This window comes from Tenebrio molitor, chromosome 4 (assembly GCF_963966145.1).
Source record: "Tenebrio molitor chromosome 4, icTenMoli1.1, whole genome shotgun sequence".
NCBI classification, from domain to species: Eukaryota; Metazoa; Arthropoda; class Insecta; order Coleoptera; family Tenebrionidae; genus Tenebrio; species Tenebrio molitor.
Window position 1 is genome coordinate 3,986,276 of NC_091049.1, and position 1,145,794 is coordinate 5,132,069.

Here is a 1,145,794-nt window from a genome sequence, read left to right on the forward strand (position 1 = left end):
ACACTGAAATATTGATAAAAATTTTCTTAGAGATCTATTAAACCACGAGTGCTTTAATAGATAGCCATAAACGACTCGAAATACAATAATAGACTTATTAGAGACGCAAATTCTAAAAATTTTTTGATTAGCAATTCTTGGCCTTTTTTTATAATGTCGGCAAAAATTTGACCAACATAAAAAATAATTGATCACTTCTCTTTTTTTTTTAATTTTTCTCTGATAATAAAATATTGAAAAAGCAAGAAGGAAGAGAGTGCTCAGGAATCAGGCTCAGGAAAAAAATCTCTGCGGTCCGGAACAAACATTAAAAAAAATCGCGTCTGAACTAAGTTTGTCATTCTGTAACGTCTGAAGTGTTCACTCCGTACGATCGGCAACCGAGCATCGGCGCGTAACGTAACGTAACGCAACCTGACATGTGTGATGATCGACCAACAAATGACACACCGTGGTATCTTCACCGCGTCGCGGATGTGTCTTTTCATTGTTGGACATGTCGTAATTACAAGTAATTTCTGGTTTAATGTCGCCCAACGAATGGGAAAACTGTACCATGAAAACGTAATAATCACTGGTGTACATACGTTAAACATTGGCGATGACAAATGCGTATCTATGCGTGCGGAACGTCCGCGGCTATTATTATTTACCGATTTTTGTTTTGTACGTTTTTTGTGACATGTGTTTTGTCGGCGACGGCGACCACACAATGTGGCAACGGAGCAAATCGGACGACGGTTCAGGTTGCGGTCCGTCCGAAAGATCAACCGCTCATTATCACCCTCGGCTCGGATCGCGCCGGTCTCCCCTAATCCGTTTCGAGTGCCACCATTTTGAACTAGGTCTGTGAATCTGCATCCGCGATAGGCCACGTCCAAAGGGTTGAGTCGAGAGAAAAAAAAGGGCCGATTTGTGCGCCCTTTCGTACCTACGTACGTACGTATCTCGCGTCCGTCGCTTCTAGGCCGCGTCAAAGGGTTCCGTCCTTTGTCGTTGATCCGGTAATTAGAGGAAATCTCCGGACAATAGCGGTGTCGTTGAGGCCTTTCGGCGTTACCTTAGCGACACGCCCTTAATGTCACGTCGATCCGGGCTGCCTCCGGTCGACCCTTAAGCAGATTAAAATTAAACGAATCCACAACTTTCGTTGGACGGGGATCGTAATTAGCCGCAAACGGCGAGGGATGAAGTGCCGGTGCTGGAGATGGGGGTACGGGATAGGAAAGCGGGACCGTAGGGGAGCCAGACATGGGTCCGCTTAAAAAGAAATCGCGTTGAACTGCTGAACTGATGTATTTTTTTAAAGCTCTATTTATTTAATTTTAATTAGGTGGGTACTTAAAATTATTTTTTTAAATATAAATTAAAACCTAATTATTTTAATGCCCAATTACACTATCCAGGTAATATTTATAATGTAAACGCTTTAAATCTATAGCAAAGGAATTTTAAAATTACATTACATATTTACATAATTAAATATGTACTTACATATAAAAAGGTACTAAGTAAACAGTTATAGCCAAGCTATAGAGCTAAAGTAGTTTATAATTGAGTATGTACCTATTTCTGAAAACTGTAAATTTTGAGGAAAAAAACAATAATCTATAAAGTAGCTACTTAGGACCTAGTTATAATATTAGCTAAGTGTGAAACCAAAAAAAAAATCTACAAATTATTCATCAAATTAGTTTTTACTTATTGGTTTAGTAATTAGATTGATCAATTAATAGAAATAGAATTATTTCTTAATTATTTTAGTTAGGTAGTTAATAACGAAACACTTAGGTACTGCAGAGGAATGTAAATTAGTTTGCTAATTATTTGCCATACCAGATCTTTAATTATTATTAAATAAAGTAGATACATAACTAAAAATAAAAACTAAATAATTTTGATTATAGCAACTAGGTATACCTAATGGTTGCTGAGCTATTCGGAGAAACACCTAATACATATTAAATTAAATTAAGAACATTGCAGCTCAGGGACCTACTACTTTTCAAAATATCGAATTCGACAAAAAAATTACTAATTGCAAATGTATTTACCTAATTCATGAAAAAATTATATCAATTCTATTGTTCAAAAGCACCAATATAGATTGGACTAATTAAGAAGATGAAGTGAATTTTCACTTAATTATAGCCAATTTGCCAATTATGTAGAACTAATTAATTAGTCTGTTTTGTTGTTTATGTCTTAGTAAATTGTATAGGATTACATAATTAGTATTTTTTTTAATTTAAAGTAAAAAACATATTTTTCGTTTTAGATATTTTCAACACTTTAGCTCACTTGGACGGAAAGAATTATTTGTGACGTTTCTTGTGTAGCTAAATACATTGCATTACCTAACAAGTATCTATGTACTAAGTACTATTGCGTTTCCATACTTTTTCTACTAAAAAAATACAGTTTTGTGTTATATTTTAAAAGTTGCAGTCATTCCTGACAAAACAGACAGAAAGAAGGTGAGAACTGAGTAGGTACCGTTTAATCCTATGCGATGCTATGAAGTCAGTGTTAGTAGGTACTGTTAGTACTATTAGTACTATTAGTACTATCGGGCCTTCATTTAAATTATTTATCCTCAAAGTTGGCGTTAAAGAGTGGATTGAGAACGGTACCACTCGAGTAAAAACACAAACAACGCAAAAGTGAGGTTAGATTTAAACAGCTGATCTGTGATCTGTAATCCGTGGTGCGTTCACAATCGACTCTTCAACGCCTACTTTGAGGATAAATTTAAATGAACACCCGTTATTATGATTCTGTTACCTAAATGTTGTCAATATTTTTGGAGTACCTACCTATTTCGTAGAAAAAGTTTAATCAGCTCTAAATTTTAAATTAAGGCGAAAAAATGCCATCATAAAATAAAAATGTCTTTATTGCACTCGTTAAGTTAATTTTTGTTATTCAAATATCATACTTATATTCAACAAAAAAAGTGTAAAAATTAATCTAGATTCAAGTTAATTTATGAAACTAATTATACTTACAAATGTGCGGTAATTTAATGTATAATCGAGCAGCCGTAAATAATTATAGAGGGTTAGCTGACAAACTCTTGTTAATCGTTTTTGGTACAATTTCTAATGTTGCTCTAGGCAATTTAAATTGAAAAGGTTAAAATCTATTGGAAAAAATACAATTAAATTAAATGACTGCAAGCAGGAGGAAGTTGGCAGGTACAGTCCTAAATCGAGAAGTGTACACCACGTGGGCTGCAGCCTATATGGCCACAATGTAAATCACAGCTCCGCCCATACCCTCCACTCATGTGTATTCTTCATTTAACACCGATTCACCCGATGCGTGAGACTCGCCGACGTCAGCCCCAACAACCATGTTAACAAAGTGACAATTTACGAGTTTTCGACGACAAACAAACCAAAACCGTCGGACCCGGGCCCGAAATTTTTTAATATACGACCCTGACATCCACATAAAACCGCCACTAAAAAATCGAATCGTAAAGAGACCAAAGAGATCAACGGGGTTATTTGCGCCGCTCCCGATCTGGCAGATTTTCGCGTTATTATTGCCTCGGCTGTGCCTTTTGAATCTGCACGGCCGATAACGGCGCCCTAGTAGGGGAGGCCCGAACAAAGTGAATCCTTTTTGTTTCATTTGTTGGAACTTCGACTAGACTAGTCGGCTGGGAACGTAATCAAATAATGATTGATCGACGATAATGATCAGTTTATTATTCAATTATTCACGGTGATTAGTGTGCGAGAGTATGTGCAATTTATAATTCTAACGCAGGCTATATCGAGTCCTTTTATTATGCATTTATCAATATGTCGCGTGTAATTTGTCCTTAAAGAGGGGGAAGGTGCGGATGTGGAGGGAGTCGAGGAGGAGACCGCAAAGGAGGAAGCCAAAAAAGAAGGAAAATAGGAATCATTTTAGTGGAGAGAGAAATATGTGTTGGAAGGTAGTAGCAAAGTGAAAAAAAAAATACAAAAATGTAAATAAAAGATGTATGTAGGTACCCAAATTAGGTATATACCTTCTCCAAAGGACAGAACTGCAAATTATAAAAGTAAAAAGAAATTAATTTAAAAAAAATGTATAACTAGTTATAAGTTTGAAAGATACGATAAAAATGTTATACCTATATGTTATAAATGTTATAAAGTGTTATTTAAGATGCTTTAATGTTTTTTATAAATATTTATAAAAACATGTAACTGATTTCAAGGTTTTAGTTTAGGTATGAAATTTCTTAAAAAATTCCTCAACTTGAACTAACTTATTGAACATTCTTCCCAAATGTCAAAAAATATATCTCATCTTTTTATCTTTTAGAGTCCAGCCTGTATATACAAATATAAACCACAAACATTTTTTTGATCAGAAATATTTTCGAAAATAACAAGACAATGATTCAGGACTCGTCCCGGCCGAATTTAATATCTATTTGCCACTCCTGACATTCCTGGTACCCTTCCCACCTTCATAAATTAAAACTTTTATCGTCACCGAGGTGGCTTTGATGATTTTTTTCGTGTAAAAAATGCTAATCAAATTTTAATTACCCACGTCTCGTCGTCGTTGAAAACAGGCATTTTTTATTTTCGCCTTCTTTTTGCATTCTTGGCCGTCGAGCGATGTCAACACGAAAAAGTGCCGAACCGGCGAAGAACGAAATCGATGTCGTTTCCAGCAATCACGTTTCGATTAGTCACAGAGGAGGGAACAAAGGAGGCAAACACCCACGAGAGCGACAAAAATGTTCAAAAATAATTAGGTTCTGTGGCAACAGCAGAATCTTAATGAAGGACGGACGCGCTGTAATTATCGTACAGATGTATAAAAATTTCCAAGATTTCTATCTTCATTTTTGCTCGAGCACGCTCTCTTGATTCTGCCTTCCAGATTTATTAGGTAGGTGCTACAGGCTGTTGCGCAAAACAAGTGAAAATCGGAAAAATTTTAAACAAATTCGTACAAGTAGAAGTATCGGGTGTTCATAAATTTATCCTTAGAGTTGGCGTTGAAGAGTCGATTGTGAACGCACCACGGGTTACAGATCACGGATCAGCTGTTTAGCTCTAACCTCACTTTTTGCGTTGTGTGTTTTTACTCTGTAGACTGACCAGTGCATGGTGCGTTCACAATCAACGCAACTTTGAGGATAAATTTCAATGAACACCCGATATAACTATTGTTATTAAGTACATGGTCAATAATGTTATTACTTACTTATTTTTTTACTTATCGGTAGGTGCTATAGCTATGTACCAATTTTTTTATGATAATAAATTATTTATTATTATATTATTATTACTAGGTAATCAAAATTGACATATTTGGATCAAGTGGTTCAAAATGTCTTTTTTTTGTAACTGTCTGTCCCGATTCTGCTGGGAATAAATCCGAAACGTCGCCCCGTCCATCATCCGTCAGACCTGACAATTACATGCCCACCGTAGATCACGTTCCCATCCTGGTCGACGAGCCAATCGACCCATCGCTGGTCGTCATGGTAAAAAATCGATACCGCGAACACCACCAGCGCCATTTTGCAAAAAATCGCAATACAGGACGTCCCAATAAACAACAACGTCTCGAGAGCAACGAAAGAGGAAAAAAAACAATATGAGAGCAGCAAAACAACACCCACCGATCGTAATTGATAAAGTGAGCTGTGCGAGGCTTCCAGTACATAACTGACGCCGACAACGATCCAGAAGGCAGTGGAAGAGGGCGTGGCGACGATGCCCGGCCGTCGAGGAGAGGGGAGCGGCGATGCGAGAGGGCGGAGCCTGACACCGCTAATCTTTTCCGAAAATCACGCCGTCTCACTCGGACGCATCGATAAAAACGCGCTATTCTATGCCGACTCGATTTTACACATTAAATAGCTGTTAGCCGGGGACGGTTATCGGTGGAATCGCGACGGCCGTGGATCTGGTGCACGATCGAGGGGGCCCCGCGAAAAAATCGCAGGGGGTCCCGCAAGGATCGCCCGTCGAGCCGACGCTTTTCCGCACCCCCGGAGGATTTCGAGGGGGCCGCCACGGCGCACGCCCGGAGCGGCGCGTCGGTCGCGTTCCGGCGTCCTGCGTCAGTTGACGGCGGAATAACGGCCGATGCACGTCACCGGTGGCTGGACTATCGCCGAAAGAGATCACCCCAGATCGCTCTAGATATAGAGAGGACGAGGGAGAGGCGACGGCGACGACGCCGGGGTGGGGGTGAGTATCGTTGTTGTTGGTTTTTTGCGCGTAGGGGAGACCGGAGGAGCGGGTTTCGCGTGTCGCGGGTAATTGTTACGTTTAAGTTATCTGATCGGGTGGAGGGGCTTTTAATAAATATACAAAAGTGTAAAGTAGCCGTGAATGTCGGCGCTTATGACGGGGCCAACATGCGAATTCCAGACGAAACCGGACAAGAAATGGGATAAGAGGACTTAGTCTTTTTTTTTACGGCGGGGCAATTAGCGGGTCCGAGTGGAGATTCTCGATGATTATGGCGAGATGGGACGGTTTTTTAATTGGTTTGCTTAAAATTCTCGGAGGTGATTGCTCTTTTTTTAGGACTTGATGCGACATCAAAGATATAAAATCGTGTTACGAAAAGTATTTTTCAAAAACGAGGATTTCTTTCTTGTTCTTTTCATTTAAACGATTATTCAAAATTAACAGTTTTTATCCAAGCGATTCTACACAATAAATGGACACTTCAAGATAAATTCCAAATTTTTTTCAAAGACGTTTAATGACGTGTTGCTAAAATGTTTCCATTTTTATTTTGATATTGGGGAGGCTCATTTAAAATTATTTTTCAAATACAGAAAAAAAATGGGATGTAGGTACATATTTTTTGGGGGAGCAACCTGACCTGATATACACCTAAAAGAGATTCTTACTTTGGATCAGCTCTTAGGCACTATTGTTGAAAATTTAAAAAGTGACATCAAAGGAAAAAGCTTTGAAATTTTCCTTCACCAGTTTTGGAAAAAGTCTAACGTGTTTAATAAATTCTTATATTATGTCTACAGAAGCAATGAAAAAGTTAAGCAAATGCCTACCTGTTTTTGAAAATTAAATTTTCTACAAGATAAATTCTTAATTTTGAATTTTTATACCCGATTTAGAACTACATAAGAACTAAAAGAAGTACATATCTACTTAACTAAAAATGCATGAAATAAAGACAGAATAAGTAAACAATTAACAAAAAAAATTTAGCAAAAGAAAATGTCAGATAGGTACCTAAGTAAGTAATGGTAGAACATTTTTGAAAAAACTTAACGAGTTTAAAATAATTTATATTCACCTAAAGCAAAACAGAATAAATAGATAAGTAGGAATGCAGGTGTACAGCAACATAATAAATGAATAAATATTTTTTGATAATTTTAAGTAAATTGGAAAAATGAAAAACAGTCATAGTAATTCTGCCAAAAAGAAATTGATAAAAACAAGTTAAAAAAAAAACTGGAGTTACTGCGGTTCAATTAACTGTAAATAAGAACAAATATTAAAAATAAATAATGTAATCACAAGACAATATTTTTTAAAAGAGTTTTAACTCAATGATTTCTCTAAAAAATGAAAAATTAAATAAAAACCAAAATATTCCATCAAGAAAGAAGTGTGCCGAAATTTTACCTACGCCTATTTAATTATTAAAAAATAAATGTTACCTTTACCTCTACACAACTTTCAAAGGGTTGATGGAGACCTTTTGACCGTATTTGAATTGTAAGAATAGCACAATTTTAATATCGGGTGTTCATTTAAATTTACTTATTTTCAAAGTTGGCGTTGAAGAGTCGATTGTGAACGCACCACTCGTCCGTCTGTAGAGTAAAAACACAAACGCAAAAAGTGAGGTTAGATTTAGAGTGTTGATCCATGATCTGTAATCCGTGGTGCGTTCACAATCGACTCGACTCTTCAACGCCTACTTTGAGGATAAATTTAAATTAACACCCGATATAAAAGACTACATTGTTTTTTCAAATTTATGATCTCAAAAAGATTTTGTAAATTACAAATTTGAAGGGATATCTAGGATTAACCAGTATCTATCTAATAAAAGAGAAATAAAAAATGTCAAACCGTCAAGAAAATGTAGATAAATACAATAAAAGATTCTAGTTATGTTAAAAAATGAAATATACATATATTTTATGTTTCTTAAACATTGCAGATATGTCAGAAAATACCTACGTTTCAGTTTTTAAGCATTGAAAAAAATGCTTCCAACAGTTCTTTTACTAACATTTTGGTCAAGGGAAATAGACATGAAAAAAATATTGGAAAATTAGATAGGTAGGTCCCCATTATCTATCTACCTATTCTTTCGAAAAATTTTGATTAAAGTAATTTTTATAAACACCATTTTTGAAAGTGGGTGGGTTCGTAAGTTTTTTTGAGAAATTTTTTAATCGCTCAAAAAATTTGATTAATTGAAAAACAAATTTTTTGAATTTTATTTTTATCTTAGATATAATACCTACCTACCTTGGTACGTCAACACAATGTTTTTTTTAATTTTTTGTTTTTCGATGTAGATTTTTTGGGGTTTTTAAAATTCTAAAAAAAAAACAAAATGTCAAGTAGGTATTCTAAGTAAAAACATGAAACCTCCAAGTTCAAACAAATCGTGAGCTTTTCCAAAAATGTTAGGAAAAGCATTTTATTTGAAAATGTTTTTGTGTGAAACTGTTGCAATATAAAAATCACCCGGTATACGTACTCATGTTGGCCACCGAATATCAGCAGGTCAGACTCGTTTCGAGTGAAATCTGGCACCTTCAGAGCTGCAGTTAGTCCAAGTGTACACTCGATAATTGATGGAAACCGCCTCACTAAAGCCGCTCGTTCACCGAATCCGTCTACCGCAACGCAGAGAGAGCTTGCGAGATTGTCGCGTACGCGAATTCTTGATTATCGGAGTCTCGGGTCTTTGGGTGGACATTATGCAAATGTGGATTTCAGGTAGAGAAATCTGCACCGGTCGGAAAAGAAGGGAAAGAAGAAACCCCGTCGGAATCGGCGGCGGAGCGGCAACAACCACCGCCACCGCCACCGCCAGCCCCTCGCTGCAGATGTGAGTCGCCGTCGAGCTGTTTCGTGTGTGAGTGCGTGCGTGTGAGTGTACGCGTGTGTATGTGTGTGTGTGTGTGCGTCGAAAAGGAGCATCAAACAACATCAATGTCGCCTCGGCATAAAAAGGAAACGAACGAAGCCGGCGTGTCACAAAAACCCCTCGTAACGCCTCCATAGGCATAACCTCGAAACTCCTGCCCACCGTAAGTGTGAAAAGTGGGGGCGAGATGTCGCCGTCGGATTGGCCGAGCCGCCGGAGCTGACACCCCGGCGACCAATCGCGTAGCGCCGGTGTCATTAACACACACAGTGTCGAATCTGCGGCCCGGCCGCTATAGTCTTCGCCAACACTTAAGCCGGGAAGGAGGTGTCAGGGCTGACGCCGGTCGCAACCACCCTCAGACGCGATATCAGCAGTGAGTGCGTGTGCCAGTGCTGCGGTGTTATGGTGCGCGCTACCCCTAAGGGCCGGTGTCTGTGAAAGGCTAGGACCCCCGCGCCAACCCCGATGCGTTTCGACACGTCCCCGGAGCAGCCCCTCGATGCCAAGGTGAAGAGCACGATGGCCTACCACCCCTTCCTGCAGCTGCCGCGCCAGACCGACTTCAGCGTGAGCTCGCTGCTGACCGCCGCCTCCAACAGCTCGAACGCGGCGGCGGCATCGCCGCCGACGCCCGGATTCTTCCCGTCGGCGGCGCTCGCCGCCTTCGGCTCGCAGAACCCTCACGGCTGCTACCCCGGCACGCTCATACCGAAGATCAGCCATCCCCATCCGCACCACGCCCTCTCCGGACATCCGTACACGACGGCCGAGGACGTGGTGCTGGCCGCCGTCGCCGCGCACAACCACCACCCGGGGATGGTGCGACCGCTCAGGGCGATCCAGCCGGAGGAGGACGGCGTCGTAGACGATCCCAAAGTCACCCTCGAAGGGAAAGACCTCTGGGAGAAGTTCCACAAGTTGGGCACGGAGATGGTCATCACGAAGAGCGGGAGGTGAGTTAGTGTATCCGCTCTACCTAGTGTTTGCGCCAAAATTAACGGACCTTTGTTCGACACGCTCTACACGGTGGTTTCTGCTGGCCGACGCGAGTAAACAGGCTTGACGGTGGTCGGGGGAGCTGAGTGGATTGTTTTAGGCTAAATTTTACATAAACAGGCTCGCGACGGAATTTTCAAATTCTCTCAAATATTTCGCTACTCACAAATCAAAAAACGTGCGTTTAATTTTACTCAAATTTTATTCACAAGAAAACCGTCTTTATTCAGTTAAATAAATACCAATACTCGCCTCGTGTTTACTCATTCGACGTAGGTGTTTATAGGTTAAATTAACTCAACCGTGTCTGATCGCATTAGACACGGAAATTTTGTCAAATATTTCGGTTCGATTAATTTTTACCTAAAAACAAATATAACAATAATTTGACTCGAAAGTTTTCGTGAAAAGTAACGGTCACACTTGATTCTCTTAAAATAAAATATTTTGGCTGCTCACAAAAAATGTGTCTGATATTAATGGATGTGATTTCTAAGTACATATCTTAATGGGTATAGTTTCGTGCGAAGTGTTGAGAAAACAGTTTTTTTTATTCTACGAAAATTCAAAGCAGAACTGTTTGTTTACTTAAAAATGTAGCTCTTGACATTTGACCGAGTGATATTCGTGTCCGTGCACGAGTAAATTATCTGGAGCCGAGTAATGCTTCAGTTAAATTTGTAGTTAATTAGTTACACAACACCGGAAAGGCATATCATTTGGTTTGCCCGTTTTATAAGATCGCATTTACGTTATGATCGAGTCAAAATGCAATCGAGAATGATTTTGTCGGCACAGCTAAATCGTAACATTTGACAACAAATTAGTTAGTGCAAATTTTTTGACTATAGACTGTTGTTTAAATTGTAGACTTGTAAAATTAAAAAAAAGAACTGATTTCGTCTTGCAATTTAATCTTTTTTGACAAGTGTCAAAAAACATAATTTTTGACTAAAATTTAATAATCAATGTTTACGTATAATTTGTACAAAAAATATTTACAATAAACAAGATTTTTACAATAGAAGCGGCAAACTATCCGTCAACAGTTAGCGTCGCTTGCTGAAAGCTGGCAACCGTTGTTTCCACAGCAAACTTGCTCTTTGTGACAAACATTTAACAAAACGCAGAGATTTGACACCGCTTAATTAATTATCATGTAGCCGCTCACATTTGTGTCAAATTTTGACAGAAATATTTGAATCTTTTGTGCAATTTAAATGCGGACAAATCGTGTTTCCAACGTTCATTTCCACTGCAATGTCAATTACTGTTTTATTTTTAAATGAAGTTAAATGCTTTGACAATACTTTAGTAGCTATAATATAATTGTGCCAAAATTAAATTGTGAATAATTTGCGAATCTATAAATGTGGTAAAAAGTTTTGAGAAATGTAGGCGCAATTTTGGTTTTTTAACTGTGTACAAAAAAGGGGGTAATTGATTTTACTAGGTACTTTACTATATTTGTCAGAATATTTTTGTCAAGTTTTGATCCCAGTCTGAATTTTTTTGGGTAAATTAAATCCTCGGGTACGATTTATAGTTCGCTACTCGTTATAATAATAATTAGATACTATCTAATTTCTAAACTACACATGAATATTTTATGTAAGCACATAAAAATTGTGACACAATATTTTAACTTTATCTGCAAATATAACTACCTACTATATGCAATAACTTCGGGCTTGACAAACGTAAATACAATTTGACTTAGCACGACAAAGCGTTTTACTACCGACTTATTTACATTTATAAGTATTCTATCGTTGTCAAATTATTGTCAGTATCATTGACAAAACAATTAACCTACGCAAAAGTGATGGTTTGACAAGTATTTAAATTTAAAAAAAACAGTGTTGTGTTAAATAATACCCACTTATCTATATATGCAATTATTACTGATGCAAAATGTTGTAATAAAGTGTGAACCGATTTGTATGCATTTTTTTCAAAAAGTTCACTAATGGTGTAGGAGATAAGGTTAAAAAAATTTCAAGAATTTCGAGAACATTTAAAAAGTATGCAAATGACATTTTCAAGGCGATTTGGAGATTGAATTAAAGTATTTCCTGTCATATTTATAAAGAATCGTCGGTAACAAAAGCAATCCTGCAAACTGTCAGACACAAACATTCCACATTTCTAATTTTTATTCGTGCCCACTAAATTTAGCACCGATTGTTGCAACAACATTTTGAAAAATAAATAAATAAAACTTTGTTGCGCAAAAAATTCAAAAGTTTCAGATTGTAGATCAACGTCAGAAAAAAAAACAACATTTGTTTAACACGACCGAACACATATTCGGCGATAATAAATTGATAAGAAACTAATAAATTTTTACTAAAAAAATGCCTAATCTAAGAAATATTTTAATATACCTAACTAAAATCGTAAATGTTAATCTTACGCAACACAGGTTAAAAAAAGATGCCAAAATTGTCAAGACTAAAATATAGGTATGACTTTTTTTTGTGTATGCAGCAGTGAAAAATATTAATTTTAAAAATTATATTTTTAGTCAAAGTGTCAAAATAACTTGGGGAATTTTTTGACAATTTTTGAATTATTAGCGATGATCTTGTCACGTGATAATATCTAGATACCAAAACTAGAAGTTGTGTGACGCCGCTCGCTACTAATGAATGGTTCATTTATAAATAAGTATTCCACAGGTAGTTTAACGTACAACGACTATCCTTACAATTACTTGAATATTTGACAATCATTAAGTGAACAGACGAATTTGACACAAGTTCAAGATTTTGCCAGTAGCGAACTTGCAATGTCATTTTCACGGACTGTTTCCTATTCGAGCGTAACCATAATCGCGATAAGGAAAATCGCGTTTCCGCCGCGGAATTCCCACTGTCCACACCAAACTGCGGAAAACCGCAGCGGTATCGCCGGCGCACAGTCTTCGTCAGCGAGCGGCGCGGGGGTGGTCACCAAAAAACAACATTCGTAGAGCGACACTTTATTAATTGCTGTTAAATCCGGTTAAAGCGTCCCGATCCGGGACAGATACCTTCCTGTGTGTGCGGCAAATTAGATGCACGTTCTCGCGTAAAAAACCGAAACCAAGTTGGTGCGTGATGAATTTTTCAATGGGCCGAAACGTCGTCGCTGCACCGAATCGATCACGGAGAGCGTCGACGAGGGCGAGGCGACGGCTCTCGAGTGGATGACGGCGCGAAGGGGTCGAAAAACGTCAGGAAAGAGTCCTAATTATTGGCACCCCTCGGTACGAACATGTGTGCGAGCGGCTCTCGTAAAGGTGGACCATGAAATGGGAAAATTGGGACTTGGGTTTTCACCGAGGCGCAAGTCTCGAGAAGGTGAAATGGGAGAAGGACCATCAAGGGAGATTAGGGCAGTTTAGAGGGCGAGAGGTCGACAGCGGAGATATTCCGGATTGATGAATCGATCAGATTTAGGTAAAATATTTTTGATCAATTGTTCTGCATTAGTTGATTGAAAAAAATCGAGAAAATTTGGGTGGTTAAGTGATGTGAAGAGCCTGTAGGCATTAGTTGAAGGAAAAAATAATAAAAAAGAAAAGTGACTAAGTATACAGGTGCCCCAAAATTCACGGGACAGCTTAGCAGTACGTCATCAAAATATCAGGTAAAAATGTAAAAAAAAATCAGGCTTGTTTTTTATAGAAGATATGGACCTATTTGTTACACTAAATGTGGCAACATTTAAAATATTCCAGGTGTCCCAATAGTCTGCAAATATTTCATTTTTGTTGTATCCATGGAAATAAGAAAGAAAAATCAAAATCATGTTGCCATAATTATGTTATTTGAGGTAAAACTGACATAAAATCATTTCTTGGAAATGCTGGAAATAATGAAGTAAATTATTGGAAAACTGATCACAATCATTCAGAATTATTGGCCAGTAAAAAATAAATCGTCAAAATCTTTTTTAATATTTAAAAGAAATGAGATTAAAGTTGCACCCTTTGAACCCCCATATTTTCAAGCCTGAATGATATAGAATTTTTTTATAATTTTTCACATAATTTCTTAACATGAGTTGACATTGCCCCACTGAGTTGTTCCGTGAATTTTAGAGCACCCGGTATATTAAAAAAAAAATAGTATGTGATTTCTCAAAAGAAAACTAACTAACTCACTCATTAGATAGTTAAAGTGAGAACGCTATTTAAGAGAATGTCCTTTTCGTCGGCAAATTTAAAAAATGTAGAAATGTTTTGTAGAAAGCGACGCTTAGTAAATAAAATTTTGATAAGGTAGGTGCTTATTATGAGCTTTACAAGACGAATAATTAAATATAATTAAGTATTTTTTCCACTTCTGTTATATGTATGTTGCATAATTACAAAGTAGATAAGATGTATGTTCTAACTGCACTAGAGTGGTCATTTATTTGTTGTTTTTTAATTTCGGTGTTTTCTCTGTAATCAGTTAGAATAAATGAGGTAGACAAATAAAATGAACAAGACAAATAAAAAAAGGATAACAGGTAAAGTCACCATAAAAGGTAGTTCGTGTGTTAAAATGTGTTTTGTTAAAGTTTTCTGCAGCATTTTTGATCAGGTAGTGACAATAGCAAAACTAAAATTTGGGTTTTGCTTAAAATTATAGGTAAAAACTGTTGAGCAAGCTTCAGTTAATATCTAAACTTGATAGGAATGTAGCAAATGATTATTATTATTATTATTATTATTTAAATATGTTTTGCTGAGAACTGTTGAGCAACTTAGTTCACAAAAATATGATGAAATGATCTTTTTCAAAAATAATAAGTTTGTAATGGGCACTGAACAAAATTGTAAAATGCATTCACGTTTTTTTTTGGCATAATGGGAGGCATGGAAATTTTGCATTTAATTTGGTAGTAAAGCTGTCTGTTGAAGCAGGTTATGATTTCCTAATTTTGAGGTTATAAATAGCATCAATGTCTAGTGCATTATTGTCAGTTTTACTTATTTGCAATAGAAGAATATTCAGACATCGCGGGAAAATTAGCAACATGTTATGTCCATTTTGATAAGTTCGCATGTCAGGCACTTTATTGACGGACAGTGTGTCCAACGTTAAAAAAATAAATCATGGCCTCCCATTATGCCAAAACAACGTGAACGGTGTTTACTCATCAGTTAACATAAAATGCTGCTGTGTTCTTAACTTGTTGATAACATTTACTCACTGATATTTTGCCCCACTTAAAAAATATAAATGCTGTGGAAGTTGCGGCAGCACCACAAAATAACCATTACGTAATTATAGATATAGCGTGTGTTGATTCATCGCTGAGTATACAAATTCTCATATGAGCTGTGCGAAACTCTCATTCTCATCTACTCACTATTAGAAAAATAAATTAACTGTGGGTCAACTCAGAAAAGAAAAGTGAGAAAATGACGCTGAGCAAACGATTGAACATCAGCGAATTGTTTTTAAAAATGTACAACTAGCTTAGGTTTGTTGATCAGAAAATTTGATTGATTTTCGGGTCATTTAAATCAGGCGAATCAAAATCAGAAATAACGTGATAGAGTTAAACGATTTAAACTAACGACGTAAAAATCTGAGCACAACTGTACAATTCGAGTGTGCATTGTACAGTTTTCTCATATTTATTGATTCAAGCTCAACATCAACGTTAAAATTGTTAGCAAAGAATTTACAGTGCGTAAGAATGTTCCAAAGTAGTTGTTAATTTGACTCGGTTTACTCAATTTGTGTCCAGTTTATTGAAATGAGCGTTATAAAGTGAGAAAAATGAAACGCTGAATAAAATTGTGTTCATTTAATAGCAAAGTCTTTTCGGTGAAGAGAAAGAAAAATCTAGCTAAAAAATCAAATATAAAAGACAATGCTGAGCAAAGTGCTGAACAAACATTTTTGCAAAAACTTATACTGTGTCTTTTTTTCGAAAAGTTGCAACAATCTCGGTCGCTTGAACAAGAGGCAAATCAGTGGTCACTTAATAAATTAAGCGATTCAGTTCAGTGACGTCGAAATTAGACTATAAGTACTGAGCAACATATTATGCTCACTGAACACTGCTCGTGCTAGCTACTTAACATCAATTTTAACTTAGATAATTAACATACTGTTGCGGTATAGCCAGTGTCAAGGGTACAGTTTTGGTTTCTACTTGTAGTACACATGGTACACAAATGGGCATGTACAACAGACTCAACTGATTAAATTTGCGCTTATTATCACGCGCGGGCGAAAATCTGACAGTCGTTTTAATAAGCCCGAAATCAGAAGTGACTCGATTAGGGGATTTTATTACTAACTTAAAAAGTGAGCAGACTGTGCTCATTCGAGCCTGCATATTCTTCAGTTCTTCTCAGCTCATTTACACTTAACGACCCACCTACTATTAAGCCATAAAAATAAAATCTGAAAGAGGATGATGCACGCGGTACACAAGAAGTGTTCGGTAATTGATTCACATAAAAAATGAGCATCTGAGTCAGTTTACTTAAACGAGCGAAAATCTGACAGTCGCACGAAAATCAGAGTCGACTTGATAATTAAGCGATTTAATTCAGTGACGTAGAGACGAGACGTTGAAAAAACGTATACACACACACACACACACATACACATCTGTAAGGTGAGCAGTAAACGGCCACAGACGTTGCGTGCATCCTAGTGTGCTTTGGACCCGTCGTTACGTCTTGTTTAGGCGCCTGCTAGATGCGTACCCTAGAATTAAGGCAAGATCGCCTGGGGCCTCGTCCTGTCATGGCCTCCCATTATCCTACTGATTGTATTGTGATATTATACCTGCTATAACCAATCTCTAATAATATATGTTTTTGTAAATACCATGTTGGTGGCATATTCACAGTAAATGTTCGTCTTGATTTATTGCGCTCGGGCATTTTAAACGCCTACTTGATTGCAACGTTTTAGTTTCGGTGGTGTGCGCGTTGGTAATTTTTTTTTGGCGGGCGTCGAGCCCACCTTCGTCCGTCCGCACCGAGTGCTGGAGTCACCGGAAAAGGTCCGGCCGCCGGGGTCACGTTCACATCGGCGGAGAACGTGACGGAAAAATTTGCATAATTTCGCGCGTAATTATCGGCCGATTGTTGTACGACTGACAAAGGTGAGAAAGAGGAAGAGGCGCTCCGGGGCCGATATTGCTGCGACTGCAACAACCCTTCCGTTCGGCGGTTTTCGCCCGCCGCCCCCGCATAAAAGAGTAAACAATGCGCACGAAACTAATAAATTAGGGAACAGGTAAATGTTTCCTTTTTATGGGCCAGGTAAACATTTCGACGTTCGAGAAACACTTAAAAATATTATTAATGGTCTTTTAAATAAATCCGACGTGGGCTGGTGGATGGACGACCGGGAGAAAATTGGAGGGTCACCGGATTCGTTAGCTTTTATAATGCGGGGCACGGTCTTAATTGCCCGTCTCACGGAAATTTACACTTATTTCACATTTGTTTTACACAGTTTTCGGCTCGGAGATCGCTTTCTACGGGACTTTTGCCTCGTTCTATCAACATCTATGACGTTGAAATGGAAAAAAAGATTTTAATTGTCTGTCAAGCGGGAATTTATCTTTGAGATCTGAAAATGAAACGTAGGAAAAGAAGACAAACATCAACGTCAAATATTTGCTTCAATAATAATTATTATTATGCACCTACTATTTCATTTTATAAACAACTCGGGAACATACTCGTATGACTGAAAACCACCTCACTTTTTCCTTACTGATTATTTGAGGGTCCAAATATTTTCTGTGGGGTTTAAATCGGGTTTGGAAGAGGACCCGTCTCCGCCAACACGGTCTTATTTCGGCTATGTTGCAACCGACGACCAGATGACTGTCGTTATTATTCATATCTTCGTTTTTAATTCCATGTTCAATTGTTCTAGACTAATCTTGACTAAACGGACTAAATATCTTAAATCGGATACAATTTTAGAACTTTTGCTGCATTTGATTCCTTCACCTAAAAATACTCAGGTAGGTATAGAAAGAAGCAACTTACAGGGAGAGCTATCATTAGCCATAAATTTAATCCAGAAATAATTAGAACGTTTGTCAAGTCAATGTTTCCAGGCAACACTTATTTTTAAAATTTTAGAAAATGGCCTCTGTGGGATGTTGTAATGTTTCACGAAGAATGGAATAACAGATCTTTCACATTTGCAAGTAGTTCTTCTAGATTTTGGAAATAGTTCGAAAGTCCAAATATCTTGTGTGGGGTTTAGATCGGGACCGTACGCTAAAATCGTTCGCACCGCGCTAAAATATATAGTTCGCATCACGCTAAAATCGTTCGCAACAAACTAAAATCTCGGAAGTCTAGTTTAGTGGAGCGAGCGAGAAACAGTCAACTGTGTATCACTTGTCACTTCCAAATTTGACACATTCTTCTCATTTAGTCAAAGTTATGTTGAATCAGCATGACGAGAATTATTTTGCATGGTAAAATTATTACTATTTTTTTGCGTATTTGCGGAATGGCAACTAAATCCACATAATATACGAGTATGATTCTTATTTTTGTTTTCAAAAAAGTGTCTCACTTTCAATCTAATGATCTGGGGTCCACCGGGGTTGTAGGTCCTTATATACCTACCTACTCCCTTAGTAATTTTCTAGAATGTTGGCAATTTCTTTAAGCTACTTTTGTGTATACTGTTAAGCTCATTTTCTTTTGTGGTCTTTGAAATAACTTCTCTTTAATATATTCCGAGTGTAGTCGCCGGATTTTGCAGTTAACTTAAGAAAAGAGACACCGACTCTATTTTCAGATTTTTTGTTGTTCACCTTTTCAAATCTGTTTCATTTCTTACTTTGTGTGTCTACCAAATCAGTTCAATAAAGTTGACTCGACAACTGAGTTCACTTACTTTTTGGAACATTTAAGGCAGGCGTCCTTCATTCCTCATGGTATATACCTGACTGATTTTGATGTAACAAATTTTTAAAATTACATTAACTTACATATCTGTTTTTAAAACGTATTTTTAAAGTTTGTTTTAGGCTCTCAAATAGTTATTTTATTATTAAGTGCGTGAAGAGAGTGTTTTTTGTGCATGAAAAGGTCTTTTAAGCCGAGACGCAGGTCGAGGCAGTAAAAAAGCCTTTGAATGCACAAAAAACATCTTCAAAAACAACATTTTTTCTATAATTGCTTACAAAACTAAATTTTAAAATTCAAATTTTTGAATATCAACCAGTGACCGTGTTGCTAGGCAACTAATAAAAAAATGTAAAGTGAAAAACCGAAAAAGTTATGTGCGTGAAATCGCATTTCACACACTGTTATGTATTGTTTCTATAGTACTAACAATATAAAAAAAAATACACGTAAGAAAATGACCCACTTCACGCATGGATAACTATGCGTGAATATCAATTTTTTGAATCAATTATAGAAAAATGGAATTTAAAAAAATAATAATAAAATGCATCCACATAATGCGAGTATATAGTTCGATTGGATGAATGCATTATGGACTGGTGTGTCCTTCTTGTTACTTAAGAATTTTGTTGGGTTAATTTTTTATTTATTTCCTTAAGTTTTACATTCCAAAATTTAATTGACCCAAAATACTATTTAGTGATAAATTTTGAACTTTTACATTGTAACATTCTTTTTTGTTGACTGAAATGAAATTTCACATTTCAGCATTATTGATTCTTAAAATTGGATGAATTGAAAAGTATGATGAGTATTTCTAAAACAATTTTCAATTAGTAAAATATTTTTATAACCAGCTGTATGTATTAGAAATTCCGAGATTTATTGTTTTGATTGAACGAACTAAAATTAGTGCCAGTTTTTGCATTGGATCTCTTGAAAAGTAACAGTCTTAGCTTACTCGAATAAACCTATCTGAAACAATCGAATAATGTGAAATAATTGACAACCATTAAACAATTGTCTAAACTTAAAAATTACCTAATTTAAATTGAAGTCTAGGATAGGATATTTATTTCATCTTTTTTGTGGATTTTGTACTGTCTGTCTTTGTGTACAACTTTATTAGGTAATGATTGATATAATATACACATTTTTCAAACAAACTGAATAGCAGTTAAGCTCGTTATAATCGATCGGGTACCTATATCAAAAAAAAAAGTTTTCGAAGTCCAATCATGATTTCAGCAGTTGTGTTCATTTCAAAAAAAAGAAACGAAGAATTATCTTCATAATCAGTGTAACTGTACCTACAGCTGATACTCACAAGAAAAAAAAAGAAATCAATTGAAAATGAAGTATCGATGTTTGAAGAAAAAGAGAACATTAACCTAATTCTGGTACCGGCGACATTCTGGGAGCCGTTTTAAAAAATGCAGCTTCGAGAAAAGAGCATTGAAAGTTTTTCAAGTCTACTGCAGGGTTATTATAAATGATTGTAGTCCAAGTAGGTGTAAAAACTGAATGTAAAATTTATGGTTGCCGCTCTATATAAAAAATGTGAATAAGTGAGTAGGTACACACCTAGAGGAGTTAAATTGAGTGCAAAACAACTCCATATTTTTAGAATTGGTTGCAAAACAACTCAATATTTTTGGATTCAATCGTTAATTTCAAAAAAATTAATAAAATCCTCATCACCGCATTTTTCACCTAAAAAATTGTAGTGACAGCGACAAAAATTGACAGTTCACATGAAAGCGGCAAACATTTCATAGCATGGGCATGGTCTGCTTGGACTACAATCATTTATAATAACCTTGTATTTTAATATGGATCTTTTTTTAAACAGCATTAGATTCGTCAATTTTTGAAATTTTCAGATGGGTTACACCGATACACCTTCTTCTCTAAAAAAACTATTAGAAAAAAATAAGTGGCTCCTTTAGGTATCAAAAATTACTACGTATTTGACAACAATAAACCATTATACAAATTGACAATTTTGATTAAAACGCAGTGGTGAGTTTAATTATGAAGTTGTCTTTTTAACAATGTTACATTTATTCTAAATTGATAAATAATGGTTCAATACTTAAAATGTGGATTTTTTTTAAATCAATTAAAAATATCATTAAAATTGAGTAATATCTCTTGGTTGACTAATCTTATTATGTCTCAACATTTGCTATCCACAGGTCTCCGCTTTCCATCATGTGCGACAATTTCTGACATTAATTTATACATTTAAACAAATACATATCTACATGCATCGCAACATGTAGTCATTAACGTAATCGTTATACATACTCGTAGCTAGTAAGTAATTATTATTAGTAAATTTCCTTAGTTAGCGACTTATCTATTTAATTTACATTTATTTTGTTTGTGATATTGTTTGGTCGCGTACAATTGCATTACATTACATTATTACACAATTATTATTATATTATTAAAAATTTGTTAAGTTTCGTGGTCTAAGAACAAAGTTTTATTTATCTTCAAGCGCTCGAAATTCGCGCCTTTGTATATCTCTACCGGACTTGAAACACTTCAAATCTTAGGAGTTGAAATGTCAACAGGAGGCTCGACCCAGTCAATTATTTATCAATAATTAGATACATGAAATATGTAGGTATTTAAAAATTACCTAAATTTAAAAAAACCTCTAAAAAAGCGAAATAACGAAAGTATTACCTACTCAATATTTAACCGGTGCCACTGTGGTATAACATGAGTCGCCCGTGTGCACGAATGACAGATGTCAAAATCAAATATAGCAAGATGGCCGTTAAACGTTAAAAAGCAAACTTTAGAATTCAGTAGACTTTACTAATATTATTGAACCTTCAAGTAGGTACTAACAATATTTTTTTGTATCCGCTTGAAGATATAATAATATAAATATCATTCAGAGTAGAAGTGAGTCTTTTTGTGTTTCGCCCAATTGTCAACCTCGACTGCGTCTCGGTTTTCAATCTCTGGGCTTTGCACAAAAAGACTCACTTCTACTCTTAATGATATAATCTACTATTTCCACCATCATTTAAAAAATGAGACAGTTGTTTGGTAATCAATATACCTACCTAACGCATCTAAAGCAGAATTTTTTTCATTGTGTAAAATAAATTATTTATTACATAAACAGGGAAAGCTACAGATTTTATTCCGTGTGCTTTTTTTTCCACATAGGTTATAGAAAAAACAGTTTATTTTACAGCTTGCCGAAGTTTCGAATTAAATCTTGTTTAATTTACTAAAAATAAAGAACTAGTGGTAGAATACTCGGCAGTACTTCCTTCATTACCGTCTTCACCATTCTGTGCACGTATTTTATTGAAAACATTGTAAAAGAACTCTAATTGTGTACCTTCAACATGATTACAATTTATTAGCTTTATACGATTATTACAAAGTTACGCAATGACAATGTAAAATGAATCCTACCTGATTCAAATTTTAAATTTCGTTTTTTTTAAATAATTGTTGTGATGTTGGCAAAATTACATGTGTAACGTGTAGCATTTTTTACAGATGGAATGATAATACCCGCTGCACTCGTGTGTGTAAACTTCCCACATGTAAAAAAGTACAGCTTTATGCACAAATAAATTGCATAAACAACAATATTGTTTTACTGAACACAAATTGATCACTTGGTGACAATTTTTCGTGTAATATTGTTTTATTTTATGTTTATTAGTACATACACCCTTATTATTATTATTATTATTTGACAGAACTTCTTTCGCTTGTTGCTAGCTCCTCTCGCTCATTAAATTAATTTCGAACACATTACGGTATCGATCCCATTCGCAAACGAAGAAATAATTTTTTTTCTTGTCGCGGCGTCAACCACCACCACACTCTATCAGGCCGGCGATAAATCTGCGATCACCGCCGCCACCGTAAAAAAATTGTACAAACGTCGTTTATTTATGTCCGAAGCACGCGATAATTCTTGCACTTTCACATCAACAACAGATTCCTTTAAAAATAACCAGGCGTGATTTACGACAGTATCTAACGACCCGACCAATTATCCCAATTATCAAAAACCTGCCAACGTTATCGGTGGCGGCGTGTGATATTTACGACACCGCCCCCTCCAACCGATCGGCTGACCCCCGACCCGTACAAGATAAGGCGTTTACGACACAAATTTCACATGATAATTTCGAGCCGTCGTCAGGCAATAACCCTCGTGAAAAAATGCGTCGAGTCGAGAGGGGTGGGACGCCGCCCCCGGCCCTAATATTCCTCAATCAGAGGAATATCCGCCTCCAAATTGGCGCATTCCTCGCCGAATCAAGTGCACCGGAGTGTACCCCCGAGGGGGCGACGTTCGCTGTCTGGGAGTGTACGTAATTGCCCAGCATCATTTTCTCACCTCGATCCACCATGATTAAAGCTTCATGGTTAGTGTGACCACGAAATTGCCGGTTAAACACACACAAAAAACCAGAGGAATTCGATGGGATCGAATCGGGCTGGCGCGGGTGCGGGAACTCGATTTTTTTCGACGGGGAGTCGGGGGTGGCGTCTACAAAAAACCGGTTAATAATTACGAGGCGCGTTAATAAATTATTAACTCGATTCGGGACTAATTGGTGTATAATTATCGGCAGAAATAACCAAGAAAAGGGGTGCTCGATGTGTAATTATCGTCTATTTAGATATCTATTTCAACCCTTCGTTTCGCATCTTATGTACACTGACGTGGCCTTAGCCCCCGTATAATTATCGGTAAGAAGGCTCGACTTGTAACGTAATGGGTTAGAGGAGGTAATTTATTCCGGTGGCGGCGTAAAACGCGAACGACGGTGTCGCACGAGATGATTTTTAATTTCGTCGATTGACGAAAATAGGACGGGGGCGAGAGGTTTAGACGGATTGAAGTTGGGGACAGCGGCGGTGGAAGCAAGAAATTACAATCGATACCGCCGTTCGACGGTGTAATAATACGAGTATGTGTTTCAAAATGATTGTGGGATCATAGTAGGCTTTGATAGTTTTGTTTGTTTTAAATTTTGACGCATACTAGAAAAATGATACCAACTAGGTATGTATCAAGAACCGTCAAAATGACAAGTATAAGAGAGGTTAGGTTTATCAATTAAAACATATTATTATATAATTAAATATGTTTTTAAACAACTCCTTAGAATAGTAAAATATTTTGAGTGTGCAAAACCAGCGATCTGGTAACAGAGGAACGTTTCGTCGGTAACGCTTCCAACTTGGATTTTTCCAAAAGCGACTCCCTTCTCGCCCTGCACCTCCCCGTTGCCGGATGATGTCTTAATGTAAATTTCACGTGAAAAATTCGAGCAATGTGTGCGCCGAACCCAAATGGGTCTGCGGGGCCCAACGTGACGAATCGAATGCCCAAACAGCGCCCAATTAACAAGCAACAACCACGAATTAACCGACCGGTTATTAGTTGGCTCAAGATTTACGACTTCCCCTACCAAATATCTAGCAATAACAATAATGGTAATAACGCATCAGGTCAGACCACCTGTCAATAGACCACACATAGGTTGCTAGATTTTCGTACCCAATTCCACACATATACTCGGTGGTACATAAAAAGTGAGTAATGATAGGTTCTCGGCTGTTGTTTTTTCCCTCCTCCGTTTTAAACACACACACACACACACACACAAATGTTGTCCAAACAGCTCGTCTTTTTTTCGGATAATAACGGCCATCACTCCGGACAAACTCCATTGGTCCGCTGTACCTTATAGCCAAAGTCAATAAGGTATAATTTAGTATTTATCATATTTTCAGTGAGGTAGGTACACCCGATCAGACATCTATTGGGCATCGGAGAGGCGCTAGCTGTTCATAACTCGCGCGGCCGACTACACTCGTAGTTATTATGATATACTCGTTAGTTAACAACGTTGTTATATGAACGCCAGGTCGGACGTGTCGAGGTGGGCTCGTCCGTACCCCGACGCTCCGGGTCCGTCCGTCGGCTCGCCCCCCGGTGACGATACCCGTTGGTAATTTTTTATACTCGCACGCACCGTAATTTTCGTCCCTTTCTCTCGGAATCAAGTCATCTGCTTTTCGATTTGTGGACGGTTCTTGATGCTAATAAGGCGTTCGGATCGGTTAATGATCCGATATGGCAATTCGTTGATGGGGGCCCGCGCGGCAGGTGTCGATTTCACGTTCTCCGGTGCGATTGGTTTTTTGAGAAAAACTGCCAAAAAATTGTTTTAATTCGACGGAACGTTTCCGGTACAGATGGTTGATTTATGGGACGGCGGAGATGGATCGATGGGTGTGTTGATAAAGGTTCCGGAAGAAAAATGAAAAATGGACGGGGGGCGATGGGTTCTTTGAAAAATGATCTCGTAAATTGGTAACAGATCGGGAAAGTGAGTTTTGGGGATTTTAATCGATCGTGAAACGTTCGACTAATTGCGGTTTAGGTTTGGTGAAAAAAAAAAAGATGATGAGATGACAAGCTGTAAATGATTAAAAAATAAATCTTAAAAAGCGATACAGTTTAATTAATTACATTTATCTACGGCCATTAAATAATACGTTCATTATTTACGTAACTATAGATACATTATGCTAGTCATAAATTACACCCGTGACTTATTATAAGTCACTTGTGATTTATCATAAATCACAGATCTTAAAAATTTTGTAAGCTAAGTGTTTTATGAAAAAAGTCGTAGGTTATAGATAAAACATCGTATTTAACTCACGAATAATGTCTATAACCCACTCTGGTGATTAGAAAACTCGCCTGCGGCTCGTTTTTTAACTTTCACCCTCGTGGATTATGATAGGCATTATTAGGTCGTCAAATAATATACTATTTTACGTAAAATGGACTGATAAGGAATTTATTAAAAAATAAAGAAAAATAAGAACACAAATATGTATATCAAGCTAGTAAAGAGACAATAAGGAGAAGTTAAGAAGAAATTAAGAAAGTCAAAAAAGAAGATAATAACAATGATGATTTATTTATCTAGGAATAAAAATAAAATAAAATGAAGAATAACTACCAAGAAGTTATAAAAGCGCAGCAGATCAAGAATAGATTAAAATAAATAATGACAGATAAAGCAATGCAAGAGGTACATGGTTGCAGACAGAAACAGAAGCATAAAATGCAGCACAAATATGTATAAAAAAGTTTAAAGAACAATTGCAACAAAGCATGCAAGTAAGTGAAGAAACAAATGAGAAGCTACTGAGAAGATGTAAACAAATTGATGAAATAAAATAGTTAATAAAAAGAAATAAAAGCGTTAGAATGTGACAAAAAAATAAAAAAAGAAATGGAAAGCTAAAAATCTCTAAAGACAGAAAAACCAAAAGATAAATAAAGGTAAAATATAAAATGGAAGCAGTAATGATAAAAATAAAAATGTAAATAATAAATAATAACAGTTAATTTGTTGTTATTTTGTAACTTTAAAATGTTGTTAAATTCCAACAAATGTTATCAAATAGAGCATCCCTTTTTCTTGGTAGAGGCCTTGGATTTTCTCATGGGCTACGAGTTATATCTGCGCAAACGATAAAGTAGTCGACGTTTTCAGTTTTCATGTACAAATTTTTCAGTGGTTTATCGCTTCGCCTTCGCGTAGATATTTCCAAGGTCACAGCCCATGAGAGAATCCAACATCCTGTTCTCTGGCCTAGCAACATTTCCTAGATGTGCTGTGATTAACGTCTATTTTGCTTCTCTAAATATTGTTAAATGACAACAAATGAGATCGATCACTTCTTGGTCGTTTTGCGGTTGCACAGTTGTCGATTTTTTGTTGTTGCAGTTTAAAAAAATTTAAATAACTGAAAACTGCACCACAACATAAATGTTCATGTAACATTTGCATCGTATGCGGATTTACAGATTTTGTGCTTTGAATAACAAATGAATGTGACCGTTGCAACCTGAACTTTATAATACCTGTACTATCTCAGTTATCACACCCACTGGTGGTTTTTCAACTGTTATTTATCTTGCAGCGGCAAAACCGTTATGTAAACTCTGCAAACAACAATAATAATAATTCATATTACAACAAGGTGTTATAATAATGTTTTCGTTATTTTGATTAAAGATGTCGTCTTTTGATCAGGTCACATGAGCCAGTCGTTATGATTCTCATTGTCGTCACGCTCTCCTCCCGGTCATAAACCGCTCAGAATAGAATCTCAGCCTCGACAATCCTATCCGTGTCCTAACACAAACGTCATTCTAGCCGACAGCAATCTAGATCGTCGATTAAATCGCGGAGTAGCCAACCTGACGGCGAAAAAAATAACGAGCGTCGAACCCGCTCATTATCGCGAAATGGTTACAGAAGCAGCGTTCACCGTTCACTTAAAAATAAATAGAGAACAAGCGCGTTGAACTAATCGATAACCATGATATGGGTGCGGGTACGGCGGAAAAAAAAATTGTTTAATATTCAGTCCGCATGCACTCTAATTATCGCTGACACAGAACCACAGAAGAAAAAATCTCGCCTCAAACGGTCCAATTTATCGAAATTGCAACAATTATCGACCAGTTCTTGGCGTATCACCGTCGACATTGTCATTACGATTCGAAAATGGCGCGCCCTATGCAAATCTGGCCGTTTTTCGGATCGATATCACGTGTGCAGTCGAGTAGGCCGTGGAGGGTGTTCTCGTGTCGGTCGTCGTCGGATGCGTTGACGCGTTCGACCGTGTATATATCGGTACAGAGGAACAGAGAGATGATTACCTCGCCGCCTCCTCTTCAATTTATACTAAATTTCCCAAAGGTGCTAACCTGATGCGGAACAGCTCGAGTGTGCGAGGCTTTGGCGGCGGCGACGCCGCCACCGCAACGCTCAAAAATTCATATCGACACGCACCCATCTCCCGACTCGACGAAATTTCACGCGGAAAAAGTGAAAACGCGGGATTAATGAGGTTCTCGACTGGGGGAAATTTTCAGAGCAGAGTACGCTCGCAGTCCGAATTGATGTCGCGGAAAAATCGAGAAATTTGCAAAGGATTGCAGCGGAGCGCATTTTAATGAGATTGTGACATATTAAAGGAGACATGTACACTCGAGACTGTAATAAATGATGCATTTTAATGGGATCTATCAGTTTGTAGGAAAAAGTGTGCGAAAGTGACGTTTGATTATCTCTTCAGGAGTGGATGTTTGGGGAGATGTCTTAGTAAGGGTGCAGTCGTGGTAGGAATTAATGACGCGAGAATGGTTCGATTAGAGATAATTATAGGTTTTTGCAATGAGTGTAGTCAAAGAGAAAGTGAAAAATAATAAAAAATCAAATGAAACAGCCGAGTGAGTAAAAATCATGAGCAAAGTTATTGAAGGACAAATCACAACATTACAGAAAACGGAAACTAAGACAATTTTACGTGTAAAAATTTGTAAAAATACCAACATTAATAATGTTTTTTTGTAGTCAATCACTACGTTCAATTCAACGATTTCAATGTCAAAATTTCGAAACATTTGACAACTCGAGTGTGCAAAATTTGACTTCGTTCAATAATGACAACGTTAATGATGCTTTTGGTAAAATTTTGAAGAAACCCAGGTTCGGGTGAAGCGCTCAGCGTGGCAGAAACCGTCGCCACAAGGTCGAGAATCGCATCCCCCTCCCCGTTACAAATAGAGATATCAAAATAATGGCGACGAGCCATATTTTCCGTGCATCATCCCCCTAACAAAAATTCGACAGCTGTCCATGATCTATTCTGTAAACATCACCCCCCTCTCTCTCTCTCGCGTACGTTATTAAAGCGGTTCCTGGGGCGTACCGTCGGCCGTCAAAATTCATAAGCAGTATACAGCGTGTCCGAAAACGTAGACGAGATGAGAGCGGCCGATAATCCGTTCGTCGGTTCGGTAGACACCGATGGAATTTAGGCGCCGGATCGTTATAATTGACTTAATGCAAGATTCGGGCGGACCAACCGACCAACGTCCCGCTGCGCACCGACTGACGGGCGCCACTGGCACTTACGCACTAAACAAATACACGAATATAATGGCCTTACCTGGGCCATGGTCTTGCACCGCTACGGCGATGATTTATTACGAGCCGAAAGCAGACGGGGGCCCCGGCTAACAGGACACGGACGGATTTTACGAGCTGGCAGGGGCGGATTCGGCCCTCGTTTTACGTTGCTTCTCTAATCACGAGAGACTGTTGCGGTCGGGCAGAAGGTGAAAGAGAAAACAAAGAGTGCGGTTCACAATTTTCAAAAAATTTGGAAAAGTTGCAACACCGCTAAGAAGTTTTCCCACAATTTCCACTAACTTTGATACACTAGGAAGTGTAAAGACGTAGTGGAAACTCGCGTTTTTGGAAAATAAATAATTTTAAAAATTGTAGTTTCAAAATTTTGAACAATTTTGGAAAATTAGCTACATCGTTTGGGGGTTTTCCCACGATTTTCACTAACTTTGACACATTAGGAAGCGTAAAGACGTAGTGGAGACTTGCGATTTTTGAAAATAAATAACTGGATAAATGTCTGTTTCAAAATTTTCGAAAATTTTGGAAAATTTGCTACATCGTGTGAGTTTTCCCACAATTTTTACTAACTTAGACACATTAGGAAGCGTAAAGACGTAGTGGAGACTTGCATTTTCGAAAATAAATAATTGGATAAATGTCTGTTTCAAAATTTTGGAAAATTTTGGAAAATTTGCTTCATCGTTTGTGAGTTTTCCCACGATTTCCACTAACTTTGGCACACTAGAAAGCGTAGAGATGCGGTGGAAATAATTCTATAAATTTCTGTTTCAAAATTTTCAAAAATTTTGACATCTCAAACATTTTTATTTTTTTTAAATATTGTTTCACGTTTGTAATTGCAAAATTGGCCATGATGCCAAATCTGTAATATACTTTTCTAAAGTTCTTGAAAATTTTGAAAATTGTGTATTTTGAGTACCGGCAAATTAAAAATTGCAGATTTTTTGAAAGGTTTTTCGATAATTGTGAGTGCACACCCTGAATGGGGTGTTTTGTCTGTGGCAAGCACTTTATTTATACAGGGTGTGCCGTGTGGCGAGAGCCAGTAGATGAGCTAACGTGAGCCCCCTGTGTATTTGCAGACAAATGTTCCCTCAGATGAAGTTCAGAGTGTCCGGCTTGGACCTGAAAGCCAAATACATACTCCTATTGGACATAGTCGCAGCTGACGACTACAGATACAAATTCCACAACAGGTGATTTCCATAAAATCTCTAATACATACCTCAATGTTTCAGGCGTATGTTTCCTGCCTTCAAAGTACGCGTATCGGGCTTAGACAAAAAATCCAAATATATCCTACTAATGGACATCGTAGCTGCTGACGATTGTAGATATAAATTCCACAACAGGTTAGACAATAAAAAAATTCCTACTCTTACTTATTATTTACCTCCTCATACCATTGGTGTTTGATTTCCTCTTTTTTTTTTCTTTTGCAAAAATTTCGTATGCGACAGACCGATGATGCGCTGGGTCACTCAATTTTTCAGTTTCTCTTTTGATTTTCATCGTCTCACATTTTCGTTCTGTTCGATACGAAACTGTCATTCGGGTGTTTGTTTTTGAAAATCGTCGTGAACTCCGAGTCCCAGCAAAAGTCAGAAATTTCGAAAATAAAAAACAGATGCCCGAATTTTGTGTGTTTTTTTGAAAGGCACGAAGCATGCGTAATTCTTGTCAAAAACCAGTAGGTGCGACGAAATAACAAAAATCGCGTTTCTTCACCGAGTTTTCGGAACATTTCCGAAACATTTTTGTTATTTCCTGTACGTTAGCTTGCATGAGTTGTCGTGTGGGGCTCCGTTTTTACAACGTCCTCCGGTTTCAGTCGGTGGATGGTGGCGGGGAAGGCCGACCCCGAGATGCCCAAGAGGATGTACATCCACCCCGACAGCCCGTCGACGGGCGAGCAGTGGATGCAGAAGGTCGTCTCCTTCCACAAGCTCAAGCTCACCAACAACATCTCGGACAAGCACGGCTTTGTGAGTATCTTCTTCGTTTCTCTTCTTGTTTTTTTTTTGTTGTTGTTTTATTTTTTATCTATCCTCGGAATTAAACGTGAAATGTGGGTCGAAACGAGACAATTAGTGGAGAATTCGGACAATAAAGTCGGGTCCGGGTCTTTATGTGGCACTTAATTAGTACAGAGACCACCTATCTCGAACGGTATTAAATGCAAAGCTAATTCGGTTCGGTGCTACTGGAACCGTCGACCAAAAAGGCCACTCCGGCGATAGCCATCCCGATAAAGAGGCGGATTAATTGATTTCGGACGGAAACTCTCAAATCTACAATTAGGACGGATTTACGATGGCATTGACACCAAATTGAAGATGCTCGACGGCGTTTCGTCATGGTTTCGAAAATTTTATGGCCGAGGGACCGCGTTTATGGCCTGTTTCGGGGCCAATTTCGGCCGGGCACCTCGTCCGACTGCCACAAATTGATCACTTTGAAGCCAGAACGTATCGACGTCGACAGTCAAAGACTCCGGCGAAAATTTGACTGTTTTTCAACATTTTTGCCCAAGTACAGATGGTCAAATTTTCCGCTCCAGATTTGACACTAATCCGAAGATCTAATCCTATTTTTGCTCAACGAGTTGTTTCATAATATTCCTCAAGACCTGATTTTGACAATGAGACTAAAATATTTGACATTTTATGACTTGCTGAAGAGTCAAATTTTATCAGGGAACACTCGAATTACAAATTGATAGTCAAAGATTTCGTTGGAGATTTGACTTCAAAAGATTTAAATAAAAAATGTCGATTAGTAGTTTTGATATAGTCAAAAGTTTTACTTTTTTTTTGACAAGCAAACTAAAATATTTGACATTTTGTGACTTGCTGAAGAGTCAAATTTGACTAAGCAACTCTGCACATTGGAATTGGAAAGAATTACAAATATTGAGATTCAAAGATTTCGTTGGAGATTTGACTTTAAAAACTGTCAACTGAATGTAGGTTAAAGATTTGACTACAATATCGTGCGATTTTCGATCAGTTTCGTTTCTTCCGTTGTCAGCAGCACCGCTCTATCGATTAAACTTTAACCCTCTCCGATTCCTCCTTGGCACCCCATCTGTTAAACACCCCGTATATCGGTGGGTCGCCCCTCGCCGTATTGATAGCGCGGCGCGCCCCGAAATCGCATTACACAAATTTACAGAGAAGTATAAGCCGGCGGTGTATGCGGCACATCATCCCCCGCACTAAGTACACGTAAGCTTTTAACAACCCCTGCCCTTTAAAAGCGTCGTCTCCCTCGCGGCGGCGGCCCATCTTTAATCTCGGAATGCAGTGCAGTCTTCGGTGGCGGCTAGAGAAGCCGCCCCGCGATCGCTTCTCAATTAGATAATGAGAGCGCGTCCTCTCGCCGGATCGGTGTCAGAAGGGCGCTCGATATTTTTCGTGCGGGTCGAGGGTGGCAATATACAGGGTCTCCCCGAGTGAATTCGCGTCACGCCCCGGGGCGGGGTTATCCTGTCTCCTGAATAAGACATGCACCACACCATATATTATGCATTTAACACCGAACAAGGCACGGGAGGAGGGAAAAAAAAAGACACCGCACACGAGAGACGCAAGACGGAGGTCTCTGCATACTAAATTTCGCGGGAGATTCCCAGGGGGTGAGGCGGAGACGGGAAGTTGATGCGGAGGGGGTCGTGGATGGGGTCGGAGGGCAACGGTGTGTTAGAAGAAGGAAAATGGGATCGTTGTCAGTTTGAACTAAATATTATAGTGAGATTTGTAGTCAATCCAGCTAAAACTATGTATCTCGGAATGTATTAATAAAGTATGTATGTGTTTCAATTAAAAATAGATTAACTGATGGCGCTCAATTTAGTTTTAGCTTTATGGGAATAAGTAAATAATAGTATACTATGATACGAGTATCTCTTATAAGAAGCATTTTGTAGTACGCACAGGTTTTAGGCATGACGAGCTTGCGAGGAGTGCCATGAAAGAGCAAGTGCTACCAAATGCCCTAAAAACGAGATATCGTACCTACACTATTTTTCCATTTTACGCCTTTTTTAAATCTAAAATCTCAGTTTTAAAATTTGGGGAATTTTATGGTGATTGGTAATACAAATGTTACAGTGGAACATTTGAAAGTTCAATTTGAAGTTATTGTTATATCGTTTGTTTAGCGTGATTTGGCGTTTGGCATTTGATATTTGACATTGAAAGTTACCAAACTTGAAAATATAAATTGCACTGGTCTATTACAGCACTCAAATCAGCTATTAGCGCACTCTTTTGAGTACTGTAATAGTTTTGTTATAAACGCAAAATAGAAAAACAACTTTTTTAATCCAGTTTATAAAATTTTTGAAAATTCAATCTTAATAGAGATAATCATTACAGCAATAGCCTTAATTTGCTAAGCAAGTAAGAAAATGATAGTAATAATTTTATTTTTTGTATTTCTCGCAACAAATAACAGTTTTTTCTACGATCGTGCAAAAAGTGTGTGTTCAATGCATTGTTTTTAGTGGAAAAAGTGCCTTTTAATTGCACTAGTGCAATAAAGTCTGTCAACAGTCTGTCTACGATCGTGCAAAAAGTGAGTGTTTATTGTATTTTTCACACACGACGCACAGGACTGAACTGTTGTTTATCGTTGTTTTTTTCTCGTTTTTTTGTTCGATCGTAGAAAAAATGTGCACTCGACGTGTTGTCCCACTCGCCTGCGGCTCTTGGGACAATTTTCACGTCGCGTGCAATAATCATTCACTTTTTGCAATTGTTGCATAAATAACTATTATCTACTTTGCGTTACAAATGGGTACATTATTATATCTAAAACAGTTTAATAATGAATCATGTTATTAAACTGTTTTTGGTAACTTTTAGCTTTTGTTACATTGGCAACATCAGCCGTTTGACGTCAGGCGTCAAGGTAACGAGTGAAGCTATGAAGTAAACTTAGTAAATATAACCTTACATTTTTGTGAAAAATGTCTGTTACCAACCCACGCGAAAGTCCCTAGTCTAATGAAAACTTGAGCAACTGAAATTTCAGGAATTAGTAAAGCAAAGTAGAAATATTTTTTTATTTTTGTAAATTGTAGTTTAAGAAAAAAATTTGAATTGCTAAAGATGTTCAAAAATTTGACAGATTTTTAACTTCCAAAAAATAAAATTTAAATTTCCTTTTGCAAGTTACGTCGTGGTCAGTAACGACCGTAATGGTGAAAATGTAAATGTTTTCAAGAATTTGGCAAACCTGTTCCGGCCAGGCAGACGCATTTACCGAAACAACTCGTGACATGTTTGTTTTTTTTTCTCAGCTTCATTTATTTTTCTCAAAATCTAAATTCGCCCTCGTGCTCTTAAAATGTGTCCGAAAGGCGACACGCAGGGTGTCAACACCGTTGTCCTCCCCCACTAACTAAATATAATTTTTTTCCCGCCACCCATCTAAAAGGTACCCGAATGCCAGTAGCCGAATAAGAGATATCCCGAAGCAATTTAGATACCGAATACAGCGGTTTCCACTCTGTTCCAGTAATAGTGCCACCGTTTCCTATCTGGCGGCGGCGATAAGCCGACAGTAATAAAAGAAAATACGACGTGAAAAAAAATTTCGAGACAATGATAATGGACGTCGGTGGTCCTCCCGTCATTAGCGCGCACATTTCTATTTTTTCGAAGGTCGAAAATTTGTTTGTCGACCACAAAAGCAACCAGATCCTATCGCCCGTCCATTATCATTGCTATCTATACCGAGTGTTCCGATTTGACGGTAATTCCCGGAGACGCTGAGCGCGCCACAACAATTTCCTCGTTGTTGCATAATTAATGTTATTTATCGACGGATGACAAATAACTTTTGTATTATTATTTCGAGATCGATTGTGTTTGTATACACGCTGAATACCAAAACGACAAGTGTAATGATACGGACCCCGAAAAAAAAATCCTTATGAATTATTCCATCTACATTACATTTAAAAGTTGACAAACAATGCTTAATGATCGCTAATGAATGTAACGTTTATTGTAATACGTCATTAGGGTCCTTTCGTATCGACCACGGAGTGCCCGACTCCCAGGACGCGCCTTTTTCGGGATCGAGACCGCCATTTTGTGCGTACCCGCGTAATGACACCTTCGGATCGCGTTATTTCAGTGATTTGTGAGTTGCATGTCGATCGCCGGTCGAACGTTGTTATGCTCTTAATTATTCAGAGACGCGGAGGGATTTATTAGCGGTCGGGGGACGGTAAAACTGGCGATTTTGCTTTGTTCGGTGCGGGGGCTGAATCGTGGGGAAATTGATTCGGGGGTGGGTGCAGTTGCGAAACTGGATGACAGTAATATGGGGAAAATGGGGCATTCGAACCGCAGATTTTCCGCTTTTTTTATTCTCAGTTAAGTAATTTTTTAGTTCGTCCGTTGCTATGGAGTACCTCCGGGCTCCCGATAGTCCGGTGTTCTGTCAGGTGATTTTAAAAAATTTACGTTACTATCGAGTCATACTCGGCTGCTGGACGTGAAATTAAAAAAAGAATCACCCAGTACAAACCTTCCAGTTACAAAACAACGTCAAGGCGGTGGACCTGGTTCGTGATTATTATCGGTGTTGCAACGAAAAAAAAATCAAAAAAATATTTGACGGAGTGTGGTAGGTACGCGACAGGGTTTTTTTACAGTTTTGAAACTTTTTTCAAAAAAATTTAAGAATTTAAAAAATGTTAGAAATCGTTCCAGACGAAATATTCAAGGAAGGAGAAAGTGGTATTATTCTTTTACCGTCATGTCCAATTCATAGTCCACTTTTTTGAATTCTGAATTGAATAAAACTTTGCACCGTGCTTTTGGACAGATGTTACAAAATTGTCACTACTTTCAATATTTTATCTTTAAAAAGAACAATTACCTAGTACCTACAGGATGTGTATAAATTATTGTCTGGTCCAGCTTGCTATGAAAACTTGTCAAATCTTGTACCGCTTAATATTAAATGTCACATTTTTAGGTTAGATTGTTGGCTTTTAACCTGAGACAAGTTTCAACTATGTTTTGCTCCCACTAACGTTAATATATTTAATATCAACACCTTCAACAGGGGAATAGTCATCCTCCCGTCATACTGCCACACAGTGTACCTATATTCAGTAATTGGTATAAGACCAAATCCTAATGGATAAATGTTGAGAACACCTTGTCTCTGTATGCTGCTATACCGGGTGAGATAAGTTTTATCGTCAGCACGATTAACCCTATTAAAAAATTAGTAAAAATTAAGAAACTTTAGGGTTACATTCCCTTGATATAAGACTTCAAATGTGTGTAATCAATTTTCACTTATCACTTTATTCAGAGCCATAAAATTTAAAAAATCGAATTTGAGCAAAAAAAAATTTTTTTTCGTACGCGCTCATAATTCACAATTAATTCAAAGAACACATTTACGAAATTCGCATGAAAAGAAAATTATTCGTTTTTTAATTAGTCCAATTTTAACATTAAGAGCGAAAAATGACCAAAATTTACAACTGCAGTGTCATAAATAAATATCTCATTGTTGGGAAACATCTGTTGACCACTTTTCTAGTAATTACAATAATACAATAGGTACTGCGTTTTTGTCTGTTTTCACATTTTTTGTTTTATGCTAGTAATATACACGACCTAGACTGGGTTTTTCAGGAGAAATAGGTTTTGCAGATTTTTCAAAAAAAATCTTAAATTTATTTAACAATATGCATAATACAGATTGTACACCAGATTGTTGAGATAAACAGGCTACGGATATTTGCGCAGTCTCTTCCACTCTTTCTCTCAAATCTTCGATAATTTCATCAGATATTGGTGGCCATCCTGACAATTTACCCTTGCTAACTGTTCCAGTCGTTAAAAACCTGTTCACAAAAATGATCCAGAATGTTATCTGGATATTTCGCCCAGAATTCATTTTTACAATCAAATAATGAATATGTCCATTCACCCATTAATAAACCTTCCATTTCGAAAGTAAGAAACAACAATTAACGTGTTCTGTTTAATTGAATAAACCATCATCAAAAAAATAAAGGTACAATAAAACTTAAACATCAAAACCTAACCTCATAAATTCTGTCAGTCTGTTTAGCTCCCAAAGCGGACGTACGAGTATTTGCAATTTGTATTGAAAATTACAGATTTTTGGTGTTTATTAACTGATTTACTGATTACTGATTAGCTGTGATATAACGAATAAAAAGAACGAAAACTGGACTGAAAAGCACGAACAAAACGTCAATGTCAGAAGTGAGAGTTAATAACGAATTAATATTAGGCATCTGTTTCAAAAAAACGGCACAATAATATTTTTTTCCAAAGCTGGCTTGACCCGACAATCATTTATAGATACCCTGTATATTCTATTCTGTATTCATAATTTTTTGAAGTTATTTTCGGAACGTGCTAGTGGTGAACCTTTAAATCTTGACCGTTGTTTTTGACAAAAAGAAAAAAAATGTGGTGAGAAAATTATTAGCATCTGAGCTGTGTTGCAAGTTGGGCCCAGATCTAATTTTTTAGGCTCTTACTTTTTATTTTAAACATGAGTGGAATTCTTTTCTAGACAGCTTCAAAAGGATACGATTTTTAAATATTTTTCACTAATAAGAAACTACCTTTTAGTGGTTCCAATGAAAATGGCGGCAATTTTGAAAATTTTATTTTACTAAATACAGGTGTCCCAAAAATGGCGTACTAACGGTGCACTACGGTGTAGAAGAGATTACCGTAAACGCCAGAAAAATGTTAAAAAAATTCTATTGGACTTATTTGCTGATTTGTATGAAATTGTCATGACAGCTACGTCTAATCGTACATATTATCACGAAGTACAAGGTCACTCACTAAAGTCGGTTTTTGATATTGTTGCGAATAAGTCGTAAAACTGGGTTGTCATAAATCAATAATAATCACCGCTTAATACACGCATATGCGAATTTCTTTTGTCGGGAAGATACTGCGCTCGGCTTACGTTAACCAACTGGCCATCCTCGTTCTGAAAGCTGTGTGCGGGCGTAAAAGTGAGAAAACATGATGTTTGGAAGATGCTAGGTAAGGGATATTACTTTAGAGCAGGAAATCCAAAAAGTTCATCTTCGTAGAAATATTAATTCTTCTGCTAATAATTAATTATTCATGAAATGTTTTGGACGCACTGGAATCTGTCAGCGCTTCGGTCGTTTTATGGCTTAGCTGCATCGGCCTCACAAACAGAGTTATACCAATATCTAATTCTGCATAATAGAGAATTTAGAAGCTTTGGAAATCGAAAAAATTATTTTAAATCCTCTACGGTAACATTACAAGGTAATAATGTATGAATATATCTTTGTTTACATTGTATTATCGTTAATAATAATAATAAAAATAATAGATTTTTTTGTCGGAAACATTTTTTCCATATTTTTTTCATGTACCTACATTTAAACAGCCTCGATAAGGTAGTAAGTAGTTGGTACGCCATTTTTGGGACACCTGTATTTATCAAATAATGTTCATAATTTGCTCCGCAAGTTCAGAGGAAAGAGATAATAATTTTCGACTTTTAGCGTTCAGATATTTTCTAAAATTGTACACACTTATTTTAAATACATATTTGAAATGACAAAAAACGCTGTAACTGATGGGATGAAACATAAAATACTTCTAGTTTTGTCTTCGTTACCTTAGTTGCGATGTTGCAACAGCTTTTAAGTACTACAGTTTTTTGCTTGTATTTTATCATAGAATCATGTGATGTAAATAATATGGGCCATTTTTAATACATCCTGTATATCTAGTGAAACTTTGAAAGTAATAATAACTCCCCTAGAATTGAGTAATCTAGTTTTGTTTACTGTTCAATGACATGTTCAAATTTTAGCTTCCAAAAAAACAACAAGCATAATTCGCCCTTTCAATCTGAAAAATGACACACACAAGTTCAAAAACAAAAGGAGATAGAACTCTTTCATAGTTTTATTTAATTCATTAAAATTAACAAATTCCAAAAATTTACCTTTCTATCGATTTTTTGCAATTTACCAGTTCTAAATTTAAAAAATTCAGTATTGAAATGCCTACAACTTGCTACGCAATTCGAAGAAACATATCTGGTTTTGTTCATGTTTTTACTTTGATTTGAAGAGATTTTTTTAATTCGAAAATTTTTCTCTTCGGTTCATGTTCAGCAAATTTTGACATCTCACTAAAGCCTAAGAGATACCATTAAAACGATCATAACTCTCTAAAATGGAAATATAAATATGTACTTCACACGCTTTTTATCCTCCACGAGTTGTTTAGTCAAAAATATATTCTTCAGCCGGTTTTAATTATTTATGTCAAGGCGCTTCATCAGGGCCAAAAGACAACCGTTACGGCCTTTCAGTAAGAAGTTTGGTTGAAATACGAGTATGTATATCTGTCGCATCATTCTAGGTTGTAACAAATTAAAATTCTTAAAAGTCGAAGTAGTCGCGTTTCCTTGGTCTCTCGAACAACGATCGTAAACAAACACATTACCGCACTAGTTTTGTTATGTAACTTGATGCCAACTTAGTTCACAAACCGTGGAATTAGTCTTATTTGTTTTTAAAAATTCTTGTACTCTTATTATTTATTACTCTTGTTATTAAAAAAAATATTTTTATTTTTTTCTCAAATCGACTTAATTTTTCTGTAGCCGTCGCATTTTCGTCGCCTTTCCGTGTCGTCCCCCCGTTCCGGAGAAGATCGCCCCCGTCCCCACCCCCGCGTCGGATCAACCCCCATCTTATCTGTCCCGACGCATCGCGTGTCGTCGCGACGCTGCACCACCGAAAAGCGCACCCGTCTTAAGGTCCACGTTCGTGTAAAATACGGCACACATCCACCACTCGACCCCCTCGTCTCGTACCTACCGAAAGTCACCCTTACGTCCGCCATCCTTTCGGATGAACTCACCACGGATATTTTTTTTACGTCGGTAATTTCGGAGTGTTAATACAACTTCGAAATGGCCACTAATGCTTTCGAGGTGTTTGCCTTATGCGAGCGTGGCACGCGATCCGGCTATATATGTGAGCCGGGGGGCGGCTGGCGGCGGGGGTGGGGGCGCGACGACACGGACGGGAGACGGATAATGTTTTATTTACCTCGGATTTGCCGGATATCGACGCCAGACAAATATCTAATTTAGGGGTGGGGCACGGAAATAAATAAAAAAAAAATTGATTTTGGAAAAAATCCGCAGAGAACAAAACGTTCGAATCAAATCGAGGCGGCTGCGACTTTTGACACTCGTCACGTGATCCACGACAAGTTCCTCGTTTGTTGTAGGTTTTAATTTTGATCGAGACGAGTGGGCCGCGATTTTGGACGTTTGTCACGTGACGCGAGCACAGCCGCCCGCGATCCGTTTGAATTTGGATTTTTCGCTTCCCACGCGTCGGCTTTGTGCCGGAAAAAATGTAAAGAAGAGGAAAAAAACGGTTGCCGGTGGTGAAGGGTTGCGAGACGGGCAAAAAGGATGGAGGAGAACCAAGTCGGCGTAGTTAAGTCGAACATGGTCCGATAATTTGCTTGTTGTGTGCATCTTTTCTCGGCATCGTAAATTTCCGAAGCGTAAGGGCCAGAATCGGGCGCCGGCCGGCCCCTTTGACTTTCCAATTCGATGAGCCAAAAATTAAGAGGCCGACAAAAAAATCTGTTCCTGTACACGTTAGTTTGTCTCACGGCGAAGAGAAGAGTTTGCGCTCCGCTAAACAGACACCGATATGGAGAGTCCAGGGACGGACGGGGGTGGTTCGAAAATTTTACACAAGAGCCGGTTCTGGCGACGCTTGTTTCGTTTCTTCAAGCACAAATCGGAATCGTTATTGCTTTTATGATTGGAATTAATCTGGGGCGAACTTGATTGTCGCGACGGACAAGGGAATTTGATGCAGAGACGGATCTGGATTTTTGATAAAATTTAAACAATCAAAATGTTCTGGACATTCCTCCGATTTCTTGTTTGTTGCCAATATTTGATAACATCGAAATTCTGCTATGTGAGTGTCAGTTGCTTATTTTTTTGGGGAAATAAGGGTTGAGAAAAATGTAAATGATCTGTTCGAGTTCGTTTTGAAAAGTTTAATGAAAAATACAATGTTGCCATTATTTCACAATTTGAACGTACACTGACGTTTTAAATACCTATACAAAGTGTCTATAAAAGAATGTAAGTATGTCAAGAATCCAGTGGAATTCGAATACGTAAGGTGAAAAGTATTTAGAATACAGAAAAAGAAGAAAATCACAAGCAAAACAACTAAGATGTCAAACTCACAACTGACGATAAGATTTAATGATTTGACATTTGACTGTTGACATCTGATTCAATGGCTGGGCATAGTTTGACACAATAAAATTGTAGAGGCGCACAATTCCACAGGACTCTTGATATACGTTCTTTCATAGACACTTTGTAGATATAACGGACTAATTTAGTTTCTTGAGAAGCAATTAGAATTAATCTTTGCAGTCTCTTTCTTAAATTTCTAAACTATTCCGAATTTCTAATAAGTATTTTTTGTTCTATTCTTCAACGCCTTGCCCAAAACTGTAATTTTAGTGTTATCGATTTCCAGAACTTTTTAAGCATTTTCTATGCTGCTATAACGTCCGCTTAGCTATTGAAAGCATTTAGATCGATTAATTTTGTAATTAAGAAAAAAATGCTAGTTGCGATGCTGCAACTGGTCAAGTTTTTAATTGCAAAGCATTATTTCTTAGAAGATAAGTAGCGTTAATGAAGAATAACTAATAATTCCAGCAGCGCTGTTGGTTAATTAATAATGCAATAGGTTGTTGTAGAATGTAAAGAACGTGGTCACAGCATACCTACATTTAAGGAAAAACAAAACATATTTTTTACAGTTAATCGTGTCGAAGACATCAAAGATTGCAATTTGTTTAAGAAAACTGTACATCTAGAATTTCAACCCATGATTTAAGGAAGACATTGTGATAATTAAACCACTGAAGTCAATTAATCTAAATTGGTGAAAAATTAAGTGCAAAATGTAGAATCACTTGATTCATCAGAAGAATATTAAAAGTAAATTAATTCACTACTTACTTATATCGGGTGTTCATTTAAATTTATCCTCAAAGTTGGCGTTGAAGAGTCGATTGTGAACGCACCACGGATCGCAGATGACGGATGAGCTGTTTAAATTTAACCTCACTTTTTGCGTTGTTTGTCTTTTTACTCTGCAGACTGACGAGTGGTGCATTCACAATCGACTCTTCAACGCCAACTTTGAGGATAAATTTAAATGAACACCCGATCCTATTAGCACTATACTACTGGGTGACTTTTACTGATTGAAATATTTTTATTCGGTTGGCAACACATTTACGATTTTATGTTGGTACACTTGACTCTCAAATTCAAATATGACAGTTCAAAAGTCAAAACAAATTAAATTGTCATTATTTATTCCTAGAATCTTAATCTAAAAAGCGAATCTACAGTCAACTTTTTGACAAATGACTAGACGTACCGGTTATTCGGGAGTGCCAACCCACTAAATTTGTCTCAATCATTAAAAGTCACCCGGCATATATTACCTATATTATACAGGGTGTTTGAAAATTGCTAGTACAAAAAAAAACTCTGGCATCTAGAAGCCCTAAGAAATCCAAAAAAACCAATTTTTAATTTTTTTAAACAAAAGGGATAAAGTAACCCTATCCCAGCATATTTTACGCCTCAGGCGGGGCAGTATTTTTTAAACCTTGGTAACCAAGCGTGATAATGAAGGACTATACAACAATATGAAAAATTAATATTTTTTTGCAAGATTTTGGCAACTAACAATGGTACTAACAATTTTAACCCAATTTTTAGTAATTTTTATCTCGAAAACTAGAGGACTTTTATTAAAACAAATTTTTGCCGATGACTTTAACTCACCATCACCAATTACCAGTATTTTTTTGTACTAGCAATTTTCAAACACCCTGTATAACTATCGGGTGTTCATTTAAATTTCCGGTCAAAGTTGGCGTTGAAGAGGCGATTGTGAACGGATCAGCTGTTTAAATGTTACCTCAGTTTTTGGGTTGTTTGTGTTTTTACACGAGTGATGCGTTCACAATCGACTCTTCAGCGCCAACTTTTACCGGAAATTTCAATGAACACCCGATAGAATATAACAGGTTTTCCTTTTTTCTCTGTAGAGATGAAGTTTTAAGAAAATACATTTTAATTAAATATTTTTATTGTAAAAAATGGAAAAGCACTTTTAATTAACTTTGAAATTAGATTGAATTAGGTAAGTTCGGGAAATCTTGTGATTAATGTATGTCCCCACAGTTCTAAGTTATTTGTTATTTTCTACATATTTAAACCTTTTACCTGACTCTTTATTCTTACTCAACATCTTTTTTCTCGCATTTTCTCTTGTTAATTTTTTTTACCCCATTTTCTTCGACCCACAATCAACCTTTTTTTTATTGCACATTTTAGCACTCTTGCCGTACATTTTTCTTTTCCTTTTTCTTACGTGCGCTTCTCGCATTTTCTCGTTTCGTCTTTTGCTCGATTTTTTGAGAGAGATGAATCCCCCGTCGCGGTTCTCGCCGCCCACCCGCCCCCCACGATCGCTCCGCCGTCGCCGCGGCCGTCTCGATGACGATCACCGGGGGTCAGTCTGGCGGCATGAGAAAGCCGGCCTGTTCACATATTTACACTCGAACTCCCAGTCTGCAGCGTTGTGCAAATATTTAACTGGAACATCGGCGTTGTCCTCCTGAAAAACTGGCTGAGCTTCTGAAAAACGGCGCCCGACACGCACACAATCGTAATTTTTCCTCCATCGCCGACCCCCGTTCGCTTTCCATCCCTCCTCGGTGTCAGACACAAAACGGGAAACTTCTGAAAACTGTCACCGTCGCTGAAATATTCCGGCCGTTTAATGCGTTCGTGATAATAACTCAACACCCTTTTATGTTAATTCGGGGCCGCGGTCCCGGGGGCGGTTGCGGTGGCGGCGGCAGCAGCGTACCCCGGCTATTTGCATGCGGGGATAATTTAGTGATCGGTTTCGAACTGGTCGGACTTGTAAATGATAATGTATTCGTGCCGAATTTGTTCGACATTGATACCGATCAGATAACGGTTGTCTTTTTGTGTTGTTCGTTCGGTTCGGGGAGGGTTGGTCGAGTCGAGAGGAGCGGCGCGGGGGCGGCAGGTCGGATCGGTTTTTGTGGGAGACGTCTTCATAGCGAGACAGGATCGGTTAATTAATTAACGTCTCAGAAACTCAGACATTTGGGGAAATTTTCCAAAGTTGGCTCCGTTTCGATACTAATTCGGTTCTGTTGTTTCTAATTTGGCGATGTTGTACAAGACACTACACAGTTTTGGTACGTTTGCCAAAAGTTGAGCGCGTCTGAGGAATTGTCAAAAATTAAAAAAATTAAATTGGTCTGGAAGTAAGAAAAACACGTTGTACTAATTACTAGATACCTACGCTAATCTTAATTAATTTTACAGACACGAGTTTTACTAATTGCAATGTGTTTCTGCTTAGTATTTTTTACTGAACAATTTAAATTCTCCGGTCAGGACGAGTCTCAGTGAATCTCCTCATATTTTTTTTTTTAATAATAAAAAAAATTGTATTAATTATAATTACGTTGATAACTTTTACAATTGCAATTAAGAAGATAAATTCTGATAAGGTTATAGGTCAATATCATAATTACAAAGTCAAAAGTATTATTTTTCAAGCTAAGGATCGGTTTATTAAAAAAAAATCCAATTATCTCTATTCATTTGAAATTGAGACCTACTACTATTTTGTCATAAATTAAAATCAACAATAACATTAAATTATACCTATAAATTTGCCAAACGAAATTGTAATTGTTATCAATTTTTATTAAAATATCAAACAAATAAGGAAACTCAGTGAGGAAAAAAATGAAATGATGAATTTAAATTATTAATAAACTGAATTTTAATAGTGCTTAATTTATAATTATTACGTCTCGTAGGGGGAATATTAAAAATAATTAAATTAAAAATTAAGCTAGTAAATTTCTAAATTTTAAAAATACAATTCATTTGTTTACTTAAAATTATTTGTAACCTTTTGAACAAACTGCCTTCAGTGGATTTCTCTGAAAATGATTAATATTTAATTCTGATTATTAATTGATTAATGTTGTTACAAGTGCATGTAAGAAACACGGCCAATGTTTGAATTTAAAGTACCTATTTAGGTATAGGTGATTATTTTAACATTCATTTAAATCAAAAAATCAATTCATCAAGATTATTTCTTCCTAAATAAAATTAAAATATACAGGGTGTTTCTGAAATAGGTACATTAATTTTAACTGGTAATAGAACTCGTCAAAAGGAACAACTTTTCTATCTACCATTTTGCCGAAAAACGATGTTCAATTCCAAAAAAAAATTGGAGAGATTTTTCACTAAAATAGCCCCACGCCACTAAATACTGCAATGACTAATTGAGATCAGCGCTAATATGAAAAAAAAACATCCATTTTCATCCAGAAAACGTGTTTTAACGCCGAAATCGAAATTCAAATAAATCTACCCGTATAGCAAAAAATCCACTTCGTAAGAATCTGGTTGTTTCACGTTTTTAGGTAGCTTAGTTTTGGAGATATAAACGGTTATAGGAAAATTTTTTCTATTTTTTTAAGCCATTACGCAACGATTTCGCCAAAATGGCAGAGAGAAAAGTTGTTCCTTTTGATAAGTTCTATTACCAGTTAAAATTAATGCACCTATTTCAGAAACACCCTGTATACATATTTCACAGACAAAATTTTATTTTGTACTAGAATTGAGAATTAATTTCATAATTATGAATACTTCCTACTTAACAAAAGAGTACTTTTTAAAAGTTAAATTCTAATCAAGTAGGTAGGTACATACACATTTCTTTTGGTCGCTGCTCAAAAATAATAATTATAGAGGAGGCATAACTTCATTTTATTTTTTTAATACTTGTAGAGTAAGAAACATTTGAATAAGAGTCTTGGTTCTATTTTTAATTGTGTTATTAATTATTTCAATTAGTACTACTTAACAGTCTATCAGTAATTAAATCAAACACCAAACGTACAAACAAATTTAATAAATTCAAATCTTAAATCTATTTAAATTGAAATGCAAATAGGTACAAGTTTTTAATTGCAACTGTTAAAATTAATTTTACAATTAAGCTTTCACCGTGAGAGGAAGACTCCATGATAATTAAGAGTAGAATGCTTAATCACTTAATAACTCGCAAACAAAGAATTTTTTCTACAATTTAACTTATCCCCATACCTATGTATTTATATTTAACGAAAAAAATCGATACAAAAACGTTCGCAGTTTTTTCAGCAAGATGGCCGCGGCACAACCCTCGACTTTAAAATGGCGCCTTATCACCCTTTAATTTTTCTCGAAATAACCTTCTTAATAAATTACCCCGAAAGAGCTGACCGTACACCCCTTTCTTCCCCGTGCGATCCTATCGCCGCCACCGCACCACACACAAAGTCCCCCCGATCAAAGATGGCGTCTTTTCGCGAAATACCACAACAAGCCAACTATGACGTAATGTGATTCGCCTCTATTAAACAGCGCCGATACGATCTCTCGTTCATTGAGTAATTCTCGACTCTCGACGAGATGTCGGCCTTATCGTTTTCGGGGATCTGTGGGCGGCGGGCGGGAGGGGGTGGCCCGGTGTGGTCAGGTATTGTGGTAATGATAGTGGCTGGGATAAACAGAGGTTCATATACATAATTATATGTTTGTTTAGCAGACAGCCCTGGGCGTAGTTCGTACAGTGATGATTGATGGCGCCACTTACCACCCGTGCCAAGTCCGGCCTGCGCTCACAGCATTTTTTTTGCCTGGTTTTCATCGTCCCTCTCGCTTCGTCTTCGCCGTTCTCGCGGCCGAGCCAGGTGCGCCCCAAGGGTCAACCCTGGGACCCCTGTTTTTTCCGCGTGTGCTTTTTTTTTCTCGAGACAGAGACAAAGCGAGATTCGCACGTCGCTATCCTTTCTTTGCCTTTGAAGGTTATCATCCGGTGTCGGACTTTAGCCACCACGCTTTTTCGAAAAATCATCTCACAATAATAATTTTTTTCGTGCAGTCCGTGCCGCCGATAAGACACAACTAATTAACATCAATAACCAAGAATAGAACTGGGTGATTTTATTTTTTCGGCACGATATCAAACGTCGGCTGATAACGGAAACTATTAATTATTTCGTCCAATTATTGTTACACGACTGACATTAATACAGTAGTGAGAAACAAGAAACACAAACACTGATAACGTAACACGACACCTTATCAATATGTTTGTTAAATGTTAATTCCTTGATTAATTGTCGTATTTATGCGCCGATTGATAAGACCGTGTCAGAAGAATACCAAAACATTTCGTCACGAAAATATAAATACCGAGAGGGTAAAAAAAAGTCCAAAAGCAGCAGCGCCAGCAGCGGTTGTCGGGGGAAATTACGACAGGGATTTTCCGCGATAACCGACATGAAAACTGATAAAACCGTTTCTATTATTTACATAATCAAGGCGGCGTTGATGTCCCGCGATCACCGGTCTCGGTCGGCCGTGGGTGTGTCGAGAAAAAAAAACACAATCAAATTTATTCATAAGGTCCAAATTAAAAACCGGCGCCTGCTAGATCCCACCGGATAATAATAATAACGTTAATACGATTTATTTTCAAACGGGAAACGTGCAAGATGTCGCAGATTAAAATGAGCGAAAAGAATATTGTGGTGTCGGGGAGTGAGAGAGGTGAAATCAGAAAAAAATCTACGATACGAAATGACAACAATTAGAAATTATAATAAGTACAGATGCGAACTAGTGACGACCACAGCAGGAGGATCTTTGTTTCTTTTAAATTGTACCTTTCGGCCAAGAATGTAATAATTTACACATTTTCTCCATCCCTTCAACTCGCCAGGGGGTAAATTGCGTTTGTTTTAAAAATCTACCTTTCTACCAGCAGGTGGTCACAGAAATTCGCCACTAGTTTTAAAAATAGATTAAACATATTTTCTTTTGTTTGCTTTTGTCAAAAGAGCAGCAGCATTCACTTGTTTTCAGATTGAATCTATTAAATTCTAACCTTGATATTTTATTAAATTTAATTATCATCATCCTTATTACTATAGTTTTTGTCATTTGCCATCTTACCTTTGTCTTACACTCTTTCATTATATCTTCATTTTAATAGATTTTTACCCTTTTATCTTAGTTTTTGAATTATGTAGGTATTTCTCTTCTTCTTTTTCATCTTAAATTTTTTCTTTATAGACCTTCTCAGTTTTCTTTAAATCTAATTTTTCTTGCTCCTCTTTAACTTTTTTCTTAGATGATTTCTTATTTTTTTTAAATCTTTGTATCTTTTTTTTTCTGTTTTTTATCCTTCATTAATTTTTTTATTTACTACACTTGTACCTACTATTTCTTAAAGATCGCTATTTTTATTATTTGCAATTTGTATTTATCACTTCTCCATTTTAAGGTTTTCTTTTTTATCTCCTGTCTTTATTAGGTTTACGTTGCTTACTTTATTCTTTTTTTCTTTGTCCCTTATCAGATCTTTTTCATATTGTTTATAATGCGCTTGCTTTTTTTATTTCATTGTTTATTTCTTTATATGTTTTTTCATTATTTAGTCTGCTATTCTTATTATTGCTCTTACTTACTGTTACTATCATTTTAGCCTTTAACAGTTTCCATTCTTTTTTAATTAAATATTCATTTTTCATACTTTTTCCTTTGGTATTTTTTCAACTTTTGCTGGTTTAACTTTTCTTTTGCCACAAACCTTATTACCTATTTTACCACCGACCGGTTTCGTTCGTCTATTTTTATTTCCTATAATTTTCACTCGTTTGCATCCTTCATTGCACTTTTTTTCTATTCCAACTATACTTACGGTGTTTTTATCTCCCTTATTTCTATGATTTCTTATTAGGTACTTCTTACCTATTTCTTCTTATTCGTAATAAGTCATAACCTAACTCTGTGATTTTACATCTTCTTTTCTGTCGCATTTTTATTTTCTTTGTGTTCGAAACGTTTTTTTTTTTTAATTATCATTTGTTAAATAAAAACGTTTACATTTTTTATTACAAAATTTTAAAAAGCTTAAATAATGTAACGGATGTTTTTTTTGCGTCGAAATTGCCGTTGAAGAGTCTATTGTGAACGCACCACCAGACTACAATTCTGATCAGCTGTTTAAATCTAACCTCACTTTTTGCCTTGTTTGTGTTTTTAATCTGCAATTTGAAAAATCACTGTTTTTAAGACGAGTGGTTCGTTCACAATCGACTCTTCAACGCCAACTTCGACGCTAAATTAAAAAAAAAAAACATTCTTTATGATAATGACATAAATTTAAAAGTTTTCCATGATTAAAATTAAAATGTGGGTCACGTTGTGCGAGTAAACTTATCCAAAAACCTACCACCGAACAAAATTTCTTTGACATTCCTGTCAAATCAACCCTATAATTTACGATTTTTTTCACCCATATTAAATCGGTGGGGGGTTGACAAGGTTTTGTTTTAAAAACATTCTTCTTCGTCAGTAGGTGGTCCACAAGATTCACCTTAAGGTGGGCGCTCACGGGTCCGCATCGTACGCATCCCGCACATCATATTTTTTCCATCCTTCAAGACATAAAACCTCTCAATCATTTATGAACAATTGCAGTGATTTCGTCACTTGTGAATTATCTTGGCATTTTCTCGTATTTAGGTGCGTCCAATGGAAAATAAATCGTACATTATTAATTATCTAATTATCAAGCGAGCAATTCATGTCACCCGTTAGACAATATAAAAATAACGTGCGCTATCGTTTTATCTTGTCAACCATTCACTCATGAGTTATTTGTTTGTTTTTATCATATCCGCTCGATGCGTACGTTGTGGCCTGGTGAACGCCTTGCTTCAGCTTTTCATTTACCTACGTATTTTTTCCTAATTTAACCGTCATCGTAATTTAACGAGAAACTAAATTTGAAAGTTTTAACAAGATGATGGAACCGTCGTTGAAATAATTTTCTAAATTTGATCGAAGTCGAGTATCGACCTTAAACCGATGAGAATCTGTCAATGGACCGAATTTCTGCAATAAAAACAGTTCTTTATGTCGGTCGCTTGCGCAAACCCCGTGTAATATCACAGTTTTGACAAATGAGCAAACAGAAATGTGAAAGCTGATTTACTGGACCTAGATCCCATCAAATACCAGCTTCTCAACTCAAACAATCACAAAATAAACAAAACTGTCAGAAAAGCGGTACCGCACCACGACGTTTGTGTAAATGCGAAGCGGTACATGAGAGTACCGATGCGGTACCATCTCCACGGTCATCTCTCGTGATCACTTTCCTCCAATTAAGACACCTCACTTCGGAGCATGTTGCACGAACAACCGCCACCAGACGGGATCTCCACCGCCGACCCCCAGGATTTACGTATTCGGCGGCGGCCCACCGGGGGGCAGATAGCGTTTTGTTTTAGAACCGTCCGTCCGCCTGCCGGTAGGTGGTCACCCCGAAATTCGCCACCACTTTAGACCGAACAGGTGGACAAAGAAACGATCTGACAGCGACACAATGGGCGCCCTTTCTTCCCCGAACAATGGGATCCACCGTCGAGAGGTATAAACATGGGCTACCGCAAGATGTTTTTCGAAAATCACCGTCTAATGCCCGATAAGTACCGAGATGGCCCATTGTGATCCCTATAATGAGAGGAGGCCTACGGATAATGCGGCGGCACCTTTACAAGGATAATCTCGGTCGAGTTTAACGGGTTTAAAGGACCCACAATGGGACGCGGCTCGAGAAAGGAGATGGCAAAAAAAAAATCATCCCGATAATGCCGATCGATCTCGAAGGGGAGATGCATCACACGAAAGTGGTAAATGATTTTGGGACACGCTGTATGCAACAATGACGGGTTGTAAATGAATCGTTCGATTTGTACAATTGAACGGGCACACCCACCTGTTCGGTAGCAGTTACGGCGCGATTCATTTGTCTTTGTAACGTCAACCACCCCGTATAGTATAAAGTGGCGACGCTTCGTTAAAAACACATCCCGTTTTAGAGACATTTTCTTAAGCGTTAACAGATTCACTATTTCTTCCAAACAAATATACAAAGTGTTCCATAATGATTGTGGTATCGTAGTAGGTTTTGACAATTTGAGTGTTTTGAATTTTAACGCATACTAGAAAAGTGATTCCAACTATAAAGAACCGTCAAAATGACAGGTATAAGAGAGGTTAGGTTTATCAACCAACAATATTAACTAAGTCAGTTGTAATGGTTTCAAACCAATTATAAAATACAGTCGTGGACAGAAAAAAGTAGGACAATGTTTTTTCGCTAATGTACGTCTGTTTACTCTTTCTATGGTTACCATTAAAATATTTATTTATTTATTATAGTAAACCCGGTTTACTCAACTCACTTGTAGCTAAATTTCTAAATAAGACTTGTCCTACTTTTTTTTTGTCCACGACTGTACAATAAAATGTTTTGACTAGTTTTCGTTGGGTAAATCCAAGGTAAATGATATTTGACACTTGCCAGGGTTTGGAGGTTATGTTTGGTGTAGTGTAGTGCGGGACCTTATCGACGAAAGGTGGCAAACTATTTTTTCCGATCCAAGCACTCTACGATACCACTCTCATTTTGGAACACTTTGTATTTTTTAATATTTACAAAGAATCTCGACACGTTTTAATTTAAATTGAACATTTAGTGAAATCGCTGAAGGTTTTATTTTCGGATCTGATGAACTTCAGAACTTCACCCAAGAATTTTTTCTACCGCTGATGACATTCGTTTAATCCAGAAAACTCGTTTCTCTTTGTTTAAAGAGCGAAGTGGAGCTGGCAATGTCGATCACGTCAAGACCTGCTCAGAATGCGTCGTCTAAAGTTTTTGATTTTTTTGTTGCGCCGCCCTCTCCGAAAACGGCGGCGAAAGTTTGACAGCCGCCCCCGCCGCGGGGTGGGTTAACCGAATTCGCACGGTTCGCCTCCGAACCGGCTAAAGGTCAGCTCGCATTACATCACAAAGGTTAAGTGCAACGGCTGTTAACCTTGGCTTAACGTCACTTTGTTACTGTTATCTCGATGTAATGCGGTTGTTTTTCGCACCTGTCCGGTGCCGACAGAGGGCGCTTCGATCGCGACGTGACGACCTTCCAGGAAAAGGGGGCAAGGCACCCTCGAGTGTGATTGAAATCGTCCTGTTTATGTATTTTATATGAAGTAAAACGTTCGATCCCGCTCCTAAATTGATTCGTATGTAAACAAGTGACTGTTCAAACATGGCGGCAAGCCAAAAGTTCTTAAAACAAACATTTACACAAGTATTAACCATTGCAAAGCCTACTTAGAGATTTGTGTTGACACTGCGACAAAAAACTAAACGAAATGTTGTGTTCGGACGGGGGGCGGCTCCCCTCCGGACCCGCGCGATCAGGAAGTGCCGAAAGGTCGCCCCCGACGAGGGGGACAATTTATACGGAGTGAGCCACTTTGCAAACAATTCTTTTTTAAATTTCCACCAGAGATTTTTGATTTATTTCCTTTTAGCTTTTCGCTACCTAACATGACTTTGAAACGTCACGTGTTGATCGATCACTCTGTATACATGTAAAAAAAAATCTGTCGCGTTTTTAGATTAGATTAAATGTAGAAAACAATGACTCACGTTGTACATACGGATAAAAAAATTATTAATTTATTATTTTATTATTAAATACTAATTAGTAATTATGATTATTTATTTATTTATTTATTTAGTAAATTTACGATTCGTGTCGCGAATATTTTTCTCCGTGTCCCGATTTTTTTGCCGGCACGGTGAGCTTCCCCGGGCCCGAACGCCTCCTCCACGTACTTTAGGGGCAGTAAAATCGTGCGTCCGCCAGCGTCCACATAAAAATTTCAAAGGTCTGGCCCCAGGTACCTACAAGAGAGACCGTTTCTCAGCTAATGTGTTTCGGTGACGACAAGTAACGAGCTCCGACCGTAAATAATTTAAAAAGTCAACTTTTAGTGTTTTAAAGTCAAAAGCGGGGCCCACTAAAAGTGGACACCCTACGGCTCCGGCTGACATTCTTTCCGCACGGGGATCTCCGGCTTGTCCTTTATTTTTTTTTTATCGTCGTTGATCGAACCGACGATTATTTCTGTTTTTTCCGTGATGATTTCGGCGGCGAGGGGGGCAGGAAAGAAATTCGGGTGGCGGGCGGACCGCTCCGAGTGGTCGATTTGAAGCCCGATCGACGACGTCGGAGATGTGAAGGTGGTCGTGAGAGAGGAATTAAAAATTTGTACTGTTTGGTCGGGTTTTATCGGACGTTGTTCTTAAGACGAGTAGTTGGTATGTCAAACAACAACAGTGCTCCGAGACGTGGAGCTACTACTGGCAAGCCCGGTGAAAGAGGACAACAATAAAATGTGACGTCGAACAGTTTAAAAAAAAAGGAATTTTAGTACTATGAGTAATGCGAGATCTGTCTGAAATGGAAAATGGATGGTGAAGAGTGAAGAGAACACAGCAATGTAGGACACGAGAACGAAAGTGATATTGTAACGAAAGAACAAAAAATGACATATTCACGTGAAATGGGAATATAATACGGGTGTTTATTTAAATTCCTTCTCAAAGTTGGCGTTGAAGAGTCGATTGTGAACGCGCCACTCAGTCACTCTGCAGAATAAAAACACAAACAACTCAGAAAGTGAGGTTAGATTTACACAGCTGTTTCATGATCCATAGTCCGTGGTATGTTCACAATCGACTCTTCAACGCCTACTTTTGAGATGATTTTTAAATGAACACCCGGTGTAATTGAATAAGAATTATTCAATGGATAGTAAATAGAATAAAGAGAGATTACTGAAGTCTTGTTGAATAATAATAAATAACAGGAGAATAATTATGATAAATAAATAGGAAATAAGAAAGAATAAAGTAAAAAATAGATACAGAGTTAATATTTGGGGAATACTAGACTTAAACAGAAAATAATAAAAAAAAAAAAAACAACAGGAATGAAATATAACAAACATACCGACCTACCTGAAAAATAAGAAAACTCTAAAAGTGATAAATTACGTATGGAAATGCGTCTTTTCAGAAAAAAATAAAAACCCTAAATATTGTTGGATTTATTTGGTAAATATGAGATGAACGAATGATACATACGGTGTGATCAAGAATGACTGAGTCTGTTGGTAACAATGAAATTTGGCAAATTTGAAATTTACCATCAAAGGTTCATTTTTGCAATAGAAGCATTTTATAGCACGCACGGGTTTAGGGCACGATGAGCTTGCGAGGAGTTATCATACACATCTTTTTCTATTTTGCGACTTATACCCTTTTTAAATGAAAAATTGCAGTTTCAAAATTTTGGGAATTTTATTGTGGTTTGAAAGTTCGCTTTGCAGTTATTGTTATATTATTTGTTTAGCGTGATTTGGCGTTTGACATTGAATATTACCAACCTTGAAAATGTAAATTGTACTGGTCTATTACAGCATTTAAATTAGCTATTAGCGCACTCTTTTGACTGCTGTAATAGCTTTGTTATAAACGCAAAATAGAAAAAATATTTTTTTTATTGGGAACTGAAAAAAACAAAAATAATTATAAGAAAGAACAATAATGATAGTATTTGTTATAAAATGAACGAAAAAGAGTCGGTGATTGTTAAAACTTTGTAAACATAGAAAACAAGATGGACTTGGAAAAGAATTCCACATCAGAGTAGAGATTTTGTCTTGTATTTTCAGAATGTACATAGAGAAGAAAAAAAGATTTTTAATTGTTGAATCATATTAAACACATTGACAATAAATAATGTTGAGTGAAAAAATAAAAAAACTGAAGATGAAAAAATGCAAAGAAATGTCTTACAAGAAAAGAAAAATACAACTATGTAGATTGTTCAGTTTTTTGAGAAAACGCCCGAAGGAAAGTAACACGTTGGAAAATAGCGAAAAGCTTGAAAAGGGAAATAACTAAGTGAAAAGAGATAAAGATTTTAAAAATGACGAAGAGATAAAAAATCAAAACTAGCGGAAGCAAACAAAAAAGAAGTATAATTTAGAATATAAGAAAATGTAGAAACGAAATACCTAATGCAGCGTCTCATTGTACTACACATTTACATCTTTTCAATTATTTCTTGTCTGCTACATTTGAAAATTCATGTTTTCCTCTTCACCTCCCTTGTCCTATACTCCAAAATGTTTCATTTTCTCAACCTCGACATCCTTTCACTATTCGTAACAGTTTTATCATCTTTATTAATTGTTTTTACCAACCAACCCGGTCCCTCTCCTTTCGATGTCAATTTTAATTTAGAACATTGTCAACGTGAAAAACTTGCGAGTTCTGCCGCCAAAGTCTCTCTCGCCGCCACCCGCTTCTTTCGTCGCGCTCCTCGCCCCCTCTCGTCCCCCCTGTATACATATATAATTTTGCTTTCATTTTTATTTTGACTTGGAACTAAACTGTTTTTATTTTCAGTTGAAAGAAAAAGCGGTTGATTTCCTGGTACGTAGAGCTCTTAATATTATTCTCTAAATCCTAAACCTAAAATCTCTTCCGTACGTGTGGTCGATGCATCAACTCGTTTAGAGACGAACAACGAACAACAAACAATCAGAAACGAATTGAAGCACCGGTCCTGTTCCAGTTCTTCGGCGAGTTTCGCGGAGGGCCCCCCTGACACGCAGGAATGCCCTATTGATTAAAACAAGACTCCGTTCCGTTGATCAATAATAATAAACTCGTTCATTTACACCGTTATCGATAGTAAAAGAGAAAAAATGCCTTTGTCGGCGTGACCTCCCTGACTTATTTGCTTATTAAAAGACATCAAAGCGATTATTTTTACGGCTTTCTCCTTTTATGCGTCCTTATTTTATAATAATTTCCGCGGCTGGCGCTATTAAAACGCACTTTTTTCATCTTGTTCTTCACCTCCGTCCGTCTTCGTTCAGCCCTATCAGAGTATCGACCTCTGCGGACGATCCGCATGCAACACAAATCTACGATTAGGATCGTGTTGTTACGTGAAAGCTCCCGGTTAAGGAGCTTAAGTTGTAATTCAATTAGCAACTCTTTACGGTTTAGGGGGAGCTTTCGAAACGGGTCAAGAACGGAATCTATGTATGTATAAGCGAAGCTCGCGACCCCTAGACCTAGACGACCACCACCGAAAGAAATGCAAATGCCTCACATGTCGCGGAGACGGAAATTAATTGAAAAGCGGGAGCACTTCGGAAGTATCAAGTCAAGGAAAACCTAATTAAAAACGAGCTTTGTGAAAAAAATTATTTCTTTGTAGAATTTCCGAGCTTTCGGGAAAAGTGAGAGTGTAAACGGAGCTTTGCCGTTAACAAGATGAGTTTTTGTAAGTAATTAATTTTCACGGAATTAAGCGTTCTGTTGCGATGAGATTTGAAAGAAAATTTAGCCGCCCGAGGGAGAGGAGGTTCTTCCATTGGTTGCGTTGAAAGAGCAAAACAGAAAAACAAAAAAGATTAAAGAGAAAGGAAAGAAATTAATTTGGGCACATTTTTTCACGGCAGAGTAAAATTTTAATTTTGATTTAATTAACTGACTAAACTGACTAGAAGATTTTCAAATGAGAACTAAAGACGACGCCTACTGAATCTTGTGCTAAATCTGCAACGTTAGATAAATTTGTTCCGGTGATAAGTGATAAGATAACACAGACTTATTAATTCTGTTTGCAATAATTACTGAATACATCATATTAGCTTAATTTAAACGAGTCGTTCGATTAGTCTAATTTAATTTAATTCAAACTAATAAATGGAACTAAAGCAGAATTCCTAATTTCATTTAATTTAATAAGACTAAACTCAAACTGCACATTTATTGCTCTAGATGTGAAATTTTGTTTTATTTAATAATTTCTCAATTGACTTTGACTAAAACTAAAGGAAAATTCTAGATGAATTAAATTAAATCTTAACTTGTTATAATCATTTTATAATATTTTAGATGTAGATTGTCAATCAGATTGACTAGGATTGATATAAAATTAAAAGGATGTAAAACATTATTTGAAAATAAAAGTAGACTGAAACCTGTTTAATGAAACGACACAAAATTATAAGTAAATTTTCGTAATTATATTTCATTACATATTATAATCATATTTTTATTTTTATTCATATAAAAGTGTAATTAGAACTGCTTTCATTAAAAATTAATTAAATGGATACCTAAAGCTCGACAAATAAATTAAAATAAAACACTGGTGACAGCATTTTAAAATTTCTGAATTTCTGTTTATTAGATAAAGAGCTTTCAGTTGAGCGATATTGTAACTACTGAGTAATCGGAATAGTAATACTAAACGTCAACAATAAAATTGATAAAAACCCAAAAGAGTAAAATTTATTTAAAACGAGAGCTTTCTATTATTTGCTTAACACTAAAGAGCGTCGTTACCGTTATATAAAAGCTCGATCTTTTCCAGGCTAAATCACCGTAAAAAGCTCATCGTCTAGTTGGTACTCTGAAAAAACCGCGTCAAAACACGCTTAACGAAAACTAACAAGCGAAAGCTTCACGAAAGCTCAAACGACGATGAATTAAAGATTCGAGCTTTTCCTGAAATAGTACGATTAATTCTATATTTAACATAGAATGGGCGTAATTAGAGCTCTTCTATCTGGAGCTTTCGCTATTAAACTTATTTCCCTCGAGCTTTTTGGCTAATAGGACGACCTTGTGGTCGGCGATTCGGTAAATTATGTACGCTGGAGCGGTGGGAACCACAAAGTTCACCCTCGTGTGTACAGAGTGTCGACAAAATCCGACTTGAATATTTTTAGTATTTTTTCAAAATTTCTCCGGCAATCGCGTCAACTTTCCGCTCACGCTCCTGGCACAAGTTCAAGCTTAAACTTGCATAGTTTTGAGTGTTTTTCTAGCAATTTCTCGCACAATTAAATCTCATATCCCAGCCGGCTCCGTTTCCGGTTAAACCGGAAGCTTTTAACTCTCGTTCATTTCCGATTTCATAACAATTCCCCAGCTTTCGGCGGATCGTGCTTTCGCCGTGAACGCCATCAACTCGTCGTCGCCGCACACGATTCGAACGATTCGCGTTTCCGGTCGGACCGCAACCCTGCATTTCGAGTAAATTTTTTTGGTACACCCGGTGCATCGGAATCAATTACTGTCCCAGTGTCGGTATCGTAAAATCGCAGAGGGCGCTGACTCGTGAAGGAATGCCGCAGGCGGCGTTGGAAGGAAGCGAGGAAGAGCGGGATCGATGTCTCCACTTCCGGTGCGGTTAGTTAGCCCCCGACTGGGGGCGATCTCTCGAGCCGCCCCCGCCGCGTCAACCGGACCTCTAGCGTTCGCCGCACGAATGGAATTCCGCGAAGCGGCGCGCTCAGACGGATCATTAACAAAAGTCCAGGTCTGGCAACCTTTAAAAATAAAATTATCTCACCGAATGTACTTATTCTTAGGGCCGTTGTGGCGCCACCTGGCCACGCCCCCTCGAGCGCGCGCTCTCCCTCGCTCTCTAGCTCGTTCTCCGTCCGTTCGATCGTCACGTGTTTCGTCCGTCCTCGTCTCGCCTTCTGGATCGTGCGTGTGTGTTTTATGTTTTTGTGTATCTGGCACGGTTCATTAATGGTGAGGACGGGTTTCTCTCTCGGGTGCAGGTACCGGAGTTTTAATTATAATTTATCTTTATTTACTGCCATCTATCGTCTTTCAGCTTTGATGTTTGTTTATAATTTTTTAAATTAATTCAGTTAAGAGGCGACGGGATATTTATGGGGGTCGGTCGACGGGGCCGCCCGACGGGGAGGCGGCGGCGATACGAAAATCTCAAGACGAGAGAGACCGATCGACGGTCGACACTAGATTCGTACAACGTCTCATTTCTGAAGCTCGACTCGGCTTTGGCAAGAACTTCGTCGCGACGAGCCCCCCAACCCCTTCCCTCTCTATTGGAGCTTTCCAGATTCGATTTATCCACCCCGGAAGCTTTCTTCGACAAACAGGAATTTTTGATGGGGCGGGACGCGATGCTGCGAGCTTTCGGTTGTTGAAGTTGCGGTTGAGCTTTTCCGGGTTTGTTTTGCGTTAAATGAAAATCTATTTAAGACACACCTTGTTGAGCCAATTCTGTTTGTAAGCATTAAATTTCGAGCTTTTAAACGAGATCACTTGTCGGAGCGAGTGCTTTTTGCTTTAAACGCTCGAGCTTCTTCATAAAGAAGATTTATCTCGGAGAGCTTTTGTGGATGTTTTGTAAAGGGTACACGAATTATTGCGCCTGTCGAAGGTTTTATTTTTGAATGTTTGAAAATTTGCAATTCCGATGCTTGCTTGTCAAGTATTAGAAGAAAAAAGAGGCTTGGAAAATAAACAAACTCTGCACGTGAGTTGTTCAAGCATTATGTATTTCTAAAAATAACTTGCTTTGCTTCATTCATTTCTTTTGTCGAAAAATCAAATCAATTGTATTTCTCAAGCACTCATAAAAAATGTAACGTTTCTCATATTTCCTGCTCAAGTATTATTTGGAAATTCAGTTTCATTTTAATGGCACGTCATTAGCAGCTTCGTATTTCTCCATAGACTTTACTCATACCGTTGGCATTTATTACATGGAATTATTGTATTTCTCAAACGCTCTCAATTATTGTATTTCTCAAACATTTCTCATCTGTCGCATTCTCCAATTGTACTTCTCGTTCAATTCCCAATCGACTCGCTTTGGTGACACGCATTTCACCACACTCGCACCGTAATTCTCCCAATTTCCACTTCGTACTTCTCATTCTGGGCGTTCCGAATCGTCCAAAGTGATTTCGCGATCAAAAAGGATCATTCTCCTGGACGAAAATATGCGAGGATGGACGTCGTGCCACTTCACCCGACCAATAAACATCAACAAAACGAAAATAAAGCAATCCATCTTGTTCGGTCGAATTTCTTGCGGAAAAAAGGCACACGGATCGAGCTGGCGAACCGTCGCGGATTCCATCCGATGGACAACAATGCACCCGACGAGGAGGCAGAGAGAGGCGGCGGCGTCTCTCCTTCCTATTCGTAAATGAAAAAAAAATCAACTAAACAGGATGCGTGATCGCGAATCGAAATGCGAAAATTATGCATCTTTTGTGCCAAATGACCGGAGTGAGCGACGCGACGACTCGATAATTATTTGTAAAGAAAGAATTATTTTAATATTTTATACCTCACACCACGCGGCGTTTTAATATAAATATAAATAATATTGAAGAGTCGGCTTTGAAAACACCGCCTGCTTAATATCCTGTATTTTAATTTTACAGTCGTCTCAATATTTCATTCGTTTTTTTCCTCGACTTCGTCTGTCTCTCTCTGCGCGTCTCCACCACTACCTCTTCCTTTCTCTCTTTTTTCGCCGCTAATTGAATCGAATTATCGCCGATTTGACAGTCGCCGTAAAACGTAAAAAACATTTTTTTTCGTTGAGGGGGCGGCAGAGAGAGAGAGACAGAGAAGGGTCCTATCGGTCGAATATTATTTAACATTTCAACACCAGTTAAGTACAATTTTATCACTCGCTCGTTGAATATGTACGAGTTTTTGTGTTAAAAGGAGTAGTAGGCCGCGACATTTATTCAGGTATTTGATAGAGACAGACGAGAATCGACGGAATGGCCTGCTGGATTGTTATCTCAACGGTAGCGACGAGATACTTGAGTTGCTTTAATGTAAAACTGCTGTCTTTAGTGCGGAGACTCACCGATAGATAGCCACCCAAGCGACGGGCGTGTTTGAAAAATTGTCGGCTCGCTGAAAGGTGGCTGAAAGCCTTGATGATTAAGCTTTTCGATGGGCTTTTTTTTTTCTTGCAGGGGAAGCAAGCTCCTGCTCACGATAAATGTCCACAACGTAAATGATACGTACCCATATAAAATATTATGTTGGAATGGCACGGAATTTTTCGCCAACTTTCAAAGGGAATTTTGAGAATTACAAACCGCATCACACGGTTGAGCGAACAATTGGGAAATACAGCGTAAACGACGCGAACGCGCTGAAACTTCTACTTTTTTTTTCATTTGTGCATCTTCTGTCACAGTTGGTCACTTTTTGACACAGCAAAATTTGGGAATTACATCGGAAATACAAAATTCGTATTGTTTCCTTAATCAGGTGTTACTGTTGGTTCGATTTTGAAACGATCGAGCCAAATTTGGGCATTACCGATAAATTGGGAGTTACATGGGAATTACAAAATTCTTCAAAATCAGTCAATGCAAAAATTGGAATTGCGGCCGCGTCCATCGTTTCTCAAACGTGTCATCATCATCTTTCTTCCTACACCTGGTCGTATTAGTCACTTTTTGAAATGATCATGACCGGACACAGCAAAATTTGAGAATTACATCGGAAATACAAAATTCGTATTGTAGCAATGTCAGTTTCCTTGATCAGGTGTTACTGTTGGTTCGATTTTGAAACGATCGCGACCGGACGCAGCCAAATTTGGGGATTACCGATAAATTGGGAGTTACATGGGAATTACAAAATTCTTCAGAATCAGTCAATGCAAAAATTGGAATTGCGGCCGCGTCCGTCGTTTCTCAAACGTGTCATCATCATCTTTCTTCCCTCACCTAGTCCCATTACAAGCTCCACGGCCCACTCTTCGGAATAATTAGATCCAATTACCGAAAAGACGAGAAATTCGTCGGATTCCGTCGGTTCAGTTGTGCATGTCGCACCACCTCGCATAAATTACGTCTCAATTTGAAATTTTCACGACACCGATAAACCGCCATCGCCGAATCCAGGTCCGTATCGGATGTCGCGCTAATTAATCCCGTTTCGGCCGTCGACATCATCGGTAGTCTCGTTCTTCTCTCGGGATTTTTTCCCCGGTGAAGATTTCTGGCGATCGAGGAGAAGGGAAGGTCGTTGAGACGATAAATCGGACGAGAAATTCCAAGTTTTATTGGCGCCGCCGCATTTAAACACTAAACACAAACTAATTTCTACGAAATCGTAAAGATAAAAACGCCATATTTTCTATCTGTTGAGACGCAATGCGTACGTCGAATGGTGGCGTCTCCATCGGCTACTGGTTTTCTCCGAGGACCGGACTTTATTAGCGTATAAAAATTTAAATCGGCCTTTCGAATATGTAAATAGGGCCGACCGATCATCTCGATAGTGTTAATTAAACGGGACAAGGAGGCGGCCGACCGATTATCGACGGGGGCGGGGGGGACGCGGTGGCCGCCGCTGGGACGCACATACGCTCTCGTCCCGAGGGCGGATAATCTACGGCTCTAATTAAATTATCAAATAATTACCACCACTCCTAGTCCATTCATCAAAAACTCAAAGCGGTTTCTGCAATGATAGCTCGTCGCGGTAGGCCGTGCTCGGAATTATGTCAACACTCGACTGTTTCGAAATGCAAAAAATCGAGCCGTCACGTGCAAGGCGGTTTTTGGGAATTACAAGTTGCCACGTAGATTTGGGAAATACAAAAACACAGATCTTGTTGGTTGCAGAAAGTGGCAGGAGTAAAACAATATTGAATGTGGAAATGTACATATTATATCAAACCACCGTTTGAATGTTACTGTGAGAGTTACACGAATAATGATAAGACAAAGCGTAAACATTTGAAAGTTTATGTAGGTATCTCTATTACTCTGATAAATTGTGCGGTGTAATTCACTATTTTGGGAATTACATGAGGTAATTTCTAGTATCTCAGTTGTGCAGTATTAGGGTAAAATTCGTAACGCCCGTAACGCTTCTGATTTTAAACAAGTATGTATTTCTCAATAATTGATAAGTATGACGGAATTGAAACTATATAGCGTGCCACTACCGCTCTTACCGATTTCTCGAGCCGACCTCGTCCTCGTCTCAAGGAACTGAAGATTTCCTTGAAGCCTCATCTCTAATAAGCTCACTCCTGTCCGTTTGACAGCTGACAGCGGCCAACTGATATTCTCGTTAGAGCCGGTCGATCCTCGGGAGATTTTAATGAGCGTGTTCGTCGTAAAACAGAAACAGCCCCGCGCGTCGGGGGTTAATTAAAAAAAGTATAAATGGGAAAAAAAAAGAGAGAGAGAAATCTGTCTGAAAAATCGTTCTCGTTCCCGTTCGGTCGGTCGGTACAAGTCGGCCGTGGCAACGGTATCAAGAGCGGCTCTCTATCTAAACGTTGTATCTTGGAATATTTAAATGTTTAGTGCTCGGTGTGCGACCGAAGACCGAATCGAGCCAGGACCACACAAGTATCTCATAGATGGTTGGCACAAATCATCCATCGAAGGAAACAAAACCTGTTTCCACATCATATTATGCCGGCAACCATCGCGTCTCGTCAAATATGCATAAGTTCGGAACGGAGCGAACAAGGCGAGATCGTTTTGCTGGCGGTGGTGAATCGGTCCCAGATTACAAAAAACTCACCCTCATACACGAAAAAAAATTGTGGAAAAATTTTGAGGAAATTTAGAAAAATTAGAATCAAGTTCTTCCGAAATTCTTACTATCTGTAGTTCTCCATTACGTAATCGGCTGTAATAGTATATTATGACACGAGTCTCATAGAGGCATTTTGTGGTATGCACTGGTTTAGGCACGACGAGCTTGCGAGGAGTGCCATAAAGGTGTAAGTGCTACAAAATGTCTTATAAACGAAATATCATACACCATTTTTTCTGCTTTGCACTTTCTAGGCCATTTTTAAGTGAAAATTAACAATTTTCAATTATTATCAACAAATTAAACAATTTTGCATGTACCCCGCTAGAAATATGAGAATACGCGAATTTCTATTACAGCACCCGAAATGTGTTTTGTAATAGCTTTCATACAGACGCAAAGTAGAAAATAGTGTATTATTTGACGTGGTAATAATGCCTATCATAATCCACGAGGGTGAAAGTTAAAAAACGAGCCGCAGGTGAGTTTTTTAATCACCAGAGTGGATTATAGGCATTATTCGCGAGTCAAATACGACGTTTTATCTACGACCTACGACTTTTTTTCATAAAACAGTTAACTTACAAATTTTTTAAGATCAGTGACTTATGATAAATCACAAGTGACTTATAATAACTAATAAGTCACGGGTGTAATTTATGACTAGCATAATGTATCTATAGTTACGTAAATGTAGTAAACGTATTATTTAATGGTCGTAGATAGACATTATAATTTTTTTGTAACCTGTCAAGATCACTGTATTTTGACACCACCAAGAACAAATATTTTGACAAATTTTCGAAAGTCTTTTATTTTGTTTCAGACGATACTAAATTCAATGCACAAATACCAGCCGAGGTTTCACCTGGTCAGGGCCAACGACATCCTCAAACTGCCCTACTCGACGTTTCGGACGTACGTCTTCAAGGAGACGGAGTTCATCGCGGTGACGGCGTACCAGAACGAGAAGGTAAGATGCTTTGACATAATTTTTGTTTTGTTAATTTTGGTCGATTGACTAGTGCCATGGGGTCAAGGAGATGAGTGCACCTCCTCGACGGCGGCCATTTTCTTAGCGTAATGGCCGAGATGGGGACAGATACGGCGCTTAATTCATCTCGGTTTTATGAGTTATCGGGGAAGTCTGTCGGTTCGCTTTGTCCGATGTTATTTTTCTGGTAATTCGGGTTGGTAAACAAAATAATTAATTGTAAGTGATGGGGTTGTTTCGGTGATTGGCAGCGCTTTTGCCTTGGCGGCGGCGTCGCCTTTATCTGCCGTTCGGGTGCAGATAACGGTTGGGAAAGCGGAAAAGTTCGCCGTTGGCGGGGAATAATCGCCCCAAGGAGAGCTTTTAATTCTTTATCGACTCTCGTTTTAAACGAAATTAATTCAGAAGATACCGAATCTAAGGACTACTTACGATGTTTGAGTACTTTTTAGTACAGTGTGCTACGATCAAGTGACCTACACGTTGCGAACAAAGAAAGCCATTTCAAAAATCAAGTCAAGATCTAAAACTGGTAAACAAAAACATTCAAGAATTACAAGAGAAGTGGAAATTTTTAGAATCTCTCAAAGAGTTTTAAAATCATTGGATCAGCGCAAAATAAACAAAATGTATTCCTTAAGAATTTTTTTTTGCAACACCAGAAATAAGTTGCTCGAATCTTGGCAGGATCTTTGCAGAAAACTCACCAACAACTTGTTAAGTAGCCATTTCTAAAAAAGAAATCGATTCTTGGTAAGATTTTAGAACTTATCCTGTTCGAATTTTATAAGCATTTCTTTGAAGACATTCTCACAGTACTACAAAATGTTGTATTGTAAAGACAAGGTTCACAAGAAGAGAGCAAGGGAGGTGTGATCAAGTCACGTCAGGTCTGGTCAGGTCTGGTCTATTCATCCTGGCTCTACACGTTCTAGGGGAAAAAGGAGAATGTGAAATGTTGGGCAAAAAAGGGAAAGTAGGGTGGTTTCTGTGCAAGGGTAAGAGAAGAGCCCCATGGCCCCTGCACAAGGAAAAAAGTAAATCACCATGGCCCCTGCGCAAGCAAAAGAAATAACAATGGCCTCTGCGCAAGAACAAGAGAAGATCAGCATGGCGAATTTCTGCATGAAATGCAGAAGTAGATAGAACACGCTGAATTGCAATTTTCCTCAAAGAAAGAGCAGAAACAAAACCAAAACACACCTTTGTTCTAAATGAACCTTTCCAATGCAGAAATCATTTCTAGTACGTTTTGAGGGATACCAACTGGGTTCGATCGATGGTACCTCAGGACTAGGTACTTGATGATCTAAAATGTACTTCTGAGAAGCGACCATTTCTGCTTTCTGAATGTAGAACGGTTTCCAAACGCGTTCCCTCAGAGAACGCAACGTTGACAAGTCTCAGCAGATGATCTCTCGAAACTATCCAAGAAGATTCTTAATGAGCAAACAAGTGAGAATGCACAATCTCCGTGTAGATCTCGTCCAGTCGGGACATTTTCTAAATCGTTCTGGACCTTTAAAAGCCGCTCCCGTCGATTTATCATTTCTCCGTTTCCACGTCGAGGTCAGATCCTCATTAGGCGAGCGATCGCTCCGATTTTCGTTAAACTTCACACCTCTACCTGTGAAAACACGATCTCAGCCTACTTACAGAATGTCAACTTAATTAGAATCTCGACTATCTTCGTACTAATCTCTAGATTTTTTCCGCCTCCTCTCTCGATCACTCCGGACCGTTGGTTCGTTTAGTGAATTCCACGGATATTTACATAGGATTTTTTGGGAGGCTCGCCGTCCCGCCGACTAATCGACCGGATAATTCGGACAAAACCGAATTTTCGTCCCAATTAAGGAGGCGAGAGAGAGAGAGACGGCGAGACGATCTCTCCTCTTCGAAAAACCGTATCTCGATCCGCTAATTGTTCTCGGAATCAAACGAGATATGTCGCACATTATTCCCAAGAACAAAGCCGCGAAACCGCCAAGAAACTCAAAACAGATCGTGATATAAAGAGCATCGCGGAGCTCCGTGATAATTAGACGGAGACGCATCGACGGGAGCGACGGAGAGAGGTGAGCGTCTTCGGGGAACGCGTTTCGGGAGGGAGCGAGACGGGAGAGTCGAAACTCGAGCGAATCTTTAGGGATTTTTTTGTTCGATGCTGGTTTCCTGTCGCTTTATCGAAATGTGCGCTGATCGGCGCCTCTCATCTAGTAAGCGTGGACTTAATTAGATATTGTTGTTTTGTTTTCGACCGATTCTCTTTTTTTTTGTAATTTTTGTTGTCCTTGTTTACGACGGAAGATTTTTCTGTTACAGATAACGCAACTCAAGATCGACAATAACCCTTTTGCGAAAGGATTCAGGGACACGGGGGCGGGCAAAAGGGAAAAGAAGTAAGTGTCTATATAGTTTTCTTTTTTTTTGGGTTTTCAGAGCTCAGCTGCGACCATCTATATTTGTTCGGTGAACAAAAAGGATCGTCGATACGGAAAACATCATAACAAAGCTATTACAGCATTGAAAAGAGTGCGTTAACGGCTTATTTCGGACCAGTATAATTTACATTTTCAATGTTGGTAACTTTCAATGTCAAACATCAAATGCCAAATGCCAAATCACGCTAAACAAACGATATAACAATAACTTCAAATTGAAGTTTCAAATGTTCCACTGTAACATTTGTGTTACCAACCACCATAAAATTCCCCAAATTTTAAAACTGCGATTTTTCATTTAAAAAGGGCATAAAAGTGGGCAAAATGGAAAAAAGAATGTATGACATCTCGTCTATAAGGCATATATTCCTTCATGGCACTCCTCGCAAGCTCGTCGTGCGCTAAACCCGTGCGTGCTGCAAAATGCTTCTTATAAGATTCGTTTAATAATATGTATACTATTTCGTTTCCTATATGAGATGCGAAAAACTGATAAAAACTCGTCGTTTTAGCTTGTTCCGAAATAAAAAAAGATGAAATCTGTGATCTCTGTTTAATGGAAACAAAATAAAAATAAAAATCAGAAGACGTTCTTAAAAAATGTAAAATCAATTTGTATTTATATTTTAATTTGTAATTTTCCTCTGATATTTTCAGCTCAGAAAATAAAGTATTCTTCGTCGAATAAAGTTATATGGCCCCCATAAACCCTTTGATTCTACGACGGGGAACAATAGGGTTTATGGACGCTGCATAATCTTATTCGCCCAGGAATTGTATAAATGTAAAATACCAAAGTTGCTTTTTTTAGTGGTTCAAAAAACATCAAAGAAAATCGAATCTGTAAGGTATCAGGAGTATCGAAAACAAAATAACAATTCGATTATTTTAATTAATTTAAAATTTTCTAAATATTTTGATTCGGAAAATAATTTTAAAGAAACTATAGCCCAGAAAGGATTAATGAAACAAGATAATAATAAATAGGTAATTTGTTTACAAACTGTAAGTGATGTTTACTGACTTGTTTGCTTAGAAAACGGATCTGACACTGCTCAGACAAAATAAAATTGTTCAAGAGAACACGAAATATAAAACATCTCCTTCCCCTTTTACCAATTATCCTCGGAAACTCATTGCCATTAATTTCTGGTGCTTTTTAACTTAATTCTTAACCGGTAAAAACAAGCTTTCGTTCAGAAAAGAAAATACATAGTTATTTATGAACGGATTGCGAGAAGACATTTTTCGCACATGAGCGCATTATTTGAGGCACGAGCGACGAAGGAGCGAGTGCTTCATTTGCAAACATTAGCATTTTTAAATTATTACCCAATAGTTTCCAATTTAGTAAATAGATGGCGCTTGCCCAAGTGTCAATCGAATGAATAGCGATTTATTTTCATTCTTTCGAAATTTTCAACATTGGAGAAATGACGTTTTGTAAACCAGATTTTATTATTATCAAGTCAAATTATTTTCAGAATGCTCAAAAAGGCCAATGCTTTTTGGATGATTTTGAAGCACTAGTGCGCGAAATCTACGTTCGCGGTTAACTGTTGCGTTTGCGAAATGACATTTTGAAGTTAGTGAGTTCAAAAACCACTTTCAGTTTATCACGTTATGTTTTCTTGGTTTTTCCTCAGAAAATGTCACCTCTAGATTGTCTTGTAATTTCCAAGAACCACATAATTACTCGTGCTTCATCCCTCAGTTGCATTTAATTTGTTCAGACAACACAAGTCTGATTGCTCAGAAAACAAAATAAATTTGTTCTTCGTGAGATGGTTCGCTGAACATTCCGCTGCTGCTGTGATACAATCGTTTCGGTTTGGTCGCGTGTTAACTCAGGAAACTTCTTCTTCTTCTTCTTCTTCTTCTTCTTCTTCACATCAACATGTTTCAAATTCTTTCTAACCTTCCAGATCGGTGCAGGTTAATCTTGAAACACACCGAAAAGCGCGTTTAATTCCACCTACCCCATCTCCCTCTCCGTCACTCCTAAGCCAATTTGTCTGGAAACATTTCAGCAGGCAGAGCATCCCCGCATAATGTATGCATATCACTTACTGTAAATGCAAATGCCGAAAACACACCCCCCTAACGCACACACACACACGTACACATCACCCTTTCAGTTTTGACCTTATATAAAATGCCAACCTTAATTTGATACCGTTAGCGGCGTTGTCACCCCCTGATGATAGCGTTAAGGTCTTTATTTTGCGGGTTCCTTTAATTTACGGCGGCGACGACGGCGGCGGCGGCATCGACGACGCCCATCCGCAAGGATAACGTCACACGTTCCTTCGCCCTCTATTTAAATTTCGCAGGACGCTAACGGGATAAAAATGCAAAGCCCCAAATTGGATTCGGAAATTAAGCGCGGACGGCGGGGAACGTCTGAAAACGAGACGGGGGCCGGAAAGGACGCAGAGGAAAGGCCAAACCAGAAGAAAACAAACAATGAGGTGGACCAATAATAATAATAATAATAGTTATACAGTCGAAGCTCTTCAAATCGAACTTCCACCACTCGAAATTCTCTGCAACTCAAATTCAACTTCAAGATTTATAGTGGGTGTTCCAAAATTCGCGGAACAACTCAATCAGGCAATGTCAACTCATGTTACAAAATAACATGGCACCATGGCAACTTTGATTGTTCTTTATTATTTCCATGGATAGAAAAAAAATGAAGCATTTACAGATTATTGGAATAAATCGTTTAAATTGTTGCTACATTTAGTGTAACAAAAACGTCCATATCTTCTACGAAAAAGAAGATATATTTTTTAAATATTTTTTATCTGATATTTTATGACTACTTAACAACGTACTGCTAAGCTGTTCGACGAATTTTGGGGCACCTGTATATGTTGAAATTTTCGGCAGCACGAAATTTTATTCCTTATATCTGACCAAACTGGTTTCTGTAAGTCGAATTTTAGGGAATTCCCCTTCTTTTCTGAAAACATATAGGGTAGTTCAATTAAGAAACGTTAAAACGCCCCAAAGATTACAGATCACTGCTCAGTTGCACTTTTTGCGTTGTTTGTGTTTTCACTCTGCAGACTGATGAGTGGTGCGTTCACAATCAACTCTTCAACGCCATCTTTGGGGATACATTTAAATGACCACCCCATATTTTATTTATTATCCACGTATACAAAAAAAACTGCACTACAGGGTGTCTCAAAATTCGCGAATTCCGAATTTAGAGCGTGGTAGGGAAGGACCCAGTGGAGCTCGAAAAAAATTCGCTCTTCCTGAAGAAGATGTAAGCACTTTAATTTTGTTCAATACTTATCTTTGTAAGTGGAGTTCCGATTTCTTTTTAATTTCCATATTTGGACTACTGCAGTGATCCCCTACAACGTTCTGAATTCGGAATTCGCGAATTTTGAGACACCCTGTATATCCTTTTTATTTTAAAATTTTCCATAACTCGAATGTTTCTTGTTCGATTTTGCTCATTCGACTTAAGAAATCCGACTGTATTAAAATTGATGATGATGATGATGATGATGATGACAATGATAACAATGCTAGTAGTAATCAATGGTAGTATTTGCGGGTGAATCTTCTCGAACAGCCTGTGTGGACTGTCGTCCCGAAGCGACTTGATCAATTACAATCATGTCATCCGAGCAATAAGTACACAAGCATTGATCCCCGTTCCGATTACAGTGGTGCCAACACAAAGCAGGGATTGATTACTGTCTCATCTAAATTGCTGAACGTTCCGTTTCCTAGTGCGGTCAATAGGGAACGTACACGGGGCATTGTCGGGGTCGCTCCGCAGTCTGCCGAAGCAATTGATACGAATGTGGGGTGCAAACACGAGGGGGTCAAGAACAAAGGGTAACACAGTGGCGAATTATAAGCAAGCTTAATTGACCGACTGCCGCGATAATTACGGTCGGCTGACCTTTTTCTCTTTTTTGCGTCGTCGGCGTCGCCGTCGAGGTCTCGTTCGTTGTGGACGGCGTGTTTCATAGTGTTTGTCGTTATTGTTTCAGGCAGGCGATGCTGGCGCAGAGGCACACCGACGACAAGACGACGCATCCGCTGCCCGCGAGGATGTCGGCCGACAGCAGTACCGTTTCAAAGACTGACGATTCGGAGCTGGACGTCGTGGGCACGGCGGACAGCCCCAGGCCCTCGCTCCATGCCTCCACGCCGATCGCCTCCTCGCTCAACCATTCCGGTAAGTCAAAAAAAAAAAAAAAAATTGGACATTTTCGGACTCTTTGAAGAACACACTTTTGCGGCTTTCTTAAGGTACCACCCTACAATTTTGTCTTTAATTTGCAGGCGCAGAGGACGATTCGCTCCGGCGCCGCCTGCACGACGACTCCGGTTCCGAGTCCAGCTGTTCGGAGTCGCCCGGCAGCACCGCATTCCGCCCCCGGCCGTCGTCCCCGAAGGACACCGCCGCCGGTCCCTCCAACCCCTCGGGCGAGTACCCCTCGCCCAACATAAGCGTCGGCCCGCCGATCCACCCCCCTCCTCACTTACTCCCGTACCTGTACCCGCCCGGCATCTACCCGGGCGCCGGCGGTCCCCCCTTCGCCCCCCATCTCAGTCTGTTCTCGGGGGCGCACGGCCCCGGCATGAACCCCGGCCTCCTCTTCAACGCTCAACTCGCCCTGGCAGCTCAACATCCCGCTCTCTTCTCCCACTACCAGAACCTGGCCCATCCGAACCCCCATCACCTCTCCCCTACCTCGCCGCTGCACAACCACCTCAAAGGGGGCCACAGGTTCACCCCCTACACGCTGCCCAACAACTCGGGCGTGAGTTCGTCGCCGTTGGGCAGCGCCTTCGAGACGGTCACCCCCAGCTCGCACACGAGGAGTCTGAGCAACTCGCCCTCGGGCAAGGCCAGAGCCGGCTCGATGTCGCCGCCGCCGAGGCCGAGCACCGACTCGCCCAAACCGGAGGCGGCCACCTCCCCCAGCGACCTCAAGAGCATAGAGAAGATGGTGAACGGGCTGGACGTTAAGCAGAACGAGGACAATGACAAGTAGTGAAAGTGATCCTGACACGTGTAGGGTTTTTTTTATTTAATTCGATTCGTACTGTTTTATCCAATACGGCGGGGCCGGGACAGTTCCCAGGGACCGGATGGAAATCTCCACCAGCTAAACGGGGAATTTCCAAATCTCACAGAACTTCCCAAAAGTAATAAATCTAGTTTACGGAAATGTCCGCTTAGTTTACGGAAAATTCCACTTAGTTTTTGGACGAACCCGTTTAGTTCTTGGAAATTTCCAAATACTCTATCGGGTCGGTGGTCCTCCCGGTCCCCGCCTATACGGGGTGTTTTTGCAATAGTTCGACTTTGGATTTTGTGATTTTGCACATTGTATGGGAAGAAAAAAATTACCGTAAAGTGCTTTTCTTACATAGCTTACAACTGCTGAAAAAAAAGTACAAAATGTGTGTGAATTTCACTTCACTGTGGCGTGAAGCGACTGTTTTTCTTTTGTTTCAATCCGACCTTGTTTGGTGCTATGCTGAATGAATTTTTTTTTAATTATTATTTATCCCGCAAGGAATGACGTTTCGAACTGGCATTCAAGACGTGATTCCGCGTTTATACTTAGTGATCCTACTGTAGACTGTTGAAGCTTTTGTAAAATAATAATAATGATAATGATAATATAAAAAGTAAGAGACACGATAGAAGAGTTAATGTTCCTTTTATGATTATTGCAATTAATTTAAATGATTATGTAAATAGTGTTTGTACGTAAGCGCGTAAACATCTGTATATAATGGTTGTTTTTTTTTTGTGTTTTATGAAATGAAATTGTAAATTGTAAATTACTCCTGTAACAATTAGAGTTGTATATTAGAACTCAAAATTTATTTATATTTCTACCAAAGAATTCCGATGGTTTTTGTGCTTGAATCGCCATATTTCCGACCAAAAACCATGGGAAATAGCGAAAATAGCAATAACGAACCGTACCGCCCCTCACCCCCTCACACTTACTCTATCTTTCTCTCTCTCTCTCTCTCTCTCTCTAACTTTCGCTCTTCGAGACGAGGCATGTACATAATTATAGTTTAAATGTACATTTCTTTAGGCGTACGGGGTGGTCGGGATTAGGCCGCGACGTGCCCCGTACACCCTGTATAAAACCGTTTGGATTCTCTCCTTGTTTATATATCGTTGAAAAACAGTACCGGTGTTAAAAATAAATTTGTTTTTATTATTATTATTGAAAGGTTTTATTTTTTTATTATTGCTATCATTATTATTATGTTTAATGCTGGTACTAAAAAAATTTATAAAAAATCTGTATTAAAGTAGAAGATGTGAAATTTGTCTTGTGTATATGTGGAATACTTTTAAGAATTAAACGATATTCATACATAAACCGGGTTTGATTTAACCAAAAAATTCAAACAAAAAGAAATATACAGGGTGTCTCAAATTCGCCAATTCCGAATTCAGAGCGTTGTAGGGGATCACATAAGTAGTCCAAATATGGAAATAAAAGAAAATCGGGACTCCCCCCACAAAGATACAAGCGTTTTCTACAAATACTTTGGAGTAAAAAAATCTGAAATTTTTGTAATTTTTCTTAAAAATGGAACGGCAACGTAACTAGAATAGTAATTTTGTCACTGTGGATATGAAGACTGCTATGTATTGAACAAAATTAAGGTGCTTATATCTTCTTCAGGAAGAGCGAATTTTTTTTTCTAAGTATTTTTCGAACTCCACTCGGTCCTTCCCTACCACACTCTGAATTCAGAATTCGCGAATTTTGAGACACCCTGTATTTTCAAAATTGTAGGAAATTATTTGACATTTTTGTTCCGTCAAGCTTATTTGGTCGAACAATAAAGAAGGAAGAAATACACTTGTGGAACATCACTACAAAGTGTTCCAAAATGATTGTGGCGTCGTAGTAGGTTTTTAAAATTTGACGCACACTAGAAAAATGATACCAACTATCAAGAACCGTCAGAATGATAAGAGAGGTTAGGTTTATCAACCAAATCAGTTTGTAAAAACCCAAGATATCATTTCACTTTCTTGTGAATTTTTGAACATTGATATCAGGCAAGAATGACAAATGATATTTGACACTTGCCAGCGGCTTGGAGGTTATGTTTGGTGTAGTGTAGTGCGGAACCTTATTGTCGAAAGGTGGCAAACATTTTTTTTCTATCCAAGCATCCAACGATCTTTGATAATCAATATTGAAAAAAATGCCAGAAACCAATTTCCAGTTTTCAGTTTCTAATCAGAGTTCATGCCGGATAATAAATCGCGTCCGTCGCCAACACGTGTACTGGTAAAGGTCGGAATCGAACGGATACCGTAATTTTTTCCTCGGAGATACTTAACTAATTGCCGACGCGGACTCAGGTAATTATTCATTAATTGACTTTCTTACTTGACAATGTTCTTATCCGGCGGAGGAATCCTTTGATGGTGACCGCTTCTGTTATTACAGCCACTCTATGAAGATTGCAGTTTATTTGGGAAACACTTCAGACTACTTTGTGCCGGTTAACTTGGTAATTGATTTCGTTCTCTTGTTCATTTTATTATTATCAAACAACGGCCGACGGACGTTAATTAATTACATATTTGGCGAACGAGAGCGGCACAGAAGCGACCGAGACAAAAACACCTAGACAAAAAAATATACATTTATGCTAATCGGAGCGGGCCGAGTTGTTTTATTAATTATTTTATTATAATTCTTGGCCAGTGCGATGAATCATTTTGTAATCGGGCACCGACTCCTCTTTGCGGTTTGCCGCACCGCCGCACGGTGGGAAGGATTTATCTGCGCCCGCGGTACCGAACACACAAAAAAAAATTGATCCCAGAAAACCAGGATTATTCATTAATTGATTCCATCACGAGAAATGATTTTTGGAAAACAGAGAAACGCAAAAGCGAAAAAAACTTGGTACGAGCAGTACCTACTGCATAAATATGCACGTAAATGTTGTTTCTGGGTGAAATATTAATCCAGGCAGTACTTGGTAGTTCCTGGTAGTACTTGGTAGTTCCTGGTAGTACTGGTAGTTCCTTCTTGTGCAGTAGGAGCCTTCACCCACGGATCGATTAGTCCTATCCGAAATCAGTGCCCGTTACATAATAAAGAAAAAGCGTTGCGATCAATTATCGTTTCTGGTGTCTTTGTACCCGCCGCTCTCTCCATCCGTCCTCCTTCCACCCGCCGCCGTGGACCTAGTTAGCCGTTGTATTTGTCACCTGCCGGATTTTTACCGAAACTGGCCGATCTTGATAAGCGACAACATCCATCCAGTGGCAGAAGCAGGTAAACGAACCTTCAACAACACCGAGTCGGCGTCTCGCGGCCACGGAAAACCGTCCCGGTCCGCTTGGACGCCGGATCTGAGTCCCGTCGAGTCGGCTTGGACGCGAAAAATCACCTGCCCGCCAATTACCGTCGCCCATCGGGACACACATAAACAAGAGACGAGCTGGTAACGTCCGGAATGCGACAGATAAAGGAGAGAGGACGCATTCCAATAACCGGGAGCCGCGTTATCTGGGAATTGTATCGTTATCTGACCAGCGTGTTCGGTGGACAGCTACATCTATTAAAATAGATATCTGCACCTTACATGTCAAAGATTGGGACGGAAAGCGCCGATAACGGGGTCCTGGTTAATTGTCTCAACCCGATGGGAATCGGACGATAAGGTTTACAGTGTTGGGGGACACCTACGGGGCCAGGACGTGGACGTCGTGGTACCACGGTACCATCATCGAGACAACCCACCCATCCTTCCAAATATTATTGTCGTCGTTATTGTGACCCGTCCAAGAAGAACTTCGTAATTACGGGTACTGCTACCGAGCAGTACCTAAGTAGATAATAATTAGGTGAAGCAACCGCGCTTCTACTAGGACTGTTACTGTTATTATTATTTACTGTTTTGACATATCTGGTAGCCGAGGTTAGGTACTTTCGAGCCTCGTTTGTTTCCCAAGCAATTAGCGAAGGTAATCTGATATTGTGACTTTTCGAGATTCGTTCAAATCTGATCGAAGTACCGTTTTTCGTCGAGTTTAAGACAATTACGTCACTCCCTTTCGAATCCGTCCCATAATCGCCACTTCCATCTCCCGTTTCGTCTTGTTCCCATCCACTTTCACCCGACCGTCCGCACCCACGGGTCCAGGCGACCCGTTGCGATCTCCTTTTCGCATCTGGAGCGTTTCCCGTGGTCCGGAATGGTCGTTTCAGGCGATGGAAATCACACGTGTGTGGGTTTCTGGTCTGGGTCTGGTCCTCATACGTCTCGGACGAGTCGTCCGTTTAAGGAATTTTTGGGCGCCTTCGCCTCAATTTGAATGTAGATGAGCACACATCCGAGGAAAAAACCAGATCTCCGATAAGGTTTTATCACCGCGTTTTGGTGTGTTTTTTTTTTCTAAGTAATAGAAGAGAAGGAGCTACCGGTTTACGCGCGCACCTGGAAATGTACAGGAGGTGTCGAAAGTTGGTGGCAAGGAAATTTCAGAGAAATGTGACCCGCAAGGGCGACAGATTTATCTCCGATTGATTGTGTCTGGAGCACGACTGGAACAGTGATTCGATAATTTATCACCAGTGATTGACACTGATCGCTTAATTGAAAGCATGTCACGGCTCGCCTTATCTTGTCCTTTTTTCCTTTGTTATCAAATAATGAAAATAAATCTCTTGATTGTTTATATTTATTAATCGCTTTGCAGCTCTATCTTCGAGTGAGTTACGATCATCAAAATGACAAATTTTGATTGAAATATCTGTCCAGAAAAATACAAATAGAGGCAGTAATCGAAATACCTACTACTAGTACCAACAGCTAAAAAATATTTTGCTAAACAGTACCAACTACAGTAATATACAGTAACTAGTGTTTTTCTGTTGAATTGAATTTCAGTGGTCTTTGCTCGCTGAAATAGTGAGCAAAAATGGCAATTGAATCACTAGTGAGGAAAAAATATTTTCTCACTAGTGAGCAAACTGAATGTTTTGCGAGTCAAATATATATTGTACTAAAAGTTTTTTTAATCTGTTTTTAAAGTGCTTTCTGAACATTAGCACCTAACTAAATCTTGTTTTATTTTTGACTTATTCAAATTTTTAACCTGTTATTTAGATTTCAATTCATGCTAAAAGCATTGTGTGTTGTTGGTATCACTGATTAAACTAAAATCAGTAAACCAATCACAAACACGCAACGCCTAACAACATAACCTATGTATTTCCAGTTTACGTTTTTGACATTTTGATTTACATATTTACATTAAAAAATAGTGATTTGTGGCATAATAAGGGGTAGACAACCAATGATTTAATTGCACTCACTGAAATTAACTCAAAATTCAAAAAGTGACAAAAAAATGCTGCCCGAAATTTCAATTCTGCGACTCTTTTTTTATGATTATGGAAAAAATCAGATTCAACACGCATGAGCAAATGTGTATTTAATCACTTGTGTGGTTGGGGTCCTCGCCTTCGGCTCAGACGCCCAACTTTCGTACTCGTGATTAAATGCACTACTTTGCTCACTTGTATTGAAAATAGCTATTTTTTGCCTCGTTTGGCGACATTTCCAGCTCCCCCTGTACATGCGGCTCGCTCGGCTCGGCCGCGGAAAAAAGCCGGCATTATCATTTAATGAGGCGACTTTGAGGAATTCTCGAACGGTGAGTTTGGTGGCGATTTGTGAAACGGCCACGTGTTTGTAGTGTCTCTTGGCTGTTAGTTAATGCAGTCGGCCCCTTTGGTCCCGGCCAACATGTCCACACCTCAGCTGTTAAAGCCTCACACCTTTCCTGCTACCAGTTTCACTTCATTTCAGGAATAACTCAGACCTTGTTTGTTCTCGGCCGGTGTGCTTGTTTTTTTCTCCACCGTTCGCACAAGAACAAAAGCTCGGAAAATGCTAATTTTTCCACCCAAAAAAAAACCAACAAGAAAATTAGCGGAAATTCGTACAAAGGAGGTTAAGTGGGTCCATTGTGCGAGGGCACTCGATTAGCGAAAACATGGTTACGATTAATGGATTTTGCACCGTGCGCGAAAATATGGAAAATGAACGTCGCCCTTTCAAAAAAATCATTCAATAGAAAAAAAGTGTGTAAATGTGAAATTTTCAATTTGCTATCAAATGTATGGATAGAGGGCAGGTTGTAGGGCCGAAGGGCATGTCAATATTTCAGTTCCATTTAATAAAACCGACATTTAATTTAATTTACGTTAAATTACAACGCCAGCGCTATGTTAATTTTGTATTAGGCTCGTATGAAGTCGTTATTTCTGACTATTTTGAATAAATTTATGCCGAAATGTAATGGACTGAATTAATGAATTCGTATAATCATCATTTCATTATGTCTAGTTTTTTTCGTTAATTGATGTCATAATTTAGAAAGATCCTTTTATGTCATGCTCGAGAATAGTTTGTCTTCTTTTTGGGAAATTAATTGCCGAATTTGTCTACGACGTAACCTGATTACCTGATTACGTCTCCTAAATCATTCAGAATTTGCCAAAATTCTGGAAATTGCGTCGGCAAGATGTCCAACAACACTGTAAACCCCACATGTCACCCTCCAAGCAATTTATGGTCGCGTGTGGTACTATACTTTTGTTTTTATGGACATGTCTACCGTGGAAGTCGTCAAAATCCGCTATTTGAAAACAAGTTACTAAGAAAGAAAGCATGAAGTAAAGTTAAAACCTCAACTGCGTCTCGGTCTCCAATATCTGGGCTTAGCACAAAAAGACTCACTTCTACTCTTAATGATACTATTATGCATAATTGCTGAGCAAAATTGTTTTTTGACTGAGTAAGATGATGTCATCAACTTTTAACAAAATATGAATAAATCTTTTAATATGGAACAGAAAATACAAAAATTCTTGTTTCATATTTTCAACACAAAAAGTGTTTCTGAGCAGTCTCATCCAGAAAAAAAAATGGATATATGTATGTATTTTATAAGCCCTATATTTGATGACGAGTTTTTGTTTTCGTGAGCGCACAAAAATCTGAGCAAAATCTCGAATTGAGCGTGAATTGTTTCTTCGCTTCCAAAAATGCAAGTTTCTTTGATTTTCGGTGTTTTCCCAACTATTTTCGAACTTCCCTCCGCACCTGTACTAGTTAATGAATTGACACTTTCATAGTTAGCTGACAAGCGAAGAGACAAAAACAAAGGAGTCGCTAATGAAGAGACATAATTAATAAATGGCACTCACCCATTCCCGGGACAAAAACAGCAGATGTGTCCCCTGTCAAGAAAATTAATTTCAGTAATAAATATTCAAACTGGAACAATTTAAATACGTTCTAGATGTGTTAGATACCGATGGCAATTTTTTCAAACGATAGCTTAATCACCGATCTACGAAGGACCAGAGTGTTGGGTCATCGACGACCCGACCATCGCTCTGCCCAAAATCAATTAGACCGAATTAAGCAATTATTCTAATCGAGGAGAAGGTCTGACCCGTGGAAAAATTACAAAATTCGTGTCGTCGAGACCCGTTAAGGAAACTAATTAGTGGAACAGGTGGCTGGTACTTAATTTATTAATTTTTTAATTACCGTTCGGGTGTGGAGAAAATCGACGGAAAAAAGAACGTCCCGACAGTCCAGGGACGATCCCACCGTCGCCCGTACCTCTTCCTGTGACATTTTCATAAATTACCATAACGTTTTAATTAATGCGATCTAATCGTGCCGAGATTTATGTCGATTCCGCGGAATTATCATGATCGTTAGGTCAAATTAATAGCGATGCCATTTCGGTCCGAGGCTCGTGTTAGATAACGCCGCCAATGGCCAGAAGGTTGGAGCTGTTGGTAATATTGATTCGGACGTAAATCACGCCGAACAATGCAAGGACACTCTTGTACTTTGCTAATATCTAATAACAATAACCTACAATAAATTACGGCCGCTTTTTATGCCGAAGAAAACGCGAAACCTTTTCTAATTGCGTTCTATTGCTAGGGAATTACGTCTCTATTTCGACATGTTTGTGTGTGTGTTTTTTTTCTCTTAATTGGAAGAACACCAGGAGATCGGTGAGATGTCGCAAAACGGAAAGACGACCACCTGGATCGAATTTCGTAATCGTTGACGCAATCGTTATCTAGATATTTTCAATTCGGTATGAAATTAAAAGTAAATTACAATTTACGACTCAGGATACAGAAAGTGATCTAATACAGCAATTTCTTTATACTTCGTTGTTTTTAGCTGAAGGTGAGGAAAATCGTCCTCTGAGCAAGAAAAATCATTATTTTACTGAGCATTGAAAATATTTCAAACTCAGGAAACAAAAGGTCTTCTGAGCAGGAAAGTTCAACGCAGCATCTTTTTTAAACTTTATTGTTTTGGGCTGAAGTTGCGAAAAATAGTCCTCTGAGCAAGGAAAATCATTACTTTGCTGAGCATTGAAAATATTTCACACTCAGGAAACAGAAGGTCTTCTGAGCAGGAAAGTTCAACGCAGCATCTTTGTTAAACTCTATTGTTTTGAGCTGATGTTGCAAAAAAGCGTCCTCTGAGCAAGAAAAATCATTACTTTGCTGAGCATTAAAAACATTTAAAACCCAGGAAACAGAAGGTCTTCTGAGCAGGAAAATTGAACACAACATCTTTTTTAAACTTCATTGTTTTGAGCTGAAGGTGCGAAATATCGTCCTCTGAGCAACACAAATCATTACTTTGCTGAGGGTTGAAAACATTTCTCACTCAGGAAACAGAAGGTCTTCTGAGCAGGAAAGTACAACTCAGCATCTTTGTTAAACTCCATTGTTTTGAGCTGATGGTGCAAAAATGCGTCCTCTGAGCAAGAAAAATCATTAGTTTGCTGAGCATTAAAAACATTTAAAACTCAGGAAACAGAAGGTCTTCTGAGCAGGAAAATTGAACGCAACATCTTTTTTAAACTTCATTGTTTTGAGCTGAAGGTGCGAAATATCGTCCTCTGAGCAACACAAATCATTACTTTGCTGAGGAGTTTAAAAAAGATGCTGAGTTGAACTCAGCATCTTTTTTAAACTTCACTGTTTCGGGCTGAAGGTGCGAAAAATCGTCCTCTGAGCAAGAAAATCATTATTTTGCTGAGCATTGAAAATATTTCACACTCAGGAAACAGAAGGTCTTCTCAGCAAGAAAATTCAATACAACATCTTTTTTAAACTTCATTGTTTTGAGCTGAAGGTGCGAAAAATCGTGCTCTGAGGAAGAAAAATCATTACTTTGCTGAGCATTTAAAACTTAGGAAACAGAAGGTCTTCTCAGCAAGAAAATTCAACACATCTTTTTTAAATTTCATTGTTTTGAGCTGAAGGTGCGAAAAATCGTCCCCTGAGCAAGACAAATCATTACTTTGCTGAGCATTGAAAACATTTCTCACTCAGGAAACAGAAAGTCTTCTGAATAAGAAACTTCACTAGTTGGTCGCGTTTCAAATTTTAAACTCGGATTGATCTTTTAAACAAACCAAGTGATTAATTTGCTTCATTTTCAATAACCTTCATGCTCAGGAAACAGAAAATGGTTTTCTGAGCTACAAAATTCAGTAGTCTGGTGCGTTTTGAGCTCAGGAAAAGAAAAAAACTCATTGCTTTGTTGCGCTTTGATTGTGAGCTCTCAGAGAACAGAAAGTCGTCTTTCATTAGTTCGCTGCGTTCTGGAGCGTCAAATCGCCGCCGCACTTCTCCCACTTGTGGAGCAATTTTTTCCCGTGTGTCCGTCGCTTAATTGGGGCGGTCAACTCGTCGCTCGGTGGCGGTACCGGTTCCCATCCCGTCCGGGCCGTATCTCTTCTTTTTCCCTTCAATTATTCTGACACGACCGGACGAATTATCGTTCCAACACCAGACGTGTAAAGTTGGTTAGTTATTTTCTCGCCAACCGTTGGCAATGCCGATTGTCTCCGATTGACAGGCCACGAATAATGTTTACAAAAAAGGCGTAAAAATGCCGCTTTCAACTTGTCGCTCTCGCCGCACCGGAGGATCTCGCCACATCTCCATAAAACCCGCCGCTCCTCGTTCTCCTTGCACCTTCTTCGCGTTATCCGGTGTTATGGGGCATTTTTCATTTTTGCTTCTTGTTTTGTCGATTTTGTGTTTATGTGCTGCAGTTTTTTTTGTGATTATTGCTCCGATCGACTGCCGTCAGGCGCGTAACGAGCTCGATGGTAGATCGCTGGAATGTCGGGTCGTTAGTGCCATTTCTGTTGGTCATAGAGTGATCGTAAAAACATATCGCGGCTAATTGGGAAAAACTGGGGCAACGGACAGGCAGATATGGTCTCGGGAACTCAACAATGCTCAAAATAAACTTTGAAACTTGCACGACGCGTTACTAGCAACTCTAGCAACCACAAAATAAAGCATGTTTGTTGTAAAAATGGAAAAATCATATGTATCCACTTTTAAAATTAACAGAGTATGTATAGTAAAAGCTAAAAAATATTATTTCATTATTTGGTCGAGTACGTAATAGAGAGCCCGAAGAATAAATAAAAATAAAACATTGTGAAAAAATGTAAAAAAGAATTGTTGAGATAATAAAACGGTACAAATAAATAAAAATAGTGAAAATAAGTATTTTGTTTTTGTTGTTAGTATAAATCAATAGTTTTTTACATTACAAATGCGGTAGACTACATTTTACAGCGCGAGGTTTTTAGATTGAAACACGACCGCGCAGCGAGAGTGTTTTAACAAAAACCGAGCGATGTAAAATGCCTACGGCATTAGTAATGTATTAATCTTTTTGGCCGACAATTCGTTTTCTCAAATTTGAAATTTGTTGTAACCAATAATTTTGCAAAACCTGTCAAAGACTAACATTTGATTAATACAATACCAGAAAGTTATCTATTGTACCGTCAACTGATATGCTTATGATTTATACCACAAGATGGCCCCATCAGAATTCACAATTTTTCAGAAGAAAACATTTAAATTATGTCCATTTTCGAAAACTGAACGGATCAATGGTAGCAGTATCTTGTCTTAGTATAAATGGACTTTATTTATGATAAGGTAACAGTTTTTTTGGAAATCCCTGAAAGCTTAAAATTTTCGTGCTATTTTACACACTCCGTGCAGTAAAATGACAGATAGTTTGATTAGTGTGTAAAAATCAAGATACCGTAGCTGTTCAAAATGTGTAAACATGTCATTTAGACTTGAGGAGGCTAAAAAAGCTTTTCCGTCTCAGGATAGCGATTGTTTCAGGATTCCTTCGCCGATACAACACTGTGCGAAGCAGCACCATCCTGTTGTAGTATCTTATTAAAAACTATTTATTATCTATTTCTTCAAGCGATATTTTAAGATTTTTTCACTGAACCATCGTGAATTCATGTTGAAATTTTGTCGGTCAAGAAGCGTAGATTGTGACATCCGTGAGGATCCGGTGTTTCCGGTCGCAATGACGAACTCACACAGTGGCGTCGAAAAATCATCTCGTACTTAATTGGTGTCGTTAAATCAGCGGCGGTGATGGTAAGTTATGTCTTCCTAAAAGACCATCCACAAAGAATGGATGTGCGGCTTCGACCATCCCACATCCGGACTTTCGCCCATGGCCAATTCACAAAAATCTCTTAATTAATCGAATAAATCAATAAAAATATTGACGCTCGTGAACGCCGCAAAGAGCGGTGAGTCTTTGACTTATGTAATGGCTTCATATAATAAGATTGTGAGTCATTTTAAATAATAGTACAAGAATGTGCAAGACGATGATCGCGAAAACAAACATTATGATCATAAAGGAAGTCATTGCGGCTCAGAAACCATTTTCTGTCTTCTGAGCACCAAATTTACTCAGTGAAAGTATCAATCAGAAAGAAAGGAACACGGAAAACATGATCTGTTTGACATTCAACAGTTTCCAACACTGCTCCTCTATTTTCTGATTTAATCACTTGCCTCTGGTTCTTATTATCCGCTACTGAGAACTCAGGAAACAAAAATAATAAAGAAAAATAATTCTACTGCGGTTCAAAAAATGTTTTAAAGTACATTCAGAAAGCATGACTCCTTTTGTCAGAAAACAATAATATTTGTCTCAGAAGTCAGGAGCTTTTGGGAGATTTACAGATGCTGTTGTATCATCAAACCGATGACATGTTGCTCAGAGAGCTTCTGTTCTCTGAGAAGAAACTTTGCACCATGAAACAGTAGACAATCACAAGACAGCAGACAATCACAGTAGATACATGATATAGATCTGTATAATTTTTTTGGAAAAAACAGAAAACAAAAATAATTTGACTCAGTTGATAGAACTTCTAGTGAGCCAGACATTTTTTTGAAGAGCAGTTTTATTTTCTAGATTTTGCAAATCTATGGTAACTAACAAGAAGCAACTCGTTTCATCAGAAAATAACAGGACTCACCAAAATGTTGCTCAGAAAGTAATTTTCTGTTTTCTGAGTAGAAAATGATTCCAACCAAAGTAGCAACATGGAATGGACAGAGGAAATGTGACACATTTGACATTTAACAGTTATCGCTCGCCCCAACACTGTTCCGTATCAGATGACACTTTTTTTCAGTGAGAAAAGAAGAAGAACCTCTTGCGGCTTAACCTCTCGCCTCCTAGATAATTTTTGTTTTATCATTTCGGTTGAAATTCGATCCGGACGTGTTAAGTGACGTTTCGACGTTGGAAAGAGCCGAAATTAGACGACGATAAGGTCGCGATCGTAGATAAAACGTCAATTACATCCACAAGTCCCCATAGACAAATTGTTATTGAGCAAATCCCGGATTACGGAAAATCGTTGGGGTCGAACGGTCACTGATATCGACTCGGGGGCCGATACCGACCGCTGATAATAGAAACAGAACGAATCTGTACGGCCGCAACTATGACATGCGGATGTTTAATTGGGGATTTGCGCCGAGGGGTGGCCCAGGGGGTGATAAGACGGACCGAGGGGACAAAAATGAAACCGTTCTCGACCTGGTGGAGACGCAGCAGAGTCCTTCCGTCGTCATCCCCTATGATTTAGCACCCTTCGGTCACCGTCCAGGTACGCCCCGGAGCCCTCTCGTCGATCTCGTTAGCGATAAAATCGAAGATTGATGGGCGGCATAGATCCGGTGACAAGTGTAGAATGGTCCCCCGCGGCCGCCCCCCGCGGCTCCACCGTCCTCTCGCATAAATTCCGTCGATGATTCGTAATGAGCCGGCCCTGTATCGACACGAGTGCGGTACAAAATGCAGGTGTATGGCGGTAGCCTTCGGGGGCAGGCCGTTCCAGCTCGGCTCTCGGCCCTTGTTTATGTGACAGGAGGTCTTTGAGCGGCCGACCGCGATCTACGACCTCCTGGTGCCGTATACCAATCAACGGACGACGGACAAGACCGCCACCTCTTCTCCGTCAAGGGTAAACCACCTAGGCGGCCAGCTGGCGGACGCGGGGGCGGCGCGAAATCGCACCGCGAACGCTGTCGTGGAAACTGGCCGTAAACTATCTTCCGGTGTGGCCGGAGGAGGGAGATGCTATCGACCAGAGGCTCATTGATTACTTAAAAGATACTGTTATTAACAGGGACGGACTCGATAACATCTCAACAGGATGGTGCGCGCTCGCGCACTCGGACAGGCGAAAGCTCATTTTTTCAGTCTCTGACAAACTGGAAGAAGAGAAAGATATAATTGTTGAAAAGAACCAGAAAATTAATTTCAATAAAAAATGAAAGAAGAACAATTATTTAACTTAGTTGAATATTTTAACACAAATAGAAGGAAAAAAAAAGGAAGAAATTATTTTTTGTAATAAGTTATCTCCAAGAAATAATAATAATAATAAGTTAAGCAATGTCGGGAAAAATAAAAGATAACATAAAGAAATAGTACTTTCAAAGGAATTACGTATCATTACTTGGTAGAAATATACAGAGTGTCCCTGAAATGCGCGGCAAAATTTTAACCACGAGCTCCTAGGCTTCATGTAGAATTCGGAAAAAATATTTAAAAAATTCTGTCAAAAAATAAAATGACATTTAATTTTTGAGCTACAATTTTTAAATTTCGGCACATTTTAAAAATACACCCTAGTAGATATATCATATTTTATAAAATGTACGTCAATGCGAAGTAACCTCTAGGAAATATGGTTTAAAACAAGGAAACCGCATTGGTGTACATTTTATAAAATTTGATATACAGGGTGTGTTTTTAAAATGTGCCGAAATTTTACCTACGAGGTTGTGATACAACGTAGAAAACTAAAAGCAATTAAAAAAAATTGTAGCTCAAAAATTAAATGTCATTTTATTTTTTGACACAGAATTGCAGGGACAGCCTGTACAGGGTCATTATAAATGATTGTCCCATCGCAGTAGGCATTGGTGGCAAGCCTCATAACATGAGTGAGACTAGTATCGCCGATAGGTGGCGCTACCGGCGGCAGTGGAAATCTGTCTACTAGTTTGTCTAACGTTGCGAGGCTGGCGGCACATCAAAAATCTGTGTGGGTTTTCAACGCCAACTGCGATGGGACAATCATTTACAAAATGACAAATAAATCCGGCTTTGACGCCGTGTCCCTTTTTGTATAATACCTCCTGAATAAACCAGAAAGCATATTTTGAAACTTTCTCAAGCAGCCACCACGATTTATTCAAATTTCCTTTTTACATTTTGTTGTTCCACGACTTCCACGAATTACCCTGTGAGGTAATAAAAATTATAAACTCTGTGATAAGAAAAAAAAAATTAAATTAACTATTCTTGTTCGGTAAGTAACGACGAGGATGCATATTCATGGGCAATACAAGTGATAATAAAGTGACACAATCTTTGGAATTTATAATTTAACAGTACTTTTTCCAAGAAAGGTCCTTTATCACCTGTTTTATATTTTATCGCTTGACGCCAGGAACGGTGTCAGAATTAATGTCCGACTGATAAAGACAAACACAAAAACAAGATAGAGCCAATTTTTATTGGTTTCGTCATCTCCATTTGTCAAATAATTTGACGTTTGCCTTGTTGCACCCCAGATCATAACGTCCCCTTGTGTTTCGCCCTCCCCCGTTTTAAACGATTTAAGAACCGAAAGCGTATTTTAATGCAGTTTATATCGGAGGTAAATCCCAGACGTTGCGAGTGGTCATAGAGATCCGGGAAATAATCCAGATTTGATATCTGCTATGATATGTTGCGGTGGACGTCAAATCCCCGGAGTGCGGTCCGCGGAGCAGTGGCGTACGGCGAAAAAAAGAGGGGAAATAATCGGAATAAATAAAATAGCAGTCGACACTAGAGATTGTCGATCGGACGGGAGCACCGTAATTAGTTAAAGTCCGACAGTTCCAGAGAACTGGAATAGTGAGGTCGGAAGGATTCCGTGGCAGCCGAGGAGGAACGGACTGGACGACATCAGCGGCGGAATCAGAAAGAGCAGTTTACAATGCAATTAGCTCGAGCGGAATAAATCGTCGATAGGGCAAGTACAGGAGCCACGTCCACGAGAATTCAATCGGACGCAGATCGGGTCGCGGACAGAGAGTCGGTTGCGAATGAGGTGTTCTCTTAGACCCACGCAAAAACGGTACGTTTTTCCGTGAAATTTATGACCACCTCGTCGGAAGAAATTTTTTCCAGCGGCATAGTTTATGCGCCACGTCTCGTTCTAATCAATTCGGTATATCTTGATTTCGCGGAAAGCTCAGCTATGTGGCTACCGTTTGAATTCTTCGACTAATTCCCTTTCCTATTCGATAAAACGAAAACAATTACGTCTTGGAGCGTTGCGTCTAAAGCCGGTTTTACGATCATGTGACAGCGGTTCTGGCACTAATCCGCATAAATCTCCATCGGAAATGATGCTAATAAGCACCGAAAACCGACCGGGGGCGCTTCCACGTCGAGAAGTCAGGTGATGCTGCAGCTGCCATCTTCTAATTGGCGGTAATTTGCGAACGATTCGTTTTGACGTTTGTCGCCCGACAGTGTGTCGGATTTTCGGCGCGAGGGGGCGTCGCGGAAATATTACGACGCAGTTAGGACGCCGTGGGTGTCCGTATATGACCTCAAATGGTCCATGAGCGCCGCCGGCTTTAAAGTTCCTTTAAAATCGCACCATTTAACATTACCCCGAAAGTCGCCCCACGCGACACCCCCGAAGTCTGCCGCGCACATAACAATGTAAGGCTAAAAATGCCCTTTGTCTAGCGCCGTAATTTACTTACTTAAATTATGATGCGACGGGGCATTTTCGAGCTTCGTTGGGTTTTGTGGGCGCTCTTAAAACACCATCTGTCGACGTTTTTCAACGGAGGAATATATTCCGATCCGGGTATTTAACGGGGTGAAAATTTATTAAGCGACACTCGAGCACTTCAGATCGAGGAAACGCCACAGCAGAAACAGATGTAAGGGTTTAATGGGGCGTGTAATTTTTTTAGACTATTCCGAGAAATGGGTGGGGCGGTGGCACGGCATGTGAAATTAAAAATAAAAGACTGGAGAGCCAACAATGTCCCAATATTTTAAAACCAATGTAAGTCTTTTTTTTTTCTAATTCAGTTACGAAAAGCAACCATTGTGATACGGCATTTTAGTTGTCAAACGTACTTCATTTAATAACTAGTGAAAAAAAGTGACATTATAGCACTAGTGTTAAAAAGTGACATTAGTGATATTAGTAGTATTATCCAGAAAAATTATTGAAATAGCAGATTTAAACAGGATTTTAAGGATTTTAATCAGAATGTGTGCTTTTCGTAACTAAATTAGAAAAAATCTTGTATGAAACACGTAGCAAAATGGCTATTTTATTGCACACGACATGTTGGACCACTCGTTCACACTCGTGGTCCAATTGTCATCTCTAGTGCAAAAAGACGCTCATTTTGCAACTCGTTGCATAAATAGCTATAATAGTACTGTCAGATCAGTACCAACAGATGATAAATTTACGACTTGCAACTAGGCTTTCATCAAACGAGAATATAATCTCTGAAGAATCCAATTGTGGTACTGTATTGGAGGATAGTACCAATGGTACTGGTACTATAGTACAATATAGAAAGGAAGTATCAACACAAACAGTAAATTTGAGATGTGATATTTTTATTAGTACTTGAGTTACTTTCTTTTACATAGAGAAAAGCTAGATTGGACAAAAATCGGGTCAGTGAAGGGGTCGTGGTGTTATTATTTGAAAAACATTCGACAGTCTTAAAGCTTGAAATAGAATTTTTCTTGAAAAAATGGTTCTAAAATCACTGTTTCACTAGATTGGTGGTAGTAAATGAAAGAGTGGCGATTGGTGAGAAGAGTACCATTAGATATGGACGAAATGCTAAAGAAAGCACAAGCAGGGGGGAGTATGGTAGGTAGAGAGAAAGTTTGGAGCCTGGAGTTTGTGGATGATTCGGTGATAAAAAAGTGAAAGAGAAATGAAAGAAATGATGAAGAATCTGGGAAGGTATGTGAGGAAAAAAAAAGCTGGAATGTTGAGAAAACGAAAGAGTGCAAGAGGAATAGGCTGAGAGTGAAAGCGGGAAAGAGAGGGGCAAAGTTTCAAAACAAAATGGATGTAAGGGAAGAGTGTAGGATACTAACCTAATGCTGGAGAAAAAAGAAGAAAACATGGAGAAGAAGGAGAGAGAGAAGTACTACCAAAGGAACAGGTATGCCAGTGAAGAAGTGGAAAGATTAAGAGCAAAGGAAGATGGATGATAAAGACACACACAAGCAAGAAAGAAGGAAAAGAATAAAAAAATCCAGATACAAGAGGAAGTTTGAGAGGTGTATGACAGAGGAAATTCCGCAGTACCTTAGAAGAGAAAGAGAAAGAACGAGGAGAGAGAAAACAGGTATTAGATGGAAGGAGAGGAAAGAACGTGCAGAATGTGCTATGAGAAGAGAGAGAGAGAAAGGAACGGGAAGAAATACAGAATGAAGACAAAAGGGAGATAAGATGGAAGAGGACGGAAGGATAGAAAAAGAAAGAGGTGGGGGATAACAAGAAAAAAGAAAGAAGAGAGAAGGAAAAAGAATATACTGGTAGAATGTAAATGTGAAAAGGAAGATTGCTCCAAAACGATATTTTTATTGATAGTTCCATCAAGTTAGATCAGTAATCACTAATATCTAAATAGGAATATCAAGAAACTCACGAAGAACAGGCACAATATCAATAGGATAAGCTCGATTGGACGTAAATCGGGTGCATTTTAAGGTCGTGGTCTCCAAATATCGTCAAATACACACGGATTGCGAATTTTGAGTGATCGAAGAAAAACAAAGATATCGGAATAAAGACGACATCGAGAAGAATTCAATCAGACAAAAATCGGGCGAATGGCAAGACCGGAAACTTCAATTCGCAAGCCTTGCCGGTAAATTTTTGCAAATTTCATCAAACAGTTTAGTAAAAGTGTCCCACCTCGTCCTCCTTCGATCACCCACGCCCCCACAGTTCCACCTTTCGCCGTCATCTGTTTGCCACCACGTGATTTCACACGGTCCCGAAAAACGACATAAGGACAATCGGCGGCCAATTTCCATCGTTTTAACGTTCCGATAATCATCGGAGCAAATTAACTCCATCCTGTCCGGGCCGCCCACCGCCATTCGGGACCAAAATAACGAAAAAAAAAAGAGAGAAACAGAAAGGAAAGAGAAAAGAGGCCGCGCGCTTTCAGTACCACCGAATTGTTCACAATTAAACAAAGCGGGCGCGCATTTTAATGTGACATGATAAGTGGCGGTTGTAGTAATATGTCGGAGCGTGTGTGCGTGCGTAGGTATACACGTACACACGGATAATAAAATAAAATGCGGGTGACAACGAAATTATTCCAATGAAAGAGCGTCACTTTGCGCTCCGTCTAACAAGAATAAAAGGAGACCAGCGCTTCGGAAAAAATACACAAAAGGGCCGGCCACCGACGCGCAATTATACAATTTAACATGTGTGCCAGCCGAAACAGTGGAGCTAAATGCTGTGACACACATACCGATCGAAAATCATGATAACGGGAATGAGGTGCAGTCGAATTTGGATTCCGGAACGGCGGATGGTGGCCCACGAGGAGTCGACTGGAGCCAAATCTGGCGATGGGCTTGGACCACAAATTTCAGATTTTCTAAATACTGCAAAGAAAAAACACGAGGTTTTATAATAAAAGCTCATAGATGAAAGAATCAGTTTTGGACTTAATAAAGAATATAAAAAAACTACAGGAACAGGTTTTTATTGGCTATTGGAAAAAAATGCAACAAAAGTTTCCGGACTTTCAAGGCACTTAACCAATAACTTGCCCAGAAAGTCTACAAATGCGTAAACATGTTTTTGGAAACAGGTAGTGTTCTGCGCAAAAAAGGCAGTAGATGACCGACAAAAAGATCAGCTGAAAATATTGAAGAGAGTGAACAAAGAATTATTGCAGGATTAACCCAAGAAACTAACCTATCCTTTGATACAGTTTAGCTTATCCTTAAAAAAAAGATTAGCACTTTTTTCTCTATTGTGTGTCTATTGTGCATGAAACTACCCCTAGACAATAAGAGCCCCACAACCGACAATAACCTCTCTGGATAATATTGATTGATCGATGATCGTTGGATGTTGGATCGATTTATAAACAAGCGGCGTGCGCGTGCTCCGTGCTCACCGTTGACGTTAAATAAAAGTGCGGGAGTTTTAAATCTCATTGTTTCATTGTACTAGCTGAGGAAATTCTTTTACAACCGACAGATCACACAAAATACTTTATGAAAATCAAGATTTCAACATTCTCGAAAACACTAACCTAACTTTTAAGACTGACATCTGTTAATTGAAATCTCACGAATTGCCAACTGAAATTTTTGGTCAGCGCCTACTCTATTTTTTTTTCGATCTCACGTTATTTTCCAAGTTCATTACGTAACGTGCGACAGAGATGTTCAACAGAGCAAACTGGGCATCAAGCAACTTCACTTGTCTCATTGTGCGCTCCGCCGCTCTAATCAGCGACACCCTTTTCACCCGGTCTATCTTATTCGGAAAAATTTCAAACTCCGGTCATCCCCTATCACTTCCCATCCCGCCGATAGACGGGAGATGGTCTATTGATTTTATTGCATCATCAATGCCGGGGACCGTCGTGGGGTGTATAATTCCTGATCTAAATTCAGGAATCGTTTTTGTCGAGGCCAGTAATGACGGATAAATGCCATTTTATTATAGGCCGTCGGCTCTTTACCATAAATGACCACGACAAAACCCAACCGGCCGTAATAACCCATCGCACAAGAAGAGAACGATGAAAATTTGCAGCGCGTTAGACAACCCCATCGATCGGGGCTCAGGTGCCCCGAAACACCTAAATGACACCCCTCGTCGCCAAATCGGCGATTTACGACCCGACTTCCAGGAGGAAGCGTCGCCATATGCGCCGATAATTCGATTGAGACTTTTTATCGACGTGTTAAACGCGTCGGAAGGGGACGACACAACTTCCGACGTCTTCATCTCGGAGTTTTATTTGAACAGTCATGGACCACTTGACCGGACGACGTGGAAGATGCGGGTCCGGGAATCCGGCTCGTGCCATACGGGCCAAGTGAAATTAAAAAGTTTTTGGGGCAAATCGAGCTAATTGGGAAGTGCTGGTCCGGCTTCTGGTCCTTGATCTCGATTTGTTGCTTGTACAATACAGGTCCGGAAGGAGATGCTTGCGGTACGCTCGAAAAACAATATTTCGTTAGATTTTCTCTTCGGAAGACCGCCCCGTCAGCGGCGAGCGTTTGTGTAATAAACAAATTGAGCCGGGGGACCCCCCGACCGCCGCCCCCGGCGTCCCAGACCCGATCGGCATTCGGCAAGGCGAGCATTGTTATGTCACGAGCAGTTTATCATATGTTAAATTGCGTGTAACGCTGGAACTCCGTACATATATCTGTATGCATAAGGAGGAATAAGGACCACACTCGGCCACGGTCTAAGAGGATGCAATAAAATAATGTTCTGCTTCAGTGGTCTGTGGAAGTCTTCGCTTGTTTTAATAAAGCTAATACCCTGTCAGGACTATCGTTACGGCGTGGATTTTATGTGCGACCACTTCGGCAGCTGCTCGCCCCACTCTCCCCTACGGCGCGAAAAATACCGATCGTTTCGGGGCGAAGAAAAATTCGGCCGGGAGGAAGAGGAACAGGAGTGAATCATGAAGTTGGAGCTGAATTACTGCAAATGAGAGAGATGTTATCGGGCGAGTTATGCCGATACACCAATTATTATTGATAATTCGGAGCAGGAAAAAAATTAATGGCTTCCGATGTGGATTTTAGATGATGGTATTTATGTTAATCGCTTCATTTCGTTTTGTAAAATAGGAGATTAGCGCGGCGGTGAAATTCGAAACGAGGACTCGAAGACGGATTGCTTGAAGGGAATTAATTGTATCGAGTTTAGTCTGAAAGTTTCCAACCTGACCGTCTTACAACTAGCTCAAGTGTCTTTTCATCCTTGGCTTATCATTCGATCTTTCGTTAAGTTTATGTAAGAATTTTGCAACAATTTGTTCAGTCGTTGCCGAGAGCGCAAAAGAACGCTCGTTAAGAGTTTAAAGGGCGCTCGAATGCTGTACGTGGAAGCTTCTTCCTTTCACATTTTGTTGAGAATAATTGCACTAAACGATTTTAATGAGGAAGACATTCTCTTCAACACAAATTTTGTCCAGAAAATTCTAGCGAAACTGAAGAAAACATGACCATCATGGAGAAAAGGGATTGAATGAGCCAACAGGAAGATTCGCATGTTCCTCCAGATTCTGCAAACAGAACTTTTATGATTCTTTTCTAGATCCTGTGGAGATTATTTTCATTAAAAAAGATCACAAAGGATTATTACGACTTTTTAGAATTGAAACTGCATCTGTAAGAAGAATATTAAAAAATGAATAAATGTATAGTATTGGAATGTTTTCAAGAATTTTTCAAGAATTTGGAATATTAATTAGGTGCAAGGAATTATTCAAAATGCAGAAAGATTACACTGAAAAGTGACAAGTCTGGAAAATAAAATTTGGTCGAAAACTTTTAGAGTGTACTACGTAATAAGAGATGATATCTATATTTTTTTTACTAATAGTAGAGTACAGAAATAGTCTATTCTTGATGTCTATCTTTCAAACATCATTAACATTTTCCTTTCGTTCCCAAACTATTTATAGTTAACAAAAATCAGAAATTCTTTTTTCAATTTTTCAATTTGTTCTCATATACTCATGTATGTATTTTGTGTTCTTTCTAATTCTCTTACTTGACACCTCAGTTAGCTTTTTCTTTCTCTTTCTCTTGGAGCTGAGGCTAGCAAATCAGTTTTAGTCACATTATTGTTCTCCTTTTACATTTTTCCTGAATCATTTCTTTTTCTTCAAACCTCCTTTTAGTGTTTTTCATGCACTCTATCAGCTGTCTTGTCCCATTTTGCTTATATCCTGTTATTATTTTTAGACACCGTTATTATTCTCTTAATTCTCATTACTTTTACTCGATGTTTTAAATATTCCTTATCGTTAGAATGTTTTATACGTTTGTATAGGTACATAGTATTTTTTTACCACAAACAATCAAATATTCACATATTATATTCTAAGTGCAAAAATTTTTATGAGAAATTTTTTTGCTACTGAACGAAAACATCCATAAATGAGGTCAGAAGACCAATTATTATCAAATAAGAGCACGAGACGAAGTCGAGGGCTTTTATTTGATAATAATTGGTCTTCTGACCGAATAATTTATAGATGTTTTCGTTCATTAGCAAAAAAATTGCCGATATTAAAATTTTGCACGAGGGGTATACGGCTGATTATTTCCTGAATAGAATGAAAACAAACGCATTATTTCCACTCCTTTTTATTCAAAATAATAAAAAAAAAATCAGGTACCGATATTTTTTATCAGATTATTGCACAGTGTGCATTTTAGATAAATTTTATCGGGTTATTTTTTGTTTTCTCGTTTTGATTGGTCAATATTTGTCATATTTGTTCATTTTCTTTCATTAGGTATGTCTTTTTGATCCTTTCTTATTTTTTTTTAATTTTAAGCAAATCCATAGTGATTTCTTATTAACCTTTCTTTCTCTAGTTTTACATCTCATTAAGTTTTCCTATTTATTCTGTTTCCACACTTCTTATTCTATTTAACTTAAATATAATAAATCCTGTATCTGTATTTCTTTTTTTTTGCGTATCTGTTATTTTGACTCCAAATTTTTCCGAAAACGAGCTCTCAATGGTTAACATTTTAGCTTGTTTCTCGTAATCCTTTCCTTTTCACTGTCATGGTTTCAAATTTTCTTTTTAACAAAAGATTCAGTCATTCTTGATCACGCCGTAGTATATCATTCAGAGGTTCTTTTTGTGCTTCGCCCAGTTGCCGACCTCAGCTACGTCTCGGTCTTCAATCTCTGGGCTTAGCACAAAAAGACTCACTTCTACTCTTTATGATACAATATACAATTATCCTCCATGTCATCGTAAAATTGTGTTTTGCTCTTTTTTTTTTGTCGACCATAATCCAAATTATTCTCTAATTTCACGTTTAACTCTTTTTTTCCCTTTTATCTGAACAGATTATTGCTCCTTTCATTTTTGACCCATTCATACCTACCCCTTCATAACATTTTCTTCTCTTATCCCAACGTTTTTTCCCTTTTTTTCCAAATTGTTTGTTTTCTTCATCCACCAACAAAAAAATAGGACATCTCAAGAGCAAAAAATGACGTGGGTTCTGTGTTGTGTTCGCGTTAATCATCACCGTGATGGGGGACGGTGATAAAGTGAAATTTATTGTCTCGGAATTAATTATTTTATTCTAATTTATTGTTTTTAATTTGTTTATATTAATGAGACGGCCGTGATGTGTCGTCGTGTTTTTCGCCATGATTTACGACTAATAAAACGGTAAATTTTCGACGGAAAGAGACGAAAAAAAATCGAAAGAGAGAAACACCAGATAAAATATTATACGGGGGGGCTTGACGGATTGTGATTTATGCTTGCGTTAAAACCGGGAAGGTTGGACTTTGAAGAGTTAATTTGGGTGGAAAAACGTGCAATCGTTGTGAGATTATTATTTAACGAACGCACTAAATGTCCAATTATTTATGGCGAAACGCTTCGAAACTGTCGAACGATTATTATTATTGGAATCGGTACAAAGTGTTGTTTTGTGAAACGGACACATCATTAAGGACATTCTGTAAAATTGATTAAAAAAATTAAAATCGCAAAAATCTGACAAGTTTTCTGTAACTTTCAGCAAACCAATAACGTTATTCGAGTTGGCCATGACACAATAATAATAACAATAATGATAATAATAAATTTATTATCTAACGGATCACGGTCCACATGGGAAATATGTTACAGAATATAGAGAATACAGGAAACACTAAATAATATATAGGACTTAAGTCTTAAGACTTAAGTCGTTTCTGTTTGTAATGTTTTGTTGTTTTCGATTTGTATTTTTCGTTCGGTTGTCACTTCCATCCCTCGACCCTCGATTTCATTAGCGTCTGTTCATCTCGAATGACCTCTTACCCCAATTACACCCACCCCAGCCCCGTCACAGTCCCGCCGTTCGAATTTGGCTAAGTAATCGCCATATGCATCGTCCATTACGCGACATTACCCCCCGTCTCCTTTTCGGTTGTAAAACTTTTTACTGTCCGCGATCTCCATACCGATCCGGCCTGGAATAAGAATACGTTGGAGGAAAAAAATTAGCAAAAACGCACCCCGACCGGGACCCACCCGACATAAGCCGCTTGATCGATGAGGGTGAAACAAACGACAGTCGGCGAATGTCGCTGGCAAGTGACCAACGTCCAAATACCGTAATTCCCTACATGATAGATACCGGAGCGGGTGCAGCCGGTCTGCGCGTTCTCGGGGGCGGCTCGGCGGCGGCCGGGCCCCACTCCCGGTCCGGGCGGCTGCAAAACTCGCCCATTAGCTAGATGGACCGTGACTGTACGAATTGCAGAATTTCCAACATAAATTGAATTTTCACTAGACTGCATTCTGTTATGGACACTTATACTTTCCATCTTGATTTCTGACTTAATTAGGGCGTTTTCCCCGCCGGGAGGAAATTCATGGTAATTTTATACGGGGGCCGGTTCACACCTGCTCTCCATTCATATGGTAAATTGGTGCGATTACCGCTCGTAAAGTGCCATTCTAATGTGAGCTTCCTGTTCCGTTTTTCGGCGATTAGTCGATCGCTCGCTCGGCCAGATTTCGAGGTGGCGATGGGTACGTCACGTTGCCGGGTGAGGTCATCGGGGAAAATCGTACCTACAAATTGATGGGTTTATGGATTCATGAATGGCCGCATAAATATGGGTTTTACGAGGCGGTGAAGATGTCGAGACGTCGTAAAATTTTTGGAAAATTTAATAAGAGGTCTCGCTAATGACAACGACGGGGTCTGATGATGGAATCCCACAAGGCTGGGACCGGTCACGATTATTTTCGAAGCGTAGAGGATGTCAATAATGGACGGAAACGTGAATTGCATTGTTGCGCAATTAACAAAAATTACACAAATTAAATTCGTAATGAGGTTTTTCGTGTTGGTTTTCTTTCTACCCTAGTATCTTTGTAATCTATTTTGGCCGTGAATAAATAATCATAACAACGAAAATACAATCTATCGGGTTGGCAACTGTTGGTATTTTACAGCGCTCCAAATAATCAGGCGCTCGGCTTCGCCTCGTGCCTGAAACCTAGTTTTCGCGCTGTAAAATAGCCCTACCGTACTCCAATGTAAATAATTATTATCAAATCGATTACATATTTATTTTTTAATTTTTTTGTACCTCCATCCAAATTTTTTGTCCCCTTGTTACATTCTTTAATTGTAAAGAACCGCTTTTCGGAAGACGAATTTGGCGAACCCCACCACGTACATCGCCGACTTCCGCCCCACATTTAATATAATGTTGTAAAATCCGAGGGGGATCGTTGCATTCGCAGGAATCGATCCTGCTAAAAGCGCTCAATTAATTTTCCATGCAACGATCCGTACTCACCCCTCAACATCTCAATACCACGCTCGGCGAAAAGGGGAGGGAAAAAATCGTCATCCCCAACGTCCTGATCCCGCCAACTGACTAATTAACAATTCGCGACTTCTCCGTCCCGGACCCACCTCTACAGCCCTGGCCAAATCGATGGGTCTCAGCTCCGGCCGTCCGGGCTTTCAGTATGACGTCCACGTCTCAAAACAAACTGTATAATAGCAATTTTAACACGTCGACCGGTCTTACATTATCCCAGTCGAAGGCGGCTGCGGGCGAAAAAACTGAACTTTAAAGCCAACTCGGATCTTCGACAGGAATTTCGCTATTGTCTCTACGCCTCTATCACCGTCTCTTTCTCGCTCGTTGGTGGACCAAGCCAGTGCGACGGAGACGGCTGACGTGGCCAGTCGACGATTGTCACGACGACAATCGTCAGATGTCTGAACGTTCGTCAACTGTCTATCGTGATCATGAGTAACTGGATTCCTCGATTTCTGAAGCGTCGGAATTTCGGCTCGCAGGACTGCATTTTCAAGTGGATTATAGAGGTGGGAGAGTGGCGGTTTTTTCGGGTTGGTAATAGAGGGTGGGTTTTTTACAGGGTGGTGACACAAATTACCGGTGTGACAGCATGATTGTGTGGTAATGGGAGCGAACGAGCCGTAACGTAACGTATTAGTTCCGTCCATTCTTCTGTGTCGTGTTGACGAGCCCTTTCAACGTCTGCGATCATGCTGGTAGCCGATATACAGGGTGAAAAAAAAAAAAAAAACAAAACGGCTCAGAAAGAAAGGATAATGTGCAAACGATTTAATCAGAGATCAGTAGAAATGAAGGAAATGACACTGACAAAAAAAAAAAGGAAAAAGTTTCCAAAATGTTTGGTGCTTTTAGACGTCTCCAAATCTGACACGACTTATGTTTAATTAATTATTAATAATTTCTAGTTTTAATTAAATATGTCCTATCAGTTTCTCAGTTTTCTCCTTGGCTGTCTACACAGTGAGATAATTCCTGCGTTTCCGCCTTACTATACATGGTGCGTACGTAACAAGACAAGTCATTATATCCAGTCAAATCTCTCCGACGTATCAACAGTGGAATAAGTAACAAAAAATGTTAAGTAAAACATGCGAGATGGTGTGACTTGGCACGGAACATAATTCTTTTACTTAATTTCTCACCGACACAATTCGTGATGTTGATCATATCTGTTCTTAGTCCGACACTTTCTTACACAAGGAAATTTCAACTCGGTCCGGCGAGCACAATATCGACCAACTCGAAACGAAAATATGTAAAAATTTATCTACACACGAACCTACATGTGTCCGAAGGTGAGACACGTGATCGGTTGCTTTTAATTAATTTTTTCTTCCGTTCCCAGATGTCGTCCCCCCGAAATTTCAATTCTTTCGCGATTATTTTTCCCCGGATTAATTTGCTTGCTCTTTCACAAACACGTACGTCGATGCATGTGCGTCCAATTTCGGTCCGACGAAGCTGCAACTAATTATCGTGTAAATGGAAACGATACTGGTAAATGAAAACACAAACTTTCACGAAAGCTTTTACTGACGCAAGCTAACCAAACGCGGCTAAATTAATCATTAATGGTACAAAATGGCAATTAACACCTGTGGAAATGGAAAAAAGATTCACTGAATGGACAGTGCGGCACGGATAAACATTGTCAAGGGGATTGAATGACAGTGCTTACGGAGAAGAAGTAAAAGTGATGTAGCGAAGTAGTACGGATGATATATTTATCTACGAGTAGTTTGCCGCGAAACACCACTAATGAAATAATCAAATTTAGCATTCTGCGTCCTACGAAAAGTATATAAACAGAAACAAGATAGGACCCAGAGCCGCACCTTGAGGGACACCACTGAATACTGTTCCCCAATTTAACTTTGAAGAGGTGATCAGTCAAAAATGAAGTACTGGAATCAATCAATTTTCCAGAAACCTTATAATGTGACGCGGCAGTATCTCACCTCACAAAAAAAGCGTGTGTTATCACTGTTATCAGCAAGCAAAAATATATTTTAGACGTCAAGGTTTTAAAGAAAATAGGGAAAAGTAACACTTCAGAGTGGACTAGTAAAATACTAATAAGAAAATGAATACATAAATACAACTATTAAGGTGGTAAAGCTAGTGACAAAAATTCATAGTTAATTACAGTACGAGAGAGGAAGGCAAAGCTTTCGTTCACGCGAATTGCGTGTTTGTTCACGAAGCGCAGCTGAGTGGACGATGTAAAATCAGGATTTCTCTTGCCATTCAACGTGGAAACGCTGCAAGCATTCGGGGGACTTTTCCAGATTCCGCATTATTATTATCGGAAATTTTTGTATTGCAAAACAAAAATATTATGTACTTCATGCATTACCTAATACATAGATTACTTAATAATTAAAATATATTTACTCTAGTTAATGAATAAATTAATGAAATATGTAGTTAAATTAAAATATATTCCATTTTTTAAACTCAAGAAGATACATTTGTTTGCCTGATGAAATAGTACGATTTTCCGTAATTATTTTATCGACAGAAATCCCGGGAAGCTTTTCTGAAATGCCGGCCTGAAAATTTGCAAAATTTTAAGTTCTCTGAAATGTAAACCATTTATTTAAAATGTGTCACTAAAGTGATCATCTATTGGTTAATCGATAAAATACAGAAACAACTTTTTTACTATAGAGTTCAGTTGCGTTTGAAAACTTTAAATTAAAAAACTTTGTTAGAAGTAAGTTATATCGGCTGTTCATTTAAATTTCTCTTCAAGGTAAGCATTGATTGTGAACGCACCACGGATTATAAGATCACGGATCAGCTGTTTAAATCTAACCTCACGTTTTGTGTTGTTTGTGTTTTTACTTTGCAGACTGATGAGTGGTGCGTTCACAATCGACTCTTCAACGCCAACTTTGAGGAGAAATTTAAGTAAACACCCGATATATTAAATAAGTACATAGAAATCTCTTTATAAACTCTAACCCCATTACGTTATCCCTTGGTGCTTAAGTGGTCATTGATTTTTAGTTGTAAATTAAATACTACATAACTGAAAGAAATAAAAATATATAAATATTTTTTTTAAATGACAAATTTTGAAAATTTATCGAATTCTAAATCTTTTGAAACAGACCAATTATGGAAATGTGATATTAAAATCGACTATATTTTCCTCCCGTTCCTCTTCCCATAGTTATTCTAAAGTCGCTACTATTGCGGGCAAAAAAAGTGGGACATCAACGTCTTGACTTTTAATGTGAAATAACCCTTATCTGATTCTAACCCTACTTTGAATTGATTGACGTTGTCATTAAGTATTGTAGGTTGTAGGGAATGATTGTAAGTAAGCACGTAGTGAATATTTATTTAATGCAAAGTCCCAATCAAAATCTACCTTTATCAAAAGAAGAGGGCATTTGGAAAAGGAAAATCGGAGTATAAAATAAATTTTTAAACTGTCAGCTAGAATAGTGTCAAAAAAAATGACAATAAAGCTTGAACTACATCGAATTTTTCAAAACTGACAGAAATTTGATGTCCCACTTTTTATGCTCCCAATAGTACATTACATTATGATCCACAAAACAAGAGATAAGAGATGGCGACATACAACAAAATCTTTAAAGACGTGCGGCGTATCTTAATAAATTGCCACATGTCAATTTTGACATTTACGTAAATTTAATTTAATAAATGGTTTTTACTTGAGATCTAAAACATTATCTTTGAAATAGGAACAACGAAAATAATGCACAACATTGTTTGTTGGAATTTAGACAAAACTTCTCTTCATCACCATAGTTATTTTATTATAGTTGAAGCTACGCCGTACGTTGTTAAAAGTTTTGTTTTCCACAGCCGCCCCTTATCTCTTCTTTAGTTGATCATATTGTATAACCCCAGTGAGTTTAAAATACAACAAATTAATATCATTACGTAACACCTAAAAGGGTCAAAGTTAAATAGGAGCAACCAGTTTGGGGAAAATAAAAAGTTGTTAGTTTTCTGTTTCTTATTCTCATCAATTACTTTTTTTATTTTCGTTACACAAAGTTAACTAGTGTTGCTTCCTAAAATTAAACTAAATTTTGTTGTTGTTTTTGAAATATTGAAACGATTGCTTAAAAACCCTTTTTAGAATTTGTGTCTCTAATAGGTCAGGTCAGGTCAGGTATTTAAAAATTAAAACAAGGGCGCAAATTCGAAAAAATAACATAAAAACTCGTTTTATAAGGGCATTGGCGCACTCGTCCCATAGAAAACTCCCATTCGGCTCGTTTTCTATCCTTGGGGCTCGTGCACGAAATCAACCCTTATAAAACTCGTTCTTTAATATACTATTTTAAGTTGCACTGAAATTACCGCAGTGAATTCAAAAAACATTCATTTAGGAAACAGAATCAACTCTCATATGTCCGGTCATGACTAGAAGAGGGACCAGGACCAGTATTGTCCTGGTGCCAAAGTATCTTTAAATTTCAGCGGTATTGTATCGCGCTGAGTAGGCGTTGAATTTCCCGCTGTTTGACAAGAATGACATATGTTTAATCGGGACATAATTGAACATGCTTGTTTTCAGCAAATGGTGCCCTTAGATATTTGCTTCGAGAATAGGAATCGTTAAGTTATTCTATTTTTAATGTAAAACATAGCAAAGAAAGAAATAAAGAAATATGTTTTGGCTCTAAATTTTAGGTTAGCTGTCAACAGGCTCCAATGAATCTACGCTTTAAAAAAGCACAACAATTGACTGTTTCCAACGTCTTCCCAGTCCAGGATTTCATTTGAACGGCCGATACAAATTCAACAGAAGTATTTAGCACTATCGTAGCTTCTGATGGAGAGCGCACCATCGACGAAACGTTTCAATTTTTAGCCCCGCGACTCCGAACCTTTTTGACCAGATTCTCAAACCAAGCCCCACAAATCAAAAACCGTACCCTGGCAAATTTATTCAGTCAATTATCCGAGACATAGTTCCGTGTGTTGCGCTTTCAAAGATGATTAAAAACGTCACAGTCGCGATATAAGAGACCATCCCACGATAAGTTTAATTTTAGTATTTGTGATTTGATGGCATGAACGTCTGTCTCCTTAATGGAACGTCATCGGTTATCATGCAATATGTATATTAATGAATATTTTCTTCTATATCTTAAATATTTATTCGGTAAATAATCGGGCAGAGCGCCAGCGGTCCTCAACTATTATCCATCCCCTAAATTATTGAACGGCGCATTATCCTAATCACCCCACCGGTCTTATCTTTCACCGAAATTTTCCACGAAAAAAACACAATTCCAATCGGATACTTTTGAATTATAACCTCATTAGGAACGGTACGTGTTCGTACCTCGTCCGCTGTTATTTTGCATTACTTTTTATGGGACATTTGTACATCGCTGATCGCTCTTAATAAGGACGAAACGAGCGAATACCGTCTCTAAATGGTCACATTCGATTGCGCGACTTTCCATTATTCACCGCAGTTAACTAGATGAAATAATTTTATTTAATATTGTGTGTGCTTGTCTGACAAGAGTGCGATGATTGACCGGCTTATATGGATTGACGGGAGTCGACACAAAAACCAACAGCACTGAACACGCGTCCAAGGAAAAACTAATAACACATACTGTTAATAATAATAATAATCAAACACTAGGAAGCTGTTGTTAGTGAATGTTGCTCCTGGACATTTTGTGTAGAAAAGAATTTCTTTATAATATGTACAATACGTGCGCCAGAATTTTGTTAAAATATTAGTGGCCCTGAGACAGATTCCTGGGGCATGCCGCACTTGGTGTGTGTTGGTAATTAAAAGACAACTTTCCAATTTGGTATGATAAGTGACGACAGGCTTTAATTGAAAGCAAAATCTTTTAAATGTTTTAATAAAAATCAAGAAGGTCGTCTGACCTTAGCAGATCTTTAACAGTTTTCTATGATTCTTGTCTAGAAAGATAAATGAATAAATGCCTACTTGACTATTTATTCATTATAGAAAATAGTTTAAGAGACACTGATGAGATGGTCAAGAAACCGCACAATAAGAAATAAATAAACGAAACAGAAACCTTTCGTGGAATACGAAGAAAAGAAAAGAATTTTGATAAAAATTGTCTCTTTAAAAAGAAAGGAAAAACAAGTGAATATCTATCAAAAAGAGTATTAAACAAAGAAGATAGAGTAAAGAAATCTACTATCTTTTTATAAAATACATGGAAAACATTGATTAAATGTTTATAAGAAGGCACAGAATATGAAAGAGGTATTTGATAATATTAATAAAAGAGATAGTGAAAAGTTCTTATAGGGGAAAGCAGGAACAAAATATCGAAAATTTAAAAGTGAAAAAAGAAAGAAAAAGTGCTAACCGTAAATAAAAGATAACAATATTTATTTGTAAATTAAAAAAATAAAAATATCTTCAGAAAGCTCTCTAGATACAATTTGAAGCTATCACATGATCAGGTAGATGTTTAAGTAAAAAGTAGTGAGGAAAACGTTACTAAAAAAATTAAGTGTTGAAAATGCCAGAATAAAAAGAAAATAAGAGACTATATACAGCAAGAAAATCGAAAGAAACTTAGATAATTTTGAGTAATAATAATAATAAAAAAACATAAGAATGGAGAGGAAAGTTTAGAAAATAAATGAAATGAAAAAAGAAAAAAAAATGTTCTAATAAATAAACCTTACACATAGAAGAAAAGAGAATATAATAATTTTGATATGTTTAAGAAAGGTCAAAAATCTTCTTCAAAATTTCTGGATACACCAAAAACGAAAGATTTACCTAATCATATGATTAATTTCAAATTTAACATGGACAACATGGTCAAAATGTCCTGTTCGTGAATTCAATCCCGATTAGATATGTATAAAAAAAAAGAAAAAATGAAAATAATCCAAGAGTACAAAGTAAGGTCAGAAATTAAAGTATGAAGGAAAGAAAAAATAAAAAAAAGAAAGAAAGAAAGAAGGAAAAAGCCATTTGAGCATGATATAAAGAAAAGAAACAGAGGGCATAAGAAATTTACCAGAGAAAAATTTAAGTAAAAGTAGAAGAATGAAAGTAAATAGTTTTAGACAACAAGTGCCCACTTAGCCATTACTTTATATCTAGATGTTGATAATTGAAAGCAAAATATGGAAAAATTAAATCGGAAGAAATATTACATAAAATTATAAAGTGTAGAAAGAAGAAAATGGGAGAAAAAGTTGTTTTTAATTTACCTCACAAAAGTTATGAAGTTATCAAAAAAAGAGATAAAAGAAAAATATTTACAGAGGAAAAGAATCAAATGAAAATCAAATAAAGTAAATCAGTAAAAAGTAAACACGCAGGAAACTGGCTTTTTACCAAGAATATAGCAATATAACAAATAGAGAATAAATAAGAAAATTAAAAAAGAAAAGAGAGGAGAAAAAATAAAATGTGACTTCAAGATCATTAATGATTAGGTTATTAGATTAATAAATGTAATAAAAAGATGACAAATAACACATGCAGCATCTCAAAAAAAAAAAACAAGAAGATGTGCCATGAAAGATTTTAAAATAAAAACAGAGCAAAATCCAAATAAAAGAAATAAAACTGTTAAACTATAAATTTAATGAAACGTGAAGAAGTAAAAATATGACATATAACAAGACTATAGTAATAGTTATTTACCGTAAGAGTGAGGAAGGCAAGCTTTCGTTCACGCGGAGCTGAGTGGACAATGCAATTCAAGTGAACGAAAGCGGCCTTACTGTAGAGTGCTCTATTTGGTTTAGTTCGATACCTCCTTACAAAGTGACTCTGTAACTTTGTATTCAAAATTTTAACTAAACATAAATCAGTTTTTGAACGAATTTGTTGCTATGGAAACAAATAAAATACAAAATAAACAAAGTTCTGTAACGTCAGTAAAATGGTGGTGTGCACGTTGTGGAAATGTATAATGAAGAATTATAATGTCCTGGAAGAGACAAGTGCGGCGAGGTACCAAATGTTGCCTAAAATATCAAAATTACGTTATCAGAAAGAATTGGAAAAATTTACGAGTGAATGAAAACCAGTGAGTGAAAGACAGTGAGCGAAAAACGATGAGCGAAAGTGAAGTGAACGAAAGAGAAAGCTTCACCCACTGGACTCATTTTCTAAGGGGGTATCGAAAAAAAAACAAGTTAGATCTAGGGATGAAAAGAGACAAAGTAAAAATTAGATGATGGCATGAGGTAAATTAATCATCTCTTATAATAGAAAAGAAATGCCGGATGAAATCTCAAGAAATATAAATTAAATACTTTTGTGCAATATTTCCTAAACTTGCAATTAGAGGTAGGTAACATAATGAAAATCTTCACGTAGGTAAAATATTTTCAAAGAGAAACATCCCACAAACACTTTCCCCGTCCGCTTTCCCACCCCTCCGTTCGAATTTTTCAAATTCCCATTTGATTCAACCTTCGTTGAAATCACGAACCTTATAAATTTAAATTTTTCAATTGTCGTCGTCATTCGGCGAACGCACGCCCCGGCCCACCAAATTGAATTCCACCTGTTTGGTACCCCTGCTCCCCTATATATTACAACTGTCGTTTAAACGTATTCGAATCGGAACGGAGATAACATGGGGCAAGAGGTGACATCGCGGCATATAATGGCGTCCAATTGTCAAATGTTGATTTATAATTTCGCTTATAATGTCCCAACCCCCCGCGCACGTCACACGGGGGTAAAAGACGACTCTTACAACGTATCATTATGCATGTCTTCCGTGTCTCGAACGCACATCGTAAAAACGAAAGAAGGAATCGGAGCCCGGAAAAAACGGAAAACCGATCGATGACGCATCTCCCGATCACATTATTATTAATTATTCATTTGTTTGTCGGCAGAAAAAGCGGCAATGCAAAACAAAATACACGAAAGAAAATGGAATTTGGAAATGTATTCAAAATTGAAATCGACTAGTTAGAAAATACCTATTTCGCACTAGGGTGATTGCGACACAATGACACTCGTGAGAAATTGGCAACTTTCCACACTTGATAATAATTTATGACATTATAATATGTCTCATACAAATTTGCCATGAAAGAACAAACATAAGAACATGAAAGAACAAAACATAAAAAAGATGATAAAGTTTAATTTGGAAATACAGGGTGATTTTGAAATTTGTGCAGATATTTTAATCACGAGCTACTGGCTTCATGTAGAACTCGGAAAAAATATTTAAAAAATTCAGTCAAAAAATAAAATGACATTTATATATATTTATATATTTAGTTTTCTACGTTGTCCTACAACCTCGTAGGTAAAATTTCAGCACATTTTAAAAATACACCCTTGTATATGATGTTTTATAAAATGTACGCCAATGCGAAGTAACCTATAGGAAATATGCTTTAAAACAAGGAAACCGCATTGGTGTACGTTTTATAAAATATGATATACAGGGTGTATTTTTAAAATGTGCAGAAATTTTACCTACGAGGTTGTTTGATACCGTAGAAGAATAAAAGCAATTAAAAAAAATTGTAGCTCAAAAAATAAATGACATAGAATTTTTTAAACATTTTTTCCGAGTTTTACATGAAGCCAGTAGTTCGTGCTTAAAATATCTGCACAACTTTCATAATCACCCTGTATTGTAAACAATTGAAAAAAAAATTATGTTAGTTTAGTGTCCTTTTTTATTGTCATCTTCTTCTATTCATTTTGTCTTGTACTGTTTTTGGTATATTTTTTTTAATTCCCCATTCCTGAATGGATTTTTCTCTTTTTCTCTTTTGCTTCCTCCAGGTGGTTAATTTCGCTGTTGGCGCATACTGTCTCGAACCTGTTCCGTCATCGCACATTCCGCTGTCAACGGAAAAACAAATAACCGGCGATTAAATTAAACCCGATCGGTAGTTCCATAATTAAACCCGATCCGGAGCCTCTGGAACGATTAAGATTTACAAGGCCAGAATTAAGCCAGCCGACCAGAACAAAACACATAAAGTCGACCTTTAGCAAGTCATAACTCGTCGCTTATCTCGAACGAATTGATCATTTCGAAAAATCGTAAAATGCGAGAGTACAGCATGAGTGTCTGAGAAAAAAATCCCCTACGAGAAGTACTTCTTGCGGCATTCGCCGCTACCATCGCGGATTATAACGAATAGCCCCTGCATAGCCGGCTCGTACAATAATTAATCGTTCTAGTTTGGCCGTTTGGAAATAAAGTTATTTACGCCTCTAAATCAGGCAATATTCGCAATATTTATTATCAACAGTTGCATGTTCGGCTTTAATTGTGCATTGACAACGTTGCAACTACCGACTTCCCATCGTCGATGATTAATTCGATGAAAAAACGGATGCGCCACCACTTGCGTGTCTTCTAATTAGCTACCGTGCAGTGTCGACCGGAGGAAAAGGAAAAAGTGGACAACAGCGAAAATCATAATTGGTACAGACAACATTTTTCTGAAGCAAGAAGCAACGAAACAAAGACAGAATTGAAATAACTTTGGAAAAAATAATCGAAAACAGAAAACTGACAAGAGACAAATAATTGGTGTAGCGTGTAATCAAAATAACAAGTAATTTTAAAGGAAAAAACATTGAGACAGACAAAACTTGAGAGAAAAAAAGAAAAGGAAAGAGCGATGGAGAATCAGAGAATCATGGTTTTGGTTGAGAGTGTGTCTCATTTAGAGAAAAAGAAAAACCAAAATATGGACGAATGAATAGATAATTAGTACAAAAATAAAAAAGATTAAATGAAAAGCAATAGCAAAGCAAAGACAAGGTAGAAACAGATATGGGTACAGATAAACGTAACGATGTAGAGGAAGGGTCGAGTAGGAAATAAAAGTCACTCATATGATATCTGAAAGACAGTGAGCGAAAAACGATGAGCGAAAGTGAAGTGAACGAAAGAGAAACCTTCACCTCCTGGTAACTATCGATACAGACTCACTTTGTAGGGAGGTATAGAACAAAAGATTTTTGCAAGATTCCAAAAAAAGTGAAGGAAACAAAGTAAGAGTAGATATACAGGGTGTTAGTAAATGGTTGGGAATAAATTTCAGGGTGTATTCCTTACGAAAAATGTGGCTTAAAACCTAAATAAAGTTTTGCGTTAAAATGAGTAGTTTTCTTAAAAAAAAAAATAATGTAGTCTACTATTGGAGAATTTCTCTAATTAGTTCATTTGTCTGCCTAAAATCGCATTAGTTTTGAATTTATTTTTTTAAGTCAACGTTCCACGTTTAAATTTTTTCTTTAAATCATTATTATTTCGCAGTATTTCAAAAAAAAATACGGATATGCCAGAATACATTTTTTTTTATTTTTTAATTTTTTTGAGAAAAACTACTCATTTTAACGAAAAATTTTATTTAGGTTTTATGCCACATTTTTCATAAGGAATTTATTCCCAACCATTTACTAACACCCTGTATGTATAAAGCAATAGTTTGACTTAAAGTTGACACAGAATCAGAAACATAACAATCAACGAAATCAATTTCAAAAGAAATGGAAAATCAGAAGCACAAACCTATTTTTTTAATGCAAAGAACGATTATTTTGTTAGCTTGTTTATTAAAAACGTTAATTCAGGTAATGATTTACGAATAATGAATAAACAAGATTTTAATAATTTATTGCGCGTCTTAATTATAAACAAATAAAACTGATCAATAAGATTTATTTATGAGCAGAATAATCCCGGAAAATAGTATATTATTCAAGGAGTCCGTGTGTAAATTGTGCTCTTTATGGCATGATTGAGCCAGGTTAAAACGCGATTGAAACGAGCGTTTTAAAGACCCACGAGTGTCATAAAGAGCCCAATTTACACACAAATGAGTTGATACGACGTTTTTTTGTTCGACGAGCCCCTTAAAGGCTCCATATTTAACAAGTTGTGACATTTATCAAAATCCGTTCACACAGGAGAAAATTCTCAAATTCTGACAGTGTCGAACAAAAAATGTAGTTTTTCCAGGAGTGAGAGGTTGATTTGAAAAAACGGAAATTGTTGACGATCGCAGTGAAACATCACACTAATTAAGCGACTCATCATCACAAAAACCCATTTCGAGTGGGAGATCAGGCGGCCGTGACAGCAACTCTCTTCTCTCCCAGGACGCATCCAATAAACCGAATAGTTCCGCATAAAAATCACCCCCGCAGAAAAAAGCAAAACCAACCTCGATCGCCTCTCATCTCCCAACTTGGAAAACAATTCGTCGTCGTCGTCTCAGAGAAAATTTCCATCAAACCGAGCCGTCTTTGATTCGAACAGCAGCGACATCAAAGTGGCACGGCTCCCATACAAAACTGTACTTAAACACCGACTTCCCATCTTTAAAAAGGAGAAAATAAAACCCGTCCACCTCTCCAGCATCCGCATCAGTATTATATTTGAATAAGGCAGAGCTTCGGAAATCTGATCTTGTAATAATAAGGACGAAAGGAGAGAAAAAAAGAGCGAACGCGAGACCCGAATAATACGACTTTTCAAATTGATAATGGCGTGCTAAGTTGTACCAACCTTCTGGTTTTAATGGTGCCTATCCAGAGAAATGGAAGAGGGCAACCCTTATCGGGCAATATTAATCTATGAGCATTTAGTATTCGATTTACATAATCCGGCAGTAAACAATTTATTAACTGTAATTTTTCGGGAAAAAGTTTAATCGATAGGGGTCGGGGGCGGCGTTATCACCGTTATCATTATTATTATTTACGATCGGGCGTATTAATTGTCCGTGTTATTGCGTATCGGCGAACCTGATGACGTCGACTCGAGAGGACGAAATGCTAATTTTATTGTCCAATTACACGAATGTAAAATTTCCAAGGAGGAAACGTCATCACGATTTAGGCGTTTCGATATAATAATAAAACTGATGACAACAGTTTGTATGATAATACGAACGGTAACCTCTTCGTACAAAATAAATTAGCGAGTAAATAGTTAAATAAATAAGGCATTTAATGCAACCTATCAAGATGTTTGATTTGTTGAACGTTAACACGATATCGGCTCTTCTCTTTTATATTGTACATTATATGCGTGAGGAATTAATAACGACCGCGAAAAGGAGAACTCAGCTCTTGTCGGTTATTGCTGTTGCCATCGATTCCGATTTTAGATCGTTAATAAACGATTTCATCGACCGGGGGGATCGGGACGGGACCAGTTTCCGGTCGGGGTTCCGCGAGCCACTGCCACTTCCAAGGAAAATGGTTACGCTTTTAGTGATACGCAAAAATACAAACTTTTGAAAAATTTCTGCTCTGGCGAAGATTTTTTGCCAAATTTCAACCACAGCTCTGCACTGATGGCTAATTTATGAAATCCTGGGCTGGGAAGGCGTTGGAAACCGTCAATTGTTGTGTTTTTTAAAGCGTAGATTAATTGGGGCATGTTGACAGCTAACCTAAAATTTAGAGCCAAAAAAATCTTTCTTTTTTTCTTTCTTTGCAATTTTTTAGATTAAAAATAGAAGAACGTAACGATTCCTGTTCTCGAAGCATATATCTAAGGACACCCTTTTCTGAAAACAAACATGTACAATTATGTCCCGATTAAATATGAACAAATGTGATTCGTGTCAAACGGCGGGAAATTCAAACTTTACACTGTTATAAACGGTTTAATTTTTCCAACGCCTACTCAGCCCAGAATTTCATTTCAACGAGCGACAGGTTATATCATTAAGAGTAGGAGTGAGTCTTTTTGTGCTAAGCCCAGAAATTGAAGACCGAGACGAAGTCGAGGTCGACAACTGGGCGAAGCACAAAAAGACCTTCTACTCTGAATGATATATCCTCTTATATTTTCAACCGGATTAAAAAAAATCGCACAATAACTCATTTAGTTTCTTTTACTGCAGTTACAAATGTCAAACTTACAATTTTGAAATTTTAGGGGACCAGTAATTTCTAGTACTCTTGTTTGCAATATTATTAGTACTTGAAGGTTTAATAATATTAGTAAAGTCTGCTAAAGTCTAAAGTTTAGGTTTTAACGTTGAACGGCCATCTTGCTATTTTTGATTTTGACATCTGTCATTCGTGCGCATGGGCGACTCGTGTTACATCACAATGGCACCGGTTAAATGTTAGGTAATAGTTTCGCTATTTCGCTTTTTTGGAAACATGTTAGATCCAGGGAAAATTGAACTTATTACAAAGTTGTGTATGTTACGTCAGCGACAAACCATTTTGTTAAGTAAGACACTACTTACTGCATAATATGCCATAATTCATAATGTCATCTGTGCAATTCTCGCATGAAATCATTCTACACGTAGGTACTTTCAGCTTCGAGAGAAACGGTACCGTAACAATCATATTGTAGTGTCTGTTATTTATTGATAATCATATCAATAATTACATAAACAGGTATTCGTACATCTTTAGAACATAATTTTGTTACCAAATACTGTAATTTGTAAGACGGGAGTTTCTGCTGCTCATTAGAAGTGGAGATAGCACCTGCTGATATTAACAAAGTCTAGTAGATATTAATGAACTGTTATTACCTATTGAGAGATTTTATAGGGTGAATTGTTTCTACAAAAAATGTGTTGAAAAATAGGTAACTTTTGGCGAATAATTACAATTAGGTATATAATTAAATCTCAGAAAACCATGAATTAGGGCTTGCGTCGGTTAGAAATAATAATAAATTAAAAAAATATTTTCAATGTGACAAATAAAATAGAAGATAATTATTAACTAAATACCTGCAAACTCCAAGTGATATAAAGACATGACACACACGTTTAAAAACGCTAGGAAAAATTTAAGATGGATATGTTAAATGATTTTTTAGCCACTCTTAATGAAAACGGTAATTTTACGTACTCACAAGTGGACGAAAAGTGACTGTTTTTCGGACACTGGCCGTGGCTCCATCTGTTGATCTCTTTAGTAAGTTAGCAACGCAACCGACAAAACCGATAATTATCCTAGGGCCCTAAATTACGTACATACCTAGGTAATTGTATCGCAAATAGAAAATTTCTAGTTTTGTTGGCAAGCTCATAACAAATACTATAAAAAAAATTGTCAATATGTATTAATAAATGTACATATCTATTTGAAAAAGGTAGATACAAAATATATTTGTAATTTTTCCAATGATGTCTTTTGCTTTGTAGTTCGTGAGGTCACCTAAGAAATTTAATGCGCACCTCTGCCAAAAAGTGCCTTTTGTCTTCGTCTGTTTTCAAGCCTCGGCTGCGCCTCGGCCAGAAAACTCAGACTCGGACGAAAATGATGCACTTTTTGGCCTTGATACACAAATAACTATTTTTTATGTCCTTAGTTTTCAGCAATATAAATTGTTAAACATTTCATCTGCTGGTTCATTTTACTTTCATTAAACAACTCGTTCCGATAAAAAAAAATGTACCTACTACAGGTCATTTTTGAGTTCAGTTAAATTTAGCAAAATAAACGTCATTAATGCTTCAAAAAGCACACTCAAACAACAAAAATATCGTGTACTTAATGTGTTAATTAGAAATTGTCTCCAATTTTACTTTAAGAGGTATAATTTAGCCAAATCAAACATTTTTGTGTTATTTTATCACGAACCTTGTAAATATACATCAAATTTTACGTCGTTTCGAAGTAAATATTTAATGTATAGTGTTTAAGATAATTTAACCGAAGTAAATATTTTTGTAAATCTACCAAAGACCATGTAAGTAGGTATACATTTAACGCAGTAACTGTACTCGCAATTATGGGATAAATATTCAATTGAAAATGACGTAATTTACTTTGAGGAGGTAAAAATGATAGACAACCTAGAATTACCCACGCAGTAATGAGTCGAGTGTACACATCTGGCAGGTAATTTCTCACAAAGTTCCGACAAATCAAATAGTACAAGGATCATTTCGGACAATATTTTTATCGTAAAAAGTCTGAAAGATTATTCTTTTAATTTAAAATTTCTCCAAAAAAAATGTAGAATTGTTTATTTGAATGTTACATAATTAGTCAGTTGCTCAAAGTTGGGTCTGAATTGTTCGCTTAATTTTGTTCAGGAAATAGTTAGCAAAAGTTCTCGTGTCTCGCACATATCGTGTAGAATTAATCAACTTGTCGAAAGTTAATTGACAGTTTTCATTCGCAGAAAGTTACTAAAGTTCTATCAGTGCGCAAAATAAACAATTAAAAATATAACAACACACAAAAAAAAATCAACTTTACAGTTTAATTTAAAAAGTTCAGTAAGGATACTTAATTTCTATGAAAACTACTAATTTCTGTTGAAAATTAACAAAACAATCAAAGTAATTATTTCAGAACTGAAATCAACAATTGGTTCGTTTTATAAAACAACATTAACGGAAACATTAAATTTGTAAATTTTACCCAATTACATCACTGCATTATTGCATCAACAAAAAATATATCAGGTTTTCATTTAAATATCTCCTCAAAGTTGGCGTTGAAGAGTCGATTGTGAACGCACCACTCGTCAGTCTGCACTGTAATCCGTGGTGCGTTCACAATCGACTCTTCAACGCCTACTTTGAGGAGAAATTTAAACGAACACCCGATATAAGGGGTGGCGAAGTGAAGTTTTGCAAAAAACGAAGTCACCATTTTGTCCCTTTCCATTTTTAAAATTGGATTCTGCCATGAAAATTCTATGATTTCGATTAAAAACTATTTTTTTAAATGAAATTAAAATAAACAATTGTCACAATTGATAAATGACAATTTATTAAGTTACGCACAATATTTTGAGAAATTTTGTTTTTTATAGCCTCTATCTTTTTTTTTGTTGATCATTGTTATTATTATTTTTATTTTTATGTCCGTTGCTCATGTCGCTGTCTACTATTTTATATTACTCGCTGTAAAAGAAAATATCTAATATTTTCAAAGCGAAAATACCACAACTTAATCAACGTTCAATAAGCAGAATCGATACTGTCAATCAGCTCAGTACAAATTAAAATAGTTGAAAGATTAGTTCGGAAAATCCTCGGGAAAATCAAGTTGACATTGTTTAAGAGAGCAAGTGACAACCTAATTTTCTTAAAAAAAAACTGAATAACGGATGAGATAGTCTACTGAGTGAGAACTGGATAGAAGTGAATTCATTTATGTCTATTTAGATAATTTTGTGTAAAGATAATATCTTCACGATCATGATATTTGAACAGTGAACAATGTAAACCGATTTAAATCGAGAAAATTGCATTTTCATATTTCAATCTTAGTCGGCTACATCTACAAAAATAGACAGATCCTCACTTTCATCTCTGTTATTATTTTCTGCAGCTCATTCCATATCCGACCCAAATTCAGCTCGTACAACAATTTTTTCCTTGATTTATCCCTAGTCCTACAAACAATTTAATCATAAAACAAACATGAAACAATCATAAAAACGATCCTTTTACGTCATAAAACTGATGTTAAACTTTATGCGAGACAGCATAAAGCCTCCGAAGTAGTTACGCCAACGCGACTCGTCTTTAAACCAACACGTACGCCCCCTGCCGTCGAGTAACCGCACCCGAGTTGCGCTACTTCTGTCACCCAAACTACAGAAAGCCCGCGACTCCTTTTGATGCGGTTCAGTTCCGCGCTAAAACACTGGAAATTTGTGTGTTTTTCCTTTTGGTAAGATGATACCTTTTGAAATAATCGAAGCGGATCGGTTTCTATTGTTGATGGAAAGATTTAATGGGACGGAGATAATTTTATTTCGTCAAGTGGGACAATAACGAACGACGACAAATGACGACGGAGAGGAGCATTGTCAGGAGCAATTGTGCCGATATAATGGCGGGACAAAAAGGATGAGTGGGTCAGGTAGATTTTAATTTTTGGGATGGATTCGTAAAAATAAAAAAACTGAGTTTAAGCTTCTTACGTCGACAGAAGTGACGTCTGGAGTCAAACAAACTGTCAATCTTGACAGGACTACAATGGGAGCAATTGCGAGGATCTAATCCTTTGGATCTGGACTAAGAGGTTTAAGGACTATCTAACTGTTCCGTTATAAATAGAATAAAATATTTTTAAAGTTTGAAAGAGTGAAACGAGTTCTATCGGAGTGAAGAGAACTACAAAAAAGAGACATGTTGAAGAAGTAGGTTGGATAATAAAATTGAAAGAAAGTGTAATAAAACGTGACGTTTATGGTTGTTATGGTTCGATTTATTGCTGTCAAGGTCCGTATTAATTAGATTTCGTTCAAATTTCAAAATGTACAACAGTTATGAATCATTAAAAAAAAACGCCAACCTATTATTTGGCGATCATAAAATCGTAAACAACTTGATTTAGTGGATACATTTTCAAACCTGAAAGTTTATTTATTGACGTCCAAATTTTGAGCCAAATGTCCAGCTCATTACAACAGACATCTTTATTGCAAAAAAATATGATAGTTGTAAAACCAATTTGTCTTTTGAGTGAAGCTTTAATTCCTTTAATTGTAGAATTGAGACAATTTGGAATCTACAAAAATTTTTTTTTTTTGAAAAAGTAATTTGGAATATTTAAAAAATATACATACATAATTTCATTTTAATTTTGTCTCCGCTTTATAATAAAACATGAAGCACAAAATAAATGGGAAAATAGGTATTTATGTAACAAGTCCATAATGTAATGCTTTATTGGACGAGTCGAGTTTATGGACGAGCGAGCGCAGCGAGCGAGACCATAAATACAAGAGTCCAATAAAGCATCATTATGGACGAGTTGCATACAATATTTTATGTTCGACTGCATTATTTGTTCAAATTACAAAAAAATAACAGTGACATCTATGATAATTCTTTCAACTTTCATGTCAATTTATGTGTGTAAGTCGATTAACTAGAAATTTACCTTACCGTCTTGTTTATCAGACTAGTCCGATAAAGTGGTAGTTTATGGCCTCAAAATAACGTCATAACCCATCTATATTTGTCACAGTCGAACATAATAGTATATTATGTTATTACGAGCAAAAATTGATTTTGTAATTATGTACAAGTTTCTTGATTAAATCTTATTTATTCATTTCAGCTTTCAATATGTCAGATGCAGAAATTTGTTAAAATTTGAGTTAGGAATTTCAAATGATTTAGCTAGTGTACTTTATCTGCCACTCGTCAGCGGAGATAATAACTTCACCGACGCCCTCAGCGGAGATAATAAGTTCACGGACGCTCCTCAGCGGAGATAATAACTTCACGGACGCTGGTCAGCTCGTTAGATGCCATGACAATGAAGTGACACTTTAGCATTATCAATGTGCTGCATTGTCATATTTGCCGCTCGTCAGGGGAGATAATAACTTTATCTGCCGCTCGTCAGTTCGTCAAGTATTTACCATCATGGTAATGAAGTGACACTGTAGCATTATCAATTTAGCAGTACAATGTCATATTTTACTGACGTTTGAAGAAAATCTTGTTTTTTTTTATAAATAAAGTTTTGACAGAAATGGCTGATTTTTTTAACAATCGCACAAATTCACCAAGAAACAATGCAAAAGGTAATAAGATAATTTAAACAAAATTCATTAGATGGAAATTTAAGAGAGAAAATTTGGAATGCAGAAGTGTTCATTAGAACTTACTTTAACAGTGGAAGTTTACAAAATCTACGTAAAAACTTCTACGATTAATAAATTCTACACTAGAATACTTAATGAAAGCCACGTCCAGAAGTTTAGATATTTTTATTGAAAATCCGAAATTCGCATTTTGCTTTTGGCAATTTGCTAATTCCGGCCGCGTGATACTTCCGCCACAATTTTTTCGTTGACCGCCTTTGAATTTCTATTTTCGGGAATCTCCCCCCGGCCTGTGTAATTTTATCAGGGCTCGGATCAAAAAAATAAAAGGAAAACCTACAAACCGGCAATCGTCTGAAGCGTACGTACGAGTTTGAAGAAGGACAGTAGCCGGCGGCACGAAACGTTCAAATAGAGAAAACGCAACAAAAACCATTTGAAAAGCACAATAATGTAAAACCAAACAAATGTGAAAGGAACAGAGAGGTAATAATATCTAACCGGCTACCTCCTAATCTGATGTTTGAAAACGATACGGTACTACTGACAGACGAAAGGAAAAAATAATAGAGAATATCGAGCCAGAACAAACCATCTGCCTCATCTCTTTCTCCGTTTACAATGGAATCGCGGATCTTATTATGTAATTTTCTAAGTGGGGCCTGTATCTCTCTCGGCACAAATCATTTCATATTGTACACGATCGAATGTGGTACAAGTTTCAGTTTTGCAGTGACGGTGGTGGTCAGTGCCCCAAGAAAAAATTTAAATGGAAAAAAACGCAAGTGAGTACGAATAAGCCAATAAGCGCGTGACAATTTTTTACAAAGAGTCATCTCCCTAAAGAGACAAATTTAATAAAATCAGATCCCTCTGAAAAAAAACAATATTTTTACGTTTTGGAAAATTGTTTAAAAGAGAGATTACACGTCATGTTATCTAAAACAAAATTAGATGTTGAAAAGGGTGTATTTTTTAAATTTGGCGACGAAGTTGGCGTTCAAGAGTCCATTGTGAACGAACCACTCTTCTGAAAAACATTGATTTTTCAAACTGCAAATTAAAGACACAAACAACGCAAAAAGTGAGGTTAGATTTAAACAGCTGATCAGGGTTGTAATCCGGTGATGCATTCACAATCGACTCTTCAACGCCAACTGCGACGCCAAATTTAAATAAACACCTGTTAGTTCACAACAAGCATCTAAGTATCAATTCATCAATTAATTCATATGATTAATTATTAAAATTTCTTTCGTACTAATTAATTGATTTATTTGAATTGATACAAAATGTGTGTGGTGTTTGATGGATTTAACACTTTCGAGGCACATGAAGTACATATATCACACTTTTGTATTGATTTTGTATTGACAGATAATGATTGTAATGAATAATGATTGTAAAATTGTTGTGTACATACTTTTGTGCGTAGTTTATGCTAAGCTAATGCAGTAAAATAATCGAAAAAAATGTAGAACGTAGTTGTAGATAAAAAAAAAGAAATAATACCAAATTGCGAATTTGAACATGTTTAAAAAAGCGCCAGTTGCAATGAATAAACACTCAAACTATTCTTGTGGAATGTGCTGCTCTATAATTTTATTGTGTCGAACTCTCGAGGCGTTGAAGCTGTCAAATCATTTGTCAACAGGCAAATGTCAAATTATTCAATCTTCTTAAAGTGATGTAAAATATGGAGTGGGGTGGGTACTACTAAAAAACAAAAAATCTGTCATTAATGACTTGATATACGTTATTTTATAGACACTTTGTATCGCGCGTTCAAATAAAATCCTGGGGTGAGTAGGCGTTGGAAAAATTAAACCGTTTAGAACAGTGTAAAGTTTGAACATGTTTTTTTTCAGCAAAGGGTGCCCTTGGATATTTACTTTGAGAATAAGAATCGTTAAGTTATTTTATTTTTAATTCTAAAACATTGCAAAGAAAAAAAAAGAAAGATTTTTTAGCTCTAAATTTTAGGTTAGCTGTCAACATGCTCCAATTAATCTACGCTTTAAAAAAGCACAACAATTGACGGTTTCCCAGCTCAGGATTTTATTTGAACGCACGATACATATAATACAAGAATTAATTAGTCAAAAAAAGGTGATTAAAAATAAGTTGTGAGTTAAGTATGGTGTCATATATTGAACTGATCATTTTGGAAATAAAATCATGAAATTGTCTTTTTAACACACAGTGAATGAGTGCAAAAATAAATTGATTTTTTTCCAGGATCAAATAAAAATCAAATCAAATAAAATGAAACAAACGATTCAAATCAATCAAATGATAGTCGTAGTTATGACGTTGGTATTATTGATCACGTGATTCTATGACTTAAAAACGCGGTTCAAATTGATGCCGTTTAAAATTAAAAATAAACAATTCACAGTGTTGTAAAATTGAATTGATTTTTTAAAGAGTGTCATGTATAAATATAATTGATTGATCCAATGGTTCATAAAAAGGAAGAAATCATTTCTTTATTTGAATTGTTGATCAATTTCAGTAAAAAAATCACATGACGTCTATTTTGTTTAAAATAGAGTGAAGATTCACGTAGGGGATGAGGGCAAATCATAGATTAAATAATTGGTTAATTTATAAATTGAAATTAATTAATTAATTCTCATCCTGTTGCGCTCGTTACCCACTTCATATAAATTGAGATATTGAACACATTTTTTTTTTACTCAAAAGCGATTAAATAAAGAATTAAAATTCATCATTTTTAATCTGTTAATCGTTTGACAAAAAGCATATCAAATCAATATAAAAAGTAAATTGATTATTTTGGAGAGAATCAAGTCCAAATCTGGTGATACAAGTCGATCCATAAATAAATTATAAATTTTAGTTAAGAAATTATCAAAAGTAGGTATATCTGATTAATGACGAACTGATCCAAAAGTTTACGAACATAGGTAAATCATTTTAAATCAATTTACGCTGTCTCGCTTCCAAATCGATTTTGTTTTTCTATAGCCATATTATTGTCAATGCAAACAACTATTAAATAACGCACGTAAGTGATGAGTTGATGACCGAAAAATAAAATTAGACGTAAGTAATAATAATGATTCATTCTCAAAATGGCGTGTGTAATTGATCTGATGCGACTGTTTCGCTCCGCTATTGTTTCTATTTCTTCCGTTCCGTTGTTTTGTAAACAGAACAATAAGACATCACAGGTCGAGTCAGATAATAGATACTAATCAATTAGGTAATTTAATCAATCAACCAATCAAATCAATTATTTCTTCTTAATTTCAGTTTTTCAATGTACGGTCGATGGACAAATAAACCTGGGACAGTTAAAATTTAATCTATGTAAATCAGACTATTGGATTGACAACATATTTGTCAGTGTCTATACATATAAAATGTCATACCAAAGTTAACCTATTTGTGATAAAGCCGTAATTAAACGATGCAAATTTGTAAATTTTGTCTTATGTGATTGCCATTTTTATCCCAGTTTTATTTGTCCATCGACTGTACATCAGTGCAACAGAGACAATTGAACACCATCAGATTAAAACTTGTCTAAAATCCATTCATGGTATTTTGGCATATTAGGAGGCCATGCAAATTTTGTATTTAATTCGAAAGCAAAGCTGTCTGTTCAGTTAGGTTATATTTTTCTGAGTTTGAGGTTATAAATAGCATCAATGTCTAGTGCATTGTCAGTTTTACTAGTTTGCAATAGAAGAATACTCAGACATTGCGGGAAATTTAGCAACATGTTATGTTCATTTTGATCGGTCCGCATGTCAGGCATTTTAATCAAACAGTGTGTCCAACGTTAAAAAACTAAATCATGGCCTGCCATTAGACCAAAACAACGTGAACGGTGTTTACATTCAAATTTGAATGTATCATTGAAACAAATCTAGTAATAAAAACACAAAGAAACGGTGACAGAAGAATAGATTTTGAAAAATAACATTAATAATTAATAATAATAATGAGAGGGATGAAATATGGCGACTGCAATTTATCTATCGGTCCCGTTCCGGCCCTGCACGAAAGGCGTATCTATTTCCCCCCGTCCCTCCTTTTCCGAACACACACACACAGGAGAGATGTATAACATGGCAGGGGATAAACGTAAGTAAAAAGGGTGCCAAAGCACCGCATTCATGGCCAACTCCGATGGGAGTTGCCAGTTGTAATGCTAATTAAAATGTTCATTATTGTGCACGTCGGGGGTAAAGTGGTCCGCATTACACTCAACTGTGGTGTGTTCGTTTGATTATCTCTCCCTCTCTGTCCCCCTCCTTCCCTTTGATTATTTTTTTGTATGTGTGTGTACGTTTCTTTTATTTATACGGTTTTTTCCCCGATGCGTTGGTACACCGAAGACCGGGGGCGAGAAAGGGACGGATTTGTTTTCACAATGTGCAAATGCAACGCGTTTTCGACGTACGAAAGAAAACATGAATGGGGTGCTCGAGGCGAATGTGAAAACTTCAGCCCCGCTATCGGAAATCGGAATTAATTAATTGGGCGGAAGGTGGATGGGGTTGGTTGGTGGAGTTAAGTGGCTCGATTGGGTGTTTTGATTTTTTTCTTAAACGGCGAGGGACGTGGATAATGGCTGTCGCGGTCCTTATGACTTATGTTCTCAGAATGGTCTGAGTGGGGATGGAAAATTAAAAACTGAATAAATGAAGGGTGTGTGTGGATTAAATTCGAAGAGGTTGGGGACAGGTTTAGCGTTCTTTTTTAAATTAATATCGCGGACTGACGTAGAGCGGGATTTTATGTAAAGCAGGTTATGGTCGCTAAGACCAATCTTAACTGTTTTGAGTAATTTTTTGAAAAAATTCTAAATAAACTTTTAATAGAGAATTTTGGTGGATTAAAAGACTTCGCCAAATTAAAAAAAAAGTTGTTAAAGCATATGAATTCTTAGACTTGTTGCAACTTTTGGGGAAATTAGAGCTTTCATAATATCTGAGACAAGATTTTATAAAAAAATTAATTCATTTGGCAGAAGTTCTCTCATTGGTCGACTGTTTTCTCCTCTACATCTTAGATGAAGACACTTAACAAAAAAGCATGACGCAATTATGACTGATCTTACCAATAACTAAAATCCATTCAAAAATCAAAAAACCCCCAACGTCGCATTTTCCTCGATAATTACTATCGGCAACTCTGTCTAGTGTAAAATTTGGTGAGACTTGTAATTTTGAGGTTAAATGTTTATTAAGTGTCTTGTTTTTCTGGGCATGTTTAAGTAAAAATAATAAGAATCAATAAATAAATGAAACGTGCTGCTAACAAAACAATATGAATGAAATTCAAAGCAATTGAATTTTATTTTGAATCAAATAAATGTCATAATTTACACTCACCAACATAGTATGAAAAAATATCTACCTATGGTTTTTTTAATTTTACCAACCTAAAACAACAGGTGAATGGACTTTATCAGCTATTAAGAGATTGCCGTCGATTTACATAACACCCTGTATATTGAAGATTTAAGATCAAGATCATCAAGAATGTTATAAAGACTTTGGTGGTTTTATAAGATGATCAAGCAGGGCTGTTTGAGTTGGTAATACTGAATTTTATTTTAAATGGCACAACTGGAGCAGTTTCCAGTTGTTGACAGTTTGACACTGACAGCCGCATCATTGACAAACAATGAAACAAAAGCTAATTAATTTTTACTCTCCTAACCTACCATTTTGTCGCTGTTAATGTTACGTCAGATATCTGTCAAAAAAAAAAAAAAAAAATAACAAAACCATACTAAATCAGTGTTGCAAAGTGCCGAATAAAAAACAAGTTCTTAATTGTATTGTCATCTCAAACATTTCTCCTCATCATCTTGTAGTGGGAGCAAAACATAGTTGAAACTTGTCTCTGGTTAAATGTCAACAACCTACATAGGTATAAAGCGGCACATTCAAAATTTGACTAGTTTTCGTAGCAAGCTGGACCAGACACTCATTTATAAATACCCTCTATAACTATATATTTTTTAAAACAGTAAACACCAAAAGTTTGGATTAATGGGAATGTCTACAGTCGCGAGCAATAAATTTTGGTCGTCAATGTCATTCTTTGACGCAATGGAAAATGCTCCATTGTAAAACGGTCATAAACATTATAACCCATCATCAAGTTGAATGGCATTAATTGTCACTTTTTCCTCATTTTTTTGACACTTTGTTGACATGGGCATAATCAAGCAGGGATTTTTTTTTTAATTTGTGACAATCTAACCAAATTTTGAAATGACATTGACGACCAGAACTTATTCCTCGCGACAATACATTCCGGTTTAGTTGCTCGAAAACAACTGGCACAAATTAATTTTCATTTTCCCACCCCCTTTTTTCCCAATGCTGTCATCGCCATTTTTTTAAACAGCTCTTTTTACTTACTTTTTTTTACTTTCCTTCAAACATCCAGCTACAATTATCTATATCTAATTTTAAGTGGTAATAAAACTCGTTAAATATAACATCATTGTTAAGTAAGATTTTTTGCAAATTCGCAAAATTATTTTGTCATTTTATCCCTCTTTAATTTCATGTGCCGTTTACTATCTCGGTAATGATTTAGGTAGTGACAAGTAAAAGGTTGTTAGGTTCCTAATCAGTAATCACATTTCTTTGTTTTTTCTTAACTGCTACAAAAAAAAGCGATAAAATAATGCCACCGTTGAGTTGTTGTAGCATCTCCGAAACCAAGGATTTTATAAATCCCAAACATAAGATCGTGGTGTACAACGTCCTCGTCGTGTTGCAAATATGGACGAAGATATTTTGAGTAGTGTTGAGGATCAATCAGGTACGAGGCAAAAATGATATCCGTACCATGTGAAAAAAGTTCACTGTTTGCAACCTGGTGATTTACCACGTAGGCAGGAATTTTGTGAATGGATTTTAACACAGGACGATGCTCAAACAAACTTTTAAATAATGTGATGTACACGAATTAGGCAGGATTCGCTTGAGAAGATTTATTTTAATAGACGAAACAATTTAGAAGATTTAGGGCAGAGAATTCGCACTGAAATGGAATAAATAAGCCCAGACATTATTGAGCCCAGTGTACAAAGTGTCGGTGAGTGCCGAATGGTTGGCGGGGGATAATTTCAACATTTGCATTAAATTATATTGTTAACCTTAGATGCTTGTTTGTCTTTGTTTGAGGTCAATTAAAATTTTTACATTAAAAATTAAATCAAATTTCTGTCATTTTCTCGAAGGTAAAATAACAAGACTTAATTTTTTTATCGGATAAATTTTTCAATTTACAAAAACTTTTTGCTTTGACAATTTTACGAGTTGAATTTGGACATTTTTACTCTGGTTAGGCCCGAGAGCTTTAGCTCGAGGCTTGAGGGTTTAACCTTTGAATAAAAATGCCCAAATATCAACGAGTAAAATTGTGAAGTTTGGGAAATTTATCGAAGGTAAAATAACAAGACCTAGTTTTTTTATCGGATAAATATTTCAATTTTACGAAAACTCGTAAAATTGTCTAAAGCAAAAATGTTTGAGTGAAAATTGGGAAATTTATCATATACAGGGTGACTGACGAAAAACCTTTGACGCTGTATCTTACTTATTTTTTATGCGATTTGAATAAATGACACATCAAATGAAATAATTCGAAAAACACTTCATTATTATCGTATTCGATATTTTTTTCGACATCTATTTTTTGACAGACGATAGCCAACTTTTTTTTTTCAAATTACACTATATATTTTTTTATTCGTTCTTATAAAGAATCTTCTTCTGAATATTCGTACATTAAAAGAAAAAACAAAAAACGTATTTTAATTGAAAAAAATTGAAATTCAAAAATCAAGTAATCAAATTTGTAAACAATATAAAATCTATTCTGGTTGCTCAAAATTTCCTCAATGCTGTTGCAGACACTGTGTTATGAAAAACAGTTTGAGATTCTGACAGGAGTAGCATGCAATTTTAATCACTTTTGACAGATGACAGAGTAGTAGGACGTTTTTATCGCCATAAACATTTATGACTGCATGAAAGCAAGCACTCTGATTGGCTGCACGCGCACGTTTGATGTACGTGGGAATTAATTTAAAAAAATAATATTGTTATGTAAAGTACCAATGTTTTTCATTCATCGTTTTGGTAGTAGGAAGGTCTATCAGAAAGAGAAGAAAAAAGTGGGGGTTGTCATTTAAAAGAACTGGTGATGAGGTGGTTGCGCAAAAAACAATGACGTCATTTGAACAAATTGCACGTTACAGAATGGTATTTTCAAATCGAGGTGTCCGAGCGATTTTCTTAAAAACATCACATAACGCTATTATGAATTTTGTTCCAAACTTTATGTTCACACTGTAATTAATACATCGAATGATCTGGTTATTGCCGACAATATTAGTTCCGAGCATGAGTGACGAAAATCTGCACGAGTAGAACCCGAGTGCAGATTTTCCACAAACAGCTACGAATAAGGTCTGAAAGACAAATATTGAAACAACAATCGGAGCACGAATTGTATTAAGCTAGACAATCTAATCCAAATATAAAATAAATCGAAAAAATAATTCTTAAAACGTACTATTGCGAGCATGGAATTTCGGGCAGCAATTTACATGTCATTTAAAAAAACCCAATGTAGTCTAAGCTTTATTGTCGTAAATGTCATAATAATTAATTTTGAAGGAACTTCAAAATAAACTGTCACAATTATGCACAATTATTTTACATTTCAGTTATTGATTTCCAAAGTTTAATAAAAAAGACGGAAAATCACATCTAAGCACTTGCAGCTTTTCAGAAATGACGAATGCAATTTGCAAAATGATATGAGACAATAGTAGATATTAAAATGAGGTTATTAATACGTCTAGCACCTAAAGTCTAATTCACATTTTAATCAGTCAAATTTCATGTCTGCCCGAAATTCCGTGCTCCCAATAGTACCGAATAAATTTTTTAATTTATAAATTTACCATCACAACTGTAACTATTTGTCAAACAAACAACATGAGACAAAATGTCAAAGATCATACGAAATAACCTATAACAATTTTGTGTAATTCACAACAATTATTTCTATTACACCAAATAAAGTTTCATATACCTACATACTATGTACTTCCTTTTTTTTTAATTAAAAATATAAATACAAAGTATGTACAGGGTGTTTTCGAAGTTGAGGCGTTCCTTGTAACACGAGGTACTATACATTATTCTTAAGAATTTTAGCCTAAATCTTCTTAGTAAAATGTTTGTATTATCGGAGATAATTGATTGTATATTTTTATTGTTTTCTAAAATTTTGAGTCCGGTCCTGTCTATTTCTTCACCGTACTAGATTAATAACTGACGTGGCCCAGGATGGTGTATTTCTGGAAATCGCTCTGCGTACTCTCTGGACACCGCAGCTGCATTCTGATACGTGGTAACATTGCCGATACATTAGCAGCATATCTGTGAGCTCCTTATTTTCGTAATGATAAAGCCATTCCGACTAATTAGATGACAACTCTGACAGTATTTTTAATTAACGTCCATGCTCATTTGATTTTGATTTCTAACAAATCAGCGCAAAATTTGAGCAGGACCGGTTTCAAAAATTTCAAAAAAATTAACTTATTGTATCTTCATTGGCGTACATATTTTACTAAGGTGATTTTGGCTAAAACTCTTTAGAACAACGCATACTATCACATGTTAAAAGGAACACCTCAACTTCGAAAACACCCTGTATAAAAGAAAGTATATCGAGGGGCTTGTGAAATTCCAATTTTTGCCGCTCTATAGCATAATAAATAGAAAAACAGAGGTTATGTAAATCCATTAATTACAGTTTTTTCGTTTTTTACAATAAAAGGAGTTTCTGTTAAGGACAGTACACATTACATGCCATATTTTATTTCACTTCAATAACAGTAAATCCAATGTTATTGTTAGGTGTAGTTGTCAAATTTGACAAATAATGTTGCTATCGTTAGAAACGGACTACAATAAGGTGATAAATACTTTTGTTTTATATTATTGCCGTGATATTCTCTTATTTCCGCCAATTAAATTCGTTAAAAAAGGATCATGTGACACATTAATTATATTCTCAATACAGTGAGGCAAAATAAACTGTTGAGTTTTGAAAAAATAACAAAAACAGATCGATTTTAATTTGAATTTCATGTTTATTGACGTAACATTTTTTTATACAGTGTGCTCCTTATCAAAATAATGACATCATCATCACCTATTTTTTTAAATAGCAACCTATATTATTCGTCATCACTTTGATAGATCTTTTAAGGGTCAACATGACAGTACAAACATTTTAACCCCTCGCTGAAAATGTGTGTTTTGTTGAACCACTCTGTACATCATCGTGGCCATCCCGGCGCGAAACACTCTCTCGTCGTGCAATTAGTAAAATGGAAATTCTCACCCCCATCCCTTCGCCTGCTGCTATGCGTGCGTATTTGTCACCCCTCGGTCCGTCCCTGCGTTCTCGCCCCTCGTACGAGCACTCCACCGTGTGATATCGCCTCCCAGTCATATAATGAATTCACAAGGGGGAGCGTATCCCGACAGATCCGAAGGGTAGATTACATCACCCCCGACCCCAGAGGGTCGCTCCACGTTCATTGCATTAGTCGCCATGATAGTGACGCACGCCGAAAGGACGCTATTGGCCTGCCAGGGGCGGCCTCGGATTTTGTCAAGTGGTCGTGTTAGCTTGACGATTTTTTTTCGCGTCGCAGGACGAGAGGGTTGAGGATGAGGCGAGAGCGCGGGGTGATGGACACGACTCGGTCCGAGGTTTTTAATTTTGCGACGGCAAACGGACGATTTTTTTAAACATAGGGGATGGAGATGTTAAGATTTAATTTCGGGATCGCTCAGCCATGGATTTATTTAGGTCGGATGTGGGGGTTGATGAGGTTTATGCATCGAGTAGCAAGATGCGTACGCGTATACCCGGTGGGGAAAAATTCATCGATCTGGGGGGGGGCGAATTTTTACTTAAATGGTGGAAACGAAAACATGATTTTAAAATTCTTCACCTACTATGCACGAACCATAACAGGAGATCTGATAAAAATAATGTTGTGGAGGCGAAATACTTTTTAACATCATCGAGGTTGTCCTGCCTCGGCCGCAAGCGGCCTCGGCAACAATTTTTCTCTCGGTACGTTAAAGAATAATTTCGCGACCTTGATATACAAATAACTATAAACCTTACTAATTCAATGTACGACGTACTATATGCCAAAAAAAAAGATTTGAAAATGATGTATTGATGTATTTTCCACGAATACAACTTAAATTGAAATTCGTTTTGTTTTGGTGTTTATTTTGACATTTCATCAGGAATGCCAACCTTGAAAAAGTAAATTGCACTAGTTTGTTTCGCAACGCGAAATTCTATTACAGCACGCAAAACTGGTTTCGTAATAGCTTTCATACAAACGCAAAGTAGAAAAATTAATTTTTATAAGATCTACCTCTTCTGGTTTCTTCAATTGATTGATGTTGAACTCGACATATTTTACAGTTTGGACAACCGCCAAACTCTGCATTTTTCCGGTTGAAATCCGTGACGCAAGAAACATAATTTTACACCAACCCTCATCGCAGCAGGCTTCCAATCCCCAATTACAATGTAACAAAAAGCCTCACCGTTCCGCCCCACTAAACGCACACAAAATACAAGAAATTTTTTTTAATCTCTCCCCTCCCGACCTCCTTATCGGTAGAACAATGGCCAAAAGTCCGATAATAAAAATATGACGTAACGTGGACTGACGTATCCGGTCTTGTGTGAAACGGACCATTCACAACGGCCCATCGATGAAACTACCTAACACTGGAGCTGTCAGATTTCCAATTATTATTATTAATACTAATCTAGTCGACCGCGATGGAAACGTATGGGGAATCAAGACGGCTAGTTTGAATCGGTTGAATAAAAAGAAAAAACCTAAGGACAATGTACGGTGTAAAGTTTCACCGGAAACGACACAAAGATGGCGGTGTGCTTTGATGGCGGCCATTTTCAGGTTAATTCGGCTTTTATTAAAGTGCGGTCTGCTCTGTGACATTTATACCGCGGATTGCTTTTGTCGTTGCTGTGAATGGCGGCCAATTCAGCAGCTTCCTCTAATTAAGCGTATGTTTTGTCGGACTGATAGGGATCTGTGCGGTTGGTTAGACTGAGACGAGCTTTCAAAAATGACACTTGAACTGTCAACAATCGAAGGCAATAGATGTTTCACAAATCAGTAAATTTTTAGATAACTAAAGAAAGAAATGTAACAATATTTTTTCGAAAATGGTACAAAATTAATACCTATTAACTTTTCTAATTAGTAAAATTTAGTAATCAAATTAAGTGATTTGAATATAAAATTATTCAAATTAGGTATCTATATTAATATCATTTTTTAAATAAATTTAAAATGATGAACTTCTTCACTGAATTAACTATGAGTTCGAAAATCTTCTGGATTCAATTTAATTTTATTAAGTAATCAATTAGATACAGGGTGTAACAGAAAAAAGTGCATTTATTTTAACTGGTAATAGTACTCATCAATTACAACAATGTTTCTAAATAAAATTTCTTGGAATTTGCAAAAATTAATTGCCATTTGTCCCCCCTTTATTTTGACGTGCCGTTCACGATGATTTTATAAAGTTGAAAACTTTTTTAAACAGGAATCGTAAAAACTGAATGTTTTTATTCCCTTCGTATTGAACTTTTGATTCATTGTTTTCTTCCAATCAGTATGTTTTGCAATAATGTTTTTCCCGAAATTGCGCTTCCTAAATAAAAAGGTTTTACTTTCGTTTGTTTTTTTTTTTTACCTCCTTGCTTTGTTTCTTTATTAAATGTATTTAGAATAAAATCGTTCCATAGCCGGGTAAGCAAAACTTTATTACATTTTTAAAACCCTTCAGAATTTGTTTTCGAAAAAAAAAAATTTAAAAAAGTTGTAGTAGATGAGTGCTATTACCAGTTAAAATAAATGCACTTTATTCTGTTACACCCTGTATACGTCGTATCTATAAATGGATTGTCTGGTCAAGTCAGCTTGGTAAAAATTTCATGGTGCCGCTCTTTTGAAACCGATGCCTAATTTTTAATTTTAAATAGTTATTAACTGTCACTTCTGACATTGACGTTTTGTTTGCACTTTTCAGCCGAGTTTTCTTTTTCGTTATAAAGCAGCAAATCAATAACCAGTTCATAAACACGAAAAATATATATAGAAATTGCAAATACGAGTACGTCAACTTTTAGAGGTAAACAAACTGGCAGAATTTATGAGGTTAGGTTTTGATGTGTAAGTTTTATTTTAGCTTTATTTTCTTGATGATGGTTTCTTCTATTGAACAGAACACGTTCATTGTTGTTTCTTACTTTCGAAATGGAAGGTTTATTAATATAATGGAGATATTCATTATCCGATTGTAAAAACGAATTCTGGGCAAAATATCCAGTCAACATTCTGGATCATTCTTTGTTAACTCACATTGGGCGAATTGTGAACAGGTTTTTAAAACAACTGGACCAGTTAGAGCTTGTGGCAACTGTCATGATCGATGACCTTGACAAAAGCTGCGCGAAGGCGGAGCCCAATTTTGATAAGTGAAACGTAAAAACGTCGGTCGTTTAGTTCAAATTTTTAGGGTGGCGGCAAATTTGCATTTTACACTGTTCAAGGATTTGGATTAGAATGTCCGACATTATCTAAGGACTTGTCGGCTTCTCGCCAAATAAATATCAACATAAATTAGCTCACACATCTGTAAAGCGTGACAAAATGGTACCGACGTTTTTAGTTCGAATAGTACAGACGCTTCGGTACGCATTTTGGTTTCTGCGTCATCGATCATGAGAGTTGGCACGAATTCTACCAAGGGTAAATCATCACGACGGCCACCAATATCTGATAAAATTGTGGAGGTTTTAAAAGAAAAAGTGGAAGCGACTGCACAAATATCCGTACCCTGTTTATCTCAACAATCTGGTGTACGTATTTATCACGGAATCAGGGTATCAAAATCTAAGAAATTTCTTTTTGAGAGGATTTCCCTTGCCATTCAACGTGGAAACGCTGCAAGCATTCGGGGCACTTTTCCAGATTCCGCATTATTATCGGAAATTTTTGCATTGTTGTGTTGTTATGTAATTATATTTATTTATCTATCTCATTTGTGTTGTGTATGTTGTTAAATAAATTTAAGATTTTATTGAAAAACCTGCAAGACTTATTTCTCCTGAAAAACACTGTTATTTATGTTAGAAGAAAATATGTAGTCAATAGGTATCACATTCGACAGCCCAGTCTAGGTCGTGAATACCACTAGCATAAAACAAGGAATGTGAAAGTAGACAAAAAGGCAGTATTGTATAGTGGCATACAGAGACAAGATGTTCTCAACATTTAGGTATCGATTAGGATTTGGTCTCATACCAATTATTGAATATAGGTACACTATGTGGCAGTATGATGAGAGGATGACTATCCCCCTGTTGATGGTGTTGATATTACAGTATATTATGTCATTAAGAGTAGAAGTGTCTCTTTTTGTGCCAAGCCCAGAGATTGACAACTGGGCGAAGCACAAAAAGAGCTTCTACTCTGAATGATATATCCTACATACTATTTTATCTTCAAGCGGATCACAAAAAAAAAATCGAGCATGAACTCACTTATTTATTTTTCTTTTCCTGCAGTTACAATCTTCAAATTTTAAGGCACTAGTAATTTCTACTTTCCTTGTGATTGGTACTTGAAGTTTCGAAAATATTAGTAAAGTCTACAATACTTATATTCATTCTATCTACTTTCTGCAATTTCCACGTAAATCTTTCCCAAAGTGGTGAGTTATCGCAATTTGTAATTTTTAGTATCCTGAACTTTTACCACGATAGCAGAGCCCAAATCTTCGATATCTTTCATTATAAAATTGGTGATTTCATTGCATTGAAAGGGGTCACACTTAGTGACAAGTAACCTATAATAATAATTTATAATTCTTCCTCTAGAGAACTCAGAAATTTTACATATGTAGCCAGAAACTTTGTATCAGGAGCAATTATGTAGAAATCATACACTTTTCGCCCAGGACTGTGGTCGGATTAGATCTACTCGTACATTGAGTTTGCCGCGATCTGCATCAATTTTTGAGCCGTCGTTCGCCGTGCATTTCGTTTTCTAACAGTACACACTTATTTAGATGTTCGCTAAATACAACAAACGTTATCAAAACGTAAATAGCAAACGATTACAACTTACAACTGTTTACTTATTAACATTGAAGGGCAATCTTGCGCTATTATTGACATTTGTTTAACATCTGATCTGACATCCACGGACACGCCCACAAGTCTCACAGTCGAATCGATTAAATATTGGATAATAATTTCGTTATTTCGCTTTTTTAGAGGCTTTATCTTAATGGGGATAATTTATTAATAAAATATTTCGTGTAATTGATAGTTGTAATTGATAAATAAATCGTGACAAATACTTCAAATGACCGTACGTTTGACCCGGTCGAGCCGCCTGTGGAACGCTTCTACTCCTAGGACTTGAAGTACTTCTACTCCGCTCAGAAAAAATGAAACTTAAACGTCTCTACGGAGATACACAAAGGCGCGATTTTCGACCCGTTGAAGATAAAATATATTAACGTTAGCGGAAGCAAAACATAGTTGAAACTTGTCTCAGATTAAAAGCCAACAACCTAATCTAAAAATGTGACGTTCAATATTAAGCAGCACCCAAAATTTGACAAGTTTTCATAGCAAACTGGACCAGACAATCATTTATAGAGACCCTGTATAATTGTCAGATTCTCTTTGTGATTAAATTCTGTTACTTGAGAATCTACTGAATTAAACTTTATTGTTATGTTAATAAATGTGATGCAGTAATCTATGTATTTAAAATTTATTTTAAATAAATTCATTTTATTCATTTCTATTCTAATAGAGTAACGTAAGTTAATAGTGGTTACTACGGATTCTTGACTTGTAATTACTAAAATTACTGAATGGAAACTTATGTACCTACATGAACGATGTAAACTTGAAATTGAAAATCCTCTAATCTGAATATAATTAGTCTTAATTAATTAAATTTGATTCATCTAAGATCTTATGTCTTACTAAAATCCGATGATTTAAAACAGATATACTTACCAAATTATAATTTAACTGACTTTGCTGACGCTGAATCCCAGTCGATTAAATTCAGACAAAGTTTTTTTAAATTGTCCAATTCTGATTGAAGTACAAATGAGATTAAATTCAAATTAATAAATTAACTTCCTTTGAAATAATTAAGTTGCGTACTGCGTGTATTAATTTTGTTTCGTCGAGATCCAACTTGTTGAAACAAAATGCAAAGTTACACTTAATTTAATTAATTTATTTGTAACTGAATAAATTACTTAAGTAACAAATAGGAAGTATCTTAATTTCACCGAAATCATTAAAATTCAATGATTTATTAGTTCGAAATTCAATTTTTTATCTAATTGAAAACAAATCTAATTCATTTAATTTTAAGTTGGAATACAAAACTCATCTTAATGATTATATTTGGACTTTAGTGAAAATTTAAAATAATAATATGTATTATCCTTATTGTAATAAAATTATGAAATTGAACTCTGCACTTTTAAACAGTGTTTCCTCTATTAAAAAATCTAACTAATTGCTTTACTGCAACAAGTTTATAAAAGTGTACTTTCATTAAAATCACGCAAATTTTGAATTTTGAATCTAAATATCAAAATGAAATCTAATTTAATAACTTCGCGCAACAAATTTATAAATATAGGATTAAGTGTATTAATTATTCTTCAATTCCAACCGGAACAGATTTTTATTACGGACTTATTATCCTTATCATTAAACACTTCTTCAGATCCAATTACCGTCAAGTTATGTCAACTTTCCTAATTTATTACTTGTAAAAATTGGCTCCCTCTATTCTATTTAAGTTCCATTCAGTAAAAATTAGCACTAATTAATTTCTTGCATTAGCTTTAATTTCAAATACCTAAACATTATTTCATCAGGAGAAAAACCCGGACATTTACCGCTTCGATGTCCGGCTTTTTGTTGCAATGTATTGTGGGTTGCATTTTCTATTCCGTCGGGCTCATTATTCCTCGTAAATCACCCTGTATAAAGTTAGCTCCATCACAAAAATTTAATTGAAAAAAATTGATCATGCTCAATCATAGAATATTAATTGTAGATTGTGCCTACCGAGTTTCAGAATTTTTGGACAATTATTAAACGTGTAATCGCAAAAATGGTAAGTGTTGGACCACCCTGTATACAGAGTGATCAACAAGAAGACAAATCAAGAGTGCTACCTCATCTTTTGTTTTATCGAAACGTCTGTCGTTTTATTGGTTGCCTACCTCTCGAAACATCTATTATTATGAATTAATTCATTAATTATATTAATAACTAATGCTTTATCTTCAATGGTAAAACTCATTTTACCACTTATTCTGGGATAATTATTGCTTGCAATTACAGGAAATGTCCGTAAACTTTTTTGGTTAACATCAAGACCGTTGCTTTAAAACTGACGTTTCTTTGACATTTCACCGAAAAATCTGCTTACCAGTGGCGTCGCGTTTGGCAATAAAACTGATAAATAACCCATTCCTACGAATGTAATATGTTACTCTTGTTTATTTTATAAATTTTCTCCATTATCAGATAATAATAATAAAATGCATTGAACGCTTATTTGGATAGGATTGCGCTACGACATGACCGATAGTTTGCAACGCCTGCTCTGATTTGTTTTTTTCTTATCACTTTGTAGTTATTGTGTTTTTTACCGTTTTTCTTGCGTTTTTTTGTAACAAATAAATGCCATTTCTATTGGTGAAAAAACATTTTATTACGTTAATTAAATGAAGTCACAAATCTTATAAACTTACATAATTACTTCTCTAAAAACTTTCTAACTTAATTAAGATATTTTTTTTTTTGAAAATTACGCACCTCCTCTTAATTATTAATACCTATTGAACAAATTCTATTGTTTATAAGTTAACAAACAAGTCTAATTCACATGGCCAAATATTGGTATATTATGTCAGTTAAGTAGATTTCCTCTAAGGTAATAAATATTAAATTGGTACTGTTTCAAGGGGAAATCAATTGAATAGATCTAATTAAATGAAATTTGTCCAATAACTGCAGGTTATTGTACAATCCACTTCCACAAACTGAAACCGATACTGTAGAAGCACCACATGACTTAAATTCGCTTTTGTAATCCCCTTAGCAAACTTTAAACAATCAAGCTAAAATTAATTCTAATTCTGTACGCGTTTTTATAATTTTAGGTAATCACAATCGCTTAAGTTATGACAATTGCACACTTACGATAATTTCAGTCGCATCGAACGTCACATTTTCGGGATTTTAAGTGAAAATTGAATGTAATTAATTAAAGATGATTCCACGTTTCTTTTTGAAAAAACTCAGTGAATTTCCCTAATTCTCGGTGTAATTAAGGCGATTTTTCCGGGCCCATCTCCCGGCTCGGATCCATCCCCTTGATGTTCACCCTTCTGCCCCCGACTGTACATAATGGAGTCGGGTGAGTGTACAAGCCGGCGTATGTACACTGCGGGGTGGGAAGTCTGACACGGCCAGCTTCGATCCTTGCCGTGGGTGCCGCACGTAGCCATGGCAACCGGTCCGGAGTATTCGCACCCCCAAACTCCGGTCGGCACCGGAATCGTCGGCTTTTTTAATTCCGATATCCGCCGGCACCCGCCCACCCCTCTTTGCGATAACAAATGACACAAACCGGCGGACGTCAATTAAAACAGAAGAAAAATATCGACGGCTGCGACACGAAGAGACGAAGTTTGCGCTTTTCGCGGAGACTTCCAGCGTGCGGGGGTGAAACTCCGACACACATTTTCCCTGAAAGGTTCCCGAATTGAATTTGAACAAGCAAAGGGAGAGGAGATTGGCTTCGGAAAATGTGTTTCCTGCAGGGAACCGAACGGTAATGGATCGGTCGCGCGCTGCACTGCAAATTAGATTTCTTTTCAGCGATGAAATCGGGTTTTTCAGGACGGGGGACGGTTTTTCAGGCGCGCGATTGCCGCCCCCGACCGCTAATTAGTCGGCCTGGGTTTTGTTTGAATTTCCGATTAGGATGCCGACCGCGGGCGTTAACGTAAACACGGCTTCGGAACTCCGGATAGTTTCTCTAGTCCAGCTTGGGAATCGGGTGTGCGGATTAGGTCGCTTAGGGGTGCGAATCGCTCTTCGTCCAGTCCGGCCCTGTCCTGACGCTCCAGTGACGCCCTAGCTGTCCGCTCCAGCCGCCATATTGGACGCCATCGCTACCGTCCTTTGTTAGGGCTCCCGCCTTTGTGCCGCGATGTCATCATACGCGGCCCCTCACATACATGCACCCTCGCCCTTCTCGCCCTAGCCGCTTCACCCCGATATCGAAACAAAATCCGACGTTTAATTAACGGAAGGAACCGGCATGTTCCGACTAATTGGACAAGGAATTCCCGTTATTAAACGCCGACACGAGCCGGAAAAATCCGGCGCGAAGGACCATAATAGATGGATATTGAGCGAGATGTGCGATTTAAATACCGGAAAGGGTGGACTTGCGTTTTTTTTACTCCGGAAAATTGATTTATCGCTTTGTGCTTGTTGAGTCGAAAATTAAACAGTCGGAAAAGCCGACGATTGAAAAACCAGATTACTTAATGATTTCACCGTCTAATTCTATTATTGTTGCTGTTACTCTCAAGCTCAGCTAACTAGATCGAACAGAATGGAAACCATTTTTCGCTGATGGCGCACCACCCCTGAAAAAACCCAAATGAAATGTGAACGATTCGCCGGATGGATGTGTTCGTCGAGCAAAGGACAAAAGATGGAATTCGTCGAGAGAACTGCGAGGACTCAAGTGCTATCTGGACCATTGTTCGGAGACAAAAAGCTCCAGAAGTGGCGAGAGATTAGAGTGGATTTGATCTGCACCATTCCCACTGTAATGTGCTTCTCTCTGTTGATTGAAAACTCCGACCAAATTGGACCTCTTCACCAACGTCATCGACGATTCAATACGGTTCGCTTCTTTTTATTTTATTTATTTCCGATCTCCGGGATTACGGCAGAGGTGGAGAGCTGGACGGGTATTGCTTAACTTTTTCTTAATGTAGCGAAGAGGATCTTTGGCAACAAAACATTCAAGCAATCGTCAGAAATCATTTAATTACCTTATTTTGAAAAATATTGTATGCACTTTAATACCTATGTCTTTCTTACGCCCAATAGTCTATAAAAACAAATTGTAGTTACATCACTTGCTACATAAATAGTTATTTATGCAACAAGTGAGTAAAGTAATACTTTTTTTCACGAGAAGGAAAATTTGCCGCACGAGCGCAGATCCGCCGAGTAAAAAAAGATACTACACTAACGAGTTGCATACAAAAATTTTTTGGCGCCCATAAGTTTAGATAACAATTTTTTCGACACTCAAAATTTGAAAATTTTCTCCTGTGTGCTCGTTTTACTCGCGTTTTAAATTGACCCACTCATGCCAAAAAATCCCAATTTACATACGAACTCGTTAAAAAAACTACTAATTATGAATGAAAAATTTTATAATTGCGTTAAAAAATGACACGCTACGGCACTTTATTTAACGGACGTTAAAAAAATCTATTATGTATTATTTTTCGCTATAAAAAAATTCACACAGCCACTTTTGTTGATGGTGGCGTAAAAATAATATAAAAAACAAACTAAAGTAGTAAATTGAAGACTTTTTTTATTTCTTTCACAAAGAAATTGTTTCCTGAGACATCACGACTACAGCACTTGCGGTTGTTGTAAACACTTTACTGAACTAGTCCCGTAAAGTTTTACAGCACAAGTGCGATGAATGTATATAATATGTCATTACGATATTCAAATGAATGTTGTAAAGTTTGACGTTACGTATTAATAATAACAGCCGATAAATTTACAAAACAGGTCATTTTTGTTGATTCGACAATTTCAAAATTTCACAAAAGGCAGTTTTCGGCCAAAAATAACAAAGTTTTTTCACCACTGACAAATATTAAATTAAAATTCCGGTTGGTGCGTTCAACAATATTCAAATTTGAAATTTTTTCACTCGTACTCACGAAAAAATATTCATTTTTTGGTTGGAAATATGCAATATATTAGGTCAGCGTGACGTCACAGCTCGTTGCTTGAACGATTTATGTAAAAGCAGTGTTCAAGCTTGAATAATTTATGTAAACATTTGCAATAAATGTTCCTTTTTTTAAAGTACGAGCGCCACATTTCTTCATTAGCTTTTCAGATAATGAATTTAACTGAAAAATATATCATCTTAAAACTCAAGATTTTCCACATCGACTCGATGATCAATCATCATTGATGGCCCACCATTTTGTGCAGCCAGATCGTAATTCCGTAAATCTTCAATAATAAATTCCATATTGGAAATGCTGAAAGGTATAAAACAAACAGTTTTCACTGTTTAGATGTCAATTCGTACAAACACGTTTTCCGGGCACAAATAGCAAAATTATTTCACCACCGGTGAAGAAGAATTAATTTAGGTGATGGCATGTACCTATTTGATTTTAACGGTAAATTGTAATACCAACATGATTGCTAAACCCTTTGCTCCGGAAAACAACTAAAACAATTATTCTTTTTGATGTTCAATAAACTGTTCAATTCTTTCTAAACTCATTACCTAATTATAAAAACAATTATGTGTTCATAAGTCCACTGAATTATAAAAACAGTTTAATTATGGGTTCATAAGTCCACTAGTGTTTTATAGACCTCATAATACATCCAAAATTGGCATTATTATGACTTCATAATAAACAGGTGTTGGATAAAGTAAATGAGCTTCGTGGATTCTGAGCTCCTCTTGTTTCCAACAGCTACAAAGATTTTACACGAAAATTATTTTTTCGTGCTTGACTTGCTTTTCTAATTTAAAATTTCACCACCAACTACCTAAGCCCAACTAGATTTTTTTTAAATCAGTATTCATTTCTTAGTTGATAGTATGTGATAAATTGCACCATTACATCAGATCATAACTGTATCGAGCGTTCAAAAAAATTAGATAAATCAAATAAAAACTCAGCTAAACTTTTATTTATTTGAAAATAGTTAATAAAATTTTAGTGGGCGGTTAATTTTGCCGCTGAGTATAGATCGAAGTGTTAAACTATTTCGTAAAATGAAAAATGTAAGACGAAAAACTGGAAGTGGATGAGAATCAATACATTTTTGTATTCCAAAAACCGTTTAAAGAATTACGCATTGAGTAGAAAATTAACCGAAATGGTATATTACGCAACAAGTTTTATAAACGACACTTTAGACACGAGTTTTATGTTAGGCACGAGCGAAGCGTAGCGGAGCGAGTGTTTAATAAATGACTGTCTAGAAAAGTTTATAAAACGTGTTGCATACTAACGGGTGTTTTTTTTTTTTAATTTGGCGTCGAAATAGGCGTTGAACTGTCGATTGTGAACGCACTATATACGTTACGGATCACGGATCAGCTGTTTAAATCTTACGCTTTTACACGAGTGGTGCGCACTCAATTGACTCTCCAACGCCTACTTCAACGCCAAATTTAAAAAAACACCCTTTATACTTTTTCTACGACCACATAAACAAATGAAACAAGCAACTTTTTCATTAAACGTTAATTTAAACATACAAACTAAATGAATATACCAAATAGGAAACCATATTTGAAAAATAGAACGAATTATTTCACTGGAATGACGTTTTCTTTTACGCTGGATGCGAAACTGATAAACGTCAAAATTCCAACTTGATCTAGGGCTAAATATGTCCAAAAAATTCAAGCTGTGTTTAAAGAAACTTCGAGCGTGTTTAATATGCCGAAAATGCCCGAATGGACATCAAGTTGTGACTAATGAACAATCGTATTTAAAGTGACGTTTTATACACTATTTGTCAGTGCAAAATGTGACACTTTAGAGAAGAGAGTAAAAAAACTTTATTTAATTCGTCATTTGCTACAATAAATAGAGGTGTCTTTAGAAACGTGTCATGCAATATTACAAAGGATTTGCGCTATTATCCTTAGCGAATAACTACCGTGTGATCAAAGAAAAACGGGACAGAGGAGGCTGTGGAATTTTAGAAAGAATGTCAAGGACCAAATTTTAATTCACTTAATTCTTATGTACTCATAACCTTAATTATTCTTCAAATGTAAGTGAGTATAATGTTATTTTAGCGTTTGTTTCAAAAACTAGCACATGCAAATCAATCAATTTTTAGGTTACAAAAATTGATTCTATGTGTAAAAAACATGTACATATTTAATATGCAAATTACAAAAAACGACATAAAAAACTCGTTTTATAAAACTTTGTAAAAAACAAACATTATTGTATGATTGCAATGATGATTAATGTGAGGTTTTGGAAGGAAATGTAAAATTTTCCAGTAAATTATCAATTTTTATCAATCAAGGAGCAGAAGGTTTCATTATTATTCCTTCAGTTAATAAATTTAACGGAAAATAGACTTTTATTTTAAACCAAGATTTCCATCACCAGCTGAATGACTCACCGTGGAAGGTACCGTAAATTTTCAAAATTCAACACTGTAAATCCAAGCTGAACCCACGAAACATTTAATTTCAGCTTCTTTAGTATTTTAGCAACTTCATGTTCACACCAAAAGCACTTTTCTCGAGAAATTGCAAAATTATCTCGAAACCGGCAAAGATTACATTTCTGACACGGACCTACTTGATTTTAACGCTAAAACGCAACAAGAGACGCCGATTCTAATACCAACATAATTACCACACATGCTGCCACATTCGTAATAGGAAGACAACTGAAATAATTAAAAATTTAAAAAAAAACTCGTCACCCTGTCTGGCTACTATGTTTAGTTTGCGAATAATGTAAACAGGTTTCCTGTACCTCGACAATGAGCTCATCTTAGTTAGTTTATGAGAATCAAAAGAATTTCACACAATTCCTCTTTTCAACTTGTTTTATCTCATTTTTACTTTTAGCACAGAGAAAAGATTATAAATAAATGTTGACTTTCTAGCGGAAAATAATGAATTAGGGTGGTGTGACGTCACAGTTTCACGCTTGAACATTTCAGTTAAAAATGTTCAATAAATTTCAAATATTTTCAATCGGGAAGCACCACATTTCGCAATTATTTCTTCAATTAGTGAACTTAACGAAAGAATCCAATCAAAAGCCCAAAATTTTCATAATTGACTAAATGATGACTCACCGTTGTCGCTAACTGAACTAAAACTTGATAATTTTTCAACATCACCAGAAAATCTCTCTAACGATTCTAAACCGTTTCTTTTGACATCCTTAACAATTTCAAATTGGCACAAAACACATTTTTCCGACAAAAGTTAGAAAGTTATCTCAGCAACGGGAAAGATTAAATTCAAATGACATGTCTAATATGTACCTACTTGATCCGAGCAACAAACGTTAATAAATTGTAATACCAACATAATTAACTACACAAGTTGCCACATTCGTAACCGAAAAGCGACTGAAACAATAAAAAGGAAAAAAAAATACTCGTCGCTGTTATATTTTGCTAATAATGTAAACAGGTTTTCTAGGTTTAGAACTCATCTCAGTTCATCAGCAAAGAAAATTAATTTGTGAATTAGGTGCACCTACTTGATTTTAACGCTAAATCAACAACGCCGATCGCATTACCAACATAATTACCATATAATTGCTACCTTCATAACATGAAAAACACTAAGCAATTAAAAAGAAATCAATCACAAAAGAAAAAGAAAATTCTGAAGTTCATCCCTAATCCGGTTTTATACATTCACATTTTCTCTTACAATTTTAAGTCTTCTTTTGGTTTAATATCTCTTTTATAGATGTTAATCAACACAAATCAACTTTTTCAACACAATTTGAAGCAAATCGTATCGTACGATCAACAATTAAATAGATCAAAGAAGCCTTTCACATTTTAGACGTGCGTCCAAATCTAGACGTTCAAATGCTCTGGATGCATGGAAGTATTTTTGGTTGCATATACCTGTTTCAACTCGGCCAAGTAGGCAACAATGATGTATCTTTTATGTTGTGTTGTAAAAACCATTTTTGCGTTAAAATTTGATTAATAGTCACAGTTGTTTGACGTTTATTAGCTGAGTTAGCAAAGATACGAAAAATCTGACACTGTCAAAGTCATAGCCGCCCCTTATCGAAGTAATTGTTGATCGCACGGTATAGCTATATGTATTGCTATTGCTTTTTACCACATCAGGTGTCAGTCGTAATATCAACATTATTGTTGTTGAAACATAATCTTTCTCTGCAGAAAGAAAACAACCAAATCAAATAAGAAAATAAAAGAAATAAATTCGCATCTCACAATAAGTGTTTTATTTCAGCCGGAAGCTTTTACACGATTTTTTGTTGTTGTTGTTTATTATGATGTCACGAATCATTCTAATTCTTCTTCCAAGTATTATTATTAATATCAATAATGATAATAATTTTTAAGAAACCTCAAAAAAGCATAAGGAGTTGATGCTGAGAAAATATAGAAAGAGACAATTTCCCAGCAATGAAACAAGTTTTTACAGGTGTCCTCGAAATGCCAAAAAAAAATCGATAGTTGACGAAATTTTTTTCAAGTAAATCTTTTTATTTTTGAGATATAAAGCATTGAAAATTTGCTTGAAATCTCCAGTATCTTCTTTCTTTTCTCTCAATTACTTCAACTCAGTAGCGTACTGGAAATTTCGAGCAAATTTCCAATGCTTTATATCTAAAAAAAAAAGAAAAAAAGAAGCAAATTTTGTATTTAACTTCTATTCAACGTCACCAACTACCAATTTTTTTTGACATGCATTTCGAGGACATCCTGTATGTCTTGAGACTGAGATTGTTATTCAAGATTAAGTTGCCAATATCAAAACTTATAAAAGACACATTTTCAGAGATCCTACTGCGAATAGCGGAAGCTGCAGAATTTGCAAGCGAAACAATGCAACATATTATTTCCTGTTCGATTTTACCACAAGCGATTGCAATTTCTGGCATGATTGAATTGCTAAATTGATACTCTCGTTTAGAAATAAATTATCAACTAATCGAGAATTTCTAACAGTATTAGGGATATGGATCTCATTGCACTCCAGGTACCAAGACAATTCTTTGATTATCTCCTCGTGCGCCACCTTCGTTATCAATGGAATAAAAAAACATAATCAGATTATGTCATGTAGGAGGTGGTGAATACTTTCCACATCTTTTGTAACAAAATACCATAAATTACCTCTTATTTCATTTTCTCTTCTGACAAGCTTTAGTGAGGTTATGTTTAGCTTTGACATATTTTATGTACCACAAATTCAGGTCTTGTAAAATATATCTATGAATTCTGAAGCACCTTTACTTCCAACAATCCAAGTCTTGATACCGTTCCCTCCACTTTACCTCTTCCTTATTAAAATATTCCACTTTTCATTTTTTACCTCCACATATCGGTGATATTGAAATATTTTGTGATGGAAATTCTCAGATCCGCGCTATGTGAACTAGGTACGAGGGAACGAGCATCAAGACAATATTGAAAAAAATTCCAAGGTGAGAACGCGTCGTCCTGGAGCCCCGGTGCGGCGAAAGGACGAGCCCGCCGTCCCCGCGCCGAAGAAGCGAAGCGAGCAGGAAGAGCCGACCGAGGGGCCACCATTACCGTCGCGAAACGGGAGAAAATGGAGAATTGAAGAAAATTAAGTGCCCCGAGAGGATAGTGTATGCATGCGAGGATATTACGTAATCAGAGCGGCGGAGTCAACAACAGGACAGGACGAGAGCGGAAAACCGCGCCGCCATTCAGATGTTTTAATATCCTGGATGACAGTCGCAACGGAAACAAACAAAAACAAAACGAACCACCTACGGCACACGTAATGGAAATGACAAACAGGGAGATGTCGAACGTCAGGCACAATTTATGACAGAAAATTTCTATCAGAACATAACAAAATGGAGTCAGGGAATGGGTTGGAAAAAAAAACACAAACTAACCGTCACAGACAAAATCTCGACTTGAAGTACTTTCAGCTATACTCCGTTCGCTTAGGCAATGTAGTGATCACGTGCACGTCTCTCGTTGCAACTTATCTGAGAAATAGACTTCAGTGGCGTAACACGTTGGATCCAAGAAACTTGTTCAAGTCATAAAAACTCTCTTGCTGTAAAACTGGAAACGCTTTTAATTTCGGCACCCCTTTTTGATGTTATTTTCTCCCTGTAAAAACTCTTGTAATTTTCAAGCCCCGAAACCTTTCAGCCGAGCTAACATCTCATTGACATCCCCACATGCGATTGTTTGCATTTTGCTACAACCTTCCATTCGCATTCGTCCTCTCCCCCTTCAGATTCATGTACCTTGAGCGAAATCTCCGGGGGATGAAGGAAATTGAGCCGAATCAGCTTCCCTTCGTCAATCAGTGGGGTTGTTGTAGTAATGAAGTATCTCGGATTAACGCAAAATCCTCCTACACATAATAATTGATTGCACCTAAGCTCACCGAAAACGAAACTCAGCACTATCCACCCCTAGAGAGAGGGTGGGTCAGTTATTGACTCTTGGTAAAAAGTCGTACACTAGGGTGGAAACTTATCTGATGCAAAGAATCTTGAAGGGGTGTTGCTAATGAGTTGTGTCGGAACAAATTCAGAAGGGTTTTGGAAATTTCCAAATTGATTTGGGAAACTTAAGGATGTTGGAAATTTCCAAAATAAGTGTTTGAAAAAATGTAGATTTCATGGTGGAGCGGTCGGAAGTTGAGCGTTTCCTTTGGTCGGAACTCGTCGATATCCGCACCGGGTGGTCAATTACGCCGCCCCCGAGCCGCGGAAATCCAAGCCGCCGCACCCCACAACCCTTGAGGGATTTTTTAATAATTCGGCGAAGGATCCTTCCGACCGTGGCTCGTTAGAGGGTTGAATGGCGTTGCAGGCGCGTTATTAAGGGGCGAACGCGACACTGGGGTGCGAGGGGCGACGCCGCGAAGGGTGGCGACGTCACCTAGCAACGTCGCCGCCCCCGGACTCCCGGGTTGCCTGGCAACGGTCAGGTGTCGCAAGGTCCAATCAACACGCCGCATCTCAAGATCGATGTTTACCCAGCGTCCGAACAGGAACCGGGAACGGCGTCGGGACGCCGCCGCCGGCGCCGCTCCAGACGGAGACGGCGTCACCTGCGACCGAGACGGAGCGCTTTTCACAGAAAAAATCGCAAAATTCGCGACAAAAATAAAATTAAAATGGCCGGTCAAATATGGACGGAAGACATTTTAAAAAATATGTACAGAACGGCCGAATATTATTTTAAAGGGTGTCGTGCAGAGCGGTCTGGTATCGACCGCTGTCGTTAATCTGCCAAATTAGATTGCGGACAAACTGAAAATAAACGACAAGAAATAATCTCATTGGGTGATGATAAACGAAGCATTAAAAACACAAAGAAAATTGAAAATTATATTGGACCAAACAGAACTGAGGCTCTGCCAACAAAAAGAAAGCTTATGTTACTGTAATGGACCAGTGAAACTGTTACCAAAGATAAATTAACTCTTTTACACTCAAATGTCCGTAAAATCTGCGACTAAGAGGGCTGTGAAATATTTGAAAGTACAAACGCAGCGCCACCTAGCCCTCGAGACGTCAAACTCTCGCTTAAAATCAATAGACTGCTGCCAAACAACTTGTAAAACAGATTTCTTGTAGCGTCTCGTGTTTCATTACTCCCTATAGAGAATAAATGTCTCAAGAAAACCGTTTTATGTGTATTGTTTATTATAATCACAATGACGACATTTTTGACATTTTTTTTTGAAAAAATGTTGCCACATCTGGAGTTTTTGTTGTTTGTCTTGTCACGGTTGGTAGTAGTTATGTTGGCAGCGCAATTGTTGATAACACTCGCTAAATTTGGAGTGGATTTTGTGGTGTCGGTGTACGAAGGAGAGTCGCGAATTTGAAAGTTGGGGGTTGTGGTGACGTATAAAACGAATTTGATTATAATTTAGGGGTGAGTACGTTGAAATAAAGCAATTGGGAGAGCTTGCTAACTTCACTCGATTGAAACGTCAACCCTCGTGACTAACTTAACGTCGGTGTGGAGTCGCCATTTTGTGCGAAGTTGTCTGATTGTTATTTACTTTGGGAAAATTGGTCAAATTGTGTTTAAATCGTGACGAAACAATGAATTCTCTAGTTAATTATGGGAGCGACGACGATTACGACGACTCCTCCGAAGAAAAACAGACGGTAAATGAATTTTTTGCTACGTTATTGCGGTCAACACCCACCATACTAATTAAATATAGAAAACTCCATCAAAACGGGCAATTCCATTAATAAGCGATCAGATTGCGTCATTAGTAATGGAATTCGCACGCGGCACATGTGTTTATTTTGTATTAATGAAATTATTTGCCAAATTAGTACGATCATCATCGACCTTGCTTAACAGGACTGGCGTGGGACGACCTCCAGGGACAAACCGGCATCCTCGAGTAAAGAAACTGACGTCAACTACGAAGAAGTCCAGATGGATCTGAGCGAGGTAATATACTATTAGGGACTCTAAATCTGTTAGATTCAAAAAAAATAGTTCAAAGGAAGTGAGGGTGACTGCCAATTAGTTTAATTCAAAAGAATGAGCAAAAGGGGGCTGTAGAAACGAGCGTGCCAATCGCGGTTGCCATGACAACTGAAGCATGGCCATCTTGTTGCTTATTCAAGACAATTAGTTGACAGCTAACCTCACTTTTGGGTTGCCGCCCCCAAAAAAGTAAATCGTAATTATTGTGACACGTTTGTGTTCTCTTTTTGTTTGATTTTTTTTTTGATGTTTCTTTCTGTAAGTAACCAAATACAATCTGAGTAAACGTATGATATTAACTCACTCTGTTAATATATTGTAAAGACGTAAGTGGTATCGAGAGCATTTCAACGTCGAGACCGTACTGAAACCACAACAACTTCACGTGGGGTGAGTATCCAGGGGTGGGCTACCCCTGACTTTCACTTCAACGCAGGTAACTGTATGAATTTAGTAGATTTCATTCATTCAAAATTCGTGGGGACCCCTCTTCGGGGCCAGCCGAACGCCGCTCCAGTCCAGAACGCGACGGAGCCGTGTCCGTCGGACCGAAAAGCGTCCCCCCCTAATAATAAAAAAAATCTGGTGAAACGGTTATGGTGTCAGTGCCCTTAACCACCACTCTTTCCGTAACGAAAAAACAAAAGAAAAACTGTCACATGGTCGCTGGGTAAGACGACATTTTTCAACAGGAATCGAACGACTCCAAGTCTGAATCGAAGGAGGCGTCGCGAAGGTCGAGGGAGCGCGAGTCGAAGGACAGGAGGGATGATCACAAGAGCCGCCACGAGAGGGAGAGGCGCGGCAGCCGCGACAAGGACAGCAGATCGCGCAACGACCACAACCACAGGCGCGACAGAGAGAGGAAGTCGCGCCGATCGCCGAGCAGGGAGAGGCGAAGGAGTCGCTCGCCGAGGCGCTCCGACCGCGAGTCCAGACACTCGAGGTCTCGGTCGCGGTCGCGCGATCGCTCGCGGAAGTACTCGAAGCGGTACGACCGAGGCGGCAAGAGCCAGTCGGACAAGATCGGTGAGTACGCCCGGTACAATGACGTAACTGCTCCTGACGCCGCGTCTCCAGATTCGCAGAAGTCGGTCGACGAAGACAAACGGACCAACACGAGCGAGAGCGATCGGTTCTTCATGCCGGGAATCACCGGCCGGTTCCGGGACCAAATAGAGAGGAGAAAACAGCTGTGGCAGAAGAAAGACGCCGATCCCAAAGACAACAAGAACAACGGACAGAGCAAGAAAGTGTGGGAGACGACGACGTTCGCACAAGACACGGACGGTAGCTAGAACGACTCGGCGATGCGACGCCATGTTAGAATGTCGTTTGTTTGCAGGCAAAGTAGCCAATAAGTTCAAGAGATTGATGGGGATTAGGGGAAACACGGAGGGCGCCGGGCAAGGTACAGAGGTACTCAAAAAACAAGAAGAGATGTTTAGTTCGATGGAACAACAGTACGAGGTCGCGAGGACGGCGACGCACACGATGCGAGGAGTAGGCTTAGGGTTCGGCAGTTATCAGCGATAAGTTTTCGTTTTGTTTATTATTTACAACAAATGTGATTTTTTTCGTTTATATTTAAGTTCTTCGCATGTTTTGAGTAGTTAGGCAACAAAAAGAAACTTGTTAAATTCACTTTATAATAAAACACTCGATTTTCGTTTGAAATCACTCAAATATACAATAGAATGAGGGGTCACCTCTGCAGTCGCGATCAGAGCGCGCCAGGTGGCGCCGCTGGAGTTATGTCCGGTTTGCTCTCCAAAGAGAACGGCGGTATTCGACAGTCGAAAGTGTAACCATCTTCACGTTCCATCCTGAAGGTGCCCCTACAAAAGATGCGAGGTAGAGTTGGGATTCGTCGGATTATTTCACTATAGTGTGGTACCACATGTGGCCGCTAGGTGCTTGCAGACTCACGTGACTGCTGTACTGGAACGCGGGAAGCGTCCGGGTGAGGGCCGGTTCCTGTCCCACTACTCCTCTACCCCTGACGGTTTCTAGAGTACCTGACAGGGAAAAAATCCTCCAGTGGCGTTCGCGCAACTGCACGCTTAAAGAACCTAAATTTTCTAATCTTATGCAGTATCTCCACTGGAAGAAGAGTGTTTGAGAAAAAATTTAGGGGGAGTGGGGGCACCTACCCAGTAGACTGACGTGGAGTGGGATTCCCTAAATCCCATGTAGAATGGGATCACCGTGACTCGGATGTTTTCAGTGGTTTCTTTATGAACGTCGGATAGTTCTAGCCAAGGGTGGTTTTTGTTCTGCCAAGCCCTGAGCGTCTCTTGAGGGACGAAAGGGGGATCTAGGACAAAAATGTGACGTCACTGGGGTGTATTGTTGGTTGCATAACCACACTGGGTAATTTATATTTTAGAAAAATAAGATTTTAGTTGGCAAGATTTTCGCTCGTGGCGACCCCTGCCCACACTAAAAAATTTGGGAATCTCCCAAAGGTCACCTTTATCAGGATCATAGGCCAGGAACTTATCGAACAGCTCATGATGCAGAGGTGACTTTTCAGCACTGGTGTAAGGTATGATGTCCTCATGGGCGACGTAATCGAGTCCCGGGATGGCGTACAAGCTCCTCGACGAGTCTTGGTTGCCCAAGAAAGTCACAGCTTCAGTTTGGGCCCTCTGCAAGACCAAACACTGGAAATTTGTTCATTTGTCACGAATTTTGTTTACTCACAATGTAGGGACAGTCTCTTTGATCGATTAATACTTGGTAGAACGTATGAGTGCGCCCTCTGACTTCCTTCCCGACGCCCGGATTCGGCTCGACATCGCCGCTCCGGTGCTGGGGCAAGTCGCGATCATACACCCGCGCCAGCCACGGGAACAACACCACCCCGCGGTACCCAAACACCCTGTGCAGGATCAGCTGACCAGTGTCATACTTGCCTGTGATTTTCGGGGCGTCCAGGCGCCCCACTTCGGCTAATCTGCAAAGAAATTCGAAACATTTCACACATAACCTCACTTTTGTGACGTTTGTTTTGCAAGGCCCCTTCGCAGAGCGTTCGAGCGTGTTTTGGCGCTCTGGAGGCGTACCTGGCGTACGAGCGGTGGGGGACGGTCAAACAAACTGGAATTTTCACAAATTGCGAGTTCAAAACGGCTCTCAACACTTCCATTTTTCATAATTTTTGCGCACTTATTTTCAAAATTAAAAACATGGTTATCGGCTCATTGAGGGCGCTTCGTATTGCAAAATAGTGGCGACTGTGTTGGTTTACTGTTAATTTTAACAGATCTGCGCGAAATTTTTGAGAATTTGGCGTGCGGTATTCGCGAAAAATATTTTGGTTAAATTGACTAGAGACTCATTTTTATGCAATCATCTGTCAACAGTGTAGGGGGCGCCACTATAGAAATATTAAAAAATGATCACTTTTAAAATAGTTCGCTTACACAATGACATCGTCAGTATTTGATCTTTTTGCCAAAGTAGAAAAAAGACACAAACAACCTGCACAAACTGAGACATTTTATGTTATTTTCGATTTGTTATTTTTGCGTAAAGATCCGTACCCGCACAAATGTCACTTGACATTTGACCTGTCAATCGGTTGTCAAAATAATCGTATTTGCTGCATTTTTGGTGCAGTGTATAATAAAACTGGTGCAAAATGTTACAATAATCGCCCCAACCACACTACCATGCGTGAATAACAACAAATAAACAAGACTGATTCTAACCTGGAAGTCTCCACAACGTGAGTAGCCCCCTTGACCCTTTCACCCCGTTGACCGCCCGGTTGCAGTGCAAGATGCCGGAAAATCTCGAACTCCAACAGCTCGTCGACGAAGAGACCGAAGCGGAAACAAAGCTCCACACCCGCAAGAAATACTGCAGATACCCCTACTTGGGCCTGCTCCTGGCCACCCTCAGCTCGCTGTTTTTCTCCCTGTGTTCTGTGATCGTGAAGTGGATGACCGACGTGGACCCCATGGCCCTGGCGGCCTATCGGTACCTGGGCGTCCTCCTCCCCGCGATCCCCATCGTGATATACCGCCAAGAGCCCGTTTTTCCCAAAGGGAAGCGAATCATGCTGCTGCTGCGATCGTTCACCGGCACCGCTGCCCTCATGCTGAGTTTCTACGCGTTCCGACACATGCCGCTCGCCGACGCCTCGGTCATCGTCTTCTCCGTGCCTGTCTTCACCGGCATCTTCGCCCGGATGTTCCTGAAGGAGCCCTGCGGCTTGTTCAACGCCTTCTCCGTCGTGCTCACTCTCGTCGGAGTGGTGCTGATCACGCGGCCCCCGAGTTTGTTCGGCCCGACGGTCGACTCGCTGGGGGAGTCGGGGCAGAAGACGGAGATCTGGGGGGCGGTGGCCGCCTTCTCGGCCACCCTCTTCGGCGCCAACGCTTACGTCTTGTTGAGGGCTCTCAAGGGCATTCATTTTTCCGTCATCATGACCAACTTCGGTTCATTCGCTCTCTGTCAATGTCTCCTGGTTACTTATTTGATCGGGGCCCTGTGTTTGCCCCCTTGCGGCATCGACCGCTACTTGATAGTCGCCCTCGCTTTTTTCAGTTTTTTGGGGCAGATTCTCCTGACCCTGGCACTGCAGATGGAGCAAGCGGGGCCCGTGGCCATCGCCAGGAGTAGCGACATCGTCTTCGCTTTCGTCTGGCAAGTCCTCTTTTTCAATGAAATACCGAATAAATACTCGATAGGGGGCGCCATTTTGGTGATGAGTTCGGTAGTTCTGACGGGGTTGCGCAAGTGGATTCTGGCGTTGCCCCAAGAAGCTAGTCTCAGAAGGAATCTCTCTCTTCTAGTCAAATAGGTTTTATGAGGTGTAACACTCCATAAGGTTTAATTTTTATGTGATATTATCCTAATCATGTGATGTGAGAGGTATCGGCGCAGATAAATTAACCGTTTTTGTCATTTTACAAAGAGCACCAATGTCAAGTTACACAGGTGTCGTCAGTTTACAAACAGTTGAATGTAAATTTACACAAATTTTGTCAAGTTGTCAACTTTTTTTAAAAATATTTGATAAAACTGTAAATGCGTCAAACGTCGATTCAAATCGATGGAAACAAAATCACTGTGATTAGTTCTGAAAATTAACATTTGAATAAATTTGACAGGTATAATTGTAAATTTGCATCGTCTGGCATTGACACTTTTGTAAAATGACTGTACTCGTAGTCAAATTACAACTGATACTAGTGTCAAATTACACAGCGATTGTCAGTTTACCAACAGATGAAAAATGAGTTTTACAATAGCTATAAGTTGACACTTGTGTAATTTGTTAATTAGTTAAGAAAAGGAAAGTTACCAATTATCGTTTGATTGTATTGATCTCAGATTGTCAGTTTAGATGTAAATAAAAAAATATAGTTTTTACATTGATTTGACAACAAATATGTAAATGCAAGAATTGACATTATTTTGGATGTCAACATTTGGCCAAAAAACGATGACTTTAATTCATTCGTTTTCTTTTAAAAAATGACAAAAAAGTGTAAACGTATGACTTTGCCATCAACGTTTTTGTCATTGTCAAATTGTCAAAAAGTTTGACACGAGAACTGCGAATGCATATTTATTGTCGGCAATTGACTACAAACAGAAAAAGTCGTGGTTATTTTTGTATCGTTAAAGAGTGACAGTTAAAAGATTTCGAAAATATGTATTATTAGACATGTATACTTTTGTAATTTTTCTTTGTAATGTTGGTCAAACTTTTTTTTCTTATGTCGGTAAAGGATTGACACTTGAACGAATTCGAAAATTTAGTTTAGCTTGTGTTGACATTGACACTTAAATCTTGATGACATTCGTCAAACAGTAATAGTGTCAAATTACAAAGGCATTGTCAAGTTCGAAACAGTTTAGTGTAAATTTACACGAATGTTGTCAGCTTAAAGTACAGTTTTTTTTTTGTATGTATTACTCTTGTGTAAACTGACAATGAATTTAACAGGTGAAGTTTAAATGTAAATTTATCGTCAGGTTTGTTTTGGTTGGACGACAAAAAAAAAAGATCGTCGTTATTGTTCTGTTGTTGAAATTGACCGTGTAGTTAAATGTAGTTATTTAAAAAAAAATGTAAAGTGCGAATGACTTGATATCGATATTGATCGACATTGACACTTACGTAACATTACACTAAAACTGATAATTTATAAGAAATAATGGAAATGCATCGGTTGACATTGACAGCCTGTATAAATTAAATTGGATGATTCAACATGGTTGTGGATAAGTATGGCAACTATGTACGAATATTTATGTGGCAACTGTGTGGGTAGGACAGAGTCGACATTTCTTTGACAGTGGCGTAATTTTGAAAACTGTCAAATCAATGTGCAATGATATAAAAAAAAATAAAATGCACTCAATAAAAAAAAGTTTGACAAGTTAAATATAAAAGTAAATACAGTTGACATTTGACATGAACCTGCGAGAACAAATGAAAATATATAAAATGGCCCTGCCATTTTTATACATTGAAACAGTTTGACAAGAGAAAGGTATTACTCTTGTATTGTAATTCAACATAGTTAGGATTTGACACCTCCCAAAAATTTTAGGAAATTTTAAGTAAATTGAGCAATAAATTTAATGTCTCGATTTGATCCAGATTTGACGAGAAAAGAATGATCGTCACCTCTATCGTTCTGACACAGTCAAAGATTGACACAGTTAATGTATTTTAAAATTTGTAAAATCAGTTTGAAATGTAAATTTGTATGGATTGACATTGACAACTTTGATATCTTACACATCTGTTGTCAATTTAAATTTCACACGTACTGTTAATTTACACTGAAATTCTTATTTTTTTTTTTACTGATGCTTAAATGAATTTGACAAAAATGTTAATGCAAAGAAATGACATTGACCTAAATTGAAACAATTTGACAAGATACATGTATAAATACGGGCGATTTTGAAATTATATGTCAAAAAAGAAAATGACATTTATTTTTTGAGCTACAATTTTTTTTTTTTGCTTTTAGTTTTCTACGTTGTTCTACAACCTAGTAGGTAAAATTTCGGCACATTTTAAAAATACACCCTGTATATCATGTTTTATAATATGTACGCCAATGCGAAGTAACCTATAGGAAATATGCTTTAAAACAAGGAAACCGCATTGGTGTACGTTTTATAAAATATGATATACAGGCTGTATTTTTAAAATGTGCCGAAATTTTACTTACGAGGTTGTTTGACAACGTAGAAGACTAAAAGCAATTAAAAAAAATTGTAGCTCAAAAAAAATGTCATTTTATTTTTTGATATACAATTTTTTAAACATTTTTTCCGAGTTCTACATGAAGCCAGTAGCTCGTGATTAAAATATCTGCACAACTTTCAAAATCACCCTGTATAAATTGACACTGATTCTAATTAGAGAAGAAAATGGCGAGTGTAATTTTTTCTCAGGTTGTTGAGAATTTTGACACTTGTCAAGTCAAAATTGTTTAAATATCTTATTTGATGAAATGTAGAACAACTTTGATTTATTGTTGGACCGTCAAATGTATGTGTATGGAGTGACATTAACATTTTTATTGAAAATGAAATAGTTTGACAGGAGAAGGTAAATGTAACTTTTCTGTCAACAATTGATTATAATCTGACAGTGTCATGTACTCTTGTACTGCTGACAAAATTGTCAGTTATAAAACAATCAAAAATCTAATTAGCACTAATTAATCTTGACACTTAAGATTACCTTTTTTTTTGTCATTTATTAAAATATTGTCGAATTACATACTTGTCAGTTTACAAAGAGTTGAATGTAAATTTACACACGCACAATATTCGGAACGTGGCTTGACACTTTTATTTGACAACCGAAGTGTAAGCGTAAGTTTCCTGTCAACAAATCTGTTTTGTTATGTCGAAAATCGTACGACACTCATTAATGACCAATAGAAAAATTAGTTCACGAGCCATAACCATGGCAACAAAAAAATTTCTTGGAAATTTTTTGTAGGTAGACCAACCTAACTGTGATTAATAAGTGGAAATTGTTTCAGCCAATCAAAATCATTTATTTTGTTGTTGTCTTGGTTATGGCTCGTGAACTAATTTTTCTATTGGTCTTTAATGAGTGGCGTACGATTTAAAAATTTATAATTTAAGAAGCATAATGTCCGTGTCGTTGCGATTTTCTTACCGAATATGCCCTCGTGCATTGATTAATATCCGGAAATTTTATTCTCATGCATTTCCAAAACGTAATTAGCCCTCGTGTTCCACTGGGGCTAATTAATACGTTTTAGAAATGCATTCGAAAAAATTTCCGGAAATAATCAATGCACTAGGGATATTATAAGTGAGAATTGACAGTCTCAATGTCAATTCACACCGCGTGGCATTGATACTTTGTAAAATGACACTTGACATTGACACTTTATAAAATTGACACTTTGTAAAATGACACTTGACATGATCGGCGTCGACGCCTCGCACAGTCGGTATTTGACAGTATTATTTTTAATCGTGGTGATAGTGATCTCGTGGACCGTTCCATCGGCGAGCTGTGACGTCCCACCGACCCATCACGAACAAATTGCCTTCTACACACTCGCCGGGTGCGCGAGACGTCACAAACTCGCCAACGGAGCCCTCCGGAATCACCGGTATACACTTTTGACACGTTAAGCTTAGGTGGCAGCGCACAATGCTTCTTCAGGCCAAAACCACGAACCACTTCTTATCATTTCGGTGTCGCAGCGAGTCGCGTCTGGGTCCCCTCTCGTCGGGGCTCGATGCCCCGACAGGGGGCGACCCGCCGCCCTCCCATTTGACACTTGGCATAAATTGTGATAACGTTTTCTGTGTCGGATTTTTTGAAAATTCCTTTCGAACGCCTGAAACGTTGACAAATCGACAATTTGTACCGCAGCTAAAATAACAAGATGGACCAATTTGATATTGGACGTTTGTTTGTTTCTTCAGTTAATAAAACTGTACAAGTAGGAGGTGTTTTATTGGAATCCGGCGCTTCCGGTCGAAAGCCATCTCGGCCCCAAATTGACTCCATTGTCGGGGCCTGATGCGGACCGCTGGAAGGTCTTTGTCGGTGCTAGTCGAAATGGGCTTTTTTTGTCCGGTTTTATTTTGGTACTATTTCCATTTCATTCATCTTTGGGGTCATTAATTCGGTGTGGAATTTCAGGTAGCGGCGCAGCTGAAATTAATTGACTGGGGGGAGGGCCGGTGATGTTTTAATGAAACCGAAATGGGACCAATATGGGTGCTAAAAAATCGATTGGGGTCGATGGGTTTTTTACGAGGCGTGCAGGTGGAATCTTCGAGGGACGTCCCACGGAAAGGTGTGAAGTCTTCGTGGCAAAAACCACCACCCGTTCTACTCTCCGGGCCCCGTCCCGCGCGCAAGCCTGGTTGCAGACGTCTCCGGCTGCTTCGAGCTCCTTGACGCCGTAACTCGCGGGTGGTCCGCTCTCCCGACATGATTCTGCAGATACGCCACTGCCTGGACCACTTCCGAACTGGAAAAAACCACCTCGACGAACCCGGCGGTTCATCGTCTCGCTCTGCGCCGATTTTTTCCAATCGGTAAAAGTGAGCGTTTTGATGTTTCACTTTCAAACGATGCCATTTACTGGTTGGTTCAGAGAAATGATCCGATCACAGGAAAAAATGATGTCCGTTCATAATTCAAAATAGTGGACGGAAACGGCGCGGACAACGGTCTCGCCTTACGAAACGTGGATCTTTGAGTAATAGAAATCGCTTTTTGCCGAGCGGTAATCGATCCGACGGTCGGGACGTCGACCGTGTCAAAAAATTATGAACTTGCGACGGAGATTTAACACTTATTATCATCAACACTATTATTATTTGTCTTGGAAAACTGCCAAAACTCATTTGATTCGTTCGTATCCAAAATATATTTCAAACAATGAATATTAAAGGAGCCATGACAGAGCCTTGGGAAGCTCCGGAAGAGTGAAAGTCGAAATGAATCAAATTTAAGTTTCTGGAGTTCCACAGGGAACAGTGTTAGGTCCCATTCTGGCCTGTATTGAATTTCAATCTAAATTTCCTCAGGAGCCACATTTCCGTCGGCCATTAGCGCACCAACTGCCACAGCCTCTCCACCGCCAGATTTAACACCCCGTGACTGTTTCTGGCGATTAAAAATTCTAATTTCTCGTTCGCGTCAACTCCACTTAATTAAAACCGCAATTGCTCGCCACGAACAAATCAAAGTCTTGGTTCGGCCGGAAGTGACCGCAACCATTTTCCCCTAGACTTCTCCATCTGTTCGGTCGGTACACCTGTCCGCCGTTTGTGAATTTTTAGCCGCCTACATCGATTAGTTTTACGTGAGGGAGTCGTCTTACATGTCCCGCATGCGAACCCGAGATCGCCAACAAATTCGTTTCATGGAACGAGAGAAGTCAAAGGGGCCGTCAATCTTGTTTGAGATTCGGTGTTGTGAACAAGCAATTGCTCCGACACAGGTCGGAGGTAAAGTTTAATTGTGGACCACCCAAAAAAGCGCAAACATGTGCGTGGAAGGGTGGGTGCGCGCGACGATGGGTGAAGGGTGGCTACGCGTTCCTAAAAGATGTAAATGATATGTGCAGTTAGAGATGGTCGAGAGCCACGCGGAGTCATTATGTGTGGCTGGTCGGACAGGCGAGACTAAATTAATTACGAGTTAATTACCGTGCAAGACCCACCCGGGTCGTGGATTGATCACGAGGAGGAATTGAGAGGTTTGGGGTGGAATTCGGAGGGTGCAGACGCCAAAAGCTTTATTCATTAACTAACAATTTTCAAAAGCAGCAGACGACCGACAAAAAGATCAGCTGAAAATATTGAAAAGGGTGAACAAAGAATTATTGCAGAGATTAACCCAAGAAACTAACCTATCCTTTGATACAGTTCAGCTTATCCTTAAAAAAAAGATTTGCACTTTTTTCTCTATCGTGCGTCTGTTGTGCATGAAATGACCCCTTGACAATAAAAACCCCACAACCGACAACAACCTCTTTGGATAATATTGATTGATCGATGATCGTTGGATCTTGGATTGATTTATAAACAAGCGGCGTGCGCGTGCTCCGTGCTCACCGTTGACGTCAAATAAAGGTGCGGGAGTTTTAAATATCATTGTTTCATTGCACTAGTTGAGGAAATTCTTTTACAACCGACAGGTCACACAAAATTCTTTCTCAAAATCACTAACCTAACTTTTAAGACTGACATTTGTTAATTGAAATCTCACGAATTGCCAACTGAAATGTTTGCTCAGCGCCTACTCTAATTTTTTTTTCACGAGTCGTTCCGAGAGTCCATTTGGTGTATTTTCTGTCTCCAGCATCCATCCCCATCCTGCTTAACCAGATCAATTGAGAACCATCCGAATCATCGCCGAAATTGAGCAGTCGCGCAATTGACCCAGCCCTCCAACGCCACCATGATTCAAAGTAAATTTTCGTCTTACGTCATTGTTTTTAAGTACGTCGATGACACTTCAAAACGCGTAATTGGGAAGGCGGCCATCTTGCCCAAAAAAAGAAGACGAAATTAGAGCGAATTAACGAGCTCCAGTTAGAGAGGAGCGCTCGTCAAAAACGAGGGAAAAAGCTATATTAAATCGGATTGGTCACGGAAGGACCAGAGGGCGCTGTAAAAAAGCGACGCACCCAACGTACGAAGCGGAAATGGACGACGACGACGATGATAATAATGATGACAATGACAAAACGCGTGAATCGCGGGAAAAAACATTCCAACTAGATCGAAAATAATCCAAACAATCGACATACGCGGCCCAAGGACGTCACAGATGCAACGCCATCCGAAGACTAATTCCTTTACGCTTCAATTTAAAAGTGCTACTGGGTATACCAAAAAAATATCAAATTAAAATATAGCTATATCATGTTCGTCGCATAAAGGCCCCCCTGTCGCACTCGAGCGGAAATTCGGCGCGTCCCTGGGAGATAGGCGGCGGCGGGCGCGCCGCTCCCGCGCGACGGTGCGCCCGACTCCCGTCGAAAAAATAAATTGGATTTTTTCTAAGGCGGCTGACCGCACGCCTCAATTGTCCGTAAGGCGGAGGCCAGAAGGACCACGATGGCGTGCACGGCTCAGGCTACTTCATTTTTCATTGAGTCAACTCTAGAATGAAGAAGAATGAAGAATAATAATAATACGAGCGGCGGGGAAAAAAAACGAAGACAAAACGCGCGGGTCGTTTTACACAGAAGCCGCCTTTTCAGAGTTTTCGTCCGTCGGCCGATCGGGACTTCAGGATGTAATTTTGTTCTTGATAATTGGCCGGATTTTAATTTTCGTCGGGTTTGTGCTGCTTCTGGAAACGCGAACGAACCGTGGGAATCGGCCGGTTTTGGCGAGTGGCAAGGCATTCAGGCCGCGGCCGACGGCCGATGACGAATTGAAAAGTTGGACCGGTGCATGGCTGATTATGGCTTGGGATGGCTGAAAGAAACGACCACTGTGACTGTCTGGGAGCAGTCTGGTGACGACTTAACCACGAGAGCAACAATTTTTGGAAATAATTTGAAAATTTTTGGTTTACAACGACTAACACGAATCCAGGAAAACGCGAAGACGATGTCCAATGGAGTTACGATTTCAATTATCATACTGTGACACGTAAAGAACTAAAAATTGTGAAACATTTTCAAATATTTGGACATTTTGGAGAGTCTCAATCACAACTTTAGCAAACACGATATTGCAAATATGGAAACGTCAGACATTTCTGTTACTATCTGAGCCAGTAGTGACCCCCCGTAGCACTCATGTCCGAATTAGACAATAAAAAAAAAATTGTCAAAATTTTGCAAATTTTTGAGTAGGTAATTCGAAAAAAATTTAAATACTCGCAAAGACCACGGTTCAAATTTTTGTCATCATCGATGATGCGAGTTGATTTCAAACAGATTATTTCTACATTATGAAGAGTTTAAAATTGAGGACTACAATTTGAAAAAAATTAATAATTTTTGAAAAATGTGAACGATATTATTTGCTAATAGAGTGCAGGTTCTGTATTCTACCCCAAGCAGGTTATAAAAATCTTGAAGATTTTTTATAACTAATTACACAATTTTAGGATTGTAGAAAAAATCAAAATTTTCATAGATTTTTGAGGTAAGAACTGAAGAAAGTGTGTTAAATAAAATAATAATAATAAATTCTGTTAGCTAAGAGCTGGGAATGACCAGACAGACCAGATTAGAAAAGTAAATTTTTTGCAAACTATGATTCCGGTGACACAGCATTCAGGCCGGAACAATTTGTTATTAAACTTACATTATATTCGAATAATTATACTATTTTATAAACTCAGTATATCTTGGTACCGGATGACTTTATTAATGATTGAAATTACATACTTTTGTTCGGTTGGCAACAGATTTACGATTTTATGTTGGTACACTTGACTGTCAAATACAAATATGACAGTCAAAAGTCAAAATAAATCAAATTGTCATCATTTATTTCTAAAATCTTAACCTAGAAACAGACAATTCTTTGACAAACGACTAAGCCGTACCACTTATTCAGGAGTGCCAACCCACTAAATTTGTCTCAATCATTAAAAGTCACCCGGTATATGTGTAACAAAACTTTCGCAATTTTAATATTATTATTACATACATATTACTGTTATTATTATTATTATTAGGTACATATTAACTTCAGAACCAGATTCAGAAAGAAAGCTTGCTTTTATTCTCCTTTTAGCAATTCTTTACTGGAGCTTAATTAACAACGCACAACGCAACGTACAAATATAGACGCACCGTCACGAATTAGCGTAATACCAAATTGACACACAACAAGCTCACCAATGAACAATAAAATATTTGATGAAGCTTGATTTACAGCGCTTGCCGTATGATTATAAAATGCACAAATACTCGCGTATAATGTCAGCAAGGTATTTATTTACAACGTAACGTAACGTATAAATATTACAAAACTCCAGGCGTTAGCAATATTAATTACCGATTAAATTTGGATATGGATTCTTCTGTTTGGATATCGAACCATAAAACAACTTACTAAAGCTTGATTTAGAGTTTAATGACTATGAGCACACAACATAGCGTAAACGTTGCAGATTCAAGCTAAACTGGTCAATAGACAAATTTCATTTGTTATTTTGCTTAAGTAAGTTAATACACAACATAGAATTAGATATAAGTTAAGTGCAACTTAACGTATCGTAACATAGTTCATTTGAATCTGAGAAATCTGTTGTAATGCAACATGCCGTAACGTAACCATAACCAGTAATATAAGGGAAAAATTCCAAGTAAAGCTTGCTTTACAGTGAAGACTTAGCCCAGAATTGTAAATACATGATGTAACGTAGCGTAATATTAAAATGTTTCTCAACCTGGATGGAAAATGACACGAAAACTTTTAAAGCTTGATTTACGCAACGTACGTCAACGTAATAAAACATAACAGGTGTACAGATAAGCGATACTTATTCACAATGTAGTTTTAATATAGCGTAAAATGCAACCACTACAAATTTGTGTCATTTAAAATATTTTAGATAAAGCTCGACTTACAGGAAGTCAGTTTATAAAAGCACAAGCTACAAGATATTTGCTAAACTTCAATTTACAAATGTTTACACAACACAACGTAATTCGAGTGCGTAAACTATCTGCTAAAGCTCGATTCACAAATCTTAACACGATCGTCTCTGACGTAGCATAACATAAGCAGTGACAGGAGACTATTCGAAACGTAAGTCTAACGCAACACAGGAATCGTTCAGGGAAAAAATATGGAATTACAAGTAAATTCTAAGTAAAGCTTCATTTACAGTGAAGACTTAGCCCAAAGTTGTAAATAGGTACATAATGTAACGTTAGCGTAATATTTAAATGTTTCTCAACCTGGATGGAAAATGACAGGACATTTTTAAAGCTTGATTTACGTCAACGTAATAAAACATAACAGGTGTACAGACAGCGGCACTTATTCACAATGTAGTTGGTGTTTTGTTTTTAACATAGCGTAAGATGCAGCGTTAGAAATGTGTGTTATTTATTTAAATGTTTTAGATAAAGCTCGAATTACAGCAGGTCAGTTGATAAAAATACAAATGTTTACTTAAACATTCAGCCTTCTGAAACACAACGTAACACAACGTAATTCGAGTGCTTAACGGATCTGCTAAAGCTCAATTCACAATATCTGACGTACCACAACATAAGCATCAGGATAGGAGATTGTTTGAAACGTGAGTCTGACGCAAATGATTTGTTTTTTTGGTTGCAACGTAACGCAACACAGGAATTGTTCTGTTTTTCGCGTTGCCTCGCCCCGGGACACAACGTAATAATTTTTTTGGTGTTTTCGAATGTTTGTTGTCGTTCTTTGCGTCCACGCAATTACGTTGCGAAACGTCAACCGCAGCCGTCAGAAAATGGAAAAAATCGCGCATTTTCGCAACGCTAAGCAAACACAAACAGCCACCTTTGACGGTTTTCGCAACTCTTATGTCTCAATTTCCATTAACAAACCCATCGATGGGCATTGTCATAACGATTCTAAGGCGACTGCGATCGACTCTAATAACACCCATTGATCAGAACGTGTCGCAATAGCGGATCCTTGAACGCAACGGTCCCATTCTAATCGACCACTTGGAGACTTTTACCAAAAGCGTTACGTAACATCCGTCATCTGTCGAACAATGAAAATTGCATAGGTATCGCGATTTTCGCAAATCATCCGAGAGGGAGACAAAAAAAATCCGTAATAGAGGCGAGAGAAAAAAAAAACAACAAACCACGACACCTAAACAAAAATAAAAACGAAAAAACGGAAGGACTCCGACAATTAGTTCATTCACCGGAAATTGAAAACAAATGACAAACAAGCCATTGAGTAGACATCTCAGTCGACCGTGACGGGTAAATTACCAAAGCCTTTATGGATTTTCAGGACGTGGATTGATCACGACTTGCGCCAGAAAGGACGAGCAAGGATAACGCGCGCGCGAGGAACAGGACCCGAAATCGTTACGACTTCATTGTGAGAAACGACGACTCGACCATCGTGAGAAAATTTTCGTTGGCACAGTTTAGAAATTCCGCGGTAAAAAATTTCACGAATCGTACAATGCTCAGGACTGGTCGATTTCGGTCGGCCGTCTCTGTCGCACCCGCACGCTCGACGAGCCACGTCCTCTTCTAGCTGAATATTTCATTACGCAACTACAAATAGAGACCGTAAAATGGCGAATTATAAAACCGAGAGATGACAAGTACAAAATTATTGTAAAGTGAAACACAATGGTGTCGACGGTTTGGTTTTTTTTTTTCTTTTCTTTTCTATCCTCTCAGACTTCCAAATAGAGCGAAAGTTTTCGAACTGTTAAACTAATTTAAATATTCACGCTTGACAAAATTTGACCAAATTGTGAAATTCTCTACGATTTTTCTTAATATCCGTTTAATTCTAAGTCAACTGGAGAATTAGCGCTGGGAAGAGAGCGACGCTTGATGGGTTTGACGTGTGGTGACGTTTTAAATAGTGACGATCATTTTTACAAACTTGGACCACCATTCACTATTCTCCAGATGCTTTTGTTACTGGATTTTTTATTGTGTTCTGTACCGCGACACATCCGGTGACACGACATCCAGGCCGGAGTAATTCCTCATTAAATTACAAATTTTATTATTATTTTTCTCGTATCCCACCTCCACCCGGCGGCACGGCAATTTTGCCGGAGTACATACACTATTACGGATAATACTATCAAGTAATAGTGCAGTGCTTATCAACATAATTACCGGCGTCTCGCCTCCGCATTTTGACTTTGTTGTGTATTCTGTTCTGTGTCAATGTTAAGGAACTTCCTAACGATGTGACATGTGTATAATAATATACCTTTTTGAATTTCAACCACCAATGTGTTCTCTAAGTCCAAAATTTTAAAATTTTTAAAAAGAGATTGGGGTACTATTCCTTAAAAAAAAAATATTATTATTATTATCATTAATATCGTTATTTCAGAATCAGAATCAGACTCGGAAAACTTATTTCAATTTTTTTAGTCAACTGTTTAGTAATTCATAAATAAAATATTGAATTTTTCTTAATTTTTTAAAATTCATTTAACCAAATACTACTTATTCAAGGTTTTAATTCCGTTTTTATATTTTCCTGAAGCAATCGCCCATCAGAAGCAAATAAATTATTCTTAAATTAACAGTATCAAAAACTTATGATTCTTAATTTACCTACCTCTTCTAATTTTCTACTAATTTTTGACTAATTTTCTCAATTTAGAAATATGTACATATTTTCGATACTAATTTTGAACTTATTGAACCAATTTTTCTTTTCAGTACTAGTCATTTAATTAATTTTTTTCTTAATTCTTAATTATTTTATGCGAAGGTAATTATGCAATTGGATTTAGAAAATTTCATTAAAATAAGTTTAATGGTTTAAATTAATTAATTAGTTTTGTATTGCAATTATAAGTATAATGATCCGTAAGTACTGTTTTAATGAAGATTAATTCAGTAGGTACACTCATTAATCACATAATTACAATTAGTTGAAATTACTTTTCCCAATTAGATAATTTCTTTCTGTCGGTGATGAAATATTTTATTGTTTCCAATTTTTCAACGTCCAATTTCGTTTCATCAGGACATTACTAAAAATTACTTTTAAATTTATACAGGGTGTATCAAAACGACTTGTACTTGTACTTGTAATCGTATAAAGTAGAGTGAGAGGAACGTGAAAAAAATAATACAAATGTTCTCCTGATGCTTTTTTGTTTTTTCTTATTTTTTCAAATTTTGATTTTTTTTTGTTGTTATTGCAATTGAATGAATACTCTGTCTAATATAATTGGAACAAACAAATTTTTTTTTCAAAAACATTTTTTTGGTTAAAATGTTCTAACTTTAACACACTAGAACTTTTAATTGAAGCTGGGAATTTTTTTAATACTTATTAAAGCTGTCAACCACATAAAGCAAAAAGCTCTGCCAATCTTATTTTTTATTAGATCTTACTGGACGGATAGTAATGACTCTATTTTACGTTATTAGATAAAAATTAATACATTATTATTCCCGGGCAGTGAATTAGTTTTCAACCGTCACGCATCACGCGTCACACGCCTACTCTGAGAAATTTAAATGAACACCCGATACAAACAAAAATATCTTTTTGGATATTCGCTCCTAAGTTAGTCTACCTGAACCAAAAATAATTTACAGCTACATTTCGAGAAGAGGTCTAGAAGTATCAAGGACCTGGACAGGATTTAGGATTCGGCAGTTTCAAAGTAAAACCAAAAGCATCTTACAATTAGTTAATCCTAAGAAGGCAGAAAATTTTCTCTTGTTTACCATCGAGATTATAAATACAGCTGCAGTAAAAACCTTGTAATAAAGTAGCTAGGTGAGGTTCTCAGAAAAATGAGAAGCTACCTGCTGGCCCGCAAAGGTAAGCGGCACTTTACCAAATCTTCAATTTATTGCTTTCTATGAAGTGTTTTTCTTAAAACAAACAACAATATTTTATATGACAAGGGTTTGAAGTGCATCATTTCTTCCCGTGTTTATCGCACGAGCGCAGCGAGGACAACAATTACACGAGGGAGGAAAAGCCACTTCAATCCGTGATAAATAAGCTGTTTTTGGTTTAATTTTTTTTGTATTTGCCATTTTCATTTTAATTTTGTCTTGTACAAAATATAGTAAAACACTGTCCACGTCTTGTACTGGTCATTTAAATTTTTTTATTGGCCCAAATGTAATATTGTACCGGTTCAATTTTTTATGTACAAAAATTAATCAAATGCAGCATTTTTACCGAACAAAACAGATTACTGAAGCTTTTATTGGTGTAAGATTTTTTTTGGAAACACTTCTGACAAGCAATAATTTTTAAAAAATTTTATTTGAAATTTCTGACAAGGCACCAGAAAAATTTGAATAAAAAGTATAATAAAGGGACGCATATATAAATAAAGAGAAACATATTCAGAATATTTGAAAAAAAAAGCGAAATATAAGAAGACTGAAATAATACCTAATAATAATAATAAGAAGAAAAAGAATAAGTATAGTGACATTATTTTTATATTTTTGAAATGGTGCTTTCAAAGGAATTATCATTGTTTGATAAAAATATCCGTAATAATAAATAAATAATATGTAATAATAATGGTAATAATTTTTCTGTGGTGTTTGTTTTTTTTTTCTCTGCATTATTAACCAAGAAGCGATCCTCTGCAGCGTAAATATCCCGCTAAAAAATCCGTTTAATTTTAAATCCGGCGAGGAATCATCATTAGCCGCGAAAGAATTAATGTTAATGGCCTCAGCATGTGTGCCCCACCTTTACCAGTTCCGCTCCCGTGCCAAAATCCTCACTTAATTTTCCAGATCGTCGTCGACAATTAGTCCGCACGACATTTGTCCGTAATTAAGATAATTAAGGACCCCACAAGTCCCCTTTTATTTAAATTTAGACGGAAGCCGTGACCGACGGGCCCCCGGTCCGTTTTCCCGCCGATAATGATGGTGCAAGTATCGCTTTTCCGAGAAACAATATTCCATCAGGGCCTAATTGACGAAGGCAAAAAATCGCACCGCGAATTTGCGTAACCCGAAATTTAATTAGACTGTGATGGATTAATTACCATATACGGCGGGCCTCGTTACACTCTGACGTCTCTAATTGGTGGGACGGTTAAATTGTTTTTTGGGAGCGGCGAGGCGGTTAGCTAAACCCAAACTAGTTATTATTAAGTCGACGGAAATCGGGATCGATTCGATTTGAGATTGAGAGGGTGAGCTTTGAAAGCCGGCGTTTACGGAACAGTTGGAGTTAATCTGGTTTGCCAAGTCGTAAACCGCGGTTTAATTTGATGAGGGTTTAACTTGCAAATCTACCAAAAAAATTACAAAAAAAATGTTGGAATCTTACATTCTGTGTTAAATGTAGTGTCGGAGAATGTATTGATAAAAGTAATGTCAAGTTACTTGTTGTTATAAAAATGGCGCCTCCTGTCATCTTGGAAACAATTAAATGTAGGTAAATGGAATTTCTTGATTAGAACCTAAAAGCAATATATTTTACAGAGAAAATATTGTACAATTTTAAAAAGAAAGTTGAGAGCTGTACCGACGGAACTTGGAGAAAGACATTTCTGTTTCAAAACTTGGTCTAAAATATTCAAGATTTTGAAGGACACGGTAGTCATTCTAGATTTAGATTACTAAAATTAAAATGGGAACAAATTTTAAACACAGAACGTATCCACATTGTAAATTGACAATTTTACCGATTGTCACTGTTATTAACCAAGTTTCCTCATTTTGTTTCGAAAAGTTCGTACATTGTCAATTGTCAAAAATAAACAAAGATTTCAGTAAAATATTGAAGGAACTTTAAACCGAAATCAGTAAGACTTTTTACAATTTTCGAGTCACCAAAAATGCCGTTTTTAAATATGTACTTCTCTCTTTGATCTATCACCCTGTATGTTTTTTTTTTTTAATTTTTTATGTCTAAAATTCTAAATTTTTAGTATTGTTGAATTTCATATCTGATGTAATAGTTTTGTCTAATAACTTGGCCCACCAGGATAGAATTTCATTGAAAACTGTTACTTATTAGTGAAAAAGCTCTAACCGAGGCTCTGACATTTTCCACGGCGCACTTGATTTTTTTTTCAAATTTATTAATAAAACGTCGTAACGTATTAAAGTTTTTATTTGTTTTTTTGAATTTTTATTGCACAAAAGTCAACGTGTTAGACATCATTGAAATCCAGAATAAAAATAAATAAATATATTATGTTTCCATAAAAAAAAAAAACAAAGTGAGACTTATTTGACATACCTAACAATTAATGTTGAAAAAAATTAAAAATTAAGCCGTTTTGTAGTGTTTTTTTAATTAATTTTGTTTATTAAAATCGGACGAATAAATAACGGACCTACGACTTGTGGCGTTTTTTAGGAAACAGCCTGTATAAATAGATATATGTACTTAAAAAAAATATATATATTTTAAACTTGTTTTTAATTTTTTGATTGAAGTGCATGATTTTAATTTCTAAATCTCTGAATTTTCAATATTTTTAAAAATGTTTTAGTTCAAATTTAAAAGAACTGTGTTTTATTACAGTATTTTTGTTTCAAGATTCAACATTTTTCTAAAATTCCTCCATAACGTTTAATGATTTTTGAAAAATGTCTCATCTAATGAAAAATTTCTAAAATGTGCTATTTTTTCATCATTCTTAAAATTTCTTCATTGTTGTTTGAAAGACCACAAACAGTTTCGATTTTCTGACTATTGATCCATTAAAATAGTATATTATGTTATGAGGAGCAAAAATGAAGTTTTATGTGCTGCGGCTGGTAGATAAAACCATTTTTGCTCCGAATAACATATACATACTATTTTTTCTTCAAACCTTCATAACAAATTATTTAAGACATGTTAAGAAACCAGGTAGGAATTTCAAATGATTTAGCTAGTTTACTTTACAGCCGCTCATCAGCGGAGATAATAACTTCACGGACTCCCTCAGCTGAGATAATAACTTCACGGACGCTCCTCAGTGGAGATACTAACTTCACGGACGCTGGTCAGCTCGTTAGATGCCATGACAATGAAGTGACACTTTAGCATTATCAATGCAGCAGTGCAATGTCATATTTTACGGACGTTTAAAGAAAAAAAAAGTATACTATGTTTTGTTAACATAATATAGCATTTACCATTTTTTTCTATGGTAACATACATAGATCATAGATGGCTCCAAACTACAAATAATACGGACGATTATTCTTGTAACTTGTATCAAGATCGTAATTTTTTTTTAAGTGACTAAAAATTTGTAATGTTTTCCTCATTGTTGTTTAACAAACAGAACTAGTTTTGATCATTTGCAATCTTTGCATTGATCGTAAATTGTATAAAAATCATAAAATATTTTCCAAAAATTTTACTTACATACATATTTCAGAGTTCCAAAAATGTTTATTATCTAAACAAACCATAGGTTTCTTTCACAGAGTCAATTGAAATATTTCAAAAAAAAAAAATCTCTAATAGAAATGCTGATTTATATAAATGAAAAATGTTGAAACTGTTGAACTTTTACCTATATTTAAACAAAAAGTGCAGAAAATGAAAAATACATTGTTCAATGATTAAAAATACACTGTTTCTCTTTTGGTTTTCCTCCTTTGTCAATTGTATTTCAGTATTTCTCAAAACTATTTCATGTTTACGTTACTTTGACATTTAACAGAGATAAGAAATAGTTTTGAGAAATAGTGAAATACAATTGACAAAAGAGAAAAACCAAAAGAAAAACATTGTAAATAAAGATTTAACTTTATACTGAATTATTACCGAAGGAATTTTAAATTGAAATTACTAAAACTATCTAAACATATTTGGAAACCCTTGAGAAAAAAATGTTCAAAACACTTTGAATTGTTTCTTTGATCTACTTATATTAAGTTGTACTTAATTTTTTTTTTTGGGTTTTTGATGTATTTTTGAAAGTCTTCTAAGTTTTATGTCTTGTTGAATTTTCGATCTATTAGTTTTATCCACCTTGGCCTACCCGAATACAAGTTTTGTGAAAATTTTGCCCAAAATGGCATTCACGTTGTTATGTCATAATGGGAGGCCATGGAAATTTTGCATTTAATTTGATAGTAAAGCTGTCTGTTGAATTAGGTTATATTTTTCTAAGTTTGAGGTTATAAATAGCGTCAATGTCTAGTGCATTGTTGTCAGTTTTACTAGTTTGCAATAGAAGAATACTCAGACGTCGCGGAAAATTCAGCAACATGGTGGTCCGTCCACCATGTTGCTGAATCAAACAGTGTGGCCAACGTTGTTTTTGATGTTTTTTCATTGTTGTTTGAAAAAGCGCAAGCAGTGGTGATTTTCTGAATTTGAGCATTTTTAAAAATTAAATTTCCTTGCCTTGATTTTGTGTTTTTATCGCAGAACATTTCTTGAAAATTGTCACTTTATAACCAAAAATTTCTATAAACATTCTATTCTTTTTTTTCTATTCTTTCATATTTTTTAATTTTTTTTCTCATTATTAAAATAGCACAAATAGTTTTGATTATTTGTATTTTTTGCATTTTTTATAACCTGATTGTTCCTGTAATTTATAACTAAATTCTAAAGTGAATATTTTACTTATTTCAAAATTTCAAAAAATTTTATTACTCAAACAATTGGAGACAAAATGAATTACCTAGTAAAAAAATATATTTTTTTCTATACCTAGCAGATGTTAAAGTGTGCTTTTATCTATTTCAATCAAAAGGTTAAGTAGCATTTTAACCGCAAGGGTAGATAAAGTGCTACTTTAATAGCAAAGGTAGATAAAGTAATTTATTATTTTTTATTACTACACGATTTAAAAAAAAATGTTTTAATAATAAAATACAAATGCTATAGAAAAGAATAGAATATTATCCACGACGATAAAATGTAATTATCTTCTGGAGCGTAATTAGCGTCTCGACGCTAAAAAACGCTCTCGAAGATAAAATACAATTTTATAGTCTTATATAATAAATAATAATTTTTTAATAGCAGCTATAAAACCAAATATTTTCTCCAATTGTGATACAAATTTTGCTTTGATGTTGATTTACATTAGGTAATCAAAAATTGTTAAACTGTTCCACTTTTGCTCGTGTCTAAACAAAAAAAATGTTATCACTGCAGATAATGAAAAATTCGATAAATCACTTTTTAATCTAAATCAATTTTATTTTATCAAAGCAGTGCACAATATCTAATTGAAAATTGAAATTCGAGGATGACTCAACTCTGAAAAATTCATTCGTTTGTGGGAAAAGAAATCCGCTTCATCTAATCATCTAATCGTTGTATGAAGCGTAAATGTTGATTAGAAGAAAAATAAATGTTGACTCGAGTGTTTTAATTAATTTTTTGACATCATAATGCAATGTTTCACAACAGATTAATAAACATTTATTTATTATTCTTGGATAATCAATATTTAATTGGTTTCAGCGAAAATTACAGAAAAAATGATTGACATTTGTGGAGTGGTCTCTGGAAACGTAGAATGAAAGAAAATTGTCTTTGCCTGAAGGACAAAACAAATAAAAACAACTCAAGTTGTGTAAGTTTGAATCAGAGAGAGAAGAATCCCCAACAATCAATTTTTTCAAAGAAAAAAAAAATAAAATGCGCAAAAAGGGGAACCTCTAAGATTACCAAATTATCTAGTCGCTTCCTACTTGTGCTAAAAATTACTAATATGTAAATATAATTTATTGTACTAATGTCACAGCTTGATCAATCTGAATGCATCATCATATCCATTTTGAATTCAAAAAACGAGACTGTTCAATAATAGCTATTTATGCAACGAGTTGCAAAATGAGCGTCTTTTTTGCACTAGACATGACCAACATGTCGTGTGCAAAAAATAGCCATTTTGCTACGTGTTTCATACAAGATGTTTTCTAATTAAGTAACGAAAAGCACACATTCTGATTAAAATCCTGTTTAAATCTGCTATTTCAATAATTTGCGGGGGTAACACTACTAATATCACTAATATCACTTTTTAACACTAGTGATAATATAATGTCACTTTTTTTCATTGGTTATTAAATGAAGCACGTTTTACAATTAAAATGACATCACAATGGTTGCTTTTCGTAACTGAATCAGAAAAAGTCTATTTAAAGATGTTTCAAAAATGTTCCAATAAAATATTTCTTTATTTTTATGAAACGTGGTGCATTCTACGGCCTAGTCCAGAGCGCCAAATAATTTCGATTGAATTTTCGTTTCGTTCTGAAATTAACAAAGGTCCCCAACTAGACGCTTGCGGTACCACCGCACCAAACTTTTCCTGCGATCATTAAAATTTCTTCTCATTTTTCTTCGGTGTTGCGGTTTCAGGTTTCACTCTCAATGTTTCGCTTCTGATGGGCCACAGCAAATAATTTATTACGACCATTTCCAATTCGAGTGAACGAGAGCAGTTCAGAATTTGTCAGTTCATCATCCATTGTAGTGCACCTAATTGTTCCCCCCGTCCTCCCCGTGGGCCCATTAGCCGCCCATAAACCATCATCGCAACAATAATCTGGCGAATTGGACACCCCAACAAAAAAATTACTCGGAACACCCTCGTCACTCAGAAAAAACGGTCCCTGTGCGGATAATGGCCCTTTATTACTTTATATTGGCGCAATAAACCCGGCCCTGTCGTCAAGCCCTACCGTATCCCGGGCGTTATTTATTGCGGCCGTGACTCGTCGCCGGATTACTCCGGGCGTGGATGAATGGGTGCAGAACCGTAATGACCCCCGGGGCGTCGGAATGCGCTAACGGTCGGGTTCGAGCGAGGTCGGAGATTTTTCATCAAAAATTGAGTTCTCACCGGAGAGAAAAACGCGAAATTCCCACGACAATCGCTCCGGTAAAAAGCGACGACGCTAAAAATCCGAATAACTCGGATTATTCAAGGTTTCGATTTTTGTCCGGTCGGACAGTTAGCCGGAAAAAATCCCCGCTCGGAGTTTTCCGCTAACGGTCGTCGAGATTTTTCTGCGGCGCGGGTTTCGCTTTTTATGATTTTAGTGGTTTACGAGGGACGTCATAAACGGGACGATTTATTGGGGTCCTGGGGGTCGTAAAGACATCACGACAGGGACTGTCGCAAACAGTGGAAAAAATCGCGTTCTCGCTGCACAACCTTGACGGAATGGACTGTCTTAAACCGCAGATCTCAGGATTCTTTGACGTTTTAGCAAACAAACAGCGACTCGTGTTTTTTAGGGCTTTTGTATTGATTTGTTTGCTTTTGCGGTGAGAAATGTCTCTATTGTGGACGCTTGCGGTGATCACGAGAAGCGTAGGCAAAATCGTGACGGTCCGAAGCTCATGTAGGAATTTTACACAAAATGGAGACGATCATGAACCGGAGGGGGCATTTTACGCCACGGGGCGAGGCACTTCCGGAGTACCGCAAGCGCCTGATGCAATCCCTTTGTTGGTAAACGTTTTCTTCACCTGTCGCCACATGTTCCCGACAAAATGTTTCTTCTTGGAAAAAGCCACACTTCATTTTTAAGAAAAAAATATTATCATTATTTTCGTGGGATAAAAAAAAATCATTGTTCTTTTTTGAGATGTTGGTGGCAACATTTTTACTACTGTTTCTTCAAACGCTTCATTTGTAAAAGTTTCTGACTAAGACATAATCGGAATAAGTTTCTTATTTAAATAAATGTTTATATTTTAGTGTTAAAGAGATAGAAAAAATAAAAGAAAAATTATTACATATTATATCCCAAGTGCAGAATTTTTTATCGGTCAGAAGACCAATTATTTTCAAATAAAAGCCCCCGACTTCGTCTCGTGCTCTTATTTGCTAATAATTGGTCTTCTCACCTCATTTATGGATGTTTTCGTTTCGTTAGCAAAAAAATTGCCGATATTAAAATTTTGCACGAGGGGTATACGGCTGATTATTAGCTGAATAGAATGAAACCAAACGTATTACATATTTCCAATCCTTTTTATTCAAAATATATATATTTTTCTAATCAGGTACCGACATTTTTTATCAGATTATTGCACATGTGCACTTTAGAGAAATTTTATCGGGTTATTTTTTGTTTTCTCGTTTTGATTGGTCAATATTTGTCACGCAATTGGTTGCTAAACACATGAAGGAAATAATCAGAGATAAATCCTAGAGGTGCAGATAATTAAGAAAAAAATAATTATAATCAGAAAAAATGAGCATACGTTGGCTTGAAATTACGCCAAAAATAAATGCAACTTTTTATGGGTTAATTCAATTTAGGTTTAATTTAATTTTTGAGAAAAAATTGTTGGAGTAACATTTTGAAATCTTGGGAGATTTTGAATTTATGTTCAATTAAAAACAAGAGAAACAAAGAAAATATAGTGACAATAGTGCAATTTATATGGAATAGTGCATATTATTACGTAAGAACATGAGAGTTTATACTTATTTTAAAAAAAGGAAAAGTTTTTCAAAATCAAACTAAAACCACATTAAAAATTGTGCTAAAAGATAATTCCATCAAAATGGAATACTGAAATATCTCTATCTCTCTTCTACTTCCGCTTTGTAATAAATAGATGTTTAAAAAAGATAAAAGTAAGATAAGATAATAAGAATACTGTTTGTTTTTATGTCAAAGAAATGCAACACACAGTTAAAAAGAAAATAAGTTGAGAATCACTTTGTATACACTGTTCACGTTGTTTTGACATAATGGGAGGCCATGATTTATTTTTTTAACGTTGGACACACTGTTGCTGAATTTCCCGCGATGTCCCAGTATTCTTCTATTACAAACCAGTAAAACTGACAACAATGGACATTGACGCTATTAATAACCTCAAACTTAGAAAAACATAACCTAATTCAACAGACAGCTTTACTACCAAATTAAATTAAAAATTTCCATGGCCTCCCATTAGGTATGCCAAAACCACGTGAATGCATTTTAATTCCTTGAATTCGTTTAAATATTTTTATTAAATTCTCGAAAACAACAATTTTCAATTTTTTCCCAAAAACAATTAAAGCGTCACGCTTGGATAAACTTTGAGCCATGTGTTACGGGATCCCTTTCCAACGATTTTAATTGGTCAAAATAGGGTAACATGAGGATGTCACGGCGATAATGTTTCTCATGGCAAATACAAATTTGACAGTTGAAAATGTTTCGTGAAATTATTGCGCACTTATAGGCTGAAAAAAAGTGTAGTAATCCTTGGTGAGGCGTCGCTGGTAACTACAAGGAAGCAATCAGCAAGGCGTTCTTAAAAAATACAATTTGCAAAGCAAAGCCAGAGTGGTGGTTGTTGATTTAAATGTTCCTCATTTATTCCATCAGTATATTCTCTCGTGATATGATTAATAATCGATGATACGACTCGTAAAACCGGAGCAGCACATTCAAGGAGTCTGTGGAACGAGCTGCAGGCCAATCTGCATCTAGCAGACATGATTTTTATTTTTTCAATAAAAAGATTTAAATCAAAGAAATAAAATTCCATAATTAGTACTCGAGGCATTTCTTTAGGGGTATTTTTATTCTGGTTAGACCCGAGAGCTTTAGCTCGAGGGTTTAACCTCTGAATTCCCAAATTCAACCAATAAAATTGTCTAAAGCAAAAATGTTTGAGTGAAAATTAGGAGATTTATCAGATTTAAAAAATTAGTCGCGTTATTTTTGGCAAGATTAATTCCAAAATACAAACTTTAACGTTAATTATTTATTTATAATACTTAGTTATTAAAAACACAATTTGAGAATCTGACAGGAGTAACATGAAATTTTATCCGCTTTTGACAGAAGACAGACTAGGAGGATGATTTATCGGCGATAAACATTTTTGATTGGATGAAAGCAAGCGCTCTGAACACGCACGTTTGATGTATGTGGGAATTAATCGAAGGTAAAATAACAATACCTAATTTTTTTATCGGATAAATTTTTCAATTTTACGAAAACATTTTACTTTGACAATTTGGGCATTTTTATTCTGGTTAGGCCTGAGAGCTTTAGCTCGAGGGTTTAACCTTTAAATAAAAATGCCCAAATATCAACAAGTAAAATGGTCTAAAGCAAAAATGTTTAAGTGGAAATTGGGAAATTTCTCAGATATAAAAAATTAGGTCGTGTTATTTTTGACAAGGTTAATTCCACAATACAAACCTACAGTTATTAAAAACACAATTATTAAAAACAATTTGAGAATCTGACAGGAGTAGCATGCAATTTTAATCATTTTTGATAGATGACAGAGTAGTAGGACGTTTTTATCGCGATAAACATTTTTGATTGGATGAAAGCAAGTGCTCTGATTAGCTGAACACGCACGTTTGATGTACATACACACATATGTGGGAATTAATTGAAAATTAGAAGATTCAATCTATTTTACACTAGGTACAATAAATAGGACAAAAATAAATACAGAGTCATAAAACAACCAAATAGCATTTAATCCTGTAATTATTATTTTCAAGTGATTATTTCAATTTCACTAAATTGCACTCTGATTTTTTAAATTATTTAAACATACATACAATGTTGGATTAACAATGAAAAGTTATGCTCATTTCTTGCAAAATAAATATTCAAGGATCTGGAAATAAAACTTCTGTTAATTTAAATGTACATTTTAGTCAGTGTTGAAGGTTTAACCAGGTAACAAAATAGAGAGAAAACATCTGAGAGCTGACTCCTGTATTCCGATCTTGAAAAGGTGCAAATCAGGTAAAATATGTATAATAAAAATCATTACAAAAAATAGTAAACATTTTTATTGATTCTGTGCTAATAAATTTAGAACTTCAAAAAATGACTTGGAGAAAATATTATCTTTTTATTTGTATTTACGTCACGTTTTTGCGTCTGATAAATTAAAAATAAATAAAATCAAAATAGGAGATACGGCATCAAGGCCGGATTTATTTATCATTACGGATATTTCTGTCAAGTACTGATAATTCTCTTGAAAGCACTATTGTTTGTATTAGCTATCGTTTATTCCTTGCTATAGGTACGCCCACTTTCATTATTATTATTATTTGTTTTTAGCAGATAGATTGTTATATTTTCCTTTCTCTGAGACTAACATCAACTAGATAAGTACTACAATCAAGATTTTTTCTATCTCTCGAATTTTTAATTCTCTGGTATCTTCTTGAGAAGTCGGTAACAAAAGCCTCTGAACCTGACGCACCAAAACGCTTTTCTAAATCTCGTCAGGATAATAACGAAGTCATCTAACCACCTGACACCTGATCTGGACGAGCACTTCACCTCGATCCTAATCTCTCCATGGGAAAAATCAGGATCTGCACTTGACCCAATAAACTCCCATGACAAATCGACTCATATCTTTCCAGGTTTATGGACACGTGGGAGTTTGATCACCACACATTTCTCTGATTTATCGTATAAAATTAAATTCCACTTAGATTCCTGTGTAACGACGAAATTAAGCGGAACTTAACGTTTCAATCGGAGAGTGTGAAACGATCGTTTGATTCGATTTTTGCTATTTTGACTGCGATTCTGAGACACAATGTTTGATCAGTGTCGCCGACGCTTAATCGACTTTACCACATCTAATCCTCGTTTCGCAAAACAGAGATCAAGTGCTTGGCAGAAATTATTTTTTCTAGGTAGGATTTTGGGAGATTTGTGAAAAATTTCTACGAAATCTAGAAGGCTTAAGATTTTTTCTGGGTAGGATAAAAACTGAGAGGGGGGGGGGAGATGAAGACCTTACCAAAATTATTTCAGTAGAAAAAAAAATCGAATTATCACACTTGTTAGAAAAATTAAAAACTAATTAAAAACCTCACAAGGTATCTTCCTTGATGATGTCTCCAAATTGACGAAAACTCTCGATTTCTAAACCCACCCTTAGGCCTCCACTATACCCTTTACCTGCTTGCTTTCTTTTGTGCATCTACTTTCGAGGAACTACCCTTACCAAGTAACGGTACTTTCTATGCGCAATAATCATAAAATTTTAATAATGGAGAATTGTAAATAAGAAATTTTGAAAGAGACGAGAAGGGTATGTGGACATTTGCTGAACAGTTGTGCCTTGTGGAATTCTTTTCTTCGATTTGTGTCAGTTTTCGGTAAAAAATATTCGCCCAAAATATTACCCGGAGTTTACAAACACCCACGAGTGAGATTTGGTGAGAAAATTAAATTTTCGATAAATGTTTCCGATTAGATTTGTTAGATTATCGATTGAAATTGTAAATTTTCACAGTCCTAGAGGAGAAGGATTATGAAAAATTAATGAAAATGTCGCTTTTAAAACAATATAAACACAATAAATATCAATCAGACATGATCACTTCTTGTTTCTGGTCAGAATTAATAAAATATCGTAGAAAAAATTTAGGGAATATAAACGAACACGAGAGAGATTTGGTAGCGATATTTAAGTTTTTCAATATTTAAAAATAAATTGTACGATTTAAAAAATCTACACAGTGTTCTATTGAGATGTTGTTACTTATTAATTCGTAAATGTAACTTGTCTGCCTTTGTATTTTGCTAAAATAAAAAAAAATAATAATGTTAAGCAATGTTGTGCGCGGTCAGTGTTTGGATGGGTGTACCTAAACAGTAGACGCATAACAAAGTAAATGATATGCATAAAAAAATGTACTTTCAAAGGAATTGTCATTACTTGTCAAAAATGACAGTAGTGATAAATAAATCCGGCCTGGATGCAGTGCCCCATTTTTAATGATAACATCTGAACAGTTCTGAATTTGAAAATAGTTACAATTTAACATTCTTTTAAAATATTTTCCTGTAAATATTTACATACATATAAGTATACGAGAAGTCCCTATCACGTGGTAGAATTTTCTTATTGCAGCATTCCTCAAAGGGTTGCAAATCCTCTTCGGCAGATCCACCCCAAACATAAATAATTCTGTCATTTCCAAGCCCGACAAATTGTCAAGCCATGTAAGATTTGATCGATTATTTAACTCCTAGGACGGTGGTCCTAAAACCGGTCAGTACCATTTAGCACCGCCACTGTACCATCCATGACATTTCCCAGAACCCGTCTCATTCTGTTAACAAAGCCTCTAACAGCACATCGTAAATAGACCTATTGACGGACTGCCGGACTACTTGAATTTTTCCTGTCCACACCAGAAATTTCTCCGTGTCCTTTTGACATCACTGCCTGACAAATTGCCGCCATAAAGCCGTCGAGACACCCTCCGGGGTGCAACCCCGCTCGGGGCCACGTGATACGTGGTGTAATCGCCCGGATTACGCGACGCGTCGGTGCGATAGCATTGGGGGAGTCGGGCGACCAATCGCTCGCGTACGATTTGTTCGGGGCGGGGTCACAACTCGCACCATATGCTCTATGTCTCGGGTTAAAATACGTGTGATTTTTTTGCGGGGCGAGGGGCGGGCGAGAACCGCGGAAAGCCGCCTCGGGGTGGCGGAGGCTTCGGCCGGGGGAAAAAATTCACTCGTTTGGGACTAAATGGAGCATGAGGATTATTAACGGGGTCTGGAGGAGGCTGGCTTAATCGAATTAGGACAAAAAGTGCCACTTGGCGTTTTTTGGAGACACTGGGTATGGACGGAGTAAACGGTAATCGGAGGTGGAGCTCTAATGACGTCCTTAATTGTCATTCCTAACAAAATCAGTTTATTTAACTGACTTGAACAAAAATTGTTTAAATATGTGTCAGAAACAATTGAAATGTAGGTATTCTCTTGAAATCAGACCAATTTTTATTTTGTTAAAGAAATATATCAAATAGAACAGCGCAGCTTTTTGATTGGTACGTTTTGGCATTTACTTCAAACACATAACCTCAATTGGATCATGATTTTATTGTAAACAAATTTATTTAAAGTCTAAAGTAAAAACAATCATGTAACACTAAGAAAATCAAGAAAGAAATGTTTCAGCAAAGAAAAAATCACAGTACTGCTTGTTTGATGAATAAATGACGTTTGACATTTGTTTGACAGCTGATGAAGCTGCGCCATACGTTAAGGGAAACAAAAGCAATCTCCAGGAATATTAAAAATAAAGTGTTTCCTAAACATTTTTTTAACGAAAGAAAAACAATATTTGCTCTTAGAATTTGGTAACAGAACATAAGAAAAAACTAAGAATGCGTTCGTAGTCACCAAGGACTAAGATATAAAAGGCATTCATGGAAATTTTGCATTTTAATTTGCTAGTAAAGCTGTCTGTTGAATTAGGTTATGTTTTTCTAAGTTTGAGGTTATAAACAGCATCAATGTCTAGTCCACTGTTGTCAGTTTTACTAGTTTGAGAAGAATACTCAGACATCGCCGAAAATTCAGCAACATACATGTTATTATGTTCATTTTGGTCAGGCACTTGAGTGACGGAAATCAAACAGTGTGTCCAACGTTAAAAAAGTAAATCTAGGCCTCCCATTATGCGAAAACAACGTGAACGGTGATTAAATATAAATTCGTATTAAAAACTCCAATAAACAAATTGTTGCGACTTTATTGTCAATTTTTTAATTATTTCATTGGAGATTTTAGTTGCGGTGTTGACTTAATGTTTCACAAAGAATTTTAAAAATTAATACAGGTGTAAACGCGAGCTATAACTTTTGGTCGTCAATGTCATTTTTTGACACAATAGCAAGTTCGCGATTGTGAAACGGTCATAACCTGTAACATGATGTATGACATTAATTGTCGTTATGTTCTCCTTGTCAAGTTTTATTGTTGAAATGAAACGCAAGTCCAGACAGGTACAGTGAAACAAAACTAATTAATCAATGAAATGATTTTTGCTTTGTTAAAATATGATGTAGCGAATTGGGGGCATGATTTTGAGCAATTATCAAAAAAATATCAACATAAGAGAACAGTTTTTTTTCAGTCAGAGATGAAATAGCACACCTTGGTATTTACTTACATTTGATTTTAAAGTTCTTTTTCTTAGTTTTCTTTCTTTTCTTCTTCCTCAGTTGTTTATATTTGTTTGTGCATTATTTTTTTATGTTATTTATTTTTAGAAAGAGATGAGGTTAAGTTGAATGGCGTAGCTAGACCTCATCTCAATAAATCTCGGTTATAAAAATTTTATAAAATTTTTATATTACATATTATTATTTGTCTTTGATGTTTTGGTAACATTGGATATAATCGTCCAGGTAATATTTTTTTCATTTGTGATAATAGAACGAAGTCTTAAAATGACAACATTTATTGTTATTGTTAAAATTAGAGAAGGGACAGAAACAAACAAAATTAATTAAAAATCAAGTAAAAAGAAGTTTCTCACTGAAATTCTTATTAATTTTGATATGAGAACTTCTGAAGCCAAAAATTAATTTAAATTAAGCGCGACAAACCAACAACATTGCTGCTAGCGCTTTTTAATTATTTATTTTGATTTAGGTATAAATATCAATTCAGAAGCTTTTTTACAAAGTGTTTGCAGGAACTCTTGAAAATCCTAAATTTCTGTGATTAAAATATGTATGTAACCATTAAAATTTATGTTTATGTTGTTGCTAAAATATACCTATATATTTTTTAAACACCTAAATACATTGTCGGAATTTTTCCTTGAAGATGAATATGTAGATGATAAAACGTTTCTTTTTAAAATAAAAATATGAGAGATTTTGTTAGTAATACCTACCTATAAGGTGTCTATAAATGATTGTCGGGTCAAGCCAACTTTGCAAAAAAATATTATTGTGGCGCCTTCTCGAAACAGATGCCCAATTTTAACTGTCACTTCTGACTTTAAGGCGTTTTGTTCGAGCTTTTTAATCCAGTTTTCGCTCCTTATATGTATTTGTTTTATTACAGCTAATAAACAAAAATCTATATTTTTCAATACGTTCGATTTTAGAGCTAAACACACTGGCAAAATTTATGAGGTCAGCATTTAGCCAACAACCTAACCTGAAAATGTGACAGCCAGATTTTGGCGAATTTATTCTACACAGGTGTAAAGCGGCACATTCAAAATTTGATGAGTATTCATAGCAAGCTGGACCAGACAATCATTTATAGATACCTGTAGGTATATTTCTTTCAAACCAGTAGGTATCACCTACCACACAAAGAAAACGAAAATAATTCGATAATCACGATTATTAATTGATAACAAACACCAACTAGAGTTCACAATTTGAATTAAAAAAAAAATTGTACAGGGGGTCTCAAAATTCACAAAACAACTCAATAGAGCAATGTCAACTCAGGTTAGAAAATGAAGAGGGAAATAATAAAAACATTCTATATCTTTTAGATTTAAAGATATGGTGGCTCAAAAGGTGCAGCTTTGATCTCATTTATTTTAAATATTAAAAAAGATTTTGACTCTTTGTTTTTTACTGGCCAGTAAGAAGTGATTTTATTATGTCGGTTTTACCTCAAATAACGTATGGCTTTGATTTTTCTTTCTTATTTCCATGGATACAACAAAAATTTGCAGATCATTGGGATAAATTGAATGTATTTTTATTTTTCACTTTAGTATAATTGAATGATAACTCCTAGGATACGAAATACGTAAACATGTCCATAACAACCGGGACATAATAAGAATAAGCGGGCGTAATGAATTCATAACGCCCTCATCAATTCATAATTGCAACACAAAAGAAAATTTGACAATTATAAATAAACAATTTGTTTTTGTTTCATAGGCTACCAAATGTTGTATTTATGTAGGTAAAGCGTACACAAAGATGCCAATTCTTTGTCATTTTTTTAAAGAGTATGTAGTGAAAAATAAAATCTTGTATGCACCACGGCGTCACCGAATGATTACGCCCATCGAACGATATCCATCTCTCGGGCTGGATTCATCGTTCTCCGGGCGTAATCATCGTTGTAACGCCCTTGGTGCATAAATAGCTAAAATGTTGCCAGACTCATGGCCGTTTGCACCAACGTTTCTTATATTTTTAAACCAAGCTTAACAACAATTGTTGCTACGATTTTAATAATTGTAACCAAGGTTAACGTGAAACATTGGGTAAATCGCCTAGAAAGTGAGAGGACACATATCACTTTCCGATTTTTTGGTTTTCAAGTTTAATTCGGTATGAAATTTTGATTTTTCTGGTGTCCATCGTTGACACCAGTGCTCGACTTTCGTTAATTAAAAGCTTTTTGAAAATAACAGTTTCTATTTCAGTGTTTTCGACGTCTAATCAGTAGATAATTAGCTTCAACTTATTAAAAATGCTCTGGGCGTTAATTAATATCAGAATTGTTACTATTCTGTGAAAATAAGATCGAACAGTGAAGTGAGAATAAAATTTTTTGTTTGGGACATTTTGCATAATTTTACTGAATCGTTTTCAAGATACATAATAAACAAATTGTAAATAAGTTTTCAAAAAATTGGTACTTAGATAATACAAGAACATCTTGATTGATTGAACAAAAAAATACCTATTTTATTATTATAACATGATATTGGAACAAATACTAATTCGTATCCCACCTCCACCCGGCGGCACGGCAATTTTGCCGGAGTACATACACTATTACGGATATTACTATCAAGTAATAGTGCAGTGCTTATCAACATAATTACCGGCGTCTCGCCTCCGCATTTTGACTTTGTTGTGTATTATGTTCTGTGTCAATGTTAAGGAACTTCCTCACGATGTGACATGAGTATAATAATATATCTTTTTGAATTTCAACTACCAATTTGTTATCTAAATCCAGAATTTTTAAATTTTTAAAAAGAGATTGCGGTACTATTCCCGTTGCTGAAATTACAAGTGGTAAAATCGAAATTTTTTCTAATTATTATTAATTAAATATTATTCTTTAGACAACTAACAACAAAAAGAGATATAATTAATCAAGTACCTACATAACATTTTTGTTTTACAATACAAAAATTTCCGATAATAATGCGAAATCTGGAAAAGTGCCGCGAATGCTTGCAGCGTTTCCACGTTGAATGACAAGGGAAATCCTCTCGAAAAGGAATTTCTTTGATTTTGAATCGCCCGATTCCGCAATAAGTCGGTTTCCGATGACATTAATGAAATCGATGGCTTCTTTGCACCAAGGACCTAAGGTTTCAAAGGCTAAACCTTTAAATATGTAATTTGATGAAATAATTGAACTATAACTAAAGTTAGCTCCATCACAAAAATGTAATTGAAAAAAATTGATCATGCTCAACCATAGAATATTAATTGTAGATTGTGCCTACCGAGTTTCAGAATTTTTGGACAATTATTAAATGTGTAATCGCAAAAATGGTACCTAAGTGTTGGACCACGCTGTATTTGCTAAGTTTGCGTTTGCAAGCCAAACAAAAATAGTAATAACAATGCCATTTTTTAAATTTCCATACATAATAAGCTTATTATTACGGTTGTTATTAAAAAAAAAAATGTTTAGAATCTAATTTTGGCGCCAAATGCCGAGTTCCAATGCAAAAATAAGTAGATATTTTTAATTTTTAGTGTCTTGAACACGAAGAAACGTATCAAAAGCAAATGAAAACAATTTGTTATTCTTTATTCGACAACTGAAACAGATATTGGAACAGAAACTGATTTTGAAACTATGAAAAAAAAAAAGATAAGTACACTGAACTTTTTAAATATTAGAGCATTAAGTAAGCACACTTGCCGTTACCAGATTCCGTTTTATAAACAGTTTATTTTATCTTCGCTTGTTGTGTCTTGTTTTTTACGAATTATTGAAGACTAGATTGCGATAGTGATTCTGCGAAAAATGTTCCCTAAGATATCCTCAAAGCGGGTAAAGGGACATAATTGGATTTATCACAAAAACATAATTTAAAAAAAATGATATGATATGAATTACGAAAGATGTAATTTTGGCTTAATTGTTCAGTAAAACAAAATCTTTAACACCTTTAAAACCACCGGGGTCTGTTTCATCTGAATCAGTTTTAATTATGTTATTAGTTGTACGTTTGATTTTAAATAGTAAAAAAATTATAATTGAAATATAATCTTTTTTACATCTTATTACAAATGATGCTTTTATTCTACAGAGAGAAAATAGCATAACTTTCAATACCAAAACGAGGGAATAAATCGCAACTTTTTGTTGAGGCAGCAGAAAAAGTTAAAAAAGTAGAATGTCAAAACACCTTCAAAATCAAGCAAATTAGATGAATTTACTAGTGACCACAAAGAAGGCAATTATTTATTACACTAGATATCACAAAATCCAAATATTCTGTCAATCTTTGTAATTTTTTGGTAGATAGGTACACAGGTATATGTATTATAAAAAAGGGGCATGGCAACCAGGCCGTATTTGTTTATCATAAGACATATTTTTTTCATCAAGTAATTCTAATACATCTCTTTTCATTACATTATCTTAATACATTATCAATCATATTATAAATTATTTTTCCATACACCCACTTTTTGTATGACATTCAGGTCGAAGATGATTCATTCGCATTACGGATACTGCTATCAAACAATCAAGCAATAAAGTGACAAGTGAAAGAAATTTTTCCGGCGGCCACCCATCCAAATATTAACCACGTGCAGAGTTGCTTTACTAGATACTCTGATCCAATGAAAATTAATGCTTTCATGTGCTAGAGCCGCAGTATTATTATTATTATCTATTAAAATTTAATTGTTATCTGTATTTTTTAAAATGTAATACATACCTACATACAGTCGCGGACAAAAAAAAGTAGGACAAGTCTTATTAAGAAATTTAGCTAAAATTGAGTTGAATAAACCGGGTTTACTATAATAAATAAATAAATATTTTAATGGTAACCATAGAAACACTAGGTAAACAGACTTACATTAGCGAAAAAACATTGTCCTACTTTTTTCTGTCCGCGACTGTATGTATTTGTAAAACATATTTACATAATTGGTTTTAGACTCTTTCTCCAAAGCACTAGCCAATTTAATTTAATTTAATTTTTAACTAATTTGGATATGTTGGCTTCAACTGTAATATGTATTAATGATTTTATAATCACTCGAATTTGATTCAATTAGATTTTAATTTGACTAATAAGTATTTAATTATGTATCATTTTTCTTAAGTTTTAATTTGCAATAACTTTCCTCCAGTTGTCTGTTGTTTTACAACACCTAACTACACAATAAACATTTATGATTAAATCTCCTCGAGTTTACTAATTTTAGTTACTAATTAATTATGAAGGCTTAAATTTTACTTAATTATGATTAATTTTTCTTTCATATAGCCCTTTTTGCTTGAGAAATTTTAAATTATGAGTTAGCAGTCCATCCAATCAAATTTAAACAAATTTTTAGTAATTAGATCGTTCAGTAATTAAGTAATAATACTAATTAGTCCAACTCCTAAATAATTTATACTAATTTATACTAAGTTTTTAGCTAATTGACTGTCAAATTTCAATGAAATTCAGTGAAGGACGTAATATTCAATTTGATTCAAGTTTTATTTACCAAATGGTAAAAACTTTCTAATTAGATTTCTTTTCAGTTGAAGAGAAACGGCATAAAATCGGTAGATCTGTGCATCGCATCCTTCATCCTTTGATCAACCAGAAATTAAACAGAACTCGTTTCGATACAGAAAATGTGTCATATTTTAGGAAGCGAATTTTTTTTCGAAAAGAACAAACGCGTGTTCTTTGTGCAAACTGTCAAAACAGCTGTCGCCCTGATGGTAATTCAATTGTAAACCGAGCTGTCCCACATGAATGGGTCGACACTTGGGTCACATTACACTCGACACCCCCAACAAAGGGTGTCGAAAATAATCGCCGGATCATAACAGCAGAACACTCCAGTTCGTCTACCGTCGCTGTAGAAAGCTCAACACCCGAAATTACCTGATCGTAGTAGGCGTATCAAATGGGTGGAGCTTCAGCACGAGAACATCACTACAAGTCATAATATTTAGTTAGTTAGTTCCAAGGAGTAGCTCGTGTGGTGTGGATCGAAGTTCCCCGAAAAAAACGCCGTCAAAGAGTTCAGTTCGAAGTTGAGATGTGTCGCCCTTAGTGCAGTACCAGTGGTACTCCCGCCCTAAATGAGGAGTTTGGAGGTTTCTTGAGTGCGCGTTCCGTTCCCGCAGAAAGCAATGACTGTTACGGGCAATTTGGGCATTATGCACAGACACTGCTTTGGATATCCATTTCAAGGTAGAGCGCACGTTTGCCACCCCATTTTGCGGCGATGCTAACCGCGGCTCTGTTGCCAGGTCAAGGTCGGGTCAACCAGCTGGGTGGCGTCTTCATAAACGGGCGACCCTTGCCCAACCACATAAGACTGAAGATTGTTGAGATGGCCGCCAACGGGATCCGACCCTGCGTCATCTCCAGACAGTTGAGGGTGTCCCACGGGTGCGTCAGCAAGATACTGAACAGATACCAGGTGAGGGTTTTGGACCGGGAGATTTATGGCTAATGGGAGATTGCTTAATTGGAATCGGTAAAGTACGTGATTCGTCATTGGTTATCGATTTTTAATTAGTGAGGAATGTAATGGCTTTCTGTTGTGACTAATATATGGGTCAGGTTGTTATCATGGTCGTAAAAAGGATTTTTGCGGGTTTTAGAGGTTGCGCGATTTGCATGGTGGGTGTGCGACGGATCGAAGGTACCGACGGAAGAGATTCTGGTACTGCTAACAATAAGTACCACAACGCATAATTCAAAAATCACTCTTCCTGATGATTCTTTCAAAATTTTTCTTTTCGAATCTTCAATTCTATTTATATTTAAATGGCAATTTCTCAAAAACCAGATGACGGTACCCTGATGGTACCGAATTTGAAACACCACCACGCAGAGATTTTGTGACAATTCGCACAAAACATTTGCCTTATTTTCAAAATCTCTTACTATTTATTGTGATTGCGCACTTAAACCTTTCATTCCCTTTGAGATTCTGGTGAAGTACCTACTTGTGTTGCTACATTTGAGAACATTTTTAAATCGGAATCTGATATCGATAGTACCGAATTTCAAACACTAAACACAAATTTGCCAAAACACTAGCTAGGGTTGTTTTTTTAATTTAGAGAAAACTTCAACCATTTACTATGATTGAGCACTTTATGGTATCATTTTCTCCGGGATTCTAGCGAAGTACCACTCGTGTTAATGAAGTTACGAAGAAAAGTTTTAAATTTGAATCTGCTATTTTTTTTCAAGTTACAATTTCTCCTTCACAAAAACTTAATTTAAATAATCATTCTTTCAATTTAAATTGCGGTGAGGTACCATAAGTTGGTACCAAATTTCGGACACCGCGTAATGAATTGGAATAATGAGATGGAGGTTCTTGAAATTTGGAATTAAACAGTAATTACCGTACAATAAAAGCAATTGGTTACAGATTTTGTTTTTCAAAGTTCGGGTTCGTATTTTGTAGATGTGGTACTAGTAGTGCTGAAATCTTGGGTTCTTGACGTCCACTTTCTCACAAATTTAAATTTTTGCGTTTAACAATTTAATTGAAATAATTATTCTATCCTGCCAGCTGAGTTGGTCTAATTATTGTGAACTCGAAAATGGTACCATAATTCGGTACCCACTCCCGAAAAGCAAATAACGATTTGGAATCTGTGGGAACAATACTTATTATTATTAAAACTAGTAAAACATTATCATTTTTAAAGTAATAAGACATGTATTTCAAATTTTTGAAACTTTATTTTGACAATTACTTGATCTAAAAATGTATCAATTTTGATTTTTTATGTCAAATTTTAAAAACAAGTTTTTAACTAGTTATTAGAATAAATTATGTTATCAGACTTGCAGCTTAGCACTTTCAGATTTTATTTGACTAATTTTAAAACGTCTGAGCAGGTACCTAGATTTAGACCAAAAATAAAAATTTGGCACCACTAGTTACCAAGGTACTTCTTTTTGAAATTTGAGTTGTTCAAGAAATGTTAACAAGAAATCCAAATTTGATTTACTATTTTAGTGTCGAGATTGATTTATTTGTTTTAGTTTTTCAAAATTTCAATTTTTAACGACCATGACAACTTTCCCATTTTTCAAAAATTTAAATCTAGAATGCTATATTCTTGAGCTTCTCAAAAATTGTTTAGCACAAACAAAAAAAACTTAATAAGTTTTTCACACATTCCAAATCAGACAACCAGATTTCCTGGAAAGTGCTTCTGAAATTTGAAAAAAATCAAACAAATCAAGTCATTTTGACTTAATTTCTTAATAGTTAGTTTTACAATGTTTTTCTTTTGATTTTCCTCTTTTGTCAACTGTATTTCACAACTTCTCAAAACTATTTCATATTTACATCACTTTGACATTTAATAGAGATAGGAAATAGTTTTGAGAAATAGGGAAATATAATTGACAAAAGAAGAAAACCAAAAAAAAAACAGTGTAGATTAAATTAAAAAAAAAAAGAGTCTACTATAAAGTCTACGCTAGACTTAAAATATTCAAAATTCTTTAGGTTTTCTAAAATGAAAGCGAAATAAAGATGATGATGATAAGCTTTTCGCAAGTTGGTGTTTTTTCTTTGAAATTAAAGGTTCATTTTTTCGAGAGTTCATTTTAAATAATTGTTTTTTAGGTTTAGAACGTTTAACAAAAGAAGTCAATAGAAATAGCTCAGTTATTTAAATCTTCGAATAATTGTATCCAATTAGCTTTCACAAATTTGATTAATTTTTCAATTTAAGGAACAACTTAATTGAAATAATTGTTCCACAATCTCAGAATCAATGTAAACCTGAACGTAGTACCATAATTTGTAACCCATAATTTGGCACCCGTTTTGAAGTACCAAATAAAAATCTAAATTTGATTATTTTTTATTTAAACACGTAAACACGTTTTAGATGTGGATTGTCAAACTCAAGGTCACTTAAAACTTATGATTGAACTGTACGTTAGTGAGAAATCTGTCATAAATACCAAACAGGTACTCTTATCTATCTTATATACGCGCCTAGTTACTTTTTCTGGTAGTGCCAACTTAACGACAAGTCCCCAGTCCACATCTATAACGTTCCGACAATAGATACTGTTTGAAATAAACTTAGATTTTCCTTCAACAAAAAATTTAAAAATCACCTAAACTTCATTTAAATCAGTTTTTCTTAAATTGAATTTTTCAGAATTTCTCTTAGTGTGACAGAACAAACTGTATTTAGCAAGTTGTAGTAGTGCTTTTGAATCTTAGGTATTTTACAAATTTCAAAAAAGTACACCTATCACTTTATTTTTATTGAAAAACTGAAACATTTGTTTCTTAATGGTAGAAACTACTTAGTACGGAAGTCAAAACCCTAAAAATTTTGGAACCACAAAAATCAGATGTCTTTTTAATGTTAATAACACTAAATCTTCAATTTCCTGAAATTTGATCATTTTCATTTTCGCAAAATTTAATTGAATCGTTATCTAAGCGATTAGTTTAAGCATGGTACCACATTTTGGTACCCAACTGTAATAATTAAAAAAAATTGGAACTAACGATTTGTACAAATTGTACCTAATGTGTTCAGTTTTTATTGACTTTTTTTTTGAAAAACTTATAAAACAACACTATTGGTTCCACAGTCTTTCAGTTAAACATTAATATAGTTTCAAATACTTTTTTACAAAACAAACATTTTCATTATTTCCAAAATAAAAATTTTTTGACGCTCCCCACAAAAAGCTCCCGATTTTCTGTTTGTTATGGTCTATTAGATTAACTTGTTCGAACCAAAAGAAGCTAACTTAATTGACTTTCTTCACTCTCGCAAGAAACTGGAACCCAACCGTTTGTAAAGTATCATTTTCCACACTGAAACTCCGAAACTCCAGGCTATTCACACTTCCGTGTGTTGAATAAAAACTGGTATTTTTTTTGAACCGCACCATTTGAATAAATTTCACAGAAAATGCCACCAAACCAATTTCTCTTTCATCCGGTACCGTTACGTTATTTTATTAATGTTCAATTAAATTAGCAACGATTGAAGTACTCCTCTCTATGGATAATTTAACACCTGTAGTATTTTTCAAGTCGATTATAATAACAGTCCAATAAACCGAGCTGAACAGTAAACTCGCTTAAAAACGCAACAATACAAATATGACCACACTTTCGCACTCCCATTGTGACGATTTTCGAAATTTCGATCGAAAAAAGTGCAACAATAAAAGCGGAAATCTCGTCTACGCCACTGGTTCTTTTATTGGACTGTCATAAATCACCGGTCACAAACGAAAACACTCGTTTCCTTTGTTTCGATTTCATCGATTTCCACCGATTCTTAAACAATTATTCCATAACGTAATTTTGGTGGAATAAAAATGAAAATTCGACACCAAGGGAATTATGTTATTTGGGATGGACCGCGACGCCCCGAAACACCATCAATTCGAAATCCCAAATGACAATTACTTGCAACAATGCGATTCAATAAAGCAACATAATCGGTTAAATGTCACAATTATTGATACTAATAATAACAATTCTAAAGTTTTCTGTAAATGATCCAGTTCAGTTATGGCGAATTCAATAGCGTGAATTGTTTCGAAATTTATTATGTCATAAAATATAAAAAAATCAAGTAGGTTTGTATTGTTATCTGCTGAACAAGTGTATCGTAACCGGCGACATTGTTACAATTTGTTTTAAAATTGCGCCACTTGGTGATAATTTTTTAATTTGAACAAACACCGAACAGATAAAACTGGTTTTATTGCATGTGCGAAAATGTCAAATGTAAGTTGCAAGAACTATTCGTCAGAATTAAATTTGTGCCAAATTAAAATGACAATTAGCGTCAAAACATCAAAACGTCATCATTCAGAAGAGTCACATTTGCAGAACTGATTCGAGCAAATGGCAAAATCTGACAGTTAAATGACACAAGTTGTATTAATTAGAAACACCAATTGAACAATTTACTTCTTTCATCCATAACTCCAAAATTCCATTACTTATAACGGTGAGAAGTCATAAACATCATTGTCTCTTTTCGTTATAAGGGTGGACAAAAATTAGAATATCATTATCTTAAAACTCCTTTCGTTCGAAGTCTCGTGAGTTAAAATTACAGAAGCAAAATATTTTTTCATCGAAAATTCGTTGGTCAAAACAGGAGTTTTCCATTTTAACACTTTTTCATTTGTGGAGTTTTTTCCATTACACATTATCGTGAAAAGAAATTAGAGCTCGTTAATAAATGTTCGCTCTGATATCATTTGAACGAAATTTCATTAAGCCAAAGCATAATTTTATTTTATGGCTTTTTCTTGATTTACAATTTGGAAATTTATTACCTATAATGATGATAAGTCACAACATCATTATTACCACTATTTCATTAATTATAACGATGGATGATAAATGAACCTTTACAAGCAACAAAATTTTCCTATTTCGAAACAAAAAATATTCTATAATAATGAAAAACGATGTTGCAATCATCGAATAACAATTCTTCGCCCAAATCTCATTAGCTAAAACGAAAACAAAATTGTTATTGTCATTTGATAAATATTCTGTTTGTCAAACTCTGAAATAATTCGATGCAATGAAAATTTATCTAACGCAATTTTGCGTTTATTCCCATTTTATAATTTGATCATTACCGTCGCCATTGTATTATTATTTTTTTTTTATTTCAAACCGAATTTCTTACTTTCAAGATTAATAGTGATAGTACTGAAATAGCGATCGTAGAATCTGGATCTTCTCATTAATTTTTTTATATTTAAATCTGTGTCAGTTTTTCCATCTGAGCAATCTTTTGTGTCATAAATACCATAAGTTATAACATGCAATAATTTATCCTATTAATAAAAAAGTGATACAGTAATAATAAATTCAACTTTATCTCGACAATAAATGTCAATTTTGAAGTAATTCAAATAAGATTTCATTAATCTAGAACGGGATTTGATTCTGTGGCTTTTCCTAGTTTTGTAACTACGAAAACTCATTACTTATAATTACGTATCGATGATGTGTCAAAATTTCATCCCGTCACCGTTTCATTAGCCCAAATAGGAAAAAGTAGTTTCCGCTGAATAAGAGAATCTATTCATTATAAATTAATGTAGATTGATGTCGAAATGTCACAGTCTCGAACAGTCAAGGGTTCAAATTCGGAAATAAAATGGGACAATTTTTGAAATGAAGAGATTTTCAGTGTTCAAACTCCCAAACTTCACTTTTCCTTAATCCCATTTGTCCGAAACCCCACCAGTCCAAACCCCCATCGTTCATAATGAACATTCCCAGACCAAATGTGCAACAAAGTACGTCGCCGATTAAAATCGGAGCCAGGAACAATCCGCACGCCTCTGCTCGCCGCCACGGCCCATTTGTCCGAATCCATGGTTTTCTTCAAACCCCATCATCCATAATAGCGTCACGAGACATTAAAATCCGATTCTATTTTTACAGGAAACGGGATCCATAAGGCCAGGTGTGATTGGCGGGTCGAAGCCGCGCGTCGCGACGCCCGAAGTCGAGAACAGGATCGAACAGTACAAGAGGGAGAACCCGTCGATTTTCAGCTGGGAGATCAGGGACAGGCTAGTCAAGGAGGGCATCTGCGACAGGAGCACGGCGCCCAGCGTCTCGGCGATATCCAGGCTACTCAGGGGGAAGGGGGGAGAGTGCGATGGTGAGTCAAAAGACGATATTGCGTTTGGGAGAAAAAAGGAAAAAAATGCGTACAAAAAGTTCTTCGGGTTTGTGTTTGAAAACTAGAGGTTGCAGTCACTTCCTGCGAAATCGAAATACCTATCTGGAAAATAATAAGTTATTTGTGATAGCGAATTTTCTCAAATAACTCCTATTTAGATTCAATCAGTTATCATAATAAATATAAAATTATATATTTATCATTATTATTATTATTATTATTACTATTATTAATATTTCTAATCATTACTTTATTCAATCCGACATAACTGACTTCCTGATACTTTGACAGCAATCCATATATCAATTTGCACTGACGTAATTTTGGTGTAATGAGAATTTGGTAGTTTAGCATTCTAATATTCTGGCTTCTATAACTAATGGAATGGTAATGATATTTGGACATATCATTAGTAGTAACAAGTTTTTTAAATTATAATATCAGAATGAATCAAAACTGACACTTCTTAATGAGATATTAATGAGGTTTTTATTACATCGAATTGTCTAATGATTTTTTTAAACGAGGGAAGTTTGGTCAAATGGAATCTTGACCGAATAATAAAATTTCATAATACAAAAATTTGCAGTTTTGTAGTTTTTTCAAAAACTCAAGCGTCAACTAATTTGGAAGAGTTTTAAAAATAAATATTTTGAACTGATGGTTTTTAGAAATTACGATTCTTCGATTCGATACAAGAACTGAGTGACTCATGAAAGAAAACTTTTGTCTGTCATTATATCCAATGGAATAATAAGGAACGACAGTTACGCACTTATCATGACTTTAAATAGATTTTTTTTAATTTATTAATTTAAAGATAACATTTTATAACAATAGGAACTTGTGTTGTTATCAATATATGTGTAATAATATTCCGTTTAACATTATTACTTGTAGCATTTGTGAGATAAAATTTTGCATGAATGAAGAAACTGCTACAGATTCTGTAATGAAAGATGTGTCTACTTATTCTAACTATTGAGATTTCGATGAAGTGACGTTTGAGGTTGATTCCGACATCTCTAAACAATGATAATGCATTTTTCGTAGTTCTGTTGCAATTCAAAGTTTGTTTTTGTTTATTGAAACCTGTGAAGTTTTTTCGCAATTGCGCGGCCATTTTGTCCGTCGTCCGCCATCTTAAATATCTGTCATACTCGACGATCGCTACCGTATCACGCAATTATTCACAGTCGACCAAGTCCAACGATCGCGACAAACAATAAACGGAGGATATTAAAATAAAACGGTCGACTGGCTTCCGCAACAATAAAACAACAAAATGTAGGTGGTCCTCGTTATCCCCGGATTCGTCCGGGACGCTTCGGTCGCCGGACCCGCTACCGATAATTGCGTAACAGGGGAGCCCAATTAAAGTAAAACCAACAGATCATTATGTTAATAAAATACGAGCGCCACGCTTAGCTGGATAGCCTGATGGCGGCTTTAATTAACGTTGTTACTCGGTAAACAAATTGAATTCGTAATTAGAGTAGCGTCCTTGGGCCGAAGGGGCTGTCGTTTTTCGTTTTATCGAATGCGCTCCGTAATTATCGCTCGCGTCGCTCCTGCGAGGTGTTTTCATCGGCAAACATCACAAAAAAACGAAAAAAAATCGAAACGGATCGGGTTTCAGGCGGCGAAACTGAAAGAGCCGTCCTTAATAGATATCCGATGACGTAACAAATTGTTGAAGGGATTTTTTTCGACGGCCGACATCCAATCATCTCCGATGTCGGCAAACTTCTCACCTCTGCGCCACGATTTCGTGTCGGTTTTTCTATTTTTAACGAGTTTTCTGTTTGTTTTTTGCGGCGACGGTGCAGATGGTTCGCGTCACGACGAGGACTCGCCGCTTCCGGGGGCAGACCCCGCCCGACGGGACACCAAACTACCAAAAAAAAATCTTTTTTTTTTTCTAAATCAGAAGTTAATTATCTACAGTGTGTCTTACTTGAGATGAATATACCGTATTTCTTTAGGCGCACCACATGCGTTTTGTGAATTAGTTTCATGCGACACGCTAAAATCGTTCGCATCACGCCAAAATCGTTCGCAAATTTTGACGCATACTAGAAAAGTGATACCAAGCATCAAGAACCACCAAAATGACAGGTATAAGAGAGGTTAGGTTTATCAACCAAACAATATTAACTAAATCAGTTTGTAATGGTTTTAAACCAATTACAACTCCTAAGAATAATAAATTTTTTTGACTCGTTTCTCGAGGCATCATTTCACTTTCTTTTTTTAATATTGACAACAGGCAATGAATGACAGAAATGATATTTGACACTTGCCGGCGGCTTGGAGGTTATGTTTAGTGTAGTGCGGGACCTTATCATCGAAAGGCGGCAAACAATTTTTTCCGATCCAAGCACCCTACGATATTACAATAATTTTTGAACACTACTCCGTCTCCAGCCGCCTCTAGTCACCCCCATTTGAAATGAGTCTGAGACTGTACTATTGTTTAAACAATAAATGGTGACCACTTTAAATGTTTAATTTGATTAAAGCTGGAACGTTTATTACCTAGTTGTTTTGAGACTGTAATAAAAATCTTGTTAATCTTTTTTGCTATTTGTTATTATTAATAGCTCAGTTAAATATGTTTCCGCCCTATTTAGGCTTTGAGTGCTTTATTGATATGCTTTCATTGCTCTAGCCAGGCAAACTTGATTGATCTCATCGGAAAAATATCTTATTTTTAAAATAAACCACAGAACTTTTCGGGCGGACACCCAGTATAGTTTTTTAAATTGTTAATTGATGGAAATAGTCACATATAGTTTTTTTTATCTCGCAAATCCTAAGAAATCTAATTGTTTTGATTTTACCATTATCATTATAAAAGAGAGCACGGCATCGAAACCGGATATATTTATCATTGCGGACACTTCTATCAAGTAACGACAATTCCTTTGCAACCACAATTTATATAATTTATTTTTCTTTTATTATTATTACTATTTTGATTTAATTTTCTGTATCGTTTCGCAACAAATAAACCAAACCATCTGAAAATTAGGCCAGATAACGTGATTTATATCAGTCTGCATTGTGATAACTGTCAAAATTACGACTGGTATAACGCTGTGGCACTGAAATTGGCATTATCTTCTAGGCGATAGCCACAATCTGCAATGTGATTAACAGTGTAGTGTTTTCAATGCAGCAATATTCTTTCCATGCAGCCAACAAACAATAAAATGTAATTGAAAAATGTATTATTTCCGAAATGAACGCGTCTTCGGCGTTGCCGCAATTAGCGTACTGGAATGGAGGCAATTTAAATTTTGACAAAAAAAGTGAAAATTATCAGGTACTTTGGTGTTGTCAATAACGGATCGTAAATCTTGATTTACGACGCCATTGTGTTGGGAAATGTGAAAAAACTGATTAAAACGGGAAGGACGCGTCTACTCCTTTCGGTCGTCGCGAGGGAAGACGTCAAGTAGATAAATAAATACATTTTCATTGGCAAAAATAAAGAAATAGAAAATGATAAATTAAATTGTAAAAGTCTAGCAAAAAATTATGAATTGTGAAGGGAATGGGGCCTAAGACGGTGCCTTGCGGCACTCCATGCTCCACTATTGTACTGATAAGTGAAGAAATTATTGTGTTTTGTAGAGATTTGGATTGATTCCTCGTGAAACACGAAAATTCAATAGTTTTTGAGAAGGAGAAAAAATGTATGGAGTAATAAAAATGAAGAAAGGTTAAGTTACAAGACGATAACGAGCACATAAAAATCAAATAAAATTAATTCGCTTGTAAATATATAAAATATAGAATAACAACAAACAATAGAAGATTTGATGGACTGTGACAAATTGTCAAAAAGTCTGACGAGGGCTGTCATAATAATATGAATTGTCACGGCGTGAAATTCTAATCGGAATTTCTTTTTCTTTGTGATTTTTGTTTGTTTTTTTGGACTGATAAAAATGTGAGTAATTCGAATAGAAATTTCAAGGTCAATCAGGATGACAGTTGTTCGATTTTATCAAAATTTCATTAGTAAAAAAAAACATTTATTTAATTTATTTTTTAAGTTGTATTAGGTACACATAATTAATAAATAATAAAGAGCAGTGAATTGTACTTTCATTTATTAAAATTTCATTAACTAGATATTTAAGAAATGTATTACTATTGACGTTTTTTTCCACTTTTTATTTGTAATTTCAAAATTTCATTATTTATAAATATTGTTGTAAAAAATCAAACATTATTGTCGCTATGCCATTAATTATAACAGTAGGCGAAAGTAAGATTTTTATTATTATATACTTCAAAATTTCATACCACTCAAATGCCGTTGATTGGAATTATAAAATAGAGAATATTTTTTCGGAAATTGTTGACAAACGAGCACTTCGCGTACCTAAAACAGGCCGCGAAATCCAATTTCGCGGCCGTTGCTTTTAACAACGGCCGTTAAAGTAAACGACAAATCAGAGTTTCTATGTAAAACTGGCGTTTAGATTTTTCGGGTATGAAATTAGAAACCGCAGAATTTATAATATGTACTTTTTAACTCCTAAGTACCTACACGAAACTGAAACATCACTTTCAGTACAGTTCTCTTCCGACATTTTTACGATTATGTATTTACAAAATGAATTGTTTTATTTATTATTTCCATAGCGATACCTAAGCCGAATTTATATTTATTTATTGACAGTGAAATAAATTTTGCTAGTTCGTTTTATAATAATTACGAATTTTCGGTTGGCCGCGAAATCCTTTAACGTCCTCGAGATTGCACTGCCTCGGCCGCAAGCGACCTCGGCGACAATTTTTCTCTCGGTGCGTTAAAGAATGATTTCCCGGCCTTGATATACAAATAACCATTTTCATTTGCACAGATTTATTTATCTAAAATCCTATTACACATAATGACGAAAAGAAATTATTCTAAATGTTGATTTTGATTGAACAAAACTCCATTAAATCACTACAACTATATTTAACGACATTTCGCTGACTTACAATAAGTAATTTGAAACTGTAGTGTTTGTGATGATGATGAGTCACAACATAACCATTGCAACTACATGTTTCATTAGTTGTTTTATAATAATAAAAAAATATATTACAATTATCGAATTAATTAAAAATTATATAACAATGTTTTTATTATTCGAAAAACATTCTCTTTAACAACAAACTATGAATCAATTCGGTCCAATTGAAGCAGTTTTCAATTTATTCCGATTTTATAATTAATTTGGTCAGTATCATTATTTACAGTCAAAATCTTTTAATTTCGAAATTGTCGTCGTATTGCGGTATTCGTCAAAATACCAATAGCCAAAAGGTGCAAAAATGTAGAGCACGTTGACATCGAGAAGTACACGGGCGGTCCTGTGATCTACGTTATAACCAGTTATATCAGACACCACGTGTTGTGTATTTTTCTCTTTGCATGTCCTATATCTACCGGAATCATTTTCAAGACAATTTTTTATAAATTGGACGCTACTGAAATACCCATTGCAGGATTTTCACATTGACGAAACCTCAACGGATCAAATTCAAATAAATATTCATTTTCTAAATCTTGAATCTAAAACTTCTCATTAGTTTGGTACAACCAATTTTAGTCCATTCTTTCAACTGAGTAATTTATTGTGTCATAAATATTATAAAAGTTATGCGATAATCCAAAAATATATTTTCGATTAAATTAGCTAATTAGCTAAGTAATCAAAAAGTCCCATTAGCTATAAACAGTTACAACATATGTACTACTTAACCAAAATCTTTTTATTTCAAATTTTCATTACTTCGAACTGTTCAGTTTTCGAATATGCATTCTGTATACAGGGTGTTTCTGAAATAGGTGCATTAATTTTAACTGGTAATCGAACTCGTCAAAAGGAACAACTTTTCTATCTACCATTTTGCCGAAAAACGATGTTTAATTCCAAAAAAAAATTGGAGAGATTTTTCACTAAAATAGCCCCACGCCACTAAATACTGCAATGGCTAATTGAGATCAGCGTTAATATGAAAAAACATCCATTTTCATCCAGAAAACGTGTTTTAACGCCGAAATCGAAATTCAAATAAATCTACCCGTGTAGCAAAAAATCCACTTCGTAAGAATCTGGTTGTTTTACGTTTTTAGGTAGCTTAGTTTTGGAGATATGAACGGTTTTAGGAAAATCTTTCCAATTTTTTTAAGCCATTACGCAACGTTTTTCGCCAAAATGGCAGAGAGAAAAGTTGTTCCTTTTGATGAGTTCTATTATCAGTTAAAATTAATGCACATATTTCAGAAACACCCTGTATTATACAGGGTGACTTCAAAAGTTATGCAGATATTTTAACCAGTGGTAGAACCCCACAATAAGTAACGATTAAACCTAAAATGCCTTATACAAATGTTGATATTTTTCGAGAAAAAGGGGCATAGTTTTTCAAAAAAAGTTTGGGAGCCACGGAATTTTGTGAAAAAATGAGATTTTTTTGTTATCATTTAATTCAAAATCAAGTCACTTTGACAAGAACCTCAATTTAAATCACGAATGGCTTTTACCAACATGGAGAAAACCGATATGGTTTTGATGAATGGCGAAGCCCGTGGACATTCAGGCTAGCACGGCAAATCTACGGTGGAAGGTTTCCTCAAAGGATATTTCCCTTGATAGTTCGGTTTTCTTGGACACGTGCTGAAGCTTGCATTGCAAACGATGGCAGGCATTTTTAGCAACTTCTTTGATGTTTCATTTTATGCTTTTACTCACAATTACAGTCTTTTTACTTTGTTGTTTAAGCTTTTGTTGTTTTCTGAATAAGTCGCAGGCACTATTTTATCATTACTTTGCAAATTTTATCAAAAATTCATGATGAAGCTAAAAAAAATAAACATAACCTAGAATAACAGAAAAACCTTGACAACTGCCCACCAAATTTGAAAATGTTCAGCGGTTCCCAAACAAAATGATTCCTTTGATTCTTTTTAAACCATTAACATTTTATGAGGAAAATTGGGTTATTTTGTCTTCTTTTAGCACGTACTACCTCAGGTTAAAATATCTGCACAACTTTCAAAATCACACTGTACATGTGTTTTGAGAAACTAAAATTTATAGAAAACAGTTTTCCTCTCCTTTACGACGCATCCCATTCTTATTATTTATTTACAGTTGTCTGCATTTTATTTTCGACAAGAATGATTTTTTTAGATGTTTATTATCCACAGGAAAATGGGACATGCCTCTTGGGCCAGGAATTTTTACATGGTTTAGTCGACCTCGTCGAGTACTTTGACTCGACTGTCGTTGAAGGTTAACGCAAATAGAAGAAATCAATAACGCACTTAAGACCTACTCGGCAATTCTCGCTCTACATCTTGGCCACAAATACAAACGTACCAATGTATTGAACACTGGAAAATATTTCTGTTTGTAAGACCTTCGAGTGTACGCCGAAAGCTGCCGTCAACGCCAACTTCGAATCCACCCAGCCATGCCACAACATTTCCAGTGACTGGCTTTCACACCTCCGACTAAATTTAGCATCATTGTTTTCTTACAGGTGTACAAATCGATTCCGCCACAATTTACCGACCCCACCGGATCGATAATGAAAATACCTGAACACACCCCTAATTAAAGTAATTAAAATGTGGCCCCCTCGATTTGTACCCGTCGTACCTCAAAAAAAAAAAACACACACAACACAGACGCGCGCACGAATTAATCGTCCCCCGGACGAAAAATCTCATTATTTTTTCCCCAAATTAGGTGAAACGGTGTTGCCGCCGCAATAATGACAACAATGGGAACAAAGACCACCTGTGGATGAAACACATGCCGACGTACTAAAAAAACCATAAATCTTGTTCTCGCCCGGAACGGCGGGTCCGGAGGAAAGTGTGGGGACGGGGGTGTCTTCGTGGGCTAATTATGGGTCAGCGGAGTGTGCGATTCGGGTCTCGGGATGGTGTGATTATTATTAATGGTGGGGAATGTCACAAATAACTGGCAATTTCGCGTTTACTGTAACTAATCCCGTAATTTTCCCGTCATGGTGCATGTGCAGAGGAACTGAATTGTTAAGGGAGACCGGATCTGGCACCGGTGGAGTTTTCATGGTTCGGACAAAACTTCAAGAGATTTTGCATTTCAGACAAATCCACTGACAACGAGGGTGTGAGCGACTGCGACAGCGAGCCGGGGATCCCCCTGAAGCGCAAGCAGCGCCGCTCCCGGACCACCTTCACCGCCCACCAGCTCGACGAGCTGGAAAAAGCGTTCGAGCGCACCCAATACCCCGACATCTACACCAGAGAGGAGCTGGCCCAAAGGACCAAACTGACCGAGGCGCGGATCCAGGTGTGGTTCAGCAACAGGCGCGCCCGCCTCCGCAAGCAGATCACGTCGGCGGCGACGCCCCTCGTCCGCAGCTACGTGGCCGTCTCCAACGCCGCCGACAGGTACCCGCCCCTCGGACAGTCGATGAACGAGGACGCGTTCAACTCCGTCGCGACGCCCACCCCCACATCAGGTACTGTATTGTTCTACAAAGGATAGGTCCTAAAAGTGTGCCTTGCAGTGATGACCGAACTGTACCCGAGTCCGGTGCCTGGGCACTCCACCTCGCCCAATCTCCCCCTCACCGCCCACAACATCCCCCACAACCCCTACCCCTCCCACTCCATCTACCCCCCGTCGAATCTGATGCAAATGGCGCCGCCGACCACCCTGTCTAACATCCAGCCCGGCTCGCCCATCGGCAACATCCAGAACCTGAGCCAGAGCGGCATCGGGTACAACAAGGACAACAACGGGAACAACGTTTCGGACCCCAACACGAGCCAGCATCAGGGCTACCCGTCCGGGACGACCAGTATGGTCACGATTTTGGGCCCCAACAGTGGTGAGTCCACCCAGTGGTCAAAACCTCGACTGATTTTTTTGTTGCAGGAAATAGCAACAGTAACGAGACGCCGTGCGAGACCACCCCTTCCAACAACAATATCCAGTGGGGGATGCCCTCCACGCAACTGCCTCGGAATCCGAGCCCGGGGAATCACATTCCCACCAGTTTGGGCCAGATCGGACAGCCCCTCGGCCAAAGTTTTAGTGCTTTTGGACAAAACGCGATAGACAATTCGGGGCTGCACTATTCGACTCACAACTCCCCCAAGAGCTTCGGACATCAACCCTACTACAGTTGGTTCTGATATGACAAAACTTCATTCAAATATGACATTGGGGCCATGGCCTTGAACAGTTTTCAAAAAAGGCTTTTGACAGTTCAATGTGTTATTCACGCCGGACATGATCCACCAGGGAAAAAAATATTTCTTACAATACTAGGAAATGACGTTTAAAAAACGTAAAATTTATCGATTAATGGAGTTTGCAAAAGTCGATCTTACTTTTGGCAAATTTCGAAAACGCTGTATATTTTCCTTGTATTTAGTTTTTGTTTTTATATGTATTATGTGCACTGTATCTACGGGATATCCAGGAGAAAAAACCAAATGGGGCAGAAGAAAAAATAATCACCCACCGTAAATTATTTAAGTTTAAGTAATATATTGATTAGTTTTAAACACATTTTTTTCAATATTATAGTTGTATTTCTTTGTATTATACTGTGAATAAATCGGAATATGAATTTTGTTGCTTGATCTTTTAAATACAGTACAGCAGCCATTACCGCCATTTTGTTGCAACACAATACGCTATATTTACGACTGAATTGACTGCGGCACTTACCTTACATAATTTTGATTTTGCAAAGAAAATAACTTCGATTTTATTTCGCAGGTATGCAACCAAACATACACCAGTGTCCCTCTCGGTCGTCACGTACACGCACAGATCGTCACGTTCCGAACATCACCGAATCCGATCAACTCTCTTTTTGTTTGGTTCGACCGCCAGATCTAGGGTAGAAAAACGAAACGATGTTAAAATGTATACTTATCTTGATCATTTTTATCACATCGAAGTTTGATTTCCTACATTACATAGTGAATAAATCTCTATCACAGTGATGGGGTTTCCGAGTCGTCTTTCTGAAACCGCCGACGTTCGATCGTTTCAGACGGACGACCAGCAAACGCCATAACAAATATAATTTCAGTATCTACGTAACAATTCAAATATAAAAAACGAGGTGTAGAAAAACATACAAACTAAAAACCTTCAGTCTAGACTAAGGCTTGGAAAAATCACTCTAAAACAAGTCCGCAAATGATCCTGGGGATGTTTGTGCTTTGGTTTCGATCTTTGGTCAAGCGATACAAGAGAAACTGGAAATTTATAGATTCAGGGTGCACAAGAGTTGCTGGCCCGTCGTGGTGATAAGCTTGTTGATTTGATTGGCGTGCATCGTCTCCTTACAGATCATCACGAACGGTTCGTAATTCTGGATCTCGTTCAAAACGTCGAGCTCGTTCTCGAGATAACTCAACTCGTTGCCGACATAACCTAACTCCGCATTTCTGTTGTCTCCCTCTCCGGTCGTGCTGAAACGCTGCGGAAACACTTGGACCAACTGGTCTAGCGTCATGGAAGTGGCGACGTGGGTCAAAATATCTGCAACAGACACGAAAATGTTACAACGTCACCACACCTAACCTCACTTTTCATAACCTCACCTTTTAGGAGTTTTTTGTGGAAGAAACAAACCCTCTTTAGCACTTCGTTCTGGCTGAGCCTCAAGATCCGCCTCTGCACCGTGGCTATCAGAAACTTCCATTCGTCTGTACGCGCGAACCGGTCCTGCAAGTCACCCGTGAGACTACCAACGTGACAATCAAAAACCACCAACCTTGCCGAACTGCAGCAGACACTGCGGACACGCATCGATCAACAGCTGCACCGCGTCGTTCGTACCCACTATGATCGATTGCAGACTCAAACCGCCCCTGAGATTCTCGTTGAGGGACAGGAACGCGCCCACCTCCCCCAGGACTTGTTTCGAGACGATCTGACTCGACAGTACTGCTTGGAGTTTTTTCAGGACGAAATCCGCCTCCTCGTTGTGCCTCCAGGTCGGCTTGGGGGTGTAGTTGTCGAGGCACGCCTCGTACAGCTTCGACGTGATCTCGACCTGAAACGGGGGCATCTTGTCGAGGTAGTCGTGCCGGAAGCTGGCGAACAAGTAAGTCTCTTGGGACTTCTTGTCGGACTTGTCGTCGAAATACGGCTTCGGTTTCTCGTCGTTCTCCCCCATTATCTCCCTCTCCAACTTGCTGAAACTGTGACACACTGAGTACTGTGTTCAGTCTGCGGTCCGCACCTCACCTCGAACTCATCTCATCTCGCTTGCTCGTGTCTTCTTTCAACTGTAAAATCTGCAACTGGGACAGATACGAGCGCACCAGCAATTTCATCGCCTCGTTCGCCCCTCTTTCGTAGATTATCTTCGAAATGTCCGTGTCCCCCATCTTGGCGAAGTACTGCCGGAAGTACGTCTCTAGGGTTTTTTGTAAAACTAGACTGGCAGTACTGCTGTCGCTTCCGATACTCGACGGGAGGTACTCCAGGAAGACCTGGAACGGATCGGTGAGTCTCACTGGTGCGACAGTGGCGCCCTCACCTTGATCAGTTTGTTCAAATTGATCGCTTTCTTCTCCATGATCAGGTGGACAAGAGTCTCGGAAAGAGTGTCCGGATGGGAACCGATCAGAACGACGGCGAATTCAGAAAATGTGGTCACCAGTTTGATTTTCCCTTGGAAGTTCTGGGTACTGTCAAAAAGTAAGTCCCAGTTGGACTGCAAAGTGGAGAAGAGGTCGGCTTGAGGGATTTCGGACAGGCACTCCAGCGCCCTCTTGGGGTTGCACTTGTGGGTGTAGAGCACCGCCAAAGCTAGGTACTTTTCGGTACGTTTCGGACTGTCCCTGAAACACCTAGACGTGAAAGTACTCTACTGTTTTCGAGTAGTACCTCGGCAGTTTCTCGGTGAGTATTTGTATCAACCTATCGGTAGAGTACTCCCTCAAGATGCTGCTTTTGAGGATCAAATTAGGCAAATCGTCCAGATCGTGATTTTCCAGCAGTTCCAAAATATTTTCGGCAAAGTTTTGTTTGGAACCACCGCTGAAGTACTTGTCAGCCTCCCAACTGTGCTTCATCTCGAGCAGTACCGCCCTCAGATAGTGCATCAACCCTTTGGTCAACTGCAAAAACAGTCGTAAACAACTGTCACAAGTGGCGCCACCTACTCACGTGACTGTTCGACTGTTCCTGTATTTTTTTGACTCGTCTTAACACTTCGAACGGTAGAATCCGCGCCATCTTGTAGTACGGTATCGACAAAGCGTACTCCTCTTCGTTGGTACACCTGTCAAACGTCTGTCAAAATCTCCGAGTCAAACTAACCTCACTTACATGACATAATGATCGGCCAGTAACACGCACGAAGTCCTGTAGGTCTCGATGACGTCATCGTTGTTACTCTTCACTGCCAATAGCAGTTTGACGTTCTCGTCGACCACGCCCCATTTTTTCAGCACAAGCGCCACCCTCAAGATCACGTGGGATTCGCTCATCAAGTGACAGTACGTCTGACTGGACGTGAACCGGTGCACGTTCGCGACTATGGAGATGTCGTTGAAGATGGTCTTGGGGGTGGGGAGTTCGAGGTTGTACAACGTCCAGTAGGAGGCGGTCGAGCTGCTGTTCGAGCTGACCGAGTGAGTGGGAGAGCTGTCGGAGTTGGCTAAGAGGACCAGGTTGTGGTCGGAGAGGAGGATCTGCTCGACGCCGAGAAACGGTCGCAACCCCACGAGACAAACGGGGTCGGCGATCGACGGACACGCCACGGAGACGTCGTCCACCGTTTCGAAACTGCGACAGAGCTGGTGGCCGAAGCGGAGCGTGTAGGTCTCGAGGCCTGTCTCGGTGAGGGCGTGGAGGAAATAGTCCTCCATGACTAGCTTGTGCACGGGGGCGGTGAAGGGGTAGACGGCTATGCAGTGCTCCCCCTCGACGCACTCGTTCTCGCTAAAGTAGTGCAAGTAGCCCTCTTGCTGCGTGGCCACCATGCACACCACACTGTTCAGACACTTGCGGTAATCGCTCCTCATCACCTTCTCCGACACCTTCGACTTGTTCAAGGTCTCGTCGATGTACAGAGGTTTGAGAATCATGCACTTGAACTCTTCGGTGATCTGTCTTTGGGCACTCTCCACCAAAATGGGAATCAGCTTCAGCTGGATCAAACTCTTCACTTCATAGTTGGACGATTTCGTCTAAAAACAAGAGAACATCAAGTGTCACAAGGTGGCGTCGTGGACTTTACTTCTGCCGCTGAGTTGGAGTGGATCTTGGCCACCATGTCTTTGTCGGAGAAGGTGAACGGACTGTGCTTGTGGATGACGCTGTTGTCGCGCACAATGCTCGGCAGGTGGACTGTCAGTTTGGTCCTTCCCAAGCCGAAGGACTCGTCCCTCACCAGTTTCTTGTAATCGATGGCTTCGTCCTGCGATTCTGAAAAATGAAAGATCAACGGGGATGACAACTGTAATGGCTGCTGGAGGGGAAGACGATTGTACTAGAAGTCATTGGTGGAGAAGGGGGACAGTAACAACAAATGTGTAATGGCCGCTGGAGGGGAAGTCGATGGTAGTAAAAGGGATTGGTGGAGGAGCGGACCGTTACTATAAACGCCCAATGGCCGCTGGAGGGGAAGTCACTTGTACTAAAAGACAGGAAATGGCTGCAACAAATGTGTAATGGCCGCTGGAGGAGAAGCGCCAGAAAAACGCCTGGAGAGTAATAGCTTCGAACCACTCACGTCCAAAATTGAAGTCGTGCTCGCCCGAACTTGTCATCTCGACGTTCCCCTCCCTGTGCCCCAACTTGAACATGTACATGCTGTCCCTGCTCATGCAAGCGACGTAATTCTCGCAGGCCGCCAACTGTATCGGAGAAAACGTCAGCTCGAGACAGACCGGCATCTCCTCAAAATCGATGAATCTCATCCTGGATATATCGTGGGTCCTGACTTGGAACCTGTAGATGTCGATGATCCTCTTCGACAGGACGAAGAGATTTCCGGAGACCTGACAACACTCAATGTAGTTCGGATTTCGCTTGACCGGAATCTCGATCATCTCCAGACTGCCCAGTTCCGACTGGTTGGTGGTCGGGGTGACCCTCCCCGCGATTCTCGCCCGCATCGGCTGCACCATCCCGCACTCCGACGAGCCCAGACTGACGCCGCTGCTGGTCATTTTCGATTGTTGCATGGCCGCGACGCTGTCCCAGTTGATGTAGACCCTGATGAAGTTGGTGTCTTTGTTCTGTCGGTTGAACTTCGTCTCGAGGGTGGCGACGAAGTCGCCTGAAATGTCACCGTTCAGTCGGCTTAAATGTCAAACCCCGGGAGTCGTCACCGTTCCGGCAGTGCACGATCTGGATGACCTCGTCCACAGAAGGAAACGTGAAGAGGACGTCCGACTCGTTGTTCAGGTCGCGCACCTCGACGCAGTTGCTCGTCAGGGCCAGGAGGAGCTTGTCCGGGGGTGCCACGGTGCACGCCGTCGGCTGCTCCACCGTCTGGATGTGCTGGCTCGCGAAGTGGTGCACCGATATCACCCGGACCATGGTCGCAAGTGCTGCAACGGAATTTTCGCGTGACTACGTCGCGCCCACACCGATTCGGTGCGTGTTTCGCAAGTTCGAGTCTTGTCTCGCCCAAAATTATGCGAATTAGGAGAGTCCCTTCTAAATTATTGATTAACCTGTTAACCTAATTCCGCCGGCCCACGCACGCAATTTTCAACCGCCAATCGAGGGCTCTTACCTGGGATGCGACGATCAAATCTGAATTGTGCCGAAGTGTGCACTTGGTCGTTTTCGCGGCCAAAACGAACACTCACAGTTTTAAAATCATTTCGACTACATTTGTTGATTATTTTGACATTTGTTTGACATTTGGGTGTGCCGCCATCTGTAGCGCCGTAGACTAACCACAAATAACCAACCTGCATCACTCAATTTTTCACTTTCACTAAGTTATATAAAAATACAATTCACTTTGTGTTCATCTAACCGATCACATAATAACATGTAATAGTACTAGTAATTATTTCATTGCCAGTAACTTTGAAAGTTGGTCACGAGAGGTCGCTAGTGCGCGGAACACACTAGATTGGTTCATAACTTTACTTCAGATGATTTGAACAATAAATTTCTGAAAAAATGCTTAAAAAACTTGTAAATACATTTATTGCTTTCAACTGTCATAAATTCTCATTTTTTTTTCTTTTGTAAACTGCCTCCTAACTGCTCTAAAGCAAAAAATAGCAGATAACCAACCGTTGCCCTAGACAACACATTCAAAGTGACATTTCTTGAAAAATTTGTCAAAACTGTCAAAAGCAAATGCGAAATCATTTTTAATAGATTTGGAAGCTTTGGGGACGTCGTTTCAAACAATAAAATTTTGTATGCAACTCGTTTCTGTGCAAATTGGGCTTTACTAATTGCCCTCGAGACCTTAAAATCCTCTCTACGCTCGTATTTCAATCTGGCCTCTCGGGCAATTAGAAAAACCCAATTTACACAGAACCTCGTTGCATAAACAACTATTATTTTCAAGTAACGTCAAATAGATGAACAAGAAAATAAGATAAAATGCATTCACGTTGTTTTGGCATAATGGGAGGCCATGGAAATTTTGCATTTAATTTGGTACCTAATAAAGCTGTCTGTTGAATTAGGTTATGTTTTTCTAAGTTTGAGGTTATAAATAGCGTCAATATCTAGTGCATTGTTGTCAGTTTTACTAGTTTGCAATAGAACAATACTCAGACATCGCGGGAAATTCAGCAACATGTTAGGCGTTTTAGTAACACAAATCAAACAGTGTGTCCAACGTTAAAAAAATAAATCATGTCCTCCCATTATTCTAAAACAACGTCGAGGGTGTTTAGACCCTTTTATATACATTACAATCGCTGGTGTTTCTATGGCTGTACATATGGCAACATTGCTAAATTTCGACGTAGAGGAAACTGAAAAGGTTAGATTTTTAAATTCTTCCACGCATTGCATTAAGACAATTTTTAATTTTCTGTTAAGCAAATTGCATCACATTAAACTAATTTTTTTTAAAGAACATGCCTCGATTTGATAAAATTATAGTGTCATTTCAGTTGTGCCAACTTGTACCGTCTTCAGTTACTGTACATGTAGAATTTTAGGGATATTTATCGTTTAATCAACATACATCAGATTTTTTATTTATTCCAGTTACGATACATAATTAAAACACTTTCGCAAATTCAAATCTCCCTCCAATTTCGTTAGGAAATCGGTCTGTCAACGAGAATAATCGCGGCGTTGTCATTTTCCTAAGTGGAAAGTTGGTGTAAGTTTGACAGCTGGCGAGTGTTCAAAGTAAATTGATTAAAAAGAAGAATAGCGTTAATGGCTCCGAAATTGAGTCAATTTTGCAAATTTCGTCCCACATAAGCCGTCGTCCGCCGGAGGCGTTCTCCGTGTGGGGCGGCGGCCGACCGATTACGTTCAATCATCGGCAATAAAAATTGATGGTCGATCGGCGGTCGGCCACCCTGTATAATGCGTCGAGGCCGGCGGCGGCGGCTTCGTGCGTTTCGCCACCTTGTGTTGTGCAATTTTTGGGCAAATTGTGAGATCCGCAACGGCACATTTGAAATTTAGATTGGGCCGCGATGCAAAAACACGCAACTGTCCGATCATTATTCGAGGACTGCATTGTGCGATGCGCCACCTGTCGGCCGATAAAGTTGACGACGCGTTTGACGTTTGGCGATCATCGCCGCCTTCCTGAATAAATCGGCCGGAACGGAAACGATATCAATCAAAGTGACCGTGGCACGAGATTTCGGATTTGAATTTCAAATTGTCATTCATCAGCGACCGTTGTTGTATAATATTTGCAATGGATTTTGAATAAATTATGCGGCCGGAAATGCGAATACACGAGGGGCAATTACACTGGACATTTCCTGTCGACGGCGGCGTGACGTTTTCGAAAAAGTCGCCCGAGGGGACGAGCGGCGGCGGCGTTGCATAACGTCGGGACGTGTCGTTATTTGTTAAACACAAGACTCCTTTTAGTCCACTATATCAAATATCGTGCATTATACACTGGTAGGCGGTGACGATGAATCTTCTGACCTAGAAAGTATCCTGGTTCCGTTTATCCCACTCCCGAGGGGTTGACGCAGGGGCGGCTCCGGTTGCATTTCACCCGTATTCGATTCCTTCTTTCAAGATTTTCCTTCGTTTCTCTCGTTTTGCTCATCACTCCGTATACCGAATGGCCAATCAATTAATCTCACTATTTTATTCTTATTTGACTCATTCGTGCCTGTCGCACTTCACTTTTTCGCAGGATAGATACCAAATGTAAATTCAATTTTGTACAATTTAAAATTAAATAAAAACTAAAAGTAGTCAAGGTTCTTTATACAGGGTTATTCTAAATGATTGTAGTCGAAGTAGGCGTGAAAACTGAAAATAAAATTTATGGTTGCCGCTCCACATAAAAAATCATCAAAATGATGTGTTAAATTGGGTGCAAAACAACTCAATATTTTTAAAATTGATTGTAGAACAACTCAATATTTCTGGATTCAATCGTTAATTTAACAAAAATAAATAAAATCCTCATCACCGCACTTTTCACCTAAAAAATGACAGTGACAGCGACACAACTGACAGTTAACATGAAAGCGGCAAAAACGTAATAACATGGGCATGGCCTACTTCGACTACAATCATTTAGAATAACCCTGTACTTAATATACTATTTATACATATTTTTCAATTTATTTCAGCTTTTCTGTCATTTTTATTATGTTTTTCTACTTTGTGTCTGTAATAAGGCTATTACGAAACCCATTTTCGTGCTGTAATAGAAATTCGCGTTTTGAAACAAACTATTCACTGCAATTTACTTTTTCCACGGTGGCATTTCTGATCTTGGCATGATGAAAATGAAATGTCAAAATAAAAACAAAACGAATTTTAATTTAAAGTTGTTTCCGTGGAATACAGGCTGTTTGATGAAAAACGACTCAACCCATAACTTTGTTATTTATTACCCGATTTCAATGAACAAAAAAATCAAAGATATGGTTTTTCAAGCGCTACAAAACAGCCATAAAATGTTTTTTTTTTGGCGTTATCTTCAATAGCTAACGATAGTCAACTTTTTTTTTTTAATGGACACATGTAGTTTTTTAGACTTGGTCTGGTAAGGTTTTTTTTTCTGGATCTAATGATGTATTGAAAGTTATCATTTGGTTCATAGCTAACTAAAAAAAAAAAACATTTTTTTGTGGTTCAGCTTATTATAAAATTTTTAAGAGTGCCGTGAAAAACAATCGGAATACAAAGTACGATAAATGTCATCTAAACGTCAGCTTAGAAGTTTTCATCTGCTTTTTTAAACTTTTTTTATTTAAGTATAAAATAACATTGTCAGTCATGCAGGATAGCAGCCATTTGACTATTATTTTATGTTCGAGTGTAATAAAAATCGTAATTAGTCAAAAACAAAAAGTTAATAGAAAAAATAATAAAAAAAAATTTGTTGCAGTCTAGGACTGGCTTATAATTAAAAAAAATATATTTTTTTAAATTATTATTTATGTTTTCCAAGAAAATAATAATAAAACTCTTCAAGATTGCACCTGAAAATTTTCAAACTCACACTTGACATTTGTTGCTATTTGTATTCCAATTGTTTTTCACGGCACACTTGAAAATTTCATAATAAAGTGAACCACAATTAAAAATTGTTTTATTTTTTTTTTAGTCAGCTATGAACCAAACGATAACTTTTAATACATCATTAGATTCAGAAAAAAAAACTTTACCAGACTGAGCCTAAAAAACTACATGTGTCCATTAAAAAAAAAAAGTTGACTATCGTAAGCTACTGAAAATAACGCAAAAAAAAATTATTTTATGGCTGCTTCGTAGCGCATGAAAAACCATATCTTCGGTTTTTTTGTTCATTGAAATCGTATAATAAATAAAAAAGTTATGGGTTGAGGCGTTTTTTATCAAACAGCCTGTATACAATTGTTGTAAACATTAATCGTTACATTAGACGTGTTCTGGGCAGACTAATCCTGATCTCGTATTTCCATATAAAATTGTTTTCGCTCATAACGATATGACATTTGTTGCCAACCACGACAAAATTCCCTAAATTTGAAAATTGTTCATTTTCAAATGGCTTAAAAGGTGCGAAGTAGAAAAAATTGTGTATGTTATATGTGTGCTACAAAATGCTGCTTATAAGACTCGTATCATAATATACTATTAGATATATGTACAGGGTGATTCAAGTTTTACCGCCCGAGCGAAAACACCCACTCGATTTAAACTACTCAAAATCTTCAGGAACGATTGTGTATCGCTGTAGAACATTCTGTAAAAATTTATTTTTTTTTAATGAAACGAGTAAACATTTCGTTTTTGAAATAAATGGAATTCGACATTTAAGTGCAAAATTTAGTTATGATTTATTATTAAATTGGGCGGTCACTTCCACAAAAGAAGTTGACATGGGTTATTTATGGCACCCTTTAGGGACGAAAAAATTACTAGAAAAGTTCTCAACAGATGTTAACCAACAATGAGGTATTTATTTATGACACTGATGTTGTAAATCTTGATCATTTTTCGCTGTTAATGTTAAAATTGGAATCATTCAAAAATTAATCCTTTTCTTTTGATGCGAATTTCATAAATATGTTCTTTGAATTAATTGTGAATTATGAGCGTCCATGGAAAAACATATTTTTTTTTTGCTTAAAACGAATTTTTTTAATTTTATGGCTCTGAATGAAGTGATACAGAAAAATTGATTGCACACGTTTGAAGCCTTATGTGAAGGGAATATAACCCTAAAGTTTCGTAATATTTACAAATTTTTTAATAGGGTTAATCGTGCGGGCGGTAAAACTTGAATCACCCTGTACATCTATTACATATTGAATTATTATCAATGACGTATTATCACAACTATTTTCCTATCTGTTTAGTTCTTTCCAATTTTATCTTTTAAATGTGCCACAGATTTCTTCCTAATAATCCTCTTAGTATTGTTTAATTTTTTACAACAATAATTATATTTATTGTTATTACATAATGTATTATTATTTACATTTATGTCATATACAATTTTATAACAGTTACCTTTTTTTGTTATTTAATTTCTTTATCATTAATGTTATTTCAATTTCTTTCTTTCTTCTGTCACATTCTTTCTACGTTCCCAGTTTTATATTAAAAATATTCAAATTTTCATTTTTACTGTTTTTATTTGTTTCCAGTTAGTACCTCCTGGTGAGCTTGTTCTTAGGCCCACATTAATTTGTTTTTTAAATAATGTGTAATTTGTTTTAATTTCAAAATTACCTAAACTCAAAATTTTTCTTTTTTTTTCTTTTATTTTTAAAGTTGTGGAAGTGCCATTAAAACAAACGTTATTTGATGCTTCTGTTTCAGGATTTTTTTCACCATTCTTCTTCTTGTTCTTTCTTCTTTATTTCTATTATTTAACTATGTATGTACATCTAATACATTTTTTATGTTGTTACATTTCTGCTACATACTTTTTAATTTTTATCGCTTTCACTTATTATTTAAGACTTCCTCTAGATTTTAGCCTTTTTTACGATTTTAAGTTTTTCTTTTCTTCTTTTTTATATTTACTCTTCTCCTAATTTTGTTCATATGTCGTTCATATTCATTTCACCTTAGAACTGAATTTTATCTTCTTCTGCTGTGCTTTTTGTTTTCGTTTTCGTTTGTTATACATATATTTTTCTTCTTTCTTCATCATTTGACACTTTATTATTCTTTTAAATAGCATGTAATAAAATAACTAAATCCTAATTTTTGTTCCTCTTTATTCCCTGCTTTTATTGTACTTTCTGTTTTATACGTTTCTTTCATCTTTTTCTAATGAATATACATATTTATAAACATTTTTACATTTTTGCACTACTTCTGCACTTTGAAATAGTCTGATAAATTCTCTTCCATTTTTGTTATTTTTAACTTAACTTAAAGTTTCTTATCTTTTGTTATTTCACTAAATTTTCTTTCTAAACTTCTCTATTAGGTACCACTTTTTTTGCTCTATTGTTGTTTTTTGTAGAACTATCAATTCTGCATTTATATTCTATTATTATTATTATTTCATTCAGTTTCATTTGAACTACATTTTTTGTTTTGCATTTAGTTGGTTTCTTTACAATCTACGTTTTCTTTATTATTCAAAACTATTCTTCTTCTTCTTCACTATTATTTCAACATTATTTTATTATTTATGACATTTCTTTTTATTATTATTATCTTATCGTCTTTTGTTGCAATAATAATAATTATAATTATTACTACCATTATTTTGTAAAATGTAGGTTTCCTGGGTGCCTCGCCATCGGAGCCCATTCCATTCATTCTCATATTTCTGGCGAAACAAACGACGGTTGCCTCGCATACGTCATAAATTAATTTTACGACCCAACCGCGGCATCTTTTTCCTTTTATTGTGGGTTTATTTCTATTTTAATCTTGCCGCCCCAATTACGGTTTTTTCCACCCTCGCAGACCGTCCGTCCCTCGGCCGTTGCAAAAAATGTGGTGAGATTGGCGGGCCAGTCCTATCCTGGGGACGGCGAACGTAGACCGATAGACGACCCGCTCTGTTGGATATTTAGACATCAATGGCAACTGTGACCTCCTAGTGCCAGACGTCGGGACAGGCGTCATAGTAACAGTAACTTAATTCCTCCCTCATTGAGGACCGCGCTGCGAGGACCATGAATAAAAAATTCGTCCTTTTTGTAGTAGTGGCGTAAGGATCGACTCGTTTCGGTCATCAATGGAAATTGAGCGGATTGTAGGGGGTGGTGGTGGTGGTGGTGGGTTTTTTTCGGTGGTGCTTACGTGCACAGACCTACGCGTGCAACGAGCACGTCATTCGGTTGCGTAATGGGGGTGGGTGCGAAGGGGTGGAGGGTTCTAAGGAGCGACTTCTCGCAAAACTTGCAGCAGGTAAAGGAATTGAGCGAGAAGGTGAAAAAGGAAATGACCAAACAAGGGAAAGAAGGAAGAAAGAAAGCAAGGCAAGAAAGTGATAAAATTAGGCGAATAAATGAGGAATTAATTAGAAAGAAGTGACGAGATAAGAAATAAAGGAAGAAAGGAAAAAGGAAATAAGCACAGACGAAAGAAAGAAGAAGAACTATTATTATATACTTGTGTTTCGTTGGTAACAAAAGAAGAAAAGAAAGATAAAGTGTTCTCCATTCTTCTTTCTTTATTCCATCACGTCTTCCTCAAGCTTTTGACACATTTTGCACAATCCCCTCGTTCAATTTCTTGTTCTAAAAAGCGTAGGTCCTGAAGAGAAACCCTGCGTAGCCCCCACCCGACACCTCCACATCTTCTCGCCTCTTCTTTTAATTACAACTGATTCTGCCCCTCTTCTTCACATTTTCTTTGCTTTTCTCCCGCCAGGAATACAGTTGGGCGACATTTTCTTCTCGTTCGGCGTCCATCTTGGTGCACGTCGGTGGTCGTCGATCTCGTGCACCGCCGCGTCGTCTCCCGCAGCCTGCTTGTTAGCCGAAAGACGTATTTTAAGTTGCGGGAACACCCACGTTCAAAATGTAAAAAAACCGCACAATGTGATAATCCACCGGCATTTTTCAAAGGACCTTGCATTTAACAACTTTTAAAATGCAGTCGCTTTATATTCACGATACCATATTATTAAATTGTAAAAAATGGTGCATTCCAAACGTCCATGCAACAGGACGGAGCCGCCGCCATCTCGGCACGTGCAAGACTCCGCTGGGCCGGCGCGCGTTTCATTTATTATAAAAAACTGGTTATTGTTGCCCGCATCTCTTTTGTTTTAGCTTTTTTATCGAAAATAAAGTATGTCATGATTAATATAAAATTTTGTGCGACAGATCAAGGACAGCGAGATCGGGTGCACTCTCCTCGAGCCAACGCAGAAATGTCAAAAAGGAGCGCGATTTCGAGAAAAACCCACAAGTTTCGATGGAAGAGGCTGCAAGGATGACTGCACGGCCGATCGAAAAATTACTGTCAAGAAATGAAATTGGTTGGAAGGAAGTGGCAAAATTTAGGGGCGACTGCCAAAAAAGTGAATAAATCCAGTGTGCCATGACCAACAACTAGAAATGTTTTTGACAATTTTTGAGCGTGAAGAAACAAAATTGACAAAATCAAAAACACGATTTTATCTCCGTAGAAACGGTTGAAGTGGCTTTTTTTGTAACCGGACTTGAAACACTTTAAATCCTAAGAGTTCAAATGTCATTTCTCACGATTTATTTATCAATAATTACACGAAATATTTCATAATTAAATTATCTCTATTATAAAAAGGCTCTAAAAAACGAGATAAGGAATTATTACCCAATATTTAACCGGTGCCATTGTGATGTGACACGAGTCGGCCATCAAAAATAGCAAGATGGCCGTTTTTACGATTATATTGTTTTATTTATGTCATTTTCATAGTGACATTTTTGTTTTCAGAATAAAAATTTCTATCACAATTACATACTAAAAAAAGTATGTATGTATTCGAATTTGAAAAAAATATTTTGACAGTTTAGCCTTGAGGCCCTTAGGGCTATACGTGAATTTGGTAGGCCATTTTGTAGCCAATTCACAACCATTTAATTTGGTGTATAGATAATTAAAATCCTTTGATAAATAAGCGAGCTATGGACTAGTCTTTTTTTTGGGACACTGTATGTATTTATTGACAGTGAAGTCAATTTTGCTTGCTCCTTTTATGATAATTACAAATTTTCGATTGCACAAAAAAATATTGTGTACACCTTGCCTGTGAAATCCTTTAACATCCTCGAAATTGTGCTGCCTCGGCCGCAAGCGGCCTCGGCGACGATTTTTCTCTCGGTACGTTAAAAATGATTTCGCGGCCTTGACTACAATTAACTATTAAAAAGGAAATCAAAACACCCAATAGCTAATTTGATCCACAAACATTTTCGTTGTAATTGGACCAATTTAATTTTGTTAATTGCTTGAGATGTTCTGTTTTTGACAATCTTTAATTTGCACCAATCGGTGAAGATAGTTTTTTTTTTTTTCTATTAAAAATGATGAAGTACAGTTAAATAACATTTCAGTTCAAGATTCATCAAAATTATACTTTATTTGACATTTTCAAGAACTCTGTATGGTGTTGTCAAAAGAAACATTCACTTTTTACTGTCACTTTGTGCTTTTGAGAACTGTTTCTTTCGACATTTTGTAAGTCTGATGTTTTACGAACTCATACAATCAACATCCTTTGAAAAAATTAAACTGTCAAAACTTGTCAAAAACGTATTGTCTAAAAACCTGAGTAATTAATTTTTCCACAAACATTTTTTTGAAGTTTCGAACACGATTTCAGGTTGTTGAAAAATATTTTTCTAGAAAATTTGACTGACGATCTTTGGCAGGACAATTAGAGATTGTCGTATTTGACATATTCACATTCCAGAAATATTAATACAAGATCTTTTCGAGTAAATATCGTAAAAAATGTCAAAAATGAATTTTAAAAATAATATCAAGGCACTTCACTATCCCACCTCCACCCGGCGGCACGGCAATTTTGCCGGAGTACATACACTATTACGGATATTACTATCAAGTAATAGTGCAGTGCTTATCAACATAATTACCGGCGTCTTGTCAAGGCACTTATTACTGATTTTTTGAGAAGTGATCAAAACGCCGAAAGAATTTTTCTTGCAAAAAACAAAATAAAGAAGTCTCGTGGTCTCTTTTTTTATATTTGACGACATTTGGCTTCCACACCTCGAACATTTTCAAAAACGCGTTAAACAAAATAATCCTTTAGAAGATGAGCCGATCCTTGACAGGAGGATTAAAAATTGTCATATTCGACATTTTTCACTTTGTAAAAATAGTAAATCAAGACCTCTCATATCTTTCTAACGTAACAAAATGTAACTGATTTTTTTGATAAATTAGAAATTTCTTGCAAAAAACAAAATATCAGGTGTTCATTTAAATTTCTCCTCAAAGTTGTCGTTGAAGAGTAGATTGTGAACGCACCACTCGTCTGCAGAGTAAAAACATAAACAACGCAAAAAGTGAGGTTAGATTTAAACAGTTGATCCAAGGACAGTTGATCCGTGGTGCGTTCACAATCGACTCTTCAACGCCAACTTGTTCAAAACCTGATTTTCGAAAACTAAAAGACAGAATAACATCGAAAATACTTCATAATCGAAAAAAATGAACGTGCAACAAGTGCTAACAGTATTTTGAGTAACTTTGATCGAAAAAGCGTATTTCGAAAAGCTAGTTTTTCTGTCGTGTCGTCTGAAACGGCCAGAACGTACGTTACATAATTTTTGAAAAAAAGAATTGACACAGCACTCCTTCGGCTCGTTATGAGCGGCGACATTAATTCCCTTGGTCGCTGTACACACCTGCACAAAAAACTCGTCCGACTTAAAAGTCTCATTTCCCCGTTTCGATTTTCCCACGCTTCCGCCGCTTTCTCAAATTGAAAAAAAAACCACACACACACACACACAGCAAGCAAAAGACGGTTAAAATTTTTTAATTCGAAAAAGGTCTAATGACCCCCCGATAGCGCCAAAGGGTTGAGGCAATTTATTCATCGTAACATATGGCATATCACATTTTCCTTTTTTAACTGTGTGAATCCTTACCTGAACAGGTCCACAGGTAAAATTCGGATTGAGCGTCCCACCGTTTATTATTTATGCCCGGTGGTCCTGCATATCCAACCGAAGGACGATCTCGTCCGGCCGCTCCTTTTTCTCGCTTTTTTTTCTAATTCGGGATGCAAATCGCCTCGATGAATTTTAATAGTGCCGAGGCGAGAAGAAACCGTAAAATTATACGGGGCGACATTAGCAATTTTAATCGGGTGTCATCTGTACCGCGAGGAAATTGTGCAATAATGCTGATGGATTCCGTTCTTGTTTCCAGTTGACACGTGCTTGATTGATTCGGAGTCGGATCGGGAACACCTGTCAATGGTGACGACGGCGGCGGCGGGGGGCGGCCGGCGTTAGTTTCTCTGCAACTGCAGGCCTTAGGCCCAGAATGTGGCCGCCCATTAAAATTCATCGATTTAAATGTCAGACGGAGATATTTGGTAAAATGTCGGCTCTTTGTTTTCGGCACCGGATCCGGCCGCCGGTCCCAAAACGAACAAATTCGAAGGCGAAGTCTCCACGTTAGATGCGCTCGCTCCTCTTCGTTCGCGCCGGTTTGGGCGAAAGTGAAATCAACTTTCTTGACGCGGACCTGACGGACCACCGCGGATTTCTTTTCGGGACTAAGAAATTTCTTCGCCGAGGTGCGCGATCGCCAACAATTCAAGCTCAGGAATCAATCTCAAATCATCTCAAACCTAAATCAATTTCGTCCAATGCAACGCTCATGATCGCTTGATCAACACGTTGGAAAATTGTTTCTTCCGAACGAGATTTTAATTCATTTTTAACCATCACATCCAACTCAATTCTAATTAGAACATTTAAAAAACTAATCATTATCGAACTGATTAATTACCTAATTTTCTATCAAATACTTTTCAGTTTTAAAGTCAATTCTTATTATTAATTACTAAATCGGAATAGTTTAAATAAAAACAATTCACTCGTACTGAAAATTAATTGATCTTGATTAATTAGTCGGTCAAAATACTTTCGAAAGTGATCAAACAATTAAATGCTGAAAATGGATTGTGAATTTCTTTAATTACACAAACATGAATTCATATTAAAAAATTTAGTTACGTATTTTTGAATATAATTAAGTCAATTAATCATTTAAAAATCATCACTTATGATGATCCCGCGCTGCTAAATGTAATTATTCAGTTTTCGGTCTTTGATGCAACAAGAAATGATCATAGAACTATTTTAAAATGATCACTTGCGAAAAATGAGTGACGCTAGCGATTTGATTATTTTTTGATCAATTTTTAAATTAATAAGCTAATAAGTAACGCTCGATCAAATACATTGATTGTTCGTGATCAATCAGTTAAGACACTATCGAGTGTAATTAATCAATTAAATATTTGCGCAGAGTTTGTTCGATTATCAAAATGGATTTTTAATGATTGCTTTACCGTTTATGACTTATTTTGAAAAGATTCAGCATCCCCTGAATCTTAAAAAAAAATTTGAATTAAATGATTAATTATGATCATCATTCAAATTTGAACAATTGTTTGTTTGATCGTCCGACTGAATTTTCAGTTACGACCGTGTTAATTAAAATATTATTAGGTCCTAATTAATTTTTTTTTGAACTTTGGGTATTTTTTAAAGCGATTAATAGACGTCATTAATTTTTTTCATTTGCATCAATTAATATATTGACGTTAAATGATTATTGATGGCCAATTTTAGTAAATTATAGCCAATCATTAAACCGCTATGATTATTATTTATGAACAATCAATCAAAATGCTGTTCAGTGATTATTCAATTAAATATGTATAAAGTGATTGGATAATTATATGTTTGCAATCATACCAATCATTACTGTTTTGTGAATGGCGAGAATCCACTGATGTTGTGAATAAATTATTTTTCTATAAATAAATATTTCACAGATTCTTAATAAATGATTATTGTTGATCGATATATGTAATTAAAATCACTGAAATTTATATTTCAGCAACTGTACGACCTTTTGACCAACAAAACTCGCTCAATTTTTTAATTAATTTTTAAATTAATGTCTTCAAATTACAAATTGACTAAAAACGAATTTAAGCGTTCCGTATTAATTAATTTCAACTTTTAATTGTCTAAAACAAGTATCCAAATTGTTCTCAGTTATAAATAATAATCACTTTCCCAATGTTCAATGAAACCAATTTATCAGTCTATTTTCGGTCGATTTATTCCGTTCAATAAATTATAAATTAATCATTTCCAGATTCAGCAAAATATTATCACAATTGTGTTAACAGTCATGATCCAAAATAAACTTTCATTGGACAATTATTTCTAACTTAATAAAATATTGTTGTGTAATCGAGACTTGTTTTATGGAAAAAGCACAGTTCTGTCTCCCTGATGGTGCAAGCGTGAGTGTCGAAACGTTGGAATATTCATCTTAAGTACGTCCATTAAAAAAAATCTTAATTATTAAATTAATTATTAATAATTCAAGTATGTCAATTTTTTATTTTTAATTAAGTCAATTTTTCAAGCAATTTATACTTTAAAATTAAATTAAATTAAAATTTTGTTTTACTTTTTATTAATCACAAAACACTTATTTTTAAATTACAGCAATTTCTGAAGCTTTATCAAAATGGCTGTTCATTTTATTTAATGGAATGATTAATAATTTAATTTTTATAATTAAACTGTTTGGATATTTTATTTTATTCAATTAAATAATTGAATATGGTCAATTAAGTGAAATATAATGATCAAATTCTTTCAACTAATTAAAATAACGATCAGAATAATGATTCTGTAATATTACCTAATTAATTAAATCAAATCACTGAATCAATTTTAATTGTTTGATATTAAATTAATTCTCTTTAAATAAAGGGAATACTTGTAATTTGTAATTTATTTTAAATTTTAGAAATACGTTCTAATTCGGTTGGAAAATTAATTTCACTACTTCAGTGAATAAATTATTGTTTTAAACATTTAATTTTTTTTTTTTAATGAAACAACCTCCTAGGTCTGTATTTTTGAATAAATATCTTAATCCATATCCTAACGTCAACATTGTAAAATTGAATGGAACATCTAAAACTTATTTAAACTGAGAATTAAGAAATATTTGCTCAATCGATCAAGATAAAATTTTTGATAATTTTTTTTTTGAATTAATCCAACAGATTACGCTCGTTGAGAATTTCATTCATTAATACTGCGATAAACAAATCAATTATTATGTAATAACGAGTCCGGTTTAATTAATTGATTTGATTTTAATTGATCTGGCACAACTAGAAATTGTAAAGATCTGTTAAATGTCAATTTTTAAGCGTTTATTGACAATAAATAATCGAAAACGAGCAAGATCCTGTTCGGTGATCAGTCGTAACGGTAAAATGTAAATGAATACTAAACAATGGAAAATACAACAATATAAAATGAAATTTATAAAATGACATATCCGTAAGGCGATATTTCATCTGATTTGGAATTTTTCCATAATTATTAAACGCCAGCGAATTTTTTTGGGAAATTATTATCGCCTATAATAATAATTCGCCGCCCGGAGCGTGATTTTTTCCGGGAGGAGATAAACAACAACGATAATAAAATTGCAATTAATCGCTTCGGCCACAGATCGAGATGCGACAAAGTCCGGTAAATTCCGCGAGGCCGGCCCGTCCTTCTCCTCGTCCGGGAAAATCCGGGAAATCCGGAAAATCGCTTTTCCGGCCGATCTCGAGATCCTCCATCACCCACAACTCACCAACACACTCGCACGACACACGTCGTGCGATTTTTCGCCGGCCCTATCCGCTCGATAAAGTCGTGTCCTCGAAGGGCCCACGGCGGTCGCGCGGCGACCGGCGGCGCATTTTCGCCGAAGCGTGCGTCACGGTTTTACCGAAATGTTGAGGTAGGTCCGAGACCTTCCCACGGGCTCCATTACGTAAAACCCATTTCTTGCACAGTTACGAGGCGACTTTTTGAAGCCCCCGACGGGGTGGACGCCTTGGCCTTGGACTGCGTGCGTGTTGTGCAAGAAGTTTTTTGGGTTGCGGTCGCCGGAAAAAAAGATTTGTGCAATTAAAAGGCGTCACGGTTGTGATTTCGAAAATTATGTAAGAAGCGGGTACTTTTCGGCTTTTTGCGAGGATTGACGCACGGGAAATCGCCCTCTCGAGGACGATGGACGACCGCTTCGATCAAGCTGAGGGAGAGCGGACGCGGGAGGAGATAGAGGGGAGGCGTGGCGTGATGGCCGCTGGAGGGGAGGGCGCCGATTTTGAAATCTGAACCGGAAATGGAGCTTTGCCAACTCAGGAAGACGGTCAAAAGCTCTTGAGAATGTTAAAAGCTTGGGACAACGCACATTGAAGGAAAGTAAAAACCATAAACGAAATAATGTTCAAAGTGGAAGACAATGGCGTCGTAATAAAAAATCTGAGAGTAGAAAAAGTTTTGTTAAAAAGTTACAACATACTAAAACATTAAGGTATTATTTTATAAATGAAATTTAACGAAAGGATAAGATAAAACAGTTTAGAAGAAAAGGTTGAAGAAGAAATGGAGAAGATAATTGAAAGCAAACATACAATAGAGAAATATTACTACATTACAAACTCATAGAAAGAAGGTAGAAGAAGCTTGTAAGGAAAAAAGAAAGAAATTAATTTTTTCTACACGAAAGGTAGTTTCTTTTAGAAGATTACAATGATTTTTAAATCAAGCTGAAGGTTTCCAAGTCCGTCGGGAAGAGTAAATAGTTCGACAGAAAATATACAAAAGAATTACTTACCTCTTAAAAAGTTCGTACAATTTTGCACCTTCTTAGAAGAAAGCAATCTACCAAGAAAACGTTTATTTCAGAAAATAGAAAGGAAAGGAAAAGCTTTTAAGTTGTTGGAGAAAACGGAAAAATAAACTTGAAGAAGTAACTATCGAAAACGTCAAACACTGATTTTGAGTTTTGGAAAATAAGTTAAAAATGTTTAAAACACGTAGAAGTAGAGAAAGAATAGAAGATGTTGCAGAAGATACAGAAGTTATCTTGAACTCTTGGAAAAAGTTTCTTGATAGGGATTAGCACTTTTTGGTCTTTCTAAAGACTTCTAGGTATTAGTGGTGAAGCTTCTAAGGAAAGTGATTCTCTAGAAGTTTATTTCAGAAAAAAAATTACACTTTGGTTCTTCATCTTTCTAAACAATTCTAGGTGTCAGAACAGAAATCTTTGGTGGGAATTAATTCGTCCTGATCACGGATAGGAATGTTAAAAAGAAAAATAAAGAACGAAAGGTTTCTGTTACATAGAAGATTAATTATTGAAAAATGAGTTGGTAAAATGTTAGAAATCGTTTGCAACCCTTAAAAGTTTATCAATTGTTTCAATAACGAAGACATATTTCTTCCTAGATCATAGCAAGATCATTGGCAAAAAAAAAGACAAAAACTCTTCCAAGCAGTAAAAATAAGCAATTAAACAAATGAACTAATTTGTGGCGCTTTGAAAGCCTTATATTTCTTTATTATTGAAGAATTAATTGTTAAAAATGTTAGAAATCGTTGCAACCCTTAAAAGTTTATCAGTTTTTTCAACAACGATGACCTATTTCTTCCTAGATCATAGCAAAAACATTGGCAAAAGAAAAAAAGACAGAAAATCTCCCAAGTAATAAAAATAAGCAATTTAAATAAATAAACTAATTTGTGGAGCAGATTTTGAAAGCTTTATCTTTCTTCATTATTAAAGAATTAATTGCTAAAAATCTTAGAAATCATTTGCAACCCTTAAAAATTTATCAATTGTTTCAGTAACGAAGACCTATTTCTTCCTAGATCATAGCAAGAAAAAAAAAGCCAGAAACTCTCCAAGTAGTAAAAATAAGCAATTTAAACAAATGAAATAATTTGTGGAGCAGAATTTGAAAGCTTTATGTTTCTTCAGGAAGAAATGAAGAATAAATGACGTTTTATAGAAGACATTTATTTGGGGAGAAAAAAATTGTTTGAAAGTATGCGAAAAAAATAATTTCGAAACAATTTTATCACCTTTTTCAACTTTGGTGTAAATTTTAGGCTTCACAGCACAAACGTGAAGAAGAAATTGTCTCTACGTTATTTAAAAAAATTAAAACAAACAAGAGATTTATTTGAAAAAGAAGAGATGCAAAAACACAAACAAAAAGCTAAGAAATTAATTAGTCATTTTGCTTTGACAAAAGGGTCAAAGTATCAGAAGAGAAAATTGACGAAGGAATTCCGCAACAATAGAAGACCAAAAGATGTTAACGAAGCGATTTGCTAGAGATAATGTGTAGTAAAAATTAAAAAAATATTTTTGAAAAAAAATTGTCATTTTGGACACATGTAAAAAAATTTTGGAGGAGTTACAGGCTTAATCTTCAATGAAGATATTGATATTAGATACAAAATAAATAAAGCAGGTGTAGGAAAAAGAAGTAGAAGAAAAGAAAAAGAAAAAAAAGGACATTTTACAAAACGTTGAAAGTTTCTAAGTGAACCGACGTGGAACAAATGAAGTTACGAAAAAAGTTTACTTATCAGGGATAATTACTTGATACGATTTTGAAAACAAAATAAAATTTTTAGAACTTGAATTTTTTGGAAAAATTTTTAGATGTTTTCCCAGAAAATTGTTGAACATTGGAATTTGGGATGATCGAAAGAATCAAAACAAAAGAACCCCACTCGAGGTATGGCAGTTGGTAAAATCTTCAAAAAAAAAGAATTTGGGGAAAAATAATTTTGGGGAAAAAAGAAGAGATCTGGCGGGCGATTAGCGTGGTGGGGAGACTTCCGCACGGCCGCCGTAGGGGAAGCAGAGCCCGTGCACCGTCGTTAGCGCCCGCCGGGAGGCGAAGCGTGCGGAGGGGCGACCTCGGCGGCCATGGCGCCTGGAGGGGAGGCGCGCGCTCGCATCCAGCGCACGGCTTGATCGACGCGGTAGCGCTCGTACAAGTAAATACACGCACTGTAGAGGTTTACACACATATATAGTCTCAGCTTTATATTATAGCTCAGTGTTGGTCTTTAACTCTAACCAAGTCGGTTTATTACTGTACTGATAGATCTCTTCTTGAAGCCGACACGCGTGCGAATGTGATAGAGTATTTAAGAAGAATAATAAAAAAAATTCCGCAAACGACTGAACAAAAAAATCTCTGTCCAATGTAGAGAGAAAAATCCGATTGTGATGAAATTGTGATTCAAATAAAAAAAATTTTTTTAATTAATATTAGATGAATGTGATCATTACCGGCCAAGTATTAGCGTAGTAGGACGATGGGAGTCAGGGGGGCGGAAGCTTTAGTGGCGGCGGCGAGTGCTCCTTCGAGAAGATCCGAAAATGTGATAAGATTTCAGTGATCGGCGGACTTGTGATACATCGACGAACTTGTGATAACTCGACTGATAGCGTAGCTCGATTTTTGCCCTTAACGTAAAGATGGTAAGCGTGGCGGCGGACCCGTGGAGAACTATGAAGGCGCTCGTCATCCTCGCGATGGTGGCCCCCACGTTCAGTGATAAGTACCAGGAGGGCCGCAACCGGTCCAGCAGTATTGTGCGGCGGCGGTTCGCGGACGAGGTGGAGGCGGCGACGCAGCCCCCTTGCGGATCGTGCAAGATGCGCGAGGAGATCAAGAATCGCAACCTGGAGGTGATCAAGGGGGAGGTGCTGCGGCGGATGGGCTTCCAGACCGCCCCGAACGTGACGGGCCGGGTGCTGCCGCCGGTGCCGCCGCACTTCCTCGCCAAGGTGGACCTGGAGATGGGCGCCATGCAGAGCGACGAGCCCATGTTCAAGACCGGGTACTCCATCACGGAGGAGGAGGACGACTACCACGTCAAGACCCAGGAGGTCCTCACCTTCGCCCAGCCCTGTAAGTAACACCCGCTTTTCCACCAATTTTTCTCTTTTTCATTTTTATTTACGATTCGTTCGGAAAATACATTTTTTTTTTCGTCGCCGCATTCGATATTTTTAGAAAATCGCCAAATCCTTAAATTACGTACTTTTTGACACAATAACTTCTCCCAATGTTCCATTTTACTTTATTTTTCGATTTATCAATGTTTACGTTTCCAAATATCTTCCTTTAGCACCGCTAAGTATCATTCTTACTCTTATATAATATTTATCTGATTAGTTTTAAGGTATTTTTCTTCGTTACTTGAAAATTTTCACTTGGGCGCATTTTCTCATTTCCTTTATTTTCAATTTCATACATTCTTCTTTTTTCCTTACTCCACTACCAAAATTTTCAAAATTTTCTGTACCAAAAAGAAGAAAATCAAAATTTTCTCAACTCTTCTTGCACTCCGCGCTTCATTACTGTTGACATTTTTTACACACATTTGACTCGCAGATAATAAATGAATTTTCAGCAATTTCGAAAAATCCAAAAATGCTGAAAATTATTTTTATTTTTTTTATTTTCTTTCTTCTACACAAAATTTTTCAAAATTTATTTTAGCTGTGGAGATCTTTATCATTGCCAACTTTTACATTTTTTGTACATGATTTTATTTCAACCTGTCCAACTTTACTTGTCAAAATTCCCTACTAAAAAAAAACAAGCAAAAAAAAAGCTCTTAAGGATGTTCCTCATTTTTGACTTATTTATTGCATCATTTATTTTCCTCCTTTCTATGCGCATATTCTTCACCACATTAATTTTCAAAATTTTGAATATTTTCGAAAAATCCAAAAATTGACAAAATTTCTTTTTTCTTTTTATATTGTCTTCCTTTTGTTTATTCCACAAACATTATCAAAAACGAATTTCACAGTGAAATGCTTTTTGATATGTCTTATTTTTAGTTGTACTTTTAATGTTTTTCCATTTTTTGAAAAAAAAAATTTTCGAAATTTTTTTACAAATTTTTTTATTCTTTTCTGACAACGCTCTTTTAACCCTATTTTCTGAATTCCTTACTTTCGTTGCGTTTTAAAAATCTCAATTGGTTGATTTTGATTTTTTTCATTTATCTTCAATCAAAATTTTTACCATCAAAACCAAAAAAAAACAGAAAACCGAAAATTTCCCAAAATTGTTCTTGTTTTGGTACTAATTTTTGATTTCTTCTATTTTCTTCATGTTCCCATTTGACATTTTTGTCATTTTGACATTATTAATTTGTTTCCCCTTTTCTTCCTTTTCTTCATATCCGAAACCTTTTGCACTCTTTACAGATCTTTATTTTTGTCATTTTGTACCTTTTGAAAAATTTTCCAAAAAAAGTTTTCTCTTCATTCATTTACAATGTTTCTTCTTTTTTGAAAAAGCGCTTTCGGAGCAAGATTTCTCGTTGTCGCCCTTCGATAACCCCGGATTTTTATCGGCTCGAAAATTGCACCGCACGCGATCACGTGGTCCGGTTTATTGATTTGCGGTCGATTGATCGAGCCATGATTGTCGTCGGGGAAGAAAAGAAGAGGCGGCCCTGTAGGTTGGTGGTGGCGTTGCCAAACACCTCGGACTTCCTGGGGCAAAAATAAAAATTACGATTTCGGCTATTTTTACCGGATTTTCCGAAAAGGTGTCCGTCTCTCTCGATTCCGGCGGGGGCGGGTGATGATTTTCCCGAAGAAAAACGCGCCCGTTCGACAGGGGAAATTTTCTGATGAAATGCATTGTGTGCATAATTCTTATCTGTATTTACTCGTGACTTTTGAATTAACACTGCCAGGCCATTGTAAAATAACAGGATAATTATTACTGTTTACGATTCTTAAATCGTTCGAATAACGATAAAATTCTAGAAAACAAACCATTTCCAACGAATCCGTTTTAGGCCGCACTATTTCTAACAAAAAGAGTAATTACGAGCTTTTCTAATCATTTTCTTCAATGTTTTTTTCTTTTTATTTCCTCCTCTCAAAATTTTATGCAGCGTTTTCCTTGAACAACTCAAAATTGCAAAAAGTCTCGACCTCATTTTCCAAAATTTCCAATTTTGATGTTTTTTTTTTCAACATTTTACTATTCTATTCTCTACTCTCTCTTTTATCTGTCCCAATGCTTATTTTCTTGTTCATTGTCTTTTCTATATATATTTTTTTTTGTATTCGTTTTCCTTCTAGTTACACTTTTATAAACGTTTTCATCATAACGAGTTCATTGACATTCTCCTTTAAGAGATTGGTATCACTTTCTGGCTTTTATTAGTTTCTCCTTTTTTGCAATTTTTTTTGAAAAACTTTCCACAAATTTTAAAACATTTCTTGTCAATAAATTCTAAAAATTACCAGAAACAATATTTTCTCTAGTTTCTGCTTGTTTCGTAATTTATAAAAATGTTTCTTGATTTACTTTTACACACTTTATTCGTTATTTTTAAATATTTATTCCACCATCTCAATTTTTCATCAAAAAAAAACAACCCATGAAATCATTTGTTTTCTTTTATAAATAATTCTTCATTTTCTTCGTTTCTTGTTAACATATTTTCCTTTAACTTATTAGAAATTGTTTTTAATTTTAACCCATTCTTTTATTCGTTATTTATTTTTTACATATTTTCATTTATATTTTATTTTTGATTTTTTTTACCCATATGAGAAAATATTTTTGAAAAATTTAAAATTTTTCAGAGAACCTCCAATTTTTTTCTGTTTCTACTTCTTATGAATTTTAATGTCATTTCTAAACAGCTTTTTGAAATGATTCAAATAAGTATTTTAATCTACATTAATCTTCTCTATTTCTTCCTTTTCTTCTTAAATTAAATTTAATGATTCTACGTTACACTCAGTTACTACTATTTTGTTTTTCCATGTGACGTTTAATTCCATATGTATTTACTTTTTTTGCAAAACCATATTTCCAAAATGTCTTCCTGACATCTTCATTTTTGCATTTGTTTTATTCTTCCACCAAGCTCACCTCTCTTCCTTTATTTCTCCTTTTTCGCCATAACCTTGTCTAACATTTTCTTTACATGTTCATTTTGTGTTGCCGCACGTTGCATGTTGCGCCACTGCACCGGCTCAAGAATCAAGGCCTCCCATCATTTGACATCTAATCCAAAAATTAATTTCTATTGGCCCATTAGCGACTCGGCGTTATTTATAAATTGTTTATTTTTACGATCATAAACACAGAACAGATAAAACTACAAATTAATTACAAATGATAAAACAGTGAACAGGACGAAAAGAAATCAAAGATCATCAAAGTCCATCGACGTCATTCGCTGCACCAATCTGCAAATTCTTCCGTATGGCACACTAGTCATACCATCACGATTTAGGGTCCATTGTGACCCCGTTATCGCGCCAGACGCGGCCCAACCCGCGTCAGAACCAGTCCCGTCTGGCCATACGGCGTCCATACGACCGGTATGGTACGGTATGACGCGTCGTAGCGGCCGCAGCCACCCGAGACCGTTTCGGCGGCGTTAACATGGCAATAACTTAAAAATATTCTAATTGCGGCAAAAAACGCTCTGATAAATCGTCACAATCTCTATCTGTGTCAAGGTTCCTTCGGTAATTAAGCGAATCTCGACGTCCGAGTGCAAAAAATCGTCGATGAAGAATCAAGAGTGGAACTGTCACATCTGTCAAATTTTCACTGTTTTTTCTTTGTTAAGTAGCGCCCGGCCAACTGTGATGAATATTGTCGTCTGGGTTTTGTCTGTTTCAATTTAATATAGCCTTACGCAATTGGTATGTATGACCTTCCAATCTGTGTTGACCTAAGGTGTCCACATTTTGTCATCCCGTTAGTGCGGCTTTTATCGACGTGAATCACGCCAGAGAGACGGGGTGGGAAACGGACCATCCCCGACCTGGGGGTGGTAGGAAAGATGAGGCTTTACCGGGGGTCGGAGCTGGTCGAGGAGGCGGAGGATAACAATGATGCGAAATTCGAAGAAAAAATTGTAAATACGGAGAGTTATCTGCGCGTTGACACCACATTTCGAGATATTGATGTTAAAAATAACTTATTTACAAAGCGGGATAAGATGGAAAGGGCGGCAAAAAATTCGGACGCAAAAGCGACAATTTTGGATTTTTTAGGGGGCGGCGCCTTTGCAAAAACTTGGTGTCTCAGGGTGAGGGCTCGACTAGAATTCCCGAAGAAGTAGGTTTGGTGAATTTAATACAGCGACTAGGCCAGTAGATGGCAGAACGAGTCAAAATTTCCCAAAATTTTGGCAAAACCCTAACCAAACTGATGTCGTTAGCAATTTCTTCTTTATCGATGTCTTCGGTTTGTAAAACATGAATGCGTTGTGCTTGGCAAATAAATTTAATTTACTTCAAGGTAATCTTTCAAAATTTTACAAAATTTTAGAAAGAAACGTATGTTTGGTCTTGATGATTGCTACTTTTCTTCTTTTACATCACGAGAAAGGAGAAGAACAGGTTTTTGTCGTGGCTGGAGGTCTCCAGAATTAAGATTTTCCACAAAAAAAAAATTGTCCAAAATCAAAATTTTTCGAAGTTTTCCAAAAAACCTTTACATTGTCTGTATATCTAGTTAGCAAAAGCTAATTTTTCTCTTTTCTTTAATTTATGAGAAGAAAGAAAGCATTGCAATTTGTGAAGATAGAAGATCGATTAAAAATTGTTTACAAGAATTTGTCACTACAGAGCCAAAAGTTTTAGCAAAAATCTATTTAGTAATCAATTTAGTAGCAATTCTAGTTGGCAAACATTACGAGAAAGAAGAAGAAGAACAGGTTTTGTTGTAGCTGGAGGTGTCCAGAATTAAAATTTTCCACAAAAAAAAAATAGTCCAACATCAAAATTTTTCGAAGTTTTCCAAAAAACTTTTACATTGTCTATATATCTAGTTGGCAGAAGCTAATTTTTCTCTTTTCTTTAATTTATGAGAAGAAAGAAAGCATGCAATTTGGGAAGATAGAAAATCGATTAAAAATTGTTTAGAAGAATTTGTCACTACAGAGCCAAAAGTTTTAGCAAAAATCTATTTAGTAATCAATTATTTGCAATTCTAGTTGGCAAACATTACGAGAAAGAAGAAGAAGAACAGGTTTTGTTGTAGCTGGAGGTGCCCAGAATTAAAATTTTCCACAAAAAGAAACTAGTCGAAAGTCAAAAATTTTCGAAATTTTCCAAAAACTTTGACATTGTCTGTATATCAGCAGAAGCTAATTTTTCTCTTTTCTTTAATTTGTGAGAAGAGAGAAAGCATTGCAGTTTGTGAAGATAGAAAATCGATTAAAAATTGTTTTCAGGAATTTGTCACAGCAGAGCCAAAAATTTTAGCAAAAATCTAGTAATCTGCAATTCTAGTTGGCAAACATTACGAGAAAGAAGAAGAAGAAGAACAGATTTTCTTGTAGCGGGGGGTGTCCAGAAAAAAAATTCACCAAAAAAAAAAAACTCCTCCAAAGTCAAAAATTTTCCAAATCTTCCCAAAATTTTGACATTATTTGAATATCTAGTTGGCAAAAACTAATTTTTCTCTTTTCTTTAATTTATGAGAAGAGAGAAAGCCTTGCAGTCTGTGAAGATAGAAAAATGAATAAAAATTATTTTCAAAAATTTGTCACTGCAGAGCCAAAATTTTAGGAAAAAATTAATTGTCAAATAAAATTTCAAAATTTGTGAAATTAATAGGTTTATAAAGTTGAAGTGGTCCACATAAATTTGCTAATGCAACATGTTGAAGCCAAAATTTTGTTAAAATGTCATTGTAAACCTCTTAAAATATAAAAAAAAAAAATTTGGAATCAATATTTTTTTGACTAGGAATGTAGGATGATGTAGGAAATGATGCAAAAGATGTTGATGGCAAAAGAATGCTAAGAAAAATAAATTGAGGACGTTATTTTTTGGAGTTCAGTTTTGCTCGGATGTCGTTTTGAAAACCTTGCGTCCCTTTTTGACTTTAAACGGTCCACCTGTATATTCGAGTGTGTCCCTTTAATCCGCGTCGATTTTTTCCTCCGAATAAAAAACAAAACATCCCCCTTAATCTACGAAAATAGCTCCGGCACAGCGGCAGCATGTCCGTCGTCCGCGCCGTCCCCATCACGCCGCCCCTGCCGCCGTCCGCCGTTCTCCTCCGGATCTGCCAATTTCTTCGATTCCACCCCTAGCAACGGGCTTTTTTTATCGCGCCACTCGTGATTCCGCAAGTGGAATTAAGTCAAGGTCGGGGGCCGTCGGGTCGCTCGCGGTTCCGGGGGCGGCTACGCGGACCACCACGTGGCCGAGGTGCGAAACCGGGCCATCGCCGAGGCTGCTGGCGTCAAAGTGAGTAATAAAGTGGGCTCATATCTTGGTCAGTGGTGACCTTGGTGGCGGCCCCGACTGACCCAAACACTGACCCCTCCATGCAATTGCAGTAATTGCACTTGAACGTGATCTACGGTTCTACACCCCGCACGCGGCCAGAGATGCACTCGCCGAGGTGGGACCGCGATGCGCTTGCTGGGGCACCTGGTATAGCGCCCCCGGGGCCGACCTTCGTCGCCGCCTCCTTAATATTCTGGGTAATTTTCGAGGACGCAAGCGGAAAGTAAACACCTGGAAATCTACAGGTTTTTGGTGTTTTCCGGATTTTTTTCTCTAGGACGGAAACTGCCACCGACACTTTATATACGCGGTGGCCACGAATTGCCGCGGGGAGGAATTTTCGAAAAACGATCGCGGCTCGCAGACGTGACGTTCTGGAGAGATAACAAAAATGAGGACGGCGAGCTCTTTTGTCATCCTCATAAATACAAGCGACGAATGATTTATCTAAATTTAGAGAAGTAATTAAGCTGAAAATGATATTTGTTTTTTTTTTTGTGAATAGAATGATTTAGTTTAATTGCATTTTTATCTAATTATTGTCATATTTAAAAAATGATAAAAGAATCTACATGTAAAAAAAAAGTGGAGTCATTTATGGTCCGACATTTGGTTAAACTTGTAACTAACACAAATATACATTTTTAAAATATATACAGGGTGTTTGAGTTGGTAACACTGAATTTTATTTTTAAATGGTACAACTGGATTAACATCCGGTTGTTGACAGTCGCATCATTGACACGTGACATTTGGATATTTCAAATTAATTTATGTTTAGTTTCTTTTAGAATGAAGTTTTTAATCACTTACTTATTTTCCCGCCTTCTCTATCTCCCTTTCCTTCTTATTCTTCTCTTCGTCAGTTTGTCATGCTTCCAGTTCCTCTTCGTGGCTCAATTTCCGTGTCGGTTTTCTCCTGCTCGTTTCGTCAGCGTCAACCGTTGCGAATCCGGCCCACCTCTGCGCTCTTAGCACCTTGTCCCCCGTTCGTTTGGTGCACCGGGAACATGGTGCATACAGAATATGTCAGTGTTAATGCAGAATTACGGTCAGAGCGGAGCGTGTCCATGAACCTGCGGCCGTTAAATAAAAACGGACGGTGTATATAACAACAACAAAAATAGAGAGACCGATTAGAGAGAGGGCATTGTGTTTTGTTTTTCGAACAACAAACAAACTAACTAAACAACAAAACGTTTAAGTGATGCCTCCTCGAAGTGCAACGTTCTGCATGACCCCTCAAATAAGATGCGATCTCTTGCACAATGCAACAACGATCCGCCTAAATTTAATCGCTTCCATTTCCTTTCGGCCCCTCTAAGTAATTATATAATCGGTGGACGTTTTTTTCTTCTCTTTTCGTTCTTCTCCCTTTTCGCGGTGTGTTCTTTTTTATTGTGGTCCTTCGTGACACGCCGCCTCTGTTACGCGGCCGTTTGTTTCTTTCACGTGCGAACATTTTCGACGACCAATTGGGACTTCCTCCGGTTCACTGACCTACCGCACGCATGCACACGCACCCGCCAATTCGATTGGGGTTTCCCCGTTTCAAGATTTTTTGAATTTCGCGCCAAGTCCCAAGACGCCAACGCCATCTTGATCAGTGCTTTCCCACATTTTGAACATAAATCTGACGCAGCTTTTTTCAAATATAGTATTTTTGGTCTTTACAATTCCACATGTCATGATTTTTTGAATTTCGCGCCAACGCCATCTTGATCAGTGCTTTCCGACATTTAAAAAAAAATGTGACGCAGCTGTTTTAAAACATGATATGTAGTTTGAGGTTTTCCCAAAAGCTTCGATTCTGCCACGCGGCCATTTTTGTCACAATTTCAACTACCACAACTTAATTCATCAGTTTAACAATTCCACGTTTCACGATTTTTTGAATTTCGCGCCAAGTCCCAAGACACCAAGGCCATCTTGACCAGTGCTTTCCGACATTTTGAAAAAAAAATCAGCTTTTTTCAAACAGTAATTTTTGGACTTTTCAAAGTTTTCCCAAAAGTTTCGATTCTGCGACGCGGCCATCTTTGTCACAATCTCAACTTCCAAAACGTAAACTCATTAGTTTTGGCAACTTTTTAAATTACGACTTTGCTAAAATATACGTATTATGTATATTATGTTATAACTCAAAATGGTTGTCGACGCAGCAGGCCATGAGCATGCACACCGGCCTTTAGATTTAGCTACAAAAAAGCAACTAAATACAATCAATTTTGACAGTTTGAGGTTATGATCCTGAAGAAATGACAAGCAAAGTATCGGGTGTTCATTTAAATTTCCGGACAAAGTAGGCGTTCAAGAGTCGATTGTGAACGCACTACGGATTACGGATCACGGACCAGCTGTTTAAATCTTACGTGGTGCGTTCACAATCGACTATTCAACGCCAACTTCGACGCCAAATTTAAAAAAAACACCTGTTACGTATTTCACTGCTAAGAAATCTTGTTTTTCCAAAACTTTCTGTATTTGTGAACATTTTTCACGTTCCCTCCAGACTGGAACCTGTTGTGTTTTCTTCATGATTTCTTCGATTCCTTCTGTTTTCAAAATTGGTCCAATACTTTTCTGTTTCAACTGAAATATTCATGATGTGTGAGCGAAAGTGTGCTACATGATCTAAAAATGAAAGTTGAGTGCATTTCCGGTCATTGGGGGAACATCACGCCAGGCACGTGACCCGGAAATGTTAAATAACGCAAAATTTACTTTCTTTCTGTACAAAAACGTACCGAGAATTTGAAATCGTTTTTTTGGCGGGAAAAATGAAAATTCCTTAAATGGCAATTTTCACAGACCATTTGATTATCATCGATCGAGCAGTTCCAAGATTAAAATTATGACGTGGGTAATTTTTTTTCGTTTTTATAACCATAAATTCCCAGAATCCAGTTTTATCAATATTTCGAGAAATAATTAACGATATAAAAATTTTTTTCGTAGTATGAGATCGTATCGACCAGCTGTGTTTACAAATCAATCGATGCAATGACAAGATAAAAAAACAAAAACAAAAATGTGAATCCCAAACATGATTTTCAATTTTTGACGAATTTTGGAAAATATTAATGCATTTTGGTTCCTACGCGAAGTAACTTGGTGGCAACTTCTTCAATAATATTTTGACAATAGTTGATGCAGATTTGTTTTGTTCCCCATAATCGCTAATTTTGGCACTTTTTGACGAAATTTTGAAAATTTCCAGACCACTTGGTGCGTGTTAATTCGACGAAATTGGGCAAAAAGGGAGTCCCTGATCCGGTTTCCGGTGAAAAATCTCCAAATTTGTGTTTTTTGTTGTTTCCAACGCCAAAACTGGCGTTTCGGCGGCGTCCGCGACCTTCGCGTGTGACGTCAAAATAATAAAAGTCTGGACTAAAAAGTATTTATTGTTTTGTGAATGACCATAGTATCGGGCGATAATTTCCAGTTCAAAGGGCACAATTATTCGCAGCTAAGAATATCAATTAAGTACGTCGCGCTCATAACAAAGATTGAAGAGGTCATTAATTGAGTGTAAATAAGTCGAGTGAAAATGCACATACTTAAGTAGGGAAACCGAAAATCTGACCGGCTGCAGCGTAGCTCGATCGCGTGCACCTGCGCCATTTCAGCTGCAATTTGTGGCTGAAATTATACATAATTGAAAATGTTTATTATTCCTGGAAACGTTACGCACGTTGTTTATTGGCTCAGAAGTGCATTCAGCACACGCGTCTTCGATTGCATGCGCTCGAAGTGCACCGCCGCCAGGGGCGGCGCCTCCGCCGGGGCGCGGACCGAGTTTTGTGTACGTCTTTTGCGAAACAACAGGGGCCCGATCTCGGACCCCTGCGGCACGCCTTCTCTGTCTAATGAAGCTTTCTGCGCGCAGATCCGAGACTGAGGCACGGCTGGCGCGGCCAGGACATCCTCCACTTCATGTTCTCGGACAGCATCACCAAGTACCACGTCAGCAACGCCACCCTGTTCGTGTACGTGAAGGGGGCCGAGAGGAGGCCCCTGCCGGACGTGCTGATCGAGGTGTTCAAGGTGTACAAGGCGCCGGACCACCCGGACTCGCCGGGGCTCTACAGGATGGTGAGCAAGAAGGTGACGCAGCCGCTGGGCAGGGGCGATTGGGTCAAGCTGGACCTCACCATCACGGTGTCCGAGTGGTTCAAGAACCCCAGGGAGAACTTCGGGTTCGTGGTCAACGCGACAGCCAATGGGAAGAAGGTGGTGGTGACGGATACGACGGTGGAGGATGGGAGTAAGGTGAGGTGGCTTGACGCACAGATTTTGCGTCATATTTTGAATTGTTTGCAATTGGTTTGCGTGGGTTTTGTTGTTTGGAATGCGTTTTCGAGCACTTTTTCCAAGTCATGGTGATGTCAGATGTCCACAAAATCTCGGACTGATTCCGCATCCTGGTTAAGCACTTGCACGGAGTGACGTTGGAAAAAAAGTACGTCTTAAGCTTTGATCAACAAGTTTCAAGTCTGACATCATCTTTAACTAATTAAGTGTATTAAAAAAATTAGATCTATTTCTAGAATCTAGTACACAATTTTGAAAAAAAAGACCATTCAATGTCTTTCAACTGCTTTTTTCAAATCAAAATTCTAGTTCTGAGATGACACTAATTCAAAAAAAAGGTTCGGTCATAGAAATTCAAGACCATTTCTCAGTTCTGATCCATCTCACAGAAAGGTTTTGCTTCTTAGAAAAAAACTTTGACGAATGGATTTAGAATACAAAAACATTATGTAAACTATAATGTGTCTTTTCGAAGCCTTAAGGTTTGCTCTAAAACTCACGTGACCTTTGAACCATTGGAAGAAATCTAATACCACCAGCAATTATATATTTTTCAACGTTAGAATTTGTTTGGTAGGTAATTTTCTACCCAGAATCACAGATCTAGAAGATATTGTACGTAGATGATTTTAAGATATTACAAGATCTCCTTCAGATCTTCAAAAAAACTTCAGAAAAATCTAAAAAAAAGTTAATTTCTTCTATTGATCATGAGTATGATAGATAGATAGATCTTAATATTAGGTATGACCTTAGTCTTAGACCACAACAAATATTTTAAGTTTCCGTTTCTATTTGTTGAAGAAGAAGATTAGTTCTTCTCTTAGAGTTGGACCACAAAAGAAATTTTAAGGTTTTTACTGTCGTTTTTAATAAAGATTTTGAATTTTTTTCGATTGTTGTAAACCTCAATTTGTTTAAAATAAGATCATCTAAGAATTTCTGATTTTTTAATTCATCCACATTCTAATCTATTCTTAAAATTTTTTCCTAAACCACGACTTTTCCAAACAAAACTCCATCTTTCTTATAGACCTAAGAGGAAGATCTTTCTTGAAGACTCTAATCTTCTTATTATATTTGTTCTCAATCACAACCGTCTTGTATGCATAAATCTTCCTTCTAAAACCTGATTTTTTACAATGATCTAAGAGAACCATTTAAACTTTAAGTTTCTATAAACCTAAATTATTCTAGAAGGGACCAATAGAAAACCTGTGGGTCAACATACGTACAATAAGAGCTTCCTTGTAATCTAAGCTAGCTTCTAGAAACTTCTAGAAATTCTATAAAAAAATTAGGAAGCTTGAAGTGAAAAGAAAATCGTTTTATCTAACTTATGAAAATGGCTTAAAACTTCTAAACTTCTAAAGAACAGTTATCTTTTAGATTTTTCTAGACAACACGCAGAAGCCTTCTTTCTAGAAATATCGCTTTTTCAAAGATTCCCAAGAAAGCCAAAAATCTCTAGCAACTTTAGAAAGTTTTAGAAAACTCGAATTCACATGAGGGTTCAAACCAAAATAATCTGTTTTTTGAATTTCTATTCTAGACCATTATTTTGTCTAAGTAAAAGCTTTCCTTCTGAAAACATCTTCTCTTTCTAATCTATGAAGAAACCTTTGAAAACTTGTATAAAAATCTTGAAGAACCTATTATAATCTTTCATGATTTTTTTCTTATTTCAGTAAACACAATCATACTCTTCCTAATAACATCCTTCTACAATAAAGCTTCAACAAACCTACAATTATATGGAAAGCTGTATTCTATTCGAAGAAAGCTCTTCTTAAATGTTGTTTTTTTTTAAATATATCCTTGATCAATGATAAAGAGATGATTCTAGAGTTAATTTATTGCTTAAAGTATAAAAATTGAGATTTCTTATTTTGAGTGAATTTCTTTGGATTTAAATAGTTGGTCAAGTCATAGGAAATGTCTTTTCAAAGTCATAATTCTTTTGTGTTAAAAATTCGCCAATTATGTACAAGAAATCTGGCACCTAAGAATCCAGAAGTATTCTAAAAAACAAACATTTAATTTTTCTGCATCTTTCTTTTTAAATAGTGTAAGACATCTGTGTTTTCTGGATGAAAATTCGTTTAGTCAAAAGAAAACAATTGATTCTTCTACTGACGTGACTAGATTCCTGAAAACTTTCAAAATTGTCAGTTTTGAGGTCTTCCAATTGCGTTGCCCGAAATTTCCAAGCAACAATCTCGTTCCAGTTACAATAGTATTTTTTTTTTACTAAACAGCTACACAAAAATGAATCCTCAGTCTAAACACAACATTGTTGCTTATCTTTGTTATGTTTACATATCTTAGGATTTATCTATCGAGTGTATTTAAGGCTAAATCTATTAATACCCGAGTTGAGTTATTACATCTACCGTAATTGCTCCGTGCTTCAATAAAGAAATCAAATCACATAAATTTCCTCCATTATGATGTAATTAGATAATGAGCGGGACAAACATGGTGATAATCATTGCCGAAATGGCGGCCACCGCTAGATTTATGTATTTTTTCTCTTTCGATTGAACTGTGAAGATAATCCATCTTAAATATGGAACAGCGTTCATTAGAGAAATTTTTTTCGATTGTGAAAAAAGGCCGACTTGACGTCATACGCCGCCCATCAGTCGTCATAGATTCGACAAAGAGAAAGACGCTGCTAAAAATACACGGGCAGACGGCCAATTTCTATTGCTCGAAGTGTACTTCCTGAAAGAAAAAACGGAACGACTAATTTCGTATTGTGGATTTTTCGTTGACAGATATTTATGGTCTTGGAGACGGTTCTGAGAGGGGACGGCGAATAAAGACCAATTAGAATGCGTTACGCCGGCTGACACTGACAAATCAGCTGTCACAGTCTGAACAACGACGAAATTAAAATGTGGCCGAGGCAATGAAGACGATCCACAAAGCGTTTTGTAGAATCTGATTGGGATGCATTTTTCGGACTTCCAAAAAGCGCAGATCATCTGTTCCAATTTGTCATTTGTCATCTTGTTTTCCTCTTGGAATTTTTTTGGAAGTTTTGGCTGCTTCCAAAGCAAACTAAGAGTCTTCAGACCAATCTGGCTTCAAAACCCAAACTTTCACTCTTATTGTACCCAAAAACATTCGATTTTTCTTATTTTTTGCAATTTTGGGACTTCCCTGAGAGCTTGGTTGTTTGTTGTGTTTTGCTGAATGAGATTGGGGAAAATTGTGATGCATTTTTGGGACTTCCAAAAAGCGCAGTTCATCTGTTCCAATTTAGTGCTTTTGGAATTATTCTTGAATGGAATGATTTCTTTGAAAATTTCATTTTTGATCTTGTTTTTGTCTTAGAAATTTTTTGGAAGCTTTGGCTGCTTCAGACCAATCTGGCTTCAAAACCCAGGCTTTCACTCTTATTCCATTGTGTTCAAAAACCTTCGATTTTTCTTAATGCGCCCAGTTTTACCTTTGTAACTTTTTGTCTGGAATTTTGGACTTCCCTGAGAGCTTGGTTGTCTGTTTGCAGGCGCCCTTCGTGGAGGTGTCCACGATGGAGGCCCGCCGCCGCACGCGCCGCAACGTGGGCCTCAACTGCGACGACAAGATGAACGAGCCCCTCTGCTGCCGCTACCCCCTGATCGTGGACTTCGAGGAGTTCGGCTGGGACTTCATAATCGCCCCGAAGCGGTACGACGCCCACTACTGCTCGGGCGAGTGCCCCTACATCACCCTCCAAAAGCACGCCCACACTCACCTCATGAAGATCGCCTCCCCCAACAGCGCCCAGCCCTGCTGCGCCCCCCGGAAGATGAGCGCCATCTCGATGCTCTACTTCGACCAGCAGCTCAACGTGGTGTACGGCAGCCTGCCCGGCATGGTGGTGGACCGGTGCGGGTGCTCGTAGGCCGCCCCCGTTTCTTATTGTTTCGTTAATTTATTCGCGACGACGGTGAAGTGGGACAGTGGGACGCTTCGGTTCTGTTGTAAATATTTTGTATAAAATATGTGATACGTGTAGTCTAGGGTTTTTTTAATATTTATTTTTGTACATTAGCTAGCAAAATTTTTTTTATTCGGTGATAATGTTTTGTTCACGAGAAAACGAGTGATAAAATTATGCACAACTGCATTGCTTTTGTGATACGAGGGCCTTACAAGGGGAAAATATTTTTCGAAAAATGTTTCAGGATTTTTGTGATAAAAATTTCCAAAATTTCTACTGATGTAAAATATTTTTGTAAATAAAGACTGTTCTTAGATTCGTCTTCTTTTGTAGGATCTCCGAGTTTTCGTTCATTTTTTTTTTATGTTTCTATTAGTCGCTAAAATTTTTGACTTATCTCATAATGTGGCTGAGGCAGTATTCATAACAAAAATTTTCGTTCTCTACTTTTCACACATTTTGATCATTTTTACTTGTTTTCGTTTATGAGTATTGCCTGATTTCTCTATATGTCGTGTGTTTTGCTTTTGTAATTGTAAATTAGTTGTAATTAATAGAATTTTGCAAAATAAATAAATTTACAAATAAAACTTCTACTTCTTTCCCCCTCCTCCTCCTTCTCTTCTTCAAAAAATTGTCGCTCGATCGAGCGTTATTTTAAGAAAGAAATATCGTTCAATTGCTTTTATTCTATTTTTAAAATTTGTTGATAAAATTTACAATAACAAAACTAGGAATAGAAAGCAAGTTGACCCTATTAACCCAAGGAGCTATAAAATTCCAATGATTCGGGAAAAACTGACGGAATTTGTTCTTACCGCCATTTAGTTAAACAATAGATTCATTCATTCATTCATTCATCAGTATTTTATGACATTTAATCAATAATGATCAGTTCTCTTTAAAATTAAATAAAGTAAACAAAAAAGTGTTATTTTCATTTTCCCTAAAACCAAAAAACTATTGACGATTTTTGGAAATTTCCATTTGTAAACTGTGTTCATTGAGGATTTAAAAAAAAATTGTTAACCTTTCCAATACTTATCATTCTTGTGGGTATGAAGATTTTCCTAAAATAACTAATGCACTAATAAATATCTCATGGTCAATAGCATCAACATAGTGGGTGATCACAATTGTAAGTTTCCATTTAATCTTTTTTTTTTATTATTGGGTATCCCAAAGCCAATACATTCAAAAAATGTGTTTTCAATGAATTGGCAAAAAAATGTTTACTCTTTTTTTTTTTAATTGATATCCTATTCCATCACTAATAATACAGATCCAGATTATGAATATTTACTGTCGGTAAAAAAATGTTAACGATAATTTATTATTTTGTACCTATTAAAGGTGTTGGATTCTCTCATGGGCTGTGACCTTGGAAATATCTGCGCGAAGGCGGAGCGATAAAGCAGTGAAAAACCTCTAAATGAAAACTGAAAACGTCGACTGTTTTCAAATTCAAATGCGATATTAATTGGAAATTTCCGTTTTGCTAATTTCTTCAAGTACAGGGTGATTCAAGTTTTACTGCCAGATCGAAAACACCCACTTCTAATCGATTTAAAATTCTCAAAAAATTCAGGAATGATTGTGCATCGCTGTAGAGTATTCTGTAAAAATTTCAAATTTTTTAATGAAACAAGTACCTAAATATTTCATTTTAATTCAATAACCGCTACATTAATTTACATAATTTTTCACTGAGTCCTTTCAAACATTTAGGAAAAATTTGGAGTCCTTGAAATCATGAAAACACCACCGGTTTTTGAAATAAATGGAATTTGATATTAAAGTGCAAAATTTAGTTAGGATAGAAAAGTTGTCAACAGATGTTTACCAACAATGAGGTATTATTTATTTAAGACACTGTAGTTGTAAATCTTGGTCATTTTTTGCTGTTAATGTTAAAATTGAAATAATTCAAACACTAATAATTTTCTTTTGAGGCGAATTTCATAAATGTGTTCTTTGAATTAATTGTTTTTGCTCAAAATCGATCTATTAAATTTTATGGCTCTGAATGAAGTGGGGAATACGGGAAACTTGATTACACACATTTGAAACCTTATATCAAGAGAATGTAACCCTGACGTTTCCTAATTTTTACTAACTTTTTACTAGGGTTTCTCGTGCGGGAGGTAAAATTTGAATCACCCTGTACTACTACTTTTACTAGAAAGTTGTTTTCACTCATTTGCCATTTTCAGCAATTTTTTGTACTTTCTGTTTTATACTGTCCCATGATCTTAATTGGAAATTTCCATTTTACAATTTTTCGTGCTTCTGAAGCCACAAGGGCATTTTATACCAAATTATTCGCTAAACCATAAAAATTTCAAAACCAACATACTGAAAAACTTTTAATTGGAAATTCCCAACAAATATTATTTTGGTAAACTATCAATATAGAGTTTTCTTTTAAGTAACTTATCTCTAAACAAACAGAGAATAATTAATGAAAAACGAAGATTTGTAGAGATTTAGGAAAACTAGAATATTTAATAACAACTTAATTGGAAATTTCCATTTTGCCAATTTTTCACTACCACTCCGAACTCTTCTGATGTAACGATTTTTTATAAAAAATTACTTCACAATTATATAGAACATCGTAAAAAAATTAAATTCAGAAGACATCAGTGAAATGTATGGTTAACATTTATGAAAACCACACAATTCTATTAAGAGCAGTATACTAGGTAATTTTAAATGGAAATTCCCAACAAACCTCAGTTTTGCACTAATTTTTTATTATTACATTAGTGATGCTCTTCTTTTCAAGGTTTCCCCAAGACGACTTATTTCTTAAGTAATTTTGACTTTTCCGTCACCAGACAAGACTCGGAAAAATCACATCTCATGGGCGATGAACAATTTTATACCATCGTGTACCATTTTTTTCTAAGTACCTAATTAGTTTCGACTATTATTCAGCTTCATTGTGTTTGACATTTATCAAATGAATAAAAACCCTCAATGCTGCATTAGCACTTCATTGCGAAATGATTTTAGTTGGAAATTCCCAACAACTGCTCATTTTGGTGTATTTTTTTTTTTTTAACTGAGAACAATAAATGTTTATTTTGGTGTAGAAAGTATTATATTTTTCGCCATGACACATACCTATACGTTATAGCATATTTCGCGAATTTTTTCTGATGTAATAATCCGGTACTGACGCGGTACCACTTTGAGCTCTCTAATTTTGTAAATAATTTTCAATTAATAGTAGCACTTAAGAAACCACACTGTTCGATCGACAATGGTACCTTCGATGATCTTAATTGGAAATTCCCAAGAAACAGTGAATTTCGGAAGATTTTTCAATTATCACTTCAATAAGTGATGATTGGAGCGGAAAAGCCGCACCTCACCGAGCACGCAAAACTCCAGTGCTCCCCCGACCCGTCGAAAAGACGTGAGCCGCCCCCGAGGGCGCCGCCGCTGTCCAAGACACACCAGTCCACCACATTCAATAAAAGAATTTAGGCCAAATTAATTGCACGAATGCACCGAGTGCAATTTTGATTGTCCAATTGCAGCGGCCTTAATTTTTTTTCTCGATAAATCGTCTGGCCCCGAATTGGGGGTCGTCGGTGGCGGCGGCGCGTCAGAATTCCGTTGGGAAATCGGCGATTGCGACAATACCGCGCCGATTGCACACTCGGTAAACAATAAACATCGTTGCAATTTATTTTTAAACCGTCGACACTTTTTTCGATTGACATTGTCGACGCGGTTCGACCGCAAAATTCGGCCGAAGCGTGGACATCCTGTACGCGGGCACCGGTTACGTAAGGTAAAGGTCACTTCACACGAAAAACGAAGTCCAGATGGGGATTACCGATTACATGCAAGGAAGGTGATCATGCTAATGAGGTGGCGCCGGATCTGGCTTTTGGGAGAGGACGGAATGGTAGAGGGTCGGTCGGAAAAAATTGTTGGCGGCATTTTTTAACCAGGATAAACAAAACATTTTAATGGGCGAGTCAAGGTTGTCGTATTTTTAGAAATGCACTTTTATGACTTTCTCATGGTTATCTCTGCATCTGCTATCAACGGTCGATGGCAATGACTTTACTGGGTGTCACCTACAAGTTAGTAGAACAATTTGGACAGGGCCGTATCGGGGATTTTCCAATGGGGGGAAATGGACAACCGTGCGTTCTTGGATGAAATTTTGTTGGATGTTTGGAAATTTATTATTCGCTCGAAATCGATACCCCGGAATAATTTTAAATAAATTTCATTTTTTCTACTTGAAAATTCGAATCAGGAAAGTAATTTAAATATTGATTTATTTAAATTTTAATATTTAGCAGTTGATTCAAATCTGTTTCAATTTAGACAAACATGGTTTAGCATTGTTTACTGTGAGATGTTATTCAAAGAATTTTATAAAAAAATTCCACGCTTTTTTCTTATTTTTAAAGAGACGCAAAATGAAAAATTTTTGTCGTTGATTCTGAAAAAGATGTAATTTTCAAAAACTATGCCATATAGGTTGTTTAGAAAAACTTAGTGAAAAAGCAAATAAGCAATAAGCAAATTTAAAACGCTTTGTTTTCTTGGTATGATTGAAAAAAAAACACTTTGTGACAGTTTCAGGAAGTTATAACGTTCTTTAACAATTTTTTTAAATTCTTAATTATTCAAGGTTTCAAACGGAAGAGAAAGAATATTTGAACAAATTATAAAAAAGTTACAGGGAATTTTTTTAAAGTTGTCAATCGCAAACAAGTAAAAGTTGATTACAAGATTTCTATCATCGTAAATAATAAGAAAAATATGTAAAAAAAATCGTAATAATAAAAAAATTGTCTTAGGATGTTTCAAAATTATAATATGTAGTCATTATTTATTTACATTTGAGTACGGTAGGTGTATTTTTCAGCGCGACAACCAGGTTTCAGGCTCGAGGCGAAGCCGAGTGTCTAATTAATTGTTGCAGCGCTGGAAAATATCTATCGTACGACTTTTGTATTAGATATTTATTAGTCAATAAGAATTAAAAGAAGCATTTATCATATATATTTATTTATTTATATTTACATATTTTGTTATTCGATGTTTTCAGTTAATTAAAAAAAAAGGAAGAAAAACATTTGGGGAAATATAAGAATTGTTCATCTTTTTTTTTACTAATTTGGTATTTTCCAAAAAGACAATGAGTAAAAGTCCTTCAAATGATAATAATTGTAATATGTTTTTTCTTGGTCTTTCTTGATTTCGGTTAAGAGATTGTAGATCGTTTAGTTTATTCACAACACAATTTCAATAAATACCAAAAAGTCAAATACCTACATATTTCAAATTCAAAAAAAATCTTGTGTTTTGTGTTGTTGGAAACATTTCAAGTTTTATTAGTCTTATACAGTGAGCGACAAAAGTATGGAATAAATTCATTAAAAATTAAACAAAATTTTTTTCAAAAAAATCTTTGGACAGGTCAATTTTAGTTTATAAAAATACATATTCTAATGCAAAATAAAATTCCAAACAGTCATTTGTTTTCGAGTTATGACGTCATCGATAGTTTTCTTAAATGGAAACCCCCAATTTTTTTTCTTGATTCTGATAGCCCTTGTAATTGTCTAAATGCCAGTATGAAAATTTTGTTACCTTACATAAGGAAATTTTTGAGAAAAAAAAAATAAATTTGGAAAAATTTAATTTTATAACTAACAAAAACAAGTCAAAAACTGTGTTAGTAAGTATTTAAAATTATGGAATTAAATGTTCGAATTGCCATTCCCCAGCTTGTTGACAATAAGCAAGTTTATGAAGAAATTCCCCCTGTTTTAGTTTTATCTCAGCACCCATTCAAAATTAAAATTTCTATACGTTGTGTTTCTGTTAAATGAGTCATTTTCGAAAACGTTTTGTAAAACAAATAACACATATGAATGAAATTGACAGTAACATTTGACTGTTTGATTTACCTACTTGATTTTTTGACTTGTTTTTGTTCGTTATAAAATTTATTTTTTCCAACTTTTTTTTTTTTTCTCAAAAATTTCCTTTTGTAAGATAACAAAATTTTTATACTGCCATTTATACAATTAAAGGGGCTATGAGAATCAAGAAAAAAAATAGGGAGTTTCCATTTAAAAAAACTATCGATGACGTCATAACTCGAAAACAAATGACTGCTTGGAATTTTCTTTGATACTAAAACATGTATTTTTATAAACTAAAATTGACCTGTGCAAAGATTTTTTTGAAAAAAATTTTGTTTAATTTTTAAGGAATTTATTCCATACTTTTGCCGCTCACTGTATTATTCTAATACTGAATGTAAATTTTTGCAATTTTCTCAAAAAAGCCCTTTCAAAAAATATGTTTACTTTTGACAGTCATCAAAAATTTGGTATTTTCGAAAAATAAAACACCGAAGGGTATTTTCTCCAAAAAAACGTTTGCTAACTCAAAACTAAGCTTACCAAGACTTTTCAAAAACAATGAGGTTAGATTTAAACAGCTGATCCGTGATGTGTAATCTGTGGTGCGTTCACAATCGACTCTTGAACGCCAACTTTGAGGAGAAATTTAAATGATCACCTGATATAATTATGTATGTATAGATTATGTCCCCCCTAACATACTAAAGTTTCAAAATGGTAACGTTAAACACACCGGAGCTGAATCCACTCGAACTTTTCGCACGGACACCCTGTATATCTCTAAATTTAAAAAAATAAAAAGACATTTTCGAAGACCAACCTTTAAACTGATTGATTTGTTTTGTTTCTAAAATGTTTTAAAAGGTGATCAGTTAACTTTCTTTTTTCTGATGAAACAATTCTATTAATGAATGCATTTTATTGTATCTAAAATTGGGGAGATATAAAAATATTTCAACTGAGTAATAGTTCTGTGAAGTGAGCAATAAATTATAATTCAGCTGATTATTGATAATTTTTTAAACATTTCAAGAATTTGAAAAATTCGTTATCAAGCACTCCTATCCGAGATAATAGAAAACGGAAATGCATAAAAAAATTGAGGTATTATTTGTCTGTTTTGTGGTAGGTACAAAACAGAAAAATATGTAGATAATTTGGAAAATATTTTCTTTTTGGAAAATGAGGAGGTAAATTATTTTGAAAAAGGTATTTAGAGAGTGAAAATCGTTATTATTAAAAATAGACTTTTTAGAAAATGATGACATAAGTAAGAAGCGAGATGTGGGCCGCTTACGATTATTTTTAAAATTAGTAGTTAGAAAAGTAAAGTGGAAAAATGTTATTTATAAATGAATGTTGCTTAAAAATACGTATGTTAAATGAGCTTCTATAAATAGGTAAATCTAAAACAAATGAATAGGAATTTTGGAAAAAAAACCGTAAAAAAATTCCGTCGCAAACATCGATCCTTTGAAAATGCGAATAAAAAAAGTCGTCCCGATAGTTAATCAGGTTGTTGTTTGTTGTTTGTCGAATTTTGTTTGTTTATCCTCGCCGTTCGGAAAAAAAACGGCGATTGCAAAACGTCACTAGCAATCATCTAGGCAATGCACTCTGCCGTCGATTTTTAAACGTTTTGTTTACTCCCGATAAAAAAATGATATAATAATGCGTGCCGACCTTGAATTTTTAACCATGACCGTCCTAACATTGTCAAAGTAATTGGGTGACGTGCACTAGGCTAGACCACTTATCTATTTTGGGGGTACACCGAATATAATCATTGGATAGGACATGGTCAAGAAAAATAGACCGCACCGTTATCCGCGGCCAACCGAACAACGTCCGTTCTTGCGGCGCGAAAAAACTCTTCTTCCAGAAAAATCCGGCCGCCAACCTGAAAAATTCCTGCCGTGTTTGGCGTTCGCCCATTAAACGGGTTTTTTCTGGTTCGAGGCACGTGAGAAAAGCCCGTCCTGCGCCCCTCCGTGCATACCGACGCGGCCATAAATTACTCGCCGGTCTCGTTCCGCGACTGGTTCTTATCGATAAGAAGAACACGAGACGACGGACGGGGCGCAGGTAACGCGACCGCGGCAGCCCTAACAGTTCCGCTAATCCCGGTCGGGTTACGGGACGAGTCAGGGGAGGATCCGGTTACCCCTTTCTGCGGACCGGAATTCTTCCGAGAGGCGCCGCCGGACGGCCCAAGTTAACGGGATGACTCACGGGTTGCGGAATTAAGTGGCGACGTGGGCACCACCTTTGGGAAATTAATTGGCGACGATTGACTTCCCAGAAGCGAGACGATTCGCATATTTGGAATATGTATCGTTTTCTGCATTCTGAACGATCGGTACTGGAGTAGTACCGTACCGCACGTTCTGCGCTCTAGAATCTCTAGAGTACTCCTTCGGGAGCGAGCTCTGTGCTCTGTCCGGTGCCATACAAATCTGACAGCTGTAACAGTACTTACTACTTAACAGTACTGATTTCATTTAGATATTTCCAGATTTTTCCTGACCGTTCCACAACTTAAATTGCATCTTGGAAGGTACTTATAAATTCGTTCGTTGTTGCACTTGTCGCTTTACTTTAATCGTTTTCTTCGTCCACAACTCTACGAGCTCTGATTGCTCTGCAATCATTGATGGCATTGCATAAAGAGTCGTAATAATTTCAATCTCGTTATCTTCTCTCTTTGCTACGCTCTTATTGGTTTTGTCTGCTCCATTTTTTTTAATATATAAAATGTTTTATTTGCCCTCCGGGCTTTCGGATTCCTGATTACAAACATCAAAATACAATTCCTTTCTTTTTCTATTCTTTCCCTCCTATTCCATATCTCTTTCATCCATCTTATCTCCCTTCCGTCTTCAATCGGTATTTCTCCCCGTTCCTTTCTTTTCCTCTCTCTCATTTCGCTACATCCATTCCACATGTGCTCGATTATCTCTCTCTCTCTCTCTCTCTCTTCCTAGAACATTCTGCACCTTCTTTCCCCTCCTTCCATCCAATACCTGTTTTCTCTGCCCTCGTTCCCACATCTAAATTTTGCCATCATTTTTCTTTCTTTTGCACTCTCTCTCCCCAGGTATTCCGCAATTTCCTTTGTCATACACCTCCCATACTTCCTGTTGTATCTGGATTCTTTGATTTTTTCCCTTCTTCCTTCTTTGCTTGTGTCTTTGTCCTTTTCAGCTCTACATTCATCCATCTTCCTTTTGCTCTTAATCTTTCCACTTCTTCACTGGCATAACCATTTTGTTCTCAAACTTTGCCGTCCTCTTTCATGCTTTCAATCTCAGCCTATTCCTCTTAGACTCTTCCCTCACTATATTACCTGGCGTTTCTTTGTTCACTCCTAGCACCCCTCTCAAATATTTTTCTAGCACTTTCTCTACCTCTTCTTGTTCCTTCCATTCCCAGATCTCTGACCCGTACAGCAATATACTCTCTATCATGCTCTCGATCATCATTCTCCTCTTGAAATCCCCTCCCTCCCCACTTTCTCCCTCCTATTCGCCAAACACATCCCACTTCTTCTAAAAGGGTTTCGCTTCCTTACAAGGTTTCACTCTTTGAAAATAAAGACATACATCACTTTATGGTTTCGTTTGAAGTTTCTGCACTTTTCATGTACACTACTTTTTCTTTTTTCGTATTTATTTCCTCAGAATAAACCTCAATATTGTCATTTTTATTTTACTTTTTCTGGATTTTCCCTCGTCTACAAATATGTATAAAACGTAATTTTAAATTCTGTATCTTATCTTTGTTTTTCTTTCTTTCTTTGCTTGACACATATTTAGACTTTTAACACCAAGAACTAAATTTCTTTTATTCACTTTCCTATGCAGAGTTTTGCGACTTTCTTCTTTTGGTTATTTTTTGCTCTGTTGTTCATCTACACCCGATGATTTGGAAAGGTTTTCTTCATTTTTTGTTTCATTTGTTTGATTTAATGTTTCCTACTAATTTCTGTTCTCTTCATCTGCTTCAAAATAACCTTTTCATTTTAATGTTTTTCACTTGCTTTGTCATTTCTACTTTTTACATTCCTTCAAATTCGCAATACTAACAATAAGAGAAATAAGAATTTCAGTGTTCACAAAATCTCTTCCTTTTATTTCTATTCTACCATTTGTTCACCATCTCTTTCTCCTCTTCCTTTTAAAAGAAAAAAATATATTTTCTATGCATTTTTGAAATCTTTCATTTTCTTTCTTTTTATTCTCTTTTCTTCTCTTAAATCTTTCTTTCCTTTTCGTCGTTTTTTATCTTCCTCCTTACCTTATTTTTTTACTTTTATGATTCCTGGTCTGGCAGCGATGAGGTGATAAGCAGAACGCAGCGAGCAAGAAAGAGAAGGCATGCCGAAATCGCCGAAAGTAAGGAAACAAAGCAGCAAGAGAGAAAGAGAAGAAGGTAGGACGTCTGAAGAAGGTACAAACCCATTCAGAAAAAGTACGAGAACCGGAAGATTCCCAAGTAGAAGCAAAGAAGGAAATAAAAGCAAGGAAATGGATAAGGAAATGAAAACCATGATTAGAGAGATAAGAGAGGATACGGCGGGAATAAGAGAGGAGAACAAAGTACTAAGAAAGATATTAGCGGCAGTGAGAGAAGGAGAAGGAGGAGCTAAGGAAAGAATTAGCGGCAGTGAGAGAGGAGATGAGACGAAGAGAAGAAAAATGGCAGGCGGAGGAGGCAGATTTGATCAAAAGGATGAAAGTGATAGAGGAAAAGATGGAACAAACAGAAAAGAAGGAGAGGAAGAATAATGTTGTAATAACGGGAATAGGAGGAATAAGAGGGAATATAGAGAGGGGGTGGAAGAATGGTTAGAAAGGGAGATAGAGGTGAAAGTAGACGTAAAGGAAACATTTAAAATAAATAAAGATAAGATTAGCTGGCAAAAATAGAAAGTTGGGAGCAGAAGAAGAACATTATGCTAAATAAGAGTAAGTGGAAGGAAAGAAAAGGTGAAGAGAGAGAGATAGAGGAAAAAAGGTGAAAATAAGATACAGGAAGATACAGATAAACGGGGAATGGTTAATATGGGATGAGAGAGAGGAGAAACTGAAGAAAAAATTTTAGAAGAAGGAGAGAAGAAGAACCGTCGAGAAAAGGTACAAAGAGAAGGTGAATAAAAAGGTAGATGGGCAAAGAAAACGGAAACATAAGCACAAAGGGGAAAGTCGCTACCGAAAGAGTACAAATGGGAAGATCAAGGAGCAAGAAAAGAAAAAGGGAAAAGCTACCGAGTGAATAGTAACAGGGGTGAAATTGGGGATTAAAGAAAAAAGGAGAAGAAAAAGGATGCATGGAAAGAAAAGTTCCTATAGGGAATAAATGGTGGAAAATAATAACAATATACAGTAAAGAGATGAAGACAACAAGAAGACGTGTCGAAGATGCAATGAAAGAAAACGGGGAAGATCGTATACTCTCAGGAGGGGACTTCAACTGGAGAATAGGAGAAAGAGGAGCAAGAAATTGGGAAGAGGAGAGGGGGGGGATGGGAAAAGAAAATCCAAAGACAAGGTGGAAAATGCAGAGGGGAAGAAACTGATGGAATGGATCGAAGAAAATGGATGAGAGGTATTGAACGGGAACAAACAAGGGGAAGGAGAAGGGAAATGGACCTATATAGGTAGCAGGGGGGAAACAGTGATAGATTACGGAATAGTGAACGAAGAAGGATGGGAAAGAGTACCTAGAAGAATTCAGAATAGGAGAGAGAGCAGAGTCGGACCATCTCAAAATAGCTTTGGGGAAGCGAAGGGGAGGGAAAGAACAGAGAAGGAAAGGGATGGGGGGATAGGAATAAAACTATTTATTTTTATCTTTTTGCGTACAAATAATAATTAATTATAATAATAATAACAATGGTAGTAGTTCTATTTTTTGTTGTTATTTGTAAATTATCTATAAGTAATTACATTTCCATATCTTCTTCTTTACTTTTCTTCGCGCTTTTCTTGTCCATTTCTATTTTCTCGCAATTCTTCTGCTGTTTATATATTTCTTCTTATTTCTTTTTGTTTCTTCATATTTTTTATTCCGCTGTAAATCCGATGAACTATGATTTATTATAATTCTATTCGTCAGTTCTAACTTTTTTCTTGACTATTTTTTCTTTTACATTCTTAACATTAAATACCAGATGTCACAGATCTGCAATAACTTTTTATCCATTACTGTTGCACCTGCAGTTATTTTTTTTTACTCTTGTTTTATATCCTCGCATAAAAACTGAATTTATTTGAAATAATAGCTTTATTTACTAATGCTAAGAGGAGTTTCCAAAGATCTAATTTCGTATAATTTCCATTCAAGTACGAATTTAAGAACTCAGCTATTTTCCCTACGATTGGTCTTGGACAGACGCAACCAGCAATACAGCAGTGCGTCGAAGCGTCCTACATTACCGGCTCCGAATAGCTTCCGAATTTGTCTATCAACCGCTGAGAGCCTCTGAGGCTCCGCCGGGACGGCACTCACCCTCGCCCCACGATTGCATCACCCCCAGCCCGCAAATAAATCTAATCGTCCGCCGGTCAACCTGGTTTCTCTATTTTTTTTCTAATTTTAGCCGCATAAATAATGAAAGAGTTGTCGTAACCGAATCTGCATCGTTACATAAAATTCCATTAATAAATCATCGAAATGTTGAATAATAAAATGGCAATTCTCATTGATAGATTTGTCAATTGGGGATTAACATGGGGCCGATTGTCGGTTCCGGGTGGGCCATTTTTGCTATTTAAATCGAACAATTTACAAGTCGAAAATGAGCGCAGCACGTGGCGTGGATAATGGGGCCCATTTGAATTTTATGCAGTTTACGGGGCCGGAAGTGATTTGTTAGGTGCCAAAAATAACAAAAGTAGTTTGGATGCAGGAGTGCGAATGCTCTCTTCGCTTGGAAAGACAATTTCGACGGTTTTTTCCCCAAGAATTTTATTTTGATTTTTTTCTGTCTCTAAAGGAGTGTCATTTTTCCAAAATTTAAAGATAAATAAAAAAATTAATGTAAATTTGTGACTCAAATTACGATAGTTTGAATATGGCAAAATAATAAATACAAATAATGGAAAATAGATCCGCGTTTATCAAAATTTTAATTTTTTAAAAATAATTATACAGAGGGGCCCAGAGCAGGCTTGCTTTTAAATATGATAATAATAATTGAACAATTAAACTTAACCAAGCGAGCTCTTAGTGAAAAATAATAGAGATGAAGTCCGAACAATTTGTATCCTCAAAGTAGGCGTTAAAGAGTCGATTGTGAACGCACCACGGATTAAATCTAACCTCACTTTTTGCGTTGTTTGTGTTTTTATAGTATATTTTTTCCTGGTAGGCGGTTGCGCGCGCGATTTACGAAATCCTGCAATGAAATGCGACCTCCCTATTGGTTAGTGGAATAGAGTAACCAATTGGGAGGTCGCATTTCATTGCAGGATTCTGTCAATGCCGCGCGCAACCGCCTACCAGGAAAAAATATACTATAGAAGCGGACTGACTAGTGGTGCGTTCACAATCGACTCTTCAACGCCAACTTTGTTTTGTTTTATATTCGCAAAATTCGTTTTCTTCTTCTCTCCGCAATTTTCGATACATTTTGACATTTTCCTGAGATTCTTTTGATTCCCTTCCAAGAAAATAATGTTTAAATAGTCTCTTTTCCATTTTCACTTCTTGATTATCCTCTTAATTCCTTTTCCTGGTCGTCTCTTCTTTTTTCCTTGTGATACGTGTTCCTAAAGTATACATTTTTTCAAACCATTTTCAAAAATTTCTTTCTCTTTACATTTTGTTTACGTTTCTTTTCTTTTGAACCATTTTAAAACCTCTTCTAGGAAATTACAATTATCTAAGCTCTTCGCTTTATGCTATTTTTTAAATATTTATTTTCTTCTCTTTTCTTCTTCTTCTATTCTATGTAAGCTAAAATTGTCAAGCCTGCATTTCTGTATTACATTGTTCTTTTCTTCTCCTTTTTCTTCTTTAATTATTAATCGCTTTCAAGAACTTTAAAATAAACGCGAAATCAGTTGGAAGTTTCGTTAAGAATCGCCGTAGAACCATCTAGATTGTCTCTTTTTTTTTGACCGTCGTCGTCAAGTTGTACATGGATTTAGTCGATGACCTTAAAAGGTCGTAGTTAACTTCCGAAAGACTGTAATAAGGACGAGAGAAAAATAATGTTGTAATTCATCTAATACTTCGTGAAAGTTTATATACTGTGTTCGGCAGAATTAATAGGCAATCGTAGTAAAGTTTTTAAGAAATTCGGAAAGTTTCGAGGAAACTCTAGGATAATCATGTAATAATTGAACTGCTTTTAACTGTGGACCCCGGATTAATAAGAGAATAAATCAGAGAAACTCGAACTGAAACTGAAAACGGCACGACCCTAAATCAGAGAAATTAAAGCGACAAGCAAGTTCTTTTTTGACGTGTGAGGAAGCGTTTCATCCTGTTGAGGAATTAATTAACGACAGGACCAAATTCTTCAGATTGATGATTGATTTAATTTCCCATTTTTGACAACTGAATTGAATTCAAAATTAAAGAAGAAAAGAAAGACAATTTCAGAAAAAGTTTTATATTCATTTGCATAACATCAATGACAGATGCAGATGTCAAAACTAACACGATAAGAGAGCATTAAACGAAGAAAGAAGAAGAAATGCAGCAGATTCTTGATCAACTACTGTTAAAGAAAATTAGCAGCAATTGGAAGTTGATCAAAATTAAAAAGAGAATTTAATAATTTCCTTGTGAAAGTTACAAAAAAGAAGATCTAAATGGGCTTTATAAATTTTTATTGTTGGTTTCGCTTCCTGCAAGGTGCCTTGTCTCGTTTGACATTCTGAAGAAAATATATCATTCAGAGTAGGTCTTTTTGTGCTTCGCCCAGCTGCCGACCTCGGCTTCGTCTCGGTCTTCAATCTCTGGGCTTAGCACAATAAGACTCACTTCTACTCTTAATGATATAATCTACTATTTCAATGAGACGAAAAAAAGGTGCGAACAAACAAGAAACATTGATTAAAATAATATTACAGTGAAGACTTCCACTCGTCCAGTTTTCAAGCATTTGCGCGTTGCGTGCCGCTCTTCTCGCTGTCCACTTTTCGGCCGCACCCGGTAGCACAACCATGTGCCGCTCGCCTCACCTCGTTATCTCTCTCCTTAAGTGGTTACAACTTAATCAGGCGGTCGGAACAAGCAAACAAGCGGCGTGTGTGTGCGGTCCCACATTCCCCGTGTGTCCCATCCATTATACCATAAACTCGTCGACTCGCTCTCTAATTGGGTTAGGTCCGATTGATAAGACTTTCAAATCACCGCTCTCGATCGCTCTCTTGCAGTCTTGCGTAACCCCCGCGCAGACACTTGTCACCTTGATTCCGATCCGAGTGGGCCGAGGCGCCACCGCCGCAACCTTTGTTTCGGTGTCGATCACCGTCAAACGGCGGCGCGGCTCATGCAAAGCCGACCGTGGGTGGGATCGCTGCAGTTCGCTTTTTTACCACCGCGCTCGCCTCTCTGTCATCTCGCCGTCACGTGATCGTGATCCAGGTGGCTCGATTTCGCCGATTTCGCCCAAAATACGACAAAAAGTTACGGAAAAGACGATGCTATCGATTCGGCGACGGCGGAAAAATGTCCATGAGTCGGTCGGGTTTGTTCGGGCACTTTGGCGGAGTTTGATTTTCTGCCATTATGAGGAAATTTAATTTAAATTGCGCTATTCTGCTGCTCATCAACTAATATAAGTTTCAATGGGTTTCGATGAAATCGGAGATACAATAATTCCAACCGTAATTAGAATAGTTCTGACGGCACTTCTTACCGATATTGGCAAAATTACCCAAAATGCATACACAATGGACAATAGTCGAAGTGGTAATTGAATCTTATTGTTTGGAACTCTTTGGCTAAGAAGTTAAACGAAATTTTCATGTTTTAATCAATTACTGCCGTTCACATTATTATTATTATTCTATTACAATAATTATTAATAAAAAATAAGGAATTAAATCTTCGAAGAATTTCTTTTTATCGGATTATTTCCGTATTTCATGTAATACACCTGATGTTTTTATCGTCGTATTGTCTTTGGTCAAAAAAATCTACACGTTATTATAACGGGTGACTATTAAAATTTTCACTTAGGGTTGGCTATGGATCATTCTTTGTTTTCCGTTGCACCTTAGACACTGACAAGTTTGACATTTCAATAAATGTTTTTCTCTTAATTTGGTTATGTTTCAATTGTACTGACTGACATTTGTCGTTCGTTCTTGCGTGTGTCTAAAGTAACAGAAAAAATAAAAACCCGTTCAAAGCCAACTCCAAGTGAAAATTTTAATAGTCACCCGTTACAAACCTGCCATAAGTGCGTTCCTTTTTTCATTTATGTCACCTATTTTTTATTTTTTTGTTACATAATTTAATAATTTCAAAATGCAACTGTGCATATTCTTCTACAGTCCTGAATTTACTATATTACATATTATTAATTATTTCTCTACAGGTTTTCCCATTTCGTCTAGAAGTCTCAAAATCCAACCTTTTGTATTTCTTCTACAAATCCCACATCGTTTGCGTCTCTTCTTTTTAATTTTCTGTGTAATTTACCTTTTAGATTTTCAGTTCACACCTCAAAAATTACGAAACTTGTATTTCTTCTAAACCTATGTATTTCTTCTAAGTTTCTGTATTTCTTCTAATTTTCTGTATTTCTTCTAAGTTTCTGTATTTCTTCTAAGTTTCTGTATTTCTTCTAATTTTTTGTATTTCATCTAATTTTCTGTATTTCTTCTAAATATGTGTATTTGTTCCAAATTTCTCAATTCCTTCTAAATTTGCGTACTTCTTCTAAATCTGTATATTTCTCGTAAATTCGTCTGTTTCTTCTGTCTCAGATCTTTCACCTGTGCCCCGTATTTGACCCACTGTCCGCTTCCCAGCGACGGTGCCCCGCATTGGGGAACCACAACGACTCCGATTAACACGACACCGACATCACGGCTGTGTGGAAATTGACCACCGGGGCACCACACACACACACACACACACACGCACCGCGCTAATCAGCCCCAGCCTCCTTCGATGCGGTACACTTTTTTCGTTTTTTTTTTCTACCATCCCAGCTGTATACAAGGTGATCTACCTCGTCCCAGACGCGCGGTGAAATTCGGCCCGGCGACCACCATGGTCACAACCATAAAACCGACGTTTATTAAGACAGGTTACGTCACGTGACCCTTATCTCCAATCGACTGTTCTCTCTTCGTTTAGTCTTTTGTGTTATTATGGTGCACACCATTTTTACGAGCACGCTGTAAAAAGGTCAATAAAATTAGATGGCTTTATTGCCTCGGGGTTAAACGTCACGACATTTTTTTTTCGGGGGTGGTAATGTTCCGATGGGCCTTTAATGCAAACCTAAATATTTCATCGGCCGTTGGGGTGGTTCATAATGTTGGCGGCTTTGTTGCCGGGGGATGGAACGTTGACCTGTCAAATTTTTCGGTGGCGGTTGAGATTCTTGGGCCGGGGGCGGTGCGTGCTAATCGCGCCGGAGATAATTGGTTTTATGCTTCACTAAACGCGGATTTTGATTAATTCTTGGCGGTTTACTAATTAGGGGTGTTATCTGGTTCCGCTAAACACTTCCGAGATTTATGGGGGTTTAAGTGATGAATTTCGTTATCGTTTCTGCTGGTTTCATTTTTGAAATTTTGGCAATTATGCGGTTATTTCGGGAAGGCTGCGTTGGCGGTTCTGATGCTGCATTAGAATAAGAACATTTTAAGCTCATTTTCTACATAAATTTTACATCTATTCAATTATCTACAAATTTAACAGACTTGGAATAAATCCAAATTTTCTACAAAAGTTCTTGAACCATCCATTTCTTGTGCCATTCAATAGAAGGTATTTAGATGTTCTGATTTATGATAGAAGCAGAGGATTTAAATAGCTTTGAAAATGTCATAAACATTTTTCCAGCAAGTCTCTTCTGCTCCATTTGATCCATTTTTGATCAGCTAGGAGTCCAGATCTGAATCCAATTTGCCAAAGTCAGCAAACACGCCTAATTTGCTTCCTCACTTTCAAAATCCTATTCCTTCTGTTTTCTTTTTGTTGTATTGTTTATTTGGTGGACCAGCTAGCGGTCCAGACCCGAATCCAATTTCTCAGACGTGAAGACGTCTAGTTTCACGGCACACTTTGAACGTTTGTACCAACGTAACAAAATAAAAGCGAGACCTCTCACCTCGACCATAACTGTTGAATTTGATCAAGAGCGACGTATAGAAGAGGACGTGTTTTGTGAAAGATGTCAATTTAATAAGTCCAAGTAGGAATACTTCTCGTTTGTCGTAATAAAACCTGTCTGTTAAATAATTCGATTCGATTCCCGTCACACTCGATACCAATTCCATCAGCTCGAATACGGCAAGAATAAGAAACGAAGAATAAAAAAAAAATCAATTCCTGGTGACAATTATTGGCTCGGCTCTCCACATGCGAAGTGCAGTGTCGGCAACATAGTAACATTTAAAACGAACAGACGGCGTGATTTAGGTCGCGACCACGTGATTTTTTTGGTGTTAGCGGTCGTCTGGCGCCTCCTTAGACACTTCTCGTTTCCTTTTAAAGGAAATCCCAGGTGTATTGACATTCAAAATAACAACAGTTACCTCTCGATCGTTTTATTCAAATGTTAACGGCGATAACGAATCGGCCGCGGCCGTGCCCAGTCCCACCTGAGGAGGCGCCTTCCTCGGCATAAATTATCGCCCCGGCCGAGTCCTGTCCTGCGTTCGACGCGAGGGGGTCGTAAATCGGGGCGGGAGGAAAAAATCGTCGGAAAAGTTAATTATGGCCAAGGGCGTTTTCGAACCGTAGCCAAGATTCTGGTCGCGCTCCATACTCGCGATTTAGTAGTTGATCATTATGTGTCTTGTCCTTATATTTATTATAATTTTATGTGTCTATGTGTTCACAAAGCTTTGAACGATTCGGACGGAGATGCCGTCTCTCTCTCGGTCGGGACGGCGGAATGGATGGCCCCTTTTTTGATTTATGGGAAGCGAGGACGACGACTGCACGGCGAGGTTTGTGGGGCGGCGAGAATTCGACCGATACGGACCTGGGTTTCGCGACATGGTCCGGTCCCCCAAGACGAACGTCCGAAAAAAGTCAAACTCGGAACAGCGTTTTTTAAAAAATTTTCGGATATGTTTTTGGAAACTGGAATCTGCAAAAAGAATAGATCTAGTGCCTAAAAGCTCATTAAGATGCAAGTATTGTAATAATTTTTTCGGCTTCCCCAACTGGTAAACACACCATTACCTTTCAGCTTAGGTTAAAGTTGCTGCGATTTACTGACGGATGTTGTCAATATCTGGGGGAATGCGGTAGCAAGCACAGTTAATTTTCTCTCTTTAGATTTACTTTAAAATTAAAGTGTTCATACGTTACTTTAATTTAGTGTAAAAAAACACATTTACATGTATTGTTTTTTAGATAAATACTTTTTTTAATTTTCATTGCCTAATAAATAATCATAAAAGGGAAAATACTAGTACAGCCTATCAGGTTGGCAGCTCTGTATGTCAAAAAATTTGACATTTCTTATTTCATAAAAATCTGCAAAATTGCTTAAAAGTCTAATACAAATGTCGTACGGTAGGTATTTTACAGCGCTCCTGCTAATCAGGCACTCGGCTTCACCTCGCGCCTGAAACCTAGTTGTCGTGCTGGAAAATACACCTACCGTACTCTACTGTAAATAACTATAAATCATTATCAAAAAGGTATCAAAATGTGACATATAACTCATACAATTTAGGAAAATATGTAAATTATATTTGTAAAACTGTGTTGTGCAATATTTGAAATGAAAATAGTTTCGAGAAAAAGAAATACACAAGAATATGATGATCTAAAAAAAATTTTTGGAAAAGGTGTAAACTAGAGAAATCGTCAAAATTTTATGCTCTAAAAGTTTTTCAAATTTACTTTTTAAATTCAAAGTTGTCTTCTTCACAGGTTTTTGTAGGGCACATTTATTTTAAAAAAACATTGAAAATGTACTTATAACAAAACAAAGACGAGCACATATACCGGGTGTCCCTAAAAAGAAAACGAGTCCATAGCTCCCTTATTTATGGGACTATTTTAATTGTTTATGCACAAAATTAAATGGTTGTAAATAGGCTACAAGATGGCCTAGTAAATTCACGTATAGCCCTAAGGGCTTCAAGGTTAAACTGTCAAAAAAAAAAAAATTCAAATGGGAGCACATACTTTTTTTTTAAATTGTGATAGAGATTTTTATTCTGAAAACAACTATGTATCACAAGTATAACCTCGCATAAAAAATGACACTAACTTTTGAAACAAATGACGAGCACCAAGCGAGAAGCTATCAAAATACATAGCGTTACAGTGTAATAACCAAATTGTTAGCTGGAAAAACAAATGACAAATACATAATAACATAACGATTGCGCAAAGATGCCGCCAATATTTAACGCAAAATGGAGCGCATAGACGAGAGTAGCGTTTTTTTAACTTTTTTTTTTGTATTTTTGTCATGTAAGTGACACATTGTTGTTTTCAGAATAAAAAATCTCTAGCAGAATTACTAAAAAAAGTATGTATGTATTAGTATTTGAAAAAAAATATTTTGACAGTTTACCATTGAAGCCCTTGAGGCTATATGTACATGAATTTATTAGGGTCTTTTATGGCCTATTCACAACCATTTAATTTGGTGTATAAATAGTTAAAATCCTCCTATAAATAAGGGAGTTATGGATTCGTCTTCTTTTTTGTGACACCCTGTATATTAGTAAAATTTTATTTTGAAATATTGATGAATTATTTCCCTAATAATGGAGTTTCTCAAAAAAATGTTTTTATAGAAAAAACAAATTTGACACTCAAGTATTCCAAATGGAAACAACGTACAATTTTTAATAAAAAAAAATCGGTGAAATGTCTTATCTTTTACATTTAGAGATGTCTTCATTATTTTCTTCTGCGACTGTTAAAAAGCTCTACTATAATTTTTTACCATTTTTAATGTGTAAAACATCTGTTTATAAATACCGTTCACGTTGTTTTGGTGTAAGGGGAGGCCATGATTGCTTTTTTTTTAACGTTGGACACACTGTTTGATTAAAAAATTTCCCGCGATGAGTATTCTTCTATCGCAAACTAGTAAAACTAACAACAATGCACTAAACTTTGACGCTATTTATAACCTCAAATTTAGAAAAACACCATCTAATTCAACAGACAGCTTTACTACCAAATTAAATGCAAAATTTTCATGGCCATAATGTCAAAACAACATGAATGCATTTTACTAATAGTGAAAAAAGTAAAACGCGTTAAAAAAAGTGATACAGTGTCATTATTTCACTTTGCAAACATCGGTTGTTTTTTTAAATTTCACCTCAAAGTTGGCGTTGGAAACGTAAAATTTTAGATTTGGTTTTTTGATGCTGATTTTCTTTCTAAATGCAGACAGAAGTAGAAAAATCATTGGGTGGAACTCATGCATAAACGGTCTTTATGGACTCATGGGATTGCCGCACTTGCCTACGGCTCGTGCAGTGGTTTATGCACTTATGTATAATGTGTATTATTATTGTAGTTTTTTCGAAAAAATAAGCGTTCAGATAAAACATCTACAAGTGCAGACTGCTCAAGTACATTTTATTTACACATTATTTATACAAGGTGTCTCTAAAATAACATATATCATGAGTCCTGTGGAATTGTGCGGCTCTATAGTTTTATTCTGTCGAACCATGTCGAACCGTTGAAGCCGTCAAATAAGATGTCAACAGTCAAATTATCAAATCTTAGCGTCAATTGTCAGTTAAACGTTTTAGTTGTTTTGCTTGTCTTTTTCTTCAGTTTTATAATATTTTCATTACTTTTCATCTTACAACAGTCTATTAAAAACCTGTCATTAAATAGACTTACATAACCTCTGTTTTTCTATTTGGTACTATAATATGCTACAGAGCGGCAAAAATCAAATATATTCGAATTCCAGAGGACTCTTGATATACGTTCTTTTAGAAACACTTTGTACTATGTTCTTTTTTCGGTGCATCTTAAATCTTCTTTTTTATACTTCTTCTTTATTTAATTATCTATTCTCTTATAATTTTCTTCAAACATGTAATAGTTATTTATGCAACGAGTTTCTGTGTAAATTGGGCTTTTCTAATTGCCCGAGGGACAAGATTAAAACACGAGCGTAGCGAGGGTTTTAAGGCCTTGAGGGCAATTAGAAAAGTCCAATTTACTCAGACACGAGTTGAAGTTGAAGCTTCCAAATCTTTTAAAAATGGTTTGGCATTTGCTTTTGACAGTTTTGACAAATTTTTCAAGACCTGTCAGAAATGTAACGTTGAATGTGTTGTCTAGGGCAACGGTTCGTTATCTGTACATTTTGCTCTAGAGCAGTAAGAGGCAGTTTACAAAGGAGAAAAAACAATAAAACAATAAAATTTATTTTTTAATAAAAATGTGTTTGCTAAAAATCCAAAACCTAATAAGCTGTCAAAATTTAGCATTATTTTGAAAAACATGACTTTTGACTAATATTTTGCTATTTCTTTCAGCAAATCTTGTACCAATCTGAAATAATAAATTATTGTTATTTGTATTTGTTATTTTACCATGCAACAATTAATTATTTTATTATTGTTACTAAGGAATCAAGACCGGATTATTAATCACCTTCAGTGATTGTTGGAAATTTCCAACAATTTTCCAACAATTTTTTAGTTATTTTTATCTCAAAAACAAAAAGACCTTTATTATAAATATTTTTTGATAATAACTTCTATCCGTCGTCACTAATTACCATTAGTGTTTGAACGTTTATTTCAAAACACCCTGTATATCTTTCTTTCTATTAAAACCGCATATTTTCAAGATTTATTTCAAAAAAAACAAAACCATTTTGACCTGGAAAAGCACTCATTAGAGACTAAAAAACTAGTCAAGACTGCTAAAGAATTTTTTGTTTTTTAAAATATTTCTTCAAGGTTTGCCTAATTAGTAAACCATGGGAACTGGTAAGTTGTATCTAAATTGTAAATTTTTCGAAACCACGGTCAAAATTATTGTGAAAAATAACCAAATTTTGCCTTCTCGTTTTACTCTTTTTTTTTTAATTTACAACCCATGAGTTTTCTTTTATCAAATCACTGCTGGATTATTTAAATGGTAGCTGCATTTCGATAATAAAGATCTTTGAAACAAATTGATTGTTCCTTGTTATTTATTAATAGGTATTGCTTTTTATATTGTATTAATATTTAAGAATTTATTTATTTGGTCGTAAGATTAATCGGTGAAAGAAGGAAGAGGGATGGATCCATCCTCGTGAAGGAGCGATAATAATTCTTGGGTTAATGATTGACGCGCCATCAGTGTCGAGTGGTGTCACGCCGCCCCCATCCACCCCCGTACCAATTATCGACAACGAAGCGTCCGCCGAAGGTGTTTCCGATCCTTTGATACCATTACATAATGGAAAAGCTCGGCGGTCGGTGTTTAAGGACCTCTTATATCCACGGCACTCTAGACATGTAGTCGCACTTGAGGAGTAGTGGCCAATTCTAGAGTCAGTTGCGATCAGCACGCCGCGAGATACAAACGCGCATCGGGACGCCCGCTACTCCAATTTTTCAGCCAACTAGTTCCCGACCGAAAGGCCAGTTTGGTTTCACCGCCCGCGAAACGTGCAAGGACCAGTGCGATGTCAGTGTCCGACGATTCCGTCCTGTGAGGCGATGTGGAGGACCGGCGGCGGTACTTGCGGCGGTGGAGGCGCCCCCGGAGCGACGCCGAGGACTTCGCCCCGCGAACCCAGATAATGGGTAGCAGCGAGATGGCGTCGAGCAGGAGGAAGGCACATGGGGGCGGCCGCAGGTGGGCCCTCGCCCTGCCCTGCCTCTACCTGCTGTGCAGCTCGCTGACGCCGGCGGGCGGCGAGCGTCTGCGGCACCGCCGACCCGACGACGACGTCTACGTCCGCCAGCTGGAGGACGCGCTCGAGGAGGGCGGCAAGGCGGCCTGCCCCAACTGCGTCTACAAGAACGCCGAGGCGGACGGACTCCGTCTCGAGGCCATCAAGAGGCAGATCCTCACCAAGCTGGGCTTGAGGCACAAGCCCAACGTCACGCACAGTCTTCCCAAAGAAGTTATCATGGAGACGCTGTCCAGGGCCGAGGATAACAGTGATTTTCTTAGAAACTCTAATAGTGAAGAGAATGTAGCTACGACGAGCGCCAGGACCGCCACGGCGGAGGCGATGGACTTCGACGACTTCTACGGACGCACGTCGGAGATCATCTCGTTCGCCGAACAAGGTAAGACTTGACGGATTCACCACCCCCGACGACTTCCCTGCCATTGCTGTCGGGGACGGCGTCTAGACTCGTCGATAAAAATTTATTATTTATCTAGGAAGGACGCGATGCAGTTTTATTATCGACGCCACTGGACGATGCACCACTCTACACGGTGGCCCCGTTCAATTTTAACCAACCCGATACGTCATCCGACTCGCGAAACCCCACAACCTTCACAATTTCATCACGCGATTCGCACATGTACAAGGTCGATATTACAACTAAATTTAAATTATTGTTAAACAATTTTTTCTCACAAAAAATAAATTTCAAAATTTTGCGAAATTATTGCATCATAAAAAAAATTATAAAGGGACAGTATGAATCCTGTGACGTTTTGTCACTAGAGCCAATCGATCATTTTAAGAAAAAATATATACAGGGTGAACTACACTACAATTCGAAAACGACATTTTCCAAATACAATTTTTTATTAAAATACTCTTGGCACATTCCGTATATAACGACTGACCTATTTCCGAAGAAAACCTAAAAATTTGAAAAATAAAAACGATCAAGGCTGATTTATTAATTCAAGGTTGAATCAGAATTTAGTATAAATCAAGAAAAAAAATCTTTAACTAGCTAACTAGCTTTGATTAAAAAAAAAATGTAATTTTTTACATCCTGTTACAAAAATCAATACTTTTACTATTGAACTTCTTTATCCTGTAAGTTGTGCTGAATTGACCACGTGATAAAGAAAAAAATTCGTAGCTGTAGACGTAAAAAATTTTTTTCAAAATTCTTTCAAAAACCTTTTTTTTTTATTTGTTAGTCCAGAGCCAAGTACTTTTCATATTTGCGTTTAATTTCTGATGGAACTTTGAGTGAATCAGTCACATGGTGGCCTAAGAACATATCACAAATGTCTGAAAAATAAAAATTGACAGTCGCAGTTTTTTATATTATTGTTTCAGGAACAAAAATTTAAAAAAAATCATTGTTACTAAACTTGTATGAAGCACCTAAAAGTGACTGTTCAAATGGTCATCTTAAAAAAAATCTGAAAAAGGAAAAAAAATTCAAAATGTTTCAAAAGTTCTAATTGTGGTCACGTGACTGCATTATAAACCTTTCGAATTTTATACAAATTCCAAAAAATCAATTAATTGATTTGTGTCAGTTTATCTGTTACCGAAATATCACTGAGGTGTCACATGACGAAAGAATTCACTCTTAGAAAATTATTCAAAAAAGTTATTTTTTTGGAAAATTTTTGACACGGAACCCATTTAAATGGATTTAGTTTTGATGAAGCAGATTGCGTTGATCTCACGATAGATTTTTTTCATTTATGTAACTGGTCACGTGACCCTAAAAATTTTTGAAAAATTACAAAATTTTGAGAACTGATACCAAGCGTCAATTCATTCAGAAAAATACTCATGTTCTGGTTTTCCTCAATTAGTCACGTGATCGCATGATACACATCTCGAACTACACAAGTTTCCGGAAAAAAACTTTTTTTTTCAATTTTGCAATGTGCTTGTTCAACAGAACTAATATTGAAGTTGTGAATGATCTAGCTTTCTTTTAGTCATTTTTATACGAACCATAAATAAGACGCTTATCAAATAAGTTACTGATAAAAATACTACAAGAAAATGTGATTCAGTGGTTTCATGTTTGTGGTTTCACCGGAAGTGACACCATCGAAATCTATAATTGGAAAAAGCAACACAAATTATCGTGTAACAAATAATTCTAGTTTCTCAGTGTGCATCGATAATGTTAAAAAAACAAACGATTTTGGTACATTTTTTTGAACGACCTATATATCGAAAATCACAGGGGGTTTTTTTAATTGATTTTTTCAAGTTTCCAGTTGACTCGCTTTTCAAAATTTGTATAATTTTTGACATGATCAGTTTGTTCCGGTTTTTTATTGTTGTCCCTTTTCACGGATGAGTTTCCGCCCCCTCATTTTCCGTTTTGTTATTATCACAATCGGAAAATTTTCAATCCGGCAAATTGCCAACCTGGCACCTCAACCCAGCCACCCCCGCGTCCCGTACACCCGGCAAAAGTGCATGCAATCAGCCCTAATAGTTCGACTCGGCCGCCCCCAATCCTCACAACAAAAATAGAATAATATGGGAGCGTGGTGGACAGTCGGCGGGGTTTCGGATCGCCGCCGTCTCCCCTACACACTTAATGTAGCGGAACGCGAGGGCGAAATCAAAGAAAACGATAATATTCGATCCCATTCCGTACATGCACAATGGAGGGCGTCGATGAACGGAAGAAAACAACCCCGAGCGGCAACCGCCGCCGCCACCCCGATAAAAAGAACGGCGGAATTAAATTAATTAAGCCGTTATTAATTGTAAACAAAGACATAAATAATAAAAAGGAGAAAAAGGGTTGGTGGCGGGAGCCGCCTCCGCCCTCTTGTTTTCTGTAGTCTGTGCGTTATCACGGCCGAAACACGCGCCGACGAATATTATTGCGTCCACGGTCGCCGAATTTATGGTGGCGGAACTGTGATTTATCGCCGGAGAGTTATATTTGTGGGGGGTGGAAGTCATCGAAATTATTTTAAATTAGACGGGACGGGCGGCGAGACAGATCTGGGGCGGAGATGTTCTCGGGTCGAGCCACGTGGCCCTCACAATACAAAAAAAATTTAATGCGTTCTAAAAAATTACTAATATATTTTTGAAAAAACTATCCACCCTGTATCATTTAAAAATTATTTATGTACAATTTTTTTCTAGTATAAAAAGAATCAAGATATTTTCACAATAGTGGTCGCAATTTTCAAAAAGGGAGTTAGCAATTTTTTATTGAAAAGAACTTTTGGATATTGCAAAATAAAATGACCCAATCCTAGCTTCATTTCGTTTAGTCTAAAAACTGTCATAAAAAAAAGTTTTTTTTCATTTTGATAGCAAATGACAAACTTGGGATTTCTAAAAATAAGTAAGAATTAAAGTTACAATTTTTTGAAAATGTCTCACTGCTTAATATAATTTTTCAAAAAAGTTTGTTACATTTTTTGAATTGACATAAATTTGACGTCTAAAATTCCGTGTCCGCAACTGTACTTGTCCCAATTTTATTTTTTCCAAAATTTATAAAAAAAAATTACCTCTGCTTAAACGATGCTATCAAAGTTATAAATTTTGAAATTTTGTACTTTCCATTTGGATATTTTTCAAAAATGTATTTTTTAGGCACCCTTAATGAAAACGGTAATTTTACGTAGGTACTCACAAGAGGACGAAAAGTAACTCTTTTTCGGACGCTGACCGTGGCACCATCGACAAAACCCCTAATAATAATTGTCCTGTCACCATAAATTATGTAAATAAATAATCGTATATTGCAAATAGTAAATTTCTAGTTTTGTTGGCAAGCTGATAACAAATACATACTATTAAAAAATTGTTAATACATATGTATTAATAAATTTATCTATTTGAAAAAGGTAGATGCAAATTAAATTTTTAATTTTTCCAATCATGTCTTTTGCTTTGTAGTTCGTGCGGTCGCACCTCTGCCAAAAATGCCTTTTATCCTCGCCTGTTTTCAAGCCTCGGCTGCGCCTCGGCCAGAAAATTCAGACTCGGACGAAAAAGATGCACTTTTTGGTCTTGGTAGACGAATAAATATTAAAAATATTGCGACCTTGTAGCTTTTAAAAATTTTTCTTATTTAAATTTCCAAAACATTCTATTTTAAATTTTACTGTGCCCTTTAAATATTTTAATGACTCACCCTGCATAATTTTCGTTTTCCCTCTTAAGCGCAGCCGATCACTTTCGCTTGGAAGACAACCGCCAACTGAAAATCGTACGTTGCCTCCACAGCATAACGAAATCTCCCATAAATTAATAAAATTAAACAAAATTGGACGGTTTCCTTGACGACGACGGAAACTGCACCATCATATGTGGCTACAGTTGCAGAACTTTCAGTGGGAATTTTTATTTTTATGCAAAAAATAAAAATGTAGGTATTCAAAATATGACAAAGATAACGTTGGTGTCAAATTGGAGTCCTTAGCAAGGCTGTGATCCAAGAGGCAGAATTGAACCACTGGTTTATTACTATTTGTTTTTTAAAAATAATTCAATTAGTGATGTCACAATTTCAAAAACGCAATTAAAGAGACCGAAAAATAAAAAAAAAAAAACACAACAAATCTAAGACAAAATATCATTTTACATTTAACTGAAACCAATTACTTAATTTTTCTGGGTAGAGGTGTTGGATTTTCTCATGGACTGTGACCTTGGAAATATTTTCGCCAAGGCGGAGCGATAAACCAATGAAAAATCTGTAAATGAAAACTGAAAACGTCGACTACTTTCAAATTCAAGTTCATACAAATAGACGAGAAAGAAAGACAAAACTAACGTAACGAATGATGATGTTTTTCGGTCGATTTGTAGCGCCTAATTGAGACCTGAGACCGATATTCGTCGTTTGCGCAGATAAGACTCATAGCCCATTAGAAAATCCAAAACCTCTACCAAGTTATTTAGTGGTGAGGGAAATAATGTTAGTACTTGGTCCATCACATCCCATACGTATTCAATTGGACTAATGTCTGTACAATCATCCCACGCCATCTGCTCCTTCTCTATCAGTATTGAACAAACTCCTTTTTTACTTTTATATCTTTATGGATTCTCTCATGGGTTGTGACCTTGGAAATATCTGCGCGAAGGCGGAGTGATAAACCAGGGAAAAATCTGTAAATGAGAACTGAAAATGACGACTAATTTACATGCAAATAGGCGCGAGAGAGAGACGACACTGATGTAACGCAGATATGACTCATAGCCCATGAGAAAATCCAACACCTAAGAAGATTTTTTAGGATTAACACATTCCCAATTACTGAATCGAAAAAATTGGCTTAGGTATTATACATATTCCATCCATTTTCAATGGGGTTCCTGTCTGTTCGTTCGTAGGCCACGTCAGCACTTCCGACCTTCGCCTGTTGGTAAAGTGTTGTTGGCATACGACACTTTTGCTGCGGTGAAACGTATTGTTTTTTGTATTTTTTGCGCCACCCCTTACACCCAAGAGACCAGTTCCTAGGCCCACATCGTTATCGTGTAAAATTAATCCGAACCAGATGCAAATGATCGATGTGTGCGCTTTTAACCCTGATTTATTTATAACCTAGAATATTAATTACATCCAGTTTATTTATGAATGTCTTTGGGAAATTTCGTATTTGCAGCAAGTAGGTATCAATTATCGGAATCGATCGGCGGCGCGTTTTGTTTTCGACTTTTCTCCTGGCCGGAACGTGCAATTACCATCAATTATTACTCTTTACCCCGTTCCGGGTCGATATATCGAACATTTCCCCATGACACACGCACATGCACGCGGGGACGGAATCCGTCCGAGCCGTTCCTGGAATCGCGCCTAAAAATACGAAAATTTCCCGCTTGCGAACGGGGAAACGGACATGACTGGCGCTATTTTCATTATTTTCGATAAAGGTGCGGCTTCCGAGCGCTCTCGGGAGCGTCGCCCGAAAAAAAAAATCGTTAGCGGAATGCCCACAGGGGCGATAAACGGCGACAGTTTACATGAGAGTCGAATTAGCGCAAGAGCCGGACCTGGACCGGACCGCCGGCCCTAAGAGGATACAACGCAGATGGAACGGTCTCGATAAAAGGCGAGGGGGAAATGTTTGCTCGTTTTCTACTCGAATTTCAACGAAAATATGTGAAACGCGAGATTAAAAAAAAATTTAGGCACCCTTAATGAAAACGGGAATTTTACGTACTCACAAGCGGACGAAAAGTAACTCTTTTTCGGACGCACTTTTTCGGACGCTGACCGTGGCGTTATTGTCCTGTCACCATAAATTATGTAAATAAGTAATTGTATTGCAAATAGTAAATTTTTAGTTTTGTTGGCAAGAAATACTATTAAAAAATTGTTAATATGTATTAATAAATTTATGTGTTTGAAAATGGAAAAAATAAATTTGTAATTTTTCCAATGATGTCTTTTGGTTTGTAGATCGTGCGGTCGCCTAAAAAATTTAATGTGCACCTCTGCCAAAAGTGCTTTTTAGTCCTGACCTGTTTTCAAGCCTCGGCTGCGCCTCGGCCAGAAAACTCAGACACAAAAAACTATTAAAATTAAAAATTGAATCTTTTTTCCTAAAAAGAGAGATTTACTTCAGACGAAAACATCAATTCAATACCATTTACTATTTTTAAAACTTTTTCTACAATTGATGTTAGCATTTTAAATCATTGCCATTTCATTTTATTGTTACTGTTAATTTACGATTTTATTTATAGCTAATTTTCTGTCTATTATTACTCTAAAATGATGTATATTTTCATTTTATCGTGAAAGAGTAAATAAAGGAAAGCAATTCAAGGCAGTTGGAGTTATTGTAGATAATTATTTTCTCTATTTTATATTTATGATAGCAAATAAATACGGTATTGAAGTTTTTTACATCAAATGTACAAATCTGTAAAAGTTTTCATAGTATGTACGGCAGTTCCTAGTACTAGACCTTGAGGAACTCCAAAAGCAGTACAAAATAAGCACTTAAATCTGATTTCAATACAAAAATGTCACCACCACTGACAACATTTCAACTTGCAACTTGGCCGTGAGGAAAAAACGTCAGTTCGCGGCTTGATTCGTACAGTTTTAATTGTGGAATGAAAGCGATCAAATCAATCATTTTCCAAGTATGATCCTGCAACTAGTGGACGGCCCAATTTCTCTGTGTAATTTTCGGTGTAAGATCGTCCTGGGCCGTCTTCCGGTCTCCGGAAATTCCCGCCGTCTCCCGGAGGTGCACTCCCGCCCTCACCTTCCATCTAGCACGGCAGGAAACGGCGAAAGTGTCCCCGGTGCAACGTTCGGGGATATTAATTTCGGGTCGGGATACATAACCGTGGATTTCCATCCCGGTTGATTGGGTTTTTCTGATTGGCGGAGGAGCGCGTGTTGTTTTTGTTTCACCTGAGGGAGGTCGGGTTTCTGTTGATTTTCTTAATGATGTTTGGCTGTTATTGTATCCATTCGAACATTAAAATTTCATTTTGGGGTCGTTAAAAGGCGCCGTTTTATGACTTTTTACTTCGGATTAAGTCGGTTTTATGTCTCCCTTTTATACGTCTCGGTTTTTAATTGTTTTTAATCGAGAATTAAGCAGTTCGGGCTTCACTGATTCCGTTTGTTTTTTCAAATTTGAATGTATTTAAGCGGGGGATGATCTATGGAAATTGGTTTTTTGCGGGACGGCTCTTATTACGATTCTCTCTCTAGGCGGTTCGTGTGGGTTCGCATCCTCCTGCTGATTTTTAGTTTTTTCGTCTGTTATGAGTTCATGTCTACGAATGTAACGAGATGAGTTTCGTATTGAAATTTGTTGTTGGAAATTATTTTTTTTTGGGCTGAAAATACAGAGAGTACATCTACTCTAATTTAATATGTACGAGTACTTGTGTTTCAACACAAAAAAAAAAACAGTTTTAACATTCTCTGTAAATAACCTTTGTTATTTCTAAAAAATATGATATTAGTTTTTAGCAAACTGCTCGGTTATTCTCATCTCATTAATTCCACAACTTTTGTTGCACGATTTATTAAAATACATATTTATTAATTAAACAAAACATGTGAAATGAAAATAGTGATAAAATCCTAATCAAGAAAACATTATGAAGCAGAGGTGCAGAGGTTTGGACAAAAAAAAGATAGTAAAGAAATTTTGTTTAGGAAATCAAAATTTTAATTTAAAAAAAGAAATAATAAATTACAAATGAGGCACCAACTAAAATTCGTTGTGTCGCTAATAAAACGTTATAAAACAAGACAATTTCTTCACCAAAAAAACTATAAAAAGAGAATTTTTTCATTACAAGTGTGAATTTGGAAATAAGAAATTTTATCTTCAAGCGATTGAGTCTCTATAGAAACGGTTGAAGTGGCTTTTTCTTTGTAACCGGACATTTTATAAAACATGATATACAGGGTGTATTTTTAAAATGTGCCGAAATTTTACCTACAAGGGTGTAGGACAACGTAGAAAACTAAAAGCAATTAAAAAAAATTTAGCTCAAAAAATAAATGTCATTTTATTTTTTGATAAAATTTTTTAAATATTTTTTCCGAGTTCTACATGAAGCCAGGCTCGTGGTTAAAATATCTGTACAACTTTCAATAACACCCTGTATATTCAACCGATGTCACTGTGGTTGTAACACGAGTCGCCCATGTGCACGGATGACAGATGTCAAAATCAAAAATAGCAAGATGGCCATTCAACGTTAAAAAGTAAACTTCACAATTTAGTAGACTTTACTAATAATATTGCAACAAGAGAACTAGGACTTACTGGTGCCTTAAAATTTGAAAATTGTCATTTTACTGTACAGTCGCGAGCAATAAATTTTGGTCGTCAATATCATTTCAAAATTTGATTAGATTGTCACAAATTAAAAACATTTCCCTGCCTGATTATGCCCATGTCAACCAAGCGTCAACAAAATGAGAAAAAAATGATAATTTATGTCATACAACATGATGATAGGTTATGATATTTACGGCCGTTTTACAATGGAGCATTTTCCATTGCGTCAAAGAATGACATTCACGACCAAAATGTATTGCTCGCAACTGCAATGGCAGCAAAAGAAAATAAATGAGTTCATTCCGATTTTTTGTGATCTACTTGAAGATAAAATAAAAAATCATTGCGACCTCGGCTTCGTCTCGGTCTCTAGGCTCAGCACAAAAAAACTCACTTCTACTCTTGTTAATAAATAATGATATAATCTACTAGTGAGTAACGTAAAGAATGTATTTGAGAATAATAAATTAAAAGACGCAATAATAGTATATAATTGACAGTTTCAAGTCACTTTGAAATTCTGTTAAAAAACGTCAAAAATTTTAATTAATTCTAAACAAATTATTCAAAATTATTATTTGTTTTTCTTGTGTCCTCTTTTATTTGTTTCGCTCAAAACGTCTCCCATTTATTCCTTTTATTTATGTTCCTACATTTATTACCTTTGCTGTTTAATTTATGTCGTTTTTCTTGTTATCTCAAACTTATCAGTGTTCTAAAAATTGTTTTTTTTTAAATTTTACCACTTCTTTTAAAATCCATTTTTTTTTTTATTTGAAAATTGATTTGTTTGTATAGTCTTTCCTTTGGTAGACTTTTTTTATTAAATATTCTCTTTATTATACGTATCAGTAACCACAATATTTTGGTGCTCTTCTTGTTTTTTTTTATTACAGTTATTTTATTTTCATGTAATTCACATAACCAAAATTATTACGGCTCTCAAACGATCTTCTACTTTTTACGCACTAAAAAAATATCGTTGCCTGACACCCTTAGTCTGTTTACAAAAAGACGAAGAAAAAAGATAATCGATAAATTAATTCAAACAAAGTAGGGTAAAAAGCTATTTCTTATAATGACCGGTGAATTAAAACTAAAAGTTGGTAGAAAACTTTCTCATTAGGAATAATTTTCATTAATTTGAAATGTTGTCTTTTCTTTTTTCTGCAGGTGTCTATAAATGATTGTCAGGTCAAGACAGCTTTAAAATTTTTATTGTGCATTCTTTCTGAAACAAATACCCAATTTTAATTTATTATTAACTGTCACTTCTGACATTAATGGCGTTTTATTCGCGCTTTTCAATCCAGTTTTCCATCCTTCGATTCGGTTTATCACTGTTAATAAACACCAAAAATCTGTATTTTTCAATACAAATTGCAAATACGTCCGGTTTTAGACCTAGATAAAATTTATGAGGGTAGAATTTATAGCCAACAACATAACCTGAAAATGTGACTTTATCGAATTTATTCTACATACTTATCAAGCGGCACATTCAAAATTTGACAAGTTTTCATAGGAAGCTGGACCTGACAATCATTTATGGACACACGCATATCAAAAATATTTCCGGCAAGAATTTGTTACTAATTTTTTTTCTAAGAGATGAAAATTGCTGACGGATCTTAACAGGAAATTTTTTATGGAAGCAATTTAATAATTCAGACCAGGTGATCATAAAATGAACTATTTAAAAAGTAAAAATATTTTTTTAAATCCAAAAAGATGTTATCTACATTGAATAGATCTAAATTAAATTGGGGTTTTTTGAGCTGAACCCTTTTACATAACGAATGTCCCACATTTGTCTTGTCCTTCATCTCGCTCGAAACTAGTAAAATAATTCTGGACATTCCGAATCAAAAAAAAAAAATATTTCCCAAGCGATCAAAACCAGTAATTTTTCATTTTTGAAGTCGTCAAGAAGCGGCCCCAATTAGCAAGCGACCCCGACCACTCGGGCCCACTTTTGTTAATTACCGCAACGACGAATCCTGTTAACATCTCTCGAGGTACTCCCGTCCCCTCGCCCGTCCACTTTCTTATCGTTTCTCGTGAGCGGGCCTCTTTGGGCGCTGTAGACGCTGCAGACGAGGCGACTTCCAGAGCGCCACGACGGAGCCGCTCACATCGATCCGGTTCAGCCGCAGACATTCAAACATCATTTTTTACTATTGCGATAGTTCAACCTCATAGTCGTCGGTCTCTCCACTATTAAATATTCAGATTCGGGAGGGTCTCGCTCTTCGCCCCCGCCACGGCCACCCACACGGTGCGCCCGGGGGCTCATTAACGCCGGAATGCACCGACACCGATCCCGGACGTCCGGACGATTTTTCTTCCACGCTCATTTTTTATAACTGTCGATGGACGGGCCCAAGGTCCTCACAACTTTTATTATCAACATGTTGAACCCGATTGCCTCCGGATATGGATGGCAGGAATTATTAATTTTTACAAGAACTCGCCCTTCGTGTAGACAGATCGGGCTACACGTTTTTTCCTGCGCCTCGTCCTTCGTCCTCCGATTTAATTTGTCGGCGCTCTGCTCATCCTCCTCCTTTTTTTCCCCGGCTTTGTCACAATTATCGTGCTCATATTTAAATCATCGTGTCCTACTTGTGTTTTTTACCTGTTGCCATCCTTGTCTCCACTTCAAGGTTACTTTCCCATATCGTGTACTCCCATTTTTTATATTCACTTCTCAGCAGTCCTTCACTTTTACTGCTTGCTCCTTTTATAGATCTATCCACGTGACACGCCGCAAAAAACAATCCCACCTTCCCATACATTTTTTGACGTCTGTCTTTCCCCCTTTCCCAATTTACTACCATCTTCATTTATTAAAACCAAAACACTAAAGAAAAGAATTTCGTTCCCTCTATAAAATATTAATACAATAAAATATTCATCGCTGACTAACTTTCTGCCAGCTTCACTAATTCATTAAACTGTTGCCAACTCAAAACTTATTAATCGCTTCGTCCCTCCATTGATAGGTGTCGCTGTCGAACCTACCCTAGCGCCACCTTTCCGTCAGGCCCCCACGACAACTAGGCCAACAGCTCCTTGTCCGAAATTCGAAACAACGGTGCCATGTTTTGTATTTGGGATATTGTCATTTTTCAAAATCTGACGTGGCCTCATTATTATGCACGACGTTATTGATGGATCGGAGATGATACAAATCCACGCCAACTCGAGTATTTGTTTTCATCGTCCTACTAATATTCCCTCTGCTGTTCTTTTAGTTTTAGTTGCATGTCTAGTTAGGTGTTTGCATAATTACCACGCTATTAAAAAAGAAATGTGGGAAGTTTGTAAAGGATCAAAGACTTGTTTGTCGAGAGGTGAATAGTAAAGAAGAAAATTTATTAAAAGGGGAAGTTGCAAAAAGCGGAATGTGAGAAGTAACATAAATTGTTGTCGAGCTGTTCCGGTGTGTGATAACAAGAAGGTTGAGAAATATAGAGCCTGGAGATAGGGTAGCTGATAAAAGGGCGTTGCAGAATGCAACAAATTTGCTATTTTTTAAGTTTGGTCGTCAATTGTTTCCATGCGGACCCGATTTCAACCGAATCCAAGAAAAAGTTTTCAACGAAATTTTAAAAAAATTCCTTTGGGAAAATTTTGGCACTTTTTGTAAATTTCAAATGGTGATAGTTGCCGTACTAAGGTACTTAGAACGACAATAGTGGTACCACCGCATTTGTCACTGTACGACGTTTCTTTAAGATATGTTTGTTTCATTCCACAAAAAAAAATTGCAAAAAAAAAGTTTGTTCGCTGCCTCCCTTAAAATTGAGTCTGTATCCATAGTTACCAGTGTGTGAAGGTTTCTCTTTAGTTCACTTCACTTTCGCTCACTCTCTTTCACTCACTGGTTTTCATTCACTCGTAAATGTTTCCAATTCTTTCTGATAAGATAATTTTGATTTTTAGGCAAAATTTAGTACCTCGCGGCACTTCCCTCTTCCAGGAAATCATTAGGAACATATAACTAACTCTTCATCATCCATTTCCACAACGTGCACACCACTTTATTGACGTTACAGAATTTTGTTATTTTATCTTTTTCCATAGCAACAGATCCGTCCAAAAATGTGATTTATTTTTACAGAGTTACTTTCTAAGGAGGTATCGAACAAAATACAGCACTCGAGAGCAAGGCCGCTTTTGTTCACTCGAATTGCACCGTCCACGAAGCGGAGCAATTCGCGTGAACGAAAGCTTTGCCTTACTCACTGTTACTGTAAATAACTATTCTCAAAACTTTGTTTTCGTTCTAAAAATGATCATAGACTGTATATTAATTACCTAAGTTAACAAATATTCAGTCTGGTGATGCATTCTGATATTTTTGACTGAATTCTAGAGGAAAAACTTTTAAAATATCTAACATTCTTATCTTTTGAAACATTGGCTCTTTCTGATAATCTCAAATGAACAAAATGGTCGTACAGTAATAATTTTGGTCAAGTGGAATCATTACACATCTGACCAAATCTAGACTATCCATAATAGCCGTCTTATCAAGCCCCAAACTCGTCCTCAAAGTTACCTTTTTCATTCTCCCAACTGATGAAATGAAGCCTTTGGGCAGAACTTGACCATTTCTGAAGCCAGCTCGTCTAATATCTTAATGTATACCCATTTTAAATCCATTAATTTTTTTTCCTTAATGAAGATTTCAAACGGTCATAACTCTTTAACTTCACCCAGAATAAAAATTTTGGGACTGGAGGAATCTTCTCCTCCATAGACTTTTCCTCAGGCTAATTCAATTCATTTGGCCCTGACAGTTTACAAAATATCGCAAACCAACAGTTTTTTTCTTCTATTCTTACTTTGTGGTTGGTCTAATAGAGTCAAAGGACAAAAACTTGCCATTTCATAATTTATTTCTTTTCGTTCTAAAAATGATCATAGACTGTATATTAATTACCTAGGTTAAAAAATATTCAGTCTGGTGATGCATTTTGATATTTTCGACTGAATTCTAGAGGAAAAACTTTTCAAAAATCTAAAATTCTTGTCTTTTGGAACATTGGGCCTTTTTGAGAATTTCAAACAAAAACAGCTTGGGACATGAAATGCGCAGAAGAGGAAACAAGAGAGTGTCTGTAAGACAAAGAGGTGGCTACAGCTGTAGGTACGGTACACTCAATGAAGCAAGTCTGCTAAACAGTCCGGAGATGCTGTCCACTACGCATCCATCAGCCATGTGCCAAGCTGTTTTGCCGAGGTGTAGTAAATATTTGGTTCTTTTTTCTTCTGTAAGTTATCACGGTCGATGATTCCACCACTCTCGGCTTCACATCTACTGGATGCTTCTTTTCAGTTTTGCTAGTTTTTCTACTTTTTTTTTTAAATAGTCGCAGAGCAACACTTCTTGACCAAATAGAATCCTCACGACAAGCTCTATCATTGCTCACTATAGCAGGTGATGAAATAACGTCCTTGGGCGGAATTTACTAAAGTCAGCTAGCGTAATCTTTTAAATTGAAACGGTTTTGAATCAATTTCGAAAGACAAAAACTTCTTCTGGAAAACAAACTTCAAATGGTCATTACTTCCCGGCTGAGCCACCCAAAGCGATGATTTTGGTACTTGTGGAATCGTCTCTTCCATAGACTTCTTTTGAGCCCAGTTAAACCAAACTGGTTCCACCAGTTTTAGAAAAAATCGCAAAAAACTGTACCTACTATTTTTTTCGCTCACACAGTCTATCCTGGACCAATTAATTCCCATCCTTTGAAATCTCTTGTCCCATTGTTAGTCTGTAGACCTGTCACGTCCCAAACCACCCCTAAATGCAAGCAGCAACTTAGCACTTATTGATTTCGTATTGATTTAACAATCAATTTCTACCGACGACTAGAAGGGTGAACTACCCGCGATTTCGCCCCTTGCAAAACGTATCCGTCGCGGTCGACACACGACACCACCTCCTAACCTACCCCCGACATTACTATGCCACTTCCGGACAGCCCCAACGAAAATCTTTCACTCAATCAACCGCCACAACACCCCCGCGTTTCGTTCCCAATATTTAGCTATTTATCATAACAATGATCTCCTTGGAGACCCATTCATCCCCGTCTATTAGCCCCATTTTCAAGGTTGTTTCCAGTCGAGTCGATAGAGTCGGCGAATTTTTTCGCTGCGTCGTCGACGACTCCCATTCAAAAAATTTTATTCACATTTTTAGAACGTAATTTAGGACGAGAGTCCGGTTGTCGCTGTAGATTTATTGTCGTGTTTTATGGCACTTTTAACTCGGATATCGAGACATTCTTGACAACCACAAAACCGATAATGTAGCGGTCTATAAAAATTACCTAAGTGCTTACAATGTATGCAGTTCTCACACAGAAAACAATTTTTATGTCTCGTGTTTTATCTCGTCCCAATTTGGACCTCGTCTGGAATGTGTATTTAAAACGTCGCCGGTGGGGTGTTTACACCCCGTAAAAGTTTTACATTGGGGTTTAAACCGGAAATGGAGACACTAGACATAATACTCGAATATAAAGAGAATGAAAACATATTTTATATCGACATTTGAATCACCAATTCGATTTTACAACCCCCAAACTCTCTGTATCCGTCATTAACGGGGGATGATTCACCTCCTTACCCACATTCCTATTTTCCCTGTCCCACTAGTCCATTTGTCATCGTAACTGCGGTGGCCAATCGTCCGTGTACGCTGCAGCTTATAATTTTTTCAGTGCCGATACTAACCGGAACTGAGTCCCATTAAAATCGCATGTGAGGGTGGCGACACGCGAAATGCAGCTAAGTACACCTCAATTACTGTCGAATTTCCCGTCGACATCCGCCACCCTTTCTCTCTCCAACGCGCACAACTGGTTGCCTACCCGCCCACTAAATTCCGCAATAAACTCGCAATTGTGCTCCATTTTTACTGTGGCAAGTGAGACATGTTAGATGGTAAATTTCATATTTATGGTTCAGTCTGAGTCGTGGAGGTTTTACTGCACCAGACACGCCACAACAAACATATTTTTATGGCCGCGCATTTACATAATCGACGATGGGGTTGGTTGCGAGTCTGTCCTGTCAATTAGCGCTGTCAATTGACAAGACGTTTAGGTTTATGGCGGGTTTATTGGACACTTTGCTTAATTGTATCGCCTCATTAACACTCCCGAGGTCGTAAAGCGGGATTTACGCAAACATAACCTCACATCACGGGTGGGGGAAGACGACTGCAGACTGAACTCGCGACGGCGACTGCATTTTAAAATCGCGAAACACGATCCAGATTCGGAAATCAATCGCGACCGGATTTACCAGTTTGACAGGGTCGACTTGTGCTGATGGATGAAAATGTACAGGACGCTGTCGTAAATTCGCGAGAAATGACTCCAACTTTCGAATAAAACGTCTCGGCAGAATTAGATTGATTTCTGCAGTCATGTAAAATTTTCTAGAAACATATTTGGGGTTCTTTTATGTTTGCCCATTTTATCTGAGACACAGATAGGAACCGAACGATTCTCATTTTATAGTAAAAATCTTATCGCTAAGCTAGTTTAGACGCCATTGTTTAAAAACAGGGTCACATGACACCAACACACTTCTAACCTCACCTTCTCACTTAACCAACCATCCTGTATTTCGTGAATTGCAGATTTATCTTGGGCGATGATTCAGACTGATGACGTCACGACTGCACCCCCGTCCGGGTCGTCGAACCCAAATCTAGTCCGCTGAAACAGAAATATTTCAAATGAATAATATCACAAAATCCACTGTTGTTATTTGAGGTTAGAAATGATACTGTAGACACATCCCTCAGCAAATAACTTACCCATAACCTCACTTTTACGATACCCCGAATCAGTACCGTTCATTCTTTATTTCCACTTGTTTATTCGGTAAGTTTGTGGAGTTTATTATCATTTCGTAGTTATAAAAGCGACTCCGACCTTAGCACACACTCAAAACACGAATAAAAAGACCGCCGAGACGACAATTCGATTCAAATCGCGCTTGATTTCCGCAATAAAAAATACAAATCGCCCGTGAAAAATGCGATGACGTGGCGAACTTGACCAATCACCGTGCCGTATTATCCCGGGATTTTTCAAACGTCAAACAATTTTTTTTATCTGGAGGACGATAAAATTGCGACAAATGGGGCACCAATCCGCAGAACCGTAACCAGAACTACGAGAATAGTACCGAATTTTCTTTTTAACTTTAGCAAGTGGTACCTCGGGGAATTTTTAGCGCTGCAGTTCAGATTGATGACGTCAGTACTACAAATCTCCCACCCTAAATATTCGGAGGATAAATTTCAAAAAAATTTCACAAAACCAGAATTCCTATAAAATTGACCTTCTAGACATGTCCTCTTCAAGCATAACCTCACTTTTACGACACTCAAATTAATTGTAATTCCTTCATTATAACTCTTAGTCTCCATTGATTTATTACGCAACCTTCTTATTTTTATTATCATTTATCAGCTGTAAAACTGGCTTTATCCTCTAAATACACTCAAAACACAAATAAAAAGGCACTAAAGACGTCATTTCGATTTATAAAGAGTTCAGCTGAATCGACCAATCAGCGTGGGGGTTTTTTAATTGTCACAAATGTTAAATATCTTTATTTTTCATAAATACATATTAGGTGTTCAGTAATTTATTATCATTTTTCTTTTATAAGAAGGCCTAGGTACTTTAAGTGTAGCAAACACCAGTAAAAGAACCACTTGAGACGATAATTAATTATTGTGCTGTCAAGTAATTCTGTTGATCTCGACCAATCCCCGTTGACAATTTCGGCGCGTTTTTCAAAAATGACAATTGTCAAGGCGTCGCCATTTTACGTTTTGCGCTGTTACTTCTACCTTTCTTTTTGCATTTTCGCAGTGCAATTTGAGTGTAATTGCAGCAACAAATCACGTGACCGTCGTACGGCGGTGCATTCGAATGCGCTGGCATCCGATCCGGTCCTCGTCGTTAAAACCCTCGTAAAATCAAAGGCGTTTCGGAAACGGAGATAAGTAAATTAAGAGGAGGCAAAAAACGAAAATAGGACGTCGATATCCCGTCTCGCCGGAACACACAGCCTTGTCTGATCAGCAAAAAGGATTCTCTTATTATGGGGATGGACGCGAGCGAGTCCGCTTATTTATGGAGGTTGTGTCCGAAGCCGCCATTAGAGGCACCGGTCGCCATTTCGCGGAAGTGTGCAGAGCGGTGTCACCGGAGATTTGAACACCTGTGGCGCTGTGTCCGTCCTCTTGCGTTGAAGTCACCTAGACTGGTTCGGCGACAATTAAATGGAGGCGCGACGGTCGAATCGATAAGGATAGCTGAAGGAATTTCAACGTAATAAAAAGAGAAGTTTATTAGAGTTCTAGTCTAATTTCACTTGGTTCGTCCAATCGTCGACGCTCGAGCAGTTTCTTGTACCAGAGGGCAGAGGATTTGGGGGTGCGCTTGCGGAGGGGGTCGGCGAAGTCGACATGGTGCAAGCCGAACTTCTCACTAAAAAAAAACAACTAATTTCTACTTGAGTTCAACCGTTGCGTAGCAGACACTAAGCTGCCAGTCGAGTCTAATCCAGAACTACAAAGTATCTAGGTACTCACCTGTACCCCACTATCCATTCGTAATTGTCCAGAAGACTCCACACAGCATACCCTTTAACCTTGACCCCATCCTCATGGATTGCCTCGAGCAGCGCCCTCAAATATTTCTACAAATTCCCAATACACTAAAAAAATTTACCTCCTTTTGGAGTACCTTGTAAAAGTCGATTCGCCCCTGATCGTGGATCTCTCCCTTATCAGAGAACCCATTTTCGGTGATAATAATAGAAGGATTGTGGTACTTGGTGTTGATCCAATTCAGCACATTTCTGAGTCCTGACGGTACTACTTTCAACCAACTGGACCCAGATCCGGGCCAGGTCGCGTCTTGGAGAACCTTCACTCTCACATCGTGCTGGAATGAAGGTTCTCGTTGGTCACTTTCTGGAACGTCCTTGACTAGAAAAGTGGTGTAGATGTTCACACCAAAAAAATCTATAGATCCTCTGATCAACTCTTGTTCTTCTTGGGTCAACTCGGGAAGTCTAGATTTTGAAAAACCTTCATCTCTACTCCTTTGTCCCACTCTTTGTTGGACTAGTTTTGGAAAATCTCCATCTCCGTAGAAGGGATTGGCAAAGACACCGATCCAGAACTCTCTAGCTCTGTTCGCAGCTTCTTGGTCTTCAGGAGAGTCAGTTGCTGCTTGGTACCATTTCCCGTCGACAGTAAAACCCAACTCGGCCTGTTGCTTCTGTTTGAACTTCTCTTGGTACAGATGGTACACCTTCGCGTGGGCCAATAGGACGTTTTTGACGTACAAGTACTCCGCAATTCCGGAATGTTTCACTTGGGGTGGGGCAAAGTCAGAACCATATCCTATCCAATTCGCGTTGAAAGTGATCCAGTACTTTACGCGATCTCCAAAATTCTCGAAGAGAATTCGGGCGTAGTCGACAAAGAGATCGACTAAAAGAGGGTTGGTCCAGCCGCCAAGGGATTCGAGGTGTTTGGGCAGGTCGAGGTGGTGCATGGTGACCATTGGGGTGATGTTTTTGGCCACGAGACCGTCTATTAGGGCGTTGTAGTACCGGATAGCGTCGGGATTGACTTGGTGGGGGTAACTGCTGGGCAGTACCCGCGACCAAGCAATGGAGAATCGGTAGAAGTCTACTCCTAGATTGTCAAGGAGGCCGATGTCTTCCTGGTAGAGGTGGTAGGAGTCGCAAGCGATGTCAGCGTTGGAAGAATCCGTGGCCGGGAAGCCATCAAAGGAGGCTTTGCCTAGAAGATTTTTCCAAATTTGGATTTTTCAAGAAGAGTCAAAAGCGAACTCTTTGATTTGTTATAAATCTTGCAGAAACGAAATACAGGATTCGGTTTAATTCCAATTTTAGAAATGTCAAAAATTTTGACATTAGTTCAAAGCTGAATGAAGTGAAAAGTCAAAAATTTGCATTTTGGATCACAGAAATGTCAAATCTCTCCAACTAAATTTGCTATCGGGTGTTCATTTAAATTTATCTTCAAAGTTGGCATTGAAGAGTATAAAGCTAACCTCACTTTTGCGTTGTTTGTGTTTTTATTTTGCAGACGGACAATTGGTGCGTTCACAATCGACTCTTCGATGCCAACTTTGAGGATAAATTTAAATGAACACCCGGTAGAATCATAAGAATTGCCATTCTTGTTAATTAAAAAAAAAACAAACGGCAAGTCTCAATTTGCTGACTTGCATTTTTTTTTGTTTATCTTTTTCTGATACTAAAGAAACGGATGACCCTGAACTGATATAAAACAAACAACTTCGTCATTTTAAAAAATGTATATTTGGAACTTCATCTAAACATCTAAACATAATTTTGCTACTTACCCCTGCTGTCATAGCCGCCTTCGATTTGGTAAGCTGAACTGGCAACTCCGAACAAGAACCCATCAGGAAATTTATCGTTAAAACTAAAAAATAAACACAAATCAATGAAAAAAAATCAAATGATCTCACCAAAAACTTCGCCCAAAAACTGCAAAAAAAAACACAAATGAAGTCGCGATCTTCATTTTTTTCAATTGTATGACATGTACTCAAACTTCTGTTGTTTATCTTATCTAGTAGACTGCGAGCGATCGTCGGTTGTTAATTAGCAACATGCGAACCGAGCGGACACTTCGGTAAACGTCGGCACGAAAGATAAACTGCCATTAATTAGATAGCATTATGTGCATTATTACGTAACCCGAATTGCTGTTTATTTATATTACGATTGCGTTTGACATTTGAGTAACCAAAACCTTTGCCAACCCAACTCCGTTCGGCGAAAAATCCCCAAAAGTTGTTTGGGACGTTCCGCCAAGGTTGCTAGACTTGATCCTCGAGGATTAGGGCCCGCCGAACGATGCCGCCCCCGCCTCGGCGGCATACCGGTGGCGGCCCAGTAATGCGACAAATCTGTTCCAGGGTCCGCTGTGAACCACAATAGACTGCTGGAATTCCGCGTGAGTCCGGAATCCGGACAAGCCGGCCAGGAATTCCGAGTGAGGACGGCCACGCTGTGGCTGAAGGCGGACATCAGACGCCGCCGCCCGAGCCAGTGCAGGTCCACGGAAATTTTCGTCTTCAAAGTCATATCCCGTCTACCAGAGAGTGTCACGTTCGATTCCCAGGCAAGTCACCGAGAAAAAAAATGTACAGGGGGTGTCGGCGACGTTTTGTTCCCCCAAGAGAGTGTGGGAGGGGGAGGGGCACAGATAGAGATAGGTATAGGCAAAGAGGGAGATGCTGTCTTGGAGTAATGATAATACTCAGGATTATGTTTTTTGGTGTTGAGAATATTCTTTGTGTTCTGCAGGCGTTCGACCAGGCGACCTCGGACCCCGTGTCCTTGACCCTGCACGAGTCCCGCAGCGGGTGGCAGAAGGTGGACCTGACCGAGGCCGTGAAGCAGTGGCTGTCCGAGTCCGGCAAGGAGAAGTTGCGCCTCCTGGTGGACTGCAGCTGTTGCAGCAACTGGCACGTGCACCTGTTCAACACCGAGGCGGAGAAGAAGAGCAATCCGAACCGGCCGTTCCTCGTGGTCCGCACGGACCCCAGCACGGCGCGGCGGGTGAGGCGGCGCGCCCTCGACTGCTCGGAGGACTCCGGGAACCAGTGCTGCAAGCAGCGCTTCTACGTCAGCTTCAAGCAGCTGGGCTGGGACGACTGGGTGATAGCCCCGCAGGGCTACCACGCCAACTACTGCAGGGGCGACTGCGGACTTCACCGGACCCCCGACACCTACGTCACCTACCACACGCACGTGATCGAGGAGGTCAGAAAGACTCACCACCTCAGCGGGATGCAGCCCTGCTGCGCCCCGCTCAAGTTCTCTAGTATGAGTTTAATCTATTACGGACCTGATATGACTATTATCAAAAGGGACCTGCCCAAGATGGTGGTCGACGAGTGCGGTTGTCCGTAGACTTCCTCCAGTTCGGACGTTCTCGACGGACTTGTGAAATGTTAGTTATTCTGTTGTTTTCTCGTGTTACCAATTTCGTAGGGATATTCTCATTATGATTAAGTAGGATTATTATTGTAGGACGAGGGTCCCAAGGTAGGTATTTCAATTTCGGACTGAACATGTGCCCAATATTTTACTAAGGAAAATTTGAAAATACTCAAAGACTTTATTAACAAATATCCCATTGGTAGGGTAGTCGGGTGGGGTGAGAGCGGATTTGTCACTGTAGCTTCGCCATTATTGTTGATTACGGTCCGGTAGGATCGGAACTACTCGGAACGTCACGTCCTGTAATTCTCAAAAAAATTAGACCCATAATCTGGAACGTGTATTTCTCAAACTGCAACTGTATTTCATTTTGAGAAATTCAATCGCCGCTTGCGAGATTTGTAATGTATTTCTCAAATAACACGTAGCATTTTAATAAATAATAAAGACCGATCAAAACTGTAGCACTTTCGTTGGTATTTCTGCGTAACTCCCAAAGTGAGGAGTCGTTCCGATCCGTCCCGCCCCTTCGCGTTTGGATTTATTATTAAGTGCCTTGTGTAGGTAATGTTTTAGGTAACCAATAGCGCCACGTTCCCCGCCGCCCCCAGACCGCGCCGAAATCCGCCCCCGCCCCGCCGCCCGTTGTTAGTAGGAAATCTTGTTTACACCAATCGCGTATTGCTGGTTGCCCGCACTCCGGGCGGCCGCACGTACACTGTAAATTGACGATTCGTGATTGAACCTGTATAAAATGATAATGATGGAGATGATAATTAATATAAAAACAATTGAATATCACACACACACACACATACACACGCGCGCGCGCCCCCACCCATCCAGCCACCCAGCCGAGCCTTGTACATGACGCCGGAGGCTTGCTTGAGGTTTTGTGATTGTACTAATCGTCTGTTCGTTTGTGATCTATGTTTTACCATTGTAACCTGTGATTCTCTTGTGTTTAGTCTGTACGTTTGCGTTCGTGGGACTTAGATTATTGTTCACTGCCGCCTGTTTTCGGATGTAAATCGTAAGCATTGAATGACAATAAGATAACCAAAAGTACTCATTAATATAGCAAAGTCGCAGTATAACTCTCATTGTAAGTATATAAATGCTAGTCCAGTTATGATACTCATAGGCACTTGACGACGGGTGCCAGCCGGGTCGCCGATCGGCCCTCCATCGGACTTCCATTAGCTTAGATCTGGTCGGGTCGCGGGCAGCTCCCAGGTCGACACATATCATTGTAGTGTGTTCCCGGCATATTTTGGTCTGACCTGGGGACGTGTTAGTGGCCGAGTCGTCCCAGCTGGCCCCCCTGCACTCTATATCTACGCAACTATACCCAAAATTTTGCCTTACTATAAAGAGACGTTACAAGTATTCTAAGGAGGGAGGGGCGGAGCCCACGCGGCCCCCTTTCCCGATTTTACGACCAGAATATTTTACGGTGATCGTGGAAAATGTACTGTACGGTCGTTGATATGAATAAATTTAGCTTTTGCAACCTACATAATAATTTGATAATAATTAGCTCATTTAGTGATGCAATTTTATTAAAGAGAGAAATCGACAAATGTTCCTGAATTTAAAAATGTAATTAATCGAATAAAAAAATTTGAAAATCTATGGCTTTACTCGAACCCACTCCCCACCCACAACATCGAAAAAGAGAATTCGACCAAAAATCTACACTCATGCAACAACTTTCGATTAGGTAAGTTTGCCAACGACAAGATTCTTTACTACTTTTACCTCTTGGAAGCAGAAATTAAAAAAATCAAAGCTGTGCACGTTATATGATGCGAGAAGAACGTGTCACGTGGTATACCCAGAATGTGTCTACAGTGTAATCGTAACCCCGCCTCGTCCAGTTCTAGAAGAGTTTCAATTTTTATTAATTGTTTTTCTCATCTATGTCTTCCTGTCTTTCAATAACTCTTGGAATATTGCTTCAGAAACTTTTCAAGCAATCATTTTCGCTTTGTTAGATTCTTTCTGGATCAACTGTTTTGTAGATATTTTTTTCATCTTTTTCACTTTTTCCAATTCTTAATCATTAAGATAACAACCGAATAAAACAAATTGAAAATCATCCGGTATATTTCAAAATTGTAATTTGTTTTTTACCTATTTTATGTTCAATGTTTTTTTAATTCAATTATAGTTGTACTTTTTCTCACTGTTTTTCTCCTTTTTGTCCTATTATTTTTTTAAATTCAACTATAGTCGAAACGTTATAGATATGGGTTGGGGACTTGTCGTTAAGTTGGTAGCACCAGAAAAAGTAACTAGACCCGCTTATAAGGTATTTGGAATGACAGATTTCTCACTAACAACCTTGAGTTTGACAATCCATATCTAAAACGTTTGTACTATATTTTGTTATTACAGTTTTTTTCTTTTGATTCTAAAAAATAATACTCTGAACAGTTATTCTTTTTATGAAACATATTTTTGTCCCTTTTTTTCGTTTCCAAATTGTCCCAAATTTTATTTATTCATTCCTTTGTATGTACTTTATCTGTTTTATTACGATACATTCAAAATGATCAATCTCTTTTCTTTTCCTTTTCCAAATTATCTCCCAGAAAAGGACCCAGTCCGAATGATTTGATAATCATCCCTTCCTTTTCCGTTTCATCCTCCCGACAAGGATCCCCGAAACGCCCCCCTCCCGCCGTCGCTGCACATTTTCACGGACTGTTTTCCCCCTTTTCGTTCTGTGCGCCAGACTTTGAATCCCTGCCAAAGTTCCAGCGACTGGATAGGGAATAAATTATTGTGGCGCTCCATGTACGAATCTTTCATATATATAAAGAAGTTTGTCGCCCCCCTTTTCGGACGGAGGAAACTTCGAGACGGCCTCGGAAAATATTAAGTGGTCGAGGGAGGCGGCGGGGGGGCCAGAGCGAGACGGAGGGATGCAGCGTCGGGACGCTCCCGAACCGTGATAAATAAGAGGCGCGTTGCCAAAAGCTCCACTTGCCAAGCTTTTTACGGTGCATCGGGGGCGCAGCTTGCAACGGGGCCGGGGGGCATCGATCGGGGGCGGCCGCCTCGATCGCGCCGCCGGTGGGACAATTATCCCGACGCGGCCACCTGTGGATCATTAACGCAACCGTCGCCGAGGTGGCGCTGCCGACGACTGTCACACCTGTCAACGTTGACATATCTATTCGACCACGTGACACATAAATAAAAGAGATAACAGATAAAAAGAACTGGAATTGGGGATAAAAAAAATAAGTGAAAAATAAAGATATGTGAAAAGAATAGGGCCGTTAGTGGGGCGTTGCGGTGCAGCACGGCTAGTGCTTTCGGATTCGGGGGTTGACGTTTTGTTCGCCTTCTTCAAGGTTCCAGCGGGGCCCCTCGGCACCAGGTCTGATTTTGTGTGCCGCCCCCGGGACCCGCGCGGGCTAATGAGTCGCGCATGATGCATCGCAAAGGTCTGTGGCGGTGAGCGATGTGGCTGGCAGACGCCAGTGTGACGTCACGAGACGCCGGCGTCTCCGGGTCGGATTCCCATTCCAGACTCGGCGCTTCATCAAACCGACCTTCCCCTCTGCACGCAACGAAAAAAATCTCACCCCCACACCCCCGACGGGCCGGTCAGGTGGCGGCCGAGCAGGGGCGCACCTGGGGACGGGGCCGCCAACTTCGCAACTTCGATGAGGACACTCGACGAAGTTCCAGGACAGGGCCGGATTGGGATGGCGGATTTTCGTTGCATTTTTAATGAAGAAAGAAAGAAGGGGGTTCTCTAATTGAAGAATTTTAATTTTTCACTACTTCCTAACATTTATTGGGGTTGGAATTTTTGTTAGTCGGAAATTTTCTTTTCAAAATCTTTCACTTCATTTGTTTTAAATTAATTATCGCGAAATATGTGATCTTTTTGCGCTTAACGATTGGGGAAACGCGTTTTTAAAAAATTCATTATTCGTTCCTTGGGCTCTCATTGTTGGGGAAGCTCTGCCAGAGCACAAAATGCATCAACGCCACCCATTAGTGGGAAATGGGTCGTTTCAGGTAACCTTGAAAATGAGGACTTTAAAAAGGAACAAAATAAGTGGAAAATGGAAGTTAAAGAAGAATTATACGAATAACATTGTCTAAAGAGAGAAATAAAAAATGTCTTGATAATAATAATGACAAAATAAATGATAATATAAAAACTGTGTTTTCAAAGGAATTGTCATTACTTTATGGCAATATCTGTAATGATAAATGAATCCGGCCTCGATGCCGTGTCCTCTTTTTATGATAATGACCAAGAGTGGTGGATAGTACTAAAGGATCTCAGGAGAGTTGTACTAAACTCAGTTTATTATTATTCGTAATGTCGGTACTGATAACTAAATGCGGCCTGAATGCCGCGCCCCCGGTCTTGTGGTGGGCCAGTTCTCGTACAGCAACAATAATAAATAATAAGACTGTAATTTTTTCGCAAGCCTGGCCTTCCAGCGATCAGTCAATCCCTGGCCACTTCCTCCGGAAATGATAGATTACTCGAAAATTAAACATGCAGATCCGGCGATCTCGCTCCACTTTTTAGTCCGTCCGTTATTTTTTTAATCGCCGCCCCCACAAGCGGCGAGACAGCCCCGACCTGAGTGCTTGTCATTCGAAAATTGATGAATGAACAGTGCCGGCCATTGACAATATTGAAATTCGTTGGAACGCCATCTGTGGCCGTGTGGGGCGCAGCGACGGATCGATGGCGTCGGGGCGCCATCTCGGCCGGCTCTGGTGGAATTTGCCGGCGGGCCCCTTAATTGACCAGATGCGGTCCCACTAAATATAAATCCCCAATCAATTTCAATTTAGTGTCGTTGATGGAGACGCTTTCGACCCGATTGAACCGGTTCGGTCAATTGGGAGCGTCGACGCTCGTTGCAATTTTTATCGCCAGATGGACAAGTGGCACAATTGGCGGCGCTTATGGAACGCATATACAGGGTGAGGCGGCGAGCGACCGGAGTGGGATGATGGGTTCGCCCATGGGTGCACGCGGTGATGACTCACCGATGGGTCACGAAGTGCCGCGACCTTGTTCAGACGCGACGACTTACATACGAATTGTCGACTCGGAAGGTTCTTAGCCAATGGAATTGTTTCTAAACAGATTTGTGCTTCGTCAGCCTGCTAACCTGTTGGCATTTGCAAGAATGACATTTGCATATTTACGATTAATCAATTTTCCTGTCTAATTCTTTAGATTCATTTCTGTGTAGAAATCTCACTTCTTGTAGCAGCCACGGATTGATACTTTTTCTGAAGCAATTTCTTCAATTTCTGCTCTGGTTCTTCCATTTTCTCTTTTCTTCTTACGTCTTCTTATTTTTAGAGAGCTTATAATTTTATCTTCAAAGAAAATAAAATAAACAGAAGTGTAGGAAAAAAGTGTACAATAGAAGAACAAAAACTAAAGAGAAAAATTAGTTTAAAAAATAGCAGATTATATCATTAAGAGTAGAAGTGAGTCTTTTTGTGCTGAGCCCAGAGATCGAAGACCGAGACGAAGTCGAGGTCGACAACTGGGCGAAGCACAAAAAGACCTTCTACTTCTACTCTGAACAATATATTTTCTAAGAACTGCAATAATTTTACAAGCTGTCAAAGAAAACCCAAAACCGATATCTGACTTATTTATCTTCATTGTTTTATTCCGCAGACAGCGCATTTTTATATCTTTATTTCACGCGCCACTAATCTTTTTATTTACGCAACAAAGATTCGTTTCGTTATCTTTTTACAACCACTGAGCGTGTCTTATTACGACCAATGAAAATGCAGCCAAGAACTCCTTCAGAATTAAAAAAATCGCCGATCGTCGCTGACGAAACTCGTCGGAATTATTTCATCTGTCATTCATTCCTCACGATAAGAATTTCCGCGGCTGCTTTCCTCGCATTGCGCGATTAGATAACCCCTCGCAACTTTCCAAAAATCGCTAGAGGCCGCGACCTACCCAAACCACGTGATTTTGACACTCCAAGGCCTACTCGCCAGGTGCACGATCAAAAATAACAAAAATCCAGGCGTCTGGTCGTCTCCACTGAGTGATCGATAAGTGTAGAGATGGGCACGGCGCCCTCTCTACCGTCGCTGCACCGGCCGGGCGGCACGGGGGGCGGTGTCCGCCGCCCCATCTCTAACCGCAACCAGCTGATGTATAGAACAGCGGAAAAGTCGATTATTTGAAGCGTGGTCGTCCTGACGAGAAGAGGTCGCCGGTGCTCATGTGTGTACAAGTAGGCCTTTGACGTAAGTAGGCATTTGTTTCGTTTTCCGTCGGTCTCTCCAGTTACGTCACGATTTTGTCATTGCGTCACCCATCCAGGCGACTGGATTTCAATTTTTTGCGTCGACTAAAATAGTGCCGATTTGCCGTTTCGCAATCCAGGGTTCTTCACCTTTCACCACAGGACTTCCTTTGTTTCAAGGCACTCTCCGATTATGCTTTCGCACATTCTCTCGCTCGTGTTTTATTTTTTATTAGTAGTGTAACGAGCGCTGATGTAATCGGCGATTTTTTTCGCTCCGTAGAAACTAACGTTTGTTGTTGTTCTGGGCCCGGGGCTGCGTTTCTGACGAAATTATGTCATCGTCAGAGTTTTCCCGACCACCTGTTGATAAGCGAACAATCGCGTGCGTTTCTGTCACTGTTGACAGATCGAACTGTCACATCGCAGCTTCCGGTGAATATACACGGAGGGGCCAAAAACAAACACACTGGAAATCTAGCGTGCCGGGGTGACCGATCACGTGATCGACGCGTGTCAATTTAGAATCGATCATTTAAATTTGCGAGCGTGTCCTGAATATACCAGTTAAGGTTAGAGATATTTGTGACATGACAATGGAACAAATTGCATACTCAATTATAATTAATTAATTAATTCATTCTTGGATAAAAAAAAAATATTGCGGTTATGCGTTTCTAAGAAAACAAAACAATTGAAGTACTAAATTTGTCAGCTATGAGAATTACAAGCTCTCAATAGTTGGCGGTGATGTAACAAAACAAAAGCCAGGAACTAATCAATTTTATGTAAAGTCATGTGACATTATTGTTTTCATTTTAATTAACCAGGCTGTATATAAATCTTTGACAGGAAGGGAAACGACCGAGGAATTAAAAGAAAAACTGATCTCAATTGAAAAAAATAGGAACGTGGTGTTTTTTTTTGGTTCTAAATTGAAATCAGTATTTTGAAAATTGTATACAGGGTGTATGTATTTGATTTTTTATTTTGCGTATAACTGTCATCATTAGTTCTCTCAAAACGGAAGCAATTTGTTTGCGTGGTGTAATGTATCGCTTCTGCCGGAAATGCCAGCAGCTTTGAGTTTGTAGCGAGCGTGCTTTACTGGTTGTAATTAAAGTGCGTGAACAACAAAGTGTGTACGCATCGATTGGGAGCGTTCAAAAATAAATTGGTTCCATCGATCGCGTCAACCGTTTCAATAAATAATTCAGAAACGTCCTCATCTCGAAATTATCCGCCGACAATCCATTTACATGGTAACACAAACAAGACACACACGCTAGTACACCAATCCGATTTGAATAAAATGGCGATTATGTAAATGTCATCCGCCATCATCCCTTATCTTCCGTCGACGAGACAATCGCCATGCAAATGGCGGCCCATTTGCAAATTCGCAATATTTCCCGCGCCATCAGAGCGGGCGATGACTGAAGAATGAAAAAAAAAAGACGATCAATCGCTCAATTAGGCGCGCAATCACGCGGGAAGCTCGTTTGCAGAACACGCGAACACCAGAATGAATCGGTCAAGGTCCGAATTTTCGACCGAAAAATTCGACCCGGCAACAGACGCGATTTCATCGAGTCATCTTTGCTTAATGCGATTTTCAATTCCAGTCTGACCACTACAGCGAACCCGAACCACCCACTCTGAGATGGATCCCATCAGGTAAGAACGCACAGTTTTCGATTTTCGACAGGTCTGATCGAATTTTTGTTACAGCGCCAGCTGCTTCAGTTTGCAGTAAGTAGAAAGGGCGGGGCGAAAGTCGAAAGAGCCAATAGGTCGTGCTCGATTAGTGGGCGGGGGGTTGCTAACTCGGCGCCGGATTCGAACGGACCAATGCTGTGCCAGGGTTGTTACAGCTGAGGCGCGGCCAGATCTAAATTGGGAAGGGGCGTGGCTAACTAGGCGCCAAATTCAAACACTCCAATACGTGACTTCCCCGTTTGTATTGTAATTGAGGGCGAAGGCGTGGCCAAGTGGCCGCCAGATTCAAACGAGCCATTAGAACACTCTAATTGTGTTATTTGTGACTGAGGCGTGGCCAAATTTGAACCGATTTACTTTACTTTACAAATCGAGAACAAGGCGTGACCGACAAGCGTCACGTGATCGAAGGTAGTGGCGGCCGCCTTAATGTTTTTATGACCACTCTATAGCCTGGCGATTAGATAACGTTATTTGCAAACGAATTAGATCGAGAGGTGCGTGCTTCAGCTTGTTTGTTTGGTAAATTTCGGCAAACATCACTGACGTAGCACTCTTGATTTGTTTTTGTTACTAGCGATATTGTATATTGAATTTTCTTCCCACGATAAACAATTGAAACGTTACGGAGAAACGCCCACGCACCGACTTGCGATTTTATATTTGCGTTGCGTTGTGTTACCATTATATTGCATTACGTTACAGTACGTTACAATCATGTTACGTTACGTTCGATTATGAAGTTTACGTTACGATCATGTTACATTACGTAACGGGTATCTTGTTTACGTTGTGGTTATGTTACGTTGCTCTCATTTAGGTTACGTTACGTTCATATTGCGTTACATAACGTTTATCTTGCAAATGCAAACACTTGTGAGGGGTTGCTTCCGCCGGAAGTGACAACCGTGTCTGTTTGAGTAAAAATCTGGGCCGCCGCCACTGCCTGGATCCGTGTTAGACGGCGGTATTTTAAATTCGCAGCATCGCAACGGCCTTGCCCTTGCCTCGTGCGTGACTGTCAGCTGTTTCTTACCCATATGTTAATTACTCAATCGGGTCTGGCATCATCTTAACTCGTAACAATTAAGAAATGATTATGACTTCGTGGAAGCAAATGCGAGGTGGTACCGTTGTGACCTTGGGTTTTCGGAAATTGCAGCGCCGAAGAGAATGCAAGGGCGATCATCGAAGAGAAGAAGCAGGACGAGAAGTTCCACGAGATCATCGTGAGTTGCAGATCTTTGAGCTTCTACGAGGGCAAGAATGTCAAGACTCTGCTACCTCAGGTGGGTACCACTTGCCGAGTTTCTCAAATTTGAGAGTTTTTCGCAGTTGATAGCGACGGTACTAGCGGCGTCGTTTCACATCGTGGTGGGCATTGCGTTGGCGTTCTCGGGGATTTTGTTGCCGCAATTGGAAGACGAGAATTTTCCGATAAGTCCGTATCAGAGGCCATGGATCGGTGAGTCAGTATCGAGTGCGAGTCCAGGGTACTAACTCGTTTTTCAGCGAGTGTGATCGTTCTGGTGGTACCGATTGGTGCCATATCGGGCGGTTTCATCATGGACTCCATCGGAAGACTCAACACTGTCAAGTTGGCAGCCATTCCAGGAGTACTGGGGTGGATTCTGATCGCGATGGCTACCAACGTACCCATGTTGATAATGGGTCGACTCCTCACCGGGCTCGCCTCAGGTACTCTGCGCAGTACCGATCGTTCCAATTTGTAAAACATATCTGTCACAGCTCTGGGTACTAGTCCTGCTATCGTCTACATAACTGAAATCGCCAGAGCCGACATGAGGGGTTCTTTGATATCTTTCGCCCCAGCTTACGCCTCGCTAGGTACCACTCCACCCAGTCTCTCCTCTCGCTCACTACTTCTTTCGCAGGCATGGTACTCACCTTCCTGAAAGGGTGGTTCTTCAGCTGGAGAGTGGTCGCGTGGAGTTGTCTCGGCTACACCGTCATCCCTTGCATCCTCATCATGTTCATCCCCGAGAGTCCCGCCTGGCTCGTATCCAAAGGAAAAATCGAGCAAGCCAGTACTTCCCTAGCTTGGATCAACAAGTACCAACCCCAACCCGAGAACAAGGTAAGTTGGCACCCTTTTCGGACTTGGTAATCTGTACAACCCTTCCAGCCGCACACCCTTGCGGAGATGCAACTCGCCCAACTACAAAAGGAACACCAGAAGAAGGTCGACGAGGCGACGGGGAGGGGTGCCATTTACAAGGCTCGAGCCTTCTTGAAACCCACAGGGTACAAACCCCTCCTGATCCTGATCGGTTTGTTCCTGATGCAGCAGTTTTCAGGGATTTACATCACGCTTTTCCATTCTGTCAGGTTTTTCGAGGTAAGGTGGTACCCCCGCAGGAACAATAAAAACACAAACAACCCCACTTTTTTTAATCATTTATTACACTTTTGTTTCACTAGTAATATTGTCTGCCGCGAGCCGTCCTTCTGTCAAATTTCAAATAACTGTCAAACGAGTGTACGTCAGACTTATGACAGCTGTCAAACTTTCTGGTAATCCCGATGTGAAATTGCAGTCGGTCGGCAGCCCCATGAACGCCTACTTGGCGTCGGTGCTGCTGAGCGCCGTCCGCCTCGTCATGTCCATCGTGGACACCTACCTGCTGCGCACCTTCAGCAGGCGGTCCCTGATCATGACGAGCGGCTTGGGCATGGCCTGCTGCATGCTGCTGTCCGGCCTGTTCACCATGTGGATCCACGACGGTACCACCACCATGCTGTGGGTGCCGGTGACGGCGCTGCTCCTCTACGTCGTCACTTCGATGATCGGGCTGCTCCCCATCCCGTGGACCATGACGGCGGAGCTGTTCCCCATCGAGATCCGCGGCGTGGCCCACAGCATAGCCTACAGCATGGCCAACATCCTCATGTTCTTGGCGGTGCAGAGCTACGAGAATCTGATGTTGGCGTTCGGAGGCGCCGCCGGCGTCCAGTTCTTCTTCGCCGTGGTGTCGTTAGTCGCGGTGGTCTACACGTTCGTCGTCATCCCGGAAACTCACAGGAAGAAGCTGAGCGAGATCGAGGACTACTTCAACCACAACGTGATCTACCTGGGCCAGAAGAAGAAGAAGCGCAAGGCCGCCGAAAAGGACGCCGCCGAACAGAGCGTGAAGCTGATGAGCGTGTAACCCACCAGTATTATTGTATTTATTTTAAGAAGCGATATTTTTCTACGGTTTTTACACCAAACGAGCTGTGCTAGGTCAGGGGTTTTGAAAGAAACCAAAGCCCTCTAGAGTATTCTTGAATATTAGGATAGTACCACTTACAAAACTCTTGTGATACTGTATTACACATGTTACAATATACTGTTCAGCTATGTTTTTGTCCACTCTGTACACACTTACCCGCCCAAAACACTGTGTTCAGTCTAGAGTGCAAGATGCACTTGTTGCACTTGTACCAATCGGAGGGGGCCCTCAGCCCCACCGCGTCCCTCCTCTCGAACGCGCTCTTGCAATGCACACACACATACATCACCTTCTTTACCAAAATACTAAAAACAAAAATCTGACAACTGTGTCTGCCTCAACCCTAAAAATACCTTTCCGACTTTGTGACATCACCTACAACTAGTACATCATCACCATTGTCGTCACAATTCTTGTTCACTTCCGGTGTCTTGAGCCCCTCTGCAAATCAAATCTCGAGACAACTCTACAACAAAATTCAAACAACTTACTCTTCTCTCTGTCTTTCTTCCGTCTACTACTAGCGCCCCCTTTTTTCCAATTCGTCTTCAGGGGATTGGCGTGGAACACTTGATTGAGTCTCGAGTGCAAAATGCACTTGTTACACTTGTGCAGATCAGTCTGGTTTCGCAGTTTCACGCCACTCTTGCGCTCAAAAGCGCACTTGCACATCGAACAAACCGACAACTTTTTCTCAACTATCACACTAGTCGGGGGAAAAGACGAATAATCGGTGTTTTGTACACGTGTTTCTTCCACTTTTATGTCCTCTTCCTCCAAGATGTACTCCTCTTCGGGTACCACCTCTTCCTTCACTGTCACTTCTTTAAACGACGACATCGAGGGCGAGACACTACTACGACCACGAAATATACTCCAACGAGTGAAATAATGCAAAAACCGGTGCTATTTACAGGAAGAATAACGAGAAAAGCGATTGTGCACAAAGTTTGTAGGTTATGTTTTGACAGCTGACGGATTTGGGTGTATTGTGTGTTGCCTAGATTGGGTAGAATGAAAGACAGGACCGAGTTAGGGAGTTAGGGTCAGATTAAAGGAAATCGGGGGCCTCTCTAGCTAACGACGCTGCAGCACGTGCTTTTACAAGATTTGCATCAAACTGCATTGATTGCGTTTGAACGTAATCAGTTATATTTATAAACCAGCTGCAAATTATATCATCATCTCTGTGCAAACTCCCGATAAGACGAGTTATGTAGGAGCAGTTACTTGAAATATCTAGCAGAGTAATTAATTAAATTTTAATTAGATCAGTTAAGAGACATGTTACACACACATTCCAGTTTTGATACTTGACACAAGAAAATGGCGTTGATAATGATTTTCTTAACATTATTGTGCACATTTTCTCATCTAACGACTAAGAAACTTAGATAATCGAAATATAGTATTTGAAACACTGAACCAAACAATCTGCAGCAGATCACAAGATGGAGCTGAACCTGAGATGGATGAGAGAACGTTTTTTCCCATGTATGTTTCTGACTCTCGTCTTCATTTTTGTCTTCTTGCCCGAAATCCATTAGAAGGAATTGTCAGAGATTGGAGATTACTTCAAGAACAATACAATACCTCTCAGCCCAAGGAAGAATGATAAGGGTCCTGTGGGGGACTTGATAACAAATATTGTAATAGATTTGAAATCGATAATTTAATAAATCAGTAAGATTTGTTGCGGTTTTGATTCGAAGAGGCATTGTTTGCAATGCACTCTCAGGCGAGTACTTCTTATCTAGGAAATTTTGGAACATATCATTTCACAATATAAAGCGTTCAAATACGTATAATTTACGTTAGTAGTGAATTATCATTGGTTGATTAAGTATGTGTCAAAAGCAAAATGGATCCGATCAGGTAGTACCAAATCCTAAAATCCCAATTGAAGACTAATTCAGAATTTTGCAGTGCCAGTTGTTCTAATCTAAAGTAAGTAAAAGGTTAATTTTTATTTATTTACAACGTCATTCTCACCCGAGGACTCTACAGTACTTAAAACAAAATATAAAAAATATTTGCGTTATCACAAGTACCACCAGTAATGTTCCACGTGCTTGTCAATTTTACAACACGCTTTTTTACCACTTCACTTCATAATTCTTGAAATCTTAGCTACCAAGAAGTGTCGAGTCAAGTACTCGCCCAGCAGAGGACCGACGAGAAGTACTACAACATCTTAGGTAGTACCGTATCTGTCAGCAACTATGAAAAGAAGTCGTTCAAGAACTTGATCCCTCAAGTAATAGTTCAAGGTGTTTCATACTGTTGTCTAAACTAGTACTTCTAGATTCTAGCGGCCATCTTGGTGAGTTCTTTTCATGTCTCAATCGGAATCTCTTTGGCTTACTCGGCCATCCTCATCCCACAACTCAGAGAAAATCCGGAATTTGAAGTGAGCAAAAATGCGGAGTCTTGGATAAGTAAATTGACAAGAAGAGTGTTGAGTTTTCACTGCCTTGAGTACTTTCAGCAAGCATTATCGCATTGACCACTCCTGTCGGGAGTCTCATCGTCGGGTTCTTGATGGACCGCTTCGGCCGACTCAAGACTCTCGCGATGGCGTCGATTCCTGGATTTAGCGGTTGCGTGATCATGGCCCTCAGTCAAAATGTCCCAATGTTGATCGCCGGAAGAGGCTTGATCGGGTTCGCCTCTGCCATCGGGTCCAATCCTGCAATTGTCTACATGACCGAAATCGCAAGAAAAGATATGAGAGGGTCGTTGATTTCTTTCGCACCAGCTCTAACATCTCTAGGTACTGCAACATTTTCACAAAGAGTGGTACTAGTTGGTCGTTTCAGGAATGGTACTCACTTTCATCATGGGTTGGTTCATGAACTGGAGACAGGTGGCGTGGTGCACCAACATCTTCATCGCGATCCCGTGTCTTGTGGTTTTCTTCATCCCCGAAAGTCCAGCTTGGTTGGTGTCCAAGAACCGGATAGAAGATGCCAAGAAGTCGTTGATGTGGATCAACAAGTACCAACCACAAATCGAGAACAAGACCCAAACTCTGGCAGAGATGCAGTTGGCTCTTTTGCAGAAAGAACACGAACTGAAGATGATTGAGCTTAGCAAAAGACACGAGAGTGAAGTGGTGACGAAATTTCGCGAGTTCATCAAACCTACAGCTTACAAACCCATGCTGATCCTTATTGGTGTATTCTTCTTTCAGCAGTTCTCCGGGATTTTTATTTTCTTATGCTACTCCATCACATTCTTCCAAGAAGTAGGTTCCACGATGAATCCCTACTTCTCTTCTATTTTCATCGGCGTGGTACGCTTCAGCATGTCGATGGTCAACACCTACGTCCTCCGCACCTACGGTAGACGCCCTCTGGTGATGTTAAGCTGCGTCGGAATGTCAATCTGCATCTTCATGTCCGGACTCTTCTCCTATCTCATCAAAAACGGTACCACCACAGCAACATGGGTTCCAGTCGTGTTTCTCTTGTTATTCGTCGTCACCTCCATGATCGGTTTGGTACCAATACCCTACACCATGACCGCGGAGTTGTTCCCATTGGAGGTACGAGGAGTTGCCAATAGCATCTCCACTTGTATGGCCAGTTTACTAATGTTTGTCTCCCTCCAACTGTACCCTCTACTCCATGAGCTCTGCAACGGCATCTCTGGAGCGCAAATTTTCTTCGGTCTAGTCACTCTATTTGGCGTCATCTACATTTACATCTTCTTACCAGAGACTCACGAAAAGAAACTGTCAGAAATTGAAGAGTATTTTCGCCAAAATATCGTCTTCATTGGGGAGAAGAAAGAAGAACACCTTCGAAAGAAATCAGTGGCGACTGTTCGACCAAGCATTGTGAAGAAACAGCTAGACATTCAAGCACACCTACTAGAGGAAGAAGAAGAAGTGTAGTTTATTTTGTCTTAGAGCGTACCATGATTGACGCATAGAATTGAAGATAAAAAGTTGAGATAAAACTCCGAAGAACACACACTGTAATTTATTTAAACTTTATTATTAAATTACATCATAAACAGAGTAATTGTTTATTTCTCTATTCGATATAAATTTGCAACAAAACTGGAATTTTCCCCCAAAAAGAATTGTGTGTTACCTACACTGTAAAAGAGACAAGGCAGGGCCGGTTTAAGTACAGGTTGGTTGATCGAAGGTCACGATCTAATCTTGCCATTGATAAGCCACATCTAACATAAAATCTATCGCTGAGTGGATAAAAAACGGTTAGTAATAAGTGGCATGATGAATCCGTTCAGTAAATACATTTATAACTTTATGACAGCAGCTACAACTAGTAAATCATCACTACTGCCGTCACAACCGTTGTATCTTGAACTCCTCTGCAAATTAAATCTAGAAACAACTCTAAGTACAACAAAATTGAAACAACTTACTCTTCTCTCTGTCTTTCTCCCGTCTACTACTAGCGCCTCCTTTTTCCAATTCATCTTCAGGGGATTGGCGTGAAACACTTTATCGAGTCTCGAGTGCAATATGCACTTGTTACACTTATGCAGATCAGTCTCGTTTCGTAGTTTTACACCTTTATTGCACTCAAAAGCGCACTTGTGCATAGAACAAACCGACAGCTTTTTCTCAACTGTCACACTAGTGGGGGGAAAAGACAAATAATAAATAAATCGCTGCTTTGTAAACGTGTTTCTTCAATTTTTATGTGTTCTTCCTCCGAGATGTACTCCTCTTCAGGTGCCACCTCTTCCTTCACTGTAACTTCGTTAAATGTCGACATCGAGGGCGTGACACTAATGAGACCACAAAATATACTCCAACGCTTGAAAAAAATTAAAAAATCGGAGCTCTTTACAGGAAGAACAACGAGAAATGCGATTGTGAATAAGGTTTGGAGGTTATGTTTTGACAGCTAAAGGATTTGGGTGTATTGTGGGTTGCCTAGGTTGGGAAAAATGGAGGACCGAGTTAGGGTCAGATTAGATGAAAACGGGCGCCTCTCAAAGTAACGACGCTGCAGAACACCCTTTTGCAATTGCATTTAATACGGTTCAATGTAATCAGTAATAAAAATTATAATCTGGCTGTAAATTACATCATCTAAGCCGGCTGTAAATTATATCAATTCTGTATAAATTCCAGATAAGAGGAATTATTAATAATATCTCCGACTATATAGACAGAATTGTCTTAACTAGTCTCGAGTGCAGTCATGAACACGACCAGGTAAAATATATCTAGTAGAGTAATTAATTAAAACATTTAATTAGATTAGATTTTCTTATCAGTATTGGACATACAGGGTGTTTTTGAAATGCGTGCACAAATTTTAATCACGAGCTACTGGCTTCATGTAGAACTCGGAAAAAATATTTAAAAAATTCTATGTCAAAAAATAAAATGGCATTTATTTTTTGAGCTACATTTTTTTTAAGTTGCTTTTAGATTCTACGTTGTCCTATAACCTCGTAGGTAAAATTTCGGCACATTTTAAAAATACACCCTGTATATCATGTTTTATAAAATGTACGCCAATGCGAAGTAACCGATAGGAAATATGCTTTAAAACAAGGAAACCGCATTGGTGTGCGTTTTATAAAATATGATATACAGGGTGTATTTTTAAAATGTGCCGAAATTTTACCTACGAGGTTGTTTGACAACGTAGAAGACTAAAAGCAATTAAAAAAAATTGTAGCTCAAAAAATAAATGTCATTTTATTTGTTGACAGAAATTTTTAAATATTTTTTCCGAGTTCTACATGAAGCCAGTAGCTCGTGGTTAAAATTTGTGCACGCATTTCAAAAACACCCTGTATTTTTCGTCCAACGAATAATATTGTAATTTGTTTGAATTATATTTTTTGAAACACTAAACAAAACAATCTGCAGCAGACCACAAGATGGCGTTGAACTTGAGCTGGACGAGTTACCTTCAAGGTCAAGCCGCACATCTCTTAGTCGATTCGAAGAAAACAACTTCAAAAACCTCCTCCCTCAGGTAATGTCGAATTCGTGCTTGCCCCGACTCTACTCAGATTCTAGATTCTAGCAACCACCGTATCTGCAGCTTATCAAATAGGCCTTGGCATGTCTCTGGCGTTTTCTGCCATTTTCATTCCCCAAATCCAAGAAAGTCGCGACATTACTTTGACGACAACAGAGTTGTCTTGGTTTGCAAGTGTTCTAGTTTTGGCCACTCCCATCGGGGCTTTGCTGAGTGCGGTCTTGATGGAGAAGTGGGGTAGGATCAACGCTTTGAAAGTGTCAGCACTTCCAGGAGTAGTAGGGTGGGTTCTACTGGCGACAGCTGTGAACTTTCCAATGTTACTGGTGGGAAGAATCTTCTTAGGAATCGCCTCAGGTAAATCGGAAATTCTAGATTGCCAACTGATCTAAATCAGAAGTTTCCAGCTCTGTCGACGAGTCCAGCTATGGTGTACGTGACTGAAATCGCTCGCAAGGACATGAGAGGTGCTTTATTATCCTTCGGCTCGACTTTTGTGGCTTTGGGTACTAAAATCTAACACTTCTACTGCTAGATTTGACGATTGTACTTTCCAGGAACTCTGCTAATATATTTGAAAGGTTGGTTGATCAGCTGGAGGTTGATAGCTTGGCTTGGTAACATCTACGTGATTGTCCCTTTCATTCTTCAATTCACACTACCAGAGAGTCCCCTTTGGCTGATATCAAAAGGTCGGATAGAAGAAGCGAAGAAGTCTTTGCAATGGTTACACAAGTACCAACCTCCTCTCGAATCCCGGAACAAGTCTTTTGCAGAGATGCAATTGAACATTTTGATCAAAGAAGACGAACGGAAAAAGCTCGAAGCTAAAAACTGTGGGGGTGGTATCGTTCGAGAGTTTCTCAAGCCTACAGCGTACAAACCTCTTTTGCTCATCACAGCCGTCTTCTTCTTCCAGCAGTGTTGTGGAACCCAAATCGTCCTTTTCTACACGGTGACTTTCTTCGAAGCAGCGGGTACTACAATAGATCCTTACATCGCATCGATTCTCATCGGAGGAATTCGAATAGTGATGTCACTAGTAGTGATCTGGTTGTTGAAAACATTCGACAAACGAGTACTGTTCATGATCAGTGCTTTGGGCATGGCCGTCGCTACTCTAATTTCTGGATTGTTCACGTTTTGGGTCAAGCAAGGTACCACTCGACACTATTGGGTCCCAGTCACGTTCCTCGTCATCTACATGATTTTCACCATGATGGGCTTCTTGCCCATACCGTTTACCATGACCGCTGAGATTTTTCCACTGAGAATAAGAAGTGGAGCACACGGTATTACTACATTTTTGAGTCACATTATTATGTTTTTTGCCATTCAATACTATATGGTTTTGGAAGCGGCTCTTGGAGGTTCTGCGGGATTGCAGTGGTTCTTCTCGGGGATGTCTTTCGCAGGTTTCGTCTTTATTTTGATCTTCTTGCCCGAAACCCACAAGAAGAACTTGTCGGAGATTGAAGAGTACTTCAAGAACAATACAATATATCTCAGACGAAGGAAGAAGGAGAAGGTGACAGCTAGTGGGGGGCTTGATAACAGAAATTGTAATAGAAATGAAATCGATAATTTAATAAATCAGTAAGATTAATTGTGGTTTTGATCTGAAGAGGTGTTGTTTGCAATGCACTCTCAGGCGAGTACTTCTTATCTAAAGAGTTTTGGTACATATCATTGATAATATAAAGCGTACAAATTCGCTAGTAGTGAGTTATCATTGATTGATTAAGAATGTGCCAAAGGAAAAATGGATCCAATCAGGTAGTACCAAATTCAAAAAATCTCAATTGAAGACTAATTCAGAATTTTGCAGTGCCAGTTGTTCTAATCTAAAGTAAGTAAAAGGTTTACTCTTATTTATTTACAACGTCACCCTCACCCGAGCACGCTACAGCACTTAAGATAAAATATAAAAAATATTTGCGTTATCACAAGTACCACCAGTAATGTTCCACGTGCTTGTCAAATCTACAACACGCTTTTTCACCACTTCACTTCATAATTCTTGAAATCTTAGCTACCAAGAAGTGTCCAGTCAAGTACTCGCCCAGCAGAGGACCGACGAGAAGTACTACAACATCTTAGGTAGTACCGTATCTCTCAGCAACTATGAAAAGAAGTCGTTCAAGAACTTGATCCCTCAAGTAATAATTCACGATGTTTCATGCTGTTGACTAAACTGGTACTTTTAGCTTTCAGCGGCCATCTTGGTCAATTGTTTTAACATCTCAATCGGAATCTCTTTGGCTTACTCGGCCATCCTCATCCCACAACTCAGAGAAAATCCGGAATTTGAAGTGAGCGAAAATGCGGAGTCGTGGATAAGTAAATTGACAAGAAGAGTATTGAGTATTTACTGTCTTGAGTACTTTCAGCAAGCATCATTGCATTGACCACTCCTGTCGGGAGTCTCATCGTCGGGTTCTTGATGGACCGCTTCGGTCGACTCAAGACTCTCGCGATGGCGTCGATTCCAGGATGCGGTGGCTGCGCGATCATGGCCCTCAGTCAAAATGTCCCAATGTTGATCGCAGGAAGAGGCCTGATCGGGTTCGCCGCTGCCATCGGGGCCAATCCTGCAATAGTGTATTTGACCGAAATCGCAAGGAAAGATATGAGAGGGTCGTTGATTTCTTTCGGCCCAGCTCTATCATCTCTAGGTACTGCAACATTTTCGTAAAGAGTGGTACTACTTGGTCGTTTCAGGAATGGTACTCACTTTCATCATGGGTTGGTTCATGAACTGGAGACAGGTGGCGTGGTGCACCAACATCTTCATCGCGATTCCGTGTCTTGTGGTTTTATTCATGCCCGAAAGTCCAGCCTGGTTGGTGTCCAAGAACCGGATAGAAGATGCCAAGAAGTCGTTGATGTGGATCAACAAGTACCAACCACAAATCGAGAACAAGACACAAACTCTGGCAGAGATGCAGTTGGCTCTTTTGCAGAAAGAACACGAATTGAAGATGATTGAGATTAGCAAAAGACGGGAGAGCGAAATGGTGACCAAATTTCGCGAGTTCATCAAACCTACAGCTTACAAACCCATGCTGATTCTTATTGGTGCATTCTTCTTCCAGCAGTTCTCCGGGATTTTTATTTTCTTGTGCTACTCCATCACATTCTTCCAAGAAGTAGGTTCCACGATGAATCCCTACTTCAGTTCTATTTTCATCGGCGTGGTGCGCTTCAGCATGTCGATGGTCAACACCTACTCCCTCCGCACCTACGGCAGGCGCCCTCTGGTGATGTTAAGCTGCGCTGGAATGTCAATCTGCATCTTCATGTCCGGACTCTTCTCCTATCTCATCAAAAACGGTACCACCACAGCAACGTGGGTTCCAGTCGTGTTTCTCTTGTTGTTCGTCGTCACCTCCATGATCGGTTTGGTACCAATACCCTACACCATGACCGCGGAGTTGTTCCCATTGGAGGTACGAGGAGTTGCCAATAGCATCTCCATTTGTATGGCCAGTTTAATGTTGTTTTTCTCCCTCCAACTGTACCCTCTACTCCATCAACTCTGCAATGGCATCTCTGGAGTTCAGATTTTCTACGGTCTTGTCACTCTACTTGGCATTATCTACAGTTACATCTTCTTACCAGAGACTCACCAAAAGAAACTGTCAGAAATTGAAGAGTATTTTCGCCACAATATCGTTTTCATTGGGGGGAAGAAAGAAGAACAAGTCTCTAAGAAATCAGTGGCGACTGTTCGACCAAGCATTGTGAAGAAGCAGATAGACATTCAAGCACACCTACTGGAGGAAGAAGAAGAAGTGTAGTTTATTTTGTCCTAGATTCTTATTATTAAATAAATAATAAACCACTTATTAGGTAATTGTTTATTTTTCTATTCTAAATAAACCTATAACAAAACAAGAATTTGCTTTAAAACAGTGCATGGTGTGTTGCCTAAATTGTCAAAATGACAAGACAGGGTCGGTTTAAGTACCAGTTGGTTGATCGAAGGTCACGATCTAATCTTCACATTGATAAGTCACGTCTAACATAAAATCAATCAATTAGCAAAACTCGATCAGTTATTAATAAGTAGCGTGATGGATCCGATCAGGTATTGGGTCTCGACTGATTAATTCCCTTTTAACTAAAACCATCATCTTTCAGCGCCAGCAGCTACAACTTAAGGTAAATCTTGACTGTTGATTGATCAATTCTGTCAATCGGAAGTTTCTAGTGTTCGAAAAGATGAAGACGAGAACGACTTGGCCTCGATGTCGGCCAGCTCCAAGTCTCTCAGCCGCTACGAAGAAAAAAATCTGAAGAATCTTCTCCCACAGGTAGTACCAATGAGACAATTTGAATCCACTCTAGTTTTATCATAGATCACTGCAGCTTGTGTGGCCACAAGTAACCACATAGTGGTAGGAATAGCGTTGGCCTATTCCGCCATCTTGATCCCCCAACTCGAAGACAAAACCAGCGACATCGCCGTGACGAAAAGTCAAACGTCATGGGTGGCGAGCGTCCTAGCTTTGGTAGCACCTATCGGGTCTTTGCTGAGTGGTTATCTGATGGACAGGTGGGGGAGGGTCAATCTTCTGAAGGTCTCAATCCTCCCTGGAGTCCTTGGATGGGTCTTGATCGCAACAGCTCCGAATCTCGTGATGATCATCTTGGGGAGAATCGTCTCGGGGTTAGCTTCGAGTGAGTGACACCTCCCACGCTGTCAAAATTGACTAATTTTGGACTTCCAGCTCTACTGACGAGTCCTGCAGTGGTCTACATCACAGAAATCGCTCGCAAAGACATGAGAGGCTCCCTCCTGGCGCTCGGACCTTCTTTTGTGTCTCTTGGTACTCCCACATCTCTTGTAGTACTAGTTCTAAGTGGAGTGTTGCAGGTATGGTGATAGCGTATCTGCAGGGGTGGTTGATAAGTTGGAGACTGGTTGCTTGGATCTGCAACTTATTCTTGATTGTCCCTTTCGTCCTCTTGTTCACAATACCAGAGAGTCCCCTTTGGTTGGTGTCTAAAGGACGGATCGAAGAGGCGGGGAAGTCGTTGCAATGGCTGCACAAGCACCAACCCCAACCCGAATCGCAAGTAGATAAAACAAACACCTCGACTTTGCCACCCTCGTATCCAGAGTAAATCTTTTGCAGAGATGCAGCTCAACGTGTTGGTCAAAGAAGACGAGCAGAAGAAACTCGAAGCGAGAGCCGACGGAGGTAGTACCATCAGAGAGTTCCTCAAACCGACTGGTTACAAACCGCTCTTGATCATCTCCGGTGTCTTCTTCTTCCAACAGTTCTCGGGAATCTACATCTTCCTCTTCTATTCAGTCTCGTTCTTCGAAGCTGTCGGTACTTCAGTCAATCCCTACATCGCTTCGATCCTCATCGGGGTGATCCGACTGGTCATGTCGCTGGTCAACACCTGGATGTTGAAGCACTTCTCCAGACGGGTACTCATCATGATCAGTGCAACCGGAATGGGGATCAGTACCTTCATCTCCGGACTGTTCACTTACTGGATCAAAAACGGTACCACTCAACACACTTGGGTCCCCATCATTTTCCTCCTCTTGTACGTGGTGGCTTCAATGGTGGGTCTCTTGACCATTCCGTGGACCATGACCGCTGAGCTCTTTCCCCTGAAGATTAGGAGTATGGCGCACAGTATCGCCACAAGTATCGTCAACATCATCATGTTCTTCGCCGTTCAAAATTACGTCAACATGGAGTCAGCTCTTGGGGGGTCGGCAGGTGTGCAGTGGTTCTTCTCGGTGGTTTCTTTCGGCGCTGTCATCTTCGTGTTTGTGTTCTTGCCCGAAACCCACGAGAAGAAGTTGTCAGAGATTGAAGATTACTTCAAGCATAATACGATATATCTTGGGCAAAAGAAGAAAGGTACAGATGATAGTAAGAAAAATGGTACCAATGAAGTTGATAAGTTAATAAATCAAGTTTGAATGATCTTGTAGTTTTGATCTGGAGAGGCTACGCAACAGTTTCTTATCGGAAGAGTTCAAAGAAAGCTCTCAAGTACTCTTGGTACGTGAATGGGCAACAACTGGTTATGTGTATATTAAAAATGTACTTTTTAAATTATTTGTATCGTCATCATCATGTGTGCACGCTTGAGCACTCGAGATAAGATTTATGAAATATTTTTGTTATCATCAATTGTCACCTGTATGGTTTCATGGCAACTTAATGTCAGACTGAAGATAACAGACAGCTTATCACTTTTATGAAATTTCGTCTGCTTCGGATAACAATTAACGTCAATTTACGTTATATAATTTGTAATTGAAATTGTCAAATCTCAGGAGCGCAAATTTTCTACGGTCTAGTCACTCTACTTGACGTTACATCTACATCTTCTTACCAGAGACTCGCGAAAAGAAACAAGCACCAAGTACAAATCGAGAAGAAGACCTAACGGTGGCTGAGTTGCGGTTGGCTCTTTTGCAGAAAGAACACGAACTGAAGATTATTGATCTCAGCAAAAGACAAGTAGGTAAGTGAAATGGTGACGAAGTTTCGCGTCTTTGTCTTCATGAAACGAAGAAACATGAAGAGGTTCTAAAATAACTGGCCGCAATGGTTCGTAAATCCAAAAATTGATTAGACTAACTAAATAGATAAGAACAAGTTGGAGTTTGTTCCATTTTCAAAAGAACTGTTTGTTTTATCTGGATAGTTTTTTGACACATTGTCCGGAACAAACTAATATAATTAAAATTAAGCAAACAACAATCGAGAACAATTATTATCGCTTTAAATAACCATTGTATTGTAATTATCGTCCAATTTCATAAAGAACTTTGTCTCTTTGTCTAATTCCATATGCTTTGCATAATTTTGAGGTTATGTTCTTGTTGTCTGATTTGGCTCCTTTTCGTGTGAAAATGAAGTAAAATAAATAGTGCGTGTAGCGAAATCCATGTCCAAGGAGGGGATACGTTGAGAAATTATAAGAAATATCAAATATTCTCGTTCGTGGTCTATTTTGAAAAATTAGTCGAGATATAGGCCACCCAAAATACTCCAACGGAAAAGATGGAAGAAAAGGAAACAGAAAAGATAAATTGTCATTGAAGTGATAACAGATTAATTTTAAAGAGCACTCTCTTCCGAGAAACAAACCACAGTGTGACATTGGTTGGATAACAAATGTGTCATTTATTGTTTTGTTGTGTAAATTTTCTTTGTGTTGCACAGTCCATCAAGATTTCCTTAGATTGTCTTCTATTCATAGTTCGTGGAAGACACTACTTTCCAGAATACTTTATTATGTCACTAATTCCATTTTTATTGTTATTACTTATTTTAAAAATTCGTCAACCAAGGAAGAAGAGAACAACGACGTACATAACCTCATTGATGTGACAAATAATCATCAATGGTGGCATTTCCAGAGTACAAATTGCAAAACTAATATTTAGATCACTAAATCGACGCCGCACCCTCCAGACTTCACTCCAATTGAATCATCGTGTGACAAAAGGGGAGTTTAATTGTGCTAATTCTTGTACTATCCTCGACCTTGACAAAGCAACAAAGAACTCGTCGCTAAATTTATTAGAGTGATACCGATGGATCAGAAATCTAGTCACGCTTATTACAAGGCACGGCATCGAGGCCGGATTTATTTATCATTACGAATACTTCTATCTAATGACTCCTTTGAATGAGCTTTTTTATATTATCATTTATTTTCCCCACTTCACGATCGAACGACTGCAGCGCCTTTCATTGTTGAAAAACCAAAAACACAGTGATGATACAGGTGGTCCAAAATTATCGGTTACAAGGACCTTTTCGATTTTGAGGTGTCCAAAATAAGTGAAAGAGTCTTCGTGACTGTGATAATTTGGAACCCTCTGCAGAAGATGTTTTTGGATCATCAGCACGTCCAGCAAGAACCAGATCGTCCTTGTAATGGCGGATTCGGCTCGACGTGACGGATTTCGAGCCGCTCTTGTAAATGTGGGGTTTGATGGGAAGTGACGTCAACTTGTATTCTAGTTTGTTCCAGCATGGTGCAATCTGCGGCCTGCTGTCATAATGCTCCGGCAAAACTTTCAATTTTTGTAGCGGCGAGTCGCCACTGCGCCATGTTTACCAACAAAGTGTCCACCTCTCGCTCCTCGCCTCGATTGTGGCAAATTTTCTATTTATACAATCGGTGTTTTGCCAGAATTTATTATTAGTCGGGCACTCGATCAGGTCGCACAAAATATCGAAAAGTCGGAGAAAGCACCACGATCTGACGCAATCCGGCGCGAATTTGCGAGTCGAAAAAGAGTGACAGGGTTCCGAGGAAGTGCCCCCAGGAAGAGAGAGTCCGGGAGGACTTCCCGGCCGACAGCGCAGCCTTATCGCCTTTATCTCGCGAAAACAAAATCGCACCGATAAGTCGAGAAGAAGAAAAAGGACTCAGTCCGGTGACGGTAATCGCGCGAAACACACATGCGTTTTCCGACAGTGCTGTGATTTCGGCCATTTTCGCGTTCAGTCCGCGGTCCGGTGACCTTTCCCTGGCCCACTTCGACGGTTTTCGCAATTGCACGGAGACATGGACGCAGTCGGGTGAGTCCCACGGGGTTTCGCTTATCAATGCCACTTACTGGACTAATCTGATTTTCCCCTTTGCCTGTAGGGGTAGCTGCTACAGCTTGAAGTGAGTAGGATTTTGATTGGTTTTCATTATTGGAGAGTATCTGGGTCAGGCCGCTTTTTCGAATGACAGAGCATGGGCGGCGTTCGCATTTTTTCGTGACTCAACCGCCGATAAGGGGTCATTATCTTACCTTTGTTACCTAATAATTAACGCTAATCGCGATCAAAGTCTGCTCAGATAAAAACAATTCTTTTTGCATTTTTACGATATTTTTGACTGCAGAAATGTGCATTCGGTGCATCCAGTTCACTCAACTTGAGCCACCTCCTGAGCTGAATTAAGTCCAATGTTCAAGGTCACATCTCAGTCATGTGCTACTTCAGTTTTTCATTTGATAAGTGTCAGCTGTTTCAGCGCTGTCTTCTCGGAAAAAGAACAGCGCGAGTTCTTTGTTCTAATTTCGTCTCTCCGTTGGCTTTTTTTAGAATTCTTCCGCCTGTTTCTACCATTTTGATTTTTTTTTGTTAACATCGTGCGATCTTATTGCTTGTTTTTCACACGCGGGGTCGAATCATCATAAAAAAACAAGGTGGTAAACAAAATGTCCGTGACAATGATGCTCACATTTATAGAGAGTGAGTCAGCAACGGATTGTGCTTTGACATTATTACTCCCACCTTTGCAATATCACAGAGAAAATTTATTTCTAGAAAATGCAGCGTAGAAACACGAATTGTTGGCTGATTCGAGACTTGTTAACAATTCAGAAATCCTGAAAGATACATCTTTTTTTGGAAAAACAATGCATTCAGATAAGATTTTTCAAATTGCTCCAAAAATTTTACTCTGTTGCTTTTCAAAAACATACAAAATTATGTGGAAAATGCAATTTGGGGTTTTGTGTTGCACGATGGACCACCTGTATAGTCAACAAGTTGTTCAAAGAATCTGCAAACATAATACTTGCAAATTACTAAAACGGATATCGCATGTGCATTATTCAAATGTTTATGAGTGAAACAAATGCACGCTTTATTGCTTTGATGTAAGCGAAATGACGACAAAGTACAAATATTTTATTTGCATGACACTTTACCGCACTAGTGTCACAAAGCTTTGCATAATGTATTTATTTATTATTTTTATGATTGACATTATTTTTGTTAGGTTGGTAACACATCTTATGACTGTCAAATTCAAACGTGACAGTTCAAAAGTCAAAATAAATAAAATTGTAAATAAGAATAAATTTGAATTTTAACATAGAAAGCGAATCAACAGACAAATCCTTGACAAATGACAAATTATTCGGGAGTGCCAACCCACTAAATTTGTCTCAATCATTAAAAGTCACCCGGTACATTTTGAAAACGATTTTTCTTTCTAAAAAGTATCTTAGAGTTTTTTTAAATCAAACTACAAAACGGGAACTGTCAGAATAAAATTGACACATGTTTACAATTTGTCCATAGTATAGTGTGAAACCTTCTGACGAGAGATAGGTTAGAATTAACGTCAAAATTCAATGACATTTTTTTAAATTATTCGATAGGTATTGTGAAATAGACAATTAATTGACAAATGGACAAAATCAAATTTACATTAGGAAAATTTTCGTTTCCCGATTTTTTGCAACCAACTGTACCACTGCATTGAGAATAACTTGCAAAAGAAATAAGAAAATGAAATTACCTTTTTGCCCTCTTAATTTTTTTATTTTGGTTATTTCTCATTTCCACGCCACTGGTTTATACGTAGTGTGTTTACCACATTTCTACCAAAATGTTTTTCTACTGTTTTATTTTTTATACACTTAATTTTTATATGTTTATTACGACTTGTTTTCCTTTTAATTTATTCAAATTTTACCAGCTCCGTCATAACAATAATGATAGTTCTAACCTCAACTGTCAAATCAAATCTTTTATTTATTCTTTATCCAAAACTATTTTAATTCGAAAATGTTGAAATCTTTAAGTGATTTACAATAGACACTTTTCAACTTCAATAATTTCATCCTTGTTGTTCTATTATCATCATAATTACATTTTTATCAGACAGTACTTTATCTGTTTTTGCTGATTTTCTACACAATGAAGTTTCGTCATAAAATCGCAACTCGCAACGGAAAATCAAAATTTGAACGCTTCACATTATCGAAATCTAATCTACAAGATAGTGAACGTTTATTGTTATAACAATATTTGCGTTTTTACAAGATTATCTTAAGATTTAAGATCCATTAAGTCGTAAATATGAGAAGAAAATAATTAACTCTCATCGTTTATTGCTGCATTTAAAAATAAATCAAGCAGGATTACTGAGTGGACAATAAACCTGAATCCTTGAAGGTAACGTCGTCGCTGAAGCAAGCTAATTACGCGAAACTGGAACACTTTAATTATTCTAAAAGATAACTAACAGAGAGCGAGCGAACAACTGCGCGATTTTTTTTTGGCCGACCCAGATACTCAACCTCAGCTCGATCTCACTTGGAAACTCTCTCACCTCAGCATTGTCGAAAATGCGAAGCGCATCCGCGAGGAGAAGGAGCGCGAGGACAAGTTCAACGAGACTCTCGGGAGTTGCGGCTCGCTCAGTCGCTACGAGAGCAAGACTTTCAAAAATCTCCTTCCGCAAGTGAGTAGAGTTGGTTGTTGGTTCTCAAGTCAAGTGAGTGAGTTTCAGATGCTCGCGTCCTCCGCAGCCGCTTTGTTCCACGTGGTCGTCGGAATCTCTCTGGCTTACTCGGCGATCCTTCTGCCTCAGCTCGACTCGGAGGACTCTGATCTTAAGATCACCAAGGATCAAGGCGCTTGGATCGGTGAGTAGCTGGATGAGTAGTTATGAGATGAGCTTGACCGGAGTGTAGCTAGTGTGATCACGATCACGATCCCGGTGAGCGGGATGACTTGTGGGTTCTTGATGGACAGCGTGGGTCGCTTGAATACGATCAAGCTGGCGATGGTACCGGCTGTGGCTGGGTGGATTGTTATCGCCACCTCCAGGAGCGTCACGATGATGATCATCGGCAGGATAATCACGGGATTCGCTGCAGGTGAGAGGGTTCACAATTGTCGCTTTTGTTGAACGCGAGTGGTTCCAGCCTGGGGTACCAGTCCCGCCATGGTGTACATCACTGAGATCGCGCGCGCCGACATGAGAGGTTCTTTGATGTCGTTCGCGCCGGCGTACACCTCGTTGGGTAAGCTGTGACGCCTCCATGACAGATTTAACCCCGATTGAGCAGGCGTGGTGCTGGCCTACTTCCAGGGATGGATGCTGAACTGGCGGACCGTGGCGTGGGTGTGCAACGTGTACGCATTGGTACCGTTTGTCTTGGTCATGTTCATCCCCGAGAGCCCCGCGTGGTTGGTGGCGAAAGGCCGCAACGAGCAGGCCAAGAAGGCTCTGGTTTGGTTCAACAAGTACCAACCCCTCATCCAGAACGGGAACCAGACCTTCGCCCAGCTCCAGTTCGAGTACCTCGTCAAGGAGCACGAGGAGAAGGAGAAGAGCCGGTTGAACAGCGGCGGGCTCTCGGCGAAGATCAAAGAGTTCTTCAAGCCCACCGGGTACAAGCCGCTGTTGATCCTTTTGGGGTTGTTCGTCTTCCAGCAGTTCTCCGGCATCTACATCACCCTCTTCTACTCGATCACCTTCTTCAAGGAGGTGGGCAGCGACATGGACCCCTACTTCGCGTCCATCTTGATCGGCGGGGTGCGCTTCTTCATGTCGATCGTGAACACGTACATGTTGAAGACCTTCTGCAGGAGGACCTTGATCATCGGCGGTTCCGCCGGCATGGCCGTGTGCATGTTCGTCTCCGGCCTCTACACGTACTGGATCAAAGAAGGTAGTACCGGGCCAAGGTCGCTGCAAGAATGTTGACCCATTCGATTGCAAATCTCGACCTTTGAGTCGCTTTCTCTATTTCAGGTGTGACAACTCTCAACTGGGTGCCGGTCGTGGCCATCCTCTTGTACGTGGTCACGTCGATGGTGGGGCTGCTCTCCATCCCCTGGACCATGACGGCCGAGCTCTTCCCCATCGAGATCCGGGGGGTGGCGCACAGCATCGTCTACAGCTCCGCCTACTTCATCATGTTCCTCTCCATCCAGAGCTACAACTCGCTCATTGACGCTTTCAGCGGGGTGGCGGGATTGCAGTGGTTCTTCGGGGTCACGTCACTGGCGGGTTTGGTCTACGCCTACATTCTTCTGCCCGAGGCCCACGGGATCAAGTTGGCCGACATTCAGGAGTACTTCATGTACAACAACGTGTACATTGGGGGGATCAAGACGAAGAAGAGTCTCCAGAAGCAGAACAAGGAGCAGAAGGAGGAGTTGATGAAGAATAACGTTTGATATTTATTATGTGATACGTCGACAGTAATTCAGCTCAAGACTGTACTAATTTATGTATTATTTGTTTTAAAATAAGTTTGACAGCTTTACGAGTCGTTACAGAAATAAATATTTGTCTTTTTTTATTGGGTTTTGTTGCGATTGCGTCAGATACTGATAGAGGTGTTAAGTGCATAGATAAATCGAGTGTTTGCTTTGTCTGTGGTTAACTGGTAGTGGTGGTGACGTAACAATAAACAATAATAAAACAGCTTCAGGGTTAAGGTAGTTGGATGACGAATTGGTATTGTTGGTTGCATAACCAAAGAAAGATTTATAAATAGTTAATTCCGACAACAGTTCATGCAATACAACGTTTTATCCACAATCACACTCATTTAGAATCAGAATCGCTGGAATTTCATCTGATTTTATCAAAAAATGATTTGACATTTCGCTCTGACAGCGGCTGTCATTTAAAAAATATCGGGAGGTGTTGAATGGTGGCTATTTATTTTTGATTGTTTGTCGACTCCATTTGTAAAAATTTGTGAAGTTGGTGAAAAATGTAAGAAAGTTTTTCTGTTCCTGAGATAATCCTTGAGGAAGCTGAAGAAGCAATTCTCTAAGTCCAGGGGACATTATGAAAAAGTATTTTATTAAGTAGCGGAAAAAATATTGCGTGGAATAGAATACAATTACAAATTAATTATTCTGTTTTACGTGGTTATTACTGTATAAAGTCCATTCAAAAAACATCTGGACTGTCAAAATCAAAATTGCAGTTGTTAGGTTGGTCAAATCACTAGTTATTTTCATATTGCCTAGTTGTTTTCTACGATTTTTTAAACTATTCATTTGTTTACATTGACATTGTCAAACAAATTGCAAAATTATTTAAATGTGTTTTGTAAAAAGGTTAAAATGGAAAGTTCAAAACGAACTAGGGTGGTTCTATTGGCACGAGAGAAGAGGGCCATAAGAAATGATTATGAGGAACAAACAAAAAAGTGATAATAACGGGAAGAAATTACAAATTTGTGCCAAAGCCGCTCCAGAAGTGTTAACTAATAATTGGTGTTCGTTCTTGTGATTCACACATCAAAATTTTGCAGATAAGTGTTAATCAAATGTTAAATAATTTTCTTCCAATTCTGAATAAATGAAACAGATTACTTTATTTTGGATGATTTTGGTTGTTGTTTAATTTGTTACTTGTTTTCAGTTTGTCGTGTGTTTTTGATAAACTTTATTAAATTGCTCCAATTCATTTAGTTGCTGCATTTCACTTCAAGTGTTAGAAGCAATGAATGATTCAAAACATTTTTAGTTCAATAATTAAAAATGAAAACATAACCTAAATATATTTGGTAACTAGATTTTGATGTCGGTACACTCTAAAGTCTATTTTTTCCTGGTAGGCGCGTGCGTGCGCATCTCCGAAAGGTAGAATCACATAGCTAAGATTTTTAGCAGGATGCAGGAATTGTTAGTATTTTTGGTTGCATATTATCTAGGGGGATCAGTATTTGTGGTTGCAGATTAAAACTCATGTTTATGATTTAATTTTTGTATAATTTGTAAAATGTAAACAAAAAAGTTTATGAATCAACGCGTGGAAAAATTGATAACAAATATTATATGTACATTTTTTATTTTATACACACAGGAGTTAAATTGGGTACAAAACAACTCGATACTTTTGGATTCAATCGTTAATTAAAAAAAAAAAAAATAATCAACACCGCACTTTTCACCTAAAAAAAATTACAGTGACATCGACAATAATTGTCAGTTCACATGAAAGCCGCAAAAATTTCATAACATGGACAAGGCCTGCTTCGACTACAATCATTTCTAATAACCATGTATCTTGCAAGAGAAAAGGTCTCCCTTCTTGGCGTATTTTTTTTATTTCCCGTAAATATCTTCTTCGCCAAGATATGTCTTCTCTTTCTATTAACAGGCTTTTTCTGTTTCGTTATTTGTGCTATTTGAAATAAACATAGATTTCAATGTTTACAGTTAATTGGAAACAATGTATGTACTTACTTGAATTTTAATTCATGTAAAACATTATAAAGCTTAGAACGACTGATGTTTGGAATTTCTTCATTGTTTTGCACTTCCCTGTACACAGCATCAATTGTAGGAATTCTGTTTGCAGAGAAAAATGAGTGCACTGTTTTTCGAATGAGATATTTTTGATGTTCATCCATTTCCTATCAGGTTTCTTCGGTGCCTGTAATTGCCCACACTCCTTTCTTTTCTTCCGCCAAGTATCATTGAATGGTTCTAAATCCACAACCTTCAACACAAAGTAATTAAGCTGTGATACAACAAAAAAAAAACCTCAGAAATCAATACCAGTATAATCTGCAGTTTTTTCCATTTGAGCCGTCTTGGTTAACTCGGCAAAATCCTTGGAGATCCCACGAAATACTTTAACGATCATTTCTTTCTCGGCTTGTGAGAAATTTGCTATAAATATGCATTAATAAAAAACTGTTACTTGATGTTAGCATAAATCCAACTTACGCCGTTTGGTGATCGAAATTAAGACATCTTGTTGACATATAAAAACTTCTTAACCTCTAAGAACTAAGAACTGTTTTTTTAATAAATAAACGGACACAACACAAAATACATACAAAACATGAAAGGAAAACTAAGACACGATGAAACAAAAATGGCAGCTTGGACCTGATTGACAGTACTATCGCGGCCAAAATACTTAGGTCGTCAATGTGACATAAATGATATTCAATTGTAAAGCAAGCTTTAGGATGTTTAACCTTATTTTTTATTGTTGTCAAAACTATTTTAATCCATTAGTGTCATACGGGTGGGGTAAATCCCAGCTGCGGAGGCAGGGTTCAAAAGCAAAAGATCAACATGGTCGCGGTCTAGACAACCTTCCGAAGCAAGTCAGACGATTCTATATTTATCAAAAACTGAAGATGCCATATTTTTGACAAGAATAATTTGAAATTGTCAGGTATATTGACATTAATACTTTATTTACATTTGAAGTGTCAAAAAGTGATGACCAAAGTATTTTGGCCGCCACAGACGTGGACGTGGAGACGTGGACGATGCTAGCGCAACCCTAGCGTAGGGCCGAACTAAATAACCGTATTTAGTCGATGATGAATCGGCTGTTTACGTTGACAGCGGGAAATTTGATTTATTCAAAAAATCAAATTTGCTCGTTTCAAAAATCTTTATTTATCATTGTCAAAAATTTGCCAATCAATTTCGTTATGATAAAAATTATAAAATAATCCTCCAAAACGACTTTCGTACTTGTCCCGAGACTCTTCTACCTGCGATGTCGAAGCCTGACTAACTTGTTTGAATAGTTTTTGACCAAAAAGTTCGTATTCGGTAAGTAATACTTTCGAAAAAAAAGTTATTACAAAAAATGTTATTTTCAGAATTGACAAAAGGTGGATAAAGATTTTAGATACTTCTGGAATACTTCCTTCAAAATTAGGAAATTCACTCATTTGTCAAGACTTTTCAGAAAATTATTTTACAAGTTCTCAAAAAACTAGATTTTATAGATGTGCCGTGCCATTCCCATCAGTTTTTCGTTCCAAATTCACAGTGTCACAAAATAAAAGTTTTTCCAGACAATTCGAAGATTTTAATGACTGGAAATTACAGAAGTTGTGATTCCTGATCCTGAAGTTGTCCTAAAACGTGCACATTCATCAAAATTCTCAGGCAAAGTGTTATAGGTTTTTCAACGTACCAAAATTTGTGAACTCAATCTCAGAGAAAAGATAATCTATTACATACATGGATCGTTATAAGCGAAAAACAATTTCAAAATTAAAAACTTTATAAGAAAACTAAAAATAATGAAATAAAATGTTTGGATAATTGTTTCTTTGTTTTTTTTTTTTTTTTTTTAATAAATAAAACCATAATATGAAAAATAGGTAAATAAAAACAAAAGAATATGTCCGTATGCAACTAATTATACATTCGATTGCAATAATTCAAGAATATGCAACTTATTATACATCTAGTTCGGCCCTACGTTAGCGCGTCGCTAGTATCGCGCGTCGCTGAAATTTGAATAGATCTAGACAGTCTTACTATGTTTAATTGTCTGTGTTGGTCGCCAGGGCCGCGATAGTACAGAACACTGTAATATTGCACATTTCTCTATAGTGTAAGTAGAAAAATAAAGTAACCAATAGGAAAGTCGCATTTCGTTGCAGGATTTTGTAAATGCGCACGCACGCGCCTACCAGGAAAAAATAGACTATAGCGAAAAATTTTTATACCCAAGTACAGTCAAAACAAGCATTTTATTTAAAATTTAATTTTGACAGTCCAGGAGTTTTTTGAATTTATACTTTTATGTAATGGTTACTTAATGTAAACAAAGCCAAAGATTTTTATGATATTATCCTTTTAAACAGATACCGTGTAGTTCAAAATAATGAGAAAAGATTTTTTGCTCTATAAATAAGGGAATTATTGAATTTAGTGGTAAATAAAGAATGTGCAAAAGGAGAAACTATTGTACCAGGAAACGTTATGAAATTAATCCTAACTGAAGAAACCGAAGATCGTGAATTGCACGTACTTTTATATTTTATGATCTTTCATTACAAGTGCCAATGTGTCCGCCGGCGAAGAAATTTTTCAAAAGACGGTCGAAGCGAGTCGAAGAACAATAACAATTTTTTGCTTCCCAGGTAACCTTTGATGCTACATAATAGGAGAGAGAGGAATAAAACTTCGAATCAACGATTTTTAAAACATTAAAGTTGAATTTCAGACGGCAGAACAAAGATCACGATTCATACGAGCTCTAGGTCTAGGAGATTTGGATCCTTTGTAAGAACGGTACATAGTTTTTATTTTATATTGTTTTATTCTTGCAATTCTAAATCCAGCTCCGATGAGTCTGAGGACGATAATGCAGATGGCAATCACAGAAATGTACCAAATGGAGCTCCATTGTAAAACAGAATCTTTAATTAAATAAAGGAAAATCTAAAGTAGCTAAGTAATATAATAATGTATAATTCTGTTCAATAAAAAGTCTAAAAATTGCTTAACTGTTTTACTGAATAGACCCACATACAGTGCGTTCGTAAAGTTCGGAATAAATTCGATAAAATTGTAAATATTAATTTCTGAGAAAAATCCTCGAAGAGGTCAACTTTGTTTTTAAAAAGTGCATATTGTATAGTACGTTATTTAAGTTGACAGCTTGTCGTCTCCTAATAATGACGTCATCTAATGACAACCCTAACTTTTTTCATCTTTTTCTGGTAGACCTTCTTAGTACTTAAACGACTAATGAAAAAAATTGATGCCTTACATAACAATTTTTTTAAGAAAATGACAAATTTTACTTAAAAAATTTAACTTAATTTTTAATGTAAAAATTTTAATTGACCTCAAACAAAATCAAACAAACATCTCAGGTTAACAATAAAATTCAACGCAAATGTTGAAATTGCCTCCCACCGACTATTTGGCACTCACCGACACGTTGTACACTGCGCTCAATAATGTCAGGGCTTATTTGTTCCGTTTCAGGGCGAATTCTCTACCGCAAATCGTTCTAAATTGTTTGGTCTATTAAAAGTTGACCTGTTCAAGGATTTTTCTCAGAAATTAATACTTATACTCAATTTCATATAAATGTGCATCTAAGCAAGCCATGAAAATCTGATTTTCTGTTGGTATTAAAGCCAAAGCTAGTGACTTTGACTTTCAAAGTTGCTTGCCCGATTTGACTAATTTTTCAGTTTTTCCGTTTTAACATTGCTGATTTCAAAAGCAATGTTACCTACGTCTTTTTACTGATTAAATTAAAGTAATTCTTATTTGTTTCTGTCTTTGTATTTTTACCAAGTAAAGATTTATTGGACGTGACCTTCATAAATGTGACTTTTGTAATGTAACTAAATTAAAGGTGCTTTTACACATGCACAGCTCACTTGATGAACATTTATATGAAATCGACTATACAGTCTTATCGAATTTATTCCGAACTTTACGAACGCACTGTATATACATATAGCACAAACATAAAAACAGATCGAAATGTCTTGAAATTCCAGCACAGTCTCATGAGCTGAAGGGTTTTTAAATATGAATTAAAAACAGGGTAGGATCCTTAAATTTTAAGTGTTTTTCCGAAGGTAAATTTTATATTTCTTAAAAACAGGGCAGAATCGTTAAAAATGTTGTGTGCTGAAGGATCCGGTGATGGCTGAAGTTCAGGTTCCTCCAGGAGAGCCTCGGGGACGATGTAGGTCAGCAGACGCCGCCGTGGGTGTAGATCCGCTCTTCGGCGTTCAGTTCTGAAGAACCTTTTGCAGTGGGGCCGCTAATTCGCAGTCAGCGCTTGGGTCTGAAATTCCTGAAGAATCGTCGCTCCAGCCAGGCCTCGTCGACTCCACCACGATACCACACCAGCGCCTACTTTCCTTTGACTCCCCCTTTGGGACACCCGTAGAAGCCTCTGAACAAGTTTATACATTTCGCCCCTCTCTCCGTTGAGGTTTTTGGCGGAAACGGATACGATTCCAGTGGTGCGATGGGGTTCCAGCGAAGATTTTAAAGCGCGCGGCGATTTAAATGTGTTTTTTTTCAAAACATTAATTTGTTCGGAACAAGTAATAGAAAACAAAAGACAAAAAAAGTGTGCCATTTCTTTTTGAGAGGAGAAAGATAATAAAATTGGGAGAATGTGAAACACCGAAAAAAGGAAAACAGTCAAGACTTGGTAATAAATGGAATCGATAAGACATGGTAATTAATTAATTAGGTAAGTAGGTAAGATATAAATCCTTTTGCGACATTTTTTCTACGTTTGAGGGCGTATTCAGTCTGGTAAAAAAATTGAAACATGACACTGACATTAATTTTTGTAGGACTTGCCATTAATCGATAAGAACTGTAATGGAATATTGTTGTACCGTAGTACTCTACCAGTATAATCCAAGCATCAATTTCCATGTTCTGGTGGAACAAGTAAAATACTAAATCCTAGTATATAATTATTGTGGAATATAAATGCAATAACCATGTAAGACACTTGTGGTAGGCGCAATCACAATGGCCACGTCCAAAAGAAATTAAATAAACAACACAAGCCATTTATTAATTCGTTTAATTATTTATTGTTCCACTGTGTGTATATTGTAATAGTACTAATTCCAACGAACTAGAAATACCAAGGTACAATTTTACTAGTGCGGATCTAGAGCATCCTCCAGAGACACTTTCTGCCAGAAGTTGGTAAGCAGAGACTGGATAATAGTATTGACGACTTGCACGTACCCCTCCTTGACATCATCGAAGACATCCCTCCAGTTGTCATTCAAGATCTTATTGATATTATCCCCCAGCTCCTTCTGCCCATCGAAGAGATTATCAAAATGGAAGTACACATGCCCCACGTCTAGAGCAAGATGATGGTCGATAAACTTGAGATGCGTCTTCCCATTCCTCTTGTCCTCCTCATAATCGAGGTACCCGCTGATTCTTGCGTCCTCTGAAAGAAACAGGTGAAAATGGTACCGCCCCACAAGCTTGGCCCCACTCACTCAAGACCAGAGTACTCTCCCCTTCGCCCACGACAGGCAACAACATCACCTTCCCGTTCAACTGGTACTTGCAGTTCTTTGTAACTTCAGGAAAGCGCACGTCCACGTTGAGGGTCTTCTCCTGGAGGTCGAACCTGAAACGACCCCTCACCGTCAACTCCTCAGAACTTGACACTTACTGGAAGGTGTCGAACTCTGGGTGGTCGAAGCCGTAGATGTTGCAGTCGGTGTAGCGCTGCTCCACCGCTACTGCTCTCTTGCCGGAGCCTATGGTCAACGCGGGGATCTTCAAGGGTTTGAGGCCTGGCAGCTGGACGTCCCGGAAGGGGTGGACCAGTTGGTGCATGTTGAAGGCGGCGGCTTCGCGCATGCATTTGGCCAGGTCGGGCTGGTTGCGGCTGCATTTCTTGAAGCTGGGGGCTGAAGGCTAGATTATTGGGGGTTGGGGCTGCGGGGATGGACTCACGGAGGAGTACGCTTTCGCAGTGGAGCACCAGCAGCAAGAGCAGAGTTGGGGGCTTCATCGTGGAGTGGGTTGCGTCGAGGAGAGGGACGGTTTTATACCAGAGCGATTTTTTTCTTTGAGGAGTTATCGCCGGACAAGGTTGGTACTTGTGTAATGACATGTCAAAGAAAATTGTACTGGCTTGAGTGTGATCCAAGGTCAATTTGTCTGTGACGCTTCCATCATTAGTGCAAATTCAGTGAAGGTAAAACAGAACGCTTACATGGAGGTAAAACAGATTCTTTTCCTTTTACACCATGTCTTATCTGCTTTACTTAGATTTTTTTGCATCATCTGTTCCCACCTTCACATTTGTTTCTTTCTCTGATGACCATGCACAGCACTAAAATTCCCTCTTTGGGGGGAGTTTATCTCTCTTTGAGAGGAGTTCAATGTGCTTTTGAGGCGTTTTGAATCTGTCAAAAAGCAAAATTGTTGGCAGCAAAACATTTTTCCTTTTTTTGTAGATATGCAACACATAATGCAAGGAGATGACAGTTCACAGTTGTGGTAAGTTTCTGGGAAGGGTCTTACCTCAGGACTTGTGGTTATAATTCTTGTTGTTAGTTTAAGTGTTGTGTTTAATAAATTCGTTCCTCTGTAGCTGTGTGTGTTTTGTTAAAAAAAAAGAGTGTGTGGTTAAGACCGCACGACAGAAGTGAAAACTTCTATGGTGCTCGTTACTGATTTTAAGTAATATGTAGGTAGGTAGGTACCTATTCTTATTCTATAAAAAATATATCATTATGGATAATAGTACTTGGAGGAATAAAGAGCAAGGCATAAATAATTAATGTCAAAAATCTGTATTTTTCAATAGAAACTGCAAATACGTCCGCTTTTAGAGGTACACCCTGGCAAAATTTGTGAGGTTAGGTTTGGATATTTAAATTTTATTTTCTTGACGATGATATTGAACACAACACAAGTTTTCATAGCAATACCAATACCCTGTATTATGATAATTTGTCCATTTTCCTCTTCACATTTTGCTACACTAATTTTTCCAATAGATGAATTGAGAATTGTTGAAGCCATACCTATAATTGAGAATTATGTATTAAATCCTACATTCATCTGTAAACTTACAATATTTGTCGTGTCTTTATCGTTTATATTATATGTATAAAACTATACAGGGCATTTCACAAGTGATAATTACTTTTTTTGCCTACGCTTTCTCTTTTCATCATCTGTTCCCACTTTCACATTTCTTTCTTTCTCTGATGACCACCTCTTTGGGGGGAGTTTATCCCTCTTTGAGAGGAGTTCAATGTGCTTTTGAGGTGTTTTGAATCTGTCAAAAAGATAAATTGTTGGCAGCAAAACATTTTTCCTTTTTTGGAGATATGCAACACATAATACAACGAGATGACAGTTGTGGTAAGTTTTTGGAAAGGGTCTTACCTCAGGACTTGTGGTTATAATTTTTGTTGTTAGTTTGAGTGTTGTGTTCAATAAATTCATTCCTCTGTAGCTGTATGTGTTTTGTTAAAAAAAAGTAATTTATTGAACTGCATCTACTAGGAAGGCAAACCTCTTTTTTGAACATCATCGTCTCGATGTGGGTTAAATAACTCGTTTTCTGGTCGTGGTCAGTTCTCTTAGATACTAATCTAGTGACCATGTGAGTCACCACTCTTGTCTCATTCATGAATTGTAAATTTTGGTTTTGTTTTGGGTGCAGTTTCGCAAAAAATCAAACCAAGGACGTAATTACATTACTTTATTGTTACAAACTAGACAATTTCAATCGTAAGCTTCCTCAATTGACACTTTGGTAAACATACTGTTCAAAATTTTCTCCAGAATCAATCCGATACCTTTCGCGTATCCGTCTTTGACATCAGCGAAGACTTCTTTGCTGTTGTCGTTGAGCACTTTGTTGATGTTGTCCCCCAGTGTCTTGTCCCCGTTGAAGAGGTTCTCAAAGTCGAAGGAAATAACCTCAGGGTCCAGACTGAAGTTGGTTACGGAGAACTTAAAGTACGTCTTTCCGTCCTTGGGAATCTCCTCGAAGGGCGCGTCCAGTGCGACTTTCACACTCTCTGAAAGACCAAGCTCGAGCAACTCCCTTAAACTTTAGTGGTACTCACTCAAGATGATGGTGCTGGGTCCTTGGCCCACCACCGGGAGCAGCAACACCTTCCCGCTCAGCTCGTACTGGCACAGCATCTTGATCTCAGGGATGACCCCCGCGAGCTTGAAGTTCTTGTTGGGGAAGTCCGCCCTGAAAGTTTCCAAAAATGGGAGTTTCGGGAAGGAGTTGGACTCACTCGAATTGGGAGAACGTCGTTTTGTCTATGCCGTACAACTTGCAGTCTTTGAACTTCTGCTCGAGGTTCACCACCGCGTCGGAGCCGGCTCCTATCGTCAGCTCCGTCACCTCCAAGGGGTCGAAGCTGGGCAGGCCGATGGACGGGAAGGGCTTGGTCAGCTGACGGAGGCCGTCTTCGGACGCCTGCAGGATGCACTGGTTCAAGTTGGGGTCTTTGCGGTTGCACTTTTTGAAACTCGGCGCTGCAAAAGATTGTAGATGGGAGGGCGACAGGGTTGGAGGGACTTACGGAGTTTCGCGGCGTGGATGGACGCCACCAACAGGAGCACACCTACAGCTGGTTTCATGACGAATGGGTTGCTGCTTTGGAATTGTTCCACGATTTATACGAGCGGAGGGAGTAGCATAACCAGTTTGGTCTTTCGAGTTTTTTCATTGTTCCATATTCAAATTTGGCACTTTTTTGGGGCAATTATCGCATCACCTTCTCCGTGGAGGTCACAGTTTTTTAGTTTTGGTTGTCATCTGTAACTATTTTTTCAGATTCTCGACACATAGGTTACTCAAAATGCGCCATAAATTATTATGTACCACCGAATCTAGACTAACTCCTTTTTATTAGTGTTTTTTTTTTAATATGGAAGAAGTTTTCAAGGTTTGTGATTTTGATTGGTTTCAAGACTATTTCGTTCCACGTGCGGAATGTTTTCTTGTTTTTTCTTTTGACATTATTTTGTTTATTCTGTCTTTAATTCCAAGAAAACAATTTTATTGTTAATTTTGACTTTAAAATGCCCTTGTAGTGTTGACATTATCACCCTTTTGTTATTTTCTTTTGGTCATGGCAGTCTGCTCAAGATCTTTACTTTCTTTTTTATCCACTACTTGCCTCTCGGTGATAATTAAAAAAAATAGATATAATTTTCTAGTTTCTTGTTCTTCTTATTTACTTTCGTACTTTATTTCCACATTTTCTTCCCTTATTGCGTGGTGATTATATCGATCGTTGAAAAAATCGATGGTCAAGGTTTTGACATTTCCTTCAGACACATAACCTCACGTTTCTAGGACGAAGAAAACCAGAGAAAATTTCCTTGATTTAGTTATAAAAAAACTGCTTTCTTCAAAAGAAAAAGCCATTGCCTGTTGTATAAATGAATGACGTTTGACATCTATGATTTGACAATTGATGAAGCTACGCGATACGTTAATAGAAATAAAAACATGCACCAGTTCACTTGGCTACATTTTTCTTTGAAAGCTCTTTATTTGTTTATTTTCATTATTGTCTTTAAATTTATTCTGTGTTATACTCTCTCATTCTCTACTTCTTCACTCTTTAGGATCAGTAACTCCACTGCTGTCTTTAATGTTCACTTTGTAGTTTTTTCTTTATATTTGAATATTATCATTATCATCTCTGGTCTAAATAAATTAATGTCATCTCTTTTCTATTTCTTTATTTCTCCTTTTCTTATTATTCATTATACAGGGTGTATCCGAATTCGACCGACAAACTGTCAGGGCAGATTCTACGATCAAAAGTAAGCTTAAAATTCTCAATATAAATGGCGTCAAAAACGCTTAGTTTGCGAGATAATCAACAAAAACTTAAAAACAATTACGATCTGAATTCCATGGATTTTATGGGGTTATCTGTGCATTGAACAGGGGGGCGAAATTTTGACAATTTTTGTAAATTGTACAAAGCTCATTTTTATTTTTGTACTTTTCATCAAAAAATCCCACCCGATTCCTTTTGTTGCTGGTAGAACTTTTTAGTCGATTATCTCGCAAACTAAGCATTTTTGACCCCATATGATTTAAGAGTTTTATGCTTATTTTTGATCATAGAATATGCCCTGAAAGTTTGTCGGTCGAATTCGGATACACCCTGTATACCTTGATTCTTTATGCTAATTAATTTGCTTTTAATTCTTCATTCTTAACTTCAATTTTTTTTCTATTACACTCATTTTACGAGTATTGTAACGTTTCCCGCTTGCCATCCTGGGTTACTTTTCTCTTTGGATGGTATTTTTGCAAAAAATGCTTTAAATTTTCTCCATTGTCTTCTTTCTTTATTTTCTTACTTCTTCATTTACATTTTTTTTCATTTTGATTCTTTCGTTGTCATTGACTACACTTCTGTTTTTGTTTCCTTTATATTCACTTTATGTTTTTTTCCTTTTTCACTATTAATGTTTCTGTTATACAGGCTGTTCCACGAGTTATAATGAGCCCGACGGAATTTAAAATGCAACCCACAATACATTTGCAAAGCAACGCTGGATATGAACGCGGACAATATCCAGGTTCGCTTTGCAAATGCATTGTGGGTTGCATTTGCAATTTTATGGGGCTCATTATAACTCGTGAAATACCCTGTATATACCAAATACTTATTTCTCCACCGTATATTTCTTTGATCTTTGATCTTCGCTTTTTTCTTTATTTAGTTAATAATAACTACCAATTTATTTCTTTTTCTACATGTCTTTATTGTTTTTTCTTTAATCATAGTTTTATTTGCGTTCTTGTATTTCTTTATATCATTCCTATCTATTTTCTTCCTTCCGCATTCTTTATTTTCTATCTATGATTTCGTCGTCGCACATTATTATCTTCTTCTCCTTCTTTGTTTTGACATTTCTTCTTCCAATCTTATTTTTTCAGTAATATTTTCTGCTAACAATTTTTTTCCTTCAATAAAAATGGGTTCTTCTTAATCCTGTGATTTCAATTTATCTTCAATTTAGTCAAAATTACTTGAACAATCTATCGGTTCTACAAACCGCCCGCAATTCTGGATGTATTGTTGGTTGCCCACATTTAGTAATCGCCGCCATTTTCTTTCTGCACTTTACTCTGAACACATAAACTCCAGAATTTGTAACAACGTCAAAAACGCCTTCACTGACGTTACTTTTGCCGAAAGCGACTACAACTTCATCTTTTAATGCCGTCATACAACAATGAGGCAAAAATAATCTCGACGCTGACATTGACCCTTTCACGGTACTGACGCATCGACCACGTCAGATGTCAAAAAACTGCCAAACGAGATTCTTTATAATTTTTTTAATCCTGCGTAGCCTTTCAGCGCTCTTGGCATTGGTGAAAACAAAGAACAAGTTTCAACACGTCAATTCTAACCTCGGGATCTAGATTTTCGACTTCCATTTCACTAATTCATGCAGAGGGTTCGTAATTAAAACAAATAAAAAACTAGAACACGCCGGATTCTCGGCAGTCATTAAGATAATGGTATTAGATAATTTTTATTTGGAAATAACACAGATCTTTACAAGAGAAAATCTCAATCAAAACCTTCCTCGATTGACACTTTCGCGAACATATTACTCAGGACTTGCTTCAGGACGATTGCCAGACCCGCCTCGTATCCTTTCCTCACGTCACTGAACACTTCCAAGTGGTTCTCGTTGAGCACCTTGTTCATGTTGTCGCCCAACTGTTTGTCGCCGTTGAAGAGATTTTCGAAATTGTAGGACACACTTTCCGGATCTAGACTTAAAGTGGTAGTACCAAACTTCATGAAGTGCTTGTTTTTCTTCTCAACCACTTCGAACTCGCTGCGATATGTAAACTTGATGTTCTCTGCAACAAAACAGACATTACCGACACAACACACTTGTCGCATACTCACTCAGGACGATGGTGCTGGGTCCCGTGCCCACCATGGGCAACAGAAGAATCTTCCCATTGAACTCGTATTGGCACCTCTTGTCGATCTCCGGGATTAATCCAGAGGCGGACAGGACCTTCTCGTCGAAGTCGAAACTAAAACAGTTGTAGCGGTTTTAAAACCGTCTTGAAACCAACTCCAAACGGTTTTGAAATGGTTTTGTTACACTCAAACCATTCCAAAACCATCTCTGTTGACTTACTTGAGTTCGTCGAAGTGCAACTTGCTGAGGCCAAACAGCTTGCAGTTCCTGAAGATCTGCTCCACGTTGACCACCGATTGGGATCCAGCTGCTATCCTCAGCTCGGTGATCTCCATGGGCTCAAAATTCGGCAAGTTTACTTCAGGATACGCTTTGGTCAGTTGGGGGAGACCGTCGCTGGCCGCCTCCAGGTAGCATTTTGCTGGCTCCGGACTGCTCCGGTTGCACTTCTTGAAGCTGGGTGCTGAAACAAAGACACTTAGAGTTGTGGAGTTTCGAAGAGAAGTAACTCACGAAGGTTGGCAGAGTGGGCGCAGGCCACTAGCACGAGCAGAGCCACTGTTGTCTTCATGGTGAATAAGAGATGGTAGGCCGCGGCGAGATTTTATACCTCCTGGGGAATCTGTACTCGTAGTTGCTGGGCAGGTTTTTTTTAGGTAGACAGTAGATTGGGGAATTTAAATTAAGACAGATATCTTAATTGAGAAGCTTCTTATCTGTGACCGTGACGTGTGGGGTCAAGACACACCAGGTACTAGGACTTTGGGGGCGAAAATCGAAAGATGAGTACATTTTACAAAATTCATACAAAGATCTGGAGTCCTTGATATTTTGTTTCTTCTTTGAGTTTTGTTGTTTTGGTTGTTATTCTTGATTCTCAGAAACAGCATTAATATTAAAATGGTACCTGTCAGGGATAACCTCGAAGTCATGAATACATAACAGATTTCGTTTTAGATAAATGCTACAATTAGGCATGACGAATTGCGCAAGAGCTGACAAGATCTGGAATGTGACGAGGCTTGAAATGGATAATTACTTTAAGATCTTTTTTTACCCTCTGGAACCAGTTCCTCACCTGTGCCAAAATCTCCAGGAAATATTATAACAAGCTCTGATGACGCAACGCCAACAGGCAAGAAGAAGAACAGGAGAGGATTCATATTCATCCTAATTTTGAAGCAAAGCATTTCTTCACGTGAGCCTCATGTATTGGCACAAAGATACTTTAAAAACGTCGTGAGTGATTTAGATTTGTCCAAAAAGCAGACGGAAGTTCTAGGATTCCGGTCAAAAGGCTGGAATCTTCTCCATCGTGATGCAAGGGTTGCTACATTCGAAATTTGCATGACGAATTTAATTTTCTTTCCCAAAAGAATGTGTAATGGGTCAGTGACTCTTCTAGAGTTACCTTGAAAGCTGTACTTCTTCATAACTAAGATAAATTCCCTTTTGTGCCACTAGCCCATGCGACTAACATGTGAAAATGTAAAACTAATTCGAAAACATCCGGTACAAAAAATTTTCGTGGAAAATTCGTGGGAACATTAAAATGAAAGAAAAAAGTATTTGTAAAATAGAAGAAACTTCAAATGAGTAATAATGTAATGTTAAATAATAATAAATTTTAAAAAAAGACTAAATGAAGACTTCAGTAGAGATGAAGTAGAGTTTATTAATTATAAAATTAGATAAAAAGTAGTCGTATGGTTGTGTTTTATGCAAAAAATGTCTCCACAAATGGTCTCATTTGACGTTTGGCAAATCTGACACACTTTGACACTTTTGACAGCGTCAACTTCAATAAAATTTTCCTTCAAAACTCCTTTGCAAAATTTCCACTAGAAGTGCAGCTAAAATTCCCGTTTTAATCTCTTTATTGATAATGATATTCCTTTTGTAACCTTTCAATCATTTTGAATAATTAAAAATACCTGTTGTTCATTTTGATCTAAACCATAGAAAAAAAATTAGCTTGGTGATTAAAAATTCAAGAGGTCAGATGAGCTCAATCGTGGACGATGGACAAAACAAAGTAAAGAGAGTGAGGAAACCTTTAACCGTTACAAAATACTCTTCGGATCTTGTCATCAACCAATACTGTTCTTTCAACTTTCACTCCTTTAAACCATCCCAACCTTACTAGCTCACTTCCGACAGTTAATGGTCGATTTATTGGAATTTTTATGTGGCTGGAATGTAAACAAATCTCCTAATCTGACTAAGTCGAATAATTTATTCACTTAATTAAGATTTTCATTTCATTATTGTGACAAGGTCACGCTACACGAGCATAAAATTACATAACATTATACAAACAACAAATTAAAAATCTAATGTGATCCAGCGCACTAATTAAAATGAAAAAGAAAAGAAAACATATCTTTATTAATATTAATTAAACAATTAGGTAAATGGAGTCATTATTTACAGATTTCTAGTCGTATGTTGCACTTGTATTGATAGATGGCGCGCACAATCATCATATGTCATTTGACTTGAAAATTAATAATATTAAATTCTAACACTACTTTTGGTGTATAAATCAATCAAAAGCCTCCTCTATCGACAATTTCCCGAAGAACCTGTTGATCAGGCCTATCAAAATCTGGTTGACAGTTTCCACATAAGCTTCTTTCATGTCGGCGAAGACTTCCTTCGAGTTGTCGTTGAGAACTGCGTTAATATTGTCCCCTAGAGCCTTGTCGCCGTTGAAGAGGTTGTCAAAACGGAACGTAACCTTCTCCGGTTCCATCTTCAACTTACTGTCGACGAAGTGCATGTAGGTCTTTCCGTTCTTCTTCACTTCTTCGTATTTAAGAAAACAATCCACTGTGTTGTTAACTACAAAAACAAAACAGTCAACTGTGCGCGACTAGAGCGTCGACTCACACAAAGTGATCACGCTGGGACCTTCTCCTTTGATGTCCAGAAGAAGAATCTTGCCGTCCATCATGTAGTCGCAGTTCTGCTGCAGCTCCGGATAGAAGATTGCGACGGTGAGCGTCTTCTTCTCGAAATCAAACCTGCAAGAGAATTTTTAACACCGAGTCACTTAAGCCACTTTGGGGGTTTCCGCGCTCACTCGAATTGCTTGATGTCGGGTCTCTCGAAGCCGAAGATTTTGCAGTTCTTGTAGTGTTGGTCCAACGCGATGGTTCCGGAGCCTCCGTATAGGGTGGCCGAGGGGATCTCCAAGGGGTAGAGGCTCGGCAGGTTTACTTCTTTGTAAGGTCTGATCATCTTGGGGACGGCGTCGCGGGTGGCTTTCAGGACGCATTCCTTCAGGTCGGGTTGTTTGCGGTTGCACTTGAGGAAGTTGGACGCTGGAACGAGAGGGTGAGATGGGGTGGGGGTGCGAAGCGGTGAGACTTACGGAGTTTGGCGCTGTGGGCCAGAGCGGCCAAGACTAGGATGACTGCAACGTGTCTCATGGTGAAATGGTAAATGGTGCTATTTGGTATCTTTTATAGCAACCTCCGGTTCCTGTATGGTAATAGGACAGGTGTTGGACTGGTTGCCAAAATATTCCGAACAAGATGGAAGGTTTTGGCATAATTATTGTCAAGGGGAATCCAGAGGAAGCTCAAGGTTTAGTCAAAAATGTCACAGTTTTGATATTTTAGTGGCCAGTTTCGCAAGCTTTTTACTTAATTTTGGAAATTTATTGCTGTGCCAAATGAAAATTATTTTAATTCTTTAAATTGCTTATGCGAAACGTATGGATTAAATATCAGAAACGCAGTCCAATAAAACATTAGATTGTAAATTATAGCTTGAGGCGGTAGCATTAATGTAAATGTGATTTTTTGAATCATTTTGTTGTGCATAATGAAGACAAACTTTGGACTGGATCTGGATGTCTCAAGTTTCAAAGAAAAATCACAAAATTTGTGTGATTTGAAGTCAAGCCAACAGGAAGGAATTTAGATGTGGAGGTCAATAATAATAATAGTTTACTTCCTGTCAGTGATGTAAAAAAATCAAATGCACGTTTATGAAATGTCATACAAATGTCAACTCTATCCCATCAACACAGTTGCCACATAAATTTTCGTACATAGTTGCCATACTTATTCACAATCATTTTGATTCACCCAATATAAGTCATTCAAAAAACTCCCGACATTTTTCTCATTTCTAGTTTCCCAAAATAATATAATTAGTGATAATCTTTTGAAATTTGGGTCGGTAATAGGATGATTAGGTCCTACGTACAGCCAATTAGAATATTAGGTGGTTGGCACTTATGAAATAAACTAAAAAATATACATATACAATTGTAAATGACAGCCAATGTCACGTGAGTTTTCTGAATAAATTATAATTATAAGAAAAAGCGTAATTTACGTAATTAAATTAAAGATGGAATTTAATTTTTGTCCGAATTAAAAATAATTTCACTCTTGATGAAATATGAGACTTGCATTCTTCCTATATGTTGTCAGTGGAGGTCAAAAGAACTTAAAAATAAATTAAAAATCATGGTTCAAGGTTTTTGCAACATCTAACAATAAATAAACAGGAAGATGAAAGAGTCATTTATCTTACAACCATTCTGTATTTTCCCGCTCTCTTTTGTGAGTAAAAATACCGTAAAGCTCTCATGAAATGTCAGAATATGACAGGCCCCACCCACACGTTTTGCGATGCTGCCAGTTCGCCTATACAGGATGTCTCAGCTATGATTTTCGAGCCTAATATCTCGGTTATTTGCCAACGGATTTTTATGAAATTTAAAATGCAGATATTTTAGACCGTGGAGGTTCGATTAGTAATAATAAAATTACCTCAAGTTAAAAAATGTAATTTTAACACATGTTTCCTTTATCGAAAATTATGTGCGATTATTATTAGATTGTTAAACATTAAAAAATAGGGGTCTACACAAACAATTAAGTAAATCACTTGTCTGATTCAACGAAAAGATTAGATTTTGTCGTTAAAAATTTAATGTAAAATTTGAAGGTATTTGAGCAGTTACCTTTTGAAACAATTGATGATTAATTGCCAAGCAACATTTTGTACACCCTTCTAAGTCTGTTAAAATTGGGCGCGTTTTATTAGAAACGTCAAATTGTGGAAATTTATTGAAAACACTCTAAAAATAGACTACAGCGGCAGAAATTTTAATATTGTTGAAAAAGGAAAAAAAAGGCCTATGGAGGGTGTCGTAAGAACTTCAATGACACACGTTTTCTCGTGGAACACTATCCAAATGTAGGCTTTACAAAATGTAAGGTTAAGAGAGCCGTCAATTTATTTGAAGACACAGGAAGCGTACGTGAACTAAATTACCCTGCTAAAATATCCCGATCGTGTTTTAGTCCTTTATGGAAGAATTAAAGCATCCAGTATAATAAATTACGTCCAAATGTTGTCTTTAACTTTGTAAGTGTTTTTAAGGTTAACAAGATAAACGTCAAATATGTCACCTGCGCTTCTGCGAAAAGGGATGACCAAAATTCTGCAAAATTACGCGTTTGTTTCATACGCGTCTACGTTTTGGCATTTGCAGCCACGTTTAACACAGTTTTTTGCTTTTTTCTTGCAAACCAGACGTCTTTCAAGGACCAGTTTTTCCCTACAGCATTTTTTATTGCCGATCGATTTTTATGTAAATCTTAATCGATTCAACATTTTAAAAAGGCATGTAAAAATTACGTTTTTAAGACTTGGGTGATTGCATTAATGGGATTTTATTCTTCACCGTCTAAAATATCTGCATTTTAAATTTCACAAAAATCCGCTGGAAAATAACTGAGTTATTACGCTCGGAAGTCTTAGCTGAGACACCCTGTCTATTTTTTTAGATCAGCTGTCAGTGTCAAAACTTTAACTGCACACAAAATAAAATCATTAATTTTTGGAAGATTTGCAGTTGTATTTTGTTGAACTTCTGTATCATATTCATGATTTAGATTTTCTTCGTCGTCAATTTCAACATCTTGATTTTCTTATTCAATGTTGTTTTCATCACCTTCATTTTCAGTCTTTTGAAAATCTTCAGCAGCAACACTTGCTCCCGCGGCAACATTAATTTTCTTTTTTCGTAGTACGTTTCTAATATACATCCTTAAGGGCAGCAGTCCAATGCTCAGTATTTGAAGCAGCAACTTCGCTTGTAGTTATTTTTTTTTTAGAACTTGTTCGGAATTAAAGGGAATCACACGACAAGCTCGAAAACATGATCGTATATTGTCGGCCATAGAAAGATTTACTTTTCTCAAAAACTCTTTTAAAAGAAAGAGAAATTATCTTTTGGAATTGTGCCTCTATGAGACTTTTTCCAATTAAGAAGCACTGTTTTCCATTTTGTCTTTAATCCAGATATGCCCAAAATCATTTTTTTCGAAATGTTAACAGCTGTATAACTTTTTTGCATATTAAAGATCTAGAGACAATCAAAAATTGTTTTTTATTTATAATTTTTTCCGCAAAATTTTCAAAACAGAGTTAAAATTAAATATGATTTGAACCCTAAAATTTGTACCCGCTCATGTGTTTACACATTCATTGATAACCAAGCACGAAAAAAGAATTACTCGATTAAATTCCTCGAATGAAAAACAGTGAAAACTGTTATATAGTATTAGAACAGCGATCGTTCTTTCTTCAAAAAACCGGTAAAGTTTTTACGGCACAAAAACATTTTTACTCTCTGTTTCGTTTCAATTGATGATTAATTGATTACTGCATGAGCGAAGTGTCAAATTTGGGGTTAAAAAAACGTAGTATTGAGATAGGTTAGTAATAATTTCACTGACTTGATTTAATCATAATAAATGTTCAAATTGGTGGCCTTCATTATTCATGCAGGCTTGTGTCCTTCGGACCAAAGAAGCTTCTGTTTGCACTAACATTTCCGGATTTTCACGTATGTTTTCGGCCGTTTGCATCACACGGGCAGTTAATTCTTCAGTGGTATTAACTAGATCAGCGCAGATTCAGCGCATTTTGAAGAAAATCCAAATTCAAGCCTGGAAATACAGGTGTCCCAGAACTGGCTCCCCAGAGAAAAAAGGGAGCCTTACGGCGAATATATTAACGTGTATTCTGAAGAAAAAAAGTCCTATCTCAAATGATAACCGAGAAAAGACATTTTGAAGTTGACCAATTAGAGTTGAGCATCATTAAGGTGGAATAATCCCAATTTTGTGTTGCCTAGGTTTCCTTTTTATCCGTAAACCTCTATAATTCTGTCCATTAGATTTGGTCCACTACATTTATTAGAATGATTGTTTACGTCAGTTTGACATTTGTTATACAATTTCGCTGCGATATTTAATTCAAGTGTATCATTTAACATGTATTCTTCCTCTGAGTACGTAGATATGATTCTTACTTTTGCGCGATGTGGGAACAATGCACGTGAAGCAGTAAGGTTGTACCGTGAACAATTTCCACAAAGACAAAGTCATCCGGATCATAAAACAATCCTGAAATTAATCACTCGGGGTCGAGAAACGGGTCAGATGCAGCCAGTTTGAAGAATAAGTTGTGGGTGCTCCAAGAAATGTAAGGACTGTCGAACACGAGGAAGCCGTATTGAATGTCTTTGAGGAAGACGGCACCCGGAGTATTCTAACAGTTTCTCGTGAAATGGGTTTATCCAAGAGTTCGGTGCAGAGAGTTCCTGCTGATAATAATAGGAGGCATCCGTACGACTATACAGGAGTACAACATCTTCTGCCAGGGGATTATCCAATTAGGCGAGAGTTTTATCTATGGTTAATAAACCAAAACGATGCTCCACACTTCTTGTCACGGATACTGTTTTCTGATGAGTCGCTATTTTGCCGGTAAGGTTGTTCCAATTATCACAACCTTCATATCTGGGCAGAGGAAAATCCAAGAGAATTATTTCCCAGAGGTTTTCAACATAGGTTTTCTGTTAATTTGTGGACTGGGCTAGCGGGCGATCGTTTGGCAAGTATAAGCGTGGTGGATCCTTCCATTTGTTAAAATTCCGAATCCCCGGCTCTAGATTGGACCGTTTGAATTCCCCGCAAGATATGCTCAGTTTATTGGCACGGAGCTACCTCATTTACTTGAAATTGTACCTCTTGCATATCGCATAAATGACTGGTTCCAACATTTTAGCAGAAACGTTCGGGAAATTTTGGATAACCAATATCCACAGCGCTGGATCGGTCGAGGAGGACCGCATCATTGGCCTGCCAGGTCTCCAGATCTGAATCATTTATCGGCGGCCCATAAATTCAGAGGCTGATCTGAGAGTTCGAATTCAAGAGGCTTTGTTTCAGTTGTTGATGACAGATAAACGTCAACGAATTTTTATATCGGAAAACGTCAAAATTCTAGTTGCCCAAACATTTTATTGATTTGTGCGATATCAGAGATTTTTTGTTGTTGTTTAGCAACCGATCGGATTTTTTAGTAACACCTGAGGACGAGCTTCCGGGATTGGTGAAATTAAAAACTTTATAACTCGGTAATTTGAGCTAGCAGAAAATTTATTTTAGTCAATTTGGAGTCTCTTTTGTTGTCGGCACATGCCTATTTTCTCTGGGGAGCCAGTTCTGGGACAGCCTGCATATTAATAATAATTAAATAAATTTTTGCTTTTTGTATCTTAAAACTTTGTTAAACTGTAATTTTTTTCAAGAGAGATGTTAGAATGTGACTTACATTTGACCTGAATTTTTTGTTCTTAATCTGTCAAATTTTAGAATAATTTTTTTTCTGCTTCTAAGTAAAAAATATTTCTCTAGATTTATTCTACCATTTTCATTCCATTTTATAATACTTTATTGTTTTTATTTTCCTGTTATTTTCATACTCAAGTTTTTTTTTTCTATTATTTCTTTCCTTAGTTTCTTTTTGCCTTTTATTGTTGATACACTCGTTTTACATTTTTGTCCTGACTCCTTATTTTATTACTATTAGTCTTGCAAATTATCATATTTTCGTAAAATTTTCTTAACCCTCCACCACCTGGCGGCACGGCAATTTTGCCGGAGTACATACACTATTACGGATAATAGTATCAAGTAATAATTACCGGCGTCTCGCCTTCACATTTTGACTTTTTTGTGTTTTATGTTCTGTGTCAATGTTAAGGAATTTCCTCACGATATGACATGAGTATAATAATATACCTTTTTGAATTTCAACTACCAATGTGTTATCTAAATCCAGAATTTTTAAATTTTTAAAAAGAAATTGCGGTACTATTCCCGTTGCTGAAATTATAAGATTTCTCATAGCAACGGAGAGCTCTAAATATTTATTAATTTTTGTGTTATATGTCTGTTTTATATTGTGTGAATTTGAACAGCTATATCTAAAAGACATGCTTGCTTTTGTTGTTTATTTAAAATAATAATGTCTGGTCTGTTATGCTGAATATGAATGTCAGTTAAAACTGTACGATCAAAATATAATTTGTAATTGTCAATTTCCAAACAACTTTCTGGTTTATAAATATAATGTGGTTGTGTATTCTTTAATAAATTGAATTTAACTGCTAAATTCATGTGTATAATTTTAGCGAATATATCGTGACGTTTTTTATATTCGCTTTGAGCCAAAACGGTGCAAGAAGAAATGATGTGTTCAATGGTTTTCCCTTTCAGTTCCGCAAATCCTACATTTATCAATGATTGATTGCACACCGCATATGTGTTTTTTATAATTTCTTGTATTTATAACACGATCTTGTATTGCAAATATAAAACCCTCAGTCTCAGGGTGAATATTTGATTCTTTAAGCCATGCATGAGAAGCCTGAATATTAATTTCTGGTTGTTTTAGTTCTTTAAAATATCTCCCATGTAAAGACTTCTGTTTTATATTTGCTATAGTGTCAGGTATATTTGGCTCAACAATATCTGAAATTATATTATCACTTAAATTTAAAGGTGTGTAACTTTTATTGTTTTATTTTTTCTTCTAATTTTTTTAAATAACTTTTTACTCGAATAAAGTCAATTTCTTGTTTAGTTCTCGAAACAATTTTTTCAATTCAACACTTTCATAGTTTCAGTGGGTACTGTTTATATGTTTTATATTTTCATTTCTTTTTTTTTTGTATATCTTTTTGTTTTCTTGCCTTGATTATCATTTCAATTCGTTTTTCCTTTCCTTCTCTTTAAATATGCATATTCCTCACATGTTACCTCTCAAACTGTTCGCTTTGTTTTAAATAAATCATCAAAATGAAAACTATTCACAAATTGTTCGAAGACCACTCAATTCAAGCTTCGTTGCCAAGAATGAATATATTAACTCCCCAAAAAGTGAAACAAGTTAATCAACAAAATGGACGAATTCCGAGAATATGCTAATCGTTAAAGTAAGCGCAAATTAACACTTAATAACAGGCCTGAAATTCTTGTTTTCTTGCATAACTAATTCATTAAACAAAATCAATTTGTACAAAAAATGTTAACGTAATTATTAACAAACTAAACAGCCATCAGTCACTCAAACGCTTCTCTGCAGACACCCTGGAAGACAAGTTGCTGACCAGCCCCCTAACTATTCCGGCGATGACCTCCGCATAGCTGTCCTTAATTTCTTCAAAAACTTCCACCCAATTGTCTCTGAGCACTTGATTGAGATCACTGCTTATCTTTTGTCACTGCTGACCAGACCTTGGAAGTTGTAAGAAACAGATTCTGGATCTAACGGGCCTTCAAACCTATGGAAATTCAATTGTTTGCAACATTTTTCCAGCGTGGAAAATGACACAAGAAACGTCTGACATTTTAACGAAATAAAATTAGGTTAGAAAATATTTTTAATTTTTCTAGTGCATTCTCCCTATTCCCCCTCCCCGGAATATGGCAATATGAAATTGAGAAAAAGCTTACTATGTAACCTGTGTAACTCCTGAGAATAATTTGTTACCTACAAAAATTACTTTACACTGTTAACAGAATTAGAATGTCGCCTACTGTAAATATATATTTAATTGAAGGCCCGATACATTGGATGCAAATCTCAAATAGGTCTTGTAATGTAATTTCTTATATCATGCAGTTTATTTTACCGTACTCGTATTTCCATTTCATTCTTCTATTTTACAACTTTATCTTCATGTTTTGATTGAATCTTTCCTTTTGTCTGCTTTTAACAAAAAAATTGTTTCATTCTTTGTTTCTCGGCCTAGATTTTGCTTTCATCATTTCTTTCTATACACTTTCATTATCTTCTTCTTCTTCTGTTTATCGCTTTCTCCTGGCACTTAACTTACAAAACAAACCTCATCTCACTTTTTCTGTCACTTTGTTTTCCACTCTTACAAAAACATTACATTTTCTTTTTTTTTATTCTGCATCTCTTCTGTGGGTATTCTTTTACGCTTTCTTTTTTTCAGTCTTTCACATCCATCCTTCTATTTTTATATAAAGTTTATTCTCTTTCATTTCCTCACTTGTTTAATAATTACACTCTTTTTTTCTCTCACACTTTCATTAAGCACAACTTGGCACTTTCATTCTTATATTTCCCTTTCATTTCTCTTGTCTCTTTTTTTTTCGTATTACTACATCCCAATTATTTCTTTTCGTTTTTAATTCCAAACACTTTATCTTTCATCATTGTCACATTTTTGTTTTTTTTTATTCACCCAATCGACTAATAATTATATTGTTTACTTCAACTTGCGTCACGCTCTTAACATCGGTGCAAACAAGTTTACCTTTTTTTTTACCATCAATGTACAACATCAATGCCATCACATTGAACATTACATTACAGAGAAATCTATAATTTATTATTAAATAAATTATATTTTTTATGTAAAAATTCTTGAAAACAACAAAACGTCAATAAACATTCTAATATTTTATTTTGTACCCAACAATTGTAACTTCCAAAATTCTTGTATTACCAAAAAAATTAATCGAAGGCTTCTTCAATGGACACTTTCGCAAAGAAGCCGTTCAGGAGATTCATGATGATTTGGTTTATGGTCTCGTTGAGGTCTTTGCTCATGTCGGTAAAGACTTCCTTCCAGTTGTCATTCAAGACTGCGTTGATGTTGTCACCTAGAACTTTGTCCCCATTGAAGAGATTTCCAAAATGAAAGGTGACCAATTTCGGCTCTATCCCCACCAAACTCTTGACAAACTTGATATAAGTCTTGCCATTCTTCTTCACTTCTTCGTAATTAAGAAAATGCGAAAAATCCATATTTTCTAAAATTTCCCAAAATTTTTACACCCCCCGAAGACACAAACCACTCACCCAAAGTGATAACAGCAGGGCCACTTCCAGTAATGGGCAACTGGAGCACCTGTCCCTCCAGTTGATAACGGCACTTGATCAGTATCTTGTCGTAGAACCCCTTCACATTCAGAGTCTTCGCCTCAAAATCAAACCTGCAACACACCTCCCCCCTTCACTCAAAACTCCTCACCAACTCCCCACTTACACGTATAGACTGTATTTGAGTTTTTCGAATCCGTAGATGGAGCAATTGTGAAAATCCTGCTCCATGGAGACGCTCCCTCCACCCGCCCCTATGTGCACTTTGCTGATCTCCAACGGGTCCAGACTGGGCAGGTTCAGGCTCCTGAAGGGTTTGGTCAGTTGGGGGAGGCCATGCTGGGCGGCTCTCAACACGCACTCGTTCAAATTCGGGTCTTTCCTGTTGCACTTTTGGAAGTTGGGTGCTGGAACGGAACTGATTACAGTGTGAAAACATGTGTTTTCGGAAATTACGCAGTTTCACACTTTGCGCACAGAGCACGAAGGCCAGGATCACGACGGGCTTCATTCTTTCTAGAAATGAGCGATCGGAGTGCAAGCGGCGGTTCTTATGTAATGAGATGATAATTATTGCAGTTGACAAACAGTCCAGCGACAGAGTGATTCAAGGAAAGCAACGTGGTAAGTCAAAAAAAAAAACACAAGTCTCAAGGTAGACAAAATAAAAATAGAAAAATGCAGTTTTATTATTATTATTTATTTAATTATAACTAATAAGAATACTTTAATGATTTAAAGAATCTGATCGATTCAAATCAAATCTATTTATAAAAGAAAATGAATATACTAGACTTGAGTCAATTTCCCTCAAAAAAAAAGAAAAAATCAGAGCTGACGCGCGTTTCGGCGGTAAAGTTGTCATCTACTTTTTTTGAAAAATAGAATCAAAAAGATTTTTTCATTATGAGAGCCAAAAATTGGAGAGAAAGTACCGATAGGTTATTTTGTAGATTTGCACTTGGTAAAAAAATATGTTTCCATGATCATTGGATTTTAGTGGTTTTTGCTCACTGAAAATAATTAGAAAAGATGGCAATTGAATCACTAGTGAGGAAATAATATTTTCTCACGGTTAATGTACGATAAAGGTGTGCCCGAATTTTGAAAAAAAAAACTTACAACGACATTGCCGGAAGCGTATATAAGCCAAAAAAAAAATAAAAATGAGAGGATGGACAGTAAATTTCCAAAAAAAAATTTTTTTTGTTTCAAAATAAAAAATTTTTTTTTTCAAAAAAAGTAAATACATATTGAGTATTAAAACGCCGACTACACCTGACCTGACCTGACCTGACCTAAAAAATGATGTGACAGCCTCCTTATATCGAAAACTATTATTTTGAACGTTTGAACCTGATATCGCCGTATTCAAAATTCCCGCCGTTGTCATGGCCCCTGCGCAAGGTTAGAAATGCAACATGACCCCTGCGCAAGGTTAGAAATTCCCAACGAAAATGAACTACTCTGCTCTGCGCATGGCAAGTAGTAATTTTTAACCCCGAAATTGCGGTGATAATTTTGTTATTTTGTCATCAAAAAGTGAATGAACGGCGTTCATCCATACCTCAATCGATTCGTAATTTTGTGTGCAACACAGTGATGAAGCTACTTTTACTGTAAATTGTGTCGTTTCGACACACCTTTATCGTACAGTCGTCGTTATTTTATTTAGAGTTCAATTGAGGAAAAAACGTGAAATTGCTTGGGTTAAACTTCTGGGAAAATTCATCCTAAATGCATTGTGTGTTGGTGTCACTGATTAAACTAAAATCAGTAAACCAATCACAAACACGCAACGCCTAACAACATAACCTCTTTTGTTTCGAATCTTGTTGATACACGTTTTGTTGTGAAAAACTGTTTTCGTGAGTTCCCTGTTGGGCTAATTTTGTAGAAGTTATTGTTTCAGTGATTTTAACAGTTATGAAAAGTAGTGATGAAGCTAGATAATGATAGGTATGTACAGTTTACGTTAATATAACCTCATTTTTACTATTGTCATGTTTTTGTCGTTTTGATTTATTTACATTAAAAAATACTGTTTTGCGGTATAATAAGGAGTATGCAGCAAGTGAAACCGATGATTTAAATACAGTCACTGCAATTAACTCAAAATTCAAATTCCGCGACTCTTTTTTATAATCATGTAAAAAATCAGATTCAACACGCATGAGCAAATGTGCATTTAATCACTTGTACTCGTGATTAAATGCACTACGTTGCTCACTTGTATTGAAAATAGCTATGAAATCAAAAGACTTCATTTTGGTTTGGATTTTGCACAATTTTCGAAAGCTCTAGTCGAAAGCTTCTTCGATTGACACTTTCGCAAAGAACCCGTTCAGCAGACCAATCAGAATCCGGTTCACGGTTTCGGTGTAGTCCTTTTTCATTTCATCAAACACCTCCTTCCAGTTGTCGTTAAGAACACCGTTGATGTTGTCGCTGAGGACCTTATCCCCGTTGAACAAATTTTCAAAATTGTAGTGAACCAGACTGGGATCCATCTCCAGCTCACTCTTGACAAATTTGATGTGAGTCTTTCCACTCTTTCGCACTTCCTCAAAACTGAGAATATTCAAGATCTTCATCTCTTCTAAAAACACTCGATTCTGGACAAGTTCACAACACAATTGCAACTTACCCAAGATGACAGTCGCCGGGCCTTGTCCTTTGATGGGCAACAGCAAGACCTCCCCGTCGAGCTTGTACCTACACTGTATAATAATTTTCGGGAACACTCCCTTCACTTGTAGAGTCTTCTCGACGAATCCAAACCTAAAATAACACTCCTTACAACTCGTCAACAATTTTTCCCGCTGTCTCACTCGTATTGGTCCAGCTTCATTTTATCGAAACCGTAGATGCTGCAGTTGTGCAAGTCTTGATTGATGGCGACCTTCCCTTGACCCGCTTTTATGCTAACACCTGGTATGTGTAACGGGTCCAAACTGGGTAGATTCACATTTCTGAAGGGTTTTGTTAATTGGGAGAGACCATGCTGGGCGGCTCTCAACACACACTGGTTCAGATCCGGTTGCTTCCGGTCACACTTTTGAAAATTCGGAGCTGGAACAGGAAAGTTCTAGAAATGTCCAAATTTGGATGTTTCCAATTACGGAGTTTTACACTCTGGACAGTGAGCACTAAAGCCAGGAGCGTGATGGACTGCATTGTTGCACCGAAGTTGATGCACTGAATTGATAAAATGAATCAAGCGCAAACGAGTGTTGCAGAACAGGTTCAGAAGGTGGAAGGGGGTCCTCGCGTTCGATACTAAATAGGTCATTTTTTTTAATTCGCTTTATTTTATCTAATTGCACAAAAATAGATTACATTTGGTGTTTTTTACATGTTTCAATCAGCTAGTCGAAAGCTTCTTCTATTGACACTTTCGAAAAGAACCCGTTCAGCAGACTGAGAAGAATGCGGTTCACAGCTTCCGTATAGTCGGCCTTGACATCTTCGAACACTTCCTTCCAGTTTTCATTCATGACCTTGTTGACGTTGTCCGCCAGAGACTGGTCCTCGCTGAAGAACCTTTCAAACTTGAAAGTGATCAAGCTCGGATCTATGTCCAAATCACTCTCAACAAATTTCATGTGGGTCTTGTCACCTTTCCTCTCTTCTTCGTACTTGAGAAGATCCACAATCTTCAGGTTGTCTAAAATCGAGACACTCAGCACCTCACCCTACTAGACTCTCACCTACCCAGAACCAGCTCAGCTTTTCCTTGGCCCTTGATGGGGAGAATCAAGATCTGTCCACTGGCCTGGTACTGACACTTGATGATAATCTTCGGGAACGTTCCCTTCACCTGGAGGACTCTCCCCTCCAAATCAAATCTGCAAAACACTGCTCAGTCAAAATTTTTCACCAGCAACGCACCCACTCGAATTGCTCCACTTCCATGTTGTTGAAACCGTACAAACTACAGTCCTTGAAGTTTTGTTCGAGGGACACTTTCCCTTGGCCTGCGCCTATGCTGATCTCCGAGATGGTCAACGGGTCTAGACTGGGCACGTTCAGGCTTCTGTAGGGTTTTCCCAGTTGATTGACAGCGTGTTGGGCTGCTTTCAACACGCACTCTTTCAGGTCTGGCTGGTTGCGGTTGCACTTTTGGAAGTTTGGAGCTGGAAGGCGAAGAATGAGAAGGTGCCAGTTTGGCTTTTTGACCATTACGAAGTTTTGTGCTTTGGACGCAGAGCACCAAGGCGAGGATTGCGACGGATCTCATTTTTGCGATCTACTGGACCAGCTAGAACAAACGCCAGTATTTAAATAAGAGTTTTTTCAGCGCATAAAGGAGTGGTGCGACTGGTTCAAAAGTCGATTGGTTCTGAGAAAGATGCATTGATGAAAAGCACAGAAGGTCATTTTTTCGTTGGTTGCATAATTAAACACAGTAAACCGCTTTTCAAGTTTTATTACGCAATAGTAACAAAACATGCTGTATGAATAATAAATGAAAGATGAAAAAAACTATCCGGACAAGAATCTTAACGTAGTCTTGAAACTTTAAAACGCAAAGCAACACCCAATTACTGGATTCGATTAAAATACATTCAGTCGAAAGCTTCCTCTATGGACACTTTGGAGAAGAATCCATTCAGCAGACTCAGAAGAATTCTATTGACGGTTTCAGTATAGTCGCTCTTCACATCTTCGAACACTTCTTTCCAATTCTCGTTCATCACCTTGTTGATGCTGTCACCGAGGGCTTTGTCTCCGTTGAACAAATTGTCAAAATTGAAGTGGATCAAACCTGGACTCATGTCTAAATCGCTTTTGACAAATCTAGCATATGTCTTGCCATTTTTCCTCACTTCTTCGTACCCAAGAAGATTGACAACTTGCAAGTTGTCTACGAGAAAAATTTTGACTTGGCGTATTTCAAACACAACCCATTCGTACCTAAAACAACAGTGCTGCCTCCTTTGCCCTTGATGGGCAACAGCAAAACCTTCCCATCCAGCTCGTACTGACACGTGATGGTGATCTTCGGAAACATTCCCTTCACTCTTAGACTCTTCTTCTCAAAATCAAACCTGCAACACACTCTTCAATGAAGGTTTTTTACCAGGCGCTGTACCCACTCGAATTGGTCAAGTTGCATCTTGTTGAAGCCATGATGGTTGCAGTCTTTCAGATCTTGGTTGATGGCGACCTTCCCGCTACCAGCCTTTATGGTAATCGCTGGAACAATGAACGGGTCCAGGCTGGGCAAGTTTAGATTTTTGAACGGTTTGGTCAGTTGAGGGACTCCATGTTGGGCGGCTTTCAGCACGCAGTCTTTCAGATCTGGTTGTTTGCGGTTACATTTTTGGAAATTTGGCGCTGAAACATGAGGAAATCAAAAATTGGGGGAGGTTTGGAGGTTTGGGGGATTACGCAATTTAACACTTTGGACACACACCACAAGGGCGAACAGCACTGCGTGTTTCATTATTTTTCCTTGTGGACTGAGGAGGAATTTGGCTTTTATATAATAGGATATTGATGAGCAATTAATGGTCGAGGAATATTCCAGGTACCAGGTGATTCAAATAAAGAAAGAAAGAGAGTTAGTGAGATTCGAAAGTGTTTTGAAGCTACGACAACACCGACAGATTTTTATTGCAAGGTTTTGGAATAAAAGTATTTTGGGATTGCTCACAAGAGGCCAAAAGGGACAATACTAATTTGGAAATATATTTTGGAGACACAGTGTATAGTTGTTACCAAATGGTAAAATAATTGTCCAGTGCTTAAGTAATTTTGCCGATAGCTAGTCCATCATAATGACACCTTTGCCACGATGATGACTTCGTTATTTTATTTAATCTACTTTTTTTCTTGTTTTTTTATTTCATATTTTTCCAAACAATTTGTTTTATAGATAGATAGATAGAATGCATTAGATATTTTGCCCTAATGGCTACCGATTCCTGATTACATTTTCTTTACATAAAACAGCAATTCCAAAAAAATAAAAATAAACAGTTTTATTCCTATCTTCACCCCTTTTCTTTTCTGTTCTTTCCCTCTCTTTCCCTTCCTTAAAGCTATTTCGAGATGATCCAACTCTACTCTCTCTTCTATTCTGAATTCTTCTACTTTTTCCCATGCTTCTTCGTTCACTATTCCCCCCTGCTATCTATACAGCTCCATTCCCCTTCTTCCTCCCCTTGTTTGTTCCCGTTCAATTCCTCCCATCCATTTTCTTCGATCCATTCCATCAGTCTCTTCCCCTCTGCATTTTCCACCTTGTCTTTGGATTTTCTTTTCCCATTCCCCCTCTCCTGTCCCCAATTTCTTGCTCCTCTTTCTCCTATTCTCCCGTTGAAGTCCCCTCCCAAGAGTATACGATCTTCCCTGTTTTCTTTCATTGCGTCTTCGACACGTCTTCTTGTTGTCTTCATCTCTTTACTTTATATTGTCATTTCATTTTTTTCCACCATTTATTGCCTGTATGGACTTTTCTTTCCATGCATCCTTCTTCTTCTCCCTTTTCTTGTCTTCCCTTTTTCTTTTCTCTTTTTGCCCTTTGACTTTCCCTTTTGTACTCTTTCGGTAGCGACTTTTCCCTTTGTGCTTCTTTTCCGGTTTCCGTTTTCTTTGTCCATTCACCTTTTCTTTGTACCTTTTCTCGCCGGTTCGTCTTCTCTTCTTCTCTCCTTCTTCTAGAAATTTTTCTTCAGTTTCTTTTCTCTTTCCATCGCATATACCTAAACCATTCCCCGTTTATCTGTATCTTCCTGTATCCTATTTTCACCATTTTCCCTCTTTCTTTCTCTTCTCTAGGACCTCTCTTTACTTCTTTTGTGTTTTCTCACTCAAAACCACGGTAGCCTGTCCAACTCCGTTCACGTGCAGCAGCAGTACCTTCCCTTTTATCTCGAACTCCCCCTCGAGTTTAACCTCAGGGAAAACTCCATCCATTGTATGAGTCTTGTTGTCGAAGTCGAACCTGCAACACTCACATGAGTCTCGGTACTTCCTCACACTCACATACTCACTCATATCTGTCGATCTTGATCTGGGGGAAACCGAACCCTTTGACGTTTCGGAACGTTTGGTTCAATCCTACCGCCCCTTCGTTGCTGAGAACTGACAACTCTTGGATCTCGAAGGGGTTGATGCTTGGGATTCTGACTTCGGGGAAGGGTTTGGTGAGTTGGGCGATTCCATTTTGAGCCGCTTTCAAGATGCAGTTCTTCAAGTCCGGTTGTTTTCGGTTGCACTTTTGGAAATTTGATGCTGGAACACGAATGGTGACACAACAAAGGTACAATAGAAGAACTGGAGGAATTACGTAGTTTGACGGCGACGGTGAGTGTCAGGAACGACAAGAAGACAACAGTCAGGGGCTGCATCGTGGGGACTAACCCTGCTATCAAAATGTCTTCCTTTATAGCATCAGAGTTGTTGTGCAAATGCATTTTTGGATTTTTTAAATTCTTGTTTCTCTCACGCAAAGTACCTGCTTGTTTTGTCTGGGTTCTTTCCGACGGACAAGTTTTCATGCATTTCTATTAGGGACAACTGAGAGCACTGATCTCTAAATTTTCAAAAGAGAAGAGTTACTAGCCATAACGTGGATGCCTTGGTGCCTTGATAGTGTCAAAATTCGTGCTGCGAAGTACCTACTTGTTTTGTATGTGTTCTTTCCAATTATTTTTTATCTTGGATGAACGCGAGCCAGAGCAAAAGTGTCTCAGGGCGTTTCTTTTTTTCCAGGTTGTTTACACTGGTCAAGGTGGCTTGCAGGATATTTTTAGCATATCCGGTGCATATCAACATCAGTTTTGGAAGCCGATGACCTTGATTCCATTAAAATTGCATTCTAGAGCTAGAAAACTGCAATAAAATGCTTCAAAATATTTACATAATTTTATTTGATTCATCATACTATCCCTCCGCCACCCGGCGGCACGGCAATTTTGCCGGAGTACATACACTATTACGGATATTACTATCAAGTAATACTGCAGTGCTTATCAACATAATTACTGGCGTCTCGCCTCCGCATTTTGACTTTGTTGTGTTTTATTATGTTCTGTGTCAATGTTAAGGAACTTCCTCACGATATGACATGAGTATAATAATATACCTTTTTGAATTTCAACTACCAATGTGTTCCCTAAATCCAGAATTTTTAAATTTTTAAAAAGAGATTGCGGTACTATTCCCGTTGCTGAAATTATAAGTGGTAAAATAGAATTTTTTTTCTAAACTCCAAAGATTTCTCATAGCAACGGAGAGCTCTAAATATTTATTAATTTTTGTGTTATATGTCTGTGTTATATTATGTGAATTGGGAACAGCTATTTCTAAAAGATATGCTTGCTTTTGTTGTTTATTTAAAATAATAATGTCTGGTCTGTTATGCTGAATGTGAATGTCAGTTAAAACTGTGCGATCAAAATATAATTTGTAATTGTCATTTTCCTAACAACTTTCTGGTTTATAAATGTAATGTGGTTGTGTATCCTTTAATAAATTGAATTTAACAGCTAAATTCGTGTGTATAATTTTAGCGAATATATCATGACGTTTCTTATATTCGCTTTGAGCCAAAACGGTGCAAGAAGAAATGATGTGTTCAATGGTTTCCCCTTCATCCTACATTTATCGATGGTCGATTGTAAACCGCATATGTGTTTTTTATAATTTCTTGTATTGATAACACGATCTTGTATTGCAAATATAAAACCCTCAGTCTCAGGGTGAATATTTGATTTCTTCACTGTTATGTGATTATTTGCTTGAAATAATTGTTGCAACTGAACGACCCTCAGACAGCTTCGAGAAGCGTTTTAATGACTAATAATTAATTTAATTGCTATAGATTTGTCACCAATAACTGTTATTAGCAATATATTGTATCGATTAATTTTAAATTTTCTGCACCTCCTTTTATTATCCACTTTCTTCCTCTTGCTGTTCTGCACGTTCTTCTTGGATGCAAAATCGATTGAACAGACGATGAAGATATGATGAAGATGTTAATAGAGAGTAAGTCAAAGTTGCCCATTAAGTCCAACGAAATTTGCCCCAGGAACCACAGTTAGAAGAAATTAAATTAGTTCCACATCCAAGCAATAAGTGGTAAGCCACTGGTTAGTCGAAAGCTTCTTCCAGAGACACTTTCGTAAAGAAATTGTTCAGTAGATGGTTAAGAATTGTGTCAAAAGCCTGGGTGTATCCCTTTCTGACATCTTCAAACAGGTCTTTCCAATTGTCGTTGAGGACTTGATTGATGTTGTCCCCCAAAGGCTTGTCACCATTGAAGAGATTTTCAAAATTGACCCAAATCATGTCGGGATCGATGGTCACCTTACTAGACAGTGCCTTAATAAAAGTCTTCCCTCTATTCTTTCTTTCTTCATAGTTAATCAACGCTGTGAGTTGCAAATTTGCTGCAAAGAAGAGCTAGGACTGACTCCTCGTCGCGCAAAGAGATACTCACTCATGACGATGGTACAAGGTCCTGTTCCTTTGATGGGCAGCAACAAGACCTTCCCGTCAAGCTCGTACTGACACTGCAGCTTGATCTCAGGAAAGGACCCAGCGCACGCGATACGTTTTTCTTCAAAATCGAGCCTGCAACAATTCAAAATGCAAAACTCTTCACACTCATTTTCTACTCACTCGAATTGTTTAATTTTCATCCTGTGGAAACCGTCCACTGAGCAGTTGTGGAATTTTTGTTCAACCGCCACCGGCCCCGTCCCCGCTCCTATTGTGAGTTCCGACATGTGGAAAGGGTGTAAATTGGGGAGGTTCACCTCGTCGAAGGACCGAGTCAGTTGGGGAAGGCCGTCTTGGACGGCTCTCAAGACGCACTCTTTCAGATCGGGTTGGTTGCGGTTGCATTTGTGGAAGTTGGCAGCTGCAAATTAGAAATTGTGAAATTTTGGAAAGTTAGTGGACGAGAGAGTTACGGAGTTTCACGCCCGCGCAGGACAACACAAACAAATAGAGTATGATTGTAGTTTTCATTGTGGTGTGGAACTGTGCAACGCATGAAAAGAGCTTTTATAGCGAAGATTCTGGGTACAATATCCGATAAACCAGTTTTTCTTCTTGTATTACTGCGTCAATACGAAGATAAATTTATGACAGCAATTGCAATAAATTCATATTAGATTACATTGTATTATAATTGTTGCACCTACGCTCTACACTCATCGGGGTTTTATAAATTATAGTGGAAATGTGGCTGGGCTTAATGGGTAACCCAGACGCATTCCGACTCATCCGAAAATATAATTCTTTTAATGTCTCTAATATATTATATCCTTAGGTATTTTGGGCAGTTTTAAAGTACGACCAACCTAAAATGTCAAGTTTTTATGTCACTCGAGGTTATGTTTAATTTTTATCGTAAATTTTTTTTGAGTTTCATTATGAATCTTTGATAAAGTTGGTAAAGTGATGATAAAATAATGACTACAACTTATTCAGAGAACAACAAAGGCTCAAAAACAAAGTAAAAAGACTGTAATTGTGAGTAAAAGTATAAAATGAAACACCAAAGAAGTTGATCAAAATGCTTGCCATCGTTTGCAACGCAAGCTTGAGACGAACTCGATTCAGAATGCCTTTGTTTTGACGAATTTCTTGAGCGATGTTTTGAACTTGCAGCCAAACCACAAACTGAAAAACTCCCAGGTGATTTGCAAGACGCCGAGTACTAGTTCGTGGCTGGTTTTCAATTTCGTGAAGAATGTCTTCTTCTGCAACTAAAAATGCAATCTTCTGGTTGGCGGCCAAGATCGCGCTTATTCATTTCGAAACGCCCGAAATCTCGAAGATGCTGCACAACGTTCACAAAGGTTCGCGCGTTGGGAGTATTCTTTGAGGAAACCTTTCATCGTAGATGTGCCGTGCTAGCTCTGAATGTCCACGGGGTTCGCCATAGATCAAAACCATCTCGATTTTCTCCAGGTTGGTGAGAGTCATTTGTGATTTAAATTGAAGTCAAGATTGAGGTTCTTGTCAAAGTAACTTGATTAAATGACAACAAAGAAGTCTACTGTGATTTTTTTTGACTAATTTTTTTCATAAAATTCAAATGGGTTCCAAATTTTTTTTTGAAAAACTTGTAGCCCCTTTTTCTCGAAAAATATCAATATTTCGACAGGCATTGTTGGCTCAATCGTTACCTATTGTGGAGTTCTACCACTGGTAAAAATATCTGCACAACTATCAAAGTCACCCTGTATATTATTCAAATTTTGAGTGTCTTAAGTAAAACATTTTTTCCCATTTATATTTTAGTTTCGGTTAAACACTAATATCGTGAAAAGTAAGTATTTGAATGGCACTAGAAAAGCAACAACTTGTCTAAATTTTTATAATTTCTTAGCTGTTGTAAAAGCTTTAAAAACAATCGCAACAAATTAAATACATTGTCGACAGATGAAGCAGTACCTAATTATGAATTAAATGGTTGTCGGAAAGGACGCCTGGTTACAAGAATCAACTTTTTATAGATAGTTCCAGTAAATAATAAATAATCGTAGAACAAGTAAGAAAAAAAATATTATAAGAATAAAAATAAAAGTACGAGTATTATTTATTTTCATATCGTAGAATTTTTAAATGTGGAGAGTTGTGGAATAATACCTAGATGAAAACAGCTAATAAGAGAGTAGAAAAACAAAAAAAATGAAACAAAATAATGGAAACATGTTGAAATCTATAAAAAGAGAAGGAAAATATAGTCGGTAAAGTGAAATGAAGTAACCGCTAAGTTTCGAAGGTTATTTTTAATGTCATATTTTTCTACACATATGTACTTGCTTTTCGATATAGTTTTTGTATATTTTACGATTTGATTGTCTTCTGAACGAATCTTATTAGTTATTTTAAGAAAACGTTGGCAATACATTATTTAGGTACAGTGGCGAGCACGGAATTTCGCACACATTGGACATTTCACTGACATAATTTTATTAAAATGAGATACTGGCGGCAGTTTCGTGACAGTTTAGGTGAAACATCAGTCATGATAACATATATCCATGATATATATATCAATCATGATTGATTATAATGACCATAAAGCTTAGACTAGATAGTTTTTTTTAATGACATACAAATTGGTGTGCGAAATTCCGTGCTCCCCACTGTACATTTTTTTTTTGTTTCCACTGATGATAATTGGCAGTCTGATCTCTTCTGTTTTTATTTGTGTTAGTATTAATAACATGAAACATATTATATTTGGATGACAATAAGAAGCAAGTATAAATATCTAGAAACTGTTGAAGAAAGGAAAAAAAGTAAGAGATGGTTCAAATCCAAAATCATTTTAAAAGTGTACTGCAGTAGAATCTGAGTTAAAAAGGTAGGTATAAGTTGATAGAAATCAAAATGGTGAAAGTTTACAGCGAAGTTTTTGTTTTTAAATTTTTCAAGGATAAATAAAAGTGCTGATTTGGTTCACTTATTAGGTGTTGTGGTTGAACCCTGAAAATTAAAAAAAAAATCTGGGCACTCCACATGTCACAATATTTTCCTGGATGGTACGATGATACCCATTATGGGCTGTGTGCAGGTAGGCGGGATCAGAGATCTAGGCGACACCAGCGCACGCAGTGGCTAGTACCCATTGGTTCGCTTGCAAGGCAGGTATTTATGGCCGTTCAATCATTTTTTATTTATAATTTCCATTTTTTTTAACTACACATAATTAAATAAACTCGATATTTTCCGTAAATCGCGTTTGAATTCGCGCACCGATCATACGAGCGCGTCCCGCCAGGCGGCGCCACTCGTTGACATGCACATAGCCGATAGGAAAAAGACATGATGTGTGTTTACGAAAATCTGACAAAGACTGCGTTATTTACATCTGTGAAATAAAGAAGACGGAAAGGACTTTCGTGAAGGTGGTTTCTTGTACACCAACCTCTTTAAAGGGGATAAACAAGGGCGTAGCAATGATTTTTCGCTGGGGTGGGGTGGGCCAGTACATACTTCCATAGTTTATTTAACGAATTTGTGTGTAAATTGGGCTTTGTTTGGCATGAGTGGGTCTACGAGTGCCCAATTTACACACGAACGAGTTGAATACAAAGTTGTTTTGTTCGACAAGCCCATTAAAGGCTCCAAATCGCTTAAAATCTTTAAAATTAGCTTGACGTTTCGTTTTGACAAGTTGTGACATTTATCAAAATTCTCAAATTCGGGCAGTGTCGAACAAAAAACCACTTTTAAACCACCGCTGCTGACTCGGAAAAAATATCTAAAAAATTCTGTCAAAAAATAAAATGACATTCATTTTTTGAGCTACAATTTTTTTTAATTGCTTTTAGTCTTCTACGTTATCAAACAACCTCGTAGGTAAAATTTCGGAACATTTTAAAAATACACCCTGTATATCATGTTTTATAAAATGTACGCCAATGCGAAGTAACCTATAGGAAATATGCTTTAAAACAAGAAAACCGCATTGGTGTTACCTACGAGGTTGTTGGACAACGTAGAAGACTAAAAGCAATTGTAGCCCAAAAAATAAATGTCATTTTATTTTTTGACATAGAATTTTTTAGATATTTTTTCCGAGTTCTGCATGAAACCAGTAGCTCGTGCTTAAAATATCTGTACAACTTTCAATAACACCCTGTATTTGCATCTTTGTATGTACCACTTTATAGCGTCAGACTTGTGCAGATGGCACACAATTTCAAAGTGTTTTTTCTGTATTGTTTTGTTTGGGTTCTTTCCTAGGCTTAAAAAATCCGACAAGTTTTTATGCAATTTTATTAAGAACAACTGAGAGCACTTGTAGTTTTCCATTCTAATGAACTGTTGTTTCCATTCATTAGTTTTGCAAAATATAAACATACTTTTTTCTGTCATCTCTTTATTAATAAACAATTTTCAGCGCACGATCGGTATTTAAATAGATTATCATAAAATGAATAATTAATCACGATATTAATAAATCTAATATGTATTCCATTTTCATAAAACTACCAGTACTTAAATAAATTATAATAAAACCAATAATAAATCTAATTTTCCATTTTCAAAAAACTACGTTTCATCTCTTTTTCTTATCATTACACCTTCATTTATATCAATTGATAAAATAATGTATTAAACAGAGTTTTAAACATCAATTCCTATTCACTTATTTCAGGTGGTCTACAAGGTTTTATTATGTATTCAATTTTATCGAAGACAAAACAAGGACACACAAGAATCCAAATAACAGTTTTAATTGTAAACACTTTCAATGATTTTATTGAAAATATATATTTATTTACACAAAAGTAGGTTTTCTTTTTAGTCGAAAGCTTCTTCCAAAGACACTTTGGAAAAGAAATTGTTTAACAGTTGCACAAGAATTCTGTTGATAACCTCAACGTAGCCATCCTTGACGTCATCGAAGACTTCTTTCCAGTTGTCATTGAGCACTCGATTGATGTTGTCCCCCAACTGTTTGTCACCATTGAAGAGATTTTCAAAATTGTACGAAACCAACTCCGGATCCAAATTGACCTTACTTGAAATAATCTTGATATGCGTCTTCCCTTTCTTCATTTTCTCTTCGTAATTAAACAATGCAGTCACTTTCAAATTTTCTGAAAAATACACCTGAAGCGCCACCCAAAGCAGAACACCTTACTTACTCAGAACCACTGTACTGGGCCCTGTTCCCTTAACGGCCAGCAACAAAACCTTCCCGTCAAGCTCATACTGACACTCTTTCTTGATCTCGGGAAAATACCCAGAGACAGAGAGAGTCTTCCCTTCAAAATCAAATCTGCAACAATCCATTAACACAAGATTTTTTGCATTTGCACCGCTGACTCACTCGAACTTGTCAATTTTCATGGTGTGGAAACCGTCCAGCTTGCACTGTTTGAATTTTTGCTCGACCGCCACCGACCCTGACCCTGCGCCGATCGTGGCCTCCGCCACCTCCAGAGGGTGCACATTGGGGATGTTTACCTCGTCGTAAGCTCGTGTCAGTTGGGGAACGGCGTTTTGAACGGCTCTCAAGACGCATTCCTTCAAGTCCGGTTGTTTTCGGTTGCACTTTTGAAAATTTGATGCTGAAACACGAATAGTGACACAACGTACAAAGTGAGGAAGTGGACGAATTACGTAGTTTCACAGCGACTGTGAGAGCGAGGAACGATAAAAAGACAAGAGGCGCGGTCTGCATCTTGGAGACTGACTAACCTTCGTGCCAGATTGTCTACCTTTATAAGCTCAGACTTGTTATGGCAGACGTTTTTGGAGGTTTTTATTTTTTCTTGAGAGAAATAACAAAGTAGGTACCTGTTCTGTCTGGGTTTGTTCCTACGATTTTAACCTCGGATGAGTTTTCATGCATTTTAATCAGGGACAACTGAGAGCACTTTTCCCAAGTTTTTCATTCGAATGAACTGTTTTTCCATTGATTAGTTTTGCAAAATATAAACATAATTCTTTTCTCTCTATTTGTCTATTAATAAACAATCAGCGCACGAACTTGAATAAATTATAATAAAATGAATAATAATCAATCACATTAAATAAATCAATTTTTCCTTTTTTCTTAACCTTCCACCTGCATTTACGTCAATAACAATATGTATTTCTAAATTTATTTATTATCCACGTAACGACTGACAAACAAAAAAGAGCAGCTGAGGTGTTTCTCGTTTTAACAATCACACTGCCAGAACATTGAGATGGTTAGGCGAGGAGTGGCGGCGATCCGGAAGGTGCTTGAACCAGATACTGGCCAGCTTGCCCAAATGGAGATGGATGGTGTGGAAAAATCTCCGAAAAACACAAGTCGCAGGTGCGGGATTCGCACCTCGATTCTCACGAGTCTAACGTGGCGCGCTAAGCGCTCAGCCACGGCGCTCGGTATTCACTTTGAACATGTCCGGGGTATTAATAGTTACGCCCTCTTGCAAATCTTTGACTACGCAGACCAGTTTAAAACTCGAGTGAAACGAGAGTTTTAAAAGTACACGAGTGCCAAAAAAAGCCCAAATTACACAAGAACGAGTTGAATACAACGTTTTTTTGTTCGACGAGCCCCTTAAAGGCTCCAAATCGCTAAAAATCTTTAAAATTAGCTTGACGTTTCGTTTTGACAAGTTGTCAAATTTATGAAAATCCGTTCACACAGGAGAAAATTCTCAAATTCTGACAGTGTCGAACAAAAAAATTATTTTTGGTATCAAAAATCAAGACGGAAACGTTGGGTTTAGGAGAGTGTTTGTGACAGTACGTCAATATCAAAAAAATACATAACGTTTATTTTTTTTTAGTCGAAAGCGTCTTCCAAAGACACTTTGGAAAAGAAATTGTTAAACAATTGCACAAGAATTTTGTTGATAACCTCAATGTAGTCATTTTTAACTTCATCGAAGACTTCTTTCCAGTTGTCATTGAGCACTCGATTGATGTTGTCCCCCAACTGCTTGTCACCATCGAACAAATTTTCAAAATTGTACGAGACAAACTCCGGATCCATTTTGAGATTACTTGACACAATATTGATAAAAGTCTTCCCTTTCTTCACTTTCTCTTGGTAATCAAATAGTACAGTCACTTTCAGATTTTCTGCAAAATACATCTGAAGCACGACCAAAAGCAGAACAACTCACTTACTCAGAACGATTGTACTAGGCCCTGTTCCCTTAACCGGCAGCAACAAAACCTTCCCGTCAAGCTCATACTGACACTTTTTCGTGATTTCCGGAAAAGTCCCAACGACTGTGAGTGTCTTCCCTTCAAAATCAAATCTGTAACAATCCATCAACACAAGAAGTTTTTCATTGGCGCTGACTCACTCGAACTTGTCAACTTTCATCTTGTGGAAACCGTCCAACTTGCACTCTTTGAATTTTTGCTCGACCGCCACCGACCCTGCCCCCGCACCGATTGTGACCTCTGACACCTCCACAGGATTCACATTGGCGATGTTCACTTCGTCGTAAGCTCGTGTCAGTTGGGAAATGCCATTTTGGGCGGCTTTCAACACGCACTCTTTCAAATCAGGTTGTTTGCGGTTACATTTTTGGAAATTTGACGCTGGAAATTGCAAATTTTATTATCTACAAAATAAAGTGTTGGGATTATTACGTAATTTCACGCCCGCACAAGACGCCGCGAATAGACACACTATGATTGTGGCTTTCATTCTGAAATGGTAATTTTGTGCAAAGAAGCTCTTTTATACCAATAACACGTACAAAAAAACTGGTTTATTATTATTATTTTTTTTATAAAATGACCTAGAATGTACCAGTTGAGCCTTGACAAGGTTGTTTTTAGTTATTATAACTAATTTGCAGATATGTAATCCGTGGAACAACAAACTTTATTATTATGTCATCTTCTTGTGATTGATTTAGTTCTTTTTATATTTTGCAAATTCTAAGTTTTTTACAAATAGGTGCCCTCTCAAATTATTATTTGGTTCTTCTTTACGACTTTTAACATTTCTTTTTTTAGTAATGTTTTTATTTCGTCTTGGTCCATGTTGTCAAATGCGTGTTTCTCTTCTAGCTTTTTTCTTTATTATCTTCATTGTCCTATCCTACTTAAAATATTTTTTCGATTTTTATTCGAAAATATTTACTTTCTTCGATAGCTCCAAAGAAACTGAGTCTGTATCCATAGTTACCAGTGTGTGAAGGTTTCTCTTTCGTTCACTTCACTTTCGCTCACTGTCTTTCACTCACTGGTTTTCATCCGCTCGTAAAATAATATAATAACGAATTTTTATTTTCTAGGCAACATTTGCTACCTCGCGCCGCTTGCTTCTTCCTGTCTTCCAAGACATCATCAGGGACATGCAACTCTTCATCATCTCTTTCCACAATTTCCACAACGTGCACACAACCACTTTATTGACGTTACAAAAATTTGTATATTTTGCAAATTATTTTTTTCCATAGCAACAAATCCGTTCAAAAATTTGATTTATTTTCATTTAAAATTTTGAATACAAAGTTACACACTCACTTGCTAAGGAGGTATCGAACAAAACCAAATACAGCAGTCGAGAGTAAGTTCGCTTTCGTTCACTTGAACGTTAATTCGCGTGAACGAAAGTAAATAACTATAACACAGAGAGTTTCAAACACCATTTTTTTCATTATCGGTCCTTTATTATTAATTTTTATTGAGATCAAAGACACGCAATGGTGTAAAATACAGTTTTATTGAGAAAAAAGAAAAGTATCTTGTGAAAAATACCGTAATTATGCCTAGATTGATTTCTTTCAGTCCAAAGCTTCTTCCTGAGACACTTTGGAGAAGAAATTGTTGAACAATTGCACAATAATTCTGTCGACAACCTTAATGTAATCAGCTTTGACATCATCGAAAACTTCTTTCCAGTTGTCATTAAGCACTCGATTGATGTTGTCCCCCAACTGCTTGTCACCATTGAAGAGATTTTCAAAATTGTACGAAACCAACTCCGGATCCATAGTTAGATTACTTGACACAACGTTGATATGAGTCTTCCCTTTCCTCATTTTCTCTTCATAATCAAATACTCCAGCGACTTTCAGATTTTCTGAAAAACACTCCTGAACCACGACCCGAAACACAAACAATCACTCACTCAGAACAAGTGTACTAGGCCCTGTTCCCTTGATGGGCAGCAACAAAACCTTCCCGTCGAGCTCATACTGGCACTCTATCGTGATCTCCGGAAAAGTCCCAGCGACTGTGAGACTCTTCCCTTTAAAATAAAATCTGGAACAACTCATCAACACAAGAATTTTTTCCTTTGTGCTGACTCACTCGACGTTGTCAAGTTTCATCTTGTGGAAACCGTCGAGTTTGCAATCTTTAAATTCTTGGGCGACCGCCACCGGCCCCGTCCCCGCTCCGATCGAGACCTCCGACACCTCCAGAGGGTGCAGGTTGGGGATGTTCACCTCGTCGTAAGCTCTGGTCAGCTGGGAAATGCCGTTTTGGGTGGCTTTCAACAGGCACTCGTTCAAATCAGGTTGGTTGCGGTAACATTTTTGGAAATTTGATGCTAGAAATTGCAAATTTGAAAATTTTCAAAAAAAAGTGTTGGAATTATTACGTAATTTCACGCACGCACAAGACACCATAAGCAGGTACACTATTAATGTAGCTCTCATTCTGAAATGATCATTTTGTGACAAAGAGACTGTTTTATAGCAATAAAAAGTGTACAAAAAAAACTGGTTTATTTTTTTTTTTAAATGACGTAGACTGTACCTGTTTTAGGCTTGACCATTTTTTGTTAAATTAATTTAACTAATTTGTAGATATGTAATCTGTGGAACAATAAATCTTCATTATTTTTTTTTCCTGTCATTGATTTAATTTTTTTGTAAATTTAAAAAAATTGTTGAAAAAACCACTAATTCTAAGAGAGATTGCGAAGGCTCTTTTAAAAGACAATCAAATTGTACAATATAGAAAAAACAATATAAAAAGGCAAACAAAACAGAAGAAAAATAAACTGAAAAGATTAACAAATTCTACTCTTACAAAGTAGATAATAATTAAAGAAACAATTTTTCTTTAGTAGAGGTTCTAACAGTTATTAAAATATTTCATAAGGAATGATCGATGCCGTCTCACTTCTGCACTGCGCTATTTGCTGGAATTATAAAAAGAGAGAAGAGAAAATTTTACGACGGAATAAGGAGTGAGTGCGTTCACAAATCACAATAGATGTGTACCATTGAGCTCATGACACACTTCCGCCATCACAGGAATCTATTCTGATATGTCGCGTGTCCAGATTCTTATTCAAATTTGCAACAATCAACGACAACACCTTATTAGTAAACCAAATCAGTTTTGTTAATTTATTCTTGATATTTAACAAGAACCTTTCTGTATTATTTTATCATTTTGCATTCTATCCGAAACAATACTCCACAATAACACAGTATATCAAGGCCGCGAAATCATTTTTTAACGTGCCGAGAGAAAAATTGTCGCCGAGGCCGCTTGCGGCCGAGGCATGACAATCTCGAGGATGTTTAAGGGATTTCACGGCCAAGGTGACTGACGGTCTTGGAGAACCTACACGATCGTCGTGGAGTCCTGAGAAATCTAGATCCTTTTATTTCTTCTCCCTGCGGTCCAAGAATGAGAAAGGGTGCATTGTTCATTTTTATGGAGATCAAAGACACACAAGGGTCCAAATGCCAGTTTTTATTGAGAAAAAAGTAAACAATTTTTCAATAAGTCGATTTCTTTCAGTCGAAAGCTTCTTCCAAGGACACTTTGGAGAAGAAATTGTTCAACAGTTGCAGAAGAATTCTGTTGACAACATCGATGTAGCCATTTTTGACATCATCGAAGACTTCTTTCCAGTTGTCATTGATCACCCGATTGATGTTGTCCCCCAACTGCTTGTCACCATCGAACAAATTTTCAAAATTGAACGTAGCCAACTCCGGATCGACATTGACTTTACTCGAAACAAACTTAATGAAAGTCTTCCCTTTCTTCATTTTCTCTTCGTAATCAAACAATCCAGACACTTTCAGATTTTCTGAAAAACACTCCTGCACCACGACCCAAAACACAAACGATTACTCACTCAGAACAAGTGTACCAGGCCCTGTTCCCTTGATGGGCAGCAACAAAATCTTCCCGTCGAGCTCATACTGACACGCTATGCTGAGCTCCGGAAACGTCCCAGCGACTGTGAGAGTTTTCCTTTCTAAATCAAATCTGTAACAAACCATCAACGCAAGAATGTTTTTTCATTGGCGCTGACTCACTCGAACTTGTCAACTTTCACCTCGTGAAAACCGTCCAACTTGCACTGTTTGAATTTTTGCTCGGCCGCCACCGGCCCCGTCCCCGCTCCGATCACGACCTCCGCCACCTCCAGAGGGTGCGCATTGGGGATGTTCACCTCGTCGTAAGCTCGTGTCAGCTGGGGAACGCCATCTTGAACGGCTCTCAAGACGCACTCTTTCAGATCAGGTTGGTTGCGATTGCATTTTTGGAAGTTGGGTGCTGCAAATTTGAAACTGTGGAATTTTGAAAAGTGAGTGGAGGAGGGAGTTACGGAGTTTCACGCCGGCACAGGACAACACAAACAAAGAGAGTATGATTGCAGCTTTCATTGTTATATGGAAATGTGCAACGCAAGAAAAGACTTTTATAGCGTACAATATCCAAGAAACAAGTTCTTTTTTTTTCTATTAGTTGACGCAGATACGATTATGACAGCGATTGCAATAAATCTATATTATAATTACTACAACTAGACCTTTGAACTTGAGATATTTTTCTAAAGAAATTAATTTGTCGAAACTTGTCACACAAAAATTGAATTCGCATCCACAAAATCTTCAAGGGTTCCATGAGTTATTGCCACCTGATCTAACGAAGCATATTGTATACTGTCGATGGTTCTTGGAACACTGAATAACAACGACAAACTGAATATAAATTCCTTCACAGATGAGGCGTGGTTCCACTTAGAATATCCATTATGTGAATTCATAATAGAGACGACTTTTATGTGAAATCAAAGACACACAAGGGTCCAAATGTCGGTTTTTATTGAGAAAAATGTAATCAAAGCTTAGAATATCGTATTTAATTATCAATAAGTTAATTTCTTTCAGTCGAAAGCTTCTTCCAGAGACACTTTTGAAAAGAAGTTGTTAAAAAGTTGCACAAGAGTTCTGTTGACAACATCAACGTAGTCATCTTTCATCTCCTCATTGAAGAATTCTTTCCAGTTGTCGTTGATCACCTCATCGAAGAAATCAAAATGGAACACAGCCAACTCCGGATCGATATTGATTTTACTTGACACAAAGTTGATAAACGTTTTCCCGTCCTTCATTGTCTCTTCGTAATTAAATAAGCCAGAAAACGTCACATTTTCTGAAAAACATCTCTAAAGCTGGAGTCAAAACACACAGAATCACTCACTCAAAACAATTGTAACAAGCTCTGTTCCGTTGGTAAATTCATCTGGACACTCTAATGTCTGCTCCGGAAAAGTCCCGGCGATTGTGAGAGTCTTCCCTTCAAAATCAAATCTGCAACAATCCATCAACACAAGAATGTTTCATTTGCGCTGACTCACTCGAACTTGTCAACGTTCATGTTGTGAAAACCGTCGAGTTTGCACCCTTTGAATTCTTTGTCGACCGCCACCGGGTCCACCCCCGCTCCGATAAAGAGCTCCGACACATTCAGAGGGTGCACGTTGGGGATGTTCACCTCGTCGTCAGCTCGTGTCAGCTGGGAAATGCCGTTTTGGGCGGCTTTCAACAGGCACTCTTTCAAATCAGGTTGGTTGCGGTTGCATTTTTGGAAATTTGGTGCTGGAAATTGCAAATTTGAAAATTTACAATACAAAGTGTTGGAATTATTACGTAATGTCACGCCCGCACAAGACGCAACAAGAAGACACACTACGACTGTGGCTCTCATTCTGAAATGGTCATTTTGTGACAAAGAAGGTGTCTTATAGCAAGGAATTTAGGTGCAAACCTGTTTTGTTTTGGTAAATTACCTAGACGGTCGCACGTGTTTTGGACATGATGAGTTTGTATTTTAATTAATTTTAAATAACCTGTGGGACAATCAATCATCGTATTGTGTTTTATATTCTTGTGACATTCTTGGCATCTGCTTTCCAATCTATATATATATAAAACTGAATGTCTGTTTGTATATTTTGTATGCAAATCTACAGTTTTACTCCGATCTTGATGAAAGTTTGTACACTTGATCTTCAAAACAAGAAGAAAATTACTGTCTACTTTAATTTTACAAAAACCAACCCCTAATACAATTTTCAACCCTGTTAAGGAAAAAAGACAGTTTTTTCGAGTTGGAAATACCCTCACCTTCGCCGCTTCACCCCTATTTCATCCTCTGAGTATATCGTCACCTTCGCCGCTTGACACCCACAAAAAGCAACCCCTATTATCATTTTTAAGCCTGGTAAGCACAAAAAAAGTTTTTTCGAGTTGGAAATCGCGTTTGCATGATATGTTCAGGTGTCATAGTTACATTTGGTTGTTTATAAAAGTAGCAATTTCGCAAAATGTGTTTGAATGATTGTGTTTTACAAGTGATCATAGTGTTAGTTTCTTATCGTATTGATCTTTTTGTTTACATAGTCGAAGAAAAAAGTAGTCTACAGTAAAGTTTTAATTATTCTTCCTAAAAAGACAAACTTCATATTGAAATTACTGCGTTTATCACAATACATGAAAGTAGAAACATAATTTTAAAACATTCTGAAATTTGCGAGCAAAGCCGCGGGTAAAAGCTAGTTATTAATATTTGTAACTAAGAACCTATAGGTCATTTATGATTTTTAGAAATTTAGAAATGTTTTTTGTTGTCTTAGTTTATATTGTCAGACTTTTCATTCTCATTTAGCTGTTTCTCTTATTATTTTCATTTCCAGAAATATTCATATTTTAATTTTGTGTCCTAACAAGTTAAAAAACAGGTGAGAAATACTGGGTTCAACGTGTTTTCTCAAGTTTTCGTATTTTTTCTCTCCTACACTTACCAATATGATGAAACAATTGAAATTATCGCCATCACAACTCACAATTCATCGCAACATACAATTTAAAATATCGCTGGACTTGGTAGCTAACCTTGACTCATTTCCTAGAGATTTTCCATTTCGGAAACATTTATACTTACAATACGTTCTAGGTAATGATTTATGTCGTCTTACTTCTACGAGTATCTTCTGAAATTATAAAAAGTTGCTCCTTGTAACCAGGCGTCCTTTGGGACAACTTTATTACTTAATAATTAGTGTTTGTCGATAATGTGTATAATTTGTTGAGATTACTTTTCATTCAAAGCGACTTAAAACTGGTCAAGAATTATATTCCTTGTCCCAAAATACTTGTCACATCTATACAGTGTGTCCAGAAAGCCTGGAAACACCCCAATAAAATAGAAACGAATGATTTTTGAGAAAAACGCAAAAACAGGTGAACTAGCGTTTTCAAAAAACTTTCTGTTGATGGTATCTGTTTGCTGTTTTTGATGACCTTGAAAGAGCTATGATGTCATCAGAGGTTTTTTAAATGGCAACGTCGCATTTTTACTACCGTTTTTAATAGAACTTTTAATTGTCTACCCGACTAAAATTTTCAATGTACATAAGAAATTTCCTAAAAAACCCAATTTATTTTAATAACTTTTTCAAGGTCATCGAAAAGACCAAAAAGAAAATATCAGCAGAAATCTTTTTTAAAACACTAATTGACCTGTCTAGATTTTTTCAAAAATTATGCGTTACGTTTTCATTTGGGTGTTTCCAGATTTTTTGGACAATTGTATATTAATTCGTAAAGGAAAAACTCTGTATCCCTTTGTAAGCAAATTGCACGCACGGAGGAGTGTGAGATTTAGATATGGAGGAGTGCAGAAAGACAAAAATTTATGTATAATATTTATATTTTATGTCAAATTTTTTTTTCAAATGCGAATTATGATAGAGATTTTTATTTTGAAAACAACAATGTATCACAAGTATACAGTACATACCAAAAATACCAAAAAAAAGTTAAAATACGCTACTATCGTCTATGCTTAATCCGCCCGCAGTGAAATCCACTCCAAGAGGGAGTTTATTTAAATTATTTATAAAAAAAATCTTCGGAGTGAAATACAAAATTCTTTGACTATTAGTGGTTTGCGACCACATAAGTTAGTATTGAAAGTTAATTGCATCGTTTTACCGATCAGAAACTTAAATACAAAGGAACACGAATGCGCATCAAGTTTATGCCTCGCAATGCTATTGATTGCGAAGTTTTAACTGGAAGCGAACGCAATAAGAGAATTTTGATTCCACGTATAAATTTAACATATTCCTATTTTACCATTTAGCTTTCAAAGAACTCAATTTCTAATTATACCTGCATTTGCGATGACAATAAATAAGTCTCAAAAACAAACATTCGAAAAAATTGGAATTTATTGAGGCAGCCAGTTTTTACGCATGGTCAATTGTACGTCGCAGCAAGTAGAGTTCGATCATTCAATGGTTTGAGGTTTTATATTTCAACGATGAAAGAGCTTTTACAAAAAACGTCGTAAATTAATTTTCAAACTATTTTAAGTTCAATGGACAACATTAATTTTTTTAACCCCCCGGTTTTTTTTTGTGACAATAAAAAATATATAAAAAATACGAAGCACGTTTTGTATTAACTTTTTATTTAAATTTTATATGATTTGAAAAAAATAGGCAAATTAACTGTGTAGCTTTGGCAAAACCTGGCCAATATAGCAATAAAAAAAGCCAAGGAAATGCATTATCGTTTTTTAATTTGGCGTAGCCAAGCTATACCTCATTTTTCCTGTCGTTCGTATTTTGCAAAAAATTCGAAAATCAATGCATAATGACGTATTTGTATATTCGCAGCTGACGTAATGGAAAAAATACTCTGATAAAAAAAAACCTCAATAACGTTCAAACTGAAAATTTTAATGAATAACAGTCGAATTTCGACCGCTGGGCGACCTCTACTTTACTTTTATATGGGTCTGCTGAGAACAAGTATTCTGCCATTAGAAATACCTGTTTGTAACTGCTCGACTATACAGGGTGTTTCTGAAATACGTCTGTTAATTTTAACTGGTAATAGAACTCGTCAAAAGGAACAACTTTTCTATTTACCATTTTGCCGAAAAACGATGTTTAATTCCAAAATAAATTGGAGAGATTTTTCACTAAAATAGCCCTACGCCACTAAATACTGCAATGGCTAATTGAGATCAGCGCTAATATGAAAAAAACATCCATTTTCATCCAGAAAACGTGTTTTAACCCCGAAATCGAAATTCAAATAAATCTAGCAAAAAATCCACTTTGTAAGAATCTGGTTGTTTCATGTTTTTAAGTAGCTTAGTTTTGGAGATATGAACGGTTTTAGGAAAATCTTTCCTAGTTTTTTAAGCCAATACGCAACGTTTTTCGCCAAAATGGCAGAGAGAAAAGTTGTTCCTTTACATTATATACAGGGTGTATTTTTAAAATGTGCCGAAATTTTACCTATGAGGTTGTAGGACAACGTAAAAAACTAAAAGCAATTAAAAAAAATTGTAGCTCAGAAAATAAATGTCATTTTATTTTTTGACATAGAATTTTTTAAACATTTTTTCCGAGTTCTACATGAAGCCAGTAGCTCGTGATTAAAATATATGCACAACTTTCAAAATCACCCTGTATATAAAAAAATTCTTAGTATTAAATTTGCACGTGGATGAAGGTTTCTTTGATGGTAAATTAGGCAACTGCGTGCACTTATCAGTACCCGCCTTTAAAAAATTGAAATAGTTTCATCCTTTTTTGCTTTAATGTTTTAATGTAATCAAACAGCTTAAGAATATCGTAGCAATTAATATTTAATTATCAAAAAGTTGATTTCTTTCAGTCGAAAGCTTCTTCCAGAGACACTTTTGAAAAGAAGTTGTTCAACAGTTGGACAAGAATTCTGTTGACAACATCAACATAGTCATCTTTGATCTCATCGAAGATTCCTTTCCAGTTGTCGTTGATCACCCGATTGAAATGCTCCTCCAACTGCTTGTCACCATCGAAGAGATTTTCAAATTTGAACAAAGCCAACTCCGGATCGACATCGATTTTACTTGACACAAAGTTGATGAACGTCTTCCCTTCCTTCGTTTCCTCTTCGTAATCAAATAAGCCAGACAATGTCACATTTTCTGAAAAACACGTCTGAAGCACGACCCAAAACACACAGAATCACTCACTCAGAACAAGTGTACTAGGCTCTGTTCCGTTGATGGGCACCAACAAAACGTTCCCGTCGAGGTCTTTCGGACACCCTAATCTGTGCTCCGGAAAAGTCCCGGCAATTGTGAGAGTCTTCCCTTCAAAGTCAAATCTGCAACAATCAATCAACACAAGATTTTTTTCGTCTGCGCTGACTCACTCGAACTTGTCAAGTTTCATTTCGTGGAAACCGTCGAGTTTGCACCCTCCGAATTCTTTCTCGACCTCCACCGGGTCCGTCCCCGCTTCGATCAAGATCTCCGCCACATCCAAAGGGTGCACGTTGGGGATGTTCACCTCGTCGTAAGCTCGTGTCAACTGGGAAATGCCGTTTTGGGCGGCTTTCAACAGGCACTCTTTCAAATCAAGTTGGTTGCGGTTACATTTTTGGAAATTTGGCGCTGGAAATTGCAAATTTTAAAATTTACAAAATAATGTGTTGGAATTATTACGTAATGCCACGCCCGCACAAGACGCAACAAGAAGACACACTACGACTGTGACTCTCATTCTGAAATAAATGGTAATTTTGTGACAAAGAAGATGTTTTATACCAAGGAATTTTGGTGCATTAGTCGTAGTAAACCTGTTTTTGTAAATTACCCATGTTTTGGATTTGACGAGTTTGTATTTTAATTAATTTTAAATAACCTGTGGGACAATCAATCATCGTGTTTTGTTTTACATTCTTGGCATCTTCTTTCCAACTATTAATAAACTAGGCAAAAATGAATAGGGAATTTTTCCTTTTTTGATTTTTTTTTTAAATACAGCTTAAAATTTGTAATGAAACGTGTTAGAAATATATTAATATACACATTAAATATAATGTTTCAAGTACTTGTAACATTTTAAATTTATTTTGTGTTGAAGAATACGTGGGAGGATTGAGGCAATTATTTTGCTTTCCAAGAAAAATTGTGAAATTCCGTATTCATTTTTGCCTAGTTTATTTGTAACTAAGAACCTATAGTTCATTTATGATTTTTATAAATTTAGAAATGTTTTTGTTGTCTTCGTTTTTTATATTGTCAGACTTTTTTGCTGTTTTTCTATATTTCCCTCCACCACCCGGCGGCACGGCAATTTTGCCGGAGTACATCCACTATTACGGATATTACAATCAAGTAATAGTGCAGTGCTAATCGACATAATTACCGGCATCTCGCCTCCACATTTTGACTTTGTTGTGTTTTATTATGTTCTGTGTCAATGTTAAGGAATTTCCTCACGATATGACATGCCAGAATTTTTTAATTTTTAAAAAGAGATTGCGGTACTATTCCCGTTGCTGAAATTATAAGTGGTAAAATAGAAATTTTTTCTAAACACCAAAGATTTCTCATAGCAACGGAGAGCTCTAAAAATTTATTAATTTTTGTGTTATATGTCTGTGTTATATTATGTGAATTTGGAACAGCTATATCTAAAAGATATGCTTGCTTTTGTTGTTTATTTAAAATAATAATGTCTGGTCTGTTATGCTGAATATGAATGTCGGTTAAAACTGTACGATCAAAATATAATTTGTAATTGTCATTTTCCAAACAACTTTCTGCTTTATAACTATAATGTGGTTGTGTATTCTTTAATAAATTGAATTTAACAGCTAAATTCAGCTGTATAATTTTAGCGAATATATCATGACGTTTCTTATATTCGCTTTGAGCCAAAACGGTGCAAGAAGAAATGATGTGTTCAATGGTTTCCCCTTCAGTTCCGCGAATCCTACATTTATCGATGATCGATTGCAAACCGCATATGTGTTTTTTATAATTTCTTGTATTTATAACACGATCTTGTATTGCAAATATAAAACCCTCCGTCTCAGGGTGAATATTTGATTTCTTAAGCCATGCATGAGAAGCCTGAATATTAATTTCTGGCTGTTCCAGTTCTTTAAAGTATCTCCCATGTAAAGACTTCTGTTTTATATCTGCTATAGTGTCAGGTATATTTGGCTCAACAATATCTGAAATAATGTAAATAATTATTATTGGCCTGTATTTTGATGGATTTTTAGTATCGGAAAGGTTCCCTAATAAATCCGTTAAAATGATCAAGTAAGCATTTATGAATACAAATAAATTTTTTTAATCAAAAGTTATGAATTTGGTCACCTCCAGGGGATTTCCAATTATGTGAACTATTACTATTTCTTATTAAAATTTCAAAGCTACTAATGCTACTCTTACGAGTACAAATTATAACAATCATTAAAATACGTTCTAGGTAATGATTTATGCCGTCTTACTTCTACGATTATCTACTGGAACTGTAAAAAGTTGCTCCTTGCAACCAGGCGTCCTTTGGGACAACTTTATTACTTAATAATTACTATTTATTTGTCGATAATGTGTATAATTTGTTGAGATTACTTTTCGTTTAAAGCGACTTAAAACTGGTCAAGGATTATACTCCCTCAGTCCCAAAATACTTATCACATGTATACAGTGTATCCGAAAAGTCTGGAAACACCCCAATAAAATAAAAACGAATGATTTTCGAGAAAAACGCAAAAACAGGTGAACTAACGTTTTCAAAAAGCTTTCTGTTGATGGTATCTGTTTTCTGTTTTTGATGACCTTGAAAGAGTTATGATGTCATCAGAGGTTTTTAAATAGCAACGTTGCATTTTTTATACCTAATTGGTGGTTAGAAAATAAAGAAACCTTTAATTTTGAGAGGCAACTATAATTCTTACAACAAATGTTCAAAATGTTGTCCGTGAACATCTTGACAATATCCTAAACGATAATAAAATTTGTTTTGGACGTTTTCTAAAAATTATGCGTTACAATTTTATTTGGGTGTTTCCAGTTTTTTGGGACGCACTGTATAAATGAATTAAATGAAAATATGTTATAATTTGTCGAGCGAGAGATTGGTTAATGTAAAAATCACTAAATTCTACGTAAAGAAAGTAGCACCTAGCTCACGTAAAATTTGAAATATATCCTTAAAGCAGTAACATTTTTGGCCTGAAATTATGCTCTAATTAATGTATTCTAGTGCATTTTGTAGTGTTGGGTTAATTAACTACAATTTAAAATCTCCCAATCTCTCGCTAGACGAAGTATAGCTACCTTTATTTACTACTAAATCTGGACACTCCTGGCATTAGTGACAATCAATTGACAGTTCTTTTTTGTATAATTTTGAAATATTTTTTGTTAATTAAAATGTGCTCCAATGACGAAAGGATCGATACGATTTTTTTTTTATTACTGCCATTTTTAAATTTTTATAGAAGTAATTGAGACTTTTATGAGAGATGTCCAAACCATACAAAAATGTAAAATTATTCGTATTTTTGAATCAAGTTATGAATGGAAAACGTATTACTGGTTGTATTTAAAATTTGTTAGGGTCAGTCTGTATAATCGAACTATCAGAGATGCTAAAACTAAAGATCTTTTAAATAAAATAGAAACAAAAGTATTTGCTTTTGTTTACTCGTATGACAAGAGAGTTATTCTAGAAAACTTTGATACAATACCGTTTGGATATGAATCCTTTTCGTTGTTAATTAATAATGAATCAATTAATAATACGCCGTGATTAACAATGACTGAATCGGTTGGTAATAATGAAATTTGGCAAATTTGAAATTTACCTACCATCAAAGGTTCATTTTTATAATATCATAAACATAACGAAGAATGTTTTTAATGTCGTCTCAAGTTAAAAAATGCGGTCAGTGCCAATTACGAGACAAAAAACACCAATACTTTTCATTGTTTCATTGCCAATAGACTCAGTCATTGTTGATCATGCTGTATATGCAACACAGTATACAGATCTTCCAAACAGGTATTTTAAAATTTTAACTTGTTGGCTACTCTGAGAAGCAACGAAGTCCCGCTTTTTGCTTGTTACTTTTTGTTGGGTTGTCGTCAACCAGTCAGTCATGACTAAAGGCACATACAGGTCGTTAAAAAGTATGGATACAGCTAAATATTTTCAGAACGGTTTACCAGAACTCGCTGAAATTTGGTACGGTTGGCTTCAAAAAAAACGGGAACTGTCAGAAAAAGTTCCGTCAGATTTTATTAAATTTTTATAGTTTGAAACGGCTTTTTAGAATTTAGGTTAAAAAAACTGCACTTATGTGTCAGAAATACTACTGTCAAACAGACACAAATTGACATAAATTGACAAATTAAATTTCCAATTCACATTAGGTCAAATTCCAGTTCCCGTTTTTTTTGAAGCCAACTGTACACAGTTAGAAATGTTTAAATTCTATCATCTGAGATTTTTTTCAATTTTCTAACCTCATTTATTCTGAAGATACAAGGCTAACTTGATTTTTTTTAAATGGCTCGGTGGGTCAAATTTAATATTTTTGAAAAGAGTATTTTTTTGTGAATGTCAAAATAAATTTTGCATCAAAGTCGCCTTTGCAGCAACCGGCAGCAATTCGCAGCTTACTCGCAAGGTTGGTTGCATACATGAATAATTTCACCCGAAAACATTTGTATCTTCCTAAGTGAAACCATGCCTCATCGGTGAAAATCTTCATTTAAGTTTGTCGTTGTTATTTCAAAAATAACCGACAGCTTCAGGATCGTAGAGGAACCTACAGGAAGGAGCAGTACAGTTGCGGTTTGCGTTGTTATGTGATACAGTTGGAAGAAGAAGGAGATTTGCAACGAAGATTTCAGAGGGACAAGTCGTGCAAAACTAGTTTTTTTCAATTTGCTTCAAATCTTAGAAAAAAGCACTAGGTACAAGAACATTAATAGTTTTTTCATTTTCTTTCTTTAATAGTACTGGATCTGAAACAACTTACTATTCAAAACTACTATTAATTATTCTTAACGATCTTACACATCTGGCTACTGAATCAAAAAGTTTTCAATATTGTACAGGAACAAGAAGAATCAAGGAGTGGCTCCACGATTTAATCGAAAGCTTCTCCGACAGACACTTTCCCGAAGAAATTGTTGAGCAGTTCGGTACAGACCCTATTAATAACTTGGATGTAACTACTCTTAACATCATCAAAGACTTCTTTCCAGTTGTCATTGATCACCTGGTTGACGTTGTCCCCCAACTGCTTGTCCCCATTGAACAAATTTTCAAAATTGAACCAAGCCAACCCCGGGTCGACATGGATATCACTCGAAACAAACCTGATGAAAGTCTTCCCTTTCTTCATTTTCTCTTCGTAATCAAACAATCCCGAAACTTTCATATTTTCTGAAAGTTCACAGTTGAACCACGACTCATCACAGAAAACACTCTCACCCAGAACAATTGTGCTGGGTCCTTTTCCCTTAATGGGCAACAACAGGATCTTCCCATCAAACTCGTACTGACACTCTACCATGATCTTGGGAACAACTCCAGCAACCGTCAAGGTCTTCCCTTCAAAATCAAATCTGCAACAATCCATCAACACAAGATTTTTTTCATTCGCGCTGACTCACTCGAACTGGTCAAGTTTCATTTTGTGGAAACCGTCCAGCTTGCACTGTTTGAATTTTTGGTCGAACGCCACCGGCCCTGACCCCGCCTCGATCGTGAGCTCGGCCACCTCCAGAGGGTGCACATTGGGGATGTTCACCTCGTCGTAAGCTCGTGTCAGTTGGGAAATTCCATCTTGGGCGGATTTCAACACGCACTTTTTCAAATCGCTTTGCCTTCGGTTACATTTTTGGAAGTCGGGTGCTGAAAATTGCAAATTACAATGTTGGAAGGTGAGGAATGGGAAGAATTACGCAGCTTCACACTCGCACAGGACACCACGAAGATCAAGACAGTTGCGGACTTCATTATGACTTGTCTGCAGGAATATGTTTGGGGGGAAACATTTTATAAGAAATCTTAGGCGTGGTTGCCTCTTTTTCTATATTTTCTTTTGAACCATGCTTAAACCAGTTTATTGGTATTTAAATAAGGTGCTAAGGTCGAATTATGTTAATCGTGTTTATTAATAGATATTTCATAATTTTCCAAAATTTGCAGTTATTGTGACTGTTACATTTCCATTCCATTTTTTAAACCAGCAGTACATACTGAGAATATCTTTGGGCCCAATATACAGGCACCTCGGAAGCACTCCCAATCATTTAAAGAAGCTCCAACCCCGTTTTCATGAGTTGCACTATCTGGATCATCCCGGACGGCGAGACCCCATGGTGGCATCTGTCGGGAGCTCAGTCCGGGGTTTCCTTCTCTTCGGCATCCTCGATGAGGGGGTTCGTCCTGGCAACATTGTCAGGGCGGCCACCAGGTTGGGCACCAAGTGTCAACGAGGGTCGCGATCACCGGGTGCAGGGAGCGGCTACGGTGACGGTTTGGCGGTTGGTGAGGGGTGGCTGGACAATGTCGTCAGCGCAGAGACCCCTTGGGAAATGTTGGAGAAGAAAAGGTCGAACAAATGTCAAGTCTTTAGTGCTCAGGCTCCGTCCGAGGCGAAAGCGAGGCCTCACAAATGAAGAACACCAACTTCAGATCTAGTCAGTCTACTAATTCTTCTCTAATTTCTCATAGAAGAAAACCCTTTTTCACTTTCAGATTTTCTGAGAAAACACACATAAACAACGCAATCTGCATTGAGAACTTTCTATTTATGCAAAAGTTTCTAATTTATGTCAATTAATTTTAAGAAACCAGTTCGTTAATTGAATTAATAAAAATACAACGAATTCAGAGAATTGGATCGCTTTTTAGTAATTTTTTACATTTCTTCTTTATTCATTTTTAACAGAGATTTTTCCACTTCCACCGATCTAATACCTACGCTAAATCTTCGACGAGAATCTTGGGGAAAGGGTGCAAAGATAGTCAAAAGCACCAGAAAGCGCTCACAAATCCTTTTGAAGAGAACATTGTTAAAAAGGAAAGATACAAAATGAGCAAACAACCAAGAGAAACATAACAAATACTTCAACAATACAAAAATGGACATTATCTCCACCTTCCACACTCTAGATTCTAGTCGAAAGCCTCTTCTATTGACACCTTCGAAGTAAAACCGTTGAAAACATTGAGCGTTATTTTGTTGACCAGTTCAGTGTAAGCCCCTTCCAGATTTTCGAACACCGCCTCCCAGTTGTCATTCAACACTTGATTGATATTATCGCCCAGGCTCTTGTCACCGTTGAAGAGATTATCAAGCTTGAAATACATCTCACTCGGTGTTGCCTTCACCGTGCTGGAGACAAACTTCATGTAGGTCTTCCCTTTCTTCTTCACTTCTTCATAAGTCATGACGTTTGTAATGTGTACATTTTCTGCAAAACATTTTTCACTTCTTGAACCTCAAGACACCTCAGACTCACTCATGGTTACTAGGCCAGTCCCTTCCCCTTGGATTGGCAACAGGAGTACTCTCCCTTCCAGCTTGTACTCTCCTGGCATTCGCAACTCCGGGAAAGTACCCTCAATGGTCAGGGTCTTCTTGTCGAAATCAAACCTGCAAACTCCTTTCATTCTAGCAATTCTTCAAAGATTCCACTCACTCAAATTTGTTCGCATTTATTGTGGAGAGACCGAAGATTTTTGTGTTTTTGAAGTGTTGACTGACTGCTACTCTTCCGGAGCCTTCTATGTGGATTTCCGGTATTAGCAAAGGGTCCACGTTTGGAAGGTTCAGTTCCGGGAAGGGTTTAGTCAGTTGGGACCACCCATCCAGAGCTGCTTCAAATACGCACTCTTTCCATTTGGGTTCTTTCCGGTTGCACTTTTTGAAATTTGGCGCTAAATACAATTAATTAATTTTTGGCAAGACTCTTCGTAGCTAGGATTTTCTTACGCAGTTTAACACTTTGGCAAACTACGAATAACACCAACAACACTGCAAGAGACTTCATTTTGGCTAATGTCATATTTTATGCATCTTTTTCTATATATACAGGCTACGTCCTATCGATATGCAATTTTTTGAGTAAATGTGTTTTAACAAACCTGTTCTACTTATTAAAACAGAGTAGTCGCAAGGCCAGGACATTTTGTGGAATCTATTTCGTTACTGGAATTGCATAATTGTTCGTCTGTTGGACTTTCCACAACGCTCACCCTAAATCTTATTTTACTAAATTCATTCTTATCAAAATTGTATTCGTTGAGAAATCTTCAAATTAGTCAATTCATTTCAAATTCACTTTGTGATTTGTGGTCTTTGCTTCTTCTTCTCCTTCAGACACCTCGAAAAATGTCAATTTTGTCGTCACGTGAGGTCTCGAGAAAGTCAAGTCGAAATCCTCCAATTTGATAATTTTATCTTTTTCATGGTTAAAAATGGAAAATCATTGGGAACTAATTAATTAATTACTTCTAATTGGTACTAAAACGTTTTGGCAGTGTCTAAATACTAGACGCATTTTTTTCAGATTTCATTTTTAAAACAACATTTATACAGGGTGATTCATATAGTATCATACAAACTTCAACCGGTGGTAGATCCCAACCCCTAGATACTCTTACAAAAATGTCTAGGTTCTAAGGTTAAAATTGTTAAAGATAAAGCATGTTGAAGAGTGTACTTTAAGAACTGCAGATAGAGAAAATATTTTACGTTGAAACAAACTGTCAGGCATTGTTGTCAAAATGAAACTAAAGCGAACTTCATAATACCAATATTTTCTCTATAGCAACAATTGTTTGCTTCTATTGGACGTAAAGTGGCATAATTAATCGAAGAATGGCATTTACTAATAGTGAAAAAATGTGGTAATTTTTGCCAATTTTTGATGCCTGACTCAAAATTTTATTGTCAAGAGCCTTTTGAGACCGGAATATGCCGCTGGTTAAAATATTTATCAAACTATATGAATCACCCTGTATAATTTTTAAACCAACTGAACCACTGGATCTGGAAGTCAAGCGAAATTGGATTTTTTTTTAAACGACTCTCACGTCTAAACTATAATATCTACAATAAAGTCGAGTATGACTTATTTGTAGAAAATTTTATACTCTACAAAAGAAGTTCTATGCAATTTTGCTGTATCTGCCGTAGTTTTCAATAGAGAGGCGAACAAAAACCCAAAATAGTAGTTTATTTAACGAGTTCGTGTGTAATTTGGGCTTTTTTTGACATGAGTGGGCCAATTTAAAACACGAGTGAAACGAGAGTTTTAAAGGTCCACGAGTGCCAAAAAAATCCCAAATTACCCAAGAACGAGTTGAATACAACATTTTTTTGTTCGACGAGCTCCCAAATGCTCCAAATCGCTGAAAATCTTTAAAATTAGCTTGACGTTTCGTTTTGACAAGTTGTCAAATTGTCGAACAAAAAACGTAATTTTCAATTTCTTTTTTATAAATTGTATCATTCGTTCATCGCGACTGTTACGCATAGAATCCGTGAAAACAAAATTCAATTTATTTAACTGTCATTTCGGAAATGTCATTTATTTACTTTGTAATTTATGTAAGTATAATATAGAAATTAAACAAATTATCAAGACTTATTTATCGATAATATCATCATAATGATGTAATAATTTATGATTTACATAATCATCAAGATCTTTTGATCGCGATGAAACCTTGACACAAGCAACTACCGAATCACATAAAAACCGAATTAAAACGTGTTTCTAAAATTCTATAGTTACACGAGAAATCAAGGACCCGGTGCTACGATTTAATCGAACGCTTCTTCGAAAAATATAAATCTATGCAAAAGCTTGAAATTTCTGGTTAATAAAACTGTTGCAACTCCATTTTGTCATCAACTCATCACCGCAACTTTGTAAGCCGGGACTGTAGACTGAGAATATCGCTAAACCCAGCACACACCCCAGACGCACTCCAACTTATTTATAAAAAAAATTGTCGTTTCTAGACTTTCCGTTTGCTAATTATTTCTTTTCCTTAAACTGGTTGAGCTAAACGCAAAGCAGAAAAATTCAGGGAAAATAAGGTTAAGGACGAGAAGTTCATTATCCGGAATCAATAAACACATTCAAGATAAATTTATTATTTGTTGACGAAGCAAACTATTTATTCAGATTTTACCATCAGATGATTCACTATATTATTAACATAATTTACCAATTTGTTTATATCTTGTAACAGTAGTTAAACCTAGACTTTAATAGCCCACGATCCGTAAAAGGTAAGTTATGATTAGGAGTTATATTGTTCAATCGAAAGCATCCTCGAGTGACACTTTTGAGAAAAGATTATTGAACACTGAGATAAGAATTTGGTTAAAAACTTCTATGTAATCTTGTATGACATCGTCAAAAACTTCTTTCCAATTATCGTTGAGCACTTGATTGACATTGTCCCCCAGCTTCTTGTCCCCGTTGAACAAATTTTCAAAATTGAACGACACCAATTCCGGATCTATAGTCAGGCTACTAGACACAAACTTCACAAAGGTCTTGTCCTTCTTCTTAAATTCCTCATAGGGGAAAACCCCTTTCGCTTTCACATTTTCTGAAAAAACGCCACTGAACAAGGTAAACAAGTGAAAACACTCACTCACTTAGAACAATCGTGCTGGGACCTGTCCCCTGTATCGGCACCAGTAAAATCTTCCCGTCGAGCTCATACTCACACTTCATGGTAACCTCGGGAAAGGTCCCGACGATCATGACCTTCTTCCCTTCTAAATCGAACCTGCAGACAAACCTAGAAAAATTCTTGTGCTTCACGCTCTACTCACTCGAAATCGTCCAGTTTCATCAGATGGAAACCGTCCAGTTTGCAGTTTTTGAATTTTTGGTCGACCGCCACCGGCCCCTTCCCCGCCCCGATCGTCAATGCGGGCAGTTCAAAAGGATGCACATTTATGATCTTGACTTCGTCGTAGGCTCTGGTCAGTTGGGAAATACCATTTTGGGCGGCCTTAAAGACGCACTCCTTCAGGTCGGGCTGCTTCCGGTTGCATTTTTGGAAGTTGGGTGCTGAAATTTGGACAATTGCGATTTTTGGAAGCTACTAAGTGACACAAAATACGTAGTTTGACGGCCGCACAGGACACCACAAGAAGGAACAGCACAAATGCCGACTGCATTGTGTCTAACGAGATTTGCAAATATTTCTTTTTATATAATAAATGATTCTGTTACGTATTAATTAATTATAGAAAACCAGTTAGCTGACTTTGAATTAGACAGCGAAGGTCGAATCATACGAGTATGACAAGCTGTTGAAAACCAGACAATGACTTTCAAGAATTCGCAACAAGTTTTTTTACTCTTCCATTTTGTATCATCAATTAAATCTCTTCTTTTTTTCCTAATTAATTTGCTACGTCCTTATAACCTATCCGATCTCTAAACTGAATCATCTACATAATGTCTTGGTCCAAGTACTGGAGAGGATTCTCAAGAGTACCTAAAAGAGTGAGGCCTCATCTTAAAATCAAACAAACTGTTAAAATATTTATTCTAAATGCTATCTTAAATAAATAGTCCAATTAGATAATAGACACACTTGACTAGAACTAATCACTGAGTCGGTACCACCCCTCTATGTTCCCGCTTGAGTTCCTGCTGGATCTGTTCTAACGTCTTGTTCCTAGTCTGTGGAACATACTTGAGACAGGGCAAGAACCCGACGAATTGACATGCCGCAAAAACAAAAAACGGTACCACTAGACTGTACTCGTCGGCCATGTACTGATAAAACTTGGTACTAACGAACATGCCAATTTCAAAAATCATATTCTTCAAGCAAGCCGCTTTGGCTTTTACATTAGTTGGGAACAGTTCTCCCAACAATAGATTGACGGCACCTCCTAGCCCCAAAGCGAAGAAGGCGATGAAGAGGATCAAACCCACTAGAGGCAGTACCCCTAGATGGGACACATCCAACAACGACAAGTCCCGAATCGTGAAGAAGACTCCGTTGAAGATTAGAGTCAAGCAGCACCCCCCGATTGAAGTCAAGATCAGAGGTTTGCGTCCTACGACGTCTACAATCAACACGGCAAGCAGAGTGAAGATCGCTTGGATGACCATCATGAGCATGGCAGCCCACTGTTGAGGAATCGCGTCTGTGGCCTCTATGAACAAGATTTGGGTGTAAAAAGTGAAGGAACTGACCTCGCTGAACTGTTGCAAGAAGCGCAGAATCGCCATTACGATAACCGCCATTTTGTTCGACTTGATGGTCACCAGATCGCTAAATCTTCCCCTTTCGCACATCTGTCGCGTGACGTCGCTCACGAGAGAGTCAAGTTCTGCCTCGACGGTTTTCCAGGCTCGCAACTTCTGCAGTGACGATTGGGCCTCCTGGATCCTGTTCTTCATGATGAAGTAGAAAGGACTCTCGGGCATCAAGCTGAACAGTACTAGGAAGACAGCGGAACAGGCGTGTAGATCAAGTAGTAGCTTCCCACGATGTTGACAGTCAAGATTTCCAGGATGAGGATGAGGGAGAATGACGTCCCCAAGAGTCCTAGGATTCGAGGTTCTGACACTTCACAAATATATGTAGATGGGGAGGATGGTGAAGCACGACCCTTGGGAGATGCCTCTACGAGTTTGGCGACGTACAAGAGGACATTGCTTTACTCTCTGCAATGAGAGCAGTTTCCCACCTGTGCCAGATTCTCCAGGAAAAATTATAACAAGCTATGATGACTGAAACGCAACGCCAACAGTCAAGAAGAAGGGCAGGAGGATCCTAATTTTGAAGCAAGTATTTCTTCGCGTGAATTGGCACAAGGAGAATTTAACAGCTTGATGCGTGATTTAGATTTGTTTAAAAAGCAGACGGAACTTCTAGCATTCAGGTCAAAAGACTGGAATCATCTCCTTCGTGGTACAAGAGTATCCTACATTCGAAATCATCACGAATAATTTAATTTTCTTTCCCAAGATGGAAATTTAGTATATTATAAAAAGTCCGTTCTGTAATGAAAATACTGGATCGTAAACACGATACAAAAGAATGGCATTGGGTCAATGACCCTTCTAGAGTTACCTTGAAAGCTGTACTTCTTCATTACGAAAATAAATTAACTTTCGTAGCAGTAGCCCATGCCACTAACACCTAAGAGTCACTTGAAAATATAATAGTATAGGTATTATTCAATGAGCGGATAATGATGGGTGTTACTCGTGAGTTGTCACGAGCCGAAGGCGAGTGGCGCAATTCATACGAGCGACTAATTCCCATTATCAGCGAGTATAATACTATACTATTTCTACGACTATAAAGAGGAATTGATAAATAAGATTTTACAATAATTATTACTTTACATACTTGATACCATTGCATTAAAATTTGCGATTGGACTTCATAAACTAGTTGCTGTGATATTAGCGTGAGTTTTGAAATTATTATTCAACTGACCGTGGGTAATGAACCCTGTCATCTAATGAAAAACACTTTAATAATTACAGTATTATACAATAGGAGTAGAAAAAACTAATTCTCGAACATATCCGGTACGAATAATATTCATGGAAATTTTGTGGGGGCTTTTGATGGGATTGCAGCTTGAATATACGGAATGTTATTGTTTCTGCTATAAATGGGACATCACAGACATTAGGTAAAAAAATAGTGGCCGTAACATGAGTCAGATACTTCAGGAAAGAAAAATGTCTTAAAGTCCCCATTTATTAAACCTCAAAATGACTATTTGGCCCCCTCACATTAAACTGAAGCTTAGGAAAAATATGGCAAGGGACCGAAACAGATACACCCTGTATATTTTTTAATCAATTATTATTACCAACCGGATCGTATGGAGTGCCGAGTAAATACGGTAATTTTCCTCTACGCAATCAACCCAAAATTTTGGCCGTTGTGAGCAGAAAGAAAACCCAAAAAACAGTGGTAATAGATACAGTAATAAAGGACGATAGTGTTTAGTGGAAAAACCAGAAGAAGAAACAAGGAACCAAACGACTTAACGTAAAATATACTGTTAAAATCGGTGTAACAGAATTCCACCGCGAAGTGACCGGCAAGAAACAAAAAAGTAGATAAGTTTTTCTCTCAAGAAGAAAGAAATTGGAAGAAAACCCCTTACTGCTCTGACATAGGCAACACATAAAGCAAGAAAACGGAAAAGGTGCTGCATAAAAAAAACATGAAAAAACTAGAAGAAAGTCGAGGGGTATTCAACAGACGATAGTCGGAAAAGACAAAGAGAGGAAGAAGAGAACAACGACACAAAGAAGTAAAGCAAAAAGACAGCCACAACACCGCCGAAAGAAAAGAAAAGAGACACGGAAATGGAAGACCTGAAAAATGAAGAAATCATGGAAAAAGTGAAGGAAATCCGAAAAGAAAACCACAAATATCATGAGATACTAGACAAGCTCTCCGAAGAAAACAAAGAGATAAAGAAAGAAAACAACGAAATCAAGAGCAAAATGCAATACAACGAAGACAAATTAGAGCAAATGGAAAGACACCAGAAAAAGAACAATATAGTACATAATTTATGGAATGAAATTGACGAAAAAAAAATGAAATGTTGGAGAAAAAACGAGAAGAGTGGATCAAAAATAACCTGGAAATACTACTTTACTTTATTTTGCACTACGGGCTTTAAAGGATTCCTATACCTTACACAGTTCTAAATAAACTTACAATTCCAAAAATAATTCTTTTTTTTTTTTAAATTAACATACATTTTCTTTTATTCCCCACCCCTCTCCTTCTCTATCCTTTCCCTCCTCTTCCATACCTCTTTCATCCATCCTATCTCTCTTCCGTCTTCGTTCAGTATTTCTCCCCGTTCCTTTTCCTCCCTCTCTCTCTCATTTCACCGCATCCTCTCCACATGTGCTCGATCGTCTCTCTCTCCTCACGGCACATCCTGCACAATCTTTCCTCCTCCTCCATCCAGTACTTGTTCTCTCTCTCTTCGTTCCCACATCTAAATCTCGCCATCATTTTCCTTTCTTTCGTGCTCTCTCTCCCCAGATACACCGGAACATCCTCTGTCACGCACCTCTCATACTCCCTGTTGTACCTCGATTCTCTGATTCTCTCCTTTCTCTCTTGCTTGTCCGTATCTCTGTCCCTCTCGCTCAGCTCCGCACACATCCATCTTCCTTCCGCTCTCACTCTTTCCACTTCCTCGCTGGCATACCCGTTCCTCCTACAGTACTTCTCTCTCTCCTTCTCATCCGCGTTCTTTTTCTTTTCTCTATAGCACTCAGTCAGTATCCTGCATTCTTCCCTTCCGCCCATTCTGTCCTCGAACTTTGCCGCTCTCTTTCCCGCTTTTACTCTCAGCTTGCTCCTCTTGCACTCTTCCCTCACTATGTACCCTGGTGTTTCTCTGTCCACTCCTAGCACCCATCTCAAATATTTCTCTTGCACTCTCTCCGCCTCCTCCTGTTCCTTCCATCCCCGTATCTCTGCTCCGTACATCAGCACACTCTCCACCATGCTCTCGAACATCATCATTCTCCTCCCGAACTCGCCTCCCCACATTCTCTCTCCTATTCCCCACACACATCCAACTACCTTGTTCGCCTTCCTCACTACCTCTCTCACTTGCGCCCTGACTGTGGCTCTCTCGTTGAAGGTGTAGCCCAGGTACTTAAACTCGCTCGCTCTTTCTATCTTGCTTTCTTCCCACTTCCACTCGCTCTCCTCATTCTTCCTCTTTCTCTTGCTGAACACCATCATTTTCGTCTTCTCTACATTCACTTCCAGCTTTTTCTTCCTCACATACTTTTCCAGGTTCCCCATCATTTCTTTCGTCTCTCTCTCACTCTTTGCCACAATCACCATGTCGTCCGCAAACGCCAGGCTCCAAACTTTCTCCCTACCCACTACGACCCCCCCCCCCCCCGCCTGCGCTTTCCTCAACATTTCGTCCACGTCCGCTACGTATATCGTGAACAGCAGGGGACTGAGCGGGCAGCCCTGTCTCACTCCCTTTGTCGTCTCAAACCATTCGCCCTCTTTCTCTCCCACCTTCACCTTGTTTCTCGTTCTCGCATAGATCTCCTCGACCTTCCGCACCAGCCATTCACTTAACCTGGAAATAGACGTCGAGATTGAAAGTGTGTATAAAATCAACAAGAAAATGTACGTGGGACAAGTGAGTAAATAGGAGAAAAAGATAGAAATAATTGAGAAAAAATCATGCTTACAGGAAAACGAAAATAAAAAGATCTTTATAACAAACGACTTCACCAAAAAAGAACGAGGCATATAAGGATGGATACGTGAAGAGACAAATGCAAAAAAAGAAAAAGGCAATAAAGTAAGAATCGGATACAAGAAATTAATAAACGAAAAAATATGGACATGGAACAGCAAGACATACAAACTGGAAGAACAAGACGAACAAACCAAAAGACCTCAAGATACAAAAAACTATATAAACATATACACGGAAATCAGAAAATGGAAAAGACATGGCACGGAAAAGGAATACGAAATAAGGATAACTCAAAGAACTATTGGAAATTGGCAACATGGAATATAAGAGGATTAAGTGGAAAGGAGAACGAATTAGTAGAAGAATGTCGAAAAGCAAAAGTAGATATCCTGGGAATCACGGAAACAAAGAAAAAAGGACAAGGAACAACAGACGCAAGAAACGGATATTACCTAATTTACAGCGGAGTACCGACAAATGAAAGAGCAAAAGCGGGAGTGAGTTGTCTAGTAAACGAGAAATGGAGAAAGAAAATACTAGGATGGACATACTATTGGGGACACGGAAAACTGGGCAGATGTGTCATTCAGTTGTCAAAATTTCCAAACCGTACCTTAGCTGCTCATAACCAAGCTTAAGTTAATTTGACAGTTTTTTTGAAAATATCAATCATAATGACGGTAAATGTGCATTTACATTGACACTTTTTGAAATGACAATAACAGACTGACCAGGATTCCATGTCCCTCATTGTACATATCAGAGAGAATAATAAAAGTTGAGGCAAAGGATGGAGAAAACCCGATAACGTATGGGCTAAATGAAGATGAAAAAACAGAAAAAAAAGATAAATTCCGGGTAGACATGAGTCTAACTGTAGAAAAAAGTAGTGGAATAGTATTCGTCATAGAGGGGACCTAAACGGAAGAGTTGGAAAAAAGGATAATACTACAATGGAAGTAATAGGAAAACATGGAGAAAATATAAGAAATGGAAACGGACGGAGATTAATAGAATATTGCATAGAAAATGACTTAATCATAGTAATAGTAGATTACATACCGAGGTGGGAAGTGTTTCATTCCTGTCGAGAGCTAAGATAGTTTACCAAGGCGTAGCCGAGGTGAACTAATGCTCGAGACAAGAATGAAACACATTCCCATCGAGGTTTGTATACTATTTTATTCGGAATCATTACATTTTTAGCAAATAAACAATTAATTTGATGCAGTTTCATTTCTACTGTTTTTCGACTTTCAGTAAGTACGCCACTGGAAAAACCTTATAATAGGGCGGAAAGTGGGCTATTACTGACCAAGAGAGGGAAGTAAAGATAAAAAGGAATGGTTAACTTTCCGCCCTCGTATAAGGTTAGGAATGTGCATATTACAATACGATTCCGAATAATAGTTATTTGTATCACAAGGCCAGAAACTGCACGTTTGCGAGCATGAGTACGGTTTGCAATACGAGTCGATAGACGAGTATTGTAAGTACGAATGCTCGCAAAACAGTTTCTGGACGTGTGATACACAAAATTTTTCGTGCCGACTTCTGCGGATTTTTGTTAAATGGAAGTTAAAGCACTTGTTTTAATAATTGGTATTAGGGACTTTTTTTGTGTTGGCAACACTTACATTTAAACATTTAAATTTTAAAATCAACATCGCTCTTGTTTCCTGATATTTATTAAGTTTAATTAATTTGTTTTGTTTTTGACATTTTCCTGAAACATTTGTTGTAATAAATACACCAGCCCATATTCAAGAAGTGGCTCGAAACGTAATTTTAATTAATTAATTTTAGTTAAATATTGCTTCTTTGTAGTTTGTACGTTGTTATAAATAGAAAAACATTTTTAACGAGCCATCCACAGAACAAACATTGACGTTTGATAGAATTCTGATAATAAATGCCAATCGAAACCGATGACAACTCGAAATCCTTACTTTTAGCCGGACTAGGCCGGCAATGCATGTGTTTCTGGACGATTTCGAGATCTGTAATTTACCAAATTCCGGCCGGAGGCACGAAAAGTATTGAAATTTGACACAGGATTAAATAAATGTTTTAAACGACTCTCACGTCTATGCTACAGGATTATTCTAAATGATTGTAGTCGAAGTAGGCGTGAAAACTGAATGTAAAATTTATGGTTGCCGCTCCACATAAAAAAACATCAAAATGATGTGAATAAGTGAGTACACACGTTCACACACGGGAGTTAAATTGGGTGCAAAACAACTCAATTTTTCTGGATTTAATCGTTAATTTAACAAAAATAAATAAAAACCTCATCATCGCACTTTTCACCTAAAAAATGACAGTGACAGCGACAAAACTGACAGTTCACATGAAAGCGGCAAAAATGTAATAACATGGGCATGGCCTACTTCGACTACAATCATTTAGAATAACCCTGTATAATATCTACAATAAGGTCGAACATGACTAATTTGTAATAAATTTTGTACTCTACAAAAGAAGTTCTATCTAATTTTGCTGTATCTGCCACAGTTTTAAATAGAAAGACCAACAAAAACCCAAAAATGTAGTCTTCAATCTCTTTTTTATAAATTGAATAAATAATGAACCGATTTGTACCGTTCTTTTATTGCTACTGTTAGAATTCGTGAACACACGATTTCGTTAATTTAACTGTCATTTCAAAAATGTCATTTATTTACTTTGTAATAATTTATCTGTAGAAAGCACACAAATTCTCCAGACTGATTTATAGATAATATCATTTAATGATGTAATACCTTATAATTTACATAATCATCAAGACATAATCTTTTGATCGCGATGAAGCAACTACCGAACCACATAAAAACCGAATTAAAACGTGTTTCTAAAATTTTATAGTTGCACGAGAAATCAAGGACTCGGTGCTGCGATTTAATCGAAAGCTTCTTCTAAAAAAAAATCTCTGCAAAAGCTCGGAATTTCTCGTTAGTAAAACTGTTGCAAGTCCATTTTGTCATCAACTCATCACCTCAAATTTCTAAATCGGTATTGTAGACTGAGAATATCGCTAAACCTGGCACACACCCCAGACGCACTCCAACTTATTTAGAAAAAAAAATTGTCCTTTCTAGACTTTCCATGTCCTTATTATTTCTTTTCCTTAAACTGGTTCAGCTAAACACAAAACAGAAAAATTCGGGGAAAATAAGGTTAAGGACGAGAAGTTCATTATCCGGAATAAATAATCACATTCAAGATAAATTTATTATTCGTTGACGGAGCAAACTATTTATTCAGATTTAACCATCAGCTGATTCAGCATATTATTAACATAATTTATCAATTTGTTTATACTCGTATCTTGTAACAGTAGTTAAACCTAGACTTTAATAGCCGACGATCCGTAAACGATAAGTTATGATTAGATTTATTGTTCAATCGAAAGCATCCTCGAGTGACACTTTTGAGAAGAGATTATTGAACACTGCGATAAGAATTTTGTTGAAAACTTCTACGTAATCTTGTATGACATCGTCAAAAATTTCTCTCCAGTTATCGTTGAGCACTTGATTGACATTATCCCCCAGCTTCTTGTCCCCGTTGAACAAATTTTCAAAATTGAATGACACCAACTCCGGATCTAGAGTCAGGCTACTAGAGATAACCTTCACAAAAGTCTTGTCCTTCTTCTTAAATTCCTCATAGGGGAAAACCCCTTTCGTTTTCACATTTTCTGAAAAAAACGCCACTGAACAAGCTAAACAAGTAAAAACACTCACTCACTTAGAACAATCGTGCTGGGACCTGTCCCCTGAATCGGCACCAATAAAACCTTCCCGTCGAGATCATAGTGACACTTCATGGTAACCTCGGGAAAGGTCCCGACAATCGTGACAGTCTTTCCTTCTAAATCGAACCTGCAGACAAACCTAGAAAAATTCTTGCGCTTCACGCTCTACTCACTCGAAATTGTCCAGTTTCATCAGATGAAAACCATCCAGTTTGCAGTTTTTGAATTTTTGGTCGACCGCCACCGGCCCCTTCCCCGCTCCGATCGTCAATTCGGGCAGTTCAAAAGGGTGCACATTTATGATCTTGACTTCGTCGTAGGCTCTGATCAGTTGGGAAATACCATTTTGGGCGGCCTTAAATACGCACTCCTTCAGGTCGGGTTGCTTCCGGTTGCATTTTTGGAAGTTGGGTGCTGAAATTTGGACAATTTCGATTTTTGGAAGCTACTAAGTGACACAAAATACGTAGTTTGACGGCCGCACAGGACACCACAAGAAGGAACAGCACAAATGCAGACTGCATTGTGTCTCACGGGACTTGACGACCATGCATTTTATACAAATGCCTCTATGACGTATTAGTTAATAATAGAAAACCAGTTAGTTGACTTCAAAGTAGCTGTTGAAAACCAGACAATAACTTAGAGAAATTCTCAACTACTTTTTTTACTGCTCCCTCTTATGCAGTCTACTAGATCTCTTCTTATTTCTCAAAAACTAAATCTTCTACATTCACCTATAAACCATTAAAGTCTTGGCACAACTACTGGAGTGGATACTCAAGAGTACCTAGAAGTATGAGTCTTCGTCTTAAAATCAAACAAACTGTTAAAATATTCATTCTAAATACTATTTTAAACAAATAGACTAATTATATAATAGACACACTTGACTAGAACTAATCACTGAGTCGGTACCACCCCTCTATGTTCCCGGTTGAGTTCCTGCTGGATCAGTTCCTGGAACATTTTTGAGACAGAGCAAGAAGTCGACGAATTGACATGCCGCAAAGACAAAAAACGGTACCACTAGACTGTACTCGTCGGCCATGTACTGAAAAAACTTGGTACTAACGAACATGCCAATTGCAAAAATCATATTCATCAAGCAAGCCGCTTTGGCTTTTACATTAGCCGGGAACAGTTCTCCTAACAATAGACTGACGGCACTTCCTAGCCCCAAAGCGAAGAAGGCGATGAAGAGGATCAAACCCACTAGAGGCAGTACCCCTAGATGGGACACATCCAACAACGACAAGTCCCGAATCGTGAAGAAGACTCCGCTGAAGATTAGAGTCAAGCCCTGATTGAAATCAACGTCTAGAATCAACACGGCAAGCAGAGTCAAGACCGCTTGGATGACCATCATGAGCATGGCAGCCCACTGTTGAAGTATCGCATCTGTGGCCTCTTTGAACAAGAGTTGGGCGTACAAAGTGAAGGAACTGACCCCGCTGAACTTTTGCAAAAAGCGCAGAATCCCCAGCACAATCACCGCCATTTTGTTCGACTTGATGGTCACCAGATCGCTGAATCTTCCCCTTTCGGACATCTGTCGCGTGACGACGCTAACGAGAGAGTCGAGTTCTGCTTCGACGGTTTTCGAGGCTCGCAACTTCTGCAGTGACGATCTGGCCTCCTGGATCTTGTTCTTCGTGATGAGGTAGAAAGAACTCTCGGGCATGACGCTGAACAGTACTAGGAAGACTGCGGAACAGGCGAGGAAGATCACAGCGGAGGTGTAGATCGAGTAGTAGGTTCCCACGATGTTGACAGTGAAGATTCCCAGGATAAGGATGAGGGAAAATGACGCTCCCAAGAGTCCTCGGATTCGAGGTTCTGACACTTCACAAATGATGCCTCTATGAGTTTGGCGACGTGCAAGAGGACCTTGCTTTACTCTCTGCAATGAGAGTAGTTTCCCACCTGTGCCAGATTCTTCAGGAAAAGATATAACAAGCTCTGATGACTGAAACGCAACGCCAACAGTGCAGGAGAGGATCCACAATGATCCTAATTTTGAAGCAAGCATTTCTTCGCGTGAATTGGCACAAAGAATTTAACCACTTGGTGTGTGATTTAGATTTGTTTAAAAAGCAGACGGAATTTCTAGCATTCAGGTCAAAAGGCTGCAACCTTCTGCTTCGTGGTACAAGAGTATCCTACATTCGAAATCATCACGAAGGAATTAATTTTCTTTCCCAAGATGGAGATTTAGTATATTATAAAAAGTCCGTTCTGTAATGAAAATACTGGATCGTAAACATGATACAAAAGAATGGCATTGGGTCAGTGACTCTTCTGAGTTACCTTGAAAGCTGTACTTCTTCATTACGAAAATAAATTAACTTTCGTAGCAGTAGCCCATGCCACTAACACCTAAGAGTCATTTGAAAAAATGAAAATATAATAGTATGGGTATTATTCAATGAACGGATAATGATGGGTGTTACTCGTGAGTTGTCACGAGCCGAAGGCGAGTGGCGTAATTCATCCGAGCGAGTAATTCCCATTATCTGCGAGTAAAATACCATTCTATTTCTACGACTATAAAGAGAAATTGATAAATAAGTTTCATTATTAGACAAACTGAAACTGACATTTTACAATAATTATTACTTTACATACTTGATTCCATTGCAATAAAATTTGCGATTGGACTTCATAAACTAGTTGCTGTGATATTAGCGTGAGTTTTGAAATTATTATTCAACTGACCGTGGGTAATGAACCCTGTCAACTAATGAAAAACACTTTAATAATTACAGAATTATACAATAGGAGTAGAAAAAACTAATTCTCGAATATATCCGGTACGAATAATATTCATGGAAAATTTGTGGGGGCTTTTGATGGGATTGCAGCTTGGATATACGGAATGTTATTGTTTCTGCTATGAATGGGACATCACAGATATTAGGTAAAAAAGTAGTGGCCGTAATGTGAGTCAGATACTTCAGGAAAGCAAAATGTCTTAAATTCCCCATTTTTTATTCATGACATAAAGCAAGAAAACGGAAAAGATGCTGCATTAAAAAAATTAAAAAAACAAGAAAAAAGTGACGTCGAGGGGTATTCAACAGACGATAGTCGGAAAAGACAAAGAGAGGAAGAAGAGAACAACAACACAAAGAAGAAAAGCAAAAAGACAGCCAGAACACCGCCGAAGGAAAAGAAAAGAGACACGGAAATGGAAGACCTGAAAAACATATCGAAATCATGGAAGAAGTGAAGGAAATCCAAAAAGAAAACCGCAAATATCATGAAATACTAGACAAGCTCGCCGAAGAAAACAAAGAGATAAAGAGAGAAAACAATGAAATGAAGACCAAAATACAATACATGGAAGACAAATTAGAGCAAATGGGAAGACACCAGAAAAAAACAATATAGTAATCTATGGAATGGAATTGACGAAAGAAAAAAATTAAACGTTCGAGAAAAAACTAGAAGAGTGGATCAAAAATAACCTGGAAACAGACGTCGAGATTGAAAGTGTGTATAAAATCAACAAGAAAATGTACGTGGGACAAGTGAGTAAATATGAGAAAAAGATAGAAATAATGAAGAAAAAATCATGCTTACGGGAAAACGAAAATAAAAAGATCTTTATAACAAACGACCTCACCAAAAAAGAACGAGACATGCAAGGATGGATACGAGAAGAGGCAAATGCAGAAAAAGAAAAAGGCAATAAAGTAAGAATCGGATACAAGAAATTAACCATAAACGAAAAAATATGGACATGGAACAGCAAGACATACAAACTGGAAGAACAAAACGAACAAGCCAAAAGACCTCAAGATACAAAAAACTAGATAAACATATAGACGGAAATCAGAAAATCGAAAAGACATGGCACGGAAAAGGAATACGAAATAAGGATAACTCAAGGAACTATTGGAAATTGCAACATGGAATACAGGCTGTTTGATAAAAAACGCCTCAACCCATAACTTTTTTATTTATTATCCGATTTCAATGAACAAAAAAACCAAAGATATGGTTTTTCATGCGCTACAATAGCTTCAATAGCTAACAATAGCCAACTTTTTTTTTTTAATGGGCACATGAATTTTTTTTAGGCTCAGTCTGGTAAGGTTTTTTTCTGAATTTAATGATGTATTGAAAGTTATCATTTGGTCCATTGATAACTGAAAAAAAAACTTAAAAAAATTGTTTGTGGTTCAGCTTATTATGAAATTTTTAAGAGTCCCGTGAAAAACAATCGGAATACAAAGTGCGGTAAAATCGTAGAGGGGTAAATGTCATCCAAACGTCAGCTTAGAAATTTTCATCTGCTTTTTTAAACTCTTTTTATTTAAGTATAAAATAACAACATTTCCAGTCATGCAGGATAGCAATCATTTGACTATTATTTTATATTCGAGTGTAATAAAAATCGTAATTAGTCAAAAACAAAAATTTTCAGGTGCAATCTTGAGGTGTTTTATTATTATTTTCTTGGAAAACATGAATAAAATAAAAATGTATTTATATTTTATTCATGTTTTCCAAGAAAAATAATAATAAAACATCTTGAGGTGTTATATTATTATTTTTCTTGGAAAACATGAATAAAATATAAATACATTTTTATTTTATTCATGTTTTCCAAGAAAATAATAATAAAACACCTCAAGATTGCACCTGAAAATTTTGAAACTGACACTTGACATTTGTTGCTATTTGTATTCCAATTGTTTTTCACGGCTTACTTGAAAATTTTATAACAAGCTGAACCACAATTAAAAATTGTTTTTTCTTTCAGTTAGCTATGGACCACATGATAATTTTTAATACATCATTAGATTCAGAAAAAAAAACTCCACCAGACTGAGCCTAAAAAACTACATGTGTCCATTAAAAAAAAAAAGTTGACTATCGTTAGCTATTGAAAATAACGCCAAAAAAATATATTTTATGGCTGCTTCGTAGCGCATGAAAAACCATATCTTTGGTTTTTTTGTTCATTGAAATCGGATAACAAATAAAAAAGTTATGGGTTGAGGCATTATTTTATCAAACAGCCTGTATAAGAGGAAGTCCTCTGAAGAATTTGGAAAAAAAATGGAAAAAATAAAAATGAAAACCAGAAATTATTCTACCGAGTCCTAAAAAATCTGAGAACGGGGAAACAAGAACAGCCTATAATAAATAGCATCAAATCTAAAGAAGGAGAAGTACTAATAGAAGAACATAAGATTATGGAAAGATGGAAGGAACACTTCGAAGATCTACTAAATCCTACAAATACAAACAGAGAAAAAGAAGAAAGAAAGAGCAAAACAGAAATAAATAAAGAGATAAATAGAGACAACGAAATCACGTTAAAAGAAGTACAAGAAGCCATAAAAAGTATAAAAAAAGGAAAAGCAGCAAGACACGATGGAATCACGCCAGAAATGATAAAACGATTAGGAGAAAACGGCACCCAAACATTACTGGAGATATTCAGGAAAGCATGGGCAAAACTATACAAGACTGGGAAATAGGACTATTGACACCAATATACAGTGAGCGGCAAAAGTATGGAATAAATTCCTTAAAAATTAAACAAAATTTTTTTCAAAAAAATCTTTGAACAGGTCAATTTTAGTTTATAAAAATACATATTTTAGTACCAAAGAAAATTCCAAGCAGTTATTTGTTTTTGAGTTATGACGTCATCGATAGTTTTTTTAAATGGAAACCCCTATTTTTTTTCTTGATTCTGATATCCCTTTTAATTGTCTAAATGACAGTATAAAAATTTTGTTATCTTACATAAGGAAATTTTTGAGAAAAAAAATAATAAAGTTGGAAAAATTAAATTTTATAAAGAACAAAAACAAGTCAAAAAATCAAGTAGGTAAATGAAACAGTCAAATGTTACTGTCAATTTCATTCGTATGTGTTATTTGTTTTACAAAACGTTTTCGAAAATGACTCATTTATCAGAAACACAACGTATAGAAATTTTAATTTTGATTGGGTGCGTGGATAAAACTAGATAAAACTAAAACAGGGGGAATTTCTTCATAAACTTGCTTATTGTCAACAAGGTGGAGGATGGCAATTCGAACATTGAATTCCATAATTTTAAGTACTTACTAACACAGTTTTTGACTCGTTTTTGTTCGTTATAAAATTTAGTTTTTCCAATTTTATTACTCAAAAATTTCTTTATGTAAGGTAACAAAATTTTTATACTGGCGTTTAGACAATTAAAAGGGCTATCAGAATCAAGAAAAAAAATAGGGGGTTTCCATTTAAAAAAACTATCGGTGACGTCATAACTCGAAAACAAATGACTGCTTGGAATTTTATTTTGTATTAAAATATGTATTTTTATAAACTAAAATTAACCTCTCCAAAGATTTTTTTGAAAAAAAAATTGTTTAATTTCTAATGAATTTATTCCATACTTTTGCCGCTCACTGTATAAAAAGGGGGATACATTAGACTGCAATAACTACAGAGGTATCACACTCTTAAGCGTAATAGCAAAGCCGTACGAAAGGATACTAGAAAAAAGACTTAGAAGAGAAATAGAAGAACAAATGACAGACTCACAAGGTGGTTTCAAGACCACGTCTTCACAGTCAAAGAGAGCACATATAAATCAATTCAAAAGAACTCAGAATTATACCTAGGATTTATAGATTTAGAAAAGGCTTTCGACAGGATACCGAAGGGAAAAGTATGGGAATGCTTAGAAAAAAACAAGAAATAAACCCACAACTCATAACAGCTACAAAAAGTTTGTATCAAACTAGCCGTAATTATGTCAGAAGTAAAAACAACACATCGAAAGAAAGACAAGGAGGAGTACTGAGCCCGCTACTCTTTATAATAATGATTAAAGACCGGCATAAAAATTTAAGAAATAAGCGCTTAAAATGGTACATCATTTTGTCAAAAAAAGCATATAAAAAGCCTAAAAAGACATAAAAAAGCATATAAACCCAAAAATAAAGCTTAAAAAACTGAAAAACGTATAAAATTTTATCAAAAAATACTTTTATTATGAGCATACCAGACTGTATTTTAACATAACTACAAAAATAAAATAATACCTTATTCTTGTGCTATGGCAACAATCTTCCTATACTTAAGTAAATTTTAAACATATTTTGTGTACCTAATACAAAAGTAACCAACAAAAACCATATAAGATTTAAAAGTCAGATTCTTGTTCCTGCTTGAAACAGCTGATAATAAGATGTTGTTCTATACTGGCCATTGCGAAATCACTTAAGATTTTTGTACGCTGAAAAACTTCATTCTACATCGACGCTAGTGATAGGTGCGTATTTCAATTTAACAATTATGTCAGAATCCACATCGATATCAGCTTCTCTATTTAAGATTTTACAGATGTCCTGCAATTTAAGAAAACCTTCGTTTTTTGAAAATGTTTCCTGTTTTTTTTATAACGATTTCTCCTAATTTACGCGGGACAGAAAGAATCCTCTCTTTAAATTTCTCAATAATTTTTATCGATTCAGTTAACAACAACTGCTGTTTTTCAAGATATTCTATAGTTTTGCTCACAAAATTGTAGTTGGCTTTAAAAACCAAGTTGTTTTGTAACTCTTGACGTTGCATAACATCTTTGCAGTCTGTTATGGCTTTTGTAGTTGTATCAGTAAAATCCAAAACAATTTTCTTAAAATCTTGAAAATTATTTGCATAATAAACTGCGGCGTCCAACCAAGTGCCCCATCTTGTGAGTTCCGGAGGCAGCGAAACATTAGGTAATGCCCCTTTGAAGTAAAGGTGCTTTCACGAAAATTTTCTTACCACTTTTTACCAACTCGTTAACTAATGGAAATTGTAAGCGAATTGTTTCAGCGATCCGATTAATGCCATGCGCCAAGCAGGTACAATGGATTAATTTCTTATAAAAAAATTTAATATTTGATGTCGCTTTAACCATGTATGGCGCTGCATCTGAAAGCATTAACAAAATCTTATTTTTTGGTACTACATTTAGTAGGAAAAACCTTGCCAATTCTTCAGTAATAAATTGTGAAATTGTTACAGCATTGGTTTTATTCAACTGTTCCCATGCATTGTAGCTTTGCCGGCATATCATAAATAAATTAGGTACACAAGCCCTAGAAATTAAAATCTATGAAAAATTGAAAAATTAAAATTAAGTTTTATATAAGCATAAAAGTCGAAAAAAGCATAAAGATAAAAAATAAGCGTAAAACTACAAAAAAAAAGCAAAAAAAGCGCAAAAAACATGTGTCAAATAGTTTGTTTTTATACGATTCATAAAGAAATGAATTGATTTTGTTGCTGCTTTTAATTTTTGTTGTAAGCATAAAACTTATAAATCCGGTCTTTAATAATGATGAACGAAATAATTAAAAACACCAAAGAAAAAGTGAAGCAAGTAAACTTCGGACACTACAAATTAACAACAGTTAAAATTTCTGAATGTGCTTTTGCCGATGACCTTGTTGTGTTTGGATCTACCGAGAAAGAACTACAAGAAAATCTTAACATATGGCAACATAGCAAAGACAAAAATAATGGTAATAACAAAAGACGAGAAAAATGTAGATATTGAATTCGAAGATACAAAAATTGAACAAGTCAACGAATTCTAGTATTTAGGAGTCACAATAAACAACAAGGGGAAGCAAGATACAGAAATAAACCAGAGAATATCGGCGGCGACAAAACTATACCATGCACTAGGCAAAATTAGCAGAAAGACAAAAATGACCGTGCATCAAACAATATTTCGTCCAGTATTGACATTTGGAAGTGAATCTTGGGTAATGACAAAGAGACAAAAAAAAAACAGAATGCAAACAATTGAAATGAAATACCACAGGAGAGCACTAGGAGTAACAAAAAGAGACCATAAACGAAATGATGACATAAGAGAAGAATTAGGAATAGAATCGATAACGACAACAATAGAAAAGAACCAATTGAAATGGTATGGACACCTAATTAGAATGGCAGGTAGAAGACAAGTCAGAAGAATATGGGATGCAAGAATAAATCCCAAAAGAGCAAGGGAAAGGGCCCCCGAGTCCTGGAACGGAACAGTTGCCACAGTTATAGAAAGACGAGGCTTAAAGTGGAGGGAAGCGAGAAAACTAGCGCAAGACAAAAGAAGCTGGTCCGGATTTATTCATAACTAAATAATCTACGATAAAACCCCTATACCTAAGAGTAAAAGGGACATTGATTATATCTATATACAGGCTGATTCTGAAATAAGTTTGTAAAAAAAATGTGGAGTATCCTTGACACAAAATAATTCTGCGTAAATGACTTTTGGAGATGAAATCAAAAGGATGTATTTCCAACGCCTATGAATAGGGAAAATTTGAGCGAATTTGTTCACTTCATTAGCAACCATTGTTACATCAACAATAAAGTCGTAGGTGCAAGCACACTTTTTTGTAAATGTTTCTATGGAAATAATCGAGAGGAGTAAGGTTACGTTTGTGACTGACAGGCACCTTTGATTATTATTGTTGCTAAACCACCAAGATAATCAGGTAATCACTCAGCAGCGTACTAGCAATTTTGACCAAATTTTCAATCATTTGTATCTCGAAAACGAAAAAACTTTTATAGGAAATTTTTTTGTCAATGACTTCTTCTCATCTTCACCAATTACCGGTTTTTTTCCCAACTTATTTCAGAATCACCCTGTATATTATTACCAACCGGTGCGAACCACTGAATCTGGAAGTAAAGTGAAATTGGAAATGTTTTAAACGACTCTCACGTCTAAGCTATAATATCTACAATAAGGTCGAACATGACTTAGGTACCTATTTGTAATAAATTTTATGCTCTACAAAAGAAGTTCTATCTAATTTTGCTGTATCTGCCACAGTTTTAAATAGAAAGACCAACAAAAACCCAAAAACGTAGTCTTCAATCTCTTTTTTATAAACTGAATAAATAATGAACCGATTTGTACCGTCCTTTTATTGCTACTGTTAGAATCCGTGAAAATACGATTTGTTAATTTAACTGTCATTTCAGAAATGTCATTGATTTACTTTGTAATAATTTATCTGTAGAAAGCACACAAATTCTCCAGACTGATTTATAGATAATATCATTTAATGATGTAATACCTTATAATTTACATAATCATCAAGACTTAATCTTTTGATCGCGATGAAACCTTGACACAAGCAACTACCGAATCACATAAAAACCGAATTAAAACGTGTTTCTAAAACTTTATAGTTGCGCGAGAAATCAAGGACCCGGTGCTGCGATTTAATCGAAAGCTTCTTCGAAAAAAATATCTGCAAAAGCTAGAAATTTCTGGTTAGTAAAACTGTTGCAACTCCATTTTGTCATCAACTCATTACCTCAACTTTCCAAATCGGTATTGTCTACTGATAATATCGCTAAACCCGACACACACCCCAGACGCACTCCAACTTATTTAGAAAAAAAAATTGTCCTTTCTAGACTTTCCGTTTGCTTATTATTTCTTTTCCTGAAACTGGTTCAGCTAAACGCACAGCAGAAAAATTCAGGGAAAATAAGGTTAAGGACGAGAAGTTCATTATCCGGAATAAATAATCACATTCAAGATAAATTTATTATTCGTTGACGGAGCAAACTATTTATTCAGATTTAACTATCAGCTGATTCAGTATATTATTAACATAATTTATCAATTTGTTTATACTCGTATCTTGTAACAGTAGTTAAACCTAGACTTTAATAACCCACGATCCGTAAACGATAAGTTATGATTAGATTTATTGTTCAATCGAAAGCATCCTCGAGTGACACTTTTGAGAAGAGATTATTGAAAACTGCGATAAGAATTTTGTTGAAAACTTCTATGTAATCTTGTATGACATCGTCAAAAACTTCTCTCCAGTTATCGTTGAGCACTTGATTGACATTATCCCCCAGCTTCTTGTCCCCGTTGAACAAATTTTCAAAATTGAATGACACCAACTCCGGATCTAGAGTCAGGCTACTAGAGATAACCTTCACAAAAGTCTTCTCCTTCTTCTTAAATTCCTCATAGGGGAAAACCCCTTTCGTTTTCACATTTTCTGAAAAAACGCCACTGAACAAGGTAAACAAGTGGAAACACTCACTCACTTAGAACAATCGTGCTGGGACCTGTCCCCTGAATCGGCACCAATAAAATCTTCCCGTCGAGATCATACTGACACTTCATGGTAACCTCGGGAAAGGTCCCGACGATCGTGACCATCTTCCCTTCTAAATCAAACCTGCGGACAAACCTAGAAAAATTCTTGTGCTTCACGCTCTACTCACTCGAAATTGTCCAGTTTCATCAGATGGAAACCGTCCAGTTTGCAGTTTTTGAATTTTTGGTCGACCGCCACCGGCCCCTATATATATATATATATTCGTATGAAGAAAATTACAATTAAAATTCGAAATTCATAAAATAATTATGGTAAATTATATGTTTTTAATTTGTTGTAGCCAATTTAGGGCGTCTTCGGTAAGTAGATGTAGTTTGGAGAAACCTTGCTGGAATTTAGTAAGGGGACATTCTTCCACAATGTGTTGGATGGTTTCTTTTTCTGCACCGCATTCACAAGAAGGGTTTTCACGAATGTTCCAGTGAAACAACATATTATTGCATTTGCCATGCCCGGTTCTAAAACGATTTAATTTACACCAGATTTTCCTAGGTAGGTCAAATCCCGGAAGTTGTTTTGTAGGATCCTCAATTAGATTTTTATTGAAAATATCTACGTCTTGCCAGGCTGCTTTCCAATAGTCAGATTTGGAAAATGGTTCCATGAGAAATTCTTCTTTCCAAAGTGGTTTACGCGATTTTAACCTAAAGGGTGGTAAATTTGCCATGTCTTGTGTTATGGAGTACATGTTCGGTGAATTTTGAAATTTATCCCAAATTCGTTTTGTTACGTATTTTCTTCTAATATCGTACGGAATAATGTGCGCTAAGACATGTAGCCATGGTGTTGGAGTAGATTTTAAAGTACCCGTTATTATTCGAAGTGTGGTATTCAATTGAGCATCTATTTTGTTCACGTGTGCACTGTTCTTCCAGACAGGGCAACAATATTCTGCCGTTGAATATACTAGAGCTAGTCCTGTGATACGTAAAGTGTGTGCATTCGCTCCCCAACTTGTGCCTGCGAGTTTATGTATAATGTTGTTTCTCGTTTTCAGTTTCTGTCGTAACTTTTCGATGTGTAATTTGAAGGTTAGAGATGAATCAAGAGTTACTCCTAGATATGTCGGAGAATAATTATGCTTAATTGTAGTTTCGTTAAAGACTACTTTCAGTTTTCTATTTTTCTGGTTGTTTACGAGATGGAAACAGCAAACTTCTGTCTTTTGAGGATTTGGGCAAAGTCGCCATTTTGTGAAATATTTATTCAAAGGTATTAAATCTTCTGACAGTCGGTTTTCTACATTTTCAAAATTCTGATGTTGGTAAGCCATTGCTAGGTCGTCAGCATAGATGAATTTTCGGGAATTTGTTGGGGGTAAATCACTTGTATATAAATTAAATAAGATTGGTGACAATACTGAGCCTTGAGGTAAACCATTGTTGAGAAATCGAAATTTACTGCTTTTGTCTTCAACGAAAACCCTGAATTGACGGTTAGACAACATATCTTCTAAGAGTGAGACCATTTTTCCACAAGGTATTACATTATACAATTTATGTATTAGTCCATCTTTCCAGACGGTGTCGTAGGCTGCGGTGAGATCAACAAAAACAACTCCAGTCTTTAGACGTTTTTGAAAGCCAGATTCGATATAAGATGTTAGGGCCAGCACCTGGTCACAGCAATTTCTGTTTGGTCCAAAAACCTGCTTGCTCTATTGGAAGATGTTCTTCTATTATTGGTGAAATTCTATTGTAGATAAGCTTTTCCAAAAATTTATGACATACGCTGAGTAGAGAGATTGGTCTGTAACTCGAAGCTTCATTGGCGTGTTTTCCGGGTTTTAGTATGGCAATAACTTTTGCTTTCTTGAATTCATTTGGTATTTTACCTGTTGAAACTATGTCATTAAAAAAAGACCTAAGCCAGTTTAAACCTATTGGTCCCAGGTGTTTTATGAATTCAGGATAGATGCCGTCAAAACCCGCAGCTTTTCTGTTCTTCAGTGTTTTACCTACTTCTTGCATCTCTTCTACACTAAATGGACGAGATAGTATTTCCGATGTTAATGCTGACTTTCTTTGTTTATATAATTTCCGTTTCATATTTCTAATTTCCCCTTCCCCGCCCCGATCGTCAATTCGGGCAGTTCAAAAGGGTGCACATTTATGATCTTGACTTCGTCGTAGGCTCTGGTCAGTTGGGAAATACCATTTTGGGCGGCCTTAAAGACGCACTCCTTCAGGTCGGGCTGCTTCCGGTTGCATTTTTGGAAGTTGGGTGCTGAAATTTGGACAATTTCGATTTTTGGAAGCTACTAAGTGACACAAAATACGTAGTTTGACGGCCGCACAGGACACCACAAGAAGGAACAGCACAAATGGAGACTGCATTGTGTCTCACGGGGCTTGACGATCATGCATTTTATACAAATGCTTCTCTGACGTATTAGTTAATCATAGAAAACCAGTTAGTTGACTTCTAAGTAGACAACGAAGGTCGAATCATATGACAAGCTGTTGAAAACCAGACAATAACTTAGAGAAATTCTCAACTACTTTTTTTATTCCTCCATCTTATGCAATCTATTAGATCTCTTCTTATTTCTCAAAAACTAAATCTTCTACATTCACCTATAAACCATTAGAGTCTTGGCGCAACTACTGGAGAGGATACTCAAGAGTACCTAAAAGTACGAGTCTTCATCTTAAAATCAAACAAACTGTTAAAATATTTATTCTGAATGCTATCTTAAATAAATAGACCAATTAGATAATAGACACACTTGACTAGAACTAATCACTGAGTCGGTACCACCCCTCTATGTTCCCGCTTGAGTTCCTGCTGGATCTGTTCTAACGACTTGTTCCTAGTCTCTGGAACATACTTGAGGCAGAGCAAGAACCCGACTAATTGACATGCCGCAAAAACAAAAAACGGTACCACCAGACTGTACTCGTCGGCCATGTACTGATAAAACTTGGTACTAACGAACATGCCAATAGCAAAAATCATATTCATCAAGCAAGCCGCTTTGGCTTTTACATTAGCCGGGAACAGTTCTCCCAACAACAGATTGACGGCACTTCCTAGCCCCAAAGCGAAGAAGGCGATGAAGAGGATCAAACCCACTAGAGGCAGTACCCCTAGATGGGACACATCCAACAACGACAAGTCCCGAATCGTGAAGAAGACTCCGTTGAAAATTAGAGTCAAGCAGCACCCCCCGACTGAAGTCAAGATCAGAGGTTTGCGTCCTACGACGTCTACAATCAACACGGCAAGCAGAGTGAAGATCGCTTGGATGACCATCATGAGCATGGCAGCCCACTGTTGAGGAATCGCGTCTGTGGCCTCTTTGAACAAGAGTTGGGCGTAAAAAGTGAAGGAACTGACCCCGCTGAACTGTTGCAAGAAGCGCAGAATCGCCATCACGATCACCGCCATTTTGTTCGACTTGATGGTCACCAGATCGCTAAATCTTCCTCTTTCGCACATCTGTCGCGTGACGTCGCTCACGAGAGAGTCAAGTTCTGTCTCGATGGTTTTCGAGGCTCGCAACTTCTGCAGTGACGATCTGGCCTCCTGGATTCTGTTCTTCATGATGAGGTAGAAAGGACTCTCGGGCATGAAGCTGAACAGTACTAGGAAGACAGCGGAACAGGCGAGGAAGATCACAGCGGAGGTGTAGATCGAGTAGTAGCTTCCCACGATGTTGGCAGTCAAGACTCCCAGGATGAGGATGAGGGAGAATGACGCCCCCAAGAGTCCTCGGATTCGGGGTTCTGCAACTTCACAGATGTAGATTGGGAGGATGGTGAAGCACGCCCCTTCGGAGATCCCTCCGATGAATCTGGCCACATACAAAAGGACGATGGAGTAGCTTGACAGGTAGATCATCGTCATGGAGACAATTTGAGGGACGCCGATCAGGAGGATTGTGGCTTTGCGGCCGATGTAGTCAACCAATAGGAACGAGAAGATGTTGCCGAAGATATCGCCGACTGCGCCGATGATCGTGATGTACGAGGCTGCTTCAGCTGACACCTCGAAGGGGTATTCTTCCGAGAAGAGGCGAGGGAGGGAGGGACTGGGCCACCCCATGTGGATGCCCGAACAGAACATTGCCAACAAGGCTACAAAAAATACAATGAAGAAAGGAAGAAACCCAAAAGGACTTACCTGTCAAAACGGCCAAATATTGCGGCCATGTTTTGTTCTTGCTTTCCATCTTGCACGAAAATGGTGTCTTGACGGATGATAATTGAATGAACTGTTTTGCGTAATAAATAATGTGTAGCTCAAGGCTATAGATAAGAAGAATCCGGCAAATTAAATAAACATTGATGATAGTGCTAATTAGGAAATTTGAACTATTTTAATTCCATTAATTGAAGAGGAATTGTCGTGACAAATATAAATCAGTGGAAAAACACAAAAGAAAAGAAGACGTCCGCGTCTTTTCTTCATTTGAACAATCAACCAAATTGTGTAACATCCAGTTCTTGTCTTGAGGCAAGAAGTTTTCTTCAAGCGTCAAATCGCTACAGTTTTTAACCGGCTGGTCCAGTTCGGTGCATTCTTAGGACGCTTTTTACTCGCTCTAATTAGATAACCAGAATTTTTTAAATCCGCAGTGACGACAACCAAATCAACGTCAACACTTTTACATTATTTAATGCACAAGATTGCAATCTACACATACAGGGTGATTTTGAAAGTTGTGCAGATATTTTAATCACGAGCTACTGGCTTCATGTAGAACTCGGAAAAAATATTTCAAAAATTCTGTCAAAAAATAAAATTACATTAATTTTTTGAGCCATAATTTTTTTTAATTGCTTTTAGTTTTCTACGTTGTCCTACAGCCTCGTAGGTAAAATTTCGGCACATTTTAAAAACCTCTAGGAAATATGCTTCAAAACAAGGAAACCGCATTGGTGTACGTTTTATAAAATATGATATACAGGGTGTATTTTTAAAATGTGCTGAAATTTTACCTACTAGGTTGTTTGACAAAGTAGAAGACTAAAAGCAATTAAAAAAAATGTAGCTCAAAAAATAAATGTCATTTTATTTTTTGACATAGAATTTTTTAAACATTTTTTCCGAAATCTACATGAAGCCAGTAGCTCGTGATTAAATTATCTTCACAACTTTCAAAATCACCCTGTATAAATCAAATTGAATTGTTTATTTGTTTTCTCAAAATTGAAACAACATTGCAACTTTTTTTTCTAGAAGACATTTTACCAGTTTTTGTAAATCCTGTATTTAAGTTTCTCTGTATGTATCCACCTGACCCAAAAACTCCTGCATCGATTTTCTTCAAACAAAACTCATTCGAAACGCAAAACTCCTCATTGTGTTTTGCACTTTATCTCATTACGATACGACGTCAGGAAGGTGCGCAGTTACGATAAATCTGTGGCGAGTGTAAGCCCGCCTCGTTTATTTCTGTTTCGTCGTTTTATAGTTATTTATGTGACGCGCTTGGTAAATTAATCTTTACGGGCGCGCTGGCACTTGTGGGACGAGTGACGTAAGGAACGAGTCTCCATAAGCCAGTAAGCCCAATAAAGATTAATTGCTAAGCGAGTTGCATAGAAACTTTTACCTACGTCGTCGTGGTGTTAAGATAAACAACAAAAATACTGTCAGAAGTTTTGTGAAATTTGTTGTAAAAAGAAAGAAAAGAAAGAACGACTTTAATGCTTTAATTTTGCTTTCCGCAAAAAACTCAGCTTGACATTGACGTCATCATGTTCTTTTATGCGAAGCCGCAGGCAAAGACTAGTATTAAAACAAGAATCACATTAAAAAATTTAAATTAATTATGTAAAATTAGGACATTAATTTAATTTGTTGTAATACGCATGGGCTCGGCAGTCAAAAAACAGTAGCGTATAGTTTTTTGTAACGCCAAACCAGTCCTCCCTGTATTACGCAAACCCATTCTGTGCAGAAATAATTATCTGTGAGTTTTCTTCTCGCCATTCGTGCCAGTTGACTGTTTTTTCTTGGAAAAAAACACCGAGGCATATTTACAAATTTATTCAAACCATATACAGGGTGTCTCAAAATTCGCTAATTCCGAATTCAGGGCATTGTAGGGGATCACTTCAGTAGTCCAAATATGGAAATTAAAAAAAAATCGGGACTCCCCCCGCAAAGATACATTGGTTTGAAGGTGCACTCTTTGAAGTGCGTTTTCTTCAAATACAGGGTAAAAAGTTCAGTGTTTATTGTTATTTAAATAATAACGTAAAACAATTTTTTGAAGAATAGCTTTACTTTGGAGTAAAAAAAATCTAAAATGTTTGTAATTTTTCTTAAAAATGGAACGGCAACGTAGCTAGAATAGTATTTTGTCACTGTGGATATGAAGGCTGCTATGTATTGAACAAAATTAAAGTGCTTATATCTTCTTTTGAGACACCCTGTATACTAAAACGTACATTAAGGCGCTCTAAAATTCTAGTCGAACGCTTCTTCTATAGACACCTTAGAGAAGAAACCGTTCAGAAGACTTAACCATATCCTGTTGACCAGTTCCGTGTAGGGATCTTCTACATCTTGGTACACCACTTCCCAATTGTCATTCAACACTTGATTGATATTATCGCCCAGTGTCTTGTCACCATCGAAGAGATTATCAAATCTGAAGTGCATCTTCCCCGGGGTCATCTTCATGTCACTCTTGACGAACTTCATGAAGGTCTTGCCTTTCTTCTTCACCTCTTCATAAGTCAAGACACATTTCACGTGAAGATTTACTGCAACAAGATTTTCACTTTTGGAACGTCAAAACGCTTGAGACTCACTCATGGTTGTTTGACCAGTGCCTTCCCCCCTGACTGGGAACAGGAGTACCGTACCATCAAATTTGTAGTCCCCTGGCATTCGCAACTCCGGGAAGGTACCTTCGAGTACTAGAGTCTTCTTGTCGAAATCAAACCTGCAAACTCCTTTCGCTCTAGCAATTTTTCAAATAGTCCAAACTCACTCAAATTTTTCAGGTTTTACTGTACTGATGCCGTAGATTTTGACATTTTTGAAGTGTTGGTTGACTGCTACTCGCCCAGCGCCTTGTATGTTGATTTCCGGCACGTCCAAAGGGTCCACGGTTGGAATGTTCAGTCCCGGGAAGGGTTTAGTCAGCTGGGACAACCCATCAATGCCTGCTTCGTACACGCACTCTTTCCATTTGGGTTCTTTGCGGTTGCACTTTTTGAAATTTGGCGCTAAAACACAGTTTGTGGAAACATTTCCAAAATTGTTTCCAAATTACTCTTACGTATTTTAACACTTTGGCAACAAACGCACAACACGAACAGCACTGTAAGAGACTTCATAGTGATCAGTGCTACTGATATTTGAATAATTATCTATATATACACCTACCTAAACGTTACACATTCAACCGGTATGCAATTTTTGTGTTACTGCAATTTTAAAGAACCAGTTCTATTAATTAAAGGATGTTGCAAGATCAGAATATTTACCGAAATTATTCGATCTCTATAATCATAACTGGAAATTAATAAATCTTTCCACAAGTTTTAGACTGGTCTGATCTAGTTTCAGGGTGGAATAATTTTAAAATGTGATGTTGTAAACGGTGATTTCATAGTATTTAATCAAATCAAATAGATTTGTTAATATGTATCCTATTTAAGAAATTGAAACTTGCATACAAATAACTTTTTCCATGATCATTGAATTTCAATGGTCTTTGCTCACTGAAAATAGTGAGCAAAGATGGCAATTGAATCACTAGTGAGAAAAAAGTATTTTCTCACTAGTGAGCAAAATGTAATGTTTTGCGAATTTGTCCATAGAGGCCGCCAAATATGTTGTAGTGAGTTTTTTTAATGTGTTTTTAAAATATTTTCTGAATATTAATAACTAAAGCTTGTCTATTTTTGACTCTTTTGTTTGAAATTTTCTTGTGAAAAACTGTTTTCGTGTATTCTCTGTTGGGCTAATTTTGTAGAAATTATTGTTTCAGTGATTTTAACAGTTATGAAAAATAGTGATGTAGATAGGTAATGATAGGTGTGTACAGTTTTCGTTAATATAACCTCATTAAGGTTGTAGTAATCGAACTGTATCTGCGGTAACTTTCATATGACTTATTCTTTTCTTAGGAGAAGGCGGCCAGCGCGGAGCTCTCGATCGTGAACCTTGCACCAATGGCAATGCAGCGTAGAGTTGCGTTGCCATGACAACGTGACAGGGCGGGCAGGAAAGTCGCGCCCAGTGTTCACAGGTTTCGTTGTAAACGAGATTTTGAGATGCGTCATCAGTTTTTAGATTTTTACACTTTTACCGTTGAAAAAATGAAATAGTATACATATATCATTCAGAATTGAAGCTCGAGACACTTCTACTCTTAATTCTTACATTGGCCAACTGCTTCTCAGTAATTAACTCGCACTCGGCAGTCATTGCTTCTCTCAAAGAATTAATATCTGAGTGGCGTCTTTTGTAAATTTCGCTTTTAAGGTGCCCCCACAAGAAAAAGTCATATTTAAAAATTGCCAACTTTTAAATTAGTATCTATCTATATATATATAACTGAATGTCTGTTTGTTTGTATATTTTGTATGCAAATCTACAGTTTTACTCCGATCTTGATGAAATTTTGTACACTTGATCTTCAAAACAAGAAGAAAATTACTGTCTACTTTAATAAAAATAGCACCTTCAATCTTATTATTAGTATCATTTGAAGCGCAATAATATTATTTTTCTATTGATAGCATTACCTCAGCTGTAAGTTCAATTGGCGAGCGGGAATCAGCAAAAACGTTCAATACAATGTTAATTACCTGTGTTCGAGTTTGAGAATGCACAGGCGGTGTAAAATTCTCACCATTCATGCCACCATTTTCAAGGAAAAAAAACACTGAGCATACTTACAAATTTATTCAAACCATATTGCTAAAACCTACATAAAGGCGCTCTAAAATTCTAGTCGAACGCTTCTTCTATAGACACCTTAGAGAAGAAACCATTCAGAAGACTTAACCATATCCTGTTGACCAGTTCCGTGTAGGAATCTTCTATATCTTCGTACACCACTGCCCAGTTGTCATTCAACACTTGATTGATATTATCGCCCAGTGTCTTGTCCCCATCGAAGAGATTATCAAATCTGAAGTGTATCTTCTCCGGGGTCATCTTCATCTCACTCTTGACGAACTTAATGTAGGTCTTGCCTTTCTTCTTCACCTCTTCATAATCCAAGACAGATTTCACGTGAAGATTTACTGCAACAATATGTTCATTTCCGGAAGGTCAAAACGCTTCAGACTCACTCATCGTTGTTTGACCAGTGCCTTCCCCCTTGACTGGGAAGAGGAGTATCATACCATCTACTTTGTAGTTCCCTGGCATTCGCAGCTCCGGGAATGTACTTTCTGCTACAAGAGTCTTCTTGTCGAAATCAAACCTGCAAACTCCTTTCGCTCTAGCAATTCTTTAAAAATTCTAACTCACTCAAATTTGTCCACTTTTGCAGTACTGAGACCGAAGATTTTTACATTACTGAAGTGTTGGTTGACTGCTACTCGTCCAGAGCCTTCTATGTTGATTTCCGGCACTTCCAAAGGGTCCACGGTTGGAATGTTCACTTCCGGGAAGGGTTTAGTCAGCTGGGGCAACCCATCAATGGTCGCTTCGAACACGCACTCTTTCCATTTGGGTTCCTTCCGGTTGCACTTTTTGAAATTTAGCGCTAAAACACAGTTTGTGGAAACATTTCCAAAAGTGTTTCCAAAGGAGTCTTACGCAATTTAACACTTTGACAACATACGCACAACACGAACAACACTATAAGAGACTTCATTGTGATCAGTGCTACTAATATTACAATCATCTATATATACCTATCTTTTAACCGGTATACATTTTTTGTAAAAGCTATTGTAATGAACCAGTTTTATTAATTAAAAGTTGTTGCAAGGTCAAAATATTTACCAAAATTATTCGGTCTCTACAATTCCATAATTTCGTTTGTTAAAATTTTCCATAAAGATCTCTCTTCATTTATTGTTAATATAAATTATAGGTATATCAATATCTTATCTTATAAGTCAGTATTAGAATTAGTTCTGGTGGAACAAAACCCACAGGGAACACACAAACCCATCTTCGTGTAAAACTTAAGGTTATGGCAATGTCATTGTTTACAATAAAAAATATTCTAATAAACCTAGATGGAAATATTCAGCAGGAAATTACAATTTTAATTAATTCTCAAAATTAATAAATATTTCCACAAGTTTTAGACTGGTCTGATCTAGTTCAGGGTGGAATAATTTTAAAATGTGATGTAAACAGTGATTTCATAGTATTTAATCAAATCCTGAGGTAGTACATTTTAAAAGACAGCAAAACAACCCAACTTGGCTTATTCAAATATTAATGGTTTACAAGAGAATCAAAGGAATCAGTTTGTTTGGGAACCGCTGAAAATTTTCAAATTTGGCGGGCAGTTGTGACGTACCACCACAGAATAGAGAACAATCAGAAGTGAATCTTCCTCCACTTTCTATAATTCGCGCATCGTTTCTGACGCCAACGTTTTCGTTTGACAGTGACAGTCGGCATTTGATTTGTTTATTGTTTCGATTTGTTTATCCCTCGTGCTAAAATACTTCAAAATGTCTTGGAGGAGTAGAGGTGGACATGTGTGTGCGGCGAAGACGTGCCAAATAATCATAATTTTGTTCAATCCGGGCGTTTCTTCTAACCCTGCAGAATGGCCACCTCTGCCGAAGGTCACGAAAATCGGTTCTAAAAGATCAAAGGTGCCGCGCAGAGATGCACTTCTGATTGTTCTTTATTCTGTGGTACGACCAACCTAAAATGTCAAGTCTTTCTGTCATTCAAGGTTATGTTTAATTTTTATCGTTAAATTGTTTGAGTTGCATCATGAATCTTTGATAAACTTTGTAAAGTGATGATAAAATAGTGCCTGCAACTTATTCCGAAAACAACAAAGTTAAAAGACTGTAATTGTAAAAGACAACAAAAAAGTAAGTCTACAGTGATTTTTTAAAGCATTTTTTCATAAAAGTCAGTACCTAAAGTTCATTCAAAAATCAAAAAACCACCAACGTCGCATTTTCCTCGATAATTACTATCGGCAACGCTGTTTAGTGTAAAATTTGGTGAGAATTGTAATTTTGAGGTTAAGTGTTTATAATTTTTTTTGTTTTTTTGGGCATGTTTAAGTAAAAATAATAAGAATCAATAAATAAATGAAACGTGGTGCTAATAAAACAATATGAACGAAATTCAAAGCAATTGAATTTTATTTTGAATCAAATAAATGTCATAATGTATAGGTAGTTACCAATATAGTATGAAAAAATATCTACCTAGGGTTTTTTAAATTTTACCAACCTAACATTTGTATAAGGCATTATTGACTTAATTTTAGCTGTTGTGGAGTTCCACCACTGGTTGAAATATCGACAGAACTTTTAAAGTCACCTGTATTTTCTTCATTTTTTTCTTTCTCTACCATTTTCAAACAAATTGCATCATCAGTTATACTCTTTTGTGTTTAAAATTATCTTCAATTCTTTCAGTGCCTCTGCCATAAATAATCTATTTAAAATATGGTTAAATAAGTTAGCAGTTCTTCAAAAAAAAGTATGATGGAAACAAAAACTTATATTGAAATTGAACTAAACTACAATTAACTAAATTCTTTAAATGATGCTTAGCCCACATTCTCAATCGAAAGCTTCTTCTATCGAGATTTTCTCGAAGAAATGATTGGCCAGTTTTTGACAAACTTCATTCACAACCTTCGTATAATCTCCTTCAAGATCTTCATAGAGCACGTCCCAGTTCTCATTCATCACTCGAATGATGTCTTCTCCGACAACATTGTCACCACTGAAGATATTAGTACCAACTTGGAAAACTATCAAACCTGGCGTGATCTTCGTACTCGCCGAGACAATCTTCACGTAGGTTTTGTCCTCCTTCTTGATTTCTTCGTACTTCGTCAAACTGTGAAACTTCACATCCCCTGGAAACATCTTTTCAGACCAGCAACCACCACAATCTCCACTCACTCAGCGTCGCTTCACCAGGTCCCTCTCCGCTGATCTTCAACAGTAAGAATTTGCCGTCCACCTTGTACCTCGCTGTGACCTTCAATTCGGGAAAAACTCCCGAAATCTCCCCACTCTTGTTGTGGAAATTGAACCTACAACTCTTCCATCAAGCTAGTTTTCTTCACCTTGCACCAATCTCACTCTAGTTTCTCCAATTTCGCACCAGTTAGGCCAAAAATTGTCAAATTTTTGTAGTTTTGAGTGAGCGAAACTCCTCCAGTCGCGGTCCCCACGTTCACTTCCTGGATAACCAGCGGCTCCAAATTCGGCAAGTTCACTTCCGGGAAGGGTCTAGTCAGTTGGGATATCGCGTCGCTGCCTGCTTCCAACACGCACTCTTTCCATTTGGGGTCCTTCCGATTGCACTTTTTGAAATTTGCCGCTGGAACACAATTTTTGGAAAATTTCCAAAAATATTTTGAGGTTAGACTTACGCAATTTAACACTTTCGCAACATACGAACAACACGAACAAAACCGTAAGAGATATCATTGTGGTCTGTGGTGCTGATGATAAGATATTTTCTATATATAGCTAGCTATATATAGGAAGATATCACACGCAACTAGCATACACTTTTTTGTCTTAAAGCAGTTTTGTCAACCGGTTCTATCAATTAAGAGCGAGGTTAAAATGTTTATTTTATCCCTTCTTAACAATAAGAACTTTATAAATATAAATGTTCTGTTTTATCTGTGAAAAATTTCTTGTAGGAACTGGAGGCCTTGAAGGATAACCAATAACGTTGCTGTTTCCAAATTATGCAAAATGCATGTATCAAGTTTTTCTAGAAGACAAAAAACATATCCGTCAAGATTGACATTTCTAGTTTTCTTAGTTCAGTGGCGTCGGTATTTCAATTATTGTGCCTGCAAACGGCTCAATCCTTCACGAACGAAGAATATGTAAACATGCATTGACAGCAATGGGGGACACTTTGAACATTTAATTTAATAAAATTTCATTTTTGGTAGTTGTTGGTTTTCATAATTCAGATTATTTACATAACACCCTGTATATAGAGGTTTTGTGACAAGTTGAGAATGAGGTGAAGATAAAATGAAGACAAGACAGACAACATGCTACAATGAAGACTAAGGAAGCGAGAAGAACAGTAATGAGGTGCATTTGAAGAGGTTCCAACAAGGAAAAAAGAGAAACCAAGAAGCTTTAAAAAATGGGATGAAGTAGATTTTGGGGATTTTTTCAAATAAACAGATCACTCAATGAATAAATCTTTATTTCCAATATAGTTCTCTTCAGCTCAACGAAGAACTGGTACAAAAAAAAAACTTACAAATGAAATTGTTGTAATGTCTCACTTTCATCTCAATCAAAAGCCTCCTCTACTTTGGCAAAGAATTTATTGACCATGTTGATTACTATTTGCATCACAACCTCCTCAAAAGTCTCTTCCATGTCTTCATAGAACACCTTCCTGTTCTCGTTGATCACCGTGTTAATCTGCTCCCCCAAAATCTTGTCACCATTGAAGAGATTCTCAAATCGGACGAAAACAGCCCCGAAACGTACTTCCCTTTCTTCTTCACTTCTTCGTACTTCATCAGAAGCTCAACTGTCACATTTTCTGAAATCACTCCTTCTAGAACAGAACCACCAAGAATAAATGCGTAGCGCCTGTTCAGCTGGGGTATGCCATCGCGGCCAGCTTCCAAAACACATTCTTTCCATTTTGGCTCGTTCCGGTTGCACTTTTTAAAGTTTGGGGCTGTAACGGACGTTTTGAAGAATTTTGGGGGACATTTTCACACCACACTTACGCAGCTTCACACCAGAAATGACCGCGAACCATGCTAACAAAACTAATAGACGATTCATGGTGCAGAGAATTGGAGACGAAGAGAAACGAATGTTGTTTATATACTTAGTGCAGTTTTTTTAGTTTTGTTGAAATACGAGTTTATTCGCTTCAAGGGCGTAATGTACTATTCCGGACACGGAATCTTGGCCAACATTTTTTTGACATTTCTAAAAAAATGATGTAAAACAATCTTTAGCGTCATTAATAAATGACAATTATTAAAAATCACCTGACCTGACCTGACCTGACATCGAAAAAGCAAGGAAATGGCATTATCGAGTCAAAAGTTGGGTTATATTCAATAAAGGCCAGTTCACACGTATGTGTCAGCTAAATGTCAGTCATGGCCAAGATTCCGTGTCCGGAATAGTACGTCAACTGCTTTAAAATTATTTCCTTTCAATTTTTCCGAGGCAATCTACAAGGACGCCCGTTTAATTTTTTTGATCATTGCGTCAAATGTAATAGTGAAAATTAGGTACTAAAGTCCATCAAAAATTAAAAAAAAAACACCAACGTCGCATTTTCCTCGATAATTAGGTACTATCGGCAATGCTGTTTAGTGTAAAATTTGGTGAGAATTGTAATTTTGAGGTTAAGTGTTTATTAAATGTCTTGTTTTTCTGGGCATGTTTAAGTAAAAATAATAAGAATCAATAAATAAATGAAACGTGCTGCTAATATGTCATAATTCATAGTTACCAACATAGTATGAAAAAATATCTAGCTATAAGCACATATTTTTGTTTAATTATGCAGTTTTTTGCTTTGACGGAAACAAAATCAAATGCATAATGTCATCGAAATCTATTGCACTCAATAGGTTCTCCTTCAATATGTGAAATGGCTAGGTGATTTAGTTTTTCATTCGAATCGTTGACCTCAGAAAACATTTATGTATTTCGCTTCATTGCAGAACAGTTTGTCCCAAATAAAGAGAATTCTTGTAGATATTGCTTTTTATTAAACTTGACATGGGGATAATAATGTCTTATTCACGTGAACGATATTTATTGTGCCCTGTTGTTCACATACGCATAATAGTAGATTATATCATTAAGAGTAGAAGTGAGTCTTTTTGTGCTACGCCCAGTTGCTAAGAGATTGAAGACTGAGACGAAGTCGGGGTCGGCAACTGGGCTTAAAACAAAAAGACTCACTTCTACTCTTAATGATATACAGAGTGAAATCGAAATACATCACAATATTAAAACCCTAGGATCTGTAGACCAACTGTAACAATCACGTGCATTTAGTTTTGCGCTAGAGATCCGCATGAGGGCAGAAATGCCATGTATAGTTTAAACACAAAAATTGAGTACGCCACTGATATCACGTTAGGATGAGTAGTACGATTCAAAAGTTATCGAGTGCAACGCAAGAAATGTGCAAAAAGTGTTCCTTTCACTTGGTTTTCATTCATAATATTCTTACACGCTTTTGCGGCTCTGCTAAAGTGTTTTTGAACTAGGTACTTCATTCTTGACAAAGTTTTATGACTCTCTGAATTTAAAGCGTTGTTGCGGCAATTCGTGTTTCGATTTATCAGTTAAAACAAGCGCTTTAATTAACATAATTATCGTACACTACTAAAAACCGATAATCCGCCGCTGGCGTGAAAAAGCTTGCATCTGAATCAGATCTAGCGCTGTTGCCCGCCTTAGCGCCATCTAGCACCATTGTCCTAGATACTGCAGGTCCCTGAAGAGTCTATCGCTTGTTTCCTCTGTACAAAATTTTACCAGCAAGGGTTACCAACCCGAGAACAATGGAAACTGGTTTTCTGATAATAACATAGTCTTTATCTTGCTTCCAATCTGGTATTTGAGCCAAATACGCAGATAAATATCCGCAGTTACTATCTATGACTTTCAGGTGTAAGTTTGGTTGCCTACCCAAAACAAGGATTGGAGTGATGGAGCTTTCTTTGAAAAAGTATCAACTCTTATGAAAGAATTATAAAGACAGAAACGAGGTTCACATATTCGTTTCTTTCAATGCCTTGAAGATAATGAAAAAATTTGAATATTTCTTCAACAATGAAGTCCGTTCATGAATTGCGTGAAAATTTTTGTCGTAATATGTATGTATGTATGTATGTACATTTGTTCTGTCACTTTGTATTCGTGTGTTTAATAAACGACAGGAAAAAACGTACTTTAACCTTGAAATTTACATTAAAAGAAAACTATTATTTTGAAGGTTAAAATTTTGTACTTTCTTTTTTTTTAATTCATTCAAATGTTATCGCTTTATTCTTCTCTCACTAATAAATAACCATTAACTAATGAATCTAAAAAAATAAAAGGCCGTTGGTAATGAAGAAATCTTTATTTTTCCACTATGTGTACAAAAAGAAAATAATTTAGCCAAGAAGTCTTTACCTAAAGATTTTATTCAAAAATCCTGTCTCAATCAAAAGCTTCTTCTATAGACAATTTGCCAAAGAAATTATTGAGTATATTGATGAAGATCTTCGTCGTGGCATCTAGTAAAGTCTCTTCAATATCTTCATAGAGCAACTTCCAGTTCTCGTTCATCATTTTGTTAATTTCATCCCCCAGGAGCTTGTCCCCGTTGAAGAGATTGTCAAAATGAAAAACTATAGAACTGGGTTTTATCTGCCCCTTAGCCCCAGCGAATTGCATGTACGTCTTCCCTTTCTTCTTCACTTCTTCGTACTTCATCGAACAGCTAACTTCCACATTTTCTGAAACAAATTCTTCACAACAAGAACACTGACAAACTACACTTACTAATTGTCGTCGTAATGTCTCCTTCTCCCTGAACCGGCAGTAACATTACTTTGCCATCTAACGAGTACTGTCCCGTCAAAATAAGTTCCGGAACGATTCCGGAAAATTCAAAAGTTTTGTTGTCAAAGTCGAACCTGAAAAACAACACTTTCGAGAATGTTTGCTTCGGATTTAGCTTAAACTCACCCCGCTTTGTCCAGTTTCATCTTGGTGAGACCGAAAATCTTACAGTTCTTGTAGTTCTGAGTCATCGCCACGTTGCCGCCCCCAGCTATGGCCACTTGCGGGATCCACAGCGGTTCGAAATTTGGTAAATTGACTTCGTCGAAAGACTTGGTCAGTTGGGGTAGTGCATCGACTATGGCTTCCTTCACGCACTCCTCCCATTTCGGATCCTTCCGGTTGCACTTTTTGAAATTGGCGGCTGGAACAAGACTTTTTTTTGGAAATGTTTGGATTATTTTTGACAGACTTACGCAGCTTCGCACAAGAAACGACGGCCACAAGCGCGAAGAAGAAGATCTGCGTACGGGTCATAGTGAAGAAGATATTAAGTAAAATTAGATGTTGGTTGCGTTTTTATAGAACTACTTACCTACTCCTTTGTTATTCGAAAACTAGTTTTTATAAATTTGTTCGATCGAGAACATGTAATTCTAGTATTGGATGCAGTTTATTTCTGCATTTTATTTCAAAACATCTATCTAGTCCACAAACAAATTAAGGTAAAATAAGGAAGCAAAAAACTAGAGATGCAAAAAAAGGAAAGAAAATTACGCAAGAATGGAGGTAAGCAGACACAAACAAGTCACATGAAATGCACAAACAAGAAGGCAAAGACCCGGAAAGTGATGCAAACAAGTGTTGCAGAAACGAAAATGACGAATAGGTAAAAAATGACAACAGTATTGAAGTATTGTGGAATAAGAGGAAGGGAGAAAAAGGTCATAAAGACACACTTGAAGAAGACATGGAAATAAATAAAATGGTGTGTGGTTTGGATAAAAGGAAAGAAAGTAAGAGGAAGAGAAGACATGAAAGAAATAGAACAAAAAAAAGAGTGTGTGCTTAAGGCCGCACGACAGAAGTGAAAACTTCTATGATGCTCGTTATTTATTTTAAGTAATAATAATATGTACTTATTCTATAAAAAAACATCATTATGGATGACTTGGAGGAATAAGGAGCAAGGCATAAATAATTAATATTATTTAAATCCAATGCTGTTTTTAAATACATCAAAACATCAAAAATCTGCATTTTTCAATAGAAACTCCAAATACGTCCGCTTTTAGAGGTGCACTCTGGCAAAATTTGTGAGGTTAGGTTTGGATGTTTAAGTTATATTTTCTTGACGATGATATTGAACACAACACAAGTTTTCATAGCAATACTCTGTATTATGATAATTTGTCCATTTTCCTCCTCACATTTTGCTACACAAATTTTTCCAATAGATGAATTGTTGAAGCCATATAATTGAGAATTACGTATTAAATCCTACATTCATCTGTAAACTTACAATATTTGTCGTTTATATTCTATAAAACTATACAGGGTATTTCACGAGTGATAATAAGCCTGACGGAATAATAAATTCAGCCCACAATACATTTCCAAAATAAGCCGGACATTTTAATGACAGTAGCCAGCTTTTTTCGGAAATATAGTGTGGGTTGCTTTTTAAATTACGTCAGGCTCATTATCACTCGTCAAATATCCTATATATTGTCACTGGCGACGAAGGTTGTTCCTTCAAGGGGCGTCGGAGTTAGGTCGCCGGTTAGGTCAGGTCAGGTCAGGTCAGGTAGGAGTACAAAATAATGTCACACGTTATTAAGTTTAAACTCACAACTGACTTTTTTTTTTGGCCGGCGCCGCCTATCATTTTGGGTAAGTTGGGACTAAGCAAAACTAAACTCACACTAGCAAAAAGGTGCCCGGTAACAATATATATATATATGTATGGGGAAAGATACTTTTGAGGAGATTTCTAGCACGGAATGGTACTTTCGAGGAGAATTTGGGAATTTCGAGGAGCTCCTCGAAATTCCATGCAACGGAAAGGTACCTTTGAGGTATCAAGATCTCATTGGGATGTGCTGCCCACTACATGAACTAACACTGTATCGACACTGTAATGAGTTTAACTAGACTATTGTCCCCTAGGTGGTGAAGTACATTACGAAATTATTTTCAAATATAGACAGCAATTTCATTGCCATAAAACTCGTTTTCAACCCTTATTTGAATTGACAAAATGTTTATAAATTATTATTATTACTCTAAATTAGCTTTTCAATCCTTATTTTGGCATAATAAAAATCTGCCTTTAAATAAGTTCTTCCACATGATCAATCATATCCTTCATCCCGTTTTAATCAACAATTTGTAAATCCAAGAATTTTTAGTTCTAATGTTAACAATTTTGATAAGAAGTTACCCTCCAACCTTTTTTTATGTTTGTGAAAGCAAAATACCACAAACGTTAACTGTCTAATTTCGGATAATGATCAACGGTATTTTTTTTAATTTTCACCCCCTGCGTTTACTTTTACAATTCTAAATGTCGTAAAAGTTTTTTAAAGTGTTGTGATCATCTTAAAAACTGTCACAACACTAATGGCTAATCAAAAATTTTGTTTTGCTCATAACTGGCTTATTTACAAATCTGTGCCGCAACCCCCTACACACGAATTGGTACTTTTGAGAAACCGTAACTCCTTGAAAGTATCATTAGATACATAAACTCTATTATCAAGGGCAATGATATTTTTTTGTTCTTTTACCCTCAAACCTTTGAAAAACTACCCCCTTTTTAAATTTGCTCCCATAATTTTTTTGTTTTTTAGCATTGATTGTTCACGCTAAGAATTATTAGTTTTAATGTTAAGAGTGTGACAAGAAAATACCCCCCCACCCTCTTTCAACCCGCAAACTTTTTTTATGTACAAAAAAGCAAAATACTACAAACCTTAACTGTCTAATTTCAGATGACGAACAAACAGTAACTTTTTTTCAATTTTCACCCTCCACTTTTCCTTTCAAAATCCAAAATCTCGTAGAAGTTTTTTAAAATGATGCGATCATCTTAAAAACTGTCACAACATTAATGGCTAATCAAAAATTTTGTTTTCCTCATAACTGGCTTACTAATCTGTGCCGTAACCCCCTACATACGAATTGGCACTTTTGAGAAACAGAAACTCCCTGAAAGTTTCATTAGGTACATAATCTTCATTGACTATGTATCTAATGATCCTTTCAAGGAGTTTCTGTTCCCTTACGGGAAATGATATTTTTTTGCCGTTTTGCGTTCAACCATTTGAAAAACTACTCCTTTTGTAAATTTTGTAAAAGTAAAAATTATTTTTGTGAAAACTTAAGAAAATAAAAAATGCAAGTAAAGAATTAAAATAAATTTCAATTATTGAAGGACACTTTATTCACTTTTGCAATCTTTAATCTATGTCAAGGAGACTCCGGGTGGTCTATACTTACAAAAATGATTTGAATCAAAAACTTTGAAAAGACTTTTTAAACGAAAGGTTAGTCGACTCCATTTTCTATTTATAATTTTTAGTTCCTAATATCATTTTAGGGTCAATTTTGTCTTCAAGATTTGTTTTTTTAATAATATAAATTCATGTTTATGTAACATCATTTCCAATAGAACATAACCTTAAAAAATTGATATCACGTAAAGATACTTTTGAAGAGCACGAATTCCCCAAAAGTACCTTTGCGAGAATTGAATCGGTATATTCGGAACCAGTGCTTTTTAATTCGTTTGTGATTTGGACAATTGCAAGTATTTTTAGTACTGTTTAATAATCACTAATGAAGTAAAATCGGTTGTAAAAAATATTTCGCCAAATACTAGAAGAGTCACTCGATTCCATTTCATATTTAATATTTTTTAAAATGGGGTTACTGCGGGATTCCTGTTGATAATAATTTAATGTCAACTTTGCCCTCAAGATAATTAGGTCTTTTTAAAAAGACTCAGAGAGGCCGACATACTCTGTAACATCATTTCCACTAGAACATACCTATATAACCTCAAAATTGATATGATGTAAAAGTAGAACATAAATTCCCCAAAAGTACCTTTGCGAGAATTGAAGAATGATTCGGAATCCGGCTTTTTAATTCGTTTGTGATTCGGATAATTTCAAGTATTTTTCTTTTCACTAATCAATTAACATCCGTTGTAAAAAACATTTCCCAAATACTAGAGGGGTCACCCGATTCCCTGTCATATTTAATATTTTTAAGAATGGGGTTTTGCAGCGGCATTCCTGTTGATAATAATTTAATGTCAACTTGGTCTTCAAAATAATTAGGTATTTTTAAAAAGGATCAAAAAGGCCAGCACAGTCTATAACATCATTTCCAATTGAACATATTCCTAAAACGCGTATCACGTAAAGGTACTTTTGAGGAACACGAGTTCCCCAAAAGTACCTTGCGAGCCATTGCAAGGACGGCGATGTTGAACACCTGATCGGTGCTTGACCCTGGTTTCGAGAGAATGAACTATTTATAGATTTAGAATCGAAATGTAATGTAGCCTTTGTTTAAAATGTGGGGCCTAATTAGGTGTTGTAAGGAGGAGTAAGTCGGGCAAGATTCTTAGGAACGATCTTGTACTCTGATGAAATAAATGTTAATTTTGTAGGTTTTGAGCAGTATTTCTTACAAGCAGTTGATTGTTTACTGAAAATAAAATTTGCATATTTAAATAATAACAATTAAAACGTATCGGTGTGTTATTTTATACAGGGTGTTATTTTTATTTATTTATTTTATTAAAACGTATCGGTGTGTTATTTTATATAATGTACAGTAAGGTGTTGAAATGCGCATTCAGACTGGTACTGTCGAGAAAAAACAACCCCTGGACTCCTTTCGATGTAAAGTGCACCCATAAACCGTGGATTAAATTCGATAAAATGCAAACAAACAATTTGTGAAACAAATCTTCGGAAAGATCAATTTCTATTTTCACGTGATGAACAATGACTGAGTCTGTTGGCAATGAAACAGTTGAAAAGTACTGGTGTTTTTTTGTCTCGTAATTGGCACTGACCGGATTTTTTAACTTGAGATGACATTAAATACATTTTTGGTTATGCCGGTTATGTTTATGCTATTCCAATCAGATTCCCTTTCATTCATTCATTTTTAAGAATGGGGCTGTAGCGGGATTAATTTTGATAATAATTTAATATCAACTTTGTCTTCAAGATAATTAGGTCTTTTTAAAAAGGCTCACAAAGGGCAACATACTCTGTAATATCATTTCCAATAGAACATAACCTCAAATTTGATATCACGTAAAGGTACTTTTGAAGAACACGAATTCCCCAAAAGTACCTTTGCGAGAACTGAAGAATGAATTATTTGTTTGTGATTGGAATAATTTCAAGGAATTTTTAGTATTTTTTAATCACTAATCAAGTAGGATCGGTTATAAGCAATACTTCGCCAAATACTAGAGGTGTTGAAGCGGGATTCCTGTTGATAATAATTTAATGTCAACTTTGTCTTCAAGATAATTAGGTCTTTATAAAAAGGTTCAGAGAGGCCAACATACTCTGTAACATCATTTCCAATAGAACATAACCTTAAAATTGATATCTCGTAAAGGTACTTTTGAAGAATACGAATTCCCCAAAAGTACCTTTGCGGATTCCGATGACATTAATGAAATCGATGGCTTCTTTGGACCAAGGGTCTAAGGTTTCAAAGGCTAAACCTTTAAATACGTAATTTGATTAAATAATTGAACTATATTTGCTATGTTTGCGTTTGCAAGCCATTTCAGTGGTAAAACCTGAAACCTCAGAAGTTTTCAAAACGTAACTATCTACAATAGTAATGTCCCAAACTAAAGGTTGACCTTTATTAATCCATGGTAGTAAAGTCATCCCATCTGGGCGTTTTCCATCATCCCGAGACAGTCCGTTTGGTTCTAAAGTTGAATTAACATGAATAGAAGTCAAAGCCCGGTTGACAATAGAATTAATTTCAGTGTGTCTGGAAAATCTACCACTGCTTTTTGAACAACTTAGACCGTGGATGCCAATTTCGTCAACTTTCGTATTGCATTTGCAAATATGAGGTGTACAAAGATTACAACCCAATCTTAAACGAATACAAACTTGGAAGCAAGTGTTATCTAAAAGAGTACCAATATTAGGAGAAGGTATTGCATGTAACTTAGATTTTCTGCATTGCAAAGCCTTATAATAACGAGCCACGTCTCTAAGAGTTAAATTTAACTATAGATTAAAATATACGAAAACATTGTTATAGCAATAGGTAACTAAAGTAATGAAACATTTTAACCTACAGTTAACTTTAACTGGCGTTGGTGCAACCTGTCCTAGGTGATTTAAAGATTAAGTCATTGGCAATTATTCGTTTGGTATTGATATTATCCCAATTCTTCTGAAATTGTGGGATTGTTGGTTTTTCGTTCTCAATTAATTATTAATTCATTATTATAAGAAGTATTACTAGTTGTATAATTAACCCGGACAAGATGGTGTTTTAATGTGTTTGGACTAATTTATTTATTTTTATTAAAGTAATTCGACAAAAATGTTAGTGCATAGAATCGGCTCTTCAAGTAATATTAAGATCGTGTTTTCCGTTTATCTTAAAAACGTAATCTTCATTCCAGGCCTGATAAGTACATATTGTATAGCCAGAGTCATTAAATCAAACGATCAGTTTTCGCCGAAGTTGTAAAACTTTCCCGCGCGATTTTTTTGTTTCGCTGGAGGGAACGCTTGAAATGGAGCCTTTCCCGCTGTTTACGCTATTCTCACCACTCCCGTTGATGTGGTATTGTTGATTTATTTTTGTACCACGCTTATTAACTGTCTAATTGGAGATGACACGAACAAAATGAAAAGTATTTTAGGACTTCCACCGCACACGTTCCACACCCCATTCCCCGTCAATTTATAAAATATTAAATTTTACATAAAATTATATTTTCGAAATTTGTTAGGCGACCCCTAGATACAGATTGGTACTGTTGAGAAACAAGAACTCCTTGAAAGTATCGTTGGATGTATAGTGCGCCCATAAAAGGTGGATTAAATCCGAAAAAATGCAAACAAACAATTTTTGAAAAAACAAACTTCGAACAGATCAAATTCTATTTTCTAGAAGACATATTTTAATGAGAAAGTTGATAAAATGTCATTAGGAAGCAATTGGCAACTTTCATTTTAAAGAATTTATATAGCAAATGGGAGCCAATACCTGTTACAAAAAACATGCATTCTCTTATACCTTTGAAAGGATATTTTAAATTAGGGGTCACCCGATTTTCTTTCATATTTAATAATTTTAAGAATGGGGTTTCAGCGGAATTCCTGTTGATAATAATTTAATGTTAACTTTGTCTTCGTGAACGTGGCACTCCCAGAATTTTATTGAATATTACCGTAAAATGATTAAAATATCCGGAACTGCAGCATCCTATGTATTTAATTACCGAATTAAAGGATTTCTCTTTGACAATGTACGAACTTGAAAAATTGCCAATCCGGAAGTGTAGCGTTCGAGGATAAAGAAAAAAAAAGTGTCTGTCATCCACACGATAATGAAAAAAAAAAAAAATAAAAAAAAATCGCCTGCACCGAAGAGATGTTCTACATGCTAATTACAATATTATAGGCTTTTTTTAAAAAGGCTCAGAAATGCCAGCATAGTCTGTAACACAATTTCCAATAGAACATAACCTTACAAGTGATATCACGTAAAGGTACTTTTGAGGAACACGAATTCCCCAAAAGTACCTTTGCGGGAATTGAAGAATGATCCGGAATCCAGCTTATTGGGATAATTTCAAAGAATGTTGAGTATTTTTTAATCACCAATCAAGTAAAATCGGTTATAAAAATATTTTGCCAAATACTAGAGGGGTTACCAGATTCCGTTTCATATTTTAGATTTTTACGAATGGGGTTGCAGCGGGATTCCTATTGATAATAATTTAATGACAACTTTTTCTTCAAAATAATTAGGAATTTTTAAAAAGGTTCAGAAAGCCCAGCATAGTTTGTAACACAATTTCCAATAGAACATAACCTTAAAATTGATATCACGTAAAGGTACTTTTGAGGAACACGAATTCCCCAAAACTACCTTTGCGGGAATTGAAGAATTATTCGGAATCCGGATTGTTTATACGTTTATGATTGGGATAATTTCAAGGAATTTTGAGTATTTTTTAATCACCAATCAAGTAAAATCGGTTATAAAAATATTTCGCCAAATACTAGAGGGGTCACCCGATTCCGTTTCATATTTTACAATTTTACGAATGGGGTTGCAGCGGGATTTCTATTGATAATAATTTAATGACAACTTTGTCTTCAAAATAATTAGGACTTTTTAAAAAGGTTCCGAAAGGCCAGCATAGTCTGTAACACAATTTCCAATAGAACAGATATCACGTAAAGGTACTTTTGAGGAACACGAATTCCCCAAAAGTACCTTTTCGGGAAGTGAAGAATGATTCGGAATCCGGCTTGATTATTCGTTTGTGATTGGGATCATTTCAAGGAATTTTGAGTATTTTTAAATCACCAATCAAGTAAAATCGGTTATAAAAATATTTCACCAAATACTAGAGGGGTCACCAGATTCCGTTTCATAATTTACATTTTTACGAATGGGGTTGCAGCGGGATTCCTATTGATAATAATTTAATGACAACTTTGTCTTCAAAATAATTAGGACTTTTTAAAAAGGTTCAGAAAGGCCAGCATAGTCTGTAACACAATTTCCACTAGAACATAACCTTAAAATTGATATCACGTAAAGGTACTTTTGAGGAACACGAATTCCCCAAAAGTACCTTTTCGGGAATTGAAGAATGATTCGGTATCCGGCTTGATTATTCGTTTGTGATTGGGATCATTTAAAGGAATTTTGAGTATTTTTAAATCACCAATCAAGTAAAATCGGTTATAAAAATATTTCACCAAATACTAGAGGGGTCACCCGATTCCGTTTCATATTTTACATTTTTACGAATGGGGTTGCAGCGGGATTCCTATTGATAATAATTTAATGACAACTTTGTCTTCAAAATAATTAGGACTTTTTAAAGTTCAGAAATGCCAGCATAGTCTGTAACACAATTTTCAATAGAACAGATATCACGTAAAAGTACTTTTGAGGAACACGAATTCCCCAAAAGGACCTTTGCGGGAATTGAAAAATTATTCGGAATCCGGCTTGTTTATACGTTTATGATTGGGATAATTTCAGGGAGTTTTGAGTATTTTTTAATCACCAATCAAGTAAAATCGGTTATAAAAATATTTCACCAAATACTAGGGGGGTCACCCGATTCCGTTTCATATTTTACATTTTTACGAATGGAGTTGCAGCGGGATTCCTATTGATAATAATTTAATGACAACTTTGTCTTCAAAATAATTAGGAATTTTTAAAAAGGTTCAGAAAGCCCAGCATAGTCTGTAACGCAATTTCCAATAGAACATAACCTTAAAATTGATCTCACGTAAAGGTACATTTGAGGAACACGAATTCCGCAAAAGTACCTTTGCGGGAATTGAAGAATGATTCGGAATCCGGCTTTTTTATTCGTTTGTGATTTTGATAATTGGAAGGAATTTTGAGTATTTTTTAATCACCAATCAAGTAAAATCGGTTATAAAAATATTTCACCAAATACTAGAGGGGTCACCCGATTCCGTTTCATATTTTACATTTTTACGAATGGGATTGCAGCGGGATTCCTATTGATAATAATTTAATGACAACTTTGTCTTCAAAATAATTAGGACTTTTTAAAGTTCAGAAAGGCCAGCATAGTCTGTAACACAATTTCCAATAGAACAGATATCACGTAAAGGTACTTTTGAGGAACACGAATTCCCCAAAAGTATCTTTGCGGGAATTGAAGAATGATTCGGAATCCGGCTTTTTTATTCGTTTGTGATTTGGATAATTTCAAGGAATTTTGAGTATTTTTTAATCACCAATCAAGTAAAATCGGTTATAAAAATATTTTACCAAATACTAGAGGGGTTACCCTATTCCGTTTCATATTTTACATTTTTACGAATGGGGTTGCAGCGGGATTCCTATTGATAATAATTTAATGACAACTTTGTCTTCAAAATAATTAGGACTTTTTAAAAAGGTTCAGAAAGGCCAGCATAGTCTGTAACACAATTTCCAATAGAACATAACCTTAAGATTGATATCACGTAAAGGTACTTTTGAGGAACACGAATTCCCCAAAAGTACCTTTGCGGGAATTGAAGAATTATTCGGAATCCAGCTTGTTTATTCGTTTGTGATTGGGATAATTTCAAGGAATTTTGAGTATTTTTTAATCACCAATCAAGTAAAATCGGTTATAAAAATATTTCGCCAAATACTAGAGGGGTCACCCGATTCCGTTTCATATTTTACATTTTTACGAATGGGGTTGCAGCGGGATTCCTATTGATAATAATTTAATGACAACTTTGTCTTCAAAATAATTAGGACTTTTTAAAAAGGTTCAGAAAGCCCAGCATAGTCTGTAACACAATTTCCAATAGAATATAACCTTAAAATTGATATCACGTAAAGGTACTTTTGAGGAACACGAATTCCCCGAAAGTACCTTTGCGGGAATTGAAGAATTATTCGGAAGCCAGCTTGTTTATTCGTTTGTGATTGGGATAATTTCAAGGAATTTTGAATATTTTTTAACCTCCCATCAAGTAAAATCGGTTATAAAAATATTTCGCCAAATACTAGAGGGGTCACCAGATTCCGTTTCATATTTTACATTTTTACGAATGGAGTTGCAGCGGGATTCCTATTGATAATAATTTAATGACAACTTTGTCTTCAAAATAATTAGCAATTTTTAAAAAGTTTCAGAAAGCCCAGCATAGTCTGTAACACAATTTCCAATAGAACATAACCTTAAAATTGATATCACGTAAAGGTACTTTTGAGGAACACGAATTCCCCAAAAGTACCTTTGCGGGAATTGAAGAATGATTCGGAATCCGGCTTTTTTATTCGTTTGTGATTTGGATAATTGGAAGGAATTTTGAGTATTTTTTAATCACCAACCAAGTAAAATCGGTTATAAAAATATTTCACCAAATACTAGAGGGGTCACCCGATTCCGTTTCATATTTTACATTTTTACGAATGGGATTGCAGCGGGATTCCTATTGATAATAATGTAATGACAACTTTGTCTTCAAAATAATTAGGACTTTTTAAAGTTCAGAAATGCCAGCATAGTCTGTAACACAATTTTCAATAGAACATAACCTTAAAATTGATCTCACGTAAAGGTACTTTTGAGGAACACGAATTCCCCAAAAGTACCTTTGCGGGAATTGAAGAATGATTCGGAATCCGGCTTTTTTATTCGTTTGTGATTTTGATAATTTCAAGGAATTTTGAGTATTTTTTAATCACCAATCAAGTAAAATCGGTTATAAAAATATTTCACCAAATACTAGAGGGGTCACCCGATTCCGTTTCATATTTTACATTTTTACGAATGGGATTGCAGCGGGATTCCTATTGATAATAATTTAATGACAACTTTGTCTTCAAAATAATTAGGACTTTTTAAAGTTCAGAAAGGCCAGCATAGTCTGTAACACAATTTCCAATAGAACAGATATCACGTAAAGGTACTTTTGAGGAACACGAATTCCCCAAAAGTATCTTTGCGGGAATTGAAGAATGATTCGGAATCCGGCTTTTTTATTCGTTTGTGATTGGGATAATTTCAAGGAATTTTGAGTATTTTTTAATCACCAATCAAGTAAAATCGGTTATAAAAATATTTCGCCAAATACTAGAGGGGTCACCCGATTCCGTTTCATATTTTACATTTTTACGAATGGGGTTGCAGCGGGATTCCTATTGATAATAATTTAATGACAACTTTGTCTTCAAAATAATTAGGACTTTTTAAAAAGGTTCAGAAAGCCCAGCATAGTCTGTAACACAATTTCCAATAGAATATAACCTTAAAATTGATATCACGTAAAGGTACTTTTGAGGAACACGAATTCCCCAAAAGTACCTTTGCGGGAATTGAAGAATTATTCGGAAGCCAGCTTGTTTATTCGTTTGTGATTGGGATAATTTCAAGGAATTTTGAATATTTTTTAACCGCCCATCAAGTAAAATCGGTTATAAAAATATTTCGCCAAATACTAGAGGGGTCACCAGATTCCGTTTCATATTTTACATTTTTACGAATGGGGTTGCAGCGGGATTCCTATTGATAATAATTTAATGACAACTTTGTCTTCAAAATAATTAGCAATTTTTAAAAAGTTTCAGAAAGCCCAGCATAGTCTGTAACACAATTTCCAATAGAACATAACCTTAAAATTGATATCACGTAAAGGTACTTTTGAGGAACACGAATTCCCCAAAAGTACCTTTGCGGGAATTGAAGAATGATTCGGAATCCGGCTTTTTTATTCGTTTGTGATTTGGATAATTGGAAGGAATTTTGAGTATTTTTTAATCACCAACCAAGTAAAATCGGTTATAAAAATATTTCACCAAATACTAGAGGGGTCACCCTATTCCGTTTCATATTTTACATTTTTACGAATGGGATTGCAGCGGGATTCCTATTGATAATAATTTAATGACAACTTTGTCTTCAAAATAATTAGGACTTTTTAAAGTTCAGAAAGGCCAGCATAGTCTGTAACACAATTTCCAATAGAACAGATATCACGTAAAGGTACTTTTGAGGAACACGAATTCCCCAAAAGTACCTTTGCGGGAATTGAAGAATAATTCGGATTCCGGCTTGATTATTCGTTTGTGATTGGGATAATTTCAAGGAATTTGAGTATTTTTTAATCACCAATCAAGTAAAATCGGTTATAAAAATATTTCACCAAATACTAGTGGGGTCACCCGATTCCGTTTCATATTTTACGTTTTTACGAATGGGGTTGCAGCGGGATTCCTATTGATAATAATTTAATGACAACTTTGTCTTCAAAATAATTAGGACTTTTTAAAAAGGTTCAGAAAGGCCAGCATAGTCTGTAACACAATTTCCAATAGAACATAACCTTAAGATTGATATCACGTAAAGGTACTTTTGAGGAACACGAATTCCCCAAAAGTACCTTTGCGGGAATTGAAGAATTATTCGGAATCCAGCTTGTTTATTCGTTTGTGATTGGGATAATTTCAAGGAATTTTGAGTATTTTTTAATCACCAATCAAGTAAAATCGGTTATAAAAATATTTCACCAAATACTAGAGGGGTCACCCGATTCCGTTTCATATTTTACATTTTTACGAATGGGGTTGCAGCGGGATTCCTCTTGATAATAATTTAATGACAACTTTGTCTTCAAAATAATTAGGACTTTTTAAAAAGGTTCAGAAAGCCCAGCATAGTCTGTAACACAATTTCCAATACAACATAACCTTAAAATTGATCTCACGTAAAGGTACTTTTGAGGAACACGAATTCCCCAAAAGTACCTTTGCGGGAATTGAAGAATGATTCGGAAACCGGCTTTTTTATTCGTTTGTGATTTTGATAATTGGAAGGAATTTTGATTATTTTTTAATCACCAATCAAGTAAAATCGGTTATAAAAATATTTCACCAAATACTAGAGGGGTCACCCGATTCCGTTTCATATTTTACATTTTTACGAATAGGGTTCAGCGGGATTCCTATTGATAATAATTTAATGACAACTTTGTCTTCAAAATAATTAGGACTTTTTAAAAAGGTTCAGAAAGGCCAGCATAGTCTGTAACACAATTTCCAATAGAACAGATATCACGTAAAGGTACTTTTGAGGAACACGAATTCCCCAAAAGTATCTTTGCGGGAATTGAAGAATGATTTGGAATCCGGCTTTTTTATTCGTTTGTGATTTGGATAATTTTAAGAAATTTTGAGTATTTTTTAATCACCAATCAAGTAAAATCGGTTATAAAAATATTTCACCAAATACTAGAGGGGTCACCCTATTCCGTTTCATATTTTACATTTTTACGAATGGTGTTGCAGTGGGATTCCTATTGATAATAATTTAATAACAACTTTGTCTTCAATATAATTAGGTCTTTTTAAAAAGGCTCAGCAAGGCCAGGATAGTCTGTAACATCATTTCCAATTGAACATACTCCTAAAACGCATATCACGTAAAGGTACTTTTGAGGAACACGAATTCCCCAAAAGTATCTTTGCGGGAATTGAAGAATGATTCGGAATCCGGCTTTTTTATTCGTTTGTGATAGGGATAATTTCAAGGAATTTTGAATATTTTTTAATCACCAATCAAGTTAAATCGGTTATAACCGGTTCATATTTTACATTTTTACGAATGGGGTTGCAGCGGGATTCCTGTGGATAGCAAGTTAATGTCAGCTTTGTCTCCAAAATAATTAGATCTTTTTAAAAAGGCTGAGAAAGGCCAAATAGTCTGTAACATCATTTCCAATAGAATATAACCTTAAAATTGATATTAATTGATAAAAGTATCTTTTTTTAAAGTGAATTCACAAAGAGGAATATTTTTTTTTATAAAGTTGGCCGAAATGTAATGCGGTATAGGCAGAGAATTGCCTCACGTATTTTTAATTAATTGAGAGGCTAATTAATACTGCTGATTTTTTTCTTGATGTTAAGACTGCATATGCTAAGCAACTATTTTCGCTTTAACTTAAGTTCTTCGAAAGTCCCAATAGAGAATAAAAAGTTCTGAAATTTTAGGCAACCAATTTTACTGCGAAAGTCCTCGAAAGTCCTGAAGGTTCCCCAAAATTCCTTCAAACGTCTAGCTTTGCTACAAACCAAAAAAAACACCCCATAAGTATCTTTGCATACTTTTTTTGCAAAAATTGTCTTTTCTTTACTTTTCTTTATAAAAATGGCTTCAGGTAAAAATTAGATGAATTTTAGTGAAATCCTCACCTTCGTACGACAACGAATAAAATAGCTCCCCGAAAGTCCCTTTCCACATACATATATATATATATATATATATATACAGTTACTCCTGCAGCTTTGCACTGAGATCAGTCAAGTCACCACACAACGTACAATGAAAATTTAAAATTGACAAGTGACGCACAGTTGATTGTTTTTCGCTTGCTCCGCTAAAAAACTCGACTCCCTTGATTTTAGCTTGCCGTGTCGTGCTGTGAACGATTTTCGCTGAGCTGCGAACGATTTTCCGATTTTAGCTTGTGCTGCGAACGATTTTACCGTGTCGCATGAAACTAATTCACTGCCGGGGAATAAAATGTATGTGGCGCACCTAAAGCAGTTTTCACTTCAAAAAGTGAAAGTGTAAAAGCAAAATTAAAAGAGATGCATAGATAATGTACGGGTGTTAAAAATACTGAGTATTTTTACACGTGTCTAAATACAAGAACTATCAATTTTAAAATATTCTTAGTTTAAAAAAGATTTTATTGGAAAGAGTTGTTGTTTTGCAGGTAGTGCAATGTTTAAAAAAATATACATTAATACGAATCATTAGTCAGTCTGAATTTATTGTAACAAATAGCATCATCTCTTATAATTTATTATAGTGTACAAAGTGATTAAAAAAAACGAATCAGAGCAGGCGTTGCAAATTATCACTCACGTCATAGGGGAATCCTATGCAAATAAGCGTTCAATGCATGGGCGTAGACCGTAGACAATCTGTGGTTTCAAACGCTACTTTATAATAGGTAAATCATACTTCATGAATTTTAGACGTTGGAATTATAATTGTGCATTTTATTATTATTATTTGATAATGGAGAAAATTTATAAAATAAACAAGAGCAATATTTTACGTTCGTAAGAATGGGTAATTTACCAGCTTTACTGTCAAACGCGACACCACTGGTAAGCAGATTTTTCGAACGTCAATTTTAAAGCAACGGTGTTGATGTTAACTTTGAAAAGAAGTTTTTGATTTCGACAAAGTTAACGGACGATTCCTGTAATTGTAAGCAACAATTATCCCGTAATAAGTGGTAAAATGAGTTCTACCATTGAAGATAGACATAAAGCATTAATTATTAATAATGAATTAGTTAATTAATTAATAATAGATTTTTCGAGAGGTAGACAACCAATAAAACGACTGTGAATAGCAAGTATACATATAAGCACCATTAAGCTAAGACAGACGTTGCGATAAAACAAAAGATGAGACAGCACTCTTGATTTGTTTTTTTGTTAATCATTCTGTATTCTTATACTGTGCTATCGAAAAAAAAATCCAGTAAGCCTTGACTATCAGTGCCGCACCAAGAGTGGTGACCATCCTTGTGTTAAAATTAGTTTTGTTGCCCTGAAATGGTTTTTTTTTAAAGAAAGGTACATGTTGTAATAATTTGTAAGAGATGGAAAATATGCGCAAGAGATGCATATTGTGAGAGAACAGTGAACGCTACACTTATTGCAGTGAAAACTTCTTTAGGCGCGCCACATAGGTACATTTTATTCCCGGGCAGTGAATTAGTTTCATGCGTCATGGTAAAATCGTTCGCGGCACAAGCTAAAATCGGAAAATTGTTCGCAGCTCAGCGAAAATCGTTCGCAGCACGACACGGCAAGCTAAAATCAAGGGAGTCGAGTTTTTTAGCGGAGCGAGCGAAAAACAATCAACTGTGCGTCACTTGTCAATTTTAAATTTTCATTGTACGTTGTGTTGTGATCTGACTGACCTCAGTGCAGAGCTGCAGGAGTAACTGTATATATACAGGGTGTCCCAGAACTCGCGGATCAAATTTAAACTGTATATTCCTTGATCGTAATGAAGATAAAAAACGTTTAGAAAAATAGTCAGGGTGCAACAGCTTTTTAGTTATGAATTAATCAAATTGACCAATAGAGCTCGATCTAATTTTCCCTTTATGAGAAAATTGAGTACCTTCCCTCAATTGCCAAGCAACGTATAATTCGAAGAATCATAAAATTATATAGGCTTTGCCATTTCTATTGAAACACCACCTGTTGATTGACAGTTTGGCAACGCTGCAAATATGTTTAGTAATTTTTTGACTATTATTGCCAATCTTGATTTTTGTTGAATGTCATGTCATATTTGACTCAACGCGTCTTTCATTCAATTATAACCCAATAATTATCAAGAATGTATTGTTTTTTCGCGAAAATAGAGCAAAATAGAAAAAAAAAACGAGTCCTTATGGGTGCTGACATGAAGAGAACTCTTATTAAATTATATGATAAACTGCATTTAAGTCAGCCAATGTGGTCAGTCGGAAAAATTTGTGTTGAAATTTCAGAAATCTTTTCCGTAAGTTAAAAAAGGTGTTTTTCTATCATTCTAAAAAGCGTCAGCGTCTTCAGCTTAGAACGTATTTACGTTTGCTAACAATGCTAAAATTTAGGTATAACATCAAAATTAAATCCCGCACTTTTTATCACACGCCACTTGGCACATGCGCCTTGAGGGGACACCTTAAATTATCGTTCGAAATTGGAATTAATTGTAACTTTGATTTTCATCTCTTCAGCTAAACGTTAAGTGCAGTTTTATTTGTTATTAATTATTATAACTCATTTAACTTTAACAGCAGAAAAGTGAGGTTACGTGTTAGTTTCGTCGACCCTCTGTGGTTTCAGTATAAGCTAATATTCAATAAAAAAAGCATTTCAGCAAGTGTAGTTTATTAAAATACTTAATACATATAAGTACATTGAAATAAACCAAAATGAATTATTTTTTTACTTAAACTTTTCCCCAATTCATTCAATTATGAGTTCCGCAAACTCCTGATTTTTTTTTAATCCTTACAATCTTATCCCACATTGCCTATATACCCCCATTATACCAATTTCTTTTTCCAGGTAGGTATCTGATATTACCGTCTACAGAATTATCCAATCACACCTGAGAGGCGAAATCCTTCAAGATTCCAAACCTGGCGTCAATCCTTTGATTTTGTAATTTCCTTGTTTATTGATTACAATTCTTTGAGTTTCTCTTGGGTTTTACCTTCCACCTTCCAGTAGGAACACTAACCACGACAGATAACCACGCTAAAAACCACTCACTCACATTTGTAGTGGTAGGACTCGCAGGCGTAAAATTTTTAGATTTCTATTGACATTTATATTAAATTATTATATATATTAAGAATGCACGATGCGTCGACGAGATAAATAATTGCTAAATGTGTAGTTAGATCATTGATTTATCAATTTATCATACTTATTTTGACAGTGATTTGCTTTGACGTTTTAGGAACTAGAAAATGTCAAAATTTCAAATTTCCCACTAAAAGCCGTTTTACAACCAACCGAACCTGTTACACATTGCTAAATTTTAGAAAAAATCCAACAGGTGGTGTTTCAATAGAAATGGCAGAGCCTATATTCAATATTTATCTGGTCGACTTGTCGGAACAAACGTCAAAAGTGACAGGTACTTTTGAAATAACCAAAAATGGGATAATTTCGCCAAAAGGAGGTGAACAAATGTATAGAATCTAAATCAGGGAACGCAAGAAGTTTCTTCTTCCTGCAATGAATGAAATATGGTTTGTTATGAGTGAAAATTTCCAGAGCAATTGTAACCTTGAGGGGTATGGGAAATTGACGGGAGGGATATGATGAATTGAACCTTTGTTGATGGAAGGTAAAATGGCGACGTAGCGTCAAGTGAGTAATATTACTACCTTAAAAATCTTAGTAAAACGTGAAATATGCAGGGCCTGTGAAGTGAATCGGAATCACAAGAAATTTATCCTGACCCCTGTGCATACACTCTGCATCTGCAACGTATGAGCGCAGCTACACGAGCGGGACTTTTCATCGTCCAAATGAAAGAAAAGACTTTTAGGAACATTCTTGACATTGCAAAAAAAGCTGGAGTTACACGTAGGTTTTGAACAACAGATCAAGCATAGTGGCAGTTCTGAAAGAAAGAAGACAAAACTGGATTGAACTAACCTATTTATTTTAGCATTATTATTAGTAAAAATTTAAGGACAAATTTTATAACTAAACGATCTAGAATGCAACAAATGAAATAAGAAACATGCAAAATAAAGTGTGTTCAAAATGACCACCTTTCATCTGAAGGAATAGGCGAGTTCGTTTTATTAAATTTTCCTTTGCCAGTCTAAACATATTAGGAATAACAGTAGCCAGTGTTTCGTGAATTTGGTCATTTAGTTCTTCTAAAATATTGATAGGTTCGCGGTAAATATAGTTCTTCAAATATGCTTCTACCGTCGTCATGAAAGGACTGAAGAACAGCATCTTCAGTCTCTGGCGTTCTAACTTCTCGCGGGGGACCATCAATTTCTTGTCAGGTACGCACCAAGGACCCAGTGTCTCGAGCACGGTACACCAACCATAGAAATACGTTATAATTTGGATGTGGCAAACGTCGTGGAAAACGTATTGCATATTCCCTTGCATCCTCACGTGCATTGCGCCGGCCCTCTCCACAAATTATGAGCATTTCGACATACTCTACAGCTGTATACATGATTTCAATACGAAGTTTGACAATTTCGAATCAAATTATAACTTGACGTTGTCAAAATCTTCACAGTTGCCCAAACATTTACTTGAAATTCCATACTATTCTTACTAGAATTATGTTGCTAGGCAATTCAAACCGTTGGTTAAATTTACGTGAAATTCAAATTAACAGCGTCCTTCTGATTGGTCAACTTTAATTATTCATTACAAAAAAACGATTATACCCTGCCCTTTTTTTTAAACGCTATTGCTTTCAGTTATCACCAAGGAAAACGCACTGTAAGTTTGATCCGCGAGTTCTGGGACACCTGTATATACAGGATATTTCACGAGTGATAATGAGCCTGACGTAATTTAAAATGCAACCCACACTATATTTCCGAAAAAAGCTGGCTACTGTCATTAAAATGTCCGGCTTTTTCTGAAAATGTATTGTGGGTTGAATTTATTATTCCGTTAGGCTTATTATTACTCTTGAAATACCTTGTATAGTTTTATATAATACAAACGATAAAGACACGACAAATATTGTAAGTTTACAGATGAATGTAGAATTTAATACGTAATTAGAGAGATATTGCATTCAAACTTTATTTAAGTAATACGTTAATAAATGCATGCGCTATGAAATAACGCTACGTTTTAACGGCATAGTGATTTAAAGTTATTGCAATTTATCAAGGCATTAACGTTATTAAAAGACATTGCAAAGTTGCAAGTGTGTCAAAAGTGGACGAAATGTTAGAAGCTGCAATTTTAGATGGTGCAAATGACGGTGATATTGAAGAAGCAGTTCATCAATTTATTTCTATCTTATTTTGGTCAAATCGCACTCAAACTTTTTTGAATTGTCAAACTGTTGACATATGAGAAATGTCAAAAATAACGTTAACGTCTTGCGGTATATGTTTGCAATTTACGTAAAGCGCAATCGTTATTACCGTCTACGTGCTAAAAATTGACACTTAGATGTCAAAATAACGTCTTTCTAAATACTGCTAACCGTTATATGACACTGCAATATCTCTCTATTCTCTATTGGAAAAATTTGTGTAGTAAAATGTGAAGAGGAAAATGGACAAATTATCATAATACAGGGTATTCCTATGAAAACTTGTGTTGTGTTCAATATCATCGTCAAGAAAGTAAAACTTAGGTATAGGCTCTGCCATTTCTATTGAAACACCACCTGTTGGATTTTTCCTAAAATTTAGCAATGTGTAACAGGTTCGGTTGGTTGTAAAACGGCTTTTAGTGAGAAATTTGAAATTTTGACATTTTCTAGTTCCTAAAACGTCAAAGCAAATCACTGTCAAAATAAGTATGATAAATTGTTAAATCAATGATCTAACTGCACATTTAGCAATTATTTATCTCGTCGACGCACGTGCATTCTTAATATATATAATAATTAATAATTTAACATAAATGTCAATAGAAATCTAAAAATTTTACGCCTGCGAGTCCTACCACTACAAATGTGAGTGAGTGGTTTTTAGCGTGGTTATCTGTCGTGGTTAGTGTTCCTGCTGGAAGGTGGAAGGTAAAACCCAAGGGAAACTCAAAGAATTTTAATCAATGAATAAGGAAATTACAAAATCAAAGGATTGGCGCCAGTTTTGGAATCTTGAAGGATTTCGCCTCTCAGGTGTGATTGGATAATTCTGTAGACAGTAATATCAGATACCTATCTGGAAAAAGAAATTGGTATTATGGGGGTATATAGGCAATGTGGGATAAGATTGTAAGGATTAAAAAATCAGGAGTTTGAGGAACTCATAATTGAATGAATTGGGGAAAAGTTTAAGTTAAAAAATAATTATTTTGGTTTATTTTAATGTACTTATATGTATTAAGTATTTTAATAAAGTACACTTGCTGAAATGCTTTTTTTATTGAATATTTCTTATACTGAAACCACAGAGGATCGACGAAACTAACACGTAACCTCACTTTTCTGCTGTTAAAGTTAAATGAGTTATAATAATTAATAACAAATAAAACTGCACTTAAAGTTTAGCTGAAGAGATGAAAATCAAAGTTACAATTAATTCCAATTTAGAACAATAATTTAAGGTGTCCCCTCAAGACGCATGTGCCAAGTGGCGTGTGATAAAAAGTGCGGGATTTAATTTTGATGTTATACCTACCTAAATCTTAGCATTGTTAGCAAATGTAAATACGTTCTAAGCTGAAGACGCTGACGCTTTTTAGAATGATAGAAAAACACCTTTTTTAACTTACGGAAAAGATTTCTGAAATTTGAACACAAATTTTTTCGACAGACCACATTGGTTGACTTAAATGCAGTTTATCATATAATTTAATAAGAGTTCTCTTCATGTCAGCACCCATAAGGACGTTTTTTTTTCTATTTTGCTCTATTTTCGCGAAAAAACAATAAATTCTTGATAATTATTGGGTTATAATTGAATGAAAGACGCGTTGAGTCAAATATGACATGACATTCAAGATTGGCAATAATAGTCAAAAAATTACTAAACATATTTGCAGCGTTGCCAAACTGTCAATCAACAGGTGGTGTTTCAATAGAAATGGCAAAGCCTATACTATCTATTCACTTTGATTGTGACCACAACGAAAAACATAGTAGGCGCTGTTTAGCTGTGTGCTGCATACGTTTTACACTAAATATTTGTGTGGTGTGAACATGATGGAAAATGTCAGAATTGTCAAAACTTGACCATGGTAGTAAAGCAATGATTTTTATGTATTTATCAATATTAATAACGGAAATCAATATTTGAAGTAGGAGGAACTAAAAACGTCTGTCTGATTCTGTGATCACGTCTGTTGAAAAGTGGAGTTATATCCAGGTACAGATTATTTAACCTAAAAACTTCGAAATCACCTCATGCAACTCTCGATATTAATGAAGAACGAAGGAAATGGTAATTTGGCAGTAAGACATACGCGAAAAATGCCTGGTATAAAGGTAATCAGAACTTTCAATTAGCATTGATTAATACAAATATTTTCAGATAAAAACTAATCAGACAGAAAGTTCAAAAAAATGATTTACAGGGGATGAAAAGGCAGAAGATATCAAACTACAACACTTACTAGCCAAAATGTACAACAAAAAAGCACAAATAGAGTTAACTTTATTGGTGATGTTCATTTTTGTGAGTTGTTTTCCCGTTGGCTTCAATAAATGTCTCGAAACAAGTCAATATTACCCGTTTGGTCCCAACTTTGAGAAGACGACGTGGCATTTTCTTTTTGAATTGTAAAATTGTGTACCGAAACTCAATTTTATAGATATGCGCACAGTGTACGTTGAAAAACGTTTGCGCAAGTCGTTCTCCGTTCTGTCTTCTGTGAGCGTGACGTTTCTGTCAAAATGGCGCCTCCGAGGGTTGCCAACTGCGACTGGATTTAGTGTTATCTAAAATTCCCTATCAATAACCTAGCAACTGAAAAGTTACTACGGAGTGGTCACAATCAAAATGAATAGATTATAAACACCCAAACCTTACCTCACAAATTTTACCGGAGCGTACCTCTAAAAGCGGACGTATTTTCAGTTTCTATTGAAAAATAAAGATTTTTTATGTTTATTTAAAAACAGCATTGGATTTAAATAATATTAATTATTTATGCCTTGCTCCTTATTCCTCCAAGTACTATCATCCATAATGATATGTATATTTTTTATGGAATAGATACATATTCATATTACTTAAAATCAGTAAAGAGCATCATAGAAGTTTTCACTTCCGTCGTGGGGTCTTAAACACACACACTTTTTTTTGTTCTTTTCTCACTATACTCACTGTAAATAATCCTTTATTTTTTCACTATATCATTCTTCAATTATACAAAACAAAAATTGATAACAATTATTTACAAAATAGATTTTTCTCAATCAAAAGCTTCCTCTATGGATATTTTAGCAAAGACGTTGTTGCATAGATTCATGATGATTTTCATAGTGGCATCTGTAAAAGTCTCTTCAATATCTTCGTAAAGCAACTTCCAGTTCTCGTTCACCACTCTGTTAATTTCATCCCCCAGGAGCTTGTCCCCGTTGAAGAGATTGTCAAAATGAAAAACTATTAAACTGGGTTTCACCAGTCCCTTAGCCGAAACGAACTTCATGTGAGTCTTCCCTTTCTTTTTCACTTCTTCGTACTTCATAGAACCACCCAAACTGACATTTTCTGTGAACAAATTCTTCATAACAAGAACACTGACTAACTTTACTTACTCATCGTCGAAGTACTGTTTCCCACTCCCTGGACCGGCAGCAATAAAACTTTACCATCTAACGTATACTCTCCCGCCAAAATAAGTTCCGGAACGATTCCGGAAAATTCGAAAGTGTTCTTGTCAAAATCGACCCTGGAAAGCTTCATTCTGAGACCGTTCGTTTTAGATTTAGCTTAACCTCACTCGGCTTTGTCAAGTTTCATCTTGGTCAGACCGAAAATCTTGCTGTTCTTGTAGTTCTGAGTCACCGCCACACTGCCGCCTGCAGCTATTGTCAATTCCGGGATCCACAGCGGTTCTAAACTTGGTAAGTTCACTTCGTCGAAAGACTTGCTCAGTTGGGGTAATGCGTCGACGACGGCTTCCTTAAAGCACTCCTTCCATTTTGGATCCTTCCGGTTGCACTTTTTGAAACTTGCAGCTGGAACAAAAATGTTTTCGAAATGTTTCGATCAGTTTTGACAGGCTTACGCGGCTTCGCACAAGAAACGACGGACACAAGAACGAACAAAAAGACGAGCGTACGTCTCATGGCGAAGCAAAAATTACTGAAACTTAGACGTTGATTGCTCTTATATATTGTCACTTAAGTACTCCTTTATTATTCGAAAACTGGTTTTTATGAATTCGCGTGTTCGAGGACGTGTAATTCTAGTATTTGTTGTAGTTTATTTTTGCATTTTAATTCGAAACATTTGTCTGAGCCACAAACAAGAAATTAGAGATGCAAAACAGGAATAAAAATTGCGCAAGAATAAAGGCAAGTAGACACAAAATAAGGTCAAGGATTGTAGAAATAAGAAGGCAAAAACTCGGAAGGTCGTGGCCGAATTTGTTTCCTTCTTCCTTCGTGGTTCCATTTGAGCGCTTTTTTCGAAATTTCCTCTTCTATACTTTCTTCTTCTGATTTGTATTTATATTGGTTTTTCTTCTGTCCTAGTCCATAGTTCTTGGTTGGAAATCATTTCAGGCCACCAGATCTTTGATATTGATCTCAGGTATCTGTTGAACAAAACCTCTATTTTGTTCTTGACGTGATTTACAACTATAGCCGACCATGACTCTGATCCCTACAAGCGCACCGATTTAGGCATTTCTATATTTTCTGTTGTCCCATTCTTCTTGCTATAATGCTGGCCAGGTAAATAAATTCGTCTACTTCTTCAATGGCTTGTTCTCTTAATTTCAAGGGTTTATTTTTCTCTTCGTTTATAAAATATACAGGGTTATTCACGGAAGAGGACAAGCCTGACAAGGTAAAAATGCAACCCAAAATACACTTTACAAAGCATTCATTGTGTTTTAGTATTTAAAAATTAAATCAGGAATCCAAGTAGGTATTGTATTCTATTAATTTGAAAGTTATATCTGTCATTGCATTTTTCGTTCATATTTTGTATTTGAAAAGGTTTTCGAACGATGACAGAACCGATATGATCCCATTACTTTTGTGATTTTAATTGCTTAAATTATACTTTGTTGAGAGAGATATTTTTCTGTCAGAACTTGACATTCATTAGGCTGACGTTTAAAGCTGTCTATATTTTATGTGCATTATGATAATGCCGGATAATGTAATATGGATCGAGATTGCTTTTGGGTCATGCTCGCCATCTTACGTGAATAATCCTGTATAGTCCATTTTTTTAAACAATTGTCAATGTCATAATTCCATTAAAGACCAAGCTGTACCACCATAAAACTTATAGTTACGGAACACCTCTATCGTAAAATTTCCCTAGATCAGGTTTGAGGTTATATCAATAATTTTCATAAGTCAGAAAAGTTTCAGGTGTAAGCAAATTTTATACCAAAAGACAAGAAATAGAGACGATAATGACACTGCAAAATACAACTCGAACATATTCAGCAGCGCAAGCGCCTTTACATCAAAATGGCTGATATACAATTGGAATAATTGGATTCAAAGGATTCAAGGAAGTTAAAATGATTTCCTTGATTGGATTGGACATTTTACGTTGCCAACCTAATAATTATCAAATAACTAGTGGCTCATATCAAGTATCAACTCTAGTATCAACATGACAACACTTTGACAGAAAAAGTGACCTTTACGTTGTCTTTGTTTTTTCTTTGTTAATTTTCAAACTTCTTTTGCTGGCTGCTTCTTCTTGTGTTTTTATATTGACTGTTATCCAATCTATAGTAAATTCAAAAAACTTCTGGACTGTCAAAACTAAATTTTTAATAAAATGCTTGTTACAAAATCAAGTTACAAAATCTAGTTACAAAATATATTTAGGTTATGTTTTCATTTTTAATCATTGAACTTTTTTTTCACTTGCAGTGAAATGCAGCAACTAAATGAATTAGAGCAATTTAATAAAGTTTATAAAAAACACGTGACAAACTGAAAACAGGTAACAAATTAAACAACAACCAAAATCATCCAAAATAAACTAATATGTTTCATTTATTCAGAAGAAAATTATTTAACACTTGATTAACACTTATCTCTCAAAAATTTTGATTTGTGAATCACAAGAACGAACACCAATTCTTAGTTAACAATACTCGAGCGGCTTTGGCACAAATTTGTAATTTCTTCCCGTTATTATCACTTTTTTATTTGTTCCTCATAATAATTTCTTATGGCCCTCTTCTGTCGCGCCAATAGAACCACCCTAGTTCGTATTGAACTTTCCATTTTAACCTTTTTACAAAATACACTTAAATAATTTTGCAATTTATTTGACAATGTCAATTTAAACAAATGAATAGTTTGAAAAATTAAAAATCATAGATAACAACTGGGCAATATGAAAATAATTAGTGATTTAACCAACCTAACAACTGCAAATTTTGATTTTGACAGTCCAAATTTTTATTGAATAGACTTTATGTGTATAATAGTTATTTTTATATTAAGTGCGTGAAGAGAGTGTTTTTTGTGCATGAAAAGGTCTTTTACGCCGAGACGAAGGTCGAGGCAGTATAAGCCTTTGAATGTACAAAAACATCTTCACGCACGAAATATAAACAATATTTTTTCTATAATTGATTCAAAAAATTGAAATTAAAAATTCAAATTTTTGAAGGAACTCTGAAGTTTCAATGCAGTGACCATGTTGCTAGGTAACTAATAAAATACAGTGCGTGAAGTGAAACACAGAAATAGTCGTGTGCGTGAAATCGCATTTCACACACTGTTTTGTATGGTTTCTATGGTTTCGATCTTACTAACAATGCAAAAAGAAATACACGTTAGAAAATGACCCACTTCAGGCACCGATAACTATGCGTGAATTTCAATTTTTTGAATCAATTATAGAAAAAATATTTAATGAATGATCCTCATTTCTATTTATTTCGTTTTGACAAGACGCTTCATTACTGACGCTGTAGAAGCAATATTTGCAAATTTCTCTTAATAGTTCCATCTGGTGGAACTAATTGGAAAACTTGCCACCACTTTCCTTTTTTTTTTCTTCTTCTCTCGTTGTAAAAAGTAATTTTTCAAATAAAAGTTATTGTTGCTGATAAAGAATTCTTTATTTTTCATATTATGATTCTTATCACTTGTACAAAAAAAAAATGGTAACAATAATTTAATAATTTCATGTGCGTCTTCCCTTTCTTCTTCACTTCTTCGTACTGCATCAAACAGTTAAATTCCACATTTTCTGAAACAAATTCTACACAACAAGAACTAACACTGACAAACAACACTTACCCATTGTCGCTGTAGTGTCTCCCTCTTTGCCATCTAACGTGTACCTACTATGACGGCCAAAAAATTTTGGCCGTCACTTTCTTGACATTCAAGTAAAGTGTAAATTAACCTTTAGGAATCGTAACCCTACTTTCGATTCTTGTCATTTTGACAATCAATTTAAACTGTTTAAAGCTCAGATATTCCAAAAATCCGACATGAATAAACAAAATTAGAGCAATCGTACATAGATAATAACCTGAGGTAAACATTCTGTATAGTAGAAATGACAAAATAATTTTGAGTTTTGAAATTTACCACCCAAAAAATAACGTTCACAATCAAGACGGTAATCATGATGACAATAAAGTACGGATTACAATTTTTTTTTTTTGAATTGACAGACAATGACGGCCAAAATTTTTTGGCCGGCATAGTACTCTCCCGTCAAAATGTATTCCGGAACGGTTCTGGCAAATTCAAAAATTTCACTTTTCAGAATCTTTGCTTCGGATTTAGCTTGAACTCACCCCGCTTTGTCCAGTTTCATCTTGGTGAGACCGAATATCTTACAGTTCTTGTAGTTCTGAGTTACCGCCACGCTGCCGCCCCCAGCTATGATCACTTGCGGGATCCACAGCGGTTCGAAATTTGGTAAATTGACTTCGTCGAAAGACTTGGTCATGGTCAGTTGGGGTAGTGCGTCGTCTATGGTTTCCTTCACGCAGTCCTTCCATTTCGGATCCTTCCGGTTGCACTTTTTGAAATTGGCGGCTGGAACAAGATATTTCTTGAAAATGTTTCGATCATTTTTGAGACTTACGCAGCTTCGCACAAGAAACGACGGCCACAAGAGCGAAGAAGAAGACCTGCGTACGGGTCATAGTGAAGAAGATACGAGTATTAAGTAAAATTAGATGTTGGTTGCGTTTTTATAGAATTACTTACTCCTTTGTTATTCGTAAACTGGTTTTTATAAATTTGTCTAATCGAGAACGTGTAATTCTAGTATTGGATGCAGTTTATTTCTGCATTTTATTTCAAAACATCTATTTAGTCCACAAACAAATTAAGGTAACAAATAAGGAAGCAAAAAACTAGAGATGCAAAAAAGGAAAGAAGATTACGCAAGAATGGAGGTAAGCAGACACAAACAAGTTACATGAAGTGCACAAACAAGAAGGCAAAGACCCGGAAAGTGATGCAAAACAAGTGTTGCAGAAACGACAATGACGAATAGTTAAATAGAAGAAAAACAATTAATTTTTTTCGCTAAAAAATAACAATAGTATTGAAGTATTGTGGAATAAGAGGAAGGGAGAAAAAGGTCATAAAGACACACTTGAAGAAGACATGGAAATAAATACAATGGTGTGTAGTTTGGATAAAAGGAAAGAAACTAAGAGGAAGACAAGACATGAAAGAAATAGAACAAAAAGTGAAAGTGTAAAAGCAAAAATAAAATTGATAGATAGATAATTCCCATGGAAAAGTGCGTTGGTAGTTGTTGAAAAATATTCAAATATTACAATAATGTACTATTGGGAGCATAAAAAGTATCAAATATCTGTCAGTTTTGAAAAATTCGATGTAGTTCAAGCTTTGTCATTTTTTTGACACTATTCTAGCTGACAGTTTAAAAATTTATTTTTTTTGTTCGACACTGTCAAAATTTGAGAATTTTCTCCTATGTGAACGGATTTTTATAAATGTGACAACTTGTCAAAACGAAACGTCAAGTTCATTTTAAAGATTTTAAGCGATTTGGAGCCTTTAAGGGGGTCGTCAAACAAAAAAACGTTGTATTCAACTCGTTCTTGTGTAAATTGGACTTTTTTTGGCACTCGTGGGCCTTTAAAACGCTCGTTTCACTCGCGTTTTAATCTGGCCTACTCATACCAAAAAAAGCCCAATTTACACACGAACTCGTTAAATAAATAACTATTATACTCCTTTTTTCCTTTTTCAAATGCCCTCTTCTTTTGATAAAGATAGGTTTTGATTGGGACTTTGCATTAAATAAATATTCCCTACGTGCTTACTTACAATCATTCCCTACAACCTACTATATTTAATGACCATGTCAATCAATTCAAAGTAGGGTTAGAATCAGATAAGGGTTATTTGACGTTAAAAGTCAAGACAATGACCTTGATGTCCCACTTTTTTTGCCCGCAATACTGGTGTTAAAAATAGCGAGTACTTTTACACGTGTCTAAATACAAAAACTATCAATTTTAAAATATTCAGTTCATTAAGTTGCCAAGTTATCATTTTTACTCTTTAGTAAATGCTGCTTGACTTTATTTAAAAAAGATTTTTTAGTATAGTGTGCTGGTAGTAGTGTCTACTGCCTTGACGACGAGTCCGATAGACACATGTTTATGGTCTAGTCCGTTTTACTTTCCACGGCGGCCGGTAGCAAATGTCAAATAATTTGTCAGATTTATTGGATTTTATTTATATAAAAATTAAATGTACAATTACTTATATCATTGAAATGGTTTTCTAAAGGCAAGCATTACCCTTTGATCAATCCAAACAACTTTATTTCGTATTCTCCAATTGTAGAACAACTTGTACTCTGTCAAATATCTTCCCGATGATTTTTGGAGCAATAAGTTTGATCGCGCACTATCTACCTTCTCCAAAAGGTGGTCTGGGAAGAAAACTTGACTTCTGCTTCGGTTCGGTTGTGAGAATTCATTTTATTAAAGGAAGTTAGCGCAAATGAAAGAAATCACATGAAAAACTTCGACAGACTGAATTTTGATGAATCGTTTGTTATCATAGTAACAACGCATAGCAATCTTTTTCAAAGCCAAATTTTTTTATTTAAATTTATTTTCTTTTAAATAATTGTCTCAGTATACTAAAAAATCTTGTACGTCACACGACCGGTAGACGCATTATGGCCTCGCTAGTTTACAAGTCTCGCCCTATCGGGCTCGACCTGTAATTCTCTAGCTCGTCCATAAAAACGTTACTACCGGTCTTGTAACGTAAATAGCTATTATTGGAAAGAGTTGTTGTTTTGCAGGTAGTGCAATATTTAAAAAAATTATACATTAATACGAATCATTAGGCAGTCTGAATTTATTGTAACAAATAACATCATCTCTTATAATTTATTATAGTGTACAAAGACAAAGTGATACAAAAAAAACGAATCAGAACAAACGTTGCAGATTATCGCTCACGTCATAGCGGAATTCTATGCAAATAAGCGTTCAATGCATGGGCGTAGACCGTGCACAATCTGTGGTTTCAAACGCTAACTTTATAATAGGTAAATCATACTTCATGAATTTTAGATGTTGGAATCACTATCCCTCCGCCACCCGGCGGCACGGTAATTTTGCCGGAGTACATACACTATTACGGATATTGCTATCAAGTGCTTATCAACATAATTACCGGCGTCTCGCCTCCGCATTTTGACTTTGTTGTGTATTATGTTCTGTGTCAATGTTAAGGAATTTTCTCACTATATGACATGAGTATAATAATACACCTTTTTGAATTATAATTGTGCATTTTATTATTATTATCTGATAATGGAGAAAATTTATAAAATAAACAAGAGCAACATTTTACGTTCGTAAGAATGGGTAATTTACCAGCTTTATTGTCAAACGCGACACCACTGGCATGGCTATCTCGAACTCCAGGCCTTAAGCCAGACAGCGTGTGACGTCACCAGGAAGGCCAAACGTCAAAATTTGACATTTGTTTACATTTTTCAAAAAAATCTTTGGACAGGTCAATTTTAGTTTATAAAAATACATGTTTTAGTACCAAAGAAAATTCCAAGCAGTCATTTGTTTTCGAGTGATGACGTCATAGATACTTTTTTTAAATGGAAATCCCCTATTTTTTTTCTTGATTTTGATAGTCCCTTTGATTGTCTAAATGACAGTATAAAAATTTTGTTATCTTACATAAGGAAATTTTTGAGAAAAAAAAAAATAAAGTTGGAAAAAATAAATTTTATATTTTATGGCAATGCCACTGGTAAGCAGATTTTTCGAACGTCAATTTTAAAGCAACGGTGTTGATGTTAACTTTGAAAAAAAGTTTTTGATTTCGACAAAGTTAACGGACGATTCCTGTAATTGTAAGCAATTATCCCGGAATAAGTGGTAAAATGAGTTCTACCATTGCAGGTAGATATAAAGCATTAATTATTAACAATTAATTAGTTAATTAATTAATAATAAATTTTTCGAGAGTTAGACCACCAATAAAACATCTGTGAATAGCAAGTATACATACCTATTTCCACCATTAAGCTAAGACAGACGTTTCGATAAAACAAAAGATGAGACAGCACTCTTGATTTGTTTTCTTGTTGATCATTCTGTATTGTTACACTGTGCTATCGAAAAAAAAATGAGTAAGTCTTGACTATCAGTGCCGCACCAAGAATGGTGACCATTCTTGTGCTAAAATTAGTTTTGTTGCCCTGAAATGTTTTTTTTTTTAAAGAAAGGTAGATACATGTTGTAATAATTTATAAGAGATGGAAAATATGCGCAAAAGATCTGCATATTGTGAGAGAACAGTTGACCGCTACACTTATTGAAGTGAAAACTTTCCTGCCGTTTGACACGAATGACATTTGTTTATGTTTAATCGGGACATAATTGAACATGTTTGTTTTCAGCAAAGGGTGCCCTTAAATATTTGCTTCGAGAATAGGAATCGTTACGTTGCTCTACTTTTGATGTAAAAAAAAAAAAAAACATTTTTGGCTCTAAATTTTAGGTTAGCTGTCAACTTATTGACGGTTTCCAACGCCTTCGTGTCGTGCGGTCTTAAGCACACATTCTTTTTTTTTGTTCTTCTCTCACTATACTCACTGTAAATAATCCTTTGTTTTTTCACTATATCATTCTTCAATTATACAAAACAAAAATTGATAACAATTATTTACAAAATAGATTTTTCTCAGTCAAAAGCTTCCTCTATGGATATTTTAGCAAAGACGTTGTTGCATACATTCGTGATGATTTTCAAAGTGGCACCTGCAAAAGCCTCTTCACTATCTTCGTAAAGCAACTTCCAGTTTTCGTTCACCACTCTGTTAATTTCATCCCCGAGGACCTTGTCCCCGTTGAAGAGATTGTCAAAATGAAAAACTATAGAACTGGGTTTCACCAGCCCCTTAGTCGAAACGAACTTCATGTGAGTCTTCCCTTTCTTCTTCACTTCTTCGTACTTCATCGAACCACCCAAACTGAGATTTTCTGTGAACAAATTCTTCATAACAAGGACACTGACAAACTTCACTTACTCATCGTCGCAGTACTGTTTCCCACTCCCTGGACCGGCAGCAATAACACCTTGCCATCTAACATGTACTCTCCCTCCAAAATAAATTCCGGAACGATTCCGGAAAATTCAAAAATTTTCTTGTCAAAATCGACCCTGGAAAGCTTCATTCTGAGACCGTTCGTTTTAGATTTAGCTTAACCTCACTCGGCTTTGTCAAGTTTCATCTTGGACAGACCGAAAATCTTGCAGTTCTTGTAGTTCTGAGTCACCGCCACGCTGCCGCCTCCAACTATTGTCAATTGCGGGATCCACAGCGGTTCTAAACTTGGTAAGTTCACTTCGTCGAAAGACTTGCTGAGTTGTGGTAGTGCGTCGGCGGCGGCTTCCTTAAAGCACTCCTTCCATTTTGGATCCTTCCGGTTGCACTTTTTGAAACTTGCAGCTGGAACAAAAATGTTTTCGAAATGTTTCGATCATTTTTGACAGGCTTACGCGGCTTCGCACAAGAAACGACGGACACAAGAACCAACAAGAAAACGAGCGTACGGCTCATGGTGAAGCAAAAATTACTGAAACTTAAACGTGCTCTTTTGCTCTTTTATATTGTCACTTACTCCTTTATTATTCGAAAACTGGTTTTTATGAACTCACGTGTTCGAGAACGTGTAATTCTAGTATTTATTGCAGTTTTTACATTTTACATTTTAATTCGAAACATTTGTCTGAGCCACAAATAAGAAATTAGAGATGCAAAACAGGAATAAAAATTGCGCAGTAATAAAGGCAAGTACACAAAAAATAAGCTCAAGGATTGTACAAATACGAAGGCAAAAACCCGGAAAGTGGTGGCCGAATTTGTTTCCTTCTTCCTTCGTGGTTCCATTTGAGCGCTTTTTTGGAAATTTCCTCGTCTAATTTCCTTAGCCATCTAAACTTTCTTTTTCTGATTTGTAATATATTGGTTTTTCTTCTGTCTGAGTCTATAGTTCTTGGTTGGAAATCATTGCGGGTCACCAGATCTTTAGTATTGATCTCAGGCATCTGTTGACGAAAACCTCTAGTTTGTTCTTGACATGATTTATAATTATAGCGGACCATGACTCTGACCCATACAAGAGCACCGGTTTAGGCATTTCTATATTTTATGTTGTCCCATTCTGCTATAATGCTGGCCAGATAAGTAAATTCGTCTACCTTTTCAATGGCTTGTTCTCTTAGTTTCAAGGGTTTATTTTTCTCTTCGTTTATAAAATATACAGGGTTATTCACGTAAGATGACGAGCCTCACCAGGTAAAAATGCAACCCAAAATACACTTTACAAAACATTCATTGTGTTTTAGTATTTAAAAATTAATTCAGAAATCCAAGTAGGTATTCTACTAATTTGAAAGATATATCTGTCATTGCATTTTTCGTTCATATTTTGTATTTGAAAAGGTTTTCGAACGATGATAGAACCGATATGATCCTACTTACCCATTACTTTTGTGATTTTAATTGCTTAGTATTGTTATTAAATTATACTTTGTTGAGAGAGGTATTTTTCTGTCAGAACTTGACATTCATTAGGCTGACGTTTAAAGCTGTCTATATTTTATGTACCTACATTATGATAATGCCGGATAATGTAATATGGATCGAGATTGCTTTTGGGTCATGCTCATCATCTTACGTGAATAAACCTGTATAGTCCATTTTTTTAAACAATTGTCAATGTCAAAATTCCAATAAAGACCAGGCTGTACCACCCTAAAACCTTTAGTTAGGGAACACCTCTATCGTAAAATCTCCCTGGATCAGGTTTGAGCTTATATCAATAATTTTCATAAGTCAGAAAAGTTTCAGGTGTAAGCAAATTTTATACCAAAAGACAAGAAATAGAGACGATAATGACACTGAAAAATACAACTGAATATATTCAGTAGCGCAAGCGCCTTTACATCAAAATGGCTGACATACAATTGGAATAATTGGATTCAAGGGATTCAAGGAAGTTAAAATGATTTCCTTGATTGGATTGGACATTTTACGTTGCCAACCTAATAACTATCAAATAACTAGTGGCTAGAAAAAACAAAGACAACGTAAAGGTCACTTTTTCTGTCAAAGTGTTGTCATGTTGATATTTGATATGATATCAAGTATCAACATGTACATGACAACACTTTGACAGAAAAAGTGACCTTTACGTTGTCTTTGTTTTTTCTTTGTTAATTTTCAAACCTCTTTTGCTGGCTGCTTCTTCTTGTGTTTTTATATTGGCTGTTATCCAATCTATGTGTATAAAATAAGTAAAAAATAAAATATAAAATATTTGTAATTAAAGGGCTAGAATTGCAAATTAGAAACAAAGCGCTTTATCGTAGAAAATAACTAGAATCGTTTGCACTTTTAGTTAGAAAAGTAACAAAGCAAAGTAGAAAGGAGACGGTAGAAAACACGGACAACACGGTAACGGTAAACCCAGGTAGTCATAGAAATCAGAGGTGTGAGTGAGAGAGAGAGAGAATGAAAATTACGAATTAATTAGAACGGTTTGGGGAATGAAACCAATGTAGAACAATTTTTAGAAGTAGCAGATCAACGGAATTTAGTTGCATGACATGACACTTACGTAACAGCGTTTCAAGCCCAATGTAGGTTTCAAAATAATGTTAATTTGTTTCATTTTAATTCTGTTTGTTTCAGTTTAACTCTGTTTGTTCCATTTTAATTCTGTTTGTTTCATTTTAATTCTGTTTGTTCCATTTTCATTCCGTTTAATTCTTGGTGCTGATTCGGTAATTCAGTGTTCCTGTTTAATTCTGTTTGTCCCTTTTTTAATTGTGTTTGTTTCTTGATGTTGAGGTTTATTATTGGATAGAGTCAGTAATTTAGTGTTCTTTTTCAGAGTTGTAATTCAACAACAAATTATGTAAGTACATTCGGTCTGGTCCTAACAAAAGTCAAAATTTAAACATTTTAAATTAATGGTGGAAAACGGAAACTGTAATTTCAAAAGTTCTAGAGATATCGAAAAGGTGTCGCGATCGGCGTAAAGTAGAACCGAGCTGATTGGTCACTTTGGTCAAGTAGGGGTTGCGAAAGTAGAGTGCGCCAGAAATGATAAAACCGAATGCGGAACGGGAAACAGCGCTTTTTTTTATGCACTTGGGGTTTGATCTCCAAAGTAGCCGGAGGTACGTTCAGTACTTCCAATAGCCATTTTGTGACCACGTGCTTAACATTTACAAGGTAAATTATTTCTCTAATTCTTGTACATTATTTGTAATCGCGATTTAATTAGTCAAACAACATTTAGTTCCTTATTCTTCTAAAGTAAAGATTATATTATTTTCTTTGAGCATTTGACGACCTCGTGACTCTTTAGAATCTTGAATTAAATTCTTCATCGCGAAGTATGTGATCTTCTTGTATTTACCGATTGGGGAAACGTGTTCTCGCCAAGGCGATCTATTACAACTTATTGTAAAATAGCTTCATTAATTATTATTCATTACTTGGGGGCCTTCACCGTCGGGGAAGCTACCGCCAGCAACCAAAATTGATTGTGAAACGAAAAATCATCTATCACTTAGCGAGAAATTAGTCATTTGCAACTGTTACAATTAATTTGCTGTCTTACATTTTTGGGATATCTTTTGCTTGTCACCAGAAACCACATAGCCTCCAACCTGACCAAATTTATGGCAACCTAGTAACGAATAACCCTAAATCCTAGGGAGTAATTTATTTTTGACACAAGAGTAGTTTCATCTGGTGGAACTAATTGGAAAACTTGCCACCACTTTCCTGGACACACTGTATAATCTTTATTTATTTTTTCTTCTCTCGCTGTAAAAAGTAATTTTTCAAATAAAAGTTGTTGCTGATGAAGAATTCTTTATTTTTCCACTACGATTCTTATCACTTGTACAAAAAAAAAAATAGTAACAATAATTTACAGAAAAATTCTTTGCCAAAAATTCTATTTTAATCAAAAGCTTCTTCTATAGACACTTTACTGAAGAAATGGTTGAGTATATTGATCAAGATCTTCGTCATGGCATCTAGAAAAGTATCTTCAATATCTTCAAAGAGCAACTTCCAGTTTTCGTTCACCACTCTGTTAATTTCATCCCCCAAGAGCTTGTCTCCGTTGAAGAGATTATCAAAATGAAAAACTATAGAACTTGTGCGTCTTCCCTTTCTTCTTCACTTCTTCGTACTGCATCAAACAGTTAAATTCCACATTTTCTGAAACAAATTCTTCACAACAAGAATTAACACTGACAAACAACACTTACTCATTGTCGCTGTAGTGTCTCCCTCTCCCTTAACCGGTAGTAGCAACACTTTGCCATCTAACGTGTACTCTCCCTTCAAAATGTATTCCGGAACGGTTCCGGCAAATTCCAAAGTTTTGTTGTCAAAGTCGAACCTGGAAAACTTCACTTTTCAGAATGTTTGCTTCGGATTTAGCTTGAACTCACCCCGCTTTGTCCAGTTTCATCTTGGTGAGACCGAATATCTTACAGTTCTTGTAGTTCTGAGTTACCGCCACGCTGCCGCCCCCACCTATGATCACTTGCGGAATCCACAGCGGTTCGAAATTTGGTAAATTCAGTTCGTCGAAAGACTTGGTCAGTTGGGGTAGTGCGTCGTCTATGGCTTCCTTCACGCAGTCCTTCCATTTCGGATCCTTCCGGTTGCACTTTTTGAAATTTGCAGCTGGAACAGGATATTTTTTGGAAATTTTTCGATCATTTTTGGGAGACTTACGCAGCTTCGTACAAGAAATGACGCCCACAAGGGCGAACAGGAAGACGTGCGTACGTCGCATGGTGAAGAAAAAAATTAATAAAAACCAGATGCTTATTCCCTTTTATAGAGTAGTTTACTCCTTTATTATACAAAAACTGGTTTTTAATAATGTGCGTGTTCAGGGTCGTATAATTCTAGTTTTTAGTCAAATTTGTTTGTGACAAGAACAAAATAAATTATACCGATGTTGGAAGAAAAAACGTAAAAAAGAGACAACCAATAAAGGAAAAAGAAGGTAATTGGGAATGACTTAAAGAAGATGTTACATAAAAAATTGAATGTGGTGAAGATAAAAAGAAGAAAACAATAAAATAAAGGGATATAAAAGAAAGAGAAGGAAAATAGTGAAAGTAGAAAGCCAAAATGAAAGACATAAAGGAGTAACAGAAATGATTAATTTTGGAAATTTAAATTGTTATTTATGTAACAAGTGAGTAAAGTAAAATAAAATTTGCCGCTCGAGCGAAGCGAGTTGCATACAAAAATTTTTTGGCGCCCGTAAGTTTATATAACAATTTGTTTTCACTACTAGTCTCAGAAGGCGTCATTATTGACTCTCGAACCGACCCCAGAAGTAGAATTTCTCTCCGTAGGTTAATAATAATTTTCATTATTAACCAAGGTCAAAAATGAACAGCCGTCACGTAGCAACGAAAGATTTTCGTTGATTTCATTGGTTAAGACCAATCCCTACTGTGGCATTGGTGCAGTAAAACATGCGTTCGAAGTCCCATTAAAATAGCCATTTGTATTAATTATTGCAATCAAAATATGATATATTCAGAAAGATAAAACTTAAATCTTTGTCTCTCTAGTGTTGTTTAAAAAAAAATGTATTTTGAAAGTTGTACATTTTTCTGTATATTTGACCTAAAATTTGTGATGGACATAAACCAAAAATGCAAATTTCAACACTAGAGAGACATAGTTTAATCTTTTATCTTGCAACAAAAAAAAATATATGTATATACAAAAAAAAATTAAATTGCACCAAATTTTAATAGGACTTCGAGACCATTGCAAACAGTAAAATTGTCTCTACTACGTGCTGCCGCCTGGCGTTTAGTTTAACAATTTCAAATGCCCGCCTATTATGTACACTCAAAATAAAAGTTTGACTGTGGGGGTAGTTGTGCCTTGAGCATTAGAAATAAAGATGATCTTACTCATTGTAGGTACATTGATCATAATAGCGTTATGTGATATTTTTAAGAAAATCGCTCGGACAGGTCGATTTTATTTCGAAAAATGACGTCAAGACGTCATCACCGATTTTTTTAAATGACAACCCCCACTTTTTCTTTCTGTTAGACCTTCTTACTGCGTAAACGATCAATGAAAAAATTGGTAGGTACCTTACGTAACAATTTTTTTGAATTTTTTTGAGACAACAAGAACAAATAAACATTAACAATAAAATTCAACGCAAATGTTGAAATTACCCCCCGCCAACCATTTGGCACTCACCGACACGAAGGCAGACTGTCAGGGCTGATTTGTTCCATTTCAGCGGGAAGGCTATACCGGGACATTTTTTTAATACTGAACATAGCCCATACTTATTCCCTATGTTCAGTTTTAAAAAGCACAGGTCAATGCATGTATGTAATTACGTAACCAAGGTAACGAAAATAAGTACTTGACAGTTTAATAAAATGGTCAAGTTGTTTGACGAAAAAAGTACACATAATGCACTTATTTCATGCTAATAAGATCATTAGAAATGTGCGTAACATTTCCAATACAACACATGATAGACCAATTTCATCAATTGGAACAAATTTTAACATTATTGCAAAATTTCGACCATTTTTGTAGATCGTGTATAATTGGTTGCATAGCAACCCACAATTCATTGATCTGTGTTTTTTAAAATTGAACATAGGGAATTAGTATGGACTATGTTCAGTGTTAAAAAAATGTCCCGGTATAAATATCTATAGTAGATTCATTTTTGTAATGACGAACTAAAGTTATTACATTTAGTAACTTTTGTCTTGTGAACACATCTTTTTACCGCGAATTTGGGCTTTTAAAAAGTTAGGTTATGGGTCACGTCATTTGTTCTTGTGTCAGTTTGGTACGTGATATAATATATTCCAATCAAAATCTTCAAACCCCTTCCATAAAACATGGAAAACATTTCGAACAAACTGCGTTACGCCAGTTGGAAAAACAATTAGGAGTCAAAATTTTAGAGTGCGGTATGTTCATTGATGAAGAATTCTAATTTCTTGGGGCTACACCAGACGGACTAATAGTAATAGATAATCATACCTTAGTAGAAATAAAATGCCCCTTTTCGGCATTCAATATGAAGATAGAAGAAACAATCGAGAGAAAAAAAATTAACTTTTGGAATAAAAATGATCACAGCATAAACAAGAAACATGCTTGGTATTACCAAATTCAGGGTCAGTTACATGTAACCAAAAAAAAAACATGTAAATTAGGCAAAAATGAATAAGAAATTTTTCCTTTTTTGAATTTTTTATAAATACAGTTTAAAATTTGTAATGAAATGTGTTAGAAATATATTAATATACAGGGAGATTCTGAAATAAGTTTTGAAAAAAAAATGTGGAGTATCCTTGACACCTTGACACATAATTATTCTGCCTTTATGAATTTTGGAGCTGAAATCAAAATTTTCAACGCCCATGAATAGGGAAAATTTTTCCGAATTTGTTCACTTCATTAGCAACCATTGTTATATCAACTCCACAATAAAGGCGTAGGTGCAAGCACAATGTTTTGTAAATGTTTCTATGGAAATGATCGAGAGGAGTAAAGTTACGTTTGTGACTGACGGGCACCTTAGATTATTATTGCTGCTAAACTACCAAGATAATCAGGTAATCTCCTTTAACTCAGCAGCGTACTAGCATTTAAGAATACGTGGGAGGATTGGGGCAATTATTTCGCTTTCCTAGTTTATTTTGGCTGTATGGATATCAGGTAACGATAATTTAAAAATTGAAAGAATAGAACAAGATATAAATTTCTGGAAATTTGAGATGGAACCTAAACTTGTACAATTTTATATGGAGTGCATTTTGCCTGAATCAGTCGATCCAAGGCATACAAGAAATATGAAAATACGAGATCCCCCTTATATCCTACAAGCAATAAAGGATAAACAAAAAGAAATATGAAATTTTTTTTTTCCTTCGGTTTTAGCGGAAATACGATCTGAAACACCTTTTGAATCTTCTTGACATACAGTGTGGAAACTTTAACTGGAATAAAATTCATAACTTGGACATAGGCAGTTTTTGTAAAAAATCCCGAAACAGGTCGATTTTTGTTTTTACTTGCCCACATTTTGGCGCATATGGTTATTGCATATCTCCTCCCGGAAGTGCGCAACTATTTCTAACTAAGGGTACGCCAAGGAATACAACGCACTATTTGTTTCCTGAATATTTTCAAAGCCTACGTGCTAAAAAATAAAAACCAATTTATACAATCTTCAGATCGTTTTCGTTGTTTATTATAAAAATGACAGTAACCAACCAAATATTTTCAGCCACCTATCTTTTAAATTCAATTTATTCGCGGTAAAAATTAATTAATATTTTACTTAAATTTTAGCAAAATTGTAAAATGCCTTGTATACAACTCGTTGCAGTACTTCGCTTTTTTCGCACACGACGTGTTCTCACACGAACTGCGCTCGTGTGAGAAAATTCACGTCTAGTGCGAAAAAAGCCTTCGTATTGCAACTAGTTGTATAAATAGCTATACAAATCCCAAGGGAGATATGAGTTGTTCTTCACAATCTGTATCTATGACGAAAAGAAACAATATCGTGTTACTAAAAAATAAATAATATTTCAATACTAAAGTTCAATATTGGTCGTTTCCTGGTATACGTAACGAAAAAGTGGTATGTAATTGAGAGAAAAGCTTAAATGCCTTCACAATTTTTCATTAATAAATTGTTTCTCTATAGTAACGAAAGCAGAACAATTTTGATTTCGCTTTTTAATTTAGAAATAATTAATAGAATATTAAAAATATCCCAATTTTATGTATTTTCCAAACTCCAGTAGAAAAAATTCATGTGTGCAATACGTAGGAAATCCATTTTTTTCCGTAGACGGCATGTTTTTGATCTCGACTATCGTCTCGATCAAAAATCCCATGCCTAATACGGAAAAAAATTGTATTTCCTAACTTATTGCACAAATAGCTATTTAAATTTCATTCAATACTTCGGTACTCTCGCAGAACATTAGTCAGGCTAGAACATGGCAAAAAAAAAAATAGGTATAATCGATTCAGGATGAATGTGGATAAGGTGGATAAGGGGTGACTATGACATCTGGTAACATTGTTGGTAGTAGCTACAGAACAAATAAAATTTCCTAATAGAAATTGATAGCTTTCGTGTAAGAACTGTTAGGTTAAAGGTAACATCGTTGCCATTTCTATTGAAACACCACCTGTTGTTTGTCAGTTTGGCAACGCAGCACAAATGTTTAGTGTTTTTTTTTGTACTATTATATTGCCTATTATATTGCCAATCTTGATTTTTAAATGCTATGCGCATGCGTGCTGCCTTCATCCCGTCTATTTGAAAAAAAAAACTCAATAAATTATTAATAAGGAGTGCAATGAAATGAGTTTCATTTCATACTTTTTGTAATTTACCTCCATTTTGATTCTCTAATACATAGACATATTAACGAACGGGACGTCATCATCTGGGATGTCCTTATAGCCATTATTTCACGGAACATTTTACGAAAATTTTTAGGTTGGCAAAGCTTGATCCGTCATGCGTGTCAGTTTAAATTACAAAATGTGCAAAGCAATTTCACGTATTTTAGCGGGCGTACATGAAAGATTATCTTCCATATTCGTGTTTTGTGACAGAATTAGGATAAAACAAAAGGCGACTTTGAAGACTTGATCAAATTTTCAATTTTAAAATTAAGACATTACCAACCGCCACAAAAATCCATAAATCGAGGAAAATAAACATTTTCGTTTAAAAACGGCTTAACAAGGGCAAATTACAAAAAATAGTATAAAAAACTCGTTTCATAAGACCTTGAAGGACTCATTCTTTAAAGTAACTAATAATTATCAAAATGTTCCTAGAGTGAAAAATAAATTATAAATGTCAACTTCCGTGTGATCAAGAGTGACTGAATTTGTTGGCAACAATGAAATTTGGCTAATTTTAAATTTACCATCAAAGGTTCATTTTTGTAATAGCATAAACACGTGGAGGGAGAAAAGACTGGAGATGGCACTAATTCAAATAAGTGTACCGGCCCGCGAAAACTACAGTCTTTTCTCCCTCCACGCATAAACATAACTGACATAACCAAAAATATTTTTAATGTGGTCTCAAGTTAAAAAATTCCCTCAGTGCCAATTACGAGAAAAAAAACACCAGTACTTTTCAATTGTTTCATTGCCAACAGACTCAATCATTGTTGATCACGCTGTATTTAGATTTGCTTGAGAGCGTTTTTAAATTCATCGATGGATCAATCGGTGGAATCAGTTTTCTACCAAAACGTTGTTATATTACTGTTAGATTTATGTTGAGCTTAAGAAAAGACGTTTCTTTATTCACCAAAAATTTCATGTTGGGCTCAACCAAAATTCACCTTACGAGAGGCTAAATAACCCAGGACGATCCTTACCAATACGCATGCGTTAGTAACTTGGGTGCTTTGTTGTTACATACCGCATGGTACAATCGCGGCCATCCAAAAGTGAACGTTTTTTTTTATAGTTTGATATTTACTTTAAATCATAGGCGTCCTAAAATGTCAAAGTTTGACACTAGCGATAAAAAATTTATTGAAACTATTTTTTTTTAAATGCCACATCTCTCTCCGATGCAGACAGCTAGGGCTATTGCAAAGCTAGAAGAAAATTGGTCGTTAGCTGCTGTGGCGAGAGAATTACATTGCAGTAAGACTTGCATCTTCAATATAAAGAGGGGTTGGCAAGAAAACAGGCTAGAGAGGCCAATGCGAATAGGTGTCGGAAAGGTTTCTTTACTGAAGTTTACTTTCACTTTAATAATGTATTAATTACTTCTCAGTCTCATTTTTATTATTACAACTTTTTATTATTAAAATAGTAACGCCTGCTGCACGAACGCCAATGAACACAGCCTGATTTAATCTAACGAAAAATACAGAAATTTTCGCAAGCTATCGTTCACTTTTGGATGGCCGCGATAGTACTGTACCGCGTGCTGCGCGTAAGACAAAGAACAGTAGATGAGTAGAATACAAACTAAAAATATAATTATGTTTTTAGAATCTTTTAATATATCTATTATTGTATTCAATTTGGAGTCGTTTATGACTAAAGTCCATTCAAAAATCAAAAAACCACCACCTGTTGCTTTAGGTTGGTAAAATTTAAATAACCCTAGGTAGATATTTTTTCATACTATGTGGGTGAATATAAATTATGACATTTATTTGATTCAAAATAAAATTCAATTGCTTTGAATTTCGTTCATATTGTTTTATTAGCAGCACGTTTCATTTATTTATTGATTCTTATTATTTTTACTTAAACATGCCCAGTTGCTGCTAAAAAAAACTGTGATGAAATGTTTGCACAACGAGTTTTATAAGGGTTGATTTGGCGCACGAATCCCAGGTCTAGAAAACGACACGTAGGCGAGTTTTTATGTTATTTTTTAGATTTTTTTAAAATTTTTAAATAAAAAAATCAAATTTTCAAATTCTAGGGAATTTTGTATTATGTAATTGGTAATTCAAGGTAACGGATGCAACTACATCTGCAACATATGTTAAAAAGTAGAGTTTGAAGATTAATATTGGAAGTTTTTTGCTGTAAATGACAATAATACACTGAAATATTGATAAAAATTTTCTTAGAGATCTATTAAACTACGAGTGCTTTAATAGATAGCCATAAACGACTCCAAATTGAATACAATAATAGACCTATCAAAAGATTCTAAAAGCATAATTATATCTTTAGTTTGTGTTCTACTCATCTACTGTTCTTTGCCTTACGTACAGCACGCGGTACAGTACCATGCGGTACATGTAACAACAAAGCACCCGAGGGCCCGAGTTACTAACGCATGCGTATTGGTAAGGATCGTCCTGGGTTATTTAGCCTCTCGTTTCACCTTTCCCATCTACAATGGGAGTTGGTTGTTTGGTGGACGAATAGTGGGGGAAATGTCAAAATAGTTTGTCGAAGTCAAACTGTCAATGTGTCAATGTCAAAGCAAAGCGAGGGAAAAACTGGAAAAGTGCAACATTATTTACGTTATCCTCTAATTTTTTCATGAGTCTTTCTTCTGTTTAAAATAATTTCTTCATCAGAGGAAGTTAATAAATCATCATCTGATGAATTTTCCAAAGGCATTGTAATCCGTTTTACCAATATTATGGTCCCAAGAAGACTAATGTCGCACATATTTATTCATATAATAATAATAATCGCCGAAAATTAAAAAATGTTTAGGTTATGTTTACACTTCAGGTGTCATGACGTCAGCACCAGTCAGCACAGTCATCAGTTTTCCACCAAATCCGTTTCCCTATTCATCACATTTTTGCATAACATAAGTGTTCAACACAAAAAAAACTTATGATTGACAGTCCACCAATGTTGAAATTCACCGCAAAAAGTTGATGAATTTAAAAACGCTACCCTTGTATTTAGTTCACAAAGTCTGTTGCAGCCAGGCTGCCAATGCAAGTTTAACTCTCATAAACTTCCCTAGGAACCAGGATCAAGCCCACTTTCTCTACAGTGTGGAAACTTTAACTGGCATAAAATTCATGACTTGGACATTGGCGATTTTTGTAAAAAAATCCCGAAACAGGTCGATTTTTGTTTTTCCTTGCCCACATTTTGGCGTATATGGTTTTTGCATATCTGCTCTCGGAAGCTCGCAACCACCCCAAACTTTTTTTTTTCAAATGGAAGGGTATGCCAAGTGACACCTCGTTTGAAAGGCCACTTCCCAAGGAATACAACGCACTGTTTATTTCCTGAATATTTTCAAAGCCTTGCTCTGCGGCCATCCGGAATATCTTGATCGCGATTTTTTATTGATTTCATTCGTTCATTTTCAACGGAAAGTTAAGCGTTGAACAAATCTGACAGACAACATTGGAACATTTTTTTTTTCATAAACAACGGTTGACATGACTACGTCCTCCGCACACTTATTAATCATTCGGTTTTTTCGATGGCGTTGAAAAAAATGTATTCCAAAAAGATAATTGTGAATAAATCGTAGATATTGCAAAAACTATTGTACAATACACGTCCGTTGGGGCCTTTACTGCCTCGTCAGTACTATTCGACTCGCTCTGCGAGCTCGTCTCACAGAATCTCTGGCTCGGCCGTAAAGGCTATCCTAACGGACTTCTACTGTAAAATACTAGAAGATTAAAAAAAACGAAAATAAATAAATATGAAACTTTAGGTTTTTAAGTTTTCTATACGTCGCAGATTCAATTGACAAGCAAAGTGCAAAAAAAGGCCAGATTCAGTAGAGAATATTTTATTTTGTAATTATTGATAGAATACTAATTACACTGTAACCAGTTGTTCGCTGAAAAACCAGTCGACCTTGGCCAAATTAGTTTTTTCTTCTTCATCCAGTTTACTCCAATAAATTCCTTCATTCCAAGAAAACACCTTACAGAAACTTTGCCAACAATCTTCACGTCCGACACGCTGCTCGATTCGACCTCGTCTGACCTGCCGCATCTCGGCCGCACAGGGCGCCCCAGTCGACATCTATACACCTACAAACTAGGTTTGTCAAATAACGAGACTCAGTATATCAAAAAATATAATCTATCGAATTTGATTTTTTAAAGAACATTTGTACACTTAACACAATTCGGTAGACAAAAAGAAAAATTAATATGAATATAACGTCGACAGAAATGAATCGAATTTACAGATTAAAATTGTTGCAAATTAGTACTAATCGTTACATCTGACTTCATTAAAAACATAAAATCACTAAGTGTCCCTTAGACTAAACACGCCACTGTCCGCTCTATCTCCGCCGGTCTTTCGACCTCTCCCTCAAGTCTTTCTCGTGTTTGGACTTTTTGTACTTATCCCTGTCCTCCCTGCTCGAGTACTTCTCCTCTTTGTCTTTATACTTGTCGTCCCTGTCGTACTTCTTCTCGCTCTTCTCGTGCCTTTCCTTCTTCTCCTCGTACCGCTCCTTCTCCCTGTCCCTCTCCTCTTTCCCGCTGTACCTCTCCTTCTCGTACCTCTCGTTCTTCTCGTACCTGTCTATGTACCGGTCGTTCTTCGCCTCCCTCTCGTTCGCCGGCGACGTCGACCTCCTCTTCTCCCTGCAACCCCCGTTAGTCCCACCTCGCACCCTCGCCGCCTCCACTCACCTCCCTTTCCGCGTCTTGTGCGGCGAATTACTCCTCGACCGCGAGTAGCTCCTCCTCTTGTGGTTCTTCTTGTGGTTCCTCGACGCCGACCTGCTCCTCGACCTGTGCTTCTTCGACCTCTTGTGGTTGTGCTTGCCGGCCGGGCTGTGACTCGCCGACCTCGACCGCGACCTCTTCTCCGAGACGGGCGGCGCTATGTGGCTGCCCGACCGGCTGATGAAGCCGCCCCAGGCGTTGTGCGCCCCCGCCGTCTTCTGCGTGTTCGGGCTCGACGAGTCGTTGTTGGGGGTGTTGTTGCCGGAGTTCCCCCGCGCCTTCACCCGCGCGTCGTGGTACTGCTTGCACAGCTCGTCCACCTTCTTCTCCAGCTGCTCGATGTTGGGCTGAAAAACGACCGAATCAGCGAAACCTCTTCGGATACGTCACCGCCCCACCTTCGGCCTGTTGTACAGCTTCAGTATCCTGATGGCGATGTCTCGGACCTCCGTCTCGGTGGCGCCGAAGATCGAGTACCAGGACGGGTTCTTGGGCAGGGGCAGCTGGAGCTTGCGGGCGGTCAAGTAGATGCACGCGCACGCCACCGTCTCCGGCTGGTACCGCACGAACACGTCCGTCCGCAGCGAGTCGTTCATGTAGTTCCACGAGTACTGCATCAGCTTCTGGTTCTTCTCGAAGCCGAGGACTTGCAGGTACATCACGATTATCTGCGGAAGAGGGCGCTGGTGAGGCGGGCGACCCTGGCCCCGAACGAAACCCATTCTGACAGCTGTCACGGTGACAGATGACATTTCAAACTTCACTCTCACTCACTCTGACAGCTGTCACAGTTATGGGTGACGTTTGATGAGCGCCATCTAGCTTTCGACAATTGCGCCGCCACCTCAGACGCGTGCACTCACCTTGTGGGGATGCTTGATGTGGACGCAGAAGCCGAGCTCCTTCAGCACCCTCCGTTCGGCTTTGATAACGAGATTTTTCAATTGGATATAGTTTACGTCCAATATCACAGGCTGTATAGTTCTGCACATATTCAAGAAAAGAAAAAAACACAAGTTGAAAGACCGTCAATCACAATTCTCCGACGTAGACTATAGACGAGTTGGAGAAGTGCAATTCGGAGCGGAAAATAAACAAATAAAACACAAATCGTGGACGTGGAGGGAGATATGGGACGCGATCGTCTACTGTTTTTTTTTTTGTTTTTTTTAATCAAGTGGCAAAAAAATGGTGATCGAGTTTAATTTGTTTATCGGACTCCAAATTACATTCGGACAAACAAAAAATTGAGGAAATCATCAATACGAAGCATTTTATTGTTATAATTTTTTTGGTTCATTAAACTAGATCCACCATTTTCAGTCGCCGCCATTACCTGTTGCTTGTTTTGTTATTTAATCCACCCAATCAAATAATTTAGTGCGTGATCGACCGGCTTTCGACAAATCGTGGCCGATCGGTGACCTACAATGAAACATAACCTCACAAATTAGTACTACGGTAGTTGTACTCTCGATTGTTTCTCTTCTTTCTTCCGGTTCTTCGTTTACCTCTGTCGCCGTCACGCGCAATGCATGGTTCAACGCTTTTTGGACATCACTATTACTACTCAGTGGTACCAACCTTGTCCCTCCTCGTCCAATAAGAATTGAACGCATGCATTGCCTTCCCGTAGACCGTCACACACAATCATGGACGGCCGTGTCTGTGTCTGTCTGTGCATTTCTAGCAGATTCATGTCTGTGTGGTATTAAGGATCCCACTCAGCGCCATGAAGATTATGGGGGACAGAGGCCCTATTGGAGCCATTTGTAGCCTCTGTAAATTAACAACAAACGATTGAGTATCTCCTTTGTTCCCTTGCTACAGTAGAAACCGAGTAAACTTTTTTTTTTGCGAACTGGTCGGCCGTTTCTGATTGGTCGAGGGTGGCGGCGGCGGTGAAGGATTCCGGTACGCGACAGTACCCTGGATCGTTTCAGAAACGGCCGCGGAAAATAAAAAAATCATCGCCGTTATCAACAGCAGTGTTAAAAAAATAAACAACACCTCCAAAATACGATATTTACCTTGCTGTACCACTACAGTCTACAAGCTTTTTTTTTGTACATCGGTTTTTTTTTTAAATGTTTTTTGGATCGAGTTTGTTAGAATGGGTTTAGTTTTAGCGGCGACGGCTTCCGATCGTCGGAAACTCACGAGTAAGGAAGCGACTGCACTCATCCAGAGTGGACCAGAACAGAAGTGAAAAAAAAAAACAAACAAAATGAGTGCAGGTTGGATACGAATTTTGGAAAATATCTGACATTTACTTTATCAACTCACCCAGCATCACACGTTGTTAATTTGCAACTTCCCACTTAAAATCTGACATTTTAGGAGAGCCACATTAATTTTTCATCACAAATATTTTCGTGATCTTACAAAAAAAAAAAAAAAAAAAAAACGTGTCACTTTTTTAACTAACATCACTTTACAATCAAAATGGAAGAAAATTTGTAGTCGGACGAAATTTATAGTGAACACGCTGTATATTTCTAGTGGTGGAAAGACACAATGCAACAAACATCCCGCAGTTTTAACATACAATCAGCCCACCAAAGCCAGTTGACAGTTTTGAGACTGGATCTCTACTTCTTTTTTTCTTGTTAAAAAAATTACAGAACATTCAAACCTAGAATGAGATTTTTAAGTTAAACCTTATTTTGTTGTCATTATTTGGTTAATGTGGCAAAGGTAGAAAGATCCAACCTGCACGCTGGCGTCGCAATTTCCCACAACTTCCCACAATAGAAAAAAAAGGAAAAAAAAAAGCAAATTTGGAATGTTTCTTCGAGCGCAAAAATTGCGCCATGATGGGCATTGAGACGCACCGCACCTGTTCCTCCTTAAAACACGTGGGATGGTTTCAAGGCGCACCAAGGCCCAATTCAGCGCCGAGCGTCTCTCTCTTGCATCTTGCGATCCTAAAACAAGTTCAGGATAATGAAAAACGGCCTTGGACTGAACGCATTCTGAATAATCCCGGCATTGAGACGGAAATAGGAACAAAACAAAAGAAAAAAAAAACATTATGCTTCGTATTGATGAGAACGGTGTCATTGTCAGTGTGGTTAACGACATAATCGACTTGAAACTTACTTGTTGGAGTTGACTTGTCGTATGTGGGTGAAGACGTTGATAACGTCTCTGACCCGTCTGGGGGCCTCTTCGATCTTAGAAGCTAAACAAACGCAGGCCATCGCCGTGTGATCGACCGGGTGGCGCACTAAACTCTTCGAATAATAAAAACGTTGCAATAGGACCTGTCCAGTAGCCATCGCTACCTGAAAACATCGGCCAACATATATTAAAAACGGGCCCGACAGTCGCCTTAGGCGCTACGGAGCGGAACGATGGACCTACCTGAGGCAGCTTCAACAAAATTCCGGCAGTTTGGATCAGCTCGCACCCGTAAATACGCAAATCCGTCTCGGTTTCTATGTCGAGACCGTCATTCTGGCTCGGAGTCGGAGACAGTTTCTCGTCGGGCAATAGTTTGTTTTTCAGCGTCAAGATTACTTTGCCGTACGGCTTTACTGGGTTTTTCACGTTGTTTGGGGCCGATTCTGCCTTGGCAGAACCCATTTTTTGCGGGACTAGCACTGAACGTTGCAGTAACGCACAACAAAATGGCGGACGGCTTGACTTTTGTGGGGGCGCACGCGTTGACGTCAAACGTACGTCAAATTTTGGTTTGCGACTCGGATAATTATTAATTCAAATTTACAACTAAATCATTTTCTTATTTCCAAACAAAATTAATCGTTATATAATTCCATATTTAGAATCTTCCAATCTTGTTACAGTTTTATTAACAAATATTTGTCCCACTTTGTCCAATCTTACTCCTTGTAGTAGGGGAAGCTGACACAAAATAATCCGCGGGTCAACCCACAATCTTTTAAATTATTTAATCATTTAAACCATAATATATATTTTTACTCAACATTTCTTTGTAAAATTTAATCTGTCGAGTGTTTACATTATTGCTATCAATTTATCTAGCGAAAATTACAATTTCTTACATCATTATCAAGCTAATAATAATTATTAAGCCTGCGATTTAGATTTTCTTCTTATCAACAACCAAATGTGCGATATAAGCTGCCACACCTTTACTAACGACTACAACAACTTCTTCCGTTTTATCCCCATCTTTATCATCCTTCGGTGTCGAATCGGTTTTGAGCATTTCAAGAATTTTTCTCAAGAAATCTTGGAACTGTTTCCCTTTCAGTGCTGCCCCAATCGAATTTAAGTCGCTCGAATCAGTACCAATTTCTCCAAGAGCACGTCCCAACTCTTCACTCTCGACAGATTTGCTCTCAAAATCAGCGAAGAATTTCTTCACAGATTTTTTGTCAACATTCAACGACTTGCATAGATCCAGAAAATCAGGACAATCTTCAATAATCTTCTTAACATCTTTCGCAACTCCTTTTTTAAGTTTCCTTTTGTTCGATTTCTTGGTCGATTTCTTCTTTACTTTCTCAGCTTCTCCCGTCTTGTCTTCACTATTACCGTCAGCTTTCTTCTCTTCGTCGTCACCGTTGAGAACTTTCTCCTTGATGTAGTCGATCAGCAAATTCGTTACGTACTCGGCTAGTTCGTGGCAGAACTCGTCGATGGCCGACTCTTCATCTACCTCCTTTCTGTTTTTGGCATCCAACAATGTTTCTTGTAGCGCTTTGCACAAGTTCACAACCAAGTCTGTCAGTTGCTCAAGGTTCTTGATTTGTTCGATGGTCGATTTCAAGGCATCGAGATTTGTCACATCTGTTAGTGCCAAAATTGTCTTTGTTGCTGCAGCAATAAAATCTTCAGTTTTGCAATTTTCTATAATATTTTTAATAGTTTTTCCAGAAACGAGTGTTGCGCTTAGAATCGCCTTCAAATCTTCGTTCGTTTCAATGATTAGTTTTAACGCAGTCTCCAAACTAGTGGTTAGCGGTTCTCTGAAATTGTCGAGGATCTTGACGAAAATCGCCGCCTTTGAAGAACTTAGCAATCTCTTGAATGGTTTCTTGATTGCTTTCATTACTTTTGATTTCGATTTTGGAGTCTTATCCGATTTCTTATCTTCTTTTTTATTCTGCTCGTCATTCTCACTTTTATCATTTGACACGTCGTCATTCTTATTGCCCTTGGAAGATTCTACCTTTTCTGGTTTTTCTTCCTCTGCTTCTTCACCAGACTTCTTGGCACTATTACTCAAGACGTTTTCTCTGACAGCTTCGACTAACCGATTCGCCATATATTTAGCTAATTGATGACTGATTTTCTCAACAGTTGAGTCCAACTTGGAACTTTCTTCCTTTTCTGACGACTCTTCTTTACATAATTTGCAGAAATTCTTCACCAAATCTTCAATTTCCTTCAACTCTTTTATATCCTCGATGGAAGATATTAAAGTTTTTAAATCTGTCAAATCCGACAAATTCAAAATTTTGTCTGTTGCTGCCTCAATGAAATCTTCAAAACTGCAGTTCTTCAAAGCTGCTTCTATGGTACTTTTTGGAATGATTACGTTGTTAAGGATGTTCATTAACTCGTCACTTTTCTGAATCATCTCTTTTACCTTAGTTTCTAAGCACTTGCTTAGCTTTTTCTCGAATTGGTCCAAAACCTTGTTCAGGACTGCAGCTTCAGAAGAATTGACAAATTTCTTCCATGACTTCTTAATTTTTTTTGTCATTCCCTTTTTCGATTTAGGTTTGGTCGATTGTTTGTTTTTGTCTTTGTTATCTTCTCCATCCTTAATAACTTTATTTTTCACCTCTTTTTGCTCTAAAATGTTCTTATCCTGAGTCTCTGACATATTTATTTCAGGAGTAACAGTCTGAGATGCTTTCCAAATCTTTTTTTGTTCCTAGTAGGTACGATCAAATTTATTAAATCAGGAATTCGATTTAAAACAGAAACTCGCACAACGTCCACTACACTTATCACAAAAGAGATGATTGATGCATTGATATCAAATTTGGCGACCGCAAAATGTGTTTGAAAAATTTCATGTTTATTTAAGATTAGATTAATTTTGAATGTATGATAGTCAATCATCTTAAATGTAAGAAATAAGCTTAAAGCAAGTACCTAACTCACAAATTTAAGACGCATTATATTTATCGAATTTTCTAAAAAGTTTAACAAACTTTAGACCCTAATCGAAGAGAGGAAAGTGAAAGTAAGAAAGAAATGGAAAGCGAAGGACCGAACAAAAGGAAAAAAAACTAACGTAAACGAATAAAAGAATGAATGAAAGGTTGGCTGTAAAAAACGAAAGCAAGGAAAAGTAAGGAGAAGGTGATTAACAGAAAAAGAAAAATAAGAAGTGTGCAATTAGGTAACTGAATGGAAAACAAACTGAAAAAATAAAGAGAATATAAAAGTGTGTTTTAACGTTCATGAGAGAATAGATTGGATTGTTGGTTGGTTGGTTGGATGATTGGGTAATTGGATAATTGTATGATGAAAAATGTGCTTAATTTTTTGAAGCTCTAGTGAAAAATTTTCAAAATTTGATCTGTCATTAGCGCCTCCATTAAGCAGTTTGGTCGCGAACCTTCCCTGCGCGATCCGGCGGATGTCGCTCGCGTCGTGCAAATGGCAGTTCTGACGTCACGAATCGGGGACTAGAATCGTTACCGCAAGGGCACCGGCGATTCTCGCACCGCACCCAAGTAGCAAAGCGAGACCGAAATCCGCGTTTTAAAAACATTGTAGGTGTGAAATAGGTGCGTGAACAGTGTCGTTTAGCGTATGTACCGTTCGCGAAATAATCTCACATGTTCATAATTAGTGGACGAGTGAATTTGTATGGGTGTAAGCGGATGTGTTCGTGATTTTGTGAGGAGCACCATAGGATAGTGTAGTCTACGGTGGATTGGTTTAGCCTGAGCCGATTGGAAAAGTAAGTGTCCCGGCGGCGGCCCGGCCGCCCCCGGTGGCCGCAACGGTCGCAGCCGCCTCTGAATCCCGACCCGAAGACAAATGAACGTCTCGAGCAGGTGCAGCGACTGTCATGGCGGCTGTCAATTTATTTTCGTTCGCGCGGCGGAAAAACGCCGGGACGGCCCCGCTACCGCCGCCGGCCGCGTCGTCGGCGCTCCGCCGCCCCACGCGGCCTCCGGCACCCCCGACCGCGACCTATGCTAATGTTTGTAAATTTGTTTAAGGGCGTAGGTGTGTCCGAAAAACAAAATTCTAATTTTAAACGGTGGCGCGAATTTCGATTTTTCACGGGGAAAAGCGGATTTTTCCCAGGAGCCATTTTGTTACGGCGGACGACGTTCCCCGCAGGAAACCGACGGTTTTATCTATTTACGTTGTGGAGTTTATGTGAAACACATCTGCAAACATGCACGAATTGCGGAGCGTGACGTTGGCGCGTTTTTAAATAATTTATGACGGCGGTGCAACCGCAAGGCAGATAAGCGCGAGGAGCCGCCGGAAATCCGCCCCGAGGCCCCCGACGCAACACCGACATCTACCCCCCAACGGTTGGCACCACTGATAATTGCAACATTCTTTTGTTCAACGACACTTTCGGTTTCACAGCCCACCCTTGCCAACTCCAAACCGCCACGATTTTAACATTTTTCTGTCGGCAAAAGAACAAAATGTCGCTAATTTGACGCGGAAGTCGAGAATTCGATTATTCAATGACAGATGACTCAATCCAGCTCAATCCCATCAGTCTTCGTCAAGAAGTACAAAATGACAGTTGCTTCGACACATTGACAGTTCTCTTGCGCCGTTGCCACACTTATTGTAACGCAAACGTCAAACCAAATTTCATTAGACCACTTTTTGTCCCATTTGAAGATCAAATTTCCTAGAATTGTTTGTTTTTTCGATTCTTGTTGCACATCTTGCCCAGACAAAATTTAATTTGTTGCATTTTTGACACTCGTGTTGAGGAGTTTGACAATTCGAATGTCAAGTCGCAGATCTCAAGGGAAAAGTGCAAAATGACAGTTGTTTTGACAACGCTTGCAATTGCAAGGTCACGTGATCATCAAATTATGAAACGTCAACCAAAAAATGGAGCTCCTTGAGTCCTCTCTTATCGCACTCCGTTTTCATTGTTTTTAATAAAAAAAAAGATCTTATCACAAAGTGTCACATATCAAGTTTAATCGTGTGTTTTGTTCAGTTTTTTAATAATAGTAGTGATGATGATAATAACGTATTAATTTAGTTGTTTACACTCCGTGACCATTTCTATCGGGAATTTTTTCCACATTTTGATTAAGATTGATAAATCTTGAGAAAATGAGACAAAAACAATGGAACAATTCGAGTGTGGTCAAGGCTAAGTTTTTCTGGAAAAAAACCAATTGAAAGTGGTCAGTATTTCTTGGGGAATCGCGTTTTAGCAAAAATTGAAGAATCAGCGGTCAGGTTAAGATATAGGAATATAGAGTGTGGAGTACCGCGGGGTGCCTCGTTGTATCCTCCGCTGTTCTGTACACTTGACCGTCTCCACAATTCTGACAGTTTGTTTTGTGTTTCAGGCGTTCGTTGTGCCATAGAGAGTGTTGGGCAGTATGAACGAATTGGATTCTTTGAGACAAGAAGCCGAAACACTCAAAAATGCCATCAGAGTAAGTGTGACAAAAGTGCAAAAAGCGCCCTCCTCCCGTTCCCCGACCGCATTCGCTCGAAATAACGATTTCTCCAAGGAAATTGCGACATGAAATACCGATAAAAGTTATCAGGAACGATCTAGACGGGAATGGGGTATTCGCCGGGCCACGTGACCGGCCCGCGAGGGCCCCCGACGTGGGGCGGGGGTCAAGGCCCCCCGCGAAAAAGTGCAGCGCGCTTTTGTCCGTTCGGGTCGGTTGCATTTTGCGTGCGAACACACGCAACTAGTCACGCAGGAGGCATTCACGCACGTGCGGCGGTGTCTGTCAGACGGCCGGCTCGACTGCCATGTTGTATTGATCCGTTACCCCGCCCTCTCGACGTTACCCCACTGGTGCGGCGTTGCCAGATGGGCGGCAGGAAGAGATCGGAGCGGCGGCGACGGACAAGGGCTGCCAACGGTGGAGGAGCGACACAAAATCACCAATCGCGATTTCCGATCGGGGAAATGTGGCGTTTGCACGGACGGGGATGTCGTAACTTGATCGTGTGCAATCTCCTTGATTTAGAAATTTTAATAAACTCAGGGAGATTAATCGAGAGTAAGCGAGTTACGTAATGAGGGAATAATATTTAGAATTTATTAAAGTGGATGGGGTTTACTTAACTCGAATTAGTTCCGACCTAAATTAAATATCATACAGTCTACCGGGTGTTCCACCAAAAGTAGTCCGCAGAGAATTTTTTTATTCCTTTGCCAAATCGGAACAAAATTGTGCTAAAACCAAACTGTTTATCGTGGAAATGTCCTGCTCCTCCCTCTTTGTAATGACAAACGGTGCAAGATTTCAGTTGGTTCAGATTAAATGTCAACTTTTGACAGTTAGTACTGTCAGTTGTCACATCAAGAGTAAAACTGATTCATCTCACTTTGTTCATAAGAATTCATAATTTCCTATTGGTCCACACTAATTTGGCATGTCAGGGATTGTTATCTATGTTCTAGAAAGATGGTCGACTTCGATAAAAACAAGACATCAAAGTAAGCTCCAAAAAGTTTACTAATTCGTTCAACCGTTCACGGTCAGTACTGTCAACTTGCCGAGAAATTCCCTAGAATTGTTTGTTCATCGTGCAATGACAGTTCTTGTCGTTTTGACAGTAGGGTAAAATAATGACAGTTCTTGTTGTTTTGACAGTCGGGTAAAATAAGAAACTACATATTTGAATTGTCGCTCATGATTAAATATATAAAATACATATGTATAAAAAGCAGTAATGCCAATTTATGTAAGAATGAAGGAGAGTTTTTTCTTTATTTCAAGGGACGTGTTTTGAGTAAATTTTTATATAAAGCGTTGAATAAATGAGTTCTTTACGTAAGATATGAAAATTTTATTTGAAACAAGTCTTTCCAGACAATTAAAAGAACATTAACATAATGGCTGCTTACGTCAATAATTAAATTTCCAATCTGACAAAAATAAGTTACCTAATTTGTTTATAATTTGTGTTTTTAACTGATGAACCAGTGGAATAAAATTCAAAAAGAGGCGAATCATATCTGATGCGAAATTAGGTTAGCGTTTTTTAATGTCAAATTTACAGGTCATGTTATTTTGACACTTGAGATAATATTTCGCCAGTGACGAAATAAAGAACTAATTTTGTCAAAGCTGATTTTGACGTAAAAACAGTAGTACCAACTTCACTTCGGTCAAATAAGAAATGACACTTGGTATGTAGGAACTGTAAGTTTTCTATATCTCAGGTTGACAGTTGTTTGCAAAGTTGTCAAGAGTTGAATAAAATTTAAAACAACATGAATGTTACATTTTATATGATTCAGTTGAACAAATATTGACATTTCTAGTTGACAGTTTAAGTCGTTTTTCTATAAACTCTTATTTATTTGGTTATGTCTCTTGCTAGAAGCGTGTACTACTAAAATAAAATTAAAAAACAAAAGAGTAGGTAAACTTTGACACTTCTAGTAATTAAGTGGAAGTGGTACTGTAAACTTCAAAAAGTAAGTGAGTAGCTTTTGAGAGTAATTTGTCAGACTGGAGTTTTTTTAAATATCGAGTTGACAGTTGTCGTTGTGACAGTACAGAAACTTCACCGTACAACGGCCAAATTGACAACTAACTGTGAAAGCAGTGGGGCCAACATAATATTGGACTAACCGGAGTTTGCCGTTAATGACACAAAGTTAAAAAGATTTAATGTGTCATTTTAAATAACCCAGTGAACACTTCAGCTTTCAATATAATGTATGTAATAATATTTTTAAAATGTTGATATTTTCGAAAACACTTTTGCTTTGACTGAAAGTCCCACGGACGTGTCCCGTCACTGAATCTGTTTGTGTTTTGCAGGATGCCCGTAAGGCGGCGTGCGACACATCCTTGGTCCAGGCAACTGCCAGCCTCGAGCCCATCGGAAGGGTGCAAATGCGAACTAGACGCACCCTTCGGGGTCACTTGGCAAAAATCTACGCCATGCACTGGGGTTCCGACAGTCGCAACCTCGTATCAGCTTCCCAAGATGGTAAACTCATCGTCTGGGACTCTCACACCACCAATAAGGTAACGAAAAGACGCGTCGACGCAACAAGTCAGGTTATGTCATACGTCAAATGGGTAAAGACCGAAGAAGCGTCCGGCAGTGTTGCCAATCGAGATAAAAAAATATTGAGGTTAAGTCGGTCGAGATAAATGGGCGTGTTGAGCATGTGATTTGCATCCGAATGGTGGTGTAAATCATCATTAGCACAAATCGATTGTTTGGATAACAGTATTACATTAACTCGATGATAAATGGATGGATCATCAGGCTGGGAGCGTTGTTTAACGGATCACAAGCTCGAAAACACATCAAGTCGTTTCCATATTTTTCTTGCATATTTTCACTATTCCAAGAAAGTGTTTGTGACGGGGCGACCTTCGAAACTGTCGAATCTACATAATTAATTATGTTAACGTCGAAATTGTTGCCTCTAGTTAGCACAAACAGCGTTAATTCATTAAATTCTTGATGCAGTTTTCGGTGCTCTCCAATTATGTCAAGGAATCCAAAAGAGAAACGTTGCAAAAAGTGGATTCTATAATACATCGGACGTTGCACTCTCCGCGCTTTTTTCTCCATTTGAATCAAGTATTTCGCCTTGTTATGTCTTGAACTGGCACCAATTGTTATTAACAGTGTGACGTCACTGATTGTGAATTGGTAACGGCGTCAGCGAACGACGAAATATTGATAGAGGATTTTGAATGTCTCCAGATGGTAAAATGGGACCAAAGCGACGCAGAGAAATTGGGGTTTTTCCTTTCTCTGTATTTTTTTCTTTACGTTTCTAACCTCATGGCATACATTTTTTTTATCAGGTGATATTTTCTCAGAATCTGATAGTCTGATACCGATATGCTCCACAATTTTTATCGATATCGACACGTTTCGCCAACTACGATGGTGATTAAACCCATCGAAAGGCTGTTAAGTGTCGTCAGTAATTTGTTACGTTGTCCTGAAAAATTTCGAACTGATAAAAATGAAAGAAAACAGTTTAATACATTTTTTAAGGTTTCCCAGATTTCTGAAATAAATTGAAGATATGGTGAAGATAAGGTCGCGAGCAAAATTGTCATTGTTTACGCCGTGTCCTAGAAAAAAAGATTGTTTTGGTGTCAATAAATGAAGACGAGAATATCCATGTATTCTTCAATCAGACTTACAAAATTGGGGAAAAAAGATAAGGAAGAACATCAAGAAAACAATGAAGATTTTCTGATAAAATCATTCAAAAAGATAAAAAGAACTTTGGTTATACGGGGATGACTTCTTCCTTTGGAATCTTCACAGATGGGCATCAAGAAACACTTCCAAATTCTGCTGAAGCTGTAGCAAATTTAAAATCCGAAATAGTATATTTTCTTCTTGGAATTCTAATTAAAATCAGTTCAATATTGCTAAATCTTGACATTCTCAGTCGATAATTGTCAAACCAATAGTGGTTCTAGATGATCAAAATCACTTTTCAGAATTGTCATTTGATTGTAATTTAATTCGAGCGTCAAATTGTAATTGTGGTCCAATTCCTTTGTTTCGTTTTTTTAGTTAGTCGGCAATTTAATCGAAGATCATTGTCAAATTGCTGGTTGATGTGACTCAAATTGTCAAAATCATTCAGAATTGTCAAAGACTGAAACCTTCAAAGGACCACAATTCCAATGTCTTTTGATTTGGTGAATAAGTCAGCGCAGTGTTGTAAAATTTTGATAGGACAGTCAAAAATGTTGGCTAATAGTTATGTCAAATTAGTCACCAGTTTTTGCTATCGAATTTGTTTGTTTCAAGGTGTCAGAGCTGTCTACGATGTTTCTGTTTAATTACTTGTTGTCTCGTTTTGAAATGAAAGAATAAAAATGACTCGCTGTCGCGATAGCAGAAAAAGCATCAATTTTAGGGTATTTTAATTAGGACGAGCGTGACAGCAAGAACAACCCCACGATGTTCTGGCCCGATAACGACGGTCCCCGTTTGTGGTTGTTTGCAGGTTCACGCGATCCCTCTGCGATCGTCATGGGTGATGACGTGCGCTTACGCCCCATCGGGCAGCTACGTCGCCTGCGGGGGCCTCGACAACATCTGCTCCATCTACAGCCTAAAGACGCGCGAGGGCAACGTGCGAGTCAGCAGGGAACTGCCCGGTCACACCGGCTACCTCTCCTGCTGTCGCTTCCTCGACGACAACCAGATAGTGACCAGTTCGGGGGACATGAGCTGCGCCCTGTGGGACATCGAGACCGGTCAGCAGGTGACGTCGTTCCTCGGCCACACCGGCGACGTGATGTCGCTGTCGCTGTCACCCGACATGCGCACCTTCGTCTCGGGGGCGTGCGACGCCTCGGCCAAGCTCTGGGACATCAGAGAGAGTCTATGCAAGCAGACGTTCCCCGGCCACGAGTCGGACATTAATGCCGTCACGTTCTTTCCGAATGGTTATGCGTTTGCGACGGGTAGTGACGACGCCACATGTAGGCTGTTCGATATCAGGGCCGACCAGGAACTAGCCATGTACAGCCACGATAACATTATATGCGGAATCACCAGTGTCGCATTCAGCAAATCGGGAAGGCTCCTGCTTGCCGGCTACGACGACTTCAACTGTAACGTCTGGGACTCCATGAAGACCGAGAGAGCAGGTGAGAAACGACGCAAACCGCCAACCTCCAGGTCCTTCCAGTTGCTCCCGAAGCCAAATCCTGAAATTGGCAAATTCAAGATTAAAAAAAGAATTCAGAATTGTCAAATGCTGTAAGAATCAGACGATAATCTGTCACGTGCCAAATTCTGACTGGATTCTTACAGTTGCGAATGAAATATCCTTATTGAGTTGGTTAGTTAGTAAATAAAGGTAATTGGTAGGTCAAGTCGGTCAAATCTTGAGGTTGTAAGTCAAATAGTGGTGTCAAAGAAGTGTCAAATCTCGTAAGCGTGAGTGAAGTCAATTCACTCTTGTCACGACTAGTTTTTGGATGTTGAAATTAGTTCGATGTCATTCTCATAGCAGTGGTTGATTTGCTCCAAGACTTTCTTCCACAGTAATGTCAAATAAGTACTAGTGTGACTGATTAAGTGTCAATTCGATGTTGTCAGATCGTGAAATTGTCACACTATTGTCGTACAAAGTGTCGATAAAAAAACATATCAAGAGTCCTGTGGAATTGTGCGGCTCCATAATTTTACTGTGTCGAACTATGTCGAGCTGTTAAAGACGTCAAATCAGATGTCAAGAGTCAAATGTCAAATCATTAAATCTTAGCGCCAGTTGTGACTTCGAGGTCTTAATTGTTTTGCTTGTGATTTTCTTTAGTTTTTCTATATTCTAACTACTTTTTATACAACAGTCTATCAAAAACCTGTCATTAAGGGACTTATATAACCTCTGTTTTTCTATTTTGTACCACAATATGCTAAAGAACGGCAAAAATCAAATACATTTTTATTCCACGGGACTCTTACGCTTCAGATTTCTGTTGCTCAATTTTAACTAAAAATGGTCAAATATTGTGTCAGTCTGGTATTTTGCGTCGCTTGGAAAATGTTTCTATTCAAAAAGAAGTTTTCGTTCTGATCATTTCAAAATTGTCAAATCTTGAGATTTGAATCAAGAATTGATCGTATACCGGGTGATCAAAAAGGACTGTTTATGTTCGCAACACAATTAAGAGCATTTTGTTGTTCGGCTGCAATACTGCAACCGGATACGTCTTTTGACAGATATTTTACGTGAAATCGACAGCGACAAAATTGTAGGTTATGTATGTATAAAAATCCACGGTACAAAGAAACAACTTGAACTGTCAGTGTGAAGTCGTCAACAACCGGAAGTTACTCCAGTTATACCATTGGAAAGTAAAAATCAATACTGCCAACTTAAACAGTCCTTTTTGATCACGCTTTAGAATGTACAGCGTGATCAACAATAAGTGAGTCTGTTGGCATTGAAACAATTGAAAAATGTATATAATAATTAACGACAGGTGACGTTACTATTTAATGATCTGTCAAAAAATGTCGTTTGAATTACGTCACCAATCAAAATTGTCAAATGTCATAAGTGTGTACCGACAATTACTGGAAAGATTATTTAGAATGTACAAAAATTTAGTAGAAATTGTACTTTGTGTGTTATCAACACAACAGTATAGTGGTGGTAATAATCTTGGAAGATTATTGTAGATCAAAAATATCTAAATCGTTAAGTCACGTCTTAAATATATTTCGAAACTCTCACTTGATAAGTTATCTTCATCGGAATTCTTAAAATTTCCAAGAATATTAATTTTAACAATTTTACAATTTCATTGTAGATTTTTTTATTGTCAGATGTCAAAAATATAAACTGTCGTTGCAGTTTAGTTGGTAGCCATGAAAGAGTGTAGAAATGTCAAATTTTAATGTTACTGGTGGCTTTCTTTAACAATTTTATAATCTTTATCGAAAATATCTCAATTGTTATATATTTTCCATATGTCACTCGATAAGTTGTCTTGTTTGAAGTTTTATAAACAAATATTTGATAATTGTTTAATTTTATTACTTGGAAATGACTCTTTTTGAAGTACATATTGAAATTCTTAAATCGTATCGTGTGTTGATGTTGTGACATTTTTGTTCAATAAAATCATTGATCGACATTATTTGACCACGTGTGAAATTACTCCAAAATGCGTAGGGGTTTTGTCTAGTCAGAAAATTGTTTCCGATAAGTTATCTCTGTTGGCAATTCCAAATTGTCATTTATTAACGCAGAAATTACGAAACGAATTGTCAGAAACGTCACGTGTCACCCAGAAATCCGTCACACTCCGATACTTTATAAAGCAGTGACATGTACGTCAAATGTCATCGATGCAATTGTTAATTCTCCCAATTTCGAAACCTTGCGATTTACAATACCGAAACGTGGCATGTTTACGACAAAACGAAATGTCAGATTTCTTAACCTTTCAGCTGTGAAAGCGGCGAAGAGTGATGATAAACAAATGTGTTATTTCCTGTTTAATTAGAGCGATACGCGAATTGAAACATGAAAAAAAAACAAAACCAAAAGTTTATCGGAGCGATAGCTTCCACTGACGTCACCCCGAATTCTTGTTTCCCTTTGGCACCGCGGGCGGCGCTGATCGACGCCGTCCAATAAGACATTTTCTTCGGGACTAATTGTTTTCTCTTGTTTTTAGGTATCCTAGCGGGTCACGACAATCGAGTAAGCTGTCTAGGCGTAACAGAGAACGGCATGGCGGTCGGGACAGGATCTTGGGACAGTTTCCTGCGCATTTGGAACTAGACAGCGTTGCCAAAAATATATGTAATTATTCGTATCTCACCTGCATCACAACAAACAATATATTTTCTCGTTTCTTTTAGACATCTATCATGTCCCAAAAGCATTTAAAAGCTCTAAGCATTTTATTTACTATTTTTGTAAGAGTTATCGTTTCTGTATTATAGGATTTTATCTGTTACTATTATAATCGTTCTTGTTCTCTTGCTTTCTTCATTTCTTTTTATATGAATATGTAGCTTGTGATTTGTTACTGTAAAGTACCATTTGTTATTTTCTTTTTCATTATTCGAAGCTTCTATCTGTATTTATTACAAGTATTTTAAAGAGAAAAAAATTGTGAACATAATTTAATAAAAAAAACAGTATTTTTATTTTATTTTTTTTACTTTTTTTTTTAATATGTGATGTGGGTGAGAACACATTGAGGAATCAGTACGTCTGTTTGGAGTGTATTAGTTCCAAATCTTTGGTTAGATCAAGTGCAAAACTAACACAAGACCAATGTTTAGTAAATTAAAAAAAGTTTTTGCATTTTTACATGAGCGAATTTGGGGTGGAGCGCGAACGAGACAAGGGTCGCAGACCGAACCAGATTTTCTACAACAGCTGCCTGTTTGTCCATATAAAAATGCAATGATTTTCCAGATCTTCATGGCATATGCTACTAGTCGGTTATAACCAAAAAAACAAGTAACATTTAATAGAATCATGTGCCATAACCTGAAATTTCCGAACATAACCTCAAACCGTCAACACCGGTCGGCGTCACAAAGTACCAATTAAATTGATTATCGCGTGTGACGTCACAACCAAATGCGTTTGTGTAAACTGGCAGGTTGTAAAAATCAAACAGTTTTTGAGATACTGCCTCAATATTTTAACCTGTTAAAAACAGTGTTCCATTTAATTAATTTCGTCACTTCATAAATAAGGGAAAAATCACAAAAAAAAAAAATATTTTTCATCACGTGATCAGTCACTCAGCCGTTTCGGTTCTCACCGTTCCGTTTCTTTGTACATATTGAGTTCCTTATTGTATTTGCATTTCTAGGATACAGTCATCATCATGTCTTTAAATAAAATAGAAAAAAAAAACAAAGAAAAAATTTACGATAATATAATAATAAAAAATAGCTTCTGCTTGTCATTGGTTGAATGTGAATAAACAGTGGTGTATGTACAACTCTCGACACAAGAACTGTTTTATAAGCCAAAAGTCTCACTAATCTGACGAGTTCCGTTGATGCACGGCCAGGTGGCGCCGCGCGCGCCACCAGGGGGCGCGGCGCCGCCCGCGTTTTTTAATTTATCGAGCGGTGGTGAATGTGGCCGGGGGCGGCGTCCGGCGGCGGCGTGTGTTCGAACGTCGCGCGACGCGACCAACCTAATCGCGGGGCAGCAGACCGGCCCCTCAACCACTCACGGAAAGGGCTCATGGGTTGGTGGCCGTCGCGTGGACGCGCAATCCGGCCGACGTTTCGGACTTTTTTATATGTGTATCAGTGTCTGTCGCCGGAACGGCGACCGGATTGATTCGGCGCGCGCCACTCGATGCGTAGAGGGCGCTCCCGGCGCGCGCGCGTGTTTTTATATTTATAAGTCATGTCACAATATGAATATTAAAAGTGGAAAAACGCAAAAAAGAATCAATTTTATTGTCTCGATTATAATCCGCCATCATTTCTGATTATTATGGGCACAAGACCGCGCATTGTAGCAACTTATCGTTTTATAAAAAAGCTGTTTTCTAGACTTCTCTCTCCTGACACTCTTACCCTCGTCCCCTCTCCTTCGATTCGGTTCCGTTTACGTCATTACAATGATGGACATGCAAGTGGTCCGGCACAAATTCTAATATGGCGCATATTTAAGAAAACAATTGAGAACAATTTTCAGTTTTTTGTTTGTTTCGCATCAGCGTGTAGTCACTGAGAATTTTATACATTCTTGTGGTGGCATGCATTTTTTTTTCAAAGTGTAGGTTAGATTGTACTTTTTTTATTGTTAATGATTTAAATTAAAAGCGTATGGTGTATGACTACTATAGCAACCTATATGTTATATTGTAACGTACCTAATAAATAAATAAACAAACAAAGCACCTCTCTCATTCACCCCAGCGGTGCGGACCGCGGACTGAACGAACCCCAACCAATCAAATCAGACTAATAAACATTTCTTGCATCATTCTCTGATTTTTAGATTTTTCCCTGCCTCACGTACTCCCAAATTTGACAGATGTTTCATCTTCGAAGCGTGAAGATAATTGATAAGACCTTGATTGATCAATCACAGTCTAGTGTTGCTACCGACGTCGATAGCGATGACATCTGCAAGAACCCTGTCACTTCTGACACTTGCAACCCTAGCTCTAGGTGCCACTCAGGTAACCCCTCTTCTACACCTTTAAATTTTTTCGTATTCCTCTGTCTTTTAGGATGTGGGCTTCGAAGCCGCCTTGATTGTCGACGCTACGAAATTCTGCAGCGGCGCCTTAATCCACACCGATTACGTCGTCACTCTTGCCCGATGCGTCTACAAGTGAGTCACGTGACTCGTCCTTTCCTCGTTTACCTTTTTCTTGTAGAGCTTACGAAGTGGACGTCATTTTAGGCCTCGACAATTTAGAGAATTGGACAGAAACTGCGTTCGTGTCTACCTCTTTCGTGATCCACGAGAACTACACTCAAGATCAGGATCTTTACGACGTAGCGCTTGTGAAGATACCAACCTTGGACAAGAATCTTTACACCGTCAGTGTGCTGAGTTTGCCTACGAGTCAGAATTATGAAGGGACGGGATTCGTCCTGACCGGATATAATTTAAAAATTGGGGAAAAGAAGGGGCAGTTGGGGTCGGAGGAAGCGGAAGTCGATGCGGGCGAGTGTGAAGATTTCGAAGCTTGCGAGAGAGCACCGGAGAAGTTTATTTGTTTGGTAGAAGCAGACGGTCAGAAAGATGCTGATTATAGAAATGATGGGAGCGCTGTGGTCACTCCAGAACGTGATGTTTTAGTTGGGCTCACTGTACAGGTGGATGACACGACCACCTACACCTTAAATATTCTACCTTTGTGCGACTGGATCTCCAAGTTCGTCTAGATTTGTATTCAGTACGTGTAGGAATAAAGTGACAGCAAATTTTAACACTTTATTTCTAGCAAATTACATATCGTTAGCTAACTGCAATTCTAGAGTGCACGCAACTTCCCTTTTAACAATGGGAAGAATCAATTCTTCCTGGCTCATATTCTTATTTTCTGATTCTGTCTCTTGTACATCTATTCCATCTTCACTTCCAGTTACAATTTCCTGTGCTTTTCCATCTACTAAATCTCCACCTTCTTCCCTTTCACTCGTTTTATCTGTGAGTGGAACTTGTTTCTCTTCATCTGTATGATCTTCACTTTTCTTTTCGTTAATGTTTTGCTTTTCTTCTAGAACTTCTATTTCTCCTGTCAGTTTTATTTTTTCCATACCTTCATCTATAGCTGGAACTTCTTTGTGCTCATCTGCAAAATCTTCATTAGCTTCCACTTTCTCTTCCAAAGCTCTTCTTCGCCCTCTTATCAATTCCATTTCTTTTTTATTGTCTTTGTCTTCGTCTTCTTTGTCTTCATCTGCGTGATCTTCAGTGTTAATTATCTTCTTGTCAACGTCTTGCTTTTCTGTTCTTTTCTCTGTCAGTTTCACTTCTTCATCTAAAACTGATACTTGTTCGTCATCTCCATTAGCGTCTAAATCTTCATTTTTTCTTCTTCCTCTCAATTTTACAATTTTAATGTCTTCATCTTCAACAGGAGTTTGTCCGTCTTTATTTGTATGATCTTTTTTGATAATATTCTCGACTTCAATTTCACTTTTAACTTCCTTCTTCTCTTCTAAATCTTCACCTTTTCCTCTCATCTTCGTCTTCTTGATAAACTCTTCGATGCTTTCGCAGAAAGTCGCCATGTCTTTTCTCAGGTTGGCTATAGATCTGGCGATCATCCCACAGTTGTCTTCTTCATCGTCGTCGCTTTCTTCGCCGCTGGACAATTCACGTATCTTCGACGGTCTCAACACGACATCGTTTTCATCAATGTACTTCGGCGACATCACTGAAAAATCTCGATCTTTCTTCATTTCTTCGATTAATTCGTACAGTTCGTCGTCTTCGTCCACTTGTATTCTTCTCTTGATCGGTAACAAGATTCTTGTGTTTTCTTCTTTTATCTTCAGCTTCCAGTCGAGGATCTCTCTGTAATTCCGGTCGGGATTGGCTCTGTCGATTTCTTCGACGTACAGAGGTCGGGGCATGTCTTCTTTGGTGATGACTCTATCCAGAGTTTGGAGTCTCACGTGACCGTCGTTCCGATCCAGGAGGTGGTCAAACTCGGTACTAGTCGACGTATCCAGTTCTTCGTAGTAGCACTTTTCTTCTTCTTCAGAGTCGCCTTCCGTCTCTCTGGACATGTTATTTATGGCTTCGACTAGTTTTCTTCCCAAACTGTTTTCGTCTTCGTTTCCCTTATTAGTCGCATCTTCTTTGCATCCTTCTTCAATAACAGTAACAACTTCTCTTTCAGAATTTTCGATCTTATCTTCAGGAACATCAACGACAGAACAGACATCTTTTTCTTCATTTTTGCAATTCAACTCGTTTGCCATTTTGTCGACAGCTTCAACCAGTCTTCTTCCCAAGTTGTCAAAATCTTCTTCAACTTTTTCGGTGCTTCCTTCTTCGCAAGCCTCATCCACTTCCTTATCTTCACGGTTGACCTCACTAACATCATCTTCATTTTTAGGTATATTGGAATTAATTTCTTTTGCTATTTTATCCACAGCTGCTACTAGTTTTCTTCCTAAACTTTCTATATCTTCACTCGTGTTTCTTTTTTCTTCACCGGACCCAAATGTTTCGCCCAAATTTTTATTTTCTTCGCTCTCCACACCAACGTCATCTTCAGACCTTGTAATTTTCAGTGCATCATTTAGATTTTCTTCAGTATCTTCAATTTTGTCTTCATCTGAAATTTTCTTCGAAACTTCACCTTCTGGTAATCCATCATTTTCCTCTGTTCTTTCTTCCATTTCATTAGAAATTATGACATCGTTGTGTGTCATCAAGCTTTTGTTTTCAGTGGTACTACGCTCTATGTCGTCCTCCATACCGGACATATTTTTTTCTTTTTCTTTTTGCAAACCATCTGCTCCAACATTTTTTTTATCCTCTGTAGCCATCCTACTTTGTTCATTTCCACCAATCACATCTTCATTTTCTTCTTTACAAATATCTTCTTTACCAACTTCTTCGGTAATTTTCTCAGTTTCTTCTTGCTCAACATCGGAGTTAATAAGGTTTTCTTCCCGTTTACCCTCATTTTCTTCAAGATATTCAATCGCCATCATATTTTTAAAACACTCGGTCAAATCTTCATCATCACCCTTTTTCTCGACCTCTTGCAGTAGTTCCTGCAACTTCGTCGCATCCAAATTATGATCCGTTTTCTTCACCCTGTTATCCACCTTTTCTTCACTTCCACCACCACATTCTTCATCTTTGATTTCTTCAACTAACAATTTCCTCTCCCTCGCTACTCTCGGATCAAAATCGAAAATCCTCTCTCTGTACGCTGAATAATCTTCACTAGTCTGTCTCTCCTGCATGAAGTTATCTTCTGCTTCTTCTTCGTCGTCGTTGTCGTCGCTGCTTTCTTCACCCTTATCTTCACTTTCCGAGTCGGCGACCGACGCCCCCACTCCGCTGTCACTGTGCGACATCTGTCGGGCCATTTCGGCTCTTCTCCTGTCCCTCATCCTGATCAAAGCTGTGACCAAGGTTACGTCCAGCTCAGGTTAAAACGTCAAAGTACTCACCGTCCACGCTTTCGGTGATCTTCCTTTGTTCCCTCTCTATCCAGCGTTGTCTTTCCGCGTTTTCTTCGGCGATGCCCCCGCGCCCCCAAGCTTCGGCGCATGCGCGGTCTCGGGGAAACACCGGACGGTCGTCCAAGTACCGGAGATTTTTCTAAACCAGATGGCGCTCTATACGTCAAAAATTCGCGATTTTGATACTTACGCACGCCAAGATCATGGTTTTTCGGTACGCTGGGATTTTTCTGATGACGGGGTTTCCCATAAGATTCAAAACTCGAAGTTCGGGCATTTTTCCCAAAATTTCCACAACCAAAGGATTTTCGATGTGATTGTTTGACAGGTCGAGAACTGACAGTTCGAGGAGCTGCGCCAAATGTTCCAAGTCTTCAATTATTTCGATGTAGTTGTGGGACAGGTTTAAGCTGTGCAGTTGTTTGATACAATCGAGGTTTTCAATTTTTTTGACTTGGTTGTGGGACAAATTCAGGTTGTCCAAAATTGGACAATTCTCCAGATTTTCGATCTTCCGGATCAGATTGTAATGCAGGAACAAGCTGCGCAACTGTTTTTGGTTGTCCAGTCCGCTGATTTTTCTGATTCCGTTGTTCTCCAACCAGAGACACTTCAAACCTGTGTATTCTTCTAAATTCTCAATATATGAGAAACCCTTGAAGTGTAAGTAGAGGACGTCGTTTAGGTGCGGGGTGCGGTACAACTTGTGCTCCTTGCACTGCTGCACGAGAAACTCTTTCGTCATCCTGAAAAATTATGTGTTACGGTCGTATCCTCAGTACGCTCCTGTTCAAATTTGCAAAACCCTCCGAACACTCACCTAGGCGATTTGAACACACCCTTCAGCCCATATTGGGGGTTTTCTTCGTGTTCCGGTGGTTTTTCCGCAAGCACGGACATTTTCTTTTCGTAAATATTGATAAAACAATTCAATTTTCCCTCTTGGAAACTGTCAATCGATCGACCAATCACAATGCTAGAATTCCAACCAACTGCGCCGTACTCGAATTCCAGCCAATCGGGTCGCGTCCTGCTGTGTTTAAATTTTGGGCGCATTCAAACTGTCAAACCTGTCATTTGTATCAATTATTTTATAAAATAAAAAAATATTGTTTAAATCTCGTCGTGTCATTAACAAACCGGCAAGATGCCATGTGAAATGATAACCCTGCAGCTGGGCCAGTGCGGCAATCAGAGTGAGCCTCCAATTTTAGTTTGTATTTTGAGGTTATGTTGTGTAAATTTTAGTCGGTTTCGAGTTTTGGAAGCGTTTGTGTGCCGAACACGGCATCAATCCTGAGGGAATCCTCGAGGACTTCGCCACCGAAGGTATCGACCGGAAAGACGTGTTTTTCTATCAAGCGGATGACGAGCACTACATACCCCGCGCAGTTTTACTCGATCTTGAGCCCCGAGTAATCAACACAATTCTAAACTCACCGTACTCGAAGCTATACAATCAGGAGAACGTGTTTTTGTCGAAGAATGGGGGCGGCGCGGGGAACAACTGGGCGTCTGGATATTCCCAAGGCGAGAAACTGAACGAAGAGATTTTTGACATCATAGACAGAGAAGCGGACGGGAGCGACAGTTTAGAGGGGTTCGTCTTGTGCCATTCGATTGCGGGGGGCACCGGATCGGGGATGGGGTCCAATATTCTCGAAAAACTCTCTGACAGGTTCCCCAAGAAACTAGTCCAGACATACAGCGTTTTCCCGAATCTCGACGAAATCAGGTAATTTACATTTTCTTCAAAAACATCTCAAACAAAATTGCGAATTAAATTGACGTAACTCGTGCGCGGGTTTAATTGGTTGATTCAAAATTGACATTTCGTCGCCCAATAGGAACACACATCGGCGATCACGTGATCACAATGTTACCAGAAATCACCAAATATCCCTAAATTGCGCCCCCTTTTCAGTGATGTGGTGGTGCAGCCCTACAACTCCCTTCTCACTTTGAAGCGTCTAACCGAATCGGCCGACTCGGTCGTGGTCCTGGACAACACAGCTCTCAATCGCATCGCCGCCGACAGACTCCGAATCCAGAACCCCACTTTCACACAAATCAACAGTCTCGTGAGCACCATCATGTCCGTGTCGACCACGACGCTGCGCTACCCCTCTTACATGAACAACGATCTGATGGGTCTCCTCGCCCCCTTGATTCCCACCCCACGTCTCCACTACCTCATGACGGGCTACACTCCCCTATCCACGGACACAGACGAGGTGAACGTGCGTAAAACAACTGTCCTGGACGTGATGCGGCGCCTCCTCCAACCCAAAAACATGATGGTGTCGGCGTCGCAAGACCGCAACTCCCAACACTGTTTCATCTCGATTTTAAACATAATACAAGGCGAGGTGGACCCCACTCAGGTGCACAAGTCTCTACAGAGGATCCGCGAAAGGAAACTGGCGCAGTTTATACCGTGGGGCCCCGCAAGTATACAAGTTGCGCTCTCTAGGAAGTCGCCGTATATTCAGACGGCTCATCGGGTTTCAGGACTCATGCTTGCCAACCACACAAACATCAGCTCGGTAGGTTGGTAGGACTGTCGAATGCAGTATGAATGACAGTTTTGTAGTTGTTTGACAGGGCCCTGGTCCAGTACGACAAGCTGCGGAAGAGGGAGGCCTTTCTGGATCAGTTTCGCAAAGAGGAGATGTTCAAGGACAATCTGGACGAGTTGGATTCCAGTCGGGAAGTCGTCCAGGATCTAGTCGACGAGTACACCGCCGCCACCAGGGAAGACTACTGCACCTGGGGGCAGAATTAAGTTGCCATACGAGTGTGTTAATCAAGCTCTCTGTTGTATATTTTATTAACGTTGTAGGTTGTAAGCGCGTTAACTTTATAATAAAACGTTTGTTTAGAAGTTTTTCTTGCGCAATGTTGGCACCACTGAATGTGCCTAGACCAGTAGACGTCAGGTCTTTACTAGGAGCGGTACAAGTTGACAGTTTAAATGTCACGTGAGTATCCCACTACCATTTTAAAATTTGTTTGCCAGTCAAGGTCTAGGCGAGGCGTACTTTGAACGTTGTTTTGTTTATTTATTTTTAATTGCGATGACGTGCACCGTGCTCATTTTTTTATTGGTGTGTCATTTCCAAGTGTTTCGTTAATCACTGTCGGTACCAATTGCTCTAAGTCAATTTAAAACAATTGAATGTGGACAATTGACAGTTCACTAAATAATTAAATGGTTCGCAATGACAACAAGTTCAGCGTTTTTTAAACGATGCGTGTTTGTGTTTTTAGCCTGACAGGCGCACTAGAGATAAGTTATCTTATCTCAGAGTTACTTCAAAATTGACAGTGGCAGATCCACACCAAAACAAATACAGTTTGGTACCAGGATGGGTTCCACAGTGAGTACAATCCTAAGAATTCGGAATTTGACTGACTGTGACGTGAGTTCGGTGTACGTGTACGACATTGACAGTTTTGATTTTGGTACCAACTCGCGTCCGGATAAGGTACTGAATGGGGCCTCGATCCCTGCCAATAGTTGCATCGAACGAACGATAGACGTCACTTCGATCGCCTCAAACTGTCCATTTTCCATGAAAATGATGTTCCGCAACGGTTCTGAAGACGTCATCAGATTGCACTACAAGTGCGTCTACGACAGTACCGAACCGAGCTTCAGACATTTAACAAGATCACACCGTATATATTATAAGAAGGCCGGGCCTCGAGTGTTGGAGATCATCCTTGAGAATACGGAACAACAGAAGGAGAACATCAGAGCGGTGGAGTTGAATCGGGAGGGGAGCAAGTTGATGGCGGCGGGGAAGTACCACGAGGCGTCAATCAAGTTCATGGAAGCGACCCAGAGAGCAACCCAGAGCGAAACTGTGGCTGTGATACAAAATAACTGTCAAAAGCTGAAAGACTTCAGGGAGAGCGTAGATGTGGATAAGAGGGCGAAAGGGTTGAACAACGAGGGTTTGCAGCTGTTGAGGGCGAATAAGTTTAACGAGGCGCTGAAGAAGTTCAGGGAGGGACTGGAACTGGCGAAGAGTACAGAGACGCTGAGTCTCATCGAGGACAATTTGAAAATCGCGAAAGAAGCAAAGGTGAATCAAGACGCGAAGAAATTGAATCAAGAAGGGTTGATCTTGAGGAAGGATAATCAAAACGAGGCAGCGTTGCTGAAGTTCGACGAGGCCCTTAGAATCGCAATAGACAATAAGTTGATCAATTCGGTCAAAACGAACAAGGCCGACACTCTCAAGAGAGAAGGCGGGAGGCTTCTGGAGGAGGCCTGGGGCATAGAGATGTCGGCGCCCGACGAGGCCATCCACGAGTTCTCCAAAGCCAAATTTCTCTTCCAACAAGCTGACAGCGTCAAGCCTAGCCCCGAATGCCTCAACAACATTGCTCTGATCGACTGCCGAATCGAGGGGAGCAGGTACTTCAACATGGCCCTCCAGTTGGAGAACGAGGGGTCGCACCTCATCGACAAGACCGTCCAGTCGGAACTATCCCAAGACTGCAAAATAGCCAAAGACAAGTACGAAGAGGCGTGGAAGAGGTACAAAGAAGCGAGGAATAAATTTGAAGAGGGGCGCAAGATCGGCGATGCGAATTTCGACCGGTGGTTGGCGCTGATCGATCAGGCGCTCCAAGCCATCGAGAAAATACTCAACGAATTAGAAAAGGCTGAACTTGAGATCGCTCTCGTCACGAATCCTACCTGAAAGGGGAATTGAGGGTTTTGTTTGGGTTCTAGGTTATGTCAAACGTGTCCGATCTAACCACACTTTTTGTACGATTATGTGAATAAAATAAATTATTGTTACATAAGCGTTTAGTTTCTTAAAAATATTCGCCGGAATGAGTGAATCTCAGTTGCAATTGTACGATTCTGGTGTGTTATCTGAATTGAGTCGACCCAACCTCACTTTTTCAGATGGCGACAATATAAACCAGATGAGTTTCAATCATGAGTCTTCCGGTCGAATTCACAACTTATAACGACAACTCGTCGAAAACAAGTCTCTCTGGTAAGATTCTCCTCGGAGTGACGGGTAAGACCGCGACTTAACCTCAAACCACCCCTTTTGAGAAATCACTTCAGGGAGCGTAGCTCTGGGGCTCAGCGTAATCAGCGCATCATTCGTAAGTCCCGCGTTTAGAAAATTCTGTCTTCCGTACATCCCCGCCACTAGAACTCAAATCTCCAATATTTTGCAAGCTCTCGAAGGGCGCCGCGGCACTCTACTTGACTTGGGCTCAGGAGACGGCCGAATCGTTCTAGGTCTGGACACAAATAATCTCATTCCAATATTAATCGATTGATTGTAGAAGCGGCGAAACGCAATTTGGTAGCTCACGGGGTCGAGTTGAACATTTGGTTGGTTCTTTACTCGAAGCTGGACGCCTTGCGTAAGGGTCTTACCAACAAAACCATTTTTTATCGCAGAGACTTGTGGAAGTTTCATGTGGGGAAGTACGACAATATTGTCATTTTCGGGGTGGAGCAAATGGTAGGTAGTTGATTGTCTTAAAATGTACTCGAATAGGTGTTCTAGATGGGCGATTTGGAGGTGAAATTTGATTCGCAGTGCAAAAATGGGTGCAATGTTGTGGCTTGTCGGTTTCCCTTGCCTAATAAAAGACCCACGAGGACTATCGGGCACGGTATTGACACCGTGTGGATCTATGAATTTAATAGCCCACGAAGAAAATCTTTAGATTTATAGTACGACAAACTATACATTTTAATCTGTTTAAATAAATTAATTTTAATAATTATTTATTCAAAATGTAAATTCCCCACGCGTGGATTATGTTGGCAGCAGTGTTGCGTCCAGTTATACATGTTGGTAACCGTGATTTACTTGACAGATTTGTTCAAAAGTGTTGCGTGTAATAAATTATTTTCTTGCATCAAATTTAAACCGCACAGTTGGTTAAATCGAAAGTGAATACTTCACGGTAATTAAAAACAGTACCCACCACCGGAATTGGAGATGTGATGGGATTTTGTGTGATGCTGCACATGATACTACCTGGAAGAAAGTTTAATCTAAGGTAAGGCCTTGAAACGTTGCAAAATTTGCAATTTACAAGTTTTAAACCTTTGCATTTAATATATTTTATCCAATCGCTAAGTGAAAGAGTTATTTCTCAAATCATCTATTTTCTGTCACCAATAAAAACAAACATAGTAGATATTCTGTATAACGATTAATGTAACCTAAGTGTCCTGTCTTCCTGAGCCTCCGGTCTAAAGGTAGTACATGGGATGAGTCTTCTCGAAGTACTCGTCTATCCCGAAGGGGTTGTCACCCAGCGGCAGGTCGTCCATGTCGATTGTCGTCGTGTTCAAGTAGATTTTCGCCCTTTGCATGGCCACCCGGGCGTAGTAGATCGGCGCAGGGCTGCTGACCGCTTTGTTGGTGACAGCTGGCAAGTAGCACAAATAATTGGCCAATTGCTGTGCGTCGTTATTAGACAACCCGTTCTCGTCGTGGATGGTGTCGAACCTGGTGGGCCTGGCCGTCCCCGCCTTGGTCTGGTGCGGCTGCAAATAAAAATTCTGCGTGGTGGGGTCCGTGATGATGTTGTCCACGCAAGTCCCAGGCGGCGGATTCCAGTAGAACTGCCTGTCGTGCATCCTCTGGAAGAACCTGGTGTGGTGACACTTCCGCGCCAGGATCATCGTGAGCGCCGGAGACACATCCGGGCACACCTCAGCGCACGCCATCTTGATCGCCTCCACCTCCAGCGCCCTGATCTTGTCGAACTTAACCGGGGCGCAGTCCCTAAAATAGAAAATCCTGGCGGGGGCGACGTTGTTTTTCGTTATGAAGGTGCGCAGTTTCTCGACGGTGATCTCTTTCAGCTGCTCGATGGTGGTCCCCGGGGACGTCTCGTCGGTCAGCAGACACCTGGGGTACTGCAAGCGGTAGGTGTTGTTGTATTTGGTGGCGGTAAGGTCTTCGGAGGCCGTGACGGCCACCACGATCGGCTTGGTGGTGACCCCCGGGCCGGGGAACTGCACGTTGGCGCCCATCACCATGGTGGGGACTCTGTTTATGTGGTCCAGGTACAAGAGCTTGTGGTTGACGCCGTTGGTCTTGACGTTGATCTTCATCAGGAGGTGTCTGATCACGAACTCGTTCAGGTCGTCCAAGGTTTCCCGCATGATGCACTGGGTCAAACATCCGGCGGAGAGCTCAGCGCACTTTTTTACGGTGTAGTAGGACCATTTGCGTTGCTCGAGGACCACGACCAGCAGCTGGAGCCACTTGTTTTCGTTCAAGAAATTCTGCAAGGGAACTTCTTCGGTCGTCATCGTGGTCCATGCTGTTGGTTCGTCGAACCTCATCCCGTACTCTGGCGCTTTTGAAATCAACTGCGAAAAAACACCCAAGTCATTTTGGTTTTACCAATTTTGTGTTTTACCTGAGTACTCAGATGTTTAGCCAAGCTGTCAAAATCTTCTATTGTCTTCCCTACATACACTATTTTCCAATATTTGATCACTTTTGGTACTAAAAATGGTTGACTGTCCCATCCACTGTAGACGGGCCTCGCTATGCCTTTCAACAGCAAATCCGGACCTTCCAGTATTCTCCCCTCCACTTTCTCGTACTCGTTGCTGATCGAAAACCCAAACTCTCTGACAAATCGATTGGTATTATGCCCAAGCTCATTCATCAGAGCATCCAACTTCTTTTTGTGCTCCTCGCACACCGTCGACGAATGTTTGACCATTCCAGCTCTCACACTCCCCAACTCTTTGAAGTTGTTGATAGGTTGGCCCACGTGAAGGGTGCAGCAGGTGATGGGGACGTAGATGGTCTTGTTTTTCGTGCCCAACCAGACAGTCGGCATCTCGGGTTCTCTCACGGTCAAGCCCAACACCGTGGTGAAGTACTCCTCGACGGTGATCTCTTCCCCTTTCCGCATAAACGTCGTCTTAGAAGGACAGTCTTTAAGACCCACAACTCGGTACGTCTTGTACCTTGCTCCGCTCCTTCTTTGGTACCTCAGCTTCATCCCCGTCAGGAAATAGCTCACTTCGTTCTTCTCCGCTTCCGTTATGACATCTGTGGACTTTGGTGGGCGGTACATGCGGCTTATTATCCCTCTCACCGTTTGGAGCAAAGGGGCTTGCGCCGTGAATGTCATGCAGGCGACGTCCACGTTCAAGAACGGGATCCACCCTTTGGACACGCTCTGGCGCCCTCCGACGTGCAGTAAAGTGCTGGGGCTCAGTTCGGCGTACTTCAAGTGCTTCCGGAAGAAGAAGCGCCTGCCGTAGGAGAGGAAGTGGCCTACGTAGGTCTGTTTGAAGATCTCTTCGAGGAGCTTGAACGCTTCCTCCTCACGTGGGTGGTTTTGCTGGAGATCCTGCAGTGGTGACAAGTCTACAATGCCGCTCAGCTTTACGGTGACGAAGAAGTGGCGTTTCTTGCGGGCCTTGCGCCAGGGCCTCACCAGCGAGGCCAGGCAGTCGTTCGCCAAAGGTAGTTTCTTCGCGCTGTAGAGGACCCCTGGTGGGGAAAATGTCGGGAAGTAATTGCGGTAGAATTGCCTTCGGACCTCCTCCATTAGTCTTCCTTCAGCTGTTCTGGGAATGTCTCCGGGTATTATCGTCACGTCGTAGCGATAAGCGTATGTGAGGGGTCCAACGTCTACGCGGAAGTGGTTGGTGTCGAGCATGATCCTCTGGCCCTTGGTACCGAGCTTGTTCATCAGCCGCCCTCTTATTTTGTTCAGAGTTGCTGTTGATTCCATCAAAAATGTCGCGGATGGTTTAGGGGATTCACAAATTTCCGGTGAAGATGGTCGAGGAGGTCGGAGAGCTGGAGGACAGAGGAAGGAAAAGTCTGGCGGACGTAGTGCATCTTCATCTTCTTCTTTACCTTCGGGTATTGTAGCTCCGACGTAAGTAGAGTATGCGGCTTGAGGGAGAACCGGTAGCATCTGTGGAACTTGAGGGGGGTATGGTGGATAAACAACTCCACCGGGATATGGTTGCGTTTGTGGTCCAGCCGGATATAGTTGAGTTTGTGATGGATATTGTGGCACTCCCATGGGATAAACTGCTGGGCCGAATTGTTGTGTTTGTGGTGGATAGAGCGAAGGGCCAAATTGCTGTGGTAGTGGTGATGGAGGAGGAGTAGGCCTCGGGGTTCGGAAGCTTGCCCAGCTTGGGGGGACCAGTTCCCAGACCTTGGACAAATTCGGCGAGGGGATGTACGTTCTTTGATCCAATCCGACATCTCTATAATAAACGGGACCTCTTTCGCTTTCGGCAGTGTCAGGACGTTCAGGTCGTTCAGGTCTTTTCGGTTCCGAGGATGGTGGTTTCGGTTCTGATTTACCTTTAGTCCATGTTCCGCTGGCTGGTGGCGGAGGTAGACTCCTAAATGGTCCCGGAGCTGGACTGGCACCACTTCTAGGAGTCGATGGAACTGACCAAGGGTTCTCTGAAGGTGCTTCGATTCCCCAAGGTTCTGGCTCGACAAAGTCTTCCTCTCTTTGTGGCCAATTTGGGGGTCTTGGGAATTGCGTACGTCGATGTCTTTGTCGTCGACCTCTTGGTCGTTGAGGTTGGCTTCTGGATTGCCGCCGTGGAGCGGTGGGTTCTTGAGGTGCACGGGCGACTTGTTGAGTTGGACCACCCATTTGTTGCGGTGGACGAGATGGACCGCTCACTTGCTCCGGTGGACCGGCATATTGTTGAGATGGACCGCTCACTTGCTCCGGTGGACCGGCGTATTGTTGAGACGGACCGCTCACTTGTTGCGGTGGACCGGTGTACTGTTGAGATGGACCGCTCACTTGCTCCGGTGGACCTGTGTATTGTTGAGATGGACCGCTCACTTGTTGCGGTGGACCGGGGTATTGCTGTAGTGGACCTGTGAACTGTTGAACCGGGGCTGTGAATTGTTGAGTCGGAACAGTGAACTGTTGAGTTGGAGCGGCGTATTGTTGAGTTGGAGCGGCGTATTGTTGAGTTGGAGCGGCGTATTGTTGAGTCGGAACAGTGTATTGTTGAGTCGGAACAGTGTATTGTTGAGTCGGAACAGTGAATTGAGTTGGAGCGGTGAATTGTTGAGTTGGATCGACGAATTGTTGAGTCGGAACAGTGTATTGTTGAATTGGAGCCGCGAATTGTTGAAACGGAGCGGTGAATTGCTGAGGTTGCATTGCAAGTGGTTGAGGTTGCATTACGACTTGTTGAGGTTGCATTACGACTTGTTGAGGTTGCATTACGACTGGTTGAGGTTGCATTACGAGTGATTGAGGTTGATATGCGAACGGCTGTAGCTGAATTGCGTATGGCTGAGGTGGAATTGCATATGACTGAGGTGGAGGTGCATATGACTGAGATGGAATTGTGAATGTCGTTACTTCTGCAGCTTTAACCTCTTTCTTTTCTTTTGTACTACTTGGTTCTTGTTGAGGTAGAGATGGAATTGAGGTTACTTCTGGACTTTCAACTTTCGTCTCTTCTCCTTCCTCCTCTTCTTCTATGTCACTGGATTCTTCTTCTATGTCGCTAGATTCTAGCTGAGGTGGAGATGTTATTTCTTGACTTTCAACCACTCTCTCCCCTGCTTTCTCCTCTTCCTTTATGTAACTAGGCCCTGGCTGAGGTGAAGATGGAGTTGAGAATGTTGTTTCTTCTGAACCTTCCATCTCCTCTTCTTCCTCTTCCTCTATTTCACTAGGTTCCTGCTGAGGTGGGAGTGGAGCTAAGACTTCTACTTCTAGACCTTCAGGCTCTCTCTCTTCTTTTTCCTCTCTCTCCTTTGTACTAGCTTCTAGCTGGAGTTGAGGTGGAGGGGGAGATATGGATGGTGTTACTTTTGGACCTTCAATCTCTCTCTCCTCTTCTTCCTTTTCCTCTTGTTCACTAGGTTCCGGGTGAATTGGAGGTGGAGTCGAAATTGATGTTACTTCTGAACTTTCAACCTGTCTCTCTTCTCCTTCTTCCTCTTCCTCTTTTTCAATAGGTTTTCGCTCAGGTAAAGGTGGCGTTGAGATTAATGTTACTTCTTCTCTGTCAGCCTCCCTCTCTTCTGCTTCCTCCTCTTTACTAGGTTTTAGCTGAGGTGGAGGAGAAGTCGTGACTCTCTTCTCTCCTTCTTCCTCTTCCTCTTTTTTGCTAGGCTCTGGCTGAGGTGGAGCTGTGTGTAACTGTTCTTCTGGCTTTTTCTCGTCGTCCCTTTTTTCACTAAGTTCTTTCCGAACTGACGTTATAGAAAACGTTAGGGGTGCCCCAGGAACACTTGGTACAGGTGTCCATTTTATTTTTTTGCGGCGTTTAGTTCGACCAGGTTCTTGCTGAAGTGCGTCCTCAGATGAAATTATTTCTGGACTTTTAAGGAATTCTGGCTGAGTTGCGACTGCAACAGGTGTTTTAACCTTTTCTGTTTCTCCTTTTTCCTTTTCCTGTTTTTTTCTACGCCTTGGCCGAGGTGGAGTTTTGAGTGACGTTACTTCGGCAGTTTTAACCTCTCTCTTTTCTCCTTTCTCCTCTTTTATTTTACTAGATTCTGGCTCAGCTGGAGGTGGAATTGAGATTGATGTTACTTCTGCACTTTCAACCTCTCTCTCTTTTCCTTCTTCCTCTTTCTCCTTTTTACTAGGTTCTAGTTGAGGAGCAGTTAGAGTTGATATTGATGTTACTTCTGGACTTTCAACTTCTTTCTCTTCTCCTTCCTCCTTTTCGTCTTCTTCACTAGGTTCTCGCTGAGGTGGAGGTGGCGTTGAGATTATTATTACTTCTTGTCTTTCAATCTTCCTCTCTCCTTCTTCCTCCTTTTCCTCTTTTTCACTAAGTTCTCGCTGAGGTGGAGGTGGCGTTGAGATTATTATGACTTCTTGTCTTTCAACCTTCCTCTCTTCTCCTTCCTCTTCTTTTTTCACTTGGCTAGGTTTTAGCAGAGGTGGAGAGATCAAAGATGTTACTTTTGAACCTTCAATCTCTCTTTCTCTTTTCTCTTTTTCCTCTTGTTCACTGGGCTCTCGTTCCGTTAGAGGAGTCGTCAATAATGTTATTTCTGGACTTTTAAGCTCACTCGTTTTTGCTTCCTCCTCTTCTTTTTTACTAATTTCTTGCTGAATTGGTGTTACATCTGGCCCAGGAACACTTGTTATAGGTTTCCATTTTATTTTTTTGCGACGTTTCGTTTGACCAGATTCTTGCTGAGGGAAGTCTCCGGATGAGATTATTTCTGGACTTTTAGGAAATTCTGGCTGAGTTTGAATTTCAGCAGGTGTTTTAACTTCTTCCTTTTCTCCTTTTTCCTTTTCCTGTCTTTTTCTACGCCTTGGCCGAGGTGGAGTTTTGAGTGACGTTACTTCTGGAGTTTTAACCTCTGCCTTTTCTCCTTTTTCCTTTTCCTCTATTTTACTAGATTCTGGCTCAGGCGCAGGTGGAGTTAAGATTGATGTTACTTCTGCACTTTCAACCTCTCTCTTTTCTCCTTCTTCCTCTTTTTCCATTTGAGTAAATTCTTCCTGAAGTGGAGGTGGAATTGAGACTGTTATTACTTCTGGACCTTCAACCTCTTTCTCTTCTTTTTTCGCTTTCTCCTCTTTTTCCGCTTTCTCCTGTTTACTAGGTTTCAGCTGGAGTGGAGGTGGCGTTGAGATTATTATTACTTCTTCTCTTTCAACCTTCCTCTCTTCTTTTTCCTCTTTCTCCATTTCACTAGGTTTTAGCTGAACTGGAGGTGGCGTTGAGATTATTATTACTTCATGTCTTTCAACCTTCCTCACTTCTTCTTCCTCCTCTTTCACCTCTTTACTAGGTTCTAGCTGAATTGGAGATGTGAATGGTGTTACTTGTGGACCTTCAGCCTCTCTCTCCTCTTTTTCTTTTTCCTCTTTTTCACTAGGTGGAGATACAGTTAAGATTGATGTTACTTCTGCACTTTCTACCTCTTTCTCTTCTCCCTTTTCCTCTATTTTACTAGGTTTTCGCAGCGGTGGAGAAGTTGTGAATCTCTTTTCTTCCTCTTCCTCTTTTTTACTAGTCTCTGGTTGAGGTGGAGGTATGTCTAAGTGCACTTCTGGCTGAGGTAGAGTTGTTGGTGACGGTCCTTCTGGCTTTTCTTGCGGAATTGGTGTTATATCTGGCCGAGGAGCACTTGCCATAGGTTTCCATTTAATTTTTTTGCGTCGTTTCGTTTGACCAGGTTCTTGCTGAGGTGAATCTCCAGATGATATTATTTCAGGACTTTTAGGAAATTCCGGCTGAGTCTGGATTTCAACAGGTGTTTTAACTTCTTCCTTTTCTTCTTTTTCCTCTTCCTGTGTCTTAATAGGCTTTAACAGAGGTGCAGTTGTAAGTAACGTTACTTCTGGAGTTTTAACACCTTTCTCTTTTCTCTTCTTCTTTCCCCTATCCTTTTCCCCTGGCAGCGGAAAATCTTCGAATGAAATTAGGACTTCTGGACGTTTTACACGTTTCTCCTTTCTCTCTTCCTTTTCTTTTTCTTTACTGGTCTTTGGCGGAGGTGCAGTTGTAAATGAGATTATTTCTGGACTTTTAACATCTCTTTCTTTTTCCTTTTTCTCTTCTTTTTGTTTACTGGGCCCTGGCAGCGGAACAGTTGTGAATGACGTTACTTCTGGACGTTTTACATCTTTCTCCTTTTCCTTTTTCTCTTCTTTTTCTTCACGGGTCTCTAGCTGTGGTGCAGTTGTAAGTGCGATTACTTCTGCACTTTTAACATCTCGTTCTTTTTCCTTTTCCTCTTCTTCTTCTTTACGGTGCGCTGGCTGAGGTACAACTGGCGTTACTTCTGGAGTTTCAACATCTTTCTCTTTTCTCTTTTCCTTTTCTTTACTGGGCCCTGGCGGAGGAACAGTTGCTTTCGGCATTACTTCTGGACGTTTTACATTTTTCTCCTTTTCCTTTTTCTCTTCTTTTTCTTCACAGGTCTCTAGCTGTGGTGCCGTAAGTGCGATTGCTTCTGGACTTTTAACATCTCGCTCTTTTTCCTTTTCCTCTTCTTTTTCTTTACGGGGCTCTGGCTGAGGTACTGAGGTCAATGGCGTTACTTCTGGAGTTTTAACATCTTTCTCTTCTTTCTTTTCCTTTCTCTTTTCTTCTTTTTCTTTAGTGGGCCCTATTACTTCTGGACGTTTTACTTCTTTCTCCTTTTTCTCTTCTTTTTCTTCACGGGTCTCTGGCTGTGGTGCAGTTGTAAGTGCGATTACTTCTGCACTTTTAACATCCCGTTCTTTTTCCTTTTCCTCTTCTTCTTTACGGGGCGCTGGCTGAGGTACAATTGTAACTGGCGTTACTTCTGGAGTTTCAACATCTTTCTCTTTTCTCTTTTCCTTTTCTTTACTGGGCCCTGGCGGAGGAACAGTTGCTTCCGACGTTACTTCTGGACGTTTTACATCTTTTTCCTTTTTCTCTTCTTTTTCTTCAGGGATCTCTGGCTGTGGTGCAGTTGTAAGTGCGATTACTTCTGCACTTTTAACATCTCGCTCTTTTTCCTTTTCTTCTTCTTTTTCTTTAAGGGGCGCTGGCTGAGGCGTTACTTCCGAAGTTTTAACATCTTTCTCTTCTTTCCTTTTCTTTCCCTTTTCCTTTTCTTTGCTGGGCCACATTACTTCTGGACGTTTTACTTCTTTCTCCGTATCCTTTTTCTCTTCTTTTTCTTCACGGGTCTCTGGCTGAGGTACAGTTGTAAGTAACGTTACTTCTGGAGGTTTAACATCTTTCTCTTTCTTCTTTTTCTTTCCCTTTTCTTTCTTTTCTTTACTGGGCCCTGACGGGGGAACAGTTGCTTTCGACGTTACTTCTGGACGTTTTACATCTTTCTTTTCTTCCTTTTTCTCTTCTTTTTCTTTACTGGGCCCTGGCGGGGGAACAGTTGCTTTCGACGTTACTTCTGGACGTTTAACATCTTTCTCTTCTCTCTTTTTCTTTTCCTTTTCTTTACTGGCCCCCATTACTTCTGGACGTTTTACTTCCTTCTCCTTTCCCTTTTTTTCTTCTTTTTCTTTACTGAGCCTTGGCGGAGGAACAGTTGCTTTCGACGTTGCTTCTGGACGTTTTACAGCTTTCTCTTTTCCCTTTTTCTCTTCTTTTTCTTTACTGGCCCCTGGTAGAGAAACAGTTGTAACTGGCGTTACTTCTGGAGTTTTAACATCTTTCTCTTTTCTCTTTTTCTTTCCCTTTTCTTTACTGGCCCCCATTTCTTCTGGACGTGTTACTTCTTTCTCCTTTTCCTTTTTCTCTTCTTTTTCTTTACTGGGCCCTGGCGGAGGAACAGGTGCTTTCGACGTTACTTCTGGGCGTTTCACATCTTTCTCCTTTCCCTTTTTCTCTTTTTTTTCTTTACGGATCTCTGGCTGAGGCGCAGTTGTAAGAGACGTTACTTCTAGACTTTTAACATCTCGTTCTTTTTCCTTTTTTTCTTCTTTTTCTTTACTGGTCCCTGGCGGAGGAACAGTTGCTTCCGGACCTTTTACTTCTTTTTCTTTTTTCTTTTCCTTTCCTGCACTGGGCCCTGGTTGAGCCGGAGTTCTTAATGATGTTACTTCTGGACCTTTAACATCTTTTTCCTTTTCCTCTTTCTTACTAGGCCCTGGCTGAGGTCCTGTCGTGGATGATGGGGTTGTAGAGGTCTTGCTTTCGGGACCTTTTGGCCCTTTCTTATCTCCTGTAGAAGATTTAAAAATCAGCTTTCAAAGAGTGCACGTGTGATAGTTTTTACGTCCAAACCAGTCCAAAAAAGTCCTTATCAACAGATTTTTTTTTAATTCATGCAAGCAAAAGAAGATAATTTTACCACGATAAGATAAACTCGACAAAAAATCCTACTTGAGTGGAAATTTGAAGAAATCTGCGGTTTCTCAGAATTTCCAAAAATCTTTTAAATCCAGAACTTCGGATTTTTGCACACCAACACTTTTCAAGTGGATCTTTTTTGGAACCGTTTTTGTACATCTCCTCTTTCAAAAGTTCTACTTCTTTAGGTACCTACTTACCTTTCTTTTTCTTTCCCATTTTCTCGACTACTGAACTATATCTTCAGTAAAATTCACAGTTTCACTCAGAAACACTTCTTTCACTTGTTGCAATTGTTTTCGCAGCCTGCTGCGATCGTCAAGTGTCGAACGTGTGCACGTTAAATGTGCGTTTGTGACCGCTAGAATGCGCCGTAGTTTCATTCTTGTCTGATATACAGGGCGAGTACTAAAACCTGTAGTACTTGGTCCCACTTGGTACCATGAAAACAACAAAGTCATTACTTTTTTTTTCTTTAAAATTCTACACTCAGGACATTTTACCATAGAGTAGGTACCAAAAAGTAGGTACCTTAGTACGTATTATGGTACCACAAGTTGAATAGAAGAATAGAAGTTGAATAACTTCCACCACGTTCAAAACCTGCTTCGTCGAAGAGCTCTGGCAAAATATTTCTGCTTGCTAAATTTGTTATGGTACTGAATACCTAATGGTACTCAAAGTCTTGTGTCTCAAATCATTTATTTTACCGTCACCAATAAACAAACTAAACAGGAGATATTCTATTAATTCATTAAAAACTAACAATACAAAGAATGGTGTAGTTTTGTCCCTCGGCTTAAATGAAGAACATGGGATGCTTCCTGGTGAAGGTCTCATTCATTTTGAACGGATTCAGATCCATCTGGTTCGTCTTGAACTTGGCTTTGGCCAGGTACGCTTTGGCCCTCTCCGCGGCCAGTTGGGCGTAGTAGACAGGAGCAGGTCTGCTCACCGCGAAGTCGCACCTAGCACCTAGGTAGCACAAGTGGTGTGTGAGACGCTGCACCTCGTCATTGGTCAAATTGTTGTCGTCGTAGATGGTGCGGTACCTTGTGGGCTTGGCCACGCCCACCGGAGTACCGTGGGACTGCAGGTAAAAGTTCTGGGCGGTCGGGTCCGTGACGACGCTGTCCACGCAAGACCCAGGCGGCGGATTGCAGACCGTCGCGTTGTCCTCGAAGAAGAACCTGGTGTGGTGGGACTTCCGCACCAGGACCATCGTGAGCGCCGTGGGGGACCCGTTGGAGACGGCGGCGCACGCGCTCTTGATCGCCGCCGCCTCTTCCTCGATCTTGTCGATCGCGCTCTCCCTGTAGTAGTAGATCCTGGCGGGGAAGGCGTTGTTGCGCGCGACGAACGCGCGCAGTTTCTCGATGGTAATCGTCTTGAGTTGCTCGATGGTGGAGAGCGAAGACTTCTTCGGGTTTTGGAGGGTGAAGGTGGTGTTGTATGTAGTGGCGGTGAGGTCTTCGGAGGCGGTGACGGCGACCAGGATTGGGGTTTTCAATGTTTTGGGAGGGGTCATGGTGGCGCCCATCACCATGCAGGGCTGGTGGGTGACCAGAGGCAGGTTGGCGATCGTGTGGTTCACCCCGTTGGTCTTGCTGTTGATCTTCAACAGGAGGTACTTGGCTATGACTTTATCCATCCTTCTGATGGTGTCCATTTTGATGCACTGGGTCAAGCAACCCGCAGACAACTCCGCGTATTGCTTCACCTGGAAGTACCCCCATTTGTCCGACGGCAGGACCACGATTAGCACCTGGAGCCACCAGTTCTCCCGGAAGAACTTCCTCAAACTAATTTCAGTGAGCGCCACCGCACTCCATTGCAACGGAACTGCGAACCTCATTCCGTAGTTCGGGGCTTCATCCATCAGCTGCAGCAAAAACAAAAATTATCTTGTTTTCACCCATTCGGACTCTTACCATCGCGGTCAGCTTTGTAACCATTTGGGAGACATCTTCTGATTGTTGCCCTACTGCTACCACTCTCCACATTTCTATCCTTCTTGGCTTCAGGAAACTGTGCGTTCTCCAGGCGCCATTGTTGGGAGTCTCCAAGGTTTCCGAGTACTGCAGGACTGGAGGTTCCAGTACTCTGCCCTCCACCTTCTCGAACTGGTCGGCGACAGAAAACCCAAACTCTTTGACACAAGGATTGTCATTGAGCTGTGCCTTGATCTTCTGTATCTTGGTTTTGCAAGTTAACGACGACATCGTCGAGCCTCTGATTATTCCAGCTTTCAGACTCTCCAAAACCTTGGAGTGGTTGATGGGTTGACCCCCCACAAGAACACAACACTCCACAGGAAGATAGATGGTTTTTTCTTTACTGCCCACCCATAGAGTCGGCAGCTCGGGGTGCTCCAGCTCTACACCCAGTTTTGTTCTGAAGTACTTCTGAACACTGAGCTCCTCCTCCTTGTACAAGAACTTCACCTCAGAAGCAGTTCCTTTGAGACCCACAACTGTGAACGTCGTGAATGGTTCTTTGCATTTTCTTCGGTACTTCACCTTCATCCCTTTTAGAAAATAATCCATCTCTTCGACCTGCAGTTTTGACATGGCGCCCGTGGCACTTCCAACGTGAAACGTGTCATTGCATATTTCTTTCACCACTTCGATCAAAGGCACTTCCGATGTGAGTACCACATGGACGGCGTCGACGTTCAGAAATGGTACCCACCCTTTCGACAGCTCTTGGTGCCCTCCGGAGTACAATTGAGCGCTTTTGCTCAATTGATTTGATTTGGAGTAGAAACGACTCCCAGACGATATGAAAGAACTGATGTAGCTCTGTCTGAACACGTCTTCGACGAGTTGAAACGCCTCGTCTTTGCCCAACTCTCTTTGCTGTAAGTTCCTCAATGGTGACAGATCTACAGTACCATTGAAGACCACAGTTATAGAATATTTCCGTTCGTTGCACTGCACGGTCCCGCTGTGGATGTTGCCCTCAAAAGGTAATTTCTTCGCGCTGTACAAGATCTTCCGCTGGTACAAATTCGGATAGTTCTCTGGATAGTACTTCTTACGGAACTCTTCCATCACATTTCGTGCCATCCCCTTCGTAATCTTCTTGGATTGTATCTCCACTTCGTAGCGAAAGGCGTGCGTGATGTCTCCTAGATTCACCCGGAAGTGGTTGGTATCGAGCTGGATCTTCTTGCCGGTAGTACCAAGCGTCACGCCCTCTTTCGCTTCCTCCAAACTTAACGCTTTGAGTGGTTCTGCAAGAATTGTCGATACCCGTTCGACCTGCGATGGTACCGCAGGTTCCGGAACCATAAACCTCATTGAAGTTGACTGCTCCAGATCTGTTGGTCCTCCCGGCGATGTTGGCGGCAACATCCCCAGATGTCGCCTCGGGAACAGTTCTCCCAGTTGGGGGTACCATCCTTGAGACGGTGTGGGTTGTTTTGGTTCAAAGAAAGAAATCGCTCGGGGGGCTCCGACAGGGAGCCTTTGCTTCTCAGACACTGTAGGCGTCGAAGGTACACTCCTAGAGGGACATGCTGGTGATCGTTGGACTCCAGGGGGAAGGAGTAGCGTTTGTGGTGGAGGAGCAACTCCAATGGGGAATGGTAGCGTTTGTGGCGATTCAGCGGGAACTGAGGGTATTTGAGGGAGAAAAGGTACATGTCCTGTCGCAGTCGAGCAATGGGAGCTTTGGGGGAGCTGTCCCCGGATCCGTCTTTCCAGCGAGGGGTCCTGCAACTGTCTCTGGTGAGCGCCTTCGGTTCTGGGAGGCTCAGGTATCATCAGTTTCGGGAGCCTCGGTCTGGCACCAAACCTTTGTTGGCCAGTATGACTGGGTGGTCCCCGTGGAGGAATATATTTCAGTTGTGGGGGCGGTCTTCTGTCCCCCCATCTTCTCCCAGGTTCTTGCCCAAACGATACAGCTACTTGACCGGTACCACTTCTAGACCAAGGAGCGGTTCTAACTTCCGAACTTCCAGGAAATTTTTCTTTTTCATTCCTTCTGTGACTTGATTCTGCTTGACGTGGAGTTGCGAACGAACCTGAACCCTTACCCCCTTTCTGCTTTCTGTATTCTTTTTGATCAAGCCTTGGCTGAAGATGAGTTGCGGATGGCTGCATTTTTAGGCTTTCAGGAACCTTCTTTTTTCCATCATCTCCTTTTTTACTTGGTACTAACTGAGATGGAGTCGCGAATGATTTTACTTCTTCTTTATCTTTCTCTTTCTTGTCCTCTTCTTTACTGCTTCTTAGTCGAGTTCTCGGCTCTGGTCTTCTAGGAACGTTCCTCCTTCCGCCATCTTTTTTAAAACTTGGCCCTGGATGAGGTAAACTTGCAGATGACTGCACTTTCGGACATTCCGCGTCGGCCCTTTTCTTAATAGATACTTGCTGAACTGGGGTTGCTCCTGGCCCGGCACCACCTGGAGTAGATTTCCCCTTTGTTTCTTTCCACTTTTTACCAGATTCTTGCCGTGAGGCTCCTGCTGCGATTGCCTCCGGCTGAATTTGCATTACAACTGGTGTTTTAACCTGATCCTTTTCTTCCTTTTTGCTACCACTTGGCTGAGGTGCAGTTGTGAATGACGTAACTTCTGGACTTTTAACATCTTTCTCGTTTCTCATTTTTTCTTCCTCTTCTTTACTAGACCCTGGCTCAGGTGCAGTCTTGAAGAATGAACTTTTAGGGATCTTGCAAACCGGACCTTTTGATCCTTTTTTATCTCCTGTAAAAAAATTAAAAACTAAATGCCAAAGAGGGCATGTTTGCCGTTTTTTTATTGATACAAATGCGCACAATTCTTTGCATAGTTCTTATCGGCAGATTCTTTTTTGCAAGCGAAAGATAATTTTAATGCGACAGGAAACAAAAAATCGTCATTACTTGATTTGTACTTTCTTCTTTTGGATTTCTAATTGCCTGGGTACTTACCTTTCTTTTTATTTTCCATTTTCAGTTTCACATCAACTCTTGAACTTATTGCAATTGTTTTGACAGCCTGCTGCGACTGTCAACTGTCAAAACGTGTGCGTACTACAATTGCTTGCCCGTAGTACCATAACAGGTACCACCTTGGTGCAATAAAAACCAATAAAATCATTGCTCAAAGATATTTATTTTTCTAAAACCCTACACCACTAACATTTTACAAGAGTACCCCCTAAGATATGATACTATAGATTTTTTCTCCACCACCACGTCCGGAACCTGCTTCATCTAAGAAAAGAACATGGGATTGGCCCTGGCAAAATCCTTCTGGATCTTGACCAAATCCAAATTGAGCTCTTCCATCCGGATTTCCTGTTTGTAGAGGTACCCTTTGGCTCTATCTGCCGCCAGATGGGCAAAATACGTGGGAGCCGGATAACTGACCGACTTGTTGCACCTAGTGAAGACGTGGCACAGGTGGAACGTCAGTGCCTGGACGTCATCGTTGGTGAGCTTGTTCTCGTCGTAGAGAGTCCAGTACTTTGTGGGCCTCGCCACTCCTTTGAAGCTGCTGTGCGACTGCAGATAGAAATTCTGGAGGGTCGGGTCGGTGATGACGCGGTCCACGCAGGTACCCACGGGTACGTTGCGGAACTTCTCTTCTCCGGTACTTTCCCTCCCCGTCGGGAAGAATCTGGTGTGGTGGCGCTTCTGCACCACCAGGAACGTGAGCTTGGGAAGGCGGTTCTTGCAGACGGTAGCGCACGCCCTCAGGATCGCCTTGATCTCCACGTCTCTGACCCTGTCGAACTCCCCTTCGGACACGCCGTCCCTGAAGAAGTAGATCCTAGCGGGGGGAGTGTTGTTGCGGGCGATGAACGTGCGGAGCTTGTCGACGGTGATGGTCTCCAAGTTCTGGATCATCTCCGACATGGTCTGTCGCGGGACTTGCAGGTCGACGGAGATGTTGTATTTGGTGGCGGTGAGGTCTTCGGAGGCGGTCACGGCCACCACGCTGGGGATCGCGGTGGCTTGGGGGCTCGGGTGGGTCACGTCGGCGCCCATCACCATGCACGTCTCGTCCGTGACTAGCTTCAGGTCGTGCACGACATGGTTGAGCCCGTTGGATTTGGTGTTGATCTTCAGGAGGATGTTCCGGACTGTTGTTTCGCTCAACTTGAAGAGTGTGTCACATTTGACGCACTGAGTCAAACAACCGACTGTCAACTCGGCGGATTGCTTCACCCAGAAGTACGAATCTTTGTTGTTGGGAAGCACCACCAAGAGCAACTGCAGCGACTTGTTCTGTTGAAAACACCTCTCCAAGGCTGCTTTTTGGTTGGAAATAAAAATGGTGGCTTCCGGGGGAGAGAAAGTCATCCCGCTGGTCTTCCCGAGGCTGATGAGCTGCGCAACAAAAAAATTATCTCTTGTTTTATTTTGGTACCACTGGCAACTTACCATTCGGATCAGATCCCCGATCTTGGAGTTGAGAGAGTGTGCAATTTCTACTCCCACCACCCTCCATTTGCGTATCGTGGCTCCATTTAGAAACTTCTTGGCCCACCAACTGCCGTTGCTGGGTTCCACGGTGCCTTCCGAGTACCTCAGACGTGGCGCATCCAGCACTCTGCCCTCCACCTGTTGGAACCCGTTGCCGACCGAAAACCCGAACTCTTTGACGCACGGGTTCTGGTTGTGTTCGGCTCTTTGCATGATCTTCTGGATCTTGTTCTTGCGTTCGGTGGTGGATGTTGCCGAGTGATTGCTCATTGCGGATGTCTGGGTCTTTACCATCTTTGAAGAGTCGATGGGTTGGCCCTCCTGGAGCACGCAGTACTCCAAAGGGAGGTAGATGTTCTTCTTCATGTTCCCCACCCAGAGAGTCGGCAGGTTGGGGTACCTCAAAACGCAGCGCCACTTCGTTTGGAAGTACTCTTCAACCGTGACCCATTGGTTCTCTTGCAAGAACCTCATCCAAGAGGGACGCTCTTCGAGGCCGTTAATTCTGTACACCTTCTTCGAACCTGGATGGTTTGGGATCTGGTAGACCACTTTGAAACCCTTCAGATATTGGTTCAACTCTTCGAAGTGGTACGATGCCAGAGAGAAGGTTTTCAGATTGTCAAGTGTTACGGGACGGTTTCTGGTATTGCACATTTGTACCACCAACTCCGTCAAAGGAATTGCAACTGTGAAGGCTTTGTGGGCGACGTCTACATTCAAGAATGGTACCCAACCCTTCGACATCGCTTGGTACCCTCCCAAGTACATTTGAGCTCCAGTACCCAGCAGGTACTCGTTTTGGAGTGACTTGAAGTAGAAACGCCTCCCCACGTTGATAAACGAACTAGTGTAGGCTTGTTTGAAAACAACTTCAACACACTGGAACGCTTCATCTTCGCCTACGTTTTTCTTTTGTAGTAAATGACGTAGCGGCGATAGATCGACAGTACCGGTGAGTTTGATCGTGATTGTGAACTCTTGTTCTTCCCCTCTGTCAGTCTGAATTGTTACCTTTCCGGTTACGACGTCGCCTGGCAAAGGTAGTCGTTTTGCGCTGTAGAGAAGCTTTTGGCCGTCGTAACTCGGATGGTTCTGGGGGAAGTACGACTTCCGGAACAGATCCATCGCCACTCTGACCATCTTCTTTGGTTTCTTCTCCGGTTGGACGCTCACGTCGTAACGGTAGACTTGGGTGAGACTTCCGAGGTCAACACGCATGTGGTTGGTCTCGATCTGGATCTTGCAGCCCAAGGTACCGAGCTTGTCCTTCAAATGTTCACCAACTTGCGTCAAAGACAACTCTTTCACTTGTCCTTGAGGTGTTGGTACTGCTTTCGGCGTAATTCCTCCCCGAGTCTCTACTCTTGTTTGTCCTGGCGATCCAGAACTTTCTTGGCGTTCTTTGGGTCTGGCTCCCTGCCATGGCGAACCTTTACCCCAAACTGACCCACCACTTCCTCCACCTTGTCCCGAAGGAAGTTTTTTCGGTTCTGGTCCAATAGCTCTTCCTCCAGATGGACGCGTCTGTGGTGTCGGTCCTTTTGGGACGTCTCGTCTTTTCCCCATCTCTTGTCTAGAAGGAACCGTTCCCGGACTGGTACCACCCTCCACATATTGATCTCCGGAACCTCTTTTACCCCCTGAAAAATGATAAAAATGAATTGTAACCCAAGAAAATGCTTGTCAAAAGTGCTCACCCCGTCCATCCTCCACAGACAAATCCTTCATTGGTCCTTGACCTCTTGTTGGTACTTCTTTCGGTCCCATTCTTTTCTCTTCAGTTGTCCCGGAGGATCCAGAACTTTTTTGATTTTTATCTTTGGGCCTGGCTCCTTTCCACGGCGAACCTTTACCCCAAGCTGACTCAAAACTTCCTCCACTTTGTCCAAATGCTGGAAAATCTTCCGGTTTTGCTTCACTCGCTCTTGTTCCGGATGGAGGAGTCGGTGGTACCGGTGGTTCTTGTTCCCGTCGTTCTTCCCTGACGTCCGGGGTAGATGGGACTGTCGATGACGTCATTTCATCACTGGCACCCTCGTTCACGGTCTGACCTTCGGAGGCTTTCGACCCTTTTCTTCTACCTCCTAAAAAATGATTTATATTGTCACAAGCCGCCTTTGTCACAACATATCTGTATCTCTACTTGTCAAGGTCGTGATTCGATTTTGTTTTCAAAAATGTCAAAAATATTACAAAAAAAAAGTTGTGTGCAATTTCTTTTCATTTAGTTGCTGCATTTCACTTCAAGTGTTCGAAGCAATGAATGATTCAAAACATTTTTAGTTCAATGATTAAAAATGAAAACATAACCTAAATATATTTTGTAACTAGATTTTGATGTCGGTACACTATAGCGAACATTTTTTATATCCAAGTTTAGTCAAAACAAGCATTTTATTTAAAATGTAATTTTGACAGTTCAGAAGTTTTTTGAATTTACTATAAGTAGGTCAAAATAATGTGACGCATAACCTTGAAATAAACTAATGACGATTTCACATGTTTAGTACATTTTTTGACATAACAAAGCTCACTTTAGATAATCCACGCCTACCGGGAATTATATAGTGTAATTTTTACCATCGACATTTTTACCCTTTTGAGGTGACGTCACGATTTCTTCCTCGTTTTTTCTGTCAATTTGACAATTTTTAATCTCTTTCACTTATTACATTGATTACAAACTTAACCTTTTGAAACAATTGTCAACAAATTATTATAATAATATTTAGTTATTTATGATCAATTCAAATTTGTTTCTGATCCTAATACGTGAAGTGACATAATGACGTTTCGCAAATGGGTAAAAATTGGACTTTACTATATGTTGAAATACGGATGACGTCATCCTGGGGTTCCCACATTTACCCAGCCGTTGTGATTTATTGCGCAATATTGCGAAATATTTCTCAATTGTCAATTTTTCAATTTTTACCGTAAAATAATTTCCCAAGAACAACAAATCTGTCAGTTTTAACGTTTTTAACCGAGTTTTGTTTTTTTTTCCGGTTAAATCTCTCAGCCTCTCGACAAAGAAACCATTTTTCCTTTCTGCTTAGTTAAGTACATACCCCTTTTTTTATTGGCCATCGTGTAGATATTTAGATGATTCTTACAATGTTACTTCGCAGGAGCACTCGCAAGAAAATTTATTATACTTCCTAGCACTTCTTTTAGCAGTGTACGGTGACAAATTATTGATCACAACTTATTGCTTACACGTCGTAAGTACAACTGTACTTTTCTTTCGCTTTCCTTTCCTCTTTATGATTGCTGTGCGCAAGCGCAGTAGTCCAAGATAAATAATATCGAGGTCACTTTGTGGGACCTTAAGAACGCAACCAAATATACACTCGCGAGCTGGAGTAATAAAAATGGTTTCCCCATTGATCAGGTTGGTGAAAGCCATTTGTGATTGGAGTGACTTATTTGTGAATTAAATGACAACGAAAAGGTCTACTATGATTTTTTAACCCATTTTTTTCGTAAAATACAGTGGCTCCTAAACTTTTTTGAAATAATTTCTACCACTGGTGAAAATATCTGGACCACTTTCAAAGTCACCCTGTATATCCAAGAAAAAATAAAAATGGAAACAATTCACAACTACCCTGTGCCGCAGGTAGGAATAATGGAATTTACTACCATAATTATTAATTACTTTGTTTACTTTGTTAGTAGGTATATAGCGTGTCAAAATTAATTTTCAAAAACAGGTGAGTTTAAACAGATTTATTTTTGTAAAGTTCTACATCATTACCAACATGACGTTTTACAAAAAAAAAAAACATACAATTTAGTTATATGGTTAAATATAGCTATAGTTCGTTTTGTCAAGTTCTGAAGCCCCAGTGGGTCCTATGTCCTCGTGGGCCGATGGCGAGGCTCCGGTTGTGGACCCCATGGTCGACCAGCTTTGATCTTCTGTAAAATGTTCCTCACCGTGGCCTCATTCATCCTGAACAGAGTCCCAGCTGTGAGGCAATGAATCGCACTCTCCAAAGATCGTTTTTGCCAGAAGAGGGCGTCTTTGCGGTCCGGAACCACCACCACCATCAACTGCAACGACTTGTTCTTCTGGTAGCAACTCACCAGGTCAGTCTCCTGGTTCGTGATGTAAATGGTATCTTCGGGGTGGCAGAACGTGATCCCGCTAGTCGCCCCCAAACTCCTCAACTGCAACAACAAGTGAAATTATTTTGTTTTCTTACTCATGCGATCGTACCATTTTGATGAAAACGTCGATTTGGGAGTTGACAACTTCGCGTCGAACCTCCACTCCGATTACTCTCCACTCTTGGATATTGGTACCAAGTGGGAGTTCCGACGACCACAAATTACTGCTCAGAAAGTACTGCGGAAAGAAGGATTTCAGTGCTGTGTCTTCCTTGTGCATGGTACTCTTCGTCTTCTTTTTTCCTTTCATGGTTGGTGTTGACGAGTGACGGTGTATTGCTCGCTCGTTTTGCAGATCACAGTTCTTCAAATCCTCGTCGAGAGCGGGTACCAAATCTTCCGACATTTTTCCAGAGTGTTGTCGAGTTTCAGTACCCAAAAACTCTTCGTTTTGGTTTAAAGTGAGGTCCAAGCGTTTTTCCATGTTGGCAGAAGAGTCGCTGAATGCTTTTCTCAGCACAGCTGCGACACACTGGTACGCTTCATCCTCACCAATGTTTTTCTTTTGTAGTAAATTATGTAGTGGCGACAAATCGACAGTACCGTTGAGTTGAATCCTTATTGTGAATTCTTGTTTTTCCCCAATGTCAGTCTGAATTGTTACCTTTCCGGTTACGACGTCGTTTGCCACAGGTAGTCGTTTTGCATTATAGAGAAGCTTTTGAGCGTCGTAACTCGGATGGTTGTGCGGAAAGTACGACTTCGTCGCCACTCTGACTGTCTTCTCCGGGTGAACAGCTCCTCCCAAAGTCTCCACTTTTGTCTCTTCAGTTGTCCCGGACGGTCCAAAACCTTTTTGATTTTTGTCTTTGGGTCTGGGCGACTTAAAACTTCCTCCACCTCGTCCAAATGCTTCCGGTTTTGCACCAGGCGCTCCTGTTCTGAATGGAGGAATCGGTGGTACCAACGGTTCTTGTTCTCGTCGTTCTTCCGCGACCTCCGGTCTAGACGCGACTGTCTGACCTTTGGAGCCTTTCGACCCTTTTCCTCTACCTCCTGAAACGTAAATAATCTTGTCACAAGCCGATAGCTTATATACGTGGCATGTTAAAATAAGGATGACGTCATTCCGGGATTCCCGTTGCGATTTGTTGCGCAATATTGTGAAATATTTCTCTATTGGCAAGTTTTCAATTTTCACGGCAAAATAATTTCCCAAAAACAAAAAATCCCTCACCCACTCGACAACGAAACAATTTTTGTTTTTCTTAATGCTTAGAGTTGAGTGCTTACCCCTTTTTTTCTTGCCCATAGTATAAATATTTGGACGATTTTTTCAATTTAACTTCTTTGCAGCACTCGCAAGAGAATTTATTGTACTTCTACAGTAGGTACCACAGTCCACAACCTAACTTTATCTGAGCTTTTTTTATTTTATATTTGGCTGCAACTTGTGCAAAAGCAGAAGTTCAAGATAAGATAAAGTTATCAGTATGACACATTATTTGATTTTTTTAGCAAAATATTTTCACTGCGATTAGGTACATTGTTCCTTATCTGTTTTTGTATTTCACAATACATTTCTTTGAGTAGGGTCTTTGTTCGGTTTATTTATGCTGAAGTCAAAATTCTTTGTTAAAATAAAAATACTAAATAGAATAAAAGAGTGTCTTAGATACAGTAGAAGACACCTACATGCAATAAATGAGGAAAGGAACATGTTTGACCAAATAAAAAGATAAAGAAGATAAAATTTATTTAAAAAAATTATGTTAATTGAAAAATTTGGTGTGTACCCAAACGATATACACTCCAGAAAATGGCCAATTTTTAAGATATTTATAAAAAAAAAACAACTAGTCCACGCTCATGAAACTCTGCTGAATTTCAAGTAAAATGGGCAGGTTTTTAAGGTCATTTATAGTTATTTATGTGACGCGCTTAGTAAATTAATCTTTACGGGCGCGCTGGCAATTGTGGGACGAGTGACGTAAGGAACGAGTTTCCATAAGCCAGTAAGTCCAGTAAAGATTAATTGCTAGGCGAGTTGCATACAAACTTTTATTTCCACCTTCAGTCTTTAAATTTCGTTTTTTAATTGTTATTTATGATGAATGAAAGGCGGTGGGGCAATTATACTTACGTCGTCATGGTGTTGAGATAAACAACAAAAATACTGTCAGAAGTTTTGTGAAATTTGTTGCAAAAAGAAAGAAAAGAAAGAATGGCTTTAATGCCCGATGAAAACTTTGAAGGCGATTTTCTTGAAGTGCAAGAAAATAACCACGGAATTACCAACGCTGCAAGTGCGGTTCTCTACTGATTCGATCCCAGGAGCGATATGAAAATGACTTTCGAAACGAATCAAAATGCATTATCAACGTATGTAATTGCAACAATTGACAGTTAAATTTGTTTGTGTTTATAATACACTTTTTCAAAAATAATTTAATTGGTTTTGATTAATTATTTTTTGATGAGCCTTGTAAACTCTTTTTAGTATGCTGTGCTGATAGTACGTGTCTACTGCCTTGACGACGAGTCCGGTAGACACATGTTTATGGTCTAGTCCGTTTTACTTTAGGAAATGTCAAATAATTTGTCAGATTTATTGGTTTTTATTTATATAAAAATTAAATGTACAATTAGTTATATCATTGAAATGGTTTTCTAAAGGCAAGCATTACCCTTTGATCAATCCAAACAACTTTATTTCGTATTCTCCAATTGTAGAACAACTTGTACTCTGTCAAATATATTCCCGATGATTTTTGGGGCAATAAGTTTGATCGCGCAAAAGGTGGTCTAGGAAGAAAACTTGACTTCTGCTTCGGTTCGGTTGTGAGAATTCATTTTATTAAAGGAGTTAGCACAAATGAAAGAAACCACATGAAAAACTTCGACAGACTGAATTTTGATGAATCGTTTGTTATCATAGTATTTAACAAGGCATAGCAATCTTTTTCAAAGCCAAATTTTTTTATTTAAATTTATTTTCTTTTAAATAATTGTCTCAGTATACTAAAAAATCTTATACGTCACACTACCGGTAGACGCATTATGGCCTCACTATAATAATGATCAGTGTCCGGACGAAATAGTACCGAACAAGTCGACCAGTACAACTTTGCGTAATACCCCACTCACATATAAACACGATTCAGCTGGTTCGTTTTCAATGACAGGGAACCAGCGGAATCGTGTTTATGTGCGAGCGAGGGACTACGCAAAGTTGTACTGGTTGACTTGTCCGGTACTATTTTGTCCGGACACTGATAATGATACAACTGGACAGATTTGAACACTAGTAGCGTAGAAGATCGGCCAAACCTTTAACAATTCAATTAAAAAAAAAATCAGTTTTGTATTTTCAATGGTTCAGGAGTTATACATTTTTTAATGAAGCCCTGCAACCCCGTTTTTTTGTGAAAAAAATGACAGCTCAAAAACCATGACAGATAAGTGTTGACAAAAGGACATTCTAACTAATTAAAAAAACAAATATGGCGTCGATTTCCGGTATTTCCGGAAGTGTTGCCATTTTGAAAATATTTTATTTGAGCTTGAAGCAGTCCATTATAGTCGGATACTCATTTTCATATTCATACGATTTTGGGAAATCGGAAAGTTTCTAACGAACGAGCTACGTGAATCAGCCTGTGTATTTCGCGAGTAAGTGATAATGAGCGCGACGGAATTGAAAATGCAACCCAGAATACATTTGCAAAGCAAATGCGATATTGTCCAGGTTTGCTTTGCAAATGTATTTTGGATTGCGTTTTCTGTCCAGGTTTGCTTTGCAAATATATTTTGGGTTGCATTTTCAATTCCGCCGCGCTCATTATCACTCGCGAAATAGCCTGTATAGGCTAAGGAAAGACAAAATAATTATTTACTTTATTAGTATACAGCGTGTCAAGACTAATTTTCAAAAACAGTTGAATTTAAACAGATTTGTTTCTGTAAAGTTCTGCAACATGACATTTTACGCACAAAACTTTTTTGTAGTAGGTAATTACTTCTCATCTCTAGATAAAATGCACAACAATGTAGGTACGCAACATTTTGAAATAGCGTCGACGTCATCCATGGATTCCCACGCAACCCATGTTTACTCAGCCGGCACCATTTATTGCACAACGCTGGAAAATATTCCCTAATTGCTCAAAACAACAAATGTTCCAACATTTTTGACTACCTACATCTTACATTGTTTTCCATTTTTCTTTGTCTTTCTGTTTGTTTCAGTACTTATTGTATCCTTATTTTTCTTGCCCATTATGTAGACACTGGCGATTGTTTCAATCTAAACTTACAACTGCACACGCACAACACTTTGCAACAACTCACTGTCACTTGTTTTTGCAACCAACAACAACCAAGCATTAATGAGTACTTGCACTCTTGCACACAGCACTTTTGATCTTATTTTGCGCCAGCGCAATAAAAAATTAAATTCGCACACCTACTTGCGTTCCATTTTTTCTCTTTGTTTTTTTTGTCTCGTCCTTCTATTTGTTCTTCATTTTAATATAAGTATTACAAATAAGTAGCTCATGATCTAGATTTCCTTCCGAATATTGTAAAGACACCACAACAATAATAATAATAAACGAATTTTGCTTTTTATAATTTAATCAACTCATTCGAAATTATTGACTAGATTGGGACCCAAGACATTATCAACATATTGGTACAACTCCGCACACTTCTGCTTTGTATTGACGTCATTACTGCTACCCCATATGACTACCCCGTCGACGTCGGACGTCGACAGCGTTAAAAACGCGTTGAAGACGTCCTCCTGCAAGATTTTCTACCTTAGAACAAGTATCGAGACACACAAACCGGTACCACCTTCGTGAGAAAGACTTCCCCTCCGTGGTACTTGTACCAGAAGTAGGGCACGACCTTGGGGGTGCGCCCTTTCGTCTTGCCATGATCGGCGACTCGGTGCGCTTCCTGCACCCGCCCCTCGATCATCTGGACCTTCTCTTTGGCGGAGAGGCGACTCTCGAAGTACACCGAGGGGTAGAGATTGCCGCTGAGGCGGAACAACCAATCGATTCTGCAAGCCCCGAGTCGCTGCAAGATTAGAACTGACAATGTCTCTCTTACCTGTCGTTCTCCTTCTGGACTTCGTTGGGACACGCCATTTTCATGTTGTTGGGCGCCATGTTGAAACAGTAGGGGTACGCGTAGTACCCCCACGTGGCGTTGGGCCGCAAGTTTTCCGCCACGTACAGAGTCTCCTCCATGAAGCGCCTCGCGTGGAACTCGAACCGTCGACTCGCCTCTTTCTCTATGAGGAATTTGGGCCAGAAAGGGTGGCTCTGTTGCTCGATTTCAACCGAGATCTCCTTGTAAGGGGCGAGTTTGCCGAAATTCTGGCGGAAGATGGGGCGCCAGCTCTCGAAGTCGATGATCCCCAAACCGGAAAACTCCAAAGGGATGAGCTCGTCGACGAGCTCCTCGAAGAGGGTCAAGTGGAGGGTGAGGTTGCCTTCCTGGGGGACCCCCCCGTTCCGCCTGATTATCTTGGTGTTATCGTTGAGGAGCGCCGGGAAGCTGCCAGGATCGTACAGGATCACGATCTCGTCGCCCCTGAACCTGTCGTCCTCGTTCTGGAGGATCCCGAATTTGGCGGCGAGGTCGGTGAAGTTCATCCCGTGGGAGTCGCACTGGAAGGTGGGGACGTTCCAGTAGTAATTCATTTTCTTGGTCCGCGGAACGTTGCGCTGCTGGATCTCGTTACTGTCAAATCATCTTTTGTTTCAGGTGGCACTCGCGGTACTATTTTTTACCTGTCAATAGTGATTTCCTCGATGGTGAAGATCAATCTCAAGAGGAGAAAGAAAACGCAAAGTGATGACATGACCGGCGAAAGCGCGCTATCGCTCAAGCAGAAAAAGCCGACTAATTTGTTTATTCAAAAATGAAATGCGGTACGGTTCCAAAACAATATCACGAAGTTCCTGCGGAAACATCTAATTTAAATATGGGAAACAATTAATATGTACATATTTTACGCTCCTACAATGAAATACGAAACTAATTTACTGAACGTCTGATTGCCTCGATTGTGTACGCATCGGCGGCGCAATTTTTCCAAAGAAATTTCCCTCGAGAAAATCTTTGGTGGCACTTTTAAAAAGAAACCACCAGTCAGCTACAAACAACATTTATTAATCCAGAGCAAACTAACTGAATTAGCGTATCGATTACACAGAGCGCAGCACTTGCGTTCTCCAGCGCACACTTCACATTTTTAATTTTCGCGATTTTAGTCGACGGGGGCCTCGTACGCCACTGGCAAATCGACCGCTATCGCCGAGAACCAGTTAATTCCGCCAATTCACACTGATTAGCCTTCTTCGCCGCCACTCTCTATCGCTCGTCGATAATCCAGCCCCATTACCTTAATTAATTTGAAAATCGCTAATGACTTTGACGTAACCTTACGCTGACGTTTGTCGAAATTGTAGCCACCTCCGGGCCCCAACAAATGTCAAAATGGCAACAGCACTTTTGAACGCGATTTTCCGCAAAGTCGGACCGGTTTCGCCGTCGAAACTGGTGGCGGCTAATGGCGCCGCCCTCGTTCACACCAGGTACGTGCAAATTGACCACCCGATCGATCCAATCAACCCTTGAAATAATTATGTAATAGAAAGTGAGGTTATGTTGTTGTTAGTGGTAGTCAGAAGGCAAAGTGGTATCCGGATGCGGATTGGGTGGCGCAGTTCAACGGCCCCGTCATGTACCCCGACGAGGTGACCAGCAAGTGGCTGCTGCCCCCGTGGAGCGCCCAGAAGGCGCCGGTAGAACGGTCTGTCAAAAATATGACTTTGAATTTTGGCCCCCAACATCCCGCCGCCCACGGCGTCTTGAGGTTGGTCTTGGAGCTTGACGGAGAGGTAGGACGTGTCTCGTGGCTTGTGTGGAGTTACTTATCGGTTTTTAGGTGGTGAAACGCGCGGACCCCCACATTGGTTTGTTGCATCGGGGCACAGAGAAACTGATCGAGTACAAGACCTACACTCAAGCCCTCCCCTATTTCGACCGGCTCGACTACGTCTCGATGATGTGCAACGAGCAGTGTTACAGTCTCGCCGTCGAGAAGCTCCTCAATATTGACGTCCCCATCAGAGCCAAGTACATTCGAAGTGAGTCCCCATTTCGTCGTACAAATTTCGCGTATTGACAATCTCATTGAAGCGCTGTTCGCCGAGATCACTCGAATTCTGAACCACATCATGGCCGTGGGGACGCACGCTTTGGACGTGGGGGCCCTCACCCCCTTCTTCTGGCTGTTCGAAGAGCGCGAGAAGATGATGGAGTTTTACGAGAGAGTCTCGGGGGCGCGCATGCACGCCGCTTACGTCAGACCTGGGGGCGTCTACCTCGACATGCCTTTAGGACTGATGGACGACATCTACGAGTTCGCGGCGAAATTCAGCGAGAGACTGGACGAAGTCGAGGACGTCCTCACGACCAACAGGATTTGGGTGCAGCGCACCCAAGACATCGGAATCGTGTCGGCCGAAGACGCTCTCAATTTAGGATTCAGGTTTGGCGCTCCACCCCCACAAAAACCCCACTCATTGTTTCTGGTCTAGCGGGGTGATGCTCAGAGGCTCCGGCATCAAGTGGGACTTGCGCAAAGTGCAACCTTACGACGCCTACGATCTGGTGGAGTTCGACGTCCCTATCGGGATAAAGGGGGACTGCTACGACAGGTACTTGTGCCGCATCGAGGAGATGAGGCAGTCGCTGCGGATCATCGACCAGTGCCTCAACCAGATGCCCCCAGGGGAGGTCAAGACGGACGACGCGAAGCTAACGCCACCTAGCCGCGCGGAGATGAAGGTGAGTGCGCAGGCGCGACAGGTTTCGCCTTGAGTGGCGCCCTCTGTTCTCTGCAGAGTGTGATCTTGTTTTTTGTTGAAGACGTCCATGGAGGCCTTGATCCACCACTTTAAATTGTTCACTCAAGGCTATCAGGTGCCTCCTGGCGCCACATATACGGCCATCGAGGCACCCAAGGGTGAATTCGGGGTGTATCTGGTGTCCGACGGCGGTTCAAAGCCCTACAGGTGCAAAATCAAAGCTCCGGGTTTCGCCCACTTGGCGGCGCTGGAGAAAGTAGGCAGGAATCACATGTTGGCCGACATTGTCGCCATCATAGGTACCCTAGACGTAGTATTCGGCGAGATCGATCGATAAATCCGATATCGATAACTAATTAAGTGTAAATAAGGTTAAGCTTGATCACTAAATAAATAAAAAAATTATGTATATTTATTTACACCGCATTTAAATAATAATAATATTGTAGAAGATATTTGTACTGTGGGGTCACGAGGATTTCGAATTGGCGGAACTGCACGATTCCGACCTTCTCCTTTTCTTCTTCGACTTCTTCTTGCTTCTGGAGTCGTGCTTGCTCTTCGAGTGTTTTCTGAAAGCAGCACTCCTAGTAAGGCGCAAAACCGGCGGCGACGTTACCTTTTGTGCGATTTCTTCTTCTTCGAGGCTCTCTTCTTCCTGTCGTCCTCGTCGCCGGAATCGTCGATTTGCACCACCTCCTTCTTCCTCTCCTTGCTGCGCGACCTCTTCCGGTCGTCGGCCGGTTCGCTTTTCGCCTCGTCGCCGCCGCCGCTCTCCGCCGACTTCAGTTTGAGGAAGGCGGCGGCTTTCTTCTTGCGTTCGAGTTGGAGGGCGCGGTCTCTCGCCACCGAGACCATCTTCTCGCGCGCCGCCGCCGCCAGCTTGTCCTTGATCTTGTCCTCGGCTGCGACCACACCCGCTTGATACGAATCGACGACTGATTCGACGTGTTTACCTCTTTTGGCGTCCTTGCGCTCCTCCGCGTCGTCCGTCAAGTCGATCATCTCCAGGATGGGGTCGTCGCCGTCGAAGATCGTGCCGTTCTTGTGGGCGGGGTCGGTGTCGTTCGGCGACTCCGCCTCCTTATTGGTCGCGTCGGCGGCGGGCGTGACGGTGGCCGTTTCCGGTGGGTTCGGCTCCTCTTCATCGCTTTCCTCGACCGGCAAAGCGCTCTTGATTTCTTTGGGACCGTCGTCTTTGGGTTTCTTGATCGAGAAACTCACCGGAGCTGTCAATCACAATCCAAATTATAATCTCCACCCCAAAAAACAAACAACAACTACCAACCTATCACTTTCTTTTCTTTGGATTTGAGGGGCGCGGTCGCGGCTTGACCCGCCTCCTCGCCTTCCACCGCACTCTTGATCTTGTTCTTGTAGTACCTGTAGTACTCGTGGTTCTCGTTGAGGAACTCGAACCTGGGGTCTCCCTTCGCCTTGACGATCTCCTCGAACTGGACCCCGTTTTTGGCAACGTAAGTCGCCATCTTGTCGATGACGATTTGGGTCTCCCCCGTGGGTACTTTGAAGTCTTCCTTGGGGCTCTCGTCTTCCTCCGATTCGGAATCCGAGCCGTACTGAGCCAGCGACAGCAAAACGTTTTTGGGGGCTTCGCTCTCGACGACAACTTCCGGTTCACTTTTTGGCACTGGGGGCGGCTTGACCTCCTCGCTCGCGGCGCTCACTTCCGGTATCATCCCCGCGTACGGATTCGGTACTTCTTTGCCGCTCACGTTCGACACGATCTGAGCGTAGGGGTTGGTGTTGGAGGTGTGGTGCTGCACGTACTGGGCGTACGCCATCTGCTGGATGTAGCTCTGGACGCTGGGGTCGAGCTGCGTCTCGGGGGGCTGCACGCTCTGACCTGCACCGACGTTATCAACTCTCCTTTATCAGCTCACCGACTCTTACCTTGTCCGTTTCCCTGCTGGTACTGCGCCAGTTGCTTGTAGTACTCGTAGTACTGCGCCGCGTAGTAGTACTGGTAGTACTGCTGCTGCTCGTACGTCATTTGGGCGAAAGCTTCCGGCGGTTTGGTCGCTTCGGCTTGTGTCGCCTCCGTCTGGTTGCTCCCCTGAATCCTGTTAACCAATTGTGAATAGGAACAATTGGCCGAGGGCTTGTATGGTATTGAAGGTATTGAACTCGTTTGTACATCCTGTCAGACAATAAGGAAAAGTTATTTTTCTGCTTAACCAGTGGCAATGTTTAAATTAAATCGTCGAGAAAAAACGATCTCTTTTTTTTTGATCGTCAAAAAACAAAAATTAAAATCCCTAGAAAATTGCTCCAAAGACAATTTTTTTTATATTATTTTTTTTTTATCAGTCGTTAACGTTTCGACACACACGAATAATCACCTTAGTACCTGCAAACAGAAAAAAACGTCATTAGTTGTTCACGACATTAAAACTAAGATATTTGTATTATGTAAGCGTTTATTTTAAGACTAATGATACAAAGACGTAATTATCACAAAATAAGCGGATTTAGGACCGGGGTAACCTACCGGTTGGCTGGAGGCGGATAACAGACTCGGGTGCAGATAGTGCTCCTCTGTGGAACCGCTTTCGGCGTTTTCCTCGCGCTTTTCCTCTAGAAACCCACGAAAAACATGAAAATCCAAATATTTTCGTAATTTGACAGCTGACAGGTTTGAATCGACCAATAAGAAAATCTCTCCTTTTTGATTGGTTCAAACAGACCATGTGACACTGGCGCCCCCATTTTGACAAATTTTCACAGCACTGACCTTTTTTATTTGTTGAGGCGACTTGATAACGTCCGCTCTTGATCGCCGCCAACACGTGCCGATAATACTTGTACAGGTCGTGTCCTTGGTTCAAAAATCCAAACTGGGGGTTGTCAGCCTGCTTGGCCTTGATCAGGATCTCCATCTGGGGCCCTTGTTTGCACACGAACAGCGCAGTCTTCTCGATCCGCGCGTTTTCTTTCACAGTCTTTGGCTGTTGAAAACTGTCTCTCAACCAAAATGTATCAAAAGTTGCCAACTCACAATCGCAATATCTACAGGTACGTCTAGGTGCGGCGACGGCACGTACTCCTCGTCCTCCTCCTCGGGCTCGGGGACCGTGGGTGCCATCTCTTGAGCGGGATCAGTGGGAACATCGTAACTGTACTGGAACTCATTGGCTTTCTGTCTTTTCTGCTCCTCCTCTGCGCCACACATCAATCAACAGTTTGTTAAAACAGTGCGATTTCCTAGTTCCTACCTTTGTACATTTCCTCCTCTTCCTCGTTGATATGTAACGAGTGGTACCTCTCCTTGTCGCACAGTTGTTCGAGTTTCCGCTCGGAGTCGCTCAGGCCTAACCACCGCATCGCGTCGAAGCCTTCTCTGCTGGCTTCGTAGGAGGAAAGGTCGGACAGGGCTCCCCGACAGTCGTACCTAACGCAATCCGAATTCAGAGGTGGCCACATTGGACTCAAACTAACCTATCAATTTTGAGCTTCTCGTCCCCCATCCAGGGAATGAGATGTTTGCCTTTGTCAATGTAGGAGGCTTTCTCATCGTCGCGGAAGAGCTTGCAAGCGTAACCGAAGACCAGGAGGTCGTCGTGGTTCTCTTTGGGTTTGTTTTTGCGTAGAATTCCCGATTCGGAAGTCGTGCCCCACTGCGCCATGTTTGTTTTTGTAGTTTGACGTGCGCAAACGTCAACTGGTGCCAACCTACTCGAACAAAATCACCAGAAACAGCATTTTCGAGCGGTTTTTCCGGAAATTTTCATTTCCCAGACATTTGTAAAACCTTGGGCGCGTAAAACATCAAACAATAGTCAGTTTTGGGTGTTTTATTTACAATTTAAGTTGTCTATTTAGCGCAACAGTGCACCTGTCCCGCTCCTATTGTACGGTACAGTAAGTCCGCATGCTAATGTTGTGACGTCAGTTTTATACTACTGAAAGTAACAAGATAAAACTTAACAAAAACGAAGCGATGTTGACGCTACTGGCGGAATTGTCATCATCGCTGTCGGGGGGTGAATCTCGTGCGAAGTTGCGTCCGTAAACGGCAAACGTCAAAAGACGATTTTGCGGCTTCTTCAAGGAGAAAGTTCTGGTGGCGGATTTTCCGTCGTTTTGCGGTATTTCCTCGCCCCATTCGGTTTCGGTGGCGTCGATCGGTCGAATCGTACTGAGCAATGTGTCAGGAAAATACGTCTTGTTGTCGCTTGTCTGGTAACGTGCCAGAATGGTTATTTCCTCGAACGTCACAGGCCACTGGACCTTTTCGTACTGCGGAAATCTTTGTCCGCAGGAGGTCAGTGAAGAGTTGAGACACGCGATCACCCCGCACACTTCGATTCCTCCGTTGTAGACTCCGCTGTAGGAGCGAATCCCGGAGTAGATGACCAGGTGGTAAGTGTAGGACTCGAAGTTCGGGTCTGGTTCTTCGAACGAGCTCTTCAGTGTAAGTTTGCAACAAAACTGGTTCTCATCTTCGCCGTGGCACACTTCCGCTTCGTAGTTTTCGTCGGAGGTGTTCAAGGGAACGGAGAGGAAGTCTGGGAGGCTGTTGTCGGTTAACAGTTGGACGCTGTCCATTTCTCTGGAGACGCTGTCGACGTCTTCCTCCGCGGGCGGCGTCACGCGACCGTCTATACTCTCGTAGAGATAAGCTTGTGAGCCACCTTGCGCCACAATAGTTTGGTACACTGTGCCTTGGGTGCCTCTGTGGACGGCAGTTCCTCCGCTCCCGCGACTAGGGTTGTTGGCCCCGGCGGAGAACAACGTGACGTCATGCGCGTAGGACCACATCTGCTGGGCCTGAAGGGCTAGAAACTCCAAATAGCTTCAAACCGAAACTCCCAACCAGTCTACCTGTCAGAAAAGGCAACTCCGAGAACCACATAGTGGGGAAAATGACCCCATCGACACCTTCTTCCGCCAGGTCCTGAGCCGGACTCTTGAACAGAATGTCGAAACAAGTGAAAATCCCCAGCTTGACCCCGAAGTCGGTCTCCACGACCACCGCGTCCGCCTTCTCGGGCTTGTCCTTGTCGTGCTCGCCGAAGAGGTTGTACTTGCGGTACCTGAAACACCGGTCGAACTAATCCGCGACACCGTTTGGTTTACCGACCGCTCGACGATGGCGCCAGCTCTGTTGAGCACCAGGTCGCAGTTGTAGAACTTGAAGCCGTGGGTTTTGCAATTGGGGCTCTGGTCGGACTCGTTGCACTTGACCTTTTCCACCAGGTTGACCACCATGAAGGTTTGCGCTTCGGCGGCCGCGCAGGACAGGTTGCTCATGAAGTCGGGGTAGAGGACCCACCCGCAGGGGATGTCCTCCATGTCGCGGATTTCCACTGCAGTCGAGACGCTGGCTTCCAGGGCCGATTCGGGGAATATGATCAGGTCGAGCTGGAAAATCGAGTGCAGTGGTGGGTGACAGGGATGTCTTTGATTACCTCGACGTTTAGGGATTTCAACAGTTGGATGTATTGCAAGGAGTTTTGGGTTACTCTGTCCTCGGCTGTGAAGCTGTTGTTTTGTAAGGGTTGGTACTCGACGACTGCGATGTTTGCAGTTAGCGTGTCCCACGGCGAACCCTAAAATGTGTTAACGTTATCATTGTCATTTTTATTTTGGATCACCCCACATCGGAATATGCCAAAATGGACAAGCAAAAAATTAAAACTATCATTTTTAATTTGTTGCAATAAACGCTTCTGATTTACTACTGAACAAAACAATACGACAATAATCATCTAAATGATAAGATAATGTGATATAAAGCACTTAATCTGTGATCCATTAAGCGCTGACAATTAACTTTGGTTCTTGTTTTTGATTATTTTTTTTTGTCTGTTCTATCTGCATTATGTGTATGAATATAGATAAAACTATTTTTTTGTTCGACACTGTCAGAATTTGGGAATTTTCTCCTGTGTGAACGGATTTTGATAAATGTCACAACTTGTCAAAACGAAACGTCAAGCTAATTTTAAAGATTTTAAGCAATTTGCGTTTTCAAATAAATTGACGACTCTCTTAACCTTACATTTTGTAAAGCCTACATTTGGATAGTGTTCCACGAGAAAACGAACTGTGTAATTGAAGTTCTTACGATACTCTCCACAGGCAATTTTTTTTCTTTTTTCAATAATATTGAAATTTTTGCCGCTGTAATTTATTTTTAGAGTAGTTATTTTCAATAAATTTTCACAATTTGACGTTTCTAATAAAGCGCGCCCAATTTTGACAGACTTTAAAGGGTGTACAAAATGTTGCTTGGCAATTAATCGTCAATTGTTTCAAAAGGTAACTGCTCAAATACCTTCAAATTTTACATTAAATTTTTAACAATGAAATCTAATCTTTTCGTTGAATCAGACAAGTGATTTACTTAATTGTTTGTGTAGATCCCTATTTTTTAATGTTTAATAATCTAATAATAATCGCGTATAATGTGCGTAACATGTGTTAAAATTACATTTTTTAACTTGAGGTAATTTTATTATTACTAATTGAATCTTTACGGTCTAAAATATCTGCGTTTTAAATTTCATAAAAATCCGTTGGCAAATAACCGAGATATTAGGCCCGAAAGTCTTAGCTGAGACACCTGTATATCCAAATTCCAAATGTGATTTATTGCGAAGGGTCACATTGTATTTTACGCAAAATACTGACATGCCAAAAATTTCAAACGTCAATCATAATGACAATAAAGCGTGGGTTACGTTGACATTTTTTGAATTGACATAAATTTGACGTCTAAAATTCCGTGTCCGCAACTGTACCATTTACGAAATCATTGAATTATTGTTGACAAAAATTTGACATTTATTAGAATCACCTAGTTCTGTGTTGTTCATATTGGAATCTTATTAGACATCACGTTAGTTATCGTAAAAAGTATCAGAGGGAGACACTTATAATACGTTGCGACTGGTATACGAACTGGTGCGGATATAAGGTTGATGAAAAGTTAGATCGTCACTCTGGTTTCCCTTCAAAGCGAATAAATCTTTCGCCTTTTACTAAAGATTTCCGTGGAGGGGAACAATTCAAATGAGTCTAGGATGAATTTTTCGAATGCTCGGCGAAAGCTGGGCGCTTGATATAATTAAAGTGTAGTGTTATTGTTGGTCATTTCGTTATTATTATGTGAATATCTATTTATTTATTATCAGTTGCGTGTCCACCTCCATCTTGCAATAGTGCAATAGTAAATAGTTGCAATGTGACGAGGGACGAGCTTAGTAAATGAATCTTTACGGGCGCGCTGGCCTTGTTGGACGAGTGACGTAAGGAACGAGTCTCCATAAGCCAGTAAGCCTAGTAAAGATTAATTGCTAAGCGAGTTGCATACAAACTTTTATTTCCATCTTCAGCCTTTAAATTTCGTTTTGAAGTGAAACTTTTTATGGGAGGGGTTTGAAATTCTGATCGGCAACCTTTTTGTGTGACGAAAAGTGGTGGGGGTAAACACTATCTCGCACAACTGGAGATTATGTAAGTTAATCTGTTTGACACGATACAAACATCCCTTAAAATTATGTATACTTCTGTATTTGTCACACTCAGGGGATTTATCGATAATGTCTAGTTTGGAGGCTTAAAAATGAACAATGAATTACGCATTTCGATATTGTTTAGTGTTATCGTTAACAATTAATACAATTTTGTTGTAAATATGCCTAAGTCAGGCGCAGAAAGAACAAGAGCGTGGCGTGAGAGAAAACGTACGAGTGAAGTGACAGTTCAGAATGTGAAAAGAAAACGTGCGAGTGAAGTGACAGTTCAGAATGTTAAAAAAACGGTGTAAATAATAAAGACAATGAACCAGCAACTAGCACCTAGGCTCAGCCACCTCCTCTTGAACCTATCAGTGATAATTTACAATATTCTGATTTCCCTGTAATACAAAAGTTTCACTTCTATCGTGCGTCTTTACGACACACTCTCTTTTTTTTAATTGTTATTTAAAATGTTTATAAAAATTTTGTAATGAAAGGCGGTGGGGCAATTATACCTACGTCGTCATGGTGTTGAGATAAACAACAAAAATACTGTCAGAAGTTTTGTGAAATTTGTTGCAAAAAGAAAGAAAAGAAAGAATGGCTTTAATGCCCGATGAAAACTTTGAAGGCGATTTTCTTGAAATGCAAGAAAATAACCACGGAATTACCAACGCTGCAAGTGCGGTTCTCTACTGATTCGATCCCAGGAATGATATGAAAATGACTTTCGAAACGGATCAAAATGCATTATTAACGTATGTAATTGCAACAATTGATAGTTAAATTTGTTTGTGTTTGTAATAAACTTAAAAAAAAAAATCATTTAAATAGTTTTGATTATTTATTTTTTCATGAGCCTTGTAAAGTCTTTACAAGTCTCTTCTACGTACCTGTTAAATATTACAGGGCTCTGCCTATAATTACCCATTTACTTAGTTACCACAAATGCCTATAAAGTGTCATTTACTTAGAAGGTGAAAATAAAATACTTTTACAAAGCAGAAAGCAGGAAAGAGTAAAGCACTTGCTTGCAGTGGGCAGTGTAGTCTAGTTAGAGAAATCGCCAGTCGCGCTCGCGACGCCACCATTTGCAACATACAGACAGATGACAGACTGCCTATAAAAGAATGTGGAATTCTGGGATTGCAGATGGCTTTGGAATTTGAATTTGCCACTTTGACTTTGTTAGTTATTTATACGACGCGCTTAGTAAATTAATGTTTACGGGCGAGCTGGAAGGTGTGTGGAACGAGCGACGAAAGAGCGAGTCTTCATAATCCAGTGAGCCCAGTAAACATTAATTGCTAAGCGAGTTGCATACAAACTTTTTTTTAGATAATGTTAAGTACTCTCAAGAGGACGAAAAGTAACTCTTTTTCGGCCGCACTTTTCTGACCCTGGACCGTGGTGGCATATGTTAGTCTGTTTAGAAAGTTAACAGCGAAACCGACTGAAAACATGAAATTTTGACAATTATTAATAATAATAATAACAGAAACGACGATGACGGTTTTGAATATTTGAGGAGGAATTGGTTGATTTTTGTCGTGACAGTCGCTTCTTGAATCCTTTATGTTGCCAATGAAAGAAAAATAAATTCCCTATCTGGTAATTTTTTAACAAAAATGATTATGTTTTGCTTTAAATAAATTGTCGGCCGAAAAATTTTTGTGTATTACACGGCTAGAAAATGTTTTGCAAGTGCTCGTACTTGTGAGCCTCGGCTGGCACCTCTGCCCCACAAACCGTGCTTGTACTCGCAAAATGACATTTTCTAGCCTTGTGATACAAATAACTATTGTAGTTCGAGCGGTCGCCTAAAAAATTTAATGTGCACCTCTGCAAAAAATTGCGTTTTGTCCTTGCCTGTTTTCAACTCAGACGTAAAAGATGCACTTTTTGGCCTTCATACACAAATAACTATTGTTTTTATAATAAACTTTTTCAAAAATGATTTACATAATTAGTTTTGATTAATTCACGACCTGCTGTATTATAACCGGCCTGTTCATTTGAAAATGTTTCCGAGAAATCTCCAATTTCCGCCACAAAACGGGCGCTTCACGCTTAAATAATAATAATAATCATCATCAATGTCCAATATAACAACCAATAATAACAACACTAAACATAAAAACAACGAACAATAAGGAAAAGATTCACGAATTTAATTTCCAAGCAGCAAAAAAAAAGTTTTTGACTTCAAATTCAAAATGTCATTTGAACAAGAAAAATTCTCGGTTACAAAAACGCCCGTATACTGGCGCTCTACGGAGATAACTCAAACTACATTTTTGACCAGGCCGGTTATAATACAGCAAGTGGTGGTTATCACAAATACATATACCACAAATACCTGTAAAGTGTCACTTACTTAGAGGTGGAAATAATAGTAGTTTTTTTAACAAGTTCCTGTGATCGTGTGTAAATTGGGCTTTTTTGGCGCGAGTGAAACGAGCGTTTTAAACTCGCCCCCGCATGCTAAAGAACCCCAATTTACACATAAACGAGTTGAATACAACGTTTTTTTCTTCGATGGTCCCCTTAAGGGCTAAAAATCGTTTAAAATCTTTAAAATTAGCTGACGTTTCGTTTTGACAAGTCGTGACTTTTAACAAAATTCATTCACACAGGAGAAAATTCTCAAATTCTGACAGTAGCCTGCGGCAGTCGTGCTGCAAGTTTTATAAAACTCATCTTTCTTGACAAAAATTTAACATTTATGAGAATCACCCAGTACCTACTGTGTTTTACATATTGGAAACACATTACGTTAGTTATCGTAAGAAGTACTAGAGGGCGACACTTGTAATATGTTGTGACTGGTATACGAACTGGTGAAGATATAAGGGTTGATGAAAATATAGCTCGTCACTCTGGTTTCCCTTCAAAGCGAATAAATCTTTCGCCTTTTACTAAAGATTTCCGTGGAGGGGAACAATTCAAATGAGTCTACGATGAATTTTTCGTATGCCCGGCGAAAGCTGGGCGCTTGATACAATCAAAACATAGATAATTAATTAGATAGTTTACTAGTGATGCAGATTTTAGTTACTTTTCGGTACTTGTAACTAATCGTTACTTTTAGGTACAATACTCGTTACTTTCTATTCGTTACTGAGTACTCGTTTGCTTTTAACTTATATTGAAGTTATCGCCTATCGGTCGGTAGTCGCAGTAAAATACCTATAGTCGATAGAGTAACTAACCTAACTTTAGCCACTTTAGGTATCGGGTGAGTCTGAGTTAAGTTTTACCGCTCGAGCGAAAACACCCACTTCTACTCGATTTCCCAAAAAGGTCAGGAATGATCATGTATCGCTAAAATTTTTTAATTAAACAGGTAAATATTTCGTTTTAATTCAGTAACCGCTACATTAATTTACATAATTTTTCACTGAGAGTCCTTTCAAACATTTAGAAAAAATTTGATGTCATTGAAATCGTGAAAGCATCACCGGTTTTTGAAATGGGATTCGATATTAGAGTGCAAAATTTTGCTATGATTTATTATTAAATTGGGCGGTCACTTCTATAAAAGAGGTCGACAATCGACATGGGTTATTATTTATAGTACCCTTTAGGGACTAAAGAATTACTTGAAAAATCAACAGATGTTTGTTGCCTCTTTACGAACCATTGAGGTATTTATTGAAATCCCCCTTGCATTGAACCGCCTAGCAGGAATCATCGTACCTAATAAAACATAGTTCTATCTCTCGTTAATAGAGGGCCTTGATCCTCAAAATAACCCATAAATAACCGAAAACTTTTGTTAGCTGTTAACTGTAAAGTCGGTACTCGGTAGTACAGACTGCATCTGTCATCTGTGTAGTGCATAATGAAATGTAACTATAGTAACGAATAGTTTTCTGTCTCGGTATTCGTTACTTCGGATCTCGTCGAGTACCGAATACTTCAGGAACGAATAGTTACTTTTTCTGCATCACTATAGTTATCCGTGCTATAGTTTACGTGGTAGATGATAAATGGTCATTGAATTGGTATTTTACTATTTTATATTTTATTAGTTTATTTGTTTATTATACAGGGTTGTTAATAATATGTAAATGCTTTTTTATTTTGCATTTAGAATAAATCTATTTTGTAATTTGCCTCCATTTTGATTCTCTAATAGACATATTAACGAACGCGACGTCATCATCTAGATGTCCTTATAGCCATTATTTCACGGAACATTTTACGAACATTTTTAGGTTGGCAAAGCTTGATCCGTCATGCGTGTCAGTTTAAATTACAAAATGTGCAAAGAATTTATCATGATTTATCAGGCAACAAATTCGCGACCGTACTTTTGGCAATGTCACGTATTTCAGCAGGCGTACATGAAAGATTATCTTCCATATTCGTGTTTTGTGACAGAATTTGGATAAAACAAAGGCGACTTTCAATCGAGGAAAGTAAACATTTTTGCTTAAAAACGCCTTAAAAAGGGCAAATTCGTTCTTGTGTAAATTGAACTTTTTTTGGCACTCGTGGGCCTTTAAAACGCTCGTTTCACTCGCGTTTTAATCTGGCCCACTCATGCTAAAAAAAACCCAATTTACACACGAACTCGTTAAATAAATAACTATTTCTCACTACTGAGCAAAGTGAATGTTTTGCGAGTTTGTCGATAGAGGGCGCCAATTATGTTATACTGCAAGGTTGGTAGAACTGACTAATTTGTGTAGTAGGTTGCCTATTAGTAATCCGTGGTTGCCTCGTTGAAAATTGGGGGCGGGGGGATGTAAAATCAATCCAGAAATTTTTAGTGTTCGAATAGAACTCAAGGTTTATAAGCCCTGTGGGCTTTATTGGGTGGTTTTTTGGGTTTTATTCTAGTGACCTGACCTAATGCATGATCGGCAGACTGTAGTAAAAGTTTAGTGCATTATGACGTCACGAGTAATTTTTGCGGGGAAAAAAAATTCAAACCATTGTTTTAAATGGTAACGAGGCAATCTGCTATACAAATTAGTCAGTTCTACCAACCTTCTTATACTGAAAGGTTTTTCATCTGTTTTTAAAATATGTACTTTCTGAATATTAATATAGTCCAATTTTTACCCTTTTGCGATGATGTCATTATCTAGTAACTTTACGTATGTTTGAGCTAGGATAAGAAACAAATTTGAATTGGTCATAAACGTCGTCTGCGCTGATCGTAATAACAAGTCGTGCCAATCGCTCAAAACTCTGCGTCCGGAAAAAAGTCAAAATATCGGTAGATGTCACCACCTCGCGCGTTATGGGAAACTGTAATAGTATTACAGAAATTACAGAAGGAAAAATTTATTCAAATTGTCAAAATTTAAATGTCTAGCTGTTTCTAACGAATACAAATTAATGTCACAAAATGATTTGCATTATTGTCATCGAAGTTCTTATTGTATTTGTTATTTTGACAATCAATGACAATTGATACTTATTCGAGTTTCAAACCCTTTTTATGTCTAGCTGTTTCTCGCGAACACAAATTAATATTACAAAATGATTTGCACCGATTATGATTGAAGTTCTTATTGTATTTATTGTTATTTTGATAATCAATGACGAATTAACGGTTGACATTTATTCTAGTTGTAAACCTTCCGTAGTTATTACAGTTTCCATTCATTCGCGATCCAACTGATCCAAGTGCCTCTGGTGGCCATTTCACATCGAATGGCACGACTTGTTATTATCGGCGCGGACGACGGTCATAAATAACTATAAATGTGTCAAATTTGTTGGCAATTCCTTCGAAAGGTTATGTTTGTAATCAATGTAATAACTGAAAGAAATTAAAAATTGTCAAATTGACAGGAGCATAAAATAACCTCAAAGTGACCATTAATAAATAAACGTGCCTTTTTTTTTGTTTTTTTCTGTTTCTGTCGTTTCAATAAAGAGAAAGCGAGGAAGGAAATCGTGACGTCACCTCGAAAGGGTAAAAATTGGACTATAACTAAAGTATTTAATCGCTTTAGACTCGGAGGCCCAACTTCCGTACTCGTGATGAAATGCACTACTTTTGACGCAATCTATTTTGAGTGTATCAGCTCCAAACAGAACACAATGACTTTGTCGTTCTGTGGACTTTGTCATTAATACAAACAATGCGCGTGCGCGTTGAAGTATAGGTCATGTGGATTGTAAAAAAATGAGTAAACGGAGTAATAATCTTGTATTTAAATAAATAAGGGAGAACAGAAGGAGTTGAACTTGATGCAACGGGAAATCCAGATTTCTGCCTGGAAACGGTTCACATGCTGCGTTCTTCGGGACTCTTATAGGGGTATCCAATACACTCGAAAATCTCCCTCTCCGAGTGTATTTCCACCGGTTCTCCTGGAACCCCCGTGCTCCCCACAGGCCTCAGCGAGTACTCGTTCAAAGTGAAACCCATTTCCAGCGCGTGCGCTCTCATCTCCTTGTTGAACATGTCCGAACCGGTGAAGTACAAGACGGCGCAGTAGTACTGGTCGAAAGGTGTAAGCCTGATGTCCAGTCTCCTGGTGACGGAGTCTCCGTCGAGTCGACAGGCCCCCATGAATTTGGTGTCCCCCAGAGAAATGGTCTCGGTAATCAAGCCGCAACTTTTAAGACTCGCGACTACATTCTTCAGGATGTCGGGCTTTTTGGAACGGCCGCTCGTGTAGTTCGGGTGCGATACAAGAGCATCGATGTCGCCGCTCTCCTCCCGGCCCCTGCGATAGCTGCCGCAAATAGTGAGTCTGATTTGAGGGTCCAGTTGTTGCAAGTGCTTTTGAAGGCGCGTCTCGATTTGAGATATCTCCTCTCTTGGGATTCGCATCTCGAAGTCTTCAAAATACCTGGAAGGATTATTCTTAACACGAGTCGGTCACGCGCGCCACAACTATCATACTTCAGCCCGATCATCTGGTGGTGGTTCAGTTTGTCTTTGTGTTTGTGCAGCTCCTCCAAAGTTGTGATGCCTTCGCTGACCAAAGCTTGCGCTTTCGCCGGCCCGACTCCCGAGATTCTAGTCAAGAGATTGATTGCGGTGTTTTTCGCATCGCCGTGAATCTACAAAATCGATCGATTATCGGAGAGTCATCGTAACGAGATGAATCACGTTTTCGAGTTTTTGTAGTTTGCCCGTTTCGAGGAATTCGTCGATTTTCTTTGAGATTTTTTCACCGATACCGCTCAGCTTCTTCGCTTCTCGTCCCGACGTAATTCGCGTCGGGTGTGAGGCCAGAACGCTTGCAGCTTTTCTGTAAGCGTTGTATTTGTGTACGTTTCTGCTCACATTTTTCTCGTAATCGGCCAGTTCTAAAAAATGTGTTGGGAATCTTCCCAGATCTTTTTTACGCAACAAATACCTGTGAGGAAGTCGCAGAAGTCGCGGTTGGGGTTGTCTTCGCCTGAAGGAGCTTTCCTCTTGCCCATTTTCTTAAAATTTTCCTATCCCAAACATAACCTATACATCATAACAAAAGTAGTGTGCGCACTGCGGATGTTTTCACTTGTTACATCGTTTATTTTTAACTTCCCTATTAAATAACTCGTTAAAACGTGTAATGTGTGCCGCGTTTCCAATACAAGGAAATCCACATTTGTTTGCGACCGTGGATAGTGTATTTTAAAAACACCTTTTGTAATAAATACATCAGGTGAAAGTATTCGATGAATCTGATTTTCCGGAAAGTAAAAAATTCCATCGGATATTGTCACCTGGAGCAAAACATCCGTTCATCAGATATTGTTGCGACATCTGGTGACTCCTCTTGCAAATAATTTACCGATTTCATCAATTGCAGGGTAAATCTCAACACGACTCGTTTTAAAAATATATTTCAACAATATAATACAAATCGCTTAAAGTAAAATAAAAAAGTTACTTGTCGTCTTTTTGACGTTTCGCCCCACTTTCATTCGAATCCGTAAAACGGATTGACGGGACTGCCTATTTGGTTGCTTTTCAGCAACGGCTTCGCCGGTTTTTTATTGGCGTCGTACGGGATACCCGGCGAACTAAGTATCTGCGCGTGGTGCTCCTGCATGTCCTGCGACCGGTTCAGTTTGGTATTGATTTTAACCTTTTTGGCGGCCGCGTTGGCGAATGGATTCAGCAGCTGCAGGCTTTTGGTGATCGAGGCGCTGCTCTCTTTCGGGACACTATTTTCTTTCGCAGTCTTCATCTCGACGTCCGGCTTGCTCTGTGGCTCCTGCTGGACAGTTTTCGTGACCAACCACGTGCCCGAGTTCCTCTGGAAGATCGACTCGATCTCCAACCAGGGCCTCTGTTCGTTCTTGTTCAGTTTTTGGGGCGGGGCTTCCGACGTGTTGTTCTTTTTTTGTTTTTGGGGCGGCACTTCGGTCGTGTCGTTCAATTTTCGTTTCTTCTTCACTTTATTGGCCAACTCTTCGCGAATCTTCTCTTCCAAACCTCCCTCCAATTTGATTTTCTTCCCGCCCCTCAACTCGATCTCCTTTTCTTGATGATTCTTCCGCTTCTTGTTCTTCTTCCCTTTGATTTTATTCTCGAATTTCACCAACCTATTCACAGCCTTTCTGATGTTTGTGTCGTAATCATCTTTAGCCAATTTGAGCTTCTTCACACCCAAGGGATACACACCGGACGCCATTTTTCTAAAACTAAACCCCCACTCTCATTACCAACAACTGAACAAAAAAATCCCCCACTTACTGTTCCGCCAGTTCACTGAGACACTTCCTAGACTTCAAATTTGTATTCTTCCCAAATTTACACTCGTTCAAAGCTTTGGACACCGCTTTCGGATGAAACTTCAGCGGGGACAAACTCACATCAACTTTTCCGGCCCTGGGGTCGTACACACGCTCCTCCCCCTCTTCCCTTTCTTCTTCATCTTCGCCCCCCGATTCTTCCTCCGAAACCTCCACCTTCTCCATCGCGTCGATGGACCCCGGGAAGCCCAAACTGCGCCACGCGTTGTACTTCTCCCGATACTCTAACCCCAGATCCGACTGTTGGATCAAATAAATAAAAACGTGCTTCCTGATATGATTGATTATTCGAGAATCTTGGCAGGACGCCAGCTCCTTGATAAAAGGACTCAAAAACTCAGTCAACAAGTGAGGGGGCAGCTCCCCTTCGCATACCTAAAACAACACCACAGTCACACAAAAACAAACCCCCTCTCGATGCTTACTTTGGCCAATTCTTCCAGATAAATCTCGCTAAAGTGCATCAACAGCCCGAGCGGTTTTTCGAGTTGCGTGTTGAGAATCGTCTCCGACAGACAATTTGTAAATTTCACGATGACGTCCCGTTTCCAGTTTTCGTTTTTCAGCACGAACAAAGCTTGTCGCAGCAGTCGCCTCACGAACTGAAACGTCTGGTTTAACGAAAATTGGAGGTTAGGTCGGTACGCACCATTAAAAATTTGTCGAGTCTCAGTTGGTCAATTCCGAACCATTCGTTCATCAAAACCGTCATGCCGCACTTGTAGAAGAGCAAAGACGTGTCGAGGGGGAGCGCGTGAAGTAATTTCGAAATGTTTTCAGCGCATTCTTCCTATTTGGCGACGTGATTAGTACAAATTTTGCTTTGTTTTTGTTCTGACTTACTTGGATGAGAGGCTTGTCCGACATCCACATGGAGTAGAAGAGACCTTTCCAGAGCCTCAAGAAGTCGTTCTCTGTGAAAGCTGGACGCGAATCATCGCACAAGAACTCGAAATTGATCGTAACTTACGTATCGTTGTGGCCCTGTTTTGAAACCATTTCCTCAAGCTTTTCAGCGCTCTGTCTCGTGCTGTTTTGTTATTTCCGGCAAGCACTCTCGCGAGTTTTAACTCTTGCGCCACTACGAGCACCTTTTTCACTTGTTTGTTGTCGTTTTTTGGTGTCTTTTTCATGTTTTCACGTGCTTTAGACGTCATGCTTGCTTCGAGCACCGCCATTTTGAACGGATTTCAAAAACGCGCAATACCAACATAACGCAAATCGACACCAATACCAACCTCACACAACTCACAAAAATTCCCCCAAGTCATATTACGCCACCAAACTGTCTCAAATGGCCCCCCATTCAAACTACGCACTTTGCTTTTAACAATTTCATGACTTTATTTAGCACGTCTGCCCTTTACATTGTTTCATCTCATTGAGAATTGTCAAATATTTGTCTGTTTGATTCTGGTCCAGTTTCAAATTGTTCAGTTCGTAGGGGTCAACTGTCAAATTGTAGGCTTCCGTGAAGCCCCCTTCGAATTCGCAAAATTTGAATTTGTCGTCGTTGGAGATCGCCAAAAGACAGCTGTACGTGTTGTTCCTCGAGTCTTGACATTTGCACCAAGAGCCAGAGACACATTCCTAACGCAAGAAAAAAGTGAAAGATCGACAAAGATAATTGATTCAATTGTACCGATATTGTGTCATCTGTGCCCCACGGGCACGCCGGATCGTTTGTGCTGGCGTCCCCTTCTCCCCAATATTCCACCAGAAGATTCCTGTCATACGACGAACGACCAGTCTTGAATAATTCTTCCTTGAAGGAATGTCCGTCTCCATTGTGTTCTGTAATACCGGCAAGGTCTAGAATCGTGGGTAAAATGTCCACAGTCGTGACAGGAAAGTCGGACGAAACGTTGGGGGCGATGTTGGGCCCTCTGATCATGAAAGGGACGTGAGTGTCGCTCTCGTAGGGCTCCCGCTTGTCCCAAGGTTGTGTAAACTGACCTAAATGATTTTTTTAACACAAGGGGGCCCCAGATCGGTCGTTCCTTACCAATATGGAACCCATTATCTGACATCACTATAACATAAGTGTTGTTCAAAATCTTCAATTCTTCAAGCTTCTCAACGACAGCCCCCACCATGTCGTCCACAGAAAGCAGAGTTCTGATTCTGTTTCTGTAGATCTCGTCCAGGTTCGTGACGTCTTCGGGGAGGCTAGTCGGGGGCATCTGCACCAGCCAATGTTTCTGCAACAATCAATCCTCAAAAACCACCCTCGAGACTTATTATTTCGTGATTACATCGACTGGGGTGGCGTTAAATGCAGGGTCTCTCACGGTCAGGAGATCGGGGTACAATTCTTCGTGTCTGGGGGCGGGCGTGAACGGAGCGTGGCACGCAGGGGGTGCCAGCATCATGAAAAAACTACCCTCGGCTACCGACTTTTCGTTTAAGAAGTTTAAAGCGTAGTATGTGATTTGGTCAGTGAGGTAGTCGCTTTGGAAGAAGTGGCCGGTTCCGTTGACCGAAAGCGTGTAGTTGTAGTATCTGGAATTGCCTTTGAGCCCCAACCACCAGTCGTACCCCTTAGGGACGTGTTCCACTCCACCGGCATCCTTTTCCCCATACTACAAACACCTTTCAAATAATTTTTATTTGTTTGTTTTCTTTCACCTGATTCAGATATTTTCCAGCGTAAAAGGTCTTGTACCCCTTGGCCGACTTGAGAGTCGCGGCAATACTGGACACTTCATGATTTTCTTGCCAGGTTGGACTGGAGCAGCCCCCACTGATTGAATTGTTGACAACTCCACTGTTGTGGGGGTACAGTCCTGACAGAATTGTACTACGACTGGGGCAACAAATTGGAATGTTCACATACTACAAACTGCCAGTTATTTCACTCATTTATTAATTAATTAATTACTCACAAAATTAGTGAAATTCATTCCTTGGTCTGCAACTTGTTCGATTGTCTTTTGCATATAGCCCTACGATGGTATTATGTAACATGCACAAGGTTACAGTGTTGGGCACTTACCACGCTCCTTAGAGTCAAATCTTGATCGTCAGTCACTAAGAACACGAAATTTGGCAAGGTGTTTATCGGGACAATAAAGACAATCACACAACAAAGGGTTAAAGTAATCATTTTTATTAACAATTATTATACACTAAATTTATGGCTGCGGTGATAACAACTCGACTCCGTGGAACTCCTGCGCGATTCTGATGCCCAGGGCGAAGAAGCCGATGCTCTTGACCAGTGCCCTGATAAGATAACCTCAATTTCGTCAACAAAACACTACAGAAACTTACCACTTGAAGTCATCGTGATAAACACCCTTCAGGAATGCCGTGATTGAATTTTGTTTAACCATTGTCGTGTCTTTTTACCGAATAATCACAAAAAATCAATATTAGCGCTTTTTCAAACGATTTCGAGTTTTAGTGACAGTTTAAGAATTTTAATACCAACCTAAGCTAATCGCAGGACGCCATCTCATCACATAACCTACAACAGACCTACTGCGAATTTTAATTAATCGACGACACCCCCTTCGCGCATCAAATTATTTATATAAACGTTCACACTGTTGTAATATTTCATTTTGATGATCGCCTCCTTGGCCTTCGCTGTTTGATCGGTATCGAAATGCGACTCGATTTCTTTGGCGATTTTGGTCAGCTGAGCGTCATTTTTTTGCCTCAGAGATTTAAGCTTCTCAGCGTTATCGGCGCTTTCCACCTTAAAATAAACGTCAAACACACACTCCAACTCCTCTATTTCACTCATACTTCCTCATTCAACTCCATTATCTCCATGAGGAACTCAGGATCGTCCACTTTTTGTCCCTCTTCGATCTCCTCACCTCTCAGACTGAGCAAGTGAAGGGCGCGCTTCAGAGGCGCCTGAAGCGTACCGTACGCCTTATTCACCAACGACGAGTAGTTTTCAGAAATATTTTTCTCTTCATCTGATCTGAGGATCACAATGGGGCACACGCAACTCTCAAACTCATACTTACTTGTTGGTGAACTTGTCAGGGTGTAGGAGGCTCTGCATTTGTCGATACTTTCGAGTCAGTTGTTTTTGATCGATGTCAAATTTCTCGTCGAGTTCGAAGACTTTGAAATAATTGTTTTTGTCCGGAGGGGACTGAATGTACTTGCATTGTTCGCAAAAGAGTTCTCCGATGTTTTTTCGTTCGATTCCGCATTGCCAGCACTTGACCGGTTTGTTGCTGTACCATTTTATCACGGAGGAATTGAGGTTAGGTCGGAATTGTGAGGTTAGAATTCTCGGGTTGTGGTAGTGTTTTCGATTAGAAACAAGCACTCTGGATATGCGTGTAAGGAAAACGGTACGAATTGACATGATTTACTGGATTTTAGGCATTTGAGATCAACACGAAGTTTGAGGTTAGGTACGGATCGATCGGTAACGACACGCATGCGCAGTGCTTGACCAATGAAATTGATGCAAGTATTTGAACACTTGAGATTTTACTTTTCAAATTTTATCCTGGCAAATTGAATACTAAATATTAGTCAACTAGTCCTTTGTAGAACGTCAAGGAATATCCCTCGTGTGGGTGAAGATGGTTCCGAAATTGTATTTGCTTACTTGGATCCGTCTTTTTTTTCAGTCTGCAGTGAAAATATTGGTCTGCCGTAATTTTTGCCAAAGAAAAATGCTTTTTGTTTATGTTTATAATCATTTTCTCAACAATTCGTGCAGGTTTTAGGGTAATTCAGTCATTAATACAAGTCTCCATTTTTGTGTCACTAAACCGTAATACCAACTGAACACCCAAAAGTACCAACTCTGATTTGAAACAACCAGACGGCTTTTTACTTATTTGTGATTGTTTTTGAGATTTCTAAGAACAGGCGTCGGTAAAATGGTAATTTAATCTGCGTTGAGTTCGTCAAGAAGTTGGAGTTACGCAGACCAACAGAATGACGTGGTGTGCGCGTCGTCCAATGAAATGTGTCAGAATTGGCGGGTGATTTGAAACAGCTTGAAATTGTCGACTGTTTATTTAAAAAGATTCAACAATGATTATAATACTGTTTGGTTCTTAAAGTTACAAAATGACGTCGAATCGTCCGTTAGTCTTTATGTACAGAAATGTTGGCACTAGAATCGCTCACAATTTGTCTTTTTTCATGGTGAAATCGATCACCCTGCATATGTCGCACTCGGCTTCCGCGTTGCACGAACAGTCCTCGTCGCACTTCTTGAGTCCTTCGCACAGCTTGAAATTCTTGAACTGTTTCAGTTCCCTTTTGACCGCGTTGAAATCGTCCACCAGACTAGTCTCCTTATTAACTAATTGTTATCCCTTTTGTCACATGAACACGTCCTGGAGTTCGGGATCCTTGCTCATCCTGGCGGCCATTTCGTCCTCGAACGTGACCATCTTCTCCTTCTGCCTGTTGGCCACCTTCCTCGGCACCCTGACCGTCAGCGGGAGGAAGTTGGCGGAGATGGGGGTGTCCCCCGTCGCCATCGACAGGTCGAACTCGCTGACGCTCCTCGGCACGAAGTACTCTATCAGGGGCTCCGCCCCCGCCGACCGCCTCGCCGGGGCGTTCCTGTGGAAGTTGCTCTTCCTGGGGAGGCTGTTGTGCTGCAGCATCGGCGGGATCTTGTTGACGACGGGGGCCCGCTTGACGGGTGCGGCGCCCTCGGTCTGCGGCCTCCGTCAGGACGCCGCCTCCTCGTCGCGCGCCTTCAGCAGCTTGTTGCGGGTGCAGGCGGCGCCGATGTAGCGCAGCAGGGCGATCACCTCGTCCTGCACCAGGCTGAAGCACATCGCCACCAGCGCCATCCCCGTCAGGATGTAGGCCGAGCAGGCGCACAGCGACACCTCCTCGGCGTTCTGCCCCGGCAGCAGGTCCCCGAAGCCGATCGTCCCCAGCGAGGTGAAGCAGAAGTACGAGCCCTCCAGCAGGCTCCAGTTCTCCAGGCGGTGGAACAGCACCGCCCCCGAGCAGATGTACGCCAGCACGATCACCAGGCAGAGCGTGACCGGCACCCGCACCGGGTTCGTGCAGGGGCACTGCGGCTTCGGGCCCCCCACGCCGCACAGCTTCCCGTACAGCCGCCGGAAGCTGCGCGCCAGCAGGTCCCCCGTCGTCGACAGGTACAGCAGCATCAGGGGGATGCCGACCAGGGCGTAGATGATGGTCACCAGCTTGCCCCAGGACGTCCTCGGCGAGACGGAGCCGTAACCTGCGACCCCCACAAAACAAAAAACAATCAATCAGGAGTCATGTCGATTAATCAAGTTTTTCCGGTCGCGTTCTCGGCCCCGCTACGGCAAAAACTCGATTAAAGTTAATTGAACGGTGCACCGGAGGCCATAAATTCCGATTTGATTATTAATTGTTTCGCGCTCTTGGTCTGTACAATTGCAAAAAGCCGGCCCAACGATCCAAAAACTTTCCCCAAGAGATTTAATTAAGCCGAAAGGGGTGTCGAACGCTCAAACACAATTCTACAAATTCAACAGTTCATCCCTTCCTTCGGCATCCGTTTGATAATTGTTTTCCGGCAAGCTTCGTAGCGCTCTCCACAATAACTCAACAGGATTCAAATCTGGTTTCTTGGTGGCCAACACGCTTAATTTTAACTGGGCGCGCGCGGTCGAGACGGGGACTAAAACTATGACTCCGAAGAATTCTACTCGACGGAAGAGACAGGACGAAACGTGACGCGTTGAACACTTTATCAGAGCGCGTAGATCTGTTTACATCGATTGAATTCTTGGCGTCGTCGACGTAAAATTAAACGGGAATTAACAACCGCTCCTCCGTCTGTCGAACGCCAACGGAAACGACAAAACCGTAAATTTCCAGCGATCGAAGCGAGACGAGCGACAACATCCAAACAAATTAACGAGCGAAAGTGGAATTATGATTGATGTGGGCTTGGATCGGTCGTCGGCAGGCTCGTTAAACAAGACAGTTGGAAGCGAGACACTAGACGGTCGATTGATTTGTTAACGGTGAAACGGTGATTTGTGCAAGAGGAGAATTTACTCGCCAGATCGATTGATTCATAGGTAATAGAGTGGTGCCACCAGGAAGACCAGATTCGAGTGTCATGGAATTGTTCTGGACCATGTTCAATTGTCCAGAGATGCGTGAACAATTTTTTAAAGACCGTCTAAGAAGTAGAGAAAAATAGTAGTAATTACTATCTGTAAATAGAAACAATGTAATCTTATTTTTGCTTTGTGTTGTTCTATCGAATGACACTCAAACAATATTTTTTGCTAAACAATGAACAATCAGACGTAAGTATCTAATGAATTGTAAGAGATAAGATTTGCAGTACTTAGATCAAGACAGAACACGTAACGTACCTACTAGCCGTTCGTGGTCCTTCGAGCCAAATTTGAAGCAGCGACTCGTGGACCTATAAGTGGCTGGTTCAAGTCCGACTCGAAGGACCACGAACAGGGCAAGTATAGCAACGAGGAAAACAACCCCCGATGCGAATATTCCAAACATTTAACTAACTTACAGCCACTTCAATCGGATAACGAGTTGTTTTAAACGAAATTAATTTGGACGAGTCGGCTCCGCTGATGCAACAACTGAATCATTGTGTTTTCTCACAATTGCAATTTGCATTCTCAATTCCGTCGTTGAGGTACAAAGGAGGTGTGTTTTGAGAGGAAATAGTTCGACGATGAGGTTAATACACTTGGAGGCTCCGGTGGACAGTCACAAGCTGATTGCTAGTTCTCTTTTTACAATAGTTCAAAATGCATTTAAAAATTCTCTCGCAGGGAAGCAATGCACACCAAATCTTTGTTCTCCTTTTAGTAATGAAATCGATTCGGACATAATTGTTTGAAATTGATGCAACGAATTTGTCTGAGAAGGTTTCCGTCAGTACCAATTTGGATGTGGAGCAGATCAAGACAAAACACATAACGTACTAGCTGTTCATGGTCCTTCGAGCCGAATTTGAAGCAGCGACTCGTGGATATACAAGCGACTGATTCAAGTCCGACTCGAAGGACCACGAACAGTCAGTACGTTAGTGTCTGACGGATTGCAGGAGTTAGGATGTGAAACAATCGACCACCCAACTGCTACAGCAACTCCAGATTCCAGTACAAGCCTGGAGTACATTACAAAACGCTTCTGACTCCCCAGCTCCACATCAAAAACAGCAACAAACAAAATGTACTCCTCTCTTCACCGGCTCCACTAATCTTGCCTGCCCCCCAATCCCATCCACAGTCGTCTTCTTCCTTTGATTTTTTCCGAAATTACTCTCGCCGCTCCTCGCCGCCGGCGCAGACTTGTCATTCGACCGCCGCTTGATCTTTTCGTTAATCACGAGCACATGCTCGCTTTGTAGTCCTCGCCGGCATTTCGGTAAACAGTCGCATCTCTTTGTGGATGCCCGAGGCCGAGGAAAAAAAGGACGACCGAGAAGACGGTCTCCTGTCGGGCTGCACTTTTGTCAGCTGTGCAAGGATATCCTCAAAGTTTCGGTTTAATCCGGAGCGTGAGCCGCGAACTCGTTTGAAGTCGGCGAAAAGGGGTTCGGAAGGGTCCCGCCTGGGGAATTTCAATTTTTCATCAGACGTCTGTCAATAAAGCAATACGGGTTGTGAGTGGAGTGCAGCGATCCTGCAAAGGACGCCCGGATAGGATGACACCGTCCGTCAGGATTCTCCATTCGATGAAAAATTGAATTAGCCCAGGCCACGGATCGAGAATTACTTTGGAAAGAAAATGCGTCCGTTTGGACAATAATGCAAGTGCATTCTATTTTTAGACTCCACTGTGGTTTCCTGTTTATTCAACTGTCAGTTTAGCAGGAACTATTAGATCTGCATCGGTCCGCCAACTACATCTCGTTTGTTTTCGTCTCGGATAATTGACGCAAATTTTCTTTGAATTCTTGCCTTTGAACTCGACTCGATGCATTAGTCCCCCTCTCCCCCCTCTCTACTCTCCCTCGGGATCTCTACTTCCACGCTTAAACTAGCTCGTCAAAAACCACAACGAATCTGTCAAAGAGACAGCCAAAATGACCGACCTGGTTTCCGGATCTAACACCTCTAGAATTCTCCTGGAGTCCCATTGACTGCTGAGTACACGAACAAACACAGATTGCAACATTTTATAAGCTCAAAAGACATAAATGTAGATGTAGTGGGAGGGGTGGTATTGGTGTGGGGGTGGTAGTAGTAGTAATAATAATAATTGTTATTATTTACTGCCTTTTGTCCACCAAAGCTGTTTAAAATGCGCCGCCCCCATCTCCGCCGAAAAACCCAGTGTCGCACAGTTCAATTAGGCACTTTGGCGGCCGGCGCCGCCACCGGATCCAATCAACCGCATGCCGGGGAAGCGGGGGGTGGCGAAACGTCATAACCAGGCCGGAGCGGTGTACGTTGCATTGTCCGCCGATACAAACACGGCCGTCGCCGCCCCCTCGCGCCGCCCCAGCCGCGTCCGATAATGCCGGCGCGGATCGAATACGTTCCGTCGGCATTTACATGTGTTAACAATGCGCCGGAACGCCGGGGGTGGGCCCCCTTTCGTTTGTTCACGTGTCATTTACGAATTTTCTGATTGATGGAGGGAGAAAAAATTGCACGGTGGCGATAACTGTGACGGGAAGCCTGCGGGGGCGGCTTTGTGGTGACGCTTTTTTTTTCGAAAGTGCCGGCGAGAGGCAGCAACGAGTGCGTCCGGTGGGGACGGCGGGGGGTGCCGGCATCCTTGGTAGATAAATGAAACGACAACAAATTTAATTAAGTTTCTACATCATTCGTAAAAAGAGCCCTGATGAAGGAACAAATAAGCTCATTAACGGGGAGTTAAAGGGATTTTTCTGGAAGGGCGGACGTCGGGAAATAACGGGAGGGATGGCGCGACGGGGGTGAGAAAGCCGCAGCGTTCTAGTTTTATTTTCCACGTCGGAAAATAAGTGAATCTTTAAAAATGTACCGCACGAGATGTAGTTTGTGCACTCGTGTCATTTCCGCACTCGGCTACATTGTGCGTTGTAGCCTCGTCGTGTTGACATCAATACGCACACCGGAAATGAACCATTCACACTTGTACAACAGATTTGACGCTGAAATTTAAAAATATGTTCGAGACATTTTGACAGTTTTCCAACGAAACTTTCATTCGCAACAAACAACAATGATTTAAGACATAACTAGATCGTTAAAAATGTGACGTTTTGAGGTCCTGGCAAAAACAGTACACAACTCGCTCGAGCCTCGTGTAATTTCCGCACTTGCTTTAAAACGACATAACTCGAAAATTCGTCGGTCGTTTTCGTTGAAACTCGAACCGTTTGTTTCTTTCAGTGAAGTACACGTTTTAGAAAAGTTCCAATCGAATCGGTTGACAGAAAAGTGAAAATGAAGCGATGAAATTAAGGTTATGTCTCGATTTGTCGACGGTCTCTGGAATTCCGGAGAAACAAACGAAAAAATCCCCCCAAAATTGACGGTAACAAAGCACCCTCTCCCTCGTTGGTGCAGTGCGGAGACGCCACGATAATTGTTAAGGTGTTCGGGGTGCTCGTCTCCTCGAAGCCTCCCCGCTTGACTTGCCGTTAAATTGGGCGTAACCCTCCTCTCGGTGGATGGTTTGTCCCGATGCAACACCTTATTAAACGAGGCAAAAGGATCCGAACCGACGTCTCCGTCATTCCCTCACATCTATCTTCCTCCCTTCGTGCGCACGGAGGGTGAACGGCGCCATCACAACGGTGATGGTTATTTGAATTTCCTGCAGGATTTCCGGACTGTTTGGCCCGGAACTGCACACGCGACGACGTTTGCCCCGAGTTTTTTTCGTGGCCGTCCCCTTCGAGCCGCTCCGGGGGGCGCCGACTTTTTCCGGGACGGCTGCACCGTCGAACTTTCACCCGCCAACTTTACAATGTTCCCGAAACTTCTTCTTTCACTCTTCTAATTGGATTGTTTGCACGACAGCGATCGCGACAGAGACGGACTGGCTCAGCCATAGGAACATACTGTTTTCTCAATTTCGTTGTAGGTCGTAAAATTTTATTGTAATGCAATATGAGTGATTAACTGGCACAATGTTTGGGTTTGAAAAGCGTGCCATGCAAACATACAAAATGTACAATACAACCCTGCTTAAAATATTACCTGCTAGTGGTAAACAAGGATTTAAAGTACTATAAAATTTTGTGACCTACAAACAAATTGAGAAAACAGTACATTGAATCCAGAATAAACATAGAAGCTCAAGAAGAAGAAGAAGCAGTGTTGAACGACTGGCGACTCGTATTTTTTTCCGCACTCGGCCAGCACCTACTTCAAAACGTGTCCATTTTCACACTCGTTACGTAATACACCAACAAAATAAACTCATTATCACGTCGGCGGTTTGCACCCTCCGCCCGCCACAATTTTTCCCGCTACGATTAGGCAAAATGTCGGTCGTATTTCAGCCGGCCATCTTTGTCCGATCATTAGCGACGGTCGTTCTTTCTCTCTGCGGCACCCTCCGTTTACGATGGCGGCAACAGCGGCGGCAAAGGTAAACTGTGGCAACACTTTGCAATAACGAGATACGTGTTTCGTCCATTACAACGAACTTGCTAATCCTCGATCCCTGCTGCAACTTCCCCAATTTCGTCCGGAAATTGTTCTCTAATATTTAAACATCGATTAGGGCTTCCGGTCGTGCCGCGCCAATCTGCACCACCCCCGACTGTCGTCTTGCTCCATAAATAAAAACCGGACGCCCGGAAATACACCCCGGATTTACGGGTGGTGTTTCAATTTTTACAAAAACGCCGGACCGACGGATTTGCGTCGATCGATCCGGGACTTTTTCCGCGTGGACCTCCGGGAGGGTCGAATCTTCCGGGGAGACTCTCCTTGAGTGTGCGTTATTAAAAAAGGTGGAATTCTGTCGTCGGCGTTATTATTTTTTCTGCGGTGATCGGATTGTGCGTCGCTGATTTATTTTATTGCGAATTCCGACCTGACGAGCAAATATTAAAATTTTAATTCCGCATCGACTCGGAAATTCCTGGCGTCGCCTAAGACCGGATTCCGTCGAGAAATTAATTTTCGGAACGCACTTACCGTGGAGGAATGCGTGCCCGCCTCGGGACGCTCACCAAACCGCGCCACCAGGCCCAGGACGGCGGAGGGCGCGTCGCAGATAGGTCCGCCGTCAAAAGTGACCTCAACGATAAATCATTCGCTCACGCGCGAAGCGCAAATCTCAAGGCCAGCAAGGATATTCGAATGAAGATCACAAGAGACAACGTTTCGTAAAAAATATATTTTTTTTGGACTAAATATACTGCAAAAAATTGCCAAAATGAGACTGACAACGCTACTGAAAGGACCGAAACCTGTTTCGTCCGAAACAAGCGACCTTGTCCTTCCCCGCCGCCTCCTCGAGCATTTTATTATTTATCCAACGAAATCCCCTCTAATCCGGCCCTCACATTAGTACAAACGTTTTCGCCCCGAGACAGACTTGACAGCCGCCCCCGAAAAATTTGCATCCCCATCTCGCGCACGTCTCCTCTTTTTGTGCACCCCCGAAAACAGCATCGAATTTTTTTACGACCCCAATTAAAACCGTTACGGTTCCCGGACGACCTCCGACGCGAACAACCCATATGAATAAAAAATTCCAGAGGAAAGGGTCCCGGAAGGGCCCGGTGAATTTTAAAAAACCCCCACATAAGCTGCTAACGAACTGACTGAAAACGCAGGGGAATTATGACATAATAAAAATTACATTTCTTATTTGCTCCCTTTATTTAAGCAGGGGTTGGGGGGCGGGCGCTCGCCGCCCCCCGAAATTCGTTCCCGTAATAACGTTATTTGTCGCATTAGCGGCCCATAAATCGTGACTTATCTCGAATACACCGGCGGATAAAGGAGTTGCAATAAAAAAATACGACCGGGCGAGGGAGGAATTTATTTCGGTGCGTCTTAGGCGGATAATGGGGGCGGGGGGGGGGGGGGACGCGGTGGAGGTAGGAATAATCCAACATGAAGACGGTGATGGTGTGAGTGAGACGTCTCCTTTGAAGGTCAACTTCGGGAGTTGCAGAGGAAAAATGTAGACACTTTTGGAAACGGAAGCGGCCCGAAAGTGGCTCCTTGCGGGACCCCCTCGCGGTTGCATAAAATGTAAATTTTCCGCTGACCCTCGAAGACCAAGAGGAGCAAAGCAATCAGTTCTTGTCCTCTCCACCTCGACCCCCATAAATACCCTTCAGCGTTCGGAATAAAATCCCTCAGTGAATTTTTCCACGTCTCACCATTCTTAAACAAATCCGAACAACGGGAGTGACACCGACCCATCAGCCGCGATAAATTCCTTCGCCAGATAAGAGCTCCGACGGCATTATCTCCATTTAGAATGCAGACAATGAAGCTCGCATCGGACTGAAAGCACTCCGGGTAATTTCTGCGTCGACCGCGAGTGTCGAAACTCCCGGAGGAAAGTGTCGACGGTGCGCGCGGATCGAATCCGTCGCGACAAATTCGTGTTGTGCAGATTGGATCCGGGGCTCCGGTGAGCGTCGATTTCGGGCGCGATTTTATAATTTAATTTCTCGGGGGGCGATCTCTTGCTGCCCTTCAATTATCCGGAACGTTCGGATGGGGTGCACCGGTCCAATTCCGGGCGGTCTTCCTCCGGGCCGGGATCGCTGACGCAGCGGCCGTCATAAAAGTCACGAGGTCGGGGGAGGCGGCCGGAAATAAGAAAAATGGCGACCCGGACTCGCGCCCCGTCCGCTCTCTTTATCATGAGGGGGTGGAATTTTCGAACAATGTACACGGGACGACTGGCGCATAAAAAACGATCGGACGTTGGATATTGAAAAATCCATCGGCTTATAACTCAACTTTGATACCTCCGTTGTCAATATTTCGGAGCCGGAGGGAATAAAAGTTTAATAAGTTCGCCGGAGCCGGTTTTGCACATGAGAGGGCGGCACGTCGCCCCTTTATTGATGGGGCGGTCGTGCACCGTTCGCACACTCGTGCCCCCGGAACGGATTAATTGGGGGTGGGTTTCTGGATTTTTCGCGTTTGTTTAGCAGACGATCCGGGTAATATGACGGCGGATATATTACCGATCGTGTTCGAGCTCGTTTTTCTTCCGGGGAAGATTTGTGGTTCGGTTCGTGTTGTTACCTGTTGGGGAATTCGTGGGTAAACAACATATTTTATATTCATTGGGGTTTTATGACGAGTAAGCGCCGTAATCCACCCCAGGACGATTTTTGTTCGGTTCGTGAGGCCCTGAAGGGTCCTGCTTTATGGCGTGTTCGTCGAGAAATTATTTCGGTTGGGGCGGCCGAGTCGGCTTACGTTCAAAACCGAACGAGAAAATTTCGAGGAGGCCCACTCGACTCCAAACCGAAATTGGGGCGGCGAAGGGATCGAAGGTTTCATGACGTACGATCCAAATACGCTGCGTCCAAATAAAATTCTTATCAAAGTCGTCATGACGCTTGTCTTAGTGCTAGAGGAGAGCCTGATCTTAAAGCCCCTTATTTTTAGGCAACCAAGTATTATCATTGCTTGATCTTTAACCTCGTATAGTTAGGATATGCATTGTAGGTTGCAAACTTCACAACCAATTACTATGTAAGAAACATTTATAATAACCGTTGTTATAATTTCATTTAGTGGTCATGAATACTATCTAAAAAATACCCATCAGAGAAAAAAAAAAACAGCATATAAGAACCGTGAGAAATATTTTTTTGGTAAAGATCTCCTCATCTGTTAGTTCTGTGACTGAGACAGTTATTCTCGAACATGCAGATTGGGAAATTTCTTCGGCTCGATTCTGTCGGTTTCTCTAAATAGAGTTACACTGTGGGCAAGTGCTTTGTAAAAAGCATCTTGCAGGATAGACACATTTGCAAAGCGTCGTTCAAACTCTTGCGAGCGAAGCTCAGCACGATAATTTCATTCTCTGTTTTCAAAGTTTGCGTTTGTGAAGTATGATACTATCGTGAATGCTTTCTGTCATCGGTTAACACCATCTTTGTTACTTTTTGTTAGTTGGTAAGTTAAGCTGCAGTGGTTTAACAATTTAATAATGTAAAATTTTTGATCAAATCGAAAAAATCTCTGTCAGTTCAGACATAACTTATAAATCCAAAGGTGAGTTCTGTGAGAATTTTTTTAAAGACATCACAGACTTGATGGTCAAATGAATTTGGATAAATCTTGTCGCATGGACAACCAGAACTGTGCCACTAAAAAAAGTATGTAGTTTTAGTAGAGACAAAAGTGTGTTATATGGTGCATTTACTTACGTGAGAATATTACACTGGGTGATTTTTTAAATTTTACGTCTAGCTTGCTGTGACTTTTTTTGACAAGACAAATTTAAACAAAACAAGGCGTAACTATGTTACATCACAATAACGTTAATTTATGTAAGAAGTTAGATTAGTTTTACGATTTGCTTTTGAATTTCAACCCTCATAGAAATACGAAAAATGATTATTTATTTATAACGATTTAGACTAACACAGTTTTTGTAAAATGTACAATAATTGCTGGAAACGTTGGTCTTTGAAGTTGATACGTAAGTTAGTTCGGCGTTTCACATTCTCGAATACTCTAACGAGAACTTCCGGTGAAGCAATTCCACATTCTTGTCTAATTCTCAGTTTTAAGTCGTAAATTGTGCATTGGTTGTTTGAAAATTGTGCTTTTTAAAGTCGGGGACGAGAAATAATCTGGTGGCTTCAAATCAGGTGATCGAGATGGACAGATGTGGTCCACGTGGGAACTAATCAAAGTTATAAAATTCTTTTGGGTAATTTAACGTCATCCGAGCTCTGTGAGCCGTTGCCCCATCCTGCTGGAAATAACCATCATGTAACTCATCGGGGTGAAGTTGGTTAACGAATTCTTCCAAAATGTTCTGACACTGCACTGTCGTGATAGACTTTTCAAAGCAAATGGGTCCGGTTAAACTCTCCGCGAAATGGCGATTCACAATCCAATTTTTTTGAAGCTGTAATGGTGATTCTTGAAAAACTGGGCATTTTCTGCAGTCTCCGAATATTTTGTCTATTCACATATTCTGAGAGATGAAACCAAGCTTCGTCACTGAAAAATGATAAATCCAGAACCGTTGTTGATTGTCTGATCGAAACGGTGACAATAAATCATTCTCTTTTGATAATCTGACAGCCGAAGTTTTAGCGACATCTGCATTTCATTGGGTAGGACATCAAATTTTTCTTAGCAATTTTCTGACATGGCTGCATGATGATAAGTCCACTTGCTGTGAACCTCTTGGTGATTCAATCATTTAAAAATAAAGAAAAGAAATGGGAAGAAGGGAAAAACTGCATGTCTGAGAGAGTAGCACGGCTGGAAAGGAAAATAGAAAATGAAGAAAGAAGAAGAAGAAATAATAACATAGTGATAAGCACTGCACTATTACTTGATAGTAATATCCGTAATAGTGTATGTACTCCGGCAAAATTGCCGTGCCGCCGGGAGGAGGTGGGATAGTTACTGGTTGGAGAGGTGAAGGAAAGAGCAAGCAGCAGATCAAAGAGGACAGAAAAGTTTATAAAAGGAAACATAGAGGGAGCTAAAGTTAAAAATTGCTACAACAAATACTAATGGAAATAGAAGAGTGGAGTGGGAAAGAAAAAAACGATGAAACAAAAAGGAAAAATGAGAGAAAAGAAGGAAACAGAGAAGATATTCATAGACAACGACCTTACAAAACAAGAACGAGAAATACTGAAGAAACAAAGAACCATCGCGAAAGAAGGAAAAAGAGAAGGGAAAGAAGTAAAAGTGGGAGATAGGAAAATAATAATTAACAATAGAGGGGGTACAGTGGAGATTGAATGAAGAAAGGGGGAGACTAGAGATTTTTCAGTAAGAGGAGGAAGAGGATGCACAAAACGGAGAAAGGACAAAGAAAAAGGTTGATGGACAGAGAAAATGGGAATCGGAAAAGAAGCACAAAGAGGAACACAAGAAGGAAGATACGAAGGGGAGGGCACAAGCAAAAAAATAAAGAAGACGGCAAAGGTGAAGGATTATATTGTAACGTGGTGGGTTTAAGAAAAAAAAAGAAGAAGATTTTTGGGACTCTGTGACACAATTTGAGATAGTGGGTCTGGTAGAGACATTGGTTGTTTAAAAATTGTGCTTTTCAAACTTGGCGACAAGAAACAATCTGGTGGTTTCAAATCAGGTGATCGAGATGGACAATGTGGTCCACGTCGGAATTAATCAAAGTTAGAAAATTCTTTTGGGTAATTTAACGTCATCCGAGCTGTGCGAGCCGTTGCCCCATCCTGCTGGAAATAACCATCACGTAACTCATAGGGGTGAAGTTGGTTAACGAATTTTCCGCTCCAATTTGTTTGAAGGTTAATGGTGTTTCTTGAAAAACTGGGGATTTTCTGCACTCTCCGAATATTTTGTCAATTCACATATTCGGAGAGATGAAACCAAGCTTCGTCACTGAAAAATGATAAATCCAGAAGATCGTTGTTGATTGCCTGATCGAACCGGTGACAATAAATCATTCTCGTTTGATAATCTGGTAGCCGAAGTTCTGGCAACATCTGCATTTTATAGGGTACATCAGGTTTTTCTTAGCAATTTTCTGACATGTGCTGCATGATGATACTTATTGGGAACGTCTTCGTGCTTCAATCATTGTCACGTTTTTATTGTTAAAAATGTGATGTTGTGTGGTTTGTAAAAACTTTTCTTTAAACCACCACAGCTCTTCAGAAACGGAAAATCGGAAAATGGAAGCTCTAACCTGTAAGAATTAAGAAGACGCTTTGCAAGTGTGTCTATCTTGCAAAATTCTTTTTACAAGACTCTTGCTCAAAGTGTAGCTCCATTTAGAGAAAACGATAGCAATTCGCACATATTTCACATTTGTTCAAATCCAAACTAATTTGTTAGGTTACAGACATTTTGAAAAGAAAATGAACGTTTGTCCCAACTGTAAAGTAAAATGTTAAGTAATTCGAGCGACAACGAATTGTTAAAGTGTCAGCGTTATCCAAAACATTTTCCAAGATCTTTATCCTAATCTATTCTATTGTTTTACTTCTTTAACTAGTCCCAGACTGTGTAACAATTTTTTTGTATTAGTGCGTTTAGATGCTAGGGCCGTATCATTTTTATTATTGTCATTAAAACCTGGAAATAGCTATTTATGCACCAAGGGCGTTACAACGATTATTACGCCCGGAGAACGATGAATCCAGCTCGAGGGCTTTAGCCCGAGAGATGGATATCGTTCGATGGGCGTAATCATTCGGTGACGCCGTGGTGCATACAAGATTTTATTTTTCACTATACGTGTTCTTAAAAAAAAAAAAAATGGCATCTTTGCAATTATGAATTGATGAGGGCGTTATGAATTTATTACGCCCGCTTATTCTTATTACGCCCTGTATTATTCCCTGGTTGTTATGGACATGTTTACGTATTTCGTATCCTAGGAGTTATCATGCAATTATACGAAAGTGAAAAATAAAATATCTTAAATGATATTTCCCGGCGCATCCGCCATTTTTGAAGACCCAAGATCACGAAAAAAAAAATCATTATTCGTTGAACGCATTAACTAAACCAATAAGAAAATCCAACACTCGAATGCCATATTCCTTTTGACCTCGTTCACCACCCCCAGCTCGCTCGTCCAAAACCGTCCCGACAACTCTCTCCCACCGCGCGTACTCCACCCCCGAAACAAGTTTTTACGACACGATCGGCCCTCGGCCTCGCTCTAAATCAAAGTTTCCCTCGACAATGGCGCGTTTTATCGACACTTCAGTTTCGCATTCATTGGTCTTCGCCGGTGTAAAGAAGAAAAAAAAAAGAACGAACGAATCCGTCCTCGCCAACAGACTGTTGTCCCGTCGACTAATAAATTTTACGACGGTCTGGATCGCACCCTAATAGAAACGTCCGTCATCTCGACCGCCGCGACTTCAATGGGGAAGCTTCCGGCGGAAACGCGTCACTCACCCGGAGGCGAATCCCGATTTATTGAAAAATTTCCAAGCGAAGATGCAACAGGACACGGTGTTGACAACGCGGGAGCTTTCCGTGATGGAAGCTTCGGTGGCCTCTCGGACTGTCGAACGATAAGGAAAAATCGCAAGTTCGGGGTTAGTGGGACGTCGAAAATTTAATCACGAAGGGTGGGAACAAGTCGGGGGAAAAATCGTCGGTTATTTGTCTGATTGTTGACAGGGCGGGTTGTGTCGGCGGAGAGCACAATGATAATGGTTTTGCATGTCTTAGCATCCTTAGGACGAGATTTATCTGGTTAGATAAGGAAAAAAGGGGAAAATTTGAGCCCCGTTTGTGTTACACTCGCATTTTCTCCCAGTCTGTTTTTCACTGGAGCTTTCACGTGAAGCTCTCCACTTGTCCCATAATCCCCTCATTCAGTCCACTCTTTTACCTGTCCTCCACCATTCCTGTTCCTATTAAAACTGCAGTTGTGGGGGTTGGAGGAGTCGCACCACCACCACCACCCCCTTCGTTTCTCGTCCCGTCAATACTCGCGCCCCACCCCCGATCCGCCGACTCGTTCTCGGCGAAGAACCGTAACGGGGTGCGAACGAGTCATAAATCCGCCTTATCGGCTGCATCACGGCGTCGAAAACATTTAAACAAAATGTTAGACAGACAATAAACGCTACACCTTCGGAGCGCCCCTGTTAAATCACTACTATCGTGAAGATTTAGCGCTGGGAGTCGTGATCGCGAACCTGCGAGACCTGCTCCGTTTCTGCTTTATTTGTTGGGGGCGTTCGTTCTCCTGCATAAATTATTTCGTCTCCCGGATCGAAAATGATACATGCACAAGTGGGCTTTTTGCCCGGATCGACCCGACATCCATTAATGTTTTGCGGATGCTAAACGTACAAAGGCTAAATACACTAATGTGTTTATTTATTGCTTTTGAATAGATTATTACAAGGGTAATTAGTGTACGGTTAAGCGTTGAATCTAAATTGTTGCTTTGGTCACAGGAAAAGTCGCAAAATGACGAATCTTCCGCCCGTTACTATTATTTTTTTTACGCCAGGATTCAACCATACGGATGTTTTTGTTCTGTTGCACCTGTGGCAAAATAACAAACCTTCCGCTTTTATTATTATACAGACTGTCTATAAAAGAATGTAAGATCGCAGATGGCCCTGGAATTTAAATTTGTCACCTCGTTTAAATTCATGACATACTAATCGTAAACTGTCAAACATTCACAAGTCCACACAAAGTCAACTTAACCCCATTTCCGCTTTTGAAGTCCTTCTTTCTTGGGTTCCTTGTTTATTCTTAAAAAAAGCTTTTTGCAAAGCTAGATAATAATTGCCGATGGTATTACAAAGGTATTTCAAATTTTCAACGCCTAGTAGGATCCCACATTCATTTATAGACACTCTGTATTATTATTATTTTCCATCCAGTCGAGTTCCCCACTTGTGGGATTTAGTTTTTAAATTCGGGACCCGGGATGGGGCGGCGGTGGAGGCGGGAAAGAGGGTGCGGAAGTGTGCTGTCACACTCCGGGACGTATTTCTATGGATTATTGTCGGATTTGTCTGGTCGGCCACGCATCGCAATTTCTTATGTCCCCGGAGAGGGAGTGAAATAAGGTAGCGAGATTATATGACGACGCTCTGAATATTCTTTTTATTTCTGTTTACGTTTCCCGTTTCCGCTGCCGGATTTTTCTCTCGTCGGGAATAATTAGGCAGCACTCTGCGACCAGATCTTCGCGAACGTCTTAATTGGCTCATCTGTGTTGTCCTGTTTGTTCGCCATTGTGAACGGCAAATATTCATAACCGGAGTTTGTTGAGGACAAACGAAGAGGTGATTGTTGGAAACAACCAAATAACGGAATCGGAGAAAAACTAATTGAAATGTGTATTACGGAGACGTTCTAAAAGACAACAATCGTAATAATAATAATGGGGAGATGAAAGCTCTAATTATGATTGGAAAGAGGAGTTAAGCAAGGTTGGTTGGGGTTGATATTTGGATGGGTGGCCATTTGCCAAACCACATTAAAAGTAAAAAAACAAAGAATTCTTTGAGACATCTTTCGCAAGAAATCAATCAAAGTCTTGAAAGTTGTCTCACAACTGTCACAAAAGATGTGAATTTGGATCCACGTACATACTCTTCAAACGACCATGGCTGTGACGACTTCATTTTGAGAAGTGCGTTGCTTACTGAGGATGGTTCTTGGAAAAGCTGAATAACAATGACCGACCTAATTAAAGTTTCTTCATCGATGAGGCTTGGTTTCGCTTAATAAGATATGTCAATTTCAAAACAGTACTGATGTGGAGTACTGAAGATCCACACTGAATAGTGGAAACACGTTTATATCGTATCAAAATTGTTGTTTGGTGCTTTACCCGGAGAAGTTTACGAGTTCGATGTATGTTTTGATGATGCGGTTAACAGTGAAAGATACCGGAGCCGTTCATCAAACGACTTCACGCTGACCAGATAACTGATGATATGTTCCAACAGAATGGGGCAACGGCTCATATGGCTAATCAGACAATTGATTATCTGGCAAAATTTTGTCATTATTGAATAATCAACAGGAATTTATGGCCGGATAGATCATCCGAAAGACTTGTTTATTCGGGCATCTAAAAATATCATCTTTAAAAATTTGATAGTCATGAATGTAATCAGATCACGCCGCAAATCTTAGAAAACGTTTTGCATAATACGGACACTTTTAACAATTCGTTGCCCCTTTAATTAACATTTTATTTTATAATTGAGACAAACGTTAATGTTTTTTTCAAAATGTCTACCCTAACAAATTAGTTTGGACTTGGACAAATGTGCAACCAGCCTTGCGAATATGCGCAAATTGCTATCGCATTCTCTAAATGAACGTAGACTTCGAGCAAGTGTCTTGTAAAAAGAATTTTGCACTTCCAAAGCGTCATCTTAATTCTTGCAAGATTGAGCTTCCATTTTCCCTGTTCAAATTTTCCGTTTCCGAAGTGCTGTGGTGGTTTAAAGAAATGTTTTTACAGATCACACAGTATCACACTTTTAACGATAAAAACATGACATCTGTCAAACAAAACGAAAACGTTCACAACAAGTGGACTTATCATCATGCAGCACATGTTAGAAAATTGCTAAGAAAAACCTAATGTCGTACCCTATAAAATGCAGATGTTACTAGAACTTCGGCTATCAGAGTATCAAAAGAGAATGATTTATTGTCACCGGTTCGATCAGGCAATCAACAACGATTCTGGATTTATCATTTTTCAGGGACGAAGCTTGGTTTCATCTCTCAGAATATGTGAATTGACAAAATATTGGAAGTGCAGACAATCTCCAGTTTTTCAAGAATAATCATTACACCTTCAAAAAAATTGGACTGTAGGTCGCCATTTCACGGAGAGTAATTGGGCCTATTTGCTTTGAAAAGTCTATCACGTCTGTGCAGTGTCAGAACATTTTGGTAGAATTCATTTCCAGCAGGATAGGGCAACGGCTAACACAGCTCGGATCACGTTAAATTACCCAAAAGAATTTTCTAGCTTTGGTTAGTTCCGACGTGGACCACATTGTCCATCTCGATCACCTGATTTGAAACCACCAGATTGTTTCTTGTAGCCAACTTTGAAAAGCACAATTTTCAAACAACCAATGTCTCTACCAGACCCACTATCTCAAATTGTGTCACAGAGTCCCAAAAATCTTCTTCTTTTTTTTTTCTTAAACCCACCACGTTACAATATAATCCCTCACCTTTGCCGTCTTCGTTATCTTTTTTGCTTGTGCCCTCCCCTTCGTATCTTCCTTCTTGTGTTCCTCTTTGTGCTTCTTTTCCGATTCCCATTTTCTCTGTTCATCAACCTTTTTCTTTGTCTTTTCTCCGTTTTGTGCATCCTCTTCCTCCTCTTACTGAAAAAATCTCTAGCCTCCCCCTTTCTTCATTCAATCTCCACTGTACCCCCTCTATTGTTAATTGTTATTTTCCTATATCCCACTTTTACTTCTTTCCCTTCTCTTTTTCCTTCTTTCGCGATGGTTCTTGGTTTCTTCAGTATTTCTCGTTCTTGTTTTGTAAGGTCGTTGTCTATGAATATCTTCTCTGTTTCCTTCTTTTCTCTCATTTTTCCTTTTTGTTTCATCGTTTTTTCTTTCCCACTCCAGTGTTCTATTTCCATTAGTACTTGTTGTAGCAATCTTTGACTTCCTCCATGTTTCCTTTCATAAACTTTTCTATCCTGAAAAAACTACTGAAAAATGCTTTATTTTGCCCTACGGGCTTTCAGATTCCTGATTACAAAACATAAAAAATAACAATTTATTGTTCTCCCTCACTCCTCTCGCTCTCTATTCTTTCTCTCCTCTTGCTTATTCTTTCATCCATCTCCCTGCCGTCTTCGCTCCCTATTAATCCCCATTCCCTTCTCTTTCTCTCTCTCATTTCGCCGCATGTGTTTGATCTTCTCACTATCCTCGCGTCACTTCTTGCACCTTCTCTCTCTCTTCTCCTTCCTTCCCATTCCTGTTCTCTCTCTCCTCGTCCCCACCTCTGCAACCCCCTATCATTTTCCTCTCTCACACATACTCTTTCTCCTCCCTATTGTACTTCGATTCTCTTATTCTCTCTCTTCTCTCTTACTTTTCTGTGTCTTTGTCCCTCTACCTTTTTATTCACCTTCTCCTTGTACATTTTCTCGCCGAGTCGTCTTCTTATTCTCTCCTTCTTTTAGCAAATTTTCTTCAGTTTCTCCTGTCTCTTATCCCATCTAAACCAGTCCCCGTTTATCTGTATTTTCCTGTATCCTATTTTCACCCTTTTTCCTCTATCTCTCTCCTCTCTGGCCAACTCTCTTAACTTCTTTTGTGTTTCCCTTTCTTCTTTTGTCAAATCGTCATCTATATACATCCTCTCACCTTTTTTTTCCTTTAACTTACTCTTACTTAGCATTATGTTCTTCTTCTGCTCCCAACTTTCTATTTTTGCCAGCATCATCTTATCTTTATTTATTTTAAATGCTTCCTTTACATTCACTTTCACTCCTATCTCCCTTTCTAACCATTCTTCCACCCCCTTCTCTATATTTCCACTTATTGCTCCTATTCCAGTTATTATAACATTATTCTTCCTCTCCTTCTTTTCTCTTTGTTCCATCTTTTCCTCTATCATTTCCATCCTTTTCATCCAATCTGCCTTCTCCAACTGCTCTTTTTCGTCTCTTCCTCTCCTCTCCTCTCTCACTGTCGCTAATTCTTTCCTTAGCTCCCCATTCTCCTCTCTCACTGCCGCTAATTCCTTTCTTAGTGTTTTCATCTCCTCTCTCATCTCTCTTATCATGGTAGTTTTCATTTCCTTATCCATTTCCTTGCTTTGATTTTCTTCTTCGCTTCTATTTGGTGATCTTCTCGTTCTGGAACTATTTCTGAGTGGGTTCTTGCCTTCTTTCAACGTTCTACCCTCTTCTCTTTCTCTCTTGCTGCTTTCTTTCCTTACTTCTGACGATTTCAGCATGTCCTCTCTTTCTTGCTCTCCCTCTTTCTCTCTCGCTGCCGCTAATTCCTTTCTTCGTGCTCTGCTCTCCTCTATTATTCCCGCCATATCCTCTTCTATCTCTCTGAGCACTGTTTTTATTTTCTTCTCTATTTCTTTGCTTCGATTTCTTTCTTCGCCTCTACTTGGGGATCTTTCGGTTCTGGAACTCTTTCTGAATGGGTTCAGGCCTTCTTCCGACATCCTACCCTCTTCTCTTTCTCTCTTGCTGCTTTCTTTCCTTGCTTTCGGCGATTTCGGCATGCCCTCTCTTTCTTGCCCGCTGTCTTCTGCTTATCACCTCTCACTCACTCGTCGTTGTTTACGTTTATTATCTCTGCACTTTTTCCACGTCTGCTCGCTATCGCTGCCAAACCAGGAATCATAAACTTTTCTATCCTCTTTGATCTGCTGCTTGCTCTTTCCTTCACCTCTCCAACCAGTTATCACTATGTTATTTTTTCTTCTTCTCCTTTGTTCATTTTCCATTTTTCTTTCCAGTCGTGCTACTCTCTCAGACATGCTGTTTTTCTCTGCTTCCCATTTCTTTTCTTTATTCTTAAATGAATGAATCACAAAGACGTTCACAACCAAGTGGACTTATCATCATGCAGCATATGTCAGAAAATTGCTAAGAAATACCTGATATGGTACCCTATAAAATGCAGATGTTGCCAAAACTTCGGCCACCAAATTATCCAAAGAGAATGATTTATTGTCACCGTTTCGATCAGACAATCAACAACAATCTTCTGGATTTATCATTCTTTAGCGACGAAGCTTGGTTGCATCTCTCAGAATATGTGAATAGACAAAATATTCGGAGACTGCAGAAAATGCCCAGTTTTTCAAGAATCAACTTCAAAAAAATTGGATTGTGAATCGCCATTTTCGCGGAGAGTTTAACCGGACCCATTTGCTTTGAAAAGTCTATCACGACGGTGCAGTGTCAGAACATTTCGCAAGAATTCGTTAACCAACTTCACCCCGATGAGTTATGTGATGGTTATTTCCAGCAGGATGGGGCAACGGCTCACAAAGCTCGGATGACGTTAACTTACCCAAAAGAATTTTCTAAATTTGATTAGTTCCGACGTGGACCACATTGTCCATCATCTCGATCACCTGATTTGAAACCACCAGATTGTTTCTTGTCGCCAACTTTGAAAAGCACAATTTTCAAACAACCAATGTCTCTACCAGACCCACTATCTCAAATTGTGTTACAGAGTCCCAAAAATCTTCTTTTTTTTCCTTAAACCCACCACGTTACAGTATAATCCTTCACCTTTGCCGTCTTCGTTATCTTTTTTGCTTGTGCCTTCCCCTTCGTATCTTCCTTCTTGTGTTCCTCTTTGTGCTTCTTTTCCGATTCCCATTTTCTCTGTCCATCAACCTTTTTCTTTGTCCTTTCTCCGTTTTCTACATCCTCTTCCTCCTCTTACTGAAAAATCTCTAGTCTCCCCCTTTATTCATTCAATCTCCACTGTACCCCCTCTATTGTTAATTATTATTTTCCTATATCCCACTTTTACTTCTTTCCCTTCTCTTTTTCCTTCTTTCGCGATGGTTCTTTGTTTCTTCAGTATTTCTCGTTCTTGTTTTGTAAGGTCGTTGTCTATGAATATCTTCTCTGTTTCCTTCTTTTCTCTCATTTTTCCTTTTTGTTTCATCGTTTTTTCTTTCCCACTCCACTCTTCTATTTCCATTAGTATTTGTTGTAGCAACTTTTAACTTTAGCTTCCTCTATGTTTCCTTTTATAAACTTTTCTGTCCTCTTTGATCTGCTGCTTGCTCTTTCCTTCACCTCTCCAACCAGTTATCACTATGTTATTATTTCTTCTTCTCCTCTCTTCATTTTCTATTTTCCTCTCCAGCCCTGCTACTCTCTCAGACATGCTGTTTTTCCCTTCTTCCCATTTCTTTTCTTTATTTTTAAATGATTGAATCACCAAGAGGTTCACAGCAAGTGGACTTATCATCATGCAGCCATGTCAGAAAATTGCTAAGAAAAATTTGATGTCCTACCCGATGAAATGCAGATGTCGCTAAAACTTCGGCTGTCAGATTATCAAAAGAGAATGATTTATTGTCACCGTTTCGATCAGACAATCAACAACGATTCTGGATTTATCATTTTTCAGGGACGAAGCTTGGTTTCATCTCTCAGAATATGTGAATAGACAAAATATTGGGAGTGCAGACAATTCCCAGTTTTTCAAGAATAACCTTTACACCTTCAAAAAAATTGGACTGTAGGTCGCCTTTTCGCGGAGAGTAATTGGGCCTATTTGCTTTGAAAAGTCTACCACGACAGTGCAGTGTCAGAACATTTTGGAAGAATTCGTTAACCAACTTCACCCCGATGAGTTACGTGATAGTTATTTCCAGCAGGATGGAGCAACGGCTCACACAGCTCGGATGACGTTAAATTACCCAAATGATTTTATAACTTTGATTAGTTCCCACGTGGACCACATCTGTCCATCTCGATCACCTGATTTGAAGCCACCAGATTATTTCTTGTCGCCGACTTTACAAAGCACAATTTTCAAACAACCAACGCACAATTTACGAATTAAAACTGGGAATTAGACAAGAATGTGGAATTGCTTCACCGGAAGTTCTCGTCAGAGTATTCGAGAATGTGAAACGCCGAACTAACTTGCGTATCCACTTCAAAGACCAACGTTTCCAGCAATTATTGTACATTTTATAAAAATTGTGTTAGTCTAAATCGTTATAAATAAATAATCCTTTTTCGTATTTCTATGAGGTTTGAAATTCAAAAACAAATCGTGGACCTAATCTAACTTCTTAAATAAATAAACGTTATTGTGATGTAACATAGTTACGCCTTGTTTTGTCTGACTTTGTCTTGTCAGAAAAAGTCACAGCAAGCTAGACGTAAAATTTAAAAAATCACCCAGTATAATATTCTCACGTAAGTAAATGCACCATATAACACATTTTTGTCTCTACTAAAACTACATACTTTTTTGAGTGGGCACAGTTCTGGCTGTCCATGCGACAAGATTTATCCAAATTCATTTCACCATCAAATCTGTGATGTCTTTAAAAAAATTCTCACAGAACTCACCTTTGGATTTGTAAGTTATGTCTGAACTGACAGAGATTTTTTTCGATTTGATCAAAAATTGTACATTATTAAATTGTTAAACCACTGCAGCTTAACTTATCAACTAACAAAAAGTGACGAAGATGGTGTTGACCGATAACAGAAAGCATTCACGATAGTGTCATACTTCACAAACGCAAATTTTGAAAGCAGAGAATGAAATTATCGTGCTGAGCTTCGCTCGCAAGAGTTGAGGGACGCTTTGCAAATGTGTCTATCCTGCAAGATGCTTTTTACAAAGCACTTGCCCACAGTGTAGCTCTATTTGGAGAAACCGACAGCATCGAGCCGAAGAAATTTCCCCATCTAGATGTTCCATAATAACTGTCTCAGTCACAGAACCAACAGATGAGGAGATATTTACCAAAAACATATTTCTCATGGTTCTTATCTGCTGTTTTTTTCCGTACGATGGATTAATGGGTACTTTTTAGATATTAAATGAAATTATACCCACGGTTATTACAAATGTGTCTTACATCGTAATTGGTTGTGAAGTTTGCAACCTATAATGCATATCCTAACTATACTATCCTAAAGATGAAGCAACGACAATACTTGGTTGCCTGAAAATAAGGGGCTTTAAGATATGAAATATAATTTAAAGTACAAAAATGTATCAAACAAATAAATAATAAATTGATACTTCCTTTCTGTAGATATATTTTTTATGAGCTGTACATAGAGGAGACTTGAAATTTTAATTCAAATTATTTCAACTTAATATCCGGAATGAGAAGATAAAAACTCAAACACAAACAGCTTTAATTATTCTTTTTTCCTAAATTACGACAATCTCCCTTCTCCGGTCCCGCTTTAATTTGGAACGTTTCGGTTGAAATCTTCTTAAATTTTGAATTCCACCGTAATCAAGCAATTCGCAGGTACGTCGTCACCACCTTCGCTTTCGCTACGCCGCCGCCATAACACCCGACCCCGTCGCCGGCAATAAGACGAATAAACGCGAAACAATAAGCCTCGGGTGTCGGAATATGACGCGCCCCGTAACGTCAAAGTTTAATGGAGCGAGTCGCATTACCGCGAAACAAATTACAGCCCCCCGAAAATAAATCACCCGATAAAAAAATAATCGTCAATAAATAGCGTCGTAATATCGGGGGGAAAATGAAAAATCAATCGGGCGGAACGAAAGGTCTGCTCGATGAAAATTATAATTAGAAGATTGAATTTCGATTCGGAGACGGATCGTGCAAAGTGAAACCGGTGATCGAAAATGCTAAATCGCTACCTTATTGTAGTCGTTTAAAAGGGAAGTCGGAGCATAAAGGCCGTTCGGTACGCGGAACGCACCTGCCGCATTACCATATATCTTCGATAATCCGATCGGCGATATCCGTCAAAATGGGCAATTCCGTTGAAATAATGCTCCATTATTGACTCGGGTCGTAACTGTATGCCACACAACAGGAATAAAACCACGAGTGCTCGGAATATTTTTGACATGACAGGTTGCTCGGCAACAGCTAGTTGACTTGTCAGGTTTAGCTTAATGAGACAGCAGCGGCTGCGCTGAAAATAGAATTTGATCGGTTCAAGCTTCAACTTTTGTAACGATGAATATTTAAAAATATCCAGTCTTGTCAGACTGGATATTCCGATACTGAGAGTTAAATCGCAACTTGCGACCTACTCTTGAAGGTTAGACTAAACCGCCTTGAGCATTCCCAGTTTTATCACGGCCTTTCGTGTTTCTCACGGAGCTAGGAAAACTTACAAATATAAGAAACATGTCCATTGGGATAAAGTGGGGGAATTCCGATCACCGATTTGTATCCATAACCAGACAAGAATCATTTAGAAAAGAACCGTTCTACATTTTTCCTCTTTAGTCTTTTGCATTTAGCCTAGTCTTAAGTTCTCCTTTCTTTCGAGATGTTCCTACCAAAATCATCTACATCAGTCAGCTAACGCTACGTCATGATTCTGTTTCTTTCATATTGTTTTCTATCCCGTTTTTTGTTACTCGCTACTGTTTTCATCTTAGCAACCTCGTTCCCAAATCCTTTCCTCTTCTGCTTCTCCTTCTATCATATTTCTCCTATTTCTTCCAGACTCTTCCCGGACCATCATCCAAAGTAATTTCAAACGACAATTGTGGATGATTTCCGGTCAAGCAACAATCCCGTCGCGGTTTTGCCGTTTGATCGAACGTCCAAAAGCGCGAATTCTCCATCGGTAACAACTTCCCCTTTCACCTCCTGAATAATTCTCCATGGCCAAGCTTTGATCTGTCGTCAAAGACCCCGACGCTGAAAGCATTTCGTATTTAATTTTCCCTTTTAATCTATTTTTGTTATTCTTATATCCTGGCCCGGATGGCTAATAGAATTAAAGCGCTCCCTCCACCTTGCTCCGGTTACAAATGTCCCAGCCATGCGACGAAATATCGCTTTCTGTTCTCCTCTCTTCTGCATATTTCACATTAGGACTCCTCCACAATAAAAAACGCATAAATCACCGGCGCGCACGCATGAATTTTATGGCGAAATAATTGGACACCCCCGGGGGCGATTTGTCTGATGCGCCCCGCGAAGCTATCATCCCCCGAGGAGTATTTTATTTTTCCGCACCTCATAATCGGGAATCGCTGGCAAAGTTTAATTGGCCACTTGAAGGTCCGCCAAAAAAACTACCACCCCTTATCAAAACCAGCCGCCCGTTAATCATACCGTATCGAGGGGCTCCTCCAAGTTGTTTCGTGTGGTTAATGTCGTCGTAAATTTTTAGATAGAGTGTGTTGATGGGCGATCCGCCCGTTTAAACGTCCATTACTGATACAAGGTGCGATTTATGGTTGTCGCCCAACTGGGGGCCCAGAGCGTGGCGCGATCGGTCTGTCGCCAATCAAAAGCGGAGCCAACGAGCCGCGAAATACATTACACCGTGTCCCATCCAGAAGCAAACACGACCGATAACACGACATCAACCCCGTCAAGTCTCGTTTGATGCGAGGGTGCGCCCTCCCCGTAATCCGCAATTTAATATTTTCCCATGCATAATTCACCCCTTGTAATTTGCATGGATGATGGGGGGTAACGTGGCGCGAAATTAGCTGTTTTACAAGTTCTCGGTGCATCTTGCTGTACCGAAAAAAGCGACAGGGGTAATGATATGTGCACGAGCCCCGCCCCTTTCTACCTTCTTGAAATATTGAAAACAGTTGGGCGGAAAATTGACTCGAGTACGGTCCTGTCCTGGTAATGGGTGTCCGAGTAATATTTCAAAAAGAAACGACTCTCTCGGCTCCCGGCGAAAAAATAATCGCTTTTTCAGGGGGCGGGGGTGGTTGGAACGGTGCCATCGAGTGTGGACCTACGCTTTTCGTTGAGTTGTGGACGTAGATCGAGTCTTGGGGGGGAGATTTATGGGGTGGACTCGGAAATGCACGGCGGGTTTGGAAAAGTGACGGGAGAGTCGTTGATTAAGCCGCACATACTTCTTGTTCCTCTCGGCCATTACATATTAAATAGCGTAAGATGTCCCGAGAGAGGAAAGTGGAGTCGCGAATTACACCGTACGTAGATTATCAAGTGAATATATAATCAGCTGAGGAAAATGAACGTCAAGTCGATGATTAATGCAAGCGATTCATGTTTACTGGACTGTTCTCTACACTTAGTTGAATTATTTCGTTTTTTTACCCAAAATGTCATTTCTGTCATTCTTTCGAAATCTTAAATCTGAGTCGTTGCTAGAACGATACTGTTGACAATTTTAAATTAGATTGAAAACTAATTTTCGTCTAGGTTACGCATGACACTTGACATTTTCGACATGCATGTCGTTGATTAAAATATCCTGTGGGAAATAAAATCAAGTCTTTGATTAAAGCTACAAGCTACAATTTAACACAAACTTGCTGTCCGTCTGAGCTCTTGCATATTAAACAGTGTGAAATGTCGCAAGAGATGAAAGTCGAGTCGTGAATTACACCGTACGTAGATTAGCAAGTTGGCTCTCAAATGAATATATTTTCTGCTGAGGAGAATGAACGTCAAGTCGGTGATTAATGCGGATGATTCATATTTGCCGGACTATTCGGTACACTTAGTCGAATTAGTTCGTTTTGTTCCTCAAGACTTCCATTAGTTATTCGTGTGACGTGAACTCATAAATTGCACTGAAAGATTAAACTGGAGTCGCTGATAGTACGATACAGTTTATTTTTTAAATTGGATTTGAAACTAGTTTCTCGTCTAGTTTAGTTATATTTTCGACATTGGTACATCGCAAGATCTATGATAAACAATTCGTTGTTGTGAAAATTAAAAATGAAGTCTTTGATAGAGCCATATTGCAGTTTTAACAATGTTCTCATATTTTTCATTTGACACCATCCAAAATAATGAAACTGATGTCGTCGATAGAACTACATTGTCTGGAAATTTTTAAATTAGTTTTATGTCAGTTTCCCTCCTTCTCGTCTCTGAAGTTTTATATTTTCCGCACACTACCAGGCCATCTCCGCAGGGAAATGATGATTGAGTCGCTGATTAAACCACACACTCGTCGTTCCAACCTATTAAGTATTAAACGTGTCACAAGGAATAAAAATGAAGTTGTGAATTACTCCCTAAGTGGATCATCGATGCGAATCTGAATTTATGCTGTGGAAAATGAACATCGAGTCTGCGATTAATCCAGACGATTCACATTTGTCAGGCTGTTGTCTCCATTAAGTTGAATTAGTTTGTTTTTTCCCTCAAAATCTCGTATCGTTCATGACGGTCGTAAATTTCATTGAAAGATTAAACCGGAGTCGTTGATAGAACCATACTATTGAAAGTTTTAAATTAGATTTAAGACTAATTTGTCGTCCAGTGAAGCTTTATATTTTTGACATCGAACTAGAAAATGGAAGTTTATGTTGCCAGATAAAAATCGAGTCTTTGATTAACGCACAATCGTGATTTGCTTTGAAAATTGCCGTGGGAGTCGTAAATTAAAATGTTTTCTCATTGAATTCAGCAAACAAATTTCTTTGAAAATCAAAAACAAAGTCTTTGATTAAAACATACTGCCAAGCTACATTTTGAACAAGCAAAGTAGTACGCCATTCTCGTATTTTTTTCACCCGGCCTTAAAAAATGAAATTGACGTCGTTGATAGAACCACATTGTGCGGAAAATTTTAAATTATTTTTATACCGGATTTCCTTTTTGTCGTTTCTGGAGTTTTATATTTTCCGCACACTTCAACACTATCTGCCTTGCGAAACGATAATCAAGTCGTTGATTAAACCGCACTCCATAAATATCTGAATCCTCCTTCTTGTCTTAAAACTTTACAAAACATACACGACGCAGAATGCTGAATGAGTCACAAAAAATGAACGTATGGTGTAGATTAAACTGTCCGCCAACATTATGTTCTCTCGACATCGACACTCCACAAAGTGAAAACGAAAGTGCAGTCTCTGATTAGATCGCACCGTTCAGCGCGACCTTGACCGACCAACCCCACTATCTCTTCCCGATAAAACTTTGCGTCGTCCGTCCACGACTTTATATTCGTTAAAGTCTGTTGTCACGTTCGAAGTTTACCAAAAACAACCACCCCTAAATTATTTGTTATTCCGTCTGTTTTTCCACCGGCTGATAATTAACAATCCTATTTGTTCAAGTTCCAACGATCCCCGCCGGAAGTTTTCTCTAGTTGGCGTGTTGGGGGTGGTTGCCGCGTCGGCACAATCCACCCTCCACACCCCTTTCGCACAATAGGCGTGCAACGTCATTATTGTCTATAACAAATGAATAAATCGGACGTTAGCGCTCCGGGCTCTCCATTGTTATGGATGCGGTCAGCACTTTCCCGAAGACGGAATTGCAGCGCGGCGGCGAACCGCCCCCGCCTCCATCTGCATGCTCAACCGACAGACATTTCGTATTCATCGACATCTTTCAGTTTTATTTTTCAACCGAAGTTAAATTGAAACGGATGCTGATGTTTTCCGAGCAGATAGAACGGGGGATGCAGGGCGTAAATCTAGGGGTGCGTGTCGAGGAAACAAGGGTAGCGGGCGACTACGTCGTACAGCGGTAAGAAGAAAGACTCATCAGCATAAAAAAAATCTGTTTGAAAAAAACGAATGACAGTCGTCTCGGTGCCACTTTTTAAAATGGCAACCTAGTTTAAGTGGCAACTTGTTTTAAAATTAGTTCCACGCGTTGTTGCCGTTTATTGTTAGGTTGCAACAGCAACAAATCAGGACGTTGCCACTCGACTGTTTCACGTTCAAAGCCGCACTATTCGTTATAAAATTTCCCATTAGTTGCCGTTTAATTGAAGTTGCCACTCAACACAGTTGCCATTTACGAATATGAATCTTATTTCAAAGAACGAATTCTATTCTCGTTTGATTTATTAGCAGCGTCAGCTCCTAGTGAAGATGTAAATCCACGAAATTAGTCATATTTGAGGAATTCTTTTGAACAAAGCACCAACAAAATCATCAAAGAGATTCCAGCGAGATGAATAATAAATTTTTTGTTAGAAACAAAGCGACTTATTAAGTTGGCAAATCGGATTCGTCAACAATATCTGGAACAAAACGGCGACGTTTCGACCCCCTCGACGCACTTTCGAGTCTCCAACGAGGGACAGAAGAAACTAACGAGACCATTACCGCTGCATGTGCGTCCGTTTTGCACCCCCATTAGGCGACTTCGTGGCGCTTAAATCATTAAGCATCCCTCTCCGGTCTCGGGAAGCTTGAAGGACCGCGCTGTTTGTTTTTTATCACACGTCTGGACTTTGGTGAGTTAGTGCGACAGTTAAGTCAGAACGACGCCATAAAAATAAAAGTTGCCAGCTCGGAGAAGAATTGGTCGAAGAGACGTGACCTTTTAGTTAAAAAAATAGGATGAGAGCGTCCCAGAAGACGGGCTTAATCGCTTCCCATCTGAGGCGACGCTTTCTCAAAACGCTCAATTAACTAGACGGATAGTTGTTGAATATTTCAAGAGGTCGGGGGAAAATTCTAAACGCTTGGTCATTTAAAAAGTCGTTAAGGAGTTGGGAAATCTTAGCGTGTCTTGTCAGAATGTATTTATGTTATGTTATGACAGGCGAGTTTCGAAAGTGATTCTTTCTGGAGAGGTTTTTTGAAATAATTTTTTAGGCCACACTCATAATTTTTGAAACTACGACAAAATCTGTTCGTTCGGTCACTTCCTAGAAAGTGAGTCTGTATCCATAGTTATCAGTGGGTGAAGGTTTCTCTTTCGTTCACTTCACTTTCGTTCATCGTTTTTCGCTCACTGCCTTTTATTCACGCATAATTTTTCCAATTCTTTCTGATACTGTAGACGTTGTTTGACAATTGAGACTTCCCCTACTTGAAATAATTCCTAATTAATTTTTTAATGCATTAATTCCACTTTACTCACTCCTTAACGGCTTCACAATTATTAATTAATTTCCCAATTAGAACCTAATAATTGTAAATCTGCAGCAAGGGGACGTGATCACGAAGCACAGAGAAGGAAGACTGTTCAAGTTTTATTAACTTTGGGCTCAATTTATATCAATTTAACTTTAATCTTGCTATCTTATGACTTTTTATTAATTTATTATTCAATTTTTCTTTTATGGGACTTTTAATTTTATTCAACAGAAACTTTTCTTTCTTGTTATTATTATTTCCACATAAAAGAAAATGCAATTTCCTTTTCGAAGCTGTAATCCTTTCCTTTAGATTTATTTAGAAATATGACTTCGCTCGGTATACATTTAAAATCGGTTTGGAAGAAGGGTCAGGATGGAGCACCTCCCGCCCGATCCGGCCCTGCTTCCTTCCCGGAACATTAAAACTAAAACCCGGCAAGTTTCCCCACAATCTCTACAAACCGACTATTTTCCCTCATTCCGGATAATACCTTCGACATTCCAAAGTGGTCCAATTCCAGGCGGAGTTTAAAGAGATGGAAAATGATTAAACGAGTTTTGGAGTAAGCGAGCCGAGGAGGCGCTCTTTAAAATATCATCGGGCGGAAGACGCCGCCGACCATCGATCGTCCTTCGTCCTGTATCCCGTTTACCTAGGCGAGCGCCTAATTTATTTGGGAATGTTCGCATTTTGAACGAGCTACTTTATTTATGCGATGGCACCCACTTTATGACGTCGTTCCGACTTAACTATCGCCTTTAAATCACTCCCCCTGACCCGGACGCGTCATAAAGCTAAAGACCGAAACCTTATTCGCAAATTTGATCCGGCACACAGGACCCGAATTTATCACCGGCTATTATATTACTGCAGGTAATTCCCCGGCATAATTAAAGAGGCCGAAGAAGTGAACGGATTGGTCGTTAGGAGAAATGTGCCAGTGGGGGGGGATGAAACCTCTGCTGTCGTCTGGTTTACAGATTTATTACCCATTTGAGAAGATTTCAAGGTCACCAAGTCCAGATTTGAGTCATATTGAGTTTGTTTGGGACCCCAAAAACAAATTCCTGTTGTCTCTAGACACTCCATACCCCAGAAATGACATTCTAAAGCCTAGAACTCGTCTGAAATTACGTCTGCCGACCTGGCAGACAACCGCTTTATTAGTTTCCCGATTGGGCCCTTCCGAACTTAAATTCCTCAGTTGTAACATTCGCGAGTCGCGTGCTCCCTTAACAGCATCCCCCAAGAAAACTCTCCCTTTCTCCTCGACGGCCTCCCTCTAATAATAACAAAGCCGTTCGGCCAAACCTCGCTCCGACGTAACCGTCAAATGTCGCCCTTTTAGGACCAATCAATCGGTCATGGCGAATCTATTCATCGTAACGAGGCCATACCATCCCGGTTATGGAGGCACTCAAACGGGGACAAGTCTCAACGAACAGGTAATATAGTTGGAGGCTTTGATGTTCCCGGCTGGATCCTAACGCAATTTAATTTAAATACACACACACACACGCTCCCACACACCCTCGTACGCCGCCTTTCATTTCCCATCACATAAGTCAGATGTCTGTATAAGAGTAGGTGGAAGGAAGTCGGAGTCGCTCGATATGACTGTCTGCCACGAGATGGATCTCATTTTTCCAATTTCTGGAGGGCGTAATGTAATTCTAAAAATACCGGTAAACGCGACACAAGATATTGCTTGGGGGGTGAGGAATCGAAGGGTGTATCTCGAGCGGAAGGGAATCTCGACACACTTGACTGTTGCGGTGTCGAAGGGGTGGTAATTGTGCTGTATCGCACCCCAAATCGGTTATTCATTAAGCGGCTGTGATGGAATATTTATTAAGTCAATAGGGATTAGAACTTGCCTAATGCATTATGCCCTAATAATTAATACGGATTCGTCGGCTTAAACTTCGAACCTCTCCTCTACAGATAACAGTACACTCCATTCATCACATTACCAAGAGTGCTGCTTATCGTGCGCATATTGTCATTATGATTATTATTGTGTTATGGCACACGAGGCGACGCCGCATTCGTTATGATCTGGAACGCGACGTAGACTTTCAGAACGCCCTCTTAGATCTTTGGTCCTTCGGGCCGGATTTTAGGCTGCAACTTATCAGCTCAAAAACAAACCCCAATTGATAATCGCCATCGACACAATAATTGCGACCTTCTTCGCGTTATCCTGTTGATGTCGTGTTTACGCTGCTTAAACTGTGCAACAATAACTCCTCGACGAAAACAATCCGGCTTCCGGATTTTTTGTTTTGTTTTTGTTTTCCTTTATTCGCAACATCGCACCAATCAATAGCTTTTCCCATTTAGCATTCATCCAACAAATCCTCGCCGAATAATAGAAATTATCGGCTGCGTTCGAATCTATTCGAAAAACGACAATGGCCGGCTCCGGGTGTTAATAAAATCACCCTTCACGCCCACTACAAAACAATAAACTCGGCACATTTCCGGCGCCACGTCAAATGCGACGCCCATCGCATCATCACGGTTTAATAAGCTCCGGGGGCTGGAACATGTGTCGCGCTTAATTTTTAATAAAGCGCTCGGATCCCGGGAGAAAGCTCCGCGGCCGGATTTGTGTCCGATTGAATTCGCTTGGGCGGACTCTTCATCAGAGGTGGGACGGTGGTAATGAGAATGCAGCAGTGTCCCGGATTCACCTGGCAACGTGCGATATTAAATCCGGGGGTTGATTTATTATTCGTCGCTCAAGGATAATTTAATATTTAGTACCGCTCCTGAATAGTTCCCCCGGATTTTATCAAGATTTTGATTTTTTTCACCCGCATTAATATTTGACGCGTTAAGCCCCAATCAAATTTTTCACCCCCCCCCCCCCGAGATTTGTAAATCCGCCAAGATTACGGTCTTGCTCGTAATAGACTGCTCAAGATTAACTGGAACGGCTTTAACGCCCCAGTAAAACCCCTTTAACACCGACAATTATGATCGGAGTGGGTGTGTATTATTGCTCATTATCTTTATTATCCGTGTGTGGGGGTGGGGGCGCCAACCCCGCCGCCGCAACAGTCGACGTTTTAAATCGGTCGGAGTTAACAAACCGATTCGATAACGGGGACTTCCTCCAGGAATCTAATCCCGGCTCGGGAGTTAACCGTGTCCTGACGTCCGTCGGCTTTGGGAGGTGCGTACGTGACGTGTCCTCGCCATCCACCAGATGTCACCCTGATCGATAGAGCGCTCCTCACGTCGCCACTACTTTCATCGGGAATTTAAAGGGAACCAGATACGGGAAAGGGAGGAACACGCGCTAACTGGATCATCCCTCAAAGACGGGATTGTCTCACGACGGCGGGAAGCGCTGCCGCTGGAAGGGACACCGCCGAGCGCTCCACATTAGATTGATTAAAAGTGTCTCGAGGAGGGTTTTTTTCAAATAAAATTCGCTACGGGGCAAAGGGCGGATAAAGGTTGGACGCTAAGTAAATTTATAAAAAGTGAACAGGAGAGGGGTCCCCTTGACACACCGTCATTTATTTCCATCGATTCGTTTTACGCTAACATCCTCATAATACTAATAGCAATAATGATAATAATACCGTGAGATCGAAAAAAACAATCTTGATTTTCATAAAGGTGTGCATTATGTGTGACTGGCGGTTGTAAAAGAATCATGAGGAGCTCCAATCGTATTTACGAACTAGAGTAAATGTTCGAAATGTCTGCCTTCAGCTTCAACTGAAGTGTATTAATCATGGCCATCTCGATTTCTTTTTATTTTCGATCGCACGGTACTTTTACAATCTTAACTGGCACATCGCTCTTGTGCTTCCTCATCATAGGGAGTTGCAAAACTCCACTTTTCGTTTTCGTACGGCAAGTTCTCGGTCGAGGCTAGTGCTGACACTCTTTCATGGTCAGCTCGATCTCCCGATTTGTATCCAATTGAAAGCGTGTGGATTTTGATGGGAAGACAGTTGAGCGAGTAATTGACGACTTCAATAAATGTAAAATATGAAGAGTTTACATAAATGATCCGTTTAGGTTTGGGGGGGGGGACCTTATCTGCGTTGTTGCACCCTTCCATTAATCCGTTTGGAAAAACCTCCGCTACCGCCCCCTCCGCCGCCGCCTATTCCCCATTTTCGATTAATTCTTAGTCTAAATAGAGACACAAGCCCGTCGGGAGCCTCGAAAATCATCAATTCTCGCTCCCCCACCGTCGAAAACCGAATTATCTAGGCACTTATAGCATTTCTAAGGGCGCTATTAATATCTGTAATTTTAATGCTCGAGTCGAAATTCAATGCGGCACCTCTAATTCGAGAGCTCAACGATTATTGACGTTTCGGTAATAGTGTCTCTCGTAATAACAATTACCAACTTTCTAATGGGGCGAGGTGGGGGCGAGGGCGCACCCCGACTGCGACAAGAAGCCCTAATATGATATCGTCAATTTTCATGGCGTCATGTACGACGCCACCGTCATTAATTACCATCGAGGGGTGCGGCCCCGGGGGCGGCGGACGGACGCTTCCTTCGAGTCAGGAGCGGAAGAATTGTGATTTGCCTGGACCGCTGTTTTACAATGGCCCCCCATTATCTCGTTTTGACGGCCGTCCCGCACACGGTTTTAATTAAAAAAAATCGATTGGCTTGAGGAGGCGACCTTCAATGGACGCGTCAGGAAAACTTGTCTTTCCCCTTTTACTCCCTTGATGAAAAGTGCGAAATTAAATCGCTGCGCCGCCACCTCCCACTACCTTAACCCCGGCGGTGGCGTTTTTCACGTCGATGAACATTACACAAAACGGCTTACAAATGTATTCATTTTTGTCGCGGCGTTTCACTTTTACGTCCGCCGATAAGTTTTCCCGGCGGGAGTTTCCTCCACGATAAGAATTACCACCCCGCCCCCGGCTCGTTCAGACATATTCCATCTTATCGCGGCTTCCGCCGATAAGGAAAATGGCGCCCGGGAAGGATATACGTACTGCACACAATAAGGTGAACACTTGGGGCCTAAGCTGGAGGAAAAAAGATAATGGGGGGGTGGGAGAGACACCTCTTTCATGCCATGTGAGGAAAATTTTACACAAATATCCACACTGTGATACAAAAAAGCATCAATTGCACTAAAAACAACATGATGGAACCTTTTTGGCTGCCTCTTGGCCAGCAGACTTCCCAGACCTTAATGAAATTGAAACAAGACTTGTTCAAGATGGCATAAGACTCAAAAAGATGTCTTGAACGACTTTTTGGTCACGTTGATGTGTTTCGACTGAAAAGAATGAATTTGGTCAAAGCGGAATTGCGACCACCGGATCGAGCTTTAGAGCCGCTGCATTGTCATGCCGATGACAATTATCGCGAGCTTTAGCCGGAGCCAGTCAGTCGCGTAATTCTCGGACACAGCGTGCGAAGCTCATTTTCGCAAAATTTCATTTAGTCCACTGCGAAAGTTCCAAATTAACCGGAGTCCCAAGGCTCAAAGCTCGCCCGTCGAGCTTTATTATTCGCCGTGATGAAATCACATCACTTAACCGATGCACACCAGTCGAACTTGTGCGGCCTCTCCTCCGCCTCCCGGTCGAGCGTCCTCCTCGCGACTCCTTCGGGGGGGCACTCGTCGGTCGCGTCCTCTCGTCGGCATTAAAATGAAAATTGAAATTTTTATGCAAGAGCAACCGAATTGAATGAAATATCCGTGTTTTCATTACGTGTAGGAAATTCGTTTCCCTTTTACCCAACATCTGAGAGATGTCGAAAGCATTACGAATTTATGGACGAGCTCGGGGCCCCACACTCGCTCTCTTTTCGCGCACTGATTGCATAATCCCCTTTAAAATCATAACGTTCCGGTGGAATTATTAAAAAGAAAAAACGGAGACGCGGCGAAACCGCCTCCGAATCTCTTTCGCCCACCCCCGAGGGCCGTCGCGCTCATTTTCAGATGTAATGCCAACAGGAATTGCGACGTCTCAACCACCCTTGCGATTTTGATGATTCGCACTATTGAAAATCGGCCCGGAGCGGCTCAAGGGGGTGCGTTGGGACCTCCAAATTAGTATTGCTTTTTTCATAATTATTTTCTCCTTTTTCTAGTTTCTCATCTCATTCTAAAGCCTCGCCACATTTTAAACTTAATCTACTACTCCTCCTAGATTCTTCCATCATCTACTTATGTTTCAGGTTGCTCCTCCGGTAAAAATGAAGACATTCGTAAGCCGCGAGCTCGTCCGGTGTTTAACCGCGACGACGTGAAGGGGACGATTTAATTTGGAGGCGGTGGAGACGGTCGTAAAAAAGCGACGAGTGTTGGCGGCCCCCTCTCGGCGGACGTCGGGGACGGCGACGACACCGCCGGTCTTAAAACGGCGTAAAAACCCCATTACTGCACCAACTTCTAATCGCACCGCGACTTATTCTGAGTACAGTTGGTGAAACAGTAATGAAACTTTAACGAGTGCCGCCATTTCGGAACGCCACTTCATAAATTCGAGGTGGGGAGTTAATTAGCATCCAAACTGCACTGGCTGCCTCTAATCCTGTCTCTCTTGATGTCAGTTAAAATAAAAAAACTGCCTCCGGACCTGTCTCGTGTTTATTAATCACGTGATTGGACACGTGATAGATTTGGGATTAAGTCTGGAGACTGGTGAAGACTGTTCGCTTGAAAGCAAAGCCTTGTCAAGATTATGTTTCTTGTAAGTGTCGGCTTATCAGTTGCTTATCCGTGTCTTAGCGACGACTCCTCGGGGGTGGAGGGGTTGCACTCCCGGGTTCGACGCCACACGAGGATGTCAGGAAAATAACTTTTTATATAAAACAGTTTAAAAAAAAAATCTGTTAAGAGCTTTGATGTTTCTGTCTCACTCGAATGAGCCTTTCACCTCGGAGCGTGTGACGTGACGCGTGACGGTGAAACTATTGTGGTGTGCCTAAAGAAGTTTTCACTTAAAAAAATTAGAAAATCACTTTCGACATCTGTAACAGTGCACGCAATGATAAAAACTGCAGATAATTCAGTGTCCCAATTTGGGCCTGGCACCGTTAAGCCCTCCGATCGGTTAGTTCCCGCGTAATGACGGCGGTATGTCACATGGCGGACCTCGCCGCCGCCCCTCCATCGCCGTCACAGTCCAATTAACGTACGCAAACGGCCCGATCGTGCCAGACAAATATTTCTTCCCGGCATTGTAATGAACCGGAATTGTTGTCGGTCCTTGCGTCAACACGACCCCTCGAACCAAAAAAATAAATCCGCCCCCGGACCGGCGCGCCACCCCCCGCACTCGAAACGAGCAGCACAATTAAACCGGATCGAGAGCCGATTTGGCAATTTTTTCTCCTCCTGTTTCTGATCGCCGCACTTTCGCGGTACTGACTTTAACGTGCTTTCCTAAGAGACTAGAGACGAATGTGTGCTTGTTATCATATTTGAAGGGACGGGAAGCTTTATTAGTTCGTGAGTAAACGAGTTTTTACGGTGGGCACGCATGAAATGCAAATCGACAAAGAAGACTCTTAAAAAAGCAATTTTGTGCAAAACTGATCAACGAGCTCGCGGGGGAAATACGGTTTTGTGTTTGTTGTTCCAAATTAAATGGAACGTGAACAAATATAAATTGTTCGTTTTGGTATGGTTTAATAAAGACACAAACAATTTTTTTTTTTGGGGCAGATATAATTTAGCAAATTGTGTAGAATTTAATGGGACAGGTGCTTCATAATCTGGTCCAATTTATCATTCTACCTGATGTCTGCTTGCACCAGGTGTTGCTACCTTACTCGAAATATTGTTAATAATGTAAGTGTAAAGTTACTTTTTATTTTAAAAGCTCAAGCTTATTCCCATGATAGATTCGCACAACGAACGTTAATTATTTGGCGATTTAAAAAAATATTTTATGCTATAAAAGTATCATAAAATGGATTTGCTTCAGGTTTCGTAACGAAAAAAAAATTATTAAATGAACAATAAAAAATTTAAACACAAAAATGAATTTCAACTTCATGAAATAAATGTAAAATACGTCCTTAACGAGCCGACCCCGCCTCTCGTTAATTCGCAAAACCGCCACCTAAAAATAATTTAATTTCCAGCAGTCGGTGGCGACCCCCGCCGCCGCAACCCGATACGCCGCCACACGTCATCAAAACACCGACAGAATTTTCCGTGTCGGGTTGAATAAAAGCATCCGAGACCTCATCAAAAATTCATCCATTTCCTCTAGTTGGTACGTGAGCACCGTCCGGACTAATCCGGAGGAGCGCGTCGACCAGATGTAATCGCGGCATCCTAACTATTTAGTTCAACACGGCCATATTTAATCGGGAAGAGTCAGGAGACAAAGTACGGGATTAAAATTTAAACCGTTTCATTTCGTCCGGAAAGCCGGAAATATGGGACACGCCACGTTCCGGCCGGAATCTCGATGATTACTTTCATCCCGGACGGGCTCAAGTCGTTGCTAGTTGGACTTCATTTGCCACACGATTTTCCCGTTTAATTAAAAAGGAAAAATTACGACCGGCCGATGCTGAACGGCGACGTTGCCACACGGACTACCGGAAATCCACAACTCCATCCGCCGGGAAATTGTTGGACTTCCAATATTTTGAAAACTTTAAAATTCATTTAACAGTTCTGACACCTGTTTTCATTTTGGAAACATCCTGTGGGTTTAAACGGTGACACTGCCACACGGACTACCAGAAATCAACAACTTCATCCGGCAGGAAATTGTCTGGACTTCCAAAATTTGGAAAACTTCAAAATTCATTTAACAAAAGTTCTGACACTTCTTTTTTTATTTTGGAAACCTCCTGTGGCTCTAAACGGAGACACTGTCACAAGGACTACCAGAAAACAACAACTTCATCCGGCAGGAAATTGTCTGGACTTCCAAAATTTTGAAAACTTCAAAATTCATTAAACGATATTTCTGACACCTCGTTTTTTTATTTTGGAAACATCCTGTGGCTCTAATGGTGACACTGCCACACGGACTACCAGAAATCAACAACTTTATTCGGCAGGAAATTGTCTGGACTTCCAAAATTTGGAAAACTTCAAAATTCATTTAAAAAAAGTTCTGACACCTCAGTTTTTATTTTGGAAACCTCCTGTGTGTCTAAACGGAGACATTGCCACACGGACTACCAGAAATCCACAACTTCATCTAGCAGGAAATTGTTTGGATTTCCAAAAATTTTAAACTTCAAAATTTATTTAACAGTTCTAACACCTCTTTTTTTATTTTGGAAACTATCTGCGGCTCCTAAAATTGTATTCCTGATTAGATAAAACATGTCAGTTCGTTCCCAAAATCCCATTTATTTTTTATGGCGGTTCGTTTTGTAATTCAAGGTCGTTCAGCTGACAAACAAACCTCCATAAGAAAGTACATCAGATTTTAGACTAGAACCGGTATACTTTATCTATTTACATACTTGTATTGTTTTTTTTTCCAATTTAATCTTGTTTTTCCTTACTATATTATTATTATTATTATACTTGTGTGTAATGTTCCAGTACATCCGACCATTACAGTTCCCGACTTAGGTTTGAATGACCATCTAGTTGTGAGACTTTAATTATAACTTTACTCCAGCCCGGTGCGAGATTTCAGGTGAGGTCATTTTTGAATATTTCATTTGAAAATGATTTCACCGCAGCTCCGGCAACTCCCAACTTCCCCGCACGAACTCCCACCCGAATTATCCAAATTTCGTTGCGGCTGCATCGGTGTATTAATCAAAGCGCCAAAGTGAATTACCTGGCAGGTATCAAACAAAACAAAATCGCTCACCTATCGTCGTGATCAGCGTCAGCGAGTAGAGGAAGGACGAGCTGAAGCTCCACTTGTGCACGTGCTGGCCGTAGTACGCCGTCCCCGAGGCGTACCGCCCCCCGTCCGCCTGCCGCAGCGTCTTGAACAGCGCCTCCTGGAAGAGGAGCACCTCCTCGGCGGCCAGGCGCGTCCAGTTCTCCCTGTAGAGGATGTTCAGGTTCTCGGTGATGCTCCACAGCCTGTCGACCGTCTCGGTCCTGAGCTCGCCCACGGTGGGGACGGTGCCCACCGACCCGCCCTTCGGGTCGAGCTTCGACGCCGCCACCGCCGTGTCGTGCTGCATGCCGCCCTCCAGCGTCATGAACACGAACGCACCCAGGATGGTGTAGGCCAGGACGAGGCAGCACACGCCCAGCGTGGCCAGGATGGAGGTCGTCCTGTCGCCCGAGCACGTGTAGCAGCAGCAGAAGAAGGTCTCGCGGGTGGCCTCGCGGTGCTCGAAGCAGCACTTCTTCGGGGCCGGACTCCCCGGGGGGGAGCCGCGGCGCACGTACGGGGAGTGCGGGGGGTAGCCGGGGTACGACGGCGTCGTCGGCGAGGCGCGCGGGTCGCGGATCATGGTGGGCTCCAGGTGGCCAGAGGCTCCTGCATCTGCAACAAACAACCACGATATCACTATTATCCGACCCCCTGACACGGCATTCAGGCCGGGCGTTTTATATCAACAGAGCAACGTGCACCGCCATCCCCATAAATCAACATCACTTCCAAAAGGAACGACTCACTCGCCCCCAACAAACAGGAAGGACCATTATGCATCATCACAATAAATCTGATCGGATGATTATTAAGGGATGCACATTACGCACCACAGTTGGCATCATTGTCTATGTTGGCGCAACTGTAATGTTCACCTGATCGTGTTCGACGTTATTTATGGACAAACAGACCGCGCCAGATATTAATAAATTCCATTACAAATATTAAATAAAGGGGTGCAGTTAAAAACAATAATTCCGTTGATTTATCGCCGTTGTAAATCCACAATGCAGTCGACGGATCGATAGTACTTTTTTGGTAACAGCTCCGGTCCGCGAGTGCAACCCTGGTTCGCCCCCGGCTCGGGACATTTGCGAAAAAATTAATTAGCGCGTGGGGAATTCCTGCGGCGATGCATGCCGCGGCAGGAACGCGATCGAATATTCCTGCGGCGTACCGGATCGCGATTGCACCGGCCAGCGGTAACGATTCCTGGTGGTGACGGTGTTGACGAAACGTGTCGGGAAAATTTCCAGCATCGTATCACCAGGGGAATTTGTTTCTGCCGTTTCTCTCGACGTAAACGGCGATTATTCAGCCGCCTCCTGGAGGCGAGGGCTCTATCGATTCGCCTTCGGTACGGTTGCATTCATTAAAACGGACCGTTTCCAAAACGGGTCCTGTCTGCAGTCTGGACGCGGCGTCCTTATTTATTAACGGACTCTGGCCCACTGCTGGAAACAATATGAACTCGGGGCCGACACATAATTAACGAAACTTCGGTCTGTACATATAGAAAGTTGCAAACAACTAACCGGCATTAAATTTGTCATGACGGAAACTTCAACCGGAGTTTATTTTAAAACTTCTTCCCTTGATAATTCGCGAATTAATTTCGTTCAGACGCACCCCGTCTCGTGAAATAATGAATTCTTTTCGGTTGGGGGAGTCGAGAGGTGGTCCCTGGGGGGTGAGAACGGCCCGGGGCTTGTCGACCGGCAACTGGATTTTTAAGTTTTTTTTTCCGTAAATTTCTAATTTAACTTGTTGCACTGCCCGTTGTAGTTTATAATCACAACTTTTAATAATTTCGAACTGGATTCGTCAGGTCAAATGTCAGGACCGAGCTTTTGAAATGAATTAACAGTTTTAATTATCGAAACAGCAGCAAATAAAATTTAGTATTCGAGAATCGAGTTTAGATGAAAAATCCAATTTTTGTTTTAGGGACGAAAACGGGAGAAAAGCGTGGGGATGAAATTTCATAGTATGTAAAGTAGGGAAGACTCTTGATGCCTTGAAGGATTAGGAATGAAAAGATAAAATTGCAACGAAATAAAAAAAATTACATGGTTCAATTAGTACATTTTCTCTTTCTTTCATGTTATTTTTTCTTCTCTTACATTTTTTTCATTTCTCGTTTCCATCATCCCCCACGATTCTGTACGATATTTTTTTAATTAATATTAATTATGCTGCCAATTAGAACCGTTATCCTTGTATGTATTTAATTTTTTTTTCCCTGTTTCATCTTCGTATTCTTTTTTATTTTGTGTATGATTTCGTGTAAACTTTTGTATATGAATGCTTTAATTTGCCCTACGGGCCTTCCGATTCCTGATTACATTTTTCTTTCAACATAAAACAGCACTTCTAAAAAAATAATAGTTATTTACGCAACGACTTTCTGTGTAAATTGGGCTTTTCTAATTGCCCCAGGGATACGATTAAAACACGAGCGTAGCGAGGGTTTTAAGGCCTCGAGGGCAATTAGAAAAGCCCAATTTACCTAGAGACGAGTTGCATACAAAATTTTATTGTTTGAAACGACGTCCCTGAAACTTCCAAATCTTTTAAAAATGGTGTCCTGTTAGAAATGTAACGTTGAATGTTTCTAGGGCTCATTTGCTCATTTTGCTTTAGGGCAGTTTACAAAGGAGAAAAATGATAATTTATGATAGTTGAAAACAATAAATTTTATTCCTATTCCCCACCCCTTTCCTTTTCAGCTTCCACAAAGCTATTTCGAGATGATGCGACTCTAGTCTCTCTTCTATTCTGAATTCTTCTACTCTTTCCCATGCTTTTTCGTTCACTATTCCCCTCTGCCTACCTATATAGGTCCATTCCCCTTTTTTGCATTACTTGTCCACCTTGTCTTTGGATTTTCTTTTCCGATCCGCCTTCTCCTCTTCTCAATTTTTTGCTCTTCTTTCTCCTATTCTACCGTTGAAGTCCCCTCCCAAGAGTATACAATCTTCCCTGTTTTCTTTCATTGCGTTTTCAACACGTCTCTTTACTGTATATTCTCATTATTTTCCACCATTTATTGCCTATATGAACTTTTCTTATGCGTCCTTCTCCTTCCATTTTTTCGCTTATCTTTAATCCTCAATTTCACTCCTGTTATTATTCCCCCGGTAGCTCTTCCCTTTTTCTTTTTGCCCCTTGACCTTCTCATTTGTACTATTTCGGTAGCGACTTTCCCCTTTGTGCTTCTTTTCCGGTTTCCCTTTTCTTTGTCCATTTACCTTTTTATTCACCTTCTCTTTGTACCTTTTTCTAAAAATTTTTCTTCAGCTTCTCTTCTCTCACATTCCATATAAACCATTCCCCGTTTACCTGCATCTTCCTGTATCCTATTTTCACACTTTTTCCTCTACCTCTCTCTTCTCTATCCACCTCTCTTAACTTCTTTTGTGTTTTCCTTTCTTTGTTTGTCAAATTGTCACCTTTTCTTTCCTTCAACTTACTCTTATTTAGCATAATGTTCTTCTTCTCCTTTACCTACGCAGTGCCATTCCAATAATAATAATCACAATACAACAGTGGCACCATCAAATTATGTTCCCTAGAATTTTTATCGATTTTCTCATTTTTGAAATTCTCTATTGCCCTTTGTGGTTAAAGCACAAACAACTTCTCTATTTCTTTTTTCCTTTTATTTTTTAATTTTTTTCGGTTTTAGTAAAAAATACCTTGAAGCAAAAAACAATTTCTTGTCGTCTAGTTTTCTTACTTACATATTTAATTTTTGTCTTCTAAAAACTCGCATAGCTGTCATGGTTCTCTTTAGCTTTGCAACGATAATAACGACAATGACAAGAACAAAATAATAACAACAAAGTTCGTTTGTGAATCAGAATCTTCAGACTCTTGTAATAACAATAATAATAATGCTAGTCATAGTAAACAATATGATGACGTTGTGATCATCTTCTCCACTTTTAGATTTTTTTCCACACATTTTCTTTCTTTACTTCTCCTTTTACTCTTTTCTCTTTTGAGTAGTCTTCTATAGATTTTATTTTTAATTTTATAACGATAATAATAACGCTAATAATAATAAAAATGGCAAAAATGTAGTCGAACCAGACCAATACTTTCTACTTCTCACTCTTCTTAGTCTTTTATCTTCTCATTGAAATATTTTCACTTTAAACCTCCTTTTTTCGCAATTTTGGTAAATTTGATAACAATAATTGAATCAATATCAACTCTAGTAAGGATACTAGATTAGGAAAGGTCCTCTACACATCTTATTTTTTCATTTCCTTTAATTTGCCATTTATCTCTATTTCTTTAAAAAAATAATTCCAGCCTGCTCTTTGATTATGATTATTAAATAATTTTAAATACTGCAAGAGAAAGAGGAAGAATGAGGAGAGCGAGTGGAAGTGGGAAGAAAGCAAGATAGAAAGAGTGTGCGAGTTTAAGTACCTGGGCTACACCTTCAACGAGAGAGCCACAGTCAGGGCGCAAGTGAGAGAGGCAGTGAGGAAGGCGAACAAGGTAGTTGGATGTGTGTGGGGAATACGAGAGAGAATGTGAGGAGGCGAGTTCGGGAGGAGAATGATGATGTTCGAGAGCATGGTGGAGAGCGTGCTGATGTACGGAGCAGAGATATGGGGATGGAAGGAACAGGAGGAGGCGGAGAGAGTGCAAGAGAAATATTTGAGATGGGTGCTAGGAGTGGACAGAGAAACACCAGGGTACATAGTGAGGGAAGAGTGCAAGAGGAGCAAGCTGAGAGTAAAAGCGGGAAAGAGAGCGGCAAAGTTCGAGGACAGAATGGGCGGAAGGGAAGAATGCAGGATACTGACTGAGTGCTATAGAGAAAAGAAAAAGAACGCGGATGAGAAGGAGAGAGAGAAGTACTGTAGGAGGAACGGGTATGCCAGCAAGGAAGTGGAAAGAGTGAGAGCGGAAGGAAGATGGATGTGTGCGGAGCTGAGCGAGAGGGACAGAGATACGGACAAGCAAGAGAGAAGGGAGAGAATCAGAGAATCGAGGTACAACAGGGGGTATGAGAGGCGCGTGACAGAGGATGTTCCGGTGTATCTGGGGAGAGAGAGCACCAAAGAAAGGAAAATGATGGCGAGATTTAGATGTGGGAACGAAGAGAGAGAGAACAAGTACTGGATGGAGGAGGAGGAAAGAATGTGCAGGATGTGCCGTGAGGAGAGAGAGACGATCGAGCACATGTGGAGAGGATGCGGTGAAATGAGAGAGAGGGAGGAAAAGGAACGGGGAGAAATACTGAACGAAGACGGAAGAGAGATAGGATGGATGAAAGAGGTATGGAAGAGGAGGGAAAGGATAGAGAAGGAGAGGGGTGGGGAATAAAAGAAAATGTATGTTAATTTAAAAAAAAAAGAATTATTTTTGGAATTGTAAGTTTATTTAGAACTGTGTAAGGTATAGGAATCCTTTAAAGCCCGTAGGGCAAAATAAAGTAAAGTAAAAAAAAATACTGCTTTTGAACATTCACGATTGATAACTAAATGGTAAAAAATGATAATGATCATAATAGGTAACAATTGGATGATTTAGTTTTTTTTTTAAATTTAAATATCTTTGATTTTCTTAATTTTTTTTCTTGTTCAGCCATTTTCTGTTCCTCTTTACGGCATTCATTATTTTTCTTATTTTGTTATAACAATATTAACCACGACGTCATCAGTAGAAAGTAATGGAAGACGAAATGTCGTCCCAATTTCTTCATTTTCTCCTAATATTTTTTGTCTTGTTTTTGTTTTATTAGATTTGTTTTTTTTTTTTTTAATTTTAAATAAAACTAATGTTAATGCCACTCATAACGGAAAACATGTATTGAAAACAACGATTTTCAATTTTTTTTCTACAATCTATTCTCTACTGATTTTTGTCAAGTATCGCATTCCTAATTCTTATCTTTGTTCCATGAATTCTCTTGTTTTCTTGCTGCTTCTCATTTCTATAAATAAAACTTCTACTTTTCCATTTCATCTTTTTCTTTTAGTTGCTATTTTTTGCTCTAGATTAAATACTGTAGATCTTTGTCATCTTCTTTTCACCTTCCCCTTATCCCCGAATTGCCCCAAACAAGAATCACAGACCTGAAACTTGTTTTCCTACTATCACTGGTACATTAGATGAAAGTTGCGAAAGCAGTGAAAAACACGCGAAAAAAAATTAGATAATTCCCAAATAAAATGTTCACGATTGCGACTTTCACAATGTTTACAACTGATATTTATCAGAAACTTCCAAGGATGTCAAAGAAGACAACAAGCTAAGCTTACTTCTCTGCATCCAAACATCGAAGCCGAGGAGTTATATTCATGTGACACATGGAAGTCTAAAGTCTTTCTTGATATTTAAAAAAACGGAAAGCGCGTTTGTTTTCCAGTTGGAGTTGCTAATGTCGGGCGAACTTCTGGCAAAGACGGAGACTTTCCATCCGGCCAACTATCGTACAAGTGGCAGCAGCTCGACAAACAAAAAATCCTTCCGACACTTCACACTTCCAAATTGAATTAAATCCATGGAAGTTACGATATCAAACTTTAAATTGTGTTTCGATGTAAGTTAGTCCGGTTATTATTAAATCTCCAGTATGGGACGCCTCTCTGGTGCGCAACTTCCGCCCGGCCGGCGTCGCCACTCTCCTGTTAAAGTCAAAGACCGGATGAAATCTGTACAAATTAATTGGGTGTGCAATAATGAGATTTATCTCTGCGACGAGTGCCCGTCCGCAGTCCGGACTCCGGTGAAATAATCCCGAAAAATGAAACCCAGCCTGCCGCTTCGCGGCGCCACCGTCGGACGGGGCGTGGCCTCGGTGTGGTTTATCGATTCGCCGCCAGGCGGCACGGCTCATATTGACATAACTCTTGGTACGCCGACTTCGTTTTCCTGACGAGGATTAACATGGTGGTTTTTGCTTAAACGGACCCGCGAACGCCACCCTCGAATAAATTACTCCGACCGGTGCCGATCGCTCGCCGCCTCCGCCGAAGCGGAAAAATGGCGCGAGCCGTTGACCACTTGTTGCTGTACGCGTAACGAGAGCAATCGTAATGATCACAAGGCCCATTACGAGATTGCTTCGGTGTTTCTAATCGGGGACGGTTTCGATCGCCGAGGCGAGCCTCCGGTCGTGTTTTCTTTGGACGACGACCGACTCCGGAATCCAAGATGGAACTCTGAAGGTATTAAAGAGGTACACGGGAAAACACTTCGACTGGATTTATTCCGTATCAACGTCGTAACAAAGGGGTGATAAATCGTGGCTGCAATTTATAGACACCTTTCAGCGAGCGTCACGACTTCCCCACTTCCACGGCCAATCCGGGGACAATGCGCACGGAAGCACCCCTAAACACACCCAAAACTATTTCATTCCCAACCAGAGACTCATCTCTGGTGCAGAATTTAGAATGACAGACAACGCAGACGTAAAAATCGCAAGAGACGAAGAAGAAGATCAACAGGAAGACCAAGAAAGAGGTGGTGGGACGATATCTAACTAAGGAGTTAAGAACCGAAGGAAGAACAGGCAACTTGCTTACTAACAAGAAGGAAGAGGAAGAAGAAGAAGAAGAAGGAAGGAAGAAGAAGAAGAAAGAAGAAGGTCATTACTATAATTACTCAAGAAATTGCTTGCTTCAAAACTGAACCCCCACTGGAGCCTCATTCGCACCTTCAATTTAACTGTTTTGCAACACCACCTCCGCCCTTTCATTCGTCTGATCCTCGCCGCCAAACTGTCAATTTTTCCGACCGCTAATTGGCCAATTTGCACAAAACTAATCACGACTTTGTCAATTTAGAGCTTCGGTCAACAATAACATTCAATTCGCGCCGGTCGAGTCCATAAAACACGTCCTCCACGGATTAATTAGATGAAACCGGGATCACTTTGTACAACCGTTGCGCATCGGACGCGTCCATTTAGGGGAATTACCAGTCCCGTTTTGCGCTCCGTCGTTCTGTAATTTTTGTCGACGTGCATTATCCGGCGTCGCTCCATCCTGTGACGATTCCGAAAGTGCGATTATATGTAAGGACTGCTCCCGGTGGAGGCATGAACCGGATTTTATAGGACCGTCTCCCCGCCGCCGGAGTAAATTCGTGCCGAAAGTGGGAATTAAAAAAGCCACTAAGTTGATTTGTCCGCGGCTATATTTTAGCCCCCTCGACTCGAATAACGTCTTGATTATTATTTTTAATTTCGCCTTGTCGGGCCCTGTGTGCGGTTTCTTTTGTCTGGCGTGCGAAAAAAACATTCTCATCGGGACAAGATGTGACGTGCGTCTGCAATTAACGACGCGCTCAAATAAATTCTCCGGACGGGAGACACAAAAACTTATACGAGAAGATGTCCTGCGAGCGACGTTTAATTCTCGCCCGAAGGATAACAAGTCGCCTTTATTAGATGAAAAGTTGTACTCTTCGACTTTATTTCATTCGGCGCTGCCAACTTGCACATAACACCACGCACACACGTCCGGGAAATCTCATCGGACCAATGAATGAAACTCGGTCTAGAATTGGACGTGCGAGATGGGAGACGAGTCGCGGATTGATTCGTACACATATGAAGTGTCATCGATTGCAAAAAGTAAACTTTAGAAAAATCGAAATCAGCCAAAACTCCCAGAAAGTCACTAAATGTTGTGACATGTTAGTAGATTAGTTTGACAGGTAGCCCGAGAAGCTGTACGGATCAATCTACGAAGTCACTCTTGTCTGTCACGATCAAGGGGTCAACAGGGAATTAGTAGATGTCGACCGAGTGTTCCCCATTTTCAATGAATGAATGAGACTCGACGTGTGAGATGGAAATCGAGTCGTGGATTGATTCGTACAGATGTGAACTGTCACCGATTACAAAAACTAGAGCTTAGGACATTACAACGAGCTAAAAATCCTCAAACCGTCATTAAACCTTGCAACATATTACTAGATCAATTTGACAGGTGGCCGAGAAGCTGTACGGATCAATCTACGAACTGACTTTTGTCTGTAATGGTCAAGAGATCAATAGGAAATCCGTAGACGTTAACTTGTCTCATCACCGAGTATTCCCCCTTTTCAATGAATAAAACTCGCGCGGGGGTCCGACGTGTGAGATGGAAGTCGCGTCGCAGATTGATTCGTACTGATGTGAACCATCATCGATGACAAAAACTGGAGCTTAAGAAATCAGAAAGAGATAAAACTTTCAGAACGTCACTGAATCTTGTAACATGTTACAGGATCAATTTGACAGGTGGCCGAGAAACTGTACGGACCAATCTACGAACTGACTCTTGCCTGTCATGGTCAAGGGGTCAATAGAGAACCTGGAGACGTCGATTTGCTGTCTCACAACCAAGTATTCTCATTTTTCAACGATCAGAGAGTAAAGATAAATTGTATACTGTATAATGGATTGGTCCCAGTACAGATCCTTGTGTAACTCCAGTGAAAATCTTGATCGCCACTACCAAAACAGGCACGAACTGGGCACTGTCTGATTTGTTTCATTGTCTCTACGTTCTGCGTGTCTATTGCCTCTTGCAGATTTCTTATTGGTGGTGATACTCGACGTCCGAGTCGAGAATAACTTTTCTTCGTTCTTTTTCAGTCGTTCGACACTATTCCTCTTCACCTCGTCGAATATCCCACCGGATTATGACGATCAGCACTATTATTATTATCATGGAGAAAGTCCCTTTTAAAACGAGACCTCGAGCCGACGTTGTTGTAAAAACAAGAAGCAGACGCAAAAAATCGCCCCAGCTTGAAAAAATCACGTACGCCGGCAGATTTGTTTGCCGGAGAGGGTGGATGGTAGGGCTTATCGCGATGGAGTTGGGAGTTAAAAAAATAAACGGAAAGCCTTGCAATTTTCATGAATCTGGAAGGGGGAAAAACAGTGCGTAACACGTTTTTTGCGGGGGTGAAAAGGACTGATATTTCGCGTAAATGAATGGGGGGTGGGTTGGAAAACAAACATTCGAATGTTCGGGTGCAATTGAGGGAGCGGTGTCGTGTTGGGCCTTTTAGTTTTTCGACAGCACTCGTAATGTACTCGTCGGACACGAAAATAATTGAGCGAGTGATTTCTGATTGCTCGTGGACTTTAAAAGGGCTAATCGCAGGGATGAATGGACGAATGGCGTCTTTTCAACGACGAAGAGACGGCTTAATCGGAGGAGCGCGCAATATGAGCGCCACACTGTCGTCTATTGACCTGAGATAAATTTTATTTTTCCAGAAAAAGCGAGTATTTTCCAAGGTTAGATCTGTCGCCATGTTGGCAAGATGGCGTCGAATCACATATTCTTCTTTCGAATTATCAGACTGATCCCCGCAAACGATCGCCGCGCAAAAAACAACGCCACCCCATCGCTCCCGCCCCGTCAAACTAATTACGCGCGCTCCCCCGCCCCCATTCCTTTTTCTTTGGAAAAAACGTCCAGATTAAACGCCGCACTCAATTAAACGATGCCGCTAATTGTACGTAGTGCGTAACCGATCCGTTTGATCCCACTTCTGATGTGGATTTTTTGCCGGGGGAAACCCGAGCCTGTTCAAACAGGGGGTGTGGGGTAATTTTTAACGGATTCTCTGACGGTTAACCCGATCGCTGGGGGATGCGCTTCTCTATTTTTCTACGGATTTTGTTTAAACTAGAGGCGGTTTGCCCTCGGCTGATGCGATTTTAACGAGTTGGGCGATGAGAGAAAAAAAGGGGGTGTTGCTCCTTTCGGGCAGCTTTGATTTCTTTTTCCCTTAATATTTTGCGGCGTAATTCGCGCTTGTTTACACGTCGAGAATTGCTGAAATTATTATTTTTTTTTTTGTAATTGGATGCTCCTCTTACGGATTTGTGCCGTACCCATCGCTGTGGCAAAATGGACCAAACCGACTGATGAAACCTTTCTTGTTATTCCGGTTTCCAATTCCAATTCAGTCGCGGTTGTCATTTTGTTCTTTAAGGACAATAAATGTCTGCAAATCTCTCTAGATTCCAAGGAGTAACGCAGACTCACTAATAGTTCCAATTGCCCATTGAGACGTAGATTTACCATTACATTTACGAACTAATAAAATTCCTCGAGAATTCCATTAAAATATAAGACGCTTATTTGCTATAATGGACGACGGAATTGTTTGCAATCTCATCCCCCTTCCCTCTATCACCTGCCGCTCAATTCAGATCTGAAAACAGGAGACTTCCAACGGACTTACACATTTACTTCGATCCCAATGGAAAAATCCAAAATTGGACAATTCCGAAATTGGAAACTTCCAAAATCGAAGTACAGAAGAAGGGGGAACTGTCCAAAACGTATCGATCCCACCCACCCCCACAGCCACGCAAATCGCGCGGCGAGTGCAGATTTTTTTTAACAGGATAAAAAAACCGAGACCCTCGTCTGGGGGTGGAAAAATATGCGCATAACTTTACGGTCGGCGGCGACTTTTTGCAAAACGGTCTAGCCGTGACAAGCGTCGTGTTCGCGATTAGATCTGTGCGTGTGTGTTGTGCGTTGTTGTACAACTCCGGTGAAGGGAATAAATTTCGTTCGAACGGAACATTTTACGGCCCAGTTTAAGCTCATTTCTTGCGGGCGAAACGGATGCTTAATGCGTTTATGATGACAGCGACATCTGTTACGGACGGATGACAACTGAATCGCAAATGGCGCCGCGAAAATTGAGTCGTCCTCCATTTGTCTAAAGTTAGTCGATTGTTTTCGGTGACAAATTGGTCGCGGGCGTGGGGTGGGACCGGAGGGTGGACGTGGCTGAGGAAGTACGAAACGGTCAAAAACGTGAAAGGGTACGAGACAGCGAAGGGGAAAGATTCGGAGAGGAACGAAAGCGAAATGGCGAAAAAATTTAAGGAGAATAAATGAAAAATTGTGTTAACTCAGTTTGCAGAATTTGGAGAGTATAAGAGAAGAAATGAAGAAAAAAAACATTAAAAGTACATGAAAAATGGTGATGTTAACTAAGCTTGCAGAAGAGAGAAGAAATGAAGAGAAAAAAAATTAAGAATAAATGAAAAATGGTGTTGTTAACCAAGTTTGCAGAACTAGGAGAGTAGAATAGAGAAGAAATGAAGAGAAAAAAATAAAGAATACATAAGGAGAGAGAAGTGAAGAGAAAAAAATTAATAAATGAAAAATTGTGTTGTCAACTAAGCTTGCAGAACTAAGAGAGTAGAAGAGAGAAGAAATGAAAAGGAAAAAATAGGAATAAATAAAAATTGGTGTTGTTAACTAAGCTTGCAGATCAAGGAGAGTAAAAAGAGAAGAAAAAAATTTAAAAAAAAAATAAAAATAAATGAAAAATAGTGTTGTTCTAAGCTTGTTGAACTAGGAGAGTGGAAGAGAGAAGAAATAAAGAGAAAAAAATTAAGATTTAATGAACATTGATGTTGTTAACTAAGCTTGCAGAACTAGGAGAGTAGAAGAGGAAACGAAGAGAAAAAAAAAAGAATAAAAGGAAATTAGTGTTGTTAACTAAGCTTTGCAGAACTAGGGGAACAGAAGAGAGAAGAAATGAAGAGAAATATGAAGTAATGAAAAATGGTTTTGTTAACTAAGCTTACAGAACTACGAGAGTAGAATGGGAAGAAATGAAGAGAAAAAAAAAAGAATAAATGGAAATTAGTGTTGTTAACTAAGCTTGCAAAACTAGGAGAATACAAGGGAAGAAATGAAAAGAAAAAAAAAACAAGTGAAAAATGGTGTTAACGTATTTTGCAGAACTAGGACTGTAGAAGAGAAAAAAATAAGAATAAATGAAAAATGGTGTTGTGAAGTAAGCTTGCAGAACTAGGGGAGTAGAAGAGAGAAGAAATGAAGAGAAAACAATTAAGGATAAATGAAAAATGGTGTTAAGTAAGCTTGCAGAACTAGGAGAGTAGAAGAGTGAAGAAATGAAGTGAAAACAATTAAGAATAAGTGAAAAATGGTGTTGTTAACTAAGCTTGCAGAACTAGGAGAGTAGAAGAGAGAAGAAATGAAGATACAAAAATTACTGATATTAAAATATAAAAATAAACGTAGATTTTTTGCAAGAAGTTGTATTCAGATCATCATTTTACTAAATGTGTTATTATTTATAATAATAACACCGTCACCCCAAGGGTGAATCCGGGCAATAAAATTGCCTTTATTTTTCAATTAATAAAATCGTTTTCACTGCAGTTAGATTAATTTCATGAAAATAAAAATTTGAAGCTTTAAAACAGCTACAGAATCAGTCGGCGCTAACAGGTTTAAATCGTTGTGATGTTAAATGCAATTTATATTATGCTTTATGTGTAGTCTTTAACATGTTAAAATAACGATTTTGCTATAAATGCAACAAGCAACATCACGGATGTGAATTTGTGTTGCCTAGGTAACATTCTCTGTTGAAACCGCACTTTGTAAAACATTCTGTTCTTAAGCGGAAGAAAGAATAACAAATGTATTTAAATAAATGAACATGCTTATCAAAAATGTACTCATTGCGGAAAGTTTAAGTTATACAGTTTGCTAAGGAAGATTCAGTTCAAATAAAAAGATTTCACTCTTGCATTTATTTTCCTCTTCACTTCAAGAAATAATATGCAAAAACATGAAATTATACTTTCCACACAGTGCTTCACAGAGACGTATACGCAAATGCGGTAATTCCACCGAGTTATTATTCAGTTATTTTCTTATTGTCTTCCATTATTCCGGACAGATACCTCGAGGGTGATTTGTTTATTTGTACAACTGAAATGCAGCATTAAACACACGTTATACTGTACTCGCTGCAGGAGCGAGTAAATAAATCTATTAAAATAGAGCTTAATGAATAACAAACATAAGGAACAAGTTTCGATATGCTGGATGCGCCGGACAAATCCCTTTTCTTTAAATATGAAATTCGAATTGTTTACACACATTTTATTGGATATCTAGTAGTGATCAAAGGAAACAATACTTTTGTACAAGGTAATATTTTTTTTTGTTAAACAAATGCAATAATATCAACACAGAACGTTGCATTTATCTCGGGTAGTAAGCGTGCAAAGCCGCTAATGTACTTCCAAAATAACGTTGGGCCTAAACTGGAACCGTGAGGTACTCTCTGAACGATGCAAGTCACTAACACCTCCTTTTATTTATCAATTTTCAATTTTAGATCGGATTCAGAGCTTTGACGGAAAATACGCAACATTCATTATTTGTGATCTGTTTATTCTTGTTCGAGGTAACCGTTACACACGAGACTTACAACAAACAGCGCCAAGCCGAAGTAATGAGCAGAAATGTTCAAACAGAAAAATGGTGGATGGGCGGGGTAAAAAGCTTTAATATCTCTTTGATGCTTGCTTGAAATTGCCCCAAGTACTTATCGATTTATTTTGTTATTGTGTGGCACGCCCTGACCTGTTCACTATTTCATTTTGAAAATGGCTTCAATTACAGTTACTTTTCATTCGATCTATAACATTTTTTTGCAAGAGGTTTAGGTCTCAAAGGAGATTTTATACAAGCAATAATAAAACTGGTGTTGTCTGTACACTGGTAGACTTCAACTTTTGGAAAGTTTTCCATGCTTTTGGACGAGTTAGACTCGTTATTAAAAATCCTAGACACCATCTGCATTATGAAGAATTTTACGAAAATTACGTGAAAAGCTTCAAGTTCTTAACTATAGCAATAAGTAAAAAAAAAATGTAGTTCTGAAAGTTTCCTTTACACGTTGAAATGATGGATGTGTTGAGTAAATCTACTTTACTCGAGCTTTAGTAAACTCTAAGCGAGTTTTAGTGAGCGCTTTATCCAAAAATGTGTAAAAGTGAGACTGAAGTAACTGTGTATTGGTGAATTTGAAATTGCAAAACTACAATTATTTTTTCAGACATACAAAACAAATAATAGAGAACAGGACATTAATTTATTAAATATTTACATTTATATTTAGGAGAACTACACAAAATGGAAAAACGAAATACATTTTATTATTTAATACAGATATGATTAAATATTCTGGAAATTCTATATTCCCATTGTAAAAATTGTATTGTAAATGGAAAACAACGAATTCAGTTTTAGCTTTGTTTTGTAGGTATGGAAACAATATACGAAACCTCAAAATCACAATTTACATTGTCCGGTAAAAATATGGCGAACGGATCTACCGTGCGATCGAAAATAAAAAAAAAATCGAGATAGCCATGATTAATACACTTCAGTTGGCAGCACGTAAAAATGTAATTCAAATGTCATTACAATGGCAATTGAGTACAATATGTTCACTTTAGAGCAACAAATTTTCATTGTCCAGTGTTTCTTCAGCAATGGAGAAAGGCTGGGTCCTATTCGACGCCTCGAGTTTTTGAGGAATTTCAACAAAAGTTTCCGGACTTTCAAGGCACTTAACCAACAACTTGTCCAGAGAGCCTACAAATGCGTAAACATGTTTTTGGAAACAGGTAGTGTTCTGCGCAAAAAAGGCAGTAGACGACCGACAAAAAGATCAGCTGAAAATATTGAAGAGGGTGAACAAAGAATTATTGCAGAGATTAACCCAAGAAATTAACCTATCCTTTGGTACAGTTCAGCTTATCCTTAAAAAAAAGATTTGCACTTTTTTCTCTATCGTGTGTCTGTTGTGCATGAAATGACCCCTTGACAATAAAAACCCCCACAGCCGACAACAACCTCTCTGGATAATATTAATTGATCGATGATCCTTGGATCTTGGATCAATTTACAAACAAGCGGCGTGCGCATGCTCCGTGCTCACCGTTGACGTTAAATAAAGGTGCGGGAGTTTTAAATATCATTGTTTCATTGCACTAGCTGAGGAAGTTCTTTTATGTACAGGTCACACAAAACTCAAAAAATCACTAACCTAACTTTTAAGACTGACATCGATTTCTGACATCAGATAATTGCGAATTGCCAACTGAAATTTTTGGTCAGCGCCTACTCTAATTTTTTTTTCGATCTCACGGTACCTATTCCACTATGACCATTTAGACAAAACAAATAGATTCTTGCTTTTTGGAATTAGAATTAAGCAGTTGTAAGACCTACAATATAATATCATTATATCAGAAATAAAGTTGGTCCAACAATCGAACCTTGAGTAAGGCGGTGGACGTTATTGTAATTTTGTAGCTATGTTGTAATCATTACCTAAATACCTAGATGTTATTTAAGTTTTCATAAAAAAGTTAATTGAAATAGTGAATTTTTATAAAAAAAAACGTCTGAAGAAAATAATTTCTTTCATGAAGCGTTTATCGCCTGAAAATATTTTATGAAGTATTAAAAAGAACTCAACAAAATGATAATGGAGTGGTTTTTATGTTTTGAGAATGTTAATGTTGGTTAGATTGTAAATGCTTGGCGAGAGAACTAAGGATGTAGAAAAATAATACATTCGTTTTGTCTCGTTAAGAATTATGAGAGGACATAAATGAATAAGATCCCTTATTAAAAGCATCGAACAGCATCTGCAGCTAAAACTTAATGAAAAATTTTACGACAACTCCAATAAAAAACTCTCTTCACTTTATCTATTGCAGCAAACAAAAACATCTAGTTTTTAAGTGCGGTAATACGACTGCACCAACTGAACGTGTCCATTCTCGCTTTCCTAAGCGGTCTTATGCAAAACTTTCCCGAAATAATCTCGATCCGTTGCTGCATTTACGAGCGAGGAAAACTCCACCCAATTTTTCACTCCCAAGAAAAACGAAGAAAAAAAAGGCAGACGCGCCGGGTAAATATTGCGATACTTGTTTGAGAAACTCCGGAGAAGATTAGCAAACTGTGTTTTATGAAAAATTTTACGACGTCGCCGGTAAAACGACTCTCAACTCGTAAACTTCCAGATTTCGATATTCAGTACGGCTGGTGTCGAGGCAAACCGCAATATTTCTGTTTGCGGAAAATCCAGACAAGATCTCCGAGCGTCGTCCCACAAAGACTTCCTCTCTGTGCCGGATTAATAAGACAGAAAGCGCGCGGCAAAGAACTAAAAACTGTCCTATCAGCATCTCGCGATTGCTAGCTCGGTGGGGGCGTAATATTTTTTCGAAAATGCAAACTAGCTTGTCATGCCTAATCAGCACTCGCTTATTAGCGACGTCATTAATTAAAATTCCTGCCAGATGGGATGAACCGCCCCGGAATTCGATCCGGGTGCCCAGCCAACTGCGAACCATCCGCGGCATGCATCAGGAATTCGATTCGCCCTGCGACGGGGCGGGGGTGAATTTTTCCGAATCGAGTCGGATCGAATATTAAGTGGGCATTTGCAAGTATAGGAGTGAGGAAAACCACCCCAGCTGTGGATATTCCAAACATTTAATTAATTTACAGCCACTTCAATCGGATAACGAGTTGTTTTAACGAAATTAACTTGGACGAGTCGGCCCCGCCGATGCAACAACTGGATCATTGTGTTTTCTTCACAATTGCAATTTGCATTCTCAATTCCGTCGTCGAGGTACAAAGGAGGCGTGTTTTGAGAGGAAACAGTTCGACGAAGAGGATTAACACACTCGGGGGCTGCGGCCCCGGGCCCAAGTGGGAGTTGATCGTTTAGGAGTACCATCTAAACGTTTTTCCACCTATTGATCGATAATATCCGGAATGGTGTCGTTTGTATTTGTAGAGCTAAATAAAACATGCTACAACTGTTTGATGTTTTGTACGTTGACAGTCACAAGCTGATCCAATAACTGTCATTGCTAGTTCTCTGCAACTTTTTACAATAGTTCAAAATGCATTATCAAGAGAACGTGATTTAAAAATTCTCTCGCAGGGAAGCAATGCACCACAAATCTTTGGTCCTTCGCGCCGAATTTGGATCAGCGACTCGGGTGAAACTGAAAAAAAAATTTTGAAGAAGGAGAGAGGAAGAGAAGACGAACCGGCGAGAAAAGATACAAAGAGAAGGTGAATAAAAAGGTAGATGGACACAGAAAACGGAAACCGGAAAAAAAGCACAAAGGGGAAAGTCGCTACCGAAAGGGTACAAATTGGAAGGTCAAGGGGCAAAAAGAGAAAAGAAAAAGGGAAGATTAAGAAAAGCGACAATAAAAGGGAAAAGAAGAAGGATGCATGGAAAGAAAAGTTCGTATAGGCAGTAAATGGTGGAAAATAATGACAATATACAGTAAAGAGATGAAGACATCAAGAAGACGTGTCGAAGACGCAATGAAATAAAACAGGGAAGATCGTATACTCTTGGGACGGGACTTCAACGGGAGAATAGGAGAAAGAGGAGCAAGAAATTGGGAAGAGGAGAGGGGGATGGGAAAAGAAAATCCAGAGACAAGGTGGAAAAGAAAATCCAGAGACAAGGTGGAAAATGCAGATGCGAAGAGACTGTGATGGAATGGATTGAAGAAAATGGATGGGAGGTATTGAACGGGAACAAACAAGGGGACGAAGAAGGGGAATGGACCTACATAGGTAGCGGGGGGGGGGGGAACAGTGATGGATTACGGAATAGTGAACAGAACATGGAAATAGTAGAAGAATTCAGAAGAGGAGAGAGAGTAGAGTCGGACCATCTCGAAATAGCTTTGAGGAAGCGAAGGGGAGGGAAAGAACAGAGAAGGAAAGTGGTGGGGGATAGCAATAAAACTGTTTATTTTTTATTTTTTTGGCTCGTACATTATGAGTTAAACTCTTCGCGTTTGTTCCATCCAACGTTTGCCTTTGAATCTACCTTCTCCAGTTGCAACACTGGCAAATTTCCAACCAACTCCTCACAAACAATTCTAAGAAAAACGCGAAACTGCACCGGGGACATTACTGTTGATTAAAGTTTATTAGCACCGTCGATGAGTAATTCGTCTGGAATTACGGCGCTTTATGCGACAGATCTTCGGAGACGAAGACTTGGCCGGAACTTCGGAGACATTAAGGACATAGTTAAAGTTGTCGGGGGAAGGGTTTATGGCGCGAATTTGCGGACAATTCCTGTGGACGTAATTGTTTCCTCAACTCCGACGGAACTGTTATTGGAATAAAAAGTCCGGCTCGCCTTCGATTATCAAAATGGCGGCGCCGTGAAATACGACCTGCGGAGATGTCGGCCGGTGCAATTGCGATAACGTGATTGGATTCGTTCGGGGAAAACGGGAGAAAAGTGCAAGGCGAGGTTTTCCTCGCTGGCTCTTTTTTATATCTATGTATTTGGCTTTGGATGCGACATTAGGGATTGTGTCGAACAATTGGACGATTTGTGGAATTATCAAAAACTAGCTGTTCATCGTCGCTCCAGGAATAATAGAGAAAATTGCACCGATAATAGACACATCACGGATTAATTTCCAAACAATGACGGATTTATTGGAATTAAACTAAAACATTTGATGTACGAAATGCTTTCACACGATAACATCGGATTGTTCCAGGACTTAATCAAATGATAAAACACTGTAATTATTTAAATTTATTCATTAAATAGATCTGGTAAATTCTAGTTTCAGTTTGTTGTTTGTTTTCAGTTAACTTTACTTTTTGTTCATTTTTGAAGTTAAATCCATAACCAGAACTATTGAATGTATCTTGTAATGAATTAATAACCTTTTAAATATTGTCAAATTTATTCGATCATTAGACGAGCCGACTAGCTTCATGCGACACGCTAAAATCGTCACGCGACACGCTAAAATCGTCACGCGACACGCTAAAATCGTCACGCGACACGCTAAAATCGTCATCAGGCTCGTGCCAGAGAACAACGAAAGCGACACTTCGCTTGATTTGCAAAAATCACCTTTATTGACTATGACGTCATATGACTCATTAATTATTTATCTCTTGTATTAATACTTAAAATCAATTACGAACGTCATAGAAGCCTTCACTTCTGTCGTGCGCTCTTAAGGGTACAGCATCGAGGCCGGATTTATTTATCATTACGAATAATGCGCCAGCATTAAATCTCCACTTTGTAAGTGTTAAATAAATAAGAGCAGCCAATTTGTCTCGTTTATCTTAAATTGTGACGTGGCGCTAAAACGACAAAAATGACGGCGGCGTTGGATCGCTCGAGAATTTCATAGATTACGAAAATTGTATTAAAGTTTTTACGGCAACACGAGAAAATCTTTTATATTAATTTTGTTTCCAGCAGAAATAGCTCATAATATTCATGAGATCAACATACTAAGAGCTTTCACAAGCTCGACGAGCGCCTCATATTCCTGCAAAAAAAACCACCCATAAAATATATTTCTCGGATGAGCTCCTTCATCTTTTGATTTTCACCGGAGAAGTTTCCGTGGCACAACCCCAAAAAAAAATAAAAATTTAGAAAAAAAAATCACGGTGCCCCATTTTGCGCGTAAAAAATTCAGCCGTGACCTCTCCCAAAATCCCGGATTTAATCCTGACGGATCAAACAAAAATGCTACACAGCGAAAAACCTCAAACCGGATAACTCGCCCTCGCCCCGGATCGGGTCCGGTAAAAAAGCAGGTGGTAACGCCGCTCGCTCACGCTAATTGATTGATAGCTCCGGAACAGCTCGTTATCGTACCCGGATTTTATTTTTTATCGTTTATGTGTTCTACAATGGTAATCGTTTCGGATCAGCCGGACCGGAAACATTCAAAGACTCCCTTAATGAGTTCCGCTGGGGCCAAGATATTCGCCGAAACTCTTCACGTTCCACTTGGAGTTTCAATCGCGTCATTCGTGCCCATGTCGCATCAAGTTTTCCCGAAACTAGTTTAGCGGTTGGTTAGTTTCATTGGAAGTTGTGTTGTGATAAGCTTTCCTAATGTGCTGGAATAATTCAGGTGGTGTTCGACGATATGCCGGCAGACCTGGGACCTCTTAATTCGCCGAATTGTTCCTGCCCAAGATGGTTCTGTTTCGCGTTCGGCTGGATTCTTGCTAAGTTAGTTTCGGGGGCGGCGACGAAGGCGAAAGGTCAAACGTCACGCTTCCAAATTTTAACTGTTGCATGATTTGTTAATGGAAATGTTGGCCCGGACGTCCGCAGTACAGGAATTAATTGAAATGTTTAATTTACACATTTGTAATTACCAAAAATTGCTACTGGGAATTTCATTTATTTACCAATTAATTTGTTAATGTCACATTGGTGATTTTCAATGGTATTAATTTTTTCCACTCAAAGTAATTACACTAAAATTATCACATTTTACACACTGAAATTTTCAAAATTTTAAAAAGTGAGCATTGATTGGAAACGCCTTTTTCAGCTGCCAAGAAAACAGCAAATATCCACAATAGCTATTTTCAATACAACTGAGCAAAGTAGTGCATTTAATCACGAGGACGGAAGTTGGGCGTCCGAGCCGTAGGCGAGGGCCCCAACCGGATAAGTGACGAAATGCACATCTGCTCATGCGTGTTGATTTTTTCCATGATCATTTCATTAAATTTCGGACACCATTTTTTGAACTAAAGTAGAAAACACAAATCTTTCAGTTTCCAGAAACGTGTCTGAAGTCTGGTGAAGAATGCGAGTACAGCCAGATCAATGTTCCCAACATTATCTGCTTCTGCTTTCAGACGTGTACAGCCCTGGAGGGTGGTTCCATGCACTCGACCCTTGCACTTCCCCCGTCCCGAGTTTATCCAATCGTCGGCCAACTTTTCCGCTCGCATTCTGCGACTCTGCAAATCTGTTACGTAACGAGATCAAACGTCTCCACGTCGATAAGCAAATTGTTGCCCCTCTGCAGTGATTCGATTTCGTCCGCCACGTTCCTGCAGAGTGCAGTTCCTTGGGAAAAACATCAACAACTTCCGTCGAATTTTCCGGCTAATCCGGTCGAAGCGATCCGGACGCGATGCACGCGGTGCAAATCCGGCGGAGTGCACTTCCGGAATCGTCCGGCGTCTGCTCGCTCAAGGATCCACCCTTCGGCCCCGTTCCACCCTCGGTCGACGTTGATGGATGGCGGGGACTCTAGATTGATTATTTGCAAACATGCCCGCCGGCAGCTAGCAGACTTGAATTTTTGGCTTAGTCTCCGAGCATTTATCTTTGTTAAAATTCGCATGGTTTAATGATGTGCGAGCATACCTGTTTCCGTTCTTCCTATTTTTAAGGGTGAATTATGCACGTCAATTAAAACGGGGGGGCCGCGCAAAAAATAAACAATCTTTAAGCTACGCTCTGCGATATTTAATCTAAATTAATGTGTTCCATTAATTATTGTGCGTTTTAACGTCGGTGGCCAAAAAAATGTCTAAACCGTTTAACCCGCGCCCAAATTAAGAAATATGATGCTCCAGTTAGATTCTGGAATGATTAATTGCGACCGACGCGGTTTACCTGTTGTGCCGCGGGGTCGCGACGCGTTTCGTCACCCGAGGATTCTTCGTCAGCGACGACCCCCGCGCGCGGCACAATGATCGCCCGGGGCTGAGATATATCGACGGCAGTTAGGCGTTATGCCTCCTTCATACATCAATATTATTGGATGGTTGCCGAACATGTCGACATCGGTTACGTGTTCTAAATCGCTCGATAATAATAAAGCAGCGAGAAAGGGGAGTGATGGAAGGCTTTCTGCTGCCAAATTCCCTTCAAAAGAACGTTTAGCACAGTCTTTCAAAGACGTTCAATGCAAATTGCCGTTTCTTATCTTTGTAATGGTGAAGCTCAATTTTTTAAGAGCCGGCGACATGATAATCATTCAAATTGCTTGTTTCTAAACGTCGCTACATCTGATCCCCATCATGCATTCAATCGACAAAGGCTTGCTACTGCTGATTTTATTTTAAACAGTTATTTCAGATCTTAACTGTTGAGTAATAATGTAAACATTTGGATTGTTGAAGAAATTGCTCAACCTCAATTTTGATAGAATCTAGAATAAAGATTATAACATTTGACCAAAAGAAATTTATCAGAATATTTCTGCAACTTGTTGAGCATTAATTGATTAGTGAAAATAATATTCGTCGAACATAAGTTTTACAACCCGTATAATTTATTCAATATTTGATTGGGAACTAATTATGATATTCACATGAATATGTAAACCGCTGAATATTTGAATCAACCTTTCAGAAACTCCGAGATTACAGATCTAAAGGAGGAATAGTTAAACAGTTAGTGTTCAATCCTGTTGTTGCTGATAAAAGTTAAAGAAAACGTTTTCAGCAAACTCGTAATTGTATTGTTACGTAATTGAATAATGTTCCGGCAAGCTTTCTGAAATTACGCTTGTCAAGATTTGCATCAGAGTTTGATTATTTTTGAAAATATAAAAGCGCATCATATCAAAAACTAAAGATGGAGTATTAGATAATAAATGTATGTACTTAGGAAACACATAATGTCATTGATTGTTTTATCAGTAATACGATTTTACTGAAACATAGCTTTTACAAGAGTTAGAGTAGTTTTAAGTTAAAGTGTATCTGGAAGTTTTTTCGTATGAAATCCAGATGAGAATGGTGAAGCTCTCCGCAGACCGAGCGATGCAAGTTAGTACATGTACGGAAAGTTGTCTAATTGGAATTTAGTTTTTGTAAATACTGCAGCAAATAAAGTCAGTTTGTTTTGCGGAATATTTGACCATATTAGAAAAAAGTGGAAAAATATCAGCTACAATTTTAAAATGTGAATAGTTTAGAACTTGATGAAATCATCCTGAAAATGAGCTATTGGAGGAGGTGACGACAGGTGACATATCAGGCAGAATTTTACAGTTTTCGATGATCTAGAATCTAGATTAAGAAAAATTTCCAAGACAAAATGTGGACGATAATAAGAAAACTATTAACAAGGCCATTTCAAGAGACACACATTGAATTGTTGAATTGAAGCAACTTTTATGAAACCCAGCAGTTACAAGATCTAAGACTGAAATTGAGAAGATGTTTTTCTTTCCTGGCGCCTTTACCATTTTTGCAACAATGTTCTGAAATAATATTCGAAATGAAGTTGTTGAGCTTTCTGTATGTTTCATGCTTTATTTTGCCCTACGGGCTTTCGGACTCCTGGTTACAGTATAAATATAACTAAACTTAAAGTAACAATTCCAAAAATAACCTTTTTAATTCCTATTCCCCATCCTCTCCTTCTCTATCCTTTCCCTCCTCTTCCATATCACTTTCATCCATCTTATCTCCCTTCCATTTTCATTCAGTATTTCTTCCCGTTCCTTTCCCTACCTTTCTCTTATTTCGCTTCATCCATTCCACATTCTGCACCTTCTTTCCTCTCCTTCCAGCCAATATCCGTTTTCTCTTTCCTCGTTCCCACATCTGAATCTCACCATCATTTTTCTTTCTTGCTCTTTCTCTCCCCAGGTACTCCGGAATTTCCTCTGTCATACACCTCTCATACTCCCTGTTGTATCTGGATTCTTTTGTACTTTCTCTTCTTTCTTGCTTGTCTGTGTCTTTGTCCCTTTCACTCGGTTCTACATTCATCCACTTTTCTTTTGCTCTTAATCTTTCCAATTCTTCACTGGCATACCCGTTTCTCTCATAGTATTTCTCTCTCTCCTTCTTCTCCGTGTTCTTTTTCTTTTCTCTCCAGCATTCCGTTAGTATCCGGCACTCTTCCCTTCGATTCATTTTGTCCTCAAACATTGCCGCTCTCTTTCCCGCTTTCACTCTCAGCCTATTCCTTTTACACTCTTCCCTCACCATGTAACCTGGCGTTTCTCTGTCCACTCCTAGCACCCCTCTCAAATATTTTTCTTGCACTTTCTCTACCTCCTCTTGTTCCTTCCATCCCCAGATCTCTGACCCGTACATCAATATATTCTCTACCACCATCATCATTCTCCCCCTGAGATCACCTCCCCTCTGTCCTATTCCCCAAATACATCCCACTACCTTATTTGCTTTCCTCACTATTTCTGTGATATGTGCCATATCCATGGCTCTTTCAATGAATGTGTAACCCAAGTATTGGAACTCGTTTACTCGATCTGTTTTCCTTCCTTTCCATTCCATTCATTCTCTTCATTCTTCCTCTTTCTCTTAATAAACACCATCATTTTCATTTTCGTCTTCTCAACATTCACTTCCAGCTTTCCCTTCCTCAGATACTTTCCCAGGCTCTTCATCATATCTTTCATTTCTCTTTCACTCTTTGCCACTATTACTAAATCATCCGCAGACGCCAGGCTCCAAACTTTCTCTCTACCCACCACACTCCATCCCGCTTGTGCTTTCTTTAACATTTCGTCCATATCTTCCACATATATCGTAAATAGCAGAGGTCTAAGTGATCCGCCCTGCCTCAGTCCCTTTGTCACCTCAACGATTCACTTTCTTTCTCTCCCACCTTCACTTTGTTTCTTGTTCTGGCGTATATCTCCTCAATCTTCCGTACCAGCCATTCGCTTATTCCTCTCTCTCTCATACACTCAAACATTTTCTCTCTGTCTGTCTTGTCAAAGGCCGCCCTGAATTCACTCTTTATTAAATGGTCCAGGATCTACACATTGTCCATAGTATCCCTTCCCTTTCTGAACCGTGCTTGACTGTCCGTTACCACTTCCTTTTCGTCGATCTCTCTATTTATCCTTTCGCTCAAAAGTGAGTCCCTTGTATTGAATTCATCACAATTAAATCTATACAAGGCAATTTTTTCGATTTGATCAAAATCAAAACCATATAAACAAGATATTGCTATTTTTCTGAAAACAATATCTCGGTGCCTCCAACCATTTTTGGAATATACACATTTAAATTTTCTGTCTTTTCTGGCGCCTGCACCATTTTTATATTATCTGAAATTTTCTGAGGAACCAACACAGATACGTGATACAGCTCCTTGTATTGGATTCATTACTATGAAATCTATAAACATCAGTTTTTAAATTTCATCCAGGTCGAAAAGCATCAGAGATATCATTATTTTTAGTTTTAGCAAAATTTAAATTTGAACGATTTTCTAACAACTGCTTAAAATGGAATTATGCAGTTGTGCATTCGATTCGTCACGAATAGGTCTAAAGCACCCTCTTTTCATATTTAATCTACCTCGAGCCGTACTGTAGATGTCGTAAATTAAAATGAGAAATTATCTTTGCGCATCCAACATTTTTGCACACCACACATATTAACAATTTGCTCACGAACTGCTGAAGATAGTATTATGTAATTTATTGTGTTCGGTTCATTACAAGTAGTTCTACAAATGCAGCTTTCAAATAAGATTTAGCTCAAAGCACCAGTGAAACATTGTCATTTTAATTGTATATATTACGTAATTCTTTTTTTTTTCATATGTATCGTAATGAAAGTGGCACTTTTTTACACGAAAAATCGTAGTGAAAGTAGTATTTTTGTACATCATTTTATTCCATCTCCTTGGAGATGATTGTCAAAGCATACCTATTTTTATTTATTTTTTTGTAATTTTTGTAACTTACATCGATATGCAAAAAAATAATGTGTACAACACGTTATGAAAGTCTCTTTTTTTCACTTATTTGTTTGATTAACTCGGGCTACGGCCTCGTGAATCAATTTGCAAATTCGTGAAAAAAGTATGACTTTCATAACTAGTTGTACAAATCACTATTATTCAAACATGTCCCGGCGTCCACACCGTTTTTCCAATTTTCTGAAAAACTATCAGATACATTAATGCAGTTCCGTGCATTGGACTACAGTGAAATCTTAAAAAAGTGGCAAAATTTTATCCAGTTCAAAGGACACCAGAGACGTCATTACTTTTAATGTGCCAATATCCTGATGTCTTCGCTTTAGAAAAATATAAATTTGAAGTTTTTTGTAACAACTGTTCAAGATAAATTGTGTATTGAATTCAGATCTGAAGAACTCTGTTTTCACATTTAATTCACCTCATGTCGTGTTGAAGATATCGTAAATTAAATCGAGAAATTATCCCAGCGCATCCACCATTTTTGCGCACCACACATATTTATAGTTTTCTCGGGAACTTCATGAAACAGCGCTATACAATTTCTTACGTTTGATTCATTACAACTAAATCTGTAAAATGCAGTTTTCAGATTAGATTTGAGTCGAACAACCAGTGAGATATCGAGATTTTATTCACAGTAAAAATTTCCTGGCGCCTCCACCATTTTTCAAGCCATCCTATAAATACAATTTTCTCGACGGGTCTTGGAGATAAGATTATGCGGTTTTTTGTATTCGATTCGCCATAGTCCAGTCTACAAGACACAGTTATTTTTATTAAAAAAAAACTGACGCCGAAGCCATTTAAATTATTAAAATAAAATCTATAGAACATGGTTTCTAGTTTGGATCTAGCCCAAATCATAACGTCACTTTATATTAAAAGTTATCCTGGCGCCTGCACCATTTTCGTCAAATTGTCAATGTACTTTTGGCGAAACTGGGGTGACTAACGTGTAGGTTTTTTATTTTATCCGTACGAGGAATTCTCTCTACACCACTTACTCTTCTTCTGAAGCAGCACAGCTACTTTATTTATTCGGTAGAGCAAATCGGCCGAATGGGACGTGTAAGATCGACGGTTTCTTAGGAACATCCGGGCTGATTGTTCGGCAAACTCTCCACTCATTTTCATTAAATTGGCCAAAACACCACCCCCAGAGCCCGTAAATTCGCTCGAGCTTCTTCGCCTCTTCGCGCGGCCCTCTCGTTATCAAGAGGTCGAGTCACGCAACAAACATGTATCTGTAATTACGCACCCTTCACTCCCCATCTCTCCGCCCTCGGTTAATAACCACCCTTACGCAAAAATTAATCGTTTCGTTTGAGGCCTAATTATGGCGTTCATTTCGGAACATGTAAACGTGTTCATTTGACGGATCTCGTTTAATTAAAGTTAATTAGAATTTTGTAATTCCGATGAAATGCGTTGGCTAAACGAACTTCGGAAAAATCTCCGGGATTAATAATCGGCGATATCGCGGTCGGCGCAGGCGAACCAGATTACATATTCGTCACAATCATAAAAATCTCCCTAATATTTCACGGTGAAATAAAATAGTCGGAGGGGATCCGGCCAGACGCGAAATCGCAGCGAAATGTGGATTTTAAATGCAAATGTTAAACGAATTTCGCACATTCGGGATTTTAATTCGGACCTGGGGGATCGATCGCGCAAGGTGGCGGACACGCCGGGAGAGAATTGGGGGCGGGGGTGGCTCCCGGACTCGGCGAACATTATTCGTTTACTAATGGCGTAATTTCGGATTCTTCGGGTTTATTAAAAGAGCCAATCGTCAAGATGAATGGCCGGATGATGGTCCTTTGACAGGGGATGAGCTCGATCCGGGCGCGGGGTCGTGGTCTTTTCACTCGAAATAAATTCTCGCTTTTTTATCCCGGCGCAATTACAGCAAGCTTGAAAAAACGAAGCGGTGGGGAATTAATTTTTGGAGAGAGCTGAACAAACAGGACGGTTCTAAAGCTGGATATTCTACTAGGAAAGCTTCCGAGGAGCCGAAGCTCGTCCGTTGCCAAGCCAGGTATTGGAGAAACGAGTCAGTATTACAGCAGGAGAAAAAGTGTCAAAAAAGGAATTCCAAAACGAAAGTGGGACTTGAAAAGTATGTTATCATGTAAAAAACAGAAATGAAAAAAAAGGAAAAAATCTACAAAATTTGTTATTACTTATTAGTATTTGATTAAAACCGAATTTGAATTTTGAAATTAGATGAAAAATGTTTGAAACATGACAGGTTTTCTAAAGGATTAAAAATTTGTGTATCAAGGGCAAAAAGTGCATCTTTTTCGTCCGAGTTTGAGTTTTCTGACCGAGGCGCAGCCGAGTAGCACTCTGTATTTTTTATTTTAAATTAGACTCTTCATAGTGGTTCCCCTCGAAGAAGCTAACTGTATTTATTAACAATTATTTACTATTGTTATTATTATTTCTTTGTTTTATCTGTGTTTCATTTCACTTCTTTCCATTCACCGTTCTTCCCCGCAGAATACAATTCAAGCAATAAAAGGGTAACTCCCAGCGTCATTTATCTCTGCAATCTCCATCCTAATTTATTACTTGTAAATATTTGAAGATTGTCTGGTTGGCATCATTTCGGCTAGAGCAAACACCCCGAAACCAATACTCATCAGTTATTCGGCAGCGAACGTCAAAAAAGACAGAAACAGATTACACCCCGTTCTTGGGGTGCACAATTGTGCGAAGACCCCGAAATGCAGTTCCCGTCGATAACTGAAGGGCGACGCGCCACGAACTCGCCCCTCCGAAACCCCAAAACTACAGAAATACTCGAATAGAGCGAACAACCGAACACAACCCCCGACCGAATTTCGATTAACCCAATTAGCGCCCCTCGCGCCACCTGAAACCGACTGGAGTCGCTGTTTATGCGATGTCAGGGTGGAGTTTACATATTTTCGCTCCCCGAAGATGATTCCGTTACAACTCCCGACCAACTAATAAGAAGTTGTAGGTGTGCGCACCACCCGACCGGGAACTAATCAGAACCGTCTCCCGGAATAAACTTTTCTGTGGAACTAGTTTCAAATATGAAACGTGAGTGCGAACTGCCGGAGGGGTTTTTCTCACCCCCCCCCCCCCGACTCGCCCCATCCGGCTTCCGGGCCGAACATTAAATGACCCTTATCTAGAGCAAACATTTAATCTGAAGTTTCGCCGATAATCGCCGATTTTTGTGTACTTTCAACCCTTGAACGCAAATATCGGGGGTTGGAAAAGTTGCGCCGCGATTTTTAGTAACAATAATTATTCGGCGGGAGAGTTACGAGAAAATGCGGAGGGAAGAAAACTTCTTGGGATTTTTCGCGAGGGTTTATTAATTCCGGATTCGGTTTGTTCTGGGCATTCTTGGCGGGGGTGGCGCGCCCCGGGCGGGGTCGATAATTGTTGTGTCCCTCTTTAGATTTTATCTTCATTTACACGGAGAGTTTATGGGGTGTAAAGTCTGTTTATGGGGCTTCAATTAGGGGTGCAGGACGACCGGAGTTTCCGGGACGGTTATGACCAGAGGAAATTTTCACTTAAACTGTAATGGCGCGAATAAAAATAAAAAAAATAATTTTTTTCGCTGTTGTTGGTATCATTCTCGTAGCTCCCCTTTGCTTATCTTTAATTAACCCCACTCGAATATTTCCTTATGTTTATTTTTCGTTATCTAAACACTAACAGTGCCGCCTCCGGCACCCGAAATTATTTTTCCCGATTTTATCGCAACTCATTTCTCAAATAATTACTTATCGCCTGTTTCGACCCGACCTGTTTAAAGTCTCGTACATCGAAAACCAATTCGTAAATTTTCTTAAAACTTTTCCTATCAAAGAAACTTCCATGGAGCTCCATGATGCTTATGTAAAAAATTCGCATTACCCGGAGCTAAATTGGAAAATATTCTCAATTTCACAGTTTTCAATCTACGGTTTCGATATCCCCGACTCCTCTAGATGCAAAAAATATATATATTAGTTCGGCGAAAACTTTTTGCCATGGGCCGCTGATGAAAATGAGAAAGGATTTTTTGCCGGTTGCGACTGCAACTTTTCCGCAACCAACGTAAATAGTCGACGTTAGGTTTGTGAAGTTTGGTGTTGTTTTCCTCGTTTTCGTAAACAATTTCTTATGCCTCGATGCCTCCAAACAATACTCCAACCTCATGAAAACAAGCTGCGGTGTTGTCTCTGCTGCAGTGAAAACATGTGGAGGTATTGTGAGCAAACAATTGTCTGATCTATTGAAAAATTGCGTATTTGCAGTATTCATTGCTAAAGAGACAGATTTTGGTTTTATATCTATAGTCGATGCGGCGACGCAATGGAGTGATCTTCACGTGACTCTCGGGCACGCTGAATGCACGCAGCCGAAATTTTCAAGCTTCCATAGTCTCGTTGTGTGTCTCGTGCTCTTGTGTTTTCAGTGCTTCTGTCTTTTATTTAAATTTAATGATTACATTTTAATCATAAACTCATTCTTAAAGTAGTAAGATTTAAATTTCCCGCACAAAATTCATATTTGGCAAGGCAGTATAAATCAGGCTTTTCACGACGTCCCTAGAAACTACCACGTGAACACCTCGTGACTACTTCACTGGTTCGCCGCGCCAACTATAGTGGGTCAGAAAAGTTGAATTGTCCCTTTTAGACATTGCAATAATTCTTCTCCAAAACAATATAACATTTGAAACTGAATTTAGGTGCCATCTCTTCACCTATTTTGTTCGTAACATTGACATTTCTACATTATCTTAGTTCATATTCGTTTCACTTTCCCCTTCTAAAACACTATCTTTTTCTGTGGTAACAATAAAAACACCAGCAATATGTTTTAGCAACTTTTCTTTTCATTCATTCATCTTGTCACATTGAGAAATGACAATTTACATCTCTACAAACTCTTTTGGACATTAATCTCGTCCAATAAACCAACCCCCACATAAAAACCACCAAAACATTTAAATTTGTTCATCCCCCACCCTTCCACCCATCAATCCCTCAATGTCCCTCCACTTTTAATTTCCAAATCCCCACTCGGACCCGTTTCAAGCCTTCGACTTTGGCAAAACCAAAAAACCTCCATCCCCCAACAAACAACGCGATTTGTCCGCGCTAATGCCGCACCGCGGGGTTAAGAATCGTCCGTCGTAAATCAGCCCCGACTCGGTGCAGCCCCCGATGCCCTGACCCGTGCAATTTTATCAACAACCGCTGTTCCGCTGCACGACTTCTTGCTCTTTCCGCCCTGTCCCCCGCGACCCGTGGGGGCCGTGTTCGTCGTTTACGTCGCAATAACGGAGTGCGCCGAAAAAACGACCGCCATCATTAATAACTCCCGATCATAAACGTCAAAAGACAAATCTTAATGACAACGAGATCCGGCGGCTCCCTCCGAGGACAATATGGAAAGGATCATGAAGAGCGGCCGACCGCTCGGTGTGACGTCGAGCCCCTATGATTCACTTACCCGAACGGGGATTGACGTTCGTGATGAATTTCGACGCGAGATCCTTTTGTTCCAAGATGGCGGCATCGATCTAAACAACAAAAACCGTACATCTACACGGGAGAGCGTTCTTTTACCATGATTGCACGTTGTAGCTCGACGGGTTTGTTTGTTGGACCATCGCAGTCCAGAAGCTGACTGTTTTCCTGATTTGTCGACGATCACGTTCTCAGCTCCTGATAAAATCAATCGGAGAGAGAGAACAGTCATCACCACGAGTTTTACTACCGCGAGACTTACGTCGACGCAAATTTTACCGTTTGGGTTCTTTGGCAAACTTTATAGTGGCCATCAAGTACCCCAAATCGGCTAGTTGGACGAGATGATCGTCTTTGATAGCGTCTTCTAGTCGTTCTGTTCCGTCGGAATGTTTAGACAAGCTGCACCACTCTAGACTGTGATTTCACGAGCACTCGAACACTTGTTATTTACTACTGTTCTTGACTCCTTCCCGAGTCGGACAACACCTCCGAGACCATTAAGAGCCCGCGAGAGCTGCACTTCCGGATCGGCTAACCTAACCATGCCGATTCGCAACCGTTTCGGCTATAACCGGTGGCATCTCCCCCGAACAATAAATCACCGACACGTCCTCGATTCATTCGAGTGTTGACGAAGTACACCCTTCCATTTACGACTTTCTCTCGTCTGACGACCGTAAATACGGCGAAAAGGGGAGACTTTCGGCCCCGTTTTCCCGACATAAATCGTTATTGATAGTTTTTCCTTTTATTATGTCTGCGAGCTCTTTAAAATCGTCAGCGGCAGATGTCGAATTCCTTCGGACATACTTTAATGAAATTTACATCGGAGTTTGGGGACGCGGGGGCGGTTTTATTCTCTAATAAAAGTTGCGATTGGAAACAGACGACTGTTTACACCGATCGGGACGAATGAAAATAAGCTGTTATTGAACAAGAGCTGGTTTGTAAATCAACCAAGAGGACGGCGCGGCGAGAAGAAAGAAACGATTAAAACCTAAAATATTGACTTTGCGAAAGCCGAGCCGAGTTATTTACCGCAAACCTTCCTTTCCACCTCTTCAAGCTCGCATTCTACCTCGCTCACCTGACGAATTAATCAAGGACTGCCAGGATAATCGCATTCCGAACGTTCGGTCAACCCTTGCGAGGGCAAAACTGAACTCTCGGGACGGGGAAATTAAAATCGGGATCAATTACGCCAATAACGCAGATTGTTGACAGCCGCTTAAAGCCTCCTTAAGACAAGATCCGGGTTCAATTACGTAATCGCGTGATTAATTAGCTGTCATCGGGGCCTGTGCTGTTCCGCAGACATGATTGACAACGTCGCCCCTCTCAAAACTCGGCTTTAAAGCGAAACGCCTCGATTGCCATTGTTGGGGCGCCGAAGGACTCCTCTTTGCTTCTTACCCCGTTGCGCCTCTCCTAATCCTATTTTGCTGATGCGCTTTTTAATGAACAGCAACTTTCGAACTGGCCCGGAGGGGGTGGGGTCCGCCTTTTGTTCCGGCACCCCTTCTCGGCTCGACAAACTCCGACAGATGTTCTAAAAATGTTCTCCCGATCGTACAACGCCACAACACCAATTGTATTAACGGCTGCATACACATCAGGAGCTGTAACGCGCGCGGTGTTGGTTGCATACACATCAGGTGCTATCCACGTACGTACTGCTGGTAACATACACACCAGGAGCTGCACTTAGCGTGGATTGTTGGTTGCATACACATCAGGAGCTGCACGGGCAAATGGTGTTGGTTGCATACACATCGGGAGCTGCGTTTAGCGTGTGTTGTCGGTTGCATACGCACCAGGAGCTCTAAGAATTGTTGGCGGTATCTGGGGACGATATTTAGTCCGTCCAGAGCTCCCGAAAAAGGATGATTAAGACGGCCCGATAAGCGCGATTTATGACCGTGACCATTAACCGCAATCCGGGTACCTAAATTCGTAATAAATTCGTTCTGTCCGATAAAAAAAAAGAGCGCTATCTTCAATAGGGCCCGTTGCACTGCGCCATGTAAAGTTTTGTTCGGGGCGAAGTTTCTTGTGCGGTTTTCAAAACGAATTTACTGCAACTGAGATAAAAGTAAGGACGTAATGTATTACTTCTTTTAAGTTTTAATGGGGACGGTTCGAGATAAACGGGGGCGGCTTCGCAGAAATTGATTTTGCATAATCACCTTATTTAAATACGTGGCAGAGTTGTAGTTTGTCTTAGATGGGTTGGAAATAATTCGCGTGGTTCGATTTTCGCGGCCGGGTGAATTATTTAGCGGACGAGTTTACCGAGTGACCTGGCGGCAAACCGCAAGCGTCCCGTCGAGACCTCTCATTGACCCACGGTCAAACCCCCGCCGCTGCACCGGAAAATAACTGGACGGGAGTCGGGAAGGCCGGAAGTGGACAGTTAATGCCAGAAAAGAGAGTCGTTAGGCCTTAAGGAGCCAATTAGAGAGACTTCGGTCGACTTTAAGATGTCTGTTTTGTGCGTGTTTTGCAATCCTCCGGGCCTTTCGAATAATAATCTTCGATTCGGACAAAAACCACCGACCTCTTATTGAATATCGACCCTAGCACGACTGACAAACATTTTCTTTCGGATGATGGCGGTGTAATTCCGTTACTTTCTTCTCTTCCTCCCGATGCGGACGTTGACTTTCCCTTTTCGACATCTCCTAAAAGCAATAAATTCGACCGAGTGCTATGAGAAAGTCTGATTTCGTTCGGAATTAAGTTATATTCGCAAAGGTCTAAAACTGTACGCCGACTTCCATTTCCGGAAGTGGCGTAATTACGTTTCGCACCTTTCCGAATGGCAATTTGCGCAGTAATCGGAACTCTTCGACTTTTCTCTCCCTTCTTATTCCAGACTGGAGGGGGGCGCGGGGTCGGCCGCCCTAAACGCTGTTCTGCGTGTTGGTTTCCTGTCACAATTAGTATATCCCGTTGTGTACTGTTGGTTATCTAACACGTAGGCGTGCTAGATAACAAACGAACAGATCAGATAGTTACATACGCAAATTTACACGTACAAGTTGTAATTACAAACTATGCGATAGCTCCCCCTGTTTCGTCCTTTCGTTCCGCTCGTCCTGGTCCGTCAGAGTTATGACGTCTGCTCCTGTTCCCTCCACTTTCGCCCTCGGACGACCCCGCTTTGTATTTTTACTTCTCGAACATTGGCATACACGCGCCCTTTAATCGATCACTCCCTCCATTTATCCTTTCCCGGGCAGACACTTACATTTTTCTTTTTCCTCCCGACTACTCCCATTTTTAAGCCTGCACCGAACAGTTCTGTTCCTGTTCAATTAAAACCCCATTTGTGATCCTCCCCCGCCGTAATTCGTTTAATTTATGGGCTAGTTCCGGTCAATTCCGCAGGCAAAGGACCAACCCCCGTCTACCGCCACTAGAAAAACCGCCGTCCGCATAGCTCGCCGACACCCTCGTTATCCCTCGACGTTCCATCCGAGATTATTTACGCAACAAGTCGACCACGAGATTGATTGTCGCATTCCAGGTGGGAGTGCGACGCTTCTGGTGTTACATTTTCCTGCAGCGCGGTGCGGTCGCGTTTACCGCGAACATGTTAGTGTTCCCGGGGTGATCGCCGCGCTCATAAATCCCACATCGGTCCCATAAGGCGACACAATACATCACCGATCGGCGGGACAACCCATCCAGCTTCCCTAATCTATTCACACGTGCCGGAGAACACGCGTGACGCGCCCCCTCGTCTCATGCATAATACATCCGCGGGAATATTGGGAGACGCGAGTCGCGCGTGTGGTTTTTTATTTCTGATCAGAATTAATAATGGTGAAGGGGATCTAGATGCACCTCGCACTCACTGCAAAGTCCACAACAACAAACCATTCCTGAATGGAGATTTGCCAAAACTGAGTCTGCAAAACTTGCTTCCTTTCTTCTGAATTCTCTCTTCTCCACCACATTCACTTTGACATATTGAATCGTTGTCATTCGTTCACCTTGGTGTGCCCACCCCACGTGTCCTCCTACTCCTCTCGTTCTTCCGCTTAAAAACGCTGTCCCCTCCGCCCCTTCGCCGCGATCCCAGCGGAAGTCTTGATAAATTTATGGAGCTTGGAGGAAATTAAACCGCAACAATACAGGAAGCGTTCCATTTTCTAATGGCCGCCTGTGTTTTCTCATCATGGCGCATCAGATGTTGCATTTCGGGTGCACCCCCGGGACTCGGTGTAAATTACGGTGACGGACGTGGTGCATCGGGCCCGCGCTGTTAATTCGTTCTGGCGAGTGATTTACGTCGATGGGAGTGTCATTATCGCCGTGTCCTGTATATCTTGTCGGTTTTTTTTTTACAGATAATTCCGTCGGAAACGAGCTCGAGCTGACGTATCAGGATCGTGCCGAAGGATGTTTCGATGGTGACATGTCCAGTCAGCGAAGAGTGGCTCGTAACGAGCCACCATTGACGTAGGTCGGGATCAGGATTCGGCTGAATATTCGATTAGCGGCCATTGTTTCCTTCTAGTCGGCGGCGGCTGCCGGATCTTCCTTCGAACATTATTTATTGAAGAGGACTGCGGCTCTGTGCGCTGTTTTTCGTCGTAATTTCCCAACAAAACCGAGCTTTGTGTGAAGGGAGGAGCGGGATTAGTGGTTGATGTTGATAAAATTTCAACTTACCTCAGACTTGAGCAACTTAAAGTGTTTCCTTTGAGGGCGCCGTATTGGATCTCTGTTTTATTACAGGAAACCCTTGTTGGTGACGATGTTTTGTGGAAAAACTTCATCAGTTAAGAAAGTAAAAAATTCGAGACGACGCTCTCGGCGAACATTTCGCAGTTGGCTCTGTGTTAACGGACCGATTTCATGTTTCTTTGCTAATTGGGAACTCTGTTAAGTATTCATGGAAGTACTTCGCTATTAATGAAAATTTATTCCAATCGTAAAACTGTTTTGTGTTTGTATCCGATTATGTGTACAAATGGCTCTACAGCAAATCAGATTTACCGGCAATTAACTTAATAATCTTGTAAATACGCTACAAAGCACTAGGTGGTTGCTGGAATTAATTCGGAAAACTTTAAACTGATCTCTTGATTATTATGTTCCGGCCATGTTGTAATAAACGCTATTTTGGAATTTTCAAACAAAAACATTATTTTAAACACCGAACAACGTAGAAGGTGTTTTGGTGCGCGACCTCAACTTCGCCTCGGTCTTCAATCTCTGGGCTCAGCACAAAAAGACTCACTTCTACTCTACTACTATTATTATAAATAATTTTTTTTGTTATTATCCTTACTAGGAAATATATTTTTTGGTTATGTAATGTCTACGACTTTGTAATTATATTTACCTGCGCTAGCGCTGCTTCTTTCTATTTCTTTATACTTGCTTTCATTTCTTCTTTTTTTGTGTATTGTTACACTCAAGACAATTTTCTTTGTTTTACAAAATGTTATTCAAAATTCGTCGTTGTTTTTTTAAGAGTTGTTTACGTCTGACGAAAACGAGTAATTTCCATCGCAAGAAAAGTAAAACGCGACACAATGAAATCATTTATTAAAATTTTAATCACAACATTTTCCCTCCCGTGAACCTGGAATTATTACGAGTCCCGTATTTGCGCCAGGCCAACAATGCAAAATAATTTATTTTTTACCCCATTTTAATGGACGACCCCTCAAAAATGACACTTAACGACAGGGATTACTGCCGCCGATGGAGACAAAAGGATTTTTGCTAATCCCATCGCGAGAGCCTCCCTCAATCAGACCGTTCCGTTTTCATCTCCTTATCATCCCCCCGATTGCCGAACAAAAGACCTCCCCCACCCCCCGATCGACGAATTAATTCATAATCGCCCCTGTTTATGCAAAAACCGTCGCCGCCGTCGTTTAAAATCCCCGCCATAAATTCGGGCGGCGTCGCGACGGCACAATGCCTCCTAGATAAGATCTACTATCTCGAAATTCAATTAATTCGTAATTATCATCCCTTCGGCTTAGGCGCCCCGCGCGCCTCACCCCTTCGGCTTCGACAAGCCGCGAATTGGGGGAAAATTATAAGGGCGAAAAAAATCGCCCGGCACAAACTGCCCCGAGACAATCGCGAATAATCCGAACGCGTTACTAATTAGTGTTTAATTAAACGGGGGTGAGCGTAATTACGACAATTAATCACCGGGGGCGATCAGTGTGGGGAATATTGTATTCCGATTCTCTCTTTTTCGGGGATTATCAATATCGGACATTAGGGGGTGGTCGAGGGGGTTGACAAGTTATTGAACAGACCGATAAGAAGTCGGGGGGTTTAAAAACGAGTCGATGCGTAATTAGGACCTATCGGGTGGCTTTTTCAGGTCCATTATAATTTACCCCATTATCCTAAATAAATATTCATCATCCTGCCCACTGCGTAACAAGCAAATATAAAGTCACCCTAATTTCGGAAATGTTTTCTTACACCGACGTAACTCGATTGTTGCGGGGGTTGTTGTCAAAAAAACAACTGGGGTGGTCTTTCAGAAACGAAAACACTTTACTTGCCAACAATTACTCAAAAACAATAAATTGATCAACAACTAACCGATTGTGGGGGTCCGGACGTCCAGGGCCGATCTAGCCTCTAGTGTCTTACCTGGAACAAAACAAAAAAAATTAAAATCCGACACCTTGAAAAAAACATCAAAACGCACCCCTCCCGCCCAACTCCCACCTTTCATCCCTCTGAAAAAACAGGAATTCAATCCGCAACAGTCGCATTTCACACGTTCCGAAAGTACCGTCTCGATTTCAGCAAATGGAGTTGTCCGATTTGAAACAGAAAACTGCAACTTCCTACACGCCCACCCCCGACATTTCGCCGTCAAAGCGTACCTGCCGCGGCGATGTAGCGAGATAAAAGCCCGTATTTAAATTATCAAAATAACTATCCGAATGCCTACCACAAAGGGGTGACCACCCCCGGCTGCCAGCGGGTGCTTCAAGAGCACACCTTCCAATTAGCGAGCGTGGTGCAGGAATAATTGTTTCGATGGCCGCCGCTAGTTGTAATTATCCCGTCGATAATTAGCCTTCCGGGAAAAAGAACGGGAGGGTGATTAGAGCAGGGGATGGGGGCGAGAGCGACGCGGATAAGACGTCTTTTTGGGTTTTTTCCTTTTACGACACGAACGGGGTAATGAGTCAGAAAGGTGCTGATAACGGCGCGGATTAACCCCCGTAGTTAAACGGGCGAAAAATCACAAGGGATGGTGTCTACCTTGAGTAAATACTCGAGACGGGGATTAGTGTCGTCATGAGGGAGAAAAAGTCCCGCTTAAGCTGGGACTACACCAGCGCTTTAATGGGAATATGTGACTCGAAAATGCTGTGTAACATCTGTGTCCTTCTTTACGCAAAGACAGTCTATTCTAAGAAGATTAAAAAAATAATTTAGAGAAAAATGGTAACTTTATCTACAATTAATGAAGAAAATCAGTAATTTATGGGGAAAAAAGAAGTTAGTCATTAAACAAAAAGGAAAAAACAATAATGCAAATAAAAAACAGTAGAGTACGTTCAAATCGAGAAGTACATGGGCGGTCCTCTGATCGATGTGTTAACCAGATAGGGTAGATGCCACGTGATGAGTATTTTTAAAATGGGAAAACATAAAAGTAGTACAAAAAAAGGGAAAACGAACTATTTTGAACGGTAGAAAGTAGTATAGACAAGAAAAGAAACAATGGTTCAAAAAATGCAGTAAAAAACGTGTTGCTAAAAAAAGGGAAGAGAACAAAAAATTTTGCGCGGCACGACAATCTAAAAAAAATAAAAACAGGACAAAAAATGACGGATTTATGACCATTTCAGTTTATCTTGTCACAAAAGAGTAAATTCCTGCCAACTAATCTCTTAATAATAATAATTCAGATGTGATTTGTGATAAAGTAAATAGTCTTAAAACTTTTGTTAGCAAATGTAATTTGTCCAGAGCCACTTCTTCATTTTTGTAATAAAATTCATAACGGAGTTAAGTAAGTAAACGGCTTTAAGAAAACAGTCGCCGACAAATTGAATAAACATTCCAAGTCGACTGCATTCCACCCCGGACGTGTCGTACGAACGTTAAAAAAACAACCCCTTTCCAGGTCGCTCGGCGTGTTCACGACTTCGCCGTGACACCCCACTTACTTCACCCTGTCCGTTTCCCTTTTGTTTTAGTTATGACCGACGTTCCGAGTTCTATTAAGTTGGCAACCATCATATATCAAAGGCTCCTTTTATCGATCACCCCGGATTTGGCATTATACGAATTTTGCAGTCGGTATGAATGGTGAAAATGGATCCTTTCAGGACGACGCCGGAGCGTGGAGGTGGATAATTAATTTATCGTAAAAATTAGATCAGACCGAGGGATAATTCGCCATGAAAAGGAAACTTTCTTCGTCGAGAGTGGCTTGTTAGGGTGACATTTTTCCCCGGTGGTGAAAAAGTTGCGCCTGTGCAAAAATAAATTAATAATGAAGCGCTACCAGAGGGTTGGTTGGCGGCGACCATCCGCGGATTAACGGCCGGGGGCAGATCACCCCACGCATGATTTCCCTTTTCCTTCGACGCGGACGGGATGGGAGGATTTTTCCAGGACCAGACAGGAACGAGCAATTGCGCGAAATAACACAGAATCCAACAATGGCAACTCATTAATTCTTATTTATCTTCTCATCTTCTTTGCTTTCTGCTTTAATTATTCTCTGTATTTGGCCGCCCCCGGCAACAGATTACGACGTCATCTCGCTCGCAAAATCGAACGGAAAAAATCGCCAAAAACAACACGGGCGCTTGAAGAATTAATGGCCGCTCTTCTCGACCCTCATTTTAATTTCCCGACAGCCGCGGGAAAATATTTAGGCGAGCGGGAAAAATCTGAATTCAAACAAAAACTTCGCACACTGGTGCACCCCGAGACTAAAAAATTCACAACGTTAAAGCGGAAGCTCCGCGATCAACCCTTGCCGAATAAAATTGGACGCAAATTGGCAATGAACGCCTTCGTCGTCGGGCCCTTTGTTTGGGGTGTGCTTTTGTGCGAAAAATAAACCACCACCGTGAGAGAACCCGGCGAAAAACATTATTAATTAATTAATAAATTAAGAAAAACTAGGAAAAAAACACCCCTCGCACAATTAAATCACGACAACAACAACGGCCACCTTAATTTCCCGGAACAAAACTGGGAGACTCTCAGCGATGCCTCTCGTCTTCTTATCTCGCATTCCCAGGAAGTTGATTAATTGAAAATAGAGGGGTTGATAAACGACTCCTCATTACCCTCGACTGTAGGGCCCCGAACCTTTGTTGCCGTAAACCTGATTTATTCAAGGCGGCGCTGGATGGTTCCGTTCCGTGTCTGATGCCGGACGGACCTCGGGACGCGATTCTTCCCGGGGGCGGCAAAAAAAATACGCGATAAATCATGCGTTCGATCGTCTCGTTAAGGCAATAATCTCTCGTTGTTGCGAACCGGATCGTAAATCTTTTTTAACGACGCCAGCCGCGAATAAAATTACGCTTTGTCTATCGGTTTCTTCATAATTTTACGATTTTAGGGGCGGGATTGATAATTCGGTTTGGCGAAGGCGACAAACAATAAAGGGAGGCCAATAAAATTGAAAATTCCGAGACTGTGAGAGCCGGACGAGATAAGGCAATTTTAATGTCAATTTGAGTCAAGTGGAAGGCTCAAAGAATTCTTAAGAGGGAGTTTCGAATTCGAGATAAAAAAGAAAAATAAAACGAGACGAATCGGAGGAAGCCGAGATAAAAAGATATTTGTTTAGATTTATTTCACGAAAGGGTTTAAGTAATGAGCGAAAACATGTCGGAATTAAAGCGGAATAATCGCACAGAGATATTATTCCTCATCACGTACTTCAGAATTCAACGTTAGTGAAAAAAATCAACACGAAATTAAATTGTGACATTGTACTTTTCATCACAGACTAAAAAATAGTATTTTGTGGAAGATCTAATTAAGAATGATTTAAAAACAGAAAGAACAAGAAATTTATTTATATTGACATAAGCACGATTCTCATCACAAACACACATAAATGTATTTTTAAGCACCCTTAATGAAAAACGTAATTTTACGTACTCCCAAGCGGACAAGAAGAAACTCTTTTTCGGACGCACTTTTCATGACATGGACCGTGGCGCCATCTGTTGGTCTATTTGGTAAGTTAACAACGAAACCGACAAAACCGACTGAAAATCAACAAATATTTGACAGTTAAATTTACCTAACCAATTTGTTTTATTTGCAAGTGTTGTATCGTTTACTTCTGGTAGTGGATATTTGGCCAAAAAGTGAGAAAATGAACGTTGACGGAGTCGATAGCGACAGTGAAATTGACGAAGCGATGACTGAGACGCCGCCGGACATTGCGGACGAAGCAAGCGCTGCAAAACAAGACTTGCTTCCGAAAAAATCTGGAGACCTGTATAACATTGAAAATGTCGGTCATAAAGTCTTCGCTTTTTGTGAAAAGAAAGCAAGTAAGACATTTTCACTGTATTTAGTTATTTTCTTCTTGTTGCACCATTGTGGTGAAAATGTATTACTATAATGAATTCGTAATTTTTTCAAGGATGTTTTTGCTTTGTAGTTCGTGCGGTTGCCTAAAAAATTTAATGTGCGCCTCGGCCAAAAAGTGCCTTTTGTCCTCGCCTGTTTTCAAGTCTAGAAAACCTAGACTCGGACAAAAAAGATGCACTTTTTGGCCTTGATACACAAATAACTATTTCTTGATGAAAAATTCACAAACTCAAAGTAAAACTGTAAAAAGTCTAAAATGCTGAAATAGAATAAAATCGACTTCTCACCACAAACACATTATTTTAGCTGTGGAACCCGATTGATTTTTCTTTTATTCTCATCTTATTTTGTTTCTTTAAATCATGGGAAACACTTGAAAGAAACTACTAGGAAAAACAAATCTTAAACTATTTAGATAGATGTATGGACGGTTCTCATCACAAATACACATAAATGTCTATTCTTGATGAAATTTCACAAACTCAAAATAGTCTAAAATCGACTTTTCACCATTACAAATATATTATTTTAACTCATCTCAAAAAAATGTAGTGATATAGACATATGTGCAATTACTCACCCCAAACACATCACAATAAATGTTTTAAAATGATGCACAAATTCAAACGAAAAAAGTCTAAAATGGTGAATCAAAAAAATGCAGAATAAAATCGATTAGAAGTTAAATTAGTACTTCTCATCACAAACACACTGACACTATTCGTTGCTTTTCACTTTTGTAGTATTCCCATCTCATTTAATTAAATATTATGTAGAACTAACGGAAACAAATTCATACATTTTCACAATCTGGAATTTTTTCCTTCACTAATTTGATCACAAGATTTAACAAATTAATTAGTTCATAGTTTAGCCGTTGGCGCTGTGATTAGATCGGAGGAAACAGGTTGGAGCACTTGAGAGACCCACGTCAAACTGTCCAGCTTAGTTGAAAGATCAACTTAAACGTTAAAAGATTTTCTTTAAGGATTGTTGTGGTCTACTTGACGGCTTTTGTCATTTTGACGTACCAGTTAAACAAAAAAATTTACTTACTCAGAGATTTCCATTTTTACAATTGTCATTTTCCAAATAAAATTTAATTTATTGCATAAACTGGTGGCGGTTTGTTTACAGAACCGTTTTAATTGAAACCGAAACAATTGTTGCGGATATTTGTTGTTGTAATTAATATGAAATACAGATCAAAAACGTTGCTCCTAAAAATCGTTTAAATTAGTAGTGATGAAAAACCAAATGAAATCGAAATTGTTCTGCAAAGTATTTCTTTCTACTAAAAATAACACAAACCCAAAAAAATCGTTCCACTTTCACTTTGTAAACGGCGTTTTTCCGTCGTTTTGAATTTTATTCGACATTAATAAAGTTTCAGTGTGAAGTTCCCTCACAATTTCAATTTAAATTTCCAAGAGCAAAGAGGGTTGCCACTTTCCAAAGAGAAACTTTATTATAAAAGCATTTTTTCTAAATTCTTGCAAGAGTAAATTAATATTTCAAAGAAAATTTAGATTTGCATATTTAGATTTTGTTAGTCGAAAGGAACGAGTAGCACCAAGTGAGAGCATTTGGGCATTCAGCCACCCCTGTAAAACTCTACTCGAATTTGGGGTGAGCTCTGGAGGATGAAATAACCCTCAAAGACATTTTACATTGATAATTAACGTCCGAATAATTGTGTACACGTCACAAGGCCGCACAGATCACAGAACCGAGTCCCATTGAATGTTTGTGGATTGGGAAAAGTTTAATCGGTAATGGACGTCTGTAATTTTAAAATTCCTGCAGCACCTTTTCACGAGCGACAAAAATGTTAAATGTCCGTTATAAATTCAGTCGACATTCCCTCTTCGACGAATTTTCCTTAACATTAAGAAAGTTTCATTGCAAAGCTTCCTCACGTTAAATTTCAGCTTTTTACTTTTACAAACTAAATTTCAATTTAAATTTGCTCTCAAAGAGATCCTGCGCCATTTCGCGTCGCGTAACAATTTTATTATGCATCTTAAAAGTGACATCCACCAAATAACGAAGTATTTGTGCACGACGCACACATCCTAGAAAACCACCCTGATTCACTCCATTTAAACATTTACATATGAAGCCCCGCAATGACTCTCCCCGTCCATTACCGCAACTCCTGCCCCCGTTTATCCTCATCAATTTCGCCGCGGCAAATATTGAATTTGCACGGGCCACTTGACGAGCCCTTTTTTCCGCCGTCGCCCCTAATTATGATTTGGGACTGCGCCGCCCCCGACCCGTGTGTGCACACCGCTTTGCCTAGCGCAACCTAAACAATTTGATGTTTGAGCTGGAAGTATAATGCTCGCAGGCGGGGGCACATCCATCGGATTAACTTTATAAACGTTCCCGGGGCTGGTTCGTGGGGTGCGTCGCGTATTAGCATTCCGGGATGGGAAAGAAGGAAGAAGGAGAAGAATCGCGATAAAGGAGGCACAGTCGTCGTTATGAAAACAATATTTCCGGGTGGAGGCGGCTTTTCATTTCGATTCGGTTCGAGGTGAGACGAGAAATGTATTTTTTCCGGGGGAAGCCCCACGACAAGGAAAACTTCGCCGAGGCTGCTATCGAATCACGAAGTTTCAGACAAAGTTGCGAGAAGGTCAGTACCGAACTCGGTGACAAGTTGTAGTTGGAATTCTTCTATTCTGGCTTCTTGCTGGAGACTGGAGCTTCAAAAATTATTATCAACAGGAAATCTGCTGGAGCAGATGATTCAAGTGGCCGCTAGCAAGGTTAAAGTCCTATCAGAATTCTTGTAGGGAAAGCATTGGACTAATGATCCCCGAGAGGACGAAACCGGTCTGCGGTTTATTTGATGAACGGCCTCGCCTTCTCCGATTCTCTTTGAAAAACACTTCTGTCACATGGCAGAAAATAGTGGAGGAGCTTATACGAGGACGGTGTCCCGCTGGGACCAAAGCTTTTTTACCCTGAAGCTTTCCAATATCTGTATAATTGCTTCGGTTTCACTTTCAACGCCTTCGACTTATTAAAATCTTTACAGCTCTGTAACGTACTATTTTAAATATTTGGCTACCCTTTGCGGAATTGAAAACCTTTATAGCTTTATTCCTAAGAGTTAAGTACTTTATCGTGGAAGAACTGCTCCACAAGAGAGCTGGATCTGGAATTTGTTTGGTAAACAGCCTTGTCTGACATGACCCAAAACAGTGGATTTTCTCATGGGCTATATGAGTCATATCTTAGCAAACGACGAATATCGGTCTCAAGGCGTTACCAACCAACCGGAAAACATTCATTCGTTATGTTAGTGTCGTCTTTCTCTTTCACTGGTTTATCGCTCCGCCTTCGTGCGGATATTTCCAAGCTCACAGCCCATGAGAGAATCCAATACCTCTAAAACCATACTTGAAGTCCCATTGGGACCTAAAGGTTATCCCGCTAGTTAATGTTGACCGATTTTCTGGTCATCCTGTCACTACGGACAACAGCAGTACCTCCTTCATGCAAAAATAATATTGTTTTCTTTCCGAAGGTTTTACTTTAGATCCTACTCGAGTCTAACTTTCTGGACCTGCGTGCTATTTATCTTTGAAAGTCAAAAAGTTTACTGAACCTGAAACAAGCTATCGAGAGAGAAACCTAACCGGTCTGGGGTTGTTTGATAAACAACCTCTCTTTACACGACAGGATGTAATGGTGAAACTATAAACAAACACTATCCCATTGGGACTAAAAGTTGTCGATTTCATTCATATTGATCCTTCCGCTTGCAATCCCTAGTCGCCTTGAAACATAACTGTTTTACTTGGCTGCTACAAAGGTGTAAAATTTTTCGTAGTTATTTAAGGAAACCGGAATTTAAATTGAGTCGGGTTTTTTTGTTAAAGTTGGTTGAGTTTTAGGTGGTCTTCTTTAGCAGTATTATGTAGGTGGTGTGCCACCCGCGAGTAGCAAGTTTCATGGAGTTTTGGAAGTCTAACCGATATTGCGGAAGCATTTGCCGAAGCTAGAACGAAAATGTTAAAGAATTCATGGGAGAAAGGAAAAGATCAAGTGTTCGCTAATTTGGTACTATTAATAAAGAATTTTGTTAATTAGTCGTAAATTTCTTGCCGCTAACAGAAAAACTGTAAACTGTAAAATTAAAATTAAACACATAATCGTGTAGTACCCCAATGTAAGAAAAAAAAAGAAAATAATTTTCTGAATCAATTCCAAGTGATAAACCCTACAAATCCTTAAATGCATTAACCACCAATAATTTACAAGATCCTTTCCAAATGTTTCCATTCTGCAAAATGCTTTCTTATAAGCCACAGTGTAGTTTTATTTAGAGAAACCGGCAGCAATCCGTAGCATACTGGCAACGCTGGTTGCATACGTGTCCAATTCCAAACTAATTTGCGTCTTGTAAAATTTGGTAGAAACATTTTCACAAGAAAAGGCAGGGTTGTTCGAATGTACAAATCTAAAGTAAAGTGTTAATTCGACGGTTAGAGGAATTGTTGAAAGTGCCACAAGCACAAAGCCACTCGTCTGTTCATGTCCTAGAAAACGCTTTCTAAGACTTGTGGCGTTATCTGATTACATTCGTGTGTAATCCGGACTTGCAACTATCCCAAAGCGTCCACTGGGGTTTTAAAGCTGATTTTCTATATGTTCGAACAAAAAAATCTAACGGAGCGAGATCAGGCGATCTGAGGGGACATAAATCCTGCTGATTACGCGATCGTCATGAAATTCTGCCAGGTAATCAGTTGCTGTGTGGTCCGTTGCCTCATCTTGCTGAAAGTAACCTGCAGTTTCTCTTCCGCATGAATTTGTGCTTTCTGAATGACTCCTGCATCAGATTTCTGTATTTTTGATTTGATAAGACATTTTTTTAGATACACTGCATTTGTTATGAGTGTCAAAAAGTCTTGCTCATAATAGTGTTGGGTATGTAGGCAATCGAAAAAATCTTTCATCAATATTCTTCAACATTGTGCAAGTCCTTGATTGCATTTTGATGGTCCTTCAGTTGACCTAGAACCTTCACTAACACCACTTCTTTCCAAACTTTTCAAATGTTCAAATTTTAAGTAGAAAGACAAACTGATTCCTTGTCTTTCGCAGACAATTAGTCTAAAATTTCGAGACCATTTGTGTAATTGTCAAGGTGTTGAAGCTTGTGATGCAGACTCTTCCAACTGTTTTAAACAACGACTTTTCAATTAAAACGTTTTTTGCCAGACGGGATCAAGTTCGTTAAATTTGATCAAACATGGAAACTTTTTATTCCGTATTTAATCCCCCTAACGATTCGAACACAAGTGGTAATTCTGAAGGTATCTCCACAGCCATGTCATTTGATTTTTATCGTTTAAAATTTTAATAGCATGCACACACCTAATTTGTAAACAATTGTACACAGCGCTTCTGTGAAACAGATTTACTGAAATTTCGTCAATGTAAGTCGACCTTTTAAAACAGTTTTCTACAAACAAACAGTGAAACTTCGACTGAGCTTTGTTGTACCGTCTCCGATGTAGACTCTGTAGCAGTTTCTAAACAAAGGGGGCAACTTTTAATTAAAATAAAATTTATCAAAAGAAAAGAACTTTGTTAATTGTGTCTCCCCGAAACCAATTTCACTCTGTAAAAAAAAACACTAAATTTAGCTTCAAACTGTGTAGTAGGTAGCATTCTTTAATTCTCAGAAAAATATATCGTGAGTGCATTAAAAGCCTTGTGCTTTTCATCTGTTGTACAAAACTATCAGAGGTGTTTATTTGATTTAAAAAAAAACACTCGTTAGCCTCGAGGAGGACCTAACCGGTCTTCGGCTTGCCCCTCACTTTGCAACCATCCCTAGCTTCAAATATCTTCGTCGAATCTAATCCAACCGGACTCCTTTCCCCCTTGGAAACCTCCCCCGTCTCATCTCCTCTTCTCTTCCGGCCGTTATTCGATAATGACAGGCACCGACCCCGCAACCCCAGATGTTTGATAAATTGCAAATGTAATAATATCCAAGACGTTCCCTCCTCTAAAGCGAACATGCCCACCCCACTTGACTGGCTTAATTTTCTATTCAGACGAAATTCTGGAGAGTTTCGGTGTCGTTAAAGTTATGAATTATTTATTACGTCGATCTATGTTTTGAATTTAAGCTCGGTTTGAAGGTAAACATGTGGCCGTCATCGAACCCGGCGACATAATGCGCACGACCCCTCCCGGGGCGGCGGTCCCCCGGGGGAAAAAATGGAACGACGAGGGTCCCGCCGAAGACGGAAACTCTTTGTGTTTCGTCGGCGGTGGGGGATGACGCCGCCGGGGAACACCGAGCCGGATCCGGGTCGCTTCCGGTTTTTGCACCGAATTAAAAACTCATTTGCCGAGTTTAAAATTTCTAAATAATAATATTTAGGCGGCATTAACGCTGAGGCGCTCTCCCCTGAGAATGGGGATCGGTTTTTGTGCGGACATTTTTTTTTTCGAATCGCTGATTGTCCGATTAAAATCGACAAGGACGGGGGTCCGGTGCGCTTTTCATGTTTTTACAGCGAACAAGCGTTCGATAATAATTCAACGATATTGCAGTTTTTGATTGAAACAAATCACTTATTACCGGGTGGATGACGCGGTTGGTCAGTTTTGCTATTTCTGGGAGTCCCCCCGTAATGCATTATTGGATTTTCATTAAACTGATACGACCGCAGTTTATTTGTGGAGCCAACTAGTAATTTACCTTCGACATTTACCGACGGCAATATTTCACCGCTTTCATTTTTCGAATGCTCAATTTAGTTACCAATCAAGAAATTGTAAAACTGGCGTGTACAGAATCGAATTGACTACTCAAACGTGCTCCCGATATTTTCAACGGGACATAAATCTGACCATCACCATGCAAAATAATGCTCTACTCATGTGCTGAAATCAATACAACCAGAACTGTGAAGAAATTATTCTCTCATGTAATAATTGATTCTACTTGTTCAAATATTGTCAGAAAAATGAAAGCAATAACATTTTAATGAAAAAAAATTTTTTTTAAAGGCGTGGGTTCTATCTAAATTAAATTTATATTTGTATAGGAGAAGCAGGGATCTGGTTTAAAAAAAATAAATTCCAATTAATTTTTATTAGTGAATACGTGTGAAATATTCTGGTTGTAAAATTTAGAAAGCTGCCATAAAGATGTTTTCAATCAGATGCAAATCCTTGTAGTAAAAGGCGTCATACACAATACAAGAAAAAATGGAACGAAAAATAATTCTTTTCTTGTAAGGTATAAAAAAGAAAAAATCAAGATGAAAACAACAAGATTCAAATTCATAATAGTAGATTTTATCATTAAGAGTAGAAGTGAGTCTTTTTGTGCTAAGCCCAGAGATTGAAGACCGAGACGAAGTTGAGGTCAGCAACTGGGCGAAGCATAAAAAGACCTTCTACTTATTAGTCCGGTTAGTTAAAAAAAAGCCATTTCAATCGTTCCTATATAGTTACACAAACGTGCGATTTTCGATCGCTCGAAGATAAACTTGTTTTTATCTAGCAATAAGTAATATTAGCTCATAAAACTTGCTTTAACTTTCAGATGCATCAAACTTAAAGTTCACTACCAATCTTATTTATTTTTAAAGTAATAAGAATCTATAGCTTCCGGCACAATTCACTGAATCTCATCCATTTTGAAACCTGCTCCGATGAAACATCGACAAGTTTCCTGTTTTCGGACTGTTGCAAACTTTCGATGCAAACAAAGTTGGCAAAGCTGCATTTTCATCAAGCCAATTACTCGAGATAAATACCCCAATACAAAGAAAACTGAAAACGAGGATCATTTATACTGTGCAAAAATAAAAGACCAGCGTAAGTCTCGCTCGACTGCGACACAAAGCACGCTTTAATTTCGTTCGTTGTTGCACATTTCGACAGCGCATTTCACCCCGTCAACAGGTGTCGCGTGTCGCCACCGTCCGCTCTAATCTGCGACACCGTTTCGTCGTGCGAGGGCCGCGCGTCGGAACTCGCGCGGCAACTCCCATCAATAAATTCCGGGCGTACGGCTTTAAAACGTCACTTTACTCCCGACTTCGACGGTTTTTATTGATTTCTGATGGAGATGCGAAATTCATTGTTATACATTTTGAACAAAGTTTGTTTTTATTGGTTCCGTGTAGCTCGACGGAAATTTACAAGCTTTTAGTAGGATGCTGTGTCGACTCCTGGAATTTAGAAGGGAAAAAATTATTACACGGCAATAAACGTTCCGTGTTCCTTACCGGATCGTAAAAAGTCCTTATCGGGGACGCCCGCCGACCCGACCTCCTCAATTTATAATTATCCGCCCGGAATCGACATCGATTATTCACGCTCCGGGGCCATAACTCAGGAGAGGCCACGGGATTTGTGATAAGAAACAACATAATAATAATAATAATAACAACAATTTCATAGCTCATATAGACTAACGCATATGATTCACTGCCACATTTATGAATTATTAAAATTTCCCATAAACCATGGGACAACTCAACAGTCAAATAATAATAATAATATTGAAGGAAGATGGATTTTAGGATAATCTTATTTACACTCAGCTTTCACAAAAAAAAATTATCATTACGTTTACTGACAAATTGCTCCGGCCTGAATGCCATATCAACTGGTATGTGGAGGGTCAGAACATAATATTAATAATAATGATAGTAACCATTTGTAGGAACCATGCTCGCTGGATTGGGTTTCCACTGGGTGGTGTTCTGTGGGAGCTCTCTGGACCAGGATCGCGTAGGAGGACTCGTCTCCGGTCGATATCCATCCTCCCCGCATCTACATAGAGCACCCTCGAGGCAATTATGAAGGTAGACACATTAGGGTGTTAGTCCGGGGTCCTCAAGATAAACCTCCTAATCTCTTAGTTCCACATTGACAGGGGATAAACCGAAGTGTTCGGATCGCATAATCTCCGGTGTTCGTCTGGATGACCTGTCTTGATCTTCGCCCGTCCCCCGGAATCCGTGTTGTTCATAATAATCCCTGGAACGCGTCTCACCGGCTGTGGTAACATACATTCCGCTTAAGTTACAAATGGAATATCTAATTTAATACCGTTGCACGCCTAGACCGGATTATCTTCCGGATGATGGCGGAAACCGTGTTGTCTCGCGATCCGTACGATTACTGCTGTTTGTAATTTAATGGAGTGTTTAGACACCTGGTTCAGACCGACCGACCGCACGAATTATCGAGTGGAAAGCTTGCGAGTTCTCGCACCCCGGAGTTTTCCGGTTGGGCCTTATGGACGAGTGCTCGTCGTTCGCCTTTCCCGTTCTGCATAAATAAAGGAGTGCGGATTTTTCCGGTTTGCTGTGATCATTACGTGCTTATTTACTATTTACGGACTCTGGTTCCGGAGAGCAAACTCTTGGAAATATTTCTCGTAGTTTTACTTCTTCAGTTTTGCATCCGGAAAAAAAACGAAGCTTTGCTTTCGAGTTTATTAATTTTTTCCCCATACATCCGCTCCGGTCTTACGTTTACTTTGAACCTTGATTAACTTATGCCACTCTATCGACAAACTCGCAAAACATTCACTTTGCTCACTAGTGAGAAAATATTTTTTCCTCACTAGTGGTTCAATTGCCATTTTTGCTCACTATTTTCAGTGAGCAAAGACCACTGAAATTCAATGATCGTGGAAAAATAAATTTATACTCGTTTTAGAGTTTCAGCTGAATTTACGAATCAATGCAGTTTTGTATTTTAGAATCGATCTAAATAAAGCAACAATTTAAAAATAGAAACAGTTGGTCGCGTAACCAGATAAATGCCAAAAGAACCAAATTAGATGAAACGAGGCTTGAAGCTGAAAATGGTTTAGACATTTTAATTGGTTCTCGACGGTTACTGATCTACCAAAAGTTTTAAAACCATTTTCCGTTTTCAAAACCGCGACAACTTTCAGATACCGCTGGACAAACCAGTTTAAAACCGGTTCTGACTGGATTAGAAACGCCAAATAATTTATGTGTACCGGAAATTGTAAAGGTGTCCTTCTTTGAAGTTCTTATACACATGATTCATCTACGTAACCGTTTTAAAACCATATACGCAGAAACAATTGAACTGATTTAAGAAAAATCTGGTTATTCTCAAGAAACCGGTATCAAACTAGTTGATCAATTGTAGATGTCGTAGCAACAGTTTTCAAAACCACCTCAAATGTGCTTTTAAAAAATAGACAATGGTTTTCAAACTTTTGTTGTGTAAAAAGTATGTTGTGTTGAAGTTGTACTACTGGTTTTGAAGTGGTTAACCAGTTTATCTTGAAATGTCTTGTTTTTGGCCATTTACGAGGCCGATTAAGCAAAACAAAAAAAAAACAGTTCCCAACAAATTTTCCTTAGACAATTTCCACCTCAACGATCGCAGTTTTCCCAATACTACTTTATTAATGGCCCTTCCACCATCTCTCGATACCATCCCTTTATATTAATATTTTCGGAAAACACACTCTTTGATCTCAGCCGGATCCGTATCACTTCCTCCGTTAATACTTCACTTGACATTTTAACTTAATGAGTTTCAGATCCGAGCTTGCAACCTTCCATTACTTTATTACCTTCGCAAGAGACTAACTCGTCAAATTCTCTTTGTTCTTGTGTTACTTAAAATTAATAGGGCATTAAGAAATTCCGCTCGGCTCAGTATCAAAGCCATCTTTTTCTCGTACGAATGAGCTATTATCGATTTCGGCCACCGGACTCTCTTTGACGTGGGCTATCTAATCCGTGAAGCTTCTCCAGGGATTTTCCACATCATTATCTCCAGGATAAAGACCAAACCTCGCATTCGTACAGATGCAACCTAATCAGAATCGGTCGCAACTGTTCGGCGTTCGTTTAATCATTACCATAACTCATGTCGTTCCGTTCCGACGCCATTAATAAGAGCACCGGGTTTAATAACTCTTCTCGGACGCGTTTTATGTACATAATTTAATTAGTTTCGTGGCTCTATGAAAAGAAGGGTGCACCAACTTTTAATAACTCTCTAGACCGAGATTTAAAAACTTCGACAGACTTCTATCGAAACTCTTTATTATTGCTGTTGTTCTTGCCTCCTCGCTGCAGTAAATTATTGAGTAAATTATCCCTCGCGATTTCCTTGGGACAAACTTTTAATTATTCACTCGAACAAAAAGACGCCACCAACAACATGATTCATATTCGCCGCGTCTGCACCAGATTCAACTCTTTCCTTTCTTCTTGTTGACAACGGCCACTTCCTCAAATTTCGGACGTTTGCTCCTCTCGTCACGTCCCGATATAATACATTCTCCATTTCGAGTTTGCATCGTGCAGGACGCGATGCTTCGTTTTTCTGTTATCTGCCATCGCTACCAGATCCGTTTATATTTTCAAATCCCATCCGATACCCTTAAGAACTTCCATAGACGACACTTTTACTTTGTCCCTAATCAAACTGAAACGCGGGGGTCCGAAGGAGTTCCCCTGCCTCATTCCAGCAAACACTCTCCTTATTGCCGATCTCTACTTCAAAAATAATAGTAAGTTCTTCTAGAAGTAGATGGATCAAGTGGCATCAGGTAGCACACTCGCCACAAATGACATCATTACAGAATTATAATTATCTTTTTATCTCGTTTCTGCTTCTTGCTGTTGGCAATTTTCTTTTAATTGACAGTCCACCATTGTAGCGACGATTTCCGTCACGTGGCCGCCGTCCTGTCACGTGTCCCGGTAAGACTCCGTTAGATACACGTGTCTCATGTCAGCCGAAGAAAGATTGGAACGAAGTGCGAAACTACAATTTTATTTCCTCACTCGTTGCAACTTTCTTAAGAGGTTGATCGATCTTGTGGCAGCGTCTACGAAAAAACGTGGATAACGACCCAAGAATTCTGCAGTACAGGTGTATCCCGAGGGGATTGTGTTCGTTTTCGACGCCCCAGGTCGATCTTAGACCCTCCTAATAGACATTTCGACAGGAATTTCTTAACAATCGTGTTGTTCGAGCAGGCTTTGAAAGGAGCAGAGGAGAGGAGTTGCACTTCAGCAGTATTAGGCTTACGTAAACAAAACTAACATTAGCAATTAAAGTCCGGAGTTGAGCAGGTTCTCCCCTTGAACTTCGACTATGATAGACAGGCCATAAATAATGCTCTTGGTGTAGCGCCGAGTCAGCACTTTCAACCCCTTCCGGCTGGAAATACAACTTGCAACTCACAACTCCACAACAAAATGTTGTGTTTTTGTTTTATTAAACCTGAACTCATGCTGAGAAAAATCCACCTGTTTGCTCGGAAAACGTGCTTAATTGAAATATTAAAAAAAAAAACTTCCAAGAAAGTTGTTAATCTGTGTGGAGATTATGACTGGAAAAGTCTTTACCGTTTAATGAAGTTTCTCCACTGGAAAGTGGATACGTGAGCGATAAAAGTAGATAACTGGGTCGTTGTCCCCCTCCCAAACCCGGCCACGCCCATCTAGCCGCAAGTGGCTACATCTGTTAATTAGACCGGCAATTTTTAAGGTGACTCCGAATTTGTGTAATAGATGGTGGCACAATAACAATAACTTTCTACTTATTAAAAGACATAAATAAAGATTTTATGTTGGGGGTGGGCTTACAGGGGCAGTAAAACCGGTACATGATCATTAAAAAACCGAGGAGAATTCGCGCAGCCACCCCCACCCCCAACAAGGTCTGCTTTTAATTAATCCCCGTTGAAAGACGCGCAATATTTCTGTTCTGTCTGAGACAGTTAATTGGCGACTGTTAGTACGAAGTGTAAACACAACTAGAGAATTTTTTCCCACCCCCCGCGCTCGTTTCGTTTGCCGCCGCCGGACCAGACAACAAATCGATGTGTTCGGAAAGGATTATATATTTCTTTGGGCGCGGCTAATTTACAGTCGGCTGATTCGTATTCACCGTGGACAAAGGGGATGGTTGTTTGTTCGTTACGGCGGATTGCAGTTTTATGTTTTTGCAATTAGCAGCCGCTTAAAGAATAGAAATCGCGAAAGGGGTTGACGAGTCGGGATGAGGAGAAGAATGGCTTTAAAAAAAAAACGATTACTAAGCGGCGACACGGTCGCCGGTTAACGCTCATCCCTTCTTGAATGACAATGAAGCGAAATGAAAGAATAATGAAGTGAGCGAGCCGGAGGAAGAGTCGAGGGATGGGCGATGGACGGCTTCTTGACGGATTCACGACGCGATCGATGACCAAATAAATTGACACGACGTCGAGGACGAAGGGACGGTTCCGTCCAGGAATGGGAGCTGTCGGAGCGGAATCCATTATGCCTGCCGCACCTCGTGGCCACATCCGGAAGACCTCCAAATTAAAATTACACTCCGACGGTCTGCACCTCCTTTTGCAAAATGTATCGAGTGCGCAGTTGTGTTTGTGTTAGACGGTGCACCATCTTGTCAAAAATGAGCAATTTCTTATTCTTAAAACGAATGTTTCAAGTCAAGAGTTGCACCATTAAAATTTCAAGACACTGCATCTCATCAAATAAGAGAAACATCCATATTTTTTATCTTCCCCGAAGCTTCCATATTCCATTTCTAGATCCCTTTTGCGAAATGTATCCAGCGCAGTTGTGTTTGTTAGACGGTGCACCATCTTGTTAAAAATGAGCAATTTCTCATTCTTAAAACGAATGTTTCAAGTAAAGAGTTGCAACATTAAAATATCAAAACAGCGCATCTCATCAAATAAGAGAAACATCCATATTTTTTATCTTCCCCGAGGCTTCCATATTCCATTTCTAGATCCGACGTAGCTCAAGAGGAAACAATAATATTGATTCCCTAGGACTATACCATTTCTGGAAATCATAATTCTGCTGTATTTTAAGATTATTATTATTTCATTTACATTATTTCTACATCTAATGTATCTCAGTTAACAAAAGAGAAACAACAAACTTTTCATAATATTTCCCGGCGCCTTCGCCACTTTTTCAACTTAAGCTGTACTTAAGCGGCCAATAAAATTGAAGCCATTTTCCATTAGCGAATGCTGGGAAATGTACGTAAAAACAATTTTCCAGCCTACTTTGTGCCAATTTTGAAACACAACAAGCACGCCGACCGATTTTAATCTTAATTATCTTGGTAATCTTCCCCTAAAATCCAGCCAACAACGAAACCACGCAAAGCCCACGGTGGTGGTTGGTACGGTATGGAATTTCAAAACACAACTTCGCATTCTGTTACCAATTAGAGTTGGTCGGGAAACCCCCCATTGGAAGTATCTAACGTACACATATAATCCGAGCCCTCCACTTTCACCCCCTGCGAGCGTCGTCCTTGAAACGAGACGAGATAGCGTTCCCTGGCGGAACATCCCGACACGTCCACCGTTCCATAGACCAAACACGAGAACGTTTATTGAGGGAGCAGCGACTTAGCCCGTGGTTAACCCCAATATGAAGCACGCCGAAGGGATGAATAAATAAAAAACGAGAGAAACCACCGACGAGTCGTGTTATTGTTTGTTTGACGAGACCGGTTTCCGTCCCATCAACTCGAAAAAATTCCCTCTTTTATCGTTCACGGTAGATAAAAAAAGATCGCGGAGGGCCTCCAAGAAAACGGGAAGAATTCATTGCGGTGCGGGCGCCTCAAAAAAATTATTATTAAGTGATCTGGCAGTGATTTAGTTGGGAGACGGAGCTTCCGGCTAGAGCAACACACAAAGTCCGTCTCCCCCGGAATAATATGGAATGGAGGAGACGGAAAGTGTGTCCGGAGAATAAATAATAAGGAACGCGGATAGTGTCTAATAAATCTCGACTTTTATAGACACTTACGTCAACGATTCCTTTCCAAATGTCACAATCCGGGGCCAAGGTGATACCATATCATATCCTTGGGCCAGGTGCCCCAATAAAACTTTCAACCCGCATAAATGATGACGGCGCACCATCAAAGATTGTTTTCTATTTTTTCTTTTTTATTATTTAACGGGGGAACGGCCGAAACGTAGAAGGAAAAGCGCATAAGCGCGATTTATGGAGACGTAAAGGTCCAACGATATATTTGAGGCCCAGCAAGTGGGAAACGGGAGATGATTTATTACGAAGGATTGTCCCGGAAGTGTTAGAATTAAGACGAATCTGCCACATTATTACGTGACTATAAATTAAACTAGAGTCGAGGACTAATCAAGAAGGCGAGGCGCCACTTTGCCACACTCCACTACAATTGTCTAAGAAAGCAACAAAAACGAACATAGACAGGCTGCTTGTTAGCAACGCTGTACTTTGATAATTGGCTGAAAAAATCCTTTCTGAGGACAATAGCGACAGACTCGTGTGGATTAGAACTAAGAAATTTTCACACAACTTCGGTTATTCATTCTGGAGTACCGCACGGCGGCCTTTGAGGACCCATTCTGTTTCTGCAATTTTATTTCTAATACAAGAAAACTTTTGATTGAAGCTCCTGACAACAGTGGTACTGTTAATGTGTTTTTAATTTTTTTCAGAAATCCAAAAATCTAATGTTTTTCGAAATTTTTCAAAATTGTTGAAACAATTTTCCTTTGCCCCAGACGTTCTAAAACTATCTCCTCCTTCAGAGACCCTCAAGAAGACTATCGCTTGAGAAGAAAATTGTCTTTAAACAAACGAGGCAACTTCTGAGTGTTGCTCTTCTACATGTGGAGTTCGCCAAGGTTGATTCTTAGCCTCAACGCTATTTTCATGGCCTATCGACCAGATTGTAGACGTAATTGTAAGGAACTCCTCCTTCGTTTAAGTTTCTGATTGTTGCTCTTCTACATGTGGAGTTCGCCAAAGTTGATTCTTAGCCCCACCGTTATTTTCATGGCCTATCGACCAGATTGTAGACGTACCTAATTGTAAGGAACTCCTTCGTTTAAGCTAACTTTAGATTCCTCTGAGTATCGTATACTGTTAATGCCCAACATGGTCAGATTTTTTCAACAATCTGCTAACATGTTGTGACCAATGTCACTGTTTCGCAAATTTTTGATACAAACTTCCTTTGCTATAGAACTTCTAGAACTGCATCTTCTTCAGATAAGGTCATCGAGAAAACTTCCTCTTCATCATCAACTTGTCTTGGAACAAAACAGGCAATTCCTGATTGTGTTGCTCTCCAACATGTGGAGTTTCGCAAGGCTCAAATGTTATTTTCATATTGACCACACTGTAGGCGTCATTGTACGAAACTCCTACGTTAAAGGTAAATTTAGATTTAGCTAACTTTAGATTCAGTATAATATCATTTGTTGGTAAACCCTAACACATACAAATATATTTTTTTAAATATGGAATCAAACCTTTGCAACCAGTGTCACTGGTTTGCAAATTTTCCAAAACTTTTTAAAAATTTCCTTTCTTGCAGACATTCTAAAACCACACCATTTCCTTCAGATAAGCTCTCCACGAAAACTGTCTCTTCAGAACAAACTTGCCTTTAAACCATCGAGACAATTTCTGATAGTTGCTCTCCAACAAGTGGAGTTTACCATGTCCCAACGTCACTGTCGTGATATATCGACCACTCTGTAGACGTTCCTGTAAGAAACACTCCTCCTACGTCAGAGCTAAATTTAGAGCCCGCCGCGAACTGGAGCAATGATAATCGACTTTGCCTTAATATAGGTAAATGTAATATTGTCTCCCACTCGTGAAAGCAATCTCTTATTAAAGACGACAAATTATGAAAGTAATGAAATTATCGAACATGTTTATCTATTATCAACAGCATCATTATTATTACTTTGAAGTTAACAAATCGTACAAATAAAGCCAACTTTTTCGACCATTCCCTAATTGCTGTTCCGAAATAAAATAAACTAATCTGGTGTAGAGCCCTCTACTCTGTACAGCAAACATTACAGAACCCACTCGATCCAAATTATGTACACACACTGCGATATTAACGCAATTACGACCCTCTCGCCGCCCCGCATTGATTCTTTCCCACCCCTCGATCGGTCCGCCGCCTTTTAAGACTCCGCCGCATCAACATTCCGATGAATATTCACCTGGATCGCTCCGCGGCCTCCGGCAAGAAAATAATCTCGCCCTCTGCGCCGATTACCACCCCGTAATGTGTTCCAGAGTAGGCCGCGAGCGACTTCTTTTGTCGCCCATTCTGAAGATTTAATTAGCGGATCGGGGGGCGAAAATCAGCGATCTGATAATGAAGCCGTCGACGATTGACTCTTGTCGGGGGGGTCGCTGGCACGGTTCCACGATCCTGGATCTATTGATTCCAGCCCCTTCGCTTAAATCAAGCCGCTGGAACGGGTCGAATGGACTCCGGAAAGATGACCGAAAATTTCACCGGAACGCGGTTGTATAATGCGGGAACGTGAGGGGAATCCCGCAAGGAACTTATGGCACTTTATGGACCGGAGCCGAGTTGTATCGTAACGGTTTAAATGTATTTCCTGCGACTTTACCATTTCAAATTATCTCATTATGTATTCGGGATCGGTGCACGTTCCCGCAGTCGCCATATTTTTCGGCGCCATTTTGTCATTTTTTCGTGCTGCTTTTGAATGCGCTTATTGTCTGCAATCCCTACAACAAAACAAATCTGTCGGCTTCGATACTGCGACGCTCTTGTTGATATTGGAAATACATATTTCAATTTTCTCGGGCTCTGGAATGTATTCTACCCGGTTAAAATTTCACTCGTGCACTGCAAATAGCCGGGATTGGGTTCCATAGAAAAAAAAAGTTTGTAGGAAGACGCGAGGCGTGCCGTCGCGTTTTAACGGCGCACAGAAATATTTGTTATCTCGATCCTTACGTCATAAACTTCACAATTTATGTTATGTTTCTTTTTATTACCGACGACATATATTTTTAATATGGCGCACGATCAAATTTACGACGTCCCATTATTACAGGAATTAGAAAACATCCGAGCATGCCCAGATTAAAAAAATCACATCAGTAGTAATTTTGTTGAGGAGACCTAATGCAGAGCACACGAGAGCCACCTCACAAATTACATTAGAAAAAATCTTGCGCACTCTGATTTGCATAAAAAAATTTATTGTCATTTCGATTCCACTCTCGTCACGGCAATCGCCTGGACCTCCATCCAGAATCAATCAAAAATTCAATCCTCGACTTACGTCTACCTCATTACCCGACCACTATCCCTCCCCGCGCCGCCACCCAGAAATCTCTAACGACATTTCAATACTTAACAAAATCCTGATGTTGGAATAATAAATTCCCCTTTCGAAATTCGTCGAGCTTCCAAATCCAACCGGAGCACAGGTGGAAAGCTTGCTCGTGAATTAATCAGGCGGAAAATTTTTCCGGCGCTCAAGACAAGCGGAAAAAAAATTTTAATTGAAAGGGCCGACGGCGATTCAACGAACGGCTTAAAAATTCCCCGTTAATTATTCCTCAGTAAACTGGAAAGGGGCGATCGATCGACCAAAATTACGTCGAAACCGTCGATCGATCGCGATCGAGCAAGTCAAACTGCGAGCTCGCCAACGAAAGTTAATTGCTGGAATTTGTTACCGAGCTCTTTTAAGCATCGATCGTTCACCATCGACCGTAATAGGTAAAAAACGAGGTGTAAAGCCGCCTCCCCGTCGAATTACTCTAGTTCGATTGTCTTTTTTCTGGCTCGCCCGCAGATTTGTTACTTTCCCGTTTAATTAATTGTCTCGTTGAGGGTCCGGAGCTGTTTCCCTCTTGATCCCAATCGATCGGGGATGGTCCGGTCAGTGCGGCATTATAACGGATCATACGCATGGACGGCTCTGAAAACATGTCTTGTGTTAAACCGACCAGAAGCTGAGCGCATATTAAGTTTGCTTTTGAATATGCACGCCTACAAGGCGGAATGTTTCGCGATGATAATGTGTGCACACCGAAATTATGAACCGTTTTTATCTCCCGTCTGTTGCACGGGATTTTATATTTAATAAGCAAATAAGCGAGGGAGATTAGCTCCGCGAACTGCACTCCAAAAGGTTATCACTGCTTTTAAATCCCGTGCCATCTTTTTACCGCGATTGTTTATAATGCTTCCGGGGAAGGTTTTGCGCTTTGACTCCGGATGTTTCAACAACAAAATTTTCCGTCGCGACCTAACAAAGAACCGCGTTCGGCTCGAAAATGCAAATGGAGAAGTTCACTTGCATGCACTGATTGTGAAGGAGAAAAGAGGAAAATAACATCATCAACAAAAAAAAATGAGTGTGACGATTTTAGCGTGTCGCGTGACGATTTTAGCGTGTCGCACTGCCCATGTGGTGCGCCTAAAGAAGTTTTCACTTCAAAAAAGCAGTACAGTTTGTTATTTGATTGTTGTTATTCTGTAGACTTTTGCAACTGGGACGACAAGCCAAAACACGACGAAAATATCCTGAGCCGTAATCGCGGTGCGAAAACTGGCACCCGTGCCATTAGGCGTCTAATAATCGGCTCCGGAATTGACGAAATCGCCGGAGTTTACTTCCGCACATTAGCCAAGGGTCCGGAAGCGTCCAAATATTTGCATTGGGGCGGAACTATCGAACTAGACACGTATCCCCGTCTCCATTGAAATAACGAAACTGTCGAAGGATGTCGGTTGAAAAATGCAGCGCTGAAAGCGTTTTCGAGTCTGCCCCCGGACGCCCGCCTCCGTGCATAACGACTTGCAGGAGGAAAGGTGTGCGGAATGGACGAGGGAGCCGTGCGTGGCCTGTCTGAACATGTCCGCATTACGCCGTCATAATCGGCTTCTGGAAATCGGTCGGGCTTGTTTCCGGACATTAGTGAGAGGCCCGAATTGGAACTCCCTTCAAAGTAAATATTTGCCGATAGGACGATGGAACTTTATAATCATGGGAGTTGGGGTATTGACGTTATGATGGAACGGGGAACGAGCGAAAGGGGGGGATGAAAGACACTATTAAGAAGTCATAACACGACGATGGAAATACTTAATGGAGAGGGAAGAGAATTAGAAATTAATTATGAGAGAGTCAAGTTCTTGAGATTAAAGACAGTTTGAGAAAATCTGAAAAGAATGGTTTGGCAATGTTGAACCAAAAGAAACCAAAGATATTTTTTCTTTCTTTAGGGAACACCGTCGTAATTCAAAATGAATCCTCAAGTCATGTTTTTTCAATATATGGAGAGAATCTATATACAAGGGTCCTCAATTGGACTAAGCTCCATGTTTCATTTTGGTCACTGGAAAGGAAATGTTATTAGTGGCCCATTTCGGAAGATTTCTCTACTGGGACTAACACAAGATGATTTTTGAAGTGAAAACTTCTTTAGGCGCAGCGCGACATTACTCCCGGGCAGTGAATTAGTTTCACCGTCACGCGTCATGTCACACGCTCCGAGGTGAGAGGCTTGCCCCGATCTGACCTTCTTGATAGCACAAATCTCTTTAAAAAACTGCACAGACGCTCATTGTAACGTCTTTTCCTAGTTTAGTGCTATAATTATCTTCTCGGTGGCACTTTCCCCTTCCATTCCTCATCATTCCCCTTCTCCATTCACTGTATAACCTTCACACTTCTCACCACCGCCTTTTCTAACCGATTTATTTCTCACAAATTTCAGCAAATCTCGGCTCGAACAAATCCCATATCTGAACTTCCCACAATTCTCCACTCCAACTAAAAAAACTACATTAAGGCAATCGCTTGAACATCCTCCGCCTCCCCGAGGCCCACTCCGCAATTGAGGTCAAGAAAACAGGAAGCCCCAGGTTCAAAAGCAAACAAACACCTCCGAACGGCACACCTCGACGCTCCGATAATTATAACAATATTGTTTAACGAGCGTGAAACGACGCTCCCCGACCGGGCGACCGTTCGCCAAAGTGCGAAACGGTCCTCTTGTACTGTGCCGTTGTTCCCTTTTCCACATCAAACATTTTAATAATTCGGATTCAAAGTGAACTCGAGCTTATATCCCAGACGTTTGTTTGTTAAGAGCCTTAAATAGAGGGCGACGTACAAAGTAGATATTTGCAAAAGGAAGAAAGGAGGAGGAGAGGAATTGCTTGCGGTCGAGAACAATGGTCCGTCATTAATACTGACGAACTCGATTCAATGCTCACTGGTATGTAAACATTTACCGAAACTCTCTCATTATAATAAAATTGTTTAATAGCGTGTGTGTGTCGTAGACGAGAGACGGCGCCTCCTTTATACAAACGGCCAGATGAGACACATTTCAACCGTGCAACCAACACACAACTCCAGTTGTGACACCTTTATGTAACTGCACTGGCGCTCGTCACACCTTTCAATTGTATAGTCATTTCGAAAACTCACCCGAAGCCACGCCCACGCGGTACTTCTCGGAATATTCAAAACACTATACATTTCCCTACTCGCGGGGTTCGCCCCGTTGGGTTTCGCGGTTTCACCGCTTGCTTAGACAAATGTCTCGGATTTTTTTCTAGAGCGTTACACACCCGGACCGTGCGTGACAAGTCCCGGATAAATCAAAATTACGCTCCGCGTACAACATCAGCACTTTTATAAAGCATTTTCCTCCGGTAAACACTGAAAGCTTAGTTGCCCCCGCAGTAAGCTCGGGATAAACACGCGGCCACTGTACAAAAGATTAAATCTTCATTCACGTAGCGCCGCCCTCCTTATCCATCTTCCGCAGTAAAAAGAGAAACAGTGCGATACAGAAGCGCGACTGTGCCCCCTAAACGGTCCAGAAAAATGATGCGATTTCGCGTAAACACGTCCGTTTTGTTTATCTGGTGCAGACAAAACGAAAAACCTCCTGTTTTTTGGAAAACGGCGCCGGCGCTTGTTGAGAGATGAATGATTCAATTCGGGTTTCGTTTCGTGTTTAATTGGTTCAGAGAGGGAATTTCCCTTTGGTACGGAAAATTTTTCTTCCGTTCTTGTTTACTTAATTACGTGGAGAATTAAAATCGACGCGCTTTTTAAACGTACGGCATTGCAGGTGAAGCCCACTGGTCGATACGCCGCCCCCTTTCCGTTTCGACTGTAATTGTGCTGCATCTTGTTGAGGTGACGGTTTCGACTGAGTTCGTCGCCTGAATGCACCGCCGCCGCACCACCCCCGCCCCAGACGCTGCCGGTGCGCGGATTCACCGCCAGGTCTTATTAAAAATTCCGTCGCTACTGCACGACCTAACTAAAATTTTCTCGGAGCAAATTTGCATGCAACGCACGTAAGGATATCAGAGGCAGGCTGATTATGGTGTACAAATAAAATTACAACTAAATAAGATGTCATGAAGACAGATGGAGCATCTAAAGCAAACAGAGTAGAAAACAGTTCAATATCAAAAATTAAAAAAAAAAAAAAATGTGGAAGACGAACTTGAAAGATGAAAAATTGTACTGGGCTAGAAGAAATAATAATAATAATAATAATAACCAACAAGTTTTAAAATCTTTCATTGACAAAATGCATCATTTTCGACCGCAAAAACCTTTGGAATTCACAATTTTTCATCGTGTTAACTTCTTCAAGTCAAGGAAGGAAGTCCATGCCCAAATATTTTACTTTTAGAACCTTTACACACTTCAAGTCACAAAAACAGAAAATTGCTATTTTTTGTTTAATGTTCTTTTTTTCATTCAATAAGGTGTTATCAATCAATATAGTTTAGACCCCTTGTTATGTTCTTTCCTGCCTTTGCAATGGTCTTATGCATCACTCTTCCTTTCAATTATCTTGGTCCTTTTTGATTGAACTGTAGAAGCTTTCGTATCAGCTCCATGTGTAATTTATTCACCACAAGAAACTACAAACTTTGTGCTTAGCACTAAAAGCTTCTCCTAAATCTACACAACTTCCTGACAACTTAATCTACAAAAGCAAAGGAAATCGTGATATTTTTCGTTTAGTTTTTTCAATTCTATTGAGAATAATATCAGTTAACTCTCTTGAAACTTCTTCAAAATTCAAGCTGCAACAGTTGAAGATGAGTCAGATCAAAAATATTATTTAAGGTGGACATATATCATTTTCTCGAGTTAAGGTCTTCCCTCTAAAATGTAAAAGCTCTGAGTAGTATCTCATTTTTCCTCTAGGGAAATATTTACATAGATTTTTGAACAAAGGAGTTCTTATTTAAAGTTACATCTTTTCTCATTATGTTCAAGACACTATTATTGTTTCCGATTTGTGTATCAAGGCCAAAAAGTGCAACTTTTTCGTCCGAGCCTGAGTTTTCTGGCCGAGGCGCAGCCGAGGCTTGACAACAGGCGAGAACAAAAGGCATTTTTTGCAGAGGTGCACATTAAATTTTTTGGCGTCCGCACGAATTACAAAGCAAAAGATATCATTGGCAAAATTACAAATTTATTTTATATCCACATTTTCCAAATAGATAGATACATTTATTCATAGATATTAACAATTTTTTTATAGTATTTGTTATCAGCTTGCCAACAAAACTAGAAATTAAGTATTTGCAATTCAATTACTTATTTACATAATTTATGGTGACAATTGTCGGATTTGTCGGTTTCGTTGCTAACTTACTAAACACACCAACAGATGGCGCCACGGTCGGCGTCCGAAAAAGAGTTACTTTTCGTCCGTTTGTGAGTACGTAAAATTATCGTTTTCATTAAGGGCGCCTAAAAAGATATTTCCGTTTCGAATCTACATGTTAGACAGCGTTTTTATTTGAACTTCCAATCATTTTGTTAAATAAAACTCTTCCATTCGATTCTCATTTCTTTTTAATATGTAGAAACGTTTCCTCTTCCTACACCACCTACTCTCAAATTGTGGATAAACTGTTGGGAATTCTGTTCTTCTCCTCTCATAAAATATAACTACTGTTTTTCTAAAATTTATTTGAAGTTCGAGTCTACGTAAGCTAAGAGACATATTTTATACAACTTCGTATACTTGTGATATAAAAAACATAATTCTTATTATCATCGCATATTTTCCAGTCTGGTTGCCAGGTTTCATAATAACACATTAAATAAAACTCTCGGAGTGAAATAATCTTTTTGAAGTCGTTCCATTTATGAAGTTAATCAAGTCATTACGTTCTGCATACCGTTCGGATCCTTTGTGAAACGAAACGGCAAAGAAATAAAGACATTCTCCTCTTTTCAGACTCGCCTCGTGAAAAATGTATCGATAAGCGAAGAGATCCGTCTAGCGACGTACCCCTTTTCTGACACAAACTCGGCTATATTATTTCCGATTCGATCGGAAATGACATCAACTTTCTCTTTGGAAAAATACGACCGAGCCTTTTTTCCCATTTTCCGATCGGCCGTGTTCCCGTCATTAAAATAAATTCATCATAAATTCGGTCGACGTTTTTCGCGTTTCGCAAATATCATCAAATGTCCTGTGAATTGAGTTAGTGTTGAAATGTTTCCTGTCAAATGCACACACATTATCATCCGATTTGCCGAAAACTTTTCCCTTTCATTTTCCCTTTTCGTCGCCGGCTGGTGCAACCGCTTCAGTCGCGCTTCAGGACGACCCAAAAAAATTTTCCTTGAAGAGGACGTAATTTACGTGGGCGCACGGCGAACGTTTCTGACGCAATTTCGGCATGTTTTGAATTTATTATTAAGCGAAATCCGAATTAAAACGTCAAATTTTACCCTATTATTTAGTAACGAATAAACCGAGAAATTCCTCGAGGAATATTCCCTCCAACTTCAACAACTCTTAATCGTGTGTCTATTTCTGGACTGGAATTCGACAACGTCTCGTTTCCAGCGCCATCTAATGGCCCACTTGTCATAAATCAAAGCTTATTCTCACGCTAGACAACGTCTCATTTACGTCACGTGATTGCCGACGCGACGCTGTTTGGCATTCCCTAACATTTTTTTCCTCAGGTTGGTCCCTTGTTTCCATCTCTTGTTTTCTATCGTTAAACAGCATAACTCGAATCTTTCCCCAACAAGACAAATTAGCTTAGCGACCCCTGACTAGCCCGATTCGTCTCCAAGTGAAAACTCCTGGACCATATGCTTAAGTACGCAATTTGAATTTCAATTAGTTTTTAGTTTCATTTAAGATCTTACACAACTTAACCTAAAGTCCATTCATTTTGTATTGAACTTTTCAAGGTCAAATAATTTTATTTTTTGGCTCTGTAATTATGTTTTGTAAATAACGACATGCAGGTAAACACCGTAAACGTTGAATTGAGCATTGCTAAATCACATTATGTTGGTTAGATGCATGTCACTATTTACAAAACATAATTACAGAGCCAAAATTTAAATTATTTGACCTTGAAAAGTTCAATACAAAATGAATGGACTTTAAATTGCAAAAAAATAGGTAAATGACACAAAAAAAACACGAACTGACACATTAGAGTCATTAGACGATTTCCATTACGGATCGTGTCAACTGATGTTTCGATTTTTTTAAACTGTATTTGAAAATATCAGATAAATAATAAGGGTCCCAAAGTGGAGTCCTGTGGAACTCTCCGACTGACATTAGTTTCACTTGCTGAAACTTTTTGAAATCTGTGACATGACGAAAAGTTAATTAACAATGAACGTTGCTTAGCTGCAGTTGTGAATCTCTTCAAAAAAAAAATTGAAAAGACAGATTTTCGCGAAATTAGAGAAAATATGAAAGAAATCCGTTCCTAAGCCTGACTCTTTGCGACAGCGTTACCAGTCCCGTCACGTTCCGTTTCTGCAAACTCTTGCCAGCTTTAAACAACAAAAGTTCCTACATAGATCATTCGTTGGTTTGATGTGGTGTAGCTGCAAAATGGCGGTCGTTTCGTGTGTCATTTCCGTCCAAAGAAAACACCATCCTAACGAGAACCAATCTGGAAAGTTTCTCAGATTTCGTCATTACCATGATAAAAAACGCCTGTCAAAATCAGAGGGAAAATTGATATTGCCGCCCCCGCACACCGCCCCCGCTTCACCCAAACTTTCAATCAATTACCCGAGAAAGTTAATGCCGTGTCAACATTAAAAACTCGAATCACAAAGAGGTGGCGACAATAAAAAGTTTTTAATTATGTTTTTCGCGACCAGGGGATGCGCCCCCAACCGCAACATTCCTCCGGCGATGGCGACATATTTTTGTCCCCTCCGCAAGAAATTGCTTATGAGGCGATATCGTGTGACATCAAAGGAATTACGGACTCCGCAAGGGCTAAGAGAGTGTCACGGGCCCTTTAATGAATTATGGATTTGGCGTTGGAAGCCTTCACGTACGTGTCGACGCGCGAGAAAGACGACCACCGCTGTGGGGGAGACGGCGAAGGGGTGAGTCGCGCTCCCAACACCATCCGGTGGTCTTCCTCGTCGGGAAAAAATCGCCGCCCTTACCGAATTAGAGGGACGCCACCAGCGACGGCGGCCTGTGCTGGGACGACATCCTGGGGCGAGTCCTGCGGGAAACGGTGCGAATTTGGCACTGCACTCACTGGGTCGGCGCGACGAAAACGCGGAAAAACCAGACGACCGACGAAGTTTCCGCCGCGATTTTCCCCACTGTACTGAAAAGCGCCACTCACCAGCGAGATTTTCCGACATGGTGGCCGCCGTGGTGGGGGCGAACAAGCGCAAAGGGGTTGCTAAATTATATTTGGTTTACTTGTTACATTTATTTACTCTTTCATTTAGCCGTTCTGGGCCCACCCCCATTGGACAAATTGAATTACTTCATTTGTCGAGACTTGTTGCTCGCCCTTCTTGGACTTTTTCGCGATCACCTGGTATGGCACCAGCGGCGCCCTTTCGTCCTCCCCTCGCACCCAGTGGCGTGCTTCGTTGGACACGACCTAATGGATCGTCCATTAAAAATTAAACCGACGCACACTAGATCCCGAATTTTCCGCGACGTCGGGTTCAATGAACAGATCATACAGAATCGGCGACGTAGTCATACGTTCATGAATTTTTAAAATCCACCCCCCTCGACCCCTTCGGATTACCATTTTATCGAGTCGCCGTAAATATTTATGGCGTAATGAAGTGAACGGGTATCATAAAATCCGAATGGTAATAATTTTCTTAATGAAATGGAGAGGAAGATGAAATTTTCATAAAACAACCGAAAAATCTGGTCCGAGTGGAGGATGCGGTCGTAGAGACCGACTGTTAAATTATCGTAAAACTTCATTGGCGTAGCGTCGAGACGTGACGGGGTGGGGCGAGGGATGGCGGGATTTATCTCGTTTAGCTGACGACTAATATGTGGGGTTCATGTTCATGTGTTTAGCCGAGGGAGATTCATTTGATGGCTGCTGGGCTGCAGCCCTCGGATCGTTATTGTAACGAGTATGTTATTAGGTCAGTGGCGTGGAACGTGACCCGATGAGCGAGGATGTTCCGACGGGAGGAAGGAGAGATTGGGTAGGGGCACTTGACGAAAGCTGAGCTTGATGTATACAAATTAAAGGAAGGGACCGAAAAAAACATGAAACGTATAAAACCGAGATGGTGATCAACTTGGCTCTCAACAGCCGATGAAATTTTTTATTGTTAACTGTCGTTCTCTGATCTAGTAATTTTAAACTGAAAACTGATTGATTATTTTAAGTGTGAACATTTTTAAAATAAGAACGAATGCAGACTGTGGGAATAAATGAAATCAGAGGATAGAAAAGAAGTGGCTTCATAAAAAAAAAATACAAACAAAACAGATTTGATTTTTATTTGCGAATCTTCACAAAATGTTGCATTTATTTTAATGTAAATTAACAATTTTATATTTTTTCAGTTATTTTTTTTTATATCATTTATCCCATTCTGCGAAATTTAGACACGGAAATGTTTTTTTTTCTAATTTTGACATATAAAGTGACACTTTTCAAAATTAATTGACGTTTGGAAACGTCACACTTTTCGTAACTGGTTACGAAAAGTAAAATCTTTCCTAACTGGTTAGGAAAAATTTATTGTATCATCAATTTGACACTGTCATATTTTTTGTTTTTAAGCAAAATAACCGTGCCTACTTACCTACTTGATATTTTAACACAATAATAATTTATTATTAATGAAATTCATTACTTCGTTTAACGTTCGAACAAACTTTTTTTTGTCAAAATTAGAAAAAATCTTGTATGTAACACGTTAGGAAATGCAATTTTGTGTAACTCGTGTGATTTTGCGGGATCTCGCTGCGCTCGTCCCGCAAATATTCCACTCGTTACACAAAATAACGCATTTCCTAACTGGTTACATAAATAGCTATTATTGTTGCTTTTTCCTTCATTTCTGTATGTTTCATGCTCAACATCTCATTTGTTCTCTATAGTTTTCCAATGCATTCTGTCGTCACCCAAAAACCGTTCCTAAATATATTTTTTCTTTTTTCTATTAATTTACCTTTAATTTTCCTACTCTTGTATAACTGTTTAGTTTCTCTTTATTATTTTTCACAATTACAATTCAAAAAGTGTTTTCCTGCAGTTTTCCTATTTTACAATTGTTTTATTTTTGCATTCCAGTTTTCATTTCTCCAACATTCTCGCTATTTTTGTCTATGATTTTGCATTCTAGCTATTCAATGTTACTTATTGTTTCTCACAATTTTTTTCCTTCTTCAAATTACCAACGCATGATTTTTTTAAATGTTTTTATACAGGGTGTCGCAAAATTAACGTATTCCAAGTCGGGGGTCTTGTAGGGAAAAACCTCAGGATTCTCTAAAAAATAAAATAAAAAATATAGGGGGGGGGGGTCTTTACAAAGATATATGGGTCTGAAGGTTCAAACTTTTCATCATGTTTTCTTCAAATAAAAAATATAAATGGTTGACATTCATTTTGAAATATGGTGAGGATGATTATGTAAAATATTAAAATATAAATGAAGACATTTCTTGAAAAAAACAGCTTTATCTGGAAAAAATAAAAGTTTTATTTTTCCAATTTTTGTTCAAAAGGGAAGTACAACATAGCTAGAATATTAATCAGGTACTTTTGAACAAATATTGACAACTTTGATATTTTTTTCAAAGTGACTGCATTTTTTTTTTACATTTTTACTTGGGCAACAGGATGTCCCCTACTAAGCCCCGAACTCTAAATACGATAATTTTAAGACACCCTGTATAAGTACTATGCATTTATCCCTTCACATATTGTCCCACCTTCAGTTAGATTCTTATTCCCGAAATAATTTTCATTTTTTGCTCTACTAAAGTTATGTTTTATATCAGCTATGATTCTTTACTTTCTCTTGCTCTATTCTTTACCTTTGTGTATTCTTCTAGTTTCTATTCCATTTGGTTTATTTTTTACTGTACTTACTAGTTTGCATTTTGTCTGTCCATTTTTTTTTACAAAGTACATATTTATTATATCGGCTGTTCATTTAAATTTCTCCTCAAAGTTGGCGTTGAAGTGTCGATTCTGAACGCATCATGGATTACAGATCACGGATCTGCTGTTGAAATCTAACCTCACTTTTTGCGTTGTTTGTGTTTTTAGTCTGCAGAATGACGAGTGGTACGTTCACAATCGACTCTTCAACATCAACTTTTAGGAGAAATTTAGATGAACACCCGATATTTATCACCCGAATGGTTTTTTTTTTTAACCTCTTACTTCTTTCTCTATTCCTTTCAGATTTTTTTTTTTGATTGCTAGTCTTTTAAATTCGTCAGGTTATTTATACATTCTTTGGACTTCTTTTTTCACTTCTATTTTTAGTAACATTTTGCTTTCCTTCTTATTTATTTTTTAAGCATTTCGTCAATATTCTTTTTTTAATCATTCTTATACGGTTTACTTTTTATTTTGTATACCTACTCTTTTATACTTGTGTTTTTTACCCAAAGATTTTTTTCTTCCATGGCATATTTTGATATTCATTTCCGTTTATTTTTTCTTGTTATTAGTCTCATTTTCTTAAATTTTTATTCGCATATTTTACTCAAATTTACCCTAACACTGCTTTCAACAAATTTCCGTTTTACGTCTGTTGTATTAATGACATTTTTTTATAATTTCATTTCTATTTTATTTCTTCCTTTCCAGTTTTCCTTCTTCCTAAATCTTTGGATTTATTGCTATACTTAAAACATGTTTCTCATTATTTAGCTTCTACAATTTTGATGGAATTTTTTCCACCTTACTCGAGTAAGAAATCCTTTTCAATTTCCGCTTTCTCTTCACCTTTTTTAGTTTCTTTACTATTCTTTGATCTTGTAATGCCGTTTTTAATTTTCATTATTTTTGTTTCTTATTTTTTTTTTTAAATTTTTAGGAAGTTTGACCTTGTTTTTCTTTCTTAATTTCTTACTTTTATTTCTTTCACATACTCTTTAATATGCTTCTTTTTTTCTTTTTTGATTTATTACGTCCTCATTTCTTCCACAAACTCTTTATTCGAATTATTTACTGTCTCCAACATTTTCTCTATCGTATTTAGTACTTCTTTCATCGCATTCATGTTTCCTCTGTCAATTTCTTTTCATCCTTCATCTATTCATTTTTTTTTTGTCCATCATCTCTTTCTTTTTCAGTGTTTCATTCGCTTCATTTTCTACACGCTCGCCTCTCCACAAAAAAATTCATTGATTCTCGATATTTTACGACAATCTCTCCTCCTATTTGTCAGTTTCCACTCCAATTCAATTTCCAAAATTCATCTACTTCTGCATCTAAATATGATCTCAATATCTGTTTCTCCGGCGACCTGTTTTCATTCTTCAGACAACTAGTTGAGAGTTCAGACTAAATAAACTCTTTGCAGACAGTTTCGAACTTTGCAATTTGAACAGTCCTCAAAATAACAACATCATCGAACAAGCACTCCACTTGAAACGCTTCATAGAGGATCATCAATACATAACCTCCACCGTTTATAAACAGACATATAGGCACAACAGTCTGCTCCAAGAAGCGCATCAGACTTTGTTGTCTGAAACACGATAAACACTAGACGTGTTTGTAAACTTGCAAAACTCACCGTTTAATGGCGCATTTATATTCTCACGTCCTCCCTGTAAATATTTTCAAGCGAACCGACTCCACACGCGAAATTTACACAAGAAGAAAAAATTAATAACTAGAGAGAAAACTGTCACTTGACGCATTGTTCGTATTATTTCATGCAAAAATTACCCGAGTGGCAAACGGCGCCGCCTGTTAATTTTACATCTCATTTATTTAATTTTTGTTTTGAAAGCTGTAAATTAAGTTCTGAATGAGGATGTGCCCTCGACTAAGTTTTTTTTTTAACGACGTTTAAATAATGAATTGTATTGTTCCTAAAAGTGGTGTGCTTTACTGCTTTGTGACTTTTCCTCTGAATTTCCAAGCTCCGCGATGCCAACTGATCAATTCGATATCTCGAGATTTTTCCGGAGATTTTTATGTCTTTAAGCGGGACCGAATTATTAGTTATTTATTGCTTTATAAAGTTGTTGAAATCTGCTGCGGAACAAGCTGACAGATATATTTATACCCCGTAAAATATTAACGTCCCGCGTACTGCAACATGTATCGATAGTCGGACCAACAATGGAGGTCGACCTCTGTCACAAATGTCAATCATCTATCGGTGTCTAGCCCGCAGTGAAACCGATTCCAACGTGCCGAAGTAAAAATCACATTTTTAATCACAACTGACGTATAAAACCTAAATGTCAATCTTGACATGTAACACTTATCTGTGATGAAAATTAAAGATAACTCAGTTTAGGCAACACACCGTACGCGCAGTCAACAAAAGCCGATGCGTGGCCTAATGATGATTCACATTCGACAAAAATGCGAGGGTCTAGTTTTGTTGGGCCACTCTGTATATATCGTATTTATGACGGTCGCCTTGATTACAATCTTAAATTAACGTTTTAATCAGTGACTCATACACGTCGGCCACGTGACTGTTAAATTAATACAGGACAGTCGTCCTTTGAATCTTGAATAAATAAATGTGACAAATTAATTACCTTCCACTGTCAGCTGTCAAACTAATTAATAACAACGCATCACCTCAAAGCGCACCAATCGGAAGCGTTCATCATGACGTCACTGTGAAATTCTTTCAAACCGCTTAATTGGCGAATAAATGCGAATTAGCGTAATGAAACGTTATTTTCATGATGACCGCCCCCATTGTGTGGGTTCGCCGCCCCCTTACCTTGCAGACGAGGGGAACACACGGGACTCACGGCACTTGGCGACTGCTTCGGGGAGGGCAATTATGGCACAAAAAATCCAATTACAAACAAAACTACGGTCTCGTTTTAATTAACTTAACAAATCACACACTTTACCGCATTTAATTACGAACGAAAACCGAAAAATTAGGCGAAAATTAAACCGGAGCGGCGGACTCGCTTTAGATGGCGCTGCGACGGAGAGAGCCAATCAGAGAGTAGGACGCGACCGCGAGATTTGAATGAAGTGCTGTCTTGCACATAATAAATGTTAGCGGAGATTTAAAAGTTTAGGGGAAAGTTTCAGTAGGGTAGATTGGAAAAGGATGGGTGTGGGTGTGCGTGTTAGATTGATTAGTGCAAGATTCACTCACTGGAGTCTCGACCTTTCGAGGACGCTTCAGCCGATTGGATTGGTCCTGGGGCATCGTGGTGCTTGTGCAGTCAGCGTCATCTGTTGCAGCGCATTACGTATTTGACAGTTCTCACTGTGGTCCGTATCTTGTGTATGACCTCCTCCTGCATCAAGTTGAAGCACATGGCGATCAGCGCCATCCCCAGCATCAGATACATCGAGCAGAATATGAAGCTTAATTCGAAGACTTCATCGACCAGATCCACGCCGTCCCCTCTCCTGTAAATCTTGTCGCCGGGGACTAAATCCCCGAAGCCGATGGTGCTTAAGGATATGAAGCAGAAATAGAAAGCGTCCATGAATTCCCAGTCTTCCCATTTACAAAACAAAAGGGCGCCGCCGCATATATACCTGAAAAGGCGCCCGCGTGATTCGCCTACTGGGAATACGCCTCGTGCAACAACACACTCACCCCACCATGATCACCAGGCAGATGGTGACCGGCACCGTCACCGTCTGCACGTCGTACGACTCCTGGCTGCCCAACTCCGTCACCTGACTGCTCTCGCTCTGCTGGTACACGTCGTACCTCATCTCCAAACCCTCCTCTTCTTCCTCCACGCCCTCCTCGTCGCACTCCTGCCGCAAGCGGGCCCGCAGTCTCTTCCTCTCCGCCCGTCTCTTCGCCACCCCCGGACACCACCGGCACAGGCAGCAGTTCGCGTAGATCCACTTGAAGGAGCGCGCCATTATGTCGCCGATATTCGACAAGTACAGGAGGAAGAGGGGCATGCCGATGATGGCGTACACGATGGTGGTTATTTTGCCCTCGACGGTGTGGGGCGAGATGTTGCCGTACCCTAATAATAATAATAATAACAATAATTTTCCGAGATAACAATCCGGCCTGACTACTGTGTCACTTATTTTTAACAGTTTTTTAAAAAGTTTCCAAAACCAGTACGGAGTTCCATCCGGATCGTGATTAGGAACTTAGCTGGGAGAGTCCCTTGACATCCAGACCTGGGTTTCATCATTGATGAATAAGCAATGAAGGGTCGCCCCGATCGGCGGTCATTCCCAGCACACAAGATCTGCCGGTGGGCGGCTCTCCGGGGGCGGCACCCGAAAATTACACCGAGTTTGCCGGAAGTTGCACGCCTCGTCCGAAACTGTCATTCTCCGCCGGATAATTCAACGCAAACAGGCAATTACTGCGGTTATTGACAGTGGATGGAGTTGGTGGCTGGAACTCCGTCTCACAACTCCCAACCGAATAATTGTGCGATGTGGAAAAAGTAGCGAATTGTCGCGTCGACGAGCGCGCCCTCTGCGCTTTGACACATTTGACGGATCGGCGTGTGCGGTGCAATTTATGGCAGTCACGTGGGTTAGATGGATTGCGGTGCACTGACACTGGGGTCAATTGTAGCCCTGACCCGAAATTTGATTTTTGTTTTTTGTGTCCAGGTGGCGCTGTGGAACTCCACCCACAATCACAATTCGCCCCGGCTGACATGATAATTCATCTGTCGTTAGTTTTAATGCGGCGAAAGGCCGTGGGTGGCGCTGCCGGTAAAAGTCGCATCGCACACAAATGTGATTTATTACGGGCCTGTCTAATTTACACGGGCGGGGTGGTTTTGTGTGTTTTTGCGTCGGCTGCCTTATGTTTTGTCAGCGGGGATGAATGGTAATAATGAACAGTTGCGCGATTACGGTCCTGATAAAAGCGTGTGTGCGTCCGTATGTTTAGAAATTTGTCGGAAGGTTTAAAATGAATAATGGACAGATTCGGTGGAGGACAAAGCGCAGGGATGGACTGGGCTCAAAGGGGGTTGCTTGAACGGGAATTGATTGATGGGGTGAGTTGGAGGGGTGCAATCGAAATTGGTGGATGCACCGATTTTTCTTTTAATGAATATTTAATAAACAATCTGATTGGAAGTTTATTGGATGGGGATTAGCTTGGAAAAATGCATCCAAAGCAGTGTTGGGGGGTTGTGCTTGAGGGGTGGTTCGCTGGAGTGAATGATAAATGCATTGTATGCAATATCAAGCGGGAGAACGGAATAAAAAATGGTTTTGTTTTGTTTTCATCGCATGTGGAAGCTGTTACGATTATTGAAACATACAGGGTGTTTTTGAAATGAGTGCACAAATTTTAACCACGAGCTACTGGCTTCATGTAGAACTCGGAAAAAATATCTAAAAAATTCTATGTCAAAAAATAAAATGACATTTATTTTTTTAGCTACTAGCTAATTGCTTTTAGTCTTCTACGTTGTCAAACAACCTCGTAGGTAAAATTTCGACACATTTTAAAAATACACCCTGTATATCATATTTTATAAAAAGTACACCGCATTTTTTAAATATTTTTTCCGAGTTCTACATGAAGCCAGTAGCTCGTGATTGAAATTTGTGCACGCATTTCAAAAACACCCTGTATATTCAGGGGTGTAGTAGTCAGTCCTCTTGGGGGTTGAAAGGAGATAACGTAAAAAAATGTGAAGTTTAAAGTTCCAATACAAGGACAAAATGTTTCAATACATTTCAAAACAAATAAAGTCAGTTGAAAATTTAAACTTTGACAAAATTTTTGAAAATATTTTGAAAAATTTGATGCAGTCTTTCTTCCAAATTGGAAATTTCTAACAAAATTTTTAATCAATTATTTCAGTTGAATAGAAAACAAAACTCAAAGTTTCTGCTTCTGCAATAATAATATCTAATTATTATTATTATTATTATTATTATGAGGGTTGCAGGAAGCTCATCCCTCAAATTGCATCTCTCGTGCAAGATAATGGGATATCGGGATGCAAGCGTTATTAACGAAGGGATGACGTCCGATCGATTGTCCCTCCAGCTCACCCTTCGCCCCGTCCCACCCCAAAAAATACTAACAAAAAAATAAACAACCCCATCATAAATCACTCCGTATTTGCACGAATCTCTTACGCAACGTAATCGGCCGCACGGGGCGTTTTTCCCCAATTCGATAAAATTTCCAAGGGTGTTACATTTGATAATTAGGCGATAAACCCACCCCGCCGCCTCCACCCCAAACAATTAAACCTTATTTATCCTCCCGGCTTTCCACCGACGTTTTCCAGTTAGGCAGTCTTTTTTAGTGGCGGCCTTCGGCCCCGGCGCTTCCGCCCCAATAAACAGGGGCGGTTTGCGTCGCCACCAAGGCCGCCGCTGGTCTAATTAGCGTTCGAATTTCGCGCCGGCGGTCGATAAGCAAGACGCTCGTTGCGATTCAAATTAGGGGCTGGGGTTGATCCGGCGACATCGACAGCCCGTTCATAATTGATAACTCCGGAAAACCGGAAAAATTCCGGCCAGTTAAAACTTTTTCCCCGCTCGACTAATGTCTTTATGCAAACTTGGGGTAATTTGTCAAAGGGTGAAGCCGTTCGAGGGACAATTTCGTTATCACTTCGCGTACAACATGCGGATTTATAATTCAATTGTGTTCTGGGAAAAAATTTATTTCGACACGGATGTGGAGCGGGATTAGGGGCGGAAGGGTTGCGTCTGACCAAAAAGAAAATGGCCGAAGGGGTAGCCCGCTATAAAAAAATCATTACATTTGAAAACTTACTACCTACATATCATGTTAATCCCATGATTTTCTTCATCTAATTAAGATTAATTAAAGAGAATTCTTCATAATTAGACATTAGACAATTAGTAAAATTAAACAACTAATTATTAATTTATATTTTCTTCTTTAGATTTATAGTCTTAAGCTTAGTTGGGGCCAAATCCAACTTACTGAACATTTCAAACCTCACTGATGTTACTGATTAGCTAATTATCAGGAGCCAATTACTAATTTACTAATTTTACTAATTTACGAAGTAAAAAAAATCGAAAATTCTCTTCTCTACTTCTGGTATTAAAGTGAATTAGTCATTATGTAGTATCAAATCATTAGAGACTGTAATTAGTAAAATTAAACAGCTAATTATATTTAATTTAAATTTTCTTCTTTAGATTTATAGTCTTGAGCTTAATTAGGCCCAAGAACAACTCGCTGAACATCTCAAATCTCCCTAATTTTACTAATTAGCTAATTTACTAATTTTACTAATTTACTAAGCGAAAAAAATTAAAGATTCTCCCCCCTCCTTATGGTATTCTCTTCTCTAGTGTTTGAAATTTGATGTACTATTTTATTAATTTCAAACAATTTTCGACTAATTCAATTTTCTACTTTTGCAAATTTCTCCCAAGTCATCAAACCCTGGCTTTGACGTTACGCTGAGTACAATTTATCACAAACGCCGGAATAAACGACGAATTTGACTAATCCGCCGCCTCCCTCACCGTTGTTGTCCTCCTAATTTCCGCTGGAAACTTTCGCAAACTCCCCACGCCGCCGCCCCCGGCCGTCCGAGCGAAACGGAACGTTTTTGCATCAGAATTTCCGTCTAAAACAGCGTTAATCATATTATTTTAAGTGCACTTTACTCCAACTTCCTTTTACCTACTTTTTATCGCCGACGACATGGTCTTCGTTCTTCTTTTTGCCGTTTAATTAATGCCATTATAGTCTCGCGCAGATTCGACGGCACGAATTTCGAACCGCCGCCGCCGCTATAAATAATCGGGACGGGTGACGGCGTTTTTGTTGGTCGGTATTCGGCGGCGCCACAGCCGCTCTCACGCTTCGCACGGGACGGTTTCGGACGACGCGTTCGAATCGGAGGCGGCGACTGGGCGATTTTTTTCTCTCATTACGCGCTCGCTCAAATAATCAATCAATTTTAATCGGTAATCAAACGCGGTATTACGGCCGATTGTTCGCGGAAAAATTCGCTTTACGACGAATTAAAATTTATGGCGCGGATATAAAAATAAACTCGATGGGTTTCAGGTCTGGACGTTGCGAAGGCAGCCCACACGGCATATAGAGAAATTTGTATAGTCTGTCCCAGATTAAGTGCATCTAACCTATTAAAAAAAGTTGGAATCGTTACTTGATGGAAATATCTGTAATAAAAAATAAAATCCGGCCTCGATGCTGTGCCGTCTTTTTATCATAATTTGAGCTAAAATTTCTCGAGTAGTAAATAAATTTGAAATTACATTTTGTGGGATGAAACTTTTGGTGTTCGGTGATTTAAATTTGTCAAATCGATGTTAATTGATTTCCGATAGAAATGTCGAATGTGAATCCTCCAAAAGGAGTCAATTCTGAGAAAATACCAAAACAAACAATTTCCCAACATCCCAACAACCAATAAATTAAAACAAAAGCTGCAATAAGTTGCAAAATGGGTATTTTTTTTTATAGTCGTAAATTTTGTTTAACGAGCGCAACGAGTTGGACAATTACGACGAGTGAAACAAAGCACTCATTTTGCCTACGTATCGCATAGAACATTTTTTCTGTCAAGCGTTAATTTATTTCTTATTTGTTATTAAAAATTGGAACATGTACAAGCAAAAATTTTCTATATTCTTTTGTTGGTAAGGTTATGACAGAATATTAATATAAGCCAATTCGATACAGCTAACAGACAAATTTACTACACAGAAATAAATCATCACTTTTGATTTTTTTAAATAGGCATTAAATAGTGCAGACTGTCTATAAAAGAATGTAGGATAGCACATGACTCTGGAATTTGAATTTGCAGCTCGTTTAAATTCATGAAATAGTAATCGCAAATTGTCAAATATTCACCAGCTGTCAACACAAAGTCACCTTAACCTCATTTCCGCTTTCAAAGTCCTACTTTATTGTGTTTTGCGTTTCTGGTCTGTTTGTTAAAAACAAAAGCTTTTTCCAAAGCTAGATAATTTCCGGTAGTGTTACAAAGGTATTGCCTTTATCTGCTTTTATATTGAAAATCAGCATAATTTTTAACCTCGAAAATATTTCAGAAGCAATTGCTAAAATGGTCTTCACACTTAAACAAAATAAGTTCATTATGATGATTGTCTTATTACCACAATGGTGTTAAAAGAGACGGAGATTGGACATACAGCGTTCAAGCTTGCAAAGAAGAATGTTTAGCCAACTAACCGGACCAAAATGTTTTAGAAAAGTCCTATCAATAATGCATTTCATTGTTTTATTTTTATTTCATTTTCTTTGTAAATAACCTATTTTTGTCAAGCTAGACAATTAGTAAAACGAATTTGTTCTGAGGGTTGCATTTCGTAGATCATACTAACATTATTCGATTTCTGGTGAAAGAGTCGGCAAAGTTTCAACGCCTACTAGGATCCCACATTAATTTATAGACACTCTGTATGTCCGAAATAGCAAAATAAATAGACAATGCGGAGGTAATGAATATCACAAAGATAACTGCTGAGGTATTTTCAAATGTTATAACAGTCGTAGTCGGCAATAATAACAGTCTGTCATTGTGTTACCAACTTAAGGACATCTAAAATCTCTGCGGGTAGATGTTTCGATTTATAATAATTAATAACAAATAAAAAGTTAATGAACTGGAAATAATGTTGTATCCCATACGTTACAAAATGAGTGTTTTTTTCACTCGTCGTAATTGTCCAAGTCGATACGCTCGTTGCACAAAGTTTACGACTCGTGACAAAAACACTCACATTCTGCAATTTCCAAAGTGGTTTTATAAATAAAAATGGTTATTGGAAATATCGCGACAGTGGTGTGGCATGAATTTCTTGTTTTGTATCGCGAAGAAGAAGTGGAATAGTGTGCTTTCTCCCAGCATTGTGGAAGAATGGTTGAAATCTTTTTAAAAATTGGCAGTGTAGACAAATCTACTGGACGTGCTGCACTAGCTACGCCAGATGTTGGAGAAAATTTATCAATTAATATTTTTGCTTCCTTTTTCAAAATTAATTTCTTTCTTTTTACAAATACATAATCCTTGTTTCAGTAAATCCTACCTCCTGGTTTTTCCCCGAATCCAATTTTGCCGTTACTACGACAACAATTTAATACCTACTTCCAAGACATTACTTTTCACTGATGAGGCTTGGTTTCACCTTTCTGATTTGGTTAACGCTCAGAATTATACAACTTGGTCAGCATAAAATCCCCACGAAGTTATTATGGTGCTAATCATTATCTTCAATAATTCCAATAGAAGAGTTCAATGTTGTTTAGAACATTTCATCTAATTGCTTACTTTTTAAACGTGTCAAAATATACAGTTTTTTCTTTTTTCAATTAATTAAATGAATTCACGTCCTCCCTGTTCTTGTCAAATTGTTATGAAATGATAAATTAACCCGGCCTGAATGCCGTGCCAACGGTGGTGTTGTGGGTCAGAACATATTAATATTGATTGGTGGTTAGTTGATGATTGATTGGTGAGATCTGGCAGGACATTGGAGCCAGATGAGTCAAGAACGAAGAAGTGAGTATATTGATGTCAAAAATATGTAAAATCTCATCTGGCTAGAAAAACCGATCGTTTATTTGATTTGGGAGGCCACTCGTCTAGCAAATCGGCGAAATCTGTCCAATAAACCGCATAATTCGCCGCCCCCGTGGCAAGAATGTCACCCGCTCGCCGCCCCTGCCGCCCCACGCGCTCACACACAACGAATTCATCTATAACAGCGCCATTCTTGACGTACACATTGCACCCTTTTGATTTATTACCTCCGGCGCGACGCACGGAGGGCGGTTAATTTCAACCCTCGTCATCGTCATCGCCGTGTTTTATTTTTAACTTGCTTTGTCCTAATTAAAATTTATTAATGTGACCGCAATCCATCACACCAGCGCTGTGCTTATTATTCTTCGACACTTACCTATGGTGGTGATCACCGTCAGCGAGTAGAGGAAGGCCCCGGCGAACGACCACTTCTCCGAGTAGCTCTCGACGGCGCCGTCGTAGCCTCGCTGGATGAACTTCACCATGCGCTTCTGGTACAGGAGGAGCTCGTCGACGACGAGCTTCTTGTAGTCGGCCTCGGCGAAGGTGTTCATCTCGAGGGTTTTGTTCCAGAATTTCGAAACGGTCTCGTTGCGGATGCGGAGCACGTCGAGGCGCAGCTGGTCCTGGTGGCGCTTCTCCACGTAGCGGAAGATGAAGGCGCCGGCGATGGTGTAACTGACCTGAAAAAATTTCTTACAGATTTTTTTTATACCACAAAATAAAAACAAAGATAAAAGTATTAATAATAATAATAAAGTATACAGAATTTGATTGCTTGAAATAAAAAATATCCAAAAATATTTTTATAAGCACCCTTAATGAAAACGGTAATTTTACGTACACACAAGCGGACGAAAAGTAACTCTTTTTTGGACGCACTTTTTCGGACGCTGACTGTGGCGCCATCTCTTGTTTAGTAAGTTATCAACGAAACCGACATAACCGATATTGTCCTGTCATCGTAAATGATGTAAATAAGTAATTGTATTGCAAATATTAAATTTCTAGTTTTGTTGACAAGCTGATAACAAATACTATTACAAAAATTTAGTAATTTTTCCAATGATGTCTTTTGGTTTGTAGTTTCTGCGGTCGCCCCCTGCTAAAAAGTGCCTTTTGTCCTTGCCTGTTTTCAAGCCTCGGCTGCGCCTCGGCCAGAAAACTTATACTCGGACAAAAAAGATGCACTCTTTAGCCTTGATACACAAATAACTATTTTGGTGAATTAAAGGTAAACGAACTTATAATTATAATCCTTCAGGCATTCATTTAGTGTTCCTTTCATCAAACAATAAGAGTATCAGGAATCCTATTTTGAGTATTTTACTTGTTGCTACTACAAAGACGTTTTTCTTTAATTTTTGAATATGTAAAAAATATAGGATTTGGTAATTTTTGAAACAATTTACACACTTGTTACAATATTCATTGTTATATTTCCTATTAAAAAAAATACCAATACTGTTTTTTTATTCAACCCACGTGAAAAATACCTCGTTTCCCGGCGCATCCACCACTTTTGTAATATCATAAAAATATATTCTTTTTGTGATTTATTGACTTAACTGAGATGAATCGAGTACAAAAGCGGATGAATCCATTTCTGGCATCAGGAGAAAAAAACAATATAAAAACTGTGAAGACGCAAAGGAAAATAGGTTACATTTAAGTTATTACGGTATAATATATCTAAAAAATGTAATTGTGATGAATCGAATTGATTCTAACTTCTATATTGGTCGACCAACAACATTTAAAATATCACTTAAAAATGGTGGAGGCGCCGGGATATTTTTCAATAAAAATCCCAATATCTCTGTGATGCTTTCAGCTAGATTTAATTTGAAAACTGTGTTTTGTAGGCTTGGCTATGATGAATCAAATGCAAAACACTGCATGGCTCTATCGGTGACACCGGTTGCGGAAATTGCATTTTTATTGTGTTGATAAAGTGGCGAATTATTTTTTCAATAAAAATGATATTTCCGTGATGGTTTGAGCTAGATTAAATCTAAAAATTGTGCTTTGTATATTTGATTGTGATGAATCGAATGCACAAAGTCGCATTACTGTGTCTCTAACACCCGTTGAGAAAATTTCATTTATCTGAATTACAATACTGACTGTCTATAAAAGAATGTAAGATCGCAGATGGCTCTGGAATTTGAATTTGCCACCTCGTTTAAATTCATGAAATATTAATCCCAAACTGTCTATGTATTTGTATAAATGACATAATTACAACTTTAATTTATTAAATAAAATAAACCATTCCTCTCTTCCATTTTATTGTGTCTAGATAAAATCTGAAACCTGTTTTGGTAGAACTGATTTTGCAGAATCCAAACAAAGAGCCGCATTACTCTATCTTTAAACTCGCTTGAGAAAATTACATTTTTACGAGCTCTGTAAAACGATAGTTTTATTTATCCAATGAAAATAATTTTTCCCTGACGATTTGTGCTTGATCAAATCTGACCACTACGCTTTCAAGATTTCATTATGACAAATCGAATGCAGAAAACCACGTGATTTTGTTTACAACACACGTCGAGAAAATTGCATTCATGCAAAAATGGCGGAGGCGCCAGGAAAGGTTTTCCTTCTCAATATCTGTCTTGTGGTGCGGCAAAATTCACTGACACAATTCTATTTCATAGATTTGTTTATGAAGAATTGAATGGAAAAGTCTGTGTGACTCAATCTTCAGCACCAACTGAAGAAAATACAGCTACATGGGCTTGTAAAAAAAATTTAATGTAATGTAAATAATGACATTTTCCTTGCAGTTTAAGCTACATGAAGTCAAAACTGTCATTTATGCACTCGATTTTGGCAAATCGAATACAAAATGCAGCATCACACTATTTTTTACCTCTGTGGAGAAAATTACACTTTTATGAGCTTTCATATTTTTATTTACGCAACGTAAATAACGATATTTTTCTTACCGCTTGAGTTAGATCAAGCTTGAAAACTGCGCTTTGTAGACTTCATTATAACAAATCGAATGCAGGAAACCGCGTGATCCTGTCTCTCACACACGCCGAGAAAATTGCATTTATATGGCATCCAAAAATGGTGGAGGCGCCGGGACAGTTTTTCTATCTAAATAACAATATCTTCGTTGTGGTTCGAGCCAGATTCAATCCAAAAACTGCGTTTTGTAGATTTGATTATGACGAATCGAACGCGATAAAACACATGACTCTGCCTCGAATACCAATTGAGAAAATTACACTCATGTGTATAACGAAATTATGAATATTATTCATTAAATAAAATTAATCATAATATCTCACTTCTATCTAGGTCAAATCTGAAAACTGTTTTTGCAGACTTGATTATGGTGAATCCAGAAGAAAACGTGCATGATTCTATTTTTAAATCTAGCTCCAACTACATTTTTATGGACTTTGAGGTGATAATACTATTTACTCAGTAAAAATAATTATAATTCCCTAACGATTTGATCTAGATCCAGTTTGAAAACTGTGCTTTGTAGATGTGAATATGACGAATGGAATTCACAAAACCACACAAGCTTTATCCAACACATGTCGAGCAAATTGCATTTATGTGACATGCAAAAATGGTGGAGGCGCTGGGACAGTTTTTCAAGCAAAATACAATAAAATCATTGTGGTTTGACCAAATGCAAAAAACTGTACGATTCTACCTTTCACACATGTATAACAATAGCTATTTTCAATACAAGTGAGCAAAGTAGTGCATTTAATCACGAGTACGGAATTTGGGCGCCTGAGCCGAAGGTGAGGTACAAAAATGGTGGAGGCGCCGGGAAAGATCTACACTAAAATAATTATATCTTCCTACTGATTTGGTATGAAGCTTCCTGGAGCTTCTCGTTGAAAAAAGTTAATTATGGTTTGTTATCATGGATATGTTTTTCCCAACTTGGCTTCGTCAGCAGACATTTAAAAAATTAAGAGAAAAAAAAATACTGCGGTAGGGTGTAACGAAAATAAAATGAAACAAACCAGAACGTTGCTTAAAATATACAATAAAAACAGAGAAAATGTGAGAGAAAATATCTTTGTTGTCCTGTTGGTGTACCGCTGTCAGCATCTCGATAATGCCAACTTGACGAAAAACCACTTTAAAAGATTTCAATCGTAAAAAATGAACGAGGATTCAAATCTCGCCAAACAAGCCCGCTTTCCGCCCCACCCCCTCATTAAAAATCCAACAGACGTCATTTGTTGACGAGGGTCGCCTGAAAAGGCAAAAAATACAACAATACTTACCACAAGTCCTATGATTCCGACATTACTAAACAGAAAAGCGATAAATTGCCTGCATAAATCTTTGCACTTTTTTGCGAAAGGTCTCTCATATCTCCGCTGTCGCCTGACAGACCTCTTGCGTTCCATTTTATAGACTTCCGGACATAGTTCGCTCGTGTCATCTCAGCCGCCCCTTCGCCTCCATCCTGTTGAAAAGAAAACAAATTCAACGCCACAGCACTCTATAAACAATACAGATTAAATGTAAATAGTTGCAGAGGAGGGACGGCGATCAGGTTAAGTAATGAGACATGTTCTACGACCGAGGGATCCCGGATTAGGCGGTGATCAGGAGGCAACTTGCTAAGCTAACACATCAGCCTGCGCCAATTGTCAAAGGAGTTGCGAAAAACTCTCTCATGTCTTCCCAGATTCTAAAATTTTCTAGGAACGAATCAGTGGGAGTTAAAAGGTTAAGAAACTTTGCGAGTGCTGATTCAATTGTACAACGGTCCGATGGCGTTTTAATTACGTTTCTAATTATGTAATTCGGTTTAAAAACTTCAACTCTGGCTCGGTTTAATAACGAGATTGCCTCCAACTAGTTTCGGTACCTACAGGTGGGGTTAAAAACGGAACTGGGGGGGCAGTCGACAAACTTTTTAATAGAACTTGTTGCGAACAATTCGACGATGTGTACAGTACTCCAGAGTGCAACCAGGAGTAATTTATTACAAAAAAATTTAATTTAACTTGGATTACATTTTAAAGTGTAGAGAAATTGTACGAAGTGACTGTAAAAGCTTGTGATGTCTTGGAAAGCTTAAATTTGTTAAATTAATTGAAAAAAGAAAACAGGATGAGTTAACGATATCGGAAAGGTGAAACCAAGCCTCATCGGTGAAAATGAAATATCTTGCATTAAATACATTGTTAGTTGGATTCGTGGAAACAAATCAGGAGGAGATATGAAATGTGATCGAAAGTGTTCCAAAAAATATTCCAATTTAATCTTTTCATTTTGTAGACCATTTCAAAAGCCACGAATGGCTGTATTATATTTTAGATGTGAGAGATCTTCAAAGGCGTCCAATTACGCGTGCCTTCCAAATTCTAAAAAAATAACGTCTAGATACTATAAAGTTTTTTTGTGCCAGTTACAAGTACTTGTTAAAACACTGGAAATTTCCGCTTCCATTTTTTACCAAATCTTGAAATGCTTCTTAATGATTATTACTCATATGTAGATTATTATGTAAAATACATACTATAAAGTTATACAGGGTGTTATTGAAAGTTGTACAGATATTTTAACCATGAGCTACTGGCTTAATGTAGAACTCGGGAAAAATGTCTAAAAAAATCTGTCAAAAAATTAAATGACATTTATTTTTTTGAGCTACAATTTTTTTTAATTGCTTTTAGTCTTCTACGTTGTCAAACAACCTCGTAGGTAAAATTTCGGCACATTTTAAAAATACACCCTGTATATCGTATTTTATAAAACGGACACCAATGCGGTTTCCTTGTTTTAAAGCATATTTCCTATAGGTTACTTCGCATTGGCGTGCATTTTATAAAACATGATATACAGGGTGTATTTTTAAAATGTGCCGAAATTTTACCTACGAGATTGTTTGACAACGTAAAATACTAAAAGCAATTAAAAAAAATAAATGTCATTTTATTTTTGGACATAGAATTTCTTAAATATTTTTTCCGAGTTCTATATGAAGCCAGTAGCTCGTGGTTAAAATATCTGTACAACTTTCAATAACACCCTGTATTTATTTTCCCAGGAGTGAATTCTATTACTGAATGATTGATCAAAGAAAAATATGTTTATTTATTGTTAACGATTGTTATAAACAATTTGTAATGAAGAACAGTTCAAATTGAAACTGCCATCACAAGGAAGTATCTACAAGCAACTAATAATAGTAAATAATATCATTAGGAGTAGAAATGAGTCTTTTTGTGCTAGGCCCAGAGATTGTCTTTGAAACATTTAAATTTTTTAATCAACTGTTACTAAGCTAAGCTATAAGTAGTGACTTAAGAGTCACGAGAAATTGAAGTATTTCGCAGCGCGCTTTTGACAAGTCAGGTTTTTGAACCGCTGTGAATCAGTCATAAATTTTTTTACTCATACATCAAAGATTTTCCCCGGTACCTTATTTAATAAACAAATAAAAAAATGTACAATAGCAATTTTTTTTATAAATATTCACGGCGATTCCATAATTTTAGGACTGCTGGCATAAAAGCACAATGACAATATAAATGTCGTAAAAAGTCCCTCCGTATCTTTTAGGTGGTTATAAAATTGGAACTTTCCTAACTGGAAGCTATAAAATTTGCCAAATCAAAGCTTAATGTGTGTCGTAAATTAATCGGGAATTATCTGAAGGGGTTGAAAGGTGGAGCCCCCGACTCACTTATTTTAAACTTAAAACAAACAACGATCCTCAAAAAGAAGAAAAAAAAACAAGATTGGAATCTCAGGACTCGACAAGTTCACCAAATTATTAAAAAATATATGTACCGTGTGCGGGCGCGCGTTATCTTGTTGCCTCTGTTGTACCGCTGTGCTGATTGCAGTTATTTATTAATTAGAGTAAATTAACAAAATCGGTCACACGTGTTCGTAGCATTTCATTACGCTTTATTTGGTCAACGTCATATTTTATTTCAACTGAAGTTTTAATTTGAACTCCAACTAACGAGAGTTATTTGCGAATGCATTATTAATTTCCAATTATTAAAATTCAGTACATAGTAGTATCTATCAGTAAAAAATTGGAAAAGCCTGATTTGTATGAAAATAATTAGATCATTGAATAATTAAACAAACGAGGAGGTATAATGGATTGACTTTTTTGTTTCGTAAAACGATGAGTTCTGTAGCTCAAAAAGAACGGAGCACCGCATGGGTCAAACCTTGGCCCTAGGTTATTCAAAATTGTTGCAGTTGGCCTGTTCGTTAATGCGCAGCTATATGTACTGCAAATGATCTGCAAATGCGTTATAGATTTACTAGTGCTGTAATAATAAATCCTCTCATAGTAGCGGTTTCGTAATGGATAAATTAATTTCGAAATGAAGAAGAACTGCAACATCAAGTGGTGTAAAATCAACAAGTTTTACTTGATGAATGTAACAGCATTTTAATTTAATTAATTTATTGACTAGTTTTTTTGGTTGTCAAAATTTCTAATTTCCCTAACAGCAACAATCGTCACTGGCGTCGCTTTCCCTGCGCTCCCTCGCCGCCGCCCCCCGTTCCACCCCTCGCTAAAATCAACATAAAATATGATCCAGTTTCTGCAGAAATATGTCTGTTGATTACCTGTCGTGTTGTCACATAAAACTTTCCACTCGGTTGTTCCGTTTTTTGCGGGTCGGACGTGTGGGGCGGCGGCGTCGATCGCCGCCGGCCTTACAAGAGAAAAAGATGAGCGTCTTAGTACGTGAGCTTGTTGCGAACAATTCAATTTTATACACCATTTCTATAAAGGTGGGAACTTTTTCTCTCGCACGGCATTGTGATATATCGTTGGGGAACGACGACCTATTTACTAGGTTTGGAGGCGGCGGGGGCGGCTCTCACTTGCAATTACGGCCGGGTTCCGGGGGACACAGGTGAGTGCGAATGATACAGAGTGATTCAAAAACATAGTCATTTTGTATTTACATATCTTCTCTTAGCAATTAGAGAATTTGGAACGTTGTAAAGAGAATCAAGGTAAGCACGCTTCATTTTTATTTTATATCTTTTAATGCATTCTTCTACTCTACTATGTTCTTCCTGTTCTACTTTTCTATTCCTCGACTCTTCAACTCTTCTACTCTTGTATTTATAACGATGTTAAATAATCTTAGATATTTAAATTATTATTTTCTTCTATCCTTCTACAACTTCTACTCTTCTTATCTACTCTTCAACTATTCCCCTACTTCTCCACTCATCCGTTCTTGCACTCTTCTACTCCTCAGCTCTTCCACTTTTCCACTTCTCCACTCCTCTACTCTTCCATTCTTCTAATCTGCTCTTCTACTTTTCCATTCTTCTGCTCTTTTAATCTTATACTACTCCATTCTTCCACTCTTTCGCTTGTCCACTCCTCCACTTCTCCACTCGTACACTCCTACACTCCTCCACTCTTCCACTATTCCTGTCTTCGACTATTCCACTCCCCCACCTTTCTAATATACTCTTCTACATTTCTAGTCTTCTGCTCTTCTAATCTTACAACATTCCATTCTTCCGCCTCTTCAGTCCTTCACTCCTCCACTCATTAACTCTCCCACTTTTCCATTCTTTCACTCCTCCACTCTTCTAATCTACTATTCTACTTTTCTGCTCTTTCATTCCGGCACTCTTGGATTCTTCTACTTTTCCACACTTTCACATTTCTACTTTTCTTCTTTTCTAATTCTCTATTCTTCCACTTTTTTACCCCTCCAGTCTTCCACTCTATTACCCTTCCACTCCTCTAATCTACTCTCTATTTTTCTGTTATTCTACTTATTCACTGTTCTACTCTTCCACTCCTTTGCCCCTTCATTCCTTCACTCCTCCAACCATTCTTCCACTCTTCTAGTTTTTAGTTTATTACTGCTGTCTTTCCTTCTCTTCTACACTCTTCTTTTCTACTCTTCAAATTTTTCATTCTTTCATTCATCCACTCCTTCTCTTCTCTTCTACGTTTCTACTCTTCTGCTCTTCCAATCCTTCGCTCTTTCATTCGTCCCCTCTTCCACTCTACCTCTTTTCTTCTTTCCTTCTTTTCTAATTCTCTACTCGTCCACTCTTCTGCTCCTCCACTCTGCCACTCCACTACTCTTCAACTCTTCTGATCTACTCTTCTATTCCTCTGCTCTTCCATTTATCCATTCTTCCATTGTCTTCCATCACTCTTCCACTCCTCTACTCTTCCACCCTTCAGCACTTTTAATCTATTTTTCAGCTTTTTCTTTCTCCCTCTCCTGCACTCTTCTACCTTTCCCAATTTTTCACTCTTCTGATCTACTCTTCTATTCTTCTGCTCTTCCATTTATCCATTCTTCCATTGTCTTCCATCACTCTTCCACTCCTCTACTCTTCCACCCTTCAGCACTTTTAATCTATTTTTCAGCTCTTTCTTTCTCCCTCTCCTGCACTCTTCTACCTTTCCCAATTTTTCACTCCTCCGCTCTACCACTGTCAACACATTGTTATAATTTTTCGCAGCCGCCCCCACCACACGTGTGTCCGTCGTCCCACATCACTGTGAATTTTCGCCGCCGCCGCCTATGAAAGAAAACATCTATTTACATCCGCTTAAGCGGAGTGCCTGGGGCCGGCCGATAAGAAAAATCAATTTTGCGTGAGAGTCGTGACAAGGATTAGCTTAATTATGTGGGGGATTGTTAAGCTAATAACGAGCGCCGCCCCCACTGTCTTTCGCCCGGCGGAAATCGAATGCGTTCGAATCTTGCGGCGGGGTGCAGCCGCCCCCGTCGATCACCTCAACTCAATCATAGGTTGATGGTATCACCATGACGACTGCTTCCAGTTTAGTCTTTGATGTGGACGTGGACGCGGCGGGATAATGGAGCACGTGACTTGGGATGTTTGGGAAATGGGTAGGGACTAATTAGAAATATCGGGATTTTTGAGTGGAAGACGGAGAAGGTAATTGAAGAATCGGAGTTTGTCAAGTCGCCATGAAATTAATAAGTCTTCTAATTGCGCAGTTGTTTCGCTAATTCCGATATAATTTCGCTAATCCTAATTGAGTTGGCTTAAGTGGGAATGCGTTTCGGTTTCTAGAAGACTTGCATATTTATGAGGTCGGGGCATGTTATTCTGATGCAATTTCACTCTTATTAAAGCGGTGCTGTCGGTCTAGACGTGAGAATGTGTCTTGTGGAATCACTTTTTTTGGATTAAGTTAACCAGAAGAGATTGTGATGGAAATAGGGGCGTTTCGTCGAAAGTGGCATCTTTTCAGCTTAAAAAAAAATCTACATTCAAGATGCAAAGTCAAAGCAATTTTGAAAGAAATATATGGCAATAGGAAAAAGTTAACAAAAATTGGAAAGAAATAGATGGAAGTATGACGAAGGAATGGAAAGAAAGAATAGAGAGAATTTTTGAAAAAAAGAAACAGAAAAAATATGTTTTTTAAGTTAATGACACTGTAAAGAAATCTACAAGGAACTCTAAAATGCAAAAAAAAGAATAATTGAAAAGAAAAAATAAACAATACACAAAATACACCAATAAACAAAATGAAGGGAAGTAAATAGCAAACAATAATAATAATTTTCTTATATAATGTAATGAGTAGATATTGGAAAAAAATCAATTGACTATCATGTTTCAGTTGGCAGCACTAATTTAAATATCAAAAAATCCTGTTCGTGAAGAAATCGAAAAAAAAAAACATAAAGAAAGAAAAATCTAAAAAGACGCGAAAATCTTCATTTTCTTCTTTCTTGTGTGTCAGATCCAGTGAAACCCAAGCCGAAAGCCCATAGAGCAAAATGGCGCCCGCACACCGTCCCCACCCGCCAATCCTTCCATTTCTCGCCCAACCAAAATTTACGGCCTTCATAAAATCTTGTTTATGGACTTTAATGAGGTGGCGCTCGCGGTTCCACACAAACCGAACACCTCTCTATAAACCACTCCGCCATCTTTAAATGGCGGCAATCCGGCGCTCGACAAAGAACCGTCCCCGGTTCTGGATAATAAGCTAATAGCGCCACCGGTGCCAGATGAAAACAGATTGATTTGGTCCATTGAATGAGCCGAACGTGCGACATCAAAGCAGACACCGCCGACCAATTTGTCCCACTCCATAAATCATTCATTAACTAAATAACCTAATAATCAAACGGCGCATCCTGCAACGGCCCCGCCGCCCCCAACCCAGACAATAATTATTTGTGGGCCGCGAACGTCCAAACAGAAGCTGCTTTGTTCTTTCTCGGTGTTGACGTCGAGCCATTTTTCGTTTTGACGGGAAGAATCGCGACGGCAGCGCCGCCGGCATTGACGAGTTCATGGAAAATTTTGCGAATCGATTAAACCGATACATGCAACGCGAACAAGCGCAGCTAATTACATTCCAGACACGGTGGAGCAGCCGACAAAAAAAGTTGCAGGCTCTGCCGCCAAAACAGAGAGAGAGGCGAAAGTCGGGGGCAACGGAATTGTTTCTTCTTGGAGTTTTAGCTGAGCCATAAAAACAATACTAATTATTAACAATTTATCCTTAAAATAGGCGTTGAAGAGTCGATTGTGAACGCACCAAGGATTACGGATCAGCTGTTTAAATCTAACCTCACTTTTTGCGTTGTTTGTGCTTTCACTCACAATCGACTCGTTAACGCTAACTTTGAGGATAAATTTAAATGAACACCCGATTATAACAGTAGTATTTATTTAATAATGTATTTTTTTAAATAGAAAAAAATCAGCTTGTCAAGTCGAATTGTTTTGACGTTTTATTAAAAAAGGTGAAACTCTTGGGGCCATTACACAAAAAAATTAAAACATAGAGATGAATACTTTCGTATGGCGCATTTTAGAAGTGAAAAAATAACTACTTTCAATACAAGTGAGCAAAATAGTGCACTTAATCACGAGGACGGAAGTTGGGCGTCCGAGACGTAGGCGAGTGCCCCAACCGGACAAGTGATGAAAGCCTTAAAAATACTAGAAATTCTTATAAATCAGTCTGTGACGGAACCGGCTACTCTTTTTTCATTGACAAACAATTTTCCTTTTATATTTGCTAAAGCAGTAACTTCTCTAGAGCTTGGTGAAATAAATTTCCATGGATTGATGTAAATAGATAATAAAGGATTCGTTTCACACTTCATAGCTGTTTGTAAGTTGTAGGCGTATTTACCAAAACCAGAAATTTCTAAATCAAAATAAACTATTTTGCAGCTTTGTGTGGTCCTAAGTGGTGATTTTTTTATGTGAGGTTGGCAGTAGTAAATTTGGCTGTTAGTAGTCAATACGACTCAAAACAGATTGTCGCATTCGTTCACGTTAAATTTAGATTAAACGACGAAAATATACATGAATAGATAATAATAGTCGGCGTTGAGGTAAGTTTTGTACGGGAGGTAATAATAATAGTCTGTCATTGCGTTGCCAACAGAAGAACATCGAAAATCTTGACGGTAGATATTTCAATTTTTAATAACAAATAAAAAGGAAATTAACTAAATGGAAGAAATGTACGACTGATGAAAAAAATTGCCACCTTATTGCATAAATAACTGTACAATCATTGTTGGAAAAACAAGAAAATTAATTAAGAACAAAACCGTTGTATCAAGGACAATTTTGGTTGTAAAGAACAACTGACTCCATTATAGTGGAGCAAATAAAAGAGCAATTAATGTAATATTTACGCAGTTTTATTGACTATTAAGAGGCACAGAATTCAAGGTCACAGTCATGGCTATTTACAATTTTTAAATACATTCATTAACAATTGTTTTTAAACACATGATAAAATCATTGCAAACTGCAATCAGCGTCAGTGTTGGTAATCAAAAATTATAATCCAAAACCAATTAGAAGAGGGATTGCTCAAAATGATTCTTTAAGTCCTTTGTGCTTTTATTTGGCTGTCAATCCATTATCAGATACACTTGGTACTTCTGACTGACTATGGATTAAACTTCAAAATTGATTAAAATGTCCAAATTGTCAAATTTTCATATACAGGGTGATTCTTAATAAATGAAAAAATTTTAGAGGGTGATTCCTCAAGTGATTTCCATCATGAAAGTTCATATACATATGGGTCCAAAACCGCATAGTTTTCATATTACAAGGTGTAGCATAAATTACGGATGTAGTACCAAAGCGCCCCGTACTAACTCTTTCGAAGCGCTACCGTCGCCAGCGAGAATCTAATCGCTGGGCCCCTACCCTCATCATCAGCTGCGCGCCGTCGGAGCGTGCCGCCCCATCGCCAGCCAGGCTATAAAAGGGATGCACTCATGGACAAATCAAACATTATTCATATGATCATTCGAGCTCCCTCAAGAGTCTCACCACAAACCTTTGTTAACTTTGTTTACCTTTATGTAAATAAACAATTTACAACACAAACACTGTTAAAAGGGTATTTAATAATAAAAAAATACAAGAGTTTCAAATAGTTTCAACACTTTGCTCGCCGAACAACTTGTTAAGTTGAATTTCAAAAACAGAGAAAAATCTGTCTTTACTTTTATACCAGCTACATCTGATAGGTAAAGACTCATTTCTTTTTTCGATCACCTTCGACCTACGTAACCGCATCACACGAAATACGAGTATGTAATTCGAGACACTTTTGGGCTTTTTGAAAGTGTGCATTTTTTTAATTAAACACCCTGTAACTTGAAAACTGCTGTTTCGGACATACATTTATGTGAACTTTTATTATGAAAATTATTCAAGAAATAACTCTGAAATTTTTCTCGCATGTATGTAGAATCACTCTGTATAATTTTATATATTTTTTACAGTGTCACAGTTTTTCTAACAAATTTTCGCATCACTTGATAATAACATCCACGGAGACAGAATAATGCGGCCTGAATGCCGTGTCAGCGGGTGCGCGTTGGGCCACAACATGACAGTTGTTATAACAATTTGCTAGAGAAAACGTAATCGCAGCAGGGCACCTAAATGGGGGCACGACCGCAGCGTCAAATCGCGTTCCGGCAAGTGTTTGTGATTTTTCGGGCCGCCGCCTTTAATGGCGCAATTTCCGTTAACACCGCTTCTCGATTAAACAATAATCGGCCATTAAGCGAAACACCGGCCGATCGTTTAAATATTAATAATCCGCCAAGACGCACGCGGAGGAGAACGGATGTCGACGATTCTTGCCAAAATGTAGCGTAAACAGGCGAGATTTAATTGCGCGGGGGCGGCTGTTGCAGAAGAACAAAAGTAGAAAAGCTACGAGGATTTTGGAAGAACAGTGACATACTTGATTTCGCATGTTGACAGCGGTAGAAGTGACGTGCCACATCTGTCAAATATTTGACAGTTGACAGTTAGTCATTACGCGTCTTTCTTTGAGAAGGTTTTAGTTGAAGCACGGCTTCCTAGATTAAAAGAGTCGAAGCCTCTAATACGGCTGGTCGAGTTCCTTGAACTGTCTGTTCCTTCAAAAGCCAAAAGTATAGTAGCGCCCTCTACCAAAAAACGAATATTTTTTAATTTAAATGAATGAAAAATCGTATTAATGTTTTTTTTTCTATCAATAATCTACTTTTTGAAGTAGAGTATGTAACATACAAATTACGATTCTTTTTAAAATGAGATTTGTACGCGGTTAAGCAGCCAAATACACAAATGTATAGTGGCGCCCTCTCAGGAACAGAAAAAATGCTTGCAACTGATGAACTCGACCAGCCGTATTAGAGGCTTTGACTCTTATTAATCTAGGAAGCCGTGAGTTGAAGAAGTCAGGTTGCTGATAAATCCGTTCACGTGTCATTAGCTGTCAATAAATTTGGACAAATTAGGTTTTTAGGTTATGTTGAGCAAGAATTTCACGCGGCGCATTCGCCATTTTAAAGTTGGCTAACTTGCTGAGTGATCTTCAAAATATTCGCATTTCAAGACTCACCTTGGAGGTGACGATAATATTCATCTAAAATCGGTGCTTTGTAAAACATTTGAATCTACTAATTAAGTGGAATTATTTTTAAAAAAAGGTGATCGTGATGGAATAGAAAATACGAGAACGGGCTAAAGTGGAGCAAGAAACAATAAAGTAAAGTAAAGAACAAGAGATTAGAAGAAAGAGAAAACAACAAATTACTAGGGCAGAGCAAAGAAAAAGTAATAGGTACCAAACAGAATCAAAGTAAGACATAATAGAATAAGATAGAAGAGCTAAAAAATTCAGAACGATAAAAGATGAGACGAAACGAGGCAAGAGTTGGCAAAATTAAAAGAAAATAAAAGGAAAAGACACGACTTAAAAGATAGAATAATACAAAGGTGTAGAAGATTTCAACAGAATAGGACAAGATATAACAGAAGGGAACTTAGACAGAAGGAGAAAATATGTTGTGGTCAAAACAGAACAATACAAGGCAGACTAAATAAAATCTGTGTAAAATCAGACAAGACAAGAGAGAACAGAAAAGAAGAAAGTATGTAGATATAGCAGAACTAGACAATATAAATTAGGACTTGGAAGAATCAAAACTGTACAAGATAGATTAGGACTTGAAAGACAGCACAAAATTAAAGAAGGCAGAGAAGGAAGAAGGAAGAACAGAACAGAACTAAATAAGATAGAATAGAACTTGGATAGAACAGAACTGGACAAGATTTATTAGAAATAAATCGAGCAAATTTAGAGACAATAGATTAGGACTTGGATAGTACTAGACAAGACGGATTAGGTTGGGATAGATCGATAGATTACGACTCGAGGAAATCTCGATACAATAGACTTGAATAGAATAGAATTAGATATTATAGATTAGAAATATGTATAATAGAACAAAACCAAACACCATAGATTAGGACTTGGATAGAACAGAACCAAGCAAGATAGATTAGAACTTGCATAGAATAGAATTTAACACAATACATTAAGATCTAGGTACAGCGGAACCAGACAAGATAGATTTTAGACTTAGATGGAACAGAACTAAGCAAGATAGATTAGGACTTGGATAGAACAGAAGTAGACAAGACAGATTACGACTTGAATAGAACAAAACCGGAAGATAGATTAGGACTTGGATAGAACAGAAGTGGACAAGACAGATTACGACTTGAATAGAACAAAACCGAACAAGAGAAATTAGAAGTTTCACTAGAAGAAATAATGAGGAGAACATAATCAGAATACAATGGGATAATGCAGGATAGGGACAGAATCTTGATGAGTTTATCAAAATAAGACAGAACCTTGAAAGAACTGGGACTCGATGAGATGAAGAACGGGACAAGTTAGAATAAAACTGGAACAGAAAGACACAACAAGAACAGAGTTAAAACGGGATAAGAACAAAAACACCATCAAGAAGGCAATGGGAAAGAAATAGACCAGAAAAACAGCCAGACAGAAGAAGAACAAGAACAAAACTAAACAAGTAATTTTCTGTCATTGAATCTAACCATTTAAAGTTGATTTAAATCATCTTCAAAATCTACACCGTGGTGATTTGATTTTTATATTGTTTGTACATGTGTGTATACAATAAGCTATTTAATTTAATTTAATTTACTTGTTTCTAGAATTTACGACATGTAATGCTGATACGAACCAATCTACGACTTGACATAGGTCATTCACAGCCAAATTGACCACCTTGTGCAACAATTTGGTATCAACTAATAATCACGACTGGATGCAAGAACATCCGCGTCTGGAATTCCTCCGACCCACGGCCGTTCATCCCGAACTCCACTCCACCTCGTTTATTTTCTTAATTTAGAGGGCACTTCGGCGGCAATAATATAAAATTTTATACGGTTTACTTTGGAAGATTTTATGACGTTGCGGTTTTGCCGCGATTACACAACTGCTAGATATGTTTCCAACAGAAGAAATAAACACGACCGGTCTCTACACAGAACAGACGTGCCCTGTTTTGTTTTGTTTCGCGATTTTTATTGCCCAGTGCGGTTGTTAAAACGGGAGTTTTAAATAGAGAGTCTGGCGAGCGTCATCCATCGGCCTGCGGCTGATTAATTACGAAGGAAGACGCAATTTATGACGTCTAACACCATCAAGAATCGAACGGAACAGTCGCGGCGGAACAGGTGAACGTGATTGGGCGCCGACGCCATTGCACCGTCCATCTTGGGTGACATATTCTTTCAAGGTCACGGATGTCTGCGTGCCTTGTCGGACTGAAATAAATGTGAAGTAGTTGAAATGATTTGGTCAAGAGGGTTCAAGTGTGGGTTCCTTGAAGGCTGATTCACTTTAAGTGGAATAAAAAATAAATAAAATATGGTAACGAAATAGTAACATATTTTTGACAGATGAGAGATAATAGTACAAGAACAATAAAAATAAACCTCTCTTTGGAGCCACTGCCCCTTTATATTCCACTTATTTTTACACCTCTGCATCACTCCTCTCAATATTTGTGTTAAAAATCCAATTTCAAAAATCCAAAGTGTCAATATTTCTTCGTGGATTATTTTCTTAACACTTTCGGTCAATATATTCGCTAATTATGTCATTTTGGACAAATCGCAGATGCCAGATAAATTTTTTGCTCGCAAATAAACGTGTCAAATACTTCAATGCAAAAAAACACATATTCAAAACATATTCTGGTCTAAATATTATCACACCAAACACCACGCGTGCATCCAACGTCTAATCAAGGGGTCTGCTGCTTGAAATTGCCCCCGCGCATACACAGCTGTAGACAGTTTTTGCAAAGGAGTGAAATGATCCCGCCGACTACCACCCGTGCTGGTGATTTTCCCCGACCGCGATCGCAAAAATTCCCCCCGATTTCGGCGATCGATCCACCCCGCTCATAATTACAGGATGCGATGTTCGCCGCCCCCGTCCCGCCGCCCGGGGGCACGCTCCTAATTAATTCCGGCTAGTTCCGTTTACATTACACGTGCTTTCCGACAAGCGAGATATGGTTTTCATTTTCCTATGTGAACTAAACATATTGCGGTGAACAGTTAAGTACAAAGTTGAAAGTTCAGCGGGGGTGGGCCGGCGGCAGGGATGATCCGTCCAAACGCTTGACTCGGCCCGGTCGGGGAGGCTTTAAACTTTTCGCCGGAAAATATCAATTCTTGAGTTTGGCAGACGTGCCGATGTTTACTCGTGTTCGCCGCCCCTTCGGGGGCGAGAGTTATGTGGAGTAGGATAGTGAGGGTGCGGGCTTGATTTTTAATTAAAGTAATTTGTTTCGGGGGCTTGATCAATCTTGGCTTGAGTGTGTCGGGGTGGGGGCGGAAAAAATCATTTCGGTTGCGAGACTTGACGCAAGGGGTTGCGTCTCAGATTTAATGGGAAAAGTAAACATAGGAGTCCGGAGGGAGTACATAAATTCCAGAGATTTCCATTTGATTTTGTCTGGACTCTGGACTCTTCCCACACTTTTTCTACCGAGAAATGCTAAGTTAACCACACAAAATTGCAAATGGGGTGGTACTGCACTAAGTGAATTACTCCAAAGACTCTGCCCACAAATTAACATTCACAATGAAAGCTGCATTCTATTGCACCCTTCTACATAACCTCAAAACTCGTATGACTTAATCTACGACATAACTTTTACCTGTTATAACCTTTAACACAATACAATCAAAAAGTATTTTAAAAAACTCAAAAAAAAACCAAAGAAATCAAATATTTAATAGTTAACAATCGTCTGAACTGATCTACGACTCAACTTACTTCTTTCACGGTGCACCACACTAATTCAAACAAAGCTGTGACATCAAAACTCTCTTGAAACTGTGCCAATAACAAGTGCATCCATTTTCGTATGAGTCAATCTACGACTTCGCTTTTGTTGTGTCAAATTGCATGTTTGTTGTACGGTTTCATCTACGACTAGGCTCTCGTTTCAGCTTACTTGGTTTTAGGAAATCATAAAAGTGGTTGAAAGTTTCCATAGTCGTACGAAGTAATTCAGGAGTGGTTGGTTGGTTGTCAAGGGTTGTCAGTCTTAATGTGTTAAAAGAGAAATGAGGAGAAGTGAATGATTCGATAAATATTAAAGTTGCAAGCGTCAGTCTTTGCAGACGAAACGACCGCACAGCCAATCACCGCCCCCTTGTTTTATTATCGATTCCTTTAAACTCGCGAAAGACGACGCAATAAAAGAAAACCCAATTATCACCTTTGAAAAATGTTTCCTTTATCGTGTTCCGCGGTTTCGCTTTATTACATCTCCGCCGCCTCGCCCCAAGACGGGAAACCAATCGCGAGTTATCCTCGTTACGGCCGACGAGATTTTTAACTCTCCCCGAGCACGGAGGAAATCGCCACTCAAGGAAAAGCGAGGTTATGTCCCTCACCTCTGCTAGCGCCACAGCCCGGTCGAGGTCGGAGTCGCACTCAAGGTCGCGTTCTTGTGGGGCCGGCTTAACGCTCAGCCGTTTATTTTCGGTGGGATTATTAAAATAAACACTGGACGAGCTCACTTGGGGCCGTTCTTTCGTCCGTCGATGGAGGTTTCGGTACGCGTCAGTGCGTGGTGAGGAGCCCGGCGCTCAACTGAAATAAGATGGAAGGAAGACAGAAATAGTCGGGCTATTAATACCTTCGGACACGGTGACGGAGCCAGTTTTGTTGTTTTACTTACGGGATTGATGTGCGGTTCAATAAACGGGAGCGGGGACGGTTTCGGGGGCAGACACTCCCGTTTGGCCAACGGGTTTTCGACTAGACGCGATTTGAACAGGTGGGAGCCACGAGATAGGACGTACGTCCCGGATTGTACCACCCCACTCTTGCTTACGTCACTCTCATTCTCGTGCCAACTTTGACAAATACATCTTGGCAATACTCCCCAAACAAATGTCAATCCTTTTTGACGTTTGACAGTTGTCTGAACTAATCAACGAGTCTGTTGTTTTTTCTCCAATGTCTACATGTTTCGGGTTGGAGTTTGCTCCCGGAAAATGCCTGCTTAAGTTATGGGAATGAGTGTGGGTGTCCCATAAACTATTTTCGGTGACAGAGTCGATATCCCATCAAATTTATCGGTACGAAATAAACGCGCCGTGACGAAAATAAACGACTAATACGAGTCGATTAATAACGAGTAATATAGTTCAGAACGTGACAAACGCTATTTATGGCGTTGCTACCAACAACTAGCAAACAAAAACCGCAATATGGCTTCTGGCTGCAGTCACAGCCCCCTCGACTCAAAATTAATTTGTTTTTTTTTCCACTCTGTACCTTGTTTTTTAATTTTTCACAATGGCGGCAAAAATGGAAGAAAGTGTTTAAAATTGGATTTGTGACGAAATAAATATAGATTTAATCAATATTTGGGGACATTCATTACAGCAATGAAAATTAGCGTCAGCAGCGCCATTGACAATATCGGTGGGGCAAATGAGGTTTATTGCGGCGCCCATGGCGCATCACTGAACCAAACTACCACGGCGTGTTCTTGAGCGGCGGGATAAATCCGGGAGAATCTAACAGCCGATCTACATTCGATTTCAATACCGGAAAACTCCTTTTGTTCCGGATTTCGGTTGGAGCGAGCGTCAGGAATCCCGGATCCCCGGAGCCCCTCTCGTCTGGCGTCCAGCACCGTGTGCTCCGGAATATAAATTCAACTGATTTGACTAAAACATTTCCGGCTGGTTCCGGTGTCCCTTTCAGCGCCCGGACTCCCGGACTTACAAAAGATTGTATTGGAAAAAGACGGCGTCCATATCGCGGCGAAATTCAATAAAGGGAAAAACGACGCGAGAACGCCTGTAAATGCGTGTTTTTCTTTTTGCGGACGCGCGACAACGGGGCTTTTCCAATTTTCCGGAGATTTTCACGCGACGGTGCAGTTTTTCCGGAGGCAGGTGACCCGGACCGGGGCCGGAAGATGGGACTTGATGGGGAATTTTTGGAGGGATCGGGGTCCAACGTTAAGGGCGGGTTGGAGACGGCGTGGCGCCCTCCTCACAACACAAAATAATAATAATAATCAATAACATTTTTTATGATAATGAAGACGTGATCACTTAACACAAAATAATAACGAAATGGAGTGTAAAATTAATGATCACCGGATCGAAATTCGCAACGAATTTTATTCCCAAAACATTATTGATGTGAACAATGAAAATATGAGTGATTTTCTAGTGATTAATATTTTTCATTGTCACACCAATCATGAAAACATTGTCACATAAAAATTAAATTGACGAAGAGTTCAACACGGTATTGTTCAAATTGTCACATTTGCTGTAACAACAACAACATACCAAAAACTACCTACTTTCTTTTTCAACAATCTAATGAAATATTTTTCAAGATAAGCTAATGAAATAAATATATAAACAAATAAACAAGTGGAAAAATAAACAAGTGAACAAAAGAACAAATGGACAATTAGACAAATGGGCAAATGGACAAATGGAGAAAGGACAGAAGGACAAAAGAACAAATGGACAAATAAGCAAAAGAACAGATGAACAAAAGACAAAAGGACAAATGGATAAATGGACAAATGGATAAATGGACAAATGGACAAATGGACAAATGGACAAATGGACAAATGGACAAATGGATAAATGGACAAATGGATAAATGGACAAATGGATAAATGGACAAATGGATAAATGGACAAATGGATAAATGGACCAAATGGATAAATGGACCATTGGACAAATGGACATTTGTCCATTTGTTCTTTTGTCCAATTGTCCAAAGCAAAAGAACAAATGGACAAATGAACAAAATTACAAAAGAACAAAATGACAAAGGGGCAAAAGGGAAAAACGACAAAAAGAGAAAGGACAAACGGATAAATGGGGAAAATGGACACATGGACAAATGGACAAATGAATAAATGGATAAATGGACAAAAGGACAAAAGGACAAAAGGACAAAAGAACAGATGGACAAATAAGCAAAATAACAGATGAACAAAAGACAAAAGGACAAAAAGGCATAAGGACAAATGGATAAATGGACCATTGGACCATTAGACAAATGGACAATTGGATAAAAGAACAAATGAGCAAAAGAACAAATGGACAAATGGACAAATGAACAAAATGACAAAGGGGCAAAAGGGAAAAAGGACAAAAGGAGAAAGGACAAACGGATAAATGGGGAACAATTGAATCAAAGAACAAATGAACAAAAGAACGATTGAACAAAAGAACAAAAGAACGATTGAATAAACGAACAAAAGGACAAAAAACATAAGGACAAATGGATAAATGGACAAATGAAGAAAAGAACAAATCACAAAAAAAACAAATAGAGAAATGTATAAACGAACAAAAGAACAAATGGCAAATAAACAAGTGAATAAAAAAAAAACAAATAACAAATGGAATAATGGACAAACGAACAAAAGAACAAATGGGCAAATAAACAATAGAACAAATGGACGAATGAATAAATGGACAATTGGAGAAATGAACAGCTAAAAAAAAAAAAACAAATGGATATTTGAACCATTGAACAAATGAATAAAAGGGCAAATGAACAAAACAATAATTGAACAAATCGTCAAATAAACAAAAGAACAAATGAATAAATGAACGCGAAAACGAAATAACAAATGGACAAATGAACAAATGAACCAAAGAACAAAATGACAAATGATAAAAAATAAACAAATGGACAAATGAACGAATGAATAAATGGATAATTGGATAAATGAACAAATGGACGAAGGGATGAATGTTCTAATGGACAAATGGAGAAATGAACAGTTGAACAAAAAAACAAATGGATAATTGAACAAATGAACAAAAGGACAAATGAACAAATGAACAAATCGTCAAATGGACAAATGAACAAAAGAACACATAAACAAAAACAACTGGAGAAATGAATAAACAAACAAAGGAGCAAATGAATAAATGAATGCGAAAACGAAATAACAAATGGACAAATGAACAAATGAATAAAAAGCAAACGAACTAATGGACAAATGAACCAAAGAACAAATAGGCGAATGAACAAATGAACAATTAAACCAAAGAACAAAAGGACAAATGATGAAAAAAACAAATGGAGAAATGAACAAACGTACAAAACAACAATGAGCAAATAAACAAATGAACAAAAAAAAAACAAAATAACAAATGGAGAAATGGACAAACGAATAAAAGCACAAATGGGCAAATGAGCAATAGAACAAATGAACAAATGGACGAATAGATAAATGGACTATTGGATAAATGGACAAATGGACAAAGGGATAAATGGTCTAATGGACAAATGGAAAAATGAATCATTGAACAAAAAAACAAATGGACAAATGAACAAAAGTTCAAATGACCAAAAGAACAAATGAACAAAAACAACTGAGAAATGAATAAACAAACAAAAGAACAAAAGGGCAAATGAAGAAATGAACACGAAAACGAAATAACAAATGGACAGATTGACAAATGGACAAAATAACAAATGGACATATGAATACGAGTAGATGAAAAATTGAACAAACGAACCAAGAACAAAACAAAAGAACAAGTGAACAAATTAACCAGTATACAATTTTTTCCAAGGACCACTTTGATGGATGGAAAACATTAAAGAAAACTTACAGATTTTTCATTAGCAACATTTTTCTACGAGTAGTTAGCAATCATTTTTCCTGTTAACACCCTTATCTTTTTTGCACTGAGTTACACTTTTCGCTGGATTTGAATGAAAAGTGGATTTGAAAGAGCTTCTTCAGATTTTTGAAATACATATCTCGAAATTTACTTTAAAATATATGTTTCCAAGAAAATATTTTCCTTTGTACCAATATGAGTTTTGGTTGATTTCTGCTTGTCATGGTAAATATTATGTTAATATTTTGTCGATCAAAATTATAGAAGAGTAAATTTTTAAATTTTCATTTTAAAGATTTGGGCATTTTCTATCTAAAATATACGAAAAAATAGCATGGTTCAACCAGAAAGAAAAAGAATTCTTCGATGCCCATGTAAAATGAATGAAGGAACGAATGAAACATTTGTATTCGTTAGAAAAATACCACTTTTCTTTACTTGTTAAATAATCTACTATTTCCAACAAGCCGTTAAGCTTAAATATATTGTAACGATTTCTATATTCGGGTTCGCTATATTTTCCAATATTTAAAGAAACTTTATTTATCACCGTCAAACATCAAAATTTATTTATTAAACAATTGGTTTTTCTATTCTCCCCACTTCCTCATTCCACTCACTTGATTACTTCTCAGCCCACACTATCACTATTCGTAACAATATGAAAAAATTTAACTAAATATTAAAATAAATATTATAGATATTTATTATACAAGACGATAAAATTGTATTTTAGCTTCTAGAGCGTTTTTACACTCGAGAAGATAATTAAATTTTATCATGGTGTATAATATTCTATTTTTTTCTATAGCATTTGTATTTTATTATTAAAACAATTTTTTAAATCATTACTAATCGTGTGAGGATTTAAAATCTCGTTATTATGAGCGTTGTTGGAGTAAAAAAAAAACTAATTACTTTATCTACCCTTGCTGTTAAAGTGGCACTTTATCTACCTTTGCGGTTAAAATGGTACTTGACCTTTTGATCTTTTTTTTTACTTTAACATCTGCTACAGTAAAAAATATTGTATTTCAATAAAATACATAGATAATTACAAGCGTAAATTTCCCTACTGTAAGGAAAACAAATTAACTCAATTAATTCCAAATCGAAATCTTACAGGTCGGTAAAGCAATAACACACATTTTGCATAGTTTTGATATTGCAAAAAATAAAATGCTTTATAAGAATTTAACCTAGCCATGTAAAGTTTTAGTTCGGACAGAAGGTTCGAACAGTAAACATGGTTCTTTAAAAAATCACACAAAAACTTGCTTGTCATAACTACTCTTTTACACTTCCTCATAAGCGAAATATTTAATAAATTTTCGTTACACCTTCTTAATTTACTCGACTTGAACCGCATAAACTCAGTAAACTAGATTCAACAGAGATGAGCCTGCCATAAAGATGTGCAGCATAGTTGGGCTTGTCCAAGTTTAGAACAAGGAAACTTAGTCGCTTCTCCATCAGTGGCGTGCAAAACCCGCGTTACCACTCGAAGTTTGACTCTGTCTTCTTTCTGTGTAATCAATTTGAAGCTCACAACCCCTGATCACTACTGTTACGTACGCTAATGGATGCGGAGAATGGCCACGCCCACAGGCTCATCTCTACTTAATCGCACTCTACCACATTGACGATCCGTACTCAAACTTTGATCTCACAAAACCAACACATAAAGATTTTAGACGACCAAACTTTTATTTTTAAATGGGACGTTCAGTATATTAGTGCATATTAGGATTCCCCAATCGATGAGGTACAAAATGATTTAGTCACACACGCAGTCCTCACAAGAAATTTGATGAGGATTTGATAATATACGTAACGATAAATAAATCCGGCCTGAATGCTGTAGCACCGTGTACGGTGGACAAATTTTTCAAATTCAAGCGTTGCAACAGCTCTGAGGTGTGTTTTATGCCAACGTTATGTAAACTAAGATGTGTCAGTTTCTTGTAGCTTGCAGGGAACACCGAGATATCGATGTTACATAACATATTTCGCGATCCATAGATCTGGCAATTTATTTCGCATTTGTGGAAACAGTTTGAAATATTTCCACCCCCGGCTTCACCGTTACCATCTGTTGTCCGATTTTAGCATAAAGTTTGTCCGTTGGTCCCGCTCCCCGTCGAAACTCAACACTCGTTAACGTTCACGTTTTTATCGATTGTTTAAATTTTTTTGTTGCCAATGATTGAGTAAACAAGTCAAAGACGTTATTAAAAAGTTTTATTGATCTCGCTGTTATAATTCCACGAACGATACAATTTTTATGCCCTGTAACAATGGCACCATAAAAGGTAATAACGCAGGTTTTTTTTTGTATAAAAGCGCGAAATCTTGTAGGCAATGGCAGTTCAGCTCAAGTGTGAAGACAACCCAGGCAAGATGAAACTCAACATCACTGTTTTACTGATAGGCGCCTTCGTCGTCGGCCTGGCCCACGCAGGGGTGAGTATCGAGTGGTCCAGATCTGGCACCGATTGAATTGTTTTGGTAGATAATCAAGCCGGTGGATAACGCCGAAGCACGATGGGCCCCAGATGACGACGGCGAGGCTATCGCAAGAAAGGCTCCAGATGCCCACGCTGAAGCTCGATGGGCCCCAGATGACGACGCCGAGGCTATCGCAAGAAAGGCTCCAGATAGCGACGCCCACGCTGAAGCTCGATGGGCTCCAGATGACGACGCCGAGGCTATCGCAAGAAAGGCTCCAGATAGCGACGCCCACGCTGAAGCTCGATGGGCCCCATTTGACGACGCCGACACCGCCCCTCTATTCAGATGGGCCCCAGATGATGACGGCGAGGCTGAAGCAAGACAGGCTCCAAATAACGACTCCCCCACTGTACCTCGGATGTCAATGGAAGCAAGAAAGGTTCCAAATAACGACTCCCCCGCTGTACCTCGAGCGTCACTGGAAGCAAGAAAGGCTCCAAATAACGACTCCCCCGCTGTACCTCGAGCGTCACTGGAAGCAAGAAAGGCTCCAAATAACGACTCCCCCATTTTACCTCGAGCGTCACTGGAAGCAAGAAAGGCTCCAAAGAACGAAGCCTAGGCCGACGGGATTCTAAGAAAAACAATACAAATCCGGACGAGTTGACTTTTGTTGATGTTTTATCGATAACGGGTTTCAGCAATTTTATTGAAAAAACTAAAAAAAAAATAAATCTTCAATTGGGATAAGTGTCTCATGATTCCTTTCCAAACGAAAAAGTAAACAGCGGTTATCTTCTCAAAATTGACAGACAGAGGAATAGAAGAACGATGAGATTGTCGTAGTGCTTGTTCGATAAGTGAAGAGCGGCAAATTTTAAAGACTGAGAAAAGAAAATTATAATGGCTATAATTCAAGGGGATGAAAATTCCAACACGAGCCGTAGGCGAGTGGTGGAATCATCCGAGTGAATAATAGCCATCGTTGAAGAATGTACTACTGTCGAAACTAGACAAAGAAGAAACTAAGTAAAGACTCTGACGTCTGTCAGAATTTGATTGATCGTTGTGAGCGGCAAAAGTCCATATGAAGAAACTTCATAAAAAAGCGTAAATATTAATCAAGAAGAAGCGTCAAGTTTAAAACTGTGATAAAAAGTGAACCGATTGCGAAATTGATGACACCTGTCAGACCGTTAGCACTTGTCGCGTTGAACGCGAAGCGGCAAACACCCGCTCCATTTCACGGCCAACTGCCACCCCACACTCGACTCATTTGTCTCTTTTTCCTCTTCGCCGTCGACAAAATCATGTTAGCGGCGGCGATCGCCGATAAATTCTTATCATTCTTCCAATTAAATTTTTAATAGTCCACAAAATTGTGCATCAATGAGGCGTCAACAAAATCGGCCCGATTTAACACAGCTAAGTTCTGACATTATTTTTAATGATTTTCCATCAAACTAGCGTCGTTAACTTTTCTAACATGGGCGCGCACAACATATAAAAGCTCGCCGACTCCGCGTTCCTTCAAAAATGGCACCTGCGACGCTCCTCCTGTGCGCCACCGTCCTCCTCGCTGCGGTAAGTCCCAACGCTCTCGGTACCACTTATCAAAGGTGTTTCAGGCGTGCCACGGCGCTCCCCACGCTTCGAGTAAGTGCCTCACCCCCAAACCTCCTAAGTTCTAAGAGTCTCTTGCAGCACCGGGCGGGGTCCCGCGAAGGGTAATCGACACCACAAACATACGTGCCCGGCAAGGTAAGTCCCGCCGTGCGTACCCCAGTGAGTCCCAATGCACGTTCCAGCCCCCAAACTGACCAAGATGGGGCCGTACCCCAAAGCCGGGGCGCGGAGTTTAGCCCTCGATTACTGGCACCACCTTGCTGACCCCACGTACGTGGTCGACTACCCCTCGACAGTGGCCATCGGGTCGTACCCCTCAACGCTGGACATCCTGCATTCCCCCTGGACTTCGGACTACCCGTTGTCGTTGTCGCGGGCTGTCGGGCTCCCCTACCACGGCGTGTCATCCGCGATTGTGGAGTAAGTCCCCAAATGTTCACCCCACCTGATTTTATTAATTGGTGATTTTTCAGCTCCTACCCCTACAGTTGGTACTAAACGCGAAGACCTGTCACCATCTACTCAAATAAAATAATTCTTACCGAGGCTGTTGTTTCTCTTGCACACACTGTACATCCATATTAAGCTAATGTGAGTATCTCTGGGCTTTCCATTTTAGCACGTTATCCCGGTCCATTAGAGATCAGACTGGCAAATCCTCCGAATCATCGGGGATTTGGGGGTGGAGGGGTGAGGGTTGTTCCAGGTGGAGGGAAATCCGTGACCGTAACACCAAACAACTGGACTTAAATTATTACTCAAGTCGGATCTCGAGTGCTCAAGAAGTCGATGGAATGTGTTAAAACAAATCGAAGTAACTTACCGAGATGTAAATGGACCAGGCGACTTGACGATTTATTACCAACAACAAAAATATTTCTAACGTTTTATTTTTGATTCGATTCGTTACAAATCTAGTTTATTTTGTTAGCAGCAGTTCCGATTGATATAGTAAGACTATAAAACTGTAGTAAAATACTTCGAGTGGGATGTAATAAATGAAAATAGATTTGACACCGGCAGGTTTCTCATTAAACGTCACATTTGCTTTCACAGCCGCGCCACAGATGGCGCTCAAATATTACAACGCAACATCTCAACTTCTTCCAATCAATTTCTTCTTTTTAATTGTCACACTAATTCTAAAACATGAAATTAAACAAATTAAACACGACAGAACAAATAGAGCGGTGTCGGAAACGAATCTGTCACTTGTCAAATTGACAGCTACAATCGTCCCGTAGTCACACCTCATCCTCGCTGTCCTCGTCGTCGTCCTTCTTGATGATCCCCAAAGTCTTAGCCACGTTCTTCACTTTGGCGATGACCTCCTCTTGCACCAGGTTGAAACTCATGGCCAAGAGCGCGATCCCGAAGAGGAGGTAGAGCGAACAGAGCGCAATGCTGATCGTTGCTCTGTTGACGTCTTCGTTGACTCCGGTGTGGAGACTGTCGTGACTCACCCCTTTGGCGGGGACCAAGTCGCCGAAGCCTATGGTGGTGAGAGTGATAAAACAGAAGTAGGCGGCGTCCAGCAGGTCCCAGTTTTCCCATGATTTGAAGAGAAACGCTCCGGCGACGATGTAGCTGACCACCAGGAAAACGCACAACCAGATGGGCACCGGTCGGATCCGCGTCCGGACGATCTCGTAGTAGTCGTCTTCGTCCTCGTAGACGAACTCCTCGTCGGAGTCCGGGTCGTCCAGGTACTTGCTGCGGTGGCCGTAGCCCAGAGGAGTCATCATTTTGGGGCTGGGGTTGTGGCGAGCTGCAAGAGAGTAATGAGAGTGGGTGCGGCTGGTGGGGGGTACTCACGTGGGGACTTCTTGCGTCTGGGCTTGGGACTCTTCCGCACCGAGCTCTCGGAGGAAGGCGCCGGCGACGGCAGTCGCGGAGGCTCAAGATACTGCGGGTTTTTGGGGAGAGACTTGGCCCTCCTGTTCGAAGGGGGCGTCCGGCCTTGTCCCTCCATGTCCCGCATCGTAATCCCCGGGATGTTGTTGGACACGATCTCGTTCTGGTCCACCACGTACCGGTTGCACAAGATCGGCGTCTTGGCCAAGACCACCGGGTCCAGCTCGATCATCTCCGTGCTCTTGTGCGACCTGCGCCGGTCCAAAGACCCGCTCTTGCTCACCCCCGAGCTCTTGCGGCTCGAGGGATCCGAGAACCTCGGCGCTTGCGACGGCCGCATCCTAGGGAGACTCGACCCGCGCGGGATCTGGTCCCTCGCCTCCTCGTGGTACCTGAAAGAATTGTCTAGATTTGGCGCGGCCAGGAGGAATGCCCGACCTGAGCTCGGTGTCCGAGTGGGAGTAGTGCCCGATTTCCGACCTGCCGAAGCCGCTGTCGGCCGACCTAGTTGACGTCCGCATGGACCTCCGGAACGAGGCGTTCCTAGACCTGGAGAAGCGGCCCCTGCGCGATAAAAATGTCACGAGGGACGAACGGAGGGGGGGCAACGTACTCGGGGGTCATTCTGGCGCTGCTGCGTTTGGACCTCTTCTTCTTGGGTTTCTTGGTGCAGAGGTAGCAGCACACTCGCCAGTAGAGGAAGCGGAACGAGGTGGCCATGATGTCGCCGATGTTGGACAGGCAGAGGAGCATCAAGGGGATGCCCAAGATGGCGTAGAAGATGGTGACGATCTTGCCCCACTGGGTCTTGGGGGAGATGTGGCCGTAACCTAGAAAAGACGCCACAGAAGAAACAATCTACAAAATCTTCCGGATTTTGCATGCCCAACCCTGAGCCGCTTCCGGGACCTCGACGAGATATTTTCACGGTCCTGACGCCACATCGTCCTATTATTAGTTATTACCTCCAATGCTGTCCCACTCATTAGCATGATAGACGAAGGTAACGATTTCCCGTTGTTAGGATCGATGATCGATCGATTTAACCTGTTTACGGAGGCGGTGCCGTTGACCGAAAATTATTTCTGGAATCCATCCGGCCGTCGTAAACGGAGGAAAATAATTGGGGGCCTGGCTGGAGCTGTTCGTTAATTAAATCGAAAAAACAGAAATAAAACGCGTACGCGACATTGTTCCCAGTTCCGGCTGTTGTTGCAGGGAACAATGCGATATTATTAAATTGCGTCTAATTGAACCGCGCAAGGGGTTTTGTCGCTCTTGGCGGATGTATCAGAATGTTCGAGTGACGGCAATTTGTGTGGATTATTGCGGTGGAGTTGTTGCGGCAATTAAGTGAGAAGAATGCGGTGTGCCCACGCGATTTCAATTAGGAAAATGGTTTATTACATCTTGACTGACTTGAACTTTGGGGGGCCTTCGGGGGTGGAAGGACGCAGATTTCGCCGTTCTACTGCTCCATTTTTCATATTCTTATTTTTATTCTATCAACGGGATCGAGCGAATCTAGTTTTGCAGTAAAAACAATTCAGGTGTGACCATTCTTAACCTTCTTCAGAACAGTTATGGAAACAAATCAATTTCAGCATCTTTCGGCAAGCTATCTCTGAATTAGTCTGTAGAAGAAAACGTCAGTAATTTGATATTCCAACGGATTTATTAATTGTTAAACTGCAGCAGAGTAGCCTTCAGCAAGTCAGAGAATATTCAAACACGTAAAAAAATTAAATAGCAACATCTTACAACCTACAGGGTCGCTGACTTAATTTTTTGCAGCACTAAGGATCAAATGTAGCGTTTTTGAAAAGAGATTTTTTTTTCTGAACTCAGTATTCAACTTCAAAAAATTCTTATTGTTGGTTTCAAAAATATTGTCATTAAATTATCCTCGGTGCCACTCCCAACTAAGGTCCTTCTAAAATCGGCACACTTGAACGAAAGTAACTAGAAATAAAATATTGTTTGAAATTCCCGCTAATTTCAAATGGCGCGGGCTCATGAGACGGCGTCGGTAAAACAGATATCATTATCATTATCGACCTACACACTGATCGAAGAAGAAAAAATCATCAGAAAAATCATCGTACGAGGCAGTAATCATAGTTAATTACCAGCATCAGTAGTTTTAAAAAGAAAATCATCATACAGTAAATAATAGTGAGTGTAAATAGAGTAGTGATTAAAATAAACACATCAGAAAAAGTGTGTTCCATCAACAAAAAAAAAAATTAAAACTTCAGCCACCTTCCGATCCACCAGTATTTCAGCAGATCCTCAACATCAAAGAAATTAAGAATTATTTTTATTTTACAACAGTTGCTAAAATTCTCTCAATTGACTTCTTGACAAAACACTGTTTTTCTTTTGGTTTTCCTCTTTTGTCAATTGTATTTACACTATTTCTCAAAAGTATTTTCTATCTCTATTAAATGTCAAAGTGACGTAAATATGAAATAGTTTTGAGAAATAGTGAAATACAATTGACAAAATAGGAAAACCAAAAGAAAAACACTGTAAATATAGTATAATTCAGAATAAGTGGCATCGGGGTAGGCGTTGATTCTCTAAAGTGAGCTTTACGTTATGTCAAAAAATTTAGTAAACATGTGAAACCGTCATTACTTTATTCTGAGGTTATGCGTTACATAATTACAGACAAATAATACACTTTTCATAAATAAAACAAGAAAATTCCAAATACTATAACAAGAAAATAAACACAAAACGATTCCAATGTTAATATCAAGGCCAAATTAAAAGCAAAGGTTACCAACAGCATCGAAACTAGGGCATTATTAGCAAGGGTCTTGCTGCCAACGTAAATTTGAATTTCCAACGCCTACCGCGATGCCATTTATTCTGAATTATAATATATGTTGGACAAAGTTTTGCTTTGCAACGAATCAATTAAAATATCAGGACCAATATGTTGTGCAATTTCAATTGTTATGCGTTCTTCTAATTCTTCTACGTTGCGTGGCCCTTGACATGTAACTTCACACGGAGTCAAATCGGATGATCTACAGGGTGTCTCAGCTAAGACTTTCGAGCCTAATAACTCAGTTATTTTCCAGCGGATTTTTGTGAAATTTAAAATGCAGATATTTTAGACGGTGAAGAATAAAATCCCATTAATGCAATCACCCAAGTCTTAAAAACGTAATTTTTACATGCCTTTTTAAAATGTTGAATCAATTAAGATTTACATAAAAAATTGATCGCCAATAAAAAATACTGTAGGGAAAAACTCGTCCTTGAAAGACGTCTGGTTTGCAAGAAAAAATCAAAAAACTGTGTTAAACGTAGCTGCAAATGCAAAACATAGACGCGTATGAAACAAACGCGCAATTTTGCAGAATTTTGGTCATCCCTTTTCGCAGAAGCGCAGGTGACATATTTGAAGTTTATCTTGCTAACCTTACAAACACTTGCAAAGTTAAAGACAATATTTGGACGTAATTTATTATACTGGATGCTTTAATTCTTCCATAAAAGACTAAAACACGTTCGGGATATTTTAGCAAGGTAATTTAATTCACGTACGCTTCCTGTGTCTTGAAATAAATTGACGACTCTCTTAACCTTACATTTTGTAAAGCCTACATTTGGATAGTGTTCCACGAGAAAACGAACTGTCATTGAAGTTCTTACGACACTCTCCATATGCAAATTTTTTTTCCTTTTTCAACAATATTGAAATTTCTCCCGCTGTAGTCTATTTTTAAAGAATTTTCAATAAATTTTCACAATTTGACGTTTCTAATAAAGCGCGCCTAATTTTGACAGACTTTAAAGGGTGTACAAAATGTTGCTTGGCAATTAATCATCAATTGTTTCAAGAGGTAACTGCTCAAATACCTTCAAATTTTACATTAAATTTTTAACAACGAAATCTAATCTTTTCGTTGAATCAGACAAGTGATTTACTTAATTGTTTGTCTAGACCCCAATTTTTTAATGTTTAACAATCTAATAATAATCGCGCATAATTTTCGATAAAGGAAACATGTGTTAAAATTACATTTTTTAACTTGAGGTAATTTTATTATTACTAATTGGACCTTCACGGTCTAAAATATCTGCATTTTAAATTTCATAAAAATCTGTTGGCAAATAACCGAGATATTGAGCTCGAAAATCTTAGCTGAGACATCTTGTATAGTCAGCGCGGCGACTCACTGGAGTAAAAACTGGCGTGATCTTCACGTGATTTTCGGGGGATGATTTCCTATTGAGTAAAGGGCGCAGCTCAATGCACATAGCCGAAATGTTCAAGCTTTTATAGTCTCGTTGTAAAGTGCGTTGCTATTTCGTTGTGTGCATCGTGTTCTTTTGTTTTCAACGTTTCTGTGTTTTATTCTCAGCATAAATTCATTCTTAAAGTAATAAACTAAAATTTGGCGAGGCAGTGTATATCGGCCTTTTCATGACGTCGCTACTCTATTACGTGAACATCTCAGTGGTTCGCCGCGCCAACTATAGCTGGCCGGTGTCCCCTCGCCCTGTCCTATCCTATGAGATGGTGCTCCGTCTTGTTGACACCACCTCGTTTCCGTAATTTGGAAGTATTTGATTGTGGAAACAACTTGTTGGAAAAATTGTAAATATCTTGCAGTAAGAGATCTACAAATCGGATTTGGATGATTTGTAAAATATTACAACTTCAGCACAGCTTCGTCTTCCATTCTAAGAACTTCTCTGGTCAAAACTATTTTTTTTTTTTACCAAACGTATAATAAATTGTTCATTCCCTCTACTTCAATCGATGCAGTTTAATGAAATTTTGGATATTTTAAAAGTGTTATGTATACAATTGATAAACACTCAGGTAAAATATTTCCATCTGTACCGTAATTTTCCTGTGAATTGTTTTTCTATGTAATCCATCTATCTAGATGTGCCTGAAATAACATCAACACATAATTTTTTTTGAAAATGGATATCCTTGAAACAAGACACTTCTTCGACCACATCGAAATGAGTTATTTCTGTTTTTTGTAAAGGGTTGATCTGTGAAAGAACAAGCTTGTTAAATTAGTTTTCTTACAGTTTCCACGCTGCAATCTCTTCAACGAGAAGAGTTTTAAATGACTGAAAACTGCTGACGGGTAAGATTAACTTCCTCTTTGCTTTCTAATTCCATCAAAGTAATTTTCAAAAGAGTCTTAATTAAATACACCCGATAAAAAATTAAATTGATCATATTCTAATTTTTCTTGTATATGAATAAAACCCTGCGGGTCGCGATAAAATTTAATAATTTTTGCAGTTTCGTTTAAATTGAAATTTTCATCAGAAGTTTTGTCGTTTAAAATAGTGCAGAGTTTCGTATAATAATCTAGTGCTTTATATGAATACAGAATGCAGTTACTTATTTTTTGCCATTAAATAATGCAGCCAATAATCCAAGACTTTTCTCTAGAACTCGGCTTTGAATCCTCAAACAATGCTAAAGAAAAATTTACATTCGCACTTTTACAAATATTCTTTGATTCAACGACTCCACGTCCTGATTTGCTTCTACGAATCCAATTTTGCCCCCGCTATAATAATTTACTTTTTCTAACACTAATATCTTATACTGTTTCCATGGTGCATTTGAGCTCACACCTTATGTTTCCCATAAAATACGCTTTTCTCTATAAGACACGTCGTCAATAGCAACGTATCTTATAGAGTCATAAAATACGCTCACACACATCATTCAAGTAACATTTTATTCATCATTTTTACAGTAATTATCACAAAAGTGAAAAGTACAATTATTGAATTGAAATTGCCATATTAGCTTCGTGCTCTTGTTCCTGACATCTTCTTCTTCTGCTGTTTCATCCAATGCAAGTGCCCGGCCATCGAAAATGGCAATCTTTACATTTTCTTCAAATGATTCTTGCCGTAGTGTGAATTAACTTTTAATGAAGTTCTACACGCTTACCCCATATCAAGAAATGCCAAAATGACATCTTCCGTTACCTCCATGATGGTTTTTTTTATTGTTCCGGCCTTGAAACGAAACATACACCTTTTCGTATGCACTTTTAGACTTCATTGATAACAAATTGCCCCTTTTTTCTTATTTCTTCTGGAACGTTTTGGCACATTTCAACGATGAAAATTGTTTTTTTACAAATTTGTTGATATTATTACCATAGTACCCACGGCAACCTCCGCATTTTGTGTATTGTGACGCGCCTCGAATAATTTCTGAATTTATTAAAATTTCTGATAAGATGTTAGTGTTAAATAGAACAAAATGACAATTAATGTCATACAACGTGATGTTAGGTTATGACATTTACGACTGTTTTACAATGGAGCATTTTCGATTGCGTCAAAGAATGACCTTGACGACCAAAATTTATTGCTCGCGACTGTACAATTTCCATAAAGTTATTACGGTGACACCGCATCAAATTAAAATTGGTGTTTGGGTTGCAATGTCCAAAAGGCGAATCATTAACCCGATCTTCCATAATGAAACTGTTAACGCCCAAAGATACCAAAGAGTCCTTCTTGAACCATTGTGGAACTAACAAAAGGCTAGTTCCAACAAGATTCCACTACTGCTCACACGCCACGAACATCAATGACTTATTTAGATGAATTCTTCCCGCGCCAATTGATAACTGTAGGATTGTGGCCAAGCCGATCACCCGACTTGACCCCTTTTGATTTCGTTTGGTTCCTTCATTTAAAAAATATTTAAACATGTTTTTCCACAATCTTTACACACTTATTAGCAAGTTGCAGCCTTCAGTGGAACATTTAATGGCATAAATAATTAATGACAGATGTGTACTTATAAATGTCTGAATTAATCTAAGTACTGACTACACAATAGTCAATTATTGGCCCCGTCGACAGGTTTCGACTGTATATTGCCATCATCAGAGCTGTAATTAGGTATTAGTATGTTTGGTTCGTGTAAGCTGTGTCTCTTCATTATTTCCTAAATTGGAAATATTGTTAAAAAGGCTAAAACGTTGAAATAAAAAAGTAAAAAAGTGAAAACAAGTGGGTTAAAAAAGAGTAAAATTAAAATTATTTCTGAGTCTTAAACCATTTCTTGTACAATTATTCGGCGTAATCCAGGCGTAACATTTCCTCTTGTTCAATGGGAGGTTACAGCGTTATGGACAACCTTGCAGGAAGAAAAATTAATAGTGTACCAAATTTCCTTAACCTACTAGATCCAGTTCTTAGTGTATCGAAAGGACACTTACAAAATAACAAATTTTTATCAATCTAGTCACCTCGTTAAACAAACGACATTCTGCACCGATAATAGTAATAATGTCGATAATAACAAGTCTGGACGACCCTATGAGTCACGCGCCCACCTCTAACCCTCCCCTTCGGAAAATAATCATCGAAATTCCCAAATCTCCACTCGGCTATTCTATCCGCACACAGGGTCACAGTCAATATCACTGGTCACACACTCGACATAAAAAATGATTTACTAGAAACAATACAACGTATGGGAATTCCTCGGTGCCGTGCGTAGCGAGCGGCACACCCAACGACCGTAGAGATTCGGTCGTGCGGCCGCATCGCTCACCTAAAACGCCCACCCAGACTAGATCCTCCGCAGACGACGGACAGATTGGGGTCAATGTCGGCGGATTTTTCGGGCAGTGGTACCAAAATGGCGCGCCATCTGGTACCACTTGCACTTTCACACGCTCGGATTTGCCGGCTTCTCGATGCACCTGCGAGGTGGGGACGGCAGCCCCGGTGGCGCTATATAAGACAGGTTGTTTGCGGTTATGTAAGAAGTGACAGCAGTTATGGTGTCGATACACGGTGAGTGCTCGCGCGCATCTCTAATCGACTTAAGCGCGGTTCAGATTGAGTGCGCGACGGAAATTGGCAAGTCTTGCGATATTTCCTTTTCGCGAGTCGTTGGGAAAGTCGCGATTTTTTGCGTGGAGTTACTACATTCGTGGAGGTGTTGGGAAATGTGTCATGGTAGTCGGGTGGGCTGGTTGAGGGAAAAGCGCCCACGCGGGCCGGTATTTGGAAGGGTCTTGACAGTGGAACGATTTTTGACCTCAATTTGGCTATTGTCATTCTAATCGAGGGGCGATTTGGCCTCCACGGCCTACGCGGTTTTGATTTTTATGAGTCAAAGTGAACGGTGATCTAACCGTAACGTGATTGGCTAAAATATGCAATATACAATCCTTCAGGTCATTCTGTTAATGTAATTAATGAATTTACTTATTTAAAATTAAAAAAAAAATCATATGGACACCTATTCAATATACCGGGTGATTTTTTAAACATTTTTGTCTATTATTCTTGGTTCAATACAACAAAAAACATTTACTTAGTTACTCTTGACACAATTTTCAAAATGTCGTGATGCCTACAGTTTCGTCGGAAATTACACCAACTTTCTATTTTTAAATTCTATGTTCTATTGCTTTATTGTCAATTATTTCATAAGAAATTACGCTTGTGCTGTCGTAAAAAGTCATTTTTTTTATTCTTCTCGAACATTGTCTATGGCACTCTGGTGGGAAATATGAAATTTGTTATTCGTTTTCTTTTAAAATAGAGTAATAAAAAATGACATTTAATTGAGGGTAACAAATTTTCAAAAATTTTAAATTTTCGAAAAACTTTAAAAAATCTTCATTTTTTTATTTTACATTTTACTTTTTATGTTCTTAGTCTCTATTTAATTTTTTTATTTCATCTTTTATTTGTAATGATTTACTGTTTTTTCTCTTCTATTTAATTTTGGTAAACACCTTTTTCATTTTCCATATTTTTATACTTTCGTCTTGTGATTTCCTCCTTCAATATTTTTTTTTATTCATCTTGCTAGCTTTCTATTTCTTGTCATCTGTCTCTTTTTCTCTTACTGTTCTGTCTTTCTGCTTTTGTTTATATTCCTTTATATTTTTCTAATTCCTTTCACGTTGCTATTTTAACCTCACTTTTCAAATCGTCTTTTCCAGTATTTTTCCTTGCGCTGTGCGCCTCATCCTTCGCCAAGGACGACCAAAAATGGGTCTGGGGGGACAACAACCGCGACCAAACCAACGGTCGCCTCAATTTTGACAGGTACCCACTTGATCCGTCAAAACCACAAACCCTCATTAATTCTTTTCCAGAGAGAGTCGCTACGAAGTCTACGAGAACCAACATCCCTTCCGCCCCTCGTCCTACGAACCCCACTACGAACGCCCGCAGTCCCAGCACCGCCCAGATTTCACCCCCACCCACAGGTACTCATCTTCTCCAACTCTCACCACCTCTCTTAACCGTTTCTGTTTTATTTCCAGACCTGGAGGAGTGTACGGGGGCGTCTCCTCTGGAAGCTACGGCCAAGGCCACCCGCACTATCCATCTGAAGGCCACGAAAGCGGCATCCTCACGGGGCCAGTACCATCGTGGGTGAAAGAAGGGCCGTTCAAGAACTACGACAAGTGCAAATGTACCGAGAAGTTCAATTGCAACACTCCCGGGATCTCTTATGGGCATTGCGACGTGGGCAAGCAGTACTGCTGCTACTCCACCAAGAAGCAGGACCAGATTGGGGGACCTCTGCCGAGTCGGCCACACCATTCCATTGAAAATGGGGTTTTAGTGGGGCCTGGAGGACCGGTCGATGTTCCAAGACCGGGAGGGTTCAACAGGCCAAGACCTGGAGGAGGATTTGGATTGGGGGGAGAACGAGAGTACGGACCGATCAGCAATCGACCGGTGCACTCGATTGAGAATGGGATTCTAGTGGGACCTGGAGGACCGTTTGATAGACCCGTTGGAGGAAGACCTGGTGGAGGAAGACCTGGTGGGGGGTATGGGAGTTACGGGGGATTTGGTAGATTGGGGAAGAATTGAGGAGGAAGAGGAGAAAGTACAAACTAGAAGACTGGTCCTAATATAAACCAAAATGTTACCGTTGTAGATCTGTTGTAGATGTAGATGTATTTATGATTGTCTAATAAAAATTACTAATAGAAAGAGTCCCGAATTCTTCTTGGGCTTCTGAATTCTCCTGCAATCCCTCCACTTCTTTTTCTTCTAACTTGCACATTCCAAACTCTTCCCGAATCTTCTTTCAATCATCTGCTTTATCAGTCGCCTCACCTCCCACTTCCTTGCTTCACTTTTCTTCATTTTTTTCTACAGTCGGGTACCACTTTCACTCACTACAACTTCTTCATTTTCATTGATTTTTAAGTTTCTTTTTTTTTAGAGGCACCCTTCTTCATTGTCCAGTGTGTTGAAACAATGGAGGGTCAAATTTCCATGGCCTGCTGGTAATTAAGAGTGTCGGGTCTCGTGTAGTGTAATGGCGCGGACGAAAGTCTGGAGTTTAGTCCTCCGTCGTCCAATTAAAATTTCATTTTCACTTGGCACCAATAAAGGGGGCGCTCCACGCCCCCCCCAGATCTTCCAGTAGATATTCCGACATCTTACAACGTAATTATGTGCGATAAACGTCGTGATATAATCGCGACAATTTAATCTGTTATTGGATAGACCATTACGGACAATTAATTTCCATTCCGGGGCGCTCACCGAGAAAACATTCCCAGTCGGCGGAGTCGAGCAAAATTGCATAATGTAACGATGATGGAGGAAGTTTAGCTGGAGCAATTACCAAATGAGTTAAATATACGAAACACGAATGGGGCCGGCGCCGAATCGCGATTGTATTATCCTGGAGGTGTCAGAAAACGAACAAAACGCACTTAGCACACCTACAGACTTTACCCAAACAAAGAAACTCCACTTTGATGCAGCGCACTCCTAGTTCCACAATTAAATAGTTCCCAACTTTGCGAATTAATCCCGGGAGATTGCGCTAACAAGATTCTCTCACCGTAAAAGAGACGGCAATCGTCAGGCTTGCCTTGCTGTTGCCTCTCGGGCTATCCATTTATAATTGAAAAACTTCATGAACTCGGATTATAACGATGCGGCCCCGGACAGGGTGCGTGGACAGGGCTGCAACAACGTCTAATAAATAAACGATCGACAACGACTAACACCAGAACGCCGAACAAGGGGGCCCCGTCGAACTGTCACATTTGACACCTGTCAAAACGGATTTGACGTATAAACTAACCAAACAAAATGAAAATATCGCATTAATTACGCCGTAATTATTACGCAAACTGTCAGAACGACGAAATACAAATAATAATTGTATATTTAACGTCTAATGTGACGTCAAATTCGATTGGTGTAAAGTTGGTTGCATAACTTGTCATAACCTATCAACTCGCCGATATTTTAATCCAGCAGGGCGTTCTTTACGTTAAAAGGGCCGGTGGGTAGATGCACGGCGCATAAATCTGTCAGAATTTCTCCTCGTGGGTTTTATATTCCATAAAGTTGTCTCAACAACACAATAACCCCACCCCCGGCGTCGAGCGACTCGTGTCGGGGATCAAGCGGGTGTCTTCGGAATTTATAGGAAAAGGGTGCGCGTACAGGGGCTCACCTATCGTGGTGATAACTATGATGGAGTAGAAGAGGGCGCCGGTGCTCGTCCACTGAACTATGTCGGGGTCCTCCTCTCCGTCCCAACCGTCTTTAGTCATCGCCTTCAGGATGGCACCCTCGAATTCTCTCAGGTAGATCTCGGCCCCCTTCTTGAATTTATCCTCGCGCAGGACGTTCAACGTACTCGTCAGGTTCCACAAGTGGTGGGTCACGTTGTAGCGGAGTTTGCTTATGTTGCGCTTCACCTGCAAAAGGTGAAAAGAATGTGAGGGAGTGAAGTCGAGTGTGGAGTTAGTAAAAACGGAGGTGAGTTGAGCTTTATTTGAATTGGGGAGGAAGCGAAGAGGCAAAACGAAGGAGAAGGCTAAAAGCGCCGACTAAAGCTTGACGTGTCTTCAATGTCAGTTTAACAATTGTATCTTTGTTCGTTTAGAAGTTTAGGAGTTCCATACTTCAAGTACTTCTTTTACATCCCACAGAAATTCTGTGAGACTAAGATCTGGACTTTGAAGAAGACAGATGAGTTTTTTCTTCCATCTAATTGTCTTTTTTTAATTAAAAAGCGTTTCATGAATGCGTATAAGAAAGAAGTAAAAAAAACTAGTGACAAAGGAAAAAATTCAACTGTTGAAAGAATGACAATAAAGATAGCAGGAGGAATCTGAAGGTCATTTACGATCAGTAAAATGAAAAGGGTGCATGTTACAACAAACTTGAAGATCACAGATTAGTTTGCGAAATAAAAGCGCCTTTTGGGCCACACAAGCATTCTCCAGCCACCCCCGCCTCCATCCGCGTCGCTCCAGAAATTCCATCGCCGCCCAAAATATTCCGGCGCCGCCAAGCGATACTCACATCCTTCTCGTGGTGCACCTCCAACGCCTCAAACGTGAAAGCGCCCAGCACACAATAAGACACCACCATGGACACCAAAGTAATGTGCGACAGGAGACAACTGATCGTCTTCCAAGTGTAATGCAAGAAACTGGCACAAGCACTGGGTCTGTCGTACTCCAGCATCTCCGGGTCGGACCTGCTGTACCGCGACATCGCCCCGAAACAAGTGTTTTTCTCGGACGAGATGATTCCTCTTGGATTTTCTTCGGGCCACTGAGCTATTTATAACAATAAGTTTGCGATGCATGTGTTGCGGCGCGAGCCGCATGCACCGAAATAGACGAAGTGGTGCTCTTTCCGCTTCCGCCATAAATCATAACATTTTTGGCGGCGGCGTCCCGCATGTAAACAAGGCGGACAACAGTGATGACAAAATGGGAGAGAGGAGGTGGTGGGAGTGGGGCTACGGGACGAGAGAGGGCGCGTCGGAAAACGCGATGGTGGCGGACGAAACTGGGGACGTGTGAAGAGTGTGACTACGCGACGAGAGAGGACGCGATCGAAATTGCAGGAAACTGTAATGGCGGCGGAAAAAGACACAAGAGGACGTGGAATGCACTGGATCTGTGGCACATGTTCACAGATAAACATTTTATTGGGGTGTTTTGTTTGCTCATTTTATTATGTGTGCTGATAGTTTTAGGGCATCGAGACGTCAATTTACTCAATTAAACTCACGTATCTCGTTCTTGTTTCGTGACAGTTCATCTCCACAAGTGCAAAAAGGAAGACTAATGGATTTAAGGTTAGGAGTTCGTAATTGTCTTAAGTCATTCACCAATCGGAATATGACGCACTGTTAAGTGTCATAAATTGTTGTCTACGCTCGAGATAAGTAAGCTTAACAGGCAAACAACAAATCCTTTTGATTCAACTAATTGGGCCGATTTGAATAACTAGCTTCTCAATTCTGATCTCGAACAACTTAGAGTAATTTTGGGGTTTTGAAAATTAGAGAAACACCAAGAAGTTATGATAATTTACTAAAATAACTGGTAGTACTAGTACTAGTACCGATATCACAATTGTTCTCTTTCGTTAATATCGTTAGTGCAACATGTGCAAGTCTGTGAGAGCGCTCTCCACCCTGTTGATCAATTCATCTTTGAAATTCCACACCCTGGTGTCTATAACACTGTTAACCCTCATCGCTTCGCAGCCACTAACCCCAACCCCACTGGCGCAGTCAGAACGATAATGCTGGAGATGTGCTAGACTGACATCGATGTCGCCGGTTGTACATACCCCCAAGCAACCAAAGGGGTAGTGGTTGTGTAAAGCTAACACTTTGTCGGTGTCGTGGAAGCCTTTAACGAAGTACTTCGGCTTGGTGTAGTTCTCTGCTCTGTTAACGTGCTGCAACATGTGCATGTACTGAGGGATTCCTTCGAACCAGGGATGCTGGTGGAGGTGATTGTCCAAGAAGTAGACGTTGCGAGCCATGTAGGACGACTTCTTGCCCAAAGTGTTGTTGAGGGTGGCGATCAAGTCGACCCAGGTACCTTCAACAGGCACTATGACCTCGTCGGTGTCGAGCAGCACCACGTACTTAAACTCGTGGAGGTGCTTGTAGAGGCAGTCGTTGTAAGGAATGACCTCTTGGAGGCGCCTCTGGACGATTTTCTTGCGCAGGAACTGGGTCTGGAGGTAGGGGTGGTTGGAGTAGTCGCCCGCGAGGGTCAACGGAGTCACTTCGATTAGTCCTTTCTCTTCGTAATACTCCAACAACTTCTTGGTGTTGGGGTGGACCTTGAACTCGTAGAAGTTGATCTTTTCGGCACCTGAAACTCGACGTGTACAAAGAGTACCACCGGTACTGACACCCACCTAGAATGTTGAGGTACTCGATCCACTCCGCCAGACGAGTTGTCATGTCTTGGTACGGGAAAGACAACCCTTTCACACACACCACGAAATTCTTCTTCTCAGCTCTTTTGGACCCAAAAATCTTCAGATTGTTAGTAGCGCTGTCGCACTGCCCCTCCACCAATGAAACAGAAATAGGGAGTTTTCCCCGGAGCGACTTGACCTCACACGAAATCAGATATGGATGGAGGTAGCTACCCATCTCTGCCCCCCAACCCATTCGAAACAACCACAACGATGTTCTGGTTTGCACGATAACAGGTCTGGAGCTATCGGGGTACCAAAACTGGCAGTAGAATTGAAATTGTCTCGGGGGCTGGTTGTACGTTGCCAAAATCCGCACAGAAGTACCTTGGCGTTTATCCAGATAGGCGTTGAACAAGTAGAGATTTCCTTTGGAGGTGTTCTGGACCTGCCAGTGATCATTCTTGAACTTCAAATCGAAAATTCCGGGAAATCTGGCACAAGACTGGTTGAATCTTGACGGTTTTTTGGCCTTGTCGTCGAGATAGACGTCGGGAAGGTTGCCAGTTTTGTTCATGTCCAACAAACTGTGATAGGGACCAAATCTGATCGGCTCGCTGGCGCGGAAGTACCGTTCGTGGGTACTGCGGTGGGCACTGGTCAAATCGGAGATGTTGGTTTGGTACAAAAATATCAAAACTACTGCGCAACCCACCAATATGATAAAAACAAATATCTTCGCCATGGCTACTAGAAAAAAATGACAGTTAACAAGAGAAATTGTCTACAGTCTGGTGGATAGTACCGAGAGTTGGTGTTTCTTTGTCACGAGAACAACATAGTCGGCTGTGAGTGATGAACTGTCAAAAGCTGTCAGTTCTTGTCATACGTTTGGTCACGTGTACACTTAAAAAAACAATCGAAGATAAATGGCAAACGTACAGAAACAATAGAAAATTCAATCAGTCGTAAAAACAGATTTGAATACGAAAATGGTGTAAAAAAGTAGTAAAAGATAAGCAATAAATAAATTTATGTTTGTCGTAAACGAGAGAGTGTATTAATAAGATAGGGACCAAAAGAAAGGAAATATATTTTTATCAGTCTGGAAGTAGGTTAGGTTGACTAAATAAGATGAAGTATTTGGACAAGATAGGAAGAAAAATATAACAATAGAAATTGTCCCAAGAGAGGTGTTGCTATTTTTGGCACGATGAGAGTCGGCAAGATCTTGTTGAAATGAATATTATAAGACATTGAAGAGCTTGTGAGGTGGCCCTGTGAGAAGTGGAGGAGTAAAGAAGTGTAAAGTGATGAATAGGAGAGTATTTTGTTGTACAGAGTGATGGAAAAAAATACAATGACGTACCTGTGGATGGAAAATTACTAACTTCACTAGTTATTAGCCTTCATGACTTTTTACATAAAGACAGTGATCAAATACCACAAAAAGAATTTAATTTTGCACGTTGGAGCTCATGGTTCAATCGAACCACAAGGTGTTTTGTGGCTCGAGTAAATTTGCACCTATCTCCTGCTCGCGAAGTGCTTCTTATCAGTAAATCAGAGTAAACATTTTGCAAATCTCTGGTCGGTCAAGGACAATGATTAAAATGATACGTAACAAGTTTGTATTTTTTGGAAATGCAACAAAATGGAGCTAGTTCACGCACGTTTTTGTTGCACTGAATCAGTTACATTTGCTACATTAATAAAGGAGATGAATAAGTTAACAACGGAATAAATAGTGACAACACCAACACATAACAGTCAGCTCATCGATACTGACATTATCGTCAGTTATCATCGGGAATCTGCAGCGAATCCCAAATCAGCTAGAGCCCTCTCCACCCTCTTTATCAGCTCGTCCTTGAAATTCCACACTCTCGTGTCCATAACACTGTTGGCCTTCATGTCGTCGCAGGCCTTGACACCTTTGACGCAATCCCCGCGGTAGTGCTGGAGGTGGGCCAGATTCAAGTCGATCTCTTTGTGTTTGCAGCCCCCAAGACAAGAGTAAGGGAAGTGGTTGTGCAAAGCCGCCACCAAGTCAGTGTCGTGGAAGGCTTTGATGTATTGCCCGGGACCAGTGTGGTTCTTGGCTCTGTACACGTGCTGCAACATGTGCATGTACTTGGGGATTCCCTCGAACCAGGAGTGCTCGTGGAGGTGACTGTCCAAGAAGTAGACGTTGCGGGCAACGTACGACGACTTCTTGCCCCAAGTGTTGTTAAGGGTGGCGATCAAGTCCACCCAGGTACCTTCAGCGGGAACTATGACCTCGTCGGTGTCGAGCAGCACGACGTACTTGAACTCTTGGAGGTGCTTGTAGAGGCAGTCGTTGTACGGGATGACCTCTTGGAGCCGCCTCTGGATGACTTTGTTGTGCAGGAAGTGGTCCTGGAGGTAGGGGTGGTTGGAGTAGTCGCCCACGAGGGTCAACGGAGTCACTTCGATTTGTCCTTTCTCTTCGTAATACTCCAACAACTTCTTGGTGTTGGGGTGGACCTTGAACTCGTAGAAGTTGATCTTTTCGGCACCTGAAACTCGACATGTACAAAGAGTACCACCGGTACTGACACCCACCTAGAATGTTGAGGTACTCGATCCACTCCGCCAGACGAGTTGTCATGTCTTGGTACGGGAAAGACAACCCTTTCACGCAAACCACGAAGTTTTTATTCTTCTCCCCTTGAGACCTAAAGACCTTGAGATTGTTGGTAGCGTTGTCGCACTCGCTCTCCACCAATGAGACCGAAGTGGGGAGTTGACCGTTGATCATCTCAGCCTTGCACGAAATCAAGTAGGGGTGGATGAAGTAACCATTGTCGGCACCCCATTTCCGGGAGAACATCCAGAACGGAAGCTCACTCTGGACCAACACAGGTTTGTCGCTGGTGGGGTACCAGAACTGACAAAAGAACGCGTCGGTGGGATGCACATCGTACATCCCCACTATCCTGATTTTAGTCCCGTTGCGCTCGTCCCAGTAAGCGTTGAACAGTAGCAACGTCCCATTGGACGTCTTCTGGACCTGCCAGAGGTCATTCTTGAACCGGAGGTCGAACAGATCTGGGAATTTGGCACAAGTGTTGTTGAAACTCGAAGTCTTATTGTTCTTGTCCGAGAAGTAGTAGTCAGGGATGTTGCCATTACTCTCTTTGTCGAAGGATACAGTGAGAGAGTTTGGTATGGCATCTGTGGGAGAACTCTCTGTTGGGTCCACTTTCGTTTGGAGGATCTGCCTGAAGGTGTCGTGACGGCTGTACGAGTTTGTGATCGCCATTTTTTGGAAGGCCACGTTGAGAATGGCGATCACAACGATCACTAACAACAAAGTGAATCTTCTCGACATGGTGCAACCAATATAGTCAATAATGAGCGTTCTCTAAATATGGACAAAAATAGTTGCAGTTGGTGATTGATTCGATCGATCCAGGCTTATCATAAATAAATGATTGTTAAGCTTATCAAATAGTGTATGTTAATTTCATGGCCACCAAAAAATGTAATGTAAAAATGAATTGCATAGAATCTCGAGACAAAAATGCAAACTAACAAAAGATTATATGATACTTCTTTGGTTGGATTCATGAAAGACCAGAGCGTAGTAAATTAACAAATATGTACCAAAAAATGTATCTCGAGAATCGACAAATAAGATGAGAAATGAAACAGCGAAAATGTGAAGAGAGACAGAGATAAGGAAGTGAATCAGTACTCTGGGAAAATAAATTCTAGAAGAATGAATGTGCATGTGACGATTTCATGTGTGCAACTACTGGAATCGATCACGTCCTGACCTAATGCACTCGAACTGTACGAAATGACCACCACGGTGACCGGACTCACCCCCAATTGAAATCGTTTAGAGCGGGGCTTAAAAGCATGTGATGAAAGAAGCTTAATAAGCGAGGATTTAGTAGACGATTTCATGTGTGCAACTACTGGAATCGATCACGTCCTGACCTAATGCACTCGATCTGTACGAAATGACCACCACGGTGACCGGACTTACCCCCAATTGAAATCGTTTAGAGCGGGGCTTAAAAGCATGTGATGGAAAAAGCTTAATAAGCGAGGATTTAGTATGATCATGCGATGACGTACGTCTCATTTCTCAAAATGGACGGGGGAAATGTACCAAGGAAAATCTTTATAACTTACCTGTCAGTGTTATGAAAGGATGTATTCGCGAACAGGTGACAATTTTCTTTTACGCATCATGGTCGTGAGTCTGCTACGAATACCTCGCACGATACTGGTCGAATCTTTATTGTAGTAATAAAAAAAAAACAATTAGCTTATCTCTTCCTATCTGAAAGAATCACGACTTCTCAAATATGCTTAACAGTGAGTTTTGGAATATTTTGGAGGTTTGTACCACTCGGAAACTCGAAGTTCTAAGAAATAGTTGTAACTATGTCGATGTCAATTTTATTATATGTATTTTCGGTTACTAAATATGAATTTTTCGTGTTAGCCTTCAGTGGTGTTACCATTTGCGTTGATCGAGTCGTGTTTAAGCTTATCTCGACATATTTAATCCCAACGAAAAGTAAGTGGATTTGTGGTAATCATCGTAATTTGGAAGTTGACGGTAGAGAAAAAAAGTTGGTGTTATCTCCTGTAAAATCCAGATATTAATATTTAATTTTTCATTTTATATCGCTCCATCTTTATTGTGTCACATAGAGATATTAGGAAATTTAGAGGAAATTGTATTTTTGAGCTTTATTTAAATTCTCCGTTTAATCATAAGAACTGTTTGCAAAATACATCCAAGCAAACACTTTTTGGTTTTGCTATATCCAAGAAACAAGAGGTGCAGATTAGCTGATAATGTCCAACAAGAATATTTATTTATTCAACAAAACAGCTACTTAATCAATTCTATGAATAAAGCCTAGGACAAATATGTTTCATTTGCTTAAATAATTCTGCAACGGAAACACACTGTACAGGATCGGGCGTCGCGAGACATCACGACTTCTGATTAAATAAAATTGTCGAAATTTTATATACCTAACTAATTATTGGTATTTTTGAGAATTTTTTAAATCTTTTTTGTTAATAAATAAGGCCGTAACAGTTTTGTTAGTTTTCTGATATTAACTGTTAATTTACCTATAAAGTTTTTGGACTAAATGAATCTGTAGCTGCTAGCGCATCAAAGCCTGGTGGCACAATTACAAATTTTGACCTTGTTAGCTAAATAATTCGCTTTTTTACTTAAACGCAAACCAGACACGTGATTTATGGCAAAATGGTATAATTTGCCAACAAAAGGATCATTCACCAGTAGCCGACCGTTCTGAAGCCTCTTATTTACAAATGTAAAATTGCGTTTAATTCAAAATCTAATTGGAATTTTTTTCGTAAATAATTATGGGAAGTGAATCTGGGTCGGTTAGTATAAAAATCAGAATTAGACTTTTTGGTAAAATTGACTTTTTTTTTGGTTTTGTTTGTAAGTGAAAAATTATCAAAAAATTATGAAATGTGCCTTACCAATACCCAGGTAAGTGTGAAAAATTTCGACAATTTTTTAAAAATAGAAGTCGCGAATTCTCGCGTCCGCGTATACGACGCCCGACCTGTACATAATACACTCACCGGCACAAAAAACGACTCATTATGATTTCTTTAATAAATGGTCTTGAAATTATATGTGTGCTTATTTTTTTTATTATAGTCAAATTGGGATATTTTCAAAGATCGGGAGTGCTATGGTCACCATGGCAACCGAAATGTTTTGTTTAAATAAATTATTACCTAGAAAATTTGCGCTACTTCCATGTTGTTTTTGTCAGTTGATTTACATGTTAAAAAATTTAATTTGACAATACGAGATATATACTAATTCAAAATGCTGTTCAAATTTTGACAATTTTTCATAACAAATTTTTTTCTGAAAAATTACTTTTATTGTTTTTTTTCATTAAAATTTTATTTGCTGTGTTTAATGTTTTGTTTGTTGGATATTTTTTTGGCAAAGAATAACTTAAATAACACATCAATACAACATGATATCAATTTTTTTTCCTAAAACAATGAATTACTTAATTATATTAATAAAATTCAAAGTGAGTCGTTTTTTGTGCCGGTCAGTGTATGTAGGTACAGTCATTCGCCAAAATAAAATAGGACAAAGTGTTACCTTAGACAGTTTCACAATTCAAAGATTTGTATAGTGTAACTGAGACGTATGTGTCTCAGATTACAACTTGACGATTGATCTACAAAAAGTTAGGTTGTGTTTTTAGCACTGTATTTTAATTCGGCAGGAATTACATGTACTGATACCCCATCCCTTAATCTATCGGTGATTACCGCTTTCTGTGCTGGCGATAAGTTCGGCATTATAATTATCTAATACTGATTAAGTGATTAATATAGTCGAATGATGACATTTATCACATTTTTTTTTAATTTTGGACACTTTTGTTTCCTAAGAGATGGATTTTACAAAAATATCGAATTACAGAATCAAAATTTACTTTGTCCCATTTTATTTTGGTCAACGACTGTACTTCTCCAATATTTCTAGGCAGTATTCTGTTTCTTTAACAATTTACATTTCTAGTGTATTCTACAAAAATTAAAGTGATAGATGGAAGTTTCGTTGCAATTAATTTAAATAAACATGACCAGTAACACCAAAGTGTTTTATTTGTCATCTTTCTATTGTCATCAACTTGTCAAACATCCCTGGTACCAACATGATTACAAGAAAAACCTGTAACAGACGTGAAGTTGCAACATGGCAGTGTGTAGATGACAGTTTGAATTCTTGTACAGTGCAACAATTATTAACAGATTTATCCGGATGTCGATGAGTGTTTAATGTGAATTTACTTTGGTCAATAATAACATTTGATTTAAAATGATCGTGTGCAACGTGCTGTAAATTTAGAACGTAAGTGAGGTTATGAATTGTTGGCGCTATTTGCAGCCACAAAGCACACAGGATTCTGAATTTTTCTTATTTTAATTACCCATCTTTGTTCCATTCTAGTTGTTGTCTCGTAAAATTACATTACATTTTTGGGGGAGGGGACGTAGCCTGTAGCCCCCCAAAGGGGGTTACCAGATAACTCGCTCCTCGAACGTGACCCCCCACTCTTTTGTTTACCTGTTGGACACTTTTACTTGAAGCAAAGTTAAAACACAACGACAAAGAAAAAAAAAAGAAAAAATAGTGATAAAGATAAGCAATGAAAGTGAAGGATAAAACTAAATTAAATTAACGATGAGATCTACAAATAGATTAATTAACAATCTCCTCATTTTATTAATTGAAGAGCATTGAATAATATTGAGATGTTAATATAAGTTGTTGTTTCAATTTGGTCAATCTAGAGTTTAAACATTTAGGATTTAACTAACTAACTCTAGAAAATATTAATAAAATAGTTATTTTTGTATCAAGGCCAAAAAGTGCATCTTTTTCGTCCGAGTCTGGGTTTGATGGCCGAGGCGCAGCCGAGGCTTTAAACGGGCGAGGAGAAAAGGCATTTTTTGGCAGAAGTGCACATTAAATTTTTTAGGCGACAGTTCGAACTACAAAGCAAAACATATCATTGGAAAAATTACAAATTTATTTTGTATCTAGCTTTTTCAAATAAATAACTTTATTAATTCATATGACAGGATCATTATCGGTTTTACTAAACAGACCAACAAATGGCGCCACAGTCAGCATCCGAAAAAGAGTTACTTTTCGTCCGCTTGTGAGTATTTAAAATTATCGTTAATTTTTGGTGGATTGTACTGAGAGCTCGTGTTTCTTACCGCGACATAAGTCAAAATGTCAGTGTATGATGAACCGATGATGAAGGTACAGTTGGTTGCAAAAAAAAACGGGAAGCGAAAATGTTCCTAATGTGAATTTGGTTTTGTCCATTTGTCAATTAATTGTCTACTTGACAATACCTATTAAATAATTTTTTAAAATGTCATTGAATTTTGACGTTAATTCCAACCTATCTCTCGTAAGAACTTTTCACACTATAGAAAAATTGTAAAAAAAGTGTCAATTTTATTCTGACAGTTCCCGTTTTTTTGCAACCAACTGTATGAAGAATAAATCAATCATATTTATTGTAAACGGAAAAAATGATAAAACTGACAAAATGGGAATTGGAGACTGTTGTAATTTTTTCATATTTACTAAAAATCTCAAGCTGAATAAACAAGATGAGATGTTTAGACAAGATAAGAAGGAAAATTTAAAAATAGAGAGTTTTCCAAGCGAGGCGTTGTAATTGTGAGTACAATTAGATCACGTAAGATCTTGTTGAAATGACTATTGTGTCGTTGTCAACAAGCCGAATGACTTTTGGGTCGATTCTAAGACCACAAAAAGGAAGTAAATAAGTGAAATTTATTAGCTGGAGGGTTTTTTAATCGAACACAATGATAGTACAGAATACAATAGCATTATCTGTAAATGAAGGTTTATTGATTTTTCTATTTAGTGATTAGCCTTCACAATTTTTTCAATAACAACTGTGATCAAACGACACGTCAAAGGCTTAAATCTCTGGTTGATCAAAGATGATGTTTAGAATTATTCGGTCCTAGTTAGAATTTCGAGAAACCCAACAAGATGTTGCCTCTTCACACACACAAGTATTCGCACTGAATAAGTGGCACTTGGTACACTAGAATTAATGCGGACGAATGTTTTCTTACGGATAAAGTAAAAAATATAATAAATAGTAACAGCAACAGAAAAGTATCTGTCAGTTCATCAGTTTTGCAAGGTTTGATATTGTCGTCAGTTATCACAACGATTCTTCAGCGAATCCCAAAACAGCAAGCACCCTCTTCACCCTCTTTATCAGCTCGTCCTTGAAATTCCACACTCTCGTGTCCATAACACTGTTGACCTTCATCGCGTCGCAGTTGATACCCTTGACGCAATCTGCGCGGTAATGCTGGAGATGTGCCACGTCCAAGTCGATCTCCTTATCTTTACAGCCTCCTTGACAAGCGTAAGGGAAGTGATTGTGCAACGCCGTGACCAAATCCGTGTCGTGGAAGCCTTTGATGAAGTGCCTCGGTTTGGTGTGGTTCCTGGCTCTGTACACGTGCTGCAACATGTGCATGTACTTGGGGATTCCCTCGAACCAGGAGTGCTCGTGGAGGTGACTGTCCAAGAAGTAGACGTTGCGGGCAACGTACGACGACTTCTTGCCCCAAGTGTTGTTGAGGGTGGCGATCAACTCCACCCAGGTACCTGCAGCGGGAACTATGACCTCGTCGGTGTCGAGCAGCACGACGTACTTGAACTCTTGGAGGTGCTTGTAGAGGCAGTCGTTGTACGGGATGACCTCTTGGAGGCGCCTCTGGATGACTTTCTTGTGCAGGAACTGGTCCTGGAGGTAGGGGTGGTTGGAGTAGTCGCCCACGAGGGTCAACGGAGTCACTTCGATTAGTCCTTTCTCTTCGTAATACTCCAACAACTTCTTGGTGTTGGGGTGGACCTTGAACTCGTAGAAGTTGATCTTTTCGGCACCTGAAACTCGACATGTACAAAGAGTACCACCGGTACTGACACCCACCTAGAATACTGAGGTACTCGATCCACTCCGCCAGACGAGTTGTCATGTCTTGGTACGGGAAAGACAACCCCTTCACGCACACCACGAAGTTTTTATTCTTCTCCCCTTGAGACCTAAAGACCTTGAGATTGTTGGTAGCGTTGTCGCACTCTTTCTCCACCAATGAGACCGAAGTGGGGAGTTGACCGTTGATCATCTCAGCCTTGCACGAAATCAAGTAGGGGTGGATGAAGTAACCATTGTCGGCACCCCATTTCCAGGAGAACATCCAGAACGGACGCTCACTCTGGACCAACACAGGTTTGTCGCTGTTGGGGTACCAGAACTGACAAAAGAACGCATCGGTGGGATGCACATCGTACATCCCCACTATCCTGATTTTAGTCCCGTTGCGCTCGTCCCAGTAAGCGTTGAACAGTAGCAACGTCCCATTGGACGTCTTCTGGACCTGCCAGAGGTCATTCTTGAACCGGAGGTCGAACAGATCTGGGAATTTGGCACAAGTGTTGTTGAATCTCGCAGTCTTCTTGTTCTTGTCCGAGAAGTAGTAGTCAGGAATGTTGCCATTACTATCTTTGTCGAAGGATACAGTGAGAGAGTTCGGTCTCGCATTTGTTGGTTCCACTTTCGTTTGGAGGATCTGCCTGAAGGTGTCGTGACGGTTGTACGAGTTTGTGATCGCCATTTTTTGGAAGGCCACGTTGAGAATGACGATCACAACGATCACTAACAACAAAGTGAATCTTCTCGACATGGTGGAACCAATATAGTCAGTGATGAGTGTTCTCTAAATATGGACAAAATAGTTGCAGTTGGTTATTGATCAGAACGATAAAGGCTTATCATAAATCCTCAAGCTTACCAATAAATGTGCTTTAATTTCATGGCCACCAAAAGCAGCTGTGTAAGAATAAATTATGTAGATTCCCTAGACAAATGCAAAACTATCACAAGATTAGTAGACTATACTTCTGGGCATTTGTTAAACACCAAAGCGTAGCAAATTAGTGGGAACCAAAAAAATTTGTCTAGAGTGTCGACAAATAAGATGAGGAACGAAACAGCGAAAATGTGCAGAGAATCAAAGATAAGGAACTAAATCGGTACTTGAAAGAGTTTTACGTAGGTATTGGTTTACGAAATCTGGACCCTGGGAAAGTAAATTTTAGAGGAATGAATGTGCAGGTAACGATCTCAGGTGTGCAACATCTGGAATTAACCACGTCCTATCCTAATGCACTTGAACAGTACGAAATGACCACCACGGTGACCGGACTCACCCCCAATTGAAATCGTTTAGAACGGAAAAACATGTGATGGAAAAAGCAGAATAAGTGAGGATTTAGCATGATTATGTGTCTGATTTCTCAATATGGACAGCGGAAGAGAAAAATCTTTACGACTTACTTAGTATTATAAACTGGTGTATTCGCGAACAGGTGACAGTTTTTTTTTGCGCATCTTATTCGTGAGTCTGCTTCGAATACCTGACAGGATACTGGATGAATTTTTATCTTTGTATAAATAAAACAAAACAATTTGCTTATCTCGTCGTATCTAAAAGAATTACGTTCTGTTAAATATCCTTGACACCGAGTCACAAAGAATATTTTGGAGGTGTGCAGGTCTTGGACACTCCAATAAATTCTAAGAAAACGTTTGAACTGCGTCAATTTCAATTTTTTTAAATTCTCATTTCAGGTGTTGTAATAGCCGTCACTGGTGTAAGCGTTTCTATAGAATCACGTTCAGGATTATCGTGACGTAATTAATCCCAACGGATAGAAAATGGATTTATGATATAATTGATATATCATCGCAAATTGGAAAAGTGTGACGATAGAGAGGAAATGTTGGTGTTATCTCCGCCAAAATCCAGATTTTACTATTTTAACATTGATGTTTTTCGTCTTCATTTTTGAAGTGAAAACTTCTTTATTTTTTAGTAACACGATATTGTTTCTTTTCGTCATAGATACAGATTGTGAAAAACAACTCATATCTCCCTTGGGATTTGTCAAAGTTTTTCGCCCTCCACATTGTTGACAACAAACTCATGAGAACGAAACTATAGCAACCACATATTCACGCAATCTTCCCTGCTAAATATTTTTAATAAAATTTTAACTTTTAAGTACAGAGACTAAAAAATAAAAAATTGTATGTACCACGGGAGATATTCATGTTTTTCCCCTCGGTTGACTTATAATTCCTCGGGCCAAAGGCCCTCGGATTATAACCACGTCAACCTCAGGGAAAAATCATGTTCATATCTCCCTTAATGCATAAATATCTATTAGGCGCGCCGCATACATTTTATTCCCCCGGGCAGTGAAGTAGTTTCATGCGACACGGTAGAATCGTTCGCAGCACGACACGGCAAGCTAAAATCAAGGGAGTCGAGTTTTTTAGCAGAGGGAGCGAAAAACAATCAACTGTGCGTCATTTGTCAATTTTAAATTTTCATTGTACGTTGTGTTGTGACCTGACTGACCTCAGTGCAGAGCTGCAGGAGTAACTGTATACAGTGAGCGGCAAAAGTATGGAATAAATTCATTAAAAATTAAACCAAATTTTTTTCAAAAAAATCTTTGGACAGGTCGATTTTAGTTTATAAAAATACATATTTTAATAGAAAATAAAATTTCAAGCAGTCATTTGTTTTCGAGTTATGACGTCATCGATAGTTTTTTTAAATAGAAACACCCTATTTTTTTCTTGATTCTGGTAGCCCTTTTAACTGTCTAAATGACAGTATAAAATTTTTGTTATCTTACGTAAGGAAATTTTTGAGAAAAAAAAATAATAAACTTGGAAAAAATAAATTTTATAATGAACAAAAACAAGTCACAAAATAAAGTAGGTAAATCAAACAGTCAAATGTTACTGTCAATTTCATTCGTATGTGTTATTTGTTTTACAAAACGTTCTCGAAAATGACTAATTTAACAGAAACACAACATATAGAAATTTTCATTTTGATTGGATGCGATAGATAAAACGGAAACGGGGAATTTCTTCATAAACTTGCTTATTGTCAACAAGCTGGAGGATGGCAATTCGAACATTTAATTCCATAATTTTAAGTACTTAGTAACACAGTTTTTGACTTGTTTTTGTTCGTTACAAAATTTATTTTTTCCAACTTTATTAATTTTTTTCTCAAAAATTTCCTTATGTAAGATAACAAAATTTTTTTTACTGGCATTTAGACAATTAAAAGGGCTATCAGAATAAAGAAAAAAAATAGGGAGTTTCTATTAAAAAAAACAATCCGTGACGTCATAACTCGAAAACAAATGACTGTTTGGAATTTTATTTTATAATAGAATATGTATTTTTATAAACTAAAATTGACCTGTCCAAAGATTTTTTTTTTTTTAAATTTTGTTTAATTTTTAATGAATTTATTCCATACTTTTGCCGCTCACTGTATATACAGGGTGACTGACGAAAAACTTTTGACGCTGTAGCTTACTTATTTTTTATGCGATTTGAATAAATGACACATCAAATGAAATAGTTTGAAAAACACTTCATTATTATCCTATTAGATATTTTTTTCGACATCTATTTTTTGACAGACGATAGCCAACTTTTTTTTTTCAAGTTACACTCTATATATTTTTTTATTCGTTCTTATAAAGAATCTTCTTCTGAATATTCGTACATTAAAAGAAAAAACAAAAAATGTATTTTAATTGAAAAAAATTAAAAATCAAAAATCAAGTAATCAAATTTGTAAACAATACAAAATCTATTCTGGTTGCTCAAAATTTCCTCAATGCTGTCGATACCTTCTAGAAATGCCCACTTTTGCATTCAGTAAAAAATTTCGGGGTTTTTCCTGACATACTCGCACAACTCTTTTTTTTTAACTCTTTTTGGGTACCTGGTGGGGTCAAATAAACATTGTCTCGAAAGTTTCCAGTGAATATAAAGAAATCCAATGGATTCAAATCTGGGGATCTAGCAGGCCATCGAATAGCTCCATGAGCACCCATTCATCGTTCACCAACATAATTTAAATGATTTAAAAATACAAAATTCATGCGTGCCGTATGTGGTATGGCGCCGTCCTAATGAAACACGATTCTATTCAACACTGCTAATGGTATCTCAGCCAGAAAGTTGCTTATTTCGTTTGATAATAAATAATATGATATTTTGTTTGATTGAGACTGCTATCAATAAAAAAGGTACCCACTAGTCCATTCTATCTCCAAACATGCCACACCACACGTTAACACTAAATCGTCTTTTGACATTTTCTTCCACAGCAACATTATTATTATTATTATCATCAAACTGTTTTGACAAATGAATATTCAGAGCTAACTTAGTAATTTCGAGCATTTAGAACAAACTTATCTCTTGTTTATTTTGGTCACTTGATTTTTAAATTTTGTACATTTACTCTTTAATTTCTTGACTTTTGTTTAATGAATGCATTTGCATTTTTATATTCAGAAGACAAATCTCTACTATACTGAATAAAAAAAAATGTACAGTGCTATTTGAAAAGAAGAAGCTGATGTTAATCTGTCAAAAACTGGACGGAAGATTTTTTTTTTAATTAGTTGGTAATGAATTGTTTTCAAAATTATTTCATTTGATGTGTCACTTATTCAAATCGGATAAAAAATAAGCAAGATACAGCATCAAAGGTTTTTCGTCAGTCACCTGAATACAGGATATTTCACGAGTGATAATGAGTCTGACGTAATTTAAAATGCAACCCACACTATATTTCCGAAAAAAGCTGGCTACTGTCATTAAAATGTCCGGCTTTTTTTGAAAATGTATTGTGGGTTGAATTTATTATTCCGTCAGGCTCATTATCACTGGTGAAATACCCTGTATAGTTTTATATAATATAAACGATAAATAGACGACAAATATTGTAAGTGATGAATGTAGGATTTAATATGCAATTCTCAATTATAATACCACGAGTAGTCAAAGATTGTCGAATATTTTTGTGGTGGTATCACGAATGGTCATTCGCTTTATGAACACCATGAGTGCGTAGCACGAATGGTGTTCAAAAGCGTAATGACCATAAGTGATACCATCGGAAAAATATTCTACTATCTTTGACTACGAGTTGTATTCAACAGACTATTCAATGAACCAAATCAATGATTAAAATAAAAATTTTCAAAGCTAGTTGGCAAATCTGCGTTACACATGATTTCATTGTTCAGTTAACTTTGTAAGAAAGTAATAATTTCTTTGAATAAAAATAATAATCAAGGTTTGTTTAAAATATTCACCTCGACCACTAGTGGAATAGTCAGTTATATTTTCACGAGTGGAATATTCGCTGGAATTTTCTGTTGCTAGGCTACGAAAGTACATGTCTGCTCTTTTATTGGTTAATATTTGAAAAATAACAGGTGAATTGAATAGTCAATTATATAGTTTCAACAATTCATCTATTGGAAACATTTGTGTAGCAAAATGTGAAGAGGAAATTGGACAAATTATGATAATACAAGGTATTGCTATGAAAACTTCTGTTGTGTTCAATATCACCGTCAAGAAAATAAAACTTAAACATTCAAACCTAACCTCACAAATTTTGCCAGAGTGTACCTCTAAAAGCGGACGTATTTGCAGTTTCTATTGAAAAATACAGATTTTAGATCTTTATTTAAAAACAGCATTGGATTTAAATTTTTTTTTTTTTTTTTTAATAGCCTTCCCCTTTCACCATATTGGCCTATCAGGTACCTTGCGGTCGACTAATTTTTTCCTTTTTCCTTTGGTGGTGCGGCGGGGCTCCGGGGTACTTTCCCCGGCCACCCACGCCCACCCTCTCCTCTCCTCAACTCTCCTTTTTTCTGGACGACACGAAACGCACACAACACAACATCCATGGGAGACCATCCGGCCTGGGATTCGAACCCTGCTGACCTCGCGGTGGTGTCGGAAGAGTGTCGCTCTTCCTCCCACCACCCTACCGTCAGCCCCTGCTAGACATACACACGCATCCATGGCCCGGCGGAGGTTCCTTCCTTCGAAAAAATCCTCCCCCTTCGGTGGGATTCGAACCCACTAGCGCCGGGACCGCGACCTCGGAGCACTGTCTCCGACAACCATGCGGCCACCGAGCTACCTTGGATTTAAATAATATTAATTATTTATGCCTTGCTCCTTGTTCCTCCAAGTACTATCATCCATAATGATATATTTTTTTATAGAATAGGTACATATTACTTAAAATCAGTAACGAGCATCATAGAAGTTTTCACTTCTGTCGTGCGATCTTAAGCACACAATCGTTTTTTATTCTTTTTATTTTTTTCCATTTGTTTTTTAGGCAAATTGCTATTTATCCTCCTGTATGTTTAAATTTTCGCGATTGATTTAAATTCTTTGGTTATTTATCATTATACACAGGCCTACAAAACAAAACTTTTTAATCGATGTTTTTATTTTGATAATGATAACGGATTTTGTATAATATTGGATTCCTGATTACAAAAATACCCTTTATTTTTTTGTATCACGTCAGTTTTTTTCACAATTAACAAAAAAAAATTAAGCAATTTTTTTAGGGAAGTAAGATGTTTATAATAATTCTTGGTTAAAAATCTAACTAAATTTTTTATTCCTTATGAGAATGGCATCTTTGACGCTTTGTGAGGAAACTTCTTTTAATTGATTGTCTGCTGTATGTTTTTTTTGGGTACATCGCGCCGTAACATCCAGCAAAAATCTGCCATCATTGGTACGCTCCATCTTCCTTGATATCACCTCTCCATTTGTTTTATACCTTGGTCAAAACGTTCCCCTTGTTCCTCGCTGACAACACCAAGATTTTTAGGAAAAAGATTTAAGTGCGAAAATAGGAAATGCACTTTCAAACTCATATTACATCCCAAGATGTGAAAATTTTTAAACATGATCCTTACAATATTTTCATAGTCTCCATCTTTGTGATTTCCAAGCAATTTTTCTATGACGTTCTTAAATGCCGTCCAGGCATTCCTTTCAACAACATTCATAGAATTTTCAAAATCCTTACCTTTGTACAAAGATCTTATTTGAGGTCCTATGAATTTTGGCATTGGAGAGATCTGGAAACTTTGTTCATAAATATATACTTGAAATATTGTTCATTTTTATCAAGAGCCTTTACAAATTGCTTCAACAAACAGAGTTTGATATGCATTGGTGCTATCTAATACGACTTTTTTTTACAAATAAATTATTTTTTATTATTGTTTCCCGGTGCAAGTCTAGTTCTTAAAGGCCACTCCTTTAGAGTCCAGTGCTTGTCTCGTGCCCGGCTGTCCCACTCTCAAATAAAACATGTAATTTAGAATATCCATATTGTTGTCCGATATTACAATGTCGAAATTTTGAATTACCTAATTCATTCATTCTAGGTGAACATTCCAATTTTAAGAAAAAACGAATTGTGAAAAAACTAGACGTGATAGCGCAAAACCAAAATCATTTTCGTAATCAGGGGGTCGAAATTGTTCAAAAACTGTCAATTTTATGCAAACATCGAAATCAGTGTAGACCTGTGTTATCAGAAATGTTTGCAAAACACCTGCATGGAAACACCTTTTGCTATATCCAAAAACTAAGAGGTGTGGATTAGCTGATAAGATGCAACAAGAACAATACATGTATTGTGTTCACTTATTTAAGAAAGCAGCTAATCAGTTCTTTGAATAAAGCCTAGAACAGATATGTTTAATTTTTTTAAGTAGTCCTGATACGGAAACAGAATCTCTGTATCTACACAGTATTCAGTTCCCTAAACCACTTACACACTTCATGTGATTTCTACAAAAATGAAAATCATAGCAAGGAAACAACAACAATTGACTATTTCTATATCAACTATTAATGACACACACATTACTTCGAAAAAGGTATTTCAATTTTTTGTGCGATTGAATATTTATTACAAAACATTCACATCTAGAATAGGCCCAATGCGATACGTGTTTATACCCTTCACCAGGGATGGGCGTCGACGCGTCGACTTTATTTGTCGACATCGACACGTCGACAATACGTCATCAATGTCATCAATGTCGACAATGTCGACAATGTCGATAAAACGTCGACACTGCGTCAACAATATCGACAATGTCGGAAATTGTAATATGTAATGTGAGGTTATGTATGACTTAAATCTCACATGCACTGTCGTATATATGCCAACAATTTATTATACCTGTATTACCGACGAAGCGAGCTACACGTGGCAGAAAACGAGCTAAGAGAGTGAAGTGGAAAAGTAATAGAAAAATAAGAGAGATCAGCGAAGCAAGCAAGCAAGAGATCAGCGAAGCAAGGTAGGAAGAGGCGGAGCGGTGTGGGGAGGAAGGAAACACCCAAGAAGAGAAGGTTAAACCATGGCCAACTGTATCAAAACGCTAGGCGCTTATTATGGCCGTCCCACTTGGTTTGAAAAAGTGTTCCCGTCGAGTAGGCCCTGGAGCGTACGTACAGTGGCGCCCCCTAAATTAACATTAGGAACTGATTTGAAAACGAAATTCGTCACAATGACAGTATTGACAGTAGCTGCGTTCGTTTATATCATTTTTATGCTAATTTACGTCAAAATCGTTGGGTTATTGTAAAATGAGCAAATTGATGTAAATCTAAATCGTTCGGATATTAGACGTCAGAGTCATTAGACGAAGCTCGATTTGCTAGGAGTATTTCGACCGAGGATGTTGAGATTTTGGCGCCTGTCACAATAGTAGGGTTACTATCTGGTTATGTTTATGTAGTATGTGGAACAAGAGAGAAAAACAAGGGCATTTGCACAAGGTTTGAGTGGTGGGAAACGATGTAGGAGGACGCCCTAAAGGTATCTGGCCAGAAAAAACGCGAAAATTCGACCAGGAGCTAAAGTGAACAATTATCTACCCTATTTCCAATCAGCTGTTCAAGTCTATTAAATTTGTGCTTGCATCTCCGAGGTAGTATCCGAACGCACCTACCTAATCAAAACTTAGAAATAGTGGAAAAAAAGGTCAATATGATTTTTTAACGTTCCGCTGCAAATTTTTTTAAATTAAGCTACATTTGATGCATGATTGTCAGTAACAAGCTAAAGAACAATGAAACCATAATCTGTGAAAATTGTGCCGTTGTTAATGTTGAATGGAAAAAGTACCCTGCAGCAATTGTGTATCTAGTTGATAACCCGTGGATAACATAGCAGAGCATTTTGTTGGCTGTGCGAGGTCTTTCACCAATGGTTTTAGATTTGGTATTATCCAAACCATATACAGTATATATCGTTTATAACGATGTGGAAGGGACCGGTGAAATTCGGTCGTTATAACCGTAGGTCGCTATTTCCAAACACCATTTTAATACTGAAAAATCTTTTTATTTTCATAGAAAAGTGTACATTTAAAGGTAAATAAACGTGTCGATACATTTTTAAAGCTTTTATTACAAATTTAGGATCTCATCCTGTTGAATTTTTTTCATCTTTTTGATGTGCTCACTTATTCTAATGCTGAGACGAGTCACATTATCCAACAACACAATGTATTCAGAAAAATACTAAATTCGAATTAAAACAATTTGAGGTTATGTCTGATATTTTGAAGCAATTGAAGTTTCTTTTTTTTTATGGTTTTTAAGCTATTGACACAACACCTCACCTATTATATGTTTCTTATTTTACACTTTTACTATTTTTATTATTTTGTTACTGCATGCAATTAACACTTGCAGTTAATTTATAAATATTTAACATGGACATAACCAAGAATAGGACATAACCAATTACAGAAAAAAGAGACGTTTCTGTCATCCGTTGTCTTTTAATTCAAATAATCGTCACTTGAAGTCTCTACTGTACGTACGATTTTTTTAAATGTCAAGAACAATTTTTCTTACGGAGAAATCATCGAGTGGGACGGCCATAATAAGCGCTTAGCGTTTTGATACAGTTGGCCATGGTTAAACAAACGGAAAACGGCGACATAAAACGGCGACATCTAGGAGGTAAAGAGCAAGCCTATGAGCGAGGGAAGCAGAAACCGTTCTTTTAGCCAAGGAAGGGGGGAGGCGTCCCAGGAAGACAAGAAAAAAAGGAAAAGAACGGGAAAAGGGAAGACAGGAAGACAAGAAGAGGAGGAGGAGGAAGAGGTATTTGGGACAAGTAAAAAAACCGCAAGGTCACCGGAAGTGGAGAAGAAATTAGGCAGGGATATGGAAAAGATATTGGAAAAGCTGGAGGAAGTGAAAAGGGAAATTACAGAGGAAATAAAGGAGCTGAGAAAAGAGAATCAAGATGTCAAGAGAGAAATAGAACAACTAAGGGAAGAATTTAAGAATAAAGAAAAGAAATGGGAGGAGGAGAAAAACAGCATGTCTGAGAGAGTAGCATGGCTGGAAAAGAAGATGGAGAATGAAGAAAGAAGAAGAAGGAAAAATAACATAGTGATAACGGGATGGAGAAGTGAGGGAAGTAGCAAGCAGCAGAGCAGAGAGGAAGTAGAAAAGTTTATAAAAGAAAACATAGGGGAAGCGAAAGTTAAAGATTGCTACAACATAAACAAGGACCAAATACTAGTGCAAATGGAAGAGTGGAGTGGGAAAGAGAAGGTAATGAAGCAGAAAGGAAAATTGAGAGGAAATAGGGCAACAGAGAAAATATTTATTGACAACGACCTCACAAAGAAGGAAAGGGTAATACAGAAAAAAATACGAGCCATCGCCAGAGAAGAAAGGAGACAAGGGAAAGATCTAAAAGTTGGGTACATGAAAATAACCATAGAGGGGGTGCAGATGAGATGGAATGAAGAAAAGGGGAGACTGGAGGTTTTTCAGTAGATGTAGGAAGAGGAGATGGAGGAAAGGGAGACAACGGAAATGGACAAAGGATAAAGAAAAGGGTAGATGGACAAAAAAAAAGGGAAAACGGAAGGAAAGCACAAAGGGGAACAAGAGAAACAAGGTACGAAAGGGAGGAAAGGAGCAAAAGTATTATATTGGAACGTAGCGGGATTAAGAAAAAGAGGGGATGAATTTTGGGACTATGTACGACAATTCGAAGTAGTGGGACTGGTGGAGACGTGGGTGGAGAAACAGAGCTGGGAAAAAGTAGAAAAGACGCTACCGAAAGAATATAAATGGGAAGGACAATGGGCAAAAAGAGAAAGAAAAAGAGGAAGAGCTGCAGGGGGAATAATAACAGGGGTGAAGTTGGGAATTGAAGAGAAACAAAAAGAAAAGGGGGAAGAAGAGGGATACATGGAAAGAAACGTTCATATAGATAACGAATGGTGGAAAATAGCAACAGTATATAACAAGGAGATGAGGAAAACAACAAGACGGGTCGAGAACACAATGAAGATGGACAGGGAGGAATGCATGCTGTTAGGGGGTGATTTTAACGGGAGAATTGGAGAGAGAGGAGCCAGAAATTGGGAAGAAGAGAAAGGGGATGGGAGAAGAAAAACGAAAGACAAAGTGGAAAATGCAGAGGGGAAGAGGCTGATAGAGTGGATAGAAGAAAATGGATGGGAAGTGCTGAACGGGAATAAACGAGGGAATGAGGAAGGGGAAGTGACATACGTAGGCAGCAGGGGGGAAACAGTCATAGACTACGCAATAGTAAATGAGGCAGCATGGGAGAGAATGAAAGAGTTCAAAGTGGGAGAAAGAGTGGACTCCGACCATCTCCCTCTAGAAATTACCATAGAGGGAACGAACCAAGAAGAAAAGGAAAAGGGAGAAATGAGAGAGGAGGAGAAGAAGGTGATAGTAAAAGTGTGGAGTGAACAGGGAGTGAGAGAGTACAGGAGGAGACTGGAGGAAGCAACATTCAAGGAGCAGGAAATAGAGAAGATGGTGACAGAGCTAAAGGAAGTGATCGAGAAAGCGACGAAGAAAAAGGAGGTGATAGTAAGGGGAGCGAAAGGGGCAGGAAAGAAAAATGGATGGTGGGACAGAGAATGTGAGCAAGCAAAGAGGGAAGTGGTAAAGGCGCTGAGAGGATGGAGGAGGAACGAAATTGACAGAAGCAGATTCCTAGAAGCGAAAAGAAGATACAGAGAGAGATGTAGAGAGAAGAAGAAGCAGAAGAGGGAAAGGGAGGAGAAAGAGATAAAAGAAATAAGAACAGAGAGGGAGGTGTGGAAATACATAAACAGAGAGAGGAAGGAAAAGGAACCTGTGAGCGAGAAAATAACAATACAAGAATGGGAAGAGTACTTTATGAGACTGCTGGAAGGGAGGAAAGAAGAAGGAAAGGTGGGAACACAAAGGAAAGAGAAGCAGACGGTGATGGAGGAAACAGAAATCACAGCGGAGGAGGTGGGAAGACACATAAGATACTTGAAAAAGAGAAAGGCACCGGGATGGGACGGGGTGCAAAATGAAGCGTGGATGTATGGGACTGAAAGAATGGTAGAGAGAATGGTGGAACTGATGAATGGGGTATGGAGAGGAGAGGGATTCCCGGAGGACTGGAGAGAAGGCGTAATCTGCCCAATTTTTAAAAAAGGCGAGAAAAATAGAGCGGAAAACTACCGAGGAATAACTCTCCTGAACACGGGGTATAAGTTGTATGCGTCTGTTTTGAGCGAAAGGATGAAGAGGGAAATCGAGGAAAAGGGAGTGTTGCCGGATAGTCAGGCAGGGTTCAGAAAGGGAAGGGGTACTGTGGACAATGTGTACATCCTGGACCATTTAGCAAGGAACGAATTGAGGAAGAAAGGGGGGAGGATGTACGCATTGTTCATAGACTTCAAGGCGGCGTTCGACAAGGTTGACAGAGTGAAAATGTTTGAATGTATGAGAGAAAGAGGAATAAGTGAATGGCTGGTGCGGAAGGTCGAGGAGATATATGCGAGAACGAGGAACAAGGTGAAGGTGGGAGAGAAAGAGGGCGAATGGTTTGAGACAACAAAGGGAGTGAGACAGGGCTGCCCGCTCAGTCCCCTGCTGTTCACGATATACGTAGCGGATGTGGACGAAATGTTGAAGAAAGCGCAGGCGGGGGGGGGTTGTAGTGGGTAGGGAGAAAGTATGGAGCCTGGCGTTTGCGGACGACATGGTGATTGTGGCAAAGAGTGAGAGAGAGATGAAAGAAATGATGAGGAACCTGGAAAAGTATGTGAGAAAGAAAAAGCTGGAAGTGAATGTAGAGAAGACAAAAATGATGGTGTTCAGCAAGAGAAAGAGGAAGAATGAGGAGAGCGAGTGGAAGTGGGAAGAAAGCAAGATAGAAAGAGTGAGCGAGTTTAAGTACCTGGGCTACACCTTCAACGAGAGGGCCACAGTCAGGGCGCAAGTGAGAGAGGTAGTGAGGAAGGCGAACAAGGTAGTTGGATGTGTGTGGGGAATAGGAGAGAGAATGTGGGGAGGCGAGTTCGGGAGGAGAATGATGATGTTCGAGAGCATGGTGGAGAGCGTGCTGATGTACGGAGCAGAGATATGGGGATGGAAGGAACGGGAGGAGGTGGAGAGGGTGCAAGAGAAATATTTGAGATGGGTGCTAGGAGTGGACAGAGAAACACCAGGGTACATAGTGAGGGAAGAGTGCAAGAGGAGCAAGCTGAGAGTAAAAGCGGGAAAGAGAGCGGCAAAGTTCGAGGACAGAATGGGCGGAAGGGAAGAATGCAGGATACTGACTGAGTGCTATAGAGAAAAGAAAAAGAACGCGGATGAGAAGGAGAGAGAGAAGTACTGTAGGAGGAACGGGTATGCCAGAGAGGAAGTGGAAAGAATGAGAGCGGAAGGAAGATGGATGTGTGCGGAGCTGAGCGAGAGGGACAGAGATACGGACAAGCAGGAGAGAAGGGAGAGAATCAGAGAAGCGAGGTACAACAGGGAGTATGAAAGGTGCGTGACAGAGGAGGTTCCGGTGTATCTGGGGAGAGAGAGCACGAAAGAAAGGAAAATGATGGCGAGATTTAGATGTGGGAACGAAGAGAGAGAAAATAAGTACTGGATGGAGGAGGAGGAAAGAATGTGCAGGATGTGCCGTGAGGAGAGAGAGACGATCGAGCACATGTGGAGAGGATGCGGTGAAATGAGAGAAAGGGAGGAAAAGGAACGGGGAGAAATACTGAACGAAGACGGAAGAGAGATAGGATGGATGAAAGAGGTATGGAAGAGGAGGGAAAGGATAGAGAAGGAGAGGGGTGGGGAATAAAAGAAAATGTAGGTTAATTTAAAAAAGAAAAAAGAATGATTTTGGAATTGTAAGTTTATTTAGAACTGTAAAGTATAGGAATCCTTTAAAGCCCGTAGGGTAAAATAAAGTAAAGTAGTAGTAGTAATTTATTATACAACATTCACAATTATTTCAAATTCGAAATGTCTATGAAAATCTGACATTTAAGTTGGCAATCAATAATCAATATTGTGATTTAGCATAATAAATCTATTTTAGGTTATAATTGAATTGTACTATAGTGACGAGCTTGCGAGGAGTGCCCTAAAGGAGTAAGTGCGATAAAATGCCTTATAAACGAGATGTCATACAATATTTTTTCTACTTTGCCACTTTTTCAATGAAAAAAATAATTTAAAATTTAAAACCGTTAAAGTTGAAGGATTCCACCCAAGGTCACGTCTGCGGTCTGCCGCGACACCACAGCATCCGTCAAAATTAAAAAATTAAATTTCACTATTTTTAGTATTATTATTATATCACGCCTTTTCCTATTACGATACGCAAAACAGTATCGTAATAGCATCAGTACGAACGCAAAGTAGAAAAAATCAATTACGGAATTGACAACAAAACGAATATTTAATAACGAAAGGTCATATGAGGAGACCTGACGCCAAACTAACAAAAAAATATCTTGGCCTACTGCGTGTTTAAATCAATCGTGAACAGCTATTTTTTTTAATACAATTGCTCCTACTCGTACTTCATATTAACTGTGATAAGTGTCATACGTAGACAGGCAACTATGTAAATACGGAAGCTTTGTGCGGGTGCCGGGTGGCATCGGAGAACAACTAATTGAAAGCCGTCAAAGGGTCTGCAAATTGTTTTCTCGGTGTTGCATTTTTTAGGATATTTATGTGACTGAAGGCCAGACTAATAAACCGATGGGACACCAGATAAAGATGTTGGTACCGACTGTTTCATTGTAATTTTACCTTAAAAATGTTTTGCCATAAGGGTCATTTTTGTCTCATTCATAATTCTTGTCAAATCAGGTAGAAACTCCGAACCCACAGTCCTTTCCTCAATTACAGGGTTCTTTGTAAATTCAGATTTAATTGTAATACTTTGGGAAATACACCTACACAATGCCTCTCCCTGTATGTGGTGAATATTATAGTTTTATTAGATCGGCCTTCAGAGTCAGATAAATATCCTATATCTTGAAAGTGTGCAGCACAACTGCTGCACTGCTAAACATTGGATAAAAGTGTCATACTCGGCATTGAAATGTTTATTAAAGGCTTTGTTTGGGTCGGTGTTGTTTACAACAATTTGGAGCGTTAAAGGGTGCAATTTTTTGAAGCTGCCAGATGTTCGGTTTTGCCTTGAAATTTTCTACCTAACTCGAACCCGACCGGCCGCAGTCCCGTAGCGAAAACTTTTCTAATAATATAATTTTAAAACATAACGGTAAAAATGAATTTCGTATTTGGTTTCTTAAATGATAGGTAATTGTATAAATTTGGCGCAATCCTCCAACCAACCAACCAAATTGTTAATGCGGACCATGTTCGATTTGATTGTTTTGGATTTTTTTTTAAATTTACATAGAGTGCATTTAAAACCGTCACTTTTCTTAAATTTTTATTTTCGGATGTTTTCTGAATGCAATTAAAACTTTAATTATCGGAATCTCGACATTGTTGACATTGTCGACATTGTTGACATTGTTGACAGCTCCCAATTTGTCGACATCTAGCTAATTGTCGACGCGTCGACAATGACATAGTCGACACAAATTGTCGACACCGCCCATCCCTGCCCTTCACATCGTGTTGCCACAATGTCGATTTTTGTATCGCGTTTCTAAGGCAATCTGCAAACAACTACCGCCATTGCAGTTTTTGTGCGCAAATATCGCCAGTTGTGTTGAAAAACAAGCAGTAAAATGAGTGATATTAGTGATTCCGAAAACGAAGTGGATGTAGTAGAAGAAACTTTGAATGTGGGGTGCGTCACAAATAAAGAATTTTTGAAACTAACGACCTCAACGTGTAATTAAGAAGACAAGGAAAATTTGGGGTATGAAAATTTTGATTATACTAATGTCGCGGCAAGTTCGCTAATATTATTTCCTTGCAGCGGCAAGGAATGCCGACCACAAGAGCCGTGTGAGTTTCCAGAAAGTGCTAACATCTTGTCTTCAACTTCTGTTTACTTAAATCAAGAATTTTCGAAACCAGCGAACTCAATATGTAATCAAGAAGACAAGGAAAATGCGGAGTATGAAAATTTTGACAATGCCAATGTACTATTTTATTACAGCGCCAAGGAAAGCCGACTACAAGAGCTTTATGAGTTTCCAGAAGGTGCCCCCACATCTTGTCTTCAACTTCTGTCTACATAAAAATTATTATAATAATCGATTCATTTTGAATAAACTTTACCTACTTACCGTTCTAAAGCAGCAAAAATTACTTACCGTCGAGTTTATCGTTAGCAACGAGTAAACAGAGCTTACCGTCTTGGAAACAGACGTGGTAAACAAGCAAATAGAGTACAATCGCGCAAAAAAGAATTATGCATATCCATCACAAAAAAGCATTTTCAGTTTTTTCCGAATTTTCCAGTTTTCCGGGCAACTTTTCCAGTTTTTCATTACATAAAAACCTCATACGGATTATTACGAACATTAAAAAAAAAATTAGCCAAATCGTTCCAGCCGTTCATATAGAAAAAAGCATTTTCAGTTTTTCCCGAATTTTCCAATTTTTCGGGCAACTTTTCCAATTTTTTTTTTCTTTTTAAATCACCCCTGCATTAAAGTGAACAAAAGAAAAAATAAATATTCAAATCGGTCAAGCCGTTTTTGAGTTTTAGCGAGACTAACGGACGGCGATTCATTTTTATACAGGGTGTCTCAGCTAAGACTTTCGAGCCTAATAACTCGGTTATTTTCCAAAGGATTTTTGTGAAATTTAAAATGCAAATATTTTAGACGGTGAAGAATAAAATCCCTTTAATGCAATCACCCAAGTCTTAAAAACGTAATTTTTACATGCCTTTTTAAAATGTTGAATCACTTAAGATTTACATCAAAAAATTGATCGTCAATAAAAAATGCTGTAGGGAGAAACTCGTCTTCGAAAGACATCTGGTTTGCAAGAAAAAAGCAAAAAACTGTGTTAAACGTAGCTGCAAATGCAAAAACGTAGACGCGTATGAAACAAACGCGTAATTTTGCAGAATTTTGGTCATCCCTTTTCGCACAAACGCAGGTGACATATTTGACGTTTATCTTGCTAACCTTGCAAACATTTACAAAGTTAAAGACAACATTTGGACGTAATTTATTATACTGGATGCTTTAATTCTTCCGTAAAGGACTAAAACACGATCGGGATATTTTAGCAAGGTAATTTAGTTCACGTACGCTTCCTGTGTCTTCAAATAAATTGACGACTCTCTTAACCTTACATTTTGTAAAGCCCACATTTGGATAGTGTTCTACGAGAAAACGAACTGTGTCATTGAAGTTCTTAGGTACGACACTCTCCATAAGCATGTATTTTCAATACATTTTCACAATTTGACGTTTCTAATAAAGCGTGCCCAATTTTGACAGATTTTAAAGGGTGTGCAAAAATAACAACATTAAATTAAAGAGAACATCCTCTAATATATTAATTAACAATTTTAATATCTGTACAAAATATTAACAAAAACCCTTTTTTTGTGGGAAAAATGTTGCATTTTTTGTTCCAAAGTAGACAAAAAAAAAAACAACAATAAAGATCACAGGTCAGTCTAAGACGATAATCAGAACGATTCGTTCTAAGGTAGATAGTAGTTGATAGTTCATCAACGAACAACGTTTGACATTGTCGTCACTTATCACATTGAATCTTCAGCGAATCCCAAATCATCAAGCGCCCTCTCCACCCTCTTTATCAACTCGTCCTTGAAATTCCACACTCTCGTGTCCATTATACTATTTTCCCTCATCGCGTCACATTTTATTTCCCTGACGCAATCCGCGCGGTAGTGCTGGAGATGGGCCAGCTCCAAGTCGATCGACGTGTGTTTACAGCCCCCTAGACAAGAGAAAGGGAAGTGGTTGTGCAAAGCCGTGACCAAATCCGTGTCGTGGAAACCTTTGACGAAGTACCCCGGCTTGGTATAGTTCTCTGCTCTGTACACGTGCTGCAACATGTGCATGTACTTGGGGATTCCCTCGAACCACGAGTGCTCGTGGAGGTGACTGTCCAAGAAGTAGATGTTGCGGGCAATGTACGACGACCTCTTGCCCAAAGTGTTGTTGAGGGTGGCGATCAACTCCACCCAGGTATCTTCAGCGGGAACTATGACCTCGTCGGTGTCGAGCAGCACGACGTACTTGAACTCTTGGAGGTGCTTGTAGAGGCAGTCGTTGTACGGGATGATTTCTTGGAGGCGCCTCTGGATGACTTTCTTGTGCAGGAACTGGTCCTGGAGGTAGGGGTGGTTGGAGTAGTCGCCCACGAGGGTCAACGGAGTTACTTCGATTTGTCCTTTCTCTTCGTAATACTCCAACAACTTCTTGGTGTTGGGGTGGACCTTGAACTCGTAGAAGTTGATCTTTTCGGCACCTGAAACTCGACATGTACAAAGAGTACCACCAGTACTGACACCCACCTAGAATGTTGAGGTACTCGATCCACTCCGCCAGACGTGTGGTTTTGTCTTCGAATGGGAATGACAACCCCTTCACGCACACCACGAAGTTTTTATTCTTCTCCCCTTGAGACCTAAAGACCTTGAGATTATTGGTAGCGTTGTCGCACTCTTTCCCCACCAGCGAGACCGAAGTAGGGATTTGACCGTTGATCATCTCAGCCTTGCACGAAATCAAGTAGGGGTGGATCAAGTAACCCTTGTCGGCACCCCATCCAGGGTAGAACATCCAGAACGGAGGCTCACTTTGCACGAACACAGGTTTGTCACTATTGGGGTACCAGAACTGACAATAGAGTGCATCGGTGGGATGCACATCGTACATCCCCACTATCCTGATTTTAGTCCCGTTGCGTTCGTCCCAGTAAGCGTTGAACAGCATCAACGTCCCGTTGGACGTCTTCTGGACCTGCCAGAGGTCATTCTTGAACTGGAGGTCGAACAAATCTGGAAATCTGGCACAAGTATTGTTGAATTTCGGCATCTTCTTGTTCCTGTTCTTCTCCGAGAAGTAATAGTCAGGGATGTTGCCATTACTCTCTTTGTCCAAGGATACAGCGAGAGAGTTTTGTTTCGCCTCTGTTGGGTCCACCTTCATTTGGAGGATCTGCCTGAAGGTGTCGTGACGGTTGTACGAGTTTGTGATCGCCATTTTTTGGAAGGCCAAATTGAGAATGACGATCACAATGATCACCACCAACAAAATAAATCTTCTCGACATGGCGAGAACAATACAGTCAATGACGTTTGTTCTGTAAATGTGAAAAAAGATTGATCATTCATCAAAGCAGTGGGGCTTATCATAAATTGTTAAGCTTATCAAAAAAAAAGTTATGTGAAAATCAATTCAAGACACATGTAAAACAAGCACAAGATTAGATTATTCTTCTAGGGATTCGTGAACAACCAAAGCGTAGCAAATTAGCAGATACCAAAAAATGTGTCTCAAATGTCAGGTGAGAAATGAAACAGCGAGAGTCAGAGATAAGGAAGTAAATTGGTTCCCGATGGGATCTATTTACAAAATCTTGAGTCAAGAGAAAAGAATGTGCAGGTGGCGATTTCAGGTCTGCAACTTTTTGAATTGATCACATCGTAACAGGATGCAAGCGAACTCTACAAAATTACCACCACGGTGACCAGACTTTTTCCCAATTGAAATCGTTTAGGACGAGGATTAAAAGAATGTGATGGAAAAACAGAATGAATGAGGAGTGGATAATGCCGAATACCTACATAATTTCCATAAATGGACGTAAATTTAGCAAAACAAATTTTTGGTACTTACTTGTCAATGTTATAGATGGTTTTCTTCGCTGAAAATTCTCGACTATTTTCCAAACATGTTAGTGAGCCTGTCGCGAATTCTTGTCGCAAGATATCTACTGGTCCAATTACAGTATCAGTAACAGAGTCATGTTCTTTTTATCTAACATGTTCTTTTTATCTCCATATCTGAAAGAGTGAGTAATTTAATTTAATTTGAAGAGTTGAGCCGGTAGCATTAACATTATATCACATCGAACTTCTTTTATTTACTTAATTTGTGCAACATGTGCAAGTCTGTTGACAAATTCCTCTTTGTTGGTTGAAACGGACCCTTGAGGAACCCCACATCGAGAGCTTCATAATGTAACGAATAAGAGCACTAAATCAATCATTGTGTTCTTTTCGCTGATTGAGATATCGATAATACATACATTAAAGGAAAAAATATTTTAAATCAATTTAAGTAAATTGTGAAGTGAACCAAAAAAATATTACAACATTTGACAGGCGTCATTAAATCTTAAAGGCGTGCACGAAAAAATGATTGATCTTGGAACAAATCTTTCTACAAACGCAACTGTTATCAAATACCAAAGATAAGAGTCAAGACGAAAATAGAATTAAAAATGTATATCTATGTATATAAGAAGTAGAAGGTTCGCTGTTAACCTTGATTGTACGTCCGCCTGGCGACCACTGGAGTGCCCCAAGGAACGATTCTGGGACCGGTGCTATTTTCAATCTCCCCGTTTGATATGTTTGATGATTTGAAGTATGGTCAGTTTGCTCTTCCTCTGACCTGACCTGACCTGACCTAACCTTATGACCCAACAACGAATAGTCAGCCCTTCAAAATCACTCTCGACCGCCGTCCAAAATGTCTAAAGGAGACTCGTGCATTAGAAAGGTAACGCTGTCGGTGCATTTCTTTGCTTCCTTTTTAACCGAACATTTTTGGAAAATCATTGCTATAAGTTTGGATTCGCCAAAAGAATCTACTGGCAAGCTCTACTTTCTTTTATCTAAGCAAAGATTTTTATTGTGTCTTCTCCGACAGATCTAACCTTGTTTTAAGAGAACAAAGTAAGTGTTTTCATATCCTTCGGAGTGATTTCGAGTAGTCATTCTTGAAGATACAACCTTATATAAAAGGTTATTAATAAAGCAGTGATATTTTTATATGAGTATATATTGAAGTATGCAATGCGATCACAGAGAAAACAAATCAGAGCAGGAATTCTATGTAAATAAGCGCTCAATGCATGGTCTCAAACGCACTTTATAATAAATCATACCTCAAGAATTTTAGACGTTGAAATTATTATAATTGTGCAGTATTTTACATTCCCAAGAATTGGGTACTTTATCAGCTTTATTGCCAAGCGCGACGCCACTGGTAAGCAGATTTTTCGCGAAAATGTCAAAGAAACGTCAACGGTGTGCTGTGTTAACCTAGAAAACAACTTTTCGACTTCGACAAAATTTACAGACGTTTACTCAACAATCTCAGAATAAGTAGTAAAATGGGTTTTATCATTGAAAACAAAGCATTGATTATTAATTATTTTTTTATTATACCAGAGTCATAATCGTTGTTTTTGACACTAAAATGCGTGCAAAATCGCCCCTTTAAACTAGTAAAGTTTTAAAGTTGCTGCATTTTGCACAATGATAAATACACATTTATACACAATTTATAACAAATATTGACCATTTCTATATCAACGATTAATGACACACATTACTTCGAAAAAGGTATTTCAGTTTACTATTTTTGTTATCATTTTCAGATTATAGTGCAGGTATAATAAAAAATAGCGTATGATACACGTGTATAACGGCCTTTAACGCACTTGCGACGTTAAAAGCACTCCGCCAAATTCCTCGCGCGTGCTTTAAAGGCTTCCTTATAAACTTGTATCATAATATACAGCTCGGGCATCGTATACGCGCACGCGAGAAATCGCGACTTCTAATTAAATAAAATTATGGAAATTTTATGTACCTAACTAATTATGCATTGTTAAGGTATATTTGAGAATTTTAAAAAAATTTGTTTTGGAAATAAATAAAGCTGTAACAGTTTTGTTAGTTTTCCGGTATTAACTGTTAATTTACCTATAAAGTTTTTGCACTAAATGAATCTGTACCTGCTAGCGCATCAAACCCTGGTCGCACAATTACAAATTTTGACTTCGTTAGCTAAACAATTCGCTTTTTTACTTAAACGCAAACCAGACGCGTGATTTATGGCAAAATGGTATAATTTGCCAACAAAAGGATCTTTCACCAGTAGCCGACCGTTCTGAAGCCTCTTATTTACAACTTTGCCATAAAATTGACAGTTTCCATTGTCACCTAAACTTACGACAGCACAAGTAGCAGGTCATAAATAAAAATAATTTTGAAAGTTAAAATGTAAAACTTCGTTTAATTCAAAATCTAATTGGTGTTTTTTTTCCGCTGATTTCGTAAATAATTATAGGAAGTGAATCTGAGTAGGTTAGTATAAAAATCAAAATTTGACTTCTTGGTCAAATTTACCTTTTATTTTTTTTTTTGGCTTTGTTTGTAACTGAAAAATTAACAAATTATGAAATATACCTAACCAATATCCAGGTAAGTGTGAAATTTTTTTATTTAATTAGAAGTCGCGATTTCTCACGTACGCGCCCGATGCCCAATCCTGTACTATTTAATAAATTTTTTGAGAGATAGGCAACCAATGAAACGACTGTGCATATCAAGAATACATATCCGTATGACTCAAGCTCTGACAAACTTTTCGATAAAGCAAAAGACGAAGTAGCACTCTTGATTTGTTTTCTTGTCGATCACTCTGTACAGTTCATCTTGTTTTTTTAAATATTTTTGAATGTCATGAATCATTATCCTTCAATCTCTTTTTTTAATTATAATTTATCAATATATCAATTACTTAATCAATCAATCAATTTGTCACTACCAACTGACACCCCAAGCTTTCCTTTTATACATCTCTCGTCACAATCTTTTACTTGTTTTTTTGTCCTTTGTACAGATTGTAATCCTTTTTTCAAGTATTTCACCAAAATAATGCACTTCAGGAATACCTAATTTAAATAATTCTACCACATTGCGTATTGCCAACTGTCAAAAATATTATCGTAACTTTTCTTTTCACACATCAAAGATCTACCAACACCGCAATTTACAGTTGGTAACGCTGCTGCACTTAAATCATTTTTTATTTCTTCGATACAGAGTGATACGGTAATGTTTTTGTTAAGCTAATTTCTTTTTTGTATTCAAATGTTTGTAACGCTCAAAGTGACAAATGTCGTTTCAGTCGCGCCAACTTGTCTCATCTTTAGTTACTATTTTGGATGAATGAGATATTAATTAATTGCTTGACCAAAATAACAACAGGTGATTTATCTTTGATATGTGACCAGTGTTTACCACCTTCTAATTCATTCCTGATCATCTCATCTGTAATCTGCAAGAGAACTCTCTGTTGGGTCCAGCTTCTTTCGGAGAATCCGCCTGAAGGTGTCGAAACACGAGACGGTTGTTTTAAAATTTCACCTCATAGCAGGCGTTGAAGAGTCGATTGTGAACGCACTATACAGGTTACACGAGTGGCGCGTTCACAAACGACCGACACTCTTCAACGCCTACTGCGACGTGAAATTAAAAAAAAACACCCGATATGAGTTTGTCAACGTCATTTTTGAAAGATCACGTTGAGAATGACGATCACAACGATGACTAACAGTAAAGTGAATCTTTTCGACACGGCGATACCGATGTAATCAGTGACGAGTGTTCTGTAAATATGAAGAAAAAAAAAGTTGGTTGTTGATCAAATCGATAGGGGCTTATCAATATCATATATGTCATTATGCTTATCAAAACATGTATTTTAGTTTCATGGCCATCAAAAATAGAAATGCAAAAATGAAATCGGGATGGTGCGAAAAGTATCAGAGATAAGCATGAAAATCGGTACTTCAATGAGATTTAGCCGTTTACGAAATCTTGGAAAGTAAATTCTAGAGAAGTGTAGATGCAGGTGATGACTTCAGGAGTGTAATTGCTGTAACTGACCGCCGCGGTGACCGGACTCACCTCCAATTGAAATCGTTGAGAAGGGGGATTAAAAGCATGTGATGCAAAAAAAAACTGAAGAAGTAAGGATTTAACATGATTATGTGATGACAAACGTCTCATTTCACAATATGGACGGCGGAAAAAATCTTTAGAACTTACTTGTCAGTGTGATAAACGAATTTATGCGCGAACAGGTGACAATTTTTTTTCGGGCATCTTGTTCGTGAGTCTGATGCGAATACCTGGCACGATAGTGGACGAATTTTTATCGTATAACTAAAACAAAACAATTTGCTTATCGCTTGATACCTGTCTAAAAGAATTACGATGTGTTAAATAACCTTAACACTAAAAGCCTTCACAAAGAGCATTTTGGAGGTTTGCACATCTTGGACACTTGAATAAATTCTGAATAAACGTTCGAAGTGCGTCACTTTTAATTTTTTTAAATTTTTCCCTTTCCAAAATATACAGGGTGTCTCAGCTAAGACTTTCGAGCCTAATAACTCAATAACTCAGCGGAATTTTGTGAAATTTAAAATGCAGATATTTTAGACGGTGAAGAATAAAATCCTATTAATGCAATCACCCAAGTCTTAAAAACGTAATTTTTACGTGCCTTTTTAAAATGTTGAATCAATTAAGATTTACATAAAAAATTGATCGTCAATAAAAAATGCTGTAGGGAAAAACTCGTCCTTGAAAGACGTCTGGTTTGCAAGAAAAAAGCAAAAAACTGTGTTAAACGTGGCTGCAAATGCAAAAACGTAGACGCGTATGAAACAAACGCGTAATTTTGCAGAATTTTGGTCATCCCTTTTCTCAGAAGCGCAGGTGACATATTTGACGTTTATCTTGCTAACCTTACAAACACTTACAAAGTTAAAGACAACATTTGGACGTAATTTATTATACTGGATGCTTTTAATTCTTCCATAAAGGACTAAAACACGATCGGGATATTTTAGCAAGGTAATTTAGGTCACGTACTCTCTTAACCTTACATTTTGTAAAGCCTACATTTGAATAGTGTTCCACGTGAAAACGAACTGTGTCATTGACGTTCTTACGACACTTTCCATAGGCAATTTTTTTTCCTTTTTCAACAATATTGAAATTTCTGCCGTTGTAGTCTATTTTTAGAGTATTTTCAATAAATTTTCACAATTTGACGTTTCTAATAAAGCGCGCCCTATTTTGACAGACTTTAAAGGGTTTACAAAATGTTGCTTGGCAATTAATCATCAATTGTTTCAAAAGGTAATTGCTGAAATACCTTCAAATTTTACATTAAATTTTTAACGACAAAATCTAATCTTTTCGTTGAATCAGACAAGTGATTTACTTAACTGTATGTGTAGACCCCTATTTTTTAATGTTTAACAATCTGATAATAATCGCGCATAATTTTCGATAAAGGAAACATGTGTTAAAATTACATTTTTTAACATAAGGAAATTTTATTATTACTAATTGAACCTTCACGGTCTAAAATATCTGCATTTTAAATTACATAAAAATCCGTTGGCAAATAACCGAGATATTAGGCTCGAAAGTCTTGGCTGAGACACCCTGTATAAGCACATGGAAAAAAAACAACATCAAATTAATAACGACATCCTCAAATTGATGAATTAACAATCTCCTCATTTTTTTAATAAAAAAAAATAAGTAACACTGGCATCTTATACAGGTCTCCCCAAAAAAGAAGACGAGTCTATAACTCCCTTATTTACATGAGGATTTTAAATATTTTTTCAACAAATTAAATGGTTGTGAGTAGGCTACAAAAGGTCCTAATAAATTCATGTATAGCCCTAAGGGCTTCAATGGTAAACTGTCAAAAAAAATGTTTCCAAATGCGAACACAAATTTTTTTTTTAGTAATTCTGATAGAGATTTTTATTCTGAAAACAACAATGTATCACAAGTATACACTTACATTACAAAAATACAAAAAAAAAGTTAAAAAACGCTACTATCGTCTATCTTTGCGCAATCCGTCTGTTATTGTTTGTCATCTGTTTTTCCAGCTAACAATTTGGTTATGACACTGTAACGCAATGCATTGTGATAGCTTCTCACTTGGTGCTCGTCATTTGTTTCAAAAGTTAGTGTTATTTTTTTTATGCGAGGTTATACTTGTGATACATTGTTGTTTTCAGATAAAAATTTCTATCAGAATTTCTAAAAACAGTATGTGTTCCCATTTGAAGAACATTTTTTTGACAGTTCAACCTTGAACCCCTTAGGGCTATACGTGAATTTAGTAGGCCATTTTGTAGCCTATTCACAACCATTTAATTTGGACTCGTGTTCTTTTTTAGGGACACCTGTATATCTGTATACAGGGTGCTTCAAAATTCGCGGAACAACTCAATGGGGCAATGCCAATTCATGTTAGAAAATAATGAGAAAATGAAGAAATGCAGCTCAAAAGGTGCAGCTTTGATCTCATTTATTTTAAGTACTAAAAAAGATTTGTTCTACCTTGGTATCATAAGTGAGTCTTTGTGAAACTAAAAATAGTGTCACAAAGGAACTTTTTGTGAAACTGTTTTTGTTTTTTTTTTTATACGTATTACGTTGGTATTGCTGTAACAGCACGCTAGCCGGCGTCCGGCATTTCCAGCGAGCTCCTATTAAAAATTAAAACATTTGACATTTAACATAAATTTCACAGAAATGCCACCATAACTCATGCCACACAAAGGTCCTTAGATTATTTCATAATTAGATTTTTGAATGTTTATTTTAATTGTAAAAATAGTATATTACACTCGTTTTATAAGACGCACTGTGACGTGAATTTTGGGGCACCCTGTATATTATTGTTTCAATTGTTACAATAATGAAACATTTGACATTGTCGTCAGTGATCACAACGAATCTTCAACGAATCCCAAATCAGCAAGCGCCCTCTCCACCCTCTGTATCAGCTCGTCCTTGAAATTCCACACTCTCGTGTCCATAACACTGTTGACCTTCATGGCGTCGCACTTTACGCCCTTGACGCAATCCGCGCGGTAGTGCTGGAGGTGGGCCAGCTCCAAGTCGATCTCTTTGTGTTTACAGCCCCCTAGACATGAGTAAGGGAAGTGGTTGTGCAAAGCCGTGACCAAATCCGTGTCGTGGAAACCTTTGATGAAGTGCCCCGGTTTGGTGTAGTTCTCTGCTCTGTACACGTGCTGCAACATGTGCATGTACTTGGGGATTCCCTCGAACCAGGAGTGCTCGTGGAGATGACTGTCCAAGAAGTAGATGTTGCGGGCAACGTACGACGACCTCTTGCCCAAAGTGTTGTTGAGGGTGGCGATCAACTCCACCCAGGTATCTTCAGCGGGAACTATGACCTCGTCGGTGTCGAGCAGCACGACGTACTTGAACTCTTGGAGGTGCTTGTAGAGGCAGTCGTTGTACGGGATCACCTCTTGGAGGCGCCTCTGGACGATTTTCTTGTGCAGAAACTGGTCCTGCAGGTAGGGGTGGTTGGAGTAGTCCCCCACGAGAGTCAACGGAGTCACTTCGATTTGTCCTTTCTTTTCGTAATACTCCAACAACTTCTTGGTGTTGGGGTGGACCTTGAACTCGTAGAAGTTGATCTTTTCGGCACCTGAAACTCGACATGTACAAAGAGTACCATCGGTATTGACACCCACCAAGAATGTTGAGGTACTCGATCCACTCCGCCAGACGTGTGGTTTTGTCTTCGAATGGGAATGACAACCCCTTCACGCACACCACGAAGTTTTTATTCTTCTCCCCTTGAGACCTAAAGACCTTGAGATTGTTGGTAGCGTTGTCGCACACTCTCTCCACCAATGAGACCGAAGTGGGGAGTTGACCGTCGATCATCTCAGCCTTGCACGAAATCAAGTAGGGGTGGATGAAGTAACCATTGTCGGCACCCCATTTCCGGGAGAACATCCAGAACGGAAGCTCACTCTCCACGAACACAGGTTTGTCACTATTGGGGTACCAGAACTGACAATAGAACGCGTCGGTGGGATGCACGTCGTACATCCCCACTATCCTGATTTTAGTCCCGTTGCGTTCGTCCCAGTAAGCATTGAACAGTAGCAACGTCCCATTGGACGTCTTCTGGACCTGCCAGAGGTCATTCTTGAACTGGAGGTCGAACAGTTCTGGAAATTTGGCGCAAGTGTTGTTGTATCTCGGAGTCTTCTTGTTCTTGTTCTTTTCCGAAAAGTAATAGTCGGGGATGTTGCCATTATTCTCTTTGTCCAAGGATACTGTGAGAGAGCTTAGTCCCGATTCTGCAGGTGAACTCTCTGCTGGGTCAACTTTCGTTTCCAGGATCTGCCTGAAGGTGTCGAAACGGTTGGATAAGTAAATTTTTTGGAAACCAATTATGATTATAGTAACGATCACAATGAATGCCAAAAAAAGAAATTTCAATTTCCTCGACATACTGAACTTTCAGCTAAGTTTCTTCTATAATCTGCAAGTATAGATCGACGCATAGAAAAAAACACTTCAAACTTAAAGTTGTAATAATTTTGAAAAATGTTGATTTATTGGAAAAAATTGGAACTTACGAATTGTAGTAAACTAGGCAAAAATGAATAGGGAATTCCCCAATTTTTCTTAGAAAGCATAATAATTACCCCAATCCTCCTACGTATTCTCTTAAACACTAGATAAATTTAAAATGTTACGGGTACGAGTACATACTATCGAATTCATGAAAAACTAGTACAGCAAAATTTTGGTGGAGGTAAATTGAACTACATGAAAATGTCAAATATGTCATTATGACAGTTCGAATTTAGCAATGGTCAATCCAACGTTGACGTATTTAGGTTGACATGTTGGACATTAGTAACCAGTTAACATAAAGTTCGTAAAAACGTTACACTACAACATTTTTGAAAAGTTGACATAACTACGACGTTTTACTGTCCTAGTTTTTCATGAATTCGATAATACTTGATTCACGATGAATGTGGATAAGGGGTGGCTGTGTCATCTGGTAACATTGTTCGTAGTAACTACAGAACAAATAAAATTCCCTAATATAAATTGATAGCTTTCGTGTTAGGTTAGGTTGATTTTAATTAAGGTGAAATTATGTGGCGGAAAAGGAAAATTATGTGATGTTAAATTATGTGTTGCCAACGTTATTTCGAATTGAATCATAATTTGAGTATGAAAGCCTCTGAAATTCGAACTTGAATATTGATTAAAACAAATGTGCAAGGTTTATTAATGCTATACAGGCTGTCTCAAAAGTACCGCCTTTCCTTGAAGGTACGTCATTTAGGGATGTGCTGAAAAAATATTTTAAAAAATCCTGACCCTCCTGAATCCTGAATAATAACTAATAAATAAATAAAACAATACTTTAAGAGCCGATTTCACCAACGCCAGTTAAAGTTAATAATAAAATGTTATTCAATATTCGTGCGCTGTCAGTTTTCAGGTATTCGGCCTGTTTTGCAGCACTTGGCTGACGCCTCATGTTTCAAATTTCGGCCTCATACCTGAAAAGTGATCTGACAGCGCTACTCATATGGAAATAACTATTGACGTGTTTTTGCATTTTGTTCAAAAACTAATACCTACTGTACGTTTTCTGAATTTTGTGCGTTACTTTATCATAACCCTGTATACATTTATAACACATTTCATCACAAATTTTAAACTGTAGTTATAAAAAATTCAAATAAAGAAAAATTCCCTATTCATTTTTGCCTAGTTTATTATGTAGAATTCGTGGTCCAATAAAAAAAATGCGATTTTTCTTAATATCAATTAACACTAAATAGAATTATTCAAAGTTTTTACCTTTTGTGCTTCCAGAAAGCAACAATTTATCACTGTTGCGTTACAATTCTCACAACTTGGGTTTTCTATCGAGTGATACTTAAATTTATCTTGATATATTGCACCAACGCCAAAGAAAAGTTAAAAAATATTTCCACCTATCTCAAGATTGTGATTCTAAAGTAGTGTAATTTTTCATGAAACCAACGTTTTACGAAATCAAAGCGATGTTTTTATATTTTTGTTCTTTTTAAATCAAACATTTTATCTCTCTCTTTACACTTTTCGTTGTTGTTTGTCGCGATTCTTCTTCGATTTATTTCTCTTTTTCTTTTGCATTCTAAATATCCCGTAGCCCTTCTTGACTACTTCTTTTACCCTACTGTTATTCACTTCTTCAGTCTTCCCTGACTTCGAAAGATCTCTTGGTGCGATTTTCTTTGTAAACTTATTCGTCTTACCTTTAGAAGAAACCTGGAGGATGCCCACATTGAAAGCTTCATAAAATAAGCAATAAGAGTAAAACCAAAATCAATCATTTTGTTCTTTAGGCTTATTGAGGTGTCGGGTAGTACATTAAAAAAAACTAACTTAATTATGTTCTTTAAATGGCTGCAAGATAATCAAAGTTGCAAAGTTGTGAAATAAAATATGTAAGTGGAAGTAATATTATGTATTTAGTACCACTTCAGATAGCTAACAAAATATTCTAACATTTGATAAACTAAATTTTAAAAAGGTACGTCAAATGAAAATAATTGAAAAATGTTAGAACAAATATTTCGACTGTATCGAATAACAAAGATAAGATGACAAATATCTTTATTCCATCCTAAACGATAAAATGGTATTTTATCTACTGTTTTCTTCATGGTAAAATGAAGTTTTATCGTCTAGAAAAATAAAATAATTAATGTTTAACATCCATTGTTGTTTTTCTGTTTTTGACGTTTTTTTGATTGTTGAATTTTTTTGACGTTTATAATTGTCATAATCAAAATAATTCAGTAATTCAATCGAAGTAATGGAGGATGGAATAAAATTTTGTATTGTACACGACGATAAAATTCACCATTATCTTCTCGAGCGTATTAGCCTCTCGGCTTAGGCCTCGAGGCTTAAACCGCTCTCGAAGATAAAATAAAATTTTATCGTCTTGTATAATAAATAACTATTTTTAAAGCTCGTCGGTGTCGAGCAGAACTCTTGGAGGTGCTTGTAGAGGCAGTCCTAAAAAGCAAAAAGGGAAACAACGAAAAAGCTGTCAATGATTTTATTGAACAGAATATAAAGAATCAATGTTTTTCGTTTTATTATAAACTTTAGATACTTTAAATAGATAAATTAGATTTTGGTTTTTTGATCAGTCGTACATCCTACTATCCTGATTTTAGTCCCGTTGCGTCCGTCCGTCCCAGTAAGCGTTGAACAATAGCAACGTCCCATTGGATATTTTAACAACTATAGTATTTAGGTAAATTTAAAAAACTCCTGGACTGTCAAAAATAAATTCTAAATAAAATGTTTGTTTTGACTGTACTTGGGTATAAACATTTTTCGCTAGAGTGTACCCACGTCAAAATCTAGTTACATAACATATTTAGATTTAGGTTATCTTTTCTTTTTTAATCATTGAACTAAAAATGTTTTGAACACTTGGAGCAAAATGCAACAACTAAAAGAACTGCAGCAATTTAATAAAGTTTATAAAAAACACAAAGAAAAACAGGTGACACACGACAAACTGAAAACAGGTAACAAACTAAACAACAAACAAAATTGGAAATCGCTTTCCATATCTGAGCCAAATTCCGCTAAAGATATACCTAATACCCATCGTAGTTAACCGGTCAGCTTTAATTAGGTTTTCACCGTGTTTTCACAATGGAAGATGCTGTTTCTCCACATACAGTCGCGGGCAGAAAAAAGTAGGACAAGTCTATTAAGAAATTTCGCCAAAAGTGAGTTGAGTAAACCGGGCTTACTATGATAAATAAATTAATATTTTAATAGTAACCATAGAAAGAGTAAACCGACTTATAGTTGAATTTTTTTAATAAACAATTGTCAAAACGTTGTCTTGTTGGTAAGAGCCAAACTGTGATTTTCATGATAATACGATTGGTCACATTGAGTGTCAACATTTTTTTATGTAACTGAGCCTGCGCCCTAACGAGCGAGAGTTTATTTCAAATTCGAAAAGGTTTCTCCTGATTTCTCATTAAATTTGTTTTGAAAATGAATTCACGGAAGAAAGGTACGGGAAGTGAAGTGAACATAACCTTAACCATGATTTGGTGTCAAATTGTTATACAGCTGGTCCATATGTCCAAATTTTAGGGTGGTACAGTATGGTTTTTTACTTCATTTTGACACTGACAATTGTTTATTAAAAAAATTTCACTATACATTAGCGAAAAAACATTGTCCTACTTTTTTCTGTTCACAACTGTAGTTGGGTTAATATCAGAAATGTTTTTTGTTGAAGATTTGTTATGGCCCTCTTCTGTCGCGCCATGCTGGTTTGTTTTGAACTTTCCATTTTAACCAAAATATATAGTCCTTTTTTTTAAACAATCGTCAATGTCAAAGCGCCTTTACATCAAAAGAGATCACATCACCCGGCTGACGCACAACTGACATTTAATTCTGCGAACCTAATAAATAACCATGATAGTACATATATCGTGCTAATAACCATCAAATAACTAGTGGCTCATACCAACATGACAACACTTTGACAATTGTTTTAAAGAAAAAATGAACTGTACATAAATAATTTTGCTATTTATTTGACAATGTCAATTTAAACAAATGAATAGTTTGAAAAATCAAAAAATCATAGATACCGACCAGGCAATATGAAAATAACTAGTGATTTAACCAACCTAACAACTGCAATTGTGATTTTGACAGTCCAGATGTTGTTTGAAAGAACGTTAGGAATAATTTCGTGGCTAAAACAATACAAGCTAATCTCAAGATTACTAAAATTACTGCAGTAGATATGAGTTGCACATTTGTGATTCAAGGTTGCTGATTGTTTGTAAAACATAGATACCTCGAAACTTAAATAAACACTGAAGATAATACAGTGTGGAATAAAATGATTTACATCTAGTTACCTTTGCATTACCCTTGTAAAAATACGAAATGCCGCTCTACAAAAAAAAAGAAAGCCTAACCTCAAAATATTCCAAAATTCCAAATGTGATTTATTGCGAAGGGATGATATGAATGCAAAGTAGAGATTGAAATTAAAAAGGAGCTAACAAAAGCAAGTCACAGCTAGTGTTGAAAGTGGCCACCAACGTTTGTTAATTCAATTTAGTAAATTGTAACAATTGTCAATTCGATTGATGACATTTATTGACAGAACTAATAGTTCGGCACTTCAAAAAAAAAAGTAGAGCGGTACAGGAAAATTTACATGTGCAGAAATTCCAAAGGTAACTAGATGTAAATCATTTTATTCCACACTGTATAATGTAATATAGTACCCAGAATACATTAATTACAAACTGTCAACACTTTTTTTCCCAGCTCAATTTGAAAGACTACGATTTATTACATTTTTTATTCTTTACATCTCTTACCTATAAACCCATCAACGTATAGACGGTACCTATTTCAGAAATGATAATGACCCCGACGGAATTGAAAATGCAACCCACAATACATTTCCGCATCATTATCGGAAATGTTTGCATTGTAAATAAAAAATGTTATGTAATTAAATTATGTTTTCCAAAGTTAACGTGGATATTTGTTTTTTGATTTCAAAAACGTGCAGTTTCGTAAATTTTAAAATAAACGTCATTGGTTAAATGAAATTGTGAAAAACGAAGAGTTTTTGGGACAATGTTTATTGTCTGCACAAACGCGCAACGGCACAAGCATATTTATTTATTACATTCGCTATAAATCAGTATCACGTCTATTTTCTCATCAAAAATAAATCATTCGAAGCAAAGCCATCCTTGATTCATAATTTAATTTTAAACTAATACGATATTTAAGTGACCACGTTAACTTTGGAAATGTATTGTGGGTTGCATTTTCAATTCCACCGGGCTCATTATCACTCACTGAACGCTATTCAAGTTGGCACAACTGACATGACAGTTTAATTTTGTCCTAGGAAAATTCAAACTTGGCAAAATGGCGCGAAGAGAGAAATTTGTCAATACAAAATTCAAAATTGCTTTAACACCGTGTCATTACCGTGTGCATCTTTGAAATGTACATACGATATAATTTCCATACAGATTTTGATTTCAAAAATAATATAGTGGGCACCACAGAAAGTGCCATTTTACCATTTAAATCAAAAAATGAAGTCAACACCCACACGATTGCCAACTGGTAATTTAAATATTTCTATTCTCCTGCGTTTCACGATCACGTCATGCTTCAGATTTTAATTTCCTCTTCTTTTCTGCTTGTTTTTTCTTTCAATTGATCCATTTTCCGTTCTTCCTTGTCACTCGTCTTTCCTAATTTTTTCTAACATCCATTTTTCCTCTACATTTTTTTCTTCACTTTAAACATTTCCGGGGTTGTATCTGTCCTTTATTACTAGTTCACCTACATTTTTTTCAATGAAATCTAATCATGACAACCTTGACTGTCACAAATTTCAACATAATCTGAAGTGTTGTCAACTGATAACTCATTTTGCCTACTCATTTTCTTTTACCTTATCTTTACTACTCAAATCTTTTATTTGTTTGTTTAGTTAATAAACACTTTTTTGTCATTTCCTTTCCTCGATTCTATCAATTTTTCTCTTCGTCGCTTGTCGCTTGATGCCTAAACCAGTTTTAACCATTTCTGCTAGTAAATCTGTTGACAATGTTTTCTTTTTATTTCTGCATTTTCATTCTTCTAAATATAGACTGCTCAATTCTTTTCTATTATTTCAAGCACAATTGAGCTTTACCTTTTGTTATCAACTGTCAAAAACAAACCGGGTGACTATAAATGAATGTTAGTTTTTTTTTTTAAGTTGGGAACATTTTTAAAAAATTACTTTGGCAAACCTGATATCTTAATCAACACATTGACGTACAAAAAGTCAATTGGAAATTTTATTTTACTTCATTAAAAAAGAATTGACGCAGAATAACTAACACTAAATAGTATTACCAACCCATGAAAACAAGGCATATTATAGTATTTCTTACTACAGCGTCATCAACAATGATTGAGTCTGTTGGAAATGAAACAATTGAAAAGTATCTACTGGTGTTTTTTGTCTCGTAATTGGCACTGACCTGATTTTTTAACTTGAGACGACATTAAAAACATTTTTGGTTATGCCGGTTATGTTTATGCTATTACAAAAATGAACCTTTGATGGTTAATTTCAAATTTGCCAAATTTCATTGTTACCAACAGATTCAGTCATTCTTGATCACACCCTACAAGGTGATCAAGAAGAAATGTTTGAATTGGTAATATAGTTGATTGCAAAAAAAAACCGGGAACTGTCAGAATAAAATTGACACATTTTTACAATTTTTTCCATAGTGTGAAACCTTGTTACGAGAGATTGGTTAGAATTAACGTCAAAATTCAATGACATTTTTTAAAATTATTTGATAGGTATTGTCCAGTAGACAATTAATTGACAAATGGACAAAATCAAATTTACATTAGGGAAATTTTCGTTTTTTGCAACCAACTGTACAACATATGTTTATTCGGGTATTTGCAACACTGCAATCGCATATGTTTTGTTGGTTGTAGTATTTGGTCAGATATCTGACGTAACACTATCAGTGACGAAATGATAGGTTATAAAAGTAAAAATAAACGGTAAAAAGAAATTAAAGAAATGCTCGAATTGCCTTCCATTTTGCTCTAACCATGACTTAACTCTTCTTTCTTTCAAACAAATTCACCAGCACGTTTATTTTACTTTGAAATGTCAAATGTTACTAATGAATGATGCGGCTGTCAGTGTCAATTTGTCAACCGGAAGTAACTCCAGTCCAGTTGTACCATTTAAAAATAAAAATCAGTGTTGCCAACTCCAACAGTCCTTGACCAACTTGTATTGCAAGATTGCCAACTCCTCATTGTTCCTTAAATTCTTTCTTTCAATTTCTTTTTATTTTACCCTGTAAGACACAAAACACCACCTTTTTCACGAATCGCTTTATTAGCCTTAACTATGAAAAAGTTTATAAATTACTTACATAGAATAAATAGTTGTGACTTAATCCTACAATCTTAAAAGTAAAGGCACATTATTCAATTAGAGAAAAAACGCTTAACCTTATTTACAAAAAGTGAGAGGGCGTGTCCTAACCTAAAAAACTCGACAAACTCCATCCTAGACAGCTGTACCGATTGAGCAAAAGAAAATTTCTAAGACCTCGATGGCATACAACAATTTATCACAATTTCTCCATTGGTCCTCTCGTACGTAAGGAACTTGCAGACAGAAGAGTTGAGCGGCGATCATCGCTTGTCTTTGTTCTCCTGGTTGGCGAAGTAGCCCAGCGTCCTGAGCGTGGTCGAGACGCGTCCCACCAGCGGCTCCTTGAACTTCCAGATGGTGGTGTCCATGACGCTCGTCTTCCTGTACTCCTCGCAGCTCTTCTTCAGGGTCTTGACGCAGTCGGCGCGGTAGTGGTGGAGCTGGGCGTCGCCGGTCTCGATCGGGTAGGAGGTGCAGCCGCTGCCGAGGCACGACAGCGGGAAGTGGTTGTGCAGGGTCAACACCTTCTCCGTGTTGTGGAAACACTTGACGTACTGGCCGGGTTTGGTGAAGTTTTTGGCGCGGTACACGTGCTGCAGCATGTGCATGTACCTGGGGATCTCCTTGAACCAGCCGTGGTTGTGGAGGAGGTCGTCCAAGAAGTAGACGTTTCGCACGTTGTACGACGCCCGCTCCTCCTTGTTGATTTTGAGCGCTTTGGGCAGGACCTTGTCCATCAGGCCCTTCCAGGTGGTGCCGTCGAGCGGCATGATCACCTCGTCGATGTCCAACAAGGCGATGTACTTGTACTGGTACATGTGCTTGTAGAAGCAGTCGTTGTAGGGGATCAGCTCGTTCTGGCGCTTGTGGTTGGTCTTCTTGGTGAGATAGAGGTGTTGGAAGGAGGGGGCGTTGGGTTGGCCCCCTGCCAGATTAATAGGAGTCACGTGAACCTTCCCCTCTTGTTCGTAGTGTTTCAACACTTTACTGATATTCGGGTGGACTTGCAACTCGTAGAAGAAGACTTTGTCGGCCCCCAGAAGGTTCAACAGTTCGATCCACTCGATCAGACGCACCGACAAGTCTTCGTGCAAGAAGTCCAAGCCTTTGACGCACACCGCAAAGTCTTTCTTCTCCGCTGGTTTCTCGAAGATCACCCTCAGATTGTTGGTGGAGTTGTCGCAAGCCTTCTCCACCAGAGAAATAGACTGGGGCACCTTCTCCTTGTACTGCTGAGGAATCACGCACGCCGTCAAGTACGGCTGATAAATCCCTTGCTTGTAGTTCCCCCACTTCTTGTACCAGATGTACTTGTACTCGAAGCTCTTGCTGATCACAGGTTCCTTCTTCCCGTCGAACCAAAACTGGCAGTACGTCACCACCGTGGGTTCTATCCTGTCGATCATCCCCAAGATTCTGACAGTGGGACCCAGTCTATTGTTGGCTCGCTTGTCCAGATAAGCCCCGAATAACTGGAACGTCCCATTGGAGGTCCTCAGGGTCTGCCAGTACAGATTGTTGAACTCCAGATCGAACATGCTGGGGAATCTGGCACAAGTGTTGTTCATTCCCATGGGTTTGTTCTTGTTCTTGTTCCAGTAGATGATGGGCAGGTTCGGCATTCTCTTCTGGATGTCCTCGACCAGTTTGTCTTCCGAGAGGGATGGGCTCTTGTCGACGAACGGTTCGAGGTCGTTGGTTTCGGTGGTGGAGTCGGCGTGACGTGTCAAAGGGTCCAGACGTTTCTGGAGGAGGAAACGACTGTTGAGGTGAGGCACGGACATGTCCAGTTTGATGGGACGGAATTGGATTATGGTGAAGATGACGATCCCGCATACCATCAGCTGGATGAGGATCTTGGTGATGCAGCGGCCGCCGCACAACATTTTGGTCTTCTGAAACACACAAAACATGTGTTAACTGGGCTTAAAGCTTTACAAGAGAAAGTCAAAGTTATCTAACTCCTACATTAAAAAAAAAAAACTCTGAGAAAAACTGTTGCGGAGCTCATTTGGCCTCCGCATCTCCCAGTTATTAATCAATACAAATAAATTCGTAAAGATTCTGAAAATCTGAGTTACTGTCCACATTTTCATTAACATCTTAAGAACAACTCAGAGTTACTGTTTTTGGACTTCTGAAACACACAAAACAAGTGTTAATTCAGCTTACAGCTTCACGAAAGAGAGTCAAAGTTTCTAGGTTTTCATGTAACTCTTATATCGTAAAAAAAAACTCTGAGAAAAAACTGTTGCGAATGATTTAATGTGGAGTGGAGCTCATTTGGGCTCAAATTTAACTTAGAACTACGGTTCTTGTTATATAAACAATTATTTGCAAGATTTTAGAGAGTTAATACCTCAGAGTTATTAATTAAAATTTAAAAAAAAGTCAAGATTCTAAGTCTTAGAATTAAGGGAGTTAACACTGACAATGTTAGCAAAAATCTGAGTTATTGTCCAAATTTTCGTGAACATCTTTAAGAACAACTCAGAGTTACTGTTGAAGCTTTGTAGAGAGAATTGTCAACTGCGATCTTTCCATTTTGATTCAGATTTAATCTCCATTCCTGAGCAGTCGATAATAATATAACATTGCTGATGATAAAAGTAACTCTGATCATAATTATGGCCTTAAGATGGCGGCCAATCCCACATGCTTAATTAAATGAGTTTCAAAGTGTTTGAAATAATTTCCAAATTTTCATTAACACACATATTTACAAATAACTCAGAGTTACTGTTCTGGTCTTGAACTGAGAACTGAAATCTTTCCGTTTTTATTTAGAATGAATCTCCATTCCTGAGCAGGCGATGATTTAACATTGAGTAAACAATCTGAATCTCAATTAAAAAAAATCATACGAAGAAAGTTTTTGTCAACGAATAATGAAGAACTGAGAGTTAACTCTGAGAAGGTTGACAAAAATGTGGCAATGATCAAACAGAATTATGCGATGATTTCTAGAATTTCCAAATTTCTTTGATTTGATTTTCTTGATTTAAAAAATCTGACTACGAAACTAAGGCCTCAGTGTTTTTTTTAATTGAAAAATAACTCTGTGAGTGATGAAGTTTTGAAATGAGAAATAACAACTAAAATCTTCTTGTTTTTATTTAAATAATTTCATTTAAGAGTGAGTAAAAAAGAACGTGAATCTTCACATAGCAATAATAAAATGTCAAAAAAAGAAAAAAGAAAAAAAGAGACAATCAAGGATTTCGACACAGCTCTGAGTTACATTTTTAAAGTTAACTTCGATCAGAATGAAAACAAATTTCTAATACTGAAAATGCTTTTCATAAACTCAGAGTTAACGATGGAATTAAGCCCATGTAACTCCAAAACTCTAAGAGTTATCGAGGAATAACTCAAGCGTTTGTCTAAGATTTACAAAACCTATTTGTCATTTAAAAGAGTTAGACGAGTCTTGAAGTGTCAGAGTTATTATGCAATGAGTATTAAAGTGTTTGAAATAATTTCCAAATTTTCATTAATATATTTACAAATAACTCAGAGTTACTGTTGAGATCTTGAACTGAGAACTGAAATCTTTCCGTTTTTATTCAGATTGAATCTCTTCTACTTTTGACAACGAATAACGAAGAACTGAGAGTTAACTCTGAGAAGACTGTTAAAAATGTGACAATGATCAAACAGAAAATTATTCGATGATTTCTACAATTTCCAAATTTCTTTGATTTGATTTAAAAAATCTCTGACTAACTAACCCCTAATTAGACATAAAATAACTCAGAGGTTTTTCTTTTAATTCAAAAATAACTCTGTGAGTTACTGGGGAAGTCTTGAAATGAGAATTCACAACTAAAATCTTCCTGTTTTTATTTAAATTAATTTAAGAGTGAGTCAAGTTTTGAATCTTCACATAGCAATAATAAAATGCCAAGAACAAGAAGAAAAAAGAGACAATCAAGGATTTCGACACAGCTCTGAGTTACATTTTTAAAGTTAAGTTCGATCAGAAATGGAACAAATTTCTAATTGTGATTTTTTTTTTTCATAAACTCCGAGTTAATTCAAACGTTTGTTTAAGATTTTTGAAGTGTCAGAGTTAATATGCGACATTAACTCTGAGTTTTAAAAAGTAAACTTATAATAAATTAGTTAAGTTGATCGGGAAAACACGAGAGATGACACATTAGAAATCGTCGAAGATCGGATCTATTGTATAATTATTAGCAACGGGTGACTTTTTGCGGAATGGCAAAACTGCAGAATGCACAAAAATCCGCCTAACATTTACATCTCCAATTGACGTTAAGTCGTGACACAATCAAATGTCAAAGAAATCGTGAATGTGAAGGCCGAACAGAATACACCGTTTAAATGTCACTTTTAAAACGACAATGCGGCAAACGAGCAATTTCCATAAAAACGCACAGAACAAACATACTTAACGGTAGTCGAACACACAAAAAAGCCATAACAACGCGATACAATTAAATAAAGTACCGTGTAATGGCCCCGCCTGCATAAATCATATAAATATGCATATTAATTTTCGGCGCCATTGTTCGGACGGACAAACGACAATCGCGTCACGCTCACTTTTCCATCAATCGGCGGCGTCACGTGACCAGCTCTGAGCCTGGAAAGAGCGTTGTCCAAAGGGGCCAATCGCAGAAAACGAACTTGATCGCGAGGAATCGAGGTCGGCAGAAAAAATAATTCAAAGGAGCGAGTCAACGAACCAAAACTGGAATCGGCGACCGGGGTAATTACGTGCCCCAAGATGGCCGTAATGGCGTAATTTATTTGTTTACGATGGAGATGAGGCAAGAGTGACCTTGGCAAGGCCATCCGCGCGCGTTCGCTCACCTACGCCGGGACAGAATCGGACGTGACAGCGACTTTTTCTTCTGGGGGTAATCAGAGAGACAAGAAGCGGCCCCACAATGATGGCAAGATTACAAAACGGGAGTAATGACGGTGCGGTGTGAAGGTTAGCGGAAGCGGAACGAAGAGACAATAACGTCATTATGAAATTAGCACCGCCTACTGCGGATAATTGGGCTTTATGACAGGTCTGCAGTTTCCTGTAACGGCGGTGTTGCAGTCGCGTGAGGACCTTTGGACTGACATTTGCCAGAAGAGTGTGACTTTTCAATGACATTTGTTTGTACTTAACTGAACACGGCGCACATACCGGGTGACTTTTAATAATTGAGACAAATTTAGTGGGTTGGCACTCCCGAATAATTGCTACGCCTAAAGTTGTCTGTTGTTTCGCTTTCTAGGTTAAGATTCTGAGTTAAGATAATGACAATTTGATTTATTTTGACTTTTGAACTGTCATATTTGACTTGAGAGTACCTACTAAATCGAAAATGTGTTGCCAACCGAACAAAAATAATTTCAATCGTTAAAAGTCACAAGGTATCTTATTAGTTGTCATTGACGAGAGCATTTGACATTTTCAATTTTGATTTTGCAGTGTTTTGAAAATATAAAGAAAAATTGTGTTTACTATTACTACTATTGCTATTGATATTAATACTGCGTAACAAAGAAATCATTACGCACTAGTGCATTCTGGGTGGTATTTGTCAATAATGAATTTCATGACAGAAGGAAATCATTTCTTGAAATTATATTATGTCATATGTACTCTAATAACAGCATTACGTGCTCAGAAATATATTATTGGCAATAAAAATTATTTATGCTTCCGCGACATGAAGGTTTTCAGTCGGTTTTAATTAAATATTAACGAAAAGGGAATTTTTTGCTTTTTTCTTTATCATGTTAAAGTTAAAATGTGTGGCAAAAATATTTGGAGCAAATTTTACACTAAGTCTACACGCCAGAAAAAAGAACTAAGTCGAGGCAATATTTATCACTTCATAAGTGAGATTTGGAAGGACAAAATTAAGGTTTGCGACAGTTTTAAATTCGAATTTTAAAGCTAAGTCGTAATACTAAGTCTAGTTGAAATATGTAGTGAGTAATTAGTAAGAGTAAAAGTGATTAAAAAATGGAATATACCGTACATTATGTGAGAATTCTTCTTCTTTGAGACTAAGTCGCGAGCAGAGGAACTAAGTCGCGAAGAAAGAAACCAAGTCGAAAACTAAACAGTGTTCACGAAAACACAAAATTCTTAGTACACTTCCGAAATAGTCAAAATCTACATTTTTGGAACTAAGTCGCCAATTCGGGGAACCACTTCGCCGCCACTCTCGCCCGAAATCCCCGGCTCGTGCCGCTCCCGCGCGCACGCCATCCGTTGTCGCCTCGATTGCCATCAATCTCGAACTCGCCAATGCAAATTCCGCGCTTCCGTGCGACCAACTCGTCCGCAATAATTTACCGGTCGAGAACCTCTCACCTCGTCCAACCATCTCCTTCACCTTCTCCCAGTCCCTCTTCGGCGGACATCATCAATAACACGAATCAAACGCTCTCCATTAAACGACCATCCTCGCACGTCATCTCGCAAAACTCGGACCGACCGTTGACCCCATCTCCGCGTAGGTGACACAAAAAAACGAATCGATTACGCGAGAAGTGTATGGGCGGAGCCGCGACTCTCGTTACAATCCCGCGCGACGCACCCCACGTGACGTCCACTTCTCGCTTTTGCGGCTTTTTTGAGAGCCGTGAGATCGATCGGTCTCGTCGAATCGATTCCCGTCAAATGACGCGTCTAATTCGGCGGCCTTGCCGGCCCGCGCACATCTCCACCGTGTTGAATCGCAGGTTTTACCTTGTTCTGGATTGTTCTCGATCAAGACGGTCGCTAACATCAACTGGTAGAGTGCGTCCAGGTCGGCGCTGACATCTGAAACAAGAGAGGGACGATTAGAGGTCGGCGCGGTTAGGGATGCGTTAAATTGCGACTAGATATTTGGTGAAATTTCTAATTTATTTGAGTGAGTCGATGGGTTTCTGTGTCAATTAGGATGAAATGGGTGCGCGTGGGTACGGTCAACGAATTGACACGATTTCCGAAAAAATTATCAAGTTGCCCAAACTGGAAAGCGGGGTTTCTGCAAATCACCGAAAAAAACTAAGTCGAAGGACCTATTTCTAGTTAATTTATGATTATTCTGATTTGGTGTCTTGAAATTAATTAGAATTGCGACACTTGATTAAAACAATCAACAATTACAAAGATAACTGTCAATTTTTTAAATACAGCTAAGTCATCATACTAAGTTGCAATTATTTTTTTCGACTAAAATTTTTACTTTGCGACTTCTAACAGCACAAAAAATAGTTGACTGGCACAAACCGGTTTATTAGATCTTGTCAAATCAAAGAACTAAGTCGCGACTTAGTCTTAGACCAAGTCTACAGTAACTTTCATTTGTTCTATAATTTTTTTAAATTGCTTTTAGTTTTCTACGTTGTCCTACAACCTCGTAGGTAAAATTTCGGCACATTTTAAAAATACACCCTGTATATCATGTTTTATAAAATGTACGCCAATGCGAAGTAACCTATAGGAAATATACTTTAAAGCAAGGAAACCGCATTGGTGTATGTTTTATAAAATATGATATACAGGGTGTATTTTTAAAATGTGCCGAAATTTTACCTACGAGGTTGTTTGACAACGTAGAAGACTAAAAGCAATTAAAAAAAATTGTAGCTCACAAAATAAATGTCATTTTATTTTTTGACAGAATTTTTTAGATATTTTTTCCGAGTTCTACATGAAGCCAATAGCTCGTGGTTAAAATTTGTGCACGCATTTCAAAAACACCCTGTATATCTGCCTCGTTCAAAATTCGACCCGCTTAAGTCTTACTTAAGTCCGCTCGATTCTTACTCAAGTCGACTTATTATTAAGTATTGGTAGAGTGAACGCCGTAGAAAGGAAGATGACACACTTGAGCGCCACAAAACAGACGACGTTCACTTCAAAACCACGTATCTGTCATCATCTAGCGTGCCGGATTGTTTTCGGAAACAATCGACTTCCACAGCTTGCTCCGAATTGGAAACAATCGACGGTGAAAGCATCTGCTTTCGATTTCGATCGGAAAAAAGTCGCTTGACACGCGAAGAATTTATGCAAATGCGTTGCGTAAGAGCGCCGTGTGCATCTGCTGCATCCTGCGCTTGCTTTTTCGATTGTCGTCTGTTTGCCGCGTCGTGTGGGTACGTCATTGTGTAAACCATTTTGCGGTTTTTTTAAGCGGGTTCCGTTATTAGTCATATTTGACTCACTTGATTTACTGTTGTTGTGTTGTGTTTATCTATTAGAAAGATGACGGCGTTGAAAAAGTTTGTTGCGGTGTTGCAACAGCTACGGCGAGGAGTTAATATCGAACGGTTCGATTCCTCGAAGCTAAATGAGTTTTTATTGGAACGTCGACACATAAATCAAGAGGGATATTATTTATGGTCTAATGAAAAATGCATCGGCCAATGGGTGGGCACAAAGGCGATGTAACAGTCGTGAAAGATTGGAATCTCATTGTGCAGCTGAAAGTGCAGAGATTGGCAAGAGCTGATGCAATTTGGCGAAAGGTTAAATCTAGGGAATTGTTTTTTTCAGAAATCTGTCACAAATTTTCGAAATTACACTTAAAACAGACACCAAATTTTTTTTATTTTCCCAAGAAATTTCTCCTGCATTGTAAACATTTCAAATTTGCTCCGCTTGACCTTTGAATGAGAGTTTTTGAAATTTTCAACCAAAATAGTATATACAGGGTGACCCAAAATTCGTGGAACAACTTAGCAGACGTTGTTAAGTAAGCATTAAAGTATCAGGTAAAAATGTAAAAAGAAATCAATCTTCTTTTTTTTAGAAGATATGGACCTTTTTGTTACACTAAATATGTTATTTGAGGTAAAATCGACATAAAATCACTGCTTGGGGCACCCAGTATATAGTCTGTGTGAAAACAAAGAACTACTTGTAGTAACAATTCAAGCAGGAAAAAATAATAATTTTTGAAAAATCTGAACCAAAAATTCAAAACAACTAAATCACTTGTCTAATTTAGCTTAGCTTCACGCAACCCCCTGTATATGTGTTTTGGGCGTTTCTCAATTTCGTCCAACTTTCCCAAAATCGCGACATCACTGCCAACTTTCCCCGAGCTTCTCCCCGCCCCCAACCCAGCGAAGCGCTCAATCTCCGCCCCCTCGCAAACCACCGAAAACACCTCCGACCTTGACAATTGCAAAAACTCAATTTCACTTAAAACCGCTCGATTGCATTCACTTGCACCGCAACAAAAAAACCTGTCACCTTGCATTTCCGAACCGTGTCACTGCACCCGCCGTTTCGCTCTCGTTTCATTATCACGTTACGCCACCCCCGGCGGCTCGAATTGCGGTGGGCGTCGAAACAGATGCAGTCGACGAAAAAATGCTCGTCGAAGCGGGCCGCGTCTTTCTCTTCGCTTTCGCCGCCTCGGCGGCCAAGACTTGGGGGTTCGACAGCGACATCGCCAACCCCGCCAACTGGGAGGGTGCGGCGGGCTGCAGAGGTGTGCACTTCGCCGCCCACAACACCGCCCCGGTCTACATCAAGGAGTTGACCGCCGCCGAGATCACTCTGCCTGGGGACGGCCAGATCGGCATCCTCGACGGGGGGTTCATCGAGTTCAAGGATAACAAAAAATGTGAGTTTTGCCAATGGTTGGTTTGGGTTGCGCGAATTGACAGTTGACAGGTGTCAAGTTGAAACCGATTGACTATCGCAACTGGTACGACCATGACAGTTGGGTACCACCCGACAACGTTGCCACGCCGCACCAGGAACGCATTCCCTGCGACCACGACGACGTTGTCTTCCCGAAAATCTTGCACACCAGAGTGTTCGAGTACTTGGGTACCACGATCCCCGTGGGTTCCATCTGGTTCGGCAAAGAACCAACCACAAGCGACCAACTGGCTTCTTTCATGAAGACATCACCAGGACGCGACATTTTCTTCAACCCCATCGACCCCTTCTCCTTCCAAATAGAAAAGAAACAATGTGGGGACCCATATGGGTGCTTGTGTCACACCAACTACGTCCCGTGTCCTCCTGTCAGGTCGACTGAAAAACTCCCGTGTTTGGAACCCGTGGAACCCGAAAACTTCTGCGACGCCATTTGTGGTGCCTACATCACCTACAAGCCCGGAACCGGTCCCGATTTGGGCACCATCACCAAAAAGCTTGCCCAATACTCGGCCCAAACGCACGCCAGCCGCGTCCAGACCTATTTGGGTTCTGAAGTGGTGCAAGTTGTCTTCACCGAAAAAGACTACACCGGTACCAGTATCGAAGAAGCAGAAGATTTCTTGAAGTACCTGCAACAGTCTCGCGCCGAAAGTGCCCAACTACTCAAATCGGGTCACTACTACGCCGAGGGTTCCACGGGTTCCTCTTGGTCGATAGTTTTCGGGAGCCTCGTCGCTGTGTGCGTGTTTTTCGGCATCCTCTTCTACCTCCACGGGGACCCTTTCCTCGACGCTTTCCTGGCTAGGTGGGTTCTCGCGATTGTTGACCCAATCTAGATCTATCGTTTTAGGTTCAACAAGGGACGAGGTTCCGTCTTCAACGTTCCGTTTTTCGCCCGATTTGACAACACCGACGAGAACCTGATCATCGACGGACAATCCGAGAGTGGTTCCATTTTGGACATTGCCAAGTCCTTCGACAATCCGATGTACGGACAAGAAGTGGTACCCACGACCAGCACCGAACACGAGAACCCGCTCTACGAGGCGACCAAAGAGGACGCTGCCGCGCTCTACGAGGCGACCAAAGAGGACGCTGCCGACGAACCACAGTGAAAAAAACTTTCCTTTGTATTCTTCACCGCAATCAAGTATCCGTGTAAATAACAATCTGTTAAGTCACCACTGTAATTTTAGTGACTACACTATCACTATTATTATTATCGAGGATGCTTGATTCCTCTTTAATTACTCACCGAGACCTTGACTGTTGTTTTTTTTTCTCTCCTGCGCTATCTTCGCGTATCTTCTTTTCAGTAATTCAAGGGCGTCCGTTGTTTTTCGGGTCTGAGTAAGTCACAGCCGACTTGTTCTCAGCGTTAAGCACTTGCAAATTTTTTTTTCACTTAATTGGTCGACACAAGGTTAGGTCTTACACGAAACGTTCGTTTAACTGGAAAAAGTTGAGTCGAAACTCGCTAATCTTTCAATTATCGAAGAATCAACAGTGGAGTATCTCTGTGTCTATTTGCATAAGGAAATAGATCTGTCGTGTATTCGGTAACGACGATGTGGAAGTGGTAAGTGGTTGGGTACGTCCTGACACTTATCGCATGACATTTTCTAGTCGCGAGATTAAGATGTGATGAATTTGGTAACAAAGAACTTTCGTCTTCATTATACGTGTTATGTCAATCTGATGCGATAAGTCGCCGCGAGATTTGCCAAAGCGATAAGAATGATTAAAATTGCAATGTTTAAACAAACCGGTTTACTGGAACTGATTTTTACGTGATACTTATCGCAAAAAAAATCTCGAACACTTTCATTGGGGACAGTTATAATCCGACACTTTTTGCTCGCAGAGAGCAAATGTGCTACATATTTACATCTATTTATGTATCAATTCGCAATAATAAACGACTACGAATGCAAATAAAATCAAAATAGACGGTAGAAGTGGTTGATACGACTTGACACTTATTGCGTGACATTTTTGTCCAAAAGAATATTTGACGAAAAATTCGCGACAAAACACAGGAAAGGAGTGTTTCACAATACATTTTATTTGGTTGTGGCTGACACTTATTACTGCAATTTATTGCAAAAATATTTATCTTAAAACAAAAAGTGTCTGTGACACTTTAAACATTGCAATCTTTAATTTAAATTGTAACAGAAGAATATGTGCTCGTTGGTAAAATGACAATGACACTTATCGCTGACAGAAAAATATCTCACGTGTTCTTGTTCTCGATTTGAATTCAAAGAAGCAATAAACAAATGAAGTGTTATAGAAAAGATCAAAATGTGGCAGATTAAGCGAAAACTCGTCAATAGATACTTTTACTAAATTGTATCGGGCGTTCAATTAAATCACTCCTCAGAGTTGGCGTTGAAGAGTCGATTGTGAACGCACCACTCGTCAGTCGCTACAAACAATGCAAAAAGTGGGGTTAAATTTAAACAGCTGATCGGTGACCTGTAATTCGTGGTGCGTTCACAATCGACTTTTCAACGCCTACTTTGAGGTGAAATTTAAATGAACAGCCGATAGTTCTTGTAAAGAAAAATAAGTCGTTGCAGCTGAGATTTATTGCAAAAGTATTTGTTTCGAATTCTAATTCCTCAGACTGATAGGATTGAAAGAATTGTACGGAAAAAAATCTCCTTTGCAAAATAAGCAACTGACATTTATCGCCGAAAGAAAAATATCTCAAGTAATTTAGGTATCTTCAATTCCATCAAAGGTAAACAAAAGGTTGCACGTGCGTGCTCCTATAAAAGGTCAAAATAGATGCTACGTGTACAAATACACTTTGACACTTATTGCGTGACATTTTTTACTAACCGAAATAAAAATATATTAGCGAGTTATATTAGATTAAGATAGAGACATATTAGACTAATAAATTTTCCTACGATTGATAACTTGTGCATCTCCATGCACTATCAACATGTAATTAGTTTCTAAGCAAATAAGAATACATACAATGTACACATATATCGTACAAAAGTCGAACCAAACCATGTATAAAACCCCCGAAATTGTAATAACGAACCAATTGTAGTCTGATCTGCTGTCTGTAAGAATAAAAGTGGTTTTTAAAAACTCTTTCGTTAAATCGAATAATTTAATTGGCGCAGTCGGTAGGATAGTGTCAATCGTGTTCTATAATCGTGCATCGTGCAAAATAGTATCGCGATTTGGAATTTCTATTCCTTAAACACTATCCAGAAGAATCAACAGCATCCCAAGAGTTCCTGCATCGAGTCAAGACTCAAAAGGAAGCACTCTTCATCCCAGGCAGCTGAATCCGAAAACAATTCACAAGACGACAGCGACACCAGAGCACAAGGTTAGTGTACTGAGTGTCCCGTCGATCCCTTCTCTCAGATTTAATTCCCTGCATAGGAATTGAAAATAGATTAAGAAAAAAAAAAAAAAAACTTTTATTTTTTCATAATTTACATAGTTTATCTGATTTAATAGTAACAATGACGACTAATAACAATACAAATTATCAACTTCTAAAACTATACGTTGATACTATTCCAAATTACAACGGAGATCCAAACACCCTCGAAATTTTTATAAACGCGTGTGAAAATTTATTTACGAACTTCGGAAGCAATCAAGACCTTCAGTCATATTTAATAAGAGCCATCATCAGCAAGCTCACCGACCGAGCTCTAATTTTAATAGGTACAAAAACGGAACTAAAAAATTGGCCATTAGTAAAAAACGCACTAAGATTAAGTTTTGGTGACCAAAGGAATTTGGATTGCCTCGAGCAAGATCTTATCACATCATGCCCCTTCAGGAATGAACACCCACTCGATTTCGGTAAAAGAGTCCAACTCATACGTAGTCGATTAGCCGCAAAACTAAACACCCTCACCGAAATAGAAATGCCGTCAATAACAAAAGCGGTCTACATGAAACAATACGATCAACTAGCCCAAAAAACATTCATCAGAGGTTTACCCGGAAATTTGCAGAGTATCGTGAGACTCAGAAACCCAACTTCCATCGAACATGCAATGTCAATAGTAACAGAAGAAGAAAACTTTAGATACACACAAAATTTCAGTAACCTACTAAACACTAACCAAAAAGCAACAAATAACCGCATCCCAATAAAGAAACCATCATACCAGCCATTCAATTCATCTTTTACACCGAATTATAACACAAGCCATTCAAACTCACACAATCCGTTCCGCTATTACCCCAGTCAAACACCCTCCAATACTCATTCGCCCCCATTTACATATAATCAACAACAATCCAGTAACTTTAACTCACAAACTCATTTCAAACCTCAACAACCTCAATTCCCTAGCCAACCCATCTCACTGAGACCAAAAACTACCCAGCAAAAATTCTTCACCAACTCCCAGGTATTCAAAACCCCAAGAAACGTTTTCAAACCCACGGGCCAGAAAACCTTCGACCCAGTCGAACCCATGTCGACAACGTCGCGAAATCCAACAGCGAGATACCCATTATTCAGTCAATTCAGACCATCGGGCCAAAATAATTTCATATCGGAGGAACTCCATAATATCGAAGACGACAGACAAGTCCAACAAAGTCCATATTCTTCCGAAATCAACGAAACAAACAATGACGAATCCCCAAACAATTATTTACAGTATTATCAAAACAATTTAGATCTCGGTAATCACCCCGAATACACAGGTCATGAGGAAAATATTGACATCGAAAATCAACAAAACTCTGAACCGCCTTATCACTATGAACCACAAACATATGAAGAGCAAAATTTTCCAAACGCCAGCCCATTTTACCAGATAACATAACGTGTGAAATTAATAACGTGTCAACTTGCAATTCATTACCATACATTCAAATTCAACACCCACCATTAAAACTATTAGTAGATACAGGCTGTTTCGTTTCGATAATAAGACCATCTGTCGCGGAAACTAATTTCCCCTCTTCAATTTATTACGGAAATTCAAAAATTAAAACAGCAACTGGAGAAAAAGAAATTAAGTTCAAAGCCGACATCCCCGCCTTCTCAGAATTTTGTTCGAATGACATTTTTAGATTCCTACTTTATGACTTCCACGATTTTTTCGATGGCATCATAGGCCTCAGAGATTTACTAAAACTAAAACTATCCATAGACCTAACAAACAACAGACTAATTAGCGATTCCCTAATCATACCCCTTTATTTTCGACAACCAGACGAAAAATCATTCACTAACGCCGACGCCCTTTCGCGCATTGAAATCAACGCCGTAGAAGACGATAATTCGTCGATCATCGTAAACATAGGAGACACGATGACTGAAATCAGCCAAGTAACTGACGAGTACCTAAACAATTCGGATCACGTCCCGCAATCCGCAGCCCCAAAATCAGTCGAACCCACACCTAGCACTTCAAAAATCAAAATCATATCAAACGTACAAATCAAACCCCCTGATAGAGTTATTTCAGATAACGAAACAATTCACTCCGCCGTAGAAAACCCAATAGTAGAAATTCCAGTTACCGACAAACCCCTAAATAATTACAAAAATCAAATCATAATTAACTGCCCGAGAGACGCTATAAACCATAACGTAAAAACCCAGAAAATTTTTGATAAAACCAGACTTATCTTTTCAATCCCTTTAAATAATTTTGAAACAAACATGATCAAACAGTATCTGAACCCTAAACAATCTTACACATTATTTTTTAAAACCCCTGAAATAGCTCCCAGATTCACAAAAATCGTCCAAATGTACTTTAAGAACACCTCCTTCAAATTTGTAAAATCAAACGTACTCTTAACTGACGTAATCGACCTCGACGAACAAAAAGACACACTAAAATATTATCACGAGGGTAAGACTTGTCACAAAGGCATTAACGAAATGAAATCAGCTATAACCAGAAATTGGTACTGGCCAAATATGATAAACGATATCACTCATTACGTAAACAATTGCGAAACCTGCCAAATTGCTAAATACGATAGAAACCCACCTGTCATAAAATTTAACCTAACACCTACAGCAAGTAAACCATTCGAACAAATACATATAGACACATTCAAAATTCTGAACCATTCATTTTTAACAATCCTAGATTCATTCTCAAAATACGGCCAAGCCTACCCAATCACATCTCTAAATCCCATTAATATAATTGACGCATTACTGAGTTTCATTTCGCACCACGGTTTACCATATAAAATTACTTCAGACTGTGGAGGAGAATTTAAAAACAACTTATTAGAAGATTTTTGTAAACTACACAAGATCGAGTTACATTACACGACACCAAAAAACTCAAATAGTAATTCACTAGTAGAACGTTTTCACTCAACATTAGCAGAGGAAATCAGGTGTCTTAGACTTGAAAAACCTAACGAAAGCACTAACAAACTAATTTACTACGCGATTATAGGGTATAATAATGCAATACACTCCGTCACTGGTTATACACCATTTGAAATTGTTAAAGGTCACATAAACACAAGTGACCCTTTCGACTTAAACGACAGAAGAATAATATCCAACTATATTCAACAACACAAAGAAAACGTCAAAACCTTATATAACAACATCCAACAAAAATCTGCAAATAAAAAAGAACAAATAATTAACAACCAAAATGCAAATAGACAAGACCCCGAACCATACACCCCGAATCAAACCGCTTATATCAAAACTAAAGCCAGAAATAAGGCATACCCCAAATTCGTCAAAACTAAAGTCATTACCGACCTAGATAAGAAACTAACCACACAACAAGGAATCTATCACAAAAACCATGTAAAAAGAAATCGAAAAACTAACAAAGAAAATCTTTCTTTACAGCCTAATTCACAAAATGGAAACTCCCCTCAAAATCCTCCTCATCATAATCCTAACTAACCTAACATCTTCACAACACATCGAAATAATCACACTAGATAACCAAATACTCCCATTTCATTTAGGACAAAGTAAGGTTATAGAAAGTAAGCACACATTTATACATTACGTAGAAATAAAACCTTTAATTAAGCTTTTAGATAACACAATTAACTATTTTAATATAATTAACAATACATTTTATAATAATAACACCACATTTAAAACACAATCAGCAGCATATCGCAATACTTTAAAGGATTCACTAACACAAGTACATTATCTCATAAAAGAATCACAAAACAAACTTAATAATCTAACACCTCACCTTAGAAGCAAAAGAGGACTAATTGACATAATCGGCAAAACTTCAAAATTTTTGTTTGGAACCCTAGACTCAGACGACGCCGCAAAGTACGAAAACGCGTTCAAAATTCTGAATCATAATCAAAATTCTCTAAATAAACAAATGCAACTCCAAATTTCAATCTCCCAAAATTTAATCGACAACTACAATCACACTATTACAACCCTTAATACAAACCAAATTTTGATAAAAACCAAATTAAAGCATTTCGAACATAACGTTTATAAAACCTTCGACGACATCTCCGCATTTTTAAGAGCTCAGAACATATTAAATCAGGTAATCTTGAACTGTCAAAATTTAATCACATTCCTAGACAATCTAGAAGATGCAATAACATTCGCAAAATTAAGAACACTTCACAGCTCAGTAATTTCAACATCTGAATTAAAAAATATTTTAGATAATCTCACACACTTATATGGAAAAAACAAAATCCCTCAATTCACTAATATATTATCTTACTACCAAATTGCCGATCTAAGAGTATCATTTGCCAATAATACAATTCTATTTTCAATACACATGCCAATCCTAAACTCCGACATTTTCAACCTCTACCACATATACCCAATACCTCAATCAAACCTGACAATCGTACCACCCAATCCGTACCTTTTGCTCAGTACACAACTACACCAATACCAGGAAGAAGACTGTCTCCACATAGAAGATTCCCGAATATGCGAAAATAAACTAACCCCGAACGACGAAGACTGCATTGCTTCGATGATATTAAACGCCGTAATGAAGAAATGTCACCTAACCAAGGTACAACTAGAAAAACCCATAAAGCAACTAATCAGCAATAGTCACGTCCTCATCATACCTACGAAACAAATGAAAATCAAGAAAACATGCAACAACGTTGGCTTCACGATCCTGAAACAACCAAGTCTTGTCAAAATTCCCCAACACTGCGAAGTAGAATGCGACGATTTTCGATTTAAGAACGAAAAAGATTCCCTTCAAGGCGAACCCTTTCTGCTACCAGAAATAAAAATCGAAGAGAATAGAGAACAAACAGTAACCAGAAGTCTCATCCTACACCAGGTGGACCTAGACGAGATCTCCAAACTTCAAACAAGAATCAGCGAAATAAATCCAACCAACCACATTGAGGCCCATGACATACGTCATCTCTACCCTTCCATCAGTTCAACTGTAATCATAATCTGTGCCTTAGTTTTCATCATCGTGAAATGGAAAAACCACTGGCGGAACCTCCGGAAAAATCGCACCCCCAGGAACGACGAGCCTGCCATTTCCTCGCCTGCCTCTAATATACAAGAGTCCGAAGCGCAAAATAATACCACGATATTATTTTCCGACTTAAGGAGGGAGGAGTTATATTAGATTAAGATAGAGACATATTAGACTAATAAATTTTCCTACGATTGATAACTTGTGCATCTCCATGCACTATCAACATGTAATTAGTTTCTAAGCAAATAAGAATACATACAATGTACACATATATCGTACAAAAGTCGAACCAAACCATGTATAAAACCCCCGAAATTGTAATAACGAACCAATTGTAGTCTGATCTGCTGTCTGTAAGAATAAAAGTGGTTTTTAAAAACTCTTTCGTTAAATCGAATAATTTAATTAGCGTAGACTCTCATCAACACCTGTTTATTTGTGTTAACGTTATGAACGAAACGAGCGTTTAATAGTATTTTAAATATGACTCGCTGACATTTATTGCCGAAATTTATTGCGGGCTTAATTATTCTTGAAACGTCTCGACAAACGTAATTAGAGTTAATCCAAGAATAAGAGTTGTAGGCTTTAGTTCAAGATGAAAATTTTCTACTTTTGTAAAGTGGATACAAGACACATTTATCGCTGAAAAAAATCTCGAGAGATCTTGTGCTCAATATTGCCAGTTCAATAAAACAATAAAGAAAAGATTGCAGATGAAAGGATACACAAAGAGGTTAAATTAGATGGTACTTGTACGAATACCGCTTGACATTTATTGCGTGACACTTTTTGCCAACAGTGCAAATTTTTGGTGAATTCAAAAAAAAACTTGCTATAGTAGCACCAAACAATACTGGGAACGAGGTTGGAACGAGGGTTGGAACGTTTGGGACGGTATTTAAACATTTCTTACTGGGGGTTTTCAACACATTTGAGCTTTGCAATTTTTGTGAAATAATAAAAAATAGGACGTATTCTGAAAGAATTTAATCACAACGAGACATTTTACCTAACAGAGGTAAAAATTTCGTGATTCTTCTGAGATATGTGTCAGCGATTATGATAATAATAATTGCAGTAAATGTATGAATCTCCGCTTGAAACAACTTCCTGTAACTTGACGTTTATCGCTGAAATAAAAGGGGATAGAGTAACAGGTCATGTAGGTAAAGTTATCTGACACTTTGTGATAGCAGAGACATAAAAACACCAACACGAAGAGCTCGGCAAGATTTATTGGCTTACCAACTGGTGTACGGATGTAAATGAAATCTTAGTTTAATAATATTTGAAAATTATGACTAACATTTATTGCCAAAATTAATTACGGAATAAATTCCAGTAGGTATGAAAATGGCAGTGACATTTGTCGCTGAGAGAACCGCGTCTCCACACACTCGCTCTTAACGTGGATGCAATCTGCCATTTATGTCGTGACATTTTTCACAACGAAACAATTTCGGGCGTGCACTTAAGCGCCGAGATAAGCGTCTGACGTAACCTGACATTTATCTCCGAAATTGATTGTTGCAACTCACAGAACATGCATGAGCTAACTAATCTCACCAAGCTTAATTAACTGGAACACTTTACCGAAGAAATTGCACTTGACATTTATCGCAGCGCCGGCCAGATCTCTGCGATTTTTCAACATTCCGAGCACAACACACACAACCGATTAAACAAAATCCAACGAGTTCTTACTCGACACATTTCTAGTATACTTTGTACCAATCAGATTGAAGCCACGCCAACTCGTTATTCATTCAAATTAACCAATTTTATTCGAATTTCCAAACAGTGTGACTCAGTCGAGTCGTCTTAAAATGCGCCAATCAGAAGTTGTCTTAATCGAATTCAGTGAATTAAATTCGTATTTCGAAACCTGGCACACCGGTGGTTTAATTGGTCGAGGTGCGGACCTAGAACCGCCAGTCAAGGTCTGTGATCGACGATAAGTTCATTTGCATTGCAAACAGTCTTAATAACGACGCTAATTACGTCAAGCATCAGTAAAAAAATTAATAAACAGGGAGATGGTTATCGCGGTGGAGATAATTAGTGTAGGGAGCTTCCTAGCCACGCCCACCTGTTCAGTTTCCCGTCCGGCGATTTTCACCTTGACATTTCCCGCCGGTAGAACCGGCGTCGCCGCTTTTTGCGAGAGGGCGCGGACGTCGCCTGTCAAAAAACCCACTCGTGACTGTCGGATTGGACGCAATTGTTCCACCGAAAAAATCGCCTTCACAGAACAACAGTTATCTTCGTGAAGAAATACACGAGGAAATTGGCTGACCTTACGGTACCCAATATTGAAATTGTGTTCTTATTTCGCAAACGAGGATTCTAACCTAAAAAGCGATGATTGCCGGTAATGTCGAGGCACTAATAGGATTTAACGGTGATGAGCTCGAAGAATGGGGAATTTTTAAATCGACATCTGCAATTGCCAACTTTTTCTTTGTCGGGTTGGCAACGTCGTGAACTTGGCTGACGCTGAAAGTAAGAAGGAAACGGTAATGAGACGGACGCGGAAACAAGTGAGGTTTTTTGACAGAATGATTTGACTGTCGATTAATCGATCAACACTAGATTAAGACGGGATCGTAAAGAATCGCATAAACGTAATGGAATCGGTTTTTGATTGCCTGTTCGAATGGAGTGAAATTTAAGCCGCGTGGGTGGCAACACTACACAAGAGCTAGTGTCAAATTTGACGTTTCTCAGTTTTGACATTTGATTTCGATTCTGTTTGTCTCGTCTTGCCAACCAAAATGCACAAATCTGGGGGAATTTGAGTTGATTCAATGTTGCAAAAGCTTTGCGTTCTGTCAAAAGTCAAAGTAGTCTTTTTGACGTGGCCAGCCGCACATGCTGCCAACCAAAATTACGCAACAATCACTTGTGGTGATCTTCTGTTTAAAAATAGATCGGTTGGCGGCGATTATCTCTCCAGATGGGTTTTTGCGGACATGTGTACAAACCGGAAACGTGAGGAATTTTATGCGCGGAATGTTTGACATCCTGCAAAGCCGGTGTCGCCGTATAAGGAAGAGACACTCGCGAAGAATAGGGACATCGGCTTCTTCGGTGTCACGACTCGCGTGACCCGCTGGTAGAGGCGTGAGTTGTGGAAATTTGACAGAACAGTGGCGTACATAGTTTTTGACAGTTAAAATAAAATAATTTACGAGGTTTTTTAAACAAATCTTGATAGCGAGGCGCATCTCAGACGAACTGGCGGTAGAGTGAAATGTGACAGACGCGCAGTGGCGTAGATATTTTTAAACTAGGAAAATAACTTTGGTATCTTTTTCACATTGGTCTCAACGCTGAGACATACATCGCACGAATTGGTGTGAATTGTCATAATTTGACAGAAGCAGTGGCGTAGTAGATATGTAGATATTTTTTATTGACAGATACAAATTTTGCAACAAGATCGAATTTCTTGGCACTGGTCTTGACAGTAATGAACCAGTGGTGGAGACGCGACTACTCTAAATTTGACACAAACAGTGGCGTAGATATTTCCATTGACAAGAAAATTTAAAAAAATGTACAAATTTTCTTGGTCACTCCGGTACTAGAGGCGTAGTTTGACATTAACAGTGGCGTAGACAATTCTTTGTCCACCCATATTGCTACAAATTTTGTTTGAAACTAGCCTCGACAGTGAGTCACATCGTGGTGGTGTTTTTGCCTTTGTATCGATGCTCTGGTGTTGCGAAACATGACATTTAAATCGCAACTGGCTTGTCGAGTGAGCGAGGATCTGGTTCTTCCACTATCGAGTTTCTCTCGAGGAACTGCATCATCTGAGATAATAACTGACCAATTTTAACCCTTTCCGCTCCAAGCCGGCGTTTAACGACCACAACTCGTTTGGTGAATGGAAGATGAACGTGATGAACAATTTCCGACGCCACTGTTGACAAAAATCAAAAATTATGTCTCGATTATGTAAATTCGCAGCGAGAGTTTAGAAAGTGCACGGTTTCTGCATCTGGACGGAATCTTCGCGGCATCACGACGTGTTCTGATGCACTTTCCAATTGCTGATTTATGAGAATCGAGTAGATTTCGGAACTACGAGGTCTGTCGAAAAAGTTCCGGTCTACAATATAAAATCGTCCCTAAGAGAAGCGGCCAACACGATCGTACTCAGTATCTGGTTAGTTTTGTTACGTCAACTCCTCACAGCTTACGTTTTGCCTTTTTGGAAAATGGCCGGCGCGTAACCTTGAGACTTCACTTGCGCCGAGAATTACGTGATTTGTACCAATTCCATCGCTGACTGTTACTTTTACAAGATCAACAACAACAGATTACAAAAACAAGTAGTCGGTGAGAGTCAAAAAACTGATTGTATAAAGAATTTATGAACGAAGACAAATGACGTCAAAATCTGTGTTAAAAGGAAAGCTGACATAACCTATGTTTTGTTTTTTTTTTATTCAAAAATTGAGCTGTTTCCGCTTACATCATAACAAAAAAATACACATTTGCAAGTCATTCATATCACTTTGGAAGAATTGACAGATTTAAGGTACTAAGACTTTCGCCATTTGGGTTTTAGTCCAATTGAATTTATTTGGGGCGGGGTCAGACCAAGTGCTGATCTAATTCAACAAAACACCACTAAAGCATTGTAATACCATCCTTTGCTACCAGGAAAGGTACATTTCAGAGATGTACTAGTACCAATAGGTACCACAGTAGTTTTGAATCATGAAATACATTTCAAATTACCTAGTTGTTCAGCCATTCAGTGACAAAAACAGTGCTGGAAAATCTTGCAGGAGCATCTTTCGGCAGGTACCACCTGTTTGGTGGATAGTACTGTTATCCCAATCTATTCAAAACTGGTTTAATCACGCTTGTTCGAAGGCGGTGTGCTCACATGGTCCGCAGCTGATCGGTACCACCTCCTCCAGGTGGTACTTTTGTGTTTTGGTGTCGAAAAAGTGTCACGTAATGCGGAATTGCTGTGGTGGTGATTATGAATAACAAGAATCCCAACAATACAAACATTCTCGGGTATGTGCATGTGTAAAAAATGGTCACCACGCCTTTAAAAATTATTTAGAGCGAGGCCTTGCCCACCTACTTAAGCGTGTGCAAAGTACATCCGGCAAAAACTGTATAGACGAAGGGGTCCTCCATCGTCAGTAAACGTATTCGGTGTAAAAATGGCGCAACCATCTCATTGGTGGTCATCACACCACATTCGGTACTCAATAACTGGTACTTGACCGTAATCTCGTTGCACAACTCTACATGAGGGTATTTATAATTGGTGACCTTTATTTTTATTCATGGTAATAGCTATTTGCCAACATATGCTAATTAGATGGGAGATTTCTGTCGATGGTGGCGACTGCTAAATTCGACTGGTGAGTTACTCACTTTTACTTTTCGACAATAATTACGGTGGATGAGATACGCGATTGGCGGAAAAGTAGCGACAGGAATTTCCACTCGAGGATCACGTAAAGGCCATAATTTGACGGAGATGGGACCTAAACACTTCCACGGGTTACATAAAACACTTAATCGCCGATTTGAAAGTCGAGGAGGTACTTTTCTATTCAGATTTGCACAACTGGGGTACCGTACTGGTCGCTGACACTTTCGGATTTGTTTCTTAATTGTGGAGGATGAATGGTTGTGGGTGGTGTGGGCATCCGTGATGCATTCCTTCCGCGCTGTGCATAATGTCGACTCTTACTTCTGCATTCGCAATTGCTGTCGATGGTCGTGGGTGTAATAATACAATTAACACCTCGGTTAATAATTTTATTATCTTGTTTTCTCTTTTGAAGACGCGATCTGATCAGGTTTTTTTCTTCACTATCCGCACCTATTCCAAATGTTTTTTCTTTGAATATTCATTAACTCTTTGTTATCATTATGACACTAGTTGCACTTGACCTTTTAATTTCTTACAAATTAGTCTGGTTGTTTTTGTTGACAATTTTCATCGTCCTTGAAGTGGTCTCTAATTGTTTTCGTTGTTTGCTGAATTTTCTTCCGGTTAACTGAAGATTTCGCCATGAAATGCTGACCCTGACCATCATTAGGGCTTTTTCTTGTTTTTGTTCACCATTTCTGGTCTCAAACTTCATTTTTTCCCCAGAAATTTAATATCACTTTCCAACATTTTCTTTTAACTTCCGAAACATCTGTATTGTTTCTTCTAAACTGCCTTACGTAAATCTCCGTTTTAAAAGAAACAAATTTTTAAAAGTTCATCAATAAACCTTTCACTTCTTTTTTCTTCTTTCCAAGGTATTTGAGCATCATCAGGTTTTCTTGTTTTTGGATTTTTTGCTTTTTCTGTCTTTGGATCGTCATATTGCTCTTTGCTCTAAAACCATTTCTTAGCTCAATCTTCATTTTTGTCCAAGAAATTTAACATCACTTTCCAACGTTTTCTTTTAGTTTCCGAATCATCTGTGTCGTTTCTTCTAAACCGCCTTATGTAAATCTTCGTTTTAAAAGAATAGTACTTCTTCAATGAGCATATTATAATGATGCCTATAAATAAAAAATAAATAATCGTATGCCTATTATCCAAGAGAATGAAAATTTCAACACGAGCCGTAGGCGAGTGGTGGAATCATCCGAGTGAACAATAGCCATTATACGCGACTATACTTTCTCCACGACTATACCAAGAAAAAACAGTCTTTGAAAATTGCATTTAATTTGATTTTTAATATTTGACAATTAAAATTGTGCCTCGTTTACAAACGCATCCGATTGGCGATCTGCCGTTGTAGAATGAAAATACGAGGGATGTGATTGGTCGACAGCCGTGGATTTCAGTATATTCTAACACGGGGCGTGGAACTGATATCATTCTTTCATTGAATACCCAACAATAATGCATTCATTCTTTACTGGTCGTGGAGAAACAAATTTCTTCAAAGTTCATCAATAAACCTTTCGCTTCTTCTCTTTTCTTTCCAAGCTGTCTTCTTTGTAGATTTTCCAAAATTCCAAAAAAAGAACACATCTCTTACAATACTAAACATATTTGAATTTTTTAACCAAAACCTCCATTTTTCTAACACGTTTTTTCTTCAAATATTAAACAAATCTTCGTTTCAGAAAAAACAAATCATAAATTTTTTTAACAAAACTTTAAATTGGTACTTCAAAAGAGAATTGTTTGCAAAAACGCTTCTATAAAATAATAAAATCTTGAAATTGCTTTAATACCTCGTTCTTCGATCCTTCGATTTCTAGTTTCTTCTTCTAATATGTATTGCTTTCCGAAAAATGTCAAAATTATGTAACAAAAGTCCCTTTTGCCTTGCTCCATTTCTTTCTCTACATATTATAATACAGTAGAACTTTCTTCAAAAAATTCTTTTAAAAATCTCTCAATACTGTTCTTGGAAATGTCTTCTAAATTACCGAAACTATCAAATACACATTTGATTTTATTTTTTATTGCAATGAAAAATCACTGCATATCTTCCATTTCTACGCTGGTTTGTCAACATTTCTTCAGATTTTAATTACGTCTTAAATTTTAATTTGCTCGAAAAGTATCGATCTTCGACATCTTCACAGCTATAGAAGAATCAAATCTTTTAAAATTGTCTAAAGAGCGACTTCAGATTCTTCATTTCATTCTCTGTTACTACAAACTGATTCTTCTTGTTTGTTTAAGATTAGAGTTTTTTGTTTTCAAAACCTTTCTTCTATGAAAAAAATCTTCAACTGTAGGTTATTTAGAAACTCTAACGTTCAATTCTGTTCAATATTCATTCGCAGACTTAACCTTTAGAAGAAAAAGCTCATTCATTATTTCTAAACTATTCAAGTTTTCTTCGTAACTTTCTTAGTGCATATCTTCAATAGCTAATTTTATTCCGACAAAATATTCGCAGTTTCGACTTTCTGAAGATATTTTCGTTCCATATCAAACAACCTGAAGATTCTTTTCTTGTTTTCGTTTTAATTTTCTGCCTATTAACCTACTCCGAAATATTCTTTAAAAAATGTTGAAAAACCCACTTCTATTGTCTCTTTTTTATTTATGTGATCACAATTTCTTCAACTTTCTTCTACTGATTATTTAATACATAATTCAAATAATATCTTCCGTTATTCATTCAATTAATCAAAAAGACATCAAAACCGCATCGAGCATTTCACTTCCTCAGTTTCCAATCCTACCTTGTAGGTTCTTCAGTTGTTGAAGAAATTCCTCATAATCACATCTACACAAAATCTTCAACCAAATTTTGGACTTTATTAAAAATCTACCATCAATTAAAAAAAAACTATTGGAACTGTCTCCATTAACACTTTGTCCTCAATCAAATATCTTCAATTTTCCAACTAGAAGACTTTAATTTAATTTTTCCTCATATGTAATTATTTTTTTACCTTCAGAAAAACCTTTTGCTTTTAAATTACCAACACCACACCCATTCTTTTAACTGAAGAAAATCTTCACACTTAAGATTTCTTCAAAAATTCTTCTCTTAATATTCAAACAGTCCAACAGTTGACGCAGTTACTAACAATAAACTCCTACTTGCACATTTATTATTACCACCATCACTGTTATTATCGTATTCATATTCATTATCTCCGACTCGCCTATCTCCACACTCTGACATCTCATCTCACCTTTGACCCTCCCGGAATGGCAGTTTTTACGACCCGCTTCCCGATTTTTCTCGTGCGATTTCTATTGGTCAGAAGCAGCACCGCAAACTTTACGACATTAAACAAACCCAAAATATCTTTAATAAACCTCCTCGAAATAAATTTATGAAGAACAACCGCCGTTCTATTTACAGCGTTGCCGAGATGTTATCCATTTTGCAAGCGCTGGTCATGATTATTCGCTAATTAACAGCAACAACCCATCAGATATCGCCGTTCAATTAACAGTCAGACACCGTTCGGCGAAAACGCTAATTACACAGATCTGCTGGAAGTGACGCGGTGATGATGAGCCCAGCAGATGGTTTCCGGCGGTGGATTCCGTTTCTATCTTGGATTACCATAAAATCAGAAATAAGTGGCACATATCTCGGCGATGTTCGCACAAAAACAAGATTTACGATTGGAAATGGCGAAAAACTTTCTAGCGTGGTGCTAATGGGAGGAATCGGCGATAATTGAAGCACAATAATTGAAACTTCTTCCTCGATCTTTCGGACACATTTTTCTAGTTTTAGACTGAACGAACAAAACTCATTAGGGACGCTGATTCGATTCTAATTTTAGCGCTGGAAATTATGAATGGACTGGTCAAATTAAAACACAAATGGATGCTTAAAATCGCTGCATAATTTACGGCTTCTGACCCACTTTGGATGTCTTTAACTAACGACGACGATAAAGTTCCGTCTGGTTGAATCAATGTTTATTTTAATTTTTCACGGGTCTCGCTAACAAAGACATTCTCCACGGAACGAGGCACACAACATCTTGTTCAATTTGTTCGGAATTTGTTCAGATTTTCTTATCTTTGACGAACGTGACCGGTGTTATCACAAGAACCATGTACAGGTCAAGCTGGAGAGGTTTGTTCGTGTTAAATCGCGTTTTTGGACAAATTTTGCCCTCATAACCTCAAATTGCGACTGAAGGGATGACGCGCGGCGGAGGTGCCAACCGCGAAAGTGAAATTTTCAGGTTGGCGATGCTGCAACGGGTTGACGGTTGCTTCCGACTGTCAAATTATAAAAGATTCCGATTTTTATTGATATATGCTCATGGCCTGCTGTATCGACAATCATTTTGAATCTGTCACCTTTTCACCAAACGTCAAATCAAAACATTTTCACTCGAATTTCGCAATTTCATTCGGAATTCGCAATTAAGGTTAGCACCTCAACTCGAGAATGTTATTGCGGTAACATCTCCGTCGGAATTCAAAAAACATGTTGCACTTTAAATCCATCTTTGACTGATCCGTAAAAAATCTAACCTTCATCGTCGACTCCGTTAAACACATTTCCTTCGCTGCCATTCCGGTCCATGCAAATCTGGCCGAATTGGCGCTGTACCGTAACAAAAACACCAATTAAAACAAAGTGTGCGGATCCAGTCAAGGTCGTCGATTTAATGATCGATCAAAAACCGTAAAATCATGCAAATGAGCGATCAGGTCCGCTAATGATCGCGCCGAATACCATTTGAACAACGGGGTGAAGCGGGGGTCACAGACACCGCACCAAAACAAAAACCTCGCCAAAGACTTAAAAATACGAGCGGGTCAACGTATCGCCACAAATAAATCCAGTTTCCGACAGAAGTGACCGCTACTTGGATTACATAAAACCATAAAAGTGAACGTGGACACGAAAAAATCCTGCTGACTGGGTTACCGCCAGTGCTTTGTTACTACAACTTGAAGTTACAAATTGTAAAACAACGGGTTGAAATGTGTCAACGTGACCTTGCATACGCGGCGGATTCTGCGGTTTATTTATAAATGGGGATTGCGCCAGTGTGGCCGCCGCGATCGCCGGATTCGACCCCGGGTGAGTATATGGAAAGGCGGCGAAAATCAACTGACTTTTATCAAGTGGATCAGGACAAGTCGTTGCACTTTCTAATGGGATATTATGGTACGGTTCCAACCGGACAGCCTTGGCAATAACGGCCAGGATATCGCGGTACGAGAATGACAGCAGGAGGCCGGTTCTGACGACTTTTCCAAAAAATGATCAGCTTTTAAAGGTGCTTTGGTGAAAGAGTCGATAAGGACTTCCGCCGAGACGAGAAGAACATGTCACGTGACGTGGGATGGCGCCAACGCGGCGCAAGTGAAGCTCGCCCGTGTGCTTCACGCTCCCGCAGATGTACTTTTCAATTCGGCAAAAAAGCACTTGGGGGATTGGACAGTTGTGTTATTATTATTATTTAATACACCTTCTTGAGCTCTACTACATTATCGGTTTAAATGAGTGGTCATTATGGAGAAAGCTACTACATATTTGGTAGTTTTTGCTGTAAAGAATTCCTCACAAACATTACGTATTTCTTGTAACGAAATAATAAATAAAAAAATGTCTACACGAACTTGAAAAAATCAAATATTTAAAGTAGAGAGATTCACGTGGAGAAGTACACGTCACGTGAGGTGGAGAGTACGAGATTAAATGTCAATTGTAGGTCCGCCCACTCTTTTTACTGACGAAAGGGAAAATACAGTGCGGAACCACTCGGATTGTGACTCACTCAATTTGGAGCTTTACATATTTTAACCGAAAAGAACCTGTCACGTGTCATGGAGTTTTTGATAATGAAGAAACTCGAAGTGTAAAAAATACAAAAACAAATTCAAAACGTGTCAGTATTTGAAAAACAAATCAACTGCACTTGAAGGTTATTAAACGGAAATGACCTTAACTTTATTATCATGCATATGTACTTCTTGATTGAAAAACTACTTACAAACAAAATTTCTTTTAAAAATCATAATATCCACCGATTCACCTTTGTTTTGTTAAAAGCATTTTCTAATTTTGAATATGTAGAAATATATACAACTTATGGTGTAAAATTCCTGTTTGTGTAATTTATGACGTTTGAACAAGAAACTAGCTCAAAGTATGTTCCAGGTCACTGCTATAGCTTCAATGGTATATTTAATTGTAGATTCTCCAGTGAGTTTATAATCAGAATCATTTTCATTCTCAACTAGATGTCCAACCGTTCTGAGTACACTCAAAACGAGAAGAACCTGTCACGTGATATTAAACTAAGCAATTACAATGTAAGTTTCAGCTCCGCCCATCCACTTCTCAGTTTAAACAAATTCCTTTTCTTTCTTTTTATTGTGACGGAAATATTTTCTAATTTCAAAAATAGAAGAAAAAAATAACAGTGATGTGTTTAACACCGAAAAATAGTCCAACAGTAGAATGTATTATAAATTTAAGGAGAAACAATTGATAAAACTCGATTCTGACTCACCCAACAAGCGATATAACACTTCAAATATTTTATTTTAGATCTAGAAAGACACCAAACTTCTTCGAAAGGAGCTCCACTTCTTCACTACACAAGCGACGACTCTGTGAGTAAATCAAAACGAGAAGAGCATATCACGTGGGTTCAAAAGTACTACTTACAATGGAAAATTTAGCTCCGCCCACCCACTTCTCGTTTCAATCGTACATATTGTTTCAACCTTTTTTTACTACAAGTGTCATTGTAAAAAAAAATATCTGCTTATTCTACCAAAAACACATAAAAAAACACTACTTAACAGTCAATTGCATGAACGAAAACGCACAATAGAAATCGTAAAATACCTCAAAAGTTTAGAAACTACTTGTTAATTGCTACTTAACACGTAGTAAAGTCACTAATCTTTAACTGTTGGTAGTAATCAGTTTTGATTTACAAAAAATAAAGTACCAACTGAACGGAAACTTGAACTGCGCATTTAATTGTTGCCGAAAAACTTCTCGACAGTTATGGCAAAGGTGTGGTACCAAATTGTGTATCTCCCATTGCCACCAACTTGATTTCGTTGTAGTTTTTTTTAGTTTTTTAGTCGTAATAAATTGCGCCGGTAGATACAGAAAAAATTAGATCAATTATTATAATTAGAGCCTCGAAGACAAATAAATTCCCGAAAGGCCCACATTCCATACTCGGTAAAAACAAATGCGAAAAAAATGGTAAAATCCGATTGGTCAAGCCCAGCTGTCAGTCAGTGTAGGAATGTACAGTTAACCATCAATACTCCTCTGCTGAAAATAGCTCGGGTAAATTATAAAACACAAGTTATTTATAATTTGTATGATAATTAATTCACGAACTACTTGTCTTAGGTAATCGATTGACGTTTTCAGTTGTTTTTGCGGCGCATTTTCGACGGTTGGCGCGCCTGTCCGTCAAAACGACCTGTCAAATTTCAGAAAACTGCGCCACCAACCGTGAAAACGCGTCCACCCCAGCCCATGTGTCCACTTCTTCGGTGAGTCTTCCTCCGGCGTGACGTTGCTCCCAAGCCGTGACCTTGAAGTTCCCCGAGCTATTTTCTAACGCCGCCGGCCCCGAATACCGCAAAACGTTATTTATACAGCGCACACCGAACCTCCGATCCCGTTGGTCGTCGATTGACCGTCAATTGACACGACTTAACCTCAATTACAGCCAAATGCACCGATCATTTCCGAGTAGTATTTAAGTCGTCTCGGTTGGAAAGTAAAAGTTGACATTTCGTATCGCAACGCAAAGGTCACCGCCTGATGGGGAACAATCGAACAATGGGATCGCGGCCGTAGCGCGGGGGATGGGAGCAGACCGGAGCCCTCCTACGCCACTGGATTCCGAATTCGTGATGGCGTGCATGGCGACTGCGATCCCTCAACGTAAATGTCTAGTTTGTCGATTTAATCATGGGGGAGGAGGATCAGGAGGACTCGGGGGACATTATGTGTCACGTGAGGTCCAGTGGCGTAACAAACCAGCAAAAATAATAATAATAATTACAATAATAATGATACATACCTAATTGTAATAATAACATTAATAGTCGCACTAACTACTAATCCTGTGACGATATGTAAACATAATAATAATAATAATGACGACAACTATTAACAGTGCTGTTGGAATATTCCTTCAGTTTTTTTTTTATTAATTATTGACAATTAAGAATATTTAAAGTGTGGAAAAAAGTGAATGTTTTCCCCGGAGCTACGACTAGATCTTACACTTCCTTCAAGTTATTGATCCTTACGTTATCGATTTTTGATCACGTGACGGTATATTCCAGCAAATTCTTTTCATTGGTTTCATTCTACATATTTCTAGGCTACATTTTGTATTTGTGTGAAATGATTCGTATTAATTTCCATTTATAACTCGTTTAAAAGATACGACAATAAAGTGGATCGACATCCGGTTTTAAAAGCAGCAACTTCTGTAAAACTTGACACTTGCAAAACGAGACGCTAAATCACGGTTAGATTGAAATGTCAAAATTCGCCGAGGAAATTTTGTTTGTTTCGCAACTGACGAGAGCCATGTTCGCACCAGATAGGTATGTCAGTTTCGACAAATGACAGGTGACAGGTGTAATAAACACTAATAAACTATGAAAATCAAGTGGTGGATGATTTTCAAAAATTTTGTCAATTTTTAAATGAATTCACTTTAAGATGGCCGACTGAAGTCAAACTAATGTCAAAATTGATCGCAGTACCTTTGACATTAGTTAAGAAGTTTTTTGTGTTCTAACCTTGAATTGTCAAAAGGACACCAAAGCCAAAAAAAACGTAAAAACAAATTAAGTAATATTCTTTTGTTTTATCGTGGTCGGCCATGAATGTCAATCAAAATTTACAGATTTTCCAGTAACCGTCAAACTTTTTTAAATTTCTTCACAGGTTACAGTAACATTTGCCTTTTGACATATTACCAATTTTCAAATGAATAACTGTAGTAAAAATATGAAAACTGTCACTTTCGACCAACCCCAAAGCCCCAAAACCTCCAAGTCGCGGTCAAAACAATTGCAAATGTCATTGTGGTCATCACAATTGTATTATCTGTCATTTTGTGACTGACATGACGCATCAATATTGAGACAACAATGGAGCATCAACTAAGGACTTGCACGATGCACGGCCAACGTGTGGTATTTTTACCTCGTGTTACATGTCAAGCTTGAGGAACGTGACATAATTAGCATTGCTGAAGGACAATCAAGTAAGCTACATACGAAATATTTTTTTAATAGTGTCATACTGTCAAAATGTGTCAGAACCCCCTTGATCGTGAAGTGTTTATTAAAATGAGCAATCGAGATTCATAAAATGATACAAAAGGACCCACAAAGTTTTAACCTTGAGAGCTGTCAAAATGCCAACAACAATCACAGTCAAATTACATACTAGATGGTTCAGTTTTACCACAGTGGGCCATGAATGTCGTCTGGAATTTAACAACTTTCAAACGTTTTTGAATTTTATCGTTATTAGAATCTGTCATTTGTGACTAACAAAATAATAAACTCAAATCGAACAATTGAATTTTGATTGACATTTGGTAAAATTCAAAGCCTACTAAACGCACGAATTCACTGCAGCTGTTGAATTTCTGGCAACGGTCATTGTTGTCGTCATTTTTTGATTGACGTGTGACGTAAGAGAGTTACCACAACAATTGAGCATCAAACGGCGACGTTCCAAATTCCATCGCCGCCTAGATCTTGCATTTGCAAGTAGTTTTGTAATTTGTCGAGCTTCAAGAATGTGACACAAATAATTGGAATCACTGAAGACGACAATCGAGTGAGCTATGGAAGTGAATTTTTGTAATGGAAGACATAAACAAAAATTAACGAACGTCGTGGAGATAACAATTTTCATAATTACGGGTATGGAAAAATGAATGGTAAGTGATGCCATACTAATTAGTCGTGATACCAACACGATTAATCAAAATATGAGCGTGTAATTAAGTTGTGAATTGCGATTCACAAGTAAGGGGCTCCCTTCAGGGATAATTCTAACGTGACTAGATCCGTTGTAAAAAGTAACTGGGAAGGGGGCTCCGGGGCCGTAAACCGGCCCATGAGCGTTTTCCCGGATCCGTTTTTTCCTCCGGGCCGCAATTAAAGCGGAATGTTTTTACGAGCCCGTTCGGTTGATTGCGTCGCCGAACAAAAGCTCTTTGAAGCCGGGGTGAAACTCAACAAGTGCAGCCACTCGTGCACAGCAAAAAACCCCAAACAAAAACATCTGCCTAGCGGGCATCTGGCCACCATGGCCTACCAGGACCGTTGCGATCTCAGGCGCAAATGATCGCACAAAAACACTGATTAGAAAGTATCAATCAATTAAAACAAAATATCGGCGATCGGCCGATAAAAATCCGTTGTTCTTTTGTTCGTCGGGTACCCGCCGGTACCACCCGAAACCACGGGAAAAACTCCGACGTCACGGTTCCCATCACGTGTCACACCACCCCGGCCGCCTATGATTGATACTTTCCGGTTGGGGTTATTGTTTGGCGGTTGCCAACGCAACGGCGCCGATTTATTCGTAACAAGTGACACTCACCTCGGCCTCCGGATGTCCAGATCCGCAAGAACCGATGGTTAACTCATCTCCCATCCAGGTTAGGTTTTGCACACAGCACTCTTGATGTGGAACGCGGCCGACACTGTTCTCCCAGCCGTGGGAACCTAGCAACTGACCATTGTTGCTGTTCAACTTGAAGACTTCTTGGAACGGCGGACTCGAGTTCGGGGGGCGGCGCATGCGCTCTCTCCCAAAGCTTTTTCGGCGTTCTTCCGAAGGGCCGCGGCGGAAGACGCGCAGGATGCGGTGCGGTTGACAGTACTGACCTTGGCTGACTGGAACACAACAATGCCCGATCGTAGTTGGCGTGAACTAAAATGTCAAGCCAGACGATAAACATTTAAAGTGACAGTTTAAAAAAAAAAGTAATGAAGATTGAAGCAATGAAGAGTAAATGTGCAATTGTCTTCATTTAAGATATTAATGATAAAAATTTGATTAATACATTGGAAAAAAAAACACTTGGAGGCGCCGGGTATCGATCCCGGTACCTCTCGCATGCTAAGCGAGCGCTCTACCATCTGAGCTACGCCCCCTGTGTCATTTACTTTTCAATTATTCCATTTATATGCATCATCATTACTGTTATGTATTTTTAGTTGTCTATATTTCATGTCATTTAATTGTCTTTGTCTCATGTCACTATTTATTATTAACAATTTCCATGTATTCAAAATTAACAATTATTATGGGAATCATTACCTGAATTAACAATTCCATTTATTAAAACTAATTGAGCATATTAAAATAAATCGCAGAGTAGCCAACCTTAAGATAACATATTTCTATGTTGGTAATTATTTGTTTATTAATTTATAGCTAAAAAATACTTAAGAATGAAATACATTCCTAAATACATTCATTGTGTTTCATTTCTTCCTTTCCACTTGTTCTGGTTTTCAAGGCTTGCCCTCACAGACAAAGTTTTTTGCAGATTTACACCAGCAACTGAAGAAAAAACTTTTAACTTTTTGATGCAACTGACACGAGTCTCAGGACCTTCAAATTCTACTGTATTTTAAATATGTCCTTGTCAACGTGGAGCAATTTAAATTTCTAAAGAATAAAAATTAAATCTTGTTTATTTTTTATTTTAGGTTATTTGGACGAGTGCTTTGCCCGTTTGAAAAATGGCCGCGCGTGACCTTGAGGCTTCACTTCAGCCTCACAGGTGACTATCGCGCATAGTCCACTGCCCCAGATCTAATTAGTAATTACTTTCTTATGTAACAGCCGGAAGACAACAAATAATTTCAATAACGATTTTTTGAATGAAGTCTTATGTTAATAACTGCAAGAAGGCCACAAAACCTGCAATAAGACTAATTTGTGTACAAGGTAATAAGACTCGCTTTTCGCAATTCTTGTTGACTTATCACAGAAATGTCTTTACATTATCATGTTTCCATAATTTGGAGATTAAAAGTAATGGCAAAATTCTGTTGACAACACATGACCCCGATAGGAGGCAGAGCGGACGAGTTCTCTTCTTACCACCAGTCAGTCAGTGCAAGCGGCAAGACCGGTCGAGATGGGCGTCTTCGTACAAGACTCCTGGACGGAGATTCTCCTCATTATAACAACTCTTGTGGTGATTGTGACAAATTACTTCCGCACCTCTTACAAGTACTGGGCGAGTAAGGGTGTCCCCACGATTCCACCTCGATTTCCATTGGGCAACACCAACATTATACTCCCCAAAGGGTTCTCAGTCGGCACCCTCAGTAAGAAGTTCTACGACGAACTGAAACGCAACGGCCACAAATTCGGGGGTGTGTATCTAGTCACTGAACCAAATCTCGTGGTGGTGGACCCGGAGTACATCAAAGACATCTTGTGCAAAGACTTCCAACACTTTGTCGATCGAGGGACGTACTACAACGAGAAAGACGACCCGATCAGCGCCCACCTCTTCGCCATCGACGGCCTCGCCTGGAAGAATCTGCGAGTGAAGCTCACCCCGACCTTCACCTCAGGCAAGATGAAGACGATGTTCCACACAGTGGTGCAGTGTTGCGAGTACATGAAAGACGCCATCGACTCTCAACGAGGCGCAGACATAAACATCAAAGAAATGTTGGGGAAGTTTACCACGGATGTAATCGGTACTTGTGCGTTTGGTATCGAGTGCAACAGCTTCAAATACCCAGATGCCGAGTTCCGCAAGATGGGGAAGAGAATCTTCTACTATGACTTGTGGAGATCTATTAGAGCTTTCTTCCTGATGAACCTTCCAACCCTGTCGAAACGGATGAATCTGAGCGTGAACAACCACGACATACAAGAGTTCTTCACGAGGATTGTCGCCGAAACTGTGAAGATGCGAGAGGTGAAGGGAATCAGACGCAACGACTTCCTGCAGATCTTGATCGACATGAGAGAGTCCACGGGGTTCAATCTGGACGATATTGCGGCTCAAGTGTTTCTATTTTTTATTGCTGGCTTCGAAACGAGCTCCACAGCGATGAATTTTGGACTGTACGAACTCGCCAGACATCCGGACGTCCAGAAGAAGCTCCGAGAAGAGATTTGCCAATTGTTGGACAAGTCTGACGGTCAAATCACTTACGAGAGTCTCGGGGAGATGAAGTACTTGGACCAAGTGTTCAACGGTGAGTACTTTTTGGGGAATTTTTTTTGGAACAATATTGTTTGTTCTTTAGAGACTCTGAGGATGTACCCTCCTCTGGTGACCCTCAATCGGCGATGCGTCAAAGACTACACCCTCCGAGACACCGGCGTAGTCATAGAAAAAGGTACTCCGGTACTGATCTCGACGCTAGGTCTCCACATGGACCCGGAGCATTATCCCGAACCAGAAACCTTCGATCCGGAGAGATTCAACGAACAGAACAAGCAACAAAGACACTCTTTCACCCATTTACCCTTTGGGGACGGTCCCAGGAATTGCATAGGTGTGTTGGTACCACTGTCGAAACGGTAACTTCTAGATTCTCTTGCAGGTCTTCGTTTTGGGATGATGCAATCGAAGATTGGAATCGCTACTGTCGTCAAGAATTTCAAATTGTCTGTTAGTCCCGCTACGAAACCGATACAGTTTGATCCCTACACCTTTCTTCTGAAGAGTACCAACGAAGTTTATTTGAGGGCAGAAAGGGTGGGAGAATAATCTTCACGCGTTCATCACTACTTCATCTTCTCACTGTTTATATTTTATTTAGCACCATTTTTATTCTTTGGAGGTGACCAACACGTTCAGAAAGAAGAACAGAAGCATCTGTGGATACGGCAAAGAAAAAGGAAGAACCTGAAATGGGGTGGTTGTGATTTGGAAAGGTTGTAGACTCATTTGCAAATGAATAAATGTATTTCTGAAGCACAATAAATTATTTTATTTTTGATCAAGTGGTCACACAAGGAGTAGTTCTTTTGTAAAATCCCCTCCAAATGGACACTTTTTTAACACCTACTAAAACTAAAAGAAGAGTATCTTCTGTTGGACAACGCTAGTACTACCTCAACTAGAGGAAGCACGAATTTGGTGGTATCGATTTTGTGACCAAGCTAACTCCAATGGTTACAGTTCCGGAGTTTCTTGGGCTTGAGGGGCCACATTTGCGTGTGCAAATTGTGACACAATGTTGCAAAACCATGTCAAGTGTCATCTTCCTAGAGATAATCTTCTGTTGCGTCAACACAAATCAAATCTACTGTGACTATTTATTTACGAATTCAAGCAAAACAAATAAAAAACCGAGTGTTTTGAAAACATGATGATAAAGTTGTTATGGATTCTAAACAGATCGCAAAAAATAGTAACCTTCATGATAAGACCATTCATACTAGAAGCTGACCTAGTGAAGAGTAGAGGTTACGTCTTTTATGATACTCTTTCAGCCTTCAGATAAACTTTGTTGACAGTCTTCAGGAGAAAACTGTAGGGGTTGAACTCGATGGGCTTGGTCTTGGGGCAGACGCTCACTCGGAAGTTCTTGACGATGGTGGCGATTCCGATTTTGGTTTGCATCGCTCCAAAACGAACACCTGCAAGTTTCTGCTCAGTTGAGTGGTTCCGAAACTTCCCCAACAAACCTATGCAGTTCCTGGGGCCATCTCCAAAAGGCAAGTACGTGAAAGACAGTCTGCTCTTCTTGTTGTCGTCGTTGAACCTCTCCGGATCGAATTTCTCCGGGTCGGGGTAGTACTCCGGGTCTCTGTGCATGCCAAGAATCGAGACGTAAACCTGAGTCCCTTTCTCGGCCACCACATCAGTTCCTCTGAGAGTGTAGTCTTTGGTGCAGCGGCGAGTTAAGGTAGGTACTGGTGGGTACTTCCTCAGCGTCTCTACAAGGAACAGAACCAGTGAAGGGTTAACGCGAATTGAGACTCACCTTCAAGCACTTGCGCCAAATACTTCATCTCTGAGAGACTCTCGTAGGTCATCTCTTCACCTCCACACTTGTCCAAAATTTCAGCTCTCAGCTTGTCTTGCATTTCTGGATTCTTGGCTAGTTCGTAGAGTGCTGAGGTGACGGTCAAAGAAGTGGACTCGAACCCGCCAGTGAAGAAAACAAAAGCTTGCGCCGCTATCTCGTCCAGAGTCAGATACGTCGACTTCCTCATGTTCATCAAAATCTGCAAGAAGTCTGAACGTGTGACACCGTTTTCTTCCCGCGCTATCACTGTGTCTTTGACGATTCTCCTGAAGAAGAGTTGGACGTCGTGGTTGTTCACAGTCACGCCCAGATACCTCGACAGTCGCGGGTGGGTCATCGAGAAGATCACTTTGAAGGACCTCCAAGAGTCAAAATCGAAGATTCTCTTCCCCATTCTTGGAAACTCGGCATCTGGGGACTGGAAACTGTTGCACTCGATGCCGAAGATGCAAGAACCGATGACGTCGATCGAGAACCGACTGGCGACCTCTTTGATGTCCAAATCTTCGCCCAAACTTGTCTCCATTGCTTGTACCATGTAGTCACTACACCGCACCACCGACTGGAACATGATCTTTATCTTGCCCGACGTGAACGTGGAGGTGAGTTTAATCCGAAGATTCCTCCACTCTTGGTAGTCCATAGTGAAGAGGTTGACACTAAGAGAGTCGTCTTTGGCGTTGTGGTACACTCCCCGTTCTCCAAAACTGTTGAAGTCTTTGTTGATGACATCTTTGATGTACTCCGGATCGACCAATAAGAGATTGGGTCGAGTCAAGATGTACACACCTCCAAACTTCAGTCCCTTTTGCTTGAATTCATCGTAGAACTTCTTGGAGAGGGTGCCGATCACTAAACCTTGCGGCAAAAACGTGTTGGCGTTGCCCCAAGGGAAGCGAGGAGTGATGGTGGCGACACCCTTCCTGGTCCAGTACTGGTAACAGTTGTGGAAGTAATTGGTTAGTCCGGCGATGACCACACTGAAGATGAGCAAGATTTCGAACCAAGAGTCTTGGATGAGGACACCCATGTTGTGCAAGGACCATTAACAGACTGTGCAGTCCAGTTGCATCAACTTATCTCTTCAGGTCAATAATTGACACTGTTTGCAACTGCTATGGAGTTTTTTTTATTGTTGCTATTCTGATAAATGTAGAAAAAGAAGATACAAAACATCGATACTGTGTCTTCGGTCAGAGTTACTTCAAAGGCTTTGGGAAAAAAATTTGATTTGGAATTACAACCGAGATAACATCTGACATAAATATTTTTGATAAAGATTTTCAAAAACAAGAAGTGTGATAAAGATCAGGTCACAAATAAAAACAATTGGAAGTTAGTTATTTGCAGTGCAAACAAATTTAAGTAAACTTGTTTATCAGAGAAGCTAAAAATAGCTCAGTATCTTATTTTGAAACTAAATCACCAAAACAAACACAATTTACTAACTTTAAATTAATTCATGTTATTATTATTGTGTGTGTGATCAGTTTAACCTCAAATTTTATGTAATCGTCTTTGATCCTGTGACGCTTTTTCATAAAAACACGATTTTTGAAAACTAAAACTCAACTGAGCAAAAAACGTTTATGATAGAAATTCGTTTTCGCAACGGCCATAAGGGTAACTTTCTTTGGTGTTTTGTACCAAAAAGTAAATCTTTCTGTAGTAACGTATCGTACGATATTAACAAAGGATTTACATTTATATCCTTGACTTCTCTTCCTGAACTGATAGCTTAAGACCCCCCACAAAGGCGTCAGTTTTGTGAATGTTTTTTAAACGCGCTGCATAAGAATGACGCAACACCAAACAATTTTTTTTTTACTGATGAAGCCTGGTTTCGCGAAACCGAGATACATATTTGAATTCCAAAAATATACGAATATGGACGAGGGAAGCTAAAGTCACTAGATTTGAATGTGGAGACTCTAGTTTTGGACTTACCAGATAGCACATAATTATTGTTGCATTTTTAAAGCAAATAGTGCCGTGGAGGTCACTTTATCGGTTTAATTTAAAAAGGAAATAAACTAGGCAAAAATGAATAGGGAATTCCACAATTTTTCTTGGAAAGCAAAGTAATTGTCCCAATCCTCCCACGTATTCTTAAACACTAGATAAATTTAAAATGTAACAAATACTTGAAACATTACATTTAATATGTATATTTATACATTTCTAACACATTTCATTACAAATTTTAAACTGTATTTATAAAAAATTCAAAAAAGGGAAAATTCCCTATTCATTTTTGCCTAGTTTATAAAAAGTAATGATAATTTCTATCAGCAGTGCATTGCAATTAAAAAAATATCTCTTGAAATGATGTTGGCAGAAATTGTTTGACTCAATTCGGTCAAAACAAGGTTACTAGGTTGTTATTTGTAAATAAAAATGCAAAGTGAAGTCGTTTTGCAAAATGACTACTGGTAGAGATGTTGGATTCTCTCATGGGCTGTGACCTTGGAAATATCTGCGCGAAGGCGGAGCAATAAACCAGTGACAAATTTGTAAATGAAAACTGAAAACGTCGACTACTTTAGATGCAAATGGACGGGAGAGAGACGACACTAACGTTATGAATGACGATGTTTTCCGGTCGGTTTGTAGCGCCTGACACCGATATTCGTCGTTTGCGCAGATATGACTCATAGCCCATGAGAAAATCCATGACCGCTACAGTTTTGGACCAAAGGGAAGTTGTCCAAAGATACAAAATAGTTTTGGAACATTTCTCTTCTAATTCATTCAGTTGTTTCAAAACAGTTTAAAAATATTTACTTTTTGTACTGATAAAAGCAATAATGCTTCCGCCATGTTATCATCAATAATAATCTGCTTAAGACGGTCGGAATTATCGAGATAACTGAATAAAACTGGAAATTCCAAATGAAGTTTTTTTTGAGAATGTAAACTAAGATTGCATTTATCTTAAGAGCTTTACGACATAATCCTTAATAAAAAATTAGTGTGACGTTGTAGTGGCAATAAGGAAAAATATGTTTTATATTTGTCATTCTACGAGGCTTCTTGCTATTTTTAATTATTTTTTTTAATGCAGGTTGTTTATATTTGAAGAAAAAGGTACCAAAATGTTTGATATCCTGCGATAAATTTGTTTACATAATTTAATGTAATCTACGATGTACTTTTATTGTTCTTTTAATTTGTTTTTTGCGCAATTTTTTTCAACAAACAATTCCTTGGATATGAGCATGTCGCAAATTTTCTAAAAACCTTAATTATATTAATTCTCTTGTTTTTTATTTGTTTTAATAATAAATTCAGATGACATTTTTGGTGGAAATAAAAGTAGAGGACGCAAAGTAGTGTCATGGGGTCAACACAACCCGCTTAAATTTTTTTCACAAGCTTCCAACGCCTAAAGTTTCCACATTTTTGCTAATTGGCTCAAGAAAATCTATAAAATTCTTATTTGACATTCTACAGGGTGTCTCAAAATTCGCGAATTCCGAATTCCGAGCGTGGTAGGGAAGGACCCAGAGGAGCTCGAAAAATACTTTGGAAAAAAAAATCGCTCTTCCTGAAGAAGATATAAGCACTTTAATTTTGTTCAATACATAGCAGCCTTTCTATCCACAGTCACAAAATATTACCTACGTTGCCGTTCCATTTTTCCCGATTTTTTTTAATTTCCATATTTGGACTACTGAAGTGATCCCCTACAACGCTCTGAATTCGGAATTCGCGAATTTTGAGACACCCTGTATATCAAACCCACCGGTCACAAATCTGGTTTACCTGAAAAAGTCTCTGTTGCTTCATTCTTTCCTGTTGGATTTAAAAACCATTCATTATTTTTTGCGTCAAGTTTACAGTGCCGGTACTTTGCAGTACAGCGTAAATAATTGCCACTCATATACACGCAACAGTGGCACAAAATGGACATAATGTTTTAAATTGTAGTTATTATACTTCACAATTTGTCAACTAATGATGGAAATAATCCAGCAAACTACAGTGAAGCGGTCGTACTCGCAGTACTGCTCCACAAGGATCTTTGTCTCTTACTTGTGTGAAAAGTACCGATCCCATGTCTGAAAATGGAGAAGTTTAAATGAAGCAAATAATGAAGAAATGAAGAGCAGAAAAGAATCCATACGTTTGAGGGCTTGGATTTGTTTTGATACGTCACCACTACAGTGACCCAAATAGGAAAGGAAGAAAGTGACTCCGCCCTTCAGTCCCAACAGATTGTCTCAACACTGCTCAGTTGTGAAGATAATTTCCTAGAAAGAGTCGAAAGTAATGTGGACAAGCTATTCTTTTAGGAACATTGTGGAAATCTTCACTCTTCACTATCGGTGAGTATTCGCATTTTAGAAGCTTTCGGCGAAAATCTATCCTCGCACCAAGATTCTTCTATTGAAGATTATGTTTGTGATGCGTTTGCCGAACCTGTCCAGCATTTTGGCATCGAAGCTTACTCCCGAAGACCTATCAAATTTCTTCATTGATGTGGTCAAAAACGTAGTCACTTACACAGAGACAAAAAAGTGACTCTTGCAATTGCTGATGGCTTGAAGTACGAAGACCCAACCGGAGTCAAAAGTGTAACTTTTGACTCCGCTGCTTCGCAGCGGGTTTCCAACCCATCGTTTCTTGTATGATTCTTAGACTCTCTAAAACACCTAATCTACAACAAAAGCTTGGAAACGAGATCGCTGAAGAAGAAGAATCTGATACGACGTCAGAGATGGAGTACCTAGACCAAGTGCTCAAAGGGGCACTCCGCATGTATCTTTGCACGTCCTATTGGCTTCAAGGAAGTGCACCAAGCACATTTCGCTGTTGAAAAAGATACAATGGTACCAGTACTCATTCTTAAGATTCACTACGACCAAGAGTACTACCCAAATTCAGAAAAATTCAAAGAGACTCACAGGAAATCTAGACATTGTTACTTGTTTATTCCTTCTGGAGAAGAAAGAGGAAAAGAGAAAGGGTGCAGATCAAAGTTGGTTTAGTCTCGCTCTTGTCGAACTAAGAGTTTAGTGTCAGTTGAACACCTGAAGTACTTAGGAAGATAGAGACAAAGTTTTCTGTTCAAACCTTGAAGAAGAAAATCTTGTTGGACGTTGACATTGTTATTGTTTTATTTTATAAATCATAGCTTTAAGAATAATAAAATAATATAAGTAATCTTACTGCATTTGACAAATAGAATTAAAAATGTATCTGGATCTGGTTTCGATTGCAAAATTTTTAGATCAAATCACTGCGGAATTGTGACACACGCCACATTTTGCTATCTGTAGGAAAAAAGATTTATTTTGATAAGAAAAAACAGTTTCCAAGAAGAAATACCGATTTATGAGATATCACTCGCCATTGTCTCCATTTGATTTCGCAAATTTGTAAATAAATAATACAAAATGGATGAGTTCATTTTTGCAATTGAAGGAAATGATGTGGAAATTTTAGAGTTACGAGACAAAGTCCAAATGAGTCATTCTGGAGAAATTTCTACTCAACTCCTTGATAACATCAAACTGAGATAAGAAAAACTTGATAAGAGTCTTAAAGCCACAGCAATCTGATTCTGCGGTACCATAATAAATATTTTAATTGTTCAGTACTTTAGAGAAGTACTGCTATTGTTATTAATCGTTTCCACTTCATTCGGCGGATTCCAAAGGTAATGACTGAGATAAAAACAAGTGATCTTATTTTAGTGTAATCACATTTAAAAGTACTAGTTCCACAAGTACTTAAAAACTTACAAAAACTTTAAATGGTTGCAAGTCATTTATCAATAATATATCTACTCGTATGTTTACAGGTAAAAAAAAATAGATATCAAATAGAACAAAGCGATGCTGTTGTGGCTAAGCAACAAGGTACTACCACTATTGAATTACGTTAGTACTAATATTTAAAAGGCCTTTTAACAATAATAAATAAATAATTCGACTCGAATCTCCATAGTGTGACAACTGTCACCAAATACTGTCTTGGTACAATAGCTTAAGTACCCTGTCAGACGCTTTATCACACTTCACACGATAACCACTTCATTTCCGGTGGAATTCACCCGATGACAACAAAAACTGTCTTATTGCGTCACCCTTTATATCTTCTGAGAGTCCAACCAAATTCCACCGTCAGCGGTCAAAATGAACGACCTCGAGGACATCTTCAGAGGGTCTCTGGTTTTGGGATTGACTGTGAATCGGTACTTTCGCAACAAAGCAACCAGCCCCACTTTAGTCTGCATCAAGCCGAATCTCATCCCTGCAAATTAAAACAAAATAGAATGGAATCATACTGGGGTACTGCAAGTACTCACCGATGCAAGTTCTTGGACCCTCTCCGAATGGAATGTACGAGTACTGGTTCCTCGCTCTTTTATTTTCTTCATTGAAGCGATCCGGATCAAACCTGTGCGGATCAGGGTAGTACTCTTCGTCATGGTGCACTCCCAAGATCGGTACCAACACTCGTCGCCCTTTCTCGAGTACTGCGTCGGTGTCGGGGATGTTGTAGTCTTTGACGCAGGTCCTAGTGATGAAAGGTATCGGTGGGTACTTTCTCAGGCTTTCTAGAACGTCGCAATCAACCACGTACTCTGGTACTGTCTAGGTTAGGACTTACCGTCGATCACTTGATTGAGGTACTTCATCTCGGCGACTCCTTCGTAGGTGATCTCCCCATTGTGCTTGTCCAAAACTGTGAAAATCTCGTCTCTTAGCTTCTCTTGGATTTCTTCGTTTTTGGCCAGCTCGTAGAGAGTGAAGGTCATGGTGGTGGACGAAGTCTCGAATCCGGCCAAGAAGAAGATGAAGCTTTGGGCGACGACTTCGTCGATGCTGAGAGTGTAATTTTCGTTCTCTTTCTTCAGATCAATCAACAACTGCATGAAGTCGGGTCTGGTGAAGTTGTTCTTCTCCCGGTACTCTATCGTGTCTTTGACTATCTTCGTGAAGAAGTCCGAAATGTCGCTAGAGACCTGTCTGATGCCTAGTAGTCTCCCGAGAGTAGGAAAACTCGACGCCAGAGTCATCTTTAACATCCTCAACCTCGTCGAAGTGAAGACTTTCTTGCCGTAGATCCTGAAGGGCGAGTCTTCGTCTTGGATGGTGTTGCAATCCAGCCCGAACGCACAAGAACCGATGATGTCCGTGGTGAAGCGCCCCAGAAGCTCTTTCACGTCGATCTGCACCGACTCCTTCTCCATGGCGTTGAGCAACAACCCCACACACTCTATGAGCGTGGGGAACATGGTCTTCAACTTACCGGAAGTGAACGTGGGGGTGAGTTTCGTGCGGAGATTCTTCCAGCGATTACCACCAATTGCGAAGAGGTGGGCGCTGATGGGGTCGCTCTTCTCGTTGTAGTACATGCCGCGATCGACGAAGTGCTGGAAGTCGCGGACCATCACGTTCTTCAGGTACTCCAAGTCGACGAGCAGGTAGACCGGACTGGCGAAGAAATAGAGACCGCAGTGCTTCAAACCTCGTCTCCTCGCCTCGTCGTAGATGTTCTTGATGTGGAAGCCGATCGAGTAGGTCTTCTTCAGGGGGCTCTGCAGGTTGCCGAAAGGTACCGACGGTGGTAGGAAAGGGATGTTGCGACGCGACCAGTACTGATGGGACCATTTTATGTAGGTCACGCCCACCACGACCAGGGAGACCACGACCGAGAGCAGCTTCACCAAGAAGGACAAGAAGGCGTACATGTTGGCGGGAGCTGTCAAGTGGCACTGCACGGGTTCTGCTCTGGCTTTTACACCAAGAACTAATCTTATCGGGGATATTTCTCAGACAATAATTTCGTTATCTTTCCATTAACGTTTTGGAATTCGATAAGACCCAATGAATTTGGTCACTTTTAACGCCGACACCATTTTATATCTTGGACGTGATAACTCAAACTCATCTGATAAGGAAACAATGTTTGCGTCACTCTCAGAATAATAAGAACCAATAAGGACAATTAAATGGGTTTCGAACATCCTGTTTGTTTTGGCATCGGCAAGGAATTATCAACCTGACGTCACTACCGAGAATTTACTGATAACACGTCAAGGAATTTTTCACCGATTTGGGAAAAAAATTGCTAAACCGTCTAAACCACAGATTGGACAAGCAATAAATAATTATTATTTGCTACTGTTTAAACAGCATTATTTATTAATTGTTTACCTTATCAATTAGTACTATCGTATTAGTTAAAAAAACACTCAACTGCTATCTCACTGACACTCTCAAAATCACATTTAAATGACATTTTGAATAGCTTTGGCACGTTTTTCACCAAAACAATTGTTCCATAAACAGTACCAAAAGTACTCTGACAGACGCGGTAGAGATGTTGTAAACAGAACCTTGCAAAAGGTAAATAACTCTTGTTGACTCGTGAGTCAATTTACATTAGAACCTGTTTGTAATATTGTTATCTACACTACTACTTTGGTACTACCTCGACTGGGTGTTAGTAGTGGAAAAACTATCACTGGAAAGGTGAAGATGTGGGTGCAGTTACGTCGAAATGAAGATCAGGAGTTGAAAATTTTGCAAATCGAGTGTCTTGGTGTTTGGAAATGACCATCTCATGGACCGGATCTCAGTCCGGTAGATTTTGTATGGAATAGGTTAACAAGAGCAACAAGTTAATCATCAATTGCAATTAATAAACAACAGTTTATCAATTTGTTTATCGAGATGAAAACAATTGAATGCTGTACTGTATCAGCAGGACAAATCTTCCTGGATACAATAGCTTATTCATCATATTTCGCTTCGTTAGTAAACCAGATTTTAGTACGATAAAGCTTGTGTAGAAAAACATCGTATTTTACTTGTTTTTAATTAAAAAGAGTGATTTGCAAGGATAAAAATCTACCTGTTCATTTATCTAGGACGTAGATATGATCATACTTCCTAAATTCAGTATTTTCGCTTGCTTGTTTCTATGGACAAAACACCTCTACAATGGTGGTACGGACCTGAACATTCCGTAAACCGGATCTCAGTCCCATTGAGCTTTTGTGGAATCGGCCATGAATATGAAATTTAGCTTTCATTTGAATAAAAATAAACGTTTTGTAAGAAAGAAAACATTTCGACTAAAATCTCATAACAAACATGGACCGGTTTTGCCCAAACAAATTCATGGATGTTGAGTACTAACCAGTACTAACTACTACAGATAATACCTATCGGGCAAGTGGCAAACTACATCGGAGCAGACAGAAATCTACACTTTAGAATGTAGTTTTACGTGAGCTGTGTTAGGCAACTAGCAATACAAACGAGCGGTACTGATCTCAAGTACTACCTTCAGAATGTTCAGTACGAAAACTGAAATTAGATTCATGTTGAATAGAATCTATTATCTTTGTTTTACTTCTCATTTTGATTTTGGTACTTTTGGTACTTCTTGCAACAATTTTTCTTCGTCTTGTCAGAAGCCTTGTTCAAAGTAAACAATAAAACAAACAAAACAATGACCTAACCATAACATGCAAGAGTACCATTGGGCAAAACAAAGGAAAAAAGTACCGAAACTAGATTTATTTCGAGCTCACGAGCAAAGGAACAACAATCAAATAATTATACCACTTATCCAACCAGTTTAAGCATCTTGTTAAAAGTACCGTGGCGCGCTGCGAATTATTCTTCATCTATTGGAGTCGCTAAGTTATTACTTATTAATCAACCAAAGTACTTTTTCTTATCTCTCTGTTGTACAATGTTTATGTAATTGTTTTATCATTATCAGATGACGCAACACGTACCATGACCGTGCAAAGATATAAATGAGGAGCATTTGATAAAAACACAAGAGCATCATCAGTTCATCCAAACGACCCAAGTAAGTAAGTTGTTACTTTTCAACAGTACCCTACAGAAGAACTTTTTTCAGAAATGTTAATCAGCGAGTCGCTTGGCGGCGACTTGGTCGCCATAAGCGTCGCCATTTTGACTGTTGTGGTGGCGTACTACAAATGGACTTATCAGTACTGGCGCCGCCGAAATTTTCCCTACTTGGAGCCACGAATTCCCTTCGGAAACACTGACAATCCCTTCAGTCCCAAAGAAAACGCCGGGATTAGAGTGAAACGTCACTATGACATGATGAGAGCGAAGGGGTGGAAACACGGAGGGTTGTACTCGTTGTTGAAGCCTAGTTATCTAGCGCTGGACCTGGAGTGCGTCAAGAACATCATGACCAAAGACTTCCAGTACTTCACAGATCGAGGACTTTACTACAACGAGAAAGTTGACCCATTGAGTGCACACCTGTTCGCTATTGGAGGACAGAAGTGGAGGAATTTGAGAACCAAGTTGAGTTCTACTTTCACTTCAGGCAAGATGAAGATGATGTACCAGACTCTGGTAGATTGCGAACCTAATCTGTTGCAAAAAATCGAAAATGATAGAGTGGCGAAGGTCCCAACTGATATTAAAGAGGCTCTGGGGTGCTTCACTACTGACATCATCGGTTCTGTTGCGTTTGGGCTTGAGTGCAACACGTTTGCTGAAGAGAATTCGCCTTTCAGAAAGTACGGTCGCAAGGTTTTCACTTTGAATACACTCCGTTTGCTCAAAATAACTTTGATATCAAGTTTCCCCAACGCTGCCAAGAATTTGGGAGTAGTCCAGACTCCCAAAGACGTCTCCAAATTCTTCATTAATTTAGTCAAAGATACTGTCAGTTATCGAGAGAACAACAATTACACCCGCAAGGACTTTCTCCAGTTGTTGATCGATCTCAAGAATAATAAACTTGCGGAGGACGAAGGCTACAAACACGATGGCAACACTCTGAGTATTGAAGAAATCGCAGCCCAAAGCTTCGTTTTCTTCATAGCAGGTTTTGAAACTTCTTCCACTACGATGACGTTTGCTCTGTACGAGTTGTCCAAGCACCCGGAGCTACAAGACAAGGTTCGAGAAGAAGTCAATACAGTTTTGGCCAAACACGAGGGAAAAATCACCTACGACGCCATCCAAGAGATGAAGTATATGGACCAAGTGATCAACGAGACCTTGAGGAAGTACCCTGCGGTACCGCTACTCACGAGAAAGTGCGTGCGCGACTACAAGATCCCCGGTGAAGACCTCATCATCGAGAAAGGTACCACCATCTTAATATCAATCCTGGGGATTCACTACGACAAAGAGTACTACTCCGATCCCGAGAAATTCGACCCGGAAAGGTTCACCGAAGAGAATAAGAACTCGAGGCACCACTACGCACACCTCCCGTTCGGAGAAGGGCCTAGGATGTGCATTGGTAGTACCACGTAGTACCGACTTTTTGATTGTTTCAATTTTTGCTTTTGTAGGGATGAGATTCGGTCTGATGCAGTCCAAAATGGGTCTGTCGTCGCTCCTCAAGAATTACAAATTTACGGTGAACAAGAAGACCATAGAGCCACTCAAAATGAAAGTGAAGTCGTTTATACCGACTGCGGAAGGGGAGATTTGGCTGGATGCGGAAAAAATATAATTGTTTTATTAAATGTTTTAGTAAAATACTTTCAAACCAGTTAATTTTTTTCTCAAATTGAACAAAGTAAAGGGCACAAAGAGGAATCCTGGGGTACACACAATTTGAGTAGATGTTTCATCCTAAATAAGCTTCTAAAGCTTTAACTGTCCTTTTTCCGGATCCACAGTGTGGGTGGGGCCCTCGCTAAGAGAAGTCTCCTGCGGATGGGACACTGTCAAAGTCGAGTGCTTGTCAGAGGATATGTCACTGTAGCAGCATGCGCTTCCTTTATATGAGTTTACATGACTAGATGAGGAAAACCTCTGAAAAAAACCTTTTCTAACTACAGTCCAACCAGGGATTTGAACCCCGAACCTCTTGAATGTAAACCAGACGTGTTTGCCACGCATCTACGGTACTCGCTAAATTAATTGTATTTATTTGAGATTCTAGGTAAAATCAATACATCTTAAGTCTGGTAAAAACAATGTCAAAATTGTAAATTGATGATTGTTCAATGCTGAAAACGCGATTTCTGATTCATACTTCAAATTTGACTTTGATCACATTTGTTACATTTTATGACTTGTTTTACAAAGTTGCAGTACCGATAATATTATCGCTTTAGAGAAGACCAACGCCCTGCGTATTTTATAGAATGCACATAATGATAATTACCATATCTAGTAATAACCATAAATAATAATAATTAAAAGGTAGAAACCATTAGGTCTCTACGTTTTAATTTACAGTCATTATTATTATTTATGGTTATTCCTAGATATGGTACCTAATTATCATTATGTGTATTGTATAAAATACAGCGCGTTGGTCTTTTCTGCAGTACTATCCAGCAATGTTCCTCTCTTGCTACTCCTTTCTGAACAATACGATCAGCATCGCGCTAGTACTTGTCGCTGTCTTCTTCGGATATTACAAATGGACCTACTTCTACTGGGAAAAGCGAAAAGTACCGTACCTACGTCCGAAAATTCCATACGGCAACAGTGTAAGTCCCTTCCAAGATGAAGAACAAGTGGGATTTAAGATGAAGCAAAATTATGAGGAATTGAAGAGCAGAGGTTTGAAACACGGTGGCATCTTCATCTTTCTTCAACCGATTCATCTAATTGTGGACTTGGATTTGGTCAGACACGTGATGACCACACACTTCAACCACTTTTCTAGTCGAGGTGTTTACTACAACGAAGAAGCTGATCCTTTAGGTGCGAATCTTGTCGCAATCAGTGGCCCGAAATGGAAAAATTTGCGGAAGAAAATAAGTCCGTCGTTCAGTCCCCACAAACTGAAGACAATGTTCTCGACGATGCTCACTTGTGAAGATAATTTGCTCAAAAATGTGGACAGTAAAAGTGGACAAGCTGTTGATATAAGGCATGTTGCGGAAAGCTTCACTATTGATGTTTACGGGTCTTGTGCGTTTGGTCTAGATTGCGACTCTTTCAAAAGTGAAGATTCGCCTTTCAGAACCTTCGGACTAAGATCTGTGCTTGTGACAAGATTTATCCAATTGAAGACTATGTTTGCCATGAGTTTCCCCACTCTGGCCAGAATCTTGGGATTGAAGCTAATTGCCGAAGACATATCAAAGTTCTTCAGTGATGTGGTCACAAGAGTAGTTACTTTCAGAGAGGAGAATAATGTGAGACGCAACGACCTCCTACAGTTCTTGATCGACTTGAAGTACGATGACCCAACCGGCGACAAGAGTCTAACTCTTGAAGAAATCACTGCCCAATGCTACGTCTTCTTTGTGGCAGGATTCGACTCCACCGCTTCTTGCATGACTTTTGCATTGTACGAACTCTCGAAAAACCCTGACATACAGGAAAAACTTAGAAATGAGATCACTGAAGTTCTATCCAAACATCAGAACAACTTGACCTACGACGCCATCCAAGACATGGAGTACCTAGACCAGGTGGTCAACGAAACACTTCGCAAGTACCCTCCGGCACCGTTGACTGTAAGGGAGTGTACCAAAGACTGCAATCTTCCAGACACAAATTTCGTTGTTGAGGAAGGTACAGCAGTCGCGGTACCCATTCTTGGAATACATTACGACCAAGAGTACTACCCGAATCCTGAAGAATTCGATCCAGAGCGTTTCAACCAAACGAACAAGACTTTGAGATCTAGGTACTCGTTTATTCCGTTTGGGGAAGGGCCCAGGTACTGCATAGGTGAGAGGGGGCGTTGTTGGGGGTACAAGAGAATAATTAGGGTTTTTCCAGGAATGAGTTTTGCGCGGATGCAAATCAAAGCAGGTCTAGTCTGGCTGTTGCGGAATTATGAATTTGGTGTCAGTGGAAAAACTGAAGAACCTGTGAAGATAAAGGCGAGTTCTTTCGTTTTGGCTGCGAAGGAGACGATCTGGTTGGATGTTCAGAAAATCTAAAAGTAGAAAAATAAAAATTAAATTGTTCTAAAAAATTATTATTGGGAACCTCCAAATCTCAGTCCAATTTGATTTATCGCCATCCACCACGCTTCTAGCATATTTATTGTCTAAGACATTTCAGAAGAATAAATCAGATCTCCAACGATGTTCGCTATCTAAAGTGTGTTTTACTTGTCCCGAGATTCTTCAGAAGAAACTTGAGGACTGTCAAAATTTGCTTCTTGTTTTATTTGCATCTAAGAAAGCATACGTAAAATAAGTTTTCTTCTTATCAAATTCTGACTTTAGAGTCACTAGACAAACTGAAGTATCTGTGAAGATAGAGAGATAAGAATCTTGTTAGGTATCGCATTTTTATTACAATGACTATGACAAAACGTTGCTCCGAATTCTCATATTCTGAGAAGTAGCAAATCGTCATAAAAGAAAACCATGCCTCGTCAGTACAAAAAATTAATTTTAGAAAATCGCCTTTATTATGGTGTGCTGAAGAACCATTCACAGAATTGTCAACATTGTGTTTGGCTCGATCGAAATAAAGATGCAAATGCTTGCGTAATATTGCATAAACATAATATTTGTTGTGACAGATGACGAATTGAAATCTTCGAAACATTTGCTACTATATCCCGAACCCTGAAGAATTTCTGGAGCACGTATGGATGGATGCTCCTTCACTTTTCCTCTTCCGTCCGTCCGACTTGTCCACACTGGGGAGCATTCCGGAGCAGAGCTGTCCAAGATGTAGAGGTCCACAAGGGAGCTTCTGTTCAGAGCAAAGAACGGTCTTGGTCGTCTGCAACGCAAAAAACACTGAACTCTGTTATGACTTAAGAGTTTTTCGGGCTAAAGTTGCTGCCGCCCTCGGTAAAGACCTCGCGGGTGGGACACTGTCAAATCGAGCACTTTAAGAGGATGTGATAATTTAACAGGCAGGCAGCATGTGCTTCCTTGTGTATGATTCCACGGGACTAGAGAAGAAAACCTCTGAAAAAAACCTGTTTCATCTGTGGTCTGGCCAGGGATTCGAACCCCGAATCTCCCGAATTTAAACCGAGCGCGCGTTTCACACGGCCACGGTGCTCGGTTGATCGTATTCTGGTTTTCGGCTATTTAAAGGGTTTTATGATGATCGAGTTGAAAAGGTCGCTATTCTGGCGGCAGCTCAACGTACTATTAACTGATTTTTGCAACACAACACCCAGTCGGTAACGATTAAAAACTTTTACAGTAAATAAGAAAACTCTTGGATTTATCTGACAGTGAGAATTAAAATAGTACCTGCGTCAGCTTATTTGAAAATATTTAACTGAAAATAATGTAACAAAAGTTACACATGTCACGTTTTGCTAAATACAGTAAAGAAAAAAAGTCAGTTTTAGAAATCATCAATTTAGATATCAGATATCACTCGTAAATGACTCAATTAGATTCAGCAATATTTGGATTTTTTTAGTAAAGTTTAGTTAATCTTTTTATCGTTATTAAGTGTCAAAATAAGCACTTGTATCATGAGAATGCAACTTCTGAAGATATAAATGTGGAACGTCTGGTAACAAACACGCAATCTTAATCAGCTTATCCAAAGTAATTCAAGTAAGTCCTAATTTATTTTTTGACAATACCATAAGTAGACATTTTTCCAGAAATGTTCATCACTGAATCGCTTTGTAGCGACTTGGTTGCCATAAGCGTCGCCATTTTGACTATTCTGGTGGCGTACTACAAATGGACTTATCAGTACTGGCGCCGAAGGAATTTTCCGTACCTGAAACCGCGAATTCCATTCGGAAACAATCTCAGCCCCTTCGGACAAAAAGAAAGCAACGGGATCCATTTGAAACGCCAGTATGACACGATGAAATCGGAGGGTTGGAAACACGGGGGGTTGTACACTCTGCTGAAACCCACTTATCTAGTGTTGGACCTGGAGTACATCAAGAATATCATGATTCATGACCAAAGATTTCCAGTACTTCACAGATCGAGGACTTTACTACAACGAGAAGGATGACCCATTGAGTGCACACCTCTTCGCTATTGGAGGACAGAAGTGGAGGAATTTGAGAACCAAGTTGACTCCTACGTTTACTTCAGGCAAGATGAAAATGATGTTCCAGACTCTGGTGGATTGCGAACCTAATCTGTTACAAAAAATCGAAATTGATAGAGTGGCGAAGGTCCCAACTGATATCAAAGAGGCTCTGGGGTGCTTCACTACTGACATCATCGGTTCTTGTGCGTTTGGTCTTGATTGCAACACTTTCGCCGAAGAGAATTCGCCTTTTAGAGAATATGGCCGCAAGGTCTTCACTTTCAATACGTCCCGTTTGCTCAAACTTTTCTTTGCGTCAACTTTCCCCAAAACTGCTGATACTTTGGGAATCTCCCTGACTGAGAAAGACATCTCCAAATTTTTCAGCAAGGTGGTCAAAGATACTGTCAGTTACCGAGAGAAGAACAACTACACCCGCAAGGACTTTCTGCAGTTGTTGATCGATCTCAAGAACAACAAACTTGTGACCAAAAAGTGGCCAGTGACAGCTCCGGGCTCTCAGGGGGTTTTCGGGGCATAGGGCGTGGGTTCGGATTATAAAAAAATGGGCGCCAGGCAGCTATTGTCTTGAGCTGGTTGTTAAGCTTGTCCAGCTGCCGGGACAAGTGCTCAGTTTCTCGGATGCTTCGGAGTCAATACGAAAGAACTTAATTCCTTGCGAATTAAATAATTGGTTTATTCAATTTTTGTCCAACAGTCCAGGAAATTCGAAATGCTTACTTAAGTGTGCACTGGTCCGTGGAATTGGCAACGTTACTCTACGTAATTTTGTTAATTGAAATTTCGAACCAGTTCACATTAATGATCTTATTCAATACCTTATTCTGGTCTTATCAAGAAAGCTTTCCTTTACAGGTGACCTTGTAACTTATTTGTGAATAAACTTAAAATTAATACAACTCCGATGAAAAAAAAAACGAAAGGAAAATCTGTTGCATGCGTGAAACAAGAATGAAGCGCAGTCTTCTGCTTTCATAAATTTACAACGTTAATTTAACATCGATTCTATAATTGAAAAAATTGCAAATTTACTGGAAGTAGAAGAACTGCTACTAATAATTGAAATGTGAAATTTGAAAACTTGAGCTTTGTGAAGTCTTTCTAAAAATTTGAAATTATTGAAATGCGAGATTTTTACAAATTGAAACGGTTCTAAATATTGAGAAGCGGGATATTTGAGGCGTTCTTTGATTTTTCGCAAATCCGCAATTAAATTGTGCGACTTATCTTACGCCGGTAACGTGGTGTGACCTTGACGATTTTCTTTAGTCCTTGGTGAAACGGTACGTGGTCCGATGACCTTAATGGACGGTTTGCGGTCTGGCGACGACCACTCTGACGAACGATGCGGCGACGAATGACCCTAAAGAACAACGTTCCTGGTCCGAACTATCGCCCCAAATAACGATGACTGGTCCGGCTGACCCTAAAGAACAACGTTCCTGGTCCGGCTGACCCTAAAGAACAACGTTCCTGGTCCGGCTGACCCTAAAGAACAACCCCTAACGAATTGTCGTTAGTGTTGCGAAACTCAATCGATTCGGTAATTACCTTTCCGCTGAAAGGGGTTGCTTCTCGATAATTCGAAGGAGGACTTTCCGGTTCTCCTTCGCGGTACGGTAACGGTAATCTGGCTCGAACTACCCCTAACGGACGAAAATTAGTGAAGTGAATTCGCTAATGAAGGATAATTACCTCTATCTCGCTAGATGACGAGGGGTTTCTCGACCACGGCAAAACGGTAAACGGTAAAACGGTAAATCTTCGGGCTCCTCGACGGCCCCGAAGGCTGGCAGCGCCGGACGATAAGCGCCATGGCGTTCGGCAATCCACCCACAGGGATGATTGCGGATCCCGAACGCCACGCACGTGATTCGCAGCTCGCGACTTGCGGCACCTGCCGCCCGCTCGGCGGTCGCCGACCGAGTCCACTTTAATTTCCGCTCGCGATCGGTTTTTTTTTTTTTTGGCTACCCCCGGCTCTAGGAGATCAACCCGAAAGATCTGGACCTTATTCCGTTGGGCGATAAGGCGTCCCGGTTATTGTACTGACCGCGCATCTTGATGACAACTTCCGGCGATCCTACACTTGCACGCTAAATGACAGATGGTCGAACATGGCGCCGGTTTGTTTACGTTGGACTTCACCGATCGAAAAATCCGGATGTCGAAGCGGTAATGTGTCGGTGAGTCCACGCGTAACACACGATAGATGTTGACGGCAATTTCCCGCAGGATCTCAAAAGGTTGGACACCACAAGGATGAAGGAAGAAGGTTAGGGAAAAGAAGAGAAGAAGATAACTTTCCGGCAAGTCACGGGAACAAAAGGGAATCGGAATTAACTTTGCCGTACGGTTACCCGAGCTGAGAAGAAGAAGAGGAAGGATTGAAGGAAAAGGAAAGGAGAAAGAAGAAAAAAGCGAACGATGAATAGATAGGCCGCAGCTAGACAGCCTAGAGGCGTGAGGCCACCTCAGCCTAAAATTTAGGGGCTAACATGTGTGATTCCAGCCGCCCCAAAACTGGCTGGCACAAAGACTCTACAATGAAAACTCTAAAGAAACCGCGAAAGAAACAAACGAAAACCGAAAGTGAAACTGAAAGCGAAACCGAAATAAAACTGAAAGTGATCCGATAAACAAAAATGAACCCTGAACCGATAAACTCAAAATGAATTGACTGACGGCACAAACAAACTGAATTATTTCGAAATGAGCGTCCCCAAAAAAGGTTACGGCAGGGTGGGCGCGTCGCGACGTCATATGCCGTGCGTTGTGTTGCTTGTTCCTGATCTTCGAACAGCGATCTTATTGTCCCGCGAGCATAAGTAGGACCTCTTGGCCTCCTACCCCGGCCAAAACGAATAGTGGCACTTTGACCTGCTACACTACCCCCCTCCTCAAAAAGAAAAAAGAAAAGGTAACGCGGTTGCCTTTTTCTTTTTACACAAAACGAAGATGAAGTCTTCTCAAAAACGTCAAAATTTGTTCAATGGAAAAGTTTTGATTCCGCCACAAAATGGCTAGTTGATATCTGCGCGTATCAAACGATTGAAAACTGAATCTCAATGTCAATTAGTACTTGAGTACTGCGGTATGATGTAAGTCGAATTCGGGATATGTCACAAATGGGGTTTTTCAAATAAACTTTTCCTGAACAAACTCCACGGTAAAATTTTTGGTCTCGATCATTTCAAAAAATTCGACGAAAAAAAATGCAACGCAATTTTCGCTGCAGCGCTCGAAAACGGAAAGTGAAAATGCGACGAAGCGTTTTCCACGATTCCACGGAACGTCATCCGCAAAAAAATCGCTCATAGAGACACTTGGAGGTCTTCGAGTGTCTGACCTTGACATTGGCGAAATGTCCACCGTTTCTCCGATTGTGCGACAAGGATGGAACTCAAACAAACATGTCACCCGAAAAAGTGTTTCGCAGCGCGATAACGTTCTCAAAAAATTTCTTATCTGTGAAGACACGAGATAAGACTGAATACAATCCGCTAATTTTCTCTGCAAAATTCCTGCTTCTCTTACACGGTAAAAAAATTGAAAACTGAAATTTCTCTGAAACCCAAACCCAAAGCTCCGATTGTTGAACAATGAAAAATCTGTGATCTTGCCAAATCTGTAGTTGAGTCACAAACACGATAAACAAAGCTGAATGAGCCAAACTGACCAAATTTGCGGAATTCAAACGAGGAAGCAAAATCGTCAAAATTTGTGACTGCTACAAAGTTGACAAATCACACCCCTAACAAATCGCGTCAAAATTTGTGGCGGCTCGATTGACTTGACAGGCCCTCGAAAATCCAAGCGTCAAAATTTGTGGCTGTCAAATGCAAGCGAGCCCTCGAGGCCCAAATTGGTTTACAAATTTCGCGAAAATGAAGATGAGCGATAAACGAAAATTTGTGGTTGCTCCAAAAAGTCGGGAAATCGGGCCCCACGTTGTGGGCGTCAAAATTTGTGTGACCAAAAAGTGGCCAGTGACAGCTCCGGGCTCTCAGGGGGTTTTCGGGGCATAGGGCGTGGGTTCGGATTATAAAAAAATGGGCGCCAGGCAGCTATTGTCTTGAGCTGGTTGTTAAGCTTGTCCAGCTGCCGGGACAAGTGCTCAGTTTCTCGGATGCTTCGGAGTCAATACGAAAGAACTTAATTCCTTGCGAATTAAATAATTGGTTTATTCAATTTTTGTCCAACAGTCCAGGAAATTCGAAATGCTTACTTAAGTGTGCACTGGTCCGTGGAATTGGCAACGTTACTCTACGTAATTTTGTTAATTGAAATTTCGAACCAGTTCACATTAATGATCTTATTCAATACCTTATTCTGGTCTTATCAAGAAAGCTTTCCTTTACAGGTGACCTTGTAACTTATTTGTGAATAAACTTAAAATTAATACAACTCCGATGAAAAAAAAAACGAAAGGAAAATCTGTTGCATGCGTGAAACAAGAATGAAGCGCAGTCTTCTGCTTTCATAAATTTACAACGTTAATTTAACATCGATTCTATAATTGAAAAAATTGCAAATTTACTGGAAGTAGAAGAACTGCTACTAATAATTGAAATGTGAAATTTGAAAACTTGAGCTTTGTGAAGTCTTTCTAAAAATTTGAAATTATTGAAATGCGAGATTTTTACAAATTGAAACGGTTCTAAATATTGAGAAGCGGGATATTTGAGGCGTTCTTTGATTTTTCGCAAATCCGCAATTAAATTGTGCGACTTATCTTACGCCGGTAACGTGGTGTGACCTTGACGATTTTCTTTAGTCCTTGGTGAAACGGTACGTGGTCCGATGACCTTAATGGACGGTTTGCGGTCTGGCGACGACCACTCTGACGAACGATGCGGCGACGAATGACCCTAAAGAACAACGTTCCTGGTCCGAACTATCGCCCCAAATAACGATGACTGGTCCGGCTGACCCTAAAGAACAACGTTCCTGGTCCGGCTGACCCTAAAGAACAACGTTCCTGGTCCGGCTGACCCTAAAGAACAACCCCTAACGAATTGTCGTTAGTGTTGCGAAACTCAATCGATTCGGTAATTACCTTTCCGCTGAAAGGGGTTGCTTCTCGATAATTCGAAGGAGGACTTTCCGGTTCTCCTTCGCGGTACGGTAACGGTAATCTGGCTCGAACTACCCCTAACGGACGAAAATTAGTGAAGTGAATTCGCTAATGAAGGATAATTACCTCTATCTCGCTAGATGACGAGGGGTTTCTCGACCACGGCAAAACGGTAAACGGTAAAACGGTAAATCTTCGGGCTCCTCGACGGCCCCGAAGGCTGGCAGCGCCGGACGATAAGCGCCATGGCGTTCGGCAATCCACCCACAGGGATGATTGCGGATCCCGAACGCCACGCACGTGATTCGCAGCTCGCGACTTGCGGCACCTGCCGCCCGCTCGGCGGTCGCCGACCGAGTCCACTTTAATTTCCGCTCGCGATCGGTTTTTTTTTTTTTGGCTACCCCCGGCTCTAGGAGATCAACCCGAAAGATCTGGACCTTATTCCGTTGGGCGATAAGGCGTCCCGGTTATTGTACTGACCGCGCATCTTGATGACAACTTCCGGCGATCCTACACTTGCACGCTAAATGACAGATGGTCGAACATGGCGCCGGTTTGTTTACGTTGGACTTCACCGATCGAAAAATCCGGATGTCGAAGCGGTAATGTGTCGGTGAGTCCACGCGTAACACACGATAGATGTTGACGGCAATTTCCCGCAGGATCTCAAAAGGTTGGACACCACAAGGATGAAGGAAGAAGGTTAGGGAAAAGAAGAGAAGAAGATAACTTTCCGGCAAGTCACGGGAACAAAAGGGAATCGGAATTAACTTTGCCGTACGGTTACCCGAGCTGAGAAGAAGAAGAGGAAGGATTGAAGGAAAAGGAAAGGAGAAAGAAGAAAAAAGCGAACGATGAATAGATAGGCCGCAGCTAGACAGCCTAGAGGCGTGAGGCCACCTCAGCCTAAAATTTAGGGGCTAACATGTGTGATTCCAGCCGCCCCAAAACTGGCTGGCACAAAGACTCTACAATGAAAACTCTAAAGAAACCGCGAAAGAAACAAACGAAAACCGAAAGTGAAACTGAAAGCGAAACCGAAATAAAACTGAAAGTGATCCGATAAACAAAAATGAACCCTGAACCGATAAACTCAAAATGAATTGACTGACGGCACAAACAAACTGAATTATTTCGAAATGAGCGTCCCCAAAAAAGGTTACGGCAGGGTGGGCGCGTCGCGACGTCATATGCCGTGCGTTGTGTTGCTTGTTCCTGATCTTCGAACAGCGATCTTATTGTCCCGCGAGCATAAGTAGGACCTCTTGGCCTCCTACCCCGGCCAAAACGAATAGTGGCACTTTGACCTGCTACACTACCCCCCTCCTCAAAAAGAAAAAAGAAAAGGTAACGCGGTTGCCTTTTTCTTTTTACACAAAACGAAGATGAAGTCTTCTCAAAAACGTCAAAATTTGTTCAATGGAAAAGTTTTGATTCCGCCACAAAATGGCTAGTTGATATCTGCGCGTATCAAACGATTGAAAACTGAATCTCAATGTCAATTAGTACTTGAGTACTGCGGTATGATGTAAGTCGAATTCGGGATATGTCACAAATGGGGTTTTTCAAATAAACTTTTCCTGAACAAACTCCACGGTAAAATTTTTGGTCTCGATCATTTCAAAAAATTCGACGAAAAAAAATGCAACGCAATTTTCGCTGCAGCGCTCGAAAACGGAAAGTGAAAATGCGACGAAGCGTTTTCCACGATTCCACGGAACGTCATCCGCAAAAAAATCGCTCATAGAGACACTTGGAGGTCTTCGAGTGTCTGACCTTGACATTGGCGAAATGTCCACCGTTTCTCCGATTGTGCGACAAGGATGGAACTCAAACAAACATGTCACCCGAAAAAGTGTTTCGCAGCGCGATAACGTTCTCAAAAAATTTCTTATCTGTGAAGACACGAGATAAGACTGAATACAATCCGCTAATTTTCTCTGCAAAATTCCTGCTTCTCTTACACGGTAAAAAAATTGAAAACTGAAATTTCTCTGAAACCCAAACCCAAAGCTCCGATTGTTGAACAATGAAAAATCTGTGATCTTGCCAAATCTGTAGTTGAGTCACAAACACGATAAACAAAGCTGAATGAGCCAAACTGACCAAATTTGCGGAATTCAAACGAGGAAGCAAAATCGTCAAAATTTGTGACTGCTACAAAGTTGACAAATCACACCCCTAACAAATCGCGTCAAAATTTGTGGCGGCTCGATTGACTTGACAGGCCCTCGAAAATCCAAGCGTCAAAATTTGTGGCTGTCAAATGCAAGCGAGCCCTCGAGGCCCAAATTGGTTTACAAATTTCGCGAAAATGAAGATGAGCGATAAACGAAAATTTGTGGTTGCTCCAAAAAGTCGGGAAATCGGGCCCCACGTTGTGGGCGTCAAAATTTGTGTGACCAAAAAGTGGCCAGTGACAGCTCCGGGCTCTCAGGGGGTTTTCGGGGCATAGGGCGTGGGTTCGGATTATAAAAAAATGGGCGCCAGGCAGCTATTGTCTTGAGCTGGTTGTTAAGCTTGTCCAGCTGCCGGGACAAGTGCTCAGTTTCTCGGATGCTTCGGAGTCAATACGAAAGAACTTAATTCCTTGCGAATTAAATAATTGGTTTATTCAATTTTTGTCCAACAGTCCAGGAAATTCGAAATGCTTACTTAAGTGTGCACTGGTCCGTGGAATTGGCAACGTTACTCTACGTAATTTTGTTAATTGAAATTTCGAACCAGTTCACATTAATGATCTTATTCAATACCTTATTCTGGTCTTATCAAGAAAGCTTTCCTTTACAGGTGACCTTGTAACTTATTTGTGAATAAACTTAAAATTAATACAACTCCGATGAAAAAAAAAACGAAAGGAAAATCTGTTGCATGCGTGAAACAAGAATGAAGCGCAGTCTTCTGCTTTCATAAATTTACAACGTTAATTTAACATCGATTCTATAATTGAAAAAATTGCAAATTTACTGGAAGTAGAAGAACTGCTACTAATAATTGAAATGTGAAATTTGAAAACTTGAGCTTTGTGAAGTCTTTCTAAAAATTTGAAATTATTGAAATGCGAGATTTTTACAAATTGAAACGGTTCTAAATATTGAGAAGCGGGATATTTGAGGCGTTCTTTGATTTTTCGCAAATCCGCAATTAAATTGTGCGACTTATCTTACGCCGGTAACGTGGTGTGACCTTGACGATTTTCTTTAGTCCTTGGTGAAACGGTACGTGGTCCGATGACCTTAATGGACGGTTTGCGGTCTGGCGACGACCACTCTGACGAACGATGCGGCGACGAATGACCCTAAAGAACAACGTTCCTGGTCCGAACTATCGCCCCAAATAACGATGACTGGTCCGGCTGACCCTAAAGAACAACGTTCCTGGTCCGGCTGACCCTAAAGAACAACGTTCCTGGTCCGGCTGACCCTAAAGAACAACCCCTAACGAATTGTCGTTAGTGTTGCGAAACTCAATCGATTCGGTAATTACCTTTCCGCTGAAAGGGGTTGCTTCTCGATAATTCGAAGGAGGACTTTCCGGTTCTCCTTCGCGGTACGGTAACGGTAATCTGGCTCGAACTACCCCTAACGGACGAAAATTAGTGAAGTGAATTCGCTAATGAAGGATAATTACCTCTATCTCGCTAGATGACGAGGGGTTTCTCGACCACGGCAAAACGGTAAACGGTAAAACGGTAAATCTTCGGGCTCCTCGACGGCCCCGAAGGCTGGCAGCGCCGGACGATAAGCGCCATGGCGTTCGGCAATCCACCCACAGGGATGATTGCGGATCCCGAACGCCACGCACGTGATTCGCAGCTCGCGACTTGCGGCACCTGCCGCCCGCTCGGCGGTCGCCGACCGAGTCCACTTTAATTTCCGCTCGCGATCGGTTTTTTTTTTTTTGGCTACCCCCGGCTCTAGGAGATCAACCCGAAAGATCTGGACCTTATTCCGTTGGGCGATAAGGCGTCCCGGTTATTGTACTGACCGCGCATCTTGATGACAACTTCCGGCGATCCTACACTTGCACGCTAAATGACAGATGGTCGAACATGGCGCCGGTTTGTTTACGTTGGACTTCACCGATCGAAAAATCCGGATGTCGAAGCGGTAATGTGTCGGTGAGTCCACGCGTAACACACGATAGATGTTGACGGCAATTTCCCGCAGGATCTCAAAAGGTTGGACACCACAAGGATGAAGGAAGAAGGTTAGGGAAAAGAAGAGAAGAAGATAACTTTCCGGCAAGTCACGGGAACAAAAGGGAATCGGAATTAACTTTGCCGTACGGTTACCCGAGCTGAGAAGAAGAAGAGGAAGGATTGAAGGAAAAGGAAAGGAGAAAGAAGAAAAAAGCGAACGATGAATAGATAGGCCGCAGCTAGACAGCCTAGAGGCGTGAGGCCACCTCAGCCTAAAATTTAGGGGCTAACATGTGTGATTCCAGCCGCCCCAAAACTGGCTGGCACAAAGACTCTACAATGAAAACTCTAAAGAAACCGCGAAAGAAACAAACGAAAACCGAAAGTGAAACTGAAAGCGAAACCGAAATAAAACTGAAAGTGATCCGATAAACAAAAATGAACCCTGAACCGATAAACTCAAAATGAATTGACTGACGGCACAAACAAACTGAATTATTTCGAAATGAGCGTCCCCAAAAAAGGTTACGGCAGGGTGGGCGCGTCGCGACGTCATATGCCGTGCGTTGTGTTGCTTGTTCCTGATCTTCGAACAGCGATCTTATTGTCCCGCGAGCATAAGTAGGACCTCTTGGCCTCCTACCCCGGCCAAAACGAATAGTGGCACTTTGACCTGCTACAAACTTGCCAAAGATGAAGGCTACAAACACGATGGCAACACTCTGACCATTGACGAAATCGCCGCCCAGTGCTTTGTCTTCTTTATAGCAGGTTTTGAAACTTCTTCTACTACGATGACTTTTGCTATGTACGAGTTGTCCAAGCACCAGGAGCTACAAGACAAGGTCAGGTACGAAGTCAACGCAGTTTTGGCCAAACATGAAGGAAAAATCATCTACGAAGCGATCCAAGAGATGAAGTACATGGACCAGGTGATCAACGAGACCTTGAGGAAGTACCCTCCGTTGCCGCTGATCACAAGAATGTGTGTGCGGGATTACAAGATTCCCGGAGAAGACCTCATCATCGAGAAAGATACCACTATCATGATATCAGTCTTGGGGATACACCACGACAAAGAGTACTACCCCGATCCTGAGAAGTTCGATCCGGAAAGGTTTACCGAAGAGAACAAGAAATCGAGGCACCACTTCGCACATATCCCGTTCGGAGAAGGACCCAGAGTTTGCATCGGTAGTACCATACAGTACCAAAAACTTTGATTGTTTTGATTTTACGCTTTTGTAGGGATGAGGTTCGGTCTGATGCAGTCTAAAGTAGGTATAGCGTCGCTGCTCAAGCAATACAAGTTTACGGTGAGCAAGAAGACGATGGAGCCGCTCAAATTCAAAGCGAGATCGCTTACACCGGCTGCGGAAGGGGAGATTTGGCTGGATGCGGAAAAAATATAATTGTACTTTATATTTCATTTATGTAATAAAATGCTACCAAGCCAGTTATCTTAACTTTCAAATCTATTCATAATGTGTTATACAGGGTGTTTGAAAATTGCTAGTACAAAAAAAAAACTGTGGCATCTGGAAGCCCTAAGAAATCCAAGAAACCAATTTTTAATTTTTTAAAACAAAAGGGATAAAGTAACCCTATTCCTGCATATTCTACGCCTCAGGCGGGGCAATATTTTTTAAACCTTGGTAACCAAGCGTGATGATCGTAGTGATAATGAAGGACTATACAACAATATGAAAAATTTATATTTTTTTGCAAGATCTTGGCAACCACAGATTGACAGTTTAAGAACATCAAATTTTTTATTTCGTTATTGCTTAACAACGTGAAGTGTCTTTTTAAAATACCTTAACTCAGTGGTGCACTAACAATTTTAACCCAATTTTTAGTAAATTTTATCTCGAAAACTAGAGGATTTTTATTAGAATTTTCTTTTGCCGATGACTTCAACTCACCATCACCAATTACCAGGTTTTTTTTGTACTAGCAATTTTCAAACAGCCTGTATACTTGGTGTGTAGTACCTCACCCACAATTATACCCTTTAGTATTTACACCAACAAGATTATAGAGGTGTCAGCGATGGAAGGGTTCACGTAAATCGTCGAAGACGTAAAGAATTTCTTCATGAAGGTTGTCACAGGTACTGTCAACAATAGGGAAAAGAATGATGTCAAGCACAAAGATTTTATGGAATTGCTTGTCAACTGGAAAGATTAGCTAGTGGAAGGAGATCAATACAAGCACGATGGTAGAACGGTAGAACTTTTACTGTTGAGGAGATGAATTTGGTGGCAACAAAAAAGATGTTGCTCCTAAGACGCCAAAGGCAAATCATTTTGCTTTAGCTTCGAAGCAGATCTGATTCAATGCTCAAAAAATTGAAAAATAATGAAGGGAACTAATTTGTGCTAAAAATAAAATTGTTGTTATGACAATTAGATAAGGAAAGAATGAGTCTGTCTAGTTATCACGATGACTATTTTAGAAACGCTCTCACGATGAGTGATGATCAGGAACTTTTCAACAGAACAGAACATTTGAGATTGGGAATTTTTAAGTCATGAGTGATGTAATCTCCACCAACTGCTGCACTTCATAACTGGATTCAATGAGTCACTCTATAAAAATTTCTTCTCATATTCTTAGATAAAACAAGACAGAAGTAAAACAACTTTTCTCATAGAAGTTTTCTTTCAAATTGTATCTTGTTTTCGACACAATCTTTAATCGAACCTTTAGCTGTACTTGAAGACTTCCAGCCCTCGTGTCTTTCAGTCCAAGAAGCTCTTCACCTTTATTAGCTAACAATGTAGCTGCTTCACGTCTACGGGTCTTGTGATTTTGGCCTAGATTGCAAGAGAAGCTTAGAAATGAGATTGCTAAAGTTTTGACCAAACATCAGAACAATCTGACCTACGACGCCATCCAAGAGATGGAATACCTAGACCAGGTGCTCAACGAAACACTTCGCGAGTACCCTCCAGCAACGTTGATTGTAAAGAAGTGTACCAAAGAGTACAATCTTTCAGATGCAAATTTCTCCGTTGAGAAAGATACAGCGGTCGCGATACCCATTCTTGGAATACATTACGACCAAAAGTACTACCCAAATCCTGAAGAATTCGATCCAGAGCGTTTCAACCAAACGAACAAGAATTTGAGAGCTCGGTACTCGTGCGAGTTCTTTCCTTTTGGCTTCGAAGAAGATGATTTGGTTGGATGTTCAGAATGTAGAAAAATAAGAAAATGAAAATCAAATCGTTCTAAAATAGCTAATTTCAATACAAGTGAGCAAAATAGTGCATTTAATCACGAGTACGAGTGATTAAATACACGTTTGCTCATGCGTGTTGAATCTGATTTTTTCCATGATCATAAAATAGAGTCGCGGAATCGAAATTTTGGGAAGCATTTTTCTGCCCCTCGTTGAGTGAGGACGGCGTCCCAGCGATCCGCCATCCCGGCGTCGGTCTCTCCAAACCTGGACTTCTTCACGTGGATCAACAAAATTCGAAACAAAAGAGGTTATGTCGTTAGGCGTTGCGTGTTTGTGATTGGTTTACTGATTTTAGTTTAATCAGTGATTCCAACACACAATGCATTTAGCATGAATTTTTCCAAAAGTTTACCCCAAGAAATTTTACGTTTTTTCGTCAATTGAAATCTAAATAGCAGGTTACAAATTTAAATAAGTCAAAAATAAAAGAAACTTTAGTTTAGGCGCATATTTGGCGCCCTCTATCCATAAATTCTCAAAACATTCACTTTGCTCACTAGTGAGAAAATAATTTCCTCACTATACTTGGGCCAACCAACAGATATAGTAATAAAAAAAAGGGGATGTGGCCTAGTTGCGTAGAACGATATACGCCGAAGCCTGTTTCACAATGAAGCAGGTTCTTTGCCATTTGTTATTCTTATAAGTCTTGAAAAAAAACTATTTTGTAATACAAATCGAAAAATGCCAAGGAAAACAAACAAACATAAACACGTGGTCAAACTCCCGAAGCGAGGTTAAAACGAATGAGATGCCGGATGCCGTCAAGTAATTTTTGTGGATGTACTATTGCGGGCAAAAAAAGTGGGACATCAACGTCATTGTCTTGACTTTTAATGTGAAATAACCCTTATCTTATTCTAACCCTACTTTGAATTGATTGACGTTGTCATTAAGTATTGTAGGTTGTAGGGAATGATTGTAAGTAAGCACGTAGTGAAGATTTATTTAAGGCAAAGTCCCAATCAAAATCTATCTTTATCAAAAGGAGAGAGCATTTGGAAAAGGAAAATAGGAGTATAAAATAAATTTTTAAACTGTCATCTGGAATAGTGTCAAAAAAATGACAATAAAGCTTAAACTACATCGAATTTTTCAAAACTGACAGAAATTTGATGTCCCACTTTTTTTGCCCGCAATAGTACATCAGGCTTTCGAAAATCTGCGCACGTTTTGAATAAGCCAATTGGAAGCTGCTATTTAAAATACGCGGGCACTAAGGGGCGGTTTTATTACTATATCTGTTGGTTGGCCCAAGTATAGTGAGAAAATAATTTTTCCTCACTAGTGATTCAGTTGCGATCTTTGCTAACTATTTTCAGTGAGCAAAAACCACTAAAATCCAATGATCATAGAAAATAAGTTTTCTTCTTTTCGGTGCATACATATTTAGTCTTATCCAACTCTGATTTTAGAGTGACTAAGCGAGCTGAAGTACATATCTGTAAAGATAGAGAGATAAGAAAGTTGTTGTGCATCGGCTTTTTATCACACTGACTGTGAAGAAATTCATTATTCTGAGCCATACTCGTAGTCACACTTAATACAGTTTAGAACACTTTTCCTCCAAGACGCGTTTGTAATAAATGAGCAAATTCGTTACACCCTTTAGCAATTGTGTCGCAAGCTACACGCTGCTATCTAAAGCGAAGAAAAAAATGGATACGCAATTTTTGGAATTTTGTTTCAAGAGTAAAAATATTTAGTTAATCTTTATATCGTTATCGAGCGACGTAATAAGTATCATGAGAGTGCAACTTCCGAAGATATAAACGTAGAACGCCTGGTAATAAACACACAATCTTAATCAGTTCATCCAAAGTAAGTCGAGTAAGTCCAGATTTATTTTTTAGCAATACATAAGAAGACATTTTTCCAGAAATGTTCATCACTGAGTCGCTTTGTAGTGACTTGATTGGCATAAGCATCGCCATCTTGGCTGTAGTGCTGGTGTACTACAAATGGACCTATCAGTACTGGCGTCGACGAAATCTTCCCTATTTGGAACCTCGAATTCCTTTCGGAAACAATGACAGTCCCTTCAGACAAAAAGACTACCCCGGAATGATTGTGAAACGTCACTATGACATCATGAAATCGAAGGGGTGGAAACACGGGGGGTTGTACACGATTCTGAGTCCCACTTATCAAGTGTTGGACCTCGATTACATCAAGAATATCTTAACCAAAGACTTCCAGTACTTCACAGATCGAGGATTATACTACAACGAGAAAGATGACCCATTGAGTGCACACCTGTTCGCTGTTGGAGGACAGAAGTGGAGAAATTTGAGAACCAAGTTGACTCCTACCTTCACTTCAGGCAAGATGAAGATGATGTTCCAGGCTCTGCTAGATTGCGAACCTAATCTGTTACAAAAAATCGAAAATGACAGAGTTGCGGGAGTCCCAACTGATATTAAAGAGGCTCTAGGGTGCTTCACTACTGACATCATCGGTTCTGTTGCGTTTGGACTCGATTTCAATGCATTGCCGAAGACAATTCGCCTTTTAGAGAATATGGTCGCAAAATCTTCGCTTTCAGTAAGTTCACTTTAATCAAACTTATTCTTGCGTCAAATTTCCCGAAAATTGCACGTTTTTTGGGAGTCACCCAGAATCAAGAAGACATCTCCAAGTTTTTCATCAAGGTAGTGAAAGATACTGTCAGTTATCGAGAGAACAACAACTACAGCCGCAAGGACTTTCTGCAATTGTTGATCGATCTGAAAAATAATAAACTTGCCGAAAATGAAGGCTACAAACACGATGGCAACACCCTGAGCATTGACGAAATCGCCGCCCAGTGCTTTGTCTTCTTTGCAGCAGGTTTTGAAACTTCTTCCACTACGATGACGTTTGCTCTGTACGAGTTGTCCAAGCACCAGGAGCTTCAAGACAAGGTTAGGGACGAAATCAACACAGTTTTGGCCAAACATCAAGGAAAAATCACCTACGAGGCGATCCAAGAGATGAAGTATATGGACCAAGTGATCAACGAGACCTTGAGGAAGTACCCTCCGTTGGCGCGACTCGTTAGAAAGTGCGTGAAGGATTATAAGATTCCGGATGAGGACCTCATCATCGAGAAAGGTACCAACATCGTAATACCAGTCTTGGGGATACACTACGACAAAGAGTACTACCCCGATCCTGAGAAATTCGATCCGGAAAGGTTCAACGAAGAGAATAAGAAATCGAGGCACCACTACGCACACCTCCCGTTCGGAGAAGGGTCCAGGATTTGCATTGGTAGTACCAAATACAATCTAAAATTTTTATTGTTTTAATTTTACGCTTTTGCAGGGATGAGGTTCGGGTTGATGCAGTCTAAAGTAGGTATAACGTCGCTGCTCAAGCATTACAAGTTTACGGTGAGCAAGAAGACGATGCAGCCGCTCAAATTCCAAGTGGGATCGCTTACACCGGCTGCGGAAGGAGACATTTGGTTGGATGCGGAAAAAATATAATTGTATTTTATATACTTTATAAGGAAAACTAATTTGTGCTAAAAATAAAATTGTTGTTGTGACAATTAGATAAGGTAAGAATGATACTGTCTGGTTATCATGATGACTATTGTGGAAACGCAATCAGGATTAGTAATGATTAAGAACTGTGACACTTGCCACGCGTTGCTATCTAACGTGAAGAAGAAGTACATCAATTTTAAAATGAATTGATGTAGTCTTGATGAAAAAGTACTGTGATGAACGCGGTATTTATAAATTTTATTTTATTCCCATCGCGGAAAATATTCATCTTCAATTCAACAAATTCAGATTTGTCTTAACGACCTCCAAATTGTTTCTGTGCAATTTATGAATTCCATTTATTTCCATTTTTAAATACACACATGTCTTGTAAATGTCAGAATGTTGAGAAAAACAGAGCCGTTCCCACGAAGGGTATCCTGGAATTTAAGACCGTTGCAAATCGCAAAATTAACTTCTTTTCTTTCAAAAGGCCATGTGGCATTTCTCTAAGTTATCAGGGTGGCGAGACGCCCACCACACTCGACCAGTCGACCAAGCAAGGCATTCATTTGCATACGAAAAGATAAATAATTTAATTGTTGTTTAAAATTTGATGAAAATAGAGATATAACGATAAATAAATTAATACATTCGTTTAGAAAGGAGTCGCCGTGTATTTTGGGTGACAAAAACAAAATTTAACTAGAATTAACGACGTTGATAATAATTCAATTGGTTTGAGTTGTTGTAAATGATGTTTCATTTAAATTTCACAATAGTATATTTCAAACCAAGGTAAGAAAGTGGTTTCTTGCAGACCGCAGGCAAAGATTATAAACCGAGTCGTAGACGAGGTTTGTAAGTGCCTAAGGTCTGCAAGGACACTTTCTTAACAAGGTTTGAATACAATTTTTTTCCCTACCGGCACAACTTTGTTGAAAAAAGTCAAAAAAGATAGTTATATTCGTGATTAAAACGAAAATTTTGAGAATTGAATAGTAGGCTGTGTTATTTGTTTAATTAACTTGTCATCGCATTTGAAGATTTGAGGTTTGTTCGAAAATTTGATATAAACAGGGTAAAGTAATCTACCTACCTAGCTTATCTGTTTATTTTCTAGATTATATGATTGACCTACCAACTTACTTCATTGAATTGGCTTTCATTTATCAATAACTTATTTCACTTTTGACACTTTTGACATTTGTATTTTGGTACAGTTTTACCATAAACATTTCATGATTAACTTTCTTACCTTTGCGAGAAAGTTGAATTTTCTCACCTCAAATGAGGTATCCACAGCCCATATTTCTAACCGGTAGGGAGAAAAAGATTTTACATTAAATAGGAAGTTTTGATCGGGGTTGCTAAATCCCTATAGTAAAATTTGTTAATTAGTTAAATCCTGGTAAATCGGCCGAATTGTTTAAAATATTCACAAATGAATTGGTCCACTAGAATTTGGTGTCTGCGATTTAGATTTTAAGCACAGCGTCGCCAGCCAAGGGTGGTCCATTTAGTAATGGGACGAAAGACGCGTTACAGATCGAGACTTTTAAGGCTGTTGCACAGTAATAAAACTTTTGGGCCAGGTGTAGTTCAAGTTGCAGAAGTATTCAGAATTCTTGGATCGGTCAAACACTGCAGCAGGTACCCTCTCGAGACCCGTCAGTCATAAAATTAGCATTTTACAAGAGCATTAAATCTTCGTATTGTGAACAAATTTGTTGGCAAATTTTAGATTTTCTTATTTCTTGTAGTTTGGATGTATTTATCTGTGCACAATGATTAATACAAATGTAAAGGCTATGACTTTGACAGTGTCAGATTTTTCGTATCTCTGCTATCTTTATAATTGATTTCATATAAATGTTCATCAAGTGAGCTGTGCATTTCTAAAAGCACCTTTAATTTAGTTACATTACAAAAGTCACATTTATGAAGGTCATGTCCAATAAATCTTTACTTGGTAAAAATACAAAGACAAAAACAAATAAGAATTACTTTAATTTAATCAGTAAAAAGACGTAACATTGCTTATGAAATCAGCAATGTTAAAATGGACAAAAACTGAAAAATTAGTCAAATCGGGTTCGCGCAGAGCAAGCAACTTTGAAAGTCAAAGTCACTAGCTTTAGCTTTACTACCAACAGAAAATGAGATTTTCATGGCTTGCTTAGATGCACATTTATATGAAATTGAGTTTACTATCCCACCTCCACCCGGCGGCACGGCAATTTTGCCGGAGTACATACACTATTACGGATATTACTATCAAGTAATAGTGCAGTGCTTATCAACATAATTACCGGCGTCTTGCCTCCGCATTTTGACTTTGTTGTGTATTATGTTCTGTGTCAATGTTAAGGAACTTCCTCACGATGTGACATGAGTATAATAATATACCTTTTTGAATTTCAACTACCAATGTGTTATCTAAATCCAGAATTTTTAAATTTTTAAAAAGAGATTGCGGTACTATTCCCGTTGCTGAAATTACAAGTGGTAAAATCGAAATTTTTTCTAAACACCAAAGATTTCTCATAGCAACGGACAGCTCTAAATATTTATTAATTTTTGTGTTATATGTCTGTGTTATATTATGTAAATTGGGAACAGCTATATCTAAAATATATGCTTGCTTTTGTTGTTTATTTAAAATTATAATGTCTGGTCTGTTATGCTTAATATGAATGTCAGTTAAAATTGTTCTATCAAAATATAACTTGTAACTGTCATTTTCCAAACAACTTTCTGGTGTATAACTATAATGTGGTTGTGTATTCTTTAATAAATTGAATTTAACAGCTAAATTCATGTGTATAATTTTAGCGAATATATCGTGTCGTTTTTTATATTCGCTTTGAGCCAAAACGGTGCAAGAAGAAATAATGTGTTCAATTGTTTCCCCTTCAGTTCCGCAAATCCTACATTTATCAATTATCGATTGTAAACCGCATATGTGTTTTTTATAATTTCTTGTGTTTATAACACGATCTTGTATTGCAAATATAAAACCCTCCGTCTCAGGGTGAATATTTGATTTCTTAAGCCATGCATGAGAGGCCTGAATATTAATTTCTGGTTGTTCCAGTTCTTTAAAGTATCTCCCATGTAAAGACTTCTGTTTTATATTTGCTATTGTGTCAGGTATATTTGGCTTAACAATGTCTGAAATTATACGAGTATTATCACTTAAATTTAAAGGTGTGTAGCCTTTATCGGCTGAAACCAAAGCATTGAAAAAGGTGTTATCACGAGCTCTATTGAGGAAATAATTTTTTAGTGAAGCAATTTGATTTTTTAGCAGTATAAGTATAAGTACCAGTATTATTACAGATTGATTTTTGATTTGATTGATTTTTTAGTGGCGACCGATACCGGGTTCGATATTGCTGTCCTAGTTTTTCACGAATTCAATAGTATCGGGTATTTTTTTTAATTTCACCTCGTAGTAGGCGTTGAAGAGTCGATGTGAACGCACCACTCGTGTAAAACGTCAGATTTAAACAGCTGATCGGTGATCCGTAACCCGTATAGTGCATTCACAATCGACTCTTCAACGCCTACTATGAGGTGAAATTTAAAAAAACACCCGATACATACTTAGGCCCGGTTGTATAAAGCGATGTCAAGTTCTTGTTAAAGTTAACATAATGTCAAGCGATCTGATTGGGGGATATTTAAAATTGGATTTGAATCAGCCAATCAAATAGGCGGGTTTCCGACTTGACGCGTTGTTAGCTGACACGATGTTAACTAAGCTTTATACAACCGGCCCTTAATAAATTTATTTGCTTATTTTGTGTATGACACGGTGTTCTAAATTTTCTCAAAAATGTACCAGTAAATTTTCCGTGTCACACTAGCTCTAAATATACTTATTTTATTAATGCAAGTGTTTTTGTTTATTTTGTAAAAAAAAATGCATTACCCTCCTTAGGGCTTCGCCGTAGTCGGGTAAAAAGAGCCCCCCAACAAATTTTGATACAGGGCCCATTTAGGACTAGCTACGCCACTGATGGGAACAGAAAAGTTTATGAATGTATAATTGGGATAAATATTTTCCGTTTTGTGATTGCATTTTAAGTGTCACATTCTGAGATTATATAGTTTTTAGGTTAATAATAATTAGATGATATACCTATTTTAACTTAGGTTTCTTAATTTAATTTTTTTCAATCCATTTTCATAAAGTAAAACGCCCCAAATTAAATAAACCAAATATCTTTACATCAAAACATTTTCATTAAATTCTATTTCTCTATGTATTATGGTTTCATAACGTGTACCAAATTTGAACTGCATCGAACAAAATTTAATTTTTAAAGTGATAGTTTTTTAACTCCTGTACCTAGGTAATACCCAATTTTTGTGGCGGTGAACAGTATTTATGCATCTATAATACTTTCATATAAATATAATTTAGTTTTAAAGTCATTTTCGTGCTTGTCATAAGTGATGGGACACCCGGTACATAGTTTAAATTTTTATTTCATACTATCCGGTAGATGTTCAATTGCATCATCAATTTGAGTCCGGTAAGTAAGTTATAATAACAATATCAGAGCCGGAAAGTGTCATTAAGCAACACCTAACGGGCTGTTTTATTTTTATACATCCAATCTGATATTGAAAAGTGAAAAAGACAAAAAATATTTGACAGTTTAACCTTGAAGTCGTTAGGGCTTTACGTGAATTTAGTAGGCCATTTTGTAGCCTACTCACAACAAATTAATTTGGTGTATAGATAATTAAAATCGTCCGATAAATAAGGGAGCTATGGTCTTTTTTTTTGGACACCTGTATAATTGGTGCTCGATTAAAAAAAGTGTTATATGTAGGTATTAGGTATTCTAATTACTCGCTATTATTAGAATTAGTGATTGGTTTACTTTGTTAAAAAGATAAAAAGGTTATGATACCGCATCGCGGCAATCCGGTTATTTCCTTTCAGGTATATTTTAAAAATGGGATTCATAAGTTGACCATCGCGGCACGCCGGGCCTGCCTCGAGGGTGTCCCGTGAGCCCAGTGCAAGTATCTTCCCAACAAAAGTTGCATTGCGGGTGTTAAGTAGTGATTATGTCAACCCGAGTTTACGACCTCCAGGGGCTGCAGGTAGTTGAGAAGTATAGTGGACTGCCTAATAACCGAATTTTACGCGTTTTGGTGAGACTTTTGTTTATTTTTTTGCTTCCAATCTAATTTGTTTTTCCAAAAACTGAGACAGTAGCCCAATGAGATACGTTCTTCTGAATCCAATGCACTTTTTAAATAGTCTCTAAATGAAAAATTGAGCAAAAATAGGGAGAATTACTGAAAAACGTTATTAATTTTTTTAAAAAGAATGAAGCGATTTTTAAAAAAACTGAGACAGTAGCCCCGTGAAATACGTTAATGTTTAACAAAAAATATAGTCACCATAGCTTCAAACATAAAACTGTGGAAAAATAATTAGAATCCGTTTAGCGCGCTTTACCATTGCTTGGCCAACCACTAGGCAACAGCCTTTTAAGTAAGATATCAAATTACACTTGCACGTGTGGTCAGTCGTGGGAAAATTGAGCGAAATTAATAAATTCTTGTTTAAACAAAGTCAAGTCACAAACCCACTATTTTAGAAAGACGCGCTGTATTTTTCTGAACATTTTGATATCCAATTAACCCTAATTTAAGCTGGAGTAATCGCAATTCTGATGTAGGTACAAACCAATTTTCTTTATTTAATCATTGTAAGCAAATCTTGCACCGTACGATTACTGCCCATTTACTACAAAATTTACTTGTTTTTCGTTGGCCTTATTTTATCAGTCATTCACCATGGAATTTTCAATTTCAATTTATTCAACAATTTGGAATAACCAAAATTCAAATTTTAAATAATTTTCCCAGTTTCGAGGTATTTGAAGGAAATGCTTAAAGCTAGAGGTAGCCAGCAACAAATGATTCTATTTCCGATTGAAAGGGGCCGCAACGCTTTGGTTGTCGGATTACCTAAATTACAAATTTAACTTATCTGATCCTTTCATTCGACATTTTTTATATTAAATTCTTTACTCCAAATTTGAGTGTAACCACCAGTCAGGGATTTTGAAACTTAACAGTCAATTACCAATTTATAACTAAATCGTTCCTGGATTTTCTCAACTGGTGCCCTCAAATCAGATCGAAATTTCTAGTTATAAACTTTAGGGAGATAGAATAATTGGTTGCATATTCAATATAGGGTAGAGTAGGGCTATTTCTCTCCCGCGTCGTGTTTAGGCGATCAAAGCAAAATTATTGTTTGCACCAATTGCACCTGAAATTATAGGCGCGTTTGTCGGCCACCAACGATGAGGAGAGTCGTGGTTCCCGGGGACCCTCTTCTCCAACTTTACTAGGTCTAAGACACGGTGTCAGGTCGTAGCTTCCGACCGTGGACTTAGAATGGGCGTCGTAATTCCCGCTCCAAGGACATGTACCATGTATGTGTGGGCTACCACGAGGACAAACGCGACAAAGTAACCATCCCGGTTACCTGTAATAAACTGGTGTCGCGTACGACAAAGTTCTGTACAAGTCTCTGTCGAAGCTCGTGGACGAAAATTTGTGAGAGAAATGACGCCTACAGTCATTCAGATTAATTTGCGAGGACTTGTGTATCCGGGTTTTGTTTGGAAGTTGTGATTTGTGTTTAAGCACCGGACTTTCACCGGAAGAGGTATTTCGGCACTAGGGCGTAATAGTTAAATGCGATTCTGTATTAAATGCCGCGAGCATGTTACCTTCCGACTCTGGTAAAAGTCTAACTTAGTAAACGCGATATTAAATGTGGCTTGGGTGATATAAGTTCGAACAAGTTACCTGAAGGTTAGGGTAGATTTGCCGTACGTAAATAGGGTTGCATAAAAATGGGGGTTACAGCAAAATCAAACTTTTTCAAATCTAAATTGGATAACATAAAATATCATCAGGTGAAGACGGACGCCTTAATCATCTGTCTAAATTCATGATCACAATTACGACAATTAAGACGAAAGTCTCTTACGAATTTGATTACAAACATAACCTCAACAATAATTTCAACACAGTGCAAAATTTGATCAAACCCGCAGAATTCATCCATTTTTGTAAACAAGGCTTCGAAATATTTTGTAATAAAGTAATTGTGGGGAAACTTGTGTTTAAATCCCTTCCTCCATGCGTTTTGACACTACTTTGTCTCCGAATTTGTGTTACGACTACTGAGTATTGCCTAATAGGCCTTAAGATAGAACATCACCATCACTATAAAGTAGTCACTAGTCGACGAAAAATAAACACAACGTAGGTAAGTGAAAATAATAAGTATAAAGGGTTACTAGACGAGCCAAATAGATTAGTATATCAAATTGAGAGTTTAAAAGATAGATTAACAGTTAAAAATGCAAAAATTTACGACATCATCACGATCAAAATGGACGGTCTCACTACAATACCTTACATAACAATTTTTTTGAGAAAAAGATAAATTTCTATTAACCTTAGATGTTTGTTTCTTTAGGGTTCAATTAAAATGTTTACATTAAAAATTAAATTTGAAGTAAAATTTGTCGTTTTCTCACAAAAATTATTTATTATGTAAGATACCAATTTGTTTCATTCATCGGTCAGGTAGTAGGAAGACCCATTAGAAAGAGAAGAAAAAAGTGAGGGATGTCATTAAAAAAACTGGTGATGCGCAGAAACCAATGATGTTATTTAAATAAATTCCACGTCAGAGGATGGCATTTTTCGAAATAAATTCGATCTGTCAGAGCGATTTTCTTAAAAACATCACATAACGCTATTAGGAATTTTGTGCGTTATTATCATAACCTGTATAGCAAATTACATTGTTTTAGGAGTATACACACTTCCTCAGTCTTTTTTCTTACAATAAACGACACTGGAACACGCTGGAAGGTAAATCATGATCATTTGAACTTGTCGCGCAAAAGGCAAGAGACCATTTCTCCACTTACAGGAGCAAATTTGCAACTTTACTGTCAGGCACTACTCCATTGCGAGAAAAATTTCAGAAGTAATTTTTTTCTATAGCAGATGTTAAAGTTCATCTTCTACACACTGATACGCCGTAAAGACCTAATTTTATTAGGAGTAATATTCGATAAAATAATTCACTGTCACACCGATTTTCTTTTTTTCTTCTGTCAATAAACCCATGGCAACAAAAAATCACACTCAGCGACTCGACAATCATAGGTGATTAATGACACAAGCTTCGGACTTCATTAAAAAAAAAATACACTCAAATTGGAGAGGTGGAAAATTGGATAAACAGTTGAATTATACTCGCGGGCTAAATGAATGTTAACTTGGGATGTTAAACGCATCACTCGTTAAACATTCATTTAGCCCGCTTGTATAATAAAAAAATTCTGTGTGCCTCACCCAGCCACAAAAGCGAAAAATCGTGCTCTAAAACTTTTAGAGAACGATTCCGTCAGTTTCTCTAAACGTCAACTTTGACAACGATTTTTAGTGCAAAAAGTGCCCACTTTTTACGCGATCGTAGATAATAGTATATTTCAAACCAAGGTAAGAAAGTGGTTTCTTGCAGACCGCAGGCAAAGATTATAAACCGAGTCGTAGACGAGGTTTGTAAGTGCCTAAGGTCTGCAAGGACACTTTCTTAACAAGGTTTGAATACAATTTTTTTCCCTACCGGCACAACTTTGTTGAAAAAAGTCAAAAAAGATGGTTATATTCGTGATTAAAACGAAAATTTTGAGAATTGAATAGTAGGCTGTGTTATTTGTTTAATTAACTTGTCATCGCATTTGAAGATTTGAGGTTTGTTCGAAAATTTGATATAAACAGGGTAAAGTAATCTACCTACCTAGCTTAGCTGTTTATTTTCCAGATTATATGATTGATCTACCAACTTGCTTTATTGAATTGGCTTTCATTTATCAATAACTTATTACACTTTTGACACTTTTGACATTTGTATTTTGGTACAGTTTTACCATAAACATTTCATGATTCACTTTCTTACCTTAGCGAGAAAGTTGAATTTTCTCACCTCAAATGAGGTATCCACAGCCTACATTTCTAACCGGTAGGGAGAAAACATATTTTCGTGCCTTCGGCCGGAATTTGGTAAATTACAGATCTCGAAATCGTCCAGAAACACAAACAGCCGGCCTAGTCTGGCTAAAAGTAGGGATTTCGAGTTGTCATCGGTTTCGGTTGGCATTTGTTATCAGAATTCTATCAAACGTCAATGTTTGTTCTGTGGATGGCTCGTTAAAAATATTTTTCTATTTATAACAACGTACAAACTACAAAAAAGCAATATTTAACTAAAATTAATTAATTAAAATTACGTTTCGAGTCACTTTTTGAATATGGGCTGGTGTATTTATTACAACAAATGTTTCAGGAAAATGTCAAAAACAAAACAAATTAATTAAATTTAATAAATGTCAGGAAACAAGAGCGATGTTGATTTTAAAATTTAAATGTTTAAATGTAAGTGTTGCCAACACAAAAAAAATCCCTAATACCAATTATTAAAACAAGTGCTTTAACTTCCATTTAACAAAAATCCGCAGAAGTCGGCACGAAAAATTTTGTGTATCACACGTCCAGAAACTGTTTTGCGAGCATTCGTCTATTCGTCTATCGACTCGTAGTGCAAACCGTACTCATGCTCGCAAACGTGCAGTTTCTGGCCCTGTGATACAAATAACTATTAGTCGGAATAATTTTTTCAATAATGACTTTTTACATGTCAAACATACAATGGCACTATTTGAACGTATGTATAAACATTTGGTAATATAGTATCGATAATATCAATGTACCTAATCAAGAGATACATTCTTAAACCATAAGCGGTTGCAAATGTGCAAGGAATTGTCAGTAAATTTTTTGAGCACCTTCATGACGGATTATACCGGGACATTTTTTTAACTCTGAACATAGTCCATACTTATTCCCTATGTTCAATTTTAAAAAACACAGATCAATGCATTGTGTATGTAACCAACTATACTGAACATCAGAGATTTTGAAATAATGTTAAAAATTGTTCCGATTGATGGAATTGGTCTATCATCATATGTTGCATTGGAATTGTCACGCACATTTCTAATGCTCTGATTGGCATACAATAACTGCATTATGTGTATTTTTTCTTCAAACAACTTGACCATTTTGTTAAACTGTCAAGTACTTATTTTCGTTACCTTGGTTACGTGATTACATACATGCATTGACCTGTGTTTTTTAAAACTGAACATAGGGAATAAGTATGGGCTATGTTCAATGTTAATAACAATAAAAAGACGTTTACGGTTTTCATTATCATATTAATTGCGCTTATAGCTGTAGTTCTTGAGCCCCTGGGTCAACCAGCACCTTATCTTTTACCTTCATGTTGACCTTAAAGTTTACATGTGTAATTTAAATTAAATCAATACTACTAGTAAGGCCCCTTCAGAACACTTTGTTTTTTTACTCATTTTGCCCTGTTTTTAAGGTATATATTAAAATTAACATTTTTCAAAGATTTTGACCTAATTTTAAAGGATATTTCAATTTCAATGAGTCTGTCCTGTTTTTTAAGGTAGGAGGTATGCTATACAAAGTCATGTTGGTAGGTCTATTTAGCACAACAGTTCAAATTTTAAGGATTTTTGAAATCAATCCATTGAACAAAATTTTAATAAAAAAATTAAACATATAAGGCCCCTTCAGCACACACCATTTTTTTTATCAAATCTACCCGTTTTTCAAAATACCTACCTTTGTTAAAAGTTAAAATTTGCTTTTTTGTCGTTTTTTTATTGGGGCCATTTCAGCACACATATAAATACGATTCCGGCCTAACAAATTCGAACAAGGTCCTCATGAGCGAAGCGAATTCATCCTTCAAAAACACTTAAAATTCGCCTTTTTGTCCGGTTTTTCTGTTGGGCCACTTCAGCACACACATGAATACGTCCAAATACGTTTCAAAGATATATTAAAAAAAAAAAACAAATATTTATGAAATGTATACATGACAGTTTATTCTAATAGAACTAAGATGTATCGGATGTGGCAGAGTCGGTAGTGACAGAGCCTGATGTTGTCTCAGAACTGTAAAAACCACCTAAATAATTAGATTAATTAGGTTAGAATGTTATGTACCTGGTAAGTATTTTTATGCGTTTCAATGTTCGATTCATCTGTTGCTTTGTCCGTAAATGTAACACATAATGTCCTTTATTGTAGAGGTTCATCCTAATGGCTCTGTCCCCCACTTCATGATAACCCTTCAAATGCACGGAGCGAAAATGAGTCGCAAATTGTTACATCGTAAGGAGCAATTACAACTGCTTTGCTCGAGATACTGACCTTAGCGTAGTATTGTCGGTCACAAGTTACCTACATGTAAGCTGGCAAGTTTCATGGTGATTTGGTTGTCTTGTCGACGTTCTTGTACTTCGACAAGAGATTTTCTCAATGCATTTATGTCTGCAAAAAAGTTTTTTTCACTATTCTACAGTTTTCGGCATGGGTCCAGTTACGTTATTATTTACCCTTACTGGAGTAAAATTAAACTTCCCGACTTACTCTGGGGAAAATTTAAAATAACGCTTTTTTTGTGACTGATTGTCTCCTGGTCCGGCACACACTCACGCACTAACGTCTCGAGAGCAAGACGATTAAAGAAAACAATGATGAATTACAAGCACGGTGGTATACCTACCAGGTGTTAGAGAGAAACACGGATATAGGTTACACAGTTTAATCCTCGACTACTGGACATACAGCGTGACACTTTAAAATAAAGATAAGGATAACCTAGATGCCACTTCGGGCGATACACTGTAGCCTAATGAATTGAAGAGAAAAAAACTTAATCTCAAAACGATACAATTAATCAAAGTTAACTTAAATGACTAAGGTAAAATAAACAAATTCAAAGTCCTTAAAAGTGAAATAGGTGATGAGACAAGGTGAAAATCAAAAAGGTAAAACGCAGAAGGCGCTTAAATCACTAATTTAAATTCACAAAAAGTGCCGGTTCTACCAGGCAATACTTAAAAAAATATAAAATGAAGGAAAGTGAAATTGAACAATTCCTTACACCGGGTCTGGGGCTTGGAATCCAATAGGGTGGCGAAGTGAGATCCGCTGACGCGTGAAGGAAGCCTAGATCCGCCGCAGCGTACGGTTGGAGCTCCTCCTGGACGATTTTCCAGCCGCTTCGGTCTTCCTCCACGGGTTCGCCAACACCTGTTGCACTGAGAAAACACCCCCTAATCTCCCCCTTTGAGCACAAACACACACAGACGGATTCGGTCGTAAATGTAAACCGAGAACCTTGTCGAGCACCTCTAAAAATGGCGTCCGTTCCACCTTTTTTTCTTTTGCCCTTCCTCTCGCAAATTTGTCGCAGCCGGCACCAGAAGTCGGGGTCCGAGAGCCCGTTCTGGAACGTTCACGAACAGGAGCGTAGCCAGGTTGCCAATATTAGGTGGGCCACAGGTGGGCCAACAATTTTTTTGGGTGGGCTGCTTAATGAAGGCATAAAACACACAAAAAACTTACCTTAGTGTAAAGCAATTTTTCTGTTATTATGACTGTCGTCAAATTTGTTGATAATTTCATCCGTGTTTAGAGCTTTTGCGGTAGAATGTTCAATATTTATTATTGCCAGATGATCAAGTCTTTTATCAGTCATTTTGTTCCGAATATATGTTTTACGTCTCCTCAAACAGGAAAATGTTCTCTCACAATCGGCACTAGAAACTGGTATTGTCACTGAGATTACTGTTAGTTGATACACTTGTTGAAAAACTATTTTATAAACTTCTAGCATATCTAAAAATTGCAATATGTTTGTAATTTTAACATTTTTTTCACTTTCAAAGCGCTCGATTGTTTGTGGCAAAATGATAAGTTCTGCTTTAAGGGCTTCCAAATTTATTTCATAATGGGCAGCAAGAGGTTCCACACACTCGTATTTTAAAAACACAGAACTTTCTGGATGAAAAACACTGACAGCGTTGATAATATGTTCGCATTTATTGAAGCGATCATCCATGGCGCGCAAAATTAAGTCTAATGTGGGGAAAAATATTCCTGTCTTAAAATGAGAATCTTCAAGCATTTCTTCTTCTTGAATACCAAGTTCTGATGTGATGAGATATTGTTCTAGGCGCTTTGGAATCTTTTTAATTCTTCTGGATGGCTTTGTGTCCTTACTTGGTATTTCGATGTTGTTATCTTCACAAATTTTAACGCTCTCTGAATATAATAATGCAAACTGTTTGTCATTTTGGCGCATTGCCTTCAAAGTGTCTTGTGTAGATTTTAAAAGAATATTCGCCTCCGTTAGATTGGAAGACACCTTTTGAAAATAGTCACTCACCCCTTTTAGTAATTTTAAAATATTTTCATACATACATAAATTGAAAATAAAATTGAAATTTATTTGATATAAAAATCCGCTTGCCTCTGGTGCCCGATCACTTTTATCCATGATTAATTTATTTTTTTGTTCGACACTGTCAGAATTTGAGAATTTTCTCCTATGTGAACGGATTTTGATAAATGTCACAACTTGTCAAAACGAAACGTCAAGCTAATTTTAAAGGTTTTAAGCGATTTGGAGCCTTTAAGGGGCTCGTCGAACAAAAAAACGTTGTATTCAACTCGTTCGTGTGTAAATTGGGCCTTTTTTGGCACTCGTGGTTCTTTAAATGGCCCACGCGTGCCAAAAAAGGCCCAATTTACACACAAACTCGTCAAATAAACTACTATAAAAATACAAGTATTTCAGTAATTAGTTGTTTAAATGCAGAACATGCTTGAACTTGTGCTGTCCATCGTGTGTAACAAATTTTTTTTAATTCAATAGGTTTTCTTTTGGGATTTAAAAGCACTTGGGTTTCTATAAATTTGGAATGAACTGCAGAGCCAGATATGAAAACGTAAACTGCTTCTAAGAGATCAAAAAATGTATTTCCGTGGGCTAGGCTTTTGCAAATATCCACAGTAATTAAATTTATACGATGATTGAAACAATGCACATACACAGCTTTTAGAACTTCATCACGGAAAAGTTTTTGAACCCCATTTAAGCGACCACTCATCACATTTGCTCCATCATATGTTTGAGCAACACAATTTTGTAAATCTATTTTACATCGAATTAATAGTTCTTTAAGATAAGTTAGCAGTGCTTGAGCGTTCAAATCTTTAGCGGCTTTGTATCCTATAAATCGTTCATAAATAGTTCCTTTTAAATAATAACGTAACACTACCGAAATTTGTTCTGTTTTGGAAATGTCTTTTGTTTCGTCACACACTACAGCGAAGCATGTAGCCTGATTAACTTCAGCACTTATTTGGTCTAAAATCATTTTAGAACATATATATAAAATTTCATTTTGAATTTGCGGGCTTGTATACTTTGCGTTTTGGGGTAGATCCTCATCTAATTTTTTTTTAATAATGGGATTGTATTTCGAAAAAAGTTTTAATAATTCCAAAAAGTTTCCCCGGTTAGAACTCTGTTCATTTTCACGATGTCCCCTTTGTGCAATATTTTGTGTGGCAGTATACATTAAAATATCAATGACGATTCCTAAATATTCACGATTCTTTTTTACTAGAGCCAAATGAGCTTCATTAATCTGACTGGCCACAGATATTCTTGAATTTGACTTTACCTGACTATAGTTAATCCATTTTAGATGACAGTTTCTGTGCTCGGAGCTAGTTTCATGCTGTTTAAATCCAGATTCTTTCTCTAAAGCTCTTTTCCAATTTTTAAAACCAACACTAGTAAACACTTGACTAGGATTTACTGAAAAATGTCGGCACACAAAACAAAACGCACCGTCATTTAATACACTATATTCCAACCAGCTAGGGTAGAGTTTATACCATGAACTATTAAATTGTCTAAATTTATCATTAAATTTGGTTCTCGGAAATAATTTCAAGATTGGTTGCGTGGGTCCATCAGTAACATTTTGTGAAATATCTCCTGGTCCTGGAGGTTGTTTGTGAATCGATGGCTTTTCTTTTTCACTTTGCTTATTTTTGTCCAACAATCATTCGTTAAATTCGGGAGATTTTTCATCATCTCCACCAGGGTCGGACTCTGAGTCTGATAAGACGTCACTTTCAAGTTGAAGATCTGGTGTACATTGAGGACTGGACACAAGGGCAACTTCAGTTTCGGCGCTTTCAACCAGTATTTCAAAGCCAGGAGGCTGATTTTCAGTAACTTTTGTACTTGTTGATGGTTCCTCTGACGATTCTTCACTTTTTTTTTGCTTCTTATGTGACGAAAAAAAATCTTGTATTGTTCTTTTACCACTCATTTTAATCAGTAACACAGTACCACAGTCCACAAAATAAAATGTCAATTATAAAACCAGACGGTAAAGACGAAAGAAAGAAACTGAAAGCTGAACCGGGAATTAACCTATATGATTGTTTTTTGACGACTAAGCAGTTGATAATGATAACGTTGTCGATAGCGAAGTATTTTTATGGGCAAAAATGTTTAGGTATGTAAAGGATATTGTTACTTTTCAGATTAGGTACTTATATTTCTTGTTCTAAAATTTTTTTTTTTAACATTTATTTAATTCAAAAATATTTTCTTAGTTTCCTTAACGTGGGCACACAGGTGGGCCGGCAAATTTTGGGGTGGGCCAGGCCCACCTAGGCCCTTCCCTGGCTACGCGCCTGTTCACGGACCTTCTAGCATTTACGATTTACCGCGAAATTTAAACCGTAACAGTACCTTTCGCCATGTTGATAACGATAAATCAGAATAAACTACGGATAAACTCCTTCTTGATTTGCACAGGTTGTTTACAGAAGAAGCAAATTCGAGGAGGCGGTAAATGCAGGCACACAATCCATTGCTTGCGCATGCGCAACACTGTAAGTGGATAATTATCTGTGCAATTAGTTATCGTCAATAACAATAATTAAAGTTAGTTCTTTACTTTGTGTAAAACGACTCAAAATGAGTGTGTACTGTTTTCACTGCACTAATAGTTTTTTGAATCAAAGCGATCTCAATAGTTATTTATGGTATAAGTGGGTTATTTAAGATATTACCCAGGAAAGGTATTTGTAACCTACGAGGGCTTGCCCGAGTAGGTTATTACCTCGAGTGGCTCGAGTGGGTAATACTTATGCCCGTATGCACAAATCGCTAAATTTTTGACAGAGACAATTCGTCAAGTTAACAGTCTGTCAAGCCTTAATTAACCTTATTTTCGTATGCACAAACGAGTTTTCGGTCTTAACAAGTTATCAAAAACCCTTCGACGGAGAATTAAATTAATGGGTGAAGCTTGACCAATTTAATAATTTGACATTTTGTGTTTTTGATAAAATTTCAAAGAAAACAAGTGTTTTAGTATCGTTTATATTTTTTCTACAGGTAAGTCGTAAATAAAAATATAACAAATAGGTAATTATCGCTGACTCATCTTAAAAAACAGCTAAAATGAATTCGGATTTGTCGAGTTTAAGCGATTTTTTGGCCTCCTGTGATGGAAACTTTGCAAACACGCACTGTTCGCGTCACATGAAACTTTGTTTTTACAGCGACTGTGCGACGGTGAATTTTTCCCACATACTATGCGGCAAAGTAAATAATCCTTGTTTTTAACCTTTAAGAAACGTAGAAGAAATACACAATTTTAACTTAATGAAGCTGAGTTTCAACAATATGTATACATTTTGAATTCAATTAGTTTAGAAAATAAAATCCAAAAGAAATGCAAGGCCATCTGAATCAAAAAGCTACGCTTATAAGGCCGTTTCAATGTACATAATAATTGTTTCTGCAGAGTGGCCATAAAACAATAGAAGACAGAACCTTATTGCGCGCCCTCGGTGGCCGATTAACGAATCAAAGTTACAATATTGGCGGCAATTTAAAATATTACCCTTCTATATTACATGAATTGGTAAAAGCGTGTTTCATTTGTGGGGCAAAAGATGTTCGCTTATTTGAAATTCGCAGCAATATGAAACAAAGACAAAAATGGTTCGAAGCTTTTGAAACGTTTTGCGGTAAGCAAATTTATGGAGACAATGATAAGCACAACCTTTTAATTTGCATTTGTAATATAAAAGACTACAAAAATTACGGATTACTCAGAAATTTGTGAGCAGCATTTTCAACAAGTCTCTATAATTACATTACAACCCCCAAAAGACGACGCTTATGTAAAGATGCTGTTCCTTGTCCTTCTATTTTTGCATCTATAATTAAAAAAGACTTGTGGTGTTTATTGCTACATGAAATATACATAGAAGCGAAGTCAACAAAATGAGCTTCCTCTTCTCATTTTTCGATTAATTACTTATTAGTTTTCACAGTCATAATCAGGAACCTCCAGGTATTAATTACTGTCATCTTATTAATGTTTTTGTTTTTTAGGCTTTTCCCACTGAAACCCCGGTTGCAATTCCTGTACCCCAAACTCCTGTAGAGTCTTTCATCATTCCAACTGTTCCAATGACATCCAAATCAATTCAAGTAAATAGTATTTCTGCGCAGTATATGCCACCAAATGGTTGAGACAATGGGCCCTCATTTGCTAGAAAATCCAATACTTTCATCTTGTCTAGTATATAAAAATCAGATCTGCGAGCTGATAATAACTGCAATGCTGAAACCAGTTTTAGATAATACATATTTCTCAAGAAAAAACAGATTTATTAAAGAGGAAATGTGCAATCCAGAACAAACTTCTTTGCAGAAAAATATTAAGGTTATAAGTTGTTCTAATACATAGTTTAAAAAAAAAATTTTTTTTTTCATAATCCTCTATCTGCAAAATATTTTCACTGGTTTTTATACTTTTTAAAATTGTGTAGACAATACAGGGTTATTCACGAGGAATAAAGAGCCCGACTAAGTTTTTGATGCACCAATGTTGGATGGATTAAAAATTTGGTCGGGTTCTTTATTCTTCGTAAATAAGCCTGTAACTATAGTCAAAAAGTAATTTGACATATTTAAATTTCCCGCTTATGTCGGTTACCCTCGCCCACATCCGCTGTGGGGCGCTGAAGTTAGTTCCATTCATAGATATATAAGGGGAAGATACAGCCATTCCATATAAACGTATTTCGTTGCTTGGGAAAACATATCAACGATTCCGGTACTATCCTCCATTTTTTTCTAGCACACAATTAATGTATTCTTGTCTTGTTTCCATACATCTGCACTTGAATAGAGAAGTACCTCGTATTCATCTAATTGACGATAATTGAGAAACGTCATCGTGACAAATTATTTGTGAATTATTTTTTGCTTTAAAGATGAAGACCTGTATTGTATGTTCCACTCCTTACAATTCTTCAAATAAAGAAATATCCTTTCATGAATATACAATATACCTAACTCATGGAAAACGCTAGGAATTATATATTTGTTAATTACATGCGTGCGACTGAAATAGAAACAAAAGGTACGTCTTGTCCCCAGTACTTCACCTATTGCTGTATCTTCTCCTTATATATCTATGGTTCCATTTGACACCACAGTAGATTACCATCTAAACCTTCTTTATCTATGGCCATAATAAGCGCTTAGCGTTTTGATACAGTTGGCCATGGTTATTGTGATGGTTATGGCCATGGGGGTGAAAGTTGTATTGCCTAACTCGCAATTCAAATGACATTTGTTTGTCGGCAATTAGAACGCAAAAGTGGGGGTAATGACGAAGGAAATGTGGCTAGTGCGCACGCGTCATTTATTGCGCCAAATCTGGCGTTCCTCGTATTGGCTGTTTAATTTCATTTGTTTCAGCACAGAACAGAACACAAACCTTGTGTTTCAGTGAGCGGGTGGTTTGGTTAGGTTATGGTTATGTCCTGAATTGCCATACAACGAAATAAACGAACGTAACATTGAAAATCAATAATTTTAAATATCTAGAACAATTCAAATTACCCGCCAGCATAGCTCGCCAAGCATAATTTGAGTTTCCCGCGTCGCAGAACGCAATATGGCCGATTTAAATGTCATTGGAATTGCTGTCAATTTGTACAGAGCCTGCCCTTCTTTAAGGTTTGTGTTTTGTGGTTATGGCATAGACAACACAGTAAACAGGGCCGTAGTCTTCAACGGGACCATACTATCAAAACAGGACCGTACTACCAAAACAGGACTGACGTCTTCAACGGGACCATACAAAGTTGTTGAATATGTCAAATTCATGTTATCACATACACACATGCGCACCTGTACTCTGAATAAACCAGTCGTTAATCATTTCGCTCTCCCGAACACCTTCCCGGACCTACGCACATCAGGTTATGGGCCCGCAAAGTGACCAAAGACAACGCTGATCACTTCTTACGTAAGTTCGTGGAGACCCACGATCCACTGAATTCCGAAAACGTGAACGTAACGACACGAAATCGAACGCACGCCGCCATATCACACGAACGACCGAAAAAAAAAACGAGTGTCCAAAAACCACGAAATTGTGCAAACGAACGGCCAAAACGAACGACGAAACAAACGGTGAAACGAACAACGAGAACGTCCTTTGTGAAGGCTCACGAACAACATGCCGCCAACGAACAACCAAATTACGTTTGAAAAACTTCGAGGTCGAGAGAACTATAATACATGGAAGTCCGCCATGCGAGCAGCGTTACATCTCGAAGACCTATGGAAATGTGTGACCGGCGACGTCACCGACGAAGGCAAAAACATGAAGGCGCGATCCCGAATTTTGCTAGCCACGGAGCCCCACATCTATATCCACGTAGAGGATACAGCGACGGCCAAGGACGCGTGGAACAACCTCGCTCGCACTTTCGAGGATGCAGGCCAAAACAACAGGATAGCATTGATGCGTGCATTAACTGACACCAGGCTCGTCAAATGTCAATCAATGGAAGAGTACGTATATCAGATCATCTCGTACTCGAATCGTCTCAACGCAATCAAGTTCAAAGTAGACGATGAATGAATCGAAACCTTTTTACTTGCTGGCCTTACTCCCGAATACGATCCGCTGATAATGGGTATCACCAGCTCCGATAAACCGTTATCAGGCGACGAAATAAAAACGAAGCTCCTTCTAGAATATTCGATGAAAAACGATAACGTCAAAAAAACGCGAGATGATAATGTTGCTATGGCGAGTAAATTTCAAAACAGAAACGCACGAGCTCAAAAAACGAAAAATTGTTTCAATTGCAATAAACCTGGTCATTTCAGCCGAGATTGCAGGTTACCGAAGACGGACGCAACAATTCCAGCCGAGCAAAAAAGGAAACAGCAAGAAAAAGCCTTCTTAGCTTTCTCCACCGCCCATGCTATGGATCCTGATGCTTGGTACCTGGATTCGTGCGCTTCAGCGCATTTCACTCATCGTGAGGATTGGCTCGACGACGTCTCTAGCACGTCTGATTCCAAAATCGTGCTCGCGGATAATACGAAAATTGAGAGCAAATCCATTGGCTCGACCTTGATACCAATCCAGATTGACAACAAGCCGGACTTCATTAAGGTCCACAATGTCGTTTACGCACCAGAAATTTCAACTAACTTACTGTCGGTCAGTAAAATAATCGAAAAAGGCCACACCGTGGAATTCAAAGGATCAAGATGCGAAATAAAATCGAAATATGGAGACCTTTTAGCAACGGCACATGATCACGGAGGAATCTACAAACTCGATTCAGCTGAACAGTCAGCAAACATCACCACGACGTCACACGCACCCGAATTATGGCATCGAAGAGTTGGTCACCCCGGAAACTCCATTGCGGTCCACTTCAAGGAAGCTGTTACCGGCTGCAACTCCGTTCCCGCCACAGAGGGCACCTGCGTTCCGTGCCTTCAAGGAAAACACCATCGAGGCCCCTTCCCCAAGGATGGTAAACGAGCCGCGAACCTTCTGGACCTGATACACAGCGATCTGTGCGGACCAATGGAAAACGATTCTCTCGGAAGATCACGATATTTTTTGACCCTCATAGACGACCATTCTAAGAAAATACACGTTTATTTTCTACGCCATAAAAATGAAGTTTCCAAGTGTATTAAAGACTTCAAAATTTTTGCAGAAAACCAGCTTGAACGGAAAATGAAGGCCCTCAGATCCGACAACGGCAAAGAGTACGTCAACAACGAGTTGAAAGCCTACCTCGAGTCCACTGGAGTACGACATCAACTGACCATTCCGTACACGCCTCAGCAAAATGGCGTAGCAGAAAGGACTAATCGAACCATCGTCGATGCAGGTCTTCCCAAGGCTTATTGGGCCGAAGCGGTCTCAACGGCAGTTTATCTCATCAACCGCACCCCCACCAGGATCCTCAACTTCAAGACTCCCGAAAAAGTCTGGACCGGACGTAAGCCCGATATAAGTCACCTAAAAATTTTCGGCTGCAAAGCAATGGTTTACGTACTAAAACCTCTTAGGTTGAAGTGGGATTCACCCACACGAGACGCCATCTTTATAGGTTATCCTGAGGAATCCAAAGGCTATCGATTTTACGATCCGCAAACCCGCAAGGTATTTAAGAGCCGAGATGCTGTGTTCATGGAAACAGCATTTCTCGCCCAGCTGAAACGTAACGAAACTAACGTTGCAACTTTCGAGTTAGCTGTTCCTACAGACGACGAAGACGACGAAGAACCTCAAACGGCATCACCAACGGCAAGGACCAAGATTCCCGAAACGATCAATGAAGAAGAACCGCAGAACATGTTACGAAAAACCACCAGGAAACCGAAACCCAAGAAAGACGACGATTACATTTACTACAAGATAAACGCAATCACCCACGAAAACGAAGACGAGGATCCTCAAACTCCCGAAGAGGCCCTCAATTCCCCGCAAAGTCACTTATGGAAATCTGCCATGGAGGAGGAATACAAAGCCCTCATGGAAAACGGCACTTGGACTCTGACAGATCCCAAAGCGAACGCAAAAGTTTTAAAAATACGTTGGGTTTTTAAAACTAAAAGGGGGAAAGATCAGCCAACCTTGTACAAGGCTAGACTTGTAGCAAAAGGTTGCACGCAGATTCCAGGTATCCACTTCGAAGAGACCTACTCACCTGTGATAAGGATGGAAACACTACGTTTTCTCATTTCGATGGCTGCAAAATACGACCTGAAAATTCATCAGCTTGACGTGAAGAACGCATTCCTTCATGGAGATCTGAAAGAAGAGTTATACATCCAGCAGCCCACTGGCTTCGAACAACCAGGGAAAGAGAATCAAATTTGTAAGCTCAGAAAGGCCATGTACGGGCTCAAGCAGGATTCAAGAGCGTGGAACTCCAAGCTGAACTCAGTACTTACGAAAATTGGATTCACACGATCGCAAACAGACCCGTGTATTTACACGAAACGAGCAGGACGAAAAATTGAATTATTAGCAGTCTACGTAGATGACATACTAATTTTCTCGAACGACGACTTCGCAACTTCGAGCACGAAAAACAGCCTCAACGAAAAATTCCATATGAAAGACCTAGGACAAGTATCAAAATGTTTAGGGATAAATTTCACTCGAGATTGGAAACGACATACGATCCACATCGACCAACCAGACTATATCCTCAATCTACTCAAACGTTTCAAGATGGAAGATAGTCACCCGGTGAGGACACCGGAAGATGTGAATCAGAAGCTGGACTTGCACACCAACGAAACCGAAACGACTCCTATTTTTCCCTATCGAGAAGCGATCGGAGGATTATTGTACATCACGCAAATTTCGAGACCTGACATCGCCCACGCAGTCAACTATTTGAGCCGCTTCAACCAGAATCCCGATATTGTACACTGGAGAGCCGTGAAACGGATACTTCGATATCTCAAGTCCACAATCAGCCTGAAGATGGAATTCTCATCACTTGAAGAAAACACGATCACCGCCTACTGCGACGCAGACTGGGGAAATAACCTCGCAGATCGAATATCTACGACAGGATTTATCATTTTCCACAATCGAAATCCTGTATCATGGTCCAGCAAGAAACAACCAACAGTTGCTTTGTCTACAACAGAGGCAGAATACATGGCGCTGAGCTACACATGTGAAGAACTCATCTGGCTACGGAGTTTAGCGTCAGAACTCGACCCCACGTCCGTCGAGGAACCTACGACCTTGTACAACGACAACAAGGGTGCCGTCGACTTAGCATCTGACGCAGGATTCAGTCAACGAACTAAACATATCGATCTTAGACACCATTTCATACGTCAACTGGTCGAAGATGCGAAGATCAAAGTCAAGCTCATCTCTACCCAAGACATGATCGCAGACGCCCTGACGAAACCTTTATGCGTTGCAAAATTTCAGTCATGTATTTCTCACTATGGTTTGGTAAATAACTGAAAAACCGTGTTACCCTCCAGTCATTTTTGTAATGTTGTATTTTATTTGTTGTATTGTGTTTTTAATTATGTTGCGCGTTATTTTTTGTTTCGCGAATTTTTAATGTAAGAATTCAGAGTTACTCGCGCGATTTATGTGACGCTGCTTAATCCACCCATGATCGACGAATTTTATTTTATTATTTTTGTTGAACATTAATTTGATGGGGGGATGTTGAATATGTCAAATTCATGTTATCACATACACACATGCGCACCTGTACTCCACAGAACACCTAAGATAAGAACTGATTTCCCTATGTTAAAGGTTGGCAACGGAAAATACAGCGCTCCTGGTAGTCCAGTGGCAAACTAAATGACCGCGGGAAAAATTTGAACGCAACAGTCTTTATAGTGCTCCCTTTTTCAGATATAAGTTTTTTTTAGTTGTCAAGATATTAAAGTGTAAAAAGTAAATTTGGGTTTTCACTTGAAAATCTTAACAATTTTAATAGTAGGAAAATAAAATTAAACACATATAAGTATATTTATTATTTATATATTGAACGAAAAACCGACACAAATAAGAAAAAAATGTAACAAGATAAAACTCTAAAAATTCAAGAAAACAGATAAACAACAAATTAACATTCACTTGAAAAAAGTAAAAAACAAATCACAGTACTATTTACATTTCAGTCTTAATATCCCTCGGATACTGCGGAATACTTCTACTCGCGAATTTACGCTTGTTTGTCAAAACTTCACTTTCACCTGTTTCACAATAATTATGGTCTTGAAGATGAAAACTGGAAATGCTGTCCATTATTTCACCATCTTGAGAATGTGAGGAAGGTTTTTGATCCAAACCTTTGCAAACCGCGGTCAATGTTGTAGACTGATGACATCAACAACTATAAAATCTTCATTTGCAGAATGGTCGTAAGGTTTTGGTACAGAACCGGTGTTTAAACGATCCTTTCTTTCATTCACAAAACTATTGCCTCAAAATGAAGTTCACAAATTTTCCATGCACCAGTTGATGGATTCTGTATATTTACAAGAATACTTCTTTCGGCTAACTCCCACGACTGAAAAACTTTAGTTTACACAGTTTACATATCAAGTATGGCACTAATCTAAACGAAAACTTTCGGGAAATTTGCCAAACATCCTTGGCATAACCCAAAACGAAACACACAACACATCACACAAGATGGATGCTAGTTCGCAAACTCGCAAAGGCGCAAGCGCAAGCTCACAAGAGTCACTAGATGACAAGAATGACATTTGCCTGCGCGGTTTATTCAAAATTCCCCCTCTCGCTCCACGCCCCTTCGGTGGCAACGACACTTTTTCCGCTGCCATTTTGCCAATGCCAGTTTCACCCCCCTTCTGTACTCTGAATAAACCAGTCGTTTACCAGCACTCGTACGTTAATCATTTCGCTCTCCCGAACACCTTCCCGGCCTACGCACATCAAAAGTGATCAAAAAGAATCCAAATCAGAGCAAGCGTTGCAAATTATTATCGGTCACGTCGTAGCAAAATCATATGCAAATAAGCGGTCAAAACATGGGCGTAGACAATTTATGGTCTCAAACGCTACTTAATAAAAAATGATACTTTATGAATTTTAGACGTTGGAATTATAATTGTGAATTTTATTATTATGTATTATAAGATAAGGGAAACAATTTATAAGATAAACAAGAGCAACATTTTACACTTGTAAGAGTAAGTAAATTATCAGCTTTATTGCCAAACGCGACGCCACTGGTACCGAGATGTTTCGTTGAAATGTCACATTTCAAAATTCAAGGTTGTTGTTGTTGACAATTTAAGTGAGTTAACCTAGAAAACAAATCTTCGATTTCGGCAATATTTACAGAAGTTTATTGAAATTGTAAGCAATAGTTATCCCAGAATAAGTTGTAAAATGGGTTTTACCATTAAAGAGAAGGCATTTTTATTACATTATTTTCGAAAGAGGGTGAAACAAGAAAGTGAAGACTGGCCTTACTTTGTACCCCCTTACACTGAAGAATTTCAAGCCAGACGTCCGAACCTGATGGTATTGGTTATCAACAAGTTTATCAATGTCTTAAAATTATAGTGCCTAATTTTAGCGAATCATAATCCATCATTAAGAAGAAGTCAGGTCAGTCCTTAGTTCAAATTTTAGAAATGGTGCAAAATGTTCGACAAATTATCAAGGAACATCCCTCAACTTCCATAAGGCGTTTAAGACAGCAAGTTAAATTGAGTTATGGCAGTTATTGCAAAAATTTTGAAGGAGGATATTAATTTGTTTCCCTTGTGTGTTGCAAGAAATAAAACCTATACATTACCTTAAACAAATTTTCATTATAAATGAATTTTGGCAATCCATTTCACCTGACAGCTTCATAAGTGTTTTTGGAAAACATGAGGGGCGAGTTTGACTCTTTCTGGACCACAATGGAGAACATTTAGAGCAGTTTTTTTGAACTTATTTTTTGACCTTGGAGTAATTTAAATGTTTTAAACTGCTAGAAAAGATACGAGTAAGTTCTCAATTAACCAAAAATGAGAGAATAATAATTTTAGCACTTTTCTTACAGAAAACAACAAAACAAAGAATTATGAAAAATAATTACTTTTAAAATTTTGTAACCAAAGATTACGTGCCTTATGAAGGAATTTTATGTAACTGTGTGTTTTTTCCTTAATCAGTAATAAATAATAATTAATAATAACTTTCTTTTAAATCTATTATTCATGAATTACAAAAATTTATAAAGGCAATTAATAATAGATTTTTGAGAGGTAGGCAACCAACAAAACGAGTGTGCACAGCAAGTATATAAAAGTGTCTGATTAGTATACGACATACGTTTCGATAAAATAAAAGATGAGGTAGCACTCTTGATTTGGTTTCTTGTTGTTGTTGATCACTCTGTATTCACAAGCTGTCAACACGAAATCAACTTAACCTCATTTATGCTTCGAAGCCCTGTTTTGTTGTTTCTTGCGTTCCTGATCTGCTTATTGTTTAAAAAAAAGCTTTTTTCAAAGCTAGATAACTTCCAGTGGTATTACAAAGGTATTGTCTTATTGGTTTTTATAACCTCTCAAATGTTTTAGAAGTAATTGCTAAAATGGTGTTCACACTTGAACAAACTAAGTTCCTTATGACGTCTTGTTACCGCAACAGTGTTAACAGAGACGAGGAATGGACATATAGCGTTCAAGCTTGCAAAGAAGAATTTTTAGCCAAGTACCTGGACCAAAATGTTTTAGAAAAGTCCCTCACAGCTCACATACATCGAATTGTTAATCATTTTGTTACTATCGGTAGTGTTGAAGCTAGATAATTTTCGGTGGTGTTACAAAGGTATTGTCTTTAGGTATCTATTTTTATATTGAAAATCAGAATAATTTTATAACCTCTCAAATATTTTAGAAGTAATTGCTAAAATGGTCTTCACACTTGAACAAAATAAGTTCCTTATGATATTTTATTACCGCAACGGTGTTAAAAGAGATGAGAAATGGACATACAGCCTTCAAACTTGCAAAGAAGAATTTTTAGCTAAGTACCTGCACCAAAATGTTTTAGAAAAGTGCCTCACGGCTCACATATATCGAATTTTTAATCATTTTGTTCCTACTGGTAGTGTTGAAAAGGGGAAATCGTCGGGTCATCCCAAGGTGATGGAAAATGTAGTTGAAAATATACGAGATCATTTAGAAGCACATCCGAGAACTTACTAGACTGTCTCGTCAAATTGCAGTACTTACATGCCATAAAGTTGTTAGAGGAGAACTCGCATTTACATCCATACAACTGTACAATAGCTCCTCCGTAATGATCCTGAAAGCTGCATAAATTATTGTAATTGGTTTCAGAATAATCTGTTCACCTGACTTTTCTGTGTTCAGCTATGTGAAAAGTGAAGTGTATAAATGAGAAATTAATAATTTAAACGAGTTAATAGAAGAGATTACCATCTGTTGTCGTAACATCAAGAGAGTGAGAAGATATTCAGAGCAAAATGGAGGACACTTCGAACCATTCCTTTAATTTATATTGTAACTTTTTTAACTGAATCATTGATGTTATTCACCTTCTTAAGTGTTTAATAAATACATAGTTTGTTGAGAGTGTTGAGACTTATCAATAATGCATTTCATTGATTTATTTTTATTTAATTTGTCAAACTACGCAATAGGCAACCAGTAAAACCAGTTTGTTCTGGGGTTGCATATCGTGGATCAGGCTAATATTATCGATTTCTGGTGAAAGAGTCGGCACACAATCAAAGCCTACTTGGATCCCACAATCATTTATAGACACTCTGAGTTTCACAAGCGATTTACAAATATATATGGTTTGCTATACTTTTTTCTTAAAACAAAAAAGATGTAGGGCCGCGAATACCAAACTGAATCACCCGGTATATCAATGCTTATCAGTAGTTTTTTTATTGTGAAAATATATACAGTGCATTTTTTTTAACTGTTGCCATAGGGAATTGCATGGTAAAACTTATACCCCCTGTTGATGAAAATATTCAAACCATTTTTGGAACAAAGTTGGAAGATTTTTTAAACTATCGGAAAGATTACTATTCAATATCCTAAACTGTCGAGAAAAAGTTGTGAAAAAAATATTTCTAGCGGGCCGGAATAATAGTACGTCGAGCGGCCGCCAGAATAGCGTCCCTGTCGGCTCAACTTAGGCTCAACCAGTACCTGACTATCTCCACTTTTGACACTTTCATTTAAAAAATAGCGAGGTCTCCTGGAGGCTATGATTAAATTAGCTTTTGGAAGGCAGAACATGTAAACATTTATTTATTAAAAAAAACAAACCGTTAACCAGAAATTATTAAAGGAAATGTTCAAAGTGTTTTCCTTCGACTGCTAGACAATGTCCCAAGCGATCTTGAAAATTTCTTCGCGTGTTATTCTCCACAGTTTCTGGTTGACCTCTTAGGCGTTTTTTTTAACTGTTGCCGTAGGGAATTTGACAAAAAACGTAGTAGGGGATATGGGAACAAAAATTAGGATTTATATTTTAATTTATTATTTATTTTAATCATAGCCTCGAGGAGATCTCGCTATTTATTTTTTAAATGAAAGTGACAAAAGTCAAAAGTGGAGATGGTCAGGTCTCAGGTGCTAGTTGAGCCGACAGGGACGCTATTCTGGCGGCCGCTCGACGTACTATTATTCCGGCGCGCTAGAAATATTTTTTCACAACTTTTTCGACAGTTTAGGATATTGAATTGTAATCTATCCGATGGTTTAAAAAATCTTCCAACTTTGTTCCAAAAATGGTTTGAATATTTCCATCAGAACAAAAGTTAACAGGCGGTACAAGTTTTACCATGCAATTCCCTATGGCAACAGTTAAAAAAAATGCACTGTATATCACTGTTAATGATAAAACAAAAGGAAAAATCCCAATTAAAGAAATATTTTAAAATTAAGCCTCCAACTTAAAAAAAGCAGTTGATTATATTTCTAATTTTTAGTTAAGAAAAATTAAAAATATTTAGAAATTAAAAATTACTTTGGTATCTTCGCTCTAAATTAATAAAAAAATAAACAAACCAAAAAAGAAAAAAACAAAAAAAATAATTCTATTTAAACCATAAAAATAAAAATTAATTATTCTAATGCGAACAAACCGAAAGATTCTTCTAAATCCATAAAATTCTCTTCACCCACTATCTATGATATTAAAAATAACCTTACCACCAACTAAAGGAACACCAGAAACTCCCAAAGTTGCCTAAAGCTAAATTCCCAACACAGACTCATGCAGTTCTATTGTGTTTTATTTAAATTTAAACGCTAAAAACACCATTATAATTATTTTATTCATTTAACAACGGTAATACAATGGCAATACAAATAAAAAAAGACGTCTGTGCCATCAACAGTCTATTCATCATGGCTGGTAACAGTTTCTGGAGTTGAACCGTCAATAGTGTAAGTCAGACTAACTTTCCCTTCTTTAGTCATATGCAAACCCATAAGAATTTTCTTTGTGACATTTTTGTAGTTGTCGAAGCTTGATTCATACTGTCGCTTTGTAATTTGAGAAAGAGCGGCCTCTGATGATTGGTCGGCAAATTTTAATTCCACAATCAAGCCAGCTTCATTCAAAATCATAAGCAAATCAAGATGAGGAGGTCTTCCTTTAGATTTTCTTTGGGAGATGCTTAGTTCACTGCGAACTATATAATCTTCAACATTATATGCCAAAACAAAGAGAATACAATGAAATTCGTCCTCGTTTTGGGGCATTATGGCTCCATCAAACAATTTAGAGACAGCCTTTGCATATTCTTTAAATACATTTTTGTCTTCTTTTGTTAGCACTGATTCTAATGCAGCCAAATAACCCTCAATATTTTCATTTAAAAGCTGGTGTTTCTTTGAAAACAATTCTACATCATAACATTTTTCCTCAAACAACGTCCTAATTTCTCTATTTGGAATCCCAATGGTGATTTTTTTATTATCAGTGCTAGTGCGTAAAACATTCAAGTATCCATTTTCGGTCAAAAATTGGAGGAAAAGATGTGCATCTGACATATGTATAGATTTAAGTTTTCGATGAACCAAGTTGATTAACGCAATTATGTTTTCTTTCGCAAATTTTTTAATGACCTTTATTTCGATCTCTGCTCCATCAATAAGATCTTCAATCAATTTACGAATGGGATTATATCCAAACAGATGTTTTAGGTAAGTGATGCTGCCCGAGTCAACCCAGTAATTCTCAAGGCATGGTTCCTTCATTCCGTGACTTCTTCTCAAATAGTTTAAAACTGAATAACAGCTATAAATGGCATAGTCCCCTTTATCTTTTGAAATCATTAATTTATAACCATTGTACCACTTTTTTACGTCCTCATTATTAAAAGGAGCAAATTCTTCTTTTTCAAACAGACTCTTCACTTCTGTATCTGTAAATCCAAAATAAGGAGAAAAGTCGGGGTCTCCTAAAAACCGAATATACTGGATGTTGTTCGCGTCGCCAGATAAAACTTCTGCGACGCGGACACAGGCGTTTATTAACCCTCTGTTGAGATGTTCGTTGTTTTTGAACGTACTGGACATGAGGCAACTGATAACATCGATGGTTTCCTCCAGCAAATCATTATTTGAAGTTGATTGCTTGACGATGGTGTTCATGATAGGAGAATCGAATTCATCGATTAATACATAAACGGGTTTGTTATGGTACACATGTAAACAGTGAGATAAGCGCTTCAATCCATTAATCACATTATTTCGACTTAAATTTTCAGAAGTTTTCCAATACTTCTCAAATTCTTCAATACAGTCCACAACCTCCAATTTCGTATCTGACCAAGAATATTTTCCATCGATCTTTTTCACAAGATACTTATGTTCATTAAATGCCCAGTGAATGAGTTCCTTTAATGATTGAAGGAATTGATCTTCAGTTTTACCAGTGATATGTTTAAAGTCCACGTGTATGACAGGATTCTCTTGGCAGTACTTATCAAAAAGAATCCTTTCCTTTTTCCATATTTTTAACTGATTGTCTTGGAAGAGTTTTTTGTTCCCTGTTAGGAATTCTTTCACCATGTCCATGTTTGTTGATTTCCCAAAGCGGCGAGGCGCCAAAGTTACTATCACTTTATCTGCTTGAAGAAAGGCTTTAATAAATAGCGTCTTATCCACAAAGGCGACAGTATGTATAATTTCACTAAATGATTGTGTGGACAAACTACATATTTCCTTTGGTGATGTGCTCTGAAAAAATAAAAACATATATCACATAACTATGCAAGAACAGAAATGCTACATAAACAGGTATGAGACTACATTTATTAAACTTGCCTTTCTTTGTACCTCATTTGCACTTCCTCCTTCCATTCTTGCTCGTTTTTCTAGATGATAACTCATCGGCTAGAAACAATAAGAATAATGTAAAACAATCTGGAGACCTAAATATAATACAAAATAGTTATTTATGATGTAAGTGTTAAAAGTGAGATTTTATTTTGTAAGTGAGGTAGATTGGGAAACGAGCGCAGCGAGTTGACCAACCCCACGAACAAAATAAAATCACTTTTAACACTCTCGTGTCAAAAATGGATTACTCCCTAGAATTCGAACTTTTAGGGAAATAACGTTTTTCATGTTGTGTGTAACTAGAATTTTCAAAAGTTATTTTGATGCCTAAGGTTGGTTACTTTGAATTGAGAGATTAAATCCAAATAAATATGCCGCCAGTAACCAAAATTGATTGTGAAACGAAAAATCATCTATTACTTAGCAAGAAATTAGTCATTTGCAACTGTTACAATTAATTTGCTGTTACATTTTTGGGATATCTTTTGTTTGTCGCCAGAAACCACATAGCCTCCAACCTAACCAAATTTATGGCAACCTAGTAACGAATATCCCTAAATCCTAGGGAGTAATCCATTTTTGACACGAGAATATTTAAGTTCAATGGACAACATTTTATTTTTTAACCGCCAGGTTTTTTTGTTTCAATAAAAAATATAGGTATAAAAAATACGAAACACGTGTTCTTTATTTTATTTTTCATTTTTTGTAAGTATTAATTTTTTATTTCAATTTTATATAATTTGAAAAAATAGGCAAATTAAAAAAAACCCAAGGAAATGTCAAAAAACGCGTTATTGTTTTTTAAATATGGCGTAGCCAAACTATACCTCATTTTTCCTATCGTTCGTATTTTTCAAATATGTAACTCGAAAATTAGTACATAATGACGTATTTGTAAACGCTCGCAGCTGACGTAATAGAACAAAATTCAAAAAAATTATATGACATAATTATAGAGGTATACTCTTTAATAAAAAAAAACCTCAGTAACGTTCAAACTTAATTTTTTTTATGAAAACGGTCGAATTTCGACCGCTGGGCGACCTCTAGTTATTTTAAATAAACAACAAAAGCAAGCATATCTTTTAGATATAGCTGTTCCAAATTCACACAATATAACACAGACATATAATACAAAAATTAATAAATATTTAGAACTCTCCGTTGCTATGAGAAATCTTTGGTGTTTAGAAAAAATTTCGATTTTACCATTTATAGTTATTTATGGTATAAGTGGGTTATTTAAGATATTACCCACGAGAGGTATTTGTAACCTACGAGGGCTTGCCCGAGTAGGTTATTACCTCGAGTGGGTAGTACTTAATAACCCACGTATGCCATACAACGTTTTATCCAATATTCCAAAATTTTTAGATAATGACATTATTGATGAAATTCTGCTCCCGATGGGTTATGAACGTTAATAACCCACGGTGCTAATGGCAACGTGGGTTATGTATGTTATAACCCACGGTGCAAATGGCAACGTGGGTTAAAACAACAGACTAGTTATAGCCCAGTTTACTCAATTAAAACTAACTAGTAAAACACGATATTACTATTGAATGTTGGATAAAGTATAATTTCAGCAACAGGAATAGTACCGCAATCTCTTTTTAAAAATTTAAAAATTTTGGACTTAGAGAACACATTGGTGGTTGAAATTCAAAAAGGTATATTATTATACTCATGTCACATCGTGAGGAAATTCCTTAACATTGACACAGAACATAAAACACAAAAAAGTCAAAATGTGGAGGCGAGACGCCGGTAATTATGTTGATAAGCACTGCATTATTACTTGATAGTATTATCCGTAATAGTGTATGTACTCCGGCAAAATTGCCGTGCCGCCGGGTGGAGGTGGGATACGAAAAATACTATTATTTGTTGTATTTTTCATATTAGATAATGATAATCAACCTTGGTTTAAAGGTATAGATGTAGCAGAAATATTGGGTTATGAAAAATCAACAAATGTTATAAATGAAGACGTAGGTGTTGATTTTAAAAGAAAATCGATACAGTCTTGCTTTGTCAGATACTAAATATTCGAGTCTATACTCAATTTCATATAAATGTACATCTAAGCAAGCCATGAAAATCTGATTTTCTGTTGGTAGTAAAGTTAAAGCTAGTGACTTTGACTTTCAAAGTTGCTTGCTCTGCGCGAACCCGATTTGACTAATTTTTCAGTTTTTGTCCATTTTAACATTGCTGATTTTAAAAGCAATGTTACGTCTTTTTACTGATTAAATTAAAGTAATTCTTATTTGTTTTTGTCTTTGTATTTTTACCAAGTAAAGATTTATTGGACATGACCTTCATAAATGTGACTTTTGTAATGTAACTAAATTAAAGGTGCTTTTACAAATGCACAGCTCACTTGATGCACATTTATATGAAATCAATTATAAAGACCCTTCACAAGACGAAGTAGTATTTTTTGTATACATGGGTTCTTTTTCAGAAAAAGAAATATTAATCACAAATAACTTGTTAGAATTCGCCTTCGGCTCATGAGTGGACTATGTCCACGAATTTATGGGATTGTATATTAGAAAAAACGTAGTCGAAAAATATTTTTAGATATAATAGAAATAGATTATTATAAACATGAAAAAGTAAATTTATATGAATATATACAAAATGATATTAAAAAATGGGGATTCGCGCACAATTCATTCAAAGCGTTGGATATTATTAACTATTAAAAATTTTAAAGAATCAATAATGATGAATAACAATAAGGCAAAAAAAGTTAGGAAATATTATTTTCATTTGAAGAAGAGTTGGCAGACAGATATGAAAATTACGTTAACGAATATAATCTTTTAAAGCAATATAAAATTAATCCTAATTCATTAAACATATTTGATTTTATAAGTGAAAATAACTATAAAATTTATTTGAGTACGTGGTTTACCAATGTATTTAAATAATTTACCAATAGTTTCCGTTATTCGAAAAGAAAAATATAATAATAACAAATGATCTTTTATGCTTTGTACAATATGGAACTTACGTGATATTAAGAACGATTTAAAGAAAAATTTTAGGAAACTATAAAATAGAATACCAAATAATAAATTATAAGATTAAAAATGAATTATCATATTAAAAAAAAATAATAATAAAAGATAATATAAATGTTTCGCCAAATAATTTAAATATATAGGCTCTGCCATTTCTATTGAAACACCACGTGTTGGATTTTTCCTAACATTTAGCAATGTGTAACAGGTTCGGTTGGTTGTAAAACGGCTTGTAGTGAGAAATTTGAAATTTTGACATTTTCTGGTGTTTTCTAGTTCCTAAAACGTCAAAGCAAATCACTGTCAAAAAAAGTATGATAAATTGATAAATCAATGATCTAACTACACATTTAGCAATTATTTATCTCGTCGACGCATCGTGCATTCTTAATACATATATGTATATAATAATTTAATATAAATGTTCATAGAAATATAAAAATTTTACGCCTGCGAGTCCTATCACTGCAAATGCGAGTGAATGGTTTTTAGCGTGGTTATCTGTCGTGGTTAGTGTTCCTTGCTGGAAGGTGGAACGTAAAGCCCAAGGGAAACTCAAAGAATTTTAATCAATGAACAAGGAAATTACAAAATCAAAGGATTGGCGCCAGTTTTGGAATCTTGAAGGAATTCGCCTCTCAGGTGTGATTGGATAATTCTGTAGACAACAATATCAGATATCTGGAAAAAGAAATTGGTATTATGGGGGTATGTGGGCAATGTGGGATAAGATTGTAAGGATTAAAAAAAAATCACGAGTTTGAGGAACTCAAAACACATAATTGAATGAATTGGGGAAAAGTTTAAGTAAAAAATTTTTGGTTTATTTCAATGTATTAAGTATTTTAATAAACTAGACTTGCTGAAATGTTTTTATTGAATTTTTCTTATAGTGAAACCACAGAGGATGAACGTAACTTACACGTAACCTCACTTTTCTGCTGTTAAAGTTAAATGAGTTATAATAATTAATAACAAATAAAACTGCACTGAAAGTTTAGCTGAAGAGATGAAAATCAAAGTTACAATTAACCAATTTAGAACAATAATTTAAGGTGTCCCCTCAAGGCGCATGTGCCAAGTGGCGTGTGATAAAAAGTGCGGGATTTAATTTTGATGTTATACCCAAGGATTGTAAACTATAAAGGATTGCTCATTCCCTATGTTCCCACGTTAGCGCTTCCCTTCTCACCGCACACACCGCTGTGACGTCAGCTACGGACCTCCGATCTCAGACGTCTTAACGCAGTCCGTTGAAAATCGTTTAAATTAATAAGATTAATTATTAATTTGAGTTGTTATATTCCTTTATCCATATTTTAAAACTGACTTTGTGTTTTTATCGTGTAAGTATGTTAATAAAACCACATTTGATTAAAAAAAAATAATTTAATTATAATTTTATTAGTACCTACGAAGAACATAACATAAACATTATGCCGGGTCGCAGATGCGCCGTGTTTAGTTGCAATAATAGTCGCGTTGTAACCAAACGAAAGGGAGAAACTGTAGTTTACCATGCTTTTCCTAAAGGAAATGATTTAGTTTCTTCAACTATTAAAAAAGAATGGATTCGACGTTGCGCAAGAGCTGATAAATGGAATCCCAACAACAGCCAAGTTTGTTCTGTGCACTTTACCTCCAATGATTACGAAAGGGATTTACAGAATGAACTTTTAGGTAAATAACAATGACATATTAAGAAAATGATTACAATTATTAAGTGTAATTTAGGTTTGCCAATAAGAAAAAAATTGAAGAAAACAGCTGTTCCAACAGTAAATTTACCCCATGCAAAGAAAAAAATGGACGATTCGCAACAAATAGAAAGAAGCGACAGACTTTTAAAGAGGCAGAGGCACAAAGAAGTTGAAACATTTTTAAATGTTAGTTTACCACAATCCTTAAGTTTACCATCCGATAGTAACTCCCAGGTTTCAACTTCACAAGTTTGTGATGAGGTCGGCTCTGAAGAAATAAAGTCCATTATGTCCGACGAAAAGTTGTCTCTTGAGCTTAAATATAATGAGTTACTGGAAAAATATAATGAACTTGAAACGCAACATCAGCTATTAAAGAACACTACTGGAAAGAAAATTAAGTTATTGAATGATCAATTACGCCATTATAGAAGTAAGTGTCAACAATTCTGTAAACAGGAAAAAGAAGAAACAAATGCTATGAAAAAATTCTTTACCAAAAACCAAATGGACTTGTTACTAAAGAGAAGAAAACGTGTTAATTGGACTTCAGAAGAAGCTGCTTCTGCCTTTACTCTGCGGTATTATAGTAAGAAGTCATATCTTTATGTTAAAAGTACATTGCAATTTCCCCTTCCTGGTTTATCTTCTCTAAGACGATGGGCTAGTAAACTGAAGATTACCAATGGTATTTTAACAAATATCTTGAAATTTATGCAATTAGCAGGAGAGTCAATGAATGACTTTGAAAAAACAGTTGTGCTATGTTTTGATGAAGTCAAAGTCAAGAATGTGTTGGAGTATGATGTAGGAAACGACAGAATTTTGGGTCCACATAATTACATGCAATGTGCTATGGCAAGAGGCTTATTTTCAAATTGGAAGCAGCCTATTTATCTTGATTTTGATAAAAAAATGACCCCGGATGTTTTGCTGACTATAATAGAAAAATTATTTGAAATTTCTTTTAATGTAGTGGCAATAGTAAGTGACTGTGGCAGTACAAACGTTGGATTATGGAAAAACTTGGGAATAACTACTAGCAATACATCTTTTAAGCATCCTATTTCCAACAACAACATATTTGTCTTTGCAGATGTTCCACACCTCTTAAAGTTAATAAGAAACTGGTTACTAGATACCGGCTTCCTATTAGAAGATGGAAGTTTGATAAACAAGAACCCATTGGAGGAATTGTTAAAATTAACAGACACGGAAGTCAATGTATGTTACAAACTTTCAAAAAAACATATCGAGTGTAGTGGACCTCAAAGACAAAATGTCCGTTTGGCTGTCGAGTTGCTATCAGAAACTACTGCAAAAGCTATTGGTCATTAGCATTACAAGCCAGGTGTAGACCCTCTTCTTGCTTTGAATGTAGCCAGCTTTATTAGCGACATAAACCTATGGTTTGATATATTTAACAGTTACGCACCTTATAATAAGTTATCAAACAAAAATGCTTTTGGAATTAACTTAGAAAGTCAGATGGCACATTTGGATAAAATCATCAAGTTAATAGAAAATATGAAACCTATTGGGAAAAAAAATATTCAAATATTTCAAAAGGGCATAATTATATCAACCAAATCATTAAAATCCCTTTTTAAATTAATGCAAGAACAATTGAACGCTACCTACTTATGCACACACCGGTTAAATCAAGATTGCTTGGAAAACTTTTTTTTCAAACTAAGAAGTAGAGGAGGTGCAGATGATCATCCTTCGCCGTTAAATGCTCTGTATCGAATTCGTATGATTATTTTGGGTAAAAACCCTGGAATTCTTAGTAGCCATGTGAATACTCAAGAAGTAGAACCTCAGGAATATTTATCGGCAAAAGTGTTTGAGCATGCCGAATTAACAGTGCCATTAAATCCTTCAGATAATTTGGCAGAAATTAGCTTATCCATATCTTCCTCTTCTTCAAATTCTTCTAATGACGGTCGTAACACAGAGACTACAAACGATGCTTTACAGTATATGGCTGGGTATATCGCAAAAAAATTTATCGATAAGTATCCCGATCTAGGCAATTACACCCATCAATTGCTTAGCGAACATCAACATAATTTACCCTCATGGGTAGAACACTTATCATATGGAGGATTAATAAAACCCACAAATTCGTGGCTTTTAAAAGTTAAAAAAATGAACAAGTATTTTCTTAAGTTCCATAGACCTGAACTTAAGAAAAAATACGCAGTTACGAAACAGCTGAGTAATTTTATTCATGCGAAGGAAAATATTTCTTTAGATTTAGTTCAAAGCTTTATTAAACTTAGAACAATCATTAAAATAAATTATGAAAATATTAAACAAGAGGAGAGAAAAATTACGCACAGAAAAAGAAAGATTGGGGCTACTGAAAGGAAGATTGCTAAGAAATTTAAAAAAATTATGTCCTAAGGTCCGTTTTTAATGTAAATTTAATAGATTGTAGGTATTAATTTTATAATTAAATTTATATAATTCAGTTTTTAATTCAATTCATATACCTACATATAAAAAATCCCATAAGCCGCTATGATTTTGTCACTTTGACAGCGGATAAAGTTTGCCTTAACTTTATCCGACACAAACATTACCTTACCTTTAGATCTCTGCCTTTAGTTCCTATGATGCAATCAGAATTGTACATTTAATAACTGTAGCTTTAGTACTAAATAAAACAAAGAAATCTACCTAAAATTAAAATTGTATTGCTAATTTATTAAATTGCATCGTCCAATTATACTTACTCGATGTTTCATTTAGTCAGGATAAATATTAATTTACAAAACACGATATTGCTTGAAAGCAATACGTTTTTGTTGCAAAAAAATGTTTATCCGACAAAATGAACATCTTGTGTAATAATTATTGTAGTCGATAAATCTATTTGTCCTAAATGTTATGATTTATGAAACTGTAATACGTGCAAAAGCCATAATACAATAGTGAGTCTACGGTTGCGAGATTTCAGAGGGCCGCTGCCTACGTCACGCCCGAGCACTTCCGATGGCGTACGATTCATTGAGCAATCCTCTTATGTTTAGAATCCTTGGTTATACCTACCTAAATGTTAACATTGTTAGCAAATATGTTAAATACGTTCTAAGCTGAAGACGCTGACGCTTTTTAGAATGATAGAAAAACACCTTTTTTAACTTACGGAAAAGATTTCTGAAATTTCAACACAAATTTTTCTGACTGACCACATTGGCTGACTTAAATGCAGTTTATCATATAATTTAATAAGAGTTCTCTTCATGTCAGCACCCGTAAGGACTCGTTTTTTTTTTCAATTTTGCTCTATTTTCGCGAAAAAACAATAAATTCTTGATAATTATTGGGTTATAATTGAATGAAAGACGCGTTGAGTCAAATATGACATGACATGACATTCAACAAAAATCAAGATTGGCAATAATAGTCAAAAAATTACTAAACATATTTGCAGCGTTGCCAAACTGTCAATCAACAGGTGGTGTTTCAATAGAAATGGCAAAGCCTATAGCATAGATTTCATTGTGTGTTCATAATTTTAAATCCCTAATAATGAGATTTAATACAAAAAGGGGTCAAGATATTAGAGAATACTATATTACTTTAGAAGAAATATTTTATTCATATTTAATTAGTGATGGAAGTCCGGATTTTTATCAAAATGATAAAAATCAAAAATATGATATTTATCTGCTATGCCAAAAACGTTTTTAGCAGATAATTATCTCATTTATATTTCGCGCTAAAAGTTGTCTATTTTGTTACAAAACATAACCTCAAAAGTCAATGTTAAACCTAAAACGTACATAAAACGTCTCGCATTCGCGTTCGCGCCTTTGGCCATTTTATGCTAATTCGTGTATAAAAGTGTTAAATTATGCCACGACAAAGGTCGTTGATTTGGAACCACTTTCGGAGGCATCAGAGAGGTAGATACATATATGGTGACTGCAATTACTGCAAGAAAAGATTTATTAGTAATGCCAAGAGGATGCAGTTGCATATCAAATCCTGCACCAAAGCGCCCAAAGAATTAAGGGCTGGATTTGAAAATATGCCTAATGTGGTAAATATAGAAATATAATAATAAACTCATTCAGAATGACTTATTATAATTTATAATTTATTGTACCATAGGAAGAAGAGGGATTACTCAACTTAAGTACTGCAACGACACTTACAGTTAGTACTGGTAGTAGGGACACTTTAATTACTCCATCCACATCATATTCAGAAAAGAAATCTCAACGTTTGTTGAATTTTTTTGATTCAATTAACAACGAAGAAAGTTGTATTTCGAAGCGACTTTTTGCCAGAGCTGTTTATGCTGCTGGTTTGCCTTTTTCGGTGACAGAAAATGACCATATGAAAAAGTTTTTCAAGAAAATTCGTCCGTGCTTTCATTTGCCATCTAGGTACGAGTTGTCAGTGCCATATCTACAAAAGGAATATGAAATAATTCAAAAAAAAGTGCTGAAGAAAATTCGAGAGGCAGAATCATTGACCATATTAACAGATGGATGGACCGATGTGAATGGGATAGGCATAATGAATATAATGGTAGCAACTCCAATTCCATTGTTTTATCGTGCTGTTGATAGTGGGACAGAAGCTCACACTGGAGAATATATTTCAGAAATGCTAGGAGAAGTAATTGAAGAAGTTGGTGTTCCGAAAGTTGAAGCAGTGGTCACAGACAATGCATATAACATGAAAAGTGCTTGGGCAAAGTTAAAAAACAAATATCCGAATCTATTAACATATGGATGCATGGCTCATGGATTAAATTTGTTATTAAAAGATTTATTTAAAAAAATTACAACATTATCAAGATGTGCTGCCAAATCAAAAGACGTCATTAAATTTTTTTTAAATAAACAGTTGCCCAGACAAATTTTGAAAGAAGTTCAGTTAAAAGAAAACAACAAGGAAACAGCTCTAGTAGTAAGTGTGGATACTCGATGGGGCTCTACAGTTTTATCACTTTTAAGCCTTTTAAAAAATAAAGATTATTTGCAACAGACTGTTATGGACAAAAGAATTAAGAAGCAAATAGATCAGCAAACAAAGCGATATGTCTTAGATGAAGGAAATTTCTGGTGTATAATAGAAAAAGTTTGTAAGATGACTGAACCTCTGTTAAAAATGATAACACTTTTAGAAACAGATACACCATCAATGTCAAAAATCTTTCCTCTGCTTAAAAGCATTGAAACGAAGTTTTTGACCGAAAATGGAGATGAAAATGTTTTAACATTTTTAAATAAAGCTGACCAAAAAAAGACTATCGGTATATTCAATGAAAGAAAAAGTTTCTTTTACCATGAAGTACAATTAGCTGCATATTTACTAGACCCAAAGGAAAAAGGATTGAATTTAAATGAAGATGAAAATGAAACCGCGTTAAATTTTATAGTAGATTTTGCAGTTAATCATAAGTATAAAGTGGATAAAGTTTTACAAGAAATCACTGAATATAAAAGTAAGTCTGGAAGTTGGGGAAATATCAATATTTGGAATGCTGCAGAAGTTAGTGAACCTCTAACATGGTGGAGAGCATTTTTTGATACTAAAGAGTTGACAAAAGTTGCAACACGTATATTGAGTCTTCCTTCCACTTCAGCTAGTTGCGAGAGAAATTTCAAAACCTTCGCCAATATAAAAACAAAAAAAAAAGAACCGGTTAACAATTGAACGAACAAATAAACTTGTGTTTGTGAAGCACAATCTGAAGTTACATTCGAATGAGTATGAAGAGATAGAGTTGGAAGCTGAAGCCAGTGAAATTAGTGAAGAAGGTTCAATCAAAGCTAGTGAAATTAGTGGTGAAGATTCCAGTGTTGGAGATGAAGATATTTATGGTGAAGTGGAACTGTCTGAAGATGATAATTCTGACGCTATTGAAGTTGATGAAGATGTAGTTGTTGGAGATGTTGATTTTACTGAAGTAGGGGAAACTGAACAGAGCGAAGGACGAGCTGAAGGGCTTTCTGGAGAGAAAAAGATTGCAATGAATGATACTGAAGTTTTTGAATACTTAATTTACGATAACACTATTGAGAATTTTGAAGACTGAGAAATGTGTTTAATTACTTTAATCTAAAGAATTTATTTTGATTTTTACTTTTTTTTAGAATCTTTATTTTTTGTTATGTTGAATATGAGTTTACTTTTTGTTCCCAAGTGTTTTTTTATTTTGTTGTTTGTTTACAGAATATAAAATATAATTATTATAAAAGTGTGTTAAATTTCAGGTATTGAACACTATTTCTTGTTATGAAGTTTAAACAATTTAAAACATGCATGTTTTTGGTATGAAAATGTTCCTAAAGGAAATAGTCCAGTCAATAGGGAGTTTTACCTTGCAAAAGGTACAGAAAAATTTATACTTGGCAGGTATCTTCTATCAGGCATATTATTAATATTGTTGAGTTTGCGACCTTGGGGGGTTGCCGCTCGCCCCGCCATACTGGAGAATAGGGGTGGAAAATCACATTTCTGCGATTATTTCATTATCCGTGCGTTATACGTCTATCTAAGTTATTATAAAAAATGTAGAACGTACAATTCTCTACATTTTTTGTTCTTTATGTTTTTCTGTCAGATCAATAGTTTCGTAGTTACAGCGTGTAGAAATCGAGAATTTCTACTATTTTTGTACTTTTTATTTTTTTCCACACCACCACAGAGGTAGAGCAATAGGGTCCGTTTTTTTTTTACGTAGTGTCCCCAGTGGGCATAGTCCACGAGGCAGTAGAAGTTTACTGTTTTACTCTTTTTGATCTCTTTGTAACGTAGACGGATCCTAATGATCTGGATCGATCGGTATAGATGAGCTGAATTCATCAGAGTTTATGAATTTGGGAATTCCTCTTGAGAATTTTCCTCTTGTTCCTCAGGGTCATCATCATCATCATCAAGATCATCTGGCGTCAGACTTGTCCGTCAGACTTGTATAGACAGAACCTGGATTCACCGAAGGCCAAAACTCTGCGCCAATCTTGTTCGACCCAATTGACATGTTCTAATGCAAAGTTTAAACGGGCCCTCCGAAGAGCTGCAGTTAACTTGGATCCAGTGGCTGGTCTTCTCGGACTCGGATGTATCTGATCCTCCTTTAGTCATTTTCTAACAGTATTTTCACCCAGGCGGAGTGCATATTGTCTAACATGCGATCTTGAAGTCGGAGAGCAGTGAGAAACCCTTCTCTAATGCTTATTAACCTTAAGTATTGGTCCTGGTGAGGTGTTGTGATCCGTTTTCGGCCTTGTCCCCGCCTCCTTGTGTGCCGTCCAGTCTCCCTATGTCTTCTTAGAACTTTAGATACGGTAGATTGGTTCATACCAAAGTGATATGCTATAGTCCTCCGACTCTCTTAATTCTGAGCTAACAAAATCACTCGCACGGACTTTTTAAATGCGAAGTTGTTCCTAACATCACCCATGTTAAAAGTAAATGAAGACTGATGTCAATAGGCGAAACAAATGACCGATGGTGGCGCTGCAATCGTGACAAATATGGCCGTCGTAAGAAGTACATTACGTTATTTCGTTTCTGTTTTTGTTATTGTGTACGATGGTGTACCTTAGTTTTGAGGATGTTTTTTCTTATTTGGAGGCAGTATCCTCATCTCAGTGTGTTGGGAAAGGGCCGAGAGTCTTAAAAAGTGTCACCAGAGTGGTTTTATTTGCTCTGTGCCTGAAAACTTAAGCATCCATGCTTTATGTCTATCAACTTTTTCTTTTAATCCAAATCTGTTAAAATGTAGGTACCAATTTAATGAAAAACTACGGAAGATTAAACATTCATATTGAATGAACTTTTGAGGTTATAGATTTACTTGTTAGTTATTAGCCGTTGACGATTGTTTTAAATACGCAGCAGGCCAAGATATTTTTTTGTTAGATTGCAGTCAGGTCCTGTCATATACTACGTGACAAAGAAAGGTAAACACCCAGTACTTATAGTTTTATTTCAATAAGCTTTTGCGGGCAAATGTGTTTTGGGTCAGATAAGAATAAATAACTATTTTGAACCAAATAAAGGCACAAAAGGACCAGAAAATCATAGTTTGGATTGAATATTTTCCATATAAGTACAGTTTTAAAGTAATTTCAAATGACTAATGCCATAAAAGTGCTGTTGCAAAGGCAAAGTGGTTTTTTGCAACTTGAATTAACTTTAGTAAATAGTAAACAGACATGTAACAACCACGAGGTATACTTCACAAAGTAATTCAACCAGGTTCCGCCAGAGGTCACTTTAGAACATTTCGTTCGCCTATACCATTGCCATCTAGAACACAAAGCCTTAAGGCAGCAATTGTTTTTGATCGTGACGTCACAGTAAAGGCTTCATCGAAAAACGCATTAAACCTCCAGAATTTAATAAAAACAGTAAAAATTTTGGTTAGAACTCTTTTTTTTTAGTAGAACGATGTGTTTAGGCTTTACAATTACTGCCTCGTGGAGTTAAATGCCATTAATGACGCGAAAATTGTCATTGACAAGTGAGGTTAAGTTTGTGTATTTATTGTTTTTTCGTAATTTTTACTTTGTGAATCATTTAAATAACACCAAATCACAACAAATGCTTCATACATCTTAATTATACCGGGTGTAGAATTGGTTTACGAGACATAGGATTTTACATGTAAAAATAAGGAGATCCAATTATTGGCTCCCCTAATAACTTTATGGCAAAATGGTTAAAATGAAAGTTAGAGAGAATTAAAAGTACTGTCTAATTTCACTCTTTGTTTTTTTCTAACATCTTGTGGTACTGAAAGAAAAGCAAGAAAGGAATTAAGACAAAAATACTAAAAAGCAGTACTAGCAATGAAATTTTACTTCTAAAATTATTTGTCGGGTGGTTTTACTATTATTTAATTTTCTTTTGATCTGCCCTTCAAATGAACTCGTACAGGACTACAGGACGAATGAAAAGGTATCTTCCATTAAATGTTCAAACTTCTCTCAAATTCTTCCAATTGTTTCTATGGCTGAAATTGGTCGTTCTGGGAAACCTGAAGCAAATGTTGCTTGGAAGTTTCGTAAAGAAGATCCTCCATAATACCATTTAAAGAAATAAATAAAATTTCATGCCTAGAAGTACTTTTTAGTATTTTTGTGTTAACTCTTTTCTTGCCTTTGTTTCAGTACCACAAGATGATAGAATAAAACTAAGATTGAAATTTTAACCATTTTTCCATAAAATTGTTAGGGGAGCCAATAATTGAAACTCTTTATTTTTACATGTAAAATCCTATGTCTCGTAAACCAATTCTACACCCGGTATGTGTAGCAAATATAGTTTCAACTAAATTGCCCTTACAACGACTTGTAATCACGAAAATGTTGATAGGGTATAAAAATACTTCCCAGGTTTCAACGTCTCTTGCGACGTTCGATGAACAGTAAATACCCTGGTATCAACTGAAACTATTATATACACTTGCCACCAAGCTTTTGCTTATCTCACAATTTTCCATAAGAATGATTAAAACACCGTATTTGATACTTTCTGAAAATGTAAACAAATGTCAAGTTTTGACGTTTGGCCTTCCTCGTGACGTCACACGCTGTCTGGCTTAAGGCCTGGAGTTCGAGATGGCAATGCCTATACTGATTCAATTTTTCAACTGTTACTAAAAAATTATTTTCGAGTAAATTTAAAAATTGAGCAAAAACCATATTTTTGCTCATTTTTGTACACAGTGGCTGGAAATTTAATTTACTCTTGTAGAATGATCTATGTTTTTCCTCTATTTTCAGTGTGTATAACAATTTTTTGCTTTAAAGTAAAATTTTTCAAAAAAACCGTAAAAATACAAGTGATGCGTTAATTTTGGTGGTCAGTGTAGTTTTATAGCAAAGAATCGGTAATAAACAATATTTTTAGTCCGCATAAATCCAATTGTGGTAAAGAGATGTTTTTACGATAGTAATTTAATCGATGATGACAACGTAAACAGAGAGCTCGTTGATACCCTAAGCAAAACAAATTGTCCTTAAAAAAAAAATCAACTTTTTTTAGTCATGCTCGAGGTCATTTGTATAAAATCACCAACAGAGCTATTTGGCAAATTATTTTTAAATAACGTTATTACAAACTTGTCATTATTAGTTCTGTGATTGAAACTCTAAATTAATTACACTATTTATTATGGCTCCAAAAATTAAAAAAAAAACACACAAGCGGCATCACAGCATGAAAATTTAACCGACAACACTGTTTAGTAATTTTTCTAGTGACAAATATGTCACTTCAAAAAAAGAAGGTAAAATGAATTATGATTTCATTTGATTTGTCTGGTTTGAGTTTACAAAATAATTTAAGAAAAAAATTATTTAATTTGAGAAACACTGGGCTATAAAATTTGCAAATACAAATGATGCACAGTCAATACCAACCTAAACCATTAAATAATTTTTGGGGATTTTTTTGTTTTCACCAACATAATTCAACAGGTGGTGGTTTTTTAAATTTTGGAGCTATTATACATATGTATCTATTAATTTTTTAGAATACAACTAACTGTGAGAGATTTATTTTCTATCCTAGCTACTGTACCGTGCTCTCAGCACATTATTTCCTGTAATTGGGTGCTTCCTGTAGGAAATATATTTATTATTATCAACTATCCCACCTCCACCCGGCGGCACGGCAATTTTGCCGGAGTACATACACTATTACGGATATTACTATCAAGTAATAGTGCAGTGCTTATCAACATAATTACCGGCGTCTCGCCTCCGCATTTTGACTTTGTTGTGTATTATGTTCTGTGTCAATGTTGAGGAACTTCCTTACGATGTGACATGAGTATAATAATATACCTTTTTGAATTTCAACTACCAATGTGTTATCTAAATCCAGAATTTTTAAATTTTTAAAAAGAGATTGCGGTACTATTCCCGTTGCTGAAATTACAAGTGGTAAAATCGAAATTTTTTCTAAACACCAAAGATTTCTCATAGCAACGGAGAGCTCTAAATATTTATTAATTTTTGTGTTATATGTCTGTGTTATATTATGTGAATTTGGAACAGCTATATCTAAAAGATATGCTTGCTTTTGTTGTTTATTTAAAATTATAATGTCTGGTCTGTTATGTTTAATATGAATGTCAGTTAAAACTGTTCTATCAAAATATAACTTGTAACTGTCATTTTCCAAACAACTTTCTGGTGTATAACTATAATATGGTTGTGTATTCTTTAATAAATTGAATTTAACAGCTAAATTCATGTGTATAATTTTAGCGAATATATCGTGACGTTTTTTATATTCGCTTTGAGCCAAAACGGTGCAAGAAGAAATGATGTGTTCAATTGTTTCCCCTTCAGTTCCGCAAATCCTACATTTATCAATTATCGATTGTAAACCGCATATGTGTTTTTTATAATTTCAAAAATTTGTTACACAGTCTAGGACTGGTTTACAAATCTATGAGGGGCATGATGACCAACTCAATAGACCGGGACCAATGGCTTAACGTGACTTCCGAATCACGAGACAGAATATAGCCTTTTTTTTTTATTATTTAAATTTCGCCCTGGGTCGGAATCGAACCCGCGACCCTCGCGTCCCTGAGCCGAAACGGACTCCCTTAGGCTATATTCTGCCTATTATTATTATTATTATTATTATTATACTGTCAAAATACTGTTAACTTTACTGTTAAGTTGAGTTTAATAAATTGGTAATCTGAAATAGTTTTATGAAATAAGCTGAGTATGTTTTGTGTGGCTATGATAATCACATATACCGGGTGATTCAGATTGGTATTCGCGGCCCTATATCTTTTTTATTTTAAGAAAGAAGTATAACAAACCATACATATTTGTAAATCGCTTATGAAACTACAATAGATGATGTTGTCAAATCTTCTCTACGATGACATTTGTCAAAGTTAAGACAGTCAACTATTTTTTTTTAAATAGTACCTTATACATTTCTTAGTCTATTCTTGTAAAGCTTTTTTTTCTACATTTGAATGTGTAAAAAAAGTTGACACTTGCAATAGGAAAAAATCGAGAAAAAAAAAATATGATTTAATTTATTCGAAAGTGTTATTTTCTAAAAAGAGCTAGTTAGCCATGGAGACAATTGAATTTTGACATTAATAGCGTCAATTATTAAAGTACCTACATTTAAATAAATAGTTATGTTATAACCTACATTTAAATAACTAACTATGATATAACATCTGGCTTCAAAACCTAACTTCTTCCTGACTATACCGCTTTGAATGCATACACGATGAAAATATGTAGTTGAATTTTGATAGTGCATGAATGACAGTCATAATGAGTCTTGGGAATCGTATTCGAATTATTCGAATATTTGAATAGCTGACTATGTAAAATTCGAATAAGTGTAAATTATAATATTCGAATAAAGTAAATTCAGGATGTCAAATAATTTTATTTTTTGGCTATGTAATTCTTAAAATAGTGAGATGCAGGGAACCAACAGAACGCGAATTTAGCATAGTAAATTCAGTATGGATTTGGTATTTCGCCCGAGTCTCAGTTTTCTGGCCGAGGCGCACCCGAGGCTTGAAAACAAACAAGGTCAAATCATTTTATTTTTTGGCTACGTGGTTGTCTTGTAAATAGTGACATGCAGGGAACCAACATAATGCGAATTTACAAATGTTTGGCTTACTAGCTCTTTTTAGAAAATAACGCTTTCGAATAAATTAAATCGTATTTTATTATTTTTCTCGATTTTTTTCTGATGTAAGTGTCAACTTTTTTTACACATTCAAATGTAGAAAAAAAAGCTTTACAAGAATAGGCTAAGAAATGTATAGTGTACTATTTAAAAAAAAAAAGTTAACTGTCTTAACTTCGACATATGTCATCCTAGAGAAGATTTGACAACATCATCTATTGTAGTTTCACAAGCGATTTACAAATATATATGGTTTGCTATACTTTTTGCTTAAAACAAAAAAGATATAGGGCCGCGAATACCAAACTGAATCACCCGGTATACCAGTGTAATTTCTTCTTTTTGGAGGAGAAATCTAGTGAGTAATTACTAGATGACAAGTGCGAAGTCGAATAATATAATGTATTCCAACTTTAAAAAAACGATGCTTGGCCATGACAATCTGACAGATTTCATCCTGTATATCTGAATAAAAGTTTGGTTAGGAATTTTGAAAATTTTGAAGTCACAGTGTTGCCATACTTATGTTCCGCTATTTTGCAAAACTGTGTTAAAAGAAATTAATAAAGAACCAAGCATTTTTTATTAAAAATAGCAATTGAAAAAAAAAATCAAAAAGTACACATCTGGTGGAGGCTTTAGTCATTGAATGAGTTTCAAGAACGCTTTCTTTAGTTTAACAAGCAGAAAACGGATAAGTTTTTCTCCAAAATGGAATCACTTTTTTTAAAAGACATCTAAACTTTAACCTCCTTCACTATTTCATCTTCATCATTAGATTCCGAATCATCTTCTACTGTAGCTGTAGCTTCAACTGTAGCTTTGAAATTTTGACGTGTTTTTGTTCACAAAGAACTTTTCTATTATTAACAATTTTGTGTTTAAAAACCCTATTGATTTTAATACTTTATACAGAAGTATAAAGTAGTTCGGTCCCCTGTAAATTCTAATAAATTCTTCGCTGTTTCCAGTAGAGTGTCTAAAGAAAAAAACTCGTTTTTGCTGTTTAGCGCACGAATAATTTCGGTCAGATTTCTTTTAAAAAAATCATTCCACTTTTCTGATTTTCCTCTTTTTGTAGTCTTAGTATCCGCCAGACTCTTTTTTGTAATTATGCAATATATAACAGATCTTCCCACCTATAAATACAGTTTAGGATTTAATCGAATACAAATTCATTGTTCTCACATTAAAGATGTCCATCACTCTATTAAAAATCGCATCGTTAGATCGGGCCTATCTCGTTTAAAATGTGTGTAGCACTTCAACACACTACGTTGTCTCGAAAGACACAACTTTTGACATTATGCACTTGTAGTAAACTCTTCAAATTATTAGTTTGTGTTGTTTAATTTAAAATACATTAGAAAAACGTCAAAATGACATTTATTGATATCTTTTTGTTTTAGAATCATCTTGCAACATAGCATTTCAAATTTAGTGAAAAAAGGTTCACAACCAAAATGAAATGAAATATAACTACTACTTTCCTCAGTACTGCCAATTTAACAAAATTAAAGCATGGCAACCTATCGTTTTTTTAAAGATGGAATAGATTATAAACTATTTTTTTCACGATCGGGAGTAGAAATCAACTTTTCGGATGTCAACATCGTGACAGAAGTAGAGCATTTTCTCCCTAGGGAGCAAATATGCTCCCTAGGGAGTTTTCATTTTTTTGACAGTTGTGACAAAAATCTAATGGGAGTTTTCATTTTTTTTTGACTGTTGTGACAAAAATCTAATTGTGTTGTCAAGGCAACTGCTAATTCCATTAAATTCATCGAAAGATGACAACTCATTTGTCATCATTTTTTTATTCTTAAAATTTGAGATTTTTGTGCTGTTTCTACTCCCTACCGTGAAAAAAATAGTATATATACTTCTGGAGAGAATGCTCATTTTTCCCTCGGTGCTTTGTAGCCCTCGGGCTTCGCCCTCTGGCTACAAACTGCACCTTAGGAAAAATCATGCATTTCTCTCCCTCAATATATAATATACTATTATAAATTGAATATGGGTTATGCCCTTTTTCCGATAAATGAGATTATTCTCTTACTTCTAAGTATAAAAAATAGCTGCAGCCAAGTGTTGTGTGATTTGGACAACTTTTCTGGATTATGAAACTAGCAAACTAACGGAAACAACTTACAGTACGAGTCAGCTTTAAGTTGATATTTCCTGTGAGATATTAAAAAACCTTTATCCAACATTCAATAGTAATATCGTGTTTTACTAGTTAGTTTTAATTGAGTAAACTGGGCTATAACTAGTCTGTTGTTTTAACCCACGTTGCCATTTGCACCGTGGGTTATAACATACATAACCCACGTTGCCATTAGCACCGTGGGTTATTAACGTTCATAACCCATCGGGAGCAGAATTTCATCAATAATGTCATTATCTAAAAATTGTGGAATATTGGATAAAACGTTGTATGGCATACGTGGGTTATTAAGTACTACCCACTCGAGGTAATAACCTACTCGGGCAAGCCCTCGTAGGTTACAAATACCTCTCGTGGGTAATATCTTAAATAACCCACTTATACCATAAATAACTATTACAAAAACATAAATTCAGAAAATTGCCTAACCTATAATTAATTTTAGGTTCAATTCAACACATGTTACAACTTGACAGTAATAGTATACCTAATAAACATAATTATTCTATTAATTACTATTGTTTTGGACGTGAAAGCAACGTTTTTCTTTTACGACATTGGAAAACGATAACAATGTACCACGTGGCTGTTCAGTTATTTCCGTCGTCTGCGTTATTTCATTTACTTTAATTTTCGACAAAACCGTTGAAAATGAACGGAAAGCAGACGAATTATATTTTACTTATAACATTTAATTAATATCAAGACATATTACTTACCCCCTAAAAACAATTTGATTTAACACACCAATAAATTGATAACGACACAAGCCAACGCGTGCGTCAACTGTCAACGCAACTACCACAACTACGCAACGGAAAACGGAACCATAGACAAAATAAAGTATATATAGAACGCAAAGTTGGTGTATTAATTGTGTCCTGGGTTTGCGTCTTGGCTTGTGCGCACCGTCCACAGGCCGGAAGAGGACGCTGAAGTTGTTGCTGCCAAACATTGCCAAATTACCCGGTTTTTAAAAAACAAATAACATTACAAAAATTATAAATGTCAATCAATTTAATTGTCAATTGACTTGAATTGAATGTGAATTTACCATGAAGCGTTACAGCATTAAAAAGTGTTACAGGTCTGTTAGCACTACGTGCCATAGACTTCCAAATTCATTGAAATATGGGAACTGCTTTAAAGAGTAGCTGAAGTGGAAGACAATTTATTATCTGATGGAGTGTGGAGTGAAAGTGTATAATAACCACACGGTTTGTGAATTACATTTTGAAAAATCCGACTGTGGCACCAATTAACACACTTCTAAATAATGCTGTACTTGTCTAGTTTGCTCCTGCCTAATGGTAAACTCCGTCCAGCGAGAGATTGGGAGAGTTTAAATTGTAGGCTTGTAACCCAACACTACAAAATCCACTAGAATACAATACAAAAAAATTTAATAAAATTAATTATTGTGGTGGTACCTTTGAAATAATTTCGCGGGCATTTAATCCTACGCCAATTTATGCTGTCACAGCAAATTGTCAAATTTCAGCTGTTGTCGTTGTCGTTGCCGCTGTCATTTTGAATTTGAATCGTCAACATCGTGTGTGGTTTATTTGCTCTTTCGTCTTCAAGTGAGGTATTTTGTTGTGTTTAAAACTTCTTAATTATCTGGGATAAGTTAGTTTGTTCGTTTGTATTGACTAAGTTCTGTATTGTTAACCCCCTGAGTAGTGTGTGTTTTGTTCGTTGTTTCCTGCTTAACTGTTTTTTTTTTGTGGTGTTTAAACTTTCTTAGTCTTTAAGATTAGTTAGTTTGTTGTTTTAGTTTGTTTCTGTTCAATAAGTTCCCTATTGTTTACCTCCGAGTGCCTTTTTTAAGTGACATTCCTATTTTTAAACATGAATCCCTTTAGTGATATCACGAACAATATCCAGACTGATGCAAAGGTATGAACATAATATTTTAAATTTAATTATATTGCTTTAAAACTGTTTTGTAGGCAACCCGAAGCTATTTAACTGTAGCTGGCAACCCAGCAGCGCAGAGGATGATTGCAAGTGCTTATTCATTTTTCATGAATGAAAAACTTACAACTCATAGTCCACTGTAGGTTGTTTTTCATACCTTATAACACAAAATACATAGTATTACATCATAATTTTAATGACATCATTTTGATTAGGTCAGAATAGTCAAGGGTTAAAAGTATTTTTCTTAAAGATCACTGCGAGATGCTTAGGAGTTAGCAAAAACACGGTGTCAATGTATAAAGATGGTCCAACTGAAACATCATCAAGAAAGTTGACGAGGCAGCGTCCCAGAAGAGCCACAGCAGACTTGCATTGCAATGTTAAGCAAGAAGTTCGTCTTGTTCTCTATGATGTGGTGCAGAGCAGTAAGAAAAGGATTCTGTACTCTAAAGCTAGTTTTTTTCATTGAAATTTGTTTTGTCAGAATGATGTTTTGTAATTTTTTTTTAGATTGTTATGGGTCTTTTGTTCATATGAATAATGGTGTAGTTTAATTGTGTCATTTTCTGTTGTAGAGAAGCCTGTAACTTTAAACAGTCTTGGTGCAGAGTTGGCCAACAAATATATTTACGAACACAAAAGGTCAAGTTTAGCACTACTCTTAAAGAACTTGGGCTTTTCTTATAAAAAAGATGACAATCGAAGAGCTCTAATGGAAAAGCCACATGTAGTTGCGTTGAGAAAATTTTTTCTATCGAAATTTATGAAAAATGCTGAAAGTTCAGAAAGAAAACCATGTGTCTTTTTAGATGAAACATGGGTGTTTGCAAATGGTACCGTGCGAAGGTCATGGCAAGATGAAGATGTGCGTTCAGTTAAGAAAATTTCAGGAGAAGGAGGTAAATGTCAGTTGTGGTTTTATTTTACTGTAAGTACAATAATTTCAGAGAGATACATTGTCTTACATGCCGGAAATAAAGATGGATTTATTGAGGATGCTTTTTTAATTTTTAAAAGCAAGAAAAATTCGCTTGATTACCACAGCGAGATGAATGCCGAAACGTTTGAACAGTGGCTCCAAGATGTTCTCCTGATAAAACTGCAGCAGCCCTCTGTCATTGTTTTAGATAATGCTAGTTACCACAGTCGTTTGGAAGAAAAGAGACCAACGTCAGCCTGGAGGAAAGCTGTTGGTTGCAAAAAAATAACATTTCATATCCTGACATTGCTAAAAAAGACTATCTTCTCGCATTGTGTAAACAACATTTTAAAGGGCCCGTGTATGCCGTAGATCAAATTATTCATGCAGCAGGACATGATGTTATACGTCTGCCTCCATACTACTGCATCTTTAATCCTATAGAGATGGTACGGAGCCAGGCTAAAAGAAAATATGATGAAGTGGTCCTGCAAAACCACAATCCTTTGGAAGCATGGGCCCTTGCTTTAGCAGCCATAACACCACAACAGTGGACTAATTATGTAGAGCACACGGAACGACTGATTTTTAAATACTGGACTAAAGAAAAATTTGTCACGGTCAACGAAATCATCATCAATTTAAATTTGGATTCCGATGATAGCGATGATGATTTCAGTCATTTTGAAGATGAATAATTAAACTTTTTGACGACCGAACATATTAAATTACAGTAGCCGCTCGATTTTGTGAATGCTCAATTGTATGAACACCTCGATTATATGAACAGCCACATATTTAACATTGTAGGTTCGGTAGAGTGAACAGTTGCACTCTTAATTCAGTGAACATTGATAAATTGCCTAATGTTTACCTTAACATTATGCTTCCACTATACAAAACATCATAAATAAGATATGCTGAGCCGGCCTTATATTAATTGACCCATATTTAGCATTTCTATATCACATTTCATTTGGCACATCAGTTAAAAATGAAAATGTTTAGTTTGAACTGACCCTGGCAAACGTGTGTTTTACATTGACTGTTCAGGCAAAAGCGTCACAATATGAAACCGCAGCGCAAGTTTTAACATTATTTTTGAAAAAATTGAAATAATAAATTTGATAAAATACTTCTTTAGAGTGAACGCAATATTTTTAACGATGATATATTAACTTTACGTAAATAAATATTGAAACATCGCGGTAATGAAACATTTAGAGGAAAAAAAAATGTGAAACAAAACTAACATCTTACTTTAATGTCTTGTAAAAGTCATATTTTGTTAGAATTATAATTTAAAAACTACCTTTCAATTTTATGAACAATTTCGTTTCTTTGAACAAACGTGGTTTTTTATTTGTTCACAAAATCGAGGTGCTGTTTACATGTCTCTTGCAGTAGGTATTTGAGTAGACATTTTTTTAATTTTATTTTCAGTCTCCTACCGCTACAGGCTCTTCTGAGGTTTATTCAATAAGTAAAGTTAATATTCTAGAATATATATATATTAATATTAATAAGTCAAATTGAATTCGGACTGGCGCACGGTAGTCAGTCATTCAGACAAACGTCTTCAGGAAGTCTCAGGATTTAATTTAAATTAACCTTGACGATCTCGTTGCCCATTTTTGTTTTATGTTTACAGTATTATGTATTATGTCTTAAGGGTACTCGAGCAGCATTGTCCACAATTTTGTGTAAGTCAGAAATTTAATTTAAAATTAACCAGTTACTGCAGGTGAAAACAAGAACGTATTTGATTTTATTTATTTGATTAATTAAATACAGGCGTCCTTAAACCCAAGGAATTGTTTTATTTCAACTCCTACCCCCCTGAAAAGTTCCCCATATTTTACATCACGAACTGATCTTCCGCTACTTTGAACACAACAATTTCGTAGATATTTCACGACCAGCTAAATTAAGTCGTTTGATTCCACATTGATATAGATTATTTCCCTCTCTCGATGTATAATATGTAGTATATATGTATAATTATTCTAATTTACATTTATACGTATAAACGATCTTGTTGGTTAAGGTTTTACTTTTAAGTATTCTTGACGCAAGTAGTTATCAAGAGTAGGTACACGTCTTCGTGTAAAATACTTCAACTGTAATATTTTTCATTCATTTTGTCTCTTATTCGTTAAGGTACTTCATTAATTACAGCAAAATTTCAGGGCACAAAGTGTTACTCACAGAACACCTAAGATAAGAACTGATTTAGTGATTTCCCTATGTTAAAGCACAGTATAACCAGTAGCGACACTAAATGACAGGTCCATAAGAAAAGCATTGGGTCGTTATGAACACGACTAAATGACGGTTTGGGTAGTAAAGTCCTTGAAAATGGTTTAAAATTTGTGGTGGTAGCCCTGAATCACTATGAATTCTCTGATTAATAAATGTAAATTCCACTAGAACTTTCTGTTTGTTTTCTGACATTTAAGAAAACAACATGTGAACAACATAACCAAGCATTAAAAGTTGTTTCTTTTTCTTTACGGAAAATTTTGTAGTGCCACTGGGATAATGTTTTTGTGTATTGTGTAAAAAATGGAAATTTTTGCATCTCAGGATATAAAAAAGAAAAATGTATAATGCAGGTGCGTAATAGTATATTTCAAACCAAGGTAAGAAAGTGGTTTCTTGCAGACCGCAGGCAAAGATTATAAACCGAGTCGTAGACGAGGTTTGTAAGTGCCTAAGGTCTGCAAGGACACTTTCTTAACAAGGTTTGAATACAATTTTTTTCCCTACCGGCACAACTTTGTTGAAAAAAGTCAAGAAAGATGGTTATATTCGTGATTAAAACGAAAATTTTGAGAATTGAATAGTAGGCTGTGTTATTTGTTTAATTAACTTGTCATCGCATTTGAAGATTTGAGGTTTGTTCGAAAATTTGATATAAACGGTAAAGTAATCTACCTACCTAGCTTATCTGTTTATTTTCCAGATTATATGATTGACCTACCAACTTACTTCATTGAATTGGCTTTCATTTATCAATAACTTATTTCACTTTTTTCTCCCTACCGGTTAGAAATGTAGGCTGTGGATACCTCATTTGAGGTGAGAAAATTCAACTTTCTCGCTAAGGTAAGAAAGTAAATCATGAAATGTTTATGGTAAAACTGTACCAAAATACAAATGTCAAAAGTGTCAAAAGTATGTATAAGTAAGCAAAGTAATGCAACAAATCAAGGCGATCTACATTTACCAGGCCATGACACTGACCAAAGACAGTGTGCTATGGAATGGCCTACCACAGTCTGACAACATTGCTTCACCAACATTTAGTGAAAAAAATCGAAATCCACTAAACCTGTCGTTGTATTTACATTTGTCAAATATGAGTGATCTAATTTTACGACAGTTCAAAGATGCGTAATCGCATTGTAACATATAGGCTTTGCCATTTCTATTGAAACACCACCTGTTGATTGTCAGTTTGGCAACGCTGCAGATATGTTTAGTAATTTTTTGACTATTATTGCCAATCTTGATTTTTGTTGAATGTCATGTCATATTTGACTCAACGCGTCTTTCATTCAATTATAAACCAATAATTATCAAGAATTTATTGTTTTTTCACGAAAATAGAGCAAAATAGAAAAAAAACGAGTCCTTATGGGTGCTGACATGAAGAGAGCTCTTATTAAATTACATGATAAACTGCATTTAAGTCACCCAATGTGGTCAGTCAGAAAAATTTGTGTTGAAATTTCAGAAATCTTTTCCGTAAGTTAAAAAAAAACGTCTTTCTATCATTCTAAAAAGCGTCAGCGTCTTCAGCTTAGAACGTATTTACATTTGCTAACATTTAGCTATAACATCAAAATTAAATCCCGCACTTTTTATCACACGCCACTTGGCACATGCGCCTTGAGGGGTAACTTTGATTTTCATCTCTTCAGCTAAACTTTCAGCGAGTCCAGTTTTATTCGTTATTAATTATTATAACTCATTTAACTTTAACAGCAGAAAAGTGAGGTTACGTGTAAGTTTCGTTCATCCTCTGTGGTTTCACCATAAGAAAAATTCAATAAAAAAAAGCATTTCAGCAAGTGTAGTTTATTAAAATACTTAATACATACGTATAAGTACATTGAAATAAACCAAAATAATTATTTTTTAACTTAAATTTTTCCCCTATTCATTTAATTATGAGTTTTGAGTTCCTCAAACTCCTGATTTTTTTTTAATCCTTACAATCTTACCCCACATTACCCACATACCCCCATAATACCAATTTGTTTTTCCAGATATCTGATATTACTGTCTACAAAATTATCCAATCACACTTGAGAGGCGAAATCCTTCAAGATTCCAAAACTGGCGCCAATCCTTTGATTTTGTAATTTCCTTGTTCATTGATTAAAATTCTAATTCTTTGAGTTTCCCTTGGGTTTTCCCTTCCAGCAGGAACACTAACAACGACAATAACCACGCTAAAAACCACTCACTCACATTTGTAGTGGTAGGATTCGCAGGCGTAAAATTTTTAGATTTCTATTAACATTTATATTAAATTATATTAAGAATGCACGATGCGTCGACGAGATAAATAATTGCTAAATGTGTAGTTAGATCATTGATTTATCAATTTATCACACTTATTTTGACAGCAATTTGCTTTGACATTTTAGGAACTAGAAAATGTCAAAATTTCAAATTTCTCACTAAAAGCCGTTTTACAACCAACCGAACCTGTTACACATTGCTAAATTTTAGGAAAAATCCAACAGGTGGTGTTTCAATAGAAATGGCAGAGCCTATATAGTTTAAAACCACCTTAGGGACAGAAAAATAACGGTGCTCATTACTGATAAAATTTCAGATGCTCTGCTACTCTGCTGTGTTCCGGACTATTGAAACTGTTTGGTTATAAACTAACGCGAGGTGGGCATTTCTAACTTAAATATAACAATTTGTTCTCCCTATTGCCTAAATCCCATCCCATTTCTTGTAACTTGCTTCCCAGTCTCATTTCAATATTCGTTTTTAAAACAAAAAGATTTTCTCCAGTGATTTTTGTTAAAATAATATAGTTTAATGAAGTTGTTCATGAAATACGTTACGTTAGAAAATATAAAGATAGCTGAGAGGGGCGTCTCTACAATAAATAAAAGTTGTTTTTGAGCTTGTCAGAAAATCACAAAAAATGTAATCGGTTTCCTTGAATAAAGATATTAAAGTGATTCATAAAGAACACGAAATTGTTTTTTCATTAAGAGAAAAACCTCAATAGGTTATGGGACCAGTGCACGCGAGTCACTAAAGCAGAGACTAAAGTAAAGTGCGTGGAAAGGAACACGTTGTAGTTTTCTCGTGAATCACGTTGAGAGTGTTTTTTGGGAGTCTCGCAGTCTCAGCATTTCGAAGATGGAGCTGGCGAAACACATAAAACCCCTGGCTGGTGAAACAGATTGGCCGATTTGGAAGAGGAAAATACGTGACTTGTTGGATTATCACGAAGGAGCTCTAGATGCCATTGATGGGAGGTTAGTGAAACCTGAGCCATTGCAAGTTGGTGCTGAAGACAATGTTGTCAAGGAGCACAAGATGAAGAGCGATTTTTTTCGTAAGGCAAACAGTTATGCAAAATCTATGATCTCTAGTTCCGTGACTGACACAGTTTATCAAAAGATAATGAATAAAGATACAGCGCATGAAGCGTGGGAAGCGTTAAAGTTGAATTTTGAGGCGTCATCCAAAGATCAGCTGTTCAAAATATGTACCGAGTTTTTTGCGTTCAGTTGGATTAACGGAGAGGATGTTTCGACCCACGTTGCAAAATTGAAAAATTTGTGGTTTGAGTTAAATAACGGATTGAAAGCCAAAAATGAGAATGCACTTCCAGATTTAATTTTAGTTTGCAAAGTTTTGCAAATTCTACCGGGTGACTTCGAAAATTTTAGATCCAGTTGGATGCTATTGTCGAAAAATGAAGAAAAGACTTTTGAAGAGTTAATCACCCAATTGTGCATGTATGAAAGAAACTTTAGAAAGACCACAGGGGGCGCTACCGGAGCTGCCTTTCTAGTGAAAAGCGAAAAGAAGAAATCGAAAAAGTCGAAAGAGAATGATATCTGCAATTATTGCAAGAAGAAGGGACATTGGGTGAAAACGTGTTACAAGTGGATTGCTGACGGACGACCGCAGAAGAACGCCCCACAGAGCAACTCCCTGGATACAAACATAGCTTTATATGTCATCAGCGAAGATATCCTTCAAGTGGAAACGAATTCATCAGGATGGTGGATTGATAATGGAGCCACGAAGCACGTAACAAATTGTCCGGACCTGTTCATTGAGTTCCAAGAGTTTCAGAGCCCCTGCGTCATTAAGGCAGCTGGTCAAGAAGCTCTTAAGGCCATCGGGAAAGGAACTATTCAGATCTGGTCCTTTACTGGATCTAGTTCTCTGAAGATGACTTTGAACGATGTCTGGCTTGTTCCACAGATTTCGAAAAATTTATTTTCTGTTCTAGCAGCTCAAGACAGAAATGAAAACAGTAGATTCCTTTCAACAGCGACTGAATGCTATTTAAAAGTTAATGGAAAAACGGTGCTGTGCGGAAGTCGTGTTAAAGGTGGAACACTGTATAAGGCAGCCATCGAACCAGTCATACCAGGGAAAGAAGAGAGGGTCAGTATTGCAAAAGCAAGCAATTCGACACTACAGTTGTATCATGAGAGATGGGGTCATCAAGACAAGCAACACGTAAGACAGATGCTTAAGAGTGAGTTGGGTATCGACGTGAAGCTAGTAAGAGATATTTGTGAGCCCTGTGTTTTTGGCAAAGCACATCGATTACCTTTTGGCACCAGAGTAAAGACAACGAAACCAGGAGAACTGTTTTCAACTGATGTTGTAGGACCATTTTGTGAATCATTCAGCAAAAAGCGATTTCTAGTTGTATTCAAAGATAGTTACACGAAGTTTCGCTATGGCTTTGTGATGAAACAAAAATCAGATGTTAAAGTAGTGTTAAAACAGTTTTTAGCACACGCGAAAACACTCGGACACAACATTCAAGAGCTACTTAGTGACAACGGAGGAGAATTTGACTGTGAAGAGGTCAAACGTATTTTATCAGAGAACGGAATTTTGCAGAGACTGACAGCACCATACACGCCCGAGCAGAATGGCGGCAGTGAACGCGAAAATCGCACTATAGTTGAGATGGCAAGGACCTTCAAATACTCGAACAGTGAAGTTGAATTTCCAGATGCGATATGGGCAGAGCTAGTGACCTCAGCAATTTACATCTTAAATAGGACAGGAAAGTCGTCAAAAGATGGAGTTAGTCCTTATGAATTGTGGATGGGAAAGAAACCAAGAATCAAACATCTGCGTATAATTGGATCTTCCTGCTACGTCCACATTCCAGCCGAAAGAAGAAGGAAAATGGACAAGAAGGCAGTAAAAGGTTACCTCGTTGGATATGATGGAGATGAGCGTTACCGAATTTATATTCCCAACGACAACAAAGTTATCCTGTCAAGAGACATTCAATTCCAAGAAAGAATTAATGATTGTATAAGTAAGATCAAGCTACCTATGAAAGACATCGAGAACGAAGATCAAGTTGAAGAAGGAGACAGACCCGACGAGCAGAAGATAGACACTGAGGGGAAGTCGGCGATCAACTCTGAAGACAGTCAGAAGTTGAGGAAAGCATCAAGAGGTGATGAAGAATACGAGACTAGGAGCGAGCTGGGAGACATCGATGAAGAAGAAGAAACTTCTCAACAGACATCCGGAAGAGTTTTAAGAGATCGATCGATCCTGAAGAAGCCCAAACATCTCGAAGATTACACCATGATAGTAGAGGAGTTTGTAAATCAAGTGACTGAGGATCCTGCTACCTTTGAAGATGCCTTGAGAAGCGAGAACTCAGCTGAGTGGAAAAGGGCCATGGATCGAGAAATAACCTCTTTGAAAGAAAATCAAACTTGGATTTTGACAGATCTTCCACCAGGTGCAAAGGCGATTCCGTGCAAGTGGGTTTTCCGACTCAAGAAAAATCCTGACGGCAGTATCGATAAATACAAAGGAAGACTGGTAGTCAAGGGATTCAGTCAGCGTCACGGCATTGATTACAGCGAAACTTTCAGTCCAGTGGCAAAGATGGGCACAATTCGTTCAATTCTCAGCATCGCAGCAAGTGAGAAGATGCATCTGATACAATTTGATGTATCAACGGCTTTTCTGTATGGAGAGCTTGAAGAAACAGTATTTATGAGGCAGCCACAAGGATATGAGGACGGAACCAGCAAGGTTTGCCAACTTAAGAGGAGTCTCTACGGTCTTAAGCAAGCGCCTAGGTGCTGGAACAAACGTTTTGGAGATTTTCTGCAACGACATGGATTCAAGGCCAGTGACGCTGACCCATGTCTATACATCCGAGAGAGAGGTGGTCGAAAACTCATTCTTGTGATCTACGTGGACGATGGTCTCCTAGCTGCAACAGATCAACGAGAAATGGAAATTTTCATTGAAGAGTTGAAATCTGAATTCAAAATCGTTTCGAAAAAGGCCGATTATTTTTTGGGTCTTGAGATTGAACACGAAGAAAAGTTCATTAAAATTCATCAGAAGACATATGCAAAGAAAATCTTAGAACGTTTTAATTTTTCAGAATGCAAGCCGGTTTCAACTCCAATGCTCAAGGGCACAGAAATTTCCACATCAGAGAAAGATAATCAAGCACAGAAATTTCCCTATAGGCAGGCAGTTGGAGCTCTGATGTATCTCATGCTTGGCACGAGACCAGACCTGGCGTACAGCGTGGGATTTATTTCGAGAACACTCGAAAATCCAACTCGAGAGGACGTCATAAGAGTCAAAAGAGTCTTCAGGTACATAGCAGGGACCTTAGACCTGGGAATAGTTTATCGGAGCAACGTGGATGAAGGTTTTTTGGACGTCTACAGCGATGCAGATTTTGGAGGATGCACATCAACAGGTCGCTCAACCTCTGGAGTCATTGTAAGGTATGCTGGAGGAGCAATTTCCTGGATGAGTCAACGACAACCAGTTGTGGCAACTTCAACAACTGAAGCAGAAATCATCGCAGCAAACGAAGGAGCCAAAGAGGCAATTTGGCTAAGCAGACTTTTTAGAGGGATCATTCAACTCAGAGATGTTCCCATTATCCAAGTTGACAACTCTGCAGCAGTGAGACTGGCTCAGAATCCCGAGTTTCACCGCAGAACTAAGCACATTTCCATCAAACATTTTTTTATCAGAGAAAAAGTGACAGAGGGAAAACTTGGCGTTCAACAAATCTCTACGGAACATCAAGTAGCAGATATTATGACAAAGCCGCTACCAAAGACACGCCTGGCGATTTTATGTGTGAAAATGGGACTTATGTGAAAAAGAAAGGACTATCGACAGTGAATTTCATGATTTTTTTTTTCAACTATCATTAACTAGGGAAAGTGTTAAAATAATATAGTTTAATGAAGTTGTTCATGAAATACGTTACGTTAGAAAATATAAAGATAGCTGAGAGCTGCGTCTCTACAATAAATAAAAGTTGTTTTTGAGCTTGTCAGAAAATCACAAAAAATGTAATCGGTTTCCTTGAATAAAGATAAGATATTAAAGTGATTCATAAAGAACACGAAATTGTTTTTTCATTAAGAGAAAAACCTCAATAATTTTGTCGTCATTACTAATTTTGATTATTTCTAACCAAAGTGTAATTTCTTCGTAATTAGAAGTTATTGGAACCGCGTTTGGCACAAGTCGCTTCATTTTGTCCCCATTGATAAATAACTGTTCCGCTAAAATCTTTAGCACAAGCATGGCTACTTTTGCGAATTCTTCACTCTTCGATTTTTAAAATCTCTTTCCAAATTGATTGATCCTCATTTGATGGAAACTTAAATAAAAGTACCTATTTAGCTACCTATGTAATTTGAAGAAGAAGACGCATAATTTGAGTTGCAATTTGGTACGCAACACTTATTATAAATGACATTTTTAATTCAGTTTGACGAATTTGACAAAGGACTTGTCAAAATTTATTTTAAATGTCCAATTCGTTTCAAAATTTTTGGAACACCGTAGGTCATGGAATGGCCTACCAGGGAGTGTGGCAACACAGCCAGTGTCCAGGCCTGTAACTTAAGACCGCCTTGAACAAATGCATTCTTTATTTATTTTTTTGTTCTTTTAGGAAAGTCAATGTGAATTGAAATGAAGCAATGGAATTCCAAATCTCTGGATGGAGTACAGTGTGCTATTTCAATGATTCAGTAAGAACTATTACAGATCTTGCAATAAGATAGAACAGAATAACTTGCCATCACCAATGGTTAGACAGTGGCAGTTTTCAAGTTTTTATATTGCCCACTCCAAAGAAAGTAAGTAACATACTATGACATTGATAGCAGATGAAATAGGTTGTGGTTCAATTATGAATGAAAATTATGATTAAAATATCCTATTCATAATACAATTATACATAATTATGGAAATTGAAAAAAAGTACTGCCAACAGCATTGGCCCCCATATTATCTAAGAGAAGAGAAAGTCATGCTACTGTAACAACAAATCCAAGGTGCGTTTGCAAATGTGTCAGTCACATTAAAATAGGACTCACTCTAGTATGAATGGGCCTGTACATTCAAATTATAATGATATCTACCAAAAGATTAAAGAAAATATATTTTTTAAATGTGTTAAACATTGCAAAATTATTCCAAATGTATACCTAAATTGTAATGAACATTTTCAACATGACTACACTGACTTTTCATAGAAGTATGTACTAGCTAATATTTATACATAGTCATCCAACCCCAACATCTTTAAAAACAAACTTGATGCACACTTTCGATGACGAAGCAGATGCGATCAATTGAAATCGAAATAGTTATTTACTTTTCCGTTTTGATCTGGGAGCTAAATAGACTTCGGTCTCAGCTTCTATTTTGCGTAATAATAATAATAATTTAAATGTTAAATTATAAATTTGAAAAAATTATCAATCTTCGTTGCTTTATAGGTTTTTTATTAGTCTCTTTATTATGATATTTTAAGGTATAGAAAATTCGCATTCTCGTAAATAAAGCTAGCAAATAGTTAGATGGAAAGTCAGTGCATGGATGTTCAAAAACAACTGTAGAAAGCTCATCTTTAATTTTGGAACCGACCCTGTCCTGTATAGAATTGTTCTTAAATGCATTACTTGAAAATTTATTTTCCAACTGCGCTACATAAAAAGCAAAATGCTCATGTGGCATTTTTAAATTGCCAAAAGTTGTGGCGGTATTGTATGCCCTAAAATTACATAATAGGGTATCTTCCGATAGTTCACCACAAGCGTTGGCATAATCCAGACATATTTGACACGTGTGTTTTTTTAAACATTTGGAAATTAAGTACCCGCATATATAGCGCAGAACATTTTGTTCGCCAATTTCTATATTACGATAATCAGTCGAATCGATTTCTAAAGGTTGTTGTGGAAGTTGTGCTCTGTTAACAATTTGGGCAATAGGTAGTTTTTGTTTGAGCTAAATGCGGCATATTTTCAATAGCGCTTAGCACAGAAGCCAAATCATTGTCACAGTTCCCTTGTGGGTTGTGTTGTAAATACATATTTCATGCAAAATAATTTTTTAAATGCTCTCTTAAATTGAATAGGTGTGGGATTGTAACAATTCCCACTTTGTTTACGAACTGTCCCAAAAAAATTTTCGACAAAGTCTTGATTTAATCGACGTGTAATAAGAGGTTCATTTACATCCTGGTGCAACGATGTCATGTTTTTGATGGTAAGTTGCCAGCAGTGTAATGATTTAATTCTTTGTGTCACATCTTTTCCCGATCTATCTTCTACTTTAACGGTTGCAAACAAATTTAACATCTTTTGTAAATGTTGAATTTGGTAATCGGCTCCCTTGAATATGTTTTTATAATTTCTTTCGTCTGTGTCTATGTTGCCCGTGGAATTTAAAATATCGAACAAACTGTTAATATTGGAAATGAAATCTATTGTTGGAAATGCCGATGCTGGCAATAAATTCGTTGACAATTCCGTTTCCATGCCGGTAGCCACTTGGTTACTGAATAGTTGTGCTGCTAATTTTACTTTCATTTTGTCAAAAGCACCAGGATGTAAATGAACTCTTGTTAACTTTGGCGCAAGGCGTAAATTTCGACCTTGATCCCTTTCAAAAAACTGATGCAAGTAATTTGCATTGTAGCGTTACGAAACGCCACAATGGCGATTGGCCGGAGTAGGAGGCCACGAGGTCCTACTTATGCTCGCGGGGCTAATAGATCGCAGTTCGAAGACCCGGAACTAGCAGTTAACGCACGGCATTTGGCAACGCGACGCGCCCACCCTGCCTTCAAGTTTTTTACGTCGCTCATTCCGGAAGCGGAAAGTTTCAATTTAGAGTCATTTGTGCCAGCCACCACGGGGGGGCTGGAAGAACACATGTTACCCCCGCAAATGTCAGGCTGAGGTGGCCTCACGCCTCTAGGTTGGCGAGCTGCAACCTATCTTTCAGAACCCCACTTTCACTTTCTCTTTCTCTTCACTTTCTCTTCTTCTCTTCTCAGCGATAGGTGACCGTACGGCAATGTTGGGTCCCTTTTCCTCTTTAGTAACTTGCCGGAAAGTCATCTCCTTCTTTTCAACCCCATCTTTCTTCCTGTCCTTTTTTTGACCTGCGAGTTACGGCAATTAACATCAGGATAGACGTGCACGACTTACCGACACAATACCGTCCAAAATCTGAATTCTCCCGCTCGGTATAATTTCGAGGTAAACAAACCGACGCCATGACGGTCCACCTGTCATGACACGCGCACGTGTAGTACCACCGGAAATGCACATTTTTGATTGCGCAGTACCACGCAAGCGCAGCCCGCCTTATAGCACAACTGAATAAGGTCGAGAATCGCGCGCGTGACGATTTTCGCGATTTATGGGACTGCGGTACCGAGATTAAAAATGCGGAAGTCGGACACTTCGTCGAGAGCCGTCGAAGCGACGCCAGCGAAGCGCCTTTTAGAGTTCGTGGTCGAGTGACCCCTCGCACTATAGAGGTAATTATCGTTCAATTTTGAATTCATTTCACTAAGACCATGTATTAGGGGTGGTTCGATCCAGTTTAGAGTCAATCCCGTTTGGATGAATTGATCCAGTACCGTATCGCAACTTTAGAGTACCGAAAATTTTTGAGTAAAGGAGTGCCGGAAGGACTTCGATTTAGCGCCAAGAACCCCCTTTTTCGCTGAAAGGTAATTACCGAATCTTCCGATTTTCACAACACTAACGACAATTCGTTAGGGATCGTTCGCAGGGCGATTCGTAGCCAGATCGTTCGCAGGGCGATTCGTAGCCAGATCGTTCGCAGGGCGATTCGTAGCCAGATCGTTCGCAGGGCGATTCGTAGCCAGATCGTTCGCAGGGCGATTCGTAGCCAGATCGTTCGCAGAGGCGACCATTTTGGAGAACATCGTTCGCAGAGGCGATCGTTTATTTTGAGCACCGTATCGCCAAGGTCACACCGCAAGTCAAAAGGACGCTATTCGAGGAGACAACAGACCCGTCATAAAGCTAAGTCGCCATATTTTTTTACCGCGGCATTGCAAAATTTAGGAACGCCTCGAATTTCTCGCTTCTCGCTTTCATAATTTTTGTATGTTCACTAAATTTTTTGAAACTTTGCAAATGTTTAGAATTTTTTTGTAAGAACCTTTTCATTCAATCTCCAGTGTCAACTTAAAGAAATTTCAGTCAAATTTAACGTTTCGGAACTTCACCGATTTAAACTTTCCTATCAGGATCAATTTTAATTTTTTGTCAAGGTGACACCCCAATCTTGACCTTGGGTTTCATTAAGTTTACATTTAATAATTAGCTCGATCAGAAGGAAGTCTAAGTTCGGGAGGTTCCTCATCAGGAATCAAAACATCTTTTATTTCGTCGAAGAATATCATGTTTAGTTTAAGATTCGGTCACATGTGAAAGAAAAGCTTTTCTGGTTACGACCAAAGTAGATATTAAGGCCACCAAAAAGTACTGGTTCCGCATCTTTCAATTTTCATCTAGTAGTTACAAGCGAACCATTATCGCATTCGTGTGAACCAGTACCGAACCACCAAATACTGTTCTGTGGATAATTTTGCAGTAACCGAATAAACCAAAATTTGTTTAACGATCAGAAAGCGTTTGCTTTTACTTACCTTCGACGAGTAAGATCTGAGCACTTGTCCCGGCAGCTGGACAAGCAACAACCAGCTCAAGACAATAGCTGCCTGGCGCCCATTTTTTAAAAAATCCGAACCCACGCCCTCTGCCCCGAAAAACCCCCTGGGAGCCCGGAGCTGTCACTGGCCAACTTTTGGTCACACAAATTTTGGCGCCCAACGTGGGGCTCGATTTTTTGGAGCAACCACAAATTTTCGTTTATCGTTCATCTTCATTGAGGCTCAGTCACTTTTTTCAATCGGAGCAAAGGGAGTTGGTAAAGGTTTATTGAAAGTTGAATTTTTTGATTGTGTGTTAATGAGAAGCGGAAATTTAGCGGCGAATTCATTGTTTGAGTAGCGGTCTTATCTTGTACCCTCGACGACAAAAACCTTTTCTCGGAATCGACTATCGTGTTGCGCGCTGTTTTTTGGTAGTGTTTTGACCGGCGTTTTTATTGCGTTACCGACCCGTGGAATCGCGGTGAGTCTTCGTCAAAATGGACGAACAATTCAAGGTCAAGCATTTACTAGCTGACGAGCTGACGTATGAATTGCGTATACGCGGCATCACGACTAGCCGAAACCAGGACGATAAGAGGAAACTGTTAGCGAGAGCTCTGTCCAAAGAACTAGGTCGACCGGACGAATACTTTCTGTCACTTCATGACGCAGAGTATGATCACGACACCGAGGTCCAGGCCATTGAGGACACCCTTGAGAGCATACGCACGATTTTGACAGAATTTGAAGGAACGGCGGAAGACATGATCTTCAAACGGTTGAAGACCCGTCTAACGCACCTTTCATTTCGCATTCGGCGAATGAGACGCGAGCGAGATGCGGAGTATAGAAATGAGGCGTACGCGACATGTTTGTTGCTCGAAGCTGATCTTCACGACAAGGCAGCAGAAGCGAGCCCGGTTACGGTGGAAGCGCCACCAGTCGTCGCGACTACTCCCATTTACGTGCACCCTCACGCGAGATCTCCGGAACCGAAACTAGTGCCAATTCACACCTGGGGCGTATCTTTCAACGGGGAGGAAAATGGAATGACGGTGAACCAGTTCTTGGAACGGGTAGAGGAACTGTCGGTAGCGCGAAACGCAACCAACAGGGACCTTTTTAACGCGGCCATTGATCTCTTTAGCGGCAAAGCGCTGATTTGGTATCGTTCTGTTCGGAGCAGATTGAGCGATTGGGACGAAGTGGTTCAGTTGTTGAAACAGGAATTTCTTCCACCGGATTTCGATGAATTGTTGTGGGACGAAATCAAGGGCAGGCTTCAGGGCAAAAGCGAGTCGATAACCATTTACGTTGCGGTTATGGAGACGCTTTTTGCTAGACTTAGTCGACCACCGGCGGAGATAACCAAGGTAAAGACGATTCGGAGGAATTTGCTTCCATGTTACCTTAACCAGCTTAGCATCACCGAAGTTGTCACCGTACCGGAGTTGATTAAGTTGTGCAAAAAAGTGGAGGAGTTATCGGCTTTGCGGCAGAAACATCGCGCTGCACCCAAGTCATCTTGCGTGTTGGAGCCAGAGTTGGCATATGTTCGGGCGAGCGAACCCGCGAAAGCGAGTCCACGCGCCATCGTCGTGAAGGAACCCTCAGGCAATTCAGCCAGACGGAGTGAACCCGCGAGTTCGTCCTCCAGGTCGTTCAAGTGCTGGAATTGTCAACAGCCGAATCATTCGTTCATGAACTGTCGACTGAAAAGAAAGCAGTTTTGCTACCGTTGTGGGGAGCCAGACGTCACCTTGGCGACCTGCAAAAAGTGTAATCCGTCGGGAAACGCGCAGTAGGGACGCGGCAGACTTGCGGCCGTGCTACGTTCCTAAAACATCCCAAGGCCGATGTAAACGCATCGATCATCGCGAAACGTACGGACACCCAGTGGAACGCTTGGTTAGACGAAGTCAAAGAGTTTTGCAAGCCTTCTCGGGCAAATTCCGCTTCCATTTTCGTCAGCAAAACCAATGACAATAGGCCATTTATCAGACTGCGTCTAAACAATAAGGAAACTGAAGGACTCGTGGATTCCGGTTCGAATTGCACTATAGTTGGTGGAAAAGGAGCCGATTTAATTCATTTTCGCGCAGGTGGAAAAACTTTCCCATCTCGGCTAAAAACCATCAGAACTGCCGACGGAAAACAACATCCGGTAACCAAAGCTATCGAACTAGAAGCAGTGTTAGACTCGTCGAGACGGCGAATTCGTGTCTACTACGTGCCAGATCTTCAGCATAGCGTCATATTAGGGTGCGACTTTTGTAGATTATTCGGACTCAAGATAGATTTCGCGGGTCACAAAATTGAAGTAGCGTCGGATATCGTAAGAGTACCAGAATGTGACGCGGTGACGGAGTGTGGCGCGGATCGGCATGAGATCACCGAGATCATCCGGAAAAATTTAGATTTGTTGAGCAACGACGGAAAGTTAGGGAGGACACACAAAATGACAGTCACAATCGACACGGGAGAAGCATTGCCGATCAAACAACGTCCGTATTGGTGGTCTCCGTACATGCTTGCGGAAGTCAACAAAGAAATTGACCGCATGCTCGAGAACAATGTCATATCGCCTTCTGACAGTCCGTGGTCTTCTCCAATTTTGTTAGTAAAGAAATCTTCCGGTGAATACCGACTTTGCTTTGACGGTCGCAGGCTCAATGCCGTGACAAAACGTGACAGTTACCCATTACCGCGTGTCGACAGGATTCTCAGTATGTTGCGAGGAGCAAAGTACATCAGTTCGATCGATCTCAAGAACGCTTTTTGGCAAATCCCGTTAGATTCAGAGTCTAGGCCGAAGACAGCTTTTGCGATTCCCGGCAGAGGTCTTTTTCATTTTAACGTATTACCGTTCGGACTGACAAACGCAGCCCAGAGGCAGCAGTGTCTCATGGACAGAATTTTCGGACCTGAACTAGAACCTCACGTCTTTGTTTACCTGGACGATCTAATCATTATCGCCCCGACATTCGAGAAACACGTACAAGTTTTGAGGGAGGTGATACGACGTCTTCGAGACGCGAAACTCACCGTGAATGCGAAAAAGTGTCAACTTTTCCGCTCAAGTTTGAAATATTTGGGTTTCATTGTCGATGAACATGGTCTAGGTACCGATCCAGACAAAGTAGCGGCCATGGTGAGCTATCCAGTCCCGAAGACTAGTACCGAAATCAAACGTTTCGTAGGCATGTGTTCTTGGTATAGGCGTTTCATCCCTCATTTTTCGACCCTCATGTCCCCGATAAACGCGCTACTTACCGGAAAGCGAAAGCGACAGAAAACGGAGTGGACTCCTGAAGCTCAGGAAGCTTTTCAGAAAATCAAGGATGCACTTGTTTCAGCACCCGTATTGTCAAGTCCTGATTTCTCGAAACCTTTCGTGATCCAAACTGACGCTTCAAACACCGGTCTAGGAGCAGTTTTAACGCAAGATTTAGACGGAGATGAGAGAGTGATCGCGTACGCCAGCCGTTCGCTAACAAAAGCCGAGCGAAATTATAGCGTTACGGAACGAGAATGTTTAGCCGTTTTGTTCGCGTTGGAAAAGTTCAGACCTTACGTTGAGGGCACCCATTTCACGATCGTGACGGACCATTATTCATTGCTCTGGTTAAACCGAATGAAGGACCCAGCAGGCAAGTTAGCGCGATGGAGTGTCAAGCTCAATCAATTTTCATTCGATTTGGTCCATCGTAAGGGCAAGCTCAATGTAGTACCGGACGCACTATCGAGACTACCTGCAGAAATTGCTGCGGTAGACATTGACAGCTTTCTCGGCGTGAACTTGAATGATTTGGACGAGTCGTACACGCGACTTCGCGACAACATAATCGCCAATCCTCAAAGAAATCCATCATGGAAAGTCGAGAACGGTTTCGTGTATCGATTCGTACCGAACAAAATTGTACTACCCGGCAACGTCCCGGAGTGGAAGCTTTTAGTACCGCGAAATCAAAGAACAAAAATTTTAGAATCATGTCATGATGCACCGACATCAGCTCATTTCGGGTACTACAAGACACTTTCAAGGTTATCCATCAATCACTTTTGGCCGAAAATGCGTCGTTCCGTCATTCGTTACGTTCGAAACTGCAAGGTTTGCAATGAGCAAAAAGCACCGAACACCGCTCGCGCAGGGCTTATGGGAAAAGAAAAAAAGGTTCAGTTTCCGTGGCAAATGATTTCCGTTGACTTGATTGGTCCATTACCGACGTCCACGAAAGGATATTCGTATCTCTTAGTGATCGTAGATTGGTTCACGAAGTACGTTGTACTATTTCCGTTACGAAAAGCTACGAGCTCAAAAGTTACAGAATGTATCGAGAACGGAATTTTTCTTGTGTATGGTGTACCGCAATTCATTTTGGTCGACAACGGCAAGCAGTTTGTCGGAAACGAATTTGTAAAGACTTGCGAGAACTACAAAGTTCAAAAGATCTGGTTCACAGCCAAGTATCACCCTCAGAGCAACCCTGTGGAGCGATACAACCGCACAGTTGGCACTGCCATACGAAGTTACGTCAAAGGCGCTCACAAAAAGTGGGATGCCGAGGTGGCAAAGATCGGGTACGCGATTCGCACAGCGGTCAACGAAGTAACCGGATTCAGTCCAGCATTTCTCAATTTTGGTAGGGTAGTACCCTGTACCGGTGAATTTTACGGCAAAGTAGCGGAAAATCCGGAAACCTTGACGACAGCTGATCGCGAAGATCACGCGAAAAATTTAGAACACCTCAAGACCATCTTGCAGGATGTAACCCAGCACCTTCACAAAGCGCACGAACGCAACGAACGCTCGTACAATCTTCGGAAGCGCGACGCTGAATTTTTTGTAGGCGACAAAGTTTGGAAACGCAACAAAGTACTTTCCAGCGCTGCGAAAGACTTTGCGCAAAAATTAGCGCCACGCTACGTGCTGTGCACGATAACGAGAAAACTATCGAAACTCGCGTACGCTCTCGAAGATGAGAACCGCGCAGATCTAGGTGTTTGGCACATGAAAGATTTGAAAGAATTCAGAGGATCTCTGGCAGAAGCCGAAGAACCGTAGCGAGCTTTGCATTTCACTTTTTCGTACCGTTCAATTTTTCGATTAATTCTTTTGTCCTCCTTTGGAATGTTGACGACAGTAAAATTTTACCGTGGAGTTTGTTCAGGAAAAGTTTATTTAAGAACCCCAAATTATGACATTTAACCGGACTTGACCTACATCATACCGCAGTACTCAAGTACTAATTGACATTGAGATTCAGTTTTCAATCGTTTGATACGCGCAGATATCGACAAGCCATTTTCGTGGCGAAACCAAAACTTTTCCAGTGATCAAATTTTGACGTTTTTTTTTGTGAAGACTTCATCTTCGTTTTTTTGTAAAAAGTAAAAGGCAACTGAGTTACCTTTTCCTTTTTCTTTTTGAGGAGGGGGGTAGTGTAGCGTTACGAAACGCCACAATGGCGATTGGCCGGAGTAGGAGGCCACGAGGTCCTACTTATGCTCGCGGGGCTAATAGATCGCAGTTCGAAGACCCGGAACTAGCAGTTAACGCACGGCATTTGGCAACGCGACGCGCCCACCCTGCCTTCAAGTTTTTTACGTCGCTCATTCCGGAAGCGGAAAGTTTCAATTTAGAGTCATTTGTGCCAGCCACCACGGGGGGGCTGGAAGAACACATGTTACCCCCGCAAATGTCAGGCTGAGGTGGCCTCACGCCTCTAGGTTGGCGAGCTGCAACCTATCTTTCAGAACCCCACTTTCACTTTCTCTTTCTCTTCACTTTCTCTTCTTCTCTTCTCAGCGATAGGTGACCGTACGGCAATGTTGGGTCCCTTTTCCTCTTTAGTAACTTGCCGGAAAGTCATCTCCTTCTTTTCAACCCCATCTTTCTTCCTGTCCTTTTTTTGACCTGCGAGTTACGGCAATTAACATCAGGATAGACGTGCACGACTTACCGACACAATACCGTCCAAAATCTGAATTCTCCCGCTCGGTATAATTTCGAGGTAAACAAACCGACGCCATGACGGTCCACCTGTCATGACACGCGCACGTGTAGTACCACCGGAAATGCACATTTTTGATTGCGCAGTACCACGCAAGCGCAGCCCGCCTTATAGCACAACTGAATAAGGTCGAGAATCGCGCGCGTGACGATTTTCGCGATTTATGGGACTGCGGTACCGAGATTAAAAATGCGGAAGTCGGACACTTCGTCGAGAGCCGTCGAAGCGACGCCAGCGAAGCGCCTTTTAGAGTTCGTGGTCGAGTGACCCCTCGCACTATAGAGGTAATTATCGTTCAATTTTGAATTCATTTCACTAAGACCATGTATTAGGGGTGGTTCGATCCAGTTTAGAGTCAATCCCGTTTGGATGAATTGATCCAGTACCGTATCGCAACTTTAGAGTACCGAAAATTTTTGAGTAAAGGAGTGCCGGAAGGACTTCGATTTAGCGCCAAGAACCCCCTTTTTCGCTGAAAGGTAATTACCGAATCTTCCGATTTTCACAACACTAACGACAATTCGTTAGGGATCGTTCGCAGGGCGATTCGTAGCCAGATCGTTCGCAGGGCGATTCGTAGCCAGATCGTTCGCAGGGCGATTCGTAGCCAGATCGTTCGCAGGGCGATTCGTAGCCAGATCGTTCGCAGGGCGATTCGTAGCCAGATCGTTCGCAGGGCGATTCGTAGCCAGATCGTTCGCAGAGGCGACCATTTTGGAGAACATCGTTCGCAGAGGCGATCGTTTATTTTGAGCACCGTATCGCCAAGGTCACACCGCAAGTCAAAAGGACGCTATTCGAGGAGACAACAGACCCGTCATAAAGCTAAGTCGCCATATTTTTTTACCGCGGCATTGCAAAATTTAGGAACGCCTCGAATTTCTCGCTTCTCGCTTTCATAATTTTTGTATGTTCACTAAATTTTTTGAAACTTTGCAAATGTTTAGAATTTTTTTGTAAGAACCTTTTCATTCAATCTCCAGTGTCAACTTAAAGAAATTTCAGTCAAATTTAACGTTTCGGAACTTCACCGATTTAAACTTTCCTATCAGGATCAATTTTAATTTTTTTGTCAAGGTGACACCCCAATCTTGACCTTGGGTTTCATTAAGTTTACATTTAATAATTAGCTCGATCAGAAGGAAGTCTAAGTTCGGGAGGTTCCTCATCAGGAATCAAAACATCTTTTATTTCGTCGAAGAATATCATGTTTAGTTTAAGATTCGGTCACATGTGAAAGAAAAGCTTTTCTGGTTACGACCAAAGTAGATATTAAGGCCACCAAAAAGTACTGGTTCCGCATCTTTCAATTTTCATCTAGTAGTTACAAGCGAACCATTATCGCATTCGTGTGAACCAGTACCGAACCACCAAATACTGTTCTGTGGATAATTTTGCAGTAACCGAATAAACCAAAATTTGTTTAACGATCAGAAAGCGTTTGCTTTTACTTACCTTCGACGAGTAAGATCTGAGCACTTGTCCCGGCAGCTGGACAAGCAACAACCAGCTCAAGACAATAGCTGCCTGGCGCCCATTTTTTAAAAAATCCGAACCCACGCCCTCTGCCCCGAAAAACCCCCTGGGAGCCCGGAGCTGTCACTGGCCAACTTTTGGTCACAGCATCTATAATTTGGCCGCATTCTAAAATGAAAAGATATTTTAAAAAATTATTTCGCAATGCTTTAAGTAAGTGGCATATATCGAAAAAATAATAGATTTTCATCGTTTGTTCGAGGACGTCCGTGTAAAAAAATGGTGCATCTATTGTTACATTTAGAAGTTTGGATAAACTTACAAAATTAGACCCCACGTCAGATATGAAGCCTCGAACTCGAAAACCAAGACTGCGTAAATTATCAATTACCTCAAATAACAAAATTTTGAGTTGCTCTACGTTACATGAAGTATTTAAAAAAACATACGCCAAAGGCTGTTTCCAATTTTCAAATATGCCTCGAGCCATTATTGCCAGTACATTATTGGCCGGCAAATAGTCTTTAGACGCACCAAGCTGTTGGAAACCTACAATTTCATCTGCTCCAATGTCATAGAATAGATGTCCTTTTATATTCATCTCATCTGCACATAGGACACAATCTTTTCCCTCGTCACCTAGACTCTTGGATTTAATTTTTAATATGTCAAAAACCACTCGACTCAGTCCAGGGTTGATTTGAATTTTCTCAGTCATTCGCTGCAAGGTACGAACCGTTGGCAATAAAAACGTGGTTCTTAAAAAACGATACGCCATCGGTGACAGAAAAAACAAGGTAATTGCGAATTGCTTATACTCCCTGGAATATCTCCGGGACGTGGGGGCGTTCTTATTAATTACTTGCATTTTTACAATTCCCGCTAAGTTTTGTGGTAACAACTTATCACATAATAAGCAAAATTTTGCGACATCACCATCTTCCTCCTCACCTGATGTTTCTCTTTCTCTTCTTAGCTGGCGCCGGAGAGCTTGTTTTCTGGGAGTACTGGATGACAACGTCAACCCTGTCTGTGTGCTGACGCTGGTTCCCATCGGCAAGGAAACTCCACCAACAGTCGCGTAGTAACGTGATGTGGATGGCCGTGGTGTTACTTCGCCTAGAGATGTGGAGGGCTGCGGTGATACTTCGCGTTCAGATGAAGAGGGCTGCGGCGATACTTTGCGTTCAGATGAAGAGGGCTGTGGCGATACTTCGCGTTGAGATGTAGAAGGTTTTGGCGATACTTCGCGTTGAGATGTAAAGCGGTGTGGTGGTGTTGAACTATAAGGACTTCTAATTGTACCTACAAGTTATAAACGTTTATCATTAGGTTGATTAACGCTCTTTTACTTTGGTTCCAAATTTACCTCGTAACCGGTTTGTGGGCAATGCATCAAATACAAGTCTCGATTTTTGCGGATTGGAAAACATTTTGTTTTCAAAATGACATGCACACAGTTGGTAATTTCGATGATAAATGTTAGGTTTATTTATTAAGTCCCTGCGTCCGCAAGACAAAGCCCACAGTTTGAACCTGCAAAATAATTCCGTGTTATGCACGTCTATAATGTTGCATTTATACACTGGTAAAAACAAATTTAAATACCTGTTATTACAGAAGAGTCTCGATTATCCGAGGTAACGTGAGCTGAACCTTACCTCAGATAATGAAAACTCGGATAATCCAGAACTAGGTAACTTTTTGTAGGATGTAAATATGCTAGAGATATTTTCATATTTGGTGGCGGAAACAAAAGACTGAGAAATGTCACAAAAATGCATTGTCAGTGTCAAATTTCTCATAAACGCCGTAAAAAGGAATGTCTAGGTAAATTTAAATTTTCGCTAAATAGATTGAAAAAACAAATTTTAAGGAAACCAATTTTTGTCAGTGCTTCAAAAGGAAAAGTTATTCTCATATAATCAAACGTATTACAAATTATTTCTCTAGTTCGACGATGAATGACTTTCTTATTTCCAATTTGCTGCATTTCTGTCGAAATCACGAACGTCTTTGAGAAATTTGACACTGACAATACAAATTTGTGACATTTCTCAGTCTTTTGTTTCCGCCACCAAATATGAAAATATCTCTATGTGATAATAGAAATGCATAGCATGCTTTTATAAACAATTATTATTAAAGTAAACATAATTATACTGACATATTTTGTGAAATAATTGTCAATTCCCGGATTTCAACCTTGGATAATGCGGTTAATTTTTAAGCAATCTCGCATAATACGAAAAATTGAAAAGATTATGGATTCTACTGTGTTAGAACATATTTTTTTCACGCAGCCGCCGCTTCACTGCCGTCAGATATTTGACAGACGTCAAATCTGACGTATGGGTAATTTCTCCCGCACCGCTAGACATCGGTAACATGGGCACACTCCTTGTGTCACTCTAAACATTTGTGAACGATCTGGGGTAGCGTGATTATTCCCCCAATTTTAATTTGTGAACGGCGTTTGGGTGACCCACGGGTAACCTTTATACCTACCCAGAGTATTTATGAACGCGCTCCTACGGTGCTGCCACCTACGCGTGGACTGCAACTGTGGGAGGGAGATCGAAATAGGTAAATTCCATGCTAGTGACAGAGAGAGCAAGCATACAATATTTTGTTGACTTGCGGACAAAATCCTCTATCCACTTGCCGATCTCTACGTTATCTCTGTTAGTGTCTTTCTTTGCGTTTCATGATTTTTCCCTTTTCCGTCACAATTAAAAAAAATCAGTATTTTTCAAGACTAAACTGTGGTCTTTTGTCTGTTAAGGTAAGGCTAAAAAAACATTATACACCATATTAGTCGTGACGTCATATTGAGTAAGGTCAGTTTTGTTTGCATTCATGTGCTACTGTTGTTCCATTAGATTCGCGAGTGTTTTGTAATTCTACGGTTTTATACAGGGTTATTATAAATGTTTGTAGTCAACGAGCCCATGAAAACAAATGAAATTTTTTCTTTTGCCGTTCCATAGTTCCGTCGTCCGCGCCGATAATAACAAATCGTGCCATTCGATGTGAAATGGCCACCAGAGGCACTTGGATCAGTTGGATCGCGAATGAATGGAAACTGAAATAACTACGGAAGGTTTACAACTAGAATAAATGTCAACCATTAATTCGTCATTGATTATCAAAATAACAATAAATACAATAAGAACTTCAATCATAATCGGTGCAAATCATTTTGTAATATTAATTTGTGTTCGCGAGAAACAGCTAGACATAAAAAGGGTTTGAAACTCGAATAAGTATCAATTGTCATTGATTGTCAAAATAACAAATACAATAAGAACTTCAATGACAATAATGCAAATCATTTTGTGATATCAATTTGTATTCGCTAGAAACAGCTAGACATTTAAATTTTGACAATTTGAATAAATTTTTCCTTCTGTAATTTCTGTAACACTATTACAGTTTCCCATAACGCGCGAGGTGGTGACATCTACCGATATTTTGACTTTTTTCCGGACGCAGAGTTTTGAGCGATTGGCACGACTTGTTATTACGATCAGCGCACAGCGCAGACGACGCATAGTTCAATACGAAAATGATACGAAGTAGATTATTATTCTTGACATTAGGAGGTTATGTTTACCTTCAAAAAATTCTTTGAATTATTAACCACAACAGTGAAGATTCGTTTAAAGAGATTGTTCCAACGTTTTAATACCGTGAGTAACAGTGACTAAAATCCATCAAGACGGGATTTGTTATCAAAGTGAACTTTAAAGTTCATATGGTTCAATCTCAATCCATCTCATACGGACAATAAAATTTAATTTTCTCTATTTCAGTTTTGTAAACTTATCCACTGGTGTTTAACCACAGGTGTGTAGAACTGAATTGTTGCTGTTAAATTATTCAATGGGTACTGAATCATTTTTGTTTTAGAAGTTTCGAGGAAACAATGTTAAGTACCACAAGATTCCAAAACTGTTGATGGAAAATGAGACAATTAAATCATTGTAAATAGACATTTTATTTATGTGTTATATGGCAACAAATTAAAGCTATTTAACTGTCCAGCAAGGTTTTATTGTTGTTAATGTGCATTAAATTATTTCCAATGTTATAATGTGAAGGAGCAGGATACACAAGATGGGCGACGTCAGACAGGTGCATGTGTTGATCCAATCTGGAATAGTTGTTAATGAACTCAGCAACAAATATGGAAGAGGAGGTATACTTCTTAGTTCTAACGTCTCCCTGAGTACAATCAGGTTATGAACTTACAGCAGGACCACAAGGGCATAGTAAAGGGGGAGGCCAGGTGGGCCCGGCCCACCCCAGAATCCTTCTGGCCCACTCCAGAATAAAAGTAAAACACATTAAAAACAAGATACATCTGCAATATCTATCTATCATCTGTCTGGTTTAAAGTCTGGCCCACCCCAGCAAAAAATCATTGCTACGTCCTTGCAGGACCATGCCTTGTTGGAAAAGAATGACAAATCCAAAGTTCTGTTATCATTTAGGTTGTTTAAAAACCAGCTGCAATATGCAACACGACGTGGATAATCTGCTGGTTTCAGTTCTTGAAACAATGACATTTTATAAGGGTGCAAATTTAGTCTTTTCTTCACAATTTTCTGACATGTGCTCAGTGCTACACCTGACTGTGCTGACAGCAATGATGTTCTGGGATTTTGTTCCATTCTCTCTCTCAAAACTTCACCAACTTGAAGCCTTCTCGATGACTTTTCCTTTGAAGCATCTCTAGTTTTGTCTATTCACAATCCATCGAATGTGGGTCATTAAAGATTGTTCCTCTATCTCTAAATTAGGAAACTTTGAGAGATATTGATCCTTACATGATTTCATTCTGTTTTCATGTCGTACACCATTTTAATAAAATGAAATAATAATGAAAGTAGTCTGTTCCACGGTGTACCCCATTGCAATCCTAAAAATCAAAATGTGTTTAGGAGAAACTGATAATTAGAAGAGAGAATTTGGAAGAGAACAGTTAACCTGAAAATAAATTTACTTGAAACTTACAGAATTTTACTAACCTAACCTTGATCACTGTTGTATACTCATCGTCGTCGTCTGTGGTCTCAACACTCTTACTCTTAACTTTTACTAAAGACTTATTTTGATTCGAAGGAAAAAAATGCGGTAATCAAGTGATTTGACGTTAACAGCGACTTTTACCGTTTCAGTTGGTCAGGAGCTCACTCATACCAATATTCCACTAGATACAGTGCACAATCGAAACAAGGCGGCACAAATTCATGGCCTACTTGGACTACAAACATTTATAATAACCCTGTTTAGCGTTGTCTCGTGGGCCGTTCAATCAATAGAGATGATCCACAATAACAAACATTTATTTAGAAAACAACAGTATTGAATATTAATTTACGAAGTGTCACACGATTTTTCTCTCCACTCCGGAACGCCTGCTGAGAGTTGTTATTGTTTTTTTTTTTCGTTACCCAGGTTCGTTCTCCTGGTTACCCAGGTCCGTTCGATCCGTGGTGGGGTGTTTCTTGAACCCCACAGAACCATATGAACTTTAAAGTTCACTTGTGTGTTAATTATTGTACTTTCATTAATATTATCATGGAGTCAGGAAACATTATTTATAAAAATAAGTGTTGTGTACTAAATTGTAATGATCGGGTGAGTAAAAGACATCGTTTTCCCAAAAACGTTGATCTATTAAAAAAGTGGGTAGAAAACATTAAAGAGCCACGTCTAAGGGAATTACATCCGGAACAAATATATTCTTCATTTTATGTGTGTAATAGACATTTTGCACAAGAGTATCTGGTACCAGGAACAAGAAGGGGGCTTAGTAGAGATGCTGTTCCCACATTGTGTTTATCGGGTTAGTAAATAGGTGTTTTAAATAATTGCTAAATATGTTAATTGTTGTGGATGCTTTATTAAAGTGCTTTCTGAAGAAGATAATGTAATGGAAGTGGAAGTGCTTTCTGAAGAAGATAATGTGGAGATGGTGGAAGGTGGCATGCTACAGGAAGTGTCTGCTTCATGCACTAGTATACAGCCCAGTGATGATGAGGGGTGTAACCAAGTTGCTGATTTACCGACGACGACTTCAGAAGTAAAAGAATTCACCTCTGCAAAAACGCCTCATTTGTCACGTAAATAATATTCCTGTTCGTAATGCTAGTATATTAACAATCTCAATATTATTTAGACAAAAAACGTCGAGGAATTCTGTCGTATGTAGATGTGACTCGAGAAAAAAATTTGACCCCAAAATGTAAAAAGTTGTATAACATGGCGACCGAATGGGGACGTAGAACAGCAAGAGTGCAGCATAAAGTGAAAAATCTTCAAACAAGATTAGCTAATGCTGAGAAGGTAGCAAATAGCAAAAGCTTTGCAAATTTACTAGAACATGTTAACAGCTCTACATATACTTTCATCATGCAACAAGTTAGGAATCAAAAATTAAGACCAAAAGCCAGAAGATTCACTTTAAATGAAAAAATATTATCTTTAACCTTATTAAAAGCAAGTGGAAAAGGCGATCGGTTGCTTTCAAAAATTTTTTGCTTGCCATCTAGAAAAACTTTGACAAATTTATTGACTAATATTCCATTGCGTCCCGGAATAAACAACCACATTGTTAACAGTTTAAAAATGACAGTGTCAAAACTGAAAAATCCTAATGATAAACTGTGTGCAGTTGTATACGATTAATTATCTTTGTCTTCGCTGTTATCATATAACAGAAAACATGACTGCGTCGATGGCTTACAAGATTTTGGCGATAAAAGATCTCCCTCTATAGCAAATTATGCAAACATTTTCATGATTAAAGGAATATGTAGGCAATGGAAGCAACCCTTTTCCTTTACATTTAGCAGTGGTCCCACAAAACAGCTCCAACTTAAGGATATGATTACAAAAGTTATTACTTCATGCCAAAATATAGGTCTGGAAGTAGTAGCCACAGTTTGTGACCAAGGCAGCTCCAATCAAGCAGCTATTAATGCCCTACTGAAGGAAACAAATGAAAACTGTTTGAGGGCAGGTGTTGAAAATAAGTATTTTGGTTTCCTTGTTAATGGAGTTGAGATAATCCCAATTTATGATGTACCTCATCTTTTCAAAGGAATCCGAAATAACTTGCTTAGTAAAGATTTACATTTTGAACTAAATGGAACCACAAAAGTGGCAAAATGGAGGCACATAGAACAGTTTTACATGTTAGATACTATGGATGAAACAACATTGTGCGCTAAATTAACTGATGCCCACATTTTTCCCAAGAAAATGAACAAAATGAAAGTATCACTGAAGGCCCAAGTGTTTAGTCATCAAGTTGGTTCATTAATTAAGCGTATTTCACAGTGGGGTAAGAGTGATATTGTTCACAAGGTTCTTTGATTTTTTAATATTTCAATTGCAGATATTGACTCTGAGTATCGATTAGAAAAAGAAGCTGTGGATACAGGAGATTTCATTTTATTCATAGTGTAGTGACCCAGTTTAAAATTTAAATTTAAGTTTCCGGTACCGCCACAACAGCGGGGGGAAGGTACTAGCGGCTAGACTGGGAACTACTAGCGGAAATATAACGGGCTCGCGCGGGTGGTTGAAGGGGGTAGGTCAGTAGGTCACTTTTGTTTGGTTTTTCGAAACGAACAGACCTTGCGAAGAGCGATCCAATATTCCAAAAATCTGTAAGTTACATCTGAACCGATTACACTACCGTTCCGAGTAGATATTTTGTGTACCCGTGAAGAATTCAACGTTTTTAATTCACCTGGGTAATTTATCCCACTTTCGTTGCCTTTTTTTTTGTGTTTTGTTTTGGGGCCAGGACCACGTGGTAAGGGTATGTTGTAGATTTCATTTTGTTGCATGCTGTTGCTTTAAGAAGCGCCCATTCGTTAATTTTAAGCGTTATCTTTCTCCCGGGAGGTCCTTTTTTTTGTAATCTTGTAATTTCGGAAATTAGGAGCCGTCATCGTCCGAACCGCGAGCGTCCATTTTATTTTCTTTTTTTTCTTCACTAACATTTTATTTTAACGGCACTCGACCCGCCATCTTTTTTGTTTAACATTACCAGCGATTATTGTATTCGTGATTTATGTTGTTTACTGATATTTGAGCCATTCAAAGTGGTTCTATTCTATCGTTATTTAACTTCACATTTTGTTCTCTGTTATTTCCTCGTTGTTTAATGTTGCGGTTTGTTTTGCTTATGTTATCCTTGTTTAATGTTGCGTTATGTTTTGTGTATTTCATCATTGTTTAATGTTGCGCTTTGTTTTGCTGAATTTTCTCATCGTTTAAATGTTACGCTTGTTCGATTGAATTAAACTCGGTTTTTTTCTTTGTGTTGTTGCTAGATTTCGGAAAAGTTAAAGTAAAATGTTGTAAGTGCGCCCCTGTGGGAGCTAGGTGACAATCAGGAAGTCGTGGGGTTTGTTTAGTAAATTTCTGTGGAAGCTACGGTTATTTAAAAACCGTTAGCGGGGGCGGACCTACGTCTTCGCTTATGCGGCTGCGGGATGTTTTCGTGAAGCTTCCGTCGAGGTTATAGAGATTTCGGGGCCTTGCCGGGAAACGGTTGGTTGGGGACGGTGGAGCTAAATATTCGCTTATGCTGTTTGGTGATGCTAATCGTACAACCCCGAGACGCTCTGTCACTCTTACTTGGTCGGCGAAATCGTCTGACGTTCATTAATACCCCGAATATCTATAAACGTCGCTTGATTTCAAGATGATTCAGATAATTCTTCTGAGTCCCCTCGTGGCCGAAAGTTTGTTACCTCCAGCTCTAAGCTCCCGTTGGCGTACCTTGACCGCGTAGTTCCGAGTTAAACATTATTTTTGTCATTAATCGAATTGTAAAATATGAGTAATACCTGGGATACGGTTTTTGAAGAGGGTTTTTCATCCGTCCCTGTCTGTAATAACTGCCTTATAATTTGTTTACTTGTTTGCAAGCTTTACACTGTCATTTTGTCTGTCATGTGCCCGTTTTTCTGTTATTTTAAATATTGTTGCATTCATCTTGTCGTTTATCTTTGTGATGTACTCAACCAAGTAGAGGGAGTTGGAGAGGTCACGCACCCCCCACCACTTTTTTTTTGACCTTGACCTCTAAGCCCCTCCCCCTGACCTTGATATCCCCACCACTTGGCCTTGATATCCCCACTACTTGACCTAGATATCCCCACCACTTGACCTTGATAATTTCCCCCACCAGTTGACCTTGATATCCCCACCACTTGACCTAGATATCCCCACTACTTGACCTAGATATCCCCGCCACTTGACCTTGATAATTTCCCCCACCAGTTGACCTCGATATCCCCGCCACTTGACCTTGATAATTTCCCCCACCACTTGACCTCGATATCCCCACCACTTGGCCTTGGAATTTTCCCCCACCACTTGACCTCGATATCCCCACCACTTGAAAATATGTATAAATGTTGACAGAGTGTATTGGGTGGTAGTGGTGAATGATGATTTTCCGATACACATCTCATGGTCGTGTGGTGTTTAGAGACGTACAATATCAAAATCAGTTGGGTAATTACGATTTTGATGGGAATAAATTAACGGTTATTTATAAAAGATGTATGTGTCGAGAGTGTTTTGAAAGAGAGTTAAAAAGTCAGCAAATTGATGGTTTGGAAAAGGATCTGAAAATTGCCGCTCCGCATGAAATTGATGTTATATGTACTCGAGAGGAATTAAATGTTTTAGTGAAAAACTACGGTCGCGAGTGTTGCAAGTGTAATAAAACATTTTATAAAGTTGTGGAATTTAATCCTGATTATTCGTATTTGATGAAAATTAAATATCTTTAAATGTGTTTAGATGATGGTGTCGGAATTGTGAGTGTTCCTAATTATGCATGTTTCGATAAACGATTATTAACTTTTACCGGGTGGTCAATTGAAAGACCTTCTCCAGTGGATCTCGCAAAGGCCGGTTTTTACTATATTGGATTTGGAGATAGTGTGGAATGTTTTTATTGTAAAGTAAGAATATGTGCGTGGGAAATCAGTGACATTCCGATTAAAGAACATTTAAAATTCTCACCTAGGTGTTTATATGTGAATTTTAAGAATCAGTTTAAAAATATTAGAAGAATAGATAATAAAAAAGAAATTAATATTAAATCGTACATGATAATAGTTTGTGTACTTTTTGTTTATATATTATATGTGAGTAGTGGATTTTACTTTTAGTGTAAACTGGATCGTCAGATTAAGATGGCTTCACAATTAAGCGCTTTAAACGAACAATTGCATATTAATAATAATTATATAAGTTTAAAGAGTTTAGAAGTAAATAAAAAGTTTAAAATTAAATCATTTTCCAAATGTAGTACTGCTTATTGTGAAAAGGTGTTTGTGAATCTCGGGGAGAGTAAGACTATATTACCGCAAAGATTTTCAATCAAGTTTACGAATGAAATGATTGAAAATTTAAATGACGAAATTCGTAATGGAAAAATTATCTATTTAATAAGTGGAGGTATTGTTGGTAAAACAGTAAATGTTAAGTTTGTAGAAGAATAAGAATATATTTTGTACTTTTTTTTATTTAATAAAAACAATGTAATATTTATTATAAATTGTGTATTGTTGAATATTAAAAAATGAGTAATAAAAATATGTGTAAGCAAGTGAGGTTTAACTTGGAGAAAAACCGTTTTCATTTAATGTGTGTGTATCTAGTTCCTGCGAGAATGGCCCGTCAAGGATATCAACTAGAGTTTGCAAATAGATTGCATTTTTTACGTCGCATTGAAAATGTTGAATGTATTTTATCCAAGGTATTACAAATGGATCATCGTCGAAAAATTTATGAAACTAGATTTAAGAATGTGTAATTGTTAATTTTTTATTTATGTTTACATAAATTGTAATGATTTTTTAAACTAAACTAAACTTTGTAATATTCATAATATGGTGAATAAATAATAAAACAATCAAATTAAAAAAATGATTTTTAATTTAAAAAACTAAAATAATTAATAAAGAATATGATATGTTATATAATAAAAATAGTTGTTGAAATGCATGCATGCATGCATGCATTCTTTACGAAAACCAGTTTTGATGAGTTCACTGACTACTAGACTGAACTAGCTTGAGGCGATGCAGTTAACGGGTCTGTCTGGTCTGTTTTGCTAAAAGAGGAATTCATGTAGTGAATATTATTACCATTATTATATCAAAGTTTACCTTAATCAATATCGGATTTGTTTATCCACGATCGTTTCGACATTCCCAACCATTTAACATAGTATTTATTTCCTTTTTTTCGTAGAATTTTTTCTATTAAATAGAAATTTGGGTGTTTAACTCTTTGTAATTCATATGCATAAAAACCACCTAAAATTGGTTCAACATCTTCATCTTGTAGTAGATAGGTAAGTACGTGGTACAGTTTGCTGTACTTTTTTTATCGAAAATATTTCATTAAGTACTCCAATTGGGTGTGTAAGATTTGGAAAAGACTTGTCTATATTTACTGACACGTACAAAATCACCAACTTTAAATTTAGATTTGTGCGGATCTATTGTTTTCATGTGACTGTAAACGTCTCGTAAAATTTTCTTTTCGTTTTTTTTGTTGATTGCAGGAGGTTTATATTGGGTAGTATGATGTTTTGTATTATTGTATCTTTTAACAATATCTTGTAAAATATCTGTCCATTTGTAGTTTCCTCGAAAACTAAATTCTTTCCAAATTAAATTTTTTATTGTTCTAATTACACGTTCAGCCATTTGTGCTTTTTTAGTGGAATAAGTGGAATAGTGATTAATGTGATATTTTTTGAAAACTGCATTCAAACTTTTATTATAAAATTCTTTACCAAAATCTGTCTGAAAATTTTTAGGAATGTTTTTCTTAGTTTTAAATAGTGAACTTAAAGCGTTTGTCACTTCAGCTGCGGTTTTTGTTTTTAAAGGATAAGCCCAAACAAATTTAGAAAATGTATTTATCACTATTAAAATGTACTTGAAACCACTGTTGAAGCGAGCGTACGGAATCATTTCAATTAAATCAGATTGTAATAAGTCATTTAGTCCTTTCACGATAACACGTCGTCGTTTAAAATTTACTCTCGCCGGTGCGTGTAATTCCACTACGACATCGCGCTTCATCGACACATCACTCTGTTTCATGATAAACTGGTACTTTTAAAATAAACTCGATCAGTAATCTGGTTTCTGCAGTTTTTTTACTTTTTTGAAAATTTAATTTGTCACCGTCACGTAAAATGTATCCCAACAAGTTTCGCGGAGTATTATTTACTAAAGCCGTCCATCCTACAGTTGGATATGATTGAATAGATGTAACAGTAGCTTCTTTTAAGGGGAATATATAATGCGTCCCTAAATCGTGAATTAAATAAGCACTTTTATCGGGGTCAAATTTTCCATTCAATACCAAAGGAATATACGTAAAAGATTTCAATTTTTGATGACTTGTCTTAAAATTATGTTGTGATATGTGGTGACCGAATTTATCGAGTGTCATATTGTTGCTGTACACGAAAGAACTGTTAATAAATGAAACAATGAAAACTAATTTATAGTCTAAATAATAATTTTTGCTTCTCTCAATTCATTAATGATAAGATTAATTTCATTTGAGTGACTCGTATTACCGGCAAGTTGTGATGAAATCAAAAGGCGTAAACGATCGACTAATTTATTGGGATTATTCCACGGAACATATTCAATATTTTTATTCGTAACTTCTAACGTTCTTAATCCTTTACCACCTTTCGATTTTGCAGGTGATGATGATGATGCTTTCGTTTTAATTGATGCTTTACTTTTTTCGGCAGATGTCGTGGGTAAAGTTCCACTCCTAGCTCTACTCATAGGTACACTTCCAGGTTTACTGGTATCTATACTTCCACTCCTTGTTCTACTAGATGATGTTGCAGGTGGTGGTGATGGTTTATTAAACTTGTTTTGAACTGTCAAAAGTTTTGGTTGATTCGATAACGGTTTTATTATACTTTTATACTTTATCCCAACATTTCCAGCAACTTGTTCATTGGCTTGATAATTTTTACGATTAGCATTGGTTCTTTCAACAATTTCTTTATACATTAATCGATCAGTGTCCTTGAAACCGATTGGTTCTTTTTTAAACAATAATTCCATTAAACCGGCTGTCGAAGGATAACGTATATTTTGAATAATAAGTTCATCGTTTATAAAATCTATTTCCGAGTTTCCAATAAAAAATTTAGCTTTTTCTGGACTATATCGAACTCCATATTGAAAATCAAATTTATCTTCTTTATCAGTAAGCATTTCTTCAATATATTGACGTGGAAGTTCAGGCCATTGTTCTAAAAACTCACGAAACGCTTGCGTATCAGACAATTTATCAATATCTCTCTGAATTTCAGACAATGATGGTTCCACCACACTCGGTTCTATTTCTTCATCGGGTATATGTTTTGAAATTTCCTCGGTTTCTAAGAAAGATGGTTGTCTCAATTTACTCCTGGGTGTAGAACTTGATAGATAATTGGGTGTCGAAGTGACAGCGGGGCTTTTTTTTTATCGATATTTCTTCCTTTTTAACAACAGGTTTTTCTTGTTTAATTTCACTTATGAGATTTTTAATCGGTTCGGTGAGAGGTCGGAAACGCGTCTCAAACATTTCTTGTGAACTTGCAATTTCAGAGGTTAATCCACGTAACTTTTCGCGCACGTCTTTTCTTGCTTTTGCTAGTTTGATGAGCAAACGTTTATCCATATTGAATGCAGTGTTGACTATAATACTAATGTAAATATTATCTTTATATATTTATCAAATCCTTTTCTATATCTTCCATCATGCAAATCGCAGTCTTTATTTATAACCAAAAAATCGTATGAATCTTTCCAACAATTATTACATAATGCTTGAAATTTTTCAAATGACATATCACCGTTGACATGATTATTGTACACGTGCTTCAACTATGAAATTTGCATTATCTCGAATTAATTGTTTCGGTATGGAGGAATAAGTCTGACTTAAATAAAAGCAATCTATGTAATAATGACGACCAAAACAATAATAATCTCTAATAATTTTTTGATCACAACCAACTACATCATCAAATATAATGATTGAAAATGGTTTGGCTTCGTTTGGAGGTATGATATGATCTCCTTCTTCAAATTCAAAAAACCCAATGTTTTCTTTGTTTTTTCCATCATTAAGAGATTGTAAAACCTGCTTTAAAAATTGATATTTTGGTTGATTAAGAGTTTTCGAATATAAATAAATATTTGAAAAACGTAGCCCGTTTTCGTGGAGTAATAGACTGAGTAAAGCGTTTGTTTTTCCACATCCCGATCTTCCAACAATTATACCTCGTTTAATGATAGAGCGTACAGCGTCCTTCCAGAAGGACCGGATCGACTCATTTGAGGACGCTAGAAATCAAGATATTTGAGTACTTTGCGTACTGCCAGCAGGACGGCAATGTAGCTCATTATGTCGATAAAGAAATATGGAATCAGCGCATTTTTGAATCAAGTTTCTACCTGTTTTCTTCTCAAAGTTATGCATTGTACAATCTGCACAGTCTGTCTGGTCAGATCTTACAAAATGGTGTCTGTTGGTGATCGTGTATCGGCATTAGCCACAATTTTTGATCAGAAAAATGATCATACTTGGAGTCAAAGTGAATTTGGAGAAAACTGGAGTAGTGCAAGGTGTTATGGAACTTGCCAAAAAGTATTTAAAGCGTCTCTGTGTGCTTCAGTGAAATGGGATATAGACAATCGCACAACCAAAGTTGCCTGCAGTGTACTGCGAATTGAAAATTCCGCAGGATGTAGTACAGGTAGATTTATTTATATGAAAAGTGTGTTTTTATGTAAATTTTGTATGGAATTATTATATGAAGTGTATGCAATATTACAGTTTGTCCAGCGAGATTGGTTGATATAAAAATCACTAAATTCTACGCAGAGAAAGTACTACCTAGCGCATGTAAAATTTGAAATGTATCCTTCAAGCAGTAATATTTTTGCCCTGAAATTAGCTCTAATTAATGTATTTTAGTGCATTTTGTAGTGTTTGGTTACAAGTTTACAATGCAAAATCTCCCAATCTCTCGCTGGACGGGGTATACCAAATAATTATAAAAAAATATAATTTTAGGTTCTGATGACGGTTCACACAGGAATAAAAACAAAGGAAAACGCAAGCGTAGTCAAGTTTTTTCATCAGCTCCTAGCCCTGTAGCTGAATTAAGCTCTTCTGAGAGTGATTTATTGACAAGCGAATCAGAAAGTGACATGGAGGATCAAAATATAAATAATTTTCTGGACCAAAGGAGGGATGATGATATTAGTAGAGACAGCGAGCACCAAAATCAATATACAAATACCGTAACAGTACATGGTACTTCATGGGAATTTGGTACCTCTGTCGAAATCAACACTTATAAGGATACCCATTTCAAGCCTGAACTTCATGTAAGGAACATTCAGTCCATGAAACAATATGAATTTTGGATGGCATTTTTTCCATCTGAAGATTTAGATCTTATTTTACGGTGCACAAACGCGCATCTTAGAGAACGTCGAAGACTGATAACCAAAGGCGAATTTTTTAAGGCCATAGGAATCATGTATGCAATGACAATTAATGTTCTTCATAGCCGCCGCGACTATTGGTCGACTGAATCGGGTCTCTTTCCGGCTCCAGCGTTCGGCCAAAGATTTGGAATGGGACTCCATCGCTTTGAAGAGATACTGGGATGCATGGCGTTTGCAATGCCTGCTAACGAAGAACCGGACGATAAATGGTACCATGTTCGTCCATTTTTTGATATGACCACAGCAAAGTGGAGAGATATTTTCACTCCAGGATACAAACTTACCATAGACGAATCTATGTTCGCGTGGTATGGCAAAGGACTCCATAATGAAAAAGATGGTCTGCCTGCCGTGATAAAAATTAAGCGTAAACCAAAAGGCATTGGGTGCGAATGTAAGACTTTGGCCGACGTTCAATCTGGCGTTATGATAGCAATTGAAATTAACGAAGGCAAAACAGCAATGCAACAAAAGGAATTTCAACAAGAGTTTGGTGCAGGCACTGCAACTACATTACGGATGACACGTCCTTGGCATGGTTCTGGCAGGATAGTAATAGGTGACTCCTGGTTTGCTTCCGCTAAAACAGCCATCCAACTTCATAAAAGAGGACTGTATTTTCTTGGCATCATCAAAACCGCTACAAAAAATTACCCAATAGCAGAAGCTAGAAGACGGTGTCCCTCTGAACGAGGTAAATGTGCAATTGCAACAAGAAAAATTAATGATGTGAATCTGACATGCGTTGCATGGAGAGACAAAAAAGTGCATACCTTTATTGGTTCATGCAGTACTACTTTAGAAGGGCAACCCGTAAAGAAACGTAGAACTGACGAATCAGGTAGAATTATTATAAAAGAAGTTCCTAGACCTAAAATAGTCGAAGAATATTTTGATGGAGCACCTTCCATTGACATACACAATCACATACGTCAAAGCGGTCTAGCTCTAGAAGAAGTATGGAATACACAAAAGTGGCACCATCGTATGTTTGCGAGTCTATTTGGAATTATTGAAACGAATGCCTACTTGGCATTTAAATATTTCAGAAAAGACACAACTATCAAGCATTCACATTTCACTGAATCGCTAGCATTTGATACCGCGCTTCGCGATTAAGTCCCGATTTTGTAAATACTGTACATAAATGTAAATAAAGAACACGTAGGTTAAGTTAGTTAAGTTAGTTAAGTTAGATAAGTTAGGTTAAGTTTGTAAATATAGTTAGGTTTTTTTCTTTTGTGAGCCGGCCGGGGCGAGGTGTTGTCGACGAGGAGACCTGTCCTATAGTACGCGCGCGCGGCTGTTCCGCCGGCTTTATAGGCACAGGTTTTCTCTCGGCTGCGCCACCAAAGTTTCCGGCCGGACCAATCAGGAGCCGTCCTTTGCGCCTCGGCCCTCAGCCGGGCGCACATAAATAGGGGCTCACATTTTGTCAACGTCACTCCCGTACCGGTCGAAAAAGACGGACGGAGTCATTAAAGACTTGCTCTTCACCGAGACTTTTCTTTTCACCACATCCTGAGGGGTCCCTGCTCTGGCACGATCGACCAGACACCCCTCACACCATCATCAACGCTCCACCGAGGGGTCCCTGCGCTGGCGACATCGACCAGCCACCCCTCGCATCATCCGCCGTCCACCGAGAGGTCCCTGCGCTGGCGGAATCGACCAGCCACCTCTCGGCCGACCGCACCACCGAAACCGTCACCGTAGTCGCCCACGGCACTCGGTGGCACCCCCCCTTCATCAACGAGGACTCCGACGTCTGTGGCGCTTCGCCCCCTTGGTGCTTCGCCCCCCTGGGGCTCCGCCCCGACGTTCGACTTCGTCCCGTAACACATTGCAATTAATCCACAATACTTGGGATAATAACAGAGAAATTGCTAATTTAGGTGACGAGGTAGCCAATCGGTCTAAACCAGTTCCTCTTCAGCAAGAGTTGCTTCATGGGGACCATGTTCTTATTCCTTTGAGTCGACATGATGAGAGGGTGAGAGTCCAAAGAAAATGCATTATTTGTAGCCGTATTCACAAAAGGCAACAAAAAGCGAGCTATAGGTGCAGTTCTTGTGGAGATCGTTCAGTTATGTGTGCACCAACCACGGGAAGAAATTGCTTCACCTATCATATTCAGCATGGAATTCCTGCTTAAAAATTATATGTTTAAATAATATATAATTACACTTATATCAGCAACCTTATCTCATTTGTTAGTTTCACGTTTTTATATTTATTATGAACAATAAAATTTGTGTTGATTTCAAACATATCTAAAAATTACATTTTTACGTTGAGAAGTGCGGTCCTTCTAGAAGGTTTTAGTTATACCAGCAGGACAAGCTTATGAATTATTTACGTCCTGCTAGCAGGACAAGTATTTATTTAGCCACAATGCAATTAGTGATCGATCGCCATTTTGTCTCGGTACTGCTGGAAGGACGATCCTTCACTACGATTGGATTTGTCTCGAACCATCACTCCGATGGAGGTCCTTCGAGAAAAGGTCGATGCCATTTCACTGTTGAGCCCGTCCCAAAAGTCCCAACTGTTTGATGTCCTGGTTTCGCATCAAACAGCGTTCAATGGGTTGCCCGGCCGAACAAACGAATATGTGCACGTCATCAAGATGCACGACGCCACCCCGTTCATCAAGAGGGCGTACCCCATTGCTTTTAGTCTCCGCCCAGAGGTTGAAAAAGTCATCCAGCAAATGCTCCAGTTGGGTGTAATTAAGAGAGAAGCGTCCCCTTTTGCTAGCCCCATGACGGTCGTAAGGAAGAAGGATGGATCTGTCAGGATTTGTCTGGATGCCAGGTGGATCAATCAGCAGATGGTTTCGGACTGTGAAGCTCCTCGACCACCAGAGGATCTGTTCCATTCTTTTCCGTCGATGCGATTCATGTCAGCCATTGATCTCCGTTCATCTTACTGGCAAATTCCACTGAGCGCCGAGAGCACGCAGTACACCGCGTTTCTGTTCAACGGCCAATCCTACACGTATCAGGTGCTACCTTTCGGATTGAAGACTGCTGTGGGTTCTTTTAGCAGGGCCATGGATGTCATTTTAGGTCCCGAGGTCCGGGAGTTCACCATCAACTACATCGATGACCTCTTAATTGTTTCCCAAACTTTCGAGGAACATCTCCGCCACTTGGGGCTTGTGCTGCAACGTCTGCAGGATGCTGGTATGACGATCAATCTCGAAAAGTCCGCTTTCTTGCAGCAGGAGGTTCACTTTCTGGGGCATGTCTTGAGTCCGAACGGCGTTTCCACCGATCCAGCGAAAGTAGAGGCGATCCAGAAATTTCCAGTGCCAAAGACGCAAAAACATCTGCGTGCCTTTTTAGGTTTGTGTGGTTATTATCGGCGTTTTTCCGATCGTTTCAGCCATGAAACTGCACCGCTCACACAGCTGTTAAGGAAGGGCACTCGATGGAACTGGACTTCTGTTGAGCAACAGGCTTTCGAAAGGACCAAAGGATTATTTTTAGAGGCGGTTATTTTACACTTTCCTAATTTTAGCAAAACCTTCTATCTTCAAACCGATGGTTCTGGTGTGGCTCTGGGAGTAGAGCTCTACCAGCTTGACGATGCCGGCGAACATGGCGTGATTGGCTTTGCGAGCCGCATGTTGAGAGGACCGGAGTTGCTCTACACCGTGACCGAGAAGGAACTGCTTGCCATCATCTTCGGTTTACAGAAGTTCCGAACCATCTTGTTAGGCCACAGAATCGTCATTCGAACTGATCACTACGCCTTGAAATTCCTGAAGCAGTGTCGTCTGCTTAACGATCGACTCACCAGGTGGTCACTTCTTTTAAACGAGTTCGATTATGACGTGGAGCACATCCGCGGTAAGGATAATGTCGTTGCCGACACCCTTTCTCGTTTTCCACCAGATATGGGTTCCGTTCCGATCCGAGGTCCGAATGTGCCGATCGTTGGCGCCACTGTAATGTCAGAAGTGGAGGTTATCTCAGCAGTTTTTACTGCTTCTGGGTTAGGAGAGTTACAGGCTCACTTCCAGAATCTGAGACAGTTGCAGGTTGATGATCCGTTTCTGGGTCCGATTTTCAACGCTAGAATCCAGGGGGGCGTGCCACCCGATCATGATCGACTCTTCCCACATTTCCGGATTCATCAAGACGTTCTTATCTTCGTCCATCCTGTCGATAGGACTCCCAAAATTGCACTTCCAGAAATTTTGGTTGATGACGTCATCCGGATTTTCCACGAACAATATGGCCACTTTGGGATAACCAAAATCTACTCCCTAATGAATCGTCACTTCTTTTTCAGAAGGATGCGTTCGCGCATAGAGCGATTCGTCAAATCTTGCGACACGTGCCAGAAGTGTAAATTCCCTAACCGAGCGCATTCAGGTGAAATGCATCCCATCATCGCAGAAAATCCGGGAGATTTGGTGACTGTGGATTATTACGGACCACTTCCAGAAAGTCGTTCTAGGGTAACGTATATCTTCGTGGTCATTGACTCTTTTTCCAAATTTGTCAGGTTGTACCCGCTTCGTCGTGCCCAAGCCAAAATATCGGCGCAGAAGATTGTGAATGATTTCCACCGAATCATTCCAGTCAAAGCTGTCTTGAGTGACCACGGGACACAGTTCCAATCTCGACAGTGGCAAGACACCTTGCGAAGTTGGGGCATCCGACCCACCTTCTCAACGATTCGACATCCGCAATCCAACCCCACGGAGCGAGTGATGAAGGAGTTGAGTAGGCTTTTCCGAACCTACTGTTCACGTTCTCACGCAGGCTGGAGTACGATCCTATCAAAGATCGAGCTCTTATTTAACGTCACCCCACACATCAGCACCGGTTATTCTCCTTACGAGATCGTCTCTGGTAAGAACCCGTCTAACCCACTTTCAGACTTAGCCGACACCATCCTTCCGGCCAATCCCCCAAAGGCAGTGTATGAAATTCGTGCTGATGTGCGCGCCCGATTGAGACAAGCGGCAGAGCAGAGGAAAAAGTGGAAGAAATCGCGAGGAGACGTCTTCCACGTGGATGATTTCGTTCTCCTTCGAGAAAACCCCATTTCCGATGCCGCCAACAAGGTCATCTCCAAGTTTTGCCCGTTGTATTCAGGCCCATATGTGGTTGACGGCGTGCCACATCCGAACGTCTACGCATTACGTGACCCGACGACAAACGAAAGAAAAGGTAACTACAACATCAGTAACCTTAAGTTATACTATCGCAGGACGTGATTCTGCTGATGTTTTTTTTTCGTTTCATGCTGCACGGTCCTCGGGGGCGTCCTCCAACCCCAGGTGGCCTGCGGCCAAACATGAGACCAGAGACTTCACCCGGATTCGACTTAACTAGACCCAACAGCCAGCTCGAACAACCACGTCAACCGCAACCAAAGCTCCAACACCTGGAATTTGAATCACTCGGCACTTGGAAGTGTCTCCAATCGTTGCACTACGCTGCACTCTGAAGACACTTGGGGGCGTATGTAGTGCCCCGATTCAAAATTCCATTTCACGGCTACCAAGTAGGCCTTGGTTTGTTTACCAAAAATGGAATCCAGTAGGCCATGGTCAAGAAGTGACTGAAGGGATGGTGGGAAAAAAAAAGCGCGCTCTTCTTTCCACTCTCACCGGAGGCAAGACGTGTTTTGTGCGTGCAGAGTGTTTTGTTTAAAAAATCTCGTGTTTTTTGCTAATTCCCACTGCCATCCGCTGTTGAATTAAACGCTTTTCATTCGCGAATTAACAGACGGAGTGTTTTCTCGTGAGATTTGGTGCAAATCAGTGATATTGACGCTGTCCCATTTTGGCGCCACTTTTTCCCTTTGTCTCACGCGTTACACTAATCTTTGTTCGAGCCAGGACTGTGTTTTGTTGTTACAGGTATGTTTTGCAGGTAGAACAGCATTGTAAATATTAAATTCTGACATGCTAAATTCACAAATTTGTTAAAATCATAATTTGTTCGTATCGGAAGAAAAGTTTGTGTCATGTAATTGGGAAAGCAGTTTAGAGCGACATCAGCGTTCGTTTCGTCACGGGCTGTAATAAATGTTCCGCACTTCGATAGGCATTGATTTGATGATTGGGACTATATAGATCACTGCACGTTGTAGTTTCGTTCGCTCAGCGTAATTTCCTTTCCTTTTGTCCTCGTCCCCTCCGAACCTACGCGTGAGATTCACGTCCACACATGGAAGTTGTGTGTCCCGTCATCTCCCTTCCGACCGGTATGCGGATGTAGAAATAGGGCGTGGGGGTGTCGCATGCGTTAGAGGTTGTAGTAATGTTCACACATGTACTCTGTAGTTGTTGTATCTCCATCTAAACGGCTCGTGACGAAATCGCGCGTCCCCGTATCTCAACTGTACCGAAATGAAATATTTTATTATAATTCGTGTTTAAGAAAAATTTGTTATGAAGTTTGAAAAGATTCCGCCTTTGGGATACCGTTTATGGGGGTTTTATCGGTCCCGTTTTGCAATAACCGCGTTTTATAATTTGTTTATTTTTGTGTTTTGTCGGGAAAAATTCGTTCATTCACCTTAATTCAAAAATCCACTTTGTCGGTTCGTTTGGCGTATGCGAGTGCAACGTGAGATTTGGCATTGTGTCTAATTTCTTGTTTGTCTTTATTTCTTTAAAAATTCGCCGTTTGCTATTTCGATTTTGGTAAATTATGTATTTTGTGTTGCATCGTTTAATGCTGTTTATTTGTGTATACCTTATATTTTGTTTTGTTGCCATCTTGCGTTGCTCGCTTCAAAAATTCAAAGTCATTGCGGATCAAATAATTAAATGAAATAAAAGTTTGGCGTCCCTCACATGTGTGTTTTATTTGCGGCACTCTTCCAACTGGAACCCTCATCGTTTGCATTCCGAACCTTTTCTTTTTTTTCCGCCAAAAGAAAGACACAACGTAGGGCTCCTCCGATTCGATGACGATCACGACCACATTTGTTACCGTTTGCGCAGGTTCAAATATTTGGCGGAAAAAGTAATGTCTTCAAATCATTACAACATTCATGATTTTCAACATTTAATGATTTTTTTTGCTTTACAATTTTCATTCTATACTATACACAAATTAAACCACAACTAAATATGATATAATTCTACAGCTTCTTATAAACAATTTTCTATCATACATTATCTTCGCATGCTTTGTTTAGTTCATTTAAAAACGTATCAAAGTTTATGTGAAAAGCTATATCCTTATGGCCCCAGGCTAAAGTATTTGGTGAATTTGTTAATAAAAATCTTTTATCATCTACACCGGACAGAGCAATTTTATTTCTTCTTTCCGTAAACATTTCGTGTAAACACGACTTGAAAATGTTCATGGAACAAAGAAGAATAGAATTTTCAGTGACAACATTTTTATAGTCAGAAAACCGTATTTGCTTATCGACAACATGTTTACTTATACCTTTAGCTTTTTTTTCGATTTTATTTAATAATTCTATGCAATATGCTTTAGCACCCGTACCATAGAAACTCTTAATTATTGCACCGGCGCGGCGTATTCATCTTTCATTTTTCCTATAACCGAAATACCTGGTTCGATAGAATGTATATTATTGGGTGGATAATTGGAAGTATCGAAACGGTCTGAATTTCGTTTAATATCTTCATATACATTTTCGGAAAATACTTGTAAAACCAATGAATCTGTATAGGTATATAATAAAGAAACATTATCACCATATGATGGTTTCAAGAAATCATAAAAAAACTCATAAATTACAGTTTTTGACATCTCCAATATACAAAAACCAGCATAAATTGGTTTATTATATGTCACTTGAACTTTATTCATTTCTATTGCGATTAGATTATCATAGAAAATTTCCCTCGATTTGAAATGAGGTTTCGCAATCCAAGTTTCAGCTCCAACTTTATGTCCTCTATTGGCCCAGTGCGTTGATAATTTTATATCGCTTCTTTTTTCAACATTTTCCATGGTCTTTCCATATATACAATTAACTAATAATTTAAATAAATCTTTGACAAATTTAGAAGTTGCTCTATTCCTTAACATGGTATTTAAATTTATATAATTTTGAAGCCACGGTGATTGTTTAAATTTTAAAATTCTATGAATATTATTAATAATTAAACCATGTTTTAAACATTGTTTTAAATTTCTGTAATGTATAATATAATTTGTTTTATCACATAGATTTGGAATTAATTTTGCATGTTTTCCATGGGGGGGTATTATATTTTCTGGGCAAAATGGCATATCATTATGCAGTGAGTGTAATGTTTCGGGATAAATCAAATCCACTTCGAGAATGTATCCAAAATCTGATGTGTCAGAAAGTTCATTTAAATTAAAATTTTCAATTTCATTTCTAGTTAACCATTCGAAAGATCCCGTAGGTAAATATTGCTTCATAGCATAACCGTATAAGTTTGTTGCATCCAAATAAAGAATAAATGAAGATGGTTCCAATAGATTATATTCAGGTAAAAACTTGTTATTGGCGTGACACATGTACTGACACCACCTCGAATTCCTTTTTTAAAAAAGTGAAGCATATCAATTTCCGTCAAGAGTTCCAATTGTACTTTTGTATATTTTAACATTGCATCCCAGCTGAATGATGGAGCCGTAATATACTGAGCACTATCTAAACCGTAATGTTTAAAACAAGTATTACGGAAATTTTCAAAAATGTCAGCCAACAGTAAAATATCTGATTTGAGGTAAATATCCGAATAATCACCTAAAGTATTACAATCGAATACATCCCATACTTTTTGAGCTCGCTCATAATCTGCATCTGAAATATGTTCTTCTTTTAATTTATCAAAAAAATCATCTTTATCTGGAAGATGTGTAAGATCTAATTTTGACCAATCATCTATAAATGAATAGGGAAATACACCTTTTTGTCTAATTAAATCAAATTCTTCATCATGCATATAATATTTTCTAATTTCGGTACATTCACTTGACGATAATGTTTATGCCAATTTTTCTAGGGAAGTAGGAAGAAAGCGAAGAGAATCTACAAACCGTAGTTTTATATATTTGCGTACCTCCTTTCCTTCTGCATTAACTGAATTACCAACGTGAATGTGTTTACTAAATGTGATGTATTTTTCTTTAGTTTTTGCAATTACATCGATATCTTCACCATTTAAAGATAGTTGTTTAATAAACAAGTGACTATCGTAGTTGGTGAGATTGTGAAAAAAGACCGGAATAAAATTTGGAAGTTTAAAATTTAGATTACAAGTAGAATGACTTGGACCCTCTATATTGTCCGGTTAAATGACAATGATCTTTAACTTTAGCCTCTTGACTTGTAAAAGGTCTTTCGCAAATGTAACATGTGTTCGAAAATGCATATTCACTTTCTTGTTCAGCCGTTAAAGGATGCATCGGTTTAATAATATTTAAATATGTATCATAAATTACTTTGACTTCATTTTCTAAACTATCTAAGAACTCTCTGATGCATTGTTTACCTCGAAACAAACAAAATTTGGAAATATTATTATCAAAGGAGCATTTCAAATAATATCCACAGGAATAAGGTTCATGCTTATATGTTTTTAAATGCCATGACTTTTCTGGATCAGGTAAACAATTATCTAATGGTTTGAGTAAACATTCAAAGTCTGCATAAATAACGAAAGGAACACGAATTTGTTTTTGAAAATTTGAAAACTCTAATATATTACCAGGAATCATTTTTCCAATCTTATTTTTTATCGGATCAGTATTAGGAATTCGCACATATAAATACCCACAATCATTTTTACAATGTAATTCTAGTAAATCACGTGTTCGAAAATATTGTAAACATCCATCACATAAATGCTTTTTTCCATTCCGTTTTGTAATTTGACTCGATACTAATTTTGACAAATCTTTAATTGTACAATAATGTTGATTACTATCATCATCACTAATTAATAATAAATTTATGTGTATCGGTTTTTTACATCGCGTATAGTATAACGGTCCGACAATTTCATAATTTTGTTGCCCATTCTGATATAACTTTTCAATACCATAAACGTTAACAGAAGCATTATTTAATTGTTCGAAAATATTTAAACTATCTAACCTTACTGGAAATTCGATACCGTCAAAGTTGAAAATTTGAGTAAAGTGTGGATAAGATCTCGGATCCCATTCCGGTCCTTCCGGTTTGCAGACTGCAGCTACCGCACTCCAAGCGAAGCAGTAATAATCTTGATTGCGAACGTTGACCACAGCATTTCTTTTTTTTATAGATGCAGGTAAATGAATAAATGATGAAGCTCTGAGTGGGTTGTACTTGCTAAAATTTAATTCCATGTATATGATGCTTACTAGACTCCATCCTAAAACAAAAAAAAAATACATTAATATAATGTAAATAATAATACATGTATAAATTTATTTACCTGAATCTTTCTCCAAGAATTCGCTCATTTTGTTCTCAATAACCCCCTTAAAATCCTCAATAATATTACTCCAATTAGAACCCAAAGTTATAATGATGTTTCTAGTGTTGAAAGATTTTACGTCAAAAAGATTTTGCGATTCCAATGTGTACAGTCCGAACAGCTCCAAGTTTAATTTTACAGTTGTATGTTTCTCAACGTTTTCCTGAATGAGATTTATCATTTTCTCCCTGATTTCTTCGATAAATTCATTCAAATCAACACAAGTTCTTTCACCGGTTATCCTATAACTTGTAACATTTGATTCGAATGCTGTTGCGATTTGATGAACACCATCCTCTTCGAGTTTTTTCAAAGATTTGTTTTTATGTTGTGCAGATTTTCGGTGGGAATGTAGTGTTGTCGCGGGAATTTGAATATCACATGTTGCACATGTAACATATGTGATCATCGAACGTATACGTTTTCTTCTTGAACAACTCTCCTTTTCATGTCTCAGAAATGCTCGATTGGTAGTGAAATGTGTCAAACAATTTCCACATTGAACGGTTTGCTAAATATTATAAACAAAAGAAAAAATATACATATTTAGTTGCGCGGTTTACATTTAGACTGTCTTTAGTTACTATTATTTATCAAATTAAAAAAAAAAAATAAAAAAATAATTGATAAACAATAGATATCCAGCAAGACCACGTGGAGGAACAGTCACGCTTGCCATCGCGGGTGTGCTTTTTTTATTTAAACTCTCTCTCTCACTCTTTCTCACTACTCATTCATCCTGATAAATCACGTAGAGCTACTGATAAATCATGAGATATATTTCTCACATTTTGAATCAGAGTAGCGTCAACTGCTCGATAAAGACGCTGCTCTTCATCAATTTGATCTTGAAGAACTTGCTCTTGAAGAACAAGTTCTTCAGCATCGTCAACTACTCGACAAAGACGCTGCTCTTCATCAATTTGATCTTGAAGAACTTGCTCTTGAAGAGTAAGTTCTTCAGCATCGTCAACTACTCGACAAAGATGCTGCTCCTCTGTCAAGCTATTATCAATATCATCTCCTAATCTATCAGAAGCTATACTTGATGCTTCCGAAACACCATCATCGACATCCATATTGATCTCATCCATCTCGACGGCTTGTATCAAAGGGTGATGCAGTTCACCAACACCACCCCTCTGATTTACACCGTCAGCGACAGATTGAATCTCTAATATGTTATCGATGATTGGTGCTGGTGAATTTGAACCTATATCGTCGACATCTTCCAAATCCTCACCAACCTCCACCAAACGTTGATAACCTTGGTCGTTATCACGCATCTGGCTTCTCTTATTTTCCACATCCATCAAACGTTGACAATCGTAGTTATTGTCACGCATCTGGTGTCTGTCGATTAATTGCTGAGAATTTAAAAGATTTTCATCGAAAGTAGGTACCAAATCACCATAATCATCATCATGAACACCCTGATCATTATTGCCGAGTTGACATTGATTGTAAAGATCATTGATGACAACTTCGGAATAATGATCGAGATTTTCATCACGATGATCATTCACATCTACATCAACATTCTCACTTTCTCCACTTTTATTATCGAAAAAATTGAGTAGGGATATATCCCCAAATTCATTACCCATTCCAAAATCGTTTTCTAACACCGAATCTAAAATTTGTTGTGTATTCGGAATTTCGATAGTTTTTATCGGCTGTGTATCGAGAATTTCAATTGTTTGGGGTTGTGTATCAGGAATTTCAATTATTTGGGGTTGTGAATCAGGAATTTCAATTATTTGGGGTTGTGTATCCGGAATTTCAATAATTTCCGGTTGAGTGTCTTCAATAATAATTGTTTCAATTCGCGGTTTCTTTATGAGTTTGTTAGAATGGATAATAATTTTAGAAAGTCTTTTGGGATGTAAAAGACTTCTTAAAAGTGGAGAATCATTCATACTTACATTTGCAGGTGGACTACGGATGCGAGATGTACCAGGACGAGCACAACTGTTACACTCCTGGTCACCACTGCACCCACAGAAATCAGCAAACGCACGTTTCATTTTTACTAACACGATGAAGCACACCACACGAATGAAGCTCCCCACGAATGCTCATGATTTTTAAGGGAAAACGAATTGGGTGGGGAGTGGAGTGGGGGAGAGGTCAAGGCCAGGTTAAAGGTTAAAGATCAAGGTTGGGTCAAATGTCAAAGGTCGGGTCAAAGGTTAAAGGTCGGGTCAAAGGTCAAGGTCGGGTCAAAGGTCAAGGTCAGGTCAGGTCAGGTCAGGTTAAGTAAAGTTTTGTTTTACATGTTTAAACATTTTCTTACATCAAGCATTTCCGAAATATGTATTTAGATTTTTTTGTTTTGTTTTACATGTTTAACCATACTTTAAACATTTCCTCACATCAAACATTTCTGAGATATGTATTTAGATTTTTTGTGGTTTTTTTAAACTTGTAACTTTTTCGTGAATCATGAGAAAATCTATCGAAAACTCTATTGGTTGATGATCTGAAATTACATTTCTGAAATTTTAAATATATCATGGTATATTATTTTCTAACTCTAGCGCTTTTATATTTTTTTTATAATTTCATAATTTCAGAATACTTACCTTGTTTGTTTACATTTTTTTATGATACGTTACTATGTTAAAATGTATTCTAAAATATGTTAGTGTTCATTAATGAACATGAAGTAAAAATTGTTTTTACTTTCAACTATGCGTTTTGAACACCACGATCAAATTAACCAGCCACATTTATAAGTCGGAAATAAATTCATCTATGCATTGTCGGATTAATTAAAAAAATTAAAACATATAGTTATAATAATTTATTAACAAATCTACATTTGCATGGTGGGATATAAGTTCCATAATTTAAATTATCCCAAGATTCCTCCTCTTCTTGGGGTAGCAACTGCTGCAGTTGTTGTAGCACCTGCTGGAATTCTTCTTGCTGCTGCTGTTGTTGTTCTTGATGAGGGGGTTGTAACCCTTGCCCCTGAATTTGCTGCGATTGTTGTGGTAGTTGCTGCGGTTGTTGTGGTAGTTGCTGTGGTTGTTGGGGGAGTTGCTGCACCGGACGAAGTTGTTGGGATCGTTGTTGCTCGATTTTATGCTTCAATTCGAAATATCGAATATTCCGATCCCTTTCATACTCCCTTCGATGGCATTTCCACATATGTTTCGTCATTCTATGACGTAAACAACGGTGAAACTTATCGTAGGGACACTGCACAACATCATCACCACCGTCATATTCTTGTTGAAAATACATGTTAACAGCTGCAACCAAGATTACACCAACAACTGACTGTCCATCGAGTTTGTTCACATATATTTGATTTTCCCCACCACAATCATTCTATAGGTCAAGGTAAAATTTTTTATTATTTTAAAAAAATAATATAAAAAAGTGGTTTTTTTTTTTTGCAAAAAAAGCAAAAAGAGAAAAAAAACACTTTTTTTTTCAAAAAAACCCATTTTTTATATTATTTTTTTTAAATAATAAAAAAAAAATTTACCTTACAATGCGGAATGTGGTGGGGAATATCAAATATAGGTCAACTGAAGTGGAACGGTTAGTTGTTGTGTTGGTTGCATAATCATCGTTACCGTTGTATTGCAACTACGCCCGCTACGCCCGTACTGGTGATAATTGAATAATTGAAAATAACAAACATTTTTTATATTATTGTTTCAATTTATTATATAACATTGCAACAATTTGCATGCTGCAGTAACAATTCTCGCTTATATGAAATAAACACATCGGTTTGGATGATTCTAATCGAGGAGTTTCTGGTAATTCTATTACCGGCATCTTAATACACTTTTCGATAAATTTTGCTTTTTCTTTACCCTTGACATGGACTGAATCACCATCGCTTATTACTTTCTTTAAGATTTGTTGAAATTTCCAATGCGGTACAAATCCAGTATCCCATTTTATACAATGATGATTTTTTGATAACCACTTTATTTGATATTGAACATCATCTGGTAATAATGTAGATGGGAAGGGAGGAGCAAAAACGTAATGAGCCATTTTATTATTTTTTAAAATTGCCAATTCTTTCGGTATAAATTTATTATTGGTAATTTTAAATCCTTGAATATCTATTAGTACCATATTTCTTTGATCCATAATACAACTTTTTTCGCACTCTATCACAAATCGTACTCTAGATGGACACACTACACTGAATATTGGTTTGGTAACAAATGTTTTTAAATTATCCAGCTTTATGTCTTTATATTCTTATAATTTCCTCCTCTCCCTTTTCTACTCTTTACAACATTAAATTTTATTATTAAGTATGTTCAAATGAAACATTCTTATTTTTTTATAATACTTTTATTATATACATAAGAAAACATTAATTATTACATACATTGTTTTATTACATTAATATTATATTTAAAAAAAATTTCTTCTGCTTGATCCAGTTAGGGTTCCATTTCCCGAATGTGATAGCTCGGATGATTGTTGTGGTGGTTGTGGTGTTGATTGTTGGGGTGGTGGTTGTGGTGTTGATTGTTGTGGCAAATGATCATTTGAGGAATGTGATGAATCACAAAATTCATTATAATCATGTTGGGATTTTCTAATAAGGCCGACTGTTTTGATTTAAAAGCTAAAACTGTTTATTCAAACGTGAACGTGTTGTTTTACCATCTACAAGTTTCAAGTTAGTGTCTATGGCGTATATCAGGTTTTTCCTTAGTTACATCTACTCGTTGGTTTTAGTACCAACCTAAACAAAATAAAAGTACTGTTATTAAATAATTATAAAATGAGAAATACATCAACACTCTCCCTTATTTAATAACTTACAGATTCCCATGTCGTTACACAAATCTCTAAATCGGGTTGAAAACAATGGTTTTGTTAATATGTCCGCGAGCTGTTTTTCAGAATCTACTTTTGAAACCATAATCTCTCCAGCAGTTACTAATTCGCGAACAAAAAAATGTCTGATACGAATATGCTTCGTTCTTCGATGGAACTCGGGATTCTGGGCAAGTCGAATAGCAGCTTCATTGTCGATTTGTAATGTAGGTGTTGCTTTCAATTGGTCCAGTTCAGTTAAAATCCTCTTGATCCAGATGATCTCCCTGGCAGCTTCGCTGGCAGCTACAACTTCAGCTTCAGTTGTGGATATGGCAACGGAAGATTGTCTTTGGCTCATCCAGGAAATAGGGGCCCCAGAGTGGAGGCACAGTACACCAGAGGTCGAGAGCCCCGTGCTAAGGTCACCACCATGATCTGCATCGCTGTAGCATTCAAAAACCCCCTTTGCTTGGTTGTTCTTGTAAAGAAGCCCACAGTTCGTTGTACCTCTCAGGTACCGCAAAATCCTCTTGACCCTAACTACGTCTCGATCTGTTGGATTCTCAAGATTTCTGGATACCACGCTGAGTGCGTACGCAATATCCGGACGTGTCCCACACATGAGGAACATCAATGCTCCCACGGCTTGTCTGTATGGAAACTCGGAGTTTCGAGAGCTTTCTTCTGTGTCGTTGTCCTTGACGATTGGAGTAGTCACTGCCTTGCAGTTACTCATGTTGAATCGTTCTAACAGTTTTTCGGTGTAGTGGGTTTGACTCACCCTCACCGAGCCGTCTTCTTCTCGATTGATTTCCAGTCCCAGGAAAAACGACGCAGGTTTAGCAGTTATTTTGAACTTTCGTCCTAAGTCATCGATAAATTGTTGAAGTTCCTGTTCGTCATTGGCTGCAATTAAACCATCATCAACATAAAGGACGAAGAACATTTTTGTGGAGCCTGTTTGCCTAACAAAAAGACAAGGATCCGCTTCGCTCCTTCGAAAACCCAATTTGATGATGTAATTGCTAAACTTCTCATTCCAGCAACGAGGGGCTTGTTTCAGCCCATACAAGCTTTTCTTTAGTCGACATACTCTCCCAGATCCATCACCGTGTCCTTCAGGTTGTTGCATGTATATGGTTTCCTTCAAGTCACCATACAGAAAAGCCGTTGAAACGTCAATCTGTGCAAGTTTCATACCTTCATTTGCGGCAACACTGAGTAACGTTCGAATAGTAGACTTCCTGGCTACTGGACTGAAAGTTTCGTCATAGTCAATTCCTCTTTGCTGTGAATAGCCCTTGATGACCAGTCTCGCCTTGAACTTATCGATTGATCCATCGGCGTTGGTTTTCACTTTGTAGACCCATTTGTTTGAAATAGCCCTTTTTCCTTGAGGTAAGTCCACTAGCCCCCAAGTCTCGTTTTCTTGAAGAGCCTTCATTTCACGGTCCATGGCTTCTTTCCAGTAATCCTTTTGATCCGACGTCATGGCCTCGCCGTAAGTTTCTGGTTCCTCAAGTGACGTTGCAAGATGCATCACGTAGTCTTGCAGTTTCTCTGGCGCTTTCAGAGTCGATCTGTTCCGTAGACATCGTGTGGTCCTGTCGGCGTTGTGCTCGCAATCTGACTCGGAAGTTCCAGAAATTGACGTATCTTCGGTTTCCTGCTCCTCTTCATCGTCATCGGTGAGTTCATCATCGCGATCAGCTTGAATTTCCTGTTTAGACGTTGAATCATCTTCTGGAATAATCACACTTTTCGTGTGCTCAAGCGTTTTCTCTTCAAATACGACATCTCGTGATCTAATGAGTTTGCATTCCTCTTTGTCGAAGATCCTGTATCCGTCATCATGATCGTAGCCAATGAGAATACCTTTAGTGGCTTTTGGGTCCATCTTTTTTCTGGTTTGCTTCGGAACATGAACATAGCAAGTGGAGCCTATTACACGTAAGTGTTTCAGTCCCGGTTTCTTACCGTACCACAGTTCATATGGAGATGTTCCTGGCACGTTTGAAGGTCCCGTGCGATTCAAGATGTAGTTCGCTGAACGAACTATTTCAGCCCAGAGTGTCTGCGGAATGTTTCCGTGGGCATGCATAATTGCCCTTGCTGTTTCGACGACTGTGCGATTCTCTCTTTCGCTACAGCCGTTTTGTTGTGGGGTGTATGGCATCGTTAGACGTTGAATAATACCTTCCTTTTGAAGCATACTTCTAACGTCCTTGTTGTCAAACTCCTTCCCATTGTCACTCAGAAGTTCTTTGATCACATGTCCAACAGTTTTTGTTTCAGCTAAAAACTGACTCAGCTTCTCTGCAACTTCTGATTTTTCTTTCAAGAAATAAATCGTCCTGAATTTTGTGTAATCGTCCTTGAAGAGCACAAAATATTTAAATCCTGACATCGATTCCTGAAATGGTCCGCATACATCTGTGTGAACTCGCTCTCCTGCTTTTGTTGTCTTCGTTCTAGTGCCAAATGGTAGGCGATGAGCTTTTCCGTACATACAGCCTTCACACAGTTCACTGTCCATTTCCACTTTGATGTTCAGCTCCTTGCTCAGTAGCGACTTCACATGGCGCTTATTCTGATGTCCGAATCTCTCATGATATAGCTGCAAGAGATTATTTGTACCTGTGACATTGACTTCATCGAGTGAGCTGGTTTTCGTACTTCTCACGGCCAACTTATAAAGTCCTCCAAATCGATCACGAACTCCTATCAGCTGGACTAATCCGTCGACTTTGAAATTGCAAGTTTCTGTGGTTGAGATGAACTCGCTATTTTGACGTTTATCTTGTGCTGCAAGAACGGAGAACAAATTCTTCTGAATACTTGGAACGCACCAAACATCTGTCAGAGTGATTTTGTTCCATCTTCCTCCAACTGCTGCTTCAATCTCCACTGTACCTTTTCCAATGGCTTCAATTTTCTCACCATTCGCTGTGGTTACTGAATGTGTTGTTGAAAATGGTTCAAGTGTTCTGAACGAATTTTTGTCATTTGTGATATGACTTGTCGCGCCATTATCTACATACCAGTCTTTATTACTGCTTTCAGAATTCATCACAGTTGATGTAATAGAAACGAGTGTCATGTTCGTACCTGGTTCCGGATTGCTCGATTTCGGTGGCCTGCCATCAGCTATCCACTTTCTACACACTTTCACGGTGTGATTTGGCTTCTTACAATAATGACAAATCAGCTTCTTTTTCTTCTTGGAATCGACTACATTCGCTTGCTGCGATGCCTGCTTCGACGAGTTCACAACCAGAGCTTTCTGATCAGAAGATTCGTCCTCCTTGGTCCCTAAGGCTCGTTCATATGTATAGTCCATTTTTTAATTATAGTCCGATGTATCAATTAAAAAGCGGAACAACTGTCATATTGCTATCTCTTTTCAACATAATGTAAACAAACTATTGGATTCTTGTACGTATTGTATTAAGCGTGTCCCACTATGCATCTCGCTTTAGCATGTGTGATTCGAGCAAGACACGAGTTGTACGTTTATTACATTAGCGACGTCAAATTTTTAGGTTACGTTTTAACCACATTATTTGTGATAATTTTGTTTAATTTTGCTTGAAATGTCCTCCGTATGATGCCAACGAAAAGCATGTGGACAGATTCATTTACAGAATTTGTAAATTGCAAAAATAATATTGGAATTGCGCGAAAACTTGCAAGACTGGAAGTTAACAGGTAAGGGGGTAAACTAATTCATAGAGAGTTGTTCTGTGTTCATGGCGTTGCCGAAACAAAATCTAGGAAGAAAGAAAGACAGTCTAAACGTGGTTGTTTTGTGCTGTTTTCAACAATTTTTAATATATCTGACCTATTAGTTGATAATATGCAAATAGTTATCAAAAGAGTTCTGACGGGAGCGGTTTTTTGAAAGACTAAATTAAAACGGAGGAATGAATTTGCAGAAAAATCAAGAAAGCACGAAAGAACACAATATCTGTCTCATGTTGCCTAAATAAATTTTCAAATATTGGTAGAGCCATGCACTGCTGTCAAATGTCGAAAGCAGACGCAGGTCATGTCGACTTCTTGATTCGGACTACACTCATCGGACTATAATAAAAAAATGGACTATACACAATTGATTTGTCAGATTATCGACTGTTCTGTCACTTTTTGACATTAACATCCAGCTAGACTTGAATGAAAAATAGTCATCTGGTAGTGTTCCCAGAATTTTACAGATCAGAAATAAGTCTGGTAGTTCCAGGTTCGCTTCATCTTTCATCATCTCCTGCTTCAACTCGCTCCATAGTGTTTTCAATTTTGAAATATGTGATGCGATGTCAACTTCAGGATTCCTCTTAAATCCAAAGAATTGTAAGCAGAGGTTGTAGACTTTGTCCTCAGAAACGCCGTCAAACAACTTGTGAAGTTCCAGCCATACTTCTCGCGACGTCGTGAATCGCATTATCTTCTGCAACGTTTCATCTGACATGTTCATGGTTAAGATAATCAAGGCATTGCTGTCTGCTTTATTGAATACTTCTAATGCACTTTTGTACGTCGCTGTTTGGGCAGCGGTAGCATCTTCTTGTAGTGTATTAGGTGCCACTAACCTGCCTTGGACAACATCCATTGCTCCGGAGACTCCTCGTAGACAGACGGAAATTTTGTATTTCCACGTAGTCCAATTTGCTTTCCCTTCCAATAGTCCAACGTTAATTATTCTTGACGAATCCATTGTTTCTTCTTTGGTTCACCTCGTGGATTCCTTAACCTCAAAATTGGACTTGCGGAGATTACTTCAACCAGTACGCCAAATTATATTTTCCCGTTAGTGCACTTTCTTTTTAATACGCACTGTAGCCCATAACCTGTTGGGATTTTCTAATAAGGCCGACTGTTTTGATTTAAAAGCTAAAACTGTTTATTCAAACGTGAACGTGTTGTTTTACCATCTACAAGTTTCAAGTTAGTGTCTATGGCGTATATCAGGTTTTTCCTTAGTTACATCTACTCGTTGGTTTTAGTACCAACCTAAACAAAATAAAAGTACTGTTATTAAATAATTATAAAATGAGAAATACATCAACAAATCATGATGATTATATGATAAATTTTTATAAGTTTCCTCTCCTCTACACCGCCATAAATGTCTATTCAAATGTTTCAGTTTTAAACGGTGTCCTTCATTCTTAGGACAGGTCACCCAACGTTCTTCTTCAAGCATCTTGATAAGACTGCTCTGCAGATTCTTCTTTCGAATTATTTATTTCATTTACACATTATTCGCTTAACCTACACAAGTATTTTGGTTTTACATCTGTCTTACTGCTTTTGTTGCCGGATTATATGTAAAAATTCGATCATTAATCAACAAAGCATGTGTCATAGTGTTGGTAGGCATTGGAGTACCAGTATCAAATTCTACTCGTACTGTTACTGCTTGCGTTTGAAAACCTAATTTTTGTTTTGAGCAATCAACAATAATTAAAGGATATTTGTTTTTAAACTCTTCGGGAGTTATATCTGTTTCTGTTTTTTCTCCAAAATAATAACTTGTTCGAAATTGAGCAAACATTTCATATAGTGTAGAATACTGATTATTGTTGAAGTTATTATTCACATTTTCATATGGAAATCTTTCATTATTTAAGTAAATTCTGATATTGTTAAAGTCACACTTATCATGACTATTATTTTTCTTAAATTGTCCTGCTCTATTTGTTTGGAATCCCAGAATAACATATCTTGGAGATTCTAATTTGGTTGCTGTTTTAATCGTATACGAATGTTTACTTATATCTTGTAATGCTGGAAAACTATGCAATTCCCATGTACGATGCGCAACCTGTATGTCTTTTCCTTTTTTAATCAAATCTGCCATCGCAGCTTCTTGTCTTAAACCAGGTATTATATGTGGTACTCTCCATGCTATTTTGTTTATGATAACTTTTGCTTTTTCATCAGAAGTAGATATTAAAGCATCATCACTATTGCTTCGAATCAATACTAGTTCTTGAGCGGTTTGAACCATCACTTTTTTATAATCTTCAGCAAATCCAAATATCATCTTTAAAGGAATACAAGCACTAAATTTTCCATTTTCGACAATCTTACTATCACTCGTAGGAAACCATCCAGCGTTTTGATATTTTAAACTTTCACTCGCATTAAATGATACTATCCCCTTCATGGTACTTGTTAATCCTGGTTTTATATTTGTATCTATTGTGCGTCCGTTAACTTCTAAACGAATTTCACTAAACAAATCTAATATTCCATTATTCACAAATTTAGTGGTTGTTGCGGGGGGTTGAGCAGGCTCATCTTTTACGAGTAGACCTTCACAATAAATATAACTTTCACTAGGTAATGTAGCCAAATCTTCAGGTAAATTAATTCTTATTTCATCATTATTATTAAACCTAGATGTATAAGATTCATGAGTTTGTACCTTATATCCAGCAATCGATTCATCTATGACAACTCCTTCATTGACGTTCAACATTTTCAAACAACGTTAACCCAAGTGATTTTAAAAACCGTTTGTTTTCCTTGCTTAATACTCGTTGCAAGTTTCTCTTCCTACTAACTTTTCTTCGAACTGTGTATTCCTTTTTATGCGGTTTGCACTTCACTGATAATTTATTAAAAATAATACTCATTATTGATTATCCGTCTTCAAATGTAAACCAACAGTTACGGTTTCGTTTCTAAAATTGATCAACTCACCATCTTGATCTCTTATTTTAAGGGTTATGTTTCTAATTGTATTTACACTGATTGGTAGATAAATTACATGTTCTGGAGATTCTACAATTTTGAAACCTGGAGGTACATTAGGAAAAAATTGATGAATTATATGTGCTGGTTTCCCATTTTGAAAACTACTAACAGTTATGTTACATTCTACAGATATAGAATTTATTTTCATTATATCTGCTATCTCATCCGAATCATGTGATTGATTCTTTCTTAACAGTTTCTTCCCAAATCCCAATATAGGTGCAATCGTATTTGGTTTCGTAAAATCTACATCTTCTGTTGCTTTAATGTGACAATGTAAAGTATTATTATTTGCCTTAATGTCCAGGAAACTTTTTGGAAACAATTTCCCTGTAGCATCTTGTAAATATTTATTTATATCTTGTAGTTGATAACATCCTGTTGGTATTGTGAACTGTTTATATCCAAAATAAAATTTATTACATCCATCTTGAGTATTAGGTATTGAATTATAAACTTCAAAGTTCGTTAAACCCGAAGTGCACTTTTTATTACTTGCATTAATTGGAGAATTAAAATCAGATGATAAAATAGACGAACGACCTGTTAATACGAAGAACATTTTTTCTCACCACTTTAACTTCAAATGATTATATTATTTATACTGCATGAGTATATAAAAATTTTAAACATAAATGTCCACAGTTATTTGTATCATAATTTTGAAATCTATCATAATTATATTTTATGCGGTTCTGTTTTTTATCACTCTGAAAATAATGTATTACCTCTCTCGGAGGAAGTAAGTTTCCCATACTATCAAAATATAAAATTTCACTTTTTAATTTTATATATGCTGTCCAATGTGTTCCAGGTCCATTCTTATCATCCAAGTTTATAATACCGGTTTCTTTGGATTTTATACGTTTTGGTAAACCGTTACGCATAAATATTCCTCTAAAATTTGGTATATTTAATATTTTTACATACCGTAATAATTCCACATTAGTCAATGCATGATGTGGTAATTTTATCGGTAGTTTTTTTGATACCATTGATATGGTCCAACATATAGTCCTTTTCCTTGTCTACGCTTTTTTCTTTTCTTACGCATTCCTTTTCCTTTCGTAATCGATGAAATGGTTTCCATTGCTTTGTTATGTCTTTGAGTTTCTTCCAACAGTTGTTTATCGGATTTTGCCTTATTTACAGCAGTCGCGATTCCTGCTGCACCTCCACCTAACGCTCCAAGCGCCCCAAGCAGGGGAAGAAGAAATGGTAAAAATCCACCACTTTTTGGTGCAACCAATATACGACCTCTTTTACTTTTTTTGCTTCTTTTACTTCTTTTCCGTGAACCCATTCCTAATTTTACTTTAGCCTTCATTATACCCAACACTGTTGCTGCCGCTGCTTTTTCACCAAAACTAGAATCTTTTGCTTTGAGACGTTCTCTTGCTTTCTCAATTAAAACTTTATCTGCTTCGTGTCTTTTATTTAAATCTGTTGTTTCGGAGTAGGCTATATCATGAACTTTACAAGCCGAATCTAACAAATTTACACCACTATCACCTCGAGCAAGTCGTTTTGTCAACTTTGTACCTGGACCACAAAAATTATATCCTGGTAGATGTAATTCTATCGGAAGTTTATCAATCAATTTGTTAACTATAGCACTTCCTTTCTTCAAGACAACACCCTTACGTTTAACATCTTTTTTTCTATTGGACATATTATATACTTTCATTATGTTGAGTGAATTGAACACCATCAACTGACACTTTTCCCACAAAAATTCATCCTATATACATAATATAATACATTAAAACAAACCATCTTTAGAATAATTTTCATTTATCCAACATTCAATAGTAATATCGTGTTTTACTAGTTAGTTTTAATTGAGTAAACTGGGCTATAACTAGTCTGTTGTTATAACCCACGTTGCCATTTGCACCGTGGGTTATAACATACATAACCCACGTTGCCATTAGCACCGTGGGTTATTAACGTCCATAACCCATCGGGAGCAGAATTTCATCAATAATGTCATTATCTAAAAATTTTGGAATATTGGATAAAACGTTGTATGGCATACGTGGGTTATTAAGTACTACCCACTCGAGGTAATAACCTACTCGGGCAAGCCCTCGTAGGTTACAAATACCTCTCGTGGGTAATATCTTAAATAACCCACTTATACCATAAATAACTATTATTCATAGATTACAACAATAGTTATAAAAACAAAAACTCCTTTAAATATGTATCCTCCGGTTTAATTTCAACAAACGTAAAGAATATTTTATTACATTTCCGACACTCACGTCCACATTTCTCCAATAAATCATGTAACTCATTCTCGTCACACACCATATCGATGCAAAACCCATTAAATTTTTCTGCATTCTCCTCCGATGATCCTCTTAAACCATTACAGCGCAGATCTTCCTTGAAACACCCTTCACACATGACATCTTTAGTCAGAAACAGCTTTTCTGTCTCCAATTTCGAATACAACCTTTGCGTCAACACCACATAACCTTTACACGTCATTCGGTACCACATTTTACCACCCATCACTACCTATCAAATACACTTAACCAACCGTACCATATGAATATACATTTATACAGATTTTTATCAGGAGTGGGGGAATTTATCAAGGCCAAGTGGTGGGGACATCGAGGTCGAGTGGTGGGGGAAAATTCCAAGGCTAAGTGGTGGGGATATCGAGGTCAAGTGGTGGGGATATCAAGGTCAACTGGTGGGGGAAATTATCAAGGTCAAGTGGTGGGGATATCTAGGTCAAGTAGTGGGGATATCAAGGCCAAGTGGTGGGGATATCAAGGTCAGGGGGAGGGGCTTAGAGGTCAAGGTAAAAAAAAAAGTGGTGGGGGGTGCGTGCCCTCTCCAACTCCCTCTACTCAACTAGTTAATTTCTTGTACTTCGTTAAACCTAATTTCTGTCCTTTGTATTCGTTCCAATTCCTTTTTCATCAAAGTTATTACAGACATTTTTAATAAAAGGTATTTTGCGTCCCTCACATGTGTGTTTTATTTGCGGCACTCTTCCAACTGGAACCCTCACCGTTTGCATTCCGAAACTTTTCCGCCAAAAGAAAATCACAACGTAGGGCTCCTCCGATTCGACCACATTTGTTACCGTTTTGCGCAGGTTCAAATATTTGGCGGAAAAAGTAATGTATACAAATCATTACAATAGACAAATTATTTGACAGTTTGAATGGAAATTCCAAGATTGCACCATCGCATAAACCCATGAAAGGGGCAGTGACCAGAACATCAGGACATGAGGAATTTTGGCAACAAGGCCATCTGAATCAAAAAGCTACGCTTATAAGGCCGTTTCAATGTACATAATAATTGTTTCTGCAGAGTGGCCATAAAACAAAAGAAGACAGAACCTTATTGCGCGGCCTCGGTGGCCGATTAACGAATCAAAGCTACAATATTGGCGGCAATTTAAAATTTTACCCTTCTATTTTACATGAAATGGTAAAAGCGTGTTTCATTTGTGGGGCAAAAGATGTTCGCTTATTTGAAATTCGCAACAATATGAAACAAAGACAAAAATGGTTCGAAGCTTTTGAAACATTTTGCGGTAAACAAATTTATGGAGACAATGATAAGCACAACCTTTTAATTTGTATTTGTAATATAAAAGACTACAAAAATTACGGATTACTCAGAAATTTGTGAGCAGCATTTTCAACAAGTCTCTATAATTACATTACAACCCCCAAAAGACGACGCTTATGTAAAGATGCTGTTCCTTGTCCTTCTATTTTTGTAAGTATCTATAATTAAAAAAGACTTGTGGTGTTTATTGCTACATGAAATATACATAGAAGCGAAGTCAACCACGACATATGAGAAAACAAAATGAGCTTCCTCTTTTCATTTTTCGATTAATTACTTATTACTTTTCAAAGTCCTAATCAGGAACCTCCAGGTATTAATTACTATCATCTTATTAGTGTTTTTGTTTTTTAGGCTTTTCCCACTGAAACTCCGGTTGAAATTCCTGTACCCCAAAATCTTTCAGTCTTTCATCAATCCAACTGTTGCAATGACATCCAAATCAATTCAAGTAAATAGTATTTCTGGGCAGTATATTCCACCAAATGGTTGAGATAATGGGCCCTCATTTGCTAGAAAATCCAATACTTTCATCTTGTCTGGTACATAAAAATCAGATCTGCGAGCTGATAATAACTGCAACGCTGAAACCAGTTTTAGATAATACATATTTGTCAAGAAAAAACAGATTTATTAAAGAAGAAATGTGCAATCCAGAACAAACTCCTTTGCAGAAAAATGTTAAAGTTATAAATTGTTCTAACCTACTTTGTGTTATGATTTCATGGTTTTTTGCAATTCTAATTTATTAGTATTTTGCTAGCCCAGAATGTGTCCAAAAAAAGCTCGGATCTTAGATATTTTATTGCATTCATGTTTTAATTGACGTTTTAAGCACTTAACCTCAAAGAAAAAGTGGAAAAAGTCTCAATCAATTGCGTTCGAAATCGGTAGATGGAGCGCAAAAAGGTTCTGCCGCCCGAAATGTCACAGAAACAAAGTTTATATGGAAAAATCGAAAATTGAAACGGCCTTATAAGCGTAGCTTTTTGATTCAGATGGCCTTGTTTGGCAAGAATCTGTGGCGACCTCTATCGACGCACCACAACACGTACGTGTCGACACCAGGGGGAGCCAAACCGAAGCGATAAAAGACGTCGCATCCCTTAAGGTACGTTTTGTTGGGACATAACCGGAATCGGTTTATGGTGGAACGACCGTTTTATTGGTGCACAAAACCGACTCCGACGAAACTTTTCATTCCGTTAAACTACATAGAATGGTCGGTTTGAATGTTAGAAAGTGGGGATTTTATGACAAAACTGTCAAAAATTTTAAGCCGTTTTGTTGGTGGGATGCATTCCGTTCAGTCTGGATGACCCAACAAAACGCACCTTTAGACTCGCTCTCTCGCCGATCAGCTTCAACCACGGCACCACCAACCACGCCGTTCACCATTTTGTTATCTTTTGTTATCGTTACTTGTTATTGTTGTTACATTAATCTCAAATCACGCATCAAGCCGCCTCATTCATTCCGGACCAACAAAGTACTCCACAAATCTATTGGAATCATAAAGAAAATGAAGTTCTGGAATGGAAGTAAGAAGAAATTTGTTAGACCTCCGTCATTGTTAAACCTCATAAAAACGCTTCGGGCATTTATTTACTTGAAAAAACTTCTTGTTAAAAAAATTAATTTTATCCTACCCAGAGCATTAAATCAAGATTGTTTGGAAAATTTTTTTGGCAGCGTAAGAGCACATGGAGCGAGGAATACTTCTCCTGACGTATTTCATTTTATTACGTCATTTAAGTCATTGTTACTAAATAATTTTATGACCAGTCATTCACCTAGCTCCAATTGTGAAGATGACTATAGCGCAGGGGCCTTAGATAATTTAAGATGTTTTATAACTGGCGAATGCATTGCTGGGGTTCGTCGTTTGGACGATTATGAACATCCTGCAAATGTACCAGCCACTGTGTTATGTGTAAAAAAAAGTAGAGTAGCCAAATCAACTATCGCGTATGTAGCTGGTTTTGTCGCCAGAAAAGTTTTAAAATCTACTAGCAATTGCCAAAATTGTAAAAATGTATTGTTGCATTCCGATGGCGATGTTGATCTAGGAGTGATCGAGGCAAGGCAATATGCAAACTGCAATTTGGTCAAACCTGGTAGCTATTTGTGTTTTGCGATAAGCCAGTCATTGTCAAGGCTTTTTTACTTAATTCCCAGGAATTGCCACAAAAATAATTTGTTTGCCATGTTGAAACATGTAATTTTAAAAGAAGTTAATTTTATTGTGCTTAATTGTGTAGATCACACACACATCGGTGATTTAGTTGCCACTTCAATTATAAGGTGTATATTATATTACTGGTGTAAATCTGTTAATAAGGTATTGGTTGGAAAGGACGAAAAATTCGTCAGGTATTTACGACATGAACCAAATAAAACTTTTATTGATCCTATTAAGTTGGAAGCCAGAAATAAATATTTAAAGAAAACCTTTAAAAAGTCTAAGCGCTAACATCGCTTGTATTTCGTTCTTTCACACCAAATTTATTAGTACATACCTACCTATTAACGGCTACCTTATTTTTTTATTGCTTTCAATCCTTTTGTAAATATGTTTAAATAAAAAAAAAAACATAAAATTTGTTTCTTGTTAATTATCTGTAGAAAATCAACATAAACTAGTGAAAATGTATTTATTAATTATAATACATAGTTTAAAAAAAAAATTTTTTTTTTTCATAATCCTCTATCTGCAAAATATTTTCACTGGTTTTTATACTTTTTAAAATTGTGTAGACAATACAGGATTATTCACGAGGAATAAAGAGCCCGACTAAGTTTTTGATGCACCAATGTTGGATGGATTAAAAATTTGGTCGGGTTCTTTATTCTTCGTGAATAAGCCTGTAACTATAGTCAAAAAGTAATTTGACATATTTAAATTTCCCGCTTATGTCGGTTACCCTCGCCCACATCCGCTGTGGGGCGCTGAAGTTAGTTCCATTTGACACCACAGTAGATTACCATCTAAACCTTCTTTATCTATGGCCATAATAAGCGCTTAGCGTTTTGATACAGTTGGCCATGGTTATTGTGATGGTTATGGCCATGGGGGTGAAAGTTGTATTGCCTAACTCGCAATTCAAATGACATTTGTTTGTCGGCAATTAGAACGCAAAAGTGGGGGTAATGACGAAGGAAATGTGGCTAGTGCGCACGCGTCATTTATTGCGCCAAATCTGGCGTTCCTCGTATTGGCTGTTTAATTTCATTTGTTTCAGCACAGAACAGAACACAAACCTTGTGTTTCAGTGAGCGGGTGGTTTGGTTAGGTTATGGTTATGTCCTGAATTGCCATACAACGAAATAAACGAACGTAACATTGAAAATCAATAATTTTAAATATCTAGAACAATTCAAATTACCCGCCAGCATAGCTCGCCAAGCATAATTTGAGTTTCCCGCGTCGCAGAACGCAATATGGCCGATTTAAATGTCATTGGAATTGCTGTCAATTTGTACAGAGCCTGCGCTTCTTTAAGGTTTGTGTTTTGTGGTTATGGCATAGACAACACAGTAAACAGGGCCGTAGTCTTCAACGGGACCATACTATCAAAACAGGACCGTACTACCAAAACAGGACTGACGTCTTCAACGGGACCATACATAGTTGTTGAATATGTCAAATTCATGTTATCACATATAGTGAAATTTTTTTAATAAACAATTGTCAGTGTCAAAATGAAGTAAAAAACCATACTGTACCACCCTAAAATTTGGACATATGGACCAGCTGTATAACAATTTGATTGGTTAAGGTTATGTTCACTTCACTTCCCGTACCTTTCTTCCGTGAATTCATTTTCAAAACAAATTTAATGAGAAATCAGGAGAAACCTTTTCGAATTTGAAATAAACTCTCGCTCGTTAGGGCGCAGGCTCAGTTACACAAAAAAATGTTGACACTCAATGTGACCAATCGTATTATCATGAAAATCACAGTTTGGTTCATACCAACAAGACAACGTTTTGACAATTGTTTATTAAAAAAATTCAACTATACACACATGCGCACCTGTACTCTGAATAAACCAGTCGTTAATCATTTCGCTCTCCCGAACACCTTCCCGGACCTACGCACATCAGGTTATGGGCCCGCAAAGTGACCAAAGACAACGCTGATCACTTCTTACGTAAGTTCGTGGAGACCCACGATCCACTGAATTCCGAAAACGTGAACGTAACGACACGAAATCGAACGCACGCCCCCATATCACACGAACGACCGAAAAAAAAAACGCAAGAAAAACGAGTGTCCAAAAACCACGAAATTGTGCAAACGAACGGCCAAAACGAACGACGAAACAAACGGTGAAACGAACAACGAGAACGTCCTTTGTGAAGGCTCACGAACAACATGCCGCCAACGAACAACCAAATTACGTTTGAAAAACTTCGAGGTCGAGAGAACTATAATACATGGAAGTCCGCCATGCGAGCAGCGTTACACCTCGAGACCTATGGAAATGTGTGACCGGCGACGTCACCGACGAAGGCAAAAACATGAAGGCGCGATCCCGAATTTTGCTAGCCACGGAGCCCCACATCTATATCCACGTAGAGGATACAGCGACGGCCAAGGACGCGTGGAACAACCTCGCTCGCACTTTCGAGGATGCAGGCCAAAACAACAGGATAGCATTGATGCGTGCATTACAGGCGCGTAGCCATGGGAGGGCCTAGGTGGGCCTGGCCCACCCCAAAATTTGCAGGCCCACCTGTGTGCCCACGTTAAGGAAACTAAGAAAATATTTTTGAATTATTTAGAACAAGAAATATAAGTACCTAATCTGAAAAGTAACAATATCCTTTACATACCTAAACATTTTTGCCCATAAAAATACTTGAGTCATTAAATCAGACCTGTCCGTCCAAGCTATCGACAACGTTATCATTATCAACTGCTTAGTCGTCAAAAAACAATCATATGGGTTAATTCCCGGTTCAGCTTTCAGTTTCTTTCTTTCGTCTTTACCGTCTGGTTTTATAATTGACATTTTATTTTGTGGACTGTGGTACTGTGTTACTGATTAAAATGAGTGGTAAAAGAACAATACAAGATTTTTTTTCGTCACATAAGAAGCAAAAAAAAAGTGAAGAATCGTCAGAGGAACCATCAACAAGTACAAAAGTTACTGAAAATCAGCCTCCTGGCTTTGAAATACTCGTTGAAAGCGCCGAAACTGAAGTTGCCCTTGTGTCCAGTCCTCAATATACACCGGATCTTCAACTTGAAAGTGACGTCTTATCAGACTCAGAGTCCGACCCTGGTGGAGATGATGAAAAATCCCCCGAATTTAACGAATGGTTGTTGGACAAAAATAAGCAAAGTGAAAAAGAAAAGCCATCGATTCACAAACAACCTCCAGGACCAGGAGATATTTCACAAAATGTTACTGATGGACCCACGCAACCAATCTTGAAGTTATTTCCGAGAACGAAATTTAATGATAAATTTAGACAATTTAATAGTTCATGGTATAAACTCTACCCTAGCTGGTTGGAATATAGTGTATTAAGTGACGGTGCGTTTTGTTTTGTGTGCCGACATTTTTCAGTAAATCCTAGTCAAGTGTTTACTAGTGTTGGTTTTAAAAATTGGAAAAGAGCTTTAGAGAAAGAATCTGGATTTAAACAGCATGAAACTAGCTCCGAGCACAGAAACTGTCATCTAAAATGGATTAACTATAGTCAGGTAAAGTCAAATCCAAGAATATCTGTGGCCAGTCAGATTAATGAAGCTCATTTGGCTCTAGTAAAAGAGAATCGTGAATATTTAGGAATCGTCATTGATATTTTAATGTATACTGCCACACAAAATATTGCACAAAGGGGACATCGTGAAAATGAACAGAGTTCTAACCGGGGAAACTTTTTAGAATTATTAAAACTTTTTTCGAAATACAATCCCATTATTAAAAAAAAATTAGATGAAGATCTACCCCAAAACGCAAAGTATACAAGCCCGCAAATTCAAAATGAAATTTTATATATATGTTCTAAAATGATTTTAGACCAAATAAGTGCTGAAGTTAATCAGGCTACATGCTTCGCTGTAGTGTGTGACGAAACAAAAGACATTTCCAAAACAGAACAAATTTCGGTAGTGTTACGTTATTATTTAAAAGGAACTATTTATGAACGATTTATAGGATACAAAGCCGCAAAAGATTTGAACGCTCAAGCACTGCTAACTTATCTTAAAGAACTATTAATTCGATGTAAAATAGATTTACAAAATTGTGTTGCTCAAACATATGATGGAGCAAATGTGATGAGTGGTCGCTTAAATGGGGTTCAAAAACTTTTCCGTGATGAAGTTCCAAAAGCTGTGTATGTGCATTGTTTCAATCATCGTATAAATTTAATTACTGTGGATATTTGCAAAAGCCTAGCCCACGGAAAGACATTTTTTGATCTCTTAGAAGCACTTTACGTTTTCATATCTGGCTCTGCAGTTCATTCCAAATTTATAGAAACCCAAGTGCTTTAAATCCCAAAAGAAAACCTATTGAATTAAAAAAAATTTGTTACACACGATGGACAGCACAAGTTCAAGCATGTTCGGCATTTAAACAACTAATTACTGAAATACTTGTATTTTTAAATAAATTAATCGTAGATAAAAGTGATCGGGCACCAGAGGCAAGCGGATTTTTATATCAAATAAATTTCAATTTTATTTTCAATTTATGTATGTATGAAAATATTTTAAAATTACTAAAAGGGGTGAGTGACTATTTTCAAAAGGTGTCTTCCAATCTATCGGAGGCGAATATTCTTTTAAAATCTACACAAGACACTTTGAAGGCAATGCGCCAAAATGACAAACAGTTTGCATTATTATATTCAGAGAGCGTTAAAATTTGTGAAGATAACAACATCGAAATACCAAGTAAGGACACAAAGCCATCCAGAAGAATTAAAAAGATTCCAAAGCGACTAGAACAATATCTCATCACATCAGAACTCGGTATTCAAGAAGAAGAAATGCTTGAAGATTCTCATTTTAAGACTGGAATATTTTTCCCCACATTAGACTTAATTTTGCGCGCCATGGATGATCGCTTCAATAAATGCGAACATATTATCAACGCTGTCAGTGTTTTTCATCCAGAAAGTTCTGTGTTTTTAAAATACGAGTGTGTGGAACCTCTTGCTGCCCATTATGAAATAAATTTGGAAGCCCTTAAAGCAGAACTTATCATTTTGCCACAAACAATCGAGCGCTTTGAAAGTGAAAAAAATGTTAAAATTACAAACATTTTGCAATTTTTAGATATGCTAGAAGTTTATAAAATAGTTTTTCAACAAGTGTATCAACTAACAGTAATCTCAGTGACAATACCAGTTTCTAGTGCCGGTTGTGAGAGAACATTTTCCTGTTTGAGGAGACTTAAAACATATATTCGGAACAAAATGACTGATGAAAGACTTGATCATCTGGCAATAATAAATATTGAACAGTCTACCGCAAAAGCTCTAAACACGGATGAAATTATCAACAAATTTGACGACAGTCATAATAACAGAAAAATTGCTTTACACTAAGGTAAGTTTTTTGTGTGTTTTATGCCTTAATTAAGCAGCCCACCCAAAAAAATTGTTGGCCCACCTGTGGCCCACCTAATATTAGCAACCTGGCTACGCTCCTGGTGCATTAACTGACACCAGGCTCGTCAAACGTCAATCAATGGAAGAGTACGTATATCAGATCATCTCGTACTCGAATCGTCTCAACGCAATCAAGTTCAAAGTAGACGATGAATGAATCGAAACCTTTTTACTTGCTGGCCTTACTCCCGAATACGATCCGCTGATAATGGGTATCACCAGCTCCGATAAACCGTTATCAGGCGACGAAATAAAAACGAAGCTCCTTCTAGAATATTCGATGAAAAACGATAACGTCAAAAAAACGCGAGATGATAATGTTGCTATGGCGAGTAAATTTCAAAACAGAAACGCACGAGCTCAAAAAACGAAAAATTGTTTCAATTGCAATAAACCTGGTCATTTCAGCCGAGATTGCAGGTTACCGAAGACGGACGCAACAATTCGAGCCGAGCAAAAAAGGAAACAGCAAGAAAAAGCCTTCTTAGCTTTCTCCACCGCCCATGCTATGGATCCTGATGCTTGGTACCTGGATTCGTGCGCTTCAGCGCATTTCACTCATCGTGAGGATTGGCTCGACGACGTCTCTAGCACGTCTGATTCCAAAATCGTGCTCGCGGATAATACGAAAATTGAGAGCAAATCCATTGGCTCGACCTTGATACCAATCCAGATTGACAACAAGCCGGACTTCATTAAGGTCCACAATGTCGTTTACGCACCAGAAATTTCAACTAACTTACTGTCGGTCAGTAAAATAATCGAAAAAGGCCACACCGTGGAATTCAAAGGATCAAGATGCGAAATAAAATCGAAATATGGAGACCTTTTAGCAACGGCACATGATCACGGAGGAATCTACAAACTCGATTCAGCTGAACAGTCAGCAAACATCACCACGACGTCACACGCACCCGAATTATGGCATCGAAGAGTTGGTCACCCCGGAAACTCCATTGCGGTCCACTTCAAGGAAGCTGTTACCGGCTGCAACTCCGTTCCCGCCACAGAGGGCACCTGCGTTCCGTGCCTTCAAGGAAAACACCATCGAGGCCCCTTCCCCAAGGATGGTAAACGAGCCGCGAACCTTCTGGACCTGATACACAGCGATCTGTGCGGACCAATGGAAAACGATTCTCTCGGAGGATCACGATATTTTTTGACCCTCATAGACGACCATTCTAAGAAAATACACGTTTATTTTCTACGCCATAAAAATGAAGTTTCCAAGTGTATTAAAGACTTCAAAATTTTTGCAGAAAACCAGCTTGAACGGAAAATGAAGGCCCTCAGATCCGACAACGGCAAAGAGTACGTCAACAACGAGTTGAAAGCCTACCTCGAGTCCACTGGAGTACGACATCAACTGACCATTCCGTACACGCCTCAGCAAAATGGCGTAGCAGAAAGGACTAATCGAACCATCGTCGATGCAGGTCTTCCCAAGGCTTATTGGGCCGAAGCGGTCTCAACGGCAGTTTATCTCATCAACCGCACCCCCACCAGGATCCTCAACTTCAAGACTCCCGAAGAAGTCTGGACCGGACGTAAGCCCGATATAAGTCACCTAAAAATTTTCGGCTGCAAAGCAATGGTTTACGTACTAAAACCTCTTAGGTTGAAGTGGGATTCACCCACACGAGACGCCATCTTTATAGGTTATCCTGAGGAATCCAAAGGCTATCGATTTTACGATCCGCAAACCCGCAAGGTATTTAAGAGCCGAGATGCTGTGTTCATGGAAACAGCATTTCTCGCCCAGCTGAAACGTAACGAAACTAACGTTGCAACTTTCGAGTTAGCTGTTCCTACAGACGACGAAGACGACGAAGAACCTCAAACGGCATCACCAACGGCAAGGACCAAGATTCCCGAAACGATCAATGAAGAAGAACCGCAGAACATGTTACGAAAAACCACCAGGAAACCGAAACCCAAGAAAGACGACGATTACATTTACTACAAGATAAACGCAATCACCCACGAAAACGAAGACGAGGATCCTCAAACTCCCGAAGAGGCCCTCAATTCCCCGCAAAGTCACTTATGGAAATCTGCCATGGAGGAGGAATACAAAGCCCTCATGGAAAACGGCACTTGGACTCTGACAGATCCCAAAGCGAACGCAAAAGTTTTAAAAATACGTTGGGTTTTTAAAACTAAAAGGGGGAAAGATCAGCCAACCTTGTACAAGGCTAGACTTGTAGCAAAAGGTTGCACGCAGATTCCAGGTATCCACTTCGAAGAGACCTACTCACCTGTGATAAGGATGGAAACACTACGTTTTCTCATTTCGATGGCTGCAAAATACGACCTGAAAATTCATCAGCTTGACGTGAAGAACGCATTCCTTCATGGAGATCTGAAAGAAGAGTTATACATCCAGCAGCCCACTGGCTTCGAACAACCAGGGAAAGAGAATCAAATTTGTAAGCTCAGAAAGGCCATGTACGGGCTCAAGCAGGATTCAAGAGCGTGGAACTCCAAGCTGAACTCAGTACTTACGAAAATTGGATTCACACGATCGCAAACAGACCCGTGTATTTACACGAAACGAGCAGGACGAAAAATTGAATTATTAGCAGTCTACGTAGATGACATACTAATTTTCTCGAACGACGACTTCGCAACTTCGAGCACGAAAAACAGCCTCAACGAAAAATTCCATATGAAAGACCTAGGACAAGTATCAAAATGTTTAGGGATAAATTTCACTCGAGATTGGAAACGACATACGATCCACATCGACCAACCAGACTATATCCTCAATCTACTCAAACGTTTCAAGATGGAAGATAGTCACCCGGTGAGGACACCGGAAGATGTGAATCAGAAGCTGGACTTGCACACCAACGAAACCGAAACGACTCCTATTTTTCCCTATCGAGAAGCGATCGGAGGATTATTGTACATCACGCAAATTTCGAGACCTGACATCGCCCACGCAGTCAACTATTTGAGCCGCTTCAACCAGAATCCCGATATTGTACACTGGAGAGCCGTGAAACGGATACTTCGATATCTCAAGTCCACAATCAGCCTGAAGATGGAATTCTCATCACTTGAAGAAAACACGATCACCGCCTACTGCGACGCAGACTGGGGAAATAACCTCGCAGATCGAATATCTACGACAGGATTTATCATTTTCCACAATCGAAATCCTGTATCATGGTCCAGCAAGAAACAACCAACAGTTGCTTTGTCTACAACAGAGGCAGAATACATGGCGCTGAGCTACACATGTGAAGAACTCATCTGGCTACGGAGTTTAGCGTCAGAACTCGACCCCACGTCCGTCGAGGAACCTACGACCTTGTACAACGACAACAAGGGTGCCGTCGACTTAGCATCTGACGCAGGATTCAGTCAACGAACTAAACATATCGATCTTAGACACCATTTCATACGTCAACTGGTCGAAGATGCGAAGATCAAAGTCAAGCTCATCTCTACCCAAGACATGATCGCAGACGCCCTGACGAAACCTTTATGCGTTGCTAAATTTCAGTCATGTATTTCTCACTATGGTTTGGTAAATAACTGAAAAACCGTGTTACCCTCCAGTCATTTTTGTAATGTTGTATTTTATTTGTTGTATTGTGTTTTTAATTATGTTGCGCGTTATTTTTTGTTTCGCGAATTTTTAATGTAAGAATTCAGAGTTACTCGCGCGATTTATGTGACGCTGCTTAATCCACCCATGATCGACGAATTTTATTTTATTATTTTTGTTGAACATTAATTTGATGGGGGGATGTTGAATATGTCAAATTCATGTTATCACATACACACATGCGCACCTGTACTCCACAGAACACCTAAGATAAGAACTGATTTCCCTATGTTAAAGGTTGGCAACGGAAAATACAGCGCTCCTGGTAGTCCAGTGGCAAACTAAATGACCGCGGGAAAAATTTGAACGCAACAGTCTTTATAGTGCTCCCTTTTTCAGATATAAGTTTTTTTTAGTTGTCAAGATATTAAAGTGTAAAAAGTAAATTTGGTTTTAAAAAAACCAAACATACTTTTTCACTTGAAAATCTTAACAATTTTAATAGTAGGAAAATAAAATTAAACACATAAGTATATTTATTATTTATATATTGAACGAAAAACCGACACAAATAAGAAAAAAATGTAACAAGATAAAACTCTAAAAATTCAAGAAAACAGATAAACAACAAATTAACATTCACTTGAAAAAAGTAAAAAACAAATCACAGTACTATTTACATTTCAGTCTTAATATCCCTCGGATACTGCGGAATACTTCTACTCGCGAATTTACGCTTGTTTGTCAAAACTTCACTTTCACCTGTTTCACAATAATTATGGTCTTGAAGATGAAAACTGGAAATGCTGTCCATTATTTCACCATCTTGAGAATGTGAGGAAGGTTTTTGACCGCAAACCGCGGTCAATGTTGTAGACTGATGACATCAACAACTACAAAATCTTCATTTGCAGAATGGTCGTAAGGTTTTGGTACAGAACCGGTGTTTAAACGATCCTTTCTTTCATTCACAAAACTATTGCCTCAAAATGATGTTCACAAATTTTCCATGCACCAGTTGATGGATTCTGTATATTTACAAGAATACTTCTTTCGGCTAACTCCCACGACTGAAAAACTTTAGTTTACACAGTTTACATATCAAGTATGGCACTAATCTAAACGAAAACTTTCGGGAAATTTGCCAAGCATCCTTGGCATAACCCAAAACGAAACACACAACACATCACACAAGATGGATGCTAGTTCGCAAACTCGCAAAGGCGCAAGCGCGCAAGCTTACAAGAGTCACTAGATGACAAGAATGACATTTGCCTGCGCGGTTTATTCAAAATTCCCCCTCTCGCTCCGCGCCCCGACGGTGGCAACGACACTTTTTCCGCTGCCATTTTGCCAATGCCAGTTTCACCCCCCTTCTGTACTCTGAATAAACCAGTCGTTTACCAGCACTCGTACGTTAATCATTTCGCTCTCCCGAACACCTTCCCGGCCTACGCACATCAAAAGTGATCAAAAAGAATCCAAATCAGAGCAAGCGTTGCAAATTATTATCGGTCACGTCGTAGCAAAATCATATGCAAATAAGCGGTCAAAACATGGGCGTAGACAATTTATGGTCTCAAACGCTACTTAATAAAAAATGATACTTTATGAATTTTAGACGTTGGAATTATAATTGTGAATTTTATTATTATGTATTATAAGATAAGGGAAACAATTTATAAGATAAACAAGAGCAACATTTTACACTTGTAAGAGTAAGTAAATTATCAGCTTTATTGCCAAACGCGGCGCCACTGGTACCGAGATGTTTCGTTGAAATGTCACATTTCAAAATTCAAGGTTGTTGTTGTTGACAATTTAAGTGAGTTAACCTAGAAAACAAATCTTCGATTTCGGCAATATTTACAGAAGTTTATTGAAATTGTAAGCAATAGTTATCCCAGAATAAGTTGTAAAATGGGTTTTACCATTAAAGAGAAGGCATTTTTATTACATTATTTTCGAAAGAGGGTGAAACAAGAAAGTGAAGACTGGCCTTACTTTGTACCCCCTTACACTGAAGAATTTCAAGCCAGACAGACGTCCGAACCTGATGGTATTGGTTATCAACAAGTTTATCAATGTCTTAAAATTATAGTGCCTAATTTTAGCGAATCATAATCCATCATTAAGAAGAAGTCAGGTCAGTCCTTAGTTCAAATTTTGGAAATGATGCAAAATGTTCGACAAATTATCAAGGAACATCCCTCAACTTCCATAAGGCGTTTAAGACAGCAAGTTAAATTGAGTTATGGCAGTTATTGCAAAAATTTTGAAGGAGGATATTAATTTGTTTCCCTTGTGTGTTGCAAGAAATAAAACCCATACATTACCTTAAACAAATTTTCATCATAAATGAATTTTGGCAATCCATTTCACCTGACAGCTTCATAAGTGTTTTTGGAAAACATGAGGGGCGAGTTTGACTCTTTCTGGACCACAATGGAGAACATTTAGAGCAGTTTTTTTGAACTTATTTTTTGACCTTGGAGTAATTTAAATGTTTTAAACTGCTAGAAAAGATACGAGTAAGTTCTCAATTAACCAAAAATGAGAGAATAATAATTTTAGCACTTTTCTTACAGAAAACAACAAAACAAAGAATTATGAAAAATAATTACTTTTAAAATTTTGTAACCAAAGATTACGTGCCTTATGAAGGAATTTTATGTAACTGTGTGTTTTTTCCTTAATCAGTAATAAATAATAATTAATAATAACTTTCTTTTAAATCTATTATTCATGAATTACAAAAATTTATAAAGGCAATTAATAATAGATTTTTGAGAGGTAGGCAACCAACAAAACGAGTGTGCACAGCAAGTATATAAAAGTGTCTGATTAGTATACGACATACGTTTCGATAAAATAAAAGATGAGGTAGCACTCTTGATTTGGTTTCTTGTTGTTTCAAAGCTAGATAACTTCCAGTGGTATTACAAAGGTATTGTCTTATTGGTTTTTATAACCTCTCAAATATTTTAGAAGTAATTGCTAAAATGGTGTTCACACTTGAACAAAATAAGTTCCTTATGATGTCTTGTTACCGCAACACTGTTAACAGAGACGAGGAATGGACATACAGCGTTCAAGCTTGCAAAGAAAAATTTTTAGCCAAGTACCTGGACCAAAATGTTTTAGAAAAGTCCCTCACAGCTCACATACATCGAATTGTTAATCATTTTGTTACTATGGGTAGTGTTGAAGCTAGATAATTTTCGGTGGTGTTACAAAGGTATTGTCTTTAGGTATCTACTTTTATATTGAAAATCAGAATAATTTTATAACCTCTCAAATATTTTAGAAGTAATTGCTAAAATGGTCTTCACACTTGAACAAATTAAGTTCCTTATGATATTTTATTACCGCAACGGTGTTAAAAGAGATGAGAAATGGACATACAGCCTTCAAGCTTGCAAAGAAGAATTTTTAGCTAAGTACCTGCACCAAAATGTTTTAGAAAAGTGCCTCACGGCTCACATATATCGAATTTTTAATCATTTTGTTCCTACTGGTAGTGTTGAAAAGGGGAAATCGTCAGGTCATCCCAAGGTGATGGAAAATATACGAGATCATTTAGAAGCACATCCGAGAACTTACTAGACTGTCTCGTCAAATTGCAGTACTTACATGCCATAAAGTTGTTAGAGGAGAACTTGCATTTACATCCATACAACTGTACAATAGCTCCTCCGTAATGATCCTGAAAGCTGCATAAATTATTGTAATTGGTTTCAGAATAATCTGTTCACCTGACTTTTCTGTGTTCAGCTATGTGAAAAGTGAAGTGTATAAATAAGAAATTAATAATTTAAACGAGTTAATAGAAGAGATTACCATCTGCTGTCGTAACATCAAGAGAGTGAGAAGATATTCAGAGCAAAATGGAGGACACTTCGAACCATTCCTTTAATTTATATTGTTACTTTTTTTACTGAATCATTGATGTTATTCACCTTCTTAAGTGTTTAATAAATACATAATTTGTTGAGAGTGTTGAGACTTTTCAATAATGCATTTCATTGATTTATTTTTATTTAATTTGTCAAACTACGCAATAGGCAACCAGTAAAACCAGTTTGTTCTGGGGTTGCATATCGTGGATCAGGCTAATATTATCGATTTCTGGTGAAACAGTCGGCACACAATCAAAGCCTACTTGGATCCCACAATCATTTATAGACACTCTGTAGTTTCACAAGCGATTTACAAATATATATGGTTTGCTATACCTTTATCTTAAAACAAAAAAGATGTAGGGCCGCGAATACCAAACTGAATCACCCGGTATATCAATGCTTATCAGTAGTTTTTTTATTGTGAAAATATATACAGTGCATTTTTTTTAACTGTTGCCATAGGGAATTGCATGGTAAAACTTATACCCTCTGTTGATGAAAATATTCAAACCATTTTTGGAACAAAGTTGGAAGATTTTTTAAACTATCGGAAAGATTACAATTCAATATCCTAAACTGTTGAAAAAGTTGTGAAAAAAATATTTCTAGCGGGCCGGAATAATAGTACGTCGAGCGGCCGCCAGAATAGCGTCCCTGTCGGCTCAACCAGTACCTGACTATCTCCACTTTTGACACTTTCATTTAAAAAATAGCGAGGTCTCCTGGAGGCTATGATTAAATTAGCTTTTGGAAGGCAGAACATGTAAACATTTATTTATTAAAAAAAACAAACCGTTAACCAGAAATTATTAAAGGAAATGTTCAAAGTGTTTTCCTTCGACTGCTAGACAATGTCCCAAGCGATCTTGAAAATTTCTTCGCGTGTTATTCTCCACAGTTTCTGGTTGACCTCTTAGGCGTTTTTTTTAACTGTTGCCGTAGGGAATTTGACAAAAAACGTAGTAGGGGATATGGGAACAAAAATTAGGATTTATATTTTAATTTATTATTTATTTTAATCATAGCCTCGAGGAGATCTCGCTATTTATTTTTTAAATGAAAGTGACAAAAGTCAAAAGTGGAGATGGTCAGGTCTCAGGTGCTAGTTGAGCCGACAGGGACGCTATTCTGGCGGCCGCTCGACGTACTATTATTCCGGCGCGCTAGAAATATTTTTTCACAACTTTTTCGACAGTTTAGGATATTGAATTGTAATCTATCCGATGGTTTAAAAAATCTTCCAACTTTGTTCCAAAAATGGTTTGAATATTTCCATCAGAACAAAAGTTAACAGGCGGTACAAGTTTTACCATGCAATTCCCTATGGCAACAGTTAAAAAAAATGCACTGTATATCACTGTTAATGATAAAACAAAAGGAAAAATCCCAATTAAAGAAATATTTTAAAATTAAGCCTCCAACTTAAAAAAAGCAGTTGATTATATTTCTAATTTTTAGTTAAGAAAAATTAAAAATATTTAGAAATTAAAAATTACTTTGGTATCTTCGCTCTAAATTAATAAAAAAATAAACAAACCAAAAAAGAAAAAAACAAAAAAAATAATTCTATTTAAACCATAAAAATAAAAATTAATTATTCTAATGCGAACAAACCGAAAGATTCTTCTAAATCCATAAAATTCTCTTCACCCACTATCTATGATATTAAAAATAACCTTACCACCAACTAAAGGAACACCAGAAACTCCCAAAGTTGCCTAAAGCTAAATTCCCAACACAGACTCATGCAGTTCTATTGTGTTTTATTTAAATTTAAACGCTAAAAACACCATTATAATTATTTTATTCATTTAACAACGGTAATACAATGGCAATACAAATAAAAAAAGACGTCTGTGCCATCAACAGTCTATTCATCATGGCTGGTAACAGTTTCTGGAGTTGAACCGTCAATAGTGTAAGTCAGACTAACTTTCCCTTCTTTAGTCATATGCAAACCCATAAGAATTTTCTTTGTGACATTTTTGTAGTTGTCGAAGCTTGATTCATACTGTCGCTTTGTAATTTGAGAAAGAGCGGCCTCTGATGATTGGTCGGCAAATTTTAATTCCACAATCAAGCCAGCTTCATTCAAAATCATAAGCAAATCAAGATGAGGAGGTCTTCCTTTAGATTTTCTTTGGGAGATGCTTAGTTCACTGCGAACTATATAATCTTCAACATTATATGCCAAAACAAAGAGAATACAATGAAATTCGTCCTCGTTTTGGGGCATTATGGCTCCATCAAACAATTTAGAGACAGCCTTTGCATATTCTTTAAATACATTTTTGTCTTCTTTTGTTAGCACTGATTCTAATGCAGCCAAATAACCCTCAATATTTTCATTTAAAAGCTGGTGTTTCTTTGAAAACAATTCTACATCATAACATTTTTCCTCAAACAACGTCCTAATTTCTCTATTTGGAATCCCAATGGTGATTTTTTTATTATCAGTGCTAGTGCGTAAAACATTCAAGTATCCATTTTCGGTCAAAAATTGGAGGAAAAGATGTGCATCTGACATATGTATAGATTTAAGTTTTCGATGAACCAAGTTGATTAACGCAATTATGTTTTCTTTCGCAAATTTTTTAATGACCTTTATTTCGATCTCTGCTCCATCAATAAGATCTTCAATCAATTTACGAATGGGATTATATCCAAACAGATGTTTTAGGTAAGTGATGCTGCCCGAGTCAACCCAGTAATTGTCAAGGCATGGTTCCTTCATTCCGTGACTTCTTCTCAAATAGTTTAAAACTGAATAACAGCTATAAATGGCATAGTCCCCTTTATCTTTTGAAATCATTAATTTATAACCATTGTACCACTTTTTTACGTCCTCATTATTAAAAGGAGCAAATTCTTCTTTTTTAAACAGACTCTTCACTTCTGTATCTGTAAATCCAAAATAAGGAGAAAAGTCGGGGTCTCCTAAAAACCGAATATACTGGATGTTGTTCGCGTCGCCAGATAAAACTTCTGCGACGCGGACACAGGCGTTTATTAACCCTCTGTTGAGATGTTCGTTGTTTTTGAACGTACTGGACATGAGGCAACTGATAACATCGATGGTTTCGTCCAGCAAATCATTATTTGAAGTTGATTGCTTGACGATGATGTTCATGATAGGAGAATCGAATTCATCGATTAATACATAAACGAGTTTGTTATGGTACACATGTAAACAGCGAGATAAGAGCTTCAATCCGTCGATCACATCATCTCGACTTAAATTTTCAAAATTATTCCAATACTTCTCAAATAATTCAATAGGGCCCACCACCTTCAATTTCGTATCTGACCAAGAATATTTTCCATCAATCTCTTTTATAAGATACTGATGTTCATTAAATGTCCAGTAAATGAGCTTCTTTAATGAATGAAGGAGTTGATCTTCAGTTTTACCAGTGATATGTTTAAAGTCCACGTATATGACAGGATTCTCTTGGCAGTACTTATCAAAAAAAATCCTTTGCTCTTGCCACATTTTTAACTGATTGTCTTGGAAGAGTTTTTTGTTCCCTGTTAGGAATTCTTTCAACATGTCCATGTTTGTTGATTTCCCAAAGCGGCGAGGCGCCAAAGTTACTATCACTTTATCTGCTTGAAGAAAGGCTTTAATAAATAGCGTCTTATCCACAAAGGCGGCAGTATGTATAATTTCACTAAATGATTGTGTGGACAAACTACATATTTCCTCTGGTGATGTGCTCTGAAAAGATAAAAACATATATCACATAACTATGCAAGAACAGAAATGCTACATAAACAGGTATGAGACTACATTTATTAAACTTGCCTTTCTTTGTACCTCATATGCACTTCCTCCTTCCATTCTTGCTCGTTTTTCTAGATGATAACTCATCGGCTAGAAACAATAAGAATAATGTAAAACAATCTGGAGACCTCAATATAATACAAAATAGTTATTTATGATGTAAGTGTTAAAAGTGAGATTTTATTTTGTAAGTGAGGTAGATTGGGAAACGAGCGCAGCGAGTTGACCAACCCCACGAACAAAATAAAATCACTTTTAACACTCTCGTGTCAAAAATGGATTACTCCCTAGAATTCGAACTTTTAGGGAAATAACGTTTTTCATGTTGTGTGTAACTAGAATTTTCAAAAGTTATTTTGAATGCCTAAGGTTGGTTACTTTGAATTGAGAGATTAAATCCAAATAAATATGCCGCCAGTAACCAAAATTGATTGTGAAACGAAAAATCATCTATTACTCAGCAAGAAATTAGTCATTTGCAACTGTTACAATTAATTTGCTGTTACATTTTAGGGATATCTTTTGTTTGTCACCAGAAACCACATAGCCTCCAACCTAACCAAATTTATGGCAACCTAGTAACGAATATCCCTAAATCCTAGGGAGTAATCCATTTTTGACACGAGAATATTTAAGTTCAATGGACAACATTTTATTTTTTAACCGCCAGGTTTTTTTGTTTCAATAAAAAATATAGGTATAAAAAATACGAAACACGTGTTCTTTATTTTATTTTTCATTTTTTGTAAGTATTAATTTTTTATTTCAATTTTATATAATTTGAAAAAATAGGCAAATTAAAAAAAACCCAAGGAAATGTCAAAAAACGCGTTATTGTTTTTTAAATATGGCGTAGCCAAACTATACCTAATTTTTCCTATCGTTCGTATTTTTCAAATATGTAACTCGAAAATTAGTACATAATGACGTATTTGTAAACGCTCGCAGCTGACGTAATAGAACAAAATTCAAAAAAATTATATGACATAATTATAGAGGTATACTCTTTAATAAAAAAAAACCTCAGTAACGTTCAAACTTAATTTTTTTTATGAAAACGGTCGAATTTCGACCGCTGGGCGACCTCTAGTTATTTTAAATAAACAACAAAAGCAAGCATATCTTTTAGATATAGCTGTTCCAAATTCACACAATATAACACAGACATATAATACAAAAATTAATAAATATTTAGAACTCTCCGTTGCTATGAGAAATCTTTGGTGTTTAGAAAAAATTTCGATTTTACCATTTAAGTATAATTTCAGCAACAGGAATAGTACCGCAATCTCTTTTTAAAAATTTAAAAATTTTGGACTTAGAGAACACATTGGTGGTTGAAATTCAAAAAGGTATATTATTATACTCATGTCACATCGTGAGGAAATTCCTTAACATTGACACAGAACATAAAACACAAAAAAGTCAAAATGTGGAGGCGAGACGCCGGTAATTATGTTGATAAGCACTGCATTATTACTTGATAGTATTATCCGTAATAGTGTATGTACTCCGGCAAAATTGCCGTGCCGCCGGGTGGAGGTGGGATACGAAAAATACTATTATTTGTTGTATTTTTCATATTAGATAATGATAATCAACCTTGGTTTAAAGGTATAGATGTAGCAGAAATATTGGGTTATGAAAAATCAACAAATGTTATAAATGAAGACGTAGGTGTTGATTTTAAAAGAAAATCGATACAGTCTTGCTTTGTCAGATACTAAATATTCGAGTCTATACTCAATTTCATATAAATGTACATCTAAGCAAGCCATGAAAATCTGATTTTCTGTTGGTAGTAAAGTTAAAGCTAGTGACTTTGACTTTCAAAGTTGCTTGCTCTGCGCGAACCCGATTTGACTAATTTTTCAGTTTTTGTCCATTTTAACATTGCTGATTTTAAAAGCAATGTTACGTCTTTTTACTGATTAAATTAAAGTAATTCTTATTTGTTTTTGTCTTTGTATTTTTACCAAGTAAAGATTTATTGGACATGACCTTCATAAATGTGACTTTTGTAATGTAACTAAATTAAAGGTGCTTTTACAAATGCACAGCTCACTTGATGCACATTTATATGAAATCAATTATAAAGACCCTTCACAAGACGAAGTAGTATTTTTTGTATACATGGGTTCTTTTTCAGAAAAAGAAATATTAATCACAAATAACTTGTTAGAATTCGCCTTCGGCTCATGAGTGGACTATGTCCACGAATTTATGGGATTGTATATTAGAAAAAACGTAGTCGAAAAATATTTTTAGATATAATAGAAATAGATTATTATAAACATGAAAAAGTAAATTTATATGAATATATACAGAATGATATTAAAAAATAGGGATTCGCGCACAATTCATTCAAAGCGTTGGATATTATTAACTATTAAAAATTTTAAAGAATCAATAATGATGAATAACAATAAGGCAAAAAAAGTTTGGAAATATTATTTTCATTTGAAGAAGAGTTGGCAGACAGATATGAAAATTACGTTAACGAATATAATCTTTTAAAGCAATATAAAATTAATCCTAATTCATTAAACATATTTGATTTTATAAGTGAAAATAACTATAAAATTTATTTGAGTACGTGGTTTACCAATGTATTTAAATAATTTACCAATAGTTTCCGTTATTCGAAAAGAAAAATATAATAATAACAAATGATCTTTTATGCTTTGTACAATATGGAACTTACGTGATATTAAGAACGATTTAAAGAAAAATTTTAGGAAACTATAAAATAGAATACCAAATAATAAATTATAAGATTAAAAATGAATTATCATATTAAAAAAAAATAATAATAAAAGATAATATAAATGTTTCGCCAAATAATTTAAATATATAGGCTCTGCCATTTCTATTGAAACACCACGTGTTGGATTTTTCCTAACATTTAGCAATGTGTAACAGGTTCGGTTGGTTGTAAAACGGCTTGTAGTGAGAAATTTGAAATTTTGACATTTTCTGGTGTTTTCTAGTTCCTAAAACGTCAAAGCAAATCACTGTCAAAAAAAGTATGATAAATTGATAAATCAATGATCTAACTACACATTTAGCAATTATTTATCTCGTCGACGCATCGTGCATTCTTAATACATATATGTATATAATAATTTAATATAAATGTTCATAGAAATATAAAAATTTTACGCCTGCGAGTCCTATCACTGCAAATGCGAGTGAATGGTTTTTAGCGTGGTTATCTGTCGTGGTTAGTGTTCCTTGCTGGAAGGTGGAACGTAAAACCCAAGGGAAACTCAAAGAATTTTAATCAATGAACAAGGAAATTACAAAATCAAAGGATTGGCGCCAGTTTTGGAATCTTGAAGGAATTCGCCTCTCAGGTGTGATTGGATAATTCTGTAGACAACAATATCAGATATCTGGAAAAAGAAATTGGTATTATGGGGGTATGTGGGCAATGTGGGATAAGATTGTAAGGATTAAAAAAAAATCACGAGTTTGAGGAACTCAAAACACATAATTGAATGAATTGGGGAAAAGTTTAAGTAAAAAATTTTTGGTTTATTTCAATGTATTAAGTATTTTAATAAACTAGACTTGCTGAAATGTTTTTATTGAATTTTTCTTATAGTGAAACCACAGAGGATGAACGTAACTTACACGTAACCTCACTTTTCTGCTGTTAAAGTTAAATGAGTTATAATAATTAATAACAAATAAAACTGCACTGAAAGTTTAGCTGAAGAGATGAAAATCAAAGTTACAATTAACCAATTTAGAACAATAATTTAAGGTGTCCCCTCAAGGCGCATGTGCCAAGTGGCGTGTGATAAAAAGTGCGGGATTTAATTTTGATGTTATACCCAAGGATTGTAAACTATAAAGGATTGCTCATTCCCTATGTTCCCACGTTAGCGCTTCCCTTCTCACCGCACACACCGCTGTGACGTCAGCTACGGACCTCCGATCTCAGACGTCTTAACGCAGTCCGTTGAAAATCGTTTAAATTAATAAGATTAATTATTAATTTGAGTTGTTATATTCCTTTATCCATATTTTAAAACTGACTTTGTGTTTTTATCGTGTAAGTATGTTAATAAAACCACATTTGATTAAAAAAAAATAATTTAATTATAATTTTATTAGTACCTACGAAGAACATAACATAAACATTATGCCGGGTCGCAGATGCGCCGTGTTTAGTTGCAATAATAGTCGCGTTGTAACCAAACGAAAGGGAGAAACTGTAGTTTACCATGCTTTTCCTAAAGGAAATGATTTAGTTTCTTCAACTATTAAAAAAGAATGGATTCGACGTTGCGCAAGAGCTGATAAATGGAATCCCAACAACAGCCAAGTTTGTTCTGTGCACTTTACCTCCAATGATTACGAAAGGGATTTACAGAATGAACTTTTAGGTAAATAACAATGACATATTAAGAAAATGATTACAATTATTAAGTGTAATTTAGGTTTGCCAATAAGAAAAAAATTGAAGAAAACAGCTGTTCCAACAGTAAATTTACCCCATGCAAAGAAAAAAATGGACGATTCGCAACAAATAGAAAGAAGCGACAGACTTTTAAAGAGGCAGAGGCACAAAGAAGTTGAAACATTTTTAAATGTTAGTTTACCACAATCCTTAAGTTTACCATCCGATAGTAACTCCCAGGTTTCAACTTCACAAGTTTGTGATGAGGTCGGCTCTGAAGAAATAAAGTCCATTATGTCCGACGAAAAGTTGTCTCTTGAGCTTAAATATAATGAGTTACTGGAAAAATATAATGAACTTGAAACGCAACATCAGCTATTAAAGAACACTACTGGAAAGAAAATTAAGTTATTGAATGATCAATTACGCCATTATAGAAGTAAGTGTCAACAATTCTGTAAACAGGAAAAAGAAGAAACAAATGCTATGAAAAAATTCTTTACCAAAAACCAAATGGACTTGTTACTAAAGAGAAGAAAACGTGTTAATTGGACTTCAGAAGAAGCTGCTTCTGCCTTTACTCTGCGGTATTATAGTAAGAAGTCATATCTTTATGTTAAAAGTACATTGCAATTTCCCCTTCCTGGTTTATCTTCTCTAAGACGATGGGCTAGTAAACTGAAGATTACCAATGGTATTTTAACAAATATCTTGAAATTTATGCAATTAGCAGGAGAGTCAATGAATGACTTTGAAAAAACAGTTGTGCTATGTTTTGATGAAGTCAAAGTCAAGAATGTGTTGGAGTATGATGTAGGAAACGACAGAATTTTGGGTCCACATAATTACATGCAATGTGCTATGGCAAGAGGCTTATTTTCAAATTGGAAGCAGCCTATTTATCTTGATTTTGATAAAAAAATGACCCCGGATGTTTTGCTGACTATAATAGAAAAATTATTTGAAATTTCTTTTAATGTAGTGGCAATAGTAAGTGACTGTGGCAGTACAAACGTTGGATTATGGAAAAACTTGGGAATAACTACTAGCAATACATCTTTTAAGCATCCTATTTCCAACAACAACATATTTGTCTTTGCAGATGTTCCACACCTCTTAAAGTTAATAAGAAACTGGTTACTAGATACCGGCTTCCTATTAGAAGATGGAAGTTTGATAAACAAGAACCCATTGGAGGAATTGTTAAAATTAACAGACACGGAAGTCAATGTATGTTACAAACTTTCAAAAAAACATATCGAGTGTAGTGGACCTCAAAGACAAAATGTCCGTTTGGCTGTCGAGTTGCTATCAGAAACTACTGCAAAAGCTATTGGTCATTAGCATTACAAGCCAGGTGTAGACCCTCTTCTTGCTTTGAATGTAGCCAGCTTTATTAGCGACATAAACCTATGGTTTGATATATTTAACAGTTACGCACCTTATAATAAGTTATCAAACAAAAATGCTTTTGGAATTAACTTAGAAAGTCAGATGGCACATTTGGATAAAATCATCAAGTTAATAGAAAATATGAAACCTATTGGGAAAAAAAATATTCAAATATTTCAAAAGGGCATAATTATATCAACCAAATCATTAAAATCCCTTTTTAAATTAATGCAAGAACAATTGAACGCTACCTACTTATGCACACACCGGTTAAATCAAGATTGCTTGGAAAACTTTTTTTTCAAACTAAGAAGTAGAGGAGGTGCAGATGATCATCCTTCGCCGTTAAATGCTCTGTATCGAATTCGTATGATTATTTTGGGTAAAAACCCTGGAATTCTTAGTAGCCATGTGAATACTCAAGAAGTAGAACCTCAGGAATATTTATCGGCAAAAGTGTTTGAGCATGCCGAATTAACAGTGCCATTAAATCCTTCAGATAATTTGGCAGAAATTAGCTTATCCATATCTTCCTCTTCTTCAAATTCTTCTAATGACGGTCGTAACACAGAGACTACAAACGATGCTTTACAGTATATGGCTGGGTATATCGCAAAAAAATTTATCGATAAGTATCCCGATCTAGGCAATTACACCCATCAATTGCTTAGCGAACATCAACATAATTTACCCTCATGGGTAGAACACTTATCATATGGAGGATTAATAAAACCCACAAATTCGTGGCTTTTAAAAGTTAAAAAAATGAACAAGTATTTTCTTAAGTTCCATAGACCTGAACTTAAGAAAAAATACGCAGTTACGAAACAGCTGAGTAATTTTATTCATGCGAAGGAAAATATTTCTTTAGATTTAGTTCAAAGCTTTATTAAACTTAGAACAATCATTAAAATAAATTATGAAAATATTAAACAAGAGGAGAGAAAAATTACGCACAGAAAAAGAAAGATTGGGGCTACTGAAAGGAAGATTGCTAAGAAATTTAAAAAAATTATGTCCTAAGGTCCGTTTTTAATGTAAATTTAATAGATTGTAGGTATTAATTTTATAATTAAATTTATATAATTCAGTTTTTAATTCAATTCATATACCTACATATAAAAAATCCCATAAGCCGCTATGATTTTGTCACTTTGACAGCGGATAAAGTTTGCCTTAACTTTATCCGACACAAACATTACCTTACCTTTAGATCTCTGCCTTTAGTTCCTATGATGCAATCAGAATTGTACATTTAATAACTGTAGCTTTAGTACTAAATAAAACAAAGAAATCTACCTAAAATTAAAATTGTATTGCTAATTTATTAAATTGCATCGTCCAATTATACTTACTCGATGTTTCATTTAGTCAGGATAAATATTAATTTACAAAACACGATATTGCTTGAAAGCAATACGTTTTTGTTGCAAAAAAATGTTTATCCGACAAAATGAACATCTTGTGTAATAATTATTGTAGTCGATAAATCTATTTGTCCTAAATGTTATGATTTATGAAACTGTAATACGTGCAAAAGCCATAATACAATAGTGAGTCTACGGTTGCGAGATTTCAGAGGGCCGCTGCCTACGTCACGCCCGAGCACTTCCGATGGCGTACGATTCATTGAGCAATCCTCTTATGTTTAGAATCCTTGGTTATACCTACCTAAATGTTAACATTGTTAGCAAATATGTTAAATACGTTCTAAGCTGAAGACGCTGACGCTTTTTAGAATGATAGAAAAACACCTTTTTTAACTTACGGAAAAGATTTCTGAAATTTCAACACAAATTTTTCTGACTGACCACATTGGCTGACTTAAATGCAGTTTATCATATAATTTAATAAGAGTTCTCTTCATGTCAGCACCCGTAAGGACTCGTTTTTTTTTCTATTTTGCTCTATTTTCGCGAAAAAACAATAAATTCTTGATAATTATTGGGTTATAATTGAATGAAAGACGCGTTGAGTCAAATATGACATGACATGACATTCAACAAAAATCAAGATTGGCAATAATAGTCAAAAAATTACTAAACATATTTGCAGCGTTGCCAAACTGTCAATCAACAGGTGGTGTTTCAATAGAAATGGCAAAGCCTATAGCATAGATTTCATTGTGTGTTCATAATTTTAAATCCCTAATAATGAGATTTAATACAAAAAGGGGTCAAGATATTAGAGAATACTATATTACTTTAGAAGAAATATTTTATTCATATTTAATTAGTGATGGAAGTCCGGATTTTTATCAAAATGATAAAAATCAAAAATATGATATTTATCTGCTATGCCAAAAACGTTTTTAGCAGATAATTATCTCATTTATATTTCGCGCTAAAAGTTGTCTATTTTGTTACAAAACATAACCTCAAAAGTCAATGTTAAACCTAAAACGTACATAAAACGTCTCGCATTCGCGTTCGCGCCTTTGGCCATTTTATGCTAATTCGTGTATAAAAGTGTTAAATTATGCCACGACAAAGGTCGTTGATTTGGAACCACTTTCGGAGGCATCAGAGAGGTAGATACATATATGGTGACTGCAATTACTGCAAGAAAAGATTTATTAGTAATGCCAAGAGGATGCAGTTGCATATCAAATCCTGCACCAAAGCGCCCAAAGAATTAAGGGCTGGATTTGAAAATATGCCTAATGTGGTAAATATAGAAATATAATAATAAACTCATTCAGAATGACTTATTATAATTTATAATTTATTGTACCATAGGAAGAAGAGGGATTACTCAACTTAAGTACTGCAACGACACTTACAGTTAGTACTGGTAGTAGGGACACTTTAATTACTCCATCCACATCATATTCAGAAAAGAAATCTCAACGTTTGTTGAATTTTTTTGATTCAATTAACAACGAAGAAAGTTGTATTTCGAAGCGACTTTTTGCCAGAGCTGTTTATGCTGCTGGTTTGCCTTTTTCGGTGACAGAAAATGACCATATGAAAAAGTTTTTCAAGAAAATTCGTCCGTGCTTTCATTTGCCATCTAGGTACGAGTTGTCAGTGCCATATCTACAAAAGGAATATGAAATAATTCAAAAAAAAGTGCTGAAGAAAATTCGAGAGGCAGAATCATTGACCATATTAACAGATGGATGGACCGATGTGAATGGGATAGGCATAATGAATATAATGGTAGCAACTCCAATTCCATTGTTTTATCGTGCTGTTGATAGTGGGACAGAAGCTCACACTGGAGAATATATTTCAGAAATGCTAGGAGAAGTAATTGAAGAAGTTGGTGTTCCGAAAGTTGAAGCAGTGGTCACAGACAATGCATATAACATGAAAAGTGCTTGGGCAAAGTTAAAAAACAAATATCCGAATCTATTAACATATGGATGCATGGCTCATGGATTAAATTTGTTATTAAAAGATTTATTTAAAAAAATTACAACATTATCAAGATGTGCTGCCAAATCAAAAGACGTCATTAAATTTTTTTTAAATAAACAGTTGCCCAGACAAATTTTGAAAGAAGTTCAGTTAAAAGAAAACAACAAGGAAACAGCTCTAGTAGTAAGTGTGGATACTCGATGGGGCTCTACAGTTTTATCACTTTTAAGCCTTTTAAAAAATAAAGATTATTTGCAACAGACTGTTATGGACAAAAGAATTAAGAAGCAAATAGATCAGCAAACAAAGCGATATGTCTTAGATGAAGGAAATTTCTGGTGTATAATAGAAAAAGTTTGTAAGATGACTGAACCTCTGTTAAAAATGATAACACTTTTAGAAACAGATACACCATCAATGTCAAAAATCTTTCCTCTGCTTAAAAGCATTGAAACGAAGTTTTTGACCGAAAATGGAGATGAAAATGTTTTAACATTTTTAAATAAAGCTGACCAAAAAAAGACTATCGGTATATTCAATGAAAGAAAAAGTTTCTTTTACCATGAAGTACAATTAGCTGCATATTTACTAGACCCAAAGGAAAAAGGATTGAATTTAAATGAAGATGAAAATGAAACCGCGTTAAATTTTATAGTAGATTTTGCAGTTAATCATAAGTATAAAGTGGATAAAGTTTTACAAGAAATCACTGAATATAAAAGTAAGTCTGGAAGTTGGGGAAATATCAATATTTGGAATGCTGCAGAAGTTAGTGAACCTCTAACATGGTGGAGAGCATTTTTTGATACTAAAGAGTTGACAAAAGTTGCAACACGTATATTGAGTCTTCCTTCCACTTCAGCTAGTTGCGTGAGAAATTTCAAAACCTTCGCCAATATAAAAACAAAAAAAAGAGAACCGGTTAACAATTGAACGAACAAATAAACTTGTGTTTGTGAAGCACAATCTGAAGTTACTTTCGAATGAGTATGAAGAGATAGAGTTGGAAGCTGAAGCCAGTGAAATTAGTGAAGAAGGTTCAATCAAAGCTAGTGAAATTAGTGGTGAAGATTCCAGTGTTGGAGATGAAGATATTTATGGTGAAGTGGAACTGTCTGAAGATGATAATTCTGACGCTATTGAAGTTGATGAAGATGTAGTTGTTGGAGATGTTGATTTTACTGAAGTAGGGGAAACTGAACAGAGCGAAGGACGAGCTGAAGGGCTTTCTGGAGAGAAAAAGATTGCAATGAATGATACTGAAGTTTTTGAATACTTAATTTACGATAACACTATTGAGAATTTTGAAGACTGAGAAATGTGTTTAATTACTTTAATCTAAAGAATTTATTTTGATTTTTACTTTTTTTTAGAATCTTTATTTTTTGTTATGTTGAATATGAGTTTACTTTTTGTTCCCAAGTGTTTTTTTATTTTGTTGTTTGTTTACAGAATATAAAATATAATTATTATAAAAGTGTGTTAAATTTCAGGTATTGAACACTATTTCTTGTTATGAAGTTTAAACAATTTAAAACATGCATGTTTTTGGTATGAAAATGTTCCTAAAGGAAATAGTCCAGTCAATAGGGAGTTTTACCTTGCAAAAGGTACAGAAAAGTTTATACTTGGCAGGTATCTTCTATCAGGCATATTATTAATATTGTTGAGTTTGCGACCTTGGGGGGTTGCCGCTCGCCCCGCCATACTGGAGAATAGGGGTGGAAAATCACATTTCTGCGATTATTTCATTATCCGTTTATACGTCTATCTAAGTTATTATAAAAAATGTAGAACGTACAATTCTCTACATTTTTTGTTCTTTATGTTTTTCTGTCAGATCAATAGTTTCGTAGTTACAGCGTGTAGAAATCGAGAATTTCTACTATTTTTGTACTTTTTATTTTTTTCCACACCACCACAGAGGTAGAGCAATAGGGTCCGTTTTTTTTTTACGTAGTGTCCCCAGTGGGCATAGTCCACGAGGCAGTAGAAGTTTACTGTTTTACTCTTTTTGATCTCTTTGTAACGTAGACGGATCCAAATGATCTGGATCGATCGGTATAGATGAGCTGAATTCATCAGAGTTTATGAATTTGGGAATTCCTCTTGTTCCTCAGGGTCATCATCATCATCATCAAGATCATCTGGCGTCAGACTTGTCCGTCAGACTTGTATAGACAGAACCTGGATTCACCGAAGGCCAAAACTCTGCGCCAATCTTGTTCGACCCAATTGACATGTTCTAATGCAAAGTTTAAACGGGCCCTCCGAAGAGCTGCAGTTAACTTGGATCCAGTGGCTGGTCTTCTCGGACTCGGATGTATCTGATCCTCCTTTAGTCATTTTCTAACAGTATTTTCACCCAGGCGGAGTGCATATTGTCTAACATGCGATCTTGAAGTCGGAGAGCAGTGAGAAACCCTTCTCTAATGCTTATTAACCTTAAGTATCGGTCCTGGTGAGGTGTTGTGATCCGTTTTCGGCCTTGTCCCCGCCTCCTTGTGTGCCGTCCAGTCTCCCTATGTCTTCTTAGAACTTTAGATACCGTAGATTGGTTCATACCAAAGTGATATGCTATAGTCCTCCGACTCTCTTAATTCTGAGCTAACAAAATCACTCGCACGGACTTTTTAAATGCGAAGTTGTTCCTAACATCACCCATGTTAAAAGTAAATGAAGACTGATGTCAATAGGCGAAACAAATGACCGATGGTGGCGCTGCAATCGTGACAAATATGGCCGTCGTAAGAAGTACATTACGTTATTTCGTTTCTGTTTTTGTTATTGTGTACGATGGTGTACCTTAGTTTTGAGGATGTTTTTTCTTATTTGGAGGCAGTATCCTCATCTCAGTGTGTTGGGAAAGGGCCGAGAGTCTTAAAAAGTGTCACCAGAGTGGTTTTATTTGCTCTGTGCCTGAAAACTTAAGCATCCATGCTTTATGTCTATCAACTTTTTCTTTTAATCCAAATCTGTTAAAATGTAGGTACCAATTTAATGAAAAACTACGGAAGATTAAACATTCATATTGAATGAACTTTTGAGGTTATAGATTTACTTGTTAGTTATTAGCCGTTGACGATTGTTTTAAATACGCAGCAGGCCAAGATATTTTTTTGTTAGATTGCAGTCAGGTCCTGTCATATACTACGTGACAAAGAAAGGTAAACACCCAGTACTTATAGTTTTATTTCAATAAGCTTTTGCGGGCAAATGTGTTTTGGGTCAGATAAGAATAAATAACTATTTTGAACCAAATAAAGGCACAAAGGGACCAGAAAATCATAGTTTGGATTGAATATTTTCCATATAAGTACAGTTTTAAAGTAATTTCAAATGACTAATGCCATAAAAGTGCTGTTGCAAAGGCAAAGTGGTTTTTTGCAACTTGAATTAACTTTAGTAAATAGTAAACAGACATGTAACAACCACGAGGTATACTTCACAAAGTAATTCAACCAGGTTCCGCCAGAGGTCACTTTAGAACATTTCGTTCGCCTATACCATTGCCATCTAGAACACAAAGCCTTAAGGCAGCAATTGTTTTTGATCGTGACGTCACAGTAAAGGCTTCATCGAAAAACGCATTAAACCTCCAGAATTTAATAAAAACAGTAAAAATTTTGGTTAGAACTCTTTTTTTTTAGTAGAACGATGTGTTTAGGCTTTACAATTACTGCCTCGTGGAGTTAAATGCCATTAATGACGCGAAAATTGTCATTGACAAGTGAGGTTAAGTTTGTGTATTTATTGTTTTTTCGTAATTTTTACTTTGTGAATCATTTAAATAACACCAAATCACAACAAATGCTTCATACATCTTAATTATACCGGGTGTAGAATTGGTTTACGAGACATAGGATTTTACATGTAAAAATAAGGAGATCCAATTATTGGCTCCCCTAATAATTTTATGGCAAAATGGTTAAAATGAAAGTTAGAGAGAATTAAAAGTACTGTCTAATTTCACTCTTTGTTTTTTTCTAACATCTTGTGGTACTGAAAGAAAAGCAAGAAAGGAATTAAGACAAAAATACTAAAAAGCAGTACTAGCAATGAAATTTTACTTCTAAAATTATTTGTCGGGTGGTTTTACTATTATTTAATTTTCTTTTGATCTGCCCTTCAAATGAACTCGTACAGGACTACAGGACGAATGAAAAGGTATCTTCCATTAAATGTTCAAACTTCTCTCAAATTCTTCCAATTGTTTCTATGGCTGAAATTGGTCGTTCTGGGAAACCTGAAGCAAATGTTGCTTGGAAGTTTCGTAAAGAAGATCCTCCATAATACCATTTAAAGAAATAAATAAAATTTCATGCCTAGAAGTACTTTTTAGTATTTTTGTGTTAACTCTTTTCTTGCCTTTGTTTCAGTACCACAAGATGATAGAATAAAACTAAGATTGAAATTTTAACCATTTTGCCATAAAATTGTTAGGGGAGCCAATAATTGAAACTCTTTATTTTTACATGTAAAATCCTATGTCTCGTAAACCAATTCTACACCCGGTATGTGTAGCAAATATAGTTTCAACTAAATTGCCCTTACAACGACTTGTAATCACGAAAATGTTGATAGGGTATAAAAAATACTTCCCAGGTTTCAACGTCTCTTGCGACGTTCGATGAACAGTAAATACCCTGGTATCAACTGAAACTATTATATACACTTGCCACCAAGCTTTTGCTTATCTCACAATTTTCCATAAGAATGATTAAAACACCGTATTTGATACTTTCTGAAAATGTAAACAAATGTCAAATTTTGACGTTTGGCCTTCCTCGTGACGTCACACGCTGTCTGGCTTAAGGCCTGGAGTTCGAGATGGCAATGCCTATACTGATTCAATTTTTCAACTGTTACTAAAAAATTATTTTCGAGTAAATTTAAAAATTGAGCAAAAACCATATTTTTGCTCATTTTTGTACACAGTGGCTGGAAATTTAATTTACTCTTGTAGAATGATCTATGTTTTTCCTCTATTTTCAGTGTGTATAACAATTTTTTGCTTTAAAGTAAAACTTTTCAAAAAAACCGTAAAAATACAAGTGATGCGTTAATTTTGGTGGTCAGTGTAGTTTTATAGCAAAGAATCGGTAATAAACAATATTTTTAGTCCGCATAAATCCAATTGTGGTAAAGAGATGTTTTTACGATAGTAATTTAATCGATGATGACAACGTAAACAGAGAGCTCGTTGATACCCTAAGCAAAACAAATTGTCCTTAAAAAAAAAATCAACTTTTTTTAGTCGTGCTCGAGGTCATTTGTATAAAATCACCAACAGAGCTATTTGGCAAATTATTTTTAAATAACGTTATTACAAACTTGTCATTATTAGTTCTGTGATTGAAGCTCTAAATTAATTACACTATTTATTATGGCTCCAAAAATTAAAAAAAAAAACACACAAGCGGCATCACAGCATGAAAATTTAACCGACAACACTGTTTAGTAATTTTTCTAGTGACAAATATGTCACTTCAAAAAAAGAAGGTAAAATGAATTATGATTTCAGTTGACTTGTCTGGTTTGAGTTTACAAAATAATTTAAGAAAAAAATTATTTAATTTGAGAAACACTGGACTATAAAATTTGCAAATACAAATGATGCACACAGTCAATACCAACCTAAACCATTAAATAATTTTTGGGGATTTTTTTGTTTTCACCAACATAATTCAACAGGTGGTGGTTTTTTAATTTTTGGAGCTATTATACATATGTATCTATTAATTTTTTAGAATGCAACTAACTGTGAGAGATTTATTTTCTATCCTAGCTACTTATACTGTCAAAATACTGTTAACTTTACTGTTAAGTTGAGTTTAATAAATTGGTAATCTGAAATAGTTTTATGAAATAAGCTGAGTATGTTTTGTGTGGCTATGATAATCACATATATACCAGTGTAATTTCTTCTTTTTGGAGGAGAAATCTAGTGAGTAATTACTAGATGACAAGTGCGAAGTCGAATAATATAATGTATTCCAACTTTAAAAAAACGATGCTTGGCCATGACAATCTGACAGATTTCATCCTGTATATCTGAATAAAAGTTTGGTTAGGAATTTTGAAAATTTTGAAGTCACAGTGTTGCCATACTCATGTTCCGCTATTTTGCAAAACTGTGTTAAAAGAAATTAATAAAGAACCAAGCATTTTTTATTAAAAATAGCAATTGAAAAAAAAAAATCAAAAAGTACACATCTGGTGGAGGCTTTAGTCATTGAATGAGTTTCAAGAACGCTTTCTTTAGTTTAACAAGCAGAAAACGGATAAGTTTTTCTCCAAAATGGAATCACTTTTTTTAAAAGACATCTAAACTTTAACCTCCTTCACTATTTCATCTTCATCATTAGATTCCGAATCATCTTCTACTGTAGCTGTAGCTTCAACTGTAGCTTTGAAATTTTGACGTGTTTTTGTTCACAAAGAACTTTTCTATTATTAACAATTTTGTGTTTAAAAACCCTATTGATTTTAATACTTTATACAGAAGTATAAAGTAGTTCGGTCCCCTGTAAATTCTAATAAATTCTTCGCTGTTTCCAGTAGAGTGTCTAAAGAAAAAAACTCGTTTTTGCTGTTTAGCGCACGAATAATTTCGGTCAGATCTCTTTTAAAAAAATCATTCCACTTTTCTGATTTTCCTCTTTTTGTAGTCTTAGTATCCGCCAGACTCTTTTTTGTAATTATGCAATATATAACAGATCTTCCCACCTATAAATACAGTTTAGGATTTAATCGAATACAAATTCATTGTTCTCACATTAAAGATGTCCATCACTCTATTAAAAATCGCATCGTTAGATCGGGCCTATCTCGTTTAAAATGTGTGTAGCACTTCAACACACTACGTTGTCTCGAAAGACACAACTTTTGACATTATGCACTTGTAGTAAACTCTTCAAATTATTAGTTTGTGTTGTTTAATTTAAAATACATTAGAAAAACGTCAAAATGACATTTATTGATATCTTTTTGTTTTAGAACATAGCATTTCAAATTTAGTGAAAAAAGGTTCACAACCAAAATGAAATGAAATATAACTACTACTTTCCTCAGTACTGCCAATTTAACAAAATTAAAGCATGGCAACCTATCGTTTTTTTAAAGATGGAATAGATTATAAACTATTTTATAAATTGAATATGGGTTATGCCCTTTTTCCGATAAATGAGATTATTCTCTTACTTCTAAGTATAAAAAATAGCTGCAGCCAAGTGTTGTGTGATTTGGACAACTTTTCTGGATTATGAAACTAGCAAACTAACGGAAACAACTTACAGTACGAGTCAGCTTTAAGTTGATATTTCCTGTGAGATATTAAAAAACCTTTACAAAAACATAAATTCAGAAAATTGCCTAACCTATAATTAATTTTAGGTTCAATTCAACACATGTTACAACTTGACAGTGATAGTATACCTAATAAACATAATTATTCTATTAATTACTATTGTTTTGGACGTGAAAGCAACGTTTTTCTTTTACGACATTGGAAAACGATAACAATGTACCACGTGGCTGTTCAGTTATTTCCGTCGTCTGCGTTATTTCATTTACTTTAATTTTCGACAAAACCGTTGAAAATGAACGGAAAGCAGACGAATTATATTTTACTTATAACATTTAATTAATATCAAGACATATTACTTACCCCCTAAAAACAATTTGATGGTCAACGCAACGGAAAACGGAACCATAGACAAAATAAAGTATATATAGAACGCAAAGTTGGTGTATTAATTGTGTCCTGGGTTTGCGTCTTGGCTTGTGCGCACCGTCCACAGGCCGGAAGAGGACGCTGAAGTTGTTGCTTGTTGCTGCCAAACATTGCCAAATTACCCGGTTTTTAAAAAACAAATAACATTACAAAAATTATAAATGTCAATCAATTTAATTGTCAATTGACTTGAATTGAATGTGAATTTACCATGAAGCGTTACAGCATTAAAAAGTGTTACAGGTCTGTTAGCACTACGTGCCATAGACTTCCAAATTCATTGAAATATGGGAACTGCTTTAAAGAGTAGCTGAAGTGGAAGACAATTTATTATCTGATGGAGTGTGGAGTGAAAGTGTATAATAACCACACGGTTTGTGAATTACATTTTGAAAAATCCGACTGTGGCACCAATTAACACACTTCTAAATAATGCTGTACTTGTCTAGTTTGCTCCTGCCTAATGGTAAACTCCGTCCAGCGAGAGATTGGGAGAGTTTAAATTGTAGGCTTGTAACCCAACACTACAAAATCAACTAGAATACAATATAAAAAAATTTAATAAAATTAATTATTGTGGTGGTACCTTTGAAATAATTTCGCGGGCATTGTAATCCTACGCCAATTTATGCTGTCACAGCAAATTGTCAAATTTCAGCTGTTGTCGTTGCCTCTGTCATTTTGAATCGTCAACACCGTGTGTGGTTTATTTGCTCTTTCGTCTTCAAGTGAGGTATTTTGTTATGTTTAAAACTTCTTAATTATCTGGGATAAGTTAGTTTGTTCGTTTGTATTGACTAAGTTCTTGTCAGCATTTCCATGTTTATCGATGACGGCTCGCGTATAAAACCAGGCACTACGTGACGCCCGAGAACTGAGGAAAACGCGGAACAGGAGACCGGGACGCAAGGCGTCATTCGATGACCAACCTCGAAGGGTACCACTCATAGTTCCAGAGTTGGATGTTTAAGTTACGAAAGGACAATAAATCTTCATTCAGTTCCTATTTTCTTTTTTTACTCTGACATTCTGTATTGTTAACCCCCTGAGTAGTGTGTGTTTTGTTCGTTGTTTCCTGCTTAACTGTTTTTTTTTTGTGGTGTTTAAACTTTCTTAGTCTTTAAGATTAGTTAGTTTGTTGTTTTAGTTTGTTTCTGTTCAATAAGTTCCCTATTGTTTACCTCCGAGTGCCTTTTTTAAGTGACATTCCTATTTTTAAACATGAATCCCTTTAGTGATATCACGAACAATATCCAGACTGATGCAAAGGTATGAACATAATATTTTAAATTTAATTATATTGCTTTAAAACTGTTTTGTAGGCAACCCGAAGCTATTTAACTGTAGCTGGCAACCCAGCAGCGCAGAGGATGTTTTAGGTTGTTTTTCATACCTTATAACACAAAATACATAGTATTATATCATAATTTTAATGACATCATTTTGATTAGGTCAGATTAGTCAAGGGTTAAAAGTATTTTTCTTAAAGATCACTGCGAGATGCTTAGGAGTTAGCAAAAACACGGTGTCAAAGTATAAAGATGGTCCAACTGAAACATCATCAAGAAAGTTGACGAGGCAGCGTCCCAGAAGAGCCACAGCAGACTTGCATTGCAATGTTAAGCAAGAAGTTCGTCTTGTTCTCTATGATGTGGTGCAGAGCAGTAAGAAAAGGATTCTGTACTCTAAAGCTAGTTTTTTTCATTGAAATTTGTTTTGTCAGAATGATGTTTTGTAATTTTTTTTTAGATTGTTATGGGTCTTTTGTTCATATGAATAATGGTGTAGTTTAATTGTGTCATTTTCTGTTGTAGAGAAGCCTGTAACTTTAAACAGTCTTGGTGCAGAGTTGGCCAACAAATATATTTACGAACACAAAAGGTCAAGTTTAGCACTACTCTTAAAGAACTTGGGCTTTTCTTATAAAAAAGATGACAATCGAAGAGCTCTAATGGAAAAGCCACATGTAGTTGCGTTGAGAAAATTTTTTTTATCGAAATTTATGAAAAATGCTGAAAGTTCAGAAAGAAAACCATGTGTCTTTTTAGATGAAACATGGGTGTTTGCAAATGGTACCGTGCGAAGGTCATGGCAAGATGAAGATGTGCGTTCAGTTAAGAAAATTTCAGGAGAAGGAGGTAAATGTCAGTTGTGGTTTTATTTTACTGTAAGTACAATAATTTCAGAGAGATACATTGTCTTACATGCCGGAAATAAAGATGGATTTATTGAGGATGCTTCTTTAATTTTTAAAAGCAAGAAAAATTCGCTTGATTACCACAGCGAGATGAATGCCGAAACGTTTGAACAGTGGCTCCAAGATGTTCTCCTGATAAAACTGCAGCAGCCCTCTGTCATTGTTTTAGATAATGCTAGTTACCACAGTCGTTTGGAAGAAAAGAGACCAACGTCAGCCTGGAGGAAAGCTGTTGGTTGCAAAAAAATAACATTTCATATCCTGACATTGCTAAAAAAGACTATCTTCTCGCATTGTGTAAACAACATTTTAAAGGGCCCGTGTATGCCGTAGATCAAATTATTCATGCAGCAGGACATGATGTTATACGTCTGCCTCCATACTACTGCATCTTTAATCCAATAGAGATGGTATGGAGCCAGGCTAAAAGAAAATATGATGAAGTGGTCCTGCAAAACCACAATCCTTTGGAAGCATGGGCCCTTGCTTTAGCAGCCATAACACCACAACAGTGGACTAATTATGTAGAGCACACGGAACGACTGATTTTTAAATACTGGACTAAAGAAAAATTTGTCACGGTCAACGAAATCATCATCAATTTAAATTTGGATTCCGATGATAGCGATGATGATTTCAGTCATTTTGAAGATGAATAATTAAACTTTTTGACGACCGAACATATTAAATTACAGTGGCCGCTCGATTTTGTGAATGCTCAATTGTATGAACACCTCGATTATATGAACAGCCACATATTTAACATTGTAGGTTCGGTAGAGTGAACAGTTGCACTCTTAATTCAGTGAACATTGATAAATTGCCTAATGTTTACCTTAACATTATGCTTCCACTATACAAAACATCATAAATAAGATATGCTGAGCCGGCCTTATATTAATTGACCCATATTTAGCATTTCTATATCACATTTCATTTGGCACATCAGTTAAAAATGAAAATGTTTAGTTTGAACTGACCCTGGCAAACGTGTGTTTTACATTGACTGTTCAGGCAAAAGCGTCACAATATGAAACCGCAGCGCAAGTTTTAACATTATTTTTGAAAAAATTGAAATAATAAATTTGATAAAATACTTCTTTAGAGTGAACGCAATATTTTTAACGATGATATATTAACTTTACGTAAATAAATATTGAAATATCGCGGTAATGAAAAATTTAGAGGAAAAAAAAATGTGAAACAAAACTAACATCTTACTTTAATGTCTTGTAAAAGTCATATTTTGTTAGAATTATAATTTAAAAACTACCTTTCAATTTTATGAACAATTTCGTTTCTTTGAACAAACGTGGTTTTTTTATTTGTTCACAAAATCGAGGTGCTGTTTACATGTCTCTTGAAGTATTTGAGTAGACATTTTTTTAATTTTATTTTCAGTCTCCTACCGCTACAGGCTCTTCTGAGGTTTATTCAATAAGTAAAGTTAATATTCTAGAATATATATATATTAATATTAATGTTATAATCAACACTCAATTTGTCAGGATTCAAAAAACAAACTCAGACCTCTTAATAATTCACTATATTAAGGACTCTTGCAAATCAGTACAAGTTACCAGATCTTAGGTCAAAACAAGAGTGTCTAAAAACTAACTAAAATCGCATTTATACATCCCCTTTCTTACATCTGGCATCCATCTATCACCTCACTCACCCAACGCCCACACCAAATACACAAACCACATGCACCCGCAAAAGACCACAACGGTCATATCAGTCCCAGCAAATTTACACACTAACCATAAAACATATGTCAACTGTTTCTAACACCCATGGGAAACGCAGAGGGCTGTCTTAGATCTGTCGACAAGTGTGACTAATGGACATTTGCCCTCGTTTCGCATAAGTGAAAACTACCACGGTCTTAACAAAACAAAAAAGGAACTTATGTCTAATTAATCCATTTTTCAACATCTGTAACATTAATAAGTCAAATTGAATTCGGACTGGCGCACGGTAGTCAGTCATTCAGACAAACGTCTTCAGGAAGTCTCAGGATTTAATTTAAATTAACCTTGACGATCTCGTTGCCCATTTTTGTTTTATGTTTACAGTATTATGTATTATGTCTTAAGGGTACTCGAGCAGCATTGTCCACAATTTTGTGTAAGTCAGAAATTTAATTTAAAATTAACCAGTTACTGCAGGTGAAAACAAGAACGTATTTGATTTTATTTATTTGATTAATTAAATACAGGCGTCCTTAAACCCAAGGAATTGTTTTATTTCAACTCCTACCCCCCTGAAAAGTTCCCCATATTTTGCATCACGAACTGATCTTCCGCTACTTTGAACACAACAATTTCGTAGATATTTCACGACCAGCTAAATTAAGTCGTTTGATTCCACATTGATATAGATTATTTCCCTCTCTCGATGTATAATATGTAGTATATATGTATAATTATTCTAATTTACATTTATACGTATAAACGATCTTGTTGGTTGAGGTTTTACTTTTAAATATTCTTGACGCAAGTAGTTATCAAGAGTAGGTACACGTCTTCGTGTAAAATACTTCAACTGTAATATTTTTCATTCATTTTGTCTCTTATTCGTTAAGGTACTTCATTAATTACAGCAAAATTTCAGGGCACAAAGTGTTACTCACAGAACACCTAAGATAAGAACTGATTTAGTGATTTCCCTATGTTAAAGCACAGTATAACCAGTAGCGACACTAAATGACAGGTCCATAAGAAAAGCATTGGGTCGTTATGAACACGACTAAGGCCCGGTTTTTCAGTCGTGGGTTAACCCAAATAAAACTGGTTAACTATTAAATTTCCTGGTTAGGGGTTTTTCACTACTGGGTTGGTATCCTAACCAAATTTTGTCTAACCAAAAAGTTAACCAACATTCGTTGGTGGGTTAACCCAACAATCGTGGTTAAAGCGTGCACGTGGTGAGAGTGGTGTTGACGTAGTGTGTTTGTTTTGTTTTTAGAGTTGAACTTATTTTGTGAATTTTATTGAATTTTATTGTGAATTTTTCGAAAAGAACATGTCGTAAGTACAAAAATTAAATCTTAACGTTGAAAATACTCATGTTATATCATTTTATCCAATTGTGGAATGGAAAATAATAGGGAAAATCGAGGACGCGGCAAAAACTTTACAAATGAAGAAGTTTTGCTTTTGGCCGAGCTGGTCGCAAAAAATCGATCAGTGATCGAAAACAAGCAATCTGGGGCAATAACCCATAAGCAAAAAGAATCTGCTTGGCAGAAATTAACTGACCAATTTAATGCGGTGACAAGTGGTGACCGTCGCACTACAAAAATGCTGATGGAGAAGTGGAGAAACACCAAAAAAAACTCCACCAAAAATTATTCAGCAGCTAAGAAGAGTTTATACAAGACTGGTGGTGGGTCAAAAGAATCCATCATTGGGATGGAAACCCCAGTCGATGCAGTTGTCCATGACATAATAGGGACAAGGATGACTGGTTACGAATCCCTATGCGACAGCGATAATGTAGTGCCAAGTATGTTTGGGATTTAATCATTATTGTTCAAAATGTGAAATTTTAATTATTTACAATTGTAGATCTAGATTTAAACAATTCAAATGTTGAACCAGGGGAAGTAGTGGAAGTTGTCGAAGGGGACGACTTAAATCCACATGATAGTTGTCTGCCTGGTAGTTCAGCAAATCCCCAAATAGCTGTCGATTGGTCCGACTATAGTCCCGCGCTTTTGAAAGCCCCAACATCGGAGTTATTATCATTAACTTCAAGATCGGGTAAGTTATTTGATATATGTATGTATATATAATGACAGACACTAATGTTATAATGATTTTCAGGACCATCAAAAGCAACAACGAGTCGGACCAATCAAAAATGGTGTGATCTTGCCGATAAGAAGAACCAATATTTAGATGTTCTCCAAGAACTTCGTGTACAGGAATTAAAAGAGAACATTAACCTGACCAAATTAAAACAAAAATGTCTATTGGAAGAACATGAATTGACAATGCAACACTTACGGGAAGAACATGCATTAAAATTAAAATTAATGCATGAAAAAAAGTGAAGGAAATATTATAATATTATTTACTTTACTTACAAAATTAGACCCCACGTCAGATATGAAGCCTCGAACTCGAAAACCAAGACTGCGTAAATTATCAATTACCTCAAATAACAAAATTTTGAGTTGCTCTACGTTACATGAAGTATTTAAAAAAACATACGCCAAAGGCTGTTTCCAATTTTCAAATATGCCTCGAGCCATTATTGGCCGGCAAATAGTCTTTAGACGCACCAAGCTGTTGGAAACCTACAATTTCATCTGCTCCAATGTCATAGAATAGATGTCCTTTTATATTCATCTCATCTGCACATAGGACACAATCTTTTCCCTCGTCACCTAGACTCTTGGATTTAATTTTTAATATGTCAAAAACCACTCGACTCAGTCCAGGGTTGATTTGAATTTTCTCAGTCATTCGCTGCAAGGTACGAACCGTTGGCAATAAAAACGTGGTTCTTAAAAAACGATACGCCATCGGTGACAGAAAAAACAAGGTAATTGCGAATTGCTTATACTCCCTGGAATATCTCCGGGACGTGGGGGCGTTCTTATTAATTACTTGCATTTTTACAATTCCCGCTAAGTTTTGTGGTAACAACTTATCACATAATAAGCAAAATTTTGCGACATCACCATCTTCCTCCTCACCTGATGTTTCTCTTTCTCTTCTTAGCTGGCGCCGGAGAGCTTGTTTTCTGGGAGTACTGGATGACAACGTCAACCCTGTCTGTGTGCTGACGCTGGTTCCCATCGGCAAGGAAACTCCACCAACAGTCGCGTAGTAACGTGATGTGGATGGCCGTGGTGTTACTTCGCCTAGAGATGTGGAGGGCTGCGGTGATACTTCGCGTTCAGATGAAGAGGGCTGCGGCGATACTTTGCGTTCAGATGAAGAGGGCTGTGGCGATACTTCGCGTTGAGATGTAGAAGGTTTTGGCGATACTTCGCGTTGAGATGTAAAGCGGTGTGGTGGTGTTGAACTATAAGGACTTCTAATTGTACCTACAAGTTATAAACGTTTATCATTAGGTTGATTAACGCTCTTTTACTTTGGTTCCAAATTTACCTCGTAACCGGTTTGTGGGCAATGCATCAAATACAAGTCTCGATTTTTGCGGATTGGAAAACATTTTGTTTTCAAAATGACATGCACACAGTTGGTAATTTCGATGATAAATGTTAGGTTTATTTATTAAGTCCCTGCGTCCGCAAGACAAAGCCCACAGTTTGAACCTGCAAAATAATTCCGTGTTATGCACGTCTATAATGTTGCATTTATACACTGGTAAAAACAAATTTAAATACCTGTTATTACAGAAGAGTCTCGATTATCCGAGGTAACGTGAGCTGAACCTTACCTCAGATAATGAAAACTCGGATAATCCAGAACTAGGTAACTTTTTGTAGGATGTAAATATGCTAGAGATATTTTCATATTTGGTGGCGGAAACAAAAGACTGAGAAATGTCACAAAAATGCATTGTCAGTGTCAAATTTCTCATAAACGCCGTAAAAAGGAATGTCTAGGTAAATTTAAATTTTCGCTAAATAGATTGAAAAAACAAATTTTAAGGAAACCAATTTTTGTCAGTGCTTCAAAAGGAAAAGTTATTCTCATATAATCAAACGTATTACAAATTATTTCTCTAGTTCGACGATGAATGACTTTCTTATTTCCAATTTGCTGCATTTCTGTCGAAATCACGAACGTCTTTGAGAAATTTGACACTGACAATACAAATTTGTGACATTTCTCAGTCTTTTGTTTCCGCCACCAAATATGAAAATATCTCTATGTGATAATAGAAATGCATAGCATGCTTTTATAAACAATTATTATTAAAGTAAACATAATTATACTGACATATTTTGTGAAATAATTGTCAATTCCCGGATTTCAACCTTGGATAATGCGGTTAATTTTTAAGCAATCTCGCATAATACGAAAAATTGAAAAGATTATGGATTCTACTGTGTTAGAACATATTTTTTTCACGCAGCCGCCGCTTCACTGCCGTCAGATATTTGACAGACCTCAAATCTGACGTATGGGTAATTTCTCCCGCACCGCTAGACATCGGTAACATGGGCACACTCCTTGTGTCACTCTAAACATTTGTGAACGATCTGGGGTAGCGTGATTATTCCCCCAATTTTAATTTGTGAACGGCGTTTGGGTGACCCACGGGTAACCTTTATACCAACCCAGAGTATTTATGAACGCGCTCCTACGGTGCTGCCACCTACGCGTGGACTGCAACTGTGGGAGGGAGATCGAAATAGGTAAATTCCATGCTAGTGACAGAGAGAGCAAGCATACAATATTTTGTTGACTTGCGGACAAAATCCTCTATCCACTTGCCGATCTCTACGTTATCTCTGTTAGTGTCTTTCTTTGCGTTTTATGATTTTTCCCTTTTCCGTCACAATTAAAAAAAATCAGTATTTTTCAAGACTAAACTGTGGTCTTTTGTCTGTTAAGGTAAGGCTAAAAAAACATTATACACCATATTAGTCGTGACGTCATATTGAGTAAGGTCAGTTTTGTTTGCATCCATGTGCTACTGTTGTTCCATTAGATTCGCGAGTGTTTTGTAATTCTACGGTTTTATACAGGGTTATTATAAATGTTTGTAGTCAACGAGCCCATGAAAACAAATGAAATTTTTTCTTTTGCCGTTCAATAGTTCCGTCGTCCGCGCCGATAATAACAAATCGTGCCATTCGATGTGAAATGGCCACCAGAGGCACTTGGATCAGTTGGATCGCGAATGAATGGAAACTGTAATAACTACGGAAGGTTTACAACTAGAATAAATGTCAACCATTAATTCGTCATTGATTATCAAAATAGCAATAAATACAATAAGAACTTCAATCATAATCGGTGCAAATCATTTTGTAATATTAATTTGTGTTCGCGAGAAACAGCTAGACATAAAAAGGGTTTGAAACTCGAATAAGTATCAATTGTCATTGATTGTCAAAATAACAAATACAATAAGAACTTCAATGACAATAATGCAAATCATTTTGTGATATCAATTTGTATTCGCTAGAAACAGCTAGACATTTAAATTTTGACAATTTGAATAAATTTTTCCTTCTGTAATTTCTGTAATACTATTACAGTTTCCCATAACGCGCGAGGTGGTGACATCTACCGATATTTTGACTTTTTTCCGGACGCAGAGTTTTGAGCGATTGGCACGACTTGTTATTACGATCAGCGCAGACGACGACCGTGAGTAACAGTTCTGTGAGTAACAGTGACTAAAATCCATCAAGACGGGATTTGTTATCAAAGTGAACTTTAAAGTTCATATGGTTCAATCCATCTCATACGGACAATAAAATTTAATTTTCTCTATTTCAGTTTTGTAAACTTATCCACTGGTGTTTAACCACAGGTGTGTAGAACTGAATTGTTGCTGTTAAATTATTCAATGGGTACTGAATAATTTTTGTTTTAGAAGTTTCGAGGAAACAATGTTAAGTACCACAAGATTCCAAAACTGTTGATGGAAAATGAGACAATTAAATCATTGTAAATAGACATTTTATTTATGTGTTATATGGCAACAAATTAAAGCTATTTAACTGTCCAGCAAGGTTTTATTGTTGTTAATGTGCATTAAATTATTTCCAATGTTATAATGTGAAGGAGCAGGATACACAAGATGGGCGACGTCAGACAGGTGCATGTGTTGATCCAATCTGGAATAGTTGTTAATGAACTCAGCAACAAATATGGAAGAGGAGGTATACTTATTAGTTCTAACGTCTCCCTGAGTACAATCAGGTTATGAACTTACAGCAGGACCACAAGGGCATAGTAAAGGGGGAGGCCAGGTGGGCCCGGCCCACCCCAGAATCCTTCTGGCCCACTCCAGAATAAAAGTAAAACACATTAAAAACAAGATACATCTGCAATATCTATCTATCATCTGTCTGGTTTAAAGTCTGGCCCACCCCAGCAAAAAATCATTGCTACGTCCTTGCAGGACCATGCCTTGTTGGAAAAGAATGACAAATCCAAAGTTCTGTTATCATTTAGGTTGTTTAAAAACCAGCTGCAATATGCAACACGACGTGGATAATCTGCTGGTTTCAGTTCTTGAAACAATGACATTTTATAAGGGTGCAAATTTAGTCTTTTCTTCACAATTTTCTGACATGTGCTCAGTGCTACACCTGACTGTATTGACAGCAATGATGTTCTGGGATTTTGTTCCATTCTCTCTCTCAAAACTTCACCAACTTGAAGCCTTCTCGATGACTTTTCCTTTGAAGCATCTCTAGTTTTGTCTATTCACAATCCATCGAATGTGGGTCATTAAAGATTGTTCCTCTATCTCTAAATTAGGAAACTTTGAGAGATATTGATCCTTACATGATTTCATTCTGTTTCATGATTTCATTCTGAAATAATAATGAAAGTAGTCTGTTCCACGGTGTACCCCATTGCAATCCTAAAAATCAAAATGTGTTTAGGAGAAACTGATAATTAGAAGAGAGAATTTGGAAGAGAACAGTTAACCTGAAAATAAATTTACTTGAAACTTACAGAATTTCACTAACCTAACCTTGATCACTGTTGTATACTCATCGTCGTCGTCTGTGGTCTTAACACTCTTACTCTTAACTTTTACTAAAGACTTATTTTAATTCGAAGGAAAAAAATGCGGTAATCAAGTGATTTGACGTTAACAGCGACTTTTACCGTTTCAGTTGGTCAGGAGCTCACTCATACCAATATTCCACTAGATACAGTGCACAATCGAAACAAGGCGGCACAAATTCATGGCCTACTTGGACTACAAACATTTATAATAACCCTGTATTATAAGCGTGTGATTCAATAAGAAGTAAGTAAAGACAAAAATCTCATTTATCCAACATTCAATAGTAATATCGTGTTTTACTAGTTAGTTTTAATTGAGTAAACTGGGCTATAACTAGTCTGTTGTTATAACCCACGTTGCCATTTGCACCGTGGGTTATAACATACGTAACCCACGTTGCCATTAGCACCGTGGGTTATTAACGTCCATAACCCATCGGGAGCAGAATTTCATCAATAATGTCATTATCTAAAAATTTTGGAATATTGGATAAAACGTTGTATGGCATACGTGGGTTATTAAGTACTACCCACTCGAGGTAATAACCTACTCGGGCAAGCCCTCGTAGGTTACAAATACCTCTCGTGGGTAATATCTTAAATAACCCACTTATACCATAAATAACTATTATTTCTTGAAACATAACCTCAATAATACTTATTAAAAAGGGTAAACTTGTAGATTCTTCCCATAATGGTGATGTGTTGGGATTATGGTTGTAACCACTACAGTGACCGGGGGGCCGTGTGTAAATTTTTTAGATTTCCGCTCAATGAAAAGGAAAGAAATCGATGGAAACGGCTCTTGCGGTAAGTAAGATTCATTATTACATATCTTTATTAAGTACAACTTTATTTATAGTCGCGACACGGAACCAGGACCAGGTGCTCACGTATGTAGTTGTCACTTTCGCGATGGCCAAAGAAAAAATGGTCCAGAGCTGTTTGAGTTTAAGGTCGAGAAAAGGTCACGTTTTGCTTTCCCGGAAACAGAAATGAAGAAAAAAAAAAACAGTAATGTATGTAGAGAGCACATGTGTGTGTTGTTTTTAAATTATCCTATATCTATACTTTATTTTAAATCCTCCACATTAAGGGCACCGGTGCCTTCCACATCAGGGGAACCAATGCCTTCCACATCAAGAGAACCAATGCCTTCCACTTCTGCAGCAATTACTGAACTGGGAGTCCCTTTACCATCCAGCAGCAAAGACGACGTTTTCCCATCCACCGAATCTGGTGGTAGCGCCGTGGCAGAAGCGGAAAATTATTTCTTAAGACAACAAATTGAAGAACTAAACAAAAAAATGTCATATATGTCTCTTCGGTTTTGTTACCAAAATGTACAAGGCAGTGATAAATAAATTCTGCTATATAGTGGTTTACCAAACCATTCTACATTTGAGGCTCTGTACGATCTGATCAAAGATGTGGAACTAAATTATTACTTAGGCTGGGCAGTGCAGAAAATAGAAAACATTGACCAGCTACTGTTAACCTTAATGAAGCTGAGGTTGAATGCACCCCATTTGGATCCAGCTGAAGGGTTTTCCGTGTCGCAAGCTACAGTTTCAAACATATTTTTAACGTACATTCATGCTATTCATGAAATTTTGTTTGAACAGTTAATGTCCGACATTCCATCACGAAGCAAAAACAAAATGTGTTTGCCTAACTGTTTCAGCTCATTCACAGAGTGTAGACTGGTGTTGGATTGTACAGAAATTTTTACTGTAGTATCGAGAAAATCTATGGCTGTACAGAAACAAACATACAGTGCATATAAACATCACCATACCTTCAAAGGTTTAGTAGGGGTTGCACCCAATGGAGTGGTCACATATGTCAGCGATTTATATGCAGGAGCAACGTCAGACAAAAAAATTGTTCAGGATTGTGGAGTACTGGACATTGCAAACAGGAGACCTAATTTTAGCCGATAAGGGTTTCCTAATACAGGACATCTTACCGCCCGGGGTTAATCTTAATATTCCACCCTTCCTAAGAACTCCACAATTCACGCCAGCACAAGTGAGGCAAACACAATCTATAGCACGTGCAAGAATTCACGTGGAACGAGCGAGTTGCAGAATAAAATCGTTTCGCATATTGAGCAATCTGCCAGAAACGCTGTGTCCATTTGGTGACATAATATTCAAAGGTGTTGCAGCTTTGACAAATCTGCAATATCCGTTGATAAAGGAAGTGGAGCATCTATTCCTAGATGACGCAGAGTAATGATTTCACTTAATTTATTTTCAAACAAAATGTAATGTAATTTTTTGATCATGGATCTGAGGTATTAAAATAGGTATGATGTATAATAAATTGGATTTATTTCATTGTGTGTTACATATTTTTTTATATAAAATTCTATTAATGTATTTAAATTTTCTGCCCAATCTTCATCTTTATTTTTTGGTGAAAATCTGCGTATATTGTGGGGTCCATATCACCATGTAACACACTGCTTTATCTAATGGTAGTACTGGTGATTTGTGTTTACTACTGTCACATCGCCTTCATACCAAAAGCAGTAATTCTTGTCCACCACATCTTTCAAGCTTGCTGCATTTCTGAATTTGTATGGACATTTGACCTCAATCACAAAATCCTCGCCGACCTCATCTGGGCTGGCCCCTAATAAGCCACATGGATGCAACCATAAGCCGGATGGCTCAAAAGAAAGTCCTGTCGCTGCCTTAAATTCCCCCAATGCTGTTTCTTCGTGCTGTTTACCCCACTGTACTGCTGCTACACGATCCAAACTGTAACCGTCCATGAGGTTTTTTAGCAAGGAAGGAGGATATCTATTCCGCCGACAGGCACTTAAAGCTAGTCCAAATTTGCTAGCTGTCAACCTATGCTTTCTTGCTAGATGCCAATTGGAATTTAAATGTTGCCCCCTTGTCAGCTTCTCAATTTCCAAAATCGTCTCTTTTGATACCTGGCTCCGTTCTAAGATAAATATTTGTTTATCCATTGCAGCCAGATATTCCTCGCTGAAAATTATATCTTCGATGTTTGGTATTCGTGTAGCAGCGTCTACAGTGGGTTCAGCCCGTAACAACCAAGAAAAACCTACAACATTGCTGGGACCCAAAGCTTGTGCAAAAGTTGTAATTTCTGAAGCACTCAGATCCCGTTTAGTGGCCCGATAATTTTGATTTTTTCTTGTGAAAAGGTCACTGAGTTTCACAGGTTGTGCTGTTTCAGGTGGAGTCTGTACAATTTTCCACTGACATGCAGTATCCGTAGCACTTATGTTGTAATGTCCATGATACAGCAGTGCAGCCATATGATGGCAGGTTACTTTACCTCGTGGACAGGTGCAATAGGCCTTTTTAACACCTTCTCTGGGGTTGTAAGCCACCTATTGTTGAGCACAGAAAAATTGTAACTGACGAAAAACTAACTTAATAAAATATCTTACCTCAACATTATATTATTATTATTATTATTATTATGATCAGCGATCGGGCAGAGGCAGAAGCCTGTTATGCCCGCGCTATTGGTATAGGTAGCGCTTAGCGTTATGGTCCATCTGGTGGTCTAGACTTTAAGAGACTGTCATATTTTGCTTTAAAGGAATCAGCGGTTTTACAGTTGACAATCTCTGGTGGAAGAGAATTCCATTGGTCAAAAATTCTATTTGTAATAAAGTACTGTCTTGCAGTTGTCACGAACCTGTCCTTTAATAGTTTCAAAGAGTGTCCACGTGTGCGACCCCCCTCGTGCAGAGTAAACAAATGCCTAATAGGGGATTGTTCAGAGGACAAGGCGCGAAAAACTACCAGGAGGTCACCTCTCACACGCCTAGCTGACAGACTCGGAATGCCCATCAAAGAAAGCCTGGCTGTATACTGGGGTCTGCTTCTGCCAAACGGCACTCTAGTTGCTCTCCGTTGAACCGACTCAAGCAATTGAATATCCCGCTGTAAAACAGGAGTCCAAACACAGTTCGCAAATTCCAAGACAGGCCTGACATATGTCTTGTACAGTTTCGCAAATATTGCTGGACTACTTTTGCGGAAGACTTTGTTTAGAAGGAACAGCATGGAGTTGGCCTTCTTAGTTATTTTTAGAATATGATTGGACCAAGACAGATCAAAGGAGACTGTAACACCCAGATCACGATAGTTGTCAAAACTGTCCAGTTCCTTGCCGTTGATGCGATATATATGTTTGGGGTTAGTGTTACCTATGTGCAGTACGCCACATTTATCCGAGTTCAAGGGGAGTAACCAGTCACAGGACCAGTCATGAATGGCCAAGAGATCCTGCTCCAATGCCATACTTTGGTTGCTTATGTTGTATACTTTGATGTCATCAGCATACATTGCAAAAGGCGATCTCAATATGCATCCAAGGTCAGCAGTATAGGCTATAAAAAGCAGGGGTCCCAGCACTGAACCCTGCGGCACCCCACTGTGTACCCTGACAGGGCGACTATATGACTCGCCCACCCTTACACAAAAAATACGTTCGCTTAAAAAAGCGTTGATCCACGCCAAGAGATTTCCTGATATTCCCAGATGCTGTAGTTTGGAGATTAGCCGTCGCTTAGGAACCCGATCAAAAGCCTTGGAGAAATCCAAATACAGTACGTCCACCGAGTTGCCATTATCAACCTCCCTAGTCCAATCTGCCAGACAGGCGAGAAGGTTAGACTGGATAGATTTACCTGGTAGAAAGCCATGTTGCTGCAATGGAATTAAATCACAGTCAAGAAGAAATCTAACCACCCGGTCGTAGATTATCGACTCCATCGCCTTGACCACTAGGGAAGTTAGACTAACAGGTCTATAATTTGCAGCGTCGAATTTGTCACCTTTTTTAAATATGGGACGCACTATTGCCGATCTCCAGTCCGGAGGTAGAACCCCCGACCTAAACGACTGCTTCATCAAAACAGACAAGGGGACACTGAGTTCGGCGGCACATTTTGAGAGAACCTTGGCTGTGATAAGGTCCGGCCCTGGAGACTTAGACACCTTCAATTTCCTGATTTTCTCGCACACTACTGTTTCAAGAAAATCGATATCCGAGAGAAAAGTGGAATTGGGCGGGCCAGGGACAGCAGGGATCCGGTCCCGTGATTCTTTCGTAAAAACTTTAGAAAAAACATCGGCAAAAATGTCGGCGACAACATCGCTGTTGTCTGTCACGGAGCCAGTAATATCTCTGACCTGTGGAGTTCCCACTGGACCCGACAGTTGAGTGCGAATGTGCTTGTGAAAGTGTTTGGTATCTTTGGAATTAGCAATACTCGCCTCATATCTAGTTCTAGCCTCCTTAATAGTGGTGGAAAGTTTATTAGAGAAAGCTCTATGGGTCTTATAATCAGCTTCAGCCCCAGTCCGCCTGAAGGTACGCCACAACGATCGTTTTTTCCTAATCAACTTTAGAATCTTGGAGTCGATCCAAGGCTTCTTTGATGATCTTTTAAAAGTTACTCTAGTAGTATGCTGCGCAATCGTGTCTTGCAAAGTGGTTTTGAAAACTTTCCAGTTATGGGTCATAGAAGTATTAGAAAGTAATAAATTCCAGTCAACAACTGATAGATGCTGATTTACCGCAGCCCATTCTACCACTGTTCTCTCAAATGATACAGTCTTCAATCTGGGACAAGAATAGATCTGAAGCTCGATTCCCAGGGTCACGTGATCTGAGATCCCAATTGGACTCAGGTATTTTAAATTTGTGAGCGAATTATCATCTGAGGAAATGATTAAATCCAGAGTGGATGGTGTCTGATTGAGTCTGAACCTTGTGGGCTCCGATACAAGTTGACATAGGTGGCTGTTAATAATTAGATCAGCCATTAGTTGAGATGAGTTGCTGAATGGCCCGCTGGAGTCCAAAGGCCACAGCAAGTCCGGCATATTAAAATCACCGAAAATGAAAATCTTTTGTGATGTGTCCGCCAGACCTTTGATGAAATCCATCAAGATTTTGTCGTCACTGATAGACGACGAAGGTGGCCTGTATACGCAACCCAAAACAAATGATACAGTTTTGCTGTGCATCCCAAGAAACAGTGCTTCAATACCGCGGAAGTCCCCGGATATTGGTTGTATCTTAAAGTTGGTCAGAACTCTGTTCGCAAAGTACATACAAACACCACCACCCCTCCTGCCGAACCGATCCCTCCGGAATAGTGTGTAACCTCTTATGGAGACCAAACTGTCGGGGATAGAAGAAGAGAGCCACGTTTCGGTCAACAGAATGATGGACGGCTCGTCCCGACCCACAAAAGCACAAAAATCATCGTATTTTGCTAAAAGTGATGCGATGTTGGTGTAAGCTATACTACAGGATAAATAATTTGCGTCTGACGTGAATGTTGTTATGTTAAAATAATTGTCCTTACTAGAATTTACGGCTCGCCAACTATGGTACTCAAGTTCAGGTCATCGGCGCTCACCGAATCCTTAGACAATAAGGCTTTCCGGATTCGCCTCTGTATTTTTCGACACCTGTTTTTGATGCTCTTGTGGGGGACCACGTTGTAAACATCATGCAAGAGGTTAATTACGCCTTGAGTATCATTTGTGAAAGATCCTACCAGAGCAAGTATATCCGTTTCACCGCTGACTTTCTCCATGAACTCGACCATTTGGTCGAAGTCCATTGGATACTGCTCAGAGTTATTAACAGCATCTTTTGCAAGCATTAACAGTTCAGAAGTAGAGGTCAGGCTTTCCACTGAGTCACTGGATCTTATCTTTTTGGATTTACCGGTGCTATCGGAATTCGCGTTCGTAGGGTTTGAAGGGCTTAACTCTGTCTCGTCGTCATCCGTCATTTGCCGCTTTCCTGCCAGAGTGTCAGTCGTAGCATGCGTTGTAGGGTTCTTATTAGGGGTAGATGTTTCAAGGTCAGCATCTCTGTCTTGTGGACAGTCGCTCGCATAATGGCCAATCCTTTTGCACTTAAAACATATATCGTCGAAGGTCATAAATATACGGTAATTTGTATTATCGAACTTTAACACGACCGAATCTGGCAGCCCGATAGCGTCATCCGGCTGTACATATATTTGTCTGCGAAAACTAAGGACATGTGAATATTCATCATCTAGTATTCTTGCCCTGACAAACGACATTTGCGAAAGTACAGTAAATCCAAGAGCTCTAATTTGATTCTCGAAAACATGATGGGGAATTGATGGACAAACATTTGACAAAATAATACGACGCGCAGGGTTTATTAACCGACGTACCCCAACGACCTTGTCATTGATGGCGATGGATGAGTGGTTTAAGACCACGTCATCAACCAAAGACTTACTACTTAAATAGATGCAAATTCGTTCGTTAGAGATTCTCGATGCAAATAAAACGTTCTTGGGAGATACTATACTACCTACAGCTCTCACATAGTCCTGTAACATTAGTCCGTCGGTAGCATTACAAACTACCGCCTGCTCTTTACCAGGGAAAATTGTTGGCGAGTCGCTCGCCATCTTGCAATATGATTTGTATTAGCGCTCTAACCCGGGGGCGAAACCCGGAGCACAAAAATTAAATTTGAGGCGAATACTGCGAAAGGACGCAGTCATTCGCCTCCCGGCCTGCCGTTAAAAGAAACTTATCTCCGGTGAACAAAAACTCGGGCGATAATACCAGCAAGTAAACGCCACCAATGTCATAAATCAATCAACTGCTGCAAATCACAATTGCACCAATTTGGGTGTTTCTTATGAGACTTACGAGGAATCGACGATATACGAAATTAGGTGTAAATATACTTGCGTAAATCACAGTATGAGCGCTAAAAACGGAGAGCACGAAGAACACGTCTGTGCACCACACTCACTCACTCGTATGTCCTCCTATGCCCTCTTCTTCATGCTGGCGTGCACAACTCCTTTCAGTAGTACAGGCTCCACATTGCCATCAAATGTAACGCTCTGCACGTGCCCACTTGTGTAGGCATTTTCCCCTCGAGACAGGTAATTCATATCTTGCCCAAAAAATTGAGCAATGTGGTAAAACTTGATAACATGCTTTTCTGACACTGTTGCAGTTTAAGGTCCTACTAGTACGCACCGCTAGACCGCTACACCGCTACTGCGCACGGGGAATACGTGCACGATTTCTTCTCCCACTTTCCTCTGTATTTGCAGTGAAATGAACTTACACCGTTGTCAGATTTATTAAAGAATTAACACGCTTTGTCCGCGCACGCTTTTCCCACGCTTTTCCCGTGCGCTTTTCTCGATTACGTGCGGAATCAGGATTGTTCAGATTGTTCTGCTTTTGTTACCATAGGGAAACAATTTTTTGTTTATGAAAAATTGTGAAGGTGTTTAAGTTATATAAATTCGACTAGTAGGTAACCGTTTGCACCGTCGTAGCTTAAAAATAAGAAAAACATAAAACCTTGGTTACAATTATTAAAATCGTAGCAACAATTGTTTTCAAGGTTGCTTTAAAAATAAGGAACGTCGATGCAAATGGCCTTAATAGTATATTATACAGGGTGTTTGAAAATTGCTAGTACAAAAAAAAAACTGTGGCATCTAGAAGCCCTAAGAAATCCAAAAAAACAATTTTTAATTTTTTTAAACAAAAGGGATAAAGTAACCCTATCCCAGCATATTTTACGCCTCAGGCGGGGCAGTATTTTTTAAACCTTGGTAACCAAGCGTGATAATGAAGGACTATACAACAATATGAAAAATAAATATTTTTTTGCAAGATTTTGGCAACTAACAATGGTACTAACAATTTTCACCCAATTTTTAGTAATTTTTATCTCGAAAACTAGAGGACTTTTATTAAATTTTTTTTTTGCCGATGACTAACTCACCATCACCAATTACCAGTATTTTTTTGTACTAGCAATTTTCAAACACCCTGTATATTGAGGGAGAGAAATGCATGATTTTTCCTAAGGTGCAGTTTGTACAAAGCACCGAGGGAAAAATGAGCATTCTCTCCAGAAGTATATATACTATTTTTTTCACGGTAGGGAGTAGAAACAGCACAAAAATCTCAAATTTTAAGAATAAAAAAATGATGACAAATGAGTTGTCATCTTTCGATGAATTTAATGGAATTAGTAGTTGCCTTGACAACACAATTAGATTTTTGTCACAACAGTCAAAAAAAATGAAAACTCCCATTAGATTTTTGTCACAACTGTCAAAAAAATGAAAACTTCCTAGGGAGCAAATATTTGCTCCCTAGGGAGAAAATGCTCTACTTCTGTCACGATGTTGACATCCGAAAAGTTGATTTCTACTCCCGATCGTGAAAAAATAATATTATACCCCTTTTTTCGTAACGTATGCTGCTTTTTTTGTTCAAATTTCTGACATGACCAACTTCATTAAACTATGTTATGGCCATCACAGATGGCCATTCCAATTCCATTAAAATGGGCTTCGTATGAAGTATGTCATGGATAGTGATGAAGTGGTGCCATCTGTTTGCTAGACATCAAGGTAGAATTGCCGTCAAATTTGAATTTTTGTCAATCAAAAAACTCTGAAAATGCTCATTAAATGCGTTATTTGTAGCAATTCTGAAAAACCTTTATTTCAATTTCCCAGCGACAGTGGAGTTAGAGCTGAATGGTTTGAGGTTCTTCGGGAAATTTGTGGTACTATCGCGGCCAAAATACTTTGGTCGTCAAAGTGACATAAATGACATTGAATTGTAAAGCAAGCTTTAGGATGTTTAACCTTATTTTTTACTGTTGTCAAAATTATTTTAATCCATCAGTGTCATACGGGTGGGGTAAATCCCAGCCGCGGAGGCATGGTTCAAAAGCAAAAGATCAACATGGTCGCCGTTTAGACAACCCTCAGAAGCAAGTAAGACGATTCTATATTTTTCAAAAACTGAATATGCCATATTTTTGACAAGAATAATTTGAAATTTTCATGTATATTGACATTAATACTTTATTTACATTTGAAGTGTCAAAAAGTGACGACCAAAATATTTTGGCCGCGATAGTACTAGCGTTGTCTGCGCTGATTTTCTCTACTTCTAGTCTGTGCAATAGAGCAAGGTCGTACGCCGGCCAAACTAAAAACGCTATGAGATGGCGCTATAAACTGAGGAATTGTAGGTCTCTGCAAAATTTCGACCCATCGCTTGTAGATAGATATTATTTTTTTCGGTCAAAATTATTCATGAAAACTGTTTTTACTGAGATGTTCTGCCATGAACTTTGATTTCTGACATTTTTGACGCGTTTATTTGACGTTTAATGTTAACAGCGAATTTGACACCTGTGGTGAAAACGACAAACCTCAATTTACAGTTTTCTGTAAGTCCCAGACCCACAGCGCCTCTAGTCTCACTAAAAACGTATTGCACAGACTATAATGAGATCAGCGCAGACAACGGTACTAGAAAAGAAATTCGTTAACATAGTTTAATGAAGTTGGTCATGTGATGGAGATGAAGTGGCGATATCTAGTGAAATTTAGAATAACCACACATTTAAAAAGTTAAATATCAGGTTATGTTATATGCCATTTCATTGTCAAAAACTGTCAGTTTATACTTTTATGACGACGAAAACGTATAAACTGACAGTTTTTGACAATGAAATGGCATATAACATAACCTGGTATTTAACTTTTTAAATGTGTGGTTATTCTAAATTTCACTAGATATCGCCACTTCATCTCCATCATCGACTTGTCATTTGGTTTACTTTTTTTCGACATTTGGGATGGCCATAACATAGTTTAATGAAGTTGGTCATGTTTCTGCATGGCCTACTAAATCTGAACTGCGCTGCGCTTATTACGGCCGTAACAAAGCTCGGATTTTCAATGGAGCAATTGATTCCGCTAACCTCAAAAAATTCACCCTTAACCAACTCCATCTGTTAGCGAAATAGAAAAGAAAAATGTAATTTGAATTGAAATTATCCAATTCACGACCTGCTAGATAGTCAGAGTGTCTATAGCGGCCTGGGCGTAGACCGAAAAATCCTATGTTCTCATGATTCTGACGTTTAGGGTTGATTTCGGGGGTTGCTGTTAGCAACTAACTGTCATGCTATCACATCGTCATGTGCATCGTGACAATTTTGACATGCAGTCCAAGATGCAGTCCACACACATGTATCTGCATGATGCATGCAGTCATGCGTAGATGTGCAGTGATAAATGATACATTACTTTAATTGTAATTACAGTTTGGATATTCTAAATGGCAAAAGCAAAATGTTGCGCACTGGTTCGGTTGTGCGGGAGGGACAAAGTTTCGGCGCCGCGTTTTTTGAAAATATCTCGGTCAGTGGCGAATGCAAATTCATAGAATAATAATTTGCCCAAAATGATATTATATTCAAAACTGTACAAAACGTAAAATATCCTTTCCACTCATTTCCACCAAGAATGGCACGGATTAATTAAGCAAATATAGGTAATTGTTTTGTTGTGGGCCCATCTTTATCTGAAATGACCCGCTTAGGAAATAATGTAGGTACTGCAAATCCAAGAATGAGATTATAATTTTAATATTAATCTAGAAATAGGAATTTGTTGTTGCTGCATTTACCGCAATATCGGTTCTAATATGATAAAAAAGCCAGTTCATAAACACTAACAGCAAAATGCTAAAAACCAGAAACACCACACAGAACTAGCATCAACAAAATTAATAAAATTGTTGTTATTAAAGCTACTTTTAAACTGCGACACTCTTTGAGTCTTTGACACTGCATTTTGACAACTTCACTGAATTCATAACATTTGTTTATGAGGTTATGATTTTTTAGTGACATTCCCCCCTGTCGTCGTCTCGTCGGAAATAATATCTAATTTATCGGTCTCAGTCTTTATTCTTTAATGTACAATATTTCAAACTTCTATATATTTATTTATTTTTGTTGTTAATCCATTGTTTTTGTTACTACCCTACTACTTGATTTCTCTGTCACTGTCGATAGCCGTAACATCTTCCCCCCCGTGAAGGAAATTGTTCTTCTTTTCTTCACTAACACTTATTCGACATAATTTTGTCACTGGTCGTCGATAAATTCCCGTCGCAGTTTTTACGTCAACTACGCGGATGATACCATCGCGCCCAGGGTACACTGCTTCGATTTTTCCTATTTTCCAAGAGTTTCTTGGGGCAGTGTCATCTACTATGATGACAACGTCGGAGATTTTATAGGTTCGGCATCCTTTTTCCATTTTCTTCGACACGTCAATCTCGGTAGATATTCTTTCACCCATCGTTTCCAGAAGGAGTTGATTAAATACTGACTTCTTCGCCATTCTCGCCTGGAGCATTTATCAGCATCGAATTTCCCTGGTGAACCATCACCAGAAGACGATCCAAGCAGGAAATGATTTGGAGTCAAAGCTTCGGGGTCGTCAGGGTCAACGGACACGTGCGTCAAAGGTCGTGAATTTATTATTCCTTCGGCTTCTGTCAATAATGTCAGCAGAACTTCGTCTTTGATATTCTGTCCATGAAGAATTACGTAAAATGTCTGCTTGATGGAACGTACCATTCGTTCCCAGGCTCCTCCCATGTGAGGAGCTGAAGGAGGTATAAAGTGCCACTCGATACCTTTGCCGGTCAATGTCTGCTTCAGTTTTGTGTCGTCCAAATTTGTGATAGCATTTTTTAATTCTTCATTAGCTCCTCGTAGATTTGTACCGTTGTCCGAATACATTTGCATAGGAAGTCCCCTTCTGGCAATCATTCTACGAATTGCCATTATAGCTGAGTCTGTTGTCAAGGAGTGAGCCACTTCCAAATGTACTGCCCTGATGGTGAGGCAAGTAAATAGCACCCCCCATCTCTTCTCGCGTCGTCGTCCAACTGTCACTAGTATAGGTCCGAAGTAATCAACCCCCGTATATGCAAAGGGTTTTACATATGGCGTCAATCTGATTGATGGTAATTGACCCATCTTCGGAATAATAGGTTTTGCCCTTCTGACACAGCATGCTTGACATCTTTTAAACGCTGTTTTCACGGCTGCTCTACCATTAAGAATCCAATATCGTTGTCTTGCTTCGTTCAACACTGTGTCAACCCCTTGATGAGCGAACCTTTCATGGAGATGTTGCAGTAAAAGTCTTGTATAATGATGTTTTGGATGCAAAATATATGGCTTCTTTGTCTCGTTCGTCATGACAACTGCCAAGTCTGTTCTTCCACTTATCCTCAACAGACCTTGCTCGTCAAGTGTTGGTGAGAGTTGTCTTAGGGAGCTCTGGCGGTTTATTTCTTTCTTTTTCTTCAAATCTGCAATGTCTTGTGGAAAACTTTCGTGCTGGCTTAGTTTTGTTAATTTAATTTCAGCTTCTTTTAACTCTTGTGCCGTGAGTTCTTCTGGGAATTCTTTTATTTCGTTTCGCACTTTCCCAACCATTTTCTTCATAAATCGCAGAGTCCAGGCTGTCGTTCGAATTAATCGAATCCATTTTGAAAATCTCTGAATATCAGGTAGACAGTAGTTGTCAGATTCTACAGTCGCATAAGTATACTCGTTTTCTATGTTTAAGCAGCTATTTTCTTCGTCTTCTTCTAAGATTTTCGATCTAGACCATGTGTCTTTGTCACTTGTCCATAAAAATTCTGGCCCACGGAACCATCTTTCGAAGTTGATTTCGTCATCAGTGTCGTACGTTCTGGTGGCATCATCAGCAACGTTGAGTTTTGAGGGAATCCATCGCCAATCTTCAACATTTGTCAACTCTTGAATTTCTCCAATGCGGTGCGATTCGAACTGGCCCACTTTCTTTCCATTGCCTCTAATCCAATGCAGTACAGTCGTTGAGTCAGTCCATAAGAAAGTCTGGTCAATTCTTATTTCGAGTTCTTGTTTAATCGAACTGGCTAAGCGGCTACCCATAACAGCGGCTTGAAGTTCTAATCGCGGTATTGAAATCGGTTTAGTAGGTGCGACTCTGGCTCTGGCTACGATGAGACAGACGTTAATGCTGTTGTTCCCCATAATTCTGAGGTAAGCTGCAGCTGCGAAAGCCTTCTTGCTTGCGTCGCAAAAGACATGTAGTTCTACTTCTCTCGATGAATCTGTAGAATAGCATCTTGGAATTCGAAAGGTGGTAATATTCTGCAAATCGTCGATCCAAGTAAGCCATAATCGATGAAGATTTTGGTCAATTCTATCGTCCCAGTCGATCCCCGATCTCCATATCTCTTGCAACAGAATACGCCCACGTATCGTGAAGTTGGCGATCAAGCCTAAAGGGTCGAAAATCGACATTACCAATTTAAGGACGTTCCTCTTCGTAGGTCTTTGATTTTTGTCGAAATTTATCATCTCTGATTTTAGGCGGAACTGGAAAGTGTCTGATGTCGGATCCCACCAGAGGCCTAAGACTCGCTGCAATGCGGAATCAGTGTCGAGATTTAAGTGTTTTGCTATTTTCTCCTCGGCACATAACATTTCCATTAATTCTTTGGAGTTGGACATCCAATTGACCAATTCGAAGCCTCCCAATTGTTGTACCCGACGGACTTCTAAAATCGTTTGCATGGCTTCATTTATGGTGTCTTTACAATCGAGGTAGTCGTCAACGTAATGTTTGTCGACAATGGCATTCAAAATTTCTTGTGATTTGGCTTGTTCTGTAGCATTGAGATTCTTGATATACTGTGCACATGTCGGTGAGCACGTCGCTCCAAATGTCATGACTTGCATTTCGTAGACGTCGCAGGGTCGATCAGAATTACCCTCCCGCCACAAAAAACGTTGTGCACATCGATCTTCTGGACGTATTCTCACTTGATGAAACATCTCTCTCACGTCGCTACAATATGCGATTTTTCGTTGTCGAAATTTCATGAGCACGGCTACCAGGGACTTCAAAAGATCAGGTCCAGCAAGTAGATTATCGTTCAAACTCATACCATGTGACTTAGAGGCGGCGTCGAATACCAGACGTAATTTGTTGGGTTTGTTGATGTTTACTACACCAAAATGAGGAAGGTACCAGCATCTGGGATTTTCGACAGCGGCTTCATCAGGAGAAAGCTTGCGTGCATAACCCTTGTCGACGTAGTCTTGAATTTTCTCGCAGTATTGTTGACGAAAATTTCTGTCTTGTACCATTCTTCTTTCAACACATTCCAGTCGTCGCATTGCAGTCATTTTGCTTTCTGGTAGAGTAATGTCATCACTACGCCACAAAAGACCAATTTCAAATCTGTCTCCGACACGTCTAGCGGTTTTTTCCATGATTTCTTGAGCGCGAGCTTCGTCTTTATTTACTTTCGAACAATTTAAATTTACACCGAAGGCTTCGGTGGTGAATGATCGCTTCACAATCTCGTGCAAGTCGTCGTCAGGGTATTCATGGTGACATAGGTGGAAAGTGTAGGCTTTGATATCATTTTTTTGCTGTACCGGACCATGTAATATCCAACCGAGATGAGTCTTCGTAGCTATGGGTGCGTCTTGAGGACCTTGATGCACTTTTCTCGCTACAGTCAAGTGGATGTTGTCTTGACCAATCAAAATCATGGGTTGTTCGTCGAATTCACTGATGGGCAAGTCTCTCAGATGGGGGTGTCTCGTCCAGTCAGATCTTGATATCTGTTGTCTCGGCAACGATAAATTTTCTACGGTTCTCACGTTCTTCATCGTAAATTTTCTTGCTTCAGCAGCAACACCAGAAATTCTTAGGTCGATTTTAGTAGATCGCTCATGTCGAGAGACAATGTCATTAGTCCATTGAATACAAAGAGGTTCTGACGTACCTTTAAGGCCGAGGTGATTGGCGACGGCCTTGTCTATAAGACTTATGGTAGAAGCTTCGTCGCATAGGGCTACAGTCTCCATAACACCATGTTCTCCATACAATCTTACTTTTATCTGCCTCAGTAGAACCTGATTTTTTTGTCCAACCACAAGAACATTTTCACTTTCCTTCTCGTCGTCATTTGTTTGCGTCGTTTGCAAAGAAGAACTTGAAGATGTCGGCGAAGTGGGTGATTCATTCTTCTTATGAAGTAATTTATTGTGTGAACGCATGCAACCATCCACACCACAGGGACGTTTCGTCCGGCACTGAAATGTCCGGTGATTTTTTCTTAGACATGAGAAGCAAAGCTTCCTTTTTGTCACCACCTTCCATCTTGTCTCTACGTCATTTGCTTTTAACCGTGGACAATTTATAGTCTTGTGATTTTTCAATTCACAGTAACTGCATTCGGTTTCGAACGGCGTCGTCTCAGGATTTGTCACTGTCAAAGTAGTCTCTTGACGGTTTTTATTTGTCGCAAGTTTACCTTTTCGAAAATATTCGGATGTAGAGCTGGACGTCTTCCTGTTTTCTGGAGTACTCACAAAACACGCAGCAGTGGCGATTCGACTCAACCAATTTGAAAAGTCTTCAAGGTTCACATCACCTTTGTGTTTCATTACCACTTCTCCCCACCGAAGTTTCAATGTATCTGGTAACTTCATTAATAAATCCTTCAATAGTTGAGGGTTTTCAAGATGACTACGACAACATAAAGATTTCACTGTTGCGACAAGTCCTCTTACAGCGTTTGACATTTGAATCACATTTTCGAGATTGTTTTCTTTGACAGGAGTAATTGCCTGTACCTTTGACAGGACCGTTGCTATAATCTGATCGGGTCGACCAAATCGCATCTCTAAGGTCTTGATAACCAGATCTACATTGTCCGGGGACATCATCATCCCTACAACTGCATTTTTCGCCTCACCTCTGAGGCACTTCTGTAGTTTTATCATCATCTCTTCGACGGTGTACTCACACAATGATGAAATTCGTCTAAATTGAGCAACAAACACTGGCCACTCCTCTGGGTTTCCGTCGAAGAGCGGAAAGTCTTTTTCCACAATTTGTCTTGCTGCAAGTTTATTTGTCATGGGAGAGACTGTTATAGATTTTATTGCATCTGTCAATGTTTGACACAACAAATGCATGTCACTGCTGTCTCCTCGTCGAGGTTCCTCGGGATTGCATTTCGTAAATGGTTCGGTCGATGATATCCATTCATTCACGGCCGAATTTTTGCAAGAACCTTCTTTAACGCGTGGTCTGTCTGTCATGTAGTTGGACTTTAAAGATGCAAGCTCTTCCGCTTCGTCCATTTCAGCTACCCGAAGATCGTGTTCCATCTGCAAAAGACTCATTTCCTTCTGTAGCTTCATCGCTTCCATCTCTAATGCTTGTTTCGCTTTTTCAGTCTCCAAGGCAAGTCGTTTCCTCTGGAGATTTAAGCTTACATTTGATCGGTTTGACAGTGCTACGGATTGATGCTCGTCGTCGTCACAATCCTCAATGTTCACAGGTACATCGTCCTCTTGGCTCTCGGGCGGAAGCTCCATTCGTCTGATAGCCTCAGAAGTCGTCACTGAGAATACCTTTGAAACTCCGAACCCTTCAGGCCAAATATAGTCTCCCGGAAGTTTCCTGTTGACTCCGGCACTTTTTCTTCTCTGTCTTTCCACGGTGTAGGTATCGTCGGCTCGAAGGACCAGCTAAATATGTCGTCGTCTCGTCGGAAATAATATCTAATTTATCGGTCTCAGTCTTTATTCTTTAATGTACAATATTTCAAACTTCTATATATTTATTTATTTTTGTTGTTAATCCATTGTTTTTGTTACTACCCTACTACTTGATTTCTCTGTCACTGTCGATAGCCGTAACACCCCCTAAAGTGGCGCCGTGGAGATCACAGGCACTAAAGCTTCGCCCAGGCAGATGTATAGTGAAATATGTCAATCATCAAGACGGCGGTGATCCAATCACAATCACGTAACGTGTTTATTTTGTTAGGTTAACACTTTCTATTTTGTCATTTTGACGCGAAATAAATTTTCACGAATACGTTTCATGAACGTAAGAATACCTAATAATTACAATAATCAAATTATGAAACATAATATTTATATATAAAATGGAATTGCAAAATCTGAAAATGGATAGAGCACAGTAGAAAAATTAAAAGTAAAACTATCTATCTGCAGGAAGACAATACCTTTCTCGTAAGTTTATAATTTTAGAACCTTCCTACTTGTGAGTTTATTCTGAATGGATTTCGTTTTTATGTAATCTGTTTTTTTTTTATAAACAAATGTTTAAAATTGGTTTCATTACTAATTGGATAATAACTTTACAAATTTTATCTTTGTGTTTATCACACGTAAATATGGAATTCTGTATTAAATGTGGATGCAAAGTAGTAACCAGTGGTTGACAAGGATTTTTTGGAATTAAATATGATAAAACTTGTGTGGCAATATTAGCCAAGTCTTTTAAAAGCCCCACAAATTTACAGACCCCACGGTCTTGAAGCCAAACTAATCGTAACAAGGGTCCTGGAGTTGCTGTAGATAATAAAGAAGAAACATGTATTACAGTGAAATGTTTCATTTAGTTTTTTTTTATAATTTTATCAATTTTGGATTCGGTTTGGAGGTTGCTGGGAATTTGAAAATAACTGTTCCACATGCAACGCACTATTTTTATTACTTCAACCTTGATGAAATTCAAGGAAATTTAAATTATTGTGGCAATTTAGTTGATTTGTAGTTTAATATCTTTAAAGAGATGGCGCTAGTTAAGGGTAGATTTTTTGAGGTTAGCCGAATCAATCATTCAGCTAGTTTGTTACGGCCGTAATAAGCGCAGCGCAGTTCAGATTTAGTAGGCCATGGTTTCTGAAATCTGGTGGCGCCATCTTGTGGTGTAAATCGTAGGCATGCCAGCCATATCGATCTATCGGTATAACATAGACATCTACTATGTCCTCTAGACAAGTGTAATGTCAGTGGTCTATATAAGCACTACAAAATTACATTTGAAATTTGAAAAGACTTACAAAAGATTTTCGCCAATTTGTTATAAATAGATAATGGTTACGTATTCGTGAGCATGCCAGCCATATCGATCTGTCGCGCGTTCAAAGGTTGGAAAACCGTCAATTAATTGTGTTTTTTTAAAGCATAGATTAATTGGAGCATGTTGACAGCTAACCTAAAATGTAGAGCCAAAAATATCTCTTTTTTCTTTCTTTGCAATGTTTTACATTAAAAATAGAATAACTTAACAATTCCTATTCTTGTAGACATGTTCGATTATGTCTTAATTAAACATAAACAAATATCATCGTGTCAAATGGCGGGAAATTCAAATTAAGAGCACGAAGCTAATATGGCAGTTCCAATTCAATAATTGTACTTTTCACTTTTGTGATAATTACTGTAAAAATGATTAATAAAATGTTACTTGAATAATGTGTGAGCGTATTTTATTATTGGAATTTTTTATTTTTTATTCTTCAGAAGCGCCCGTACTGTGGCGCCCTCATCGGCGAAAATTGGCTCTTTCTCGGAAACATTTTCACAATGCTTTTTTAATGAAATGAACAGACCGGTTATTATACAGCAGGTCGTGTGCCGAATATATTTCTCCTAAATTTTAACTCGTTGCTATGATATTTGGAAATACAACTCGGGCTGTTTCAAAAGCAAAGAGGTTTTTTTGCAACGTTCTTAAATTTGACCACATCTGATAGTCTAAGATCCCAGTGCATGATTTCTACGTTCATCTGTTTTTTAATCAAAACAAAATTTTTATAGATAATTATGAATAGAGAAATATGTTTCTGCAGGGTTGCCTATCAAAATATGGGCGCAAGTATTTTTTAATTAAAATTAAATTAAATAATTTTTTCCCAAACAGTTTCGTTCACTTGTTTTTTTACACAAATTATAATTAAAGCTATTTTTTTTTGTCTACACGATGGAATACGGTTGTTTATGGAAAAGTGGCCGCAAATAGGGGTAACTGTTAAAGATAGATAAGAGCAAAAGAGAGTTAGCGCACCACACCGTGTATTTTTTTTATGTTGTATCTTTGATTTTAAATATTTATTCCTATAGCAATACAGCAACACTTCTAATAAAGTATTTTGTTTGGTGCTGTCCAGAACATAAACATACGAAGAGAAGATTACAAATAACGCTATAATCCTACCCCTAATTAATGATCGGCCCAGGGCCGCCGGGTGCTTATGAGCCGCCCTTGTGCAAACTTTAAAAAATGCCCCCTCCCCCTCCCCCTCAGAAAGATTTAAGAAAATTTCCTATTTCCATTGTTTTATGCGTTGACATTATGGATAATTTTAAATATGTATTCATTCTCCTTTAAGTTCTGTTAAAAATAGCAAAAAAAGTGAATTTTAAAATTATCTTTAGGCTTCATCATTCGCCTCATAATAAAACATTAGATTTCATTTAAATAAATACAGGGTGTACCAAAAATAAGTGCAATTATTTTAACTGGTAATAGTACTCATTAATTACAACAACTTTTCTGAATAATTTTTTTTAAACAAATTCTGAAGGGTTTTAAAAATTAATCTAAATTTACTAAAACTTTACTTACCAGCCTATCAAACGATTTTAATCTAACTACGTACATACCTACATTTAATAAAGAAATAAAACAGGGAGGTAACAATAAACAAACGAAAGTGAGACCTTTTTATTCATCAAATACAACATGAAAATGTTCAGATTTTTAAAAATTGCACTCAACGTGAACGTCAAAATAAAGGGGGGACAAATGGCAGTTCAATTTTGCAAATTCAAATTTTTTTTATTTAAACAGTTGTAATTGATGAATACTATTATGTACCAGTTAAAAATAAATTCACTTATTTTTGTTACACGCTGTATAATCAGTTGATAAGACAACATTTGTAATTAACATTAAAAACACTTCGCTGCAAAATTTTATTAATAGGTTTCTTTTGAAAAATGCTTAATTCAAGTATAAGAAGGAAAGTAGGTAAAATTACCTAAAATATAGTTGTTTACATAAAACAGATCGAGATCACAATGCCAAACATGTGCAACCACGTCTAGACCGTGACCATGTCTATTTGTGATTTTGTGATATTCTGAATGAATACGGGGCGGCGGGCGGTCCGGGGCGGATATTTATGGTGCAAACTGAGTTTATTCCAAAATGTGCCCCCTTGGTATTTATTGCCTTATGGCCCTTTGAAGTCTAAGCAGGGTCACTGAGGACGAAGACATCTGGACATAATTGTAGGATTTTACCAAATGGAAACGAAAAAATAAATTTGGTAATTGTTCACTTTAACTACTTCTGGAATTTTCGCGTTTTTTCTGGCTAGACAGCCTCAGGACGTCCTCCTACATCGTTTCCCACCAGTCAAACCTTGTGCAAATGAAAATTTTCCTTACCCTTTAGTTATACTAAGACTTGGCGCGACCTTGACGCGACCTTGAAACACAACAAGAGAGAAAAAAAAGGCATTTTCACAAGGTTTGAATGGTGGGACACGATCTAGGAGGATGCCCTGAGGCTGTCTAGCCAGAAAAAACGCGAAAATTCCAGAAGTAGTTAAAGTGAACAATTACCATAAATTTTATTATAAAAGTAATATGTAAGTACACTGATGTGTACTTTGGTTAACACCAATCTCAAAATGCCGCCCCTTTAATTTGCCGCCCTTGTGCGGTGAACAACCTGCACACCTGTACGCGGCGGCCCTGGATCGGCCCAACTGAACGATAAATAAATCCCTCTACCGGACGCCTGGCCCAACTGACCAACGCCGTTTCAATAACATCAAATCTTTCTGAATTTTTTTTTTGTCGACTTCTGCGGATTTTTGTTAAATGGAAGTTAAATCACTTGTTTTAATAATTGGTAAACCTTGTTCACGTTGAGTTGAACATTTCAAGGTCAAATTATTTAATTTTTTGGCTCTGTAATTATGTTTCGTAAATAGTGACATGTAGCTAACCAACATAATGCGATTTAGCAATGCTTAATTCAACGTGAACGGTGTTTACCTGCATGTCACTATTTACAAAACATAATTACAGAGCCAAAAAATAAAATATTTGACCTTGAAATTGTCAACTCAATGTGAAGAACATATATTAGGGACTTTTTTTGTGTTGGCATTGTTGGCAACAATTAAACATTTTGAAGTCAACATCGCTCTTGTTTACTAACATTAATTACATTTAATCAAGTTGTTTCTTTTTTTACATTTTCTCTTTCTATGATTCATGTGATCAGAGCAAATATTTCTGGAAAACAGTGAACTTTTAATTCCCATGCAAATCTTCCAGAAATTGTAAGAAAATCTGCAGAAGCCTATGATGTTTATGTCAACTATCACATTAAAAAGCAGAATAACCAACAATAATATTACCAACCTATGAAAAAAAGTCACATTCATTTAAAATCACCCGGTACTAACAAGCTGTTTTTTATGGTTTTTTAAAATGCATATTATAATCTTGTCAAAAATCCCTATGATATTTCACAATCAATTTTGGTTTCTGGCGGCATATTTAGTTGGACTTAATTTCTCAATTCATAACATTTAGTGTTGGGAGTGGTATAATTGACCGTTGTTAATTAACGTTAATTAACCATAATTGACGGTTAATTATCATAATAGAAACAGTGTTAATTAACCATGTTAATCAACAAAAATTGGTTAATTGTCCATGGATATATCTGTTAATTATCCTGAATGGTGATCAAGTTGCAAAAAAGCACGGATGAAAAATTAGGTTGGTATTAGCTGTCATCGTGTTTGGTAACTTTGACGAATCAATATTGCTAGCATTGCTGTAATTTAAATCTATTTATGCTGTACCTAACCTCAAATAAATAATTACTAAAAAGTCGCTATAAAATTCACACAAACTAAATTTCTATTGCATAGGTACTCCAAGTAAAGTTGACTCGAGTTGCAAAAAAACCTCTTTGCTTTTGAAACAGCACGAGTTGTATTTCCAAATATCATAGTACAATTATTGAATTGGAACTGCCATATTAGCTTCGTGCTCTTAATTTGAATTTCCCGCCATTTGACACGATGATATTTGTTTATGTTTAATTAAGACATAATCGAACATGTCTACAAGAATAGGAATTGTTAAGTTATTCTATTTTTAATGTAAAACATTGCAAAGAAAGAAAAAAGAGATATTTTTGGCTCTACATTTTAGGTTAGCTGTCAACATGCTCCAATTAATCTATGCTTTAAAAAAATACAATTAATTGACGGTTTTCCAACCTTTGAACGCGCGACAGATCGATATGGCTGGCATGCTCACGAATACGTAACCATTATCTATTTATAACAAATTGGCGAAAATCTTTTGTAAGTCTTTTCAAATTTCAAATGTAATTTTGTAGTGCTTATATAGACCACCAACATTACACTTGTCTAGAGCACAGACAATTAAACTATAGTAAGACTGTCAAGTGGGATTACATTTTCGGGGACGCCAAAGCCAGTAGATACATATAAAGTACCGACACGGGTGACATTTAGTGACACTGACAGCACCAGTAGCGACGGGTCCGTCAACAGATGTCGCTATTTAAGCTATTTTTAAAATCTGCCTTTGATTTTCACGGAGTATTTTAATGTCTTTTTGTTGCAAAACGGAACCATGATTGAAAAAGATAGATTCACATATTAAAAAAATACATATGTTGGAATCGCATTCCATCTCAGCACCTTTTTGTCAGATCTCCCTTCAAACTGATCAGGTGTAAAATGTTTCTAAAAATAGGCGAAATGTATTAAACTATGTATGTACGAAATTTAAAGATATGAATGCTCTTGTATGAAAATACTAACTTCGCAAAGTCGAACGTTTTCGGATAATTTTCTTCGTCCAATATTTAGAATCCAAGCCTTATATCGGCTTTTATTCGATATAGGCAAACGGTAAAAGCTTACTCCAGAAAAGCTTCGGCAATTAAGGGCACAACAAGACGGCATTATTGCTGAATAATTTTCAAATGGACTTTTTAAATTTCGATCGTAGCGCCTCGAGCGGAATTCTAATCGTTAGTGGTGCTGTCATCCGAAGCTGTCACCCATGTCGGTACTTTATATGTATCTACTGGCTTTGGGGGACGCGCTCAAGTGGCGCTGCCCGAGCGTTAGGCCAAACTAATGTATAACAAGTTGCATATTCTGTATACCTAGTTGCCTATTTTTTTTCAATTAGATTTAAATTGATACATATTAAAAAAAATATAAACGACTAAATAAGTATTAAACATTTTAATACATATATCTAACATATACAACAAATTAGTAGTTCATTAAACGAGTTTGTGTGTAAATTGGGATTTTTTGGGCATGATTGGGCTAGTTTAAGGCGAGTGAAACTGAATTGAAGGGTAGATCTAGTTCAATAATTTGATTTTGCGTTAACTTCTAAAATTTCTGGAGATAATTTTAGAATCGTGCAAAAGATTTTTTAATTTTAAAATTGTTTTTCGCTGATATCGGTCCATATAATAAATGTTTCTACCTTTTGAAGTACGACTACTAACTTTCTTGCATTCAAGTACTTGCAACACACTAGAAGATTTTGTTGGGTGTCTATTTTAGGCCTTGGGCATAACAGGAAGGATTAGATTCTCTACAGTGGGATTTTCAGTAATCGTAGAATTTTCAATTTGTTCAGTTGGTCTAACATTATTTATTGAAGTTTGTTTGTCTTCACGAAGAAAAATCGACGGCAGGGCGTATTTATGGAGTTTTGTTTTTTGAGTAAAGAAATTGTTGTTAAAATGTTTCTCGTAAATAAAGGCATTATCTGTTTTGAAGGGTGATGCAACATTTACCTAAAGCTTCTATCCATCGTTTCCTTTGTTCTTCTAATTTTGGATATTTAAAATGTTTATTTTTTATCGCCGATCTTGTTGTTTACAAAGCATTTATGTTTAATTTTTCCCATATCCAAATAAATAAAATAAAAATTGCGATCTGAAAAACCATATTTCGTACTTTTTCAAAAAGAAAAAGATAACTTACCAAATAAAAAGATAACGAAAAATTATCTCAAGATACTGGTTTGGAGTTATTTATTTTTCGTGCCGCCGTAGAACAATTTATAAAATTTATCGACTAAACCTTGACAGAAATTAGAAAATTCAAAATTACTGATGACATTATTAATTAATATTCAAATCAACCTTCTTTTTAAACGGAAATTCCCGATCGGATTAACGAGTAAATTCGGTAATTTAGTTTGGCCTAACGCTAGAGCAGCGCTAGTGTTGTCAGTGTCTCCCATGTTTTATACGGGTTTTGAAAGTCTTAATTCTATTGATGGTCTGTGGTCTAGAGCACAGCTAAACACAAACAAAAGATTGTTTAATGAATGCATGAACAAAAATTATCTCTGAATCATTTTCGATGTTTGTAAAGTCACTTAAAGTCTTCATTATGCTAGATTCTTGAGGCACGCACTCACTTCACAAATTCCAAAAAATCAACAAAAATCGCAACGGAACAGATCAAAACAGCAGCACGATCAAAACTAATAACTTTTAAAACCAGAGGAACGCAAAACAAAGCTCTAAAGATGAAAAATCGCAAATCTAAATGCTTAAACCACTTGACGCACTGACAATTTCAAATTTGAAATGTCATATAATTTATTTTTCGCGTGGGTTTTATAAGAACCAATGAGAATCAGTGGCGCGAATTATTCAAGGTATTACCAACACAATCTACGATACTTTGATAATATTTTAATGTTATGGTTTGGGGATTTTGTTATCTAAGGATATTTAAAAAAGTGCAATCTATCAGCGGACGGAGTCTATAATATTATTTTTAGTATACTGTGCTGGTAGTAGTGTCTACTGCCTTGACAACGAGTCCGGTAGACACATGTTTATGGTCTAGTCCGTTTTACTTTCTACGGCGGCCGGTAGCAAATGTCAAATAATTTGTCAGATTTACACATGTTTGTGGTCTAGTCCGTTTTACTTTCTACGGCGGCCGGTAGCAAATGTCAAATAATTTGTCAGATTTATTGGATTTTATTTATATAAAAATTAAATGTACAATTACTTATATCATTGAAATGGTTTTCTAAAGGCAAGTATTACCCTTTGTCAATCCAAACAACTTTATTTCGTATTCTCCAATTGTAGAACAACCTGTACACTGTCAAATATCTTCCCGATGATTTTTGGAGCAATAAGTTTGATCGCGCACTATCTATCTTCTCCAAAAGGTGGTCTGGGAAGAAAACTTGACTTCTGCTTCGGTTCGGTTGGGAGAATTCATTTTATTAAAGGAAGTTAGCGCAAATGAAAGAAATCACATGAAAAACTTCGACAGACTGAATTTTGATGAATCATTTGTTATCATAGTAACAAGGCATAGCAATCTTTTTCAGAGCCAAATTTTTTTATTTTAATTTCTTTTCTTTTAAATAATTGTCTCAGTATACTAAAAAATCTTGTACGTCACACGACCGGTAGACGCATTATGGCCTCGCTAGTTTACAAGTCTCGCCCTATCGGGCTCGACCTGTAATTCACTAGCTCGTCCATAAAAACGTTACTACCGGTCTTGTAACGTAAATAGCTATTTTAGTATACTGTGCTGGTAGTAGTGTCTACTGCCTTGACGACGAGTCCGGTAGACACATGTTTATGGTCTAGTCCGTTTTACTTTCCACGGCGGCCGGTAGCAAATGTCAAATAATTTGTCAGATTTACACATGTTTGTGGTCTAGTCCGTTTTACTTTCTACGGCGGCCGGTAGCAAATGTCAAATAATTTGTCAGATTTATTGGATTTTATTTATATAAAAATTAAATGTACAATTACTTATATCATTGAAATGGTTTTCTAAAGGCAAGTATTACCCTTTGTCAATCCAAACAACTTTATTTCGTATTCTCCAATTGTAGAACAACCTGTACTCTGTCAAATATCTTCCCGATGATTTTTGGAGCAATAAGTTTGATCGCGCACTATCTATCTTCTCCAAAAGGTGGTCTGGGAAGAAAACTTGACTTCCGCTTCGGTTCGGTTGGGACAATTCATTTTATTAAAGGAAGTTAGCGCAAATGAAAGAAATCACATGAAAAACTTCGACAGACTGAATTTTGATGAATCGTTTGTTATCATAGTAACAAGGCATAGCAATCTTTTTCAGAGCCAAATTTTTTTATTTAAATTTATTTTCTTTTAAATAATTGTCTCAGTATACTAAAAAATCTTGTACGTCACACGACCGGTAGACGCATTATGGCCTCGCTAGTTTACAAGTCTCGCCCTATCGGGCTCGACCTGTAATTCACTAGCTCGTCCATAAAAACGTTACTACCGGTCTTGTAACGTAAATAGCTATTAAGGCCATTTGCATCGACGTTCCTTATTTTTAAAGCAACCTTAAAAACAATTGTTGCTACGATTTTAATAATTGTAACCAAGGTTTTATGTTTTTCTTATTTTTAAGCTACGACGGTGCAAACGGTTACCTACTAGTCGAATTTATATAATTTAAACACCTTCACAATTTTTCATAAACAAAAAATTGTTTCCCTATGGTAGAGTTAAGCCGACCTGAGATATGTCATTTGGTGGGAGAAAAAACACAACAAATCACTTAAATTACTCAAAAAACAGCTAAATGGAAACTTTTACTCGTTCACCGGTCACTGCAAAAATCAGCTGATTTTTTAATCTGTTGAACACCCCTATTTTACAAAAGATGGACTCGTCCAACTGTTTTCCGTTTTCGCGCACCCCCACCAAATGACATATCACAGGCCGGCTTAACTCTAACAAAAGGAGAACAATCTGAACAATCCTGATTCCGCATGTAATCGAGAAAAGCGCACGGGAAAAGCGTGCGCGGACAAAGCGTGTTAATTCTTTAATAAATCTGGCAACGGTGTAAGTTCATTTCATACTGCAAATTCAGAGGAAAGTGGGAGAAGAAATCGTGCACGTATTCCCCGTGCGCAGTAGCGGTGCGTACTAGTAGACCTTAAACTGCAACATTACCAATGAAATAATAATGAAAGTAGTCTGTTCCACGGTGTACCCCATTGTAATCCTAAAAATCCTTTTTATCCTAAAAAAATGTGTTTAGGAGAAACTGATAATTAGAAGAGAGAATTTGGAAGAGAACAGTTAACCTGAAAATAAATTTACTTGAAACTTACAGAATTTTACTAACCTAACCTTGATCACTGTTGTATACTCATCGTCGTCGTCTGTGGTTTTAACACTCTTCAACATTTACTAAAGACTTATTTTGATTCGAAGGAAAAAAATGCGGTAATCAAGTGATTTGACATTAACAGCGACTTTACCGTTTCAGTTGGTCAGGAGCTCACTCATACCAATATTCCACTAGATACAGTGCAGAATCGAAACAAGGCGGCACAAATTCATGGCCTACTTGGACTACAAACATTTATAATAACCCTGTATAAGATCTGTTTTCATAAACTGATACATACGAGTATGTTAATTTTATTGATACTTACATTAAATTCGATAAGTTTATTTAAAGGTTCTGTTTTTTTCTTGCAAAAGTTTTTAAAAATTATAGAAATGTCGACAGTATTTAACAGTTTTCGTAAAAACTTCATTGAAAATAATAGTTGAAAGAATGCGAAAGCGGCAAAGTGGACAAAACCGACGAAATCATCCAGAATTGTAACCATGCGCAGTTATGACCATTTACCTCACATGGCATCCTTTTCTAAATGCTGGCGAGTGCTTCTCTCTTACATCCAGCAATATTAGTAAACTCCGTACGGTGATAGATTGCACGTTTTTAAATTCTAGTTCCAAAACATAAAGCAGTGAAAAATACTAAACTCTCCATCTCAATTGTTTTACGTTATGTAGAAAACCGTTGTATCCCTGCAGATTAATTCCCGCCAAACCAGTTTCTATGTCTGTCTTCTGTCAAAAACGTGCAATCTATCAGAGTACGGAGTATAGTAATATATATATGGGTTCTACATTCCCACCCTAGAAATCGAAAAATGGACTCGACCAACGTAATTGCGTCTGCCACGCAACTTTATTGGTGTTCTTCTTAAAGTGTTGGCACTGCGATGTTCGTAAGATATCACTTGTTATCAGCAGATAAAATTAGTATTTTTGGGTAATCTTGCATTTTACGGTGGCAAATGTGCGCAAGTGCAAATTTCATTATAATTCTGACCCCTTGTTGTCAGATGTACCAGACATGTACCGGGTGTCCCATCACTTGTGTCCCGTAGGAAAATGACTTTAAAACTAAATTATATTTATATGAAGGTATTATGGATGCATAAATACTGTTCACCGCCACAAAAATTGGGTATTACTTTTTTGTTAAAATTAATTACCTAGGTACAGCAGGCAAAAAACTATCACTTTAAAAATTAAATTTTGTTCAATGCAGTTCAAATTTAGTATACGTTTTGAAAAAATGGTAGAGCAATAAAATCCGTGATTAGAATTTAATTAAAATGTTTTGATGTAAAGATATTTGGTTAAATTAATTTGGGCCGTTCTACTTTATGAAAATTTATTGCAGACGAAGATTTATGAGGGGTGCAATGTGTTTGACGCCGTAACACAGGCAGGTACCGCTGGAACCCTCTTGAATGGTCTTCGTACCATAAATTGCGGACAAGAATAATACCCACAAACTTAACTTTGTCTTCCATAAATTTTTATAAAGTAGAAGGACCCAAATTAAATTAACCAAATATCTTTACATCAAAACATTTTAATTAAATTCTAATCACGGATTTTATTGCTCTACCATTTTTTCAAAACGTATACTAAATTTGAACTGCATTGAACAAAATTTAATTTTTAAAGTGATAGTTTTTTGCCTGCTGTACCTAGGTAATTAATTTTAACAAAAAAGTAATACCCAATTTTTGTGGCGGTGAACAGTATTTATGCATCTATAATACCTTCATATAAATATAATTTAGTTTTAAAGTCATTTTCCTACGGGACACAAGTGATGGGACACCCGGTACATAGTTCTACCACGTTATTAAAGAAGCAAAACAAAATCGCGCTATTAATAATAGCAGAAAATTAATAATAGTCCAGTTATAATAGGGGATTCTTGAGGTAGTAATGATTTTGAAATATGTTGTTTGAGTAGTGACCCTAATGGAAAATACAAGTTTTCGACCTTGGGGGTAGAACGCGAGCTGCCATCTTGAATGAAAGGTGCAAAAAACACGTTTTCACAGAATAACTCGATAACCGTTCATTGTATGAGAAAAAAGTTCCAATAAAAGTTGTAAAGGATACGAAATTTTTACTCCAAAAAACGTCAAATTTTACTTTGTAAATTTTGCAAATGATCAAATCAAATATTTTGTGTAATAAATAACTATCAATAATTGAATTTATTTATTTATTTAATTTATTCAGTACTAGCGTACAGTTCGCGACACGGAATTTCGGGCATCACGGTCAATATACCGTCAAAAAAATGTAAAATAGGCTTTACATTATTAACCTCAATTTTGACATGCGATTGACGTGAACAGAAAATAAATTTAAAAATTTGACTTTTGAACGTCACGTTGACAATAAAGAGTGATTTAAATCAAAATTTTTTGAAGTAACAGAAAAATGATGCCCGAAATTCCGTGTCTCTATTTGTATATGAAAATTTAATTGGAAAAGTGATACGGTGATCAACTTAAAAAATATACAATTTTGATTTTTTTTTATTGTACCATATTAATAAAATTGGATCGAACAACATTCGTTTGTACTATCGGATAGCAGAAACTGGTGCAATACAGAGAAAAATTTAAGTGTGTAAATAAGTTTTTTCGACAATTGAAAATTCATTGTCAAAAGTGACAAATAAATATTGTCTAAAGTGACGGTAATTTCAAACGAAAAATGCCACAACTAACTGCTCAACAGAAAGCAATAATAGAAAGAAGATCGGGGGATGGTGCAACAATACGAAGTATAGCAGCAGAGTTAAATGTCAGTAAAAACACTCTCCTGAGACATAATCACATAACCTAAATGTTGCCGGAAAACAGATAACAGTCGATTAGTGACATTTAAAAGAATAAGATACAATTACGGCCACAGAATTTTGGCCGTCATTTGTCATTCCATGAAGTTGAGATGTAAAGCAGCCCTTACGTTTACGTACTTGTACATTTCGTATAGTCGTGGAACAGCGTATGGAACAGGGATGTTAACTACACTTTATTGAAATAGGGTATTGGTAGCATGTCCGCAACTATTTGAATGAAGTATGACATTGACAAATTTTTGGATGTCAATTCCAAAAGTCAATCATAATGACAATAAATCATGGACTACATCCATTTTTTTTTAATTGACATGAAAGTGACGACCAAAATTCCGTGCCCGCAATTGTACATCTACACCATATGAAATTTCAAATGTTGGAGCTGTTGAAAGCAACACCATGTATAGTCCAGCGAGAGATTGGTTGACATAAAAATCACTAAATTCTACGCAGAGAAAGTACTACCCAGCGTAAATTATTTATTTATTTACCTTCAAGCAGTAACATTTTTTGCCTTGAAATTATGCTCTAATTAATGTATTCTAGTGCATTTTGTAGTGTTGAATTACAAGTCTAAACTCCGTACTCTGATAGATTGTACGTTTTTTGACAGAAGACAAACCCAGAGAGTAGTGTGGCGGGAATTAATCTGCAGGGATACAACGGTTTCTACATAACGTGAAATGGAGAGTTTAGTATTTTTATTTCATACTGTCCGGTAGATGCTCGATTGCATCATCAATTTGAGTCCGGTAGGTGAGTTATATGGAGTTATAACAGTATCAGAGCCGGAAAGTGTCACTTAGCAACACCTACCGGACTGTTTTCCTTTTATACATCAAATCTGACATTGAAAAGTGAAAAAGTCAAAAAATATTCGATCTAAAAAAACAATTGCCACAGGAAAAAAGGTGATGCTATTTTCACAATATAATGTGATTTTTTAATTTTTGAAATAAAATAATGATGCCCAAGAGACTTCCAGTATGAAATAAAATACATTACGATATACATCCGGTAGTACCTACTTGTAACAGGTACTCGTTTAGACATTCTAGACTCGGCTCCTAACGTCGCCTCGTCCATAATGTTTAACTCGTACTGTTACAAGTAACCTACCGGACTTATAACGTAAATTACTATTCACTGCTTTATGTTTTGGAACTAGAATTTAAAAACGTTACGTACGTAGTTTACCTGCTCTCGACCATATTTACTCCAAAACACGTTTTAAGGCTGTTGCATAGTAATAAAACTTTTGGGCGAGGTGTAGTTCAAGTTGCAGAAGTATTCAGAATTCTTGGATCGGTCAAACACTGCAGCAGGTACCCTCTCGAGACCCGTCAGTCATAAAATTAGCATTTTACAAGAGCATTAAATCTTCGTATTGTGAACAAATTTGTTGGCAAATTTTAGATTTTCTTATTTCTTGTAGTTTGGATGTATTTATCTGTGCACTTTAGTGATTGAATCTTTTACTTGCAGAAAATTCTTTTGAAGAAAATAACGGACAATGATTAATACAAATGTAAAGGCTATGACTTTGACAGTGTCAGATTTTTCGTATCTCTGCTTATAGCTAATAAACGTCAAACAACTGACACTATTAATCAAATTTTAACGCAAAAATAGTTATTAGAGTCCAATTTTTAGCCATTTGCGATGACGTCATTATATAGTAACTTCACGTATACTCAATTTCATATAAATGTGCATCTAAGCAAGCCATGAAAAAATCTGATATTCTGTTGGTATTAAAGCTAAAGCTAGTGACTTTTACTTTCAAAGTTGCTTGCTCTGCGCGAACCCCATTTGACCAATTTTTCAGTTTTTGTCCATTTTAACATCGCTGATTTCAAAAGCAACGTTACGTCTTTTTACTGATTAAATTAAAGTAATTCTTATTTGTTTTTATCTTTGTATTTTTACCAAGTAAAGATTTATTGGACATGACCTTCATAAATGTGACTTTTGTAATGTAACTAAATTAAAGGTACAAATGCACAGCTCACTTGATGAACATTTATATGAAATCAATTATATGTTTGAACTATAGTCCAATTTTTACCCTTTTGAGGTGACGTCACGATTTCCTTCCTCGCTTTCTCTCTATTGAAACGACAGAAAGAGTAAAAAACAAAATAGCGGTGCAATGGCGGACAAAAAATTTCGTCCACTGTCATTCCACTCACATATGCTATAAAGCGACCTTTAGGAACGAATAACCTCGCTTCACATGTTGACACGTGTCAATCAAATTATGTCTATAATTTATGTTTTTATGGGTGACAGTAATAAATTTCAAATTTTAATTTACAAACGTCAATCATAATGACAATAAAGCTTAAACTACACCAAATTTTTGCGAAATGATAGGAAAAAGGTGGACAACATTTTTTGTCCGGAATATGTAGTATGTTTATTTATTGCTGGTTACTTTGTGGTTATTTTATGTTCCTGTCAATTTGACAATTTTTAATTTCTTTCACTTATTACATTGATTAATACCTAACCTTATAGTTATTTATGATCAATTCAAATTAGTTTCTGATCCTAGCTCAAACATACGTGAAGTTACTAACTAATGACGTCATCGCAAATGGGTAATAATTGGACTCTAGGATCAGAAATAAATTTGGATTTATCAAAAATAACTATTAAATTTCAATTTTGTTGACAATTGCTTCGAAAGTTTACGATTGTAATCAATGTACCTATCTAATAACATAACTAATAAATGAAAAATAAAAAAATGTCAAATTGACAAGAGCATAAAATAACCACAAGTAATCAATAATAAATAAACGCAGGGCATTTTTTGTTTGTTCCTGTTGTTTCAGTAAAGAGAAAGCGAGAAAGGAAATCGTGACGTCATCCCAAAAGGGTAAAAATTGGACCATAACTTTAGAGTTCGGAGTTCTCCAATTGCAGAAAAATACTATACTTAGAACTCTGTCAGAATCATTTAGACATTTATTGGAAAAAATTATAGTTTCTGTATAAATTAGTAAATTCTATATTCAATCGTTACTGAGAACAACTAATTACCTACAGCTTGGCCGTTTACTCGCTGTTACTAGACGCAGGTAGTTTGGCCCAAACGACCGATACCGGGTTCTATATTGCAATGGATGGGAACAGAAAAGTTTGAGTGTCACATTCTGAGATTATGTATTTAGTTTTTAGGTTAATAATAATTAGATGATATACCTATTTTAACTTAGGTTTCTTAATTTAATTTTTTTCAATCCATTTTCATAAAGTAAAACGCCCCAAATTAAATAAACCAAATACCTTTACATCAAAACATTTTCATTAAATTGTAATCACGGATTTTATTTCTCTATGTATTATGGTTTCATAACGTGTACCAAATTTAAACTGCATCGAACAAAATTTAATTTTTAAAGTGATAGTTTTTTGAGTGCTGTACCTGGGTAATTAATTTTAACAAAAAAGTAATACCCAATTTTTGTGGCGGTGAACAGTATTTATGCATCTATAATACTTTCATATAAATATAATTTAGTTTTAAAGTAATTTTCGTGCTTGTCATAAGTGATGGGACACCCGGTACATAGTTTAAATTTTTATTTCATACCATCCGGTGGATGTTCAATTGCATCATTAATTTGAGTCCGGTAAGTAAGTTATAATAACAATATCAGAGCCGGAAAGTGTCACTAAGCAACACCTAACGGGCTGTTTTATTTTTATACATCAAATCTGATATTGAAAAGTGAAAAAGACAAAAAATATTTGACAGTTTAACCTTAAAGTCGTTAGGGCTTTACGTGAATTTAGTAGGCCATTTTGTAGCCTACTCACAACAAATTAATTTGGTGTATAGATAATTAAAATCGTCCGATAAATAAGGGAGCTATGGACTCGTCTTTTTTTTTGGGACATCTGTATAATTGGTGCTCGATCAAAAAAAGTGTTATATGTAGGTATTAGGTATTTTAATTACTCGCTATTACATATTAGAATTAGTGATTGGTTTACTTTGTTAAAAAGATAAAAAGGTTATGATACCGCACCGCGGCAATCCGGCCATCTCCTTTCAGGTATATTTTTAAAATGGGATTCATAAGTTGACCATCGCGGCACGCCGGGCCTGCCCCGAGGTGTTCCCGTGAGCTCAGTGCAAGTATCTTCCCAACAAAAGTTGCATTGCGGGCGTTAAGTAGTGATTATGTCAACCCGAGTTTACGACCTCCAGGGGCTGCAGGTAGTTGAGAAGTATAGTGGACTGCCTAATAACCGAATTTTACGCGTTTTGTTGAGGCTTTTGTTTATTTTTTTGCTTCCAATCTAATTTGTTTTTCCAAAAACTGAGACAGTAGCCCCATGAGATACGTTCTTCTGAATCCAATGCACTTTTTAAATAGTCTCTAAATGAAAAATTGAGCAAAAATAACTAGAATTACTGAAAAACGTTATTAATTTTTTTATAAAGAATGAAGCGATTTTTCAAAAAACTGAGACAGTAGCCCGGTGAGATACGTTAATGTTTAACAAAAAATATAGTCACCATAGCTTCAAACATAAAACTGTGGAAAAATAATTAGAATCCGTTTAGCGCGCTTTACCATTACTTGGCCAACCACTAGGCAACAGCCTTAACACAGCGATGAAACTTGAATTGAATCGTTTATGTAAAGTTGGTTGCCAAAAAAAAACGGAAAACGAAAATTTTCCTAATGTAAATTTGGTTTTAGCCATTTGTCAATTAATTGTCTACTTAACAATACCTATCAAATGATTTTTAAAATGTTATTGAATTTTGACGTTAATTCTAACCTATAGTCTATTTTTTAATTAAAGAACCACGACCTGTTGATTTAGGTTTGTAAATATAAAATTTTACTAAATGTAGGGAATTTAATGATCTCTATTGGCTGGTATAGCCAACGTGTGTCATTTTTAATGTCCTTGAAAGTACGCAAACTCGCAGCTAAAATTTGAACGTGTTATTAAAAATGCCTCGCAAAGTAAAACATTTATTAAACTCTCAAATTAGTTGTTATTAGTTGTTATTAACTTTACTAACATGCTGCGTTACTAATATCTCTAATAACCTCAATTTTTATATGATGAGATTTTTCATCCTATGTCAAAAGTGTACAATGTTGTCAGCTCTATTTTGGGTGTAAATTGCGGTGTTGTGGTTCTTTGATTAAAAAATAAACTATATATCTCGTAGGAAGGTTTCACACTATGGAAAAATTGTAAAAATGTGTCAATTTTATTTTGACAGTTCCCGTTTTTTTTGCAACCAACTGTATGTACACTTGTATTAAAAAAATCGCGCACACCATTTAAATCAAGTAAGCAATTTTGATAAGTTTTTTTGTTTTTGACCAAAGTTATAATATAAGACAGGATATGTCTTAATTTTTAGATTATTTTACTTGAATTTTAGATTAATATTTGGTCGTGGCGCCGTTTGCATTATTTTATAACCGCATTTATTTTACATGGCATAGACTGCACTAAATTCGTATTTTTCTTGTTCACAATCTTTTGGTATTGGCATTTTTAAATAACTTACGTGTCACAGTATGACGTTAATAAACGTCAGGACAACAAAATTATACATGCAAATAATAGGTGTAGGTACGCGTTTTTTTTTTTAATACAACAGTACAATTGCGGACACGGAATTTTGGCCGTCACTTTCATGTCAATTAACAAAAATAATGCTGAACTTAACGCCAGAACAGAAAGCGGTAATCACCATAAGATTAAGGGATAGGGTATCAGTACGTGCAATTGCTGCCGAATTAAACATAAATAAAAATACAGTGCTAAAAACACAACCTAACTTTTTGTAGATCAATTGTTAAGCTAAATCAAGTTGTAATCTGAGACACATACGTACGTCCTAGTTACACTACACAAATCTTTGAATTGTGAAACTGTCTGAGGTAACACTTTGTCCTATTTTATTTTGGTCAACGACTGTATAATCTGTTTCAAAATCAAAAATCCACCACCTGTTGAATTATGTTGGCAGAAAAAAATAATTATTATGTAGATGCAAAAAGGTTTTAGCTACCAGTATCATATCATACTTTTTGAGTGAAATAATAAAATGAAAATAAAAAACACGATGAACTACAACAGTTTTCTTTCATAACCCCACTTTTTTCTGACACTTGCAGACACACTAAAAACAAAAGTCGGCGACGTTGTCGGTTGTATTTTCGAGGTAGAATGCACTGTTGGTGGATTTTTGATTTTGAAACAGATTATACCATCGTGATCATTAAAAACGACTACACTAGAAATTTGGCTGTGTAAATTTGAATGTCATTGTGACAATTGAAAAATTCCGCAATTAAGAGATTTAAAAAAAAAAAAACCATTCTGCAAACCCGAATACATGATGGTGGTACCATTAGAAACATTGCTGTCGAACTGGGTGTTAGCACTAGCACTGTGTTGCGGGCGGGTTTATTTTCACGGATTTGAAAATTTTAAATATTGAGGTTGACAAACTTTGACAAATCTCGGTACGTTCACTCAGCCTAAATTTTCAAAAATCTCAGTGGCGTCCCAAGTTGACTGTAGTCGTTTTTTATTATGACGATGGTACATTCCAAGGAAAATTAACAAAAAAAAGTCATAAAGGAACTTACGGTAGTGGTATTCTAAAAACAAAATTGTAGTTTAAGTGCTTATTCACAATGGACATAAGCTTGACATAAAGCATAAGAAATTCATGATACATGCAGTGGATATACTATTAATTTTTACGTAACTTATGAGAAGTGACCTCAGTGAACATTATTGTTGTGTAGAAAAAGGCATGAAGAATCATATTCGAGTTACATGTTCTTATAAATTATTTTCCAATTGCCCAAATTTACAAATTATTCTTAGGTATCTCTTATGTATTTCTTATGTCTTATGTCCATTGTGAATAAGCACTAATGATGCGTTTGATACAAAAATTCGACAAGTTTGACATTAATAACCAAAAAATCGATCAAATATCAAAATTTGACAGTAGTTATGAAAAAATCGAACATTGCCTTGGTGTAAACTTTTCTCTCATTTTGACCAGTCAACGACGGGAAAATAGTTTTTAGACTATTCTATACAGGTGCCCATTTTATCTCTTCTCGCCTTACGGTTTAGCAATAGGCAACACATAATACATTGCACAGATATCTTGACGCTTGGTGGAAATTATCTATTTTTTAAAATAAGAAAAATAGTTAGCCAAAGTGAAACATTCAATATGCCACAAAGTGACATAACGCATAACCTAATAGTTTAAACTAGAGTTCCTCTATTTCCAAATTTTTGAAGTATTTGATGACTGATGTTATCCATGACGGTAAAGTAACGCTTAAGGTATAAGATTATATGGCAGCACTAAAATAACCAATATTGGCGTTAAGGTTGTACAATGCCTAAAAATATTACGTTTCACCAACGCAAGATGGCTCTGAAGTTTCACACTCTGATAGTTGGCGTATAGGCAACACACCTACCTTCTATCCTTCCCTTTACAGATTTCAATTTCCTTATAGAAATAAGAAGGGTTGATGTCCAAGCACAATTGTTGTTATGTCTATTGACCGGTAGGTGGATTCAAACTCGACCGCTTCCCTTCACCTCCTTTCCGCCCGAAGCTATGGGTATAATTTATATTTTTACTGTGGGTATAATCCTGTTAACAGGTATACGAGCCCCGTCCAGCTTCAGTTGGCCCACTTACACTCGCTCCAGAGAAATCTAAATTATATTTTGATATAGGAATTTTTTTCTTCACCAATTTAAAGATTTTTAATACAACCTAAGCCCTACTACTATTATTAAAAAAAAAAAAGATAAATTAAACAGAAAATAAAAAATATTATTTAGACGAATGTGAATGTATTTTTAACAACAATTAGCTAGTCTTTTATCTAAAGTAAAATATTCGTTCTGAGATTTCCAATGATAAATTTTGATTTGTAGATCTTTCTTTAACGTGCAACTCCAAAAACTTTCATTTTTCTGTTTAATTCCTCGTTTACTCTCCGGCAAATTTTGAAAACCTTCTTTCAAAATTTTCCGTACTTCCCCTTCAGATATCTGAAAGAGATTGAAGCTAACATTTTAAATAGGTCAATTTAAATTAAAAGTGGATTTGTCAACTTATGGCAAAAATCTCCTCAACCATTCGGTAAACTGGCATCTTCCCCAAAGTTTGACCATTTACTTTTTACAACATCAATGAACACTTTACTTTGTCTTTAAAGTGAGGCATTTTCTCTTTATAACCCTGCCTGTGGCCTCCAGGATATCGTTACTTAATTACTTAATCGTATTTTTTTCATATACAGTGTGGTGATAAACCAAGGAACAAAATTTATAATAACTTTATTTAATGTTTTCAGGCAAAACGCTCGGACAAGTGAATTTTATTTTTTAATTAGCCACCTTATAACATAAAAATTTTACTTATGACGTAATGTATTTTTGCACAACGACGTCATGATTGTTTTTTTTATTTTTAATTAAACATAACTCAAACAGTCCTTTTTGATCACCCGGTATATTGAAAATAAATAAATTTTAACTATAATTTTTGTCTACAAGCGTCAAAAAATGATGACATTTAAGTTTCAATAATGAAAAAATTAATTTGAATCTCGTAATTTCATATTACGTTCGTGTCTGCTGTCGACCAGTTCGGGGCTAGTGCTTCAAGCGTTTTTGAACACGTGACCCATAAACAGAGAACGAACCTCTATTTAAATACAAGTTTTAAACTCTGGAGTTCTGCACTCCATAAAATATTTGGTATTTATACATTTCCAGGTAGCCGGAAGGGTCCGGCACCGCTAACTCGAGGTAGAGGAAGGTATCTAAAGATTGAACAGTGCTTTTAGAATAAAAATGTTTTAATTTTGGAAGGATATTTTTCATAAATTGATCACCTACTCGTACCACTATCGTTTCAACAGTTTCAACGTTGATTCCTTTTGAAGTCCAAACTATAAAATCGCAGTATTTGCGCTGGGTCACAAATAATTGTCCCTGAATTTGAAAAAAAAAAAGTTTTTTGTTGAGTTTTAGCTTTTGGTCATTTTCTTTCTGCGAACCAATCGTCGCATTAGTCTTTAGTTTTTTTTTTGAATAATTTTCTGCTCATCAAAAGACACATTTAAAAAAAGTTTTATTTGTTTATCAATTAAAAAATTGACTTCGCTTTCCTGCATATCAGGTTTGGCACAGGATAAACCGTAATTGATTTTGATTTTTTTAGAATTATTTCTCTCAAAAGACAAGTGTGATTTTTTACTTGGTTTTTCAGTCGTTAACCAGGTGTTTTTTGTTTACAGACTTTTAAAAACCGCTCGTGTCCAAACTGATAGGCGCCTTGGAATTTTATGTTAGCCATTCCTTCTTCCATAGAAATTTGCTTTGGCCCCATTATGTCCTCGTCCTCAATGACAATGTTTAGAATTCAAAGGACCGTAAAGCAATAAATAGTACCCAGTGGACGTATTTTGGGAAAAACCCAATCCATTTTACAGTTTCTTGAAATAAATAAACTGTTTGTCTATCTATCAGTTTGCAGATGGCACTGATGACATTGGAGGTAGTAGTTGAGGAGATATCCGTCCAGGCTATGGGGACGCTACTGTGCAGTGTTGCATTAGTAGTGTCGCATTTTGAAATTATAATCTGAAAATGCTTTTTTTGAGGAAAAAAACATAATTGCCGCCAATCATTTGACTTACATTTTCTTTTCATTGTATTTACAAACTGTACAATGGGTTTTTAGTTTTAATTAATGTATTTTTGCTTGATTTCGAATCGTCGTTTTTTTATTTTTTTATGCAAAAACTGTACATTCAAAATCACTCAAAAAAATGGAACATCTACAGAAAAGCTATTGTAACCTGATGTTGGATTTTCATTAAAATTTATCATCCCATTTTTAATATAAAAAATAAAATGTGGTTAAAAACATGGTTTTTCTAATTTTTTTAAGAAACTGGACGGAAGATTTTTTTTAAATTAATCTTATATTAAACTTGAATTATTTGTAAGCGCTGGTAATTTTTTCAGATTTTTTGAATGTAAGGTAATTTTTTTCTTGACCATAGTACAACCTTGTTGGTTGTCTCGGCTCGTGCAGCTGCATCCCTTTTCCTTCGTTCAGGGCAGGGATTAAAAATTTGTGATAGAACATGTTTTTGCTGTTTATTGTAAATTTCGTTATTGTAACGAAATTCCCTTTAGTACTTTGTGTCTTGAAAACGATAAAGATGATTTGTAATAGTATTGTATATTTAATAAATAAATATAATTACGTCGGTACGCATTTGTTTTGAGGCCGGCTCTGGAATTCACAACAGAGAATTGCTTGAAGCATGATTTATGGTTGGGCTGACCGCCTACTGCAATTGCGACAAAAGGAACGTTTATCTCCGGCCATATACTTTTAAAGGGCCATATAATCTTATACCTTAAGCTTTACTTTAATATTCAATGCAACCTTTTGAAAATTTTAAAAAACATAGCAATCTCCAAAAAGTAAATTGTGTTGCCTATTTTGTAGTTTTAAGGCGGGAACCGATAAAATGGGCACACTGTACTGCATACAAACGGAATGGACTATAGGTACCTAAATATTTCTTTGTCGACAGCAGCGTCGAATGGGTGTGGAGAGGGGTTAATTTATCCACATTATTTTGGACCTAATAAAAAGGGGTTTTCCGGACTTGTTATATCCTTCTAATGACCGAGAATTTTTTTGGCAGGTTGTACCGGGACCACCCTGTATTACACGAAACATTTCATTTGATCATTTGCAAAATTTACTAACAATGGACCCCCTTTACATTTACAAGGTCGAAAACTTGCATTTTTCATCAGAGTCGCTACTCAAACAACATACATATTTATTTACTACCTCACCTTTTGTAAGGCAACGACCATTTTTATCCCCCACTGACTGGACTACGAGTATAATGAAACTGCAGAAATTTTATTTAAAAACTACATATAAAATAACTATATACATAATGTAAGTATAATACATATAAGTAAGTACAGGGCAAGTCACATAAGGCTTATTTCTGAATTTCTTTTGTACGCAACCAAAAATACTAATGACGCTGACCACTTGATACCATTTATAATGAGATTTAATTTAGTAATCAACGTAGGTATGTAATTTGGCTGAAAATGTCAAAATGACGTTATCCTGTTCTGATTAATGAAATCAAAAATTAAATTCATCAACTGTCATTTTGACATTTTTAGCCAATTACTTACCTACGTTGATTACTAAATTAAATCACATTATAAACGGTATCAAGCGTCATTAGTATTTTTGCTTGCGTACAAAATAAATTCAGAAATAAGCCTTATGTGACTTGCCCTGTATATCTACTTTTGAAAACAAAACATAAAAAAAACAAAAGTTATACTAAATATTGTTCTGCAATACAATTTAAAAATGCTGAAAATTTATTTACAGATCTGTGTTTATTTCTCCACAGAAATTCGTGTAGATAGGATGTAAATAGGGCTTCGGATGTACCATACTGGCGGCGAAGTTTTTTTTTGGCCCGCATCCACATATTCTCAACATGTTGAGTGTGGACATTGGGATCATCGGGGGACACAAAATTTTCCTCATGAATAATCACGTGGTGTTCGTAAATACCTCCGTGCACGTTTCCAATGTTGTGGTATGCCCGCCAACCATCTGACATTATTATTGTCCCTGGTAAAATCATTCTGTGTGGGAAAGACAAAAGTATAAAAATGGCAGATAAAAATTAAAAAAAAAACGTAACTCTCGATTCTGTAAAAGAGGTAACTGAAAATCTGTAGGTAGGTAACAAAAGACTTATACCTACTCGTATTTTACAAAGCAAAGCACATTTACAAGAGAAATAAAGTACATGCCATTAAATAATAATATACCTACATAATAAGCAAAACAGTGTCCCTTAAAACATCTGAATACCTTTCTATAATACCCAATAGTGTTGCTTCCGTTCTATCGGGAACTTCTACCAGGAAACATTTTCCGGAGTTCCTTTCGATGCCCCCGAAAACCCAATGTCCTTCCCTCCATTGCCCCCTGTTGTATTTCCTGTGGAAAAATTTTGATTCGTCTATTTCCACAGTGAGGGACATGCCGTTCTGATCTAAACCCCCAATCTCCATCGGGTGGTCCATTAAATGCTGTTCGCATATTTCGCGACAAAAAGAAGCCCAGTCTACCATTGTATGGGTACTTCCTTGCCCTATTTCTGCTTCATGTGCAATGATATTTTGTGGAAAATCCATTGCCCAGCAGTAAGTGAGAATAATAATTTGTCGCAGTGACAAATGACTATGCGAAAAAAATGAATTTGTGGAGTACTTTGTTGGTCCGGAATGAATGAGGCGGCTTGATGCGTGATTTGAGTTTAATGTAACAACAATAACAAATAACGATAACAAAAGATAACAATGAATGGGTGAATAACAAAATGGTGAACGGCGTGGTTGGTGGTGCCGTGGTTGAAGCTGATCGGCGAGAGAGCGAGTCTAAGGGATGCGACGTCTTTTATCCCTAAGGTACTATATCACGAAGGTATCGCCAACGGTGCGGAGATATATCTCCCTCTCTTTTAATTTCGAGCAATGTTAAGTTAATCTATTTGACACGATACAAACATCCCTGAAAATTGTGTATACTTCTATCTTTGTCACACTCACAGGATTTATCGATAATGTCCTCTCTTTTAATTTCGAGGCGAAAAATTGTGGAGCGGAATGGCGCTACCTTCTAAAGATATAGTACCTTATTTATCCCTTCGGTTTGGCTCCCCCTGGTGTCGACACGTACGTGTTGTGGTGCGTCGATAGAGGTCGCCACAAATTATTTCGAACCAAGGCCATCTGAATCAAAAAGCTAAGCGCTTATTATGGCCGTCCCACTCGATGATTTCTCCGTAAGAAAAATTGTTCTTGACATTTAAAAAAATCGTACGTACAGTAGAGACTTCAAGTGACGATTATTTGAATTAAAAGACAACGGATGACAGAAACGTCTCTTTTTTCTGTAATTGGTTATGTCCTATTCTTGGTTATGTCCATGTTAAATATTTATAAATTAACTGCAAGTGTTAATTGCATGCAGTAACAAAATAATAAAAATAGTAAAAGTGTAAAATAAGAAACATATAATAGGTGAGGTGTTGTGTCAATAGCTTAAAAACCATAAAAAAAAAGAAACTTCAATTGCTTCAAAATATCAGACATAACCTCAAATTGTTTTAATTCGAATTTAGTATTTTTCTGAATACATTGTGTTGTTGGATAATGTGACTCGTCTCAGCATTAGAATAAGTGAGCACATCAAAAAGATTGTCATCTATGAAAAAAGTTCAACAGGATGAGATCCTAAATTTGTAATAAAAGCTTTAAAAATGTATCGACACGTTTATTTACCTTAAATGTACACTTTTCTATGAAAATAAAAAGATTTTTCAGTAGGTATTAAAATGGTGTTTGGAAATAGCGACCTACGGTTATAACGACCGAATTTCACCGGTCCCTTCCACATCGTTATAAACGATATATACTGTATATGGTTTGGATAATACCAAATCTAAAACCATTGGTGAAAGACCTCGCACAGCCAACAAAATGCTCTGCTATGTTATCCACGGGTTATCAACTAGATACACAATTGCTGCAGGGTACTTTTTCCATTCAACATTAACAACGGCACAATTTTCACAGATTATGGTTTCATTGTTCTTTAGCTTGTTACTGACAATCATGCATCAAATGTAGCTTAATTTAAAAAAATTTGCAGCGGAACGTTAAAAAATCATATTGACCTTTTTTTCCACTATTTCTAAGTTTTGATTAGGTAGGTGCGTTCGGATACTACCTCGGAGATGCAAGCACAAATTTAATAGACTTGAACAGTTGATTGGAGATCAATCTGAAATAAACGAACGAAAATAGGGTAGATAATTGTTCACTTTAGCTCCCGGTCGAATTTTCGCGTTTTTTCTGGCCAGATACCTTTAGGGTGTCCTCCTACATCGTTTCCCACCACTCAAACCTTGTGCAAATGCCCTTGTTTTTCTCTCTTGTTCCACATACTACATAAACATAACCAGATAGTAACCCTACTATTGTGACAGGCGCCAAAATCTCAACATCCTCGGTCGAAATACTCCTAGCAAATCGAGCTTCCTCTAATGACTCTGACGTCTAATATCCGAACGATTTAGGTTTACATCAATTTGCTCATTTTACAATAACCGAACGATTTTGACGTAAATTAGCATAAAAATTATATAAACGAACGCAGCTACTGTCAATACTGTCATTGTGACGAACAGTGACGAATTTCGTTTTCAAATCAGTTCCTAATGTTAATTTAGGGGGCGCCACTGTACGTACGCTCCAGGGCCTACTCGACGGGAACACTTTTTCAAACCAAGTGGGACGGCCATAATAAGCGCCTAGCGTTTTGATACAGTTGGCCATGTTTCGAACCAAGGCCATCTGAATCAAAAAGCTACGCTTATAAGGCCGTTTCAATGTACATAATAATTGTTTCTGCAGAGTGGCCATAAAACAAAAGAAGACAGAACCTTATTGCGCGCCCTCGGTGGCCTATCAACGAATCAAAGCTACAATATTGGCGGCAATTTAAAATTTTACCCTTCTATTTTACATGAAATGGTAAAAGCGTGTTTCATTTGTGGGGCAAAAGATGTTCGCTTATTTGAAATTCGCAACAATATGAAACAAAGACAAAAATGGTTCGAAGCTTTTGAAACATTTTGCGGTAAACAAATTTATGGAGACAATGATAAGCACAACCTTTTAATTTGTATTTGTAATATAAAAGACTACAAAAATTACGGATTACTCAGAAATTTGTGAGCAGCATTTTCAACAAGTCTCTATAATTACATTACAACCCCCAAAAGACGACGCTTATGTAAAGATGCTGTTCCTTGTCCTTCTATTTTTGTAAGTATCTATAATTAAAAAAGACTTGTGGTGTTTATTGCTACATGAAATATACATAGAAGCGAAGTCAACCACGACATATGAGAAAACAAAATGAGCTTCCTCTTTTCATTTTTCGATTAATTACTTATTACTTTTCAAAGTCCTAATCAGGAACCTCCAGGTATTAATTACTATCATCTTATTAGTGTTTTTGTTTTTTAGGCTTTTCCCACTGAAACTCCGGTTGAAATTCCTGTACCCCAAAATCCTGTAGAGTCTTTCATCAATCCAACTGTTGCAATGACATCCAAATCAATTCAAGTAAATAGTATTTCTGGGCAGTATATTCCACCAAATGGTTGAGATAATGGGCCCTCATTTGCTAGAAAATCCAATACTTTCATCTTGTCTGGTACATAAAAATCAGATCTGCGAGCTGATAATAACTGCAACGCTGAAACCAGTTTTAGATAATACATATTTGTCAAGAAAAAACAGATTTATTAAAGAAGAAATGTGCAATCCAGAACAAACTCCTTTGCAGAAAAATGTTAAAGTTATAAATTGTTCTAACCTACTTTGTGTTATGATTTCATGGTTTTTTGCAATTCTAATTTATTAGTATTTTGCTAGCCCAGAATGTGTCCAAAAAAAGCTCGGATCTTAGATATTTTATTGCATTCATGTTTTAATTGACGTTTTAAGCACTTAACCTCAAAGAAAAAGTGGAAAAAGTCTCAATCAATTGCGTTCGAAATCGGTAGATGGAGCGCAAAAAGGTTCTGCCCAAGGTTGGTAGAACTGACTAATTTGTATAATAGGTTGCCTCGTTGAAAATTGCGGGGCGGGGGGGAAAGTAACTCGTGACGTAAAATCAACCCAGAAATTTTGGGTGTTCGAATAGAACCTAAGGTTTATAAGCTCCGTGGAGTTTATTGGGTGGCTTTTTGGGATTTATTCTAGCGAAGGAACACCGAATGCATGATCGACAGACTCTGTAGTAAAAGTTTAGTACACTGTGACGTCACGAGTAACTTTTGCGGGGGGAAAAAATTCAGACTATTGCTTTAAATGGAAACGAGGCAACCTATTATACAAATTAGTCAGTTCTACCAACCTTGGTTCTGCCGCCCGAAATGTCACAGAAACAAAGTTTATATGGAAAAATCGAAAATTGAAACGGCCTTATAAGCGTAGCTTTTTGATTCAGATGGCCTTGATTTTTATAAAACGGCAGCGTCCCCTGACGGCTTGTGGTGGGTGCGTTTCCAAAAAAACCGATAAAATGCATAGGAGTTTGCGTTCTATAGGTTTACTGTGTTGTCTATGTCCATCATCGACTTGTCATTTGGTTTACTTTTTTTCGACATTTGGGATGGCCATAACATAGTTTATTTTTAAGTAACACGATATTGTTTCTTTTCGTCATAGATACAGATTCTGAAAAACAACTCATATCTCCCTTGGGATTTGTCAAATTTTTTCGCCCTCCACATTGTTGGCAACAAACTCATGAGAACGAAACTATAGCAACCACATATTCACGAAATCTTCCCTGCTAAATATTTTTAATAAAATTTTAACTTTTAAGTAGAGAGACTAAAAAATAAAATATTGTATGCACCACGGGAGATATTCATGTTTTTCCCCTCGGTTGACTTTATAATTCCTCTGGCCAAAGGCCCTCGGATTATAACCACGTCAACCTTAGGGAAAAATCATGTTCATATCTCCCTTAATGCATAAATATCTATTAATGAAGTTTGTCATGTACCAAGTATCAGGATCCATAGCATGGGCGGTAGAGAAAGCTAAGAAGGCTTTTTATTGCTGTTTCCTTTTTTGCTCGGCTCGAATTGTTACAAAACTTACAGAATTTTACTAACTTAACCTTGATCACTGTTGTATACTCATCGTCGTCTGCTATGGTCGTCTGTGGTCTTAACACTCTTAACTTTTACTAAAGACTTATTTTGATTCCAAGGAAATAAATGCGGCAATCAGTGATTTGACACTGACAGTGACTTTTACAGTTTCAGTTGGTCAGGAGCTCACTCATGCCAATATTCCACTAGATACAGTGCACAATCGAAACAAGACGGCACAAATTCATGGCCTACTTGGACTACAAACATTTATAATAACCCTGTATATTTGATATATCAAGTGTAAACAGTGCTAAGCTACTTATACACCCATTTGCACCGCTTATAGTTAAATCAGTAGTTAGTTAACTCTTAATTAACTTTAACCACTAGTTAAAATTGGAAAACATTGCACCGAACGTCAGACTGGTAATAGTTAACTAACCATGAGTTAACGAAAGTTGGTAAGACTGATGGTTAAAATACGGTAGGCGTTTCCAGTGTCACGTCGGCTTAGACCTGTAGCAAACTCTGCAACCGAGAGCGTTGCCTTAAAATTTGAAAAACTAGCAACTATGAAAGCAGAAGTGAAGAAGAAAAAGGACGCAGAAATATTTGAACTCAAGAAAAAAGCGTTGATGATAGACATAGAAATTAAAGAAGAGCAGTTGAATGAATTGCGAAATCTTAATTAACTTACTATTGGTTGTTATTTTTCAATTTAAAAAGTACAAAAACCTACCTCCAAACAAGTTCTTTTATTTAAGTAGATGTAAAAATTCAAACAGAAACAATTCAAAGAGTCTAAAAACAATTACATACATCTAAATTTTATATTTTATCGATGACAACGTCACATGTCGACGCGACGCGCCTACCTTTCGTGACATTTTTCGGGACGCTCGTATCAAGATCATTCAATTTTTGTTGGTTGGTTCAGTCCAACACTTTTGTGAAAACTGTGCCAGCCACACGGGGCGGCTGGAAGAACACATGTTAGCCCCATAATGTCAAGCTGAGGTGGCTTCACGCCTCTGGGTTGTCTAGCTGCGGCCCATCTTTGCGCATCTTTGACGGTGAAGCGAATTTGGTTGAGTGAGCGGAATTCGTGATCATCCCGGAGTTTTTAGGGCGAAACTGTGTCGAAGAGTTATCGTTTGGTCACCCCTTTCAACCGGAAAGGTAATTACCGAGTCATTCGCATTTTCGTTACTAACGCCATTCGTTAGGGGTGTTCTGCCCTGTTCTGTTATGTTATGTTAGGAAACGTTAGGTCACGTTACGCTACGTATTGGTCACGTCGCTCTATGGTCGTGGTATTGGCTCTGTAACATACCATTGAAGTCTGGTTATTGCTGCGTATCGTACCGTGCTAATCGGATCTTCCGTCTACGCATCCCGAATTTTAGAAGCGCTCGTTCATCACCGCACCTCCAATAAAGCGAGGACACCGTCGAGGATTCACCCCCATTCGTCGACAGATAAGTCGATCAATTTCATATCGTTTCTTCATTTCGCACGACGCGACACGAAATATGTAGGACACACTAATTTTCCGCTTCTTCAATTTTGATACTACAACATGGCATAATTATTTTTTAGAAAACAAAATTGATGTGAAAGTTGATTTTGATAGCATTTTATTATCAAAGTAATAAAGCAATCCGGACTTTTTTCTTACAATCTCATCCACAGGGCAATGCCGATTATGATTATACAAAATTTGGCATTTCAATCAGGATAATAACTGAATAAATTGACATTTAACATCTACGAGCAGAGTAGTACCAAATTTATGGTAGTATTTTAAAATGATGGAAATCATCAAACGGTGGTAAAGTTTGATTTACAAGGGTCTCCAATAGCTTACAAATCCAGGACCGCACCGCCGGTTATGATTTACAGTTGGTTGTTTGCGGTAAGTGACCATTGTCAGTCAGGAATATGACCCATCGAGGGTCATCGTCATAAATTACTCACATTTTGGTACCAAAAATTATTACGTCAATTAATTTGAAATCAATGCTTCCTTCATAATTTTTAATATCAGAAATGAGTTCTCTGTGGTATTTTCAATCCAGGGAGTCGATAAAAAAAAAAAATAATTCTAATTTTTTCATGTTTTAGCGTCCTGACGCCATTTGAAGCGTCTGTTTGAAAAAATAAAAAATCCATGTTGTAGTACTTTCAGTGTAGATCACTGACCGCAAAATTCAAATTTCTAGTGAGTAAAGCAATGGAGTTTTCACAAGAGTACCATACAATATTTTTTGTGCTGCCTTTTGTAATAAAACATATTTTTGAATCATTAACATAATAAATATTACTTAAACAAAATTATGTTGGTAATCAATTTAGCACTAAATATGTCAAATGTCAATCTGTCAGTGCTCGAATTTCAAATTCAAACGCAACTTTATAGCTTGCAAGGTCACCAACCGAAATTTTTATAAATAAACCCCCAAACCTAAAATTAACACATTTTAGCATTTTTTAAATATTTACGAAGCACCTTTTGTTTTATAACATTAGAGACATAATTGTCTTTCAGTACCTAATACTTGATTTGCCACAATTAGTTTATTTTTTCTTGCCTTAGATTTCTTGTTTGTCCATTGCAGCACTAGAGTTTTCTCATTTCCATTATGGCACGCTAATCGTCCACTTAAAATGTCAATTGCAACTACGGCAGCACAAAAAAATAATTATAAACTGTTCCTCCCGTTCCTCGTTTCCCCTCAGCAGCCGTCGAACTGAATAGTTACGAGCCACAAACACCAGAGGTCGTCACTTACACTTATTTTAACACTAATACCACAGTATACCTTCTAAGCAGTAGTCGCACTCCGCAAAATATTTGTATTCAGTTGTAACTCCGCGCTAGTTACTGCGCATAAGAGATCCAATATTCCCCGATTTAAATTCCTGTCTGCAACGTTTAATTTCATGTAAAAGGCCTGTTAAATTCATTGCGCAGTAACTTGCGCGAAAGCACAACGGTTTCAGAAAACATCAAAGTGCCGACGTCGAGTGAGACTACTGCTTAGAAGGTATACTGTGCTAATACAACGTGTTTCACCAAGGCGGTTTCACGTAAGAGTACAACGGCATACACACGTTACGATCTGTCGTACTACAGATCGTACGACACATCTGTCAGATTATCGTCCCAACAGTCGTCCGGCTGTTTTGCCTCCACACGTGCCGGTGAAATCGTTCAGATTTTAGTTTGCCATCCAGCATTTTACGAAGAACATGACACCTCCGAAGAAGATTGTTGTCTCACTTGTGGTCTTATTAATATTAGGCAATAAGGAAAAACAGGAAAACGTGAAGAAGAAAAAACGGTGCAAAATAGTGTATTAAAATACATATAAGTTGCAGAAGGCATCTATTCGAGCACGAATTTGAAATTGAGTGCTTGAAGGATCTTTCAAGGACGTCTTTCAAGGACGAGTTTCTCCTTACAGCATTTTCAATTGACGATCAATTTTTTGATATAAATCTTAAGTGATTCAACGTTTTAAAAAGGCTTGTAAAAATTACGTTTTTACGACTTGGGTTATTGCATTAATGGGATTTTACTCTTCACCGTCTAAAATATCTGCATTTTAAATTTCACAAAAATCCGTTGGAAAATAACCGAGATATTAGGCTCGAAAATCTTGGCTGGGACACTCTGTATAAATCCCAATTTATTTATTTTTTTAATAAATTGAGCTTATGAGTGGACCAGTTTAAAGGCCCAGGAGTTCACAAATTCTGACAGTATCAAAAAAAAAAGTTATTTAAACTTACGGGCGCCAAAAATTTTTTGTATGCAACTCGTTAGTAAAGTATCTTTTTTTTTACTCAGCGGATTTGCGCAGTCGTTTCGCTCGAATGGCAATTTCCTTCTCGTAAAAAAAGTATTACTTTACTCACTTGTTACATAAATAACTATTTGAGTACTTCTGGTTGAATTTCGCGTAATTTGTTTTTAACAGTAATTCCTAGCTCGCGGGTCTTTTGTGTTTGTTTGCATAATCTTTGGATTTGACTTATCACAAAGACAGCTGCTCGCGATGGATTTCGATAAATTCTTCTAAAAACCTCTTACAATCCATTACAGAGGAGTTTTACCGATTAATTCACTGACTTTTTTGTATTATCGTCTTGAATATCGTACGACACGTTTGAAGCCCGCCTACACACGTTCCAACTTGTCAGTCGTCCAACCTGTAGTACGACAGATTTTATTGCAAGCCAAACTACCATCCAATCCGTAGTACGACAGATCGTATCGTGTGTAGGCCGTTTACGAGCCTACGAGGTTGCAAATCCAACCCAATATGTATTCGATTTTCATACCGGGACATTTTTTTAACTCTGAACATAACCCATACTTATTCCCTATGTTCAGTTTTAAAAAACACAGGTCAATGCATATATGTAATGTAATCACGTAACCAAGGCAACGAAAATAAGTACTTGACAGTTTAATAAAACGGTCAAGTTGTTTGAAGAAGGAATACACATAATGCAGTTATTCTATGCCAATCAGAGCATGAGAAATGTGCGTGACATTTCCAATTCAACACATGATAGACCAATTCCATCAATCGGAACAATTTTTAACATTATTTCAAAATCTCTGGTGTTCGGTATAGTAGGTTGCATGGTAACTCAGAATGCATTGATCTGTGTTTTTTAAAATTGAACATAGGGAATAAGTATGGACTATGTTCAGAGTTAAAAAAATGTCCCGGTAGATGAAATAAATCATGTTTTGTGAAAAGTAATTTGGACATCCCTGAATTTTTTAAAATTTTCTTTTTTTCACACATTTGTGGAAAAGCTCTCCAGCGGTTGTGTTAGTTAGGCGTGTCCAAAACCACAGTTTATAAATTTCAGTGAATCTAGTTCCCATTGTGAAATGTAGGTATTTTGTGTTGCGTTTAGACTTCGTCAAGCTCGTACTCTTACGTGAAACACGCAAGGAGTATAGAATAATAGGGAGGGGACATACGCAAGCTTATGGGCGCGGTAAATTGAAGCGGTGAGGGACAAGGAAACGGGTGCAATTTTATGCAACCCGTGAGGTACGCCCCAGTTAACACTACTTGAGATGTTGGGAATTAACAATAAAACTGCAGGAAAATAATACACTATATATTTTTTTTGCATCACAAATGTATTCAGAGCATGAGAAACTAGAAAACCACACTAAATATCACAATGCAAGTGATTTGATTTACTTTCTTGGGGCGTACTAATAGCAGACATGCGCATTAAGGCGGCTTCACTCGGCCGGCCGTATGTCCCCTCCCTATTATTCTATACTCCTTGGAAACACGCTGTATTATTTCACGAGTGATAATGAGCCCGGCGGAATTGAAAATGCAACCCACAATACAGTCCGAAGTTAACATGGCTATTTTAAATATCGTATTGTTTTAAAATGAAATGATGAATCCATGATTGCTTTGCTTCCAATAATTTTATTTGTCACAACTGACATTCACGAACAAGTTAAAATACGACGATTAAAATAATGTATTTGAACGATGAGAAAACAGACATGATCCTGATTTATCGGGAATGTAATTAAAATGGCGCGTTTATGCAGACAGTAAACATTTCCCCAAAAACTCTTCGTTTTTTTAAAAGTTCATTTAAATGACGTAAAAATTTACGAAACTGCACAGATAACTATGTTTTATGTTTTTTAAATCAAAAAACAAATATAGTTCTCCCAGAGCTGCAGCGGTTTTATGGCAGGGCAATAGTAATTATTACGCCTGTTGAAATGCCGATAAGCGACATAAACAGACCCTTGTCAATCATCATTTTCGTTCTATACCTGTCAGTTTACAGGGTAGTACTTGGACGAATTTACGATTAGGGGTTGTACTTGCGGTTTAAACCTATTGTGGGTGTTGTTAACGTTTATACAATGGTACCCTGCCATAAAACCGCTGCAACTCTGGGAGAACTATATCCCCGTTAACTTTGGAGATGTATTGTGGGTTCCATTTTGACATTTACGATTCTGGTACAACATAATTTTAAATGTTTTAATATTCAACTGTCACCGGCATGACCTCTAGTCAAAATACAAGGTAATTTCGCAAGTGATAATGAGCCCGATAGAATTGAAACTGGAAACTGCAACCCACAATACATTTGCAAAGCGAAGCTGGATACACACGTGGACAATATCCAGATTTGCTTTGCACATGTTATATTATTTATGAATATAATAAATAAAAACTAGACACTTTTTTTATTTCTTAAGTACCTACACCAGCTAAACATTACAATATAGCAACATTATATTGTTAACAAAATTGACATTTAAACTTACTCATATCTAAAGGCCGGATTTATATGCATTTGCATATTTTTTTGCTAAACAGCTTCGGATTACTTTAAAGTTATCTTGGCGTTTCAGATGATTCTAAATAAAATAACATCATTCTTATTATGCATATTATTGCATATTTAGCAATAAATGCATATTTAATTGCATATAACCCAGGAAAACGCACATCTGGTCTAGCCGCTTCAAGGAAATGCCGCCTTTGATATGGAAGTTGCAAAAATGTGCCGACACTGCCGATATAGACTGGTCAGGTTTATATAGTTTGGTGAGAGGAGCACCTGCCACCGTGGTGCCGACAAAATTCTGCAATAAAATAATATCGGGTGTTTTTTTAAATTTCACCTTGTAGTAGGCGCTGAAGAGTCGATTGTGAACGCACTACTCGTGTAAAACGTAAGATTTAAACAGCTGATCCATGATCCGTAACCAAAATAGTGCGTTCACAATCGATACTTCAACGCCTACTATGATTTGAAATTTAAAAGGACACCCGATATAATTTATGCATTAAAGAGTTTGCGGTAGCGCATTTTTTGTTATAAAAATTGTCGTTATGTTTTATAACGTCAAACTCATACAGAATTTATACCGTATACCGAATTTCCTTACACTATTTCTGAAAATAAGGGAACCAATCCGAAAATATTCCATTATGAAAAAGTGACAGTACCTACTTATACCCAATTTCATATTAATGTCAAATATTTTCATAGTTTCGTTAGAATAATCAGTTATAATACCACGAGTAGTCAAAGATTGTCGAATATTTTTGTGGTGGTATCACGAATGGTCATTCGCTTTATGAACACCATGAGTGCGTAGCACGAATGGTGTTCAAAAGCGTAATGACCATAAGTGATACCATCGGAAAAATATTCTACTATCTTTGACTACGAGTTGTATTCAACAGACTATTCAATGAACCAAATCAATGATTAAAATAAAAATTTTCAAAGCTAGTTCGCAAATCTGCGTTACACATGATTTCATTGTTCAGTTAACTTCGTAAGAAAGTAATAATTTCATTGAATAAAAATAATAATCAAGGTTTGTTTAAAATATTCACCTCGACCACTAGTGGAATAGTCAGTTATATTTTCACGAGTGGAATATTCGCTGGAATTTTCTGTTGCTAGGCTACGAAAGTACATGTCTGCTCTTTTATTGGTTCATATTTGAAAAATAACAGGTGAATTGAATAGTCAAAAATATTGTGCAAGATGCAGAATTGTTCAAAAACAATAACAGGAGTCTTAGAAAACATACCAAGTATTACTGAACAAAGAAGACGCTGTACGATCTGTGTCAGATAAGCGAATTTTGTTGTAAAATAGGTAGATGTTCTAAGTTTGATACTTTGTAGGCAGATCCAGCATTTGTTATTTCATGCACAATGTACTGGAAATGGTATTTAAGCTAATGTTATTGAAGTCACCGTAGAATCTGATGTGCCAGTGTCTCACATTGAGCAACAAAATTTTGAACGCAAAGACACATCTATAGTCAGTGAATAGAGTCTTTTTCTTTCCTCAACAGCCCTTTGTACCACAATATATAAAATAAAATAATTTCCGTCATCTTGTTCGATTTGACATTCTAATTCTGTCATTCTAAGAATCTGTCATCAACTGTTATCTTATACGTTAGTAATTTTTTTTTTGTTAAACGCACATCTGTTTCCTGCAATTTACGTTATATTTTGTTATACGGTAAAATTCTCGTATAACGTAACAGAAAATGCGCTACCGCAAACTCCCTATTGGCATGGGGTCGAAATAATAATATAATATGACAGTTTCTCTCATAATCACAGCGTCTTTCGTATGTTCAACAGCTTACTGGTTACTGGAGATAATTATACAGGGCAAGTCACATAAGGCTTATTTCTGAATTTATTTTGTACGCAACCAAAAATACTAATGACGCTGACCACTTGATACCGTTTATAATGAGATTTAATTTAGTAATCAACGTAGGTATGTAATTTGGCTAAAAATGTCAAAATGACAGTTAATGAATTTAATTTTTGATTTCATTAATCAGAACAGGATAACGTCATTTTGACATTTTTAGCCAAATTACATACCTACGTTGATTACTAAATTAAATCTCATTATTGGATGGCGGCTACCTTATCCGGATCGGTCCGGATGCCGGCTGCCGTGACGACGTGGCCCAGGTAGGTTAGGCTGCTCCGTCCAAATTGGCACTTGTCGGGATTCAGTCGGAGGTTGGCGGCTCGTAGGCGGCGAAACACTACTTGAAGTACCTCCAGGTGCTGCTCGAAGGTCTCACCGAGTACGACGATGTCATCTAGATAGGCAAAGCAGTACGGATCCAACTCTGGCCCCATGACCCGATCCATTAGGCGCTGGAAAGTGGCTGGCGCCGAATGTAATCCGAACGGCATGACTCGGAATTGGTACAGCCCCCGGGACGGAACCATAAAGGCGGTGGTGGGTTTGCTGGCCGGAGTCAGGGGGACTTGCCAGTAGCCACTCTTGACGTCGATGGTGGAGATGTACCGAGCTCGTCGTAACTTGTCGAGGATCACGTTGATGAACGGCAGTGGGTAGGCATCTTTACGGGTCACCTCATTCACCTTCCGGAAGTCGATGCAGAAGCGGTGCTTGCCATCCTTCTTCTTGGCCAGGACAATCGGCGAGCTGCAGGGGCTGTCCGACGGCTCGATTACACCCTCAGCAAGCATCTTATCCACCTCCTCATCAATGATACCCTGCATAAATGGGTTCCGTGGTCGACACCGCTGCTTCACAGGTTCCGGATGCAGAAGACGGATCTCGTGTTGGGCCAGTGGTGTCAGTCCTCGGACGGTATCAAACAGGGGAAGTTTTTCTGCGAGGAACTGCCGAAGGCGCTGCTCCTCATCTGTGGAAAGAGTTAGTGGCGGACTGTCACTGACCTGTAAAGCTGGCTCAACGGGAGCAGAAAATCTTGACGGGTCCGGTGCACTCGTGGCGGAAGTATCCCGCCTGTCCACACCGCCAACACAGGGGGGTGGAAGACTGCTGTCCTAGGGTTGGTGCAGTGGCGGAAGTCTTCGGTGCGGTGGCTCGTTCTGGTGGGGTTGGTCGGGTGGTTGGCCGGCTGGTCGGCACCGCTGCGGGGGCGGTCTGCTTGTCTGTCTTTCCGGTGGGCCGCCACACGGCCGGGGTAGCTTCGCGGAGCGTACGGTGTCCGGGGGTAGGCTGTCAGGGCACGGGAAGGGGGGTAGCAAACAAACAATATGTACCAAAAAGGGGGTTTTGGTACCTGGTGGCGCCGGAACTCTTCGGGGACGGTGTCCGTGACCTGGGGGAGTGTTCCGGGCGGGGGTTGAAGAAGAGCGTGGCTCGTACTTACGGTTATTCCGGTCGGACGTGGACGCCGCTGATTCTCCCTGTTCGGGGCGGAGGGGGTGTGGAGAGGAAAGTGGGATGGCCGGGGTTCCCTTATAATAGGAAGGAACGGGCCGGGACAAAGGGGAAAAGCGGGATGGCCGGGGTTCCCTCACAATGGAAAGGAACGGGCCGGGACAAGGGGAGAGAAGCGGGATGCAAGCGAGGTCGGAAGCGGAGTCGGAGGTTGCATCGGGAGCGCGGCTGGAATCGGAATGAGCTCTGGACAGTGCTGCCGCGGCCGATTTTCGTCGTGTACTGAAATTCTCACTAAAAATGTACTGAATCCCTAGAAAATGTACTGAGGGCGGGAAATTCAAATAAATGCAATTTTTTTGTTGAACGTATATTGTAGAACATTTTTTATTATAATACAGTAAAATAACTATAAACATAAATAACTACCTATAGATATACATATCTGTGATGTATTAATAAGGACTTACACTACTTATTTCTTAAAATTAATTAGATCTTTAGTTGGCTGCCAGGTATAACAAGTATCTTTTTTTAATAATTGTTTGCAAAACAATACATTTTCCACAGTTTCAATATTTAATGAATTTCTGTATCGTGTCTTTATCATTGCCAACTGTGAAAAAATTCGTTCGGCCGCAGCACTACTACCGTGCGGAAACGATATGACGGCTTCAAAAAACTTAATAAGATTGGTGAATAATAATACCCCCCTGGGATCTTTTTGTTTCCGCAAAACAGTGATTAATGCTTCTATGCTAGTAAATACTTCATCAGTCCTGATATCACAAAGAAGTCTCCACTCTAAATTTAAGTCTTCAAGTAAATCAGAACTGACGATGTTAGGAAATTTTGAAGCCAATTGCGATATAGCAGGTTTGTCATCGTTAAAAATTTTATTCATGTCTAATACCTGTGCAATTTCATTTAATGTTTCATTTCCAAAATCAATCCTATTTTGAATTTCTGTACACAATTCTAACTTCATGCAAAGCGTGTTGCGTTATATTATCTACATTTTCAGAGAGCGTATTTGCAAATCCTGCCCCTAAATATATGTCCTCTAATTGCCTAAAATTACGTGGATTTAACATTTTTAAAAATTTCCGGTTTTGGTAATGCCCGAATAAACTGAGGAAAATGTTCAAATATTACGAAAGGTAAGTTATGTTCTGTAGCAAACATAATTAGTTGTAATTCCGCGACTTTAATATTTTCGGCAGTTCTATGTGCAGGTACATTTTCTAAAGCAGTATCAATTTTTAAAGCCCCGCGAATTTTAGATGCAGTCCTTTTGTGAATATCAGAATCTTCATGACGCTTCAAATGTTTCTTACCACCTGCAAGAGATTTTGCACAGGTACTTCAGTAGGCCTTCCCCGACTCTATTATTAACCATTTGAATTCCTGCAAATAAAATAAAAATCAACCATATAAGTACCATAGTTTTCATGAATAAGCAGAACATACCGATTCCCAATTTTTTCGATATTTAACATCGTAAAGTTTTCGTTTTTTCTTTGTAGTGACGAGTTCCTCAGCTTTTTTTTTTGCTCCTAGGTTTGTTCGTCGCCTTCAGATTCAGAACTTGAAGCTATTGGCGAGGCTATTGGAGATTCAACATTTTCTTCATCACTTTCTTTTTGCTTTCTTTTTGAGGAACTTATACCTGAAGGCCCAGGTTGAGGTTCTTCTGGGTCCGTTTGCTTCACAATTTTCGACCGTATAACAAATCTATAAATCCGTTATTTAATAGCAAACTTATTTTTAAGTAAGATCATAATTTGTGTATCAAGGCCAAAAAAGTGCATCTTTTTAGTCCGAATCTGGGTTTTCTAGTCGGGGCGAAGCCGAGACTCAAAAACAGCCGAGGACAAAAGACACTTTTTGGCCGAGGTCCACACGTTTTTCGTGTTCATTTTAGGCAAAATTTTGGAAAAAACAAATTAATTGTAAATTTTTAGATTATCTTTGACATATATCAAGTTAGGTAGGTACCTAAACCGAAAATTTTATACCTATATTTAGTTATGTATCTCGGGTAATGAAGACAAAAAGTATTTTCTTACTTGTCCATTATTGTTCACCTATAATAATAATTGTTCGAATGACACAACAGCTCAAAACACTTTAAACTGGATAACACTGCTAATGAGAATGATGCAATGCCGGAGGCTACTCGAACCTTTTATAACCTCGGGGCTAATTAAATCTCGGAGAAATACTAAATTACATTTAGGTTGTTTTAAGTAATTCCCCTATATACTAGCCACTAGGGAGCGGCAATCCGTAGTTATTAACTTACAGATTTCTTTATACCTACCGTATTTTTTTATCCTACCAAAAAAAATTGCAATTTTGCGAAAATTAGACTAGGACAGCGAGATACAAGTATTAAGGTAATTTAATAAAAAATTAAAAATAACATATATTTTTTATTTTGTTGATGTTGTTTTCCTAATTTCATTATTTGATAGCCTTATTCTTTTTTATAATTTCGTACTGAAATTGGTACTTTTTCCACAAAGTAGTACTGACGTACCGAATTGAGTCAACTTGTACTGAAACGGCAGCACTGGCCACGGATTACTAATACGGATAGGCCACTCTTTGTATAAGAATGAGAACCAGTTTCAGAGCCATCTATCCGCCCTGAGCCAAAACATTTAGCCAGGCAACAGACCAAACCACGGGTCCAAACCCAGTACCAAATTTAAATTTTTAATTTCAAAGGTAATATTATCAATAACAATTAATCATTAATAACGTGTTACTTTATATTGTATTGTTTTTATACAATTTTATAACACATTATTAATGACTAATTGTCAATGATAATAATTAATTCAAGTCGAAGATAAAACAAAACATTCTGTAATAACTGTTAAAAAAAATATATTATCACAAAAATATTAACTCAAAACGACACTAATCAACTTAAGACAGGTATAATTATTGTCTGTTAAATCGTTTTAATAACAATATAGTAATTTTTATACGTTATAAGTCCGGTAGACGGTAGGTTAGGTATTTGTAGAACGTTATGAGTTAGACATTATGGATGAGGCGACGTTAAGCATCCTTATTATTACAATTGGGCATACAACACTTTTTTTTAAACACAAACGACGAGAGCACGGTTTAATTAAATTAAACTAATCTTGAATTTTGAAGTGCTGAACTGCTGACTCTGTGATTTACCATGACCAACTTCATTCATATCCGCTTCGCTTCTATATGGCCGTTTCAATTTTGAATTTTACATGCAATCAAATGTTCCCATCATGACCAACTTCATTCATATCCGCTTCGCTTCTATATGGCCGTTTCAATTTTGAATTTTACATGCAATCAAATGTTCCCATTTGATGGACATCTACTAGCGACATCTCCTCAACAAACAACCAAACTACAAATGAATTTGACATTAACGTCAATTAATTAACGTCAAGGTCAATGGCCTCATTTTTATTTTATTACTGGTTATTACTGTTATCAGCCCATTAAAAAAAAAACAGGAAGACGAAAATGTTGGGTTTAATTTAACTAGATGACAACACCCCTGACAACACAAACAAAACACATTTTTAAAGGTAAGAGCACTATTTATAACTTCAAAACTTTTCAGCTCAGTAGTTTACTGTTCAAGCTTAGTCTTCAAAGATTCCGTTTATTCTACACAAATATTACTAAGGATTGGTTTCGCAGCCGTTTTAATAATAACAGCAGCTTTGTGGTCTGCACAGGAAAACGCTGAATTTTGAAGGAGGTGACCATACAGCAAGTCATGCAAATGAATACATGGTTTCTCATATTGTAGAAATGGTACCTAACAGTTTTTGTACTATATTTGCAATTCTCAATAATGCCTACAAATGAATCACTGGAATACAGCAATTGACTCCGATTTTGAAGGGCTATTAATCTTAATAAAGATCCTAGTATGATGGTGGATCAAAGTGACATAAAAGATCACTTCGACAAATATGTATTGTATATGTATTGGTTTTCAGGGAAGAAGCAGGTTCATTTTCATCTGGGGACTGGGTCAGGATATGAATTCGTACAAACAACAACAGGGTTCTAAAATAACTAAAGAAAATATTTTGCATGTTGTATATTTTGGATCTGAATTCTTACAAATAGGAATGGGACAGCATCTTTAGTGAGTGTCACTTTTTTTGAAGATGATCTGTAATTTTGTTGAGATCTATAATACCATTTAATAAACTACCTACCTTCTATAAGAAATTGTATTATTCAAAAAATACTACAAGATCTTTTAAGAGACTTTAACCATTTGTTTCTCTGATCGGGATCGCTTGGAAATTGGAAAAAAGGCTTCAAATTTCCACAAATAAAACACTTTCTGCCCATTTTGTTAAAAAAACAACTAAACAGTCCCAAATTTATTTGAACTTTAGAATGAATAAGTTGTCAACTTGACGGAAGATGGCGACACATGATGCACGTTTCATGGACTACTTTGCGGGAACAAATTTTTGCTAAATTGAGACGGCCATATAGAAGCGAAGCGAATATGAATGAAGTTGGTCATGGTTCCCATTTGATGGACATCTACTAGCGACATCTCCTCAACAAACAACCAAACTATAGCTGCATTTGACATTAACGTCAAGGTCAATGGCCTCATTTTTATGTTATTATTGTCATCAGCCATTAAAAAAAAAACACGAAGACGAAAATGTTGGGTTCAATTTAACTAGATGACAACACCTCTGACAACACTAACAAAACACATTTTTAAAGGTAAGAGCACTATTTATAACTTCAAAACTTTTCAGCTCAGTGGTTTACTGTTCAAGCTTCGTCTTCAAAGAATCCATTTATTCTACAAAAATATTACTAAGGACTGGTTTCGCAGCTGTTTTAATAATAACATTGCATACTGCAGCTTTGTGGTCTACACAGGAAAACGCTGAATTTTGAAGGAGGTGATCATACAGCAAGTCATGCAAATGAGTACATGGTTTCTCATATTGTAGAAATGGTACCTAACAGTTTTTGTACTATATTCGCAATTCTCAATAATGCCTACAAATGAATCACTGGGATACAGCAATTGACTCCGATTTTGAAGGGCTATTAATCTTAACAAAGATTCTAGTATGATGGTGGATAAAAGTGACATAAAAGATCACTTTGACAAATATGTATTGTTTTGCAGGGAAGAAGCAGTTTATTTTCATCTGGGGACTGGGTCAGGATATGAATTCGTACAAACAACAACAGGGTTCTAAAATAACCAAAGAAAACATTTTGCATGTTGTATATTTTGGATCTGAATTCCTACAAATACGAATGGGACAGCATCTTTAGTGAGTGTCACTTTTTTTGAAGATGATCTGTAATTTTGTTGAGATCTATAATACCATTTAATAAACTACCTTCTATAAGAAATTTTATTATTCAAAAAATACTACAAAATCTTTTAAGAGACTTTAGCCATTTGTTTCTCTGATCAGAATCGCTTGGAAATTGGGAAAAAGGCTTCAAATTTCCACAAATAAAACACTTTCTGCCCATTTTGTTAAAAAAACAACTTAACAGTCCCGAATTTATTTAAACTTTAGAATGAATAAGTTGTCAACTTGACGGAAGATGGCGACACATGATGCACGTTTCATGGACTACTTTGCGGGAACAAATTTTTGCTAAATTGAGACGGCCATATAGAAGCGAAGCGAATATGAATTAAGTTGGTCATGGATTTACACGGTTTCTTATATTTGTTTAGTTCAGAGATAATAGATGGCGCTAACCTATATAAAATAATTATAAAATAAAATAAAAAATACGAGTTAACATGTACTTTTTCATTAAAATTAAGTTACAACATTGTGTTTTGTACTATAATTTTATTGTTACTAGTCTTTTTTATTATTATATTTGACTTCTGAGGATATAAATCGTCTCAGGGCGAGCAGATGGCGCTGATGCTCGCGGTTTCAATACGTCCTATGTTGATTCACCCCCCTGGCACTGGCCCTAGATAAAGAAGAGAATAGATTGGCCACTCTCTCAGATTCAACGGATAACAAGTTTCGGCGCCATCTATAGTTGCCGCAAAAAAGTTTTACGAAGAGTCGGTAAAAAGTTGATTGGAGGCCTGTAATCGTGTTAAGGCGGCAAAATTGAATCCTGTATTATGCACTGCTTCCAAAAAAATTTTTAGGGTGATAATTCAAAACAAGGTCAAATAAAATGTTACAATATTTATTATAAAACATGTAAGAATACAAAAATTGATATACGAGCAAACCGAATGCATAAAACAAGGCGTTTCTACATATACACATATATTGCGATCAAAAAATTTTGGACACTAATGTCATCGTGCTGTCATACATTTTAAAACGACCCTTATGTATTAATAACCTCAATTTTGATTGTGTCAGTTTTGAAAATGTGAATGTCAGATTTACCGAGAAAATATTTAAAAAATTATATTTTAAACCGGTGTCAAATTGACAACAATTTCATCTTTCATGTGACAGTTTCAATAAAGCATGGTTTAGAGTAATTTTTTTAAATGTGACAGAAGTTTGATGTCCAAAATTTTATGATCGTGATAGTACGTACAAAGGCCGGCAAAAAAAAACTAGCCATCATTTAAATGTCAGTGTCAAAAAAGCATTAATTACACATTTGGATTTTGACGTAACACAAAAGTGATGTCTGGTTTTAATTGTATGTACCTATTTCAATTAAAAAAAAAAAAACGGGAAATGTCAAAAAAAAAACCGACACGTTTCTTTTCATGTTTGTCAGTTTGAAAATAGCTTTTTAGAAATATATTACAATATTTTGACGGTATGTCAGTATATAAATAAATAATTCAATGACAAAGTGTTTAAAAATTATTTGATAGGTACTGTCGAGTAGACAATTAATTGACAAATATTTAAAACCCAAATTACATTACGAAATACATGTCATTTCTCGTTTTTTCAAATTCACCTACATTTTGAATAATAATAATAATACATACCTATTATACACATTTATACACAATTTTTAATAAATATAATATAATAATAAATAAATATAATATAAATAATATAATATTTTATATTATACATACCTATTATACACATTTATACACAATTTTTAATAAATATACAGGAGAACGAAACAACAACAATTGACCATTTCTATCTCAACAATTAATGACACAGATTACTTCGGAAAAGGTATTTGAATTTACTTTTCTTGTTATATTTTTCAGATTGTAGTGCAAGTATAATAAAAAAATAGCGTATAATACACTTTTAAGGGTCTTTAAAGCACTTGCGACGTTAAAAGCACTCCGCTACGCGTCGTGTTTTAAAGGCTTCCTTATAAACAATATTGTACAATGAGGAACATGAAATCCTGGGCAGTCTGTTATTGTCATTTCAAAAAGTGTCAATGTAAATGCACCTTTACCGTCATTATGATTGATATTTTCAAAAAACTGTCAAATTAACTTAAGCTTGGTTATGAGTAGCTAAGGTATGGTTTAGAAATGTTGACAATGAATGACACATCTGCCCAGTTTTCCGTGTCCCCAATAGTAAAACAATACTCGTAAAAAAATAAAATAAATACAAATTCCAATATTTTTTTAAAGATAATTGGATTCATCTCTTACTTTGAGTGGGAGTGGTAAACAAAGAAGTCCTCACCATCTTGGTCTGTGGTAAGTAAAGAGCGATCAAATTAATTTGTAATCGAGTCATCCATGGATTTGAATCCGTACCTATGTCTTTTAGATTGATATGTCCAGATCTAACCTTTGTTTTTTGTTCAAGAAACGACATACGATTTCGGATTCATGGATAACTCGATTACAAATTAATTTGATCGCTGGATATGTCTTTTCTGGCTCTTCCACAGACCAGGATTCAGGAGAATGCCCAATGATGGTACGAGGTAAAGCTCGAAGCGCATCTAAATTAAAATAAGTATCAATTAGGTATTTGAACTATAACATAAAAACAGACCTACCTTTTATTTTTTCAGGAGTAACATACATATTTATATTCTTCCTGAAGGTGACTGAAGCAGTCTTCTGTCTTGGAAGATTCCTTAACGCCTGAGAAACAAACATAATATAAATAATTAAATATAAATTTTGATTTTTCGTAAACATTATTATCAAAGTTTAAAAATTTAATTTTTACAGCCTACCTGCGATTTGGAATATTTTCACATCCGGGTACACAACACGGCTTCATTTTTTTTACAAATTGTCCAAAAGTACTTAAAAATTGAACACAAAAACACAAAATCTACATGTATTTTTCCACTTTCCACTAAATTGCGTCATGCCTCGCAACACTTTTCTGGGAATTACTAGGAAAGTGAATGCGATTGGGGATTTATCCAGGATGACCAACCGTAGGAATTACTAAATTGTGTTGGTAGTAGCAAATTTTTTAATTTTTTTCTGATCTGAGCGCCATCTGTAGTTGCCGCAAAATATTAAACTTGATTCAAGGTCGTCTATTAGAGTGCCCTACCCCTGGCACTGGCTCTGGACTGGAGGCTCTGCGCGGTACTTTTATCGACTCGGTCGCGCGATGGTGGGGCTGCGCGCGGCCGTCGACTCGCGGCTGTGGCGGTTGGGGAGGTCTGTTCAGCGCGGAGTCCGGGTATCGTCGGCCGGAAGAAACACAGGTTCCGGGGTGGATGCGGGTGAGGCAGTCGGCTCCGCGCTAATTTTCTGCCCCGACTCAGAGAAAGAACGGAATTTTTCCGCCACCGGGAGCGTCTTCTAGTAACTTCGTTACAATTATTATTATTATTGAAAGAAAATAAAGGCAGAGGTTTATAATAGAATATTATATACTAAGGTGAAGAAGTTCATGATTATAGCCAGAGCGCCAAGATTAGAGCCCGAGGCGTGCCGAGGGTTCTAAGGCGCGAAGGTTATAAGGGACTTCTTCACCGTGGTTTATATACTATTTTTTCCACTACTAGATACGTTAAAACCCTTTCATTTTTCAACGGTTGCTATGAAAATCGTCTACGTTAACCAATGAAATCAAGGAGAATTTTTCATTGCTAGGAGACGGCTATTCATTATTCACCTAGGTTAATAATGAAAATTATTATTAACCTTGGGAGAGAAATTCTACTTCTGGGGTTGGTTCGAGAGTCAATGATGAAGCGTTCTGAGACTAGTAGTGGAACAAACCTATTATGCCTAGTAACTAGAGACAGTGTGACAGCTAGAAAAATTGTTTTATAAAGTGTTCGATAGGTAAACTTTCAGTGGCGTGGGTCTACTTATCTGGGGAGTGCATCTATTTTATTTTTAATACAGTTTACTGTTGTCGAAATCACTATTTCAGTTGATAGTCCATTCCAGTGATCAAAGACTCTATTAGGTAAAAATTTTTCGCGAATTTTCGTTTAAAAGTCTTTTTTCAACCTCCAATTATGTCCTCTGAACCTTTCATCTCGATTTAAAGTAAAAATCGGAGACAAATCAAAATTAAAGAATCCTCTAATTGCGCGAAACGTGACAATTAAGTCGCCCCTGAGTCGTCTATCCTCAAAAGTGCTCAGTCCAGACTGTTCAAGTCTCTCTTCGTACGAGGGTCTCACAGCACCGTAGGAAAAACGTGTAGCACTCTTTTGAACCGACTCTAGCATATTTCGGTCTCTTATCAGGTCACATGACCAAACGGGACCGCAATACTCCAGAATGAGTCGGACAAGTGTTTTGTACAAGGTAATCGAGGTTTCGAAGCTAATGCCCTTAAATGTCTTTCTCAGAAGAAATAAAGTGGTACTACACTTTTTGCACACTCATGAAATATGTGCTGACCAGGTCAGATTTTGTGTGATCGTTATACCAAGGTCGACATGTGATTCAACTTGCGAAAGATCAATATTACCTATAATATATGAGATGTGAGGGTTATTTTTTCCTAGGTGTAAAACTACGCGCTTGTTCAAAATTAAAGGAAGAGACTAGTCTACACTGTACTTGTATATTTTTTCAAGGTCCTGCTGCAAAACGTGACGATAGGTTATTGGATTATTAAAGAGCTTAAGATCGTCCGCAAAAGAAGCATTCGGTGAACAAACCACACTTGGCAGGTCGTAAACGTAAATGTTAAAAAGAAGTGGTCCAAGCACCGAGCCCTGCGGAACACCACTAGTTACAGGAAGAAATTGAGAGAACTCGTTCCCAACACGCACAAAGAATTTTCTATCTTTCAGAAAATCAGCTATCCATAACTTGACATTTCCCTTGACACCAATTTGATCTAGTTAATATAAAGTTTTTTATGTGAGACACGATCAAAAGCTTTGACGAAGTCTAAATACACCACATCAACAGGAACACCTTCGTCTATAAATTTGGACTAAGAATTAATACATGAAGGTAAATTTGTAAGGACCGAACGACCTCTTATGAAACCATGTTGCTGACTAGGAAGAATGTTCCACTACATATTTGGATAGATCTTCACTGATAATAGTTTCCATTACTTTGCAAACCACTGAGTCTATCATTTTCTGCACAGAATTTGTCTCCTTTTTTAAAAATGGGCGTTACTGAAGCAATTTTTCAGGCGGAAGTATGTGGTTTTAAAAAGATGTCTGCATGATAATTTGTAGCGGCTGACACAGATAATCGACACATTTTTTTAATAGTGATGTTGTTATACCGTCTGGTCCAGGTGATGGTGTTGATTTTAAACTACAGATGCAAGTTTTTAATTTTTTCTTCAGTAAATTGTATATTCTCTATGACAGTCGAGATTTGCGGAAGCATAACTTCAGGCTGACTATTCACCCGATACCCACGAGGGTCAGTTGAAAACACCTCCGCAAAGTATTTTGCAAAAATATTCGCTGTTTTGTTATCATCAAAACATAGCGATCCATCATCGTTGCGTAACTGTGGTACTGAAACTTTAGTATTATTCAATGACCGTCTGATGTATTTTTATTTTTTTTTTGGGATCGGTAGAAGGATTTTCCTCGTATGCTTGCCTTGCCCTATGTAGATTTGCCGAAACGGCATTGGAGAAGTGTCGGTGTGTGTCGTAGTTCTGCTGCGCGTGTGATTTTTTAAACTTGTTCCATAACCATCTTTTATGCTTGAGTAATTGTAGGAGATCATCGTTAATCCAGGGCTTTGATGAGTTAAACATAGTATATTTCGTATGGGTGTTGTTCTTAATCTCTGTATTTAAGAATATAATAAACTTTTCCCACATTTCGTTTGGATCATCGCTTGAGAAGAAGTCGCTGGTCCATTGCACTGATTCCAAATCGTTTTTTAATTTATTGTACTCGTAATTAACACGTTTTATTAGTTTAGTTACTTTTTTGGGAATTTCAGATACTAATAGTTGGATTGTTGACAGCAGGGTTATATGGTCAGATTTACCGATAGGTGAAAGATAATCGACTTGACTTACTAATGCGGGATCATTTACCAGAATTAAATCTAACGTTGATGGGTTTTGATTTTGCCTAAAGCGCGTAGGTTCGGAAACTATTTGACATAAACTTGAGTTAACAGCATAGTTTCTAATATTTAAGTAGTCTGGTGAGGACCAGTCTACCGTTGGTAGGTTAAAGTCGCCTGCAATGAATAAATTACCACCAGTTGCTGACAATTCGGATAGTTTCGTAAAAGGGTTTTCGGTAATTGCAAAACCGTTAAGCGATCTCTTGAGGAAAGGTAAAAGTTTCGAGTGGAACGATCCCCAACAAATTTCGTTTTGTAAAGGTCTTTGTGAAAGGTGATAACCGTTAAATAAATGAATTTGAATTTGAACAGATGGCTTTCGCCAAATTAAAAGAAATCTTGATGAATAGTCCGGTTTTATGTGTATATAATCCGAAAGCGCCTACCGATTTACATACAGACGCTTCATCTGTAGGACTTGGCACAGTTCTAATGCAGGAACAAAGCGATGGCAAATTGAAACCGATTTCGTATTACTACAGAAAAACAATTCCCGAGGAGTCCGTCTAACATTCGTTCGAATTAGAATGTTTAGATACAGTAGCACGTCTAGAGAAGTTTCGGGTTTACCTGTTGGGAGTACATTTAACTATTCGTACCGATTGTGACAGCCTAAAATTGCTCGCGGATTAGCGTGATTTAAATTTTGGGTAAAGTTTCCGACTCCCACCAGTCGCTGGTATTTTAGCCCGAACCAGAACTAAATCTCCTACTTTCAAAACAGGAGCCTTACGTCTACCTTTATTCTGATCACCTTTTTGGTATTCAATTTTATAATTAAACTCTGACAGACGTATGAACCATCTGCTTATTCTGGGATTTAAGGGACCGTATGAAGTAGTGTAACCTGTGGGTAATGAGGCTAATGACAGATACTTAATATAGGACATACAAGGTGAAATATAGAGTAATAGATTGTTTAAGGGAATAGTTTCAATTGATAGATTGAAATTAGGCATAATTATTCCCCGACATATCTAGGAATAACTCTGGATTCATCTTTAACCTTCAAACTACACAACTCGCAGGCACAAGATGGGGAGCGAATGCACACACTTTACGTGTCACAGGACTAGCTCTAGTGTATTCTACGGCAGAATATTGTTGCCCTGTCTGGAAGAACAGTGCACACGTGAACAAAATAGATGCTCAATTGAATACCACACTTCGAATAATAACGGGTACTTTAAAATCTACTACAACACCATGGCTACATGTCTTAGCTCACATTATTCCGTATGATATTAGAAGAAAATACGTCACAAAACGAATTTGGGATAAATTTCAAAATTCACCGAACATGTACTCCATAACACAAGACATGGCAAATTTACCACCCTTTAGATTAAAATCGCGTAAACCACTTTGGAAAGAAGAATTTCTCATGCAACCATTTTCCAAATCTGACTATTGGAAAGCAGCCTGGCAAGAAGTAGATATTTTCAATAAAAATCTAATTGAGGATCCTACAAAACAAATTCCGGGTTTTGACCTACCAAGGAAAATCTGGTGTAAATTAAATCGTTTTAGAACCGGCCGTGGCAAATGCAATAATATGCTGTTTCACTGGAACATTCGTGAAAACCCTTCTTGTAAATGCGGTGCAGAAAAAGAAACAATCCAACACATTGTGGAAGAATGTCCCCTTACTAAATTCCAGCAAGGTTTCTCCAAACTACATCTACTTACCGAAGACGCCCTAAATTGGCTACAAAAAATTAAAAACATATATATAATTTACCATAATTATTTGGGAATTTCGAATTTTACTGACGAAAAACCTTTGATGCTGTATCTTGCTTATTTTTTATCCGATTTGAATAAGTGACTGTTGATGTATTTCTCATTTTATAATTATTTAATAACAGTACTTTTATTTTGTTTAGGTTGGTACTAAAACCAACGAGTAGATGTAACTAAGGAAAAACCTGATATACGCCATAGACACTAACTTGAAACTTGTAGATTGTAAAACAACATGTTCACGTTTGAATAAACAGTTTTAGCTTTTAAATCAAAACAGTCGGCCTTATTAGAAAATCCCAACAGGTTATGGGCTACAGTGCGTATTAAAAAGAAAGTGCACTAACGGGAAAATATAATTTGGCGTACTGGTTGAAGTAATCTCCGCAAGTCCAATTTTGAGGTTAAGGAATCCACGAGGTGAACCAAAGAAGAAACAATAGATTAGTCAAGAATAATTAACGTTGGACTATTGGAAGGGAAAGCAAATTGGACTACGTGGAAATACAAAATTTCCGTCTGTCTACGAGGAGTCTCCGGAGCAATGGATGTTGTCCAAGGCAGGTTAGTGGCACCTAATACACTACAAGAAGATGCTACCGCTGCCCAAACAGCGACGTACAAAAGTGCATTAGAAGTATTCAATAAAGCAGACAGCAATGCCTTGATTATCTTAACCACGAACATGTCAGATGAAACGTTGCAGAAGATAATGCGATTCACGACGTCGCGAGAAGTATGGCTGGAACTTCACAAGTTGTTTGACGGCGTTTCTGAGGACAAAGTCTACAACCTCTGCTTACAATTCTTTGGATTTAAGAGGAATCCTGAAGTTGACATCGCATCACATATTTCAAAATTGAAAACACTATGGAGCGAGTTGAAGCAGGAGATGATGAAAGATGAAGCGAACCTGGAACTACCAGACTTATTTCTGATCTGTAAAATTCTGGGAACACTATCAGATGACTATTTTTCATTCAAGTCTAGCTGGATGTTAATGTCAAAAAGTGACAGAACAGTCGATAATCTGACAAATCAATTGTGTGCATATGAACGAGCCTTAGGGACCAAGAAGGACGAATCTTCTGATCAGAAAGCTCTGGTTGTGAACTCGTCGAAGCAGGCATCGCAGCAAGCGAATGTAGTCGATTCCAAGAAGAAAAAGAAGCTGATTTGTCATTATTGTAAGAAGCCAAATCACACCGTGAAAGTGTGTAGAAAGTGGATAGCTGATGGCAGGCCACCGAAATCGAGCAATCCGGAACCAGGTACGAACATGACACTCGTTTCTATTACATCAACTGTGATGAATTCTGAAAGCAGTAATAAAGACTGGTATGTAGATAATGGCGCGACAAGTCATATCACAAATGACAAAAATTCGTTCAGAACACTTGAACCATTTTCAACAACACATTCAGTAACCACAGCGAATGGTGAGAAAATTGAAGCCATTGGAAAAGGTACAGTGGAGATTGAAGCAGCAGTTGGAGGAAGATGGAACAAAATCACTCTGACAGATGTTTGGTGCGTTCCAAGTATTCAGAAGAATTTGTTCTCCGTTCTTGCAGCACAAGATAAACGTCAAAATAGCGAGTTCATCTCAACCACAGAAACTTGCAATTTCAAAGTCGACGGATTAGTCCAGCTGATAGGAGTTCGTGATCGATTTGGAGGACTTTATAAGTTGGCCGTGAGAAGTACGAAAACCAGCTCACTCGATGAAGTCAATGTCACAGGTACAAATAATCTCTTGCAGCTATATCATGAGAGATTCGGACATCAGAATAAGCGCCATGTGAAGTCGCTACTGAGCAAGGAGCTGAACATCAAAGTGGAAATGGACAGTGAACTGTGTGAAGGCTGTATGTACGGAAAAGCTCATCGCCTACCATTTGGCACTAGAACGAAGACAACAAAAGCAGGAGAGCGAGTTCACACAGATGTATGCGGACCATTTCAGGAATCGATGTCAGGATTTAAATATTTTGTGCTCTTCAAGGACGATTACACAAAATTCAGGACGATTTATTTCTTGAAAGAAAAATCAGAAGTTGCAGAGAAGCTGAGTCAGTTTTTAGCTGAAACAAAAACTGTTGGACATGTGATCAAAGAACTTCTGAGTGACAATGGGAAGGAGTTTGACAACAAGGACGTTAGAAGTATGCTTCAAAAGGAAGGTATTATTCAACGTCTAACGATGCCATACACCCCACAACAAAACGGCTGTAGCGAAAGAGAGAATCGCACAGTCGTCGAAACAGCAAGGGCAATTATGCATGCCCACGGAAACATTCCGCAGACACTCTGGGCTGAAATAGTTCGTTCAGCGAACTACATCTTGAATCGCACGGGACCTTCAAACGTGCCAGGAACATCTCCATATGAACTGTGGTACGGTAAGAAACCGGGACTGAAACACTTACGTGTAATAGGCTCCACTTGCTATGTTCATGTTCCGAAGCAAACCAGAAAAAAGATGGACCCAAAAGCCACTAAAGGTATTCTCATTGGCTACGATCATGATGACGGATACAGGATCTTCGACAAAGAGGAATGCAAACTCATTAGATCACGAGATGTCGTATTTGAAGAGAAAACGCTTGAGCACACGAAAAGTGTGATTATTCCAGAAGATGATTCAACGTCTAAACAGGAAATTCAAGCTGATCGCGATGATGAACTCACCGATGACGATGAAGAGGAGCAGGAAACCGAAGATACGTCAATTTCTGGAACTTCCGAGTCAGATTGCGAGCACAACGCCGACAGGACCACACGATGTCTACGGAACAGATCGACTCTGAAAGCGCCAGAGAAACTGCAAGACTACGTGATGCATCTTGCAACGTCACTTGAGGAACCAGAAACTTACGGCGAGGCCATGACGTCGGATCAAAAGGATTACTGGAAAGAAGCCATGGACCGTGAAATGAAGGCTCTTCAAGAAAACGAGACTTGGGGGCTAGTGGACTTACCTCAAGGAAAAAGGGCTATTTCAAACAAATGGGTCTACAAAGTGAAAACCAACGCCGATGGATCAATCGATAAGTTCAAGGCGAGACTGGTCATCAAGGGCTATTCACAGCAAAGAGGAATTGACTATGACGAAACTTTCAGTCCAGTAGCCAGGAAGTCTACTACTCGAACGTTACTCAGTGTTGCCGCAAATGAAGGTATGAAACTTGCACAGATTGACGTTTCAACGGCTTTTCTCTATGGTGACTTGAAGGAAACCATATACATGCAACAACCTGAAGGACACTGTGATGGATCTGGGAGAGTATGTCGACTAAAGAAAAGCTTGTATGGGCTGAAACAAGCCCCTCGTTGCTGGAATGAGAAGTTTAGCAATTACATCATTAAATTGGGTTTTCGAAGGAGCGAAGCGGATCCTTGTCTTTTTGTTAGGCAAACAGGCTCCACAAAAATGTTCTTCGTCCTTTATGTTGATGATGGTTTAATTGCAGCCAATGACGAACAGGAACTTCAACAATTTATCGATGACTTAGGACGAAAGTTCAAAATAACTGCTAAACCTGCGTCGTTTTTCCTGGGACTGGAAATCAATCGAGAAGAAGACGGCTCGGTGAGGGTGGGTCAAACCCACTACACCGAAAAACTGTTAGAACGATTCAACATAAGTAACTGCAAGGCAGTGACTACTCCAATCGTCAAGGACAACGACACAGAAGAAAGCTCTCGAAACTCCGAGTTTCCATACAGACAAGCCGTGGGAGCATTGATGTTCCTCATGTGTGGGACACGTCCGGATATTGCGTACGCACTCAGCGTGGTATCCAGAAATCTTGAGAATCCAACAGATCGAGACGTAGTTAGGGTCAAGAGGATTTTGCGGTACCTGAGAGGTACAACGAACTGTGGGCTTCTTTACAAGAACAACCAAGCAAAGGGGGTTTTTGAATGCTACAGCGATGCAGATCATGGTGGTGACCTTAGCACGGGGCGTTCGACCTCTGGTGTACTGTGCCTCCACTCTGGGGCCCCTATTTCCTGGATGAGCCAAAGACAATCTTCCGTTGCCATATCCACAACTGAAGCTGAAGTTGTAGCTGCCAGCGAAGCTGCCAGGGAGATCATCTGGATCAAGAGGATTTTACTGAACTGGACCAATTGAAAGCAACACCTACATTACAAATCGACAATGAAGCTGCTATTCGACTTGCCCAGAATCCCGAGTTCCATCGAAGAACGAAGCATATTCGTATCAGACATTTTTTTGTTCGCGAATTAGTAACTGCTGGAGAGATTATGGTTTCAAAAGTAGATTCTGAAAAACAGCTCGCGGACATATTAACAAAACCATTGTTTTCAACCCGATTTAGAGATTTGTGTAACGACATGGGAATCTGTAAGTTATTAAATAAGGGAGAGTGTTGATGTATTTCTCATTTTATAATTATTTAATAACAGTACTTTTATTTTGTTTAGGTTGGTACTAAAACCAACGAGTAGATGTAACTAAGGAAAAACCTGGTATACGCCATAGACACTAACTTGAAACTTGTAGATGGTAAAACAACACGTTCACGTTTGAATAAACAGTTTTAGCTTTTAAATCAAAACAGTCGGCCTTATTAGAAAATCCCAACACGAGGAATACTTCTCCTGACGTATTTCATTTTATTACGTCATTTAAGTCATTGTTACTAAATAATTTTATGACCAGTCATTCACCTAGCTCCAATTGTGAAGATGACTATAGCGCAGGGGCCTTAGATAATTTAAGATGTTTTATAACTGGCGAATGCATTGCTGGGGTTCGTCGTTTGGACGATTATGAACATCCTGCAAATGTACCAGCCACTGTGTTATGTGTAAAAAAAAGTAGAGTAGCCAAATCAACTATCGCGTATGTAGCTGGTTTTGTCGCCAGAAAAGTTTTAAAATCTACTAGCAATTGCCAAAATTGTAAAAATGTATTGTTGCATTCCGATGGCGATGTTGATCTAGGAGTGATCGAGGCAAGGCAATATGCAAACTGCAATTTGGTCAAACCTGGTAGCTATTTGTGTTTTGCGATAAGCCAGTCATTGTCAAGGCTTTTTTACTTAATTCCCAGGAATTGCCACAAAAATAATTTGTTTGCCATGTTGAAACATGTAATTTTAAAAGAAGTTAATTTTATTGTGCTTAATTGTGTAGATCACACACACATCGGTGATTTAGTTGCCACTTCAATTATAAGGTGTATATTATATTACTGGTGTAAATCTGTTAATAAGGTATTGGTTGGAAAGGACGAAAAATTCGTCAGGTATTTACGACATGAACCAAATAAAACTTTTATTGATCCTATTAAGTTGGAAGCCAGAAATAAATATTTAAAGAAAACCTTTAAAAAGTCTAAGCGCTAACATCGCTTGTATTTCGTTCTTTCACACCAAATTTATTAGTACATACCTACCTATTAACGGCCACCTTATTTTTTTATTGCTTTCAATCCTTTTGTAAATATGTTTAAATAAAAAAAAAACATAAAATTTGTTTCTTGTTAATTATCTGTAGAAAATCAACATAAACTAGTGAAAATGTATTTATTAATTATAATACATAGTTTAAAAAAAATATATTTTTTTTCATAATCCTCTATCTGCAAAATATTTTCACTGTTTTTATACTTTTTAAAATTGTGTAGACAATACAGGGTTATTCACGAGGAATAAAGAGCCCGACTAAGTTTTTGATGCACCAATGTTGGATGGATTAAAAATTTGGTCGGGTTCTTTATTCTTCGTGAATAAGCCTGTAACTATAGTCAAAAAGTAATTTGACATATCTAAATTTCCCGCTTATGTCGGTTACCCTCGCCCACATCCGCTGTGGGGCGCTGAAGTTAGTTCCATTTGACACCACAGTAGATTACCATCTAAACCTTCTTTATCTATGGCCATAATAAGCGCTTAGCGTTTTGATACAGTTGGCCATGGTTATCACAAATCACATATCTTAGATAGGAAACTTAAATGGGAATATCGCAAATAAAATTTTTAGGTGTGAAACTTGACTAGAAGTTGCCCCCGCAGTCGTGGGAGGGCGCTGTACAGCAAGAGTTGGTAACACTTGTCTTTGATTATACCGACTGAAAATCATTTGTTTGGTAATTCCCAGAATTGTGAATTTAAGTTCGATATTGTTCAAATCTTTAGCGTTATTTTCGTTTTGTTCCGTTTAGGGCAAGGTAGAATGCGTGGTTCTGTGATTCAGTGTTGACTGGTATCATTTTCGAGTCATTGTGCAAGTTGAATATTGAGATGGAAATGAAAGAGATAAAATACAAAAATAAGTGTTGCGTTCCTGGATGTAATAACCAAGCAAGCAAAAGACATCGTTTTCCCAAAGATCCCGATTTATGTCAACGATGGATCGAGAACATTAAGTCAGCTCGTCTTCAATGTTTGACAGCAGCAGAAATTTATCGGAGATGTTACGTGTGCAACATCCATTTCGCGAGAGAATTTATTGTAGAGGGTACTTTACGAGGACTTCGTAAAGATGCTGTACCCACTCTACATTTGGGTGGTGAGTACTGATACAGTGCGCTAATATACCGGGACATTTTTTTAACATTGAACATAGCCCATACTTATTCCCTATGTTCAGGCGCGGATAAAGAATTTTACTTAGGGGGAGGGGGGGCAATTTTTCTCCAATTTTGTCTATCTACCAGAAAATTTGTTCTATACGAAAAAAATGTATAAAACATCAATTTGTCATTCATACAATAATACTTGCATTTGAATGTTCAGCTACTCTGACCGGCACAAAAAGCGACTCATTATGATTTTTTAATAAATAATCTTGAAATGGAATAAATAATCTTTATTAAATAACATTTTTAATTTACAATGCGAAAATTTCCGATAATAATGCGGAATCTGGAAAATATATTGAAATATCTTGAAATTATATTTGTGCTTATTTTTTTTTTTATAATGGTTAAATTGGCAATTGGGATGTTTTCATTGATCGGGAGAGGTTTGGTCACCATGGCAACCGAATTGTTTTGTTTCAATAAATTATTGAAAAGTTTGCGCCACTTCCATGTTGTGTTTTTGTCGGTTGTTTTACGCGTTAAAAGATTTAATTTGACAATACGAGATACTAATTCAAAATACTGTTCAAATTTTAACAATTTTTCATAACATAATTTTTTTGTTCGACACTGTCAGAATTTAATAATTTTCTCCTGTGTGAATGGATTTTGATAAATTTGACAACTTGTCAAAACGAAACGTCAAGCTAATTTTAAAGATTTTCAGCGATTTGGAGCTTGGGGGGCTCGTCGAACAAAAAAACGTTGTATTCAACTCGTTCTTGTGTAATTTGGGCTTTTTTTGGCACTCGCGGTCCTTTAAACCTCTCGTTTCACTCGAGTTTTAAACTGGTCCACTCATGCCAAAAAAAGCCCAAATTACACACGAACTCGTTAAATAAACTACAATTTTTTTCTAAAAATAGCTTTTATCATTTTTCATTAAAATCTTATTTCCTGTGTTTAATGTTTTGTTTGTCGGATATTCTTTGGCAAAGAATAACTTAAATAGCACTTATCAATACAATATGATACCAAAAAAAAAATCTCAAGACAATGAATTAGGTACTTAAAATTCAAAGTGAGTCGTTTTTTGTGTCGGTCAGTGTATTTAGATGATTCGAAAAGAATTATGAAATAAAAACATAGGTATAGGAAACGAAAAGTCCGTAACATGTAGACAATAAGTAGACATAAATAAAAGCAATACTCTCACACCCTGGACATGGCGTATTTTAAACGGAATACAAAGAAAACGGGGTACCTAATTAACGGGATAAGACGGCTGGGTTTGACAGCTGGGCAGTGATGGATCACTCCTTCGACTCCAGGAATAATGGCACCAAGCAACCACTTTGAAAAAACATCTTACACACACTATTGTTCACTGTGCTGTGTTACATTCGCTTTCGCATTCGACTAATTTGGTCCGGCTTTAAAATACTGAAAGGACCCAATAATTATTATGAAATAGAGAAATACAGATAATACTTCAGATTAGGCCCTCAGGCAACCGGTGGTGACAAATGGGTCATAAAAAATATAACTCGGTCCAACCCTTTCTCGAAATTCGTAAAGGTTTGTTTGGCAAAACAAGTCCATAAATCCATCAGATATCTGGACGTGACTGCGAGATGAGCAAAAGACGGAAAAAAAGTGGACAGTTATTCAATTGTCTTGTAGTAAAGAAATGATGTGTTTATGACGATTTCAAAATATTGAAATTGGTCAAAATCATGACCAACTTCATTCATATTCGCTTCGCTTCTATATGGCCGTCTCAATTTAGCAAAAATTTGTTCGCGCAAAGTAGTCCATGAAACGTGCATCATGTGTCGCCATCTTCCGTCAAGTTGACAACTTATTCATTCTAAAGTTTAAATAAATTCAGGACTATTAAGTTGTTTTTTTAACAAAATGGGCAGAAAGTGTTTTATTTGTGGAAATTTGAAGCCTTTTCTCCAATTTCCAAGCGATTCTGATCAGAGAAACAAATGGCTAAAGTCTCTTAAAAGATCTTGTAGTATTTTTTGAATAATAAAATTTCTTATAGAAGGTAGTTTATTAAATGGTATTATAGATCTCAACAAAATTACAGATCATCTTCAAAAAAAGTGACACTCACTAAAGATGCTGTTCCATTCGTATTTGTAGGAATTCAGATCCAAAATATACAACATGCAAAATGTTTTCTTTGGTTATTTTAGAACCCTGTTGTTGTTTGTACGAATTCATATCCTGACCCAGTCCCCAGATGAAAATGAACCTGCTTCTTCCCTGCAAAACAATACATATACAATACATATTTGACAAAGTTATCTTTTATGTCACTTTTATCCACCATCATACTAGGATCTTTGTTAAGATTAATAGCCCTTCAAAATCAGAGTCAATTGCTGTATCCCAGTGATTCATTTTTAGGCATTATTGAGAATTGCGAATATAGTACAAAAACTGTTAGGTACCATTTCTACAATATAAGAAATCATGTACTCATTTGAATGACTTGCTGTATGATCACCTCCTTCAAAATTCAGCGTTTTCCTGTGCAGACCACAAAGCTGCAGTATGCAATGTTATTATTAAAACAGCTGCGAAACCAGTCCTTAGTAATATTTTTGTAGAATAAATGGATTCTTTGAAGACTAAGCTTGAACAGTAAACCACTGGGCTGAAAAGTTTTGAAGTTATAAATAGTGCTCTTACCTTTAAAAATGTGTTTTGTTAGTGTTGTCAGAGGTGTTGTCATCTAGTTAAATTAAACCCAACATTTTCGTCTTCGTGTTTTTTTTTAATTGGCTGATAACAGTAATAACATAAATGAATGGAGTGTGGAAGGGAGAGGGCTTCCCCCAGGAGTGGAAGGAGGGGATAATATGCCCCATATATAAGAAAGGAGAAAAGGATACAGCCAGCAATTACAGGGGGATCACGCTCCTTAATACGGCATATAAGGTATACGCGATGATTGTGGAAGAAAGACTGATGAAGGAAATGAATGAGCGGGGTGCGTTACCAGACGGGCAGGCGGGATTTAGGAAAGGTAGAGGGACTATGGACAACGTATATATCTTGAATCATATAATAGGAAATGAGATAAAAAAGAGGGGTAGCAAGGTATATGCATTTTTTGTAGACCTGAAGGCGGCTTTTGATAATGTGGAAAGAGACTTACTGTGGGAATACTTGAGAAAGAAAGGGATAAATGAGCATCTGGTAACAAAAATAGAAGAGATATATGAAGAGACGATAAGTAGAGTGAGAGTGGATGGAAGAGTGAGTGAATGTTTCAAGACGTATAAGGGAGTAAGACAAGGTTGTCCACTAAGCCCCAGCCTGTTTGCAGCGTTTATAGGAGATATAGAGGAGATGTTCAGGAAGGGGCAGGCAGGGGGGGTCGTGGTGGGCAAAGAAAAAGTGTGGTCTTTGGCATACGCGGATGATTTGGTGGTGCTAGCGAGAGAGGAGAAAGGTATGAAAGAAATGTTGGGAAACATGGAGAAATATATTAGGAGGAAAAAGTTGACGGTGAATGTAGAGAAATCCAAGATGATGGTGTTTAGAAAGGGGGGTGGTAGGAGAAAAATAAATGAGTGGAGATGGGAAAAGGATAAAATTGAAGAAGTGAAAGAATTTAAGTATTTAGGTTATGTGATGAATGAAAGAAACACAGCAGCAGCACATGTGAGAGAGTTAGTGAAAAAAGCGAATAAGATAATAGGAGCGGTATGGGGGATAGGAGAGAGAAAATTTGGACATGACTTTAGAAGGAGAATAATGATGTTTGATAGTCTGGTGAAAAGCGTGATGATGTATGGAGCGGAAATATGGGGATGGAGAGAGCAAGAAGGGTTGGAAGGGGTGCAAGGAAAATATTTGAAATGGGTGCTAGGAGTAGATAGAGAGACACCGGGCTATATAGTGATGGAGGAAACAAAAAGGGATGGAATAAGAATAGAAGCAGGAAAGAGAGCAATAAGATTTGAGGAGAGGTTGATAGAGAGAGGAGAGTGTAGAATTTTGCAAGAGTGTCTGAAAGAAAAAAGGAAAGAAATAGGAAAAGGGGTATGGAAAGAGAGGGAGGCATATTTCGAAAGAAATGGGTATGCAGGAGCGGAGATAGAAAGAATGCGAGAGGGAGGCAGAGCAATGACAGATGAATTGGTGCAGAGAGACAGAGATGTGCAAGTGCAGGAAAGAAGAACGAGAATTAGGGAATCTAGGTACAATGGGAAGTATGAAAAAATAATAACGGAAGAACTACCAAAGTACCTAGGAAGAGAGAGTAGAAAGGAGAGAGTGATAATAGCAAGATTTAGGTGTGGAAATGAGGAGAGAGAGAATAAATATTGGAATGAGGATAGGATTAGAGTGTGCAGGATGTGTGGAGAAAAAAAGGAGACGATAGAACATATGTTGAATGAATGCGTAGAATTGAGAGAGAGAGAGGAAAGTAGAGAAGAAATGTTGAATGAGGACGGAAGAGGGATCGAATGGATGAAGAAGGTTGAGTGGAGAAGAGGGACAATATGTGGGGAGGGATAATTGTATTTGGAAAGCTGCTAATTTGTTATTGTTTTGAATTATTGTCTTATTTAGTTAGTTAGTTTTAGTTATTATATTATATTTTATTGTATTTTATTGAGTTAGTGGGATATGTCGAAAATCGGATAATTTATAAACCTGTATAGGTATTAAATATACATACAACAACAACAGTAATAACATAAAAATGAGGCCATTGACCTTGACGTTAATTAATTGACGTTAATGTCAAATTCAGTTAATGTTTAGTTTGTTTGGTTGTTTGTGGAGGAGATGTCGCTAGTAGATGTCCATCAAATGGGAACATTTGATTGCATGTAAAATTCAAAATTGAAACGGCCATATAGAAGCGAAGCGGATATGAATGAAGTTGGTCATGGTCAAAATAAAGTACTCGTACTTCGATTTCGCTTTACTCGGGGCAATTGCAACCATTGTTAAAATTGAACATAGGGAATAAATATTGACTATGTTCAGAGTTAAAAAAATGTCCCGGTATATGTATTTTTTATACTGGCTTCTAAAGTGACGGTTTTCGGATCATTTATACCGTATGTCCCCGGATTGGGTTCACAAGAGGAAAAAATAAATATTTTTGATTTTACGCAAAAACTTCAGAGGAATAACATTTTTTGCTTCATTTGAAACCCCCATTTGTGTCATTAAAATCTCAGTATTGATATTGTACTGCATCCTTAAAGTAACATTTTCTGTTAAAATTTGGACTTACCCCCAATTTCATAATCAGCCTAAAGTTATTTTAACATTAAAGTTTACCATTTACCATAGAAACATATTGTTGCAACAATCCATTAAAGTCAGTTTAAGCTGAAGTCGACTTTAAGTTTATTATGAAACTGGCCCTTAGGTAATTAATTTTTATGTTATACATTTTATTACAATTGGCCTCGTTTTTTATTATTTTTATTACTTTTTTCAAAATGTTGTCTTTAGAACAAAGAATTTATTTAATCCAGTGTTGGACCGGTTTTCGTCACATAATTACAAAACTTAATGAATAATTTCCCAACACTTATGTACTTATGCATGGGTGTTCAGAAGCTTAAACTTCGATGTAGGGTTGAATTATGTGGAGAAAACGGCGGAGAGTTAATAGAATACTTGTACATTCAATTATCGTTTGATTTCTTAAAAAAAAAATATATATTTTTTCTGCATTTTCTTTTATTTTAATGTTACGTCTTCCTCTGTGTTGAAGAAGACTTTTTAATAACAGAAATGGGGGTTTCAAATGAATAAAAAAATTGTATTCCTCTGAAGTTTTCGCGTAAAATCAAAAATAAAAATGGTTTTCCTCTTTTGAACTCAATCCGGGGACTTACGATAGAACAAAAAGTACATCTTTAGAGTCCTATAATACTTTAAGATGAAAACGAAATCATCATTTTACTATCTATTTATTTTCTTATTTTGCTAAAGTACAAGAAACGAGTGATGTTGAACTGCTGAACGTTAAGGACATCACATTACAACCAATGGAACTAGGGACAACCTCATCAAAATTTAGAGAATATCAACAGGTTGGACAAGAGCCTTGTGCAAGCACATCAAAAAGTGAATGTTTACATGAAGAAGCATTGTTGCCAGTATCAATATGTGCAGTGATGGAAACGCCAGTGAAACAAAAAGAAGTCAAAATTGATTCAGTAACAGGTAAATACGCTTTAAAACTGTTGTTTTTAAATACAAATTAAATTTACTCCATATGAATTAAATTTACCGCACACCGCCATGGAGCTACCAGAACCTTTTTAGTACCTCTTGCATCATCTTTATTTCTGTTTTAGCTAAATCAAAAAGACGAGGAATCCTGCAAAAGGTGAATGTAAGTCGTCAGCAAGATCTTACTCCACGTTGTAAGAAATTTTACAAGTTGATTGGCGAATGGGGTCGAAGGACTGCTACCCTTCAACATTCAATTCGAAGTCTTAGAGGTAGGTTGCGAAATGCAGAAAAGGTAGCAACATGCAGTAGTTTCAACACACTCATTGACTCTGTGAATGAAACTACCTACAATTTTATTTTGCAACAAGTCAGGACACAGAAACAAAATCCATATGCACGTCGTTTTACTCTGAATGATAAACTGCTGGCTCTGTCACTGTACAAGACAAGTCCCAAGGGATATAGATTATTGTCATCCATTTTTTCGCTACCCTCAAGGAGGACACTATCTAATTTGTTAAATAGAATTCCATACGGTCCTGGAATAAACACAAAAATTTGGGAGAGTTTAAAGGCCACCGTTAACAACATCAAGGTTGCAAATGACCGTCTTTGTGCCGTGGTTTTTGATGAGGTCTCAATTAGGCCCTTGTTATCCTATAATAAAAGAACTCATTGTATTGAGGGTGTAGAGGACTATGGGCATAACAATCGAACACCTGCAATTGCTGAGTATGCGAATGTTTTTATGCTGAAAGGAATTCATCGGCAGTGGAAACAAGCAATAAGTTTTACGTTTAGTCATGGCCCAATAAAGACTCTTAAACTAAAATCGTTATTAGTGGAAGTCATAAAAAAGGCTCAAGAAATAGGCTTAGAAGTGGTAGCGACGATTTGTGATCAAGCTGCTATTAATGCATTATTAAAAGATACCGATGAAAAATGCAGAAGAAATTTGAGAGAAAACATTTACAGGGGGTTTGAAATAAAGGGGATGGATATAATTCCCTTGTATGATGTGCCACATCTATTTAAGGGCATACGCAATAATCTTTTGACCAAGAATCTACACTTCAAACAAAATGGGCAAAAGAAAATTGCCCAGTGGCATCACATCGAAAAATTGTATCTTTTAGATTCGATGGAAGTTATCAGACTATGCCCAAAGTTAACAGATGCTCATATATATTTGAACAAAATGAATAAAATGAAAGTGAAACTGATGGCCCAGGTGTTCAGCCATACCGTTGGTGGTTTGATGAAGCGTCTTTGCAAATGGGGTTAGTGTTTTTCTTGTTGTACCAATGTTTATGTTATAATTTGTGTATAATTTTAGATACAAAAACTGAATACAACCTGCCAGAAGAGGCTGAACATACGGCTGACTTCATTCTATTTATGGATGAATTATTTGATAGTCTGAATGGGAATACAAAATTAGCACCACAAGGCAAACCCCTGAAAGGCGGGATGTCGCAAAATTCAGAACATGAAACTTTTTGGAGGTCAGCTATAATAGTTTTAAATACCGTATGTTATTACAACAGCAACAAGAAGAAATTTATCAAAATTCCATCCATCGTCAATTTAATTAAAACCTTACAAGGCTTTATTCATCTAAAGCTGAAGCTCATAGGAAGAGTACAGTATATTTTGCTTCGTGCTGTTAACCAGGATTGCCTGGAGAATTTTTTCTCTAGCATTAGAGGGCATGGACGGCATAACAGATCTCCAGATGTCGCAACTTTTACAGCGTCATTCAAGACGTTATTGGTTAACAATTTTTTTGCACGTCACTCGCCTGGTGCCAATTGTGAACCAGATGAATCATCAGGAGCGTTGGATGCACTCAGATGTTTCGTGACGGGCGAAGAAATTGCGGGAATATCTGCCATTGAGTCTGAAGCCAGCACCTCCAGCACCTCCACCATTGACTTTTCAACGTTGCAACTGCATCATCGAAAATCGCGTGTTGCAAAAGCCACCTTGGCCTACATTGCTGGCTTCATTGGCAGATCGCTTTTAAATAAGTATGGAGGTTGCAACATGTGTAGGGAAATGCTGCTCAAGGCTGATGGGACTGTGCCGCTGGAAGTCATTGAAGGCAGAAAATACAGACATTCCAGTCTTGTAAAACCAGGCACCTTTTTATTTTGGGCCACATCTGAGGCAACTTCCCGGCTCATGTATGCAATTCCGCGACTATGTTCGAAAACCAATTTACCTCTAATATTAGAGACTATTCAATTCACCTGTTATTTTTCAAATATTAACCAATAAAAGAGCAGATATGTACTTTCGTAGCCTAGCAACAGAAAATTCCAGCGAATATTCCACTCGTGAAAATATAACTGACTATTCCACTAGTGGTCGAGGTGAATATTTTAAACAAACCTTGATTATTATTTTTATTCAAAGAAATTATTACTTTCTTACGAAGTTAACTGAACAATGAAATCATGTGTAACGCAGATTTGCGAACTAGCTTTGAAAATTTTTATTTTAATCATTGATTTGGTTCATTGAATAGTCTGTTGAATACAACTCGTAGTCAAAGATAGTAGAATATTTTTCCGATGGTATCACTTATGGTCATTACGCTTTTGAACACCATTCGTGCTACGCACTCATGGTGTTCATAAAGCGAATGACCATTCGTGATACCACCACAAAAATATTCGACAATCTTTGACTACTCGTGGTATTATAACTGAATATTTTATCGACTTACATAAATTTTTCCGTTCTCAACTGCAAAGACCACCCATTTTTAGGCAGTAAAGTGTCATCTTTAATCATAAAAACATTACTCTATGCGTGGATTAAACAAGTAAATTTAGTGTTGAATGGGAAAGACAGTAAGTTTCAAATATTTTTAAAAACAAAACCTGATCCACGATTAGTTGACCCTGTAAAATTGCACGCAAACAAGATGTATTTAAAAAAACAACTGCGTAAGAAAAATAAATAAATGTTTAATTCATGTTTTTTTTTTTTTCACAGCTTACTTTCGTCGTGTGTATTATCTGCTTAATGTGTAAAATTAAGGGCCAGTTTATAGAAAGAGAATTAAATATTTAATTCGAATTGAATTTTAATGCGCGATTAACCCATCAATCCGAAACTTCGATTGGTTCAATCTGATCACGTGTTCTTTTAATCTCGCATTTGATTACGATTTACTTAATTTCGCTTCTATAAACTGGCCCTAACAGTTTTTACACTCGTAGTTAAAATCAAAATTATTTTTCATAACTGGAGTAAGACGTGTTGCCTACTTTGTGAGATTAGTTTTGTCCGCAACCACCGGGAGCGCTGTAATTCATACATTGACTTGATCATGGCAGTTTCCTATCTAAGGATATGTGATTTGTGATGGTTATGGCCATGGGGGTGAAAGTTGTATTGCCTAACTCGCAATTCAAATGACATTTGTTTGTCGGCAATTAGAACGCAAAAGTGGGGGTAATGACGAAGGAAATGTGGCTAGTGCGCACGCGTCATTTATTGCGCCAAATCTGGCGTTCCTCGTATTGGCTGTTTAATTTCATTTGTTTCAGCACAGAACAGAACACAAACCTTGTGTTTCAGTGAGCGGGTGGTTTGGTTAGGTTATGGTTATGTCCTGAATTGCCATACAACGAAATAAACGAACGTAACATTGAAAATCAATAATTTTAAATATCTAGAACAATTCAAATTACCCGCCAGCATAGCTCGCCAAGCATAATTTGAGTTTCCCGCGTCGCAGAACGCAATATGGCCGATTTAAATGTCATTGGAATTGCTGTCAATTTGTACAGAGCCTGCGCTTCTTTAAGGTTTGTGTTTTGTGGTTATGGCATAGACAACACAGTAAACAGGGCCGTAGTCTTCAACGGGACCATACTATCAAAACAGGACCGTACTACCAAAACAGGACTGACGTCTTCAACGGGACCATACATAGTTGTTGAATATGTCAAATTCATGTTATCACATATAGTGAAATTTTTTTAATAAACAATTGTCAGTGTCAAAATGAAGTAAAAAACCATACTGTACCACCCTAAAATTTGGACATATGGACCAGCTGTATAACAATTTGATTGGTTAAGGTTATGTTCACTTCACTTCCCGTACCTTTCTTCCGTGAATTCATTTTCAAAACAAATTTAATGAGAAATCAGGAGAAACCTTTTCGAATTTGAAATAAACTCTCGCTCGTTAGGGCGCAGGCTCAGTTACACAAAAAAATGTTGACACTCAATGTGACCAATCGTATTATCATGAAAATCACAGTTTGGTTCATACCAACAAGACAACGTTTTGACAATTGTTTATTAAAAAAATTCAACTATACACACATGCGCACCTGTACTCTGAATAAACCAGTCGTTAATCATTTCGCTCTCCCGAACACCTTCCCGGACCTACGCACATCAGGTTATGGGCCCGCAAAGTGACCAAAGACAACGCTGATCACTTCTTACGTAAGTTCGTGGAGACCCACGATCCACTGAATTCCGAAAACGTGAACGTAACGACACGAAATCGAACGCACGCCCCCATATCACACGAACGACCGAAAAAAAAAACGCAAGAAAAACGAGTGTCCAAAAACCACGAAATTGTGCAAACGAACAACGAAACGAACGGCCAAAACGAACAACGAAACGAACGACGAAACAAACGGTGAAACGAACAACGAGAACGTCCTTTGTGAAGGCTCACGAACAACATGCCGCCAACGAACAACCAAATTACGTTTGAAAAACTTCGAGGTCGAGAGAACTATAATACATGGAAGTCCGCCATGCGAGCAGCGTTACACCTCGAGACCTATGGAAATGTGTGACCGGCGACGTCACCGACGAAGGCAAAAACATGAAGGCGCGATCCCGAATTTTGCTAGCCACGGAGCCCCACATCTATATCCACGTAGAGGATACAGCGACGGCCAAGGACGCGTGGAACAACCTCGCTCGCACTTTCGAGGATGCAGGCCAAAACAACAGGATAGCATTGATGCGTGCATTACAGGCGCGTAGCCATGGGAGGGCCTAGGTGGGCCTGGCCCACCCCAAAATTTGCAGGCCCACCTGTGTGCCCACGTTAAGGAAACTAAGAAAATATTTTTGAATTATTTAGAACAAGAAATATAAGTACCTAATCTGAAAAGTAACAATATCCTTTACATACCTAAACATTTTTGCCCATAAAAATACTTGAGTCATTAAATCAGACCTGTCCGTCCAAGCTATCGACAACGTTATCATTATCAACTGCTTAGTCGTCAAAAAACAATCATATGGGTTAATTCCCGGTTCAGCTTTCAGTTTCTTTCTTTCGTCTTTACCGTCTGGTTTTATAATTGACATTTTATTTTGTGGACTGTGGTACTGTGTTACTGATTAAAATGAGTGGTAAAAGAACAATACAAGATTTTTTTTCGTCACATAAGAAGCAAAAAAAAAGTGAAGAATCGTCAGAGGAACCATCAACAAGTACAAAAGTTACTGAAAATCAGCCTCCTGGCTTTGAAATACTCGTTGAAAGCGCCGAAACTGAAGTTGCCCTTGTGTCCAGTCCTCAATATACACCGGATCTTCAACTTGAAAGTGACGTCTTATCAGACTCAGAGTCCGACCCTGGTGGAGATGATGAAAAATCCCCCGAATTTAACGAATGGTTGTTGGACAAAAATAAGCAAAGTGAAAAAGAAAAGCCATCGATTCACAAACAACCTCCAGGACCAGGAGATATTTCACAAAATGTTACTGATGGACCCACGCAACCAATCTTGAAGTTATTTCCGAGAACGAAATTTAATGATAAATTTAGACAATTTAATAGTTCATGGTATAAACTCTACCCTAGCTGGTTGGAATATAGTGTATTAAGTGACGGTGCGTTTTGTTTTGTGTGCCGACATTTTTCAGTAAATCCTAGTCAAGTGTTTACTAGTGTTGGTTTTAAAAATTGGAAAAGAGCTTTAGAGAAAGAATCTGGATTTAAACAGCATGAAACTAGCTCCGAGCACAGAAACTGTCATCTAAAATGGATTAACTATAGTCAGGTAAAGTCAAATCCAAGAATATCTGTGGCCAGTCAGATTAATGAAGCTCATTTGGCTCTAGTAAAAGAGAATCGTGAATATTTAGGAATCGTCATTGATATTTTAATGTATACTGCCACACAAAATATTGCACAAAGGGGACATCGTGAAAATGAACAGAGTTCTAACCGGGGAAACTTTTTAGAATTATTAAAACTTTTTTCGAAATACAATCCCATTATTAAAAAAAAATTAGATGAAGATCTACCCCAAAACGCAAAGTATACAAGCCCGCAAATTCAAAATGAAATTTTATATATATGTTCTAAAATGATTTTAGACCAAATAAGTGCTGAAGTTAATCAGGCTACATGCTTCGCTGTAGTGTGTGACGAAACAAAAGACATTTCCAAAACAGAACAAATTTCGGTAGTGTTACGTTATTATTTAAAAGGAACTATTTATGAACGATTTATAGGATACAAAGCCGCAAAAGATTTGAACGCTCAAGCACTGCTAACTTATCTTAAAGAACTATTAATTCGATGTAAAATAGATTTACAAAATTGTGTTGCTCAAACATATGATGGAGCAAATGTGATGAGTGGTCGCTTAAATGGGGTTCAAAAACTTTTCCGTGATGAAGTTCCAAAAGCTGTGTATGTGCATTGTTTCAATCATCGTATAAATTTAATTACTGTGGATATTTGCAAAAGCCTAGCCCACGGAAAGACATTTTTTGATCTCTTAGAAGCACTTTACGTTTTCATATCTGGCTCTGCAGTTCATTCCAAATTTATAGAAACCCAAGTGCTTTAAATCCCAAAAGAAAACCTATTGAATTAAAAAAAATTTGTTACACACGATGGACAGCACAAGTTCAAGCATGTTCGGCATTTAAACAACTAATTACTGAAATACTTGTATTTTTAAATAAATTAATCGTAGATAAAAGTGATCGGGCACCAGAGGCAAGCGGATTTTTATATCAAATAAATTTCAATTTTATTTTCAATTTATGTATGTATGAAAATATTTTAAAATTACTAAAAGGGGTGAGTGACTATTTTCAAAAGGTGTCTTCCAATCTATCGGAGGCGAATATTCTTTTAAAATCTACACAAGACACTTTGAAGGCAATGCGCCAAAATGACAAACAGTTTGCATTATTATATTCAGAGAGCGTTAAAATTTGTGAAGATAACAACATCGAAATACCAAGTAAGGACACAAAGCCATCCAGAAGAATTAAAAAGATTCCAAAGCGACTAGAACAATATCTCATCACATCAGAACTCGGTATTCAAGAAGAAGAAATGCTTGAAGATTCTCATTTTAAGACTGGAATATTTTTCCCCACATTAGACTTAATTTTGCGCGCCATGGATGATCGCTTCAATAAATGCGAACATATTATCAACGCTGTCAGTGTTTTTCATCCAGAAAGTTCTGTGTTTTTAAAATACGAGTGTGTGGAACCTCTTGCTGCCCATTATGAAATAAATTTGGAAGCCCTTAAAGCAGAACTTATCATTTTGCCACAAACAATCGAGCGCTTTGAAAGTGAAAAAAATGTTAAAATTACAAACATTTTGCAATTTTTAGATATGCTAGAAGTTTATAAAATAGTTTTTCAACAAGTGTATCAACTAACAGTAATCTCAGTGACAATACCAGTTTCTAGTGCCGGTTGTGAGAGAACATTTTCCTGTTTGAGGAGACTTAAAACATATATTCGGAACAAAATGACTGATGAAAGACTTGATCATCTGGCAATAATAAATATTGAACAGTCTACCGCAAAAGCTCTAAACACGGATGAAATTATCAACAAATTTGACGACAGTCATAATAACAGAAAAATTGCTTTACACTAAGGTAAGTTTTTTGTGTGTTTTATGCCTTAATTAAGCAGCCCACCCAAAAAAATTGTTGGCCCACCTGTGGCCCACCTAATATTAGCAACCTGGCTACGCTCCTGGTGCATTAACTGACACCAGGCTCGTCAAACGTCAATCAATGGAAGAGTACGTATATCAGATCATCTCGTACTCGAATCGTCTCAACGCAATCAAGTTCAAAGTAGACGATGAATGAATCGAAACCTTTTTACTTGCTGGCCTTACTCCCGAATACGATCCGCTGATAATGGGTATCACCAGCTCCGATAAACCGTTATCAGGCGACGAAATAAAAACGAAGCTCCTTCTAGAATATTCGATGAAAAACGATAACGTCAAAAAAACGCGAGATGATAATGTTGCTATGGCGAGTAAATTTCAAAACAGAAACGCACGAGCTCAAAAAACGAAAAATTGTTTCAATTGCAATAAACCTGGTCATTTCAGCCGAGATTGCAGGTTACCGAAGACGGACGCAACAATTCGAGCCGAGCAAAAAAGGAAACAGCAAGAAAAAGCCTTCTTAGCTTTCTCCACCGCCCATGCTATGGATCCTGATGCTTGGTACCTGGATTCGTGCGCTTCAGCGCATTTCACTCATCGTGAGGATTGGCTCGACGACGTCTCTAGCACGTCTGATTCCAAAATCGTGCTCGCGGATAATACGAAAATTGAGAGCAAATCCATTGGCTCGACCTTGATACCAATCCAGATTGACAACAAGCCGGACTTCATTAAGGTCCACAATGTCGTTTACGCACCAGAAATTTCAACTAACTTACTGTCGGTCAGTAAAATAATCGAAAAAGGCCACACCGTGGAATTCAAAGGATCAAGATGCGAAATAAAATCGAAATATGGAGACCTTTTAGCAACGGCACATGATCACGGAGGAATCTACAAACTCGATTCAGCTGAACAGTCAGCAAACATCACCACGACGTCACACGCACCCGAATTATGGCATCGAAGAGTTGGTCACCCCGGAAACTCCATTGCGGTCCACTTCAAGGAAGCTGTTACCGGCTGCAACTCCGTTCCCGCCACAGAGGGCACCTGCGTTCCGTGCCTTCAAGGAAAACACCATCGAGGCCCCTTCCCCAAGGATGGTAAACGAGCCGCGAACCTTCTGGACCTGATACACAGCGATCTGTGCGGACCAATGGAAAACGATTCTCTCGGAAGATCACGATATTTTTTGACCCTCATAGACGACCATTCTAAGAAAATACACGTTTATTTTCTACGCCATAAAAATGAAGTTTCCAAGTGTATTAAAGACTTCAAAATTTTTGCAGAAAACCAGCTTGAACGGAAAATGAAGGCCCTCAGATCCGACAACGGCAAAGAGTACGTCAACAACGAGTTGAAAGCCTACCTCGAGTCCACTGGAGTACGACATCAACTGACCATTCCGTACACGCCTCAGCAAAATGGCGTAGCAGAAAGGACTAATCGAACCATCGTCGATGCAGGTCTTCCCAAGGCTTATTGGGCCGAAGCGGTCTCAACGGCAGTTTATCTCATCAACCGCACCCCCACCAGGATCCTCAACTTCAAGACTCCCGAAGAAGTCTGGACCGGACGTAAGCCCGATATAAGTCACCTAAAAATTTTCGGCTGCAAAACAATGGTTTACGTACTAAAACCTCTTAGGTTGAAGTGGGATTCACCCACACGAGACGCCATCTTTATAGGTTATCCTGAGGAATCCAAAGGCTATCGATTTTACGATCCGCAAACCCGCAAGGTATTTAAGAGCCGAGATGCTGTGTTCATGGAAACAGCATTTCTCGCCCAGCTGAAACGTAACGAAACTAACGTTGCAACTTTCGAGTTAGCTGTTCCTACAGACGACGAAGACGACGAAGAACCTCAAACGGCATCACCAACGGCAAGGACCAAGATTCCCGAAACGATCAATGAAGAAGAACCGCAGAACATGTTACGAAAAACCACCAGGAAACCGAAACCCAAGAAAGACGACGATTACATTTACTACAAGATAAACGCAATCACCCACGAAAACGAAGACGAGGATCCTCAAACTCCCGAAGAGGCCCTCAATTCCCCGCAAAGTCACTTATGGAAATCTGCCATGGAGGAGGAATACAAAGCCCTCATGGAAAACGGCACTTGGACTCTGACAGATCCCAAAGCGAACGCAAAAGTTTTAAAAATACGTTGGGTTTTTAAAACTAAAAGGGGGAAAGATCAGCCAACCTTGTACAAGGCTAGACTTGTAGCAAAAGGTTGCACGCAGATTCCAGGTATCCACTTCGAAGAGACCTACTCACCTGTGATAAGGATGGAAACACTACGTTTTCTCATTTCGATGGCTGCAAAATACGACCTGAAAATTCATCAGCTTGACGTGAAGAACGCATTCCTTCATGGAGATCTGAAAGAAGAGTTATACATCCAGCAGCCCACTGGCTTCGAACAACCAGGGAAAGAGAATCAAATTTGTAAGCTCAGAAAGGCCATGTACGGGCTCAAGCAGGATTCAAGAGCGTGGAACTCCAAGCTGAACTCAGTACTTACGAAAATTGGATTCACACGATCGCAAACAGACCCGTGTATTTACACGAAACGAGCAGGACGAAAAATTGAATTATTAGCAGTCTACGTAGATGACATACTAATTTTCTCGAACGACGACTTCGCAACTTCGAGCACGAAAAACAGCCTCAACGAAAAATTCCATATGAAAGACCTAGGACAAGTATCAAAATGTTTAGGGATAAATTTCACTCGAGATTGGAAACGACATACGATCCACATCGACCAACCAGACTATATCCTCAATCTACTCAAACGTTTCAAGATGGAAGATAGTCACCCGGTGAGGACACCGGAAGATGTGAATCAGAAGCTGGACTTGCACACCAACGAAACCGAAACGACTCCTATTTTTCCCTATCGAGAAGCGATCGGAGGATTATTGTACATCACGCAAATTTCGAGACCTGACATCGCCCACGCAGTCAACTATTTGAGCCGCTTCAACCAGAATCCCGATATTGTACACTGGAGAGCCGTGAAACGGATACTTCGATATCTCAAGTCCACAATCAGCCTGAAGATGGAATTCTCATCACTTGAAGAAAACACGATCACCGCCTACTGCGACGCAGACTGGGGAAATAACCTCGCAGATCGAATATCTACGACAGGATTTATCATTTTCCACAATCGAAATCCTGTATCATGGTCCAGCAAGAAACAACCAACAGTTGCTTTGTCTACAACAGAGGCAGAATACATGGCGCTGAGCTACACATGTGAAGAACTCATCTGGCTACGGAGTTTAGCGTCAGAACTCGACCCCACGTCCGTCGAGGAACCTACGACCTTGTACAACGACAACAAGGGTGCCGTCGACTTAGCATCTGACGCAGGATTCAGTCAACGAACTAAACATATCGATCTTAGACACCATTTCATACGTCAACTGGTCGAAGATGCGAAGATCAAAGTCAAGCTCATCTCTACCCAAGACATGATCGCAGACGCCCTGACGAAACCTTTATGCGTTGCAAAATTTCAGTCATGTATTTCTCACTATGGTTTGGTAAATAACTGAAAAACCGTGTTACCCTCCAGTCATTTTTGTAATGTTGTATTTTATTTGTTGTATTGTGTTTTTTAATTATGTTGCGCGTTATTTTTTGTTTCGCGAATTTTTAATGTAAGAATTCAGAGTTACTCGCGCGATTTATGTGACGCTGTTTAATCCACCCATGATCGACGAATTTTATTTTATTATTTTTGTTGAACATTAATTTGATGGGGGGATGTTGAATATGTCAAATTCATGTTATCACATACACACATGCGCACCTGTACTCCACAGAACACCTAAGATAAGAACTGATTTCCCTATGTTAAAGGTTGGCAACGGAAAATACAGCGCTCCTGGTAGTCCAGTGGCAAACTAAATGACCGCGGGAAAAATTTGAACGCAACAGTCTTTATAGTGCTCCCTTTTTCAGATATAAGTTTTTTTTAGTTGTCAAGATATTAAAGTGTAAAAAGTAAATTTGGTTTTAAAAAAACCAAACATACTTTTTCACTTGAAAATCTTAACAATTTTAATAGTAGGAAAATAAAATTAAACACATATAAGTATATTTATTATTTATATATTGAACGAAAAACCGACACAAATAAGAAAAAAATGTAACAAGATAAAACTCTAAAAATTCAAGAAAACAGATAAACAACAAATTAACATTCACTTGAAAAAAGTAAAAAACAAATCACAGTACTATTTACATTTCAGTCTTAATATCCCTCGGATACTGCGGAATACTTCTACTCGCGAATTTACGCTTGTTTGTCAAAACTTCACTTTCACCTGTTTCACAATAATTATGGTCTTGAAGATGAAAACTGGAAATGCTGTCCATTATTTCACCATCTTGAGAATGTGAGGAAGGTTTTTGATCCAAACCTTTGCAAACCGCGGTCAATGTTGTAGACTGATGACATCAACAACTACAAAATCTTCATTTGCAGAATGGTCGTAAGGTTTTGGTACAGAACCGGTGTTTAAACGATCCTTTCTTTCATTCACAAAACTATTGCCTCAAAATGATGTTCACAAATTTTCCATGCACCAGTTGATGGATTCTGTATATTTACAAGAATACTTCTTTCGGCTAACTCCCACGACTGAAAAACTTTAGTTTACACAGTTTACATATCAAGTATGGCACTAATCTAAACGAAAACTTTCGGGAAATTTGCCAAGCATCCTTGGCATAACCCAAAACGAAACACACAACACATCACACAAGATGGATGCTAGTTCGCAAACTCGCAAAGGCGCAAGCGCGCAAGCTCACAAGAGTCACTAGATGACAAGAATGACATTTGCCTGCGCGGTTTATTCAAAATTCCCCCTCTCGCTCCGCGCCCCGACGGTGGCAACGACACTTTTTCCGCTGCCATTTTGCCAATGCCAGTTTCACCCCCCTTCTGTACTCTGAATAAACCAGTCGTTTACCAGCACTCGTACGTTAATCATTTCGCTCTCCCGAACACCTTCCCGGCCTACGCACATCAAAAGTGATCAAAAAGAATCCAAATCAGAGCAAGCGTTGCAAATTATTATCGGTCACGTCGTAGCAAAATCATATGCAAATAAGCGGTCAAAACATGGGCGTAGACAATTTATGGTCTCAAACGCTACTTAATAAAAAATGATACTTTATGAATTTTAGACGTTGGAATTATAATTGTGAATTTTATTATTATGTATTATAAGATAAGGGAAACAATTTATAAGATAAACAAGAGCAACATTTTACACTTGTAAGAGTAAGTAAATTATCAGCTTTATTGCCAAACGCGGCGCCACTGGTACCGAGATGTTTCGTTGAAATGTCACATTTCAAAATTCAAGGTTGTTGTTGTTGACAATTTAAGTGAGTTAACCTAGAAAACAAATCTTCGATTTCGGCAATATTTATTATTTACAGAAGTTTATTGAAATTGTAAGCAATAGTTATCCCAGAATAAGTTGTAAAATGGGTTTTACCATTAAAGAGAAGGCATTTTTATTACATTATTTTCGAAAGAGGGTGAAACAAGAAAGTGAAGACTGGCCTTACTTTGTACCCCTTACACTGAAGAATTTCAAGCCAGACGTCCGAACCTGATGGTATTGGTTATCAACAAGTTTATCAATGTCTTAAAATTATAGTGCCTAATTTTAGCGAATCATAATCCATCATTAAGAAGAAGTCAGGTCAGTCCTTAGTTCAAATTTTAGAAATGGTGCAAAATGTTCGACAAATTATCAAGGAACATCCCTCAACTTCCATAAGGCGTTTAAGACAGCAAGTTAAATTGAGTTATGGCAGTTATTGCAAAAATTTTGAAGGAGGATATTAATTTGTTTCCCTTGTGTGTTGCAAGAAATAAAACCTATACATTACCTTAAACAAAATTTCATTATAAATGAATTTTGGCAATCCATTTCACCTGACAGCTTCATAAGTGTTTTTGGAAAACATGAGGGGCGAGTTTGACTCTTTCTGGACCACAATGGAGAACATTTAGAGCAGTTTTTTTGAACTTATTTTTTGACCTTGGAGTAATTTAAATGTTTTAAACTGCTAGAAAAGATACGAGTAAGTTCTCAATTAACCAAAAATGAGAGAATAATAATTTTAGCACTTTTCTTACAGAAAACAACAAAACAAAGAATTATGAAAAATAATTACTTTTAAAATTTTGTAACCAAAGATTACGTGCCTTATGAAGGAATTTTATGTAACTGTGTGTTTTTTCCTTAATCAGTAATAAATAATAATTAATAATAACTTTCTTTTAAATCTATTATTCATGAATTACAAAAATTTATAAAGGCAATTAATAATAGATTTTTGAGAGGTAGGCAACCAACAAAACGAGTGTGCACAGCAAGTATATAAAAGTGTCTGATTAGTATACGACATACGTTTCGATAAAATAAAAGATGAGGTAGCACTCTTGATTTGGTTTCTTGTTGTTGTTGATCACTCTGTATTCACAAGCTGTCAACACGAAATCAACTTAACCTCATTTATGCTTCGAAGCCCTGTTTTGTTGTTTCTTGCGTTCCTGATCTGCTTATTGTTTAAAAAAAAGCTTTTTTCAAAGCTAGATAACTTCCAGTGGTATTACAAAGGTATTGTCTTATTGGTTTTTATAACCTCTCAAATATTTTAGAAGTAATTGCTAAAATGGTGTTCACACTTGAACAAAATAAGTTCCTTATGACGTCTTGTTACCGCAACAGTGTTAACAGAGACGAGGAATGGACATATAGCGTTCAAGCTTGCAAAGAAGAATTTTTAGCCAAGTACCTGGACCAAAATGTTTTAGAAAAGTGCCTCACGGCTCACATATATCGAATTTTTAATCATTTTGTTCCTACTGGTAGTGTTGAAAAGGGGAAATCGTCGGGTCATCCCAAGGTGATGGAAAATGTAGTTGAAAATATACGAGATCATTTAGAAGCACATCCGAGAACTTACTAGACTGTCTCGTCAAATTGCAGTACTTACATGCCATAAAGTTGTTAGAGAACTCGCATTTACATCCATACAACTGTACAATAGCTCCTCCGTAATGATCCTGAAAGCTGCATAAATTATTGTAATTGGTTTCAGAATAATCTGTTCACCTGACTTTTCTGTGTTCAGCTATGTGAAAAGTGAAGTGTATAAATGAGAAATTAATAATTTAAACGAGTTAATAGAAGAGATTACCATCTGTTGTCGTAACATCAAGAGAGTGAGAAGATATTCAGAGCAAAATGGAGGACACTTCGAACCATTCCTTTAATTTATATTGTAACTTTTTTAACTGAATCATTGATGTTATTCACCTTCTTAAGTGTTTAATAAATACATAATTTGTTGAGACTTATCAATAATGCATTTCATTGATTTATTTTTATTTAATTTGTCAAACTACGCAATAGGCAACCAGTAAAACCAGTTTGTTCTGGGGTTGCATATCGTGGATCAGGCTAATATTATCGATTTCTGGTGAAAGAGTCGGCACACAATCAAAGCCTACTTGGATCCCACAATCATTTATAGACACTCTGAGTTTCACAAGCGATTTACAAATATATATGGTTTGCTATACTTTTTTCTTAAAACAAAAAAGATGTAGGGCCGCGAATACCAAACTGAATCACCCGGTATATCAATGCTTATCAGTAGTTTTTTTATTGTGAAAATATATACAGTGCATTTTTTTTAACTGTTGCCATAGGGAATTGCATGGTAAAACTTATACCCCCTGTTGATGAAAATATTCAAACCATTTTTGGAACAAAGTTGGAAGATTTTTTAAACTATCGGAAAGATTACAATTCAATATCCTAAACTGTCGAGAAAAAGTTGTGAAAAAAATATTTCTAGCGGGCCGGAATAATAGTACGTCGAGCGGCCGCCAGAATAGCGTCCCTGTCGGCTCAACTTAGGCTCAACCAGTACCTGACTATCTCCACTTTTGACACTTCCATTTAAAAAATAGCGAGGTCTCCTGGAGGCTATGATTAAATTAGCTTTTGGAAGGCAGAACATGTAAACATTTATTTATTAAAAAAAACAAACCGTTAACCAGAAATTATTAAAGGAAATGTTCAAAGTGTTTTCCTTCGACTGCTAGACAATGTCCCAAGCGATCTTGAAAATTTCTTCGCGTGTTATTCTCCACAGTTTCTGGTTGACCTCTTAGGCGTTTTTTTTAACTGTTGCCGTAGGGAATTTGACAAAAAACGTAGTAGGGGATATGGGAACAAAAATTAGGATTTATATTTTAATTTATTATTTATTTTAATCATAGCCTCGAGATCTCGCTATTTATTTTTTAAATGAAAGTGACAAAAGTCAAAAGTGGAGATGGTCAGGTCTCAGGTGCTAGTTGAGCCGACAGGGACGCTATTCTGGCGGCCGCTCGACGTACTATTATTCCGGCGCGCTAGAAATATTTTTTCACAACTTTTTCGACAGTTTAGGATATTGAATTGTAATCTATCCGATGGTTTAAAAAATCTTCCAACTTTGTTCCAAAAATGGTTTGAATATTTCCATCAGAACAAAAGTTAACAGGCGGTACAAGTTTTACCATGCAATTCCCTATGGCAACAGTTAAAAAAAATGCACTGTATATCACTGTTAATGATAAAACAAAAGGAAAAATCCCAATTAAAGAAATATTTTAAAATTAAGCCTCCAACTTAAAAAAAGCAGTTGATTATATTTCTAATTTTTAGTTAAGAAAAATTAAAAATATTTAGAAATTAAAAATTACTTTGGTATCTTCGCTCTAAATTAAGCGATCTAAATTAATAAAAAAATAAACAAACCAAAAAAGAAAAAAACAAAAAAAATAATTCTATTTAAACCATAAAAATAAAAATTAATTATTCTAATGCGAACAAACCGAAAGATTCTTCTAAATCCATAAAATTCTCTTCACCCACTATCTATGATATTAAAAATAACCTTACCACCAACTAAAGGAACACCAGAAACTCCCAAAGTTGCCTAAAGCTAAATTCCCAACACAGACTCATGCAGTTCTATTGTGTTTTATTTAAATTTAAACGCTAAAAACACCATTATAATTATTTTATTCATTTAACAACGGTAATACAATGGCAATACAAATAAAAAAAGACGTCTGTGCCATCAACAGTCTATTCATCATGGCTGGTAACAGTTTCTGGAGGTGAACCGTCAATAGTGTAAGTCAGACTAACTTTCCCTTCTTTAGTCATATGCAAACCCATAAGAATTTTCTTTGTGACATTTTTGTAGTTGTCGAAGCTTGATTCATACTGTCGCTTTGTAATTTGAGAAAGAGCGGCCTCTGATGATTGGTCGGCAAATTTTAATTCCACAATCAAGCCAGCTTCATTCAAAATCATAAGCAAATCAAGATGAGGAGGTCTTCCTTTAGATTTTCTTTGGGAGATGCTTAGTTCACTGCGAACTATATAAAGTTTAACATTATATGCCAAAACAAAGAGAATACAATGAAATTCGTCCACGTTTTGGGGCATTATGGCTCCATCAAACAATTTAGAGACAGCCTTTGCATATTCTTTAAATACATTTTTGTCTTCTCTTGTTAGCACTGATTCTAATGCAGCCAAATAACCCTGAATATTATCACCTAAAAGCTGGTGTTTCTTTGAAAACAAGTGTACATGATAACATTTTCCCCGCAACAACGTCCTAATTTCTTCATTTGGAATCCGAATGGTGATTGTTTCATTCTTAGGGCTAGTGCGTATAACATTCAAGTATCCATTTTCGGCCAAAAATTGGAGGAAAAGATGTGCATGTGACACATCTATAGATTTAAGTTCTCGATGAACCAAGTTTATTAAGTCAATTATGTTGTCTTTCGCAAATTTTGTAATGGCCATTATTTCGATCTCTTCTCCATCAATAAGATCTTCAATCAATTTACGAATGGGATTATATCCAAACAGATGTTTTAGGTAAGTGATGCTGCCCGAGTCAACCCAGTAATTGTCAAGGCATGGTTCCTTCATTCCGTGACTTCTTCTCAAATAGTTTAAAACTGAATAACAGCTATAAATGGCATAGTCCCCTTTATCTTTTGAAATCATTAATTTATAACCATTGTACCACTTTTTTACGTCCTCATTATTAAAAGGAGCAAATTCTTCTTTTTTAAACAGACTCTTCACTTCTGTATCTGTAAATCCAAAATAAGGAGAAAAGTCGGGGTCTCCTAAAAACCGAATATACTGGATGTTGTTCGCGTCGCCAGATAAAACTTCTGCGACGCGGACACAGGCGTTTATTAACCCTCTGTTGAGATGTTCGTTGTTTTTGAACGTACTGGACATGAGGCAACTGATAACATCGATGGTTTCGTCCAGCAAATCATTATTTGAAGTTGATTGCTTGACGATGATGTTCATGATAGGAGAATCGAATTCATCGATTAATACATAAACGAGTTTGTTATGGTACACATGTAAACAGCGAGATAAGAGCTTCAATCCGTCGATCACATCATCTCGACTTAAATTTTCAAAATTATTCCAATACTTCTCAAATAATTCAATAGGGCCCACCACCTTCAATTTCGTATCTGACCAAGAATATTTTCCATCAATCTCTTTTATAAGATACTGATGTTCATTAAATGTCCAGTAAATGAGCTTCTTTAATGAATGAAGGAGTAGATCTTCAGTTTTACCAGTGATATGTTTAAAGTCCACGTATATGACAGGATTCTCTTGGCAGTACTTATCAAAAAAAATCCTTTGCTCTTGCCACATTTTTAACTGATTGTCTTGGAAGAGTTTTTTGTTCCCTGTTAGGAATTCTTTCACCATGTCCATGTTTGTTGATTTCCCAAAGCGGCGAGGCGCCAAAGTTACTATCACTTTATCTGCTTGAAGAAAGGCTTTAATAAATAGCGTCTTATCCACAAAGGCGACAGTATGTATAATTTCACTAAATGATTGTGTGGACAAACTACATATTTCCTCTGGTGATGTGCTCTGAAAAGATAAAAACATATATCACATAACTATGCAAGAACAGAAATGCTACATAAACAGGTATGAGACTACATTTATTAAACTTGCCTTTCTTTGTACCTCATTTGCACTTCCTCCTTCCATTCTTGCTCGTTTTTCTAGATGATAACTCATCGGCTAGAAACAATAAGAATAATGTAAAACAATCTGGAGACCTCAATATAATACAAAATAGTTATTTATGATGTAAGTGTTAAAAGTGAGATTTTATTTTGTAAGTGAGGTAGATTGGGAAACGAGCGCAGCGAGTTGACCAACCCCACGAACAAAATAAAATCACTTTTAACACTCTCGTGTCAAAAATGGATTACTCCCTAGAATTCGAACTTTTAGGGAAATAACGTTTTTCATGTTGTGTGTAACTAGAATTTTCAAAAGTTATTTTGATGCCTAAGGTTGGTTACTTTGAATTGAGAGATTAAATCCAAATAAATATGCCGCCAGTAACCAAAATTGATTGTGAAACGAAAAATCATCTATTACTTAGCAAGAAATTAGTCATTTGCAACTGTTACAATTAATTTGCTGTTACATTTTTGGGATATCTTTTGTTTGTCGCCAGAAACCACATAGCCTCCAACCTAACCAAATTTATGGCAACCTAGTAACGAATATCCCTAAATCCTAGGGAGTAATCCATTTTTGACACGAGAATATTTAAGTTCAATGGACAACATTTTATTTTTTAACCGCCAGGTTTTTTTGTTTCAATAAAAAATATAGGTATAAAAAATACGAAACACGTGTTCTTTATTTTATTTTTCATTTTTTGTAAGTATTAATTTTTTATTTCAATTTTATATAATTTGAAAAAATAGGCAAATTAAAAAAAACCCAAGGAAATGTCAAAAAACGCGTTATTGTTTTTTAAATATGGCGTAGCCAAACTATACCTCATTTTTCCTATCGTTCGTATTTTTCAAATATGTAACTCGAAAATTAGTACATAATGACGTATTTGTAAACGCTCGCAGCTGACGTAATAGAACAAAATTCAAAAAAATTATATGACATAATTATAGAGGTATACTCTTTAATAAAAAAAAACCTCAGTAACGTTCAAACTTAATTTTTTTTATGAAAACGGTCGAATTTCGACCGCTGGGCGACCTCTAGTTATTTTAAATAAACAACAAAAGCAAGCATATCTTTTAGATATAGCTGTTCCAAATTCACACAATATAACACAGACATATAATACAAAAATTAATAAATATTTAGAACTCTCCGTTGCTATGAGAAATCTTTGGTGTTTAGAAAAAATTTCGATTTTACCATTTAAGTATAATTTCAGCAACAGGAATAGTACCGCAATCTCTTTTTAAAAATTTAAAAATTTTGGACTTAGAGAACACATTGGTGGTTGAAATTCAAAAAGGTATATTATTATACTCATGTCACATCGTGAGGAAATTCCTTAACATTGACACAGAACATAAAACACAAAAAAGTCAAAATGTGGAGGCGAGACGCCGGTAATTATGTTGATAAGCACTGCATTATTACTTGATAGTATTATCCGTAATAGTGTATGTACTCCGGCAAAATTGCCGTGCCGCCGGGTGGAGGTGGGATACGAAAAATACTATTATTTGTTGTATTTTTCATATTAGATAATGATAATCAACCTTGGTTTAAAGGTATAGATGTAGCAGAAATATTGGGTTATGAAAAATCAACAAATGTTATAAATGAAGATGTAGGTGTTGATTTTAAAAGAAAATCGATACAGTCTTGCTTTGTCAGATACTAAATATTCGAGTCTATACTCAATTTCATATAAATGTGCATCTAAGCAAGCCATGAAAATCTGATTTTCTGTTGGTAGTAAAGTTAAAGCTAGTGACTTTGACTTTCAAAGTTGCTTGCTCTGCGCGAACCCGATTTGACTAATTTTTCAGTTTTTGTCCATTTTAACATTGCTGATTTTAAAAGCAATGTTACGTCTTTTTACTGATTAAATTAAAGTAATTCTTATTTGTTTTTGTCTTTGTATTTTTACCAAGTAAAGATTTATTGGACATGACCTTCATAAATGTGACTTTTGTAATGTAACTAAATTAAAGGTGCTTTTACAAATGCACAGCTCACTTGATGCACATTTATATGAAATCAATTATAAAGACCCTTCACAAGACGAAGTAGTATTTTTTGTATACATGGGTTCTTTTTCAGAAAAAGAAATATTAATCACAAATAACTTGTTAGAATTCGCCTTCGGCTCATGAGTGGACTATGTCCACGAATTTATGGGATTGTATATTAGAAAAAACGTAGTCGAAAAATATTTTTAGATATAATAGAAATAGATTATTATAAACATGAAAAAGTAAATTTATATGAATATATACAAAATGATATTAAAAAATAGGGATTCGCGCACAATTCATTCAAAGCGTTGGATATTATTAACTATTAAAAATTTTAAAGAATCAATAATGATGAATAACAATAAGGCAAAAAAAGTTAGGAAATATTATTTTCATTTGAAGAAGAGTTGGCAGACAGATATGAAAATTACGTTAACGAATATAATCTTTTAAAGCAATATAAAATTAATCCTAATTCATTAAACATATTTGATTTTATAAGTGAAAATAACTATAAAATTTATTTGAGTACGTGGTTTACCAATGTATTTAAATAATTTACCAATAGTTTCCGTTATTCTATTTCTATTGAAACACCACCTGTTGGATTTTTCCTAACATTTAGCAATGTGTAACAGGTTCGGTTGGTTGTAAAACGGCTTGTAGTGAGAAATTTGAAATTTTGACATTTTCTGGTGTTTTCTAGTTCCTAAAACGTCAAAGCAAATCACTGTCAAAAAAAGTATGATAAATTGATAAATCAATGATCTAACTACACATTTAGCAATTATTTATCTCGTCGACGCATCGTGCATTCTTAATACATATATGAATATAATAATTTAATATAAATGTTCATAGAAATATAAAAATTTTACGCCTGCGAATCCTACCACTGCAAATGCGAGTGAGTGGTTTTTAGCGTGGTTATCTGTCGTGGTTAGTGTTCCTTGCTGGAAGGTGGAACGTAAAACCCAAGGGAAACTCAAAGAATTTTAATCAATGAACAAGGAAATTACAAAATCAAAGGATTGGCGCCAGTTTTGGAATCTTGAAGGAATTCGCCTCTCAGGTGTGATTGGATAATTCTGTAGACAACAATATCAGATATCTGGAAAAAGAAATTGGTATTATGGGGGTATGTGGGCAATGTGGGATAAGATTGTAAGGATTAAAAAAAAATCACGAGTTTGAGGAACTCAAAACACATAATTGAATGAATTGGGGAAAAGTTTAAGTAAAAAAATTTTGGTTTATTTCAATGTATTAAGTATTTTAATAAACTAGACTTGCTGAAATGTTTTTATTGAATTTTTCTTATAGTGAAACCACAGAGGATGAACGTAACTTACACGTAACCTCACTTTTCTGCTGTTAAAGTTAAATGAGTTATAATAATTAATAACAAATAAAACTGCACTGAAAGTTTAGCTGAAGAGATGAAAATCAAAGTTACAATTAACCAATTTAGAACAATAATTTAAGGTGTCCCCTCAAGGCGCATGTGCCAAGTGGCGTGTGATAAAAAGTGCGGGATTTAATTTTGATGTTATACCTACCTAAATGTTAACATTGTTAGCAAATATGTTAAATACGTTCTAAGCTGAAGACGCTGACGCTTTTTAGAATGATAGAAAAACACCTTTTTTAACTTACGGAAAAGATTTCTGAAATTTCAACACAAATTTTTCTGACTGACCACATTGGCTGACTTAAATGCAGTTTATCATATAATTTAATAAGAGTTCTCTTCATGTCAGCACCCATAAGGACTCGGTTTTTTTTTCTATTTTGCTCTATTTTCGCGAAAAAACAATAAATTCTTGATAATTATTGGGTTATAATTGAATGAAAGACGCGTTGAGTCAAATATGACATGACATTCAACAAAAATCAAGATTGGCAATAATAGTCAAAAAATTACTAAACATATTTGCAGCGTTGCCAAACTGTCAATCAACAGGTGGTGTTTCAATAGTAATGGCAAAGCCTATAGCATAGATTTCATTGTGTGTTCATAATTTTAAATCCCTAATAATGAGATTTAATACAAAAAGGGGTCAAGAAATTAGAGAATACTATATTACTTTAGAAGAAATATTTTATTCATATTTTATTTAATACACTAAAGACTTTATTTAAATATAGAGAAATCACTCAGATAAAGCAAATTGAAAATAAAAATAAAGAAATTCAACAATTGAACAACGATAATCTGAAATTAAGAGGGTCAAAAATATTACCAAGTTAACCAAAGACCATATAGTAAGTATAATACACTGAACTCCAAAATTAACGCATCACTTTGATTTTTTTAATTAAAAAAGAATGTTTTGAAATATTTAAAAAAATATGTTAACAACAATAACAGCTGAACCATGGGAAATATTTTCAACACATTTTCTTACAAAAAAGAGTACATAAATGTAAAAAAATACAAAAATTCGAAAAGGTAACATCACGAGTAAAAATGAGAAATCGAAAAAACCATCGAAAGTTAAAGATTATTTTCCTGAAATCTTGTATTGTCCCCTCTAGCGTTAATTGTAGCTCAATAACGTAGTGGCATGTTAAAAATGAGGTTTCTGTTATGAATTTAGCCTATATTTTGCCAAATATCCAGAAGTGCTCTTGTTAGCTGACTGAAGTCATTTGGATGTCCTTACATTGCCTGTAACAGTTTTTCCATATTATCCCATAAGTGTTCGATTGAGTTGAGGTCAGGGTTAAGCCGGGAACCCACTTGCTATGCAACGTAGATTGACGTGGGTTCGCATTGCCGAACGAATAGGCACACTATGAACACGCCACGTTACGTCTTGTGAGGGATATCATTTTGAACTTTAATATCAAATTCCATTTATTTCAAAAACCGATGATGTTTTCATGATTTCAATGACACCAAATTTTTCCTAAATGTTTGAAAGTACTCTTAGTGAAAAATTATGTAAATTAATGTAGTGGTTATTGAATTAAAACGAAATATTGACCCGTTTCATTAAAAAATTTGAAATGTTTACAGAATGTTCTACAGTGATACATAATAATTCCTGAATTTTTTGAGAATTTTAAATCGATTAGAAGTGGGTGTTTTCGATCGGGCGGTAAAACTTGACTTCCTGTATGAAAATCTCTACTGCGGGGCTGAAGAAGCAAGGAGGGGGGACAACACGCTTTAACACGCTTACTAAAAAGTCTGGACGGTTGGATCGAGCATACGTCGTCCCACGTCGTCTGGCGTGTTGTCGGATAGCATGGAACAAATGAGTACGCAGTGCATTCAAATCTTTGTTAAATTTCTGCACACATTTCCGTCGCGTAGCGTAGTGTAGCTTAGTGTGGCGTGGCGTGGAGCAAGTGGGTTCCCGGCATTATGTGCTGGCCACTTCATAACTGATATTTCAATAGTCCTAAATTAGTCGGAAATTCCCTTGCAATATGTGGCTGTCTATTATCTTGCATATAAATGAAGTCTTGCCCTACGAATGGGGCATAAGGTACAACAACAGGTTCCAGGATGTTCGTGCTATATCGATGTGCATTTAAAGTGCGTCTAACTGAAACCACCAGCTCTGTAGCTACGTCTAAAGATATTCCTATCCATACCATTATTGACCCTACCCCAAAACTCTCTTTAGTAACGAAATTACACTGCGCATATCACTCACCAGGTCGTCTATACACTATTACCTGTCCGTCAGACTTGTATAGACAGAACCTGGATTCACCGAAGGCCAAAACTCTGCGCCAATCTTGTTCGACCCAATTGACATGTTCTAATGCAAAGTTTAAACGGGCCCTCCGAAGAGCTGCAGTTAACTTGGATCCAGTGGCTGGTCTTCTCGGACTCGGATGTATCTGATCCTCCTTTAGTCATTTTCTAACAGTATTTTCACCCAGGCGGAGTGCATATTGTCTAACATGCGATCTTGAAGTCGGAGAGCAGTGAGAAACCCTTCTCTAATGCTTATTAACCTTAAGTATTGGTCCTGGTGAGGTGTTGTGATCCGTTTTCGGCCTTGTCCCCGCCTCCTTGTGTGCCGTCCAGTCTCCCTATGTCTTCTTAGAACTTTAGATACCGTAGATTGGTTCATACCAAAGTGATATGCTATAGTCCTCCGACTCTCTTAATTCTGAGCTAACAAAATCACTCGCACGGACTTTTTAAATGCGAAGTTGTTCCTAACATCACCCATGTTAAAAGTAAATGAAGATTGATGTCAATAGGCGAAACAAATGACCGATGGTGGCGCTGCAATCGTGACAAATATGGCCGTCGTAAGAAGTACATTACCTTATTTCGTTTCTGTTTTTGTTATTATGTACGATGGTGTACCTTAGTTTTGAGGATGTTTTTTCTTATTTGGAGGCAGTATCCTCATATCAGTGTGTTGGGAAAGGGCCGAGAGTCTTAAAAAGTGTCACCAGAGTGGTTTTATTTGCTCTGTGCCTGAAAACTTAAGCATCCATGCTTTATGTCTATCAACTTTTTCTTTTAATCCAAATCTGTTAAAATGTAGGTACCAATTTAATGAAAAACTACGGAAGATTAAACATTCATATTGAATGAACTTTTGAGGTTATAGATTTACTTGTTAGTTATTAGCCGTTGACGATTGTTTTAAATACGCAGCAGGCCAAGATATTTTTTTGTTAGATTGCAGTCAGGTCCTGTCATATACTACGTGACAAAGAAAGGTAAACACCCAGTACTTATAGTTTTATTTCAATAAGTTTTTCCGGGCAAATGTGTTTTGGGTCAGATAAGAATAAATAACTATTTTGAACCAAATAAAGGCACAAAGGGACCAGAAAATCATAGTTTGGATTGAATATTTTCCATATAAGTACAGTTTTAAAGTAATTTCAAATGACTAATGCCATAAAAGTGCTGTTGCAAAGGCAAAGTGGTTTTTTGCAACTTGAATTAACTTTAGTAAATAGTAAACAGACATGTAACAACCACGAGGTATACTTCACAAAGTAATTCAACCAGGTTCCGCCAGAGGTCACTTTAGAACATTTCGTTCGCCTATACCATTGCCATCTAGAACACAAAGCCTTAAGGCAGCAATTGTTTTTGATCGTGACGTCACAGTAAAGGCTTCATCGAAAAACGCATTAAACCTCCAGAATGTAATAAAAACAGGAAAAATTTTGGTTAGAACTCTTTTTTTTTAGTAGAACGATGTGTTTAGGCTTTACAATTACTGCCTCGTGGAGTTAAATGCCATTAATGACGCGAAAATTGTCATTGACAAGTGAGGTTAAGTTTGTGTATTTATTGTTTTTTCGTAATTTTTACTTTGTGAATCATTTAAATAACACCAAATCACAACAAATGCTTCATACATCTTAATTATATGTGTAGCAAATATAGTTTCAACTAAATTGCCCTTACAACGACTTGTAATCACGAAAATGTTGATAGGGTATAAAAATACTTCCCAGGTTTCAACGTCTCTTGCGACGTTCGATGAACAGTAAATACCCTGGTATCAACTGAAACTATTATATACACTTGCCACCAAGCTTTTGCTTATCTCACAATTTTCCATAAGAATGATTAAAACACCGTATTTGATACTTTCTGAAAATGTAAACAAATGTCAAATTTTGACGTTTGGCCTTCCTCGTGACGTCACACGCTGTCTGGCTTAAGGCTCGCGTTTACCTGAGTTTGAAACGGTCGAAAAAGTGGATTTTCGATCACGTTTTTTGAGAAAACAGTACGAGATGAACGTTTTCTCTCTTTACTACATAAATTATGAACATTTCTATTAGTGAACTATGAAGAGAAAAATATAATTTTGTTTTAGCGAATTTGTTGAAAAACCACAAAAAAAAATGCTCTGCTTGGAAGCTGTGTAGGCAAAATGAAAAGAGATATCGAAAATATCTCACGTCATTCACTAGATATTGTTATGAATGTGACGCAGACGAAAAGTGGTGTTTCCTACTTGAATATTAGTTGAAAAAAACGAAAAAAATTAAGTCATTTCTCAACGTTAAAATTTCAGGTTGTAGACAACCAACCCTACATGCTACCTGAGCTAACAGCTTACGGAAAGGGGACTATACAAGGGTACAAATTACATCGGCATATCACCCATTTTAATATTAAGCAAATCTCTATCCTTTTTTTTTACGTGCAATAATAATTTCCAGTAATAATACCCCATGAAATATGAAATATGCACAATTTTTTCCTTTATTTCATGTCAAAATTCACGATTTAAAATATTTCATTTTATACTGTCCGGTAGATGTTCGATTACATTATCCATTTGAGTCCGGTAGGTTAGTTATAACTAGGCTTGGGCAAATGCATGTTTGCATGTTTTTCCTATAAGCTCATATATGGGTGTCAAAACTACACACATGTTTATTTTTTCATTTTGAGCGATAAAAACGCATTTCATTTTTGCATATATTGCATATATCGAAGGTTTCAGACTTATTCTGCATATATAGCTGTTTTACAGCATATAAAAGCATATTTTCCTAAAAAATGGTAAATTACGACGAAATTGGACCGGTCAAAATTTAATTTCGTTTCTTAGAAAGTCTCAAAGAAAAGCACAACTCCCTGATTTATCTTTCTTGGAAAAATCCAACCCAGGTCCTTTAAAAAGAGTTGAGATCCGGACAGAAGCAAATGCAATTTAGTAATTTATTGTAATAAATAATAATATAAATTTGTTTAGATACAGTTGGTTGTAAAAAAAAGGGAAACGAAAATTTTCCTAATATAAATTTTTTTTGTCCATTTGTCAATTAATTGTCTACTTGACCAATATCTATCAAATTATTTTAAAAAATGTTATTGGATTTTGACGTTTATTCTAACCTATCTTTCGTAAGAAGGCTTCATACTATGAAAAGATTGTAAAAATGTGTCAATTTTATTCTGACAGTTCCCGTTTTTTTTGCAACCAACTGTACCTACCTTACTTTCATTTAAATTTACATATTGTTTTGTATTTAATTAAGTTGCTTTTATAATTTTACTAAACATTTCAAAGTGTTTTTCGTCAGTTAATTTTTGTTTTGACTGCATATATTAGCGCATATATCCTTGGATTACCGCATGTTTCGTGCATATTTTGATCATTTTTTACGGCATATTATCGTGCATATATGCCGTCTGTTTACGGCATATCTGCCCAAGCCTAGTTATAACAGTATCAGAGACTGTTTTATTTATACAAATCAAATCTGACATTGAAAAGTGCAAAAGTCGAAAAATATTCACTTCAGTGCAGTGCTTCGAAATGATCGAGTAATACGAAAGTTGATTAGCAACCGCGAATGTCATTTTTTAAAATGGTTGCAAGTTGCTCGTCAGGAGTTGACGACTCATGTTGACATTTGATATAAAAATAAAAAATGTGACACTAGTATTCGCCGTTGTCTTAAAAAAAAAAAAAAAAAAAACATTTGAAGGACAATAAAAAATTATTGAAAAATTATCGCTGTAATTCAAAAAATAAAGCCTTACGATTGAAAATGATGATGAATGAAATAATCACATACATATTATATCCCAAGTGCAAATTTTTTTATCGGAAATTTTTTTGCTAATAAACGAAAACATCCATAAATGAGGTCAGAAGACGAATTATTAGCAAATAAGAGCACGAGACGAAGTCGAGGGCTTTATTTGATAATAATTGGTCTTCTGACCGAATAATTTATGGCTGTTTGAGTTCATTAGCAAAAAAATTGCCGATATTAAAATTTTGCACGAGGGGTATACGGCTGATTATTTCCTGAATAAAATGAAAACAAACACATTATTTCCAATCCTTTTTATTCAAAATAATTAAATAAAAAAAAATCAGGTGCCGGCATTTTTTATCAGATTATTGCACATGTGCATTTTAGAGAAATTTTATCGGGCTATTTTTTGTTTTCTCGTTTTGATTGGTCAATATTTGTCACGCAATTGGTTGCTAAACACATGAAGGAAATACTCATTGTAAAAAACAATAGCAACGGCCATTACCACAGGAAAAAAGATGATGCGATTTTCACAAAATACATAATATGATTTTTTATTTTTGCAATAAAATTATGATACAGAACAGACTTCTAGTATGAAATAATAGTATATGTACTATTACTATTACATGAGCAAGTACAGAATAAGTAAAGAATAAAAATCGTTACTTGCGAGTACATAATACATATAATCATATACTTTATCTATAGCAAATTTTTTTGACTAATAAACCGATAATATTCAATTATTCACCGAAGGGACACAAGATGAAACCGACCGTTTTATTGTAATTTTACCTTAAAAATATTTTACCATAAGGGTCATTTTTGTCTCATTCATAATTCTTGACAAATCAGGTAGAAACTCCGAACTAATATTCATTTCCTCATCTGCAGGGAGTAAATGCAGATTTCATCGTAATACTTTGGGAAAATACAACTACACAATGCTGCACCCTATATTTGGTGAATATTATAATTTTATTAGTCGGACCTTCAAAGTCAGAAAAATGTCCTATACGATCAAATTGTAGGTATATATATATTATGTACCTACAAAAAAATACTAAAACAAATTCTTAGCTCAATATTTTTAATTTTTTAAAATTTAATGTTCCTTTTGTTAAAAAAAAATCGGGAGAATTACAAAGGAAAGTCGGAAAATTAGGGCAAACTTCAAAAATTATAATTTTTGTATGCACTCTCGATCATAACTGACGACATATTTAATTCATTTTTTTTTGTTCGGTTTTGTTCCCGGGATGGATATAACTCAATTGAAAAAATGTTTTTGGAAAATTTGGAGAAAAATCTGGAAAAACGCATTCCAGTCTAAATTAAAATTACATCCGTTTTTACTTTTCTATTGTTTCGCGATCTGTCCAACAAATGTAATTATTTTTTTCCAACGTCAAGTCTGAAAATGACATTTCCATCACTCAATTTAGAGATGAAAGTAGGCGTTTGCATCACATGTGAGGAAAGTAAATCACTTCCCTCACTAGTGGGGAAAGTAAAAAAAAAATTTGATCCCCATTTAGGTACTTTCTTTAAAATAACGTTCATACATACATATACATTTCTAAGAATTCTTTATTAACAATTAGCACATACAAAGATACTTAACTTTTTTATCAGTATTATAGAAATTAAATGTACAATTTTTTACACGAATTAAAACTCCAAATGTTCCTGTTTTTTTTTTTCTAAATAACGTGTCGGTACAGAGCTTGACGTTGACGCCAAACTAGCACTTCTTACTACTTGTCTCCATCTCAGTAACGGATTGTATTCCTTTCCGTAGCGTGCTCGAGATTTTATAGGTAATAATTCCAAAGATACCTAGTTCGCTGCTTCTTTAATTTCTGTATTTGGTAAATTTACAACACTATCTTCTACTTCCATCACTATTTGTTTAGTAAATTCTGATTAATTTTCACATTTTGGTAAAAACACGACTTGACATTCATTAATTAAATTTTATTGTTTACTGTGAGCATGGAAACGTGATTTTCAAATTTTACTTCTATGTTGATTTGTATAAAATAATAAATTGATTATACCTATGCAAGATAAACCGAAAGCTCTTGACGTTGGAAAAAATAGTATGTTATATACGTGAGGAAAGGTCCATTGCTAAACTTGAATGATTAGATCAACTCGCTATCGCTCGTGATCCAATTGTCATTCTCGTTTAGCAATGCATCCCTTTCCTCACTTATATAACAATATACTATATTTCTATACCAATTTATTTCGCTATCGGATTGTTCACTTGAACATCGATCTTGCAATCGAAATGTAAATAAAACACCTTGAGATTCATTGTTATTTCAAATTTAATGGAAGAAAATAAATCATCATCACAAACTAATTTACTGAAATTTGGATTGGACAAGACAACGTCTGTCGGGTCAGCTAATAAATAATAAAATGGAATGAAACAACAGTTTGCAGTGCAGCCAATTCAGATTTGGCATTGTAGGACTTGTCTTTCCAACACAAAATTTTATCTCCGTATTTAGGTACGGAACAGGACAGAATCGTAATCCTCTACCCCCTACTGAGCGTCTGTGACTAATGCAAGGTACCTGCGTCTCTCGTTTGACCAAAATATAAATTTGTAAATAGAGGACCCACTGTACATCAAGTTCGAAATTTCTTTCAGGTAAACGCGAGCCTTAAGGCCTGGAGTTCGAGATGGCAATGCCTATACTGATTCAATTTTTCAACTGTTATTAAAAAATTATTTTCGAGTAAATTTAAAAATTGAGCAAAAACGATATTTTTGCTCATTTTTGTACACAGTGGCTGGAAATTTTATTTACTCTTGTAGAATGATCTATGTTTTTCCTCTATTTTCAGTGTATATAACAATTTTTTGCTATAAAGTAAAACTTTTCAAAAAAACCGTAAAAATACAAGTGTTGTGTAAGACTTGATTTTTGCCCAAGGGCGTTATCCCTCAATATTTGATAATTAATCGATCAGACTCATCGGTACACATTAAATTAGACAATCTCAGCTACAGTCATACGATAATCTACAATCGGACTCACCTCCACCTCATTCAGTCATTCAAAGGGTAAAGCACAGGTCCGGACTCGGGTTTGCTCAATGGGACGGTACAAACATGTAAATGATAAACACCTGACACATCTGTCGCGAATCAAGGTCATACAGTGACTCACCCGGGGGATTCCTCCCCCTAGCTTCTATCATGATGAGGGGCTCGAACCACGGGCGTCGTCTTCAGAGCGCTACGTTCCGGGATTGCGTTGGATGTTCTAGTAGCACCTGTAATAGCCCCGTGTGCAGTTTGGGGTGCACAGCCCGCCCGCAGTCTCCACAGAGGAAGACCGCCACGGCCAGAGTATGAGCCTACAACCCACTTCCATACGTCACTATGCCCCCTCAGTACCTGGGAACCGGGATGACCTCATAACCTTTTGACCAGCAACGTATGATCGGTGCATTTGGTTGCCACCACCAGCCATCTCTACGAGACGCGCCCGGTCAACGGCCTAGCCGTGTCATGAGCCAAAGGTGCCCCACCCGGTATAGGGAGGTTTTACGCATTAAGGTACTGATTTATAGCCCAGGTTGCCCAAACCTGCTATCACCCAGTTACCAACACACCTGGTAACTGTATCTCTATTCACTACACCACTTCCAGGTCACAATTATTCACCTGCCGTCACTCTCGTACTCGTACCTTGGACAGCCCGTCGGTCGCAGCTGCCAAGCGACACTGACTCTGTCTCGCCTGTGGAACTCTTAAAAATCACCCCCGAGTCAAGGACCTTTCAGAACATAATTTATGAGCCACATGTTTGGGGTGGAAGAGGTAGTTTTTCTGTTGCGTTTTTAAAATTCTCTTACAGTTGCGTTAATTTTGGTGGTCAGTGTAGTTTTATAGCAAAGAATCGGTAATAAACAATATTTTTAGTCCGCATAAATCCAATTGTGGTAAAGAGATGTTTTTATGATAGTAATTTAATCGATGATGACAACGTAAACAGAGAGCTCGTTGATACCCTAAGCAAAACAAATTGTCCTTAAAAAAAAATCAACTTTTTTAGTCGTGCTCGAGGTCATTTGTATAAAATCACCAACAGAGCTATTTGGCAAATTATTTTTAAATAACGTTATTACAAACTTGTCATTATTAGTTCTGTGATTGAAATTACACTATTTATAATGGCTCCAAAAATTAAAAAAAAAAACACACAAGCGGCATCACAGCATGAAAATTTAACCGACAACACTGTTTAGTAATTTTTCTAGTGACAAATATGTCACTTCAAAAAAAGAAGGTAAAATGAATTATGATTTCATTTGATTTGTCTGGTTTGAGTTTACAAAATAATTTAAGAAAAAAATTATTTAATTTGAGAACACTGGACTATAAAATTTGCAAATACAAATGATGCACACAGTCAATACCAACCTAAACCATTAAATAATTTTTGGGGATTTTTTTGTTTTCACCAACATAATTCAACAGGTGGTGGTTTTTTAATTTTTGGAGTTATTATACATATCTATTAATTTTTTAGAATGCAACTAACTGTGAGAGATTTATTTTCTATCCTAGCTACTTATACTGTCAAAATACTGTTAACTTTACTGTTAAGTTGAGTTTAATAAATTGGTAATCTGAAATAGTTTTATGAAATAAGCTGAGTATGTTTTGTGTGGCTATGATAATCACATATATACCAGTGTAATTTCTTCTTTTTGGAGGAGAAATCTAGTGAGAAATTACTAGATGACAAGTGCGAAGTCGAATAATAAACTATTTTATAAATTGAATATGGGTTATGCCCTTTTTCCGATAAATGAGATTATTCTCTTACTTCTAAGTATAAAAAATAGCTGCAGCCAAGTGTTGTGTGATTTGGACAACTTTTCTGGATTATGAAACTAGCAAACTAACGGAAACAACTTACAGTACGAGTCAGCTTTAAGTTGATATTTCCTCTGAGATATTAAAAAACCTTTATCCAATATTAATATCGTGTTTTACTAGTTAGTTTTAATTGAGTAAACTGGGCTATAACTAGTCTGTTGTTATAACCCACGTTGCCATTTGCACCGTGGGTTATAACATACATAACCCACGTTGCCATTAGCACCGTGGGTTATTAACGTCCATAACCCATCGGGAGCAGAATTTCATCAATAATGTCATTATCTAAAAATTTTGGAATATTGGATAAAACGTTGTATGGCATACGTGGGTTATTAAGTACTACCCACTCGAGATAATAACCTACTCGGGCAAGCCCTCGTAGGTTACAAATACCTCTCGTGGGTAATATCTTAAATAACCCACTTATACCATAAATAACTATTACAAAAACATAAATTCAGAAAATTGCCTAACCTATAATTAATTTTAGGTTCAATTCAACACATGTTACAACTGGACAGTAATAGTATACCTAATAAACATAATTATTGTATTAATTACTATTGTTTTGGACGTGAAAGCAACGTTTTTCTTTTACGACATTGGAAAACGATAACAATGTACCACGTGGCTGTTCAGTTATTTCCGTCGTCTGCGTTATTTCATTTACTTTAATTTTCGACAAAACCGTTGAAAATGAACGGAAAGCAGACGAATTATATTTTACTTATAACATTTAATTAATATCAAGACATATTACTTACCCCCTAAAAACAATTTGATTTAACACACCAATAAATTGATAACGACACAAGCCAACGCGTGCGTCAACTGTCAACGCAACGCAACGGAAAACGGAACCATAGACAAAATAAAGTATATATAGAACGCAAAGTTGGTGTATTAATTGTGTCCTGGGTTTGCGTCTTGGCTTGTGCGCACCGTCCACAGGCCGGAAGAGGACGCTGAAGTTGTTGCTGCCAAACATTGCCAAATTACCCGGTTTTTAAAAAACAAATAACATTACAAAAATTATAAATGTCAATCAATTTAATTGTCAATTGACTTGAATTGAATGTGAATTTATCATGAAGCGTTACAGCATTAAAAAGTGTTACAGGTCTGTTAGCACTACGTGCCATAGACTTCCAAATTCATTGAAATATGGGAACTGCTTTAAAGAGTAGCTGAAGTGGAAGACAATTTATTATCTGATGGAGTGTGAAGTGAAAGTGTATAATAACCACACGGTTTGTGAATTACATTTTGAAAAATCCGACTGTGGCACCAATTAACACACTTCTAAATAATCCTGTACTTGTCTAGTTTGCTCCTGCCTAATGGTACCTATAAATATCACTCATATTAAACAAATTACAAACTTTTAAAGATTCCAGAAATTTCTACATCCGAAATTCCCATTCCCGATCCCAATCGTGGAACAAATCTACAAGACATGGTGTTGAAGAAAACGCGATATCCAACTCTTCTACCAGTACTATATTCGATCTTCATGCTGACCACTGTAAATTTTTCAGAGTAGATATTGATATTAAAAAGTTTTCTTTCAAATGTGAACAAAAATTTGAAATTGAACCTGAAATAGTCGACAAAATAGTAACATTAACCATATACAGGGTTATTATAAATGTTTGTAGTCCAAGTAGGCCATGAATTTGTGCCGTCTTGTTTCGATTGTGCACTGTATCTAGTGGAATATTGGCATGAGTGAGCTCCTGACCAACTGAAACTGTAAAAGTCACTGTCAATGTCAAATCACTGATTACCGCATTTTTTTCCTTCGATTCAAAATAAGTCTTTAGTAAAAGTTAAGAGTGTTAAGACCACAGACGACCATAGCAGACGACGATGAGTATACAACAGTGATCAAGGTTAGGTTAGTAAAATTCTGTAAGTTTCAAGTAAATTTATTTTCAGGTTAACTGTTCTCTTCCAAATTCTCTCCTAATTATCAGTTTGTCCTAAACACATTTTTGTAATGTTGCAGTTTAAGGTCCTACTAGTACGCACCGCTACGCGCACGGGGAATACGTGCACGATTTCTTCTCCCACTTTCCTCTGTATTTGCAGTGAAATGAACTTACACCGTTGCCAGATTTATTAAAGAATTAACACGCTTTGTCCGCGCACGCTTTTCCCACGCTTTTCCCGTGCGCTTTTCTCGATTACGTGCGGAATCAGGATTGTTCAGATTGTTCTGCTTTTGTTACCATAGGGAAACAATTTTTTGTTTATGAAAAATTGTGAAGGTGTTTAAATTATATAAATTCGACTATATTATAGTAGGTAACCGTTTGCACCGTCGTAGCTTAAAAATAAGAAAAACATAAAACCTTGGTTACAATTATTAAAATCGTAGCAACAATTGTTTTTAAGGTTGCTTTAAAAATAAGGAACGTCGATGCAAATGGCCTTAAATAATATTATACCCCTTTTTTCGTAACGTATGCTGCTTTTTTTGTTCAAATTTCTGACAAGGCCATCTGAATCAAAAAGCTACGCTTATAAGGCCGTTTCAATTTTCGATTTTTCCATATAAACTTTGTTTCTGTGACATTTCGGGCGGCAGAACCTTTTTGCGCTCCATCTACCGATTTCGAACGCAATTGATTGAGACTTTTTCCACTTTTTCTTTGAGGTTAAGTGCTTAAAACGTCAATTAAAACATGAATGCAATAAAATATCTAAGATCCGAGCTTTTTTTGGACACATTCTGGGCTAGCAAAATACTAATAAATTAGAATTGCAAAAAACCATGAAATCATAACACAAGGTATGTATATATATGTATATTTCATGTAGCCAGTGGCGGCTCGTAACATTTTTGGCTGGGTGGGCAGACATTTTAATGTTATTATTACATTTTTTATTATGTTTGTTGTAATTGCTGGAAAGGAATTTCTGTGTTAGTCACTGCTAATTGCAGTGTCCAGCAAGAACCTACGGGAAGGTTCAGAAAATCTCTTGCCGGGAAAGGAATTAGGAATAGGAAGTGTTATTTGTTATTATGGAAGTGATGAGAGTGTTAATATACAGTGCATTTTTTTTAACTGTTGCCATAGGGAATTGCATGGTAAAACTTATACCCCCTGTTAACTTTTGTTCTGATGAAAATATTCAAACCATTTTTGCAACAAAGTTGGAAGATTTTTTAAACTATCGGATAGATTACAATTCAATATCCTAAACTGTCGAAAAAGTTGTGAAAAAAATATTATAAAGTGCGCCGGAATAATAGTACGTCGAGCGGCCGCCAGAATAGCGTCCCTATCGGCTCAACCAGCATCTGACCAAATTCCATTACAGTGCGACATTTACAAAATAGTCGAAGAAAAACATTTTGAACAATTCTTTTGATAACACAAGCCTGCACTGATTTCGATGTTTGCATAAAATTGACAGTTTTTGAACAATTTCGGCCCCCTGATTACGAAAATGATTTTGGTTTTGCGCTATCACGTCTAGTTTTTTCACAAATCGTTTTTTCTTAAAATTGAAATGTCCACCTAGAATGAATGAATTATTTCAAAATTTCGATATTGTAATATCGGACAACAATATGGATATTCGAAATTTCCTTGTTTTATTTGCGAGTGGGACTGCCGGGCACGAGACAAGCATTGGACTCAAAAGAAGTGGCCTTTAACAACTAGACTTGTACCGGGAAGCAATAATAAAAAATAATTTAGTTGTATCCTAAAAAAGTAGTACTTATTAGGTACGACCAATGCATATCAAACTTTGTTGATGAAGCAATTTGTAAAGCCTCTTGATAAAAATGGACAATGTTTCAAGTATTAATGTACAAAGTTACCAGATCTCTCCAATGCCAAATGAAAAGAGGTTAGGACCTCAAATAAGATCTTTGTACAAAGGTAATGATTTTCAAAATTCTATGAATGTTGTTGAAAGGAATGCCTGGACGGCATTTAAGAATGTCATAGCAAAGTTGCTTGGAAATCACAAAGATGAAGACTACGAAAATATTGTAAGAATCATGTTTAAAAATTTTCACATCTTGGGATGTAGTATGAGTTTGAAAGTGAATTTCCTCTTTTCGCACTTAAATCTTTTTCCTAAAAATCTTGGTGCTGTCAGCGAGGAACAAGGGGAACGTCTTGATCAAGATATAAAACAAATGGAGAGGTGATATCAAGGAAGATGGAGCGTATCAATGATGGTAAACTTTTGCTGGATGTTACAGCGCGATGTACCCAAAAAAAAATACAGCAGGCAATCAATTAAAAGAAGTTTCCTCACAAAGCGTTAAAGATGCCATTCTCATAAGGAATAAAAAATTTAGTTAGATTATTAACCAAGAATTATTATAAACATCTTATTTTCCTAAATAAATTGCTTAATTTTTTTTTGTTAATTGTGAAAAAACCTGACGTGATACAAAAAAATGAATTGTATTTTTGTAATCAGGGCTCCAATGTTATACAAAATCAGTTATCAAAATCAAAACATCGATTAAAAAGTTTTGTTTTGCAGGCCTGTGTAATTTCTGTTAATTTGTTGAATTATTTTTGCGTTAACGTTATTACGTTTTGTTTTTTTATAAAGAAATTTAATCATAGCCACGAGAAGATCTCCCTATTTATTTTTTAAATGAAACTGACAAAAATCAAAAGTGGGGATAGGCAGTTGCTGGTTGAGCCGATAAGGACGCTATTCTGGCGGCCGCTCGACGTACTATTATTCCAGCGTGGTACAAATATTTTTTCACAACTTTTTCGACAATTTAGGATATTGAATTGTAATCTGTCCGATAGTTTAAAAAGTCTTCCAACTTTGTTCCAAAAATGATTTGAATATTTTCATCAGAACAAAAGTTAACAGGGGGTATAAGTTTCACCATGCAATTCCCTATGGCAACAGTTAAAAAAAATGCACTGTATAGTCAACAAAAATAACAAATTTTCCATAAACATAAAACAAAAAATAAATTCTCAATAAAGTAAATACAATAAATTCTAAATAAACAAAAAATGATGTTGCATTTTTTTATAAATAAGTAATTATAAATTAAATCGATCGGCGAAATAATCAATTACCTGGTCAAAAAATGTATCCGTTTTACGCAATGACTTTATTAATTCTTTTTCTATCGAAATTTGACTGAGATTATTTAGTCGAAATTGATCTATTGTGTTGAATCATAAGAAGACAAGAATTCCGAGAGTTCCCTATAATTACCGCGATTTGACGAGTCTTCTTTTTTATTGTGACCTCGGAAAGCTCAATTCTTGGGTACCCAAAAAAATTGTCATATCGATGAGACGTTTTAATTTCCCGATTACTTTTCCAAAGAATTTTCTATGTTTTGCTTTCCAAATAATTTTAATTTTAAGGCCGCGTACGTATGATCTTTAGATTTCCCGTGTTTTTCGACCGATTGATGCAACGTCTTCAAATTATCGACTCCTGTCGTACACGATGGGCTTTTTAATTTGGAATTGTTGAACAAAAGACAGGGCCAGCAAAAAAATTATTTTTGATTTCACTACCCGTCAGCCAATGACACGATGAATTAAATTTACGATTAGAATGAATTTAATGAAGGGGTTCGCCTGTCTAATTGTTTAATAAAAACTTTGTCATCGTACGATAATTTATTAAACGCGTTTGTCATTAAATAATTAACCAAATCACCGTTATTTCTTACTAATTCTCGCAAATTCTTCGTGATGAATTGACGAACTACCACACGAAAACCAACGATCTTGCCAACGACTAAGTTGTGCGGACGTTACCGATTAGGTACCGATTCTTGACGAAGTTACAGGGAAGACATGTCTGGCCTGCTACGAGTATTATACGAATGAATTTATTTATTATTGTTTTAATAGCTTTATGGTTTATTTTAGACATATGCTGTCGCGGAGGTTTTTGAAGATTTTTCTCTGATATTCAACTTTCTTTTATAACTTTTTTTTATATTTTTAAGAATAACGCCAGCGTTTTGCAATAATTAAATCTTGGTCAAAGAAAAATTATTTTAATATTTTTTTTATTTAAAATTAAGTGAATAATTTCTCACAATTACTAGTTATTTCAATGTATCTTAGCCCTAAATATTATTACACAAAATTTGGAATAAATTAATTGAACAGGTTGGGAGAAATTAAATAAAATGTGTACAAATGAATGCTTTTTTTTCACTCAGGGCAGACATGTCTTGCCTTAATTACTCAATCTTAAACAAACGTTTCTACTTCGGTCTCTTTCTTTCGCAGTTTCGCACGGTTAGCCATAATACTCGTAGAGCTTTCATATTTCAACGAACACCTCTCAGGGAAGACATGTCTACCCTGACAAAAATTCGCCTTGGAAATGTTTTGATGTACCTATAAAAACATTTACTTTCTAATAACAAATCATCAATTAAATAATTGGTAAATTTAAAAATTAAAATACATAAATTTAAAAAAAATATGTCATTTGGTTTTGGGTGGGCACTGCCCACCCTGCCACCCCTGACGAGCCGCCACTGCATGTAGCAATAAACACCACAAGTCTTTTTTAATTATAGATACTTACAAAAATAGAAGGACAAGGAACAGCATCTTTACATAAGCGTCGTCTTTTGGGGGTTGTAATGTAATTATAGAGACTTGTTGAAAATGCTGCTCACAAATTTCTGAGTAATCCGTAATTTTTGTAGTCTTTTATATTACAAATACAAATTAAAAGGTTGTGCTTATCATTGTCTCCATAAATTTGTTTACCGCAAAATGTTTCAAAAGCTTCGAACCATTTTTGTCTTTGTTTCATATTGTTGCGAATTTCAAATAAGCGAACATCTTTTGCCCCACAAATGAAACACGCTTTTACCATTTCATGTAAAATAGAAGGGTAAAATTTTAAATTGCCGCCAATATTGTAGCTTTGATTTGTTAATCGGCCACCGAGGCCGCGCAATAAGGTTCTGTCTTCTTTTGTTTTATGGCCACTCTGCAGAAACAATTATTATGTACATTGAAACGGCCTTATAAGCGTAGCTTTTTGATTCAGATGGCCTTGATTTCTGAAATCTGGTGGCGCCATCTTGTGGTGTAAATCGTAGGCATGCCAGCCATATCGATCTATCGGTATAACATAGACATCTACTATGTCCTCTAGACCACAGACAATTAAACTATAGTAAGACTGTCAAAAGGGATTACATTTTTGGTGACGCGCTCAAGTGGCGCTGCCCGAGCGTTAGGCCAAACTAATGTATAACAAGTTGCATATCTGACTAGTTTTTGTATACCTATAGTTGCCTTTTTTTTTCAATTTGATTTAAATTGATACTTATCTAAAAAAAATAAAAACGACTAATTAAGTATTAAACATTTTAATACAAATTCTAACATATACAACAAATTAGTAGTTCATTAAACGATTTTGTGTGTAAATTGGGATTTTTTGGGCATGAGTGGCCTAGTTTAAAAGGCGAGTGAAACTGAATTGAAGGGTAGAATTATTTCAATAATTTGATTTTGCGTTAACTTTTAAAATTTCTGGAGATAATTTTAGAATCGTGCAAAAGATTTTTTAATTTTGAAATTGTTTTTTGCTGATATCGGTCCATATAATAAATGTTTCTACCTTTTGAAGTAAGACTACTAACTTTCTTGCATTCAAGTACTTGCAACACACTAGAAGATTTTGTTGGGTGTCTATTTTGGGCCTTGGGCATAACAAGAAGGATTAGATTCTCTATAGTGGGATTTTCAGTAATCGTAGATTTTCCAATTTGTTCAGCTGATCTAACATTGTTTACGGAAGTTTGTTTGTCTTCATGAAGAAAAATCGACGGCAGAACGTATTTATGGAGTTTTGCTTTTTGAGTAAAGAAATTGTTGCCAAAAATGTTTCTCGCAAATAAAAGCATTATCTGTTTTGAAGGGTGGTGCAACATTTACCTAAAGCTTCTATCCATCGTTTCCTTTGTTCTTCTAATTTTTGAAATTTAAAATGTTAATTTTTTATCGCCGATCTTGTTTACAAAGCATTTATGTTTAATTTTTCCCATATCCAAATAAATAAAATAAAAATTGCGATCTGAAAAACCATATTTCGTACTTTTTCAAAAAGAAAAAGATAACTCACCAAATAAAAAGATAACGAAAAATTATCTCAAGATACTGCTTTGGAGTAACTTATTTTGTAGAACAATTTATAAAATTTATTGACTAAACCTTGACAGAAATTAGAAAATTCAAAATTACTGATGAGTGATGACATTATTAATTAATATTCAAATCAACCTTCTTTTTAAACGGAACTTCCCGATCGGATTAACGAGTAAACTCGGTAATTTAGTTTGGCCTAACGCTAGAGCAGCGCTAGTGTTGTCAGTGTCTCCCATGTTTTATACGGGTTTTGAAAGTCTTAATTCTGTTGATGGTCTGTGCTCTAGACCACAGACCATCAACAGAATTAAGACTTTCAAAACCCGTATAAAACATGGGAGACACTGACAACACTAGCGCTGCTCTAGCGTTAGGCCAAACTAAATTACCGAATTTACTCGTTAATCCGATCGGGAATTTCCGTTTAAAAAAAAAGTTGATTTGAATATTAATTAATAATGTCATCAGTAATTTTGAATTTTCTAATTTCTGTCAAGGTATAGTCAATAAATTTTATAAATTGTTCTACAAAATAAATTACTCCAAACCAGTCTCTTGAGATAATTTTTCGTTATCTCTTTATTTGGTAAGTTATCTTTTTCTTTTTGAAAAAGTACGAAATATGGTTTTTCAGATCGCAATTTTTATTTTATTTATTTGGATATGGGAAAAATTAAACATAAATGCTTTGTAAACAACAAGATCGGCGATAAAAAAAATTAACATTTTAAATATCCAAAATTAGAAGAACAAAGGAAACGATGGATAGAAGCTTTAGGTAAATGTTGCACCACCCTTCAAAACAGATAATGCCTTTATTTGCGAGAAACATTTTAGCAACAATTTCTTTACTCAAAAAACAAAACTCCATAAATACGCCCTGCCGTCGGTTTTTCTTCGTGAAGACAAACAAACTTCAATAAATAATGTTAGACCAGCTGAACAAATTGAAAATTCTAGGATTACTGAAAATCCCACTATAGAGAATCAAATCCTTCCTGTTATGCCCAAGGCCCAAAATAGACACCCAACAAAATCTTCTAGTGTGTTGCAAGTACTTAAATGCAAGAAAGTTAGTAGTCGTACTTCAAAAGGTAGAAACATTTATTATATGGACCGATATCAGCGAAAAACAATTTCAAAATTAAAAAATCTTTTGCACGATTCTAAAATTATCTCCAGAAATTTTAGAAGTTAACGCAAGATCAAATTATTGAACTAGATCTACCCTTCAATTCAGTTTCACTCGCCTTAAACTAGCCCACTCATGCCCAAAAAATCCCAATTTATACACAAACTCGTTTAATGAACTACTAATTTGTTGTATATGTTAGAATTTGTATTAAAATGTTTAATACTTATTTAGTCGTTTCTATTTTTTTTAAATAAGTATCAATTTAAATCAAATTAAAAAAAAAATAGGCAACTAGGTATACAGAAAGTCATATATGCAACTTGTTGTACATTAGTTTGGCCTAACGCTGGGGCAGCGCCACTTGAGCGCGTCCCCGAAAATGTAATCCCACTTGACAGTCTTACTATACAGGGTCTCTATAAATGATTGTCGGGTCCAGCCAGTCATGGAAACTTGTCAAATTTTGAATGTGCCGCTTTGTTCGGTAAATAATGAATGTCACATTTTCAGGTTAAGTTGTTGGCTTTTAACCAGAGACAAGTTTCAACTGTGTTTTGCTCCTGCTGACATTAATGTATTTATTATTTCATATCAACACCAACAGGGAGCAATTATTACCCCCATCGTACCGCCACACAGTGTACAGGAATTGGTATGAGAACAAATCCAAACAGATAAATAATAAATATTGAGAACACCTTGTCCTTGTATGCCACTAGACAATAATGCCTTTTTGTCTGCTTTCACATTTCTTGTTTTATGCTAGTGATAAATACGACCTAGACTGAATTGTCGAATACGGTATTGACTCCCATTTTTTCTTCCAATATAAATAACAGTGTTTTTCACGACAAATAAGTCTCAGTATAATCAAATTTATTCAACAACATAATTTATAACTCTAAATAACGATAAAAAATTGGTATTTTTTTTATAAAGTAGATTGAAAATGTCCCCCATTAACTTCTAAACACTTGACAATTCTTCATTTATTTTCAAAAATATTTTGCAGTATTTCTTGGTTAAGGGTACAGCAACACTGCTATTCGCAGTTCCACACGCCAATTTTCAAAACATGTAAAGGAGTCTCAACAAATTGGTGCAGATTCTCAGCACTCCAAATTCTGAAACTGAGGTAATTTTGCAACCGATTACAATATTAAACACAACTTTGATAATCTGCAGGTTGGAGTTTTTGTACATTATTTTATAAGGATGCAGTTGTTGCTTATTTTTAATGATTTTGTGACAAGTGCTTCGTGGTACACCAGATTGTTGAGATAAATGGGCTACGGATATCTGTGGAATCTTTTCCACCATTTCTTTCAAATCCTCGATTACTTCATCAGATACTGGTGGTCGTCCTGATGATTTACCCTTGTTAATTGTTCCGATTGTTAAAAATCTGTTCACAATTCGCCCAATGTGAGTTAACAATCATCTTGAATGTTGTCCGGATATTTTACTGGAATTCATTTTTACAAACAGATAATTCCCCATTAATAAACACTTCGAAAGTAAAAAACAACAATGAACGTGTTCTGTTTAACAGAATAAACCATTGTAAAGAAAATAAAGCTAAAACATAAAACATTAAAATATAACCTCACAAATTTTACCAGTCTGTTTACCTCTAAAAGCGGACGTACTTGCAATTTTTATTGAAAAACACAGATTTTTGGTATTTATTAACTGTGATTAACTGCGACAAAACGAATATATGGAACGAAAACTCGACTGACAAGCGCGAACAAAACGTCATTAATGTCAGAAGTGACCGTGAAAACGTATACTGTGGTGAAAACGAACTAGAATTTGGCATCGGTTTCAAAAAAGCGGAACAGTAAAATTTTTTTCCAAGGCTGGCTTGACCAGACAATCATTTATAGAGACCCTGTAGTTTAATTGTCTCTGCTCTAGACAAGTGTAATGTCAGTGGTGTAATGTTGGTGGTCTATATAAGCACCACAAAATTACATTTGAAATTAGAAAAGACTTACAAAAGATTTTCGCCAATTTGTTATAAATAGATAATGGTTACGTATTCGTGAGCATGCCAGCCATATCGATCTGTCGCGCGTTCAAAGGTTGGAAAACCGTCAATTAATTGTGTTTTTTTAAAGCATAGATTAATTGGAGCATGTTGACAGCTAACCTAAAATGTAGAGCCAAAAATATCTCTTTTTTTCTTTCTTTGCAATGTTTTACATTAAAAATAGAATAACTTAACAATTCCTATTCTTGTATACATGTTCGATTATGTCTTAATTAAACATAAACAAATGTCATCGTGTCAAATGGCGGGAAATTCAAATTAAGAGCACGAAGCTAATATGGCAGTTCCAATTCAATAATTGTACTTTTCACTTTTGTGATAATTACTGTAAAAATGATTAATAAAATGTTACTTGAATAATGTGTGAGCGTATTTTATTATTGAAATTTTTTATTTTTTATTCTTCAGAAGCGCCCGTACTGTGGCGCCCTCATCGGCGAAAATGGGCTCTTTCTCGGAAACATTTTCACAATGCTTTTTTAATGAAATGAACAGGCCGGTTATTATACAGCAGGTCGTGTGCCGAATATATTTCTCCTGAATTTTAACTCGTTGCTATGATATTTGGAAATACAACTCGTGCTGTTTCAAAAGCAAAGAGGTTTTTTTGCAACTCGAGTCAACTTTACTTGGAGTACCTATGCAATAGAAATTTAGTTTGTGTGAATTTTATAGCGACTTTTTAGTAATTATTTATTTGAGGTTAGGTACAGCATAAATAGATTTACAATTATTACAGCAATGCTAGCAATATTGATTCGTCAAAGTTACCAAACACGATGACAGCTAATACCAACCTAATTTTTCATCCGTACTTTTTTGCAACTTGATCACCATTCAGGATAATTAACAGTTATATCCATGGACAATTAACCAATTTTTGTTAATTAACATGGTTAATTAACACTGTTTCTATTATGATAATTAACCGTCTATTATGGTTAATTAACGTTAATTAACAACGGTCAATTATACCACTCCCAACACTAAATGTTATGAATTGAGAAATTAAGTCCAACTAAATATGCCGCCAGAAACCAAAATTGATTGTGAAATATCATAGGGATTTTTGACAACATTATAATATGCATTTTAAAAAACCATAAAAAACAGCTTGTTAGTACCGGGTGATTTTAAATGAATGTGACTTTTTTTCATAGGTTGGTAATATTATTGTTGGTTATTCTGCTTTTTAATGTGATAGTTGACATAAACATCATAGGCTTCTGCAGATTTTCTTACAATTTCTGGAAGATTTGCATGGGAATTAAAAGTTCACTGTTTTCCAGAAATATTTGCTCTGATCACATGAATCATAGAAAGAGAAAATGTAAAAAAAGAAACAACTTGATTAAATGTAATTAATGTTAGTAAACAAGAGCGATGTTGACTTCAAAATGTTTAATTGTTGCCAACAATGCCAACACAAAAAAAGTCCCTAATATATGTTCTTCACGTTGAGTTGACAATTTCAAGGTCAAATATTTTATTTTTTGGCTCTGTAATTATGTTTTGTAAATAGTGACATGCAGGTAAACACCGTTCACGTTGAATTAACCATTGCTAAATCGCATTATGTTGGTTAGCTACATGTCACTATTTACGAAACATAATTACAGAGCAAAAAAATTAAATAATTTGACCTTGAAATGTTCAACTCAACGTGAACAAGGTTTACCAATTATTAAAACAAGTGATTTAACTACCATTTAACAAAAATCCGCAGAAGTCGACAAAAAAAATTTTCAGAAAGATTTGATGTCATTGAAACGGCGTTGGTCAGTTGGGCCAGGCGTCAGGATTTATTTATCGTTCAGTTGGGCCGATCCAGGGCCGCCGCGTACAGGTGTGCAGGTTGTTCACCGCACAAGGGCGGCAAATTAAAGGGGCGGCATTTTGAGATTGGTGTTAACCAAAGTACACATCAGTGTACTTACATATTACTTTTATAATAAAATTTATGGTAATTGTTCACTTTAACTACTTCTGGAATTTTCGCGTTTTTTCTGGCTAGACAGCCTCAGGGCATCCTCCTAGATCGTGTCCCACCATTCAAACCTTGTGCAAATGCCTTTTTTTTCTCTCTTGTTGTGTTTCAAGGTCGTGTCAAGCTCGCGCCAAGTCTTAGTATAACTAAAGGGTAAGGAAAATTTTCAAACAAAAACTATAATGTTTAAACGCTTCTTTTGTAAATTAAAGTTAAATTCACTTACCTCTCCATGACCCTGCTGTAACATAACCTTAAAACGAATAGGTATTATAAAAGTTATTACAAATCAAATGAAAATTTGCAATGAAAATTGCAAATCAGAATAAGTCGTGAAACGTTAGGATGAAGCCAAAAACCAGCAAAGTACTGTAAAAAACAGCAAAACACTGCAAGTCAAGGCGCCAAGTAAAATGTCAAACGACAAGTGAATTGTGGTAACTGTTTCTTTCCAACGTTCCTTTCGTAATTCGAATTCCTAAATTGGCGCCATTATTAAACTCCACCCACCCTCGGTCATTGGTCGGTACGCGTTGGAAAAGAAGTGTATACTCGTGGTCCCGTGGTTTTAAAGATTTGTTCTCTATCTCTGTCAGCTGCCATCATGCACTATTTGAAAAAAGCGGAAATGTCGCGTAAATGCGCACTGCCATAAAGTGGTACTAAATGCAGAGCGCACCATGTGGAAAGATCCCAGCAGAGGGCCAGCAGTGTCACTACTGTCACTAACGCTTGCGCGTAGTTTGAGAAGAGTCATAAACTGGTACCAGAGAGTGGCCGACTGATAACGCATCTAAAGCATTGACGGTATAGGGCTATAGGGAATGCTCCCTCCTGTTAATACTACCTCCATGGTTGGAAGAGTGGAGATGGAGACCCTGCGTTTGCCGTCGAGGTCTACTTCAACCCTTCCGAAATCGCTTCAATGTTGGGTCGTGTCCCGAACCAGAAATCAATTGTTACATGGGTCACTACATTCAGACAAACCGGGAGTGCGACAAGACGAAGAACTGGAGTTTCACTTCAATAAGGGGCAATTTGTAGTAGAGAACTCGCTCGCCAGATTTGGCCCCTTGCGATTTTGTTTATGGGTTTTTTTGAAATCTCGCGTTTATATCAACCATCTAAGGACCCTACAAGACCTGAAGGCCAACATCCGTGCAGAAATTGCACATCACGTGACGTGAATACGAATGAATAATCTCCGTCGGAGGGCGTAGTCCTTAGCATTAAATTAAGGTACAGTTGGTTGAAAAAAAAAACGGGATCTGGCAGAATAAAATTAACACATTTTTACAATTTTTTTATAGTGTGAAACCTTCTTACGAGAGATAGGTTAGAATTAGAGTCAAAATTCAGACATTTTAAGAAATTATTTGATAGGTATTGTCAAGTAGACAATTAATTGACAAATGGACAAAACCAAATTTACATTAGAAAAATTTTCGTTTCCCGTTTTTTTTTTGCAACCAACTATTAAATTTGTGTATGCATTAAATAATTAAATTTCAATTCATTTTATATTAATAAAAAAACTTAATTTAATTCACCTAATAAGTTAACACAACATTTATTGATTCTGAGGCGGTACGAAGTTCGCCGGGTCAGCTAGTAATATTATAATATTGACAAAGTAACCTAAGAAATTTTGGAGTGCAATATTTTAATTTCTTAGGCACTTTGTCAACGTATTCTTTTTCAAGACTTAAATTATGCCACACGGCAATTGCGTCTGTGCACACCACATTTGACTTGCATGTTTCACATGGAAGTTTTAATTTTTTTACGATAAAACCGCTAACGTAGCCTAAACTAATTTTAGTTAAATATGAATAATCATAGGAAGGTATAACAAATTCATTAAAATTAATCAGTGGTTCTACCTCCGCTTCTTCGGCGACGCCCTGCGTGACAAACATTTTCACCGATGAGAGTATGTCTGCAGACCCCTCCTATTGGCAGAAAAAAATCTCCAAAGGATCTTGATTTATGTTTCTAGTTAATAGAAAGTTAAAATCAAGATCCTTCAGAGAAGTAACTATTTCCTCCGACCCACGTAAGGTCACACTTCAATTTTTTAGAGAGGGTGGAACTTCACGTTGCCCCGATTGCAAATTTTTAAAAAACATGTTTTGCAAAGCTCCACGTGCTTCTCTCCAAAATGGAATGTGACCTGAATGTACAGACGCAGCCCATTTATATTCTTTCCTTGATTTATTGAACAAAGTGGAGGCGTTGACACTGTCGAAGAGTCGATCAAAGAACTTCAAAATTGTCGCGGTATCTTTCAAATTTTGTGGATCCATTCCTACAACAGTACAGTTTTAGCTTAACATCACTACAACTGAATTTAAAACTTACCTTCAGATGGAATTCTCGATAACACGGCCATAAAGGACGCCACTGAATGGTTGAATACCTGTGCGGCACAAGAAACCTTCATTTTCTTCATTTTCGCTACGTACACATGGCCGTCAGTCATCTTTGGCATGGATCGTAGTTCTCCAGATGTATTATCTGCTTCATATGCATAAATAATGTCATCCCACCTGGCAGAGATTAGGTCTCCTTCCCGTTCCCAATACACGTCCCTTTTCATGAGGTTATTGCGGATTCCTTTCAGCAAGTGAGGAGAGTCGTAAATGTGTATAACACTTTGATTTCGTACATCATACTTTTTTAAGTGACGTGCATCATGCCTTCCTGTACCTGACCCTTGCACAAGCTGGTTCACAACAGAAACATTTGTTGCCCCCTGGTCGCTGACACTCGCTACAATTCTCAGGCCAGCTTCTTCACAATGGTGAATAACGTTTCTTATATGTGCCATTAAGTTGGCAGTAGGCGTTGTTCCCCTGCAGAACGTAAACATTAAGGGTTGCTTCCACTTCCCAGAGAGACCCCTGATCATGAATACCAAGGCGTGGTCAGCAATGATGTTGCTTTGTTGCAGGCCAGTGTGAACAAATCCATCAAAGCCTTATGTCTTCCTATTCACATCGAAATGAGGCTCAAGGCTTACCTCATCAAACAGCAAAATGCAATTTCGCTCCCGTTGTCTTAATTGCCTTACATTGGCTTTTAAGTTGTCAAAGAGAGCTTCATTGATGCCTGCATCGATTGGAATTCTTTGCAAGAGCGTCATTAAGGTTTTCCTTGATGGCAAAGAAAATAGTTTTGACATTGTGCGGTACGCTTTACCACTTTGCTTATGTAAAATAAGTCCTATGATTTTATCATCCAGGGAGAAGCGACGACCCTGTAGACTTCGCGAAGCAAGCCGAATTTGACTTCTCACAAAATTTGCAACAGCGGGTTGCAAGCTAGATAATTGCTTATCTAACATAAGACCTGTGTCTAGCTCAGATTTTTTTCTTCACGAACAGTCTTCGCTTTTTTAATTGTTTAACTGAACGCCTCAAAATGACTGCTTTTTTGTATAGCCTATGTGCTTTTGGTGTTAATTCTGTCTGTCGGGTGACACCAACATCTTGGAGCAACAGATCAGATGCACCTGCATAGGAGGAAAACAATTAGTAATTCTGTATTTTAATGAACATACCAATAATAAAAACATTAACTTTTATTGTCTTTCACGTGATACAAGATGTCCGCGAAATGGCGCACTCACTACTTACTAAAGTTGACTCAAGTTGCAAAAAACCACTTGTCGTTTGCAATAGCATTTTTTTCATATTTTTGAACCAAATAAAGGCACAAAGGGACCAGAAAATCATAGTTTGGGTTGAATATTTTCCATATAAGTAAAGTTTTAAAGTAATTTCAAATGACTAATGCCATAAAAGTGCTGTTGCAAATGCAAAGTGGTTTTTTGCAACTTGCGTCAACTTTAGTACCTTACCCAGGATGATTAAATGTTCATGAAAAAAATGTTTCTGACAAAAGAATAGATTATTTTTATTATTATTATTAACAGTAACACAATGTAAACAAAAACATATTCGTACCTCATTACCTTGCAGTGTCGCCGTAGTGGGTTTAAGATAATTTTTATAAATAGGGTTATTAATATGTAAAGAGGGTTTTACAACTAATGACAATGACATGAAATTGATGTCCGAAATTTATTAGCTGGCATATTTTAGTACTTTGTGATAATACATATGTACGATTAGAGGTAGGTGTCATGACAATTTAATACATTTATTTCGAAATAATTGGGCTGTTAAGTGCCACTTTCAAAGACCGCCAAATCACTAAATAAGTCCAATACATTTTTTTTAACATTGTTCTCACGTTTACGGTAATCTCTTTTCTACATCGTAGTGTGCCAGTAGTGCGCCATTTCGCGGACACCTGTATGTATCGTGCGTTCAAATGAAATCCTGGGCTGGGAAGGCGTTGGAAACCGTCAATTGTTGTGCTTTTTTAAAACGTAGATTAATTGGAGCATGTTAACAGCTAACCTAAAATTTAGAGCCAAACTGTTTCTTTCTTTGCAATGTTTTCCATTTAACGTAACATAACAATATGTTAACGATTCCTATTCTCGCAGCAAATGGCTAAGGGCACCCTTTGCTGAAAACAAACATGTTCAATTATATCCTGATTAAACATAAACCACGGAAAATTCAAACTTTACACTGTTCTAAACGGTTTCATCTTTCCAATGCTTGCTCAGCCCAGGATTTCATTTGAACGCGCGATATGACAAACATTACATACCAAGTGATGGCGACACATTCTGTATGTTTGGGGTTAAAGGTTCAAATGCAGTGGAACTTGAACTTGTAGCGGGGCCAGATTGCTCTTCAATGGAACTTGTCACAGTTGCTTCCATTGAACTTGTAGAAGGGCCTGCTTGCTCTTCAACCAAACTTGCCACAGATGCCTCCGTTGTAACAGGCCTTGGTATGTTAAGAGTCGGAACAGTAACACCTTTCCGTAAGTACATATTCGTGGTCACATCTTGTCGAAAATGTCTATGACAAACTCGATAGTTGTTGTAGAGCTTGGTAGGACTGACCCCTAGCAGACTGGGATTTCCACAAGCTTCAATCTATTTCATCAATAATTCCAAATGCATTCGAGGATTGGGAAAACGATGCCTGTGAGATTTCTCATCTTCACATCCAAATACGGCACATTTTTTTGTGTATCGCACCATCTGAAAAGTTTACTTCATTTACCAACTACATATAATCCCACCACATATGTGTAATTTATTCTAGGATACACGTGTTTGATATTAGTTTCCTTCTTTTCAGTATATTTAATACGGAAGTAAAATACGCGCTATTAGTGAGGTTATGTATTGAGGTAGGTTAGTTTTGTTTGCTTCCAATCTTCCATGCTTATATCCACCATCACGTGCGAAAAACGAAAATAGCGTTATATTTTTATATATCAGATTTTTTGAGGACTTTTTCGGTTGTGGACGACGTACGGATTTATAATTTTGGAAGAGATTGAGCCGAACAGTTACAAATAGTAAGTATAATATAATAATTTAAGCGCAACCGATTTAACCTCAATTTAGTTAATGATTTTAATTGATTTATGTTCACGTTTCAAATTTAAATATGATATAAATGATATTATAAATTACATTTTACGGTAATGTTGCAGTTTAAGGTCCTACTAGTACGCACCGCTACTGCGCACGGGGAATACGTGCACGATTTCTTCTCCCACTTTCCTCTGAATTTGAGACGACACTAAAAAGAAAAGCACCGATACCTCCGCATTGCCAACTTATTTTTTTAGGGAAAAAATTAAAACTCACTAAACGAGACGACTGATTCAAATATTCAAATTAGACTAATTATATCAGTGATTCAAATAATAAATTTGAAACCTTTTTATGTATTGTATTGCCCAGATTCAAAATTCCACTTCACGGCTACCAAGTAGGCCTTGGTTTGTTTACCAAAAATGGAATCCAGTAGGCCATGGTCAAGAAGTGACTTAAGGAATGGTGGGAGGAGAAAGCGCTCTTTTTTCCACCCTCGCCGGAGGCAAGACGTGTTTGGTGCGTGCAGAGTGTTTTGTTTAAAAATCTCGTGTTTTTTTGCTAATTCCCACTGCCATCCGCTGTTGAATTAAACGCTTTTCATTCGCGAATTAACAGACGGAGTGTTTTCCCGTGAGATTTGGTGCAAATCAGTGATATTGACGCTGTCCCATTTTGGCGCCACTGTTTCCCTTTGTCTCACGCGTTACACTAATCTTTGTTCGAGCCAGGACTGTGTTTTGTTGTTACAGGTATGTTTTGCAGGTAGAACAGCATTGTAAATATTAAATTCTGACATGCTAAATTCACAAATTTGTTAAAATCATAATTTGTTCGTATCGGAAGAAAAGTTTGTGTCATGGAATTGGGAAAGTAGTTTAGAGCGACATCAGCGTTCGTTTCGTCACGGGCTGTAATAAATGTTCCGCACTTCGATAGGCATTGATTGGTGATTGGGACTATATAGATCACTGCACGTTGTAGTTTCGTTCGCTCAGCGTAATTTCCTTTCCTTTTGTCCTCGTCCCCTCCGAACCTACGCGTGAGATTCACGTACACACATAGTAGTTGTGTGCCTCTTCCCCTCCGAACATACGCGTGAGATTCACGTACACACATGGAAGTTGTGTGCCTCGTCCCCTCCGAACCTACGCGTGAGATTCACGTCCACACATGGAAGTTGCACAGTAGATTTACTCATTCAGTAGGGACAGCTAGGGTCGGCACCTTTGAAGTTTCGTCAGCCAGATTTTTTAATAACATGGCGGTATTGGCGGTCCTTGCTAGAAAATGCCATAGATGGCAACACCATCGTTCGCGGCAATTTAATTCATTGCACTCAGCCAGACTTGAGTTCTGAGAGAAAACGCCATATGCATTGATTTGAACGACAAAGATGGACAATTGGAAAGATGCAAAAGTGCGCTACGGAGATTTTTCTATTTCTATGCGTCCGTTTTCACCGTCGGTTCTACATGGTTGGTTTGCGGCAAATAAAAAGGAACTTAAGAAACGGAAAGAAATTTTCTTTCTATCAAGATACATGGTTCCAGTACTGATCTCTAAAGGTGTTTTTTTTTTTTAATTTGGCGTCGAAGTTGTTGTTGGAGAGGCGGTTGAGTCCGCACCACTCATGTAAAGGCGTAAGATTTAAACAGCTGATCCGTGATCCGTATAGCCCATTCACAATCGACTCTTCAACGCCAACTTCGACGCCAAATTTTAAAAAACACCCGTTGTAATGTAGAAATCAGGGCGTGAAGGCGCCAAAAACAGCAGCGCCACGCTACGAGCATCTTGTAAAGGACCGCCGCTGCGAAGACATGCGTATTCGAATTTGGCGATAACCGAAACAGCTCCGTGTCCCTACTGAATGAGTAAATCTACTGTGGAACACAGAACACAAACCTTAAAGAAGCGCAGGCTCTGTACAAATTGACAGCAATTCCAATGACATTTAAATCGGCCATATTGCGTTCTGGGACGCGGGAAATTCAAATTATACTTGGCGAGCCATGCTGGCGGGTAATTTGAATTGTTCTAGATATTTAAAATTATTGATTTTCAATGTTACGTTCGTTTATTTCGTTTGGACTGCATTTTTTTGTGTTTTTATAGATTCTAATTATTTAATAAATGCTATTAGAAATAAACGAATCAAAAAAAACACAAAAACAGCAATCCAACGAAATAAACGAACATTGATTATGATGGATTAAAAATAAGACAATCGTTTATATTAATCTAAATATATTGTAACTATATATGTATAATGAAAACGAATTATGGCAGGTATACATGTGTATTGCGACAAAAAATAAATATTAACAGAACAGAACAAACAAAAATATAAACATGATTCTGCATGTAACAAAAATAAAAATATAACAACAAAAAAACAGTTCGATGTTACGATAAAACTAAAAAGCGAATTCTATACCTACATAACAACATAAATATAATAAATTTGAACAAGCAACAAAAATAAAAATATAATTCTATGAACAACAAAGAAACAGTTCAATGTTAAGAAAATTCTGTACATAACATAAATAAAATAAAGTTGAACAAGCAACAAAAATAAAAATATAATTCTATGAACAACAAAGAAACAGTTCGATGTTAAGAAAATTCTGTACATAACATAAATAAAATAAATTTGAGCATGCAACAAAAATAAAAGTAAAATTCCATAAACAAAAATAAAATCTAAACAAGAGTAGCAAAATCAGTCCGTTCAATTAAATCACAAGTTGCTTGGTAGAGGCATCAAAGAAGTTCCCAGCATCTCAGTGTCAGCAGCTCACAAATATGGCAAGGCCCATGAAAAAGAAAATATATTAGTAAGGAAATATAAAAAATATTGATATAAAAAATAGTGACGAAATATAAAATATACATAATTTTAAGTTTATTTATTGTCAGAAAAGAAAATATTTTAATTTAGATACTGATATTTATCAGAATGATCAATTGTTGTAGACGACTTGGAAACACTCTGTGAATCTATTTTACAATAATCATGATCTGAAGAAATTAGAAGCAAACCGTCACCTGTGTTGGATGAACCCTGTTGTGTACTGTTAATGTCTGTGGTGTCACTTGATAAAGTACTAATGGTGATGTTAACGTCTGTAGTGTTACTTGATGGTGCATGATGTGAAAATGTACTGTTGTCTGTATATGAACATGAGGGTCTTAACAAAGCTTCATCAACGGGCAAAATAAATTGTGAGGTGTTCGCGGGTTTGGGAACCGTTTGATATTTAAGGCGCTCTTGTAAATGATTAGTATAATCTGATTTATTAAAGTGATTTTCACAAACATAAAAATTTATACAATTAACTTCATCAGTTATATTGCATGCATTTTTCCATTTTTGAAGAGTTTCAGGATCTCTTGGAAATCTATGAAATTTAAGATTACGATATTGTGTTGAAATTAATTTTGAAAAACAAACATTTTTACATGATGGATATTTGCAATTTCGGTAACGGTGTTGAAAAGAAGCTTTGATTAGATTCGACATGCTGTATTATTTGTGTTTACAAAGTAGAGAAATAGTATTATGTAATGTAGGTATATAGGTTTCTACGTAAATTAATTTCAAACTAACAAAAGGAATGCTTCGACAGAGATACGAGTACTTACATAAATATCCTTCTATCCTGTCCTGTTATGTCCTTTGCCTCCTGTTGATACCATACAATACCTATAAAGTGATAAAACAAATTAGTTCGGTATTGCATGTAAGAATAATAAATAATTATTATTTGTTGTAGAAAACTTTCCCTCCAAATCAATGCATTTGATACAATCTATTATTATATAAACAGGCTATTCAAAATGTACTTCTACTATTCACTAAAATAAATTACACATTCACCTATTAATTACAACATATTTATGATACTTACTCGTGAAAAAACGAATATTTTAACTGCTTTTGTTTATGGCAATTCAGGACATAACCACAACCTAACCAAACCACCCGCTCACTGAAACAAATGAAATTAAACAGCCAATAGGAGAAACGCCAGATTTGGCGCAATAAATGACGCGTGCGCACTAGCCACATTTCCTTCGTCATTACCCCCACTTTTGCGTTCTAATGGCCGACAAACAAATGTCATTTGAATTGCGAGTTAGGCAATACAACTTTCACCCCCATGCTGTGGAAGTTGTGTGTCCCGTCATCTCCCTTCCGACCGGCATGCGGATGTAGAAATAGGGCGTGGGGGTGTCGCATGCGTTAGAGGTTGTATAGTCTATCCAGTGATAGATTGTTGACAGTCAAGTATTCATTTCACGACTCCCGTACTACGCGAAGAAAATAGTACCGCGGCAAATTTAAAATATCCCACAATGTTACTAAATTACAAAATGAAGTCTTCATACACGCGTTGAATTAAGATTTTATTTAGGATGTCTCAGAATAAATGTAGGAGACGTGGATGACATTGCATGACATTCTTCGTAAATTCTAATAACGAATTCGAAAGAAAAAGTGCCCTAGGATAATAATTAACAACGTAAGATGTAGGCTAAAAAATTTATATATGATAATAAATTTATAATGTGACATGAATTAGTTTTGGGCCAGGAAAATAAAATAACGACAAAACTTGTTTACTTCTACATTTTTATTTTTATCTCACCTGGTACAAGAAGCTAACACATTCACTCAAAATGGGGTAAACGTAAACATAGAAAAAACGCATGATTTGAGTGATTTGACCATCTATTTTAGTCATGTACCTATAATACTGTCACTTACCAGGGGTTGAATGTCCCCCCCCCATCTCGTCTTCAAAACGCTACATCTGCAAATAAACCAAATCTTTTAAATAACTAGTCATTACCTAGGTGAAAACTCAAATCACTATCACTATCGTCACTTTCAATGTCAACATTAATCACCAGCTCCTCAACAGACGTATATATCTCTTTTTCAAAATATTGTCTTATAATTTTATTGGTATGACCTATGTAATGTGTCCATTGTTCTGCAGAGACCCCTTCTAAAGCTGTCCTCCACGCCAAAATTGGATTTTTGTTCTTCAGAACCTCACTGTCATATGTTCGCTTGGTTTGACTCCATGCCATTTCAATCGGGTTAAAAATACAATGATATGGAGGCAAACGTAATGGTTTATGACCAGCCTCATGAATAACACGATCCACTACGTAGACAGGACTTTTATAATTTTGTCTGCATAACTTTAATAAGGTGTCCTTTTTATCTGTCTCAGAAAAATGGATATTGTTATTTTGAAGCCAGGTCTGTAAATGAGCTTTTCTCCATGCACAAGTTGGTTTCTTTTCCTCCAAGCGACTATGGTAACTAGCGTTGTCCAGAACAATTATTGATGGTTCCGTCAAAGCAGGTAATAATTTATCTTGCAACCACTCTTCAAAAGTTTCTGCATTCATTTCTGAATGGTAATCCAATGAATTCTTTTTGCTTTTGAAGATGAGTCCTGCCCCTTCAATAAAATTCAAAAGTATTGCAAGACTTGAACGTTTGTAATGGTAGATAAATTTTGAAGTGAGCTCCTGGCCTAAAGTATCCAACGTCACATGCTTTTCTACAATTAAAAATTATTAGTTCTACACACTTAATTTCCTAAAATAATGACCCCAGAAATCTACATGCAAAATAAACTCATAAATTAAGAACAAAAAATCTCATTGAATAAAGCACCCTTTCTTCTCTCTTACTCTGATGAACCATGTCATATAAAACAAAACGAATTTCTTGTTTAATATTTGGACCCAAATCTGTCGTACTATTTTTGGACCATTGCCTTTTAATTTTCTGAGGCTCCTCTTGTACTGCATCTTTGTATTGCAAGACTGAGTTCTTACTAATACCCAAACAAAGTGCAGTTACCTACAAAAACAAGACTTAAAATGATGTGTTAGGTGTAAATCATCAACAGTACCTCAAGAGCAGATCCCAAACACAAATTTCTTTCCTTAAAATAGGTGTATGCATTGGCAATCATCTTTTGTGCTGTCACATTACCAGCGACAATAATATAGCTTCTCTTGGCCTATCAAACAGTTCATTAAAATCAAACGAAAAACCAAGAATCTTACCTTTGACTGAACCGTATTTGTTATATCACTTAGGCCACTCATTGTTTAAAGAAAGTTTTTCCTTCGAAAGATTCTTAATTAAATAGTTTATTTTATAACACTTTGACGTCCTACAAACACACGCTGACAGGAAGCTGACAGGCACCTGACAGGTCGGAACCGTGTAGGGTGTAGGAATAAAAAAGGCGCGAACACTGCCAACGTTAAAGCGCATCAACCCAATGTCCCTATTGATATACATTGTTAATGTCTAGGGAAATTTCTTTTTTTCACGATATTTGAAAAAGTTGAATCTATGGCTGGATTCACTATAGTAATGTTCACACATGTACTCGGTAGTTGTTGTATCTCCATTTAAACGGCTCGTGACGAAATCGCGCGTCCCCGTATCTCAACTGTACCGAAATGAAATATTTTATTGTAATTCGTGTTTAAGAAAAATTTGTTATGAAGTTTGAAAAGATTCCGCCTTTGGGATACCGTTTACGGGGGTTTTATCGGTCCCGTTTTGCAATAACCGCGTTTTATAATTTGTTTATTTTTGTGTTTTGTCGGGAAAAATTCGTTCATTCACCTTAATTCAAAAAATCCACTTTGTCGGTTCGTTTGGCGTATGCGAGTGCAACGTGAGATTTGGCATTGTGTCTAATTTCTTGTTTGTCTTTATTTCTTTAAAAATTCACCGTTTGCTATTTCGATTTTGGTAAATTATGTATTTTGTGTCGCATCGTTTAATGCTGTTTATTTGTGTATACCTTATATTTTGTTTTGTTGCCATCTTGCGTTGCTCGCTTCAAAAATTCAAAGTCATTGCGGATCAAATAATTAAATGAAATAAAAGTTTGGCGTCTCTCACATGTGTGTTTTAATTAACTGGAACCCTCATCGTTTGCATTCCGAACCTTTTCTTTTTTTTTCCGCCGAAAGAAAGACACAACGTAGGGCTCCTCCGATTCGATGACGATGACGATCACGATCACATTTGTTACCGTTTGCGCAGGTTCAAATATTTGTCGGAAAAAGTAATGTCTTCAAATCATTACAGTATATGTAGTTATATGAAAAAAATTAAAACTTGTTAAAACTATTATGAAAATAAAATAAAAAACTGAATTTTGTTAAATTCATTTATTTTAAAAATTGTGTTGTGCTTGGCTAATATGTAGTACAATAAAAACACTCGGATATAGTTATACATATAAATATATTTACATAAATCATAATATACCTAATACAATACAATAATTTAAAAAACTGGTCATTTCTTATCTGCAACACAGTGACATTAGCAAAATACAGGTGTCCCAGAACTGGCTCCCCAGAGAAAACAGGCATGTGCCGACAACAAAAGAGACTCCAAATTCTGCTAGCTCAAATTACCCAGTTATAAAGTTTTAATTTCACCAATCCCGGAAGCTCGTCCTCAGGTGTTACTAAAAATCCGATCGGTTGCTAAACAACAACAAAAAATCTCTGATATCGCACAAATCAATAAAATGTTTGGGCAACTGGAATTTTGACGTTTTCCGATATAAAAATTCGTTGACGTTTATCTGTCATCAATATCAAGACTTGACAATTGCAAAATTCGAAATAAAACAATAAAAATGGCGATTCTAAAAAGATCCGTTTATTTAAATAGGTAACAATGTTAAAGCAGATGTTCGAAATGACCACCATTCATTTGTATGCACAATTGTGCTCTACGTAACAAACTTCTTGTAGTAGCGTTAGTTATCATTTCTTCAGCAACTGAAACAAAGCCTCCTGAATTCGAACTCTCAGATCAGCCTCTGAATTTATGGGCCGCCGATAAATGATTCAGATCTGGAGACCTGGCAGGCCAATGATGCGGTCCTCCTCGACCGATCCAGCGCTGTGGATATTGGTTATCCAAAATTTCCCGAACGTTTTTGCTAAAATGTTGGAACCAGTCATTTATGCGATAAGCAAGAGATATAATTTCAAGTAAATCAGGTAGCTCCGTGCCAATGAATGCTCAGTTCATCTTGCCCCCGTTAATCTTGCGGGGAATTCAAACGGTCCAATCTAGAGCCGGGGATTCGGAATTTTAATAAATGGAAGGATCCACCACGCTTATACTTGCCAAACGATCGCCCAATAGCCCAGTCCACAAATTAACAGAAAACCTATGTTGAAAACCTCTAGGAAATAATTCTCTTGGATTTTCCTGTGCCCAGATATGAAGGTTGTGATATTTGGAACAACCTTACCGGCAAAATAGCGACTCATCAGAAAACAGTATCCGTGACAAGAAGTGCGGAGCATCGTTTTGGTTTATTAACCATAGATAAAACTCTCGCCTAATTGGATAATCCTCTTGCAGAAGATGTTGTACTCCTGTATAGTGGTACGGATGCCTCCTATTATCAGCTGGAACTCTCTGCACCGAACTCTTGGATAAACCCATTTCACGAGAAACTGTTCGAATATTCCGGGTGCCGTCTTCCTCAAGGACATTCAATACGGCTTCCTCGTGTTCGACAGTCTTGGAGCACCCCCAACTTCTTCTTCGAACTGGCTGCATCTGACCCGTTTCTCGACCCCGAGCGATTAATTTCAGGATTGTTTTATGATCCGGATGACTTTGTCTTTGTGGAAATTGTTCACGGTACAACCTTACTGCTTCACGTGCATTGTTCCCACATCGAGCAAAAGTAAGAATCATATCTACGTTCTCAGAGGAAGAATACATGTTAAATGATACACTTGAATTAAATATCGCAGCGAAATTGTATAACAAATGTCAAACTGACGTAAACAATCATTCTAATAAATGTAGTGGACCAAATCTAATGGACAGAATTATAGAGGTTTACGGATAAAAGGAAACCTAGGCAACGCAAAATTGCGATTATTCCACCTTAATGATGCTCAACTCTAATTGGTCAACTTCAGAATGTCTTTTCTCGGTTATCATTTGAGATAGGACTTTTTTTCTTCAAAATACACGTTAATATATTCGCCCTAAGGCTCCCTTTTTTTCTCTAGGGAGCCAGTTCTGGGACACTCTGTATAATTACAATTTGCCCAGCTTTACCGTTTCGCAGGATAATAATCTTGTTTCTCCATTTTCCTTTTAGTCGATGCAGGAGTGTTGGTCTTTTGTTCTTCTTTCATTATTATATTAATTTTTCTCATTACTCTCTCGTGGGCTTCTTGATCCAATCCTTTTAAAAAATGCATTAAATTTTCATCCTCGATGTTTCTCTTTGTTTCTTTATCAATGGATAGGTCTTCAGTAGCAATCTTTTCTTCAACACATTTTTTAATTTCTTCCTGGTGATAATTTTTAATTTGTGATGGTTGTTCCTTTAGCATCTCCACAACACTATCTGTAACATAATTAGTACCCACTCTCTCCTCATACATACATACCATGTGTATGTGTTTGCACATGGTATTTCTCACTGCATACTCTGGGCATTCACATCTGTATCGATGCACACATACCTTGCACACTCTACAAAATAGGGTCCTGCACTCACTTTCACATATCTCATTGTACATTACTTCATAAAATTGGTCACCTTTTGATGACTTTACCTTAAATTGTCCAAAAGCTTCTTTAATTATCTGTATAGTGTTCTTCATTTCTTCTGCCTTTTTATGCGCCTTGATAACAATCCTATCTTGATAATTCCCTGCACTTGGCCTCTCAATGCTCAAAATCCGGTGCCACATCTTGATGTCAACTAGCTCCTCCAAACTGTCCAAAAGTTTTTCAATTGTGATTTTAGTCCTCCTCTTTAGCTGATTGCTCTTCAAAAAATTGTTCAAACTCTTCACTGACATGTTCATATTAATTCCAGCATTTCTTCTATAACAATGGGCCCACATCTGAATTCTCTCCTCATCTATAAAGTAGTATCTAAAACCAAAAAAAAATTAAGTATTTGCACCCTTCTGTAGGTAGTTAAAATAAAATATGTAATAAATTATAAGAACATGCCTTTTTAAGTACTTCAAGAAATCCACTTCATTAGCTTCTTCTAGTTTTTTAAAATATTCTCTTGATAAGCATTTAAACCTCTCCTCATTGCATTCATTCAAAATCTTCTTCATTTCTCCTTTCATTTCCTTTTTCATGTTAGCATCTTTAATTTTGGCTCTTCCCTGAATATTCCAATTCTTCACCACATGCCATGTGCATAATAATCTTCTTGGTGTATTTCCCATTGTCTTCACCCATGCATTATAATATTTTGGATCATCATCTGTCATAAAATATAGTGGTTCCAGGTTCTGTCCAATTTCTTTCCGGAGTGCTCCTAAAAAAATTTCTTGAATTTGGGTGTCTAATCTGTTCGATAAAAAGAAAGCCACTGGAAATCCTGCATTTCTGTCATCCTTCACCAGCATTATTGTCAAATCCATCCCTTTTTTGTTTGTGCAATGTGTCCCATCCATACATATTATATTGTTGAAGTTTAATAGTTTGTCTCTCATTGTAGAATTCATGGAACCTATAGCAAAATCGTCGTCCTTTAATAAGTCATGCTTCTCTCCTAGAAAATATAACCAACACCATACTAGAAAGCTCCAACCACCATATCTCACTAAATCCCTTTCGATAAAAATTTATAACTAGTTGTACATTAAGAAATAAAAGCCCAATCCCATCATAAACTATGCCAATGAGTTAAAATTAAAAAAACATGTAGTATAGGTACCTGGTTTTTTGAAAAAAAAAAGCAAAATTTTGACCATTTGTATTCCATTCTTCAACCTTCAGTGTGACTGCTACCATTTCATTCTCATCCCTCTTCTTTCCAATATTGTGCTTCCTGTATAAATAATCCACGTCCTTTCTGTTTAGCAAATGTTTTCTCTCAAGTTTTTCCTTGTCTGGTTTCCTTGCATCTGCCAAAATCCTGTCAGTTGTAACACCACATCTCAACTTCTGCACAACCTCTTCTTTTTCTGTTCGTGTTAAATGATGAGCCCGTACTCCTTCTTCATGGCCGAAATGTGTTTTTTGGTAAGTCACTGTAACTTCACCTATAAACAAATATAACCTAACTATTAAACTGACAGCTAAGTGTCATAAAATTACTAATTACCATTTTCTAACAATCCCACTATTAATCTTGAAGGGCAAACACCACGCATCTTAATTGTACCTCCTGATTTTTCTGTTCTTTTGGTGTAGGCTTTTTGATATCCTTTATAATATAACATAATCATGCAGAGAATTTATATTACAATCATTTTTTTAATGTTCAATAATACCTTTCGTATCACTTCTGTTGCAACTGTACTCCTTTTGTTTGTAATTTTGTTCATGTCTTGCCCTGATCAATGCATAATTGCTGTCAATCTTCTCCAATTTCACCCACTCTTCATATTGTTGCTGGCTGGAAAAAGAAAACACTAACTTTTGTAAACATACCTTGTGAAACTCTTCGATGTGCTTGCTTAAATCATTGAAAGTCTGGAACATAAGTTCCCTACAATCTACACTTGGACATAACACGTGATTTTTTTTTTCTTTATAGCTGCTGCTTCCTGGTGGATTATTCTAACGTGCCTATTCATCGATGAAATTGTAGCAAACCGTTTGCCACACCGTGGACATCTTCTCCCATCGACATTTTCTGGAGTTTGTTTTTGAGATGTGGAAGCCTGCGATAAATCCATACCTGCTTAAACCTAAGACTTAAAAAATATTTAAGATGAATATTTGATTATAAACAACACACAAAATACGGTATTTTGTTCTAACGAACAGATTTTTAAAAGTTTAAAAGTTAGCCAGATTCAGAAATCAGAACGAATTTCGAAACATGGATAAAGGCGCGAAGAGCGTAACTCAGGTTTACCAAATTGTGATTTAGTGACTTTTCAAATTTCAATTCCCCTCCCCAAAAGTTGCATTGGCAATCCGGAGGTACCGGTGCCTTTTAGTGTCGCCTCTGAATTTGCAGTATGAAATGAACTTACACCGTTGCCAGATTTATTAAAGAATTAACACGCTTTGTCCGCGCACGCTTTTCCCGTGCGCTTTTCTCGATTACATGCGGAATCAGGATTGTTCAGATTGTTCTCCTTTTGTTAGAGTTAAGCCGGCCTGTGATATGTCATTTGGTGGGGGTGCGCGAAAACGGAAAACAGTTGGACGAGTCCATCTTTTGTAAAATAGGGGTGTTCAACAGATTAAAAAATCAGCTGATTTTTGCAGTGACCGGTGAACGAGTAAAAGTTTCCATTTAGCTGTTTTTTGAGTAATTTAAGTGATTTGTTGTGTTTTTTCTCCCACCAAATGACATATCTCAGGTCGGCTTAACTCTACCATAGGGAAACAATTTTTTGTTTATGAAAAATTGTGAAGGTGTTTAAATTATATAAATTCGACTAGTAGGTAACCGTTTGCACCGTCGTAGCTTAAAAATAAGAAAAACATAAAACCTTGGTTACAATTATTAAAATCGTAGCAACAATTGTTTTTAAGGTTGCTTTAAAAATAAGGAACGTCGATGCAAATGGCCTTAATAGTATATTATATATTGAGGGAGAGAAATGCATGATTTTTCCTAAGGTGCAGTTTGTAGCCAGAGGGCGAAGCCCGAGGGCTACAAAGCACCGAGGGAAAAATGAGCATTCTCTCCAGAAGTATATATACTATTTTTTTCACGGTAGGGAGTAGAAACAGCACAAAAATCTCAAATTTTAAGAATAAAAAAATGATGACAAATGAGTTGTCATCTTTCGATGAATTTAATGGAATTAGTAGTTGCCTTGACAACACAATTAGATTTTTGTCACAACAGTCAAAAAAAATGAAAACTCCCATTAGATTTTTGTCACAACTGTCAAAAAAATGAAAACTCCCTAGGGAGCAAATATTTGCTCCCTAGGGAGAAAATGCTCTACTTCTGTCACAATGTTGACATCCGAAAAGTTGATTTCTACTCCCGATCGTGAAAAAATAATATTATACCCCTTTTTTCGTAACGTATGCTGCTTTTTTTGTTCAAATTTCTGAAATCTGGTGGCGCCATCTTGTGGTGTAAATCGTAGGCATGCCAGCCATATCGATCTATCGGTATAACATAGACATCTACTATGTCCTCTAGACAAGTGTAATGTCAGTGCTGTAATGTTGGTGGTCTATATAAGCACTACAAAATTACATTTGAAATTTGAAAAGACTTACAAAAGATTTTCGCCAATTTGTTATAAATAGATAATGGTTACCTATTCGTGAGCATGCCAGCCATATCCATCTGTCGCGCGTTCAAAGGTTGGAAAACCGTCAATTAATTGTGTTTTTTTAAAGCATAGATTAATTGGAGCATGTTGACAGCTAACCTAAAATGTAGAGCCAAAAATATCTTTTTTTTCTTTCTTTGCAATGTTTTACATTAAAAATAGAATAACTTAACAATTCCTATTCTTGTAGACATGTTCGATTATGTCTTAATTAAACATAAACAAATGTCATCGTGTCAAATGGCGGGAAATTCAAATTAAGAGCACGAAGCTAATATGGCAGTTCCAATTCAATAATTGTACTTTTCACTTTTGTGATTTGTTACTTGAATAATGTGTGAGCGTATTTTATTATTGAAATTTTTTATTTTTTATTCTTCAGAAGCGCCCGTACTGTGGCGCCCTCATCGGCGAAAATTGGCTCTTTCTCGGAAACATTTTCACAATGCTTTTTTAATGAAATGAACAGGCCGGTTATTATACAGCAGGTCGTGTGCCGAATATATTTCTCCTGAATTTTAACTCGTTGCTATGATATTTGGAAATACAACTCGTGCTGTTTCAAAAGCAAAGAGGTTTTTTTGCAACGTTCTTAAATTTGACCACATCTGATAGTCTAAGATCCCAGTGCATGATTTCTACGTTCATCTGTTTTTTAATCAAAACAAAATTTTTATAGATAATTATGAATAGAGAAATATGTTTCTGCAGGGTTGCCTATCAAAATATGGGCGCAAGTATTTTTTAATTAAAATTAAATTAAATAATTTTTTCCCAAACAGTTTCGTTCACTTGTTTTTTTACACAAATTATAATTAAAGCTATTTTTTTTTCTCTACACGATGGAATACGGTTGTTTATGGAAAAGTGGCCGCAAATAGGGGTAACAGTTAAAGATAGATAAGAGCAAAAGAGAGTTAGCGCACCACACCGTGTATTTTTTTTATGTTGTATCTTTGATTTTAAATATTTATTCCTATAGCAATACAGCAACACTTCTAATAAAGTATTTTGTTTGGTGCTGTCCAGAACATAAACATACGAAGAGAAGATTACAAATAACGCTATAATCCTACCCCTAATTAATGATCGGCCCAGGGCCAGTTTATACGTTTTCGTCGTCATAAAAGTATAAACTGACAGTTTTTGACAATGAAATGGCATATAACATAACCTGATATTTAACTTTTTAAATGTGTGGTTATTCTAAATTTCACTAGATATCGCCACTTCATCTCCATCACATGACCAACTTCATTAAACTATGTTAACGAATTTCTTTTCTAGTACCACAAATTTCCCGAAGAACCTCAAACCATTCAGCTCTAACTCCACTGTCGCTGGGAAATTGAAATAAAGGTTTTTCAGAATTGCTACAAATAACGCATTTAATGAGCATTTTCAGAGTTTTTTGATTGACAAAAATTCAAATTTGACGGCAATTTTACCTTGATGTCTAGCAAACAGATGGCACCACTTCATCACTATCCCATGACCAACTTCATTAAACTATGTTATGGCCATTCCAATTCCATTAAAATGCGCTTCGTATGAAGTATGTTGTGGATAGTGATGAAGTGGTGACATCTGTTTGCTAGACATCAAGGTAAAATTGCCGTCAAATTTGAAATTTTGTCAATCAAAAAACTCTGAAAATGCTCATTAAATGCATTATTTGTGGCAATTCTGAAAAACCTTTATTTCAATTTCCCAGCGGCAGTGGAGTTAGAGCTGAATGGTTTGAGGTTCTTCGGGAAATTTGTGGTACTAGAAAAGAAATTTGTTAACATAGTTTAATGAAGTTGGTCATGTGATGGAAATGAAGTGGCGATATCTAGTGAAATTTAGAATAACCACACATTAAAAAGTTAAATATCAGGTTATGTTATATGCCATTTCATTGTCAAAAACTGTCAGTTTATACTTTTATGACGACGAAAACGTATAAACTGACAGTTTTTGACAATGAAGTGGCATATAACATAACCTGATATTTAACTTTTTAAATGTGTGGTTATTCTAAATTTCACTAGATATCGCCACTTCATCTCCATCATCGACTTGTCATTTGGTTTACTTTTTTTCGACATTTGGAATGGCCATAACATAGTTTAATGAAGTTGGTCATGACTATCCATTACATACTTCATACGAAGCCCATTTTAATGGAATTGGAATGGCCATCTGTGATGGCCATAACATAGTTTAATGAAGTTGGTCATGTCAGAAATTTGAACAAAAAAAGCAGCATACGTTACGAAAAAAGGGGTATAATATTATTTTTTCACGATCGGGAGTAGAAATCAACTTTTCGGATGTCCACATCGTGACAGAAGTAGAGCATTTTCTCCCTAGGGAGCAAATACCGAGTGACTATAAATGATTGAAAATTATTTTGTTATGTTGGTAACACATTTGAAATTTTTAGTTGGCAACATCGTTGGCATGACACACGCAATTTTTAAAATTGAAACAAACGTCAAAAAAATCTAAATCGACAATGTACTTCGTGACTTAACCTAACCTAAATAGGAATGATTGACAGATGATGCACGAGAAGACTTGCACTACCAACTGCATCAGTGTTGCCAATCCACTATTTTCCTTCAATCATTTATAGTCACTCGGTATTTGCAAATATTTGCTCCCTAGGGAGTTTTCATTTTTTTCACAGTTGTGACAAAAATCTAATGGGAGTTTTCATTTTTTTTGACTGTTGTGACAAAAATCTAATTGTGTTGTCAAGGCAACTACTAATTCCATTAAATTCATCGAAAGATGACAACTCATTTGTCATCATTTTTTTATTCTTAAAATTTGAGATTTTTGTGCTGTTTCTACTCCCTACCGTGAAAAAAATAGTATATATACTTCTGGAGAGAATGCTCATTTTTCCCTCGGTGCTTTGTAGCCCTCGGGCTTCGCCCTCTGGCTACAAACTGCACCTTAGGAAAAATCATGCATTTCTCTCCCTCAATATACAGGGTGTTTGAAAATTGCTAGTACAAAAAAATACTGGTAATTGGTGATGGTGAGTTAAAGTCATCGGCAAAAAAAAATTTTAATAAAAGTCCTCTAGTTTTCGAGATAAAAATTACTAAAAATTGGGTTAAAATTGTTAGTACCATTGTTAGTTGCCAAAATCTTGCAAAAAAATATTTATTTTTCATATTGTTGTATAGTCCTTCATTATCACGCTTGGTTACCAAGGTTTAAAAAATACTGCCCCGCCTGAGGCGTAAAATATGCTGGGATAGGGTTACTTTATCCCTTTTGTTTAAAAAAATTAAAAATTGGTTTTTTGGATTTCTTAGGGCTTCTAGATGCCACAGTTTTTTTTTTGTACTAGCAATTTTCAAACACCCTGTATAATATACTATTAAGGCCATTTGCATCGACGTTTCTTATTTTTAAAGCAACCTTAAAAACAATTGTTGCTACGATTTTAATAATTGTAACCAAGGTTTTATGTTTTTCTTATTTTTAAGCTACGACGGTGCAAACGGTTACCTACTAGTCGAATTTATATAATTTAAACACCTTCACAATTTTTCATAAACAAAAAATTGTTTCCCTATGGTAACAAAAGCAGAACAATCTGAACAATCCTGATTCCGCACGTAATCGAGAAAAGCGCACGGGAAAAGCGTGCGCGGATAAAGCGTGTTAATTCTTTAATAAATCTGGCAACGGTGTAAGTTCATTTCACTGCAAATACAGAGGAAAGTGGGAGAAGAAATCGTGCACGTATTCCCCGTGCGCAGTAGCGGTGCGTACTAGTAGGACCTTAAACTGCAACAGTGTCAGAAAAGCATGTTATCAAGTTTTACCACATTGCTCAATTTTTTGGGCAAGATATGAATTACCTGTCTCGAGGGGAAAATGCCTACACAAGTGGGCACGTGCGGAGCGTTACATTTGATGGCAACGTGGAGCCTGTACTACTGAAAGGAGTTGTGCAAGCCAGCATGAAGAAGAGGGCATATAATGTTGAGGTAAGATATTTTATTAAGTTAGTTTTTCGTCAGTTACAATTTTTCTGTGCTCAACAATAGGTGGCTTACAACCCCAGAGAAGGTGTTAAAAAGGCCTATTACACCTGCCCACGAGGTAAAGTAACCTGCCACCATATGGCTGCACTGCTGTATCATGGACATTACAACATAAGTGCTACGGATACTGCATGTCAGTGGAAAATTGTACAGACTCCACCTGAAACAGCACAACCTGTGAAACTCAGTGACCTTTTCACAAGAAAAAATCAAAATTATCGGGCCACTAAACGGGATCTGAGTGCTTCAGAAATTACAACTTTTGCACAAGCTTTGGGTCCCAGCAATGTTGTAGGTTTTTCTTGGTTGTTAAGGGCTGAACCCACTGTAGACGCTGCTACACGAATACCAAACATCGAAGATATAATTTTCAGCGAGGAATATCTGGCTGCAATGGATAAACAAATATTTATCTTAGAACGGAGCCAGGTATCAAAAGAGACGATTTTGGAAATTGAGAAGCTGACAAGGGGGCAACATTTAAATTCCAATTGGCATCTAGCAAGAAAGCATAGGTTGACAGCTAGCAAATTTGGACTAGCTTTAAGTGCCTGTCGGCGGAATAGATATCCTCCTTCCTTGCTAAAAAACCTCATGGAAGGTTACAGTTTGGATCGTGTAGCAGCAGTACAGTGGGGTAAACAGCACGAAGAAACAGCATTGGGGGAATTTAAGGCAGCGACAGGACTTTCTTTTGAGCCATCCGGCTTATGGTTGCATCCATGTGGCTTATTAGGGGCCAGCCCAGATGAGGTCGGCGAGGATTTTGTGATTGAGGTCAAATGTCCATACAAATTCAGAAATGCAGCAAGCTTGAAAGATGTGGTGGACAAGAATTACTGCTTTTGGTATGAAGGCGATGTGACAGTAGTAAACACAAATCACCAGTACTACCACCAAGTTCAAGGGCAGCTGCATTTATTAGATAAAGCAGTGTGTTACATGGTGATATGGACCCCACAATATACGCAGATTTTCACCAAAAAATAAAGATGAAGATTGGGCAGAAAATTTAAATACATTAATAGAATTTTATATAAAAAAATATGTAACACACAATGAAATAAATCCAATTTATTATACATCATACCTATTTTAATACCTCAGATCCATGATCAAAAAATTACATTACATTTTGTTTGAAAATAAATTAAGTGAAATCATTACTCTGCGTCATCTAGGAATAGATGCTCCACTTCCTTTATCAAAGGATATTGCAGATTTGTCAAAGCTGCAACACCTTTGAATATTATGTCACCAAATGGACACAGCGTTTCTGGCAGATTGCTCAATATGCGAAACGATTTTATTCTGCAACTCGCTCGTTCCACGTGAATTCTTGCACGTGCTATAGATTGTGTTTGCCTCACTTGTGCTGGCGTGAATTGTGGAGTTCTTAGGAAGGGTGGAATATTAAGATTAACCCCGGGCGGTAAGATGTCCTGTATTAGGAAACCCTTATCGGCTAAAATTAGGTCTCCTGTTTGCAATTTGTCCAGTACTCCACAATCCTGAACAATTTTTTTGTCTGACGTTGCTCCTGCATATAAATCGCTGACATATGTGACCACTCCATTGGGTGCAACCCCTACTAAACCTTTGAAGGTATGGTGATGTTTATATGCACTGTATGTTTGTTTCTGTACAGCCATAGATTTTCTCGATACTACAGTAAAAATTTCTGTACAATCCAACACCAGTCTACACTCTGTGAATGAGCTGAAACAGTTAGGCAAACACATTTTGTTTTTGCTTCGTGATGGAATGTCGGACATTAACTGTTCAAACAAAATTTCATGAATAGCATGAATGTACGTTAAAAATATGTTTGAAACTGTAGCTTGCGACACGTAAAACCTTTCAGCTGGATCCAAATGGGGTGCATTCAACCGCAGCTTCATTAAGGTTAACAGTAGCTGGTCAATGTTTTCTATTTTCTGCACTGCCCAGCCTAAGTAATAATTTAGTTCCACATCTTTGAACAGATCGTACAGAGCCTCAAATGTAGAATGTTTTGGTAAACCACTATATAGCAGAATTAATTTATCACTGCCTTGTACATTTTGGTAACAAAACCGAAGAGACATATATGACATTTTTTTGTTTAGTTCTTCAATTTGTTGTCTTAAGAAATAATTTTCCGCTTCTGCCACGGCGCTACCACCAGATTCGGTGGATGGGAAAACGTCGTCTTTGCTGCTGGATGGTAAAGGGACTCCCAGTTCAGTAATTGCTGCAGAAGTGGAAGGCATTGGTTCTCTTGATGTGGAAGGCATTGGTTCCCCTGATGTGGAAGGCACCGGTGCCCTTAATGTGGAGGATTTAAAATAAAGTATAGATATAGGATAATTTAAAAACAACACACACATGTGCTCTCTACATACATTACTGTTTTCTTTTTCTTCATTTCTGTTTCTGGGAAAGCAAAACGTGACCTTTTCTCGACATTAAACTCGAACAGCTCTGGACCATTTTTTCTTTGACCATCGCGAAAGTGACAACTACATACGTGAGCACCTGGTCCTGGTTCCGTGTCGCGACTATAAATAAAGTTGTACTTAATAAAGATATGTAATAATGAATCTTACTTACCGCAAGAGCCGTTTCCATCGATTTCTTTTCTTTTCGTTGAGCGGAAATCTAAAAAATTTACACACGGCCCCCCGGTCACTGTAGTGGTTACAACCATAATCCCAACACATCACCATTATGGGAAGAATCTACAAGTTTACCCTTTTCAATAAGTATTATTGAGGTTATGTTTCAAGAAATAAATGAGATTTTTGTCTTTACTTACTTCTTATTGAATCACACGCTTATAATACAAGTCCACAAGATGTACTGCAATTACTGCACTATCCAGGAACACATATAAAACCGTAGAATTACAAAACACTCGCGAATCTAATGGAACAACAGTAGCACATGGATGCAAACAAAACTGACCTTACTCAATATGACGTCACGACTAATATGGTGTATAATGTTTTTTTAGCCTTACCTTAACAGACAAAAGACCACAGTTTAGTCTTGAAAAAGAAGAAAGATTTTTTTTAATTGTGACGGAAAAGGGAAAAATCATGAAACGCAAAGAAAGACACTAACAGAGATAACGTAGAGATCGGCAAATGGATAGAGGATTTTGTCCGCAAGTCAACAAAATATTGTATGCTTGCTTTCTCTGTCACTAGCATGGAATTTACCTATTTCGATCTCCCTCCCACAGTTGCAGTCCAGGCGTAGGTGGCAGCACCGTAGGAGCGCGTTCATAAATACTCTGGGTAGGTATAAAGGTTACCCGTGGGCATGGATTTATTAGTACTGGATACGGCAATACCCTATAAACGTATGTCGACTTTGAAAAAACATATCACAGACTTCGGTACCTTCCCCCATTTCATTCTAACCTGTATTAAAATATGTTTCTCTCTGTTATTACAATACGTATGTCGTTTTGATGTTTCGCAAATGTCAATTTTGAAGTTTGAAATTAATTCAAAAGTCTGAACCTGTGGTCTGAACTGTCATAAAACTTCCTGAATTCGTAAAA

General features: G+C 38.0%; 85 protein-coding genes, 31 long non-coding RNA genes, 3 other non-coding genes and 3 pseudogenes across 179 annotated transcripts in view; 43 read left to right on the forward strand and 79 right to left on the reverse strand.

Annotated features, from left to right (window-relative positions):
* Positions 1-5,330: 5,330 nt before the first annotated feature.
* Positions 5,331-73,476, forward strand: LOC138129781 (optomotor-blind protein-like). 4 transcript variants are annotated; one of them, XM_069046079.1, is made up of 9 exons: positions 5,331-6,215; positions 8,970-10,076; positions 30,126-30,239; positions 30,875-31,028; positions 55,667-55,693; positions 64,473-64,619; positions 66,966-67,042; positions 71,107-71,294; positions 71,402-73,476. In XM_069046079.1, the coding sequence occupies exons 2-9, from the start codon at positions 9,589-9,591 to the stop codon at positions 72,115-72,117; spliced, it is 1,911 nt and encodes a 636-aa protein (XP_068902180.1). In that variant the 5' UTR covers positions 5,331-6,215; positions 8,970-9,588; the 3' UTR covers positions 72,118-73,476. The 4 variants fall into 4 exon arrangements, with proteins under 4 accessions (XP_068902180.1, XP_068902179.1, XP_068902182.1 ...); XM_069046078.1 differs by lacking the exon at positions 30,126-30,239 and adding an exon at positions 30,282-30,395 and having other exon boundaries at positions 5,332-6,215; XM_069046081.1 differs by lacking the exon at positions 55,667-55,693 and having other exon boundaries at positions 5,335-6,215.
* Positions 73,477-146,766: 73,290 nt separating this feature from the next.
* On the forward strand, positions 146,767-149,173 carry LOC138127881 (arginine/serine-rich coiled-coil protein 2-like). 4 transcript variants are annotated; one of them, XM_069043968.1, is made up of 5 exons: positions 146,767-146,920; positions 147,365-147,457; positions 148,189-148,525; positions 148,577-148,786; positions 148,842-149,173. In XM_069043968.1, the coding sequence occupies exons 2-5, from the start codon at positions 147,443-147,445 to the stop codon at positions 149,030-149,032; spliced, it is 753 nt and encodes a 250-aa protein (XP_068900069.1). In that variant the 5' UTR covers positions 146,767-146,920; positions 147,365-147,442; the 3' UTR covers positions 149,033-149,173. The 4 variants fall into 4 exon arrangements, with proteins under 4 accessions (XP_068900069.1, XP_068900070.1, XP_068900068.1 ...); XM_069043969.1 differs by having other exon boundaries at positions 146,786-146,920; positions 147,337-147,457; XM_069043967.1 differs by lacking the exon at positions 146,767-146,920 and adding an exon at positions 146,927-147,159 and having other exon boundaries at positions 147,337-147,457.
* On the reverse strand, positions 149,065-150,829 carry POLDIP2 (DNA polymerase delta interacting protein 2). 2 transcript variants are annotated; one of them, XM_069043963.1, is made up of 6 exons: positions 150,565-150,829; positions 150,203-150,455; positions 149,970-150,162; positions 149,650-149,813; positions 149,394-149,599; positions 149,065-149,334 (listed from the first exon to the last, which is right to left on the reverse strand). In XM_069043963.1, the coding sequence occupies exons 1-6, from the start codon at positions 150,645-150,647 to the stop codon at positions 149,220-149,222; spliced, it is 1,014 nt and encodes a 337-aa protein (XP_068900064.1). In that variant the 5' UTR covers positions 150,648-150,829; the 3' UTR covers positions 149,065-149,219. The 2 variants fall into 2 exon arrangements, with proteins under 2 accessions (XP_068900064.1, XP_068900065.1); XM_069043964.1 differs by having other exon boundaries at positions 149,970-150,147; positions 150,565-150,824.
* Positions 150,830-151,001: 172 nt separating this feature from the next.
* LOC138127879 (solute carrier family 35 member G1) lies at positions 151,002-156,474 on the forward strand. The gene is made up of 2 exons (XM_069043962.1): positions 151,002-151,229; positions 151,278-156,474. The coding sequence occupies exon 2, from the start codon at positions 151,284-151,286 to the stop codon at positions 152,307-152,309; it is 1,026 nt and encodes a 341-aa protein (XP_068900063.1). The 5' UTR covers positions 151,002-151,229; positions 151,278-151,283; the 3' UTR covers positions 152,310-156,474.
* Positions 156,475-186,704: 30,230 nt separating this feature from the next.
* On the forward strand, positions 186,705-203,483 carry LOC138129178 (protein gooseberry-like). Its single transcript, XM_069045433.1, has 6 exons — positions 186,705-187,300; positions 187,360-187,532; positions 193,551-193,773; positions 201,946-202,323; positions 202,372-202,695; positions 202,743-203,483. Exons 1-6 carry the CDS (start codon positions 187,240-187,242, stop codon positions 203,000-203,002), a joined length of 1,419 nt encoding a protein of 472 aa, XP_068901534.1. The 5' UTR covers positions 186,705-187,239; the 3' UTR covers positions 203,003-203,483.
* A 250-nt stretch (positions 203,484-203,733) lies between these two features.
* Positions 203,734-235,227, reverse strand: LOC138129171 (uncharacterized). Of its 3 annotated transcripts, none has more exons than XM_069045424.1 (12): positions 234,669-235,227; positions 208,178-208,399; positions 207,577-208,125; positions 207,082-207,269; positions 206,169-207,031; positions 206,007-206,121; positions 205,725-205,957; positions 205,375-205,687; positions 205,080-205,327; positions 204,604-205,033; positions 204,431-204,554; positions 203,734-204,368 (listed from the first exon to the last, which is right to left on the reverse strand). In XM_069045424.1, exons 2-12 carry the CDS (start codon positions 208,386-208,388, stop codon positions 204,091-204,093), a joined length of 3,552 nt encoding a protein of 1,183 aa, XP_068901525.1. In that variant the 5' UTR covers positions 208,389-208,399; positions 234,669-235,227; the 3' UTR covers positions 203,734-204,090. The 3 variants fall into 3 exon arrangements, with proteins under 3 accessions (XP_068901525.1, XP_068901524.1, XP_068901522.1); XM_069045423.1 differs by lacking the exon at positions 234,669-235,227 and adding an exon at positions 208,588-208,789 and having other exon boundaries at positions 205,375-205,678; XM_069045421.1 differs by lacking the exon at positions 234,669-235,227 and adding an exon at positions 208,588-208,789.
* Positions 226,576-242,691, forward strand: myo (myoglianin). The gene is made up of 3 exons (XM_069045436.1): positions 226,576-227,460; positions 237,745-238,127; positions 241,687-242,691. Exons 1-3 carry the CDS (start codon positions 227,025-227,027, stop codon positions 242,062-242,064), a joined length of 1,197 nt encoding a protein of 398 aa, XP_068901537.1. The 5' UTR covers positions 226,576-227,024; the 3' UTR covers positions 242,065-242,691.
* Positions 242,692-257,235: 14,544 nt separating this feature from the next.
* On the forward strand, positions 257,236-311,089 carry LOC138129175 (facilitated trehalose transporter Tret1-like). Of its 2 annotated transcripts, XM_069045430.1 has the most exons (7): positions 309,164-309,225; positions 309,279-309,299; positions 309,349-309,451; positions 309,497-309,818; positions 309,869-309,967; positions 310,015-310,217; positions 310,261-311,089. In XM_069045430.1, the coding sequence occupies exons 1-7, from the start codon at positions 309,212-309,214 to the stop codon at positions 311,083-311,085; spliced, it is 1,587 nt and encodes a 528-aa protein (XP_068901531.1). In that variant the 5' UTR covers positions 309,164-309,211; the 3' UTR covers positions 311,086-311,089. The 2 variants fall into 2 exon arrangements, with proteins under 2 accessions (XP_068901532.1, XP_068901531.1); XM_069045431.1 differs by lacking the exons at positions 309,164-309,225; positions 309,279-309,299 and adding an exon at positions 257,236-257,240 and having other exon boundaries at positions 309,347-309,451.
* Positions 265,682-289,557, forward strand: Actbeta (inhibin subunit beta). 3 transcript variants are annotated; one of them, XR_011159132.1, is made up of 4 exons: positions 265,682-266,455; positions 286,895-287,100; positions 287,286-289,029; positions 289,090-289,557. XR_011159132.1 is itself a non-coding variant. In XM_069045435.1 (3 exons), the coding sequence occupies exons 1-3, from the start codon at positions 265,960-265,962 to the stop codon at positions 287,892-287,894; spliced, it is 1,311 nt and encodes a 436-aa protein (XP_068901536.1). In that variant the 5' UTR covers positions 265,682-265,959; the 3' UTR covers positions 287,895-289,557. The 3 variants fall into 3 exon arrangements, 1 of the variants encoding a protein (XP_068901536.1); XR_011159133.1 differs by having other exon boundaries at positions 287,286-288,957; positions 289,069-289,557; XM_069045435.1 differs by having other exon boundaries at positions 287,286-289,557.
* On the reverse strand, positions 284,238-286,703 carry LOC138129177 (myrosinase 1-like). The gene is made up of 5 exons (XM_069045432.1): positions 286,442-286,703; positions 286,313-286,395; positions 284,654-285,723; positions 284,500-284,606; positions 284,238-284,395 (listed from the first exon to the last, which is right to left on the reverse strand). Exons 1-5 carry the CDS (start codon positions 286,495-286,497, stop codon positions 284,257-284,259), a joined length of 1,455 nt encoding a protein of 484 aa, XP_068901533.1. The 5' UTR covers positions 286,498-286,703; the 3' UTR covers positions 284,238-284,256.
* LOC138129174 (facilitated trehalose transporter Tret1-like) lies at positions 293,965-299,284 on the forward strand. Its single transcript, XM_069045429.1, has 10 exons — positions 293,965-294,203; positions 295,828-295,879; positions 295,934-295,954; positions 297,084-297,210; positions 297,257-297,386; positions 297,434-297,619; positions 297,671-297,769; positions 297,817-298,019; positions 298,068-298,280; positions 298,480-299,284. The coding sequence occupies exons 2-10, from the start codon at positions 295,866-295,868 to the stop codon at positions 299,089-299,091; spliced, it is 1,605 nt and encodes a 534-aa protein (XP_068901530.1). The 5' UTR covers positions 293,965-294,203; positions 295,828-295,865; the 3' UTR covers positions 299,092-299,284.
* On the reverse strand, positions 299,195-300,165 carry LOC138129181 (uncharacterized). Its single transcript, XM_069045437.1, has 3 exons — positions 299,646-300,165; positions 299,508-299,595; positions 299,195-299,459 (listed from the first exon to the last, which is right to left on the reverse strand). Exons 1-3 carry the CDS (start codon positions 299,992-299,994, stop codon positions 299,276-299,278), a joined length of 621 nt encoding a protein of 206 aa, XP_068901538.1. The 5' UTR covers positions 299,995-300,165; the 3' UTR covers positions 299,195-299,275.
* On the forward strand, positions 300,840-306,741 carry LOC138128223 (uncharacterized). The gene is made up of 11 exons (XM_069044413.1): positions 300,840-301,029; positions 301,081-301,101; positions 301,285-301,411; positions 301,460-301,592; positions 301,643-301,927; positions 301,974-303,048; positions 304,322-304,354; positions 305,021-305,129; positions 305,174-305,492; positions 305,543-305,641; positions 305,693-306,741. The coding sequence occupies exons 1-11, from the start codon at positions 301,016-301,018 to the stop codon at positions 306,733-306,735; spliced, it is 3,258 nt and encodes a 1,085-aa protein (XP_068900514.1). The 5' UTR covers positions 300,840-301,015; the 3' UTR covers positions 306,736-306,741.
* On the reverse strand, positions 303,135-304,128 carry LOC138129183 (uncharacterized). The gene is made up of 2 exons (XR_011159135.1): positions 303,553-304,128; positions 303,135-303,498 (listed from the first exon to the last, which is right to left on the reverse strand). It is a non-coding gene; the product is annotated as an uncharacterized lncRNA (long non-coding RNA).
* Positions 306,756-308,983, forward strand: LOC138129172 (facilitated trehalose transporter Tret1-like). The gene is made up of 6 exons (XM_069045425.1): positions 306,756-306,911; positions 306,964-306,984; positions 307,168-307,294; positions 307,343-307,475; positions 307,526-307,810; positions 307,857-308,983. Exons 1-6 carry the CDS (start codon positions 306,898-306,900, stop codon positions 308,933-308,935), a joined length of 1,659 nt encoding a protein of 552 aa, XP_068901526.1. The 5' UTR covers positions 306,756-306,897; the 3' UTR covers positions 308,936-308,983.
* Positions 311,090-313,218: 2,129 nt separating the features above from the next.
* On the forward strand, positions 313,219-318,234 carry LOC138129173 (facilitated trehalose transporter Tret1-2 homolog). 3 transcript variants are annotated; one of them, XM_069045428.1, is made up of 8 exons: positions 313,219-313,711; positions 313,782-313,802; positions 316,256-316,382; positions 316,431-316,566; positions 316,615-316,800; positions 316,849-316,947; positions 317,016-317,598; positions 317,682-318,035. In XM_069045428.1, the coding sequence occupies exons 1-8, from the start codon at positions 313,698-313,700 to the stop codon at positions 317,881-317,883; spliced, it is 1,368 nt and encodes a 455-aa protein (XP_068901529.1). In that variant the 5' UTR covers positions 313,219-313,697; the 3' UTR covers positions 317,884-318,035. The 3 variants fall into 3 exon arrangements, with proteins under 3 accessions (XP_068901529.1, XP_068901528.1, XP_068901527.1); XM_069045426.1 differs by having other exon boundaries at positions 313,233-313,711; positions 316,993-317,598; positions 317,682-318,234; XM_069045427.1 differs by lacking the exon at positions 313,782-313,802 and having other exon boundaries at positions 313,224-313,711; positions 316,993-317,598; positions 317,682-318,234.
* A 1,408-nt stretch (positions 318,235-319,642) lies between these two features.
* On the reverse strand, positions 319,643-320,806 carry LOC138129182 (uncharacterized). The gene is made up of 4 exons (XR_011159134.1): positions 320,627-320,806; positions 320,456-320,569; positions 320,141-320,396; positions 319,643-320,078 (listed from the first exon to the last, which is right to left on the reverse strand). It is a non-coding gene; the product is annotated as an uncharacterized lncRNA (long non-coding RNA).
* LOC138129184 (uncharacterized) lies at positions 320,005-356,511 on the forward strand. Its single transcript, XR_011159136.1, has 2 exons — positions 320,005-320,132; positions 356,272-356,511. It is a non-coding gene; the product is annotated as an uncharacterized lncRNA (long non-coding RNA).
* On the reverse strand, positions 325,222-326,337 carry LOC138127960 (circadian clock-controlled protein daywake-like). Its single transcript, XM_069044103.1, has 4 exons — positions 326,141-326,337; positions 325,854-326,094; positions 325,675-325,808; positions 325,222-325,622 (listed from the first exon to the last, which is right to left on the reverse strand). The coding sequence occupies exons 1-4, from the start codon at positions 326,298-326,300 to the stop codon at positions 325,318-325,320; spliced, it is 840 nt and encodes a 279-aa protein (XP_068900204.1). The 5' UTR covers positions 326,301-326,337; the 3' UTR covers positions 325,222-325,317.
* Positions 326,970-327,390, reverse strand: LOC138127969 (uncharacterized). Its single transcript, XR_011158476.1, has 2 exons — positions 327,269-327,390; positions 326,970-327,219 (listed from the first exon to the last, which is right to left on the reverse strand). It is a non-coding gene; the product is annotated as an uncharacterized lncRNA (long non-coding RNA).
* LOC138127962 (protein takeout-like) lies at positions 327,893-328,906 on the reverse strand. The gene is made up of 4 exons (XM_069044105.1): positions 328,747-328,906; positions 328,456-328,699; positions 328,276-328,409; positions 327,893-328,227 (listed from the first exon to the last, which is right to left on the reverse strand). Exons 1-4 carry the CDS (start codon positions 328,802-328,804, stop codon positions 327,929-327,931), a joined length of 735 nt encoding a protein of 244 aa, XP_068900206.1. The 5' UTR covers positions 328,805-328,906; the 3' UTR covers positions 327,893-327,928.
* LOC138127961 (protein takeout-like) lies at positions 331,720-332,813 on the reverse strand. Its single transcript, XM_069044104.1, has 4 exons — positions 332,660-332,813; positions 332,366-332,609; positions 332,125-332,258; positions 331,720-332,075 (listed from the first exon to the last, which is right to left on the reverse strand). The coding sequence occupies exons 1-4, from the start codon at positions 332,715-332,717 to the stop codon at positions 331,777-331,779; spliced, it is 735 nt and encodes a 244-aa protein (XP_068900205.1). The 5' UTR covers positions 332,718-332,813; the 3' UTR covers positions 331,720-331,776.
* LOC138127968 (uncharacterized) lies at positions 332,909-334,990 on the forward strand. The gene is made up of 2 exons (XR_011158475.1): positions 332,909-333,049; positions 333,104-334,990. It is a non-coding gene; the product is annotated as an uncharacterized lncRNA (long non-coding RNA).
* LOC138127963 (protein takeout-like) lies at positions 334,516-335,681 on the reverse strand. Its single transcript, XM_069044106.1, has 4 exons — positions 335,523-335,681; positions 335,232-335,472; positions 335,039-335,172; positions 334,516-334,990 (listed from the first exon to the last, which is right to left on the reverse strand). Exons 1-4 carry the CDS (start codon positions 335,578-335,580, stop codon positions 334,692-334,694), a joined length of 732 nt encoding a protein of 243 aa, XP_068900207.1. The 5' UTR covers positions 335,581-335,681; the 3' UTR covers positions 334,516-334,691.
* Positions 343,948-344,995, reverse strand: LOC138127966 (protein takeout-like). Its single transcript, XM_069044109.1, has 4 exons — positions 344,840-344,995; positions 344,550-344,790; positions 344,363-344,496; positions 343,948-344,313 (listed from the first exon to the last, which is right to left on the reverse strand). The coding sequence occupies exons 1-4, from the start codon at positions 344,892-344,894 to the stop codon at positions 344,015-344,017; spliced, it is 729 nt and encodes a 242-aa protein (XP_068900210.1). The 5' UTR covers positions 344,895-344,995; the 3' UTR covers positions 343,948-344,014.
* Positions 345,074-347,593, reverse strand: LOC138127967 (protein takeout-like). Of its 2 annotated transcripts, none has more exons than XM_069044112.1 (4): positions 347,506-347,593; positions 347,215-347,455; positions 347,031-347,164; positions 345,074-346,979 (listed from the first exon to the last, which is right to left on the reverse strand). In XM_069044112.1, exons 1-4 carry the CDS (start codon positions 347,558-347,560, stop codon positions 346,684-346,686), a joined length of 726 nt encoding a protein of 241 aa, XP_068900213.1. In that variant the 5' UTR covers positions 347,561-347,593; the 3' UTR covers positions 345,074-346,683. The 2 variants fall into 2 exon arrangements, with proteins under 2 accessions (XP_068900213.1, XP_068900212.1); XM_069044111.1 differs by having other exon boundaries at positions 345,076-346,982.
* Positions 347,672-348,721, reverse strand: LOC138127965 (circadian clock-controlled protein daywake-like). Its single transcript, XM_069044108.1, has 4 exons — positions 348,569-348,721; positions 348,279-348,519; positions 348,098-348,231; positions 347,672-348,050 (listed from the first exon to the last, which is right to left on the reverse strand). Exons 1-4 carry the CDS (start codon positions 348,621-348,623, stop codon positions 347,752-347,754), a joined length of 729 nt encoding a protein of 242 aa, XP_068900209.1. The 5' UTR covers positions 348,624-348,721; the 3' UTR covers positions 347,672-347,751.
* LOC138129911 (protein takeout-like) lies at positions 348,952-351,822 on the reverse strand. Its single transcript, XM_069046236.1, has 7 exons — positions 351,681-351,822; positions 351,385-351,625; positions 351,183-351,335; positions 349,778-349,848; positions 349,483-349,723; positions 349,301-349,434; positions 348,952-349,250 (listed from the first exon to the last, which is right to left on the reverse strand). The coding sequence occupies exons 1-7, from the start codon at positions 351,805-351,807 to the stop codon at positions 348,952-348,954; spliced, it is 1,266 nt and encodes a 421-aa protein (XP_068902337.1). The 5' UTR covers positions 351,808-351,822.
* On the reverse strand, positions 352,480-354,407 carry LOC138127964 (protein takeout-like). Its single transcript, XM_069044107.1, has 4 exons — positions 354,313-354,407; positions 354,020-354,260; positions 353,838-353,971; positions 352,480-353,787 (listed from the first exon to the last, which is right to left on the reverse strand). The coding sequence occupies exons 1-4, from the start codon at positions 354,368-354,370 to the stop codon at positions 353,489-353,491; spliced, it is 732 nt and encodes a 243-aa protein (XP_068900208.1). The 5' UTR covers positions 354,371-354,407; the 3' UTR covers positions 352,480-353,488.
* Positions 356,512-358,598: 2,087 nt separating the features above from the next.
* On the reverse strand, positions 358,599-359,640 carry LOC138128750 (protein takeout-like). Its single transcript, XM_069044928.1, has 4 exons — positions 359,495-359,640; positions 359,202-359,442; positions 359,017-359,150; positions 358,599-358,968 (listed from the first exon to the last, which is right to left on the reverse strand). Exons 1-4 carry the CDS (start codon positions 359,553-359,555, stop codon positions 358,670-358,672), a joined length of 735 nt encoding a protein of 244 aa, XP_068901029.1. The 5' UTR covers positions 359,556-359,640; the 3' UTR covers positions 358,599-358,669.
* Positions 359,641-360,624: 984 nt separating this feature from the next.
* On the reverse strand, positions 360,625-361,594 carry LOC138128751 (protein takeout-like). The gene is made up of 4 exons (XM_069044929.1): positions 361,475-361,594; positions 361,183-361,423; positions 361,001-361,134; positions 360,625-360,952 (listed from the first exon to the last, which is right to left on the reverse strand). The coding sequence occupies exons 1-4, from the start codon at positions 361,530-361,532 to the stop codon at positions 360,654-360,656; spliced, it is 732 nt and encodes a 243-aa protein (XP_068901030.1). The 5' UTR covers positions 361,533-361,594; the 3' UTR covers positions 360,625-360,653.
* Positions 361,595-362,539: 945 nt separating this feature from the next.
* Positions 362,540-363,519, reverse strand: LOC138128752 (protein takeout-like). Its single transcript, XM_069044930.1, has 4 exons — positions 363,441-363,519; positions 363,149-363,389; positions 362,967-363,100; positions 362,540-362,918 (listed from the first exon to the last, which is right to left on the reverse strand). The coding sequence occupies exons 1-4, from the start codon at positions 363,496-363,498 to the stop codon at positions 362,620-362,622; spliced, it is 732 nt and encodes a 243-aa protein (XP_068901031.1). The 5' UTR covers positions 363,499-363,519; the 3' UTR covers positions 362,540-362,619.
* Positions 363,520-364,534: 1,015 nt separating this feature from the next.
* On the reverse strand, positions 364,535-365,504 carry LOC138128753 (protein takeout-like). Its single transcript, XM_069044931.1, has 4 exons — positions 365,418-365,504; positions 365,125-365,365; positions 364,941-365,074; positions 364,535-364,892 (listed from the first exon to the last, which is right to left on the reverse strand). Exons 1-4 carry the CDS (start codon positions 365,473-365,475, stop codon positions 364,594-364,596), a joined length of 732 nt encoding a protein of 243 aa, XP_068901032.1. The 5' UTR covers positions 365,476-365,504; the 3' UTR covers positions 364,535-364,593.
* Positions 365,505-365,899: 395 nt separating this feature from the next.
* LOC138129616 (protein takeout-like) lies at positions 365,900-371,766 on the reverse strand. 4 transcript variants are annotated; one of them, XM_069045914.1, is made up of 4 exons: positions 371,609-371,672; positions 366,453-366,693; positions 366,296-366,405; positions 365,900-366,247 (listed from the first exon to the last, which is right to left on the reverse strand). In XM_069045914.1, the coding sequence occupies exons 1-4, from the start codon at positions 371,664-371,666 to the stop codon at positions 365,979-365,981; spliced, it is 678 nt and encodes a 225-aa protein (XP_068902015.1). In that variant the 5' UTR covers positions 371,667-371,672; the 3' UTR covers positions 365,900-365,978. The 4 variants fall into 4 exon arrangements, with proteins under 4 accessions (XP_068902015.1, XP_068902016.1, XP_068902014.1 ...); XM_069045915.1 differs by lacking the exon at positions 371,609-371,672 and adding an exon at positions 366,745-366,841 and having other exon boundaries at positions 366,459-366,693; XM_069045913.1 differs by lacking the exon at positions 371,609-371,672 and adding an exon at positions 366,745-366,841.
* Positions 371,767-375,901: 4,135 nt separating this feature from the next.
* LOC138128225 (uncharacterized) lies at positions 375,902-382,175 on the reverse strand. Its single transcript, XM_069044416.1, has 7 exons — positions 382,080-382,175; positions 381,787-382,027; positions 381,607-381,740; positions 381,261-381,557; positions 376,592-376,832; positions 376,410-376,543; positions 375,902-376,361 (listed from the first exon to the last, which is right to left on the reverse strand). The coding sequence occupies exons 1-7, from the start codon at positions 382,135-382,137 to the stop codon at positions 376,063-376,065; spliced, it is 1,404 nt and encodes a 467-aa protein (XP_068900517.1). The 5' UTR covers positions 382,138-382,175; the 3' UTR covers positions 375,902-376,062.
* LOC138128168 (protein takeout-like) lies at positions 377,542-379,037 on the reverse strand. Its single transcript, XM_069044349.1, has 4 exons — positions 378,922-379,037; positions 378,629-378,866; positions 378,449-378,582; positions 377,542-378,400 (listed from the first exon to the last, which is right to left on the reverse strand). The coding sequence occupies exons 1-4, from the start codon at positions 378,992-378,994 to the stop codon at positions 378,102-378,104; spliced, it is 744 nt and encodes a 247-aa protein (XP_068900450.1). The 5' UTR covers positions 378,995-379,037; the 3' UTR covers positions 377,542-378,101.
* Positions 382,176-382,573: 398 nt separating the features above from the next.
* Positions 382,574-383,404, reverse strand: LOC138128226 (facilitated trehalose transporter Tret1-like). The gene has a single exon (XM_069044417.1). It carries the CDS (start codon positions 383,402-383,404, stop codon positions 382,574-382,576), a length of 831 nt encoding a protein of 276 aa, XP_068900518.1.
* A 7,030-nt stretch (positions 383,405-390,434) lies between these two features.
* LOC138128169 (protein takeout-like) lies at positions 390,435-391,637 on the reverse strand. The gene is made up of 4 exons (XM_069044350.1): positions 391,434-391,637; positions 391,141-391,381; positions 390,961-391,094; positions 390,435-390,910 (listed from the first exon to the last, which is right to left on the reverse strand). The coding sequence occupies exons 1-4, from the start codon at positions 391,489-391,491 to the stop codon at positions 390,612-390,614; spliced, it is 732 nt and encodes a 243-aa protein (XP_068900451.1). The 5' UTR covers positions 391,492-391,637; the 3' UTR covers positions 390,435-390,611.
* A 233-nt stretch (positions 391,638-391,870) lies between these two features.
* On the reverse strand, positions 391,871-393,299 carry LOC138128227 (facilitated trehalose transporter Tret1-like). The gene is made up of 3 exons (XM_069044418.1): positions 393,278-393,299; positions 391,995-392,806; positions 391,871-391,927 (listed from the first exon to the last, which is right to left on the reverse strand). The coding sequence occupies exons 1-3, from the start codon at positions 393,297-393,299 to the stop codon at positions 391,871-391,873; spliced, it is 891 nt and encodes a 296-aa protein (XP_068900519.1).
* Positions 393,300-401,542: 8,243 nt separating this feature from the next.
* Positions 401,543-404,670, reverse strand: LOC138128170 (protein takeout-like). The gene is made up of 5 exons (XM_069044351.1): positions 404,420-404,670; positions 404,201-404,367; positions 402,248-402,321; positions 402,068-402,201; positions 401,543-402,018 (listed from the first exon to the last, which is right to left on the reverse strand). The coding sequence occupies exons 1-5, from the start codon at positions 404,475-404,477 to the stop codon at positions 401,720-401,722; spliced, it is 732 nt and encodes a 243-aa protein (XP_068900452.1). The 5' UTR covers positions 404,478-404,670; the 3' UTR covers positions 401,543-401,719.
* Positions 404,671-404,804: 134 nt separating this feature from the next.
* On the reverse strand, positions 404,805-406,421 carry LOC138128166 (facilitated trehalose transporter Tret1-2 homolog). Its single transcript, XM_069044348.1, has 2 exons — positions 406,267-406,421; positions 404,805-406,220 (listed from the first exon to the last, which is right to left on the reverse strand). Exons 1-2 carry the CDS (start codon positions 406,313-406,315, stop codon positions 404,884-404,886), a joined length of 1,386 nt encoding a protein of 461 aa, XP_068900449.1. The 5' UTR covers positions 406,316-406,421; the 3' UTR covers positions 404,805-404,883.
* A 1,365-nt stretch (positions 406,422-407,786) lies between these two features.
* LOC138128245 (protein takeout-like) lies at positions 407,787-409,536 on the reverse strand. The gene is made up of 4 exons (XM_069044435.1): positions 409,382-409,536; positions 409,091-409,328; positions 408,909-409,042; positions 407,787-408,860 (listed from the first exon to the last, which is right to left on the reverse strand). Exons 1-4 carry the CDS (start codon positions 409,437-409,439, stop codon positions 408,562-408,564), a joined length of 729 nt encoding a protein of 242 aa, XP_068900536.1. The 5' UTR covers positions 409,440-409,536; the 3' UTR covers positions 407,787-408,561.
* A 1,464-nt stretch (positions 409,537-411,000) lies between these two features.
* Positions 411,001-412,017, reverse strand: LOC138128243 (protein takeout-like). Its single transcript, XM_069044433.1, has 4 exons — positions 411,880-412,017; positions 411,589-411,826; positions 411,408-411,541; positions 411,001-411,359 (listed from the first exon to the last, which is right to left on the reverse strand). The coding sequence occupies exons 1-4, from the start codon at positions 411,965-411,967 to the stop codon at positions 411,061-411,063; spliced, it is 759 nt and encodes a 252-aa protein (XP_068900534.1). The 5' UTR covers positions 411,968-412,017; the 3' UTR covers positions 411,001-411,060.
* Positions 412,018-412,701: 684 nt separating this feature from the next.
* LOC138128247 (uncharacterized) lies at positions 412,702-415,197 on the forward strand. Its single transcript, XR_011158568.1, has 2 exons — positions 412,702-413,129; positions 414,938-415,197. It is a non-coding gene; the product is annotated as an uncharacterized lncRNA (long non-coding RNA).
* Positions 413,758-414,817, reverse strand: LOC138128244 (protein takeout-like). The gene is made up of 4 exons (XM_069044434.1): positions 414,659-414,817; positions 414,366-414,606; positions 414,183-414,316; positions 413,758-414,136 (listed from the first exon to the last, which is right to left on the reverse strand). Exons 1-4 carry the CDS (start codon positions 414,714-414,716, stop codon positions 413,835-413,837), a joined length of 735 nt encoding a protein of 244 aa, XP_068900535.1. The 5' UTR covers positions 414,717-414,817; the 3' UTR covers positions 413,758-413,834.
* A 249-nt stretch (positions 415,198-415,446) lies between the features above and the next one.
* On the reverse strand, positions 415,447-416,234 carry LOC138128246 (uncharacterized). The gene is made up of 2 exons (XR_011158567.1): positions 416,006-416,234; positions 415,447-415,953 (listed from the first exon to the last, which is right to left on the reverse strand). It is a non-coding gene; the product is annotated as an uncharacterized lncRNA (long non-coding RNA).
* A 2,162-nt stretch (positions 416,235-418,396) lies between these two features.
* Positions 418,397-419,408, reverse strand: LOC138128248 (protein takeout-like). The gene is made up of 4 exons (XM_069044437.1): positions 419,279-419,408; positions 418,989-419,226; positions 418,803-418,936; positions 418,397-418,756 (listed from the first exon to the last, which is right to left on the reverse strand). Exons 1-4 carry the CDS (start codon positions 419,337-419,339, stop codon positions 418,458-418,460), a joined length of 732 nt encoding a protein of 243 aa, XP_068900538.1. The 5' UTR covers positions 419,340-419,408; the 3' UTR covers positions 418,397-418,457.
* A 17,839-nt stretch (positions 419,409-437,247) lies between these two features.
* On the forward strand, positions 437,248-439,059 carry LOC138128668 (uncharacterized). The gene is made up of 3 exons (XR_011158834.1): positions 437,248-437,510; positions 437,561-438,166; positions 438,599-439,059. It is a non-coding gene; the product is annotated as an uncharacterized lncRNA (long non-coding RNA).
* A 17-nt stretch (positions 439,060-439,076) lies between these two features.
* Positions 439,077-441,474, forward strand: LOC138128669 (uncharacterized). The gene is made up of 2 exons (XR_011158835.1): positions 439,077-441,050; positions 441,112-441,474. It is a non-coding gene; the product is annotated as an uncharacterized lncRNA (long non-coding RNA).
* Positions 441,475-442,133: 659 nt separating this feature from the next.
* LOC138128667 (protein takeout-like) lies at positions 442,134-443,197 on the reverse strand. The gene is made up of 4 exons (XM_069044870.1): positions 443,046-443,197; positions 442,758-442,995; positions 442,573-442,706; positions 442,134-442,525 (listed from the first exon to the last, which is right to left on the reverse strand). The coding sequence occupies exons 1-4, from the start codon at positions 443,104-443,106 to the stop codon at positions 442,227-442,229; spliced, it is 732 nt and encodes a 243-aa protein (XP_068900971.1). The 5' UTR covers positions 443,107-443,197; the 3' UTR covers positions 442,134-442,226.
* Positions 443,198-446,086: 2,889 nt separating this feature from the next.
* Positions 446,087-450,964, reverse strand: LOC138128618 (uncharacterized). Of its 2 annotated transcripts, none has more exons than XM_069044818.1 (4): positions 450,523-450,964; positions 446,778-447,021; positions 446,269-446,717; positions 446,087-446,218 (listed from the first exon to the last, which is right to left on the reverse strand). In XM_069044818.1, exons 1-3 carry the CDS (start codon positions 450,533-450,535, stop codon positions 446,624-446,626), a joined length of 351 nt encoding a protein of 116 aa, XP_068900919.1. In that variant the 5' UTR covers positions 450,536-450,964; the 3' UTR covers positions 446,087-446,218; positions 446,269-446,623. The 2 variants fall into 2 exon arrangements, with proteins under 2 accessions (XP_068900919.1, XP_068900918.1); XM_069044817.1 differs by having other exon boundaries at positions 447,071-450,964.
* A 140-nt stretch (positions 450,965-451,104) lies between these two features.
* LOC138128228 (circadian clock-controlled protein daywake-like) lies at positions 451,105-456,446 on the reverse strand. Its single transcript, XM_069044419.1, has 8 exons — positions 456,287-456,446; positions 455,998-456,235; positions 455,812-455,945; positions 455,698-455,761; positions 455,530-455,630; positions 451,729-451,966; positions 451,544-451,677; positions 451,105-451,496 (listed from the first exon to the last, which is right to left on the reverse strand). The coding sequence occupies exons 1-8, from the start codon at positions 456,345-456,347 to the stop codon at positions 451,198-451,200; spliced, it is 1,269 nt and encodes a 422-aa protein (XP_068900520.1). The 5' UTR covers positions 456,348-456,446; the 3' UTR covers positions 451,105-451,197.
* An 8,699-nt stretch (positions 456,447-465,145) lies between these two features.
* LOC138129308 (cyclin-L1) lies at positions 465,146-469,435 on the reverse strand. Its single transcript, XM_069045607.1, has 6 exons — positions 469,125-469,435; positions 468,865-469,045; positions 466,626-466,746; positions 466,161-466,430; positions 465,727-466,109; positions 465,146-465,678 (listed from the first exon to the last, which is right to left on the reverse strand). The coding sequence occupies exons 1-6, from the start codon at positions 469,348-469,350 to the stop codon at positions 465,372-465,374; spliced, it is 1,488 nt and encodes a 495-aa protein (XP_068901708.1). The 5' UTR covers positions 469,351-469,435; the 3' UTR covers positions 465,146-465,371.
* A 226-nt stretch (positions 469,436-469,661) lies between these two features.
* LOC138129307 (DNA ligase 1-like) lies at positions 469,662-471,758 on the reverse strand. Its single transcript, XM_069045606.1, has 2 exons — positions 471,692-471,758; positions 469,662-471,634 (listed from the first exon to the last, which is right to left on the reverse strand). The coding sequence occupies exon 2, from the start codon at positions 471,581-471,583 to the stop codon at positions 469,829-469,831; it is 1,755 nt and encodes a 584-aa protein (XP_068901707.1). The 5' UTR covers positions 471,584-471,634; positions 471,692-471,758; the 3' UTR covers positions 469,662-469,828.
* Positions 471,759-472,379: 621 nt separating this feature from the next.
* Gbeta13F (guanine nucleotide-binding protein subunit beta-1) lies at positions 472,380-482,585 on the forward strand. Its single transcript, XM_069045610.1, has 5 exons — positions 472,380-472,675; positions 474,282-474,371; positions 476,733-476,942; positions 478,910-479,558; positions 482,103-482,585. Exons 2-5 carry the CDS (start codon positions 474,315-474,317, stop codon positions 482,207-482,209), a joined length of 1,023 nt encoding a protein of 340 aa, XP_068901711.1. The 5' UTR covers positions 472,380-472,675; positions 474,282-474,314; the 3' UTR covers positions 482,210-482,585.
* Positions 482,586-484,532: 1,947 nt separating this feature from the next.
* LOC138128230 (chymotrypsin BII-like) lies at positions 484,533-485,310 on the forward strand. Its single transcript, XM_069044421.1, has 3 exons — positions 484,533-484,595; positions 484,647-484,750; positions 484,797-485,310. The coding sequence occupies exons 1-3, from the start codon at positions 484,533-484,535 to the stop codon at positions 485,308-485,310; spliced, it is 681 nt and encodes a 226-aa protein (XP_068900522.1).
* A 36-nt stretch (positions 485,311-485,346) lies between these two features.
* On the reverse strand, positions 485,347-489,135 carry dtr (defective transmitter release). Its single transcript, XM_069045605.1, has 4 exons — positions 488,900-489,135; positions 488,270-488,825; positions 488,068-488,218; positions 485,347-488,018 (listed from the first exon to the last, which is right to left on the reverse strand). Exons 1-4 carry the CDS (start codon positions 489,133-489,135, stop codon positions 485,374-485,376), a joined length of 3,588 nt encoding a protein of 1,195 aa, XP_068901706.1. The 3' UTR covers positions 485,347-485,373.
* Positions 489,134-490,966, forward strand: LOC138129309 (tubulin gamma-1 chain-like). The gene is made up of 4 exons (XM_069045609.1): positions 489,134-489,275; positions 489,328-489,814; positions 490,004-490,625; positions 490,673-490,966. Exons 1-4 carry the CDS (start codon positions 489,227-489,229, stop codon positions 490,862-490,864), a joined length of 1,350 nt encoding a protein of 449 aa, XP_068901710.1. The 5' UTR covers positions 489,134-489,226; the 3' UTR covers positions 490,865-490,966.
* Positions 490,926-493,851, forward strand: LOC138129311 (ATP synthase subunit C lysine N-methyltransferase). 2 transcript variants are annotated; one of them, XM_069045611.1, is made up of 5 exons: positions 490,926-491,060; positions 493,007-493,124; positions 493,175-493,354; positions 493,402-493,583; positions 493,629-493,851. In XM_069045611.1, the coding sequence occupies exons 2-5, from the start codon at positions 493,040-493,042 to the stop codon at positions 493,797-493,799; spliced, it is 618 nt and encodes a 205-aa protein (XP_068901712.1). In that variant the 5' UTR covers positions 490,926-491,060; positions 493,007-493,039; the 3' UTR covers positions 493,800-493,851. The 2 variants fall into 2 exon arrangements, with proteins under 2 accessions (XP_068901712.1, XP_068901713.1); XM_069045612.1 differs by lacking the exon at positions 490,926-491,060 and adding an exon at positions 492,815-492,953.
* Positions 493,852-494,225: 374 nt separating this feature from the next.
* LOC138129304 (uncharacterized) lies at positions 494,226-504,293 on the reverse strand. The gene is made up of 3 exons (XM_069045604.1): positions 504,076-504,293; positions 495,508-503,747; positions 494,226-495,457 (listed from the first exon to the last, which is right to left on the reverse strand). Exons 1-3 carry the CDS (start codon positions 504,092-504,094, stop codon positions 494,327-494,329), a joined length of 9,390 nt encoding a protein of 3,129 aa, XP_068901705.1. The 5' UTR covers positions 504,095-504,293; the 3' UTR covers positions 494,226-494,326.
* Positions 504,294-504,482: 189 nt separating this feature from the next.
* On the reverse strand, positions 504,483-508,899 carry LOC138128017 (protein argonaute-2-like). The gene is made up of 3 exons (XM_069044205.1): positions 508,793-508,899; positions 505,807-508,586; positions 504,483-505,757 (listed from the first exon to the last, which is right to left on the reverse strand). Exons 1-3 carry the CDS (start codon positions 508,809-508,811, stop codon positions 504,675-504,677), a joined length of 3,882 nt encoding a protein of 1,293 aa, XP_068900306.1. The 5' UTR covers positions 508,812-508,899; the 3' UTR covers positions 504,483-504,674.
* Positions 508,900-508,957: 58 nt separating this feature from the next.
* LOC138128018 (protein argonaute-3-like) lies at positions 508,958-513,527 on the reverse strand. Its single transcript, XM_069044206.1, has 4 exons — positions 513,367-513,527; positions 511,993-512,379; positions 510,251-511,935; positions 508,958-510,196 (listed from the first exon to the last, which is right to left on the reverse strand). The coding sequence occupies exons 1-4, from the start codon at positions 513,383-513,385 to the stop codon at positions 509,078-509,080; spliced, it is 3,210 nt and encodes a 1,069-aa protein (XP_068900307.1). The 5' UTR covers positions 513,386-513,527; the 3' UTR covers positions 508,958-509,077.
* A 485-nt stretch (positions 513,528-514,012) lies between these two features.
* Positions 514,013-520,778, reverse strand: LOC138127511 (hyaluronidase-like). 5 transcript variants are annotated; one of them, XM_069043547.1, is made up of 9 exons: positions 520,637-520,778; positions 520,449-520,580; positions 520,216-520,386; positions 519,530-520,165; positions 519,269-519,479; positions 518,614-519,215; positions 515,705-518,553; positions 514,521-515,467; positions 514,013-514,471 (listed from the first exon to the last, which is right to left on the reverse strand). In XM_069043547.1, the coding sequence occupies exons 3-6, from the start codon at positions 520,284-520,286 to the stop codon at positions 519,054-519,056; spliced, it is 1,080 nt and encodes a 359-aa protein (XP_068899648.1). In that variant the 5' UTR covers positions 520,287-520,386; positions 520,449-520,580; positions 520,637-520,778; the 3' UTR covers positions 514,013-514,471; positions 514,521-515,467; positions 515,705-518,553; positions 518,614-519,053. The 5 variants fall into 5 exon arrangements, with proteins under 5 accessions (XP_068899648.1, XP_068899647.1, XP_068899650.1 ...); XM_069043546.1 differs by having other exon boundaries at positions 520,441-520,580; XM_069043549.1 differs by lacking the exon at positions 515,705-518,553 and having other exon boundaries at positions 518,621-519,215; positions 520,216-520,580.
* Positions 520,778-522,715, forward strand: ND-49 (NADH dehydrogenase (ubiquinone) 49 kDa subunit). The gene is made up of 6 exons (XM_069043543.1): positions 520,778-521,022; positions 521,106-521,328; positions 521,376-521,577; positions 521,630-521,981; positions 522,031-522,280; positions 522,362-522,715. The coding sequence occupies exons 1-6, from the start codon at positions 520,925-520,927 to the stop codon at positions 522,635-522,637; spliced, it is 1,401 nt and encodes a 466-aa protein (XP_068899644.1). The 5' UTR covers positions 520,778-520,924; the 3' UTR covers positions 522,638-522,715.
* On the reverse strand, positions 522,691-525,977 carry su(w[a]) (suppressor of white-apricot). 2 transcript variants are annotated; one of them, XM_069043541.1, is made up of 10 exons: positions 525,757-525,976; positions 525,534-525,709; positions 525,317-525,477; positions 525,053-525,266; positions 524,810-524,895; positions 524,212-524,458; positions 523,589-524,164; positions 523,257-523,529; positions 522,920-523,205; positions 522,691-522,872 (listed from the first exon to the last, which is right to left on the reverse strand). In XM_069043541.1, the coding sequence occupies exons 1-10, from the start codon at positions 525,942-525,944 to the stop codon at positions 522,770-522,772; spliced, it is 2,310 nt and encodes a 769-aa protein (XP_068899642.1). In that variant the 5' UTR covers positions 525,945-525,976; the 3' UTR covers positions 522,691-522,769. The 2 variants fall into 2 exon arrangements, with proteins under 2 accessions (XP_068899642.1, XP_068899641.1); XM_069043540.1 differs by having other exon boundaries at positions 522,920-523,529; positions 525,757-525,977.
* A 120-nt stretch (positions 525,978-526,097) lies between these two features.
* Positions 526,098-528,071, reverse strand: LOC138127509 (vanin-like protein 1). The gene is made up of 5 exons (XM_069043542.1): positions 527,921-528,071; positions 527,730-527,870; positions 527,402-527,682; positions 527,143-527,354; positions 526,098-527,096 (listed from the first exon to the last, which is right to left on the reverse strand). The coding sequence occupies exons 1-5, from the start codon at positions 527,963-527,965 to the stop codon at positions 526,213-526,215; spliced, it is 1,563 nt and encodes a 520-aa protein (XP_068899643.1). The 5' UTR covers positions 527,966-528,071; the 3' UTR covers positions 526,098-526,212.
* A 1,189-nt stretch (positions 528,072-529,260) lies between these two features.
* LOC138130042 (U5 spliceosomal RNA) lies at positions 529,261-529,380 on the forward strand. The gene has a single exon (XR_011159476.1). It is a non-coding gene; the product is annotated as a U5 spliceosomal RNA (small nuclear RNA).
* Positions 529,381-532,658: 3,278 nt separating this feature from the next.
* LOC138130041 (U5 spliceosomal RNA) lies at positions 532,659-532,778 on the forward strand. Its single transcript, XR_011159475.1, has one exon. It is a non-coding gene; the product is annotated as a U5 spliceosomal RNA (small nuclear RNA).
* Positions 532,779-535,941: 3,163 nt separating this feature from the next.
* Positions 535,942-537,301, reverse strand: LOC138128843 (DNA polymerase beta-like). The gene is made up of 4 exons (XM_069045042.1): positions 537,119-537,301; positions 536,869-537,068; positions 536,659-536,819; positions 535,942-536,605 (listed from the first exon to the last, which is right to left on the reverse strand). Exons 1-4 carry the CDS (start codon positions 537,183-537,185, stop codon positions 536,035-536,037), a joined length of 999 nt encoding a protein of 332 aa, XP_068901143.1. The 5' UTR covers positions 537,186-537,301; the 3' UTR covers positions 535,942-536,034.
* A 273-nt stretch (positions 537,302-537,574) lies between these two features.
* On the reverse strand, positions 537,575-539,717 carry Nnp-1 (Ribosomal RNA processing protein 1 homolog Nnp-1). The gene is made up of 6 exons (XM_069046118.1): positions 539,476-539,717; positions 539,349-539,428; positions 539,155-539,295; positions 538,931-539,107; positions 538,447-538,880; positions 537,575-538,394 (listed from the first exon to the last, which is right to left on the reverse strand). The coding sequence occupies exons 1-6, from the start codon at positions 539,681-539,683 to the stop codon at positions 537,668-537,670; spliced, it is 1,767 nt and encodes a 588-aa protein (XP_068902219.1). The 5' UTR covers positions 539,684-539,717; the 3' UTR covers positions 537,575-537,667.
* A 107-nt stretch (positions 539,718-539,824) lies between these two features.
* Positions 539,825-542,010, reverse strand: LOC138129819 (N-acetylglucosamine-6-sulfatase-like). Its single transcript, XM_069046119.1, has 9 exons — positions 541,939-542,010; positions 541,779-541,848; positions 541,501-541,730; positions 541,391-541,450; positions 541,134-541,340; positions 540,761-541,087; positions 540,511-540,706; positions 540,148-540,461; positions 539,825-540,095 (listed from the first exon to the last, which is right to left on the reverse strand). The coding sequence occupies exons 3-9, from the start codon at positions 541,609-541,611 to the stop codon at positions 539,853-539,855; spliced, it is 1,458 nt and encodes a 485-aa protein (XP_068902220.1). The 5' UTR covers positions 541,612-541,730; positions 541,779-541,848; positions 541,939-542,010; the 3' UTR covers positions 539,825-539,852.
* Positions 542,011-543,488: 1,478 nt separating this feature from the next.
* On the reverse strand, positions 543,489-685,555 carry LOC138129820 (potassium channel subfamily K member 17-like). 6 transcript variants are annotated; one of them, XR_011159399.1, is made up of 7 exons: positions 685,416-685,555; positions 685,129-685,327; positions 670,107-670,291; positions 666,212-666,518; positions 658,908-659,295; positions 658,455-658,846; positions 621,884-622,006 (listed from the first exon to the last, which is right to left on the reverse strand). XR_011159399.1 is itself a non-coding variant. In XM_069046120.1 (4 exons), the coding sequence occupies exons 3-4, from the start codon at positions 584,035-584,037 to the stop codon at positions 544,172-544,174; spliced, it is 1,131 nt and encodes a 376-aa protein (XP_068902221.1). In that variant the 5' UTR covers positions 584,038-584,069; positions 621,956-622,006; positions 658,455-658,536; the 3' UTR covers positions 543,489-544,171. The 6 variants fall into 6 exon arrangements, 3 of the variants coding, with proteins under 3 accessions (XP_068902221.1, XP_068902222.1, XP_068902223.1); XR_011159401.1 differs by lacking the exon at positions 685,129-685,327 and having other exon boundaries at positions 685,416-685,483; XR_011159400.1 differs by lacking the exons at positions 685,129-685,327; positions 685,416-685,555 and adding an exon at positions 684,951-685,077.
* LOC138128231 (RNA-binding protein 25-like) lies at positions 588,030-591,116 on the forward strand. Its single transcript, XM_069044422.1, has 2 exons — positions 588,030-588,633; positions 590,911-591,116. Exons 1-2 carry the CDS (start codon positions 588,030-588,032, stop codon positions 591,114-591,116), a joined length of 810 nt encoding a protein of 269 aa, XP_068900523.1.
* LOC138129822 (uncharacterized) lies at positions 662,153-663,365 on the reverse strand. Its single transcript, XR_011159402.1, has 2 exons — positions 662,941-663,365; positions 662,153-662,880 (listed from the first exon to the last, which is right to left on the reverse strand). It is a non-coding gene; the product is annotated as an uncharacterized lncRNA (long non-coding RNA).
* A 7,765-nt stretch (positions 685,556-693,320) lies between the features above and the next one.
* On the forward strand, positions 693,321-693,990 carry LOC138129824 (uncharacterized). Its single transcript, XM_069046125.1, has 5 exons — positions 693,321-693,402; positions 693,447-693,474; positions 693,523-693,579; positions 693,627-693,864; positions 693,918-693,990. The coding sequence occupies exons 1-5, from the start codon at positions 693,355-693,357 to the stop codon at positions 693,940-693,942; spliced, it is 396 nt and encodes a 131-aa protein (XP_068902226.1). The 5' UTR covers positions 693,321-693,354; the 3' UTR covers positions 693,943-693,990.
* A 328-nt stretch (positions 693,991-694,318) lies between these two features.
* On the reverse strand, positions 694,319-707,910 carry galene. The gene is made up of 7 exons (XM_069046123.1): positions 707,641-707,910; positions 706,784-707,030; positions 695,912-696,128; positions 695,737-695,862; positions 695,260-695,690; positions 694,695-695,212; positions 694,319-694,586 (listed from the first exon to the last, which is right to left on the reverse strand). The coding sequence occupies exons 1-7, from the start codon at positions 707,833-707,835 to the stop codon at positions 694,581-694,583; spliced, it is 1,740 nt and encodes a 579-aa protein (XP_068902224.1). The 5' UTR covers positions 707,836-707,910; the 3' UTR covers positions 694,319-694,580.
* Positions 707,911-708,649: 739 nt separating this feature from the next.
* On the reverse strand, positions 708,650-711,023 carry LOC138128282 (uncharacterized). 4 transcript variants are annotated; one of them, XM_069044473.1, is made up of 4 exons: positions 710,882-711,023; positions 710,318-710,418; positions 709,510-710,259; positions 708,650-709,463 (listed from the first exon to the last, which is right to left on the reverse strand). In XM_069044473.1, exons 3-4 carry the CDS (start codon positions 710,255-710,257, stop codon positions 708,730-708,732), a joined length of 1,482 nt encoding a protein of 493 aa, XP_068900574.1. In that variant the 5' UTR covers positions 710,258-710,259; positions 710,318-710,418; positions 710,882-711,023; the 3' UTR covers positions 708,650-708,729. The 4 variants fall into 4 exon arrangements, with proteins under 4 accessions (XP_068900574.1, XP_068900573.1, XP_068900576.1 ...); XM_069044472.1 differs by having other exon boundaries at positions 709,510-710,262; XM_069044475.1 differs by lacking the exon at positions 710,318-710,418.
* A 106-nt stretch (positions 711,024-711,129) lies between these two features.
* On the reverse strand, positions 711,130-713,950 carry LOC138128281 (uncharacterized). Its single transcript, XM_069044471.1, has 3 exons — positions 713,680-713,950; positions 712,099-712,900; positions 711,130-712,052 (listed from the first exon to the last, which is right to left on the reverse strand). Exons 2-3 carry the CDS (start codon positions 712,865-712,867, stop codon positions 711,316-711,318), a joined length of 1,506 nt encoding a protein of 501 aa, XP_068900572.1. The 5' UTR covers positions 712,868-712,900; positions 713,680-713,950; the 3' UTR covers positions 711,130-711,315.
* Positions 713,951-717,897: 3,947 nt separating this feature from the next.
* Positions 717,898-720,622, reverse strand: LOC138128870 (uncharacterized). Of its 2 annotated transcripts, XM_069045078.1 has the most exons (4): positions 720,489-720,567; positions 719,944-719,981; positions 719,082-719,868; positions 717,898-719,035 (listed from the first exon to the last, which is right to left on the reverse strand). In XM_069045078.1, the coding sequence occupies exons 3-4, from the start codon at positions 719,833-719,835 to the stop codon at positions 718,302-718,304; spliced, it is 1,488 nt and encodes a 495-aa protein (XP_068901179.1). In that variant the 5' UTR covers positions 719,836-719,868; positions 719,944-719,981; positions 720,489-720,567; the 3' UTR covers positions 717,898-718,301. The 2 variants fall into 2 exon arrangements, with proteins under 2 accessions (XP_068901179.1, XP_068901178.1); XM_069045077.1 differs by lacking the exon at positions 719,944-719,981 and having other exon boundaries at positions 720,489-720,622.
* Positions 720,623-729,095: 8,473 nt separating this feature from the next.
* On the forward strand, positions 729,096-729,911 carry LOC138128233 (golgin subfamily A member 6-like protein 26). Its single transcript, XM_069044423.1, has one exon. It carries the CDS (start codon positions 729,096-729,098, stop codon positions 729,909-729,911), a length of 816 nt encoding a protein of 271 aa, XP_068900524.1.
* Positions 729,912-732,135: 2,224 nt separating this feature from the next.
* On the forward strand, positions 732,136-733,239 carry LOC138128234 (golgin subfamily A member 6-like protein 22). Its single transcript, XM_069044424.1, has one exon. The coding sequence runs from the start codon at positions 732,136-732,138 to the stop codon at positions 733,237-733,239; it is 1,104 nt and encodes a 367-aa protein (XP_068900525.1).
* A 3,629-nt stretch (positions 733,240-736,868) lies between these two features.
* LOC138128539 (uncharacterized) lies at positions 736,869-739,690 on the reverse strand. Its single transcript, XM_069044737.1, has 4 exons — positions 739,462-739,690; positions 739,211-739,377; positions 737,884-738,674; positions 736,869-737,837 (listed from the first exon to the last, which is right to left on the reverse strand). The coding sequence occupies exons 3-4, from the start codon at positions 738,641-738,643 to the stop codon at positions 737,104-737,106; spliced, it is 1,494 nt and encodes a 497-aa protein (XP_068900838.1). The 5' UTR covers positions 738,644-738,674; positions 739,211-739,377; positions 739,462-739,690; the 3' UTR covers positions 736,869-737,103.
* Positions 739,691-745,726: 6,036 nt separating this feature from the next.
* LOC138128538 (uncharacterized) lies at positions 745,727-749,152 on the reverse strand. Its single transcript, XM_069044736.1, has 3 exons — positions 749,092-749,152; positions 746,943-747,745; positions 745,727-746,896 (listed from the first exon to the last, which is right to left on the reverse strand). Exons 2-3 carry the CDS (start codon positions 747,712-747,714, stop codon positions 746,163-746,165), a joined length of 1,506 nt encoding a protein of 501 aa, XP_068900837.1. The 5' UTR covers positions 747,715-747,745; positions 749,092-749,152; the 3' UTR covers positions 745,727-746,162.
* Positions 749,153-755,217: 6,065 nt separating this feature from the next.
* LOC138127814 (uncharacterized) lies at positions 755,218-789,633 on the reverse strand. 6 transcript variants are annotated; one of them, XM_069043880.1, is made up of 3 exons: positions 789,448-789,633; positions 762,006-762,080; positions 755,218-757,170 (listed from the first exon to the last, which is right to left on the reverse strand). In XM_069043880.1, the coding sequence occupies exon 3, from the start codon at positions 757,162-757,164 to the stop codon at positions 755,539-755,541; it is 1,626 nt and encodes a 541-aa protein (XP_068899981.1). In that variant the 5' UTR covers positions 757,165-757,170; positions 762,006-762,080; positions 789,448-789,633; the 3' UTR covers positions 755,218-755,538. The 6 variants fall into 6 exon arrangements, with proteins under 6 accessions (XP_068899981.1, XP_068899978.1, XP_068899980.1 ...); XM_069043877.1 differs by having other exon boundaries at positions 755,218-757,173; positions 789,448-789,629; XM_069043879.1 differs by lacking the exon at positions 789,448-789,633 and adding an exon at positions 774,950-775,071 and having other exon boundaries at positions 755,218-757,173.
* Amnionless (amnion associated transmembrane protein) lies at positions 764,318-766,193 on the forward strand. The gene is made up of 3 exons (XM_069043884.1): positions 764,318-764,883; positions 764,934-765,732; positions 765,778-766,193. The coding sequence occupies exons 1-3, from the start codon at positions 764,628-764,630 to the stop codon at positions 766,040-766,042; spliced, it is 1,320 nt and encodes a 439-aa protein (XP_068899985.1). The 5' UTR covers positions 764,318-764,627; the 3' UTR covers positions 766,043-766,193.
* Positions 789,634-789,931: 298 nt separating the features above from the next.
* On the reverse strand, positions 789,932-790,004 carry TRNAA-AGC (transfer RNA alanine (anticodon AGC)). The gene has a single exon. It is a non-coding gene; the product is annotated as a tRNA-Ala (tRNA).
* A 937-nt stretch (positions 790,005-790,941) lies between these two features.
* LOC138129373 (cytochrome P450 6a2-like) lies at positions 790,942-792,830 on the forward strand. The gene is made up of 3 exons (XM_069045660.1): positions 790,942-792,080; positions 792,132-792,383; positions 792,432-792,830. The coding sequence occupies exons 1-3, from the start codon at positions 791,000-791,002 to the stop codon at positions 792,596-792,598; spliced, it is 1,500 nt and encodes a 499-aa protein (XP_068901761.1). The 5' UTR covers positions 790,942-790,999; the 3' UTR covers positions 792,599-792,830.
* A 305-nt stretch (positions 792,831-793,135) lies between these two features.
* Positions 793,136-802,226, reverse strand: LOC138128236 (uncharacterized). Its single transcript, XM_069044426.1, has 6 exons — positions 800,484-802,226; positions 800,179-800,430; positions 799,963-800,123; positions 793,821-794,910; positions 793,522-793,773; positions 793,136-793,473 (listed from the first exon to the last, which is right to left on the reverse strand). Exons 1-6 carry the CDS (start codon positions 801,565-801,567, stop codon positions 793,310-793,312), a joined length of 3,003 nt encoding a protein of 1,000 aa, XP_068900527.1. The 5' UTR covers positions 801,568-802,226; the 3' UTR covers positions 793,136-793,309.
* A 1,369-nt stretch (positions 802,227-803,595) lies between these two features.
* Positions 803,596-805,385, forward strand: LOC138129371 (cytochrome P450 6A1-like). The gene is made up of 3 exons (XM_069045658.1): positions 803,596-803,705; positions 803,757-805,130; positions 805,183-805,385. The coding sequence occupies exons 2-3, from the start codon at positions 803,759-803,761 to the stop codon at positions 805,344-805,346; spliced, it is 1,536 nt and encodes a 511-aa protein (XP_068901759.1). The 5' UTR covers positions 803,596-803,705; positions 803,757-803,758; the 3' UTR covers positions 805,347-805,385.
* A 477-nt stretch (positions 805,386-805,862) lies between these two features.
* Positions 805,863-807,862, forward strand: LOC138129372 (probable cytochrome P450 6a23). Its single transcript, XM_069045659.1, has 2 exons — positions 805,863-807,532; positions 807,584-807,862. The coding sequence occupies exons 1-2, from the start codon at positions 806,185-806,187 to the stop codon at positions 807,745-807,747; spliced, it is 1,512 nt and encodes a 503-aa protein (XP_068901760.1). The 5' UTR covers positions 805,863-806,184; the 3' UTR covers positions 807,748-807,862.
* Positions 807,863-809,249: 1,387 nt separating this feature from the next.
* Positions 809,250-820,483, forward strand: LOC138129374 (cytochrome P450 6a2-like; annotated as a pseudogene).
* LOC138129375 (uncharacterized) lies at positions 810,458-819,707 on the reverse strand. Of its 2 annotated transcripts, XR_011159217.1 has the most exons (3): positions 818,517-819,707; positions 818,373-818,467; positions 810,458-818,323 (listed from the first exon to the last, which is right to left on the reverse strand). It is a non-coding gene; the product is annotated as an uncharacterized lncRNA (long non-coding RNA). The 2 variants fall into 2 exon arrangements; XR_011159216.1 differs by having other exon boundaries at positions 810,458-818,467.
* A 3,282-nt stretch (positions 820,484-823,765) lies between the features above and the next one.
* On the forward strand, positions 823,766-828,566 carry LOC138128521 (probable cytochrome P450 6a23; annotated as a pseudogene).
* Positions 828,567-849,661: 21,095 nt separating this feature from the next.
* On the reverse strand, positions 849,662-878,139 carry LOC138129655 (uncharacterized). 3 transcript variants are annotated; one of them, XR_011159307.1, is made up of 4 exons: positions 877,296-877,428; positions 856,988-857,056; positions 851,069-856,900; positions 849,662-850,972 (listed from the first exon to the last, which is right to left on the reverse strand). It is a non-coding gene; the product is annotated as an uncharacterized lncRNA (long non-coding RNA). The 3 variants fall into 3 exon arrangements; XR_011159305.1 differs by lacking the exon at positions 849,662-850,972 and adding an exon at positions 878,007-878,139 and having other exon boundaries at positions 854,970-856,900; positions 877,296-877,956; XR_011159306.1 differs by lacking the exon at positions 849,662-850,972 and adding an exon at positions 878,007-878,109 and having other exon boundaries at positions 854,970-856,900; positions 877,296-877,944.
* On the forward strand, positions 850,892-853,264 carry LOC138129657 (uncharacterized). Of its 2 annotated transcripts, XR_011159313.1 has the most exons (6): positions 850,892-850,962; positions 851,010-851,192; positions 851,248-851,664; positions 851,722-852,192; positions 852,245-852,507; positions 852,564-853,264. It is a non-coding gene; the product is annotated as an uncharacterized lncRNA (long non-coding RNA). The 2 variants fall into 2 exon arrangements; XR_011159312.1 differs by lacking the exon at positions 850,892-850,962 and having other exon boundaries at positions 851,050-851,192; positions 851,722-852,189.
* On the reverse strand, positions 860,591-877,289 carry LOC138129660 (uncharacterized). Its single transcript, XR_011159316.1, has 2 exons — positions 865,910-877,289; positions 860,591-865,685 (listed from the first exon to the last, which is right to left on the reverse strand). It is a non-coding gene; the product is annotated as an uncharacterized lncRNA (long non-coding RNA).
* Positions 878,140-878,333: 194 nt separating the features above from the next.
* On the forward strand, positions 878,334-881,228 carry LOC138129656 (uncharacterized). Of its 3 annotated transcripts, none has more exons than XR_011159311.1 (3): positions 878,334-878,475; positions 878,529-879,398; positions 879,447-881,228. It is a non-coding gene; the product is annotated as an uncharacterized lncRNA (long non-coding RNA). The 3 variants fall into 3 exon arrangements; XR_011159309.1 differs by having other exon boundaries at positions 878,529-878,635; positions 878,750-881,228; XR_011159308.1 differs by having other exon boundaries at positions 878,529-881,228.
* A 17,841-nt stretch (positions 881,229-899,069) lies between these two features.
* LOC138129662 (uncharacterized) lies at positions 899,070-899,752 on the reverse strand. Its single transcript, XR_011159317.1, has 2 exons — positions 899,632-899,752; positions 899,070-899,574 (listed from the first exon to the last, which is right to left on the reverse strand). It is a non-coding gene; the product is annotated as an uncharacterized lncRNA (long non-coding RNA).
* Positions 899,753-905,128: 5,376 nt separating this feature from the next.
* LOC138129658 (uncharacterized) lies at positions 905,129-905,493 on the reverse strand. The gene is made up of 2 exons (XR_011159314.1): positions 905,355-905,493; positions 905,129-905,303 (listed from the first exon to the last, which is right to left on the reverse strand). It is a non-coding gene; the product is annotated as an uncharacterized lncRNA (long non-coding RNA).
* A 6,616-nt stretch (positions 905,494-912,109) lies between these two features.
* Positions 912,110-912,489, reverse strand: LOC138129663 (uncharacterized). The gene is made up of 2 exons (XR_011159318.1): positions 912,361-912,489; positions 912,110-912,305 (listed from the first exon to the last, which is right to left on the reverse strand). It is a non-coding gene; the product is annotated as an uncharacterized lncRNA (long non-coding RNA).
* An 11,284-nt stretch (positions 912,490-923,773) lies between these two features.
* On the reverse strand, positions 923,774-930,516 carry LOC138129659 (uncharacterized). Its single transcript, XR_011159315.1, has 2 exons — positions 927,155-930,516; positions 923,774-927,091 (listed from the first exon to the last, which is right to left on the reverse strand). It is a non-coding gene; the product is annotated as an uncharacterized lncRNA (long non-coding RNA).
* An 11,841-nt stretch (positions 930,517-942,357) lies between these two features.
* Positions 942,358-943,709, reverse strand: LOC138129678 (uncharacterized). Its single transcript, XR_011159339.1, has 2 exons — positions 943,079-943,709; positions 942,358-942,954 (listed from the first exon to the last, which is right to left on the reverse strand). It is a non-coding gene; the product is annotated as an uncharacterized lncRNA (long non-coding RNA).
* Positions 943,710-956,099: 12,390 nt separating this feature from the next.
* LOC138129673 (uncharacterized) lies at positions 956,100-957,558 on the forward strand. The gene is made up of 3 exons (XR_011159333.1): positions 956,100-956,497; positions 956,550-956,812; positions 956,869-957,558. It is a non-coding gene; the product is annotated as an uncharacterized lncRNA (long non-coding RNA).
* A 1,692-nt stretch (positions 957,559-959,250) lies between these two features.
* LOC138129665 (uncharacterized) lies at positions 959,251-978,093 on the reverse strand. Its single transcript, XM_069045937.1, has 3 exons — positions 978,079-978,093; positions 961,269-961,337; positions 959,251-961,181 (listed from the first exon to the last, which is right to left on the reverse strand). Exons 2-3 carry the CDS (start codon positions 961,332-961,334, stop codon positions 959,334-959,336), a joined length of 1,914 nt encoding a protein of 637 aa, XP_068902038.1. The 5' UTR covers positions 961,335-961,337; positions 978,079-978,093; the 3' UTR covers positions 959,251-959,333.
* Positions 978,094-980,431: 2,338 nt separating this feature from the next.
* Positions 980,432-981,000, forward strand: LOC138128240 (uncharacterized). Its single transcript, XM_069044429.1, has 2 exons — positions 980,432-980,576; positions 980,657-981,000. Exons 1-2 carry the CDS (start codon positions 980,432-980,434, stop codon positions 980,998-981,000), a joined length of 489 nt encoding a protein of 162 aa, XP_068900530.1.
* An 872-nt stretch (positions 981,001-981,872) lies between these two features.
* LOC138129670 (uncharacterized) lies at positions 981,873-997,084 on the reverse strand. Of its 3 annotated transcripts, XM_069045945.1 has the most exons (3): positions 985,760-985,894; positions 985,468-985,634; positions 981,873-985,403 (listed from the first exon to the last, which is right to left on the reverse strand). In XM_069045945.1, exons 1-3 carry the CDS (start codon positions 985,834-985,836, stop codon positions 984,583-984,585), a joined length of 1,065 nt encoding a protein of 354 aa, XP_068902046.1. In that variant the 5' UTR covers positions 985,837-985,894; the 3' UTR covers positions 981,873-984,582. The 3 variants fall into 3 exon arrangements, 1 of the variants encoding a protein (XP_068902046.1); XR_011159325.1 differs by lacking the exon at positions 985,760-985,894 and adding an exon at positions 996,851-997,084 and having other exon boundaries at positions 981,873-985,634; XR_011159324.1 differs by having other exon boundaries at positions 981,873-985,634; positions 985,707-985,842.
* Positions 987,944-989,107, reverse strand: LOC138129675 (uncharacterized). Its single transcript, XR_011159335.1, has 2 exons — positions 988,969-989,107; positions 987,944-988,873 (listed from the first exon to the last, which is right to left on the reverse strand). It is a non-coding gene; the product is annotated as an uncharacterized lncRNA (long non-coding RNA).
* Positions 989,128-991,367, forward strand: LOC138129666 (uncharacterized; annotated as a pseudogene).
* Positions 997,085-1,001,148: 4,064 nt separating the features above from the next.
* Positions 1,001,149-1,006,347, reverse strand: LOC138128241 (uncharacterized). Its single transcript, XM_069044431.1, has 2 exons — positions 1,005,598-1,006,347; positions 1,001,149-1,004,988 (listed from the first exon to the last, which is right to left on the reverse strand). The coding sequence occupies exons 1-2, from the start codon at positions 1,006,345-1,006,347 to the stop codon at positions 1,001,149-1,001,151; spliced, it is 4,590 nt and encodes a 1,529-aa protein (XP_068900532.1).
* A 26,985-nt stretch (positions 1,006,348-1,033,332) lies between these two features.
* LOC138128717 (uncharacterized) lies at positions 1,033,333-1,034,410 on the reverse strand. Its single transcript, XR_011158874.1, has 2 exons — positions 1,033,941-1,034,410; positions 1,033,333-1,033,857 (listed from the first exon to the last, which is right to left on the reverse strand). It is a non-coding gene; the product is annotated as an uncharacterized lncRNA (long non-coding RNA).
* Positions 1,034,411-1,034,740: 330 nt separating this feature from the next.
* LOC138128716 (uncharacterized) lies at positions 1,034,741-1,036,533 on the reverse strand. Its single transcript, XR_011158873.1, has 2 exons — positions 1,035,464-1,036,533; positions 1,034,741-1,035,339 (listed from the first exon to the last, which is right to left on the reverse strand). It is a non-coding gene; the product is annotated as an uncharacterized lncRNA (long non-coding RNA).
* Positions 1,036,534-1,049,901: 13,368 nt separating this feature from the next.
* Positions 1,049,902-1,051,909, forward strand: LOC138129672 (uncharacterized). 6 transcript variants are annotated; one of them, XR_011159329.1, is made up of 4 exons: positions 1,049,906-1,050,081; positions 1,050,138-1,051,258; positions 1,051,315-1,051,615; positions 1,051,677-1,051,909. It is a non-coding gene; the product is annotated as an uncharacterized lncRNA (long non-coding RNA). The 6 variants fall into 6 exon arrangements; XR_011159332.1 differs by having other exon boundaries at positions 1,049,902-1,050,081; positions 1,050,122-1,051,258; positions 1,051,315-1,051,909; XR_011159331.1 differs by having other exon boundaries at positions 1,049,904-1,050,081; positions 1,050,125-1,051,258; positions 1,051,315-1,051,909.
* An 800-nt stretch (positions 1,051,910-1,052,709) lies between these two features.
* On the reverse strand, positions 1,052,710-1,054,822 carry LOC138129677 (uncharacterized). 2 transcript variants are annotated; one of them, XR_011159338.1, is made up of 4 exons: positions 1,054,682-1,054,822; positions 1,054,499-1,054,586; positions 1,053,594-1,054,441; positions 1,052,710-1,053,500 (listed from the first exon to the last, which is right to left on the reverse strand). It is a non-coding gene; the product is annotated as an uncharacterized lncRNA (long non-coding RNA). The 2 variants fall into 2 exon arrangements; XR_011159337.1 differs by having other exon boundaries at positions 1,052,710-1,054,441.
* Positions 1,054,823-1,065,467: 10,645 nt separating this feature from the next.
* On the forward strand, positions 1,065,468-1,073,505 carry LOC138128242 (uncharacterized). Its single transcript, XM_069044432.1, has 4 exons — positions 1,065,468-1,066,277; positions 1,072,276-1,072,509; positions 1,072,644-1,073,437; positions 1,073,497-1,073,505. The coding sequence occupies exons 1-4, from the start codon at positions 1,066,010-1,066,012 to the stop codon at positions 1,073,503-1,073,505; spliced, it is 1,305 nt and encodes a 434-aa protein (XP_068900533.1). The 5' UTR covers positions 1,065,468-1,066,009.
* Positions 1,073,506-1,084,588: 11,083 nt separating this feature from the next.
* Positions 1,084,589-1,106,954, reverse strand: LOC138129671 (uncharacterized). Its single transcript, XR_011159326.1, has 4 exons — positions 1,106,827-1,106,954; positions 1,091,603-1,091,671; positions 1,086,005-1,091,515; positions 1,084,589-1,085,901 (listed from the first exon to the last, which is right to left on the reverse strand). It is a non-coding gene; the product is annotated as an uncharacterized lncRNA (long non-coding RNA).
* Positions 1,106,955-1,107,066: 112 nt separating this feature from the next.
* On the forward strand, positions 1,107,067-1,107,953 carry LOC138129679 (uncharacterized). Its single transcript, XR_011159340.1, has 2 exons — positions 1,107,067-1,107,405; positions 1,107,453-1,107,953. It is a non-coding gene; the product is annotated as an uncharacterized lncRNA (long non-coding RNA).
* A 6,544-nt stretch (positions 1,107,954-1,114,497) lies between these two features.
* On the forward strand, positions 1,114,498-1,115,565 carry LOC138129680 (uncharacterized). Its single transcript, XR_011159341.1, has 2 exons — positions 1,114,498-1,114,792; positions 1,114,841-1,115,565. It is a non-coding gene; the product is annotated as an uncharacterized lncRNA (long non-coding RNA).
* Positions 1,115,566-1,120,890: 5,325 nt separating this feature from the next.
* On the reverse strand, positions 1,120,891-1,136,978 carry LOC138129667 (uncharacterized). 6 transcript variants are annotated; one of them, XR_011159322.1, is made up of 9 exons: positions 1,136,213-1,136,915; positions 1,136,044-1,136,145; positions 1,135,654-1,135,981; positions 1,134,933-1,135,488; positions 1,134,527-1,134,851; positions 1,124,071-1,124,512; positions 1,122,060-1,122,898; positions 1,121,746-1,122,000; positions 1,120,891-1,121,692 (listed from the first exon to the last, which is right to left on the reverse strand). XR_011159322.1 is itself a non-coding variant. In XM_069045940.1 (6 exons), the coding sequence occupies exons 3-6, from the start codon at positions 1,135,688-1,135,690 to the stop codon at positions 1,124,405-1,124,407; spliced, it is 1,026 nt and encodes a 341-aa protein (XP_068902041.1). In that variant the 5' UTR covers positions 1,135,691-1,135,981; positions 1,136,044-1,136,145; positions 1,136,213-1,136,915; the 3' UTR covers positions 1,122,950-1,124,404. The 6 variants fall into 6 exon arrangements, 2 of the variants coding, with proteins under 2 accessions (XP_068902041.1, XP_068902040.1); XR_011159321.1 differs by having other exon boundaries at positions 1,121,746-1,122,898; XM_069045940.1 differs by lacking the exons at positions 1,120,891-1,121,692; positions 1,121,746-1,122,000; positions 1,122,060-1,122,898 and having other exon boundaries at positions 1,122,950-1,124,512.
* On the reverse strand, positions 1,127,146-1,129,041 carry LOC138129674 (uncharacterized). The gene is made up of 2 exons (XR_011159334.1): positions 1,128,775-1,129,041; positions 1,127,146-1,128,569 (listed from the first exon to the last, which is right to left on the reverse strand). It is a non-coding gene; the product is annotated as an uncharacterized lncRNA (long non-coding RNA).
* On the reverse strand, positions 1,130,169-1,131,266 carry LOC138129676 (uncharacterized). Its single transcript, XR_011159336.1, has 2 exons — positions 1,130,803-1,131,266; positions 1,130,169-1,130,750 (listed from the first exon to the last, which is right to left on the reverse strand). It is a non-coding gene; the product is annotated as an uncharacterized lncRNA (long non-coding RNA).
* Positions 1,136,979-1,140,087: 3,109 nt separating the features above from the next.
* LOC138129669 (uncharacterized) overlaps positions 1,140,088-1,145,794 on the forward strand; it is an 11,739-nt gene continuing 6,032 nt past the window's right edge. The window contains exons 1-3 of one of the 3 annotated variants that reach the window (XM_069045943.1): positions 1,140,088-1,142,187; positions 1,142,248-1,145,410; positions 1,145,471-1,145,525. In XM_069045943.1, the coding sequence (XP_068902044.1) occupies positions 1,142,050-1,142,187; positions 1,142,248-1,143,234 (1,125 nt within the window). In that variant the 5' untranslated portion in view covers positions 1,140,088-1,142,049 and the 3' untranslated portion in view covers positions 1,143,235-1,145,410; positions 1,145,471-1,145,525. The other 2 variants (XM_069045942.1, XR_011159323.1) reach the window with 2 other exon arrangements.
* On the reverse strand, positions 1,143,304-1,144,958 carry LOC138129668 (uncharacterized). Its single transcript, XM_069045941.1, has 3 exons — positions 1,144,837-1,144,958; positions 1,144,629-1,144,784; positions 1,143,304-1,144,551 (listed from the first exon to the last, which is right to left on the reverse strand). Exons 1-3 carry the CDS (start codon positions 1,144,950-1,144,952, stop codon positions 1,143,408-1,143,410), a joined length of 1,416 nt encoding a protein of 471 aa, XP_068902042.1. The 5' UTR covers positions 1,144,953-1,144,958; the 3' UTR covers positions 1,143,304-1,143,407.

Coding starts and splice junctions, on each gene's coding strand:
- LOC138129781 (XM_069046079.1), top strand. CDS start 9,589: ATGCGTTTCGACACGTCCCCGGAGCAGCCCCTCGATGCCAAGGTGAAG. Junction 31,029..55,666: donor TCTCGGACAAGCACGGCTTT/GTGAGTATCTTC, acceptor TTTTATTTTCAG/TTGAAAGAAAAAGCGGTTGA. Junction 55,694..64,472: donor AAAAAGCGGTTGATTTCCTG/GTACGTAGAGCT, acceptor ATTTTGTTTCAG/ACGATACTAAATTCAATGCA.
- LOC138127881 (XM_069043965.1), top strand. CDS start 147,094: ATGAATTCTCTAGTTAATTATGGGAGCGACGACGATTACGACGACTCC. Junction 148,526..148,576: donor GAGCCAGTCGGACAAGATCG/GTGAGTACGCCC, acceptor CCGCGTCTCCAG/ATTCGCAGAAGTCGGTCGAC. Junction 148,787..148,841: donor GTTCGCACAAGACACGGACG/GTAGCTAGAACG, acceptor GTTTGTTTGCAG/GCAAAGTAGCCAATAAGTTC.
- POLDIP2 (XM_069043963.1), bottom strand. CDS start 150,647: ATGGAAGTGTTGAGAGCCGTTTTGAACTCGCAATTTGTGAAAATTCCA. Junction 150,163..150,202: donor AAAGAGACTGTCCCTACATT/GTGAGTAAACAA, acceptor ACAAATTTCCAG/TGTTTGGTCTTGCAGAGGGC. Junction 149,335..149,393: donor GCACCTAGCGGCCACATGTG/GTACCACACTAT, acceptor CATCTTTTGTAG/GGGCACCTTCAGGATGGAAC.
- LOC138127879 (XM_069043962.1), top strand. CDS start 151,284: ATGCCGGAAAATCTCGAACTCCAACAGCTCGTCGACGAAGAGACCGAA.
- LOC138129178 (XM_069045433.1), top strand. CDS start 187,240: ATGACTGTTACGGGCAATTTGGGCATTATGCACAGACACTGCTTTGGA. Junction 187,301..187,359: donor CTTTGGATATCCATTTCAAG/GTAGAGCGCACG, acceptor CTCTGTTGCCAG/GTCAAGGTCGGGTCAACCAG. Junction 202,696..202,742: donor GATTTTGGGCCCCAACAGTG/GTGAGTCCACCC, acceptor TTTTTGTTGCAG/GAAATAGCAACAGTAACGAG.
- LOC138129171 (XM_069045421.1), bottom strand. CDS start 208,774: ATGCAGGTTGGTTATTTGTGGTTAGTCTACGGCGCTACAGATGGCGGC. Junction 205,328..205,374: donor ATTTGAACAAACTGATCAAG/GTGAGGGCGCCA, acceptor GATCCGTTCCAG/GTCTTCCTGGAGTACCTCCC. Junction 205,034..205,079: donor CGAGATGAGATGAGTTCGAG/GTGAGGTGCGGA, acceptor AGTGTGTCACAG/TTTCAGCAAGTTGGAGAGGG.
- myo (XM_069045436.1), top strand. CDS start 227,025: ATGGTAAGCGTGGCGGCGGACCCGTGGAGAACTATGAAGGCGCTCGTC. Junction 227,461..237,744: donor CCTCACCTTCGCCCAGCCCT/GTAAGTAACACC, acceptor TTCTGCGCGCAG/ATCCGAGACTGAGGCACGGC. Junction 238,128..241,686: donor CGGTGGAGGATGGGAGTAAG/GTGAGGTGGCTT, acceptor GTCTGTTTGCAG/GCGCCCTTCGTGGAGGTGTC.
- Actbeta (XM_069045435.1), top strand. CDS start 265,960: ATGGGTAGCAGCGAGATGGCGTCGAGCAGGAGGAAGGCACATGGGGGC. Junction 266,456..286,894: donor CATCTCGTTCGCCGAACAAG/GTAAGACTTGAC, acceptor AATCTGTTCCAG/GGTCCGCTGTGAACCACAAT. Junction 287,101..287,285: donor GTGTCACGTTCGATTCCCAG/GCAAGTCACCGA, acceptor TGTGTTCTGCAG/GCGTTCGACCAGGCGACCTC.
- LOC138129177 (XM_069045432.1), bottom strand. CDS start 286,497: ATGAAGATCGCGACTTCATTTGTGTTTTTTTTTGCAGTTTTTGGGCGA. Junction 285,724..286,312: donor AGGCGGCTATGACAGCAGGG/GTAAGTAGCAAA, acceptor AAAATCTTCTAG/GCAAAGCCTCCTTTGATGGC. Junction 284,396..284,499: donor GAATGGATAGTGGGGTACAG/GTGAGTACCTAG, acceptor GTTTTTTTTTAG/TGAGAAGTTCGGCTTGCACC.
- LOC138129174 (XM_069045429.1), top strand. Junction 298,020..298,067: donor AACCCCAACCCGAGAACAAG/GTAAGTTGGCAC, acceptor CAACCCTTCCAG/CCGCACACCCTTGCGGAGAT. Junction 298,281..298,479: donor ATTCTGTCAGGTTTTTCGAG/GTAAGGTGGTAC, acceptor GTGAAATTGCAG/TCGGTCGGCAGCCCCATGAA.
- LOC138129181 (XM_069045437.1), bottom strand. CDS start 299,994: ATGTCGTCGTTTAAAGAAGTGACAGTGAAGGAAGAGGTGGTACCCGAA. Junction 299,596..299,645: donor GAAGAAAGACAGAGAGAAGA/GTAAGTTGTTTG, acceptor TTTGATTTGCAG/AGGGGCTCAAGACACCGGAA. Junction 299,460..299,507: donor GATGTCACAAAGTCGGAAAG/GTATTTTTAGGG, acceptor TTTTGTTTTTAG/TATTTTGGTAAAGAAGGTGA.
- LOC138128223 (XM_069044413.1), top strand. Junction 301,412..301,459: donor TCAAGAACTTGATCCCTCAA/GTAATAGTTCAA, acceptor TAGTACTTCTAG/ATTCTAGCGGCCATCTTGGT. Junction 301,593..301,642: donor AAATGCGGAGTCTTGGATAA/GTAAATTGACAA, acceptor GAGTACTTTCAG/CAAGCATTATCGCATTGACC.
- LOC138129172 (XM_069045425.1), top strand. Junction 307,476..307,525: donor AAATGCGGAGTCGTGGATAA/GTAAATTGACAA, acceptor GAGTACTTTCAG/CAAGCATCATTGCATTGACC. Junction 307,811..307,856: donor CCCAGCTCTATCATCTCTAG/GTACTGCAACAT, acceptor TGGTCGTTTCAG/GAATGGTACTCACTTTCATC.
- LOC138129175 (XM_069045430.1), top strand. Junction 309,819..309,868: donor CGTCTCGGGGTTAGCTTCGA/GTGAGTGACACC, acceptor TTGGACTTCCAG/CTCTACTGACGAGTCCTGCA. Junction 310,218..310,260: donor AACCCCAACCCGAATCGCAA/GTAGATAAAACA, acceptor CCTCGTATCCAG/AGTAAATCTTTTGCAGAGAT.
- LOC138129173 (XM_069045426.1), top strand. Junction 316,567..316,614: donor GGATCAAGGCGCTTGGATCG/GTGAGTAGCTGG, acceptor ACCGGAGTGTAG/CTAGTGTGATCACGATCACG. Junction 317,599..317,681: donor CACGTACTGGATCAAAGAAG/GTAGTACCGGGC, acceptor TCTCTATTTCAG/GTGTGACAACTCTCAACTGG.
- LOC138127960 (XM_069044103.1), bottom strand. CDS start 326,300: ATGTCATTACACAAGTACCAACCTTGTCCGGCGATAACTCCTCAAAGA. Junction 326,095..326,140: donor CTGCGAAAGCGTACTCCTCC/GTGAGTCCATCC, acceptor TCTAGCCTTCAG/CCCCCAGCTTCAAGAAATGC. Junction 325,623..325,674: donor GGAGAGTACTCTGGTCTTGA/GTGAGTGGGGCC, acceptor TGTTTCTTTCAG/AGGACGCAAGAATCAGCGGG.
- LOC138127962 (XM_069044105.1), bottom strand. CDS start 328,804: ATGAAACCAGCTGTAGGTGTGCTCCTGTTGGTGGCGTCCATCCACGCC. Junction 328,700..328,746: donor CATCCACGCCGCGAAACTCC/GTAAGTCCCTCC, acceptor AATCTTTTGCAG/CGCCGAGTTTCAAAAAGTGC. Junction 328,410..328,455: donor ACGACGTTCTCCCAATTCGA/GTGAGTCCAACT, acceptor GGAAACTTTCAG/GGCGGACTTCCCCAACAAGA.
- LOC138127961 (XM_069044104.1), bottom strand. CDS start 332,717: ATGAAGACAACAGTGGCTCTGCTCGTGCTAGTGGCCTGCGCCCACTCT. Junction 332,610..332,659: donor CGCCCACTCTGCCAACCTTC/GTGAGTTACTTC, acceptor TCTTTGTTTCAG/CACCCAGCTTCAAGAAGTGC. Junction 332,076..332,124: donor ACCCAGCACCATCGTCCTGA/GTGAGTATGCGA, acceptor GTTTTGTTGCAG/AGAACATCAAGTTTACATAT.
- LOC138127963 (XM_069044106.1), bottom strand. CDS start 335,580: ATGAGACACGTTGCAGTCATCCTAGTCTTGGCCGCTCTGGCCCACAGC. Junction 335,473..335,522: donor GGCCCACAGCGCCAAACTCC/GTAAGTCTCACC, acceptor CTCTCGTTCCAG/CGTCCAACTTCCTCAAGTGC. Junction 334,991..335,038: donor TCCCAGCGTGATCACTTTGT/GTGAGTCGACGC, acceptor TTGTTTTTGTAG/TTAACAACACAGTGGATTGT.
- LOC138127966 (XM_069044109.1), bottom strand. CDS start 344,894: ATGAAGCCCGTCGTGATCCTGGCCTTCGTGCTCTGTGCGCAAAGTGTG. Junction 344,497..344,549: donor CTCAAATACAGTCTATACGT/GTAAGTGGGGAG, acceptor GGTGTGTTGCAG/GTTTGATTTTGAGGCGAAGA. Junction 344,314..344,362: donor CCCTGCTGTTATCACTTTGG/GTGAGTGGTTTG, acceptor GGGAAATTTTAG/AAAATATGGATTTTTCGCAT.
- LOC138127967 (XM_069044111.1), bottom strand. CDS start 347,560: ATGCAGTCCATCACGCTCCTGGCTTTAGTGCTCACTGTCCAGAGTGTA. Junction 347,456..347,505: donor TGTCCAGAGTGTAAAACTCC/GTAATTGGAAAC, acceptor TTCCTGTTCCAG/CTCCGAATTTTCAAAAGTGT. Junction 346,983..347,030: donor CCCGGCGACTGTCATCTTGG/GTAAGTTGCAAT, acceptor GAGTGTTTTTAG/AAGAGATGAAGATCTTGAAT.
- LOC138127965 (XM_069044108.1), bottom strand. CDS start 348,623: ATGAGATCCGTCGCAATCCTCGCCTTGGTGCTCTGCGTCCAAAGCACA. Junction 348,232..348,278: donor ATGGAAGTGGAGCAATTCGA/GTGGGTGCGTTG, acceptor AGTGTTTTGCAG/ATTTGATTTGGAGGGGAGAG. Junction 348,051..348,097: donor AAAAGCTGAGCTGGTTCTGG/GTAGGTGAGAGT, acceptor TCTCGATTTTAG/ACAACCTGAAGATTGTGGAT.
- LOC138129911 (XM_069046236.1), bottom strand. CDS start 351,807: ATGCATTTGCACAACAACTCTGATGCTATAAAGGAAGACATTTTGATA. Junction 349,724..349,777: donor TGTCCAAAGTGTTAAATTGC/GTAATCCCCCAA, acceptor CTCATGTTTCAG/CGCCAAATTTCCAAAAATGT. Junction 349,251..349,300: donor AGGCAGCACTGTTGTTTTAG/GTACGAATGGGT, acceptor TTTTTCTCGTAG/ACAACTTGCAAGTTGTCAAT.
- LOC138127964 (XM_069044107.1), bottom strand. CDS start 354,370: ATGAAAACTACAATCATACTCTATTTGTTTGTGTTGTCCTGCGCGGGC. Junction 353,972..354,019: donor ATGAAAATTAAACAATTCGA/GTGAGTAGAAAA, acceptor GAATTGTTGCAG/GCTCGATTTTGAAGAAAAAC. Junction 353,788..353,837: donor ACCTTGTACCATCGTCATGA/GTGAGTATCTCT, acceptor TCTTCTTTGCAG/CAAATTTGCAACTCACAGCG.
- LOC138128750 (XM_069044928.1), bottom strand. CDS start 359,555: ATGCAGACCGCGCCTCTTGTCTTTTTATCGTTCCTCGCTCTCACAGTC. Junction 359,151..359,201: donor ATGAAAATTGACAAGTTCGA/GTGAGTCAGCGG, acceptor GGATTGTTGCAG/ATTTGATTTTGAAGGGAAGA. Junction 358,969..359,016: donor GCCCAGTACAGTGGTTCTGA/GTAAGTAAGGTG, acceptor TGTATTTTTCAG/AAAATTTGAAAGTGACTGCA.
- LOC138128751 (XM_069044929.1), bottom strand. CDS start 361,532: ATGAAAGCCACAATCATAGTGTGTCTATTCGCGGCGTCTTGTGCGGGC. Junction 361,424..361,474: donor TTGTGCGGGCGTGAAATTAC/GTAATAATCCCA, acceptor TGCAATTTCCAG/CGTCAAATTTCCAAAAATGT. Junction 361,135..361,182: donor ATGAAAGTTGACAAGTTCGA/GTGAGTCAGCGC, acceptor GGATTGTTACAG/ATTTGATTTTGAAGGGAAGA.
- LOC138128752 (XM_069044930.1), bottom strand. CDS start 363,498: ATGAGAGCTACATTAATAGTGTACCTGCTTATGGTGTCTTGTGCGTGC. Junction 363,101..363,148: donor ATGAAACTTGACAACGTCGA/GTGAGTCAGCAC, acceptor GAGTTGTTCCAG/ATTTTATTTTAAAGGGAAGA. Junction 362,919..362,966: donor GCCTAGTACACTTGTTCTGA/GTGAGTGATTGT, acceptor AGTGTTTTTCAG/AAAATCTGAAAGTCGCTGGA.
- LOC138128753 (XM_069044931.1), bottom strand. CDS start 365,475: ATGAAAGCTGCAATCATACTCTCTTTGTTTGTGTTGTCCTGTGCCGGC. Junction 365,366..365,417: donor CTGTGCCGGCGTGAAACTCC/GTAACTCCCTCC, acceptor TCAAATTTGCAG/CACCCAACTTCCAAAAATGC. Junction 365,075..365,124: donor GTGAAAGTTGACAAGTTCGA/GTGAGTCAGCGC, acceptor GGTTTGTTACAG/ATTTGATTTAGAAAGGAAAA.
- LOC138129616 (XM_069045912.1), bottom strand. CDS start 371,666: ATGAGAGTCACAGTCGTAGTGTGTCTTCTTGTTGCGTCTTGTGCGGGC. Junction 371,558..371,608: donor TTGTGCGGGCGTGGCATTAC/GTAATAATTCCA, acceptor TGCAATTTCCAG/CGCCAAATTTCCAAAAATGT. Junction 371,087..371,134: donor GCCTAGTACACTTGTTCTGA/GTGAGTGATTCT, acceptor CGTGTTTTTCAG/AAAATGTGACATTGTCTGGC.
- LOC138128168 (XM_069044349.1), bottom strand. CDS start 378,994: ATGACATTAGCCAAAATGAAGTCTCTTGCAGTGTTGTTGGTGTTATTC. Junction 378,583..378,628: donor ATAAATGCGAACAAATTTGA/GTGAGTGGAATC, acceptor AGGAGTTTGCAG/GTTTGATTTCGACAAGAAGA. Junction 378,401..378,448: donor GACTGGCCTAGTAACCATGA/GTGAGTCTGAGG, acceptor AATGTTTTGCAG/AAAATGTACACATTACAAAC.
- LOC138128225 (XM_069044416.1), bottom strand. CDS start 382,137: ATGCAGTCGGCATTTGTGCTGTTCCTTCTTGTGGTGTCCTGTGCGGCC. Junction 381,741..381,786: donor ATGAAACTGGACGATTTCGA/GTGAGTAGAGCG, acceptor GTTTGTCTGCAG/GTTCGATTTAGAAGGGAAGA. Junction 376,362..376,409: donor ACCCAGCACAATTGTTCTGG/GTGAGAGTGTTT, acceptor GTGAACTTTCAG/AAAATATGAAAGTTTCGGGA.
- LOC138128226 (XM_069044417.1), bottom strand. CDS start 383,404: ATGCCCGAGAGTCCTTTCTACTTCATCATGAAGAACAGGATCCAGGAG.
- LOC138128169 (XM_069044350.1), bottom strand. CDS start 391,491: ATGCAGTCTGCATTTGTGCTGTTCCTTCTTGTGGTGTCCTGTGCGGCC. Junction 391,382..391,433: donor CTGTGCGGCCGTCAAACTAC/GTATTTTGTGTC, acceptor TCCAAATTTCAG/CACCCAACTTCCAAAAATGC. Junction 391,095..391,140: donor ATGAAACTGGACAATTTCGA/GTGAGTAGAGCG, acceptor GTTTGTCTGCAG/GTTCGATTTAGAAGGAAAGA.
- LOC138128227 (XM_069044418.1), bottom strand. CDS start 393,299: ATGAAGAAGTACAGCTTTCAAG. Junction 392,807..393,277: donor GAAGAAGTACAGCTTTCAAG/GTAACTCAGAAG, acceptor GTGAAGTGTCAG/AACCTCGAATCCGAGGACTC. Junction 391,928..391,994: donor CCGACGAGTACAGTCTAGTG/GTACCGTTTTTT, acceptor AAAATGTTCCAG/GAACTGATCCAGCAGGAACT.
- LOC138128170 (XM_069044351.1), bottom strand. CDS start 404,477: ATGCAGTCTCCATTTGTGCTGTTCCTTCTTGTGGTGTCCTGTGCGGCC. Junction 404,368..404,419: donor CTGTGCGGCCGTCAAACTAC/GTATTTTGTGTC, acceptor TCCAAATTTCAG/CACCCAACTTCCAAAAATGC. Junction 402,019..402,067: donor TCCCAGCACGATTGTTCTAA/GTGAGTGAGTGT, acceptor GCGTTTTTTCAG/AAAATGTGAAAACGAAAGGG.
- LOC138128166 (XM_069044348.1), bottom strand. CDS start 406,315: ATGGAAAGCAAGAACAAAACATGGCCGCAATATTTGGCCGTTTTGACA. Junction 406,221..406,266: donor ATATTTGGCCGTTTTGACAG/GTAAGTCCTTTT, acceptor TATTTTTTGTAG/CCTTGTTGGCAATGTTCTGT.
- LOC138128245 (XM_069044435.1), bottom strand. CDS start 409,439: ATGAAGTCTCTTACAGTGCTGTTCGTGTTGTGCGTTTGTTGCCAAAGT. Junction 409,043..409,090: donor GTAAAACCTGAAAAATTTGA/GTGAGTTTGGAC, acceptor AGGAGTTTGCAG/GTTTGATTTCGACAAGAAGA. Junction 408,861..408,908: donor CACTGGTCAAACAACCATGA/GTGAGTCTCAAG, acceptor ATCTTGTTGCAG/TAAATCTTCACGTGAAATGT.
- LOC138128243 (XM_069044433.1), bottom strand. CDS start 411,967: ATGATTGTAATATTAGTAGCACTGATCACAATGAAGTCTCTTATAGTG. Junction 411,827..411,879: donor TTGTCAAAGTGTTAAATTGC/GTAAGACTCCTT, acceptor ACTGTGTTTTAG/CGCTAAATTTCAAAAAGTGC. Junction 411,360..411,407: donor CACTGGTCAAACAACGATGA/GTGAGTCTGAAG, acceptor ATATTGTTGCAG/TAAATCTTCACGTGAAATCT.
- LOC138128244 (XM_069044434.1), bottom strand. CDS start 414,716: ATGATATCTCTTACGGTTTTGTTCGTGTTGTTCGTATGTTGCGAAAGT. Junction 414,317..414,365: donor GCGAAATTGGAGAAACTAGA/GTGAGATTGGTG, acceptor GAAGAGTTGTAG/GTTCAATTTCCACAACAAGA. Junction 414,137..414,182: donor ACCTGGTGAAGCGACGCTGA/GTGAGTGGAGAT, acceptor AGATGTTTCCAG/GGGATGTGAAGTTTCACAGT.
- LOC138128248 (XM_069044437.1), bottom strand. CDS start 419,339: ATGACCCGTACGCAGATCTTCTTCTTCGCGCTTGTGGCCGTCGTTTCT. Junction 419,227..419,278: donor CGTTTCTTGTGCGAAGCTGC/GTAAGTCTGTCA, acceptor GTCTTGTTCCAG/CCGCCAATTTCAAAAAGTGC. Junction 418,757..418,802: donor AGACATTACGACGACAATTA/GTAAGTGTAGTT, acceptor AATTTGTTTCAG/AAAATGTGGAAGTTAGCTGT.
- LOC138128667 (XM_069044870.1), bottom strand. CDS start 443,106: ATGAGACGTACGCTCGTCTTTTTGTTCGTTCTTGTGTCCGTCGTTTCT. Junction 442,996..443,045: donor CGTTTCTTGTGCGAAGCCGC/GTAAGCCTGTCA, acceptor TTTTTGTTCCAG/CTGCAAGTTTCAAAAAGTGC. Junction 442,526..442,572: donor AAACAGTACTTCGACGATGA/GTAAGTAAAGTT, acceptor ATTTGTTCACAG/AAAATGTCAGTTTGGGTGGT.
- LOC138128618 (XM_069044817.1), bottom strand. CDS start 447,131: ATGACCCGTACGCAGGTCTTCTTCTTCGCTCTTGTGGCCGTCGTTTCT. Junction 447,022..447,070: donor CGTTTCTTGTGCGAAGCTGC/GTAAGTCTCAAA, acceptor ATCTTGTTCCAG/CCGCCAATTTCAAAAAGTGC. Junction 446,718..446,777: donor ATGAAACTGGACAAAGCGGG/GTGAGTTCAAGC, acceptor TGAATTTGCCAG/AACCGTTCCGGAATACATTT.
- LOC138128228 (XM_069044419.1), bottom strand. CDS start 456,347: ATGCGACGTACGCACGTCTTCCTGTTCGCCCTTGTGGGCGTCATTTCT. Junction 451,967..455,529: donor TATACTCAACCATTTCTTCA/GTAAAGTGTCTA, acceptor TTTTTGTTCCAG/CTGCAAGTTTCAAAAAGTGC. Junction 451,497..451,543: donor AAACAGTACTGCGACGATGA/GTAAGTGAAGTT, acceptor ATTTGTTCACAG/AAAATCTCAGTTTGGGTGGT.
- LOC138129308 (XM_069045607.1), bottom strand. CDS start 469,350: ATGGGTTCTGCCAAGGCAGAATCGGCCCCAAACAACGTGAAAAACCCA. Junction 466,431..466,625: donor ACATCAAGCATCCCCACAAG/GTGAGTGCACGC, acceptor CCTCTTCCGCAG/ATAATCGTGATGTACCTGCA. Junction 465,679..465,726: donor CACAAGACGCGGAAAGGGAG/GTGAGTGGAGGC, acceptor CGGGGGTTGCAG/GGAGAAGAGGAGGTCGACGT.
- LOC138129307 (XM_069045606.1), bottom strand. CDS start 471,583: ATGTCAGAGACTCAGGATAAGAACATTTTAGAGCAAAAAGAGGTGAAA.
- Gbeta13F (XM_069045610.1), top strand. CDS start 474,315: ATGAACGAATTGGATTCTTTGAGACAAGAAGCCGAAACACTCAAAAAT. Junction 474,372..476,732: donor CACTCAAAAATGCCATCAGA/GTAAGTGTGACA, acceptor TGTGTTTTGCAG/GATGCCCGTAAGGCGGCGTG. Junction 479,559..482,102: donor CATGAAGACCGAGAGAGCAG/GTGAGAAACGAC, acceptor TCTTGTTTTTAG/GTATCCTAGCGGGTCACGAC.
- LOC138128230 (XM_069044421.1), top strand. CDS start 484,533: ATGACATCTGCAAGAACCCTGTCACTTCTGACACTTGCAACCCTAGCT. Junction 484,596..484,646: donor TAGCTCTAGGTGCCACTCAG/GTAACCCCTCTT, acceptor TCTGTCTTTTAG/GATGTGGGCTTCGAAGCCGC. Junction 484,751..484,796: donor CTTGCCCGATGCGTCTACAA/GTGAGTCACGTG, acceptor TTTTTCTTGTAG/AGCTTACGAAGTGGACGTCA.
- dtr (XM_069045605.1), bottom strand. CDS start 489,135: ATGCGCCCAAAATTTAAACACAGCAGGACGCGACCCGATTGGCTGGAA. Junction 488,219..488,269: donor AAACCATGATCTTGGCGTGC/GTAAGTATCAAA, acceptor CATCTGGTTTAG/AAAAATCTCCGGTACTTGGA. Junction 488,019..488,067: donor GATCACCGAAAGCGTGGACG/GTGAGTACTTTG, acceptor CCTTGGTCACAG/CTTTGATCAGGATGAGGGAC.
- LOC138129309 (XM_069045609.1), top strand. CDS start 489,227: ATGCCATGTGAAATGATAACCCTGCAGCTGGGCCAGTGCGGCAATCAG. Junction 489,276..489,327: donor GGGCCAGTGCGGCAATCAGA/GTGAGCCTCCAA, acceptor TGTAAATTTTAG/TCGGTTTCGAGTTTTGGAAG. Junction 490,626..490,672: donor ACCACACAAACATCAGCTCG/GTAGGTTGGTAG, acceptor ACAGTTTTGTAG/TTGTTTGACAGGGCCCTGGT.
- LOC138129311 (XM_069045611.1), top strand. CDS start 493,040: ATGAGTCTTCCGGTCGAATTCACAACTTATAACGACAACTCGTCGAAA. Junction 493,355..493,401: donor AGACGGCCGAATCGTTCTAG/GTCTGGACACAA, acceptor GATTGATTGTAG/AAGCGGCGAAACGCAATTTG. Junction 493,584..493,628: donor TTTTCGGGGTGGAGCAAATG/GTAGGTAGTTGA, acceptor TAGGTGTTCTAG/ATGGGCGATTTGGAGGTGAA.
- LOC138129304 (XM_069045604.1), bottom strand. Junction 495,458..495,507: donor CTAAACATCTGAGTACTCAG/GTAAAACACAAA, acceptor GTTTTTTCGCAG/TTGATTTCAAAAGCGCCAGA.
- LOC138128017 (XM_069044205.1), bottom strand. Junction 505,758..505,806: donor TTACAAAGCTGACCGCGATG/GTAAGAGTCCGA, acceptor TTTTTGCTGCAG/CTGATGGATGAAGCCCCGAA.
- LOC138128018 (XM_069044206.1), bottom strand. Junction 511,936..511,992: donor GTCTGTGGAGGATGGACGGG/GTGAGCACTTTT, acceptor ATCATTTTTCAG/GGGGTAAAAGAGGTTCCGGA. Junction 510,197..510,250: donor TCGGGGATCTGATCCGAATG/GTAAGTTGCCAG, acceptor TTTGTTGCGCAG/CTCATCAGCCTCGGGAAGAC.
- LOC138127511 (XM_069043544.1), bottom strand. Junction 514,472..514,520: donor TCGACGTTTTCATCAAAATG/GTACGATCGCAT, acceptor TTGTTGTTGCAG/TTGAGGAGTTTGGGGGCGAC.
- ND-49 (XM_069043543.1), top strand. CDS start 520,925: ATGGCAACAGCACTTTTGAACGCGATTTTCCGCAAAGTCGGACCGGTT. Junction 521,578..521,629: donor CAGAGCCAAGTACATTCGAA/GTGAGTCCCCAT, acceptor ATCTCATTGAAG/CGCTGTTCGCCGAGATCACT. Junction 522,281..522,361: donor CTAGCCGCGCGGAGATGAAG/GTGAGTGCGCAG, acceptor TTTTTGTTGAAG/ACGTCCATGGAGGCCTTGAT.
- LOC138127509 (XM_069043542.1), bottom strand. CDS start 527,965: ATGATAGTTTTAATTTTTTGCTTGTCCATTTTGGCATATTCCGAT. Junction 527,871..527,920: donor CCATTTTGGCATATTCCGAT/GTGGGGTGATCC, acceptor AACACATTTTAG/GGTTCGCCGTGGGACACGCT. Junction 527,683..527,729: donor TGAAATCCCTAAACGTCGAG/GTAATCAAAGAC, acceptor TCGATTTTCCAG/CTCGACCTGATCATATTCCC.
- LOC138128843 (XM_069045042.1), bottom strand. CDS start 537,185: ATGGGCAAGAGGAAAGCTCCTTCAGGCGAAGACAACCCCAACCGCGAC. Junction 536,820..536,868: donor AACTACAAAAACTCGAAAAC/GTGATTCATCTC, acceptor TCGATTTTGTAG/ATTCACGGCGATGCGAAAAA. Junction 536,606..536,658: donor CACCAGATGATCGGGCTGAA/GTATGATAGTTG, acceptor TAATCCTTCCAG/GTATTTTGAAGACTTCGAGA.
- Nnp-1 (XM_069046118.1), bottom strand. CDS start 539,683: ATGGCGGTGCTCGAAGCAAGCATGACGTCTAAAGCACGTGAAAACATG. Junction 539,296..539,348: donor CGGACAAGCCTCTCATCCAA/GTAAGTCAGAAC, acceptor GTCGCCAAATAG/GAAGAATGCGCTGAAAACAT. Junction 539,108..539,154: donor GACTCGACAAATTTTTAATG/GTGCGTACCGAC, acceptor CAGACGTTTCAG/TTCGTGAGGCGACTGCTGCG.
- LOC138129819 (XM_069046119.1), bottom strand. CDS start 541,611: ATGATTACTTTAACCCTTTGTTGTGTGATTGTCTTTATTGTCCCGATA. Junction 541,341..541,390: donor GAATGAATTTCACTAATTTT/GTGAGTAATTAA, acceptor GGCAGTTTGTAG/TATGTGAACATTCCAATTTG. Junction 541,088..541,133: donor CTGGAAAATATCTGAATCAG/GTGAAAGAAAAC, acceptor AGGTGTTTGTAG/TATGGGGAAAAGGATGCCGG.
- LOC138129820 (XM_069046120.1), bottom strand. CDS start 584,037: ATGATCCGCGACCCGCGCGCCTCGCCGACGACGCCGTCGTACCCCGGC. Junction 544,702..583,436: donor GACGCTGATCACGACGATAG/GTGAGCGATTTT, acceptor TGGGGGTCGCAG/GTTACGGCTCCGTCTCGCCG.
- LOC138128231 (XM_069044422.1), top strand. CDS start 588,030: ATGATGATGTTCGAGAGCATGGTGGAGAGCGTGCTGATGTACGGAGCA. Junction 588,634..590,910: donor AAGAATGTGCAGGATGTGCC/GTGAGGAGAGAG, acceptor AAAAATCGCAAG/AGACGAAGAAGAAGATCAAC.
- LOC138129824 (XM_069046125.1), top strand. CDS start 693,355: ATGGCACCTGCGACGCTCCTCCTGTGCGCCACCGTCCTCCTCGCTGCG. Junction 693,475..693,522: donor CGGCGCTCCCCACGCTTCGA/GTAAGTGCCTCA, acceptor AGTCTCTTGCAG/CACCGGGCGGGGTCCCGCGA. Junction 693,580..693,626: donor AAACATACGTGCCCGGCAAG/GTAAGTCCCGCC, acceptor TGCACGTTCCAG/CCCCCAAACTGACCAAGATG.
- galene (XM_069046123.1), bottom strand. CDS start 707,835: ATGTCGCGGTACAGCAGGTCCGACCCGGAGATGCTGGAGTACGACAGA. Junction 696,129..706,783: donor CATAGTTATCACCACGATAG/GTGAGCCCCTGT, acceptor CGTCTTTTCTAG/GTTACGGCCACATCTCCCCC. Junction 695,691..695,736: donor CACTCGGACACCGAGCTCAG/GTCGGGCATTCC, acceptor CAATTCTTTCAG/GTACCACGAGGAGGCGAGGG.
- LOC138128282 (XM_069044475.1), bottom strand. CDS start 710,257: ATGGCGAAGATATTTGTTTTTATCATATTGGTGGGTTGCGCAGTAGTT. Junction 709,464..709,509: donor CGAGTACCTCAACATTCTAG/GTGGGTGTCAGT, acceptor GTCGAGTTTCAG/GTGCCGAAAAGATCAACTTC.
- LOC138128281 (XM_069044471.1), bottom strand. CDS start 712,867: ATGTCGAGAAGATTCACTTTGTTGTTAGTGATCGTTGTGATCGCCATT. Junction 712,053..712,098: donor CGAGTACCTCAACATTCTAG/GTGGGTGTCAGT, acceptor GTCGAGTTTCAG/GTGCCGAAAAGATCAACTTC.
- LOC138128870 (XM_069045077.1), bottom strand. CDS start 719,835: ATGTCGAGAAGATTCACTTTGTTGTTAGTGATCGTTGTGATCGTCATT. Junction 719,036..719,081: donor CGAGTACCTCAGTATTCTAG/GTGGGTGTCAGT, acceptor GTCGAGTTTCAG/GTGCCGAAAAGATCAACTTC.
- LOC138128233 (XM_069044423.1), top strand. CDS start 729,096: ATGAGCGAGGGAAGCAGAAACCGTTCTTTTAGCCAAGGAAGGGGGGAG.
- LOC138128234 (XM_069044424.1), top strand. CDS start 732,136: ATGGTGATTGTGGCAAAGAGTGAGAGAGAGATGAAAGAAATGATGAGG.
- LOC138128539 (XM_069044737.1), bottom strand. CDS start 738,643: ATGTCGAGAAGATTTATTTTGTTGGTGGTGATCATTGTGATCGTCATT. Junction 737,838..737,883: donor CGAGTACCTCAACATTCTAG/GTGGGTGTCAGT, acceptor GTCGAGTTTCAG/GTGCCGAAAAGATCAACTTC.
- LOC138128538 (XM_069044736.1), bottom strand. CDS start 747,714: ATGTCGAGGAAATTGAAATTTCTTTTTTTGGCATTCATTGTGATCGTT. Junction 746,897..746,942: donor CGAGTACCTCAACATTCTTG/GTGGGTGTCAAT, acceptor GTCGAGTTTCAG/GTGCCGAAAAGATCAACTTC.
- LOC138127814 (XM_069043880.1), bottom strand. CDS start 757,164: ATGTTGTGCGGCGGCCGCTGCATCACCAAGATCCTCATCCAGCTGATG.
- Amnionless (XM_069043884.1), top strand. CDS start 764,628: ATGCTCGTCGAAGCGGGCCGCGTCTTTCTCTTCGCTTTCGCCGCCTCG. Junction 764,884..764,933: donor GTTCAAGGATAACAAAAAAT/GTGAGTTTTGCC, acceptor GACAGTTGACAG/GTGTCAAGTTGAAACCGATT. Junction 765,733..765,777: donor CTCGACGCTTTCCTGGCTAG/GTGGGTTCTCGC, acceptor CTATCGTTTTAG/GTTCAACAAGGGACGAGGTT.
- LOC138129373 (XM_069045660.1), top strand. CDS start 791,000: ATGGGCGTCTTCGTACAAGACTCCTGGACGGAGATTCTCCTCATTATA. Junction 792,081..792,131: donor CTTGGACCAAGTGTTCAACG/GTGAGTACTTTT, acceptor TTTGTTCTTTAG/AGACTCTGAGGATGTACCCT. Junction 792,384..792,431: donor CGGTCCCAGGAATTGCATAG/GTGTGTTGGTAC, acceptor ATTCTCTTGCAG/GTCTTCGTTTTGGGATGATG.
- LOC138128236 (XM_069044426.1), bottom strand. CDS start 801,567: ATGTACGCCTTCTTGTCCTTCTTGGTGAAGCTGCTCTCGGTCGTGGTC. Junction 794,911..799,962: donor GGTTGGACTCTCAGAAGATA/TAAAGGGTGACG, acceptor ACAGTCTGTTAA/TGGTCCTTGCACAACATGGG. Junction 793,774..793,820: donor TTTGGCGCAAGTGCTTGAAG/GTGAGTCTCAAT, acceptor TGTTCCTTGTAG/AGACGCTGAGGAAGTACCCA.
- LOC138129371 (XM_069045658.1), top strand. CDS start 803,759: ATGTTAATCAGCGAGTCGCTTGGCGGCGACTTGGTCGCCATAAGCGTC. Junction 805,131..805,182: donor AGGGCCTAGGATGTGCATTG/GTAGTACCACGT, acceptor TTGCTTTTGTAG/GGATGAGATTCGGTCTGATG.
- LOC138129372 (XM_069045659.1), top strand. CDS start 806,185: ATGTTCCTCTCTTGCTACTCCTTTCTGAACAATACGATCAGCATCGCG. Junction 807,533..807,583: donor AGGGCCCAGGTACTGCATAG/GTGAGAGGGGGC, acceptor GGGTTTTTCCAG/GAATGAGTTTTGCGCGGATG.
- LOC138129665 (XM_069045937.1), bottom strand. CDS start 961,334: ATGAGTTATCATCTAGAAAAACGAGCAAGAATGGAAGGAGGAAGTGCA. Junction 961,182..961,268: donor CATATGAGGTACAAAGAAAG/GCAAGTTTAATA, acceptor TTATCTTTTCAG/AGCACATCACCAGAGGAAAT.
- LOC138128240 (XM_069044429.1), top strand. CDS start 980,432: ATGAATGCCGAAACGTTTGAACAGTGGCTCCAAGATGTTCTCCTGATA. Junction 980,577..980,656: donor AGCCTGGAGGAAAGCTGTTG/GTTGCAAAAAAA, acceptor AACATTTTAAAG/GGCCCGTGTATGCCGTAGAT.
- LOC138129670 (XM_069045945.1), bottom strand. CDS start 985,836: ATGAAAATATCTCTAGCATATTTACATCCTACAAAAAGTTACCTAGTT. Junction 985,635..985,759: donor CCGAGTTTTCATTATCTGAG/GTAAGGTTCAGC, acceptor ATTATTTTGCAG/GTTCAAACTGTGGGCTTTGT. Junction 985,404..985,467: donor GCCCACAAACCGGTTACGAG/GTAAATTTGGAA, acceptor TATAACTTGTAG/GTACAATTAGAAGTCCTTAT.
- LOC138128241 (XM_069044431.1), bottom strand. CDS start 1,006,347: ATGGAGCTTCCGCCCGAGAGCCAAGAGGACGATGTACCTGTGAACATT. Junction 1,004,989..1,005,597: donor TAGCAACGGTCCTGTCAAAG/GTACAGGCAATT, acceptor TTACTTCATAAG/AAGAATGAATCACCCACTTC.
- LOC138128242 (XM_069044432.1), top strand. CDS start 1,066,010: ATGGAAATGAAAGAGATAAAATACAAAAATAAGTGTTGCGTTCCTGGA. Junction 1,066,278..1,072,275: donor ACCCACTCTACATTTGGGTG/GTGAGTACTGAT, acceptor ATTTTGCTAAAG/TACAAGAAACGAGTGATGTT. Junction 1,072,510..1,072,643: donor CAAAATTGATTCAGTAACAG/GTAAATACGCTT, acceptor TTTCTGTTTTAG/CTAAATCAAAAAGACGAGGA.
- LOC138129667 (XM_069045939.1), bottom strand. CDS start 1,135,690: ATGGTCAAAATTTTGCTTTTTTTTTTCAAAAAACCAG. Junction 1,135,489..1,135,653: donor TTTTTTTTTCAAAAAACCAG/GTACCTATACTA, acceptor TATATTTTCTAG/GAGAGAAGCATGACTTATTA. Junction 1,134,852..1,134,932: donor TTCTTGAAGTACTTAAAAAG/GCATGTTCTTAT, acceptor TTTTGGTTTTAG/ATACTACTTTATAGATGAGG.
- LOC138129668 (XM_069045941.1), bottom strand. CDS start 1,144,952: ATGGTGATGTGTTGGGATTATGGTTGTAACCACTACAGTGACCGGGGG. Junction 1,144,785..1,144,836: donor CGATGGAAACGGCTCTTGCG/GTAAGTAAGATT, acceptor CTTTATTTATAG/TCGCGACACGGAACCAGGAC. Junction 1,144,552..1,144,628: donor AAGAAAAAGAAAACAGTAAT/GTATGTAGAGAG, acceptor CTCCACATTAAG/GGCACCGGTGCCTTCCACAT.